We start from the raw sequence: 1151049 nt of genomic DNA on the forward strand, positions 1-1151049 counted from the left end.
AGTGTTTTTTGCCTTACTATTACATTATTGTGCATTTACCTTTGTTAAACTTGAGCGCGCTTTGTTATTCTAATTGCGCTTTGTTTATTGCGGCTTGCGCTACTGTTTTATGCTAATTTGAAACTCTCCGGTTCCCTGTGTCGCGCTGCTGCTTACCGGCTTGCTGCTTGCGCCTGCATTTCTTATTTCGTGGAGCGGCAGTGGGGCTGAGAGACGCGCGCCTTTCTCGCGCGTCTCCCATTTTCGTCAGGCTTTCTCAGCGCATGTGCAGTGCACTGGCTGTATCGCTTGGTGGTCGGCGGTGGTACTGCGCTCTTCGTTCCTGTGTGGATTTTGACAGGACGATAAAGCGCTCGAGTTTCTCCTTGGAGATAAATTAATTGGCTTTTCAGCTTTTGCCCTTTAGCCTGTCGTTAGGTCCCTGATGCCCTAGTGTATTTAGAAGACCTAGGGTTGTAAAATAATTACAGAGGCTTTGCCTAGAGTGTGTTAGCAAGCCCTCCCTCCACATTTGACTCTATATTGACAGGTTAGTGCCTGTTCTTTGGCTTGCTTTGGGGTCATCACTCCCCCTGAAGTGCCGTTTGGGTGTCAATATTATACTTCTCCTCTTGGGCATATTACCTTTTTGAAGGTCAAAATGGCAGATTATTATGAGGATGAAGAAGCATTCTATTACGATGAGGAAGAGCCCGCAGGCTCTGAGGGTGGCGAATACATGGACCAAGCATTGTACCAAGCTATAGCCCCTCTTAAAAGACATTTGGCTGAATATGCAACTCAGCAAGGTTGACTACCTTCTTCAGGTCTTTCCAAAAAGTCACCAAAAAATCCCCATAAGGCGGATTTCGTTAAATTGGCAAATAATTTATCCACTTCCAGGGCTTCTAAAAGATCTGCCTCGTCTTTTCAGTCGCACCAAGTTTCCACTGTGACTGAGGATTCTTCTACTGACTCTTCTTCAGATCCTGTGGCTCCACCTCCCAAAAAGAAAGCTCGCAAAGAGCATTTCGTAGATGCTCCATCAATCCCGCAGGTCTTAACCTTTGATCCGGATGACATTATTCACCCAAATTCATCGGCCTGGCTTCCCTCACCTGAAGTTACTGAATATGTACAGGCACATATTCGTTGTCCCTTTGAAAAAGATGTTCGCGCCAGGTTGCGCTCTGAGTGTCCCCGCCCAGACCTGGCGGACAAGTTAGCGGAGACTCCCGAAGTTGATCCTTCGATGGTAACTTACATGCGCAAATATGCCAAAGACCCGAAGAAAGGTCTGGATAGGTCGTGAAGGTCCTGCCAGGACAAATTACTTGATCTCTTGGGTCCTTTGACCAAGATTTTGGACTTGGCGTACTCTGCAAAAAACTCTAACTCTATGATTGATCCCGATGAGTTAGCTGGATGGTCTCAGAGGGCCATCTGCATTTTAGGTAATGCTAATTGTGCCCTGTCCTGCGAGCGCCGTCGCTCCATTCTGATAAAGTTGGACCCTAAATTAACAGATCTTGCCTCTTCTGAATCTGGTCCCTTAGCTCAGGGATTTCTCTTTGGTCCCCCCTTTTTAAAAGATTTAACTAATTTTGTGGCCACGTTCAGTGGCCTTGACCAGGCACAGTCAAACCTGCGTCGTGCCTTCCGTCCGGTTTTCGGACGGGCCGGACGAAGGGGACGTTCGGACGGGCCGGACGAAGGGGACGTTTGTCCGGCCAGGGAGGTAATCAACCTTCTCAGCGAGGAGGTCAGTCCCAAAGAGGAGGAGCCCAGGACAACTATGGCTCTGGAAAGACCAGATTCTACCCTTCACGGAAAGGCAGAAACAACTACGGCAAAGGCGGCTATAGAGGTGTTCAGGGAGGACGTCAAGATTCCTCCAACTCAGGTGAGCTTGATTCTGGCATCCAAAGTTGTTTTGGGGGGCAGACTGAAATGTTTTCTCCACAATTGGCAGCAAACCTCCAGATATGCTTGGGTGTTGGAGACGGTGCAAGGTTTCAAGCTAGAGTTCTACTAACGTCCTCTCCAACACCGCCTTCCTTTACCCCTTGTTTTTTCCCAACAAGATCAGGACTTCATCTCCGAAGAAGTCTAATCTCTTCTGGCGAAAGGAGCCATCATTCCTTCTTCCCGTCATCCCGGCGGCTTCGTCAGCAACATTTATCTAGTGGAGAAAAAAGGGGGAGGTTCCCGTTTGGTCCTCAACCTCAAAGATTTCAACGGCGGCATTGTCTATCGTCATTTCAAGATGGAGGGTATCCATCTTCTTCGAGACCTTCTTCAAGAAGGGGACTGGATGGTCCGTTTGGACCTGAAGGATGCCTATCTGTCTGTCCCGATCTATGCTCCTCACCGTCGCTTACTTCAGTTTCGGTGGTTGGGGAAATGGTTCGAGTACACTGTACTCCCCTTCGGTCTTTTTTCCGCTCCATGGTGCTTTACGAAGCTTATGAGACCAGTGATGGAATCTTTGCGGGCCAGAGGAGTCCGTTTGATTGTCTATCTGGACGACATTCTTTTGATGGCACATTGCCCTTTTCTTCTGCAATTCATTTACAATGGTCCATAGAACTCTTACAGTCTCTGGGGGTTCTTGTCAATCCACTGAAGTCAGACTTTCAACCCTCCCAGAAGATGGACTTTCTCGGGTTCCGCATCAATTCGCTAGCCTGTCAACTTCTTCTTCCAGGTCAGAAGATCAGAGCGATCAAATGAGAATTACGCATGGTCCTGTCCAAAGAATTGGTATCTTTACGGACCACGGCTCGGATAGTAGGTCTGTTGTCCTCTTCAATCCAAGCCATATTTCCGGGTCCCTTACATTATGGAGCTCTTCAGCGCCTCAAGATCAGGCATCTTCAGAAGGGCCTTCGTTACTCGGATCTCATTCCCCTTTCAAGAGGACGCTCGTTGGGAGATGTTGTGGTGGCTGGACCACATGGAGTCTTGGAACGGTCGTCCGCTGTTCGGGAAGACTCCAGACATTGTTATCAAGTCCGATGCGAGTCTTTGGGGATGGGGAGCCCGGTGCGGTTCTCTGACGACAGGGGGCTGCTGGTCCCAGGAGGAATTATCCCTCCACATCAATTGTCTAGAGCTTCTTGCGGGCACTTTTGCGATCCGCTGTCTTTCCCCTCAGGCGACGAACTGTTGCATTCTCCTCCGCATGGACAACATCTCAGCGGTGAGGTATGTCAACAAACTTGGGGGCACGAAATCCAAACTCCTTTCGGAGATCGCCAAGGATTTTTGGCATCTATGCTTGCAGCGCCAGATCACGATTATTGCCGAATACCTTCCGGGTCGCGACAATCTTATTGCGGATTGGAACTCCCGTCATCTCTGGGATTACAGCGACTGGCGTCTCCACCCTCGGGTCTTTCGGACCTTGGCCCGGTTTTGGGGCCAATGCCACTTGGATCTCTTTGCCTCTCGCCTGAACAGTCAACTTCCACGGTTTTACAGTTGGCGACCGGATCCGGAGGCCTTAGCCACGGATGCCTTTCTCCTGTCTTGGCCTCCTCTCCTGTGCTATGCGTTTCCTCCCTTCATGATGATTCCCAGGGTTCTGGCCCGCACAAGGCGTTTCCTCTCGGATCTGATTCTCATCACTCCTCTTTGGAGGGCTCAGGCGTGGTTTCCAGTTCTTCTGGAGATGAGTTGCTCTCCGCCGCTCCTTCTCCCCAACAAGTGGAACCTGTTGCTGGACCCTCTTCTGCAGCCCCACCCTCTCATTCTGTCGGGTCATCTCCGTCTTGTTGCGTGGCGGATTTCGGAGGACGCTGGCAAATCGCAGGCCTTTCTTCAGACGCTGCCCCATTTATCGGGGAAGCTTGGGCCCCCAACACCCACAAATGTTATGCGTCAGCTTGGAAACGGTGGTGTGATTGGTGTACTCAAAGGTCAGTGGATCCCTCATCGGCAGATGTCACCTTAGTTCTTAATTTTCTTGCTTCTCTTGCTTCTTCTGGTTTGGTATACAGAACGGTAAATAACTTTCGTTCTGCTATTTCGGCTGTCACATTCCAGTAGATAGTAAGCCTATTGGGGAACATCCTTTGGTTTCCAAATTTCTCAGAGGCATCCGGATGGTAAAACCTCCTTGCCCTAAGTATGTTACATTATGGGATGTCTCTGTGGTTTCACGCTCCTTGAATTCTTGGCCTGATAATTCATTACTTTCTCGAAAACAACTGTCCGCTAAATTGACAATGTTGTTATGCCTATTGTCATGTAAGCGTGTGTCAGATGTACGTGCTCTGGACCTTGCCGGTCGCACTTTTTCACCGGAAGGTGTTTCATTTTCCATTACTCGCCGTACTAAGACTAACACAACTTCTGTGTCTTATCCTTCTTTTCCACACAATCCCAAACTGTGTGTGGTACAGTGCATTAAGGATTATGAGGTGAGTACTGCACCTTTTCGCCATGATTTGCAGGGTCAACTGCTTATAGCTTTGCAAAAGCCTTTTAAGCCTGTCTCTCCCGCTACCTTGGCACGTTGGTTACGCTGGCTTATGTTAGAAGCGGGCATAGACATTTCTGTCTTTGGGGCCCATTCTGCTCGGGGAGCTATGGCTTCAAAGGCTTTTTCCTTGGGGGTTGGCCTCCAGGATATCATGAAGGCCGCTGATTGGTCTTCGGAATCTGTTTTCAAAACGTTTTATTTTAAACCTATTTTTGATGTTGCCTCTGCTGTGGTGGATAAGCTTTGAACAAGCATAATCGGAGCCTCCGTCCTGACATTGAATTTAAAATTTGCTAACATTCGTGCCAAGAATTTGCAATTCTATTAAGGACAGGAGGCGAGGATTATCCCACCCTTATTGATAAATAATATATTGTATTGATATCTGCTTTTTTGCAATATTGTACTGTTTATTACTTTATGATTCTTTCCCACCCTATTTTGCGTTTTGTACTCCTTCCTTTTGGGAATGGCCTTTACGGCTATGTTTTATTTCCTCCAGGCTCCGACCTTAAATGAGATGTGCTGCGAGTTTCTACTCTTCGTGGGTTTGCTTCTGTTCCTGTGGCTTTGGGAAGTTCCTTCGTCCCTTCCTCTTGATCATGACTTCTCCGTGGGACGTTCCTAATGGATTTTGGGACTTCTGGTGTTCTTATTCTGGTTCTAGACAAAGAAAGAGGAAGTTGGAACCTCTATGACTGTTTGTATACTCTCTACATACTCTATGGTTGCCCAGTGTTTATGGGTAGTGTAGTTTTTTGATTTCTTTACTGTGTTTTCATTGGCTGCTGTGTCTAGTAAAGAAATTGAGAAAAGCATAATCCTCGCCTCCTGTCCTTAATAGAATTGAAAATTCTTGGCACGAATGTTAGCAAATTTTAAATAAGTGCCTATGGGACCTATCCGTGTGCTGGTTGGGAAGGGGAATCTTAAACAATGCACAGTTTGTTATGAAGCCTCAAACAACAACAAAAATGCCATACGGAAACAAAATACTTGTTATATGCCCCACTGTTGAACTAAAGTACTGGTAAAGACAAAAACACCAGAACAGAGGCTTGTTATCCATTCTACTCGGTCTGGGAAGGTCCTGCCACCGAATCAAACAACCACTCTACCGGCGCTTACAAGTCACGGGTAATTTCATAACGGAACCTCTAGCTCCCTACCAGCAACCCCTCCCGGTTCGCCACCCTCTTCCCTCGTACCACCCTCCAGTTCCCTTGAGACGCTTCCACTCACCGGCTCTGCCGCAACTCTCCTGAGTTGCAGCCGCTCTCCAGCATCCTCCGGCAGCCACCACCACTCCTCACAACAGCGCTCGTCCGGTTCCATGTCTACTTCCTCCAAGGCATCTACGCTCCTTGTGTCTCCTTCGGTTGTCTGCTTGCAGGGTCTGTCTTCCGTCCGTTCTCCCGACACCGTTCCTGCTGCTTTCGCGCCACCGGTCTGACCAACCTCCGGGTCGTTTCCTCCTATTTTCATTGGGCCATGACATGGACTTCCGGCGTTACACCCGCCCACTTCCGGGGTCACGTCAACGTCTCGCTGTGGAGAGTGGAATGGGTTTTGTATTTCCTCGTGATCCTGCAAGTCCCGACTGTAGATGAGAATACAGGCTTTAAAGGGAAGATCCGCTCATGGCGGCACACCGGTGAGTCCCTCCTGCATTTCATCACAACCCCTTTCCCTTGCTGTCCTTCTACTAGGAGTCAGTTCTTGGGGAAACCTGGATAGGTAGTCCACGCTTCGCTTCCAACATCACCGGAGCCTCTTTTGAAGTCCCAGGGGGCTGCTGACACCGGGAGCACATCAGGCCATCGGGAGCACGCACTGGAAAGTGCAAACTGCTGTCTGCTGGTGGCTGCGGGGTCAGGAGCACGCGAGCACGGGACTCCAACTGCCAGGAGTCCGTGCATGCCACACCTGTGCACAAGACCGCCCACCCTCCCACCGGATTGTTAAAACACCTCGCGGAACCCGCTGGCGCGGGTCCCGCTTCGCTTCCAACATCACCGGAGCCTCTTTTGAAGTCCAAGGGGTCTGCTGACACCGGGAGCAAATCAGGCCATCGGGAGCACGCACTGGAAAGTGCAAACTACTGTCTGCTGGTGGCTGCGGGGTCAGGAACACGCAAGCACGGGACTCCAACTCCCAGGAGTCCGTGCATGCCACACCTGTGCACGAGACCGCCCACCCTCCCACCGAACCGTTATTACAGAGCTAAGGGTCCGCAGCGAGGGACGTGCGCGGGGACGCGCCTGGGAGTGTCCCCGGGACAAGGGCGGGGCCATCGGGGGCCAGAGGAGGCCTGGCCGGGCCGGCCCCCTAACATTTTGCCCCAATTCAACTAAGGTACTGTTGACCTTTTCAGGAAAGTGGGACTGGGACTGCTCCGTTGATTTGAAACTAAGGGCTACCAGAGAGGTGGAGAGGGTTGGGGGCAGAAGCTGATAAAGTGCAAAGGAATAAGCGGAGAGGGGGCTTGTGGTGGCCAACTTATCTAGTCTATCTGGTAGTCACTGTTTCTAAGTTAAATTGGGAAACATTTCATTATAACAATGGCTAGTACAGTGCAAACCAGGTCGGCTAGGCAGAGCCTACGCACTCCCCCTGATCTCCGCTCGTCTGGCAAAGTAAAGGGTGTGAATTGTATGGCACCTGATAAATCCACAGCAATAGATAAAATGTGGCGCAAAGTAATTGTGGAAGTATCATTGGAAATAGAGCGAACAGAGAGGCGTTATTCATTAACCCCACAAATTGATTTAACAGCCTCACAAGTAGATTGCGACTTGGAAGAGCCTCTAATTGATATACATACCTCACCAGAGCCTAACTTAACGGACATACCCTGTGGGCAGGAGGTGGGTCTACAAGCTGAGGCGGGCTGTAAAGGGGAGGCACTGGAACAAAGGGGCAAAAAAAAGAAGACGTTAAGTCGCACGGAAAAGCAGAGAAAGGATACTTCAGTTATAACAGGGAGTAATAAGCCTGGTAGAGTGAATACCCCAAGGACCGAGGAGCAACCACACACTCAAGTCCCCCCTAGGTGGGCTGCTCAAATGAATAGGGTTGAATTGGAATAGGGTGGTTACTCCCAGCGCCCAGCCCCTTTGCTTTTACCATGGACACCACCCTGTCTAACCTGCTAATAATTAGTTTCATTTGAGTGTTAATGACACTTTCAAAGTGGGCCTGAAGGTCTGAAATTGCGATTCTCCTATTAACATGACCAGAGAATCTGGATTTCATTAAAGACACGGAGGCTACATTATGCATTAATCTTTTTAATGCAGCTCACAGCCGCTTACATCACAAAGGTTAAGAATAGAACTAAATGACATAACAGTGTCCATAAAAGGCGTGTGCCCAGATAAATCAGCCTCTTTTGAATGCGGCTCACAACAGATAAGTAACTCTCTTGCAATCCTTACTAACCTTGTGCCAGTTTGCCATTTATAATTGTGTTTTTACCTTCACTTAATGTTTAACTTTATTGAACTGCTTAATACTGCTTAATACTGCGCCACTGAACTTCGTTTTCATGGCTGATATATAAAAATGTTTATCTCCACGTTTTTGCCTCCCTTGCTGTGTGACTTGTTCCCAACTCTTTACTCGATCGCTGCCATACCCCACGATCTTCCCCCCCTCTCACCCCCCTGACTTCCAATTTATGGTCGTCACACCCTTTTCGCGTTTTGATTACTTTCTACCCGATCCCCTGAGCGCTCCCCTCCTTTCCCCTCCGTTTCCTCGCTTACCGGCGCTGGCTCGATCAGGGGCACTCCGCCGATACACTCGCGCCCATTTCAACATTAAACGCGACCTCAGCCTCGCGCTTGCAACAAAACGCGTCCCCTGACCCGAGGCTGAGGAATGAACCTTGGCAACGGCGGCGCAACGCGGTGTGCCTCCCAACTTTCATTCCTCCCCCACCAGGCATCAGCTGCTCGAGCCCTTCGGTTATTTTACCGATTGGACCACGATCAGCTGTTTTTTCCCACTTCAAGCGCTTAGGTGGCATTTTCGACGTGTATATCCACGTTTTAATAGGTTTAAGCCTACATTTTATGCCTAATCTCTTACCCTTCCTGGCTCAACCTTTTCAAACAATATTTATTTAATTAATTTAAAAACAACCCAAATTCTTAACTAGATTTAAACCCTACCTTACTTGGAATTACCTAAGATTCTTAATTTACATAAAAAATATAAAAAAAAAAAAAAAAAGACTTTACCTAATTATTTTAATACTTTACCTACCTGCCATGTCCGACCTAGAATCAGATGATGCTATGGCAAGCTCCCCAAATCACAACAATGATAACTTTAAATCCTTCCTTCAAAGGGAAATGAGGACATGTATGCTGAATACTTTCCGTGAATTTATGTCCAATAAAAGGTCCCTCTTACCTGATGAAGAAACTTCTGATTTAGAAGCTGAACACCCTAAAGCTACTAAAAAAAGTAAACACTCTTTAAGCACTGACGGAGGTCGCGCTACCTCATTTGAGATGGGAGGTCCAAGCACCTCAAAAGGCATGGGAGGTCCAAGCACCTCAAATGGCATGGGAGGTCCAAGCACCTCAAAAAGCACGGGAGGCCTAAGCGCCCCAAAAGGTAATGTTGTCCCGAACGCCTCTAACAACGCAACAAATCTCAGTGCTCCCCTCAACTCCAGCTCAGAGGAAGATGAACTCTTCCTGGACCCTGACGACGAATTCGTCTTGGACCTTGACGAGCAAGATACTGATGAATGGGACCTTAACACTCTATCAGAGACGCACTCCTCTGACGCAATTCTTGACCCTCTAGGCGAGGAGATGTTCTCCCCCGAAAACATCTCCCACCCTAACAGCAAAAAGTGGTACCCACATGACCACGTAGCCAAGTTCGTCACCAAATGGCTGAGAAACCCCCTTCAAAGAGAATCTCGTAACACCATGAGATCTGAGTGCCCCCGTCCATTTATTGAGGGAAAAGTCGGCCAAACTCCCAACCTAGACCCCGACTTAATCAAATTCCTATTCAAACTAGGTAAGGACCCAAGAAAAGGCCTAGAAAGAGCCCTTAAAACATGTCAAGACTACCTCCTTGACCTCCTGGGTCCCCTTACCAGAATACTAGACCTCGCTGAGGAATCACATATCTCCCACACACCCCTAGACATTAACCTAATTAAAGGCTGGAGCCAGAGAGCCATCGTACTACTGGGCAATGCCAACTCCTCCCTCAATATTGAAAGGAGAAAATCTGTCCTCATCAGAATTAACCCCAAACTCGGGGACCTTGCAGAGAAGGAACCAACAACTAAACCTAATGGCCTCCTCTTTGGACAAGATATGATAAAAACCCTCGGCAAGTACGTGGCAACCTTTACAGCCTTAGACAAAGCCCAAAACAACATGAAGCGTGTTTTTGGCCAGGCCGGTGGAAGAGGCCGTTCTTCCGGCCGTGGTAATTTCCGGCCCTTCACCTACGGAAGAGGAAGAGGTTCGTCCGGTAGAGGTAGAGGCTTCTACCCCTCCAACTCCAGACAGTACTTCCCACAAAGAGGAAGAGGCTCACGCGGAAGAGGCTTCCCCACTCGTGGTGCTCCCAACAACACCACCTCAAGTAAGTGCACCCCCTTCTTCTTCCCCTCCAAAAGTCGGCGGCAGACTAAAATACTTCCTTCATGTTTGGGAATCCCTGACCCAAGATCCATGGGTTCTAGAAACAGTTCAGGGCTTCAAAATAGATTTCACAGAGATTCCTTTCCAATCTACCACTCCCAATCCCATGACCCTTTCTCTAGAGCATCTAGAAATCGTCAAAGAAGAGGTTTCCTCTATGTTAAAGAAGGGCGCAATAATAGAGGTCCCTTGGTCTCAAAAGAATTTTGTGAGTACCCTTTTCCTAGTCAAAAAGAAAGACAAGGGTTGGCGCCTAGTAATAAACCTTCGAGAGGTAAACAAGTACCTCGTCTACCGTCATTTCAAGATGGAGGGCATCCATCTGCTCAGAGACCTTCTTCTCCATGGAGATTGGCTAGTCAAATTGGACTTAAAAGACGCATATTTTACCATTCCCATGGCAACAGAACATCAGTCCTTTCTCCAATTCATCTGGGACAATCGCCTTTTTCAATTTCAGGCCCTCCCTTTCGGCCTTTCTTCTGCCCCTTGGTGTTTCACCAAGATCATGAGAACGATAGTCTCCATCCTAAGAGCCAGGGGTATTCGTCTCATCATCTATCTAGACGACATACTAATAATGTCCCAATCTCACTCTCAAATTCTAGAGGACTTACAGACCTCTATGAACCTCATAGAAAGTCTTGGGCTCATTATAAACAGGGAAAAATCAATCCTTTTACCCTCAAAATCTCTCGAATTCCTCGGCTTCACCGTGGATACTTCGACCTGTCTTCTCTTACTCCCCAAGAAGAAGATTGCCAAAATTCGGAAAGAAATCAGATTCGTTCTCAAACATCACTCCTTATCCCTGAGAGAGCTAGCCAGACTCCTTGGCCTACTCTCTTCCTCGATACAAGCTATCTTCCCTGGCCCACTCAACTACCGTGCTCTTCAGAGAGTAAAAGCCAAGGCTCTCAGATCTGGACTTTGGTACGGAGACCAAGTCTCTCTAGACGAAGAAGCCAAACTGGAACTTTCCTGGTGGCTGGACAATTTGGACGCCTGGAATGGAAGAGCTATTTTTGGTTCATCTCCAGACTTCGTCCTAGAGTCAGATGCCAGCCTTCACGGTTGGGGTGCTCGTCTTCTCAACCAGGACACTGGTGGTATATGGACCCCTTCAGAGTCTTCCCACCACATAAATTTCTTAGAAATGACAGCCGGGCTCTATGCTCTGATGAGCTTCAGACAATCTCTCCAAGGCAGATCCGTCCTCCTGAAGATGGACAACGTCTCCGCAGTCTCGTATATCAACCGCCTTGGCGGTACGAAATCTGCCGACCTTTCGAACCTAGCCAAGAAACTCTGGATGTTCTGTTTGGAACACAAGATTTCCCTGAGGGCCGAATACCTCCCTGGAAAATCCAACCTCTCCGCAGACTGGAACTCGAGGTTCCTAGTAGACTTCAGCGATTGGAAACTCAATCCAACCATTTTCAATTCCCTGTCCGACCTTTGGGGCCCCTTCGATGTGGACCTCTTCGCAAGCCGGTTGTCCTCCCAACTTCCACAATACTTCAGTTGGATGCCAGACCCGGGTGCTCTCGCTGTCAACGCCTTTCTCCAACCTTGGGCACCTCTCAGACCCTACGCCTTTCCCCCCTTTGCCATGATTCAGAGAGTTCTTCAGAAAGTGAGACAAGAACAGTGCTCCCTGGTCCTGATAACTCCTTTCTGGCCGTCTCAAGCATGGTTCCCCACAGCCTTGGAACTCTCTTACGACATTCCTCTCCTAATCCCGGCCTCTCAAGGTCTCCTCCTAAACGCAAACGGAGAAGATCACCACCTGGTTCTTTCAGGGAGCCTGAACCTTCTTGCTTGGAAAGTGTCAGGCAATCTAACCAATTGTCTGGACTTTCGTCATCTGCTCTTACACTCCTCGGAGAATCTTGGGCACCTGGAACACACTACAGATATAATAACATCTGGAAAAAATGGTCTAGTTGGTGCTTGGAAAGGGACCTGGATCCCGTGGAAGCTCCTATCGTTAATATAGTCAATTTCCTCGTGGAACTTTTCGGCAGTGGCCTCTCTTATAGATCCATTAACTGTTATAGGTCTGCCATTTCTGCAGGTCACTCTATCGTCAACGGTAAAACGGTAGGTAAAAACCCTATTGTTTGTAGGATCCTTAAAAGTATCAGACTTAAGAGACCCCCCAGACCTAAATATCAATCTGTTTGGGATGTTAAACTGTTACTTGACCTTTTTTGCTCCTGGCCTGATAATTCCCTTCTTAACAGAAAATGTCTTTCAATCAAACTTGCATCTCTTCTTTGTTTAATCTCCTGTCGCAGAGTTTCAGATGTTAAAGCTTTAGACATCTCCAATAGATCTTATGAGATGTTCGGTGTTAAATTTGAAATTTTTAGGAGAACTAAGACCATGTCTGATTCTATCTTCTATCCACGTTTTGATTTCTGTAAAAAGCTCTGTGTGGTTGACTGTATGAAAGAGTATGATTCCAGGATGTCTAATCTTCGACCTCCTGATGCAAATCAACTCCTTGTTTCCTACGTTAAACCCTTTAAACCCATCTCATCCTCCTCTATCGCAAGGTGGGTTAAATTGGCTATGAATTTCGCTGGTATTGACCTTTCAAAATTTCAAGCTCATTCACTAAGAAGTGCAATGGCCAGCAAATCATATTGGTCTGGTGGTAAGTTGGATACTATCCTCAAAGCTGCTGATTGGTCTAATGCTTCTACCTTCGCTCATCATTATTGTAAACCAATTGAACATGTTTCTGATATTGTGATTCAGGGCTACCAACATGCATAATGTAGCCTCCTGTCTTGTAATGAAATTGCGATTCTCCTATTAACATGACCAGAGAATCTGGATTTCATTAAAGACACGGAGGCTAACATTATCCCCCCCGTCCCTCCCTTGAGGGATATTGAGGATTAATTTGGTTTACAATGTTTTGAATGTTCTATACCTTTAACCTTGCCTTTCTTTACTTCTGAAGGTTTCCTTGTACCTTTCTTGACTTGCCTCATTTTCTTTCAGACAATTCGAATTGATGTCCCGCATGGATTTTCAAGTTTCAAGCATACTTCCTTCAAGTTTCAAGATCTGTTCTTCGTTCATGCATTCTAAAAGAGGCTGATTTATCTGGGCACACGCCTTTTATGGACACTGTTATGTCATTTAGTTCTATTCTTAACCTTTGTGATGTAAGCGGCTGTGAGCTGCATTAAAAAGATTAATGCATAATGTTAGCCTCCGTGTCTTTAATGAAATCCAGATTCTCTGGTCATGTTAATAGGAGAATCGCAATTTCAGACCTTCAGGCCCACTTTGAAAGTGTCATTAACACTCAAATGAAACTAATTATTAGCAGGTTAGACAGGGTGGTGTCCATGGTAAAAGCAAAGGGGCTGGGCGCTGGGAGTAACCACCCTATTCCAAATAGTATTTCAGTAGGGGAGACTACCCCCACAAATCTGATGAAGGTGACAGATAGCAACCCTACATTAGGACAAGCAACCCTCACTACTTCCACAGGGGCCACTCATAACCGAGGTTGTGAAGGAGAGTACGGCCATTGCGAGGGAGGAAAAGCGGGTGCGGCCTAAGATCATGCATCAGGCTATAGTCCATAGGCAGACCCCCATAGACGCCCCGCCAAGGCACCAGGCAGTAAGGGCAACTAAGAATATACTACCTTGTCTAAATCTGCCCCCGCAAACTGCCCCATATGTAATAATCCTAACAGGGGTGCCCGAGCTAAGGCCAGAACAGACTGAGACCCACGGGGAGCTTAAAAATAAAGTCATGTTTTAGCTGAATAAGTTTAGACCCCAAGAAGAGAACGAGCAGGGGGAAGTTTTGTTGGTACGCAGGGTGAACTGGGTGGGGAATAGGCATAAAGACATTCGTGGGGATGCTGTGTTGGTGAACTTTAGGAACCCCCATATTGTTGACAAAATTGTACATTGGGAGTCACCCTCACAATACACCACCATTGGAGCTATGCCCTTACATTTTTTCTATCCGAGGGGTACGCTTAGCTCAGATTATGACTTGGCAGGGCAAAGTAGGAGTGAGTGAAACAGGGTGGGACCACAACGTTCTGCACCTATGTCCCGGTCAGCAATCAAGGAGCTGTATACCTGATGAATAGATTTGACCCACTGATGTCTCTGGAAGAACTAGATTGACTATGGAAGAACAGTTTGGCTCAAGAGAGTCCCCAGCATAGTCCATCAAATGCACTATTAGACTACCCCTGTGACCAGGTGGGCTAACCTAGAGAGGTGATACAAGAAGGGCCCCCGGCAGACCCCCAAATAAAAAGTCAGGGTGGCAACAAAATATTTTCCCAGTACTCGATGTCAGTGGGTAAGGGTGCCTCGGAAGGGAACATGGTAAAAAATAGTATTGAGACACATTCGATGAGTACGTCCTCTACCAAGACGGGGCTAAAGCTCTTGTCATGGAATATAGCGGGACTGGCTGTGAAGTTTAACAACAAGGGCTGGAGGGATTATATCATGAGGTTTTAGATAATATGCCTGCAAGAAACCTGTGTGATTGATTATAGCCCTTTTTTTCTATCGGGTTATAAGTGTTTTACTATCCCTGCCCAGAAGTCACAATCAGGAAGAGCCTTGGGAGGCTTGATTACCTATGTGGATTTGAAGATCGAAGGGGTGTGGACGGACCGAAATTGGCCATCACATAACTTACAGGCCCTGGGGCTACACATGAAAGGGTTAAACCTCACTATAATTAATCTTTATAATGCAGTGGGGAGTAACGGGAAGGGTACCACAATTAAAGAACTTGATAACTTCCTCAACACTGAGCCCGTTCAAGGGAAAAGGGCAGTGGCTCCATTTCGGATAATCGCGGGTGACTTTAACTGTCACATTTGTCCATCCCTTAGACCTATTACTAGAGACTGGTTTCGCTGTACGGTGGAGAACGGGCCACACTTTCTGCACACAACAGATGGGATGGACATGGACAGGTTGATGAAAGGCCAAAACCTGATACACACCATTGATCTAGTGAAAGCTGAAGAAGGAGAGGAGATGGCACCCACCTTTAAGGGTAGAGGTTGCCGTTCCTTTATCAATTTTATTGTGGTTTCTAGACTGTTTAGATCCTGGGTGAAGCGAGCGAACATTGAGTGGAATGTACATAATGACCACAATCCCCTAGTGCTGGAGCTAATATACCCCCCCCCCCCCCCCCCCCACCAAAAGAACCCCCCGGGTTATGGAAAATATTGAAAGAGTTACGGACCAGGGGCGGCGCCTGAGGTGGGCTAAAATAGATGGGGCAAGGTTCTATAAACAGTTAATGGATAAAGGGGGAGACGCCTTTAAAGTGTGCATTGACCTTTCCTTAGAAGGTGTGGCTGTGGTAAATGCTTTTGAGGAAATAGCGCACCTGGTTGAGGGCTTTTTAACGAATACCAAAAAGGCAAGTCCAGTTAGTGCCCCAATATGGTTTGACAAAGCATGTTCACAGGCCCACAAGAACCTGAAAGACAGCCTGAAAGCACTCCCGAGGGACAAACTATACATTGCCCAATATAGAAGCACCTATAAGAAAGTATTATACACTAGGAAACAATCGCTCCAATCGCAAGTTTGGGAGGATCTAAGGGAGGTGGCGGAGAACAGAGATCTCACAGCATTCTGGAAAATTATTAATAAACCATGTTTTCAGGATACAAACGCCCCCGAGATATGTAATACAATCCTCCCGGAACAATGGCACATTTATTTTAAAGACCTGTATAACCACACAGGTGTGTCCAACGAGGTCACTGAGCCAGGCAACCAGTTGGTTGCCATGCCAGAATTCACACTGGAAGAAATAGTAGGGGCAATACAGGGCCTATCTAAAAACAAGGCCCCAATTCCGGATGGAATACCACCTGACCTATACTTAAGTAAGGTGGAACTATGGGGCCCCATATAACAAGGGTTTTGAACGCAGCTGCAGAGAATGGTCTCCCACGCTCATGGTCATCAGCAGTAATAGTGCCCATATTTAAAAAAGGGAATAGGGACGACCCTAAATGTTATCGCCCGATATTCTTAATCGATGTAACGGCGAAGGTACTCGGGCGTGTGGTGCTGAATCGCCTTAAGGTTTGGGCTGACACAAATAATATTATCACTGAGACTCAATATGTGTTCAGGGAAGGAAGGTCTACGACGGGTCAATGCCTAAATCTTTACCTTTTGGTTGCCAAGTACACAATAGCAAGTAACAAGGCAGTGTACCTGGGGTTTATGGACTTATCCACCGCCTTCAATCATGTCAACAGAGACAAATTATGGGCCCTAATGATAAAGCTAGGGGTCGAACCTGACTTGGTGAATATATTAAAAGCCCTGCTCTGGAATACAACAGCTAAAGTGCGGTTTTGTGCAGAAGGAGATTGTACATTGCCTTTCCGATGTAACAGCGGGGTTAGGCAAGGTTGTATTTTAGACCCCTTTTTGTTTTCCTTATACATTAACAACCTGTATATGGAATTAGGTAAATTAAGAGCGGACTCCCCCCAGATAGGTTCTCACCCTGTTCCCGTTCTGCTGTACGCATACGATGCGGTGCTGTTAGCCCGCACACCAATGGCCCTGCAGAAGCTGATTGATGGGTTTGTCAGTTTCATGGCCTCACTTGATTTACATGCAAATTTGGATAAATCCTATGTAATGGTAGCAGGGGCCAAAGCCTGTACAAATTTTACGTATAGGATAGGCACTCATAAAATAGACCGGGTTCAGTCTTTTACTTATCTGGGCTTATTGTTTGACGGGCTATTAAATTTTAATTTGTTAGTTGAAAAACACTGCTCTAAATTGGTGGCTGCAACAGGGGCGATAATGAATTATGGGCGGAGGCTGGGACGGTGGTCGACCGAACAAGTGATGAATCTCTATAGATCAATCTGTTGCTCTAAAGTGACTTATGGGGCAGAAGTATGGGGGTTTGTGAACACTGAAAAGATACAAGGGGAAGAAAACAAATACCTCAGAAAGGTATTGAAAACCCCGCAGAGCACATCGGCCCTTATCGCACATGAGGAATTAGGTGCTGAGTTCACTAAAGATTTAATAAAGATCAGACCGCTCTTAGCCTGGGTGAAGATTTGGATCAATGGGGAGGCAGCTCTTAGCAGGCAAATTATTTCAGATTGCCTGAAAAGGGATAAGGGGATGAATATCCCCTGGCTTAGATACGTAAAGATCACACTGGAGGGCATGGGCTGTCTGAACCTTTTTGTTAACCTTGAAAAAATTACTACCTTTGACAAAACAAGAGTGGAAAATATATTTAGGGAGCAGGCTGTTGCACACAGGGCAGTTAGAGAAGAATCAAAAGTAACAGTCTGTGCCTATAGAGCACTAAAAACAGAAGTGGGGTTGGAACCCTATTTAGCACTATTTTATAATGCCCAAGAAAGATTTTATATGACGCGTTTTAGGCTCAACCTTTTACATCACATCCTGGCAAATTCAGCAGGTTTTACACATACGGTTGAGCAGAAGGGTACCTCCGGCTGCGACAATAGGTCTCCGCAGGATACCCTTCATTTTGTATTGTTATGTTCTTTTTATTCTGTACCTAGGCGTAAGTTTTTAGTGGGTAGTTTAAAACATTCAAAGTTTCAACGTGCTAAGTTGGAACTGCTGTTTCTGCAAAGGGCCAATGATCCCCACACTCTGTTTTGCATAATGAATTTTATTAGGATTGCTGTAAGGTTGAGGATCTCGAGGGGACAGTATTGACATCTGTATAAACTGTATAATCATGGGGTGTTTGGACTGTATTTTTAATGAATGGATTGTTTTTATGCACTTTTATGGTATTTTTTAAATACCGAATAAAGATTTATAAAGTAAAGTAGTCCACATTTCCTTGTTCACTTCTTTTTCTGTGTTTAGTTCGGAATCGATATGGTTGCAGGGAAAGAAACCATCTGAGGACTCTCTCATTGTGGCCTTTGTTCCTGGCTAGCCAATCTAAAAGGTGTCTATGGCCCATTTAATAGCTAGTGCTTCTTTCTCTATAGTGGCGTAATTCTTTTCTCTTGGGAAAAGTTTGCGGCTGAGATATAAGACGGGTTTTTCTTCCTGGGGTGTTTCCCGTGACAAGACAGTCCCTAGTCCCTGATCTGAGGCGTCTGTTTACAGAATAAAAGGGAGGGAATAGTCCGGACTGGGTAATACAGTATCTGAGGTCAGAGATGTTCTCAGGGATTCAAAGGCTTGTATTACATCCGGGGGAGGATGTTTGAGTATTTCTGCAGTTTTAACATTCTTTTATAGCAAATTAGTCAAAGGGGCTGCAGTCTGTGAGAACCTAGGGATAAACCGGCGGTAATATCCGAGCAACCCTAGCAAAGCTTGTAAATCTTTCTTGGAGCGGGGTAAGGGTATTTGGGAAATGGCAGTTAATTTAGAGACTTGTGGTCTTATAACCCACTCCCCTAATAGATACCCAAGGTATTGAACGGTCTGTGCTGCTAGATGGCTTTTAGCTGGATTTATTTTAAGACAGTGTCGTCCTAAGGTCTGTACTATTCTGTAGAGATGTAAAAGCTGCTGTTCCCAGGTATCGCTTTAGATGATTATATCATCAATATATGCGCCTGCATATTTCTCATGGGGTTGTAACACTACATTCATAGCCCTCTGAAATGTTGCTGGTGCCCCATGCAACCCAAAGGGTAACACCATAAATTGATATTACCCATCCGGGGTAAAAAATGCTGTTTTTTCTCTATCCTGTTTCCTGAGGGGTATCTGCCAATATCCCTTACATAAATCTAACGTACTGATATATTCAGACCTGCCTATTCCTTCAACCATTTCATCCACCCGGGGAAGGGGGTAGGTGTCAAATTCTGAAATCTTATTAACCTCTCTGAAGACGATGCAAAATCGCACCAAACCGTTTGGCTTAGGTAAAAGAACAATATGTGAGTTCCACTCACTCACAGAGGGTTCAATTATATCCATGTACAACATTTTTTGAATTTCTTCTCTTATGGTTTGCCGACGAGCCTTAGGAATACGATTGGGTCTCAGGCGAACCTGTTTCCCCGGAGGTGTTTTGATAGCATGTTCAATGAGTGTATTCCTGCCAGGAGAGGTAGAGAAGGTGTCCTGAAGGGGTCGCAATTCTTGTGATAGACTACTTCGTAGTTCGGGAGACAGATCAGGATCTATACATTGGTTGAACAAGGGTGTCTGTACCTCCGCCATACGTACGGATACCGGCAAGGGACCCTGCCATTTCTTTAACAAGTTGATGTGATATACTTGAGAGGTATGTCTGACCGGATCTGTTTCAATGCGGTAAGTCACAGGAGTTACCCGTTCAACTTTGACTCAGACTTTGCTCTTCACTAAGTAATCATCGTGACTGTAGCGTGTCTGCCTTTGGTTTCATGGTTTCTTTCAGGCCTCTTTGCTAAAGCGCCGGGACACCCTCTCGGGGTAGCCGTGCGCTCAAAAAGTACGGCTTAACATTAACATTAACATTAACTATAGTATATGGACCCTGCCACTGTCCCAGTAACTTATGATCCGATGAAGCCATCATAAGCAGTACCGAATCCCCCACTTGGAGAGTTCTCTCCTTGGTCCCTTTATCGTATTGACCTTTCTGTGCCACCTGGGCTCCCTCTAAGTTGTTTCGAACAATAGCCCTGATGTGTCCCAGGTAGGTACGCAAGTTGGACACATACTCTGTCAGGGGTTTAGAATCGTTGGGTTCCATTTCCCATTTTTCTTGGGCCATCTCTAACAAGGTACGTGGTTTATGACCATATAGCAATTCAGAAGACGAATATCCAGTGCTTTTTTGTTCCTTACACAGAATAGCAAACAATGCCAGGGGCAACATGTCTTCCCATTTCCTGGACTCCAGGGCTAGGAGTTTTTTAAGTGTGGTCTTGATGGTGGCATTGTACCTTTCAACTAATCCGCCTGTCTGCGGATGATAGGCAGATGTCCAGATTTGTTTTACTCCTAACTGAGCACATACCTGTTTCATTAATCGGGACAAGACTGGAGTCCCCTGATCAGTCAGGATCTCCTTTGGGAATTCAACCCTTGAAAAGACAGCGATCATGGCTTTGGCTATATTTGAGGCATCGGGTCGTCGTAGGGGTATGACCTCTGGAAAAAAAGTGGTGTAGTCCCCCATAATGAGGATCTACCGATACCCGCTGCAGGAAGCCAATAAAGGCCCTATTATATCCATGCCATGCCTATCTGATGGAAAGGCTCTTCTATAATTGGGAGTGGCTGTAGCAGTGCTCTGGGAGGACGGTATCTACTGTTTCTTTGACACACCGGGCATTCCCTAGAGTACCTCTTTACTTGTTGGTACATCCCTGGCCAATAGAACGGTTCTGCTCGGGAGCTGCTCACGCGCCCCATCGTGAGCAGCTCCCGAGCAGAACCGAAGACTGAAACCCGAGCGGACCAGGGATCTGCCTGGCCGCGTGATCCGCCGATTGCACACAACATAGGAGGAAGGCGATCCTGCCCAGAAGCTGCCGAGGTTGGCTGTAGAAATGGTACGCTAACTAACTCGACCTTCTGCAAACCAATGAATCCTCCTATTTTAACCATGCCGGGCAATTATTAAGGACCACAGTTCCTGGCTTACTATTTACAAGACGGTTTCCCGGTGCCACACTCCCCTGATTGGCATATGATCAGGCGTGACTCCACATCCATAACTGCGCCTACATAGAACCTCGGCTTGACTGCACCCTCCAAAATTGAATGATTCTCTTATAATGAAAAAATCGCACTGATGACACAGAACAGACCTGCCTTCCGAGGATAATCTTATTTCAACCCTCTACCTTGGTGTTATAATTGACTTTTGTTCAGGCAAAATTAATTTAATTGTCCTGATGATGATCCCATTGTAACTGAGCTGGGGATCGAAACGTCGACGACCGTAGAGTAATTCATACAGTTAATTCCATGATATTATTGTTTGTATGAATGACTCCAGGATACACTGTCAATGTGAATTTAATTCAGTGACCTGCAAGCTCACTCTGTTTGCCTGATATCTTTTCTCACTTGCCCCCACTTTCTCACCTCTCTGATGACACAGAACAGACCTGCCTTCCGAGGATAATCTTATTTCAACCCTCTACCTTGGTGTTATAATTGACTTTTGTTCAGGCAAAATTAATTTAATTGTCCTGATGATGATCCCATTGTAACTGAGCTGGGGATCGAAACGTCGACGACCGTAGAGTAATTCATACAGTTAATTCCATGATATTATTGTTTGTATGAATGACTCCAGGATACACTGTCAATGTGAATTTAATTCAGTGACCTGCAAGCTCACTCTGTTTGCCTGATATCTTTTCTCACTTGCCCCCACTTTCTCACCTCTCTTTCTCTTGCTTGGCACAGGACTGTGCCCCAATGTAACCCGGATGCTTTGGGTTATATGTTGTATTTTGTGATTCTAGACTTATTGAACGAATAAACATTCCCTGGCCGGCTGGTCAAGGAATCCTGAACTATATAGAATTCCATTGTGATCTATATATATTTGTTTCCCTCATTCTTGTAAGCTCAGGACCATTTGTTGTTTTGATAATTACTTGCCACCCATGGTCCCGAGCGATTTTATGGGTTCCCCTTGTCCCTCCTTGAGCCATTATTGCTAGGGCAGCCTCCATGGTGCCTTTCAATCCCACTTCTGACACCACTTGTGGGAGGGCAGGTTTGATATACAGGCGAGAAGGCTGTATGTATTTGCCAAAAGATCGATTTTAATTATCAGAAGTCACAAGGGTCTGTGATTCAGGATGTTTTTCTTCCGGGTCCTCTTCTGATGGGATCCTGGTTGAGCTGGATGGGGATGCAGAGGGCGATGTTTCCGGCTCCTCTTCTTCCAGGTCAAGGTTATCTTCCCAGAGGCTCATAAAAGAGAAAAAGAAGGAGCTGTCAGACATGAGTTTTAAGTCACTTCTGTATTGTAGATCCGTCACTACATCTGAAAGTGCTCAAGGAATTTCTCTTTCTGTGCAGTTTGGGGGGGGGAGTTTTTTAATTAGTGCCTATGGGACCTATCCATGTGCTGATTGGGAAGGGGAATCTTAAACAATGAGCAGTTTGTTATGAAGCCTCAAACAACAACAAAAAATGCCATACGGAAACAAAATACTCGTTATATGCCCCACTGTTGAACTAAAGTACTGGTAAAGACAAAAAACACCAGAACTGAGGCTCGTTATCCGTTCCACTCGGTCTGGGAAGGTCTTGCCATCGAATCAAAACAACCACTCTACCGGCGCTTACAGGTCACGGGTAATTTCATAACGGAACCCTAGTTCCCTACCCGCAACCCTTCCCGGTTCGCCACCCACTTCCCTCGTACCACCCTCCAGTTCCCTCGAGACGCTTATACTCACCGGCTCTGCCGCAACTCTCCTGAGTTGCGGCCCCTCTCCAGCATCCTCCGGCGGACACCACCCCTCCTCACACCACCGCTCATCCAGCTCCGCGTCCACTTCCTCCAAAACGTCTACGCTCCTTGAGTCTCTTTCGGCTGTCCGCTTGCAGGGTCCGTCTTCTTCCGTCCATTCTTCTGACACCGTTCCTGCTGCTTTCGCGCCACCGGTCTGACCAACCTCCGGTTCGTTTCCTCCTCTTTTTATTGGGACATGAAATGGACTTTCGAAGTTACACCCGCCCACTTCCGGGGTCACCTCGACGTCTCACTGTGGAGAGACAGGATAGTGGAATGAGTTTTGTATTTCCTCATGATCCTGCAAGTCCAGACTGAAGATGGGAATACGGGCTTTAAAGGGAAGATCCGCCCATGGCGGCACACCGGTAAGTCCCTCCTGCATTTCCTCACATAATATTATTAGAAAATGTGCCACATTATGCCGCATAATTTGGCTTTCCATGCCGCATAATTTACACAACCCTGCTGCATGATTTGACGATCTCCTGTCTCATAATTCCAGCGGTCCTACTTATAGTGTTGTTTATTCCATTGTTAATATTGATGGTGAGGTACTCAATGATACGTGTATGTGCAAAAACTAAATCAAATCACTGTTGTTGAAATCCCCTAATATGACTTCTCCAACAACCCCAAGTCAGAAATACGTGGTAAGGCAAGTCCTGCACCCTATGCCTGAGGCTACTGATTGAGAGATCACAGGTGGGGTGGCACCTAACAAGCAGGACAAATGCGCAAAAAGGAAAAACACAGATTAGTCCCACAAATAGTAGCGACGGCTAAAATAAATAAAGGGTGGTGGGGCAGGTGGGGTCGCGTGTGAGGCAGCAGGGATACAATATTAAAAAAATAGATAAAACTTTTGCATCTGCAGTCGTCCACCTCCAGCATTGCGTTCGTACCCTCCACTCTTCCTGGGTCCCAGCAGCCCCTGGGACCCAGACTCCCATCCAATCCTCGTGCTGCAGAGCAGCGCTGAGGTTGGTCTGAGCAGGCAGGGAAGACGCCAGTGAGTCTGTGGGATTTCTCCAGCCCAGCTGTTCAATGCAGCTCGCTTGGAGAAACCCTAAGTTTGCACGTGTGTTTTCGTCAGCTTGAGACGACCGGCCAAAACACATAGGCACACTTAGTGAATGGAGTGCACGTAGCATTCCTCCCTCCGCCCATGCCTAAGCCCCACCCTTCCCAACACAGCTGGCAGAGCCGGCAAATATAAAATAAAACAATGCAAGAGCATTGTTTTATTTTACATTAGCTGGCTCTGAGTGAGGCAGTGGGGTGACGCTCTTCCAACATTGCGGAGGAACTGCCACTGACAGATAGGTAGCAACACCACAATGGTCCTGGGAGATTGGCACCAATAAAACAGACATGGCCGGAGGGCCGCATGTTCCCAAAACACCATAAAGTTAGATGCCACAGAAACACTCAGCCAATCAGGACACAACACACTACACACACAGTGACCACGTGCACCCCATGCTGAACATCTGGACACATTACCCACTGGCCCTCATTGTGTCCACGCAAGGTCGAGACCCACTTGCATTTGTCACCAGGTGGAAGTAATTTATGACTTCATGCCAAGGCCGACATTCCACTCCCAATAAAGGATCTATGAATGGTTAAATGATGCTTCCAGAAATGTATAAAAAGACATTCAAAACAATTGTACTTTGAGTCAGTCTTCAGACTCGTTTCTGTATGCTGCACTCCCTGCTGAAGTGTTTGATTAATCCAACTCTTCCTGTTTTGCCAAAGACCTCTTGACTTCGTTTATTCAAGGTAAATTCATATTCGAGCAGCAACATTATAAAACAGGATTACAAGTCCCTGGATTAACAAAAAAAACAAGAATCGAATAGCGCATCACACATTGACCTCGGAAACGTGCCAGCAATGTACCTTACTGGCATTTTACAAGCCTGCCGTATATTTTTGTGTCCATGCTAATTAATACAAGCATTGGCAAAGCCAATAGGTCTTGCCTTTGGAACGTTATAAGTATTTAGTTATGCAGTACAATATCCTTGGTGCAAAACATCAACTGTTGCATGGCTAAACACTTATAAGGTCCCAAAGGCGAGACCTATTGTCTATGCCAACGCTTGTCTTTTATGACTTAGAGATGCTTACCATGCTGCTGTGCTCTCTCTGGTCTGTGTGGGGAAGAAGCTTGCACTGTTACTACCAGCATTTGTTTTATGCATGAAAGAAGCCTACTATGCAGATGTGCCGTTTCTTGTCTGTTTGGGAAAGATGCTTGCACTGTTACTACATGTTGTAGTTGTGTATGCATGAGAGAGGCCTGCCATGCTGCCGTTCTGTGTCTGGTGTGTGTGGGGACGAAGCTGGCACTGTTACTACCAGTATTTGTTTTCTGCATGAGAGAAGCCTACCATGCTGCTGTGCTGTGTCTGATATGTGTGGGGAAGAAGCTTGCACTGTTACTACATTTTGTATTTGTTTATGCATGAAAGAGGCCTGTCATGCTGCTGTGCTCCGTCTGATCTGTGTGGATAAGAAGAAGCTTGCACTGTTACTGTCAGTATTTGTTTATGCGTGAAAGAGGCATGCCATACTGCTGCATTCATCTAGTTTTGTGTGGAAGAAGCTTGCACTGTTACTACCGAGCTGTATCTCTTTTACGCAGAAAAGAAGCCAACTATGCTGAAGTGCTCCGTCTGATCTGTGTGGGGAACAAGCTTGCACTGTTACTTCATGTTGTATTTCTTTATGCGTAAAATAACCAAATCATGCTGCTGTGCTGTGTATGTTCTGTGGGGAAGAAGCTTGCACTATTATTACCAGTATTTGTTTTACCATGAGCCATGATGCTGCTCATGGTCGTTCTGCCTGTGTGTCTTAGTGAAGCCTGAAGGGAAAATGTACTCTTTACCAAAGTCTGAAGTGATGGCATGTGACCCAATCACAGTTCAAGCAGAGTGATGTCACCGGATAGGCCGGGCCACATGTGCAGGTGCCCGAGGGTAAATAACGGGATGACATCACTGAGCAGAAGAGTCAGCTAGTTACATCGGGTTCTGGCTGGACAGTCTGGGTCTCTCGATCCTCACTTTCGGTCCGAGTGGGAGTGGGGTGGGGAGGGCATGGAACGCCCAATCCTGCCTCCCATCGCCCTCTGGCCTGTCAGCAATCTCCATTCTCCCATTTATCACCTGTTCAAAGCAGGTGGTAAATGGATGCGGAAAAGTGCCCTTTATTTCTGCATAGGGTCAAGATCCGCATTCAGATTGTGGTCCGATTGAAGAGGGGCTGCAAGTTATTCCTTATTCTGGTGGATTAAATCATAATAGCTGGATATAGGTTCGAGAAGACTGTCTAGAAACATACATTCCACCCACCTCTTTTGTGTGCACAAATATCTGCTTAACCAGTAATCGGGACCTTTGTTATTGATTTTTCATCACATAATTTCACCTCAACTTTCTTTTCTCCGAGGTTTGTTTATGAAACCGCTATCCGCGCCGCATACAAAAATCTTATAATCGTCTTCCTTTCCCATTTGCATGAACAGAAGATGTGACGCGCGTTCATCTTTTAAGAAGGCCGCTCTCGATTCCTAAGTAAAACATTACCTTGCCGGCTGCACTTAGTGAATCCGTTCTATATTTGCATGTCGAGCTCTCGGGCTGTATACGTTTTTAATCTTTGTTTGCGCTCTTTGAAGCCACTAAGAAGATATAATGATTTTTCGAAGTTTCTCATAATGATTACATTCAATATCACATCAGGCCCGGTTCTAGCGGGTGGGCCGGGTGGGCCGGGCCCACCCAAACTTTGGCCTGGCCCACCCAAACATAACCCTTGGCCCTGGCAGTGACGTCAGCAAGACCAGCAGAATATGGCCACTGCAAGTTAAAACGTTCTTCGAACGTTATCTTTCTTTAGGAGTTGCGTGATTGGGCCTGGGCTCGCACCCCCAATCACGCATCTCCTATTAGGCAGGTGGGCTGTGTCCCCGCTGACTCGTGCAGGTACATTAGGGGCACTGCGAAGGGGACAAAGCCTTTCGTTGGAACTGGATTTGTGGTTAATTAATTCTTTTCTGCTGGTAAAGAGGAGTTTGTTTTGCCGTTTCGTTTTCCTGACCTTCCTGACCCCTTGAGCTGTTTGTTTAACCGATCCGGCTGTGACAGAGTTCGTAAGGAGCAGGTAAGAGAATGTGTGGCTATTGTGTTTTTTAAATCTGTGAGAAAGACATACTTAGAACGCCGTGTTTATTTCATTTTCATTTACATCGTGTGTTTAAATCGTTGGTATCATTCATGAGTGGTTCTGCAAGGATGCACGACAACTAAATGTCCAAATAACCTTGGGGGTTGTTGATCTTGCTGGAGAGCGTTCTTTTTTTGGTTTGTAGTATTTAAATGCAATAGAACTGTAGTTAACGTGGATAGCTCAGTGGGTTACTGCCTTTGTCACAGAGATCCTTTGATACATAGGACAGTGTGATCAAAGACGTGTATACAAACCAGAATGGTATAATTAGATTTTTTTTTGTATTGCTAGTTAGTTCGAATTTTCCCAGTATTTCATTATTCTAATGTTGCAATACAGAGTTTGGGCAGATATAATTTCTAATCAGTACAGCCAACCACTGGGGTATGCTTTAAATCCTGTGTTTGTGGTTCTCCAGACCCAACCCTCTTAATACATATTGCCCAGCAGCATGGATGAGTTGTGATTCCTACACCTGGTAATCTTCATTAGCTTATGTGACATTCCCTATAGGCTGATTTGGATACTTTTATGAATCATTGTGTCTGCATAATGTGTGTGTGATGTACAGTACTGTGATACCCTACACTACGAGTAGCGCTGTACAAGAAATAAAATGCATATGAGAGAGGGGCTATGGAGTGATGATGGGCTCTGTTGGAGGGTGGCAATGAGGGAATCCGAGGGGGCATCATGAGGGGTGGAGATGCGGAGAGAATGAAGGCACTGGTGGAGGTTGTTTGTGAGGGAGTCTGAAGAGGAGGTCATGGGGGAGGGGCTTTGGAGTGATGAGAGGCACTGGTGGAGGGTGGTAGGAAGGGATTCTGAGGAGGAGGTCATAAGGGGGAGTTGCTTTGGAGTGATGAGGGGCACTGGTGGAGGGCAGGGCCGGTCCTAGGATTCGTGGGGCCCCGGGCAGGATAGGAACATGTGAGGCCCCTCTAATTTGCATAAAATGTAGTATCACAGAAGTGTCCACTGACTAATCATTTTTTGGCACTGTTGAAGTAGCTTTGCAAGAAGCTACCTCTCTAATGTGTACATCACTGAGATGGCTACAAATACAAAAAATAGCCCTAATAAAATAAGTGCAAATATTTTAAAGCTGTATTATGTGGAAATGCAACACGTCAAACGGGGTTTAAAAGCTATGCCTCTAACTCTCCAAAACCAATGTTTCCAGATTAGTGCATGAATAAAATTCTAAGACAGACTGTCCCATAGCTGTACAGTGGATCTTCAGGTGGCTCCCTGATACTCCAGTTGCACCAATGAAGTTCAAGGTTAAGGCATTTGGTTTTAGCAGGCATGGACATCAACATAAAGGGATCCATGATGGTTCGGGTGAGCGACCTGAAAATGCTCCAGTAAACAGAAAGCACAAATAAGAGGATGAGAGGGCACTTGGAAAATAAAGAGGCAGTTAATTGAAAACTTTGGCAGAAGGCTCAATGTACTTAGCAGCACATGCTAGTTCAAAGACAATTTTACCTCTCCTCCAGCCTCCTACTTTTTTTTGCTGGTTCTGCCCACTTACATTCACCTCTCTCCTCTGTGCTTTACTTTTTACCTCACCTCTTGCTCAGCCTACTTTCTTCTCTTGCTGGTTCAGCCCCTCTTACATCCACCTCATTCTGCATGCTCTCCTTTTAACGTATTATCTTTCCCCAATGCCCAAGCCTTTTACCTTTACTCTTTGGTTCTGCCACTCTTACATCCATCTTGACCCTCACACCTCCATGCTCTACTCTTTACCTCTCATCTTTCCACCTTGCCTCTGATATTCACTTGCTGATTCCTCCCCTCTTAAATCCACATCTCTCTTCTCTGTCCTACTCTTCACATCCCAACTCTCTACCCAGTCTTTATCTTCTTTGCTGGTTATGCCATCCTAAATCCAGCCATGCCTTTAACTTCTTCTCTTTCCTTTTATCTTTTCTTTCTGCTCCTACTTCATTACATACAACTCTCCCCTTACTTCCTTCCTCTCTCCTCTTGCTGATTCTGCCACTCTTCCATCAAACTCTACTACGCTATCTTCACTGCTCATCTCTCCCCCAGCCTTATAACTTTTGTCACTGGTTCTGCCCCATTTCCATCTTCTCTCGATTTTCATCCTCTTGAACACTCTAATCTTTTCTCACAGATTTTGCCTCTTACACCACCTATTTCCATTCATTATTCATTCATATTATCATCTCTTCCTCAAACTTTATTTCATGGATTCTGCCCCTTTTACATCAATCTCTCTGCTATCCCCAGCTTTGTTGCTTCTCTTTCTCGTTATGTCCTTATATCCATCTTTCTCCTCCATGCTGTATGCCTCATCTCCCCCCCCCCGCCTCTTACCTTTTTCACCGATTCTGGCCTTCTACATCCACATCTCATCATTCCCTCTCTCTTCTCTGTATAAGCTTTCTTGATTGTTCTGTCTTTCTTACATCTACATACCGCATCCATGTACTGCCATTCTTCTCTCATTTCTTCCTTCAGACTCCTAGGATTTCTTTGCTGGTCTGTCCCCTTTGCATCCACCTCTCCTCTTTGATCCCCTTACCTCTTACCTTGTCTCACTGTTTGTCTCATAAATCCATGTCTCCCTTCGATGCTCTACACTTCACTTTATCTTAACTACTGTCTCTTACCTTTCTCACGAATCCTGCCTATATTACACCCACCTCCTACCTACCTGCTGAGCTCTTCACCTCTCATCTCTCTGCAGTCTCTAGCCTTCTCTCACTGGTTCTACCTCTCCCCTGCCTCTTACCTGCTCTTGGTTGTCTTGCCCTCTTATATCCAACACTCACCATTCCCTCTCTATGACACTTAAGTTTTCCTGAGGGTTCTGCTTCTCTTATATCTACCTCGCCTATCCAAGCACTGCCTTTCATCTTTCTCTTCTACTTTGTTCACGGGTTCTGCGTCCCTCATGTCCACCTCGCCTCTCCATTCTCAACTCTTTTGGGGATATTCCGAAAAAAGTCATGTGACGCATCGCAGCCTCCCCCCCCCCCCCCCCCGCTGTGCGGCTGCGCTGCCCTGCGCGACAGCCAGGGAGCAGGAGAGCACTATATCTTCAAACACTTGGCTCTCTCCTCCCCTTTCCCTTGCACCGTCACTCGTTTCAGCTCTGTGCGCCATGCACACACCTTAGGGCTGAAGCGCTAGGGTGTGTGCATGAGTGTTGCATAGGTTTTGTACAGAAGGGTACCCTTCTTGTGCAAAATAACTATGCTGGGTACGATACTACGCTTTTCCCACTTTGCATACGTGCTGCGCAGTGTAGTGCGCATGCAAAGTCGTAAAAGCATGGAGAAATGAAAGCATTTCTCTTGTTAGCGCCTCCTTTGAAGGGGGCGTTAACTTTTGTCGCAAAACCATGTTCACAAATTTTTGTAAATATGGTTTTGCATCAAAGGGCATGGGTGGTTACATGGGCACGCCCATGTACCACCCCCTCGGCGCAAAGTAACGCAAAGCAGTGCTTTGCGCTTCTTTGCATTACTTAGAGGGTGCTTTCCAGCACAAAACAAGTTTTCGCTGGAAAGAAAATAGCTGCAAAAAAAATGTGTGCTGGTTAACGTCACTTTTATGACGCAAAACCTGCACAAAAGGTTTGAAAATCTCCCCCTTCATGTTTTATCTCTATCACCTCTACTCTCCATTCACTGTTTCTGCCTCTCAAGCTTCCACCTCTCCCCTACATACCCTGCTATTCACCACTCTTCTCTCCGGCCTCTTACCTTGCTTCACGTCTTGTGCCTGGGCGCAATACAGTCCCCTGCATCACAGATGTGCCCTCAACACTTCTGAGGGCCCCATCCCGCCAGGGGCCTCCCATTCAGCCTAGGGCCAATGAATATCTGTGAGATGTGGGAGACTCTGGGGCCCATTATCACATTCTGCAGGGAGGGACCCCATCATTTCGTGTTACACAACTGCTCTCATATTACTTTTCAGATGCGTAAAGCAATGAATGGTGAGTGGCCTGAGGGGTTATATGACTTGGGTGTATCTTGGAGGGTTCATTGCACTCCCCTTGGGGTGATAAGGATGGATGTGGGATCACTCCCCCATCGCTTCCCCTAACTGAATGTTAGCATCTCAACTTAACTTTTAAAGAGCGAATTGCTCATTCTTCCTTCGGTTCATGTAAATTACATGAAAATAAAAACCACCAAGCGCTTATAACTGTAGTTATTATTTATGTTAAACTCCTTTTATGTTTGTTTTGGATGAACATGCTTGTTTGAGAAAAAAAAAACAGAGTTGCAAAAAAAGAAAAGAATAATAAGCCCTTTATCCATTTCTTCCATAGAAGGAGCAGCACCTTTTGTAATGTGAGATCACTCTATGGTTTTGTGTTGTGAGCCCTGCAAGTTGCTCTGCGTTTCTTTCATGCAGGGGCAGGGCTCACTTCACACCTCACGCCAATTCAAGCATCTCCCTAACTGCTTTTATGCAGATGCAGCGATTAGGCTGATCAGGGCCCAATCTGCACTGCAGCATCTGAAAGGGATGGGGTGTCATATTGCACTTTCAGTCCATGGCAGCCGGGGAGTGAGGGGGCCCCCCGCCGTGGGCCTCGCTCATTGCACCACGGCTGCAAACCCCAAGGGAGGGGGCTCCCCACCTGTTACTCTTACAATGGCACCATTTCAAAGGTTGATGGGCCCGTGGGGGGGCCCCTCACAGTAACACAGCCGCGAGGCCCTGGGCGGCTGCCCACTCTGCCCATGCCTAGCGCCGGCCCTGGTGGAGGGGTAGGAAGGGAGTCTGAGGAGGAGATCATGAGGGGGTGTTGCTTGGAGTGATGATGGGCACTGGTGGAGGGTGATAGGGAGGGACTCTGAGGAGGCGGTCATGAGGGGGGTTGCTTTTGAGGGATGGGCACTGGTGGAGGGTGGTAGGGAGGGAGTCTGAGGAGGAGGGCATGAGGGGCACTGGTGGAGGGTGGTAGGGAGGGAGTCTGAGGAGGCGGTCATGAGGGGATTGCTTTGGAGTGATGGGCACTGGTGGAGGGTGGTAGGTAGGGAGTCTGAGGAGGAGGTCATGGAGAGGGGCTATGGAGCGCTGAGGGGCACTGGTGGAGGGTAGTAGGGAGGGAGTCTGAGGAGGAGGTCATGAGGGGAAGAGGCTACGGAGAGATGAAGGCCAGTGTTGGAGGATGGCAATGAGGGAATCCAAGGAGGGAGAGGTCATGGGGAGGAGCTACGGAGAGATGAGGGGCACTGGTGGAGGGTGGTAGTGGGGGAGTCTGGGAGGAGGTCATGAGGGGCACTGGTGGAGGGTGTTAGTGGGGGAGTCTGAGGAGGCGGTCATGAGGGGATTGCTTTGGAGTGATGGGCACTGGTGGAGGGTGGTAGGTAGGGAGTCTGAGGAGGAGGTCATGAGGCAGAGGGGCTTTGGAGTGATGAGGGGCACTGGTGAAGGGTGGTAGGGAGGGAGTCTGGGGAGGAGGTAATGGAGAGGGGCTATGGAGCGCTGAGGGGCACTGGTGGAGGGTAGTAGGGAGGGAGTCTGAGGAGGAGGTCATGAGGGGAAGAGGCTACGGAGAGATGAAGGCCAGTGTTGGAGGATGGCAATGAGGGAATCCAAGGAGGGAGAGGTCATGGGGAGGAGCTACGGAGAGATGAGGGGCACTGGTGGAGGGTGGTAGTGGGGGAGTCTGGGAGGAGGTCATGAGGGGCACTGGTGGAGGGTGTTAGTGGGGGAGTCTGAGGAGGCGGTCATGAGGGGGGTTGCTTTGGAGTGATGGGCACTGGTGGAGGGTGGTAGGGAGGGAGTCTGAGGAGGAGGTCATGAGGCAGAGGAGCTTTGGAGTGATGAGGGGCACTGGTGAAGGGTGGGAGTCTGAGGAGGAGGTAATGGGGAGGGGCTATGGAGCGCTGAGGGGCACTGGTGGAGGGTGGCAGTGAGGGACTCAGGAGGAGGTCAATGGGGGGAGGGGTTATGGAGCGATGAGGGGCACTGGTGGAGGGTATTTGTGTGGGAGTCTGAGGAGGTGGTCATGGGGAGGGGCTTTGGAGTGATGAGGGACACTGGTGGGGGGCAGGTAGGGAGGGAGTCTGATGAGGAGGTCATGACTGAAAGGGGCTAAGGAGAGATGAAGTGCACTGTTGGAGGGTGGTAATAAAGGTGTCTATCGAGTAAGAGGTCAGTGGTGGGACACCAATAAATACTTTTGCACCGGCGCTATAATAGACCCTGTAATGTTTTTGCTTATTTAATTAGCAGTTGGGTCATTAGGGCCACTGTGTAACATATTTTAAAGTGTGTGCTAATTATATTTACTCTTATATTCAGGGTTTTCAGTTTGAAGGTGATTTTACAAATCTTTTTAGTGGGATTATGGAGAATGAAACCAGGTGGTGCCTGATATGGGTCTGGGGACCAAGGTTAGCTGTGAGTTAAGGTGCACGGTAGAGAGATTGTAGAAAATTGATGATCAGGCCTGGAAGGGAGTGTATTGCAGAGTCTGGGGTCAGATGGAGGTAATAATGAAGAGAGATTCTCTCTGAAGGCTGGCAATGAGGCAGGCTGAGTAGTGTTACTTGCCTGATACTCCCACCTCAGAAACCTCCTCTGCCCATCAAAGGGACCTTACATGGGGATCAAAACACTTTTTGAGAGTGTTAACGATTAGAAAGAGATTTGGAAAATAATGGAGGGCCCTAAATCTCCTATTATCCACTTCTATCACACGCAGGAGTACAGTTTTTTCTATTTGTAGGCTACCTCCAGAAGCGACACATTGAGCCTGCAGTGGCCCACCCAAATGCGCCCTTGGCCCACCCAAACAAAAATTCCTGGAGCCGGGCCTGTATCACATCATCCGGCTGCTAACAGAACATAAAATGCACTAGAGGCCGGTGTTTAAGTGTCTGCCTGCTCTGGTTATTTCCAGGTTCCGTCGAGAGTTTGTAATTAAGTCTGTAAATGGCACGCGCCTGCCAGCGGATATTTGTAGACTAAATGTCAAGAGAGAAGGAAGTAATCGCATGCGCCTCGTTCTAAAAGTGAGAGGGTTGAGGGGAGTGCGGCCGACAGCACACAAAGCGTTTCCCTTGCGGGAGCTAGCCAGGGGCACCATGTGTTTGTAAGTTAAGTGTCAAGCCCACTCCTGCAAGGGAATCGCCAAACATGCATGCGTTGCCAGTAAAGGCAATGGAACGCGTGCATGTTTTTGGGACAGAAACCAAAGCGATTGCTAAAGGTCTTCGAGACCTAAAAAGCAATACCATTATGTTTTTTTCCTTTTGACATATAAATCTAAAACACGAAGCACACAAAGAAGTCCTTTAAAAATGTCTATTTTTTAGGTCTCGGCCTAGCGTACACTGCGCACGCAGTGTCGCGCAGCCGAGAAATTTTGTTTTACAGAACTGGGCTTTATCCCGCCTCTCTCTTCCATTGGCTAGCTCAATAAATGGAGGCTAGCCATTGGAAGAGAGATGTGCCAATCTTAGCGGGAGCAGATTCGTGGGCGTTTCTGTCATTTTTTTAAGTCCCGCCCCTTTTCTCTCCGTCATTCGGAGGTGGGCGTTTACTTTTTTTTTTTTTTGCAGGCGCTTTTGGTTTTCATTTCCCCCGACCGCTGCCTGAAGAAGTCGTCCTCGGGTGAGTGCTTGCTGTCCTGATTGTTCGTGCTTGCTGCAGATACCACAACCGGGCGCGAGATGTGTGGAAAGTGTTTCGGGGTTGCAGGTGGCCAAACACAGAGGGGTGGTGCCGGTGAGGCCGTTAACGTGTGCACCGAACGAGAGGGTTAGGCGGGCCGCGGTCACAAGTGGGGACCGGGAAGGGAGGTGCCTTGGGCGCGAGACGTAGACAGTGTTACGGGAGTGAGGCCGTTAACGGGTGTTGTCTCCATTAAAACATGTCCGAGGATTCTGTTCATATTGGGAAGGGGCACCGAACGAGAGGGTTAGGCGGGCCGCGGTCACAAGTGGGGCCGGGAAGGGAGGCGTGTGCGTGTGTTTGACTGTGGTCTGTGCACCGGCGCCAGCTGCTGAGCCCGATCGGGAGCCCCTGACAAAGTGCCGGGCTGGGAGCGCGCTCTTTTTCAAACAATATATACATATATATTTTTAATTTTTGGGGGACACATTTTGCAGGCTTGCCCCAGCCGGGCGTGAGATGTGGGCAGTGTTACGAGGTCGCAGGCGGCCAAACGCAACGGGGTGAGGCCGTGAACGTGTTGGCTCTATTTAAACATTTCAGAGCCTTCTGCTCATATTTGGGAGGGGGCACCGAACGAGGGGGATAGGTGGGTCGCAGTCACAAGTGGGGGCCGGGAAGGGAGGTGCCTTGGGCGTGAGACGTGGACAGTGTTACGGGGGTGCGGGCGGCCACACACAGCGGGGTGAGGCCGTTAACGTGTGCCCCGAACGAGAGGGTTAGGTGGGCCGTGGTCACAGCCATTTTGTGTTGATGCAATGCTTTCTTTTGTCTTTGAATGTGACCTGAGTGGTAAGGTACTGCACCCCATATTCATACATATTCGTTAAGGTCTGTATGAGCTTTGGTTTGGATATAGATGACTACATTTCCCACTTTCTATATCATTAACTGATCTCCTGTGTCCATAAAAGCTATCATTTAGTGGCCTTAGATGGTTATTTTGCATTGCAGATGTGAAATCACAACTATGTCCCAAGTCAGTATGGCTTTTTCATTTAATATACTTTAAACCCTGCACGATTTGCCCTTGTTTTTCAGTTTGACAGGTGGGCAGCCTTACGTGGCAGGCCACCCCCACAGTAACCACACATGGGCTTGTCTCACTTATTGCAGTGCTTAGTCCCTTTCTTAGTCTGTAGACTCACACTTTAATCCGCCACATCTGCAGCATTTTGAGTGATAGACTTGTCTGCAAAGGCCATTTCGATGTGCATTGTATTTGTGACGTGTGTGTGTGGCTGTCTCTGTGTGTATGTGTGGCTGTGTCTGTATGGCTGTGTGTGTGTGGCTGTGTGTGTGTGTGTCTGGCTGTGTGTGTGTGTCTGTGTGGCTGTGTTTGTGTGTCTGGCTGTGTCTGTGTCTGTGTGTGTGTCTGGCTGTGTCTGTGTGTGTGTGTGTGTGTGGCTGTGTCTGTGTGTGTGGCTCTGTGTGTGTGTGGCTCTGTGTGTGTGTGTGGCTCTGTGTGTGTGTGGCTCTGTGTGGGTGGCTTTTATTTGTAGGTGGCTCTGTGTGTGGGTGGCTCTGTGTGTGGGTGGCTCTGTGTGTGGGTGGCTCTGTCTGTGTGGGTGGCTGTGTGTGTGTGGGGGTGGCTCTGTGTGTGTGTAGGTGGCTCTGTGTGTGTGTAGGTGGCTCTGTGTGTGTGTAGGTGGCTCTGTGTGGGTGGCTCTGTGTGGGTGGCTCTGTGTGTGTGGGTGGGTGGCTCTGTGTGGGTGACTGTGTGTGTGGGTGGCTCTGTGTGGGTGGCTCTGTGTGGGTGGCTCTGTGTGGGTGACTGTGTGGGTGGCTCTGTATGTGTGTGTGGGTGGCTTTGTGTGTGTGGCTCTGTGTGTGGGTGCAAATGCAATAAGTCTCGCATTTGCGAGAGATTAAGCTATTGGCATTTTGAATGACAATGTCATTTATTTATATGTTTTAAAAACAAAAACATAAATAAAAATAATGTCATGAGCAATGCCAATAGCTCTAACTTTAACAATGCCGAGACCATTGCATTGTAAATGCTTGTTCAATGATTGTAAGAAATTGGATTATTATTTGAGGTGGACGACTGCCCATCTCAGGGAATAATCACAACTGAGTCAGGGTGTACCCTTAGAGTCACTAAATGAACCTGTGCTCCACCCTCTGATAGCAAGTGTCCAGAGCTGACAGGATTAACTTTTGTCAATGTGTGAAAAATGTAAGCAGTATCAGAACATTAATAAATTCAAAACACCAAGCAATAAAAATCCGAAATCAAATTAGAAAAATAGGATAAAATGTAATAAATAAAATGACTGGAAAAATCAATCAAGGGGTCCCAAAGATATGATTTTTTAATATACTAAAGTGAAAATTGCGCCAAAAATCATCAAGCGCCAATCATAGACATTGGTTATGATACTGTTTTACCTTGGGACTTAGTATGTGAAATTAAAGTCAAAATCCTTCAGCGGGACAAGGCAGCGGGCTGTATCCGACAACTAGTTCCATGAGGTTGGATACCTTCTTGCAGAGAGCAAGTTGAACCATATTTGCTGCTGCAGTTAAGCTCTGAGTAGGAGAAACCGCATTCTTCAACCCAGCGAGGATGCGTCTTGGGCAGATAGGCTGGGTTGGTTCAGCCCGGTACTCCAGAGGACTGTAAATTCAAAACGTTTTTAAGTCCCAGCTTTTTAGAGGTGGTAGAGCAAGTTTAGTTAGACACAGCCCAGTTTTCTTGGACCTTAGCTTAGGAACATCTCTTGGAAGTCAAGACTCACTCCAGCAGAGGCCATCAGCATGTTCCAGATTAGGTCCAGTTGTGGTAAAAGGCCTCTTGCAGCTTGTTGTGGCCCAGTAGCTACATAGGATGTCAGCCAATTGACACTTGGAGTCCACTTTTTTGTCCTTGGTACAAGAGGAAACAGGCCCAATCCTTCATGGCTTCTCTCATGTTTCAAAAGACAATGGTCCTGGACCTCTATTTGAAGACAATACGAATCAGAACCTACAATCGTTATTTAGAAAATGATTTCCTGAGCCTATACATTGTTAGCTCAAAGTAATTAATAAGTCAGTATACTAAAAGTGCAACAAGCAAAATTATTTGTGAAAAAAACAAGGGTTTTATTCCATCATGATAAACGCAACAGTAGATTCCTTACTGCAAGGGACAAATGACAAGGTAGGAAAGGAGAGGTTGCTCCAAGGGAACGTGCAATAAGAGAGTGCTCTAGTGTTGGAGGGGTGAAAGATATTTAGATAGTATGATAAGAGAAAATAGTTACAATTATTCATTGAATGGACTGATAGTGGAATCTCAGTCTTTTATAACCTGGCCACATTCTAGTCGTTTAAAGTCCATTTACATTTGATTTTAAAATATACAAATTAATCCTTGTGTGGCAAGTAGTTCCCAACTGCTGCTATTTTTGATATAACCTTGTGTGGAGTTTCTTTTGTGGTATCCTAGTTTGTTGCTGCTGGGTGTGTGTGTTGCGCAAACCCTTTACACATTGCCTCTGGGATAAGCCTGACTGCTTGTGCCAAGCTACCAAGTGGGTGAGCAGGGGTTATCTTCAGCGTGTAACTCCCTTGCCCTGACTAGAGTGGTGGTTTCTCCCTGGCTTTGGCGCAAGCCTTAGCCACTTACAACACTACTAGACCTGCCTCTATTTTTTATGAAAACACCTGTCTTCCAAGAGAATTTAATAGATACCTATTTTAACATATCCGCCACCGTGGACAACTTTGTATAGCCGCTTATGTATACCGCCAGGTCATAATTTACAATATATACAATCTGTATATGTGGGGAACTAAGAAACTGTGAAAACAACCCACCAATACAGGAAAAAAGTGTGGGAAAGTAGGCAGTGCCTCATGGGAGCAACACCCGAGGAGGAACAAACAGACTGGTACTCGTCTGTGTCCAACCAGAAATCCAATTTCTAACATTGGTTGTCAGCGGTGAGGATAGGACTTGCATTTGCGCAGTACCACAGTGACAACTGGTTGCACTGCAAACTCTGCGTTGAGATAATCACGTGTTTGGGGATTATTTTTACTGATTTTGTTTTCTGCTCAAGAGTATCATTTTTAAATGGTGTTTTCTGCGCTTCTATTTTGGTGGCAGAAGAGAGAAATGACCTAGTGGGGACGCAAGTAGTTGAGGAGGATCCCATAGATAGGGAGTCCCTTGCTGGGTCCAATGCCTTTCCCTTTCCCTGTCCCAAGAGGAGTGGGTGGATAGGAGGGAAGAAAGGGAGTGTGGAGGAGAAAAAGCTAGCTCTGGAGGGTAGGTAATCCCCTGAGTGTAGTTTGAGTTGTCTGGATTTACCAGTAAGGGTGGGATCCAGTGGTGGCAGCAATATGTAGTCCAGTGCAGGAAGTCCCATTCCCAGTTCCCAGAGTATGGTACCTGGTTCCCAGTAAGAGGGGTACAGGTTGAGATTCAGGGGCAGTAAGCAACTGTCTCACAAGTCTTGGGAGGGAGGGTTTGTGGATGAATGTTGTGATGCAATGGACGATTTGGTGATGGTTAGCACACCAAATGATTTTGAAGAGCTGTTCAATCTGTGTGTCAGAGAACACGTGTTCAGTAATTGTTTTCCAGGGTTGCGCCAACACCTGTTGGAGTGTGAGTTCTCTGATCCCAGGGAACTTGCATGGGAGGCAGACCTCTGACTGTGTATTAGAGGGTCTGAAGAGGAATTGGGGAGTGAATCCAAAAGTAGTGGCTTGGGTATCTTCCGGTCCTGTGTGGTGGAAGAGGTTCAGTGTAGCCCAGCTAGGTCGCAGTGTAGTGGGAGGGGTGTAGGGGCTCACGTCCAGTCTCAGTGACGAAGGACTCTATGTCCCAAGGTGCCCGAAACCCAGTCTCAGGGCCTGGAGAGTACCCTAAGGGAGCACCAGGTTGGGGGCCTAGGCTGTACTTGTAGGTTATTTGAGGAGGATCTCCTAGTGTCTGGAGAACGTGGAGTGCCTGTAAACAGAGCTCCATTGGGTCTGGTGTCTGGCGGTGCCGCTCAAGTTGGGAGGGTACAGAAGTCCAGAGTGAGGGGTGAGAGGGTGATGTGTTCCCCAGTGGGAGAACCAAGGGGTCAGGGACCAGCCAGAAGGACTGAGTCTCCTAGAGGTGACCATGGCAACACCATTTCTGTCTTGGGCGATCTTCGCGCACTGTCAGATGGACAGGGGTCAGGAGATCTGCACCAGACAGGCCGTCACACAACACATTAGTCATGTGTTACCCGGGTGGGGAGACTGTGTGCATCCCCAGAAGTCCTGATGTGCCAGGCAAGTGCTCAGCCGCACGGGTCAGCCCCAAGTTTGGGAGACCAGGTTCATGTTCTGCCTGACCTGCAGGGAAGGGCATCTGTAATCAGTGTTCTGATCCGTTTGGCTTCCAGGGCTACTCCTCCAAGGTGGGAAGGTGCATAACTCTGGAAAGGGGTGCAGAGGGAGTGTGCCCTCGCCCCTGACCCTGATGTAACCTGAGGGTTTAGACCCTAGGTTGGGAGACTTGGAAACTTTGTGATCGAGGGGGAATCCCTGCCAAAGAGAACATCTGAATAGACTTAGGAAAAGTTCTGGCATTGCTGTGTGTCTGGGAGCTGACCTACAGTTTGCTGTTTCTGCTGAGGGAGAGGACTAAGGGACTTTGCTGTGTTGGGCCCATGTGCTTGAAGAGGAGCTATGCTATGTGTTTTGTTTTTCTGAAGAAAAGAGTCTCCAAAGGTCTGAATGAGCTGGCTTCCTAGTAGGGAGTTTCAGCTGGTGAGAGTTGTGCTCTGAGGGTGCCTCTCCAAGGAGGAGGGTACAAACCCCAAAAGAAGAGGTAGGGGGAGGGGAGCCTTGCCCGTGACTTCTGGTCGGCCTGAGGGTGCGTACCCTAGGTTTGAGGATCAGTGGCATTTTGGAACTGCACTGATGAGAGGAAGAGTGGAGAATGGTTACTCTGTGCCAGCGGTTACTGCCCCCACTCAGTGGATGTCCTAGGGTCTGGTCCTGGCTGTGGACAGCTAGGGAGTACCAGTGGCGTAGCCTAGTTGGTCCTGAGAGCTTGGACAGACGGAGCCACGTGTGTTCAGAGTGGCGTAGAACTGGAGGGTATCCCTGCAGTTGCGGGACCGCGTCCATGTTCTATCGCCCAAGGCAGGGAAGCCCATCAAGGTGGTGATTGGTCTACCCTGCGTTTTGGCTGGAAGGGTGTTGTGTTGGACTTGGCCCTTTTTGCAGGGTTATCCCTAAACGTTTTGCCTTTCTCCTAGCCTTTTTTCTGACATGGTGTTGGTGGTTTTAGGACTCTGGGCACTTTAGCACTGCTGTCCAGTGTAAAGTGTGTGTGCTCTCTATGTTAAAGATGGTGAGATTGGTCTACACCTGTTTGGCCTATTTAATTTACCTGTCAGTCCCTTGTAAAGTGGTATCTCAGATACCCAGGGCTGGTAAATTAAATACTACTGGTGGGCTTGCAGTGCTGGTTGCCCACCCACCAAAGTAGCCTTTCAAACCTATCCCAGGCCTCTGCCATTGCAGGGCCTTGCGCACAGTATGTCTGCCGCTGTAACATGGCACCTAAAGTGTGTACCTTGTCAGTGACCCCTTTTTGCTACCTGTCAGTCACCTCTAGGGTAGGCCCTAGCTAGCCGTACGGGCAGGGTGCATTGTAGGTAAAAGATAGGACATGTACCTTAAGTGTGTGACATGTCCTGGTAGTGACAAACAGCCATTTTGGTTTCTCACTACTGTGGGGCTTCCCTCCCATAAGAATGCATTGGTGATTCCCTGATAAGTCTTTCGGTGGTAATTCTTGTAATGAGAGTAGCAGCGTGGTCAAGTTTGGTATATTTGGAATAGTAATAATAAATGCTACGCAATGGTGTACGCAGATTTATTATAACTATTTTAGAAATGTCACTTTTAGAAGTTGGCATTTCTGTGTGTTATGTGTCTGCCTGCCTGATGTGAATTGCCTGACTGGCTTTTGAGTGACAGGGGCTGGTTAGGTGTGTGTGGCTCCAGGAGGGGCAGGGTGAGTCAGCGCTAGACTGAATGGGACATCTACATTTTGAGTAGTGGGAGGAGAAGTCCCAAGTCCCTGAATAGGATTGTGTCTGCCCTATTGAATCCTGGCTCCGCCCCCCTGTGGTGTGTCTGATGACGATCCCCCACCTAACAATAGAGAAAAGGAGCCCTGTCAACAGAGTGCTCCAATTCCCCCTTGAACCAGTTTCTGCTGGTTCCCCAAGCCCTGTGCTGGTGCAGACAAAGGGAAAAGGTGTATAAATATAGGGGCCATGTTCGGTGACTTGTTCCTGACTTGGGGTCGTGCTGCTGCAGGGGCCCAGGAGGAACCGCCATGGGGACTTACCTCCCTGCTGGAGGGCCCTGTGTGCTGGCCTCCCTGGGCCCCGCCATACCCCTTATCCCTAAGGACCTATCAGGACTCCTGGGCTCTTTGTGAGCGCTAGATTGTTTTATTGCTGGCATCCCCCAAGAAGAAGGATTTCAGCCTTGCCAGAGAAGAAGAGTGCTATATTTCTACCCCTTTGGCAGGAAAAGTGTGCATGATTTGCATCGCACTGTTGCAGAGTCAGGAGGATGGAACCCCAGCATGGGGATTCCCCCGTGTTTCCTGCAGAACGTTTATTGACAGGCGGTTGCCCACCCCGCTTATGGCCCTGACAAGCGGGTGCCCACCCCACTTATCGTCCTAACAAGCGGCTGCCCACCCCGCAATTGTGCTCAATCGAAGGTGGGAGCCCACCCCACGCTTCGGTGAAGGAGAGTTGCTGCTGCCGCCGCAAAGGGAACCAGAAGTCAGGCATCCTGAGCGCCTGACTGTGGGTGCGCGACCAGCAACTCCTCTTGCAGCTGAGGAGAGGCCGCCGGAAGGGAGGAGGATCTGCAGCTGAGCAGCGGGGCTCCCGTGGTGGAGGGAGAGCCCCGCATGTGCTCTCCTGGCGAGAGTGAGGACAAGTGGCTGCCGGCCCGAGCGGGACTCCCGTGGTGTTGGGAGGAGGCCCGCAGGCAGCCCAGGACGTCCAGAGCCTTGCAGGCTCCTTGCCATGAGAAGGACCGGGTGAAGCACAGAGTCCTGCCTAGAGCAGAGGAGAGAGGCGCCAATGAAGGGCGAACCCACCGAGGCACATTGTCGGTGCCTGGGGACCGCCAGGTGGCCAACGGTGCCTGCGGAGTCACCCACAGAGAGCCCGGTGAGTGGGGCTCAGTTGTACACTGGTTGGGGAGTGTGCCGGGGCACAATGCCGATGCCGTCCCCCTGTGATAGTGCTTAGGGCACCGTGAGTGCCCTTGCTTATTTCCCAGGTGCCCCGCTTGGCAGTAGGCAGCTGCAACATGGAGCCCCATTTGTTGTAAAGACCTGGAGTGGGGCTTTAGTGGCACAGTGAGTGCCAGTGCTAGTTTGGTTACCAGCTGCACAGAGGAGCAATTCATGCTAAGAGCCCCAGAGCAGAGGCCCAGAGACACGGTAGGGCCCGAGCTTGTTTTTGCCTGTTTTCCAGCTGCCCTGCGAGAGCGCTGGGATGCTGCAACCTTGGGGGACAGTTTGTTCTAGGTGAAGAAGGGGGTGAGTGCACCCCATGCTCTAACCCCTGTGCGCACTTTGGTGGTTGCTGCTGAGGCAGCAAGGGGGCCCTTTGCGAGGTCCCCCTTAGAGCCCTGACTTTGTGGGACAGAGGGCATATGAGCCCAGAGGAAGGCCAGGTGACCTGGGGGTCAGGGCTAATGTTGATAGGGCGCAAAGCCCTCATGTGATGCCCCTTACATCATGATTAATGCCTAATGCTTTTCCTTTAGGTGTGCCAACTGAGAGTGGGTATGGAGGGGCACTGTTGCTAATGATTTATGCAGAGGGTGGCGAGCCTGGATATGATGCCTAATGTGATGGTAATGCTAATGTGATTTAGGCGTAATATGGTTTAGGCCTAATGTGATGCATAATGTGCTTTTGTGCTTGTGATGCCTAATGTGTAATGTATTTATGCTTAGGATGTTATGCATAATGTTTTTATGCTGGCGAGGCCTAGTGCGTAATTTGTTTATGCTAATGAGTTTTGGGCCTAAGTTGATTTATTGCATAATGTCATGTTAATATATTTTTGGAGGGTGTCAATATTAATGTGATAATGCTTAGGTCATTATGGTACCAGTAGGTATGGTTGTGTTTTGCATTTACTTACCAGATCTGATGGTTCTGATCGTGGTCCGATTGGCCTGGTCCTGTATATAATCCCCTGTGAATATTGCCTAGTGCCAGTTGGCACAGTATAAATGTGTGATTATGTTTCTAATGTGTTTATGATAATGCAAAGGCTTTTTTTGTTATAACCTTGTGTGGAGTTTCTTTTGTGGTGTGCCTAATTTGTTGCTGCTGTGTGTGTGTGTTGCACAAACGCTTTACACATTGCCTCTGGGATTAGCCTGACTGCTCGTGCCAAGCTACCAAGGGGGTGAGCAGGGGTTATCTTCAGCGTGTAACTCCCTTGCCCTGACTAGAGTGGTGGTTTCTGCCTGGCTTTGGCACAAGCCGTAGCCAACCAGAAATCCCATTTCTAACATCAACATACACCTATTTTTTGTTTTTCTAATATATTTTTGTATGGGGATACCAAATATAGCTTATGCATATATGTCAGTCCCTACTATTCAAAGGTTTCCTTTTAGTAACTGACCAGTTGAAATGGCTTTTATTTGATAGAAGTTTACAGTATCTTCTTGCATTTTTGATTTCCTTCCACCAGGTTTCACATCTGACTCCTTTGGAGTATACCAAATATAATTGCCTATATGTATCCCATATATTTTTATGGTGAGAATATATCAGGATACAGTCTGACATGGACTTAAGTTGGCTGGGTGGACACAGTATTTTTCTGCCAAATAACACCCTTTTTGCGTTTTCCAACATCTTTTACTTTGGGGATGCGAACAATTATGTCTCATTCATTGCTGTTCCATATTGTATCCCCTACTTTTCAGGGGTTTCCTTTTAGCCATTGACCAGTTGAAGTTGCCATTTCATTTGATAGTAGATTACAGTATATTTTTGCATTTTTGATATCATTCCACAAGCTTTCACATCTGGTTCCTTTGGGGGATATCAAATATAATGATTCATATGTTCTATAATATTTGGTATGTCCTATGTTTGTTGGGTTAGAACTTGCCAGGATTCCGCTTGACATGGTCTTATGTTGGCTGAGGGAACGCAGTATTTTTCAGCCAAATAGTAAAATTACTTGTGTTTTACAACATCTTTTACCATGGGCCACCTAATATTACGGTCCAGTCATTAATGTAATTACTCATAGCCCTACTTTTCAAAGTTTACATTTTAGCCATTAACCAATTGAAGTTGCTTTTTATTTGATAGCAGACTACTGTAACCTTTTCCATCTTTATATTATTCCACAACCTTTCAAATATGGTTCCTTTTATGGGATACCAAATGTAATGGCTGAAACAGGCTTATAATATTTGGTATCCTGTCAGAGGGTCGAGGACTGCAGTCATGTAACGGACTTTTCCTCTTCCCTACAGGACTGGACTGGCCCCTTTAATTCCTGCTTAGCCTATGAGGCGACCTGCCCTGCCTCTATGACGGGGAATCCTGTGCTCCAATCAGGAGCGGCTTCGGGAAACAGAAAGGCGGACACAGAAGACGCCGTCTCGCTGGTGTTCGGGGAGATTGCCGCCACGAACGGAGGAAGGAGAGGAGCAGAGGAGAACCCGGAGAACGAGGCTTCCGCGAACGGTATCCAGCAAGAGGATCCAGGAATTGCAGCGGCTCTGCCGAAAGAAGGTCCGGAGGTCCGGAGGAGCCACAATGACACGGCGGAGCAGGAGGTCACCCCCGAGCGAGGTCAGCAGCGAGGAGAGGACAACCTGGGAAAGCCAGGAGGCCAACGATACCGCCCATCGCCCAGCCACGTGCAGGAGGACGCGTGGCTACCTCAGGTGCGTAACCGTTTGCGTACCTTGTTCAGCTTCAAGCGGGGAGGGACCGGGTAGGAGGGAGGCGACAGACAGTGTGAGGCATCTGGTTGCACTGCACTCTCGGGTGTCTTGAGTATTGGTGGTGGTGTCTGTGCAAGTCACAAAACGTCCTCCCTCACTCCCCCTCCCATATCACCTGCTTCTAAGTGCTGTGTAGTAACAGCCACGTTTGTTTTCTTTTGAGCTTTACGGTGGGAGAGCTGGAAGACGGAATCCAGGGACAGAGCCACGGCGGAGACCGAAGCCCCCAGGACATCCCCCAGGACAGACACTGTGTGCCCCTTTTCTTTATTGAATGGACTGTTGTGCTATTAATAAACAAACCTTGCCCATATCATAGTCTTGGCTCTGTCCATCCTTGTACCAAAAGGTTACAAGTGGCGAGCCAGCCAGGAGTTATCCATCTGCACAGATGGAGGCCATACTTACCAAGATGTCAGAAGGACAGGCCAAGCTTGAATGGGCCGTTGGACAGTCTAGTGAACAGGCAGACAATGACAGGGCCACGTTCACCGCCGCCATTCAACAGCAAGCGGACCACATCACAAAGCTTACAGAAGGACAGACCCAGCTCCTCACTCTTCTAGGGCAGCAAAGAGCGGCCGCACCCCCAGGAGCAGTAGTTCCCCTGCAGAAATACGTAGCAGGAGCCGACCCTGTCTCATTTTTTATGAACTTCGAGAGGGCAGCCCGTGCTAGTGCCTGGCCAGGCGAAAGGTGGCCCTTTTACTTAGCGCCCCTGTTAACAGGTGAAGCACAGGCAGCTTATCAACTCGCTAACAAGGACGGCACCGCTGCATACGGCCACGTTAACAAATAGTATTGGACAGACTCTGGGTCGACGACGAAAGTCACAGAATAAGGTTTAGACAAGAGAGAGGACTTGCCAATGACACACCTAAAACGCTCTTTTATAAAATGAAAGAAGCTGCTGACCGTTGGTTGAAACCACAAGACGGCAACCTGGACGAGGTAATGAACAAGATCTATTTAGAGCAGTTTCTTGAAGCACTGCCCTAGGGTACACAAAGATGGCTCAGGCAACACGCAGGTCTGACCCTTGAACATGCCATAGAGATGGCTAATTCGTATGCCAGAGCCCAAACCCGTCCAACGGTTAGGGATGGCGAGAAGCCTACCGCCAATAAAGTCTTCACCAGAAATGAAAAGAAACCCGTCAAGGGCTCTCCTGATCCTCTTCCACCTCCTATGAAACCCAGACCATTAAGACCTGAACCCCCGGTTATGACAGGACCTCAATGCTACGAATGCGGGGAATGGGGTCATATCGCAAGACTTTGTAGAAAAAGAAAAGAGAAGGAAGAAGAACCGATGGAGGTCGAATATGCTCCTCGTGCCATCCTTTATGCCCTGGAAACCGGACCGGCCTACTATGTAAGTGTCCTCCTTGATGACCGCCCTATCAGGGCCTTGTTACATTCGGGTTGTCGCCACTCTGTAGTGAAAAAGAGTTCCCTGACTGGTTCTTCATACCTCTTGAACCGTAACGTCAGGATAAAGTGTGTGCACGGTGACATACGCTCGTATCCCCTAGCTAGGGTAAATATCGTAACAGAGAGAGGCACTCAGCTACAGTGTGAGGTTGGGGTTCTTCCAGAATTACCCGAAGCCTTGATAATAGGGACCGACAATAAATGCTTACCCACTTTGATGGAAGAAGCCTTGTCTAAGAGTAAATCCACCTAGGCATTTCCCGGACTACTAACCACAGAACCATGTGCCAATGACTCCAACTTCCGGGCTGCCCAGTTGAACGATGCCTCTTTGTCTCCGGCCTGGCAAAAGGCCCAGGAAGCGCGGGGGCAAGGTACTATATACCCCTGTTTTCTGATACAGAACGGGCTTTTGTACACGGTAGGCAGCGATAAAGCTGCTCCCCAGTTGCTTGTACCAGCCGAATTTCGTGAGCAAGTTATGTTCTACACTCATGTCCACCTATTAGCTGGTCACTCCGGGGCCGAAAAAACAACTGAGTCCGTCGTACAACACTTTTATTGGCCTGGTGTGTACGCACAAATAAAGAAATACTGCCAGGAGTGTCAAATATGTCAGAAACGCAACCCATCATTCCGCCCAGGGTTCCGCTTGTTCCCCCCCCATCATTGGGAACCCCTTTGAAAGAAAAGGAGTAGACATCATAGGGCCCCTGCCTAAATCACATAGGGGATATCAGCACGTGATGGAAGTGGTGGACTATGCCGCTCGCTATCCTGAGGCTTTTCCCTTACGCGCTGGCACCACTAACACCATTTCCCAGAAATTGGTAGAACTATTCTCTAGAATGGGATTCCCTAAAGACCTTATCACCGATCAGGGTACCCCTTTCGTCTCCCGACTTATGAAGCAGGTCTGCGCTATCTTACAGTTGAAACACCTGCGCACGTCAGTTTACCACCCAAAAAACTGACGGGTTGGTTGAACGATACAACGGCCTGATTAAGACCACCTTAAAAAAACTCCTGACAGGGGACGGAAAACAGTGGGATCAACTACTCCCCCTAGCCCTCTTCGTGTTACAGAGTCAACACCAGAGTAGCATGGGTGCCTCCCCTTTTGAACTGTTGTTCGGGAGGAAACCCCGTACCCTATTGGAGATAACAAAAGACAGTTGGGAAAAGGAGGGTGCACAGGATGCGCAAGAGTTGATGGACTATGCCCAACAACTGAAAACAGGCTGTACAAACTAAGGACCATGTCCTATGACACCTTAGAAAAGGCACAGGTGAAACAGAAATTCTTTTACGATAAAGGAAAGAAATGGAGAGAACTAGACGTTGGGGATTGGGCTCTTGTTCTTCTTCCCACTTCCACCCACAAGCTACGCAAAGAGTGGCAAGGACCTTACTCGATAGTAAGAAAGATAGGGAGAACCACATGCGCATTACAGATAACTCCATCTCGGACTCAAATCTATCATATTAACATCCTGAAGAAATGGTTAGGTCCGCCTCCCAGAACCTCTGTAGCGGTGTCCCTAGCCGTGTCCACTCCACATACCATAGACCAAGCCATGATAAACCCTGATCTGTCAGAGGCACAAAAGAAGGAGGTCGTGGACAAGATGTCCAAACATTCGTCCAAATTCTCTGACCAACCCGGCAGAACAACGCTGGCAGAACATCACATACCCACCCAGGCTGGGGTCATTGTCAAACAAAGACCTTATCGGGTACCAAAGGCCTGAAGGCTCTTGCTGCAAACGGAAGTGAAGAAAATGCTCGAAGCAGGGATAATAGTGCCTTCCAAAAGTAATTGGTCATCCCCAGTAGTGCTGGTGCCAAAACCCGACGGAAGCACTCGCTTTTGCATCGACTTCCGCGGGGTCAACAGGGTATCAAAACAAGACGGTTATCCACTGCCAAGGGTTGATGAGATGATCGAACGCCTTGGTGAGGCCCAGTATATAACAACAATTGACCTCACTAAGGGTTACTGGCAAGTGCCTCTGTCCCCTCAAGACCAGGAAAAAACAGCTTTCATAACACCAGACGGGTTGTTCCACTTCACAGTGTTACACTTTGGGTTACACGGAGCACCAGCAACGTTTCAATGTCTCATGGACACAGTACTGGCACCATATACCCAGTTCGCCGCGGCGTATTTAGATGACATAGTCATACACAGCCAAGACTGGGAGACCCATTTACGACACCTCGAACTGATACTAGGTGCCTTGGAGAAAGCAGGACTACATATAAACTCAAAAAAATTAAGGATCGCATTCACCCGTGTCAAATATCTTGGGTATGTCCTGGGAAGTGGTCAACTATACCCACAGGAAGAAAAGGTCAGAGCAATACAGGCACAAACTTCCCTACAACCCGGAGGGATCTAAGGGCATTTCTTGGATTGGTCGGTTCGCATTCACCCGTGTCAAATATCTTGGGTATGTCCTGGGAAGTGGTCAACTATACTCACAGGAAGAAAAGGTCAGAGCAATACAGGCACAAACATTCCCTACAACCCGGAGGGATCTAAGGGCATTTCTTGGATTGGTCGGTTATTACCGCCGCTTCATTCTTTGCTTTGCCTCACTGTCAGCCCCTCTAACGGACATGGTAAAGAAAACGGCCACTTCAGTGCAGTTCAAAAACCCCTCTCATCAAGCCCAAACTGCTTTCCAACAATTAAAGGATGTTCTCTCTTCAGCTCCCGTATTGGCAACCCCAGACTTTACCAAACCTTTCTGTTTACAAACGGACGCCTCAGGGGTTGGTTTAGGAACAGTGTTGTCCCAGCCTGATAAAGAGGGTAGGGAAAGACCCATCTTGTATCTGAGCCGGAAACTGTTCCCCCGAGAGACTGTCTATCCAACAATAGAGAAGGAGTGCCTGGCCGTGAAGTGGGGCATCGACAAACTCCGACATTATCTGGAGGGCCGTCACTTCACTTTGATCACCGACCATGCCCCCTTGACATGGCTCTATCAGAACAAAGGCCGGAACGACCGCATAATGCGATGGTTCCTTTCCTTACAGCCATACAATTTCGATGTATTCCATAGAAAGGGTACCAAGCACTCTAATGCTGATTACTTCTCACGTTACCCTCTTTCCCCCGAACGGGAAAAGCTAGGGGGGAGGTTTGTCAGAGGGTCGAGGACTGCAGTCCGGTAACGGACTTTTCCTCTCCCTACAGGACTGGACTGGCCTCTTTAATTCCTGCTTCGCCTACGAGGCGACCTGCCCCGCCTCTATGACGGGGAATCCTGTGCTCCAATCAGAAGCGGCTTCGGGAAACAGAAAGGTGGATACCGAAGACGCCATCTCGCTGGTGTTCGGGGAGATTGCCGCCACAAACGGAGGAAGGAGAGGAGCAGAGGAGAACCCGGAGAACGAGGCTTCCGCGAATGGTATCCAGCAAGTGGATCCAGGAATTGCAGCTGCTCCGCCGAAAGAAGGTCCGGAGGTCCGGAGGAGCCACGACGACACGGCGGAGCAGGAGGTCACCCCCGAGCGAGGTCAGCAGCGAGGAGAGGACGACCCGGGAAAGCCAGGAGGCCAACGATACCGCCCATCGCCCAGCCACGCGCAGGGGGACGCGTGGCTACCTCAGGTGCGTAACCGTTTGCGTACCTTGTTCAGCTTCAAGCGGGGAGGGACCGGGTAGGGGGGAGGCGACAGACAGTGTGAGGCATCTGGTTGCACTGCACTCTCGGGTGTCTTGAGTATTGGTGGTGGTGTCTGTGAAAGTCACAACACGTCCTCCCTCACTCCCCCTCCCATATCACCTGCTTCTAAGTGCTGCGTAGTAACAGCCACGTTTGTTTTCTTTTGAGCCTTACGGTGGGAGAGCTGGAAGACAGAGCCATGGCAGAGAACGAAGCCCCCAGGACATCCCCCAGGACAGACACTGTGTGCCCCTTTTCTTTATTGAATGGACTGTTGTGCTATTAATAAACAAACCTTGCCCATATCATAGTCTCGGCTCTGTCCATCCTTGTACCAAAAGGTTACATATCCCCAATTTTTCTCTGGTTAGAATTTCAAAGGTTACAATCTGACATGGTCTTATGTTGGTTGGGTGAATACAGTATATTTCTGCCAAATAGCACCCTTCCTTCTGTTTTCCAACATCTTTTATCATAGGATACCAAGTATTATGGCTCGTGTATTGCTGTAATATCCTGTATCCCATACTTTTCATGGGTTACCCTTTAGCCATTGACCAACTGAAGTTGTCTTTTATTTTCTAGCAGACTACAGTATCTTTTTTATTTTTTATATCATTCCGCAAGAGCTTGCATTTGGTTCCTTTTGGGGATACCAAAAATAATGGTCCATATAGGCTATAATATTTAATATACCCTTTGTTTCTAGGATTCAAACTTACTAGGTGTAAATTTGACATAGACTTATGTTGGCTTGGGGAACAACTTATTTGTTGTCAAATAGCACCATTCCTTTTGTTTTACAACATCTTTTACTGTGGGGATACCAAATATTATGGATCAGGCATTGTTGTAATATCTTGTATCCCCCACTTTTCATGTGTTACCCATTAGCCAATGACCAGTTGACGTTTGCATTTATTTGACATCAGATTACAGTATCTTTTTGATATAAATAAGCTTTCACATTCGGTTCCTTTGGGGGATACCAAATATAATGGGCCCTAGAGGCTTTAATATTTGGTATCCCCTATTTTTCTAGGGTTCAAACGTACCAGGATTCAGATTGACACGGTCCTTTGTTGGCTGTGTGAACACAGTATTATTATACCATATAGAACCCTTCCCTTTTTTTGACAACATCTTTTACTATGGGGATACCAAATATTATGGCTCTTGCATCGCTGTAATATCTTGTAAACCCTACTTTTCTTAGGTTACCCTTTAGTCATTGACCAATTGAAGTTGTATTTTGTTTGATAGCAGGCAAGAGTATTTTTTTCATTTTGATATCATTTCACAAGCTTTTAGATCTTGATCCTTTTGGGGATACTAAATATAATGGCCTTTACGGATTTGGTATCCCCGATGTTTCAAGGGTTCAAACTTACCAGGATTCAATTTGACATAATGTTATACCAACAATTAGGGCACACATATTGCTGTAATATCTCATATCCCCTACTTTTACTAGTTACCCTTTAGCTGTTGACGAATTGAAAAATCTTTTTTTTTTACAGCAGATTACAATATCTTTTATTATTTTGTTATATCATTCTGTGAGCTTTTCATCCAGTTCCTTTCGGTGATATCAAATATATTGCCTCGTATGGGTTATAATATTTGGTATCCCCTATGTTTCTCAGGTTAAAACTTACCAGGATTAAGTTTTACATGGTGCTATGTTGGCAGGGTGAGCACACAATGTACTTGCCAAACAGCACCCCTCCTTGTGTATTCCAACATGGTTTACTATGGGAATACCAAAAATGATGGTTCATGCATCACTGTAATATCTCGTATCCCCTACATTTCATGAAATGCCCTTTAGCCATTGACCAATTGAAGTTGCCACCTATAATATTTTGTAGTCCGTATGTTTCAAGGGTTCAAATATACCAGGATTCTGTTTGACATGGTCTTACGTTGGTTGGGTGAATACAACATTTTCCTTGTGTTTTCCAACAAGGTTTTCTGTGCGGATACCACAAATTTTGACTCTCGTATTGCTGCAATATCTCATATCACCTACGTTTCATAGTTACCCTTTAGCTGTTGATCAATTGAAGTTTCCTTTTTTTGACAACAGACTATAATATCTTTTAACATTTTGTTAAATAATTCCGCACGCTTTTCATGCAGTTCCTTTGGGAGAATACAAATTAAAATTAACATAACATACCAAATATAATGCCCTGTATGAGTTATAATATTTGGTATCCCCTTTGTTTCTCGGGTTAGAACTCTGTTTGACATGGTCTTATGTTGGCTGGTTGTGCACAGAATGTTTTTGCCAAATAGCACCCTTTCTTGTGTTTGCCAACATTGTTTACTATGAGGATACAAAATATTATGGCTCACCCATTGCTGTAGTATCTCGGATCCTCTACTTTTCATGGGTTACCCTGTAGCCATTGACCAGTTGAAGTTGCCTTTTACTTGACAGCAGATTAGAGTATCTTTTTTCACATTTTTGATACCGTTCCATAAGCTTTCACATTTCTTTACGGGATACCAAATATAATTATCCCAAGGGGCAATAATGTTTGGTATCCCCTATGTTTCACCTTTTAGACCTTACCAGAATTCAGTTTGAAAATGGTAATTTGTTGGCTGGGTGAGCACAGTATTCTTCTGAAAAATAGCATCCTTCCTTGTGTTTTCCAACATCATCTACTATGGCGATAAAAAATATTATGGCTCATGCATCACATTTTAATCTGGTATCCCCTACTTTTCATGGATTGCCCTTTAGCCATTGACCAATTAAAGTTGCCTTTAATTTGATAGCAGACTACAGTATCTTTTTTCATTGTTGATATCATTCCACATTCTAGATCTGTTTACTTTTGGCGATACCAAATATAATGGCTAGTAAGGATAAGCAGGATACACTTCTGAAATAACCCCGCTCACCCCCTTGGTAGCTTGGCATGAGCAGTCAGGCTTACCTCAGAGGCAGTGTGTAAAGCATTTGCACATAACATGCAGAAATATAGTGAAAACACCACAAAAGGACACCACACGAGTTTAAAAAAAATTCCAATAATGTATCAAAACAAGACCTAAAATGATAACAAAAAAGCTATCATACAGTTCTTAGAAATATCAATAAGCAAAATAGACTTAAAATACAGTTCCTTGACGTCGATGGCTACGTCCGGGGCTATCACTGCCAAATCCAAAGAGTTCTGGCTGACCTCAGTGTCATGGGCCAACTACGGTGTCTGGAAGACACGCAAAAAAGTACCTTTAGAAATGCAGGAACACGCAGTGAGCTCAGAAAGCCGGTGTCGGTTCCGGAGGCCGATACAGGAGTCGTCGGGCACTTGAAGTCACACCTGTTTCAGATCGAGCTCCGTGCTGTTGAAGTCAGGAGTGCCGGCAGCCATTGAGGCTGCAGTGCGAAGTGCAGCAGTGCGGCATACCCCGCCCTCAGGTCACAGTGCAGGCAGCGGCTCAGTGACTGTCATCCAGCAGTGTTCGTAAGACCAGGGCTGCGATACAAAGTGGTGTTGTGCTCGTTGCGATGCTGGCAGGTCATGGTGCAAGCAGCGGGGGTGTCGTTACTGAAGTGATGTCCTCAGCGGCCGAACCTGAGTCGATGGTGCCGGCATTGGTAGGCCTAAGCTGCGGTGTGGACCGGAGAGGTGCGTCATGTGACTTACGAGCGGTGCCCTCAAACCACGGTGCAAGCAGTGGCATCAATGTCGTGGTGGAGCGTAGTTGTCGGAGATACCAGGGCAACGGCATGAAGCGAGGCGGTGCGTACTGCGATGCCCACAGGTCACGGTGCAAGCAATAGCTCAGTGTCAGCATCGGACAGCATCGTCTGTGAAACCAAGGGTGTGGTGCGCAGTGCGGTGGTACCCTCTCTGGTGCCTTCACAACACGTAGCTGGCAGTTGCATCGTTGACAGCATTGGATTACTATTCTTTTGTAGCAGCACAAAACACACAGTTCCCAGAGCTGGAAGAAGATGAACTTGAAAGCTTTGTTGGTCGAGATTTCTTGAACAGGGTGCAAGCTCTACCTCAAGCCCTTAGAGAAACTCAAACAAAGAAGTTGCAGAAAGATTAGTCCAGTCCTTTCTCTGCCCAAGACAGAAGCAGCGACTGCAGGCCAACACAGCAAAGCACACAGCAAAGCACACAGCAAAGTGGTATTTCCTCCTCACATTTTCTCCAGCTCGTCTTCTTGGCAGGTTCCTTGAGCCAAAAGAGTTCTACATTTTTTGGGCCCCAATATTTATAAAAATTGATACTTGTATAGCGCACTACTCACCCGCAAGGGTCTCAAGGCGCTTGTACGAATACCGCTGTGGAACCCATCCTGGCTTTTCCTGTGAGGCGTCCACTCCTGGGCACCCCCAAGGTGGAGGCCAGGCATCCTTAGCGTTGTGGGGGCCGTTGTGCAGATTAAGCAAACTATTGCCCAGAGTGGGGCACCATGATTGGACTAGGCACCGAGGCGAGAATTATCAGGTCCATGGAATTTTGAGCCCAAGACCCGCCGAGGCGGAGAATTGAACCCTGGTCCCGGGCCAGATCTCTGCATCAGGGTCTGCCGCTCTAACCATTGAGCCACACTTCTCCACTTTATAACACCTTTTCCTTTGTTCTCTTGTAGCAAATGTCTCTCAGCTCAGTCAAAACCAGTTCTGTCCTCTCTGGTCCAGCTTCTTGGCAGGAGGTGGTGACATCATTGTGGACAGGAGATAGTTACTTATAAGGTGCAATGAAAACTCCTCCCACTACTCTAAATGCAGCTCAGGTCTTTTCAGCTCAGCTCTGAGTCACCCAGGAAAGGCAGAGCCCAACTCAATCCCCAGTTGCTATCATCTGTAAATGCACACCCCTAGCGTCTGTCACTCCAAAACCAGACAGTCAATACACAACCCAGCAGAGGCACATAGGATGGCTAAGCAAGTAAATGCCTACTTTCTAAAAGTGGTATTTTGAAGCCAACAATTTAAAAACCATCTTTACTAAAATATGTGTTATTAAATTCTGAGTTCAGAGAACCTAAACTCCATCTTTCATAACATAACATTGGGAAGTTATACTTGTAAGATGTTACAAAGTTCTCCCATGCTATCCTACGGGACAGATAGCCTTTCAATAGTGAAAAATTAAATACACAGTATTTCACTATCAGGACATGTCACACACACCAGGACATGTCCTACCTTTCACCAACACATGCATCCTGCCCAAAGTGGTACCTTGGGCCTGCCTGGGTACTGCCTTACATGTATGAAAAGGGAAAGTTTGGGACTGGCAAGTGGGTGCACTTGCCAGGTCGACATAGCAGTTTAAAACTGCGCTGCAACACTGCAGTAGCAGGTCTTAGATACCTTTATAGGGCTACACATGTGGGTGGCACAATCAGTGCTGCAAGCCCACTAGTAGCATTGGATTTACATGCCCTGGCACACATTGTGCAGTTTACTAGGGTCTTACCAGTAAATCAAATAAGCCAAACATGGAAACACATATACATAAACACAATTTACAGTAGGAGTGTCTCCAGCCCAATGACCACGGACGACTGTATAGCCTTTTAGTAAGCTGTGTTTATTTAAGATGGTACAGGAATGAGAATGTTGTTCTCCGGTTGGATAGTTGACTTGGCCCATCCTGGTTCTCCTGATGCCACGGGTCCCCAGTTGTCTCTTCTTCCCGGCTTCCTTGGGTTCTTGGTGATGGTCATCCCCTTGTTGAAGAAGAGAGAGGCTATTAGTAAGGGTCCCCTTTTTTCTCATGTGGCCTTCTACTTGCCAGTGCCCCACCTTTTTCCTCCTCCTCTGTCAGTCACTCCCTCCTTGTCATGGTACCCACCCTGGAGGTTTATTCATCTCGCAAGACCTTGAGAAGCCTCTTGCTTCAGACACTTCCCCGGGACCTAATGTCCAGTTGTAGCTTGCCTGCCCATGAGTTGGTGCTTGCACTATCTGGTCTCTTCCACCCTCCCCCTGGCAGTGAACAAACCAAAGAAAAGAAACCCAAAGGAAACAAAAACAAGTGTCCAATACAATTTGGATCCGGGAAGGGAAAGCCCTCTCTGCTCTCTCCCGCCCTTCGCTCTCCTCCGCTCCCTCCGATATGCTCTACAAACCTGTAACGAGCACCTGGGTATATAGCCACCCGCCCAGCTGGCGCCCAGTTCCCCTGAGGACTTGCCTGAAGCCCTGACCAGCTGACATGGTCGCGGCCGCCTAGTCCAGCATGCCTTCCGCAGGGGACACCTCTGCTTCGTGGTCATTGGGGTTTCTGCCATCCTCCGGTTCTACCGCATCGCTGCTTTCACCACCTGCGATCTCCGTTTCCTCCTCCGCAGTCGCCTCATTCTCCTCTTTGTTCTCGAGTTCTCCGTCTCCCTGCTAATCATCGCCGTCTTCCGTCCCTCTATCGGCGTCTTCTGGGTCTTTTATTCTCGTCATGCCTCCTGTTGCTTGTTTCCCTGGAAACGGCACAGATCCTCGCTCCTTGGTTCCCCGAGGCATTCCCGTCCGTCCCCCGGGGGCTCCCTGCCATAAGGAGCACTTAAACTTTAACACTGAACAGCAGTGAGAAAGTGTGCAGAGGCACGAGACCAGCAAAACGAAGTCCAATGTACCAACAGGAGGCTAGAAAGCAAAAAGACTGGGGTAACACACCAAAAGAAGCCAAGTCAAACACATATCCCCTCCAGCTGAAAGTAGGGAGAACTACCTAACCACCTGGGGGTTCTCTTCATTAAGGCGGAAGAACCTGGACAGATCATCAGCGTTGGCGTGTTCTGTGCCAGGGCGGTGTTCAACCATAAAGTCCATTCCCTGTAGGTAGATGGACCGCCTCAACATTTTTGGATTCTCACCCCTTATCTTCATTAACCATCTGAGGGACCTGTGGTCTGTCTGAACTCGGAAGTGAGTCTCAAACAGGTAGGCTCTTAGCATCTTCAGGGCCCAGACCACAGCAAAAGCTTCTTGCTCTATGGAACTCCACCTCTGGTCCCTGGGGATTAGTGTCCTGCTAAGGAAGACTACAGGCTGGTCTAGGCCCTCTTTGTTCAGTTGTGAGAGCTCCGCTCCCACATCATGCTCTGAAGCGTCAGTCTGTACTGCAAATTCTTTGGAGAAGCCAGGTGACTTGAGCATAGGCGCCATGCCCATGGCTGCCTTCACGTCATCTAAAGCTGTCTGGCAGACATCAGTCCAGATCAGCTTCCTGGACTCCTTCAGCTCAGTCAAGGGGGCAACAATGGTGCCATAGCTCTTGACAAATCTCATATAGTAACCAGTAAGACCTAAAAAGGCTCTCACCTCTGTCTGGGTCTTAGGGGGCTCCCAAGCCAGAATGGTATTGATCTTAGGCTGTAGGGGCGCCACCTGACCACTTCCTACCTGGTTCCCTAAGTACACCACAGACCCTTGCCCGATCTGGCCCTTACTAGTCTTGATCATGAGGTCTGCCCTCTGTAGAGCCTTCAACACTTCCCAAATGTGGCACAAGTGCTCTTCCCATCTGGAACCAAAACCTCTTCTTTGATGCTGGCTCTGACCCTGTCAGGCAGCCTCTAAATTTTGTGTTTCACAGGAAGGCTGTCCCCAGTACCCAATTCATGGGTATACCAGTGTGTGACACCTGGGGTCAGGGAGAACAGGGTGGCAAACTGCCCCAACAATTGGTGACAGTCACTCTCCTGCACTGGGGTCAGTGTAGGGAAGAGGTTCGCACCTTCCACTGACCAATCGTGCTCCTTGGTAGACAGGAGGTCAGGAAGAGGTTCACTCTCTTCTTCTATCCCATCATCTGTCGCCACGCACATAATTACTTCAGACCTCTCAAAGTGAAGTTTTAGGCAGTCCACATGGAGTACCCTCAGAGGGTTCCTGGGAGTCTGAAAATTCACCATATACGTAATATCACTTTTGTGCTTCACCACCTCAAAAGGCCCAGTCCACTTGTCCTGAGAGTGCAAGGCTCTACTGGGACAATGACCCACACTTTCTGGCCAGACTGACACTCTACCAGAATGGCATTCTGGTCCAACCAGTGTTTCATTTCCTCCTGGCTGGCTTCTAGGTTCACCTGAGAGAGTTTCCTGATGCACTATGCTTGGTTCTTGAAGGCCAGCATGTAGCTAAATACATCCTGGGGAGTTTCCCTGGGAGCTGTCTCCCATCCTTCCTTCACCAAACTGAGAGGTCCCCTCACAGGGTGAAAATACAGAAGCTCAAAGGGACTGAACTGTAATGACTTCTGTGGTACCTCCCTGTATGTAAAGAGAAGGCATGGTAAGAGGACATCCCACTTACACCTCATTGGTTCCTTTAGACCCTTGATCATGCCTTTTAGGGTTTGGTTAAATCTCTCCACCAACCAATTACCTTGGGGGATGGAAAGAATCGGTGAACTTGTAGGTTACACCACACTCCTCCCACAGGTACATCATATACTTCAATATGAAATTTGTACCCCGGTCAGATACCACCTCTCTGGGGAACCCCACGTGGGAAAAGATCGCCAATCATGCCCGGCCCACCATTGGCGCCGTGGTTGTCCTGAGAGGTCCAGGGGCCCAACAATGTTCACCCTCTCTCAAAAGGGTTGCCTACAGCCGGAAAAGGTTGGAGAGGAGCCTTGCACTTCCTTCCACTCTTACCTCTTGCCTGGCAAGTTTGGCAAGACCTACAATGAGAATTAGTTTGCCATCGCATTTGGGGCCAAAAAAAGTGTGTGACAATCCTGTCAAATGTCTTGTCCTGCCCCAAATGTCCTGCCAAAGGCACGTCGCGAGCCAGACCCAGTAGGAATGTCCTCAAGCGCCGGGGTACCACCAGTATACGGGCCGACCCAGGATAAGCGACCTTAGGCTCGCTGTATAAGAGACTGTTCTCCCAATAGATCCAGTGTGATCCAGAATGATCACCAGCTGCCTGGTTTGCAATCTGCTGCCATAAACCCTCTAGAGAAGGGCATTCTTTCTGCTCCCTGCAGAAATCTTCTCTGGTGGGACCCCCTTCTTGTTGGCAATGGATCAGCTCTGATAAGTCCCCTCGTTCAGCCACTTGCTCCCGTGTAGGTGCTGGGGCATTCCCCTCAAGGTCAGCCTCCTCCTGTACCATCGGAACTTCAGGGACGGGTTTCCTGCACCCCTTGCCCTTTCTCTTGGCAGGCACCTGGGCCACTGTTTCAGGCTCCAGGTCCTTCTGATCACCTTTTCTGGCTGCCATGGACAGAGCGGTCACGCACGCCCACTCTGGCAACCCAAGCCTCTCCAAGTGAGATCTGAACTCCACATCCTTCCATAAAGACGGTTCCAGGTTGTTACTTAGCAGACAATGACAGGCATGGTAGGGCTCACAACCATCCTCAAGGGATCTGAGACCCCCCCCCCCCCTTCAAAGGGAGTGTGTGCTACCTTACACTGTCACTCTGAGTTGTCCACAGTAACTACTAGGTGGAATGCCCCAGGGACTACTTGCTCCTCAGGGACCATGTGACACCGGACTAAGGTCACACTGGCTCCAGCATCTCTGAGAGCCTCTACCCTTCTCCCATTGATGGTCACCCAGGTGCTATATTTTTTAGTGTTTGCAGGCACCTGGTTTCCTGGGACCATCTCACTATCCCCTAGTGAGGAGGTAGGAGCCCCACTCTCCTCTTGGTACCCCTCCTCCCCAAGCGCTACACTAGCCAACACCTTGGACTGTCCACCGGTGGGTGGCTGTGCCCTCTTGGGGCACTTGGGATCCCCCTTCAAGTGACCCACCTGCTCACAGGTAAAGCACTTGCAGGGTCCCGTCTCTCCAGACTTCCCTACAGAGACCCATGGTTTCTTATCCCCTGGGGAATGGAAATCCTTACCCTGGGTGCTAGATTGGGGCCCTTTAGAGAACTCTTTTCCTTTACCCTTGTCCCCCCCACTCTTCTGCTGGGGACCCTGCCCACCTTTGACAGAGTCTCCTCCGTACCCTTCTTGTGGATCCTGGTACTCACCCAGAGGCTCATCTCCATAGCACGCTTTCTGGGGTCAGTCACTTTACTATCAGTCAAGTACTGGCCCAGCTCTGCAAAACATAGACTAGACAAGTGCTCCCACACAATCAAATTGTACAGCTCCTGAAAATCTGTTACATTGCTGCCCTTTACCAAACCATCCAGTGACCTTCAGAAAGCATCCACTTCTTCCAACCATGTCCGGGAATTAGTTTTCTTACTGGACCTAAACTGATCACTGTACTTTTCAGGAGTAAGACCATACCTAGTGAGAAGGGCCTCTTTCATGTCAGTGTAGGTGAGGTTGTACCCCTTACCCAAACCCAACAAGATGTCCCTCCCCTCCTCTGAGAAATGAGGGCACAATCCTGCTCCCAAATTCCTTTCAAGGACCCCATTCACTCTTTTTTAACATGTGCCTATCCAGGCTTTCATTCAAAACATTTTGGGATTCACCATTCATCATAACGCGATGTATTTTTTAACCCAATGCATTTCGAGCACCAACTTCTCTTCCTCAGAGGTAACTGTGATAAAACAGAGCACATATAAATCACCCATACACTTAGCAGACTCATCTTTACTGTTGTTAATTTGTGCATTCCTCATTGGTGCCATTTAACCATTGTTTCTTTGCTTCATTGCTTTGTCCTAGGGTGCAAACATACCAGAGGACGGAAAGGTAAGTACAACTCCAAAAATTGGTAGCATGCACACCAAATCTACCAGATTTATTTCTAAAGCTCAAAGGCTTGAAGTTGTCGCGTACAACCCTGAGGTGCACTCCACTCTTGCGCGCAACAAGTAATTCAAAAACATTTTGGAACCTCACTTGTTCCCAAGTCAGGGTGCACTGCATTGAAGTGAAAAACATTCACAAACAATAAAGTTCCAACCATAATTATTTTGTTCATTTTAATCCATGATCCATTGTAGTTCAAACATTTGCAGACTCCGAATTTCATCCTCTTTTTTAACATGTGCCTATCCACAAAGTAACAACAGTACAGATAAGTCTGCTTAGAGTAAGGGTGATTAATATGGGCTCAGTTTTTTCACAGTTATACCTGACGAAGGGCAGTTGATGCCCGAAATGCATAGGGTTAAAAAAATACTACGTCACGCTATGAGGAATGGTGAATCCCCAAAATGTTTTGATTGAGCCTTTGAGCTTTAGAAATAGATCTGGTAGATTTGGTGTGCATGCTACCACTTTTTGCAGTTGTACTTTCTAAAAGTGACATTTTCAAACCCACAATTTAAAAACCATCTGTACTAAAAAATGTGTTATGAAATTCTGAGTTCAGAGAACCTAAACTCCAACTTTCTCTCTTATCCCCATGGGAAGTTATGCTTGTTAGATGTTACAAAACATTTCCACATCTATCCTATGGGACAGATAGCCTTTCAATAGTGAAAAATGAAATGCACAGTATTTCACTATCAGGACATGTCACACACACCAGGACATGTCCTACCTTTCTCCAACACATGCATCCTGTCCAGAGGGGTACTTTGGGCCTACCTGAGGGGTGCCTTACATGTAAGAAAAGGGAGGGTTTGGGCCTGGCAAGTGGGTGCACTTGCCAGGTCTATATGGCACTTTAAAACTGCACGCAGACAATGCAATAGCAGGTCAGAGATACCTTTACTGGGATTCTCATGTGGGGGGCACAATCAGGGCTGCAAGCTCACTAGAAGCATTTGATTTACAGGCCCTGGCACACATTGTGCACTTTACTAGGGATTTACAAGTAAATCAAATAAACCAACCATCGAAACACCAATCCATAAACACAATGTACAGTAGGAGTACTTGCACTTTAACACTGAACAGCGGTGAGAAAGTGCGCAAAGGCACTAGATCTGCAAAACAAAGTCCAACGTACCATTTAAAACAGGAGGCCTGAAAACAAAAAGACAAGGAAAACATACCAAAAGATGCCAAGTCTAACAATGGCCCATATGGGCTATAATATTTGGCATCACCTATGTTTCTAAGGTTCAAACCTACCAGGATTTAGTTTGACATGGTCTTATGTTGGCTAGGATTTTTATGCCAAGTAGCACCCTTCCTTTTGTTTTCCAACATGGTTTACTATGGGGATACCAAATATTATGGCTCATGTGTTGCAGTAACGTCTTGCATCCCCTACTTTTCATAGTTACTCTTTAGCTGTTGACCAATGAAAGTTTCTTTTTTGTGACAGACTACAGCATATTTTTACATTTTGTTATATCATTCCACAAGCTTTTACTTCCTGTTCCTTTAGGGAATATCAAATATAATGGCCCTTACGGGCTACACTATTTGGTATCCCCCTATTTTTCAAGTGTTCAAACTTACCAGGATTCAATTTGATGTGATCTTATTTTGGCTGGGTGAACACAGCATTTTTATGCCAAGTAGTACTCTTTTTTTTATGTTTTCCAACATTGTTTGCTATGTGGATAGCAAATATTATGTCTCACGTATTGCTGTAATATCTTGTACCCCCTACATTTCATAGATTACCAAAGGGTAATCTATGAAACTATGAACTAAAGAGTTGTTGACCACTTGAAATTGCCTTTTTTCTTATAGCAGACTGCAGTATCTATTCACATTTTTTATATCATTCCACAAGATTTTATATTTTGTTCCTTGGGGGATACCAAATATAATGGGCTATTCAGGCAATAATATTAGGTATTCCCTTTGTTTCTAGAGTTCAAACATACAAGGATTCAAATTGACATGTTCTTATGTTGACTGGGTGAGCACATTATTCTTCTGCCATATAGCACCCTTCCTTGTGTTTTCCAGCATAGTTTACTATGGGGATACCAAATATTACAGCTCATGCATTACTGTAATATCTTGTATTCCCTAAGTTTCATGGGTTACCCTTTAGCTGTTGACCACAAGTTGCCTTTTATTTGATGGCAAACAACAGTATATTTTTGCATTTTTTCATATCATTCCACAATCCTTTACACCTGGTTCCTTTGGGGGAAACAAATATAATGCTTCATGTGGCCTATGTTATTTTAAATCCCCTGTTTCTAGGGTTGGAACTTACCAGGATTCAATTTCAGACTGTCTTATGGTGGCTGTGTGAGCACAGTATTTGTATTCTAACTACCACCCTTCCTTGAGTTTTATGGCATCTTTTACTATGGGGATACCAAACATTAAGGCTGACATATTGCTATATTATCCCCTATGCCCTGCATTTCATAGGTTCCCGTTCAGGGACGGGGCAGTTGAAATGGTCTTTTTACTTTACAGGAGATTACAGGTACTGGCATATTTGAAACAAGGTGTTAAGATTTTAGGTCAGTCAGGAAGAAGTCACAAAGACATTTGTTCAAAATTAGATATGCTTGGAACTGCCATACGAAACATGATTATTGTAACATCACCCCCTAAGTAAATCATAATTTGTTTTTCCAACCATCTTTATTGATTTTTTGCAGGAGTTATAATACTGTGAACACAATGATACAGGCTATGCGATACAGCAGACAGAACACAGCAGAACGGTAGCGTGAAGGCATATTAAAGTATATACCCATAAGTAAGAAATAAATTGTGAGCCTGGTCTCCTGCAGTATTCGCGAACGGATCGAGTGTGGTGCGGCAATGCCTGTATGGCGACTGGGGGGTTGGGGGGATACAGAGTTACTCTTGATACTCGGGTATGCAGGCACAGCATGGAGGGCCAGCTAACATATCACAATTGGACTATGCAGGTCCAAACGTAACCTGGGGGAAAGAAGACAGCGCAGAGTTGAGTTGGTTTCATAGCCACCTTGGATGGTAAAGAGCAGGTTATCCCACCCCCCCTCGACTGGGCATTTTCTCAAATCCCTTGCCTCTTCTCGTTGGAGTGTGGAAGATTTTGCTGTGACCCGTGTAAGATGCATGCTTTACCATCTCACAATGCTTGGTAATGCCAACGCATTGCAATTGCTCACTGGGCAATCAGCAAGGCTAGATCGAAGAAGTGGTTAGATGCCTCACCAGCTCTGCTGTATCACTTTTTGACAACATAACCAAACTTCAATTCTTGAATTGTCTCAAGAGGTGTTAATTCCATAATTCCTAACTGTTCCTGAGATACAGATCGTAATGTCAAAAGAAAGAATATTTAAAAATTCACGATAAAGCATAATGCAGAGGTCTGTACCCAAATGTTTTCTTGGCCAAGGCTTGAGCATGCATTTTATTTTCAATTAAAAAATATATATATATATATCTCTGTACGTGTAACAAATGTTTTTCACCTAATATATGTGGACAGAAATGTATTAGCAGATAGTCAGAAAATATGGGATTTTTCCATGAATAGAAAGATTTTGGGTTAATTTTCATCTGTCAAGTAAAGCAAGATATTTTCCCTATGGGAGATACTGTTTCCTGATCCTGAACCAGGATTCAAAATGCCATACTCAATCTACAACAATCATTCAACTCGCATTTTGTTGGCTAGGAAAACACTCACCAGAAGGGAAGAAAAACAGACTATTTGTAAAAAATATACAATTTATTTTAAGTAAAAAACATATGAATTCCTATGCATAGCATAACATATAATTACACAATTAAAACCACCTAATGTGGAAATGGAGAAAGAATTGGAAAAGACACTACTATCTGTCTTGATCATGTCATTTCGGGCCCCTGTTTAGCAACAATGGGAGGAATAGTCTTTCCTTATAACCAAATCATTTGTTGACAACACCGAATATGACTTGTTGTAAATGTGTCGACACGTTTCGGAAACCTTAGTTGATTATGGCTTCCTTCTTCAGGACAGTCTCTATATGTTTCTCCACAAAACTGTATCACACCTAATACACAGATAAAATATAGCTATTAGCTCCTGATTTTCAGATACTATCCTTGCATATTTAAGCTAGATCTTACAATGACATTCTGACAGAATTACCACTTACATGTCTAAACTTTGTAGTATAATATCTTTGCACAGGAAGAGTTGCATTTATGAAATAGGGCCTATATATAAAATCAAAACATTTGTATTTACTCCTATGGATTTCAATTACCTCAAATAGTGAATAGATTCTCCCAAATTATTTGCCCTTGAGGTCAATTGAACCCTTCTTTTCCATAAGGCAATGTTACATCATCTAGTTAGCTTAGTTTGTAATGTTGTACACATCTTTTTTTTATCACCATTATTACTCTTGAGCACTTTTGATAATCATCCATATAAAACAAAGATATGGTGCATTCACGTTAATTTACACTGAAATTCATAAGTACAACATAGTATCACATCAATAATGCCTATGGTAACTGCTTCTGTGCAAAAAATATATCAATATTCACCCTTTTTATTTCCTACATACATGTTACTAGATTCATAAACCGTCTGGTTAGTGTTGACCCCGCCATTCTGACAACCTTTCTTACCATTCATACAACATATTTATCACATTTCATTATTACTGACCGATGCCATTGCATCGCGAGGAGTAGTCTACGTTGTTTGTTGTGTTTCTGTTGTGGTCGCGTTTTAATATTCACGATCTACCACAGTCCTGTATGTTATCAGGGAGAATACTGCATTTAGTTATATTCAAATATATCGTATTATGGCATAATTAATATAAGGGCATTTGGCTATTACCTCAGTTTAAAAACAGAATAAAGCTCTCAAAATTCGATTCAGGTTCTTATTTCATATTCAATTTCAATCTGAATGGTATCTTCATGATCCTACTTAAATTAAAGAGTCCACATTAGTTTCTTGTATTATATGCAGAACTCAGACTACTAGGATAATAAGGTAACATGTGTTTACCTTACAGATTTCTCATCAGGCGTGCATATATTGATGCCACCATCCAGACGGGTATCCGTTCTGTGTTTGTTCTGTAAAGGGTACAGTTATTTTAGTCATGCGTCTACTCTCCCAATTACCAAATAGAGTACATACATTCTCGGTGGTCCTTACCAATGTTAAAATAATATTCTTTGTGTAAGGTTCCTTTGACGCAGCCGGGTAGTTTTGTGCTCGTGGCTGTGTAAAAAACAAGTATATATCATTTTACGTTAGTCCGGTAAATGTTTATGGCTGGTGACCATGATTACTAGTGTGCAGCAAGACATTATTAATATTATGCTCTGCCCCAGCTAGTGTTAAAGCACGGTATTGACGTATTTTACTCTGCATGTTTTACCGCGTAACGTCTACCATTTTCGATTTAACGGGTCGAGTTGTTCTCTTACCTAGTTATATCACACGGCTCCTGTTCCCGGACTGCAAATGTGGCATCTGTATGATCACCGTTTGTGTAATGAATCAAGGACTCGAGCAGCGCAAACCGTCGCCTTTAAGCCACGTAATTGTGTCACGTGGTACTAAATTAAGTCGTCATTATAATGCGTCGTCCCAGGCACTTTTTTTAAAAGGAAAAAGACGTGATTTATGTTTACCTATACGATAACTTTATTAGTCATCTATACATATTAGTTAACCGGAACCACGGAAATGATGATGCTGAATCTGGTTGTTAGGCGCATGGAATAAAAGCGCAAATTATATATTTATTTCTTGAATTTGTGTTACTTTAATAATTTTTAACAAGGCTCCTCGTTTTATAACCATTAATGAGCACATCACCTATCAACTCTCTTTCAATGTCACATACTAATGAGAAAACTTAGATAGTTTAAATTTCTCATATCTAAACTGTAAAACATCTACAAAGTTAAAACAAAATCCCATATGTAATACATAAGGGTTTTTCCAACATCATTTTTTATATATATGCTTTTATTCTATTCCTGTGTGTTCCGAAGTTTGCAATATTATTCAGAGTCTACACTACTATTCTCATCCAAACTTCTTTGGTGTCTCCTCGATTCACTGTATCTAAAGTGGAGATGTACCACTGTTCTCTGTTTTTCCTTTTTATATCTAGGTTTCCCCCTCTCTTAGATGCTGTGATTTTCTCTATCACAAACCACGAGAATTCTGTGTGTTTGTGTTTCAGTTTGTTGAAATGTTCAACCATAGGGGCATTTTCTTTACTGGTTTTAAGGGCTGATCTATGTTCTAGTAGGCGTAATCTTATTTCTCTTCCTGTCTCTCCTACATAAGCCAGTTTGCAAGGACACAATAATATGTATACCAGGTTGCTACTTCTACAATTGATTAGTGTTTTGGAAGTCAAGGTGTAATTATTGTAAGTCAAAGTTTTACCAACAATGCAGTTTTCGCATATTGAGCAATTGCTGCACTTATGGTTTCCTACTGCTTTAGTACCAATCATTGTCAGCTGGTTGGTTTGGTTATTTTCTCTGTATGTATGAACTAAATTCTGACAAATATTTTCGTTGCGCCTAAATGCAAAGATAGGTTTAGGGAGTTTATCCTCTTTTCCATCATTTAAGATGTGCCAACTTGAATGAATTACATTTTTCAGTTTGTTGCTGATGTTTGAAAATTGACTCACAAATACCAGTTTTGAGTCAACCACCGTTTTTTTCCTAAAATTGGATTCAGGGTGTATCATACTTTCTCGGTTATAAAATCGTGCTCTTTTACACGAATTCTTTATGAGTTTTTTGGGATATCCTCTATCCTTTAGTTTTTTACTCAGTTTGTTCGCATGTTTTAGGTAATCTTCCATGTTGGAACAGTTCCTCCTAAGACGAAGGAACTGTCCAAATGGAACATTGTCTCGTTGGGATCGAGGGTGGTAACTACTGTAGTGTAGTAAGGTATTTTTGTCAGTGGGTTTTGTGTATAATTCCACCTCTAAGTTACCATCTTTGTTCTTTATGGTGATGTCAAGAAAATTTACCGAGTTTCTGTCATACACAGCTGAAAATCTGAGGTTCCTATCTCCCAAATTCAACCACTCAAGGAATTCCTCAAGGGTATCAATTTCCCCTTCCCAGATAAAAAAGATGTCGTCAATGAAGCGACGCCATAGTGAGATGTTATCAGAAAATGGCGACGCTTCATTGAACACATGTTTTTCCTCGAACTTGGCCACGTATAAACATGCCAGGCTCGGCGCACAGGTGGCCCCCATGCTGGTACCCTTACATTGAAGGAATAGCCCATCTTTAAATAGGAACATGTTGTTTTTAAGAACCAAGGTTATACACTGCATAATGAAATCTATATTGGCACCTCCAAGGTCTGCATTCTCAAGTATCTCCTCAACAACCCCAATGGTGTTGTCCTGCGGTACGTTGGTGTACAACGCCTCTATATCGAGGGTCACCATAATTTGGTTATTGGGGTTGTATGCCAGTCCTTCTACCATAGAGATCATGTGTGCAGAGTCTCGCACATATGATTTTTGTTTTAATACAAGAGGTTTTAAAAAAGTGTCCGCATATTGACTTAGCGGTTCAAGGCGTGAGCCGATGCAACTAACTATTGGTCTCATGGGGGGATTTTCAATATTCTTGTGTATTTTTGGGAGACCGTATATAGCCGGTATCCTGGCATCTTTATTGTATAAAAAATCAAATTCTGCTTTACAAATCCAACCTTTCTCAAATGCATTCTTAACTTTTTCCAGAACATTTTTATTTAGAGCCTCCAATTTAGTGAAGGAAACTTTCTGATAGTGTTCTTTGACTTCTAGAAGGTCCAACATCTTCGTGTTGTAATCTTCCGTATTAAAAACCACCACCCCTCCGCCTTTATCGGCAGGCTTGATGGTAAGTTGCAGATTGTTTTTTAATTCTATCATGGCTTTTCTGTGTTCTTTGGACATGTTGTTTGTGTCAGGGTAAGAATGTTCTAAAATTTTCCTCACCTTAGATTCTACTACTTTCTCAAATATCTCTACGTTCTTACCAACTTGAGAAATGGCCGGAGTAAAGGTTGATTTTTGTTTGAGGCCTGAAATATTGGTGGTTGGATTATAGTCCCTCTCTTCAAAGAATTCTTTTAATCTAATTTTACGAAAAAATGCTTTTAGGTCTTTTTCTAAGTTAAACTTGTTAACATTAGCCGTAGGGGCAAACGTGAACCCTTTCTCCAGGACTTCTAATTCAATTTTATTCAGGGGATAACATGATAGGTTAATGATGGGAAATTTTTGTGTTTCAAATGGAACTATTGGCGATATCGTTGACTCCTTGTATTGGGATATTCCTGAGGGGCCTGGTTGTATTGGTAATTCGTTCTGTGCCCACCCCTTGGGGCTTGGTATTGTTTTCTCTGATACTGGCCTCTGTATTGATATGGTCTCCCCCCTCTCCTTTGGCGATTCTCTAAAAAAGGATTTCCCCCATTCTGTTCACTATTGTAGCCACCGTTCCCTGAGGTGGAGCCCTCATCTTCACTGCTTGAGCCGGATGTTTCAGAAAATGTAACACTTTTTTTTGCCCCCCTATTATAGGTCGGTCTGTTATCAACATTTCTTTCCTCCCTAGGCTGTTGGAAATAATCTTCATTTGTGTAGGGATAAACTAGCTCTACACTATATTTATTAACATCCTATTTAAGTTTTATAGTTTTTTTATTTATCAAGTAGTCTCTGTACCCATCAATTTCCAAATTTAATTCATCTAAACGTTTTTTTGCATCATCTACCGCTGACATCTCCTGGAGTGCGAGTTCTGATTTTTCTATTTCTTTCCGTTCTAAAACTACCCTCTCTTGTGCAGTCTCGATAATTAAAAGGATCCAGTCCCGGCTGCACCTATTAGCAATATGTGTCCAGGTTTCTAAAAACTTTTTATTATCAATGAATAGCCCCGGTTCATTACGTACCTGGAGGCCCATAGGTATTACCCCTGATCTTGCATATTGCACCAGGAACTCAGCATGGAGTTCCGTCCTGACTGCTTTTTTCTTAAGATTAAGTACATTGCCCCATTTATCATTATTACCTGTGACAACCACAATCTTATTAGTGTTGTTGGTTGTAGAACCAACTATCTTGTTAAATTGGTCTTCTGTGAATCCAAAGATTTTAAAGGGGTCCATAATGTATCCGAAATAAATTATAGTGGTAAGTCACTAAAAAGTGATCTTTTCTATATTAGAGATTACTCTCCAGCTCAAGGCTGTACCAAGTGGATATAATCAAAAGAGAGGGGCCCGTAGTAACCTGTAGGGAAATAGAGCACCAATATACTGTCAAGTAAAGCAAGATATTTTCCCTATGGGAGATACTGTTTCCTGATCCTGAACCAGGATTCAAAACGTCATACTCAATCTACAACAATCATTCAACTCGCATTTTGTTGGCTAGGAAAACACTCACCAGAAGGGAAGAAAAACAGACTATTTGTAAAAAATATACAATTTATTTTAAATAAAAAACATATGAATTCCTATGCATAGCTGATTAAAAACATATAATTACACAATTAAAATCACCTAATGTGGAAATGGAGAAAGAATTGGAAAAGACACTACTATCTGTCTTGATCATGTCATTTCGGGCCCCTGTTTGTTTCTCATCTATCGCACACATTCTAGAAAACAATCATAGAAAACAAAACCTTAATAAACACATTGTGATGTCTGCTATTCATAGCAAGAACATTTTAAAAGCACAGCATCATCAAGGTTCCATCAAATAGACATAGGTTTTAGGCTGCAGACAGATAAACATCAGCCTAGCTTTCAATCACATTCAATTGGAATGTGCATGGTTTACCTACACTCTTAGTGACACTCAGATACTCTAACCTTTTTTTAATGAAGGTGACTTTCCATTCCAAATTTGGGTTACAGTGTGGTTGTGAATATGGAATGCCTTTTGAACTGCAACTTAATTTTGTCTTTTGATTCAAGCTTTCAGGAATGTGTTAATGACCTGCAATGTTCCATATTAATATAACATTCTGTAATGCATTCTAGGTGGTTTTCACCACAATCTGTGCATTGAAGTTGTGTTCATAATCTGAAAATATTAACCTACACATTTTTCTATTGTGCTTAAAAAAATCTGGATCTTTACCTGTCTCCAATCTCTCTGCTGTCCTCCCATCTCATTTAAATCTGCTGGAAACCTCATACTGCTGTATGTCAATGAGACTCCCCTCCATTTTTCCACAAGTATTGTTCCACCGTTGATGGCTTCCGTCCCTACAAACTCAAGATTATATTTCTCTCAACATAGTGTGGTCCTCACACGCATCAAATATTGTAACTTAGTCTAAGGGGAGCACCCAGCCAAAACTTTAAATATACTGTCAACAGTGCAATGTTTTTCTGCCATCTCATTGTTAATTTGAAGGGCTCTGATCAAAGTACCCCAGCTTTAAAGTGCCACCACTGTCTGGCAAACTAATGATTAAACATAAAATCCACTGCCTTGTACATAAGGCCCTGCGGCCAGGACTAATTTTCCTAAGGATTTATCCCTTACTGCCAACCCAGATACCCAAAGGTCGACCTATGGGCACTACCGCTCTGTGCTGCAAGCCAGATTAAAACCTAGCTTCATCAGCTAAGCTATCAAGGTTGAGCCAGGTAAACCTCACAAGGAAACACATTTAGCTTTCAGGGATGAGGTTGTGTAGGTATTGTGAATACTGTGTCATAGCTGCCATCAAGACTTACCTTTTTGCCCCTCAGTTTAACAAACCTCTTTTTTTTTTACAGAGAACCTGAGCACCTTTCCATAAACATATATAATGTATTTACCGATTGCATATATATCTCAGATTCACCCTGCCATAAAGCAATGTTTCAATACAATTTACATATAAAGAAAATGTAGAAAGGGCACATTTGTTAAAGAATTCGAAATACTGTAATAACCATAAAGCCTGTGTACTTGATATTTCCTCAGTTCCTCATAAAATAAAGTTACATGTATGGACACAGACCAGAAATCTAATCCAACATGCAATATGTACTCATTCATGTTAAACAATGTGAAATTTACAATCTTATTAAATGGTTTTTCTATCACCAAAGTATCTGGCTTTCTAGCTCTTGAACAGGTTGAAGACAAATGAAGTTGGAGTAAAAAAAATTGCAATCTTCAATTTTTGAACCTAATATGTGTCCTGTGATTTTATTCCATGCATTATTAAGACCTGAAAAATAGATTGAGTGTAATAGTATTGAAAATAAAACAATCAAAAATAGTTAAAGTGGTTATGAACTTGCACTGATAACGTCAAATTGCCTCCTTTGATATGGATGGATATTGAGAACCTGTATGTGAGCTTTTCTTAAGTGTTGGCATTTCAGTAAACCCTCTGCACTGTTTTTGGCTGCTCTCTTGCTTGTGGTCACTGGGATTAACATTTGAAGGGGTAGATCCTTTTTGGTTGCCTTTTGGCGCATGTTGAGTAGCTTTAATATCGGCAGGGTAAGTTGCTTTTTCGATGCTTTCTGGCTTGAGGGAACTAGATTTATTACCGAAAAGTTTGGAACATGGATCTGAGGTGCTCCAAGGGGTTTCCTCAAAGCTTAATTTGAATCTGGTTGGTTTGATATCATTCCAGCATCACACTTTAACACATTTGTTAGAATGTGCTCTTCAAACTCTTTTATTGGGTATAGGTGGTCAATGTTGAATTTTGGAATAATGTTTCCAGATTTGTCCCGAATATCAGCCAATTTACGATGAAAGGACCAAGAAGAGAATGATCTAATTACCCTCCTTTTCTCTACTTTATTTCTTCGCAGGACAGTTTCTCCAGTCTTCGTAGAGGGCTGCAGTACTTGGTGGCTCTTCATTTTCTGCCTTAACTTTCTCTGCTGACTAATGTTCATTCTTGCAACATTTAACATTTTATCATGTATTTTTATGTATTCAGCAATGGTTTAATTTGCTGTCACATTCTCAATGTCATGTTTAGCGAGCTGAAAGCTTGAAGTTGAATTTAAAAGTATATATCAATGCTTACATCAGGAAAGTTCCGGCTGTCCTGCAATCGGCAGTGACGTGGGAGGGGTAGGTGCCTAGAGGCTCTCCTCTAGCAACTAACGAGGCTCTCCTCGCTGGTTGCTGGCCCCACCAGGTCAGCCGAGGTGGCCTTCTCCAAGGGATTAGCGGTTCCTGATAGGTCCCCAAGGAATACATTAACTCTGCGACAACGTACAGGTCGTATCTCCGATCTCTCTGAAATCAGAGGGACCGTTTGCAATTGATGAGCTTTATAGGTCCTGATGAATTGCCTTCTAGGCAAGAAACATGTTGACCAGCTTCACACTAAGGGTTGAATAAGGTTTGATCAGATTACCCATCACTCCTTAATACCCCTTATTCCTTTTAACAAAGCAGTGAGCCACACTATTAAAATTGCTTAATGGACTCGACTGACTTTTTTTAGAATTCACACTCACGCTCACAATTGCACTTCATTTAGGCCCCTTACATTCACACACCCGTTGGCAGGAAAAAAAGATCTCCACTAAAGTGTAGCCCTCCTGGGCTACCCGACGGGCATTGCACCGCCAGCCTGCCGTAGGAGCAGGATGCCAATGATGACGCTGGACGGTCACCGGATGGGATGACAGTTGTTGTCCAACCGGTTACTTGTGTGAGGTATCCTAAACTTTCCAACAAGGGTTCACACTATGCACTTGTGTGTTCTTAACTAGTGAGAGAAATGTCATTTTGAGCCACTTCTTTGGCCCCCTCTGGGAACTCTGCACAATTTTTTGTTGACTACTTTCTAGGACGAGTGCATTGGACCCCCCCAAAATCGTCCATCTTTTATTCCCCCTTCTTGATACAAAGTTCCTTAGAATAACAGATTGTGTATGCATTTCAGAGTTTGCCTAATTTTATTCAGTAAAAACCTTGAACATGTTTGTAACAAAAAAAAATCAACATTTTAATTTAAAACTCAGGCAATCAAACAAAATGAAAGAATAAAAGAAATGATTGAAATAAAATCAGCTCAATTGTTTCAGAAACAAATTTGTTTTTTGAGACTGATTCCAAACATAACTACTTCTAAGTACAAGCCTCGGGTGTTTGGTGTATTATCTACCAACTTGCTTAGTGTCTGTAAAATAAATTATTGGAAATTTGCATTAAACGTATCTTATATTAGCTTCACAAAGTACAACATTGTTTCACTTAGTGCTGATACTATAAAATGTTTGACAATGGATGAGAATATTTACTGGATAAGGCAGTTTGAAATCTTTCCATATATTAGATTGTGGTGACATATGTTTTGTTTGTTAGTCATTTGTATTGTGCTACTCCTTGAAAGGACTGTCCGGGACACAGTCAGGATCTTGGGCAAGGACTGGTGATTCAGTAGAAAATGTAAGCAGAAAGATGAGCACAACATTGCCCAGGATCACACAAGAAGTCCGAGGAGAAAAGGGATCCAAAGTGGAAGCCTACACAAAGGAACTAGTTAGAACTCAGAAATGATGGGCACTCAAGAAGCAATTTAGCATTCAGAATAACTACATCCAGGACGGATGTGCAAGACATATATATAAAACAACATTAACAATAAAGATAATGTGGGGTAAAGCACTCAGGAGCTTCATGTGGTAAGACTGACCCTCAGTAAGTTCCTCACCCACAATTGCTGTTACAGATACTGACTGCAAGTACCTACAAATAGGATATGCATGCAAAGACAGGGTCTGTGGAGCTTATACGTATGGTGATGTTATAAATGTAACTCAAAGACAATGCTCACAGTGAACAAGAAACACAACCTATGTTGTCTGCTGTGCCCATGAATCCTGGCGAAAAAACAGGAACACGCAAAGCAATAACAGGAACGGGGCAGAACTAAACACAAGCATGATGGACAAGGAGCTAGCTAGGAGGAGTTCTTAACAGGAAAATAAGGAAATCACAGGGCACACTTGGCAGAAAGCAAGTAACACACATACAAGTTAATAGAAGCAGGAGAGAAGGAATAGAAAGACAGCAAACAAGGAACTGGCACAAAGGTAATGGGAAGAACGGCAGGGTCTGGGAAAAAGTAAATATAGAAGGAGAGAAGCTCAAGGGAGCACTAGGGTAGCAATGGATCAGGAATAAAGGAAAAGAGAGATCACTGAAGAAAGTGCTACTTCAGGAACAAGAAATAGCAATACCTCTGGAACCAAGTCATCTAGGAAGCACTGCAAGCAGTGCTATTTCAGGAACAGTGAATAGTTATAGCTCTTGAATCTAAGTAGTACTGGCAGCCAGTGCTAGTTATGGAAACAGGAAATAGTTACAGCTCAGGAAACCAGGAGTTAAGTGAGAGCTGCAAGCAGTGCAAATCAGGAACAAGAAATAGCAGCAGTTCAGGAACAGGAACAGGAACAGGAACAAAGCATAACTATAGCTCAGGAACTCAGAAAACAAGATAGCACTGCAGGAAGTGCTATTTCAGGCACAAGGAATAGCTATAGGTCATGAATTCTGGAAACAAGGGTCGGTCTCACCGGTACACAGCTATAACCCTGGACTGAAGGGAGCTGGGGCTTGAAAGATCTCACAGTAATCACATGCATCAGGTGTGAGCATGCTAGCAGCAGCCCGCTACAGGTAAACAGAATTACTCCACCCTTCCTTGGCCTGCAAGGGTGGAGACAATGCAGTGAGCTGGGAATTCTAGGCAATGGAGATTCAGTCATGAGCAGGCTGGCTTCCACAAAACCCGGCATGGATTGGGAATGGATGTCAATTCCCAAATGGTATCCAAATGGCTGGAAGTCAGTATATGTATGAAAGGGAGGGTCCAGAAGTTCATTCGGACAGTGGAAAGTCCCACAATTCTGTCCCCTGGTGGTGGGCATGAAAGCCCAGGGAGCAGATCGTGACAGTACACACCCTCCAACAACCTGCCTCCGGACTCTGGAACCACATTCAAATCCTTTGCTCCTAAGAAAAATAAGTCCATTTCCATCAGAGATGCAGTACAAGATACCAGACGACTGCAGGAAAACTGGTGTTTTGGAGGGCAGGATAACAGGCTGTAAATTAATAGCAGTATTGAAGGCAGAACCTGAAGAGTCCAAATCCAGTAACAGGGGCTAAGAAGCCTGAATTATAGGTGTTTGAAGTCCAGATAATGGCAGGCTAGAGTAGCACTCTGTAAACAAAGGCAGATTGACAGTAGGGTCAAAAGCAGATAATGGGTTGGCAGGAGGCACAGAGGACAAAGGCATAGTGGTTGAAGACAAACGAGGTGACAGGATGCAGACCTGAAGTTCTGACCCTGGAGGAAAACATACAGAAGACTCACATGCAGGAGACTTTGGAAGCAGGTATGCAGGAGACCCAGGCCCTGGAGGCTTACATGTTGAGTTTTGTCTCTGATGCTGGAGGTTCTGTCTCTGAATGTATACATACTGAGGCCTCTGAAGGCTGACAAACTGGAAGCACAGGGTTCAAATGTAGGCAAGATATAGGCTCATGGCCGGAAGGCAGGCAGCCTGGAAGCTCTAGTTCTGAAGGCAGGCATCCTGGAAGCTCTGGTTCTGAAGGCAGGCTGGTTGGAGGCTCAGTGGATAGGCAATGCACAGGCTGAGACTCTGATAGCAGGCATGCTATGGGCTCAAGTTGAGAAGGCAGCAGACCGGCTGAGCACTCCGGCCCTGAAGGCAGCAGACCGGCTGAGCACTCCGGCCCTGAAGGCAGCAGGACAGCTGAGCACTCCGGCCCTGAAGGCAGCAGGCTGGCTGAGCACTCTGGCCCTGAAGGCAGCAGGCCGGCTGAGCACTCCGGCCCTGAAGGCAGCAGGCCGGCTGAGCACTCCGGCCCTGATGGCAGCAGGCCGGCTGAGCACTCCGGCCCTGAAGGCAGCAGGCCGGCTGAGCCCTCCGACCCTGAAGGCAGAAGGCTGGCTGAGCACTCCGGCCCTGAAGGCAGACAAGCTGAATGTAGAGTGGCACAAGTTAACAGACTTTAAACTCTGGGAATGGTAGTAGCTCATAAACAGTAGATCTGCTGTTGTCAGTAGTGACATCTTCACAGGTCCATGGCACATTAAAACATACATAAGGACTCTCTGACAGTCAGACTTCTTTTACCATTTGGCAGTTCGCATCTCTTAGTAAGAGGAAATAGGTCAGATTTCTTGGTCATGGGAAATCTTCATTTTCTTCTGCATTACCAGGTGGTACAAATGCATCAGAGCATACAGTATAATAATTTTCTGACTTTTCAATATGTGGTGTGCTAGAAGGAAGGGGAGAAAACAAGGGGTTAGGATTTTGTTTCTTCTCAGCATGGAGGTTGGCTTCAGTCACAGCCGTTAACTCAAAGGTGTGATCTGAGTCACAAGATATTGTGGTATTATCAGGTATTATGTTGGGCACTGGTTCTGGTTTTGTCTGTATGTCAATGTCTGGTCTATGGGTTAGCTCTGAGATAGGACTGAACTCACTACCAGGAAAAGAAAGCAAAGAGATGTTTTATGTTTTGCCTGTCATTTGGGGTTCCTGGAAACTGGAGGGACACATCTCAGATGTAGCACCTAGATGCAATTTAACACTAGAAGACAAAACATCAGAGGAGTTACAAAATTGAGACTTCAAGCAAAAACTTTCCTTAACTGCACTTTGAGACAAGCTACTATGGCTATTCTGAGTGGAATCTGAGTAATCAGCCACAGTATTTTTAAAACAACCACTGGACCAGCTCTGAGGGGGAACGCAAAAGGGAGTACAAGGTTTCATTCTCCATTTGTAAGGAGGCTAACATAGAATCAGAAAAGTAGACTTGTAAAGGGGTTTAGATTTCCACTTGAGCTCTGGGTTATAGTTTTTTTAACAGAGTCTGAAACATTTTATTTTCTTGTTGTTCAATCCAGAATCTTCAATTTAATTATATACTGTGAAGATTGTAGATCTTTTTCTACAAGGACAGTGGTAGGCTTGGCAACTTCACAACAAGCAACAGAACAAAACCTTGGATTTTGTTCAAATCGGCTATTAGCTGCTTGTTTTCTAGTAGGTCTTTTCTCTGTTTTGTTAAACTGATTGTTTACCTGGAATGTAGTATTAAACAGTGCCTCTTTAGTATCAGGGACTGTGGTCTTTACTGGGTCACACACCTGTGCTATATCATTCAAGTAGAAAACAGAGGTTATGAAATGCATCTGCTATTTTTCTGTTGTGTGGTTAAACAAACATTAACTGGTTTAATTGAACTAGCAGTTTGTTAAGGTGTTGATAAATACTGTGTCTGGAAATTGTCTACAAATAAAACATGGTTTTGACAGAGGATCCCGGGGTTACAAACGTCAGAAACATTTCCCTTAACAGTATCACTCTTTGAATTACTATTTTGTCTTTCAGCTGCTGACAAGGTTTGCAGAAATTCATTTTCATCCAGTAGGTCACTGGCTGACATCAGGTGAAGATCAGGGTTACAGATAGAATGAAAATCTAACGTAGAAGGATCAGCCAACCACAGTGAATAATATTCAGCACATAAAAGTCTGTTTTGTTCCATGAATCAATCTCTAGAGTCTATGGACTTTCTAATAGGGTGTGCAGAACTGTGCTGCCTTGACAATGGATTTCGGCCAATATACTCAGACTTTCTGGATCTGATGCAAAACTTCTTGGCAAGAACAGTCTGGGTGGGTTTAAAATAAAATACGGTAGCTAACTGAATTCAAAGAAAACTCACAAGTTACCCTGGAAATGTTGGTTTTGGTCATTCTGTCAGGGACTGTCCAGTACTGTCTGGGACACAGTCAGGAACTTGGGCAAGGACTGGTGACTCGTTAGAAAATGTAAGCAGAAAGATGAGCACAGCGTTGCACAGGATCACACAAGTAATCAGAGGTGAAAAGGGATCCATAGGGGAAGCCTGCACAAAGGAGCAAGATAGCTTGAACTCGGAAAGGATAGGCACTCAAGAGGCGATTTAACATTTAGAATAACTACACCCAGGAAGGATGTCCAAGACATATATATATAAAACATTAATAATAAAGGGAATGTGGGGTATTGCAATCGGGAGCTCCACACAGTAAGACTGAAGCTCAGTAAATTCCTCACCAACAATTGTTGTTACAGATACTGACTGCAAATACCCACATATCGGATGTGCATGCAAAGGCAGGGTCTGTGGAGCTGACACCTATGTTGAGGTTATAAATGTAACTCAAAGACAATACTCATGGTGAACAAGAAACACCACCTTGGTAGTTAGCTGTGCCCATGGATCCTGGTGATCGAACAGGAACACGCAAGGCAGTAACAGCAAGGGGGTAGAACTAAACACAAGCACGATAGACAAGAAGCTAGCAAGGAGGAGTGCTTAACAGGAAAAGGAGATAACAGGGCTCACCTGGCAGGCAGAAAGCAAGTAACCAACATACAAGGTAATAGAAGCAAGTTAGCAGGAATAAAAAGACAGTAAACTAGAAACTGGAACAAAGGTAACGGGAAGAATGGCAGAGTTTGAGAAAAGGTAAATACAGAAGGAGAGAGGCTCAAGGGAGCACTAGAGTATCGCTGGATCAGGAGTCAAGGAACCGAGATAGCACTAAAGAAAATGCTAGTTCAGGAACAAGGAATAGCAATAGCTCTGGAATCAAGTCATCTAGGAAGCACTGCAAGCAGTGCTAATTCAGGAAAAATGACTAGTTATAGCTCTGGAATCTAAGTAGTACTGTCAGGCAGTGCTAGTTGTGGAACAGGAAATAGCTACAGCTCAGTAAACAAGGAGTCAATAGAGCACTACAAGCAATGCACATCAGCAACAAGAAATAGCTGCAGCTCAGGAACAGGAACAAATAATACCTATAACTCAGAAACTCAGAAAACAAGGTAGCACTGCAGGCAGTGCTATTTCAGGCACAAGGAATAGCTATAGCTCAGGAAACAAGGGTCAGTCCCACCGGTACACAGCTCAATGACCCACCTGGACTGAAGGGAGCTGGGGCTTAAAAGAGTTCACAGTAATCAAATGCATCAGGTGTGAGCAGGCTAGCAGCAGCCAGGCACAGGTGAGCTGAATTCCTCCACCCATCTTTGGCCTGCAAGGGGGAGACAAAGCAGTGAGCAGGGAATTCTAGACAATGGAGTTTCAGGCATGAGCAGGCTGGCTTCCACATAACCTGGCATGGATTGGGAATGGAAGTCAATTCCCAAAGAGGGTCCAAATGGCTGGAAGTCAGTATATGCATGAAGGGGAGGGTCCAGAAGCGTATTATGACAGTGGAAAGTCCCACAATTCGGCTCCCTGGTGGTGGGTATGAGAGCACAGGGAGCAAATCATGACACTACTCTTGACATCAGGCATGAGCAGTCAAAAGTCTTCTAAAATACATCAACAAAAGATCCATCATTAGTTTTCACTATGAAAATAACTAGTAAGATTAGCAACAAAACTCATAATCTAATCAGCACGTTCACAGGCAAAGGTATTAAACAGGGCCACTGGAATTATGCAGCAAGGAAAAAACTAATTCTGTTGTCAGCGTTGACTAAATGAAGAGACAAGAAAATGCAAATTATGTGACATAATGCTTCACAATTTGAGTTAGTGTTACCTCTATATTTTGTCATTTTTACACAGGCTAACACCTTTCTGGATTAAGGATTCACCCCATTAGTAACACTTTAACACCCAAATACAGAAATAAGCAACAAAAAGGTGACCAGTCAGAGTTTGCAAAGGTCTTTCCACTGCAATGCATATTGCAGTTTTAGCAATGTTTGATTCATTTAAGCTACAAATATTTTTTTTTGCTGATGATTATGCAACAGATGGTGGATTATATTCAGATGCAGCAAATTGATCATTTTGCACTGTGGCTGCAAAAAGCATAATTCGAGTGGCCATTGATACCACCCCTTTTACACAGTACTGACAGAGTAAAGTGTCATATTTAGGATATCATTAGAGTCTATGCCATGTACTGCCACATGGATCACAGTGTCTATAAAACTTTGTGTCTTGTTATTTCGGGCAATAATGACCAATTTCTCTTGGGCAAGGCAAAATGTGCAATCATTGGTTGCCCTTTGTCCTACTTTCTCAGTAGCTGTGATTTGGAATATGGAACTGAAGTGCCTGAGAATTACAAAGAAATCAAGAAAAACACCACTCAAAAGTAAAGTAGTTTCCACACCCACATAGAAGTTGTGATTTTACTGTGTGCAATTAACAGGCAAAAGTCAAAGCTAGAGAATACAGTTTAAAGGATGCACGGGTCAACATACAATCTTGAAGAGTGGAGAGCCCGCCAAACAGTCATCAAAGACCATGTGTTAACGAGGGAGCTAATGTTGCTGGGCATGGACAGTGCAGTCACTGAAAACTTTCGAGGGACACCAAACTTTAGTGGAGCCTATCATATGAACAGCTGTCTGTAGCTAAAGTCTATCCATGGTGTTTGGGAAACATCTCAGCTATTGCAGCCCAACTTGTCACAGTGTACTCCCCTGACTACAGATGATACTGGTCCTTATGTTGTGGACCTTCTGCACCTTTGAAATACTATATGTTTAGAATTGTACATCATAAATTAAGGTGTCCCAGCACAAAAACAATCATCCCCACCGTGCAGGCCCCCACGCAAAATGACGCAAGGGTACCTGCGCTGGAGCATGGCAGCCAGTTGTGCACCAAAGCAGATGAAAGCACAGGAATGTGTTGTTATGTTCCATATAGGTACCCTAATATTGGCCCGTGTAATATCATACAACTTCACCTACATTACCTCCCTTATACTACACAGTAACAAGCCTTTGGGATTGAACCTTTACCTAGTTCTAGTCCTGGGCACAGAAGGAGGGTTTTTCCTGAACAATAGCATCCTATACCTTCAACAATAGACTCACACAGTATGATTGAAAATTCATAAGGGTTCTTGGAAACTAGGCAGAGGCTACAACACTTGCATAATATCTACGTACAATGTTCATCCCATACGTCATCCTTACATCCAACAATTGCTAGTACAAGAAACAAGGAACAAAGGAACCCTAGATACTTTCTGTATGAATACAGCACATCTTACTAGGGTTAAACGGAGGAGACCGAGACTTCCCCGCTGACACACTGAACAGAGACGCTGAGGCTCGTGCATGCAGATGCTCCAGCTGACAGTGGTATAACACATCTCTCGCGGGTTGTCCAACTCGAGACCAGGACGGGCTCCCAGACTCTCTCACTTCAGGTAATGGGTTAGACTAAATCCTAGAGGGATTCTTGGCTTCACACCTACTCACATGCTAGAGACACTTAGGTACAGCTAGACAGGCATCGTAGGAGTACATGTTCTATTGATCATGCATTTTATACTCATGTATGTATTCATGATTATTGCAAGATGGGAGAACTGTACTATCCTTTTATTTTTGCTGTACTGCTAATCATATATATCTGCTACTGTCTAACGGTTGTTGCAGCACATCTATTTTACACTAGAAGAACAACTGTGCAATAAATTCTTATTGTAACAAGCCCAACTGCTTCTTCTGTGTAACTCTCTGAGACCGAATATGTGGTCACAGTGACTGAGCGAAAGGTAGTACATTGTTTCCACGATTCTAGGGGATCAGGGTTGTCATGTTCTGAGGTTGCCAAGAACTAGCCTCTCCCCGATATGAGGAGATTCTAGTGGCACTGTGAGCTAGCTAAAACAGAATGGCTAACATTCTCAGTGGGGGTGCTCAGAGTCCATCTACCACCAATCCTACAGTTTATGTTATCCAAACATGCAGATCCTGTATGGGTAATACAGGAACTACTCGACTGCGTAGTATTGTTGTTAATACGACACATCCCTGTGCTTTGAAAATGATGCAGTTTGGCGCAGCTAAATGGCTTGCGGTGCCACGATGCTATAAGCAGCTCTGCAGGTTCCCTTATGGCATTTCTTAGTATCATAGTCTACTTAGATGGTTACTGCCCTGGGTTGCTCAACCTGATATTTTGTTTAACGTTTATGGTCCACAGCAGGCAGGACCAGGAAGTTGTGGAGAGATATGCTTGGCTGAACTTACTATCATCCCATATTTGAATGTTATTGTCAAAAGTAAACAACAGTTCTTAATATATAGCAAGTTGGGACTGTTGCACCGTGATCAGAACCCTGGCCCGTGATGCTGCCCACTTCCTTCTCACGGGCTACGGTGCAGCCCGCGATGACTCCCTTTCTTCGTCGGGTGCTTTGCGGTGCTGCACGGCGGCCTGCTGTTGCTATTTTAGCAAAAATATCAGTTGATTGACATGAGGTTCTGCGATTTCGGATTTTGTCCCGTATCTAGCCACCATTTTGTGTCCTGTCACCATTTTGTGTTGCCCTCACTCAGGCGGCACGGCTAACGCGATGCTTTTGCTTTTTCAGCTGCTACGTGTCCTTTCAGTTAAAAAGTAATTCTATTGTCCTTGTTCATGAAACCCGATGTCAGGGTCTGGCTGAGTTCGCTAATCCATGTCTGGTTCGATTGATCCCTGCCTCAGCTAACTATTTGCCCTCTCCTATTCTTCCCTTATACTATCTTATCCGATTGGCCTTCGCTATTCTCTCCTTGTATGCTCCTATTACACAACTATTCTTTGAGACACACCAGCCATTCCTGTCACCTGCGAGAAGGGATTGCGAACACCATCACTGATTAATTCAGTGGGAGGGGTGACACACGGGGTCCGAGAAAGAGGCGTATACTGGGATACTTGATAGCTTGTTTTCCAACTTTTCTAATTTGTTCGTTTTGTGTGTATGGGGAGTGGGATATTGTAAATGTGTTTAGTATAAGAGATTGTTCGCCACGGATTGAAGTGGCAGTCTCCTTAGAACTTACACCATGTATGTACTTCTAGGACAACTGTGCTCAGCTGCAGCTAATAAACCTGGCTCCCACGCTCAACGGAGTGTCTCGTGTCTCTGTTAGTTACAAGGCAGGTGAATCCGGGGATTGAGGTGTGCCCTGCGCCGCCCGGCCCATAAGGCCCGGTTCTCCAGACAGACTGCAGAACAATGTCATACATTCACCCCAGTACAGAGATCTGGGCCTAAATCCATCTTTTTTTGCACTCCACACCACCCCATATCAGACATGGCCATATGCAAATCAGCCTTGACCCTGTGCCTCATGGGAACAGTCCAGCCCGAACTGCCAAGCCATGTCTTCCCTGGACCGGAATCAAGCATCAGCCGTCTTCAGCCAGGATAGCTTGACTCCAGTGGCTTAGTGAGCACGGGTCCCACGTCTGGGTATACCCTTCCCACATAGGGTGAACAGCAAAACACACAAGATGATGGACGGAATGCTGCACAATGGCAAAACATTCACCCCCAGTCACAGATCTGGGGTTAACCCATCGTTATTTTGCTCACCAAGCCACCCCAGTTCAGACATGGCCATGTGCAAATCAGTCTTGACCCAGTGCCTCATGGGAACAGTCCAGTCCGAACGGCCAATGTTTGGCAGTTCAGGCTGGACTGTTCCCATGAGGCCCAGGTCAAGGCTGATTTGCACATGGCTATGTCTGAACTGGGGTCGTGTGGATTGTAAAAAAAACTATGGATTTAGGCCCAGATCTCTGTACTGGGGTGAATGTATGACATTGTTCTGCATTCTGTCCATCAACTGTTATTTTTGCATTTGTCTCCCCGAATGGGATGGGTATGCTCAGACGTGAGTCCCATGCTCTCCACACCACTGGAGTCAAGCTATCCTGGCTGAAGACGGCTGATAGCCAGAAACCGGTCCTAGGATGCTTGATTCCGGTCCAGGAAAGACATGGCTTGGCAGTTCGGGCTGGACTGTTCCCATGAGGCACAGGGTCAAGGCTGATTTGCATATGGCCATGTCTGAACTGGGGTGGTGTGGAGTGCAAAAAAACAATGTATTTAGGCCCAGATCTCTGTACTGGGGTGAATGTATGACATTGTTCTGCATTCTGTCCATCAACTGTTATTTTTGCATTTGTCACCCCGAGTGGGATGGGTATGCTCAGACGTGAGTCCCATGCTCTCCACACCACTTGAGTCAAGCTATCCTGGCTGAAGACGGCTGATAGCCAGAAACCGGTCCTAGGATGCTTTATTCCGGCCCAGGGAAGACATGGCTTGGCAGTTCGGACTGGACTGTTCCCATGAGGCACAGGGTCAAGACTGATTTGCATATGGCCATGTCTGAACTGGGGTGGCTTGGTGAGCAAAATAACGATGGATTAAACCCAGATCTGTGACAGGGGGTGAAAGTTTTGCATTGTGCAGCATTCCGTCCATCATCTTGTGTGTTTTGCTGTTCACCCTATGTGGGAAGGGTATACCCAGACGTGGGTCCCGTGCTCACTAAGCCACTGGAGTCAAGCTATCCTGGCTGAAGACGGCTGATAGCCAGAAACCGGTCCTAGGATGCTTTATTCCGGCCCAGGGAAAGCATGGCTTGGTAGTTCGGACAGGACTGTTCCCATGAGGCACAGGGTCAAGACTGATTTGCATATGGCCATGTCTGAACTGGGGTGGCTTGGTGAGCAATATAACGATGGATTAAACCCAGATCTGTGACTGGGGGTGAATGTTTTGCCATTGTGCAGCATTCCGTCCATCATCTTGTGTGTTTTGCTGTTCACCCTATGTGGGAAGGGTATACCCAGACGTGGGTCCCGTGCTCACTAAGCCACTGGAGTCAAGCAATCCTGGCTGAAGACGGCTGATAGACAGAAACCGGTCCTAGGATGCTTTATTCTGGTCCAGGGAAGACATGGCTTGCCAGTTCGGAATGGACTGATCCCATGAGGCACAGGGTCAAGACTGATTTGCATATGGCCATGTCTGAACTGGGGTGGCTTGGTGAGCAAAATAACGATGGATTAAACAGAGATCTGTGACTGGGGGTGAATGTTTTTCCATTGTGCAGCATTCCGTCCATCATCTTGTGTGTTTTGCTGTTGCTGTCTTAGCGTCGCAAGTGTGTCCTGCCTACTACTTTTTGTATCTGGTATGCCGTGGTCTTAAGCGGCGGCCTGTTGGAGAGTTCTCTGCACATTAGGAATACTGCTGCTCCCAGATTGAGAATGCAGCTTCCTATAATACACTTTTGCAAGCACTAATTACTTACCTCTTTACTTCCTATGAAGTCATTCCTTGCTACTCTTCACTTTCCTTGGGCTCATCTTGTTGTTTCTTCTCCTTCCCATGCTTCCACAGTCTTGGTCTCAGAGGCCTTGGGGAGGTTTGTTCTACCACCCTAAGAGGGGACCTTTCCTATTCTGTGCTTCACTCCTTTCCCTAGCCAAGATGGCGACTGCTTACTTCCTGTTTTGTCACTTCCTGGTCTTGAGTATATAAGGGGCAGAACCTTTCCTTTCTTTGCGTTTCAAAACTCCTTGCCCCTGCTGGTGTGTCCACCTTTCTGTTGGTGCCTTTGCTCCTGTTTCGGTGTACCTTTACTTTGGTTGGTGCACCTTTGTTCCTTTGCGCCTCCTGTTCCAGTTTGAGTTCCTGAAGTCTTGAGCTCTTTCTTGGACTTCCAGCATTCAAGTGTCTGCCTTGCGCCTTGATTTTCTCCTTCCTTTCCGTTCCTGGAGTCTCCATTTCATCAGATGTTTCCCTTCAGGGTTTTTTTCCTCTTGGGACTCCTTCTGGAAGGTACAGTCTGCTTAGTCTTTTCACTGCTAGCAGCACTGTGGCTACCGGAAAGGGTCGCCCATACCTCAGACTACCCAGAACTTTCAATAACAAAGCCGGGAACCATCCCACAGCATCATGACTGGTAAGAAAGATTCCAAACATGACAGGTACCTGCAGTGGTGGACTAGATAACAGAGCTTTAGTACCGCCGGTTTGAGCTACAGTTGGCCACCAACCATGCTGTATTTCATGATATTAGAGTTAGTGTGGGAAAGAAGTGTTATAAATGAATTGAGATTTTATCATACCCAGGCTAGCCATAGGTTAGCTCTTCTTAACTGACCTGGATATATAATTCAGTGTGTTGGTTGGGTTGTTCCATGTCTGTGGGCTGTAAACAGTAGATTTTAATTGAAGGCGCTATAATCTTTCTGGCCTCTGTCTCAGGGTTGCTGGGTGCTGTAGTTATCTTGGAAATAGCCATGTTTTCATTGTGTTTTTTCAAGCATATATGCTCCTGAATACATTCAATTTTGGCTGGCAGTGAGTTCCAGAGCGTGGTGGCTTGTATTGAGAAAGAAGTGCCTCCCACGAATTTTTATAGGAAATCAATATGATCATCCATAGTGCAAGCTTAGAGCAGTTTCCTTTTTTTGTATTGCTTGAATTGAACTTGTAGGTTTTTTTGTCCTTTCCTTTGGAGTCTCTGGGAACAATATAGAGTGCCTTGAACATTGCTCTTCCAGTTACAGGTAGCCAGTAGAGTGAACGAAGGACTGGAGTCATGCATTCCCTTGGGTGAAAGCAGAGTAGAAGTCCTGTGGTAGCACCATGGTTTGGTTGTATATTGTATATGATAAAACTGGGTGTGCAAAGTATTGGCTGTTGGAAAAGTCAAGCATGGAGACTACACATATAAGGATAGCTTAACACTTTTGTTAGTATCCAAAGTATGGACAGATGTGACACAGTGAGTTCATTATGTACAAGATGGTCTTTGTCATTTTGTTGGCATGTGAAATAAATGATAGATTTTAATCCACGGTTACACTGAGGCTTCTGACTTCCCTTGATATTGTTAAAGGGGTCTCGAGTTCCTTGTGTCATATGGCAGTAGGCTGAATTTTTTTTTTTCGATTGCTCAAAGGTCATGATCACTATCTTTGTGGTGTTTCAGGTTTAGGTGGTTACTCATTCATGTATTTATGCACTAAGGCATTCGTCTGGTGAGGTGGAATAATTGTATCAGCTCTGGTAAGAGGATTGGAAGATGTTTAAAAAAGGAGATATAATGGACTCTGAGGGACACGAATGTTGGACTGGATGATCTGGTTTGAAATGTGTTAAGTATAATACACTTTTGCTTTCTCTAGGGTAAAAAGCTATATATTTTGGAATATTTTCAAATATTCTGGGATGGTGGAGTCTTCTTAGTAGCGTGTGGTGGTCGACAGTTAAAATGCAGCTTATGGGTCCAGAAGAAACAGGGCGGCCACTCGATTCCCACTGCGAGTTTTAGCTCATCCAAAATGAAGATAATGACAGATTCTGTGCCTCTGCCTGGTGTGAGTGCTGTAGAAACACGGGTTGACCCAATGAGTCGCTGGGACCTGGGTAAGTAAGTGATGCAAACAAGGTGGTCCCAGATACTAAAAATGGATGCTATCTTAAATAAATTCAAAAAGGTATCACAACATTGTTTTTAATCACAACGTGTACAATAGAAACCTGTTCATAAAATACATCAATATTTGATAACAATTAATGCCCCTAATGGAAAAGGAAGGGAAGGGTAGTGGTTGGAAAGTGATGAAACTATACAAATAATAAAGCAATGGTCACTATGACCTCAATAAAAATGCTAATGGTTGATTAACATAGGCTAAAAAATCACAATTCATAAATTAATTTAACAAACTCATGCCTCTCAAAAACAAAATCACAAATGATAGATCGGGAGAGAAGCTGAGGCCAGAAAGGAGTGTCGACGTTTCGACCAAAAATAATGCAGGCATACGATGAAACCTTGCTAGAGGGTCTTCATCAGGACAGGGACGAGTAGGGGGCAGTGAATCTGCGTAAGACATTAATGGTACAAAATTAGTTATGGTCAGGTTGATCCATATCAATTATAAAAGCGTCATAAATGGTCGGTGTGGGAAGATTGCCATGAAAACACAATTGTTGAAATCAAGGCAATGCGAGGAATATATATATGAAATCACCAAATGTCAACAGATGGCAGGTAGAACATCACCAGGGGGACGATATCATGACCCCATCCTATATAGTTGAATAACCACAACGGTCATGTTATGGTTGCTAGCATCAGTGCATACGGTATCAGACTACACAGTTTGTTACAGACATAGACCTAGGTCTCTCAATAATTGGAATGAATGGAATGTATTGAAACTCAATAGAATTAGGATCTTTCAAGTCTGGCAGCAATACGGGGTATTCAATACCGTTCAATACATCTGTCGAATAAGCGACCAGGTTAGTTATCAAGAAATAATGTCCAATGCCATCAATTACTTGCAAGGAGAACATTAAATCATATACCTCATCAGTAAAAATGGGATCCATCGGTAGATCTGGCGGAGCATATGTAGGGTGTGGAAGCAGGAGGAGGAGACTGCGTTGACTTGGTTGGTCATGCTGAGCTTTGAGTCGAGGATGACTCCTAGGTTGTGTGCGTGGTTGGTTGGTGCCGGGGGGGGGGGGGGGTTCCCAGTGATGTTGGCCACCAGGAATCATCCCACGCTGAGGGGTTGGGCCCAAGGATGAGGATCTCCATCTTGTCTGTGTTGAGCTTGAGCTAGCCTCCATCCAATCGGCGACGGCCTTCATACCCTGGTGCAGGTTGGATTTGGCAGTGAGGGGGTCCTTGGTGAGGGAGAGGATCAGCTGGGTGTCGTCAGTGTAGGAGATTATGTTAAGGTCGTGTAGTCTGGCGATGCGAGCGAGGGGAGCCATGTAGATGTTGAACAGCGTCAGGCTGACGGAGGATCCCGGCGGGATGCCGCAGATGGTTTTGGTGATTCCGTATTGGAACGGGGGAGGTGGACTCTCTGGGTTCTTTCGGAGAGGAAGGAGGTGGTCCAATCCAGGGCCTTGTCTCGGATCCCCGCGTCGTGGAGGCGTGTGCGTAGTGTGTGGTGGCAGACGGTGTCGAAGGCGGCGGAGGGGTCCAGGAGGATGAGGGCTGCTGTCTCGCCGTTGTCGAGTAGGATTCTGATGTCGTCTGTGTCGGCAATGAGGGTGGTCTTGGTGCTGTGGTTGCTGCGGAAGCCTGACTGGGAGGGTCCAGGATGCTTTTGTCTTCTAGGTAGCAGGTGAGCTGGGTGTTGACGATCTTTTCAATGACTTTCGCTGGGAATGGGAGCAGGGAGATGGGCCGGAAGTTCTTGAGGTCGCTCGGCTCCACCTTGGGTTTCTTTAGTAGGGGGTTGATCTCGCAATGCTTCCAGCTCTCAGGGAAGGTAGCGGTCTTGAAGGAGAGGTTGATAATGTTACGCATGTGGGGTGCGATGAGGCTGTTGACTTTGTTGATGATGTGGTGGGGAAGAGGATCAGACGGGGAGCCTGAGTGGATGATGCTCATGGTCTTGATTATGTCTTTGGTGTTCACGTTGGTCCATGTGGTCAGAAGGTCGTGGTCGGTGGGGTTCGGAGTGTTCGTCGTGGGGGGGTCCGTAGAGTTCAGCCGGGGGTTGAAGCTGTTGTGGATGTCGGTGATCTTGCGGTGGAAGAAGCCAGCGAGGGTGTCGCACAGGGCTTGTAAAGGCGGAATGTCATTGGCGCAGGAGCTAGGATTGGAGAGTTCTTTCACGATGTCGAAGAGCTCCTTGCTGTTGTGGGCGTTGTTGTTGAGGCGGTCTTTTAATGAGGCTCTTTTGGTGGTCCTGATGAGGTGGTGATGGTTGCAAATGGTGTCTTTGTAGGCTGCGTGGTTGGCGGGCGTTCAATCGCTGAGCCAGATGTTTTCAAGTTTCTGGCAGGTGCGCTTGGAGGCCAGGAGCTCCGGGGTGAACCAGCTGGCTCTCTGGCTGGTGTCTCTGTCGGTGGGTTGTTTCACTGGTGCTAAGGTGTTAGCGCAGTCATCTATCCAGAGTCTGTGGGTGCGGGCCCCATCCTCGGGGTCAGTGGGGCTGGTCGGTGGGTAGAGTGCGAGGTGTGTTTCTAGTAGGTCCTTGGTGACTTTGCCCCAGTGTCGGCGGGGGATCTGTGGGGTGCAGTGGTGTGTGACGGGTTTCTGGAAGGTGAAGTGGATGCAGTGGTGGTCGGTCCAGGTGAGCTCGGAAGCGTGGCTTAAGGCAACGTGTGGGCTGGAAGAGAAGATGGCATCGAGCATGTGGCCGGCGATGTGAGTTGGAGTTGTGACGAACTGTTTCAGTCCGAGGGTGGCGAGGTTGTTGACCAGGGTGGAGGAGTTGCTGTCGTTGTTGTTTTCCAGATGGTAGTTCAGATCGCCGAGCAGGATGTAGTCGGTGGAGGTCAGTGCGTGCGTGCTGATGAAGTCGGAGATGGAGTTGCAGAATTGGGGACGTGGGCCGGGTGGTCTGTAGACGAGGGAGCCTCTGAGGGTGGTCTTGGGGTTCGTGTGGATCTTGAAGTGCATGTGTTCGGCGGTGGTGAGGGTGTCGTCTGTGTTTGTGGACACTTGATGGTGTTCTTGTGGATTATGGCGATACCTCCTCCGACTTAGTTGGTGCGGTCTCTGCGGGAGATCTTGTATCCGTCGGGGATGGCCATTGCGATGTCTGGGGCGGAGGCTTCGTTCATCCAGGTCTCGGTCAAGAAGGCCACGTCTGGAGAGGTGGTGGTGAGTAGGTCCAAGAGTTCGACGGCGTGCTTGCGTGCGGAGCGGGTGTTGAGCAGGATGCAACGCAATCGGTTGGGTTCCGTTGCTGTGGGTGCATCGGCGTCGTTGATGCAGGAGAAGTTGCAGTTCCGGCAGGAGAAGGGGCGTGAGTGCGCTTGGAGGTGGCTTTGTAGCAGCTGAAGGTTCGTCCATGGTTGAGAGTGATGAGGGTGTTGGCGTCATAGCGGTATTCCTGGGTGGTGTGGAGGCCAGGGGTTCTGGTGCTGGGCGTGGTCCAGGCGCGGACGGGCTTGCCTTAGGCACGCCCGCTGCGCGGCCGCCATTTAAGGGGAGGTGGGGAGGGGGGATTAAGCTGGGAGGCGGGAGTGTAGGACGGGCAGCGAATGGGCACGGGGGCGGGACCGCAGAGGAGGCAGCGGTGGGAAATACACGACGGGCAGGGGGCACGGGCACCACACGGGGGGGGTCACAAGAGCGAAGAAGACAAAATGGCGAAAATGGGCAAGGGGCACACAGCACACAGCACACAGCATTGGGGGTACAGAAAATCAAGAAGGGGTCAGGGGGCACAGGCACACAGAAGCGGGGGTACAGAAAATCAAAAAGGGGTCAGGGCGCACAGGCACACAGCAGCGGGGGTACCTGTCACGCAGTGGCAGTGGCGCAAGACAGCAGCCAGGGTCCTGGGGGCACCAAGAGCACAGGAGGCGGTATCAGGAGGGAGACACTGGCGCAGGTGGCGCTGCAGCAGAGGGGGAGCGACCTACCTGGAAGGTCAATCTCTTTTATCTTGATGTCTTGGGGCTTTGAGGCTGAGGTGTGACCTAGTATGGTAGGGGAACCAGAGGCATAAGGGATATATTTGTAGGTGGGTCGGGAAAGGCTGGGTAAAGGAAAGAAATCTGGGTGATAAGGGATCTCCTAAAGTACAGAGTAGTAGTAGGGTCACAGGGATAGTCCTTTGGCTAATAGGGTCATACAGTCATCACCAGGGATAGTCCAACCTTGTCCATCAAGTCAAAGCGCATAAAATGAAGTTAAGTCATGGCCACCTCTGTAGCCTCTGAAAGCTTCAAGGCATGCTCCTGTCTTTAGACTTTCTTCACAAAGATATAGAAACATGGGTCCAGCTGGTCAAGGCAGCGTTTCTCCTTACAGGAGTGAATCATGTCTACAGAGTGTAGCATCAAGGCTCTGACAGTGACCCAGGCTTGATGTCAGCCTTTTGGTTAAATAGCAAAACAGGGGGGCATATTTACAAGTCCCTAGTGCCACCAGAGCGTCACTTTTTTTGACGCTCCGGCGGCGCTGTGTGCTAGCCCATATTTACAAGGCCACGCAAAGCCCCCCTATGTGGCTTTTCATGGCCTTATTAATATGTCCCCTCTTCATGCATTTCTTTGCGTGAAAAGGGCATGCAATGGGTGTTGCTGTGCGCATTCCATCATAACACCCATTGCTTTTTGAAGCTGCCCCAGGGGGCAGTAAATCTGAGGTGGCACCAAAAACTAATGCCTTTGAAAAGCAGGCATTAGAGTGGTGCAACGAGGAGAAATACTTTAATTTCTCCTAGTTTTTTGCTCTTTCTGTGAGCAAATCACCTTTAATGATTGTTTATGTGCAGGAAGGTGTCCCTTGCTGCACATAAACCATCATCCCTGCAACCCAGGCACCCTTGCACCATGGGGCAAAGATGTGTGCGTTTGCGCTAGGCAGCTTTTTTAGCGCTGATGCAGGGGCTAAACACAGGGGTGCACCATATTTTTCCAATGAATACGGTGCATCCCTGCATTTTCTAAATGACGCAGCACAGCTTTGCTAATTTGCTTGCAGCGCACACTGCATCATTTCTTTGTAAAATTCTCAAGAGTTTTCTGGTCAGACATCTCCATGCTGGTGCTGTAAAATGAAGAGAAATATAAGTAAGTGACTCTTCGATCAGTTGTTATTTTAGTAAGAGTGCAACAGTGGGAGCTTTTAGTTGAATATTCCATTTTAAAATGTCACAAATTCAAGACAATCTTTTCAGGGCATATCTTGCCTTCAAAGTCTACAGTTGAGAGATTAGGCTAGTGGGTGCTGACATATCAGTGTTGATTCTGATATTCCAAAAATCAAATGATAATGTAGTAAATCACACACTTTTTAAAAGAGCATAAATTGTCACTGACCACTTTCCAGATAATCTTAAATAAAGTTTGTTCTATTTTGCAAATTTTCAATATGCAGATAGATTAATCTTTATATTGTATGTCATTTTAATTTAAGGTCTCTCAAGGAACACTTCTATTACATATTCTAAAATAATTGAGTGTTGTAAAAATAATCTGCATTACCCCATCAATTTCATCATTAACCAGACTGTTTGCAATTTGGGCAAAACAAATTGAAACTGTGATTTTTTTTAACAATCAGGGGCCTTATTACGGCAGTGCCTCAGGGGTGCAGAAGGCTTTGCGTGCCCCTGGGGCACTTTGGAATTACAGAAAAGGCTGCAGATGCTTGTGCATCCTCTTCTGTAATACCGATAGCGCTGGCGCACATACAGCGCCAGCGCTATCATCAGAGGAAATTACCTCATTTGTATGGGTTTGTGACCCCATGCAAAAGAGGGAATCCCTTTGCCTCTGCTCCCATTCCGTATTATAGACGTGGGCCCAGAAGCAAAGAAGCTGTCAGGGTGTGCACTGACATTGCTTTACCTAAAAGATAAGGCACTGTCAGTGAGTCCCCTGAGAACAGCCCTCTGTAGAGGGAAAGGGAGTTCTATTGACCCCCCAGACATCACCTTGCAGGCGGGAGCAGTCACTCACTGCACCCACCTGCAATGGGATCTCTAATTTCCTTTAAAAATGCTGGGGGGCTGCCGCCGGCACAGTGAAACACGGAGCGACTGCAGTACAAAAGTGCCTGTGATGTAGGGTGACTTCAATGCAGCTCTCTAAAGTGCACACGTATCCCTTTCAACCAAGTCGTGTCTACTATGCTATCTGTGGAAGGTAATCAGTTGTGTGTGTGGGGACAGGACATTGCCTATTCAAGTGGAGTGTTATCCCCTTCCTTCCATCCCAGGCAAGGCCAACAGAATACAGATATACGTAGATAGGTACTCAGACACACCTATTCCCAGGAGGCTTGTTTCTGGTCCAGGGAAGACATGGCTTGGCAGTTCGTGCTGACCTGTTCCCATGAGGCACAGGGTCAAGACTGTTTTGCATTTAGCTATTTTTGAACTGGGGTGGCGAAGTGCGCTAAAGATTGATGATTGATTCAACCCAGATCTGTGACTGGGGCGAGTGTCTGAAAAGTTTCAGCCTTCCGTTCATCATCTCCTTGTGTTTGCTTTGTCTAGAGGAAATGCACAAAGCGTAGCTGTTACCCACCCAATACCTGTATTGGAGACAGTCTGTTACGTACACAGAGCAGTAAGTGTAGAGATGTTAAATCAAACTTCACCAGTAAGGAGGATTTATCATTACTGTTCCAATGTTATGAAACAAGAAAAAGCTACTCCTCTCTAATCAGGAATTACAAGTGTCTAAAGGAATTCCCAATGGTAGTCTATGAGAGGGGTGGGCTTCACAGTAGTGAAAAACAAAGTAGGCTGTTTGTCACTACCAGGACATGTAAAAATATAATACACATGTCCTACCTTATAATTACATGGCACCCTCCCCTTGAGGTTAATTAGGGGCTACCTTAGAGGTGACTTATATGTAATAAAAAGGGAGTTTGAAGTTTGGCAAGTAGTTTTAAATGGCAAGTCAAAGTGGCAGTAAACTACACACACAGGCACTGCAGAGGCATGCCTAAGACAGGTTTGAAAGACTACTTCTGTGGGTGGCACAATCAGTGCTGCAGCACACTATTACAATTTAACTCACAGGCCCTGGGTATATAGTATACCACTTTACAAGGGACTTACAAGTAAATTAAATATGCCAATCCAGTTAACATCAATGTCAATATATTTATATGAGAAGCAAATGCACTTTAGCACTGGATAGCAGTGATAAAGTGCTCTATGTGATAAAGTGCTCAGACTCCTAAAGTCACAAATAGAATCAGCAAAAACAGGAAATAAAAGGCAAATGGTTTGGGGGAAAGACCACCCTAAGGATGACAGGTCTAACACATGTCGCCCCCAGCTGAAAGTGGAGAGATCTACCCAACCTCTAGGGAGTTCTCATCACTAACATGGAAAAACATATCCACATTGGCGTGGTAACTAGTCAAAATATTGAGTTTTTAATTTCGACTAGACATAATATTGAGTTAAAAATACCGACTAGAAAAAATTAATATTGACTAGAATAGCAATATTATCGAATCAAAAATATAGAATGGACATAATATCGACTAGACAGAATATAGACAACAAAAATATCGAATTTAAGGTAAGTTAATATTAATATTTAATTTTTGTGTAATATAATTCTGTAGCGGGTTGTGGGTTTATAGGGGAATAGGGTGGGAAGTAATTTAATTATAATTAATTAAATATGTTATTTTATTTATTGTTATTTATTTACAATTAATTGTTAAATTATTATTAATTGGTAAATAATTAAAATATAATTGCTAATTAATTCTAATTGATTAATTGATAAACATTTTATTTTTAGTAATTTATTTTTTGTAGAAGGTTGTGGGTTTATAGGGGAATAGGGTGGGAATTAATTTAATTATAATAAATTAAATATGTTATTTTAGCTATTGGTTCTTATTTAGAATTATTTGTTAATTAATTAAAAATTGTAAATTAATTAAAATATAATTGGTAATTAATTTTAATTGATTAATTGATAAATATGTTAATGTTATTAATTTTATTTATGTAGTGGGTTGTGTGTTTATAGGGGAATTGGGTGGAAAGTAATTTTATTATAATTAATTAAATATGTAATTTAATTTGTGGGTATTTATTTAGACTTAATTGATAATTAATTATTGATTGGCAATTAATTAAATGTAATTGGTAAATAAATGTAATTGAATAATTGATAAATATGTTAATTTTAGTAATTTATTTTCTGTAGTGGGTTGTGGGTTTATAGGGAAATAGGGTGGGAAGTAATTTCATTATAATTATTTAAAAATGTTATTTTAATTATTGGTATTTATTTAGAATTAATTGTAAATTAATTATTAATTTGTAATTAATTAAAATATATATTTTGTAATTTATTGTAATTGATTAATTGATAATTATTTTACTTTTATTAAATTAATTTCTGTAGTGGGTTGTGTGTTTTTAGGGGAATAGCTTGTGAAGTAATTTAATTGTAAGTAATTACATTTTTGAATAAAAAATGTATTGAGTTAATTTTTCAAAATACTTTTAAATTCTTAATTATTTTATTATTAATAATTAAATAATTAGTATCAGTAGGTAATTTTTATTATTAAATAATTTTTATTTGTATTTTAGATTGATGATTTAATATATTTAACACAATTGTAAAATATCTTAATTAATTTGTAATTGGTGTTACTATTTATATTATTTATATTTAAATAAGAAGTATTTACTTTCCCTACTATTGCACTCACTGTAGTTAGAATAGTAATTTAACCCCTACGCTATCCAACGCTTTCCCTACTGTTGCACTCACTGGAGTTGGAATAGTAATTTTTACCCCTACACTATCCAACGCTTTCCCTACTGTTGCACTCACTGGAGTGGGAATAGTAATTTTTACCCCTACGCTATCCAACGTTTTCCCTACTGTTGCACTCTCTGGAGGGGTAATAGTAATTTTTACCCCTACGCTATCCAATGTTTTCCCTACTGTTGCACTCTCTGGAGTTGAAATAGTAATTTTTATCCCTACGCTATCCAACGTTTACCCTACTGTTACACTCTCTGGAGTTGAAATAGTAATTTTTATCCCTACGCTATCCAACGCTTACCCTACTGTTACACTCACTGGAGTTGGAATAGTAATTTAAACCCCTACGCTATCCAAAGCTTTCCCTACTGTTGCACTCACTGGAGTGGGAATAGTAATTTTTACCCCTACGCTATCCAACGCTTTCCCTACTGTTGCACTCTCTGAAGTGGTAATAGTAATTTTTACCCCTACGCTATCCAATGTTTTCCCTACTGTTGCACTAGCTGGAGTGGGAATAGTAATTTTTACCCCTACGCTATCCAACTCTTTCCCTACTGTTGCACTCTCTGGAGTTGTAATAGTAATTTTTACCCCTACGCTATCCAACGCTTTCCCTACTGTTGCACTCTCTGGAGTGGGAATAGTAATTTTTACCCCTACGCTATCCAACGCTTTCCCTACTGTTGCACTCACTAGAGTGGTAATAGTACATTTTACCCTTTCCGCTATCCTACGGTAAAAACATTGTAATTTTTTTATTAATATTACGTTTATATATATATATGTATTAACAAATAAATTTGTATTTTTTTTAACTTACATTAATTATTTATAATTTTTAAGGTTATTTAAGTATTTTAAGTATATGTAAGTTAATTATATGTATTATTTCATTAATTTTTAATGAATTTAAAGCATTTAAAAAAATCGATATTTTGACTAACTATATTTTTTACATCGATATTTTTTATTCAATATTTTTGTACTTACCTGTTTGGAGATAGGAGGTCGATATTTTGGTTTTCTATATTTTTTCCTCAATATTTTTGTACTTCGATATTGTTGACATCGATATTGTTTCAGTGATCCGTTGTCTCTAATGATGTGATCAGGTAGGGCATTGATCGTTACCCCCAAATATACAGCTGAGTCGACAAATCTCGGATCCGATTTAGCTATATTCTGGGAGCAGATCACTTGGGTTTTCTCCTCATTTAGATGATAACCTGAATACCTCCTGAATGGCTTGGTGATGTCAACCAAGGCACGCAGAGCTGCGTCAGGTTCTACGGAGATAACTGCCAAATCATCGGCATATGCCAGGATTTTGGTTTCGAAGCCCTTTGTGATGACTGGTTTTATTATTGGGTTGTCCATTATCCGCTGTATCAAGGGATCTGTATAGAGCGCAAACAAGATGGCCGTGTCTCCCTTGTTATATAGATCTTGACTGAGCTTTCACCCATCATTTGGATCTTAGCGACTGGATCTAAGTACATCGCTTGAACAGCATTCCGAATTCTTGGTCCGAACCCTCTTCCCTCCAGCACTCCCCACAGATACTCCCACCTGACACGATCTAATGGTTTCTCCGCATCGAGGAGGATCATTGCCATCCCCCCTTCCCCGGAAGCATGGATACCAAACAGAGTGATTGCTCGCCTTATGTGGTCCGTAGTGCCCCGGCCTGGAATGAAACCGTGCTGCCAGGGAGAGACCAGACTCCCAATGACCCTTCCCAATCGGTTTGCCAGGATTTTTGCATAGATTTTATTATCCGTGTTTATAAGGGAAATGGGCCTATAGGAGCCAGGGTTTTCTTTTGCCTTCCCTTTCTTATGGAACACTACTATATTTGTGTGTTTCCATGATTCGGGTATTTTGCCCGTATTTATTATACCATTAAATAAGTCAAGAAGCAGTAGGGCTGTTTCCTCTAATAACTTTTTATATACTTCAAGGGGTATGCCGTCTGGGCCTGCCGCCTTACCCAGTGCTAGCTCTTGTATGGCTCCCGGTAATTCGTCCATAGTGATATCCTTTTCCAAGGTTTCCCTTCCCCCCTGATCCAGTTTATTTCCTGCCTCCCCCAGCTCCCCTGGTGGTATCACTAGGGTTGACTCCTCCTGATATAGTGTTTGATAATATCTTTTAAAAACATTCAGAATTTCCGAGGGTTCAACATATTCCTTGCCCTGCTCTACAATACGGGTTATTACATTTTTGGAGGCAGCCTGCGGAGTGCGAGCGCCCTTCCCGCCTGTTCACCTGTCTCGTAGAGCCTACCTCTCTGCGCTTGATATTCGGAGGCTGCTTTTTTTGCCATTTGTTTATGTATTTCCTCTTTAATAGAGCTGACTTTTGCTTGACTTTCTGTCCCCTCTCTACCCTGCAATATATCTCCCCCATGTCGTTCCTCCACTTCTACCAGTTTATTCACTAACTGTTCCCTCTCTGAGCGGATTCTTTTCCAAGATCGGGCAGCATAGCTGATGGTCTCCCCCTTAATGTTGCTTTGTATGTATCCCAGACAGTGTTTCGTGATGCGCTAGACCTGTTTGCGTCAAAGTACCCCTGAGACCAAATCTTGATATGTTCCACATAGGCATTATCTGCTATTAACTTTCTATCAAGCGTCCAAGGCCTATGCTTCCTAGCTGGTCTAGGGAAGTCCAGAATTAACGTTAGTGGATTATGGTCTGAGAGTATTTTGGGTAGTTTCAGAATCTTTGCCTTGCTAAGTTCTTTAGATGAAACCATAAAATAATCTAGTTTAGTGTACTTCTGGAATGGATAAGAGAAGTACGTAAACCCCGGATTACCTGGTTCCTTGTTCCCCCACACATCGCTTAATCCATGCGATTGCATCATGGAGCAGACAGCACGGAAAACCATGGGTTTACGACCAGAACATGGTGTTCCCCCCCAAAATCTGCTGCAATATTCAGATCCCCACAGACCACAATAGGAGCCGCCACCCAATCAATTCCTTTTCCATGCATTCAAAGACCTCAGAGTCATCCTAATTTGATCCATATATCCCACAAATGGTAATACCTATATTTGTCTCACAGAGTGCCCATCTCTCCCATGGCATCGGCCCTAAAGCGTTTTGCCCCGCCTAGGCCAACCTTTCCTATAATAGCCACCCCCCTTACTATTGTGGTCTGAGAAGAGCAGGACAGGATCTCATATCTACTTAAATTCAACAAATGTTTTTTCCTCCAGGTAAATGCGTTTCTTGTAGGTACAAGATGTCCATCTGTTCAGATTTTACAAATTCAGCAAGTCTTCCCCTTTTTTTCCAGTCATTTAAACCCCCGATGTTCAGAGAGCATATCCTAAGTGTGGACATTCTTCTGTTTGCATTCTACCTTCTTTTTAGCCCACATAAGTTGAATGATGAAATCATATTTGATACATAGGTCGTGTTTCATATGCAGGAATACATTTACATTTGTGTCAAGAATTCTCTTTTTTGCATTTTTTCCTCTTTACCATAGAATCCCCCTACCCCCACCCCTCTCCCCAACCCCCAACCCCCATCTCCTCCCCTCCAACCCTCTCCTCCCCACCCTGTATCCCCCTGAACCCTGCACCCTCCCTCGTGAAGCGCTCAGACCTTGGTCTGTGCACGTGATGGTTTGCAGTAAAAACAATGAGGACTATCTTAAGAATTACTTCAAGCGTGATACCTCTTATTACGTTTAATTTCCAACAGCTGGCCATACTTTACCAACCTTACTATACTATAGGGTGGACAAAATAGTTAACTGACTGCCTAGAGAGTCCAGATATTCTTGCGCTTTTACTTCCGATGCAAAATATTGTGTCCACCCTTCATTGATTATCTTCAGTTGCACCGGATTTATAAGATAGGCTTGCATTTTTTTGTCCTGAAAAGGCTTAATCAGCTGCCTTAGCCTCCAGCGCCTCTCATCCGTCATGTGGCAATAATCTGGGCGGACAAAGAATGAGATTCCTTCACTAGACCTCTTCGCGTCTGGTCTTGCTTTTTCAGCCTCAAGATAAAGTTGCCCTTGGTTTGTCTCTTGCATTACGGCGTATTTTGAAAGGAGTACGATGCGCCCTCTGGATTTCTCCAGACCAATTCCAGCTAGACAACTCCGGGAATGCCGACTCAAAGAGCTTGATGACATAGGCTCTAACATCCGTCCCTTCTGCTCCATCGGGTATTCCCAGGACCGTAAGGTTGTTTCTTCTGAGCCTGTTCTTCATGTCCTCTAACTTCCATTGGATGTCGGTAACTTAGGCGCATTGAGACTCAACTTTACTAGTAGCCGTGGCAACCTCTGCTTCCATTGTATCTACCCTCTCCTCTAGGTTCGAGACTCTGTCCCCCACATTAACACAGGCTTTAGATAATTTCCTGACCACACCCTGCATCCTTCTCATTGCCGCTTGGGATTTGCGGCTATCCTGGCGCGTTTCCTCCCTATGCGCTAAAATTACCTGATGGATCACCTCTAAGAGTGGGAGTTGGGTTGTTTCCAAATTAGGGCTGCCCTGGAGTGGCTTTGCGGATGAATGATACCAACTTAGATCTTGTTGGGGCTGATCATGTGTTTTTGATAGGGTAGGTCTTATTGCAGTCGCCGGGAGCTCTCGTTCAGGGTCTCTCTCAGACTCCAAGTTGCTGTCCCCCATATAAGAGCTTTGTTCATCCTCCTCTTCTGACCATTCCGCCCCTTCCGATACGGAGTAGAAGCACTCACTGGGGACCTTCTCTTTCTCGTTCTCTGAGTCCAGAGTATTTTTACTCCTCCCTACGCCCAAGGAGTCTGAATTTCCAGTCATGTCTCCATTGTTTCCTATAGAGGCTTCAAGAACCTGCTGAGCCTGCAGAGCCTGCTCATCCATAATTATTGCCATATCCAAGCCTATCTGCTCTTGGGGGATGCTGACTCCATTCCCCACCTTGCTCATAGCTTCATTGTTAGCGGTTAGCACCCCGCTGCCCGGTCCCATTAGGCTAGCCACCGGCTGATCTGCCGGCTGATCTGCCGCTCCACGGGTTGCGTGGGTAATTACCGATGCAGGGGAAATCGCTGGGGTACATCCGATATCTTTCCCGTCCCTCACATTCAAGACCTCCACTGTCTTTGTACCCTTCTCCTTACCGCTTTTTGTAAATATCTCAGCAATTGAGGCTGTAGCCTGGCGGGTCCTGACCGATGTCTGTTTGCTTTTCTTAGCTGGTTCCACTGGAGGCGTCTGAACCCTCCCCGGTGTCTCTCCCTCGTCAAGTGCTGCCTCGTCATTTCCAGCCTTCTTTCTCGCCGCCACGTGTTAGGGTTCGAGGGAGAAGAAGGAGACCTTGAGCTGTGTTTAGGGTCGGATCATGGACCCGGAGGCGCACTTTACACACACTCCCTTAGTCCTCTAAAGGAACGCCTGACGCTTGGCTTACTGACTCATTCCGTGACCACGCCTCCTTCTACTTCCGTGTTGTTCCAGTCTCGACGCTGCTCCTTTGGCGTCTTCGTGCTTTGGTTCTCCGCTGCCCGGGTCCTCGACTCAGCTCCCCACGGAGTCGGTATCCTCCTGAGGTGTAGCGGTATTTCTTTCTTGGCAGCATCCCCCTTCGCTGCATTTCCCTCCAACCCCTCTCATTGTTACTTGCCTCATTTGTGTATATCAAGTGCCTTTTATCAAGTACTGCGAAGTCTGTCACGGTCTCAGTGCTGCTCAAGACTTTCGTTTATTATCCTCCCCTTTTCGTTTTTTCCTGCGAGTGAGTCGCTGTTCCACTCCATATTTCCCCCTTGGAGCCGGACGGCACACCTCAGCGAGTGTGTGTCTGCTCCGCCTTGCTGTGGCTGTCAGGGCCGGGCGGAATACCTCGGATCCCTTTCCTGCATGCGAGGGAGTTGCTGTTCTGCTCCATATTCTCCAGTAGAGCCGGACGGCACACCTCAGTGAGTGTATATCTGCTCCACCACGTTGGGACCAACTGGCCGGTCGGAACACCTCAATCCCCTGTCCTTTTAGTTTAGACAAGTTTTCACCTTCTTTTCCATCCCCCACACTGAACATGAACATGGATTATAAGCTTTTAATGAAAATATGGGCAAACCGAATTACCCCTGTAGCCCAAGTGGTTATATATAATGATCAAACCTGGTTTGTGCTGGGAGGGCGATGTCAGTCAAAAGTTTTATCTAGTGCAAGCACTGGCCTATTTTGAGGTAAACCCGACTTCTGCATCCATAATGATGGTTGATGCAGCAAAAGCTTTTGACCTAGTTAACTGGGATGCCCTTATTTATAGTCTAAGTAGGTTTGGTTTTCCATCTCAATTTATTACACTGTTCCAAAATCTATATGAAGGGGCTCAGGCAAAGGTATTTCTGAATTCAGACCTAACAGGGATGGTCGATATAAACAGGGGGATGCATTAGTGTTTCACTTTGTACCCAGTTTTTCTTAAATTTTGTAATGAACGCTTGGCAGTCAGGATTCGGTAAAATGGAGGATAAAGGGCACCAATAGCAGGGATGTCAGAACTTAAATTATTTGCGGACTATATCGTTCTATACCTTAGACCAGAAGAGCAGAACATACAAAAATATTTGGAAGAGGTTGAGCAGGTCTAAATGATTAGAGGATGTGAAAGGGAAAAAATGGTGCCGGAGGCTGGATCTAAGCTCCTGGGATTTTTCAAGACAGCCAAACATCCACAGTAAACAAAGGTATAAAGTAGTCCTGGAATTTGGTCTGATATTTCAAGCTTTGTACTTTTCAAAAAGTACATCAGCAGGATATGAGTAAATGTAAATATCTAGGTCTAAAAATACTACGCAGTCATGTGAGGGTTTGGGCGTGAATGGTTTCAAGGAATTGGGACTCTTTTTGGTGAGGGGGAAATATATTACTTGGCAAAATCTTCTTGAAAGGTGTGGTGATCGATGTAAGCTTTTATTTTTAGGATTTCAGCAGATTATTCAGTTAGTGAAAAAATGCTGTCTGGAATCCAGTTCACTCTCTCACTCTATATTATCTGCTTATTCAGGGTAAAACTTAGGGGGATTGGTCACTAGTATAGATTATTGCGGAACCAAGGAGAGTGCCACCTGGTGAAAGTTTTTTAAAAAAAAATTAGTTAGTGGACACAATGCACTTTCTCAGAGGCAGAGTGGCATACTATATCATTATTTGGCCACAAGACTTTATGAGCAGCACATTTTAAGAGGCTGTCCTTTTTATCTCATTGGATGGCATACTATACTCCAAGGGTTCTTCAAAGAATGTATCCTGACTCAGAGGATCATTGTTTTCGTTGCGAGAAGCAGGGAATAGGGAAATAGTTATGCATCTTTTTTACCTACCCAAAGGTGGCGCACATTTGGGTTAGGGTGTTTTCTCGCCCTTAGTCTAGGGTTTCGGACTAGGCTTGATCCGGAGGCTAGTGTTGTACTTTTTGGCTTTTTAAGACAGAGGTAGGACACCGCAATAGGTAAAGGGGGTCAGGCGTTTATCATAATATCTTCTTTAGTAGCTCTTCATTGATCCTTCAGAATTGTAAGTAATCTAGAGTACCCACGTGCCAAGCGTGACTCAATAAAATGAACCAGACAAAAAAGTTTGAAGAGACAAAAGCAATAAGGATGGGGGGCACTAAACGGTTCATTGCCTCCTGGCAGTTTATGGAGACAATAGAAGATGCAAATAGAGAAGCGTAGTCCTTAATGTTATGATATGTAGGCATTCTTAGTTGTGTATGTACTGTAATATCATGTCGCTATTCCTCATTATATATTGTATAGCACTTGTGTGATTAATCGTGATAGCTGATATATTATGAATGTCAAAACTTAGTTGGCTATAATAGTTTTTGTATCTTACGTACAATTGAACTTTTTAATGTTGCTGCTATACAGTTTTCCAGTAAGTAGAAATCCGAGGCTGGCACCAAGGCACTTTAATATTTATATGTGTAAATTTACAAAGAATCTCAGTTCAGGTTTGGTGCCCAGTGGGGCGGCTTTTGGTACCTGGACCAGAAGCTACCGGAGGGTTCTATCTTCCCCAACTCCAGCATTTCTGGACACTTCAGCCTTATTGCTGGACCTCACCTTATCTGAAAACCTGTAAAACTTATTCCTAATCCGGAGGTTCCCCCTATGTCCACACCATGAGTACGCAGGTGTGTAGTCCCAGGGATAAGGGAGAACAGAGAGGGGTATTGTTCCAACACTTGGTTGCAGTCTCTCTCTTGTTCAGCAGTAAGAGTGGGGGAAAGATCACTCCTTCCACAGACATAGCCTTCTCCTTAGAGTCCAAGAGGTCAGGGTCCACTTCCTTTTCCCCATCCGTCACCAACAGCATGGTGAGCTCAGACCTCTGAAAGTGTGGTTTGAGGCGATTTAATTTTGCACACTGTGGGGTTGCTTAGCGGTCTTGAAGTCCACGAGGTATTTGGCCTCACCCTTTCTTGCAGTCACCGCCTAGGCACCATTCCAGTGATCCTGGAGGGCTTTGGGCACTATGGACTCCACCACCTGCACTTTCTGACCAGGTTGAAACTCCACAGTGGCAGACGTTTTATCCCACCACTCCTTCATGACTGCCTGGATGGCTTCAAGGTTACTGGAAGCCATCTAGGTTCTGAAGGCCAGCATGTATCTCACTCCATCCTGGGGTGCCTTCCTGGGAGCTTGCTCCCACTCTTCCTTCACCAGACTCAGAGGTCATATAAATATATATAACAGCTTGAAGGGGCTAACACCCACTCCTCTCTGTGGCACTTCTCTGTAAGAAAACAGCAGGCCTGGTGAGAGGATATGCCACTTTTTCCTCAGGTCCTCTGCCAGCCCTCTAATCATGCCATTAAGGGTCTTGTTGAACCTCTCAGCAAACCTATTGGTTTATGGATGGTAAGGTGTGGAGAACTTGTAAGTTATCCCGCACTCCTTCCACATTGACTGCATATAAGCAGACATGAAGTTTGTGCGCCTGTCAGACACAACTTCATTGGGGTAACCCACTCTGGTAAAAATACAGGGTCTTTGCACTGCAGGTGCAGTCATGGTTCTCAGAGGGACTGTCTCCGGATACCTAATGGGATGATCCACCAGAACCAGGATAAACATGTTGCCTGATGTAGTCTGGAGATCCATAGACCCTACAATGTTAATGCCCACCCTCTCAAAGGGTGTGCCAATGACAGACAAGGGATTAAGTGGGGCTTTAAGCCTCTGCCCTGTCTTCCCAATGGCCTGGCAGGTCACACAAGTCCTACAGTAAGCATCTGTTCAATTCTTGATCCTAGGCCATTAGAAGTAGAGAACAAGCCTTGCAAAGGTCTGGTCTTGGCCCAGGTGTCCTGCCAGGATAAATTCATGAGACAGCTCCAGTAGGAAGGCACTTTAGCTTTGGGGAACCACCGGGTACCTTGCTATTCCATGCTCAAGAGCCTTAGGCTCACTGTAAAGGAGGATGTCCTCCCAGTAAATGTGGTGATGACCAGAGGCAACACCTGCTGCTTGGGCTTCAGCTCCCTTGATGGGTCCTCCTTCCACATGGAATCCAACAAGCTCAGCAAGGTCACAAAGGGGAAACCATGTCCTCCTCTGTGGACTCTTGGCCTGCACTGCAGGTGCCCCATCCATCTCACTGGAGGTACATTCAGGGGCTGGTTTACAATGCCATCTGTCTCTCTCCTTCTTAGCAGCTGGCTGGGCCATTGTTCCAGACTCTAGCCCCGTTTGACTCCTACCCAGGGCAGCGATGAACAGTGTGGTAGCACAGATCTATTTAGTAACCCTAACATCACAACATGAGACTTGATCTCCACTTCATTCCAGGTAGTGTGCTCAAGGCCATTACCCAACAAACAGTTTGCAGGCATAGCAGGGCTCACTGTAGCCGTCAGAAGACCTGAAACTCCCTCCCCACTCAAATGGAAAAAGGGCCACTGGATAGTTACCCTTTCTGTTGTTGGTCAACACAAACTGTTGGAATGCATATGGGGAATTACTTGCTCTGAGGGCACCAGCTGAAGCACAGTCATATTGGTTTCTGCATCCCTCAGAGCCTCAACCCCTTTCCTATTGATGGTGAACCATTGCCTATACTTTGCAGTATTTGAGGGCACATGGATCTTTGGAACCATCTCACATCACCCAGGGGCACTAAGGTAAATCCACTAAACTCTTCCTCTTTAACTGAGACAAACTTCTCCCCCAGCATTACACTAGCCACCCCAGGAACCTTTCCTGCAAAAGGAGGGGGTGCTCTTTTGGGATTCTTGGGATCCCCCTTGTAGTGTCCATATTGGTAGCACTCATTGCACTTAAAGGGCTTGGGCTGCTGACCTTTGTCATGGCAGTTTATCTTCTGTTGGCCAGACTGAGAATGTGAACCAAACCCTTTCCTCTGTGAGTTGTTTTGGGGGCCTGAAGAGAACTACTTAATTTTCTCTCCTGCCTCCTTCTTGTGGTGGGAACCCAGACCACCCTTTAGGGAGTCCCCCAGATACCTTTCAGGACACTCTGGTGCTGACCCAGAGGTATGCCTCCTCAGCACCCTTCCTAGAATCAGAAAGCTTGCTATCAACCAGGTATTGGCACATCTCTGGAAACAAGTATCACAAATGTGCTCCTTTAAAAACAAGTTGTACAACACTTCATAATTATTAACTTTGCTACCCCTCACCCAGCCCTTCAGTGCCTTACCAGCCTAGTCCAAGAAATCCACCCATGTTTGAGTAGAGAGTTTGTGATTGGCCCTGAACCGTCGCCTGTATTTCTCAGGGGTCAACCCAAACTTAATGACTAAAATGGTATTCATGGCAGTGTTGAAGGTCTGGCCCCCCCTCCTATAATATCAGAAATGTGTACTTCTCCACTGTGGGCATGTACCACCAACGACTTCTCCCCCAGAACTCATCTGGGACCTTGTGCACTTTTACAGCCAGTTAATAGGCTTCCAACCATTTATCTATGCCATCCCTACATTATAACTGGACACCATATCTTTTGAGATATGAAATCTGGACTCATGTGAATGTTATATTATGTTAATAAAATGTATTGAGCGCTCGTATACCCTGAGGTGTCTTGGCGCTGAAGCTAAGAAGAACCACAACTGGAGGAAGATATTAGTTATAAAACAGCCAAGTTTTGAGCTCCTTCCTAAAAGAAATCAGTGAGGTCAAAGATCAAATATGAGGGGGCAAGTATTCCACAGCTTTGCTGTTCCCCAGATCAGACTTCTTCCACTCCAATTTGATTTTTTTTAGCTGGGTATAACAATTTGTTTAGCTCCAGCCAAGCCTAGGAGTCTAGTGGGCTGATACCATTTAAAGAGATACGGTAGGATGTCAGGGCCAGAATTATTCAAGGCTTTATAGGCAATGCAGAGAGCCTTACATTTGATATGGTTTCTTACTGGAGGCCAATGTAGTTTATGAATTTCTTTAGAAACAGATTGGAATTTTGGTACACCTATTAATACTCTGAAGGCTGCATTTTGAAAAATTTGCAGCTTTTTAGATGTTGACTTTTGCTATTCCTATAGAGATTACATATCATAAAGAAGGAGGAGGAGACCATAGCATTTATTAGGTTTCCAAAAGTAAACTTATTGTCATCCAGGACACCTAAATTCCTGGCTTTGGTTACAGGTTTAGGTAAAGCACCTAATACTTCAGGCCCACGCTGGGGAAAGGCTACCAAAAATTAGTACCTCAGTGTTTTTGGAGTTAAGCTTCAAATAATGTTTGCTCATCTATGAACTTATGACGCACATGCAGTATGGAAGTGTAATGAAGCTGATGGTTCATTTTTGAAATCCAATACAACTATTTGTGTGTCGTCAGCATATGAGGTCAAAGTGAAACCAAAGTTTTGAATCAGGGCCACTAACTCAGTCACATGTACAATAATTAAAGATGTACTGATCGAAGATCCCAGTGGGACCCCAAAGGGCAACAAAAGAGGGGCAGATTCATATTGTTCTAGATCCACTGATTGCACTCTGTCAGCTAAGAAGGAGATGACTACAGCCAAGGCTGTGGCTTTGATTCCTAGGGCTCCCAAACATTTGATCAGCAACTTGTGGTCCAATGTATCAAACGCTGTTGATAAGTTGGGGAGAATCAGGGCTGCCACACCACCTCTGTCCATCACAGCCCTTATTTCCTCTGTGGCTTTAATCAAAGCTGTCTTAGTACTGTGTTCCGAGCCGAACCCAAATTGTGTGGGTTCTAACAACCGTTTTTCCTGAATGAATTGGGTCAGCTGCCAGTTCATAACTCTCTCCACTATATTTGCTGGGACAACAAGGCGGAATATAGGGCGGTAGTTGTTGGGATGTGTTGCCTCCAGACTTGGTTTCTTTGAGAGTGGGAGAATGGAGGCTTTTTTCTTTTGAGTGGGAAAGACTACAGAGATGAACATAGATTTGAAAATGGGCACAATATTGGTACCTATTATGTTGGAGAGGGTTTTTAATACCGATCGGGGGCACAGATCCAGGGTTGATCCCGATTTAGCTGATAGGATCATATTTTCCACCTGCTTGGAAGTGAGAGGGTGAGCTTTGGCCAAGGGGTTGTATCTTTGATTAACATGAGAAATGTCCTCTGCAGTGAAGACACTGCAGGTGTGCTGCCACCAATATTATTGTTGCTGGACCCCTCACAAAGGGCTTTAATATCCAGCTCTCTGAGGCTCAGTTCATGGGCCATCACCTTTTCCTCCATGGCCAGTCTTCTTTTCTAGATTCTGCTCCTTCTCAAGCTTACCAAGTGTAAGAGTCTGCTCCTTGTCCTTCTCCATCTTGGTAAGCTCTGTATTTAGCTTTCTTCCCTCCCTCCTTTCCTTCATCTCCTCTGGGGACAGGTTCTTTGAGGACACTCTGCTGCCTGAGTGGACTTACAGTCCTGGGAGAAAATAGCTCCAGCCCCTCTATAGGCTGAATGACAAGACCTTATGACAAGACCCTCCTCATTCACTTCTCCTTCTGGGTAGACTGCTGCCATGCTCTTAAGGCTTTCTGAAGCTCTGCCTTCTTGGCACTTCCCTTATGGAACACCCCTCTCTCCTGGCAGAACCCCTTGAGGTGGGCCACTGCGTATGCCTCCAGATTGTAAGCTCAAATTCAATACTGCCAGATAGGACCACAGACATTGCAGAAAAAATGTGACTTGGGCAAAAGGACTTTGGAAAAATCAAAAGATGTCAGAACAGGGGGGACTGAACACTACTCGAATTGTTCTAAGTATAGAGGTGCACAAGCACACGTCCTATTCTCACTGCTGATCATCAATGTTAAAAAAGGTATTCCTTGTTGGTTGCGTTATGCACCCAGGTCAGGCAGGAACCACCACTCTAGTCAGGGTAAGCTAGATACACACTGAAATATAACCTGTGCTCATGCTCTGGTAGCTTGGCAGAGAGAAATCAGGCTTATCTAAAGAGGCAATGTGTAAAGTATCTGTGCAACAAATACACACACCATGACTAAAGGAAAACACCACACAGGTGTATAGATTATTATATTATAAACAAAACAATACCAAAATGACAAAAATCCAATGTATAGAAGTTGAGATATTGAATTTTAACGGAATTAATGCAGAAAAGCACTTAAAAGCATATAGCTCTAAAAAGGTTACTTTAGGTCACCCTGTACAGGGGCAAAGTCAAGTGTGGGCCGACCGCAATGGCGCACCAGCTGGGTACAGGACCCATGCGGGTCTTGGGGAACAAAGTACTTTTTGTGGTCAGGAACAGCGAGATGCGTCGATCTTTTCCATGCTGTGAAGGTGATGCGTCAGGTCCTAAGATAGGTGCCTGAGTCGAGAGGCATCTAGCGATGAGCTGGACTCTGCCAGGCTGACGATGGGCTGCATCGTCTCACCAAGCTACAGCGGCGGCGATACGCTGTCTGATGCGTCAATCTCTGGAAGAAAAGCACTGTTTCTTTTTTTTTTTTACTTCTTTTTATTAGTTTCATTCATAGCTACTCATACATTAGCAATCAGTATCATTGACAATCACATATTACATTATTACAATATCAAGGGGAAGAAAAGTCACATTTACACAATATCTTCTTCTCGATCTCCACTTCGTCTCAGTTCAAGTTCATTCCACTTGCCCCATTTCTTATCCCTCTTCTTTGGGCACCCTTGTGTTATAAATACTTCCTTTTCTGCAATCATACATTTATCAAGTTATTTCGCCCATATCTGGATAGACGGTGAACTTGCCGCCCCCACCCTATGGCTATCTCCCTTTTTACAAGGGTATAGCAGAGTGTGGCCAGTTGCTGCTCCACCTCTGAGGTCTGTTGCCGCCCATATATTAGGCAGGCCCAACCCTGGTGTGATGGTCATTGCTTTCCCCAAGGGAGTTTGGATATGGGTCATGGCCCCTCCCCATAATCGTAAGACTTCTGGGCACTTCCATATCATATGGAAAAAGGTAGCTGTTTGGCTGCAGCCCCTAAGACAAGGACATCAGCTCTGGCCCCTATTTTTGCCAATGTCACTCCTCTTAGATATGATCTATGTAGAATTCATAGAAAATCAATTGGAAGTGGAGGGTGATGGCCGCTTCTTATGGGGACATCAGGGCTGCCTGCCAGTCCTCATCTTCGAGTGGTCCCACGTCTCCCTCCCACTGTTCTCTAAGTTTGTGTAGTGTGTCAGGCAGGATGTTACACAATTTTTTATCGGTCAATGAGATGGCTTTGGAGAGTAGTGGCCCATTTAACAGCCGATGTTCCAGCGGTGATGACTTTGGTATCTCTGTGAGGTCTGGCAGGGCTGTGGTGAGGGCGTGCCGGACTTGCATGTATCTAAACAGTTCCCCTTGCTCCATCTTATAATGTTCCTGGAGCTCCTTAAAACTTAGGATTTACCCTCTTTTAAACAAGTCTCCGACCACTGAAATCACAATAGCATCCCACTTATCGAAGCCAGGCTGATGGCAGAGAGAACCCAACCTCTGGGCATACCATAGCGGTGTTGCTTTTGTGAGGACATTCGACCATCCCAGATGTGAATTGACCTGGTGCCAGATCCCTACAGTATGAGAGAGAGGCCCAACATATTGCCCTCGTTTCACTTTGGAGTATAGAGCTCCTAGGTAAACAGATCATCCAGTCGGATATCTATCTAACACATAGGCGGGATCACTGGGAGAGCGATAGATCCACTGGTTTACCACCACCAGTTGTGAGGCTCAGTAGTAGAATCTAAGGTCTGGGAGGGCTATTCCTCCATCATACCATGCTTTCATCAATTTTTTGGTAGCTATGTGGGGAGCTCTGCCGTCCCAGAGCAGTGTACGGACTTCGCTCTCCACTGCTGAGAAATACGTGTCCTGAACTCGATGTGGGCAATTCTGGAGAATATATAAAAAGCGGGGAAGAGCTAGCATCTTAAATAGGGCAGCTCGACCTACCAAAGACAGGGGCAGAGACCTCCAATGAAAAGCATTGTTTCCGATGCAATGCGCCAATTTTATTCCGTCAACTGTGACACTGTGCCTGTTCCACTATATGCAGAGAGGAGATGCGGAAAAATCCATGGTGCAAGTATCTGGGCCATTTCTAATGAGCCAAGCACAGGAGCAAGTATAGAGACTTTGATATTCCTGATTTATCAAGCACCAAGCCGACAAGCCCTTGGATATCAATTGGAGGGAAGGCAGAGTCCACCTCTCCTTCAGCACAGTCAGAGAGCAGCAGGCAGCAGGGCAACAAACAGAAAAGCAGATCTTCCAGATCAACAGTCCAGTTGAGTCCTTTAAGAAGCACAGCAGTTCTTCTGGCAGAGTTTCAGATACAAGTACATTAGTGTCTGATATTACGGGGTTAGAGACCCAGTACTTATACCCAAAAGTGTCTTTGATGTGGGGGTTGCTTCTAAGTAGCTCTCTGAAGTGTGCAAGTATCAACCCAGCCTTACCTGCCAGGTAATCTGTGGAAGGAAATCAGTCTTTTGTGTGGACACAGGACACAGACTATCCAAGTGAAGTGTTAGTCCCTCCCTTCCATCCTTCCAAGGCAAGGCCATCAGAATGCAGATGTATGCATATGGGTACTGAAACACACCTATCCTACTGTGTTGCAGCTGTCTATAGGGAATGCACAAAGTGTAGCTGTCACCCACCCTAGATGTGTACTGGAGACAGGCTGTCAGGCACACAGAGCAGTAAGTGCAGAGAAAGGTCTACTTTCTAAAAGTGTCATTTCTAAAAAGGTAATGCTAAATCTATCTGAACAAGTAAAGAGGATTTATTATTAACATTCCAAAGATATGAAATATGTAAAAGCTACTCCAGTCAGATCAGGAAGCTTATAAGTGTATTAAGGAATTCCCAATGCTAGTCTATCAGAGGAGTAGACCTCACAGTAGTGAAAAACGAAATGGACTGTTTGTCACTACCATGACTTGTAAAGATTAAACACACATGTCCTGCCTTTTTTTTAAATATCACTCTGCTCTTTTGGTTGCTTAGGGCCTACTGTAGGGGTGACATATGTAACAGAAGAGGAGTTTGAGGCTTGGTAAGTAGTTGTAGATGCCAAGTTGAAGTGGCTGTAAACTGCATACACAGGCACTGCAGTGGCAGGCCTGAGACAGGTTTGAAAGTTTACTTCTGTGGGCAGCGCAATCAGTGCTGCAGCCCACTAGCAGCATTAACTTTACAGGCCCTGGGCATATGTTATACCACCTAACAAGGGACTTTCAAGTAAATTAAATATGCTAATCAAGCATATACCAATATCACCATGTTTAGGTGAGAAGCACATGCAAGTTAGCACTGGTTAGAAGTGGTAAAGTACTCAGAGTCCTAGGACCTACAAAAAGAGGTAAAAGGCAAAAAGTCTGAGGAAAGACCACCTTAAGAATGACAGGTCTAACACATAAAATATGTATTTTTGAAGCTTCACAATAGCTCTTACACTTGTGTGCCGTTTGATTGCTGCAAAATGTGAGTTCCACAAAATAAAACTCAAATTATTTGGCCACATCTTTTCTGATGGGGGTACGATGCTGGATCCAGCTAAAATATAGGCTTTGTCAGTCGCCAATCTCCCACAAGATGTTACCATGTTACCTTCATTCCTTGGCATGGTCAGTTACTGTTCGCAATAGTTTTTTAGTTTAAAATGTTTATTTAAGATGCAAAGATCCATGAAACATAGTACAACAAGTAACTAGATAAACAAATAAATACCATCAGTATATTCAACATTTCATAAAACACTGATCTCATAAAACCTTGTCTCACAATAAGATCAGGGAAGAGAAAAAATAAATAAGAAGTGCAATAGTGTGTAAAGGAGTGATTTCAAAGGAGAGGGGGCTGCATCTAGAGTATAAGTAATGTCGAAAGGTTCACTATTGGGCTTCATTGCTTGGGGACTTGACAATGAGAATCCAAGCAATCCAGGCAGCATGCAGATATTTTGTCACCCAACAATAATTACCACTCTCGGATCTGAGCGTAAAGTGCGTAGTGCGTTGGCAGAGTGGCAAAAGCCCAAAAGCTTACACAACAGCCTCAGCCGCGGTCTATCATAGGCTGGGCAAATAAAGGCAAATTTATGCAGAGTTTCTTCTGCTGACTTGCATATCGGGAACACATTAGAGCAACAGTACTGTGTGCCCTAAGGTATGCAGAAGCTGGTTAACGGCAGGACCGTTACCTCCATTTTAAGTAGAGTTGGCGGACAAATGGAACATGGGATAATATCCAAAAAAGATTCATATGCGGGAGAGAGCTTGATGTCTAAATAAAGAGTATGTGAGGCTACCTGTTTTTTCACCCTTCAGATCCCTCAACCACAAAATTCTTTCAGTCGATCTTTGACTAGGGAGCGAGGAGCTTGTTTTGTGTGACAGGGGTATCCCAAAGCGGAGGCAAGCCTATCTTGTACAGTGTTGTCTTAATATAGACAAACCAAGCAATCCTCTCACAACCCTGAGATTTGCAGGGAGCCCTAATCACAGTTCTATAGGATTCTAGTTTGTCTATGGACCACAGCCTATGCCAGTACAAGATAGGACAACACCGAATAAGTTGTTTATAGGAACAATTCTGAGGTACAGTAGTTGGGGTAGGTGGGGAGCACTCTGAGGAAGGTTGAGAATGCTCCCCACACACCTTTTTTTGGTTTTACTGAGATCATTTCTTTTGAAGGGTCCCCATAATACTACGCCGTACATGGCTGAGATTTCCGCTTTGATGTTGTAGATCTCCACCGCTGGTTCTAGAGAATATGCATGGGACTGTTTGCGCATTTTAACTTTAGCACCAGCTTCTTGATGACGTTTTAGTGAACATCTCTTGATTTGAGGGGACCAACTCATTTTATAATTCAGGCAAACCCCCGAATACAGAAACTCCTGCACTATTTTTACAGCAACGCCCTGCACCGAATACTTGCTCTAACAGATTTATATGGGCTAAAAGCCATACATTTCATTTTATTTATGTTTAGTTCAAGTCCACGGAAGCTACAGAAGATTAAAAAGAGGTCAAGTAATGTCTATATATCACGCGGGTTTTTGGAAATTAAGAGCTTGTTACCTGCAAAATGTAGCGTCGCAATTTTATGAGGGCCAAGTGTGGGTGCATCATTTCTGGGAAAATCAAGTTCATGCACTTAGTCATTAATATAAAGAGTGAACAATGTCGGGCCAGCACACATCCCTGCTGAACACCAGTTTCAATTTTAAAGTGGTCTGTGAGCTCACAGCAGTTGCCATACCTGATTCTGGCAGTTTTGAGTGCATGCAACCTGTTAACGACAGAAAACATGTTTCCGGGACACCCATCTTTTCCAGAACTTCCCCCAGGCTTCGGGCCACCTGAAAGTATAGAATGGAACAGTGCTTAGAAGTATGTGACCCAGGTCAAAGGTTCTGAACTGAAGAGGTCCCATGGGGCGGGAATCGGGCCAGGAGCATTATGTACTGGGAGTGACATTATTGCCATCATTACATCTTTCAGATGGAAAGATAAAGGGAGACCTTCATCTAGGGGCAGGCCTGTGGCATTTTTGAATAGGCATACTTCGGGTTGGCTTGGCTACGTAAATTTTTTTAGAAATGGTCCACCCAGGTCTGAGGCTGTAAATTGTAATCAACACTGGTAGTGGCACTCCACCTGCCGGGAGCCACAGTTCCCCAGAAAGCTTTAACATCCCCTGCCTTAACTGCAGCTACTAGGTCCTCCCACATCTGTTGTTCCCAGTTAGTTTTAGCCTGGCTGAGAACTGCTTTATATTCCTTCCTAGTACAGATAATTTTTGCCTAATTCCATTTTTTCAAACTTTGTATAAAGTTATCTTTGGTGTTCCTGCAACTGGAATTGAACCAGGTACAGAGAAATTGGACCTTTTGGGTTTGGCAGACATCTTTGCTAATTATGGCTTTTATGGAGCTAAAAAAACATTCATGCGATATAGCAATAGAATTATGAGCTATACTAGATGGTTCCATGGTGTTCAGTGCATCCAGCGTATCAGGCACCTGTTTGTATATCTGGGCAACCATTTTTGGATCCTTACAAACAGCCCCCCTTTTTAGAGCCCTTTGTTGTTTGAAATTGGCAGAGCAAACCCATAGTCCAGGGCAGCAGTAGATTTTTCCTCACTTAGGGATACGTGTAGAGCATTATGGACACTGTCATAGCTCTCAAAAATGATCATGTCTATGCGGGATGGCCATAGTGGGAGGAATAGGAATACGTAATCAATATGGCTCTTGTGCGATGTCGTTTGAAAGTGTAGGCACCACCAAGGTCTGAACGGGACCTACCGTTTTAAGCCTTAAGACCAAAGGGAAGAGTTAGGCTCATCAATTGGCCAGCAAGGGGAGATCATCTTGTATCGGGCCTAGGTCTAACTGAGGTCCCCCCCCAAGCTGCATCTTTGTCTTCAGTAAATTTAGAGGGCTCAGCGCTGAAGGGTTTAAAGGTAACATTGAAGTCTCCGGCAATGATTACCCTATCATTTTGTGGGAGGGAATCTAAGGTTTTTTTTCCTAGAAGCCCAGAGTATTAGATACTCTGTTTGTCCCACTGAGCCTGTTATAAATGTTAAAAACATGCCAGGTGGGTCCACCCCAGCAAGGAACAGCCCCATAACATCTGTGGAATTGATATCTTGTCAAATGATATGGAGAGCTAAAGAATTTTTGAACCACACAATCGAGCCGCCTGCGGGCAGATTCCTTCCACCTGAAGATGCTGGACAGAAAAAGGTAGTGAACCGGTACACTGGCTCCACACACCATGTCTCTTGAAACATACAGATATCATACTTGTCAATGAAAATCCCCCAGTCTGGATCTACCACCTTAGATTTTAGTCTGGCTAGGTTCCACAAAAGAATGTTCCAAATTCTTTGCTGGCCCCATGAATTGGATGGCAACAGAGAGTGGACACAGTGTTGAAGTGGAATTGTGGTAACCGAAGTTGTCCTTCTAGAGGAAGATCCATCAGATGAAGCTGGAACCTCAACAAATTGAATTTCCTGGCGAATGACCATAGGTGACAAGGTTCCAAAAAACACAGGTTTCTGAGCATGATGGGGCAAGTTAAAGGGCACTCGGGATCAGTGGTTATAGAGCAGGCCACCCTAGGCTCGGGCTGAGGGGTGTAACATCAGAGTTCCAGTTGAAATTTTGGGCCGCTACAGGGATGACCTACCCAGTTAATTGCACCTGTAGCCATCAGTCCTGACCATCAAGAGGGGAAACACTTACAAGGGGATTTTTTTTTAAACCTTTATTAGCGACAAAATAAAGAGTACACAGCTACATGCCTACAACCAGCAGCTATGGATGAAAAAGTCATGTGTGTATTTACGTCTAAAAAGGTAAAGCAATGGTAATTTAACACAGCATGCCGCCTACAACCCTTCTGGGCCGGCCACGATGTAAAGTTAATATAAGCTGTTTAAGGATGCATTATCTAGCCAGTAAGGTAACACGATATATTCAATCAGTATATACTTGAGGTTTCTTTTATCATTTATAACAAACTGAAAAAAACAACTTAATCTGTTCCCTCCCATGATTTACCCACCATACTCAGTATGTGGCATAAAGGACCTTGAGCTGCAGAGCTGTAGAGCGGTACCGTTTGTGTCGAAAAGTGACCCTCGTCAGGGATAATGTTACTCTGCCCCCGATTAACTCTTCTGGCTGACATGGGAGGGAAGGAGGGGGGAGGGGGGGTAGTCCATGATCCGATCTGTGAGTTTAACAGTATGTAACGTCCTCGGATGCTGTGCTACATATAACATTCTAGTGTAGTGTGTAAACAATCTGGTTATGAGGACAAGCGGCACATCAGCCCTCCGCTGGGTAGCTGACGCTGGTATGATATGTGTTCTAGTCTCCTGCAATCTCAGAGGACAGTACAGTGTCTTGAGTCATTTGTCCCAGGGCCTATCACACAGGCTGACCTATAAGTGGAATGATGCACAAGGGTGAAGGGAGTCCGCTAGTCTCGGCTGTCTGGGAACCTGGGTCAGGCCTGGGTAAAGGAGACAGGTTAGTTTAGCTTGCTTCTCTGTTACTTCCCGCCTCTGACGAATCCTCGCCCTGCTCACGAAGAGTTACAAGGGGATTTTTATCACAGGAATTAACAAAGCAAAGGACGGATTGGCCTATAGAAGTACCCCAGGGGAGGTGCTTGCCGAGGGTGCCTGCAGATCCAGCTAACTAAATAAAGATTCATCAGTTAAATAGGACTTATAGTTCTCCAAAACACACAATCCCCACGGTAAGCTTTAGGGTGGATGCCCAACCATGGTGATTGTCTGACCGAGAGGATCTCTTGGGTTAAATTGCAGGGCCACCTCGTATTGTTTTGTAGCCAATGTGCTGACTTATTCCTCAATCTCACAGGTCTTTCGCTAGTTTTAGGAAGTATATCAGGGACATCACAAAGGACAATTAAATATGGGGTTACTCAGGAGAAAGTTGTAGATAATCTAGAGGGGACTGCCATGGCGGGGAGATGGAAAATGTTTCCTCCTTTTACCCAGGTGCTGGGATAAATTACTGGCTCTACACTCTTCTTCTTCTTAAACGGGAGGTAGGTGTGCTTGAGTTTGGACAATAGAACTTGAATCATATGTTACAGACTAGGAGTGGCCCTGGTAAGGGTGGAACTCTCGGCTAGATGACGGGCCCTCGCTTCCAATGCTCTTTGGAAGGCTTTTCAGAAACCAACAGTTTCCCTTCTAGATGATCAAGACGGGTCAGCAGAGGGTCGATCTTGGCTGCCAGGATAGCCCAGAACATCTGCAGTGAGACCCCCAAGAATCTATTCAGGAGTTCTTGAAGGAGTAACCCAGGGGCCTCAAGAGTTTTACCAGGTAATACAAGTGGATTAGGGTCGCTGGCCTGGGATGATTTATTTGATAGGGGCACAGTAGGGGATTGTGTAGTGTGACTGGATAATTGCTCTTTGGGAGGCTCACTTAAGAGGGCAGAGCGATTGAAACTGGAAGGTATGTCATCAAGTGGATCTAGAGTAGGGAAAACAGTAGAGCATGGTAAGGATGGATCTACTCTAGGGCTATCAATAGGTTCCTGGCCTGAATTGCCCCAGTTGCCAGGTTTGCCTGCTCTACTCAACCTGGTAAACATCCGGATAAATCTCTTGTGGTTGTGCAAGACAGTGTGAGGGGAAGCATTATATATAGGACCTTCTGGGTAAACACCTGTACATGACACAGAGGGAGAAGGAACAAGAATCTGCTCACATTCTGATAATAGGTCTATTCTGTCGATAATACAATTGTCTCCGGAAGATTTCCGGGTTTGGGTTAATTTCTTCCCCTTTGGTGTACTCAGCCCTCCCTCCAAGGCCTTTCTCTTCCATTTTAAGCAAAGGGGCAGGCGACTCGGACAAGCTACATATCCTCTACTACAGAAGGGCACAACCAGTACCAGTCCCGTAACAGTACCAGTACCAGTACAAACCGAGCAGGCAGGTAGCAGTAGACAATCACCTGAGAGGGGGAACACCACGTAGATCTTAAGAAACTGGGCCTTGTTTGGAGTTTGAAGACGAATGGAGGGTCCAGGTTCCAGTATTGTTGTCAAGAAGCACTCTTCAAATACTGCAGGCTCCCTTTCGCGTTATTTAGTGGCGGGGTGTAGCCCCCCCTTGAGATAAATAAGGTCAATACTGTTTCCAATACATACATGATTTTGCCACAGTAAGTGCTCCCGTAAGAGATCAAGCATGCAATTGAGAATATCATTGAAATAACCTACTTTAATTTGAAACTTTATACAGAAGTTGCTGTCGCAAGTCAGGTCCTTGCCCAGCACAGTGGACACCCAAATGCTTGAAGGCTTGTTGTGGCATATACAAGCAGAAGTTTGTCACAAGCTAAACGTGCCTACTCACAACCGTAGGAAGAAAGCTTAACAGTGGTGTGGACTGGTTTATCTTTCCACGTATTCCTATATGGAAAACATTTAACTCTTGTAATGGATCATCAAGCACTAATTATCATCTTTTGCAACCCAAAAGCCAAGATGCTTCCTAGAATTGAACATTTGCGACTACAGGAATATGGATAAAGTATTGTGCACAGACCAGAGAAAGATCAAAAGCCTGCCTACTACTTTTCACGAATGCTAGTATAGTGCCCTGGAAACTCTGTCAAAGTGGCTGAAGCCTACATTAACTTCATCGAAAGGTCCAATACACCTGCCGCTATTTCAGTTCAACAAACCATTGCTGCAATGAGCAAAGAAAGTGACATGTTGATGCTAAAAGACTTTATTGCATATCAAACTTGGCAACAGCACATTCGACCTCTCACACATGGCAAAGAATATCAAAAGTTAAAAAATTTGAAAATGAACTGTTCATTACACAAGAAGGTATTGTCTTATCGAAGTTCAAGTATCGTCATACAGGAGAGTCTTCAAAAAATAAGTAATTGAAGTGGCCCATGCAGGACATCTTGGAACTGTTGACACAAAATTAGTTCTCTGAGATCGAGTTTGGTTTCCTTATCTTGACGAGAGAGTTGAAAAAGAGTTGAAAGCCTGTCATGTGTGCAATTGCTTATTTCCCAGAACCAATTAATATGCCTTGAATATGTTTGATTTACCAAAACGTGTATGGGAGAGAATCGCTGTTGATTTCTTTAGTCCTCTTGACAATGGACATCCCATTTTCCATTGGTAGAAGATTTCTCATCGATCACTCTATAAAGAGTCATCAAGAGGTTTGATGACATTTTTTGCAATATGGGATGTTCCTTCAATAGTCGGGACTTGTGAGGCTTTCTTAATCAGCTCAATGTAGGCATCAGAAAAGCACACCTCTTTGGCCACAAGGAAATGGCGTTGTCAAACACTTTAGGAGCACACTTGAAAAGACTGTCCAGCGCACTACCTTGGAGAAGCTTGATCTGAAGTCTAATCTCCATGCTGCTCTTCGAGCTTACTGGTTGACTCCTCATTCAATGACAGGTGAAAGTCCTACCACCCTGATGTTCGGGAGACTCATTGATCCAGCGGCGTACCAGCAACAGATACTCCAATACCATATTCTCACCCGGGCCCATAAACACACACAATATCGAGTAAACCGCTGGAGTCAAAGTTTATTAATATTTTCATACATCAAGATTGATTACCTCTTATTTCTATTCAACCTTTCACTGATCAAAGGGAGGCGCTAGGTGAGCACTGGTGAATGGCCGCCACTGAGTGAGGCTCTCGCCACCTGGCGTTAATTATCCGTTAAATCTCCTTCCAATCGGCGCCCGAGGCCCCCACCGCAGGGGAGTCGCTTATGGGACCAGAGGAACCTGGCGAGTGAATACCAGCCGGATCGGAGCAGTCTAGCTCCTGTCAGCATCCCGACAATCCAGAGCGGCGGAAGGCTGTGGAGCTCTCCCTGAGGCCCGGCCAGCCCTGACACCTACGCAAGACCGCGGCACCCTGCATTGCAGCAGGCCGCATGCGGCCTGACTCCGCGCCTTGACCAACCTGACTGCGGCGTGGCGGGACCCGGAGATACGCGACAACTGCGGCACCTGCTGGAGACCTCCCTCGGGACCTGGAGCGCCACCGGGGGAAACGGAGCAACACTCGGACTTTGGCAGTAAGGAGGGGTGATCTCTGCCGTCGCCCCCGTGACTCCTCTGGCCCTTTTGCCACACCGTGGGCGCTAGGCGCGGGGGCACTGGCCCTCCCCTCACCCTCTCCCCCTGTCGCTGGTATATGGAACTGAATGATATTGCAGGGCTGTTGCCCTACTGTCTTGTGGGCCCCCTCCCGCTGGGCAGACTGGCTGCCTGAAAGCATCTGTGGCTGGGCCTGCTGTATGTCGGCTATTTCACGCACTTGGCCGCCCGCCTAATTGTCTGTAGGGTGTCTGCCTGCTACAAATAGACACTCGGGCATACGCTACTGTGGAGGAGGCCTATCATTGTGGGAGGACTACAGAGCTGTGCCCCTGGCCCCTGCGGACACCATTTTGCATTTTACATAGACCGGGGGAAATATTACACTTCAGTGGAGTGGCCAGGGCCCGCGTATCGGCCGGCTACAAGGGATATTTAAGAGGAGGCACACACTGGACATTGAGATACACGTTGGTCACTTGACTCCCTTAGGCCACGTTCCCCCCTACTGCGGCCGAATCCTGCGATTGCTCCCGCCCTTGCCAAACACTGATCCCCGGGCTTGCCTATTCGCCATCATGGGGAAACATGATGCCGTGCAGCCCAAGATAAACTTCGACGCTTCCAAGAGACATGTCCGGACGGGGCAGGATCCACCCGCCGCCTTGGTCACTGCTGAATCGCCAGATGCCGCGACGGTACAGCCCCCGTTGGTACAGGACATCTTGCGAGAGGTATGCCAGGGGTTTGCAACAATAGCGGACAAAGTCGACAGGCTGTCCTCCCGCATGGATGCCATTGCCCACAAAAGGGACGCTCATGAGGAGCGAATCACGGAGGCGGAGCGGCGGATATCGGACTCGGACGACGTGGTGGCCAGGCATACTTCCCAACTGTCGCGGATGGGCAATTTGCTCCGCGTCATCGCTTCCAAGAATGAGGATTTGGAAGCGAGGAGTGGAAGAAACAACATACGTATCATAGGCATTCCGGAATCCACAAATACCGGCCGCATGGAAGACTATGTAGAGAGGCTGCTACTGGCCGCAGTGGGATCTGAGGCCTTCTCCTCCCAGTTCATTGTGGAGCGAGCGCACAGGTCGCTAGGCCCCAGACCCAAACCTGGCTCGGGCCCAATCCACGGACCCACACCCTGATCTCCACCAGCACCATCACCCCTAACATCGCAGCCCCCACCTCTACCCCCAGCACCCCAGTAAATAGCCCACCCGCTGTTAACACCCCACATTCCCCAACGACAGACTCCCCTAACACCCCAGTAAATGGCCCACCTGCTGTGTCTAACTCAAACGCCGCCACCTCTTATACTAACCGCCCCTCTAACGTGATCCCTTTTACCCCCACTCACATCCCCTCTATCCCTCTCCTCCCTGACATAACAACCCACACCTGCGACACGCCTCCTGCACACACCACCGCTCGGAGTCTATCGACCCTCCCCACCCATCCCCCCCACGACAGACGCCCCCCCCTCCACAGCACCATCCCCACTCTCACCCGCGACACTCCCACACCTGACAAAATAACCCGCACCCACAACACGCCACCATCTGTTAACATCACCACTCAAAGCCTATTCACCCCCCCCTCCCATACCCCCTACGGCGAACACCTTACGCCCCCCAGCCGCCTCCCTACTCCCACCCACGACACTCACACCGTCCCAACGACACACACAGAACATACCACCTCTCCTACCTTAGCATCCCCCTCTCTCCCACCGCCTACTCTCAGCCCTCACTACCCGCCGGTCTCCCCCACTGTCTTGGGCCTTCACTCACTCTTCCACTCACCGGCTCCCTCTCCCATAGGCAGCACTACCTATGCCTCCCACCCACCACCATCACCGCCTGCTTCACTCACTCCCCCAGCCAATAACGCCATTATATCCCCCCCTTCGATTCCCTGCCCGCTTTCTAGCTCACTATACACCACCTTCGCCATCCCCAATGCTCCCCCTGACCAGACTTTACCCACCCTCCAACAAGTCAAAGAGGATATTCTACAAATCAAAAAAGATATCCGCGCAATCAAAGACCTGCTCTCATCACAGCCCAGTCCTCCTCCCATCATCCCTCTACCCTACAAAGGACGCACCCGCCCTACATACCCTCGCCTCCAACGTCACCCGCGCTGGCCGACTATCCCCGTTCGCAACAACTCCCACCGCCCCCGCCGTGTCCCCAACTCACTGTCGGACCGCGAACTTTGCTCACTACTACGCTCTTATGGCGCGGGTCCGGTAAAACACATACCCAGCACACACATCCCCATACCCACCATTCCTACAAACCCTCTGAGGCTCCCAACACTCAATAACAGAGGTTCCGTCCCTAACAACCTCAGAAAAGTTCCCCTCACTCTAGAAAGCTCGACCACCCCTCTCTCTCCCAAACTCAAATGCATCCTACTCAACTGCAGATCGGCCCAGAGACACTCCTCCGACATCGCAGATCTCGTCTCAGATAGGGATCTGGACCTAGCCATTCTAACAGAAACTTGGCTCACTGAAACCTCTACTCCGATTATGGACATACTAGTCCCCCCCCAACTATCACATCATCAGGTTAGACAGGTCTTCAGACAAGACGGGCGGGGGAATTGCATGCATCTTTAAAAGCAACCTCTCCGTTACTAAAGTCACCTCCCCCTCCCTCTCCTCCTGTGAACTCCTCTGCCTCGACATTACCAGCGAGGCCAAACAAGTTTGTGCTCTACATCTCATCTATCATCCGCCTGGTGACAATCTCATATTCACCCAACAACTCATGGACATGATCACTTCCAATGCCGGTCGGCAGACCACCCAAGTCTACCTGGGTGACTTCAATCTCCACTGGAACGACCAGAAAGACACAGTGGTAAACAGTCTCAAAACCTTCCTTAATGCACTTGACCTCACCCAAATATGCGATAGACCAACACACGACAAAGGCGCGATACTTGATCTCATCATTGCCAAAGAGAATTCTACACAACTGGAGACGATTCTACCCTGCGACTGGTCAGATCACCACATCATCACCTTCTATATCAATGAAAAAGTTAAACCTAACCCGACACAACCAATCAAATCCAAAATATGGAAAAGGGACATGAAGAACCTCAACGTCACTACTCTGCCTCCCCACATCGGCAATCTGCTCCTTCCCCCTTCAGGTGCCGCAGATGTTCAATCACTGACTGACCACTACCTTGAATCTATGAATACATTAGTCAATGAAGTCGCCCACTGCAACTGAAGAGAGTCTCCACCAAAACTTCCAACCCCTGGTATGATGATAGACTCAATGACGATAGGCGTTCGATGCGAATGGCAGAGCGCACTTGGAGAGCGGACCCCTCAGCACTGCACCTCAAAAGGCTCAAAAACAAGAGAAATGCCTACTTCAGGATAATAAAGCGCACAAAACGGGACTTCTTCAGCCGCCAATTGGACCAAGCAAAAAACAGGCCAAGAAAACTCTTCGAACTAATCAAAACCCAAACAAAAGCACAACCCCTACAATCAAGTAGCACAACAAGCGACACCCCACACTGTGAAGACTTCTCTGCTTTCTTTAAGCTAAAGACTGACAACATAAGAAACGACCTCAGCATGGATGTAAGCCGATTCCCCAACCACACAAGAATGGCTAACACTCAACCTAAAAACATGGCTTCCTGGCAGTACTTCGATACCTACTCGGAAGAAACAATACACAAATTGCTCTGCACCTTAAAGCCCTCTAACCACCACACAGACCCTCTACCTGCTAATGCCGTAAAAGACTTCATCCCCCTGCTCCTCCCTCTCTGGACCAAAATCATCAACTGCTCCCTGCAACAAGGCCTCATTCCGGACTCCCTCAAGGTGGGGCAAGTCACTCCTATACTCAAGAAACCTACAGCTGATCCAACTGACCTAAACAATTACCGACCCATCACCAATATTCCCACCCTGGCCAAACTGCTGGAGAAATGTGTCCAACTCCAACTAACAAGACACATTGACCAATTTGACCTCCTCAATTCTCATCAATCAGGATTCAGAGCGAAACATAGCACGGAAACAGCTATGACACACATAATTGATGACGCCCTCCAAATTCTTGACCGCAATGAGTCCTGTCTCCTCATCCTTCTTGACCTCTCGTCAGCATTTGACACGGTCAAACATGAGAACCTGCTGGAACTGCTAAGCACTAGAATGGGTCTATCGGGAACGGTTCTCAAATGGTTCTCGTCCTTCCTACACAACCGATCTCAGAAGTTCAAGATCGATAATGTGCTATCTGCACCCGTGCCTGCGGATCTAGGTGTTCCACAAGGATCCTCCCTCTCCCCCACTTTGTTCAACCTCGTCATGGAACCGCTCGCCACCTTGCTCCAAGCTTCTAATGTCCAATTCCATATGTACGCCGACGACACACAACTGTACCTAAAGCTTCAATCTCCGGAAGATATCAAACATCTGAACTCCACGCTTATCAACACTCAATCTTGGCTAGCCGATAATCACCTCAAACTAAATGCTCTGAAAACTGAGTTCCTTCTCATCTCACCCCCGGCGAAAATTTCCACCACCCAAACATGGCTCAACAACCTAACAGCACTTAATGTCCAACCCACCATCGTGGACTCAGCGAAATCTCTAGGCATCACACTGGACGCCAAGCTCAACATGCAGCAACACATCAGCAAAGCCACAAAAGCAGCCAATTTCCAAATAAACACACTGAGGAAAATCAAACCCTTCCTTCCAACTGAAGACTTTCGAACTGCTGTACAAGCGTTAGTCATCCCTCGAATCGACTACGGAATTGTGACCCTCAGTGGACTCCCGCTATCCACAACAGCACCCTTAAGAGCCTCCCTGAACGCTGCCGCAAGACTCATTACTGGCTCAAGAAAACATTCACATATTTCCCCAGATTTAAAGTCCCTAAAATGGCTGCCGTTTGAAGCCAGAATACAACTAAAAATTGCTGTTATGACACACGCGGCCGTGCACCACAATGCACCCAACTACCTCGCTCAAAAATTGTCCATATCAGGAGGTTCAAGGTCCAATAGAAGCTCAAAGAATCTACTCCTGAAACCCCGTAGATTCAGGAAAGAGAAAACCTACAAGCGCTCCTTCTCAGGAATGGCACCCAGGATCTGGAATGCGCTCCCGCCTGAAACTAGGCGTATCTCCTCCGCTGCCCTCCTCAAGAAAGAGGTGAAAACCATCCTTCTGGCCAAGATCTCCTGAACATTATAGGCATTGGTTCAGAGACTCTACATTGCCTGGTATCAGTGCTCACCTTGTCCTTTGGCATTATACCTCTACCTGATCGTGACACTACTTCGCCTCATTCGTCCTACCGACCAATATATGAGATACATTGGTCACAGATTCACCCTCCCGATGCCCTCACTCAGTGCGCTCTCTATACTAAAACACTGTTATAAGCTTGCCACACACCCAAGGTGTACCTCAACACCTATATAATGTGATCCATGACTTGTGCAGTTTTATTACCTGTTCACCTGACTGTATATTGATTTGTTTATGTATGTTGTTTTCTTATTATCCTTCATGTTGTGACTACTACATTGCTCCCATTACCACTGTTCTTTCCTACTGCCACTACCCTGCCATTGTGAAGCGCTCTGATATCTGTAAGGATCTTGTTCGCGCTATATAAAACTTTGAATAAATAAATAAATAAATAAATAAATCATTGCCAGGCTTCTGAACTACAGAGACCGAGACGTGGCTCTGCGGGCAGCCGAAGCCAGAAATCGTTATCCTATGAGGGAAACTCCTTCACCATGTTCCCCGACTTCACCCCTGTGGTACAGGAAGAACAGAAGAAAATTCCTGGAAGTTAAAGCTAAACTGCGCAATGCCCAGATCGACTATGCTCTCCTATACCCGGCGAGGTTACAAGTGACTCACCAGGGTCGACAGTGCTTTTTCACGAAACCGTAGCAGGTTGAGGATTTTCTCAGACACCTTCGATGCACAACTTATCCGATGGAGGGCGAGGGGGACGGACGACACTCGCCGATGGAGAGAGCAGACGCGGATGAACAGTAAGATGCTCTGAACTGTGTTAAACTTGCCTTGCACATTGACTCCTGTAAGCATGGTCCACTTTTGATGTTGCAGGGGTCGATTCAGCTATGTGCTACTGGAGGTGGGGATCCCTCGGGGATGCTGGCGGATGACTCGCCGGGCACCCCAGATGCTGGTTGGAGCTGCAGTGTTTCTTACACGAGCTCCGAGGGCACGGGATGGTTTGTGTGGCCGCCTAGATGACCTCCAAAGGGTATTCCCCCCTAATTGCCTGGCCACAAGAGCTGGCAAGGTTTTTTCTTTGTGTTTGCAAAATTGAGTGGGTAGGGAGGGGTGGGAGGGGCTTCTATACTGGCGAGTTGGGGATGCTTCAGTGGGAGGGGGGTGGGATGGGGAAGGGGGGTTTGTTCTAGTTGTGGTTATGACATACAAGAGTACGGTTGTCACACAGAAGCATGTGGTATACTTGCAACCCTGCGGAGCAGGTTCTGCATCATACACCCTATTAGCTCCTACACACACCCTGAAGATACATGGCTAATGACACAGGCACACGACTGTTGTATCATCGGCCTGGTGCGAAGATACTGATTACCGGACAGCTCTCGAAAGCTTTTTTGATTACCAGGGGCACGCGTCAGGGGTGCCTATTGTCCCAGCTATTGTTTGCTCTCGCCACAGAACCTTTAGCGGCTCGCTTACGACAACGCCACAATGATCTGGCCCTTCGTTGCAACATGCGACAGATATTAATATCCATGTACGCTGATGATATCACTTTGTACGTTCGGAACCCTCAATGTAACTTAAATACCCTGCTGAGGTAATTTGTGACGTTTGGGCGACTATCAGGCGTTCAGATTAATTGGAGTAAGTACTGTTTTTTCCCGTTAACCGACGCGGTGACGCGTTTCCCTTTGGACTATCCATTGGAATGGTGCGATGTCAAATTACGCTACCTGGGCATCAAAATCACTAGAGACAGGGAGGAGCTCATGAGACTCAATTATGGAGTGGCAATGTCACGTCTCACGGATAGGATTGACCGCTGGATAACTCTCCCACTTTCTATGGCAGGTAGAACCTCTTTGATTAAGATGGTAATTTTACCGCAATTACTCTACTTGTTCCTCAATATTCCTTATTTTCCTGGGAGACACTTCTTTATGTCCCTCCGCTCTGAACTGAGCCGGCTGGTATGTGCTAGACTGAAATGGTCTAAACTCACTAGGCCTTATTCTGCGGGGGGGGTTAGTCATTTCTGACTTTGAACTTTATTACCTTAGCGCTCAGGCGCACTATTTATACTTCTGGATTCAACAGCCCAAAATCATGCCACAACTTGCGGCTGAACACTGGCTATTACACCCGATTCCAATAGAGGGGGCAGTCGATATGCTTCTGAATGCTCGAGAACGCACGCAGACCACAGTTAACGCCACTATCACGGCGTGGAAACGACTGACGATCCTGTTTGGTCTTCCCTTAATATATTCGCCTCTGCTCCCTCTGGCTTACCACCCAGACATGCCACTTTTACAGGAGGCTGTCTTCTATACTATGCAACGGCGCGTGTCTATTGCAAATTGGGGACATCTTTACACTGAGGGTACATTCAAGGATTCGGATGTAATGTTTAGGGATATACACCATACTCCACTGGACAGTTTTCTGTATATCAGACTTAAACAAGGCATGAGGGCGCTGCATACTGATGTTCCCGCAGAGCCCCCAGTGCTTCCTCCTCTGCATGCCATGTTACAACAATCCTCACCTAGGCGACTGGTATCACTGATTTTTCGAATCACGCACACAAGGCCCACAACAACAGACTCACAATCTTGGGTTAAATGGGAAGTTGAACTAGGTATTGCCATAACAGAGGAACAATGGGAATATTTCTGCTCACAGACTAAGCGTGTATCTGCTAGTAGTCGTTTTCGGATATTGCATTATAAATACTTGCCCAGGTTATTCTGCACTCTGGCTGGCATGTACAGACACCAGCTGCGTGACTCAGATCACTGCGATAGGTGCCGCGCGCGAAAGGCCGATTTTCTGCACTTAGCCTGGGAATGCCCTCCCATATTTGAATATTGGGGTCATGTTTTTACGGCCCTTCACCAAATAACCAATACACATATTGAGGCCACGCCTCTAACCGCACTGCTAAGCTATGTCGAACAGTTCCCGATAGCGTATCGCAGATTCATAGCACTTGCTTTGTTAATGGCCAAACGCCGCATAGCCTGCAAGTGGGGCAGTTGCAGGGCACTGAAATTTAAGGATTGGCTTGACGACATTATTCACTGCCAGGAACAATATGCGATTTATGCTGAACTTCTACCTAGCAAATCTCAGCCAAGAGATATCTGGGCGCCATTCGCGGCTTATTTAATAACTCGTGTTGAGGCAAATGACCAACTGAGTGCTAGGCCTAGACGGCAGCATACCCCCTCACACGTCAGTGGACACATTGGACACCCTCTCTTGAACGCATAGTACCATTGGGATGATTTGAGTGCTCTGCTACGCCTCGGTAGGATATATAGCACTGTCGGAGCTCCTGTACGTTCCTCTTATATATATATATATATATATATTTTTTTTTTTATTTCTCTCTCCATGTTCCCTTATACATATGCCTAAGCAAAATGTTTGATAGTGGTCACTGTGTGAAGAAGTATTATTCACCACTTGCTGATTGTAACTTCACAGGCTAGGAATGAACAGGGAGCTTCTGTGTACAACGTATTTTTTCTTCATTGTTTGGGTTTTCTCATGCACACGTGTGATTGTCAATTGTTCTTTTCCCATTAAGACGCGGCCGGCCATGAGCGGTTGTAGGAGGCTTGCTGTGTTACTGAGTTTTACTTATTCTCTCTGATCCTAATGAAACATAAAATCATTGAGCGCTGCCAGCCATGTGATTGGTTGTAGGCATGAGGCTGTGTAACCCCTTTTACTTATTCAATAAAACCTTTTAAAAAATAAAAAATAAAAAAACCTTTCACTGATCAAAAAGTTCTTTCCTCTGGTCGATGAACCAATAGTTGGACTAGTTGATGGTGAAAATTCTAACTTAATCCTAACCTTTATACTTAAAGTAAATAACCACAGACTCGGATAAGTTTTAAGACTTTACCTCAATTAATTGCATGTGAACCACTTCAAAGTACAGCATATTCACCATTACTCATAGGAAAGAAGATTAAATTAATCCAATCATCAACATATACTTCAAACTTGCAATGACATGCTCAGAAAGGAGAGGACAGAGAGAAAAGACAATTCAATAACTAGCAAGAAATATACTTTTCCAAGAATGGTGTGAAGACAAACCCCCTGGCCAAAGTGCTGGTAGGGGTCCCCCGGGAGACAAAGACTTCAGGACAGGATTTAGGACAGGATAGAAGACCTCTCTAACACCGACGGTCGCTTCGCACCCCTCTCTGACACTCTCTTCCTCCTCGAGATTCTTCTGTGATCTTCTTTCTAAGCCTAATAATTTAGGATATTAAGCTCTGCATTTGTTTCTTCATCAGTATTCCTCGCCACTCCAACAGCACCCTCGGCTCACAGCATCTTAGCAGCAACGTCTCTCCGACAGCATCTTCCCTCTGCAGCATTCAGCAAAACGCGCTAACTAACTAACAAACTAACAAACTAAAGCTATCTCAATTATACTTTTTCTTTTCTCATGTATCACCCATTGATGCTTCTATATCGTAAAATACTAACTCTGATTGGTCAGGCAAGGGGGGGAGATCATCACTCCATGCTTATATATCACTCTTGTCAGTAAGCCCTTTGTTAATAAACCCATCCCCTTAATTTGTATTCATTTTTATTTTCACACCCGCATTCACATTACATCCGATACAAATGTTAACTTTAATATGTGGTCTTTATTCAATTGGGTCTTGTACTGCCGCTTTCCCAGGCTTCAGGCAGGCTGTGGCCTTGCACTCTTCTTGAACCACACGTCATCCTTCATAGGGTAACTTCAATTTGTCATGCGCGAAGTCCACGTGACTTAGCTCACTCCAGACACACACAAGAGGTCCAAATGCGCACTAATAATAAAGTCAGAAGGACAGATGTTATTTTCAAGAATAAATGGTTTCACTGTATATCACCCATCTCTATTCTAATCCCATTTATTTATTAATGCTTTCCCCACATTAGCATTAGTAAAATAGCTTCATTTAGTTTCAAGCAAGCAGGTGCAAAGCACGTGAGTTTTCAAGAAGCCATATTAGTATTTTCTGCTCCTGCGCAAGAATTTCCCTCCAAGCGATAGTTCGTCATACTGCGTAGATGCAGTTGACGCATGCGCGATAAAGATTTCGTTTGCAGCCATTTTAGAAAGCCATTTGAGTTATTCATGTTAACAAAAACATAAGCAAGCTTCTCTAAACCCTGCTTGCTTTTTGTGGTGGGTATTAGCTTACACAATGTGTAATTAATAACATGTTAGAGAGTTAAAATGAGAGGATTGCTTCCAAGCAAGTCTCTTTTCTACGAGTCCTTGCTCCATCACCATGACAACCATGTTACCACAATGGACAAACAGAAGATCTGATGCAGTTGGTGAACTTCATCTAACAGACTTGTGCTTTAAGCTATTTGCTATTGATTCCTATGGGCTTCAAGGCCCATAGGAATCAATGGCAAATACCGATTCGGTAATTACCGATTCGGTAAATACCGAATCTTACCGAATCGGTATTTTTTACCGATTTTTTACCTACATAGGTTTTACCGATTCTTAAATACCGAATCGGTAAAATTCGGTATTTAAGAATCGGTAAAACCTATTTACCTACATCTAGCCCTAACTGTTCGCTGATAAACATCCTAATATGAGGAGGGGTGCTCCACGACTTACCCCGTTTCCAAGCGTTTTTAGCTTGGTGTTTCAGCGTTCTGTTACTGTTCGGGCGACAGATGCTTCCGTTCCTGAAGTGCGGGGTGGGGGGTGGGAGGGGTTGGAGCCTCTGCTCCTGTTTGTTTTGTTTTTCAAAGTTGTTGTCTTTTGCACCACCGTTGACCCACTACATTCGGGAGAGCACATCCCATACACTGCTACGCTACTCTATCCACGGGCTCTGGGAGTTACCGCGCCTCTCTTATCCCAGCTACGCTGCCTTGCAACCCGGCTCCCCCCATGGCCACTCCTCCTTGGCGAGTCTAGCGCGCTGTCATTGCTCCGCCTAACGTCCTGGAATGTTAACGGCCTGCTGGAAAAAATCAAACATGCAGCGGTGCTGCGATATGCCAGGCGGCAAACATACTCATGCCTCAGGAAACCCATCTACTAGGCCAACAATGTCCTTTCCTTGCCCGTTATGGCTATGGTGCTGTCTGGCATTCTGGGTTTGGTAGGGATTTCCAGAGGTTTGGCAATTCTGCTGCGTCGCACTCTTCCCCTAGTTGCGCGTAAGGTGACACACGACCCTCAGGGCTACTTTATTCTTTTAGAGGGAACCCTTGGGGATTGCCCGCTAACCTTGCTGTCTGTCTATTCCCCTCCTGCTCTGCTGGCCCATATGCTCCGCAGACTTACCCCGCTGATTGCGGCTTTACCCCTTGGACTGACCGTGTTTGGGGGTGACTTCAACGCCGTTATGGACCCAGGTCTCGACGTTGGGTCCCGTCCCTCTACTTCCAGGACTGTCAAGTCCAGTCTTCTCTCCTCATGGGCGGCCAGCTTGGGGCTCGGAGACGCCTGGAGACTGTGGCATCCGACTGCTAGGCAATACACCCACACTTATGCCTCTCACCACAATGATGCGCGCCTCGATTATGCTTTCCTGCCGGCTCAGGATTGCCGCTCGCTCAAGGCCATATCTATCCTCCCGAGGGGCCTATCACCTGGTTCCTCCAGGATGAGGAGTTCAAGGACAGCATTGGTACTGAACTTGCTACCTATTTTACCACAAATCAAGGCTCGGTGTCCTCCTTTGGCACTCTTTGGGAGGCTGGTAAAGCCACTATTAGGGGGTTCGCCAAGGGTCAGCTGAAACTCGCTCCCACGGTGCGTGACTCCCAGCTCACTCGGCTGGAGGCACAGGCCGCTATGATTGAGGCGTTGAACCCCGATGATAGATCTGATGCCCAGGAACGGAGACTGGCGTTCCTACGAGACGAGATGAGTCAGACCTCTCTGGAAGCTACTAAACTTCTTTGGCGGTCGTCCGTGGCCCGAGTGTATGACTGGGGAGACAAAAATGGGAAGCTCCTCCACCGCCTCGCCACCTACCCTATGGCCAACCGTATCGTACCTGAGATGACGGGCGCAGATGAAACGCTCCACCGTGCCCCGGTAGCGGTTGCCCAATGCTTTGCCTCCTACTACGCTACCCTATACTCGGTGCGTTCGCCTGGTCTCTCTCTCCCTGACCTCCTCCAACAGGAGGAGCTCTCTCTTCCACGCCTTAGCGATTGGGACACAGCCGTGTTGGACATCCCGCTCACCCCTGTGGAGGTGGCAGACGTCATTTCGCGCCTGGCGGCTGGTAGGACTCCTGGGCCGGATGGACTCCCCCGGGAGTTTTATTCGTCCTACCGCGATACCCTGCTTTCACCCCTCGTGGCAATGTTTAAGGAAGGGGCGGAGTGTGGATCATTCCGGCCAGGGACGGATCTCGCTACCATCATTGTGATCCATAAGTCCTACCGGCCCTCAAAGTGCTGCTCGGACTATCGTCCCATTTCGCTCATCAATATGGAACTCAAGATCTTCGCCTCCGTATTGCCTAATCGCATACGACCGCATTTAGCCCAGCTTGTTCACCCTGACCAATGCGGCTTCATGCCTCTCCGAGGGACTAGACACTGTCTCCGACGCCTTCACCTCACCCTTGAGAACTGACACCTGCTTACACCATACTTGTCCTTTCTCCTTATTGATTTTGAGAAGGCTTTTGACTCCGTTGATTGGAGCTACTTGGATGCGGTGTTGGAACAGATGGGCTTTGGCACTCCTTTCCGTGCCTTGGTGGGACTACTCTATCGCCGTCCTCGGGCACAGGTCCTCGTCAACGGCGCTCTATTCCCTATTGGACGGGGTACGAGGCAGGGCTGCCCCCTCTCCCCGATCCTCTTCGCTCTGGCAATGAAGCCGTTCGCTTGCCTTGTCCGCAGTGATTGGTTCTTGACTGGCTGGAGGTGGCCCGGCCTAGCGAAGGATAAAATTGCGCTACACGCGGATGACGTGTTGCTGTTCCTGGCGGACCCAGCTCGGTCGGGACCTCGCTGTCTTCGGGCGCTGGCTATTTTTGAACAAGCTTCCGGCCTGCGGCTTAACCCGCCCAAGTCCGTTCTCGTCCCCTTACACTTATCTCACAAGTGCTTTGACTGGCAGTCGTCGATTCCTCTTCGGCGGCTGTCTTTCAACTATTTGGGGATCTTGGTTTCCCTTCTCCCTGACCTTGCATGGGAACTCAATTTCACCCCGCTGGTCAAGCGGGTCCGCCCGATCTCCTTAAATGGCGCATGCTGCCTCTCAACCCTCTAGGCAGGATTGTCCTGTACAAAATGTTGATCTTGCCCTGTTTTTTGTACATGCTCCAGAATACCCACCTTTCCTTTGCTAGAGCTTGGTTCCGGGATATGGATGGCATGGCCACTAAATTCCTTTGGGGGGACGGAGGTCCAGGCTGGCCTGGCCCAATGCCGAATCCCACCTTTTGACGGAGGCCTTGGAATGACGAACCTCTACCTCTACTGCTTAGCGACTCGTCTCCTCATGATTCACGACTGGTTCAATGGCGGCTGGTCCGACCCGGCGTATCGCTTGGAGCTTCACATCTTGGCATGCATCACTCCGACATACTCAATGGGCAGGCAGACTGACCCACTACAGTCCCTTGTGGTGTGGTACCAGGCTACACAAGGTCGCTTCCCTGTCAGGGTTCTGGCAGTGGGATCTTATTTGGGTAACCTTGCTGGGTGACGTCTGGAGCGGTACTCACATCCGTTCCTTTCGGGACTTATAGGCCAGGCATTCTCTCCATCCCTCTTAATTCTTTCGGTACTTGCAACTGCGTCATGCTCTTCACTCCCACATTGGAGACGGTACGTCCCTGCCCGAATATAGCCCACCTGAGGCGCAGGTTCTGACTGGGGATCTGGGGAAGGGTGGAGTCTCTCGGATCTACCGTTCACTCACCAACAATATCCCTAATTCCCTTTCCCTACTCTGCAAGAATTGGGAGGGCTGGCTTGGAGCTCTGGAGGATGAGGACTGGAGGGACGCCCTGATGACCCCCAGGACAATTGCGGTATCGGCGAGGCTCCGCCACGTCCAAGTCTATTTTCTGCACGCTACCTACTTTATGCCCCTGCGCCTCCACCGCCCTGGACTCCGGCCTGACACCCACTGCCCCCGCTGCTCACACCCCCACGCTGATTTCTACCATATGGTTTGGTTGTGTACTGCGATCTGGAGGTATTGGGAATCTTTAATGCAAGATCTGACAGGGGTCCTGGGCTGGGAGGTGCCTCTTGATCCCACTCATGTTCTGCTGGGCGTCACTGACAGACTGGACGGCACCAGGGATGAGAAGCTCTTCCTCAACACAGCATTGGTGGTCGACAAGAGGGGCATTGCTGCGTATTGGCTGGACACTGCTCCTCTCACTGTAGGGCGCTGCCGCGGGGGGGGGGGGGGTGGATTGGTGCGCTGCGCAGGAGCAGCCTTTATATTTAGGGGGTGTCCAGAGAAATTTCGCCGCATGTGGGGCAATTCGGTCAGACCGTTCGATTAATAAAATGGAGTGGTCTGCTCTTCAAGTACTCGTGGCTATGCTCTCATTGATCTCCATATGTAGCCTTGATGTCACTGTGATGTGTTTTTCTCCCTATTTAGATAATTAACATGTAGCTCTAAAAGGTGCTCAATAAAATTGATTGTCAAAAATAAGAAAACAAATTGTAGAATATTTTGAGATTAATGGCAGTGGGGAGGTGACAGCTTCTACCCTCGGGGGTCACCTTTAAAGTGGTTATGCATCGCAGCTTGCGCTGATCAGAGCCACTATTGGGGCTTAACAAAGGAAAAGCTAGAATACAAAAAAGGCCACATAGAATAGGGCTCTACAACCCAGCCCTAAGGATTCAATAAATGTTTTAACTTTCAGTGCTCTGAGACAGCGCTGATGAAGACCAGGAGACGTTTTTTTAGGAAAAGGTGATTAAATGGGACAAATTGCTAGCCACCAGATTACTGCTAAGGTTAAGTCCAGTTGAAAAAGGCAAGCGGACAGTTGAATGACCTTTTTTCATGACTCTCATATCCTTGGCCCTTTCTTTGCAGATAACCTTTGAATGGTAAGGATACAAAGCAGGCCTATGCAGCCCTGAATGCACAAGGGGGCCCCACCTCTTCATAGATACCCCCAAAACTTCAGAAGGGGACCATTCAGCTAAGGCTAATATTTAACTGTGTGATGTGAGAGACTCATGTGCCCACCATCATATTCCTCAGGAGCCCTGTTGTTTTTCATACTCCCCTCTTGAGCAGTGATCGGGGGAGGAGCATGAGGCCTAGTAGAAGTCAATTTGTGACAGAAATATGGAGCTAACACTTAACAATACCACTGGCCCGGAAGGATTAACACAGCCTTTCTACAAGCAGTTCTGTTAATTGATGCAGTCAATCATTTTTCATGTAGATACTTGGTATAATGAGAGATACACTACAACGTAGTAGGCCCTTGAGTCTGTGTAGGTCATTTTCTGATGTATAAAAGTGCTGTATGTTTTGAGCACCAATTGGCTAGATTTCAGCACTACCAGCTCCGCTGACAGAGCAAAAAGAGCAAGAAACAAGGGACACTCCTGTCTTGTACCCCTACAAATACAGGAGGCTGTTGATGTCTCCCTAAGATCTGGATTCTAAGTATATCAAATAATGAAATCACAGAAGTAAATTGCAAGGTCTCTAGGCCCTCTGGGGAGCACTTGGAGACTCTCAGGGTGTCAGGTAGAGGGGGAAAACAAGGTCCAGTTGCCACTGGTCAGCTGGGGTTCCTCACACTCTGACCCTAGTCCATCTCAAATCTTTAAAAACAGGAGGTTTCCCAGAAGACTTCAAAAAGACCTACATACGTCTAATATTACAAAACCTAACCTGGACAATTTAGACCCCAACAACTACAAACCCATAGCAAACGGACCATTCCTGGACAAACTTATAGAAAGACAAGCTTTCACCCAGATATCACTATTCATTGAAGAAAATTCCATGCTTTCTGTCCTCCAAACTGAAATCTGTTAAGGAAGAGGCACAGATTTAGCCCTAATCTCTATCTGGGATTACCGTAAAAACATAGTATACTAGATCAGTGTTGCTGCCCTTCTCTTGGATCTTTCGGCAGACTTTGACATAGTGGAACTAATTCCAAGACTTATGGAAGCCGGAATAGAGACCACAGCTCTCGCTTGGATGCATCACTCCTACAAAATAGATAAAATATTATACACTCTCCTTCATTATCTCAAAAAAACAGCATTAAAGGAGGAGCCTCTCTAGGCAAAATCATTTCATTCATGTTTTTCAACATTTATATAAAACCATTGCCAGATCCGATCAATGGCTTTGACTTAATCTGCTATAACTATGCAGAAGACATACAGATACTTCTGAAATTTGAAAACCCAAAGAAGATTGGAACATTGAAAATTTCAGTTGCCTCCGAGCCGTTGACCAATAGAAGGCATGAAGCCACCTCAAATTGAATGCCTCAAAAATGGAAATACTCACCTGTGGCCACTAGAAAAGCTACACCCCTCTCTGCACCTGGACTGGCGATCTAGGGCTAACACCCAAACTGTCTAAGCAGGAAAAAACCTCAGAATTACCATGGATGCCAAGCTGTCAATGAATGCACAAGTGACTTAGACAGCCAAATCAAGGTTTGTCACAATGAAAACTCTGCAGCACATCTTCCCACCCCTAGGAATTCCTCACAAGGTGCTAGACTCCTCCTACATGTAAAGCCACAGAAACATATCTCCCCTGCCTTGAGGGCGCTACAGTGGTTACCAGTTGCTAGACGATCCACCTTCAAGCTGCTTTGTATCACACAAAAAGCAATACTTGACAATAGACCACTCTTCATCAGGAGGAAAATCGACAAATACATATGACAAAGGAACCTAAGGTCAAGAATGGCTGCCTTTCTCAAAGTTCCAACATTTAAGAAAAAAAAACATGGTTGGAACATCTTTCTGAGTTTAAGAAGGCCAATTATGCAATTCACTACCTACACACATAAAGAGCCACTGACGACCATCTTAAGTTCAGAAGATAAGTCAAGGGCTGCCTATTTTCCACATGACAACTATACTCATAGCACAGCAGTATTCTCGGACATGACAAACTATGCTTCTCACGACATACAGATAAAGTTGTTGTTATACATGTGTCACTGTACATCAAACTATGATTCCTGTTATAAGCAGATACATTTATTTAAGGGAAAAAAATGTATCTTACACCACAAGATAAGACAATGTATAATTGCTGCTTCTAAGTATGCATGTATCCATGTTATGGTTAGCTGAATTTCTCAGTGACATTACCATTATGAACTAAAAAAAGACAGAAATGTTGTAATTATAGTTAGCAGTGCTAACTACAACTTGCGCCCCACCATCCACTGCTTATGACCTCACATATGACATCACTCATGACATGCTCTATGACATCATCCAACAAGTGTGTTAGTTTGTTTTATAGTTTACACAGATGCAGGTAACTACCTTAGTGCTTCTCAACTCCAAATTTGTACAGCCTGTGCCCAGCTAATGGATGTAAGTATTTACCAAATGCTCCTAATGCACTATAGCTGTGTTGTGGTATTGAAGATGTTACAAATGTTTGCATTCAAGAGTAACTCTGTGTGCAACTGACAGTGGACGTCTATACATTATGCTCCCTTATGCTCCACACAACTGTTTGGTTTTCCAGAAAAAGTTTCAACAGGAGAAAGATTCTACGTAGTAAATACTAACTTCAGTAATGAGCCTTGAGTTATTAGAGAGAATCTTGTCACTTGATAATCTATCTTGTTTGCACTGTTTTCCTATTTTTCCTTTCTAAAAATCTCTTGTGAGACTCTTGCGAGAGCCACATAAGCCCACCCTAATCTGAGGCTCTCCTGAGCCTGCAGAAGCTTGTTAATGACTCTCACGAGACTTGTGGGATCGTAGAGCAATTTGAAAAAAAAACAATAGAAAGCCTCCTCCGGTTTAATAAGTAACTGTACACCATACAAACAGCAGTTGGTCACAACCTAACCTACTTTTCTAAACTGCCAAAAATCCACCAATTACATTTATATTTTTGCCTTCGTCCCTTTTTTTCTCTCCTCTTGTAAGTCCATATTCCTTCTGAAATGTACTCATTCTGCTGTACACTCCTTTTTTGACTGACATCTGCATACTGAACCATGGTTCGCCTCCTGGGACACAGCTTCATCAATTAGGCTAGAGAATATGCCACTAAATGTCGAATTGGCATGAATCTTGGATTTCCAAACTTGGACATCACTTGGATTGGTAATAGAGGTATGATGTGGTATCAATTGTTACCAATTGTTGAGACCATTTTGGATTTTGAGCACACTTACCTGATGACGGGGCACTGTAATGGCAATGACCTAGGTAGAATAACTAGGGTTGCATTTGAAATTCAGATGGAGACCTTTTCACAACTGATGTCGCTCTTTCCTCACACTGCCTTTGAATATTCTAATCTGTGTCAAAGACAAAAATGGCGGTGGGCCAAAGGCTTGTGTACTAAGATTGACAACCCCCGGAAGTAAGTTAATGAAACAATGTCTTCATTTCTTTGTGACCATGGCATTAGCTCTATTTATCATAAAAACATCTGATTTGATATGCCAGGTGTCTACAGGAGAGATGGAGTACACATGATTGTAGAAGGAAACAGAAACTTCCTTAATACCATCAAGGAATGCATCCAGTTCGATGTGTAATGGAGCATTACACACTACCAAAAACACAAAGGCTCTTGCCAGAGCCACTCTATTGCAACATTATGTGATTCTTTCATGTTATAATTCACCATTATCTTTGTACGCTGACTCTCACTGGAGCACCCAAATGCCTGCCTCCACCACTGTACTTGTCCGACTTGTGCAAGATTCTTGTGAGCCCAAACATTTCAGCTATATTTAATGATTAATAGCTCTGTATCGTAGGGTGTGTGTATTTGACTGAACAAACAAAAACATCGGCAGTGAAACCTCTTATTAAGAAAGGTTTTCTCTAATCCCCTACTTGTTTTTTAATTGTTTATTTCAGACCCTGCGAGAGTCTCGCAAGCTCATCAAATGTTTTGAGGATGAATTTTACACTTTCCTTCATTACAATACATACACCTTATAGTCCCCAGTAGTAGGGTGTGAGGAGAAAGTACCCTCTCCAATGACACCTTCAAATGGATCCCCCTCGAACACAGAAAGACCGTCACTCACGCCCTGGTCACCAGCAGACTCAACTATGGCAACGCACTCTATGCCGGAATAAACAAAAACCTCACCCGCAAGCTACAGAACATCCAAAACACTGCCGCAAGTCTGGTCCTCAACCTGCCAAGACACTGCCACATCTCCCAGCACCTGCGCACACTCCGCTGGCTCCCCATCGAGGCTAGAGTCACCTTCAAGATGCTCACCCACGCACACAAGGCCCTCCACAACACCGGACCAGCATACCTGAACAGTCGACTCCAATTCCATGCACCCCATTGGACCCTACGATCAGCCCAGCTCTCCAACGCCATGGTCCCCTGCACCAGAAAAACCAGATCGGGAGGCCGCTCCTTCTCCTTCCTTGTGGCCAAAGCCTGGAACGCCCTTCCGCTCCACCTCAGTCAGACAACATCACTTCCCATCTTCTCTAGAAACCTCAAAACCTGGCTCTTTGACAGACCCCCTCCTTGATAGAGTGGAACCTGCACCTCCCCCGCCCCACCCCCAGCGCCTTGAGACTCTTACGGGTGAGTAGTCGTGCTTAACAAACGCTTGATTGATTGACTGACACCTTTTCTCTGTATGACAGGAGTGAATAGTAGGGTGCGAGGAGAGACTGGGTTCCTCCCTGCCACCTCTCGCAAAGCAATACCCGTACAGTAGGGTGTGGAGAGTGACTGGCCTCCTCACTGAGACCTCTCCCCAAGGTGAGCAAAGCACAGAGTAGGTTGTAAGGAGAGACTGGTCTCTCCACTGACACCTCTCCTCAGGGTGGCCAGTGCACATATTAGGATGTGGGAGTACTGGTCTCTTGTTTGAGACTTCTCTTTCCGATGATCAGTCACCATAGTAGGGTTCAAGTTCAAGTTCAAGTTCGGGCATTTGTATAGCGCACTGCTCACCCAGAGGGTCTCAAGGCGCTTGGGGAAGGGGTTCATTATTTGTCGAATAGCCAGGTTTTAAGTTCTTTTCTGAAGGAGATGTGGTTTTGAGTAAGTCGGAGGTGAGTGGGGAGTGAGTTCCAGGTCTTGGCAGCAAGGAAGGAGAAGGATTTGCCACCCATGGTGGATTTTCGGATGCGCGGGACAGCGGCGAGGGCTTGATTGGACGATCTTAGTTGTCTGGTGGGTTTGTAGAAGGACAGTCGAGTGTTGAGGCATTCGGGTCCTAGATTGTAAAGGGCCTTGTGAGCGTGGGTGAGAAGGCGGAATGTAATTCTTTTGTTGACGGGAAGCCAGTGGAGGTCTTTTAGGTGTCCGGAGATGTGGTCTTGGCGAGGAATGTCTAATATGAGTCATGCTGATGCGTTTTGGATGTGTTGTAATTTTTTCTGTAATTTTGCGGTGATTCCGGCGTATAGTGTGTTACCATAATCCAGTCGACTCGTGACCAGTGCGTGGGTGACAGTTTTTCTTGTCTCGAGGGGGATCCAACGGAAGATCTTTTTGAGAATGCGAAGTACGTTGAAGCAGGAGGATGAGACTGCGTTGACTTGTCTGGACATCGAGAGAGATGAGTCTAGGATAAAGCCAAGGTTACGTGCATGGTCTGTGGGTGTGGGTGCTGTGCCCAGGGCAGAAGGCCACCAAGAGTCGTCCCAGGCAGAGGGGGAAGATCCTAGGATGAGCACCTCCGTTTTGTCTGAGTTGAGTTTTAGGCGGCTATGTTTCATCCATTTGGCTACTTCTTTCATGCCTTCGTGGAGATTGTTCTTGGCGGTGTTAGGGTCTTTGGTGAGGGAAAGGATTAACTGGGTGTCGTCGGCGTAAGAGATGATGTTAAGGTTGTGATGACGCGCGATGGAGGCGAGTGGACTCATGTAAACGTTGAAGAGGGTGGGACTGAGTGAAGATCCTTGTGGTACGCCACAGATGACTTCAGTGGCCTCAGAGTTGAATGGGGGAAGTCGGACTCTTTGAGTTCTCCCAGCGAGGAATGAGGTGATCCAGTCCAAGGCTTTTCCTTGTATGCCGATGCTGCTGAGGCGTTGTATAAGGGTGCTATGGCAGACTGTGTCGAAAGCGGCGGAGAGGTCGAGTAGAATGAGGGCCACTGTTTCACCGTTGTCCAGTAGTGTTCGGATGTCGTCAGTCGCTGCAATGAGGGCGGTTTCGGTGCTGTGTTTGGCTCGAGTCGAAACCCGGATTGAGATGGATCGAGGGCGTTGTTGGATTTAAGGAAGGTGGCGAGCTGGCTGTTGACGGCTTTCTCGATTACTTTGGCCGAGAATGGGAGGAGGGATATGGGTCGGTAGCGTGTGAGTTCCGAGGGGTCTGCTGTGGGTTTCTTCAGAAGGGCGCTGAGTTCGGCGTGTTTCCAGCTTTCTGGAAAGGTGGCAGAGTTGAACGAGCAGTTGATGACATCTCAGAGATGGGGTGCGATGATGGAGTCCGCTTTGTTGAAGATGTGGTGGGGGCAGGGGTCGGTTGGCGAGCCAGAGTGGATGGAGTTCATAAGGCGGATGGTGTCTTCAGTGGTGATTGGGTTCCAGGCGGTAAGGTTGTTAGTTGGCGGAGTAGGGGGTGGGGAGGGTTGAACGCTGGGAGTATTCTCGAAGCTGTTGTGAATGTCGGCAATTTTGTTGTAGAAGAAGGAGGATAACGCATCGCAGAGGTCTTGGGAGGGAGTGATGTCGTTAGATGCTGCGGTGGGGTTGGTGAATTCTTTGACGATGTTGAAAAGTTCCTTGCTGTTGTGATTGTTGTTGTCGAGACGATCCTTGAAAGCTGATTTCTTGGCGGATCGAATCAGTTGGTGGTGTTTGCGGGTGGCTGCTTTGAGGGTGGACATGTTGTTGGAGGTTGGATTTTTTCTCCATGTTTTCTCCAGGGCGCGGCATAGCTTCTTGGATTTTTTAAGGTCATCATTGAACCAGGGAGCCTTTTTGCTGGCTGATCTGATCTGGTGCTTTTTCAGGGGCACTAATTCGTCAGCACTGAGGGTGATCCATTGCTTGAGATTGGAGGCCGCTTGGTTTGGGTCCGATGAGAGGGTAGGGGGGTTTTGGTTGAGTGATGTGAGGAGTTGTTCGGAGGTGATTTTGTTCCAGTTTCTTTGAGGAATAGGTTGTGGGCGGTTGTGGTTCAGGGTGGTTTTGTAGCTGAAGTGGACACAGCTGTGGTCCGTCCAGTGGAGAGCTGTGGTGTGATCGAAGGAGATGTGCTTGCTTGAGGTGAAGATGGGGTCGAGCGTGTGTCCGGCTATATGGGTGGGGGTGTCAACAAGTTGTTTGAGACCAAGATTGGCCAGGTTATCCAGAAGGGCGGTGGTGTTGCTGTCGTGTTTGTTTTCCAGGTGGAAGTTGAAGTCTCCTAATAGGATGTAGTTCTCGGAGGCGAGGGCATGTGGACTGATGAAGTCCGTGATGTCATCGCTGAATTGAGTGCGGGTACCTGGAGGCCTATAGATGAGGGTGCCTCTAAGTGTGGTCCTAGGGTCGGTGTGAATCTGAAAGTGGAGATGTTTGGCGGTTGTAAGATTATCCTCAGAGCTGGTCGTGATTTTGATGGTGTTCTCATGAATGATGGCGATGCACCTCCTGTTTGATTGGTGCGGTCTTCACGGGTAATCTTGTAAGCATCCGGTATGGCTATGGCGATGTTGGGTGCTGATGATGTGTTCATCCATGTTTCTGTAAGGAAGGCGATGTCCGGTGACGCAGTGTCGAGTAGGTCCCAGAGTTCCGTGGCGTGTCTGTGGACCGAGCGGGTGTTTAGCAGGATGCACTTCAGGTGGTTGGAGTCGGAGCTGTGTATGGGGGAAGGGGATTTGGTGAGGGTCCTGAAACAGTTGAACTTGCAGGAGAGGCAGGCGAATGGGCCGTGAGTACGTCCTGGGGTGGCATTGCAGCATTGTGGAGCGCGTCCGGGGTTGAGGGCGTGGAGAGTTGCGGCATCATATGTGATTCTAGTGGGTTGGGTGCGGCGGGGACCAGGGGGACAGACGCTGGGCGCGGTCCAGGTGCGGACGGGCGTAGGCGGCTTACCTTTGGCGCACCTTCGGCGCGCATGGGGCGCGATCGCTGCGCGTGAACGCTGCGCGTTAAGGTGTTTGACATATATGGATGATGGAGAGGGGGGAGGGGCGGGGTGGGGTCTGCTGGGAGGCGGGGGCGGGGTCGGAAGAGGGGCTGAAAGGCAGAACAACAAAATGGTGGCAGCAAATGCTCGACCACGAAAAAAACACAAGCAGGGCTATGCAGGAGTAAACAATCAAATCTTAACAGTCAGCGCTACAATCAAATGCCCTAACTAATCAAATTAAGCGGAGTGGGCAGCTAGGAGCAGAGAAGCGCTACGATGAAATCAAGCTGCAATTATATATTTCAATGCACGAGCAGAGAAGCGCTACAGTGAAACTAGGCTACAATAACTGATAGGCTAAAATTCTATTCAGGAGCAGGGAAGCGCTACGAGGTCAGAGGAGCACAGGCAGTGGAGCGCTACGATACCAGTGCAGGGAGCGACCGCTTCTGAGCCAGTCAGGACGGTCACAGCGCGGGGTCAGGTGGGTCCTGCTAATGCTATCCATGGGAGGTGGGGTCAGCTGGGAGGCGGGGGCGGGGGAAAGAGGGGCTGAGAGGCAGAACAACAAAATGGTGGCAGCAAATGCTCGACCACGAAAACAACACAAGCAGGGCTATGCAGGAGTAAACAATCAAATCTTAACAGTCAGCGCTACGATCAAATGCACTTACTAATCAAATTAAGCAGAGTGGGCAGCTAGGAGCAGAGAAGCGCTACGATCAAATCAAGCTACAATTATAATTTACATGCACGAGCAGAGAAGCGCTACGATGAAATCAAGCTGCAATTATATATTTCAATGCACGAGCAGAGAAGCGCTACAGTGAAACTAGGCTACAATAACTGATAGGCTAAAATTCTATTCAGGAGCAGGGAAGCGCTACGAGGTCAGAGGAGCACACGCAGTGGAGCGCTACGATACCAGTGCAGGGAGGTGTGTGGAGGGACTGCCTTTTCCGCTGAAACCCCTCTCTTAGATGATGGTTCTGCATAGTACCATGTGGGGAGGGACTGGCCTCTTCCTTGAGACCTCTCTGCTGCATGACATCTGTGCATGTTAGAATGTGTGAAAGGGTGGGTTCTCTTTTAAGACCACTCTCTGTAATGATGGGTGTGCATAGTAGGGTTTAGGACAGAGACTACCCTCTCCGCTGATACCTCTTTGTGGGCTGACTGGAGTATGTTGTAGGGTGTGGCGAGGGACTAGCTTCTTCACTGAGGGATAATGGGTGTGTGTAGTATGGTGTATGGAGACACTCGCCTCTCCTCTGAGACCTCTGTCTCTGATGACAGGTGAGCACTGTTCAGTTTATGGAAGCACTGGCTTCTCTGCAGAGACCCCTCTTTTGCATAAATGATGTTTATAGTAGAGTATGGGGAGTGAATGGCCTCTACACTGGTGTCTAAATCCATACCTCTCTCCAGAGTAATTATTATGCATATTAGGGTGTGGGGATGAACTGTCCTCTCTGCTAACACCCCTCTATTGCATGACAAGTGCGTGTAGTAGGGTGTGTGGAGGAACTGGCCCCTATGCTGAGACTTCTCTCTTGGATGATGGGTGTGCATAGTAGGGTATGAGGAGGGGCTTACCTGTCTGTTCACCCCTCTCCATGGTGACAAATGTTGAATTAGGGTGTGGGGAGGAAATTACCTCTATACTGAGAAGTCTGTCTAGGATGACAACAATAGAGACTAGGATATGGAGAGAAACTGCTCTGCCAGCTCAGACCTCTCCCCAGAGTAACACATGTTTAGTAGACTGTGAATAGAGACTGCTCTCTCCCCTCCTACCTATCTTTTAAGCCTGGTAGGGTATACAAATGAAATATCCTCTCTGCTGAGCACAGTGTTTTGTTTAATTGGTGTGGATAGTAGAATGTGTGGACACACACACATCTCTCTCAGACCTTTCCCCATTGGGACAGGCATACGTAGTAGGGTACGCACAGGGAAAGACCTCTCCGTTGAAACTTCTCTCCAGAGTAACAAGCATATATAGTAACATGTGCAAAAGAACTGCCTTTCCATTACCACATCCCCGCTGGCTGACAGCAGTACATAGTAGAGTATGAGGATGCACTGGCCTCTGTGTCAAAACGTCTCTCTTGTATGAGAACTCTGTATACTAGTGTGGACAAGGACTGATCTCTCTGAGACCTCACTGTTGCATGACAAGTCACAATAGTTGGGTATTCAAATAATTGGCTTCTCCACTAACAAGTCTCTGTAGCATAAAAGATGTGTGTAGAACTGTATATATATATATATATATATATATATATATATATATATATATATATATATATCGGCGCTTGTGTTGTACCATGGATCACGGGTCACTCCCGAGCAGGTGCTCAATACGCGATGGTACACACGTTCAAAATTAATGGCTCACACTCCATTTCTCATTCCGAAAACAAAGTTCAGCACTCCCGGGGGTACAGGCAGATGTTTCTTTATTTCGCCATTAGTCGCAGGCAGACACATTTCGGACGTAAGTCCTTCGTCCGTGTTTACTGTGGGCGCCATTCAGCGGCTACCTATATACGTCATTCAGACACGCCCAACAGTATTAATCAGATGGGTATCGAGATCGCATGTATGCCTCTACGAAAGGTGCAGCCATCTTGTAACGCATACAATATGCGCTGAAGTATAACTTAAACCTTTTTATCGTGCCCATAGAGCCGTGGATCGGCTTGGTGGCCGCAGAGCTGGTGTAACTTTCCTATAAAGCCATGGATCGGCATATCACCAGCTACCTTCGTTTGCTCCATGCGATTTCGAATACAATCCATAATTAATAAATTCATTATAGGCATGTCCCAATGATAATTCCATTACATTATTCCAGCAGCAGGGTAGTTTAAAATTTGCCCTCTCACACGCACCGTAAATTGTGCCCCCCACCGCCGCTTGGCGGGCTTGGTTCCCGGGGTGGGCGCCATATTGGAGTGGGGCTGAGGAGCTTCATTCTGCTAGCGCTTACTGCGCATGTGTGGGTGAGTGGACGCCTACTAAATGCTCCTCCCTTCCGTAGCGGGATCGCGGAGCGGGCGCGTCCTCGCGTGGCCGGAGTCGTGCCAGAGTCCTGCCCGTATGCGCCCGTCCGCGACAGGACGTGGCTGGACTCTGGCCCCCCTCCTGGTCGTACTATCTTTCGTCATGCGGTGCTACACCAGAGATAGTCTGGTTGCCATTGAGAGGTCGCGGATGTCCTGTACTACACCTAGGGTGGACCCCCTATGCGGCCCGTTTTCGTGTGACTGCGGATGTTTCATGCTGACCGCCCCCGTAAGCAGGAGCTGCAGGGACGTACCGCGTACGCCCCTAAGCCCGTCGCCTGGTATTTGTATCTGGAATCTTAATGCTAGGTCGCTTGTCAAGCACCATCTCGACATTAACGATCTGCTAGGCAGGGAGTTGCCTGACCTATTCTGTATAACAGAGACCTGGCTGCAGGATGCTGACACGGCCATTGTCAATCTGGCCTTCCCGCCGGAATACTCGGTATTCACCTTGAATAGGACCTCAAGAGGCGGGGGTATAGCTCTTGCTGTCAAATCCTGCTATTCCAGTACATGGCATGGGCAAAAGATCCCGGGGTGTGAAAGCGCCCTGTTTAAGGTCGCTATTTCATCTAACTTCACCCTGTCGGGACTAGTGATCTATCGGCCCCCGGGGAGTGATGTGGCCTTTAGAGCAGCGCTACCTGATGCTATCAGCAATCTGGCTACGGGGTGCTCCAATTTTACCATCATTGGAGATTTAAACCTGCACTTTGACAACTCCAGTAGTCCCTCAGTATCCAGCTTCCTGGCGGACCTTGAGGCGTTACAGCTGAATCAGTTGGTGACGCAGCCTACACACTCAGGGGGTCACACCCTTGATCCGTTTTTTACCAACCTTGCGGAAGCCTGTGTCACCAGCTACACACCTCTGGCATGGACTGATCACTATTTGATACAGTTCCACTGCCCTATTGTGGCTAGTCCACCCAAGCCAGTGGTGTGTTCTGTTCCAAGACGACGCTGGAACAAACTCAAGCTGGATGAGTTCCATCTCTTATCAGCCGACCCGCTTGACGTCTCGGGCCCGCCTGATCAGGTGTACGACAGGTTTAGCGACTGGGTCTCTAGGGCCTTGGACACCCTTATCCCCTTGGTGACCTGTAAAACTAGAACTGGCAAGGCCAGCCCCTGGTACGATGACTCACTGCGGGCTCTGAAGGTCTCTTGTAAGCGCGCAGAGCGGGCATGGCGCAAAGCCTATTCCAGCTCTAAGAAAGCTATGTATCGGTCAACAGTGAAGGTGTACCATCGGGCGGTATGTAGAACTCGTGCCGCTTTTTATGCGACACAATTCAGGAATAGTTCGAACCCGGCAAAGGCTATCTTTAAGGTATTGAAAGACCTTACTGCCAAAAAAGTCACAACTTCACATCAGAGCTCTGTGGAGCACTGTGAAAAGTTGGCAGAGTTTTTCTTGGAAAAGGTGAATGCCATCTATCGAGCCTTTCCTGTGGTCGCTCCCTCGGCTAATCCATCTTCTAAGCCACCACCATCTGAGGGACTATATTCTCTACCTTTGTTAACCTCTGATAGCCTAGGCACTTTGGCTCGCAGAGTGAAGTCTGGGTCCCCAGAGGATCCACTTTGCCCCGAAGTGTTCAAGGACCTGGCGGTACATGACATCTCACCGCTTTGTTCCTTGGTCAATTTGTCACTTACATCTGGCGAAGTTCCACTGAAGTGGAAGCGAGCCATGGTTCGTCCTATCCTGAAGAAACCTAGCCTGGATGGGAGCAAGCCAGAGAGCTATCGGCCTATTTCACTCTTGCCGTGGCCAGCTAAGGTGATGGAGGCACACGTAAATGCTGTTCTCTCGGAACATCTCCGTCGAGCTGATATACTCGACGCCACGCAGAATGGGTTTAGGGCAGGTCATAGCACGGAGACGGCTCTGCTTTATATGGTGGAGCACCTTCGCTCCGTGCTTGACGCGGGACAAACGGCAGCGCTGGTGCTATTAGATCTAAGCGCTGCCTTTGACACCGTCTCGCACCCTATCCTTCTGCTGCGTTTAGAGGAGGCTGGTGTTACCGGCACTGCTCTCGAGTGGTTCCGGTCGTTCTTAACCAACCAGGCCTTTAGCGTGACCGTCCCGCCTTATCAGTCCAAATTCCATCCGTTGAACCTGGGCGTCCCCCAAGGCTCCTCGCTGAGTCCTACGCTGTTTAATCTTTACGTAAGGCCGCTAGCTGAGGTTGTCAAACAATGGGGTATGACCATGGTGTCATATGCCGATGACACCCAGCTAGCGGTCACGATCAGCGGGGATGCTGAAGTCGACGCTCCCAGGTTTCAACAAGGACTGAGGGCGGTCGCCAGCTGGATGACGTGTAATTGTCTCCAGCTAAACGCTAGTAAGACCGAGGTCATGGTATTTGGTAGGCAGCCGGAACTGTGGGGAGAGAGATGGTGGCCGGAGGAGTTGGGTTCTGCTCCCATCCCAGTCGCCGAGCTTAAGAACCTCGGGGTCTGGCTGGACCCTTCCCTTACGTTTGCATGCCACACTAAACGCACGGCTGCATGTTGCTTCGGCATCTTACGTGGGCTCCGTCCTGTGCTAAAGTTCTTCGATGCCCCCACTCGGCAACTCATGATCCAAGCTACCGTCATCTCCAGGCTGGATTATGCGAGTTCCCTGCTGGCCGGGCTGAACGTAGCTGAGATCGGGCGCCTGCAAAGGATCCAGAACGCCGCAGCGAGAGCGGTGGTAGGCCTCCCAAGATTCTGTCCTACCTCCAGCACCATACGAGCGCTGCACTGGCTTCCGGTGGCTCAGCGGATTCAGTTTAAGGTCCTCTGCGTCGCCTATAAGATCTTGAAGGGGTCCCCGGCAACGATCCTTACGACCCTCATGGCCAATTACATCCCAGCATGACCCTTGAGATCGGCAGACCTCGAATTGGCCGTGGTGCCGCGCTTTAAGCGAAGCAGGGCCGGTGGACGCTCATTCCGAGTGCGGGCCGCTGCTTTGTGGAACTCCTTACCCCCGGCAATTCGCGCTATGAGCGATTTGCTTTCTTTTCGTCGCGCTTTGAAAACGTTTTTATTCCCTTAGTTATTTGCTTGTGTTGTTTTATCTAGTTGTGTTGTGTAGCTGCCTTGTCGGGCGCCAGGACGCTCCTTAGCTGGAGCATCTGTGCGTCAAATAAAAACCACATAACATAACATAACATAACATAACATACAATCAATTGGAGTACAGACGCCTCTGTCTCCATCAAATTTCATAATATAGGACAACATAGCATAAGACCAAAGACAAAAATCAAAAAACAGTTACGTTCATTCATAGAGTAGCCCAAAAACAATTTAAAGTTGATCCTTCATTTTCCTAAGTGTACCAGTAATTCCTCTCCACTATTCATCCCATGTGGATGCTTTGTTTGTAAATCGATGATATAGCGGGATTCTAGTCTACCTAGCCTCAAAAGTCTATCACCTCCCCTAGGATTTATCGGAACATGATCTATGCCAAAATATTGTAATAGGTCCGTACTGGAGTTGGCTTTGCTATTTGACAAGTCTTGCAATTATAGCATTTAACAAACCCCTTTGTTTTCAACCAGTCATTGTTTTTATTTTGGATATTGAAGTGACTTTGTATTAGTCGGTCCTTCAGATTTGTAGCCCGGCGATAAGTTTGTCAAATAGCAAAGCCAACATCTGAAATCCAAATGGCAAACAATGAAATGTGGAAAATTAAAAAACTTATCACATGCAAAAGCAGATATGTGGTGTACGTGGTTGAATGCCCCTGTAGAAAAAAATATATAGGGAGCACAACTTGTGAACTAAAGAAAAGGATTTTGGAACATACACGTGCAACCACTAACAAAGATAAAAATAATGCCATAGCCAGACATATGGAAACAAACCATAATGGGGACTGGAAACTATTAAAATTCTATGGCATCGACCAGGTATCAGAAAACAAACGAGGAGGAAATTTGGAGAGAATACTGCGCCAAAAAGAATCACGACACATTTTACACCACCTCAGCCACCTCAGCCTGGCAAAGAGTTGTTTGTTTTGAAGCCAGCTAGCAAAATAGTCTCAGCAAAGTTTTTCATGCATACAGTCTTTTAAAAAGAGTTCCCAAAGGCTACCTCAGTTAGAGTTAGCACATGCTGCTGAACAGGATACACTGTTCCTGTTCAGGTAGTTATTGCTGCACAGTACAATAATCCTGCTTGTCTTAACAAGGCTCTTTTTTGCTGCTTTTGTAAGTAGATCATTATTTCCTTAGAGACAAGTAGACCCACACAGCAGAAGCTTGTGCAAGATCACAAATGTCTCTGTGATGGACGCCCTCGGAGGACAGCCATGAATGGCCCGGGGGTACAGAAGAGGTCCATCTACAGCCATCTCTGCTGACGTCAGGGGGGTGGAGCCCAGTTTTGGTCATTAACCCAGAAATGGTTTCGAGAGGAGAACCACCAGAGGAAATGGAGTGAAGCAGAGAAGACAACAAAGGAAAGAGAAGCGGACCATCTCTGGAATCAGAGGACGTGACAATGGCTGACGGTGGCTGGATGGGAGATAAGGAGGATGAGATGGACGGGAGATCCAGAGGACGAGGGTATGAGCGGCCATCCACGGGAGAAGGCGTCCCCAGAGAAAGGCTCCAAGGACGAGGCGGCCATGACCCTGTCAACAGGTCATGGCTACAGGCAAGTGCTGTGAGGAACAGGGCGTGTGTTGGGAGGGTGGATGTTTACTCACGCGTTCTTCACGGGCATGTAAGGAGGAGCTGCAGAACACCAAGAGAAGGGAGACAAATCCCCCTTTTGGGTTACTAACGTTCTTCTTTAGTTTGAATTCCATATCACCGTGTTTCATAAGGCCGTAGTGTGGTCTGAAGCCTTGAGACAGCATAAGGGACACAATGAAATGGGGGTCACCTGAAGGCAAGGTCCCCCTAAGTTAGCACTCCCCAACAGTGTGTAGAAACACTGGGAATCCTCTCTTGGCTAGAAAGTGGGACCACAGAGCAGAGGGGAGGGAGTAGTATATTGCTTGCAGACTGCCAGGGCAGAGAACATACTTACTGATAGCCTTTCCTTCTTTTTCCTTCTCTCCAGAGGGTAAAACCAACACCAACTGGCCTTGGAGTAGAAGTCGGTGACGGAAATGAGAAAAGCAGATCCGAGAGACAGAGAAGAGCACTGAGGGACACAGAACAGAGATCATCCCTCTTCTAGGTTACGATACCGACCTAAGTGGTTATAACTAAAAGCCTTTCCACAAGCTTTCCAGTTGTCCGTGGTACTTGGGTCGGTGACAAGTGGTGTCAATAGTGGGATTTTCTTCCACAACCCAACCCGGACAGCGGCCTAGCCAGGATGATGCAATCAATCATCCTGGATGACATGTTGAAGCAGTTGGCTGAGGGCCAACGATACCTCCAGTTGGTGGTGGAGGGACAAACAACTGAGGCCCAGAAGGACCGAGAGCACTTACAGGAGGCCCTGCAGGCCCAGACAGGCCTCATAGCCCGAAATCAGGTGGTACAGGACTCTGCCATCCAGCGCCTGACCGACACCATTGCAAGCAGCAAGGTACACCCTAATGTAACAAGCTCGGTACTACAGAAGTAGTAAATAGGGGAGGACCGGGATTTTTTCTTTACGAATTTTGAGCGGGTGGCCAGCACGGCCCAATGGTCAGTCGAGCGATGGGGGCAGTAAATCACAGCCCTGTTGTCAGGAGAGCTCCAGACTGCCTATCAGCGGCCAATATGGCAGGTACCACATCCTATGGGGCCATTAAGAAAATAATGCTAGAACGATTTGGATACAACCAACAACACTATCGTACCAGGTTCTGAAAGGAGAGGTGGCTACCCCAGGACAATCCCCATCCTTTTTTTGATAGGATCCAGGATTTGGGAAATCGTTGGCTCCCACCCCATACCTCTACCATGGATGAGATAGTGGATAGGATACTGTTTGAACAATTTTTGGAAGGACTTCCGTCCGCTACCCAAGCATGGGTGAAACAGCACCCGAATGTCACTGTTACCAGCGCCATTGAAATGGCCTGTGCCCACCACAGGGTGCCAGAGGTAAGGACTTTCACACCACGCATATCGACCCTGATCGTCCAGAGGTGGAGGTTTTCTGCGCCAACTAATCCTCCTGACTGACCACTCATCAACCCCCAACTGCTTCCTTGTCCTGTTGTCAAGGAGAGCACTCAATGGCCTCAGCGTTATCAATGTGCCGACTGGGGCCACATCGCACGTAACTGCCCACAGAAGGCCAACTCTACCGAACCGATGGAGGTGGGGTATACGAGGGGTCAGATACTCTGGGCAGGAGATGAAAAGGAAGTGTACCAAGTGTATCTCCTGGTGAACGGGGTTGACACCAAGATCCTCGTTGACTCCGGTTGTTGTCATTCTGTCTTCACCCATGAACGCATACTGAAGCACCAATGGCAGGAGGGGGAAAGGGTTGCCATTACCTTTGTGCATGGGGACCAGAAAACGTACCCCGAGGCTATAGTGAACCTGGGAGAAAAAAACAATGAGAGACCTATCCAAGTGGGAGGAATTCCCCATTTAGTAGAGTAATGATAATTGGCACAGACTTTATCGAGTTCCCTGACCTCCTGTCCAGGGCTATCGAGGAGAAGGAAAGGCAGACATGACTGAGGGAGGCTCTCTTGTCCACAGTGATCCTAGAAGGGGGTAGTTATAAGATTAAATAGATCTGCAAAGACAAAAGAGAGCTTCATCAGTTGCAGATGGAGAGCAGGGAATGCCGCGTAGTTTCAGGGCACATTGGGAAATGCCTGAGCACAAACGTTGACCGAGGAGGACAATCAGGTAGGCCCTTGTTTTTTTATTTTAAGGGGTTTGTTGGCCAGGAGGGTTAGAAAGCCCACCAAAACCATAAGACAGCTCCTTGTTTCTCTTTTATTCTGTAACCAGGTCTTCTACCTTGCACATGACTATGTGGGCGGGGTCGCTACTGGCGTGAGAAAACAGAGTACCTCCTGTGGCGATTTTATTGGCGGGGCGTCTTGTTTGATATCAGAAAGTTCTGTGCAGCCTGTCCCCGGTGTCATCGCTCCAACCCTTTGCATGTTCCTAGGGCACCCTTATGTCCCCTCCCGATAATTGAGGTCCCTTTTTCCAGGGTGGATATGGACATAGGGGGTCCCCTGGTTGCCTTGGCAAGAGGGTACCAGTACATCCTGATGCTGGTGAACTACGCGACAAGGTATCCCGAGGCAACACCTCTTACTAGCATGACTACGAGTAGTGGTCCACAGGCCATGATAGGATTCTTCAGTCAGGTGGGGTTCCCTCTGGAACTGCTGACGGATCAGGGCACAACCTTTATGTGCAGGCTTATGGCCCAAATATGCAAACTCTTGGGAGAACGACAAATACGTACCTCTGTTTACCACCCAAAGACGGACAGCTTATTTTTTTATTTTTATAAACTTTTATATAGAGCGAACTGGAACGTTATAACCACACCGTCAAAAACATCCTCAGAAAAACTGTGTCAGACACAGGGAGGGACTGGGACAGACAATTACTGTTAACCCTGTTCGCAATCCAAACACATACTCAGTCTTCCACTGGTTACAGCCCATTTCAGCTGGTATTCAGGTAGAAACCCAGGACCCTACTAGACTTGGCGTTACCAAAGGGGGGGTTTTACCCAAAAAGTCGCTGGGACCTGGGTGCTAGGTAATACATATATAAGGGTCCCAGAGAAACAGCGTATCATAAACGTGCGCAATTAATTATTCCAAACATTTTCAACTACAGAATTCATTACGTTTAATAAAGCAAACACTGTCTTTTCATCACAATGTGCTGATCAATCAATTCAAGCATTAGACATAAAACATATTAGAGCCCCATACACAAGAAAGGGGAGGAAGTGTAAAGTGTGAAATAAAAGAGGGTAGGGTGATTCAAAAGAGAGAAATTAATTTCATATTCAAGACAAAACATTCATTATTGTTTGAGAAAGGCTGCAACTTATTCAAGGCAGCATTACAATTAGAATAATACAAAAGTCATTCAACGGTCACAATCATAAATATTTTGTAGTCATGGATAGTGCCGGATGACGAGACTAGTAGAGCCGTCTGTGACCGTTGAATGACTTTTGTATATAGGGGCGTGCTGCTGCTTGGGCTCAGGGGAAGGCTTGCCTCCCTGAGCCCTGCCCAGCCCCTGGATGCCTGGAGGACTTCTGGGGGACCCCTCTGCCTTGCCTGGGCTGATAGAGGGGCTTTGCCCTGGATACATGATGGACCCTGTGCTGGGACCCCTCTGCTTTGCCTGGGGGGATTGGAGGACTTTTCTTTGCTGTATTGGCCCTTAGTGCTTGAGAGCACTTTATTTGGTCCCATAGTGCTTGAGAGCGCTTTCTGCTGTAGGGCGAGCGTGTCGCCATCACACATTTTACGTGAGGTTTGGCAGGTGCCTACCCTGCGACTTTTCCCATTTATTTTATTATTTTGCGAGTGCCCACCTCGCTTCTCTATTTTATTTTAATCTCGAGGGTGCCCACCCCTCGTTTTGCCCCCGAGATCACCGCCGCGGCCCGAGCCACCTCAAGATGGCCACCGCCTGGTTGTGGGCGGGGCCGGGAGGACGTGGTTTACGCTTCCCCCTGCCTGGGGGAAGCCTTCGATGTGCCCGTCCGGTCTCCCGTGCTGAGGGGGAGACCGGGTGATGCTGCCGGCCCGAGGAAGAAGTGTGGGCTGGTGCGGGAGTCCCGTGTGCTGAGGGAGCCCCGGGAAAAGAGGAGACGCCGCCTGTCCCGCAGCGGGGCCCCCGTGGTGTTGGGAGAGCCCCGCAGCTGCCGGCGGAGAGGAGAAGGCGAGCCACAGGAGAAGAGCCCCGCCGCACCTGAGGAGTGCCTCCTCCGTACCGGTGAGTGCGGGACAGTTCTGCATTGTACTTAGAGCGGCCCCGGTTGTAAGAGGGCCGCTCCCACGAGTTGGGCATTTCCCTGATTGAGAGCCAGAGAGGCTCCCTACCCATATTCTTGTTCTAGAGCCACAGAGGCTCCTGGGGGCAGTGGGCATTGTTGGGCCATGAGAGGCTCGTGTGGGCAAGTTGTTTTTCGAGCCCGAGGGGCTCAGGGACATATTTGTGTTGGTACAGCCCACAAAGCTAAAGAGGGGCCATATTTGTTTTAAAGAGCCTGAGTGGCTCAAAGACATGTTCGCCTTAAGGAGCTAGATGGCCCCCTCGCCCCATTAGTTCCAGAGCCTTGTGGATACCCCCCTGGCCCCATTTCTGAGCACTAGTACTTGGGGGGCAGATCTATTTAAGGAGTCATTGTGCTCCCTGGGGGCAATGTTATTTGAAGAGCCTGTGAGCTCCAACGATGGGCATGTTGGCGTCAGAGCCTGTGTGGCTCCAGCAGTGGGCGCAATTTGCTTGAAGGGCTACTGAGGGCCCTGTCGCAGTTTTGTCTCCAGCAATTAGTGGGCAGTGCACCGTTTAGGCGCAATTGGAGAGAGAGTCCCTGTGCGGGACAGAGATGGCACAGTGGTGCCAGGCCTTCTACAGCTGCGCAGCACTTAGTGCCAGCTGCAACGTTTAGGCCCTGTTGGTGTTCCCAGGTGCCCAGCAAGTAGTGGGCACCTGCAACATTTAGGTTTTGCGCCAGTGGCGCAACCCTGACTGGCGCTGCATAGCAGCGCGCCCTGACATTCTGGACACAGGGCTCTTTAGTCCCTTTATTAGATGGGGGCTGGTATGTGATTTTATTTAGGCGTGAATATCTATGTGATGGTAATTGCCTAATGTGAGTTTTGCGCAATGTGATGTGGTGCTAGGAAATGTAATGTATTTAATATGATTACGCACCTTGATCTTACACCTCTGAATGTTTTCATGCATCATGTGTTTTTGCGCTATTGAGTTATGTTCTGGCACCTCTGAATGTTTTTATGCATCATGTGTCTTCCTTCCTTACACCTCTGAATGTTTTAGGCATCATGTGTTTTTCTCCGGTACCTCTGAATGTGTGATTGATGCATCATGTGCCATGTTATTACACCGCTGAATGTATGTTTTATGCATCGTGTGTTTTTCCTTCCCTACACCTCTGAATATTGGTTTTGCATCATGTGTAATGTGTTCTTACCTATACCCCTAAATGTATTTTATTCTTAGGTGGTTGTTATTTCTAGTACAGGTGGTCCTAGTGAGGTCTTGGTTCACTGCGTGATCTAGGCCTATGGTTATTAGTATTGCATAGTGTGTACCTACCTTTCCCAGTAGTTACTGGATGTGATTTATAACTGTTATTTTGTGCTATACTTATTCTAAGTTCTAGAAGTGCTATTTCTAAAAGTGTTGATTCTGAAAGTGGCCCATGGGGCCCTGTCCTGTACATAATCCCTTGTGAATATTGCCCATGCCAGTTGGCACAATGTTCATGTGTGACTTCTATCTGATGTGTTTTTACAATACAGAAGTTATTTTTATATAACCTTGTGTGGAGTTCCTTTTGTGGTTGTTGTTGCTGTTGTGTGCTGGTGCAAATGCTTTACACATTGCCTCCGGGATAAGCCTGTCTGCTCGTGCCAAGCTACCAAGGGGGTGAGCAGGGGTTATCTTGGCGTGTGACTACCTTGCCCTGACTAGAATGGTGGGTTCTGCCTATCTTTGGCGTCAGCCTTAGCCAACCAGAAATAGCCAGTTCTAACAAGGATGAGATGGAGAACACAGGATATCCAAAGGAAGAGGGTATGAGAGGCCATCCACAGGAGAAGACGCCCCTAGAGGAAGGCTCCAAGGACGAGGCGGCTGTGACCCTGTCAACGGGTCACGGCTACAGGCAAGTGTAGCAAGGAACAGAGTGTGTGTTGGGAGGGTGGATGTTTACCCACATGTTCTTCATGGGCGTGTAAGTTGGGGGTGCAGAACACCAAGGGAAGGGAGACAGATCCACTTTTTGGGTTACTTACATTCTTCTTTAGTTTGAATTCCGTATCACCGAACTTACATAGGGCCATAGCGTGGTCTGAAGCCTTGAGACGGATTAAGGGACACCTGAAGGCGAGGTCCCCCTAAGGTAGCACTCCCCAACAGTGTGAAGAAACACCGGGAATCCACTCTTGGCTAGAAGTGGGACCACACAGCAGAGGGGAGGGAATAGTATAATGCTTGCAGATTGCCAGGGCAGAGAACATACTTACTGATAGCCTCTCTGTAACATTTGGGGTCTCTAGTTGGCAGAGGTAGGTTCCTTTGACCAAATAGGGACCCTTTTGTCTAGTCAGGGCAAGGAGGTACACTCAAGCAGGCAGTCTTATCTCAGAGGCAGTGTGTAAAGCCTTTGTGAACACATACAGTAACCCAGTGACAACACTACAGATGGAGACCACACAAACTGTAGTATAAAAATAAGTATTTTTATATAGACTTAACACAAGACGACAAACAACAAAAATCCACAATACTGTTCTTTAAAAATGGTAGAAATAGCTTTGTTCTCTTTAGATGTTAAATGCGACACTTTGCGTTTAATGTACCTTTACATGCGTAACGCTATACGACAAACGTAATGCAGGGAAGGTGATGCGTTGGTTCCTTACACGCAAGAACGGTGATGTGTTGTTTCCCTACTCCTGCATAGGGGACGGTGATGAATTGGTTCTTCTCTGCTTGGGGAGGTGATGCATCGGTTTCTTACTGCGCTTCCGTGGCGATGCCGCCCACAACGCTGTGATACAATGAAGATCCGGTGCAATGAAACAAAAAGGCGTCTTCTTCTTGATGCGACAACGATGCGTGCATGTCTAACGGCTGAGTGGTAACCTGACGATTCTTCTGAACTACGACAGGCCCGGTGATGCGACAGCATCTTCTGCGACGGTGACACTCTTCTCTGGTGATGCGAGGCGCTTCGGGTGATGCGATGGTGACAGCAGCAGCAGCAGCACGCTTCTCCGGTGATGTGACGGCGTCTGCTGCGACGGCGACACTCTTCTCCGGTGATGCGACGACAACAGCTGCGGCGGCGACACTCTTCTCTGGTGATGCAACAGCATCTGCTGAGACGGCGACACTCTTCTCCGGCGATGCGAGGCGCTTCTGCGATGGCGTCACGCTTCTTTTTTGTGAGTAGTGCTTCCAGCTCCTTGCAACATACAGTTCCTCAGAAGGCCCAGCACAACAGAGTGTCATATAGCTACTTCTTTTCTATATACTGTGTTAAGTTAGCATGAGCTTATTAAATGTTTAAACGCCATTTTACCTTTCTGCCTCATTTTACACACGACACATAATTGTTGATTTAGCTTTCAACCCAGAAGAGCTTTGTGATTTACTTGAGAAATAATATTTTATTGCTCTGTACACTGTCTGCACAGTGAGTGCTGAAGGCTGAAAGGATAACTAAACACGATGTTGTTGTGAGGTCTGATCTTAGCACGTCCATAGACATAACACACATGCTGCTGCCAAAATCTGGCTCTAGGCGAGTTTTATATTGTTGTGCTGCTCACACACGAAACACACTTGATGGTGCTTCGCATGCAGAGAGCTGGTGGAAGATGATGTGATCCTCTGCCACTGAGATTTTGAGGTATGGGCCCGCCCTGCTAAAACCCAAATGAGACCTTCATAGATATAAAATACTATGCTAAATAGGGAGGGTGTGAATTAGGTATTGTTAATTCCTATTCATTTCAGCATCTTAGTATGCTGTCACCATTCGCCTTTTATGGACTAATAACTATGCTGATAACTTTGTTGCTTATAATATGTTTGCTAGTATTGTACAAGATACTGCGTTTGAGAACCTTGCATTAGTAAATAAATATTTTAAACATGCACGTGTCCTCTTTTACTCCACGTTCTGGTTTGTAATGATTATATAACGAAAGAGTGTTCATGTGTTCCACGATACCTGAGGTAATCTAAGTTCATGTTCTGGTCTGTCTAAGCATTTGGAGTTTGTTATGACCAATGAGACACTGTAGCTAGCTCGGTAAGGGGATTTTGGGTACTGAGGTGAGTTTTGGGCCATCCTAATTCACCGAGGTTCCAGGTCTCTATGCACAGTTCTGTAGGAGAACGGAATTCCCGCTACATGGCGCCCATACGTTGTTGGCCTTATATCATGACACTCGAGTAGTATATCATTCAAACCTTAACCCCTTCACTGTCATTTCCGGAAAACGGTGGTGTTGGAAAAACCTACCTATTTCTAAAATAGGTCTTTTCAAGCTTGATTCTTTCTAAAACGGTTTCCTTGAATTACTACCCAGTTGTGCTACAAAGTTTACTTTGTTTTTCATATTTCTTGTGCCATCATGGCCGCCGTAGACATTCTGCAGCATAGTCGCATTGCGGTGCGAGATCATTTGCGGATGCACAATGTGCCTTTGGAAGGCGTGGCTGTGATCATGGTGGTGAGTGCGGAACATGCTTATCCATACGAACTGTTTTATTCGTGGGTGACATTTCCGGCAGTGGACGCTAATTCTGGTGTGTTTCACACGTACACTCCCACAGCTGTACCTAATGAGTATACTCCGTACAGGGCACAGGAAGTTCCTATTGATGTTTGACAGCATGGAGTTTGGTTTGGTGGCGCCCTACCCCATTCTTTAACCGCTCCGAGGTTAGGTCTTTTGTCCATTCCAGGCGCTAGTTGGCCTATTTTGGCTGGATTTACTCCTCATCCTCTACACGGCAATTGTAACGTGGCTGAACTCCGACGACTACATGTAGTCGCGATTGCCGTGATTAGAGCCTTAGTGCATTACATGGGCCGTAATCTTCCGGGTGGAGCTCTGGGGGGTGCGGCGCTTCCAGCCGGACATGGCTGTTTAAAAATCAGTCCTGTCATGGTGAATGCGGTCATGGGCAAGAAGCCCCAGGATAAGGATGATTTTCCTTTCTGGCTTGCCGAGAAGTTTGACCAGCTGGAAGCTGTATTTCCTAATACGACACCGGGTGAAAAACACCGGATTCTTACGCTTAGTTTGTCGAAAGATTTGGCCCCTGAGCTTGTTGACTGTGAGTCGTGGGGTAAGACTTTTGCAGCCGTCTATGCGAGGTGCTACGGCACCCCATCTATGTCCGTGCTGTCTTCGGTCCTTAAACGTGTTCAAGATGATCACGGACCGGAGTCTGCGGTCGAATTGGGCATGCGCCTGTGTGGCACCTTTGATGTGGTTTGCGATCTGATCCTTGCGAATGTCAAGGGAGATGCAGTGAACTTTCAGGTGGCTAACGCGTTAGCGGCGCTTTCCGATGCCGAGAAACCCCGACAGTTAGCGAAGATCATTGTGGCGGCTTATAAAACCGTGGGTCGCAATGCCAAGGGACGTAAGCCTTTTTCTGTTAAAGAGAAAAAGCAGCCCCAGGGACAAGCTTCGGAAACTGAAGTTCAGCCCAAGTCCAAAAAACAAAATTGGCCTAAAAAACAGAAACGGGGTAAGCAACAGCAACAACAACAGACCCAAAGTTCTCGTCCTGAGTCTCCATTACCTGCGCAGTCGGAACGTACTTATGACTTGCGCGATCGTGCGACGATTAAATCACCTGATCGTTTTCAGGCTTCTGACCAACGCTCTCCTCGTTCCTTTCAGGACTCATCGGCCCCGACAACCGGTGGTGGAGGGGGCGGCAGGGGTCGGGGTGGCCAGCAAGGACGTGACCAGCCCCGCCCGAGGAACGGTGCAGAAAAGCAGGAGGGCTCAACGCCTAAGAGACCGCAGTTTGCCAAGAAGAAAGTCGCAGCCTTAACAGCGCATCGATATGCCCCAGATAGTGAGAACGCCGCTTTGGAATCTGACGTGGGCTCTGACCTTGCTGGACAGCGCGGCGGAGATTACCATAGTGAGAGAGGCCCTCTGACCACTACTGAAGGCGAAAGCGACTGATACTTATGATGTCATTGAAACAGCTGATACCAGAGTTGCTCCCCCTGATAGACTTTTTGAAATTGTCCTGTTAATCGAGGGTGACATACAGCGAACCATTAAAGGGGTATTTTGGGAAAATCTTTCGTCTACATATGACATTTTGCTTTCGGAGGCTGACTGGCCCCCACCTTTTGTGCTCGCAGCTCCATGAGGGGAGGAGGTCATCCTTCCCAGTTTCGCGAACACAGTCTCGAAAGAGGATGCGCTGCACTTTGCAGAAGAGTGGGCTCTGGCTATAGCACCGGCTGTGTATCGCAATCAATGTGGTTGGGATAGATTATCCCCGTGCCATGAGATTCCTTTACGGTCTCAGCCGCAGCCTCAACCTCAATATCCCATACGGCGAGAAGCAAAGGCTTCCGTCGCGGCTATCCTTGAACAATTGGAATATCAAGGTGTGATTGAAACCTGTGTGTCACCAATGAATAACCCTCTTTTTACTGTGAACAAGCCAGACGGTTCATATAGTTTGGTATTGGATTACCGGCATTTAAACTCGCATTGCCGAAACTATGCAGTACAGAATACCCACGGCTCTGCTCTAGTGAATAGTCTTGTGTGTAAGCGGTTCAAAACCACGCTTGACATTTCCAACGGTTTTTATGCCCATCGATTGGATGCTCTAAGTTCCCAATGGACATCCTTTACTTGCGGTGGTGTCCGAAAACAATATCGGCGTTTGCCTATGGGCTATAAGAATAGTCCTGGGATTTTCACTGCCCGCATAGTCTCCCTCTTAGAGAGAATCGACCCTGATGCTTGTTCGTATGTGGATGACATATATCTCACAGACGACGAACTTTGGGAGCATCTGTGTCGAGTCAACGGGATTATTTGTGCCTTTGCCGCCTTAGGTTTCAAATACAACTTTGCAAAATCGCACATTGCAGAGTTCACAGTGTTGTTTCTGGGCTACGAGCTCAACAATGAGGGAAAGGGATTGGCTCCTCACTTCCTGGAGAAATGCGCACAATTGCGCGCTCCAACAACACTGAAAAAATTACAATCACTACTGGGCTTCTTGAATTTCGGGAGGACATACATTCCGGAACATGCCCAGCGTATCAAGCCGTTGTATGCTTTGATACAACCATCTTTTTCCAAATCATGCTGGCTGCCTGAGCATTCGGCTATTCTGCAGTCTTTGCAAGCTGATCTGCTCGCTTCTAAATTCTTACTGACTCGTGATAACCAGACTAACCTGATGATAAGAATTATCCCTGGGACGGTGGGTTTCACATACCTGACTTTTAATGTAGGAGACACAGTACCTATTGCTTACAAGTCACACTTATACACTTCGGCTGAATTGCGCTTTTCCACAGTGGAGAAAGTTTTGACGGCTGTGCAGATGGCTATTCTTAAGGAACAGGGAAGCGCATGTTGGTTGTTACCCCGTGTCCTGCCTTGGAGGCAGTCACAAAAGCCAGTGTACCTAATTCTAAAGCTTTGCACCCTCGGTGGATTCAATGGGCTGCATCCTTGACATCCCAGGATGTCACGTTTATTTTTGGCGCCTCATTACGGTCGCAGGAGTACTTGCAGTATGAATTCGTTCATCCGGCTCCTTTAGCAATGCGACCCCTGGAGGATTTCCATTGCATCATTTACACTGATGGTTCGGCGCAGGTTGCGCATGGCTCTAAACATGCCTACGTTTCAGCATGCGCCATTGTGGTCGGTGCCATGGTGAACGGCGAGTTCAAGTCCAGTGTCGTGCACACGCAGACACTAGGGGACTGCACTGCACAATTAGCAGAGCTTCGTGCTCTGATGCTTGCATTGGAGTACGCGGATCCTTGTGTGACGACTCTAATAGTGAGTGATTCTTAATACTGTGTACAGTCTTACAACGAGAACTTGATCTATTGGATTCAGAATGATTTTCGTGATTACAAGGGTAGCACAATAAAACATAAAATGATTTGGGTCCGAGTGGCTGAGCTTAAAGAGCGGTTGCCACTTGTGTTTGTGATTCATACTCTCGGCCATCAGCGCGTAGAGGTCCACGCTGTCGGTAACTCGCTTGCTGATGAAGCGGCGAAATCAGCAGTATCGAAATACTTAGTTGCAACAGTTACACGGTCCAAAAGTAAAATAGATGATGACATCTTGGCGGCGGTTGCTGCCACTGGGAAGGGAGGTAAATATCCTGTGGGGTTCCCTTCGAAGTACACATACCACTTAAGTCCCGATAAGGTTCCTTACGTGAAAATTCCTGGTGAACGTTTGATTCCCAACTCGGATCGCAGAGCTACTTTGATTGCAGCGGCTCATGAAGGTGTGGCGTCTGCGCATGTGGGCGTCTCAGCCACTGTAACTCAGCTTCAACAGAGGTTCTGGTGGCGTGGACTGTGCAAACAGACCCGTGATTATGTCTTTCAATGTGACATTTGCCAGCAGATCAAGCCTTCGACTGCTGCGCGTCCGCCTCAGACACAGTTGTACATATCTAATAAACTACTGGGTTGCGTTTAATTAGATCACTGCGGTCCTTTTTCTTCTGATACTGCGTATAAATACATCTTAGTAGCAGTTTGATTCATGCACACGCTTTGTGTGGGTGTGGCCACATCGCAGCGCTGATTCACGGACTGTCATAAGAGATTTGCGTGTCTTTGTAGGGATTTTTGCCTGTGGTACCTTCCATTCGGATCAGGGTCCGGCTTTCGCCTCTAAGGCGTATAAGGATGCTATGATTTCGTTGGGGGTCCAAGTCAAGTTTTTGTCTCCATACAGACCTGAGGGTAATAGTGTAATGGAGCGAATGAACCGTGACTTAAAGCAATCTTTGACAGCTCGAGTTATAGGCACTGGCAGAAACTGGTTAGCCCACCTTAATGGCGTGCAGCGTGCTTTAAACAATCTCCCTAGAATGTCTCTGGGTGGGCGGACCCCGTACGAAATGCTCTTTGGTATCAAAATGTATGTCCCTGACCTCGACAGTCTAGACTGCGTGGTTCAAACCACGGCCTTTGACGTGGATAAACATTGCAATGTTTTACAGGATCTACAAAAGACCAGAGACAGTCTTGCAAAGGAACATTTGCCCTCCACATCGGATGATGCGTTGCAGATCCCGGTAGTTGGCTGGCTACCCAAAGTTGGAGAACTGGTTCGAGAGAAGATCGATAACAAGAAATAATTTGGTCCTTCCTATCGAGCACCGGTTCCCGTTTTTGGAGTGAAGGGCACAAGAACAGTCATTTTACCACCACTTCCAGGTCGTAGGGAAAACAGGTTTATCTCAATTGACAATGTCAAATTACATAGGATGGCCGATTCTTCATAGTATGACACCGGCAGTCTCCTGTCCTTCGGTGGTGAGAAATTCTGTGTTGGCCACTATTTCAAATTCTGAGCCGGAAGTGGCCCTCGAGATGACTGCCATTTCCAATCCTTTATTAAATACTGTTCACGTTAATAACATTGATGACATAGACTATGCCTATCCTGCTGATTTGTCGATGCCTGATATACAGATACGTTTGACTACAGAATCCCGATTCTCATTTGACTCTGTTTCAGTAAATTCGAAGGAACCCTCACGTCTAGCAACATATGCCACGTTATTTAAAAAACATTTTTTGGTCCCTCCATGGACATATATTTGGCTGGTGCTTTTTTCGGTTTATCTTTTTATGTCAATTGGATTTGTGTTTTATTTTTTCCGTCTGGTCGATGGAACTAGGTTGAAGAGAGAACATGCATTCAGCATCTTAATGGAACTTTGGCCCCCCTTTCCTCGTCCCATTCTGCACACAGACTAAAGAGAGACTTGAATTTTGTGAACATCACTGCTTGGCCGGTTCTTGATGGGATTGTGTGGGAAGCAGTTAAATTTCAAATCCATTGCCCAACTGAAGTGGTTAATGTCCATAATGTACTCAGAGTGAACATGGGGGATGTGGTGAAACAAAACATACGTTCTGATGATTGGGATATTCAGGCCTTAGAGTCGTTATTTTCTGATTTGAAATATTATGCTGCCTTTGATGCTGAAGATTTGTATTTAGAATCTGCTAATTATGGTGATTTATTTTGCTTCCAACATTTTGGTAACCATTTCTTGCATAAAACAAGTTCCAGAAGGCGTACTGTAAATTGCACACAGTGGGAACATTTCCCGGCACCGTTACAAGGCAGCTCCAGTACATTTTTGAAAAAGTACACTTATTTTACCAACTTTAATCAATCAAGTCCTGAGTCCATTTACTTTAAGATGACACAAAAGCCCATGTCCAAAGTTAGACTTACCGATACTAAATATTTGTATTCAAAGTCCTTGCTAGACAGATTAGCTGCAGATGGTAATGAGCTATGGAAGGAAACAATTGACCTTAAATCGGTTTGGGGTTCTAAAAGTTGGCAGGTACAAGGCACTGAGGCTTTGCACTGTGCATGTCTCATCCCAAATCATATGTTGTTTTTAAATTCTACTATTTCCTAGACAACATGCTTTGCATTGGCTACTTCAAAAAAATTAAATACCCCTTCTTTTCCTGATTTAGAAGAATATTCAGGTTGGGATAATTATACCCAGTTTTCCATTCGAGAATTGCACACGTTAATGCACAATGCATCCTTCAATATATCCAGTTTGGATCCGAAGGGTTGGCTGATGTGGCACAGAAGCTCTGATTCTTGCTAACGTCGCTTTTTGGGTTTATCTAAGGGTTTTACACAAGTCAGGCCTGATCCACGTTTTGATGCTGACCATACTGTCACCACTTTCTCAGTTGGCAAATTATGTCAGAATTGGCTACAACATTCTACATTAGCTGCTGTTAAATTACATCTTTCCAAGGTGACTGATGATGTGGATTTAAATGATTTCATAAAGGGCCCGGCTAATGGTAGATCTAAAAGGTGGATTTATGCAATTTCCAATGAAGTCTGGGAAAATTCACAAGTTGAGGCTGCTAAGCGCCTGAGGGCAACAGATCAAGCTAATTTGGAAAAAGGGCTTGCAGTTGTGGATAACAGTATTAACATGCTTTCTTCCCGCATTTATACATTGAATAATATTGTATCTTCTGTTGTTGACATCATACATGATGAAGTGTCTGTTTTGAAGCATGGTCAAAATCAATTGCGTTTTATTATGCAGTTTGCTTGGACCCTGCAGACGCTTAAGGCTGGTCGTGTACCTTGGAGTTACATGAACGTACCCTCTCTGTTTGCCCCTTTTAATTTAACTGACAAACAACGCATGGTTTCAAGGCGTGATGCTTCATTTTCCATGTTACACATTGAGAGGTTGGAGTCTTTACCGTTTTCGGTTGCTGAAGCGACTACTGCAACGTGGCTTATCCACGGATTAATCACATTGCCATTTGCCTTGTACAAGTTTTCTAATTGTATGCGTTACATAGCTATAGGGAGATATGAACCTTTAGGGAACTCATTCCTCCACGAGACGTGGTCTCTTCCATTCACTTATAGATGCCTGAAAGACGGGAAAGAGGTATGCCTTAATGGGGAAGAATGCACAGTCCCCTGACCATTCATTGATATGCAGACACATCCAGTTACATGGTCCTTGTAATCAGGACCGGCCTAATTTAGCCTGTTTTTTAAAAGGGACCCCGGTTCCTGCAATAGTTCTCACATTCACATTACTGGCGAATGGTAGTTATTTGCTGTTGAACAACGAGGAGTGTTGTGGTTTAATTAAAGGGGTCGCTTATGTGGTAACTGTATCGGAACGTGTAGTCTGTTGCAAAAACGTTCTGTATCCCCCTACACATGGGAGTTTAGCTGTTTCCATCTGGCCGTGCATCCCAACCTTGAAAGCAGAGTTCAACGGTATGACTAGAATAAGAGCCCTTTTGTCTCAAAAAGAAGTGGCCCTGAGTTCGGCTCGAGAAACATTCGTCCTTCACATAGCCAATACACGCACAGAGGTGCAGGCCCTTTTGAACACTGATTTACCGTTACATTTCAGTGAGCTGGGTCACCAAATCTTTAATGCCTCCTCCACTTCTGGCCTGGCTCATTTTTTTAAATTGGTTAGCAGTGGTCTCTTGACTTCATTCGAGAAGATATTTGGAATCATCCCTAGCTTTTTCCATTCTATATTTTAGAGTCTGTTTGGCGGCTTCCCGGTTTTGCTGGCATTAGCTGCAGGCGTTTTGATTATTTTTAGTTTTGTTAAACATGGATGCCCGTCCTGCGCTGGAAGCTGCAGAGCCCCTCCTACTGCTGTTTCGCAACAGGGTGCTTGATTACTATGGCACCCTGCCGCTTGAGACTTTAAGCACGGCTTTTGGATTATCGTTTCGATTTTCCTACTTCACATGTGTCCAGCCTGTCTTTCATTGCCTGAGCTGCGATTTCGAATGGGCCCTTGATTTGTATCTGTGCTTGACGGAGTCTCCTGACGTCGATTTTAATCATCTGATGAGCCCCGTAGTTGCTCGCGAGTTGGATTGTTCTGGCCAAATGATTATGGCCTTGGCAGCGATGCATGGACTAATGGGTCATTGGAACATAATCACAGCGGCACATGAGTTCTTGGCACATAGTGTTCTGGAAAACCCACCGAGTTGTCCTCTGATGCTGCTAGAGGATCCAATGCTGGAGGAACACATATGTTCTTTTCCACTGCTTAATTGGATGGCTGAACTGTTTTCGGATGATGACAGTGATTTCATTTTATAAGCTGTTGCTGCATATTTTGCATATACGGTCCTGCCCTGAGATGCCTCGAAATCTTTTTATTTAGGCAAGTACCAGTTTATATTTTTTGATAGTGCCTTTAGCTTATACTGAGTTCTTTTTTTTTACGCCCCAGGCCTATTGACTTAATACGCCCCAGGCCGATTGCCATTTTCTTTGATGATTTTGAATCATTTATTTTGGCCACTATAGGCCGTCATGTATGACTTTTAAGATTAGCTTAGCTCATTATTATTGAACTTTGCTTTCATGTTATGCCCCTATTCTGTGTTACATTTCCTTGATTTTCTCCGTGCTCGGATCATTGGGGGGTCATATAGCTACTTCTTTTCTATATATTGTGTTAAGTTAGCATCAGCTTATTAAATATTTAAACGCCATTTTACCTTTCTGCCTCATTTTACACACAACACATAATTGTTGATTTAGCTTTCAACCCAGAAGAGCTTCGTGATTTACTTGAGAAATAATATGAAACTCCAGACAAGGAATACACAACCTAGCAGAGGCAGGCTTGGACAGTTATGCAAGAAAATACCTACTTTCTAAAAGTGGTATTTTCAAACGCAGAATGTTAAAACCACCTTCACTAAAACATGTATTTTATCATTCTGAGTTCAGGTATACTAAACTCAAATTTCTATCTAGTTCCCTGAGTCAGTTAGGATTATAAGATGTAATAATCTAACTGTCCATTCAGGCCCACGGTGGAACCGGTAGACTTGCAATAGTGAAAAACAAAAATGGCTGTAATTCACTATCAGGACATGCCACACACATCAGGGCATGTCCTACCTTTTACCTAAAATGCACCTTGGGCATACCAAAGGGGTGACTACTATGCAGAAAAGGTAAGGTCTAGGGACTGGCAAGTGGGTGCACTTGCCCAGTCAACATGGCAGTACCAGACTGCACACAGGCTCTGCAATGGCAGACCTGAGACACAATTTTACAGGCTGCTTCTGTGGGTGGCACAACCAGTGCTGCATGCCCACCAGCAGCATTTGATTTACAAGCCCTGGGCACACTCAGTGCACTGTACTAGGGTCTGACAAGTAAACCAAACCAGCCAATCATGAAGTCAGGAATCCATACATCAATTTACCATAAGAAGAGCATATGCACTTTAGCACTGATCAGCATTGGTAAAGTGCCCAGAGTCATAAAACCAACACAAACTAGTCAGACAAAATACAGAAGGAAGGCAAAAAGTTCAGGGATGGCCTGCAAAAATGGCCAAGTCCAACACTCTCCTTCTTTTTCCTTCTCTCCCGAGGGGACAACCAATGCCAAGGGGTCCAGGAGTGGAAGTCAACGACGGGAAGGGGAAAATCGGATCCTTGAGACGGAGAAGAGCGCTAAGGGACACAGAACAGAGACTATCCCTCTTCCAGATTACGATACCCGACCTAATTATTTTTATATTTTATTTTTTTATTTTGTGATTTCTAGAGCGCCTGGTGACCTGTAGGCATCCCCGCGCTATAAATCTGTGGAGACCAGGAGAGGGGAAGAGGGGGAGAATTATTTAGGAAACAGAAGGGTCTTGAGTTTCTTCCGAAACAGGGTGTGCGAGGGTTCCAGACGAAGGCTGTGAGGGAGTGCGTTCCAGCCTCTGGAAGCTTTGACCGCAAAGCGACGCCCGCCGGTTCGAGCCTTCCTGAATTTAGGTACCGTGGCCAGATGTTCGGCGTCAGAGCGGAGGGGTCTGGAGGCTTTATATGGGGTAACCATGTGTCTTAGTGCGGCTGGGCCAACTCCATTGATAAGCTTGTGGGTGGTACACAGGGCTTTAAATTCTACTCTCTGGCGGACAGGAAGCCAGTGTAGGGCTTTAAGGGCAGGCTTGGCTGAAACTCTGGGGGGGAGGTTCATAATGTGCCTGGCCGCAGCATTTTGGGTGCGTTGGAGTTTGGCCAGGGTGTATTCCGGAGCCCCCAGATGGATGGCGTTGCTGTAGTCGAGCCGGGCTAAGACAAGTCCCTGGATCAGTAATTTCCTGGATAGCGGGGGGAGAAGGGGTAGGATCTTACGCACGGATCGCAAGAGACCAATGCACGTGCCAGCAGTCTTGGTCGCCTGCGTCTTCATGGTTAGGTCGGGTTCCAACCACACTCCTAGAGTTTTGATCTCCTTTTTAGGTGCGGGGATTTCGCCAAAGGAGTCAGGCCAAACTGAAGGTGGGATGGACGTCCATTTGTTGCCCAGAAGCATGATCTCGGTCTTTGCACCGTTCAGCTTCAAGGCCGAGTCACACATCCAGGTATGGATGTCCTGAAGACAGTTCAGCAGGCTGTCGGGATGGTTATCCAGGTGAGACAGGGAGACGACTAGTTGAGTGTTGTCTGCGTAGTTTATTATTTTTATACCATAGGGGGCCACTACGTCCTCCAGGGGGGCCATATAAACATTAAATAGGGTGGGGCTGAGCGACGACCCCTGGGGAACTCCGTTCTTGAGGGGAAGTGGTTCTGACCGAGAATTACCGTCCCACACCTGAAAGGAGCGGTTGGAAAGAAAGGATTCAATCCATGCTCGCGCCGTGCCCACAATTCCTGCCTTGGCCAGGCAATGTAATAGGACACGGTGATCCACCGTATCAAAGGCGGCACTTAGGTCTAGGAGGATCACTGCCTCCGATCCTCCTGAGTCTAGAATGCCCCTTGCCTCCTCGATGACAGAGAGGAGGGCGGTGTCCGTGCCATGGCCGGGTCGGAACCCGGTTTGGGATTGGCGCAAGAGATGGTTGGACTCAAGGAATTGGGACAGTTGCGAGTTGACTAGCTTTTCCGCCATCTTACTGATACAAGGGAGCAGCGAGATAGGGCGGTAGTTAGCCATGTCGTCCGGGTTGAGTTGGGGCTTTTTCAACAGGGCCTTAACGACTGCATTCTTCCAGTTGGGAGGCACCGTGCCTTCCGACAAGGAAGTGTTGATAAGGTCCTTGATGATAGGGGCTATATAATGTGAGATACCTTTTTTAGGAATCTAGCCGGGGCTGGGTCGAGGGGGGAGCCGCTTTTCATTTTCTCCAGCGTGGAAGTGACTTCAGAGAGGGAGACTGCTCTGAAAGTGTCCAACTGTGGATTGTTGTTATCGTCCGCTATGTCCGAGATGGAAGGGGGGCTAACGGTGGGTAGGGAGTCCAATATCCGCAAGATTTTAGAATCAAAATAGTTGGCCAGATCCTGACTTCTGTCTGGGGGGGGAGAGTGAGAAGAGGGTGATGTAGGGATGTTCATTAGTTCTTTGACTATCCGGTATGATTCTTTGGAGGAGTTTGTCGCGGTTTTGATTCTATTGTCATAGTATGTCGCTTTGGCTGACTTCAAGGCAGTTTTGTAGCGTCTTACTGCCTTGTGATACAAGTCTTTGTTACTGTGGAGCCAGTCTTTCCTCCACACTCTCTCGGCCTTTTTACACTCTTTACGGAGCGTTCTGAGGTCGGGATTATACCAAGGTGCGTGGCCCTTGATCTTATTTTTGACCTCTCGGTTTTTAAAGGGGATGAGGCTGTCAAGGGAGGAGGAAATCCAGTCTCTGACCTGGGTGTCCGCAATGGCGGGGTCGGCTGTGAGACTGGGGGTGGTGGCATCCAGGGCCCGGGCCCAGTCTTCCACCGAAAGTCTGGCCCAGGATCTGTCCTTGGTGTAGGTTGGAGGTTTATGGGGTTTTTTGAAAGAACCTGGGAGGAAGACCGAGACCAAGAAGTGATCTGTCCACGGGAGGGGGAGGGAATTAGTAAACAGAAGGGAAGGGATGTTCGAGAACACAGGGTCGAGCAGATGTCCTTTCGAATGCGTGGCTCCTGAATTAGCCAGGGAAAGGCCGAGGGCGCCCAGATCACAGATTAGGTCAGATGCTCCTGTGTCGAATGGGTCATCGAAATGGATGTTGAGGTCACCTGTAATCAGGAAGTTAGATGTTAGGTGGGCCAGGGATGAAACGTTTCCAGAAAAGCGGCAGAGAAGGGGCCGAAATGCCCTGGGTGCCGATAGAACAGAAGGCCCGACAGGGAGTTGGTCGGGGTAAGCTGGAGCGAGAAGTGGCAGCTCTCCGACTCCTGGCTCTGAGTCTCAGTAGATCGACAGGTGAAGTAGTCTCGGTAAATGATGGCCAGTCCGCCTCCTCGACCAAGAGGACGGGGTTGGGACATGATAAGGAAGCCCGGGGGGAGGGCTGAGACTATGTCGGAGTTAGAGTGACCGGTGATCCATGTTTCGGTTAGAAACAGTATATCTAACTCGTAATCGACGATAAGATGGTTTATGAGTAGGGCGTGCTTGGGCAGCGATCTGCAATTGAGTGTCGCTATTTTGAGCCCCGGGAGCGAGGGAGTAACAATGGGAAGGGATAAATTTCTATTTTAAGTGGTTATAATAAAAGCCTTTTCCTCAAGCATTCCAGTCATCCATGGTACTTGGGTCGGTGACAGTCCCCCAATACAGTACAAACATTATCACTTCTCCAATTATTCCTTTTTTCCTCACTTTTCACAGACTTATTTTTCCTGTTTTTTCAAAAGTGAACAAGATTTATTTTTTTCCTCCATCTATTTTCTCACACATGGTAGTTTTCTTGTTCACAACTTCTGTTTTCTATTTTCCTTCTACAAAAAGAGAAAATAACTGTTAGGTCTGGGGGTTTCTAGTTGGCAGAGATAGGCACCACTGTCCAAATAGGGACCCTTGCTTCTAGTCAGGGCAAGGAGGAAACCCTCTGAGATAACCCATGCTCACCCTTTAGGTAGCTTGGCACGAGCAGTCAATGCTAATCATAAGGCAATGTGTAAAGTATTTGTACCAACACTCACAGTAACTCAGTGAAAACACCACAAACTAACTCCACAACAGTTTAGAAAAATGAAGGTTTTTAATCTAAACTACACAAGACCGAAATGACAAAAATCCAACATACACAGTTCCGGAATATGTTTTCAAAAGAGTTCTTAAGGTTGTGATAAAATTCTTTGGGTTGCGATAAAATAATCCACAGTTGCGTGAAAAGTTCACAGTTGCGTCACGTTTAGCTCACAGTACCTTTAGTTGCGACAAAGTTCCAAAAGCAGAAGCTGGTGCGGTGGAAAACAAGCGATGCATTGCTCCTGAGACCCTGGGGAGGCATTTGCCACAGCCCAGCTGCAGCAGTGGGCGTGTTGCAACGAATCCGGTCTGTATGGGGAGGAAGGCCACTTGTCTGAATTCCGGTGCGTAGGTTCGGTAGGAAGTTTGTTCTCGCAAAGGCACGATGCAAAGATCTTTGGAGTTGCGGCGATCTCCGGGCCGATGATGCGCTGTACAGCGGTGATCTTCTCTCTCGCAGCTCCTCGATGCGATGGCTTCGGCAATGACTCTCGCAGCGACGTGATGCGGTCCACAAGCAGGCGGTGCGGCGATCTCACCCAGCGACGACAGGCTCTGTGACGACACTCGCAGCGATGTTAGAGTTCCCGCCCCGATCGGGCGCGTCCCGCAATCGAAGGATGCGACGGTTCTGACAGCGGCAACAGGCGCTGCGATGTTCTCGACCTTTGTAGCGGTGGGAATTTTCTCGCACTGTCGGGGATGCGCCCTGCAGCAAGCGACGCAATAACTTTTCTGTAACAAAGTCTCTCAAGCTTATTTTCCAGCTTCCCAGCACAGATACAACTTCCAGAGGCACCACACAGGGGCCACACACTCCAGGAAGGACAGAACTCTCTCAGTAGAGCTCATGGGAAGCTGGGGTTTCAGGCCCTTGGAGATTCCTTCAAGCAAGGGGACACATCACAAAGCAAAGTCCTTCCCCTCTCCTTGGCAGGAAAGCAACAGTAGGGCAATCCAGTAGAGCAACAGCTGGACAATCTTCCTTCTTCAGTTTCAGCTTTCTCCTTGGCAGAGGTTCCTTCTTGATTCCAGGATGATCGAATTCTCTGTTGTCAGGGGTCCTGTACTTATACCCCTAAAAGTCTTTGTTCTCTTTGTGCAAGTGGGCCCTGAGCCCGGTCAGAACCATTTCTGGGTGTTTCTTGGGCTTCTCCTTTCCTTTTAGAGTGAGGGGCAGGGTCGTCAGCCGCCCAGCAGGAGGTGGAGCCAGCATTGTGGAAGGCAGGCATAGCCCTATTCAGGCCCAGGTGCTATCTCCTCCCACCACTCAAGTTGCAAATGCAGTCATCCAGCCTAGGGCTGACTCAGCCAGCCTCCTGGGGAATCCTCAGCCCCTGTCACTCTCAAACCAGATAGTCAATACACAAACCAAGGCCAAGGCACACAGAAGGGTCAGACAAGAGAACAGCAACTTTCTAAAAGTGCTGTTCTCAAACACAGGATTTAAAAACAACCTTTCCTAAAAGATGTGTTATTAAATTCTGAGTTCAGGGATACTAGACTCTTATGTCCTATCTTGTTCCTATGGGAAGAAATGCTGGTAGCCACTGTATCCAGCATCCCCCATGTTATCCCATGGAGCAAGATAGCCTTACAATAGTGAAAAACGAAAATGGCTGTAATTCACTACCAGAGCATGTCACCTGCACAAGTACATGCTTTACCTTTCACATACACGGCACCCTGCCCAGGGGGGTACCTTGGGCCTTCCATCGGGGTGACCAATGTGCACAAAAAGGGAAGTTTTAGGCCTGGTCAGTGGGGACTCTGACCAGGAGGACATGGCAGTTCACAGACTGCACACAGGCACACAGGCACACAGGCACTCTCTGCAGCCTTCGACACAGTCTGCCACAGCACCCTTTTACAACGCCTCAGAAACATCGGAATCCAAGGAAAGGCACTGGAATGGATCACCTCGTTCCTCACCGGAAGAACCCAGAGAGTCCGCCTCCCACCATTCAAGTCCGAGGCCTCTGAAATCATCTGCGGCGTACCACAAGGATCCTCACTCAGTCCCACCCTCTTCAACGTATACATGAGCCCCCTCGCGGCCATCGCCCGCCAACACAACCTCAACATCATCTCTTACGCGGATGACACTCAACTGATCCTATCTCTCACCAAGGACCCCAGCACCGCTAAAACTAACCTACACGAAGGAATGAAAGAAGTCGCCGAATGGATGAAACAAAGCCGTCTGAAACTGAACTCAGACAAAACAGAAGTCCTCATCTTAGGTAAATCCCCCTCTGCATGGGACGACTCCTGGTGGCCGGAAGCCCTCGGAAATGCACCCATCCCGACAGACCACGCACGGAACCTTGGCGTCATCCTGGATTCTTCACTCTCAATGAACAGACAAGTCAGCGCCGTATCCTCTTCCTGCTTTAACATTCTTCGCATGCTCAGAAAAACATTTCGCTGGATCCCCTCCGAAACAAGGAAAACAGTCACCCACGCTCTAGTCACGAGCCGACTGGACTACGGAAACACCCTCTACGCAGGTACCACCGCTAAACTCCAGAAGAAACTACAACGAATCCAAAACGCCTCAGCCAGGCTCATATTAGACATCCCACGCAACGAACACATCTCTGGCCACCTTAAAGACCTCCACTGGCTACCCGTCAATAAGAGGATCACTTTCCGACTGCTTACCCACGCACACAAATCACTCTACGACATCGGACCAGATTGCCTCAACTCTCGACTGTCCTTCTACACCCCCTCCCGCCAACTTCGCTCCTCCAGCCAAGCCTTCGCCACTGTACCTCGCATCAACAAGACCACCATGGGAGGCAGATCCTTCTCATACCTGGCTGCCAAAACATGGAACTCACTCCCCGCTTACCTTCGCCTCACCCAGAATCACCTAGCGTTCAGAAAGCAGCTTAAAACGTGGATATTTGACAAATAATCCAACTCCCCTTCCTAAGCGCCTTGAAACCCTCTGGGTATGTAGTGCGCTATATAAATGTTTTGACTTGACTTGACTTGACATTTTAGGGCTACTCAAGAGGGTGGCACAATCAGTGCTGCAGGCCCACTAGTAGCATTTGTCATCACCAGCCCTGGCACACCCCGTGCACTTTACTAGGGGCTTCATGGTGATACAAATATGCCTATCATGTACATCTAATCATAATAAAAATTTACACAGGGATCACTTACACTCTGGCACTGATCCAAAGCATCTAAACCAGCAAAAACAAAATCCAGCACAGCATCAAAAATACAGGAGGTAGAGGCCAAAAAGACAGGGGAAACCACGCCAAAGATGCCAGGTCTAACAATAATCATAAAAATGTTAAAGTTACATAGTTGTCTATAAATGACAACTGTGAACCTTCACTAATATACTGTAGCTTTTTCTACATCTTTCACCCACATACTTATATTGAGTGTACCACTAACTTGTGTTTTCCTTTCCCCTGAAAAATTCCACACCCAGTGCTTTTTTTCACAAATAATAATGAACATGCTATCAAACCTGATTTCATAAAACACATTCCTCTTGAGACACCGGTGTTTACAATGATCATGATATTTTACTCTAGAAATAGCAATATCACCACTCAAACACCTCATAAGGCTAAAGTATATGTACAGTGAGGTTCATAAATCACTAGAGTTTGTATTAAGACATTCCACATTACTTGTTTAATAGTTTGACTAACACTGCGTCCTTTACTTACAACTACATTCAGTTTGAGCACTTCATTTATTAACACAATCTGCAATACTTGCTAACATAGCTCTAAATTCTAATGTCTACATCCAAAAAACTATATTGAGAAATCAACCCCTCTACAAACAGCTTATTTTGAGTAAACCTTGTGTAAAAATAGGTTTACCAACATTAGTGCACTCACTGACAAATCTATACAATCTTCATAAAGTATACTATTAAAACCTAAAACCTGAGCTTGGAGAACTTTCTTAAATGCAGCTGATGACACCAGTCTTTATCAGTTCCAAATTAAGTCACATCTGCTGAGAACTACCCAAAGAGACTTCGTTTTCTTTGAAAGCACCAAGGACAATCTGAGCTAACTCTGGCTCTGCAGCTCATCACATAACATCATTTCTTAAACCATGTAATAAGAATGTAAACTATTGGTTGAACTTGGCCCTTTTCTCTACTTCTCCCTGTACGATCTCACAAGACTCTCACAGAATCATAAAATACCTCATGGCAGGCCCAGTAATTTTCCATGCGGGTCTTGCGAGATGCTCGCGGAATCTAACAAACCTCTTGCAGCAAGCGTTACTCCCTCAAGCTTACACTTTACTCTCACACGACTCTTGGAGGAGCTCAGCACAATTCAAGGGAAATAGTAGTATATGCAAGGGACTAGTATCTCTACTGAGAACCCTCTCTTGGTTAAAGGGTGTCTACATTAGGGTGTTGGAAGGGGGTATGAGAGCAACTGCTCTCTCCTTTCAGATCTCTCTCTCAAATGATGAATGTGTGTAAGAGGATGTGAGGAGTAACAGGCCTTTCATTTTAGTCTGCTCTCTCAGATGAAGGATATGCGTAGTAGTGTGTGGGGACTAACAGGCCTTTCCTTTCAGACCCCTCTCCCAGATGATGACTGTGTGTAGAAGGGTGTGTGGATGGACTGGCCTCTTCTCTCAGACCTTTCTCTAAGATGACAGATGTGAGTGATAGTGTATGTGGATGGACCGACCTCTCCTTTCAGACTGCTCTCTCTCAAATGACGGGTGTGTGTAGTAGGGTGTTTAGATGGACTGGTCTCTCCTTTCAGACCTCTATCAGATGACGGATGTGCATTGTAGTGTGCGAAGATGGACTGTCCTCTCCGGTCAGACCTCTCTCTCAGATGACGGGTGTGCGTAGTAGAGTTATGAATAGACTTGCTTTTCCTTTTAGACCTCTGGCTCAGATGATGTATGTGTGTAGTGCAGTGTGTGGATGGACTGGCCTCTCCTGTTGGACCTCGCTCTCAGATGATGGGTGTGCATAGGAGGATGTGTGGAAAGAGCCTTAACTTTACTCACAGTTCGTCTCAAACCTATGGACGTAAATAGTAGACTCTGATAAACACCAGTAGTCCTTCCTACAGTAACAATTGTGCATAAAAGAGTATATTCAAAGATCACCAACACCTTCCTACTTTTCAGGGTCCCACGAAAGTTCCACGAGATCATAACATTAAAAAAAAGAATTAAACTTCTACTCATCACAGTTCTTAAGTCTTACACACTTTCTCTCAATAACAAGGGCCACAATATGCATTTCTACTAGTAGAATGTATTGAAAACTCACCTACTTCTTTTTACTATTTGCAATCCCGCGAGAGACCTGCAAGTTCATAAACATTTGTTAGAAATAATATACATTTATTTTCTTCACAGTAGTTCTCCCTTAAACACTTCCTCTCTAAATCTAGGGGGACAGCATACCTTTCTGCTGCCCCGTAATATTGATTTTTTACTTCATTTCCACAAAACCTCATTCTTTTCATTGTAAACACTAATGGCAGCTATTTAATTTCTAAAATTCTAACAGCCAGCCAATCAGAGTTCTCGGTCTCATGGTATTTGCTGGAACTTTTCTCACTCCCACTAGAGAGTGAAGACTCACAGGAAAAATGGGCCTCTCGACCAATCACAGAGCCCCATTTTTGATTTAGTGCTCTTGATGGACGCTCTCGAGGCACCTGCGAGCTGAAATGCCAAAATGTACAATTCTTTTTTACCCTTAATTTCTCAAAAACATTTGAAGGGATTTACACCAAATATCAATCTGTAGCCAAAGACCTAGCTTCCTGCTGAATTTGGTATAATTCCATTCAGCAGTTTTTGCTATATCCTGCCTTAAAGAAGTCTATGCATGGAGATTTTACGTTTTGGGATGTCCCTTTTTTCTTAGCCCCCGCTTGATGGCTCTCCCAAAACCTTCCAGGAAGGAGCTGAGGTGAATAAACTATGTTTGGGAGGAAATTTTGTGAATATTCACTAAACGGAGTAAAGTTATTATCAATCCCAAAAATTCACCATCTATGGAAAAGCAGACTTAACTATAACTACCCAGCGGTGACTGCCACTGGGATATATGTAGTTGTATATATAGAGGTGTTTATGCCTGCTACCCAAACTTTAATGAATGTCATGAAACATTTGCATACTTTACCACAAAATAAACATGAACGTCCAAACATGTAAATATTGCTGCTTCTATGCACATATGCAGTGGCGGCTCCTTCGCTAAGGTAGAGGAGCGTTGCCCCACTGCTTTTTGCAGTGTAAAAAAAGTAAAAATCAGAATGACAATAATGTGACATTATCATTTTATTTGTTCCTGCTGCAGCGTCTTGTAGGGGTAGATCTGCTCTACTCTCAGAGCAGGAGGGGGAGTGGGCACTCTCTGAGTGTGCAATGACTGATTGGCAGGCCTCTTGGGCCGGCCAAACAGTGATGTGTACTTTGCATGATCTCCACCCAGGCTGCATTACAGCCTAGGTGGAGAACATGCCCAGGCTCCCATTTCCAGGCTGAACGCCGAACTACAGCGCTCAGACCAATCCCAACACTGCATTGCAGCTTTGTAATTGGCTGTGGGGAGCCAGGGTGCTTCCTGTTTGCACAGAAGAAGCCAGGAAGAGGACGGAGGAAAGGGGGCACCTGGCTAGCCGGCCAGCAGGTGGGCCAATTGTTTTTACCCTCTCCACTGCTTCTTCACCGGGAGCAGCCGCCACTGTGCATATGTGCATATATAAATAGAGAGGTTTTCTCCAGTCAATAAAACCTTATCAAGTCTCATGTGCATATATTTATCTACAAGATAATTTCAGCTTTTTGATTTAAAAAAATCCCCTTGTCAACCTTTGTCCCATCCCTTCTCTCTTTGACTCACACCAAACCTTTCTGACTTCTATGAACCCCCAAACATCCTTCTCAAGCTTTCCTCTCTTTTTTCTGCCATGTGACCCAACTAACAGGCACACAAAACCACTGCTTACAAAAACACATTACTTCCCCTTTCAAATCCTTTCCCATCATCTTGTCCCTACTCTAAACTCTACGAAACACACAAGAAATCAAGCGCCCAAACCTAACACAACTAATGCACAAAAATACTGTTACCCTCACATCTTGGGGTCCGGAGTAGCGCGCTGCTAGCCTTAGAGCGCTGCAACGGCTCGTCAGGGGTAATAATCGTTATATCAATACAATTTACATTTGCAATTACACCAACATCCGTGATCCAAGTATTTACTTACTCTATGTTCATTAACATGTGACACGCACTGCTGAGATCACTGATCACTAACCCTCTTATCAATACCATAACGTAACGAAAATAAACCTACGATGGACGTGGAAAGGAAAACTGAAACAAGCTGTGATTTAGTGAAAATAACTTGGATGTGAGGAGGCACTTCACTCCAACTGCAGAAAATATTTTAGTTGCTTGCAACGATTTGTACACCAGATGGCGCTGTGCATTTCAAGTTCATCAATCAACGGACTGTGCGCAGATTTTTTTTACCTCCTCCACTCTTATAAAAAAAAACCGTGTGCTTGTTTAATAGAATCAAGAGAAAAAGAGTAGTATCCTCTACAGCGCTTGCACATACCTAAAAAATGTCACCGAATTAAAATAAGATGCCATTTTGTTTCCTATGGTGATGGATTTGAAACAAGTGACATTATTTCGTGCCTTTGTTTTAGTATATGTTCTATTTTCACAGGTAGTACAGGTAGTGCCTCTACTCTGGGTGCGGGGACACTGGACCATATTTTACAGGCTGGTAATTACGACTGGGGAAAGCATTTTGAAAGCAAAAGGACGGGGACATCGCTGCTGAATGTGAAGAGGTTCCACTTTGTTTCCCATATCTCACAGATATTCATTTGGCTTGGGCTAAATGGTGCCCCCGTGATGCCTGAGCAGTTGGGGGCCTCCATGCTTAGGGACCTGTGTTATGCGCCTGGCCACACCTCTTTTCTATATTATTCTCCGTCTTAAAAGCAGTATGCCTCCACAGTATTCCATTAGTTAACCCTCTTTGCAAATCTGTATCACACTCCAAACAAAATGTGTTTTTCCATACACTTCAATGGGATCACCCTTGTAAACATTTGGCCTCGTAGAGAGCTAGTTGGGTAACGAAGCATGTCCGTACTTTCCTCACTTTGTCAAATTTGAAATTCATGGTTCTCCTATGTGTTGTCACAAAGCTAAAAGTGACTGTCTGACTACCTCACAGATGTAAATCTTAGTTGACGGGATTAAACAGAGTGCACTAGTACCGGAGGCCACATCCTTCAGTTAATGGGCATTAGGGACGGGAAAGTGGATAGAGGGAGTGGTCAAATCGTGATTCTGTGCCTAGTGTGTATTGAAGTTTGGTCTGGGTAAAGGATGTGGTCTTGCCCACGCTGTACACTTAGTACCAGCTGGGCACACCCACCGGCTATGCCCAGTTGGTACGGGGCCTAGTATGTTTGGTTGAGGGATTGCCAAAAATTATAACCAGTGCCCATTGGGCAATGAGAATGGGGTTACTGTGTTTCATAAAGTATTGTAATGAAACCAAAATAATTCACCGCAAAAAATTACATGAAATAATATTATGGTTATATACAACAATTAAAAGCTTTACAATATTATTATTTTTTTAAAACAATAGAAATTTGCAAGTTAATGTGCGTGAATTTGTCTGCAGTTGTCTAGTGAGTGATGGTAAGGATGATTTAAAGGGCACTTCCTGTGCTTACTGTACCTTTATGATCTAGCTTTTCTGGATATGATAACCGTTGGACTCCAAAGTTAACTCAACACCTTCAAGAGTTATTGAGCGTCGAATTATTCATCAATGAACATGGGGAAAACAAAAATGTGATGATTAAAACAGTGTAAACCTTTTACTTGGTAGATTGAGGGCATGGTTGAGCCCCTTCATTAGGTAATTAGGTAGGATTTTTAATACAAATTAAATTGGAAAATGCACCTAGATATCTTAAACACTTGGCATTTTTAACAGTAGGAGGGCTAAAAAATATTCAAAAGGGATTCAGTGGCCCGTGATTTCATCCAGTGCATTGTGGTATTCTCTTGAATTCTTGGAGGAGGTTGCTATCAGGAATTGTGATGATTTAGACATTATTGTTGAAAGAAATGGCTAGATCAATGATCTATGTCAGGAGTAAAGATTCAAAAGTAGTTATGTTGCCAATGATGTTGAAGTGGGTCAAACATACTCCTGGTGTATTGTTTTTAGTATCAGTATTGTTTAATGCACTGTAAGTAATCAGCTAGCTACGTTACAGTTATCAGTGGAAAATCTAGACTCTTCTCCTTGATTATGTAATGTATGCAACATATATTTTTAGGTACAGAACTTACATTCATGAGAATGCATTTATAGTCTTTTGTTCTTAATGCAAAGCCGATCGGGCTTGCAGTTATCTAGGAAGTGATAGTAAGGAGGAAAGAAAGTTTACCTGGATTAGAAGGGCACAATTACTTGCCACTCATTTTCATTCCTTTAAACTGTGGCATGATTGCAAAAAAGATGAACTTTAAGCTCCTCTTCAATAGTGCTCTTTAGAAATAAAAACAAACTAACATTAGAACTGTTTCCACCTACCTGCAAAATAAACAAGCATTTGCAATACAATAGGTCTCAAATTAGTTAAATGCAGAAGTTAAAGTAATACGGCGGACAACTTTTTTTGCTATTTATTCACTTTTGTAATAATGGTGGCACGCCGCGTGGCCGCCATTACTGTAAAAGTCAATATATAAAAATTAAATTAAGTTAAAAAAAGTTGTTTGCCCACCATATTACTTTTCCATTTGCAAAGCCTCTGCATTTAACTAATGTGAGACCTATTGCTTTGCAAATGCTTATTAAATACAGTGCCCGATGACCTAAAGACCTTTGAGGAATGTGCTATCTTGTTGTTTTTAACCCTCTGAACTCAATCTGCTTCGCAGTTTTGGAATGGCTAAAATTCATCCTTTAAGATTTTGCAACTATCCTGTTGGCCTGAGATCGTCCTGAGAAACAACGCTGCCCCCCTTTCGTTCATATTGTCATCATCCGACCTGTCAATTTCACCTGCTGCGTTTCTTACATTAGTTAGTAATTAAACATGGTCTCTAACCTGTAAACCTTCTGCCGTTGTGCCATTTTAAATGTCCGCTTAAGTTTAAGACTCCAGGTCGTCTTTCTTTCTTATAAGTCCTATGGTGAGATTTGCCCAGTAACTAGAAGCCAGTGTGCATTTACCCTTCTCTAGCCTGTCACCAGATGTAGGGCTTGTAATGTTGGAGTGCAGTCTAGTAGCTGGGTGTGGGCGGAGCTAGGGGGCTAGAGGAAGAGGAGGAGTGGACACAGGAAGTGGTTAGTTAGAGTAGGGACAGGGCATGAGCAAGATGTATTAAATAAAGCTCTTAGATGTAAGAACCTGTGTCTGTGATTCTTCGTAGCAGGATGCTACAACTGGCGACGAGGGTGGGATGGGCATGAACCTAGCCCACAGAACCCCACAAGAGAGCCCTGTCCCAGGCAGCCTCGAGGAGGAGAAAACGCTGCCCAAGGGAAACGAAGCTGCTGCCCGAGACAAGAAGCCAGCAGCAGGTGACCTTATCCCTCAACAGTCGAGAGGGACCCAAGAGGGAGCCGAAGCACCGAGCGCTGACTCGCTCGCAGAAGAGACGCTGTTCGCGCCGAAACGCGACTCACGCGTGAAGCGTGCAAGAAGTGGGAGCGCTGCACCAGCAGAAGTCGGGAGCCCACTCCGACTCTGCCAAGCCCCAAAAGTGGAAGAAGAGTGCCTCAGCGTGGAGGACATCGCTCCCACGAAAGTCTGTTGCCCCCACGAAGGCGCGCTGCTGAGCGCGTTGAAGTTTGAGCCCGGGGGTGGTCCGATGTCGGAAAACCTCACCCCCGATGCGTGAGCTTTAGCAGGGCGCCGAGGAAGGAGCGCGGGACCTTGGAAAAGTAAGGCGGGAGCCCACCCCAACCTCACCTGGTAGCTGCCACGGCCAAAGAAGAGTGAATCCTGATGTGCGCTGCCCCTGGGGTCGCCGGCCGGTGAGTCCAGAGTGAGCTGGCAGTGCATGAATCGGGAGAGAAAGCCTCGTGTGTGACTGCAGTGACGGCGGCCATCTTTAAGTCAGGCGCTCGTCAGGACAGACCCCTTGATTGTCATAGAGCGGCCATTTTAAAGATAGGCAAGCATTGGTTGAAGCAAAAAAACAAGCCTTGGCAAGAAAAGATAAACAAGCACTGGCAAATGGAGATAAACAAGCACTGGCAAGAGTAAATAAACAAGCAAGGGCGCAGAGCATACAAGCATTGGTACATGCAAAGAAACGAGCATTGATACCTGCAAATTGACAAACATTGATACATGCAAATCAACAAGCATTGGACAAACGGAAATAAGTATTGGCGAAGAGTAAACAAGCATTGGTACATGCAAAGAAACAAGCATTGATCCATTCAAAGAGAAACAAGCATTGATCCATGCAAAGAGACACAAGCATTGATACATGCAGATCAACAAGCATTGGATAAATCGTGGCAAAGGAAGAAAACAGGCATTGGTGAAGGCCAAACAAGCATTGGCGAAGACCAGACAAGCATTGGCGAAGACCAGACAAGCATTGGCGAAGACCAGACAAGCATTGGCGAAGGCCAAACAAGCATTGGCGAAGGCCAAACAAGCATTGGCGAAGACCAAACAAACATTAGCAAACGCAAGCAAGCATTGGTGCATGCAAATAAACAAGCATTGGTACATGCAAGTCAACAAGCCTTGGTATGTGCAAATAAACATGCACTGGTAAATGCCAGAAAAATAGGCATTGGTAAGGCAAATGAATAAGCGTGGATAACGGCGCGTGAACAACAATGAACAAGTCTTGGCAACCAAAACAGAATAAGTACATGTAAACACGGGAGTGAATCAACTAACAAGCAAGAGCAACCACAAGAGTGACTTAACAAACAAGCATTGACAAAACAAAGGTCAGCACGGGTGGAAACGCGAACAGTTAGAAACGCAAGCGAATGCGCAGTGGCGAATGTAATGAAGTAACGCGTTTCCATAAAATAAAAGAAGCAACAAGTAAACATAAATAAAGACAACGCATAAATAATTACAACGGAATCAGCAACGAGCACGAGCCAATGCAAGTGTGGAGTAGCCAATGAACACACACAACAAGCAAGTGAAACCCAACATTGTCACTAACCATGGATAAATTCAAGGGTGCAATGTTGACCAAACACGAGTGAACTGAAGGAAGAACTGACAATCATGCTCAAGCTAAAACACAAGCAGAAGCAACTGAAACCAGAAGAAAAGTGTACAGCACAATGCCCCGCGTCTACGACAGATCAGAACCTCTTTCCCTCATGGCGGGAGGAGACGTAGCTCAATGTTTCACTCCACACCTTGAAGTATTGCCCCCAGCGGCGCAGATTGACGATTGGATCAAGGGCCTCAAACGGCACTGGTGGCTGGAAGCATTGGACAATTTCTTGAAAGCCAACGGTGAGCAAAGAGAAAGAAAATGTCTGGTGCTACTCCTCCATCTGGTGGGTCCTGGGGGCCGATGCCCAATTAGAACATTTTCCAAAGAAGAAGCGGACATCTATGATAGACTCCAAGAGGAGCTCTGTGCCCATCTCAATGCACAGGCAGATGTGGATCATAATCGAATGGTCTTCAGCACAGCACGGCAGGAACCAGGCGAACCATTGCCACATTTCATCACTCGGTTGCAAAGTCTGGTACAAGGCTGCCATTTCAACACGTTTACAAATGAGGATGCTGTTCGGCTCCGAATAATTGAAGGCTGTGAAAACCCCGAAACAAAGCACAAAATACTTAGAGGGCATTGGTCGCTAAAGGAAATTATCAAGAAAGCCAAAATTGGAATGCAAGTCCAAGCAAGAGACAAATTGATGGATATGCATCTGAGCGCAAAACTTCGAGATACCTGGGAAGAGAAAACCCAGAAATCCAACAAACACAAAAGGAGAGAGAGAGAAGGCAGACCAGCGAAAAGACAACGGGGGAGACACAGTGACAAGGAAAGTGACAAGGTGTACTCAGAGTCAGATTACTCAGCGTCCGACCACTCAGAATCAACCAAAGATTACTCAGAGTCAACCATCCAAATAACAACTCCCAGGAGTTATTCATCCCCCAGGAGTCCCTCAAGGAGTCATTCAAAGTATGACACACGCTACTCTGACGAGAAGGGAGCGTCCAGTGGGACAGATTGCACTCCTGGACAAGATGGCATTCTGCACAACAAGTGGGGGAGAAAGACAAACCATAGAAGAAGGGGCCGCAATGGTCAACACCGGAAATCGACGCCGGAACATCAATCGCCAAGGAGTGAAGATGAGTCCGAGGAAACAGCTGGCAGGAGAACACACCACCAACAGATCAGAGATATTAGAGCACCAAACAATCGGGAAGGAGAACCAGATCGCACAAGACGGACCAGTCCCTCACAACAACAACAAGCAAGAAAAGATCCATGCATCCATGGGCCCCGCGACAACGAAGAAACAGAGCGGAGATGGTTATCCTCAGGCGAGAAGGACGAAGAGGCAAAAGCTTGGGATCAAGCACAAGGAACAAGCACGGAATCATCAAACAACCTCCCAAATGAGACAACATTGAAGATGTTCCAACAAAGACACACGGAGAAGCATTTAAAAGACAATTCCGAGGTGAAAAGCAGCTCGTCACGGACTACCTGGTTCCGAAGACCACCTGGTAAGACATTCTCAAAGGAACACTCACAGAGGGAACTGATGGAGAACCCCTCTGATTCAGAAAGCACGTTGGTCCGATCCTTTGAGTCGGCAGAGTCGTGGTCCCGACAACGGCCACGCGCAACATTCTCAAAGGAACATTCTCAGAGGGAAGTGACAGAGAACCCCTCTGATTCAGATAGCATTTTGGTCCGATCGTTCGAGTCGACGGAGTCGTGGTCCCGACAGCGGCCATGGCGCCAAGTACCCGAACACATCAGAGACCCAAGGGACACTCTTCCCGTCAAGTACGACACGTCTCACACCAATGTCAATGCATACTCGATCACTCCACCAGACAACCTGTCATATCGATCACAGGTGCATCGCGACACAAATACTACACCGTCACCCCGGATAGGGGCAGCAAGGTTGACTCGAAGGTCCTGGTCCTATAAAATGGAAACTGACATCGTGGCCACTAGCACCCAAATAAAAACGGACCAACCAGTCGATCTGCAAAGGAAGCCAGACATGTCAGGAGAGCCAAGTCATCATCGGATGAGAACGAAACACACAAATACCCAGCCGGTTCCAGGGTTTGCCTGTTCAAGGCGCGAGCAGGAGTGGGAGAGACAACCCGAGACAGCAAATCAATCTCCAAGCCATACCAAGATGACCTCCACAGTTCATATCCCACCGGCTGGCATCACAGACTCGAAACAGGAAAACAGTGTTATTCTTGACCTGACAAGGCAAAAGGAAGTAAAAATACATGCAGACACTCGGAAGGGAACTAGAATAACATCCCCTTGGAAAAGAGGCCGAGCGTCACGTGAGCAAGAGTCACAAAGGAGGATAGACTGCCAATATCAAACTGAGTTCTCCATAGGCACCTCAGACACTGAAGGTGAGTGGATCACTCAGAAGTTGAGAAACAAACATCATGAATCTGAACATATGCACATCACACGAGAAGTCGCTCAAGTGCAAAGATGTACTCTCGTAATAAAAGATGCTCTCGTCGAGGAGGCAGAAGGCCACACAACGCAAACTGAGATACGTCCATATATCTCAAGCGAACAGCCCGCGGACTTGTATGGCTGACCCAGAAACTCTAAATATGTTAGACGCTAAGTTCATTTCGTTAACAAAGGGGGAGATGTAATGTTGGAGTGCAGTCTAGTAGCTGGGTGTGGGCGGAGCTAGGGGGCTAGAGGAAGAGGAGGAGTGGACACAGGAAGTGGTTAGTTAGAGTAGGGACAGGGCATGTATTAAATAAAGCTCTTAGATGTAAGAACCTGTGTCTGTGATTCTTCGTAGCAGGATGCTACAGGGCTGCTGCCACCCTTTACTTTGGAAACAAAACCACGTCTGAACACAACACAATAATGCTTTAATGTCTGAGATTTCGCATCAGATTTACACAAGACCTGCAGGAGTGCGGGTCTTTGTACTTGTCTTCAAATTATGGACGTCTGTGAAACTGCAGACACATTTTTTGTTACCGTTTCTACATTGTAGGTTCTTCATTGAAATTCATAAACACTCCATTAGTCCAGCCCCAGATGACCTTTTAAAATAAATGTTTATTTAAAAAAACAAAAAAATGAGCACATGAACGCTATCCTTGCCAAATTTCAAATGCTTTCTTTATATGTAAAATCACCTAATACATAGGCGCGGCTCGCCAAAGTCAATTCTTTCAATATTGTAAGCTTTTCGTAAGTAGTGCAGTACACCGCCTGCACTGCGCTGCTCACCGAAAGCATATGATATTGAAAAAATAGACCTTGACGAGCCAAGCCGAAAAAAAGAAAGGCAGGGCCGCCATTGTTAAAGATGAAGGCGAGCCATGTGCAGGGAGTAAGTCGTAAGCGGGAGAGCTTATTGTGCCTCCTGCAACAGCAGCTAGCTGGTCATGAATGAAATAGTGCTCGCAGACAGTAAATGAAGCATACTGAGTAACAACACATGTAACAGGGGCTGTTCTTATGGGAGGTAACAACAGGAGAGATGGAGGTACTAAGGAGGACTACTAAACTTATTGAGGAATCAAAACCCAACATTGACAAAGGATAGGAAGAGGATGCCATTGAAAAGATGAGTGGAACATGGGTAGAGCTTAATGCCCATATAATGAATACTGCATGTCTCGAAGAGGCAGCACAAGTGCTGCCTGGGCAAGACCAAAAAATATTAAACAGTCCCAAGGGAGAAATGTAGCTCACATGTTATATTTCACATTTTGAATTCTAAATATATCTGTTGAAGTCAGAATATTCTTTTACTTTCATTTGGGGTCCCTAACTTCATGAACAGCTCAGACGCTATATATGCCAGTGACATGCTATTTTTGGAATTACAATGTTTGGTGGACAACGTTGAAACTTTTCAGACACTCGTTCTATAGCTTACTGCGCGACCCCAGTTCAGACCCAGCCATATGTAAATCAGTCTTGACCCTGTTCCTCATGGGAACAGTCCAGCCCAAACTGCCAAGCCAGGTCTTCCCTGTACCTGGAAACAAGCATCCTAGGACCGGTTATGGGGTATTACCACTCATCAGCCAGGCTAGCTTGAATCTAGTGTCAAAGTGAGCAAGGGACCCACGTCTGGGCATAGCCTGCCAATATAATGTGAACAGAGCAAACAAAAGGAGATGATGGACGAAGCACTGAAACTTTTCAACACTCACCAAAAGATCTGGTTTGAATCCATCATCGTTCTTTAGCTCACTTTGCCACCCCAGTTCAGACTCAGCCATTTGCAAATCAGTCTTGACCTGTAGTCCAGCCCAACATCCCATGCCAGGCCTTCCCTACATGTATTCTGGGAATGGTTTTGGGGTATTATTCCTGATCAACCAGGCTTGCTCGCTGTAGCACTAGAATGAAGCTAGCCTGGCTGATAAAGGGCAATTCCCCCAAACCGGTCCCAGGATGCTTGTTCCTGGCCCAGGGAGGATCTGGCCTGGCAGGTTGGGCTGGATTGCTCCCATGAGGAACAAGGCCAAGACTGATTTGCATATGGCTGGGTCCCAACTGGGGTGGCATAGTGAGCAAAAGAACAATGAATTAAACCCAGATCTGTGACTGGGGATGAGTGGTTGAAAAGTTTCAGCACTTCGTCCATCATCTTGATGTGTTTGCTATGAGCGCCCTAAGCCCCCCAACGTGGTTCCCTTGCTCGCTATGCCACTGAATTCAAGCTAGCCTGGCTAATGAGTGGTAATAACCCAAAACCGGTCCCAGGAGAATATGGCTGTTTACAACGCATGTGAATACATTGCATGCCTTTACAACTTGGTTGTTATGACTGCGTTGTTACCACCGGTACCATTACATCGCAAGTCGTTACAACAACTTGCTGTAGGGGTGCGCTGGCCTTAGGAATAGTATTATTTACTTTTCCTACTCCAGTCTGTGCAACAGCAGGGAAGGTGTTGGATTGTATATCAAACACCAGCGCGCCCCTACAGTGGGCTGTTGTAACGACTTGTGATGTAATGGTATGCTTGGTAACAACACAGTCGTTGTAACAACCAAGTTGTAAAGGTACCGCGGTGTGGAGACAGCGTTGTAAACGCTGTTTCCCATCCAAGGATGCTTGTTTCCGGTCCAGAAGGGACCTGGCCTGGCAGTTCGGGCTGGACTGTTCTCACGGGGTGGCATAGTGAGCACAAGAACAATGGATTAAATGGATTAAACCCAGATCTGTGACTGTGGGTGAGTGGTTGAAAAGTTGCAGCACTCCGTCTATCATCTTGTTGAATCTGGTTTACAGTCTTCAAGATGCTGTCAGTAGCCATCATATTAGCAATCTGAATTGGAAAATATACAAGCTACAGCTATCAGCCTACTTAATATCACTACACAAATGCCCTAAGCAATACAAACCACCGGTTACACCATTATTAAATATAAATGGTTATATACATGTAATAATATGTTGGTTTACGTTACATAAACTGTTTTAACATGTCAAATTCTGCCACACATCTTGCTATTTGTGGAATACCTCTACTCAAAGTAGAGATTTAGAAACATTCATAAAACTCACCCACATGTATGTTCCCTTGCTTCCTAAACATATGCATGGGCTTACATTTGTAGTTTGTCTGTATGGGTCTTGAGTCTATACTTTCAGGAGAATCACTATTTAAAGAGGTATGAAAAATTGTCACCTTCTTTGAATCATATTTTTCACACATGGGATCCTGTTTCTATAGCAAGTCTCCTTTCTACACCCACCAAGGAAAACAGACTACACATATACTTTCTCACCCTTTCTGCATTACACTATTTTGGTAGAAAAATAGAAGTGCAGATAAGTGGAGAAAGGCATTTTAAATATGAAAATCTACATACCTTGGAAAGGTTTATTGAATAGGGCCTTTTTGGGTCTCGCCTATGCAGCGCGCATGTAGTTATTGTCTATAAGCTCCAATCGGCAGCAGTGGACACCTCCAGCATCCCTCTGAGCTCGAGGCTGGCGCTGCTGCAGTACTCGATAAAAAATAAAATGGCAATGACATTTTTCATTGCTATTTTATTTTTTCCTGTGTGGCTTGAAGCGGGTGGGGGGCAACGCACTCCGCCCTCGAGAAGAAACCACCTCTAACCCTGACTGCGCATTCTCTAATAATCTGTGGCATTAGGCCGTCAGTCTTACATTGCCAATCCTACTTGGAATGTGCAATGGCTTTTCCAGCCCTTCTTGAAGTGTGCAATGGTATCTAGCGGCTCCAATATGCCAAATTTCGGGGTACCTGATGTCTCAAAAGGCGCTACGTTCATCTTCTCAAGAAAGATCACAAAACACCCCTCAAGCTGTTTCTCTCTTGTAAGATGCATATCCAAGAGCTAATGAAAGGTTGTTGGGCAACTAGAATGCATTCGCTTATTATTGATTTTTTCCTCTTAACCTCTTATGAAGGGTCCTTTCCACCCAGGTGTTTCAGCAGGAAATCCATATTTCCTTGCTTAGGGTCACACAGAGGGAGCTTCTTACACAGAAAACTCTCTACCCAGTCTCTCAAACAACCTTTCAAAAAGTAACAAAGTTTGAATAATTATCCAAACTGGGGTATTCTGCAGACACCAGTGGCATAATCCAGACTAATACAGCACCGGCTAGCGAAATTAGAAAGCCCACCTTTGCTCAGCCCACTCCAAACTGTCCAGTACAAAATGCAAAATGTACTGTAAGCCCATATAGCAATTCTTTCATCTTAGTGCGATATCCATAGTACCTTGATGTACTACAGTTAACTGTTGTGAGATCATACATTCTGGCGGGAAAGCATTGCTTTAACAGAATATTTTCTGATCGGAATTTAGTACATTCTTGATTTTGTTGTTGTGAGACTACTGGTAAATCTACACACATCAAAATTGGTTCGTTAGAGATGCTGGCCTTGTAGACCTCCAAATGTTTGATGCAACAAAAACTTCTGGAGTTTGTTTCTGGCTTGCCCTAGGTGTGTGTAACACCTTCTGGCAGCCAGCATATCCTTAAACAACAGTATGAATGTGTACGAGGTAGGTGTCTGCAAATAAGGGCCACAGAACAGGAACAAGTCTTTCAGCATATAAAAAACCTGTAAGGAGAAATGATGATCCTGGTAGCAGAATAAACAAGCATTGGCATAGCCAATAGGTCTCGCCTTTGGGGCCTTATAAGTGTTTAACCATTCAACAGTTAACGTTGTTGAACCAAGGATATTGTGCTGCATAACTAAATACTTATAAGGTCCCAAAAGCGAGAACTATTGGCTATGCCAATGCTTGTTTCCAGCAAGTATCAGTAGGTTTGATCTGACCAAATGTATCTGAGGATGAAGCTCTTATTGCACCAAGTATGTATTGGGTTGAGGAAGTAGCCAATGCTTGTTGAGTTTGTGATCATGTACAGTCTCAAGCACGCTGGAGTTGTCATTGGGTGGTGTGAGGTAGAAAGTTAGCAAATGAAATAACTAAACAAGGAAACACCACATACATTTCCAAACTATGGTTTACTAGACTCATGTAGAGGTATTTAGCTTTGGAAGGTTTTAATGCTAAAATATTATACATGAAAGCAGCTTTGAAAAAGATAGTTTTGAGATGCATCTTTTTGATGGATTTCCTGCAGATGTCTACAAAAACTAAACAAATATCATTTCAGATTTAAGGTTTACATTCTTTATATAAAGTGTAAAGTTTGATATACAATAGCATTTAGAATTATTAAGCTCTTGTATGTGTCCACTAAAATGTTTCACATTGAAATAATTTTCACCAAAATTGTTTCACAACAGTTTTTTTTGTTTGTAAAAGGCCTTCATAGGTTTGCGAGTGTATTTATAATTTTAGGCATTACATTTGTATTTATTTTTTCGGAGTTAGCAGCAGTTGTGAAGAATATACATACCACTTAGTATTTAAACAGGTTTATATTTATTGACATGAGGAAAGTAACAATTAACAAGTTTAAAGAAAAACATTGACAGTTTTGCAGAAGTACGTCCATTTTATACCCTTTTCAACCTTCTTACTAACTTATCAATGTAACTATAATGCAGCTTGCAAAGAACAAAATGTGTTTTTTTAGAAATAGATAAATGAATATAATTCATAACTTTACCAAACATTATATTCTTGAACAAAGTGCAAATAATCAGTGCCTAGGAATAACAATGGGAGCATCTGACAACATCTATTGATATAAATAACTTAAATCAGTGTTTGCTTTAACGACCTGTGCACTTCTGGACATAAAATCAACACATCTAATCCGGTCTGAATACATTACTGTCAACAAAAGCAATTACAAATAATTTTTAGCAATGGCTTTGGTCCTAAACCAACCTAAATTCAAACAACCGTCATCATCTGATTATGGATAGTAAAACCAATGTGTCCACTGTACAAATGAGCAGTACTACTAGCTGCTGCAGAAAAACAGATATACTAGGTTTTCCACCATTCAAATGCTACTTTAGGAGTCCTTGTGGGAAGAAAAAAATAACATGAAATGTTAAGTACACATCACATTAATGACTTATGTTTATGTCACTAAGATTGCTAACATGATTTGGATCTCATTATGTATTGCAACGTATTAGAATATCTACTTTGGAAATATTGTTCTTAATTATATTTTGGATGCAATTAAATTGAGGAAAAAGTATGCTACTGATTATTTTGTTGTCTTAATCTATGCAAGATTGTTATATCACGTTTGAAATATTTTTGAGCCTTCTTAAGTTTTGAAATGGCTGTTTATGTGCGTTTGATCATTTTAGGATATAACCTTTTACTATTTTACATCATTTCTCATGATGTATATTTTCAATGATGTTTTAGGTGAGGTCGGATGAATTTTTATTCTTTTTTCTTGTATATGATGTACCATGTATGTCTTTTTAAACGTGTGTTTTTATGGTCATTATTATGGCCGAATAAAGGCTATTGACTGATTGATTGTTAATGTCACTGAGACATTTTTTAGATCTCATAATGTATTGCAATGTATTAGTATATATATTTTGGAAATAGTGGTCCATAGCAGCCTTGGAATGTGAATGACTCCCTGCATTTCTTTTCAAAACATGCGTAAATACTTTAGAAGTTCAGCAAATTTAATTTAGCTTTGTTTAGTCAATGTATTGCGATTAACATCTAACTGATACAATGGTCTAATATGCATGGGTCACATATTGTGTTATTTAGAATGCTGACACATTGGCAGAAAACAAAAGCAGAACTAATTAGCAAAACAGACTTACTTTAATAACCAATAGTGAACAACTAAATGTAGTTTACAATAATGAAATTAGCTGTTTTCAGAAATATGCCATTAGATTTTTATACAGGCAGTATAGCCTTACCTTTCATGTGCCACATGATTATAAAATGATTACACACTTGTCAGAGAGTGATTCTTTTTAATTTGGTTCAGGGCAAATAAAAGGTTTAACACAAATGAGAAAGCATACATTTAAAAGGAACTGTTAAATATTTCCAAAACGATTCTGGTTTTAACCAGCTGTTTTAGAAAATAGTTTTTATATGCTAGCTTCTTTGAGGATTTACGTAGCTTGGCAAGCTGTATTGTTAGTTCAGTTCTGTTGACATAATCATATGACAAGAAAATAGGACTTAGGAAGTTCCTTGCTCTTTTAATTTATATACATAATTTGGTAGAGAACTACTTGCAGTATTAACAGATTACTTCTTATATATTGGAAATGCCAGCGTGAAAGGTACACAGTAGCCACCTTCATCACAAATTGGAATAGTATCCACAACTAGGAGACCTAAAACACTCAAATTATAATGTAACACTAGGTAACTAAAATGAAAATGAAATGCGGACACCCTGACTGTTTGTGAGACGCTCTATAAAGTGCTACCACAAATACGTTCACTATATGGTTGTGCACATTTTGTGCTGCAGTTAAAGTACCCACATTGTTAGGACTCAATTATGTGATGATTCAAACAAATAAACAATGATAATAGAAATACAAATTAAGGTAGGTATGTTATACACAGAGAACCAATAATTAATGTTTGAATTGGGAATCGTGTGTATAATAACCTATAGTAAAAAATGAATATTATTTGACAATGATATGATCAAAAAGACTACAATTGGTCAAAGGCACACTAAATAATGTGTATAATATGTGCCGGTAGAACTGCAAGTTATTATTGTAACCTTACAAATTAGCTAAATTGACATATATAATTAAAAAGTACACCTGATGAACATTTAATTTGTCCAAGGTGTATAATTTCAGTACATAATTCAAAGGTTCCAGCCTTTCACTTTGACAATCTTTGGCAGTTATCGATTTGGTTACTGTACAAAAAATAACAAAAATGAATAGCATGCACATATGGAGTTGGTAACTGGTAAATTACACAAGTGATCCTGGTCATCACTTAATGGTAGAGCTACTTCTGGCTTGCCTTTTAGTTTCCCTAGCTCCATCCGTGCTCATCCTGGATTCAGGGGTCATGAAACAGTGGCAGGAATCTAAACTAAATATGCTTCTCAGGGTATATTTACGTTTTGAAGTTTCCATGCCTTTTTTTTTGCTAGCGGCACTTAGCATCAGACACAGAGGCCGTTAACATGCTAATGGTGGGACACATAGCAAAACCTGTAATATCATTTGGGAACAAAATATCCATGATGTCAGTTCCCCTACTTCTGGTATTTTGGTTATTAAACAGCTATACAAATAATTTGCAAAAATTATTACCAACTCGTTGAAAAGAAATTATGCTTGAAAGAATCAACCATAATGTAAATATAATTAAGCACAATAAAACAAATGTTACCTGTTAACTTCCCACTGTAAATATACATAGACATTTGACTTTGTGAGAGAACCCAGGCTTCCGGAAAGGTGGTTTCCTCAATATTTAGAAACATATACAAATACTTCTTTATGGCAAAATATGCATCTCTCATAACCAAAATAAATATGTGCATTTGGGGGATAAACACCCATTATTCCAGACATCTGTTCTATGCTGTTTTTATATGTCTACATGTATTTATATCAAATACTCAAAATAAATTATTATTCTACAAAATAGCTTCAAATTTGTTTAAAAATTATGCTCAACTACACCTTTTCGGTTGACCATACAACTTGAACAAGTTAACAGCAGTTAATTGGAATAATCCAAAGCGAGAGTTAACATACAAATACAACACATAAGCATCACATAGTGTCCTAACACAAATAAGGAGGATAACTTCGTCTTCTCTACAATTATATATTTTCATATCTGTGCAAGGCATGCCCTTGTATTTTATAAACAAATAAGGATTTAACAGTAAATCATAGGGCACTGTTTGCTATTTCTTAGTAAAATCATACTTAAAATGTTGGCATTTCCATTCAAACTGTCTGCATGCATCAATTCCAGTGTCATTGATGCAGTTGACTACCAGTGAATCTATGCTACCTTAGAAGCAAACACATTATACCAAGACAATATTTAATCTGTTGTTCAATCTTTGTAATCAAAATTGTTTACGTTTACTTTTCATACACTTAAGTAGTTGCAGCAGCAGTTATGCTAACAATATTTTGTGTACATGCAGTACAGCTTGAGCTATGCCAAATTTCATTAATTGCTACCTAACTTCTTTTGCAGAATGGATCTTTTTTGTCAGTTTGTAAAGTGTGTCCTCTGTGGTTGTAGTAACAATAGCATGTCCTCATATAAGAATGGTGACAAAATCTGGACTAAATTACACAATTACATTTTCAGAATCTACATTACTGTCTGCACTTTTCTTAAGACAAAGATGAAATTCAAAATCAAACTCCAAAAGTAGATGTCAATGCTATATGAGAACTGGTCAGTACCAATAACTATCCAAAGTATACAAAAAAGGATGCCATTAATGATAATAATGGGAATACCAAATAATACAGGCATTTACATTATGGAACATGACCATTTTATGCTCCTCTCTCATATGAACCCACATTCATTTTCAAATGAAAATTGTGCTATTCTCTTGGTATACATGCATATTTTTATTCATAAAACACAGCATCTAAATATGAGCTACCACTCATTGACATTGCTTTGTCATGAATTATCTTCCTATCACTCTGAAAATAATATGCCTTTCAAACGTTGGAGGGGCACTTTTAGCCTGCATTGTATTAGAAGAAATAAACCTGTGATTTCCCCCACTTGCTTCCCCTTTGTATAATTAAACGCTCAGCCACACTGCAGGTTTTCATGGAGACCGGCTGACCAAGGTACAGACTGCAACATCTATTTTAGTATATGACATTACCATATACATGTGAGATTCAGCCATTTACCTCTGTAAAGGCTTCTTTAGGAATGTAGCATGCTGTTCCACCAATGTAGGAGTAAAATGGATAAATAAAGGTTTTCTCAAACGTGTTATGCAGACTCATATAGTTTTGTTTGTAGCTAAACAACTTATTTCTTATCAAGTTAAACAAAGAAGCAAATAGATGCAGGAGTAGCAACATGATCTAATATGCAACAGCAGTTCAAGAAGAATGCCTAATATTTTAGATACAAAACCTGCCAGTATAAAAATATGCTGTGTAATACCGATCGACCACTACAGCTTAACAGAGGTGCTCTTGCACAGGTGTGAATGAAAATGGAAACTGACCACTAAAAGGTGGATATAGGTACTGCCCACCTCCCTCCCACCAATATTCATTGTTGACATGCCTGAGTTAGAAATTCTAAAAGGAGTGTGGCTTTCTGAAAAAAATCCTAACTTGAAAATGCTTTACTCATCTGCTTTTGAAGTTTCATGCTCAATCATGAGTCTGAATCATTTTAAGCCTGTCTGACATTTGCTTGGCTATGGTACTCATAAAATTACTTTAATCCCAAATATCTCTTACAAGACATAGATACTGGACAAGCCACTAAAATATATCCTTTAGGAGCAAACAAGGTCAACAATAAGGAATGTCATCAATGTTATATTGGTGGAAATATGTAAATGTAGCAAGGCAAGTGGAGCACACATTAGAATCGGGTAGGTATTTAAAAATACATGTTTTTGCAATATTTAAAAAAACTTCAAGGCACAAATGTACATAATCCTGTTATGCCTCTCCTTTTGCCATTTTTTCCAGTTTGAAAAGCTGAAACTGCTTTGCAACTCCAAACGCTGGGTAAGGGAAACGTATCATGTATTAGCTTGAAGTACATTTTCTTGTGCTTATTTGGACACAGTGGTCACATCGAAGTCTTTATTGATCAGGTGAAAAAAAAGTAACTTTTTCAATATCCAGTTCAGGAAGAATCATTATGCTGTAGACCACCATCCAGAGGAAGATAAAAAAGTACAGGAAATCTATGGTCTGGTGCCTTCTCAAGGGGTAGTTGTAGCTTGAAGTGGCACTTACTGTTATCAAACCCTCTTGTAACAACCTGGAAAACAGAAGGAAATAAAGACATGAACATCAGCTTCACTTGCTGCACACAGCATGAAACATTCAAGTCGACAGATGTTGTGGACCATCACACTTTCAATGTCTTGAAACAGGATATTATTGAAATGATCTGCAATAGCTGAGAGAGAAATTCTTTATTAGAAAATGTATATTTTGTAATAGACTGCAATTAAATGTAATCATGAGGTTGTTACATGCATGTCAAGGGAAAAGACGGAAACACTTTGCGCACTAAAAGGTATTTAAGAAAAGCTGCAGCATGTGCTTAGAAATCCAGGGGCCGTATTAAAATAAGTGACCTGGGGCGCAACGGGCGTTTGCACCCGCTTTGCACATCCCCAGGGCACTTTGGTATTATAGAAGGAGGTGTAGACGCTTGTGCATCCACTTCACTGATACCGATAGTGCTGGCACACTTAAGGCGCAAGCGTTACCTTCTGAGGGTGTTCCCTCATTTGCATAGGGGTATGCCGAATGTAAATGAGGAAATTCCTTTGACACTGCGCCCATGCCATATCACAGACGCAGGTGCAGAGGCGAGGAAGCCCTCAGGAGGCGCACTGAGAGTACGCCATTTAATCCTGAGAGCAGCCCTTTGCAGGGGGTAAATGGGTCCCATGGACCCCCCCAGACATCCTCTTGCAGGCGGGCGCAGTCATTGACTGGACCTGCCTACAAGGGGATCTGTATTTCCCTGTAAAAGCGCAGGCGGGTGCCGCCCGCACGGTGAAAACACAGAGCAGATGCTCTATGTTTTCACATGAATGCCCTGCCCTGGGGGCAGTGTGAGTTTGCGGCTGCCCTGGGGGCAGCACCTCCATCCTAGTAGGGCACATTTCATTTTTGCACCCGGCGCACGTATTAAAAGGTGCGCCGGGCACAAATAATGAAAATGCATAATACGGCCCCAGGATGGCACTGAGCCCTCATTAGATTTCTGCTCGGCCTCCTGCTAAAACTACAGGTCAGGAAAGAGAGATTAACGTCTTATTTTGACAGAGAGCTACCAAGATTACCAAACTATGTAGATTTACCAGGTAGAAATGATTCTGTCTGCTAAAACTCCTTGCTTCCCCTGGACAGCCTAGTCTAGCAGTGAAAACTAAGTTGGCTGCTGCCACCCAGCTGCCATGGGATGCACCCTGCCAATCACAAATGCATTACAAGAGAAGGGTTACCATGGAGGAAATCTGCCACGCCAAATTTGGCAGGCTGAGAGTTCATCTACTTCCACGTAATTGGGTAGCAATTCTAACACATAGTTTAGAAGTCGTGAGAGAATGAGGATGGAGGTGGTGATACCAGTTCCATAAGTTAAGCAGGGCAACTCACACAGAACCTTTAAATTGCTTTGTGGCAGCAAACCTGATGAAGCAATGTTTAGTTCTCTGCCTGTCAATGTCTTGATAGAGGCCTACAATATTTACAACCAGTAAAGATGCATACCAATTAAGTCAATAAATGTAATAAATCAACAATTAAAATGTATGCACACATCTTTTGTTACTCCCATTTAGTCCTCTTTAGAGCCTATTCCTCCCTCATTTCCATAATGATACCCACAAACCGAAGCGTGAGTGGTATTGTGCAAATTAACCCATGTGAAAAAATGTCAGTCGTTTGTGAACTGGTGCAGCAGGGATGGAAACGGTGAAAAGGATGGGTCTCATTGCTCTCTTATTATCATATTCTGTTCACCGCATATTTTAAATATAAAATGCAGACCTCGTTCACATGATCATCTTCACCTGACATGCAAAAGAGAATTTTTTGCCACTTTTTTTTTTTTTTACAGCACTCAATATTACTTGATAGACATTTCAAGAAATTCTTGGACCTACGTCCAGGGAATTTCTTAATACAAAAAGCATTAACAGATGTACTAACGTATATTGTACAAGATGTGATATTTTAACAAATTCCCCAAAACATGTAGGCTCACAATGTCCAGTGTATAGCGATCTTACATCTTCTCTGTTATTCCATGCTCAAAAGTAACCTAATATATTAAAAATAAATATTCACAATAATAGTGCTTAATTTGAGCAGGCGCTTTGCGGTGCTCAGCACCGGCACTTAATTAGTTTCCGGTGCTCTGCACCCCTAATTATTAACACAGTACTTACGACAGTCTACCACGTGGTGGCGCTGCTCATCTAATTTAGAGATGAGCTGAACAGCGGTTGTTTAGGAATACAATATACATTAAAATTGCTCGTACCTGCCTCCCCAGCCATTTCTTTAGCTTTGGGAACCTGGAATACTCTGAGCTGTCACATTTACATGCAGAGAGATGGTTGGTAGTTGTTTTGGCAGCGATGACAAGGGTGATGGGTGGTGCAAGATGCAGTCGCTTCCTGGTCAAAGCCCTAGCACTTAATATTTTACAAATTAAGCACTGTAAACTTTGAGCGAAAATAGTACCAACTATTGTCTGGCAGTTCACTCTGAAAATAGTTCCAATAAAAACGTACAGGTAGCAGCAATGAGGCAAATGGCTGTACGCATGTAAATCGCCATTTGAACCAAACAATCAACTTTTAAATAGACTGTTTATATTATATCACACTACCAAACGAGCTGTTTTCAAATAATTCGAATCATATTTCTTTTTTCCAGTGATACCAATCTTTGTAGCGTAACACACGTATAAGTTATTTGGAAGTATATATGAGCCAAACACAAGTTGATTTTCTAATTGGGCCAGCCGTGTTTCTTTGACAGTTTACAGCGTCCATGGTTAACTGTGTATTTGCAGAGAGATGGGCAAGTTTTACGGATTCTGTTATAGTCTTTAATTGAAACCTACAATCAACAAGTTAACATTCAGCTAAAATAGGTTCAGCAGATGGGAGACAGTGTTTTTGTGAAAAAAAGGCAATTTAAAACTATCAGGTGACATACATTTTGCCTAGTTCTAGGACCATGTCAATTTAGAGCTATAAAAGCAGCAATATATTTGTTCTAAATAAACTGCTTGCCTCTAAAATGCTCTGTAAATAGGAACATCAAGACTCAACAAACCTCTAGTACCTACCAAAGCAGTTACCCCTGGACTGGGTTGTAGCAAGACGCCTTGGGGGGGGGGATGGGGGGGGGGGGGGCTGACAACTTCCTCTAAGAAGTGGTACAAATGGTGCTGCCCTGACACATTGATGCAGCATATTTGGCCTACTCTCTTATTATTTATCTTTCTCCGTTGGACCGTTCTATCTGCACTGACGGGTGAGGAGAGTTAGAATTTCATCAATCAATATCAGTTAACAGTGTAACCCATTTGGCTACACAGTAAGGACCAAGAATTGGTAACTATAGTTGAGAAGTTTTATTACAAATTAACAATCAAGTTCATGATTCTTAGTACTATGCTATAGAGAAACAGAATAACAACGGAAAAGCCCAATCTCCGGAATAAATTGAGGTGGACCAATATCAGGAAACTCAGAAGTTCAGAGAGGAATACAAAAGAGTAATACAAGGATCTGATGTTCAAAGAAAAGTCTCAAGGTTTCCCGTCCATACATTAGTAAATTTAATTCTTCTCAGTCAGAGTCCAAGCTAAGAACAAGGTTCTTACAATCCTAAAGAATCTAAAAAATCAGGGAAATTCAATAAAGGATAAATAAAGTAGGAATGTGTCAGCATTTCAGAAGCTCCGCCAAGAGTCTTTTAGGGTCAGGTGATAAGTGTTAGCCTAAGCCACACTCAGGAAAGAATCAAAAAGAAGCATAGAGATCTAAACCTCTCAGAGTCCAAATTTAATTTGTATGTGCACATTTAAACACCAACAAATATAAGTCTCTAGTTACTTTAGATTTATATTATACGTGGCACACAGTAAAATCTTCAATGTATACATGTAAGTATGTCTAGGAACTACATTTTTCATGCAATATGTGATACATTTGTGAGCACATTACATGAACCTAATTCGTTTTTAACAAATTATATTTCATAAAATGAGGATGGTTTTGTTTATCTTGAAATGTCCGCATAGTAAATATCATGTAAGGTGAATTCACTTTATAGTGAGTACATGTCAACAAAGTAAGGATGGTTTATTCAGCAAGACTTCAAGTAATACCTCTGTTGGTATTGTTAAAGCACACAATAAGAGTGCATTCACTAATCCTACAGTAAATGTACTTTAGAAATAATGTCAAGTGCAACACTTATTTTAATATTGTTAGACCACACATGTGCTAAGTGCACATTCAAATATGTATGTTATGAAATTGAAACACAAGGAGATGATGGATGGAGCGCTGAAACTTTTCAGACACTCACCCCCAGTCAGAGATCAGGGTTGATAATGTACTGTCATATAGATATATATAGCCTGTATGCTGTGTTAAGTTAGCATGAGCTTTTTAGGAGTTTAAACGCCATTCTACCTTTCTGCTGCTTTGCACACGACACATAGCTGTTGCTTTAACTTTGAGCCTAGTAGAATGTTTTTGATTCATGCGCGAATAATATGTTGTTACTCTGATATCAGTCTTGTTTGGCGAGCTGTGTCTGTACAATGAGTGCAGAAACCTTCAAGGATATCTCAACACAGTCGTTGTTGTGAGCACTGATCTTTGCACGTTCCTAGACATAACATACATGCAGCTGCAGCCAAGTTCTGGCTTTAGGCGCGTTTTATATTGCTTTGCACAAGAGCATACAAACACACTTGATGGTGCTTCGCATGCAGAGAGCTGGTGGCTGATGATGTGATCCATTACCACTAGGATCTTGAGGTATGGGGCCGCTCTGCTAAAACCCAAAGAGACCTTCTTAGATATAATATAATATTCTAGCTAGGGAGGGTGAGAATTAGGTTTTGTTAAACCCTATTCATTTTAGTATAATACCATGCTTTCACCGTTTGTATTCTATGGACTAGTAACTATGCTGATTACTTTATTTCTTATAATATGTTTGCTTGTGTTAGCTAAGATACTGAGTTTGAGAACACTGCATTAGTGAATAAACATTTCAAATATGCATGTGTCCACTTTTACTCCTTATTCTGGATTGAAATGTTTGTATAACGAAAGAGTGTTCATGTGATCCACGTTACCTGAGGTGTACTAAGTCCATGTTCTGGTTTGTCTAAGCGTTGGGAGTTTATGATAACCAATGAGACACTGATTGCTTGTCTGGTAGGGGATTTTTGGGTACTGAGGTGAGTTTTGGCACATCCTAATTCACTGTGGTTCCAAGCCTCTATGCACAGTTCTGTCTGAGCACGGAATCCCTGCGACATGGCGCCCAATCGTTGGTGGTGTTATTGCATGATACTTGAGTAATACATCATTCGGTCCTTAACCCCTTCACTATTGTTTCCGGTTAACGGTAGTGTCGGACAAACCTACCTGTATTCGTAGAGGTCCTTTCAAGCTTGAATCTTTCTAAAACGGTTTCATTGAGTTACTACCCAGTTGTGCTACAAAGTTTCCTTAGACCCGTTTTTTAGGTCTCGCCTGTCGATGCGCATGCGCATCGAGCAAGGCGAGAGTATTGCGAGTTATCCACTCTTTATCCACACTGCAAGGAATCGTGGCGATTCCTTGCAGTGCCCGTGACTTTTAAGGTCAATGCGCATGCGCATTAAGCTTATGCGCATGCGCATTGACCTTAAAAGTCACGGGCGCGTGCATGTCCGTCTTTGTTTACCCGCTCCGCCCCCTCCCGCCGTGTCGCCTTGCCTACTCTCTTCCACAGCCTCCCCCAGCTCCGCCCCCTCACTACTTGATTGCACGGCCGCTAGGCCGTGCCTCCCCTACTCTCCTCCCCCCTCCTCCTCTCCTCCCCTGCCTGCCTGCCGCTAGGCCGTGCCTCACCTACTCTCCTCCCCCCTCCTCCTCCTACTCTCCTCCCCTGCCTGCCTGCCGTGTCGCACCTCTCCCCTCTCCGCCCCCTCCCCTGCCCGCCCCCTCCCCTGCCCGCCGTGTTACGGTGAAAGGCTTGTTTCCGTTTGTCTCTCTCCTTTCAGGTATTCCCTTCCTGTATTCTTTTTCCTCGTTTTTTAGGCGATGCACGGTGCTAGGAGTAGATTGTCACATCCTGTGGATCGCCTCGCCCCCGGACATCATGGGCCAGCCTTGCTCTGCACAAATGTTTCCCAGCACCAGTCCCAGCATCTCTCAGCAGCTCCGCTCTTCCTGCACTGCTAGAACGCAGAGTCTCCCACCACTGAGGGTAAGACAAGGAAGCGATCCCTGAAGACTGCGTCCAAGGGCCTCCAAGGCAGCCTGCCCCCAGCCATTTGGTTTCCGCACTGGTCTCTGCTCACAGAGGGGGTGCAGCTTCCAGGGCAGAAGGATCTGTGGCTTCCGCGTTGTCCTAACATGAGTGGCATCCAACACGACGAGGCCCCGGTCGCCGTACCCACCTCAGAGCCTACGTGCAGCCTCACGGAAGCGAAATCACCACCGCTGGTCGGTTCCGCCTCACCTCAGACCCTGGTCTTTGCAGACTGATCCAATCTGCTCCAGGGGACAGCAGGGCCAGGCTTGAATATGCCACTTTTTCGTTTGAGTTTTGAGTTTCACTATATATTTAAAATAATCATACTTTTAAAGATATAACCGTAATTTTGACTGAAGTCTAAATTGATTATAAGGCTACGAATCCAGGTCATCCTTCAGTCTCACAGATTGCTTGGTATGTTATTAATCACAGTGATAAACCTTCTACTGCATGCCCTTTTCAACGTTGTTTGAGAGCAGGTTTGAAATGTTCGCTATAGCCCACTAATGAGCTATTGCTTGTGGCCTAGGTTTTTTGGAAGCAGATTATATAATTATATATGATATGTGGTTCAGTGCTTCTGAAGTTAAGGTGATTCTTGTAATACCCCTGATGTTTCATGAAAAGATTATCATTGAGTGGTCTTGAAATGCTCTTTTGCTACGAGTAGTGATTTGATTACACTAATTCCTAGCTCTGTTCTTTATCTGGGTTTACACTTTTCTTTCGTGTTTTGGCCTTTTATATTTTATTCATTTTGTTTCAAAATTGCCATCACATTCCAGAGCTCAATTTAAAAGGGAGACTATATTATTATTGGTTCGCAACTGCAGTAATTGTGGGGCCAGATTACATTCAGATAAATGAATATATCTGACCGGTTCCCGGAACAGGATCCTCCTTCACCAATTAAGGGGACGTTGTTTGATTTAAAGTTTCGTTCCTCGCAAGCGTAACGGTGGTGAGTTTGCTTTGCACTCCAAACTTTAATGGTTTAAAAGTTATTGCCATGGTGTCTTTAAATTCCTTACCTTAAAGTGCTAGCAAAACCGCTAGGCGCCCTATAATATTGCCATGATTCCGAATTTCGCTACCGAGATTTGTATTCTGGTTGAGAGAGCTGCTTAATGTTTTCACTCATTATTTCTTCTCTATAGTGGCAAAGGAGGGAATTTCATGCTTAATATGTCAAGGAGCCAGCAGTCTCTGCCTCGCGCCCGCCATTGCCCCCTCCCCTTCAAGGGGACTGAGCACGTGCTCTCATTATCTCACCTCCCTTTATAATTAATTTACGGTCTTTGCAACTCCCCAGCCATATGTTGCTTTGTTTTCGCTGCTTCTTTGTTGTTGTGTCGCCACACATCCGCCTCTCACCGCACCAACGCCACTCACCCTCACTCACCCTCAACCCCTCACCCTCAACCCCTCACCCTCACTCACCCTCACTCACCCTCAACCCCTCAAACTCACCCTCACTCACCCTCAACCCCTCACCCCCTCACCCTCAACCCCTCACTCACTCACTCTCACTCACCCTCAACCCCTCAGCCTCACCCTCACCCATACTCACCCTCACTCACCCTCAACCCCTCACCCTCACTCACCCTCAACCCCTCACTCACCCTCAACCCCTCCCCCTCACTCACCCTCAACCCCTCACCCTCAACCCCTCACCCTCACTCACCCTCAACCCCTCACCCTCAACCCCTCCCCCTCAACCCCTCCCCCTCACTCACCCTCACTCACCCTCACTCACCCTCACTCACTCACCCTCAACCCCTCACCCTCAACCCCTCACCCTCAACCCCTCACCCTCACTCGCCCTCACCCTCACTCACCCTCAACCCCTCACCCTCAACCCCTCACCCTCACTCACCCTCAACCCCTCACCCTCAACCCCTCACCCTCACTCACCCTCAACCCCTCACCCTCACTCACCCTCAACCCCTCCCCCTCACTCACCCTCACTCACCCTCACTCACTCACCCTCAACCCCTCACCCTCAACCCCTCACCCTCAACCCCTCACCCTCAACCCCTCACCCTCACTCGCCCTCACCCTCACTCACCCTCAACCCCTCACCCTCACTCACCCTCAACCCCTCACCCTCAACCCCTCCCCCTCAACCCCTCACCCTCACTCACCCTCAACCCCTCACTCACCCTCAACCCCTCACTCACCCTCACTCTCACTCATCCTCACTCAACCACCCTCAACCTCACTCACCCTCAACCCCTCACCCTCACTCACCCTCAACCCCTCACCCTCACTCACTCACCCTCAACCCCTCACCCTCAAACCCTCACCCTCACTCACCCACCCTCAACCCCTCACCCTCACTCACTCACCCTCAACCTCACTCACTCACCCTCACTCACCCTCAACCCCTCCCCCTCGACCCCTCCCCCTCAACCCCTCACCCTCACTCACCCTCACTCACCCTCAACCCCTCACCCTCAAACCCTCACTCACCCTCAACCCCTCACTCACCCTCACTCTCACTCATCCTCACTCACCCTCAACCCCTCACCCTCACTCACCCTCATTCACCCTCAACCCCTCACCCTCACTCACTCACCCTCAACCCCTCACCCTCAACCCCTCACTCACCCTCACTCTCACTCACCCTCACTCAGTCTCAACTACTCCCCCTCACTCACCCAAAACCCCTCACCCTCACTCACCCTCAACACCTCACTCACCCTCACCCTCACTCACCCTCACCCTCACTCACCCTCAACACCTCACCCTCAACCTCAACCCCTCACCCTCACTCACCCTCAACCCCTCACCCTCACTCACCCTCACTCACCCTCACCCACCCTCACTCACCCTCACCCACCCTCACTCACCCTCAACCCCTCACCCTCACCCACCCTCACTCACCCTCACTCACCCTCACTCACCCTCAACCCCTCACTCACCCTCACTCACCCTCACTCACCCTCAACCCCTCACTCACCCTCACTCATCCTCACTCACCCTCAACCCCTCACCTTCACTCACCCTCAACCCCTCACCCTAACTCACCCTCACCCTCACTCACCCTCAACCCCTCACTCACCCTCTCACCCTCAACCCCTCAACATCAACCCCTCACCCTCACTCACCCTCACTCACCCTCACCCTCACCCTCACCCTCACTCACCCTCACTCACCCTCACTCACCCTCACCCTCACTCACCCTCACCCACCCTCACCCTCACTCACCCTCACTCACCCTCACCCTCACTCACCCTCACCCTCACTCACCCTCACCCTCACCCTCACTCACTCTCACCCTCACTCACCCTCACTCACCCTCACTCACCCTCTCTCACCCTCACTCTCACTCACCCTCAACCCCTCACCCTCACTCACCCTCAACCCCTCACTCACCCTCACTCACCCTCACCCACCCTCACCCTCACTCACCCTCACTCACCCTCACTCACCCTCAACCCCTCACCCTCACACAGTGCAATAGGTCTCGGAGCATTTGAGTTAGAGCTTTTAGAAATGTTTATGGCTTTTTTTAAAATTCTTTAGCATTGGCTACAGGAAACAAAAATGCTAAAGATTTACAAAAAAACCCATAAACAATTCTAAAAGCACTAACTCTAATGCTGCGAGACCTATTGCATTTCCAATGCTTGTCTTTCTGTGTCACTATGGCTGCGGTGGACATTGCGCAACATAGCCGTATTGCGGTGCGCGATCATTTACAGACTTATAATGTACCCGAAGATGGTATGGCCGTGATCTTGGTAGTGAGTGCAGAGGTGGCTTACCCGTATGAGATCTTCTACTCATGGGTGATCTTCCCGGCTTTGAATGCAAATACTCGTGTGTTCGACACGTACACTCCCACAGCTGTGCCAGCAGAATATGCACCATATAGGGCACAAGAGATTCCTATTGATACTTGGCAGCATCGAGTTTGGTTTAATGGCGCCCTACCCCATTTATTATTAGCTCCGAGGTTAGGTCCTTTGTCCATTCCAGGCGCAACTTGGCCTGTTTTGGCTGGATTTACGCCTCATCCTCAGCACGGAACATGTACCGTGGCTGAGTTAAGACGACTACATGTAGTCGCAATTAGCGTTATTCGGTCGTTGGTGCAATACATCAATCAATCAATAAATCAGGAGTTTGTTAAACCCGTAATCTCCCGGGCGGGGCCCCGGGTGGTGCGCCGCTTCCAGCCGGACAGGGTGGAATGAAGCTCAGTCCCGTTATGGTCAACGCTGTGATGAGCAAGCGAACAGGATGTATTTCCTTTCTGGTTTTCCGAAAACTTTGACCAATTGGAAGCAGTATTTCCTAACACGTCTCCTGGTGAAAAACACAGGATTCTGACAATTAGCTTACCAAAAGACTTGACCACCGAAATCGGTGACTGTGAGACCTGGGGAAAGACATTTGCGGCGGTCTACGCGAGGTGTTACAGCACTCCGTCTATGACTGTCCTGCAGACGGTCCTTAAACGTGCTCAGGATGAACACGGACCGGAGGCTGTGGTTGAATTGGGTATGCGTCTCTGTGGCACCTTTGATGTGGCTTCCGATCTCATACTTGCTAATGTCAAGGGGGATGCGGTGAACTTTCAGGTTGCCAATGCTTTGTAGGCGATTCCTGATGCCGAAAAACCGAGACAGTTGGCGAGGATTAATGTGGCGGCTTATAAAACCGTGGGCCGCAATAGTAGGGGTCTCAAGCCTTTTTCTACTAAAGAGAAAAAACAACCTCAAGGGCAGAAGTCGGAAACCGACGACCAGCCCAAGTTTCCAACGGTTTTTATGCCCACCATTTGGATGGTCTTAGTTCCCAATGGACTTCCTTTACTTGCGGCGGTGTCTAAAAACATTTCAAACGTTTACCGATGGGCTACAAGAATAGTCCTGGAGTGTTTGCTGCCCGCATAGTCTCTCTCCTAGAGAGGGTTGACCCAGATGCTTGTTCATATGTGGATGACATTTATCTCACGGATGATGAACTGTGGGAGCATCGGTGTTGCGTTGACCCCTTAATTTGTAGCTTTGCGGACTTCGGTTACAAATTCAACTTTGCAAAATCGCACATTGCAGAGTACACAGTGTTGTTCCTGGGCTATGAGCTCAACAATGAAGGACAAGGATTGGCTCCTCACTTCTTGGAGAAATGCGCACAATTGCGCGCTCCGACAACTCTGAAAAAAATATAGTCCTTGCTGGGATTTTTGAATTTCGGGAGGACATACATACCTGAATATGCCCAGCGTATCAAGCCCTTGTATGCTTTGATACAACCAAATTTTACAAAATCAAACTGGCTGCCTGAGTACTCGGCTATACTGCAATCTTTGCAGGCTGATCTGCTCGCTTCTAAATTCTTATTGATAATCACACCAACCTGGTGATAAGAATCATCCCTGGGACGGTGGGTTTCACATACCTTACTTTTAACGAAGGAGATACAGTACCTATTGCTTACAAGTCACACTTGTACACTTCGGCTGAAATGCAATTTTCCACTGTGGAGAAAGTTTTGACGGCTGTGCAGATGGCGATTCTAAAGGAACGCGCTCTGTCACAGGGAAAACGCATGTTGGTTGTTACCCCGTGTCCTGCTTTGGAAGCAGTTACGAAAGCCAGTGTACCGAATTCTAAAGCTTTGCACCCTCGGTGGATACAATGGGCTGCATCGTTGACGTCTCTGGATGTCACGTTCATTTTTGATGCCTCCTTACAGTCGCAGGAGTTTTTGCAATATGAGTTTGTTCATCCTGCACCTTTGGCTATGCGGCCTTTGGAGGATTTCCATTGCATCATATACACTGATGGTTCGGCGCAGGTTGTGCATGGTTCTAAACATGCCTACGTTTCCGCATGCGCCATTGTGGTAGGTGCCATGGTGAACAATGAGTTCAAGTCCAGAGTCGTGCACACGCAGACTCTAGGGGACTGCACCGCACAATTGGCAGAGCTTTGTGCTCGGATGCTTGCATTGGAGTATGCTGATCCTACTGTGACAACACTTATCGTAAGTGATTCTTACTACTGTGTCCAGTCGTACAATGAGAACTTGTTCTTTTGGATTCAGAATGATTTTCGTGATTCCAAGGGTAGCACAATAAAACATAAAATGATCTGGGTCCGAGTGGCTGAGCTTAAAGAGCAGTTGCCACTCGTGTTTGTAATTCATACTCTCGGTCACAAGCGCGTTGGAGTCCACGCTGTCGGCAACTTGCTTGCTGATGAAGCAGCGAAATCAGCGGTTTCGACATATTTAGTTGCAGCAGTCACACGGTCCAAAAGTAAGATTGATGATGATATCTTGGCGGCTGTTGCTGCCACTGAGAAGGGAGTTTATTATCCTACGGGGTTCCCTTCGAAGTACGCATACTACTTAAGTCCCGATAAGGTTCCTTATGTGAAAATACCTGAAGTTGGGGAGAGGTTGATTCCCAACTCATTCACTGATCACAGCGGCCCATGAAGGGCTTTCGTCTGCGCATGGGGGCTTTTCAGCTACTGTGTCTCAGTTGCAACATCGTTTTTAGTGGCGGGGACTGTACAAACAGACGCGTGACTATGTCCTTCAATGTGACATTTGCCAGCAGATTAAGCCTTCAACTGCTACGCGTCTGCCCCAAACACAGTTGTTCATTTCTAATAAACCGTTTGGTTGTGTTTATTTAGATCACTGCGGTCCTTTTTCTACGGATACTGCGTATAAGTACATCTTAGAAGCAGTTGATTCATGCACACGCTTTGTATGGGTCTGGCCTCATCGCAGCGCTGATTCACGGACTGTCATCAGGGATTTGCGTGTCTTTGTAGGGATTTTTGCCTGTGGTACCTTCCATTTGGGTCAGGGTCCTGCTTTCACCTCTAAGGCTTATAGGGATGCCATGGCTTCGATGGGGGTCCAAGTCAAGTTTTCGTCTCCATAACGACCTGAGGGTAATAGTGTTGTGGAACGAATGAACCGTGACTTAAAGCAATCACTGACAGCTCGAGTCACTGGCAGAAACTGGCTGGCCCATCTCAATGGCGTGCAGCGTGCTCTTAATAATCTCCCTAGAAGGTCTCTGGTTGGCGGACCGCATACGAAATGCTCTTTGGTATCAAAATGTATGTCCCGGACCTTGACCGTCTAGACACGGTTGGTTCGGCTGCCTCCTTTGACGTAGATGAACATTGTAATGTTTTACAGATTCTACAAGAGACGAGAGACAGTCTTGCAAAGGAACATTTGCCTTCCACCTCGGATGATGCGTTGCAGATCCCGGTAGTTGGCTGGCTACCCCAAGTTGGAGAACTGGTTCGGGAGAAGATCGATAACAAAAAGGAATTTGGTCCCTCATACCGTGCTCCGGTTCCCGTGCTTGGGGTGAAGGGCACAAGAGCAGTCATTTTACCACCACTTCCAGGTCGTAAAGAGAACAGGTATATCTCCATTGCCAATGTCAAAATACACAGAGTGGCCGATTCTTCTTAGCATGACGCCGGCAGTCTCATGACCTTCGATAGTGAGAAATTCTGTTTTGGCCAATGCTTCGGATCGTGCACCGGAGGTGGCCCTTGAAATGCCTGCAGTTTCAAGTCCTTTATCGAGTGCTTTGCCTGGTACTCGCCTTGATGATACAGACTACACCTACCCAACTGACTTATCGATGCCTGATTTGCAAACTTGTTTAACCACAGAATCCAGATTTTCATTTGACACTATTTCACATACTTCAGGGAAGCCCACAAGGCTGAGAGCCTACACGAATTTGTTTAAAAAACATTTTTAGATTCCCCTTGGACTTACATTTGGCTGGGGCTTTTTGCTCTCTATCTTTTTACGTCAATTGGTTTTGTGTTTTATTTTTTTCGATTTATCAATGGACATTATGTTGAGGAGAGAACATGCATTAGACATCTGAATGGAACATTGGCTCCTCACTCCTCATCACATTCAGCCCACAGATTGAAAAGAGACTTGGCCTTTGTTAACATCACCGCGTGGCCAGTCCTGGATGGAATAGTCTGGGATGCAGTTAAATTTCAAATCACTGGCCTGACTGAAGCTATTAATGTTCCTAATGTGCTTAGAGTTAACATGGGGGATGTGGTTGAACAAAACATACGTTCTGATGATTGGGATGTTCAGGCTGTAGAGGCTTTGTTTGCTGATTTGAAGTATTATGCTGCCTTTGATGCTGAAGATTTATATTTAGAATCTGCTAATTATGGTGATTTATTTTGCTTCCAACATTTTGGCAATCACTTCCTGCATAAAACTAATTCTAGGAGAGGTACTGTGAATTATACACAGTGGGAACTTTGCCCGGCTCCTTTAAGAGGCAGCTAAAAAACACATTTTTGAAAAAGTACACTTATTTTACTGACTTTAATCAGTCCAATCCCACTTCATTTTATTTTAAAATGACAGATAAGCCCATGTCCAAAGTTAGACTTACCGATACAAAGTTATTGTATTCGAAGTCCTTTCTAGACCAGCTAGCTGTTGGTGGCTACGAGTTTTGGAAGGAAACAATTGACCTTAAATCAGTTTGGGGTTCTAAAAGTTGGCAGGTACGAGGCACTAAGGCTTTGCACCGTGCATGTCTCATCCCAAATCATATGTTGTTTTTGAATTCTACTATCTCACAGACAACATGCTTTGGATTGGCTACTTCTAAAAAATTAAAAGCTCCTTCCTTCCCTGATTTGGAAGAATATTTGGGTTGGGAAAATTCAACTAAATTTTCAATTCGAGAGTTGCAGACCCTTTTGCTAAATTCATCCTTTACCATTTCCAGTTTGGATCCCAAGGGTTGGTTGATGTGGCACAGAAGTGCAGATTCGTGCCAGCATCGTTTTTTGGGCCTGGCTGAGGGTTTTGCACAGGTCAAAGTAGATCCCCGTTTTGAGAGTGACCATTCTGTAACCACTTATTCAGTAGGCAAATTGTGTCAGAATTGGCTCAAAAACTCTACATTGGCGTCAGTAAAATTGCATTTGTCTAAACTGACTGACGAGGTTGACTTGAATGATTTCACAAAGGGCCCGGCTGAAGGTAGATCTAAAAGATGGATCTATGCTGTTTATAATGAACTCTGGAAAATATCACAGATTGAAGCGGCTACCCGCCTTAGGGCTATTGATCAAGCTAATTTGGAAAAAGTGCTTGCAGTTGAGGATAACAGCATTAACACCCTTTCCTCCCGCATTTACACATTGGATAATATTGTGTCATCTGTTGTTGAAATTGTACAGGATGAAGTGTCTGTTTTGTACCATGGTCAAAATCAATTGCGTTCCATTATGCAGTTTGCATGGACCCTGCAGACACAAAAAAACGGAAAAGTACCTTGGAATTACATTAATGTCACATCTCTGTTTGCCCCTTTTAATTTAACTGAAAAACAACGTTTGCTTTCAATGAGAGATGCTTCATTTTCCATGTTACACATTGAACGCTTGGAGTCTTTGCCCTTTTCAGTGGCAGAGGCCACTGCTGCTACGTGGCTTAACCACGGGTTACTAACTTTACCATTTGCGCTTTTCCAGTTTATAAATTGCATGAAATATTTTGCCATTGGTAGATACGAGCCACTTGGTAGCTCCTATTTACATGAAGCCTGGTCGCTCCCTTTCACTTACAGATGCCTTAGGGACGGAAAGGAGGTTTATCTTAAAGGGGAGGAGTGTATGGAAACACCAGATCACTCATTAATGTGTAGACACATACAATTGCATGGATCTTGTAAACAGGAACAACACTAATTTAGCATGTGTTTTGAAAGGTACACCTGTGCCCGCTATTGTCCCGACTTTTACTTTATTAGCAAACTGGAGTTATTTACTTTTAAATAATGAAGATTGCTGTGGGTTATTGAAAGGCATAGCTTATGTTGTAACAGTCAGTGAGCATGTGGTTTGCTGTAAAAATGTGTTGTATCCACCCACGCATGGGAAACTGGATGTTTCCACCTGGCTGAGAATTCTGACCTTGAAGTCAGAGTTCAATAAGATGAGCAGAATAAGAGCATTATTGTCACAAAAAGAAGTTGCCTTGACATCTGCTCGCGAAACATTTGTCCTTCACGTAGCTATCACCCGCACAGAAGTGCATGCTTTATTAAATACTGAACTTCCTTTACATTTAGGTGAGCTGATTCATACAATCTTTAACACGTCCTCCACTTCGGGGATGGCTCATTTTTTTAAAGTAGTGAGCAGTGGTCTAGTGACTTCTTTCCAAAAGATGTTTGGAGTCATTCCTGCTTTCTTCCATTCCACCTTTTCGAGCCTATTTGGTGGATTTCCCGTTTTACTGGTGCTGGCTGCTGGCTGCTGGCTTTTTGTTGCTATTTTGTTTTATTCAAAATAGATGCCCGTCCTGTGTTCGCAGACGAGCTGGAGCAGTTAGCACTGTTTCGCAACAGGATACTTGAATACTATGGTGCGCTGCCCCTTGCCACCTTGAGTGCATCGTATGGATTATCGTTTCGATTTTCCTATTTCACCTGTGTCCAGCCTGTGTTTCATTGCCTGAGCTGTAAATTCGACTGGGCCCTGGATTTGTGTCTCTGCAATTTGGTGTCTCCTGAAGTGGATTTTAATCATCTCATGAGTCCCTTAGTTACTCATGAATTGCTTTGTTCTGACGGAGGGATTATGGCCTTTACAGCGATGCATGGAGTTCTGGGTCGTTGGAATATATTTGCAGCGGCGCAAGATTTCTTGGCACACAGCTTCATTGAGTACCCACCGAGTTGTCCTCTGATGGTACTAGAGGCTCCGGTAATTGAAGAGCATGTATGTTCTTTCTCACTATTGAATTGGATGGCTGAGTTATTTTCGGATGATAACAGTGACTTCCTTTTGGAAGCGGTTGCTGCTTATTTTGCATACTCTGTTTTAGGCTGACTCCTATTGAGGCCTTTTTAAAAAAAAAAATTATTGAGTTTTTCTCCACAACAGACAGACAGGAGAGAGATACACGCTTAAACACATTATTGTTACATCATTATTGCATGAGTCATAACAATGATTTCAAATACCACAATGTATCTAGATCAGATATTCCTTATCAAGAATAAAATAATGAAATACAACGCAATAGCAAAGAAAAGAAAAAGAAGCAGGAGAAGCAGACATATTCCTGCATAATCCTTAGAGCTCCACCCATTTAGCAATTGGTAACCATAATTTATACCCGTACATTTTCCACCTTATGCCCTTAAATTTGTACAGTGAGGATTCAAGATAGTATATTGACAATAGTTTAGCTTGCCATTTTATAAAGCTTGGTGGTTCTGGGTCAATCCACTGCGATGTAATACAAAATCTATATACAGACATACAGATAAATATAAAGGCTTCTTCTGCGGATGAACGTTTATATAAAAAATTTTCTTCCACACCAAAAATAACTAATTGTGTGGTTATTTTAACACCAATGCCCAAGCTTTGTGTAATATAAAGCTCGATATCCCCAATAAACTTATAAAGCTTTGGGCATAAGAAAAATACATGGGCAGTATCAGCAGCATATAAATTACATTGATTACAAAACTGCCCCTGCCCTGACTTCTACTTTGCTAATTTAGCTGGTGTATAGTATAAATCAAACACCGACATATAGTGTTGGCTTTGGAGAGATCCATTTAATAATACCGTGGTTGCAATCCCCAAGCTTCTATCCAACTTGACTCTTTCTACACCTAGCTTCTCTTGCCATTTCTCTTCGATTACCCAAAGATCATCTTCTTCCGTTGCTAAAAGAAATTGATACAAGGGGCCCATTTTAACCCTACCTTTAATTGCTTTAATACATTCTATCTTTCCTAAAACAACCATATTTCCTGACAGCTTCTGCTCACAGAAGCTCCGAAGCTGTAGATATTTAAAGAAATCAACACGTTGTAGCTTATACTTCCTCATAAGGTAATCAAAGGGAGCAAAACTATTCCCTTGCAACAGATCTCCCAGTTCCCGCACTCCCCGATCTTTCCATCTTAACATCACCTGATCATTAAAAATTTCAGGAAAGAGAGGGCATTTCTGAAGGGGCGTGTATAGTGTTAAATTACGGGTAATTCCGAATTTTTTCTTAATTATCTTCCAGACCAGATAAGCTGTATAGATTATTTTTAATTTAATTTTCTTATAATAGCTTGGTTCCACAATTCTATTTAAGCATTGTTTAGCCTCCTCGCCTGAAAGCATTTCATATATAGATGGAGCCAAAAAGTCTTCAGTAGGATCATCTGATAAGATCAGTACCCCCATATGCTGTAATATCGCTATCCAGTGATAAAACCGAAAATTAGGAATGCCCCAACCTCCTCTATCTCTTGATAAAGTGCATTTTTTAAAAGATCTCCGAGCTCGATGGTATCCCCATAAGAATCTTGAGCACATTCTTTCTATTCGAGTGAAATAATGGGAGGATATTAACAAAGGAATAGCCAGAAGTATGTACAGAAATTGGGGGAAGATAAGCATTTTCAGAACGTTACTACGCCCAGCGAGCGAAAGTTTTAAATGATCTAATCTCTCTAATGTTTTATTGGAGGTAGGGTAGCTATTATTGGATCCAAATTGGCAGAGATAATGTCTTCAACATTAGACATAAGTTTTATACCCAGATATGTGGCCTCTTGTTCAAATTGAATATTTCCTGGTCGGCCGGCTTCAGAATGTATAAATTGCGTCTTGACAACGTTTAGTTTATAGCAGGAAAGCCGGCCAAATGCCTCTGCAGTCTCTATAACCTTAGGTAGTGAACTAGCAATATCAGATGAGACCACTGCGATATCGTCTGCATACGCAGAGACTTTAGACTCACTATTTTGAATCTGAACAGATTTAATCTCCTGATTTTTCTCTAATGTCAAAATAAAAGGATCAATATATAAAGCAAAAAGGAGGGGGGAGCAGGGGCAACCCTGTCTCGTCCCTCTTTCTATCACACCTTCCCAGATAATTTACCCGCAATCCGGATGGATGCAAATGGTTTTTTATATAGCACTTTAATTGCTCTAATTAAGGCCTCCAGGAAGCCCTTCCGTGCCAGGACCGACCACAGAAAGCTTCTTAGAGACCCTGTCGAACGCTTTTTCAGCGTCCAACAGGGCCACGCCAACCGGAGAGTTCTTCGCCTGTGCCCAGTCCAACATTGCGATAATCCGCCTTATGTGGTCCGTGGTTTCCCTATGTTGTATGAAGCCGTGTTGTCTCAATGAAACCAAGCCCGGTATCAGACCATTCAATCTATTGGCTATCATCAATGAATACATTTTACTATTTGAATTTAGTAGGGATATTGGTCTATAAGACCCCATTTCAGTATCTTTCTTACCCTTCTTTTTAAACACCACTATCGTGGCACTACCCCAAGACTGGGAGGCTTTCCCCATAAAGGCTGCTTGACAAATTTCAACCAGTTCCACTCTCAAACTATCCTTAAAAAAATCGATAAAATTCCAAGGGGATATTACCTGGCCCATTGCTTTCCCCTGGGCAAGTCCTAAAATTGCCGCCTCTATTTCATACAATTCTGGTGGCTCTTGTAAAATATTTTTTTGCGTTTCGGATAGCGTCGCTGGGATTACTTCACTTAACCTCATCGCTGCTACACATATTCCCCTCCTGTGCTGAAAAATCATTATCATTATAGTTTCATGACGGAACGGTTCCGTCATCAGCACAGCTCCACTGTGCCTCATGACGGAACCATTCCGTCATGAGCATCGAAGGGATTAAATACTCTTAAGAAGAAACCTCCCCTATATCACCAGTATATAGGTCCTGGTAAAATCCTATTGAGGCCTTTGATGTCATAATCTTTTCTTTCTCTCAAAATTTATTTTCAGAATTATGAGGATTTTTTTTTATGTCAGACCTATTGGCTTTACTAACAGTGGACATTACAATGGCATGCTGGTGAGATTTTAGATTTTTGGACGGACTAAATTATTTTTCCTCACTTACTCGATTTCGAACTGATTATTTTATTGATCTCTGCTTTCAACATTGAGTCCCTTATCTTATCTTATCTGATACGTGCTCGGATCAAGGGAGGGTGTCATATAGATATATATAGCCTGTATGCTGTGTTAAGTTAGCATGAGATTTTTAGGAGTTTAAACGCCATTCTACCTTTCTGCTGCTTTGCACACGACACATAGCTGTTGCTTTAGCTTTGAGCCTAGTAGAATGTTTTTGATTCATGCGAGAATAATATGTTGTTACTCTGATATCAGTCTTGTTTGGCGAGCTGTGTCTGTACAATGAGTGCAGAAACCTTCAAGGATATCTCAACACAGTGGTTGTTGTGAGCACTGATCTTCGCACGTTCCTAGACATAACATACATGCAGCTGCAGCCAAATTCTGGATTTAGGCGCGTTTTATATTGCTTTGCACAAGAGCATACAAACACACTTGATGGTGCTTCGCATGCAGAGAGCTGGTGGCTGATGATGTGATCCCTTACCACTAGGATCTTGAGGTATGGGCCGCTCTGCTAAAACCCAAAGAGACCTTCTTAGATATAATATAATATATTAGCTAGGGAGGGTGAGAAAAAGGTTTTGTTAAACCCTATTCATTTTAGCATAATACCATGCTTTCACCGTTTGTATGCTATGGACTAGTGACTATGCTGGTTACTTTGTTTCTTATAATATGTTTGCTTGTATTAGCTAAGATACTGCGTTTGAGAACACTGCATTAGTGAATAAACATTTCAAATATGCACGAGTCCTCTTTTACTCCTTGTTCTGGATTGAAATGTTTGTATAACGAAAGAGTGTTCATGTGTTCCACGTTACCTGAGGTGTTGTTCTGGTTTGTCTAAGCATTGGGAGTTTATGATAACCAATGAGACACCGATTGCTAGTCTGGTAGGGGATGTTTGGGTACTGAGGTGAGTTTTGGCACACTCTAATTCACTGAGGTTCCAAGCCTCTATGCACAGTTCTGTCTGAGCACGGAATCCCTGCGACAGTACTAGTGAAAGGGTTTTTCTGTTCAGGGTAATAGCTGGGCGCTCTGCTAACTGTGGACGCAAATCGTTAGGAACATAGAAGGGTTGAGTGTGGTGCAACTGGGTGAGGGGATAAACCCTGTAACCCCCCAATTGTGTGATGGAAACAACCACCGCACATGTTTCGTCGCATATGGAATAGTCTTTCCGCGACTCCTCAGGGCTGTGTAGGAAATAAACACGAATGGGTGGACGGATAAAATTAAACCTTGATATGAGATCCTAGATGTCCTAGCAAGCTTCCACAACAGGAACATGGCGACCCGCAGGGAAGAAGCCCGTACTCACAGCCACTGAAAAATCGCACCCACAGGAGTTATCTATCCGCTCCCCTATTGTATCTTCACATATCCTGCGGGGCTTGTCGCTTTTTGAAGACGCGCACTGCGTTTGTACACTAATGAGCCACAACTGGTTCATCGCAGATGTAACCGTTCGAGTGAGTGAAGCTTTCTAGGACATCTAGGATCTCACATCAATGTTTAATTTTATCCATCCACACCCATTTGGAACATCATCACTAGAGTCTCGGGCCCTGCCGGGTCAGAATTATCACCAGTGGAGCAACTACCCATTCACGTTTGTTTCCCATACAGCCCTGAGGAGTCGCGGAAAGACTATTCCATATGCGACGAAACACGTGTCGGCTGGCTTGCTTGAGAAATTAAAAGAGACCGTTTACACACCAAACAAGAAATCCTTCTGTATTTTCTGTTAGCTTTGCTTTGTAACATACATGTGTCCACATTGACACACCTTTTTCCTACTCGTTTGTTGTGTGCATAGGGTATCTTGTTGCAATTTTACAGATCTGGGTTGAATCCATCATAGTTCTTTAGCTCACTTCGCCACCTCATTTCAGACCCAGCTATATGTAAATCAGTCTTGACCCTGTGCCTCATGGGAACAATCCAGCACAAACTGCCGAGCCAGGTCTTCCCTGAACCGGAAACAAGCATCATGGGACCAGTTTTGGGGTAACACCCCTCATCCGCCAGGCTAGCTTGAATCCAGTGGCAAAGTGAGCAAGGGGCCCACATCTGGCCATACCCTGCCAACTTAGGGCCAACAAAGCAAACAGAAAGATGATGGACAGAGGGCTGAAACTTTTCAGACACTCACCCCCAGTCACATATCTGGGTTAAATCCATAATTGTTCTTTAGTTCACTTCGCCACCTCAGTTCAGACCCAGCTATATGCAAATCAAGCTTGACCCTGTGCCTCATGAAATTGTGACATATTTGCGATGTGTAAAGCATGGGTACATTTTCACTGTCCCAGGCATGTGGATTACATAGCTTTTATGGTGAAAGTTTTCTCTGTGGCGGAGCTTGATGTGGTGTACCAGATCGTGCAACCTTCCAACCCAACAGTGAGTGGTAACTGTTCTATGGGCACTCCCGCTAGGTTGCTCTGCATGGCAGTTTGAGTCTGTTGCCATCTGGTGAGCTATCATTCGAAAACCAAGGGGTCTTTTGATTCCTGTTTGTCGAGTCTGGGGTCAGATATGGAGAAAAAAGTTGGAAATTCTGCATCCTCTTGTCACAAAAGGATTCTTGGTTGAAGCAAATATGATTCTTGTTCACATGAAGCACACAGCATCAGAGGGAGGTTCGGTGCATGAATTTTAATGAAAGTGGAGTGCCAGTACCAAGATATCAATGGTCAATGTCCTGGAACCATGAGTGGAAGACTGGAATGTTGTCTGCAAAGAGACTACTGCTTCCAGCAGGCAGCAAGGAAAGAAAAAACAAAGGTTTCTGGGAGAATTCAGAAATGAAAACCGTTTCTGAGACCTACCTGCTGTCCACGCTGCTGGTTGCTGCCTGCTTGCCCCCAGCTACTCCGGGGTAGTTGCTGTGTGCCGCCATTGTTTGCTGACGCCTGGGGGACTGGCCACCTACACTTCCCAGCATTCTTTGTGGTGCTGAGGTCGCGCTTCACGCCAGGAGGCGTACAAAACAGGGTCAGAGCTCCCGCACTGCCGGACGCACGTGGGTGTGCCTGGGAAAAGCCCGGACCAAGGGCGGGCCCGTCTGCGCCCATCAGAGCCAGGAGGAGGCAGGGCTGGGCCACCCCTCTTTTGTTGAACTTCTTGTGCCCCATGTTCCTTGGCTAGCCCATTGTACTCATATTTTCATACTACTATTTGCATTTATGGAACTGTAATATTGTTGTGTTTTATTCCATTCTTTTAAGTCAGTATGAATAAGGCTAATCGCAAGGGAGCAGGATGCTCAGGGGTTGTGGGCACCCTGGACGGATTCCTTTCACGGGCGGAGTCAGTTCTCATACATGAGATCGAGCTCACAGAAAGGAGACTCTCATTAGATCCCCTCGATTGGAGGTCCTTCATCTAGTCTTCCACCCATTACTGACCCAGAAGCTGATTGCATGCCATTGGTGTCCGTTCAGCCAGATTCACCTCAAATAAGTGATTCTCTTCTAATAGCAAGTAACTTACCCCTTGATCCTTCTCCTCCTCCGAAGATTCTCACACGACACCAAAGATCTGAGCAGAAGAAGGTGGGGGAGGCACAAACAAAAAAACGGAAGGCGGGAGGACAACCGCAAAATTCACAACAGGTCAGCAAGGTTGCTAAAATAAAAGGGAATTGCTTAGGCAATGAGGGAGGCCCAAAAGTTGCTCCAACACTAGGTATTCCTTGCCCCATAGGTAACAGTGATAAGGATGTAACTAATACTAAACAGGTGTTCAGGGAGTTTGAAGCGTCCATCTTAGTTAAACTGGGTGAAAAATGTGCAGCTATGCTAGATTCCTTACTAACTAAGCTGACTGAAATAGATATGAGGTTGTCCAAAATAGAGCAACATCTTTCTCCCCCAGGGTTTACCCAGAGAGAGGACAAAGATAGTGCTTCTAATGATTTTAGATCAGCATCAGTACATAGCACAAGCAAACTCTCCACTGAGGCAGGACCTAGCGCCAGTATTATAGGTACATGCGCTAGTACTATAGTGCCAGTCTCCAATGCAATTACAAGTAGTCCACACACTTCATATGCTAATGCGGTCCATAGTAGGGAACACCTGGGGCGTCGGGATCTAGGAACGTCACAGGGTGGCAATGAGGATCCTAGTAAATTCCTCAATCTGCCGCCAGAAGCCACACCATACACCATCATACTATCTAATGTGCCGGACCCTTTGCACAGGTGGTGTTGAACACTGGGCGTCACTAAAGAACAAAGCGCTCCACCTGTTGAATATAAGAACTGGGTTGGGCAATTAGCTATTTCAAGAATTCAAAAGGATTCGTAGAGTTGCTTGGGTAGGGAAAACCCAGAAATCTTTTAGAGGTGATTGTGTGGTGTTGAGCTTTGGGTCCCCACAGCTCGTTCAAACAATTTTAGATAGGGCAGGATCGAGGTCTCTGAGTAGGGACAATATTCATATTCTGTCATTGAGTTTTTTTTTATCGCACACCTCCACTCCAAATATTAGATAGGGTCAGCTCAAGGGATATAGTCCAGGCTCGGGCCACTATGACTATGTAGTCCCTACGTTAAACAGATTTGAGCTTCTCTCCACTTTGGAGTAAATTGACTGACAACGCCCTGTAGTGAAGTGTAATAGGGCCTCACAGTCATTATCGAACCCAGGTGTGGGTGGTGAGGCTCCAGATCCTAACACGCTAGGTAGCAGAATACAACTCCCGCTGGATGGGACGAGGCTTGAAAATTCTGCGGGTTCGTCCAGGTTGGGCTTGGGAAGGGATAAGGGATAAGGGGTTGAGAACTATAGACAATTATTTGTGCAAAGGGGCCCTCGATTCTGGGTTGTCTACTGATGTATGTGGCCAGCCAGATTATGGTAATACCACTCATGATGTAGCAGGATCCAAACTTGTTTCCTGGAACATCGCAGGGCTCTCACACAAAATAGTCTCTGCAGAATGGACATCATTATAATAAGGCTATCTCTGGTAAATGTCTCTGACATGTTACTTATTATTGTTTATTCTAGAGGTCTGCAAGGTGGGATAGCTTCCCCTGTTGTAGCCTCTTTAGATATGTTTTTATTAGATCACAGAAGTGATAACAATGTCATAATAGCTGGTGATTTTAACTGTACATTTGAACCCCTGGACAGACATGATATAATCCTTGGCGCAGAGGAGGATGCCCAGTGGTCCATCCCCCGTTAGAAATCCCTCCAATCAAAAAATGGTCGCGTGCAGCATCCCAATTAAAAATCTTTTCCTTGGAACATGGGGCTGCAAACAGAAGATCTATTTCTGATAAATTAGGTTCCCATACCTTTAGCAATGGACTACGTACTAGTAGAATTTACTTTTTCTTATTAAATAAGGAGTTTGGTCTAATCTTGTAGATATGGAGGTCTGTGACAGACCCGAGAGTGATCACAACCCTCTCTTGCTCTCCATATTACCCATGTCTATACTAGGTGGAGCCATCTTGGCTGCACGTATAGATAATGTGGAGGCCCAAATGACAAATGATACCAGACATGTCAAGTGGGCAAATGTGCTTAAAAGGAAGGAAGATTTGATTGAGATGTGTAGTCTGTTAGCAAATGTCTTAGGTACTTTACAAACTTGTGCAACATAGGGTGAGCTCAATGCCAAAGTTGAACAGGTGCATGAGGAACTCTTCACACAGCTTAAAAGCTTTTTTATTATGAAAAGCAAAAAACCCATGACCCAACCTGACTATAAAGCCGCAGCCTGGTACGGCACTTCGGGTCGCCTGGCTTATAGACCCTTAGCGGCAGCAATCAAATCAAAGGAAAGGGCTGAAATACGAAACGCCAGGGTAGATTATAAGATAGTGCAGCATTGTGCCAAAAGGGATTGGGACGAACAGCACTGGGCGGATTTGCTTGAAGCCTCTTCAGGGAGCAATATGACTGCTTTCTGGCACTTGGAGAGGTGGGGTAGTGGGGCCCCTAACAAGGTCCCCCAGAATTTTGTGGAGCCCGATAAGTGGGTTTCTTATTTTACAACTCAGTTTTCTTGTGCAGGCGTCAATCAAGACTTTCATGTTATGCCATCTCCCGCCTCTAGCTTACACTTTACTAAGAAAGAGGTGGAAAATGTTCTTCAGTTAGTACCAAGAGGTAGGGCACCAGGGCCTGATTGCATCCCCGCTGATCTGTTCCTTCACGATCTACCCAACTGGGCATCCTACATTCAGGTCCTAGTGAATGCGATAGCTAGTGGAGCTTCTATGCCCGGTACGCAGGAGCAGAGATTCTTCCCATTTTTAAAAAAGGGGATCGCACTATACCGGGGAATTATAGACCCATAAGCCTTATCGATTGTATACAAAAGGTATTGGCATGGCTGGTACTAAGCAGGATTCAGACTTGGGTGAAGGAATGCAACATCCTGTCTCACCTCCAGGAGGGGTTTCAGTTATGTACAAGCACCATTGACCAGGTGTTCAGGTTTTCCTTATTTATTGGCGTACTGTGGTTTTAGGGGGAGGCACCATCTATGCTGCCTTTCTCGACTTAAAGTCGACTTTTGACCTCGTTCCCCGATCCAAGATGTGGTGCACTTTTTCACAGCTAGGTATGCCGTTAGACATACTGGCACTCTTGGTCAAGTTACATACCTCTAACTACGCGCAGGTGAGATGGGATTCACAGGGAAGTATCACCTAAAAGTTTCCAGTAGAGAAGGAGGTTAGGCAGGGGTGCGTTCTAGCACCCACCCTCTTCTCCCTATACATAAATGGGGTGGTGAACTATTTTAAGAATTTCCCTACTGACGCGCCGTAATTAGCAGGGACTAGAATCCCGCTACTCATGTTTGCCGACGACACCCTCATCCCTTCCAAAACAAGAAAGGGCCTTCAAAGTGCCCTCTCTAGATTTGAGGAGTTTTGTGAGGACCATGAATTATTTGTCAATGTGGACAAAACTAAGTATACGGTCCTGCACAAACACAAGAAGATTGTCGGTAGAGTTGAAATGAAGGGAGGCACAATGGAACAAACTGTTTTTTTTTCCTACTTCGGGGTACCCATTGACAAAAAAGTGAGCTGGAATCCCCAAATAGAATTGCTCACAGTTAAGCACGCTCAATTGTTGGGTGTATTGCTCAAGGAGCAAAGATCCTCATATATCAAACCCATTGCTCCTTTACTTCAAATCTATCACACCAAAATAGGCGCCTCGATCCTGTACCGGGCTGAGCTGTGGGGATATGCCAATTTGGAATCCTTGGCTGTCATTCTAATAGGGATGTGGCACGCTATGGGCCAGTTGCTTACTGGAGGAGGCTATGGGTGACCCCTGAACTCAAGCACTATGCACTGTCATTAAAAGATGCTAAAGAGGCGGATGTCACTAATAAAATCCCATGGTTTAGGTGTGTCAAAACCACACTCAGTGAGATGGGGATGAGCCGTTTATGGACTACCCCTGCTGATACAGTTTTCCATCCAAAACAGAGTTTAAGGTAGCATATTGGAATCTGATTATAGCGAGGTGCTTTTCGGCCCTTAGTGCACCTTCTCTGTCAAGAGCCTTCCTTGATTTTAAGCATGAAACAAAGTATGAAGGATATTGGGATTTAATCACCACCCCCAAAGACAGGAAACTGTATCATCAGTTTATGGTGGGTTCACTCCCTACTAATGCATTCACTTACAAATGGTGTAGTTTGAATACTAGTAATTGCTGACATTGTCCGAATTTGATTGAGACAGCGATACACTTATTTTTTGCCTGCCCAGCCTATAGAAAACCTAGGCTAAGATGGTTGAAACCCCGATGTTTTAATATGGGTACCCGGTCCAGCAAAGAGGCATTTAGGATTCTAAACACATCTACGGAAGAGTCCATTGTGACCGCTGTCGCTAAGTTTTTGGGATGGGTGTGGGTAATTCGCTGGAAAGCCAGTTGCACAAAGTAGATGATCAGGTTTTGTACTTGCACTATGCACTTTATATCACTGTTATTGTTTTTTATGCAGTTGGTAACTTTGTATTATGGAACTATGATAGTTGGTATTTCAAGAGTCAACCCTGGTGGGCTTTTTTAGAGCTTTTTAATATAGGACCTGCATAATTTTATCTTTTTAAAGTGGTTGTTCCGATATTATATGAATTATTTTAACAATTGAACTGTACGAATGTCCATAATAAGCTAAAATTGGAACATCGTTACATGTGATTTGTATCAACTTTTGTGATTTTTAAAATCAAAATAAATTTGATAAACTGAACTGAAATGAAAATGGAGAAGCAAGAACATATGGTGACGGTGTTGTCCATGGGCACAGAAATCTGGTAAATAGTTTAATCAGTAAATACATATCTTCCATGAAAAAATAGTAATCAATCTCCCGCCTGAGTAGTTGTACACTCAACACATCAAAAAAATTTATTGATTTGAAATTGTTGACTTCAGTGTGATATATACAAAGTGAGGTATGTAAGGCATAGCGCATTACAATTGTTCTCCATATTCGAAATGTTTTACTATTTATATAGCGAATATTATAATGCTGCCCAAAATATAAAATATATTGCACGTTTACAAACTGAAAATTGTAAATAGAATTTTCTTGGCATACTCACAAAAACGTTGTCAGTTTATTCTTACTTAAATGTTCTAATATTATAGAAACAATGTATTTGTGTGCGATACATGATAATTGTTTTGATGACTCGGTCGTCTACCATCTCTTAAGGCAAAATTACACCATAGGCTCAGCTCTGTATGTGAATTTTCTAACTTGTCCACATCTATTGAAATATGCCTTTTGCAGGAGAGAAAATAAGGACGGCAGGAGCATAATAAGGCGTAGCACTTGAAACTGATAAAAGATGAGGATCTTTCATTCCATACCAGGGAAGAAGTATACGTAGACCTCTGACCAGCCTCTGTTTATTACAAAATTGGCACAAATTCTCACTAGTTTAGTGTTCTACCCCATAGGCTACCATGCATTAATGCCTTATAACCAAGGAAAACTCAAGTCACTAGTCTTTAAAACACTTTTACAGATATAATAGGAACAATAAAGTCTGCTGGTGCTTTTGTGTATTGTAGAGAGAACAAAAGGGGGATGATACTCCTGGATGGTAGTGGCGCTACAGCAAATATCGGCAATATCAGTATTTGTTGTTCTAGTTATCTTAGTCGTTGGGTGCCTAGGTATGGGTCATCATCCCTACCCACAAATGATCCGTAGATCTAAAGATAATTATGAAACACCTATCACACCAACTTAGAACATTCACCAAGAACACAATGTCATAAGTTAAATCCACAAGGTCAAAATCAGGTTGAATGAATATATAGTTCTTTTAATCCACAAGGCTTTCTCCAGGTCCAGCCAACACGTGTTTCGTCGTATGGGCAGGTACCTGCGACGAAACACGTGTTGGCTGGACTTGGAGAAAGCCTTGGGATTAAAAGAACTATATATTCATTCAACCTGATTTTGACCTTGTGGATTTAACTTATGATATTGTGTTCTTGTTGAATGTTCTAAGTTGGTGTGATAGGTGTTTCATAATTATCTTTTGTGTATTGTATTTAAATATTTTATAACATACATGCAACCTTACTCATACAGAAGTTCTGTGCATGTAGGGTAAGTCTGATACGATGCATGGAGGTTTGTAACCAGCCCTTTTATAAGGAAAAAGGTTGTTGCCAGGTTAGCGCTTGCATTTTCACTGGCACTCCATGACCATTTGGAATCGAGGGAGAGGTCTACTAGGAACAGCTAGCTGTCCATCAGGTTCCTCAGTCTTGGAGGCAATCATCATTAGTATGGGCCTCACACCTGATCTTTACTTACTTTTAAAAGTTTGAAAGGTGTGAAATAATATTTTTACAAACGCATTATTGCTGGAGATGAGGTGCCCCTTGGCGGAAGCATGTACATATGGGTCCTGTGTGTTCACCCAATTGACTAGCACCATAGGTGTGTTAATAACAGCTCATTTCGGTTATAGGTATGCATGTAGTCATTACGATGTCCTTTTTGAATCACAGATGTTCTGACTTCGTCGGACTTCATCTGCATTCAACTCCTATTTGCACTGGTGCACAAAGCTAGGTGTTTCACATTTGCAGAAGTAAATACTCAAAGATGCCCAACCACAAATGCAGGTTGTGCATTCCTATAATTTGAGTTTGCACAAACTGCATACTTGTACTTCCTCAAATGCTCTTTGAATGTCCCTTTTAATTTACAATGACATCAGAAGGGGTGTTGATAACTTTGTGAACAAAAGAAGCACAGATTAGCTCTTAGGTTTTATAATCCAGGGCTGGAGCATAATCAATAGACCGTGACTTCTTCTTTTGCATGATACCGCCAGTAACCTTTGCGTTCACTTTGGTAGGATCCTCAACTCGAAAAAAAGTTCAAAATGGGATGCAACCTAGGCCTATGTCTGCAATGACTTGGTGCACATCTAAAATATATTTTCTTCCTAAACCGGTTACCTCTGAAAGCAGTCAACAGTGCAGGTATGGTCACTCACCTCACATGAGTGTGGACTCCTTCTACTAATTCACTCTTCTCATGTTTCAACCAATGAACTGTATCCTGCAATTCAAAATAATTAGCTTGTAAATGTATAAATCAGCAGTTATAGGCTTAAGTAATAGCTCAATTAGACCCAAATAATGCACCTCTACTGCAGGGGAGGGAAAACACAAGAAAAGGAAGGAAAGCTGAGGGACGCTAACAAAGGATACGCAATAAATACATGGAGTGACAATGAAGTCAACAAATTGTAAGCATTGAAAAGTCTTTCGGGATACTGTAAGCTAACAGTATGTCTCGCAACAGGCTAGGCAAGACCTAAAAAGCAGCTCATTAAAACAAGTACTACGCTGTCTTGACTCTTCTTTTTTTCTTCATATCAAGAGGAGCGTTTAGAAGCATATTCTACCAGATGTGAACTATTTCAAATCAAATGTACAACTCAGAAAGCAAGCCAACATTAAATATTCATTGTTTGCTTATATTTCCCATAGGATATCTGAGTTGCTCTGCATTATATTGCAGTGTAATGGAGTTAGAAGACTGGGTGCCCATAATATTCCAGTTGAGGGCTAGGAGTGTTAATGCAAAGCTTGCTATGCATAAAATGTAGGAAGGGAAAAGACCTAGATTCCATACTGCTGCCAGAGTATGACACCTGTATGGTTCCAATGTGGCCTGCAAACCACTGGAGAATTTATCAATTTTAGACATGCAGAAAAACAAAGATGAGACAGAACAAGAAAATGTCTCATTATTAATTATTCAAGTTAAACACACTACCTATGATTGACTGAGGGGGAGGAAGAGAAGAGGTGGTGGGAGAGAACCCTGTCTTTTTCATGAAATGGTAATTGGTGACTATCGGAGACTATGAACCCTCAATGTATAGCATACTTTATTTCTTCCCATTTTACCAAATATCAAATAAGCACAGTTTGGCTGTTTTGAAAATACTTCATGAATTTTGTATGATGATGTGAATTCTCAAGTATACAAAAAGAGTGATGTCTTGAATGCTTGAATTAATCACAGCAACTGGCAATTACTAAGACCGACTTCCAATCCATCATTCGTTGGTACACCATGTCACCTCAGCTTGGACCCAGCTGTATGCAAATCAGTCTTGACCATGCTCCAATTGGAACAGTTCAGTACGAAATGCCGTGCCAGGTCCTCCTTGAACCAGAATACAAGCACCCCAGGACCGGTTTGACCCTAGTCATGAGGTCCTCATCCAGGTACAGCTTGGTTCCAGTGAAACAGTGTGCATGGGATCCACATCTGGCATACCAGTTCCACTAAGGGTTGTACCTAAAGTATACAAAAATGTTATGGATAGAAGGCTTCAAATAATCTCAGCCATTGTTAATTACTCAGGCTGCATCTCAATCCAGCTCACCCTGCCACTCAATTCAAGCTACACCTGGCTGATAAGCTCATAATAAGGACGAAACCGGTTCTGGGTTATTTTTTTTCCCGTTCTGGGAGGACCTGGCCTGGCAGTTTGGGATTGACTGTCCGTATTGGAGCAGGGTCAAGGCTGATTTCCATATGGCTGGGTCCAAACTGAGGTGGTATGGTGGGTGAACAATGATGGAGTGGAATGGGCAATTGCCAGTGGATTGGATTAATTCAAGCATTCCTTCCATCACCTTGTTATTGAATTGTCTGCCCTAAATGCGACGGGTATGGCCAGACATGAGTCCGCGCTCACTGTGCCACTAGAATCAAGCTATACCTGGATGATAAGGCCATAATACGGGCAAAGCATGTCACAAGTTGCTTGTTTATCGGTTCAGAGAGGACCTGGCCTGGCAGTTGGGGCTGCACTGTTCCAACTGGAGCAGGGTGAAGGTTGATTTGCCTATGGCTGTATCCAAACTGAGATGGCATAGTGGGCAAAAAAAAATGGATTTGGATGCAGCCCCAGTAATTGCCAATAGCTTAGATTAATTCAAGCATTCCATCTATCACCTTAATGTTGTTGCTGATGGGAATTCTCGAGCATTTATAAACATCCCAGTGCTTACCTTTCCATCTGCTATATGGTCATGTCGTCGGTAATGAATGCTGGTGTCACTCTGACTTGTCCTGAAAAGTAGACCAAAGTATATTCAGTTCACATATCCAAATACAACAGTGTAGGCATACATTTTTTAACTCGGCAAATACTTGGAAACATTACTTTCCCCCACCCCCGAGACAAAAAGGTAAACCAACATGGAAACTCCTATGAAAGTTTGCCAAAAGAGGAGAACTGTAGGTGGAGCTCTCCATGCATAGTTTAGTGAATTGCATTTAATAGGAAGTATGAACTAACTTACATACTCCAAAATGCAGTTTGTGAATCAGGCCTATGCACCAGTCCCTGACCTTTCTTATGTAAACTATTGCAGGCTGGTACTTCGCTCTTGGGCTCGAATTTCCAGCTAGTATGTTCAGTAGAACTGACCCACCATCACAGAACACTGTATGCATGTGTTAATTAAAATCTAAAGACAGACTGACAACAGTGCTTTTAAGATGGGCTGTTCCTTATTTACTTACATATGCACCAGAACATCGTTGAGTATTTAACCTCAACACAGTTGAAAATGTTTACTAAGGCATGACCTGATCTGATTACGTTTTGTGTAATATGCACACTCCTTAGCCATGGATAATATTGCACAAGTATTTAGGAAATTGACAACCAAGAAAAAAAGATTACCCTAGATCTAACGAAGGACATAGTGCATGACTAATGCAAGGTAATTTTAGACGGTACCTTAAAATCTTGTGGTTCTGCTTGCTTTTATTTATTCATTCCCCACTAAGTAACCATTGGGAAGTTTGTTATCAGACTTTAACAGTCCAGGTGCTCTCTACTCTACCCTGAGAGCCTCTGTTCGTCTTGTCAAACAGCTGCTAACTTTCCCTCCTGAGGCGGAAGCCGGGAGGTCTCTCCCCTATTCTTTGCACATTGCGGTTTTAGCCTCTCATTGATTTTAAAATTGCTCGCATTTCATTTTATATTGCTCGCATTGTTTGCATTTCTCACACTTGATTTAAAAGGCGTGTAGAGACTTCCCTTGCAATTTCATCCATTCTCTGTACCTCTCCCCCCTCCCTCTGCCCCCGGACAGCTCTCGGCCGAGTGCTGGTTGTTCCAACTTTGGCGGCCGTATTGGGTGGGGGCTGGTGAGTGACGCGCTCTAGCAGCGGTCATAAAGAACGGCTATGACTCCGCGCAGCGGACGCGTTCAGCGGACGCGCCGGACCTGCGCCGGAGTCGTGCCAGAGTCGTGCCAGAGTCGTGCCAGAGTCGTGCCAGAGTCGTGCCAGAGTCGTGCCAGAGTCGTGCCAGAGTCGTGCCAGAGTCGTGCCAGAGTCGTGCCAGAGTCGTGCCAGAGTCGTGCCAGAGTCATGCCCGTCTGCGCCCGTCCGAGCCCAGACGAGCCTAGGGCCAGTCACTCTGCCGAATTCAGTAAGTACTACACTCATTTACTTGCGTGCGGCATGACTTCGCTTTCGCTCCTTGACACCCTCGCACTGTACTCTGATACAGAAGGACACTGCACCTTTTACTCACTGTGCACTATGTCAGCCCCCTAAACAAGTAGAGGCAACACACACACTTCGCTTTGCTCTCTTGAACTGTAGGTCTTTCCCAAGGCACGCTCTGGAGGTTAACCTCCTTATCCTTGAACACGAGTTAGACATCCTGTTTCTAACAGAAACATGGCTTACTCAAGGCTCAGAAGCAGATATAGTGAACGCCCTTCCTCCTGGCTTTCTAATCCACACCCAGGATCGACCGCTGGGTCGAGGGGCAGGCGTCGCTATCCTGTACAAAAACTCATTGACCTGCAGAGCCCAGAAAGGGGAGGTGGAAGATTGTGAGAGCTGCAAGTTTTCCCTCCAAATCTCACCCACAGTGGCGATGTCGGGGTTATTAGTCTATCGCCTCCCAGGAAGCATTGGTAACTTCACGAGTTCACTTATGGAAGCGGTAATGGTCTGTGCCGCTTCTGCAACAAATTTCATTACCTTGGGAGACCTTAATCTCCACTTCGACGACCAGGAAGAACAGTCGGCGACAGCACTTCAACGTGAGTTTAAAACCTGTGGGGGCGACCTCATAAATTTGAAGGCTACCCATAATAAGGGTCACTTGCTGGATCCTATTTTTTCAAACATTTCCACCATGAAATCAGCCCCCCCTATCCCACTGCCATGGACGGATCACTTTATGATCCCTTTTGCCTGGCAAACTAAGTCGGAGAGCACCCCCTCCACCAGTGTTGGTGTACCAGAAAGACCCTGGGCCAGGCTATCAGTGGAAAATTTCTCACGAAGCCTGGAGACCTCACGTCCACTACTCCCGCAGGACCCTGTCCTGGCCGAAGCAGACTTCTGTAGTTGGATGTCGAACACAGTTGACGCCGTCCTCCCTGTAAGATCGGCAGGAAGAAAGGAGAAAAGACTGCATACTGCTCCCTGGTACACGCCGGAGTTGAGGGTCATGCGGAGGGCATGTAAAAAATTAGAATGTTCCTGGAGGAAGAACTGGGAAGTAGCTTGTAAGACTGAATACCGTATGGAAATGAGGAATTACAAGCTTTCCATTCGGCTACCCAAAACTCAATTCTTTGAGGAGAAAATTAGTAATGCCTCCAATTCCTCCAGAGAAACATTCCTGGTGGTTCAAGAACTCCTGAGGGTTCCCACACCTTCGGCCCCCACGGATAATCTGAAAGGCAAATGCAACGATCTAGCAGAGTACTTCCACACAAAAATCGAAAAAATTCTGATCACCTTGCCCCAAATTAAGATAGGAGCTGAGCCCCTGGAGGATGAGGGTTTACTTCAGAAGACCCTGGACTCCTTTGGACCAGTCACGAAGGACGAAGCCTCAAAGTTTTATTGTCTATTAAGAGTGGCTCTCCCCGGGACGTCGTCCACATGAGGATTCTCAAACTGGTTGCCCCTTCCATTGTGGAACCTATTACCGAGGTTATTAATGCCTCATTAGGCGCGGGTGTGGTCCCACCAAATTGGAAGGGTGCAATAGTAAAAGCCCTCCTAAAAAAACCTAACCTAGATCCCCTAGACATGGCAAACTACAGGCCCATCTCGATCCTCCCGGGACTAAGCAAAATCACGGAAAAATTGGTTAATCTCCAGCTATCCAATTTCCTTGAGTCCAACGGTGTGCTGAGAAGCTCCCAAACAGGCTTCCGCCCGGGCCAAGGCACTGACACCGACTTGCTGGCAGTCACAGAGGAGGTACGCTGCATCTTGGATTCAGGAGGATCAGTGGCAGTGATCCTCCTGGACCTCAGTGCAGCGTTCGACACTGTCAACCACCGAGTGTTACTCCAGCGACTGTCAGATGCCGGAGTGAGGGGGACAGCGTTGAAATGGCTGAGGTCATTCCTCAGCGAAAGGACCTTCCAGGTCTGGGAAGGGGGTGCACGATCGGCATCCACCCACCTCCACTGTGGTGTGCCTCAGGGCTCCTCCCTGAGCCCCACATTATTTATTGTGTACATGGCCCCCCTGGAGAATGTGGTGGCTCCATTTAACATCAAGATCGTGAGCTATGCCGACGACACCCAGCTGGTGTTCGCCCTCTCTCAACCCACGGACAATTCCCAGGTGTTACATTCTTGCCTTTCCAAAGTCCACTCTTGGATGGGGGATTCAGCATTACAGCTGAATGGTTCAAAAACGGAGATAATGCTGATGGGACTGAAAAATCCCTCACTCCCCTGCTCGGCTTGGCCCAGCTGCCTGGGACCCCCTTCCAAACCCAAGGTCGAGATCAAGAGCCTGGGTATGTGGTTGGAGCAAGATCTCTCCTTTAGGGCCCAGGCCTCTAAACTAGCGGGTGTCTGCTTTGGCCTCCTCCGATCGGTGCGTAAAGTGCTGCCCTTGATTCCTCTTCTGTCTCGGAAGCTTTTAATCCAGGGTCTGATCATGTCCAGATTGGACTTTAGTAATGCGATCTACCTGGGTGCCCCCGAGATCACGCTGAACAAACTTCAACAAGTTCAGAATGCGGCGGCACGAATGCTTCATAACATCCCCATGTCACGATTGGCCAAACCAGCACTGAAGGCGCTACACTGGTTGCCAGTACGTGAAAGGGTGAAATTTAAATCTCTCTGCCTTGCTCATAAAATCTTGCAAGGCAAAGGCCCTCCCGTCCTTCAAAATATGGTGACCCCTTATAAAGCCAGTAGAACCTTACGTTCTGACCAACAACATCTTATTGTGGTCCCCAGGGTCAAAAAGGCCCGATCAGGAGGAAGGAGATTCTCCGTAAATGTTGCAAACCTTTGGAACTCACTCCCCCTAGGTTTACGCTCGGAACCATGTCTCTTACGTTTTCGTAAACAACTGAAAACTTTCCTCTTCTGCTAAGCTCCTTGCTTCTGTTCTGTCTTTGTTGTTACTCTGTTTGGTAAAGCGCTGGGATGCTCCAGGGTGACCACGCGCTATACAAAACTGCTTTATTAATAATAATACTCTTGTGGACAACAAATTGAGTTTCTCAATTGGAGAAGGATATCTACATTTTCTGAAGAAAGGTGTATCATTTTCAGTGATGTCTAGCAGAAATGTTACTGCCACTATCATTAAATGTGGAGTGCTGTCTGACCAAAAACATCTTGATTTGGAAAAATGGAAAGATTGTTTCTATGCAAATTCTAAAACAACACAGTTACGTTTGATCACCCAGTGGACACATTTGATGTTTTTCAAGTCAATACATGACAATGAAGAATAATTTGTATTCAGAAGCATATCTGTCCTGCGCACAACATACAGGACACAGAGTGTGGAATTAACAACAAAATATTAATAAAAGGATTATGTAATGACTATCATCCATTTAAGCAATGGTGATATGTAGTTCGCCACTCTTCCTCGTCACTGACCTTACTTTTTGAAAGCATCAAAGAGTGTGACAAAGAAAAGTAGAACTGATGTAATGAATATTACATTCATTTAATCAAAGCTTTAGCACTCAATCTCTCTTTTTTCTTGTGCCAGTCGTTGGTTCGCTCTTTATGCAGGGACTGTGATGAGGAAGAGTAGTACTCAATATAATGAAGAGGACTGGTAAAAATCAGAGCGTTCATGGTGAGCACAAAGAGAGGGACATTCTAATAGAGCAAGGGGCTAACCGGACCAAAGTTACAAATCCTTCTTCCATCATTGACGTTGCAATTTGTACATTAGTCAATCTCCCATCAACATCCCCATTGCCTTGATCAATCTCAAGCACAGCCCTGAGGTTTAACAATAAGAAGTTTGAAGAGACTTTGATGGAGCCGGAAATCAGAAGGAAACCTGATCATATTTCCTCATCTCCCTTTCAGTATCACTATTACTATGACTACACTGAACATCTGTAAATTCACTGTAGGATACTTAGGAAGTTTAGGCCACATACACCCCTGAGAAACTACAAGGTTTAAAGAAAGAGGCAAGCACAATGGAAAATGTGGAGAAGTGTGGCTCACTGGTTAGAGCAGGCAGACCCTGAAGCAGAGGTCGGACCCGGGACCAGGGTTCGATTCCCGACGCGGCAGGGTGTTGAGCTCAAATGTCCACGGACTCGATAATTCTCACTTCGGTGCCTGACCTAATCATGGGTTCACACTCTGCAACTCTGGGCATTAAGCTTGCTTAATCTCCACAACGGCCCCCTGCGGCGGGATGCCTGGCTTTCACCTTGGGGATGCCCTGTAGGGGCTATCTCACAGGGAAAAACCAGGACAGGTTCCCAAGGCAAGCGCGGAGATACCCCTTCGGGGGTCGATTCTGGCGCTATATAAGAAATGCAATAATAATGTTATTTCTCTTTATACAGGCAAAAGCTGTACCTGACCCAAAACCTATTATTTATTGCCCTACAGGAGTGCTTCCATTTGATAGAAGTCTACTTTGATGGGCCCAATTTGTGAATCAGAGCCAATGGTGGCACAGATTTGTTTCTAGCGCTGGTGTAGGAGGGGCCTTTATTTCACTTCACTGGCGTTAGTGCATTGATATAATTGGATTTAGGAAAAGCATTTGAAAACTTTGTTTATGCCACCTAAGTTATTTAATCATGTTGTATTTCTTTCTGTATTTCTCTCCATGTATACTTTGAGCTGTGCAGGTGTTTATGAGGAGCTTTGATTGAAAGCTCGGAAGTGCTTGTCAGTGGGTTGGGTTGTCAGTGGGTTGGCCTCTCTGCAGAGCACAGAAAACAATGGTCATGTATTCCAGTTGTAATTGCAATTTTGTGAAAATGTGTGTGAACAGGGTGCACAGATGGCAAAATATTTACAAGACAAAAGCAAAAGTAAATAAATTGCTTAAATGTGAGCGAGTGCAGGATATGTTTGGAAGTGGTGAAGAGAGGCAGATGCAAGGAAGTGCATTTGGGGAAGATTGAAAGGACGGTGCCGAAGAGGAAAGAGAGGTGTTTGAAGATGTGCAAATGGACAAGCTGTGCAGAGAAAAAGGACATATATATCTAACATAAAGAGCACACAACTGAAAGCAAAAACTATTTTTACAGATCTCAATAAAATTTTAATTTCAGAATTGAATTTTTTTAAAGTTAATTATTTATAAGAAATCCTTGTTGTTACTCATTTATGTTAAACAGCTATAAACCATTGACATAGCCAATCGGTTTTAGGTGTAGGTCAGTTGTTGTGTTGTATATCGGGATACAATTACATTTCAGAGAGAATCTAAAATACCAATCGGGTAAGCCTACTATGAGAATCACTGATTTTGTTTATTATGTGTTCCCTTTTAGAGAGTCAACACATTTTTCATCCTGCTTAAAGACCTGTCTTCACATATTTCTATATTACTGATTGCAATCAGCAGCTGTGGGTCCTTGCCGAAACCTGGTTAGCGGTACAAAAGGGGGTGGTGATGGACGGAGCATCTGAACCAATCAAACACTCACACCCAGTCAACAGATCTGGGTTTAATCCATCACAGTTCTTTAGCCCACTCTGCCACCCCAGTTCAGACATGGCCATATGAAAATCAGTCTGACCCTGTGCCTCATAGGAACAGTCCAGCCCAAACTGCCAAGCCATGCCTTCCCTGGACCGGATTCAAGCTTCCTAGGACCAGTTTCTGGCATTTCAGCCGTCTTCAGCCAGACTTGCTTGAATCCAGTGGCAAAGTGAGCAAGGGACTCACGTCTGAGCATACCCTGCCAACTTATGGCGAACAAAGCGGTACAAAAGGGGGTGGTGATGAAGCTTGTTTCCGGTCCAGGGAAGGCATGGCTTGGCAGTTCGGGCTGGACTGTTCCCAAGAGGCATAGGGCCGGACTGATTTGCATTTGGCCATGTCTGAAATCGGGTTGGCAGAGTGAGCTAAAGAACGGTGATGGGTTAAACCCAGATCTGTTGACTGGGTGTGGGTGTTTGATTGGTTCAGATGCTCCGTCCATCACCACCCCTTTTGTACCGCTTTGGCCACCATAAGTTGGCAGGGTTTGCTCAGACGTGAGTACCTTGCTCACTTTTTCACTGGATTCAAGCAAGCCTGGCTGAAGGCGGCTGAAATGCCAGAACCCGGTCCTAGGAAGCTTGTTTCCAGTCCAGGGAAGGCATGGCTTGGCAGTTCAGGCTGGACTGTTCCCATGAGGCACAGGGTCGGACTGATTTGCATATGGCCATGTCTGAACTGAGGTGGCAGAGTGGGCTAAAGAACAGTGATGGATTAAACCCAGATCTGTTGACTGAGTGTGAGTGTTTGATTGGTTCAGATGCTCCGTCCATCACCAACCCCTTTTGTACCGCTTTTGCCACCATAAGTTGGCAGGGTATGCTCAGACATGAGTCCCTTGCTCACTTTGCAACTGGATTCAATCAAGCCTGGCTGAAGACGGCTGAAATGCCAGAAATCGGTCCTAGGAAGCTTGTTTCCGGTCCAGGGAAGGCATGGCTTGGCAGTTCGGGCTGGACTGTTCCCATGAGGCACAGGGTCAGACTGATTTGCATATGGCCATGTCTGAACTGGGGTGGCAGAGTGGGCTAAACACAGTGATGGATTAAACCCAGATCTGTTGACTGGGTGTGAGTGTTTGATTGGTTCAGATGCTCCATCCATCACCACCCCCTTTTGTACCACTTTGGCCACCATAAGTTGGCAGGGTATGCTCAGACGTGAGTCCCTTGCTCACTTTGCCACTGGATTCAAGCAAGCCTGGCTGAAGACGGCTGAAATGCCAGAAACCGGTCTTAGGAAGCTTGTTTCCGGTCCAGGGAAGGCATGGCTTGGCAGTTCGGGCTGGACTGTTCCCATGAGGCACAGGGTCAGACTGATTTGCATATGGCCATATCTGAACTGTTGTGGTAGAGTGGGCTAAAGAACGGTGATGGATTAAACCCAGATCTGTTGATTGGGTGTGAGTGTTTGATTGGTTCAGATGCTCCATCCATCACCACCCCCTTTTGTACCAAAACCTGGTTAGAGCATTTTCTTCAAAAGTTGATGCTGCATGCAGTGCAAGACACTGGGCAAGCACACACTTTAAAAGCCTGAAGTTGTTGCTTTGTACAGCACACTACAGTAACTGTTGAACATATCATTGGAGTAAGATATAGGGCAGTTTTTATGTGTTTAGTATTTTAAAACGATACGTTTCCCCTGGTTCATAAGCCTTGCTAAATTAATTTGCTTTAAAATGCACCATTTCCCAATCTTTTTTTAAAACACTTTCTCTGGAGGAGGATCCAGACTGGGCCCCACGTTTGTCCATTAAGCTTGTATGTGTCACTCACTACATACCAGTCATACCAAACATTTATGCTACACACTTTCAGAGGTTACCAGCCGCCACTGCAAACCACATCTTTTTGTAAAGATGTGGTTTTCTTGAATTTTAGGCTGCTGCTCTTCAGTGCCCCCAATACGAGGACTGCCTCCCCGAATGGCCCTGAAACCTGGAAGAATACCAACCTTCGGGCCCCTGTTGTTTTGTTGGGCATGCAGACGCAGGAAGTTGAGTTTCCCTTCCCAACATCCTGTGGCGGGTACCGAAGTATCACATATTGAAAAGGTAAGTGCTTTTAGAATGCTGCTTTACCTTTTCTCTGAAATGTCTTGGAAAACTTCCCAGGTTAGTCTTGCTTCCCTCTTATACACAAGCAATGGCACAAGGAGTTGAACAGGTGTCAATGGATGGAAGTGATGATTCGTTTTGTTTATTTCACCTTATGGATGGATGGCTGGCTTCACTACACGAGCCAAGTCATCTACATATTTTATATATATTAATATTGCAACAAAGGTCATGAGAGGCATCAAATGTGTGTTTTGCTTTCAACATGCAGAAGTGTTATTGGGAATGAGAGTTTCTAAACAGGTTTTTATTAAATATGAAAATGTAAATATTCATATTGCCCATCGCCTGTACCACAATGCCACTAGTGAACCAGAGGGTAAATAATGTTCCATAGGCACCATGTTTGCTGCATAGGGCGATTTTCATGTCATGATGATGAAATAAAAGCTAAAAAAATGTCCTGGGAGCACAACTATACGTACACATATAGAGGGGAATCCTACTCATTGAAGAATGGCAGCTTAAAACATGTTTTCAGACATATTTTTCCACCTGCTACCAATTCATTAAAACGTTTGTTTTGCTAATTCACAGTATAGAGTTGAAGCTGGGTGCAATGCTTAGTTTGTAAAAAATAAATAAGTGCCAGCGCTCATGTCAGGAGGACATTGCAGCTTGCCCACACATTGCCCCTGCCATACTGCCAATGATATAACAACACAAGTACTAATGTTCACACTCTTACATGTGTGACAGTTTGGTCTATTTCAGGCCTCCGAAGCTATAAGAATCGTTTGGGCGGCAAGTAATTGTCATTTTTAATGTATATTGAAGTATTAATTAACTGTTGTTGTGGTCATCTCTACATTAGCCAGACACCGCCACCTTGTGGCAGACTGTAGCCAGCGCCGGTGTTGCCAATTAAGTGCAGGCTCCAAGCACCGAAAACGACCTGCTCAAATTGAGCACTGTCTTGGCGTCACTCAAAGACAGTATCTAAGTGTAACATGCAGGTCTCGATCTTTCAAAATGGAGGAACTGGAGGAATGCAGTGGTTCTTGCCAGTGACACGTTCCTTTGTGAAGGAGCAAGAGCAGTAATCTGATATTTTTGGAAATGCCTGTGTGGCAAAAAAAAAAAAAATCTAAGGCCTTCTGGCCAGCCAACCAGTGTCTGCATAATCAGAAAATATGTACACTCAAAATATACGCATTATTTTTGTGCATAAATCAGAGTCCAAATATCTTTTTCTATGAAATTATGCTTACAAAAATGAGCTTCAGGAGATTTGATTTTTAGAAGGTGAACAGCAGAAGCAATCATTATTCAATAATGTATTTGGTAAAATAACTACCATGCACCTTTGGCAAAAGCTTTCATTTGTTCTAATTTGTACTTACATTTCTGTAAATATTAAAGGATAGTGACAAATTAAGCCCATTTAAACATTCATCAGTCCCATAAGCTCATTTTATCCAATACCTTGAAGACGCCAGGTCACCATTGTTTTCTTTCTCAAGACGAAGGACTGGAAAACGACCATTAATCGTAACACCTTCCTTGCCCACGGATATGGCTTTTCCTGGATTCTTCTTTGTATCAATCAGTTCATGACCCATTGTTCTTTCCATTGCATCGTCTAAGTGATTTTCATCAACCTGTGGGTATAAAAGTAATGTTTTTATTATTGTCCTGCTTACATTATGCAGAAGTAGTTTTTCAAGTTTCCTTCAGGAATGATGAGATTGACTACACCTTTTGTGTTTTAGTGGTGCTCATGATTTGGGCCACAGTCTTGTGAAGTTAATGTTTCTTTACAGGCCAAGGGCAGACCAGGTAACCTGTTCTGATCAAGGGAGGTGAGCACAATGCCTCAAATGATTAAATTGTGAACACGGCAGTGCAATTCTACTCTGCCAGGAACTTTCAACCCTGAAATTGCTGTATGACAATGTCAGGGCTTTCAACATTATAGCCCTAATTACTGCCATTGTGGCAGAAACGGGACCACCTGACAAGGAGTCAGCGGTCCTGCTTCCACTATTATTATACGACCGCCTTCACAGTGGTCTGAAAGTGTATATTTTCTATTGAGGGTTGTCCTGTGGGTTGCAGCAGAAAAGATACACATTTAAAACATCCATGCATTGCGAGGCAGGTACCATGCAGTGCCTGCCACACGTTGAATAGAGGTTTAGGGGGCACCCATACATATACCCCATAGTGGAGGTCGTTGAGGGGCAGGGCCCCCCATAGAAACGCAGGCCAAAAGGGACATCCTAATCCTTACGGCAGGAAGGCACTGTCTTTATTGGAGGGATTACATTCCAACCGCTGGGCTGATGGGCTGCTTGAGCCTGTCGGAATAGCAGCAGGTGGTCCCTCCGTATGCTGCCTCCGACCGACGCATCATAAGGCGGTGGGCAGAAAGCAGGTGCCGATGTCGGATGGCTGACCAACATCATGATGAGGCTCTTTGTGTTTATATTCTGTCATGGGGAACTACCACTGATGACAAAATGAAAAATCAGGTAAAACAAGGAGTGAGCTTTGAAGTCCACATTTACTATGTGTCTAGCAGCAGATGCCTAAAATACAGAATCCTCCTTAGGTACAGGGGTAGAACCAAGTCAAGGGCAGAAAAGGACATGGTGTGAGTGATGCTAATGAAAGAGATGGACTTTAGTGGAATTCTTGAAGCTGAGGTTAGTGTGAAGTAAGCGGCTTAGTTAACTCCCTGGTTTTAGAAGGTAGAGCTGACGCATAGAAGCCACTTCCATCAAATGATAAGTAGCAAAAGAGAGTTAAGAGCTACATGGCAGGAAGGAACAGCCTATTGGATTTGAAGGGTTTCAATTCAGTCTCCTGGTAACAGAGATGCAGTTCCAGCCCACAAGTTAAAACATTTTTTTTTTGCTTATACGACAAAGCAGTGATGCCATTTTAAAAAGCTGGCAAAAGACACACAATGGATGGAGGGAATGCAGGAGGTGTGCCACTGGAATCAAGCTATCCTGGCTGAAGAGGGGTGAAACCCCGAAACCAGTCCTAGGATGCTTGTTTCCAGTCCAGGGAGGACCTGGCTTGGCAGTTCGGGCTGGACTGTTCCCATGAGGCACAGGGTCAAGACTGATTTGCATATGGCCAGGTCTAAACTGGGGTGGCATGGTGAGCAAAAGAATGATGGATTTAACCCAGATCTCTTGACTGGGGGTGAATGTTTTGATTTGTTCTGCATTCCGTCCATCAATTGTGTGTCTTTTGCTTTCTCGCCCTAAGTGCGCATGGTATGCCCAGATGTGCGTCCTGGGCTCATTGTGCCACTGGAGTCAAGCTATCCTGGCTGAAGAGGGGTGAAACCCCGAAACCGGTCCTAGGATGCTTGTTTCCGGTCCAGGAAGGATCTGGCTGGCAGTTCGGGCTGGACTGTTCCCATGAGGCACATGGTCAAGACTGATTTGCATATGGCCAGGTCTAAACTGGGGTGGCATGGTGAGCAAAAGAATGATGGATTTAACCCAGATCTCTTTACTGGGGCTGAATGTTTTGCTTTGTTCTGCATTCCGTCCATCAAATGTGTGTCTTTTATTTTAAAAAGCTGTGGCGCAGTCTCTACCTTAAGCCAAATGAACAGGAGATCTGTTGTTGTGTGGGCTTTCTGGTGTTAGTTCATTTAGTATTAGGCCAATCCTGAATACGAGGCATTAACATAGCCATTTCTGGGGTACCTTTGGCAGGGCTGTGAGATGTATATGGCTGTATTGCAGGAAACTGGTGAAAGCAATGGACCACTAATCTTGAGGACAAGATTATTTTTTTAAATTCATTTTTAGAATAATAATTGTTCTGCCTTTTTTGTGCCTTTTTTTTTGAAAAAGTAGTCTTTACTTTTTATGGTGACTTGCCTTGATATTCTAATAGGTGAACCACACCCAATATGTCAAACGTCCATTCAAGCAATTTGGAGACATGATTTTACTCTTAGTAGTTCCAAGAGAGTCTTGCGTTACTGAGATGGAAAAGCACAATACTCATCCCTTGGGTGTTAATGGCTGAAAGATATGCAGCTAGGTGGGAGACTGTGGTGGTGGCGGGGGGCAGCTTTATGTAGCACTTGAGACATGAAGGTCCAGGCTAGTCTTTGATGCATAGTACTGAGTGGAGAGTGGTGGTAAGACTTGGTATGCAATGTTGAGTTTCTAAAAACAAAAGAAGTTATTTCATGACTTTGCACCACTTGTAGCCTGGTTGTACCATACCTAGATGTTTCATGCGTCTGGGAACAGTGTCTCAGTGCAGTAAGGATAGCTGCTTTGAGCCACACCCTACCCACAGTATTATTGGGAAGTACATATCTCAGTGCCAATATTAAGATATCATTTCTTGCAGGGATAATCTATGGATCACTACCAGAAGGACAGTACCCAAGCCTCTAACAAGAAGGCTGTGGTACATTTAGCAATTTTACAACACTTTGAGCAAAACCAATCACCTTGTTATAGTCTCTGTAAATCTGTACGTATCATTATTTCCAGGTACTTCTGAAAACCTATCACACCAACTTAGAATATTCCACAAGAACACAATGTCATAAGTTAATCCACAAAGACAAATCAGATTGAAATAAATATATAGTTCTTTTCATATTGGTCTTACATTCTGAGAAGTCTCTGTCTTTGCTGCAATTCCTACGTGCTCGTGTCAGTTTTCCAAAGGAAATGGATTGGATCTATCTGATGTTTTGGATGTGAGCTACCAGCATGTAATATGGCATTGCATGAAGTTGGTTTTCTATATAGTTTGCTCTGTATTTTATTGTCCTCAATAAATAATGTAAGATCTAGGAATTCAATCTGAATCCTGCTTATAGAGTATTTGAGGTGTATTCCCATCATTTTAGAGATTAGGTATTCACAAAATTGTTTCAAACTGTTCATATCTCTAGCCCAAATGAGTAGACAGTCGTCAATGTAACGACCCCAATATATGATGGATTCGCTCCATTGTATACCACTAGGGCCCCAGATCCACTCCTCCTCAAACCTGCCCATGAACAGGTTCGCATACGAAGGAGAGAATCTGGACCCCATGGCAACACCCTGTTTCTGTCTGTACCAAGTGGTCTCAAATAAAAAAACATTGCTCTGTAGGATGAGATCAATCATCTTCATGAGCATCTCTGTGTGAGCCCACTGAGATGCTGGTCTTTTGTTTAGAAATTTCCTTGCGGCCATAAGACCTAGGTCTGCCCTGATGTTCGTATAAAGGGAGGTGACGTCTAAGGTGGCCATAATCATACCATCCTCCCATGGTACATCTGAGATAATGCCTAGAATATGCTTGGTATCTTTAATATATGCTGGTAGATTTCGCACTAGTGGTTGTAGGAAATTGTCCACATATTGTGACAATCTCTCCGTGGGGCCCCCTATGCTCGAGATAATTGGTCTCCCTGGTGGTGATTGGGCATTTTTGTGTATCTTTGGGAGTGTGTAGATACAAGGGAACCTCGGTTTGTCTACTTTCAAGTATGTATATTCCTCCCTACTGATTCGGCCTTCTTGCCACCATTCTTTAAGGTGTGTGTTGTTAGTCACCGTCAGGGGTCCAATTGGGTTCTCCCTGAGTTTCTCATAGCATGTTCTGTCTTTGAGTTGTGTCTGTATTTCTAAATTGTAAGCCTCAGTATTCATTACCACAATGTTACCACCCTTATCCGCCTCTTTGATGGTAACATTGGGTAATTTGCTTGAATCCACTAGTGCTTGGCATTCATGTATACTTAGATTATCTGGAGATGTCATCTTGCGTTTCTTTTTGTGTTTCAAGTAGTTATATAAGTCCTCAGTAACCAATTTGTGGAACATATCTACACTATTTCCACTTGGTAAAGTCGTTGTCCATCTTGATTTGTTATGTAGACCACTCGATATGGTAGTATCTTGTTCAATGTCATGATCAAAGAGTAATTCATCTATGGACATGTGGTCTCTGTCATCATCCACAATAGATAAAAGTATTTCACAATCTCTAATATCCTGTATTGTCGGTATGGCATGAGTCACAATTTGAGTTTCTGTTTCCATGCTTTTATTTACACTTGGATTACATTCAAAATGTTTTTTAAGTTTCAATTTTCTCGTGAATTTAAACAGATCAACCATAGATTTGTGTATATCTCCCTGTTCCCTTGGGCAGAAACCCATACCCCGTTCCAAAAAAGTAATCATATCTTTCGATAATACCTTGTCACTGAGATTAACCACTTCCACACCCCTCAATTTTTCAGTATGATCAGCTATTTCCTCCATGATCTCAATCTCATTCCCTGTTTTCCTGGAATTGGTTCCTCCTCTTTTTCCCCTCCTTGTCTTTTTGTTGTATTTTCCTTTTGTCTTGACTGATCTCTGTTTCCCCGTTTCGTTCTTTTTACCTCTCTTAAAAAAGCACTTCCCTGAGTACTGCCGTCTGATGAGATCTCCGTCTCATTCTCACTAGGAAGGGTCTCCAGGGATGTTGATACAGAGCTCACAGGAGTTGAGTTCTGTCCCTGTTGTGGTGTTCCCTTTGTCCCTTTATCAATCAGATGGTCGTATTTCCTCGCATAGGTGAAGACCCTACCTTGTTCATAATCTATCTCATCTCTCTTTAACTTGCGGGCCTTACGTTGTTTGATTTCAATCTGATGTTTATCTAGTATCCCCTTTAGTATCTCATAGTTTTTTTCGGTTGCCTCTTTAAGATTAAGTTCCTTAATTTCCAATTCCACTTGTGCAATTTCCTTCTGAAGTTTTTTAACTTTACGGGATGCATTTTCAATAAGGATGTTCATAAGGTTATTGGAGTTGGAAATTAGTTCCTTTTCCCAGGCTAATAGGAGATCCTCATCAAGATCATCGTAAGTCGGCAGTATTTGTGAACGAAGCCCCCGAAGTATCCTTTTCAAACGTACATACTGCTCTAGGGTAGCTCCGTCCCACCATTTGAAGTTTTCAGCAATTCTCAATCTCTCAAGTTTAATAAACTTATCCCTCAGTCCTTCATTCTTTTTGTTTGTATTCCCACTTGCTAAAGAGGTTGTCACTGTTTCACCTCTTGCTAAACTGTCAAAGAGCTCCGCTGCCTCTTTACCTCTATCCATTGTATGTTATTCTGTATTTATACCAGTGCCTTTGGAGCTGTCCCACCAGATCTGAAAACTATAGAGAGAACAAAGGGGGCATGATAATCCTTACGGCAGGAAGGCACTGTCTTTATTGGAGGGATTACATTCCAACCGCTGGGCTGATGGGCTGCCTGAGCCTGTCGGAATAGCAGCAGGTGGTCCCTCCGTATGCTGCCTCCGACCGCCGCATCATAAGGCGGTGGGCAGAAGCAGGTGTTGATGTCGGTTGACTGACCAACATCATGATGAGGCTCTTTGTGTTTATATTCTGTCATGGGGAACTACCACTGATGACAAAATGAAAAATCAGGTAAAACAAGGAGTGAGCTTTGAAGTCCACATTTACTATGTGTCTAGCAGCAGATGCCTAAAATACAGAATCCTCCTTAGGTACAGGGATAGAACCAAGTCAAGGGCAGAAAAGGACATGGTGTGAGTGATGCTAATGAAAGAGATGGACTTTAGTGGAATTCTTGAAGCTGAGGTTAGAGTGAAGTAAGCGGCTTAGTTAACTCCCTGGTTTGAGAAGGTAGAGGCTGACGCATAGAAGCCACTTCCAACAAATGATAAGTAGCAAAAGAGAGTTAAGAGCTGCATGGTAGGGAGGAACAGCCTATTGGATTTGAAGGGTTTCAATTCAGTCTCCTGGTAACAGAGATGCAGTTCCAGCCCACAAGTTAAAACATTTTTTTTTTTTTGCTTAAACGACAAAGCAGTGATGCCATTTTAAAAAGCTGGCAAAAGACACACAATGGATGGATGGAATGCAGATGTGCCACTGGAATCAAGCTATCCTGGCTGAAGAGGGGTGAAACCCCGAAACCGGTCCTAGGATGCTTGTTTCCGGTCCAGGGAGGACCTGGCTTGGCAGTTCGGGCTGGACTGTTCCCATGAGGCACAGGGTCAAGATTGATTTAAATATGGCCAGGTCTAAACTTGGGTGGCATGTTGAGCAAAAGAATGATGGATTTAACCCAGATCTCTTGACTGGGGGTGAATGTTTTGATTTGTTCTGCATTCCGTCCATCAATTGTGTGTCTTTTGCTTTCTCGCCCTAAGCGCGCATGGTATGCCCAGACATGCGTCCTGGGCTCATTGTGCCACTGGAGTCAAGCTATACTGGCTGAAGAGGGGTGAAACCCCAAAACCAGTCCTAGGATGCTTGTTTCCGGTCCAGGGAGGATCTGGCTTGGCAGTTCGGGCTGGACTGGTCCCATGAGGCACATGGTCAAGACTGATTTGCATATGGCCAGGTCTAAACTGGGGTGGCATGGTGAGCAAAAGAATGATGGATTTAACCCAGATCTCTTGACTGGGGATGAATGTTTTGCTTTGTTCTGCATTCCGTCCATCAAATGTGTGTCTTTTATTTAAAAAAGCTGTGGCACAGTCTCTACCTTAAGCCAAATGAACAGGAGATCTGTTGTTGTGTGGGCTTTCTGGTGTTAGTTCATTTAGTATTAGGCCAATCCTGAATACGAGGCATTAACATAGCCATTTCTGTGGTACCTTTGGCAGGGCTGTGAGATGTATATGGCTGTATTGCAGGAAACTGGTGAAAGCAGTGGACCACTAATCTTCAGGACAAGATTATTTTTTTAAATTCATTTTTAGAATAATAATTGTTCTGCCTTTTCTGTGCCTTATTTTTTTGAAAAAGTAGTCTTTACTTTTTATGGTGACTTGCCTTGATATTCTAATAGGTGAACCACACCCAATATGTCAAACGTCCATTCAAGCAATTTGGAGACATGATTTTACTCTTAGTAGTTCCAAGAGAGTCTTGCGTTACTGAGATGGAAAAGCACAATACTCATCCATTGGGTGTTATAGGCTGAAAGATATGCAGCTAGGTGGCAGACTGTGGTGGTGGTGGGGGGCAGCTTTATGTGGCACTTGAGACATGAAGGTCCAGGCTAGTCTTTGATGCACAGTACTGAGTGGAGAGTGGTGGTAAGACTTGGTATGCAATGTTGAGTTTCTACAAGCAAAAGCAGTTATTTCATGACTTTGCACCACTTGTAGCCTGGTTGTACCATACCTAGATGTTTCATGCGTCTGGGAACAGTGTCTCAGTGGAGTAAGGATAGCTGCTTTGAGCCACACCCTACCCACAGTATTATGGGGAAGTACATATCTCAGTGCCAATATTAAGATATCATTTCTTGCAGGGATAATCTATGGATCACTCCCAGAAGGACAGTACCCAAGCCTCTAACAAGAAGGCTGTGGTTCATTTAGCAATTTTACAACACTTTGAGCAAAACCAATCACCTTGTTATAGTCTCTGTAAATCTGTACGTATCATTATTTCCAGGTACTTCTGAAAACCTATCACACCAACTTAGAATATTCCACAAGAACACAATGTCATAAGTTAATCCACAAAGACAAATCAGATTGAAATAAATATATAGTTCTTTTCATATTGGTCTTACATTCTGAGAAGTCTCTGTCTTTGCTGCAATTCCTACGTGCTCGTGTCAGTTCTCCAAAGGAAATGGATTGGATCTGATGTTTTGGATGTGAGCTACCAGCATGTAATATGGCATTGCATGAAGTTGGTTTTCTATATAGTTTGCTCTGTATTTTATTGTCCTCAATAAATAATGTAAGATCTAGGAATTCAATCTGAATCCTGCTTATAGAGTATGTGAGGTGTATTCCTATCATGTTAGAGTTTAGGTATTCACAAAATTGTTTCAAACTGTTCATATCTCCAGCACAAATGCGTAGACAGTCGTCAATGTAACGACCCCAGTATATGATGGATTCGCTCCATTGTATACCACTAGGGCCCCAGATCCACTCCTCCTCAAACCTGCCCATGAACAGGTTCGCATACGAAGGAGAGAATCTGGACCCCATGGCAACACCCTGTTTCTGTCTGTACCAAGTGGTCTCAAATAAAAAAACATTGTTCTGTAGGATGAGATCCATCATCTTCATGAGCATCTCTGTGTGAGCCCACTGAGATGCTGGTCTTTTGTTAAGAAATTTCCTTGCGGCCATAAGACCTATGTCTGTCCTGATGTTCGTATATAGGGAGGTGACGTCTAAGGTGGCCATAATCATACCATCCTCCCATGGTACATCTGAGATAATGCCTAGAATATGCTTGGTATCTTTAATATATGCTGGTAGATTTCGCACTAGTGGTTGTAGGAAATTGTCCACATATTGTGACAATCTCTCCGTGGGGCCCCCTATGCTCGAGATAATTGGTCTCCCTGGTGGTGATTGGGCATTTTTGTGTATCTTTGGGAGTGTGTAGATACAAGGGAACCTTGGTTTGTCTACTTTCAAGTATGTATATTCCTCCCTACTGATTCAGCCTTCATGCCACCATTTAAGGTGTGTGTTGATAGAGGGCGTCAGGGGTCCAATTGGGTTCTCCCTGAGTTTCTCCTAGCATGTTCTGTCTTTGAGTTGTGTCTGTATTTCTAAATTGTAAGCCTCAGTATTCATTACCACAATGTTACCACCCTTATCCGCCTCTTTGATGGTAACATTGGGTAATTTGCTCGAATCCACTAGTGCTTGGCGTTCATGTATACTTAGATTATCTGGAGATGTCCTCTTGCGTTTCTTTTTGTGTTTCAAGTGGTTATATAAGTCCTCAGTAACCAATTTGTGGAACATATCTACACTATTTCCACTTGGTAGAGTCGGGGTCCATCTTGATTTGTTATGTAGACCACTCGATATGGTAGTATCTGGTTCAATGTCATGATCAAAGAGTAATTCATCTATGGACATGTGGTCTCTGTCATCATCCACAATAGATAAAAGTATTTCACAATCTCTAATATCCTGTATTGTCGGTATGGAATGAGTCACAATTTGAGTTTCTGTTTCCATGCTTTTATTTACACTTGGATTACATTCAAAATGTTTTTTAAGTTTCAATTTTCTCGTGAATTTAAACAGATCAACCATAGATTTGTGTATATCTCCCTGTTCCCTTGCGCAGAAACCCATACCCCGTTCCAAAAAAGTAATCATATGAACGCCAAGCACTAGTGGATTTGAGCAAATTACCCAATGTTACAATCAAAGAGGCGGATAAGGGTGGTAACATTGTGGTAATGAATACTGAGGCTTATAATTTAGAAATACAGACACAACTCAAAGACAGAACATGCTATGAGAAACTCAGGGAGAACCCAATTGGACCCCTGACGGCGACTATCAACACACACCTTAAAGAATGGTGGCATGAAGGCCGAATCAGTAGGGAGGAATATACATACTTGAAAGTAGACAAACCGAGGTTCCCTTGTATCTACACACTCCCAAAGATACACAAAAATGCCCAATCACCACCAAGGAGACCAATTATCTCAGCATAGGGGGCCCCACGGAGAGATTGTCACAATATGTGGACAATTTCCTACAACCACTAGTATGAAATCTACCAGCATATATTAAAGATACCAAGCATATTCTAGGCATTATCTCAGATGTACCATGGGAGGATGGTATGATTATGGCCACCTTAGACGTCACCTCCCTTTATACGTACATCAGGACAGACCTATGTTTATGGCCGCAAGGAAATTTCTTAACAAAAGACCAGCATCTCAGTGGGCTCACACAGAGATGCTCATGAAGATGATGGATCTCATCCTACAGAACAATGTTTTTTTATTTGAGACCACTTGGTACAGACAGAAACAGGGTGTTGCCATGGGGTCCAGATTCTCTCCTTCGTATGCGAACCTGTTCATGGGCAGGTTTGAGGAGGAGTGGATCTGGGGCCCTAGTGGTATACAATGGAGCGAATCCATCATATATTGGGGTCGTTACATTGACGACTGTCTACTCATTTGGGCTGGAGATATGAACAGTTTGAAACAATTTTGTGAATACCGAATCTCTAAAATGATGGGAATACACCTCAAATACTCTATAAGCAGGATTCAGATTGAATTCCTAGATCTTACATTATTTATTGAGGACAATAAAATACAGAGCAAACTATATAGAAAACCAATTTCATGCATTGCCATATTACATGCTGGTAGCTCACATCCAAAACATCAGATCCAATCCATTCCCTTTGGAGAACTGACACGAGCACGTAGGAATTGCAGCAAAGACAGAGACTTCTCAGAATGTAAGACCAATATGAGATCTAGATTTAGAGCCATTGGGTACGATGCAGACACAATTATGAAGGCAGAACACAGAATTAACAGTATACCCAAGGATGCCACACTGCAACATAAAGAGAATGTAAATAGTGGCAACACGAAAATTAGACTTATTGCCAACTATGATGACGCAGCAATCACACTGAGAAACAGCATGAAAAAACACTGGTGGATATTAAACAATGATAAATCTTTGAACAATCACATTGCAAAACAGCCCCTAATTACTTATAGAAGGGGGAAAAACATCAAATCCTGGGTGAGCCCCACTTATCCATGAACTCCTAAGACAACACCAGATTGGCTAACGCAAAATTGCGTGGGCTTTCACAAATGTGGGACGTGTAAATTATGTCCCATGGCTATGAACAAAACAAAAACTTTTTGCAATAACATGGGAAGAGAATTCAGAATAAAACAAATGTTAAATTGCAATAGCTGTTTTGTAATATACCTGATCACCTGTAAATGTGGAAAAAAAGAGCGCTGAAAGACAGGATATTTGAACATGCAAGAGCGATTCGACACCATGACGCAAGATACAATACTGCCACACATGTTAATGAATGTCCCAGTCAAGGCAGGAACAAAACAATTGGTTTTTGTGCCATTGATCAGGTCAGAAATGACCCCAGAGGGGGCAATAGGGAACTACCTCTACGTCGTAGAGAAGCATCATGGATCCTAACAATGCAGGCGGTGGAGTATGGGATGAACTCAGACCAGGAATTACATTATTTTTTGGGAGAATAACATGCTTTTCATATCGTTAACGTCACCACAATATGTCTATCTGTATGATATAGACGTTTAGAGTAACTGTACATGTGATTGTTGCATGATGAAAGACAAACAATCGTAGTGAAAGACTAATGTGCCCTCTATCCACCCAAACACTACAGAAATATTGTATGTATTAATGAACTCACTTAGACATGAGTATGATGTACCTATATAGGGATGCCTCATCAATTATGTATTAGAATTATATTTTCATAGAATTGAATCATTAGATATGACTAATATTCTGGCCTACTATACTGTTTTATATTTCACACTACATGTACTTGTCCTGCCCCACATTTCGGTGTCAGGCATTACCGGTGACGATAGTATCCTAAATTCAAACCGGGTACACCTTATCAATATTAATGTAATGCCACACCCTGTGAAAGCGCCTAACTACCAAGCTTATAGAGAAGGATAATGTTGAAGTTAGTGACTAGTTACACACAATCAATAAGATGACGTTATGTTCGAGAGAAAAAATATTTAAGACGCATTACTTCTAGATCGATATTATACCATGAGATTAACTGTGGATCTCGGGCTGTCAACAAAGTTGTTCCGACCAATAGCTTCACTATGACTGTGGGGTTGTGCACTTTTTACTGACCTAAAATGGCGGACTAGAGCGCCATCGCGTTTTGGTGCTGACATTCTAGCAGCTCAAAGCAGGAAGGCCAGTTTGATTTAAATCGATTTCCGGGTTAGGAGATGCGGTTCTTCCAAATAACGGAGAGACCAGCTCTACACGCTTCAGAATCTATCCCGGGACTTCACAATACGAAGGTATGGATATATAGCGATATAACGTTAAGACACAGCAAGAATTGTCCTCAGATTACACATACGGAATACTGACGAACATCTGTATGTGTTTTTCTTTTTCCTCGTACGAACTGTAGCTGGGGTGACGCTAATAATATTCTTTACCTACATGACGAATAACTGAAACTGATCCCACAAATGAATTGGATCCCTACTATTCGATCTTGGTCGCATCTTGGGCTATATTTTTAAATTACCGATTGAAAGGTAAGCAACTGAGAGACATAAATAATATAGTTGTAATAACGGATCCCCTTTTGGGAATGTGACATTAGACTACGATATAATGCTGATACTATTTAAGAGTTCTAAAAAATCTGACAATTTGATCATTAATTTAGTAGATTGGCTGTGTCTATATATTTCATAATCATCTGGGTAATATGCAATATATACATATTTTACCACAGCGTGGATAGGAGGACAGACCCGGGTTCTTTGAGAATTTATCAACCCAGCCGTGTGAGGCTGGGTCAGAATTATAACCAGCCAGAGGGTACGTTTCTGGGCCGGCTCATTTGTTTATACAGATGATAATAATATTCATAATGAGGTTACAAGATTTCTATACTTTATGATAATTTACAGGCATATAACCTACCAAGAATTGATTATCAGGTAAGCCTGAGTTGTGATGCTCAGTCTTGATAACTTCTTGAGCACTAATGCTATCAATAATTGCTCACCCGATGAGGGATTTACTGCACTAATATCTATGCGATGACTCTCACGTGGGTTTATGGCTGACATATAATTGGTGAGGTATAGTGCCAGTGTGATGCCAGGAAATCTGGTGCTACCGGTAAATGTTTTGATTTCACGAGTTGTGGGGCACTTATTTGCCTCCTGTGGAGGTATCTTTCATCCTCTCTTTGGGAGTCCTATCTCCCTTTCCCTCTTCAATTACTCATTAATACTCACTCTGTAATATAGAAGAATATGAATGTAATTCAACAATTTGTGGATTAAGAACATGTAAAGAATAATCCCACTTGCATGACATCATAATTGATAAATCACGAATTAACCACATGTAAAGTATGAACATTGCCCGATGTATGGAGGGACTACAATATTTGTTTGTATTATTTCTTTCCCAGCCCTGATGAAGTCGTGGGTACCTGCCCATACGACGAAACACGTGTTGGCTGGACTTGGAGAAAGCCTTGTGGATTAAAAGAACTATATATTTATTTCAATCTGATTTGACTTTGTGGATTAATTTATGACATTGTGTTCTTGTGGAATATTCTAAGTTGGTGTGATAGGTTTTCAGAAATATCTTTAGATCTAAGGATCATTTGTGGGCAAGGATGATGACCCATACCTAGGCACCCAACAACTAAGATATTGAGATTAACAAATACTGATATTGCCGATATTTGGTGTAGCGCCACAACCATCCAGGATTATCATCCCCCCCTTTGTTCTCCTCATATCCAGGTACGTATATCTGTGACTAACTCTGCAGAGCATAACCTACTCAATATAAGCTTTTACTATTTAAATCTTTTCTAGCACCCAGTAAAGCAAATGGAGGACCACATTTGAATAAGTTAGACTATGTAAATTCCATCCTAGCTCCAGTATTCCTATTTATGGAAAGGATAAGTGAAGCTACATATGAGTCAGTTGATAGTGCGATTGATCAGATCTCTGTTAAATTGGGTCAAATTAAACAACTGAAATGCCTTATATGCTCTCAGTTATGCCATTCCCTAAGACACAAGTCAGTAGTAGAAGAACAGAGAGACTGTCAATGCTTTTGACAAGAGAGACTGTAGGTATTCAGGGGTTCTCCACTCTGCACAACAGGATGCCGAGGGCTGTGACCTCTCTCTTCTTTAGAACAGCAGTGTGCATCATAAGGAGGCTGCTAAGATGATTTCATGCTGAGAGTTGCAAAGGTAGAACCATAGTTCTCTTTTTTTCTCAAAACTATAGACAGACATTAAACCTGCCCTGAACATTGGTGACGTGGAATTCCATATTCTCGTGTTTATTTTCTGAATTAATATAGGAAGGTGGAAGGTTCTGGTGCATGCCTGCCTATCAAAGAATTTGTTTAGCATTTTTATTGTTCAGAAATGTTCATTGTTATTTTATAGGGAAATACATTCATGTACAGGCAGTAAAAGGAAATGTGATGAGGTATTCCAACATCAGTCACATGAGAGTAAACTCAACATCAAAAATTGCAAAGGCAATTAACAAATCTTAGTATATGGTTGTAAACATATAGTAATCGTACATAGTCGTAAATAAATAGATATAGTACAATCTGCTAGGAACAGCAAAGTATGAAGTATCTTGCAACACTCAAGAATCCTTCGTAGAGTCATATTTCTTGCTTTTGGAAATACGGGTGTTGGATAAGCATAATGAGATGAGGCAACATCTAGCAAAACTGAAAGCAAAGAAAAGAAATCTACAGAAAATACGAACGAAATGGGTCCACACTTCATTCTTATGCACGTAGAGTCAGGTGAGGACGTGTAGCTCTAGTTGTGTGTGGGAAGACAGTAGGATTACTAGGGTGCTGGGTTTTTAGGTATGTTCAGGAAGATTGGCGCTCAGACTAGTATGCGTTTCTGGGTTATGTGTGCTGTCGTGGAAACGGTGCCGCCAGGTCGGGGGAAGTACCCATTAACTCCCGTTGTTATTGTGAGTCAAGAACTCATAATGGTTTAATAGGCACAGTCCTGGGCACACGTGGTGAGGATATAAGGGAGTTGCGGTAGTCTCTACTAATTAAGTATTTTGAGGTCGACACCAGTGTGTTCTTGAGCGATATTTAATGAGAAAAAATCATATGGAATCAAACAATCAGCCGACACGTGTTTTGTCACAACGCATGGGCTTGTGACGCTTCAGGGCTTCTTGGACGTGTGTCAAGTCGGGAAAGAATTATCACTAAGCGTTGGCCAGTGGTACGGAGCGAGTGCGGGGTCTGGAAACCCGATGAGGCCTGATTATCAAATCTACACACAGGGTGTGTGAGGGAGGGCAGGTTCGCAAGTCTGTCCATTGGTGGGGAGCAAGTATGGGGTCTGAAAGTCGGAAGTGGCCTGATACTTGATTCTACACATAGGGTGTGTGTGGGAGGGCGGGTTTGCAAGTCTGTCCGGTGGTGCAGAGCGAGTACGGGGTTTGAAAGCCGATGTGGCCTGATAATCGAGTCTACACACCAAGTGTTTGCGGGAGGGTGGGTTCGCCAATCTGCTACTATGGTGGAGAGGTCTGAAGACCGGACAGACTTGCGAACCCTCCCTCCCGCACATACCCTATGTGTAGAATCGAGTATCAGGCAACTTACGGCTTTCAGACCCCATACTCACACTGCCGGACAGACATGTGAACCCGCCCTCCCGCACATACCCTGTGTGTAGATTCGATTATCAGGCCTCATCCGATTTCCAGACCCTGCACTCGCTCAGTACCACCGGCTAACGCTTAGAGATAATTCTTTCCCGACTTGACACACGTCCGAGTAGCCCTGAAGAGTCACAAGCCCATGCATTGTGACAAAACACATGTCAGCTGATTGTTTGATTCCATATGATTTTTTATCATCAAATATCGCTCAAGAACACACTGGTGTCGACCTCAAAATACTTAATCAGTAGAGACTACTGAAACACCTTTATACCTCACCACGTGTGCCCAGGACTGTTCCTATCAGACAGTAGGATTAGTTAGTGGGTTATGGAGGTTTACATTTTGCAGATATATATCTAGATTGGCCCAAGGTTTCTTGGAGCTATGACGTGAATGCGCTTTGCAGTATATGGTATTTTTAGCACTCCTGGTGTAGCTTAGTTCCCACCATTTTTTATGAGAGGTAGTGGTTTTGGATTTCCACTGTGAGAGAATGGTTTAATACCCTGCGTAAGTAGAAGATCAATGAGTTTTAAATTGTGATTGCCACATAGTGTGGGGTAAGAATAGGACATGATACCCAGAGTGATCATCAGGAGATCTAAGATAAGGTTTACATTTGTTATCTTATGGATCAGATTTGTGATATTTCCCTATAGAGGAGCCACATTGTCTGCACCTGAGTAATGTGTTCCAGATCGCCCGGTGTTTCTTCACATCTCAGCATGTGTTTGCTTAGATTAGGCTTATTTTGTGGAGTTTGGTGGGAGTCCATTGTAGTTGATGGATAGTCCAAAAGCAGAGTCTACGTTTTGCAGTAAAAATTTGTCTTTAATCACCGAGAAGGGTAGTCAGTTATCAGGTGGGCCTAAATCTTGGATTGTTTTAATACCATTTTGAACTCAATGCTCCCAGAATGATGTGGTGTTAAGTATTTTAATGTGGCTGTTTTACCAGAGAGAAGACAGAGTTGACTTGTGCATTTGATTCTTTAGGATCCTGTCTAAGTATTTCAGGGCATGTATTGTACTTTTAATTATGGGGAGAGAGTAAGTCATGTTCAGGATGTAAGCAGTCACAGCAGGCAAAGATGGGGGGTGGCGGGCCTGGGGACGGGGGAATTTAAGGAGAATGAAAATAATAAAAAAAATAATAATAAAAAAAAACTTACTCTACCACTGTGTCTCTCGCCCGATCTCTGTTCCTCGTCACTCAGCACCACTGAAACCAAACAGGAAGCACACCCAGGCTTCCTAAGCCAATCACAACACTGCAATGCAGAGTTGTGATTGGAAAGCACCCAGGCTCCCCTAGGCCAATCACAACGATGCAATGCAGCATTGTGATTGGTTTGAGAAACGTGATTCTGTACTCAAGCCAGGGAATGGGAGCCTGTGCATGTTCTCCACCCAGGCTGTAATTCAGCCTGGGTGGAGGTCAAGGTAAGTGCACATGAATGTCTTGGCGGCCCCAGACGGCCGGCCGGCCAAACATTCCTGCACACTGACAAAGTGTGCTCACCACTTGCCCTGCTCCTATATCAGACCAGCCCTGCCCCGCCGTGAAGAGCTGCAGCAGCAGGACGAAATAAAAGGATAGTAACCTTGAGTTATCATTTAATTTTTTCTTTATTTCGCTTCTGCACAGCAGTGAGGCAACACTCCTCCGCCTTAGTGAAATACTTAAGTAAAATATATGAAAATCATAAATAAAAAAGAGGGTTTGGCTGTTTGGAGCAAGACAAATGGTTTACTGTGAAGGGCAGCTCTTTTACGAAGGTAAACCAGCAAGTCCAGCGATGCGAGTTGGCACTGGTTTGGTCTCCGTTTTATAGATCAAACAGGAAGTAAACCTTGTAAGAAATTGAAGGGGGGCAGAAACCATTTCAAATAATAATCACAGTCAGAAAAAGACAAACGTTCTTACCTTGGGCAATTCAAAAACGAAATACTTGGAAAGCGAGACCTTAACCAAAGAAAGTAATCTGATATGGACTACTAAATTATTAAACTCTGATGGTCCATGCCTGCAGTTTTACAGAGAAACTGCTGGTAACAGCAGCCTCAAGGCATGCGACTGAAACTCTGCCACTAGGGAAGTAAACTCACTCAGGACACACACTATGCAAAGCAGTGCAGCCTTAAAAGAGAAATACGTTGTGTGGCAGAACAACGCCAAAAACAAAACAATGTCAATTTCAATGGTGTCAGAACTCTGCCACAGGTGTGTGGGAGCTAACATGTACAAAGAAGAGGGCAGAGGAAAGATCCTTAAGTAAGCCCACAGAGAAGCGGAGGAGATGACTTATAATTACTAAAGGATTCTAAACCTTTGGGAAGAAAGAGAAGAAAAAGGCTAAAAATGTCCTTTATTATAGAACAAAAGTGATGCAAGATCCAAAGCTGATTGTTTTTAAACCACTAGAATAAAGAACATTTATTGTCAAATGGCTTATGTTCTGGTTTTGTGTAGTGAAAGGGCCAGGCCCATAAGTTCTGGACCTATTCTAGATTCACAATCCGATAGTTCTTTTTAGAGGCATGTAAGCATAGAGGGAAGAAAAATCCTTATTGCCAATCAATTAAACGAGAAATCCTTTACACACTAAGTAACCACAGACAACTACATAAGGTTAGTTGATTTATTACAAAACCAAAACTAACTGAACATAAAGACACCTCAAGATGAGAGTATAGAAATACATCAGAATTAGTATAAAACCAAATCTATATATCCAGTTTAGACGGTGTAGCATAAGTAAGACAAGGAATTCAAGAAATAGAATGCAGAGGATCGAAAAGCATGAGTCCAAATTTCCCTGCATCAAGGGTTGATGACCATAAAGCATTAATCTATCCCTACTCTACCACTAATGTGACATCCCTACTTGAGCGTCTCCAAAGGAGAAAGATAAAAAGGTGTCAGCATGTGGAGTCTTCCTAAGAAGTCTCTCTAAAATCAATGGGTCAGAAGCATAATGCTACCAAGACCGAGCTTGTTCCAAAGTGCTCTCTCTCTCTGAAGGCAGAGGGAGAATTGGGCACTTTCCCTACTCCCCACAACACAACATTGCAGGTAGCTTTTCCAAGATCCTTTTCAGGACTCGCCATCCACTCTGGGTACTGTCCTAAAGGTGGTTTTTCATGGGACAACAGTAATCTTCTTCTCACAGCAGTTTGCCCTTGGTTCCCAAGTCTTTTCCTGTATGAAGGACAACAAACTACCTTTATCGGTTCTACCCGTACGATGTAACTTTTTCTCTCCTTGCCTAACTAATAAAACAAAGACTTAGTCTAGCTAACAAGAACACTTCTTTCACCTGCATCACAAACATGAGAAAAAACAAGTTCCACAGCACACATGAAATTCAACTTTTAATTCTTAAGCGAGAGCTCCCAGGGAAAATGCATTTCAGGCCTACAAAGTTCAGCTAACATAAGAAAATGGCAAGTGTGCTTTACGAATTTGGTTAGAAAATAAAGCACATTCAATCAATACTGTTACTTACACGTAAACAACATTATTAATAAACACATTTAATAAGTGAATGATTGTCAGTTGCACAACACGAGCTCTTCACATAAATGTTTTGCGCTAGTTACATCCACTTTCTATGTTTCTTCTCCATGTTAATATTCAATGACCTAAATACATCACGTTGCATGTTATTACATTCCGAAATTCTACCACTTCATATTAACCCCTGCCCTGCTGGTAACGGAACCGCTCCGTCACCAGCCACGGACGCGATGTGCTGATGACAGAGCGGTTCCGTCGCAGCCCGCTCGGCGTGTCTGCGTGGATTCCGCGCCTGCGCTGGACGTTCTGTTTAGCGGGCGGGCCGTGAAGGAACCGCTCCGTCATCAGCACAGCACACCCGAGGCTTGTGACGGAGCGGTTCCGTCACGAGCATGGGAGCGCCGCGCGGCCCCCCACCCCCTTAGCGCTGCGGCGGAATTGACGCCGCAGCGAAGGGGTTAATACATCAAAATGTTATATGCAGGTGTGCTCTACACGTGATTATAATGCACCCCTACAAATAAACTGGAATTTCCGCGACATCAGTAGCAAACAAACACAAAAATGAAAGAACATGCACACTGAACCCACATACATGTACAGATCAACAAACCTGCAGATGCCATTCACATAAATCAACAACCATAAAGGCATTCATGTACGCAGACCAACAGATATACAATCATTCATGCCCGCCGTACAAGCAGAGCGAAAGGCACACATGTGCACAGGCAAAGAGATATAAAGGCATGCAATCACGCATATCCAAGCTCATATATAACTGTGCAGCAGTGGAAACAGGATGGTGTGCATCAGGGAGCACACATGATTATGGTAAGTAGGGGCCATACGGCGACGTGCAGCAAGAGGCATGTGGTGATATACAGTAGAGGGCTTATACTTTCTGTAAAACTACAAAGTAAATCTGCATTCCATGCACTGGCGCACATGATTGGAATTTGAATATTCAAATATGAACTTTATACCAGGTTACATTTTCTAGACAAACATATATTTGATATTTATGATGCTGCTAATTACACTTTTTTCATTTTCATTCCCACTTTTCTGTTTCCAGTTGGGATTTAACAGCACTGTAGCTCAAAAAACACAAGATTGGGACACACAAACCGTTTGTTGCATGTAGTTCGTAAACTTTGTCATTAACCTATGTAATTATATATCATGAAGACATGCTCTCATTCAAAACGTTGTTCTAGTGGATGAATTAGCAATATTAGAAAGATCTACTGAATGACTCAAATTGAGGTTTTTTAAAAGCCTTGAAGTACAGTGCTACTTCTAGAAGCGGTTCAGACAAATCGGAGGCACGAATAATGTGTATCTGAACACAGGACTTATTTTTAATACATCTATTTAAAGTAGTAGCTGAACCCATGCTTATTTAATTGCAAAGCCTAGAATCCCACACAGCATGCTGCCAGTCCTGTATATCTAATAAAGATTTGTCAAGAAAAAAATATCACAATCACACTAAATAAGCGAAAATTAAAGGAGAGTATCAAAGTTGTATTTAAATAGAGGCAGAAAGAAGAAACCTTGCTGTTGAAAGGTCTACACAAATGTTGAACTTCAACCAAAATAGTAATGTGTGGATAAGAATGAAAGAGAGCTGTGAGCAACCATGTTTTTCTTAGTGCATTTTTTCCAAAGATATATGATTTTAGCAGTCCAGCTGCCATGTCACAATATCCCTTCCCAACACTCCATGAACACTCTGAAGCAACCGTTCACCTCCACAAGTGCTGCACAAAAAAAGAAATACAAACAAAAGCGAAAAGGACACTAAGCAGAGGAGAGTTAAAGAAACATACTCGTCGTAATACAAACAAAATTCTAAATTGCCACCAGATGTCTAGACTACACATTGACTAGGGCATACAAGGAAGAACTGCACAATCTTAACCCACTGTTTTGTGAAAAAGAGGAGCAGCAAGAGTGGTAACAACTATTGAGCCCCTGTGCTGAGTGTAGGGCTCTGATCAGAGAAGTCTCTGAGACACCAAAGCAAGTTTTAAGGAAGGGGAATGAAATATAAGAGTCGATGAATTGAAGAATGCAGCTATACCTAGCTGTACAAAGGAAGCTGTGCTGCTCATCAGCTAAAACAAATATGTCCACAGTAGTCTTCTGTTTGACCGCTAGCGATCAAGACAATAATCACATTTATAGCAGACAGAATAGAGAAAAGATTTCGACAGAACATTGCTTTGCACGCGTATGCATGGTTGTGTCAAACCCTCTCACACAACAGCGAATTAATAGCACTATGAAGTAGATCTAGCATGTGGAAAAATAAATAAACATAAAATATACAAGTACCTGCAGATAGGGAGGAATTCTTGCTTCCCCGTTGCACAAAGAGCCTTCTTTTTTATGGCTATCAATGTCACTATTTGCATTTGTCGGCCCCATCTGGTTGATGTTAGCAACACTGGAAGAGATGATAGAGATCCCTGGATTGATTATGGAAGGATCCTCCTTCAAAAGGGTTTCAGAGAGTGTTTCACTTGCTTTTGTATGTGATACATCAATGCTAGTCTTTCGCACTGAATGCTCCGGTGAAACATGTAATAGGGGCTCACTCTGTAACTTGTTTTTTTCAGACTCTGCGCTAAACTCCACAAATGCATCCAAGACATCTGCTATGGGTACACTGTAGTGCGGGTAGTAGAAAAGGTCATGTGGAATTACAGACACTTTAGCTGGTCCCGGTGATGTTTTAGGGTCAGTACCATCCCCTGTACGAATGTTTAGAGACTCTTGGATTGGTGTGTGTGATGGGACTGCACCCTCTGACCTAGTTGACCTAAACAGGTCTGGATGACCTCTACGCGTATCTTCCATTAAGACAGTGCTTATGTTTGCTTCTTTGAAAGCACTCATCTGACTTGGATGTTCATATCCCAATGGTAAAGGTGATTTCTTTTGTACATCATCCTGAAGATGTAAAATGTATCTATAAGCATCTTCCTCATCTGTGGGTGTTACTGGGGATGCACTTCGCAGTGGAACATTTGAAGCATCTGATCCTGTCTGTTCAATAGAATAAAATGGTTTTGCAAAAAACAATTTATCGGCTACTTTGTAGGGACTGTCTTTTGCGGTCCCCAATAATGGATTCAAGGCAGAAAACGGGGATGGAGTTCTATCAATGTGGTCCTCTGCACAAATTTGAGATTCTGTTGACTTTTTGGAAGGGGACATTTTTGAATACTTAGAACAATCAACAGTGTCAGCAACATTGTTTTCAATTGATAAATCAAGTTGTGAATCTGTGGTCCTGTTTTTCTGTGCGTTATGGAGCTTTGATGGAGTCAGGTGTAAGGAGGTTAAACTATCAGTGATTAAGTCCAGTGCTGGATCAACATCACCAAGCAAACGTTCTGTATTCTGCACAGCCTTATGGGACTCTGCAGTTTGTAATTCTTCTTGCTGTGGCTGTGTTTTATTATTTTGAGCTGAAGATAGCTTAGTATTTAAGGCTTCATGGGGAATTTCTGGTGTGCTAGCCAATGTAGTGTCCGGCACGGAGCAAACAAAGACCTTCGGAGGAGGTGGCTGAAAGCTTTCATGGTTCACAGTGTATGCATATTCTTGATTCTGATTAAAAATGACAATCTTGCCTTCCTCTTCTACTGGCCCATCTTTGTAATGAACGTATGTGCTTTCAACTGGTGAGTCAGCCTCTGCAAAATCGTCCTGTAAGACATAAAGTAAAAACTTTGAAAGACTTTGAGTAGCAATTTATGGCATTTGAAAATTAATAAAAAACAATTATATATATATATATATAGACCAGGGCAGTGTCTCGCAGGATATCTTGCACAAAAGATTGAAAATCGCGGCACTCCTCTTGGTTGTTAGATGTTTTTATTGCAGATCATAAATCTGCAATAAAAACATCTAACATCCAAGAGGAGTGCCGCGATTTTCAATCTTTTGTGCAAGATATCAATCTATCTATCTATCTATCTATCTATCTATCTATCTATCTATCTATCTATCTATCTATCTATCTATCTATCTATCTATCTATCTATATATACTGGGGCGGGACTGTTATCAGCAAATAAAAGTTCCTTGTTTAATGGATGCCTCTTTGTGTCAATTTCAGGCCGGTGATCAAGGGCTACGGCTTGAAACGTTTAGCATTCTGCAATACGAAGGCTGCGCTGGCTGTGGTGTTGGCAACTGCCGGTGATGGTGTGTGGAAACCCTTCCTGTGTGACCTTTCCTTTGAGGACTCTCTTGGTTTTGATGTTGAGCGGCTCGTCCGGCCGCGGAAAGGTCCCGCTGCTGTATCACGGCGGATCCTGGTGCTCGTGATTACGGGCGCATTTCAGGAGCGGAATGGGCCTCATCCCTGGATTAAATTGGTGTGCCACACTGCGGTTACCACGCAAGCGCTCACCCACTGGGACTAACATTGTGACACTATGAGGCACCCAAGCCACTGGGTTATATTTGGAACGTTAGGTCCTTAGCAGATGGACTACATTTACCATGATGCCATGCCTGCTCACGCCCACTGGGGCGGGACTGTTATCAGCAAATAAAAGTTCCTTGTTTAATGGATGCCTCTTTGTGTCAATTGCAGGCCGGTGATCAAGGGCTACGGCTTGAAACGTTTGGCATTCTGCAATACGAACGCTGCACTGGCTGTGGTGTTGGCAACTGCCGGTGATGGTGTGTGGAAACCCTTCCTGTGTGACCTTTCCTTTGAGGACTCTCTTGGTTTTGATGTTGTGCGGGTCGTCCGGCCGCAGAAAGGTCCCGCTGCTGTATTACGGCGGATCCTGGTGCTCGTGATTACGGGCGCATTTCAGGAGCAGAAGGGGCCTCATCCCTGGATTAAATTGGTGTGCCACACTGCGGTTACCACGCAAGCGCTCACCCACTGGGACTAACATTGTGACACTATGAGGCACCCAAGCCACTGGGTTATATTTGGAACGTTAGGTCCTTAGCAGATGGACTACATTTACCATGATGCCATGCCTGCTCACGCCCACTGGGGCGGGACTGTTATCAGCAAATAAAAGTTCCTTGTTTAATGGATGCCTCTTTGTGTCAATTGCAGGCCGGTGATCAAGGGCTACGGCTTGAAACGTTTGGCATTCTGCAATACGAACGCTGCGCTGGCTGTGGTGTTGGCAACTGACGGTGATGGTGTGTGGAAACCCTTCCTGTGTGACCTTTCCTTTGAGGACTCTCTTGGTTTTGATGTTGAGCGGCTCGTCCGGCCGCGGAAAGGTCCTGCTGCTGTATCACGGCGGATCCTGGTGCTCGTGATTACGGGCGCATTTCAGGAGTGGAAGGGGCCTCATCCCTGGATTAAATTGGTGTGCCACACTGCGGTTACCACGCAAGCGCTCACCCACTGGGACTAACATTGTGACACTATGAGGCACCCAAGCCACTGGGTTATATTTGGAACGTTAGGTCCTTAGCAGATGGACTACATTTACCATGATGCCATGCCTGCTCACGCCCACTGGGGCGGGACTGTTATCAGCAAATAAAAGTTCCTTGTTTAATGGATGTCTCTTTGTGTCAATTGCAGGCCGGTGATCAAGGGCTACGGCTTGAAACGTTTGGCATTCTGCAATACGAACGCTGCGCTGGCTGTAGTGTTGGCAACTGCCGGTGATGGTGTGTGGAAACCCTTCCTGTGTGACCTTTCCTTTGAGGACTCTCTTGGTTTTGATGTTGAGCGGCTCGTCCGGCCGCGGAAAGGTCCCGCTGCTGTATCACGGCGGATCCTGGTGCTCGTGATTACGGGCGCATTTCAGGAGCGGAAGGGGCCTCATCCCTGGATTAAATTGGTCTGCCACACTGCGGTTACCATGCAAGCGCTCACCCACTGGGACTAACATTGTGACACTATGAGGCACCCAAGCCACTGGGTTATATTTGGAACGTTAAGTCCTTAGCAGATGGACTACATTTACCATGATGCCATGCCTGCTCACGCCCACTGGGGCGGGACTGTTATCAGCAAATAAAAGTTCCTTGTTTAATGGATGCCTCTTTGTGTCAATTGCAGGCCGGTGATCAAGGGCTACGGCTTGAAACGTTTGGCATTCTGCAATACGAACGCTGCGCTGGCTGTGGTGTTGGCAACTGCCGGTGATGGTGTGTGGAAACCCTTCCTGTGTGACCTTTCCTTTGAGGACTCTCTTGGTTTTGATGTTGAGCGGCTCGTCCGGCCGCGGAAAGGTCCCGCTGCTGTATCACTGCGGATCCTGGTGCTCGTGATTACGGGCGCATTTCAGGAGCGGAAGGGGCCTCATCCCTGGATTAAATTGGTGTGCCACACTGCGGTTACCACGCAAGCGCTCACCCACTGGGACTAACATTGTGACACTATGAGGCACCCAGGCCACTGGGTTATATTTGGAACGTTAGGTCCTTAGCAGATGGACTACATTTACCATGATGCCATGCCTGCTCACGCCCACTGGGGCGGGACTGTTATCAGAAAATAAAAGTTCCTTGTTTAATGGATGCCTCTTTGTGTCAATTGCAGGCCGGTGATCAAGGGCTACGGCTTGAAACGTTTGGCATTCTGCAATATGAACGCTGCGCTGGCTGTAGTGTTGGCAACTGCCGGTTATGGTGTGTGGAAACCCTTCCTGTGTGACCTTTCCTTTGAGGACTCTCTTGGTTTTGATGTTGAGCGGCTCGTCCGGCCGCGGAAAGGTCCCGCTGCTGTATCACAGCGGATCCTGGTGCTCGTGATTACGGGCGCATTTCAGGAGCGGAAGGGGCCTCATCCCTGGATTAAATTGGTGTGCCACACTGCGGTTACCACGCAAGCGCTCACCCACTGGGACTAACATTGTGACACTGTGAGGCACCCAAGCCACTGGGTTATATTTGGAACGTTAGGTCCTTAGCAGATGGACTACATTTACCATGATGCCATGCCTGCTCACGCCCACTGGGGCGGGACTGTTATCAGCAAATAAAAGTTCCTTGTTTAATGGATGCCTCTTTGTGTCAATTGCAGGCCGGTGATCAAGGGCTACGGCTTGAAACGTTTGGCATTCTGCAATACGAACGCTGCGCTGGCTGTGGTGTTGGCAACTGACGGTGATGGTGTGTGGAAACCCTTCCTGTGTGACCTTTCCTTTGAGGACTCTCTTGGTTTTGATATATATATATATATATATATATATATATATATATATATATATATATATATATATATATATATATATATTGAATATGCTTAAAGAATATTAGCTTTAAGAATGTAACAGCTGATACTGAGCCTTTCTTCAACGTCCCTCTAATTAAGCCGTCTATGTCCTGATATGTCCTTGTGAACTGCTCTATGTCGGGAGTACCAAACATCCCGTACATAAAAGAATCCTTCAACATCTAAGAGCAATTGACAATCAAGACAATACCTATCCTGTCGCGAGACATTTTAAAGCCAAGCATGACTCTAAGAGCAACAAACTCAGGTACTATGCAATAGACTGCGTACCAGCAAGTAGACGAGGTGGCAACCGAGAGGCCAAACTTCGCCGCCTTGAGACCCATTATATACTTGCGCTTAATACCAAGCATCCTTCAGGTCTTAACATTACCGAAGACCTTTACACATGTTTATAGTGGGTAAACCTGAGGCACTAGAGGCATAGGATTTACTTCATTTGCACTATCATTTAGCATATTTTATGGATTTTAGATACATATTTATTCTGATGAAGATTTTTTTAATCTGTTTTGTAACACCATCTTTTAGCAATGAAATTTACTGTGATGGTCATTTTAGATATACTTAAATTATAAATCAATTTTAGCCTTTATATACCATTTAGGTTTTTATAGGTGTAATAATTAATTGATTTGCTTGTGTATATTTTGCTGTTGATGGTTTATAATGTACAGATTGAAATTCATTTATAGATATGAATTTCTAGATCCATATATGATATGCGTTGTTTTGCACATAAATTGTGGCCAGTCTTTTACCACTATGGTATTTCAATGGCACTACATCCTTTCACAATATAAGTGGCTCTTTCGGCGATTAACTTTTATGCCCGTTTGCACTTTATCTCCATCCCTTTGGGACCTGTAATTATTGGACATTTCAAGCGTATGGGGCTCCATACTGATCCACCCAAAAATACACCCAGGGATTTAATGAAAATATGCTGCTATATTCTAAGTCTATTGATTTAGTACAATTATCAGGATTTAAGCCGCACTGAGATTTAACAATAATGAATTTATTTATTTTATTCACGTTTATTTACTTTTTCTCACCTTCACCAAAATCAGGCATTGTATGTTTTTATACTAGTACACAGGCTTGCATTTATTTTCAGTGGCCAAACTTACATACATAGTATCTTTGGTATTCAAAATGAACTGATAAAAGAAAAAGATTTTGTAGTTCACAAACCAGGATTTCTTCTATGTTTGTGTAACCTGTAGGCCAATACCTGTAACGTCAGCAATGTATTTAAACCAATGCCAAAAACTTACCTGTGTCATGTGATCAAGCGCTCTGTGTAGCGCGAAACGCGTCATGATGGCTGGGAGCACCAACACCAAATAAACCACCTTGCACAAAACTTGGGTCCGTGTCCGTGTTTTCAGGACGAGCTGAGCCTGCCTTGCAGCCGGATTATCCTTGGAATATATATATATATATATATATATATATATATATATATATATATATATATATATATATATATATATATATATATATATATATATATATATATTTGAATAGGCTTAAAGAATATTAGCTTTAAGAATGTAACAGCTGATACTGAGCCTTTCTTCAACGTCCCTCTAATTAATCCCCATCTCTGGGAGCAAGATTGTGCATAGTAAGGTGACAGGGCGATTGCATGCACTGCTATCGAACATGTTTCCCTTACTCCACTTTTATGTTGTGTTTCGACTTTTTATGCATGCATTTGCTGGCCCATTCTATGTGTGGCTTAATGTACAGTGCTCTGTCAGAGTCGGCTATTGGGTATATTACATGAAAACCACCAAATCTCGTCACTTTTCTAAATCACTTTGTAAAGTCTGCAGACTCATTGCATATTTAGGTACATGACTTCTAAAATACATCTGACAAGAGAGAGAAATAAAAAAAAAGCACACAAGGGGTGGTTTTATACTTGTTTTAAGAGCAAAACTCAAATTTGTAAGCTGGTGATAAAAAAATAAATCAGACAATGTCCTTTCATCAAAATGCTTAATTTTTAAGGAGATCTATCCACATGATTTATCATGAGCGACAGGGGCATCAATTCACAAAATGGCCTTCTTGCCTCATTTGCACGTCAGTGTGCATAGGTTACTAATCTTTTGTTTGTACTTTAAAGAGTAACTTATGCATGTCCTCCGTGTGTGCCCAGTGTTCGCCGGGGAAAAAAGAGACTTCTTGGGCCACTTTTCCAAGAAATTAACATAAAAAACTGCTCATCTGCTATATATGTTTCAAACTCAAAGATTGCAAGCTAACCTCCAGGATTGAGTCATCTTAAGAATTTTTTGTGCCCCTGACAATGCCCCTGCCCGAGCCACCTTTGTATTTTATTATCCAATTTTCTGATAAATCAAGCCACATGATGCCAATCAATAATGAAATATATAGATAAGGTTCAGATAGAGAATCAGACGCAGAGACAGAAAGTTCACTATCCATGGGGCCACTTTGAAGATGGGGGCCCTTTGAACATGCCTTAAATCGTCTTTGCCACCAGATGTGTTAAATGTATGGCCAAAGTCCTTCACACCACAGACAAACTAAACGATATTAGCTCTGCTGCCAACACTGTCTGCTTATAAAGATATGTGAGTTTTTCAATAGTATGTTCCAAAATGTCTTTTATGACTGTGACATATATGCATAACCAGTTTTGAATGATATAACAAGTCTTTTCATTGCATGTACTGAGAATCTGTCCTTTATTGCTGCGCTATATATCTAAACGTATTTATTATAATGATGCTCACAATACCTATATATATATATATTGGAATGGTTTTAATTACCTGCCAAATAAAATGTTATTTGCACAGTAAAAAATAAAAAATCAGATCTTCAGAAGGGTGATAACAGAACCTAAACTGAGCATTGGTCTAGGATGTATAAGGAAATAATAGACAAGATAGAATGTAATCAACTAATTTTCAGACTAACTGGAAAAAGTCACAAATCTTTAATGTTTTATCTTTCAGAAACAATTAGAACATTTGAAAAACATATAAAAGTACAATTTAAAATAGAACTTACACTTTCCAGATCTGGGAAATGTTCAAGGAATTGTGCTACATAAGTCATGATCGATTGCTCATCGGGAGAATCCACCATAATGTCTATAAACAAAAACACAATTCATGGTTAGGCAATTTTAAAAGAGGAACGTTATACAGGATTCATCTTCGTGGCAGTGAGCTTGCAGCTGCAAAAGTGAACTTCTCATGCGTCAATGTGACATGTCCTAGACAACAAGTAGGGGTTGGGGTTGGGAGATTTTGATTGAGTGGTCACTTATCCTGCCACTCAATACTTGAAGACAGCTAAAAATAGGACGTTCCACAGTATTGCCCATGGCCTAACAGTCAAGCGAAGCTCAAGTAAGAGGTGTCCTACACGTTGTCGAAATGTGTACCATACATAATATTTATGGGCATCCCAAAATTAGGGATTTTCAATCGTCACCCATCTATGTGGCATTATTCATTATCGGTTTGTGAAAGTTAAATTACAGCAACACAACTGATTTGTGTGCAGTAAAACACACCAGAAATGTACAGATTGGGCTGAGGATTGATCTTCCGCATGGTCACCCGACAAGGTGGCTCACGCACAAAATGGTGAGTGACATGCTGCGCCTGACTGGTCTTAGGAACCCACCAACCAACCGACCTATCTCCACTGGTTTCAATTGGAAGCATGGTGTATTTTCAAGGGACCTAATTTCAAAGGTCATCTGTCTTATTTTTCATCTCAGTTAAGTAGCAAGTGGGTTCTCTGCATCAAATTCTGAATATAAGAAAAAAAGCCATTTAACTTTCTCATTCACCTCACAAACAGCTCAAAACCCATCTATTTAAGGAGAATCCCAACACAACAATTTTAATTGATCCATTCTAAAAATATAGATAATGCAATAAATAAAGTTCTTGAGATATGCAAATAATGTAGCCTTAGGAATACCTATCACAACAAATATATTGGAGGGTCTAACAAAGTGTATCCTAAGCAACAACAAACTAATGGAGCTTTATTCACTGAAGCGTTTACTTTCGTGATGGCACACTTTTTAGCCGTTTATATATATGCTGTTTTGTATGTGTGTTGAGAGTGAGCAATCTCCTGGTCTGACTTGCGTGTATTAATGCGTGCATATTTACATCTCTTTTTACCTCAGAGCGGTGCTTCTCCTCTTTCCTGAGCCGTGGCCAGGTGGGGTAAGGTCTATACCTCTTACAAAAATGGTAAGATGGGGCTAAATTTCTTCATTGGCAGCAAACAGATTAGGTCCAATGATTATATGTATGCGCTTCATTTTTTACAGGCATTCAGTAAACTGTGTTGTTACTCATTATTAATCATAATTATGTATTTAATGTTTAAGTGTTTTTTCTAACAGAACACCCTTGACTGCAGTCTTCAAACCTTCTCTGTTTCCTCTTTTTTCAGAAGTCATGTTAAGAGGGAGCAGAACACCTAGTGAAATCAGGTGACCTCTGTATCCTATTTTGATTTTGAGCACTTATTGCACTCACTATCACTTAGTTTGCAGTAGCTATTATTAACATGGTCCTGAAGAAAGCAATGACAAATATGTCTAGAATTTGCTGAAACATGTCGACCACATTAAACATCTAGACGGTCTTTATATATTTTTTGACTGTCATTAACTACTACTTTTTAACATTGGAAGGCAGGGTAACACCAGAATAAAGTTATAAGTACCCCCCTATCCTATTTTACATTAACCATTTTTTCTTATTTTTACACTTTTTGAGCACTGCAACATCAGTCCCCAAGTTTTGATATTTCCATCATCAGAACTTGAGAAGCAAGACCATAGTTAGACCTTACTGTTCGGCGGTGGAGCTCCTTCCTACATCAGGACCCCGACCGTGATAGTTGATTGGCTATCCCAGCAGTGGTCTTGGTGGAATCCCAAATGATGAAGGGCGGTTCCGTGTGGTGACTGATGGGCATCCCTCCTTGATCACCATGGGGATGACTCTCCTGTTTCTGATACAATTGGTTTGAAGTTGCTATAGGGCACCCTGTTAGGATACACTGTGTTAGACCCTCCAATATATTTGTTGTGATATGTATATAGGGAACATGTTGGAGCATGGTCTTTAAAATTCCCTTTGGTCCCAACTAACTGTTTATTGCCTTAGGAATACCACCTCACCATGAGAAGCATACTAGATCATTTGTATAGCATTTTTACTTTCAATAGAGTGAAGGGACCTTTGTGCCCGTGACTATCTCATTTAATTAGGTGCAGGGAAGATAGAAGGTATACCAGCAGCAAGGGTCTATTTGCTTAAGTCAGAGTATGTATGTATGTTTTATTTCTATATCGTGAACCTAGCCAAAAGGTAACAGAGTGATGCGTGGCTCAGTGGTTAGAGGCGGCAGACCCGGAAGCTGAGATCGGCCGTGGACCAGGGTTCGATTCCCCGCCTCGGTGGGTCTCGGGCTCAAAAATTCCACGGAGTCGACAATTCTCGCTCCGGTGCCTACTCGACTCACGGGGTCACACTCTGCGACTCTGGGCAATAGCTTGCTTAATCTCCACTACGGCCCATCGCGGCGGGATGCCTGGCTTTCACCTTGTGGATACCCTGCTGGGATATCTCACAGGGGAATTCCAGGACTGGTTGCCTAAGCAAGCGCCTTGGGACCCCTGGGTTGAAGTGCGCTATATAAATCGAAACACATTTACATGTACAGGGCAGTGGCGTCACTAGGGTTGGTTTCACCCAGTGCGGTAACTCATGGTGTCACCCCCTCACGACTTACCCCATGGACGTCCTCCGAGTCCGCCAGTGCCAAATAACGCTCTAGCACAAATCATGGCACAAAGCAGAAAAAAAGCCCAGAGACTTAACACCTTTCATAGAAGGTAAATGTATCCGGCAAACCACCATTGCTATATTGCCCCCGTGTTATTGCGTCATTTTTATTATTAATTCATTTCAGTTGGGTTTGAGCTCTGGACTGCTGCTCTGTGCTGGTGAGGCCCGGATTTTGAATGCCCACTTCCGTTCGCTTTGTAATTGACCAGACGGCAGCGCGTGTCTCAGTGGTGGCTGATGCGGGGAATGAGATTTTTAATATCTTTTATGATCAATTTGATAACTTATCTCATTCGACAATTTTGGATCGATTTTTATCTGTCATTGAGTAAAAGACAAACCCCGCATAGGTTAGATAAACCCCATAAACTGACGCCACTCTGAAGAACCACTTACAACTGATAAAGTTTAAAAGGTTTAATATAAAATTAAGAAAAGTTGCAAATACAATCCTCTCAGGATCAAATTCAACAAGTACACAGGAACTAGAAGGAACATATATTCCCTAAAGAACCTCAGTCTACAAACGAATACAATTAAAGTCAATTCAAGAATCAGCAAATTAAAAAGCATTGATATGAAGTGGCTCTTCTGCGTCATCTACAGAAAGAGAAAAATAATCAAGTTAAATCTGTCCCTACTCTATACTAAGTGACATCCCTACTTCGCAAGTTGCTTTCCTAAAAAGGTGTCAGCAGTTTGACTTCCAAAGAAGTTCAAACTCTCTTAGCCTCTAAAGGTAACTTAAGTTTAAGAAGCAGTACCCTCTCTGCCTACCCATCCGCTCTCTAAGGGTCCTCGGCCTACTGCTCCCTTGCGCTCTGATCTCTCTCTCAGCGCATCTGCTCAAGTCATCTGCCCTTCGCCTTCGCTGTTCCCGCTAATCGCCTTCGCTCTTTGCTCTTCACTATCTTCTCCCCGGGGTGCTGTCCCTAAAATACACAATCACAGTGTGGGTGGAACGCCCCTTTGACGCCCACCACGGACTTTCCCCCATGATGTCATTTTCTGGCTCTTTCCATTGCTTCGTCTCTTCGCGTCGTCCGTTAAGTTGACCATTCTTCTTTAGACGCCATCTTCGTCTTCATGTTGGTGACTTCATTTGACACTTTCAGATCAAAAGTCTATAACCTCAGCAGAACTTTAAACTTTACGACTATGTATGTAACCTTTCTAGGTCCTGCGAATGGTCAATTCAAAACAAGACTCAAATTCCAAGCGTCTCCTCTCACGTTTAGGCAATAAACTCCGTCCGGCATTGTCACCTTAAATCTAACGAAAGCTAGACTCCTTGGCTCTCACATTCACATCAAGCTATTCATGACTCCTGTGAGCCCACTAAATTACATAGATCGGACTACGCTCCTGCGAACCCTTGGTCAGTCAGGTTATAATCACAAATGACCTAAACTCTTCTAACATTCCTACAAACTTCTTCTACACAGTATAACCTTTAACACACATTTATATATATAATCGCAATTTGCAAAGTCTTGATTATACTTGAATATATTTTACATAGAATATAAACTACGTAGAGTATAACTTTTATATTCTCATTTGTTACATCGATATATGTGTTCTCTGCACATTTCTCCATATTACATTTTTCGCCGTTTCTCCATTTAAAAGTTACACACGTACATGAATTCTACCTTGCACGTTCTACATTTCGTAAGCATTTCTACACATTTCTACATTAGCCCATTATGTATACGGGCCTTCTAAATCTAATGCATGTTCAAGAGTAAATACATTTACATTTCCTATATTACGTTGTCACATCTGTTAACTTTATGCTATAGGCGTCAACTTCACGTTACGATATACATTTCATTCCTACGTTTATGCTATATACTTCTAAATATGGCTAGGATATGCGTTTTATTCAAATTGCGCTCTCTCAGTTCCCCCCTTTGATGACTTTTAGGAGTCATCACTAAATGCAATTTGAATAGCACTTTTACACAGAACTAGTTACAACATTCCCTCTTTTTATCGTTTCGAGTGCTCTCAAACTTTTATACTGTTGGTCTTGTAAAACAGCTAATCTCCTTTCTTGTTCTCTCATAGATCTTTGTAACCGGTTCGACCTATACCATTTATATAATTTCACCAATCCTAATAATGTGATTATGCAAATTAATACCATTAACACAGGTTTTAATATATACCATACTATGCTTTTACCAAGGTTAGAAAACCAACTCCCAACCTTTCCTACTCCATGTCCTACTTTTTCCCAAACATTTATTTTTGACAAATCTTCGATTTCTTGATGAATCTGCGTAATGTTGCTTATGACCTTCTCAAGTGATTTTGAATTATCAGGAATATAAGTACAACATTCCTGAACCTTCAAAGCCTTACAAACTCCGCCTTCTTTTGCTAATAGAACATCTAAAGCAAGTCTGTTCTGAAGAACCATTGCTCTAATCGATTGCATCTCGCCTTCTACTAGCATTAATGACCTTGCAGTACTTGCAGACAATCTATCTACAACTGTAGCTAGTCTCCTGATCTTAACATCGTTAAGGATTAAACCTAACAAAGGAAACATCGCTCCAAATACGTCTCCTACTACCTCTGCATCTCCTACTTCTCTTTTCGTTCTCGTCGAAGCCTTTCCCTCTATGATCGCTAAATCCTTTGCATGATATATTTTGGGGAAGACAATTGCCAAGTAACACGAACCATACCAATTGTCAGGCAGTTTTACATAGGCATTTCTTCCACATACAAAATACACATTAGGAATAGCTTGCATCCCTTTCATGAAATCTTTCTTATAATACTCTAATCTAAAAGCATGTTCGCAATTTACTTCACCTACAAATACACTCTCATAATATGTCTTGCTTCGAGTTAAACATAACTTTCCCTTCTGCGTTCTATCCAATGCTATTGGACCATTGCTACCTTTCTTTTTATGTGCCTTCTCTTCTTCGGTCCAATCTGTTTTCCATTGTCCTGACATTTTTAGAATCTTCTGCCTTCTGTACCGGTCATCTACTTGTCCTATGAACTTTTTCTCAACCTCTGACACTTTGCAAGTCAGATTATTTTTGCGTGCATATGATGTATCTAATGTATCCCAAGGAAGAAAGAATTTGGCTAGTCTATCCTCCTTTTTATAATAGTCCCACTTATTCATTTGCTTATAATTCGGAACTTCAGGCAGTACCGAATCATAATTTGAAAAGTAGTACTCAAATCCTTCTCTACCATAAAATATACTAAGCAGTAAACTACATGTTATCCCATAAGTCAGTGGGAGATGATGATATCTAATGCCCTCGTCTACAGAAGCCGGCAATTGCATACAAACGTAGCAATCTTTGGCCTCCATGGCATCGATATACTCGTACAACAGTTTAGCATATGCGTTTGACCTAAAGTTTCCCTGTGACTCGTCTACGTGTAATCTACGAGCTTCATCTGCCAGTAACGCTTTTTCACGTATAACATTGCTCTCCTCTTTCTTCCCCACAAGAGCAGGTTTCAAAGTCATTACAGGCTTAACATCTGCTATTTCTTTATCGCTTTCATGTCCTACTATGTATGATATTGTCACTACTGTAATTATGAGAAAAATTACTACTGCTATAAGTGTACCTACTATGCATCTGGCTTTTCTGTTTGGGTTGCCGTTCTCCATGTTATCAAAACAGCGTAGCTCGTTCCTTAGCGAAAAGTTTTTCTTTTCAGTCTTTGTTTGCTTTGTTTGCTTTCTCAGTCTTTAAAGTGCTCTTATCAACAAAAGTCTCTTTTTCGCAACCAATGTCTTTTTCTCTTTTTAGCAATAGACAACCCTAACCCTTCTCCGTCCGCTAAGTGTAATCCCTAATTTTATTCTTCTTTCCACTCGGCGCTAGGTTATCTTCTTCTTTATAGCTTATATACAAAAGTCTTTATGCATCAACAATTATTCTCGTACCTGCAGCTTTCGCAACAAGTTCCAATAATTCAAAACAAATGACTTTTTCTTCTTCTTCTGGAATTTGATGACCAAATGTTGGAAACTGTAATCTGTTTAGCACTAAATCTTTGATCCGACTCAAGTATGGGGGTATGGGAAGTGTGAAAGTCAGTAACCCCTCAGTCTCGAGTTCAGGAGTCAACATCCATATCTCCACTGCCACAAATGGATCGAGATCGATTACTTTCACTTTCTTCACTCTCCCAGATTTCTGTCCCCAAGACATCTGCTAGATAAGTCCACTCTGGGGTGGCGTACCTTCTGCAGGGCACACATACCCTCCTCGATCTTCTTGGACTCTCAGTTCCTGAGTCTGTCGTTTCCTCTTCCTGATCCGATTCTTCAGTGATCGGGACAAGAGTTCGTTCTTGTTGTGCCTTTAAGCTTGGCCTTCTCCTTCTTTCCGGCCAACTGGCTTCGTCACTCCTTGTCCTCCTGCTCCTTGTTCTTGGACTCGTCTCTTGGTCACTCTCAGCTTGTTCAGTATCTGATTCGATCTCCCAGTTACTTTCTTCTCCTGAGGCGACTTTGGTCCCACTAGTGTCCTGACCTTCGTCGACCTGTTCCGTCACAGTCTCAGCCTCTTCAATCACCTCCACAGCTTGGCTTTCCCCCTCTGTGGCTTCTCCGCTTTCCGCCGGATTCTCATGCGAGAGAGGAGCTGTTTCTTCTAGAGGTGTTGGCACTCTTCGGGTGTGTGAGGCATGTATCCAGTTTGGCAGGCCTCCACACTTTACCGCAGTGTTAGTCACAAGTATGACTTGAAACGGTCCTCTCCAGCGCACGTCTAAGCAGTTCTTTCTGACGTGTTTTTTCACCAAAACCCAGTCCCCCGGACTCAGGTCATGGCACAAATCTTGTGCTGATGGAACCTCTGCAGCCTGGACCTGGAGGGACACAGAATTAATGGCATCAGATAGTCCCTTGCAGTAGTCCAAGATCAAATCGTCTGTGATGTTCACTAGCGCTGCAGTCGGAACCGATGGCAATCTCATAGCTCTCCCCATTAGCACTTCATGTGGAGAGAGACCTGTTTTTCTATCGGGTGTGCTACGTATGCTCATAAAAACCACTGGAAGTGCGTCTGGCCAACTCAGGGACGTTGATGAACAAACTTTGGCAAGTCTGGACTTGATTGTGCTGTTGATTTGCTCTACAATCCCTGAAGCTTCTGGTCGATAGCTGCAATGTAACTTCTGATCGATACCCAAAGCTGAACATAGCATCTTCACTATTTCGCTGTTAAAATGAGTTCCTCTGTCCGATTCCAAAGAGGATGGCACCCCAAACCTCGGTATTAACTCTCTAAGTAACAATTTCGCTACTGTAAGTGTATCGCACCTACGTGTAGGGTAAGCTTCAACCCATCTAGAAAATATGCAGACAATCACCAAAACGTATCTGAGTCTGTTGCATTTAGGCATTTCTATAAAATCAAGCTGCATTCTATTGAAAGGCCCCCCAGACCTCCCAATGTGACTCAATGTAACTGGTGTTCTCTTTCCCACGTTTAGTTGCTGACAGATCGCACATCGCTGACACACTGCTTCTGCCGCTACCCTAAACTTTGGATTGAACCACGTTTGTCTGAATACTCTCACCATAGCATCTCTACCTATGTGTGCTGATCCATGCAATTTCCTTGCCATTGGACTAACAAGTTCATTTGGTAAAACTGCTCTCCCATCGGCAGAGATCCAAAAGTTCATCTCACTTCTAGTACAACCCGCTGTTTCCCAGCTCTTTTTCTCATCATCTGGTGCATTTTCCTGAACACTCCTTAGCTCATCCCACGTATCGACAGTATCTAACAACATTGTCAATTCAGTTCTTTCTTGGATTCCCCCCACTTTTACATCAGTGTGAGAATATCCCTGTTCTGCGCAGTAACGCGCTACTTCATCCGCATAGCGGTTGCCTTGTGACACAAAGTCTACATTTTTTGTATGCGCAGCACATTTGACAACTGCAATGGCTGTCGGGCCTTGCAATGCCTCTAACAAGAGTCTCACGAATTCCCCATTCCTAATGGGAGAACCCGAGGAGGTCATGTAACCTCTTTGAGACCATAACTGCCCGTAATCATGAACTACCCCGAAACCATACTGGCTATCGGTGTATATGGTGACTCGAAGTTTGTCGCCTGCTAAACAAGCACGCGTCAAAGCAACAATTTCAGCTACCTGAGCGGAGTGTACTCCTTCCAGGCAAGCGGCTTCTATAACTCTGGTAATCGTGCAAACTGCATAAGCTGCTCTCAGCTGACCGATATCGTCTCTTACGCATGAACCATCAACAAAGAAAATTTCATCGGGTCAGTCAATGGCTCATCTACGATATCGGGTCTCGGTTTGGTGCATAGTTCAGTCACATCAAGGCAGTCATGATCTGTACAAATTTCATCATCGATCTCATTTGGAAGTGGCATCAAAGTTGCAGGATTCAAGACGGAGCATCTTTTTAGGGTCACATTCTCGGCAGCCAGTATGACTTGCTCGTAGCGTGTGAGCCTGCTATTTGTCAGATGCTGAGTCTTCGTCCTGGTCATTAACAATTCCACAGAATGCGGCACGTACACCACTAACTGATGTCCCATTACCACACTTTCACATCTTTCAATGCTGACACCCGTTGCAGCTACGGATTTGAGACATCCGGGCAACGCTGCGGCTACTGGATCTAATGTAGCCGAAAAATATGCCACTGGCCTGCGCGCATCTCCATGTATCTGGGCCAAAACTGCTAAAGCGCATCCCTCTCTTTCGCAGCAGTAAAGCAAAAATGGTTTTGTGTAATCAGGCATTCCCAAAGCCGGGGCGCGACATAAGTCCTCCCTCAGCTGCAAAAACGCCATCAAACAATCCTTGTCCCATGGTACCGGATCACTCACTCCTTTGTGTGTCAGTTGTAAGAAAGGTTTTGCCTTCAGTGAGAAGTTGGCTATCCACTGTCGACAATAACCGACCATGCCTAGAAACATCCTGACCTCTCTTTGTGTTGTAGGCGCGTTCATCCTCATAATCGCCTCTATTCTGTCTGGAGACACCTTCCGTTTTCCCTTTTCAATCCTATGGCCCAAGTATTGCACTTCAGTCATACAATATTGCAATTTGCTTGGAGACACCTTATGTCCGTTTTCGGCCAAGTGATTTAACAAGGTTATGGTGTCTACTCTGCAAGCTTCCTCAGTTTCTGACGCAACTAGGAGGTCGTCTATGTACTGGACCAGAACCGAATTCTTGGGCAGTACTAGACTTTCAAGATTTCTCTTTAATAGCTGGTTAAAAATCGATGGGCTTTCTGTATACCCCTGAGGGATACGACACCATGTTAAAACGCGATCTTCCAGCTTAAAAGCGAAAAGATACTGACTCTCTTCATCTAACGGAATCGAAAAGAAAGCCTGGCACAAATCTATCACGGTAAACCATTCAGCTTGGAACGGTATCTGAAATAATATCACTGATGGATTCGGTACCACTGGACAACATGAGACAACAATATTGTTAATCTTTCGAAGGTCCTGCACTATTCTGTATTTTCCACTAGGCTTCTGCAAACCCATAATCGGGGAGTTACATGGACTACCCACGATCTCCTTCAGTATTCCCTGTTTAATCATGGATTCGATCACAGGCTTTATTCCTGCAATCGTCTCCGGTGTCAACTTATACTGTGGTGTTCTTGGATACTCAGCATTGGGTCTTACCAGGATCTTTACTGGATCTACTCCTTTGATCAACCCTATTTCTTCACCGGTAAAATCCCACACCTCAGCTGACACTTTCTCCCTCAAATCCTGTGGAAGCTCCTTCACTGTTAAGGTAGGATATAGTTCCACGCACTCCTGCGAGCTTACAACCTTAAAATCGGCATCCTCATCGTTGGTCTGCACTTCTACTCCTTCAGGTGTGCAATGTATTGTGCAGTTCAGTTTACACAACAGATCTCTTCCTAGCAAACACACAGGGCTAGAATCACAGATCACAAACTGATGTTCGTCACTGTAATTCCCTATCTTTACTGACACTGGTTCGGTCAGAGGATTCGTCATCCTCTTGTTTGCGACTCCTACCACCTGAATCGTCTCTCCTGATATTGGCAGACCTGGGACTACCGCTGATCTCAACGTGGATCGAGTGGCCCCCGTATCCACCAAAAAGGTTGTAGGACATCCAGCCACTTCAGCCTCTACGTATGGTCCTCTCTGATCTACTTCCAGGGCTGCTCCTAGAGTACAGTCTTCCTCCCTATTCACTCGTTGCCCTGTAAGAGGATCAACGTAGTAGCATTCTTCTCCTCCTACGAACAATGGCATTTGTCTATAGGTCTTCCCTCCATTTGTAATGCGAGGTGGTTGAGGAAACGGGGCTCGAGGAGTCTGAGTCCCCCCTTTGATAAACTTTCCCTTCGGGACTGTCGCTCCCTTAACCACGTTGTTCTGTACCTCTTCCTCCTCTTGTTCTAATTCCCCTGTCTCAACATTGTAAGGACACTCGCGTCTCCAATGTCCCACCTCATTACACTGATGGCACCTTGTTGTCTTTTTCAGTGTCGCAATATCCATTCTCGGTCTCGGTCTTTCCTCCTCATCTCTGCTCTGATTATTCTGTTTCTTTGCTTGCGTTCCTGTTCCCTGTTGCCGCTGTCCACCCTTTCCAGCTGCTTGCATTTGTACCAGCATTAACTTTTCCTTAAGTTTCTTTGCCTTAGAATCTATCTCATCGCTACAGTACCTTGCATACCTCAGAATTTCATCTAAAGGTTTATTCTGCCAACAGATCAGATGCTGTTGAATCATTAGGCTTATGTCTGGTCTCAATCCGAGAACAAACTTTGACACAAACTGTCCTATGTCCTTAGGATCCATTACGTCTAATCCACTGTACTGCTTGAATGCTTTCAGTAACCTCTCATAGAACTCGTGAACTGTCTCTTTAGGCTCCTGAGTCGTTCGATCTATCTTAACCCAGTCTATGTCTTGCACCGGCACTTTCTCTTTTAGCCATGTTATTACTCTCTCGTATTTTTCCATGACTCTTTCTGATGGACCATTTGTCCGGGTATCTCTCGGAGGCTCACAAGTAGGCCATTCAATACTAAGTTTGCATGCCGTCCACAAATCTCCGGGTACTACGATATCGAACAATGTGTTCAAATCGATCCACAGTACCTTAGAGATCTTCACGAATCTCTCTACCTGCTTGTACCACTCTACGGGATTCTCTCTAAGCTTTGGGAAGGAATTAGTGAATGCCGCTAAATCCCCCCTACTCCAGGGTACATGAACGTAGTTTCCGTTCGCGATTTCTCGCAAAGGGAAAGCTTCCATTCGCATTAGGTCTGTATCCTGGGACTTCACTAGTGCACTTCTCCTGACTGATCCCTTCTTGGACCATCTTTCCTCCCATCTATCCAGATCTCTCCATATCCTAATACACATTACTAATTCCCTTATGTGTACTCTTAGCCCAATCGTTCTACGCTCATCTAGATCCCGATCCGTGCAATTCAGCCTATGGTTGGCCTGCAAAGCTTTAGTTCGTGATATGTCTATCATATACCTTTCTGCCAATTCAGATAACTTCTCATGAGCTGCTCTCGCTTTCCGAGTAACATCTTTAGATAAAAACAGTATCTCGTCTGGTGCGTACAGCTCTAACCTCTCGATTGCCACTGTGCCGTCAATTATTTCATCTAAGTCTGATTTTAAACTCATTACATCAATCCGTCTTGCTTTTATTTCAGCTCTCAGTATGTCAGTCCTAGGTTGATCGCTTACACCCCTCTCACCTCCACTATGCGCCCTACGTCTAAACACAGGTGAGTTATGAGGAGTTTTTCTTCCATCTCTTTGTTCCCACCTCTCTAGATCCCAAGCCTTTCCATCTTCCCGTGGGGTGTGGTGGAACAATGCTCCATCCCCCACCCCTACATTCCGTCTTTTCGGCTCGGTTTCTCCAGATACGAGATAGGATCCACCGTTCTGTTCTAAACCACTGTAACTCGCTTGCTGTCTGGTGTCGCTCAACAAAATGAAAGGTCCTCGCCGGTCTTCCATGTTCCCGTGATCTTGTTCTTGATCACCGGAAGTATGGCGAGACGTTTCGCGACTCCCTATATTCTCATGACTTCGCCCATGATCACCGGATGCATGGCGAGACCCTTCGCGACTCTCCATGTTTCCGTGATTCCAATGTCGCACATTCTCATCTGGGGTATGGTGAGTGCACCTAAAAGTATTTCGGTACTCCTGCGTCCTTCGTTCTCCCTCACTAAAGGTGACGCGAGGCACTTCGCCACACCCTGCACTCCTATCGTCGCACATTTGCCTATTGCCGCTAATAGTAGGGCAAGTATCTCCTCTGCTTTCTTGACTCCCTCTCTCCCACTCCGGGCTGCTTTCGCCAGCTCCACAATGAGAGAGAATCCTGTTATCCTGGTCTCTCCACTCTGCTCCTGTTTCTAAACTTTTATTCCGAGCCTCTTCGGCCGTATCCCATTCTTTCAGGTATTCCCTTAATTCCTTATAGGATTTCGGTTTAGGTCCCCTTAAATCCATTGGCCCTCTTTGACCTCCCTGTTCTATCCTGGGACCCGTTGCGGAATCTAATGGGGTACTCCGACTCATTGGTGCTAATATCTGCCTTTGAGGATTTATCATGGCGTTCCTATTCTCCATCTCTGCCCTTTCCCTGTCCCATCGTGCCTGTTCCTCCTGCTGGACCCCTTCTGGGTTGTAGATTGACACAATAGGGCCTATGGTAACGGGTACCTGTAAAGCGTCTGGCATTTGGTACGACCTTGCACATTGCGTCTCTGGCACCTTCTGGACCACAAATCTTCCCACTACTCTCTGTTCGGAACTAGATTGGGGTATTTCCTCACTCTTGTTGGAGTCCCACTCCGTTACTGGGATCGATTTATATTCCCCCCACCTAGCTCCGTCCCCTTGCTGTAATATGGGACTTGCGGTTTCGCTGTTGTACGGAGGTGGTCTATCTGTTAATAGCCTCTCTATCAGATCCTCCTCCGTCTCGCTTTCCTCATCTTCCTCCTCTAGAGGTTTCTTTTCTCCCGTGGCTTCTATCATTGTGAACAGTTTGTCCGCTTCTATCTTTTGCACTCTCCACTTCTTAGCTTCCTCATCCCATTTGGCATCCTGTACTGCCTTTACTGATCGTCTCACTCTTTCTTGGCGCCTCTTTACGCTCTTTTCGTGTGCTGCTCTAAACCATGCACTAAGGGCTTCGAACTGTGTTGGCCTCGGTAGAGGTCTTGTTGCAAGCATTACCGCTTTCAGTTGGTTCAACACGTCTAGCTTAAACGTTCCGAATCTCGGAAACGTCAGTTCCTTATCCCCTTCAGTTAGCCTATTCCACTCGGAGATCCATAGTATTGAGTGTAAGCCTACATTTACTGCCATATGATAAGCTGGTGTGCCTTCTGGTGGAGCTTCTTCTCCGGCATATAAGTTTCTTCTATTCCTCCTAAAGATTGTTCTTAAACCCTTAAAACACTTCATTTTTAATAATCTACGATTTTCTCTTATTAATTCTCTTCCTTGTTTACGTCCCGATGACCACCACCAATCCCTGTGCGACTCTCGCTAATCAGCCTATCCCAATGCGGTTCTACGCCAACCGACCAATCTCAGCGCGGCTCTACGCTGACGTCACTCGTCCCCTCTGCAGCAGTTCCCCTCCTTTCTCAACTCGTCTCGCGGTCTTGCATGCGTTTCATTCATACACCGAAAAATGACTACTTCCGTCCAAGCGATCACTTTTCTCTGACTGTACGGCCACAGTCTAACTGTAATTGCTACCTCAACTGGCGAAACGTCTTTCCTCTGACGGTCAGACGCTCACCTTAACTGATAGGTTACTTACACACAGTAAACGTACGACCAGCGTCCGTTACTCATACACTCACTCTTACGCTCCCCCTATCATCGGTCTGTCGGGCGATCAATGGTACCTCATGACCCCCTTTCAATGGTAGACAAATTACTCTGGGTGTTCGATACACCCGAACCACTTAAGTCCTTCTCTGGATCTTAAGATTTCATCCGGTTGCGCGCGCTCACAACCTTCCCTCAATCACACTACAGGCATTCAACTCCGCTTGACATTACAACACAGGAACAATATAAAACACCGCAATCTTACGACGCATGACCCTTATACTCACTCTCGACCGACTCTGCTGCTTTTCTCTTGACGCACCGTCAGCACCGTCTTCGGCTGCGATTCTTCTTCTGGTCGTCGATGACTAGGGACCTTGGGGTAAACTAAACCTGACCTAGGTTGTCTTCCTCAAGAAGAAAACCATCTTTCTCTGCTACCAACTGCGGGGAATGAGATTTTTAATATCTTTTATGATCAATTTGATAACTTATCTCATTCGACAATTTTGGATCGATTTTTATCTGTCATTGAGTAAAAGACAAACCCCGCATAGGTTAGATAAACCCCATAAACTGACGCCACTCTGAAGAACCACTTACAACTGATAAAGTTTAAAAGGTTTAATATAAAATTAAAAAAAGTTGCAAATACAATCCTCTCAGGATCAAATTCAACAAGTACACAGGAACTAGAAGGAACATATATTCCCTAAAGAACCTCAGTCTACAAACGAATACAATTAAAGTCAATTCAAGAATCAGCAAATTAAAAAGCATCGATATGAAGTGGCTCTTCTGCGTCATCTACAGAAAGAGAAAAATAATCAAGTTAAATCTGTCCCTACTCTATACTAAGTGACATCCCTACTTCGCAAGTTCCTTTCCTAAAAAGGTGTCAGCAGTTTGACTTCCAAAGAAGTTCAAACTCTCTTAGCCTCTAAAGGTAACTTAAGTTTAAGAAGCAGTACCGTCTCTGCCTACCCATCCGCTCTCTAAGGGTCCTCGGCCTACTGCTCCCTTGCGCTCTGATCTCTCTCTCAGCGCATCTGCTCAAGTCATCTGCCCTTCGCCTTCGCTGTTCCCGCTAATCGCCTTCGCTCTTCGCTCTTTGCTATCTTCTCCCCGGGGTGCTGTCCCTAAAATACACAATCACAGTGTGGGTGGAACGCCCCTTTGACGCCCACCACGGACTTTCCCCCATGATGTCATTTTCTGGCTCTTTCCATTGCTTCGTCTCTTCGCGTCGTCCGTTAAGTTGACCCTTCTTCTTTAGACGCCATCTTCGTCTTCTTGTTGGTGACTTCATTTGACACTTTCAGATCAAAAGTCTATAACCTCAGCAGAACTTTAAACTTCACGACTATGTATGTAACCTTTCTAGGTCCTGCAAATGGTCAATTCAAAACAAGACTCAAATTCCAAGCGTCTCCTCTCACGTTTAGGCAATAAACTCCGTCCGGCATTGTCACCTTAAATCTAACGAAAGCTAGACTCCTTGGCTCTCACGTTCACATCAAGCTATTCATGACTCCTGTGAGCCCACTAAATTACATAGATCGGACTACGCTCCTGCGAACCCTTGGTCAGTCAGGTTATAATCACAAATGACCTAAACTCTTCTAACATTCCTACAAACTTCTTCTACACAGTATAACCTTTAACACACATTTATATATATAATCGCATTTTGCAAAGTCTTGATTATACTTGAATATATTTTACATAGAATATAAACTACGTAGAGTATAACTTTTATATTCTCATTTGTTACATCGATATATGTGTTCTCTGCACATTTCTCCATATTACATTTCTCGACGTTTCTCCAGCGCACGTCTAAGCAGTTCTTTCTGACGTGTTTTTTCACCAAAACCCAGTCCCCCGGACTCAGGTCATGGCACAAATCTTGTGCTGATGGAACCTCTGCAGCCTGGACCTGGAGGGACACAGAATTAATGGCATCAGATAGTCCCTTGCAGTAGTCCAAGATCAAATCGTCTGTGATGTTCACTAGCGCTGCAGTCGGAACCGATGGCAATCTCATAGCTCTCCCCATTAGCACTTCATGTGGAGAGAGACCTGTTTTTCTATCGGGTGTGCTACGTATGCTCATAAGAACCACTGGAAGTGCGTCTGGCCAACTCAGGGACGTTGATGAACAAACTTTGGCAAGTCTGGACTTGATTGTGCTGTTGATTTGCTCTACAATCCCTGAAGCTTCTGGTCGATAGCTGCAATGTAACTTCTGATCGATACCCAAAGCTGAACATAGCATCTTCACTATTTCGCTGTTAAAATGAGTTCCTCTGTCCGATTCCAAAGAGGATGGCACCCCAAACCTCGGTATTAACTCTCTAAGTAACAATTTCGCTACTGTAAGTGTATCGCACCTACGTGTAGGGTAAGCTTCAACCCATCTAGAAAATATGCAGACAATCACCAAAACGTATCTGAGTCTGTTGCATTTAGGCATTTCTATAAAATCAAGCTGCATTCTATTGAAAGGCCCCCCAGACCTCCCAATGTGACTCAATGTAACTGGTGTTCTCTTTCCCACGTTTAGTTGCTGACAGATCGCACATCGCTGACACACTGCTTCTGCCGCTACCCTAAACTTTGGATTGAACCACGTTTGTCTGAATACTCTCACCATAGCATCTCTACCTATGTGTGCTGATCCATGCAATTTCCTTGCCATTGGACTAACAAGTTCATTTGGTAAAACTGCTCTCCCATCGGCAGAGATCCAAAAGTTCATCTCACTTCTAGTACAACCCGCTGTTTCCCAGCTCTTTTTCTCATCATCTGGTGCATTTTCCTGAACACTCCTTAGCTCATCCCACGTATCGACAGTATCTAACAACATTGTCAATTCAGTTCTTTCTTGGATTCCCCCCACTTTTACATCAGTGTGAGAATATCCCTGTTCTGCGCAGTAACGCGCTACTTCATCCGCATAGCGGTTGCCTTGTGACACAAAGTCTACATTTTTTGTATGCGCAGCACATTTGACAACTGCAATGGCTGTCGGGCCTTGCAATGCCTCTAACAAGAGTCTCACGAATTCCCCATTCCTAATGGGAGAACCCGAGGAGGTCATGTAACCTCTTTGAGACCATAACTGACCGTAATCATGAACTACCCCGAAACCATACTGGCTATCGGTGTATATGGTGACTCGAAGTTTGTCGCCTGCTAAACAAGCACGCGTCAAAGCAACAATTTCAGCTACCTGAGCGGAGTGTACTCCTTCCAGGCAAGCGGCTTCTATAACTCTGGTAATCGTGCAAACTGCATAAGCTGCTCTCAGCTGACCGATATCGTCTCTTACGCATGAACCATCAACAAAGAAAATTTCATCGGGTCAGTCAATGGCTCATCTACGATATCGGGTCTCGGTTTGGTGCATAGTTCAGTCACATCAAGGCAGTCATGATCTGTACAAATTTCATCATCGATCTCATTTGGAAGTGGCATCAAAGTTGCAGGATTCAAGACGGAGCATCTTTTTAGGGTCACATTCTCGGCAGCCAGTATGACTTGCTCGTAGCGTGTGAGCCTGCTATTTGTCAGATGCTGAGTCTTCGTCCTGGTCATTAACAATTCCACAGAATGCGGCACGTACACCACTAACTGATGTCCCATTACCACACTTTCACATCTTTCAATGCTGACACCCGTTGCAGCTACGGATTTGAGACATCCGGGCAACGCTGCGGCTACTGGATCTAATGTAGCCGAAAAATACGCCACTGGCCTGCGCGCATCTCCATGTATCTGGGCCAAAACTGCTAAAGCGCATCCCTCTCTTTCGCAGCAGTAAAGCAAAAATGGTTTTGTGTAATCAGGCATTCCCAAAGCCGGGGCGCGACATAAGTCCTCCCTCAGCTGCAAAAACGCCATCAAACAATCCTTGTCCCATGGTACCGGATCACTCACTCCTTTGTGCGTCAGTTGTAATAAAGGTTTTGCCTTCAGTGAGAAGTTGGCTATCCACTGTCGACAATAACCGACCATGCCTAGAAACATCCTGACCTCTCTTTGTGTTGTAGGCGCGTTCATCCTCATAATCGCCTCTATTCTGTCTGGAGACACCTTCCGTTTTCCCTTTTCAATCCTATGGCCCAAGTATTGCACTTCAGTCATACAATATTGCAATTTGCTTGGAGACACCTTATGTCCGTTTTCGGCCAAGTGATTTAACAAGGTTATGGTGTCTACTCTGCAAGCTTCCTCAGTTTCTGACGCAACTAGGAGGTCGTCTATGTACTGGACCAGAACCGAATTCTTGGGCAGTACTAGACTTTCAAGATTTCTCTTTAATAGCTGGTTAAAAATCGATGGGCTTTCTGTATACCCCTGAGGGATACGACACCATGTTAAAACGCGATCTTCCAGCTTAAAAGCGAAAAGATACTGACTCTCTTCATCTAACGGAATCGAAAAGAAAGCCTGGCACAAATCTATCACGGTAAACCATTCAGCATTGGAACGGTATCTGAAATAATATCACTGATGGATTCGGTACCACTGGACAACATGAGACAACAATATTGTTAATCTTTCGAAGGTCCTGCACTATTCTGTATTTTCCACTAGGCTTCTGCAAACCCATAATCGGGGAGTTACATGGACTACCCACGATCTCCTTCAGTATTCCCTGTTTAATCATGGATTCGATCACAGGCTTTATTCCTGCAATCGTCTCCGGTGTCAACTTATACTGTGGTGTTCTTGGATACTCAGCATTGGGTCTTACCAGGATCTTTACTGGATCTACTCCTTTGATCAATCCTATTTCTTCACCGGTAAAATCCCACACCTCAGCTGACACTTTCTCCCTCAAATCCTGTGGAAGCTCCTTCACTGTTAAGGTAGGATATAGTTCCACGCACTCCTGCGAGCTTACAACCTTAAAATCGGCATCCTCATCGTTGGTCTGCACTTCTACTCCTTCAGGTGTGCAATGTATTGTGCAGTTCAGTTTACACAACAGATCTCTTCCTAGCAAACACACAGGGCTAGAATCACAGATCACAAACTGATGTTCGTCACTGTAATTCCCTATCTTTACTGACACTGGTTCGGTCAGAGGATTCGTCATCCTCTTGTTTGCGACTCCTACCACCTGAATCGTCTCTCCTGATATTGGCAGACCTGGGACTACCGCTGATCTCAACGTGGATCGAGTGGCCCCCGTATCCACCAAAAAGGTTGTAGGACATCCAGCCACTTCAGCCTCTACGTATGGTCCTCTCTGATCTACTTCCAGGGCTGCTCCTAGAGTACAGTCTTCCTCCCTATTCACTCGTTGCCCTGTAAGAGGATCAACGTAGTAGCATTCTTCTCCTCCTACGAACAATGGCATTTGTCTATAGGTCTTCCCTCCATTTGTAATGCGAGGTGGTTGAGGAAACGGGGCTCGAGGAGTCTGAGTCCCCCCTTTGATAAACTTTCCCTTCGGGACTGTCGCTCCCTTAACCACGTTGTTCTGTACCTCTTACTCCTCTTGTTCTAATTCCCCTGTCTCAACATTGTAAGGACACTCGCGTCTCCAATGTCCCACCTCATTACACTGATGGCACCTTGTTGTCTTTTTCAGTGTCGCAATATCCATTCTCGGTCTCGGTCTTTCCTCCTCATCTCTGCTCTGATTATTCTGTTTCTTTGCTTGCGTTCCTGTTCCCTGTTGCCGCTGTCCACCCTTTCCAGCTGCTTGCATTTGTACCAGCATTAACTTTTCCTTAAGTTTCTTTGCCTTAGAATCTATCTCATCGCTACAGTACCTTGCATACCTCAGAATTTCATCTAAAGGTTTATTCTGCCAACAGATCAGATGCTGTTGAATCATTAGGCTTATGTCTGGTCTCAATCCGAGAACAAACTTTGACACAAACTGTCCTATGTCCTTAGGATCCATTACGTCTAATCCACTGTACTGCTTGAATGCTTTCAGTAACCTCTCATAGAACTCGTGAACTGTCTCTTTAGGCTCCTGAGTCGTTCGATCTATCTTAACCCAGTCTATGTCTTGCACCGGCACTTTCTCTTTTAGCCATGTTATTACTCTCTCGTATTTTTCCATGACTCTTTCTGATGGACCATTTGTCCGGGTATCTCTCGGAGGCTCACAAGTAGGCCATTCAATACTAAGTTTGCATGCCGTCCACAAATCTCCGGGTACTTCGATATCGAACAATGTGTTCAAATCGATCCACAGTACCTTAGAGATCTTCACGAATCTCTCTACCTGCTTGTACCACTCTACGGGATTCTCTCTAAGCTTTGGGAAGGAATTAGTGAATGCCGCTAAATCCCCCCTACTCCAGGGTACATGAACGTAGTTTCCGTTCGCGATTTCTCGCAAAGGGAAAGCTTCCATTCGCATTAGGTCTGTATCCTGGGACTTCACTAGTGCACTTCTCCTGACTGATCCCTTCTTGGACCATCTTTCCTCCCATCTATCCAGATCTCTCCATATCCTAATACACATTACTAATTCCCTTATGTGTACTCTTAGCCCAATCGTTCTACGCTCATCTAGATCCCGATCCGTGCAATTCAGCCTATGGTTGGCCTGCAAAGCTTTAGTTCGTGATATGTCTATCATATACCTTTCTGCCAATTCAGATAACTTCTCATGAGCTGCTCTCGCTTTCCGAGTAACATCTTTAGATAAAAACAGTATCTCGTCTGGTGCGTACAGCTCTAACCTCTCGATTGCCACTGTGCCGTCAATTATTTCATCTAAGTCTGATTTTAAACTCATTACATCAATCCGTCTTGCTTTTATTTCAGCTCTCAGTATGTCAGTCCTAGGTTGATCGCTTACACCCCTCTCACCTCCACTATGCGCCCTACGTCTAAACACAGGTGAGTTATGAGGAGTTTTTCTTCCATCTCTTTGTTCCCACCTCTCTAGATCCCAAGCCTTTCCATCTTCCCGTGGGGTGTGGTGGAACAATGCTCCATCCCCCATCCCTACATTCCGTCTTTTCGGCTCGGTTTCTCCAGATACGAGATAGGATCCACCGTTCTGTTCTAAACCACTGTAACTCGCTTGCTGTCTGGTGTCGCTCAACAAAATGAAAGGTCCTCGCCGGTCTTCCATGTTCCCGTGATCTTGTTCTTGATCACCGGAAGTATGGCGAGACGTTTCGCGACTCCCTATATTCTCATGACTTCGCCCATAATCACCGGATGCATGGCGAGACCCTTCGCGACTCTCCATGTTTCCGTGATTCCAATGTCGCACATTCTCATCTGGGGTATGGTGAGTGCACCTAAAAGTATTTCGGTACTCCTGCGTCCTTCGTTCTCCCTCACTAAAGGTGACGCGAGGCACTTCGCCACACCCTGCACTCCTATCGTCGCACATTTGCCTATTGCCGCTAATAGTAGGGCAAGTATCTCCTCTGCTTTCTTGACTCCCTCTCTCCCACTCCGGGCTGCTTTCGCCAGCTCCACAATGAGAGAGAATCCTGTTATCCTGGTCTCTCCACTCTGCTCCTGTTTCTAAACTTTTATTCCGAGCCTCTTCGGCCGTATCCCATTCTTTCAGGTATTCCCTTAATTCCTTATAGGATTTCGGTTTAGGTCCCCTTAAATCCATTGGCCTTCTTTGACCTCCCTGTTCTATCCTGGGACCCGTTGCGGAATCTAATGGGGTACTCCGACTCATTGGTGCTAATATCTGCCTTTGAGGATTTATCATGGCGTTCCTATTCTCCATCTCTGCCCTTTCCCTGTCCCATCGTGCCTGTTCCTCCTGCTGGACCCCTTCTGGGTTGTAGATTGACACAATAGGGCCTATGGTAACGGGTACCTGTAAAGCGTCTGGCATTTGGTACGACCTTGCACATTGCGTCTCTGGCACCTTCTGGACCACAAATCTTCCCACTACTCTCTGTTCGGAACTAGATTGGGGTATTTCCTCACTCTTGTTGGAGTCCCACTCCGTTACTGGGATCGATTTATATTCCCCCCACCTAGCTCCGTCCCCTTGCTGTAATATGGGACTTGCGGTTTCGCTGTTGTACGGAGGTGGTCTATCTGTTAATAGCCTCTCTATCAGATCCTCCTCCGTCTCGCTTTCCTCATCTTCCTCCTCTAGAGGTTTCTTTTCTCCCGTGGCTTCTATCATTGTGAACAGTTTGTCCGCTTCTATCTTTTGCACTCTCCACTTCTTAGCTTCCTCATCCCATTTGGCATCCTGTACTGCCTTTACTGATCGTCTCACTCTTTCTTGGCGCCTCTTTACGCTCTTTTCGTGTGCTGCTCTAAACCATGCACTAAGGGCTTCGAACTGTGTTGGCCTCGGTAGAGGTCTTGTTGCAAGCATTACCGCTTTCAGTTGGTTCAACACGTCTAGCTTAAACGTTCCGAATCTCGGAAACGTCAGTTCCTTATCCCCTTCAGTTAGCCTATTCCACTCGGAGATCCATAGTATCGAGTGTAAGCCTACATTTACTGCCATATGATAAGCTGGTGTGCCTTCTGGTGGAGCTTCTTCTCCGGCATATAAGTTTCTTCTATTCCTCCTAAAGATTGTTCTTAAACCCTTAAAACACTTCATTTTTAATAATCTACGATTTTCTCTTATTAATTCTCTTCCTTGTTTACGTCCCGATGACCACCACCAATCCCTGTGCGACTCTCGCTAATCAGCCTATCCCAATGCGGTTCTACGCCAACCGACCAATCTCAGCGCGGCTCTACGCTGACGTCACTCGTCCCCTCTGCAGCAGTTCCCCTCCTTTCTCAACTCGTCTCGCGGTCTTGCATGCGTTTCATTCATACACCGAAAAATGACTACTTCCGTCCAAGCGATCACTTTTCTCTGACTGTACGGCCACAGTCTAACTGTAATTGCTACCTCAACTGGCGAAACGTCTTTCCTCTGACGGTCAGACGCTCACCTTAACTGATAGGTTACTTACACACAGTAAACGTACGACCAGCGTCCGTTACTCATACACTCACTCTTACGCTCCCCCTATCATCGGTCTGTCGGGCGATCAATGGTACCTCATGACCCCCTTTCAATGGTAGACAAATTACTCTGGGTGTTCGATACACCCGAACCACTTAAGTCCTTTTCTGGATCTTAAGATTTCATCCGGTTGCGCGCGCTCACAACCTTCCCTCAATCACACTACAGGCATTCAACTCCGCTTGACATTACAACACAGGAACAACATAAAACACCGCAATCTTACAACGCATGACCCTTATACTCACTCTCGACCGACTCTGCTGCTTTTCTCTTGACGCACCGTCAGCACCGTCTTCGGCTGCGATTCTTCTTCTGGTCGTCGATGACTAGGGACCTTGGGGTAAACTAAACCTGACCTAGGTTGTCTTCCTCAAGAAGAAAACCATCTTTCTCTGCTACCAACTGCGGGGAATGAGATTTTTAATATCTTTTATGATCAATTTGATAACTTATCTCATTCGACAATTTTGGATCGATTTTTATCTGTCATTGAGTAAAAGACAAACCCCGCATAGGTTAGATAAACCCCATAAACTGACGCCACTCTGAAGAACCACTTACAACTGATAAAGTTTAAAAGGTTTAATATAAAATTAAGAAAAGTTGCAAATACAATCCTCTCAGGATCAAATTCAACAAGTACACAGGAACTAGAAGGAACATATATTCCCTAAAGAACCTCAGTCTACAAAAGAATACAATTAAAGTCAATTCAAGAATCAGCAAATTAAAAAGCATCGATATGAAGTGGCTCTTCTGCGTCATCTACAGAAAGAGAAAAATAATCAAGTTAAATCTGTCCCTACTCTATACTAAGTGACATCCCTACTTCGCAAGTTCCTTTCCTAAAAAGGTGTCAGCAGTTTGACTTCCAAAGAAGTTCAAACTCTCTTAGCCTCTAAAGGTAACTTAAGTTTAAGAAGCAGTACCCTCTCTGCCTACCCATCCGCTCTCTAAGGGTCCTCGGCCTACTGCTCCCTTGCGCTCTGATCTCTCTCTCAGCGCATCTGCTCAAGTCATCTGCCCTTCGCCTTCGCTGTTCCCGCTAATCGCCTTCGCTCTTCGCTCTTTGCTATCTTCTCCCCGGGGTGCTGTCCCTAAAATACACAATCACAGTGTGGGTGGAACGCCCCTTTGACGCCCACCACGGACTTTCCCCCATGATGTCATTTTCTGGCTCTTTCCATTGCTTCGTCTCTTCGCGTCGTCCGTTAAGTTGACCCTTCTTCTTTAGACGCCATCTTCGTCTTCTTGTTGGTGACTTCATTTGACACTTTCAGATCAAAAGTCTATAACCTCAGCAGAACTTTAAACTTTACGACTATGTATGTAACCTTTCTAGGTCCTGCGAATGGTCAATTCAAAACAAGACTCAAATTCCAAGCGTCTCCTCTCACGTTTAGGCAATAAACTCCGTCCGGCATTGTCACCTTAAATCTAACGAAAGCTAGACTCCTTGGCTCTCACGTTCACATCAAGCTATTCATGACTCCTGTGAGCCCACTAAATTACATAGATCGGACTACGCTCCTGCGAACCCTTGGTCAGTCAGGTTATAATCACAAATGACCTAAACTCTTCTAACATTCCTACAAACTTCTTCTACACAGTATAACCTTTAACACACATTTAATCGCATTTTGCAAAGTCTTGATTATACTTGAATATATTTTACATAGAATATAAACTACGTAGAGTATAACTTTTATATTCTCATTTGTTACATCGATATATGTGTTCTCTGCACATTTCTCCATATTACATTTTTCGCCGTTTCTCCATTTAAAAGTTACACACGTACATGAATTCTACCTTGCACGTTCTACATTTCGTAAGCATTTCTACACATTTCTACATTAGCCCATTATGTATACGGGCCTTCTAAATCTAATGCATGTTCAAGAGTAAATACATTTACATTTCCTATATTACGTTGTCACATCTGTTAACTTTATGCTATAGGCGTCAACTTCACGTTACGATATACATTTCATTCCTACGTTTATGCTATATACTTCTAAATATGGCTAGGATATGCGTTTTATTCAAATTGCGCTCTCTCACTGATGAGATTTAAAAGTGGCATGGCGTAAAAAAACATTTTCCAAAGTAAAAAAAAGCGAGCATTCATGCATTACGATTTTTTGTATATATGTTGCAAACTTGCTCTCTGAAACGTTTTGATGGTTTCTTTTTACTGTCACTCTTCAAACATTTATACTTAGCTCTAGTTGCTTTTCGTGTCTCCCCATTCCCCAGACATGTCTTCGGGTCTATAGCTACTGAATGTTTTCCCCTTGCAGGTCTGTATGTTTGCGAGCTTCCCTTCTTCCTTGGCTCACATCTTTCTCCCTGCTTTTAATTTCTCTTTCTTTCTTCCAATTACTCATCGGTTTATTAGTTACCTGTCTGCCGCCGCTCTGTCTGCTTCTCCATCGCTTCCTTGCTGCCACTATCCCCTCAGATGCTATTGTCTTTCTTACAGTACGGTAGTCCCTTCTGTGCGTGGGTTTGTTGGAGCTGCGGCTGCAGGGACTGCTTCCTTTGCTGCAGAGCCAGATAGAGACCCGTTTCGAGGGCCCCTTAAAAAAACTGCTGGTGCTCAGACCTAAAGCCCTGCTGACGACACTGCGTTCGGGTATCATGGGCACTGTTCACAAGGCCAATATTGTTAGTGTGCGAGGAACTACACGGTCTATTTAACTTTATGTAGGTGAAGCTTTATATACAGACCACATCCAGACCGGACTGAGGGTGCGCTCAGATCAGACACTCAAAGTGAAGCACTGTAAAGTAAAGGGATTTCCAAAGGATCACACCATTTGGAGAAAGGATAACAGCTTTTAAGTCCAGTTTCATCCGTTACACACTAATTCAGCTACTGGATGAATGCCTCCAGCTCTCTTCCTTCCAGTTCCAAATGCAAATTGCCGTGCTCAATGACTGCATTACTAAATAAACTAGCACAATATTTTCAGTACATGTTCAAAACACTTTTATTCAATCCGACATTTTATACATATATAAAATGTCATCGTGAAAAAGTTACAAAATTAAGCGCAAGGGACGGTAGGAGATCTTACCCCACAAGCCTTGCCTCCCCACGAGATAAAACGACAAAGACAGTAGGTTAGCATCCCAATTTTTTTTTTTTAAAACCATTTTTATTGCAGGAAAATTAGTTCAGTTCCCATGTATACAACATTTCTTCTCCACAGGCGCCTACGCGCTCCCCTCCCGTTACTCTTGGAGTGTACACATCCAATGAGCCCACAACCCGGAGGTCGGGCGGCGTCAGTCAATGGATCATCCTGTCTGCCATCTTGCACATATGACTTTCGATAGACTCGGAGTATCACAACCTGCTTTTAATATTTTCGCCCCGCTCCCCTCTAACAGTCCTTGCCCTCAACCCTCTCCCTTCGACCCAACTCCCCTAACCTCCCCAACCTTCCCCTTCCCACCCCGAGTGGTCCTCCCTGCGCCTAAGCTCTACCATGATATACATGTGTGTGTGCTATCAGGAGTGGTGATGTCTTTTTAGGAATGTGCTCCTGGTAAGTGTCAGGGTTCTACTTCGCCCGACTCAGAAAGGCTGTCCTCCTATTCCATCGTGCTGTCTCGCAAAGCTTGCACTAGCATCTCCCATTCCATGGCCGCTTCCAGTGCTCTGTCGTCTGACCTGCAGCGGGCTAACTGGTATCTGAGCGTGCTTTTGCTCGCTGTCCAGTTAAGCATTTCATTGGTCCACCTCCTAAGCATTGGGCATTGTTTTGATTTCCAGTTCCTAGTCAATTCTCTCTTAGCTAAGATCAGGCCCATATCCACAAATTTACTTGAGATCTTGTTTTTGGGTGTATACGGGAACCAATGTAACACGCCCACCACCTTGGTGATTTGTAACTCCCTTTTGGTCACAGTATTCAATGTCTCAATAACCTCCCTCCAATAGTCCCGCAGATGTGAGCAGTCCCAGAGCATATGTCCCAGGTCCGCACCCACCGTGTTGCATCTGGGGCATGCCGCGGCTGCCACTCCGAAATACCTCCCAATCTTCCTGGGTGTAAGATAGGCCATATGCTGTACGTAGGAATGGATCAACTGAAAACGAGCGTTTCTTGTGCTCTTTCTCGCCCGCCTCACTATCTGTGCCCATATGGTATCCAGGATCTTGGTCTCCAGCTCGAGCTCCCAAGCCTCTTTCAACGTGGCCAGGGGTTGCAGCGTCTCGCGTAACATTCGCGAGTAGAGGCATGTCACTGCTTTATACGTGCCGGCCGCCATCATTGTATATTGGCAAGCCATTGATGTCGGGGGCTCTTGGATCCCCTCCCCCCAGTGTGCTTGCATCGCTCGTGTTATAGCCGCATGCATTAGAAAATCCCCCCTCAGGAGGTCAAAACGGTCCTGCAGCGTTTGGTAGAGGATCAGTTCACCGTTCTCATATAGGTCCCCCAGTATCTGCAGTCCCGCATCCTCCCACCCTTGCAGTCTCGACCAGTCGCCCCGTGCGGAAGTGCCGTTACCATGCCCAGGGGTATCTCAGGCGCGTACATGTGTCGCACCCCAGCCCGCTTCTTTGCTCGGTTCCAGCGGAGTCTATACGTCTGCTCTTCCAGTGACTGGTCCCTGAGAGTCAGCTTCTGTTGCAAAGTTATGAATGCCAGCACGTGTCGGGGGGGGGTGCCTTTTTCTCTTTCCTGCTCTGGCCATCGGTACACACGCACCACCTCCTGCGTGAAGGTCTGCAGTTGCACTGCTAAATAATATAACTCAAAATCAGGGACCGCTAGGCCACCCTCATCCTTCGGCCGGAGCAGCGTTGATAAAGCTATTCTACGCCTGCCCATACCCCAGAGGAAGGAAATCAACAAAGACCTCAACTGCCGAAAGACCGATCTGGGTATCCAAATGGGCAGCCTGCGGAAATAATAGAGGAGGCGCGGCAAGGCTATCATTTTCACCAGGGATATGCGTCCCGTGACTGATAGCGGGAGAGTAGAACAAAAGGTCATATAACCCGCAGCGCTCATATACAGTGACCTACGTTGCCCTCTAGCAGGTCTGCAGCCTTGTGATATATGTGCACTCCCAGATATTTCAGGCAGTCTGGCGCCCAGGCAAGCAGCGGGCGGGTAGCCGGTCTCTGTTCTCTGTGACGCAGCGGAAACAAGCATGATTAGGACCAATTAACCCGCAGCCCAGATAGTCTGCCGAAGGACACCAGGAGTCTCTCCACCCCCTCTAATGCCTCGTGCGCATAGGAGGTCGTCCGCGTATAATGAAATAAGTTGTGGGTTTCCCCGGTAGGTCAAACCCCTTTAGGAATGTCCCTTCCTGACTTCCGCCGCGAAAGGTTCGATCGCCAGGGCGAACAACAGGGGGGATAGTGAGCATCCCTTCCTAGTGCCTCGACGCACTGGGTACTGGTTCGACACAAGGGGGCCCACCCGCACGCGTGCCACCGCTGAAGCATATAACACTCTCGTCCAGCGTATATTACCGTCTCCGAGACCGAAGTACTGCATAACCTTATATAGGTATTCCCATTCCAGGCTGTCTAATGCTTTTTCTATGTCAATTGACAGTACCATTGGCGTTTGCGTGTCAGGCCACGGTTCTCCCAGAAGGCGAACCAGACGGCGTATGTTAGTTGTCGTGTTTCGGGCGGGGATAAAGCCAGATTGGTCGCTATTGACCAATTCCGTCATGTGCTGCAGTAACCTGGTCGCCAGTATGGTGCTCAGGATTTTGTAGTCCACTGTCAGCATGGACAGCAGCCTGTAGGATGCCGGGTATTTGCTCTCCCTGCCCTGTTTCAACAATGGAATCATGAGAGCTTCGCACATGGATTCAGGCAGCCCACCCCTAGTTTAAGCTTCGTTGTACACCACCTGAAGCCGTGGGGCCAGTTGGTCTATGTATTTACTATAAAATTCGATAGGGAGCCCATCCAAGCCTGGAGTCTTGTTGTGAGCCATCTTCTTCACTGCACTCCCAATCTCACCCAGTTCTATATTCCTACCCAGGGCCTCCGCCTGCTCTTGTTCTAAGCGCGGCAACTGAAGGCCCTCCAGGAAAGCAGTTATCTCATTCTCCTGCCCATCGAGCGCGCTCTCATAGAGTGTCTCGTAGTACGAGCGGAAGCATTCCAGTATCTCCGTCTTTTTGTGGCGAGCAAGGCCATCTTCCCCTTCAATAGCTAAAATTGGGTGGCTACGTCTTGTGGGGTTGGCCAGCCAGGCTAGCAGTGTCCCCGCCTTGTCCCCCTCCGAATGCGCTCTTGTTACATAGGACTTACGGTCGAAACAGTGAAGCCGTTCCATTTCCACAGCCACCGCCTCCTTGGCAGCACTCACCGTCCCTCGTAACTCTGGGTGATTAGGTCGCACTTTCTCAGCATCGCGCAAAGTTTTTTCCGCCCTCTCTAGATCGTCTAACAGGGATCTGCGCGCCCCAGTATATTTCCCTATACAGTGGCCTCTAACAACTACCTTAAAGGCATCCCACTCCTTCGCTCTAGACGATGCAGTGCGCTCATTCTCCTCGAAGTAATATGTTATCCTATCCCCCAGCGCTTCTTTAAACAATAAGTCATCCAACGTGTCCAGCCTCAATTGCCACGTCGAGACCCGCGATGTCTCGGTCATCCAATTAAGGGTTAGCAGTAAGGGATTGTGATCAGAGATCGTGCGGGCTAGGTATTCCGAGCTCGACACCGCCGGTAGCACCTGTGAGGAGCACAAGAATGTGTCCAAGCGGACATGGAGGTCGTGCAATCCAGAGTAGAAGGAGTAATCTCTCGCCGCCGGGTGGAGTGCCCGCCAGGCGTCTTGTAGTTCCCAGCTCTCCTGCCATTTCAACCTGCGCTTTGCCAGGCGGTGCATCGGAGATGTCCCCAGAGGAGGATGAGATCTATCCAGCTCCACGTCAGTTACTGAGTTAAAATCCCCTCCCATAACAATGGGGCCCTCTAAAAACCCTGCCAGCGCACCGGAAAGTTTGGTGAAGAAGGACGCATGGTCAATGTTAGGCGCATACACACTGCACAGCGCTATGTCCCTACCTTTTAGTTTCCCTTCCACTGCCACAAACCTGCCCTCCGGGTCTATTATGTGCCTATTTACTTGGAAAGGAGTCCCCGCCCGTATCCAAATCAGCGCCCCCCTGGCAAATGCAGAATATGTGGTGTTAAACAGTTGACCCTTCCACCTCCTTTGCAGCTCTATACCCTCCTGCTTTGTCAGATGCGTTTCCTGCAACAGTGCTATCTGCAACCCTCTTCGAACCAAATATGCATGTATTTTATGCCTCCGTGCCATCGTGTGCAGACCTATCCAGTAACGGTGCGCGGCCCAGCAGACAGGGTCACACTCATCCCTCCCAGCCCCAACACAGCAAAACCCCCCTCCCCGACCACCCCGCTTCGAGCTCCCCAACTACTCTCAGCTCCCTGCCCCCCAGAACAGGGCCCAGCTTCGCGAGCGCAGCTCCCATCCAAACCTAGTGAGGACTCTGTGTCCTGCCCCAACAACCCAACTATACCGTAGTCGACACTACAGTGGCCTTAGGGGCCCGAAAGGCGTAGCTCGGTTCCGAAGGTGGTCAACTTAGTCCCCTTCCCCCCATTCCGCAATCTCCCCATTCAAGTCCGAAGCTCCATCCTACTGTATAGTGTTCGTCACCATCTGCCAGCCATGGCTCTCCCCAGGCACCTTACCAATCCAGCATGGGGCATCTCCATTATCATTCGTCCATTAGACCTCCCGACGTCTGTGGCGTGGCGTCCGGGCCCTTAACACTATTTAAGTCTGATAGTTCCGCTTCCGAGCCAGTAACCAGGCCCTCTGTTTCCGAACTTTCACACGATCTAGAGCTCACTGTTCCCGACAGGTCCATTACCGCTTGCAACGCGGCTTTCCTCTCGCCTTCGCCCAGGCGTCCGCTGAGTTATGAAAGAAGATCGTCTTGTCGTCCACCACCACTCTGAGTTTGTCCGGGAACAAAAGTGAATATGTTATTCCTTCCGTACGGAGTTCTTTTTTGAGCGACAAGAAAGAGGCTCGCAACTTCTGTGTCTCATATGTATAGTCCGGGAAGAGCGTCACTTTATTATTATCCACCTGGAAAGGGCCCACGTCCCTCGCCCTCTGTAACAGCCAGTCCCGGTGCTTGTAGTGCAGCAGTTTTATCACTACTGGACGGGGCTGTTGACCTGGTCTAGGGAGTCGGGCCGGGACCCTGTGTGCTCGTTCTAGCGTAAAGAAGGGTGATAGACCTTCCGGCGCCACCTCCGTCTTCAGCCATTGTTCAAGATACCCTACTATATCGTCCCCTTCTTTCTGTTCCGGAAGGCCCACCAAGCGCACGTTGTTGCGCCTGCCACGATTTTCTGCATCTTCCGCTCTCCTCTCCAAGGGCTGAATGCGATCGAGCGCGTCCACGAGCCGCACTTCCATAGATTTGTGCTCGGGCAATATCTCCTTGAGGGTGTGTTTTTCATTTTTGACCCTATCTTTGAGTTTATCATGGTCGGCCCGCAACAGCCTCAGTCCCGTTGCCACCTGGTCGATATCCTGCTGCAGCGCTTCTTTTGTGGCTTGGATGGCTTCCAAAATGCAAGTTTGTAATTGCTGCAGGTCCGCCGGGGCCTGTGGCGTTCCGTCCGCCGCTCCCGAACCCGCAGCCTCCTCCACTTTTCCCCTAAGCTTTCCCATTTGATCGACTGGAAGAGGGGGGGGAAACCTCCACCCCCTCGCCGTCTGAAAAGGAGAAGGCAAGCGGGTCGGCACCGCTGGTGTTCGGGTGGCTAGCACTGGGCCTCCAGGTACTTTCAAAGTCCACTTAGTCGCGATTCACCAGTGTCCAGTATCGACGGTTAGCTCCACTATCCGCTCAATGTGGCTGCGTAGGCCTCTGTCCCGTCGCCAACAGGATCAAGCCAGCTCTGTCCCCAGGCCGCTCAGCCCTTTCGGAGATAGTTAAACTCAGTTCACCAGTGCCACCTCCATTAACTCCTGCCAATGAGCAGTCTTTCCGGATTCACTCGGTCTTTCGAGCCATGATCGTTCTCGCTAAGGTCGCTCCGGCAATCAGGCCCACACTCCGGCTCTTCCCCAGTGCGTCGTCGCGAGGTAGCGTTTCCCACTCCTTCGCCGTGCGGTCGCGGGTCGATATCAGGATGCCTCCGGATGCCTGCCAATTGGGCCCCTGTCCGTGCCGCTAGCGCCACCCTGCTCCACTACCAGGCGCCAAGCTCCCCGCGGATGCCGGGTGCCAGGGTAGCCGCCATCTTGAGTTCTTCGGCCTTTGTTCGTATGAGGTCCGGTCCACCTCGACTACAGGACCGACGAACTCCCCTGTTCACAGCATGAAGGAAGGCTTAGGCCAGCTCAGGCGACGTCACCTCTGTCCCAGGCTGTCTCTAAGGGGGCGCTATGGGAACTCGGTCAACTTTGTTCTCGATCCCAAGCTCCGGCCGCCATCTTGTCTCAGCGCGCGCTCGGCCCTTCTTTGTTCTTCCCTCGAGTCTATAAGCGCTGGGGACACCTTAAGTCCGTCGCCTGGGAGTTCAATGCCGTTCAGGTGGTCTTCACTGATCGAGTGATGCTCTTTAGGATGGATATTGTGCGGTTTTTCAGGATAAAAGCGGGGATCGGGAGCGGAGCTCCGGGCTCACGCTGCCTGTCCACTCGGCATCCAAGCCACGCCCCCTAGGTTAGCATCCCAATGACAGCAATTACACCAATTAGCAAAACAAAGGAAACAATGACATCGATGATCCCGAGGAGATTGCTGTCCTATTACAGGGCTGCAGTGATGTGAAGTGCATGAGGACGGGTTCAGATTCACTTCCCTTCCTCTACAGCTACACAGGAAGATCGGCTGGGAAGGAAATCTCAGAATAAACAAAGGCTTTTGTAGAAGGGGTTTTATTTGCTGAACAGCGTGTATTGAATACATGAAAAACTATCACACAACTTCCAATACAGAAGTCCTCGGAGCCTTCAAAAGGCTCAAGGTGTCACCCCATGTGATGGTGTCACCCGGTGCGGACCGCACCCCCCGCACCCCTCTAATGACGCCACTGGTACAGGGTGAAAGACCAGCACAATATCATAGAATGATAGGGGGCGTAGCCCTTTTGTGAAATGTTTATGTATTATGATGTAGTGTTCTTTTAAGAGGTGAGTCTTCAACTCTTTTCTAAGTTGAAGCAACACTGGGGTGGTCCTGATGGATATGGGGATGTTGTTCCATATCCGGGGTGTGTAGATGGAAAATGCCTGCTACTTGTTTTTTCTCTTTTGCACTTTTTTACATTTCTCGGTCTGTAGCCTGATGGTGATTTGGCTGAGGTGTGCCGAGAGCCATCCCAGATGGTGACATGTGTACAAATTAAGCTGAGGTGCTGGTTGTTATGGCTTCATAAATGATGGAGCTGATTTTGAGGGTGATGTGGGCCTGTATCAGGGCATAAAATTGTAGAGTAGTTATACAACTTTGGTTTCAGTAAAATATTCAAACTTCATGAGTCTGCAACTCAGTCTTTCTCCAGATTGGCCCCATCCATTTGCTTGATGGGATTGCTTTGTTTGAAATCCTTAATCCAATTCTGTAAAGTGCTAAAAATCCATGTATCAGTTTTAACTTTCTGGACAATTAATTAATAATTATTTTATGCACTCTTCGCTTTTTTTATCCTTTTTCTTCCATTTCTCCTCATGTCCCTCCACAGTAGATTTAACCATTCCAATTCTTTCTTCTCATCCTCTACTCTGCCCCAATTATCGTGTATTATCCCTGCTTTAACCTGCGCCTCAGTCACATTGCTCCACCTTTCGCTGTCTGACACTAAACTATCCTTCTCTCTCATACACCCACATCACTGTCCCTTAGCTGCTGACCAATAACATTTTCCTGCTGAGCCTTATCCTTCTTTCTTGTTTTATATGGTTTATTGGCTGTTCTCTTTTTGATTCTTTGTAAAGGGTTCTCAATGTCAAAAGCTGTTCTTCGTACAGCACCTAACACTGTACAATATGGATCTTTAAAAGACTGCAAAATAAGCAAATAAATAATTCTTATCCAAGTTGCTAGTCAATTGGAGCAGATGTTTTTAGGCTGCCAATATACATTATTGGCCAAGGACAAATAACCAAAATAATTTAGTTGATCTAGTGATTATGAATAATCATCCAAGACTGTTACTTTTTTCAACAACTAAGGCAATTATATTGTCGGTTAATAAAAACATTTCAATGCTAAATACAAAAATATATAAAATCAGCATTGAAATAATTACAGTTATGACAGTGGTACATACATTCTTAATACAAAAGAAAATGTGCATCATATAAAAACTAGAAGCAACTGCCATGCACAACACATGACTCTATATTTGTTGGTTCCGTGAAGCTGGGCCACTAAGGAAAAACTACAAGTCGGGTTGGTTTCAGCCATACAGCAAGCCACAGAAAGTTAAGCAATGAAACTGAGGGTCTAATTTAGAGCTTGGTGGAGAGGGTATTCCAATTCAATAGTGATAGAGTACTGTCTCCACCAAAGTGAAGGTGCTCCTACTTAAAGTCCGCTCCTCCTTAACAGATGGGCTGACCTTAAGGATATCAGCGAAAGAGACCACTCTGTCTCTGCAGCTGACATACTCCTCCAATAGCCTGACAGAGAAAGGGCTCTTGGAGGTTTGATAATTCAACATCCTCTCTAATGTAAAGTGGGATGTTGAATTACCAGTTTTTACTCTTATTTACCACAGTAAAATATATTGTGGTAAGGGACAGTAAAAATGTCAAATGACCACAACACCGTAGGAGAAAACTCCGAGGATGTGGGGATCATTATTTTTTTCAAAGATTTGCCCATTTGGCTGTTGCCCTTCTACGTTAGTAGCATACAATGGCATTCCCGCCATTTTCCAGGCTCATGGACAGTGTGTTTCCTCTACAATTGCTAGTTGAAAAACGATCTGAAATCCTTGATGGAGGTGAATGCATTGTTGATTTTTTGGAGCGCAATCTCTTCTGTAGTGACTGTCCAAAACAAGTGGGTTCTTTTTTGTTGTCACCTGGTTTGAGGGCAGAGTCCTCAGTTCTAGTCCTCGGTTCTCCCTTTTAACTGTTGTTGAGTATGCATAGATGCCAAATCACCTACAAGCTCCACCCTTTTGGCCACGCGCCTTCTATGTTAGTGGTATTTAATGGTGTTCCAGCCATTTGCCAGGCTAATGGACAGTGTGCTTTCTCTACAACTGCATGTTGGAAAACAATCTGAAATCCTTCATAGAGGAGAATGCATTGTTGATTTGTTGGAGTACAATCTCTTCTGTAGTGACTGCCCAAGATGAGTGGGCTCTTTCGGTTCAACTTCTGGTTTGACAGAAGATTCCACGGCCCCTACTTTTAATTGCTCTGGAATAACAAAAGCCGCCAAATCACCTACCATCTCTGCCCATTTGTCCCTGCCCCTTCCACGCTAGCAGTATGCAATGATTTTCAGCAAATTTTCCAGGCTGATGGACAGCTCAATGTAACAAAGGGATGGGGGCACTATTTCTACCAATTTTGATGCAGTATTCTTTATGCACAGGAATATGAGGACATCTCCACCAAACAAAGAAGCATTTACTTCATATACTTCATATCATTAGGAGGAACTCACTGTCTAAAAGTCTCCTCCTCGTCTCTACACGAGGATTCATTTTGTCATTGATTTCTGTATGAAGATGCTTGAGAAACAATCATATTGCCAAAATTACACATACACAAGGTCACTAGAGACATTACCTCATGGTCCTTTATGCAGCTGTAGTGTACAGTATGTGGTAGACAAAACCAAAGTTTAAAGTAAAGTTATAGTTAGGTGTGATAAAAGGTCTGTTTAAAATAAAATATATATATATATATATATAGGTTATAGTGGCATTATATTTAGGTGAATATGTCAGTCACAACATTAATGCTTTAAACTAAAAAAAAAAAACAGAATTGACCCATTTATCTAACTTGGGCCCCTGCCATGTACTGTTTATGACCTCACATACTGTATCACTTATGACATATTCTATGACACCATTTATGACATTGCTGATGACATCTCAATGGCATCATTGATGACATCACTGATGACCTCATCCAATGAGTGTGCTACTTTGTTTTATAGTTTACATAGTGACGGACACCTAATTTTGACACCCTGTTTTCAGCTAATGGATGTAACTGTTTACAAAATGCATGTGTTCCTAATGCATAATAGGTGCATAGAAGTACTGAACACTTTATAAATCTTCGTATTGAAGAGTAACTCTTTGCTCAAGTGACAGTAGACAACTTGTGTTCAGCATGTTCTATACAAGTATTTTGGCTCTGCTAAAAAAGTTTCCAAAACAGCAAATATTATAGCTAGCATAACTAAGGGCCCGATGTAGGTAGCCAAATACCGGTCGGTAACGGCCGAAATTACCGAATTTCGGCCGTTTCTGACCGGTATTGGGCTTTCCAGATGTAGGTTGCAATTTTTAAGGATTCGGTATTTTACCGAATCGGTAATTTAAGGATTCGGTAAAATACCGAATTCTTAACATACCGATTCGGTAAAATACCGATTCCAGGATGTAGGAAGCACTCAAGTTAGTGCATTCCTCAGTTAAGGATTCGTTATTTACCACCAACTAGAAGTTGGTGGTAAATAATGAAAACCCTTGAAAAAGCAATTTTTTTGCTTTTCAAACAATGCCATGTTGCAGACATACATGCCATTAGGGCATGTATGTCTGCAACATGTGCACCCATACACAATTGAGGGGTGCAACAGGGTGTCAAAGTGACACCCTGCCACCCTTCAATGTTTCCCCCAATTACCGAATCGGTATTTACCGATTCGGTAATTGACATTCATTCCTATGGGCCTCCAGGCCAATAGGAATGAATGGCAATATTCGGTGATTACCGAAACTTACCGATTCGGTAATTTTTTCGGTAAAATTACCTACATCCCATTTGCCTGTTCTTAAATACCGAATCAGTATGATTCGGTATTTAAGAATCGGTAATCTGGGATTACCAACATCGGGCCCTAAGTATTTTAAGCAGCCATAAGTTATTAGACAGAATCATCTCAGCATGAAATGTCTACATAACATAGAAGACTTTATGCACCAGGTACTAACCTATGCACAAGTGCTTCATTTGCTTGAGTTGATGGACGATTTGTAAGGTTTTCACCACAGTATTGAGGCTGCAGGTAGTATATTCTTTAGCACCTTCAGACCTTGGTTATTTTAATCAAATAGTGTCTTTTTTCACAAATGCTGCAAAGAGTGCACACTGCTCTTAGTAGATACTTTTTAATTCTCTGTGGTATATTTCTCTAGAAATACATACATCTTTTTACTTGAATAACTCCAAAACTACTGAACATATTTACACCAAATTACAATAATCCCTCTTTCTGGACTAAGATTTAGCTTTCTGCCAAATTTGGTGTAATTCCATTCAGCGGTTCAGACTGTAGTTGTGTCTAAAGTCCCCATGGGAAATTGCATGGGGAAAATGCCTTTTGGGTCCACCCCTTTTTCTCCGCCCCTACTTGATGGAACACCCCGAAACATTCCAGACAGCACCTGAAGTGAATGGCAAACTAATAAATATTAGGGCAGTTTCCATAGCCATTGAGGTATACAGAGCTGTGGTTTCTGGAGGAGCACTGTATGGGGCAGAAATCTGGGGCTAAGGGGACAGTATGAAATTGAATATTATGGAAAATAAATTTGGGAGATCCCTCTTGAATGTCCTAGTTAGCGCACCATTAATACCTTTAAGGTGGGCTTTGAACTTAAAAAGAATTGACCATATTATCCACCTTAAGTTTGATTTACAGGGTCAGAATTCGGACAACATCTGAACTGGCCCCATACAGAGCTGCGCTGGAGGAGTTATTTACTTTAGATAGGCGCTGTATTACTCTTTGTCAGAAAGCTGTGAAAGCCTTCTGTAGCCAGCTAAAGCTAGAGGGAGTGTGAGTAGATCCTAGTAAGATGGGGAATATCACAGCTAATTGGATCAGAGGAATTTACTGGGAGTATACTCTCCAGAAGGTATGGCATGAGATGAGGACTGTCGGCCTGACTGACATGTTCCTAAACCTTAAATGTAGCCCACAATTTGAGCTTTTAGAGCCAAGTGAAAAAAGTCAGGAGAAGGTGCAGAGGAATGTTTCTTCTGCCACAATATTCCGGAAACTGAGTCACAATTTGTATTATTTTTTCACAAGTACAACATTTTCAAATGAACATGGATTCTCCTGTTATTTCGCAACTTAGGTGCGTACCAGTGCAGGGTGGCTTTGCGTCTACTAAAACCAGAGACATCAGAACCAATCCTATTTACATTCTCACATTTTCGAAAGTGGACCTGATACATAAGATCCGGCCTGTTGTAGGCATGGGTCAGAGTCACTATAGACTGTTGTACTATCAATTCTAGAGTTGTCTGATTCCCAATTTGGGCAAGAGTGTAAATGAAAATATACCTTGATCAGCGATACCTATATGATTTATGTTTTTATGAATGGTTTAATCTGTTATCTTGACCTATGAAGTTGCTGTGCAAATTGATTATGTTTTGAATCGTCTGATTCCCTGTTTGGGCAAGTGTGCACATAAAAATGTACCTTGATCGGTGCTACCTATATGATTGCTGTTTTCAATAATTGTATATTCTATATCATCATGATCTATGAAGTTGCTACTGTAAATTGATCATGTTTGGGTCTGGAATCCTATTGGGAAAAATTCGCATTTGTAGCTTTTCAAATGCTCGGACTTTACAGATGCTGATTCCTTTTTGACACACTTTAGGCCTAGGCCCAAAGATATTAGCTAGTCTATATTTATTGATGCGATTTTATGATCTGTTTTAACTGATGTTTTCTGATTTTATTTATGCTTGTATTGTACTTTCAAGGTTCTTTAAGACTGAAATAAAGTAATTTGATAAAGATGACGGTAAACTAGCTTTGAAAATTTGGTGAAGGCTTGCCAAACGGCCCCAAAGTTATTAGCAAAACTAAAACGTCTTCCTATGGAAAGTAGCTCCTAAATATATATATATATATATATATATATATATATATATATATATATATATATATATACACAAACAAACAGTTCCGGTAACTTGCCAGTTCCGCTCGCGGGTTGGGTCGAGGTAGGGCTCCCGGTCACCCTGTATATTCAAAACAAGTTCCCATACTTGTAAAAAGAAACGTACTCGACACTCCAAAGTTGCTGGTGCATGTAGAAATGTAATGGCAGGAAACAACGCGTTTCACCTCTCAGCTTGATCACGTTTCAACCGTGAAAACCCAACAGTGTCGCGCTGAAGTGACTCCGCCTCCCACCACTTAGAGAGTTCCTTCTTGTGTAATTTTTCCATTTTACCAAGTAGTGTCTGCAGGTGTATTTCGTCACTCATGCTGGCCGCCTGGATATTTTCGTTGTTGCTTGGGCCACCTTGCATGAAAAATAGTTTATCTGCAGTTGCTTTCCTTTTGGAATCCAACGCTGCCATTATGTTCTCGTTTGTTAAATATTTCTTTCTTTACTTTAGACACCAGCAAAATCGGCCGATATGGAGGACGTCTCCTCCTATTTGTTACCGGCTCCCAAACCCCACTTTGGGTTCCGATGTGCAATCAGCAGCCCGCCTCGGCCAGACGTACTTACACTTGTCGCACCGCAGCGCGTCTGCGCGTTCCGTCAGGGCTTGCGGCTTGCTACTGTTACCTTACGGAGATACAATTGTTGCCTTGCCGCTTGTCTTAGAGTTGCACCCAGAGTTGACTCCGTTTATTTAACGATCCAATGGTACATGACAAAGTCGGCTGGGAAATCCAAGCGGGGGAACGGACTGGCGTTTTAGGCAAAATACGCAAACAAACAGTTCCGGTAACTTGCCAGTTCCGCTCGCGGGTGGGTCGAGGTAGGGCTCCCGGTCACCCTGTATATTCAAAACAAGTTCCCATACTTGTAAAAAGAAACGTACTCGACACTCCAAAGTTGCTGGTGCATGTAGAAATTTAATGAAAGGAAACAACGCGTTTCACCTCTCGGCTTGATCACGTTTCAGCCGTGAAAACCCAACAGTGTCCTTTAAATTTGTTTGTAAACAGAGAAATAGGACTATCCCAGTGTGAAAAAACAAACAGTGCAAAATAGTGGCGGCCATTGCTGACTGGTGTAACATATCCTTTCTCAATCGTGTGATGCGATATGAGACTGTGGATGCAACATTCTGATTGTATATGTATCTACAACATACAGTGAAGCTAATGTTTTTACATCAACATTATAAATGGACCTTGTAAATGGGTTTATCGAATGTCATGCTGTGGTATCTAAGACGCTGTCAGTCAGTGGAAAATACACATATTTACAATTGCGTCTTAGTCGACATTATAAGATGAAAGTCCATCTTTCCACTTTGTTGGAGTCCCGCCCCAGTGGGCATATTGACAAATTGATAAAGTTCATGTATCCACAACATACATTCGACATTTCAACCTGTGCCAGGGTCCCGCCCAAGTGGGCATGTACCCCGATTTCCAAATTTCATAGCACTTTTCCATAGTTTATTGCTTCAACCCATTCATTGCAAGTTAATTCACAAGGTATTTTTCAAGTTAATGGTCCAACCAAATCATTCAGAAAGCCTATAAGAAGTTAAAAAGTATAAAATCAGACACCTGGAAAACAACTGTAGATACATGTCAGTTCAGTACATCCATATTTCAATACTTTCTCATGCAAGATGGACTGCCAGTTCTTCATTAAAATTTAACCCATTCGGGGTCTTGCATTCAAAATCTATTATGTATCTCGACTCAAGTTTGCGTTGGGCCAGTTTCCTGTCGCCTCCACGCATTCCCATATCAATCATGTCTATCACGACCATTCTTAGATTGTTTACATTCTGGAAGTGATGCTCATAGAAATGTCGTGCCACAGGGTACTACTGTTCGTTATGATTTTTGATTGCCCTTAGATGTTCCATAACTCTCTTTTTGGCTGTGTGTATTGTGCTGCCTACGTACCATTTGTTGCACGGGCAGATGAGTACATAGACACAGTACATGGTGTTGCATGAGAGTGATTTGCGAATGGCAAATTCCCTGCCAGAGGTGGGGATGGTTAAGGTTACACAATCCTTACTGTTTCTACTTGCCTTGCATTTTCTGCAGCATCTGAAACCTGGCTTGCCCTTGGTCCGATTCTTGCTCGTAACAGAATTGTGGCTAATTTCATCCTTTAAGGATCTACACTTCCGAAATGTAATCTGGGGGTTCGGGTTTAGATGCATTTTAAGATGGTTGTCCGTTAAGAGGACGTGCCAATGTTTTCTAAAGATCTTTTTAATTTCATTGGCTTGGCCTGAGAAAGTCGTGATGAACCTTACTTTCTCGTCCTCCGTTGTTACACGATTAGGGTTCAGCAGTTAATTTCTAACAGTTGCATCTGCGCTCACACATGCCTGCCTGATGGTTTTGTTCTTATACCCACGTTCTCTGAAGCGTACACACATTTTATCTTTTTCAGCTTCATATGCTTCATTGGTGTTACAGTTTCTCTTAGCCCGAAGAAGTTCCCCGTAAGGTATACTGTCCACTAGGTTGCGTGGATGAGAACTTCTAGTACTCAAAAGGCTATTACCCGCCGTCTCCTTACGGAACAGACTGGTATGTATGGTCTCTTCATGAACTTCCACTAAAACATCCAAAAACTCAATCCGAGTTTTGTGTATGTGTTCTGTTAGTGTTATGTTCAAATTGTTATTGTTTAGGCGCTGTACAAATTTCCTAGCTGTTTCCGTAGTGCCATTCCAAATCATAAAAATATCGTCGATGTACCTAAGCCACAGGACAACTTCGTTGTTGAATTCATTTTATTGCGTGGACACCTCCTCCTCCCACCAGCCCATGAATAGATTGGCATAGCTGGGGGCAAAGCAGGTGCCCATCGCTGTGCCCTGTGACTGTCGGTACATCTGTTCGTCAAAAATAAAAAAATTATTGGTCAGGCAAAACAAAATCAGCTCTAGCAGCATTTTTGAGTGATTTGCAAAGGAAATTGATCTCATTTTCAGAAAATGTTCCACTGCTATAACACCTAGGTCATGTCGTATACAGGTGTATAACCTACTAACATCTAAAGTAACTAATGTATACGATGATTCCCAGTGTATTCCTTCAATTGTTTTCAAGAAGTGAGTTGTATCTTTTAGTTAGGTAGAAAGAGACATTACGAAAGGTCGTAAATAGTGATCAATATATTGTGAGGTATGTTCAAGTAGTGATCCCATTGATGAGACAATGGGTCTCCCAGGGGGGTCTGTTGCGTTTTTATGAAGTTTAGGTAAAAGATAGAGGATAGGAGTCTTAGGGTGATCACATTTTAGATATTTATATTCTTCCCATTCCAACAAACCTTTGTCTCGGTAATCGTAAAGCAAGTTGTCAAAGGCAGTTTTGGATGATTTGATATCTTCCGGGGTACAGACCTGATAACATGTGGTGTCACTTAGTTGTCTCTTACCCTCCTGTAAATATTTCTCCTTCGTGAGCACCACTATGTTCCCCCCCTTATCTGCATTGCGGATTACAATATCAGTATCATTTTTTTAGATCTTCCATTGCCTGTCTAAGAGCTAGAGACAAGTTTTTCTTAGTATTAGGCAATTTCTTAGTTCTTAGTTTTTTGATATCTGATAGTACTCCTTTTTCAAAAACCTCAACAGCTTCACACACAATATTTGGTAGAAATTTCGATTTCGGTCGAAAGTTACTCCCTGGGTTCACATCACAATTCTCACTGTCTAAAAGATCTTCTCTTACAATGTCACCTGAGGAGATTATATTCAAGAGATCAACATCATGACTGTCAATAGCATTAGCTACACATGCATTCACATCAGGGGCTGTGTTTTTGGGATGAGTTTCAAACCATTTTTTCAGTTTCAATTTTCTAGAAAAATAGAATAAGTCTATTTTGGTTTGAGCGTAATTAAAATTGGTAGAGGGACAAAAGGATAGTCCTAGCGACAGAACTTCAGTCTCATGAACAGATAATAGTCTTTGTGAAAGGTTTATTACCGTCATATTTTGGCTTTGCTGCCCCTCATCTTTACTCCCACGGGCGTTTTTTCTGCGTTTCTGTCTTGCTTTGGCTTGCTTGTTCCTCTTGCTCTTCCCCGACCTCCTCGTCCTCTTCCCCTTTGGATCCCTTGATCCTGTTGGTACTCTGCCCTTCCTTGGTTCAGAACTTGGAACTGTAATAAAAAAATACGCTGTTTTTTCAGAAGGTCATCATTGATTGGCTGATTAAGACCCATCGTAGATAGGTCAGGGAGGCTGCCATCCAATATATCACTCTCGGTTACTTCTGCTCGAGATGTTGTACTTTGGTTTAATTTGGCTCCCGTTGTTGGCTTGTCAAATAAATGGTCATACTTGCGGTGGAAGGTAAGAGTACGCCCTGATTGGTAATCCTTAAAGTCTCTAAGGAATTTACGCTGTTTTTTTAAGGTAATTTCCTCTTCGACTTTGGCCATTTTGATTTCCAAGTTTTTCATAAACTCATCCAAGGCTTCTTTTGTCATCAAGGTGCTTAATTCTACCATCAGGTTCTCAATTTGTTCCAATAGTTTACTGCGATCTTTTAATGCATATTTAACCAATATGTGCATCATGGTTGTAGAGCATGCGGCAGAATTACTGGACCATTCCTCCAACATTTCGGGGTCTGGATCTTCGAAAGTTGGAATAGTAAAGATCCTTAAGCCACGTGGTACTCTTGCTACTTCTATGTAGCGCTGAAGTGACTCCGCCTCCCACCACTTAGAGAGTTCCGTCTTGTGTAATTTTTCCATTTTACCAAGTAGTATCTGCAGGTGTATTTCGTCACTCATGCTGGCCGCCTGGATATTTTCGTTGTTGCTTGGGCCACCTTGCATGAAAAATAGTTTATCTGCAGTTGCTTTAGTTTTGGAATCCAACGCTGCCATTATGTTCTCGTTTGTTAAATATTTCTTTCTTTACTTTAGACACCAGCAAAATCGGCCAATATGGAGGACGTCTCCTCCTATTTGTTACCGGCTCCCAAACCCCACTTTGGGTTCCGATGTGCAGATGAAAGTCCATCTTTCCACTTTCTTATAATGTCGACTAAGACGCAATTGTAAATATGTGTATTTTCCACCGACTGACAGCGTCTTAGATACCACAGCATGACATTCGATAAACCCATTTACAAGGTCCATTTATAATGTTGATGTAAAAACATTAGCTTCACTGTATGTTGTAGATACATATACAATCAGAATGTTGCATCCACAGTCTCATATCGCATCACACGATTGAGAAAGGATATGTTACACCAATCAGCAATGGCCGCCACTATTTTGCACTGTTTGTTTTTTCACACTGGGATAGTCCTATTTCTCTGTTTACAAACAAATTTAAAGGACACTGTTGGGTTTTCACGGCTGAAACGTGATCAAGCCGAGAGGTGAAACGCGTTGTTTCCTGCCATTAAATTTCTACATGCACCAGCAACTTTGGAGTGTCGAGTACGTTTCTTTTTACAAGTATAGGAACATGTTTTGAATATATATATATATATATATATATATATATATATATATATATATATATATATATATATATATATATATATATATATATATATTATTAGTTCACTTTATAATATTAGTTCCCATGGGGCATTATTTTATTTCCTTGTGAGTGGCCATGTGTGGTGCTGGACTTATTCAAAGGCTGGACTAGAGTAGAGTACATTTATATTTATTTTTACACCTTTAGGTATGTAGACACTTTAGAAATGTATCTTGGAACTAGCAATTCTCTAACATTTTGTGTTGGATGTTTGTATTACAATGTCCCTCACTAAACCCTCCTTACATTTCCATAAACACCTCCCATTTAGGAGGTAAATCTTCCTCATTTACCAGCTGGTCCGCCTTATCCCACCCAGAAAAGACAGGAGAGACAGAGGTTACTGCCTGGGTGTTTGTGAATAGCATTTTGGTGTATGTGAGTGGCACTTCTGTGCTACTACTTTATAGACTACCAAATGCAGTTTGTGAATAGGCACAATAATGTATGAATTTGCCTCAGGTTGCTTAGGTACAACTTACAAACAAATTAGCTTTGAAAAACATCTACTTAACTACTAGCTCTGGATAAGTAAAACAGTTGAAAATGTTAACTATTAGCTTTAGAAGTGATGCTCTGGTTGACTTTTCAATCCACTTCTAGAACTTATGCTCTATTGTTCAAATTTGGTAGAAATAATGATGCCTATATGTCTGTCAACCTCTGATTTTAGAACATACACTTACACCCTTGGGGAACGAGAGGAAACTGTTTGAATAATAATGAAAGACTGATAATTAATCATCTTGTGACAAATCATCAGTAAACTTAGGCGATTTCTTAGCTTCACTTGTCACTATTGCTGTCTCATTATGATTAGTCTACATACCAATTAAAGGTATAAGGTAGGATGCAAATTGTGACTTTTTACGATTGGTGGCATTCACAGGGAAGGGGGCCTGACAGGGTCAGTAGAGCAGCATGTCTGTGATTGCTTTAATAAACATTTTGTTTTAAAGCACCTAGATTTCCTAAAGGGAGACAGTGCTGCTTTCCAAAATGAAATAAAACTGTTTCGGCAAGTGTTGGGACCAACCCTACTTATCCTGAAACCTTTTCTGCAATTCACAAAGGGATTTGGGCTGAAAAGGGGCCCCTTCTCCTTTTGCGATAAAGTTTTCACCCTAAATTGGGACACACTGATAAATTTAGTACCAGTTTGGTATTTGAAAGAGGGACCAGCAATCAGTGTGCAGTCGCCATCCTATTACCACTTCTTAAAATTGGATTAGTAAATGACCAAGCAATGTTTGCACTCCCAACCTCCGAATCAGAGTATTTGCAACCACAAACAAGTTTTCAACATCTGGCCCCAGCTTCTGTAAAGCCACTGTGCTACTTGTTAGAATGTAAACTTGGTAATGTGTCAAACCCCGTAATTCATACCCCTTAATAATCAATCTTCTACATGTACAATATTCCCTTAATAAAAATGCCCATCCTAGTCTTAAACATACTTGAGGTTTGTGCTGCATGTCAAAGGTATGCTCTTTTCAAGAAGCCGAAAACCATTAATATTGAACCTCTTAACAACAGTTTTCTTCATTAATTTCACCCTTAAACCTGTATGATATTCCAGTTTCAACCTAGATCGGAATCACAGATGCCACAATCACCTTCTGGCTCCAGAAGTCTTGGAATGTTAAGACTTTGAAATGCTATCCTGAAGGCATTCTCCAAATTGTCCCGCGGTGATCTATCCAAGGCGTCCTTCATATCCACCAAACTGGAATCGACTGCTTTGATGATGGCCAAGAAAGCAAGACCACTCCGCCAACTGGTGGCAAAGTCTTGCACTGCAACACCATACCTGGAAACAAAACAGGTATTTTACTGTGTATCAGAAAACAATTCAGAGTAGTCATATGTTAGTTTTCTAGCTCCACTATCAAGTGTACATGAGTCAAATGAGAAAAGCCTTCATCTTATAGTCAGTGTAGGGATTCATGCTATCATTATATGAATTTTAGCCATCATTACTAACAAGGGGCTTGAGGATAGCTTCTTGGAGTAAACAAAACAGTAATGTAACAAGTGCATTTCCTCTGTATCAAAAAAAGGAGAATATTTTACATCTAACAATATAAAAATATAAATAATCTAGTATGAATGAATTACTGCTCTTGAGAAATGCCACATCAAGGTGTTTTGTTCCTTATGACTGCAAAATGAATACTAAGAACATTTAGAAGCAGCTGATAGGGATTGGCTGAAAATGTTCTCAATCACAATCATTAGCATGGGCGTCGGGTAGGGGGTTGCAGTTTTAACCCCTAGCTTGCCCCTTTCTACCCCTGGCACTGCCTTTGTGACCCCTGGCCTCATAGGTGGCAAAATCAGTGCCAAGAACACAGGGGTGCCTCGCATTATCAGAGTCCGACTCTAACCTTGTTTCCTGCCCATTTGTATCGCATTAATAACATAACTTAACGTGTATTTGTAAAGCGCACATTCACCCGGAGGCACATCTTGGCACTGAATAACAGATGTTTATTGCTAGCCATGGTACTCATTTGATCGACCTCAGATGGGTGAAAGGCCGAGTGGAGCCGCCGTGATTCGAACCTGTGACCATGAGGTCGTACACAGGCCCCTGCAGTGGACACATTAGTCCACTGAGCCACCAGACTAAAAGTTTATTACTCACTGTCAGTGTAATAAAAAGGGGAGCAGCAAGATCTGGACCTTCACTGGCATCTTAGATAAGAAAAATAAAATGGTTTTAATGTATGTTGTGTGCGAGCATGTGGGTGAGAGTGAGTTTCGATGACAGAGTGTGTACATGTGTGAGCATGTATTTTTGTATATGCGATTGTGGATGTGTGTTTGCCGAAATGAGTAGGTATATGTGAGTCAGAGTAAGAGTGAGTGAGAGAATGCGAATAACTGATTCAGGGTGAGAGTGAGTGAACGAGAGTAGGTGAAAATTAATGAGTGCAATTCAGTGCTAATGATAGAATGAGTGTGAATAAGTGAATGCAAGTGAGCATGTGTTGTTATGCTTGCAGACCGGCTGTTGGACCGGGCATGCTTCTTGGTTTATAGACGGACCCCTGACAAAATGTTGGTACTGGAATAATGGAGACAGTGCTTGCATATGGGATACCCTCTGCAAAATGCTACTACTGGCACTCTGAAGGTACATTTTGGCATCCACACCCATGAAAAAGTGCCTCCTAGAGAAAATTCTTGCAATAGGTGGCACCTGTGATATATTGCTGGTGACAGCACATTGGAGAACTTCTTGGCATATGGGAAGACAACTGTGGCAAGATCATGGGGCCATCCATGACAAAATGTGGCCCTTGAAATATTATACATAAACGTTGACATAAGGGACCTCCATAGTGCAAGAGAAGCAGTATTAGGAAAAGTCCGGCACTGGTATATTGTATGTAATGTTTGGGCAAAAGGGGCCAGCAAGGCAAAATGCTGGTCCTAGCAATGGAGGTAATGCTTGACATAAGGGGGCACCCATATGACATTTTAAAACCATAATTGGGTGAACTCATGGGGACTGTCAGATTTCAGTAGTTTGGCACACCATGAAAGGACTTGAATATTTAGTTAGTGTTTTTTTTAGAGCCTATGACTTATTAACAAATGTATGTGAAAATTATGCATTAAATGCACAAGTAAAGCAAATTTATTTTCCAAACATATCTCATGGAAGAGAAACCCCCACCCATTGTTCTGCCCTAGAAGAATATATAATATTAATTATGCAATTATGTAACTTCATTAATGTTAATTATTGTGATTTCATCAGGATTAAGGTTATGTGATATCACTTCCTGGGACAATGCAAGGTCAAAATTCATATGATGTCGCTTCCTGTGACATCATTAAGGTCGAAGGGTATACAATGTCACTCCCACTGGCATTATGATGAAGCGACGTCCATGATCATTAGCACCTGGAGTGGCACCTTGGAAGATGGCCATCCAGTCAGAATGCTCTTGTTGCTGGCTAGGCCGAATGTTACAGGCCTGAATATTGAGTAGTCTGTGGCTGCCAGCTCCGAACGTGCCTCTACTCTGCTGAGGGCAATCTCTGTTCAAAATAGGGAGTGTTATGGGAGCAGGAGCTGTCTGTCACCTGAGTGATTGGGTGATGAAAACATCTCTCTTCTCTCACGGTGCTTATTTAGTCTTTTCTGAAGCAGCCGGTTCACACATCAGCAACGGCTCCTCCTATTTATTCTTCTTAGAGAGGATCCAATCAGCAAAAGACAAGTAGAAAAAAAATTTTTTTTTTTTTTTTTTACAGACCAGATCGACTACTGAGCGGGGAGAAGTTGTGCCTGCCTGGACTGCTCCACCGCCGCACCGTTGGGGGAAACCACAATCTCCATCCCCCCCCCCACAATACCATACGCGCACATAAGTGTGACACCTACCTTCAGCAGTTGTAGCCACTGTGCCCACTACGGAGGAGGTAGAAGCTGTGCCTACCTGGACTGCTCCACCGCTTCCTTGCTGGGGGAAACTAAAATCCCCTTCATTGCCCAAGATGCCATACGCGCACATAAGCGCAACGCCAACCCGCAGCGCTGGATGCACACAGGGACGTGCCTGAGCCAAAGGCAGGTCCTTCCACGCCTGTCCAAGCCTGGACGAGGCCAAGCTGGGCCAGGCCCCCCTCTATCTTTGTTAGTCTAGAGCTTGGTATTTGGACTATCTCATCTTAAGACAACGGGCAAACGGAAGGCCATAGTTGGAGAAAAAGGGGCCGAGATCATTAACAGAATGGACTCCTTCTTTACCATGGTGACTGACATCTTATCCAAAGAGATAAAACTCATAGACTTCCCCCGCAAACAATGGATTTCTTGAACTATGCCCCAATGCCCATGTGTGATGACCACCTCTTACCCCAATGCACTAACGTTACTAGCCAAAGTAATAGCCCCTTAATTATTAGCAGAGGGGAAATTGGCTCCCCTATGGAACCACCAGTCAAGCACGAAAGAGGGGAGTATGAGCCAATAAGGCCACAATTATGAAGGCAAGGGATGACACATTAACAAGGGCTGGAGCAACATGGGGTACTAAGCCATGGGAGGAGGACCTGTGGTCAAGAATGGAGCAGGTCATTACCTCACGATTACAACCTGTCCTTGACAAACTGATAAAAACTGAAGAAGATTTAGCCACACTTATGAAACCAGGGTTTAGAAACCAATGGGGAGGGAACACAGCAATGGGGTGTATACAGGAATTGGCAAGGGATAATGAACTGCCTTCATCTCAGCCCTCGTGTGTGACCGAGCACCCCAAATTACATCATGAGAAAGTGGTAACCCAAGGGGATCCTGAGGGGAGAGGTGGCTCCTTTAAACCCAACTCCCAACTTACGATAAGCAACACCGCAAGAGTAGCATCAATATCTAGGCAACGACCCCACCTTACCCACCTCACTCCTCCTCCATTTAGATGCGGTAGTGCACTAGAGGATACACCAGCAACAAGAGGATCGAGGGCAACTAAACAATCTAGACCGGGAAACATGACTGGAGGAGGAGAACAGAGGAAAGACAAGCGGGTGGCAATAGGTAGAAGACCTATATGAGGCTAGATTTGCTCCCAGCAGTTTGCCCATATGCTGTCATCTTAGCAAATAACCCAGAGCTGAGCAAAACCCAGACAAAGTCCACAGAGCAATTGATGTTTAAAGCTTTACATTGGATGACCAAGAATGCTAAAGGGGGTCATGACCTTTCAAGATATATCATCATGGCGAGCACCCTGCACTCATCACGTGGTCAAAGACAAGAAGCATGGACTCTGCCGCCTTCATATGTAAGAATATGCTCCCACAACCTCCTGTCCCCCAAAACCTACCTCTATGCCTTCTGCCGACCACCCGGATGACTGTAATAGTCAGTACATGCGCCCACCTCAGAGGGACCTGCTGCAAATGGTCCAGAAACGCACCTCTGTGGTCACATCAAGTCTGCACTATCTGGCTACCCGCAAACAAGATGAGCCAATTCAAGGTCACCCGTGCTGCCAAGAAAACCTTCCATGGCCAAGCCGCAGTGCTTTCATCCTCCGCCGAGCAGCTGGGAGAGGCAGGTGCAGTCGAAGTCTCAGGGCGATTACTTTCATGCAGGAATGCATACCAGGGGAGATGTATGCGGTAAAAGAGGAGACTGCTTAGTTTTTAGATAACTGGTTTAGGTGTCTGGCAGCCCTTAAGGTTTGGGGGGTCGATTTCTCGCACGACCGTCGTGCTAGGGAATGCACTAGGGAGATAAGGTAGTGACTCAGTTTTCATCATTGCACTGATACTGGTTACGTTGAACTGGCTAAGTGTGCTTTATTACCCTCGCTCACTCTGCACCCTGATCAGCTCCGACGAAGGTCCACCCACCTCACTCCATGTGCGGGGGTGGTGGTTGGGGAGGGGTGAACTCTAGCTGGGACAGCAGGGTGTGTCTCTGAGCCCCGCACGCGTTTCCATGGCTCGCGTATTACATGATATGGGTTATTCATTAGCAGCACCTAGGGCACGGGGTCAGTTTCAAGGGCAGCGGAAAACCTAGTTTATTCCTCTTTATAACATAACTCGGTGCATGAACGCACCTACGGCACAGGTCTCAGGGGCGTAATGAAGGCCCTTGCCGCCCATGCAGTGCAAGGGGCGCCCCTAACCCTTCAAGGGCCACCAAATCCTTCTGCGGGGCCCCATTCCGTCCAAGGCCAATGAATATCTGTGAGATATGGGAGAGTCAGGGGCCCTTCTTCTCATTCTGCAAGGGAGCCCCATCATATTACACACACCATTGACAGGTCTGTGCAGACCCCCTGGGGGCGGAACGCGAGGATTCATAGGGCAGCCTTTAATCCTTCTTAAAAGGAATAAAGGCTGCCCTATGGGGGTAGCCAGGACTTTTAAATACCCACCACCCCCTCTTAGAACCATTCCTGTATTGACATTGAGAAATTGTCTCTACCTCAAACAGTTAAAAAGTTACAAAAATGTGGCAAACTGACCCAAGGGAGAAGACTGCATGTTCGAGTAGCAGGTAAATTCGGATCCCTAATTACTAAAGGGACCGATAACGATAATATCGCCCAACGAGACAAACAACTGTCCAGGGAAGATCTGTTAACAGAACAAAGCGGTCCCTCTACTACGCATTTGGTTCTTGCCAAAAGGGAAAATACAGAGAAGGTCCACGCACAAGATATAATCAGTCTTGAAACAGGAGCGCATTATGCTTATTGCGACCCCCGCTATATCAAACAGGAAGTTTTAACAAAAAGGCGTCCCCATCAAATCTGGGTTTTTATCGATATTCTCAGCATAAAGATTATGAAAGAGTACAACTAAGGGAGTCTCTCTTATTAAAGCAGGTGACTGCATGAAAATATTTAACAAGAGACAGTGTGTTTATATACACGAGTCTTGAGAAAGATGGATTTATAAGGCTTTTCCCATCGAAACGCGTTGATGCTATATTTTGCTACACAATCCGCCCATGGGGCATTGGTGAAAGAAAGCTAAATACAGATTGCATATTTCCATGCCTTTGATATGATATTATGACGGATGTGTAAACTGTTAAGACTGAAATTTTCTATCTAGCCCTTGTTTTTTTTCACTCTTTTTATATTTTCATGCATATTGTGACAAATATTTTGAATTTATTGTTTTTATGACCTTTTGTGATATCAAATGTACTGATTGATGGGTTATTCCCGTGTTTTTAATGAGAAATTTTGCTATGTGAACAATAAATGTATGTAATATATGTTTTTAATACAAAGTGTTGAAGTGGCTTCCCTATTATATATGGTCTAATCTTGAAATGTGTGGATAGTGAGGAATGTGAATGAGAGTGCATAAGGGTGAGTGTTACTTGAGGACAGGTTCTACTCAGTTATAAAATCTACCCAAGGGGATCTTTCTTTTTTCAACATGTATTGCTGCACAGTGGATGGCCCTTTGCAAAGCTGGCCTGGTCACCTTTCTGTTGCCTATTGCTATATTTGGGTGTTAAGTAGGTAATGAGGTACAACCAAAGCCCAGACAGTGGCGCCAAGTTTAAAAATGCGGATATAATGAAGTAATACTATTACAAAAGGTGCTGCATTATGCTGCATAATTTGCATATTATTGCTGCATAATTTACTCAATCCTAAAGCATAATTTGTCCCTCTCCTTCCGCATAATTGCAGTGGCCCTGCCTATAACTGAGAGAATGGTGTTGTCTCCATGGTCGATCAGTTACTAGATAGGCCTATGGTTGTTTACCTAGGTGCAGCCATCAAACTGAGACAGAAGTCTTCAGCGTAGTCCATACTGGCTGCAGCTTTGTGTATTGTTTGTGGAGGCAATCGTGAAGCTGTTGAGATATTGCAGGCTATTAGGAACAATTGTGAAAGGCACATGAAAGGACCCAGACTGCATATCACCTGTCCGATGGGTGCCCAGAGATGGAAACGGATGACTCGGCTGAGTAGATGGGGGTTAATCAGAGAATGGACAGTGCAGGAAGCACAATAGGAATTGGTTGGACTCTCACATGTGGCAATGGGCATCCCTCCAAGGACAAGTATTTGCAAGGCAAATGGTCTCGCTTTTGCGAGAGTTTGAGCTATTCGCATTGTAAATGACAATGCCTTTTATTTATTTGTTTTGAAAACTTGCAAGAGGGGCGTAAACATGCGCTCTGTACTTATAGCCTTTACTTATGAGAAGCAAGGCTGGCAATAACTGCACCAATTTTACTGCCAGCCTTGCTTCTCTTAAGCAAGGACTATCTGTACAAAGTGCATGTTTACGCACCGCGCCTTTGCTCCGCCCATTCCCACCGGTGGCTAGAACGCGCAGCAGCGCACATTCGCCTCGCTGCCGCTGATATGCTCCCTCTCCCCCGCTCCTCTGGGGTGCGCGCGCACCACTAGTTTTAAGAGGCTTCAAGTACTAGTCAACTGTAATATAAAAGGTCAGGTAACGTTCATCAGCTTTCTTTGTGAATTCTGAGAATAGCAGTTTTTGTATCCCAGCAGCCAGAATAGAATGTTAACGGTCACTATTTACTATTAGTATAGGATGTATCAGTTGACTGTATACTTACAGTGGAGAAGGATTTTCGTTTTACTGCCGACCGCGCGATTGTGAGGTGGAGTTTGCTTTTGGGTTATTTTACTGCACCGTAAACTAGACTGTACGTTAGGCATCATTGGGTCTGCAATACCCCCCCTGAACTCAGGTCCCCGTTTCTTCTTTCAGATTGATTGCCAAAGCCTGGGTCACTAATTGACTTGCCCCATGCTACTGGTCGTTTCATATTGGACATTACTGGTACGTACGACAGGTATTAATACTCGTTGTCAGGACTATACAATTTATCGATATGACTACAGTTATATGCAAAACCTTCTTGCTCTGCAGATTCATGAATACGATTGACGACAACACCTGCTGCACTTGAAGCACTTGATTGCAATATTACAGATTGGGATCTTGGGAGCACCCCCATGTAAGTCCCGTTACGATTGTGGGGCTTCATCTTTGTTCTGACAGATTGAGGGTCGTATGACTTTTCTTTTTAATTTCAGTTTTTGATTTTTTCCTTATTTGTCAGATGCTTTGAAAGAGTAGCTATACTTTATGAATGAGGTAAGAGGCTGGAGCACTAGCTGGGTACGTTCATGCTTGGGTAGTACATTCTAGGATTTGGATAGTAAGAGAATGTGTTTTCTATCTTGTTTTTTATAGATCTTGATGGTCCTGAGGAGAGCCCTGACAATTACAGGGTTCAAAACGCGTCAACCTTGCGCCCTCTTAAGTCAAGCAAACATAGTTCAATTGACTGGTTGTTTATAATGCACATTAAGATTTTTGTTTAATCGTGTTTAATGTAGTTTTGTGCATTGTTGTCTTTCGTGTTGGTTCTAAAGCTGTTGTGTTGTTTGGCTGAGTGAGTCTCGTTGTCCTCCGCAGGGAGCCTATTTTGAATAATTGTAAATCCAGGTGGGCTTTTCCCTTGGGTGAATCTGATGAATGCGTGAAGTGGATTATATATCGGGATTTAGTGTGGAATGGCTGATAGAGAGTATTGAGTGTTTGGGGTGTCTTTTGTCTAGTAGTGAATTTGAAAAATAAGAGGTGTTGTTTTGTTGTATATTGTTCATGGGTTAATCATGTTTATCTGTTTGTATTTATTGAAAAATAAGACTTAGGGGCCTATTATGATTGTGGAATTTCCGCATCCTCCGGGCCGGCGGAAGCCACCGCCGGCCCGGAGGATGCGGAAAAACCGCAGCGGACCCACCAAAGACCCACCGCCACATTAGGATGGCTGGTGGGTGGTGGGTCTTGGTTTCAGTCCGCAGCTTTTCCGCCGCGGTTGGCTTACAACTGCGGCGGAAAAGCCCTAATATGGTGGCGGTGTCTTCCAGACACCGCTAGCCGTATTAGGATTGATGCCAAGATATGCTTTTCCGCTGTGGGTTTTCCGCCGTGGAAAAGCATACGGATCTTCACTGCGGGGGCCCGTTGCGGGCCCCCTAGGTGAAGGGGGGGATGGGGGGTGCACATGAGGGGGTGCCTATGGTACCCCCCTGCATTTGTATGCAGAAAGCGGCAGGCACCGCACGGTGCCTGCCACTTTCTACATACAAATGCAATGCGTGCATTTTTAACATTGCTGCGGGTGCAGCTTGAAGCCGCACCCGCCGCACCCGCCGCAATGCTAAAAATAGAGGATGTGACCACCAAGGTGGCGGTCACATCCTAATTGCACAGGAGGGAATGCCGCAGCCCATGCGGACGTTCCCTCATCCTCAGTGATCGCAGACGGACTCAAGTCCGTCCGCGACCATAATTGGCCCCTAAGTGTTGAAAACAAAATACATTTGAGAAATTAACTTTTCGTGGGACCAATGATATATTTACATTGGCATCAGAAGTAAATACTATTATCAAATGGAGCTCAATACTGGCATTTGTGTTGGTTTGTTAAGATGCAGAGGCCATCAGTTTGAATACCTATGCAAGTCACTAATCTGTTGTTCTGTTGCAGTAGAAGGATGTTGTCTGCAGGAAAGTGAGTTTCCACGCCTTAAAAAACCGTACTGTGGTGAATATTCTATTAGTCCATTGCATAATGAACTCCCAACTCTAACGTACCTTTGGGTACTTTATAAGAGCTTTAGTTCAATACTTAACTGAGGTACAGGTGAAGGACTGATTTGACCAGGTGTTTGTCAGCATGTCTGTGATTGGAGATTTTTGTCTCTACAGATGCCATTGGTGGTCTTCCTTACATAACTTAGTGCACAAAAATACTAAAGGTAGTGGGAGAATATTTAATTTAACTTAACTATTTTATTTTACAATTTCTAGTTTTTGTTTTGCGAGGGCCCAGCATACGTTTTCGCTGGACTGTTGCTTGTTCAAAAACAAATAATTTGGATATTTATAGAGGCTTTTGGTCAGTGGTCTTCATCCGTTGCTATGCTAAATAGACAGTCACACTTTGCTCTCACAAGCACCGCATATGGCACTGGGCAAATGTTTCAGCTCACTTCAGCCCTTATCTCTTGTCTCTGGAGATGAAATTAGTGGTCCTCCTTACATAACTTAGCGCACTTCAGCGCTAGAGGTAGATGGAGAATATTTTAATTCACTTTATTTTATTTTTTTACAATTTCTAGTTATTTTTGTTTTTGCAAGGGCCTAACAGTTAATGCACAACGGTGCCGTGAAGCTGGCTTGTCCTGATGTGCGCAGATACTTAGGTATTATTTTACCCGTCTAAATTGGCTGACTGCTATTTTGGGATGATAAAATAATAACAAAGTACATGAAAAAGCCATTTTAAACCATTCACAGATGTCCGCCCCTGAATGCATGTGTGAGATCAGCCATGTTTGAAAAGTTTTTGCTGTAAGTATAACAATAAAAACCGAATATGCCCACTAATATGGGTGCATGTATTGTATCACATTGTAATTGCATTTATTTAGCCTTTACTACCCCTGGCGAGGCGTTATTTAGATTGAGAAAGATGGTGGAGGGATTGAAAAAGGAAAAGGTTTTCATTTATATGTACACAGTCTGGCAGACATCTTGGAATGGAGTCTCAAAAGTTAACAATTATCATCAATAATCATTTCAAAATGGACGTTTGTGTGTGCATTTGTGTGCATGCACATTTATCCCCCTTGAATATTTTTCCATTTCTTTATCATTCTTTATGGTTCTAAGATGGGTGACGTCCTTTCAATGAGTAGGTCACCTTCAAATGGTAAATAACGATAAAAGTATTTCAAACAAATTCCAATTTGGCCACCCACTCATGTGTATGCATGGACAAGCATTTTCAGTGCTATTGAAATAATTTATTGTTGACTATTGGTTGCTCGTGTGAGCAACATAAGCATTAGCAAATCTGAGGCCAGACCGACTGGCTTTGCCAATGCCTTATTTGTAATGTTGGTGGGTGGCTGATCTTAGTCCATTAACCAAGGTTTTGTCTGTAAATAAAATCTATAATGCTTACTTTCTTGTTCTTTGTTGAACCCAATGCAAAAGGGCTCTAATTGCTTTTCTCTGGTCTTTTATAGTAAGAGACATGTTTCTTTCTGTGTTCGGAGTGCTTGGGTGAGATGTATCAGAGTCCGTTCCACTGGGAAAAGATGACAAACTGGAAGACGAGGACATATGATTAAGGTTTCCTGTAAGTTCTTTGATCTGTAAGAGAGGGAAATATAAGGACACATTTAACTACCACTATGATACAGAAGTGTCATTCACAATTAGCCACAAAGAAAAGTAAAGTAGGATCAGGGAAGCAAATGGGTACATTTTGAAACACCCTCTACTACTGCTTCCAAGTATACTTACTACTAGCTGATAGGACGTGATGCTTTTCACTGATGTGTCTGCAAATTCCCATCATCCAGGCAGGTTTCTGCGCAGTGGGGAGGAAGGGATTATGGAGAGTGTTGGGTGGGCCATGAATACCACTAGGGATGTTGGCAGGGACCATGCCCTCACCTAGGTGTTGCCCTGAGCAAAGATCTAGCCAGTTTCCTTAGGAGTAGTCCTGTAAAAGAATGTTGCCTATTCCATTTGGTGTTGCTATTATATGCAGGTGGTTTCAAAAGAGTTTCTGAGTGAAGTATGTATTCGCTAAATAACACCTTCAGATTTAGTTCAGGTAAGACTGAAATTCACCTAAAGGCTATTATTCAATTTGGTGAGCGAGGTCTGGTTCCACATGCTTTTTTTCTAACCAACGTTATTGGCATTACCAACAATAAAGTGACGTTTTCAGTAGAAAATGCAACATTTTAGATCATTCGAGATTCTGGAGTACACAATTGTGTGCAGAAATGTTTACCAATGCGAAGTCATAGTATAAATACTGTGTCTGACCAATGTTCATGTAGTCAATGAACACCTCTACATTAATTGATTCGTTTGTTAACTGTACCTGCAACTGTGTCAACCTCAATATCTGTCCCTTTATTTAAGTTACTGTGTCACCCTCAATATCTGTCTCTTTATTTAAGGAGCTGTGTCACTCTCAGTATCTGTCCCTTTATTTAAGGATCTTACTGATAAATGCTCCCTAGGGAGAGGGTGCAGCAGTACTATCTGGCGTGCTCTCAATGAAGCAACTGGACAGCTTATTTATTGATACTAAAGATCGAACTGATTTCTCATTAGATTAGAAACACTCTAAGATTGTTGCTCTGGACCCCCACCACCACCGCATCATTGACTTGTTCTAATCTTGGAGGTACCTACAAGTTGCACCACTGTAGTCTAAAGCTTCTGAATATTGCTTTTTCAAATCAGAAATTCATCCCTCTCCCTCCATGACACCGCCCTCAGCTTTACTCAAACCTTAGTAATGTAGTGATGCTTCAGTACCTACTTGTTCTATCCCTTAAGAGAAGCTCGGGTGTTTTCTATGGTCTTGGGGATCATCTCTGTGGAGGTCCTGGTCCCATAGAATCCTGCCTTCCCCACAGTAGTGCAAGTATAAACAGTATCAGGAGGGAGGGGGAACCTTAGTGAATTTATTTATCTTGATCCTGTGGGTCGTCTGGTCCTCTTTGTCATTCACCCTTCCCTTTCTCCTGGTCTAATCTTCAGACCTGTCTTTGCAGGGAGACCCTACAGGCAAAGACAGAATACACTCCTGCAGTTTGTCGATGTGCCATATATCTAGAATTTAAGAAGAAGAAACAACAACAAAAGGGGGAGGAGAGAAGAAAGTTTAAGAAGAAAGAGGAAAGGAAAGGAAGGGGAGATACTACTAATAAGAGGCAGTAATCTAGAGCAAATGAGAGGGGGTAATTTAAGATGTGTAAGCACAAGACAGGCAGGACGGCTAAGAGCAACTAGAAAATATAATTTCATGGTTCACCCAAAGTTGAAATGATACGCGCCAAGGGAGGTGGCAAAGGGCAGGGGCTGGCGGGGAAAAGAAGAAGCAAAAGAAAATCTCACATCTACTCAGGCTAGTTGAGCCACTTTCTGAAACCCTTGAGCAGAAGGAAATGCCCCAGATAACCACCACAGGCATTTCTGCCTTGTCTATGTATGCTGGATTATGATAACCCTATGGCCAGGTACCAACCAGCATGTTTGCCTCTTGGAAAAAACTAAATGTAGCGTCCTACAAGCCACATTATTTGCTAATAACCGATCCACAGAGAGAGTGGGTTCTGCTGCGTGTAAGTCAGAACTCAACATTCTAAGCCTGTCTTCAACTAATCCACCCACCGCTTACATCACAGGAATACAAAGAGTTTGGGAACCAAAAGAGTTTCATCATCTCTTTATCTAGAAGACACTACATCTCCTGCTTTGTTAAATAAAAAGTTATACTTTTTCAAAATAGGCAAACAACTAAATAGGTGAATTAATACACCAACAAATACATGAAAAATACTCAGATGATTATAGATATACAGACAATTATAATTCTTCAATTAATCATCGTGGCACATGAATCAAACGTTCTGATTTGGTCACTGGAAACCAGGAACTTGCACTCGAAGTGTCAGTGATCTGCACAGGTGAAGTGGAATTATCAGCTGCCACAGAGTTATGGATGTATGACGTTACAACGCATGCTTTTACCACGCATGCCTTTACAACGCGGTTTTTACAATGTATGCCTTTACAATACGTAGTGCTTTGGGGCGCTGGATAGTGAATAGTTTAATTTACTATTCCAACTCCAGTCCCCGTGGATAGTAGGGAATGTGTTAGATAGTAAGTTAAACCTATTCCCTATCCTAGAGCGCCCCCCAGCGCAATGCGTTGTAATGGTTTGCGTTGTAAAAGTTGCGTCGTAATGGTAGTGCGTTGTAAAAGTTTTGTTGTAAAGGTTGTTTACCGTTGAAAGTGAGAGGAGTCTCTTGTAAGGGAGTTCAGAGGATGCTGGGCAGTCACCAAATGTCTTTTGGTATTAGTGATGATAAATGGTTCAGCCTTAAAAGGAGCCTCAGACTTTCTTTTTCTGTGTTGTTTTACAAGCACTGAATCTCCTCTTGCAAAGATGACGTCTTTTACGTGAACGTCGCCTGTCAACATATATTATCATCTTCTGTTTGCAACCAAAGTCCAGAGTATGAATGTCTCCCTTATTCTTGGTTCTGAGGTTAGTCCCTTGGGGCAGCTTGGTCGTCATGGCTCTTCCAAACATGAGAGTTGCATGGCTTCCCCTTGTCCTTGAGTGAGCGGTCAAATGGTAAGCTCAAGAGTAGACTTCAAAGCACCTTTGAGGTCAAGCTTTTCCAATGCAGCTTTCTTTAGAGTACTCATGAAACATTCCACCAGACCATTGGCCTGGACCCCAGAGGAGTACTTTTTTGATGCTTTATATCGAGGTGATTTCGAAAGTCTTTGAATTCTCGACAATTAAAAGGTGGGCTGTTGTCAAACTTTATGATTGCTGGTACACCCCATGTTGCAAATATGCCATCTAACTTTTGAGTAACCTTTTCATGTGTAGAAGATGAAAAGCCTTCTACCATAGGAAAACAGGAGTATTCATCCACAATGACAAGAAGACAAACAGGAGTATTCATCAACAATGACAAGAAGACAATGTCCATTCTTACAAGGACCAAAGAAATCAATAACAATTCTCTCCCACGAATGATGTGGCACGGACATATTCAAAGATATCTGAATGACTTGAGATGAAAGACATTTGTATATATGACTAGTCCTTAGTTCTTTTTCGACCATTTCGACGAGTTATAGAAATCAAACTCAGTTGCGGAGAGCTGTTTTGGTGTCATCTATTCCTCAATGGCCCACATGGGCAATGTCGATCTCTTCTTGTTGTAGACTCTTGGGAATCACAATTTGGGTACCTCACAGAATGAAGCCTTCTTAAATCACTGAAAGTTCATCTCTTACAATTTGAACTTCAAGTACTCACTGTCATTAGTAAGAGGCCTAGAGTGCAGGTCCCACGAGTGATGAGCAATAATGTCTATTGATTTTAACATGCCACTATCTTGACTTGTGGCAGTGACAATTTGTTCTAAAGACATGGCATCTGATTTAATTGAGTTCACAATAAAATTGATGCAAGCCTACGTTGTCTTAGATGAGGGACCAGGAAACTGCAATGGAACTCTGGAAAAATAATCAGCAAAGTTCAGATATTTCACTGGACAATGGTTAATTTTCAAGTTGTATTCTTGCGACCTCAAATGCCAACGTTAAATTCCAGGAGGCATTTAGGCTTTAGGATTGCCAAATATCATCAACAGTGCTTGATGTACAGTCACTACTGTGAAAGGCTTTCCAAATAAAAACACATGGAAATATTCACACACCCAGACCAATTCCAAACTTTCTTTCTCAGGTTGCGAGTAAGCACATTCTGTTTGTGACTGGCCACAATATGTCTCCGAGCATTTAACTATCCACAGTGCTATGGCAGGACTGCACCAAACTCAACAGGGCTAGTGTCAACTACAACCTATGTATGAAGTAAGCTATTTCCGTCTCACAAGCTTGATTGACTTTTTGGAAGCTCTTCTAACATTTACGTGTTTAATGAAAAGACACATTCTTTTTCATCAGTTCACCTAACAGTGCACTGACCGTAGGAAAGTCTTGTATATATCTAGAACAGTAACAGGCCATTCCAGGAAATGATTGTACCATAGAAATGTCCTGTGGGGGACTGGCAGTAGACAGCACTTGCACTTTAGCTGGATCAGGTTTCATACCCCCATAAGAAAATACATGGCCAAAAAATGTCGAGCTTTTCTTAGGGAATTTACATTTGCTAGTATTTAGAGTTAAACCTGCATCGTTCAGCAAACTACAAACTTGTATAAGAGCTCTGTTATTCTTTTTCTGTGTAGCTTCGGAAACTAAGATGTCATTGCAGTGGTTAAATGCATTTACTACAGGCTGTGTGATATGTCCAATGATGTCTTGGAAAAGTTCTACAGCAGAGGATACGCCAAAACTCAATTGATTGTAGAGAAACAGACCAATATGCATAGAAAAGTTTGCAATGTACCTGGATTTTTTTTCAAGTTCCAATTGATGATATCCTTTATTTAAGTTGCTTCAAGTGAAGAACTTTATACCATTCAGTCGTGTTATCATATCAGTAATGTAAGGACCTGGATGTCTCCGTCGCTCAAGTGACTTTTTTGCCTGATGCATGGCAACACATATGCGTAAAGCTACTTCACTATTTTAGGCAGTGCTACAATGGGGGAAACCGATGGCATTGGACCAGTGGAGCCTTCAATTATGTAATGTTTAAGCAAGTAATTAAGTTTGTTTTCACAGCCTCTTGCACGTGTAATGCAATGCATCTGCGTGCAATATGGTGAACATCCTAATTTATATGCAACTTTACTTTACTCGTGAAATAATGAAGGATTTTGATGCACAATTTCATGATTGGCGTTCATATTATAGTTCATGGATAACAGTCCCATATCAGTTGCAGTGTTACAACTCTACAAACAGGCACTAAAGGCTGTTCCTTGAAGTTTATGAATAGGTGCTTGTAACAAAGTTATGTTATGTTTCATCGTAGCTTCAAAAGAGCCTGGACTCCTAAGGGCCTAGAGGCAGCCCATGTGTATACCTTCGTCTTTGATTTCATAAGTTGAGGTAACAGAGATAACTCTTGAGACTTCTCCTCATGCATGATATTTATCAATGCACCACTGTCAATTATAAATGCTATCAAACACACATTTATCTTTAAAACAATCTTCGGACAATGTTTGAATGTTTGTGTTGCCTTTTTGTGACAATTTTTCTTCACATTGAATTTTTCAGAAATAAACATCAACATTTGCACAATTGTCATTGTCACTTTCACTGGAAACAGATACTGAGGAACTCTTTGTTGATGATTTGGATGATGATCAACTTCATTTAGTAGTGATTCGCCTCAGTTGGTGTGACCATTTGACCTTATGGAAGTTCGTCGAACGTCACTGAAAGGGCATTCGTCGGCCATTTTATTTTCACGCTGTGACGCACTTACTGTTCTCTTCGCCTTGCAATCCATCCTGAAATGGGTTCGCTTTACTATAGTCGATGCATATTTGTCTGATTACAGGACATTTGCCTTCTTGTGGATATGACGTTGCACATCTGTAACATGTTTTCTTCTTCTATGGAGCTATCACCTTATTCTTTGGCTTCCTCTTCATGTTAATGACTGATGCCCTGAGGGTACCTATGTCTCCATGTCAGTCGTTTGATGATCAGTATGCTCTTCAGCATGAGCAGCCTTGAGGACTTAATCTAACCTCAGAGTTTCCTTCAGCATTCATTGTCAAAAGGAATCTGACAAACATCCATTGATTACTCTAAGGCGGGTAACTTTCTCATCATTAAACTGAATGAACTTGCAGTGCCTCACCAGAGAATCCAGTCTCTCAACAATCTCATCGATGGTTTCACCCTGGTCTCTGGCATTCTTTTTTTTTAACTCTTTTTATTGGGTACATGACTTGTCTCTGGCATTCTTGACTGAATATGTATCTTTTATAATCCATATTTGGTATTTAATTAAATTTGACATTCAAGACTGTTTTAATGTGATCATATGTCACTTCAAGTGGTAACTTTTTCATGGCTTCTTTCACTCCTCATCTGCTATGTTCTTCAGATACTTTATGGTCTTTTTATGATCTTTTTCATTTATTGCATCTATAAAATCTTCGAAAATCTCCATCATTCCAGTCCATCTATTGCTAATATTGTGTTTTTTGGCAGTATCAAATGCAGATGGTGGTTTCAAGATTACAGCAGCAGTATACATATTGGTGGACAGTAGTGGGTTCTCCTGTGCTTCTTGTGGATCTCAATCAGGCAGAGCTTCTCTAGCACCTTGTGATGTGCTGGCTCCAGGGTCAACTTTATTGACTTTTGGAGCTTGGATCTCACCCTGGCTCTCTATCGGAGCTCCTTGCTTGAGGGCAACCGAGGGAGTTGTTCAGGGCCCCTAAGGGACAGCTTTAGTGGTGGGTTGCACAGCTGTCAAACACAACCTCTATGACCCTCCTTCTGGGTTGCTCCACAGCTCATCGTAGAACAATGATTGGTTAATGGTTTCGGTAAGTAGATAAACCTTGCATACCACTAACTAGTCCATGAAAGCAGATAACGTTATGATATTTGGTCAGCTTCATGCCTAAATGTTTCTTTGCAAACATCTTGTTAATCTCTGCTTCATAGCACATGTATTTCAGTTTAATCTGTATTGAACTATTGTTCTGCCCTGCTTTTGTAACTTGGTTAATTCACCATTAGCCTTCTTATTTCATTTATCGTATGGCACAGAACATGTTTATTGTTACCATTTCATTTAGATTCTGGCCCCCGACATGCAGACTTTCAATGTTGCTTTCTTTATCTTCAAGCATTTACATAGGCTGGTGTTGCACTGAGACTCCACCAATGCCAAAATTGATTATATACTGCGACTGCGGCACATGTGGCAAACACGAACAGTTTGCTGGACCATGACACACTCTTTCGAAGAGAGGTTTCGGTCTATGGGCTTCGTATCCCCTATCTCGTCACTAGTTGTAGGGCCCTACCAGCCACGGTACTCATCAAGAACCAAACCATTGATGGAGAGTAGTTGTATGTATCTTTATTCTGCTCTAAGTCAGAACTCAACATTCTAAGCCTGTCTTCAACTCATCCCTCCAACGCTTACATCACAGGCCTACAGTGTACAGTGGGACACCAATAGAGTTTCAGCATTTCTTTATTTAGAAGACAATACATTAAAGATCAGGCTCCTGCTAAAAAAACTAATGTGTGGGCATCAGTCGGTATTTCAGTTACACGTTTTCATGTTCATGCCCTTGTCCATACCGAAACAGATAGAGAAACTTGGTTAACAGGTCCTCTGCAAGAACCAGGTCTGAGCTAGGCCAGCCTGCTAACCTTCCCAAAAAGCTGCAACATGCACTTGGAAATTATAATTCCTTCTGCCCGAATGAAATCAATGACAATGGAGCTGATCAACACACTTCCTGAAACACCATCTGCTCTCATACGCACCCCACAATAATAAAGACTACTTAACTGTATGGCTAGCCTGATAATGGATATAGTCAATTCTCTCAGTAGTCAGATAATGGATATAGTCAATACTCCAGATTGATCAGCTAGATAAATCAATGACCAGATCTACAGATGTGCCGTATTACTTATCCAATAATTCGTGTAAGCCCATTCAACAAAAAACAATTCATTATGCAACCCTTGTGCTACAAGCAAGCTCAAAGTACAGCCCACTGTTTCAATTGAGTGACTTAGAGGAAGAATCGGCTCTGAACAAGCAGTCTAGTAAAACCTGTAACCAGCCAAACCCAAAACTCTGGGGTACCGGAATTAGGAGAACGTGACCCTGATATCACAACAGCAAACGTCATGTTAAAACATCAAACTCATGCTCAAGCAGGTAACTGAGATTAAAACAACTTAGAGGGAGCATATCGAGAATTTTGGGCAACTAAATGAAAAGGTGGATTGTTGAAAAGAAAAAATGAGCTTTAATAGAGACCTTGTTATCCAGATAGATACCCAGGTAGGTGGAAGAAGCTCAATTTCTAAAGGTGAACACTAGACATATTTGGTTCCGTAATCTAGAACACAAATGCTAAGAGATCCAAATCTCTCTAGACGAAACAATATTTGGATAGTTGACATCTACCAATGAACTGAGCCCTCATCTGATTATTTGCCTTCGATATGTGGATTGCACACCTCTTAACAGATGAGATCTTGGAAGAATAAAAAGACAATCAATCATTAGGAGCAGCTAACCAGAGCACATATAATTCCTAATATGCCTCACAAGCAGGGAGTCCTGCCAAGAAAGGTTGTCGTATTTCTCATACTCATATTTCATTTATCCCAACTACTTTATCACCTTGTGCAAAAGTCTTAGAGCAATGAGAAATTACCAAAATGATCTAAATATATTGGGAATCATTTCTTCTATGGTGGCCCTGACAAGTTTGAAAGTAGTATGGCAAGAAGACTTCAAAATCTTTGAGAAGCCAGAAAAAGTGATACATTTCACCAGGTTACTACCTAAGGGCAAACAAACCTAGTTGATTGTAAGCCTGAAGAACTACCTCAGCTTCCTTTTAAAATTGATACTTACTATTTGTAAAGCACACATCAAAACCTAAATTCAGAGGAATAAAAAGCTGTCATTCTGCTACAATTTGAGTTACCTCACTGATGATTACATATGAGTCTTGAAGGTGAATGTTCAACCTACTGAGGCACCTTTAAGTCATATCTTATTCTTTCTGCTGAATATGCTAATCCACTTGAAAATATGACTTAATCAACTGCTGCCCTAACACTTTCTAGCCATTGAGCTTAATGGGCACTCTCTGCTCCAGGAGTTAATAGTCTTTTCACATATCTTACTTATATTCCTCTGCTTACCTCATCAATGGAAGAATGCTTCTGTTTCAGCCTTGCCTGACCTGTATTGCTCATATCCAAAGACCTTACGTCTGTCCTAAGCTGGGATGAAGTGTTCCCTAACTCACTGTTTGGACTCTGGAAAAAAAGAGAATTATTACTTTGGTAAGTTACAAGTTACAAATATGGTTGCTGATGTCAAAGTGGACCCTTAGAGCAAATATTTTTGGCAAGCATTAATGTGCAAACCCAAAAACATTTTGCAGGTAAGCGAGGAATTATAGTCAATTCAAGTCAAACCAGGGCCACGTTCAGATCAGAGTGACTTAATTTATGACTAATAATGTCTAAATGTATGATGCACCTGTTGGACGTGGACCTTTTTTTGCAGGGTCATCCCTGAAGTTTTTGCCTTCCTCCTCTATTTTGTCTGACCTGTTGTTGGCTATTTTATGAATCTGGGCACTTTACCACTGCTGATTAGTGCTAAAGTGCATATGCTCTCCCTACTGTAAATGAATGTCTATTAATTGGTGATTCCATAATTGACTACTTGGTTTACTTGTCAGACCCTAGTACAGTGCACGGAGTGTGCCCAGGGCGTGTACATCCAAATGCTGCTAGTGGGCTTGCAGCACTGGTTGTGTCACCCACAGAAGCAGCCTTGTAAAATGTGTCTAAGGTCTGCCATTGCAGAGCCTGCGTGCAGTCTGGTACTGTCATGCTGACTGGGCAAGTTCACCCACTTGCCAGTCCCTGAACCTTCCCTTTTCTTCATATCATACACCCCTATGGTAGGCCCAAGGGCAGGGTGCATTGTAAGTATAGAGTAGGACAAGCCCTGATGTGTGTGGCATGTCCTAATATTGAATTACAGACATTTTCTTTTTTCACTATTGCAAGGCTACCTGTTCTTCATGGGCTAGAATGGGCAGTTAGAATTATTACATTTTATAATCCTAACCGACTCAGAGAACATGGTAGAAATTCGAGTTTAGTATGCCTGGACTCAGAATAATAAAATACATCTTTTAGTGAAGTTTATTTTAATATTCTGTGTTCGCAAATACCCCGTTTAGAAAGTATGTATTTGCTTGCCTAACCTTTCAAGCCTGCCTCTGCTAGGTTGTGTATTCCTTTGTCTGGGTTTGTGAGTGACAGGGCTCGGGGATTCAAGGAGACAGGCTGGGGCAGCCCGGTGGTGAATAGAGAGATCTGCATCTAGATGGGAGGGAGGAGTTGCACCTGGGACCTGAATAGGACTGTGCCCGCCCCCCACAGTGCTGGCTCCACCCCCTGTGGTGCGTCTGATGTCTCTGCCCTGCACACTGATAGAAGAGAAGAAGACTGTCAACAAAGTGCTCCAGGGCTCTACTTGCCTTCCACAATGCTGGCTCCCCCTCTTGTGGGGCGCCTGATGTTCCTGCCCTGCACTGTGAAAGGAAAGGAGAATTCTGGTAAACATAGTGCTTCAGAACTGGGTTGGACAGGGCACAGGCCCTTCTCCCCTCAGAGAACAAAGGATTTTGGGGTATAAGTATTGGGACCCTGATCCCAAGAAATTAGATCACTTCTGGACTTACAAGGCAAAACCTCTGCTGAGGAGAAGGAACCTGAAGAATCTGAGGAGAGACAATTCTCAAGCTGAAGTGCTGCTTGGGGGATTGGCCTGCAGTGGTTGCCTGAATGCCAAAAAGAGGAGAAAGAACTTTGTGGACTTTACTTTCAACTTGTGCAAAAGATCTCCAAGGGCTTGGAAGAGAGCTTGCCCCCTGACCGAAGTCCCAGGACCAGTGGACTTCACCAGCCTTTGTGGATTGCTGCTGGAAACACTGTTTCAGTTGCTAGAGAGGCAGGAAGCTGTGACCGACTCTCACGACCGGCCTGTTGTCCTGTAGGCACCGCATCAAGCAACATCCGCCTCAAACAATGCAAGCTCTGAGCTCACCGACTCCGCACTGATGCCGTCACCGAACCGTAGCCTACACCGTGACTGGAAGGACACCGCGACGAGCAACGCTTCGCTACACCGACACGTACTAGTCTGACCGAAGAGGTCACGCTCCTGATTTCGAGTCCTGTGAACGCATTGGAGTTGGGTAACACCTCGTACCCTTCGCGACGCACCGCCCGGCTCACACCGTTGTCCGGACTGATCGACGCCAGCTCCCGAACTCCGGCTCTGTCACCGCACAGCAAGCTGCAAGTAACGCTACGAAGCACTGTCTCGCCCTGCAACGCATGTCTTGGATCCACCGACCCTGTCAACGGGCCGCTACCTGCACCCCATCGAGGAACAACGCATCCTGCAATGCTTCCTTTTCTACACCGCGACGAACAGCGGAACCGGCTCGTACATCCGTGCTGGCCACCCTAAGTAAAAGGTACTGTGACTGAGTCTGTCGACATTTGAGTGGACTCGTACCGACGCGGTCCGCTGGATTTGCTAGACTCTGTGTGATTTCAACAACGCTGTAGCCAGACCAAGCTACCGACTCGCACAGACCCTTGATTAAAGCCTTTTAACCAAAACTCTTGAAATCTAATAGTACTGTGGATTCTTTTTGTCGTTTATTGTTCTTTTGGTAACTCTATAGAAAATATACTTATTTTTGATATACAACCTTGTATGGTGTCCATTTGTAGCGTTGTCACTGGGTTACTGTATGTGGTCACAAATGCTTAACTTACAACGCCTCTGAGATAAAGCCTTGCTGCTCGTGCCACGCTACCAAAAGGGTGAGCGGGGGTTATTTCAGGAGTGTAATCCCCTTATCCTGACTAGAGGAGAGGGTCCCTATTTGTCACAAGTACCTACCTGTGCCAACTAGAGACCCCCAATTATAACAGTAACTTGCGCAGGAGCTTTTTAGCAAGGCCCTGGTTTTGGGGGGCCCACCTGGTGGTATTGATGCCGAAGCGGCATGTAAGAACCTGGAGAGACGTATTACGGAGGCTCTGGATTGCACGGCCCCCTGGGCACAGAGGAAACAGGGCAGAACTCAGAAATCTGACCCTAGGTACTCAAACACCTTGAGAGCAGCGAAAGCGGGGTGCAAACGACTTGGAAGGCTTTGGAGGGCAGATTTCTCAGAAGAGGGGAAACAGCAGTGCAAAGAGGCACTAAGGAACTACCATAGGCTAATAAGAAGGGCCAAAGCTGCTCATTATCTGGAAAGAATTGACTCAGCCAGTAACTCTACTCGGGAGTTATTTAAGGTTTATAAGGAGATATCCTCCATTACTACTCTAGTTGCACCGGCTGTGGGCTCAGAGGAGCTCTGTAATCGGATAGCCGAGTTCTTCTCCGATAAAGTGGAAAAAATGTACTCCACCTTCCCTGAATGAGAGGAAGGGATGGAGGAGAGAGAATTTGCGGTGGAGGGAGAGGGGCTGAAGAAATTCCTGATGCCCCTCCCGGAACAGCTGATTAAAATCTGCAGTAGCATAAAGTCCGGATCTCCTAGGGACCCGGCACCACCGAAAAGGTTGAAAGGGAGTTTGGAGTGCCTGGATCCCTATATAAGACATCTGGTGGAGACATCTTTTATGACGTGCAGAGTACTCGTCTGCTGGAAGGAAGCTGTGGTCCTGCCGCTCCCTAAGAAACTGCACATTGGTCTAGACCAACTAGATAATTTACAACCAATCTCACTTTTGCCGTACTTTGCTAAGATGGCGGAAAAAGTGGTGAATGAACAACTGATAGCAATACATTGGGGAATATGATCTTCTCCACCCCACCCAGTCTGGGTTTCGAGCACGGTACTCGAAAGAATCAGCTTTGCTGTTTGCCACCGAATCCATCAGACAATTTGTGGATGCAGGTCAAATGGCGGCCTTGATCCTGTTGGATCTGAGTGCCGCCTTTGACACTGTGGCCCACCATACGCTGGTGCAATGTCTGAGGAATGGAGGGGTGTCGGGTTGGACCCTGAACTGGTTAAAATCTTTCTTGTCGGGGAGCTGCTTCCAGGTGAGACAGGGTGATCATTACTCTAGAGTCATCAAGCTGAATCAGGGAGTGCCGCAGGGATCGACCCTGAGCCCGACCTTGTTCAATCTCTATGTAGCTCTTGTATCGGAGATTGCAGAGGGGTTTGGGATCAGGGTCGTATCCTATGCCGATGACACGCAGTTGGTGGTCTCTCTGACCCAGGCACCGGAGACGGCTGCCTTCAACTTCACGGCATGCATGCAAGAACTGGCTGTATGGGTGGCATAGAACTGCCTGAAGCTGAATGGCAACAAGACGGAGGTGCTTGTGTGGGGAAGTGCCCCGACTTTGTGGTCCTCGGCATGGTGGCCCCAGAATTTGGGGGCGACACCCACGCTCTGTGCGCAGGCAAAAAATTTGGGAGTTTGGTTAGACCCCAACCTCTCCTTTGACTATCAAACCAGGCGGGTGGCAGGCACCTGTTTTGGGGTCCTGAAGGTCCTGCGGAAAACTTTGGACCTATTGCCTGCGGTGGCCAGGAAGACCTTAGTCCATGCCTTGGTGACGTTGCGCCTGGGTTATGGCAACATTCTTTATCTAGGTGCAACAACCAAGTGTATGCTCCGTCTGCAGGGAGTGCAGAATGAGGCAGCCCGCTTAATCCTGATGCGCCCGAGAAGGTCATCTGCTAGGGCAGCTTGGGTTGCACTACACTGGCTCCCGATAAAGGAGAGTCATATTCAAGGCACTCTGTGTCTATCACCGGATCCTGCAGGGGAGGGCCCCTTCATATCTGTCTGATCTATTGACCCCCTATGTCCCCACACGTCAGCTGAGGTCAGGTGGGGTGGGTCTGGTGTGTGTACCTGCTGTTAAGAGTGCCAGGATGGGGGGACGGTCTTTCCGCCTACTGGCTGCTAAGCAATGGAATGCTCTCCCCATGGATCTCCGGATGGAGGTCCAGGAGAGCTGTTTTAGCAAAAAACTAAAAACTTACCTTTTCCCCCGAGATAAGTAGGGTGGTGGCAGAGGGGAGCAGAATCTTGGCCACTTTACCGCAGCGCGGGGACACACTGGTCTTAGTGGAACCATTGCGCTTTACAAATGTGCCTATTAAATTTATTATTACAACATAGACTGCTTTAAGTGGGTGATTTTACTGAGAAACATGGGGATGCTCCATAACTTATCTTGGCACTTTTGCTCTGGGTCCAAGGGTTGTGTGCCTAGTTCATATTGTACAAAAAGAACAATTGATGGACAGAATGTAGAACAATGGCTTACATTCTTTCCAGTACAGAGATCTAGGCCTGAATCCATCGTTTTTTTGCTCACCTTGCCTTTCCAGTTTTGCATAGTTCATAGAGTACAGCATGCTACGCCATTAAGTCGCAGCACATGACTTCTTTCTCCACATTCCCCTGTTATGTATTGGGAATATTCTCCTCTAGAAGAACTACAAATCTTACGAAAAGGTTCTCCTGTTCATCTAATCAAACTACTAATAATCCCAAATATTCATTGGCCCAACAACCTATGAAATGTATCCTTCTATTTCTCTATTGCTCTCTCCTTTTCTCATTTCCATTTACAACTGTACTTTTGGGATTTCATGGGAAGATGCTGTTGTCTTTTGGCAGGCTGATCAAAACCTTCAGGAATTAAATCGAGGTATACAGCAAGATTCACCAAAACATTTAATTTCGAGTCTGATTCCAAGAACTCAGCCTGGGCGTTTTGGTACTGGGTGTCAATACCCTTCCTGCCTGCTGTATTATGTGATATGCAAGATAAAAGATGGGGTGCGAGTTATTTTTTAAAAAAACGAGTTCACAAATGTGTTATAATAAGAATAAGGAACGAATTGAAGTCTTTACCTCATTCAAAAATATGATTTGACTCACAAATGGCTAGCACAGGAGTCTGATGGACATCTTCCTTGACTGGAAAAGCCAAACTTGGAATTGAATTGTCAGTAATTGATTGAAACTCAAGTAAGAAGATTCATTTAATGTTTTGTATCCCTGGTTAACTCTTCTTTACCGATGTTTCTTATTCTTACAGGAAAAGGGCTTGACGGAAACAGGTTCTTGTACCAGTTATGGTAAGAGGTGTGTTTTAAAACTTTCCTCAATGCTTCTGTGGGATAGACCTTTTGTGAACCTCTGTATAAATAGCCACGTTTGGCCAACTGCTTCTGAGCCAGGAAGCACAGATACCAGGAACACATTATTTGATACTGAGACCATGGAGAGTGTGGTGTCTGAGCTGCTGCCATACGTGTTCTGACTTGTTCCACATATGACCTGCTTTTCTGTGACCTACGTAAATTAAAATACGTCACACTCTCACACACCTACTAAAACAGGATTGAACATATTAATCATATCAGGCGACACTTACTAGTCAAGATTATACAAGTCAATTCACAAATACATCGTGAAGGATCACGGATAAATAACAATGACCAAATTTGGTAAGATAAGTCACAATGATGAAATCAGGCAAAACACACATTAAGGACAATAGCTGGAAAAATAAGTAATAAAGACAAGAACTGGAAAGCGAGGCAATAAAAACCACAAGACAGGGCTAGAAATAAGGACAAGCAAGCAAAACCGAAATAACGCTATAATGGCATGAACCACAAAGAAAACCAGTAGGCAAGAATAGCAATAGGGACCATCAGCAATAATGCCAGTATCAACCACTTGCAGGGACATACAAACAGGGGCAGGCACAAACATGCACACACAGGCAGACAGAAGGACATTTTCCATGCATTTACTTCAGGTGAAAACTATGCTGAACTCTACATATTACTTCCTGCAGATCCTATTAATTCATTACTTGGTTCCTGCCGCAAAGATGTTTTATGAGTTACATTTGGAAATCGGTAATTTTCTCAAAGCATGTTTTTCAACTTTATACTTGTTGAACATGTCTGTTCAAGTTTATCAATGTGACACATTCCCGAACGAGACACATATTGGCTACCAATCCACATCCAATACATTTAGATCGCAACAGGTTTCTTACCACGAAAACATTCTGTTAACAGGATAAAGAGTTGAGTTAATTCTGGATTTATATTTATGAATAACAAATAACCTATTAAGCGGTATCTTTAAACGAAATTGTTTTGGTCTCTTCAGGGGTCTATAAGAGTATAAGATCAATACTCAATGAGCAGAGGACGTCCAACCGCGTTCCGTACAAGGTGAGGGTACCGCATCTTTAGGTTTGTGGTAAATTTAAACTAAGTAGACTTTTTTTATTCCATGACACTCTACATTATGAGGCGTTTTATTGGATTGCACAATATACCTTAAACTGGATGTTAAACCGGTTGGACTTTAGTTAGCAGATTCTCCGTATTTAAATACTTGTAACCTTGGTTGTGTATTACAGCATAATGGCATTTTTTCTGATACTTACTTTGTGTAATTCCTTTTTCTCTAATGCTTTCAAAATTGCACTTGCAAAACCAATGCAAATCAAGAATTGGCAATTGCAAAACATGTTATAGGCGCAGGGAGGGGTAGGCATTTTGAACTAGAGGTATATTCAGTTACACAGTGGCACAAGCCTGGTTAATGGGATGGCTATTTTGCTAAGTAGCACATGAAGGTGAATTATTATAGATGTGGACATCGGAGTTTTTGTCGAAATAAACTGCTGGGTATTTATTTCTAGAACAACAAAAATGGTAACGTTGTATGTCAGGAACAGCAATTTTGTCCCAATTTAGGGTTCAGATGGTTTGGGTTAATTGGTCTTCTTGTTTGTAGGGTACAGGGGATTGTTGACTGTTTGTGCTATGTGGATGGTATGTTATTTTTTGTACTGTCGCTGAAGCAACTCACACACCGTTTGCAACCGATTCACATATTAGAAGTATGGGTTATCTGCACACTTTGTAACCCATTGAATCGCTATGTTACAGCCCTTTCAAGAGCCATCTTTGCCAAAGTGTATTAATTTAAGCAGTCTTGCCCAAGAACACTTGGTAGTCAACAAGAATTTCACAAAGACTACCCTTCAGATGTGGTGAGCATTAAACTTTTTAACTCTACTATATAGCTGCAAACCACAACTCAAGCTGCACATCACACATCCCTACATATTTGAACTCATCTTCAGATCATAAGGTGCACTAAGGCAATACCCGTAGGACGTGCTGCACTTGCCGTAGGTACAAGGAGTATAGTTGTGTAATCAGTACATAATACAATTGCAGTCTGCTTCCATTGTACATCCTTATACTGAATATAAGTTCTTCCACCTGTTAAAGCATCTTCAGGATGGTTGAGGTTGGGATTGTCATTTAATCATTTTGAAATCTAATGGGCCATTCATTTTCTTCATGGAATAATGCACATCACTTTCCCCGGTGGCAGTGTTTGCAGACCAAGGCCTTAAACGCTTTCTCAGATGACGCGATTTAAAAGATTGACTGTATGCACAGGAAAGCATTTGCGAAGTGTGGACAGTTCAATGTAGATTTAAGAGCATTTCTGTAATGTTCTATACTTGTGTTCTTTTTAACATTGGTGGAATTATTTTACTTTGTCATGTATTTCTTCTATGTTCTTATTTCTCTATTATGTAGTAAGTTCCATTCTGGAACTTATCTCTAGTTGCTAGGAGAAAGGTCAGATCTTCTGTGCTATCTCCTGAGCAACCAGCGATAGCTGTGGGTCCCCTTCTTTGAGGCGTTTGTCAGCCCCCCAATACTTCAATTACACACGATTTTCAAGGGTTAACTCCTTAGCAACCATGCCATAACCACTTGCCATGCTCTCTCTTAGAGTTGCTTATTCCACTCCTAGTGGCTGATCAGGGAAAGCAGAGTTAGTGGTTGTGTGGTACTTCCACATAGGTATTCCGTATTTTTCAGTCTTGGCAAAAGAAATGGACTTTGTAAACACATTTGATGTTGTGCCATAAAGGGGTTAGCTTTTTTGGAAATAGAGAGAAGTGATGACGAATCTAAAGGTTTAAAAACAAAATGAAACATGAGTCTCAGATGACAATAATTAATGGTATAGTCTCTGAACGGGGTGGAGTCTAGTTTGTGTTTGCATGGATTCCATATCACTGGGTGAATGGTGACTGAGTAGCCAGGCCGTATTTGAGTGTTTGCTTTAGGAGGTTGAAAGCAACCAGAATGCATGTTTTCTGTTGACTCCTTAGGGAGTCTATAAGGCCTAGCAAGGATGGGATTATGGCCGGTGGTATCCCATGGAGCACAGGTGATTATCGGTTATTGGAACTATCAATCACACCCGACAAAACAAATTTGCTTTTTAAGTCCCATGGCTCAGCTGGCAGAACTTATTCAAGAAATATTTGCAGCATTGATCCAAAACAAAGACAAAACAATGCATCAGGCTTAGCTGACTTTTTCGAATCTGATACATAGCATCCATCAGAGTCAACCATGCCTTTTCAGAAACAGCTCAGGACAGAAATAAACTAGGCAACAGTGAGACACAGGATTGTTGTGCCACCGTTCAGAACCAGTGACAGAGCTATGCATTTTTTGTCAATCTAGAATAAATCCTCAAAAGTCACAGAACTATTATCCAGATGTCAACGATATAGCCAACAAACAAATCATATTTAGCCAAAACTGGCAACTGTCATTCTCAGCTTCTTTAACCTCAAGCGCGTTAGCCTAAGTCCGCTCGCACGCTGAGATTTGCGAAAACGCATGTTACGTGACGAGCTAGGCTCGTCATCAGCGTGCGAGGAGGCTACGCCATGACGAGCCCAGCTTGTCATCAGCGTGGAAGGGGTTAATAGTATAACCAATGACCTCGCAATACTTGTTGAAAGCACAGGAGCGTTTACCAAATTCTGAGGGCACAGTAGTATTCTTGGAGGAATGTATGACGTTTTAACGCAAGCTATTACAACGCATACCTTTACAACGTGTTTTTTTACTAAGCAAATTCGATTACAACGCAAGCCATTACAGCGCAAGCCATTACAATGCATGCACCATTACTACGAAAATTACTACTCTAACATCGCTGGATGTTTACCTCAGGGAAGGTGCTGGTCGATGAGGGATATGCGTTGTAATGGCATGCGTTGTAATGACATGCGTTGTAATGGAACTTGTGTTGTATTGACTGCGTTGTAAAGGCATTGCATTGTAATGGATGTTTCCCTTTTTGGAGGAACAGCACATACAGTACTATTAATAATGGGAACTAGAGGCAATAGCTTAGGACTTCCCAAAGGCTAATGAATGCCCCGCACATAAGAGAAGCAGACAGACCAGGAGGAAAAAGAATGAGGTATACGTTTCAATAGGAAATAAAGATCTGTGTTTCAATAAAAAACATTCATAAAGCTCATTATAACAACAAGACCTTGGGCTCCAGAAAGGTTGGAAGATCTGGGAAGTTATTCGTTTGAATAATCACCAACGTTCTCAGCTTTGTAGAGTTTTGGAGGCAACACGGGCCTGGGTGTGCTCTCCAATAAGAGGCATTCCGCAAGACGGCTGGTTGGGGGAGGATAACGAAACGTAGGCAAAAGGTTACTTGAAAAAAGACTTAAATTGAGACTTAATAACCCCCAAGATCCAGTGAAGCGAGAGAGAGAGAGGGGAGGGGGGGTGGTAGAGAGCGAGAGATTGTTTTAGCAATTCCTGCGCAGTCACAGAAAACATGTTTGGTAAGCCTTTTCCAGTGTGTGTTTGAAATGTTAGAATTGTTAGAATTCATTCATTCACCATTCCTATTGAAAACACAGACCATACCGGACCATGTGAAATGGAACACCTTTCACATGGAGGGCCAACATCTAGCACAATGCTTAGTACTAAACCATGGCCAGATTTAAGTGTGACACTCCCCTCATCATTTTCCAAATATTTGCATGCTAAGTAATAATAATTGATGGGCGCAATGGTTGTTTGACTGATAGTGACTGAGAATATTGAAAATAATAGTGACCAGAAGTACTTGGAGTACCAGCAGTAGTGATTATTAGGAGTTGTGGTAATAATGGCATTAAGGAGAAATTGACTCCCTGGTACCTTTGACAGACATTGCCGGTAACTGGAGGCACTAGCTTTGGAAGTTCTAGTACGAATGGCGACTCAAGACAGTTGCTGTTGTACTGAATCGGTCTGGAAGCCCAATGACGATGGAGACTCAAGGTGCGGACATGAGCAAGGATAAGGACTGTGGAGCATCTGTGTGTGGCATTCACAGGGGGATTTCACACTAATAGTCAAATCACCCTTTCTTGCACTAACAGTGACTTGGGGTGACATTTTTGAAAACAATACAACTGAAAGCTACTGGGAGTACTGGTGCTGACTGGGTGCATTGAGAGCGAGTGATTACTAGCGAATGGGCATAAAGAAATCAAGGGGGTGCTGATGAGGACTACGGATAATGACAGTGGATGGAGGCACCAACTTTGATGGTAACTGGATGTTGATTGGAGGTACTGGCAGCTTCACCAGCAATGTAAATGTAGCACTGGAATCTAAAGTTACTGGGATTCGCTATGGTCTCTGGGGATGCTGGCACAGAGCCCAAGTCCTGACTGTGACTGGTAACCCCAACAATCTCGGACAATCTACACTTCAAAAAATCGCACACTAAAAATCTATATGCTGAGTGTGTCACTCATTCCTTTTTTTGCTTTTCATCAAGTTGAGAAGGTCTGAGACAAATACTTCACAGGAAGCAAACACCACGACATTATTGTGAGCACTTTTGAAAATTAACTTCAAGTACACAACGGGGCAGCCAGACAGTTAACGAGATCGGAAATCTGCTCACCTGTAAAAACAAGATTATGTTCCATATCAAGCCAAGGACCATGGATGAGTTTCCATCAGCTATCTCTGCAGCGTCAATGCTAACCAGTTTCACCTAAAAAAGAGGACATTGTTAGAGCAGTGCAGCATTTTCTTCCCTGGTGAGACTCTCAGAGCATCACAGATGGCTGGTGATGTCATAATGCATCTGCAGTGAGAATAAGACATATGTGGCGTGTAATCAACTCAAGTCTCAAATGGGATGCTACCAAACCTACTCAGTGGTGGTTTGCTTACCTGTCTCATCACATACCTAGGCTAAACCATTGCACAATAACCGACTGGTACCATGTGTGACGATTCTCCATTCAAAATCTCAAAGTCAGAGGGATTCGCCCATTAAGGTGACCAGGCGAAACGTGCCTGCTATATAGATTTAAAAAAGCAATTTTCTAGTGCAAGTTGAGCTTAAAATCGCAAATCGAGGCTTTTTTAAGAGGGTAAATACTGAGCTGGGCTACACAATTCACACTAATAAAATAGTTTACTTACAAATACATCTTGGTGCGAGTAAATAGTCTTCAAGGAAGTGGAAGCAGGAGCTCATGGGTGGGAAGGCTAATAAAGGTTAGGGAGCGCCCAAAACATGCATGGTTTGGTCATTTACAAACTATTAAATGGCCCATTCACACTCTGGAAACAGTCAGAAATGTACTCCTCCCAGGGAAGGAGTATATACGTTCCAGGGTGAAATTGGGAAAGCAAACAACCATCAAAAGTGGTGGGGAAGCAGGGTAAGGGGTATCCACTGGGGTAAAATTACAGGTTTCCATGGGAAAAGAAAAATACTTAAAGTGTATTTGCACCTCAGCACTTCATTTATGCATGAGTAAATGTGCAAAATCAACATTTGTGCATGTCAAGCTGCTTTTGCGTGGGAATTCTAGGAGCACCTCCACGAACCTATGACTGTTGCAGCTTCAACACCTACTCATGGACTCCTCTTCTTCTCAAGCTCTATCTGATGGGGCATTTATTGCAACTTCAAGGAAAGCTGCCCACCGACCTCAGTGGGGAGTGGAAAGGAGTTTGACCGATGTGCAGAGACGTTTTAAGGCATGGGCAAAGTGGTCTCTGGCCCAGGGCACCAGCCATTCAGGGGGCCTCTGATAGAATCAACTTTATTCTTCAGAGCCTAGCCTTGTTGATCTTGACTCATTCTTAAATAGGTTGTTTCAAATACCTTTTCCTTTCATTTTTAATGTCGGTGATGTGTGAGAATCTATTATAGGCATTTTGCAGAGACATCTTTTGTTTGTTTCATACAGCATGCATTAAAAAAGTTTCATTCGGATCAAAACGGGACCTGAGATATGACAAATAGGAGGAGGTCACAGAGGTTATTTTCAGTAATATTAGTGACCTTCTGCTGTGTTATAATGTTGAAAACACAGATCACTATTTCTGATTAGATGTAAACACATTTAGAATTTGGATGAGTGTGCAGGTGCGCTGTCACTGACCTGGACAAAGAGGGCATGAAAGAGCTGAGATTGGATCATGAATTCAAAGCTGTTCCGAACAGTGGCCCCCAATATACATCCGGCCCGGGCCCTCAAAATCCTTAAGATGTCTCCACCGATGTGTACCACCAAGAGAGTTTGTACCGGTATACCCACCCAGGTGTTTCATGTGTGTGTACCTGACCTTGTGGCACGTATCTTCTGTGGAGCCATAAGGTAGAATTTGGGCATCGCAGAGGACCTGAGAGAGAAAGATCTGGGAATAATGTTCGTTCTGTAGAAAAATAACAATCAACATACTAAGAGCAAACATGTTATTCCCACTACCCGGTGGTAAAGAGCACATGGTGTTCATGAGGGTAAACAACAACATTGTGCACAGTGACTGTGGTACCTAAAGCCAGTTCTATTCCAGGGCATTTCTTAACCCCCATTAGAGCTGACTTAAGGTCGAAGGTCATAACCATGAAAGTGTTGGTCTTGACCACAAAACATGGAAATTGTTTACCTGGTTGGAAGAGGGATGTTAAATAAACATTTTGAGGCTCAAGAAAGATATGATCTTTCTTGGATGAATCCAAATAAGGGTATACTTGAAACAATCCATGAGAACTCTCTCACAGCACAGTTTCGAAGAAGTTGCTATGTGTACGTGTGACATGCTCTTTGACATTAGGCTTACTCCTAAAATCCAGAAGTAAGTTATCAGTAGTACGTGTTGATGAGGATGGGAGCCACAGGGATGAAGTAAGGAGCTTTAATCTAAGGGACGACCCAGATGTCCTGCACGCCAGTCAGCTATCCAAGTATATCGCAGAACATCACCAAGGATACAGATGACAAAGAGCAGAACCTCACGAGTTCTGAAGGTCCATAAAAGAATCAGACTCACTGTCTTGGCACAGAGGTTCAATTTCACACAGACCATCACCACTCTTTTTCCTCTTAAGCAGTTTATTCCTATGTTATTGATTTATTGTTGTCATTCATTATCCAAGGCTCTTTACGTGCACAAAATGTAAAGGTACAATGCATTATGGATTTTTTTTTCAAAACAACTACCGTTAACAGGAGTTCCTTTAGGAGTTTCTTGAAATCATAGAGGGAAGGAGCCCAGCGAATAGAGATGAGGAGGTTATTCCAGCTAGCAGTGGAAGATAGAAGGCAATTATCACAAGGAGAAACTCTGGTCTTTCTTATGTATGTTAGACTGATTTGTTTTTTTTCTTTTAACCGATAGCTGAATGCCATTTTTATCAAACCATTTTAGAAAGTGCTTTTCTAGCTACTCCCAGCATTAAATGAAGTACAAGTACAAATGTGGCGTTTCACTGCCTGAAAAATATCAAAGGGTACATCACAGAAATGATTCACTATGTTCTTTCTTCGTATCAACAATTCTTAGCCAAAAACGACAAAAATAAGAGAGCTGGGGGGTCCTTTAATGAACAGATCGATCCACAAACGCAGTGGAGCATGAAGAGAAGGACATTTGGCACACACCTCAATTGGCGTTGACGGATATTTACTGTTATCAAGAAAACTTACACTCTTCTAAACATTTGTGTAAAATTGACCCCATATTGTTTCATGTTTCCCCATTGTAGTCCTAACGTATTTGATATTGATATTGGGCAAAATGGAATGTTTATATGTCATAGAATGTATTGGAATGTATTTCTTTAAATGTATGGAGTCTAGGGTACGACGAGCTGCTTCAGTTGCTTGTCGGACTCCGGACTGAAGAGGCATTCCTCCTGTGGTTGGAACTATTACAATAAATATTCTTAATCTACACCAACAGTTTCCTGGATTATTATACCAGCATATTTTCTACATATTGGCGACGAGGATGGGATTTTTTCCAAGCACCGAACCACGCAGCAGAAAAAAAAAATTAAGGACGATTTTATGGCGTTTGATGACACTTGTTGAAGGATTGATCTGCACGTTTCCTCATTATCCTGCGACTCTGTGCTTATCAGCTGGCAAACATTAAAGTCGCGGAAGGATTGAGTCAAGGGTGCAGTGAGTTCATCAATTTGTATTTAACCCATTCATGTTGAAGTTACGCCATCTGTCCTTGTTTTGAACCAGTGAGGAAAGCTGTGCTTAGATTAAGTATTTATAGTGTGTTGTCGCCTTCGGATTACTGTGTGGCTCAAGTTGTTTTGTTTTGGATCTTCGAACATTCGGAAGAGTCGTTTGAACTGAGCGCCTTACCTGGGAGATTCATGACGTCCTCTACATGAGATTCTAATCTCAATCTAACTGAGGGTCTTCCTTCGATTTACTGACAAACACTACTTCATCATTTCGTCTTCCGCTTCCGAACTACGGCGAAGTCACGCAATTGGGCACCTTGAACCATCCGGCAGTGCGTGAAGGAACGTGACTCCATTTTGGAATTAATTTCTGAGCTGGTCGGAAGTCACAAATTTGCGCACCGAGAACCATTCGGCAGCGTATAAAGAAACGTGACTACATTTTGGTTTATTCTTAAGAAGCTCAACTTTATGCGCTGTTAGCCATTGCGCTGAGTGCTGAGGATCATTTCTACACTGATTATTGTAGTTATTCATGTTTGATTAGTGGCTATAAATAACGCTAGTTATGTTAATGTCTGACTAGAAAAAGAATGACTTCGATATTTTAACACGTTTGACTTCACAATGTAAGAAACATTTATTATTGTGTTTATTCCCCTATAAATATTTTGGATTTAGGGATTAACATAATACACAGTGAATATTTTTTTTGAATCCTATTTCCTCTGTTCAGAGATTTATTCACTTGGGGTTCAAAATATCTTCAGTGAGAGAAGTTACACAGCCACCTCCTTTTTTAGAAAAACTGGGACAACCAGTGATGTTATGGTCTGAATGGTGTGGTTTATTTGAAAAACCATATAGTAGCTATAGATGCTGCAGACTATTCCCCTCCTCGTAAGTTTGTTTTATTGTTCGGTAGTTTGGTTTTGGCTGCTCAACGCATTTTTAACAGTTTAACACCTATTCCTCCTCCGTCAGGACAATCAGGGGATAGGCAGTGGAATGTTTATTTGGAAGCGATTGCAAGACTTAAAAAACAATTTGAAGAGTCACCTAATATTATGTTGTTAAGGCATACATTTTATAAAAGACAGCAGAAAGAAGATGAAAAAGTAGAAGAATATATTTCTGCGTTGAGGGTGTTGGCAATTTTGTGTGATTTTAGTCTGCTTCTTGACAACTATATTAGAGACCTATTTATTTTTAATTGTGCTTCCCCTAAAGTTAAGGAGAGGATTCTCAGTTGTAAAAATCCTTTTTTGTTTGAGGTTATAGGTTTGAGTCTCAGTATCCAAAGATCTATAATTTCTACAAAGGCAATGATGGGGGATTCCTCTCCTAAGGTGAATATGGTTTCTGAGGAAATGAAGGAAGAGGCATTATATGTAATTGGAGGGAAAGATACATTTGCGAACAAACCAAACCAAACAAAACTATTGCTTTAGGTGTGGGTCTAAATTTCACATTGGGAATTTTAAAGGCTGCCCAGCGGTGAATAAACGTTGCTCCATTTGTAAGAAAATTGGGCATTTCCAGTAAAGTTTGTAGTTTCCAAAAGAAACCAGTAAAGGTTAACTACGTTGACATGGATGATTGTTCAGAGTCCTTTGAGAATCTATTGTTGATGTTGGATTCAGAAGAGGAAACAATCTTTATTAAAGGTTCTTTGTGTGATGCTACTATTAATGACACTGAAATTCAAGTAATCGCAGATTCTGGATCACCTATCACTATTCTTCGGGATACTACTTTTTATGAGAAATGGGGCAAAAATGTAAACTTGATACAGTCTGATGTAAATCCTAAAGCATTTGGGGAGAAAGATATCGACATGTTTGGATTCTTCATGGGAAATTTACAAATACTAAAAAGGTCAATTGTTACTAAAATTTATGTAGCGATATAAGGAAAAAATATCGTAGGTTGGAAGGAGCTAGCGAAAATGGGCTTGTATCTTGTCCAGGTGATGAGCATCCTATTAAAGTACAGGAGGTTTTTTTTTGTTTTGTGGAAGATGCAAAAATAGATCGGTTAGATCTCTTAAATGAATTTAAGAATGTTTTTAGCAATAAGATTGAGTTGGTGAAAGGCGTTGAACACAGGATCAAATTAATTCCTGGTGCAACGCCAGTGGCACATAAAGGACGGGCAGTACCTTTAAGCGTGAGATCAGAGCTTAAAAAAGATGCTGGAGGATTTATGTGAACATAAAATTATTGAACCTACTGAATCTTCCCAATGGTCCGCCCCCATTGTCGTTGCTCGAAAAAAGAATAATGAGATCAGATTATGTGCGGATCTTAGAGGTCTTAATAAAAATATCAAAGTAGACTGTCATCCACTTCCTAAAATTCGTGAATTGTTGGCAAATTTAGGCGGGGCTAAATGGTTTTCTTGAATAGGTTTTAAGTCGGCATACCATCAAATCCCCTTGTCTAATGAATCTCAGGAGCTGACTAACTTTGTTACCCCATTCGGCGCTTTAACATTTTTGAGGCTTCCTTTTGGGTTGGCATTGGCAGCCAGCGTCTTTCAAATACTTATGGATTCATTATTCAAAGACCTGGTGGGAGTTCAAGCCTACTTGGATGACATCTTGATTTTTGCTAAAACGTTAGACAAACATAATATTCTTTTGAGAAAAGTTCTTTATATTCTTGGGGAAAGAGGAATGAACGTGAGAGAGGATAAGTGAAAGTTTGGTGTGTTGGAGTTGGAGTACTTAGGGCACACAATTTCAGAATCCAGTAGCAGGCCAAAATTCTCTGTGGTGAGAGCACATAAAGAGGCTAAACCACCAGGCGATAAGGACTCGCTACGCTCATTTTTGGGGCTAGCTGAGTACTATGCCAGATTTGCTGTTAACTACACTCAAGTGGTTAAACCACTCCGCATGTTGCTCAGAAAAGGTCAAAAATGTGTCTGGTCCAAAGATTTGGACAGATCTTTTGCTAAGGTCAAAGAGTTAATCATTTCAGCACAGGCTCTTCACGCTTTTAGAGATGATTGCACTTCTATTATTTCAGTGGACGCAAGCATGAATGGCTTAGGTGCAGTATTAAGTCAACAAGTAGATGGAAAAGAGCAAACAGTGGCTTTTGCTTTTCGATCATTGGAACAAATTGAACGGCATTACAGTACAATTGAGCGGGTGGCTTTGGCCTGTGTTTGGGCGGCGCAAAAATGTAAAATGTATATCTGGGGTCGTAAATTTGTGATGTTGTCAGATCATAAACCACTTTCCTTTATTTTTAGCAAAGCGGCTGGAAGCAATTATCTGTCCCCAAGATTAACCAGAATTGTGTCTAAACTCCAGGAATACAATTTTGAATTGAAACACATTACTGGAGGGAAAAGTTTCATGGCGGACTGTTTATCCAGGATGTTAATAGATAAAGATGATGAGGATGATTTGGTGGAGGAAGATGTGGAGTGTGTGACTGTTGTCGATGCTATTGATGAATGGAACTCAGTGATTTCAGAGAAGGATTGGAAGGAAGCTAGTTTTAAAGATGTTATGTTGTCTCAAGCTTTAGAATTTTCTTCTAAAGTTTGGCCTGATGTGAGGAATTTATCTGGCGAATTGAAACATTTTGCTCAAGTAGCAGACAAACTTTTTGTGAAAGATGATATTTTGTTGAGAGGTGATAAATGTGTTCCACCAAGTGGTTTGAATGAAATGAAATGAAAAAAAAAATATTTAATAAAGTGCACTGTGGCCAAGCGGCTTCCTGGCGCTGGGGACTTAGACCACAAGTCACAGAGGTGGCCCATGGGATTTAACAGGAGAACGCCTGGGAGAACAAGAAGGTTTTTAAGGCTTTACGAAAATGGGAATAGATGGGGATAGAGCATATAGACAGGGGAAGGCAGTTCCAGAAACGGGGGGCCAAAACAGAAAATCTGGTATCACCTGTCCTGGACTTGCGAAAGCTGGGGACATGAAGAAGAGAGAGAGTGGAGGAGCGAAGAGTGCGGGTAGGGGCGTGAGAAGAAATGAGGGAACTGATAAACAAAGGGGCAGAACGGGCCTGAGCCTGGAAAACTAAACAGCCCAATTTGAAGAGGGATCTCTGGGGGACAGGGAGCCAGTGAAGGGACTTGAGTGCCGGAGTGATGTGGGAGGTTTTAGGAAGATGAAGAATGAGACGGGCAGCCTGATTCTGGATTGCCTGTAGGCGTCGTGTTCCGTAGGCTGGAATGCCCACGTACAGGCCATTTTCATAATCAAGGCGGGAAGTGATAAGGGCCATAATAATAATTTTGAGGGCATCAAAAGAAAAGAAACGAGACATTTTTCGAATAAGACGAAGAGACAGAAAGCAAGAAGAAACAACAAAACTGATTTGTGCATGCATAGAAAGATCCTGACTGACCCTAATGCCCAAGGTGCGGACAGAAGCGACAGGTACAGGGGGAGGACCAAAGGTGAGGGGCCAGAAAGTGGAGGACCAGGGGTTGGAGGAGCCGCCCGTCAAAACCAGCTCCGTCTTGTCCGGATTGAGTTTCAAATGATTGAAACTCATCCACTCAGATATGAAAATCAAGGTAGAACAAAACTTAGGAAGGGAATCAGAAGAAGAAGAAAGATCAAAGACGAGCTGGAGGTCATCTGCGTAATTGTACACAGAGACCCCCATATCGAGAAGAGACGAGATAAGAGGGAGGATATAAAGATTAAAGAGAAGAGGGGAACGGGAAGAACCTTGGGGAACCACACAAGAAACTGGGCGAAGAGGGGCAGAAAAGCCAGAGAGGTGGACTGCTTGAGACCGTCCCTTTAGGAAGGACGCAAGCCAGGAAAGAGCAGAACCCCGGATGCCCGCTGCGCCAACACGGTCGAGAAGGATGGAGTGGTCGACCATGTCAAACGCAGCGGACAAATCGAGGAGGACCAAGGCCTGAGGGAGATTGGAGTCAGCTTTCCCCTTCAACTCATCTAGCACTGCAAGGACTACCGACTCCGTAGAGTGGCCCGGGCGGAAGCCCCCTTGATGAGAGGCCAGAAGATGATTCTCCTCGATATAGGTGGACAGACAAGATGTTGCATGACTTTCGAGGATCTTGCCAAAATAGGGAAGGAGAGAGATGGGCCTGAAATTAGAAGGGAGTGATGGGTCCAGATCGGGTTTTTTAAGAATAGGTAGGACAATAGCTGATTTAAAAGAAGCAGGAACTAGGCCCTGGGTGAGGGAAGCATTAAGAAAAGAAAGAGGGGGAGCTGGGCAGCTAGAGGAAAGTGTTCTGAGGATACGTGCAGGGGCACAATCCGCTGGAGATCCGGACTTAACTTTAGTAAGTAGGGCAAGGAATGAGTCCAAGGAAATAGGCGAAAAATGGTCCAAGAAAGAAGAGGGCGAAGAAACAACAGAAGAAGGACCGGGTAAAGGTACAGTAGGAATGTTAGATTTCATCTTAACGATCTTGTCGATGAAATAGTCATTAAGTGAAGAGCAGAGGGTCTGAGAAGGGACAAGGTTAGGGCTGGCGCGATGAGAGGTGGATAAGTTGGGAACTAAAGAAAAAATCTCCTTCGATTTGTTGGCAGAAAGGACGACTTTCTCGGAAAGATATTTAGTTTTGGCCAAAAGAATCGCTCTTTTATATTCATGTAAGAGAAGTTTGTATTTGGCCCGAAGAGTGGGACAATATTTACGTCTCCAATGACGCTCGGATCGTCTAAGATCTAACTTGAGGACTTTTAGCTCAGTATTGAACCATTTGTGGGCGTCATGGGGGCGAATGGTCTTAACCTTCCTAAGCGGAGCAACCTGATCGCAGGAAGAGGATAGCCAGGTTCTGACCGCCTCAGCCTGAGAGTCAAGGGAAAGATCGGAGAGATCAGGAGTGGAAGAAGCTAGGGCGAGCGAAAGAGAGTTCAGATCGACCCGGTTCCAGCAGCGGGCGAGAATATTTTTAGGTAAGGGGAGTTTGTCAGTGGAGCCTGGGTGGATGGAGAAGGATACAATAGAGTGATCCGACCAGGTGCAGGGAAGAATGGTGGGGGAAAGGACCATACAGCGTGATGACCAAATTTGGTCCAGTATGTGACCCTGGTTGTGTGTAGGGGCAGAAACGTGAGGTGAAAAATTAAGACACTGGAGAGTGGCCGAGAAATCTTTGGAGGACAGGTCCTCCTTAGGATCGCCTGGCCAGAAATTAAAGTCACCTAAAAGGTGGACCGAAGAGTTGTTAACCACAAGCGTGGCTAGGAGTTCCTGGAGAATGGGCACGAACAAGGGCATGTTCTGAGGAGGGCAATACATAAGAACAACCGTGAGGGGAGCTGAGAGGTTAAGTGAGCGGGCCACCACGTAGTCCACATTGGTTATGGGGGAATGAGAAAGGAGTTGAAATTGCAAACTGGAGCGAACAATCATAGCCACGCCCCCCCAACCTTGCCATCAGGACGGTCCGCCCGGAGGATGTAGTATGAGTCAGGGAGAATGGCTAAAATATCAGGAAGAGAATCAGTTGAAAACCAGGTTTCCGTGAGGAATAAAAAATTGGGAGATTCCAAGTTCAGGAGATTGAATAGGTCCAGCTGGTTCTTTCCTGCTGAACGAGTGTTGAGCAGGTAGGCAGAGGCAGCAGGAGGTGAAGAAGGAAGGTGGGAGACAGGGGGGGAACCAGAAGGGAGAGGGGGTAGAGTATGGGAAAGAGGGACCATCGGACACGGGTGAGGGACAAAAATGCCAAGAGAATCAAGGCAGTGTGCCACCGGAGGAATGTTATCGTGAAGTTAGCTCACAAAGGTCATTTAGGTGTAATAAAAACTGGTATGAAAATTAAGTCTCATTTCTGGTGGCCTGGCATTGACGCTCAGGTTAGGGCAATGGTGGATAATTGTGAAAAATGCTTAATGTCGGATAAACATTGGAAAACGCATGACTCTCCTTTGCAGCCTACTCAATTTCCTGGTGTGGCGTGGGAAAAAGTGGGACTGGACTTCTCTGGCCCATATAATATTTTGCCTGACAGAAAGAGATATCTTATTTTGGCTATAGACTATTTTTCGAAGTGGATGTATTATAAATGTGTGGATGCTCCAAACTTGGATAATACTATTTCTTTTTTAGAAAGAGAGTTTTTGCTGGAAGGAGCCCCTCAAGTGCTAGTAACGGATAATGGTACTCATTTTGTATCAGATAAGATGCGTACATTTCTGGAGTTACAAGATATCAAACAACTTAAGGTGGCTCTTTATTCCCCTTCCTCCAATGGTTTGGTGGAACGTGGGAATAAAATCTTGAAGGAAGGTATCCAAACAGCGATGGCTTCTGGTTTAGATGTGAGCAAATTTTTAGAAAAAAAAGTTTGGAATTATAATACTTCTCCACATTGTACAACTCAGGTTACACCTTTTGAATTGTTAAGAGGTAGAAAAGTACACTCTACTTTATTTCCTTCTTGGCTAGGTAAAAAAAATTCCAACCGGAAGGGGTGTGACACAGAGGAACTGAATAATGCAGTTAGACAGAAACAAGAAGTGATGAAGAAAAATTTTGATAACAATAAGAGTGTGAAGGATGTACAAATATCCATTGGTGACTGGGTAATGATTAAAAAACCTTTCAAAGTGTCCAAGGGGAATTCAATTTTTACAAATCCTGTACAGGTGGTTAAACTTAGTAAAGGAGCGGTGTTCTTGGGTGAGAAAGGTTGGTGGAACGTAAGCCAACTGGTAAAATTGTCTGAGAATCAAGCTGCTCTAATCAGTAAGAAGAAAAATAGTTTAAATCAGGAAGGGTGTGGTTGGATACATTGGTTACAACTGGATGTCAAGGATAGTGCTCATTTTCATAATAGTGAAAATTCTGCTGTTTCCTATAATGTTGATAATGCTTCCATTCCTTCTTGCATTCGTAGTGGTAGACTCAGAAAAACTCCTGCAAGATACAATGAATTTATTTTATATGAATGTTTTACTTTGTTCTTCCATTCCTTCTTGCAGTCGTAGTGGTAGACTCAGAAAAACTCCTGCAAGATACAATGAATGCATTCATATTAATGGTGTTCTTTGTTTTTCTTTTAATGTAAAGGGGGAAGGTGATCTAGTGGTAACGTATTTGATATTGAATTTATTGGAATGTATTTCTTTAAATGTATGGAGTCTTCTTTAGTCTTGGTTCGACGAGCTGCTTCAGTTGCTTGTCAGACTCCGGACTGAAGAGGCACTCCTACTGTGGTTGGAACTATTACAATAAATATTCTTTATCTACACCTACGGTTTCCTGGATTATTATACCAGCATATTTTCTACACCCATTTTGTCGGTCGCTGTTAATTTTTCTACTGAGTTTATATTTCACAATATCAGACACAAAACAATTAAGAAACTTCCAAGTATGGGCTATGACTAGTCCTTCCGCTAGGAACATGTGGAAAAGTAAGAGGGCCTTTTTTACCTGGATATTTTGGCAAGGAATTTATAATTGAATTTGAATCCAAAGACATTTTGATGGATGGAGGCTCTGGAGATAATTGTCATTGCACAATTAGTCTGTAAGGGCTGTTGAAAGGCCCGAGATGACAGTCGATGGGGCCTGCTCAGGACTGACCCAAAACCTCACCTCTCCTACACCCTATGTTTAAGGAGCAGGTTGCTACAATGAGAGTGAACATTGGATGGTATGGCCAAGCTGGCCTTAGATGGCGTCTGAATGAAAATGTGTTCTGCTTTTAAAGACTGCATTTAAAGATCACCCAGTTGAAATACAAAGAACTTTGACTCAAAACTGATTATTTTAATGCCATAGCCTTCTGCAGGGGTTGTATCTTCAAGTCACTGCATCTGATGTACCTTGGTTTAAGGATTCTTCTGGCCCCATCATAGTTCTTTAATGCCCGACCACTATTAATTCACTGACTCTTCCTACTGTATGTGGGGAGAGTTTGCAATATTTAGCTCAGCCATCTTATTTGTGGTTTTACTCCCAACTCACACTTATGGCTGCCAAACATTTCTAAATGTTACCATTTTTGTTTTCCTACTTTCTCAGTTGACATTCAGTTAGTTTATTGCCTTTCTGGCTCCTTCCTGAGATTAAGTGAAACCACTGCTCCTCTCATTCTTCGGTACAACAACACAATCATAATGGAAAATGCCAGTTTCCTGACTGGGGGCAGTACAGTCCCAGGGTCAATCTACATTCCTGTACATTTATGGACTTTACTCTGTTAGTGTAGAGTCTAACTCACACGTATTTTCATTATATTGGTATATTAAAGTCAAACAGTTATTCCTTTTTTTTTTTATTGAGAATTGACAATATATAAAAAAACACAACAAAACGGACATATAATTATGATACATCAATAGAAATTTACAAAATTCATATACCAAAACAACCAGTTAATACATCAATACAGCCTTTAAATTCGGATTTGTTGCTGCCTAGCTTTATAAAGGTATAAAAACTAATTAATCCATATAAAAAGGTAAAAAGATTGATTAATACCTATTTACATATATATATACCACTGTTTAAAAAAGATTGGCAATATTCAAACTAAGTAGTAATAAATTACATAAAAGCACCGTTAATAGACATACCCTCCCTCCATACCTTCACAGGTGCCCACATTTCTAGGCCGAAATCCCGCAATTTTTTGCCTTTATGAGAATACAGAGAGGATTCTATGTTATGTATAGTGAGAAATCTGGCCAACCACATCGAGAAAGTGGGGGGAGAGGAATCCTTCCAAGCAGCTGAGATCAGGATTCTTAAAACGGCTGCCGCTAAGAAAATTAAAGCCTCTGCCTCTCTCCTTCCACTTAACCCTAGTTTGCTATTGATCCCGAGTATCATAACTGTTGGGGATAGGCTGATCTTTGAGCCTAGCAGCCCCTCCAGGAATTTCTCTATCTCCGTTTTAATTGTAGCTAGTTTTTCACAGAGAGAGAACATATGAACCAGGTCGACCGAATCCCCTTGACATCTGGGACATTTACTGTCTTCTCTTATCCCCCATTCATGTAACTTATCGGGAGTATAGTATAGGTTGAAAACAGTCATAAAATGTTGGGCCTTCAAATTAGAGGACCTGAGTACCTGCCTATCCAAAGCTAGGGCTTTATCAAAGTCTGCATCTGGGTCCTGTAATGTCATTGCCCAGGCTGCCTCGTGTTTCTCAAGGTCATTAGGCAGCCTGCCCAACAACTCCTGGTATACTACCCTTATTCTATCACCATTGTTCACTACATAATCAAGGATGGGGTTAGGAGCGAAAGAACAAGCCGCGATTACATCTCCTCTAAAAGTTTGTGCGACTTGGATGTACTTAAAGCTATGACTTATAGATACGTCGTACTTCTGTTGAATATCTTCTAATGACATCAATTTACCACTGCTCACGATATCACCTATCGTCTGAATGCCGTGTTGCTCCCAGTGTTTCCATTCCCCGTCCATACTGAGGTTCGGAAAAAAGCTTGATTTCCATAGCGGTGAAGGCCTATTAATTCTGGGAATCTGCAGATATTTCTGAACTCTTTTCCAAAGATCCCAAGCTCCCAGTATAGTCTTAAGCCTGTTTTTTTTAAAGAATCTACGGCCATTTTTTCTCAATAAGGCACCCACAGCTTCCTGCCCCATAAGAAGTTCATATATTGAGGGAGGAATATACATATTATCAGTTGGATCCCTAATACGAGTCCGCCCACCACCAGCTTGAAATAAAATAGACATCTGAGTTATTAAACATGCCCAGTGGTAGAATCTTATATTTGGGGCACCCAAACCTCCGAGCTCCTGGGGAAGAGACATATACTTAGCTGCTCTTCTAATCTTGCCATATTGCCAAAGAAAGATATTAAATATGGATTCAGTCTTTTTTAGCATTTGTTCCTCAATCAGAAAGGGTATAGATCTATATAAATATAGCAGTTTGGGCAGCATTGTCATTTTCAGAACATTTGTTCTTCCAATAATAGATAGATGTAATGCATCCATATGTTTTAAGTCTGTTTCTATTTTTTTAAGCAGTGGGTTAAAATTATCCTGTATAATTAGGTCTGTCTCTGCTCTAATAATAACCCCCAGATATGTAGCAGAATTGACATACCGTTGATCCATTTTTATTATATTCTTTGAGCAGATCACCTGTGTTTTCTCCTCATTTAACCTATATCCTGAAAAATATCCAAATTGTTTGGTGATCTCTATTAGTATTCGCATGGGCGCTGCCGGATCAGGTGTCATAACCGCAAGGTCGTCCGCATATGCCAGAATTTTGCTCTCAAACCCATTAGTTATGACTGGTTTTATACTATTACTTACCAATATCTGCCTGATCAATGGATCGATATACAGGGCGAATAAGATCGGTGAACAGGGACAACCCTGGCGGGTGCCTCTTTCTATCCTGATCTCAGCAGAGCTCAGACCCATCAATTGTATGTGAGCCTTCGGATCGCGATACATGGCCCTGATAGCTTTCAAGATTTTTGGACCGAAGCCTCTCCCCTGTAATACATCCCAAAGATATTGCCATCTAACACGGTCAAATGCCTTCTCGGCATCGAGGAGGATCATAGCGACCCCCTCCCCCACAGCATGGGCCTCGAATATAGATATAGCTCTTCTCACATGGTCCGTTGTACCACGACCAGGGATGAACCCATGCTGCCATGGGGAGACGAGGCTGCCAATGACCCTCCCCAACCTTGTAGCTAAGATTTTTGCATACAGTTTATTATCAGAGTTGATAAGAGATATTGGTCTGTAAGAACCAGTATTCTCTTTAGGCTTACCTTTCTTATGAAATACCAAAATATTGGTATCCCTCCAAGTTTCTGGTATTATACCAGTACATATAATCCCGTTAAAGAGATCTAGCAGGTATGGTGCTATCTCGATCCTCAGGTATTTGTATATCTCTAAGGGTATACTGTCAGAGCCAGCAGCTTTACCACCGGCTAACTGAGACAATGCTTCTAATATTTCTTCCTTAGTTATATCGTCCTCGAGGCTTGCCATTTCATCTGGGTTTAACTTGGGGCCTAAATCTGGGTAATACCTCCCTAGAATATCTGGAGGGGAATCCCCTGCATCTTCCCTGTATAGACTCTCGTAGTATTTTTTGAATACAGATACAATATCTTGGGGTTCAGTATAATCTCGACCCTCATCCTGTATGCATGTTATGGCGTTTTTAACACTGTCCTGCCTAATTCTCAAGGCTAATGCCCTCCCGGCCTGCTCCCCTGTCTCGTACATTTTCTTCCTATAGGTCCAGTAATCTATAGAGGCCCTATCAGCCAACTGCTTCTGTATCTCCGCTTTGATCAGACAGATTTTAGTTTGACTCTGAGCACTCTCCTCCCCCAAGGTTAATGCCAGACAATGTTGTTCCTCTGCTTTAGCCAGATCACCCAGAAGTCTATTCTTATAATCCTGTTGTTTTTTCCTTAGCAGAGCTGAGTAACTGATTACTTCCCCTCTTAATGCAGCTTTAAATGAATTCCAGACCGAGTTTCTGGAGGCACTGTATTGATTTGCGGCAAAAAACTTGCATGTCCAGTTTCGTAGATGTTCAATAAAAGCAGCATCAGCTAATAGTTTGCGGTTAAATGTCCAGGATCTTCTTTTCCTATTTGGACCTAAACCATTATGACTTATAATTAGCGGGTTATGATCCGATAGTATTTTGGGGAACTTTTTAATGTTAACTTTCCCAATCTCTCCTGAGGAAATTAAGGCATAATCGAGTTTACAATACTTCTGGTGGGGACAGGAAAAATAGGTGAAGCCTGGATCGTCAGGATATTTTGAGCTCCATATATCAACCAGACTATGTGATGTCATCATAGATAGGAGTGCCCTTGAAACTCTGGGTTTCCTTCCGCTATAAGGAGCATTGCTAGAGAAATCAATTGTAACGTTGAAATCTCCACATACCAAAATCGGTGTGGGCCAGCTTGACCACTCACTTTCGACTACTTCAAATACTGTGGGGTCATCAAGGTTCGACCCATAGATTCCACAAACCGTTAACCCACAACCTAATTCTACAATGGCCCATCTCCCTGCTGGGTCTGATTTAGCCCGTTTAACCCCTCCCAGAGTTGTTTTTCCAAAATTGCCACGCCTCTTATAGTTGAGGTCTGGGAAGAGCATGTGAGCATCTCGAAACCACCAAATTTTAACAACTTCCTTTTAGCCCATGGGAGATTTGTCTCCTCTAAACACAGGATATCTATGGGTTCAGATTTAACAAATTCTGTGAGTCTTGCTCTTTTTCGCCAGTCATTCAACCCCCCTATGTTAATCGAGTAAATAGTTAGGCTAAGCATTATCAATTTTTATGCATCTCCTTTTTAAATCCGGGGTTTGATTATTGATATTAGTCATTCTGTATATATGAAACCATATGAGTCTGATTTCTATTGCGTCGATTCTCAATTTTTTCTTTTTTATTTCATTGCTTTCCCCCCCGCTCCCTCCACCACCCTTGAGTGCATGACCCTCCCTTGGGTCATTCCGCCCCCCCCCTCCATCCCACCCTTTCCCTCTAGAAGTGCTCAGACCGAGGTCTGTGCGTTGATGGAAATGATGTAAATAATTAATTTACTCTCTTAATTTCTATGCAGATAAGTACTTAATCAATAATAACTCAATCGAAATGAAGGAAAACAGAGTCCGTGGTGTAAGAGTTTCTAAGGGTTTTATTCCTCCTAAAGGAATCAGGATATCATGTTCTGACCACCACACAGGATGTCAGAAGGGATAGATGAGCGCGCTGTCGTTTATTGACAATACATAGCTTATATACTTGATTTACATCATAATGTTCAATGTAAGAGGCGTAACAGCTGAGAGAAGACAAGATAACAGTATACACGTGGTGCTAGTACATCATCAAGAGGCGTAAACTAGGCGTGAACTAGGGTGTGTGCTAGAAACGTCACTGATAGGTGACGCAAGTGGGTGGCACCAAGGGGTGGTGCTAACAGAATGTTGCAATGTCAGCAGAAATCGGAAGCTTGGATGCGCGCGCAGCTGCATGACGTGTGATAGACGGGGTGCAGGGGACTTGACATTTACACTGGCGGAAAGAGACAGAAGTCTGGCATGTCAGATCAACTTGTGCTTCTATCATATTTGATATCTGATGTTTAGGAACTAAGCTATCTGGGCAGAAAGGTCTCTAGAGCAGAAGCTATTCTATACTTGCTGTGAGTGCGTGTATAAGCGCCTGAGTGTCTGTATGAGGAGCGTGGGGGCATGGGGCCTTCCATGGAAGCATGGCAACAGAGGCTATGAATTACTTGCATAAAGACAGGTCGGCCCTTTAGCCCTGTAGCTGAGGAAGGATGTTTACTGAAGCTAGCAGGCTGGAATGTATCTTCGGGGAGGAAAACAGATAACTCGAAGATTATAGTCAATCTTGGCAGGCAGCAGGCTGAGCTGAGCACGGAGGGCCGCGCTAGAAGTAAGTCAGAGTTCACGGGTACGGGGGCTGCTTGGGCAGAGGCCCTCGCAGTCAGAAGCCAGAAAAGAGGCTCGGTGGCAGAGATTCAGGGCCTACTTTCAGCCAGGCTGAAAAACGTAGGAGTACACTTCAAAAAGACGTTGGCATAGCATACTTAGGAACGGACCATCAAACCCATTCATGGTGGGTCTGAAAGAGGACAAGTTAACGTTGGACGCAAATGTATTTGCGTCTTCATAGCTGGTACAGGAGGGAAGTTACATGCACTTTTAACTCGTACATGGAGTCGGTGGGGTACTCGCTAGGGAACACAACATGACCATAAAATTTATATTACCTCATTCCCTCCTTGTTCCCTACGGACCCTTCATGATATATCGATCCTCATAAATCGATCAGTTTGTTCTTGTAACATTATATGTTCGTCTTTCTTTCTTTGACTGTTTGAGAGGCAACTGGAATGCTCAATGCAGGATGTGGCACACAGTCCACATATCGCTGGCCCACACTGCAGGCACAGGCAACAACTGAATACTATAACAAGGCCAATGCCTAGGAAGGATAAGATCTTCCATCCCCAAGCTGTTAACGTAGTCCAGAACCAACCGGACCAAGTCCAGGTGCCTGGATTCTGATGTATCTGATTTGCAATTTTATGTAAACGGGTGATAGCTTGATAGACAGATGGTGCGTTTTGTGGAATGAAAACACAGCAACTTGACCCGATGACCTTACAGGCTCCACCTCTATCTGCCAAGATGACGTCAATCACAAGGCGATTTTGAAGGACAACAGTCCGTATAGCAGACTGCTCCTCTGTTAAGCTACCTAGAGCGGAGGCAGTTTCGTTCACTACTGCTTCGAGTGTTCTCGTTAATCTGCGTATTAATTTACTGTTTTGGACAGGCCCTAGGAAGAAAAAGAATCCTTTATTGAAATCAGTGTACTGTTCCCATGCCGATTCTGTGTAGTCGACAAGGGGAATATCTCTTTTGGGTCTATTCGGTGCTAGATTCGTATTTCTATGGTAATCAGGGGGAGCTAGAAAAACAGGTGGCAGGAGGAAGGCAATGTAACAGGTACCATCCCAATCTGGAGGCAAACGTATGTATGCGGTATGACCACAAACAAAGTAGGAATGACTGATAGCTTTAAAGGACGATTTACCATGGTCACTGAACTCGACCACAGTAGTGCATTTACTATGACCTACGTGTACTGAACCTTTCTTGCTAACACATAATTCACCTGTGACTGGTAGTACTAACATATGGGGCAGAACTGGAGCAGTTTCAGATTCAACAGTGAGGATCATAAGGCTAATTGTGTAATTACCTAATCCATATACTTCATTTTCTAGATCAGTTCCTATTCGAGTGGGAAGTCCCTCTTTATCAGGATAACAGACGTTGAGCAGGACTAAGTTCAAGTTTCCCCAAACCCAGCCCCCATCGAAAACAGCAATATCAGGATCTAAAGAATTAATTATTTTAAACCATGCTCCACAGGAGCCATTGTGAGTGAATGGGTACGGAAAGAGAGGCAGAGCTCCCTTGTAATTCTGGTAGGGAGGGAGTCGGCCACATATCCAACAGTCTGTAGCATTATTTGTCTGATGGGAATGGTGTAACATACTAATGAATGTATTGTTGCGCAGCGCAAGTCTGTAAGAGAGTTCATGTGCGGGAAGTTCACTAAAAGTGTGTTCAGCAGAGACATTGTAAGCAGATTGTTCACGCCTGAAAATAGGCCAGTACATAGGAAGCAGAATGCTGGCAATAATAATTAGAATACTCAGAATAAACATGATTATTAGTGTCACTATGCAGTGACTACGAAGTGATTTGCAATATGTTCTTCTCTTTTCCTCTCTCTCTCTAACTCGATCTAGGGGATACATGTCAGAAACTATTTAACCGATTCACCTAGGGGAGGACTTAAACAATTAAACTGTCTGACTTGCTAGATCGAAGCTTCATACGGTAAAGTTCTTGAGGAGTCTTTTCTCTTTTAGGCACAGTAACGTCTTGTGCTTCAACACAGTCTTTGGTGGGGGTGGACGAGTCAGAGTCCTGTTTCAGTCCGTTTTTTAGTTCATTGCATAGTTTGATGTGACTCGTGTGGACCCACCCCTTTCTCCCCTCGATTTTCACGGCGGTCCTGGTGGTAAGCAGAACGGTCTTTGGAGACTTCCAGCGGGGCTCCAGCGGACTTTTCCGGTCGAAATTCCGGACGAGTACCAGGTCCCCTGGACGGACCTCATGCGCCTTTACATCGGTGTTGTCAGGGAAGGCTGCGGCAACCTGTGAACGACATGATTGGAGTGCAGACATCAAGGAGGCAAGGTAATCTGTCAACATGTTACAATCAATATCAGTGATCTTTTTCGGAACGGGCGTCCCCCACATATTCGGCGGTCTGCCAAAGACCACTTCGTACGGGGATAGCCCTGATCTCGAGTGGGCGACCATTCTCATGTAGAATAGTGCCACGGGCAGGGCGACTATCCAGTCGACCCCTTTTTCCTGACAGATCTTGGCAAGACGGATTTTTAGTGTCTGATTATGCCTTTCTACAAGGCCAGCTGCTTCGGGATGTCGGACACAGTGGAACCTCCACTGATATCCTAGCAAGAGGGAAACTTGTCTCATCAGCTCGGACGAGAACGGCTGTCCGTTATCTGAATACACGACACGGGGCAAACCGTACCGTGGGAAGAATTCACGAACCAACTGTCTGGCAGTGGTCGGAGCAGTGTAGTCTGGGACTGGGTATGCTTCGGTCCAGCGGGACAGAGCACAAACAATTACAAGGACATACTTAAATCCTCTACAGCTATTCATCTGGATATAATCCATCTGGAGGACTTCAAAAGGGTGATCGGGAGGATGAAATCCACCTTGCTCAACAGGGACACTTTTACCTGGATTGAACTGACAACAGATCATGCAAGTACGCACTTTCTGTTTTGCTGCTGCTCGTAAGTGTTTGTTGTACCAGAGATTCTGTAAACTGTCTAACATGGCTTTCTCTCCAAGATGGGCAGGACTATGTGCTGTATTTATCATGACTTGAACCATTGAGTCGGGGAGAAACCATATAGATTTTCCCTTCGTCACCCAACCTTGATCTGTCTGAATCCCTCCTAGTTCAGTCCATTTCTTTATCTCCTCTGGAGTAGCATGTGTCTGGATATCAATTACATCTAGGGCGGGATCTCTAACTGCCATACACTGGGTCTGGACTATTGTCTTTGTCACATCAGTAGTCTGGGTGTGAGTCAGTGCTGTATGTTTTGCTGTCTGGTCTGCCAGGTCGTTACCCTGGGAAACAGAATCTGTGACTTTAGTATGTGCCTTACACTTCATGACTGATATGCCCGAGGGCAAATGTATTGCTTCTAACAGTGCTTGAATGAGGGGGCCATGTTGGATCTTGGCCCCATGGGAAGTCAGAAAACCTCGTTCTTGCCAGAGGACTCCGAAGTCGTGTACAACTCCGAAGGCATAGCGGGAATCTGTGTATATGTTAACATTTCTGTTCTTGGCTAGAATACAGGCTCGAGTCAGAGCGATGAGCTCTGCCGCTTGAGCAGACAGTGTGTCAATACGATGTGTTTCTTTAATTTCAGTTTCAGTGGTCACGGCGTACGCGGCCACTAATTCTCCTGTACTTGTTCTCATGCATGAACCATCCACATAAAGTGTCAGGTCTGGATTTGTCAATGGGACATCTGTTAAGTCTCGTCTAGGCTTAGTTACTGCATTAATTATTTCTATACAATCATGCGGAGCTGGATCTGTCATAACTGTAGGTAACAGTGTTGCTGGGTTCAGGATGCTGCAACGTCTGATTTCTATGTGTGGCTGGAATAGTGTTAATTCATAACCTGTCAGTCGTGCTATAGTTAAGTGTTGAGTCTGGGTTCTGTTTAACAAAACCTCTACAGAATGTGGTACTTGAACTGTTAACTGATGACCTAAAACAATTGAATCACTTTGTCTTATTGCTAACGCTGTTGCTGCTACTGACTTTAAGCACGCAGGGAGTGCTTGAGCTACTGAATCCAATGTACTAGAAAAATAAGCACAAGGCTTATGTGAACCTGCTTGGTCTTGAGTGAGGACAGACAACGCTGTGCCATCACGTTCTGTAACAAAAAGTGTAAACGGTTTGCTGTAACATGGTGTCGCTAAAACTGGTGCTTGGCATAAAACTTTCTTTAATTCTTCAAAAGCTTGTGTGTGTTCCTGAGTCCAAGGGAGGACAGTCGAAGTCGCTGCCTCCTGTGTCGTTAACTGGATGAGTGGTTTAGCTAGAAATGCATACTGGGGAATCCATTGTCTGCAGTACGAGGTGAGGCCTATGAAGGCCCGCACTTCCTTTTGTGTCTTGGGTTGCGGCATGTTCACAATTAACTGAATGCGATCGGGAGTGAGCTGTCTCCCCACTTTGGACAGCAAGTGACCCAAGTACACAACTTGCTGAACACAGAATTGTAGCTTCGAAGGAGACACCTTGTGTCCCTTGTCGGCCAGGAAATGTAAAACTGTCAGTGATGCTTTTTCACATTCGGGCTCACTTCGTGCGGTGATCAGCAGATCATCGACGTATTGTAGTAAAGCGGTGTTAACTGGCATTTGAATACAATCTAGTTGTCTTTTCAGTGCTTGACTATAGATGCTGGGGCTTTCTGTGAATCCTTGAGGTGCGCGCGAAAATTTGAAACTGCGTCCATTTAAACAGAATCCGAAGAGATATTGGCTCTCTGGATCAATAGGCACGCTGAAGAAGGCGTTCTTGAGATCAATTACAGTAAAGAACGTTGCTTCTGAATCAATAGCAGTCAAGAGAGATGATATATCGGGGACCACAGGATACTGTGGGATAATGCATTTATTCAATTCTCGAAGATCAATCACCAGCCGATATACTGGCGGTGCATTGGGATCAGTACGTTTAAGAATCGGAATGATGGGTGAGTTACAGATATTGGAGTCGGTCTCGACGACCACTCCTTGGGCAATGAGCTCTTCAATGATTTTCAGTAAAGCCGCTACAGCATCGGGTGGTAACTTGTATTGTCTGATTCTGGGTAATACAACACCTGCCTTGAGGGTAACGCGGTATGGTGTAATGTGCATACATCCTACATCAGTTGGGCCTTTTGCCCACAAGTAATCAGGTACATTTTTCAATCTGACGTCAAACTCACGAAGGACGTAATGACCCTTGAAATCCCGCAGAAAGAGTCTAACCCCCTCCGGGGAGCAGCATATTATAGCTCCTAGAGCCTTCAGTGTTTTAATTCCTAACAGATTTTCCGGACATGATTTTGTTAGTAACAGGTCTGTAACGCGTGATAATGGACCCACAGCCAGGGGAACTGGTTCTGATACTTCATTTACAATAGGTTGTCCTGAAAAACCAAGGGAAACATTTTGTGAGCCTGAGAGGGGTGCCCCTGGAACTTCGTCATGACTTATTGTAGTGCGACTTGCCCCTGTGTCAATTAAAAACTTTCTATCTTTCCCCAATACTTGACTGTGTACATAAGGACCTTCTTGATCTACAGGAATCTCGATAAGAGGCAAGCCACCTTCCCTCTCTAGGCTGTTTCATGTATATCGGGAATATTCGGGGTAAGCAGACTGGGCATACTGGTACATCTGTTGTGAGACTTGCTGAGTTGCAGCAATGGGCTGTGGCTGTGGTACTGCTACGGTCTGTGCTGTCTGTGCAGATGCATGCATGGGCTGTGTATTCTGTGTAGACTGATGCTGGTTATGGTCTTGTCTAGGCGGATGCGGTCTCTCTTTAGTTTTACCTGTCGCTATGTTATGTTTCAGAACTGCACATTCGTGTACGTAGTGACCTGGCTGCTTGCAATAATTGCATGTCCCTTTAACAGGAGCTGCAGCGTGACTTGTCTGGGTCGTACCTTTCCTGTGACTGTCGGATGGGACCGTCTGGGCTACTAACATTTTCATTTTCGTGTCTTTCATGCGCTTCTGTTCCTGATCTTGTTCTTCCCTAATTCTATTCTGGTGATATTGTAACATTTGTAACATCTGGGATGGCGTATTTGCTTGCCATGTACTCTCGACTCTATACACTCTATTTTTAACTAACGGTAGGGAATTCTCGACTAACTTTGATACAAAAAGATGTGGGTACGACTCGCTACTTGGCTGGAGGCCACTATTGATAATAAAACATTTCTCGAATCTTGAATAAAAGTCGCTAGTATCTTCATCATGTTTCTGTTTACAGGACGAGATTGCATCCCAATCCTCCTTTCTAGTTGTCAATAATCTGGGCAGGACCTGTACTATCAAACCTGGTAATGCTTTAGTTTTGTCCCCAAGGCCTAACCCTGGAACCCGTTTTTTCTCTTCGTCTTCTATTTCTGCCCAGGCAATCTTTGTGTCTCCCACCTCCCATTCCTTTTCCTTTAATTTCTCGAATATACCCGTAGGCAATAATACTTTCAACATTTTCATGATATCATCATATGTGTAGTCCCCCATTAATAACATGTCTTTAAGCTCTCTATGGAAACCTGCAGGGTCTTTATCATGGCATGGTACTAATTTCTTCATTTCTAACAGTTCTAATTTAGTCAGAGGCGTGTGCACATACACGCGTTTCAAAACCTTGTCCTCACCCATAACAGGGTGTACTTCTCGTAAGGGGTTCTGACTTTCAATACCACCCCCGCACTGCATATGGTACATTTTCCTTTCTGGAGGTGGGGCGGGGACATATTCAGGACTTACAAAGGTATCATATCTGCGTCGTTGTTCTAGAATTATTTGAACTAATTTAGTGCTTAGGCCTCTCCATCTATCCATCAGTAGTGCTTCTAGTGTCTCATGTAAGGGACCTGGATCGGAATAATGTTTTCTGTACTTAATGAGAAGGTGCTGAATCATATATACCCCTGCTAATTTCTGTTCGTCGGGGGAGAGGTTCAGAAATGTCTGTGCTACGGTGTCATCATTATATATGTCTGCATTTTCGGCCCATGATACCGCTGATCGGGCTAATTCTTGTTCATCCATAGAATTGAGTACATGGTACCCCACTCGATCTCGAAGCCGTTTATCAGTTTCCTGGAACTGATGCTCAGCAGAATTCGGATTCGTTAAGGCAGAGAAGAAAACTCTCTTGCTTTCTGGACGGATACCCTTCCTAAGATAAGTTCCCTTACCTACATATGCTATAGTGCTTGTAGTCGGTTCTAGTTCTTCAGATTCTTCTTCCTCCTCGGAGGGAACCTTTTCTTTCTCTTTCTCGTGTACTGCTATCACTGCTTTCTTAATCTTTTTATACATGGCCTCTATGCAATTTTGTCTGTCATGTTTTCCATCAGCTATATTTTGACCCCACTTGTTCAATGCATCTAATTCACTCTGATCTGTTCCGGGCCTGTCTCGTTCTCTTATTAGACAATTTATGAAAAATCGTAGTATCAGTGCTTGCATGTTAACTTTCTGTTTCTCCAGGGCATCCTTAATACTGTCGGGGTCCTTTCCCGTTTGAATGAACTCATATATTCTATCTAGGCGCTCCTTCATTCCTGCATAACATAACAAACTATCAGTAGCAGATCTTAACCGTAAAGACGCTAATATCATTAAGTCGTCCTGTCCAGGTTCTGGATCATATCTACAAACTGACATATTTTCTTTTAGTGCATCAAGACGGGATGAATTAGAAGAACGGGGGGATCTGTGCGTAAGAGGACTCTGCATACCTCTGAGATTTAATCTGTGAGTCGGTGGCGGGGTCTGGAGACCCGCGGTCGCACCTCCTGAAGCGGAAACTTGGGCATTATCTCTGTGTGTAGTCAGTATCTGAATTTGTCTTTTAGTAGGATCTGATTGAAGTGGTTTCGGCAGATCAGTTTTAGGTGAGGGAAGTGGCGGAGCTGGCGGAACGGAACTAGTCTTTTTCGGTGTCGGCTGAGAGTGATCTTGGGGGGCAGTACCACCCCCGGCCCTGTCAGTAGGCAGGGCACGAACAGGCAGATTGGTGTAAGCTGGCGCTACATCTTCGAGATATGAATTTAGGAATATGTCTTTAGTAGTCTTATGCATTACTTTAGTTGGAACTAATGGTGACGGCAAATTTTTCGGTATTTCTGAAATGGCGTCAGGGGTACCATCGGCCAAAAGATACATGTTGTTCACTTTGCCATTTTGGATACGATCTATTTGTTCTACTTTTACTCGAATTCCCTCAGTAACTAATTCGTTTTCTTGGGCCTTTTCTGATTCTTTAAGCCTGTCTTCTCTACGGAGTGCTCTATCAGCACGCTTACGTGATTCCTTACGCCAAAATTCTATGGCGTCTTTCTGAGATTGTCTAGCTTTCTTTTTCCGTAATATTTCTTCTACCTTTATGATGCACTCGGCATCCCATGTTCCGTTAACTGGCCATCGGTATCTTTCCTCTAGGTGCTTGGTATAATCTGTCCATAACTCTAGATACAAGATGGCGTCTATGCCATGCTTATTATACATGAAATTACCTGGAGTGTCCCTAGGGGGGATTGGAATCTCTTCCTCTAACATCCCTTTCCTAGTTCCTATCTGCTTTAATTTGTTAAAAAACGGCATTGTGCCTACTTGATACTGAAATGCTTGATCCTTAATACTTAATTTCGCCTGTAACTATTTAAACAAAAAAAACACAATAATGCACAAAAACAATCACATTCATACCACGACATTAATCACATGAAACATTTAAAGACATAGCTAACTTCCCCCTACTCTGAATGTACCGCTCAACGATACAGATACACTGCTGTAACAGTGCAGAAATTCGGAATACTTTATATACTGCTAAACAGTACAGATACACTGCCTAAAAACAGTGCAGACCGGACTTGCGTACCCAAACCCGTCTAGATACGACCCAGCAATGGTACTCACCGGGAAGCACGGAAAACAGAAGGCCTCGGAAAACTCGACTGGACTCGACTCGGAACTTCGGAAAACTTCGGAAAACTTCGGAAAACTTCGGAAAACTTCGGAAAACTTCGGAAAACTGGTGGGCCTCTTCACACCTCGGACCTTGCTTCCTTCGGCTGGGCTCTGGTCGGGATCCTCCGCACTCCTCACCGCCTCGTCTGGGCACTGATCGCAGTCTTCGTCACCTCCGTGTGTCAGAGGGGGATGCAGGAAATCCTGCCAGTACACGTGTGGTCCGTCTAACTGATGGCAGGGGACACGGATTGCAACGCACCTTCCGGCGCGTGAGGTGGGGGAGGGGTCCCTATTCGGGCGCCAAAATGATGTAAATAATTAATTTACTCTCTTAATTTCTATGCAGATAAGTACTTAATCAATAATAACTCAATCGAAATGAAGGAAAACAGAGTCCGTGGTGTAAGAGTTTCTAAGGGTTTTATTCCTCCTAAAGGAATCAGGATATCATGTTCTGACCACCACACAGGATGTCAGAAGGGATAGATGAGCGCGCTGTCGTTTATTGACAATACATAGCTTATATACTTGATTTACATCATAATGTTCAATGTAAGAGGCGTAACAGCTGAGAGAAGACAAGATAACAGTATACACGTGGTGCTAGTACATCATCAAGAGGCGTAAACTAGGCGTGAACTAGGGTGTGTGCTAGAAACGTCACTGATAGGTGACGCAAGTGGGTGGCACCAAGGGGTGGTGCTAACAGAATGTTGCAATGTCAGCAGAAATCGGAAGCTTGGATGCGCGCGCAGCTGCATGACGTGTGATAGACGGGGTGCAGGGGACTTGACATTTACACTGGCGGAAAGAGACAGAAGTCTGGCATGTCAGATCAACTTGTGCTTCTATCATATTTGATATCTGATGTTTAGGAACTAAGCTATCTGGGCAGAAAGGTCTCTAGAGCAGAAGCTATTCTATACTTGCTGTGAGTGCGTGTATAAGCGCCTGAGTGTCTGTATGAGGAGCGTGGGGGCATGGGGCCTTCCATGGAAGCATGGCAACAGAGGCTATGAATTACTTGCATAAAGACAGGTCGGCCCTTTAGCCCTGTAGCTGAGGAAGGATGTTTACTGAAGCTAGCAGGCTGGAATGTATCTTCGGGGAGGAAAACAGATAACTCGAAGATTATAGTCAATCTTGGCAGGCAGCAGGCTGAGCTGAGCACGGAGGGCCGCGCTAGAAGTAAGTCAGAGTTCACGGGTACGGGGGCTGCTTGGGCAGAGGCCCTCGCAGTCAGAAGCCAGAAAAGAGGCTCGGTGGCAGAGATTCAGGGCCTACTTTCAGCCAGGCTGAAAAACGTAGGAGTACACTTCAAAAAGACGTTGGCATAGCATACTTAGGAACGGACCATCAAACCCATTCATGGTGGGTCTGAAAGAGGACAAGTTAACGTTGGACGCAAATGTATTTGCGTCTTCATAGCTGGTACAGGAGGGAAGTTACATGCACTTTTAACTCGTACATGGAGTCGGTGGGGTACTCGCTAGGGAACACAACATGACCATAAAATTTATATTACCTCAGATGGATGCAGCAGTGTGGTGTGTGGATGCACTTGTAAATCAACAAAAAACCATAAATTAAACAAAGCATAACCCCCCCCCCCTAAATGCCTCCCCTCTAGATCCATTTTCCTCTTGAAAGAGAGAGAGCAGAGGAAATTAAACATGACACCCTAGTGTAAACGACAACATTCATTGTTTAGCCTGCCATATATCTTTTTTTTTTTTTTCCCTGGGCACATTTCGAACCACTCTCCCTGTTACCGGGTTATTTATAGTTTTTTATAGTGAGTCCAGGAATTCTTTTGCCTTGACCTCGGATGAAAAAATTGCGTCTTGCCCTCTCTCACAATTTTAAGCTGTGCAGGATTCACCAGATAGACCTGCATATGTTTTTCCTGGAAAGGTTTGATCAGTTGTCGGAGTCTCCAGCGCCTCTCGACCGTTGCATGGCAAAAGTCCGGCCTTACAAAGAAAGATATGCCCTCGCTTGTTCTTTTGGCATCAGGTCTGGCTTTATCAGATATAATTTGTCTGAGAATGAAGTTTCCTAAAAATATAAGGACTGCCCTTGGTCTGTCCGGAGTGGCACCAGCTCGTATTTTAAATGGGGTTCGGTGGGCTCTCTGAATCTCAGAAGACCAGTTCCAGTCTGCCGATTCAGGGAATGCATTCTTAAAAAGGGTGATAATGAAAGCCCTCATGTCCGACCCCTCAATCCCCTCCGGGACCCCAAGGACGCGCAGGTTGTTACGCCTCAACCTATTCTCCATATCTTCCAGCTTCCACTGGATATCAACAACCTGCGCTGCCTGAGAGTCGACTTTAAGTGATGCAAAGGCAGCCTCCGCCTCAGTCGCTACGATCCGCTCTTCTAAATTCGCGACTCTATCCCCCACATTAGCATGTGCTTTTGAAAGCTTTCTAACAACAGTTTGTAACTTACGCATTGCAGATTGCGACTTCCTCGTGTCCAGCCTGGCTTCTTCTCTGTGCGTAAGCATTGTCAAACAGTTATTCCTTTGGAACAATATTTTACCATTGCTTTTTTTGATTAACTCTAACCAGTTATAGTTAACTGAAATAACTATAACTTGTGGAGTTGCCGGGGAAAGTGATGTCAATAATTATGTCATTTCAGATGTCATCAGTGATGTTATCAATGACATGCCATGAGTGATGGAATATGTGAGGTGATTAGCAATATAAATAGTGTCATTTTAAGTAAGGCAGACCTACTGACTTTGCCAACGGGTCAAAGCGCTGAAATATAAAAAGAGGGCCTATTTGCTTTATCAAGGGGTCAGCACCTCAATATATACAAAGCAGGCCTATTGTATTCAAATGTATATTTTTATAAATTCACAAACTGCGATGTTTAAGAAAAGAGATTGACATATAATTTTTAAAAAAAATATATATTTTTAAAAAAAATCAAAAATGTTCAGTTCACAAACTGCAGCCGTAGAGCTATATATATACATCTATATTCACTGAAAAAAACATAGGTTTCAGGCTTGTTATACTTAGAAATTAGCATTTAAAAAACTTTAGAAATTCCCTGAAAAAACCATAGGTTTCAGGGGCGTTATAATTAGCTGGACATTTCACACGTACAAAATCATAGAAATCCCTGTGTTATAGTTAGTTCAGCTAACTATAACTCGCGCCCCCGCAATGCACTGCTGATGACGTCACATATTACATCACTCATGACATGGTCAATGACATCACTGATGACATCTCAAATGACATAACTGATGACATCACTGATGACATAATCCAGTGAGTGTGTATTTCTGTAAAGTTTAAATATGTTTAATATAGATGCGGAAAGCCGTATTGAAGAACAAGTGGGTGTATAAGTGTCTGAATGGATAATTTAGTAGGTGCGTGACCGACTATCAGTGAGTGATTAAACGTATTTTACTGAATGCATGGGTTAGTGACTAAACTGTGTGAATGACTGTATCTGTATGTTGGTGTGTAAGCGGCTGCATGGGTTTGTGAATCGCTACATGAGTGTCTATATGAGTTATTGATTGGTTGTCTGAGTATCTGTATGGGTGTCTGAGTGTTTGTGTGGGTGGGGTGTATGTGACTGTGTATAGATGTGTGAGTGGGTGATTCACTGGGTGCATCGTTTCAAGAGTGCATCTATGATGGACTGTATGGGTGGGTGAGTGTGTGTCTTGGTGTGTTAGTGAGTGAAGATATATCTCAGTGGTACATGTGTGAGTAACTACATATATAAAAAGCAGTATATATGTGTGTTTGAGTATATAAATGGGTATAAGTGAGAGTGTGTGATTATGAAAGTGGCTGTATGGATGAGTGTGTGCGTGTATCAGTGATTGTATAAGAGTGTAAGAATGTGCTAGTATTTGTATGAGTAAGTGAGCTGGTGTGTGCATAACTTTATAGGTGAGTAAATGGGAGTGTGGTTAATTATTTGCATGACTGATTAGGTGTGTGAGTACCTGTATGGATGAGTGGTGGTGTGTGAGTGTCTATATAGGTGTATGCGTGTATATGATAGTCCTGTACTGAGTGACCGTAACTATGAGTGACTGTACGGGGAGTGAGTGGATGTATGTCTAGACCTAAGAATCAGTGAGTGGGTATGTAGTTATTGGTGTTGGAGTGTCCATGGTTTTGAGAATGGCAGTCTGTAATTTAGAGTGGGTGTATCAAAAGTTATATTAGGGCGTGGGGTGTGAGAATATGCATGAAATTATCACATGGTTGATGTCATCAGTGATGTCATTTGAGATGTCATCAGTGATGTGACCATGTCATGAGTGATGTAATATGTGACGTCATCAGCAGTGCAATGCGGGGGCACGAGTTATAGTTAGTTGAACTAAGTATAACGGAGGCATTTCTATGGTTTTGTACATGTGAAATGTCCAGCTAACTATAACGCCCCTGAAACCTATGATTTTTTCAGTGAATTACTAAGGTTTATTAAATGCTAATTTCTAACTATAATGTGCCTGAAACCTATGGTTTTTTCAGTGAATTTCAAAGATTTTTTAAATGCCAATTTCGAACTATAACGTGCATGAAACCTATGGTTTTTTAAAGTGAATTTCAAAGGTTTTTTAAATGCTAATTTCTAACTATGCCTACAGAGGTAGGACATGTGAAGAAAGAAGAAAAAACACACTGAAAGAAGCAAAAGAAATGCAGAAAGAAGCAACAGAAGTCCACAAAGACGAAGAAAAGTGTAGGAAGAAGCAAGACATGTGCAGAAAGAACCAACAGAGGAGCAGAAAGAGGCCTTGTTGCAAAATCATCCGGTGCCCACAACTTTTTCAGACGGGTATTGGTGGTAACTGACTCTGACTAATCAGGCCTAGAGCCAGTGCTATGCTAAAAGACACTTAGAATACAGTGAAAACACCTACATACACTAGGGAACATTATGCGTTGGGGTACCCCTGTTATTAGCATGACCTCATCTGTAAGACCCTACTACCTAATAGGGCAGGGGGATTAAAACTACCTCTTAAAACGTGCCACAGGGCAAGTTTGCACACAGGTGAAGGGAGGGGGGGTCTGAGGTAACGTGTGCAAACACCCCCAGTGGTCGTTTTAAGTTAGGGGATATAGTCCCCTTGAATCCTGAGAGTCCCTGGGGGCTAACTAACCCACCAGGTATGTCCAGTAAGCGCCACAGAGTTGCATTGCAGAGATGTGTAAAATGGGGCATGGCCTTGGACCACCTCTCTGCAATGCAGCTCTGTGGTGGGAGCTTCACCGCTCCCACCAAGCCATAGCAAATGCTGCTACGCTTTCAGCAAACAAGAGTATTAAAAATACTCTCACTTGCTGAAGACAAAGGCTAATTAGTTATGGACAGAGGAAGCTGCATGTTCAGCAGCTCACTGGCTCCTGCAGGACATGGGGAATGGGCAGGGACCGGGGGTCCTTGAGGCTCCCAGCGGTCACAGTGGTGAATGGACGCCCTAGAGGCACCCATTTTAAATTGCCTAGCCCTGGGGGATGAGGCCACAGGGCCCATTTCAGGCTGGGGAGGGGGCAAGCACAGCCCCCCTTCCCATCTGTAAATGACTGGGCCTCAGGGCAATGGGTCTCCAGGGCCTATAAGAGCCCTGAGAGTGGGGCCACATGGCTCCCCTCCCCTAGTATTAATGTAAAACATTTTTTAAAAGGCCGGGTCCGGAAAGATGAGGTCCCTGGGGCCAAAATGAGCACGGGACGCAGGACACCTGCCCCCCTCCCCCATTCACTATAGTCTGGTCCCTGGAGATTGAGTCCTCAGGGCCAAAATTGGCTTGAGTTATACACAAATAAATAAATAAACAAAGACAGGCAGGTTGACGGAGGCTCTGCCCCTTTTCTGCACCACTCTGCAAGCACCTTCCAAAGGGTCCTTGGGGGCCAAAAAGCCCTCCTGTTACCTCCAGAAAGTCCCACACAGCAGGATTGCTGAGAGGTCTTTAGAGGCCACTCCCCCTTTCTCTACCACACTGCAAACTTCCCTACTGGTGTGCTGCTGGTTGGGGGATAAAGTCTCATTGGACCCATAGGGACCTTGGGGGCCAACATGCCCTCTTGGTACCTCCAGGATGTCCCACACAGCGGGATTGATAAGCGGTCTTCAGAGACCATGCCCCCTTTCTCTATCACTATGCAAAGTGCCTCCTGGTGCACTGCTGGTTGGGGGATGAAGTCCCCTTGGCTGCTGAGGGACCTTGGGGCCAACTACCACTCCTGTTATCTCCAGTAACTCTCACAGAGCAGGATTGCTGAGAGGTTGCCGGAGGCCATGCCCCCTTTTTCCACCACTATGCAAAAACGCCTCCTGGTGCACTGCTGTTTGGGGGATGAAGTCGACTTGGATGCTGAGGGTTCTTGGGGGCCAGGAACCTCTTCTGTTACCTTCAGAAAGTCCCAGACAGAAGGATTGCTGAGAACTGTTTGGAAGTCCTGCCCCCTTTCTCCACCACTCTGCAAATGTGACTATTAGTAAAAACATCAATATAAAAATTCACTGAAAAATACAAAGGTTACAGGGATGTTATAGTTAGGAATTAGCATTAAAAACCCTTAGAAATTCACTGACAAAAACAAAGGTCACAGGGATATTATAGTTAGGCTCAGGTTTCACTCGTACAAAACCAGTTAAATTCAGCAGTTATAGTTAGCTAAGCTAACAATAACTGGTGCTACCTGCAATGCACTGCTTATGACCTTGCACATTACATCACTCACGGCATGGTTGCTGATGACATCACTCATGACATCATGCACAGAAATACTGATGCACAAACTCACAGCCCCCTAGTACCTTTCATACACCTACTCCCACATAACCATTCACAAACCCATTCACAGACCCATGCCAGTAATTACACACCCACTTACTGATTCATATTTCTACACACACATCCACTTACTTACCCAAAAGGCCACTCATATACCCACTCACTCACTATTACAGCCACTGGCCTATCCACTAAAACACCCAATGATCTACTCACACACTAAGATGATCAACCTTAGAGCTACTCACACGCCTATTCACTAACCCATACAGTCAATCACACAGCCACTTACTCACCCATACAGATAAGCACACACACACCCACTTACTCATACAGATACTAACACATACTCACTCACCTATACAGTCAAAGACACAAGCGCACACTCACCCAACAGCCACTCTCACAATCATTCACTACCCTATACAGTCACTGACTCACCCACTCACTCATCCATACAGGCAGTCACATATCCCCCTCACAAACCCACTTAGACAACCATACAGGTACTAAGACAACCAATCACTCACCCATACAATCACTCAAGTACCCACTTACATACCTATACAGCCACTTAGATACCAACTGACAGACTAATACAGTTAGTCACATAACCAGTCACTCACCTATGCATTCACTGACACCTAATCACTCACTTATGCAGTCAGTCATGCACCCACTGAATCATCCAAGTAGGCATCGTACACCCACTGATTCACCAATACACCTTGGTACATATATATAACACATACACTTTTTTAAAACACTCAGTCATTGGATGATGTCATGAGTGTTATTATTTGAGATGTTATAATTAGCTCAGCCAACTATAATTGCTGAATTTCACTGGTTTTGAACGAGGGAAACCTGAGCTTAACTATAACGCCCCTGTAACCTTTGGTTGTTTCCAATGAATTTCTAAGGTTTCATTAATCTTATTTCCGTACTATAACGTCCCTGTAATATTTGTTTTTTTCAGTGAATTTCAAAGGTTGTTTTAATTCCATTTCCAAACTATAAAGTCCTTTCCTTGTAAGCTTTGGTATTTTTCAGTGTGTGTGTGTGTGTGTATATATATACATATATATATATATATATATATATATATGGTTTTTTTTATATACAAACACACATATATATGAAAAAATCAAAGGTTACAGGGACATTATAGTTAGGAAGTAGAAATTAGAAAACACTAGAAATTCACTAAAAACAATGGTTACATAGACGTTATAGTTCGGTTCAGATTTTAAACACACAAAAATATAGAAATTCAGCAGTTATAATTATGTCAGTTAACTATACATCTTATGCCCCCACAATGCACTGCTTATGACCTCCCATATTACATCCCTCATAACATGGTCAGTGACATCACTGATGACATCTCAAATAAAATCAAAGATGACATCATCCAGTGAGTGTTTTGTAAAATGTGCTGTATAATTAAACTCATATTTTTTGTGTGCTATTAATGAGTTGTATTTTGCACATCTAGTATATTAAGTATAATTCTGCTTTTAAGGGTGTGTAGTATTTATATGTGGACTAGACTGCACACCGACATGTGTCCCCTGGTGATCTATGCCTATGCATCTACATTGCGACAGTCTAATCTGTTCATTAAGAATTCCTTTTATAGTGGTGGCTTAGTGTAGTTTTTTTAATGACATACTGCACAGAATCCTTAGGCCTGTTTCCTTTGTGATGAATGACTGTACTAGTAGTTTATTCCGAATTCATTTAATTACTAAGACCTTTCTGTAGAGTGACATCTTAGTGTAGTAGACTTTTTTAACAGATTTACCTCTTTGCTCACACCTTTCTCTAGGATCAAGAATGATTTTACCAGTGCTTTGTGACTACGGGCCTGATTATGACTTTGGCAGTGCAGTGCAAGGTCCACCCCACCACTGCACCGCAAAAGCCATGGGCAGATCGCCCTCCAGATTAAGAGTTTCCTTCTGTCTGGCAGGCTTTATGACGTTGGCACAGCGGTGGCCTGAAAATGGGCACCACAATAGGAACACTAAAAATAGTTCCTACACTGCATGGACTGTAAAGTCCATACACTGCAGGAACTGGTGTGCATGCACACAGGGGGGCACATGTTGTGCCCCTCTGTGTGCATCCCCAGGGTGTGAGACACCAGGGGGGACCCCTTTTTTTCTCTCTGCCACGTTTGAGTGCAGTAGTTGTTAAGCTGAAGACAGTAGTTGTTAAGCAAACAGGCTTGTGCTGTATGTCTGTCATCCTTCTTATATTATTTTTTTCAAATGCAACGGTATTTAATCAAATATATTGAAGCTTATGTTGGAGGATGATGTCATCAGTGATGTCACTGACCATGTCATGAGTGATGAAAAATGTGAAGTTATAAGCAGTGCATTGCATATGTTATAGTTGGTATGGGTCTGTGACTTGGTAGGACATGCAGATGAAAGTAACACCTCTTCAGAACCGATGTCTCAGCACGGGGACACACCGACGGTGTAACCATGCGCTCTACAAATGAATAAATTAATAAATAAATAAATAAATACATAGTTAGCTGAATTTCTATTTTTGTTTGTATATAATGTACTACAATTTTATCTACAAGTTTAATTTAGTAATACTATTTTTACCACTATAGATATTCATTTAATTCTACAATTCTTTTAATACATTTTAAAAGTAAAAACTCACAATTACAGTGATGTAATTTAGGTACTGTTTTTGTAAATGCAATAAAACAAGTTTTCTTTATTTTTTTTCAAATTATTTAATTGATCTGCTGTGGATCCTCAACCACATAAGGGACTGCCTGCTATATAGCATGTGAACCCATGATGGATCCGTTCTCAACCAAGAGCACAATTTCAATAAAAAACAAAACCCATTTAAGACAATGAGTGCGATCGTATGGGTCTGTGGGTGGGTGTGTAAGTGACTGTATGGGCACATGAGTGGGTGTGTGAGTGGCATTATGGGTCTATGAGTGGGTGTGTGAGTGGCGGTATAGTTGTGTGAGTGGGTGTGTGAGTCGTGGTATGGGTGTGTGAGTGGTGGCATGGGTCAGTGACTGGGTGTGTGACTGGCTGTGTGGGTGGCTGTATGGTTGTTTAAATGGTGGTATGGTTCTGGGAGTGTGTGTATTTTTTTTTCATTAGGACTGTATACGCGGATCTGTTGCAAATTCACAAGGAGGGCCATGCTGAGCGCACAAAGGATCGCAGATCCGCGCACGTGCAGAAAAACATTTTGGGGACATTTCTTGCACTTCAGGGGTCCTTCTGTGCCCAGCACTGTCTCCCGATACATAAAATGGAGTTTGCAACTTTCCAGTCAGGTTGCGGCCAGCCAAAAATGGCATTGCTGTTGACGTGTGGCTTTGCAGCAATGGATCCATGAAGGATCCACGTACCTAGTTATACACATTTTTTTTTCTTTAACAACTGCAAAACTACTGAATGCAGATAAACCACTTTACAAAAATGGCTCTTTCTCGACCAAGAGCTAGCTTTCTGTCAAATTTGGTGTAAAGAAAGTAGTTGTGTCTAAAATCCCTATGGAAAATTGCATGGGGAAACGTGTTTTGGAGCATCCTTTTTTCTCAACTCAATTTTAAAATATGCTTTTGAACCTGGTGTATAGTACGTCCCACATAAAACAGGGAGCATGGGCATGTTCAAATTTTTAACAGCAGAATCTGTTCAGCAATTTTAGACAACCAATATCTTCATCGGCTTGCTTCAAAATGGAGAGGAAAACTCAGTCTTATTCATACCATACTGAGAAGCTGTGCATTTATTACATATGGGAATTACTCTGCTTTTCTCTAATCAGTGAGTTTTACTACTCATCTCAGGACTAGATTTCACTAACTCATCTTACATTTATGTTACTCTTTTGTGTGTTGTAGCCGGTTTTTAAGTACTAGTTCCCAATTATTGGATCATTTCTGACAAGACGCCAATGTTTACTAATTATTCCTATTTCTTTCAATTCTGTGCAGTATTTGGTAATGCACTGACTCCCTGAAATGGTGTCTCTCTTCTTATTTTGTCTACTGAATAGCATATATTCCCTTTTTTTTAATTAGCCCTTTGTCTAGAAGCCTCAAATTATTTTTGTGGGTGTCCTCTTTGTAAAAATCTGTTTGCGAGTTCTGTTTTTGCTAGAGTTTTTCCCTCAAGTTCACTACAGTTTCTTCTCAACTGTAAGTTTTCTCCATAAAGTATGTTCCTTTTCAAATTTTCTAGATGGAAGCTACTTTCATGTAGAACTGTATTTCCTACTGTTGGCTGCCTCAAGTCCTCAGAATGCAATTTATTACACACACTTGTAATGCTCTGGCTAACCTACATGGATGCCATTTTTGTCATCTGGAAGGAGTCTGTGAAGAGTGCCCTGAGCTTTGCGAAGAGTCTAAATGACAATGATTGTAATATAGATTTACAAGCACAATACGTGATACATAAGTCAACTTTTGGGATTTGACAAGGGGAATAAGTTATCATATGTTTTAAAGTATCTGAGTTGGGACTCCTTGTGGTTGGTTCTATGGTGAACTTGTGGCCTGACAAATGTTTTTTTTTAAATAAAACTCAGACATGTTTAATGTTCTATTTTGAGTAGTGCCTTATTGATGTTTTTGTTACTATCACTATTATGAAACATTGTAATGAGTGATTTAGGAAATATAAATGTGTTTAAAGTTATTAGTGGCTTTTTGACAGAGTCAATAGGTCTGTTTTTTATATATGTTGATGTGCTGACCCCTGATAAAGCAAACAGGCCTGCTGCTTTTTTTTGTATTTTGATCCTGTGTCAAAGTCAGTTGGTCTGCCTTACTTAACATGATTTATTGTATACAGTTAAATGACTTAGGCAGCAGTGCGCAGCCTGGTGGTGGTTGCCTGTGGTGTGTTGGGTGTAGGGCCTGACCTCAAGCCAGACCCTGCCCCCAACCCCATGCTGCACACGACAATGGACATCTTACTTTACTTCACCAGTCAAAGTTAAATCTGCCCACAATCAGTAAGTTGCATTCCTTTCTACATGGTTTGCTCTCATAGCACTTTAAATTGTTTTAATAGTGCCCTCATGTACTCTCCCGCTTAGCCAGTGTATGGTATTGCACCAACAGCATTTTTAATCATCACAATTTAGGATTTTAAGGGGGTACCCCTTTTTAGCTTGGAATCTGTTTTATTTCATCTTCAATTGCAGCGTTTCATGTCTTTTTTTCTTCCGTCAGCCGTTCCCTTCTATACGGTGTGTTATTGGGGGGCAGAAGTCCGCCATTTGAGTACTGGGGGACAGTGCTACGCATACAATTTGATCTTTTAACGTAGTTTATATTTAGAGGAAGACTTAAGTTTAACCTCAGGTGCATCTGAATGCTCAATGTTATGTATTTGTAATGTGTAGTTGTAATGATCATTAATAATTGTTCAATTAACAAATACGTTATAAATCTTCAAGTAACTATAACTTTTGTCCTAAAGTAACTATAATCCGGGCCCTTGTCATGCAAATTACCTCATATATTACATCACTCATGGCATGTTCCATGACATCCTGTATAACATCCCTGCAACATCTTAAGATTTATTATTGCTTGGATCACTGATATTCATTACTCACTTAGGTTGTTAACGTTTATTACTGTGTGGGCACATTGATGTTAATTACTGAGGTTATATAGTGTCATTAATGCCTAGGGCTATTGATGCCTAAGTTGTCTGGGGCCATTGGTGTTCATTTCTACCTGGGCCATGGATAATTGGTATTTGATGGACCTTCTTGGATGATCATTACTATATGAGGCAATTGATTCTAATTAGTGTCTGGGCTATTAAGGTTCCTTACTTATTGTGCCACTGATGAGCATAATTGCCTTGCACCACTGATGCACATTAATACTTGCAGACAATGAGGCTCCTTACTACATGGCCTTTATGTGCATATGTGATGTAAGCTGGTTCATGTGCTTGGAGGATGTTGGTCTGTTTACATGGATAACGTTGGTTATATTGCTCTGCCCCCTTTGCACATGATGTTTGATTTAGGTCATGGTAAGTATGGATATTAAGGTCATTCTTTAGAGTGTGGTGGATGGAATATGCTGTTAAAATGTGACACATACCTCGTCCGCCGTCTACAATGACCTTGTAATATGGTGGATGATACACAATACACTGGCCAAATTTGTGAGGGAGTATTCCATCTGCCAAACTCTAAATAGGACCCTAAGTGTATGTAAACATGTACAATACAAAAGTCAGAACCATGGCTTTACCACCATGTTGTATCTCGTAATATGACAAAATTAAAAACGTACTGTTCCATTTCAGCCTAAGGAAAACCCCTTTCTTCCTGCAACCAAGCTGCTCAAGGTTAGATGGTGATAACCTATGCCACAGCAGACTCATACCACTTGTTCTGTCAGCAATTTGAGATGAAAAACAAAAAGTAAATAGGTGTCTACTGAATGAAAGAAGCAAAGAGTATCCTAACAGTGATGTAGGAAGTCAGAAAAAAACAGGATGGATTTGCTAGACTGATCATGAGGCCCCGTGTTTGGAAAACAGCACCACTGTGGAGTATTACTAACCTAGGATAGGAACCTTTTGCAGTTGAATATGATTTCACAAGCTCAGCTAAACAATGAATGAACGAGAGCTAAGGGACAATCGCAATTTTCCACTTTTTAAAGAAAAGAATAGACGTTTCAGAAAAATAGCCAGCTTACAACATGTAATTCATTTCTGCGAAAACACTGGAAATGGCACAGGGGAGACCGTGATCTCTTTAAACTAACCTCCAGCTATTTTTATTGGAAACGCTAATTCCCAGAAGAAATTGATATTTAAAGCCTAAATGGGACATAAAAGCATAGCTTCATTCTTCCACTCAGACTTCCTCTATTCCCAAACGTTTTAAACTGATTCTAATCTTGATCCTCTCTAATTAAATGGAAACTTGCCTCTTTAAAACTGTGCGCAGATATTTAAAGAGACATCAAGAAATGAAATGTAGGAACCGGATTTAAAGAAACATTGTTTTCAGAGTTAAATTTCGCCGTGATAATGCACTGTCACGAGAGGAATAGGCTATGTTGACTTCTTCTGCCACTCGAAGTCCGGCTTTATGGTTACGTTTAACCACTGACGTTGCATTGTTTTACACAGAAACTAAGAACGCACTGTACCCGACAACTGTCTGACACAAGTGAATTACAGTACAAAGGCTGTTTCTTATCGCATAACAATGACAATCGTGGTATGCATTAAATGTGTAGGCCCTTCCAGGCAAATTAAATCCAATTGAGGCCCTGATGGTTGGTCCATGGGCTTGTGTCTGGGGTTCAACTTAACCCTCGCTGTCAAATCAAGAGGAGCTCAGCCCAGTCGTTCTCATGCTCCAAAATACGGGTTTAACATTTTCATGTTCCCTCAAATGAAACTTTTCATATCAAGAAATCTGGGCTTCATTACAATGTCGGGCGGACCGCCACCAAAAGTCCATTGGTGGTGGTGCACCTGGCATCCAAGCCATGGGTCCAACTGCTGGACTACAATACTGTCAGTCAGAGTACAGAGGTTGGGGGGGAGGGGGTAGGGTACCCGTCGGTGCAGCGGTCGGAATCCTATCCCTACAATTGATGCGTGCCTGTGCAGGCACCGCTGTAAGGATTAGGCTGTCCCTTTCCGTCAGCCTTTTCATGGCGGTCCACTCCCCATCGCTCTTCCTGCCATGGAAGAGCTATCATAATGCAGATGAATGCAGATACGTTCTCCATCACACCCACCCTTCCTTTGTTTTTGGCTGTCTAGAAAGAACACACAAAGTGTAGCTGTCACCCATCCCAGACGTGTATTGAAGACAGACTGCAAGGCACACAGAGCAGTAAGAGCAGAAAAATGCCCACTTTCTAAAAGTGGCATTTCTAAACCAGTAAAGTTAAATCCAACTTTACCAGTAAAGAGGATTAATCATTACACTTCCAAAGATATGAAACTTGATGAAGCTACTCCTTTTTAATCAGGAATTTCAGCTTAAAAGTGTTGTAAGGAATTTTTTATGCTAGCCGAAGAGAGGGGCACGCCTCAGGGTAGTGAAAAACAAATTCAGCTGTTTGTCACTACCAGGACATGTAAAACTTGGAAGTACATGTCCTACCTTTTAGTTACACTGCACCCTGTCCATAGGACTGCCTAGGGTCAATCTTAGGTGTGATTTATGTGTACTAAAAGGGGAGTTTAAGGCTTGGCAAGTCGTTTTAAATACCAAGTCGAAATGGAAGAAAACTGCACACAACCTCCTTGCAATGGCAGGCTTGAGACCGGTTTCAAAGGTTACTTGTGTGGGTGGCACAACCAGTGCTGCAGGTCCACTGGTAACATTTAGGTTACAAGCCCGGGGTATAAGGTATAGCCCTTTACAAGTGACGTATACGTATACTAAATATGCCTAACATGTATTCACCAATGTCACCATGTTTATGGGAAAAGCTTATGCATTTTAGCACTGGATAGCAGTGGTAAAATGCTCAGAGTCCAAGGTCAACAAAAAGATACAGCAAAAAGATGAGGTAAGCAGGCAAACATTTGGGGGAAGACCCCCCGCCCCCCTAAGGATGACATGACTAACAGTGTTATGGATCATATTGTGTTATCATTTTAACTTAGGTTGCATGTTCATCTTAAAAGGTGTTATCTAATTGAATTAGCGACCATAATCTATTAAGTGCTGTTTTTGAGTTGGGAGAAAGACATACACCTGCTATTAAACTGGAGAAGAACTTGAATTCTTTAAGTGGAAAGGTGTGAAAAGGAAATTGGCAAAGTTTGGTCAGGCTAATGTCTTAGTGGTGTTTAATAACCTTTTAGGTGGTCCGGGAATTGAATGCTTGTAGAGGTGGCCAAACCCAAGAAACTTTATAGCTCATTTGAAACTGTTGGTGGTCTGGTCAGGGCTGCCCCATTGTCTCCCAGCCAGGTCAGGAAATTTGACATAAGTAGTTTGACCACTCTTGCTCACATGCACATCATTGCCTTAAAAAGAGATGCAGTTCTCTGTTAGCAGGAAATTGTATAAATTCACTTTGGTAGCAAGACCTAAGTATATTAGAATCGAAGCCTGAGAGGCTCTTGTAAGGGCGAGTGAGACTAGGGACCAGGGTAGAGAGTTGGAAGGTCCTAATACTGTATTTTGCAGAAGAAACTTAACCAAAGGTGGAAAATTAAATACCATCAGAAAATTGGATTGACCAAGGGAAATATTCTGCTGTGGGTGCCGCTAGTGACAAATATTTTTATGTGACAATTATACATAGATTGCTTAGCTCATGGTGTACGGTGATTATAGTATCCATTTACAAAATGGGATCCAAAACACAACCAGCTTGATATAGACCAATTTCCCTGCAGGATTCCATGGTTAAAATCTTGGAAAAAGTTGTGCTGCATTGACTAGAGACTTCCGCTGAGTTATTTAAAAACTCTGTGAAATTCCGCAGAGTTTCACGTGCAGCTGAATTACTTCCGGTCCAATGATATATGTTTGTTAATATATTATCATTTTCCTCAAAGAAGATAAATCCTGATATGAGTGATGAGGCTGGTTAGGGAAGGTTTTCGTTAAAGCGCCCCTACCCCTCTGTGTCTTGTGTACCACCTGTCCCAGGTGGGAAGGGGCTCTGGCTGGGCCCAGGCACCAGCTACATATGCAGACTAACAGACAAGAGATCTCACGCTTGTTGTAATGGCGCTCGGCTTTGCTTATTTATCACCGTGCTTGAATATGGGCAGTGGTTTGCTTAGTGATGAGGGCGAGCTATTTACTGTAGCCGCCGCTCCGCGCACTAACTGCTGTTAAACACTATCTATTCAGAAATCACTTTCAGAGAGGGCTAACTCCAGCACTTCCACTACAGTCATTTCACTTTGTACTTTATGTTCGGACTGCCATGCAGATGTCAAGTAAAATATTGGATTTGACGGTTCTCACAGGAACCAAAAATGTGCTTATAGGAGGCAGAATGTTATGGGGCGGTGCAATTACGTGTGCTATGGGGCATATCCGAATCTGCCCCACATATGTGAGAATCATAACCTGAGTGGACAATATGGCGGGTCAAAGTCTGAAAGGGAAAGGACTAAGTGGCCAGCCGCTCACCTCAGCGGAAGAGAGAGTAATTAGGAGCAACAGAGGTATGAGATGGTACCGGGGCCATGCTCTTTGCTACCACTGGTACTGCTCTTGTCAGCCACAGTCTAGAGTGTCTTAATTCCAAATAGAAAACTGTTATCAAGGGGTCAACTTAGTGACGTCACAGGGGTTACGGTATGTGTGACACGTCCCTTCCTGTATTCCTTACACAGTGAATTAATGTTCATGCTCATTAGGTGCTTAAGGTATGACAACACGCGTTTTCATGTTCCACCCGTAGCTTGGTCTGACAAATCTAGATCTGTGCAGGGCTTGCCAACACGGATAAAACAATTCAAGCACTTTTTCACTTGAACATGTGAGAAGCAGATACAAGTAAGATTAATAAAGCTTCTCACCAGTGATGCTCAGAAACGATACTTTGTCTCCAAAAAATAGATTTCCCATTTAAAGAATACAGGCCTCACTCTGCAACACACTAGTACACATGATGCTCAACAGAGAGACACATTAAGACCAATATTTTTTTAAGCTGCCTTGTTAAAGGGTGAAAGGAGGTAGCACTTTGGGCAAGCAGTGAAATGCACAGCAAGCCATACCACGAATGTAACCACAAAACATCCCACAGAGATGGTCTCTTCCGGTATAAGGGACAGAAAGGCAATACTTTAAACACCTATTGTTATGGGTTTCTACCTGGGTGAAAACATAGGCTGGTCTAACTAGAACCATTTTGAAGGATTTCTTGTCAAAAGATAGAGGTGGGTAGATTCCATGGCTATGTTTTTTTTTTAAATCTCTTGTCATAATATAGTGGCTAGGGAATTATTTGAAAGACCAGACTTGTGAACAAGTCCTGAACAGACAATATAAAGAGTCTGTTTGAGGAGTATAGGCAACCCTTCAACGGTGGAGTGAGTCCGATAAGCCAACAGTGATATCACATGCCATTATCTCAAACCCATCAGTAATTGATCGTTATCATTAGTATGTGAGGAGCACCCTAGAAAGGCTCCATCTGACTCATTTTAGGCTCAGTCTGGCTCATCATTTGGTATCTTGTTCGTTGGGTGGTCATAGGTACATGGACTGTATAAAATGCCCCTGAGATAATGGCACAAATCAAAGCACTGTGCTCTTTATATTGTTTTGTACACTCTATTCAAATCCAAGGAAAAAAGATCTACTGCCTATACTCTGTGTAGCAAATCTCCGACAGTGCTGCCCTGCCTTAGGTTTTTTGCAGTCGCTTCCTTCACCACTCATTGCTCTGTCGATTGTATCTTTTATTGAGGCTGCAATTAAATTATGAAAGAGCTCTTAAAGCTAGCATACCATGATCTCATGAATGAATTATAGATGCCTTGCTAGTATATTTTTTTATGTGTTTTAAACATTTTTATATAAATGGCTATAATATAAGAAGATACATTGCATAAAGTTTTCACATGTATTCTTCTATGGTAGTGATATACGGAATAAAGAATGTTTTACTGTCTGACTAGCTTTGGGGGTTCAGAGTCTTTCACAAGGCTGTGCCCAACCCGATCCATAAACACACACTGTATACAACGCTGTACGCTGCCATGACAGTACAGTCAACGGTGAAACAGCTTGTAGAATCAGCATTTTCAATGGATATATGATGATGTCGCAGAGTCCTAAACCTCTATTAAGGCATCAAACCTGCATCTTTGGTTAAAGGGTAAATGAATTTGGCTTCTTAACTCCCCTTGGGTAATCCATACCTCTGCAATTTGCTTATAGGTCCAAAAGTGAGTTTTCGAGGACCGCTGGGAGGTTCACTACTATTTTATTTTGCACCAGATTGTCTTTCAATAGATCAATAAACAATTTAGGTAATGCCCTAATAATGCCTAATCAGCAGAATCGTCCAGTCTTCATTGAATTAAACTATACAGGAATTTCTCAAACTAAAGAGGCTTTGGATCCATGACTATTAATTAAATTGGGTGAATTTCAAAACTGTGGACATTTCAGAGTCAGATCACTTGACTCTGTAACCTCTGGAAACAACACACTAGACCGAACATACCACATACATCACAGTCAAGATTAGCCAGGAGTTGGCCATCACATGACCCACAACAGAACATCTTTCATAAGCAAGTACATCCCGGGTAAGTTATTTTCCAGGCTATCAACAACATTGTGATATGCCAAACACTAACATCAATGGAATACGTTGTACGCAGCTTTTACCAAATATCCAACATGAAACTAATATGCCATACATTAGGACACACACACAGAGATCCAAACACAGACACACACACACATACACATTTCTTCCATCCACCAGGAAATAGCCATATATTTTAAACTAAATTGACAATGTTACCAGACAATAACACTTTTGGTGTCTCTATCCTTTCATACACATACAAGTGGTACTTTGCAAAGCACATTTCAGGTCTGCTGTTGTATGCTGGAAAGCGTGTTTATTAGAAATATTTTTGTCCACCCTAAGCGTGGAAGGGTATTCTCAGATGTGAGACCCTTGCTCATTGCACCATCAGGATTCAAGCAAACCGGGCCGAAGACGGCTGTAATGCCAGAAACCGGTCCCCGGGAGCTTGTTTCCTTCCCAGTGTAAGAATTGGCTTTTGTAGTTTGGTTTGCCCTGTTCCCATCATGCACTGGGACAGGAACAGACTAATTTGCATACAGCCAGGTTCTGAAACTGGGATGGTGCAGTGAGCTAAAAAACGGTGTTGGATCTAGCCCTTATCTCTTGACTGGGTGAGAGCTTTCTGCTTAATTCAGAGACTCTGTCCCTCACCACCCCTTGTTGTAAATATTTTTGTCCACCCTAAGCGTGGAAGGGTATTCTCAGATGTGAGACCCTTGCTCATTGCACCATCAGGATTCAAGCAAACCGGGCCGAAGACGGCTGTAATGCCAGAAACCGGTCCCCGGGAGCTTGTTTCCTTCCCAGTGTAAGAATTGGCTTTTGTAGTTTGGTTTGCCCTGTTCCCATCATGCACTGGGACAGGAACAGACTAATTTGCATACAGCCAGGTTCTGAAACTGGGATGGTGCAGTGAGCTAAAAAACGGTGTTGGATCTAGCCCTTATCTCTTGACTGGGTGAGAGCTTTCTGCTTAATTCAGAGACTCTGTCCCTCACCACCCCTTGTTGTAAATATTTTTGTCCACCCTAAGCGTGGAAGGGTATTCTCAGATGTGAGACCCTTGCTCATTGCACCATCAGGATTCAAGCAAACCGGGCCGAAGACGGCTGTAATGCCAGAAACCGGTCCCCGGGAGCTTGTTTCCTTCCCAGTGTAAGAATTGGCTTTTGTAGTTTGGTTTGCCCTGTTCCCATCATGCACTGGGACAGGAACAGACTAATTTGCATACAGCCAGGTTCTGAAACTGGGATGGTGCAGTGAGCTAAAAAACGGTGTTGGATCTAGCCCTTATCTCTTGACTGGGTGAGAGCTTTCTGCTTAATTCAGAGACTCTGTCCCTCACCACCCCTTGTTGTAAATATTTTTGTCCACCCTAAGCGTGGAAGGGTATTCTCAGATGTGAGACCCTTGCTCATTGCACCATCAGGATTCAAGCAAACCGGGCCGAAGACGGCTGTAATGCCAGAAACCGGTCCCCGGGAGCTTGTTTCCTTCCCAGTGTAAGAATTGGCTTTTGTAGTTTGGTTTGCCCTGTTCCCATCATGCACTGGGACAGGAACAGACTAATTTGCATACAGCCAGGTTCTGAAACTGGGATGGTGCAGTGAGCTAAAAAACGGTGTTGGATCTAGCCCTTATCTCTTGACTGGGTGAGAGCTTTCTGCTTAATTCAGAGACTCTGACCCTCACCACCCCTTGTTGTAAATATTTTTGTCCACCCTAAGCGTGGAAGGGTATTCTCAGATGTGAGACCCTTGCTCATTGCACCATCAGGATTCAAGCAAACCGGGCCGAAGACGGCTGTAATGCCAGAAACCGGTCCCCGGGAGCTTGCTTCCTTCCCAGTGTAAGAATTGGCTTTTGTAGTTTGGTTTGCCCTGTTCCCATCATGCACTGGGACAGGAACAGACTAATTTGCATACAGCCAGGTTCTGAAACTGGGATGGTGCAGTGAGCTAAAAAACGGTGTTGGATCTAGCCCTTATCTCTTGACTGGGTGAGAGCTTTCTGCTTAATTCAGAGACTCTGTCCCTCACCACCCCTTGTTGTAAATATTTTTGTCCACCCTAAGCGTGGAAGGGTATTCTCAGATGTGAGACCCTTGCTCATTGCACCATCAGGATTCAAGCAAACCGGGCCGAAGACGGCTGTAATGCCAGAAACCGGTCCCCGGGAGCTTGTTTCCTTCCCAGTGTAAGAATTGGCTTTTGTAGTTTGGTTTGCCCTGTTCCCATCATGCACTGGGACAGGAACAGACTAATTTGCATACAGCCAGGTTCTGAAACTGGGATGGTGCAGTGAGCTAAAAAACGGTGTTGGATCTAGCCCTTATCTCTTGACTGGGTGAGAGCTTTCTGCTTAATTCAGAGACTCTGTCCCTCACCACCCCTTGTTGTAAATATTTTTGTCCACCCTAAGCGTGGAAGGGTATTCTCAGATGTGAGACCCTTGCTCATTGCACCATCAGGATTCAAGCAAACCGGGCCGAAGACGGCTGTAATGCCAGAAACCGGTCCCCGGGAGCTTGTTTCCTTCCCAGTGTAAGAATTGGCTTTTGTAGTTTGGTTTGCCCTGTTCCCATCATGCACTGGGACAGGAACAGACTAATTTGCATACAGCCAGGTTCTGAAACTGGGATGGTGCAGTGAGCTAAAAAACGGTGTTGGATCTAGCCCTTATCTCTTGACTGGGTGAGAGCTTTCTGCTTAATTCAGAGACTCTGTCCCTCACCACCCCTTGTTGTAAATATTTTTGTCCACCCTAAGCGTGGAAGGGTATTCTCAGATGTGAGACCCTTGCTCATTGCACCATCAGGATTCAAGCAAACCGGGCCGAAGACGGCTGTAATGCCAGAAACCGGTCCCCGGGAGCTTGTTTCCTTCCCAGTGTAAGAATTGGCTTTTGTAGTTTGGTTTGCCCTGTTCCCATCATGCACTGGGACAGGAACAGACTAATTTGCATACAGCCAGGTTCTGAAACTGGGATGGTGCAGTGAGCTAAAAAACGGTGTTGGATCTAGCCCTTATCTCTTGACTGGGTGAGAGCTTTCTGCTTAATTCAGAGACTCTGTCCCTCACCACCCCTTGTTGTAAATATTTTTGTCCACCCTAAGCGTGGAAGGGTATTCTCAGATGTGAGACCCTTGCTCATTGCACCATCAGGATTCAAGCAAACCGGGCCGAAGACGGCTGTAATGCCAGAAACCGGTCCCCGGGAGCTTGTTTCCTTCCCAGTGTAAGAATTGGCTTTTGTAGTTTGGTTTGCCCTGTTCCCATCATGCACTGGGACAGGAACAGACTAATTTGCATACAGCCAGGTTCTGAAACTGGGATGGTGCAGTGAGCTAAAAAACGGTGTTGGATCTAGCCCTTATCTCTTGACTGGGTGAGAGCTTTCTGCTTAATTCAGAGACTCTGTCCCTCACCACCCCTTGTTGTAAATATTAGAACATCTAGACATAGGATGTACAGTCTTCCTGATTAAAGAGGATGTTACTATGCAGTTCAAGGTAAAGCAGCCTTCAAATGTCTGCAAACTGCATCTTTTCCCACTTTTATATTATGTTTATCTTAGTCAAAGAACAGCCAATGGTGTAATTCCAAGTAGTTCTTTGGCAGTGCACTGTTATATTAGAACTTATGGAACGTTTTGTGTGTTACCGCTGTGAAGAAATTGAGCAATGCTAAGCAAAGATATCAAACATTGATATTGAAATAATATGGGATTCAGCAGTTCTGTCAGAAAACAACATGGACCCAGAATGCTAACTACCTTGATGTAAAAAAGTGAGCCATGTTACCATTTAACAATGTATATCACCTTCCCCAGAGAATTTGATGGAAAATGTCTGCTGAAAAAGAAGTGTGAGGATGATCTTGAATTGTAATTTCTTGTACTCTACATGCAAAATGGGGTGGAACGATAACCAAAAAGGTTATTTGGAACTAGGTGTCCAGTCGCAAGTAATGTTTGAAAAAAATAATGTGCGTTCAGGGTTCAAAAATTAATTAAGGTGTGTTTATAGACCCTTCTAACATTTATTGTGCTTACTTTTATGTAATTAAGGGTAATTCAAACCAACACTCACTTTAGGATGAGGCCTTGGCGGTAGACAACATGATCAGTCTCTGCTCCCCTGGTATTGGGGCTGCCACCACGCCATAATTAAATGTCTTACCAGGAACAATGTTTTCACTTTTCTTACCCTTTGATTTCCCTGTCTAAGATTTTTGCAATCAATTCTCTGTTGTTTAGTGTCAAGTAGAATATATATATTTTTTAATATATTTTTACACAAGGACTTCTAATTTCAATCTTCATTAAATACTAGTAGTCAAGCCTTGACATTTAGAGGCAGTGGCAAAGCATGCTCTCTGCTTGTCTTTTTAAAAATCATACAGCTTCCACTAGTCGTCTTACTGAATACGTTCCCCTTTGTGTAACTTCTAGAGTTGCAAAAGGCTCCATGATGCCTGCTGCTCGATGACTATGTCTTACAGGTGGGACTGACTGAGGCATCCCAGTTGGAATGCTTGGAAAGAAGCAACCACAATGCACATCGGCCTGCCAACAGTTAGCATTATAACGATGATTATGCACTTGTGAGGCCTCTTTTATAGCGTTACTGTTTTAATGCCTCATTTGAGAAATAAATTGTTCCACAATCAGTCGCAGACCTTTCGAGTTTATTATAAATAACTCTCTCTTTCTCTCTCTCTCTCTCTCTCACTCTCTATCTCTTTCACTCTCTATCTCTCTCTATATATATATATATATATATATATATATATATATATATATATATATATATATATATATATATATATATATATATATATATATATGCAACAGGCTCCTGGCCGCCAAATACGTGACAGACGAAATACAGGTGCAGACCTCTTTGAAGCTCCTCGAAATCACGGACCACCACACAGAATCAAGGTGCAAGCAGTGTAGCTAGTTTATTTGGCATAAAGAGAGAAGTGTCTTTCCATGACGCGTTTCATCGCACAAAGGAGCTTGGTCACATATATATATAAATTCACTGAAAAAAACAAAGGTTACAGCGACGTTATAATTAGGTTCAAATTTACCCATACAAAACCATAGAAATTCGTCAGTTATAGTTATAATTTGTAGCTACACTTATGTTAAGCAACTAGAACACATGGCCTAAAGTTACTTAATGGCCAGAGTTGTAATTTCTTCAGATAAGTAGAACTATAAGTAGCACTATAACAGGCACATTTCTATGGTGTGGGTAAAACATGAATTTCTCTCTTTTTTTAACCATAAAGTGATATATAATTACCACAAGTTATTACAAGGACATGAGTGGCAGGGGTTGTCCGCATGCACCCAACCCCATGCTGAGCACGGCTTTGGTCCATGAGTGGCGGGGCTATGGTGTGTAAGTGGGTGTCTTTTTCACCCCGAAACTTTCCATGCAGAACTCTGCAAAGTAGGGCACTTTTTTGGGAATGTTTTGTGAAGATGTGTGTAAGAGGATTTGGGGATACAACAGTCTGGCTCAATAAAATGTATTTTTCTTCTTTATTTAATTCCTCGTATATTTCTTTTTCTTCTAGGTAAATCATCACAATTCTTCTTGTTTCTTCTTCTTTAGGTTCTTCCGGCATCCTGCAGTTCGTGAGGACCAATGCCTGTGCGGAGAGTGGCAAGAGGATTTGTGGGGTCATTGGCCTCCTGGCATTCTGGTGGTCGGTCCCGGTCCCTAGGCATCACTGTGAGTGCTGACATCTCTTCCCTCTTCTTCGGCCGGTTGGGGGTTCCTCTCCTGTCAGTGTTTTCTCACCGGCTTACGTGTCTCCTTTCACTTCTGCGTGTCCCGTTTCATCAATTTCTGCGTTCTCCTCCAACATGCCATCCACACCTCCTATTGGCTGAAGCTCCTTGCTGATGTCTTCATTGGCGGTTGTGCAATACCGGGGGTTTCTCCAGGTAAAGGAGCCATGTCATCTAAAAGTCAGATGTCGATGGGCTCAAGCATGGTTCTCCACTCTCTACTGTTCCATGATATGCTGCAAATAAAGATGAGGGTTGACTCAGACAACATCCCCCGCTGGCAGTCAGCCAAGAAAGCTTTAAAAGAACTTCACTGGCTCCCAGTAGTTGCTAGAGCACAGTTTAAGGCCATGTGCATTCTGCACAAATCCTTACATCGCACAGGCCCTGCTATCCTGTTCCCTTTAGTTGTGCCTTATGCCCCATCTAGAGCCCTTTGCTCTAGCTCACTGCATCAAGCAACCACAACTAAAATTAACAAAGCCCGTTGGGGCGGTCGCTCCTTTTCCCACACCGCTGCCAAGCTTTGGAACTCTCTCCCTCTATCCCTTCGAGAGAACAATAACCGGATGTCCTTCAGAAAGGCTCTGAAAACCTATCTGTTCGCAAAAGCGTGTTGATCTACCCTGAAGCCCGCCCTAGTAATTCAGTCAAAAGCGCTGCGAGGCCTCCGGGTAGTCACGCGCTATATAAGTGCAATTTTTCATTTCATTTCATTTTCATTTCATTTCAGTGATGCACACACCAGTATCTGTTAACTCATGGTCCAAGGTGTGATCTTCCTGACACAGTGTCAAACAGCACCAAAGTTACTGGCAAAACAAAAAACGCTTTGTCTAGGGGATAAGTTACTCCTAACTATAACTACCTACTTGCTATTGCCCGTAGGATATATATATATTTACAACATGAGGCCATGGATCAGCCCACTTCGGCCATTGCCTAACTTCACTGTGATTGTCAGTATTCTGAACTTTCACACAGATCACATCCACACAAAGTAGATTTCTTCACTACTAGAGACAGTTAAGATAAAGTGTGTTTTGTAAGACTATAAAAGTATTTTTGCCTTTAGCCAATGCTTTATTATGTTTTTACATTGGCTAAAAGTTCCTTAGTTTTACACAAACATGACGAAACAAGCATTAAAAGTTGAAAAGCTGGTAGCCAAAGCCAGACCTACTAACTTTGCCAAAGCTTCTTTAAATATGGCTATTGCAAAAAGAATAGGTGTCAACTAAGTCAATAGGTCTTGCCTACACAGGCATACTTCATTTCTTTTGCAAAATTCAATAGATATTAAAAATGCACACTTAGTAAAAAGTAAAAACGCTGCCATCCAAAAGTGACATGGACATGTTTGCAAAAAAAGGAGTAAGTAAAGAAATGTCTCATTCCAAAAATAAATAAAAACCCTGAAAACAGAAATGAAAGCATAGGTTGGCATACCAGCCCTGGCACAGACGAGAGACAATGGCTGAAGTGGGTTGAACTTGACTCATTGATGCACGCTGTAGTCTATAGTGGGTGGAAGCAGAATGTGAATGACACTTGAACAGACAAATAGATTAAGAGAGCTCAACAAAAGTCCCTCTATGGGAAAACATGAGGCTGGCAAGACAGCTAAACCTGTCACGAAGCCAGCCACGAGAAGAAATGAGCAATGCCCAGAGAGAACGAAAAACACTAGGTACACAAATACTTGGTTGTAGTTCCTCTTCAAGGTACAAATGCCCGCAGACACAAGCAGCATTGATAAGAAGGTGAAAAGCAATGTATCACACCAAATGTCACATCAAAGAAGAAAGATAACTAACTCTTGAGAGTCACGTCCAATTCTTAAGAAAACTGTAGCCAGAGGGTAAGATATCCGTCAATAAAAGAGTAACTGATTGGTACCTGAGTAGTTCTTGCATAGGGATTTAATTTTATTCTGACCCAATATATCTTAAATTGATATGATGAATACATCAAGAAACAATATCATATTATGTTTTTAATCAATAAGCCAAATGTGCAATACACCCATTCTGTGCTAAACGTGTCACACAATAAATACCATGTTCAGTTTGTAAAATAGCAGGAGATCCCTTATGACCACTTGCAAAAATAGTATGTGGTTTTGTTTATGGCTATGGCATTAGATGTGATCTTTCAACTCCCACTGCAGCCTGCAGATGAAAACTGGATCCTTTGTAACATCTTCAAATCTCATCACTTGTGGTAACTTCTATATAACTGCTTTTCTAACCTATTCATTGAGCTTGTGGCTTAAATAATAAAATAACTTAATTTACAATTTAACGTGTGCACAAGCAACATCACAGTTATCCATCTAACCCCTCCTGTGCTCATGATAAGGTCAGCTCGTCATGAGTCACGGCGCTCCGGTGCTCATGACGAGCTGAGCTCGTCATGACCGCGCCCGTTAAATGGAACGCTCGCATGGTGGGCTGATTCCCCTGCTGTGCTGAGCGTTCCATTGGAACGGGCGTGGTCATGACGAACGAGCTCAGCTCGTCATGATCACCGGAGCGCCGTGGCTCATGACGAGCTGACCTCGTCATGAGCACGGGGGCGCTGTGCGCACCCCCCGCCTTCCCCAGCACAGCGGGGGGGGGGAAATAGCCCCGCAGTGAAGGGGTTAATAGGAAATTAGGCATCAGGAGAGAATCATAACAAAAGCACAGCGTGTTTGTCTCATGTCTCCTTCCGAGTGATTCCCATCCATAGCTCGAAAATCTGCTGAGACCAACTGAGTCAGAACCTACACAGAGGGATTGTCGTTAGCATTTAGTTCCCGAGGAAACACCCGAGAGCCATGCCAAACCTTTGCATCTTTGAGAAGAACCACAAGACTGTTCTTTTAAAGCAGGTCTACATACCATTGATTACCTTACTGAACTTTAAGTGAAAGAATTATGGTTATGCAAAGGTGATTGAGGATATGCAGTTTTGCATTCCTGAGAACTTCAGGAGTGGTAGATTTGTATATCAGATTGTCTGCAGATGGTGAGATTCAGTAGATGGGTACCATAAACAGAAGAGAGGGAAACCCTGGGGCTGATCTGACTCTGGCAGGAAGGAACATGTGGCGCTGTAATTGACTGAGGTATAACTTCGGCCTACAACACTCAGAATATACACACAGGTGTAGAGGGAGATTCATGGAAGTGGCATGCATGCCAGGTTGTTAGCTAGGGAAGGGTTGGAAAGCTAATTGGATTACATGGTAACTTCCCTACTAAACTTGTTCAACAGTGGCCCAGTACCTGCAAACAGATGAAGAAAATTGGATTGGGAAGGGTTAATGGATGGTACAGTGGTGACTGTCCCCCTTATTGGCTACAGGGGTACAACCTCCTTGTTCTCTGGCCAATTGTATTATACCAAGAGTTAACTGTAATCTATTATTCACTGTCGGTATAACTACAAAAATGTTGACCTACTTCGAGTCCAGCAATAGGATGAGGCAGCTAGTCACACTGTTTGATGGCTGGTGCAGCCACAGGAAAGCACCTGCACCAGCCATCAGAGAGACTGTCCAGGGCTGGTAAAATCGAAGCCATTCCATGAATCAGTACCTCCCCCCATCTGTGACGTGCTAAGGAGTCTCTGCTAAAGGTATCCATGGATATTCCTGTGGGCTTTAGCTAAATACACCAAGTGGGTGAACAAGTAAGTCCAGCCCTTTCTCGAATAGTTTTGTTTACCCTTTTATCTATCCACCCATCTATCCATTCATTCTCCTACCCTTTCTTCCACCCATCCATTTATCCGCATTTCCACCAGTAAATACAGGTGAAAATGACTGGTAGAAGAGGTAAAACTGCTCTGGCAAGGGCCCATGACGTTTAAAGGGTGCATCCATTAATGCTCCTGTTTGCTATGGAATCAAACACGAAGGCACCTTTTGCACATTTCTCTAAATGTTGTTTTGATTAAAAAATGTCAATAGTGTGTCGTCCAACAGTATACAAACTGCATATGGATTTGTTGGCTGGTATGCCCTTCATACAGTCCTTTTCAAATAAACAATGTGCCCTGGTTAGGTCAGGTTAATGTTGTTTCTATTTTAGTGAAGGGAGTAGCAGGGCAGTGCTTTATTCCTACTAGTGACACATGTAAGACTGAAGACTATATCTGATACATCTCTCAAACACACCCATCCTTTTCAACTGTCAAAAACAGACCACGCCCGATGGTTAATGAGTGCCCAGCCTTGCAGACATAAAAGTCAAGGCCCTCGGCCAACTTTCAGCACTCCTCATTGCTAAACCAGAATGATAAATGTCAGCTGGATAGAAATAAATTGTGTACCTGCACGATACAAATATTTTTCTAAAAGTAAAATCTCTCATTTGTGATTGCTTTAGGCTTTAGGAACCTATGGTTCTGTATTACAAGAACGAACGTTCTCAGTCAGACTGGGACCCTGATGTTATCTTCTTTCTTTTCAAATCCACAATCATTTTACAAGATGCCATAACAGACAACCACAGATACACCACAAGGTTCAACTGTGTCGAAGACTGGACTTGTAAATGTAAATGTAAATGTAGTATACTTGTAAAGCGCACAGCTGCCCCATCATGGGGCATCCCGGCGCTGTATAACGCTGTGGAACCCTTCCTGGCTCTCCCTGTGAGATGCCCCTCCTGGGCACCCCCAAGGTGAAGCCAGGCTTCCCAGTGTTGTTGGGGCCGTTGTGGAGATTAAGCAAGCTATTGCCCAGAGGTGCAGCGTGGGACCCATGATTAGAGTAGGCGCCGAGGCGAGAATTATCGAGTCCGCGGACATTGAGCCCAAGAACCTATCGCGTCGGGACTTGAACCCTGGTCCCGGGCCTGATCTCTGCTTCAGAGTCTGCCGCTCTAACCAGTGAGCCACACTTCTCCACAATTTAAAGGGGCCATCCAGTGAGACCAAAAGAACAGTTGCTTGATGATGCCCTGCATCACTCACAATTACCAACAATAAGCACTCCAGAATGTTCCTCTGTTGGATGAAGTCAGGTAGGGTGTTGATACATATTGGGACATCATTCACCAGATGGACCATTGAAAGTGTATCATGGCTAATGTATTAAATCCATATTGAGGGTGTTGGGGCTCACAAACCATCACACTAATCCAAGACACAAGAAAATAAGCCTAATCACCTTATAAAACACTGACATTCTCATCACTGTAATTAAATCGGACTTCATAATCTACAATACTTTCATTTTGACTTACAAATGAAGCACTAGAAATAATTTGCATATCATAGAATTCACTGAGTCAAGCCAATCACAGTGTCTTTATTTTTTTACTTTATTATCATATTTTGCAATATATGTATCTAATGGCCCAAATATATTTCGAACAACGACAACATTTAATGTAAAACACTGCTCAAATCTGAGAATAATAAGTGTAGCGATTTAAGGAAAGGTTCAGAAATCAGGAAAAGAATATATTTTAAGATGCATGCAAGACAACTAAACAAAACTAAGGATATTTTAGCATCATCTTCATAAAAAATGCAATTATTTGCAGAGTACAGTTCAGCCACCAGTTAAACGTGACTTTCCAAAGAATCTCTTTTGGCTAAGATCAATTGTTTGGAAAGTTTGGTGAAACACAGTAAATTGAGAGGTACCTTGTTTTTTAAACCGTATTAAAGAATTGTTTTTACCGGCTAGGGCACATTGAGATATGTCGGAATGAACGTTCTCAGTAAGCAACTATGTTCTGTCATTCTCCTAGAGTAGGTGACCTTCTTTATGCCACTTGTAAGAAAAAGAAGGGAGAATGGCCGTAAAATGAATCAAGAGTTCGTGCTGATTTTGCATCGCAGAACGGGCTCCCAGCCCTAAAAATCAACGTGCCCTGCTGTTTCCGCTTGCTCACGAATCTCAGTGGAATCTCGCTGAGTTTTTATGTAACTCAATGGAATTCTGCAGAATGAAACTCTGAGTTCTACCCGGCCCCCCCCCCCCCCCCCCCCCTAGTCACCGGGAGTCGCAACTGTGACCCAGGGCCGGCTTCTTGCAACCCCTGCCGCTCCATTTGCAACCCCTGGCCACAGAGGTGTCAAAATCAGTGTCTGGAATACAGCAGCATCTCGTCTATTTAGATGTCAGTTTGGGCTTCACTCCCTTCTTTTCAGTAATTTTTCATTACACTAAAAGTGAATAATCTTAGATTACTCACTATTAGCGTAAAACATGGAGTACCATTAGCTGGAATATGACCTTACCCAGTAAGTGAAAGAAAATATTTTAAATGTGTGTTCTGTGCATTCTTGCGAGTGAGAGCGGGTTTATGTGAATAAGAGTGTGTGTATGTCTGAATGTGGCTGTATGTGTAAGCATATGAATCAAAGTGCAGGTCAAAGGGCATGTGATGTCACTTTCCCCATCCCTGGAATTTTGGTGAATTGAGTCCATGCCTTAGAGAAGCAGAAAGGAGAAAATTGGGAATAGTGGAGCTTCCCCTACAATAGGTGTTACAAAAATCAATGTAATCTTGTGTTCTAAACATTCTTGATAATACTCAAGTTGTACCGTTTAATTGGAGCACTAGATAACGCATGGTGTCTTTTTAATGCACATTATTTATACTCGTTGCACACCTGGGTGCACTCATGTGTACATATCCGTGAATAAATCCTCAGTATGGATGGATCTTAGTACTAAACAAACTTCACAATGTAATATATGTAGTTACTCGCACAGACTGGTAGCTGGAAGTCTCAAATGTTTGTTTATAGTATTGTCAAGACACAGTAACTTGTATTTAGTCATTTTCGTCGCATGTATTTGTAAGTTAAAAACCTTCCCTTCAAAACTTTGGACCTCATTGTGAGTTTGGTGGGCAGGTACTCCGTCACAAGTCTAATGAATTGTCAGTGTACCTTATTACAAGTGCCATAGAATATAACACACCTGTCATAAATTGGGCGGGGATATCCATCACGTATGTGACGGAATAACCCGTACACAAAACTCCAAACCAGGCCCTAAATTTCTTTTTGTGGCTATAATCTCCCTTTCCCATGTGCAATGAGTGGTTCACATAATAAGTGTCAAAAAGGTTTGACAATTATTTTTAAAAAAGTACAATAACGCCAAGTCAAAACCCAGGATTATAAAAATACAATATTATAAGAATATAAGACAAACATATAATGAGACAGAGGACAGGCTATGGAGACAGAAGTGAGGGTCCCATTAATGCTATTTTTGAGCTAAGCATTTTATTTTTCAAAGAATCATAACATCATCTCGACGAGATATTTTAAAGATAACATGCACTAGACAAAACCAGCAGAAATCGAGCAGAATTCTTATCTGATGAGTGTTTCTAATGCAGGTAAAGATTATTTTGGCGAGTCCAATGGGGGACTTGCAATAAATGGGAACACATGTGTAGTACGATGTAGAGTAAATGAATACATTGGTACACAGATATCTAGGAAAGTAACATAAATGTAAAGTGAAACCAGAGTTCAAATGGAATCATCATATGTCTCCTTCCAACAACAAGCGGGCTCATGCACTAGACATTTGTGAAGAGCAAAGATTAATTTGGAATTATTGTTCTAATGTGACAAATCATGAACGTATTAGGCCATATTCAACCTGATACTGATATACAGAATGATGTAGGTATTAATGGAGAGGTTTGTGTACAAATTCACCGGTTGTGCTACTTCAGGCCAGGTATTGTGAACTTGGAATCACACACCATACTAAAGTCACAAGAGTGCTCTGCAAATCCCATATCTCTTTAGGGAGTACTCACACACCATACTAAAATCACAACAGTGCTCTGCAAATCCCATATCTCTTTAGGGAGTACACTTAAGAACACTTACATTGCTCTTTAGGGAGTACTCACACACCATACTAAAATCACAACAGTGCTCTGCAAATCCCATATCTCTTTAGGGAGTACACTTAAGAACACTTACATTGCTCTTTAGGGAGTACTCACACACCATACTAAAAGCACAACCGTGCATTGCAAATCTCATATCTCTTTAGGGAATACTCTTAGGAACACTTACATTGCTCTCCTCCAGAAACTTCAGTGATTTTGCAATGTTGTTCAATCGAAATATGCGATGCGATGAAGATTTATATTCATGGAGCTGCAAAATAAAGGGCATTTGTTTGAAATGTGAGAACATGGTTCCAAAAAAGTGACACTCAAGCCTGTGTGAGGGAACACTGATAGTGGAGGGATAAGTGACGTGGGAGTGCGTGTGAGAGTACACTGGTGGAACAGCGATAAGTACCGCATGAGTCCTTGTTTGGGTACATTAGCGGTGCAGTGATAAGCGCCGTCTGAAATTTTGAGTGGGTACACTTGGAGCACAGCAATAACTGCTGCATGAGTCCCTGTGTGGGTACACTAGCGGTGTAGGGATAAGTAGCGCACAAGTCCATTCCAAAGTCCTCATGCGCAAACTCATTAAGGCTCATCAGGAGTGAATTACGAGATATGCAGAAAAGCCTACACTTTTCACTTTTGGTATTATTCTAGGCAAGTTTCAATTAGTAAACACAGGTGTAATATATATACAAGTATAAATGTACAAATCCAGATTTAAGTGGCAACTATTACTACCTTCGATGAACTGCTATAATGGTGCAGTAGTATAGCACCCAGTAATTGTTACTCAGTGAAACTTGTCATTCTGGTTGTCCTATCATTGGATTGGATTCCCACTAACCTCATAATGAGGGCCTTATTAGGAAGACTAAACCCACAGAACTGTGGAAAGGCACAAATATACATTCAATGAATGCTGAGAATAGAACAGAACAGTATAAAAGAAGGTGTGCAGAATGTAGTGGGCATGTTCTAAGACAGAATACACATTTGAAAATAAAAACAGTATGGCCCTGTTACAAATTTAACACTTGTGCTATCCCTTGTACATCTATATATTGTAATTCTAAATAAGAGATGCAGCACAATTCTGATTTATCACTCTTGTGTTGCAAGAAATGTTCTTGGTTGACCCAGAGTTGTACAGTCATCATGTGTGTTCAGCAAGGATATTGGACTTAGTTGCAGATTTCGTCTTGCTTGAGGCAGAACATACCTCTTTATTTCACCACATGCATCTCCTCTTCTTCCCCAATGGTGGATTCAAAATGCCGTGAGATACAATAATGATTCTGTAAGTCACTTCTTTAAACTAATATCAGTTATTTAAAAAGGGCTCCAAGTTCTTAGTTAAAAGACGTTTGTGTCTTGCCATGATCCCCAACATCTTGTTAGCGTGCAAGCATGACTCAGCAGGAGACTGGGTTAATTTATAATGTCTGCAGAGAACAGTGCCTCTTCGAACTATGACTGACGTCGTCACTACTATATTCCGCCATCTTTTTATAGGGCTTATTGCATTTTAACTAACGTCCAGAACCTTCCCATCTTTTTATGATCCAACCTTTCACCTCCCTGGCAACCCTTATGCCAAACTTCATCCTTGTTCCTCAGCTGCTTACTTTGCTTTACTCTTACCTTCATCCATGATTCTTTCTGTTTCTTCATCTTTTTTCCTGAAGTGATCTGGTACACACACAGTAATACTGAAGATAGGCTTTATTTTAATCTCCAAGCTATCCCCACATGGAGAAATTCAATTCCATTCTAAACTGCCCATTAGGTTGAACCAAGGAGTAGGAGGGGTTGGAAGAGAGGGCGCATACCACTGGTAACAGGGAAATTACCACAAGGAAATTAAGGATAAATAAATCTTTCAATAATGTTACAGAAACAAACGAAATAATGTTTGATTACAACACCTTCATTCTATCTTTTTGCCTTCTTTCACTATTATTTTGTATTTGTTCTTTCACTGTGTTTCTTTCTTTTTCCCTTTTGCATGTCCCCTATTTTTTCAGCACATGCGCTGCTCTGCAAGCATGCTGTCTTCTGGTATGTACTTGAAGCTCCACCAACTCTCTGCCTATATTTTTCATTGGCTTAGGTCATTGTGCTTCGTAAATATTGGCTTCTGATATGTTGATAGGCTTCTTAGTCCCACCTTAGTACCTCCCTGTCTTCTGTTGTTACCTCCCATGAGGACTGGCCCCCTTTACATGTGTCCTAACTGAGGAGAGTTCATTAGCAGTTCAGAAAACTATTTACTTAAATAATGTACATAGCACTCACGAGACTCAGGCTTCAGTAATGGCGTCTGCTTCCTCACAGACTTTTCATTTGCATTTCTTGTTTTATTTGCAGCTCACTGCACTACTTTTATTTTTTTCTATTTATTTACTTTTAATTTACTTACAGTGGCGGCCGCGTGGGTATGCCCAGCTTGTCAAACTGTTGTATGTTGTGTTTTAGTAACTCAGCGCAGCGCCCGCTTAATGGGCATTGCACAATTACATTTAAATGTGCTCCGTTCCCACCTACCCCCTCCACTGCACGGACGGCTAGGAAGGGGCGGTGTTTTAATGAAAGGAATCTGCTTGTTTTGTTTTCAAGCGGCCCATACCTCGCTTTCATGTTAATGGTGGCCGCGCCCCTTTCTTTGGGCGTGGCTCGTCTAAAGAAAGGGGCGCAACCTCTATTAAAGTGAAACTGAGGTATGGGGCGTTCTTACAAACAAATGCATTTATTTGTCACAAACAGATGCTTTTTTTGTAAAAGCGCCCCATACAGCGCTTTCACTTTAATGGTGGCTGCCCCCCTTTCTTTAGACGAGCCGGGTCTAACGAAAGGACACGGCCACCATTAACATGAAAGAGCGGCATGGTGTACTTTTTTGAAAATGCGGACCTATTGCATTGCAAATGCTTGTTTTTTATTTTGTCCATTGTTTCCTCTTTTCATCTCCACGGTTATTTAAATCCTCCCATTTCACCTACCTGTTATCATTTTCCTTGTTCATTCTTCTGACCTTTTTATAACAACCCATCTAGTTCTTTCCACTTTCTTTTTTTCCCCCTACTTTATTTGTTCTTGATCCCACTTTCTTTGTATGTTCTTTATTTCATTCTTAGTTCTTCTTTTCACCTCAATCTTTCTTTCCATGTTTCGCTTTCTAACTTGTTTTTTCTTTCTTGTTTTCACCTTTGCATTTCTTACCCTTTTTCCCTATTTTTTCCTACAATTCTTTTCTCTTTTCTTTTTTTCGTGTTCCTCTTTTCCTTATTTTTATTATCTTTAATTCTTTCCCTCTTTACCTTTGTTTTTTCGTATACTATCTTTGATTTGTTTTCTAACTTTCTCTTTCTTTTTCATCTTTCTCTGCAGTCCTTTCATTTTGACCTTTTCTTCTGTCCAGGTTTCTTTCCTTCTTTTAGAATGTCTTACTTTAGGCGTTTTCATCCTTCCTTCCATCTGTTTCCACCATGCTTTCCTTCTTGCAACTTAGTTTATTTTTCTCAACTTATTTCATCCTTTCTTAACGTGTTGCATGTTGACCCTTTTCATTGTTTCGTCCTTTTTCTTTTATCTTTAACCCTTCATCTTTTTTGCTCATATCATCTTTCATCTTCCTTATTTTTCAGTTTCACTCCTTTCATTCTTTCTTCCATCTACTGTTTTGTCCTTCCTATCATCCTTTCACATTGTCTTTCTTTCATCATGTTTCACTTTTCTTTTCATCTTTCCTTCTTTTTTGCTTTCAGAATTTCTTTAATCTTTCTTGCCTTTCATTCTACCATCCTTTCTTTCATCCCTTGTAGTATTCACTCATTCAATCTTTCTCTTACACTCACTTAATTTGTCTGTCTCATTTCTGTTTCTTTTTCATGTTCATATTTTTTGTTCTATCTTGTTTTGTATTAAGCTTCTTTGGTATCGCAGGCCCTCTTTCCTCGTCTCTCATCTCCTATTCTCTTACAGTGTTATTTGTAGTCTACTACTTTATATGATCACCATCACTTTCATTCTGAAGAAATGGGGTTCACTGAGAGAAATCCAAGGATATCTTCAATGCATCGTCTACACCAGAGAACATTAGCTATAAGAAGAAGTAACAGTTTGCCACTATTCTTTTAGGAGGCAGGGGCATTTGTCAATTTGTTAGGACATACATTATTCATGTTTAAGGGCATACAAGTCTAATTGGTGATATTATGCTTACAATGGCCAGCCCTGCAGAGGTGTTCTCTGATTGACTATATTGGGTCTTAAATGCAGTAGGAATATGGCTAGGTGAACCACTGGTGCTAAAAAGTTCAGAAATTACCTTCTCACATCAAGAAACTATATCCACACCGCCAAAACTGCTCTCATTTTCTTTATATTTTAAATTGAATAATAATGATAAACAATGCCAATTTATCTAACTTTCTTCTCTAAAGTTTATTAGAAATAATAATATTAATGAGCAGGAAAAACAATAATACAATGCCATATAAATCGACAAAATTAATGGAGTTCTCTGACAATAAGTGTTTTTAAACTGCACCAAGTTCATCACTATTCTTGTAAAAAATAATTCAAATTAACCTTTATGTGTGGCATAGCCAATGTGTTGACAGAAGGCAGATATTCAACAATATTCTTTCAAACAAAAAGGATGACTTAAATTAATGTTGCTGGCATCTGCTCTGACCTACAGGTCACAAGCTTGAGTCCGAGCAAGGTCAACTTAATCTTCCATTAGCCTAAGGATAGCAACTTGAGTAGCATAACATTTGACAACAGTACGGCCTAAAGGTGCTTAAGGATGGAAAATGTGCTGCTCGAATCCCACTATGAAAAGACAAGTTATTTACACAAACAAAATAACCTAATTCACGCATCTGCAAACTTACCAGCCTTTGACCTGACATGACCTCTAATAAAGCCATAAGAACCTTTCCATCTTGTATGTCCAGAAACAAATCGTGCACTTCCAGAGGAGGCTCGCACTAAGGAGAGAGAAAACACAAGAAAGAACATTCATTTTACTAGAAATAAGTAGTTGTGTAATTGGAACATATTTATTCATTCCAGTTACCAACGCAATATTACTCTATTAATACTCCCAGGTTAAGAAAAATTCAAGAATTAGGATTAAGTGTGATCATGTCCATGTTTTTGGGGTTTCATCGGAAGTAACCTCAAAAGCAATTTAGAGCTAAAGCAGGACTTAAAATTATTGTTGGATCCACGTGGCCTACATTTCTTCACTCCCAAGTTTTTATCAGAAATGCAGCGCGTGGGTCAAGGGTGCCACCTTTCAGCATTATACTAACCTTGTTCTGCCAGGAGGTTCCTTGGAGACAAGTGAGACCTCCATAGATAGACGTCACTTGAGGCCATCTCCTTCCGGGGGAGAGTCGACATTGCAGCATGGTTTGCTCCAGTCTTTCCCACTGAAGGTGGGAGGAAGGATTGGGATCTAAGGGACTCTTCTCTGGATATCCTATCAGAGTGGGCATGTTGGCGGTAAAGGTGATAGATGTCCACTGCCACAGCCTGGGAATACGACTCGAGATTTGGTAGCGCCATCTTGGACATAGGGCATACTTGTTCTGTCCGATCTAAGATGGTGCTTCCCTCTCCAAGGTGGGTAGTATCTGCCAAAAATAAAATGGCAGAATCTCTTCCTGGTCCACTTCCAATATAAAAGATAAAATTAAATGCTTCAGGTTCCTTTTTAGCTAGTGGTGTCATTGTCCAATGATTCTGTCTATTGTCCATAAGATTTTTGCATAGTTATTACATTAGTGAGGCTTCTGTTCCACACCTCTTGTTTGGGTTTCTTCCATTCTGCCTTACTGCTTCTCTTCAGCCATTGGCTCTCTTCATCCATCCATGTTTTTCCTGGCCTGATAATTCCTGAAGGTTTTATACGCCTGTGGCTCTTTCTTTCTATCTGAAGGGATTTCTTTTTGGGTATGCTTTTTGATTGCTGTTCTAATACCATCAATTGGTACAGCGGGCAGCTACAGAAAGACATCACTCTTACCTTGGGATGAAGATGTCTCAGATAAAGGAGTGACTGTTGCACCCTGCTCTATTATTTGTAGTCAGGCAGAGATCAAGCATCCACTGATTTGGATTAGACTCAGGCTAATTCCTTATTCAGCACCACTGCATCCTGCATTCTTAAACATCTTGGAGCATAAAAGGTACGTCATAGGCTATTGCCAGCCTAAATTAAAATACAAAACCGTGGGTGGCTGGGGTCCCACACACTGAGATCCATTTTCAAAGAAAGATCCCTGGAAGCCTTGTTTAAGGCAGAATAACTTTTAGAGGTGACTAGCTTTACATTTCGGCTACAAATATAGCACTGAGCACGATATAAATGGCCTATATTGAAAGTAAGCATCTGCAATATGAATATTACTCGAAGCGAACCTAAACTATTTAACAGCAGGCTTCAGACAGTGCCCTGCAAAATTACCAATCCACATTCAAAGTTGTGCAGTGTTCCCAACTTTCCCATTTGTAAAATTGTGTTTTGTAGATCCTGGAACAGACTCTACATGGTATAATACGTGTGTACCTCTGCCCTGACTGCCCAACTGTACTGTTGTCTGGATCCCAGATGCTGATTTTTGTTGTCATAGGCAAACACAGATCATGCGTGTGCACCATGACATAGGCCTGTCTCAGGCATTGTAGTTTAGATTGACCAGGAGGTGTGCCTAAAGCACTACCCTCATAATGGTGGAAGGCTACCATCTTCACGAAGAATTAAACAGCACGAGTGCAATAGTAGCATCATACAGTGTAGCAATCAGTAAGAGAGAACAGGTCTTTTTTACCCTGTGTCAATTGAGTGAGGCCTACATTCTCACTCACCTTTTTTTTAAAGTTCCGCTGCTCTGTGGTTACCTCACCTTTGGCCTACACTAGGTAGATGTAGAGTGCTGTGCAGCGCAGGAATATTGACTCTGAGCTGGATGTATGTGTGCCTGGGAGGGTACATTAGTGGGATAGAGAAGTACTGTGCAGTACACGTATGGTGAGTGCTTGTACTGGGTGGATATATCCCTGTGAGGAATACATTTTAGGACAAATGTAGTTCTGTGCAATGGAGGGTGAGAGAAACTCCCTTCACACTTCAAAAGGGTCCTCTTTGATTCAGTGATAGATCACAAGGAAGGGGCCTGGCCACTTCTCAGAAAGCAGATGGGGCTGATAAGGGAATAATAAAGAGAAAAACAGGAGGAAGAAGAAGACCATAAATAGTGGGTATGTGAGCCCAGGATTAACCTTTTGATGCACATATCACTGTGGCTGACATCCAGGTGTGAATTCTAGTCACTCTCATGACCTATGTTTTGGGACTATAAGCTTCAGAGTTTCTCCTGCTGTGATAGACAGCCTTTCAAGAGGAAAGAAGAGAGAGAAAAGTGTACACTTCAAAAGATGCAAATTCCCAACATAAAACGTCAAAGACTGAGTTGCTAAATCACATTTGGTGTCAGGAAATCAACTATATGAAGAGGAGGCTGCGACCCCAAAATTTGTCATCTGGCAAGCAGCCAGACGGCTGTGTAAGGGGAGGCTCTGCAAGTGAGAGGAAGCTCTGCAAAATGTCTTCCCTTGACCAGGACGGGGGGCCAAGGCCTGCAAGTCTATCTGCTGGGTGAGGGGACATCACCCAGAGGAACCAACACCACCTGCCCTGGAGCATTAGTGACTGCCTGCTTGCCAAGACCAGAGTGCCTTTTAAGGAAGAGGAAGGAGTTGGAGGAAGCGAGGTCCAGTGAGGTCAAGTGAGGTCCTACTGAGAGAACTCCCTGTGTGAGGTGAGAGGAGGCTGTGCACTGATCAGGTCACTGCCCATGTACAGAAGTGATTCGGTGGTCCTTGTATTCCATTAGATGGCAGCCATGAACTGAGCCGTACATCGTATGCCGTGCATCGAGCACCAAGCCTGTACAGCCTCTTTGCGGTCACCCTGTATGCCAGAGAGGGCCACCGTTGGCATGATTCTACTGACAAGGGTACCAAGACTAGTGTCTACCTTCGTGGTGGCCCCATGTGCCAGGAGGGCCTTCCATGGTGAGGGTGATTGCAGCGGAGGAGTCTGCACTCTGCCCTCAAGTATGCCAGGAGAAGTTTCCGATACTGTGCTTGCCAAACGCCCCCCCACAGAGACACCAGCAAGAGGGCCAGCTGGTTCACCCCAGAACTCCTAGCCTCCAAGCAAGCCGGCCGAAAACTAGAGAAGAAATGGCACAGTGAACAAACTCCGGACAGCCACGCAGCACACAAGGACGCCATCCGCAACCACCACCACCTCATCAGGACTGCCAAGAGGACCTCCTTCAAAGACCACCTCGACAACAACGCACACATTAGCAAGGAGCTCTTCAAAATCGTGAAGGAACTCTCCAACCCCAGCTCCAACACCAATGACATCCCGCCGTCGCAAGCCCTGTGCGACTCCCTCTCCACCTTCTTCCACCACAAGCTAGCAGACATCCATGACAGCTTCAACACCCAGACAGCCCCAACAGACAGCAACACAACAGACCCTCCGCACACCATCGACCATGACCCCCTGCTAGCCTGGGCCAGCGTGAACATCGATGACACCATCAAGACCATGCGCACAATCCACTCCGGCTCTCCGTCAGACCCATTCCCGCACCACGTCTTCAACAGAGCAAGCAGCTCTATCGCACCCCACCTGCGCAACGTCGGCAATCTCTCCCTCAAGACCGCAAACTTCCCAGAGATCTGAAAACACGCCGAGATCAACGCCCTACTCAAAAATCCTAAGGCAGACCTCAAGAGACCGCAAGAACTTCCGGCCCATCTCTCTGCTCCCCTTCCCGGCCAAGGTCATCGAGAAAACCGTCAACAGACAGCTAACCCGATACCTCAAAGAAAACAGAATCCTGGACCCTTCCCAGTCAGGGTTCTGCAGCAACCATAGCACCGAGACTGCCCTCATCGCCGTCACCGACGACATCAGGACCCTGCTGGACAACGGCGAGACCACAGCACTCATCCTCCTAGACCTCTCTGCTGCCTTCAACACCATCTGGCACCGCACACTACGCGCATGCCTCCATGCCGTAGGGATCCGAGACAAGGCTCTGGATTGGACCACCTCCTTCCTCTACGGCAGAACCCAGAGCGTCCGCCTCCCCCCATTCCGTTCCAAACCTCCGAGATCATCTGCGGCGTACCCCAGGGATCCTCCCTCAGCCCAGGGCCGGACTGATAATCACAACCAGCCCTGGCAAAGTGCTTGGCCGGCCCCCCTCCCCACTGGAGATGGGGAGGGGGGCCGGTTTTCAGCCGATTTTGGTACAGGGACGATTTTGCAGCTATGCTGCAAAAATGGCCCTGTAACAAAAACGGCCCCCAGGGGCCCAAAACCGCCCCCACCCATGTGGCACACAGGGGGATTGCCCGGGGCCCGCTACGGCCAGTCGGGCCTGCCTCAGCCCGACACTGTTCAACATTTACATGGCCCGCTCACACACGTGGCCCAACAGCACGACCTCAAGATAATCTCCTATGCCGACGACACTCAGCTGATCCTCTCCCTCACCAAGGACCCATCACCACCAAAGCCAACCTCCACAAAGGAATGAAGGCAGTCGCCGACTGGATGAAGACCAGACGTCTGAAGCTGAACTCGGACAAGACGGAGGTCCTCATCCTCAGCTCCAACCCTTCAGCCTGGGACAACTCCTGGTGGCCGACGGCACTGGGGGCAGACCCGACACCCACCGATCACGCAGGCAACCTGGGAATCATCCTCAACTCAACGCGCTCAATGACCAAGCAATTCAACGCCGTCTCCTCCTCTTGCTTCAACACCCTTCGCATGCTCCGCAAGATCTACAGATGGATCCCGACAGATACAAGAACGACAGTCACCCAGGCCCTCGTCAGCAGCAGACTCATCTACGGATACGCCCTCTACGCAGAAGGAAGGCTTTCTTGCCCTCCTACACAAAGTCTCCTCTGGTTCACCCAGCGACTGTTGCCCCCACACAGTTCTCTGCGAAGCCTTCACTACCTGCCCCGAACCCCCCCTGGCCCTTTTGAACAACTCTCTTGCCATAGGGGAGGTCCCTTGCTCTTTTAAGCAGGCAGAGGTGGTGGCCATTCTAAAGAAACCCTCGGCAGACACTTCGATCATGAGCAACTTTCGCCCCATATCTCTCCTTCCTTTTCTCAGTAAGGTATTGGAGTCACATGTTACCAACACCCTCAGCTCTTTTATTGAGGAATCTTGCTTTTTGGACTCCCAGCAAGCTGGGTTCAGACCTGCGCACTCCACAGAGGCAGTCATACTCTCTGTTATGGAGGAACTGTGTAGAGGGGCCGACGCTAACATCTGTCAGGCCCTGGTGCTTCTGGATTTATCAGCCGCCTTTGACACGGTCGACCATGGCATCCTTGTCGACCGTGTCAGAGAGGCCGGCATCCAAGGCACCGCTCTTGACTGGGTCCACTCTTTCCTGTCTAACCGCCAACAAGCAGTCAGACTGTCCCAGTTCTCAGCAGACCAGGTTGGGCTGACCTGCGGTGTCCCGCAGGGTTCCTCTCTGTCCCCTCTCCTCTTTAACTTATACTTGGCTCCCTTGATCCGCTCCCTCCATAGGTTGAACGTCACCGCATTTAATTACGCGGATGACATTCAACTGGTCTTCACCATCGACCCCTCGGATCAATCAATTTCTACTTTTCAAACTACCCTCTGTTTCATTAGTGACTGGATGAGCTCAAACCATCTTAAGCTCAACCCCGACAAGACCGAGCTGGTTCTTGTCGGGGGACCCTCTCACCCCTGGCAACCCTCTTTCTGGCCGGCAAGTCTGGGCAGTCCCCCTTGCCCAGTGAATTCAGCTAAAAGTTTGGGGGTTATCATTAGCAGCGACCTTTCAATGAAACCCCAGATTAGCGCGGTAGTGTCTTCTAGCCACTTTCAGCTCAGGAAGATTCGTAAAATCTCCTGCCTCCTTACCACCGAGGCCCTTACCCTGGCTCTGTTAGCGCTAGTCATCTCAAGAATTGACTATGCAAACGCGCTCTGCGTAGGTATCCCTGACTACCAAGCCAAGAGACTCCAGCAGATTCAAAATCAGGCCGCCCGCCTCATTTTCCGCCAACCCAGACATCAACATGTTAGCCCTCTTTTAAAAAGTCTTCACTGGCTTCCGGTCACCGCGCGCTGCAAGTTTAAACTAGGCTGTATAATCTTCAAATCCCTTGCAGGTGGAGGCCCTTCTTTCATTTCTTCCCTCCTTCACCCCTATGTCCCCTCACATAGCCTTCGCTCGTCTCAGTTGGCTTTACTGTCAGTCCCAAGATTTAAGAGGAAGAAACACGGTGGCCTTAGGTTCTAATTTTTAGCTCCTTCTTTCTGGAATGCCCTTCCCCTCCCTCTAAGGCTGTCCTCCCCTTACACTAGTTTCAGATCCCTCCTCAAAACCTTTTTGTTTACCGAGGCCTACAATTAGTCTTGTCTCCTCACCTTTTTTTTCCGCTCCCTCAGCACAAGCGCCAAGAAACCTTCAGGTGTTAGTTGCGCTATATAAATTTTTTTAACATAACATAACATACGCGGGAGCCCCGACCAAGCTCATCAAATGACTACAACGCAGCCAAAACGCCTCAGCACAACTGATCCTTGAGATACCACGCCACAGCCACATCACCCCCCACCCCAGAAACCTGCACTGGCTCCCCGTAAACAAGAGGATATCCTTCAAGCTCCTCACCCACGCACACAAGGTATTCTACAAGACCGGCCGAGCCTACCTCAATAGACGGCTCTCCTTCTACACCCCCCAACCCCAGGTCCTCTCCGCCGACCTCTCACTCGCCCCCGTCCCGCGCATCTAAAGAACAACCACCGGTGGGAGAACCTTCTCCCACCTCGCCGCCAAGACATGGAACACCCTCCCACTGAGCCTACGACAGACCCAAGACCTGCTGACCTTCAGGAGGTTACTCAAGACCTGGCTGTTCGATCAGTAGCACCCCCCAGCGCCTTGAGACCCTCGCAGTTATATAGTGCGCTTTACAAATAATTGATTGATTGATTGCCTGGTAAGAATAGGAGCTGTGCCCTGTGGGTCAAGCGTGCTCATCGAGATCTGCCCTAACTGAACACAAAGACTTTTGGAGGACCCTGATGCAGTCGCAGCCGGCATGACTCGTGGGTGAGGAGGGTGGTACAGGGGGAAATGCACGGGGAGGTGGTTGTACGGGGGGAAGGTTTAATTTAAAATAAATAACCTACCTTCGCCGGCCCGGTGCCGTGTCGTCCTCTGCAAGAGGAAGCAGGCAGCTTCCCTCCCCTTAGCCAATCACAATGCTGCGATGGCAGCGTTGTGATTGGCTGGAATGCCAACGCACAGGCGTCTATGGAGAGGCCATTTTCTCCATGTAGGACCAAACAGTCTGGGCCCACAGCATTGGGCTGGCCACTCCACCCCTGCCCTCGAGCAGGACCACCCACCTGCACGCCCGCAACCAAACTCTTCTGCTTTCTCGCAGTGCAAGAAGCAGAAACATAAAATGCTTCTTGCACTGTGAGAAAGCAATGGGGCAATGCTCCTCCACCCACATGGCGTAGCCTCCCCTCCCTGAGAAGGACGTCTCACCATCGCTGGGCTTCGGTCTGGAGTTGAAGAATAACCCACCCACTCCATGTGGGGAAGACAGACTTAGTGTGTCCATGGAGGTTGTGAGCATCACCAATTACTGCGAAAAGGTAACAGTAGACAAGCGAGAGAGCCTCCTCCTGCTGGGTGCTGCCATGTATACTGTGAGCAGCACAACTTCTCTGAACAAAACCAGAACTTGCAGGTGTCGGGGATCGTGCCACTCACAGAGACGCTAAACGCTTCCGTGCTGCAGGAGCATGTAAGACTTGAATCGGGCCTGTTGGGCCCTAGAGGGTTCACTAAATCCTAAGAGTTAAAGGGAAACTCTTGAGAAAGGCCTACTGGTGAGATATCCCTGGATGCAGCCACCATTGAATGGGGAAGTACCCTGAACTACATTGCAGGGAATAGGGTGGGACAGGGATTTGCCAGTGAAACACTAGAGCCCTAACATCAAGGGGATGGTGTTGTTGCTTACAAATGCCATTCCTTCTATGAATGTGTAGAGTTAGATATAAAATACTTATTTTTCATATGATAATAAGTATTTGACTGGACACTGAGAGAGTCAAATGCTGAAGGGATACTTGGCCCAGTTGCTCAGGATCCATATTATGTGGGGGCCCCAGGACATCAGGAGAAAAAAAGGCCTCAACCACAACAGGTAGCCTCAGTAGCCCGAGTGCCTTGTGGCCTTCTGATAGGGATTCTGACAGTGGACTTCATATGAATGCGGGCAAAGATTCCTACAAAAACCTATTTTTCATTAACATTGTCCATCAAGAAAATAATTTTGCAGAGCTATTATACATGTAATATTAAAGTTTTGCCTGGATTTATTAGGCCACTTCTTTTAGGTTACTTCATCCACATTTATAATCAAAATTTGAAAAGAGTGACATCTATCAAGTTCTGGAACAATAAATTCACAAAGGAGGATAAGAAAAAATGTGAAAACTTTGTCAAATGCTAGTTTCAGTCAGGCATCTTTCCATTCCTACATTAAGGAAACTGGGAAAAGCTCTGTGAAGAAAGTATATGTATTTGCTACACAGGGGCAGATAGTATAATTTAAAAATCAAATGTTATTGTATTGTTTATTGTAGTAAACGATATTGTTGACATACAAGTACAAAGGTCTTGCAAAAAAAATATTGTTGACACTAATTTGATCTAAAAATATAGATTTTTAAATATCGATAGATTTTATAGTAGTAAATGTTAAACATTTTAATACATAAATGTAATATGAATATAAATTAAATATATTCCAGTAATATTTAAAACTATATATCAGTATAATATATTTATATAAACACACAATCACATATGCGTTTGTATTTATATAAATATTTATACAGGAGTAGAGTAACAATAAAAATATTTATTTACATAATTGTTTTTTTACTATGAAATATATTTAATTTATTTAATAAACATGTATTTGTAATTATATTTTTATATATTACATTTAGTCATACGAATATATATATTCCTAGTAAACTATTTAAAATATTAATAACATATATAATATAAAATAAATGTGTAGTAATTATGTTACTATATATATATATATATATATATATATATATATATAGTAACATAATTGTCACACATACACAATAAAACACATACACAATAAAACCATAACAATATCAACAATTCAATAAAAAAATGTATGTAGATAATAAAACAATATTAAAAATGTAAATGTACAATAAGCACATACACAAAATCAAACATTAAAATTAATTTAAAAATAGACACTAATAATATTAATTATAAAAAAAGTGAACCAAATAGTGTAATAAAATCCATTAAACTAATATTATGAAAACTATTAGAATCTAACAATATTAAATATACTATTCCCACTCTAGTCTATGAAACAGTAGGGAAAGTTTTGAACTTCGAAGGAGTTAGATTAGCTATTCCTACTCCAGTTAGTGCAACAGTAGGAAAAGCGCTGGACTTCAGAGGGGTGAAATGTACTATCCTCACTCCAAACAGGGCAAAAGTAGAGAAAGCATTGAATTTCAGAGGGGTAAAATTGCCTACTGCCTCTCCAGCCTCTGCAATAGAAGGGAAAGTGTGGGATTTCGCAGAGGTGAAATTTACAATTCCTACTTCAGTCAGTGCAACATTAGAGATGGTGTTGGGACCTTGGAGAGGTAACATTTAACTATTCTTAACTCAGTCTCTGCAACAGCACAACAGTAGGTAAAGTGTTGAACTGTGAAGAGATACATTTTACTATTCATACGGCAGGCTAAGCAAGAGTAGAGATAATACTTCATTTCATGTACATTGCATAATATGAGTAACCCAATAAATGTAGAGAAAATATTAAATTCTTAATAAAATAAAATATATATATATATATGTATATATGTAGATAAATATTTAAAAACAAAAATCAATGAATTTATTTACATAACATTTATTCAATAAAAGAATGAATGATCAATTAATACAGAATTGTTATTCAATTATCAACTTGCCACCCTGTACCCCTGCAAATCTAGCAGTCCACACCTAAAATATAACAACAAAATAGCTATTCCATAACTTACATATTTAAAATAAATTACAATATTAATTATCTGTTCATTATTACTAAATTAACTTCCCACCTTAGACTCCTACAAACCTAGCATAGCACAATTTAAATGAAAATAAATGAGTATTCTACACCATACATTTTTAAAATTCAATTAAACAATGAATTTACAAAGAATTGATAGTTAATTAATTACTCAATTAACTTCCTACCCTGAACTCCAACAAACCTAGCAGCCCACAACTAAAATATAAGTAAACTAAATAAGTGTTTTCTAAAATGTACACAATTAAAACTCAATTAAATAATTATCAATCAATAATTGTCAATTACTATTAAAAACTGATAAAATCTAAATCACTTAATACACAAGCTATATTTAAAAAAATATTAATAACATATTTATAAACAATAATAACACAAAATGTATTTTTCAACTATAACACATTAAAATAATTACAAAACGATATTTTAACTTCTATATTAGTGAAAACGATATTAAAAACAACAATATTATTTACAATTATATTACCTACCTACCTCAAAAACTGGTATTCCTATCAACAATATTTCTTTAACACAATATTTCTGTCTTCCGATATTTTTAAAACAATATTTTGTCCAAACGCCCCTGGCATGGTCACCCAAATGTAAGTTCACACTAGTGGCTATCATAACAAATATTTGCCTACAGCTCAACCAGTAGGGTTTGCTGCAGCAGTGAACTTTTCAAGCAGAACTCATAAACCGAGTGGTGCAGTTAACACCCTTGTTTAATTAATTAAGGAATGAATGTGGATTTGAATTTGTGCTTGTGCTTATGAATTATTTTATATACGCGTCTACTCGTACATTTCTACTGGAATAATACCTATTCACATCAGTGCTTAATTTGAGCGGGTGGATTTCAGTGCTCGGCACCTGCACTTGATTGCCAGCACAGACACCTATGTCAATCTGCCACATGGTGGCACTGTTTGTCTAATTCGGAGACCTGCAAACCAACAGTTGTTTATTAATTCAATATACATTAAAAATGACTAATACCTGACTAATAGTCATAATTGTCACATGTGATGCTTAGCAGTTGGTTGTTGATATAAATGGCAGAACTGACAGCTGCAGTGGGAGCAAGCAAAAGTGGCGTACTGACGAGGGCCCTGGTACTAATTTTTTCACAAATTAAGCACTGATTTACATTAACTAATATTCACATTAACTAAGAAAACCTGCGTAAACGTACATGACCGATAGCCCCTCAAGAAGCCAGCTTTTCTAACTGATTTTATGTGGAGTTTTCTATAGCTTCTCGAATAAAGTTTCATAAAGTAATTGCCCTTCACCTAATGTCTGGGAGTAAGAAGCAGGCAGGAGCATATAAGGAGAGGAACGTGCAAAGCTAGCATTTTTGCCTTTCTCGAAGATCAATAAAGTTATTTATACAAAACATACAAAAATTGTTTGTAAAGCAAAAGTCCAAGACTGGAAATATGACGGTCTCATGAACTATTACCAAATGTCCACACTCCCCATGTGCAACCAACTATACCACGTTAACTCACGGAGACATTGTCACAAACATGTATTACCTGCCCCAGCTGGGAACATATCCGCTGTAAGACGGTAGTCCCTGCGTGCGCAAACGAATACCTAACTAAAATATTTTATTTGGCAATTCACACAGGACATCATTGCAACTAAGCACGACTTCGGTCAAAGAGCACAGCGCCGGGTGCCTGTAAAATACACACGGTAACGCATCTGAGACAAAACACCTCTTGTGCCTTCAGAGTGCTGCCAAGACTGTGTGTGCCTGGTACGAGAGCGAACACAAGTCTGCAGACGGTTCTATGATCTCATTGGATTTGAAAATTAAATAACTTTTTTTCAGAAGCCAACTCCTTAATGACCCCCTTTGACAGATGTCGGCCTCAGTTAATTTCCAGTCCTGCTATTCAAGTCGCCGAGGGATTACACTTCACACAGGACTTCCTTCACATGCACGGCTACAAACAGGGAGATATTTTTGGCGCAGAGTAAACAGCTCCATAACCTTTGAAGCAAAGTGAAACCGGGCCAAAGTTAAGCTAACACATCCACTTTACACAGGACGCACTCTTTAGCCCCATTAAAGCAGCAGCGCCACCAAAGCACACATGGCATTTATTGCCCTGTGTCTTTCCTTCTGTGATCTGAGTTTTCTTTTTTGGATGAACTGTATCCAGGTGTATGTTCACAGAAATCTATGGAAAAATGCCCACACTGCTTAAGTTGTAAAAATGCCAAAGTATTACACAATAGTCCACAGCAGTTGGCCCTAGCACCGCTCCTGCGTCTGCTGCTGAATGCCAGTGCCAGCATTAGCTTTCTAAACACCACACTCCAACAAGTGTAGCAATTTCGACTATTCCAGGTCAGCTTAATCAGTATGAAAGAACTGGGTGTGCTAGTTACACCATGAATTTGAAAGTGTATTAATATGTTTAATGTGCTACTAAAGTGTTCTTCTAATGTGGTTAGATTCTGATTAATATGTGCAGGTGTTTAGAAATAGGTGCAGGTGCCGAGTACCAGCAAACACCTGCACAAATTAGGAACCGAATTGACCATGATACATGTAACCCAAAGTAGGAAAGAAAGTAAATTTAGAAGGAAACTATCAGTTGCTACAAAGCAGTCAGAAGAAGTTTAGGTTCATATTTCGGGATTTTCTAATTAGTGCATGTCAGAGACCTAGCTGTGTAGTGGATTCATGCCATGTGTGGCAACATCACCCAGCGCTGGCATTGCGTAGCCAACAGCACTTGGAATGAAGGGGATCACCCCTTAATTTTCCCATATTGACGTGTGGATTCCCAGCTCGAGAAGTGCTACTGGCCAAAAACATATGACTACATAAAAGTATCTCACATGGAGCTGCTGCCAGCGATACAAGTTGTGCCTAATATTTTGGACGTGAATCACGATAACAGGTGTCCTGCTAGGTGGATCAACGAGTTAAGTGGTACATTTGTGTATTAAGTGCAGTCATGTGTATAAATCTTGCTATAGCAAACCGAGCCTTTCATCATTCGTAGGTCAATAAGCTGATTATCATTAAATTGGATGACAACTCATGCTGTTCATATCAATTAGAAACTTCACAATCTTGATGTTATGTTATAATTAACACCACCAAACTTGGATCTTGATTGCCAAATACAAGCACTCACTGCACAGTGTGCCCAGTACTACTGTGAACAGACATCTGCCCCCATAAATCTATCTTACATCTGGTGTTGTAGAGGACGTTTGAAATGGGTTATTAAAATTCAGAGCAGATGGCTGCCTTGTCCTTCACATAAAAGGATTTAATTTCCCATATATATGCAGAATGAATACTTTAATATTAATTCTAACACTATACCAACAGCCATTAAAATAACTTCAATTCCAACACCATACTTGCCTTAGATATGTATGTCTGTCTGTCTGTATTTTAATACCTTGAGTGCTGAGACTTTTTTCATGAACCCTAACCCCTTTTTTGGATATTCGGGCAATTTGTGCAGATTGCAAATATTATTATTTAAGAATTTATAGGGCGCGTGGCTGCCCGTGAGCGTCACAGCGCTAGAGATAGATATAAACGAGTGGTGGTGAGAGTCTTATGGGAACAGCCAGGTCTTAAGCTCTTTACGAAATGCAGTAAGGTTGGATTGTGCCCGCATCTGTAGAGGGAGCGAGTTCCATAATTTGGAGGCGTTGTATGAAAACAAACGTCCCCCTGATCTCGCCCTCTTGATCTTGGGTATCAGAGTCAGGTGTGCATTCGTGGAACGAAGTGTCCTATTGGTGATGTAGTGGACAATGAGATCTTTGAGGATGGGTGGGGCTTTGCCGTTCAGGATTTTGTGGGTCAAACAGAGGGCCTTAAACTGCACTCTTTAACATATTGGCAGCCAATGGAGAGCCCGAAGAGCCGGTTTAGCAGAGCATCGGCTGTTGGTGCCCGTTAGAATCCGGGCAGCAGCGTTCTGCACCCCTTGTAGTCTAGTCGTCACTTTCTTGGGCACGCCCAAGTAAAGGGCATTTCCATAGTCAAGTCTTGCCAATAATAATCCCTGAACTAGGAGCTTCCTGGACTGAACCGGAAGCAGGGGAAGGATTTTCGGGAGGTACGGAGAAGTCCAAAGCAGACTCCTGCCGTTTTCCTTGCTTGGGTTTCAAGTGTAAGCCCTTGATCCAGCCATATCCCTAAGCTTTTAATGTCTGACTTTGGAGTCGGAGGGGGACCCATGCATGGGGGCCACAAAGTCTCCAGGTGGAAAAGGGACTGATTACCCATGACCATTATTTCAGTTTTTTCCCCATTAAGTTTTAAATGGGATTGATTCATCCAGCTGGTTATCTGACCCAGACACGAGTACAGATCAGTGACAGTTTCTTGTCTAGAATGCCCTGAAAACATCAAACTTTGGCTAAAATGACATTCTTTCCTAACATTTCTGAGAGGACTCTTTCTGAAATCAGCAAAGAAAGACAAAACCCCTTCCAACTAGTATACCTATGCTACTTCTGATAAAAACAGCACCCCACTTGTGTGGGTGGGCCTACCACCTGTAATAGGAAAGGCTACAAAATGCAATGTAAAGACATCATGATTTTTAAATGGAATGTTATCTTTCTGGGGATGTGGGTAGCTGAAGTATTTGGGACCAGGGACAGCCAGGTTCCAAAATAGCCCACCAATCCTTGTTTGAAAACTAAATACGAGGGTGAATACCACGTTTTCTTACCCAGTTGGCCAGGGTTGCTTGGATTGGACCCCAGGGCCGGACTGATAACCAAAACCGGCCCTGGCAAAGTGCTCGGTCGGCCCCCTGGGAGTGCGACCGAGCTCTTTGTCGGGCCAGTTTTTGGCCGATTTTGTTACAGGTCCGCTTTTGCATCTATGCTGCAAAAACAGCCCTGTAACAAAAAACGGCCCCCTGGGCCCAAAACCGGCCCCCACCCTTGCGGCACACCGGGGGATTGTCCGGTGCCCGCAACAGCCAGTCCGGGCCTGTTGGACTCCCTTGATGCCGGCCAACAGTGGGGCAAAATATTACTGTCATGCCTGTGGAAATATAATTGCAATTGTGTGCTTTTAAGTAGGGGTAGTTGGAATGTTTAGATGTCTGCAGATTTGCCAGAATATGTGGAATCAACTATATTCTTGCTATGTAGCCAATCGCCGTGTGGCGGAATGTTTTACCACAAGGCTCCAGGAGAGCAAGCGCGATTGAGATTTGGCACCCCCTCACTTGATTTTCAAACTTGGGCATTTGTGGTCAGAGGGCTGCTCCATAAGTAGATTTGCTGCTGCTCAATTCGATTTTCTACTCGAGCGGCAGCAAGATCATCTTGAATGGCTGCACATTCTTGCACATTGCATGGTGTCATGTTTGATGATTTTTCAGTGCCGCTAGCGCTACTGGTGCTAAATTGCAGCGCTAAGTGCCTTTTTTCTGCCCATTGGCAGAATCTCACTGAGTTTTCATGGAACTCTGTGGAATTTCTTAGAGTGAAACTCTGCAAGTATCGCCCACCCCTAGGTATATTTTGTATATTTATTGGACATTCTGGATATAGGAAAATATGCTGCGATCTTTGAAAGCAAAACAAAAGGGTATGATTGATGGAGCGTTTGAGCAAATCAAACACTCACCCCCAGTCAACTGATCTGGCTTTAATCCATCACCATTCTTTAGCTCACTAGGCCACCCCAGTTCAAACATGGCCATATGCAAATCAGTCTGACCCTGTGCCTCATGGGAACAGTCCAGCCCGAACTGCCAAGCCATGTCTTCCCTGGACCGGAAACAAGCATCCTGGGACCGGTTTCGGATTCATAATCCTCATCAGCCAGGCTATCTTGAATCCAGTGGCCAAGTGAGCAAGGTACTCGCGTCTGAGCATACCCTACCAACTTAGGGTGAACAAAGCGAAACAAAAGAAGATGATGGATGGAGCGTTTGAGCAAATCAAACACTCACCCCAGTCAACTGATCTGGGTTTAATCCATCACCCTTCTTTAGCTCGCTCAGCCACCCCAGTTCAGACATGGCCACTTGCAAATCAGTCTGACCCTCTGCCTCATGGGAACAGTCCAGCTGACCTGCCAAGCCATGTCTTGTCTGGACCGGAAACAAGCATCCTGGGACCGGTTTCGGATTCACAATCCTCATCAGCCAGGCTATCTTGAATCCACTGGCCAAGTGAGCAAGGGACTCACGTCTGAGCATACCCTGTCAATTTGGGGGAACAAAGCGAAACAAAAGGGGATGATGGATGGAGCGTTTGAGCAAATCAAACACTCACCCCCAGTCAACTGATCTGGGTTTAAATCATCACCATTCTTTAGCTCACTCAGCCACCCCAGTTCAGACATGGCCATATGCAAATCAGTCTGACCCTGTGCCTCATGGGAACAGTCCAGCCCGAACTTCCAAGCCATATCTTCCCCGGACCAGAAACAAGCATCCTGGGACCGGTTTTGGATTCATAATCCTCATCAGCCAGGCTATCTTGAATCCAGTGGCCAAGTGAGCAAGGGACTCACGTCTGAGCATACCCTGCAAACTTAGGGCAAACAAAACGAAACAAAAGGGGATGATGGATGGAGCGTTTGAGCAAATCAAACACTCACCCCCAGTCAACTGATCTGGGTTTTATCCATCACCATTCTTTAGCTCACTCAGCCACCCCAGTTCAGACATGGCCATATGCAAATCAGTCAGACCCTGTGCCTCATGGGAACAGTCCAGCCGAACTGCCAAGCCATGTCTTCCCTGGACCGGAAACATGCATCCTGGGACCGGTTTCGTATTCATAATCCTTATCAGCCAGGCTATCTTGAATCCAGTGGCCAAGTGAGCAAGGGACCCGCGTCTGAGCATACCCTGCCAACTTAGGGCGAACAAAGCGAAACAAAAGGGGATGATGGATGGATCTATGAAAGCCACTTCACCCTGGGTCTCATTAGGTCTCTAGGTTTAAGAAATGCCAACAGTTGAGATCCCTCAGTGAGTCTGACCCAGATCCGAATACTGCAGCCATAGTGCATGGCAAGCCTAAAGAAACTGGGATTTATTTAGGTTGTAGTTTTGACAAATGGACTAGCAGGAGAGATTGGCGTGGACAGGATCGATGGGGAATGATTTGCTAGTCATATTTTATTTTATTTTACTGAAACAGTTCTCATACTTTTTGTTAAAGTACAACTGTCCCAGGACAGTTAATGTCAAACTTGAAATGCTTCCAGAGGAGTTTTAAGGCATTGGCAAAGTGGGCTCTGTCCCAGGGCCTCAGCCTTTCAGGGACCCCCCCGATAGAGCCATCTATGTACGGCAGAGTCTTGCCCTGATTACTCTGAATAATTCTTACACATATTGTTTAAAATACCATTTTCCTTTTTTTTATTTTAACATGGGTGATGTGTGAGAGTCGATTACAGACAATTTTCAAAGAAATTTTTGTTTATGATTCATGTAACAGTCTTAAAAAATATTTTAGAACATAACAAGGCCTCACATATGAGAAATGGAAGGATGTCATGGGGATTATTTACAGTAATATTTGTGAGCTGCTGCTGTGTGAAAATATTGAAAACACACATCAGGAGCCCTGAATATTAGATCTAAACACATTTAGAATTTAGAATAGTGTGCCTGTGCACTGTCAGTGACATGGTCAAATAGGGCATATAAGAGCTGAATTTGGATCATAAATTCAAAACTGTTCCCAACAGGGGCCCCCAAAAGACATTTGGCCCAGGACCCCCGGAATCCTTAAGATGTCCCTGAGTGCTTCCAGCCATAAGCGAGCGCGAGTGAGGTATTCTTTGTTGAGCAGTAAAGGGAGGAACACAGAGCTCAAGAAGAAAATCAAGCCTTCTCACCAGGGTGCTTGCTTAGTCAGCTAATGGAAAGGCTGCTTGGGAACCAACAAAAATGTATTTGATTTAGTCACTTGAAGCATTATTTTTAAGAGACAATGTAAGGGGGTTATCAGCTGAGTTCTGGACAGGGTGATTTTAATGGATACTTATAAAAAATGTTTGCACTAGTAACAGTTAGATTGCTTATTACTAAATACATATTTTGAAAGCATATATTTTATTTTAAAGACTAAATCATTTTACACATGTTGTGCCAGACTATCTTGTACCATCTGTAATTCAATATTAGAATAGTGACATGTATTGACAGAGCTTTCTGTTACAGGCTGGCAGACCTCAAAGCGTTATAAATACCCAATACACTATTCTTCACTGCGCCAACCAGAATTCAGTTCTGTGACTGCTTGGTTATACACACAGACATATGCAGTGATATTGTTAACCAATTGAGCTTTCATTACTTAACAGAGTGCCTTTCTCAATGATTACTTTAACTTTAATGTATTTTTCATTTAAGATTGGTGTGCTATTTTATATGAAGTTACCTGAAGGTGAAAGACCGACCAACAAAATAGTTACAGAACATTGTCTCCTTTTTAGCTGTGTCTTTGACACTGCCCCAATCTCAGTGACCTGCCTCATGGCACTCAGAATCACAGTACCCATACATTTTATGTACTTCAACTGTTGGCTAGCAGAGAGGGGTAAACCTGCCACTCTGCATCACCCTGGAAGCAGAATACGGTCTGTTGCATGGGAGTGGGGTCTGATGCCGAGGTCCAGGATCTCACCCCTTTTCTTTACTCACCTTTTTCTTGGTATTCTGTTGTGCTTTCTGCCCCCTGGGAGGTATGTACTCTGAATCTGCCCATCCTAGTGGGTGGGAGATGGGGTGGTGGTCAAAACGTCCACTAGACCATCAGGGTAAAAAAGAAAACTGAATGGGGTGTGGGGTTTGGCATCATGATGCCGGACAACAATCCCACAATCAAACAATCTTTTCACCCCCTAAAGGGGAGGATTTGAGGGTTAATCTCCTATCATCCTTTCCCAGGGGGCAGAAAGCAACTAGATACTTGGGACTGGTGCACAAAAAAACTAATAGTGAGGAGCGTTGGCCCGTTTTGGCATTGGGTACTACTCCCAGGGCACCTGATGGTGGTTCTACCAACTGTTGGGAGGAAGAATGAGGGGGCGGTTTACCAGCTCTGCCACCACATATGTCAGGATTATGCCAAAGGAATCCTATTTCCTCTCACTTGGTGATGGCAGCTGTATTTTGGGCGCTGGTCCCTGAGGGAGCAGAACATCTTTTTAGGCGTCCAGGAATGGTTGTTGTTGCACGATACCAGGATGGACCTACCTCCATCCCGTTTTTAAGAAAGTACCTTGGGTCCAAATATTACACATCGAGGCACTGCCCGGTTTGCACTGTGTTGCACCCTTAATTATGTGCACCTTGTGCAGACCAGGACAGTGAATCCTATTACTAAATAAAAATGCTGTCCTCAGTGCAGTTTGTGTCTGTGCTGAGGAGAGAGTATTGGGGAGGAAGCAGAGCAGTGGGTTGAAATCAAAGTTTCACTTTTCTCTAGTGGCAGATCAGCCTCTCTGTAAAGGGAGGAATTCCTGGGACCCAATTGCTCCCTCCCAAGGAGTGTCTTCAGGAAATACACTGAGTGTGAGCAACCTCTAAGGTGCTGCACAGTCAGTAGGTCTCCCAACAGCTTTTCGCCTCTGCACCTGCATCTGTGAGAAGGCACAGATTAAAGGGCAAAGTCTTTCCTCCTTCACATAGTCCCAAGTCCCCATGCAAATGAGGAAATGCACCCCTGTGAATATGCTGCATAAAATGTACACTACATGATCCATATTGTAGAAGGCCCAACCAGGCATCTGCAGCCACTTCTACAATGCCAAAATGCCTCAGGGATTCATGGAGCAGGCGCAAATACCCATTGTGCAGCAAGAAACTTTCTGTAATATAGCCCATGACGTCCCATTGAGGAAGTCATGTTGGAGGTAAATCCCTCAATCTAAAAACCCAGTGGGTGGAAAGACTGCTGCAATCTAGAGGTGCCGGTGATAACAGGAAAAACTGGGCGATGACTCATTCTTACTTATTTTCAAACAAATCTTAAGCCTGGTAACTAGTGCACTTTCTGCACCCTTAAGGGCAGACTTTGGGTAAATCGTTCGATCTTTCTAATGAGGAGTGGGGGGGGGGGGGCAGGCAGAGAGAATGCTGCACTCTATGGGTGAGGGTGTAGCCTGATAAATATTCTTAAATATTTATCCCTGAGGACCAGTGGGCTTTCTACTTCAATGGGAACGGCAGATTAGGGGTGAATCCTCAAATCTTCCCTCCTCCTGGGGTTGCAGATTGGGGTAAACCCCCATCACTCACCGGATGGAGGAAGAATGCCTGTTTAGATGTTAAGGATGGTGAGCATCCCGGTGCCAGGATGGCTGGCCCCATCCCACTCTTTATAAAAATGGCTTTCAGTGATGCCTTGGGGGCCATCTACCCGCAGGTGTGGACAGATCGGTTATAGACCACATCTCACCTTTCACAGGAGGCCAGAAAGACTGCGCAGCTCTGCGGTGGGCAGAGTTGCATTTGGATGTGCCTGGGAGGCCACTCCCCTCCTTGAGCTTTACCTGGTGACTTAAGGGTGTATCCGTGAAAGTAGACGACCCTCCTTGGGCAATCGAGAGCACTGGTCTACAAGGGAGGTATGCCGCTGCAATCAGAGCCCTTAGGCATCACCATAAAGATTGCTGGGCTGCAAAGGAAGGTCCTCCATTCCAACCCAAACTGAGGGTAATTGACGGAAATTCCTTTGCTATGAGCAACAGTGGTATTTTCTACCCTTATGGAGAGCACATGATGCTCATTGCCTTTGCACTGGTAAGGTAGCACGAAGGAAGTGAACATCATGTTCTGTGCGGCAAAAGGGTTAAAAAGAGCAAACAAGGCTTGAAGGCATTAGAGGATTTTACAGTTATAAGGACAGAATAAGCACAAAGTGTAGCACAAAAAATAATATATGTGAATAGAGACCAACTCAATATGTAATAGTGGCGTTATACTAAGTATGAACAGTTGCAGTGGATAGAGAACGTATGCTAGACACATTTCAAAGGAAAGAAATAACTGTGGTAGCAGGAACAATGAGAAAGTAAAAATGGGCAGGAAAGATTATATTAGACAGCAGTGCTGAGGCAGGCAGTAAGAAAAATCATCTATTGAATAGAAGTTTGGTCGAAGAGGAGAAAAATGGGAGAAAAATGAAGAACAAGAAGCAGATATCATTAACCGGGGCTTCTGAGGAAGTGCCTCTGGAAAAGAAGAAAGAAAGAAGGTTCTTTAAGGTTATCAGAAAGAAGGTGGTATGCACAACTGGATTAAATGAATTTGAAATTCTATAGTCTTAAAAAAGAAGGATTTGTCTTTTGTGCATTCCTCTTTAAAAACTGGAGGTTAAAGGAGAAAGGATTGTGTACTACCTAGCGATCTTAGCTGTACAGTTCCAATGTAGGGCCATATGTATCAAGCAAATTAGCATTCGCAAAGGCCGAAATGCGAATGCTAATTTGCTAAATGGTATGTATGAAACATTTTGGCAGAAAAATAAGGAATCGCAAAATTTGCCATTCCTTATTTTGCGATTGCACTTAAGGAATCGCAAATTGTGCGATTTCTTAAATGCAATGTATCAAGGGAAAATTGTTTCAAAAATGCCCATAAGGATTCGCAAATTAAGTGGCGAATTCTTTTACAAAAGCAATTTATTCAAAATCCAAAAGTGCCATATGACTCTCATACATGCCCTTAGGAGATGTATGTGCACAATATGCCCACACATGTCATTTTCAGGGGTGCATCAGGGTGTTTTGTGACACCCCTGCACCCTTGAAAATATTCCTAAATTGCGATTAGCAAATTGCTAATCGCAAATTTCCCCTTCATTCCTATGGGCCACCTGGCCCATAGAAATGAAAGGGAAATTTGTGATTAGCAATTTGCTAATCGCAATTTAGGAATGTTAAGGAATCGCTAAAAAGAAGCGATTTCCTACATACATACCATTTTGCGATTTCTAAATAGCGATTCCTTAAAAATTGCTATTTAGAAATCGCAAATGGTCATGATGATACATATGGCCCTTAGATGCTAATGCCTGATGACCAGATGTGTTTAAAACCTGTTTAGAACCTTGTTAGTGAAACAAGTCATCTTGCAGATTAAGATTGCTTCTAAGAAGAGCAATTAAGAGTTTCTTAAGGTCGAGTTATATCGTCATTTTTTTTTATTTCAGTGACTAAGCGCACGGCTGCATCAAACGCTGTCTTCAGAGGGGAACTTGTAATTTAGGAAGACCAGTCTGAAAAGAGTTACTGTAGTCACATAAAAACAGAAAACACAACACAGAACACAAAGATTTGGACAAGGGTCTTGTACTAGGATGGGTGCCAGGGCCAGCTTTAGGGCAGTGCGACTGGAGCAGCAGCACTGGGCGCTGACCTGTGGAGTGGGTGCTGACCTCAAGGGTGGGGCACTGTGTTTAGCAATAGCTTATTATTGGAGAGCTGAGGGGCACTTTTGCCCTGTGTTAATGAGAGAATATGAGGAGGAGGTCATGAGGTGTGGGGGCACCAAAAATGATTGAAGCACCGGGCGCCACCAGTGCCAAAGCGGCCCTGATGGGCGCTCTCTTGACCAATAAATTAATTTATGATTCAGTGTTGCGTCTTATCGAGAATGAATTCCATTGATTATGTGTTGCCAATAACAGTAGTTTTACAACCGAGGACACCACACACTTCAATCCAGGATTCGACAAGTAAAGTCAAATGTAAAGATAAATTAAAAACAAACTTGTCTTTTGGCAGATTGAGTTTCAAGTGGTGTGAGTTCATCCAGTCTTGCTGCATTTGTAAGATTTGGGCATGATGTACAACATTGTTAGGGAAAACAATCTTAACATACAGATGCATATTCTCAGCTTATGGATGATAGAAGATCTCTGAATTCTTAAACCAGACTGCATGTTGCTTGGAACCTTGGGCAACGTTCTGGGTTAAGGTGACAAAAGTGGAAGAGCAATTACCAAGTTTGATCTTCAACTGATTTGTCAGCTGGGAGACAAACTACTTGATAACAAGTGTGCAATGTCCATGTGATAATTCTTTGTATCAAAGGCAGCAGCTGGGTCAAGAAGGATCACAATTACCAAAAACAAGAATGCAAAGGGAATCGTTGACCACCGAAAGCAGGCTTGTTTTGTTGCTGCTGTCTTGTTGAAAGACTCATTCAAACTAATTTAAAAGGTCATTATCATAGATATATGGTCTGAGTTGAACTATGTGACACAACTTTCAATGACTTTTGCACAGACAAAAAAACTTGAAACAGGATGTAAATTACTGAGATCACCCACATCTGCCAATGGATACTTGAGTAAAGGAATCCTTGGCCAATGTTCTGGCAGTCCAGACTACCCTTCGCGTGAGGGAGGGGCTGACTAAGTTAGTCCAGTGTGGTAGAAGCCAATAAGACAGATCTTTGCCAATATTTGTCGGAACCTGCTCTGTGAAGTCATTTACATTATTTGCATTGGAAAGCTGTGGTAATGATAATTCAATAAATTTAAAGTTATGATCAAAGAACCCAGCAAATTCTTACATTTTTGCTAAAGGCAAACACACTACCGACTTCCTCGTTCTGAGTCCCTTGATAGATCCACAGAGACACCAGGGCGATTCGGCTGGTATCTCTCCTCGAGGTTACAGATATTACGAGTTATTGCCACCAGAATGGAGAATAACATGTGAGCCCGGTAATACCAGGTCCAAGTTTGTATTTTTCTCCCATCCTCGTCAAATAACAGGTACGAACTTGCAAACATTTACCATCTGCTTCGAGGTGGCAAATGTTTCAGGGGCTTTTTTCGTAGAGTGGATGATAGGGGGGTAGGAGGCAGTGGGAGGAAATAATTATTTCCTCTTCAGCTGGGGGGGGGCATCTTCAGCTCCACCTTGCTGAAATATGCAGGTGAGCGGGCTTGGCATAGCAACTTTCTGCAGCCACTACAGCTCTGCAGATGGTTTCGAGCTTGGAGTCATCCGGACCTAAAATTTGAGAGCCTAGAATTAGAAACCTAATAATTAAGCGGCCAGAAAACATATAGTTGTCCAGAACAGTATCTCCTCCCCAACCCCTAACCCCCTCCCACCCCCCATCCCCGCCTGGTATACCACTACTCCAGCCAACTCATATTGAGGCCCTATGGCAAAACAATTGAGTGCATCAATTATTGTTGGTGCCATCAATGAGGTACTGGAAAAGCACCGCCAAAAAAACTGAAGCTCTGTATATACCATTCTTCACATGGATGAGCGGGTGGTCCTTCTCACTACACAATAGAATACCACGACTAAAGAATAAATCATATGCAGCCCATGGTGTTGATAATACATAACACAACTTCTGTCCCTTAGTTTGATTTGCTACAAGGAAATAGACACGAGTTAAAGCTAGAAGCTTCATTGAGGATGACTTGAGGTTTAGTCTTTATATGTCATATTGGCATGATTAACTATTCCATGATATACTCACAACCTTGAGAAAGTCTAGAGGGCAAAACACATATTGGCTGATAATATATACGAGGAGACAAGGGACGTTGCTAATGCCACAAGTATTCTCAAGAGAAAGTGAATTCAAAAGGTGAAGCAATATATTTCAAGAAATTATGTTATATAGTGTATTTTGTATGAAAGTATAAGGCCGGCCGGCCGGCCTTTGAATTCCATATTCACACACAATGGAGCGATGTGCAATCTTGGTCAGACACATAGTTTATAATAGTTTGAAGCGCAAAACTTGCTACAGCGGATTTGCTCAAAACCGTCTCAATGTTTTTAGATAGCTATCAAATCCAAATAATAAATTTAAGTTGGCAAAATAGAATGATTTTTGTTATCCTAACCCCAAAATGTCTTGCTTGAATAGAATTATAACAAACAAATTAAGTGAGAAATGGTTCATACAACAACAGTAGAACTGTGCTTGACAACATGCACTTTACAGATCATAAGAACTTTTGGAAACTGGTTGTTCTAAAACGAAAACAGCCCAGCCCAGCAATATTCATATTGCAACTCCATAACCAAGTCAGACTGGGATTAAGGGTGATTTCCAGAAACCAGTCCCAGAAGGCTTGTTTCTGGTTCAGGGAGGACCTGGCCTAGCAGTTTGGGCTGACCTGCTCCGAGAGGGAGTAAGGTCAAGACTGGTTTGCACATGGCTGGGTTCAACCTGGGGTGGCGCGGTGAGCAAAACAAATGATGGGTTAAACCCAAATCTGTGTCTGGGGTTGAATGTTTCATTTGTTCAGCATTCCATCCATCATTTGTTCTTTTTGCTTTTATCGCTCTAAGTTGGAAGGGTATGCCCAGACGTGTTCACTGTGCCACTGGATTCAAGCTAGCCTGGCTGATGAGGGGTGATGCCCCGAAACCAGTTCCAGGATGCTCGTTTTCAGTCCAGGGAGGACCTGAACTGGCAGTTCAGGCTGGACTGTTCCCATGAGGAGCAGGGCCAAGAGTGATTTGCATATGGCTGGGTCCAAATTGGGGAGGCGTGGTAAGCAGAGAAACAGTGGATCAAACCCAGATCTGTGACTGTGAGTGGGGGTTAATGTTTGATCTGTTCAGCATTCCTTCCATCATTTGTTCTATGGCACCTCAAATCTTCAATATTGCTGTGTAATGACCTTCTAATCATAGAATACGAATTAATAGACTCAATTTTTCAGCAAGCTAAGCCCATAAAAAGTGACCAGTGTAATACTTAGGGCACATCGGATGGTCTGGGTTGTGTACTGTAATCTCTGGTGCATTTATCGGTCAATTACATTGCAGCTCGCAAGCACGAGTGCTGTTGTCTTGCAATACAATAGGGTTGTGTGATTGAACAATGAGATATGTGTTATTCGGTCCTTCGATTTTCTTTCTTTGTTTCGAACTTGTTCTGGACTTTTTCTACTTTTCAAAGATTGCCCTGGGCTTTTAAATTCACGTGTTAGTGCAGGGATCTTGTAGCCTCTTGTTTTTGAAAAAGTGCAGCACACAGCATAATCACTGGCTAACCCGCTACACTAATTTTTCAATGGACTGACTCCAGTTCAGCATTACAAGTAACTAGGTGATTTTATGTAAATTACTAAAATAAGGTGTGAATTAATGAAATAATGAAATAATGTGAATTAATAAAATAGAGTGAGAATAACTGAAGTTACTTACTTTCTCCAGATGTAAATTGATCCACCTGGTGAACGTCCTCTTCTGGATATTTTCTCTTTCAACTAGAACGAAAGAGACAAAAAACATTTAAAATATAAAGGAAAGTAGCATTTGAGGGATATATCCAATTAATACGGATACAATTTCAATTAGTACATGTCTAAGGGCATCATTGACAGGTGAGTAATGGGACATCTGGTAACAATTGGTGCAGTCCAACCACGTCTGCATTTAATTCTCATTTAGAGAATGGAGACCCATGAGAGGAGGCCAAAGCTATAATGTTGGAAGTGTGACCCTGATTCTGTCCAATTAAGGGAGCAAAGTCATGCGTAACAGGCAGAGTTTCTTTTAGGGACCACCACTGAAACCATTAATACCATTGCGGTCCCAGGCAAAAAACTCTTAGAATATCCCACAACAAACTGGAAGAAGACTCCAAGTATCTGGTGGGCATTAGAAATGTGATACTTGAGGATGAACCTCCACTTTGGGGGGCTATCTTAAGGAATCATATTAGTGACGTCAGGCACAGTATGGCGGCCCTGCTGCCACAGATTGTGTATCTACATAGTGGCTCTCACCGCGGATGTGGGAGACTTTTCCATGGGGAAAGGTTTTCACAATTATGATGAACCAGTTTACATTTGGTGGCCCGGCCTCTGCCAGTACAATGGAAGTGCTCCTTCTGGCATAATGGCGTTATGCCAGGTGGACCACCTTAGGTTAAATAATTGATACCCCTAATAGATATTATATAGATCCGTTCATGGGTCAGCTGTCCAACTAGCACATAAATCACCACCTTTCTAGGCTACATTGCTAAACTTGAAGGTGAGTAATAGGCACATGCATCTCTCAGTATGTCCTGAGCAAAATACATAGGTGCACCAGACCAAAATGGCTTGCATAAGATTGAGGTTGCATGCAGGAGGAAAAGGAAGCAGATATAGGATATCCTGCTGCAGCACAGGGCCAGCTTTAGTGCTGGTGCTGCATGGTGCGACAATCTTTTTTGGTGCCCCCCCAGACCTCCTCCTCGGATTCCTTCACTATCACCCTGCAAAAGTGACCCTCATCTCTCCATATCCCCTTTCTTGCATGCATTTCATTTGTTTGAAAGTGTTGGTAAAGGCTGGCTATGCTAATCCACATGCAATACATCTGTTCTTTGCAGCAGGCATATTAACCCTCTAGGCTACTTTATGGTGAGTCTAAACTGCCACTAGACAACTCTTTGATCTCTCTCTCTCTCAAGCAGGAACATTAATCACAGGAGTTATCTTGACATTTTTATTGCTGCCTGAAAGCCAGACGCCCAAGGAACTCTACAGCAGGTGCTTTTAAATCTTAAATTATGCTAAGCACAGCAACCCCCCATCCCCTTAGGTAAGTGCCCAGTGCAGCCGCACCAGTTGCACTGCCTTAAAGCCGGCTCTGCTGCAGAATCCCCTCCATGCCACCATATTGCCAAAGGAGCTGTATTTGCAAAAATACACATTCTTTGTCACAAATACATAAAAACCCACAGAAATCGACTACCTGTGAAGAAAACAATCTTTATGATGTGCTACTTTTGCTAAATATAATGCCATAAATGTGTTGTCTTCTATCCAGAACAGCAACTGTGTAAAGCACAAATCATGCAAAACATTAAAAGAACATTTTTCTCGGGGCTCCTACAGCAACCAGTGGTTTCTCGATAGTGTGTTTGGTGGGGACTGTTGTATACTACTGGTGTGTCAGGAACTCAACTCCTGCCCACCTCTAATTGAATACCTAGGTTACTCCCTTTGCATAGTTCACTCTGTAAGGGAGGCTAAGTACAGACTTTCACATTTGACCAAACTGTTTGCTCCCGAGCGAATACAGCGCTCTCGCTGTGGGACTTGAGAACAAAATGAATAAAAGTAGTACCCTTAATAAAATCCTTTCTCATTGTACTTTTACCACACAGAAGTGTTCAAATGAAATGTTTGTGCTGGATTAGATCAGTTCCAAAATAACCTGTCAACAGTAGTATTTTTGATACCTTTGCATCACCCACCCATTCATGTCTCCTGTATTTTTCTAAAACGCCTGTTGGGATAAACACCCAAGCAATAAGAAAGCGAAAACGAAGAATCGCATGTTATAACAAAGACAAGATTGTGCTGAAAGTGATGTATAGTTTAGCCTAATGTCAATAAGTAAATACAAAGGTTAGCTCATCTTGTGAATGGAAGTAAGGCAGATACACAACCAAAAAGCACAGTGGAACACAACAAATATGTCAAGTAAATATGAGCATTTGTAGCCATTTGCATGTACATCAGCGAAGGCAAGATTCAACTTTATCTGAGTCTGCTGAAGGCGTCCACCACAGACACACGGGTTAATTTGAGGCATTGGTCTTGACATAGTTCTTCAAATTTAACTGTACTGACAACTCTGCTAAAGACCAATGCGGAGAGGTTGTTTAGATTTCAGATTGTGTTTTCGTTTGTGAATTGAACTGTCTCCTGCTAAAAGAGCTGGACAAGTGTGGCTTCATAGCCGTTTAATAATCAATTGGAACAAGTTTCACATATTCTCACTTACAATACTGTTTACTTTATCTATGGGAACAGATGTGATATTGTCTAGGAACCTGGGTTTAAAGGTGCAGAATTACTGGAGAAGTAATTTAGAGTTTAGCTACAGCTCCCATTCACTATAAAGCACCTTTAAAATTACTTTAAAGTGAAGTAATAAAGCTTCATTTCCTTTTACATATATACCTGCATTTTATGTGCCATCATCGATTCTCATGTTTGCTACCTTGTAATTATCTGGCCTGAATGTACACATCAATGCAACTATGTAGTAAATATAATTGTATTTGTTCCCATGCAATATAAAGCAAGCAAGGGCTATTTTTTTCTTTCCTGCACTCATCATGCCTGTTCATTTGAATTGTATTGGCTCCAGCTAACAATGTCTGAAATACAGTTTTCCAATTTCAATTTTTGTTATAATGAATCAATGTTTCGAACATGAGACATGACGCCGGCTACCCAAACCGTATGCTAAATAGTTCCACAAAAGGGCAGTACCTGAAGGCATTGTTAGGAGTCCCTTTTCAGTCAGAAACAAATCCTTAAATAATCTTTCACAATGATGCAGTACCACAAGCTGTTACTAGATGTCTCTCGAGCCAAACACAAGTACTTGTGATACAGGGTTGTAGGCCATTATTAGTAGTCCCAAGATGCTCATTTAAAATTAGCCCCTGTTTGCCCTTAAACTCTGGATACCATAGAATTATTACTAGAGAATTCTCCTTTGAATAACTTCTGTTGAAAGTGGAAATGAACAATGGCAAAAAACTCATCTGTGCTTTTGAGCACATCCATTTATAGAGAGAGCATATCTTCAGTGCCCAAATTTGAGTATTCTCATTGGCTAGTCCAGTGCTTTATGCTGAACTATAATGCCAGAGCTGGGTTATGATGGTGAAAGTTGTTATCTCTGCATCTTCTTTAATTTTGGATGAAGATGCGCTCAAAATAGACTTTCTCCTAATCTCCCCACCACAAGGACGTGGCAACATAGAAAACTGGATGAAACAGTTAACAGCCTTCAACTGCACGCCACACATCATTGATTCCACAAAATCACTGGGAATAATACTCAACAAGAATCTCACCATGCAGGAACTCATCAGCACAGCCACCAGAGGAGCAAACTTTCATATAAACATTCTCAGAAAAGTAAAACTCTTCCTCAATGGCGATGACCTAAAAACAGCCGTACAAGATCTAGCGATACCCAGAATACACTATGGGAACACAACCCTATTGCCGAGATCCAGACTGGCTCCACCAAGAGCCTCACTCCACGCGGCTGCAAGACTCGTCAGCGGCTTCAAAAAGAACAACCACATCACCCCTGATCTAAAGCCACTGAACTGGCTCCCTTATGAGGCAAGATCAAAGCTAAACATTGCCTGCATGACACACAAAGCCCTGCACTTCAACACACCAAAGTATCTAGCTAATAAACTGGAATTATCAGACGGTAGCAGAACTATGAGAAGCACCAACACCTTCCTATTGAAACTGCAAAAATTTCAGAAAAAGAAAACCTACAACCGCACCTTCTCCGGCCTAGCACCTAGGATCTGGAACACCTTGCCCCGGCAATCAGAATGATCAGAATGAACCCCTCTACGACCGACTTAAAAAAATAAGTCAAACTACTTCTAATGAATACAACTATCCCCTGGTCCCTGTTCTTGTGTGAGTTGGGTATGTGCCTAGTTCTCACTTTTATCTTTTGATGTAATAGGTGTAAAGCACACTGATACCCTCACTGGGTCTAGTTTGTGCTTTATAAAACTTTAGAAATTAATAATTAAAAGGCGAAGACACCCTTATACTACCAAAACTACTCCTCCCAGACGAAAAGAGCAGAGGCCACATGGGGAAAAGAGGAAAGATCTTTTATTTCCAAAAGGTTTGGCGAATGCATTTCTGCCTTGTCAGGCCTTCGTGAGCGCCATGATGTATCAGGGGATTTCTGACTCTGTGCACTTAAATGTACCTTGCTGCACTGCGATTTGTGCACAGTCCGCTCCACCCCTCAGCTGATGTACTCACTATACTTTCACAGGCCCCAGAAGGCTTGAGGACTGTGTTTCCCAGGGTGCACCTGACAGCTCCCAGGTAAGTGGTGCATGGAGTCATGCTCAGAGTAGTCCGAGTACTCAGCGGAAGGCAAGATACTCAGCACAGCGTTCTAAGTCCACTGGTGATTGAAACTTTGGATGCCCCCTCGGGGCACCCTTATATTAATAGACATTATCAGCTCCTGATATTTGAAACTAAAGTTATATTCTGGGGAGCTTTGACCCTGCTCGCAGGCAGGTCGCTCCCCTCGCTGCCGCACGGCCAGGTCTGATTGTACTTGCACCAATATTGCATTATTGTACTGTTGCTATGGTAACTTGGTTGCCGCAACCGTAATTATTGTTGTGCTGTCTCTTTGTCCACGCACTGCCTATATTATTTGTCTCCCTCTCCCTCGTACCAATCTAATAGTTTTTCCCCCTGCCAGTTTCCTTTGGTGCCCTGGTTGACTGTTTGTTCCCCCCGCCGTACCCCACCCGCTTCTTTTCCGGCTGCTGTGTCCCTGCGGCCCCGCCCCCTCGCATTCCCATTTGCCGCCCCGCTCCTACCTCCCAGCTGCTCCTCCCTCCCACTACCCCTCTTATGGAGGCCGCACAGCAGTAGCGCGCAGCGGGCGTGCCGCTGGCGCGCCGAAGGCAAGCCCGTCTGCATCCTTCCATGCCTGGACCGCGCCCGCAAGCACCACCTCACCTGCATCCACTCCGACTCCAGCACCCTCCGCGCACTCAATGCCGGACACTCACGCACCTGCTGCCTGGCCGCCCCGAGGCGCACCCAAGGACCCTTCTGCCGGAACTGCAGCTTCACCAGCATCCGGCCCGCCAGCCCACCTACCGAAGAACCCAACATCCTCAAATGCATCCTGCTCAACACCCGTCCGCCCGTAAACACACTGTCGAACTCTGGGACCTACTCAACACCAACGCCCCAGACGTCGCCTTCCTGATGTAAACCTGGCTGAACCCCTCCTCGGCACCCGATATCGCCATTGCCATCCCGGAAGGCTACAAGATCACCCGTAAAGACCGCACCAACAGATTAGGAGGAGGAATTGCCATCGTCCACAGGAACACTCTTAAAATCTCGACAGACACCGACGACACCCTGAGCACCGCTGAACACCTGCACATCCATATCCACACCGACCCCAACACCAACACTCAGAGAGACCCTCATCTACAGACCCCCCGGACCCTGACCGCAATTCAGCGACTCCATCGCTGACTTCATCAACACATCAGGACACACGCCCTCGCCTCCACAAACTTCATCCTTCTCGTGGACCTGAACTTCCACCTCAAGAACAACAACAACCCCAACTCCTCCATCCTGATCGATACCCTCGCCGACCTCGGACTCAGACAACTAGTCACAACTCCCACCCACACCGCCGGTCACACTCTAGACCCCATCTTCTCAGCAAGCTCCCATGTCTTCTTCAATCGCACCACAGAACTCCACTAGACCAACCACCGTTGCATCCACTTCACCTTCCGGAAACACACCACACGCCACCGCACCCAGCAAATGCCTCAACGCAGCTGGAACAAGGTCACCGAGGACAAGCTACCCACCACCCTCGCCCAGAGCCCACCGGCACACCCGACCAACGCCAGAGCCCGCAGCCTCAGACAATGGATCGACGACTGCGCCAACACCCTCGCCCCGCTCAAGAAATCTCCTAACACCCACACCAGCAAGATAGCAATCTGGTTCACCAAAGACCTCCAGGCCTCCAAACGAACCTGCCGAAAACTAGAAAAAAAACTGGACCCACGAACGAACACCGGAAAGCTACACAGCCCACAGGAACGCCACCCGCCAACACCACCACCTCATCAGATCCACCAAATGGACCGCCTTCAAAGACCGCCTAGACAACAACGCTCACAACAGCAAAGAGCTCTTCAGCATCGTGAAGGAACTCTCCAACCACAGTTTCAACACCAACGACATCCCACCGTCACAAGACCTGTGCTACTCGCTGGCCACGTTCTTCCATCGCAAGATCGCAGACATCCAGAACAGCTTCAACGCCGTCGCACTTCGGCAACCGCCGATACCCCCGCTCTCACGACCACCACCCGCACCAACCGACTGCTCGCCTGGACCAACATCAACGACGACGACACCATCAAGATCATAAACACAGTCCACTCCGGATCCCCGGAAGACCCCTACCCACCTCACATCTTCAACAAAGCCAGCACCACCATCGCACCCCACTACCGAAAAACATCAACATCTCCTTTGAGACAGTGACGTTCCCGGAGAGCTGGAAATACGCAGAGATCAACGCCTTACTCAAGAAACCCAAGGCGGACCCCAAGGACCTCAAGAACTTCCGACCCATCTCCCTTCTCCAGTTCCCGGCAAAGGTTATCGAAAAGGCCGTCAACAAACAACTGACCAGCTTCCTCGAAGAGAACAACATCCTAGACCCATCCTAGTCCGGGTTCCGCAGAAACCACAGCACCGAAACTGCCGAAACTGCCCTCATCTCCACCACCAATGACATCAGGACCCTGCTCAACAACGAAGAAACCGCGGCCCTCATCCTCCTGGACCTGTCAGCTGCCTTCGACACGGTCTGCCACCACACACTAAGAACACGCCTCCATGACGCCGGAATCCAAGAGAAGGCCCTGGACTGGACCACCTCCTTCCTCTCCGGCAGAACTCAGAGCGTTTGCCTCCCCCCTTCCGCTCTGAAGCCACCGAGATCATCTGCGGCGTATCCCTAGGCTCATCCCTCAGCCCAACGTTGTTCAACGTCTACATGGCACCGCTCGCCCACGTCGCCCGACGGCACAACCTCAACATTATTTCGTACGCCAATGATACCCAGCTGATACTGTCCCTTACCAATGACCCCCACACCGCCAAACCAACTTCCACAAAGGAATAAAGGTAGTCGCCGAATGGATGAGAAACAGCCGACTGAAGCTGAACTCGGACAAGAGGAGTTCCTCATCCTCGGCTCCACCCCCTCGGCCTGGAACGACTCCTGGTGGCCGACTCCACTAGGAGCACCCTCTACACCCACCGACCATGCACGCAACCTAGGGGTCATCCTCGACTCCACCCTCTCCATGACGAAGCAGGTCAACGCCGTCCCCTCCTCCTGCTTCAACACCCTCTGCATGCTTTGCAGGATCTTCAAGTGGATCCCCACTGAAACTAGAAGGACGGTCACCCAGGCCCTCGTCAGCAGTAGACTGGACTACGGCAACGCACTCTACGCAGGAGCCTCGGCCAAACTCCTGAAATGGCTCCAAGGCATCCAGAACCCCTCCGCACGCCTCATCCTCGACATCCCTCGCCACAGCCACATCACACCCCACCTGAGAGACATGCACTGGCTCCCCATCAACAAGAGGATAACCTTCAAGCTCCTCACCCACGCACACAAGGCACTCCACGACACAGGACCTGCGCACCTCAACAGCCGACTCAGCCTCTACACCCCCTCCCGCCAGCTCCGCTCCGCAGACCGCACCCTCGCCACCGTCCCCCGCATCCAAAGAGTGACCGCAGTCAGCAGATCATTTTCCCACCTTGCCGCCAAGACGTGGAACACCCTCCCCATCCTCCTACGCCAGACCGAAGACCTCCTAACCTTCAGGAGACTCCTCAAGACCTGGCTCTTCGAACAGGCTATGTAATGCGCTTTACAAATGCTATGATTGATTGATTGATTGTGCATTAAGCATGGAGTGTGACAAGCATCTGAGAGCACAACATGAAGCACCGGCGTCATGCCAAGAGCATGATATACCCGGCTACTGAGCCCATAACTAGGGCAAAAACCAGTCCTGGGTTGCTTGTGTTCTGGGTCAGCTTTCGGTTAGACCTACATTGGCAGTTCGGGCTGGACTGTTTCTACTGGAGCACAGTCAAGACTGATTTGCATATAGTTGGGTCCAAACTGAGGTGACATGGTGTGTAAAATAATGATGGATTGGGATGCAGCCCGCGTGATTACCATTGGCTGAGATTAATTCAAACATTCCATCCAACTCTGTTTTGCATATTTATTGTCCCAAGTGGAACAGGTATGCCCAGATGTGGGTCCCATCACACAGTATCGCTGGAAGCAAGCTTTACCTGGGTGATGAGGCCATAACTAGAGGGAAACCAGTCCTGGGTTGCTTGTATTCTGGTTCCGGGCGACCGGGCTTGACAGTTCAGGCTGGACTGTTGGAGCAGGATGAAGACTGATTTGAATATAGGGGAGTCCAAACTGAGGTGGCATGGTGTGCAAAATAACGATGGATTGAGATGCAGCCCGAGTCATCCCCAGTGGCTGACATTAATTCAAGCATTCCATCCACCATGTTTTGTATACTTATTGTGTGTAAACATAGAGTAGCTGTGAGCACAGCATGTAGTGATGGCTGCACGAAGAGATGCTTCAGCATGGAGCGCTGGCTAGATTCAAAGAGCAATTGCTCTCTGAGAGAAGCTTCTTTACAAATACAAATCTGCACAATACTTTGTTGGGCTGATACAAGATATGTGAAAGACACTGCAAACAAACAACGGCTGAAAGGGTCTGACCCAAATCCCATTCTGTGTTTTGTTGACACAAGCTCTGGTGCCTGTAGACAGACCTAAAAAGAGAAGGTCCTTTTTCATCTTTTTATATTTTTAATAAGACAATATAGTCTACCATAATTGAATAAGCTCTGATCCAGACTGGGGTTAGTTTGCTTGGGGTCCTCCCCCGTAATTCTTTATTAACCTTTATTATTCATTTTTTTTGCAGCACATGCCTTTGACTCATGAGGCAGATCTGCTGATTCACTGGTCAAACAAATTGCTTTTTGTTCTTCCAAATCAGACAACAAGTCAAAAGCAGACTCTAGAATCAGTCTGTCACATAGCAATAATTTGTTTGTTTATCAATATTCCAAAAACAGTTGGGGAATGTGTGCCAAATTACAAAAGCGTGACCTTTGTCTGCTTGCCAAGTGGTGTCTGGTGCCTTTATGACCAGCAGTTTTTTAAACTGTCTCGCCACAATAACAGTCCAAAGAGAATCTTAATCTATGTGATTATATTTATTGTATAGTTTTATTCACATTCATCAAATGGACCAAAGTAATTGGCGATAAAGAATACCTTTAATTTTTGTCTCGGCACTATAGTGTTACACTCTATTACATTACATGCATATATTAGGTTGAAATCCCTTTAATTCCCTCAATATAAATAAATATAAATATTATGATTAACCGGTGCCTTTACCAAACCCAAGAACTAAGCACAGAGTATTGAATAGCAACTAAGTTTATGGATTATGATATGCTTTATTCATTTCCTTCAAACGCAGTCTCGGATACATTTTACAAGCTTTGACCTAATTTCGATAGCCTTGATCCCTTCCAGGCAGCTGTTGAACAGCTGGCGCTAAACTCAGCAAGTATGACAACTGGACAGACCTTGGGAAGAACGGAAACCATGTCGCAAAGGACTGTCGGCTGGATTATTGAAGCTGTGTAATTTATTGTAATAAAAAACAATTTAATAAAACCATAGGGTAGGTGGGATTAAGCAGATGGCAGCAGATAGGGAATTAGTGACATGGGATAATAATACAGAAATCGTTTTAAGGCTGCATAATACAGTGCACAATAGTCCTTGACACAGAATCAATAACAAACAACCATATTTGATGTGTGTCTATCTAGGGTTCTCTCCTACCTGGTGGTTACAATTTCCGTATACACATTTTAGATTGTTATACCTTGTATTTTTCGGCTTTCTTTACTCAATGCCGCACTTTTTTTCCTCAAACTGACAAGGGAGATTTAACCTTTGTTCTAAGATAGGTATGACTGATTTAGTTAATGTTATTTTCACACATCTGATCAATGGCACAGGGCCGGCCAACACCCAGCTTGATGTCATCTTGAACCAGGAAGTAAGGCTGCAGAGAAAGCGATTGGAATAAAAACAACCACCGAAGCTGCCCTTACTTCTACTACAGCATAGATAACAAGCTGGTAAGTACACACACATAAAAGAAACAAATGGTGGACAAACCTATAGAGAAACAAAAAACTGAAAATAAAAGAAAAAAAACCTATGAAAAAATCATAGAGCTCTCTCACGTAATCATAAATTCTCTGATATCCAAATACTATTTCTGTAAACATTTTTTAAATATATTACTGTATATTTTTTTTTCTCATTATTTATTCGCTCCATTACCTTCCAACCGACCATGGAGATTTAACATTTGTTATAAATTCCGTAGGACTCGTTTTGTTTATGTTACACTCAACTACTGCCCCAATGGTACTAGGCCGGCACCGCTCCTTATGTGATGTCACAATGAGTTAGGAAAAATAAAACTGCAGAGAAAGCGGTCATCATAAAGACCACCATCAAATCTGCACTTACAGCACAGAAAACAAGCTCAGCACATACCGAAATGAAACAAATGGCATAGAAACCTATAGAGAAAAAACAAACAGAAAATCATAACAAAAAACCTATCAAATCATATAGGTTTGCACAAAACTATTGAAACCCCATACTTATACTCCGGAACCCATAAAGGATTAGTGGTGAATTAGTATAGTGAAAATATGAAAGCAATTTGGAGTGGTGGATATGTTAGTCAGTTATTTGGATTGAGCAGGAAAGTGGAGGAATAGAAGAGGGAGTTTGCATTTATATAGCGCTTGCTACGCTTGATGGGGTGTAGAAGCGCTTTTTCGGCAAGTAGCGTGCTAATACGGAACCCAGAAAAGAGTCCTTGTGAGAAGTTAGTGCGAGGTATCGGTTAAAAATGTAATATGGGGCCCTCCTATTGGTTTGTCTTCTGTTTGGTCAGGGGCGATATGAAGTACTTGATTCAAATATTTAAAAAACTGTATTTCAGGGAAAGCAAAAACCTAGTGAGGTGTCCACGCAAGTTGCTTTGTTAATAACAATGACGGCAGGCTTACTTCCAATTAAAAAAAAACTATAAAAAAATATTGCTGTAGGAGAGTGAGTCCTGGAATGTGCAGTGTGTTGCATAGAACCTCCTCCCCAGTCTCAACCCCTTTTGATGGCCTGGAAACAGACTGTATAAACATTCAATTGCTATTCAGTGTGGAACCATTGCCTAATAGAATCACCCCGATGGCCACTGGCAGATACCAGTTAGGGCACATACGAGTTTGAAAGGATCACAGCTAATGAAATCAATGTAATCACCAGCTTTTATACTGTGTAACATAAATATATCTGGTTTCTTACAGAAGGTCAGAACAGTAGAGCTTTACATTTAAAAATGTATCCAAAAAGAAGGGGCTGATAAATAACTACTGTCAGCCATCACGCAAACGTATGGGAATTATAACAGTGACTTTGCTTCTGTGGTGTAGAATGTTGGGGGTAGCCAGCCAATCAGAATGCTTCCCTTGTGGGCAATACATATTGTTCCGTGCCTACAAATGGAGCATTCTCTGGCTTCAGATTCCTTGCTTCTACAACATGTCTTGTCCTAGTGGCTAGCACCCCACTACCCACCCTCATCCGCTCCCAATCTAAAGTGTGGATGCTGTAAAAATAGCACCTCTCTACACTGTCCCAGCTGCTCTCAGATCAGAAGCAATTGTTTGCTCCTAGCTGTTGGTCCCGCCACTTCTTTGTCAAAAGTAATTTCCAAAACCTGAGAAACGTAGAAAAAAAAAAATGATATATCTGTTTATTTGTGCCCCCTGTTCTGTAGAATTTGGGCTTACATTCCCTCTTTGAGAAAGGAATGGAGGTGCTGACAAGCTAAAGGCTCCATGTATTCAGTTTTCACTGATTTTTACAGATAAATACAGACAGAACACCATTAATTTTCCTGCCTGTATTTGTTTTCAAATGTGGATAAAAATGGAAATTATGTTGTTTTTGAGTGATTCTAAATGCTGTCAATTATGACTGCCAGGCCAATAGCTGTGAGGGTTGACAGGCAAGGGGATAAAAAAATAGTAAAGGGCCTTAAACAGCAGTAGATTTGCACAACCTCGATACTAAAATGTGCATGTTTTCTTATAATTGCATATTTTATCACATGAATGTGTATATATCATTGAAACCTGTCAGGTGTTCAGTCACAGGTGTACATTAACTGGTTAAATCAATGTAGACATATACACATTCCAGCTTCATTTTTTCACAAAACCTAAAATAAATATGGATAAATGCAGGCAAAATTAGCAAAAAATAAACATGGATAAATACAGACGGAAATTACAAAAATGTAAATACCATAAAACCGGGAGCCCTAATCATTACCCACCCAGACTGTGCTCACAGACCTGACCAAAAAGCTCACACACAGGATCCAAAGATCTCAAAATTACGTTGAGGGAATATTTTGGAACAGAAATAAGTTAAATCAACCCTAAATCTACTTAATTCACCATTGGTGGAGTTCCAGGATCTCATTCAATTCTCAATTACACACATGTCCTACTGAAGGAAATTCATTGTGTGTCTGCAATAGCTGCCACCAGGCATCTCAGAACTTTCAACTCGCACCCGATCCTCCAATGATCCTTCAGATATCACAAGCAAGGCAGAGGATCAGTAAGGGCACATGGCCTCAAAATCTGGAATGCTCTCGACCCACACAATCACAGAGTCAAACTACCTGTTATTCAGTAAACATCTCATAACAGATGTGCAAGAATACGGGCTGGGTGGTCTTCCTCATATCCAAAAGGACTTCCTGTGGTCAGTGACTTAGTCTTGTTTTATCTGTATACTTAAGCACTAGGAACTGAATGTAACTGGAAATATAAACATTAACTGAACAGGTGCAGAGGGTTCCAGAAGAAACAAGAGTCCTAAACTTTCAATGGCACTTCAGTCTAACAGGGCCAGAGTAGATATTCTGGCTGGCTTCTCTTACTTAACTTGCTCTGAAATTTCAGGTTTTGGATGTTCATATGTGTCCACCCAATCACAGCAATAAGGCTCATAAGCTGGCAAGCTTTAAAACAAAATGTTGTCAGGTTGTTAAACTGCGTTGTCGAGTCAGTGACCGAAGATCTAATAGGTATACTATAGAAACAGGTCCGTGTGAGCCAGTGACACATGGCGTTTTACCCCAAGTGAAGTGGAGCAATACAAAAACATTATGGGCTAATATTTGATTACGTACGTATGCACCATTGATTTACAATAATAGGTTACATCATGTACTGAGGCATGAAGTGATACATTGTTTGCTCACCTTTCCAAACACCTAACCATTCACAAACAATAGACGGGAACCCCTGCTGTGCTTAGCCTATCTCTCTAGATCCACCCAAGGGAATCACCCAATGGTTTTAAAAGCTCTCTCACCCACTGGGATTTCAAGTGGAATGCTTCAACATAGAGTCCTCGTCCAGATACCTAGTGAATCCGGATGAACTCAACCTTGGTAGCCAAGGGAGCTCTTTCGTTTTTGGGTGGTGTCCTACATTTAAAATAGTCTATGGTATCCAGAGGGTTAATTGTATTTTCAAATGGTACCCAGAAGGAATTAACAACAGGTGGGGGTGCGCTAAGGAATTTAGTATTCTCTATAATCCTTGGGTCAACATGTTTCAGCCATCACACCAATGCCTCACTGGGATAGTTTGCTTTCGTCAGGATCCTTTGAAAATAAAATAGAATCCCAGTGGATGAGAGCCTTTTTAACACCATAGTATGAACCCCTTGGGCGGGTACAGAGAGATAGGCTAAGCACTGTGGGAGTTCTATAAATGGACCAGGTCATAAATGCTAAGGAACTTGCTAAAATGGAAACTCCATTTGTTCTACCAATCGGAATAAGGCACACTTACATTCTAGTCCCTATTTCCAGGCACAACATCACTGAATGATTGACAAACCCATTTAATCTACGTGTCTGTGCTGAAACTGGACCATACTGAGGGGCAGCATTTCAGGATGGGGGTGAAGTTCTCAACCAAAGCCACCGATGATCGTCTAAGTTATTTCAGATCTGCCATGGACAATACTTAATCTCATCTTCAGAGTTCTTCACCTGAGGTGTTGTACTTTTAAGAAGACCTTAAAAGCGTGTAGAGTTCTTGTTGCAATGAAGGGAGTAAGAGAGAGATTTACGACAAAATCTGAGTTGGTTCTATAGGCAAACCTGTTAGGGCTCCAATGAGGAATGCTCTCAGCTATGGAAAAAATTAAAGTGATCTCCAACTTTGGAGTAGGAAAATGCTTTGTCCAAGGCGACCACCACAATCCCAAGTTCTACAGAACTAGTAATTGTCAAAGGACGAGGTGACATCTGTCTAGAATGGGACTTCTGGCTGTAAAGAAAAGCCTCAATGTTTCCAAATGTTCATGCTTTTGCCGGTACCCACTCGCTCCAGCTTCTAATATACAAATATAAAGCCGACCCTTGGTTGAAGGACAACCTATGCTCCCAGTGCCATAAACAAAACTGCTCATATAACAATTATTGCAGGATAAATAAAGGCATGAGAACATTGAAAATAAAAATTTACTCCTGAGTAGCACACAAAAAGAAATATTTTATCTGACACTACATTGCACTTGCCTCTAGTCCAAAATTGGACTGATGATGCTCATAAACATTGGGTAGGGAATCTTCCTGGGTGATTTGAGCTGAATTACGAGTTCTCACAAGCCATTCTGGCCATCCCAATCAGCCATTCATTTCTCCTAAAGCTGTTGGTGCCATTTACAGCCACTGATATTAAAACACATTGACGTCAAACTTATAAAAGCTTGATGATAATTGTGTGCATGTATTTTTTTTAAAACAAATGAGTAATGCACAGCAAGTAGGATTTTTTTCTTTAATTTCGAAATTGTCTAGGAATGGATGACGTCTTCTGGGCATTGCAGTGTGTTTTAGAAACTTTTAAAGCTTTATTATACATATTTTTTAAACAACTACTGGAAGACAACTTCCCACATCCCAACATTGACATCGGAAATGGTGGTTGTTATGCACTGTGTCAGTTGTCATTCCTTGCTACTGGGAATGGTGCTACATGATTCATTTGTAGCATACAAGAGACTGGGAGTGCCGAAACACTGGTAGGGAGTGGAGAGGCACCCGTAATTACTGTCCAAAGTCGTTACTTCAGTTTCAAGTATGATATTGTATCCCTGGGAACCCAAATTCCAATGACGGGAAATTACCTCTTTAATAAAAGTAGAAGAATAACACCTTAAAAAGAAATGCCTGTGCCTCTTCCCCCGACAATGTAAAACCCAAAGGTGACCCCTGACACCAAAGTCCAGTGAGTTCCTAAATCAAAGCATCCTTTTCCAGAATTACTGTACTGTAAAAAAAGACATTTCTCAAGCGGTTTGTTTCCTGACAAAATAACATACTGTAAAGCAGATGTGATGTGTGTCCATTTAGGCTCTGATAGGAAAGCAGAGACAACTTGATCCTGCTGCTTTTTCTGTGTAAACATGAATATGATACACTTGCTAGTAAACCTACCATAAAGTGCATTGCTTGCAGATTTTAATCACTGTTGATCGACTGTTAATCCATTTGAGATAGAAACAAAGTTCTTATTTTATTTTTTACCAAAAAAGACCTTTATTTCTAGTTGAAATGGATCAACGGTGATTAAAAGTCTATGCACGGGGCACAACGCGGCGGCTGAGTAGTTGCAAAAGGTAATTTGTCACCTCCCAGCTGTTAATTGCAGTATTCAGATGTTTAACAAAGGTGACAAATTAGCAAAGATAGCTAGACATTTTCAACTGATGGATCCATTGGAATTTCTATGAAGGGACATATGGGGCCTGGTCCCTTGCCCTATTTGTACTGTCACTTTTGGGTTGCACCACCACAGCTGTTGAATGCACCACGACGCAACACAGAAAAAAACAATCATTTGAAAAGCTAACAGGTCTCACTTTAAGAATTTTTGGGCATTTCCAATGTTTTTTTTGTGGCAATTATGACTTCCTCCCTGACGCTGAGCAGTATGCCTAAAGATTTTTTTGTAACTACTTTATTTTGTAGGACTGTGCAACACACGTGCACACTTACAAAATTACCCAGGTGCTTTTAAAAAATATATATATTTACCAGCTCGAGTTGTAGTGGAGAGAGGAATAAACGGCCTCTCGGTGGGATGCCTGGCTTTCACCTTGCGGATACCCTGCCGGGGTTATCTCACAGGGGAATACCAGGACGGGATCCCTAAGCAAGCGCTTAGAAACCGCTCGGTGATTTGCGCTATATAAATTCCTGTACATTTACATTTACAATGTGGGGAACTTAGGGGGAGGCCCACAGATGAGAAACCAACATGGAGGAGAAAGCACCAAATAGCAACTGCAACATGGAGGTCGGTGGGGGAGAAGCAGGCAGGCGAGAGAGAGCACGCCACACGATGGAGGAGAAAAGAACAATACACAAGGGAGACATCTGGAAAACACATGCACTTTCCTAGAGTGCTTAACCTAAAGGAAACAAGTGGTACTTCAAAAGAGAGCAGTGGTCTCTAAGTTCACTGTAAGCAGACAACAGGTATTTTTTACCAGAAGGCAGTCTGGCAGGTGAGACCTGAAAACCAGACGCTGCACCTTGTTGCCCACATGTATTTGTCCAACCAGCACACATTAATTTGTCCAATCCCCTTACAGCTGCAGAGTTTTTTTTGCATATGTTGAAATCTAACTTTGTTTTATGCCACAATCAGCAAAGGCTCATCAGCTATGGCAGAGGAGCATAGCCCCACCCCTGCCAGTTACCTCAAAACAGCAGGAAAGGGAAAATAAAACGATAATAAACACATTTTATTAATGTTTTATTTTACCTTTCCTGATGAGTCTTTGGGGGCAGGGCCAGGGGGATGACAGGCTGCAGGAGGAGTGGTGGGCAAGACTGTTGGCAGTGAGCATGACAGTTTGGCCGGCCGTCTCTGGCCGGCCAAACCGTCAAGTGCACTGAAGCTGTCTCCAACCAGAGCTGCATTGTCTGGTTGGCGACAGCAAGCACAGCTCCCAGTCGGGAGCACAAATTTGTGGTGCTGAGGCAAATCCTGATGCTGCTTTCATGCTCCCACCAGCAGCATGAGCGCTTCATCAGGATTGGCCGCAGTGGAGTCTGGGAGCCTATACCTGGAGGAGAGGAGCAGAAGAGCACAATGCGGCCGGTTGCAGGTAAGATATATATATACATATATATATATATATATATATATACATATATATATATATATATATATATATATATATATATATATATATATATATATATATATATATATATATATATATATATATATATATATATATATATATATATATATATATATATATATATATATATATATATATATATATCCATCATAACCACCTCGCTTTCACTCCAATTCTCCAAACGGACAAACGAGCGTGGAGCCAATATTATTCAGTGCATACTTTATTTAGCCAGCGCTGCCATAACGCGTTTCGGGAGATCCCTCCCTTGATCATATATATATATTTGTCATCCACGACTCCTTGAAGTGGTCTCTGGAGCGCTTGAAATTTTGTTTTCTTGTGGGACTGGCACTGATGACGGCCAATGGGGCCAGTAACGCGTCTGCCATGGCGTTTCACAGACTTCAGGAAGCGACTGCATGTTTGCCAAATAAATCCTTCATTTGAGCCCGGAGCATGTGTCTCGCTGATTTCTAAAGAGGTCAGCATTGGTTTTCTATGTGTAGCCGGGTCTCTGCTGATACCGGCAAGGGGCACGCCCTCTCGTTCTGGAGCTCCGTGTGATCAGCAAAAACTGTGGTGGAGTGTGAGAAGCACAACACGGCGCCCCCCCTAGCAGAGGTACTAACCAGCTGGTGTGTGTCTGCGCAAAGGGGAGAGAGGAGGCGGCATTGCGCTGCCTGACAAGGGCTCATTCGAAGGTAATGGCCGGAATAATATGCCCAGGACCCCTGTGGTGGAGTGCAGGAAGCGCCAAGCAATTGGGGGCACGAAAGTGAGTCTGTTGTCCCATACATTGGTATACGGGACCTCGTGGACTGCAGGTTCCATCAGGCAGTGCTCCTGGGAGGTGCAACGCTGTTATTACACTCACCTGGAGGAGGAGGAGCCAAGGGACTGCTGATATTGAAGTGGTCTCTGGAGCGCTTGAAATTTTGTTTTCTTGTGGGACTGGCACTGATGACGGCCAATGGGGCCAGAAACGCGTCTGCCATGGCGTTTCACAGACTTCAGGAAGCGACTGCATGTTTGCCAAATAAATCCTTCATTTGAGCCCGGAGCATGTGTCTCGCTGATTTCTAAAGAGGTCAGCATTGGTTATATATATATATATATATATATATATATATATATATATATATATATATATATATATATATATATATATATATATATATATATATATATATATATATATATATATATATATATATATATATATATATATATTACCTACTGGCGATAGCCAGTAGGTATATATAGTTAGGATTTTTTCTCTATGGGACTTCTGAAAATTCTATGTCTAATAACTTTGGCGTTTGTGGACGGAATCGGCTGAAATTTTCAGGAAAATGGCACATTTTGATTCTGAGCAGCCCCTGAAAATTTGGTGGAGTTTCGTCAAGGGGGGGCTGAGAAAAAAGGGGGGTCCCAAAACGCGTTTTTCCCATGTTAATTTCCATAGGGCGGTTGGACTCACTTTTAGCTCGAACGGCTGAATGGATTTGCACGAAACTTGGCAAAATTGTAGGGACTGTTAGCCCGATGTGCCTTTGCTAGGTCTCGATATATGTGCTCCAGTAGTTTTTGAGAAATTAACGTTCAAACCAAGATATATATCTGTAACAGCGCTCTGGGCAGCGATCCGGTCCGCTTACTTTTCGCTTATCGGAACTTTGCGCGCAGAAAGCTGATTGGCTCTCCGGTGTCTGTCAACATTCTAAACAGTCCGGAGCGGACGCCATCTTGTCTCTGGGTAGGATCGAGAGAGAAGAAGAGGTGGAAAACGAAAGGGGAATTTAATGAAAGGGGGCAAGGTATCCCCCTCTTGACCCCCTAGGAATGTTGTTGGGGTTATTAAAGGGTCCCGTGGGGAAAATAAAAAAAAAATGATTTTTCACGGTAGAAGCGCGGCCGCGAACTGGTAGCGAAACGGGAATTCGCCATTTTGTGCTTTGTTAATTAAATTACTAGTTATAAGTTATAAGTGGGTGCGGGAGACGTATCCTAATCCCCTATGTTTCCTGAGGGTGGCTGAGGAGGCTGATATATGTTGATACATCTCTTCCAGCGGCTGTGCGTGAGCTTTTTTTTTTTTTTGCTGCGTGACAGTCCGGAGCGGCCGCCATCTTGTCTCTCGGTAGGATCGAGAGAGAAGAAGAGGTGAAAAACGAAGGGGGAATTTATTGAAAGGGGGCAAGGTATACCCCTCTTGACCCCCTAGGAATGTTGTTGGGGTTATTAAAGGGTCCCGTGGGGAAAATAAAAAAAAAATTATTTTTCACGGTAGAAGCGCTTCACAGGCCGCCAACTGGGCCGCAAACTGGTAGCGAAACGGGAATTCGCCATTTTGTGCTTCGTTTTAATTGTTTAGAGACAAAAATTATCGTCGCACATCGGCCACAATGCATGAATATCGCTGAAAAGTCAGCGATATTCATGCATTATCCAGCAAATGCTCTTAGCCATGTTATCCACCTTCCATTGGATAACATGGCTAAAAACCGCTCTGTGCGTGAGCTTTTTTTTTTTTTTTTTTTTTTTTGCTGCGTGACGTTTGTTAACGTTCGATTCGATGGAAATCAGGAAGTGTTGAACACCATTTTGTCACTGCGAGTAAATATTTTGTTATAAATGAATCCTTATTGATAAACATTGTCTGCGCCATCTTGCGTTTTTGTCCAATGCCACAATTTTGTCGTGCACGGCAGCCATTTTAGATGCCTTGACCAGGGCCACTCTCTGCATGCCGTCGATTCTCAGCATGGCTCCCCACCCTCGCACGCATCTCCCCCACGCAATGGTCACCCCCGCTCTCTCTCTCATGCATGGGCCATATACTTCCCCCATCTGCGCTGCTCTTCTCTGAGAATCACACCCTGTGCCCGCCCGACACCTCCCTTTCACCCTATTCACTACCGCACCATCTGACACTCCTCTTCCTCTGTGTCCGATTGTCCAGGCCGGACCTAGGCTATCACCTAGCCCTGCGGATGTAGTGTATGGCTCCAGCTGTAGAGTATCCAGACATGCCAACCCTCCCGATTCAGGTGTGAGACTACTGATTTCAGTGCTAGTCTTTCGTTTCCCGATTCCTGCAAGGAAAAACCCGGGGGCATATTTCCAACAAGTAGCGGTAATTTTTGTCTCTAACTTGTTTAGAGACAATAATTATCGCCGCACTTCGGCGAATTTTATCGCACATAAACCTTGCTATTAGCAAGGTTTATCGCAAATACGATAAAAAATGGCCGCAATGCATGAATATCGATGAAAAATCAGCGATATTCATGCATTAGTCAGCAAATGCTCTTAGCCATGTTATCCACTTCCCATTGAACAAGCGCATGGTCTTTTAAAGATTTGTGAAGTACTCGGGGCGGGGGGGGCACTGGCAGCAATTTGCAGGCCAGGCAGTGTTCAACTCGTGCATCACCCTTTCTCTGCCTGCTATTGCGCTCCATGCTTCGGAAAGGTAAGAAAAAGAACGTGCATTTGAGTTTGAAATGTCCGATCTTGTAGCAGTACACTTGCAAAGCCCACACATGACAATAACCCGATTCAAGGCCCCATTCACCCGATTTTTTAAAAAAATATAGTACTCCAAGACAGTTACATTTTAAAACTTTATTAATATTTAAATATAACGAACGCAACAAAAACTGTAAATATATTTAACCATTTTTTGAAATTAACCAGAACTATAACGATAACAACAACAACAACAATAATATAACTTTTATGCCTAAATTACGGAAACATTTAGCTAATCTGCTAAAGGGGGGAGTCGCCATTTCTTTACAATAATCAATAATGAAAAATCCACATCAATAGGGTTGCCCGTTTTGTCGATGCAGCAGTATAGTGCAATATACACAGCACCTGGGGTGTCAAGAGTGAACAGGTCTTTCTTTGTTCCTTAAGATGTTATCTCCGAGAATTCTGATGCATTGGTGTCTGTACACTTCTTTGTCAATTCTGTCAAGATGATAACTGCTTTATAAACAGACGATATCTTTGTTTCGTCATTAGTGTTAAGTGTGTCTGAAACTACAGTGCCCTTCTGTTTTTTTTTCTTCAGGCTCTACAGAGTTTTGTGTGTTGTTCTTTTGAGCGACAATTATTCCAGAGGTTTCAGGTTCACTTGTTTTGTTCTGCAGTGAGTTAACAGCTTTAGAGAGTTCATGTTTATTTGCTATGTCCTGCTGTTCGTGAACTGCTTCAGAGACGTCAGCCTCATTTTTTATGTTTCAGTAGATCCTGGACCTGCCCGGCCGCGCCCAAAATGGCGCCGGTGTAAATGGGACTCGTAACTGCTTGTTCTGTACTGGTTGCCCAACCTTGATATCACGAGATACATATGCAGTTTTGAAGCACATGGCGGAGGCTTGTCTGCTGTAGTGGGGCGCCCCTTTATCGTTTCAGTCGCCATTCCGCCCGCTTTTGCTACACTGTGCCTCATCCGCCATTCAGCTGTTTACCGCCCGCTCTTACGGCTACAGCGTCTCGCTCACCATGTAGTTGAGTTGCTCCCACTCTTGCGGTGCAGCGGTAGGCGGCTTCCACAGGACTCTTAAAATGGCGGCCGGCTCTTCGGATTTGGGCCTGGTCCAGTAAAATGGCCCTGGGACACCTTGGAACTCGGACGCTTGTCTGCCAGGGCTTGGGTTCCATTCTCGAAAGCGTCCCCTCAGCCTTGAAGATTGTACAAAAGTCTTGGGGGCCCTCGACTCCCGCAGGCTTCCGGTGGGGAGCGGCTGCCATGATTGCTTGCGGAATGGCCACGACGGAGCTACGAGATGGTGGTGCTCTCATGGTGACGCCAGCTTCAGTCTGAAACATCCAGAAACAAGGTGGGGCTTTCATCGTTTGGGGAAAAAAAATGTTTTAATCCAATGAAAAGTGTTAATTTTAGGTCACATGACCTAGTCTTACATAATTAGGAAAAGAAAAGTAAAATGAACCAATGAAAAGTTTTATTAACAAGTCACATGACCTGTTATGCTTACGTTACGCGCTGCGCGGCGCGCTCTGGATCGTTTCCGGGAAGCTGCGCCTTGCGCACCGGAGCACATCCGGGTGCGCTAACGCGTCGCGTCATATGACGCATTACGCGACAATGCAGGTGCAGAATATAGTCAAAATGTCTCCACCAACCATAGGGTTTGCCGTTATTTTGGGCGGTGTGGGTGGCGGAGTCGAGCTGTTTTGCAGCCCTCATGGTGTGGAGCTCAATTCATTTCACTATTTTCGTATTTCTCATGAAGGGTTATTCCTAATGTTTGTATTTTACCGAGGTTAAAAAGAGATCGAATTAGTGGTCTACTGATTTTGCTCGATTACTTTTATTTTTTTACACGATTTTTCACTATTTGCAAAGACTAAACAGAGTATTGCGACTTTGTGCTTGTTTGTAAATAGAGAATGATCCAAAGAGAACCAATTGTAAAACAGTAAATGCTTGGATAATAATCAATCAAATGGAGAGACAAGCAGGTACGACGGATTACAACAGGGGTAAAGGTCTGCGTTAACTACCGTTCACTATCTGCAAAGAGAGAGTACTACTAAAAGAAAAGAGGGGAGTGGGGGGGGGGCAGCGTTCAAAGCACATCAGCGTGCATAAACACGAAAACGTTTTTACCTATCACGTACTTGACATTTGACAGCTTTTGATGTTTGCTATTAAAAAACCATTGAAATTCACAGAAAAAACCATAGGTTATACTCCATATATAGTTAGGAATTTGCATTTACAAAACCTTGAAAATTCAATGAAAAAACCATTGGTTTTAGGCCATATATAGTTAGGGATTTGCATTTAGAAAACCTTATTTTACTCGCATAAAACCATTGAAATTCCATATATAGTTATAAGCGCTAACTATATATCGCGCACCCGCAATCCACTGCTGATGATGTCACATATTACATCATTCATGACATGGTTAGTGACATCACTGATGACATCACTGATGACATCTCAAATGACATCACTGATGACATCACTGATTACAACATCCAGTGACTGTATGTTTCTGTAAAGTTAAAATATGTTTTACATATTGAAGAATGAGTGGATATATAAGTGTCTGGATGAAGTATTTACTAGGTGCATGACTGACTGACTGATTGAGTGAGTGATTAAATGTGTCTCACTGAGTGCATGGGTTAGTGACTAAACTGTTTTAATTTGTGCATCATTATATCTGTTGTTCTACAAAGTGCTGCATATGTTGATCAGTAGCTATATGAGTAACTGTATGGGTTATTGATTGGTTGTCCAAGTATTTGTATGGGAAACTGAGTGTGTGTGTATGGGTGGCTGGAAGGTGTGTGACTCTGTACATAGATGTGTGAGTAGTTTATTCACTATATGTATAGATTCAAAAGTGCATGTGCAAACAGCTGTATGGGCGGTTGACTGTGCATGAGTGTATTAGTGAGTGAATGGATATCTCAGTGCTACATGTCAAATTAAGTACATATGTAAAACACAGTACATGTGAGAGTTGACATCTATAAATAACTGTGCATAAGAGCCAGTGAATGTGTGAGTGGCTGTATGGATCATTGTGAACATGTATCAGAGATTGTATAAGAGAGTAAAGTAAATATGTGTTAGTATATGTTTGAATAAGTAAGGTGTGTATAACTGTATAGTTGAGAAAATGGAAGTGTGATTGATTTTTGGCATAACTGACTAGGTGTGTGAGTAACTCCATGGATGAGTGACAGTCTGTGACTGTCTGTTTACACTGATTGTATCTAAGGTTATATTAGAGTCTGAAGAGGTTCATGGTATTATCACATGAATGATATCATCAGTGATGTTATCAGTCATGTCAAATGAGATGTTTTCAGTGATGTCATCAGTGATGTCATTTGAGATGTCATCAGTGATGTCATCAGTGATGTCACTAACCATGTCATGAATGATGTAATATGTGACATCATCAGCAGTGGATTGCGGGTGCGCGATATATAGTTAGCGCTTATAACTATATATGGAATTTCAATGGTTTTATGCGAGTAAAATAAGGTTTTCTAAATGCAAATCCCTAACTATATATGGCCTAAAACCAATGGTTTTTTCATTGAATATATATATATATATATATATATATATCCATCGTATACACCTCGCTTTCACTCCAATTCTCCAAACGGACAAACGAGCGTGGACCCAATATTATTCAGTGCATACTTTATTTAGCCAGCGCTGCCATAACGCGTTTCGGGAGATCCCTCCCTTGATCATATATATATATTTGTCATCCACGACTCCTTGAAGTGGTCTCTGGAGCGCTTGAAATTTTGTTTTCTTGTGGGACTGGCACTGATGACGGCCAATGGGGCCAGTAACGCGTCTGCCATGGCGTTTCACAGACTTCAGGAAGCGACTGCATGTTTGCCAAATAAATCCTTCATTTGAGCCCGGAGCATGTGTCTCGCTGATTTCTAAAGAGGTCAGCATTGGTTTTCTATGTGTAGCCGGGTCTCTGCTGATACCGGCAAGGGGCACGCCCTCTCGTTCTGGAGCTCCGTGTGATCAGCAAAAACTGTGGTGGAGTGTGAGAAGCACAACACGGCGCCCCCCCTAGCAGAGGTACTAACCAGCTGGTGTGTGTCTGCGCAAAGGGGAGAGAGGAGGCGGCATTGCGCTGCCTGACAAGGGCTCATTCGAAGGTAATGGCCGGAATAATATGCCCAGGACCCCTGTGGTGGAGTGCAGGAAGCGCCAAGCAATTGGGGGCACGAAAGTGAGTCTGTTGTCCCATACATTGGTATACGGGACCTCGTGGACTGCAGGTTCCATCAGGCAGTGCTCCTGGGAGGTGCAACGCTGTTATTACACTCACCTGGAGGAGGAGGAGCCAAGGGACTGCTGATATTGAAGTGGTCTCTGGAGCGCTTGAAATTTTGTTTTCTTGTGGGACTGGCACTGATGACGGCCAATGGGGCCAGAAACGCGTCTGCCATGGCGTTTCACAGACTTCAGGAAGCGACTGCATGTTTGCCAAATAAATCCTTCATTTGAGCCCGGAGCATGTGTCTCGCTGATTTCTAAAGAGGTCAGCATTGGTTTTCTATGTGTAGCCGGGTCTCTGCTGATACCGGCAAGGGGCACGCCCTCTCGTTCTGGAGCTCCGTGTGATCAGCAAAAACTGTGGTGGAGTGTGAGAAGCACAACACGGCGCCCCCCCTAGCAGAGGTACTAACCAGCTGGTGTGTGTCTGCGCAAAGGGGAGAGAGGAGGCGGCATTGCGCTGCCTGACAAGGGCTCATTCGAAGGTAATGGCCGGAATAATATGCCCAGGACCCCTGTGGTGGAGTGCAGGAAGCGCCAAGCAGTTGGGGGCACGAAAGTGAGTCTGTTGTCCCATACATTGGTATACGGGACCTCGTGGACTGCAGGTTCCATTAGGCAGTGCTCCTGGGAGGTGCAACGCTGTTATTACACTCACCTGGAGGAGGAGGAGCCAAGGGACTGCTGATATTGAAGTGGTCTCTGGAGCGCTTGAAATTTTGTTTTCTTGTGGGACTGGCACTGATGACGGCCAATGGGGCCAGAAACGCGTCTGCCATGGCGTTTCACAGACTTCAGGAAGCGACTGCATGTTTGCCAAATAAATCCTTCATTTGAGCCCGGAGCATGTGTCTCGCTGATTTCTAAAGAGGTCAGCATTGGTTTTCTATGTGTAGCCGGGTCTCTGCTGATACCGGCAAGGGGCACGCCCTCTCGTTCTGGAGCTCCGTGTGATCAGCAAAAACTGTGGTGGAGTGTGAGAAGCACAACACGGCGCCCCCCCTAGCAGAGGTACTAACCAGCTGGTGTGTGTCTGCGCAAAGGGGAGAGAGGAGGCGGCATTGCGCTGCCTCAATAATAATAATAATAATGGCCGGAATAATATGCCCAGGACCCCTGTGGTGGAGTGCAGGAAGCGCCAAGCAATTGGGGGCACGAAAGTGAGTCTGTTGTCCCATACATTGGTATACGGGACCTCGTGGACTGCAGGTTCCATCAGGCAGTGCTCCTGGGAGGTGCAACGCTGTTATTACACTCACCTGGAGGAGGAGGAGCCAAGGGACTGCTGGTATTGAAGTGGTCTCTGGAGCGCTTGAAATTTTGTTTTCTTGTGGGACTGGCACTGATGACGGCCAATGGGGCCAGAAACGCGTCTGCCATGGCGTTTCACAGACTTCAGGAAGCGACTGCATGTTTGCCAAATAAATCCTTCATTTGAGCCCGGAGCATGTGTCTCGCTGATTTCTAAAGAGGTCAGCATTGGTTTTATATATATATATATATATATATATATATATATATCCATCATATACACCTCGCTTTCACTCCAATTCTCCAAACGGACAAACGAGCGTGGACCCAATATTATTCAGTGCATACTTTATTTAGCCAGCGCTGCCATAACGCGTTTCGGGAGATCCCTCCCTTGATCATATATATATATTTGTCATCCACGACTCCTTCACTCCTCCTCCCACCCGGCCATTCTTGATCAACACCAGCCCCTACTGGCCACAATATGTCTCAATACTCATGTGGATTATTGTTAGTGATGTTGGACTGGGTAAATCAGCTGCGGGTTTCTCTTCGCTGGAGTCCCCTATGAATAGAAGTCTTTTTTTTAAGAAACATCTGTATTTGTATAGCCCTACAGATTATTTTATTTAATTAGCCTGTGAACGACAACATATTTGGAGAATAATGCCTCAGAAATTGTTGTATCACTTGTTTTTACACGTCTACCACATTACATACTTTGCCTTTCCTTGCTGTATAGTATGCCTTTCATTGGCACAAAATGTAGTCAATGCTACATAATTTAGCACTCCTCTGGCACATAAATCCAGTGGCCATGTATAAAGAAAAGGCCACCAGTTGTAATATATTGAAATAAGCTTAACTTGCTTTGTTCTATTATCGACAGTTGGGTTGCATTCAAACAGGCATGCTCTGTATGCATTGGACTAGATATTTCTTTATGCATACAATTGTTTACATTTCTTGTTAAAACCAAAATGCCCGCACGTGGTCGGGTTAATTAGCTGTTAATTTCCTTTGCTTAATTATGCGCTTCCAGGACTAGCTTAAATTGGCGAGGAGGGGAATTAATAGCAGTTATCTTCTTGAGAGGGCATTAAGCACAGTTAATGTCCAAGCTGTCGCAGTTTGCTCGCTTGGTAAAGGAGAGATGTGGAAAAACACAATTAAAATCGCTTTGAATAAATCGTGGTCTAATTGCGCTCTTGCCTGTACTTGATCCTATACTCAGCACACAATGGCTTAATTCAAGTCCTATTATGTACTCGTGAGATTAAACCGAATAACAACGGATATGCTGATACCTTAAAAGCACCCTCCACAGAAACACGAACAACAGTCTCCAGCTACACTAAAAGGACATGTGGATAATATGAAAAGGAATAATCCAATAGGCGCACTAACCTTGAAACTGACCCTCCATGCCAGTTGATTTAATAATTCAGAGATTGACATGCATTCCTGTAATGCCCAATTTAATTAAGTTTGGCTAAAAGCAGTTTTTTCCTTTTCCTGCTTGCCTGTTGTGACTACAGATACAAATGCCTTGCAGTTCAAAAGGCCATCGCACAGCACAGTGGGTGATCTGCAAACCCAAATAAACAGATATAAATGTCACGCAGGCATTGACTCTGGCATTGCACCAAAAAAGGCGAGCTAGAAGATTAAATAGACATCACAAGGACCTGGCATGCAAGATTTCACCAAAGTTAATTGAGGCTAAGAATGTACTTTCCAAACCATGTGCTCATCAGGATGATCACAAGGGCTGGAAGAACATTGAGTCTGATTACAAATTAACCCCATAGATGCTTATGACGAGCCCAGCTCGTCATGTGGCACAGTGGAGCTGTGGACATAACGGCCTCGCCACTCCCCCGCACGGCGAATTCCATGCCCGTGCGGGTGTTCTATAGGGGTGGGTGGAGTCAGGACGAGTCCAGCTCGTCATGAGCCCAGCTCCACTGGGCAGCATGACGAGCTGGACTCGTCATGAGCACCGCGGCGCCGCATGCGGCCCCTCCCCTCCCCGCACTGCGATGGAACTACCCCCGCTGCGAAGGGGTTAATGTATGCACCGGCAACGGTTAGAAACAATATTCCCAGAATAGGGAATAACAATTGGATTGTGGCCCTCATAAATGGAATATATATATATATATATATATATATATATATATATATATATATATATATATATATATATATATATATATATATATATATATATATATATATATATATATATATATATATATATATATATATATATATATATATATATATATATATATATATATATATATATCCACAGTGGGCCTGCTTCAAAAGAACAGGCGGAGGTCTCTCAGGGGAAACTTCAGGAAATCTTTTATTGATTCAGCACTGCATAATGCATTTCGGCCTGCCGGCCTTCGTCAGATGCTGCTGGATACAAGGAAATACTTCCCACCCCACCTTTGAATTGTCCAGTTGCTCTCCCATTGGCGGAAGTCCGCATGACCAAGGTCACGTGATTGCAACTCCGCTGCAGCCTGAACACAAACTACAGCTCCCAGAATGCAGTAATTCCGGGTAAGTGTTGCTGGGAGTTGGGGAAAGGCACAGTCGGTGTCCAAATCCTACTGGCAAAGACGTGGGATGTTGAATAATGAAGTCCTTTTTAAAATTCACTGATTTCCCTCGGGTCCCCTTGATACGTCCCAACCATATATATATATTTCTTGGATTCTCCTTGCTTCGACCCTCCCAGCAGAAGTCACGGCACAGCAAGCAGGTAGGATTATTCAAAAAAGTTTCTTTATTTACACACCATGTGCAAAATAACGTGCATTAAATCGGACGGCCTACGCATTTCGGCAACAGCTTGCCTTCCACTGGACCACACACAAACATTGGTAACACCCACAAATATTTCGCATGTATTTTCCTACAGTGAAGACGGTCATAAAATTACTTCTTTTAAGTGTATGGGTACATTTCTTTTTTAAGTCCTAAACGATAGGGGCTACACCAACAACTGATGGGATTAAATGGTAAGAGACCTCTTCGCTGGAAAAATGATTTCCCTGGAGAAAAAAACAAGCAAACAAACGTCCTGCTGTACGCTTACAACTGTATACGTGAATATTCAGGCAAATGCTCCTAGGAATCTGCAATAGTGCAATTGGGAGCCCAGTCTTATCACAACTTTTAAGTTTTCTTAAGAAAGAACACTATACACAATCTGTAGGCATTAATCAAAATAGTATTTAGCACAGATGAATGAACACATTGCCTACAACCAAGCATAAAGCACCATTTTGTTAGCACTCTCCTTTATACTGCCTAGAGTAATATAGCTTGGGCAAAACATAACATATTGCACTCACAGGAAAAGTCTGGGCTAAGCATACACACTTTCTATAATAAAAGGTGCAATTATCTTATTAGGTTCATTGCGGTTACCCTTAAAACTTGACCACAAGTTCAGCTTTTATACTACCGGCCTCTTGCAAGTACCTTAGGCCCTAAGAAACGGCCTAGTGCAATAGGTATGTACATAATCATTTATTATGTATGTGTTTCATTTATGGGAAACTGAAGATTGAAGGTGTCATACTTGCAAAAGAAATGCAACATGTTTGGGGTTCTTCCAAAATAGATGAGGCATGTTTGGGGCTCTTCTAAACCGTGTGTGTCTTCCTGAAATAACTACTTCTTCCAGTACAGTAATGCCAGATGTACACATGCACTGGCTTGAATAATGATTTTTTTAATGGTAAATAATACATCGTTCCTCCCCGTTTCAATAACATATAAGTATGTATCGATGTTTGTTTTCTCTTGCAGACAAAGGACCTTTTCAGTCCGTCAATCAGAGATATTAAAATCAGATTAAAACGGAACCTCCCTAAGGCCTGCTTTCAGAAATCAGCAGCTACAAGGTTACCGCTAGCTTTTGCAAAGTTTCTGATGGGGCGTTGCATTGCATGGGCAGCATTTTAATAACTTTTGAACTCCTTCAATTAAAATAAAATTAAAAAAAAAAAATATATATATATATATATATATATATAGTTGAAATCTACACATCGTGGGACCGATCATAGTTTATGTGGGAAAGTGTTGCAAATCCATATGTTCGCCCAAAATGCAGCCTGGACGGTACGCTTCATTTCCAAAGGCCTTGGTTAGCTGTTGTTACCCGGCTTCCTGTAAGTACTTCAAAGGGCGCAAGGGCGGAGACCAGGCTTTCATCCGGCACAGCACGACCACCCGCAAGAGATAATCACATAAGGCGTAGGTAAACAGTTGCTCTCCTTGGACACCGAGACACAATGGGCCATGATGAAACTGGAAACTAAAACACCGGGGAAGGACGCATGGCAACTTAAAAAAGAAGTTTGCTTCAATGAAATGCACAAATCTAGCAAACTCCCATATTAAAATGTTTTTTAAACATCCTAAATACAACCGCTTCTGATTTGAAACTATAAAACACTTATTTATCCTGACATTTGAAAATGCTGTTGTAATTGTGATGTGCTACCGCATCTTTCTGCCAATGGCTCTGACAAACCCCTGGACCTAAGTAAGGTGTTCCCCTACACAAGTGACTATCTCCTCGGACACTATAACTCCCTGCTAGCCCCTCAACATTTCCTTCAGATGTCATAAATACCTACCATATTGGAGTCATATTTAACGAGGTATATCAAAAGGCCTCAGTATTAGAATATACAATCCATCGGTCACATGTGCAAACAAAAATGCCAGAAATTATCTAAAAATGTCACACAAATAAGGGAGGATACAGAAATATCCTCCTGCTAAATATAAATATGCAACTAACACTACAAAAAGCACATCTCCTCTGACATGATCAAACTGGAGCAGAATAGTAATGTAACTCAGCCACATAAAGTGACAGTGGCTGCATCTGGTAGTTTTAAACATGTTGAAATCTTTGCATCCACGTATTATTACAAGGCTTTCATTTTGCAGCCTGCTTCTCCCCCACCACCTCCGCATCCACGCCAAGAACCTTGTGATCATCAATGACAGCAAACTTGACATGACTACATAGGCCAACGCCCAACAGCCTCCTGCTTTCAAACTCTGAAAATGCTGAGGAAAATCTATAAATGGCGCCCGAACAACACTTGTAAAACTGTCACTCATGCCCTCCTCGCAAGGAAGCTCGACTTTGTGAACACCATGTATGCCAGAATCAGCAAACAACTCTCCAGAAGACTACAAACCTTTCAGAGCTCTGAAGCCAAGTTCACCCTGAACCTCCCTCGTTGCTCGCGCATCACACTGCACCCGACAGAACTCCACTGGCTCTCTATACACAAATGAGCACAGTTCAAACTCCTCACTCACACCTACAAAGCTCTACATAACGCTGGTGAAGCATACCTCAATAGCTGCATCTCCTTTCAGAAACCCACCAGATACCTCTGAACATCTGGTCTCCTAACTGCACACATACAATGCATACATGGAACCAGATCAGGCAGGCTTTCTCTTCCATTACTCCTAAAGGATGGAATGGCCTCCTCTTCAATTCTTGAGTTCTGCAAGAAGCTGAAGACCTGGCTTTTATTGCTCCCTCCAGTCGCCCTAGGTGAGGCTACACCACTTGCTCAGCATCAGGATACCCTCCGGGGTTATAGCAAACTCTGCAAATCCTCATGACATAACTTTCTGGGTCATCATTTTTCTTAGCTGTATTTAGATGCATTTGTTATTAAATCGCGCATGCACCACAATTTTCTTTCCAGGCCCGTACTGTGTGCTAAAATAGTATTAATCGCATGCTCTTACCTATTGTATCTTAGTCCCAACTGATATCAATATCAGCACTTCATATGTACCGCTATACTTCATTAGGGATAAATGGCATATATGATGCGAACTGGAATCCAGAACAACTGTTATAAGGCCCCTCCACAATGCAAACTGTTCTAAAAATATTCCTATATGCTCCCTTTCCCATTGTGCTCCCTGTATCTTGTATCCCGCAATGCTGATGCCAGATTCACAAGAAGCATCGTTTGGACAAATCTATCCACTCTCCCCACTCCCAAGAGTTTCTCTAGGGTTGCCTCTGCATGACGATTCTACTAAGATGTGCATCGAGACTCCCCTGTAAAAAAAGTGATAAGAAGGATTCTCTCCACTTTCTTAATTTGAATGTTAATTTTTGTTTGTAGTGTGAACGTTGTAAAGACAAGTCAAGTCAAGTCAAGTCAGAGAATTTATATAGCGCACTACATACCCAGAGGGTCTCAAGGCGCTTAGGAAGGGGGGGAGGATTACTTGTCAAATATCCACGTTTTAAGTTGCTTTCTGAATGCTAGGTGGTTCTGGGTAAGGCGAAGGTAAGCGGGGAGTGAGTTCCATGTTTTAGCAGCCAGGTATGAGAAGGATCTGCCTCCCATGGTGGTCTTGTTGATGCAAGGTAGAGTGGCGATGGCTTGGCTGGAAGAACGTAGTTGGCGGGAGGGGGTGTAGAAGGACAGTCGTGAGTTGAGGCATTGTGGTCCGATGTCGTAGAGTGATTTGTGTGCGTGGGTTAGCAGTCGGAAAGTGATCCTCTTATTGACGGGTAGCCAGTGGAGGTCTTTAAGGTGACCAGAGATGTGTTCGTTGCGCGGGATGTCTAATATGATCCTGGCTGAGGCGTTTTGGATTCGTTGGAGTTTCTTCTGGAGTTTGGCGGTAGTGCCTGCGTAGAGGGTGTTTCCGTAGTCCAGTCGGCTCGTGACCGGAGCATGGGTGACTGTTTTCCTTGTTTCGGTGGGGATCCAGCGAAATGTTTTTCTGAGCATGCGAAGAATGTTGAAGCAGGAAGAGGATACGGCGCTGACTTGTCTGTTCATTGAGAGTGAAGAATCCAGGATGACGCCTAGGTTCCGTGCGTGGTCTGTCGGGATGGGTGCTTTTCCGAGGGCTTCCGGCCACCAGGAGTCGTCCCATGCAGAGGGGGATGTACCTAAGATGAGGACTTCAGTTTTGTCTGAGTTCAGTTTCAGACGGCTTTGTTTCATCCATTCGGCAACTTCTTTCATTCCTTCGTGTAGGTTAGTTTTGGCGGTGCTGGGGTCATTGGTGAGAGAAAGGATTAGTTGAGTGTCATCCGCGTAAGAGATGATGTTGAGGTTGTGTTGGCGGGCGATGGCCGCGAGGGGGCTCATGTATACGTTGAAGAGGGTGGGGCTGAGTGAGGATCCTTGTGGTACGCCACAGATGACTTCAGTGGCCTCGGATTTGAATGGTGGAAGGCGGACTCTCTGGGTTCTTCCGGTAAGGAACGAGGTGATCCATTCAAGTGCTTTTCCTTGGATTCCGATGTTATTGAGGCGTTGTAAAAGAGTGCTGTGGCAGACTGTGTCGAATGCTGCAGAGAGGTCGAGGAGGATGAGGGCGACTGTGTCTCCATTGTCCAGTAGAGTTCGAATGTCGTCTGTTGCTGCGATGAGGGCGGTCTCAGTGCTGTGTTTTGCTCGGAAGCCAGATTGTGAGGAGTCGAGGGATTTGTTGGCTTCGAGGAAGGCGGCGAGCTGGTTGTTGACAGCTTTCTCGATGACCTTGGCCGGGAATGGAAGGAGCGAGATGGGGCGGTAGTTTTTGAGTTCGGTGGGGTCCGCTGTGGGTTTTTTCAGAAGGGCGGTGAGTTCAGCGTGTTTCCAGTCTTCCGGGAAGGTGGCGGAGTTGAAGGAGCAGTTGATGACGTCTCGGAGGTGCGGTGCTATGACGGAGTCTGCTTTGTTGAAGATGTGGTGAGGGCATGGGTCTGTGGGGGATCCTGAGTGGATGGAATTCATCAGGCGGATGGTGTCCTCAGTGGAGATTGGGTTCCAGTCGTTAAGGGTGTTCACGGGGGGAGAATGTTCAGCAAATGGTAGGGTGGGTTGGTTTCCGGGTTGGTTGTCGAAGCTGTTGTGGATGTCTGCAATCTTGTTGTGGAAGAATGAGGGTAGGGAGTCGCAGAGGGCTTGAGAGGGGGTGATGTCGTTGGAGTTGGCCGAGGGATTGGAAAATTCCTTGACGATGTTGAAAAGTTTCTTGCTGTTGTGGGCGTTGTTGTCAAGTCGATCCTTGAATGCTGTTTTCTTGGCCTTTCGGATTAGTTGGTGGTGAGTGCGGGTGGCGTTTTTGAAGGCGTCCTTGGTGCTAGTGGTTGGGTCTTTTTTCCAGGCCTTTTCAAGGGAGCGGCATAGTTTCTTGGACTTCTTGAGATCATCGTTGAACCATGAGGCCTTTTTGCTGCCAGGTTTGCTTTGACGTTTCTTCAGTGGTGCTAAGGTGTCAGCGGTGTTGGATAACCATAGGGTGAGGTTGGCGGCGGCTTTGTTTGCGTTAGAAGAGTGGGCTGGGGTGTTTAGAAGGAGCGATGCGGAGATTTGGTCTGTGGTGATTTTGTTCCAGTTTCTTTGCAGAGTTGGTTGGATGTGGTTGGTGGGTTTTGGTTTGTTGTAGGGGAAGTGAACGCAACTGTGGTCAGTCCAGAGGAGATCCGTAGTGTGGCTGAAGGAGACATGATTGCTGGAGGTGAAGATGGGGTCGAGTGTGTGACCTGCGATGTGGGTGGGGGAAGTGACCAGTTGTTTAAGTCCGAGGTTGGCGAGGTTGTCCAAGAGGGTGGTGGTGTTGCGGTTGTTGATCTTTTCAAGGTGAAAGTTGAGGTCTCCCAGAAGGATGTAGTCTTTGGAGGGGAGTGCGTGTGGAGTGATGAAGTCCGTGATGTCTTCACTGAATTTTGCGCGGGGTCCTGGTGGTCTGTAGAGGAGGGTGCCTCTGAGTGTGGTCTTGGGGTCGATGTGGATCTGGAAGTGAAGGTGTTCGGAGTTAGCGAGGTTGGCGTCAGAGCTGGTTGAGATGCGGATTGATTTCTTATGGACGATAGCGATTCCTCCTCCTGTGTGGCCGGTACGGTCCTTGCGTATGATCTTATAATCTTCAGGGATGGCAATGGTGATGTCAGGGGCGGAGGAGGCGTTCATCCATGTTTCTGTTAGGAAGGCGACGTCTGGAGAGAGGGTGTCTAGTAGATTCCATAGGTCAATGGCGTGTCTGTGGACCGAACGAGTGTTGAGAAGGATGCAGAGGCTACTATTGATTCCAAAATGATTTCAAGAGTGCAGGAGTGGGACGTCGTACATAGGAGGGATTTGCGCATTAGCATATCCAAAGAAATGATAGTGATGATTCACATCCTGGGTGAAGGGGTGTTCTAAAGATTGGATGTAGGCAGGCTCATCAATGTTGAACCAAATTAAATGTAGGAGGGGTAAGACAGCATGAATTATGTTGTTTGTATTGTACAATAACAGTATACGAAATAAGTATTGATGTTGAAATTGGTGTGTGTATTTTTCCTTTTTTTCAGCCCTGATGACATCAAAGTGTGGACGAAATGCGTAGACTAATGTATTTATGTTATATGAGTTCTTGGATCTAGTGTTTTGAAAATATATGTTTCTAAACAAACAGAACTTTTCTACAAAGCAAGCTTGCCTATGGACTTGATTCTTTTTGGATGCAATATTTGATTGATTACAATAGTGGGAATGAAAACGCTCCTTTCAAAGAGTAGATGATTAAATTTAAGAACTATTGGCAGGCATTAGATTTATGCATGTGCACAATGTGAATTACCCTTCACTAAGGAATCAATACGAACAGTAATAATGAGAAAACTCACTGGAAGGACTATTACCACAAGGACCAACCCAAGATTAAGAAACACAAATTGATGATTCACCACTACACGCTAGAAGCCAACTGCAGAAACACAGATTAAAGATTAGCAGCCAAAATATTCAGCCCAATTTAACAATCATCATTTCCGATCCACCGAACAATAATTCTTACTGACTTCTCATACTATAATGGTTTCAGATAATCCCAGGAAGAGTATTATTCTAATGACACAGACAATGTCATTATACCGGGTCCAGAAAGGGCAAATACGAGTCCCTTTGAATCACTTGACAACTGCCTTGATTTTTGTTCCTGAGAAAAAGAAGAAGAGGGCAGTGGCGGCTCCTCTGCTAAGGCGGATGATCGTCACCCCACTACTTTTCAGGAGTGTGAAAAAAGGAAAAATAAAATGATAATAACTTGATGTTATAGCCATTTTTTTCACTGCTGAGGCAGTTTGGCGGGGTAGGGGAGCTCTGCTGACAGAGGAGCCGGGAGAGGAGTGGTGAGCACGCTGTGAGTGTGCATGACAGTTTGGCTGGCCATCACCCGAACCATGACACTCAGACTGAACACAACACTGCATTGCAGCATTGTGATTGGCTTAGGCGACCCTAGATGCTTCTGGCCGGAACGGTCATGGAGAGACGGTGAGGAGATCCTTAATCCGTGCAAGCCGCCACTGGCTGAAGGACATAGCTCACAGACGAGCACATTAAGCAAAGCACTGATCTGGCTCTCGCCAGGTGTCTAGCTCGGATCTGGGGCTGACAAACATCACAGAGCCGAGCCCAGACTCAGCCCTTTCCTCCTTAAAGCAGTTTGTCAAAGAAAAGAGTGAAGCTCCTCGTAAACGAAAAAGTGTCAAGGGGGGAGGAGAACTACTTAGATAAAGTAAAACGTGTGCTTTTCTGCATGAAATATGCACGGCAATGACAAGTGTTTAAAGGTGTGTCTACAGTCTGCAGCTGGGTGGCTCTTCTCAGATGTGTCCCATTGAGGGTCAGTGACCGACCTGTTTAGTGTGCTCAAGCCTCCAGTGGGGTACTCAGATTTGTTTGGAATGCTTGTGTATTTTAATCTAGGACTGTGCAGTGAGATTAATGTATACAAAGCCATCTCTTCCTTCCTTGCACTTAAACATTTTGTTATGAAAAGGCCAGGCACATTTTTATGCATGTAATTGACTTTATTCTCTTGTATGCCTTTGCTCCTTCCCAAATATAGTCACATAGCATTGTTCTTTTGGATGCTAGGAAGTAAAAGCGCTAGTGGAGAAGCTGGTGATGTATCCAATCCTGAGGCAGTTAAGGAGTGCACTGACCACAAGTGCCAATAACAGACTGTAGACATGTATGCACGTATTGTCTGGGCCATGTAACGAAGCCTGAAAAGAGTAATTGGGTGACTTTTAGAAGTAGCAGGGGATAGAGAGGGGCTTGTGCTGGAAGAAACGTAACAGATTTGTCCATTAATGGTGACTAACCTCCCCCAAAATGCTGTGCACCTCTAACGTGACCATTCCCCACCCTCACCCCCCACCCCCTCTGACCAAGCACAGTCTCACCAGCCACCACTAGAAGAGGGCATGGTAGTAATGGGGGGTTAAAGGATTAGGAAGCTAAAGAACAGAACAATAGCAAGAAAAGATGGTGAAAGGTTCAGATATGGGCTCAGAGTTAATCCACCCATAATGTCTTTCTTGCCGTCTTTAAGTAAGAGGCTGTGTGTGACTTCAGTTTGACATAGAAAGTGAGGCAGAGTATGCAGGGGTTGGGCTGCCTGATGGTGATCAGGATATAGCGGAGTATATATCATGTTTGCACTGTTAGCAGGAGATTGGAAGAATTGCAAATCCTAGTCTCGGAAACTTTAGGTGGACTGGATGAGGAAACCTCTTCAGTGCTCGGTGCAGAAAACATTTTTTTTACCTGAATTCTGGGCTGGCAGCCATGAGATAATATTGTGGAGGGTAAGGCCTTCCCTGGATTGTTGAATGCTAGAGAATGGAAGGAGTTGTATACCTCCATAACCAAACAAAGATGGGTTGTGCGTTTAAGATGAACAGTTCAGGAATGACCAAGAAAAACACAGAGCACTATGCTGGGGAAAGAGAAATCTTGAGCACTGGTTGGATGGGAGGAAGAGGCGCAGCATGTCCCTAAAGTGGTGCAAGCAGAGCACATCTGAGACTTGCAGAAATGAAAAAAAGGCGAGCGGGTGAATTAATACAGGACACTTGCCGTCTCACCCAACATTATTCTGTCTTAGACACATCTAGAAGACACAGTTAAACTTCTACAAGAGCGAGGGGGGATTAGGAGAGGGTAAGTACAAGAGGCCTAAACGTAACCCAGTAATGTGATAGGGGCATAGGGATGGGTTTGGTGATTTGCTTTCTTCACCAGTCAGGATGAGTGAGCTGAAAATCATTGAAGGATCTGGAGGACAGTGGGAAATAGTTATTCTACATCAAGGTTTTGTGCCAGGATGCCTTCTACAGGGCACTCATAGTCTTTTGTGGCAAACAATGTGAAACTAGCTTCCAAAATGCTAAACATGCTATGGCCAAAATGAGAAGGAGAGATCACCGAGTGGGGGAGTGGGCGCATTTTAAGATATGCAGTTTAGGTATATCTCAGTATTCCCCCGAGAGTGTTACCCAAGAAAGTTTTGGAGGAGTTCTGGAAGATTCACTTCTTGTCATACCCAGAGGTGAATACTTCAAACAATTACTTGAGGTAGGAGTTTCGGACAGAGTCATATCCATGGGATCATGAGACAGTGGTATTGTTTGCTATCCTCAAGTGTTTCCACACAGGATTAGAATGACGCCGAGTTAATAATAATGTATTGCAAAGCAAGGAGCAAGGTGCATTACTTAGATTTGTTGATCATTGGAAAGAAGGAGTAAAAGGAGCATGAAATTCTGATGAACATGGTTCAGGTGTCTGTAGAAAGGCTAAGGGTCCCTTGAGTGCCAGATAAGGCCATGGACAACTTTTTATCCTTCACAAACTTAAAGGTCAACATTGTAAAGCAGAAATCTAGTTTTCCTGCTCACAAAGTTAAGGCTCTCAAGGAAAATGCAATATGCTGTAGGTCAGACAAGAACGTTAGCCTGAAGCCTTTTCTGTGTCACTCGATGCCCCAGTAAACTTGGCAACCAAAGTAATTCCACGTGGAAGAACCTTCTCAAAGCGCATTACTCAAGCCACAGTACGTTTAAGGTACAAATGTTTTTTTATGAGGCATGTAAGGGACAACAAACTGACCGTACAGGTATGGAACAGGTTTCTGAGCAGCTTTATCTGCCTGTTGCTATTGAGTGAGGACATGAAAAGAAGGTTTGATCTGTAGATGAGCCCAGGAACCGACAGGTGTTCAATGCTGGGCCAGCTCGGCCGGAAGGGCAGCTCATAAATTACTATCAACTTTTTGGTGTTATCTGCGTCAATATGATAGTAAAGGTGTGGGGCGGCAGATTGGTGAATCGTAGTAGTATTGTATTTTGTGATGGCTGCTTTGCAGTACAGGTGATGAATAAACATACAGGAAGGGTGTCAGCCAAACCTATTAAGGGTTTGATTATGAATTGCCAAAAATGGATCATAAATTTAAAAGCAAGCTGTGACCCAGATGACAACATTGGATTGCTGGTGCTCTGTCTCATTTAAGATGAATGTGTTCAAGAAATAGGCAATGGGCGTGGAAACTTTACACAATGTTCGCACACCCTTTGGAAGTTTGGGCACCTAGACCAAACCATCTGGTCTAGTAATACCCCACAGGACAGAGATTTAGCACGTATGAGCTGAATCAAGAGGCAGCATTGAATTGTACCAGGGCTCATAAATGAAATTATTTCTGGGTGTGTGTAGATGCTACGGCATCATTTTTTAGCAGGATCTTTCAGAAGGTTAAGGCAAATACATCAGCAGAGGCAAGACTAGCGGTCAGGACATTCTGTGTTAAGGCCAGGAAGGAAGTGTTGCTTGGAAGGGGTTCCAGGTGCAAAGAAGAATTACTGGCTGGAGCAGGCATGAGAACCTGAGAGGCTGTTCCCAAGTAAGTGCTGGACAGTAATTTAGGCTATTATATTTAAGTGCCCTAATAGAGAGTCAGGACGAGCTTTAGAATTTAGCATCCTTTCAGAAAGCCCCGCCCCATGCACCAATATGATTTAGGTACTTTTACATTATGTAGTCAATTCAAACCATTTAGAAGCATGCAGTTATTTTTAGTAATTAATGCATGTGTTTACACCAAATATACTCTACTTATTAGTTTATACCGAAAAATCACTATGGAGCACAGAGTGCTGTGAAAAGCATTCATGAACAAGTGTTGCTTAGGGCATTTAGGGCAAAGCCATTATTTCAGGTAAGACTAACATGTTGTAATCAATATACATCAGTCATACATGGGAGTCACACAGAAGATCTGACATGCCTACCTGATGTAGATGTTGATGTTCCTGAACAAACTGAAGTTATAGGATGCAAGGGTGCAAAGTTATTTGATACTCCACAAGAGTCCTAGGATTGGAGTGGACAGACGCAGGCAAGGGAAAGGAGTAAGCACTTGTATAAAAGACTAGCTAGCATGAGAGATAGCATGAGAGATAATTGAAAACCCAGGCTGAAGATGTTTGCAACATTTGTGTACAGATATTTACATTAATGTCAGTAACTATCTGTACACAAATGTTGCAAACATCGGTGCCTTGTACCAACATGTTTTAATTGTGTTGTAGGTTCCTGTGGAGAAAAACACTTCGAAATGATCTGTTCTTCAACGAATTTTGAAACACCCCCTGAGGAAGGTTTTTTTTGTTGAACCCGAAATGCATTGGGACTTGTATTTGAACTTTTGATACTTTGTATCAGTCAATTATTGACAGTGATGTTATTGTACGATTCATGAAGAAGCTTTATCATATGAAGATACAATGAAATTTCAATATTTTGTTTAATACATGAAAATGAATTTTGTTTTTAAAATGGTTACCAATATCCAAAAATAGGGTATGATTAAATTCATGGGCTTTTGACCCTCTGAGTCAAGAGTAGTAATTTCCGATTGAAAATTGTTGAGCCGTGTAGTGTCGTCTATTTATGCTGTTCTCCGTTTTCAGGCTGTGGTGTTCCACAGCCCTCTTTAAATTGTTCAATTGCATAGAGAGTGATAGGGGTCTGATCTCGCTCCACAACGGTAGCACGCACACGAGTTTAAGTTGATTTCTAACTTTTATTACATTTGGTTTACATTGACAATATTGAGGTGTGCAGTCACACTCTCTTCATTAGTATGCCTGAGCACAGGCAGGGCATCAATGCCTCTAGCACCCTGAGCGACATAATGTGCAAAAGAGAGCTACTTGATTTATGGAGAGATCCACATGGTGCCTAAGAGAATACTCTCTGTACTTAAAGCTACAGGATGTGTATGCTAGATTAGATTATTTGCTGATGGATAGGAGACAACTTCTTAGAATCAACACAGCTAGATAACAGGGATCACACGGTCTAATGATTCTCCCTTGATATGCAAACTGATAATGGTATTCAAGCGGGTGCTGTCACTCGGTGGAGGATGAGGTTTCAGACCATTCAGGATGTGGTTTGTAAGAAGCAGCAAGAAAAAATATAAAGAGTCTTTTGACTCTTAATTGTCATAACTGGAATGAGAGCATTTATATTTGTGGTGAGGGGATTCGTATAGGGCTTCCTTTAGGTTTCAGAAGAGCCTAATGTGCAGGATCAAGGTATAGGAGTGCCAGATTGCCAATTTAGAGTAACAGATGTTTGGTCACCCAATGGTGCATGAGAAACTGCTGGACAAGAAGAGCAATCACTCACAGTGTCTTCAAACACAGGAAGTTGTGTGCTTAAGATCAGGAAATGTGTGAATGGTGAAATTATGGGTTCGGCTTTTAGCTTAGCTATTCGTTGGTGGTGCTGGCGAAAGAAGTATTTTGGCCATCCAGGGTGAGGATAGCCACATATTGAAGTGTTCCCAGAGTATTCTAAGCAACTCTGTAGACACCCACCTTCATCTGACATTGAGCACAACATAGACGCCATTCAGGGAGCTGACTTGAAACAATTATTGCATGCTGATATGGACATTCTCAAGGCTCCAGACACTGACGGTCCCACTGTGTAACTCAAGAAAAGATATATTCTAATCCATAATGATGTTCACACAGTTTTTTTTTGAGATTCTGCTCAGATATTGGCACCTAAATTGCTAGTTGTGTACATGGAAGAGTATGAGGAAGGGGAGCATCCTACAATGATAGAGTCGCTCATAAATATGTTGTTGCTCAAATCAATCAAAATTCTTTTTTGTGCATCTGTTACAGGTTGTTTTCTGTAATCAACCCGGATACAGAGAGTTTGAGTAGAATATTAGCTATAAACCTCTATAATTTGGACTATGATTGATAACTATGGATCAAGCTGGACTTGTAACCCTTAGGGAGTCTTTGTTCGGTATACTGCTGGTAATTTCTTTCCGGCTTTTACTCATTATATAGTTTTTTTACTGTAGACCCACTTCTCGGATTCAGACAGATGAATGCATCCCAGTTTCCTTGATGGCTCTAAGAGGGGCACAAGCCAGAGGCTGCCAGGGTCCCTCATTCTTTGAGATTTGGCAGTGAAACCTCTGACCTCTACCCTTAAGAGTGAGCTGGCCAGATTTCGTATCCGAGCTGCAGGAGCAGATCCCTCAGTTCCCCTCATTCACGAATGATCTCATGTAAATGAAACCCGTTCAAGGCTGTCCTCTGTATGTTAGAACCTATCTAAAGTTTTGGGGTGGCACCCCTTAAAGCGCCCCATCCGGTCATGGACGAAAAGAGTAGGAGGTGGGAGTGCAGCGCAGGGTGCAGTCCCGCGACCCAAGTTCTTAAAGGTGGTGCCTCAGGACTAAGCACGCTGGTAGCACATGTTCTCCATGTTGCAACAAAATGTGGCCTCTCCATGTAGTAAGTATATTTGTGTGGGAATGCAAGTCAACTGAAGGTTATACACTGTGTTGTAATGTAAACGTCTTCTTAAAATAGTAAGTAAACAATGTTATTGTTTAGTTAATTAAAACCATGAGAATTTTCCCACAATCAACAAATAAAGACATTAAACAGACAAGAGGAAAAGGGATAAATATTGCAGTATAAAACAATCTAAAATATTTGGGGGCTCTTCATCACATTACATCACTGCAGAGAAATGGGTAACTAACGCATACATCAGAAGAGGGCACCATAACTGTACTTTACACAAGGCACTTGTAGACCGACAAATATTCTGGGAAAGAAACAAACCTTCATGGACCCCAAACAACAGGCGTTTCAGAGCTTTTTTTTTACCAGTGATAAAGAATAAGATAGTATAGGAGTCACATCAATATTTCCCCCAGCGTGTTGAGATGGTGACCAATCGACGTGTCTCCCAGCTGCACTGTCTCGTGCTCTAGCTGACAGCTATCCCTTGTAAGACATTGGCAGCTTTCATTTTCGTACAGAATGGATGAGGGAGAACACGAGGCTGCACTGCAGCTGTGTTTTCAGCTGGTGCTGGTGTAGCATGCTGTCAGCACACTATGGGAACTGGCCAAGGTCCACAAGAGGGTGTTATCACACTGAGGGAGAAGAAAGGCCCATGTGTGCGAAGGAGCTACGACTGCTGGGCCTGTCTAAAAATGTGTGGTTCATAGGAGAACTTAAAAGGTATTTACCGCCTCACCAGTCAAAGCATTGTTGATGTTAAAAGACACCATCTTTGCATTAAAGTCCAAAAATAATAAAGTGCCACAGCTAAAGTCTGTCTTGGGCAACAGTTCATCCGCAGGCCTTTTTAGTGCTACAGCACACCCTGTTTTTAAGTTACACCAGACAAAGACAAAAGAAAGAATTGGCATGAATGCGGGAAGCAGTTCACCTAGGTGGTTTTTCTAGACTTTCAATCAAACCAGGAATGAAAGGAATGCAGTAATAGTAGTTCTCCAGTTTTTATCAAGTGCGGTTTTGTTCAGGCTGCCTTCATAGCAATGGGGCTGCACACCAACAATAGCGCACTGTCGTGACGGGGGATGTAGCGGCCGCGGCCCCACTGTGAGGAAAACCCTCATTTGTTTAGATGCAAGCGTTGACACATAGGGTTTCTGTAGGACAACTTTACGTAAATGTTGAACATGCAGAAGATCAGAGTTAGGTTATCCAGAAGTAAGGCGAGACACCACCTGACACCAACTTTCAGAAGTGTCAGATCATAAAGTAGGAAATGATGAAAGCTCCACCTTCACAGTGCAAGGAATAGGAGCAGTCATAGAGGAGTAGACTAGAGGATCCAGGGGAAAGACTATATGTAGTAATGTCAGCCATCTTTCTATGATTTATTGAATGTTCTACTATCACCAGGGTTGTCATTCCCTTGGTTATAGAATGTTTGCACTGAAGCTTCTGGGACTGTTATCTCATTCCCTGGAAGCTGAGGAGCTGAACGGTATTAAAGACTGCTTCCCTCAATCTACATCTGTGTATCTGGTCACTTCACTATAATCACAGAGACAGGTCAGGCAACAGGAACTTGAGCTCTCAGGACTGTTGCAACAGAGGCAGAAGAATCAATGGTAAAGCTTATAGAAAAAAACAATCTACCTTCCTATTAAATGTCATGACCAGATGTTTTATTTGCATATCCTGCATTTGTGAAAGGCTTGGCTGTCATGCACATTTTAAGAAATAGTTCATGTGCAACCCTGGTCGAATAAAATAAAAAAACAAAAATAAAAAAAATCAGTCCTCAGTCCCAATTACCTACGCCTCAGCCACAGACTACTGTATCCATAAAAGAAGATAGCTAAGCAGTGGGCCTTAAAGTCCAGCGAGCCTTGAAACCAGCCAGGCCTTCAGATTTTTCATGATAAGTCCGAGAGAACTCTGTGTTGTTTTTGCAACCACAACTCTTCTGGTAACCACAGAACACAAGAGTTGAAATATGGTTGTTTTCTTTAGACCTTTGATGATCCGATTGGCTCCATTTTGCATTGGTAGTAATTTATTGATGGCTTTTTTGGGGAGATTAAGTGTATTGTTGTATATATTGCAGTCTAGATAGGACGATTGCCTGGATCAGAAGCCTTTGATGTTATATACTAAGTTTGGTGAAGGACCTTTGGAATGTTTGGATGGGAAGGTGGAAACTATTCATCTCCTACTATGGTTTTCCCTCATCCAAGAAGAAAGAACACAGGTGAATATATTTTCTGAACATTTGGTGTGAATCAGTCAGTCGTGCGCACTTTAAAGACCATCTAAAGTTGTCTCTTCTAAAAACTAGATGATATCCTCAGATGAAGTACTATTCCACTCTATAACTGCGCCAATTTAAAATTATGCAAAGGCCTTAGGAGATGCAGCAGTTTGCCAGAAATCAAGCAGAGTTCAACGAGTTTGTTACAATCAATCTTGGATCATTTTGTGGGACTGATGTGGTGGGAAATGTGATGATCTAGTTGTTTCTCTTAATGGGAACAGTTAGATTTTCACTTGTCTATTTCTATGTTGAAACAGTAGTTACAGTGTGTGCAAGGATTCTACCCTTTATTTCTAGAACTTTGGACCCCACATTGCCACGGAATGAGTGGAACACCAATATGGTTACACCAGCTGTCTTGAAGGAAGCAGAGGAGAGCAATTGCTGAGGGAAGGATCGGGACCGGAGGTGGTGCCAGTCACTATTCACCAGGTTTGTCTCCTGGAGGAGACAGATATCGGCCCCAGATTGGTCAAGGTAGGATAGATTAGCCCGGCATTTGACAGGGTAATTGAGACCCATCACATTTATGGTGAGGACCTTTAAGGTAGTGTGAGTCATTTGAATACGCGATAGACAATGGCTGCTCTCAAACCTGGTCTCCAAATTGTTCCCTTGGTGCCTTCTCCAACTAAAGCTGAGCCCCTGTGTGGATATGTCAATAATGTGACGTGTCATCTCATATGGTGAGTACTTTTTCCCAAAGACAGAAACATGGAAAAACAACAACATAGAAAACATTATCATCAAAGCTTCATGAGTGAACTTACTGTCCCTTTGGGAGGTAATAACAATGGGTCCGAATAGTGGCTCAAGGCCCACAGGTCCCTGCCCCGTTTCCCACCCTGCCACCCCAAGAGGAGAAGCAGTCGTTGGATACCCAGCAGCATCACGTACCTTCTGCCCTGTCCGGGTCTCCGGAAGTTGACTCCCGCACTGCCTTTCTTTCCATTGCTATGATCTCTGGTGATGCCTAAGTCCACCAGCTGGCATCTTATGTCGCTGCCATTGTGGGTGTCTGCGGGTGCTTTCGTCTCGCGGGCCAAATTGTTGGTCTCTGGCAACAGGGTCTTCAATGCAGAGTATCCGACATGCCTCCGCCAACGTTCACAGTTGGTGCATCTTGTCATCTGGACAAAAGATGAGCTGGAACGGGTGGCCCCAGGAATAAGAGATGCCAATTCTTCACAGGTGAGAGTTCACTGGGCAACAGTTGCAAAATCTTTGCAAAGTAATGGCTGCCAAGTTCTGGTACAAAATAGGTTTGGGCCTTGAGTAGGATGCTTTCTTTTAACTGGAAGTCAAGAATGCAAACCAGGATATCAGCGGGGAGGGAGACTCGGGTCTTGGCATGCCCACCCTTTGCACTCGTTCAAATTCGATCTACTTGCACAGTGAAGCTTCTATTATGTGGAGGAAGAGATCTCTAACGTAGAGACCTAAGTCTGTACCTTCTGCATTCGTAGGCACTCCCTTAATGTGTATATTATTTTGCCTCAACCTGTTTTCCAGGTCTTCAGCGTGGACTTGCAAGTCAATCTGTTGCTCCTGGATGTGGATGACCTCCTGTTGTAGCTGTTCCACTTCCTCATCGCGGCTGGTTTCATGGCCCTCAAGGGGTGAGACCTGGTCTCCGACTGCCTCTAAGTCATGATGCACTTCTTTAAGGTCATTTGAGAGATCTTGTTTGACTGCTTGCAGATCTTCCCAAAGAGATGCAAACAGGGCCTCAAGAAAGGGGTGAGTTACCGGTCCCTCTGGGTCATTCCCATTGGGTAGATAGCCCAGGGCCGATTCCAAGAGGTTTAGTTAGTTTGTCTTTCAGGTTGCGGTCCTTCTCTGCCCAGACTGAAGCAATATCTCTCAGCGTTGAGAGGAGAGCCCCAAGGTTGTGCTCCCACCCCAGTTTATAGCAGCATCGCTCTTTGTAGTGCGTAGGTTCCATCGGGTGTCACGGTAATGATCCAGGGATTCACTGATCTGTACCAGCAGATAGCCGGGAAAGTAAACTCATGGTGTAGGAAAACTTTCTTGCTCTCCCTCTGCCACAGGGGTTTCCACTAATTTGGTTTACCCAGTAGCTTAGAGTGGGCTCTGTGTCAACTCTGGGTTTGTCCTGGCGTGCCTCTCTAAGTGCGTCAAGAGGGCCGCTTCAATGGCAGATTATCATATGGCAAGCTTATGAATCTTGAGGTACTGGGCAGGGGGACCATCTGGCGATGTGAGTAGGTGCTGGGGGCTCTTGGTTTTCAATCTCTCTGGGGCAGAGGATAAACGTGACTGCGGTTATGACACCAGGCCACGGGGGGACAGGTGCAGACGCGACCACCTCAGCATCTCCTTACCAATCCTATCTGCTTATTTGGTGTGCACCAGCAGAGTTGAATGAGTCTGGCATGTCATGAAGCCCCTCTGAAGCCCAGTATGGTTATGGCTTCACAGCTACGGGTGCATTGTTGGGCCAAATGGGCCCCCCCCAGAGCCCTGGAATGACAGCAGCAGTTGGCCCTGCGGTAGATGGTGAAGTCTTTATAGTAGATTGTCTGTGTTGGGGATGCTGCCCCCCTCATGGACTTTCCCCTGCTGATCGCTGCCCAGGCTGCGAACCCTGTGGAGAGGTTGCGGGTATGGTGTGTCCTGGTCCGCCCCTAGTATGGTCCTGAAGGAGGTATTGGATGGCCACGCAGACCAGCCCTGCTTGTGTCCCTGACATCTTGACTTCAAAGAAGGTGAGCGGGCAGCAGCAAATGTTCAGGCCGTGGCAGTGGGGAATCCAGAAAAGGCCATCAGGAGAAGGCGCTATGAGGTAGGTGCAAATATGGCAGGCTGGGCGCACTTCGGCTCACCTTTGTTGCAGTCTTTTAGTGGGCATCGAGTGCCACCCAGACCAAAGCCAACCCTCTACTGATGGATCTAGATGGCCGAGATGACAAGCAGATTTGCAACAGAGGCCCAGGTCATAGAAGCGGGAAGATAAGGACCAGACGGTGCTCGGCATTCTTCACAGGACATCCAGGGAAATAGCGCAGGTGGCGGGACCAGGCTCACCTCCAATGCAAGTTTGGTGGGGTGACGGATGTGGCATAGACCAGCTCTGCCCTAGTTCAGTACAACCAGGAGATGAGGCACGCCAGAGGAATGTAGGCAGGTAAGCAGCTTGTAGTGATGTGGAAGTCAAAGCCAGGCCGATCGCGTCAGGCTAAGGACAGCGGCCGTCATGCTGCGGCTCTCGGCTACCCTCTGGTCCCGGTCGCTTGCCAAGGCCACCATTCGAATGTGTGGCTGTCATCTATGATCGAACAGGGGCCACCTGGGTCTCCTGTGCTGGGCATTAAGTGCTTACAAGTGGAGGTTTGCTGACTGGACAGTTCTTGGCGAACTTCAAAGGGCAGCGGGGAGATTGCACATGTAGCATGGCTGGGCTCACCACGAATGAGACTTTGGTGTGGGTGGAGGATGCTGCGTAGGCCAGCTTCGGCTCTTGTCCAACACGACCAGGTGATGCAGCAGGTGAGCGGCTTGTAGGCAGGTGCGCATCTTGTAGAAGTAGGGGAATCAAAGCTGAGACAATCACGTCAGGCTCACAGTAGTGGCTGCCATGTTGCAGCACTCAGTTCTTCTCTGGTCTCAGTTGCTTGCCAGAGCCACCATCCATATGTGTGGCTGCTCCGTACCACCTGGTGGGGCCCCTTCATATGTGTTTCTATAGGGGCCATCCTAGGTTTCTTCTGCTGAGCACTTAAGCCTCAAAAGTGTCTTAGGCTGGGAGCAGAGATGGAGAGATGAAAAGGTGCGTCCTACCCGTCCGCCTTCTTGGGCACGCCCCTCTAATTCCTATTTTAGGACCACGAAAATAGTTCACATGAGAGGAAAAAGACAGACTGCGGTGTATAAAGTTTCATTGATGTCTCATAATCTGTTGTTAAGTTAATTAGCATTTGTACAGTGCACAAACAATTTTTTTAGTGTTTATTCTGCACTTTTTTCATCTCTTAAATGGTGTAAATAACAGGTGTTAAGATGTACCAATGTAATGTCTTTTTATCTATTGGTCTAAATATGAACCATGGATATTTTGGTTAATGCTGCTGTTCACATTGTTTAGGAAATGGGAGACTTGCTGGTTATAAAGAACATCGACCTTTAGAACAGTAGTAGAGTGGTGAAGCAAAGTTCACAAAAAACCTCATATGATAGGATCTTGGCACAGCTGGAGCATTCCTGTTCACAGATGCAGATTTTTAAACGCATTCCAGACACAGCGGTGCACAGCTACTTTAATTATTCCCTAGGTGGGCGCCAGGATCATAAGTCTTGTGGTGTGCTTTCACCTGTTTCTCTACTTTTAAGCTTGACTCACCTTTCAAGGTAGGCCCTTTGAGAAAGCTTTAGCTGTCACACCAGGCTATTGTTTATCTAAACAAAATCACACATAATATGCATCATAAACGGACTGTTTTGAGTAGGCTGCATCCATTGGTATGGTAAAAGTTCACTTGCATTTTGTTCCACCACCACAACACACAGCTTGGGACAGCAGGATAGACCACGTTACCCATTGGTTCCCTTCACTTTGAGTGACTGCACAAAGCTTGGGCCCACTGTCCACATCCACTCTAAAATCATTCTTTTCTCTAAAGTGACAAAGCCTACTTTTTATTTTTGCTTTTTTAATACTATCTTGAAATGGAATGGAATGGAATGGATGTGGATTTAGAGATCGCGAATTGCTGCCCGAAGGCGTCCAAGCGCTAGAATAACCGGGGACCTGCGGAGGGGCCTAACTGGGATTAGTGGGGCAGATTAAAAAGAAAAGTTTTTAACTGTTTCCGGAATGTGGGCAGATTGCAATTGGCTCTCAGGTGCAAGGGGAGGTTGTTCCATGCCATGGAAGCGTTGTAGGCGAATGTCCTGCCGCCAGATCTGGATCTTTTTATTCTTGGTATCGTGGCCAAGAAAGTCTGGCTGGAGCGGAGGTTTCTGCTGGGGAGGTAGTGGGTAATTAGGTCCCAGGTAATCCTGGGACCCGTATCCCAGAAGGCCTGATGTGCAATGCACATGGCCTTAAACAGAATCCTCTGGCGCACTGGTAGCCAATGAAGGCTAGCCAGCCCGGCCCTCACCGATTGTCTGCGCGGGATGTTAAGCAGCAGGCGTGCTGCGCAGTTCTGCACTATCTGGAGTCTGCGTATGGTATATTCTGGGGCACCGAGATAAAGCACGTTGTTGAAGTCCAGGCGTGATTGTATTAGACCCTGTACAGCCACCTGTTTTGCCTCCACGGGAAGGAGAGGGAAGATTTTTTTTAACATTCTCATGAGTCCAAAACAGGCGGCTGAGAGTTTTGTGGCCTGGGTGCTAAATGATAAGGATCTATCCAACCAAACCCCAAGGCTCTTGATGTTGTTTTTTGGGGTTGGAGGAAGGCCTAGACAGGGGGGCCACAGGGTGTTGGGGAAGTAGGGATCAGGGGAACCTAGGAGCATCAGCTCCGTTTTGTCCCCATTCAATTTGAGGAATGAAGAGGACATCCAGCCCTTGACCTTCTCCAGGCATTCTTTGAGACCGCCTGACGCAGGCATATTGGCCTCCTGCGCCAGTGAGACCACCAGCTGCGTGTCGTCCGCATAGGAGATGATCTTAATCCCAAATGGGCGGACGACCTCAGCCAGTGGCCTCATGTATATATTGAACAATGCGGGGCTCAAAGAGGAGCCCTGAGGGACCCCACACTTTAAAGGTCTACAGGTGGACATAGACTCACCCTCAAAGACTCGGAAGTATCTATCCTCTAGGAAGGATTTGAACCACAGCCAGGCTTTGTCCCTGATCCCGGCGTTGGATAAACGGTGCAGCAAGATGTCATGGCTGACCGTGTCAAACGCCGCGCTGAGGTCAAGGAGGATCACTGCCACTGAACCTCCTTGGTCCAGGATCTTTCTGGACTCCTCTGTGACCATAAGAAGGGCGGTCTTAGTCCCATGTTTGGGTCTAAAGCCCGTCTGGGTGGGATCTAATAATTGTTGTTCTTCTAGAAAGTTTACCAGTTGGAGATTTATAAATTTTTCCAGAAGCTTACTCACCCATGGGAGCAGGGAGATTGGACGGTAATTACCAAGGTCAGTCGGATCCAGGTTGGATTTCTTCAATAAAGATCTGACCATGGCCTGCTTCCAGGCGGGCGGGACAATGCCGGAGGTGATAGATGAATTTTAGACAAATGCCCACTATTTGTTTTGCCTGCATTTTAGGACCTTAGTTAGATGGTGGTTTATCTCCCGAATTCTTTTTATGGCGAAGCCTAGCGTAAGACTGCGCACATGCGCAGGTTCGCTGGCGAGATTTAGTGATATTGGGTAGATTTCACTAGCGGGCTTTAAGCCCGCCCCTCTTTACCATTGGCCGCGTCACCGTGGCCAGCCATTGGGAAAGAGGTTAGTGTGACGTACACTTTTCTCTTTGTCGGACGGCCCACTTGGACGGGCTCGACCGACTTTCGTGCGTCGCAAAAGAATTCCTATCTTTATGGGGCCATGTAAAGATAAGACATCATTTTGCGACGCACAGAAGTAAAAGCGGACCGTGCTTGTTATTTAATATTTTAAATGAAAGCACTGTTTTGTGATTCGGCTGTGATTCGGCTTGAGTTACCTGATTGCTGCCATGGCTCGTGCCCTTCGTTGAAAATGTGCGGCTCGTGCGCCCATAAAACCTGAAGTCAGCTTATTTTATTCTTTAAAGCTGAGGGCGGTAGTCCCGGGGCCCTGGACGCTCATAGACAGCCGTGGCTGCTCGTCAGGGCTCAGAGTGTGAAGGGGGCGTATATGGAGGATCTGTAGGAGCAAGTCTCTCAGAGGAGCGGCAGAGCAAAAGAGCTGTGCCGGGGGATGGTGAGTGCAAGGGATCTTAGCTCTTTAGCCCCGCTTCATGAGGCCTGGGGCTATCAGGTGTCTGTTTTGTTTACGCTTTAAACAATAAATCCAGAGCGAAGACAAATAAGACTGCCATGAAATGACGCAGGCTGCTCCGCGGGCATTCCCAGGGCCAGTGTAATCTCTTCCATCATGCATGTGCACAGAGCACCTGCCCCAGAGGGTGGGAGTCCAGCCCCCCTGCTGGCCCCAGTGTCATCTCCTGCGGCCCAGGAGATGAGGGAGCGGTGCGAGGAGACGAGCAGCGGACGCTGCTCCGGACCATTCACACGCAAGCTATATAGGACCATATTTTTCCCTCGCCACCTGCTGTCAGCGTGCGGGCCCATCCCAGCAGGGAATGACATGACTTCCTGCTACCGTCAGCTGCTGCAGAGGCCGGGCAAACCTCAAAAACACAGCACAGGCACAGAGAGCTCCCTCGAACACTGCACGCACACAGCTCGCACATGGTCTATTACAAGCGATAAGATCCGTTTCCCTAAAATTCAGCACAAGTGTAGCATGACGCAGGACAAGCTTTCTCTGGGCTTTAAGTGGGATGAAAAAATTATTGCGGGTGGTAGAGACTCTCAAAGAGGCGTAGCTTAAAAACACCTAAACTAAAAATCTGTGCTCAGCATCATGTGCCGCCCGACTGGAATTTTGTTGTTTGGTCATTGCATCAGATATATAATACAGCAAGTGACCCTACACCTACAACAAGCCAAGACTATTAGCATTGTCAATGGTTGTGATAAATAAACACCAACTATGCCTTCTTTGTACATAACATTTAAAAGCTTCAGTTCTGACATGAGAGACTATTAAATAACTATTCATCAAAGGCAGTGAAGGGTGATACTGCTCAACAGGATATTTCATCTCAGCACCTTCTTTTCAAAACTGCCAGTGCTGAGCACCAACCGGACCCGGCCCACTTAAAGCCCTGAGCTTCTTTAGAACACAGTACTGGCACTCCATGTGACAAGGGAAGCTTCCGTAGCGCAGAGGACAAGTGGAACACGTGCCAGTACAAGCTTCACGAGCTCAGGTGCAGCATGTGACAGTACAAGCATCACTGCGGGTCATACAATGTACAGTTACCGGACAAGACAAGCTCTACTCACGCGCCTCACAGCTGCAGAAGTGACATGAAGCAGGACATCCAGGTTCATGACAAGAGCAGCAGCACAGGAGTCTTGGCACAGGTGTGAACCCGGTGTACATAACAAGGCAGAAGCAGCAGAGGCTTCCCTTTAACACACCCAGCACTGAAAGCACCAGCAGTACAGTACGTCAGCACCCACACTCTGCTTTATTCTTACACCTGTTACCTTTTGCAGCGCTGTGGCGCAAGCATCACCAGTTCCAGGCCAGAGGAAGAGAAGGAACCATGCATTCTAGGGCCTACCAGCAGAGTCTATAGCAGGCCGCCAACATAGTGAACTTAATGCTAGTAAGATTGAGAATGACAAGGGCCGCCCCTTACAGGGCTCTCCGGAAGGACTGCTCCCAGTAGGGCACTAGAATGAGGGCCGCGAGGGCACTGCGGGCCAGCACTGCACACAGCTACATAGACATGCACCGAGGATCTGGCAATGTACACTCGCTTAGCGCTGTGTTAAACACAGAACCCACCCAGACATCGATGGGCGAAAGTGATCCAGTGCTTTGGAAAGATGAATTTCCGCGCTTGTTGGGAGTCTCAGTGCTCCAAGTTCAGTGCTTTCTTCTTGCGAGTGCCTCCCTGCTGTGGGCCCTGCGCCCCTCTCTCCGAGTTGCATGGCTTCTGGTAATTAAGTAAAATGGGGACCCCGTACGAAGAAAACAATAGCCTTGCTAGCTGTAGGGCACAAATCATTGGGGCAAAAGACAAGCTAACCACAAGATATATCCGAACATTGACACAGAGATATGTAAGGCCTAGATAACTGTGAAACCACAAATCTTCTTATTCGAAGGGGTAAGGAGTCCAAAGTCATTGTGTGAAAATATGAAACCTTGGGAGATGTTCTAGGAGTTTCAATTGCATAATTAGCAATGAGTGTATTATTGTCCTACCATGAATTATGAATTCCACAGAAAGATAAAAGGCAAAACATAAGGTTCAAAATCTATGGCCACATTTTAAGAACCCTCAAAAATTTCTGAGTAGGCACGGGAATCTGCAAAAGATGCAGCTTTATTAGAGTGTTCATGTATGCAAATATTTACAAGAGCACAGCTGTACAAGGTGTACTTTTAAGCATGTGTAAATGTATATCAAAAGTGGATTTGCAAATGCCTTTTTTTCCTTACACATGGAAGATATATTCTCCATGAAGGAACCTCTTCCTTTTGACTACCAACAATGATAAGGGTGTGCACCCTCCATTCTATACACTTATCCACCATAGAAGTAAATCTCCTTCCCTATCCAGACTGGGAATAGGCTCATGATTCGTTTGAGCTTACAAGGTCACCCAACTCCAATGGCATTCGCGATTGGAAAACCCATATTCTGCCCCTAGGAGCTGATTTACTACCATGTGATATCATACCTTGTGTGTAATATTGTATGTGAGGCAGCACATGTTCACATGAAAATTAATGTTTTGTGAATGGTGAATGGGGCTTTGCACTCAAAAATCAAGCCATTTGTGCCCATTTCTGAAAATAAGTGTACAACTAGCTTGGTGAATCAGGCCTGCATTGTTTAGAGCGTTAATGAAAGAACAGTGGATAACAAAGCTCGTTTTTCGCTGTCCATGTCAGAGTGAGGTAGCTTCCCTCAGTATTCTTTCTCATCGCTTTGGTCTTCAAACACCCAAAGGAAAGCATGTAGATTATGGGCACCGATCCCGCAGCTCACCAGTCCACTAGAAACCCGAAATATGTGGTCAACTATATGTCAGGTTTCCACAGACACGAAGCAGGGAGGGGAATGGCAGCTGACATTGTACTGTCATCCCCCAACCTCTCCATGGCGTGTTGCAGGGCTGGACAGACCTGTAAGAACCAGAAGCCCTGTGATGTGCTTGGCAGTAGATCTGACAGAGGTACAACAAGCATGCCTCAGAGAGCAGAGTTAAGAACTAAGGCAGAGGATTCCCCCCCCCCCCCCGGCTTTGCAGCAGTGAAAGAAAGGAAAAATTAAATGATAATAACTCAGGGTTATTATTTTTTTTACCTGCTGCCGTCAGCTTTGCGGGTAGGGCGGGGCTGCTCCGAAGCCAGGAAAGCAGGGAAGGAGGGGTTTGCCTTCTCCAAGTGTGCATGACTGCTTGGCCGGACCTCTCAGGCTGGCCAAACCGTCATGCGCACTTTGCATGTTCTTCACCCAGTCTGCATTAGATCCTGAGTGCAGAACATGTCCAGGCCCACTGCCCCTGTCTGAGCGCCAAACCAGAGAGCTTGTAATTGGCTTAGTGGAACCAATCACAACACTGCATGACAATGTAGTGATTGGCTCAGGGGAGTCTCAGCCTGGGTGCTTCCTGTTTGGAACACCGGCCACGAGAGAAGACGGCAGGATTACAGTGGAGAGGCGCAGCGAAGGAGTACGTTTTCTTCTTTTTTTACACCAACTTACCTCCCTCCCCCTGCCCGCCGGCCGCTCCCGGAATGCAATAAAGGGCACATTTGTATGTGATTCCTCCCCAGTTATTTCTTTCTCAAATTTCCTGGCATTTTTACCTACCATTGTATGTGTCCTACCCAAACGTGGCAATTAATTGGCTACCTCCATTGACTTATTGATTATAAGGTAAGGCTATGGTAGAATTGAGCACAAACTAAGCAAATTACATAAATGTCAGATGTTGCATGCGGTTGCATTGAGGTCTTGAACCTCCCACGTAGGAGAATTTAAAAATAATGCATCAGGGCTGACAAAAAGCCTAGAATGGCTGCATACTAACTTTAAACTTCACATGTCAGACAAAACTAGTTTGACATGCTTAAAGCCTGCTTCTGAGATGTAAAAAACTCCCAGTAAATGTGCATTGAGCCCTTAAAAGATGAGTGCATGCTGTTTAGACGTGAGAAAGTATGTTAACATAAATGTTTCTGCAGTAACAGACTCTGAAATGTGCTATTTTATAGTGGATGCTTACAGATTTACCACAGATAAAGGCTGCTTTATGTTTAAAACGCTGCCTAAAATATGCAACTTGGGTTATGACCCCTAGGGCCCTCCATCATTGTACCATTTTATGAAGTAGAGGAAATCTAATTAATTGCTAAAGTTAGATTTATAGCAGAAAGGCCAAAACGATGACATTCAGAAAAGTAGTTGTTCTGTGACTAAGCCCTAGCAACCCCTGGTTCTCCCAGGCTCCCATGTCCTGAACGGTCTGTAATTAGATTTCCTCCAGCAGAGTTTAGACCAGAAAACATGCAAAGAAGGTATGTTACTTGTGCCTTGAGGACACTAGTCCATCTGGTGCAGCAACCCTGCTGCTGCCAGCTCTCCTTCAGCAGGATAAAAGAAATATAATTATAATGTGTCACACTCCCAGTGAACCCAACCCTGCATGAATTAGAGAAATGTGAGAAGAGTAGAAGTTCAGACAACAGTGCACAGCAAATGGCATAAAAAAATAATTAAAAACGTCATATGCATAGCAGTGTGTGATGGTCTTTCTGCACCGGCCTTCACCTAGACCCACTGGCTCCCTTCACTCAGGGTACCATAAGCAAGGGACCGGTCTGAATAGGTTTTCCTATGATGGGGTGTGGAAAGTGCATAATTTCAACATTGAAACCCTTGGGGATATTTGGGGAACTAAGAGCTGATTTAGGCTCCATTTTGGAAAATACAGAGAATAGTGCTATCTTGGATAGCTTTAGTCAGAGGTGAAAGGAAGTAATCAAATGCTGGGAGGACAAGCATGATGGCTTTTTGAGAATAGATTCAAGGCCCTCAACAACTACTGCTACTGTTACAACGAAAAGCTGATTATTCCTTACATGGCACAAAAACTGATTATGACAGCGAAACTCTAATGTGCACTTTGCACACGTCTAGAAAAAGAACACTGAAACTGCGAAACGTTGATGTACCAGCACTGTCAAAGAGTGCTTGGATATGTAGAAATAGCAGGATTAATAAAATACAGAATTTGCCATGCTTATTAATAGATTACCGTATATTTCTATCAAAGTCATTATGAAAAATTAATTATGAAACACAGCATTTTTTTGCCTTCATTCTAATGCACCATAAAATGAAAAGCGGTGCAAAAGATTTATGCAATGTGCTATATTACTGACATTTTCAGTATAAGTGCTTACGATATTAGGGTCTTTTAGTTCTTGAAACTTTTTTATTTTAATGATTTTAGGAATAGTTTGATTGTAGGTAATTCTAAAAGTTGGTAGTAGGCCATAATTATAGTTGAACATTTTTGTGTAATATTCACTGAAAAAGTTACAAATATTTTCACATACGATATATTTGATTCATTTCATTATGCTTGATCTTAATTACGAGTTCATTTTACTAAATAAGAAATGCTAACTTTAAAACTGCATTGAATTGCCTGCATTATGAAATTATGCATTATGCATTATGAAAAGGCTGCATTATTTTATAGCCTGCTGTAATGGACCTTTGTTACACATCTGTTCTGTTAATGCAACATTTTTTAATCAACAATACACTTTTCCAGTATTTCTTTGTGTGTGAATTGATGGGAACACAACCTCTTGACTATCCATGAAGAGAAACAAAGTAAATAAGCTCTATGTCAACTAAACATGTGAGGAAGGAATGCACAGTTGTTTCTCATGAGCAACGTGGGACAATATGTTAGACTGGCATGTTCTCTTGTTTTATTTTTTTGTATGTATGTATGTATTGTGCAATCTTTTATGGCAAAACTGCAGAAATAAAGAAATAATTAATGAAAGTTAGAGAATAAATGTTGTACCTGGTAAACAGAGGAATGGTCAAATGACAGTCAGACCATTGTATGATGACAACTGATGTCACAAATGGATGATTTGGAGTATTAAAAGTGACCCTCCTAGTAGGAAGAAAAAGCCCCTTAATTTCCTTTTTCCTTCATTGGCAACTGCTTGCCGGACTATCTTTTCATGCCCCTTGCCCTGTTTTTTCCATTGCTGATGAATTTTCCAGCTGAATTATTTGGGGCTGTGTGGTGAGAAGCCAGACCTGAACTTTCCTGATTATTGCTCCACTCCCCTTCCCATGCTCATGGACTTTTCCCTAGTGGACTCTAGCTTGATCCTTTGCCCTTGCTAAGAGAACTCTTCTGAACTATTCTCCTACCCTTAGTCGGTGGAAGGAAACTCTAACCTTAACCATCCTCCTTATGGATTCATTTATTTAGCAATAGATTTACTTTGACTAAATGAGTAGATTTATACTGCAAGCTGGAAGACTCATGACAGAGTTACTTAAAATGTTACTTATATGCATTGATTTTGAATCATTAATACAATAACAAAATTGTCTGAGTCTTTTATTGTGTTTTAATGTTTTTTCTGCAGAAACTGTGCTTACAGCGTTTTGATTTCTAAATTCAGGATGGAGAGAATCATAGATTATTTTCAGAACATCAGGGCCTTGTGCTCTTTTTCTGTGTGGCCACAGCAGAGCTTCTGGTTTGTATAATTTATGTTAGATTGAACATCTTTAGAAGGTTGAGTCTCCCAATTGCAATACTCTACTTCTATAACATGGCTCTGAGAGTAGTGTACTTGAACCTGATCTCTAGTTTGTGAGTTGGCGACCAATTATTGGTCCTCATTGGGTGGCCAACACTTCAAAATCCTGATTTCTCACTCCTCACTATGATGATGAAAGTTCTATTTGAGGACCAATGCCTCTGTGGGTGAAGTATAGAATCCGAGTGAAATTACCAAGTTTAGTATAACAACTGTATGGACTCAGTGATAGAAACTCAAAAAGAAGCTTCTGCTGCAACACTAAATAAATTAGGCGATCTCTAACTGGAAATCAGAACACTACTGGATCTTGAAAAGATAAGAAGTAGTTGCTCTGTCTGAGGAAGGACTGAGAACTTCTATATATATTTTTCTTGAAGCCAAGCTTTAGAGATTATTCTGAAGGGTGAGCTGGCCCAGTGAAGTACCTAGGGCGATAAACAACAAGAGGACATCTCTGGAGACAAACCAGCAGAGTGGATTCTGGATGGCTCTAGGTTGATGAAAGTGGTTGTGTTGGTGCCTCACTATTAAATGAGTTAATTATTCTGACATTTGTACCCTGAGATTTGGGAACTTTAGGAGTGGACATGTGGAAGATAATTTCCTGTAAAATTAGGACTTAAATGTGGTTGCCTCGAAGCAGATCAAGGTGATGAGGTTACCCAACAACAGTGCACAGTCTGCAAGAAATATTTCCTGGCTTATCATGCTCAGAATTTATTGTGACATGGTTAAGGGCTTTTGCAGGACTGTGGAAACCAGTCCTGTTACATGATAAAGCCCTGCCCAGGTCCAAACTTGCCTTAAACTTTAACTAAACCTAAACTTGTGTGAAATTTGCAGTTTTTTTTCCAAAATATGCATAATTCTTCTTGAAATTAAACATGTTCCACAAAATACATTTCACAGGTATTTCAAATATTTCAAATAACTTGCCTTAGTGAAGTCATGCAAAAGACCAGCAAGAGACTAGTTTGAGAAGCAAATGTCTTGCTAAATGAGAAAATGCCACTTAGTAAGGCATTTTTGGCTTCAACCAGTTTCCTTCGGGCAAAAATCACACACATTTTGGGTAATATGAAAGAGGAGTTGGGCAAGACTGCTCTGGTGGATCAAAAAGTTTGATGCAGGCTTATATTCAATCTCCAAAACATACCTACTACCCAACATAAAATGCAAGAGCAGGAAAGGTGAACAAAGCTGCCCCAGCAGCAACACATTTTAAGGTTGTGATTTACCAGAAGAGACTTAGGCAACTACAACCGAACTTATCATTTCTAGTGGAATATCCACATACATAGAAAGTGGTGCACGGATCTGGAAGACCAGTCACTTGATCTTCCATACAGGAGTAAAACTCCATAGATTGGTTACAAGAAAATTATTCAGCACCCACTATTCCTCATAAAAGGTATAAGAACAATTCGAATGACATAGTGCACAGACCCCATCACAGCTTTTCTTTAAAAGGGTTTTCTTTCTTCACAATCTTCTTATTCTTTTCTTATAAAACTTTTCTTCTCTGAATTTTGATGTAGCCAATGCATTTCGTCCCTAAGTAGAGGCTTCTTCAGGGCTTGTCAGGTTAATTGCGCTCATGTAGACAGGAAATGTCAAGAGACTAATAGTGTTGCAACGTGATGCCCAATAAATGTAGAGAAATCTGATAGCTCTACCAGAGTGCCTGGTCTATCATTTAATTTGTGAGGGGTGCTGATAGTATTGCAACACCTTGTCTTGGTGTATGACAATGTCAAGATCGGATTGATTGTAATATTACCAACATGCTAAGTTTGGACCTGTGTTGCTCTTGAGGTGCGTGAGTGTCATAGCTCAAATATGGCATAATGCGCTAGGAACCCGAATTCAAAAATAAATTTCAAGGTTGTCTTGCTTGGACATTTGTTTTAACTCCAGGCACCTCAAGTCAACAAACACCGCAATGGCTGGAGTAGCAGAAGTGGCATCTCATGCCCTTTATATCCTATGACATCACAGGAAGCGATATCCTGCAACCTTTGGCCTTCAACGTACTGTAGGAAGTGACTTACGAGAAATAGATGTAAAATTATTCATATAATTGTGTTAAGAATATAGTTTCGCATTAGCAAACACAAACACCACCAAGACAAATACACAAGGCCACATTAACCAGAAAGTAGGGAAAAGAGAACAGTAAACTACCACCCACAAACTACAATGAAAGAAACTGTCCACTTGCTGAAAGAGAAGAGCAGTCTTGAACAGTGTTTAAATGCAACACGATTCTGTGTGCGAGTAAGCACTTCACAAATGCTATTTCCTCAATAGCCATTGTTCACTTTGGGACTATCAGGGCCATCGTTTCTTCCACTCCATGAAATTGAAGACTTGCACAAAGATGGAAAAGAAGGAGTTCCAGCAGCGCCCAGAGCAGACACCACCTTCACACTACTCTTGCCTAGATATCTTCTTTTGTCTCTAAACGGCATTCTTCTGCCCTCTCTCTCCTGTCCTATGTTTGTTTTACCCATGTCCTTATTCTCTCACCCTCCTTTCCCATTTCACTTTTTTTGGCCCATTTCTGCTCATTGTCTCTCCCAATTTCTCTAACGCCATCTCTCTCGATTTGTAAGGTTCTCGGTTTACCACTTCGTCTTTCGTCTTTCTGTACAACTCTCGATATCGTAACTGTCTCTCTGTCTCTTTCCCTCATGCTCTCCCCATTTCCTTCTCTTTGCATATCTTTTTCAATCCCTTTCTATTCATAACCTTTTATCCATTTCTTTCTTACTCTCTTACCCCTCCCCTAAGAGTTTAATCACAGTACAACCTAAGACCCGGTAGGTATCTCTGGACACTGTCGTCAGAGGTAGGAGGGATACACAAAAAGGCTCCCAGCGGCCGGTCCGTGTTTGAGGGCATCCAAAAATAACAGGGAGCAAAGAAAACCTGCGCATTGCTGCAGGGTAGTATCCTAATGGCCTGTGTGACATCCTGGCACACTCCCGGCTCTTTGGTCAAAAGCACTGTCAAACTTAAAACTGTAACCATATATTTATGAGGGTATGAGAGAAACAGAAGTCCCACAATGCAATTGTTTTAACCCCTTGGGTGCTCATGACGGATCCACGCCGTCATGAGTCACGGTAAGCGTGTGCTCATGACGGGGTGGAGCCGTCATGCTGCTGCCGCTCCACCCACATGGCACTAATTACCCACCTGTGCGGACAAATTAATGAGTGGGCGGGGTCATGCTGGCACCACGCCGTCATGAGCAGACGTCGCCCGTGACTCATGACGGCGTGGAGCCGTCATGAGCACCGAAGCGCCCCCATCAACCCCTAACCCCACCCGTGCCCCGGTGGAATTCACGTCGCAGGGAAGGGGTTAAAAGGTAGACTGTGTGAAGGAATCACACATAGCATGAACCACTAGACAGCTACGTCTTTTTGGTGCTTGGTGAGGTGCATATTGTGTAGCAGAAATACTATACAAGAGGTTTGCATTTGCACAGTCTTAAAATGCTCTCAAGTGCTCATCTCGTTTACTACCTTCTCCAACCACCCCCCACAAATGTAAAAAATATCAACTGACAGAGCACCCCCAGCACGCCCCATACATATGAAGCAGCTCTGTTGAACCTGTGTACTCACTGACATGGAAATGGTAAGCCACATGTCTCTGCCTATCTCTCTCGCTGGCTTTCTGATTACTCCAATGGTCATTGAAATATTTTTAATAGAACAATGTGTTCTATTCCTGTAAGGCAGATGTGAGTAGAGCAGGAAAGGAAATCCTTTTTAGTTTTAATGCATCACTGGAAAATAGGATTCTTTTTGGGGTCAAGGAAAGGGACCATTTGCTTTGAATTACTGTAATTGGAAGGCATAGTTAAAACACAAAGGTGACTCAAAAATTAAAAAAAAACACAAATAACAGAAAAAAGCACTGGCAAAGTAGAGTTTATTTCTACCAGCTGTGCACTGAAGTTCACTTCTTTTTAGTAGAATATGCACGTGTGATCAGAAAAAGTCACAACTCGCCATGCGAGCAGGCCAATGGATGAATAGGGCTGACCAATACCCCCATGCCATATGCTGTGATGAGTGAAACCAAAATGTGAATGACAGCTGAACAGACCAATGGAAGAAGAGGGCTGAGCAAATCCCATCTATTTATGTACATATGTATTTATCATCTATTTATATATTTGTATTGATTAGATGAGGCTAGCGATGCAGATAATGCTGTCTTTAGGCCAAATCAACACATTTGGATTAGCCCAATGTTATATTAGTAGTACTTGTGAAAGAGAAAGTGGTATTTTGGTTCAAATGCCACAAACCCAAGAACGAACCGTTTAATTAACCTACTTAACATCAAGCAACCCATTATCTTCACAGGGAATGGAGCTATTTTTGACTTAACTTTCCAGTTTTCTTGAGTTCCAAAAATGAATTGCATGAGAATAAAAGCCATCTGCACCAGTAATCAGAGAAGGGAGGAATTCGCTTAATTTAACAGCCTCTTCTGAGAAACTTTTCCCACAGGAAAAACAAGCGATGGCAGTCAACAGTTTTCTTTTTTAATGTACTGCACAAAAAGTATTTACAACGCTTACTTTTTGTTTAGCATGAAAACATTCATCCTGGCCAAACAAATCATAGGTCACATTGTCCACGCATCTGCACCACTGCCCCGAGTGATGTCCGGTGATTGACAGGCTACCTCCAAAGTGCATTTGCCTCATCCATTTCCATCAGAGACTAGCTTGAGGTGAGGGCACTGACCCTTTATCCACAGCACTGGCATCGCTGCTCTCGCTGATGTAAGCTGCCAGCTATGGTACCAATTAATTCTGGAGACGGTAAACAGTTGCAGATGAAAGTGTAACTTGTCGCATCAAATAATCATTATCTTTGGCCCTACCGGCTCTGTTGCATTTCCAGACAGTAAGATCCGCCGAGGGAACATGTATCTTGTCCTCACTACTTTCTCTCCCACTGACGTACGTCACAAACCATCCGACTGATGAACAAATGTCACTTTTGAGGAGCGACAGCTGACAGGTGTCTAATCCAAGGCATGACTGCCAACACCCCATTGCTTTTTAGGACTTAATTACATTGCACATGGAAAAGATTAGTGCCGCGCATAAAGTACTCTAGACCAGCTGAAGCAATGCCTTTGTTCTGCATCACCTAGGTAACGAATGCAAAGTGTTTTTGTATTTCTCCTAAATTAGAGTTCTTATTTTAGCAGGTGGAATGGTTGTACCGCAGAACATTCCAAAATAATATGTGTTTGAACATGGATTTTCCACAGATGTTAGCAAAGCACAATTGCACTTGTATATGCGTTGTTCCAAATGTGCAAATTGGCGCTTTACCACTGCAATCAATGTAAATCGTCATGAAGTTGGGGGAGACTGGAGTGGGGCAGATTGGAGGGGGGGTGGGTAGATTAGTGGGGTCGATTGGAGTGGGATAGATTGGGGTGGAGTGGGGTAGATTGGAGTAGAGTAGAATAGTGGTAGATTAGAGTGGGGTAGATTGGGGTGCGGTCAGATAGACTGGAGTGGAGTCAGATAGATTGGCATGGAGCTGGTGAGATTAGAGTGGGTTGATTGGGTGGATTATAACTATGGTAGAATGGAGTGGAGTAGATTTGGGTACTTTGGATTGGGGTAGTTTGGAGTGATGTGGGGGTAGATTGGGAGGGCTAGATTGGGGTGGAGCGGGGTAGATTGGAATAGTCTGTAGTAGAGTGGGGTAGGTTGAAATGGAGAAGATTGTAGTAGGGTATGTTGGTAGGGTATGTTGAAGTGGAGTGGGGAAGTGACGTAGACTGAATTGGGGTAGATTGGGGTGGAGTGGGGTAGATTAAAGTGGGGTAGATCAGAATAGAGTGGAGTGGGATGTGTTGGTGAAGATTGGAGAGGAGTGGGGTAGATTGGGGAAGAGTGGACTGCAGTGGATTAGGGTAGAGTGGAGTGGGGTAGATAGGAGTGGAGAGGAGTAGATAAGGGTGGAGCGGAGTGGGGTGGATTTGAGCGGGATAGATTGGGTGGAATATGCTAGGATGGATTGAAGTGAAGTGGGGTAGATAGGGGTGGAGTGTGGTAGGTTGGAATGGAGTTGGATAGAGTGGTGTGGGTTAGATTGGGATGGGGCAGATTAGAGTGGCATAGATTGTCTTAGGGTGGGGCAGAAAGGAATGGAGTAGGTTGGAGTGCAGAATTGGAGTAGATTGGAGTGGGGCAGAATGGATGAGGTAGATTGGAGTAGTGTAGTTTGGGGTGGAATGGGGTAGGGTAGATTGGAGTGGAATGGAGTAGGGTGGATTGGGGTAGAATAGGTTAGATTGGACTGAGTGGAGTAATTTTGGGTGGCATGTGGTAGATTGAAGTGAAGTAGACTGGGGTAGATTGCGTAGAGTGGAATGGAGTGTGGGAGATTGGGGTAGAGTGGAGTGGGGAAGATTGGGTGGATTGGAGACCAAGTGAAGTGGGGTAGAATGGGGTACAGTGGAGTGCGGCAGATTGGAGTGGGGTGTAATGCAGTTGGATAGATTGGAGTGGACTCAAGATTGGAATGGCGTGAAACAGATTGTGGAAGAGTGAAGTGGAGTGGGGTAGACTGGAGTGAAGTGGAGTGAGGTAGATTGGAGTGAAGTGGGGAAGATTGAGTGGATTAGAGATGGGCAGATTGGAATGGAGTGGGGTTGATTGGAGTGGGTAGAATGAAGAGGGAGGATTGGAGCCGGGTAGTTTGGATTGAGTGGAATGGGGCAGATTGAAGTGGGTTGGTTTGGGGTGGGGTAGATTGCAGAAGGGGGAGTTGGGTAGATTGGAGTGGATGGGGTAAAATGGAGTTGGGTAGATTGGAGTGAGGTTTATTGGGGTGGGGTTGATTGGGAGGAGTAGGGTAGATTGGGGTGGGGTAGATTGGAGTGAGGTGCAGTGGGTTAGATTGGAGTGGGATAGATTTTGGTAGAATGTGGCTGATTGGAGAGGGGTAGATTGGAAGAGGTGGAGTGGGGTATATGTGGGTAGAGTGGAGTGTGGTTGATTGGGGTGGGATAAATTAGAGTGACGTGGGGTACATTGGGTGAATCGGAGTGTGGTAGGTTGGAGTGGGGTAGATTGTGATAGTTTTGAGTGGGGTTGATTGTGATAGATTGCTGTGGGGTAGATTGTGGTAGGTTGGAGTGGGGTAGATTGGGGTGGGGTGGGGCATATTAGAGTGAAGTGGGGTAGCTTAAAGTGGAGAGAATATGGATAGATAACAATTGAGGTTGGAGTGGGGTAAATTAGACTGGGGTAGATTGGAGAGGAATGGGGTAGACTGAAGTGGAGTCAGGTAGATTGGAGTGGAGTGGGGCGGATTGGGATGCATTGGAGAGAGGAAGATTGGAGTGGGGTTGATTTGATTAGAGTGGAGGGTGGTAGACTGGGGTAGATAGGAGCAGAGTGGGGTAGATTTGATATGGGAGTGGAGTGGGGTAGATTGTAGTGGAGTGGGGTAGATTGGATCCTAGCGGAATGAATTACAGTAGATTGGAGTGGAGTAGATTGGGTTAGAGTGGGGTAGATTAAAGTAGGATTGAAGTGGAGTACATTTGACTGAGGTGTGGTAGATTGGGGTGGTGGAGTGGGGTAAATAAATTGGGGTGGAGTGGAGTGGGGTAGCTTCAATGAAGTAGGATGGATTGGAATGGAATAGATAGGGGTAGATTGTAGCAAAGTGGAGTGGGGTGGGGGTAGATTAGAGTGGGGTAAGTGGTGTGGAGGGGAGTAGAGTGAAGTGCTGTGTTGTGCTGTGGAGTCAGTGGCATAGACTGGAGTGCTGTGGAATCGAGCTGTGTGTTGTAGAGTGTCTTAAAGTGGAGAGTCGTAGAGTGGAGTGGCATGTTATAGAGTGGAGTGTAGTAGAATTGAGTGACGTAGCATGGAGTGGAAGGGCATAGAATGGAGTGAAGTGGTGTATTGTGGACGTGCATGGTGTGGTAGCGCACTGCCATTATAGACAACACATTTTCAACTGACATGACTATTGCATTTGCACCGAAATATGGTTTTACTGCACACAAACAATAATGTCATGAACTAGCGTATTGATGTGTTTTGATTGCATTCAAATATTTGTTTCCACCACAATTCAGAATTAGAAAAAAAGGTATTTCTTTTGTACTCATTCTGATATATTCTGAAACATAAGCACAGTTAATTTGTTATTGTTGTTGTGTGCTAGAAAAAAATTAACACCCTACACCTTTTCCTCTGACATGGATACTGAGCAGGATTGTCACATAAATGTTCTCAGTTTGAAGTCAGAGAATGGAAAGTAAACACTAAGTTCAATGGAAGACAGAGCTTGACATTTGACCTGTTTTCAGAAATAGAATTCGTGGAAGAATACAGTAAACAAAGTTCTGGACGAACTCAAGCTGGACAGTTCAAAGCATATATCGCCAGCAAATAGAAAGCCCGAAAATGTGACTTACAAACCCCAAAGCCAATGGTAAGCAATGGGCAGAATGTATTCCTAGGCCAGCTTTCTGGCTGTCCCCAAGATGTCTTTAGCAAACCAGAGAGCTGAGCTGTCTGGTAGGTTTCAAGATAAAAAGGGGGAGAAGATGATGAAGAAAAATAATAATCATAAAGGACAGAAGGGGCTGGGGGACTTGGAAGGAAGAGATGGGTGGGGTATGCATGAGGAGGAAGTGGACAAAGCATTAAACAAAAAATCAGCACTAGACCCTAAAAAACCTTACACCCATCCAACAATTCTACGTCAAACAAATGTCCCTACCTCATGCACGAAAGAAGAGACTGATGCAAGTGCTCACACAAAAACAAACATGCAACAAACATACCTATTGAGTTCTGAGAGGGAACAAGACCGCCATTTATTCCATGCTTGTTAATCTACACTGAAGCAGCATTTAAAAAATGTGTGCTGTTTATGTATTAATCAAACAGGAAATGGCCGCCTGGTTCTGGGTTGTGTCCCTATCAGTCAGCACAGCTGGGAAGGTCTACGGAAAATTAGCTTTTTCCAAGTTAAAATGTTTATTCCAACTAAAATAAATGTTCATCGTCGTCCACGACAACATTCTGCCTCCGGCTCAACTTTGACTGTTTTTGAGAGAACTATTTTAACACGTCTGTGATTTTACTGGTCACCGCAACACTTTAGGTAACCAGGACTTATTTTTTACAATCAGATTTGACGCAAGGGAAACACCAAAACTACAGAGGAAGAAAGGAAAAGTGATAACATGAAGAAAGGAGGGATGAAAAACAACCCCAAATAGTGAGAAAAAGAGAAGGAAGCGGAATCAAGCATTGGCAACGCCAATCGGTCTCAGTAATGCAAGAGCTATTGGTTTTGTTAATGTGCTTTAGATGGTAAGTGTTTTCACAGTCAGATGCAGCGCTCAAGTGCCCGCAGCTGATGTGTCATTAATTAATTGTGTAACAACGAACATATATGAACAAGGCATCCCAAATTAAAGCTGGTGTTTATATACCAAACAATACCAAGGATGAGCTGGGAGTTTCTCTAGCAACGAATTTGAATAGGAAGAGAGAAGAAACATCATGTTTTATATAGGTCTGGAGGGAGGGGGGTGGGGGGGTGGGGGCTGAGATGGTATTGTAAAATGTTAAAGAATCCATGGCAGGTCTTATTCCGCTGCAATAGATAGTTTTAGAAACACATTTGTTGTTTCAAATATGTTTTTCTACGAATTATTGTTTTCATGACAGAGAGACGGCATGGCGAGTATGGGGTGCGTTGTGGCCCCCACCCTCTTCTCCCTTTTCCTCAATGGGTTGATAGACCACCTACTGGGAGCAAGAGACCTTGACTCTCCGAGCTTAGCGGGCCGTAAGATACCTGCCCTAATGTTCGATGATGATACCCTTCTATTGTCAAAATCATCGACGGGCATACAGCGTACATTAAAGGGATTCTGCTCCTTTTGCAGTTTGAGAAACTTGGAGATCAATCTCTCTAAAACAAAGTTCACGGTTTATAACAGTAAACTGCCCAACTGCCCCCGCCCCCATATGGAACAGTGCTGGATCGAGTGTCTAACTTTGATTATTTAGGGGTCACACTTAATGACAGAATTGATTGGGGGTCTCATATGGCTAAGGCCAACTTGAAGTTGGCTCAATCATCTGGTGGCATCTTAAAGGTTTTTAATGACACCTCCTCTGAATTGCTGAGTCCGCCCATGTAGATTTATAAAGCCCAGGCGAGAGGGGGGCACTTTATGGTGCAGACCTATGGGGACATGTTAGTGCTGCCCCCTATCCCTCACTGAGAACAGTTTTATCAGGCGCCTCCTGAGACTCCCCATGAGTACCCCCCTGACCTCCCTCCGGCTGTATTTAGATTTGGTTCCCATCCAGGAGATTGCCTCAAATCGTCCTCTCCTGTACTGGAGACGCCTATGGTCGACCCCTGAGCTCTCGAGCTACAGGGAGGACCTGGGGGATCTTTTGTCCAGGGGGAGCACAGGGAAAATTCCCTGGGTAAACTATATCAAGCATCGCTGCCACGCTCTAGGTAGGGGGGACATGTGGTCATCCCCTGAGGAAACCTGTCCCTTGTATTCTAAGAAATTACTGAATGTGGCTATAATGCGCTACCGAATGGAACATATAACAACTAACTCTTCCATGGGTAGGCTGACTAACATCTTTTTGGATATTAAAGCCCATCCTCATTTTGAGATATTTTTGGATGATATCCAGCCTCCCCTGGCTAATAAACTATTTCTTGAGTTTAGACATGGTTCATTGCCTCTCAGGAGTGTAACACACAAGTGGTCTAATGCCCTACATACCCTGAGTTCCTGTCCTGGGTGTGCGAGCAGCAGAGAGACAGATCTGCACGTTCTGCTCTTCTGCCCCCTGTACGCCAAGGCAAGAGAGAAATGGATCATTCAACTTTGTAGGTCCAGGGGTCTTAGGGACTACAGGGAGGTATTTAGAATCCTTATATACGATACCACCCCCCTGATAGTGTTTGCAACTGATAGATTTCTTCTGTCTATGTGATATACTAGGTGTGCAAAACTTAAAACCGAAAGCCCACAAATCACCATTCGTGCAGTAGAAAAAATATGGTAACGAATGAGGCTTTTTTTTGCATAATAACTAGAGATTGTTTATTGGAGTGCCATCCTCTTTTTATAACGTACCTACACATTTTATTATTCTCTTCTTTAACTATTTAAGGAACGTTTATGTGTGTATGGACTGTAATGTATGATTTTTTTCAAATATCCTTACTTATCAGCTGTAGCTGTGTATCCTCATTTATAATCATGCATATCTGTCTTTTTATGGTATTTTACCGATAATAAAAGCTTTGACTGACTGACTGACTCATTGTGTAACAACGAACATACATGAACAAGGCATCCCAAATTAAAGCTGGTGTTTATATACCAAACAATACCAAGGATGAGCTGGGAGTTTCTCTAGCAACGTATTTGACCAGGAAAAGAGAAGAAACAACATGTTTTATATAGGTTTGGAGGGGGGGGGCGCTGAGATGGTATTCTAAAATGTTAAAGAATCCATGGCAGGTCTTATTCCGCTGCAATAGATAGTTTTAGAAACACATTTGTTGTTTCAAATATGTTTTTCTACGAATTATTGTTTTCATGACAGAGAGACTGCATGGCCAGTATCTTTTTATACTGCAGGTACTACGTTTTCTTATTTTGCAACTTGAAACTAAAGACATAATGAAAACATATTTTTTAAAAAGGAGTAAAAAAAGGAGGACGGGAGCTACAGGTACCTTAATTAATTGGCCTTCAACTCATTTGAGGGAAAAAAGCGATTTGCTCACCGAAGTTGCACGACATCGATATATCAGGATTTGGCGAAGGCCCTGCTCCAACACAGAATAATAAACAAAACTCATGAAAGGCTAGGAAGGCAGCGTTTAATCACTAATCAAGTATTGTTTTTCAATAGTATGGGTAAAAATAAATCTGTGGCACAGCCTTCCTGTAGATGCATTCATTGCTGCTTAAGAAAATGTCTTAAGTTCCGCTTGAGTTTCATAGGTTGACGATGCAACAAGGAAGAAGCAAACGATACTACAAGGAAGAAGCAAATTGAAAACAAAAGCAACCCCCTCCTCCACCAATGCTCCCCTCTCCTCACTTGTGCCAACATAGCCCGACCTGGTTTTCAAATGATCCAAAAAAATAGTGATAGATGTGGAAGCTGAGAAAGAGCGGGCGATTGAGAGGACACAGAGGGAGAGAAACGACAGGTGAAATAGGGAAGAAAAAGGGAGACAGAAACAGGGGGAGGTACTAGGGGGCAGTTGCTAGCCAAAAGAAGCGATAGAGTGAACGGTGGAGGAAAGTGAGCGAGACGGAAAGAGAGAAAATGGGAGAGGGAAAGAGGGAAACAAAGAGGGTTGGATGTTATAAGCATGTGCGTGTTGTAACTTAAGAGCCACCATAAGTCCTACAAACGTTATGTAGCAAAGACTACTTTGGGATTCCCACACATTAGTAGCCACCTCCTCCCGGACCCCACACTACCCATCCCTGCAACGACCAAATCATCCAGGCATCCTTTGGAAACATAAGTGGAATGGTTATGCATATTCATAATGAGGCAGAGACAAATGTTAACACACTGATTTAAATATATGTATAGATATGCATGTGTGAGTGCATACTGCATTCACACACATGTTATTAACACACATATGCACACAAAGACATTAAAAATATATGTGGGCCTGCACATACGTCATGCCCATGTGAGTGTGTGAGTGTATTGTACCTGCTGCCTGTGGACTCCATTGGCCCTGGACACAGACAGATCACTGGTAGCTGCCCCCACCTCTTAGTATATGGCTGGCCTTCATGCCTCGAGACAACTTTTTGCTGCTGGCAATCGTCGGATTTGTGGGAAAATTGAGTTTAATGTAATAACTTTGGCCTTAAAATTAAATAACCTGGTTTACTTATATTCAGTTTAAAATGACCAGAGCTTATTGGCTTCCACTGCAATGTTGAAATGTTTGGGTGGGCCTAGATATTTGTTTTACAGTGTCTCTTATGTTTTGTGCAAAACACACCATTTCCCAAGGTTTGCTGCGAGTGTTCAGCCGCCGGTGCTTGGACGGCGCATGGAGAGGTTGTTTGCAGCTAACTTAAAACTCTGAGGTAAAAATCACCCAAAGATACCACTTGCTCTCAATCAGCATATAGGAATTAGCTTAAAAGGGAACAGGCAGATTCCCTGATGCCAATGGAATCCAGCCGGTCGATTAACAGTGAGTGGGTGATGGTATCAAACACAGCAGATAAGTCCAAAAGAATCAGTGCCTCCTTACTGCCCTTGTCAACTATGGACCCGATTTCTTCCATAACAGCCACTACGGCTGATTCAGTACAGTGTTGGGGCCAAAAACTGTACTGAGAGCAGTCTAGGAGATGGTGTTCACCCAGGAAGGCCATAAGATCCACATTCATGACTTTCTCAAGAATCTTGGCTGGCAAAGGAAGGTGTGAGATGAGCTGATCATTTTTCATGGCTCTGGTGTCAAGTGAGGGTTTTTTGAGTAGTGGAAGAACTAATGTCATCTTCCAGGCTGAAGGTCCTAGACACTATGAAGAACATTAGGGGCATGCATCAGTGGGGGCACCTGATTTAGTGACCTTGAGGAGTTTGGCTACATTTTCACCAGTGAGAGGGGTAAAAGCTGAAAAAACATTAGATGCTACATTAGGTAAAACATTCCTGGACTCAGTGGACTTGAGATTCAGATTGGAGGTGAATTCATTGAAGGTTACATTAACCTTTGACTGGAAGAAGTTGGCTAATTTATTGCTCAGTGTTTGGTCAGGTACTATTGTGTTAGCCTTGGTTGACCAGAGTTTTCACTGTTTTAAATAACTCTTTAGAAAAGATTTTTGCAGTGTTCATTGTATCAGTGAAGTATCTGGATTTTTCAGCTATAATAAAGGACTATTGCAGATAAGTTGGGCAATCGTTTTTCTCCATTTTTTTCCTGACCTCTGCATTTTTGTTTTAATAAATTTGGATCTTGTGAATACCAAGGAGCAGAAGGCTTACTTCAGTGGTTTTTAATCGTCTTTAAGGGGCCAGCTGAGAGACTGCAGAGTTAATCCAGTCTGCAAAATTAGTGGTAGCGGTCCCAATGTTATTTTCAAATGTGGGTTGAGACTTCAAGAGAGTATTATTTAGCATAGTCTTGTAATTTTTTTGCCAGGCGCGGAATTTAATCAAAGGAGGCATAGAGTGGCTAACGCTGTTATTAGTAAGGACTTTAGGCAAGAGAAACAATGTATAGCCAGCACTATATAAAACTTTGCAAATAAATAAATAAATGCTTTGTGGTCAGTCCACGTCAGGGGCAGGACTTTCTCAAAACGAACTCATGATTACTGGTAAAAACTCAATCAAGGGTGTGGTTTGCCAGGTGGGTAGCTGAATTTACTATTTGAGTAAGGTCGAAACAAACCAGGTTATCAATGAGGTGTTCTGTGTTTTTATTGTCTACAATTTCTAAATTAAAATCCTCAAGGATTTCAAAGTTAGGGAGAGCTATACATGATGCAGTGAACTCAATTTAGGATTGAATACGTTTTGCTCTGGGCCCAGGAGGGCGATAGATTAAAATGCCATTGAGGGCGACAGTATTGGCCAATTTAAAATTAAACATAAGGGCTTTACAGTCTACGTAACTAAGCTGAAACAAGGATTTAAGATACTTGCTAATTTTTATTGCGATCCCACCGCCGCGTTTAGCTGGCCAGTCCAGTCTCTAAATATTGTAACCAACTGGAATTGCAATTCGTAAATCAGAGTCTGATGTAGGATCGGCCCAGGTTTCTTTAACAAAATAATATCTGGAGAATAATAGTCCACAAACTCAGGGAACTCATATTTATTTTTAATTAGAGAAAGCGTATTAAGGAGAATACTGAATACAAGTAAGTGAATCAGACAGTGGAATGGATTTAGGAGTTAATGGAAGGGATTGCAACATAGTGCACGCCTCCACTCATGAAGCATTTTTTAGCATGAATGTAACTTTGCAATTTTTTACATCTAAAACAGTCAGTAAATTGGGTTAAGAGGGATCGCAGAGCTAGTTCCTACCTTAGTTGCCGAGCTTCAAAAGCATTCCTGTGAATAAATATACTTAGGTGGGAAAACAGCCTGGGGTCCTGGCGCAGGATGCAGTCTGGCCAAGGACAGACGCAGATGGGTATGCATTTGACGCGCCGGTGGCACGCCTGCTGCGCATGTCCGTTGCACATGCACACTGGCCATCGCCTAATAGATGCATTGCCAAGTCCGGAGACTAGACCACCAACCTCCAAAAATGGCAGTGTGGGTTGTGGCAAGATTTAACCAGGAAGTGTGGCAGCACAGTGTAGCCCTTTCCGCACAAACAAGGGATAATAAAGGATCTTTAAAAATAATAAGGAAAATAATCTTTAAGAATAAAAGGAAATAAAGGATCTTTAAGAATAATGAAGTCTTTCAAGAAGGCAACAATTCCAGAAATCATTGTGACTTTTAGGAGAGGTCATCTATGTGATTTGTGGTGTGTCTGCTTGCACACTATCTAGGGGTCATACATACGAACAGCTGCCCTCATGGGATTATTCCAAGCAGTGAAAGGGAACGAAACCTAATTGGAGCGTTTCAAAAACACGACCTTCAGTACAAGAAAACAGAAAAATGCAGCGTGATTACGAAATATCCCCCAAGCAAGAAAATGTACTCAGGAAATGGTTTAAAAAATCTGATAAGGCATTTGCTTTCCATGCAGGACATCTTTTCATTTGCACGAAACGTTTAAGCTTTAAGACATAATGCACAAGAAATGCAGAACCTCCAGACAGTGCAGGGTTTGTGCAAAGCGATTAATGGTTCCCTGGTTTTACATGGGGGTGCACGGAGCACCACCTTGAGATCAGCACCAGCCGATCCATATTACAAAGGGGTGGTGCGTCTGAGGCTCTTTCTGTAACACCAAAGTGTCCCAGAGGAGGTAAAAAGCCAATGCACATGCCTGTGATAGACTTCGCATGATACAGCTCCGGGTCCTTGTAGCAACAGATAGCACTGCCTCTACTTCTAGATTTACTACATTTGTAGATTATTGAGAATAATTTAGGGCCTTGTGGATGAGTATCTTTATCAGATATTCATTTCAGTACTTGATAGAGAGATTTAGGCAGGAACGATATAGTAATTCACAGAGAATCACGCCCATCGCAAAAAGTTGATTGGGCGCATCCGTCAGCTGTCATATATCAACACTGCTCCATGATGGAACTCCTGCTTCTGTTATGGTACCCTCCATATCAGAAATCCAAACATTGTTATAATTGATAATGAACTGATTAGGAGCGATTAAACAAGTTGTAATACTTATACTTATAGGAATGCAATTTCCACGGTAGTAGAAGGACATACATTTTATATTTGTACCCCAGTAGACATTTCATTGCAGTAATGCATGTGTCCCTGTAAAAAACAGAAACTAAGAACAAAAGGGGATAGGTCCATAAACACGTGGTGGGGGCTAGACCCTTTATAGAATATATAACACAAATTACCCGAACCACAAAATCTCTACAAGCTTATTAGGAGGGAAAAGATCAATTTATTGTGATCCCCCTCGACATCCTACTTAGTGTCAATGTTTGTTATCTTTTTCAAGTTATGACAAGCTATATGACAGAAATTAACAATACAATAAATATTTACACACCTATATATACTTTGTACCTACATGAAAAACAGATTCTTTACGCAGTACAAAAAGAAAATTTCTTGCATCAAACATTACAAAAAACTAAGAATACATCACAAACAACATTAAAACAAACATTACAATCAAAAAATGAGAAAAATAGGAAAAACCAATCAAGGTATCGTATCGTAGAGATAACATTTTATTCCACCTTCACTGCACTTTCATTGAGTGGAATAAAATGTCATCTCTACGATACTAGGACCGGCTGGTCCAGTATTGATTTGTTTAAGAGCCATTCATTTGCTTATAATTCCACCTTAATTGGTTTTTCCTATTTTTCTCATTTTTTGATTGCAATGTTTGTTCTAATGTTGTTTGTGATGTATTCTTAGTTTTTTGTAATGTTTGATGCAAGAAATTTTCTTTTTGTACTGTGTAAAGAATCTGTTTTTCATGTATGTACAAAGTATATATAGGTGTGTAAATATTTAATGTATTATTGTTTTCTGTCATATAGCTTGCCATAACTTGAAAAAGATAAAAAAACATTGACACTAAGTAGGATGTCGAGGGGGATCACAATAAATTGATCTTTTCCCTCCTAATACGCTTGTAGAGATTTTGTGGTTCGGGCAATATGTGTTATATATGTAAAAAACAGAAAGGCATGAAATGCAAAGAAGTGGGTAGGCCTTTGGAGAACACATCTCTGAGTGGGCACAGAACACAGAGAATCCACAGAGGGACTTAAAAATGTTATAGCCCTTCATAATACACATGACTTAAACATTTTACTAAATATCTTACCCAGTAATTCACAATTTATATGGAGACTCTCGGGGTCCAACTTATCACCCAATTTTCCCATAACCTGAATCAATTTCCCAGAATTGGTAACTCTGTGAGTGAGGAAAATCTGTGCCATTTCCTGTGCCACTAATAATGAGGGCATCAGCAGCAGTCAGGAGTAAGAGCCTTTATTTCTGCTTTGCCCTTTAGTATCTCTGGCACTGCCCTTTAATTTTTTATTTTTGTTTGGAGTTCAAAACACTGCTTTATTGTATAAGAGGAATCACAATACACAGCTTTTTACGCCTACAACCAGGAGGCCGGCAGCATAGAAAGGTAGTCATAACACAGCCTCGTGGCCGGCATCCCTGAGGCCCGGTGGCATAGCATATCCGTGCTGGAGGATAATAACACAGCCGGTGTAGTAGGGCAGTGAAGGATAGACAGCAGCAGAACAGGTTTTTTTTTTCTTTTTCTTTTGTACCTTTTCTAGAGTTGTTCATACCCGTAACAGTAAACAGAAACCCCCAACTATACAGAAACTAAGAGGCAATTCACGCCCGTTCCGAAAGAAAATAAATAATACGTTGGTGTGGCAACCCAGGCAGGCAGAGGTGGGCACGGTATTACAGCCACATCGTGCCAAATCTAACAACCATCCATCAGCTCTATAAGAAGCAATGCGTGTGGTATTATGAAATGTTAAGTAGTAGAAGGAATATCAGTGTGTGTAAAAACATGGCATATGGAATCACATACTGGCCCAGGGGGGGTGACAGGCAGATGGGAGGGGAGAGATCGGCGACGTTGAGGATTGCGTGGGGCCCGGAAAGTAGGCCCAGTCGGGGAGGTGAGAGGGCAGGAGGCCCCGGCACGGACCATCCAGTAGGAACTATGGACACATGAATGGGATCAGTGGTCAGGGCCGGAGTTCAATCCAGGATTTTAAGCAGTAGCAAGGGGGTCCTCAGGCGGATCTGCGTCATCTGAGCGTGCAAGCAAATAGCTCACTAGTGGACCCCAGATGTCGCTAGGCCGGCTCGAGATGGGCAGTAACTCAGCAAATGTGTTATGTTGATCTTGACAGTAGGTCAGGTCTGACAGCCATTCCTTGAATTTGGGCGCTCTGCCCCGGCCCCAGCGACACGCCACACGCCTTCTGGCCAAGAGTAGTGCAATATCAACAAATTTCCGGCTAGATCTAGGGATCTCAAGTTGGAAAGAGGGGACCCCTACAACCTAGTGGTTTGCTAATCGTAGGGATTGTACAGACATGAATTGAAAAGGAGAAAATAGCAAACCAATTGATGGTATTTACGCCCTTGTTACAACCTCATTTTACATAATCATTACATGAACATTAATAATTCACTTAGACAATAACGTATGCAAAATATATGATTATTTTATTTTTCTAATTCTTTTGTTTCATTTTTTTAAAAAACTTTTTTCCATTTTTGACAATGATTCATCGAATAACTATAATAGTTCATATCAGTAACAATAAATAACATATAGTGCCTCTTGTGGACAAACATGCAACAATATACAATAAATACAGACAAGGTGCTTTACGATATGTTCGGTCGGTGGAAAGTTATATGAAGGCAAAATGCGGTAGAGTGGGACACAACGCGTTTCGGCCTGAGGCCTTCATCAGGTGACCGTCATTTAGTTTTTTACACAGACAGGTGTATAACAAGTGCTTTATTTATTAATTGCGCGGAGTATGTTCCGGTTGTTTCATAGGGTGAAGGTTCTGATGGTTTTAAAATTGCAGATAGTTCAGCAGGAAATGTATGGCACTGATATATGATGATACCACTTCTTATTGGTTATCAGGATTATTCTTGGGATATATTTTGTAGTTCAGAAGAGATACGCAGGCACGGCGTATTTCCTTCCACAATAATTTCACAGTTTTGATCTTAACAGTGGTAGTGTTGAAAGAGGGAAAAATGTTTTTAATGGTTATGCCACCATTCTTTATATTTTCACATTCGCCATTCCTTTTTGCACCATGGTGAGGCCTGACAACCGCCAATCCCGTAATTACGGGGGCGATATAGAGGAGCGTCAAGGCTGGATTTTCGTGCAGTCCTCGCAGGTAGGGCACGGCGCAGCAACTGCCGGAAAGGTAACGCCGTTGGGGATCTGTAGGTGTCCAGTGGAAGGTCTTGGGCACTTCACGCGCTCCTCAGGTGGTCCTGTGGTGGGGGCCGAGAATGCCCGAGCGTCAGTGGCGCTGTAGTGTTCTCTCGCGGGACAGGCAGGTTATGGACGCTTGCACATGGATCTGCAGGCAGGTTGTGACCCTCAAGCGTCGGGTCCAGGGGGAAGCAGGGTTCGATATGGGCAAGGTGCCGTCGGAGGTCTCCCCGTAATCAGGGTCAGCCCAATGCCCAGTCGCGCAGTGCAGCCGCAGGTGGGAGAGCAAGTCCTGGTAGTTCGGGGGGGCAGGGCTCTGCACGGTGCAAGCTTGGTGGTGCGGAGGCAGGCGGTAGTGCCTCAGCGCCAAGGCCAGTGCACAATGGAATCAGGGGTAAAGTTCAGGCACATCTGTCCCCCCCGCGGAGGGTCTCAGGCATGTTCACCGCCCTCCGATGCGGATCACCCGCAGTCCGTGCCCCCAGCCGCTGAGAGTGCTGGCTTGATGAGGGTCGTGTTGGGCGCCCTGAGGTCGTCCTGCCTCACAGCGCTTTTCCGAGCGCAATTAGCTGCTCACCTGAACCACCGGCCAGCATAATCTGATGTTGGGAGGGGGGGCCGTGCACGGACGGGGGCAACAGCCAGGCGTCCCTGCCCCGCGTCCCCGAGCAGTCGGTGTTCCGATCCAGAACGGCACCTGGTCCCGCGGCCTACCACCTCGTGGTCATCCTAGGGGTTGCGTGGGATGTTGCAGCCGGCCTCCTCCGCACGCAGGCTCCTGGGCAGTCGCCGGTGAGACTTCAAAGGGCGATATCTCCGGCACCGTTCCTCGTAGCGACCCCAAACTTGGGTCGAGTGTGGATCTCAGTCCCTTAAAGCATGTGAGACAAAAATCGGGCGAGTCTGCACCCTGTGGTGGAGGATAGTTGCAGGATCATAGACCAAGGAGCGGGAGCTGCGTGTCTAAGCAGCCATTCTGCTTGTGCGCCCTCTAGCCCACTGCCCTTTAATATTTTAAGCCTCAGGGGCCATGGTGCAGTGCAGGAACAGAAGGAAAAGAGGCCTCTAATAGCACCATTACATTCACATTTAGTAATTTAGTTAATGGCCCTTCTCTCCTGCCTTTTGGTCAGCAAATATTAGGCATGTTGAGTGGTGCTAACAGTGCACAGTAGAATAACAAGGATGCCATGGGCCCTGGTGCAAGCAGGAAAAATGGCCAGTTTGACTGTTGCTGGAGTAGTAAAGTACAGCAATTATCAAGGTTCAATGGGCCCCTCAAGGCTCTGGGTTCTGGTGCACTGCATCCGCTGCACCAATGGTAGGTACACCCAAGGGGTACATGATTCCCCTCCGCTACCTCTGACATTTGTTAAAATCTACTTCTATGAATGCAATATCATTTATTACATTTTCAAATTCATTCTTACAGTTCCATTCTCCACGGCACATGTTCTGTGCAGATATCTCCTTGGTTATAAACTTGAGCACATAACTACAAAGACTTTCATAGTCAAATTCCAGTAATACAACTTTGTAACTAATGTATCATTGTTACAATATAACTTCTAGCAAAACTGTTTCGGGAACTAACCGTAACATCTTAATGCACTACATTTACAGCTCTTGAAACGTATGTTTCACAGTATTTGGTAGTCCACATGAGACTTTGTTAAGAAGCACAATTCTTGGTAAATTGTAGAGGTGGGCGAGCCACTGAAAGCTCGAGCCAGGCTCGAGCCTGAAGCCTGGCTGCGATTCAGCTCGAGGTCCTGTTGGAAACTCGAGCCCATAACAAGTTGAGCATTTATGTGGCTTCTGCCTGCCTACCTCTATGCAGGATGCAATGGTATGGTCAGAGCTGCTGACTGTGGACCTGGGCAGCCCGTTTGAGTCTCAGCATTGTTCAACAGCTTGTGATTCTGGGCACATCACTTATAGTATGTGCACAATGAAACACTCGGTCTCCCACACTTCTTACACTCCCCAGCGCCCGATGACCCCAAGAATATCCAGAATCGGTTACGTTGTCAAAGGCGTAGACTTATATTCACATCAACCATATAAATCTACACAACCACTACGAGTGAAACGAGTAAACCATTATTTGGATAAATATTAAATTGCAGCAACAGACTTTGCAACCTCCATATGTCAAAAGCAGTAAGGAAATTAGGCATAACATTTTAATTGATTTCCTCTTAGCCATACACAGGTACTTAAATTTGTTGGCTGACTCAGTGATCCACTCAGCTGTGCACCTTGTGCCGGCTGGCCCCAACGCGCTACAGCAAACATTACATTAGTGACATACAAGGCACCACATATCCCACCGAGGTACCTGACCACAGGCATCCTCCCAAAGAGTCCACACAGTCCACATGTTGCGGGATAGGGCAGTAGAGGCAGGATCACTGGCAGGTCAGTCCAACACGACGAACCTAGCCGCGATGCCACGACAAAAGCGCATTTGAAAATCTCACAGCCGCGTATGAGATACACATGAGTGACGATAACGCGCTCGCTCCAGCCGCACCGCCATCCCGCTGGACACCACTCATCTAACTCATCATCCCTTTCCGACATACCCGCGGGCCATATAATTCACCGGCAATATGTAGCAAAATGTATATTAAGGTTCTGAGATGTATATATATATATATATATATATATATATATATATATTTTTTTTTATTTTTTATTTTTTTTAAACGAGCATCGAACCTGACCAAATCTAATTAGATTGCATTAACAATCAAGCTCACTGCATTGAGCTAAAGGCTCTTTGCAAAGCTACGCCAGGCCTCCCTAGACCCACCGTGCCACACGCCTCACTGCTTTCAACATTCTTGCAGCTTCCCCGGGGTCCCAGGAGACAAAGAGGAGGAGACCCCAGGGGAGCCGCCTTATATAACCGACTAATGATAATGTTTAGTTTCGGTTTCCGACCGTGGCTCCTACGTCATTGGGGAAAAAGGTCGGTCCCAACTAGCCCCTCAACTAAGCTCGGTTTCATGGCACGACTAAGGGCGCCCCTCCTCTAAGTAAGGGGGGTGCCTAGTCAATCTCCCCATGCCTATAAACAATGCATGTTACCTTGTGTAAGGTAACAGGTGCCATTAGAAAGCGTTTAAATAACCCTTCGGCTCGTCTTTGCAGAGTATTTTAAAAACTACCAAAAAATGCATGAGAGGTAAAAACAAAGTCTTAACATATTGAAAGACAAATAGATGCTGTTTACTGGATGATTTCGACAAAGTGAACCAGAAAACCTGGGCATTTCGCCGCTTTCTTTATTGTCACGTATGAAAGCACTTTCAAATATATGAGTTCAGACTTTCTGTTATACAAAAGTATCACTTTTAATACGTACTTTTCAGTGCAATACTATATAATGTGCCCTACTAACCTCAAAGCTTCCACATGTTAAAGAAGTACACTCTTTTGAATTCTGAAGAGACTTTATCATATTTTACGCCATGTTGTTGTATGATTCACATACCAAATATTTTCATGGCTCAGCTCCAGCACGGGCTCTAAGATCCTAGCCACACGCTCGGCTCTGGCTCGGCTCTCCCTGTTAATCTGCGGGCTCGCCTACCTACAGTAAGAAGTGGCCTGCCTGGTTCAAATATCTTTGAGTGTGAGAACCTGTGGATTACCTGCGACTTGAAATGTGCTGCTGAATTTTCCGAAAAGACACATTCAAACCTCAGGAAAAAATAAATATTGAAAATTAGATTCAGGAACGGCAAACACAGTCCCCTTATAGAAAATTCTATTCTCCATGACTATGGAAGTGCCTTCCCAGTGTGTTCTCGTGGTTTGAGTGTCTGCCATTTATTGCAGTATTATCTTTCTACCTGTGTTTGGTACTCTTTTGTAACATGCACACGCCACTTTTCTCTTGTAACACACTGTTTGCTACCTCTTACATTTTGTTTGCTTTAGATACTTGCACAAGTGCCACCATTGCCTACGTAACGTTTGTTCTTGTGTTTGAGTGTTTGCCATTTATTGCAGTACTATACTTCAACTTGCACTTTGTACGCTTTTGTAACCTGCACACATGTCACTTTTTCCTCCTGTAATGTACCTTTTGATACCTCTTGTATTTTGTTTGCTCACAATTGTCACTTTTGACTCATGTAACTTTATGTTTGTTTTTGTAATTTGTTCACTTGTAATATTCTCCTCATGTATCAGTACTGTTCCTATTGTGAAGCGCTCTGACACCTTCGGGTAAAGTCCGCGCTATATAAAAACGCATAAATAAATCAATAAACTCAGCCGAAGAGGCGTTATCCTTGCCCCTGGAGCTGCTGATAAAATCTATGACACATGAATGGAACCCCGCCCTCTCCCAGAGAGATGCAGACCGCAACCGCAAAGTCCCGTTTTTTAAGGTAACCCCAGATTTAGAAGAGCTCCTGAACTTTTGCAACAGACCCTTAAATGAACACCGTGTTCTTTCTATGAAAAGAAAGCACGGCTTTTAAATTAATTTCTTTCTCAGAGTCCACGACCCTTGCAGCCAGCTTTGTCAAAGTTCCCTTCCCAAATCAAGAATTGTCTAAATTAAGTCGCAAGTTTCCTCCCCTCAATTGAGCATTTATGGAAAACTGAAGGCGGAGATTAGGTTGAGTGGCTGTGGTTGTTCTGTATTATCAAATAGCCCGGCTTTAAATAGAATGTGAAAACCTACGCTGTGTCAAGAAGGCCCCTGAGGCGAAACACCACAGGGAGAGGCGCAGGCGAACGTACGGCTGTTGCTGTAGTGACTGAAAACAATGTGACATCCTGGAGCTGTGTGATAACTGCAATATCTCGCGTCACTCGATCACAGCAGAACAACTGTGCCCTTCCCAACCAGGAAATAAACGGCATTCTTGGCACGCCCCCCCCCCCCCCCCCCCCTCTTATTGGGCGTTAAAAGAGCTCTGAAAGTGCTCACTAGACAAGATTATGGCCCAGGATTAATTGGCATGAGCAGGGTTTGAGGAGCCCACCGAGGGATAGATTTTGATCTTGACAGATTGGAAACATCACTTGCAAATTTCTTGAAAACAACTTTGAGTAAATTAAGGGACGTTAAGGTACTGATCCGATGCCTACAAATGAATGAAAATCTCTAGTTATGTTCAGCTACCAAATCATACCACCCTCCCACTCCGCAACCGAAGGACTACGTACTTAGGTTTTTATTTTTTTTAGGAGTTTTGTAGAGCGCTATGTGCTGCCTTTTCTGGCGATTTCAAGGGTCCAATGGGTGCAAAAGTCTGAACAAAGGGCAGTAGGGGTTTCAACGATGGACGGCATAGTTTTGATGTTCACAATTTACACCTAGAACACCATTTCTGGGTATCAAATTAGCTATTACCCGTGCTTCACACATGGCACACAGTGGACAGTCTGTGGCCATTCCCATTGTGCAACTCACATAGTGCATTGTCTTTGGCTATACCCAGTGCCAGCCACATACATGGGCAAAGGGCACATCCTGCGTACAGAGCATGCCCTTCAGCCATGCACTGTGCATATAACCTGTGCTTAAAATGCTTCTGAGAAGTGCTGATCCTCTACCTATCCCGTTAAAAGTATTGTACCACTGCTGAGAAGAGCAGGTACTCTCCCTTTCAAAGAAGTGCAAGTACTCGGTACCTGACAATATCCGTGCACATAAAGCACCGCACATTACTCTCTGGACAAAGGGAATGAAATACAGTTGTATGTTGCATACAGAACACATTACCCCGGATCATCTCCTTGGTTCACTCTATGCAGGGGCACATGCCTCTTTTGTAGCGCACATAAGGGCACAGAGCACAGCGGCAATGGCCCGCATATTTTATGATGCCAATGGCAAAGTCACCATTGGTGTAATCAAAGATGTCAATTGTAAGGACGTAAGATGTCCCGTCTAAGATCACGAACAGTACATGGAAGTATGGGGATCTATGGTTATCAACCCCAATCATTGTCTCAAATGCTTACATCCCTTATCTTAGTCATTGCATCCAGTCCATTATTATTCCAGTTTAGGATCCTAAGACAATCTCTTTTGACTTGCTGCTTGACCTAGCTAGCTCCGGTCTTTCCTTTTTTTTTCTCCATGCCAACCCTCCTTTTCCCCCTTACACCATCCGCCCAGTCCCAGTTGTTAGTTGGGGTTCCCTCTGCCACCCCAGGAAAAATGACCCACAAATCTCGTCAACAACAGCAATTGGAGGAAGACTATCCTTAAAATGCTCAGTAAAGAAGGGTCTACTGACTTATAATACATATATACCTCATTATTAATTCAGAAAATTAGGGTGAAAAGTAAAAAATGATAGGCCCAACTACACTGCAGTACTTTAAGACTCCCCGTTAACTTGAATAATTTAACCATTTGTATGAACAGAATTAATCTCCTAAATTTCATATTTTTTTCTTGCTTTTCACAAACTTATCCCAGATCACCCAGCTATTGTGCAACTATTCACTAGGAATACTCTAATCTTCCAGTTATTAATCATTACCTGTGCTTGGAATTTTTAGAGGTACAAAATATGGAATAACCACAATCAATTATTTTCAACTTTAGAGGCTCTTGTAGGTACACCGTGCTATCAAGTTCCTGTAGGGGACTGTTCATCTGTCATAATTTCCACCAGTGCGCCCCTGTGCCATTAAACGAATCTGTGTGCAATAACATTTAATTTCTTCAATCGAGGAATGATTAGCAGGCTGTGTATGATTGTATATGAGTCACCGAAGCAAACATTTGCCAATGTGAATTAAGATTGCTCTGGGTTTCCTCTGGTTATGTGATTCATGGGCTTTTCAAAAAGGATAAAAATGTGTCCTTTGGATCTGACTCTCTATGTCCCAGTCTGCTAAGTTTTTGCAGACCTATCGGACAACTGAACAATAAAGGCTTTTTCGCCTCATTTAATTTTGGGATTTCTAGGACTAAATCAATTCTTTTGCGATTTCTTAGTATTCCTTAATTGCGATTAGCAAATTGCGAAATCGCAATTAAGGAAGACTTTCCCATTCATTTCCATGGGCCAGGAGGCCCATAGTAATGAATGGAAAGTCATTCTCAATTTACGATTCGCAGATTGAGAATAATTTCAAGGGTGCAAGGGTGTCATAAGGACACCCTGATGCACCCCTGAAATGAACATGTGTGCGCATATGGTGCACATACATGCCCTAAGGGCATGTATGTGCGCCACATGGCACCATTCACAAATGCCAAAAAGTGCTTTTGTGAAAGAAATCGCAAATTACCACCAACTTGAAGTTGGTGGTAATTTGCGATTTCTTAAGGAGAAATCGCAAAACTTGAGTGCTTGTTGCATAGCATTTAAGGAATCGCAGTTTGCGATTCCTTAAATGCTTATGCAAAATTAAGGAATCGCAAATTTAGCGATTCTTTAATTTTGCGATGCGATTTTCCTAATACATCCCGTTTTCTGAATTTTTATTTGCAAACGCTGCTTTTTTGCGATTCGCAGCGTTTGCGACTAAAAATTCCATTCATACTTATGCCCCTCAGTTGTTTGTTCCATCTCCATTAGCCTTGTGCCAGTGGATGCACCAGTTTGGAGACCTTCCTAATGTTCACCTTAGTTGCCAAATTGGCTGCTTTAACTGCTAAATGAGCTTTTCTATTAATGTCAAATAACTTTATTTGAAATCTTTTTTCAGGTCCATAAACGTACATAGAAGAGCATCATGGGATAACATGTTAAACACAGTCCATACATTATAATTTAAAAGCTCTTTCAATAAAATAACTGATAAAAAAAATCCGTAGTTAAAAATCCTCTTACTATCTCAAAGTTAAAAAGGCTTATCATCCTGATAACCTTCTTTCAATCTTTTTCATAGACCAATTTATCTAAATGTACAAGGGATTTCCTTCTTTTTACAGCCATGCTGATATTAACCTGCAACAGCTCAGCACGCTATTTCATTTTCAAGAGTACATATAAAATTCACGGCATCCTTATAAAAAAAAGTTTCGTAGTTACAAAAATTAGTTGAAGAAATGTCCGTCTACTATCTTGATAAAACCTAAAAAAGAGCACGTGAACAGGGTAGTTTTCCCATCGCATGGACACCTGTGGATTGTTTTCTTCCATTTTTCATGTCTTGGAAATGCCACCAGTTCGGGAATTGTGCACAGCCGCAACCTAGTCAAACAGAAACGATGTTGCACATTTTTAACTTTGACTAGGTATTCTAGTCACATGTCTTGACACACTTGTTTTTTCCCTTCTCTGCTATGTCGATCTTGGCACGGTTTCTCCAAATAGATCATTTTAACTTCTTTTTTGACAAATTGCAATATTCTTGCATGTTTTGTCACTGATAGATCTTCGTCAACATCTTTGAGTGGATTATCCATTTATATATATCTTAACCATGGGATTGTATTATAGTGTTCCAAGACTTGACAATCCTCAGTTATATCCCAGGTAAACTTTGGTTCTCTCCTTACACCAAATGTTATACCAGGAACATGAAGCTCTCACTTGTATTACATCTTTTCTATTTGCAATGTGCTGTGATCAGCTCAAAGATAGCAATGAGTGTTGGTTAGCTTCAAAGATCATTGATTAGCACCGTCTGCTTCTTAACATTAGTATTGGAGGCACAAGCTAAGGTGGAACCTTTGATGTCTCCAGCTTGCTTGGTGATAGTTATAAAATTGGTTATATTGTCCCATCAATATATCTTTCTTTTGTTTACTCTCTGGCCCCCCATGGCTTTATAGCTAGTGCATTCTTATGGATAGCCAATTCCTCACCATGATTAGAATCAGAGAGGTAATCGGCGGTATCTGTAAATGAAAGAGATGCTTCTTTGAAGTCTTCAGAACTGCCTCCTTCTCATGGGAGCATCCCTAGAGGGTGAGCGTCCTTAATTTTCTGCAATGCCAACTATACACCCAATCGTATATCACTTTGCGATCAGAATGTGTATTTGTTTTTATTCCTAATGGCCATACTCCTAGAACTGGGACCAGTTGCTGTATTATAGAATGTGCCCAGTGGAGTGCAACACGCATGTATGCCCGGTTTGTGCTCCCCAGGGGGCACCTTGTATTATAGAAGGCACAGTAGATGCTTGAATGGGGGCCTCAGATGCTTTTGCAGGTCATTCTGCAATATTGATAACGCTAGGGCACATGAAGCACCAGCGCTATGTTAAGAGGGCATTCACTCATTTGCATGGGCTATAATCTCTATGCCTCTGCACCCGCATGTTAATATAGACACAGGCACAAAATCAAAGAAGCCATCAGGAGACACACTGTCAGTGCGCCCGAGTGCAACCTCTGGAGGGGGGAAAGGGTGTCCTATGGACACCACCCCAGACATCCCCCTGCTGCCGGGTGAGGTCATCCACTGCACCTGTCTGCATAAGGATCTCTAATTACACCTCGAAGTGCAGGTGGGCTGCTACCTGCACTGTGAAACATGGAGCAGCTTTGAAGCAGCGACTCAATATTTCACTTGCATGCGCTGCCCCCAGGGCAGCACCAGTTTGCAGTTGCCCTGAGGTCAGTGCATTCTCTATAATAGGGTGCACTTTCCCTGTTTGCACATGGCGCAACTATTTAAGTGTGCGTCGTGGCGCAGACAGAAAATGTGCGCCCTATGAGTAATTAGCTCCCAGGTTTATTTCATGTGTCAGGGATTGTTCCAGATTTGTTATTCTTGGGGCATTCCACAATTTATTTTCTCTTGTATGCAATGCCATGTGTACGCTGAATCCGTAGTATTTCTGGAAAGGGGGGGCTGTTCAATCAGTGGAAATGCACTACTTGTTTTAGCCAATTTGATTGCAGAGGCGAGAGTTTGCAGTGCTTGCACATGGACCTAGACATTTTACATCTCTATTTTCTCCACATCTTTCCTTTCTCCTTGCTCCTCATCTATCAATGGCTCTGCTTGAGATTTTGCTCTCTCTGAGTAATTTGTATCTTCTTCGTCTGGGTCTGGGCCAGCAGTCTTGAATCCACAAGAGCCCACTGCATAGTTGTTATTCTCAGCGGACTTGCAATACTAAGTTCCCAGGATTTTTAATAGCTGAGACATATACTTGCATTTCGCCTGCAGTTATTTTGGTGCAGGGTGTTCCATTTTGAAAAAGCAAATCTAAAACTGGATCCAGGTTTTGACTTCATGATATATCTTTTCCCCCTACTCTCTTCGGCCCAGCCTGGATAGGGAGGACAGTAGGGGATTTAATCAAAGTAACTTTTTATCCCTGTCCTGGTACAAACGTTGGATTTATCTGCTTTGGTTGTGAATGTATTCTCTGAATTTGCAATGGCCATTATCACAGAACGGCAGTGATATCTCCGCCCCAGGCCAACCTGACCAGTCGTCCCACAGCACCTTTCCTGCCCAAACCCTGTAGCCTTGCGACCAACTATTTCAGACTGCATGACTTCAGATCTGGAAGGGGCAGTGTACTCAAGGGTGCGCGTTACAGAGCTGCGATCATACTACTCAAAAGTTGCAGATTGCTTCTGTATCCATCCCACGCTCTCTAGCTTTGGCGAGAATCCAAGTGAGGATCTTCATCAAAGGGAAGCCAGTAAGTCACAATGCAACATTTCCCCAGTTCTGCATACTAATAGCCTCTCTTAGGCAGTGGATTAGCTAGGTTGCCATGGGCTCCATGGTAAGCAAAGTAACTGGGACCCCTGACTGGGGTAACATCTCAGTCTGTCAGCTGCCCCTGACACTCCTCAATCTCCTTTGGCAAAGTCTGCATCGGCCATATCAGAACTCATTACCATTGTCAATCACACTATTGTCTTTCCACTCCCAGCACCGCATTTCTGCAATTCAAAACCAGAGCCCTAAAAAGCATTGCCAAAGCAAATAGGTTTGCATGCAGACAAAGACATACCATTCAGAGACCCCTTACTCACACTGCTGCCCTCACATAGGCACACCCCTCATGCTGCACACACACAGGCATATGACTCACTCTGTACTCACATTTCACTCAAACTTTAACCTGTAGACCACTTACTCCTCACTCACAAAAGACAATATGTATCCTTTATTCACACAGGCACATCCCTCAAAATGCACTTACAAAACATAGTGGCAATCCTGCACTTACACAAACACACTGCTCACCCAGAGCTATGCCGCTCACTAGGAAGGAGCAGAGTTTAGACAGATGGTGGCAGAGGAGACACAGGGTTAGTATATGTTGCAGCAGTCCACTAGTGTAATTCAAAGCTCTTGAAGTAAGCTACACTGAAGCCTGAAAGCCTACTGAGGTTATCTGAAGTACCATGAACCAGACTTGGACCAGCGCTACAGACAATGTGAGTTTGATATGTGTGGACTTTCCGAAGGAGAAGTCTAGGCTTCAAAGAAAAGTCCAACTTGTCTTTTAAAAACTACGTGGTGTTTTATTTGTAGTGCAAGACTATGCTACAATAAAGAAAAGAAATAAAAAGAATGTCAACTGAATGTGGAGGGCATGTTTTTCAATGAAAAAAAATAAAAACTAATGCTTCACACTGATCTGCCATCTTGGAACAGTAAAACATAATAGAATATGTTGAATACGGTTTCAAAATGGTGGCCTGGTTTTCAAGCTTGGAAGAGTGATGCCTGCCATAAGCAGGCTGTGTCCATAAGAGCTACTGGTACTTGTGTTACTCAATTAGCATTAGTATACATTTTGAGGTGAGCTGCTGGGGGATGAACTAAAGGAAATATCTCCTGAGATAGTAATACTCTCTGGGTCCACTGTCCAGTTGTATGTATGCTCTTCTTTTGACCTGAACTAATATGGGAATGCCTTCGTCTGATGAATAGCTGAAATGGAGTTACACTTTTCTCTAAAAAAAGATTACGTATTATTTTTGAGACTACAGGAGGATGGGGAGACAGCTAAAATTGTAATTTGGTCTGACCTAAAACACACAGAAATAGAGAGAGCACATGGAGCAGGAGAGCAGGGAGTCTTTACCTCCCATGGATACGACTTTCAGCACTGGCCAAGAGAATCACAATCTTCACTGCAAGATATCGAATAAGTGTGGTACTGCAGTCCCACCTCATGCAAGCTTCTTTCCACCTAAGTCATAGAACAAATGTGGTACTGCAAGGCCAGAGCAAGCTTCATTCAAAGATATGGAACAAGTGGGGCACAGAAGGGTCAATGCAAGCTTCATTCAAAACATGGAACAAGTATGGTATCGCAGGGCCCATGCAAGCTTCCGTCAAAGACATGAAAAAAAGGTGCCACTGTACAGCACCCTTTAACGCCTCATGTAGATACAACAAACAATCAGTATTTCAGACAAGGTACAAGTTTTAGAAACAGCACTGGGGTGTATGAAATCAAGTTTGACTTGCATGCATAGTAGGAATTTTGCACACAAATCAGGTACAGCACCAGGTAGGAGTACACACTTATCACATACCGATATTGTCAGAAACAATGCAAATGTATCTCGCATGCACAGAACATGTACAGCATCTGCACCAGCAGTCAAAACCTGTGTGTAAACACACACACACACAATGTGCAGCATTTGTCAGCAGTGCACATTCCCCTCACATGCTGGCCAGGTACAAAATGGTCAACAACAGTGCAAGCTAAGATATCCTCACATACAAAACACATATCACACTGGCAGAAGCATCAAAGCTTATTTCAGGCACCGAATATCTAGAGCAAAGTATAGAGGTGGGAGAACTAATGAATGCTTGAACCAGATGCTAGGCTTGAGGTCCTCTTAAGCGTTTGATGCCAAAATGAACTAAGCTTCTTTGTGGCTTCTGCCTGCTACTGACGCTGTAAGTTCATGCCTCAAGAATGAAAGACAAAGCCTTACACATTAATGTCTAAAGGGAATGAGAAAGGGATACCAATCTAGTGGCTGAATTACACAATGTTTGATGCTTGATTTTGTGATTCCAGGCAATTATATTAATTTATTGTGTCTCCAATTTTTCATTATGGCATATGAGAAAACATTGAAATATGTGAGGATGTATGCTGTACATAACTCTCTTTTTTATTTGACTTAATGACCTATTACCTTGCTCTGTGTAAAATAAGAATATAGCCCACATATAGGGTGCACACGAAAACTCACTTGCCTCTTAGTTCAATAATAGTACTGTCATCGGGGGGGGGGGCATGAATGTTTCTAAATTCATGTTTAAAAAAAGATTCATTTTAATAAACGGCTATCTATGTAGTGATTCAATCTGATGTACTAAGTTGAAACCCTTGTCAAATACATTTTCCTTTATGAATTTTGAAGACACTTTTTTATCATACTTCTACATAATATTTTTTGCACAATTTCTATATAAAATGTTCCCATGGCTCAACTTGAGTCTGGGCTCTTAACATCAAGACAGACCCATAACTCAGCTCTTCCTTTTAATTTGTAGGCTCGTCCACCTCTATTACAATACTGTGTATAACAGTTACTCAAGTTCCCCCTCTCTCTGTATCTTGCTCTGGGGAGCAGCATCTTGTGTCCGAGATTCTGACTGGTTTACATGGGTAGCAGAAGGATAACTATTCAAACTTCTTGTTTTAATAAGGAGGAATTGTGCTTTAACCACCCCAAGAAGTTGTTTAAAGTTACCAATGCATTTTATTTAGCATCCAATTAACCAACAAATGATCAAATAATTAACTTTCCTAATTCCAGCACTCTGTTGTAAGTAAGTTTATGTTGTTTTACTACTTCCATCCTCTGCCCTCCACCTATCACGCTGAACACAGTGATTACTTTGACTGTTTTGTCTTCAGAAGCCACTTAGTAGCATGCTGGCATGAGGCAGCCAGAGCCAGATAGTGGACAATGCATTTACAAAAGTGAGCATGCGCTCGGCTTGTCCATTCAGTGTGAGCGCAATGAGGCCTTTGCAGTGCCCCCTGCGGTGACACTCAGATTTTGACTCCTGCCGCTGAGGGAATCAGACTGAGCTAACAGCAAGCTCACAGTGCTTTAAGAGCTCCTGTAACCCTAGTAGGCAGTGATGTTGGATTGATTGATTGATTGATTGATTTTTCTATTTGTATAGCACGCGATTGCCCGAGGGCGTCTTGGCGCTGAGAAATCCCAATAGCTCATTGAAGGTGTATGGTTAGAGATGTTTAGCGAAAAGCCATGTTTTAACTTCCTTTCTGAAGGATTTCAGGGATGGACTGGTGTTTATGTCTAGCGGTAGTTGATTCCATGTTCTTGCCGTCTGTACCAGAAAACTTCTACCGCCCCAATTGGTTCTTCTGAATCTGGGTACCTTTATGAGTTTCATTTGACTGGATCTAAGTAGTCTGTTTGGTTCATATAGTTGCAGGTGTGTTTTTAGGAATTTTGATCCGGTTCCGTTTATTGCTTTGTATGCCAAGCATAGTGATTTAAATTGTATCCTGCTTGCGATTGGGAGCCAATGCAGACTTTTTAGTTTATGGCTTACTTTTTCATATTTTGGTATTTCCAGTATCAGTCTAGCTGCTGCGTTCTGCAGGCGTTGTAACTTAAGAAGGATTTTCTTTCTTGCTCCGGCATATAGGCCATTTCCGTAGTCCAGTCTGGACAAGGCCAATGCTGTCACCACTGTCTTTCGTGAGTCATATGGTATGTATGGTAAAATCTTTTTTATCATTTTTAAGATGTATACATCATACATTTTTAAGATGGAAACATTTTCAGCATGGCAGTGCTGCCATCCCTGAACTCATAGGAATTCTGACAAATCTAGCATAACACAAAGAACAAGTGTCGCAAATGAGCCACGCCATTTCAGTAGGAGAGTCGTAAGCATGTAGTATGTTACTGATGGCGCATTTAGAAGCACACTGTCACAAATATATTACCAAAGCATGGTGTGGTAGTCACAGTCATTTACAGAAAGCACGTTTACCATTGAAATGGCCACTAAATTTCCAAGACATACAATTTTACTGATACAACTTTATAGCGCACAAACTATGATGTAAGGAAATTGGATTTCAGCGAATATTTGTTATTTGCTCGTTCCCAAGTAAAGTGCCTTGATTTGTTTTGACCCTATTGAAATCTTTGTTTCTATCAAACTTCAGAACTAGAAAAAATTTGTTTTATTTGGAAATGTACTATTTATTTATTTTTAAATAGTTCATTTATAGCATTTAAATTGTGTGGTGTTTTAGAAGAAAACAGCATCCTACAGCCTTTTCTTTCACACCAGCAACATTTTCACTTAACAACACCGCCACACTTTGCAGTAAACGAAAGAAATGTGAACACCAGTCTCCATGTTAAAAGAATAATCAGCAAGCTGTCAGTAGACTGGACTAGACTGACATTTGAACTCTGTCTTTGAACGCACAGCAAATGTGAAAAGACAAAAGCAAAATTTAAAGTAACCTTTAATGCTCTTCACCTTCAGAACTCCAGCATAGTTATTTTGGGGCCCTCTCGGGGCTCATGAGGCTGCTGTAATTGGGCCCCTTCCCATCTCTGGGCCCCTGTGCATTGCATCGGCTGCACAGCCTGCAGGTATGCCCCTGCTCTAAGTCGCAGCAACAAAGCATTGAATCTTGAATGAGGAACATGAGATGGGAGGATCACAGTTACCTCTGAGGCAGCCCCTAGCTGGCTGCCATCTTTTTCCTCTTTATAATAAGCTTCCACAATTACTTTAACTGGCCTTACTGAGGAAAGCAGGTATGGTGTCTTCTCATTTTTTTCTTTTTTCTATTAATTTTGAATAGATTCGTATTGCAGTTTATACACGTATAAATGTATATGCAAGCGATATATGAAAATAAAAGATTGTTAAAGATTGTCTTCATTTGCTTTCTGTGCAGGCATCTGAACAAGCTATAATACATATTTATGAATCTAAAAGCTGTTGCTTTGAAAAACAGGATTCCCAACTCCTATTCTAAATTAACGGGCCGTCTTGAAAAAACAGGATTCCCTACGTAATAGGATATGAATTCGCAGGCTGTTACTTAAAAAGGAAATATTATCAATAATTAAAGCAACATTTGAGGTAACCAACAACGCATACGACATTATGATAACAAGGCCTAGTTGTTTACTTTGAAAATAGCAGGCATATGAGGGCCAATCGTCAGTGATAATTAATCCCAATCCAGAAGAGACATTCAGTTACTCAATACACGAAAAAAGCCCCGTTATTCCAGCTTGTTATGCCTTGTGAGTGATCTCCGTGGTCTGTCTTTTAAGTAAATTCGTGATATTTAGTTTGATGCAGACATATTTCTCACAGGTCCACAACAAAGTTAGCCACTCATTTTCAAATGCGAACAAAGACGCATTCTATGACAAAAATATAAGAAAACCAGACCCTAGACAAGAGCGAGGCATCCCCAACTCAAATCATAACATGTAAATGTAAATGTAAATGTACAGGAATTTATATAGCGCAAATCACCAACCGGTCTCTAAGCGCTTGCTTAGGGAACCCGTTCTGGTATTCCCCTGTGAGATAACCCCGACAGGGTATCCGCAAGGTGAAAGCCAGGCATCCCGCCACGAGGGGCCGTTGTGGAGATTAAGCAAGCTATTGCCCAGAGTCGCAGAGTGTGAACCCGTGAATCGAGTAGGCACCGGAGCGAGAATTGTCGAGTCCATGGACATTTTAGGACTCAAGACCCCGCCGAGCCGGGAATTGAACCCTGGTCCCGGGCTGACCTCTGCTTCCAGGTCTGCCTCCTCTAACCAGTGAGCCACACTTCTCCACAAGCACTGGTAATGCCAAAAGGTCTCCCTTCCATGTGGGAAAACATGCACAAACAGGCACTCATGCTGTGCTTTTGGTAATGGTGAATAAAATGGTCATGGTGAAATTGGTAATGGTGTTAACAGTGGCAGTAATAGAGTGGTGGTGATGCTTTTGGTGATGACTCATGAGACCTGACAAAAACCTAAAAATCTTACTGCAATAAAGAAAATATAAAAAAAGGAGTGAATTTGGTTTACAAAGTATACAAAATGCATGTAAGAAATATAGAATTGTATCTGGGATGACAGCGTATTTTTCAGAGATGAATGCCCCTCAAGCTTGCAAAGCAGGCTCTTCGGAGGAGTTGGAAGGTGAGAGCGCAATACTCCTCTGGGTAAAGCCAAACCACAATTCATGTATAACATGACGAAATGATGAAAATTCGTCATACTGATAACTAAGCTGTCAAGCAGCCCTAACAATGCAATTAACTCATGCTGAGGCACAGGGGGTCTTTTCACACCTGTTCGCTAATTTCCCAAAATCGTAGGCGATATTGAAAGTGCATTTAAGCAAAACAAATTAAAACTATTTTTTTAGAGTAGAAAAACATAACAAACTGAACATAAAATAGCACACAAACAGGGACTTTGAACCTTTCACCAGAACTGAGAACGTGATGCTTAGTTGTAATTAGGGCTGTCGGGGGGGGGGGGGGTGGGGGGATGGACATAATATACATGGAACAGCTGCATTTTGAGTTCTTTTGAGGAAAGTCTGCAATACTTTTTTTCTGCCCCAAGTAAATACTAAGAACCAATAATCTGACGTGTCTTCCAGTTGCCTGCTCTTGTTTACTAGAAAGAGTGGCAGGTTAGAATTGGTATGGTAGAGTGTTTTTCCAGCTTTACATATGTTGATTGGTAAATTTCCAATGCCTTGGCACTCCCATTGCTTTCTTCCCATGCTCTTTGAACAAACCCTTCCCATCACAAAAGAACCACCATCACTTCATTGGGTCCCCTCTCACGGGACAATATTTAATGACATCAGCCCAATTCACCACCTAACAGATCAAATTGTCTTTCCACTAGTGAGTCTGTCTTTTTTGTTTCCGTTTCATATAGTGCAATCATGGCCCAAGGGCATTGGAGCGCTACATGAGGACAAGTTGCAACATACAAGGTTAGGAATGGGGAGATTATGTGATTTGATCAGCATCACAGGATGTTGAGCGGATGGTTCTTCAACTGAAACTGGTTTCTCAGTTCCAATCAGGGCCGGCTTTAGCACTGGTGGCGCCCGGTGCGAGAATCATTTTTGGTAACCCACACCCCATGACCGCCCTATTGGATTCTCTCACTACCACCAGGCATAAGTGCCCCTCATCTTTCCAATCATAGGTTATTGCTAAACACAGCGCCCACCCATGAGGTTGGTGCCCCTCCACAGGTCAGCGCCCAGTGCGGCTGCACCAGTCGCACTGCCCTAAAGCCGGCCCTGGAAAGTTTGCAGCTCTGGCTGTAATATGACATCCTCTCCCTTCTGCTCTCAGTTTTTGTTTTGTAGTTTTATATAGAGTGAAATTAACCCGGAGATACTGGAGCGCTTTACAGGAGCACCAGTTACATTACATTACACAAAGTCACATTCATTTCTAGGGATGGGGAGATAGAGTGATTTGCCCAGAATCATACGATCTTGAGCAGATGGTGAGAATCAAACATGGTTCCCCAGTCCCAAAGTCAGTCAGTATCTCTGGCAAAACACACCATCCTCTATGTCACTCAGGTACTAAGGAAATAAATACAATTCTGGATAACCTCAACTAAGTTTGATGTAAATGCATTCACACATTTGTCATACACTAGTGAACACTGCCAGTTTGAAGACTTGCTAGGAAGCATGTTGCTAGTTTATTGGCAAATAAAGTACACCACATGCTTTCGGCTAGCCTTAAAAACTGTGCCTTAGATGTGTAGCGTTTTACACTCACTTCAAATGCCACCAAGACATTATCAGCAATAAGATGAGGCTAAGGCATTCTAAATGCTACAAAGTAGGCATATCTCAGGTGGAAAGGATATGTTAGGTGTACATGTAGTGCTGCACGGCTTGTGACACCCTGTCGCAGACTGAAAGTCATATCACACATGGAATTCCATTGATTTAAAAAGCAATATATTTTGGGAAACATGAGAAAGGTGTTAATGTCCTAAAACTAATTACATTGCAAACGTATCTGAAACAAAACTTGTCAGCCCAGCTCTTAAAATGATCCACTTATACAATAAATACAGATAATAATTAGATAAATTGCTTGTGATGTTTACAACTGCGTTGTCTTTTACAGCTGGCAACAAGAAAGATGAACGTCTCTTCCATCACCAGTGGTAAAGAGGCATCTGATCAGGCTTTCACTCACATTCCAAACCTTCTGCACAGAAAGGTTAAGTCTCACAGGACCCTACCTATCAGCCTGAACATGTGCCTTACCAGAGAGCCCACATACTCATGCTGACCAATGACTTCCTTTCTTCATCTGAAGTAGCTGAATGAATGCCTTCTTTTGATAGGCTACCAGACAGGCACGCAACGCCCATTGGGCTTAAAGGGCTTCAGCCCGCCCGTCGTGTGTGTCAGCCCGGGTTGAGACAGCTTGCCGGGCTGGCGACCGCCATATTGCAGCCGCACCCGAGTACTTCACAGGCCTTTACTTGTTAACCAGGCTGTGTTGTGTTTTCACCCCTTCTTAGAGCCCCTGCCGCTCCACTCTGCATACTGCTGGAAGTTTAGCCCCCACCCCCCGAAATTTTTATTAGCCCCTCCCGAAATGTGGCCCTAGTTGCGCCTCTGCTACCAGATAAGATGTAATTCCTTAATATTCACTTACTGCAAAAGGAAATAAAGTTTAGTTCACTCAACTCCGTTGTATGTATCATCACCTTGAATCCTAGACCGATTGAAAATATTTTTTAGCTGAAAACAAAAACATTGTCCATGACCAAATGTGAGGTGTTGGTGAAATATCTCTGTATCGGCCATTCTCCATCCTAGCACCAAGACCGTGGCACCTACCACCAGATGATCCAAGGCTCAACCCGAAATTACTATCCTTTATATAAATCTTAGAAAAAGAGTTGGTGCAGAATGTACTTCAATGTCTACTTGTGTTGTTTGTCTACTTAAGGTTAATTATTTTGATACACTGATCAAGATGTATGTTAGGCCTCTTGTCATCTTTGTGTTAATACCATATATGAAGACAAATATACATTTACCTTGTGACTGACATGTAGAAAAATACCTCAGTTCACTGCTGTTCAAACTTAGAGCAACTTTATAAAACTTAGGTTTGTGAAGTAACATTTCATTTAATCAAGTTTCAATCTTTCTAAGGAAACTATGGGGGCAAGGGACTATACATTCCCTTTCACCATTGCGAGCTTTCCTCTTAAATATAATGTCCTGCCCCTGCCCTGCCTCTTTGCTTTCATTTCCCTTCCAGTCCCCCCACCGTAGCTTTCACATCCCCTCTTGTGATGCTTTGGCACCCCGACCCTTGTGTTCTGCCATTCCCCATGCCACCCCTCATGGTACTTTGATGCTAAGCCCCACCCTTCTCTGGGTTGCCTCTGCTCCTCCGCCCACCCACTTTGAAAAGCAAGAATAACACTTTTGTGCATTTTCTTTTCTTTTTAGTTGGCGATCCAACTCTGATTGGAAACTAAAAAGAAAACAAGTGATTGTGTAATTGTAGGAGAGTGCATGCATGATATGTCTGCCTACAAAATGACGTGGGTGGCTGTGTGGTTCAGAGGACTAAAAAACCCTGATCTCATTCTATTATGTTTTAGTGTATCATTCCGCCTTCCAAAGGGTGGGTCTATTGCAATGCATCTCAGAAATACAATGTTTAATCACTGTTTGGTCCCATTAAAGACACACATTCTAAATAGAATCCTTTTTTATGGTCTGACTTGACAACACATCTGTCGCTAGACATTTATGTGCTAATCACTAGAGACGGGCTTGGCTCCGCCCACGGTTAGATCCAGGAGTACATCTTTTGATTGAGAAGATGTTGTGTGCTTCCACAAACATAGTGCCTACCCTCCATTAAGATGCCATAATTTTGTTTATTTAACCTGCTGCCTAAGCTTGAACTTTCTTGGGCACACACTACACTAGAATGGAATTAGGGTGTCTTAGATAACTAAATAATTACCTGGGCTTCATCCTGGACTCCTCCCTCTCCATGACCAGGCAAGTCAACAGCGTCTCCTCGGCGTGCTTCAACATCCTACGCATGCTACGGAGGATCTTCTGGTGGATCCCCTCAGAGACCAGGAAGACCGTCACCCAGGCCCTCGTCACCAGCCGACTGGACTACGGCAACGCCCTCTACGCCGGGACCACCGCCAAGCTCCAGAAGAGACTCCAGCGGATCCAAAACGCCTCAGCCAGACTCATCCTCGACATCCCACGATCCAGCCACATCTCCGGACATCTGAGAGACCTTCACTGGCTCCCCATCAACAAGAGAATCACCTTCCGCCTCCTCACCCACGCACACAAAGCCCTACACGACCAAGGCCCGAGCTACCTCAACAGCCGAGTCAACTTCTACGCTCCCAAACGCCACCTCCGATCAGCCAACCACGCCCTCGCCGCCGTCCCCCGCATCCGAAGAGCGACTACAGGAGGAAGGTCCTTCTCCTACCTGGCCGCCAAGACCTGGAACTCCCTCCCGTCCGACCTGCGCCTAACCCAAGACCACCTCTCCTTCAGGAAGAAGCTGAAGACCTGGCTGTTCGAGCAGTAGCGGCACCCCCCCTCCCCAGCGCCTTGAGACCCTACGGGTATGTAGCGCGCTTTATAAGTGTCACTGATTGATTGATTGATTTTCTCTTGCAGCACCACAGATGGGAGGAGGGCAGGCACTAACCAACATGGATTTTTTAGGTCTGGCTTGACAGTGCAACCTTCATCTGGCCTTTTAACCTACACCAATATTATTCTATGGTTCTTTGCTTCCACACAAATACATATGAACTCCCATACTATTTACTTGTAACACTTCTCATTCCCATACAACATTCCTTTAAAGTCAGACCTAATGGCATTCCCAATTCTTGTTATTGAATAAAAACATGACAGCTTCTGATGGGCACTGGTTGTATGGAAGTTGTAAAAACACCTGTGTTATTGCTAATAGATTATAATCCACATAGGGGCCAACCATTTTCACAGCACTGTGAAGTCACTGCTAAAATACTTCTAAAATCTCTCAACTAAGGGTTGGTTTATTATGTTGAATTCTTTAGTAGATGAAAGGAAATAAACCATTTTTTTCTAATCACCTGTTTTTTTTAACAAACCAACCAGTAATGACCCTTATTTTTAACAGCTGTATGATTCAAAGCACTATAATTAGATTACAATATTCTCTGCCTTATAACAGATGTTATAGAATCCTATTTTGTGGGGCCATCAATGAGAAAAAGTTTGTTAATCAAAAGTATGCTTAAATAGGTAATGCCTGCTTTTAGATGATCCTTGACCGAATGTTTAAAGAGTCATGTCAGAAACATTCCAAAACTGATTCTAGAAATAGAGGCTGAGATAAACAGTTTACAAATTGGAGGAATGTTTGAAATACAATAATCTGATTAAATAAGTTAAACAAAACCTGCACATTTTGAATGACTGCGAGCCACTTAGGAAAGACTAATGTAGTTATGCTGGCGTAATCAGCACATCGCAAGATGAAGCTAATTTTGTACATGCACAGACTTCCACCTGCGTGCACAAAACTCATCAAAACTTAAGCAGCAATCTGGAGACTGTAAAGATCAAAGAGAGTGGAAGAGTATTAGCAAAACCTTTCACATCCTGGTCACGGGTTCAATCCAGAGTCGGGTCTACATTGGCCAACAATCATTACGTTCTGGTGAGCGCTCAGTGGATAATTAAATCCTTAGCAGGGTTCAGTGCAGAGGGGAGTGGGCAGGTGCTCGTACAATCATCCATCTGATTAGTTTCCCAAATCTCAAGAATTTAGTGGTTCCTTTCATTTGGAGTGGAGCATGAGTCAAGATGGCGGCTATTGTAAATGCTCTTTAGTTCATAACTACACATATATGTTTTATATTATCCTTTGGAAAGGATTCAGGGCCAGATGTATCAAAGGGTTTTACCCATTCTGTGTCTATGGGAAAATGTGTTTGTACATATAGCCCTCAGAGTCTTGTGGTTTCAGAATACAAAGTGCTGAGACTGAATGTTCATCTTGAATCTTTGTGCCACATGTGAAACAGATGAGCATCAGTAAAAAGATAAGATTTTAGGGCATTTTTGAAACTACGATATTCACAGACTGACAGACAGTGAAATCTGTTGTAAATGTGAGTTGATCGGGCTGGGCAGGGAAAGCATAGCTGTGTAAGGTCACATTTATACCCGAGAGATAACTAACTGCTTGGTGCCCTAGATTTTCAGCGCTTGCAGTGATAATACAGGAAATACTGAACAGACTTGGGGACAGTGCAGTGAGTGCATGGCTGAAGTGGTGTGGGCACCATTCAGCTGTGAATTAGCAGGCATGTCTTTCAGTGGTTTGCAAGTGTGGCATTCTATTGATAGCTTAGACATGGAGGTCAAAATTAGGACAGTTGGTATGACCAAATATGGACAAAAACAAGAAGAGAGCATCTGTGTAAGTCTCTTGAAGTAGAACCTGCAGGATTTCGAGGATATATGGAATAGAATGGTCAATATGGAGTCGCAAATGATGCCGGCATAAATGTTCGTTTCTGCATGGTTGCACAAGGTTCTGATGGCCAGAGGTTTCCGGACAAGTGGTGGCAGTGGTTTTGAAGGTGATTAGTCTTATCTTCCTGGGATGAAGTTTTAAAATATTCAGTAGTTTATAGAAGTGAGTCAGGCCAGGAATTTAGTGTCTAACCGTCCTCAAAGTCTTAGGACATTTTAAATCCTGATGCCTTTTGTCATTGGTTGATATGAACATAGTTCGTTTCTCTGTTGGAATGTAAAAAAAACCCATCTCCTATTTTCAAGTAGGAGACGTACTTTAAGACTGCACCCTCGCTATTGTATTTTAATTGCATTTATATAGCGCTTACTACCTTTGACGAAGCGTCACAGTGCTTTTTCAGCGAATAACATGCTACTTCGGAAGCCATAAAGGATTAGTGGTGAAATTAGTATAGTGAAATATGAAATTAATTTGAGCTGTGGATATGTTAGTCCATTATTTGGATTGAGAAGGATAGTGGAGGGATAGAGAGGGGAAAGGTTTGCATTTATATAGTGTTTGTCAGCCCAGATGAGGAGTCGGAGCACTTGTAGGCAAGCAGAAAGCTACTCTATAACCAAAAAGCATTAGTGGCGAATTAGAATGGGAGAATATGAAATTTGGGTGGTGGACATGTTAGTCTGTTATATGGACTGAAAAAGATAGTGGAATGATGGCAAAGGGAAGGGTTTGCATTTATATAGCGCTTGCTATCCCTGATGAGGTGTTGAAGAGCTTTTTGGTGAGTTGCACGCTACTCCAGATTCCAAACAGGATTAGTGGGGAATTAGTATAGGGATTGTTTTTATTTTGGGGAGCTCTTAGCAGTAGGAGGGGGTTTGGGATGAGTAAAGGAGGGGTGGAGGGGAAAGAGTCAGGGGAAAGGTTTACAAAGGCTTGTTTAGGGGATATGAATAGTAAAAAAGGTATGAGATGATGCAAGGAGGGGTAAAGGAGGGAAGAGTCTGGAAAGGGTTATTTTGGGGATCATAGTAGTGGTATGGAGTTTTGGATGAATGAAAGAGTGGAGGTAGATGATATACTGAGAGTGGTATAGGTTGAGAAATAGGTTAGTGCATTGGAGAAAGTAGTAGAATGAGTTTTGAGATGAGTCAGAGTGGAGGTAGAGAACATATTGGGTGAGATACATGGTAGTGCAGAAGGATATGTTATGTTATGTTATGTTATGTTATGTTATAAAGGGATTTATTGCGCGCACTGCTACTCAAGAGGGTCCTGGCGCTTGGGGCAGAGGTAACAGAGGAGGCAAACAGCAGGGGCTAAACAAGTTGTTTAAACAGATGAGTTTTTAGCCGCTTTTTGAAGGTGGACAATTCCCTGATGTGCCGCAGATCTACAGGCAGAGCGTTCCAAAGAGTGGCAGCCTTAAACGTAAAGGACTGCCCCCCCAGGCGTGCTCTCCGATATTTCGGAATCACCAGCCATCCTTGCAAAGCTGACCAAAGAGGACGGCTGGGATTGTAGAAAGCAAACCTAGAGGTGATATAGGCCGGGCCCAAGCCATAAAGTGCCTTATGGGCCATGGTAAGTACTTTAAAATGCACTTGCTGCACCACAGGCAGCCAGTGCAAATTACTGAGCTGCTTGCGAACGCTAAGGCACCTAGGACTATTAAATAGGAGCCTAACTACTGCGTTCTGGATGACCTGCAACTTCCCCAGGAGATATCCTGGGATGTCGATGTAGAGGGCATTGGCGTAGTCTAGCCGAGACAATATGAGGGCCCTAGCCACCTTCTCCCTCGCGGAGCGGTGAAGTAGGGGAAAGAACCTCCTCAGGACTTTAAGTGTGCCAAAACACACCCGGGAAAGTTTCTTGACCTGCTCATGGAAGCCTAAATCGCCTCCAAACCAGATTCCCAGATTCTTTGCAACTCCGCCCCCCGTAGGGCAAGGAAACCCCGGAGGCCAAAGCGACTCTCTAAAAGCCGGAGGGAAATGGCCATAGAGAAGCACCTCCGATTTCTCTTTGTTACAGTTCAGGCAGGCCTGAGCTAACCAGGAGAAAACCGATGACAGACACCAATGGGCCACCTCTGTCTGAAGATCATTACCCTTCCACGTGAACAGAAGCTGGGTGTCATCGGCATAAGCCATAATTTTGACACCCAGCTTCTCCGCCAGATAGATAAGAGGTGTCAGGTAGACATTGAACAGAAGGGGACTCAGTGTGGATCCCTGGGGGACACCGGTGGACACTGTGCTATCCGACGACGAGAAGGGGGGCATCCATACCTGTTGGGACCGATCTTCCAAAAACGATTTAACCCGTTCCCAAGCCGTGCCAGTTATGCCGATGTCAGACAGGCGGGAGAGAAGCTGGAGGTGGGATACCATATCGAAGGCGGCAGAGAGGTCGAGTAAAACCAGAGCCGCTCTGCCGCCCGCGTCCAGACATTCCCTAATAGCCTCCGCGATCTCTACTAGCGCTGAATATGCTGAATTTGAAGGAAAGTAATAAATATACAGATACTTACTATGCTGCAGTTCTGTTTTAAATGTATACAAATATAAGGTGTAACTCTTTTATGGATCACTGTCCTAGTGAAAGATCACTTGTAATGGAGAATACATTCTTTTGCATGTGATTGGGCCTTCGATTTTCTCATTACGTGAGGTACTGAGTTACCAAATCACTGAGTTTCCAGAGAGAACTCCTGCATTTCTTTATGGGTTAAACAAACTTTGAAAATATACTGCAAACAAAGCTGTGAAACCTTTTGTGAATAAGGCCCTTATTTAGATCTCACATTCTAATACTAGGTCAGGATTTTGTTGGTTGACTAAAGTAAAAGGTCTGATATTTGGCACTTAAGCAGTATATGGCACGCTTATTGGGATGGTTCAAAAGTTGTGAAAAAAGGACATTACCTCCTTGCTCGTCCTCCTCCCCGAGGTCCTTACACACGTGAAGTGGGCTCTCATCCCATGTATGTAAAGCCTGTGACAAAGACGAATTGGGCTCAGAGTACTTAGGATTACTAAAAAGTAATCGATCCATGATCCTAAAAGTGCCTGCCAAAGCTCCTAAATTCTCACCAAGGAACAGAAAGCTATTAAAAACAGATTAAAAAAGGATTTTCCCAAACGATTACCTTATTTGAGCTCTTGTTCCCATATCAGCTTCCTTAAGTGACCTCAAGTACTAGATAAGCAAATTCCTTTTGCTTCCCTTTCACATTTCATTAGATGACCCAAATATCCACTCTCCCATGAAAAGCAGGAAGCAAATATAACTTTGAAACATCACGATCAATTCATTGTGACAGTATGTAATGCGCCTTATCACCAATCAGAATGCACGTAAGGCATCGTCAATGGAAAATGAACGCGAATATAACATTTACAAATGTTTGTTTTTCCAATAGGCGCTACAGAGATTGGGCATAAAGCAAATGTTACACATGGCAGCATTCAGAAAATGCAAAAGCACCTGAGCAAAATGATTTTTCTGTGACAATTAATCAGCGCAAATGCAGATAGGGCGGTGCAAAATTTGTAGATGGGGTTGAACAAGCGCAGATGCCAGCAGAGTGTGCAGTCATCATTCACTGACCCATATGCTGGTGTCTGCTCTCTTCCTGCTCTCTTCTCCTAGGCAAATCTTAACCTGCAGGCCATTACACCTGGTGAGTAACATTTATTTCCAACCCCCTAATTAGGGTTAGCAATGAAATCCTTCACATTTCTCTCCATGGGCCCTTTTAAAGTCTGTGCATGAAAAAGCAGTCACTGACTCACTGCAGTAGAAGGCCTAAGGGTGCACTAAAATTGTACCCCCCTCTCCCCCATGAGCACTCACTCAAATAGTGACACAATCATCGAATTAATTCCATTGCAGTAGAAACTCAGCTAGAAACTCACTAATAGAGTTGGTTAAAAAAAAAAGTAGAAACATATGTAAAATCTTTTTGTAAAGGAAATGGTTCCTACACAGAAAGCGTGAACAGAAGAGGAATAGATAGAAATCGGAAGCAGAACAAAATGAAAGCAAGTGTCTGTTCCTAGGAAAATATCCTTGACAGAAGAACAGCAGGCGAGGAGAAACAGGTGGATGATAGAACAAAAGGGTAAGATGCAGACACAGATAGACTCAGAGTAGAGATGGGTAAGCACAGAAGGGCTAGCTGAAAGAAGGTGGTAATGTTATCTAAGTTATGCAGCAAAAAGGGGAAATAATGCTGCTGCTTCTCTGGCAGTGTTATTTTCATCTGACTGAGCAAGAAACAACATTTTGTAAAATTTGCAAATTATGTCGGAAATTGTTAGGCAAACTTTGTAAATCCACAATTATGTGGTAAAGGCTGCAGTAATGGAACCACATAAACTCAGATTCATAAACATGCACTACACATATGTTTTAAGTATTGAGGTCAACCTGACACCATTTTAGCAAGATGTTAATCCATAACATTTCTGGGATATTCACAAGGTGTAGGACAATTCACTTCGCTCTTTTAGAATGGAATGTCCTACATGCTACACGACTATCTAGGAACAGAGAGTGTTGTGCTTGCAACTGAGAAGCAAAAGGTCCTTTAATCTTACGGTAAAGACTGGACTCGCAAACAGGATACACAGACACCCTATGTTTGACTGCGAGTAAAGTGGTTTCTTTCAGGGCTGTATGGACTCTAGAATCAATCATCCGCCCACTGAAACCTGAGGGCAGCCTGGAGGGGGCGGGGGCAGGGGGGGTGGGGGGGGGTTGTAGTTGTGGCACCCAATTTCTTATGGGCATAGACAGGATTTGCTGTTGATAAATAATGCTTCTTGGTGCTACATGTGAAGCCTATGACTTGGTTGCCAACAGGCCTGGAAATTGTAAAAAATAAAAAAAATAAAGAATCCCTAAACATTTAAAAAATATATTTTTCGGGACTGCTTTTAGAGCCCTCTGCGTAATGTGTTGACGCCCACAATTCCTATGATATTTTTTAAAATACTGTTTGTTTTCCAATCTGTGAGTTGCATAATGGCAAACTGAATAACTCAGTGAGTTGAACAACAGTTTGAATCCTAGCAGGCTGATGGATGACCAATACACATCTTAACATCCCTTGGAGAAGGTGCAAGTGTGATACGAGCCCTATAAAGAACTGGAACTACATTTAGTACATGCAAATGTAAAAGCATTGTGCTTTGCACAATCAAGTCAAAACAATTTCTTGTTCTCAAATTAGATTAAATTAAGTTAAACCGAGAAGTTTCTGGAATATTTGGTGGAAAATAGGTGATAACATGAAAGTGACATTTCAGCAGTAGTAACTGTGGTGTGAATTGGTAAGAAAGCTATGTTTGAAGGTGATGTGAATTTGTAAAAGAGTGCAATTTTTACTCAGAAGATGGTGGCAGGCATATTATGTAGATAAAGTGGAAACTGTATATTTGTGTAGACGCTAAATCATGCACTAATATATTGTATATACATGACTCACCGTGCTTTACTAAGTATGACATCCATTAGTCCGTTCTCTATAGAGCCTACAATAGTAACATAATGAATTTTCAATTATTTGGTTGAAAGCCAAGATAAATTAATCATGGATTTGTGTGGATCACACTGCAGTTCTGGCAATCTGTTCCTAACAGTCAGGCTGCAATTCACATGGGCTCTCCTGTGACCTACTTTATGCCGCAGGAGTGCTCAAAATAATCACAGCCTAGGCAGTTCGGATCACAAAAGCAGATTTATAGATGCGGGGCGCCAGCATGGGCATGCTAATTTAATAAATGCCCTTTCAGGTAGCGGAATTTAAAGCTGCAAACACCTGCCATTGCCGATGGGCAGAAAAGAGATAAGAGACAAAGGCAAAATCAGAAACTTAAACATTGAATTTATGGGAAAGATGAAACTGCAGACTGGTAGGCAAAAGGACAGTATGAATGAACTGGCACGGACCGCATAGTGTAAATTAAAATATTATGCGCTGATCAGTCAACCTTTCTCACTAGAAATCTAGGACATAAGGCAAAGGGGGTGCTGCAAGTATTTCTTTTGTTTTCAATCCGTCCAGATTCAAACCTCCTGACATTCTCGCCTGAGTGGGGAGGTGCACTTTACTGTAATCCACTCTGGGTTATTTGCCATATATCTCTCCAAGATGCATCTTCTTTAAACAATATATATGACCTCTCACAACAATAAACACAAATGGCCCCAGGCAGCGGAAGAAAGCATCCACGTCCACAGGCCGCAATGATCATTAAAGGCCTCAGGCATTAATGGGATCAGTGGCCAATAGCTTTATCACAAACAAAAGGCAATAATAAGTATTTGCTCTATGAGGTTTCTGGTCTCCACAGCGCATTAGAAGTTTAAAAAACACAGAATCTTTACAAGAATGGCTGTTTTCTGTTTTCTGTCAGTGTGCACGAACACCAGGAGAGATACAAATAAAATAAAAAATGCTGAACTACACCACTCTGGGCACAGGGGAAGCTGTCACAGTTCTCGTTTAGCGTCAAAAATATGCTGATTAAGAAAGGCTAAATCAGGTAAGACCTGGTTAAGAAGAATTCACTCTGGGACACCTTTCCCTGTGGAAAATGGAGGGGCTTTCTGTGGAGTAATTTATAGCTTGCCAAAAGTGATTTATAGCTCACAAAAAAAACTGATAGGGCCCAATGAGATTCATGCCAACACTTGGACAACATTACAGTGGTATGTTGGAGGAGAGGTGGTGCCGACAAGCCTTCCTGCCCTTGAGCAAGGCAGCGGGCAACAAAGGCAAGCAGACCCCACCTCACCCCTTGGACAAGGCTTGGGGTATTCTATGTGTAAGAATGCAGGACTAGGGGCATCTATCCATGAACCTGAGGTTTATTAATGTGGGGTCATATTGCAGTAGCGCAATAAGCCTCCTCCGCCCATGGGCAAAGTACTGAGAAGTCTATGGCAGTAGGGACAGAGCAAGCCCCCTCTGCCAAACTGGCAAGGTCTGGGCAAATTATTCGATACTCCCCGGCCATGGGCAAAGCTGGTGTGTGTTTATATCCATGCTTGTTTTTTCCCCAAGGCTTCCCCATTTACGCATAACACATCAGCTCTCACGTTATGGTGTCTTGTTTCTGTTATTTGTTCACAAACATAATTTTTTTTCTTTTTTACAAATGTTTGTAAACACTCGTGTAAAGGACGAGCTAAAGCAATGGGTCAGAATGTATTTTTTTTTCAGATTTAAGCAAACCATCTGTGATTTACCCTCCGATGATTTGTGAATATCTTGATGGTGTTGATAAAAAGCAAATGAAACATGATGGACAGTTACTTCCTTTCATGACTGAGAGCACTGGGAAAATGTAACAAACCAGAGCGCGGTTAGCCGTTGTCAAATGTTTACAATGTTGGTGAATATTAATGGATGTAAATCATAACATTCTCATGTACAATGACCACGTGGCTTTTCACTTGAAACGCTCAACATAAATACACCAAAGCGGAAAAAGACATTAGAATAACTGAGTTTATTTTAATTCAGTCGTGTTCTAACTTGAAAACATGTTTTGGGTCCCCTCTCTTTATATTCGTCTCATCTTGACCAGTCAACTAAATTCGGCAGAACAGGAGACTCCAACTTTATTTAATCAATTGAAGTGTACATATTGCTGAAAGAGGTGTGGGAGGAAAATTGTTAGCGGTGCATAAATAGGTTTTCATGTGGATGGTCGTGTCACCCTCAAATACTGAGGAATGATTCCAGCCTCCCTAACTCACTCACTCACTCACTCACTCACTCACTCTCCCTCAGAAAACCCCACGCAACGCATACGCATGTATGTATATAGCTGATAATGTAAGGCAGAAATATAAACTGACTGACGTTTGATTAGCTGAAACTGAAATAGAAGGTCATTATCTAATATAATTTATGCAATGCATAATTCTAGCATTTTGTCCAGTTTCTTTATTTCTCTCAATATTGGCCTTAAGGGACGGCTGAAAAGGCTAGGGCGTATTACCTGATTGTACCAGATCTGATTACAACCCTAAGAAGGCCTTCATTGTTCCCCTGGAGTCTGCAGATATCTTTTTACCATTCAAAACATGCCAACAGTTTTACTGGCTTAAAGTACTTACGAGTGGCAGTGTAAGGTGGCGAATCTATGGGAGCTGCTGATAAATAATGTGTGTGTTGGATGTTTTACTTTCCTTAGGTTTTAATTAAATCACAATATATAGATTAAGTAACCATAACCAGAATCTGGAGAAAAGTCAGTCACTACCTTTTTGAACTAAACAGAATGGAAGCTAACAGCATTGGAAAAATTTAAAGCAATCTTTTCCAATTATACTCCAAGTTCGCATCTTATGTGCCAATAGAAAAATAAGCATTGCCAAAGTCAATAGGTCTCGCCTTGGAGACCTATTGAAAATAACAATTCCTTTTTTACATGTCTTACAGCAGGAACAAAAGGTGAAAGAACCAATCATTGACAATGGCATTAGGTTTGGCTTATGCTTGTAAATGACATTTGTGTAATCAATGGGCTTAGGCACTCAAAAAGTCATCATATATGCACTCGGTCACTCGTCTTTGCACTCATGCATCCATCCTTCTAATAAAACACACAGCTAAAGAACAACATAAGGGAGCGAATTTAAAAGGCTACAAGTAGAAAGAAGAAACCACGCTGCTGTCTAAACAAAACAGGAACTTGCTTGTAATAAAACAAAAACATAGCAGCAGGTGTCTCTCTTGCAGTGGTATTGGGCATTGTCTATCATTCTTTTAAAGTTCCAGCATGGCCTCCATAATGATAACCAATGCATTGGCCACCCAAGAGTGGTAAAGCAATGATACACTGTGGACAATGCCTTACCATAAAGGTCACTTGGTTTTAAAAAAGTGGCCGGTGCTCTGCAGGTGAAATGAGTAGCAAGCAACAGGTCCATTAGCATTGCCTGGGGAGCTGTCGGATGACATTTAAAAACAGAGAAGCAATGAAATGAAAGAAGATCAATAAATGAGGGCATTAAAAACAAAAAGCTTGGCCAACCAGCCCTGACACTGAAGCATACTCATTTCAAGTGATGTGCACATGTGATCAGAACATTACATCATTTACAGGGCAAGTGAGCCATTGACTGACATGGACTAAACCATGACCTCATATAATACCCAAGTCTGGAAGGATCTGGGAAGAGAAAGAAGTGTCATCAGACTGAAAGGAGGGATATCTCATCAAGATCCTCAAGAAAGGTGGCCTTGAGTAACTGTGCAGACTACAGAGGGATAACTCTTCTACTACCCCAGGCAAAGTGTTCAACAGAGTCATCCTGAAAAGAATGAAGAAACACACTGATACTCAGTTGCAACACCAGCAAGCTGGCTTACGCAAAGATAGATCCTGCACAGACCAGAATGAAACACTGCACATCCTTATTGAGCCATTGATGGAATGGAACTCCCTCATCTATGTCAACTTCATCACCTATAAGAAGGCACAGAACAGCATGGACAGAGAGACCATTTGGAAAGTCCTCCGCCACTAGGGTATGCCAGAAAAACTCATACGAATCATCAGGTATTCTTATGAGGGAATGACCTGCAATAGAGTCCCAGGAGTACAACTCACAGAAGCCTTTGAAGTGAAGACTACAGTCCACCAGGGTTTTTGGCTCTCATCTTTTCTCTTCCTGCTGGCCATAGACTGAATCATGAAGACATCCATAGCAAGGAGAAGAAATGGGATCCAGTGGAAACCTTGGATGGAGCTCGAACACCTGGAAATTACAGACAAACTGACTCTACTCTCCAATGCCTATCTGCAGAAGCAAGAAACGACTGACAAAGTGGCATGCCACATCAGCACAACTACGACTCAACACCCACAGGGGATAAACCAAGATCCTGAAAGCTAACATGGCCAGCATAACTGCTGTAACTCTTGCAGATGATGCACTGTAAGAAGTTGAGGCCTTCACCTACCTCGGCAGTGTCACAGATAAGCAGGACAGCACAGACACCAACGCCAAGACAAGAATCAGCAAAGCAAGGGCTTCCTTCATTTGGCTAAAGAAGATCTGGAGCTCCAAGGGCCTAATACTGCAAACCAAGGTAAGGCATTTTAACACCAAAGTAAAATTTGTAATTCTGTATGGAGGACAACAATGGTCACCACCAGCAAAGTCCAGACCTTCATCAACACCTGTCTAAGAAAAATCTTCTAAATCCAGAGGCTAAACACTATCAGCAACAACAACCTATGGCAGCAGACTTAACCAACTCCCTGTTCATGAATAAATCATGAAAAGAAACTGGGGTGGATAGGTCACACCCTCTGCAAGCCCGCATCAAACACCACCAGTCAAGCCCTGACCTGGAACCCTCAAAGGAAAAGACAAAGGCCAAGAAACACCTAGCGCTGAGGCCTTGAGGCTGACTGCAAGGAGATGGGTTACACATGGAGTCAGATTGAAAATTGAAAAAAAATCCCAGTACAGAGATGGCTGCAGAGTCCTGGTCCGTGGCCTATACCCCAGGAAGGGTTGTTGGGCATAGGTAAGTAAACAAGTCATGTAAAACGCAATCTTGGATGGAAGCGGTGTTTAAATGACACTAAGACAAACCAGTGGCAGAAAAGGGCTGAACTAAAAATCTTCTATATGGGGACACACACAGAGACACACACACAAGGTCCTGGGGCACAGCTAAGCCTATCAGGCCTTCTGACAAGAAATATTACAGTGCAAGTCCACTAATCCTAGGGTTTGTAATAGGAGGTAACCAACACCAAAATACTTCCATACAAGGTCATTTTTGAGATTTCATTTAACAAAATACGTAAATAAATCAGGCCACTGCCTCTTTTGTACCTTTTCATAATAAAAGTATCAGACCTATGGCATTTAAAATTCATTTTCCTAGCGATCCAATTAAGCCTATTATTATCATTGGTTTACAGGCCTGCTGTATTGAGCTCAAACTTACCTACAAAGCTCCCATCATACATACATTCATAACTTTACAAAAGTATACAAACTTATAACTGGAAATGCAAAATACTATCACTCTTAGAAGAAAGATTCTCACATTGCAAGTCTTCTATGCCCTTGGTTTGTTAGAGGGCGCAACCAACACTAGAAGCCTTGCCTGCTACAGTAATCTGTGAGATTTCATAACCGGCTCATAACCTTTAGCGGTGCTTTGTCTCCATTACCAACACATGCAGAGCAAGGTTTACAACTGCTAGATTTTGTGAAGCTATCTGGCAGAGACCCAAAAATATATAGATAATGAAATGGCTCCAAGCAAGTCATGAAACAACAGCCATATGATTAAGTACTGTTTGGAACCAAGGAACCCTAATTAGCAATTCAGCACCCAAACAGATAGAAGAATGTTTCAAACATAATTTTTAATTATATTTCAGGAATGCAATAATTCTGTAGATATCATACCATGAAAAATAAAATGTTTATTTTGCATAAATATGTTTATTGGCCCCAAATTGTAACATTCATTCTTATGAAACTAAACAGCATTTTTGTTCCCCAAATATCAGCGTGTCATTTTCACCAAGCACTCACATGTATTACTGTCATACAGATAGGTTGCCTTTTTATGAACAAAAAACCATACAGAAAGAGGCCCCTCACCCCAAAGGGACAGTAATGTAAAAAAAGAACAATTGCCTTTGGGCATATCCCACACATACGTATCTCCACACTCACTTCTGGAACTCACTTATTCAGAAACCTCAACCCTGATAATATTCACAGTACCATATGGATAAACTGTATTTTAAAAAAACACCACATTTTTATTATTTAGAAGCAGACCTAAGGTCAATGCAATTATTTAAAAACAGATTCCGTACATTAAAAGCTACCAACTAATCATTAAATTCAATACTCCATTATATCATGACATACAAACCACTAGTATTCGAAGCAGAGACATTAAAGTATCATTCCAAATTCATGAAGGCATATTAAAAACCCCACACTGGATAAAAATGGGAAATGTAAGAAAAAAGAGAAACAGGAGAGAGAAAAAAGAAAACAAAGGGCAGCTACGACAATCACTTAATGTTTCTTGTTATTTGACCAATTGGTTGTCAAGATCTTCATTAGCATGTATATATCAATTTCTTTCAACAAAAATGTCCACACAATTTGGTCTGTTCCAAGCCTCGACGCGTTTCGCAGCCAGAATGTAGCATGAAGGCCTAAAGTATTTTAAGGATACGCCTGTCTGATATCTCAGATAGCCAGAATGTATCAAGCAGGCCCACTATATCTCATCAATGGGCCCCTTTATGCCTTTCATAGCCAGAATGTTGCAACGGAGCACCAAGTATGGATGGGCCTATAATACGTCAGTACAGCAAGTGTTTGACTACTATGTGCCATTCACCAACCAATCACATACAAATGCACAAGTAGGTAGGGGCACCTACAGAGGACATGCTCATTCAAAAATGTTCTCTCACACATGCACACACATTTACATACTTATCTCCCGGTACCAGGTCTCCTGCCTATGAGCATTCATTTCAGAGTCTGTGTTTGTACCTTGCCCTGCATCTCATCTCCTGCAAGACTCAGCAGTGGGAGAGCTGTAAACTCTAGCACGCTCCCTGTCCCTAATGCCAGCAGTGGTGGGCTGCACCAACTGACCAGTCTAATACAGAGATCAAGCAATAACTATGATGATGATAATGAATGACTACGTGGACCTTGTTTATAAATTAGGAAAATTAAAGTTCTTTACCATGAGCATGTGACATTTGAAGACATTGTTTATAATGTGGAGTAAGTTGCCACACCCACCAGTTTGGTCCTTACTATGAGTGGCCTGTAATTCTTCGGGGAGCTGGGAAAAGGAGTCACTAACCCCATACGAATATTAGGACATCTGCTGCAGGTTCTGAGTGTAAGTGACATAAACCAAACTTGCAAAATCTGGTACTAATGACATCCTTTCTCTCACAAAAGTTTTCACAAATATTTAACTCCATTAATGTTAGTCGCCCAATTAATGAAATCAACCGGGTGAATTTCCTTAGCAAAAATTGTGAAATACAATTTGTTTTTCTCTTTTTTTCTGCCATCCTTGAACTTTCCTATTTTTTTCAGAGATTAGTCTCCTTTTCACATTTACACAATTCCTTTCTTTCCTGCAGGGTACTTGTGGATAGGGATGAGCTGTGTTTACAGTAAATACTTGTGTTATGAGAAAAACAGCAGACATTCTGATCTTTGGCTTATGTGAATTGTTGATGCTGAAACTTCTCTGAGTGGGTGCAAACACAATCCTTCTTCCCCATACATTGGTAGCTTTTCTGTGATTGAAACATTACCAGCTGGATGGGTCAGAAGGCCTCCATCTGAAAAGAGCTAATCGAGGTCAGATTTCTTGTTCAGGTCATCACAGGAAAAAGGTAAGCCAATGTTGAGTAAAATGCAGGTATAAAGGCAGTGGCGGCTGGCAGGGAACGGGGGTGGCGAGGCGGGGCAAAAAATAAAAACAAACATCCTTTGCCGGCCGGTGTCTCTCGTCTCCTTGGGTCCCTTCCCACACCCCGTTCTCCTCAGCTTCGGCAGAAGCAGGGAGTACACAGGCTCTCTCCCCAAAGCCACTCATGATACTGCAATGCAGCATTGTGATTGGTCTGAGCGCCATGGTTCAGCGTTCACACTGGGACAGGGAGCCTGGGCATGTTCCCCACCAGGCTGTCTAATGCAGCCTGGTGGGGAACATGCAAAGTGCAGCCCTGTAGTGAAAAATGAGAATAACGGAGTAACACGCGCCTCTCTTCCACTTGAAAAGAGTATAACAATGACAATGAGGGAGAAAGATGGAGGCTGACAGCTGTTAATTAACATGTCAGCTGGTAAAGTTGGTAAAAAGTAACAGAGTTTGGACTGGACATAACAAAATGATTCCTTGATTTTTATTTTGCATTACTTATAAACTTATTTTTCCCATTTCATATGTTTGCAGAAAATAGTTTGTTAGAATTATTGGCTTTGCCATTGCTTTTTGAGGTAGCAATGAAGTATGAGTCTGCTTAGAAACAGTGACTTCACTAGGGGACTCAGTTCCACTTGCTCTGTCAGCTCTCCAAATAAGATGTGACTGTCCCTTTACAAGACATGTCAGCAAACACACCCCTAAAATAAATATTACTATATTTCACGTCTACTAAAATAACTTTGACGAATTCCAGTCTAAAGAAAATCACAGGAAAACCTACATGTACAACAACTGGTCTATTTTGTCCATGTGCTTTAAGAACAGGTGAACGAGAAAGTCGAGAAAGTAGTGCATACACAAAGAAAGCGAGTGCACACATTGCTAACATGCGTTGCTGTCCAAACAACACAGAAGATCACGAATACCGGCAGCCACAAGCAAATATGTAAAAGGCAAATACAAAACCCATGCTTCCTAACAAGGCTTCATTTGTATATTGTGACCTTCAATTTAAAGGACAACAGTTTGCTCTCATGTTTGTTTGCATATTGTCTCACTCGCTGCCCGCTGTCGTGCCTGAGATTTGCACACTGCACCGAAGCAGACAGCTTTCTGTTCGAAAGTGAAGGTTTGCCTTTTTCTGAATGCGAATTGTGTAAGCAAGGAGGTCGTGACTCCTTAATGTTTGTAAAAATACAATTCTTAGAGTCCAAGGTTCAAGACAAATAAATGAATGGATCCCATATAGATTAGAAAGAAAATTCTCTTTTTTCCTGTTGCTCTGAATTAAGTGCAGAGTGAATAGATTCATAGGTCACAAACTATAAATGACGAAAAAACCGCAAAAAAACAACACAAAATCACCTTTTCATCCTGGATGCTCATACTAAAGACCTGATTATGACTAAGCCACAAAAGCAAGACAAATATAAGGAATCCCTTTTCATATATTTTTGGAAGGAGACTACAGTCTCTTGGGGATCCGTATCAGAGAAGAGTGGTGACACACTGAGTTGTATCTAAGGTTGTATCAGGATCGACAAATTTACAATTTCAACAGGATAAATCAATGTCAAACATTTTAAAACATGGCTTCAGTTCAACAAAAGAGAATGTTAGGACAAAAGGGATTTATCAAAAAATTCCTCCAAAGTTTATTATGTATTTCTATACAGGTCATTTAAAAATTCACATTTATTCTTAAAAAACATTTCATAATTAAAAAACAATATTAGAATTCCACAAAGAAAAATATGTCGACGCCGCTCTCACCGGCCCTGTCCTACTAGCAATAGAGCCACTCCTCAGCACAATCAGGAACAACGCTGAGATTGCTGGAGTAGACATAAACGGCAAGTCGGTGAAACTGGCAGCATATGCTGATGACATTTTGATCATAACCAAGAAACCCACCGAATCAATAGCAGCACTAATGGACACCATTGAGGCATACACAAAAGTCTCGGGATTCCGACTTAACAGAGAGAAACCTTCCAAACTGCGTGCTTAGCCAAACAGGGGGCCCACTGGCTGGCCCCTGACAAGGAGTACACACCAGTGTGGCTGGAGGTGGAGAGAGCCATGCTAGGAGGCCTAGACCCCATAGCTATGCTCACGGCAAGCAAACACCCAGAGACCAACAACACGATCCTGAAAAACACTAAAGCAGCCCTCCTTAAGGTAGATACAAAGATGGAACAGAGCATCAGAAACACCAAATGGAAGTCCATATGGTACAACCCCAAAGCCCAACATAAAGGGAAGTTCCTAGCCAACGCCGCCTGGTACGGGAAGGGCATATCCACTCCCCAACAACTAGAAAAGAACAACACACCATTAACCTTTGATGCCCTGAAAGACCTTCATAGCCTAACCGCAGTCGATTTCTATGGCTTTCTCAAAATAAAAGCTTCCCATAAGGATTTTGAACATGGCTAAAGCCAAAAGCCAAATTTGGCAGAAACCTAGATCTTGGCCCAGAAACAGTGCTTTTTGTAATTTGGTGTAAATACGTACAGTAGTTTTGGAGTTATTAAAGAAAAAAGATTTATTTATATCTAAGGACGCTAATCCTCCGCAGATCTGCCAGTTCTCAGCTGAGATCTGACTGGCTGCCACAGTTTCAGACAGGAAGTGATGACAGCCATCTTGGGACTTGCAACCCGTCTTAGTCCGAAGAAAAATCTTAAAATAAAAAACAAAGAAGGGGCAGGGTAGGAATACCCTGACTCTCTTGGCTTGGTGGAGGGGTCCCACAGGAACCGCGCCAGGGGCCAAAATCTTTTTTTTTATACAAAATTAATGTTTATAAAAAAAAAAATCAAGCACAGTTTCCCATGATTGTTTTTTCCCGCTCTCCCTGGGAGGGCCAGGTCCCGGGGGGAAATATTATTATACATATGGGGGAGGTGGCGCACAAGGCCCCCTATCCAGGCCGATTTTGGCTCTGGGTACATCATCCCCCCGGGGCCTGGCATTTCTATTTTATGTCATGTTATGTTATGTTAAAATGAATTTGTAGAGCACGCATACACCGGGGATGTTTCATGATGCTGATTTGATTGAGACCTTAGTCTTAGATTACTTCAAAAGCCTGTCAGAATAGCCAAGTTTTTAGGAGACTTCTGAAGCCAAGGATATTGGTGCAGAAGCAGATTTCGGAGGGAAGGCAGTTCCAGAACATAGGGGTCAGAGTAGAAAACCTGGCACCACCGGTACGTTTTAGTCTAAAATGAGGGATAGATAATAGCTGTTTGTGGGCTGAACGAAGATTACGCATGGGAGCATATGTGCTGATCGTGTTATTTACAAATTTCAGGCTCCTTCCATCGAGTGACTTAAAAATAAGACTTCCAATCCTAGAGGCACACTGCTGAACCACCGGCAGGCAGTGTAATTGCTTTAAGAGAGGAGTAATATGTTGATGCTTAGGCTGGTGAACAATCAGACGTGCAACCTGGTTTTGTACCATCTGTAAACGTCTGGATAGATAGAGGGGCGTGCCAAAGTTACGTGAATTGGCATAATCAACATGGGACATGACCATGGCGATTATCACCTGAATCCGAGTTTTGTGGGTAAGGAATCTACAAATCTTTTTTATTTTCCGGAGTTGGAAGAAGCAGGTGGAAGTCAGTGACCCAATCTGAGGCTTCGAAGTAAGATCCTGACTATTAAAGACCCCAGGGCTCTTGGTCGAGCTAGATGGGGAGGGGGACTGGCCCAGCTCCCTAGGCCAAAAATGGGGTCCCCATGGATTTTTAGCGATACCAACTGTTAAGACCAACTCCGTCTTATCAGGATTAAGTTTTAGAAGGTAAAGATTAAACAACAGGGGAGAGAGGGAGGAGCCTTGAGGGAATCCACAAGAAATTTTGACTCTAGGGGCAGTAAACTGGGCAGTACAGACTGCCTCGTAGCGGTTTTCCAGAAAGGAGCTGATCCAGCTCAGGGCAGGTCCCGAGATTCCCGCGTCCCTCACACGGTCGACCAAGAGGATATGGTCAACCATGTCGAAGGAAGCGGGAAGGTCAAGCAGGACAAGGGCCTGGGAAGAGCCACTTTCGACCTCACAACGAAGAGTATCCAACACTGAGTATATTACCGTCTCGGTAGAGTGTGCTGGGAAGAAACCCACTTGGTGGGGATCAAGAAATTCAGATTCCTCCAAAAAGTCTGTAAGACAGCGCGTGACATAAGCTTCCAAGATTTTAGTCAGGTAAGGAAGAAGGGAAATTGAACGATAGTTAGTCAAGATAAGCGGATCCGAACCCACCTTCTTTAAGAGAGGTTCAACAATTGCCTCCTTAAAAGTTGCAGGGACAATGCCTTGGGACAGAGACTCATTTAGGAGATTAAGAGCAGCACTGGGAAGGGCAGTAAAGATTTCCTTCAAGATACAGGGAGGGCAACAGTCAGTGGGAGAACCCGATTTGACTTTCGAGAGAAGATTTATAAAGGTGTGCTTACAAATTGTGAGGAAGTGCGTAAAAGTACTGTGGTTTTGAGTGGTATGAGGACTAGATTCCATATTTTGACAAACTAGGATACTGGACTTAATTTATTTGATTTTGTCAATAAAGAAAAGATTCAGTGCATTGCAAAAGGTTTGGGAAGGGGAGGGCCTATCTAAAATTCTGTTCGGGTTAGATAACTCATTCACAATATGAAAGATCTCCTTTGAGCGCTTAGTTGCAGACAGGATTTTAGAGAAAAGTGTGCCGCTTTAGCAGTTAAAATAGTTTTTTTATAGGTATTCCAGGAGATTAGATAAGACAGTTTGTCTTCAGGTAGGTAGTTACATCGCCACTTTCTTTCCAATTGCGTTAAGGCTAATTTTTGATGTTTCAGCTCAGTGGAGAACCATTTTTGGGCGTCATGGCGGCAGGGGGCATGAATCTTCCTGAGGGGAGCAAAATTGTAGCTGGCAGCCAGTAACCAACTGGTTAACTGTGCATCAGCCAAATTAATTGAAGAGTTGCCTTGGGGGGTCGAGTTGGCGAGTGAGTCAAGAAATAAAGGCTTGTTCCAATTTCTACGAGTGCACCCACCTAGACTGGGGTTTATATTAGCGAAGTTATCATGAACGGTGAATTTGATTATATGTTGTTCAGACCATGTATACAGTGAGACTGAAACAGGAGACATAGTGATGTTAACAGTCCAGACCTGATCAAGGATATGCCCCTTAATATGTGTGGCCGTGGATACCTCTTGTGTTAAGTTTAGTCCAGAAAGTAGCTCGGCCAGTTCAGCTGATTGGGGGCTGCCAGAAATATCATTGGCCCAGTAATTAAATTCACCTTCCCGTAGTTATTTACCAGGTGAGCTATCTGTTCACTCAACGAGTGAGGAAAGAGGGGCATCCTCTGAGGAGGTCTATAAGGCAGGACGCATACTAAAGGGGCAGTGTCAGATTTGAATTCGAGTTTTATCACCAGGCTATCCACTGAAGGTAAGTCTAGTGGGGTTAAAGCTGTGTAGCTACAGTCATGACATGTTATGACAGCTACTCCTCCGCCCACTATCCCCTGGGGACGGTTAGCCTGGACGATGTGATAATCTGAAGGTAATTCCACAAGAATGTCTGGAGATGACTCCTGCGATAGCCAGGTTTCAGTAAGCAGGAGAAGATCTGGCTGCTCAAATTTGAGCAACAAAAAAATATCCTTCTAGTGTTTAACCAGCATACAGGTGTTCAGATATACAACAGAGAGCTTCTGCGCGTTGTGCACGTGGCCATGTTGGGACTGAGATGGACTAACAATATGAGCACCACAGATTTTAGGAAAAGCTGTTCTAGGTGCCAAAATCCCCAGTTCCACTAAGCTGGAGTAAGTAAGGGGATTGAGTTTGGTAGGGACTATATGAAGTGCTGTCAGCTCAGAGGCGGTGTAACTGATTTTCTGAGCATAGTGACAGGCCCCAGGTCCCGGAAGGGTGCAGAAGGGCTTGCCATTGGCTGGCCCGCTGAGCGCGTCCGCTGCGCTCCCGTGCTGCGACCGGCATGAAATACCCGGTGGCAGCCTTAGCTCCACCCCCCTTCTCGCTGATTGGCTACCGAGTGGGCGTGACAGCCAGCAGCAGCTGGGCTGGGAAGATGCGTGCGGGTGAGCGAATTACAATTTTAAAATGAACAGCAATTTTAAAAATATAGCAGCAGAGTGTTTAAAGCGACAAGTTTCAAAGGCAAGCTCAGCGAGCATAGGTGTCAGACCGAATTCCTGCTCCCTCACTGCGACCGGCATGAAATAGCCGGTCGCAGCCTTAGCTCCACCCCCCTTTGCGCTGATTGGCTACCGAGTGGGTGTGACAGGCAGCAGCAGCTGGGCTGGGAAGATGCGTGCGCGTGAGCGAATTACGATTTTAAAATGAACAGCAATTCTAAAAATATAGCAGCAGAGTTTTAAAAGCAACAAGTTTCAAAGGCAAGCTCAGCGAGCATTGGTGTCAGGCCAAATTTCCGCTCCCGCGCTGCGACCGGAGTGAAATACCCGGTGGCAGCCTTAGCTCCACCCCCCTTCTCGCTGATTGGCTACCGAGTGGGCGTGACAGCCAGCAGCAGCTGGGCTGGGAAGATGCATGCGGGTGAGCGAATTACAATTTTAAAATGAACAGCAATTCTAAAAATATAGCAGCAGAGTGTTTAAAGCAACAAGTTTCAAAGGCAAGCTCAGCGAGAATAGGTGTCAGACCGAATTCCTGCTCCCGCACTGCGACCGGCATGAAATAGCCGGTCGCAGCCTTAGCTCCTCCCCACGTTGCGCTGATTGGCTACCGAGTGGGTGTGACAGGCAGCAGCAGCTGGACTGGGAAGATATGTGCGGGTGAGCAAATTACAATTTTAAAATGAACAGCAATTCTAAAAATATAGCAGCAGAGTTTTAAAAGCAACCAGTTTCAAAGGCAAGCTCAGCGAGCATGGGTGTCAGGCCAAATTCCCGCTCCCGCCCTGTGACCGGAGTGAAATAGCCGGTGGCAGCCTTAGCTCCAACCCCATCGCGCTGATTGGCTACGGAGTGGGCGTGACAACCAGCAGCAGCTGGGCTGGGAAGATGCGTGCGGGGTAGCGAAATACAATTTTAAAATGAACAGCAGTTCTAAAAATATAGCAGCAGAGTTTTAAAAGCAACAAGTTTCAAAGGCAAGCTCAGCTAGCATGGGTGTCAGGCTAAATTCCCGCTCCCGCACTGCGACCAGCGTGAAATAGCCGGTGGCAGCGTTAGCTCCTCCCCTTTTGCACTGATTAGCTACCAAGGGGCGTGACAGCCAGCTGCAGCTGGGCTGTGAAGATGCGTGTGGGTGAGCGAATTACAATTTTAAAATTAACAGCAATTCTAAAAATATAGCAGCAGAGTTTTAAAAGCAACAATTTTCAATGGCAAGCTCAGTGAGTATGGGTGTAAGGCCAAATTCTAGCTCCCGTGCTGCGACCGGCGTGAAATAGCCGGTGGCAGTCTTAGCTCCACCCCCATTCGCGCTGATTGGCTACTGAGTGGGCGGGGCAGCCAGCAGCAGCTGGACTGGGAAGATGCATCCGGGTGAGCAAATTACAATTTTAAAATGAACAGCAATTCTAAAAATATAGCAGCAAAGTTTTAAAAGCAACAACTGGGACAGGGTCACACAACCCACCCTCAGGCCAATTGCGGCCCCAGGGACCCTATCCTCTGAAACATTCCCAAAATTGAGAAGGGGAGAGGGGTCATTGGGCTCCAACTCCCCAGGTCAATTTCAGCCTCGGGAACCCCATCCCTCTGCTGAAACTGAGAAGGGGAGGGTGTCCATATGACTTCCCCCGGGCCAATTTCGGCCCCGGGGACCCCTTCCCCTGGGGCCCAAACAAAGTAAAAAAAAAAATTCTAAAAGGGGGAGATGACACGCAGCTCCCTCTCTTGTCGATTTCAGCCTGGGAACTCCATTCCATGCGGTCTTGCTTTATTATTGCTGGGAAGGGGACACGCAGCCCCTCTTCAGGGCTCATCTTGGCCCCGGAGAAGCCATCCCTTGGGGCTGGCCAAAGTAAGTAAAGGGAGATGGGGCACGCAGACCCATCCAAGTGGCTGATTTTAGCCCAGGAACCCCATCCCCTGGAGCCCTGTTGGAATAGCAATGGGGAGAGAGAATATGCGGCCCTCCTCCCAGAGCCATTAGTAGCCATGGGGACCCCATCCTCCAGGGACGGTTCCTGCTATGTCCCGGGGTGCCCACCGCCGAGACATAGCGGATTCCCTGCCCACAATGGCGCATGCCGGAAAACCTGTGTTTCCTCAAGCTTGGCATGGTGCAAAGTCTAAGCTCTCGCCAAGCGAGAGCTAACAGGAAGTCCTATCCCAGCTGGCGGGAGCTTTAAAAGTGCTTCCGCCAGCTGGGAGCAGACTTCAGATCTGTTTCCCTACCTGCAGTGATGTGGGCAATAAAAAACAGATCTGAACATTTCTCAGGGAGCAGCATTTCTTTACTGCTCATAGCGGGCTGGAACAATGCGGGCTCCGGCAGTATGCAGGGAAACGGCTTGGGCCACGGGGGCCTTGGGGCTCCCACAGCGACCCTCAACTAACATATGGTGGGTGCCTTTTGGTGGACGGGCCCCTGGGGATGAGATACTAAGGCCGAAATTGGCCTGGGGAGGGGGCTGCATGGCACTCCTTCCGCTTTACTAATCTGCCGGGCCCAAGCAATAGGGTCCCAGGGATCGAAATTGGCCCAGTGGCCCCCTCCCCATTAGTAATTAATGAACCCAGGAGATGGGTCCTTGTGTCCAATATTGGCCCAGAGAGGGAGAGCTGCGTGACCCCCTCCCAGGTTGGCTGCAGGCCGGGCCTTGTGGCCAACCTAACCACTGCTCACAGTCAAAGGCCAGGCGCAGAGTGGGGTTGGCCAGGTACTGTGGCCAACCCCCACCGAGTATGGCCAAAGGCTATACATGGCGTGGGGTTGGCCGCATGTGAGGGGTTGACTGCAGACTGGTCAGGCTCTGCTACCATCCCCCGCGGTGCATGACTGAAGGCTGTGCGTGGCGGTGGCGGCATACTCTCCGCTGTGCACAGCCAAAGGCTGTGCTCAACTGCAGTTGGAGGGTAATTAAATAATACTTTACAGAACAAAAATCTAAGTTACAGGGACATTATAGTTAGGTTCAGATTTTACACACTCAAAACCAGAGAAATTCAGCAGTTATAGTTTTCTCAAGGAACCATGTCTTGTGCCCTAAGGCAGCTATAACTCGTGCCCTTGTCATGCACTTCTATTAGGGGTGGGCGGAAGTCGCGTAAGGGACTTACGCGTAGAACCGCGGAGATTGAACCAATATCCGTGCCTCTCCGCATATTTCCGTTTCCTCACCAGGAATGCGCATGCGCAGGCTCCTGCGCTTGCGCAGTTCCAGGAAGAAGGCTAGATGGACACGGATGATCCCGCGAAAAGGTAAGTTTTATTTAAATCTTAATTTTAGGCTTTTTAATGCCATTTAATATTGCGGGCGGGAGGAATGCGGGAGGCGGGCGGACAACTTCCGTTACGCCCCGAGTGTGCGGAGAGTTGCCTAGTTTCTCCGCCTTCATTGCGAAAGGCGGAAGGGGCAAATCTCCTTACATTCCGTGGGCGAAATGGAGCTGTCCGCCCGCCCCTACTGCTAATTATCCCACATATTACATCACTCATGCCATCTTCTATGACATCATTGATAATATCACTACAACGTTTGCTGAAAAACTATTCATGATAAAACTGTAAAATGCACCTGTTAACTATATGACTATATGTTGCCACAGCAACTTGCAATGCTGAGAATATATGTTTACCAAAAATGTACTGCAATATTCCCAGTTTATCGGTGCTAAATGCTTCCTGATCCTAACTTTTATGGCACTTCAAATATCAACACATGATATCATGCTGCGCATTTAAACTCAAGAATAGTGTTGAGATTGTCGAGTCTTCTGGAAATTTAGAATAATGCCAGCAGCAGCGCTCCCAGTACACTGTAAAAAGCATTTTGAGGTTTTTCCCACTACATTTTGATCTCACTGTGAAGGGGCAGAGCTTACCTCCAGGCCGCAGCGACCCCGTAGGAACGCCCATAGGGGCGACAACACTAACCTGCAGCCAAAACCGGCTACACCTCTCTCTGTCTCCCTGCAGGTACCGACAGCATCGCCGGAGCCCAGCGGACCGGAAACGACCTGGATTGACCCCGGAAGTGCCACGGCCATTAAAGGACCGGCAGTGACCCCGCCTGACCCCGGAAGCCTTTCCTCAGCGACCCGAGTGGATCGTATAAAGACCGGCAACACAGAAGCGGAGTGGTTCCCAGCGGTGGACTCGTGGCAGGAGTTGGCGAGACGCGAAGGACCAGCGGCGGAGGTTGTAGGAGAGAGGACGCGAGTAGAGAGCGGAGAAGAGGAAGAACTGTGGTGCGAGGATTGGTGGCATGTCAGGAGGTGGCTGGAAAGCGGCCGTAACTCGGGTGAGTAAACTGTTACCATTCTCCGTGTTTTCCCCACCCTGTGTAATTAGTGTAAATAGTGTAAATCTTGTACAGATATCACGCGCACCCGCACTGTATAATATAGTCACCCCTACACTGTATGATACCTACCACCCCCCCCCCCCCCCTCACGACAACCACTCTATTCCGAAGCCCCCCTATACTTTCCCTTTTTCTCCTACCCTATCGTCCCTCCCTCACGGTCTATTTCCGACCCTACACTCCTGGTGCCGGTGACAGTCATCTGAGTTCCGTGTGCTTTGGAACTAACTGCCCTGTGTCTTTCTCATTTACCTCCGAGGGACACCCCAACGCCCGCAACCAGGAAGGAGATCCCCCAGCCCGGCAGAGGAAGACCTACCTGTGTTCTCCTCATCGGACCCCTCTCGAGGACCCGGAGCAGGACCAGCGAGCATCGTACCCGGACACCGTGCCCAAGGATTTGTCTTACTCTGTATCTAATAAAATCCTTGCTAACCATAGCACACTACATTCGGCCTCCACGCCTGTTATTCCGGCCCGCACACCCCCACACCCCACAAGTGGTGTCAGAAGTGGGATCGCCCGGAAGCATGGAGGCCGCCGTCAAACAGCTGGCCGAGGGCCAGGAACTTCTCGGCAAACTGATGGAGAGGTTTCTTAAGACCGCAGAAGACGACAGGGGCCAATTGCACAACGTCCTGAAGGGGCAGGGCACAGCCCAGGACCAGGCTCTGGAAAAACTGACCACCGTCATGGGGCAGCAGAGACCAATGGCATCGTTACCCTCGGTAGCCCTGCAGAAGTATGTGGCTGGCGAAGACCCAGACTTTTTCTTCACCAACTTCGAACGTCTCGCGCAGGCCGCTGCCTGGCCCGCGTATCGATGGGGCCATTACCTAGGACCCCTCCTGACAGGGGAGTTGCAAGCAGCCTATCAGCAGGCCAACATCCAGGGACAAACTCCCTATGCGGATATAAAAAAATGCATCTTGGAACGTCTGGGGATAGATGATGAAACATATAGGGTTAGAGTCCGCCAGGCCAAGGAGGGACCCCAAGAGAATCCCCGGGCATTGTCATTCAGGATACAAGACTTGGCCGACCGATGGCTCAAACCGGCAACCTCCAGTAAGGCAGAAATAATGGCCAAGATATACCTAGAACAATATCTGGCTGCCCTGCATCCCGCTACGCAGAAGTGGGTCCGCCAACACGCCCGTTTAACTCTTGACAGTGCTGTCGAAATAGCCAGTGCCTATAATCGAGCACAGGAAGGCCAGCGGGTGAGGGAAGAACACCCAGCCCACCTAGGTCGGGGCAACCATCCCCGGCCAACGAGACCACCTCCGGTGCAAAGAAAACCAGAATTAGCCCCACTGATGCCTTATCCGGTCATGCCAAGACCACCACCACCAGGACCTCAATGTTACCATTGTGGTGGATACGGACACATTGCCCGCATATGCCCTCAGAAAGAGGAACCCATGGAGATTGGGTTGACTAGGAATTATGTGTGTCTCACCACCGAAACAACCCCTCCACCCTTCCGGTGTCCCGTACAGATCGATGGACAACGGATGATGGCACTTGCAGATACCGGGTGTCGCCACAGTGTTCTGCGTCCCCAAGAACTACCTCACGCCGTGGGACCCGTGACCGGGTCGGTGGCCATCAAATGTGTCCACGGAGACACCAAACGTTACCCGACCGCACAAGTACGTGTACAACATCCTACCGACCCAGGAAGCTTGTTGACAGTCGGTTTGGTTCCCAACCTACCCGAACAGGCGATTCTAGGGAGCGACTATAGTGGTCTTCCTCATCTCCTCCAAGACACCACAGACTCTTTGAAGAAATGGTGGGCAGAGGCTCCCTTCTCCCGTGATCCCCCTGCTTCTGTCGAGATACCCAAACCCTTGAAGACCAAGGCCCAAAGGAAAAAGGAAAAGAGGGGGTTCGCCCTGGCCTGCCCAGCACAGGTGGACCCTCATCCGTGGGAAACCGATCGGGAATTCAGAGCCGCCCAGCAAGAAGATCCAGTGTTGCAGGATGCTTGGGGTCGGGCACTCCCCGATGAAGACCCCTTACACGTAGGTCCCTACTTCTTCATACGGAATGGACTCTTGTATCGGAAAGGAGGAGCCCAGGCCAATACTCAATTGGTTATCCCGGGGTTGTTTCGTGAGAAAGTCTTGTTTCTGGCTCACAGTCATCTGTTAGGAGGGCATTTCAGTGATGAAAAGACTGGAGAGGCGATCCTGGAGAAGTTCTACTGGCCCGGCGTGTACGCTCAGATTAAACGCTATTGTCGGGAATGCCCGGTGTGCCAAAAAACCAGCCGGTACCGACCACCGAGAGCTCCCCTACACCCCCTCCCTTTGATCGATATCCCCTTCACTAGGGTGGGGATGGACATTATAGGCCCCCTGTTACCCTCCAAGAGCGGCTGTAGGTATGCCTTAGTAGTAGTGGACTACGCCACACGATTCCCGGAAGCTGTGCCTCTCCGTCAACCAACCACCCAGAACATAGCCAAAGCGCTCATTGCCATGTTTTCCAGGGTGGGGTTTCCCCGGGAGATTTTAACTGATCAAGGCACCCCCTTTGTCTCCTCCCTCATGCGCCAAGTCTGTTCCAAACTGGGGATCAAACAAATAAGAACATCAGCATACCACCCCCAGACGGACGGCTTGGTGGAACGCTACAACGCCACGCTAAAGACCACCTTGAAAAAACTTTTGGGTCTCGAGAGCAAAAGGTGGGAGGAAATGCTACCTTTGGCCCTTTTTGCCATACGGTGCAAGGTCCAAAGTAGCACGGGTTATTCGCCCTATGAACTGCTCTATGGTCGCGCCCCCCGAACTCTTTTGGACATGGCTCGTGAGGCCTGGGAAGCCGAACCTGATCGGACCCGTCCTCTCCCCGAATACGTCAACAACCTGAAGACCCATTTAGGAGAGATCCGAGAGATTGTGAGACAGAACTTGCTGGCCGCTCAAACATCTCAAAAGCAACAATACAACAAAGGAACCAAAATCCGGTCCTTTGTTCCTGGGGATTTAGTCCTGTTGCTCCTTCCCTCCTCGGACCATAAGTTGCTAGGACAATGGCAGGGTCCATTCACCGTCACCAGACAAGTGACTCCCGTTACATACGAAGTCCAAATAGACGTCACCAGGGGATCCACCCAGATATACCATATCAACCTCCTAAAGAAATGGGAGGGTCCTCGTCCCGTCTTGACTGGTGTTAGCCCCCTCCCCTTTGAATGCTGCTTTGATACAGAGCTATCTGAGAGCAAGAAACAGGACCTCTGCCAGACCTTGTCCTCCGTGCAAACCGTGTTTTCCTCCCTCCCAGGACACACTACAGTAGTGGAGCATGCCATCCGTACAGAACCGGGGAAAATAGTCAGGCAGCGTCCGTACCGTGTCCCAGAAGCCCGAAGAGCAGTCATAAAAGAGGAAACCAATCAAATGTTAAAGATGGGCATCATTGAACCCTCCCGCAGCGACTGGAATTCGCCCATAGTCTTAGTACCAAAACCCGATGGTTCTACCAGATTTTATATTGATTTTAGGGAGGTAAACAAGATCTCAGCCTTCGATTCCTACCCCCTACCTCGTGTAGACGAAATGGTCGAACGCATCGGCAGGGCTCAGTATATAAGCACCCTCGACCTCTGCAAGGGATACTGGCAGATTCCCTTGAGAGCCGAGGACAAACACAAAACGGCATTTTCCACCCCGGAGGGACTGTTCCAGTTTAAAATTATGCCCTTTGGCCTTCATGGAGCCCCAGCAACATTTCAACGGGCCATGAATCAGGTTCTACAGCCCCACTCCCACTACTCGGGTGCGTACCTAGACGACATAGTCATCTATAGCGACACCTGGGAGCAACATCTGTCTCATGTACGAGCAATCGTAACCTCCCTAGGTGCCTCTGGCTTCACCATTAATCCCTCCAAGACCACGTTAGCTGCCCAAAGTGTGAAGTATCTAGGATACCTGCTGGGGGAGGGACATATCCGGCCACAAGACAGTAAGGTCAGGACAATCCAAGACATTCCCTTTCCCCAAACTCGTAAAGATCTCCGAGCATTCCTAGGAATGCTGGGATATTACAGGAGATTTATACCTAACTTCTCCCATACTGCAGCCCCCCTGACGGATCTCCTAAAGAAAACAACGAAAACGGAGGAGATCCTCAAACAACCGACCCCCTTGTTGTTACAGGCCTTTCATCTCCTCAAACATTCCCTGACATCGGAACCAGTACTGATGAGTCCTGACTACTCCAAGCCCTTTATATTGCAGACCGACGCGTCTGACCAGGGTTTGGGGGCAGTATTGTCTCAAAAAGATGAATCGGGGGCAGAAAAACCCGTTCTATATCTAAGCAGGAAGTTGTTTCCCCGTGAAACCAATTATTCAGTGGTAGAGAAAGAAGCACTCGCCATTAAGTGGGCAATCGAAAGCCTCCGGTATTACCTGGAGGGGCGGGAATTCATTCTATACACAGATCATGCCCCTCTTGAATGGATGGCACGTAACCGGGGTAACAATGATCGAGTACTCAGGTGGATCCTCTCTCTCCAAGCCTTTCGCTTCCGAACATTACATCGGAAAGGGCATGAACAGGGTAACGCAGACTACCTCTCCCGGTATCCACCAAACCTGACCCCTACAAGAAACAATCCTAGGGAAAGGGGATGTGAAGGGGCAGAGCTTACCTCCAGGCCGCAGCGACCCCGTAGGAACGCCCATAGGGGCGACAACACTAACCTGCAGCCAAAACCGGCTACACCTCTCTCTGTCTCCCTGCAGGTACCGACAGCATCGCCGGAGCCCAGCGGACCGGAAACGACCTGGATTGACCCCGGAAGTGCCACGGCCATTAAAGGACCGGAAGTGACCCCGCCTGACCCCGGAAGCCTTTCCTCAGCGACCCGAGTGGATCGTATAAAGACCGGCAACACAGAAGCGGAGTGGTTCCCAGAGGTGGACTCGTGGCAGGAGTTGGCGAGACGCGAAGGACCAGCGGCGGAGGTTGTAGGAGAGAGGACGCGAGTAGAGAGCGGAGAAGAGGAAGAACTGTGGTGCGAGGATTGGTGGCATCCTCAGGAGGTGGCTGGAAAGCGGCCGTAACTCGGATGAGAGTTACGGCGGGGCACGTGAGTAAACTGTTACCATTCTCCGTGTTTTCCCCACCCTGTGTAATTGGTGTAAATAGTGTAAATCTTGTACAGATATCACGCGCACCCGCACTGTATAATATAGTCACCCCTACACTGTATGATACCTACCACCCCCCTCCCCCTCACGACAACCACTCTATTCCGAAGCCCCCCTATACTTTCCCTTCTTCTCCTACCCTATCGTCCCTCCCTCACGGTCTATTTCCGACCCTACACTCCCGGTGCCGGTGACAGTCATCTGAGTTCCGTGTGCTTTGGAACTAACTGCCCTGTGTTTTTCTCATTTACCTCCGAGGGACACCCCAACGCCCGCAACCAGGAAGGAGATCCCCCAGCCCGGCAGAGGAAGACCTACCTGTGTTCTCCTCATCGGACCCCTCTCGAGGACCCGGAGCAGGACCAGCGAGCATCGTACCCGGACACCGTGCCCAAGGATTTGTCTTACTCTGTATCTAATAAAATCCTTGCTAACCATAGCACACTACATTCGGCCTCCACGCCTGTTATTCCGGCCCGCACACCCCCACACCCCACACTCACTTTATCAAGGGATTGCCCTATTAAAGACATCAGCTATCTGACCAATCTGCAATCAATTGCTTCTAAACTTCAGGATTGCAACTCAGCGGATACATTGCACAGTGTCTTGCAGGAAAACCAGCATTGCATGTTTTGCAAAATATCATGAAGTTCCCCCCAAACCATCATGAAACGTTCCAAGGTTGTTGTCCAAACAACGTGTAACAATTTCTCATGTGCCTGCAGTTTAATATACATAAATCATTATACAATTCAGCACAGGTCAGGTTTAAAGTATACTTGACTCACTACAAATTGACACATGATGCTGCAACACGTGATAGCACATGATGCTGCAATGCTGTTTTGACTGGTCATGGTGCAGTTAATGTCTAGTAGGCACCATACAAGGTGGGTATTGTCATTTAGTGCTGATTTGATGAGATGTTTTGGAGTATTACACTCCAATTGGATGACCAAGGTACTCCCCATTGCGTGCCCTTGAATACCCAAAAGTAGCCCAGTCAGACAGTTAATGTTTACTTCAGGAGATAGAAGAAGGTTTCGGACTTGCAAACCAAAAGCTACTAGTATGTTCTGGAGCTGAGTTGTGACCCCCTAACAGTATTATAGTAAGGTGTTGCAATTCAGAACCACATGTGATAACGTTTCCCCATTGCAATGCTTCCCAATAACTAAAGGTACCAGATAAATTGATACAAATACAACAAGCCATTCTGTGTCTTGTCCTACTCGAGGCGGCTCCTCCTCTAAGGAGGAGGAGACCGCGTTGCCCTGCTGCTCTTAGAACAGTGAGAAAAGGAAAACTAAAATGATATTAACATAGTAATTATCATTTGATTTTTTACTGCTGCGGGCTGGGTTCAGCGGGCGGGCCTGGCGGCCCACGGAGGAGGAGTGGTTTCTGCACACTAAGTGCACATTACTGCTTGGCCACCCGTCTTGGGCCGACCAAACAGTCATGCGTACTTTGCATGTTCCCCACCAGGCTTTAATGCACAGCCTGGTGGGGAACATGCACGGGCTCCCTGTCTCCTTCTGAGCGCCGATCCACGGCACTCAGACCAATCACATCGCTGCATTGCAGCATTGTGATTGGCTTAGAGGACGGGTTTGCTTCCTGCTTCTTGGTGATTGAATGCTGGTTGCTCTAGAGCACCAAACTGTAAGGGCAATGTTTTATGAATAGCTGTACGTGGCTGAGATCTTTGAGTGGTACGACACGCACAGGGTAAGGGACCCATTGAGCACACTTATTCCAACTAGAAAATGGGGAACTGAGTTATACATCAGAGTCCTACCACATCCTTAAAGCAAGCTATGTAAAGATCCATTGGAGGGAGAGATATGTTTCAATAACTTCAAATAAAAAATAAAAATAAACCTGTAAAACTATCTTGAGCCAAAGGCACACTACACAAAGCTCTAAACGGAATGGGAAATGGTCTCATGTCAATCACAAGCAGAAACAGGGCAATATGGACTCAATGCAAGTCGAAGAACAAGGCAGACTCACAACCAAGCACATTCCTTTGATGTTTCCAACTCATCCTTTACTCCTTAATGAAGCAAGTGTTGTAAGTGAGTCATAGCCAGCAGTATGCAGACTACTATGGGGCATTGTCTTGTCTGTTCCTCGGGTCTGCAGGACAGACGCCCTAAGGCATTTTTTTTATTTAGTCCATCATCACCTCCATTAGTGGCATGCTTTATCATCAGATCTCAGTGATGTTACAGTTAGCTTAAAATGTCAGTTTAAAAGTAACGTTTCAAACTAGAAACTAAAGACAACATTGAAATTCAACACTACTGGTTGTTTCAAGTAACTATAACTTGCACCCCTGCCATGCACAATGTTATCGCCAATGATGTCAGCTCAGTTGTCATCATTAATGTTATCAATAATGCCTGCTCAGCCAATCAGAATCCTCTATTTGAAATCACATGATAACGTGACTCTAGTGAGCCTTCCACTAAACCAACAGTCCAGATATGCAACATATTGCCCTAAGTAACTATAACTTGGGCCCCCGTCATGCATAGTTTTCTCATCAATAATTTCACTGCAATTGTTGCAGTGATACTATAAATGATGTCAAAGAAGATGTCATGACTGATGTAATAAGTGGGGTAATTAGAAGTGCATGGCGAGGGTGCAAGTTTTAGTTACAGTAACCTTAGGACATGAGTTATAGTTACTTGAGATAACTATAACTGCTGAATTTCTAAGGTATTCTATGTGTAAAATCTGAACATAACTGTAATGTACCTGTAGCCTTTGATTGTTTGGTGAATTTCTAGGCTTTTTTTAATGTAAAGTAATATTTAAATACCCTCCGGCCAGGTCCTGCAGCCAACCGAATGCTGCATGTTATGGTGGCCATACGCTGTGTGGGGGCGGGGGGGGGTGTTGCCCCAAGGCCTGGCCTGTGGCCCAGTTCTGAGGCCACCCACAGGAGGCAAGGGACCCCCACACCCCAGGGCCCAGTGCAATTTTTGAAGGGGGGAACATGTCCCCCTCCCTGGGTCAATATTGCACCAGAGACGCCAACCCATTGCGTCAAGGAAACTGCTATGTCCCTGAGGTGGGATGCCCGGGGATTTAGCATGAGATGGCCCTGGGGGATTGGGTCCCCCGGGCCATTAATGGCTCAGGAAGGGGGGCCTAGTGGCACCCACCCCTTTGCATGCATGCCTAGGCCCTAGGAAATGGGGCCAATGGGCCAAAATCAGCCCGGGGAGGGAGGTCACATGGCCCCCTCCCCCTATGGACATTCAGCTGGGCCTTGGGGAATGGGGTCTCCAGGGCAAAATTGACCCTGGGAGGGAGGCTGTGCCCCTCTCCCCCATTTTAAATACGGCTTGACCCAATATCGGCCTGGGAGGTGGGGCGTGAATGCCTTCCTCCTTTTTAATTGAGGCCAGGCCCCAGGGAATTGGGTGCCTGGGTTTAAAATCAGCCTGGAGAGGGGTGCCACATGAATCCCCCTCCCCAAAATGTATATGTTCCCCCCTGGGCCAAGCGCAAGACACCACATAGTTTTTTTTGTTAAACACAAATCCTCCACAAATCTGCGACAACATTATTTTGAAAACAATAGGTTTTGACCACTGGTGGGGTTTCCTCAGTGACCTCACCACCAGGGATATGGGGATCAGGATATCCCTACCCTACCCACATATGTTTTTTTTTGCTCGTTGTTTTAAGACTCGGGACCGCGTCCCATGTTCCAAGATGGCTGCCACCACTTCCTGGTGGTGGCAGCCAATCAGATCTCATTTCGAGATCTGTCAGAACCACAGAGGATTTGTGTCTCTAGATATATGTAAATCTTATTTCTTTAATAAATGCAAAACTACTTAACAGATTTACACAAAAAACACTCTTTATGGACCAAGATCTAGCTTTCTGCCAAATTTGGTGCAATTCCATTTAGTGGTTTGGGCTATAGTCTTGTCTAAAATCCCTATGGGAAATTGCATGGGGAAAACGTGTTTTGGGACCCCCCCTTTTTTCAGCCCACACTTCATCAATCACCCAGAAACTTTCCAGACTGCAGCTGAAGTGAAGATTCGTCCAAAGGCCCCAAAAGATATTAGCAAAACAAAAATTACTTTTCCTGGGGAAAATAGGTCCTAATTATAACTATCTACTGGTGACTACCAGATATATTTTATATATAAATGTATATATATATATACTGAATTTGCAGTCTTCATTTTACAATGTTCCCGTGGCCTTAAATATGTGGGCAGCACCAAGCTTCAGGTTTTTAATCGCATTTTACAACATTTGAGGGCAGTTGTTAACTCTGACCCCAATTATCCTGTGGCTCGTCACTTTCAGTTACTTCATGACAACAATCTCAATGAGCTTAAATATTGTCATTGGTGCTGTCCCTGTATCACGTCGAGGAGGTAATTGTGAAAAATGTCTCAGGCAGTTAGAGTCCCATTTTATTCTGGCACTCGATATCAAAATACCAAACGGATTAAACACTAGTGAGGATTTGCATAACTTTTTATGAATCTTCTCTTCTTTTGTCTGTTTTAACAACACTGCGTTTGTCTTCTCTATGTTTCCATCATTATGTATTTTTGGGGATTCCCCCATTGTGGCTTTTACCATCCATCAGGGATAGATTTTTTAAGTGTTTAAGCTCGGTTATTAGGTAATTTACAACTGTGTCCGGTTTTATGGCTTTGTTTGCCAGCTATTACCAAATTGGAGGACAAATATGTAAGCTTCTGGGCTGCTTCAAGTTGCTATTAGATTTTTCATGTTTTTGAACAACACCGTAGCACTTTAACTCATTGCACTTCATGGTTCTTGCAGTAGCGCTTTATTTCTAAGCTTTTTGACTCTTTGAAGGCAGAGGTCCTCTATTGCTGCTTAATGTACTATATAGGAATGTCCTTTTTTGCTACAATTACTGTGATTATACTTTTACCAGAGTGTCTATGTATTTTAATAACAGCATGTTTTTCCTTATTGATTTGGTTTATCTTACCAAATATAAGTGGATTCTCTTTGCACTTGCACTTTTATAACTTGTCAATGTACTGTGGTATTGACCATTTATGTGTGTTGTCACACTGCTATTTATCTATGTATTTATCATCGAATTATGATGATCTCGGATTTAAAATAATCATGTTGCATAATTTTAGGACATTGTTTATACATTTCTAGTGCCGAATATCGCAATATTGGCATATTTTGTCATGTTTCCATGACTTTGTTATTTCCTTTCATCTGTATTAAACCCCATAGTCTTTCCATCATGTCCATGGGCTTCAATTGTTGTTTTGCACTGTGGTTGGTTGTTTGTTTTCACTTTATAAATGATGGCATATTGGCAGTGTGTCATGTGATCAAGACTGTGCTCTGACGGTTGAAACGCCTAATGGCAGGCACTAGCCTGAACTACATTATGTGCTGTGATTTGATTAAAGCACTTTTTTTAATTTAAAATGTCAACGTTTGGTGGTCTGTACCTGTGTGTCTCACCGGATCCATGGTGGGCTAGGAATAAATATATATATACATATACACACACACATACACTTCTGCTTCTATGTATTTATGCATCTGCATGTTTTAGGATATTTTCTTGAAAAAAACACACCTTGCCTGACAGATTACTTAGCATAACGCCTTTTGCTCATTGTTCAAAAACACTGTTCCAGAACACTGCAAGCCAACCTTTGTTGTAAGTGTGACTACCAACTGATTTATGTCAACGGAAACCCTATTGTAAACCCAGTTCTAGATGAAATAAGAAACAACATAATTTGACTAAGATAGCTAGGAATAGATGGAGCACTGGAAAACAACAAGAATGAGAGGTCTCATTTACACATTATCATTTTTAATGACTTAGGCATTTGCAAGGCTTGCTCTTGAGTATTTAAATGCTGCAGAGGGATGCTCGTCCCCTGCACCCATAACATTCGAAAGCAAAGCCTAGATATAAATCAAGTTCTAAACACTTTGTGGTCAGAGAAATGCAAAGCTAAAGGTAGCCTAAGATATTGAAATGGGGAAGGCACAGTGCAAGACTGACCCAAAGGGTTATTAAATTAAAGCAGTACTCCCTTGCCTAGAATGCAATTAAAATTTGGAGTCAAGCTTGTTTCTTTAGCCTCCATCATAGCTGAGATTCATGGAACAAAACTATTTTCACAGCAGCACAAACTTTAAAGCTACTGTGACCCGCAGGAGGCTCTCTTGACCAAAGACCACTTTCATTAATGTGTGCACCATGGAAAGCGTCCCCACATTTGCATGGGGGAGGGGGGGGAGGTGTCCTCATGCAAAAGAGAGAAACACTTTGTTTGAACCGTATTATGAACGTGGCCGCAGAGGCAAAGTGGCACCAACTGGGCACCTCAAAAAGGGAGAGGATATTCAGTGTGCTCCTTGAAAGCAGCCATCTGGAAGGAGGAAACAAAGTCCAGTTGAGCCCCTAAACATCCCCTTGCAGGGGGCACAGTCATTTACTGCACCCACTAGAAGGGGCATCTCTGCCCCTTCCCTCTAAAGTGTAGATGGGTGCCACCTGCACAGTAAAAACTGAGCAGCTCCTTCTTTCACCAATGAGCTGTTCCCAGGGCAGCCAGAAATGTGTATCTGTCCTGGGGGTAGCATATTTTCAATAATAGGGAGGACAACAGGCGCAGCAATTTGAAGGTTCCCTGAGGCACAAATAGGGACAGTGCGCCCTGGACAGTAATATGTATCAAGTATATAAACATATTTACAAACTACTGCCTGCTTTTTAAGTTGCACATGCTACAATCAAGTGGTTATATTTGTAAAAAACATAAGTGGGCTTTCGTCAGGAGGCAGCTCACACCAGCCCATTTCTCCTGTTAGCGCCCCCTAAAACAGAACCAACTACTAACCATGAAAGTGGATGGAGGATGTGGTGTAATGTCCAGAGCTGCCAACTTCAGAGCTAGGGTACCAGGTTTGAGTCTCAGCGTCGGCTCAACATCCTGTGATTCTGTGCAAATCACTTAATCTTCCCCTAAATTGATGTGTCCTTAACTGGTGCTCATGAAAAGTTCTGGTGTTAATGTTTAAGTGCCGCTGCTGAGCACCAGAAACCACTAGCTCAAATTAAGCACTACTACAATCTCTGTAAAATGGATGTAAACACAGTGCATAATTTGAGCTGGGGTTTGCCATTTGTGAGTACTTGGCACTCATTTTTTGGACCGAGTATTATTTTTCATCACCAGTCCATGACAAACTTAAAAGAGATAACGGAAGAAAAGGGAGAAATACCAGGGAAGAAGATCGCAAAACAGAGACAAAGGGGAAAGAAAGGAAGCAAAAGGACCTACAAGATTGAGATAAAGAAACAGTAAGTGTATTGGGGTGCGAGAGAAAGACATGCGTTCAAATTAACTCTCGTCCAGGCAGTCTTGGTATACATCACGAGCAGAGAGCTCGTAAGAAAACATTTGCCCCCTTTACTGATGTTTTTTAGGGCTCGGCCTCCGTCACCACGAAGTGGGGCGGAGCTCCGAGCTCCTATTGTTATATAAAAAAAAAAAGGTTTCTTTAGGGCTCGGGCCAGAAACATTCCTTAGTGCGCGTGGTTGTTTTATGGCATCTGCATAGTGATTCGTCTTCGCTGTGCTGTCTTTTTAGTAGCCTTGACGCGATAGGCTATATGTAATTTGCATCCGCCATTTTGGGCATTTTCTGTGCGGTTTCGCGCACGGCTGCCCATAAATATCAATTAGGAGCTGTCAGGGTGCCTCGTTAAGTGAATGCAGATGGCCGGGGCGCGTTCACCATTCAGCAGCGCTCCGCGCGCTGGCTCGCTCTGCACTGCAGCCTCAGCCTCACCTCTGCTCTGCTGCCAGACACTCAGTGCTGCTTTTATTTATTGTGCAAACCGCAAGCGCACGGAAGAGACTAGAGTCACTTTATCTCAACATTGGCAGTTGTTTTTAGTTCAGCTCGTCTGACCAGCCCTCATCTTACATCAGAACTTCCACTGCGGCAGCTCCCGAAATCTGGTAAAGACTGACTCGACTCTTCCAGAACTAGTCCGAGTTATTCGGCCCTTCTTGCCTCACTGCACACCGCCTCATCTGCCTACGTGCTGTAAAGCCACAGCCTTGGATACAGCACTTCATAAAAACAAAGTACATTACATTAAAAACCCACAGTGATGCAATCTGCAAAGCATGAACTTTTAGCTCAGTTCATCACAGTGAAGCTGACATCTGTGAGGCTAGCTCAGTGGGTTAGGCGCTGGTAGCAGAGGTCTATCACTTAACTTTCCATTCTTCTTTTGAGTTTGAATTGGAAAACGGCAATACAATTTGTGTGTTTGCATGTGTCTGCTTTAAAAATTGTACTATTAATTACGTTTTGTCACCTGTAAAATCAATATAGAATATTAGTAAACTTTTTGGTTTTTCCAGGCTATGCCTCCAGGCTCATCGGCACAAGGCTGCATTCATACATCCTTTCCATTGCTTGTTACCTCATTAAGAATGCGGAAGTCGTCTGCTGTGAGTGTGTTTACGTCTGTCTTTGTTGCTCGTGGGACATGAGGCGTGCAGAGTGGCGGTGAGTGTAGAGTGGCGGTGAGTGTAGAGTGGCGGTGAGTGCAGAGTGGCGGTGAGTGCAGAGTGGCGGTGAGTGCAGAGTGGCGGTGAGTGCAGAGTGGCGGTGAGTGCACAGTTGCGGTGAGTGCAGAGTGGCGGTGAGTGCCGAGTGGCGGTGAGGGCCGAGTGGCGGTGAGGGCAGAGTGGCGGTGAGGGTAGAGTGGCAGTGAGTGCAGAGTGGCGGTGAGTGCAGAGTGGCGGTGAGTGCAGAGTGGCGTGAGTGCAGAGTGGCGGTGAGTGCAGAGTGGCGGTGAGTGCAGAGTGGCGGTGAGTGTAGAGTGGCGGTGTGTGCAGAGTGACGGTGAGTGCAGAGTGGCGGTGAGTGCAGAGTGGGGCAGTGAGTGCAGAGTGGGGCGGTGAGTGCAGAGTGGGGCGGTGAGTGCAGAGTGGCGGTGAGTGCAGAGTGGCGGTGAGTGCAGAGTGGCGGTGAGTGCAGAGTGGCGGTGAGTGCAGAGTGGCGGTGAGTGCAGAGTGGCGGTGAGTGCAGGTGCAGAATAAACAGTGTGTGACTATGCAGGGTGACATTGGGAGTGTGCGGGTGAGCAGTGTGTGAATGTGTAGGGGCAGTGTGTGATTGTGCAGAAAACACTACACACACATACACCACACACACATAGCACACACACACACCATAGACCCATACACCACACACACACCACACACACATAAGGCACACAGAAACCACACACCTCAGTCTCTCAACACCACACACTCGTCACCACTCAACACAACACACTCACCACCACACTCACTCCCCAGGCTCACCCCCACAGACTCACCGCCACACACTCACCAGTACACAGAATACAACACACAGAACAACACACCCCCAGCCGTCAATGAATGCTTTCACCATGCACAAACACCAACAACCATCAGCCATCTGTGCACGCTTTTACCAAGCACACACCCACCAGCCGTCAGTGCACCCTTCCACCAGGCACACACACCTCCAGCCGGCAGTGCACTTTTCCACCGAGCAATCGCAGTATGGTACACTTTACTTTTAAACATATTCATATAAAACACAGCATGCCACCATTGGTAAAATTACAATCCAACCCACATAATTCCACTACACACCACATGCACACACTCCATAACACATGGCGAAAAGACATTGGCATTTACAATGCCATTAGCTCAAACTCAAATAAATCCGAGCCTGATTGCATTTCTAATGCTTGTTTTTATTTATCAATTAGGAACGTGTAAACGCTGTTGAATTGTGTTACATGAAGGTCATGCCATTAGCACATTACTAAAGTCTCACATGTGTTCCTTTGTAGAATACCCCCTATTAAATGGCACATCTAGTCATCTAATTGAGAAATTCTCTGCGACACCAAATAAACCGGCCTCCCATCAATCACAGCTCGGCAGGATAGACAAAATGGTTTTTAAAAATAAACCTCCTAGGTGGCCGCCTTCTTACATAGGGCTCCATACAAAATACATAGTTGTTCATTGTGCCAAAGGCAGGCACCAGCAACAACCTAAGTCTCACTGGCCATTGCAATCACTAGTGAAGATAATTGCATGACAGTGTATGATACAGGTGGACAATAGAAAGAGGAGGCATGACCAGTTTACATCGACTTACTAGCTTCAAATGACCAGCTGCATTCTGCCCATCAAGCCTTATTAACAAACACCACAAACAGTCTGCAAACCTACACACTAACCACACAGTGTTAGCCTCAAAAGCTGAGATATGCCAGGATCCTCGGACCCATCTACCTGCCTTACAACTACTCCTGTTCTTCGCCTCCTAGTAATAAATCACCTTTGTGTACTCCTGTTGTGCAGCATACAGCACTAAATGCTCAAGGTAGGTGAGTGAGCAGCACTCTTACGTGGCACCCAGCACAACACATCTGTAATTGAAGGCTTGCGAAATGCTTAAATGGCACTGTTTTCTACAGCCACTAAAATAAGGTCGGCTGGCAATTATTGTACGCGCTGTGTCTTGCCTTCAACTATCACTTTCTGGTACAAAATAATGGCCATTTAAACGATGTATTTAACAGCACAAGGTACTGTGTCTTTTAACCAGGACATGTGCTTCCAAAATGCGTCACTGGGAGTTTTGTATAATGAGACTGTCATGTTTCAACTGCCCTCCCAGGGAGTCTTTAAACAAGCATGAACAGAGGCAATAGGGATTGCTGGTTACAAACCACACACAGGAAGAAAGCACCAACACCACACATGCACAGAAACTATGCATAGAGGCACACAGAAAATATACAATGGCAGGTTGCATACTGTCCTATCTGTTTTTTTTGTGTGCAATCTTAATTTTTAGCATTCTTTAAGCAGGTTACATTTTACAAAGCAAGTAACAACCCCCTCCTAACAGGCATCTCCCCCTGTAGAGCAGTGATGACGAGGCTGGGTGTGCACAGCACAGAGCCTTTCCTGAAAGTCCTAATGAAGCTAATATCACCACAGTAGCACTATTTTCGAGATATACATCGTCATTTACTTCTTTAACTTTGGGATTTCAAGAGTGTGCCCACCCAGTATTGATGGTGAGAAAGCTACAGCAGCTCTCCGCTCTCACCTCTAGGCGCTTTTTCTGCAAATGTCGCTGCTCCATTATTTAAGTCTATTGTCTTTAGTTGCTACAGCACTCGTACCCCTTCTGGTATAATGTCCATCCTGAAAGGGTGCTCTCTGCCTCCAGGCTTGATATGCTCTGAGAAGTCTACTGGGCACTGCAGGGAGAAACCCATAGGACTGGGCTTGAATTGACCAGTTATTATAGTTTGCCCTGATGTGGCCTGAAGCAACCCTTAGGAATGAAATATTATGCAACCAGGTGTAATATATGCTCTAAGAAGTCCACCTAAAAGCAACAGAGGAGCTATTATTATACCAGCCATTGAATGTGATTTAAGGAGCCAATCCAGGAGCAGCCAGGAGAAACCAGTATAAGTACGCATTACAGAACCAAACAAAGTATATGGATTTATAAATTCTTCTCAGGATAACTGGAGAGCGTCCCTTAAGAGAGTGCAACTTTGAGACTCACAAAGTGTGATATCAGAGTAGTTATGCAAGGGTGATGTGGTGATGACACCCATAATGAACATCTAGAGCTCACTGGAGTTTAAGTGATGATTCGTAATAAATTGACCAGCATGATAAAATTATTTGCTGGGTTGGACTAAGAGAAGTGAATTATGGAGGGAAAGGGGAGGAGGATAGAAATGGGTTTATAGTTCCAAATAGACTAGGGTGGTCTTAGGCCAGTAGAGCGGTGATGGGAGAAGGGACTAATACTGTTGGAGGATGTGCTCAGGGCCATGAGAGGGAGTGATAGGATCAATGGGAAGAAAAACAGCTAAACAGGAGAGGGGTTTTGGACCTGTGTCCTATCCATGTAGGAATTTAAATCACTCTAACACATTTTAGTCTTGGCACACTCTTGAAATGTTAGCTATTATTATTACTAATACTAATAGTGCTAATAGCAATTAATTCAACAGTAATTGGTGTATATGGCTTTCTAACAAATCATTTTTAACTTATTGATTCTGATTAATTCAATTCAGACAGCACTGAGAAGGCTGATGAAGGTGTATTTTAGTCCATTTCATTGCATTCAATTTGCTTTGAAGTTTTATCTTCAAAATTGCAGCATACAGGGTCCTCATAAAATGCAGTTATACCAGGGCTTGGTCTCGCCTACCATGGTGAGGGTCCTCTCTTTAGTCACCAGTTCAAAAGGCACTGGGTGGCATGAGGAGAGAGAGGTGGATCAGGGTCAGGTAGAGAGAGAGGGAAGAGTCAGAAACGGGCCTCTGTGAAAAAGCCATGAGCAGGGAATGAGCAGTCACAGTGTCGTATGGTTCTGAGCAGACAACACAAAGACTTGGAAATATTCAAAGCAATCGATCAATTTGGTCCTATTATTTCAAATCTAATATAGATAAATGGCTTTTAAACAAACCAGTGCTAAAATAATCAGTTAAAATAGGGAGGTATTCATTGTGTCCTCAGTCCCATAACAAGGTACTTCATGCCTGAGTCACTAGACTTAATTTCCTCTGATGGTGTTCAATTTAAGAGGGAGAGGTAGTTGCCCGCTCTCCATTGCTTACACAAACCCACACTAGTGAGCTCATGCTTCTTACTGGATTGCAGAGCAATGCTGGAAACAAATGTAGTGTTTATTCCGGTCCGTGATGTTCCTACAAATCAATAACCCCTCTTGTATCATTCCACAACAAGGCCTAGGCTGCAGTTAAAGCCAATCTTACTTGAGGATCATGCTTACCTTTCCTGCCACTGCCCTTCTCCTAAAACTCCTCAAACTTCACAGTCTCCTGTTAATATCCTCCCTTTACCATTTGCCACTTAATTAGTTACTTTTTCCTTCACCTATCCCAATCCCCTTCATAGGTTGACTACATCATCTCTCGAGGGGAACACAAGCAATGCCAGACAATTTTTCAGCTTGTTGGATCCCATTAATGAGGTGCAATAAGAGTCTCTTTGACAGGTTTGTATGAACATTAGAACACAGTATGGCCTTTTGAGCTCTGAGCCGGAGTGGATTCACCTAATTTCTCACCGACAGATACCAACTGGTGAGGATTGGGAACTATCCCTTAGATAAAGCTGAGTTACCTTGCAGTGTACAACAATTTGCTGATGGCAATCAATTAAATTTGACAACCTGGACAAATGAGGACATTGTGATCCTTCACACCTGGCCAAAATATTTCTGAATTAGTGGTTATAGAGTTCCAACGATGAGTGAAGCCCCTCCTGTTCATGTCTTCTCACAGGACCTAGCCAGATCTCTCTCTTCTGATTTTTTTTTAATTTGTTGAGTTTATTATATGGAGTAATAAGAATTTTATAGTCACAGAAAAGAATACTTTTTGAAAGCCTCAAGGAAGTCACTTGATGTGACGAAACATGTATTGGCTGTTGCGCATTCGGATCAAGAATGTAAAGCTACAAATACCCTTTATAAATAGTCTCCTCAATTTCATGCTTGTCTAACGACAATGGGTTTTTATAGTCCTGCTTGAAAACTGTGATGTTTTACACAATGTCTTTTTTAAATTAAAAAGAACATTTTTTTGTATGAATCCATCTTTGTTTGTCGCCAGTGATATATTGACACAATTAAATGTAGTTTGCTTATAATGGTTGTTAGATTTGGGGGTCTCTGGTTGGCACAGGTAGGTACTTGTGACAAGCATGGACCCTATCCTCTAGTCAGGACAAGGGGGATTACACTCCTAAAATAACCCCTGCTCACCCTCTACGTAGCGTGGCGAGAGCAGCCAAGGCTTTACTTCAGAGGCATTGTAAGTTAAGCAGTTGTGACCACATACAGTAACCCAGTGAAAACACTACAAATGGACACCACACAGGTTTTATATCAAAAATAAGTAGATTTATATAGAGTTACCACAAGACCATAAACGACACTATGATTACTTTAAGATGGTAGATTTAAGCTTAGTTCAGTTCAGTTCAGTTCTTAGATGCGACACTCTGCGTCAATGTACCTTAGGTTGCGTTGCGCTTCCACGACAAGCAATGTGGCAGCGATGGGAAATGCAGCAAAGTTCAGATACAAAGAAATAAAAACATGAAGATCTTCCAGATGTGGCATGCTTCTCGGGGATGCGATAAGTTCTCGGTCTGATGCGTGGACTACAGCGGCGACATCCAAGATGCGACGGCAGCAGCTCCAGCGGCGACGCTCTTCTGCCACAATGCATGAAGCTTCCGCTCGATGCGACAACTACAGCGGCGACATCCAAGATGTGACGGCAGCAGCTCTAACGGCGGAGCGCTTCTCGGGGATGTGAGGTGCTCTTGATCGATGCGGTGCAGTGCAACAGTTCCAGCGGCGACACCCTCCTTCTCCGGAGTTGCGACAGCAGGCACAGCGACGGCGACACGCTCCGACCTCATTGCGAGATTCTTCTCCTGATGCAGTGCAGTGCGACAGCTCCAGCGGTGACATGCTCCTTCTTCGGAGTTGCGACGGCAGCAGCAGCGACGGCGACACGCTTCCTCTTTGCTGCGGCACGCTTCTCTCTGATGCAGTGCAGTGCGACAGTCCCAGCGACAACACCCTCCTTTCTCTGGAGTTGCAACGGCAGGCACAACAACAGGGACACGCTTCTTCTCGTTGAGTCACGCTTCCAGCTCCTTGCGACACGCAGTTCCTCAGAAGGCCCAAAACAGCAGCAGGCACTTCCAAAAGAAATCTGGGGAGCTGGGGGGTGAAGTCTGTTGTCCCTGAGACTTCAGCAGGAGGCAAGCTCTTTTTCAAGCCCTTGGAGATCCTTCACAAGTTGAAAGCAAAGTACACCAAGTTCCTTTCTCCTTCCTTTGGCAGTAAGGCAACCACTGCAGGCCAATCCCCCAAGCACCACTTTAGCTTGGGAATAGTCTCTCCTCAGTTTCTTCAGGTTCCTCTCAGTAAAGGTTTCTTCTTGTAATCTAAAAGTGATCTAATTTCTTGGGAGCAGGGTCCCAATATTTATACCCCAAAATCCTTTGTTCTCGTAGGGGAGAGGGGCTTTTACCCAGTCCAAACCAGTTCTGAAGCACTCTGTTTACCAGACTTATCCTTTCCTTTCACAGTGCAGGGCATGCACATCAGACTCCCCACAGGAGGTGGAGCCAGCATTGTGGAAGGCAAGCACAGTCCTGGAGCACTTTGTTTACAGGACTCCTTCTTTTCTTTCAGTGTGCAGGGCAGAGACATCAGCCGCTCCCCAGGGGGTGGAGCCAGCATTGTGGAAGGCAGGCACAGCCCTATTCAGAGTTCAGGTGCACTCCTCCCTCCCATCTAGATGCAGATCTCTCTATTCACCACTGGGTGACTCAGACTGTCTCCTGGAATTCCCCAGCCCTGTCACTCACAGAAACCAGACATTGGAATACACAACCTAGCAGAGGCAGGTTTGAATGGTTAGACAAGCAAATACCTTCTTTCTAAAAGTGGCATTTGCAAACACAGAATATTAAAATAAACTTTACTAAAAGATGTATTTCATTATTCTGAGTTCAGGCATACTAAACTTGAATTTCTACCATGTTCTCTGAGCCTGTTAGGATTATAAAGAGTAACAATTCTAACAGCCCATTCTGGCCTATGAGAACAGGTAGCCTTGCAATAGTGAAAAACGAAAAAGGCTGTAATTCACTATTAGGACATGCCACACACATCAGAGCTTGTCCTACCTTATACTTACAATGCACCCTGCCCTTAGGCCTACCATAGGGGTGTCTGATATGAAGAAAAGGGAAGTTTTAGGGACTGGCAAGTGGGTGCACTTGCCCAGTCAGCATGACAGTACCAGACTGCATGCAGGCTGTGCAATGGCAGACCCTAGACACATTTTACAAGGCTTCTTCTGTGGGTGGCACAACCAGTGCTGCAGGCCCACCAGCAGTATTTGGATTACACGCCCTGGCACACTCAGTGCACTAGACTAGGTTCTGACAAGTTGAGGTTCCATAAAATCTGCCTTGTCCTGTTATGTTATGGTTCCGTCACGATTTTGGTGATGTTGTACTGTATTTAGCAAGTACGACTAATATGGAGTGAATTCGTCATGTTAACTAGCGAGTTCATTACGTATTCAGAGACTTTGTCTCGACTATGGGTTCCATTTTGTTCGTGCCTCCATTTTGGTGTTGCCATCACGTAGGCCCATGGAGGTAACTAGACGAACGAAGTTGCATGGGCTTCGTTGTTCATGCACTTATTAACTAAGCCTTTTCTTGACTCTAAGGTGCATTGTAAGGAACTGACCTCTTTATCTGAAACTGACCCTTTGCGAGGTCAAATTCCTTGGTTGATTGCTATCTGAGATTGCAAGTCAAAGTTCAGGACATCGTCAACTTTTAGCTTTTCTACACATGCTGTATCTTGCTTGTTATCTATCATTGTTTCCTTTTTATGTTCCTTCGTTACATGCATTGTGCTTTCAATTATGGGTTTGTCCGGCTTGTGGAGATTGAATTTGGAACATCCTAATAATTAACTTGTGGGGTTGGTACAATGTAAAGTGACCCTTTTTGGAATGTGATAAAGTATAGAAATGTGTTTCTATTGGTCAGAATTTGCTGCAGTGGGTGTCCATTTGTAATGTGAATATTGTGTATAAATACTGATGTCTTGCTCTACAAAATGGAGCAGTTTCTTGAGTTGTACACCGTGTTGTGTTGCTGGGATTACTGCTACTAGCTGCAGCTAATAAATTTGATCTCTGACGCCACCTAGAAGTATTCCGTGTCTCTGTTTGCCAAGACAGGAGAACCCGAAGACTTTGGGCGTGTCTCTGGCGCCGCTGGGTTCTAAAAACCCGGTTCTTCACAGTAAACCAAAATAGCCAAACATGGAATCACTAATCCATATATAAATTCACAATAGGGAGCACTTGCACTGTGGCACTGAATAGCAGTGGCACAGTGCCCAAAGTGTCTAACACCAGCAAAAATACATGAGGCAACAGCAAAAATGAAAGGGAGACCCACGGCAATGGTGCCAGGACTAACAATGGTTATATACGGCAAAAATAGGGTATCAATTCTGAATGCCGCGATACTTGTATATTACGTTTGCAAAGGACATAACCTTGATATTATTGATAGAGCATTGATATCTCACTGACAGCAGAATAGTATCCTACAGAACATTACAAATAATCAATGTGCGATCAGTAAGCTTGTACTACTGTTTTATTTTGCAATAGGTTGATAACCATGTAGTCAATGCAATAAACATGGATTGATTAAGGATCAAGAAATGCACAGTTAGTAATCTTGTGATGTTCTTTTTTTGCCTATTCTACCCTAATACAGGTTCAAAGTGCTTAGAGAGAACAGGAAAGGATGGGACATTTGTGGAACATAAATGGAGAAAGCTAAGAATGGAACAGATATTATGTGGCCCTCTTATCTAGCACTCCTGCCCCTAGTAGAATACTTCATAGCTCTAATGGGTAACCAAAGGGACACATTTGGATTACACGCCCTGGCACACTCAGTGCACACTCAGTGCACTAGACTAGGGTCTGACAAGTAAACCAAAATAGCCAAACATGGAATCACTAATCCATATATTAATTCACAATAGGGAGCACTTGCACTGTGGCACTGAATAGCAGTGGCACAGTGCCCAAAGCCCCTAACAAAGGCACACAAATGGAAGGAGTGAGCAAGGAGGAGGATATATGTTACGCTATATGTATTTGTAAAGCGTGCTATCACCCGCGAGGATATCCTTGTCCGAGCACGACGATGGAGAAAAGATATACTAGTTGCTTTGCTTCTTAATCTGATTTGGGAAACTGATGGAGGAAGGACGGTACCCTAGGGCATGGCTTATAGCCAGGGTGCAGTGAGATTTTTTTTTACTACACTGATTGGATGCCATACGCTCTGGTCTTGCTAGCAGATCCCGATGTGGTAGCCCATTCAAGTGCTATCAAAAAGCACACATATTTTCTTAATTTGGGCCAGCCCTCAGGGCACATGGTAAGGATGAAATAGAGATTAGAGGCAATGGTGGAAAAAAGGTAAGGTGCCAGGGATATTCTGGGTGGAGTGAAGTGAGAGAAGCAACTTATGAACTCCTGGAAATGCCCACTTAACCCCACTATCTTCTGTTTTCCTCTTCTCCTTCTGCTCTGGGTTATGCATCTACTGGTCACAGCCAAGATGCTAAAGTTTCACTTTAATCCCTTTTGGAAATGTACCCTATAAAAAGCTAACACATTGGTACCTACGACACTGGTGAAAAACGTTATTGTGATGCAAGGAAACAAGTGCAGTATTCATTGATCATATAGACCTCCCCATTGTCCCCACAGTTACACCGTTTCCAAAATCAAACTACTTAATTAAGAAGAACTTAAACATTATTGGCCCAAAGCCCATCGAAATCACATACACATACATAGAGCTGTGTTGCCAAAACACCGACCTTAAAATAATTACAGGGGCCATCCTGTAAATGTTGTCACAATGCAGCTGCAGCTGACATCAAAGGAACAAACAGTCGAGAATGCTTATTGCTTTATATTTTAGAGATATAGGACTGGGAAAAGAGAACAGTTTTTCCTCTGTACTGAAAGGCCAGTCCAGTTCAACTAGAAACTGAGAAAAACTGTCCCTGGACCATGAGACATGATAATAAGAACAGTGAAAAAAGCTTGTTTAAACCTAGAAACTGTAGTGCATCAGGAATTAAAACCAAATTGAGACAAAAAACACAGCACAAATGCATTCACACATTGATTCAATTAGCAAAACATGACTTTTTAAAATTACTTTTAAATTTCCCCCAAAAAACTATCCAGGGCCACTAATTCCACTTCTTGTCCCCCCAAGACCAGTTTTGCCTTTTTATATGCTTCAGTGCATCACCCTAACTGCAACAGTTCTACCCAGACTTGGGCCCTGTGCTCACTTTGCCACTGGAATCAAGCTGCACCCGACTGAAGAGCCCAAAATAGGGGAAAAAAACAGTCCTGGGTTGCTTGTATTCCTGTTCACAGAAGACCTGGCTCGGCCGTTTGAGATGTACTATTTCTATTGGAGCAGGATCGAGCCTGATTAGCATATAACCAGGTGTAATCTGAGGTGGGATTGTGGGCAAAAAAACAAGGGATTGGGATGTGCCACGAGGCATTAACAGTGGTTGTGATTAATACATGCATCTCTACCATCACTTTTTTCTTTACTTCAGTGCGATGCCCTAAATGCGACAGGTATGCCCAGACGTGGGTCCTGAGCTCACTTTGCCACTGGAACCAAGCTGCAATCAACCGAAGAGCTGAAACTAGGGTGAAATCAGTCTTGGGTTGCTTGTGTGCTGGTTCAGAGAGGGCCTGGCTTCTCAGTTCGGTTTGAACTGTTCCTGTTGGAGCTGGGTCAAGCCTGATTTGCATATGTTTGGGTCTAATCTGAGGTGGCATTGTGGGCAAAAAAATAACGGACTCGGATGTGTGTGGTCTGAGTAATTAACAGTGACTGAGATTAATCCAAGCATCCCTCCCATCACTTTTGTGTTTACTTAACCACTGCTTGTGGAGGCATTTCCCACCTAATTTCCATTTCAGTTTAGCTCACCTAACAGGTAACTTACTGACGACCCACAAACCGGCTTCAAACATTAAACTCAACATAGTTTGTGCCATTTTAGGGCATCATTTCGACTGCCCTGGTATTTTGGGTGGTATTTACCTTCTGTGGTAATTCCCGCCAATTCCGAGTTCTGAAGGTCGGGGTAAGGCATAGCAGGTGGTATTCTGAAAGCCCAATTACTGCACGAGTTACCACTTTCCAACTGTTTTTATTCTGATAGCTCTTACTAGCTTTTTCCTTGCCAAAATGTGTGAAAGCAAAATGGTGAATGTGTGGCATTTAGCTCAATCGCAGAAAGCGGATTCGAGTACAAACTACCGTTTGCACTCTAACAGGGATACAAAAGCTTCTTAAATATGGGCCTTAACTTTAAAGAAAATCCAATGAGTCACGGCACGGCCCACTCACCAATAAATGCATGTCGGCGTGCAGAAAAGTTTCTGTCAGTCTGTTCCTACTCAAATGCTGGCTCAACGCACAGGTTTTTGGCATAGCCCTTAGAGCTCATTAATAATACCCTGAAACAGAAAAACAGGTTGTACCTGCCGCCACATCCGGATGTTGACTAATTTTAAACACATCTTACAACCGTCCACAGGAAGAAAAAAAATCTACCTTGAACTCACTCGCCTGGTTTCTATTTCTTCACCTGAGTTGTAAACATCCTTTCCCCGAGCGCAATGAATGTCTCTAGTGCGACATTTTTGACGCCCTGTCAGGAAACACAGACCGTGGCAGATTTTACAGATGGTTGGAAGGTGATTGGACTCTGTTCGTTTAGAGAGTTCTTGAATTTCGGAAGTCTCAAAATGGAGTCTGATTCCCAGACAGAACTGAGATGTTTTCACTCACCTTGAGGGGCTTCCTCCAGGACAGAGCAATGGCAGCTTGTCCTCTGGATGTGTGAAAGGAAGCTCTCACTGCATACAGAGTCAGCTGTAGTTCCACGGTTAGCCTCCTCTGCCACAAACAGTGATTATGCCTGAACCACTTCAGTGGCAGATTCAAAACATTCCCTCATTACACAGGGTAGGTGCAAAAACGACAGTGCAGCGACTTTTTCAACATATTTGTGGTAAATAATAGATTGTCAGCTTTTTAGACAGATGACAGCATGTATTTTAATTTGTTTTGGGATTTTTTAGCTTTACGTGGCGCGAACAAGACCGGGAGGTATTGGAGCGCTTTACGTGAGCATCAGTTACATGACACAGGTCACGTTCATCTTTTAGGCACAGGACATTAAAACATTTATTCACAATCATAGCCTGTTGAGCCGATGCCGAGACTCGAACCTGGCTGCCCACTTTCTAAATCGAAAGCTTTGCCCCCAACGCCACTTCCTGTCATCAGGCGCGAGAGGTGCCGATATTGTTATCTGTAGAAACAGCTTCGTACTCATGCAAGTAAATAAGTTTATGGAACTGAAACAGAGCAGTCGCGCAATAAACAGACCACGCAGTTATAGGCGTAAAAGGCCATTTATTAGACCAGAACTGCGCATAACAATAGAACAGTAAACAATAACAGAAACATCCCACTCATACATCCCCCCCAATCGTTTTCAATCATTCCTGTCAGTACTGAGCCCTAGCGGCTCCAAACACCCTCCACTTGCCGTCAATCACCCTTCCAGCCCCCAGCCATTGCCAACTTCAAACCCAGTTCGATCCGTCCTGACCAAGTCTCCCCCCCCAAGGGATGGGTATGCCCGCTCTTGACCCCCTATCCCTTCGGAACCTGCCTACCGCAGCTCTGGCCTAAACTGGCAACGCAACAAAGCCAACCCACAAGCCACCTCTAACTGCCGGGTGGGTGGGTGGTCTTTTCGAGCTCCCTCCCGATGGTGCCAGGCGCGGAAAAGAGGAAGATCCCTTCCTCCCCCGCGCTTAAGTACCCACCCCCTAACTCCTCCCCTTCCCCTGCCTGGACTATCCCCTGCGCGAAAGACCCCGGGGAAAGACTAGTCTGCGACTCTGCTTTCCCCGGGGCCCGGCATCGCGCAATAAACAGACCACGCAGTTATAGGCGTAAAAGGCCATTTATTAGACCAGAACTGCGCATAACAATAGAACAGTAAACAATAACAGAAACATCCCACTCATACATCCCCCCCAATCGTTTTCAATCATTCCTGTCAGTACTGAGCCCTAGCGGCTCCAAACACCCTCCACTTGCCGTCAATCACCCTTCCAGCCCCCAGCCATTGCCAACTTCAAACCCAGTTCGATCCGTCCTGACCAAGTCTCCCCCCCCAAGGGATGGGTATGCCCGCTCTTGACCCCCTATCCCTTCGGAACCTGCCACCCAGTGGACCCCCTGTAGGGCGGTACACTGCCCCACCCCCCCCGCCCCGGGGCCGTCCGTCTGTCAGGGCCAAGTCACTCCCTCCGACACCAGATCGACTCATTCCACAGCTTGCTCACCACATCCCTCAGCTCCATCATATACCAAGCATTCCCCAGCTGAGACAGATGCACACCGTCCTCCCTAAAGGCTAAAGGCTCCTCCAGGCGAATTCCAGGATGTGCGATGACTTTCACCCCCCTGTCAACACAGTAAAGTCTCATTGCCCGATTCAACTTTCTCCGGGCCTTCTCAATGGCCCCATGTTTCATGGCCCCTCTCCAAACTTTTCGGGGGACCAGCTCCGTCCAGGCAATGCAGGCCCCCGACATCCTTGATTTAAGCACATCCAAGTCCCTCTGCATCAATTGCAACAGAGCCAGTCCGGACAATTGCACCAGGTCGTTCTCTCCCAGATGGATGATCAACAAATCCGGGCAGCCCCTCTGGGGCACCATCTTCGCGAGCCAGGGCAGTAGTGCCCCCCATCGCATTCCACTCTTTCCCCACCACTTCACCTCGTGCAATTGTCCTCTCAGTCCCAGGTTACGTCCGTAAACCTGTTGGTCGGCGTACTTGGATGCCCAGTGCACAAAGGAGTGCCCGACGATCCACGTCACTGTCTTCCCACCCGGGCCACCCACGCAACCTACGAAGAAAAAAGAAGTTAGAAACGGGCAAAACAGAAACACAAACCAACAACCCGCCTGGGACCCCCACTACTTCCTCACATACCGCTCGCAACAGCGAGACTTCCAACGACCAATGCTCCGAATCCGGTCCCAGGACCAACCCAGACGGGCCGCTGCAGTGGCAGCACCAATACGGAAGGAATGAGTACCAAACCCCGCCCCATTCATCCCCAATCGACCCAAAGCCTTCCTCAACACCGCCAACAGCTGGCCCGCCGTCAACCTCGCACCTGAAGCATGCTGGAAAATCTCGCCCCCCCGCGGGCCCCCCGCCCCGCAGAAGGAGCGCCATTCTCGCACCGGGCAAACCGCCCCACCAGCCTCGTTCAACCACACCCACGTCCCCCGGCCCAACTGATCAGTCTTCGAGCGGCCCAGCCAGATCCCCAAACGACCCGCATCCACCCGCACATCCTCGCACAAGCGCCCAGGCCCCCGCCTCGTGCCCAGCAACTCAGACACCCGGAAGGCCCCAAAAAACATCCACACCATGCACAAACGGAACAAGCCCACCTCAGCGCCGTCATAGCAACACTCAGGCAACACCCCCACCAGTCGTACCAACAGGTCAAACGTCACCGCCTCCCGCGGGCGCCCCCCCCCAACACTCCTCTCCCGGCCCCACCCCCGCAACATGCGAGCCAGTACCACATCCTTGGTGGGGTCGAAACCCAGAAACAAAACACAGTAGAAGGAAATGCCAGCCAACTTTCCAGAAATCGTCGCCGCCGTCAGGCCCCTGTCCATGCAAGAGAGCACATAGCCCCGCACACCCCCCCGTACCTCCGACTCACCACTCACCACACCGTCCACCGTCCAACCCATAAAAGAACTAAATTCAGACCATGCCAAACGATATGTCCTCCTCGTGGACGGAGCCAGGGAACCCTCCACCAGACCAATCATCCTCACTCCCCCAAGGCCCAGATGCCGGCCGGCAGCTCGGTCTTGCAGGCGTCCGCTCCCGGCGCCAGATGTCGAAACCGCTGCCACTGCGAACGAGACAAAGCATCCGCAATGTCATTATTCGCCCCAGGGACATGCTTGGCTCGAAACACCACATTCAATTGCAGACACGTCAGCATGAACCTACGCAACAGCTTCAACACTCGCAGGTCCCTCGCCCTCTGGTTATTCACAAGGTCCACAACCGTCATGTTGTCTACATGGAAAAGCACTGACCTGTCCCGAAAGTCATCCCCCCACACCACCAGCGCCACCAACAAAGGGAAGAACTCGAGAAAAGCAATACTCCTGCCCTGCTTCAACCAGGAGGCCGGCCAGCTCTCCGCGCACCACCGCCCATCCCAAAACACACCAAACCCCGCCGACCCGGCCGCGTCGGAAAAAATTTGGCATTGCCACACCACCCTCTCCTCATCAAACTCCAAAGGCACTCCATGGAACTCCCGCAGAAAGGTCATCCAAGTCCTGAGATCCGACCGCACCCCCAACGTGATTCTCACCCGGTGATGCGGAAGCACTGCCCCCGACATGGCCATGCCGAGCCGCCGACAGAACGTGCGCCCCGCCCGGACAACCCTGCACGCAAAGTTAAGGAAACCCAGCAGCCTCTGAACCGCCCGCAACGGGATCCTCCTCTCCCCCACTGCCCACTCCAGACAATCCAAAATCTCCCGCACCTTAGCAGCAGGCAGACGGGCCAACCACGCAACCGAGTCCAATTCAATCCCCAGAAAAATGAGGCAACAGCTGGGACCAGCCGTCTTCTCAGGCGCCAGAGGCACCCCAAACTGCACCGCCAGAGACTGGAAACGCGACAGGGCCCTGCCACAATCCCCCGACCCCGCCCGTCCCAGGAAGAGGAAATCGTCCAGGTAGTGAGTGACCTCACGACACCCGCTCACCCTCACCATGACCCACTGCAAAAAGGAGCTGAACAATTCGAACAGGGCACAGGAGATAGCACAACCCATGGGGAGGACCTTGTCGACATAGATGGCACCCTCGAACTGCATGCCCAAGAGCCCGAAATCCGCCGGGTGAATCGGCAAGAGCCGGAAAGCCGACTTGATGTCACACTTCGCCAGCTCCGCCCCGGGCCCACAGGAACGCACCATCCGGACCGCATCGTCCACCGACGCATACAGCACCCTCGAGTCTTCTTCGGCGATGAAGTCATTCACCGACCTACCCTCCGGCCAAGACAAGTGATGAATCATCCTGAACTCCCCCTCCTCCTTCTTCGGCACAACCCCCAGTGGCGAGACAATCAGGTCAGGCAGCGGCCAGTCCAGGAAAGGACCTGCAACTCTCCCCTCCGACACCTCCTTCTGCAGTTTCGCAGCCACCACCTCCGGCAGTTCACGCGCCGACTTCAAATTCTCGGCCCACCGCCGCTCCCTGGGGCCCTGATAACCCACCCGAAAGCCTTCGGAGAAACCCCAAAAGAGCCGCGCCGCGGCCTCGCGGTCAGGGTAGCACGCGAGCCACGGGGCCATCGCCTCCACTCTAACCGGAGTAGGCGCCCTTCGGGCCAGGCTGGCCTCGCCCCCTGGCATTCCTCCACTGCTCCGAGGGAGTAGTGAGGGAGAGGCACTGAGTGATGGGGTGCTTCCCACCGCACTTAGAACACTCATGTTTAAACTTGCACGGGTACCTGGAGCAGAAACCCCGACTGTAGCTCCAACACACTCCTGTGGTGGCTCCCCCTCCCCCCGGCTTGGGCGACTGTCCGGACACAATGGTGCTGGGCACAGTTCCGCCCCCCGCCCCGCCCTGGGCGGGACGCGTCGGAAAAGACCGATACAACACCGGGAGACCGCTGGCCGTGTGAGTAGAGGCCGAAGAGTGCGACGACGCCATCCACTGCATCCAGAGTTCCTGATCCACCTCCCCCCAACACTTCTCAGGATCGGCGCTGACACGGGCACGGAACTCCTCATCATAGCTCAACCAAGCGAAACCCCCAAATTGCATCTGCGCCTTGCGCACAATGTCCATGTATTTGAACAAGGCAATCGCACGGTCAAGGTACTTCACACAATACACACTCGCATAGATCAAAAAAGCCGACGTCCAATTCTCCATCGTGATAGGCACCCTAGGCCGCCTCGTCAACTCCCACTCCTCCTCCTTGGAACCCTCCTTGGCCTGCACCTCCCTGTGCAACAACTTAAAAACGTCCACAAACTCATGTTTCCAGATCTTTTCCCTCATCTTCTCAGACAAATGAGACCCCAAGGGCATTGCCAGCCCCATGTACGGCATCTTCTTCGGGACCTTCACCCCTTTCTCCTCCTTCCCGTCACCCTTGTCAGTTTGTACCCCCAAAGTCACCGACTTACCATCCACCTCCTTACCATCCTCAGGTGGACCGCCCGAAGGCGCCCCCCCCTCCCGCACAGACCCATCTCCCACTCCCACCGAACGGCAGGGCCGCTTCCTCCCCTCCCCCCCCCGGGGTGCGTCATCCCAAACCGCCCACCAGGCACTCTCACCTGTTGGTGCCTCCGTCCGCTCCCGGGGCCGTTCTCTGGACTCCTTCCCACGGGCCTTCACAGGTCCAGTCCTCCTCCGAGATCCGGGGTCGACCTGCAAGACACCAAGGTCGTCACCCCCCACCGTGCGGCCTACGCCTTCCAGGTCATCCCGCACCTCCCCTTCTTCCAACTCCTCGCTCTCAGCACCGTAATCCAGTTCAAGCACCGGTTCCAGATCCACACCTTCAGACGAGACACACTTTACTGCACGTTTCACTCCCTTGGCTCCACACTCGCGGCCACGCTGAACGGTGGCGCCACCAGAAACCGTTGCCCGATCCCGCGGGGGAGGGACAGCCGCCGCGGACTGCCCTGCTGCTTCCGGCCTGCGTCTCGGAGCCGTATTGCGCCCCGCTAGGCCCCCCTGAGGTCTGCCGACACCTGCCGACTTGGATCCCCTCCCGCCCCCCAGGTCGCTCGAACCTGGCAGGGCCCCGGCACCATCGGGCCTCAAAGCCGTGCTGGCCGTCCCTACCCCGGCCGCGCCCCCAGGAGGGCGGGCGGCCAGGCCTGACCTCCTCAACCTCGCCCGCCGGATCTCCTCCTCCTGCCTCTCAGCCTCCCTCTCCTCCTCCGAGGTGGGGGTGGGGGGCCCTTCAACGTCGGGGCCCCACACAGAACCAACCCGGGCCCTGGTCTCCTCAGCCCACCTGACCTCCTGAATCTGCTCCAAGATCCGTTCTCCCCTGGCCCTCTCCTCCCAGGAGACGGAACCCCAGACAGGGGGGGGGAGCGGCTGGCCGCGGCCATAAAAATCGCACCCCCGGGGGAAGAAACCCACCTGCTGGAAACCTTGGACCCAACCCGGGCCGCCAATGGGGACCAGAGAAGGGGGGGGGGCACCCCCACCCATCGAAAACCCAGGCAACAACGGCCGAACCACGGCCGGGGAGCCCGCCCTCGAGCCCCGGGACAAGTCAATCGGGCCGCCCCCAGACACCCGCAGGTCAAGCCCAGGCCCATCCCCGCTAAGAGAAGCCCCATCCAAACGGACCAAGGCCCCGGGGGCCCCGCCGTCACCTTCCGACCCGACCAGGCCTTGCGCGGGCCCAGCCCGGGCGTCACCTAGCTCCACCCCCTGCTCAGCACCGTCCGGCGCCATCAGAGGACCCTGGAGCGGAAGCTCCTCGGGCGCGGCCCGCACGGCCGCCCCCGAGGCCCCAGGCACAAAATCCAATTTGGGGAAGGGGCGAGTGGAAGTCGACCTGCGCTTCCCGCCCCGCGCAGTATCCTTAGGGGCACCCCCCCCTCTCCCGGCCCCCGAGCCACCCTCCTGAACCTGATCGTCCTCCAGGCAGGCAAAAACCGCCGCCTGCACCCCCGCCGAGGCAGCCCTCGTGCCTCTGGTGGCCCCCACCCAGGCCTGATCCAAGACCCCGGGCCTAATCAAGTCATCGCGGCCGGCCCTGGCCAGCAGCAACAAGGCCTCACGGACCTGCTCCGCTGGTACCCCAGACATCCCAAACAATCCAGAACCACAACAAGGGAAAGAAGCACAAACCCAGCCGTCGAACGAACAGCTCCGAGAACAATCCCTAAAATAGCACTAGGCCTCAACTACGCACTAACTACAACTCTTTTCGAGCTCCCTCCCGATGGTGCCAGGCGCGGAAAAGAGGAAGATCCCTTCCTCCCCCGCGCTTAAGTACCCACCCCCTAACTCCTCCCCTTCCCCTGCCTGGACTATCCCCTGCGCGAAAGACCCCGGGGAAAGACTAGTCTGCGACTCTGCTTTCCCCGGGGCCCGGCATTCGCTGTCAGGAATAAGTAAGGTTGTTGAAAACTTTCTAATACGTGTCAGAGTATTTGGCAACTGTGCGCTGCCATTTTCAGTCAAATTTCACAGGCTTGTGTCAAGAGCTGCATTACTACAACATAATAATTTTGTAAAATGCACACCATATTTTTTTTTTTTTTAAATACGTGATGAGCAAACATTTTTGCTGTGCAATAACCAATCACAAGGGCCTAGCAAGCAAAGGTAACCAAATGGTCAATGTGAGCAAAGCAGCGAGCGGTTATTACATAATGCTCATCTGACTGCAGTGGTAGAATTGTTCAATTATTAATTTATCTACTAGAGCAATATGTGTGAAATCATTAGGCTAGAGGCTTCACTCCCAGCGGTGCAAAATCATACCATAGTACTTGTTAATTATTAATTGGGTGTTGAGCGCGCAATTACCCAACGGGTATTCTGGCGCTTAGCCAAAAAGTATCTTCTGCATACCAAAGAAAGTAAAGTAAGACCCAAATTAAATAAATAGGAAGGATTTTAATACTCTTACATTTTAGCAAATCGAAAGGCAAAAGGCAATTTGTTCCAGGCCTGAACATAACTACAGAGAAAGCCTTAACCCCTAGGCGTGCTCTGCGAAACTTAGGAATTGTAACCAGGCCAATAGATGAGCGAAAAGTTCTAGCCGGAGAGTATTGTTTGAGCAGATAAAAAATTTATGAACTCCGAGTTGCAGGGTACAGAGTTTTATGAGCCATACAACTGGCGTCTCTTCTTGATAGCGAACCAGTGGAGCTGTCTAAGAAGGGGGGAAACACTGTCAAATTTCCTGTTACCGAAAATCTGCCTCGCTATTGCATTCTGTATGAGTTGTGTCCTTTTAGTCAGATATTCAGGAAGCCCAAAGTTTAAGGCTTTGCAGTAGTCCAGTCTACTTAGCATCAAAGTTTGCACCAACAGTTGCCTGGAATCTTAAGGATGGTCTTTCTACATTGTCTCAAAAGAAGATAGCAAGTAGACATCAGCTTATTGATCTGTGGCTCAAAAGAGAGCCTCCTATCAAATAAAATGCCTAAATTTCTAGCCATGGTAGTCCGGTACCGAACAGGCTCTCAAAGAAGGAGGCCATCACGTAGGGGACCAAATAGGAGGACTGCCAAAAGTAAAGACTTTAGTCTTGTCTGAGTTAAGGCAGAGAGAGAGCCATCATTCATCCATTTGACCACCTTCACCATGCAGTCCCTAAATTGCTCCTGAAGTTGCAAGCCGTTACCTTCCATACAGATTATTTATTTATTATTGTCAGCGCACCCACACAATTGAAATCCAAAGGAAGCAATCAGGTCTGCCAGGGGGTCACATGTATGATAAAACGTGTAGGACTAAGGGCCAACTCTCGTTGAACATCACAAATGATGTCCTCTAAGACTGAATAAAAAGATGCCATCTGCACTGCCTGCATTCTATTTTCCCCAAAACAATTCAAACCAAGCAAGTGGCTTATCTCTCAGACTAATAGAGTTGAGTCTACTTTTGAGTTTGAGGTGGGTACCGATATGGGCGAGTGCCGGTATAACAATAAAAGGAGGGCTAAAGCAAAAATGAAAATACATGTTTTACGCAGCATCACTAAAACACCAAATCAAGTGCAGTCACATCAGGATCGGAATTTTAATTGCTTATGAAGTGTAATGCAATGACGTCGGCCAATGTTCTGCTTCCAAGCTGAGCATACATTCAACAGGAATGACTCAGTTCTGGCTTCTCAAATCCCAGGGCAATATCCCTAGCCCCAAGTCAAGCTGAAAACTTCTGCCAACTCATTTATGAGGCCTACCCTATGATTTTGACCACAACTTACAACACTTTTTGCTAGATAACTATTTCAATTACCTAGTTGTCATTCGATGTATGTAGGTAGTGAATGCAGTTGACAGAATATAAATTATTCAATTAAAATTAAAGACTAAGCCATAGAACCCCTATGGTTTTACACATCAATCCAGAATTCATTCACTTATTTTTCTATATTTCCCTCCTCCCTCCTAACCAACATGTCTGATGTTATTTTACAATTAGGACATGGTCTGCTTTCTTAAGAAATCTCAATGTGTTTGAAGGTTTGCATCTTTCTGTTTGACCGATTCTGTGTTTTGTTTGATCCCCAAATCATTAAAAAATGCTTTGGAATATGCATTCCAATAATTGGTCGAATAAGGCAAAGATGATAGAGGATATTCTTAGTTTTCTTCGACAATGAAGCAGTGTATGTAACATGCCCAGGACGAGTCACTAGCAATTAGTGAGAAACTGCTGAACACAAAGCCAAGAAAACAGTGGCTACCTACTAATTTCATTAATCAATTAGTAACACTCACCCTGAAAATAATTTCTCACTGTTAAAAACAGAACATTTACATACTAAGCAGATGGCAATGGTTGTTTCTTTCCTCCCACCCCACCCTGGGCAACACATTTATGTCAGCATTTGAAGACAAACGGATAGTCAACTTGACCAACACCTTTCCAAATGCTGATTTGGCACCAATACATCAATGATGGATTTTTCAAGAGGCATTGAGCGCTCAATTCCTTACATGACTATCACAAAACTATGATCTCAATTTCACACCGAACTTTAAAAACATGACACTGTGCTTTGACCCAATGATAAAGCTTGATGGAAAAACTTTCTCAGTGTATGTAATAAACAATATCTAGAAACATACTAGCAGCCTAAAAGTTTTCACCCTATGAGCCATGAGGCAATCTGCTATATGATCAGTTTGAAGCCATCGTAGCAGCTCTAACAAACAAGAGAACTTTTTTTGCACTCAGCAGATCCCAGGTCAAAATCAATTACCGATGGTATTCGGAAGAGAACACTGAAAAATCTATAAAAATAAGCATGGCTCAATAATTGATATCACCTATATGAACTCACCGCTCATCAAGGCAACATCCCATTAGTTCAGGCTACCACTTTTGGCCCACGATCATAGAATTGAAAACCTTAATTCATAATGCACTGCATGTACTGGATGCAAACCACCTCAACATGAACTAGTAACTCCACAGAATAGATGCGTTTAGAGCTGTTTCTATTCAGGAAAAGATTAATAAGGATCAAATGTATCATAAAAACAGTTTCAAACTCACAAAATAAAATGTTTAGTCCACCATGATATGTTTTATGATTAGAATCCTAAATTTCTCCCACAACTATATTATTACATGTAATACATTTATTTGTAAGTTTAAAGTGATATTATATTTAGGTGACTATTTCAGTGGCAATGTAAGGTTTTAAACTTTAAAAAACTGAAATTCAGCAGATATATTTATCTCTACTAACTAAAGCTCGTGACCGAAGTTACTATAACTGGCACCCCTGCCATGGAAAGTCTTGTCATCAAAGATGTCATTTCACTGAACAATTGGGTAACTTACGAAACGCAAAGGTATTCGACAATTGGGCCACTATAGGACTGTCGCGGGTGGGAGGCCTGTGGAAGGGGGAGAAGTAATAGCATTTTCCCAATTGCAGCAGGAATAGGACTTGGCAAATTCGGGAAAATGTAGATATATGCATGTGCGGCACACTCTACAAGCAAACATCCCAGCAGGAGAGACACTCCCCGAGGCCACATCGTTTGGGGGCAGACTCCTTGGCGAATACATGCCCAAAAAAGCAATATCACAGACTTACCTTAAATGGATTAATCACACTCCTGATCCCCTTACACAACTACGTAAGAAATGGGAGATGGACCTAGTGGAAGTAGACGGTGAATACTGGATGGAGACTTTGGCCTCGCCCAGCGAGGATGCAATCTCGGTCAGACTCAAACTGCTACAATTAAAAATACTGCACAGAATATATTACTCTGGGCCAGCATTAGTTAAAATGGGCTACAGGACGTACCCTAGCTGTAGGCGACAATGTGGCCACGAAGCTACCTTCCTGCATGTGATGTGGGAGTGCCCATCCATCAGGAGATATTGGGCTGGGGTGCTCCGAAGTATGAAGGAAACTCTGGGACAGGGATTGACCCCGGAGGTTAAACGATGCCAGCTAAATATCTGGGAACCAACAGACTTAGGCTTCAGAGAGAAAATATAGGTGACACCAGGGGAGTAACACAGGCCCCCGCATCCCCCGCAGTGCGGGGAGGCCCCAAGCTCCTGGAGCCCCCCTCGGCACTGCCCTCTGGCCGGAGAGCTCCTGATTGAGCTCGGAGGGGGCCCCTCTAAGTTCCGTGTAGGGAGGCCCCCATAGTTTTCGTTACGCCAGTGGGTGACACTGGGCCAGATGATAGCAAAAAGAAATATTGACAGATTATGGAGGGCACAGGAGGTTCCAAAAATAGGTGTTTGGAAGAAAGACATGGATTGGTGCATGTTCAGGGAAAAACCAGTGTATATATTCAGGGGATGCCTGAAATATGGATACACGTATGGGGCAAATGGAACACATACAGAGGAAATATTTGTACCCCACCTATCCTTCTGCCTCCCCCTTCCCTTGACGAATTAGAGGCTCCTAAAAACTCTGATGAATAAACTTCTCATCGAAACCAACAAAGGTGGAAACCTGTATAACCCTTAAAGATTGTATTGTACTGTCCTTCATTTGTAAATGTGAAATGTAGGATGTAGCTGTAATAACATTAATAAAAAGAGTTATAAAAAAAATTAATTTCAGAAGTTGCAGTTAATTTATCAATGATGTCATTAACTATGTCATGAGTGTTGTAATATGTGGGCAAGCCAGATCCGCACCGTGCACCACCGAAGTCAAGGCCCAGTGACCACACTCGCAAGAGTCCCTCAAAGTGGTCCAGCTCCCTCCTGATCTCAGACCTGGCAGTAATTGAAACGGTACCATGAAAATGGTCCCTATTGGGCCCTATATTCATGTTCTTAGCTTTACAGAAAAAAGATGATTGATTTATGAACAATGACTGTTAAACCCATTGAGTTAAACGTTGTCAGCGATAAAGTTACTGTGCGCATTTCATACATTTTACTTACTCTTCCATTCCATAAGAGTGTTTTTTCCAAGATGCTGTGTGTCTGATTTTTTGCATGCAGCTTATAACTCTTGTTCAGTGCTACTGTGAACTGAGTCCACTCATGCGAGCTTAGGTTGTGGGTGTGTGTTTATAATCGGCTATGACGGAGACCTCAGCAGTTGAGGCTGAAGGGAATGCACAATTCTTAAAGTTCCTATTAGTGTGTCATAGAGGTGTTCAGAACACATGCTCCTCCAATCCTTGGCCTCTCTGCAGAGCACATGGAGCAGTAGCCTTTTGCAGCAATTGCAATTGTTATTCTGAGTGAAAGAGTGTGAATCAGTTAAAAAGCAGTTGACAGAGTTTAAGTAGAAGAAAATGCAGTGCTTACCGGTGAGTGGGTGTTGTGTGCAGTGTGAATGGCTGAAGTGAAGGAGATGAAAGGAAGTGCAAGCTGGAGAGGATGAAAGGAGGGTGCTGAAGTGGAAAGAGAGGAGGTGTGGGATATAGAAATGTAGGATTTCATAAAGATATGGAGAGAAGAATGGCGTTCCAGGAAAATATTGAAGATAGTAGTGGTGTGAACCACACCGAAGACCACCACTTCATCCACAGACCTTAGGAATGATTAATTAAGTCTCATATTTTCAGAATGGAAATATTTTCAATTCTAATTATTCAAAACAACATCATTGTTATTGCTCCTTTATCTGATACTGCTAATAAGCATTGGCAAAGCCAGTAAGTCTGGCTTGTTTTACGTACGTTTGTAATTGTGTGATATGTATCGTTACAATAAGAGAAAGATCACAGAGAAGCATCAAAACACTGGTCAGATGGCATGCTATGGGAACTAAAGGATTTTAGTTTACCTTTCAAAATCACGCAGCTATTTACAAAGGACACCCCACCTTTAGAGACCACCCCCTTTTAAATTCTACTTAAAGCTCCGCATATATCTGTGGCAACCTGTGAACCTCAGATTACAATTCTGAAAGGTCCACTCGTTTTTTTCATCCTTGTTTCAAGGATGGTAATATTACTGATTTAGGGGGTTTCACCAAAATGTTTTGCTGTACGCAGTTTGTCACGACACTGACGCAGCTCAGGGTCGAACGAACAAGGATTATGCGCCATAAAGCCTGCATCGGAAATCTGCACCAGCAGCTGACATCATAAACCATATTTAACCCTGCTCTGTACATTTTTCTCGTTGCTTAAATGATATACTTTCTTGTAGAAAGAAAAGAACACAAGCTGTTAAATATTAAGTGAAAACAGCAGTTGTCAAAGGCTGCAATGGCCCAAATACTAAGCGTAACCCACCACCCAGTATTTACAAGATGGCGTAAGTTTACACATCAACAACACAGCCTGCTGCCCTCGCAGTTAAAAGCGCAGCTACAAAGAAACAGCTGCTGCCTGCCATGACAATTCACTATTTGTCTTCTGCAAACGTTCACGTAAAGTTCTGCGGAACACTCAACAGCGTTTCAGTTCGATTGTTTGGTTTAGTAAATTGAAAAAAAAAGAAAGAAAACATCCTACCCAGTAGTTCTTTCCTGTGCTCCATGGCGCTGCTGTTGGGAATGTCGCCGAGGCTGGCAATAAACGCCGGAATTAGAGACGGACCTGCCCGAAGTCAAGTTGTCACCGGCCTGAATGTAAATAAAAGGTGTGTTCGATATTGACGTCCACCTGTAAGCGCAGGGCTGATGGAACCCTGCCCATATGCCAGTGTGTGTGTGTACCGGCTGTGTGCAGAGTGGAACGGCCCACACCCAGAGAGCGGCACGGCAGACCTGTAGGAGAGGCGCATGCATTATTCAGTCACTGGCAAATGAAGTCTTGGTTTCACACGATACTGCAGGCACATCACCCAGGCTGGGTTGTGTTCGCAGACTGCACTGCTACTGTGCAATCTGATAGTTACCACAAAACAACAGAAACGTTCATATTTACTTTTAACCAGAAAAAAACAGGTAAGTTCATACTATATTTTTTATGACTGATTTTGTATATAAAAAATTTTGAGGAATGGATGTGCTCTCCAGCAGCTCCCTCCACTTGATTCACAGGTCATAGGCCTACTCAAATCAAAAACCTTTATCCGACCTGATTCGCCCTTTTCGCCACTCTTGGGGCCAGATGTATCAAGGCTTTTGCGACTCGCAAAGGCCGAAATTCTGCGACTTGCAAACAGCCTTTTTTCATATGTATGAAAAAATCGCAATTTAAGGAATCGCGATAATTTGCGATTCCTTATTTTGCCATAGCATTTAAGGAATCGCAAATTTTGCGATTCCTTAAATGATATGTATGAAATATTTTTAAATTGCGAATTTGTGTTAAGAAATCGCAAATTACCACCAACTTATAGTTGGTGGTAATTTGCGATTTCTTTTAAAAATGCCCCATTTGGCATTTGTGAGGGTGGCATGTGACACACCACATGCACACACATGTAGATTTCAGGGGTTCAGCAGGGTGTCTTTGAGACACCCCTGCACCCTTGAAATAATCCTCAAATTGCGATTAGCAAATTGCGAATTCGCAATTTGAGAATTATTGCACTATCATTCCTATGGGCCTCCTAGCCCATAGGAATGCATTGGAAATTATTCTTTATTTGCGAAATTGGTAAAATGTGAATTTGCAAGTAAAGAATAATAAGGAATCGCTAAAAAATAGCGAATTTGTACATACATTCCATTTTGCGAATTCTAAATAGCGATTCGCAAAAAATTGCTATTTAGGATTCGCAAAACAGAATCTTGATACATCTGGCCCTACATCTCTTATTAGTGCCCCGCCTATATGTTGCATTACTGACCCATCTGAGCCTCTCATCATTGCCCTGCGTAAGTCACACATCATTGCCATACCTAAGCATACCTGACAACTTTAACAACAATCTCACGGTGTGAGGAGACGGCGGGACCTCTTGCCGAGATGTGCCTATGAGGCACTTTTGAACCCCGCCCTGCCCCCAAGTCCCCTCCTCCAAAACAAAAAAGCTTGCTGAGGCCAGTGCAATGTCCTGGGGTGTTTTCACACCCCTTAATGGACGTTGGCAGTTCAAAGCCTTGGAAAGATTTGTTTTTCAACTCGTTTTCCCTGCCACCGTGTGAGATCGGCTCCTCATCGGTAGACCTGGTGATGGGAGCCGTTATCGTGTGTCACAGGGGGACACCGTGTGGGTTTGCATGTATGCCTACTTCACACACATTGAGCTATCTGGACCACATGTCCTTGCCACATTGATCCCCACATCACTGCCCTACCCAAATCACACATCATTGATCCACCCGATTCACACATCGTTGCCCTAACTCATGGGTACTTGCAAATATTTCTCTGAGGGCCGCAAAGTACTGTCTGCAATGTAATGTAATGTAATACGTATTTATTGAGCGCAACTGTCACCCAAAAGGGTATCCTGGCGCTGTGACAAAAACATTACCGACAGATGTTACGCACCACACTACTCTTGGGAAGAGATAGCTTTTTAAACCCTTTTTAAAAGCCGCCAAATCCTGGCAGCTCTGCAGGGGCAGGGATAAGGAGTTCCAAAGTTTTGCAGCTGTAAAACTGAACAACCGACCGCCTATCCTCACCCTTTTAATCCTGGGAACAACTACCAGGAAGGCTGAGGAAGACCTCAGCGGTCTTGCGGCTGAGTACCAGGAGAAGAGATCTTGTAACATCACTGGCCGCAGCCCATGTAAGGCCCTGAAAACAAAGCAAGAGGCCTTGCAGTGAATTTGTTGCTGAACAGGCAGCCAATGAAGGTCCGACAGCGCCAAAGACGATGACGCTGAGCGTGGACGAGAGAGGGCCAGCTTGGCAGCCATGTTCTGAATCCTCTGCAGCTTAAAAACCAAGATGTTAGGGGCTCCTAGAAGCAGTGTGTTGCAGTAGTCTAACCTACTGAGGATGGTACTACGCACCACTTCTGTCCTGGCCACAGTTGGAAGTAACAGCAGAATCTTCCGTAAAGTGCGAAGCAGGAGCATACAGGTCGCCGTGGTTTTATTAACAAAAGCGTCAAGCTGCAGGCTAGGCCCGAACATGACGCCAAGATTACGGGCCGAGTCAGCAGCAGTCACTGTGCCCAAGATTGAAGAAGGCCAGAACCCATCAGGTAGAGGGCGAGGCAACCGGTCCAGGGAGCAGTGGAGCACCTCGGTCTTCGCTCCATTGAATTTGAGTGAGTTGTGGCGTAACCAATCTGCCGTTGCAGTCATGCAGCGGTGAAAGGTTTCCCTCTAAAACGGCATCACCTCCTTCAAATGAAAAAATAAGTTGAATGTCATCGGCGTGTGGAAAGCCAGAGTGCCACACCGATGCCAACAGTGTGGGGGTCGGGGTGATGAAGAGTGAGCGTAGGGGGACATGAAGCAGATGCATATTGTGGACAGCAAACCAAGCCTTCACGTGACTTCTGTCTGCCACCAATGCTCTATTCTCATGCACCAAGAATTCAAATCAAAGCATTAACTTCTAATGTTAAACGTGAGAGGGAAAGAGATACTCATCTGATGACTGAATTACAAAATGTGAAACCAGAAAACCTGCTATCAGTCCTGCCTTCCCCACTTGAAGAAATTGTGTGATCCTAGGCAATTGGTTAATTTCACTTCGCCTCCAATTTCTTCATTACTACATGTGAGAGTCCTTCACAAGGTGCACCTGACAAATGACTTGCCTTTTGGTTCACTAATGGCATTGTTTTCATAATGGGGGCGGCATGAATGTTTCCAAATTGTGTTTGAAAACTATCACTGCTAATAAATGCCTGTTAATGCAATGATATAATCTGGTCTACTAAGGTAAAACGCTCATGCAAATTAATAAAATGCACGTTTTTGAAGTTTGCAGAGAGTTTTTCATGTTTTTACATCTTTAGTGCAAGATATCTTTAAAAGTAAAGGTGTTCCTAAACATAAGTTGTCTAGGATGTTTCACAGCTTTCTGAATGTTTCTGCTCTGCCAAACCCTCAGCAGCCCAGGGCTGCTGATCACCAGGGGGCCGCAATTAAAGGTCAGGAGGGCCACATGCAGCCCCAGGGCCCTACTTGAGTAACCCTATTCTAATTGGTTCAATTGTTATCACTTGACCTATTGAACTGTAACTGTGCTACTGATTAACCAGATGTTTTCTCTGACTCACTAGTAATTTTAGCTTGTTCAGGTATCGCTGTAACATCAATTCGCCTGTTAATCCTCCCAGCAACTCAACTGCAATTGTGCAACCAGTTCACATGTTGTACCACTGATTTACCTGTTATCCATCGTCCCACTGATTCTCACATTATTACCCCAGAAAGTTACACATCGTCATGTAACTGATCCAACCATCATCCATTATCTCATCCTTCCCAATGAACTAAAACCATCCTACAGTTGCCAGCGACTTTGATACGAATGTAGGCCTTTATTTTTCTTGTATTACAGGAGGTGCCTGGCTCCATCGCTCCCTTCAAATGGTGTTACCATGATACCATCTTGATATGGTTAAGGATGCTTTTTATTAACTTTATGATTTCATTTTTTGCAGAATTATTTTTACATGATTTCTTTTCCCATTAAGGGACAATCAAGTCTGTCGATCTGACCAGGTGCGGTTGGACTCCAGTCTCTGGTATTACTTTGCCCCATCTTTTGTGTCCTTAAAAGCCTCGCTCCAGAAGAGCACTTTAATGTGTCAACATTGGCCACACCACCGCTATATGGCAGGCTATTTAGTTAAGAGAGATTGCATCTTTATCAACTGCTAAAGTCCCTTCCAATTGGAAGCACTCTATTACAATACTGTAGGAAATTAAGTTACTGGGCGCCTGGGTTGAAACTCTGACTCAAGCAGCAACCACAACTTTTGTCTTCGTGAAACACAACCAAACCCCAAATTAACCTGTACTTAACCCTCTGGTAGCTTGGAACAAAGGCAGTCAGGTTTAACTTAGAGGCAATGTCTAAAGTGTCCAAAACAACAAAAATCCATTCACTAGAACCAAAGAAATGCAATTTTGAAGATTTCAGCAAAAACAGTGCTTGGAAACACAAAGTGCTAGGGACTAGATGTATGAAACTATTTTGCGTTTGCAAACGGTGCGAATAGCAAAATTCGGCCATTTGTGAATGTATAATGGCCTTTCCTTATGTATGAAAGCCTATGTATTCGCAAATCTTGGTAATCGCAAAACTTGTGAATCCTTTTTTTGTGATTAGCTATTTTGCGAATTCGCAAATTGGTAATCGCAGACCTTTGTAGGAACTATTCCAAATTTGCAAATGAGCCAAAAATCACAATTTTGCATGTGCAAATTACCACCATTTCCAATCAGGTGATAACCAGGGGCAAACAATTTTAAAAGGCCCAGAGGGTCTAGGAATGTTTCACAATGGCAGTGCTGTACATCATAGCGAGGAGAATAAGGATTCAAGCAGCAGCCCAGAGAAGGAGGAGGAGACAAGAATGCAGTTTTAGAGTGCGCCTAACATTGTTTCAGCAGACAGAGGAAGAAATCTATGACAAATATAGATTAGACTCAGCTTCAATCCAAGACCTGACAGCTGAACCCGCATCCACTACTGCAGGATCAGACTCGCAGGACCAGTGCCATTCCCACACATGTGCAGGCCCTCTTTACACTACACCTCTTAGCTTCAGGGAGCTACCAGGGGGTGGTAGCAGGAGAGGTCTCCCAAAGTGGGCTGTCGCGCTTCCTTAATGCCGTCTTGTATGCTATGGTGCGGCGGATACACCATTGCATTATATTCCCCACTACACCACAGGAATTGCAGCAAACCAAATTACATTTCTACCAGATAGCCCAATTCCCCCACGTAATTGGGTGCTTTAATAGGACACACATAGCCATTTGTCCCCCCTCAGGTAATGAGTACGTGTTCAGGAACATGAGTATGTGTTCAATCCAATGAATATCCAGGTCATATGTAAAGCCTCACACATAATAACAGACATAGTTGCAACATTTTCAGGCATTACGTACAATTCTTTTATTTTCAGACACAGTGGTATATACACACGTCTCCTTGGGGGTGAATTTGGTGAAGGTTACCTGCTAGGTAAATGTATGTTAAAGTCTGGTAGGCTCTGGATCCAGTTAAACAGTACAGCGAGTGATCTATTGCCTTTCCCCCTGTAGTTGACAGTGCATATGCCGTGTGCTCCTTCATACTCACGCCATACCCGAATTCATGCAACCCAAAGTAAAAGGAGATACAATTCTGCACATAAGTCAACACGTAATATGATAGAGCGGACTTTCGGCCTACTGAAGAGTAGGTTCTGCTGCCTACACAAAAGTAGAGGTGCACTGTAGTACAGGCCAGGGTTCTGTTGCAAAAATGTGGCCACTTGTGCCATGTTGCACAACCTAGCAAATACCAATGGCAAACTCTTGGAACTGACAAATTCTGAGTCTGATGAAGAGGATGAGCCATGTTAACCTCGCAGAGCAGCAGACTGTGCAAGAGCAGCAGATGGCAGACAGAGATGTGCCGAAACAACACATGTTTTTCTTTTAAGGTGAGTAATGCTGAGACAATGCACTACATAAGTTCAACTGTTAATGTGTTTTATTAATCTCTGAATACAGGTAGTGTACATGCACACATTCAAAGTAAAGTTTAAATTGAGAAAGTAATGATGCAGAAAAAAATATTTCCATAGTGCTTCACTGTTTGCCCTGACAACTGAATGCTACAGGTTACATCACCAAATTGCAGGTCTGTGTGCTCTGTTGTCATTCCTGACGAGGCCTCTGAGGCAGAGGCATGTCTGGAACTGCGCTTTCTGCATTCTGTCACTGGTGCTATGATGCTAGTTAGGCTTGTGACTTCCTCACTATCCCTCCCACCCAGTACATTACCACCACCAACTGTACCAGTTTGCAAATGCTCTACAGCATTTGTGACATGAATAAAACCCCTGGCCACATCACTGCTATAGTATGCCATTTCTACTAGCATGGCCACTGCGCATCGAGACACAAGTGATGTAGTGTTATTCAGGTGGTTGATGGCCCTAGTGCAGCCATCTAAATGGCCAAATAATTGAAGATGCCGTCTGTGGTGAGACACATGATCTTCCTTCAGGATATTGCAAATCTGGCATCTGTCATGTGCCTGAAATTGTCTGAACTTTCTGTCTTCCCTTCCATCATTGCTGTACTGAGCTGGGTAATGCTGTCCTTCATCTCCGAAATGTCATGTTTGATAGAAACAAGCTATGCCTGCTTTCAATCAATCAATCACGGGATTATAAAGTGCAACTACTCCCACGAAAGGGTCTCAAGGCGCTGGGGAGGGGGTAGGGGGGCAGTTCCTGGATGTACACCATGATTCATCGAAAAGCCAGGTATTGAGGTCCTTCAAGAACTTGGAGAGTGTTGGTGTCTGCAGGCGGTGGAGAGGGAGGGTGTTCCATGCCTTGACCGCGAGGAAGGAGAAGGAGTAGCCTCTAGTTCTGGTCTGCTTGATGCGGAGTACCGTTTAAAGAGAGCTGGGCTGAGTGGAGGGATCTTTGGGGTGAGTGGAATGAGAGGCAGTGGTTCCTATAGGCTGGTCCGGTGTTGTTGAGGGCTTTGTAGGTGTCGGTGAGGAGCTTGAAGGTGATTCTCTTCTCGATGGGGAGCCAGTGTAGTGTCGGGAGGTGTTGGCTGATGGGGCAGTGGTGCGGTGGGTTGAGGACTAGTCTGGCGGCAGCGTTCTGGAGTTTGCGGGTGAGGTTCTTGTTGATCCCAGCCTAGAGTGCATTCCCGTAGTCCAGTCTGCTGCTGATGAGGGCATGGGTGACGGTTTTCCTGTGTTCGAGGGGAATCCAGTGAGGGTCTTTCGGAGGAGGCAGAGGGTGTGGTAGCAGGAATAAGGGACAGCGTTGATCTGGTGGACCATTTTGAGTTCAGAGTCTAGGATGATTCCAAGGTTGCGTGAGTGGTCCGTGGGGGAGGGTGGATTCCGAGGGCTGGGGGCCAATAGGTGTTGTTCCAGGCGTCGGGTGTGGGCCCATGATGAGTACTTCGGTTTTGTGCATGTTGAGTTGTAGGCAGCTGTTCTTCATCCACCTGGCGACTGCTTCCATTCCTTCATGCTTTGAACGCATGTGTTTGCATTGCAGATGCTGCACCTTCAACATAGCTGTCTCCAGGCCACCGAAGACTGAAGAGCTGTCACCTTCCTCCTCGTCCAACTGTGCCAATGCCCTGTGTCACCTGCTTACGATGTTGTGTTTCCGCATGTGGACCTGGACTGTTGGGGTAAGGGGGGTGTAGCTCTGCCTGTGTTGTGGGCAGGTCAGGTTGGCTCTCCTCTGCTTCCATTGCAAAGTTAGGTAGTGGTGTCACAGGCTTCCTGCGTTCTTGCAGGTGCAGGTGTTGGGGGTGAGGGGGCCACCGTGTTCTCATCTCCTGACTGTTCCTGAGGCTCCACATGGCCATTGGATTCCCTTTCTTCTGGCTTTTGCACTGGGGTATCTGTGACATTAAACAGTACTCATTTAGTTTAATATTTTTACATGTATGTCACATTTCACATTGTTTTGTAAAATAAAGGTATTTAGCATCACCCAGTGTGTGTAAATGTTACTTGCTTGTATTACTTAAATGCACCTATGCTGCTTGGTTATACCTCCTTTCCTTCCCTCTTGTGTTTTCTAACTACTTCTCCCATAATGCACTGTTGTGTTGCAGCTTATATGTGGACTGGTATTAGCAGCTTTCTGACTGGTCACCCAAAATGGGAAACTAGTTACACATACCATGCACATGTCAATGTACATGCATCTTACCTTGGGTGGTACTGGGCCCCGTTGAGCTGTCTATCTGTGTCACTCCTAAAAAAGCTTCAGCCTGAAGGGTAGATTCCACCAAGTCCTCCAAGGGTGTGGACCCAGATTGTGTGGGTGGACCTCCTCCAGTCTTCTTTGCCTCTGTAAGCCTTGCAGCAGCCTTTTCCCTGCTGCGCAGATCGTAACCCCGATTACGAAGTTCCTCCATGGAGCGCGGCGCGACTCCCACTGCATTTATTTTTATTTGGATGTCGTGCCACATTTTTCTCTTCTCACACTCCGGGACATGAAGTGAATATTTTCCTAATTGTTTCCATGGTTCTTAACCCCTTCCTCAGTCAAGGCTTATAGCTCTTTCTCACTAAACTTGATTTTACATTTGCGCAGTGCTGCTTCCTTCCCACTATCTTCAGCGCCATGCTTGTTGTAATCCACTGGCTCAGCAATCCATACAGGCTCCCAGGTGCTGTGCTCCTGCAGTCTGACCCAGAACACAGATAACAGCATGGCATGCCTCACTTTCTGCTTGCAAGGTCATCATGCTGCACCGAAATAGCAGATTAGCAATTTTGCAATTAACTATTGGCGAACTGCAAATTGGTAATCAGTATTTGTGATTGCAAATTTTATCGATTCTGTATTTTTTTGAAAATGTGTTCATACATAGCATTTTGCTATTCCCAAATAGTGATTCGGTAAAAATTGCTATTTAAGAATCGCAAAATGCTTTTTTGATATATCAGGCCATAACTGTAGTTATAGGATCACACCAGACCGTGACAAAATCACAAGTTTAGGCCGCCTACTATGGTGCATGGGCCAGCTATAGGGACCTGTGCTCCATAGTATGCTGAACAAAGTACCTTAAATCCAGGATGTGAAGCGTTGTGAGATCCTACATAGAGGATGTGTCACCCAGCAGCAATTCTGAAGGGCTGTGGACCTGCAATGCGAGGTTCTGCATCGAGATGCATTGTGCAGAGGCAATTTCAATGAGCTCCGAATCTGCAATGCGAGGTCCAGCGCCGAGATGTGTCACACAGCTGTGGTTCTGAGGAGCTGATGGGCCATGAGTTGCACTGAGTCAGCTCTGGTCGGAACACAGCTGCATTGACAGAGCACCTTCACGCCTAATTACAGGGATCTAGGACTGGGCTGGCACCACTTTGGAGGGCAAGAATAATAACAGGTAGAGTCTAGGTGCTTGATTCAAGGTGATTGGAGCCTTTTCTGTCCCGGAAGTCTTGATCATAAGTCCTGCCATCTAGACCTTATACTCACTCGGGTAGTCCTGGGTTCAAGTCAGGTCCAGTCCTTCTCACTTAGGCAGCAGGGTAGCAGTCATTCCTGCAGAGCAGCACAGCAGCCTTTCTGAGTCTTCCACAGGTCCAACGGTGAACAGTTGGGTCTGGGGGCCCAATATTTTTACCTGGCGCCTACTTTTGAAGTAGAAGTTTCTAGAGACTTCCACTACTAGAAGTGCTTGGAATCTTCTGCCTCCCAGCCTTGGACCCGGCTTATCAGAGGGCACAACCAACTAGCTTCATTCTCTTTGTCAGTGTGCTGAGGCAGAGACTAGAAATGTGCAAGTGTGGTAGGTGAAAACTCCTCCCTCCTATAAAGTCAAGATGGACCATCCTCCCAACACCTTTGTCTCACTGCCTGGGAGCAAATACACAAAGACCAATTGTCAGCTACACCAATTCATGTGACCCAGGATAGAGGCTGCAGCTACAAAATGGTTACAAGAAAATGGCAACTTCCTAATGATTTGCTCAAACGCTCCGTCCATCCTCCCCTTTTGTTTCACTTTGTTCGCCCTAAGGTGGCAGGGTATGCTCAGACGTGAGTCCCCTGCTCACTTGGCCACTGGATTCAAGATAGCCTGGCTGATGAGGATTATGAATCCGAAACCGGTCCCAGGATGCTTGTTTCCGGTCCAGGGAAGACATGGCTTGGCAGTTCGGGCTGGACTGTTCCCATGAGGCACAGGGTCAGACTGATTTCCATATGGCCATGTCTGAACTGGGGTGGCTGAGTGAACTAACGAATGGTGATGGATTAAACCCAGATCAGTTGACTGGGTGTGAGTGTTTGATTTGCTCAAATGTCCGTCCATCATCCCCTTTTGTTTAACTTCCTAATAGTGACATTTTTATAATTGTACAAACTCCAACTTTACCTTTAAGGAGTGCTTTAAATTACAATTCTTTAGACACCAAACTTGCAGGGGCAGCTCCTCTGTTTGAGCGGAGGAGCATCGCCCACCTGCTGTGAGAGCAGCAGGCACGCACAAGTAAGTAAAATGGCATGTCAATGTCATTCTACTTAAACGTTGCAGTGCGAGGGCAGGGGGCGTGCTGAATCCTGCATTTGCAGGATTACATCTGCCCCAGCAGTGCACATATAGGGTTGGCCGGCTCTATTGCTACAGCCAGCCTGACAGACACTGTAAAGCCAACAATCCCTGACTGCGAATTAAAGCATTAGAAATGCAATAGGTCTTGCATTTTTTTAAAGTTAGAGCTATCGGCATTGCTCAACGGCTAATAACAAACAGGAGCACCAAGGGGTAAGTAGTCAGGTCGCCCCCCACTCAATAATATATTTCAATAGGACCTACCTACTCAGAACAGTATTTCATAATTCCTGGCCCTTGGAATGATAAAATACGGTTCTGAGTAGGTCAGGTCTTATTGCAGAACAGCTACCAGACAGAAATTGCCACTTTGCGGTGCCGAACAGGGCATTTCTCCATGAAACGACCTGACAGCCTAAAATGATGTTGATAGCCTAGAAAATAAATAGGCAGATCAGGATGACCAGGAAGAACCGCAGACGTATTGGGATGGCCAATGCAAGCAAACAATGAGTGATATTGCCTGGGCGTGACCCAAGCACACAAAGGCGGGAGAATTGGACCCAATGCACCAATAAAAAAAACCATATTTCTAAATTGCACAACAACGAACAAATTGCAATTATTGGGCACATGATCCGTGTAGAGGGAAACAGATGTCTAGCATCTCCTGACTCCCTTATTATGAAATCCTTCAGCCTGGCACACCCCTCATGTTGTCTGAGGTGGGTGCTAATCAATATGAAACACTGGTAAGTAGGAGAGACTGGCGTAGCATTTGATATGTAGTTCGTTCCACTGGAAATCATTACTCTGCAACTATGGTGTTTCTGCATAAATATTATTTCACACACTCGCCCGATAAGCCATCATCTGCTGCATCGCGTGGAGAGTTTTTTTGGGTTAGGGCATTGCACCCAACTTTATTTGAAAGCGCACCATAGATATATGGCTTTAAGTAGCTCATCTATGCTGTTCAAAGTTAATTTCATCCCCACTCGTGGCTGTCTGTGCTGCAGTTTGGAGAGTCCTCCATAATCCTTCAGTCTTGGTATTTCAAGAGGGAATGAGACCTTAATGAGCTTGCGGTCAATGGCCGTCCTTTCTTTTTCCTCCTTCTGACTTTGATGGAGAGCCCTCTGACCCGGTCTGTCCGGATGCGGTTCGGCAAATGGCTGACATGGCCTGCAGTTGAGCTCCTGAACTTCTTGCTGGAGAGGATGGCACTTTCCTCATCCATCTGCTTGCTGGTGGGCGCAGTTGAACGCCGTGCTTTTCAATCATGGCCGATTTAGAAAAGGGGGTGGTGATGAACAGAGTGTCTGAATTAAGCAGACCACTCTTACCCAGTCCAAAGATCAGGGCTTGATCCATCACCGTTATTTATCTCACTGCCCCATCCCAGCTCCGAACCTGGCTATATGCAAATCAGTCTGTCCCTGGCCCAGTGCATCATGGGATCAGGGCAGACTAAACTACCAAGCCAATTCTTCACCAGAAAGGAGACAAGCTACCGGGGACCGGTTTCTGGCATTTCAGCCGTCTTCGGCCCGGCTTGCTTGAATCCTGATGGAGCAGTGAGAAAGGGACTCATGTCTGAGTATACCCTGCCACACCTATAGTGGCCAAAAACGATTTAGAAAAGGGGGTGGTGATGAACAGAGCTTGTTTCCTTCCCAGTGTAAGAATTGGCTTTTGTAGTTTGGTTTGCCCTGTTCCCATCATGCACTGGGACAGGAACAGACTAATTTGCATACAGCCAGGTTCTGAAACTGGGATGGTGCAGTGAGCTAAAAAACGGTGTTGGCTCTAGCCCTGATCTCTTGACTGGGTGAGAGCTTTCTGCTTAATTCAGAGACTCTGTCCCTCACCACCCCTTGTTGTAAATATTTTTGTCCACCCTAAGCGTGGAAGGGTATTCTCAGATGTGAGACCCTTGCTCATTGCACCATCAGGATTCAACCAAACCGGGCCGAAGACGGCTGTAATGCCAGAAACCGGTCCCCGGGAGCTTGTTTCCTTCCCAGTGTAAGAATTGGCTTTTGTAGTTTGGTTTGCCCTGTTCCCATCATGCACTGGGACAGGAACAGACTAATTTGCATACAGCCAGGTTCTGAAACTGGGATGGTGCAGTGAGCTAAAAAACGGTGTTGGATCTAGCCCTGATCTCTTGACTGGGTGAGAGCTTTCTGCTTAATTCAGAGACTCTGTCCCTCACCACCCCTTGTTGTAAATATTTTTGTCCACCCTAAGCGTGGAAGGGTATTCTCAGATGTGAGACCCTTGCTCATTGCACCATCAGGATTCAAGCAAACCGGGCCGAAGACGGCTGTAATGCCAGAAACCGGTCCCCGGGAGCTTGTTTCCTTCCCAGTGTAAGAATTGGCTTTTGTAGTTTGGTTTGCCCTGTTCCCATCATGCACTGGGACAGGAACAGACTAATTTGCATACAGCCAGGTTCTGAAACTGGGATGGTGCAGTGAGCTAAAAAACGGTGTTGGATCTAGCCCTGATCTCTTGACTGGGTGAGAGCTTTCTGCTTAATTCAGAGACTCTGTCCCTCACCACCCCTTGTTGTAAATATTTTTGTCCACCCTAAGCGTGGAAGGGTATTCTCAGATGTGAGACCCTTGCTCATTGCACCATCAGGATTCAAGCAAACCGGGCCGAAGACGGCTGTAATGCCAGAAACCGGTCCCCGGGAGCTTGTTTCCTTCCCAGTGTAAGAATTGGCTTTTGTAGTTTGGTTTGCCCTGTTCCCATCATGCACTGGGACAGGAACAGACTAATTTGCATACAGCCAGGTTCTGAAACTGGGATGGTGCAGTGAGCTAAAAAACGGTGTTGGATCTAGCCCTGATCTCTTGACTGGGTGAGAGCTTTCTGCTTAATTCAGAGACTCTGTCCCTCACCACCCCTTGTTGTAAATATTTTTGTCCACCCTAAGCGTGGAAGGGTATTCTCAGATGTGAGACCCTTGCTCATTGCACCATCAGGATTCAAGCAAACCGGGCCGAAGACGGCTGTAATGCCAGAAACCGGTCCCCGGGAGCTTGTTTCCTTCCCAGTGTAAGAATTGGCTTTTGTAGTTTGGTTTGCCCTGTTCCCATCATGCACTGGGACAGGAACAGACTAATTTGCATACAGCCAGGTTCTGAAACTGGGATGGTGCAGTGAGCTAAAAAACGGTGTTGGATCTAGCCCTGATCTCTTGACTGGGTGAGAGCTTTCTGCTTAATTCAGAGACTCTGTCCCTCACCACCCCTTGTTGTAAATATTTTTGTCCACCCTAAGCATGGAAGGGTATTCTCAGATGTGAGACCCTTGCTCATTGCACCATCAGGATTCAAGCAAACCGGGCCGAAGACGGCTGTAATGCCAGAAACCGGTCCCCGGGAGCTTGTTTCCTTCCCAGTGTAAGAATTGGCTTTTGTAGTTTGGTTTGCCCTGTTCCCATCATGCACTGGGACAGGAACAGACTAATTTGCATACAGCCAGGTTCTGAAACTGGGATGGTGCAGTGAGCTAAAAAACGGTGTTGGATCTAGCCCTGATCTCTTGACTGGGTGAGAGCTTTCTGCTTAATTCAGAGACTCTGTCCCTCACCACCCCTTGTTGTAAATATTTTTGTCCACCCTAAGCGTGGAAGGGTATTCTCAGATGTGAGACCCTTGCTCATTGCACCATCAGGATTCAAGCAAACCGGGCCGAAGACGGCTGTAATGCCAGAAACCGGTCCCCGGGAGCTTGTTTCCTTCCCAGTGTAAGAATTGGCTTTTGTAGTTTGGTTTGCCCTGTTCCCATCATGCACTGGGACAGGAACAGACTAATTTGCATACAGCCAGGTTCTGAAACTGGGATGGTGCAGTGAGCTAAAAAACGGTGTTGGATCTAGCCCTGATCTCTTGACTGGGTGAGAGCTTTCTGCTTAATTCAGAGACTCTGTCCCTCACCACCCCTTGTTGTAAATATTTCAATCATGGCCGACCGTTATCATTGTCCTTGACCTCATGCGCCCCCTGGTGGGTGAGGCTGACAGAAGAGAAAAGTATAATGAAATAAAAACATTCTTCTTTTAGCTCTATCGGGTTAAATGTTAATACAATTGCCGCACATGGAGAGCAATGCAGACGCACATATTTCACAAACATGAAATGGTAACTGTTGCTTACTGTAATCAGGTACTTGAAGCAGTGACAATGTTGCTTAGATAATGTAAACATCCCCATATGATGGCCTGGGGGAGATGCTTTTGTAGTCAGCAGAAAACACTAAATATTTAAACACTTCAAACAGGGCAGGTAGAATTCCTTCTTTTTCATGATGTTTTTCGTTTCGCTAATTTGAAAAAATTCATGTTCACGCCACAGATACTGTTCCCAAAGCTACTGGTATTTCAACAGGTTACTGAGACTTTAGAAGCATCACACGCATGTTGCATCTCATCCTACAGTCCCATGTCTTGAATCCATCCTAGTGATACATGTACATAGCACACATGGAATGTACTATAATGTTGTATAGAGCTTTTTATATGTAATTTAGTCAACCCTGCCACATAATTTGATCTATCTCTGCAACATAATTCTAGGGACCCTGATTTCTGGATATCTTATTGAGTATCGTAAAACGACAGAGGTACATAAGCTCGGAAAAAGACTGGATTATAGTGCATAATACGGATTTGAGAAACAAATAATCATTAAGAAGGTTACATTTGCAACAAACTTAGATTTACACTACTGCTGTCCATGTCAGGCATCACATGATAGGGCACAATTGCTTGGCACCAGTATCTTATCAAGAAAGAGAGGCAACAAGGTGTCAGACCAAAGAAACAGCAGATTTGCAGAAATAACAGCAGCTGAATTCCAGGAAAACCTTGCCTTCCCCCCAAAAGCAAAAGTCCTACAATCACAAAATGGTACTAAGTTGTTGCTGTGCAACCAGGAAAGAAACCGCAATGGAGAAGCTCAACTTCTTTTAGACGAGGAATATAAACCATGCATACACCACATGACTCAAGTCTGCTGTCTGATTTTTTCCTCACATGCCTAAAGTATTTGCTGCCTAGTTCATATGGGATAGTGCTAAGAGGTTCACCCAAATCAGTGCTAGACATAAACCTGGTGTTACCTGGTAGATCCAGGAGGTTTCACATTCAAAGTCTTTTGTGGTAGAGAGGTGCTTTTTTAACCCAATCTAGAACAACCTCATGTTAATTGTCTGCTTACTTCACCTACATCAAGACCGAGATTTGGCAGAGCATAGGGATACAGTGAATTTATTTAGGCTTTTTGGTATAGCTCAAAACATGATTTTTTCATCAGTTCCTGGGCATGGATTGTAGGGAAGCAGACTGACCCATGGAACACCAAGTTTGTCACGTGTGGACCTCTGGTTATTGGATCTCTGCTGTGAATAAGTCTCCCTAATCGAGTCTAACACACTAAAACACCGGTTAGAGGAGGCAGTCCCTGATGCAGTCCCTGATGCAGAGGTCAGACCCGGGACCAGGGTTCAATCCCCGACGCGGCAGGGCCTTGAGCTCAAAATGTCCACGGACTTGATAATTCTCGCCTCGGTGCCTACTCGTGTCGTGGGTTCACACTCTGCAACTTTGGGCAATAGCTTGCTTAATCTCCACTACGGCCCCACCGCGATGGGATGCCTGGTCTTCACCTTGGGGATGCCCAGTAGGGGTAATCTCACAGGGAAAGGCCAGGACGGGTTCCCAAAGCAAGCGCCTTGAGACCTTACGGTGAAAGGCGCTATATAAGAACGTATGATTTACGATTTACGATTATAAGTGACTGTGAAACATGGATTCGAGCAGTGGATGTAATTGACTACATTTTAAGATCAGATGCTGTGTACAACTGTGTTAAAGGACTCCCAGCAGGTTGTTTGCAAAATGGTATGCATGCATGGAAGCTAGGAGAGGGAAAGCTTGTCTGACCGAGGGTGGCTTCTGCTCACCGATTGACAAGTGGTTTATGGGACCCAGAATATATTGGCACGCCATCTCCTTAAACTTCAATTGGGAATCCAAGGAGACATATCCACTTTCTTCTCAGCTAAATCATAAAATCTGAGGTGTTTAAACAGTTATATACTTTTGGTAAGAGTTGCCCAAAATATAACGTTTACTTAGCACAATGTAGGGACATCATTCACACGACTTTCCCTGTGAATGTCAGCGTCTCAAACACATATCAAGAGTCAGTTTCACTCTGTATGCATTTGTTTATGCAGTTACACAATTGAGTATAATTCCCTGTGCCATCCTTAACAAATGGCACAGGGCATAAGGAACCCTCAAATCCACCACCTTGCTCCGATAGCTGCAGCCAAGTGATCCAGTGCTGATTCAAAGAGGAGCTTTAAAGGAGGCGATCCTGTTTCCTATCTTTAGGTAAATCTATAAATGCAAATATACTGGGCCGGACTGGGGAGCCAATAGCAGCTCAGGCAAAAATGCTCTTACAAGCCTGGCTTCCCGCCTTGGCGCACGATTGCTCACTTTCAATCCATCCCTTCTCTCTTCTCCTTTCTGATAGCTTTCTCTCTTCCTTCGCCTTCTCTCCCTCCCTTTCTCTCCCTTGAAACCTCTCCATGCCTGGTGCAATTAACCCCGGGAGCTGGGGAAAGTGGCAGAGGGACCATGAGCGACCCTAGGCTTTTAACCCGACCTTAAGGGCTTCCATCCCGCCGAGGAAATGCCCAGTGGAATAAAAGGCATGCTGGCCCTGCCAATAGCACACAGTTGGTTTACTGTTGTGTACTTTGAAGCAATTTTGATGAAATCTTGTAAACCAGCAAAAAACTGAAATGAAGCCGGCAAAGCCAGAATTCCTCAACAGCAGCAGGAGGGATCCATCGGTGCAGAGCTATTATTCTATTTTAGTCTATTGTAGGATAATAGCATAGTAGGCCAAGCCACCGACAACTCACAATGAGAACAAAGAAAACGTTTTAACCCCTTTAATGTCAATGTAAATGAGGAAACATGCACAGTATTTCAACAGAAAGCAATTGTCTGTATATTGTTGCAGTTTTTAATAGCATTTTAAATATACATATCACTCATTTTAAATTCTACCTAATTATATATATTCTGGGGATGTGTGTGTTTAAAGGAGATGAAATAATACCATAGAACAAAAGACACTTGCTCTCAATGACCCTTTCTTCTCTCCCTCGCTCTCCTTACATACAGGTGTATTTCCATACTCCTTAAGTCTGACTTAGGCCCATCTTTAGATGGCCTCGTGCTCCCAATGTAATTAATTAAAAATACATACATATATCAGTGGCGCCTACTCCGCTAAGGCAGAGGAGTGTCGCCCGCTGAGCAATTAAAAATGGAAAAATAAGATGATAATAACGCCATGTTATTATCATTTTATTTAACCATACTGGCTCAGTTGGTTGAGTGGCGGGCTGGCCTGTTTAGAGCTGGGGGAGGAGTGGTAGGCGCTTCCTAAGTGCGCATGACATTTTGGCCGGCCAAACAGTCATGCACACTTTGCATGCTCTCCGCCCAGGCTGACTTACAACCTGGGCAGAGAACACGCACAGCCTACTAGCCCATGTCTGAGCACTAAACCACGGCGCTCAGATCAATCACAATGGTGCAGTAAGGCAGCGTTGTGATTGGTCAAGGGAGTCTGGGAGGCTGTGTGCTTCCTGGTTCCTGCTGCCAGGGAGAAGAGAAGAGAACGGAGGAGAGCCAGCGGCCGGTGGTGGTATCCAGGTAAGTGTTTTTTTATTCCCTCTGCTCCCCCCTGCGCTTCCCGCCCCCAACTGCTACTGAAATATATACATGGGCGTTGAATCGTCCTCCTCATCCATTGGTATGCTCAAGAGCCATTCACATTTTGTTTCCACTCACCAAAGCACTTGCCATGGGACAATGAATCAGCCCACCTCATCTGTTAGCTCTCTTGTAATGTGAATGATGGCATTTTTCCTGATCATAGGTATGCAGCCCCCTGAAAAGGAGTACAATTGAGGGCCCGGGCTGGTGTACTTGATATATTGAGCCACTCCTTTTATAAAATATTTTTATATGTTTCAGAATTCGTTTTTATATACAGCAAATGCTAGCAAATTAAAAAGTAATGCTCTTTTCACAACGCCAGCCCAAATGGCTTTGTTTGTCTAAAGCATGTGGCTTCTACAAGCCTTTCTCTTCTCTTCCATGCCCGTCCTCTCGCTGATCTCACTGTGCTCTGTCATTTCAGTCTTTGTGCACTATACTAATCTCCATTTCATTTATTTTCTCTACTACGTATAGGCACCTAATGGCTAGCCCTCCCATTTGCCTCCCCACTTTTGATCTTTTACATCAACTTACCCCTGAATTGATCTTCTGTCCCCAAATTAAGGAAGGCTCACTCCTATACTCAAGTACCACTTTTCTTGGGCGAGATCTTCTTGAAGAACCGGGGTTTAACCCAGAGGCATCAGGGGCTCGCCTAAGATCTTCGAGTTCACCTGTCTTGGTATACAGAGACACGGAATATTTCTGGAGGGCATCAGAGACCAAGTTTATTAGCTGCAGCTAGTAACAGTGATCCTAGAAATACATCACGGTGTAAATTCTCAGGAGACTGCCAATTTTACTAAGGCATGACGTCTCCTTTTATACCCAATATTCACATTATAAATGTACACCCACTGCACAAAATTCTAGCCAATAAGGTACATTTTCAAACAAAGTATCACATAACAAAAACTCAATTTACAGTATCCCAACCCAAAATTTAATTATTAGGAATGTCCCAAATTCAATCTCCACAAGCCGGACAAACCTATAATTGAAAGCATAACCCATGCAATGAAGAAACATAAAAAAGAAACAGTAACAGATGCTGAACAAGATAAGGCATGTGCAAGGAAACTAAAAGTTAACGATGTCCTGAACATTGATTGGCAATCTCAGACAAAGATCGATCAGGGAAATTAGCTTTGCGAGGTCAGTTTCAGGTGAAGAGGTCAGTTTCTTACAGTACATTTCAGAGTCAAAAAGAAACCTAGTTAATGTATACATGAACTAAGAAGGGCAGGCCACTCTGGTCGCCAGGGTATCTTCACAGGCCTACATGAGGGCAACACAAAATGGTGGCACAGAACAAAATTGAGTCAGACTCGAGACTTACAAAACGTCATTCTCCTAATAGAAAGATGCTCTTTCACTTCCTTTCCCTTTACACGTGTCCTTTACCTCTACTGTGTTCCAATCTACACAGCTCTTCTTGCCATCACTCTATCCAAATGTATAGAATACATACCCTCCCCACAACCATGGGTACTTTATAGTCCTTCTCTATACCATGAAAGTGGATTCTCTCTCCATCTTCCTCTCTAGGCTTTAAAGAGCTTCATCTCGTTTATTTGCTAGTCTTCCTCCAAAATCTCCCTTTCATATCCTACCTCTTGTGAATTAAGATTCTGGTCTCCCCTTCATTTTCCCCTTATGCTCTTTTTTGCCTTTCCTCTTTCCACATGCATGGGTAAACTCTTTCCAGTCCGAGTGCAAGTCTCCTTTGCTCTCACCACAAATACTGGTATCCTCTCGATGTAATCATGCATGGGCCTTTCCTCACAAACACACAATTGCTTCTTATTTCTTTTCCAACTCTCCCCTTTTGTGAAACTGATCTTCTCTCCCCGTGTTATCCTCAGATCTCTAGAGCAAACAGTTTCCACTCTCAGTGAATGTCTTCAATTGTCCCTACTCATGTTTTATGCATGCATCTTCCCCAACAGTCCTTTTCCCATGCTGTCTTCCCTATCCTCCTCACACATGCATCCCCTTCATCCTTCTATATGCCCATTTAGCCTTAGTATCACTTCCCACTCAGAAGGAGATTTAGGTGGTCATTTAAACCTTGGCAGATGACCAAATCAGACTGGCAAGGTGGAAGACGACTGTCTACCTTACTGAGAGAGCCCACCTGCCTTGCTCTGTATGCTGTGAATGGAATTACTGCTGTGGTGGCTCCTTTCCCAACACTGAAAGTTTGCTGAGCAGGTACCATGTTCAAAGTGCCCAAACGTCAAACTTTCTATTGAGAAAATAAATACCAAAAGTGATTCTTTTCTCCCTTTGACGAGGGGATATTCCACATTGCCCTGCCCTTATTAAAGTAGGATATCCATCATAGTGACATGGGAGCCCTTTGGTGGATGAACTGCCTGTTCAGAGGTTTGTCCTGCAGTTTATACTTGTGGAATCAGCATAGGGTCTGTCAGTGTAAACATAGTGATTACCCAGAGTTTTGCTAAAGGAAGCGATTGCAGGTTTGGTGGGACAAGAGCAACGCAGGTGGATGGCTGTGCTCCCACTTCGTCTGTCGGGAATCGTCGATAGTCTGTCCACAGATTTGGGGTCTTCGCAAATAGGGTTTGTGCAAGTCCTTCTTGGTCAGTACTCTGGCACTTATCTGGGACAGATGTATAAGGATCACCTTGCAGGAATGAGTCATTCATTGTATTTCCTTACTATATTGCACCCTGCAGGCCCACTGGGAGAAAGAGTCTTCTACATTTTATGAAAAACAGCCCTTGTGTGCTTAGCGGCTGGGGATGCATCGAACAGTGTTTTACAGCCCTTAGCGGCTGTGACAGCATTGTTCTTCTTTTTACAGGTTCTTAATAGTTAGGGTATTCTTGCTAGTCTTACAAGTGCCCCTGAAATCTAGATGGCCATCTTGAATGGCTGATGCTATTTAAACCACGCCCCTGGAGGTCTTGATGAATCACATTGAAACTTCCTGGAGGGTGATAACTTCCTGACAAAGCTCCTGCGCCCCAGGCAGAGCTAATCCGATTGAGGAAAAGCATAAACATCCTGCAGATACATGCCCATTGGCCAAGCCATTGCTCTGTCAATTTCAAATGTTTGCACACAACAATTGGCTGGTAAGCTGTGTTGAGAGTCTCGAGCCTTCAGGGTAAGGTTGCAACTTGAGACAGTCTGAATTATGCTTAAAGCAATGAGAAAATGAAAAGTTTAAAATCCAATCTTGACTATATGGTAACCAAAGTGATCTTTACTCAACCCTGTCAAGTTTCCCAGGCCTATGTGTGATGTGCTGCTCCATTCCAAGCGTTTTCTTTGAACTCTGGGACTTGTAGACTTGTTAATTCCATATTGATTAGTTGGACCTTGAGTGGTGACCATAGTGTTTTTTTCTCTCCACAGGTACGAAGGCGCACCTTTACTGTTTGTGATTTATTTTCAGTTTAGTTAATTTTGTTAGTTTGTTGCAATATCCATCATATGAGAACAGTGCAACGGGAGGTTCATACTGCCTCTGCAATACCGCAGAGAGAAGAACGCTCTCCAACTTTTTAAATGTTCTGAATTGGACATCGAACTCTTTTGAGGGCCTTAATCTCCCCTTTCCACTATAATTCATGGGTCATCTCCTCCAATCTTTCTTCTTGAGCATTGGTCTCCTCCCATTATATGTGGGTCTTTTCTCGACACCTTTCCCTCCCATTGTTTTGATCCAACATTACCCTCCCTCAGTGTTTTGTCTCCTTCCTCATTCTCCCCGTGGCCAGATCTTATTTCTCCCTCTTGCATCCCCCACATGAATGAATGAATGAATTGGCATCATAAAGCGCATGGCTACCAGAAGGCCTCCCAGCGGAGGCCTTCTGGTCAAAACAGCCACTAAACATCAAGGAAACAGAAAGGTTTTAAGCAATCTTCGAAAGGGCAAATAATCATCCTCAAGACAAATATGATTGGGTAGCTGGTTCCAACGTTTGGATGCGTTGTATGAAAAAAGTCATCCCTCACTCCGAGACCTGCTTATCCTGGGGACTGCTGCCAGGTGTTTCTTCCCAGAGCCCAAGGGTCTCCTGGGACGGTATGGAGAGATGATAGATCGAAGAATTGGTGGGCCCTTAGAAGATAGAGTCTTATGGACGATACAAAGTGCTTTGAACAGAACTCTCTCTGCAACCAGCAGCCAATGGAGAGATGCGATTGACGGTCTTGCGGATTCCCTATTAGGGATCTGCATGAGGAGGCGAGCTGCACAATTTTGTACAGTCTGTAGCTTTTTAATCGTTGAGTACGGGGAGCCTAAATAGAGAGCTTTGACGTAGTCAAGTCGTGAAAGTATCAGAGCTTGAACCAGCAGACTCCTAGCATTGAAAGGCAGCAGGGGAAGTATTTTCCTAATCATCTTCAGTATTCCATAACAGGTCCCTTGTACCTTCCGTGCTTGCTCCTTCAGGTTTAGATTATGATCCAACCAAACGCCAAGGCTTTCAATTGAATGCACAGGCATTCTCTTCCATCAAACCATACGTTTGTCTTCTCTCTCTCCTCCCTCTCTACATACACAGACCTGTTCCCCCTACATCTGGCAATGCATATCTCTACTCTGAACATCCCAGATACAAGTGTTCTCTCGGGTGTGTTACTTTTCCTCAAGCATGTTTTTTATGCGCTCCTCATGAGATGATGCATTTGCACCAATTGCCACTTGTTTGGGTTTCCCTTCTTTCAGGTATGAGCATCCCAGTATGTTTCGGTCACCTTACCTGAACCATGCACCCTTCTCCCTGTATCCCAAACAGCTTTCTAAAATCTATCTTGACATATATGGATCTCAATTTGCATCTACCCTGTGTGTAGATGTCCTTTTTCAACTTCCTGATCGTTTTTACCCCACCTGTGAATTTCTACTGCTTGATAAGTGAATGAATGCGCATGAATGAATACACTCAAAAAGCATTTTTATTACTGTTATGTAAAATAACAATAAGCAACCATCAATTTGAAATCTCAAGCAAAAAAATACTTTAATCATTTACGTTTACATATACATTTATATGTTTTACAAAAGTAAAAAGTAATTGTCTAATGGCATACATTCTTTTGAAATACATTGTAGTAGTCTTTTTATACATAACCCCCGTGCTCCAAGCACTGCACTTCACCTTAAAGATCTGTCCTATAAGAAAAAATCTCATCTTTTTGTTAGGCTTAATAATGTATACTGCATAGCGAGGTTAAACCACCTTATACCCATCATTCTGACACTCTCCATCTTCTGTTCTCACCCAAAAGTCATTAAATCCATTTTTAGGTCTTACCTACAAAAAGCTGTAGCTGTCTGGTGAGCGCTGTGATCAACAGACAGCTCAAGCAATCCCACATAACACATACATACTCATATGCACAAATCCATCTACAGAAAGGGGCTAGTGGAGAGGTCCTTTCAGCATTTGGTTACTATGATTCAGATGGCTATAGGTAGTGGCCAATAGGGTTATCAATCAGCATTGGTATCAGTCCACATCAATTCATGAATGTAAACTTCCTACAAAAGTAGCTCCACACATACACTGGTCTTAAATCCCTTTAACATAATCTACCACACACTATCTCTCGCTGCTCACAACTCCACCTATTCATTGCTCACCAGTAGTCCCCACCCATCACCATTCCGCCCTCTGTTATTTATTTTTTCAAGGTACTACTGGGCTGCCTCCTACGATTTTTCACACTCTTAAGCACTTGTTTATTTTTACCTTATCATTTTTAAATGGCCAACGCAGCATACTGGTAGCTATTTTGTCTCTTAATTTACAATTTCAACATGGCCAAAAGCCATTTCAGAAGCTTAAAGTAAAAATTTAGAAAAAATAATCATTAGAAAAGCTATACCGATTGGCTTTGCAATGCTTGTTGCTTAGTTATGCAAAAGTGTCTGTACACATCCGACAGTCTCTGACCCACCTTGCTCCCCCACAGCCTCTTTTTGACATTCTCTCCATCCAAATCCAGTCCTCTTTGACAAAACATGCCACAGAGTAATACCTTGCCAACTAACCACCTCCTGCATAAACCCTAGAATCTGCCTACTTCTTGTCCAAAGATGGGTTTGCCTTTGTTTCAAGCTTCCTAACCTTTGGTGTTTGCTTAATTTTAGTGCATTAAAAAACAGTACTTTCTAATCTGCTACTTCTCCTCTAATAATAATGTGTTTGTTATTTTCCAGCTTGTTGATTCAAATGAATTACCTTAGTAATTTTGATCTCAAAATGTTCACCTATTCCTCCAATGTGCATATTCCTTTTCTCCCCATTCAGCCCCTAATTTAATAAAAACAATATTTTCACTGCTCACTACAGCAGCATACACTGCTCGTAGAAAGTAATTAAAAAGTGAAGTGGAAGCAAAAATGCTTATTTTCCTGCAGTGAAATATATAGTTACTGAACAAGAGTGACTGGGTATTTTAATGTAGGCCCTTCTTATAGATTCTGCACTAATGTCCTACTGAAAATACTATCTACAGGGACCTAATCATATACCCAGTTTTAACCATCCCCTCTTAAACGGCCTTCAGTCAACGTCTAGCCTCTACCTTCCAGGCTCTAGAGTGTCAAAGAAGCTTGAAAGGATGGTAGATGTGAAGGCCCATGTTTGACCCATGCAGTATTATGCATGGAAAGAAAGGAAATGAGTCACAGACTGGGATCACTGGAAGTGTGTTTATTATGCTCTCACGCCTTCAAATCCCCCATCCTGGTTGTCTTTAAATGTCAGTGGTGCAAATGTTAGGAAATATGTGAGACAATTAGTGCACCTTCACCACTAAAAGGAATCCAGTTTCCAAATGCACCGCTTTGCTCAATTTCCCCAACTTCCAAGACTGCTTTTTCAAACCCTGATCTACATGTACTCTCTCTGTCTTCTCTCCTCCTTGTACTCTTCCTGTTACTGCCCAAACCTCAAGTCTCCTGGGAACCTCTTACCTATACTTTCTTTCCTTCCCCTTTATAGAGTCTCCTCCTCAGTTATTCCTCTGCTCGCATTCGAATTTTCCAATATCTCCTTCTTTTGCTCTCTTCTTATTACTCTGATTTGCCCCACATTGGTTATTCCCCATTCCAGTCTCTCACTCTTTCTTACAACCTCTAAGGTTCTTTTTCCCACTTTCCCTCATTTACCCTCACATCCATTCTTTCCTCTTGCTATTTTCCCTCAGCTTCTGCTATTTCCTCACTCTACTTCTCACACCTTCTCCTTCTCATCTATCCTTTACCACATTCCACATACATCAACAGCCCTCTCCTTTGTCCACTTTCCCTTTACTTCTGCTCACACCCATTGATTCCCAGCTCTAATGCCTTCTTTTCCTCTTCTTACTTTTCCACAATATCACCTTTTCTACATCTGTATCATTATTTTCCTTGGTCCCATTTCCAATTCTTCCTTCTTTACACTGATCATCTTTGTTTCCACTTATTTTGCATACTTCCTCCTCTTCTCCCTCTGCTCCATCATTGTTTTCTCCTCCATCTCCAGGGTTAGACTCCCTCATACGAGGTAAGGATGCCTTAAGTTGTTAGACTACATCTGCCTCCATATGTGACCAACCCAAGAATGACCAGTTATCCCTCATTTACAATGAACACCACCCCCAGGATCCTCCCTTCTTTTCCTTCTCTCTTTTCAGGATAGGATAGGAATCCCATATCATTTACAGCAGTCCAATCTCCAACAGGGGACTTCTGATGGCGGTCAGTTTCCCTAGTCTAACTGGGGTAAATACCGCCCATTCTGCTCTGTCAGTGGTTCCCTGCTTCTCAATTTACCTGGAGATTCTCTCCTGGTACCTTGTCTGTGGTAAAGTACAACTGGAATATACAACTGCATCCATCTGCCATGCAGCTATGTTAAGAGTAAGCAACCTTATGGTCCATTAGGAGTCCGCATGGACACTGATCCCAGTCATCAAGAACTTTGCAAGGATTATGATTTTCGAAGCACAGCCCACTTCAACAGTGATAAGAAGGATCTGGTGGTTTGGCAGACTCCACAGGGTTACCAATGGCGGTACATTTTTGTCCCATCTGAGGGGGCTTTATCTGAAGCCAGGGAAGTGAACTTGGTGCCTGAAGACCTCAGAAGAAGGCAAGACAACTTGGCAAAAGCTGGAGGCACTCACATGATGCTGGAGATGTTCACCTAAATAATATAGTGGTCAAATCATGCTTTGATTACTTAGATGAGAGTACCCAGATGGCTCTAAGCGTGCTCAGATCGTGGTGGTAGGTCTCTGCTAGTGCAGAAATGATTAATGCTAAGATAATCAAATGTTGATTAAGGCTATTCAGTCAACACTACGTATCCAACGAATGGGTCGAAAATAATGCTGGTAGGTATTTACATCTGGAACTCGGTCACATACACCTACTCTCCAAAAGGTGTTTCCATCAAATAGGTCACCTTGTTATCCACTTTGATCCAATACATATGGCACTTAGAAGCCTGTAATCAATGTTGCAAAATTGTGCTGGCATGAGCCAGTATGTGCATGACAAAAAAGATTGAATATGGACAGCTTGCACAGTATGTTGTACAGTAAAATATATCTTAGTTGTAAACGAGTAATGATTGGAGAGTAAGACATGCAAAATAACCTGTCGGATGGAATCTAAGGGCAGAATAGATAACCATACTTCACTTAAACATCAGACTTTAGGTTCCCTAAGACAAGCCCTTTGGGGTCATATGGCACTAACAAAAATATAGTAGCATAAAAAAATGTATTGCACACTCCTTCCCTTGTCACCCACTCCCCATCTGTGCTCTCCCATATAGCACTGCCTGAATCAGCTTGGATTTAGGCAGAAAAAAGGAATTCAGACAACTTAATGTTCAACCGGTGCTATGGATATGAAACCGATGCTACAGGGTATTTAACTGATGCTGCTTCTAAGTGTGCTTGCTGTCTACAACAATGGTGTTGCAATGCACAGAATGCCGACATTTCTAGCAGCCTTCTTCACACAGCTATGATTTCATAAACAGGGTTATATGTGGCTTTGTAAGGAGCTTCACACTGTTGCCCATGGCAACATTAACCACTTGAGTGCTAAAGAACCCCCTCCCCCTGCAGCCCTCCTACCACTTTGTTAAGCCTTGTTTCAGATGTTTGGGCTAGCTTAGGTTTAAACCATAACTTTTTTTTTCTACAAATGGTATCCATGACAAATCTGCATTCATTTTTACCAGCATTTTTGGGATTGTAAAGGTTACTAAAGTTTAAATATTCTGTTGGAGTGAACAGTGAAAATTGTCATAATAAATCTAAATTTTGATTTTGTTAAGAAAAATGGGGATCATGTTTTTGGAATGTGGGCAGTTGTGGATTTTGGGGCTGCGCTTGGCGGACACTCAGGGAAACCTACCAAATTCAGAAATTTCAGAAAATTAGGCATACAGTTTCCTCATATTTCTGTGAGGGAAAGGTCCAGAATCTGTGCTGATGCACATATTTTTTATTACCCAGCATTCCCACAGGTCTCCTGATAAAAATGGTACCCCACTTGTGTGGTTGGGCCTCACACCAGCAACAGGAAAAGACCAAAAATGCAACATGGACAGATCAAATTTTTCCACTCAAAGCGGACACTTTTTCTGCAAATCGGGAAGCTATGAAACTTGTACAAGATGTAGTCTAGTGTGGTGTGTTTTGGGTGGATCCCACAACATTTTCTTACCCACATATCCCTGCAAACCTCAAACTTTGCCAACATGCACACATTTCCATACATTTCTGTGATAGAAAGTTTCACAAACTGCAGGGATCCACAAAATTACTACCCCCCAGGGTTCCCCCACTTTTGTCAATAAAATCACAGACCCAATTGTGTGGGTGGGCTTAATTCCCATGACCGGTTTGGATCCAACCATGGACAATGGGAGGGACAATGAGAGGGAAGAGGGAAGATGGGAAAGAGGAGCGGGTAAAGGTGAGAGGGAATACCTGTTGTAGAGCCTTTACCTGCAGTCCTAATCACAAAGGCACAACCGCTACTCCCCAGACAGTGTAAGGGACCCAGAAGCAGAGCCACAGACAAGGGGTAGGGATGAGACTGGGGCTGGGGTTAAGTGTCATAGACTCCTGCTTCCAAGAAGAATGGCAGGGAAGGGGCTAGCGAAGTGGTTCCACAAAGTTATGTCCACGGTGAAAACAATAAATTCAGCATGTACAATTTGTCAGTAAACTCACAAACCTAATATTTTATGTAATGACTCAAACATCTAAGGGACGTTTTCTTTGGATTCACAATTAATGCAAGCATCTCTATATATCTAAAGGATGAGGCTCTTGAAATACGAGCTCCCAAACCTGACGAGCACCACGACTCATACGTCCCCAGGGCCCCTATCTATCTCACTCTCGAGTCCTCCACCTTCTGCCCTCAAGCTCATCTCCATCTCCAACTCAACCTCCCTCACACATGTTCTCTCAGACCAACAACACTTGATCAACATTGTCCTGAGCACCCCCTCCCCTTAACCCCTTATTCCAATCACATTCACGTATTACCACACGTCAATAGATTCCAGACTGGGCGAAATTGCTCAAGACTTGGAACAAATTAAGGCAAACATACAAAATCTATCCACTATCCAATAGCAACATTAGTGTTAAAAAGGGTTCCAAAGACAACCGGTAACCAAAGACCCTTTTATGTTGCCCGGCGGTATCGCCTCTATGACCCACCAATATTAATCAATGAAGAAGCAGGCGCTGGAGACTGGAAGGCGGGAAACGAGGATTTTATTCTCTCCGGAGGAGAACACATCAATTCAGACAGCAAGTATCGTCACGAGGTGCTCTAACCACATCTCTGAGGCCTGGCCTCTTATACTAGGGTTTACGACCTTTATTGCACATAACACATTCTCGCAATACTTTAGTACTTGAAAGAACATCCTCGGAATCTCCCCTTCAGACCCGTTCCCACATACATTTACAGTTGGATTCCCCACCCCAGTCACAACAGGTGATGGTTGTCGCACAGCAGGGCATTCCGCCGATTCACGGAATGCATGGGGTTGATCGGATCTCATGGGGTGGGGGCTTTGATCGGTTCGGGGGTCTTTTGATGGGGAGGGGAAACTTCCTACTGTACGGGGTAATAAACAGTATCCGCAGAGCCAGGTGGCGGCCTGGGAACAGGGAAGACAAACGGGGACACAGGAAAAGGGGGTTTGCATCAGAAGGGTTTGAGGCCATGAAAGGAATGAGGGGAGGTGTCGCGCTGGGAACAGGATAGGATTCCGTGGTGAAGCTGCGCTGGAGAGGGGTTTATGACCCAAGGCATGAGAGAGCGGGGGTTGTCAGCGTGCGGGGGAATGTTTGCGAGGTTAAGAGAGAGAGAGACGCGCTGGCTATCAACGAGGGGTAGGGAGGCCATGGTGCTCAAAATGGCTGCCGCTTACGCGCACGAGTGGGCTTGGAAGAGGGGGCAAGATGGCGCCGATAATGTTCACCAAGTTTGTATTTATTTTTCACAGTCCTCCCTTTAACATTTCCAAGACATCTTGCTGGCCTATTTCCTATCTACCCCTATATGCAGTGATCATAAGTAAGGGAGAGGGGACTTAGGTGAAAGAACTGTACGTAAACATCACATTATAAACATCATATTGAAAAATCTCATCAGTTAGTAGGCGGGTTCATCGTTAAGTTGGTTGCAGGAAAAGTCATCGTAATGCAATATCAGACTAGAATTACGTAGCGAGGGCGTGGGGTACAGATCATAGAATAAGAACTGGTAAGTTATCATATAAGTAAGTCCTTTTTGTATACGGTGGGTGCATAGTCAGTCCAATGGTGATTGGGAGAGAAAGGAGATACAGTAAAAATATCAGAGTTCTCGTTGTCCTTTTGTCGTCTTCTGTCGGCACTGTTGAACACCTGGATTACCTATCAACAGAAATGTTCATGTGGATTGAGTCGTTGGGGGGGTAATTGTGAGATCAGTTCGTTTCTTGAGTCTCTGTGGTGGGCATTTCCTGTTGCTTCCATCATCTTCAAGGTGCTTGGTAGCGGGCAGAACCACAGACTTTGTTTATCTTTTCTTCGGGGGTGACCCTTGGTGGAGTTCTAGGTCACCGTTCTGGGATTTAACATAGTTCGTGGTCTACTTAGTCGGAGCTCCCTCCCTTTTGACGCAGGGAGTACTCTTCTTCTGGGTAGCTCAGTAGGATTTGGAGGAACTTGGGAGTTCGGGTGGAAAGGTGCGGGTGTGAACAGTCCTTATGGTAGGTCGGAGGAGGAGGGGATGGAGCAAGGCCAAGTCGGGAACAGATCGGGGGAACAGAGGGTTTGCGACAGGCGAGTCCGTAACCATGTTCAGAGAGCGGGGACTTTTTGGCACACGTTGATCATAGAGCAGGGGCTTCAGGTCAGCCCCTTTCCTTAGCTTTGTTTGAAACAGTGCCCCGTCCGGCGTCTCCTTACTGCTGTGGTCTCGCCTCGGCCTCCGTTGCTGACGTTCCACAATCCGCAGTCAGGCCGCGTGCTCCCACATCCGGTCTCTTTCACCTCCGACAGTGATATCCTTAAATGAGTGTTGAAAAGACAGTCTTTAGAGATTTTGCAGAAAAAGGTAATTACATGAATCTATTTTCTCTCCCAACACCAAGCAACTGGGGTAAGCACTCGCTACATTTGAGATTTTTGCGGCTAACGTATAAACAATTGATGATGGATTTGCTGGATTTCTTACAACTTCCTTTTGTTGGCTAATTCTTTGACGCTTTGATGATTATAACGTTCATTTGTCATATGTCTATAATAGTAGATGTCAGTTCTTCTGGCAGAGACCTATTTCCCTAGTACGAGTCTTGAAAGGCTAGGCTGATCTTCAGGGCCTTGTATTTTACAAAAAGTGCAACGTGCTATTCACCATAGTCTGATAGGCATCCTTCTGAGGGATGAACATAGGCTAAACAAGTCCTCATTACATCAAAACATTTTATTTTCAGTAAGGCTTACAGAAACAAGGTCTTTCGATTTTCGATCTAATTTTTAACTTTGCATACATCTTTCTAACTTTCTATATAAATCCTCGCAACCTGGTTACTACAAAAATTCGGGGGGGGTGGTTTGCGATAATTATTAAACTTATCCTCGGGGAAGGTGGGGTCTTATGAAAAACGATTAGGAGAGTAAGGGGCGTTTTTCAAGTTCTCGTTCAGGGCAGCTGATACCAAACTGGGGGCATTTTGGGTAGATGGGGGCGTCTCAACCATTTCTTACAGCTTGGGGTACGGAGACAATTTGCAATGGGGATGGTCGCATTACCTCAGACACATTTTATCATAGAAGCCACTGACAAATAGTTCCCTCAGAGTGGGTCAAATTTAGGGAACCTTAGTCGTCTTACCTGTCCCTTTCCTATTGGCCAATTTAAATTTCATCCATATTTTAGTAGAAAAGGAGAGGTAGTAACGTGGTACCGATACAATTTTATTTAGGACAAATTTGTGCAAATACTTGTGGTATTTGGGGCCAATCAGGAGGTGCACCAGGTTCGCCAATTAGGTGCCAGTTGCTAGGAAGAGGGAAAGTGTGGAGGAGTGGAAGAGTGAGTGAGAGAGAGAGAGAGAGAGAGAGAGAGAGAGAGAGAGAGAGAGAGAGAGAGAGAGAGAGAGAGAGACAGACAATAGGCCAAACAGTACACGTGTGACATGGGGAATGACCGTGTATTGTTTGGGCTATTCAGTGCATTACCCATCGTTAGACGTTTCGGGTCTGTGTTAGGAGGTAGAAAGCATGCAGTTTTGGGACAGAAGAGTATTAGATCAGGTAAAAAGGTCGCATTGGGTAGAGCGTCCTTGTTGTGCCGTTTTGCAGCGCTAGTCCGTCTTCATGCATCGGGCGTGACGTGGTTCCAGATCCCTTATGATACTCTAATCGGGATTCTAATGTAGCCTGCAGAGGGAAAAAGGGGGAAAAAAGGGGGAGGTAGGGGGACAACATTCGAACACATCAAATGTATGGGCACGAAAGTCCTTTACTTACCACATACTCGTACTTATCTCTTCGGGATATAATCCCTTAGGGTTTTGGTTTCCTAAAGTCATGGGGGCAGGCAATGTGATAGGTGGTTCATGGGGAGGTTCGAGGATGGCATTAAGAATCGTGTGTAGTGAAAAACGCTAAAAAAAGAGGAATCAGAGGTGCCTAGCGTGAGGTACCCGGTTTTGTAGATGTATCCGGCCATCGGGATCCCTAAATCATTCCCAAAGCTGTGACGTTCTAAGGCATATCAGTTCTTCGTTCAACCCTGTACCTTAGTACCTTCGACCACCATATCTTTATAACATTTTGATCAATCACACCATTTTACTTTACCCATCTTCAGAAGTCGAGGTCCTTCTTCATACGTCAGTTCCTGAGCTTAGTCGCATATCTTGGAGGCAGCGTATCATACCTTTGATTCGACCATCAACCCAGGGCCGAACAACCATTTCTCGGATAACCTTAAAAAGAGAGCAGAACAGTTGCGCACAGAAAAACCCTCCCACCGATACCCGCATTTACAAAAGTATGCGATGCCTATCCAGAGCTTTTTTTTTAAGACCTTTATTTTGTAGAATTATTCAGTACGTAAAATGTGAGAGCGCAATTCATATTTTGGCCTGACATGTCGTCGATGGAAGCACATACAGTAGGGGGTTATTTTGTAGCACAAGATCATGTAAAAAAGGTCTAATTAATTATTTGCAAGTAACCAAAAACATTTCATTGTGTGACGAAGGAATCAGGGGCATTTCAGTTCATAAATGGAAACACAGTCAAGCTCATCGTAATCACATTTCTTAGATATAAACCGCGGGTGTGCATCATGAGCGACGTTATGTATCAGTTACAACAAATATCAAAAAATAAATTGTTCATTGAAATCAACATTTTACGGAACCCTCCTTAAATGTTCGCCAAGTGAACCCTCCTCCCTTTATCATCGAGTGCGCAATGGTTCGTATATATATATATATATATATCTTAGTACATCAAGTTTCATTAGCTGGGGAACACCACGAGGCATCCGTTAGTTTCCATTGATACCAGCGCCATTTTGGGTGAGGCCGGTTTAGTCCGGAAGTAGCATCAGGGGCAAAATATCCCCGACAATTGGCAGTTGGACCAGAGTCCCTTTCGGCAGTTCAAAAGAAAACTGTGCTAACAGAGGGGCTGGTGGTGTGGACCGTCAATCAAGAGAGGGAGGGGGTAGAGTCTCTCTTACCGGGTCATGTTGATGTTCAGCCGGAACTTGCTCGAGTTCGTTAGCCCACAATGTTCCTGGGTGGTTCAGACGGAAGCTGATGCAGACACGAGAGCACCGCCATCTTGTTGCTGTGCCGTGGTTATTTCATTTGAGATCAATGCAACTGTTCCTCACCGGAAGCCTGAAGGGGCCGAGGGCTCTTGGGACTTTGGTAGAATCTTCAAAGTCGAGTGGATGTTTGTCGATGGTGGGGGCTTGCGCCCAGGTGGGCAAGCGCCCGAGTTGCAATTTCGGACAAAGTTACTCCAGCGGCCTAGACCCGCCTTTCGAGGGCCCAGACGCCATTTTGAGGCCCTGCAGCAACCTTTGCCGTATCCATCAGGAGTGGACGAACTTCTTGTGATGGCGAAAGACAGAGCATCATGCTGCTGGAGCAGGACATTCTGGTTCGGGGCGCCAGGGTGCAGCGGTGGAGCCTTCATCTGGGGAGGTGAGGGAGGCTCACCCGTGCCGTCTCCCTCTCCCGGCGCATCCTACACCGTCCCTTGGAATCAGGGGCGCACATGATGACCACCCTACACCCCTGATTCCGACTCTTGGGGGACCACTGTACATCCGGTGCTCCGTAAATATGCCCGTCGGACATTGTGTGTCCTGTACTATGCAAGTATACCAGCCGGGTCTTGTATATCCTGTACTGAGAAAATATACGAGTCGGGCATCGTGTGTCCTGTGTTGCGGAAATATGGCCGTCGCCCGGCTGGAGGACATCGGCGTCGGGCCAGGGCAGGGAAGCCTCCTACCTGTGGAGGTGGAAGAGGCTCGTCCGCGTCGCCTCTTCCTCCCTGCCCACCCTGCATCCGTTCGATGGAGGAATTCGTGATGGCCGGACCAGGAGATACAAGGGAGGGGGTCATTTTCATCCGCCCCCTCCCTACTCGCGGCCCGGGGGACGCCATCCCTGGAAGGGCAGTATGGGAAGACCATTTCATTGCCTGCTTGGTGGAGTCTCCAGTACCTTCTCGCCAGCGATCTCTTTTTGGGCTCATGGTTGCTGGCAGGCCCCGCCCCACACGTGCTATGTGTTTCGGATGGGCGGGACCATCAAACTGTTACATTGGAAGACTTCCGGAGTGAGCATAATATGTTTTGTATTTTTCCTATTAGTAAAGTTTGTCTTTTTAGAAAGTTCTACTAGTTATTTCTATTTACTGTTGGTTGTGTGTTTTACCGTAATTAAATCCTAAGTTATATAATAGACGCTTGGCTTTCTTGAGTCTTTTCTCTAACGGGGGGGTTGTTTACACTGACCTGCAGTTGTGTTTGTTTTTCAGAGTGGGGGAGCAACAGAGAGCAATCAGTCCCAGAACTCTAACATGTCGTTAAAATTGGTCTGACGAAATCTGTGCCACCGAGCATAATCGAACGGGGTGGTTCTATCTGTCCTGTCCGTACTAGTCTGATTGGTTTTTATTTCGTGCCTTTTCCCTATCTGTCGGCCTGTCCTTTCTGTCGACCCTCCATTCTTACCTATGCTTTGCAGAGTCGGGCATTGGGCTTTCCAGTGTCCAAGACATTTACAGAAAGCACATTGGTTTTGTTTTAAATCTGTCCGTCCTGTGCGTAATGTCGGGGGATTACCTTCGGGTCGTTGTGTTCCGGGGTTGGCTTGTCGGCACATCCCTTTACACCGTTCGCTTTTCATGTCTACTCCTCGGGACTGTGCCATCGCTGGCCCCTCCCTTTGCCTACTAGACGTTTGGAGGGTTGTCCGTCGTGTTCCCTCACCTTTTCTGAATTCGTCGCCTTCCCTTCGTCGCGTGGCTTCTTTGCGCCACATACCGAGACTATCGAGCATAATAGGTGTTGTTTCATTCCTACGAAGGGCTATTTCTACTGTTTCTATCTTGTCGAGATCAAAGGATCCTCTCAGTGGCCATTGTCTTTCTCGATCCCTTTTCGTATATTTATGCCACAGCTCACTATAGGCTATAGCGATTAATCCATGCTTCATGAACATGTCCTTATTAGGGGTGCCTTCCAGCGGAGCCGGATGGTTCATCTCTAATAAGCGGTCCGGGTAAAACAGGCTACTAACCAGTGGGGAGAAGACAGGCATGACGGATCACAATGGGATAATAGTCAGCACCACCTATCTTATCACTGCGCGCAAAGACTAGACAGAATATTTCTATTCTACGTTGTTTGCACGTAGTGAATACCTCATGAACCAATTCTGAGCAATCAATCAATGTTAGGTCAAAAATAAAAAATCAATATGGTCAATGGGGAGAATAAGTAGGCTCGCAAAGGTTCGCGTCACCTACCCTTTCACTATCTGTAAAGAGGGGACCTATTTTTCCCTGTTTGCAGACAGAGAATCTCCAGAAAACAATCTATAACAGTTAATCAATAGGGGGAAGGGGCAATTGTTCAGTGGGGGAGAAAGATAGGTCTGACGGGTGCGTACCTATCCTTCGCTGTTTATAAAGGGAGAGCCTGTTGTTTCTCCGTTTGTAGACAGTGAATCTCCAATAAATTAACACAAAGTAATACTAGTATTTTCTCAACAATTATCAATAACTTTCAACTATCTATCACTTTCGCAATTCGTCGTGTTTACACGACCTTACCCGGACCGCATGGACAGTTTCTCGTCTTCCGAATCCAGCGCCCGATCGTCCTCTTCTCTTCGTACTTCTCGTGGCACTCCTGATGGTTCCCAGTCAGGACCGCAGATCACTCGAGAGAGGTCTCTTCGGAACCAGTGAAGTTCGGATGATCGGCTGTCAGACGAGGGTCTATTGGACAGGGTACCTTCCGATCGTTGCAGTCGTTCACTCTGTCGTCGGGACCTCTCCCACTGGATCCACGAGTCGCTGATGGGCCCCACGTTTGGGACGCCAATTGTTAAAAAGGGTTCCAAAGACAACCGGTAACCAAAGACCCTTTTATGTTGCCCGGCGGTATCGCCTCTATGACCCACCAATATTAATCAATGAAGAAGCAGGCGCTGGAGACTGGAAGGCGGGAAACGAGGATTTTATTCTCTCCGGAGGAGAACACATCAATTCAGACAGCAAGTATCGTCACGAGGTGCTCTAACCACATCTCTGAGGCCTGGCCTCTTATACTAGGGTTTACGACCTTTATTGCACATAACACATTCTCGCAATACTTTAGTACTTGAAAGAACATCCTCGGAATCTCCCCTTCAGACCCGTTCCCACATACATTTACAGTTGGATTCCCCACCCCGGTCACAACAGGTGATGGTTGTCGCACAGCAGGGCATTTCCGCCGATTCACGGAATGCATGGGGTTGATCGGATCTCATGGGGTGGGGGCTTTGATCGGTTCGGGGGTCTTTTGATGGGGAGGGGAAACTTCCTACTGTACGGGGTAATAAACAGTATCCGCAGAGCCAGGTGGCGGCCTGGGAACAGGGAAGACAAACGGGGACACAGGAAAAGGGGGTTTGCATCAGAAGGGTTTGAGGCCATGAAAGGAATGAGGGGAGGTGTCGCGCTGGGAACAGGATAGGATTCCGTGGTGAAGCTGCGCTGGAGAGGGGTTTATGACCCAAGGCATGAGAGAGCGGGGGTTGTCAGCGTGCGGGGGAATGTTTGCGAGGTTAAGAGAGAGAGAGACGCGCTGGCTATCAACGAGGGGTAGGGAGGCCATGGTGCTCAAAATGGCTGCCGCTTACGCGCACGAGTGGGCTTGGAAGAGGGGGCAAGATGGCGCCGATAATGTTCACCAAGTTTGTATTTATTTTTCACATTAGACCCCTCCTCTCATGTAATCTTACCAACCTCAGTAATCCTGACAATTTGGGTTATATCCAAACAATTCATGTAAACCCTCACAGAGAAGCTAGACTCAACCCCAGAGCCATTAACAAAACTAACCTTTTGCAAGTTCCCATCACCTAGGCTTCCTCTGGGGACACTAAACCACACCTGAAATGTATGTTACTCAACTGCAGATCGGTGGTGAGACAAGCAGCGGGCATCACTGACCTCATCTTTGTCCAAGAACTCGACCTTCTGATCTCAACTGAAACATGGCCAAATGATTCTTCTGCACCATTCCTTGTCACAATAGTCCCACCCAACTACAACATCATAAGATTAGATAGATTTAGCAGACCAGGTGGCGGTATCGCCTGCATACACCATAACAGACTCTTAGAGAAACAATCACAAAATGATGATCTAGCCTCATGTAAATACCCATTCATCGATATTATGAGTAACAGTAAGCCATTATGCAAACTACACAAGATAAATTCAAATTCAATTCAAAAGAGACTTTATTCGGTATATTTCAACCATAAAAGTGCATTAAAACATACAGTACATACATTTAATTTCATTATAAATCCAGATGATAAGAGAACTGTATACATTACATACATTAATTCATTCATTGGTCCAGACAAAGTCGCAGTTTAAGAGCCAATTTTAAAAATTCAAGAACTTGAAGGACACTATTACTGTATAGCAGTTGTAAATATAAAAAGGCTGGTCGTATCTGACTAAAATTCATTTTTTTTAAAAAAGCAATTAAAAAGCGTTTACGAGGGAATTCATAAAATTTGCATAAAAACAGAAAGTGCATCATGTCCTGTGGAGACTTTCCGTCGCAGCCACAGGACGAAGGATTTTTACAGAAGCTCTCCTTTCTAGGTCTGATAAGCAGATGTTGAAACTGGTTAAATCTAAATCTTGTTAGCAAGAACTTGTCGTGAGTACTGAAAGTGCCGAGTAGATAAGGCTCTGTTGTCAAACATGTTTTAACCATGATAAATTTCCTTACACTAACTTTTTGTAGCTCAACACCCTCCCTCAGCCTACCACAAGATCTATCAGCCCCCAGGAGACAACCTCACATTCATAAAACAAATTATGGAAATCATCTCAACCAACATTGGACCACTCTACACCCAGATCTTTCTTGGAGATTTTAACCTCCACTGGAAAGACCCAAATGACCAAGCTGTAAACAGCCTGTAAAGCTTCCTAACAGACCCCAACCTATCCCAAATCTGTGACAGTCGTACCCACAAATGGGGTGCGACTTTGGATCTAATCATTGCTAAAGCCATCTCCGTTCACCTCAAATCTATCGTCCTGTCTAACTGGACTGACCACCACCACATCACCTTTCTCCTTATGGAATCAGTTAGTACTAAAAGGTTCAACTAAAGAAAGTCAGACACTGGAAATGAAGCCTGTGATACAAACCTGAATGAACCGACATCCTTTAATAATAACAACTTACCTCCTGCAGCGGACTGGTCAGATGTCAAAGGCCTTACAGATCACTGCAATAATTCCATGAAGAACATTCAAGACTCATTTATGCCCTTACAGATTAAAAGACTGTCCTCCAAAGACATTAACCATGGTACAATGCAGAATGACGTGATCTAAGACACGCTGGATGATTATGGAGATTCTCATCGTCCTTCGAACACCTCAAACGCTTGAAATCACTGAGAAGCCTGTACCACAAGCGCATCAGAAGCTCGAAAGCTAATTTCGTCAGAAACCAACTAGACATCCCGACTCTGGCAAAGCTCATGGAGAAATGTATCCATGTCCACTTATGCAACCACATAGATAGACCAATTTCGACTCCTACACCATTCCAATCCAGTTTTCTTCAAGGCCACAGCACTGAATCTACTCTAACACACATAGCTGACAACGCACTAAAAATGCTGGATCAGAACAAATCCTCCCTTCCACTCCTCCTAGACCTCTAGTCAGCTTTCGGTAGGGTTGAATGTAATAGCCTCCTAGACCTACTGGAACATAGGATGGGGCTATCAGGGTCTGTCCTAAAATGGTTCGCCTTGTTTCTTCACAGCAGAACTCAAAGATCAAGGTTAACTACCTCTGAACATAAAAACCTGTACATCTTTAGAAACCTTTAGAAAGGAAGTAAAAACATGGCTTTTCTCCAAATGAACATCAGACACTGCTGTATAGCTGGAAAGGATTTATCTTAGCGCCAAGACGCCCATGGGCAATCGTTGCGCTCTATAAATTTATAAATCAAATCAATCAGTCACTGTTCAATTCCACACGGGTCACATTAGGCGTTCCTCCAGAGGTCTTCTCTCTCACCCACTCTCTTCAACTGAATCATGGAAACTCTAACTGAAAATCTAAAATTGTCTAACATCCACTATCACATGTATGCTAATTACACTCAGATATACTTGAAAATCTCCTCCTCGAGGATATCATATCTCTCAAAACAATTCCACATAAAATAAAATAATTACTGACCTACAACCACCTCAAACTTAATGCCCTTAAAATGGAATTCCTCTTAAACTCCCCTCTCAAACAGTCACGCAACGTTGAAGATTGGATGAAACAATTAACAGCACTTAAATGTCTCCCACAAGTTATAAAGTCACATGTTGTAAACTCCACAAGATCACTGGGAATAACGCTTGGCAAGAACCTGAATATGCAGAAGCACATCAGTACAGTTCTCAAAGGTGCAAATTTATAAATGAATATCCTTAAGAAAATAAAGTGATTCCTTTTCCTCCCCAGCACCCCCACACCATTACTTCAAGTCAACTGTTCAAGCTCTAGTGATTTCCAGGTTGGATTATGAAAGTGGAACCCTTTGCGACTTCCGCAGTTCTAAGCTGGCTTTACTAAAAGATACTCTTAACACTCCTGAAAGACTCATCAGGATCTAAAAGAAACAACCACATCTCTTCCGTCCTGGAATCTCTATTAGGCAAGGATACAAAGAAAAATTGTGTGCATGACCCATAAAAACCTACACTTCAGCACCCGAGATAACTTGAAAGAAAATGGAGCTTTAGGGTGGCTGAAGATCCTCTAGAAGCAGCAGTACTTTATCGTTGAAGCCATAGAAATTTCATAAAAATTAGCCTACTACCTCGTATTGCGCTGTGGATTTGGAACACCTTGGCCCCCTGCAATCAGTCTGAACCCTTAAACTGAATCATTAAACAAATAAGTAAAATGTTATTGATGAACACATCTCTGCTCTTGAATCTATAGGACCCTACTCCCTGAGCACTGTTTTGATGCAATATTATCATCCATGCTTTCACCTATCTTGTATGCATATCTGTCACCTTGGGCCTTGCGGCAGCAACGTCCGCCACCCATATCCTATTCAAATTGATGTTGTTTGCTTTCATTGTATTGTTCCACATTACCATTGTAAAGCGCTCTGATGTCCTCAAGGGTCATGTTCACGCTAAGCAAAACTTTTATAAATAAATACATTTGAAATAAACACTCGATCACTAATTTTATTCAGAGTAGACCTTATGGTGCCATTCCTGAATAGGGCTAATTTAAACAGTTCAATGTCTGCCGACACTGGAGTTCTGAACAGGTACCTTCTTCCATATACTCGTGTGTTGCCTCACTTTTTACTAATCATTGGAATAGCTTTCTAAGTAAACAAGATCAATTAGAGGCCTTTAAAGAACTTAAAAAGAAAATGTGTGTTACATTACTGATGCCATCCCTGTTGCTTTTACATTTTCATGTTTTCTTCTTTTTACAAGGTATCCAGCTGATTTACATGTGCTCCAATCACACATCTGGCTCTTAATCAATGAGACCGTTCAAGACTCGAACCCAATAGGTTTTTCAAATATAATTAAGACACGAACATTAAATTAGATGTATGCTGGAGTCGTGTTTTTGCTACACGACATTAACGTTAGTTTGATAAAAAAAGATAGGGGCATATTACCAAGCAATAGCGATAATTATCGCTATTGCTTGGTTAGAGACAAACATTTACCGCTGAGCTGCGGCGATTTTTACCGCAAATAAACCTTGGTATTACCAAGGTTTATCGCAAATGCTATAAAAATCGCCGCAATGCATGAATATCGCTGAAAAGTCAGCGATATTCATGCATTACCGAGCTAATGCTCTTAGCCATGTTATCCACCTCCCATTGGATAACATGGCTAAGAACTGCTCAGGGCAGGTGTTAGCTTTTGGAGATATTCGCGCTTAGCGCGAATATCTCCAAAAGTTGGTAATAGGAGATAGCTATGTTAGCGACTGTTTTCAGTCGCTGACATTTTGGCACGCCCACTTTGCATGTCATTAGTGATAAATATCACTGACATGCAAAGTGGGGCCCAAGTTGGTCGCTATCTCCTACTAGCTGTCGCTAACTGGTGTTAGCGACAGCTAGGTAATAGGGAGATCATTTTATCTCCGCTTTCTTGGCTTTTAAAGCCAAAAAAGCGGAGATAAACCCCCTTGATAATATGCCCCATAGTCTTTTAGTTACTTCTAAAGCATAAAAAAATTTAACCTGCTAAAACATATTACAAAATGAATGACTTTATTACTGAGTCTTCCGCAGCTTCTATTATCTCTCTATTTACATGTTACATGTGCACAGGGATTTGCCTCCAAAGACACAACAAGCATTGGCAGAGCCACTGGCCTTGGCAAACCTGCACTTAATATGTATTAAAATATTAAAAGTGAAAATGTTCCAATCTAAAAGCAGAGCGCATATTTAATAAAATAAAAAAAAGTAAATCATGGCTTATTGAAAAAATAAATGAATAAAATGAAAGCAGAGGTTGTCCCATCAACTCAAGTTGACTCCTACAGGCAGATGTGTATAGGTGCACAAGAAAATGCTGTCTTTCACATTGAAGACATAAAATGGATAATTTGGGCTAACTCATTGTGCCATGCTGTAGGCCATGGCACGAGGAAGCAAAATGCGAAAGGCACCTGAACAGACCAATGAATGAAGAGGCCTGGCCAAAGGCCCCTATACGTATGTATGAGTTAATTTTTAGTATGATTTTATTGGAAAACGTGAGTCTGGTGAGAAATTAAAGCAGTCTCTCGGCTATACCTAAAATAGCATGGGACAGCGCTCGACTCAACTCATTGCTGCAAACACATGGTCTTACCTCCTCCATTTCAGAAAGCTGCAGACGTGACATACAGTACTGGCAAAAAACAGTAATTACAGTCAGCTCTGGTTGTCTGTCTACTGTATAATCATTATGCAACAACAAAGCCAAAATGCTAAGCCTCACACATTACATTACTAGGTCTGGCTTGTCCTAGCTAGCATTACGATATTGTGTAAAATGCATATTTTGAAGTGACAAAAAAACTGGTGCCACTTTTGACTAAGAGCTAGTCATTATAGAAACGTTGACATCATACTAATGTATGGTTTTCTGGTAAATGTTTGTTTCTCAATGTAGATTTGTTTTGTAAATTGCAAACATTGCTTCTGAAAACTGAACACAGTTCTAAAAAATAACACATGATCAACAGGCAAGGCAACAACAATTTGAAAAAAAAGATGATATTGGGAAAGCAAAATAGAAAAGCCTATTTAGAAACAGCCTGTGGAAGTCTTTGCCAAGCAGCAAGGCGCGTGGCTTGGCTCCGGCAACTGATCAGCAGAAAAACAAGCAGCAATGCCAATAGGTCTGGATTGTGAATGAAAGTGTCTTTTGTGTCATTGATTGGTTTAGGCAGTCAATAAGTCATCATACATGCCCTCTGTCACTCTGACTCATTCTTGCATTCAACTGCTGACACAACGACAATAAAACACACGAAAACTCAACAAAATATGCTTGACAAATTAAAAGAGTGCAAGTAGAAAAATGTATTGTCAAAGCCAATAGGTCTCGCCTATGTGAGATCTGTTGGCTTTGCCAATGTTTTGTAGCCATGTTGCAACATGACTGAAGGTAAAGAAACAAATCTGTATGACACAGCCAGCATTAACCGCATCATAGCACTTTTTTAAATTTATTTTTTTACTTTCAGCCATGCTGCGCTGAAGCTAGCGTTGCTGTACAATATGGCTAACAAATCATTGACAAAGCCAATAGATCTCGTGTAGCCGAGAACTTTTGGCTTTGCCAATGCTTGTTTGTTAGGCACAATGAGATTACGTGATTTGCCCAGAATCACAATATTTTGGGCTGATGCCAAGACCCGACCTGGATCCCCAGTCTGGATTTCTGTTACGCTACATCCTCTTCCGAAGACCTCTCTCTAGCAATGAATGAGTTAAGGGGTGCAGCAGGTGCTGTAGTCTTAGTGTTTTGCTGACACGTTACCAAGGAGGAGCCGCTCTCTTTCACTAAAAGCACAACGATCTCTGCAGCAGGGTCATGGACCCTGGAGCTCTCTCACTAGTAATGAATTAGGTACGGGGTGTTACAGTTTTGCTGGTAATCTCGAGGGAGGAGGTGTCTCAGTCACTGCACTGCATATCCAGGGATCTCTGAAGTGCGATCACAGGCCCCATGAGCTCTCTCACGATTAACAAATGAGTTACCAGATGCAACAGTGCTGCAGTGTTAGTTTCGCTGACAGGGTCTGGCGAGGAGCTGTCACTGCACTGGATACCCCATGGATGTTTTTTTTTGCATTTTTATCTAGCGTGAGCTCGACCTCAAGGTGTTGGAGTGCTTTACATGGACCCCAGTTAAATAATTATTGATGTAAACACAAGATGAATATATTGTGTTGTGGAGGATTTTCAGCTACAGAGCTCGTTATTCAGCCTGTGAGATGCAAACTGCTTGAGATGTTAGTGATAATAATACACTCAGCCACATGGTACAGCCGCGGCAGTTCCCCTTATGACCACTGGCGTGAGTTTCCAGTCATGGTAGAGACCACTGCAAAAAGAGAATGCGGGTCGTCGCTGTAAGCAGCAATTAACTGGGTTCATGCAACAAAAATGTTTGGGGAGCAAGCAATGATCAATAAAAAATAGGGGGGTGGGCAAGCAACAAACCAAACGGGGCAAAGTTTCAAGAAGAACGATCGAAGCAAAAACAGAGCAAGGGGAATGGAGGAAACACCCGCACAGGAGAAGAAGCAAATAGAACAAGCTAATCATTTGCATTCCTTCGTCCTGCCACCTATGCAGTAAGTTCATGTCCCATGAAAGAAAATGTTTTGTGTATGAAAAGGCGTGTCTGAAAAAAGAACAAGCAGGCTCCATTGGGAAATTAATCTGCATTCCTCCTTCCTGTTAATGCTCTCACTTTGAAGTAAGCCGTAAGAAAAGTACACACCAAGCTCCCTTGAAGACACAGCTTGACATTTGACCTTGGTCTTTGAATGCACAGCAAATGTGACAAGATACAAACAAGATTTGAAGGTCAGTTCACAGAAAGCGAGTTGGTGAAAGAATACAGTGAACATGGCTTTTGCAATGGGAGCGATGAAGTGAACCTGGAGAGCCTAAAGAAAATAAAGGCAGAAAATATAAGTTACAAACGACAAAGTCAAGCAGACGAAATGCATTCCCAGGTCAACCTTCTGAAACTCCCAAGATGTCTTTAGCGGTAGGCTGCAACCTAAAAAGAACATTTGCTGCGGTTTAAACACAGCAGTTATGCAATAACAAAGCTAAAATAAGGACAAGTGTCTTTCTAGCATGGTTATGGTATATGGTTTACTGCTGTTTTAAAGTTCCAGGGTGGCCTCCAAAATGCTGCCCATTTTGGAAGAGTAAAACAATGATACATTATAAACAACAATATTTCACAATAGTCTCCTGGTTCAGACAAAGTAGGAACATGAGATGTGGCGCACAACAGATTAAATGAGTGGGAAGCAAGAGACCTTTTATCACTGCCCGGGGAGCTATAGTAGCATCACAAGAAAAATAAGGCAGAACTATAAAAGAAGAACATTGAAAACTAAAGGACTGGCCAACCAGCCATGACACTAAAGCACACTCATTTTCTGGTAGATCTACACATGTGATCAGAAAATGCCACAATTCACAGTTCAAGAGAAAAATGACTGCTGTGGACCCACGATCTAGTGAATATGATGGAAGCAGCGTGTAAATTCCATTCACACGGACCAATGTCAGAGGAGAGCTGATCCAAAAGCCCCCTATTAAAAACATTTATATATATATATATATATATATATATATATATATATATATATATATATATATATATATATACACATTGTTTTGTTAAATTAATTTTTATTAGAAGATCCTGACAGGCAGCTAAGCCTATCAGGGCTTCCAAGAATTATTACAGTGAAAATCTTCTACCCCTAAGGTTTGTTGAAGACTGTAACACCAAAATCCTTGCTTACAAATGTAATCTGTAATATTTCAGGTCACAACATTCCAAACTGTAGGATTCAATACAAATAAACAATCCACCTGTGAATCCACAATGACTATAACATAGGCATTTCACAATCAATATGTCGAGACAATATAGCCAATATTGTCACATTTCAGAATACACAGATCAGACCTGTGGCATCTGAAATATCATTTTGTGTGGAACAGCTATGGGCAGGATTGGATATCATTGCCTTGTCACCATAACTAATTCAGTCCTACTGTATTTTGCTTAAGCTTTCTCACAAAGCATCCGTCAGGCATACAGTCAAGAAATTACATAAGTAATACATTTACATTTTGCAAAGCAAAATACTATCTTGATTAGGAGGGCCTAACAAGGAAGGTAAGCGGAATACGTGGTTGTCAGTCACTATTGAAGATATCCAGGATCACACGGGTGAACAGGAAATTAGGTATTGTTAGGTAGGGATCCCCATGGAAGTTATTGGTGAAATAAAGGATGCAGTGTGAAAAAACTTCAAAAGACATTAAAGTCTTAAGTCTTCACTTTGCGCTATATAATATTATGACCATTACCGTACAGCTTATATACACTGGTGGGCAGAGATGTGTTGAGGTCTATCACTGGAGAAACCCTCCTGACAGAACATACCAACAAGATTTGGTCTCCTCGGGTGATGTTCAATTGCATGCCAATGTACCTATGTACCACTTGCCAGATTTTGATGTTTGCATTATGATGGAGAAAAGCATCAACCTTTGCCTAGAATGTTACTAGTCTAATATAGAGTGGGTTTTGCGGGTGACACAAGCAGCTTTCCCTGAGATCCGGAAGGAAGTGGGGAGAATTGAAGGATGGGGGGGGGGGGGCGGAGGGGGTGCTGCCCAGAGCTGCCCTCCACCACAAGTGCAAGAGTGTTCTACAGTGGTAATACTCAAGTGATAAAGCAGAAAAATTCACACCTCGGATTGCCAAAGTGACAAAATTACCAATATTTTAACTGAGGAATGCAGCAAGCAGTTCTCTCTCATAATCCTTCTGGGATCATGATTATAGCCCAAGCAGAAAACTGAAGCCAGTACCCATCTAAGAAGAAACTGTAAATGAATAGACATTTTTATATCCAGTGTCATTAAAAACGTGGGAACAAATGTGTGCTGTGATTCTGAAACAGATCTGGATAACGAAAGGCTTTGGACACTATGTCAAGTCGGAAAGCTCACTGAAAAATGTTAAAATCTCAATCAATAAGCACCTAATTGTTCTAAATATAAACATCATGTTTTACAAAACACTAGGATATAACCAATTAGCAACACCCATTTGTTTGGTGGCTGGGGAAAGTGAATCACAAGGAAATGAATGTATTTGCCGAGGCATCACACAAAGTGATCAAGTGGAGAAGCTGTCTCATTTCCACAGCTAGCAGCTTAGACGTTCAATTGCTCTTCTTACCTGTCATGTTGCTTCAGAACACAGCTCTCTAAAGACTATTAATATGCAGAATGGGACATTTTAGAAAGCCCTTTGACCAAATATTTTCCGTATAAAATAAAGATAGAATAACCACTAGGCCTTATTCATGCCAACCCGTAAGCTCCTGAATATGATGCCACGACAGAGCACCCCATACTCTTGTGTTTAGGGAGATCAAATTATGCGTTCTTGGTGATAAGAAGCCAAATGTTATTGCTATTGATTCAACACAGCAGCAGGTCTTGCAAAACCAACTGAGTTAGCCGCTTAAGACCTACCAGGTGTGATGGATCAAAAGATTCTTACAAATGAAACCTTTCTTCACCACCAAAACAAGGAGCGGCAGATGTGGTTGATGCTGCTCTCAGGAAGAGATTTGTACACCTCATCACAATGTTGAGCAATTCATTGCAAATTTATGAATCTCTGTCACAAATGTGTGTCAGAATCAAAACAAGACAGAAAGCTAGACATTTTATTTAGAGGTGTGTTCAGTATTTAAGATTACTAAAATAAGAACAGAACAATGATAGATGTAATGAAGAAAGGGATGTTTTCAGTGAGTAAAATAAAAGGAGTTAAAAAACGTACAAAAGCAGATGTACTTAATGTTATCAGAGACAAAGTAAAACCAAAAAAGGTTTGATGGAACTGAATAGGTTTTCCTCCGTTGTAGTCACTTAAACAAGCATTACACCCAAGATAGGTAAACATGCCTGCACATTCACCACCAAACTCTAGCGTGCCTAGGAAGGGTATGCTTGCCCGTGACGCCACACCCTACTTAAATAATTGTGGGGTGATATCAGCTAAATGCAGCAGCTGGTGCATATATAATTGGTGTCCCAGGAAAAGTTACATTTTTACCCCCACCCTCAACGTCTCACCCTTATCAATATCCTGTCAATTGAGGTCTTATTTAATGTTTTTAAGGAGGTCCCCGAGCTGGTGATGCCTTGGATGCCTAAAATAACACTATTGTTACACCGGCCATTCGGCTACCCGAGTACATTTTGGCATCTTGTTTTCAGATAACAAGCATTGGCAAAGCAAATTGGCACAGAGAGGAGTAGAGTGGTGTGGTGTAGAGTGGAGGGACATACAGTGGACTAGAGTGTTGAAGAGTGGAGGGGCGTAGAGTGGAAGGGGCGTAGAGTAGAGGGGGCATTGAGCGGAGGGGGCATAGAGTGGGGGGCATAAAGCAGAGGGGGCAGAGTGGAGTAGCTGAGTGTAGTAGAGTGTTGTTGAATGGAGTAGAGTGTTGTGGAGTGGTGTGGCATAGAGTGGAGTAGAGTGGTGTGGTGTTGAGTGGAGGGTCACAGAGTGGAGGGACAGAGTGCAGCAGAGTGTTGTAGAGTGGAGGGGCGTAGAGTGGAGGGGGCATAGAGTGGAGGGGGCATAGATTGGAGGGGGCATAGAGTGGAGGGGGTCATAGAGTGGAGGTGGCATAGAGTGGAGGGGCGGAGAGTGGATGGGTGTAGAGTGGAGGGGTGTAGAGTGGAGGGGCGTAGAGTGGAGGGGCGTAGAGTGGAGGGGCGTAGAGTGGAGGGGTATAGAGTGGTGGGTGATAAAGTGGCAGGGATAGAGTGACAGGGAGAGAGTGGTGGGGGCACAGAGTCAAGGAGTACAGAGTGGAGTAGAGTGGAGTGGCATAGAGTGGAGTACAGTGTTGTAGCATGGAGGAGAGGCATAGAGTATAGTAGAGTGGAGTAGAGTAGAGCCACAAGTAAACCAGTTCAACAGAAAAGGAAGCAGGCAAAATTTCCCTCTGTTAAAGTCATATAGCTCAGTACGTTGAGTACTGTTGGTGTGCTCTCTTCAGTAGAGAAGGAAGCAGGCAGATAAGTGATAGGGAACAGAGGGACCTTTATTCTGACCAATTTAAATGTGAAAATTCTATTGTGATAAAAAGTGATTCCATCACTATGACAACCTTTCTAACTTATAGATTGCAGTTTCCAAAAAAGCTTCTCCTCTCACTTATTATGAGGACCAAATAAATGAACCACCAGTGTGATATTTAGAATACCAGACATTCACTGATCCCTGACTTTTACAATCACAGTCAAAACCTTTCTAGCTATCATCGGCGGTTTCATCCCCCAGAGTGCATTGGGACACCCTGGGGCCTCAGGACACACATATCTGCCACCACCTTCCTGCAGCGCGGGTGCTATCATCATCGGTACCCTGCATGCATTTTTGGCCACATTGCTCTCTCTTGAACGCGCTGGGGTGGGACTTCGTCCCCCAGCATGCACTGAGGCCGGGAGGGGCCTTGGGACACATATCTGCCTCCAGCTTCTCGCAGCGCAGGGCATGCGCCTGGGTGAAGACTGGGCCAAAAGTGGTCAGGGGAGGCTGGGCAGGGCCCACTCTCTTTGAGATCTGTGCTGGTGTTGCCATGGACAGTAGGTCAAAGCTTCTGTACTTATCTAAGCTATAGGCAAGCACAAAACTGCTGGCACTTCTGCTGTGCTCCGGCCAGCAGTGACCATTGACAGTATGCTGGAGAGGGCAGTAGGGATCATCACTAACAAAATTGCACTAGTGTAGCACAGACTCTCCCTGGAAAGTGGCTGTAGTGGGTCAGTTGCAATGATAACAGTCAATCTAGTTGAAGCGTAGTGATTTTATTATGAATCTGTGCAACAGCACCTGGAGCACGACTACCCCCCAGCTTGTCTAACACTCTTCGTTAAAATCTCCATTCCAATTGGAATACCCATGTTAGAATTCTCATCACACTCCATGCACCAGTGCATGACCTAACCTTGTACAGAGAACACATGTAGTAGGTTACCACAACATTCCCCTCCTTACACTGTAAATGCAATGGAATCTAAAATAACTTGAAATTAATAATAATAATCACAAGAAGAAAAAAAACATGGAAAAAAGGTTGAACATGTACAAATCTAGCAATAGAAACTTAACCCAGTTCCATTGCTTTGGGTCAAAAGAATAAGCTTCCAAAACGAAAACACAAATCTAACTTCACTCTGGACACATTCCACCATTCATGACCTTTGATTTTGATTGCACAACCACTTATTGCTTCCACCCTGACTGGCTCTCTAAACTTCGAGAACCCTTTGGGGACATGGGAAGGTTCTTTGACACTTACCCAGTCTCCAACACAAATTTCGTCATTGATCTTACCAACACCATGTTTCTTTTCAAACTATTCCTTCATCTTTGTTTGCACACCTTCAACTTTGGGACGAACATCTCTATCCATATCCCTCTCATGAACTGATGGTGTTTGTAATTCCCTTCACCATCCCGAATACATTCTACCGGCAGCCACCGGACCCCTCATGGCTTCAAAAGGTGATCTACCAGTAACAGAATTGGGACAAGTGCGATGAGAAAAACAACATACTGTCTACCTGCAATTTTACATTTGTCTTGTTTTTCACAGCCCACTGTACACACTCAACCAATGTTCAGTTCATCTTCTCAACCAAACCATTGGCTTGAGGATGATACAGTGCAACTCTCTTGTGAACAATCCCAGTTCTTTCTAAGTACTGTCGCATTTCCCTTGTAACAAATTGTACCCCATTGTCAGACACCAGCTCACTAGGCTGGCCTTCACACACACAAACGTTGTTGAAAAACGAGATAACAGTGACTGTTGCTGCTTCCTGAACAAATTCAACTTCCCACGATCGGCTGAAATAATAAACTAAAACTATAGCATACTTGTACTTAATTGAAAGTGAACTAAACCCTCCTATAAAATCTACTGCCAACTTGGACTTGAGTCTGTCTGGTAACCTCACAGAATGGAGTGGAGGTGCAGCAGTTTTCAAAGATTTGTCACTGGTAGCACAAATCACACACTCACAACCAGTTTGTTCTATTTCACTGTCCATGCTGAGTGACTACTATACAGAATGTATTTTCCTTTCAGTGATAGGTAGGCCTAGATGTCACTCATGACCAGCTTAAATTATCCTCTACCTCAATGACTTAGGCGGAATGAACTTATCTCCCCTCAAAACAAAGTTATCCTCTTCCATGGTTAACTCATCCGTTAACTCATCCACAATTTTAAAGTATGGTTAGAGGTCATGTGGCAAACTTTTCTCCTTAGGCTACCCTCGCACAATATGATTCTGAACCAGTTTCATCTTCTTCTACTATATTGCCAGCCCCTTCCATTAATGGTGATCTTGACAAATAATCAGCTCTGATGTTTCTGCCCCCAGGAATATGTTTTATATCAAAGCAATACAGCAGCAATTTGGCACTCAATCTCGCTATCCTTGGTGTAAGATCCTGGATTATATCACCCCCAAGGATCCCCACTAATGGTTTATGATCAGTAACCAACTGAAACTTCCTACCCCAAATGAAACTCTTGAATCTTTGCACAGCCCAACCACACGCTAAATGTTTTTTTTTTTAATGCCTGAAAACTTTTTTTTCATTTTCCCGTGATGCAAAACCTACCTTCCTCTCCACCTGGCCATTTTCCTGAGACATTGTTGCACCTAAACCAATGTTACTGACATCTACCGTAATAATGCATTGGACAGAAGGATCATAAGGTGCCAGTATGCCTACCAACCCTATTTCTAATCTCAACTTGTCAAAATCCTCCAGACACCCTTCACCCCACTTAAACACCTTGTTTTTTGAACAACCTCATGAGATTTTCTGTTTTGTCTGCTAAATGTTTTATGAACTTAGCATAAAATTCATAAAACCCTAAAAAGGATTACATCTGTGATTTGGTGGTAGGAACTGGGGCTTTGGTGATAGCATGCGTGAGACCTTGGAGTGATTCCACCCCTTTAAACAAAAATAACTTCTCAAATACTCAATATTGGGTTTAGCAAATTCACACTTACTCAAATTGTCAACTATGCCAGATTCCTGTTCCCTCTGTAATACTATGCTCATAACTTGACCATGTTCCTGTAGATTTCTTACCACAATGGGAATGTTGTCCTGAAATGCGACAACTCTGTCAACCCCTTTCAACACCAACTTCATTACCCATTGAAAAATGGAGGCTGCTGAAGCCAACCCGAATGGTATGTGTTTTAACTGATATGTACCGAGAGGGGGAAACAAAAGCAGTAAGGTGCCTGCACGATTGCTCTAGCTCCACCTGGTGATGCGTAAATACTAAAAAAATCTTGCTGGAAACACTAGCCCCTGCAAAATTTACCAAAATATTGTCTATCCTTGGTAGAGGTTGGGAATCTACCCAGATGGACTTGTTCAAATTCCTCAAATCAATGCAGATCCTCAAGTCACCTCTTCTCCTGCTGGCTATAACAAGAGGAGATAGCCACAAAGAGAACTTTACTGGCTCAATAACTCCTTCAATTGACATTTACTCCAGCTTATTTGCCAACTCTTTTCTGATACTGAAATCTGCATTCCTCAGTTTGTGCTTAACTAGTACCACATTCTCCTGAACCTGAATTTTGTGCTGGAATGCCTTAATTCTACCTAGTTTTTCTTCAAAGACTTTGGGGAATTTTTTCACCCAGATACAGTCAGTTTCTGACTCTAGGTCCCTAATCCATATTTTTTATTGATCTCCTTACCCGGCCTCAAGGTCATGCCAAAAAGGCCTGGATGGTACAGTACCATCCTAGGATATGGAGTCACTTCTTAGCAACAGATACCTTCCCTTCAATTACCTTCTCTTTGAATTGTAACATGGTCTAAAAATAACCTGACAACTCAATCCGTTTCCCATCATACGATACCGGACACCTGTTTGGTGGTTTCAATTCTTTGTTGGACCAGTTATTTTTTAACATAACATCAGAGATGATGGTCATCTTGGTATGAGAATCAACCAGTAACTTTAAAACATTGTCATCAACTCTGATATCAGTGTAGGGATCTCTGCAATCGGATTCTTCTTGATCAATTATCACTAACACTAAATCTTTAGATCTTTCTCTAAGGTCAACCATTACTTCATCATATTCAGTCACCATATTAACCTCGCTCTTCCTTGACTGGCACACTTTGGCAAAATGCCCTATTTTCCCACAAGATTTACAGACCATGTTCTTTGCCAGACAAGCTTTAAATTTGGGCGGTTGTTGAGTGTAATTACACCTAAAACATAAATTTTTTGTTTGAAAAAATTATTATTTTGTCCATGTCTCTGAAATTCATACCTTGGAACTTTTTTTTTAGCTACACCGACTTGCTGCCTCTGTGTGAAATGTCAATACTTTTTACAATTTCAATTGTCTTTGATAGAGCAAGATTTTTAGAAGTCAATAATTTCTGTACACTTTTGTCACAACACCTGACAACAATTTAATCTCTGTATAGGCATTTATATAGCGCGCTACTTACCCGTAGGGTCCCAAGGCGCTTCGACCGCTGCGAAACCCTTCCTGGCTTCCCTGAGAGATGGTCCCTTAATGGGTATCTCCAGGGTGAGACCAGGCATCCCCGGCGGTCTGGTGGGGCCGTTAGTGAAGATGAGGCAAGCTAATGCCCAGAGTTGCCGAGTGTGATTGCTGATCAGAGTGGGCACCGAGGCGAGAGAATTATCGAGTCCGCTGACCCTGGTCCAGAAACCTGCCGCGCCGGGAATCGAACCCTGGTCCCGGGCCGTCCTCTGCTCTCGGGCCTGCCGCCTCTAACCAGTGAGCCACACTACTTCACCAATCTCTTATGAGTTGGATAGTAAACGCTTCAAACTAGAAATTTGCTGCAAGTATTCTTAACACTGGGACATAGGAAACTATTGATTCCTCCTGGTGCTGCTCTCTTTTAAACAAAACTTCTGTTGAAAATTAAACTTGGTTGCACATCAAACTGTTTTCTGGCTTCCTTATCGCAAATTGATACTCATCAAGTTCCTCTTCTTCGTTCGACCCTTCATTGACAGGAGGTAAATGTTCATGAAAAATGCTTGCCCTTCAAACCCTAAATTATGTTCTAAAAGGAATCTCTTTCTTTCAGGACAATATCCGTTCCCACCTATCTCCCCCAAATACTTTGTGAACACACAAAACTATGTTTTCCATTCGATGGGAGGCTCACCTGTAGATTGTAAAAATGGAGGTGGTGCGGTAACAGATCGCATAATGATGAACAGTAAAGTACAGCTCAGTTAGTAAATAAATTGAGAAACCTAAAATGTTGACAATAAAAAGCTAATGTGTATAGGAATAACCTCATGCAGACAATGATTGACCAAAACTAACTTAGAGTTGGATGGGTATCAACAATGCGTTCCACCATTCGGTCAGTTTATATTACAAACTAAGTGAACTTAAAAGCACAACAATAGCCTTAGATAATGTTAAAGTTATACATGAAAGAAGAAGAAAAAAAATGATTTCAAATTGCACCATTAATTTAAACGACATTATGAGCATGTCACAGAATGAATTACGCTTGGATGTCAGGGTGAGTATTCCCAAATATATTAATGACACACAGGTAAGACGTTTGCATGCCACTGTACAAAACACAATGGGCTAGATTCTGTAATCAGACTCTAATGTATAGAAATGGTGTACGTATCACCAATAACAGATGAAACGCACCGAACGAGAAATGCGCTGGTTGAACTTGTGGACTCACCCAATATGGCCGCTAGAGCATCAGCCAACATATGGCAGAGTATGTCCAGAGTCCTTAGGGTTCACTTCTTTCGGCCGGGGGATGGCCTGGTGAAACAATGTACGCGTGAGCTCCGAGGGGTTAACTGCAAACAACCCAACTGAAAGAGCTTGGCGCCTCGCACCTCATTAAAATTGACTGCTTCTGAGTATTTAAATCTGCTTTTCCTTGACGTGCAGCAAAACTAGTGAGTAGTTTAATGAAACACTCTGACACTGCTTGTGACAGAACACACTAGGCGTAGTAACTGTCAACTCATTCACACATAAGTAATGTGGTCACAGTACTGTATTAATAGTGTTGACTGTGCTTACTCTGTCATACCTAGTCTCTCTGGACTCTACACATTGGTGGACTGGAACCCGTAAATGGTGACAGCATCATACGAAATCAAATCCCATCCTGGTCGCCAAATTGTAGTGGGTCAATTCAGCTGAATTATGAATCTGTGTAACAGCACAAGGAGCACGTCAACTCCCCAGCTTGTCTAACGCTCTTCATTCAAATCCCCATTCTAACTGAAATACCCATGTTAGAATTCTCATCACACTCCATGCGCCACTGCACGAGCTAACCTCGTGCAGAGAACACATGTAGTTGGTTACCACAGTGGCCCACTTGCAAGGAATGCAGGAGACTGCACCAACACAGTATTTTGGGGCCTTATGAACCTAGAGTTGGCCCAACATAACCTCATGCCCCGACAAGTGATTCTGAAGTGGCTATAGCAGAAAAGTATCCTAAGCTGCGTTATTCACCCATTATTCTGTTCATTACTCGGACTTGTCATGGTTCAGCTGATAAGAGCAATAGACTTATATGGAAAGATCTGACTGCTAAGCGTAGGCAACCAACCGAACAATCGATTCAGGAACAAAGTCACCAAGGCCAGCTTTTGTTGTGGCTTCAACCTCAAACTCAGTCTTGGTTAACCCAGACGTAAGATCATTCCATCTCGGACCCCATAGGTTGTGCTGATTTGAGTGTGAAACTCAGTTCTATTTTAGAGGAGAAATTGCAACGAATACTGGACCAACTCAATCATATTGAGAGTCACATAACAGGTCTGTCCAATAAGCAAAGTGCTAGTAGTGACAGAAACAGTCTCCTGTTACTGGTTCAAACTACTTCTTACCAGTCTCGGGCTAATAATTCCCTAGAAAAAGTTAAGAGTCCTGTATCGACCCGTACTGATACACTCAATCTTGCAACAAATACAAATATCAGGTCAAGTGGTGCCCCTCAGTCAATGGATATGAACGTCACTGATCAAGCTACAACTGTTGGCACTCGGATAAAATAGCAAAATAGAACAACCAGAGGATCCCTTGGGCAAAATCACAGCCTGCATGAGGACTTATTGAGTTTACTACCACCATCCTGCCCATATGTCCTAATCTTAGTGGGAGTTCCCCTCTTAGGTACAAGAAACATGAAACATAAGACCAGCTCTGCGGGGGGCGTGGCTTGAGCGCCGAGGGAAATGGCGGCGTGAGCCCGGAGCTCCGTGCCTATTCCCCACAATAATCCTGCGGAAGGGGCCGAAGAGCCCATGTGTGCCCCGGCGCCGACCTGAGCCATAACGGTGACCAGCTGGGCGAAATCTGAGCAGCCGGCGGCGAGGCGGAGGCGAGAACGACCGCCGAACATAGCGGCCACCGGAGCGGAGTAACCGCAAGCGGCGCACAAGATGGCGGCCACGGAAGAGCCCTGAGAGTCCGGGGGACAAGCAGAGATCCGCGCTGCCGGAGCTTGCGGAGGAGACGCGATCGCCGGCTCGAGGGCCCCCAGCGGCGATACCCCCACAGTAGAAGACGCTCCCTTGCCCTCGGCAGCGGAGCGCTGAGGCTGCGACAGCGAGAAGAGGTGATCCGCCCGGGGAAGCCGATGCGCACGGGGCAGGCGAGCGTCCCCCACCGCCGTGAGAACGAGCGGCCGAACGGCGACCCGGCTCCGAGCCCCGGTAATACCAGCAGGTGGGGGGGCCACTCGGAGGGGGGCACCTCGAGGAACGGAGCAGAGAACGAGCTATCGGGCCCCCTCCCCCCTCGCCTAGCTACGGAGACTATAGCTGTGTTTGGGGCCATAGCAGGGGAACCTAAACACCAACGGAGGGTCCTCGGCGGCGATACCCCCACAGTGGAAGTCGCTCCCTTGCCCTCGGCAGCGGGGCGCTGCGGCCGCGACAGCGGGAAGAGGCAATCAGCCCAGGGACGCCGATGCGGACGGAGCAGGCGAGCGGCCCCCACCGCCGTGAGACCGAGCGGCTGAACAGCGACCCAGCACTGAGCCCCAGTAATACCAGCAGGTGAGGGGGGCCACTCGGAGCGGGGCACCTCGAGAAGCGGGGCAGGGTACGACATCTCGGGCCCCCTCCCCCCCCCTCGCCTTCCTGCGGAGGCTATAGATGTGTTTGGGGACATAGCGGGGGAGCCCAAGAACCAGCGGAGGGTCCTCGGCGGTGCCGGGCCCCCGGGGGCGAATCGCACCAGGAACGCTGGCCCAGGGGGGCGAGGACAGGCTACCACAAGCCCCGAGACGGGCAGCGAGGCAGACGATACCCCCGGTGCACGGATCCAGCGCAGCGCGACCCCATAGCGCACAGGAGTGGGCCACGGGGCTGAGGCCCAGGGCGTCGCAATCAACAGGGAAGGACGTGGTCGGCGAGACCTGCTACGATGGGGAAGCCGAGAACTAAGGCGGAGGAGGCGGCGACATCTGGTGTGGCGGAGGGGGGCCCCACTGAACAGACAGACCTGCAGCGATTGCAGGATCGAATATTGGATGCCATAACGGCCACCCGAGATGCGCTCCACAATGATATAGCGCAGGTGGCGTCAGGGCTGGGCTTGCTCCGGGCGGACCACGACAAACTAAAGGACAGGGTCAAGGATGCCGAAACGTTGATCAAGGATCTAGCGCCGGCCCACAAGGTGATAGAGGGGAAGTTAACGGAGGCCCTAGACCGCATACGCACCCTGGAAAGACGAGCGGAGGATGCAGAAAATAGAAGCCGGCGCAGTAATGTGCGGATCGTAGGCGTGCCGGAGACGGAGGGGGCGAGGGACATGATTGCCTACATGGAGGAATGGCTAAAAACAGTGGTGGCACCGGAATGACTCTCGCCATTCTTCACTCTGGAGCGGGCTCACAGAGTCCCCTCGGGACCTCCCAAGCCCGGGCTCCCGCCTAGACCGATAATAGCCAAGTTGCTTCACCACAGGGACAGAGATCTCCTCCTACGGAAAGCTCGAGAGGATGGCCCCTTTCAGATTGCGAACAGCAGGGTCACACTTTTCCCGGATTTCACCTTCGAGACGCAGAAGCAGCGGGCCTCCTTTCTTACAATCAAAAAAGAACTGCGGACTGAAGGGATTGCCTATTCATTACTTTTCCCTGCCAGACTACGAGTGGTGGTAGACGACAAGGCGATCTTCTTTAGCACGTCGGCGGAGGCCTGGGACTGGTGGGAGACATACAAGGCTGGGACTGACGGAGCCAGGGCGCAGTAGGAACGGGAGAAGGAGCGAGAACGCTCACCAACACGGCTGCGGAAATCAAAGAGGCTGAGGAAGCGAGGAAGGGGGAGACTAGGGCCGACGGCCTCCCAGACTGAAGCAGAACGGCAGGCCGCATTACTGGAGGTGGGGAAGCTTGGACGGGCGGAGGGCCCCCACTCCAGAGGGGCCACGGACTCGGACACTCATGTCTCGGCCTCGGGCTCAGAGTCGGACCTCTCTGGGATTCATCGAACTGGAGGGCCGCTGGTGACCCCGCAAACGGCGGACGAGATCCTGAATGTCTGAACTGCTGGCAGGAGATGATGGGTAATGTTTGGGAGCTGGGAGGTGAACTCATGCCTGTGAGCATAGCGAGGGCCGGGGCACAACGGGGTGCTCAGAGCAAGGAATGCATGGGTAATTGGGGAGGGGGCAGGGGGCCGGGCGGCGTAGCCACCCTTTGGCCGAGACCGCGCTCCGTAGGCCCTTAAGGCACCCACAGCTGCAGCTGTGTAGTTGAGACCTGGGTCAATCAGGTATGGGTGTTTGGATGGGGACTGATATCTCGATATTGGGGCCTGTTCTGGGGGAGGGGGGGGGGTCCCACAGTTGGGGATTGTTTGTTCTTCTTGAAGTTATTGACCCTGGGTACACCATGGGTAGGACTGTTGAGATGCTTTGTTTTGTTCAGGGGGGGCACCACCACCATCGAAGGGCAAGAACTGGAGGGAGTGTTTCGTCCGGATCACTGGGACAATGGCTAATGTGCAAAAGTTGAGCTGTATTACCTGGAATGTGCGGGGCCTACATACTATGCAGCGCAGACACAGGGTGCATGCCTATTTAGTACGAAGGGGAGTGCATATCGCAATGCTGCAGGAGACACATCTTACACGACAGGATGGGGCGGCGCTACAGCGAAGATGGCGGGGACAGGTCTTCCACACCAGCTACTCAGCCTATGCTAGGGGGGTGCTAATATGGATTAGAGCGGGCACACCTTTCCAGCTTACGCGCCAATGGGTGGATCTGGAAGGGAGGTATGTGGTGGTGGAGGGGAAGCTGGAAGGCAGAGAGATTATCTTAGCCAGTATATATGCCCCGAACGTGGACCAGCTGACTTTCCTCGCAACGCTATCAGGAAAGCTGGCTCACTCCCTGGCGGGCCCGATCCTTCTGGGGGGCGACTTTAATTCCATTGCGGACCCCTCTTTAGACAGGTCACACCCCCCCCTGCACGATTCCCCGGTCCACAGGCTATCGAGAGGCAGGAGGGAATGGCAAGAGAGATGGGAACTTGTGGATGTCTGGCGCGGGCAACACCCGACTGACCGGGACTACTCATTTTTCTCCGGGCTCCACGACTTACATGTCCGGCTGGACACGATACTCTGCTCCCGAGGGGTGCTGCCATACGTCACGGGATCTGAGTACCTGACGAGAACGATATCAGACCATAACCCGCTCCTGGTCCGACTAGCGTGGGTGGCGGAGCCACCCAGGGTCCCTACCTGGAAACTGCGGCCCGAGACCCTGGAGGACCCCCTATTCGGGGCGGCCCTAGCGGAGGGAGTAGCTTTATACTTCTCGGAGAATGAAGGAACGGCGTCCACTAGGGCGACGGAATGGGACGCCTTTAAAGTAGTGGTCAGGGGCATCTGTATTAGGGATTACGTGGGCGTGAGGAAAGTGTTATTGGACGACTTGTCCAAGGCGGATACTAGGCTGAGGGAGGCGGAGAGGGAGCGGCCGGGACACCCAGAACTCCAGGAGGCACTCTGCTCGGCTAGGGAGGCAGTGGCCATTGAAGTGGAGAGGCTCCGAGCCTTTGATTATAAGCGTTATGTGCTGCGCTCCCACGTAGAAGGCGATAAGGCGGGCACCCTCCTAGCTTGGCTCTCAAACCCCACTCGATGGTGCGATCCCATACTCCAATTGAGGAGTGCGACGGGCGCGGTGCAGCACACTCAGCTGGGCATAGTGGACGTCTTTCAGACATATTACGAGGGACTGTACAAGAGCACCCCAGGCGATAGGACGGGGCTGGCGGCCTCCTTCTTGGCTGGATTGCCCCTGCCTCGGCTAGAGACGGAACAGGCGGAAAACCTAGGCTCGGACGTTACACTGGGGGAGATCAAGTCGGCGGTGCGGCGCATGGCACGGAACAAATCGCCAGGCATTGACGGGCTCCCCATAGAGTTCTATAATAAATACCTAGATGCTCTGGCGCCACGACTACTGAGCGTTTATAAAGAGGCCAAAGCAGCGGGTCGGCTACCCCAGTCAATGCGGGAGGCATTAGTGGTTCCACTGCTGAAGCCAGGCAGAGAGAGTAGTGACCCCGCGTCCTATCGTCCACTTTCCATGCTCACCGCAGATTATAAGATCCTGAGCTCCATACTAGCGGCGAGGCTCCTACCCCACATGACGGGCCTTGTGCACGAAGACCAGAACGGCTTTATACCGACGCGCAACACCACGATAAATATCAGAAGGCTTGTCCGTCTTATGGACGGGCTGGACGGCGGGGCTGGGACGGAGCTGGTCCTCTCGGTCGACATTGAGAAAGCCTTCGACAGCCTGGAGTGGGACTACCTATATGCAGTGATGGAGCGGTTTGGGCTGGGAGCGGGCTATATTCATTGGACGAAGGTCCTTTATGCGGAAGCGCTGGCAAGGGTGAGGGTAGGATCGACGGTGTCCCTCCGCTACCCAGTAGAAAGGGGCACACGGCAGGGTTGCTCCCTCTCACCGCTTCTATTTGCATTGGCTATAGAACCGCTGGCGGCTGAGGCCCGGACGGGACGGCACTTCCATGGAGTGCGAGCCCGAGACGGGCAGCATTTTATCTCGCTATATGCCGATGATTTACTGCTATTCCTCCGCGACGGCGTCGAGGACCTACAAGGTGCGGAAGCATTACTAGAAAGCTTCGGAGAAATGTCGGGCCTGAGGGTTAATTGGCCCAAGACGAGCTTGTTCCCGCTACAGGAGGGCACGGCCCAACCACAACACCAGTCGGAGGCGGCCTGGGAACCTGCCTGCATTCAATACCTGGGGGTCCGTATTTACCATACAACGGATGCCTTGCTTGAGGGCAACCTAGGGAGGTGCGTGGGAGCACTGCGGGGCTGCATGGCCTTTTGGGCCACGCTACCGCTATCGGTGGCGGGCCGGATCTCCTTGCTAAAGATGATTGCCCTGCCGAGACTGTTGTATTTCTTCCGGACGCTCCCAATCTGGCTACCTAGCTCCTTCTTTAGGCTGCTTAAATCTCTGATAACGACGTTTATTTGGGGAGCGGGGCGGTGCAGAGTGGCGCTGGCCACGCTTTCTCGCCCGAAAGATGAGGGGGGACTGGCGGTGCCAGATTTTGAGCTTTATTATCTAGCGGCCCAACTGCAGATCTTCACGCAGGAGGTAGCGAGAGTGTATCGGGGCCCGGAGGTCGACAGCTTGCGGGGAACGCCCAGACACGTCCTGGCGTATATCACCCTCCAGCAGCGGCTGGACAGTAGGGATTTGACGCTCGAACAGCGTACGTACCGACAATGCTGGAACAGAGCGCAGAGGAGGGCGGGTGTTCGACACCCGTACGCACCGGAGATCCCTCTGGGCATGCTAACATCTTTGCCGCATGGCGGCGACTGGTCGCAACTTCAAGGGTGGGAGGAAGCGGGAGTGCAGGTGGTCGGGGACCTCTACGAAAATGGCGCGCTGCTCCCGTTCCAGGAATTCATGGACCGCTTTGGTATCCCGAGAGGGGGATTTTTGCTTCATGCGGCAGTAACCAGGGCAATGCAGGCCCACTGGGGTGCGGGACTTGAGGAACCTGGGACGGCGGCGGCGTGCCAGTACACTATGATGGCGGCGGGTACGGTCAAGGCGGTAACGTGCCTATACAATCGAATGGTTAGAGAGACCGCTCCCCCTCTTACAACCTTGAAAGCCAAGTGGGAGGCGGACCTGGGTAAGGACATACCTGATACAGCGTGGGCACAGCTTATCCGTAGGGCTCGCAACAGCACGAGAAACGCTCGATTCCAACTAATCCACTACTACATATTACACAGGGCGTACATGACCCCGGGAAGGATCAGGCGGTATTTCGGGGCAGAAACAGCGACCTGTCCCCGGTGCCCAGAGGAAGGGGCTGATCTGGTGCACATGTTATGGGCATGCCCGGCCCTACGGGACTACTGGCAGGACATAGGGGAGGTGTTGAATGAGGTGACAGATAGGGCCATAGACTATGGACCGGCGGAGTGTCTCTTGCACTGGTTTCCCCATACCCCCAAAACCAAACTCACGAGCAAGTTTATTGGTATGGGGTTGATGGTGGCTAAGAGGGAGATCACTAGGAACTGGAAGGCGAAGGTGGGGCCAACCCCGCGGAGGTGGCGGCAGGAATTCTTAAAATGGGCGGCGGCTGACAGCACACATAGGTACCAGCTTGCGCGTAGGACCCCTAGCCAGGCTGCGGCTGACACTGCGACCTCATGGGAAGTGATGGTACAAGCACTCAGGGATAGCGAGGCTAACGAGGAGGAGGAGGCCCCCGAGGAAGATAGGGAGGTGGAGACTAACTGAGACCATAGGAGCAGCAGACATGCAGGGGGGCTATCGCCAGTACTCCGGGAATGTCCGCTTATAGAGCCTCAGATGGGTGGTGGTGGGTGGGAGGGACCAAGGGGGGGGGAGAGTTTAGGGGTTAGTGCGGGGGGGGGAGTTGGGGTTTTTTTTTTTTGCATATAGTTGAGTAGGACTGTAAAAGTAGGCATACACAAGATCCAAATAACAACCACTCCTCTGTCTTGAACGTCAGGCATGGAAGAGCAGAGACATCATCGCCGCCCGACCCCCGGGTTGTGGGCGTAACGGCTGTGTACTGTCCAACAAACTAAAGTGTATAACTGCTCGCTCTTATGACGCTCCTTCTATGTGTAAAGGCCTGTACAGGTATGCCTACAATAAAAATTCTTTTAAAAAAAAAAAAAAAATAAGACCAGCTCTGCAACACAACTGTTCATTGGCTGAGCAAGTATAAACACATTAATGTAAGGGCCTTTAATTAGATTATTATGTTGAGAAGGGTCTAAAAATGATATGGAGGGCAAATGCATTGTGATAAACTTCAGGAATCCTCCTTGTGTGCGAAATATACTGAAAAAGAAGGAATTTAGCTGCCTTACTGAATCCAGAATTATTGCACTCCCCCTAGGATATTTCTATAGGCCAATACCATCCCATCTATGCCAATGATCCCCCCTAGTTCAGACACCCCTGTTTGCCTGTGTACATAGTTATTACTTCCGTGTGATTTAGAGGATGTGGAATGACTACAAGGAGAGACGTCTATTTATAAGGATTTAGCATTTAACAATGTAATGTCTCCATCCTAACTCAGTGCTACCCATTTCAGTGATGTCTCAACCACCTCACGAAAAACTGCTTTGAAATTACTTAATTGGAACCTTGCAGGGATTAGATCAAAAGTTAACTTGTCTGACTGGTTAATCTTTATAAAGGTATGATGTTGTTATGTTCTAAGAGACCTGGGACATCGTGCCCAGAGTGGTGATGGCTTTCAGAGTAATAATATCCCTGCTACACCTTCTTGTCATGGTCGAGCATTGGGGTTTTAGCCATCTGAGTAAGTGTTGGAAATAGTCCTTTCTAGGGTACTTTTGTGTCATCATGGTAAATGTTTGCATCGATCTAAGTGCTAGCCTTAGAACTCTGAGCGCGTTTTACACTCCCATTCAGTGCCAAAGTGCTATGTTTGTCATATACATACTGGTGATTGGTGTATACATAATTGGCTGATTGGAGTTAGCTGTAAGTCACTTGTCTAGGGGTGAGGAATATACCCAGGGCACGTACCTCAAATACTCCTCCATGGGCCTGCAGCACTGGTTGTGCCATCCACTGAGGTGGCTCCTCAATTGTGCCACAGGTTTGCACTGGTGGGGCATGTGTCCACAGGTTACTGTTACTCAGCTTGGCACTTGAAAAACTATGTGGTAAGGTTCTGCATGTCTCTTGCTATATCAGAGATCTCCCTGGGGACAGGGTGCGGTGTGGGGAAGAGATAGGGCATGTGCACATGTGCATTACATGCAAGGGTCGTGAATGGCAACTGTCATGACCAGGGTGCCTAAATAATCTCCAAGGGCCAGTTGGCTAGCCTCCTGCCCACGAGATACCAGGGACACTAAGGATCTCCCCGTTTCCACGGGATCGTAAGGACCATACAGGGTGTGGCAAAAACGTGTGGAAATGATCAGTTGGGACAAGGACCGTCCTGACGTACACCGTCATCACACTGTGCAGAGGAGTGTGCTTGTAAAGATCAGCAGCCCACCTGAGGTGCTGGGATGTGGGTAGTTCGAGGAGTGCGTGGGAAGCTTGCAGAGTCAGAGGAACCCGTGCCTGCAACCTGGGGCCTGTGCTAGATTGCACTCCGGAGCGTGAGGTGTCTGAGTGATGTTGGGGGACCTGAGCTGAGACTGTCCTCGGCCTCCAGATAGGGAGGACAAAAGTGTCTTCTGTTTGAGGTTACTGTCTCACTCTCCCTGGACCCACGCCACGAGGTACTTTGTTGTAGAGAACAACGTGACGGGGCCCAGATGATTTCATGTGCTATGTAGGCCCCACCGGCGGGCTACCAGAAGCTATGGCAGCTCGCACATCCACTTGAGGGGAAACAATTCTCCAGACTTGGAAGCATGCCAGCTTCCTGGGTCACAACCATTTGTCTACGGGAGGATAGTGATCCCACCCTTGTGTAGGTGCCTCTGGGTGCCTGGAGGTCTAATCCGGATGGACGAAACAAATTAACTGTTTCTTTCTGCTTCAGGTAGTTCTGAAAGTCTAAACAATGTGGCACCAGCAGGGGCAGCGTGTATCGTAGGCTGTTGTAGTTGAGTGACTGTGGGGCTGGGTCACGAGGCATAGCCAAAGACTTGTGATTTCTTGACCATTGCAACTGTTGGGGTGTGCAATATTGGGGAATGTCGTGATTGATGAATACCTCTCAATAGGACAGATTTGTTCATGCCATTCTGCTGCAAATGGGAAAGTTGACAATTTCCTATAACGGTAGAGTGTATGTTCAATGCTTATATTATTTTTGATCTCAATGTGTGTGTAATACAAAACCAGTGTTTTATACATAGGTCGTGGAGTCTTTTTGTAGTGTCCACAGTGTGTTGTGAAGGTGGTTTTGTGCCAATACTTTACACCTGAGCTCTGAGGATAAGCCTGACTGCTCCGTTCCAAGTTACCCAAGGTTAAAGGACACGTGACTCATACTCATCCTATCTAGGACAGTGTATTCTGACTGGCTTCGAGGCATCCCAGCCAGCCGAAAACTGCATGGTGTAACAGTAAGCATAGCTATTGGGGGTTGTGTTAGAACTTTTGAGACGCCAAACAGTAGTTTTCAAGTTGCATTGCTGAAGAGTCATATGATGTTGTATTTAGTTAATTTCTTCAGCAATGACTTAACCGACACCCCAAGCATGAAATTCTCAGTGCTGTTTGACTAAACAATATGCTGTCAGGCAAAACCATTTCCACAGGGCAGTTAATGTATCTCTGTCTAGTAGGTGATTTTAAAGTGATATTACCCAATAAACACCGCACATTCTGCATAGATATGCGTGCTCATGCAAATACTGAGCCTAGGAGCTAGCAGTTGGCATCTTATTTTACTCCCTGTGATTTAGTAAATGTAATGGAAGTAGCTGGTACAAATTATTCTGCCCTACCTGCTTATAGGTAAGGCTACAGTGGTTCTGTTGGGGAGAGAACAATTACATTGTAAATGATGACAAATCTTGTTACCAATATAATATATGACTCTCTGCTTAACCAATATGCCGGAGAGTAGAAGTAGGCTAAATCATAGCGCGCAACAAAGTGAATAATGAATATTGGAACACAATAGTATAACAAAGAACTCCAAATGTTTGCAAAAATTATTATTATTTGTAATTTTGAGTTTTCACAAAACAAATCGATAATACATTTTTAAAGTGCTGATGGTGCACTGCATATATACAAGAGTGAAGTCATATACAAATATGTACAAGTTGAAGAAAGGTCCGAAAGACATCAAAGCCAATATCTCTGGTTGTGGCGGGCTGCTTATTAGTGTGCACGAAGAGATTTGCTAAGACTGAGCCATGTATTATCATCGATGTTTCGGCCCTGATAATGCGTTAGTGTGATTCCATAGCGGGACTTCTTCAGGACAAAGGGCAGCCCAGGAAGAAGAAAGTATCCCTAGGCGTCCCTCGCTGATTGGAGGCTGCCAGAAAGATCTGCACTTGTCTGGGAGGGTCAGGTAAGTGAAATCTTTGAGATGAGGTAAAGTGAATAATTCTCCTTAAAATAACACAGCCAAGTTGTGCCCCATGTTCAGTAGGAAATGAATAAGGCAACAGGAGATATTTCGAAGAAAATCCAGGCTTAAAGTCTGTGGATGTTGACACTTCACAATCAGCAATCCTCCAGGACGCTTCACAATCAGCAATCCTTCAGAATGTAATTGTTCTCTCCCGACAGAACCACTGTAGCCTTACTTATACTTACCCAGGTTCTGAGGGACACAGGGTTCCCCATTGTATCTATACACTACCTGCTTATAGGGGCAGAGGTAGCCCCTTCACAATAGATAACTTTGTTATCACATGCAATTTAGAAGACAATCTTTTATACGGAACAGTAATTGCATCAAACTAAGGCGGCAATAACCCCACAGAGGTAGTCTCCTCAACAGCACCTAAGGAAACATTTAAAGTGGAAATAGGAACTAGTAATCTGCAGCCTTCACACCTTAGATTGCTGTGGAGATTGCTTGATCGGCCCAATTTTTTATTTAATAATAACGGAGAATTTAGGGCTGGTGGAAGCATGCTTAGTTGAAGAGGATGGTGATCACCAGGTTGTTGAAGCATTTAACCTTTTCCATGCATCGGACAGCAGGCACCGTCCAAACTGCGCACGTGTAATTTTTTCCCACACCGCGGCGGAATGTCCGCCGCAGCGAAGCGGTTAATAGCTTATGCCTAAAGATCAGGAAAGCTCTTTTAAAGCCTCTTCACCCCACAACTAACTCCCGAAGGCAAATCAAATGTATAATCGGGCCCTTGTAACTAAAACCAGGGACCAAGCAGCGGTTCCCATCCTATCGAAACAATACAAAACAGTAATTTCTAAACGCTGGAGGGAAGTGTTAACACAGCAGTGGCGTATGCTAATGCAGGCAGCCTCTTTGAAAGATAGTAAATCTGTTTGGTCCGCTGTTGCAGGCAAATGCAGCCTGTATCTTTGATTACCTACCATAGTGCTAGCAAAACTTGAGAGTCCTCCCTCAGATGTTGAATTCCCAATAGACTCTAACAGCCAGAGAGGTTTTCAGTTAAGCATGTGTGAAGTAGAGGGTGCGATAAACCAGAGCGTCAGAGGTAAGGCGCCGAGCTCCAATGGTGTCCCAATTGATTTGATAAAATGTAATATTGATTTTTTTGCACCATTACTGACTAACATTTTTAACAATCTTGTCCATTTCCTGGTGCTTGCTTCATGGTCCACATCTATTATAGTACCCATATTTTAAAAAGATGTTCGGTCGGACCCTACCTGGATGCTACAGGCCTATTTCATTGATTGATTGATACTTCGGTCAAAATCCTAGGGAGGGTTATGGAGTGGATTCAAGCTGAGTCAGTCCTATGCCATGCTTGTATGGGTTTAGAAGTAAATTGAAGACGATGTTTAAATTTGAATCTAGTACTTGGTAAATATCCTGTTGCCAAACAAACTTCACTTTATTTGGCATTCATGGACTTGGCCTCAGCATTTGTCTTTGCCAATCGCTCCAAGCTGTGGCAAAAGCTTATTTTGCATGGCCTAGATGAAGCACTAGTGCACTTTTTAGCTTATTTGCACAAAGATTTGAAAGCAAGAATTGGCACTCAGAGAGAGGTATCTGGTGATATAAATATTTGTTGTGGTGTGAGACAGGGGTGTGTACTGGCCCCCCCTTTTATTTCTTTTATATATTAATTAGCGTTATCCTTTTTTAATTTCCGTCACTCCTGATGTACCCAAAATTAAAGGTTTGTTGTTACCCACAGTTTTATATTCGGACCACGCAGGGCTTATGGCACGAACACCAAAGGACCTGCGTCTCTTGGTGCTTGCTTTTGTTGATTTTATGGCCGCCTTCGATTTACGAACAAGCTTTACAAAATCACACATTATGCTGTGCAGCCCGAAGTGCAAACAGCTTTCAACTCGGTCTGTTGGCACTAACCACCTTAATGGCACGAGCACTTTCTCATATTTGGGGTTCACCTTTTCTGCCACGGGATCATGGGTACCCAATAATGCGCTGCGTAGAGCAAAATTGGTAAGGGCAATTGGTTCTTTATGCAGTCTCCAGCAACCAACAGGCCGGGGCACACTCGTCCAGTTACAGCTAATCTAGAAATCCCAATGTACAGGCTGAGGTGTGGGGCATTTCAAAATATATGGCCATCCAGCCTGAAGAAAATCGCTTTTGTAGGAGACTCCTCTCAGCACCCATATCAGCTTCTAATGTAATCTGTAGCAAAGAGTTGGGCACGGAAATCTGAAATCAAAAAGCATGTACAACAAACTCTGCTATTATGAGCACTCCCATAGATCCAACAGGGAAGGAGGAAGCCCAATATTATAGCTTAGCAGAGTATGACCTTACTAAACTGCCCCACTCATTTTCTTTGGTGGGCACGGGGGTGTTGGGAACGCTTATTATTATTTCGTTTTTAGAGCAGATATAGTAAGATTTTTATTGCTTCCCTTTAGGCTACATGAAGAACTTTGATAAAACTCCCTGTCCCTGTAATTGCAAGTCCGGGCAATCTATGTTGCACTTTGCACTTTTTTGTAAATTTTATGTACGAGATACAAATCATTTTTTAATCCCGCTTTTAAAAAAGAAATGTCGCGATATTAGGCGTTTTAGACCAGCTTTTATCTTTTTATTACAATTAGCTGACGATGGATCTATCATGCATGTTGCCCCTTTCCTGAGATCTTCTGTATAGGCCCTTAGTACTATGTCAAGTCAAATCAAAGATACTTTATTCGGTATGTAGAAATACAACCATATAGCAACAGACATAATAAACAAAAATTAAATAAGTACAACATACATATGTATCAATTTGATTTGCAAAACACCTTGGTAGCTTAAATACATTATACATTTGACAACACATATCCGATAATCTTTAAAGTGCTTTTTGGTGCATTTGTCTACTAATGTATGTACTAAATGTAGCAATGTTAAGGTACAGATCAATTATATCATCCTCAAAGATGTATAAATTGCAATGGAACAAATTTCTACCAATGCACGTACACTTATCTTCTAATGTCTATGCATATTTAGCAGTATTAAATTCCAAAAGATGGTTATGTCATCCTTACAGATGCATAGCTTCAATTTAGGGCATACTTCCACTAAGATATGTACAGAATATGTCAAAGTAAAGCGCAAAGCATTATACAGTTCTTTCTGTGTACAATATACAATAGCAGCATTTGTCCGACTTTAATATATGTGCAAGTTGGCATGATAAAGTGCAGAGTGTCGATACCATCCTTCCTAAAGTACTATGCTTTCATAATTATGCTGCTAATATTGTCTTATGTAGGGATATTATTTGATTGCTGCTATGTAGATCATTTCTATTTGATGAATTGTTTTATGTGTTTTCTTTAACTGTTAGGGATTGTTATATAACTTTCATGGACGTTTATTGCATCTGAATAATGATTTTCTGATCTGGCCTTTCTTATTTCTCATCCAAAGGCGCCTATCAAGGAGTCCAGGAAAAATAACGGAGGGTAAACATTTGCCTCGAATTGAACCGAGAGATCCAAGCAAATTTCTCCCCCAAGGAACACTTTGAAAGAACGCAGCCAAGTCATGCATCTTACAGCATATTTGTCAAATAAATTGGCTTAAAATCCATTGGTTCTGAAAGAACACTAATGAAAGAATCTAATATTTTCGTGGTGTGCCAAGTAAACTCAATCCTCCCTCGGTTTGGTGGATTTTCATCCTCTTTAAAAAAAAAAAAAAAAATCAATACAAATTGGCCACAAGGCTGTGTTTATTAGAGTTAGCTACAATAATGTGCCATTTCAGAAAGACTGTCAATTTCTCTCTTTACATCCACATTTTACTCCCTTTAATGCATCCATTCTACCCATTCAAATAAAGCATCAGTCAATGTACTTGGAATGTGCACGGTGAAAAGTCAAACGCGGTTACATTCCTAACTCGGCTTCGCTGTGGCTAAATAGCTCTGGGCCTTTGCTTAATTATGCCTGCACCAAGGCTGAGTTCTGCTGAGCATTACTTACACTTCTGAAGTCTTAGTGTGAATACTGTGTATTCACATATTCCTGATATTATTTCCCATCCTGCAGGCTTCCAGCCGAGTCTTAGGGCAGAGTGGGGCCATGATTACCTCCTCGTCCATGTTCCTCTCACAATCTGTATGAGTTTATCTCCATTCCTGCAGAACCTAATTACCAAACTTGACTTTTCCTCCCTAATCCATGATGGACCCCAGCTAAAGGTTTTACAAATACCTCACTTCCTGGAGTGGACATCTGCTTCTTTTTTTTGCAACCGGTAACCATCTTGGCTACCAGTATGCCTGTTTTTTTTCTTTTCTTTTTTTGGTTAAACCTGCTTTGGTGTTTTTTCCGATTGTATTTTTGCGATCATGCTTGTATGCAGGGCAAATAGGATCATAGGGGAAGTCTGTGGCTTGCTGGGCAGCCTGTGACAGCTTCGGTGATATTGATTTAAATTTGTTGATTTTTACTTTAAAGTATATTTTTGTACCCCCGTCATTTTATGTCACCACCCCCGACGTGGGAAGGTGCGCCTTTGGCACAATGTGTACGGGGCAGTTTTAGTGAAATCTGCAGTAATGGGGCATCTGTCTGATTTCAAAATGGCATCTCTGCTCCAGCTGGAGGAAATGTCTGGGCACTTCCGGCTGGCCATTAGCAGCAGGTGGGGAGTGTGCTGCAGCAAGAGCAGCGTTACTTTAGAAACCACCCGACTTTTCCTGTGCTGATCTTGTTTCTGTTCTTGTGGTTGCCTGCTTCAACCTGAGATCAGTTGCTGCTTTGGCACTTTGCTGGTAACTAGGTTCTACTGGGGCGTTTGGTGTTTCAGCTCTAAGAGTGATGCAGAGGAACCTCCTGTGGTGTCTGGCCATCTGCTGGGGTTGCTGCAACCCCTGATCTCCAGGTTATTATTGCTGCAGCTGTTCAAGCTGCATTTTGTCCCAGGGAAGGGGTGCCTTGTGCTAAGGTTCCAATGATCGATCCTTCTGTGAAGGAGGACGATGAATGATTGAATGAATCTGTATTTCTAAAGCTCATGGCTATCCGCAGGCATCCCAGGCTAGAAGCGGTGGCATCGTAGAACTACAAAACGGTCTTCAAGGAAACAGAAAAGTTCCAGAAGTTTTCGAAAAGTCAAATAGTTGTCCTCAAGACAAATATAATTGGGTAGCTAGTTCCATAGTTTCGTAACGTTGTAAGAGAACAGACGACCTCCACTCCTGCACCTTTTTATCATGGGGACTAATGCCAGGTGCCTATTACCTGGGTGCAAGGACCTATTGGGACAGTAGGGGGAGATGATAGACCGGATAATAGGTGGACTATTGATGACATAGTCTTATGAGCAATGCACAATGCTTTAAACTGGACACTTTCCGCAGCCGGGAGCCAATGAAGAGTGGCAATAGAAGGCCTTGCAGATTCACGATTAGGGATCTTCATAAGGAGATGTGCAGCACAATTCTGTACAGTCTGCAGTTTTTTGATGGTTGAACCCGGAGATCCTAGATATAGGGCATTGGCGTATTCAAGCCGAGAACGAATCAACCCTTGAACCAACAGTCTCCTAGCATTGAAAGGCACTACGGGGAGGATTTTCCTTATAATCTTCAGAAGCCCATAACAACTACCTGCCACCTTCCGGGCTTGCTCCTTGAAGTTTAGATTGTGGTCCAGCCATACGCCAAGGCTCTTAATCTGTTCTTTGGGAGGGGGCATTGGGCCCAGACTGCTGGGCCAGAATGAGCTAACCTTCAAGGGGGAGGCTTTACCCAGAAACATCAGCTCTGTTTTAGCCCCATTAAGTTTCAGGTAAGAGCCTTCCATCCAGGCTGATACCCTTTCAAGACAGCCCGCTAGATAAGATTCAGCTTTATCAAGTTGGATGAAGGAGACAATCAGCTGAATATCATCAGCATAGGTGATAATCTGAATACCAAAAGGTTTGACAACCTCAGCCAAGGGGCTCATGTAAACATTAAAAAGAGTGAGGCTCAAGGATGAACCTTGAGGAACCCCACATCTAAGTGGCATACTCTCAGAGATAACTTTATCCTCACACACTTGAAATGATCTAGCCTCTAAGAAGGACTGCAGCACTTAAGAGCCGTCCCTGTCACTCCTACCTCTGAGTCTCTGGATGAGAAGTTGATGGTTAACCGCATCGAAGGCTGCGCTGAGGTCTAAAAGAACAATTGCCGCTGAGCCTTCGACCTTCAGGATTTTTTTGGCTTCTTCTACTACTACAAGCAAAGCAGTTTCAGTGCCTTGTTGGGATCTGAAACCAGTTTGTGAAGGATGAAGAAATTCATTTTTATCCAAAAAAGCAGAGAGAATAGAATTGACATATTTTCAGCAATATTTGCAATTCCTTGCAAAAGCGAGATCGGACTATAGTTCACGAACACTTCTGGATCCAGATTTGTTTTTTTCAGAAGGGCTTTAACCATAGTTCGTTTCCATGACGGGGGGACAAGCCCTATAGAAAATGAAATATTAATCAAGTCCAAGATGGTTGGGGAAACCGTGCCAATGGCCTTGTTTAGAATAATAGGTGGGCCACATCTCATGGGGTAGCCGGATTTCAATTGGTTAAGAAGGTTTTACAAAAGATTCAAATCCATAGGAGGAAATTCCGCTAGTGAAAAATCTTGGGTTTGATGCTGGTAAACCATAGGTAGAACATTTTGATATACTGAGTTCTGGGGAAACGGAGAGTAAATATATTGTATTTAAAAAAATTAAAAAAAGAATACTGACAAATTGTTGCAACGCACTAAAGTATCACCCGGTAGAAAAGAAGGAAGGGAAGGATTAAGAAGGGATTTTGCAATGCGAAAAATTTCACGAGGGGAGTTGGAGGCAGAGGTGATCCTTTTTCATAATACAGGGACTGAGCACTTCTGATTTCTGCCTTTTATGCTTTAATAGCCTCTCTATATTTAGTTTTATTAACAGTGGAAAAGTCTTTGCTCCATCTTCTCTCCAAATGTTTACACTTTTGCTTCATCTCTCTAAGCTTTGGGGAGTACCACGCTACTCTGTTGGATCCTTTCTTGCAGAGGCCGCCGCATCCACCCGCAAGGTGGGGGAGGCTCAAAGGCCGGCGCCATAACCCACGCTGTGCCAACAGGGGGATGGAACTGGTCCTGGGCGCCCCGAAGCGGCCAGGACCAGCGGAAGCGGGGTGCGCACCAGCCACCCCGGCAGGAAGTGACCTTGTGACCTTGGCGCCCATGGGGGGCGACCAATGGCCAACCTTGCTACCTTTGAACCCCCCAATCAAAGGGGGTTCACCTGAAGCCCAAAGGGGGCTCAAGGGGGCGGAAACGGGGGTGCGCACCAGCCACCCCGACAGGAAGTGACCTTGTGACCTCGGCGCCCACAGGGGGCGACCAATGGCTAAACCTGCTACCTTTGAACCCCCCAATCAACGGGGGTTTCACCTGGAGCCCATAGGGGGCTCAAGGGGATTTAAGCACCGCCGCTCCCCAGCTAGAATCACAACGTCTTCGAAGGAGCTGGGAGAGCGGCGCGACAACGACATCGTTTGAAGAGGACCGACTGCAACAGGAGGCGGCGAAGGACGGACGAAGCAGAAGGACGACCTCACGGAGCGGCGCGCCGGTCAAGTTCTCCACCCAGCTCCCCGGGAACCCGAAGCGTCGGAGAGAGAAGACGAGCTCGGCGGCCTTGCCAAGCTCCAGCGCGGTAAGCATTGTCTAGCTTGAAGCGCGCATTGAGCCGTTTCTTCAGACACACAGCACACACGTGCAAAGAAGTTCAAAGGCAGGTCCGGAATTCCTTCCGACCCAGCGGCGCAGACCAGCCCGCTGAAACTAGACCTAGGCCCTGGGGACAACATGGCGGAAGACCAGCCAGGAGACATGGCGGAGGTGCTGAAGAAGATCCGCGAGATATCGGCGGTACACGGCGACGATTGGCTCCAGCCCCATTTGGCCAAAGGAAAGGAAAATAGGCCGGACGGCCAGGCGGAGGAGGAAGCAGGCCCGTCAGCACCCAAGAAGCCCAAGACCTCGCCGAGGAAGAGGACGTCCAAGAGGAATCCCCCAAAGAAAGTGCGCCAGAAGCTCCCGCCGCTGAGGTCAGACGACAGCAAGAAAAAGGAGACGAACGACAGAGCGGTTAATGGTGAGCATATTAGTACCATTGTGAAAGAATGCTTGAAATCGCTCGCCCCGTCTTTACTGAACAGCTCAGGGCAGGGGGCGGCGGGGCCCAGGGAACAACGCACCGACGAGTCAGGGGGCTTAACTTGGCATATGATGGATCCGGGGTGGGCCCGACAGTCAAGGGTGCAGGATCAGGTGGGCCTGTCCCCACAGGGGGATCAGGTTTCCCCATTACCCGGTTGGGGTTATAATACTGGGTCCGGGAGCCCGGGATCGGGGGGGCTAGGCAGTGACCTGTACGCCAGACCATCTCCCGGCCCTGCCTCGATGACGACGAAAGCCACGGGGCTCGCGTGCCTTATTCCTCTCGCAGTGAAAGAGAGGATATGGCGCAAGGAGTTCATCGATATATTCTCGCTCCTAGAAATACAGCTAGAGGGCCTCGACCTGACCACATGTGACAGGAGAGAGGACGAGAAAAGGGAGAGGCGAGGGGCTAGAAAGGAGCGGAACTTCGAGAATTGGCTAGACGCTTTTAGGATCATGGCGTGTATCATAGTAGAGAGGTTCCCCCACTGCGCGGCTGACCTATGGCTGTATGAGGCTAACATACATTCTGCGCAGAGGCAATTCCCCGGGGACGCATGGTTGGAATACGATAAGGGTTTTAGGTTAAAGATGCAGAGGCACCCAGAGATGGAGTGGAACGAGGAGGACGTTTCAGGCTTTATTCATAAAATGCTCGCGGCCAAAGAAGTTAGAGCTTGGACGGGGAAATACGACCAGTCCTTTCGGAGTTCGTCCCACAGGGGGAAGAACAAAAGTCACCAGAAACAGTTCCCTAGGCGGTCCAACTCCCCCCCCGCGACCAAGGCCATATGCTGGCGGTATGATGCGGGAGACTGTTCATGGGGCTCCTCATGCAAATTCCAACATGCGTGCTCAAGCTGCGGAGGGAAACACGCTGCAGCAGCATGCAAAGGCTCCAAGTGGGAAGCAAAGAGCGAAAAGAAGGAGAAACACAAGAAGCACTAGCCCGAAGGCCAGTGGGGGCATGACACTAGTAGACATTAAGCAGTGCCAGCTGGCTAGGTCCCCCATCAATACACAACAGCTGCGCAGTTTAGCAAACAGGTATCCAAACAAAACAGACGCAAAGACGCTGGTTGAGGGTTTTGAAGAAGGCTTCATTATCCCGTTTCAAGGCTTACTACCATTAACGGGAGCGAATAACTTACAGTCAGCCAGGCAGCATCCCCGGGTGGTGAGCGCGAAGATAGAAAAAGAGAGGAGCTTGGGCAGAATCGAGGGCCCCCTTCCTCAAGAAGTGTGCCAAGGAATAGTCATCTCCCCACTAGGAGTGGTTCCGAAGAAAGAAAAGGGCCAATTCAGGCTGATACACCACTTGTCATACCCCGAGGGGGGGTCCGTAAACGATGGCATCGACCAGGAAGCATGCTCGGTGGGTTACGCGTCAGTGGATGACGCTATCGCGCTGGTCAAAGCGTCAGGAAAGGGGGCTCTCATGGCCAAGGCGGACATCGAATCTGCCTTTCGTTTATTACCGGTACATCCGACCAGCTTTCACCTGCTGGGCTTCCAATGGGAAGGGGACACGTACGTCGACAAGGCCATGCCCATGGGATGTGCCATATCTTGTGCCTATTTTGAACAATTCGCGACCTTCCTGGAATGGGCCCTTCATGACAGACATCAGGGGGGCGGGAAGCTGCACTACCTGGACGATTTCCTGTTCACAGGGCCGGCGGGATCGCCGACGTGCGCCAGTACACTGGCGGCGTTCGAGGACCTGACCGAAACACTCGGAGTCCCATTAGCAAAAGAGAAGACGACAGGCCCAACGACTAGACTGACGTTCTTGGGCATTGAGCTTGACTCCACGGCCGGGACCGCCAGGCTCCCCCCGGAGAAGGTGCAAGAGTTCAGGGAGGAAATAGCCAAACTGGGGAGTACCACGCTACTCTGTTGGATCCTTTCTTATTAGTCGTCCATTTTTTGGGGCGCACCATGTCTAAGGACCTTAATGGCCATTTAGTGCAGAGCGCAGATTTGGCCGAAATCAAACAGCATGTTTGGGACAATTTGGGCTTTGCTGATTCAGGCCAGACATCAGCTGATGATGACGTTTTGTGCAATATCAGTGTGTGGAGCCTGGTTCTTTGCCCTTGCGTGATTCCATTCACTGTGTGCTTACGAATGAATGGAAGGATGTTGAGAAGCAGTCTTTTCCTCGTTTCTTGCTGAAACATAACTCCCTGGATACGTTTGGGGAGGAACTTCCGACCTCAGTCAAAATCGCTAACATTATGGCTGGATTGTCCACCCAAGGCGCAGTGGTGTATGAGAATGCTCTGCCATCTAACACTGTGTATAAGAAGGTGGAGGGAGTGGTGAAACAGGTCTATGTGACTTCAAACTTTGAGGTCCATGACAATGCCTACTCTACTTATGCCATTCAGTCCCTCCTTAAGGACTTCCATTCTTTGGCGGGAAAAGGTGCTGGAGGGTGCAGATGTTTTGCCCTCGTAGCATTATTGGAATAGCTGGTGCGATTTCTCTCTGACAATCTGTGTGCATCTGCGGCAGGTTCATTGTGGCCCGGAGCAACATCTGAATGCGTTCTTGGAAGGTGGATGCTGCTCAGAAGGCAGTTCTTTTTAAACTTCCTTTTACAGGTTCCAAGGTTTTTGGCAGTAATCTGAAGGAGCTGATTAAGAAGTCAGCTGAAAATAGGAAGCAGCTTACTTCTGTTCGCCCAGTCACCAAGAGCAGACGTGTGTACTACAAACTGGCTTTGCCCACTATTGGTAAGGCTCTGCAACATCAGCCCTTGTAAAGCAGGGGTAGTGGTGGGCACCCCTAATGCTGACAAATCCCAGTACTCTTCAGCTGCCCAATCCTCTCCCACCCCTCCATCTGCAGTAATTTCAGGACATTTGGACTCCAAATATTGCAGAGGCATGGCCTGTCCAAGTGGTCACAGACAGATGGAGGGTACATTTCAGTGCCTCTCCTTACCATTTTTAAAGACTCCTGATCCTTGCTCCCTGGAGAAGTTGGCTGCTGCACTACAGGATATTATTTTGTTGCTCCAGAATGCGGCCATCGTTCCAGTTCCTCTGGGGGAGATTTTACATGCTTATTATTCCCTGCTTTTCCTGGTGCAGAAGGCGTCAGGGGAGTTCGGCACAGTGCTGGACCTCAAGGGGGTCAATCAGAATGTCCCTCATGCATCTTTCAAGATGGTGCCTCTCCAGCTGATTCTGCCTCTCTTATGGAAGGGTGAGCTCCTGACATCCATCAATCTCATGGATGCTTACCTCCATTTCCTGGTGCATCCATCTCAGCGGAAGTTCCTCCGGTTTGCTGTCCAGGGCAACCCCTACCAGTTCTTGGTCCAGTCCTTCGGGCTGGCATCTGCACCGAGGGTGTTCACCAAGCTTACGGCACTGTTTGTGGGTATTTTACATTCTGAAGGTATCCAGCTTTTTCTGTATCTGGATGACTGGATGATTGCCTCTTGTTCTTTTTCCGAAGCCCAGACGGAGGTTCTCCATGGAACTACACTGTTACAGTACTATGGCTTCTTGATCAACTGGAAGAAGTCCCGGGTACAGTCTTCCCAAGATCTCCTCTTCATTGGAGCCTGCTTAAGAGGTCTTGGTGTCAGAGAAGCGCTGTGTTTGTCTCCGCTACCATTTTTGTCTCTCCTTCTTTGTCCATCGGCATCTGCAAGGACAAGGCTTTGCAGTCAGGGGGAGATGTCTTCTATGCTGGCCCTGGTTCCTTGTGGGAGGTTGCACCTGTATCCCTATCTCCTGAGGCATTGGAACTAAGTTGTCCAGTGGTGGCTGGACCCCGCTCATCTGAGCAGGGGTTTTTCTTTGGTTCCTCTTCCTGTTCAGTTTCTCTTGACCGTTGCCATTGGGAGTAGATGGAGTGCTACTCTGGGGGAATCCCTGACACAGTGGAGATGGAATCAGATGGAGGCTCTTCAGACTTCAAATTAAAAGGAGCTGGTGCTCGTCCTGAAGGCCTTTTTGTTTTTCTGTCTCCTGTTGTTGCACACTTTGGCATGTGTGCAGACGGACATTCAAATTGTCCTCTCATATCTGAACCGACAGGGCAGCATGTGTCCCTCCCCATTTCTCCTTTCCGGAGGATTTCCTTTTTCGACTTAATCCCATCTCCTGTCTCTTTCGACAGGCTATCTTCCGGGGAGGGAGAATGGGCCTGCTGATGGTCTGAGTTGGTGGTTTCCATCCTCTGTGCTGATGTGTCTGGATATGTGGATCTTCCAGTCCAATCTTTGTCAGTTCAGTCACCTTTGGCTGAATTTGTTTGCCACCAAGGAGAATACCCTTCTTCCTCACTTTGGTTGTCGATTTCCATCCTTGAGAGATTGGGCAGCGGATGCTCTGGCTGTTCCCTTGCCCATAGGTCTCCTTTATTGTTTCACGCCCATTCATTTTCTTCTTCAGGTGATTCAGAAGGTGGTACAGGACCAGGCAGAGATTCTGTTGATTGCCCCAGTTTTGACATGGCACCCTTGGTTCCTTTGCTTTTCCATAGGTCTGTCAGGCCCCATTGTGTGTTGCTGATCCATCCGTACCTCCTGCATCAGCTGCTTTTTCCGCTGGACACTCTTCCCAGGTTGAGGCCTCCGGTCTGGCACTTGAGAGGCTGTCCCTCTTAGAACAGTGGTGTGATAGGATGCTGCTGCGCTGATCCAGTACTACTGGCAGCCTTCTAACCTTAAGGTTTATGGCCGGCACTGGCAGAATTTCTCAGTCTGGTGTTAGGATAATAGGTTGTCATCTTCCTCATGTGATCCTACTCCTGTGTTGGAGTTCCTTGAGGCTGATTTTCAGCTGGGTTTGGCTGTCTCTTCTCTCTGTAGTAGGTGGGCTGCTGTTCAAGCTTTTTGTGGGGCTGGTGTTTTCTCTGTTGCCCCTCAGGTGGCTTGTTTGCTGCAGAGTTGTTTTTTGGGGCATCCTGTTGTACATTCCCCAGTTCCACTTTAGGACTTGCCTCTGGTACTGCAGGGTTTTCAGGGTGCTGCATTGAACCTTTGGAGTCCACTGATGTAAAGTTTCTTATGGCCAAGGTTGTTTTTCTGGTGGCCATTTCCTATGGGAGATGGCTTGTGGATAATGGGGCATTGTTGCCCTCACCCCATATATTTGTTTTTTCCAAACAAGGTGGTGCTTCATCCTAGTCCAGCGTTTTTCCCTAGGGTGGTGTCCTTTTTTAGGTCTCGCCTGTCGATGCGCATGCGCATCGAGCAAGGCGAGAGTATTGGCACTTATCCGCTCTTTATCCACACTGCAAGGAATCGTGGCGATTCCTTGCAGTGCACGAGAAATTTAAGCTCAATGCGCATGCGCATTGAGCTTAAATGCGCGTGCACATGCCCCCAGCCGCCTGCCTTGCCTACTCTCTCTCACAGCCTCCCCCAGCTCCGCCCCCTCACTACTTGATTGCACGGCCGCTAGGCCGTGCCTCCCCTACTCTCCTCCCCCCTCCTCCTCTCCTCCCCTGCCTGCCTGCCGCTAGCCTTGCCTACTCTCTCTCACAGCCTCCCCCAGTTCCGCCCCCTCACTACTTGATTGCACGGCCGCTAGGCCGTGCCTCCCCTACTCTCCTCCCCCCTCCTCCTCTCCTCCCCTGCCTGCCTGCCGCTAGGCCGTGCCTCCCCTACTCTCCTCCCCCCTCCTCCTCCTACTCTCCTCCCCTGCCTGCCTGCCGTGTCGCACCTCTCCCCTCTCCGCCCCCTCCCCTGCCCGCCGTGTTACGGTGAAAGGCTTGTTTTTTAAAGTGTTGTGTATACTAACTCTCAGCCATGTCATTCCCCAGCCCTGCTATTCAGCACTTTTTCTCTCAGCTGTGTTCTGGTAAACACATTATGGTTTTAACTACTTTTTTTGGGGAGGAGCCTGCCTGCACGACAAGCTCACCGATGTAAGAAAAGCTGATCCGGAGGTTGCAAAACACGCTGTTTGCTCGACATTTGTGGTGTCTGTTAACGAGGAGTTTTAACATGCAGGCTCAAAGCGCACAACTGCTCCTCATTACAGCTGGCCGCGTGCCAGAAGATTTTTGGACGCAGGAGCTGAAATATAGCTCCACAACATCAGTTTAAATAAAAAAAATAAACCTGCAGGGTTATGTTTTTTTCTGCACTCTCCCTGCGCAGCTCCAGCCCGCCCTTTGCTTGACACCATGTCCGGCCGCGCGCCAAGCACTGCAAGCCCTGTGTTCGGATGTCGCGGTGGCACGTGATGGGCGGAAACCTCCGCCCAATCAGCGCGGACATGTGCCTCTTGTTATGTGTCGCCCTTCTCATATCGCCTGAAAAACACACTGTTTTGTTCTGGTTGCCTGGACTGCTCTAGTGAGCTTAAGGAAGTGACGTCATAACCCTGCCAAACAGTTGTCTTTTTGTTATGCTCATTTCTTAACAACCAAAAAAGTATATTTTAAAAAAAAAACGGGTTCAAGTCTCAAAGTCGCAGATACATTCTTGCAACACTGTTTCTCATTTTACATATGCAGGGTTGCAATACTGTGTGTTATTTTCATAAGCTACATCAGTTCTATTCAGTGATGAAAAATTATCATTCTCAGTATTCATCTGGACATGAAATGCAGCTGTGCAAACTTAAAATAACTCTGTGGGGGTGTGTTCTTGGAGGGGAAGGGGCTCATGCTAAGTATTGCCTGAGAGGCACTTATGCACACATCAAGCCTCTTTACATTCACCCCCAAAATCTTGCTAAACCCTACGATCGTCAGGTTTTTAGGTCTCGCCTCAACCCCTCACCCTCAACCCCTCACTCACCCTCACTCTCACTCATCCTCACTCACCCTCAACCCCTCACCCTCACTCACCCTCACCCTCACTCACCCTCAACTCCTCACCCTCACTCACTCACCCTCAACCCCTCACTCACCCTCACTCACCCTCACTCAGCCTCAACTACTCCCCCTCACCCTCACTCACCCAAAACCCCTCACCCTCACTCACCCTCACTCCCCCTCACCCTCACTCACCCTCAACACCTCACTCACACTCACCCACCCTCACCCTCACTCACCTTCAACACCTCACCCTCAACCTCAACCCCTCACTCACCCTCACTCACCCTCACTCACCCTCACTCACCCTCACCCTCACTCACCCTCACCCTCACTCACCCTCACCCTCACCCTCACTCACCCTCACTCACCCTCACTCACCCTCACTCATCCTCACTCACCCTCACCCACCCTCAACCCCTCACCCTAACTCACCCTCACTCACCCTCAACCCCTCACTCACCCTTACTCACCCTCACTCTCACTCATCCTCACTCACTCTCACCCACCCTCAACCCCTCACCCTCACTCACCCTCACCCACCCTCAACCCCTCACCCTAACTCACCCTCACTCACCCCCAACCCCTCACCCTCACTCACCCTCAACCCCTCACCCTCACTCACCCTCAACCCCTCACCCTCACCCACACTCACCCACACTCACCCCCACTCACCCTCACTCACACTCACTCACCCACCCTCACTCACCCTCACCCTCACTCACCCTCACTCACCCTCACTCACCCTCACCCTCACTCACCCTCAACCCCTCACCCTCACTCACCCGCACTCACCCTCACCCTCACTCACCCTCACCCTCACTCACCCTCACTCACCCTCACTCACCCTCAACCACTCACCCTCACTCACCCTCACCCTCACTCACCCTCACCCTCACTCACCCTCACCCTCACCCTCACTCACCCTCACTCACCCTCACCCTCACTCACCCTCACTCTCACTCATCCTCACTCACCCTCACCCACCCTCAACCCCTCACCCTCACTCACCCTCACTCTCACTCATCCTCACTCACCCTCACCCACCCTCAACCCCTCACCCTCACTCACCCTCACCCACCCTCAACCCCTCACCCTAACTCACCCTCACTCACCCTCAACCCCTCACCCTCACTCACCCTCACTCACCCTCAACCCCTCACCCTCACTCACCCTCAACCCCTCACCCTCACCCACACTCACCCTCACTCACCCTCACCCTCAACACCTCAGCCTCACCCTCACTCAGCCTCAACCCCTCACCCTCACTCACCCTCACTCACCCTCAACCTCATGCTAAAGATTTACAAAAAAACCCATAAACAATTCTAAAAGCACTAACTCTAATGCTGCGAGACCTATTGCATTTCTAATGCTTGTTTCATTTGGAATCGGATATTGTTTAATCTACCTTTTATATGTCTCCTGGTCTGATGATTAGGAGCATTTACATTCCCTAGGTGTACATTGTGCTCTTTCTGTGTATTTGCAATGCACCACTGTGTTCCACAAGTTGGAAGCCTTGTTTGACTCCCATGGTCTGGCAAAGAGGGGTTTCAAGTATTTGCTCTCTGCCTTGTCCCATTGGATTAAGTTAGCAATTTCTCATTCATATTTCCTAGCTGGCCAACCTGTCCCAGAGTGTTTCCCTGGGAGGTCTACTTGGGGTCCTGGGCAGCATTTAAGGGGACTTCAATTTGAGACTTTTGCTTTGCCGTCACTTTTGCTCTGCATCACACATATATGACCCATTACCATATGCGATTGGGTGGAGATGAATGCTCTATTTTTGGTGCTGCTGTTATGAGTTCTGTGGGTCCACCTGCAGTGTAATGTTTGCTGGGTCGTTGCTTTTAATGCTCTTATTTGCTATACTTGTGGTGTGCTCCATTTCAAAACAAGTTTCTTGGCTTGGGTAAATACTCATACGTAAGGACTGTGAGAAGAGTCCATGTCTTCCTCATCCTAGTCTTAAGTTCTCACCCGTCTCTCTCTGTTGTTCAACTGATTTCTTTCTAGGCTTCATTATTTTAGGAAGCTCTCCCCAGGAAGTGAGGTATTTGGAGTACTTTAGATAGTGGCCATTTTGGATTGAAGAGGAAAAGTCAAGTTTGGCAATTAGGTTCTGCAGGAATGGAGATAAACTAAGGACTGTGAGAGGACGACATGAACTCAGAGTAATAAAAATTACCGGAAGGTAACCAGGCATTGCTTCCTGGACAGCAGCTGCAGAAGTGAGGAGGAGTAGTAGTGAGCACTGCAAGTGCACTTTGGTTTGGCTGGCTGTCTTACGATGGCCAGCATGACATGCATATTTTGATCTCCCCAACCAGAGCTATGCTGCACAGCTGGGTAGAGAACTGGCACAGGCTCCGGACCTTGAGTGAGTGGCAAACAAGCCCACTCCAACCAATCCTGTCGCTTCTCTTGTGCTGGTAACAGTATTACCAGCATGAGAGCAGAGTCTGGATTGGCGTAGGGGAGTTCACTGAGCCTGTGCCCCAGCCCGTGGACTGTCAGGAGCAGAGCACTGAGGTGGCGGCCAGCAGGTAATGATACTTTTTAATATTTGTGTTATTCTCCCCTGCGCTGCCGCACCACTTTCATTTGACAGCAGCCGCCCATGTGTCAGTAGCTCTATGTGCATGAATGTTTATTCGCCTATGGGCACAGACACCCGTGAGTCTGCTTTTGCTGGTCTGTGTGCATATCTGACTATAAATATGTTCGTCTCAGCTTGAACAGATATCTGTAGACATGTTGCATCATCTGTATGTATATTACAGATAAGCAAAACTATCTGCACTGTCAACGTTTTGTTTTTAATTTTTGAGACTTACATTTCTTAGAAAATTACTACACTTCAAAAAATGACTACACTTCTAACTTTTGAATTCTCCCTAAATAAGCCAATGAAACTGGAGCATTTTTCAACTAACTACATTCAAAAGTATTTTCACAACTATAAACATTACAACTTGCTAGTAACATTCACACCCTTCCCATTATCAGCTATTTAACTTTTGAATGGTTCTACCAGCAGACAATGGACCTTCCATTGGTAACACTAGCATGTCTTGTGGAAGGGCTCCTATCATGAGGTAATGTTGGTTTTTAAAGGTGGCCTGATCTCGTACTCATACAGGTGGGAGGTTGGATCCAACACATTTGTATCCCAGTGGGATGTTTCTACCATAACACATGGTGGTGCCTGTATTTCACCAAAAAAAGCACCTTGGATATCTAAAAACAAAAAACTGCTCGCTGGGAAGACATGTTGGTAGCAATCGGAGTCAGAAGATCTTTTATTGTATTTAGTATTTAAAACCATTACCATAGTACATATAAATTATCACAGATTAAAATAAAAAATAAAAAATGTAATAAAAGCTAAAACATTTACAAGTGCTAATTTTCGGAAAAACATAATTTAACTAAAAACAACACATTTTGAATACCAATACTAATTCATTAGTCATAGGCCATCTTGTTATGAAACCGAATTTAGCCAGTATTCTTAGTCCTGTACATTTGAAATTTCCTTTCCAATCGGAGTCAGGATATCCCCTGTTCAAAGGTTTGACCCTTGGATGCGTTGAGACACAGTTGAGTAATGAGACCTTAGAACCAGAAGCGGCCTCTAGCAAAGGTCCATCCACCATGTTAGAAAACGATTGAACTGGCTCTGACAAGCCAGGTATTCATTTGAGTTTGTGACTGGAATATTCTTCCAACTTCAAATCTTCCCGCGCAGCTGGACACCTCTTCTCAGATTCACCGCCTCTATGGACAGCATAGCAGTGTTACGAGGCTGATTGGGAACTATGAAAGGTAGGTCGTCCCACATCACATAACAGCCACAAGAATGAATAAATGTGCGAATACGTCTAATGACATTTAGCAGATCTTAGCAGCGTTTAGTGATCATAAAGCCGTTGGCTGGATGGCTTCTCCACCGGCCAAGCCGGTGAATGTGTGATTAGGAGTGTTGCTCGGAGCTGCGCACAGGAGTTATTCCGGCCTAGTCCTTATCTGCGGTGGGTGCAGTCACCCGTACGCTTTAAGTAGCAATCTGTAAATCATTTGTTTGGAAAGCAAATATCCGTTCCTTGCAAGTAGTTAATGTTTCGCTTTGGGAATGTTACGCATTGCTCTGGCATTTACCAACATTGCTTCTCTCTTTGTTAACTTTTGAACCAGTTCTACATCCAGCATTTCGCCCAGCACAGAACAAGGATCATTTGCTCTGGTTTGGAAAAGCTGAACCAGTGCACCTAACTTAGAGTGCAAATGTGGTGACGCGGGTCTGCTTCTCAGGGGCCGGTTCCTGGGATGCCCGTCTATTCAAACATATTGCTTGCCCATCAAAATGTCAACAAGTTATTTTAAACCCATGTTTCTTACTGTTCTGTTCAACAGCACAACTATACTCCCCAGTAAGGTAAGGTCATTGTATTGTTTAGTTAATTAAAGCCATAAAAATGATAGCATAAAATAAACAGACGACAGCAGGTTTCTTAATTAAAAGAGACTTGATTCATATATACTCTCCAGTATGATTTTGCCACTCTGAAATGCGCACAGTACCTTTAAAAATACCTCTAAGAAAGTCACTTTTATTTCCCATCCTCTGGAATGAAAACCCATCTATCACCCTGCTATGAAGAGCAATTGAATGACCTGCCTCTCACCCACAGAAGTGAGCATAAAATGCATATAGTAGGCAGAAATATTGAAAACAGTGGCAAGAACCTACTTTCCCTAACAGTAAGAGGCTGACAAATGTAGACCAGCATCACGATTCCCCGCAACATGTGGAGGGACTCACCTCTGATCCCAGCAGCTTCTACATCCGGACCCTACAAGTCTCCCATCGTCCAATGAGAAGTCAATATCCCAAAATTCACAGCCCAGTGCTGTCATGGATGTGGTCACCAGTGTTTCAAATGGGCAGCTACTGCCTGGTACTGACAGTATCTGCACTTCTTTAAATTTAAATGGAGAGCACTTCCACTTCTCAGCACTGTTGCAATACATGTAATGGGAGAGAACAGACACTTCTTAGGAGCAAACAGGTACTCGAAATAGAAAGTACCGACATCTCTATATTTCCACTTAAAGCAATGGCCGTCACACAACATGATCTCCAATGCACAAGTTGGCCTCCTAAGAGCTAGCATAGAATAGAGCTGGCAGAATTGTTCTACCATGTTGTGTGATCTCAAAACTGGCAGTGAGGGATATTTGATGTATTATTTGTCATGCTTCCGGATCCGGAAACTTAAGTCTGTCTGGGTGTCTGCAACACAGCTAAAGATAACATAACATGTGCATTTGTAAACCACACATTCACCCATAGGTCTTTTCGTGCTGAATAAAAGATGTTAATTGTTACCCCAACTCAATGGTACTCATTTTATCGACCTCAGAAGGATGAAACTCTGAGTGGACTGGCCGGGATTTTGAACCTGTAACCATGTGGTCGAACTCAGTTCCCTATAATGGACGCATTAGTCCACTAAGCCACCAGACTCGGTTAAAGATAGACCTACACAGCATGCTCTCAGTAATAGAGTGAGATGATCTACCCAAAAACAAATTCGGAGTTCTAAAATTTCTGTACAGAGCAAAAGTGATGCTCATAATATTCTTTGGAGTTTGCATGTGGCACTCTCAGGCCTCTTCTGCCGGCCCTGCAGCAGTCAGTCGTTACTGCTCAGTATCTGTGTAACTGTGGTGGACAACTTCATTTATTTCCGGAGTACCACGCCCTCGGGCACTATTGCACACCAATTGGATAACCACGTTACACAACTTGTATACTTGACTCTTCAAAGCAAAGAAGACAGGGATTACTCCACAGTGTGTTACCCGGTTTTGAATTGGAATTTAGTATGACATTAGTCACACACAATGAACTCCAAGTCCAGTCAGAGCTGTGAGGTGGGGTCATCCAGAGGCGAGATACTGGACATAAATTAGTGAATTTCCCGTCTGCCCACCTTGTGGTTCCCGCCGCGTTTAATGGTCAGATACTACCGAATTTCCTGCAGAAGCTTGCAGTTCTTGTTACCAGTGGCCCATATGCAACTGGGCCACAGGTGTGTCAGTGTCGAAGACCTGTACTAATTAGGATGAGCCTTTTGAAGCCAACTGCTCCTCGTTTCGCCCATGGCTATGCAAACATGAAAAAACTGAAATGTCCATGATGAAAGGTAAGAGAATTCTGAATGTTAGGTGCATTGCTTTTTCCTCTACAAAACAAAGCACAACATTGACGTTTTTTTTCCTCCAGAATACAAAGAATGCGGACTGTGCCGCCATGATATGGCTGCGTGGCTGGCACTCATATTAAGACCAAATATTCTATTCTGTTCTATGTAGCACTTGTATAGCTCAGAGCTACCCTTAGGCATCCCAGTTCTGCTATGCTCTCACTGAGGAGCCGTAAATTTGATGAGCAGGCTGCTACACAGATGAAAGCCGCCTTACTGTCCACCAAACCATAAATGGCCTCCTCCTTCTTTAATTACATGTAGGAAATTATGGTCTGTTAAAATAATGAGCGGCACAAAAAAAGAATCAAAAGGTCACAGTGTCCTACACAGTTGAGATGCCACCCTAAATGTAGGACAAGGCGCTATGCCCATAATAATATTGTTAATCTACGGGGTAGGATTGTGAGATCACAGCTGTCTTCAGAAACAGTCGGGCCTCTGTTCTCTTATTGTGGCCTTATTTACCAATTCCAATCAATGGAACAATAGTGCCATAGAGAATGCTTCAATGGCTAAAGTACACTTCAACACATCTGGCATTTGTCTTTATTTTTTAGAAGCCTGTGAGCAAGCATGGAAGCTTAACCCCTTCACTGCGGCGGCTATTCCGCCGCAGTGCTAAGGGGGTGGGGCGGCCACGCGGCGGGCGCATGCTGATGACGGAACCGCTCAGTCACCAGCCGCGGTTGAGCTGTGCTCATGACGGAGCGGTTCCATGATGGCCCCGCCCGCTCAATAGAACGCGCCGCGCAGGCGCGAAATCAGCGCCGCTCAGCCGCGGCGGCCGGGCCATGACGGAACCGCTCCGTCATCAGCACAGCGCCACCGCGGCTGATGACGGAACGGTTCCGTCATCAGCATGGATAGGGTTAAACCATGGTTGCTGAGAATCTGACAAAAAGCAATCCCAAAACACACAAAGACTTTAGTCACCTAAAAATCATACAGTCATGGACATCATTTAGGGGTCCCAGCTGCGACCTCTGGCTTGCCCTTTGCGACCCCAAGCATTGCCTAAGCAACCCCTGACCTCAGAGGTAGCAATGTCAGTACCAGGAACACCAGGGCAGCTGGTCCTGATGGATGTTGGTTGAAGTACCTACCACTTTCTTTGTTTTCAGTCAGTTTTTAATTTACACTAATAGTGAATAATATTGTATTAGCCACTATTAGTGTAGTACAAAAATGGAGTACAGTTACCTGGAATATGACCCTATCTGGCATCTGAGGTGAGCAAGAAATTCTTTTAAATGCATGTTTTGTGCGTGCTTGCAGGTCAGAGTGTGCATATCTAAGAGAGTGTGTGTGTATATGAGTGAATGTGTTTGTATGTGTATGCATGTGTGTTTGAGTGAAAGTAAATGTCAAATGGCATAGGATGTTACTTCCGCTCCTTGTGACATTTTGGTGAATTGACGTCCATGCATACAGTAGTATCTTAGATTCTGACCCACATAAAAGGATTATGGTTTTAGCAGGGGAAAATAAGAAAAAACAGACTATGACAGAATGAGATAAGAATATGAGTCAGTTCCTAGTGGGCTCAAGAAGACAATTTATTATATGAAAAGACTCAGTAAATATACTAGAAAGTGAGCATGGGTTACAGAATTTGTTACCCAAAGTGAAGTGACAACCATTTTTTAATTGTACATTGGTGTGGCTGTATGTGGCATCTTTACTCATAATAAAACTGTTGCAACCTTACATTTTCTGATTTATATTCCTTATCATAGGTGCTGAAATTAGAGGTGTGGGGGCGCTGCGGTACTCCAAAAAAAGTGCACAGGACTTCAGACGGTGAGGGAGCATTAACGATGACTTTAAGAGGTAACATAAAGAGTTAAACAAGCCTACGCAAAGCCATTAGGTTTGAAGTATATATTGCATGGAATTGGCTTTGACAATGCTTTTTGTGTACTGTGAAGAAAGAACAAACCACAGCATCTGAAAAACAAGCATTGGCATAGCCAATAGGTCTCGCCTTTGGGACCTTATAAGTTTAGCCATGCAGCAGATTATCCCCTATTAGCATGCCCACACACTCAACATTTTCGACTAATCGTACACTTTTTATTTAAAGTCAATATGAAAGAGCCAAGATGCGTTGGAGATGAATGGGCATTTCTAAGCACTAGTAAACAGTAATCATCAGCTTAGCGCCTTGAACTCTGGAAGGAGGGCTGTCTGCGAGGCACTATTGAGAAAGACACTACAGGTGTTCCACGCAGCTCTTTCACTGCCGTGAGACACCACAGATTGGGAAGGAACAGCAGTGAACACACGCTGACGGGCGAGGAGGTTTATCAAGACACTAACAGCATGAGGGCAGCCAAGGGTTGTAAGCTGAGGTGCTACACTCTGCCAGGCACCGTCCTTACGGAAGCCACGAGCAGTGCATTCCTGACACAGGTGAGTTCACTACAGCTCGGCTTGTGAAGCCCTGCATGACTATAGCATGCCGCGGCCCCGGACTCGGAAACACGTCGATTGTGCCTTTACACTGGCAGCCGTGCATTTACACTTCTATGTTGTGGGTGAAATATGTACACATAAAAGCAAACACCGTCTTCCACAGCAGAGCCCAGCCGTGTTGCACAGGCGCAACTGCAGGGCCAAATCAATCCTTTACCCTTCTGAAGTCAACAAAGAGTACCAGCGGGAGGAATGGCTGCAGTATATTATTTTAGCAACAACACACAGCTCGCTCTGCGGTGTGCGTTACATGAGGGGTGACTGTAACTGTGGGCAGCATGTCCAATACACCTCGGCCTGGAAGTTCTGTGTGTGGCTAGCCCCAATTAGTACATGAGCCTCGCAAGGCACTATTGGGTGGTACACACCTGGACACGGACTGATGAGCAGACATATACCGCTTTAATGTGGCGAGGCCAACCCTGTCCACACACATCTTCAGCGAGTGTCTGAGAAAACATCACGCACACCTCAATGCGGTGTTGCTGTGACGTGCCAAGAGTGTAGCGCAAAAGAAAAAGCAAGCAAGAAGACACAAAAGCGAAGATACCATACGCCAGTGACAACAAGTGTTATCACATTCATTACACGGGGTCCCAGGGGTGGAGGAGGCGGGGGGGCATGAAGATTAAAACTTGAAATAAATACGGGTATTTGTAACAGCTGAGTGATAACGAAAGCAACAACAAAGCCCTGCAAGAGACTTCATTTCATGAAAGGGTCATCTGCTAGCCCGCGAGTGGTGTGGTGCGCTGTAAGGAATGTAAGGAATGCAGCTGCCACCCTGCGCACCGCTGCTCGCTCCTGCAAGCAAAACTCTGTGGGAGTGAACCTTTGCTAAAAAGGTGGGACATGCACCCGCCATTAGCCATTTTCAGCCTACGAAAACTAAATGACACAGGCAACAACCAACCTAATGCGTGGGGGAGTCAGACCCACACAGAGAAGTTTGGAGTGCTCACAAGAAGCCTCACGTAGAGCAGTGAATGCGCGCTGCGCTAGGCTCAACCTAATGAATGTTACAGAAAACAAGCATTACCAAATCCAGGACGCTGGTGTGGCTGCCAACTTTTGTTTTTGCCAATTTTTTTTTATAAAACTTTTCAAGGGGACTATTGTAAGTGGCCACTCTCAGAAAGGGAAGCCAATGGCTGAAGGCGGACAGCTCTGTACCCCATGATGTATGCTACAGTGGGGGTGTATAATATATATACATGTAATCAAGGCCAGCTTGGCTGGCCGAAACGCATAATGACAGGTTGCGGGAGCGCTGCATACAAGAATAAATAAAAAATAACTTTAGTCACAGGAATTGGAGTTCGTGTGTGTCTCCATCGCCGTTTGGAGGTTGGGGAGTCGTTGGATTTCGATATATATATATATATATATATATATATATATATATATATATATATATATATATATATATATATATAGAGAGAGAGAGATATATATAGAGAGATATATATATATATATATATATATATATATATATATATATATATATATATATATATATATATATATATATATATATATATATATATATATAACGAAATCCAACGATCCAGTGCACATCTCCAAACCACTTCCAGCAGTGCAGGCGAATAAGGAGGACGGACCACTTAACTTTGAGGCCAGTTCTTATTTTATTTCAGCCTGTTTTCCAGCAGTGACGCGTTTCGGGCTTTGCAGCCCTTGATCACACATCGGGTACAAGGAGAATCTACCTTTTTAAAGTGCTTTTTTTGATAAGTGCACACCTAATCACACCATGTGATTAGGTCACCTGACCATTGTCATAGAAAAAATACCGGCGTTTTTCTAGCATACTTACAAAGTTACAATTGTATAAATACATTTATCTCTGTATAAATACTTTACAAGGTAGGATTTTTTTTTTAAAATGCAATACATTGTAATAGCATTAATAATTAAGTGAAAGAATAGCAGCTATAACTGTATAAATACACTATTATATATTTGAAATAATCGCAATTCTAACCGTATAAATACTGTGTCTCTGACAACATCGGTGTACATATCAAATATACGTAAGAGACCACTATAGAGTGTCAAAATCTGCTATCATTCCACAAGTTGTACTAAATTCCTAACCAGTACATAATAACGTATGCTACAGAACGCTGTGCAAAACAATACATATAGAGGTAAACATCTCCACTGTGCAAACTTTGCAAAATAGTGTGCAAATGAGCTTGGAAAGTGCGAAACCGATTAGGGCAACATTAAGATATAAATATTGTTAACAAGAATTCATAGATCTAGAATTTCATTGTTAAAAGACATATAAATAATCATGTTGTTAAAACCATATTAAATTATCCAATTGGTAAAAACATGTGCAAGGGAGGTGCTAAAATAATAATACAAATGTATCTACATTAGTACATAGAAGTGTAGAAACAAACTATTTACATAGGAGCCAATTGTTATGCAGGTAGTTCCTGATATAAGGGAACCTCAATATCAGAATGATGGCACCAAACTTCCTAAAAAATTATCCTGTGAATACAGTAGCCACTGAGACACTGGAAATTTCTATCTTAAAGTTTAGGCCCAAATACATAGTATCCAACGGGGAAAAGGTACTCAGACATAGCAGGCTATAGAAAATTATGTATTTCCTCTGTGTTATTAAGACCGTTCGGCCACTTGCTATCGAACTCTACTATCATTTTAGTTTCCAGTCGACCCAGCTGGCCTTCACGCTTGCCTCCTCTACGCAATTTAGGAATGGCATTAATTACGCAGTATTGTAGGTCAGACAGATCACTTTTATGTTTTTGCTTAAAATGACAAGCTACAGGGTAAGCTTGGTCATTATGAAGAATGGTGCGTAAGTGTTGCAGAATCCTTACATGTACGTGCAGCTTAGTGCTGCCAATATATTGCAGACCGCAGGTACATAACAAGACGTAAATAGCATTTTCAGTCTTACAATTATAGCTGCCAGAAATTGCCACCTCCTGATTGCTGAATGGAGTCTTATAGTGAGTCATATTTACTCCAAATTTGAATGCCCGGCAGCTACTACATTTACGGAAGCCAGGTGTAGGTTTAAGTCATATGGATTTAGTAATGGCCTCAGGACTAGTCTTATCAAGCACTCTGCCCATTTTATTGGCTCGTCTGAAAGTAACAACAGGGGTGCAAGGTAAGTTGAGACTGAGTATGTTATCCGTGCGTAAGATCTGACAATTCTTCCTTATTATGGCCTTGATCTTTCTCACCTCTTTGCAAAAAGTAGTGATAAGCCTAGGGTAGCTATTATCTATCTTTTCTCCGATCTCAGCGGGCAAGCCACCCTCTGCTACAGGGTCATCTCTAATATTTTTAAAAAGACTAGCACGACTTCTAGTTTTTGCCTTCTCTACAGCCTGATTTAGTAATCTGTCAGAATAACCTCGAGCTTTTAGTATGGTCAACATTAATTCAAGGCATTTGTCAAAATCACTATTGGAGCTACATATCCGTTTAAGCCTTAGTATCTCCCCGTATGGAATACTAGCAATTAGATGTTGAGGGTGGTGACTCGTGGCATGGAAAATAGTATTTCCCACCGTCGGTTTTCTGTGTAAGGATGTTTCAATTCGGGAATTTTTAATGTATACCTTAACATCCAAAAATTCTACACTGTTCTTATCAATGTGTGACGTGAAATGAAGATTAAAATCATTTTTGTTAATTTCATCCACAAACAAAAGGGCTTCAGATTTGTCTCCCTGCCATAGAATAAATATATCATCGATGTAACGCAGGTAACATATAATCTTTTCATCAACCTAGGTCTTGTGATGTGCCATGAGCACCCATTCCTCTCACCAGCCCACGTGTAAACACGCGTAGCTGGGGGAGAAACAGGAGCCCATCGCAACACCACGCAACTGTTTAAACATGTCTTTACCAAACAAAAAATTGTTATTATTTAGGCACCATTCCATTCGTTTCACAATCACCTTATTATGTTCGTGGTATTCACATGATCGTTTGGATAGAAAGTATTTAGCAGCAGATATTCCTTGGTCATGATTGATGCTAGTATAAAGTGACTCAACGTCATGCGTCAAGAGCCACATATCATCACTCCATTCCAAATCGTCAATTTTGTCCAGAAAATCGCCAGTATCCTTTACATAGCTTGGTAAATCTTTGACCAAGCCCTGTAGGAAAAAGTCAATGTATTGGCTAACATGTTCTCCAACACTTTTTATAGCCGATATTATTGGTCTACCTGGAACCTGTGATATTTCCTTATGAATTTTTGGGATAAGGTATAGAATAGGAATAATTGGAAAATCAATGTTCATGAAGTTAAACTCATCTTTAGAGATCAAGCCTACCATCCTCCAAAGAGATAGTAATTTGTATAAGGTTTCTTTGGCACTGGAATATTCCTTATGTGTCGTTTTAGCATAACACACACCATCATTGAGTTGTCTCTGTACCTCCATAATGTAATCCTTTTTTCGGCCAGATTACTAGATTGCCTCCCTTATCCAAATTCTTTATAACAATTTCATTGTTTTTGCCAAGTTTTTTCATCAGTTTCAAATATTCCCTCTTCTTATATTACATTTTCTTTCTCATTTGATTATATTTACATGTCGTCTGTCGATATAACTTTTTGAGGTCATTGATTATGCAGTCATGAAACGTATCAAGTGCATCCCTGGGCATTAGAGGGAGAATTTAGACTTGGGTTTAAAGGGACTGAGTCATGCTCCTTTTTGTGATATGTTGATTTTGCTAAGTTGTTGTTGAGTCAACAGGACTACATCTGGACCGTCAGGTTGAGAGGCAGTAGCATCATTAAGATCATGCATCAGGAGTAGAGTGGGCACATCGGCTGATAGTAATTTGTCTCTAGTATTGTCCTGATCATTGATAGACATTTCTTTCACAGATTTCAGGGCAAATAATTTTTGTAGTTTTAGCTTTCGGATAAAGCAATATATATCAATCTGCATATTGGCATAGTTTAAGCTTTGTCCTGGACAAACATTTAGGCCCAATAAAAGCAACTGTTGTTCTGCCTTAGTTAGGACAATTGTGGACAAATTGACAATATTATTATTTTCCAATGATATATATATATATATATATATATATATATATATATATATATATATATATATATATATATATTTCAATCCGTGATACCACTGCAGCAATCAGTTTGTCGCACTAGCTTCAGCTAACACATATATGTATATTATCCAATAATATTAAATTCAAATGATCTTAGTAAGTACCAGAACTTTATTGTTTTCTTCTCTGTAGCATCCATTTTAGGCACGTTTGCCAATTTTCACATCTCCATGCTGCAGTGCCCCTCTCCAACTAATTATTAACATGATGGCCATCGTGGAATAGTAAAACAATAAACGTATGTAGAATACCATTCCTAGATGATCACCTTATTTAGAGTCAATCAAAGAGCAGTACAGCAGACCTGGGGAGCATACTTTGAAAAGAGAGTTTGACAAACAGATGCTGCAGAAAATAAAGCAAACATTTTTTCTGAAACGTCCATTTTCAGATGCTTGTTTGTCAGCACTCCTTCCACTGTGAAGACTGAATGTTCAATGGTTGTGAAATAGTGCCCAGTGCCTTCCAAAAGATGCAAAGGACACATCCAATAAAAAGGGCGAGAATAAAATTATTTTGGGGGCGGATTAAAGAGGTGAATGACAAAGTCCAAAGCCAACGGCAGAAGGTCAGGGGCAAAATAAGCAAATGGCTAAAAGTGGCTGGCCTAAAGCCCAAAAAAATCTTCCGTTGGATCCCCACCGAAACAAGAAAAACGGTCACCCACGCACTGGTCACTAGCCGACTGGATTACGGAAACACCCTTTACGCCGGAACCACAGCTAAACTACAGAAAAAACTCCAACGCATCCAAAACACCTCAGCCAGACTCATACTAGATATCCCCCGCCAAGATCACATCTCCGGTCACCTGAAAGACCTCCACTGGCTCCCCGTCAACAAGAGAATAACGTTCTGTCTCCTCACCCACGCACACAAAGCCCTCTACGACCTAGGACCCGAATGCCTCAACACGCGACTGTCCTTTTACACCCCCACCCGACAACTGCGATCGTCCAATCAAGCCCTCGCCGCGATTCCGCGCATCCATAGATCCACCATGGGAGGTAGATCCTTCTCCTTCTTAGCGGCCAAAACTTGGAATTCTCTCCCCACCCACCTCCGCCTTACACAGAACCACCTCTCCTTCAGAAAGCAACTAAAAACTTGGATATTCGATAAGTAAAATACCCCCCCCCCCCCCCCCTCAAGCGCCTTGAGACCCTCTGGGTGAGTAGTGCGCTACACAAATCTTTGAACTTGAACTTGAACTTGAAGCTTTAAAGTAAGTATAGTACACAATATTTGCCAGGAATTATGTAAAAGCCATATATGTTAAACCTCAGTCCCCCAGCCGCTATCAGCGATCAGCCATCGTACCCATACTTTGATTTGAATATCATTTTTTGGAAGAAATATACACACTGGACTTACAGTATCCTCGAAACTTGAAGAAGCATTACCATCCAATTATAACACTGCATTACCTTTGAAACCATTTCATCCTAGTAATTTATGAACATGCATTTGCAATATAATTATGGCCCTGATGAAGCGACTTGCAGTCGTGAAACACGTTGGCCTCAACCAAGAGTATTGTAAAAACTGAAAATAAAATATTATACTAATCTAATACTCATCTATTGAATCTACATTACCTTTCAAAGACCTCATAAACAGGCAGTGTTATTTGCATTGAACACAGGAGAGGAGGGTTTAGTCATGTAATTTCTTTTGAGGTCTAGTGTCAAGCCCAATAGAGGGGCTATCGCTTTGCATTAAACCTCAGCAGTTTTTGCATAAACTGACTGAAAAAGTCACCATAGAATTAACGAGACGCCGTTTTTGGGGAGTACCCTCCTAAATTTTATTGTGACTTTCTAAGGGGGTCTGAATTGAATCTCCGGACTTGGTATTTATTTCGACAGCCCATCGCAGTTAACTAGGGCTCTGGGAGCTATGAGAAAAGCCACACTGTTTGGGCCCTGACGCTTTTGGACAATACATTTCTACTGATCATATTGTCACTTTTTCTATAGCTTGCCATTACGATTTTGCCCTGAAGAAGTCTGTGGCTGATTCCACGCTAAGACGAAACACGTGTTGGCTAGGACCTGTTTTGAAGTGTGTTTTAAAGGAACAAAGAAGACAAAAGAAGAACTCTTGAGACTACTTTTGTTGTGGACTGTGCCTATTATTTTGAACAGTTTTTGCTCAGGATATTACATCCATATTTGCAATTTTTATGTAGTTAGATTAAAAAACAAATTAAAGGGGGAGAGTAGAGAGCAAAAATCAGGATAACGAGAGACCTGCGAAAGAGTGAGAGAAGTATGAGTGAGAAGGAGGTGCAGTTAGGAGGAAGGGTGGATCACGATATGGTTCCTTCAGAAAGGAGTGAGCTCAGAATTAAGTATGAAGAAATTAGGAAAAGATACAGTGGAGGCTGTGAGAGAAGATAAAAAACATTAGCTAAGTAAAAGAAGAAGGCTAGATAACCACTAGAGTACAAGGCAGATAAAAATTCTCTGTTTAGAGAAGGCGGCAACTAAATACAACACGGTGATAGATATGTTTCCTAATTCAGGAGTATTTCCAAGTATATCAAACTCTTAAAGGAAAAAGGAAGTATCAAGATAGGAAAAGAATCAGGGTGTGGGGGTGGCTTTACCTGATGGAGTGAAATATTTAAGAGTATCATATCAATCAAGCATCAATGTCATGCCCCTGGTGTCTTGTCCAGGAGAGGGATGTATGACGTTACAACGCATGCTTTTACCACGCATGCCTTTACAATGCGGTTTTTACAATGCATGCCTTTACAACGCATAGTGCTTTGGGGCGCTGGATAGTGAATAGTTTAATTTACTATTCCAACTCCAGTCCCCGTGGATAGTAGGGAAGGTGTTGGATTGTAAATGAAACCTATTTCCTATCCTAGAGCGCCCCCCAGCGCAATGCGTTGTAATGGTTTGCGTTGTAAAAGTTGCGTCGTAATGGTAGTGCGTTGTAAAGGTTGTTTACCCCAGGAGAGGCTTAGTGAATGTTGTGTTGAATTGTTACATGGTTAAACTCATGCAGAACAGATTTACTGAGAGCAGAAGGGATATGGAAAGGAATTTGAATTGGTTTAAGCTGTTAGACAGAGGTAATAGATGATGACAATTTGAAGAAAATATATAGATATTGTTCATACAAAAAAGGGACCTTCTTACTCTATGTCATGGCAACCATAAGAATATAATGGCACAATCAGAAGCCTTACTGCATCTTTGGCTACTGATGTTTCATTGCGCTACCCACAATTCAAAGCAATTTCATCTAACGCAAACAGCCCATACGGTTTAGGGCCTTGCATCAACTTATACCAAGCACTCACCTGGAAGACATATTTCTACTGTTTTTAACCAGTCTGCAAGGCGCCATAAAATACCAACATATGAAAACAAGTGCAACACCCCTTTTTGACTATGTGCTTACAACCTGAGCCTTAAAGTCAGATTGTTTTATTTTACACTGCCCATGTTCCTTTTCCACTGTTTCCTCTCAGACCTTCCTTGTGTTCAAAGTTTACATAGTTAGGGCCACTAGAATCATACGATTAGCTCTGGCTGACGCGTTCTTCACATAAAGATAGATTTACAAGACGTAGCACATTAACATCTGACATATAATTTTCAGATTTTAACAAAATAATGTTTGCTGCTCAAATGGATCAAAAATCACAAAAACAATATCACACATAGTGCAGCATAGTGACACCAAACCCAGTGCATATGTAACTGATCACCTTTCAATTGCTCGTTGCTTAATCAAGTTTTACCTTTTAAACTGGTACTACCGAGGAAAAACTGTTGCCCAAATCCTATTATTAGTGTAGTAACACCACAAAGTAGTGCAACAACATGACCACAGAATGTGCCACATAACTTGCCTCACCTTGCAGCACAATTTAGTCAACACTGCCGCATTGTATGTGCTTTATTGCTGTATAATTTCAGTGGCCGTGAACATAATATGCCCTTTATTGATACTTTGTAATATAGGACCTTTTGCTGGCCTTGGCTCTCGACACAATGTTTTCCAGGCATTTTAGATTTGTTTTGCGGCTAACAACATCTCCAGAGCATACACAGCAAACAAAGTTATCTTTTGCAGTTATTTTGAGTTAATTTGTTACCACATAGAAGCCAGCGCCTCATGTAAGGAAAATAAGCAAATACTGATCATTTCTTCAAAATGCTCGCTTCTGAGCAGTGACACATTACACTGAGGCTCTTCCTGGCCTGGGGTGCAGGAAAAAGAAAAAGGCTTTTATGGAAAGAGAATCCTAAAGTTACACTTGTCTCGGCCTCTTTAGCACCCACGGAAAATACTTCCGCCCCTCACCAGGCCTGGCACTGTTTGTCTGCCCGTGAACTCTGGTCTTTGCTGAATAGCAGCATACATGGTTTGTAAAACCAGTTTTGTGTGTGCTGAGCTATTTTTGTAGCGATGTTTACTTACTTACAGCACACGTGGCAGAGACAAGTTGTGAGACAAGCACTACAGCCGCCGCACTTCTCCCCAGGTATATATTGCGAAGTCAAAACTGCCACAATTTACCTGGAGAAAAATGCCTCGTACATAACAGAATATGGCAACGCCAAAATCTGTATGTTATGCCCCATTTGTAACTGGTCTCATAGTTACTGCAAACGGTAAATTCTATTGCCACGCATATACCAATTACAATTTGTGTGATAAACATCACACCTCACGCATTTTCTTCTACTAAATGTCAGCAGCTAAAACCTGTCGAAATGTACAAGGGCACATACAAGCCAGTAAATAATCTGACGTTTTGTTGCGTTAAGCACCAAAATCCAAACATTAACCCAATTTTTGGGGCAGTTATAGTAATTGAGACGTTATTGTTTTTTCAACCCTTCTTAGAGCCCCTGCAGCTCCACTCTGCCTATTGCTGGGAGAATTACCCCCCCCCCCCCCCAATTTAGCACCAGTTACGCTTCTGCCGAATACCTTAACATAAGCCAACTGTCGGAATACAGGGTGTAATAAATAGGGCACCCTTTTACGGGCCAATACGAACTGTCAAAGTAAACAACACTCTGCATGCTGGGGGGCCTGAACTCATATGTAGTTTTAAAGAAAAACTACAAGTCCCAGAACACAGTGAGCTATTAGCTACAATTCATGACTGGATGAAGTTGTCACATACATGGTATACATTAGAGTGTGGAAAAAGATCCTTTCTGCACGAATATGTAGGATCTCCATGTGGCCCCACATCACCGGAACACCACTTTATACCACTTGTGAAATTTGCTTTTAGATATTGTTCTCACATGTATTGGCTGGTCCAAAGGACTCAAACAAAATTAACAGACTACAACTCCCAGAATGCTCTGATATGTGAAATCAAAGTACAAGAAGGGAAAGGCGGCGTTCCTGTGACGTGAGCCATCCGGCCACCCTACATCTATCAGCAGTTAAAAGATGTTGGAAACAAAGTGAAGCAGCATGCAAGCTGTTGGCATTTGAAGTTCTCTGTCACATCATTCCAGCGATGTTCTGAAATGAGTGATTTTGGATTGAGAGGCAGTTCCAGCAGCAACACTTCTCTTCCGAATCAATTATACTAATAAGAGGGGAGGACCACCCAGCTGAGGCTGCTTGTGCTAAAACTCGTGCTGAAGTTCAGAGAGCCCTCCTGATTGGCTCCAGTCTCTCTCGCGCACCAGGACTGCCAGAGTGCGCCAAAGGGGTGTTAAGACCAACACACGTTGTTTTGTTGATTCTGGTGGAGGTGTTCCCTGCACAGTGCCCCGCAGCCTCGGAGTGGCAAAGTCGAACATCAATCACACACTGCCTGAATCAGCCCACACCAAATGTGCAAAGTAGTAACAGCAGCAAACACTCAGAAAAGATGAGCGGAAAACAGCTGAGGCTCGTGCCGCATCCAAGACAAAGCCCCCCAACACGTCCCCATTGCTACAATATCCTATAGCCTGATGGATGCAGGGACGTCATAAACGCAACGCATACACAAACAAATCAAATATAAATAATGCAATACAACCCACACACGCGCCGCTGCAACTGGCATGCTTTGAGGGAGATCGGCGTTATCATGGCAAAGCGAAAAACATGATAGATAACATTTTCAGCGATCTGGCTGCGATCTGTACTCGGTGAAAGCAGCCACAGCTAGCTGTTGCTGGGGTAGCGCAACCCACATAACAGCACAGAAGATGAGGAATGAGAAACAGGCTCTGGAGAAAACATGTTTTTTTCCTTTACCTTGCAGATTCTGGACTCGGATGTCGCTTATCTGTCCAATCAGCTCCTCCCGCTGGAACCAGTCCCATTCGTGCCCGGCCATGGGGGCTATCCAGGGTGAAATGATAAATGCTGCAAACACACACCAAACGGTTCAAAGAGAGCGTGGCGCCGGAGGGGTCCTGTTCCTGTGCCTGGGGGAGGAGGGCGGGGGGCGGCCGCTTCCCAGCTCAGGGAGCAGAGCGGGAGGGGGACGGCCAGCGCGCGCAGGAGCAGCCCTCGGCCATCTCCCGGGACCGGAGAGGAGGGAGCAAGGAGTGCAACAGTGGAGCAGTGATGGGAGGGCGAGAGTACGGGACCAGGAGCAGGGAGAGGGCACGAGCGTGGAAGGGGGTGGAGTGACCTGTCGGCAAAAGCAGCGGAAAGTACCTGCTCCGGAGAGAGGGGCTGGCAGCTCCCTGGCGGGGCAGCGTGGGTTTGCTTATAGAGAGCTAAAAAGCTGCAGGAGCCTCAAAGAGAGAGGGGGCATGGAGGAGGGAGGAAATAAAAACTGCAAGGAGAGGGTACGCTCAAGACAAGGGTTGTGAGAACGTGATGTTTTGCTTCTGTGGGAGGGGAAAGTCAGGGCAGGGCAGAGGGGCCGTTCATGGCGCGCAGGGGCGCACATGGCATTAGGCAGGGGCAGAGAGAGGCGAGCTCTCAAGCATCGCGGGCACCGAGGGCTATTTTGATTCTATTAAGGAGGTGGCTGATGTGCTGCCAATGTGGGACTAGGCAGGGGGAGCGAATCTGCGTGTTCCCGCACCCTGGCACCCGACGGGGCAAGCTCGAGAAAGTGACAGCTACAGGGGAGACAAACAGCTGGGGGTCGCTCAAAGTTAGGAGAGGAATAGAATAGGGCACTGGTAATGGGCCATTATCAAGCAATAAAGGAGAGTTATTCCACTCCAGACCGGAGTGAGTGAGTCAGCGTAAAGAGAGAAAAGTCTTCTCCATGGTCGAGGTCAGGCGGTACGAGCTACCTCCCGCAGGGCGCGGGAAGAGAGAGGGGTACCCTCTTCAGGGGGAGTGAGCGCCGAGGGCGGTAGTTGGGCTGGGGAAAGCGCGGTGGTACACCGCCTCTGTCGCGGTCAGGGCGAGGTAAGTGAAAATGAGCCAATGTAGTATACAAAGGTAGGGACCGAAGATGTAGTCTGGCGGGCGAGCACCGATTCCTGTGTGGGACTTGAGGTTCCCACGCACATTGTGATGCCACTTGTGACCTGCGCACCTGCTGCTGACGCAGCTCTCTGTTTACAAGGATTCCAGTCGGGGCCGAAGTTCGCAGACATTCGGTGAACATGTGATGAAAACAAAGCAAATCCACCGAGAGACGCCACAGACACTCCCCTCGCAGACAGCAGTCACACCCCGCAGACACAGGCACTCCCTTTGCAGGCACCAGAACCCCCGCCCCAAGAGCATGATGCTGTCGTCGTTGACAGAGGACTTTCTCATACAGTAAACATACCATGCACATTCAGCAGGCCTTCTTGGTATAGCCAGCAAACACTCCCACAGGCAACATAAACTCCATTTACTGACAGCAGACACACTCGCACAGGTAACATAAACTGCCATCGCAGACACCAGACGCTTCCTAGCACAGCAGCACACTCTCCACTTAGAGCAGACAACCCCTTCACTCATAGCAGAGCCAACACATTATTAAGTACAACCAGTGCTTTAAATGGGGGAAAAATAAGTGCAGGTACTCATTAAATTGAGCTAGGGGCGTGGACAGTGGGCGGAGTTAGACATGATACAAAAACACTTCTATAGAGTATTCAGGTTGTCCTTTCATTGTCCCGGATAGTGGCCTCAAACTTTCCATTGTGCAGATTAACAACTAAAACCCCGAATGAGCCAAGCCATCAACAGTACTTTTAGCTCTTTCAGGCTAATAATCAATGTGCTCTAGGACGAGAGAGACTCTGGCACTTACACCTTTTTGCAGGACAGAACAAAACCTGTGAGAAATGTATCAATCCAAACGAAATGTGTTAACTCATTATATAAAATGAAGTGAAATACCAAATGTTCATGTTTTCTTGTTTTGTAATATTTACAGCTTCTAAATATCATAATATTTCTAATGTTCCTACTTCGTTGCATTTGGTGCAATCCCTAAATATTCAAGGGTGCACACACACACACACAAACAAGCATTCCAGACATTTCTTTCCAAATACGTCCTGATTCTGTTCCTCTCAAACCCACACTCTATGTTTTCACATCTCTGAGCTCGAGATCCCACCCGCACTTACCTCTCTCCCGTTTGTAGCTAATTTTGTCCCACTCTTGTTACCCCAATTGTATCCTATCACTCTCTCTCATCACTCTTTCTATTTCTAATCTGCCCTCTCCGCGCCTCTCTATCTCTTTCCATAACCGTCTGGATGCCTTCCATATCTCTGTTTGCACTTACCGCTTCTGCCTCTCTACCTTTTCCTACTTTAAACTCTCTGCTTCTCCCACCTCACTCTTCACCTTCACTCACCCCCATTTTCCCTCCTCTCCCCTCGGCAGGTGCCCCCCCCCCACCAGAGAGATTGCAGTGGCAGACAGTGAACACTTCAGGGTCCAGAGTATGTGCAGAGTCCAGCAGGGTAGAGGTCAGGGGAAGAACAATATAGGCCTCCAATGGTAAGGCCATTTGACGTCCCCCACCTCACCTGGGCCCCAGGAGGCTGCTTAAGACATCCTCACCACCTCATCCCCGCCCCGCCCATCAAGGACTCAATGTCCCAGTGGGTGGGATGAAATCACAGGGACAAGTGAGTCATGTGAAAGACGGTCAGACTCCAGTGGGAGGCCAAGGGGTGAAAATGGCCCTTTGTGCCTGCGTTCCTCTACGGACCCAGCATCGATGTCTGGCAGCCAGGTGATGAGGACAAGGAGAGGGTACATCTGTGTAGGAAGTGAGCAGAGATCCTCTTTCCCCTGCAGCAGGCCTCCAATAGGCTGTTCAGGCCCCATCGGGCTGCTTGCCACAGCCGGAACCAGTCCAGTGCCCAATTTATTAGTCCGACCCTGAGTACCGGTTCTCTCCTTGACAGTGGAGAAGTGCCAGTACTTGGCCCGGTAAATTTAAAAAGTGCCGGTACTCGGTACCGGTGATTACCGGCCCATTTAAAACACTGAGTACAACTTACTTGATAGGAATGACCGGTTTTAACATAGGAAGTAGATGAGCATAGAAACGCTACACACACATTATACACACAGAGATATTCAATGAAAAAACAAAGGTTTAAGATTAGTTATAATTAGTAAAACTTTATTTAATATTTGTGTACATAACTAACTTAACCTCCCATAGAAATTCAAAAGTTATACTTATAACTTTGCTATAATTTGCACCTCACCCAAAACATGCTATAACTCGCACACCTTCGTACATCATGTGGAGAACTCGCTAACCACACTAAGTAAACTATAAGTCGGGCCTTCCCCATGCACTGTTTATACCCATTCATATTATTCCACTTATAACCAGAGCCACTAGGATTATGCTGCAGGAGAGGGCCAATTATACAGCAAGCTTGAGTAAATTATGCAGCAAGAAAAGCCAAATTTTATGGCACGACACGGAGGCCATATTATGCAAATCTCCTTTATTGCCACAGCTCAGCAGCAACAATTGAATAACATAGAACTTCAATGAACATTCTAGACAAGTATAAAGTCCCATGGAGACCATCCATCTTCCTTCTTTGTTGCTCAGAAAGATAAGTCTACTTTCAGGCATAATGCTTTATAACCTTTTTAGGTCTCGTGACCTATCAATGCGCATGCGCATTGAGCGGAGCGAGACTATAGGGCTTTAACCAGACTTTAACTAACTGGCGATTTGGTGCGGTGCCCGTGCGCTTTTGACCTAAAATGCGCGTGCACATCATCAAATCGCCATCTGTTCCCTCAGCCGCACTCCTCCAACACCTTTGAAGTGAAGCTTAGCTTCACTTCAAAGGCCCCTGCTGCTTCACACCCTCATCGCCGCTCTCCCCGCTCCGCCCCATCCCCTGCCCGCCGTGTCGCATTTCTCCTCCCCCCCTCCCCACAGCAATGCCCTCCGTCTTGTTTTATTGGGGAAACATCATTTACAGCGAAGTCTTTTCCACGAATGACGTTATCAACGATCCACACACCCCGCAAACGTCTCTTCAACGCGGGTGCCTTCCACGACCGTCTTTACCACGCAAGTGGTATTCCTTTTGGTCGTCCTGCTTGTAAGTTCTGCGTGTTCTTGGGGGGTTGGGGGCGTCTCCCCCCCATAAAAAAATAAAAAATAAAACGAGCAGGCTAAATACATTAAAAAAACGCACTACATTGTCATTTAAAAGTAAAAGAAAAGAGCCGCAGCAAAGACGTGGCGTGTACGTCATAATTGTAGTCCTTTTTTAGTTTTGGTAGACGTGTTTTGACGCATATTTCCATGGTGGATGGAAGTAAGAGCTGCTGAACGTAACGTTTTTTAAATGCGATGTTAGAACTTGCGTTCTAAAAAGCTGCGTGGTAAAGCCACTTGCGAAGTAAAATTCGCGTGGTAATGCCATGCAGAGTATTTGTATTCGTGGTAAAGTCATATATTCGTTTTTTTGTAGCTTGTTTGTTGTTGTATTTGGTGCATGTAAAGCGTACGTATGTTAAAGCGGTGGTACCAACCTTTTTGTGAGTATTTCTTTCATGTTCTGACTGTGCTTAAAACGGAATTACCATGTTATGTAGCAGTCTCTCACTAGCATGCGCATATCACACATTCCTAATATTCCGTACATGCAGCAGCCTTTTTTCCATGTGGTTACAGCGCCAGAGACCTCGATTTGAACTACATTTTCCTGGATTGCTATGACAAACATATTTTTATGTAAAGCGAGATGGTTTAAGCCACGAATACTGATTCTCATGACCTACAGAGCCGGAAATGTGTGTACTCACTAGCCAAGCAGATGTAGATCTTTTACGTGCCATTACTGTACACTTATAGATGTTATTTTTGAGAAATGGCCGTACTGGTCCATTAAAGACATAATCGCCATGCCTATGTATCTGTTCTTTAAAGGACGATTGTTAAAAGGTCGTCAAATTGGTGTATTAAAGACTGACGTTATTTGTAATAAGTGCCAGCGCTGCACCATTGAGATGAATGACCTTACATTTTGCCAATGCAGGTTCATTGAAGAGTGACTCTGCTAATGTGATACGACTGCTGGTTTGCTAAATTATTGCTCAGAATAGTCTGACTTGTTGACATTTGCCAGTACACCCTTTGGAAAAGCGGGCATGCACATAATCACATCCAGTCATTTGCTGTCCATTGGATACTACTCTGCAGTACAGTTACCCTCTTCTGGGACAGGGTCATGTAAAATGCTTTTAACTGGTATGCTGTCACTACGGCACATGCGTTCATTATTGGGAGTAGATGCATGTACTTGATATCTCGTGATTCACGTTTGTTATTTGCTGAAGTGTTTACACATTACGTTTCTTTATCCTGCTACCTTTGCGGTGTCGTCATTGACGCACGTGTCCTGTCTGTCCATTTGTATGTGTGAATTTGAAGAATTACAAGGACAGTTTGACAGCTGTCTTAATCCATTATCCGTTGTTTCTAAAATTGCTATGTTGGCTCTCAGTTGCAGAGCCGAATATGCATCCAAGTTGAAAGAAAACTATACTGTTTTTGGTCTGTCTTATGCTGCAAGTGGGTGTTTATTACCTTTGTGTCGATTTAGCTTACAAGCTGTAAGCATCGCATCAATGTGTCTCCAGTAAAATATGCTTTTTGAGCACAAATGTTCCAAGGAGTAGAAACAGCACAACTCTCTTCGCTGTGCGCTCCGTGCTGCAAAGCCCACAACCCCCCTCCCCTCCGACAAACTTTAAGAAATCCAGGAATGCTGCTGATTTCATCTCAGTCGTTAAGATCCCGCAGCGTCTCAGAACCAGCGTGCTTTTTTTTTTAGTCATGCCATAAGTATGCGCTATATCCGCATCCACCAGCACATCCACCACCACTTCCACCACCACTTCCACCACCACATCCACCACCACCACATCCACCACCACCACATCCACCATCACCGCCACACCCACCGCCACACCCACCGCCACACCCACCGCCACATCCACCGCCACATCCACCACCACATCCACTGCCACATCGACCACCACATCCACCACACCCACCACCACCACATCCACCACACCCACCACCACTACATCCACCACCCCATCCACCACCACCACCCCATCCACCACCACCACCGCATCCACCATCACCACCGCATCCACCATCACCACCGCATCCACCATCACCACATCCACCGCATTCACCACCACCACATCCACCACCACATCCACCACCTCATCCACCGCATCCACCATCACCACTGCATCCACCATCACCACCGCATCCACCATCACCACCGCATCCACCATCACCACATCCACCACATCCACCACCACCACATCCACTGCATCCACCACCACATCCACCACCACATCCACCACCACATCCACCACATCCACCACATCCACCACCACCTCCACCACATCCAACACATCCACCACCACCACATCCACCACCACCACATCCACCACCACCACCGCATCCACCACCACCACATCCACCACCTCATCCACCACCTCATCCACCACCACCACATCCACCCCACCCACCACCATCACTTCCACCACCACATCCACCACCACATCCACCACCACTTTCACCACATCCACCACCACCACATCCACCACCACCACATCCGCCACCACCACCACATCCACCACCACATCCACCACCACATCCACCCCCACATCCACCACCATCACCACCACATCCTGGCTCACTGGCTCTTGGTTACCGAGACCTGGTTAAGACTTTGGTCCAATCCGGATTTAGCTATAGCTCTCCCTCATAATTATCAGATACAGCGTCTGGATAGGAGGGATCAACGAGGAGGAGGGTTGGCTATAATTTACCATAATTCACTTAACTGTTCTATACACGCATTGACAACCATCAAAGGTGCTGAAGCCTTAGCTTTTTGTCTAGGCATCCACGACTCCCTTACTTTTTCTGGCGCTCTTATCTATCCCCCCCCCCCCCCGGCTCTCCTACGGAGTTTCTTGAAACTGTGGGAGATGCACTGAGCGATCTGGTGCTTAGATATTCACATTTTATGGTGCTAGGAGACTTAAATCTGCACTTAGACTCCCTTAAAGAACCAGGAGTAGGTAGTTTTATTGACATTATTGATATTCTTGGTCTCACTCTCCGAAATCGAGAACCGACCCATGTAGCCGGACACTTGCTGGACTGTATTTGTTCCAACTCGGCTAGATTAATGGTCAGGCAGCCGCGTCCTCAAATCTGGTCTGACCATTTCTTCATTCCTTTTGATATTGTATCAAATTATAATGTTCCCGCTGCTATCATGAATAATGAAACACGTAACAATACGCATAAACCTAATTGGAAGAAATTTCCTAGCAGACCAGACCTGATAGGAATGTTAAAAGAAGGTACGCCTGTATTAACTGGCGACACTATAACAGATAACCAGAAATTCCGTGACTGGATAGGTTTGGCTGGGGATCTATTAGGACCAGCTAGTACGAAAAATCCAGCTGCCATCAAGGGCAAAAGGAATGACTCGTGGTTCTCGCCGGCTCTGAAGTTAGAGCTGGAAGAAGTGAGAGCACTTGAACGGAGATGGCGTAGGAAATATGAAGGGGCTGCGTGTAATATCTATAAATCAGCAAGAAGGCACTATCATGCTGGGATTAAACTAGCTAAAAAAGCCTACTACCTACAGTCCATATCTACAGCGGGTTCTGGACAAAAATACAATTTTAAAATAGTAAATGACTTCACCAACCCATCGGCCCTGTCACAAGAGATCCCTCCATCTCAGGACCTCTGTAACTTGATTGCCGATTATTTCGACAACAAGATTGTTGACATTGTGAAGACATTTCCTTTGCCATCTTCTTCCCTATGTAGCTTAGAACGGGCAGAGGGAGTTGAGACAATCAGGAGGACTTCGCGTCTTGAGTCCTTTACACCTGTCTCCCTTGAGGAGACTTTTAAAGCCATTCTGGCCAGTAAGTCTGGATCTCCTTTTGATCCATGCCCACCTTTGGTTTTGCAGACATCGGTGGAGGTTGTTAATCCTATTATCAATAACATCATAAATTCATCGCTAGCCACAGCTGTAATCCCCACTTAATGGAAGCTGGCAGCAGTTAAGCCCCTCCACAAAAAAGCCCTAGCTGACCCAACGATCCTCTCCAATATGCGACCTATATCCCTGCTCCCGGTGGTGTTCAAACTGGTGGAAAAGTTCGTTAACAGCCAACTCACGAGCTATTTGGAGGAGAATAACATCTTACATCCCAACCAGTCTGGGTTTCGGTCAAAACACTCTACTGAGTCTGCCCTGTTGTTTACAGCAGAGACCCTACGCATGGCCATAGACCAGGGAAAGAAGGCTGTCTTGATTTTATTAGATCTGTCGGCAGCCTTCGACATGGTCTCACATAGCATCTTAGTGGACCAGTTGGTGGCCGCAGGAATAGGAGGAACGGTCTTCGGTTGGCTTAAGAACCTCCTGAATAATAGACGCCAAATTACAATCCTGGGCAAATTCCAGTCAGAAGCTAAGGTCATCAGCTCCGGGGTCCCTCAGGGCTCGAGGTTAAGCCCTGTTCTTTTTAATCTATACATGGTACCCCTGATTGAGCTAATTGCATCATTTAACATCAGTACAATATCATATGCAGATGAAACTCAGCTTATTCTGGTATTGGATGGGGAACTGCTGGGGGCGGAGGAAAACCTGAAGAATTGCCTAACAGCTACATTTAAATGGATGACTGATAATCATCTTAAATGCAATTCTGGCAAGACAGAGATCTTGCCTTTTGGAAATCAAAATCTGTTTTCCCCGAAAAACTGGTGGCCTGACGATGCTGAGGCCCCCCTGACACCATTTCATCTGCTCGAAACCTGGGCATTAAATTTGACGACCAACTGTGCTTTAAACAGCAAGCAGTGGCCGTAGCCGGTATGTGTTTACACACAATCAAATCTTTGAGGAAGTTTTTTGATCTTCTTCCTCTGTCAGCCAGAAAATCAGTCGCAGTTGCCTTAATTAATTCGAGGCTGGATTACTGTAACAGCCTTTATGCTGGAGTCAATAAGTCCGTACTCCATAGGCTACAGATGGTCCAACATGCTGCGGCTCGGCTGGTGCTACATTGGCCCCGTAAGTCATCTGCGTCAGCTGTGCTTAAAACACTGCATTGGTTGTCAGTTGGCAAAGGGATCTTATTTAAGATCCTATTGATCACATTTAGAGCCTTTCTACAGCAAGGGCCTAAATATTTGTGTAACGGCTTCAAACAATACCATCCTACCCGCTGCTTGAGGTCTGATAATCAGAAGCTGCTAATCATCCCCAGATTCAGACTGGCTACCAAAGGAGGAAAATCTCTTTTTGTTTTGGGAGCTAGAGCCTGGAATAAGCTCCCACTTCACCTCAGGTCACTGTCCCACCTAGCACAGTTTAGGAAAGCTCTAAAGACCTGGGTGTTCTCTCTTACAGATGCAGCCTGCATAGCATTGGTGTAAAGTGTAAGCGTCTCCATTGGTCAATCTTTTCCTTAAACCATGCCATCTGGTTTTGAGCGCCAAGATACTCCATGGAGTGATAGACGCGCTATAAAAGTGTCCCCTACATCTACATCTACATCCACCATCACCACCACATCCACCATCACCACCCCACCACATCCACCACCACATCCACCACCACCATATCCCCCAGATCCACCACCACTACATCTATTTGTGTGTGTGTGTGTGGCTCTGTGTGTGTGTAGGTGCAAATGCAATGTTCTTGGATTTTTGTCACAATAAAATACACTGAACATAATCTTCACAAAAGTTATTTACAAACGTTTAAGCAATTGCCATTATAAATTACAATAACTTTTATTTAAGTATTAATTATTTACAAAATTAAAAGCCATTGTTATTTGTAATATCAATACATCTAAGTCACGTAAATACAACACACATTGCATTACAAATGCTATAGGTGTCACATTTGCGAAAGTTAAAACTATTGACATTGTAACTGACAAAGCTATTAATTTTGCTATTTTCAAAACCAACACATAAATAAAAAGTGTCATTTACAATACCAATCGCTCAAACTTTCCTAATGCGAGACCTATTGCATTTCCAATGCTTGTTATACTTGTGTGTGTATATATGCTATCATTACGATATACTACCCTTATATACTACCCTTTTATATGCTTAAAATTCATTATATTCCTTATACCTACCAATTAAAGGGCCAAATTTATGTTCTTTTCCTCTGGATGCCTGTACCCTTGAATACTTGTACATTCCGTTCTCCCCTCTCTTAACGTACTTTCACACCCCTTTTAGGGACTAATCTCTCCCTCTCTCCTCTGGTTCTATTTCAAACCGGATTAGGCACAGACTTATATTTTTCTCCGAACCTCGTATACATTAAAATTCTCTACCCACGCGCTCGCGTACCGCTCCTGGATACGAGCGCCGCGCCTCACACTACCTTCTTTCCCAACGTATCGGGACCGCACTCCCTCATCGGCATTGGGAACCCTCCTGGGCAAGGCTCACATTTCTCTCATTCCTCTCCGCCCCCCTCGGCGCACTTACTCACGTCTGAGGCGGGCCAGATTAGACATTAGAGGAGTGTACCTGGGGTGGCGCCACGCACACTACTACGTGTGTGGTGGCCATTTTAACTCCTTGGGCATCAACAGTCATCTTCAGTACGATCACCATTTTCCTTAATTGGGCTGACCTATACCTGTTACGTACTTCAACAGTTGATTTAACTGTCTCGGTGCCCTCGGTCAGCTGTTAAGACGCTCCGGTAGGAACCTCTGTTAGCATAATATCAAAAACGCCTATATTGGGTGACAAACAATGTTTAAAAAAACACTTCTTGACAAACTCTATTACTATAATATTGAAAGTGATCTTTTGGTGACAAATAATATCTGAAGAAATATTTCCTAATTGATTAATACTATTTGGGTCACATTACTCAATAATATCTGATATTTAATCACAATGTCTACACCCCAAGTTAATATTAAAGGGCAATGGGAGGAGCTAGTAAACAAGGCCCTAGAGAAAGTACTTGGCTCCATTGACGATACAATAAATAAAAAATTAGAATCTTTGTCACAAAAGATCTCCCCACGACCTTCCACTAGCAATCAAGATGCAGGAGCGCATAAGGCTCCACAGAAGAGAACTCCTGGAGGTAAAGAGCCAAAAGGCTCAAAGAGAGCGAAAACCTCCGTCCCTATTTCACGCTCTCTAGGCGGTGACAAGACTGGTGCCACGGGCACCCCATATGGGCAGGAACAGGGCCCGAGCTTCCTATTGATATTGACAGTAATGATAGTTCTGACCCTGAAATCGAACTATCTTGCTCCTCTGGTTTCAACACAGACGTGGAAGAGGCTCAAGCAAGGGGAGCGAGAAGCTCTGAAGAGGCTTCTAAGGCCTCAGATCCTAAAATGGGGCTCTTGGACCCATTCAGAGACCTAATGTTTGCCCCATTGTTAAAAAAAACACCCCCTATCCCCAGAATGGACCCCCTCCCAACACGTGGGAGACTACCTCTCCTTCTGGCTGAGGAGAGAGATCCCAAAGGAAGTCAGAGCTAGACTCCGCTCTGAATGCCCGAGATCCACCCTCCCTAACAAAGTGGCTGCAACTCCCGAATTGGACCCAAAGGTGGTGGTGGCCTTCATAGCCAAAACATCCAGAAGCCCAAGAAAGGGCATGGATAAAGGCCTAAGAACCTGTCAGGACCGTCTTCTTGACACCATTGGTCCCCTTACAAAGATTTTTGAGATGGTTGAATCAATCTATCTGGGAGACTCCCCAATTGACCCTAAGGAGCTCACGGAGTGGGTCCAAAGGGCTATATGCCTTATTGGGAATGCTAACACAGCTATCTCTACAGAGAGGAGGAAAGGGGTGTTGTTAAAGATCGACCCCAAACTAATCGAGCTAGCCAAAAATGACAGAGGGCCGAATTCTCAAGGTTTCCTATTTGGCCAGGATTTTATTAAAGATATGGCCAAATACGTTGGCGCTTTTAGTTCGATACAAAAGTCTCAAAAATAAATAAAAAAAGTATTTCAGGATCGTGTTTTTACCCGGGCCGGGAGAATACAGGGTCGTTTCCCCAGCCGCGGGAACTCTAACACAAGACTCTTTATGGCCCGTGGGAGTGGCAGATTAAACAGCAACTATGGAGGATCTCAACAATTCTACCCTCAGAGACAGAGGAACCGCGGATGTCCCTTCAGAGGTGAGCGGAGACAATGCTCCTTTTTATCAGGTAGGAACCTGGACAGACCTTTCAGATACCCCTCTAAAGGTGGGAGGGAGACTAATTCATTTTTCTGGTAATTGGATTTGGTAACCAAAGATTCTTGGGTTCTAGATACGGTGAAAGGGTACAAATAGACTTTATCAATACTCCTTTCCAGACAAGACACCCTCGAGAAATTACCTTCTCTACCAAAGACATGGCCCTAGTTTCTCAAGAGGTTCAGGAATTACTAACGAAAGGTGCGATCGTGAGAAGCACTCACATAGGCTTCCTCAGCAATGTTTTCTTGTAGAAAAGAAAAACAAGGAAGAAAGACCAGTCATAAACGTAAAAGAATTAAACCAGTGGGTAGTCTACCAGCATTTCAAAATGGAAGACATACACCTTCTAAGGGACATTTTAAGAAAAGGGGACTAGTTAACAAGATTGGGCCTAAAAGATGCTTACCTGACAATCCCAATCTGGGAACCCCACCAGAAGTTTTTCCAATTCATCTAGGAGGGGCAACTATAACAATTTTGCAGCCTCCCTTTCGGTCTATCTTCCGCCCCTTGGTGTTTCACCAAGGTTCTTCGACCCGTCACTGCTTGGCTGAGACAAAGGAGAGTGAGACTGATCATATATCTCGACGATATCCTCATAATGGCTCAATCAAAAAAGACCATTTGACTTCACACAGATCTCACAATACACCTCTTAGAGCATCTAGACTTCATTATAAACTTAAAAAAATCGTGCATAATTCCATCTCAACAAACACAGTTTCTGGGTTTCTTGGTAGACACTGTGAAGGCAGAACTGCGTCTTCCGGGCAACAAAGTAAGTAAAGTGAGGAAATAACTGAGAAAATTGCTTGCTCTAAAGAGCTTCCCCTTAAGGACCCTGTCAACGATCCTGGGCCTACTTTCATCCACAATTCAAGCAATTTTACCAGGCCCCTTGCAATATCGAGCACTTCGAAGATTGAAGGCGAATTCTCAGAGACCGAACCAATCTTACTCCAAAATAGTTTCCCTAGATCAGGAATCGAGAACCGAACTCCTTTGGTGGTTGAAGAATGTAGAAGCATGGAATGGCAGAGCCATTTTTGGGGAGGAACCGGATCTGAAAATAGAATCAGACGCGAGTTTGGAAGGATGGGGAGCGAAATGTGGGAACTCATCAACAGGGCGAGGTTGGACTCCTTAAGAGAAGAAATTGCATATCAACTGCTTAGAATCACTAGCAGGTTCCTTTGCGATTCGTTGTTTCACCCAGAAATCAATGAAATGCTGTGTAACGTTACGGATGGACAATGTGGCCGCAGTACGATATGTTGGCAAACTAGGAGATCCTCATTCCAAGGGTCTAACAGACCTAGCGAAAGGCTTATGGAACTATTGTTTGAACAAAGGAATTACGGTTATAGCGGAACACATTCCTGGGTTGAAGAACGGGGTGGCAGATTGGTACTCAAGAAATTTCAGAGATTCAAGCAATTGGAGACTGGACAGACAGGTATTCTTAGCCATCCAATCCAGATGAGGTCCCTTCAAGACAGACCTATTTGCAGACGGTCTGAATACTCATCTGAAGAATTTCTTCATTTGGAGACCAGACCCTCAAGCTCAAAAGGTAGACGCTTTCCTTCAGGATTGGAGGGGGTTAGCACCTTATGCTTTCCCACCATTTGCAATGCTTTCTCGCCTGTTCCTTCATGCTCGACGTTACCAACAGACCATGGTCATAATAACTCCACTTTGGAGATCTCAGGCCTGGTTCCCAATCATCCTAGAAATGAGTGTAGACTTCCCTACTTTAATTCCTTCTTTCAAGGAAATACTTCTAGATCCAGAGGAAAACATCCACCCCCTTGTAGAGCAGGGTCTTCTAACTCTGACGGAATAGAAGTTTTCAGGAGACGATGGCAAATCCCTGGGCTTTCGCCAAATGCTTTCAGACTCATCTCTGAGTCATGGGCATCATGTACAAGAAAGGCTTATCGATTGGCATGGAACAAATTGGTTCGCTGGTGCTTTCAACGATGTTATGATCCTATTTCAACTGATTTAGTCAACGTTGTTAACTACCTCTTAGAACTTTTTACATCAGGCTTATCTTATAGAACCGTTAATGTTTATCGATCTGCTATTTCTGCTGGTCATTCACTAATTAACGGAATCTCCATTGACCAGACTCTTTTAACCAAAAAGATAATGAGGAGCATGAGAGTATTAAACCCTCCTCTCCCAAGTATACCGCCCTATGGGATGTTACCCTTGGTCTCCGAACTCTATCATCTCGGGGAGATAATACTTCTCTTGCTCTTAAACGCATTTCATTTAAACTTACCATTCTACTATGTCTGGTATCTTTTAGAAGAACCTCAGACGTTAAAGCTTTAGATGTTTCTAGCAGGGCCTTCTAGCCCGAAGGGGTTTGTTTTTATCTCAAGAAAAGAAAGAAGACAATGGCTTCCTCTATCTTTTACCCCTTTTTTCATCAGAATGAAAGACTTTGTGTAGTGCTTGAAAGAGTATGAGAGAAAATAACTACAAATATAAGAATTAATGAATCTCAATTACTAATTTCCTATAGATCCCCTCATAAAGGAGTCTCTTCTCCAACCTTAGCTAGTTGGGTAACAAATGTCATGCATGAAAGCGGTGTAGATATATCTATTTTTGGTGCAAACTCCCTCAGGGGTGCCTTGGCCTCAAAGGCCTTCTTTCTGTGAGGTGGACTGCAAGATAGCCTTAGGGCTGCAGATTGGTTGAATGATAGTATGTTTAAAGCTTGTTACTTCAGACCAATTCCTAATGTGATTAATAATGTTCTCAATGCACTTTAAACTTGCATAATATTGCCTCTGTGTCGTGCCATAAAAATTAGATTTTTCACAGCATGCTGGGCAGAAAATCTGGATTTTATTAAGGACACGGAGGCTAATATTATCCATCCTCTTTGAATGTAAACCCTGTCTTTAATTACAATGATATTACGTTATGTTATTCTTTGCTTTCAGAATAAGAATTTCTATTTCCTTTGGACCTCATCGTGGAAAATTATCCTCAGTTTTATCCCTTTTTCTTCTCCACGTTGATCTTTCCTCGCAGTCTGACAAAGAAGGAAGATGGATGGTCTCCATGGGACTTTATACTCATCTAGAATGTTCATTGAAGTTCTATGTTCTATGTTCTTCAATTGTTGCTGCTGAGCTGTGGCAATAAAGGAGATTTGCACAATATTAGCCTCCGTGTACTTAATAAAATCCAGATTTTCTGCCCAGCAGGCTGTGAAAAATCTAAATTTTCAGCATGTTTTGTAATAATACTGCTTCATTATGTTTTCATTTCTTTAGGGTCATGCCTGCAAGTGCACCACTAATGCATGCGTCTCGCTTGTGATGAGACACTGTTGTTACCAAAAGGGCTTGGAGCCCGCACATTGCTTACCATTTATTGGAGTGCGTAGCACTCTTCTTTAAAGCCTCATAAATCTTTCAGTCAGGCCTAATATAATTTCTGTTCCTCTTTACGGAGCATGGACCAAGCACTGATTAATTCAACTTAATCAGTGCCCTTCATATGCTACTGATTTGATTCAGGTACTATTTTGTACTGTTTAACTTTAAGTGCCCTGCAAATAGGTCTGGCAAAAACGTGTCTGGCAAAAACGTGCCCATCAGAACAAACAAAAGTGCAAAGATTTATGTTTTATAGATAACTTTCTTTTTTTGCCAAGTCTTCCTTTCTCACTTTGCACTTGTGTATTCTTTTGTTTTTGCTCATGGGCGATATTCTCAAAAGATGAGGATTATTTTATTGCAAAGCAACATTGCTTCTTTCTTATGGGTACTTTCTGATTTTATGCTTTAACACATAATTGTGCAGTCCACCCCAACCCTTCCCACTCCAATCCATGACCCTTCAATCCACACCACATCCACCTACACCAATCTGTTCCACTCAACCCAGAACAATCCAAACCACCTCACTCTAATCCAAGCCACTCACCCCAATCCACTTCACTTCAAACATTCACACTCCAATCCCCCATCCCACCCAACTCCAATCTGCAGCAATCCAAAACAATCTGCCCCACTCCAATCCAAAACAAGCAGCCCACTCCAATCTTCTGCACTCCAATCTGCCCCACTCAATCCAAAACAATATGCCCCATTCCAATCTGCTCCACTCCAGTCTAAATCAGCCGTCCCACTCAACTCCAGCCCACTACAACAATCTGCCCTATTCCAATCCAAAACAATCTGCCCTACTGCAATCTGTCCCAATCCAATCTTCAGCACTCCAATCCGAAACAATCCTCCCAACTCCAATTTTTCCCAATTCAATCCAAAACAATCTGCCCCACTCCAATACAAAACAAGCAGCCCACTCCAATCTTCTGCACTCCCATCTGCCCCACTCAATCCAAAACAATATGCCCCATTCCAATCTGCTCCACTCCAGTCTAAATCAGCCATCCCACTCAACTCCAGCCCACTACAACAATCTGCCCTATTCCAATCCAAAACAATCTGCCCTACTGCAATCTGTCCCAATCCAATCTTCAGCACTCCAATCCGAAACAATCCTCCCAACTCCAATTTTTCCCAATTCAATCCAAAACAATCTTCCCCACCCCAACCTGCCCCACTACAATCCGCCCCACCTAATCCAAAACAATCTTCCCCACTCCAGTCCAAAACAATCTGCCCCCCTCCAATCCAATACAATCTACCGCACTACATTCTGCCCATCTTGAAACCACCCCACTCCAATCTGCCCCACTCCAATTCAAAACAATCAGCCCCACTCCAATCTGCCCCACTCAGTCCAAAACAATCAGCCCACTGCAATCTGCCCCACTCTAATTTGCCCCACTCCAATTCACATCACTCCAGTCCACCCACTCATCCCAATTCACACCACTCAAATCCACCCCACTCCAATCCAATCCACCCACACCAATCCAAACTACCCCAGTTCAGCCCAATCCAATCTACCACACGCCAATCCACCTCACCTCATCCCAATGCAATCCACCCTAACCCCTCCACATTTACCCCACTCCCTCCCCAATCCAATGCAAAACAATCTGCCAACTCCAATCCCCAAAAAATCAAATATTTTGTTATGATTTGGCACTTGAAGAGATCCACATAAAATACAAAAAAGATTTTAAAAAGGCAATTCACACAGTATAAAATATACAGACTTCTACATGAGAAAAGGAAGCCATGAAGTAGAAGATAAAAACTCCTCACAGACAGAAAAAGTGCAAATGCACAATTGAATCAATTAAACATTTTAATACAGTACTGGGAGAATGCAAGAAACTATCAAAGCTCAATAAATGCAGCAAATACGTGGTGCCAAGGGTTTTTAGTGCAACACAAATAGAGTACTTCTATTTGTGCCATTTGGCTGTACAAAGCAATACTAAGACTGTAATTCTATTTATACTGTGCAAAATATTTAAGGCTTAAAATGCCCCATTCCACATATGCAATGCCAATTATAGTTAATATAGAATTACAACGTACAATCATATCTAAAACATATTACAATATTGTTTGAAAAATGTAACATTTTTTGCACAAACTATTCCTGATGGCAGTGAAAAGAGGCACTTCCTAGCCTCTGCTACCAAAGTTAAGTTGTACTTTAAGAACAATGGTCTTAGCAATTGCCGTCACAATGAATGTAGGAGAGGACAAACAAATATCACATGATTCAAATCTTGAACATAAATGCCACAAAGATCACAAAGCCTCTCCTCACTAGATAATCCTTATCAGGATCCAGTGATAATTCGTTAGAGAAGCAAATTCAACCTTAACCAAATAGTTCTGTGCACACAATGAGGAAGATTCCACATAATATACAGTTGTGTTTTTTTTACAAATGAAAGTCTCAATTTCATTCTGGGCTTGCTGAGCACACAGTACAATGCCCTTTTATGACTCACTTCATAGATTGATTTTTTAATTAGATTCAAAATAAGCTTTGGGAGGGTGCCATTTCCAACAGACCAATTTCAAACATATCATAAGCTTTCATATAATTTGAAAAGACTGCACCTCTTCCCTTCAAGCAATAACAAAATCATATTTTGAAGGCGACTGGATGGATCCCAAGTCACTATTCAATATGTTATTTCCCCACCTTAGAGCAGCAGCCATGGGAAACACATTTGTAGAGAGGAGCCCAAATTCAAGGAAGAAGGCCGGAGGTACAGCTGGAAAATTCAATTTACAGATTTGGTGCGAAATCTGTCCTTCAACCTTCCTGTAAAACGACCAATGCCACTCTTCCATTACTTCACAGGCATAGCTCAATGGAGGCAGAATTTTAATCTTATAAACCGCCAAAACATGGGCAAAATGTTTTTGCCCTCAACACTTGTATAATCTGCAAATGGCTGAAGCTTTAGATAATGCCTTACTTCTATATTTGTTATATTCCCGCTTTAGGCCCATGTAGCCATGCACCTTATTCCTTACATTGTCCTATAAAATAACATTTCAGCAGTGAACCTTTGCACACATTTGCATGCACAACAATGTTAGATTAATTTCTCTAAAGCTACTTTGTTTACACACCCAGCTTCGCACAACATTATCACGATGCCTTGACGATCATGTAGAAGGCCTCTCTACGCACTAGGTACAAAAGTCATCCTATCTTCATCAACAGGGCGACAGTGCCATAGAATCACTAATCTAGTGTGCACATCACAAAGGTTGCTTTTTATCTATATTAATATAATAAAGAGAGAGCCCAAACCTTTGAGGCGGGTAATCTTAGGAACCACAGCACCAATCACAACACCCAATACAGCATTGGAAAGGGCAGTTGCAGCAGAAGGACATAGGCTATGCAGACGCCCACCATATACATTTAAAAGGTAAAAGAACCATGCCAGCAAAGTAGTCCCTTGTGGGCGTGTCTCCGTTGTGCTGTGAGCGTGTGCTGGCGGCGTGACAAACGCTTTGGGCGTGTGGTACGTACCACCCTTCATGCCATGTCTCATATCGTGTGCTGTGGGCGTGTGCTGGGGGTGTGGGCATGTGCAGGGCGCGCGATTACAGAAAGAAAAGTGAGCTTTGTGCCCAATATTTCATTGTTTTTTCTTCCCAGGTTCTGTACATTCCAGCTCCGGGTGTCCACCCTGCTCCCTTTAAATGCCCCTGCACCCCATAATCATAACCCACCCATACTCCTTAAAATACCCCAACACCCTTAACCCTTTCGATGCTTGTGACGGAACCATTCCGTCATCAGTCACGGTTGAGCTGTGCTGATGACGGAATGGTTCAGTCACAACCACACCCAGTTGGAATGTCCAGCACACTGAGGAAATCGGGGCCGCACGCAAGGTGTTAAACACTAACCCATTTTAACCCTATAAATACACCCTGTACCCCAAAACCCAAACCTATCCCTAAACCCTAAAAATACCCCTGTACACCAAAACTCAAACCTAGCTCTGAACCCTATAAATACCCTGTACCTCAAAACCCAAACCTACCCCTGAACCCTAAAATACCCCTGTACCTCAAAACCCAAACCTAGCCCTGAACCCTAAAAATACCACTGTACCCCAAAACCCAAACCTAACCCTGAACCATAAAAATAACCCTCTACCCCAAAACCCAAACCTACCCCTGAACCCTACAATACCCCTGTATCCTAAAACCCAAACCTAGCCCTGAACACACTGGTCTGACATTCCGTGAGTGGTGTCCAACTCGAGACCAAGATAGGGTCCTTCACTCTATCTGATCAGGTAATAGGGTTGGATCGTCCCTGTGGGGGGAATCTTGGCTCTACACCCATACACACGCTAGGTACACAGAGTAGGGTCCGCATCGTAGCAGTATGTTAGATTACAATATTTTGCATATATGCCTGCATATATTCATTGCTTCAGCACCATGGTAGAAATGTATCTACTGTTCACTCTTTCGGTGCTTGTAATCTCTTTTATTCACTTCTGTGTCTTAATCATTGCAGCTCATGTATTGTATATAAGAATAACGTTGGTTCAATAAATATCTCGAGAACGTCCCACAGTGTAGTCTGTCTACTTCTCTGAGAAAATATGAGCACAAATGACTGAGCGAAAGGCTCTGTACTGTTTCCACGATTCCTGAGGAATCAGGGTTGTCATGTTCAGTGGTTGCCAGAGTCCATTCGCTCCCTGGTATGGTTAGAGGGGCTTATGGTAGCACTGTGAGCTTGCTGGTCTATTGGCCAACATATCCTGCGGGGGTGTCCGGAATCAGTCTTGGCACCAAGTCCTTAGTTTATGTTGTGTAAAGAATGTGCAGATCCTATGTAGTAGTAAGAACTACATGACATGGTGCCACCAACGTTGGTTAGGCACTCATTTAACAGTTCAATCTGAGTAGTTCAGTAAAGCTTTCTCAGAAACCTCTACTCACATTAAACCGGAGACTTCTGTAGGGAGAAAAGAGAATACACCTCGGCTGAGTAGGTACGCCCTATGCATTGGCTCTAGGTTTTATCAAGCTTGAAGGATTAAAAAATACTCCCATATTGTACAAACAGAATCTCAATAAATCCCTTTTTTAATTACATACTTTTCATTTCTTACATTGACAGAACATAGAGAGGATGTTGAAGTACAAGAAGTTACTCTAAATATTTCTGAAGATTGCAGATAGGCAGTTACTATGAAATTATTACAACATGGCCTCCTGTCAAAGGGTGGAGATGTTACCTTCATGGTTGAGGCACACAAAGCATTCAGGACCGAGGTATTTTATTCTTCGGGTGCATTACGAGCTGTAGACGTACCCAAATGTTTCACACTTACATTGAAGCTGAGATGCCAGGTGAATACTTTCCATATGTAGAACTCCTAGGTTCCTTGCACACGTTAGTGGTGGCTCCAGGATTTATTATTGGGCAGTCTAAGACTCTGTATCATGGAACACACAACAAGGACATTTAATCCTGGAACCACACAGAGCAGTGGATGAACAGTGTTTATTTCTTTCCTACAATAATTAATATACTAACTTAAATCTATGTACCACTAGCGTGTGCAGGGGACCCTGGAGTTCTTTGTCTGTAGTTTACCACAATCTAGGGAGAGGGGTGGTTCCCCCTACCCTTTTGTACCGCACTTACGCCTAAGTTCACCCTATCATATTTGCCTACTGCCTTAGAGCACCATCACCCCACTAGAGCAACCACCCGGCGTGCAGTGACTTTCCATACGTGGATATAGAAGTCCCGTTAACTTAACAAGATCATAGAAATTGGTTTAAAGGTGCCTTTTCCTATACCGTAGAAAATGTGAGACTCAGTCTGCTCAGTAAAGAAGGAGCGACCTGGCTGGTCTTAGCTTCATTACTGATAAAGGGTAGGAATCCGCTGCACTCCAAAGGAAAGAAGCGGTATTCAATGAGGTATACCAGGAAAGTTAAGTCATTTAGGGTGATCAGGATACTGCCCCTACTGTCCAAGAAGGGCAGGAAGTGAATAATACGTGCAAAACCTTGTAGGCACAAGGTGGGTAACCTGAGCACTCCTGTGTGCTGAATAAGCGAAAGGTACTCCATAGGTATGATAGTTCAAAGTTTTATTCACTTTGTCTCATTCAATTAGTTTGATGTGTAATCACAAATTGTAATCCAAATGGTCTCCATGTAGAAGAAAGCAAAGCAAATGTTTTTATCGCATGATAGTATCCAAAAATTCCATAAGTGGCATCATGCACATGGTTCAAATCCCCAATGCATTTCGAGCGGGTAGCTCTTCGTCAGGGGGTTAGTACAAGAATATCGGGGTTAGTAGGTGGAATCGCGGGTGAAAGATCCCATTAAAAATTATCCCTCAATCACAGAGACAGTACCCAATCAAACAAGAAGCAAAGAAACAAGTCATAGAGATCTTAAATTAACTTGAGCACCAGGGTGTAATAGAGAATTGCACCTCATCTATAAATAATCCTTTGTTTCCAGTAATTAAACCCAATAATTCATATTGTTTATTCTTAGATTACAGACATCTAAATGCATCAACACTCGCACATTTGCAGTACAGAATGCACACAGTGCCGCATTGATTAATAACGTCATGCGAAAGAAATACAAAACAACACTAGATATCTCATATGTTTTTTTCTGTCAGAATATAGCACCTGGAAGTAGACATTTCACCACATTCTCAGCGCTAGGGTCTCAGCTGCAATTTTGTTGTTTACCACAAGGGAATAAGAATAACCCTGAGCTGTTCTCAGCCAGAGTAACGGAATTACTTCAGAGTATTGATCAGGAGGCGGTGTCCTATGTAGATGATATTTATCTGACAGAAGATGATTTAATGGAACATTTGGCTAGAGTAAACAACATGATATTGGGGTTTGCTTACCTGGGATTTAAATTCAAATTGCAAAAAATCCAAATCAGCCAACCTCAGTGTCCTGTTTTTGGCGTACGAGTTATCAAGTGAAGGCAAAAGCCAGGTGACAATTTTTTAGAGAAATGTGCATTTCTCCAACCTACAATCAATTTTAGGATTTTTGCAGAACGTACGTTTTGGATTACGCAGAAAGAGTAAAACCATTCTACGACTTAATTAACCTGACTTTAAAGTGCAACACTGGACATAGGAACATAATGGTATTTTATGTCTGTACTAGCTGACCTGCTAGCTTCCAGGCATTTACGCACATGTGTCAACACAACTAACAAGGTGAACCGCGTAGTCGCTGGACCTACCGGGTACTCCTATCTCACTTTCAATGAAGGTGATACAGTACCTATAGCATACAAATCACATCTGTAAATACTCTTTGAAATGCGTTTAGAACCAACTGAGAAAATTCTAACAGCTCTACAGACTGCTGTAATAAGAGAGAGAGCCCTGGCTCAGGGAAAGCATAATTGCTTCACCCAGTACCAAACCTAGAGGCGGTTACTAAAATAAGCATTCTGAATGCTAAAGCTCTACATCCATGATGGATTCAATGGACTAACTCTCTAATTGCAACAGATATAGATTACAAAATTGATGCTAGATTTCAAACCCAAGCATTCCTGTAGTACGAACAAGAATATCCTGTGCCAAATTAAATTATGCCTCTAGATCGATATGAATGTATCATTTATACCAATGGATCTGCTGAACCTGCCGTAGGATCGAAATAGCAATATTCCATGGCATATGCATTAGTGAAAGGGCGCTTGCGAGATGGAAAGTTTCTTACCGGAATAACACACACGTAGTCTCTAGGCGACTGCACATCACAGCTGGCAGAACTAAAAGCCCTGATACTGGCACTACAAAATATGGATCGCAAATTCCCCACACTTATTGTGTGTGATTCATTTTACTGTGTCCAGTCTTATAATGCATACCATCACTGTTGGGGCCAAAGTGGGTTTCAAGATTCTAAGGGTTGTACAATCAGGCACAAGTTGATTTGGGAACAAGTGGCAAAGCCGAAAGAAGGCCTGCCACAGGCTCATGTTATTCATACATTGAGTCATCAGTGTGTTGGGGCTCACGTTGAAGGGAATTCAATGGCTGATGAAGCTGCCAAGACAACAGTGCGAACTGCTGCCATTGCTGCAATCACTTTTTCTAGTACAAGGATAGATGGAACAGCTAGGATAGCTGTTAATGCCACACACAACAGCTCTGCACCGCTGAAAGGTTTTCCACTCAAGTACTCCTACAAGTTAAATGCACAAAATATTACGCATGCTCAAAGTCCAGGAGTGGGGAATAGAGTAATACCAAACAATGATCACAGATTGGGATTGATGCTAGCTGCACATGTGGGTTTGGGTTCAGCACATGCAGGGATTTCTGCTGCAGTTTAATTACTGAAGCAGCATTATTGGTGGTCAGGTCTCACTAAACAGACTAAGGACTTTGCCCTCAAATGTGACATCTGCCAGCAGATGAAAGACTCCACTGTAGCACCTCCACCGCAAACACCTTTATTGATGTCAGACAAACCTCTTGCATGTGTCTATTTGGATCACTACGGCCCCTTCACTCTGATGGGGCTTACAAGTACATCTTGGTGGCAGTAGATTCATGCTCTAGATTCCGATTGGGTTTGGCCCCAGTGCTCAGCTGACACCCAAACTCTTTTAAAGAATTTGTGAGTCGTTATCAGTACATACGCAATGGGCACACTACATTCCATAAAACACAACCAATGTCACCGGGTCTGAAAAAGAAAATGTGGTGCATAAAACTAGAGAGGTATTAATGAGATTCCACACCGAATAATGAAAGAAATGATAGGCACCTTGTAATCCCTAACAGGGTACCCATCAGTCACCACTCGGAACTGCCCTTCATCATTTGGGATTCCTGTTAACCATGTGATAGGTATAGCAATGGTTCTTGATAGAGGCTGAGATGTAGATACCTCTTATGAACCTAGTGATGCCCTATATGGTTGGTTTGTCACAGGCCATTCATTGGCTGGAAAAAAAGAGGAGAGTGACTGATTTGCAGTGCAAGTGAAAGAAAGTGCTAAGTGCTAAGTGAAACTAAAATTGGGTGAGGGAGCAGGAAAAATACCTTTATTCTGTGATTTGCTCGCTCCTCCAATATTAAAAAGCAGTAAAGGTAAATTAAACAAATATTTACCAGGATGTAATGGGGGTCAACATGTTTCTGCAAATCTAGGGACTACAGAGTCCGTTGCATTCATCAGGACCTAAGTTGAAGCTACTGCAAAGATAAATAGTGAAGTGTGTACTAAAGAAAAAGTGACTACATATAAAACAATCTGCGACATGAACAAAGATCACCTGGATCCCTAGGTATTGTCTTGTTTCGCAGTTAATGTATGTCACTGGTGGAGAAAGACACAAACATCAGAAAAATGACCACATTAGTTTATATAAGGTTAGCATGTGTTTAGTACATTTTTAACCACAAGTAATATTGTTCTCAAAAACACATTGGTTTCTTAGGTTATCCACATGAAGATGCTGTAGTGTAGTTCCTAGTTTCCCACTAGGCCCTGCGCATTGGAATAACATAAACAGTAGTATCGACGTGGAACTGCTTATATTCCAGGCCTCCACTGACTATGCTAAACTTAATTGGGTTGTGTTACCAACTAGCTCAGAGGTCACTGGAAACTTTCTTCTCTGCATAGGAAGTGATCAGCTTCCTTGGCACAGACAAGAAGGGATTCAGTTTTCCAACAACCGTGCAACATGACAACTTTGCTCCTCAGATCAAGAGTCGATCTCTAGGGTCGTGTGAAACAATAGACACAGATTTCACTCAGTCAGTCTAGTGCAGTTTACTTTCACAGTATGTAGAGAATAGAGAGACGGGCGTTTATCAATAAAGGGTTAACATTTATTGAACAGTCTTTCTTCTCATACAAGAGAAATGTATTGCCACAATTGCAATAACTGTTATTATAAAAAGTACGTACAGTAAGATAAGTATTGCGAAATAGAACTGTAAAAGCATTGATATGGTTTCTTAGCCATACAATGGTTTAAAAGTAATAAAACATATATACAGTCATATATACATTAGGCTAACATACTCAACTGGTGCTTCTAACTTAGCCTACCCCAGTGTGCCTGACCTAAGCCTAACACGTGAGAAGGGGAGTAAGTAAGTAGCTTAAGTTAAGTTGGTTTTGCCAAGGTTTGTTTCAAGAATTCTCGTCTAAGGGTTTAGTCAACACCATACCTCTGAATAGAATGATGGAGGATTGGTATCTCCTTCAGGGGTCTCTCTCGATATCCCAGTCACCCGCGAGGGTAAACCGGAAGCGCCGGGACTGGATTTCTCTGCACGAGAAATGCAGCGGCTTCTCTCAGCGCGTCGAGGAAGGAGGGGTGACAGCGTCCGCGGGCAGCTGGGCTGGATGTCTTCGCAGAGGACGGCTGCACGGCTCCTCAAGCGTACTGTACCATAGTTCGCGCTGTAGCGGCGATAATGGTAATCAGCAGCTTCACCACCACAGGATAGCAGGCTGCAGCGACAGAGTGCTAGTTTTTACCAACACAGGGTCATGCAGGCAGCTGGCATCAGCAACAGGCAACGAACTCGCAGTTCGTATCTCTCTCCTTGCTTAAGGCAACGTTGGTAGTATTTATACCTGACAGGTGCCGGGTTTGACGCAAGTTTTCTGGACATAAGACGTCAATTAAAGATGTCACTAGGAAGTGACAGTTATCAGTTGCTCATTAGAGTTCTATTACTAATCAAAACATAGCAAGTGGGGATTTCCAGGTTTGCTAAGTTTTTATCTTGTTGAAGAACTCGGAGTGTTATCTAGGATTATCAGATAGGGACTGCTGCACTGTCATTGCACTAATTGGTCGCAAAGGAAGTAGCAGAGAGTCATGCTGGAATGTGGCTCTGTTCGTGTGAGGCCAGAGATGACTTTTCAGAAAATCGCACTTGAACGGTTATGCCAATATAGGGAATAAATGGATTTATAGCCGAATAGGGGCATAAGGTCACAGTATCGATCAGGAACCTAGATAAGCACGCAACACCCACTCCACGTTTTCATGTCCATCAAAATTACTAAAACTAAGCAATAAGATGCATGTGTAACATTGCCCACCCCAAAATACATAAATGCATTCGAAATAGGCGTACTTGTAATACATGGAATTTAGGTACTGTACGTTTTTTTTTTTTTTAGCATAGTAATCATTCAAAAAGTATTGCATATGAAATCAATGAACGATTATGCAAAAGAATTACACATGAAGTATCTCTGACAGAAGAAATGCGAGATAAATCATCACATAAAAATGCATTGTAATAACATGTGTGCTAGAGGCTGGTGTAATGTTGTTATGTCTCTAGATGTGTTTAGAAATAGAAGTGTGAAGCTTCTGTTCTCTAAGAATAGTTTTTACGTTAAGCAAAGAATTGTTCGTGCCAAAAAGAGAGGGTCAATATTTTTTAAAAAAATTGTCCAATTCAAAGAAAAATATATTTCCAAAGCACTTGGCAGTTTTTGTTGATCAAAACTGAAGGTCGAATTCAGAGTTCATGGGAACGCTGTGTGTCGGAAAGCTTTTCAAAAGTAATTGTTTCTCTATGGGTGAGAACATCGTATCAGACAGGCTCGCAAAGAATTGGTCTACAAAATCAGGTGATAGTTCAACCAAATTAGATAGCGCTGTAACTTGGCAGGTGTGAGAATGATTGCTGTCACCGAAGGCAGGACCAGCAATGCTCACAGAACGTTGTACCTGGATGATGTTGCTTTTGTCACTCGCTCCACTGTTACCACTTGGCTGTAGTACAGGAGTCTCCACGAATGCCGTCATCAGGATTGGTAGCCGCTGGGGACAACACAATGCGTGAGCCGTTATTGGACTGAGCAAAGTATCGACGTCCATTGGTACTGCTGATGGAAGTGAAAGACAGATGTCCAACACGCATTCCTCGCCGCAAAGCATACACCGTAGCACAGGTAAAATGCAATTTTGCCATATCGGTCTGAATGAAAGGAACCAGGTCATGTTTAGATCTCTCAGCCTGGCCAATCCGAGGACGTTAGTTATCCTGTCCCTGTAGCGCATTGCTAGGATTGTCTCTTCCATTCCCATGGGAGCTATGTCTGAGCCGAGGCTTGCCATAACGTAGCAGGATGGTCAAAAATAGAATCCCTGCAACGAGTCCCAAAAATAGTGGTATGCCGCCAAAGATGGAGTGCACGAAATTAGGAAAGATTCCCAAAATTGCCTGGAAGGGTGTTAGCAGTCCCGTAAAGACTGTCTTAAATATGCCTGGGATGCTTGTTGCACTAGACATGTTAAGGAGTTGGCTGAACATTTCTACGAAATGCACGGGGCAATATGTTGATAAAAGGTCATGGACTTCAGTAGCCGTCCTTGCGACTAGAAGATCATACGTCTCTTTAGACGACGTTATAGGCACTGTTGTCTGTAAAAGCACAGATTTCATTTTGCTTAATGTATCAATTCGTATAGAATAGAGATTCAGACGAGGCCAGAGGGGAGTCACTATGTCTGGAGGCCCGCTCGGAAACAATGCTTGCATACAACATTTGACCATGGACGTTACTTGTACTAGATAACTTTTCCCTGGCGCGAGGCCACAGCACCTGTGATCCGTTCTAAGAATGTAACTCCCGTTTGCGAGTTGCATAAAGAAGGGCTCTATCTGAGTTGCAGGTGTGACTAGCTGGTGGCATGATAGGTTGTTTGAATTTCCATCACATGCTCCGTGTAAATTAATACCCTGACACAAAAGTATACCGCTTAGTGAGTGTTTACAGTTGTCACCACTAAGAAATACATTTTTGTCACTGTCACTATAGCAAGAATGAGTGTACGGTAATTTCCATTCGGATTTTACATATCCCTTACCCAATTGTTCATATTGGCCAGCAGGTATGTATTCAAGGCATTTATGAAATCGGAAAGTTGTTATCGGAATTGTGATAATTCCGTGTATTATCCATTCAATGACAGGGCTCTCTGACATTGTCAATGGTAATCTCTCGAGTTTCTCGATGCTCAAGATTGTATAGTCTGCTCCTTTCTGTGCCAAACTGATCTGTTTATCAGTAAGGTTAAAAATGGAAAATAATGACGTTGTGTTGATTAAACGCCAAGGCACATAGCCTGAACGAAGATTTTGCAGCGTCCAGCCTAGTTCTATAATAGAGCGTAATTGAGACTGGCCATGTTGTAACATTAGCACATCTCTGTCTATCACATCAAAGGCAGAGGATACAATATTGTCCAAAGAATATATTCTGGAAGACAGAGTCATTAACCCATTGTCTACCACAGAAAGTGATTTCTCCAAAATAATACGATCAATTTCTCGTATTTTTTCAGCAGTTTCGATTTGCTTTACTTTCCAAGCCTCGTTGTAAGCAGCATAGATGCTGGTCGCTATGAAACGCTTCTGACGCTGTTTGCGTGGTCCAAGAATGAAATCGCGCAAATCAGCACCATCTTTTAATAAAGACAAGTGTTGCTTAATTTCAGCCAGTGTGGATGTAGTTAGCCATTCTAGGCAGAGTTTACCTACACTGTATGTTGTTATAATCCCTGGATGTTGTCTCTGGGAGTATCTAGGGTCTAATCTGGTCATTTTTAACCCCTGTGTTTTATTCAGGAACCTATCTTGACAGCTATTTGTGTCTGTAGGCCAGATTAACCACTTTTTCCAATCAGGATGTGTTCTGTTGAAATGTAAAATTTGTGACACGTCTAACTCAATATCAGCTGTTGCATTTTCTGGTATTCGCTGTGGTATAGACGGTGCTTTCATTTCTTTGATCTTAGCTAGGCCAAGACAAGATGTTTGGTGTACAGTGTACCCCAAATTGTTTTCGTTTCAATATTATTTTTCCAATAATCAAAACCAAATGTCATCATTTTGTCATAAAATGCTTCTGAATATATAAATTTAGAATTTGTCAGCATTGTTTTCATGCCTGTTTTATCTAACAGTTTGTAATAAAACGTTTCTGCATCACTGGTGTTAAACCCTGAGAAGTATTTGAATTTCTCAAAAAATGCTTTAGAACTGCTTTTAGGTGGTGTAGCACAATGTTCCCATTGATTATACTTAAAAACATTTCTAGGCTGTGCAGATTTATGCAAGTAATGATCCCCATAGTGGGTATAACAGAATAACTGCTCATAACTAGATGAACCTTGTAAATAATCATGATCTGTGAATCTAGCTGACATTACTAAATCAGACATCATGTCATTAATACTGTTAAAGTCCCAATCATCAGAGAATGTACTTGGTGTCACAAAGTCACTTAAGGAAACCTTCAGTTGATGAGGATACTTCAGGATTTCGACCGGACCATAGATCTCATAGTCTGTTTTCTCCCATACTACCCCACCAGGTATTGGAATTGCTGTGACATTTACTGTTGACAGTTCTCTTTTCTTCACGTGGGATGATCTGTGTGGTTTCAGGACTAGGTTGATGTTCTGACTTGCTGTGTCCATTGTAATATATTTTCCTTCAATGAATTTTCCCAAACACAGTACCATGATGAGCCAAAGCAGGAGGAAAAATACACCTAGACCGAACCAGAACTCTAGCCAAGGTGAAATTAGGTAGATTTCCTTCAGTTGATTAAAGAGTTCTGTTGCTTTTTCTTTAAAAGACTTTTTAGTTTCTGGCATCACTTCGGGGTCGTTTAAATCTTCAGAGAAGTTGTCGAAGTTGATGAAATAACCAGAGGCAGTTCTGTCAATTGATGGGATTGTTCTTTCAATCTGTCTCTCGGTAGCACTTTCTGATGCCACATTAGTGTAGACTGGTGTTGTTTCTTGACGAACTGTTTCAATCTGTGTTTCAAGAGGCACGAGTTCCATGGCATTATTGCATAGTCCTTCATTGTGCACTGCAGGCTGATCGAATGTGATTAGTCTTTCAGTTTGAACCTCTTGGATTGTTGCAAGTTTGGGTATTCTGTTGTTTCTTGGGAGTCCACTGGGCCTACTGTTGATTATAGGCCACATGCTTGTGGTTTTACCGGATCGATAGACACGACTCTGTTCTCCTTTTTACCAGCAAGGGGCGGTAGCACAACTGATCTTGTTCCGGTGACTGCCAAGACAGGTACTGCTTTTCTGTAAGAAGGCCCAAATTCCTTCTTAACCGCAATCTTTTCTCTGACTAGATCCCCAATCTTTGGAATCCAGACAGGCCTTGCTGGGGCTGTTGCGGGTGGTGCCTCGTCAGTGGTACTTGGCTGTTGCTTTAACTTTATGTTGCTTAATGATTTTCTTGTTTCATTCAGTTCCTGTAAAACAGCCAAACGGTCTTTTACATCAAACTGCGTTTTTTCTTCTTGTACCACTGACATCTGACTATCGAGGTCCTGAACGTTCATTCTAATTCCGAACAATAGTTCGTATGGGCTGAAACCTTTTAGAGAATTTCTTGGCATGTTGTTAAGACTAGTCTGGACACTTATTAAATGTTTGACCCACCCAGCGCCTGAACCTAATACCTTCGCTGTTATAGATTGCTTTATGTCCCGGTTTTTTCTTTCTACCACACTTGTGCGACGGACAAGAATACCGCAACCCAATTCCCATGCTGGCCATGGCCTCCTTATAGGCTCGAGAGCTGAAAGCAGGACCCTGGTCAGAATGGAACGTGATAATTGCGTATATGCCGATATGGACTCGCAAATCTTTTATAACCGTTCTAGCGTCAGCCGAGAGCTGGGGGCCTCATTTTTTAAGTGCTTTTCGTCTTAACTGTTAATAGGACGCAGGATGGGGTGTAGGCAGCGTTACGCTCTTTCTGACTGGTAGCCGGTAGCAAGGTTCCTTACTGCGATCCCTATTACAGTTTTCACAGTTGTTTGCATATATTTGGTGTTCTACACTCATTCCCGGCCACCAGAATACTGATTGTAATTCAGTCAGTGATTCCTTGATCTCTCTGTGCCTTAGACCCAAACCCATGTGTGCGTCTGCTATTAAAAATATTCTCCTGTTCATGTTTGGAATTACTCTTTCCCTCACTCCAGGGATTCGAGCAAAAGGAACGGAGTTTGCATCGATTATGTATGCATAATTGAGTGGATAGTTTACGGGTAGTGCTGCACAGTCGCCTTTTACGGTCGTTTTTACTGCCAGCATGGTTTCCCCGTCTATGTACTTATCTGTACGTTTTTTTGTGGCTACGGAAGCCGGGTTAGTTGCTTCCGCTGTGGCTGTATTAGCCAATGAATTCCCTGCAACGTGAACGCCATCACGTTGAAGACTCTGTGCGTGAATCACGTGAGTCTTTTGTAGTTCTTTGTATAAAAGAGCTACCTCGTTCCAGAGCAATTTATGCTTTATTGTGGCACCTGTGTCATCTTTGTAGTCGTTTTCGATCCAACTCTGCAGTTTGTTATTGTAAGAATTGACGCAAAAATGAGAATCGCACACTATAAGTGTGGGGAATTCGCGTTCTGCATTTTCGAGCGCCATCTTTAAAGATCTGATTTCAGTTCTCTGAACCGAACAGTTTCTTACAGATTCAGTTTTTGTTACTTTCGGTCTGAATTTACCGCACAGCCAACGACCTTTAATGATCGCACATGCTGCATTGTAGGATTTGCTCTCTACGTTGAAATGCTGTACAAAGCTATCTGTATAGATTATACAGGCATATTGTGGGAGAGGCAGAATTTCGATTGGCAGAGGATATTCTTCTTCATATTCTAAATCATTCAGTTCTTCAAATTGCGGGGCGAAATAGTATTTCACATCTTCCGCTCCTAGAGAATCTATGCACTGTATCCATTTCGGATCCAGTGACACTGTAGGCAGGTTTACTGGGCTGAATAGCGCCTCGAAGGCGGATTCTGCTGTAAGGATATTAATCCGTTTGCCGTGTGCTAGTTCTCGTTCATTTGCTAATGCGATTTGCACTGCGTTCACAGTTCTTTCTGTGTGACTGAATGCTTTTTCTGCTTGTGTGTACAAGTGAGATTTAATTGAAATAGGTACCTTTTCTCCCTCATTAGAGGTTAGGTACGTGAATCCGCATATTCCTGGGATGACTCGGATTACAAGATCACGTGTGTTGTCACGTGTATCTAATTTAGTTTTTGCTTACATGTCTGTTTGCAGTGATCTCAAAATTTCTGTGTGTTTTTGAGTCCAATTGATTTGTTTTAAATCAGGTTTTATTAGTTCGTAGAGAGGTTTAACCCTCTCTCCGTAATTTAGTATGTAAGTTCTTCCGAAATTCAGAAAACCTAGTATTGATTGTAAATTCTTCAGCGTTTTTGGAGCTTGGAGTACAGCGCACTTCTCTAAGAAGTTGTCCGCTAGGCTTTTCCCTTCGCTTGATAATTCGTACCCTAAAAATAGTACTGTCAGATGGGCAATTCGGGACTTTTTAAAGTTGAATTTGTAACCCTCTGCTGCGAACCCAAGTATAATGGTGTTCACTCTTTTCAAGTGAGTATCCAAGTCGTCGTCTGTGAGATAAATATCATCTACGTAAGACAATGCTTCATCATCATAGATTTGTAGTAACTCTGTTACCCTAGCTGAGAATAGTCCTGGGCTGTTCTTGAACCCCTGTGGGAGTCGACAGAATTTTTTCTGTGACCCAAATGCAGAGAAAGCGGTCAAATATCTGCTTTCTGGTGCAATGTTTTGACAAAAGAAACCATTAGAAATGTATAATGTCGTTTTATATTTTTTCCTAACTATGTTATTCATTAGGGCTGCACTATGCGAGTTTTGTACTGCAAAAGTTTTGCAACATGTATTAAGGTGTCTGTAGTCCAAAACTAGACGATATGAATTGTCTGGCTTGGAGACAGGAAACAAAGGATTGTTCATTTGAGAGGTGCATGTTTCAATCACCCCCTGGTACTCAAGTTGATCTAAGATCTCCCTGACTTGTTTTTTAGCTTCTTGCTTTATGGGATACTGCCGTTGGGCAGTTGGTTCACTTTTTAGTTGGATTTTGTGAGGTGGTGAATCCTCATCCCATCCTACATGAGTTTTATATAATGCAGGTGCCTGGGCTACTGCCCATTTCCTTGCATATGTATATTTTTTGTGAATCGGTATGTGATTCGAGAAGGCAGGCATAATCACTTCTTCGCCACGAGGGCACTCCCTGACAAACTCTGGGGGCCAATCTTTTTCAGCTAACAGAATATCATAGCCTTTTGAGAGCTTATCCCAAAATAGACCCTTAATTTCCCAGTCTTATCACCCTCTATACGTAATGTTATTTCGTATATTTTATGGGGCTCGCTAAGTCTGGCGTCGGCAGTTTCAACTTGAATGTATTCATTCGTGTCCACTGTCTCCAGATGACTCATCAAGATCTTGCGCGCTATACTTATTTCTGCTGCACTGTCCAACATTGTCAATGCCCACTCCCCGTTTTTCAACTGTGTCCTCAGTATTCTCGGCATTGTTGATTACCCTAATACTGGCTACCTTCTTTTTCTGAAATTGAGATTTTTTATTTTGAGCAGGTTCCTTGTCTTTGGACTTGGTGTGCTCTCCTGGGTCTGACCGTCCTCTTCTTTCCGAATTCTGTGGAAGAGATCGAGAGGGACGTGTATCAATACTTTGATATCTATCAGGTTTTTTCAGATTATCCCTATTTCTAAGGTTATATCTTTTCTCAGAGGGCTCCCGTTGGGGAGACTGGCGTTCTCGAGTCGGAGTTCTTTCCCTCCGTCGAGGAGACCTTCCTCTGGACTGGAAAACTTTTTCCTTGGGAGTGGATTGTTTATTTCCATCCCAGCTCTTTTTAGGAGTATTTGAATTATTTTTAATAAATAATTTTTCAGGATTTTCGAGCAGTTGGGGTTTTACCGGTTTCCCACCCAAGCTGTCTCTACCTAATTCTTCATAGCACTTTTCTATGATTTTTGCAAGCTCAACAGGATCTTTTATATCTGTTTCCCTCAACTTCTGGCGGATCGCCACAGATGCTGCTTCTCCCTTTATGTTGGCTAATAATATAGCCGTGACCTGCTTGAAATCTTTCAGTAATTTCATACCTAGATTTAAAGCGGGTTCTGGACCGAATTCATTTTGAATCTGTTTTAGCACTTCTGGTATTACCGCCATAGACGGAACACCGTGTGTTTTTGTGTAAATGGAAGCAAAGACTGTACCCCAAGTGTCACAGTCCTCCACGTGTGGTGCGATTCCCATAGGAAGGCAGATGGTCAAGATTCTGTGTTTCTCAATAGGGGTAGTATCAGGAAATACTGCCTCTATTTGAGTGATTTTCTGGGCTAACCAGAAAGGAATTTGTTCCCGTTTTACGGGTGTTTTACCAAGACATGACTGTATGTTCTGTGGTGTAATTTTATTTGTGTTCCCCTGATGAGGGGTCAGCTGTGGTGAATTAACAGCTGGCTGGACTGTTGCAGTCCGTATTACATATTGGACTAATTGCCTATGTATTTTTATTAATGTGTTTAGCTGTGCTAACAGCTCTTCTCTAGACATTCTTGCAATGTCAGGATGTGGTGTGTAGCTGGCTAGAACCGGCCACGTGGCTCCTGGTCTACCTAGTGGACCGAGCCTAGTTATGTGATCATTGTGTTTTAGGGCGCCATTAAACCAGAGCAGGTGCTCTTGAAATTTAAGTGGGATTTCAACCTCCTCGAAAGGAGCGTACTCTCCCGGAGGTTCCTCTATTTTGTAATAGTGAAACTCTTGTGTTATAGCGTTTACCGCTGGAAAGTTTATCCATGTATAGAATACCTCTGTCTGCCGATACTCGTGAGCCTCTATCACGAAAATTACTGTACCACCTTGTGGTGTCAGTCCGTTTTCTATAAGTTTTAAAGTTATAGATCTTCTTAACTGGACCGGGATGATAATAGCACCCGGGTCTGTGTGTTCGGGACCTTGCTGAGTCGCATCTGCTGCGGCCCCAGCGGTGCCGTTGTTTTCTACTGACATTGTATAAATGCAGTTTTTGCAGAGTAGGTCTCCAAGGAGACAAAGATTAGGTGCACAATATTTTGGAACACTGTATCCTTCAACGTTGAATAAACCAGAGCTTTACATAGGAATCTCTTCCTACTAAGGTCGGGCGGATTTTAACCTTTCACCCACTCCAGACGTCTATTGGAGTATTTACGGGAGAAAGGGGTGTGAAATATGCACGACTGAGTTACTCTACAATTCTTACGTTAGTTTATCGCCTTTCCAAACGTTTGGGCGCCATGTAGTGTAGTTCCTAGTTTCCCACTAGGCCCTGCGCATTGGAATAACATAAACAGTAGTATCGACGTGGAACTGCTTATATTCCAGGCCTCCACTGACTATGCTAAACTTAATTGGGTTGTGTTACCAACTAGCTCAGAGGTCACTGGAAACTTTCTTCTCTGCATAGGAAGTGATCAGCTTCCTTGGCACAGACAAGAAGGGATTCAGTTTTCCAACAACCGTGCAACATGACAACTTTGCTCCTCAGATCAAGAGTCGATCTCTAGGGTCGTGTGAAACAATAGACACAGATTTCACTCAGTCAGTCTAGTGCAGTTTACTTTCACAGTATGTAGAGAATAGAGAGACGGGCGTTTATCAATAAAGGGTTAACATTTATTGAACAGTCTTTCTTCTCATACAAGAGAAATGTATTGCCACAATTGCAATAACTGTTATTATAAAAAGTACGTACAGTAAGATAAGTATTGCGAAATAGAACTGTAAAAGCATTGATATGGTTTCTTAGCCATACAATGGTTTAAAAGTAATAAAACATATATACAGTCATATATACATTAGGCTAACATACTCAACTGGTGCTTCTAACTAAGCCTACCCCAGTGTGCCTGACCTAAGCCTAACACGTGAGAAGGGGAGTAAGTAAGTAGCTTAAGTTAAGTTGGTTTTGCTTCAAGAATTCTCGTCTAAGGGTTTAGTCAACACCATACCTCTGAATAGAATGATGGAGGATTGGTATCTCCTTCAGGGGTCTCTCTCGATATCCCAGTCACCCGCGAGGGTAAACCGGAAGCGCCGGGACTGGATTTCTCTGCACGAGAAATGCAGCGGCTTCTCTCAGCGCGTCGAGGAAGGAGGGGTGACAGCGTCCGCGGGCAGGTGGGCTGGATGTCTTCGCAGAGGACGGCTGCACGGCTCCTCAAGCGTACTGTACCATAGTTCGCGCTGTAGCGGCGATAATGGTAATCAGCAGCTTCACCACCACAGGATAGCAGGCTGCAGCGACAGAGTGCTAGTTTTTACCAACACAGGGTCATGCAGGCAGCTGGCATCAGCAACAGGCAACGAACTCGCAGTTCGTATCTCTCTCCTTGCTTAAGGCAACGTTGGTAGTATTTATACCTGACAGGTGCCGGGTTTGACGCAAGTTTGCTGGACATAAGACGTCAATTAAAGATGTCACTAGGAAGTGACAGTTATCAGTTGCTCATTAGAGTTCTATTACTAATCAAAACATAGCAAGCGGGATTTCCAGGTTTGCTAAGTTTTTATCTTGTTGAAGAACTCGGAGTGTTATCTAGGATTATCAGATAGGGACTGCTGCACTGTCATTGCACTAATTGGTCGCAAAGGAAGTAGCAGAGAGTCATGCTGGAATGTGGCTCTGTTCGTGTGAGGCCAGAGATGACTTTTCAGAAAATCGCACTTGAACGGTTATGCCAATATAGAGAATAAATGGATTTATAGCCGAATAGGGGCATAAGGTCACAGTATCGATCAGGAACCTAGATAAGCACGCAACAATGCTATAAATTCTTACATGGGAAAGTGTGTACTTCGCCTTACCATTATAGTCGAAGTAGAAGGATGCACCTCGCCTGGCAACGGCTCAGGACATGAGGGAAGCACCGCTCTATAGGGAGGAAGCAAGGAACAAGCAATGTCATCGCCTCCTTAGTTTGTCTTAAAACGAATACGCACCGGCACCATTATGGGAAAGCAGGGCCGATACACATTAACTGTTGTTAAAAAGGTAGTCTTATGAGAATGGTCAGCATCGGCTTGTGCACCGCATGCTGCTCGGAATCTATGTGCCAAAGATATTTAGAGTTCAGTACAGCGCGGCACACGCCTTGGCTCCGGGTACTATTGGCGCAATTAAAGGAATATCGCAATGGAGCAGCAGCCAGGTATTGATTAAAATAACCGGGTTTGCCGTGGTAGTGGTTCTTACAGTGAAATGCAATGACGAGTATTGCATACTATTGGCGAAATTAAAGGAATATCGCAATGGAGCAGCAGCCTGGTATTGATTAAAATAACCAGGTTTGCAGTGGTAGTGGTTCTTACAGTGAAATGCAATGACGAGTATTGCTTACCTCTCCGTCGGTACCTCGCCGCCTCCTTCTGAACCGGTGGGGAGGCAACAAAGTCTGGCGGAGGCTTCGGTTAAAAGCCTGCTGCTAATTGGTCCATGCCCGGTCAGGTGATCTAGGCGGACCAATCAAACGGCTTGTGGTGGATATACTTTGAAGAAGAGACAAACGGGCTCGGATAGATTGACAGAAGGTCACGTGGACGGACCTTGTGTGTATACCGGAAGTATTCATTGGTCAGTCAGTGCTCGGTTGCCATGGGACCCCGAATTGGTATGTTGACTATAACAAGTGAGATAGTGAATAGAGTCCTCCACTAAAGATGGTCCAAAAACGAACACAGAGATGTCTCATGGTACATTTCCTCAGCAAAATACGGTACGAGCGGACTGTAAAACATGTAATATGATTGTTGTATAAAACATGTTAAATTAAATGGCATTTGCTGTTATAGATAGCACACCATAAGAGTCATTAATATAATTAAGAGTATAGTAGTGATATTTGAACCTTCCAATGTCAATTAGTGCTGCCACTCGGAACTCATGCTGATGACTGAGGTGGCATGATTAGAGCGCGGACCAAGGAATCTCATCATTAAGTCCGCCTCTATTTGTGCCCAGCTTGAAGACCCATTTCTGTTCCTTACGCATGAGAAAGTTGGCATAATCTGTTACATGTGAGGGAATGTAGGGTTGTTCAAGGACAGTAAAGAAAATAAATGTAGGGAGGGTCAATAGGGCATCTTTACCGACCAGAGCTATTTGTGCCCTAACTACAACTAGCAAAAAAGGAGAAAATAGCCTGGTCTAGATGACTGTAGGTGTGCCGTGTTGAGTCTAGAACCCAGAATCCATTAGTAGCACTAGAGTGATAGCACTGGGCAGGAGAAAATTCCATCAGCCCACCCGTCTGGTGGAGAATCGTCACTTGGGAGATGTATCATCAATCCGGATCTCAACCAATGCACCTATTGATTGTGCAGAGATGGATTATGTGATGTAAACTCAAACCACAGTGCTTCACTGGTGATGCAAATGGGGTGCAGTGCAAGTGGAAAATTAATCTGTGAATAAAGTGAGGATAAAATTGACTCCTAGGACCAAAAATAAGTTTAATAGGTATGGTACTAGGGTCAAAATTAAAATGCCAAAGATAGTTTTAAATAATAACTATATGAAGGCAGAGTTGGTGAAGGTGGACATGTTTCAGCTAGATGGACTCTTTGATCCAAGCTTTCGTCAGGACCAAGTGAAAAATGCGACTGCAAAAACAAAAAAGTGACTATGTACACTATATATTGGATAAATCCTACCAGCTCCTCTGAGCCCAGATGTATGCTGGTGGTGCTCCACGGGTATAAAAGGACTCTAGCCAGTTACCTCCACTCCCTCTCGGATGTTGGTGTAGAGGTACCGACGGACAGGTAGGGCACCTTATTCAATCCTTGCTGCCCTCCCCTCTTTTTCGTATTCATTACATTGCCAAATTCTGCTCTTTTAGCTTTAATTTCTCCTTAAACTTCCCCTGCATGGTCCTAGCCACTAGCTCAATTGAGGTCGAGTCTCTTTCTCATACAACTGGTTTTTGTTAGGGGATTATTGGAAATATGTAATTACATACATGCAAGCAACTCTGATATTTCTCTGAGGTTGTTTATTGCATTTCCATCCTAACAGAGCGGGCCTCCTTCTTCCCGAGTGGGTGCCTGGTGAGGTGAGGCATTCTCCCACACAACGCTGGGTGAGTCCATATTTGTCTAAACTGTCAGTGATTTTAGATGCACTGAAACCGGTAAATTCTCGCGTTTACTGTGGCAGCGGGGAGATAATTTCTCCACCGTACTGTTTGTGTGCTTAGTGTTTGTTTCTTGTATCCTTGATACCGTTAGACACTAACTTTTTTCTGTTGTACACCTTTCTCTCTCTTTTTTCATCTCAGGAGACAAAACAAGATTTGGAGCACCACCAGCATACATCTGGGCTCAGAGGAGCTGGTAGGATTTATCCAATATATAGTGTACATAGTCACTTTTTTGTTTTTGCAGTCGCATTTTTCACTTGGTCCTGACGAAATCTTGGATCAAAGAGTCCATCTAGCTGAAACATGTCCACCTTCACCAACTCTGCCTTCATATAGTTATTATTTAAAACTATCTTTGGCATTTTAATTTTGACCCTAGTACCATACCTATTAAACTTATTTTTGGTCCTAGGAGTCAATTTTATCCTCACTTTATTCACAGATTAATTTTCCACTTGCACTGCACCCCATTGGCATCACAAGTGAAGCACTGTGGTTTGAGTTTACATCACATAATCCATCTCTGCACAATCAATAGGTGCATTGGTTGAGATCCGGATTGATGATACATCTCCCAAGTGACGATTCTCCACCAGACGGGTGGGCTGATGGGAATTTTCTCCTGCCCAGTGCTATCACTCTAGTGCTACTAATGGATTCCGGGTTCTAGACTCAACACGGCACACCTACAGTCATCTAGACCAGGCAATTTTCTCTTTTTTTGCTAGTTGTAGTTAGGGCACAAATAGCTCTGGTCGGTAAACATGCCCTATTGACCCTCCCTACATTTTCTTTACAGTATTCAGAGCAACTTCTGTTGCGGGTCATTCCTTTTGAATTAGAGAATTTATTTGCAGGGTATATCCCTATATTATGCTCATCCAGTTGATTTTTGTTTAGAGACTCCCTCATTGAGCAATGGCCGACTTTGCAGGATTGGCGTTTGATGACGATATGCTCAAGACTGTGTTGGATGAGAACCCTTGTCTTTTGGATTCACTGCCTGAGACACCTAGTACAGCCAAAGATGATTGGCTTACACTGCTTAACCTAAAGAAATCGCACACACTCACCTCTATCCATGGAACCATCATGCCACAGTACCTCAGAGGGAAATGTGCCCCAACTGGCCTTATCGTCACGAACACACCAAGGCTTTTCCTGACCGATAAAGTCTTTTTACGTGACTGGTCCCTCATAGCGTGGCACTGCACGTGGGACTGGTTAATACTTATCATCAGTACTGCCAAGAGGATAGCGGATGCTATCCTCGTAGACATCCAGGTACTTGAAGGTCAGATAAAAGCCACTTGCAGCACACTTTACAAAAAACGTTTAGATGAAACCAACAAGACGAATAAGGACTACAAAGATAACATTTTAACCAGTAAAATGGATAAATTCAAGAAAGATCTAGAGCGGTTCTCCATGGTGAAAGTGTACCCCTATACCAGCGAGGACTATGTAGCCCCTAGTTTTAACAGCAAAGGGAGACACTATGGATCGAATTATTCATCTACGGGCTCTGACACGAATTCTAGTGATTCAGAGACACCGAGTCACTCTGGAACTTACCCCAGAGGGGGAGGTCAACAACAACGACCTTTTAAAAGAGGTGGTCGTCAAAGAGGTGGCATGTACAATCAGCATCCAGGCAATTACCAGAATCCCGGTCCCTGGTGGCCACCAGGACCATGGGGTTTTCAACCACCTCCGCCATTTGCGCAACAAATGAATGCATACAATCATTTTCCACAGTTTTACCCGGACCAGTCTTTTTTAGGGCGTGGCCGGGGACAAAACAGGGGCAGAAGAAAAGGACCGCAGACCGTCCACTGGGAGGCCGACCAGACGTTCCCCAATACCCGGAGCAGGAAAGCAGCTCAACAGAGCAACAGCACAGAGACGACAGGAGTTTAGTAGTCAATTTGAGTTCCTGTGCCTTGACACCAGTCGAACAGTTAGTCCTGGAGAAAGGTCTAGGCTTTGTGCCTACAAACCGAGGAGATCCATTCCTTTTGAGAACTGAACTTGAGAAGTTTTTTCGAAAAGTGCGTCTCCACTTTTTCTTTAAAAACCGAATTGAAGATTCTCAACCTGGAGATGTTATACCCACTAACACTGGACTACGTCCACCTTCAACCTTTACTCCGTTGAGCCACCAAGTTCCATCTCATGTTATCACCTTTGAACAGGCAGTCAGACATGACATAGCAAAATTGCAGGACACTGATCGGAGAACATTCCATAATTTTTCCAAATTAGAACAACAGGCCGTTAAAAACCTCTCGCAAGATCCGTCAATTTTTATAAAACCTGCGGATAAAGGGGGAGCGACTGTTGTTATGGATTTGGACCAATACCGTCAGGAATGTCTTAGACAATTAGACAATGATAAATTTTACCAACGTCTGACTGAGGATCCTACCCCACACCTACTCACTGAAATTAAAACGATGGTAGATGAAGGCAATACTGAGGGCTGGATTACTGCTCACGAAGCAAGGTTTCTAGTGACAGAAAAACCCATCATTCCGGGTATTTACTGTCTTCCGAAGATTCACAAAGCCACTAGACCACCACCAGGACGTCCCATTATTTCTGGGATTGGCTCCCTTTTGGAACCTCTTTTCACTTTCGTGGATCACTTCCTTAGACCTTTAGTCAAAAAGATGCCAACTTATTTGGAGGATACAGCGGATGTTCTAAGATTGTTACCAACTGTAAAATATAATGTAGAGACTGCACTGTTGGTCAGCTTTGATGTAGAATCGCTCTACACCTGTATCCCACAACAAGATACATTGGACACAATAAGGAGTCTACTGTCGGCAGAAGATCTTGACAGCATAACTCCAGTAAATTTCATCTTATCCTGTGCAGAATTGGCCATGAAGAAAAATTTCTTCAAATTTGAGGAACAACTTTTCCTTCAGATCTCCGGGACATCCATGGGGAGTGTCTTTGCCCCGAGCCTCGCCAACCTCTATGTACACCAATTTGAACAGACCTGTATCCTAAACCACAGCAACCCATTCTTTGATCATCTGGTGCTGTGGAAGAGGTATATAGATGATGTTCTGGTGGTATGGCGAGGCTCATCTACAGAGGTCCAGTCATTCCATCTATGGCTTAATGAACGCAATCCATATCTGAAATTCACGCTAGAATACAGCCATGAGAGACTTTCTTTTCTGGATTTATCCATCTTTCCTGAAGCTGGGAGTCTCCAAAGCGAGCTCTTCACCAAACCCATGGCGAGAAACTCTCTGTTGCTCTTCAACAGCCACCACCCACGTTCCCTTAGGGAGAATCTCCCCGTGGGTCAATTCCTCCGAGTGAAGAGGAATTGTTCATCGAAGGCTTTGTTCAAGAAACATGCAACTGTACTAGCCACTCACTTACAGGAGCGTCAATATCACAAACAGTTAGTGAACAGAGCTTTGAAACGTGCTTCAAATAATAATCGCGAAGCATTGATTGAGAGACGTCCACCGAAAGCACCAACAGAGCGACTTGCCTTTGTCAGTACATTGAATGCCAGATCACAAGATATACAGAAACTGGTCCGTAAACATTGGGGAATTTTGAATTCAACTGAGGCCAATATCCCGCCACCACTCTTTTCATTCAAAAGGGCCCCAAGATTAAGAGACACTCTGGTTCATACCAGACAGAGGAGACATGACACTAATGACACCACAACCTTATGGGGTCTCCCACCGGTTTCCGGGCACTTCCCGTGTGGGTCATGCAGTGTTTGTCCACAGACGGCTAAAACCATCTCAGTCGATATAGGGACAGGTAGGACGTGGGTCCTCAAAAAGCACACGAACTGTAACACCGACAACATCATCTATATGATCACCTGTCCCTGTTCCTTAAGATACGTTGGGTACACCACTCGTAAAATCAAGTTGAGAATTAGGGAACACAAAAGTACAATTAGATGTCGCAAACAGGCCACTAAATTAACCAACCATATCTTAGATCACAGACACACGGCTGACGAAATGAAGTGGGTTATCCTTGAACAGCCATATATTCCCCCTCACATTAGTGATGTGTCTAAATTTCTATTCAAGAAGTAACAAAAGTGGGTGTTTCTTTTGAAAAGTCATATTCAGGGCCTAAATGACGACATACCGTGGACATCGCTTTAAACATCTAGATCCGGTATGTCGTAGTTCACTACTGTAATATAATATTCTTTAGGGATCCAAAGCAGCACTATAGGAGTTGATCTAATATCTCTTATAACAATCTACACACACCGCTCCAGACATGGCGCCCTTAATGTAGAGCTGCATGGTCATTCATCTCTCTACGCATGCGTGAAGTTAACACACATATAGATCTTATGGCACACGCATGCGCAGGTGTTATGACATTTCTTTTGACGCAAGCGCAGATCAGTGATAGTGTTCCCCTCTTTTGACCTAGCGCAGTAGTCCATCGACAATACCTGTTACAGCTGTAGTCAATTATTCCATCACTACGGATATAAAAGAACTTGTGCGTTCACTAGCCAGTTACCTCCACTCCCTCTCGGATGTTGGTGTAGAGGTACCGACGGACAGGTAGGGCACCTTATTCAATCCTTGCTGCCCTCCCCTCTTTTTCGTATTCATTACATTGCCAAATTCTGCTCTTTTAGCTTTAATTTCTCCTTAAACTTCCCCTGCATGGTCCTAGCCACTAGCTCAATAGAGGTCGAGTCTCTTTCTCATACAACTGGTTTTTGTTAGGGGATTATTGGAAATATGTAATTACATACATGCAAGCAACTCTGATATTTCTCTGAGGTTGTTTATTGCATTTCCATCCTAACAGAGCGGGGCCTCCTTCTTCCCGAGTGGGTGCCGGGTGAGGTGAGACATTCTCCCACACAACGCTGGGTGAGTCCATATTTGTCTAAACTGTCAGTGATTTTAGATGCACTGAAACCGGTAAATTCTCGTGTTTACTGTGGCAGCGGGGAGATAATTTCTCCACCTTCCTGTTTGTGTGCTTAGTGTTTGTTTCTTGTATCCTTGATACCGTTAGACACTAACTTTTTTCTGTTGTACACCTTTCTCTCTCTTTTTTCATCTCAGGAGACAAAACAAGATTTGGAGCACCACCAGCATACATCTGGGCTCAGAGGAGCTGGTAGGATTTATCCAATATATAGTGTACATAGTCACTTGTTTGTTTTTGCAGTCGCATTTTTCACTTGGTCCTGACGAAAGCTTGGATCAAAGAGTCCATCTAGCTGAAACATGTCGACCTTCACCAACTCTGCCTTCATATAGTTATTATTTAAAACTATCTTTGGCATTTTAATTTTGACCCTAGTACCATACCTATTAAACTTATTTTTGGTCCTAGGAGTCAATTTTATCCTCACTTTATTCACAGATTAATTTTCCACTTGCACTGCACCCCATTAGCATCACCAGTGAAGCACTGTGGTTTGAGTTTACATCACATAATCCATCTCTGCACAATCAATAGGTGCATTGGTTGAGATCCGGATTGATGATACATCTCCCAAGTGACGATTCTCCACCAGACGGGTGGGCTGATGGGAATTTTCTCCTGCCAGTGCTATCACTCTAGTGCTACTAATGGATTCCGGGTTCTAGACTCAACACGGCACACCTACAGTCATCTAGACCAGGCTATTTTCTCCTTTTTTGCTTGTTCAAGGACAGTCCACACAAAAGCAGTAGGATCATGTTGTTTTTCTATGAAATGATTCGTCAACTTGGTGGCCTGTTTTTTACGGCGAATCGTACTTTTGTGCTCAGAGATGCGGATCTTTATCTTCCGAGTGGTCATACCGACATATTTAAGACCGCAAGGACAAGTTATGAGGTAAATAAGTTTGTCACTTTTGCAGTTCGTAAATTTTGTTTGTCTCCATGGTCTGTTGGTACCGATGTCAACCTCAAGAGATTTAGCTGTTTGAGGGTTAAGCTTGGCATGACCCACACGGATGATGACCTGTTACAGGTGGAAGATTCCAGATAGTACCCAGAGCCCTTGGTGTAATGTTGCGAGGTCTTGTATGCACAATGCGGTCTCTTAAGTTTGGACCCCTCTTGAAGGAAAACAGTGGTTTCTTTAAGGTTTCACGCCCTGATTTGAGTATTGTCCAATGTTTTTTTATTATTTTTTGGATGTCATTGGATAGAGTCCCAAACGTAGTGACACATGTAAGTCTGTTGAATGTCGTTCTGGCCACCGGTGGTTCAAGGAGAGCCAGTCTATTGTTATTGCTGGCTCGTTTCATTGATCTACGTACCAATTTTGGTGGATATTTCCTGCCTACGAGTTGTTGTTGTAAGGCTTTGGAATGTGTCATATAGCCTTCTTTAGTTGAACAATTCCTCTGTATTCTTAAAAATTGTCCATAAGGCAAATTCTCTTTAAGAGATCTTGGATGGTGGCAGTCAAAACAAAGTAAAGAGTTTTTTGCCATTGGTTTTTTGTAAAGCTCTGATTGTAGGCCTTCCGGAGTGGAGAAAATCCTTAAGTCCAGGAACGCAATGGCAGTTTTACTCACTTCTACGGTAAATCGTAGGAAGTTATTCCTACTATTTAACCAGTGATAGAATGTCATCAGATCTTCATGCGTCCCTCGCCAAATCACAAGTATATCATCGATATACCGCTTCCACATTTTTATGGAGGTGATATACGGATTGGTGTTAATCAGGATATGCTCCTGTTCAAAATGGTGTTCGTAAAGCTTAGCCAGGCTGGGGGCAAAAACGCTCCCCATACTGGTACCGGACGTTTGGAGATACACTGTGTCCTCATGTTTGAAAAAGTTTCTCTTCATGGCTAAGGTTGCGCAGTCCATGATGAAGCTGACAGGTGTTATACTGTTAACATCCCTTGCCCTCAAGAGAGAAGAAATGACTTCCAGAGTCTCATCTTGGGGTATAGATGTATACAGCGACTCCACGTCGAATGATACTAGATGGTCAGTCTATACAATAAATTCAATCTCAGGAAGGAGGCGTAACACATCCGTTGTGTCTCTGAGATAAGTGGGCATTTCCAGCACCATGGGGCGTAGAAAATGATCCACGAAGGTGGAGAGCGGTTCCAAAATGGATCCGATGCCTGAGATTATTGGCCGGCCATGTGGAGGCCTTTGTTCTTTATGCACCTTTGGGAGGCAGTAAAAGTAAGGCATCACCGGATGTTCCGTGCATAGGTAGGCAGCTTCTTGTCGGGTAACCCAGCCTTCTGTTAGGGCTTCTTCAACCATTCCTTTTATCATCTTTTGTAGGTCTGATGTGGGATCTTGTTCCAGAGGACAATAGGCTTCTCTGTTGTTTAGCTGTCGCAAACATTCGGTGCGGTAGTCGCTTCTGTTCATAACGACTATCGCACCGCCTTTGTCTGCCGGTTTAATAGTTAGTTCATTAGTGGCAGTCAATGTCTTTAAAGCTTGTTGTTCAATTTTGGAGAAATTGCTAAAGGTTTCTCTGTTGGTAGAGAATAAGGTATCAATATCCTTCTCAATGGCCTGTTCGAATGCCAAAACCTGTACAGGAACCATGTGTGATCCAGGATTGAACGTTGACTTCTTCTTTAAACCTGTGTTAACTTCTTCTTGAATTTGTTCTCTTTGGTCGGTTTTGGGGAAGAAAAATTGGAGGCGAACTTTACGAAAAAACGTAGCCATCACTACATTGGTCTCAAAATGGTAATTTCTCATTGTGGGCACAAAACCTAGCCCTCTATTGAGGACTTGTTCTTCAATAGGAGTGATGGTATGGGCACTCAAATTGACGACGAGCCCGCTTCCATGTTCGTTTGTGCCGTCGTCTTGTTCTTTGTTGTGGCACTCCTCAAGTTCCTCGTTGTTGTAGATGGCGACTGAAGTGGACCTGTGGTTGTGTACCTCTTCTCCGTCCTTGGGATCTTCCCCGGCCAAACCCTAAAAAAGGTGGCTGACCAGTGAAGCCACCTCCAAATTGTGGTGGTGGGAAAGGGCCCATTTGTTGAGGATAGGGGCCCATTTGTTGTGGAAACATAGGGTTGCCAAATTGCCAGGGAGCTGGTTGCCACCATGACTGGTTCTGGTACTGATTTCCTCTCCAGTTTCTTTGGGATCGTTTGCCTCGGGCTCTTTGCTGGAAATTGCTTTGGTTCGAAGAGTCCGAGTCCGTAGAGTTGTCATCAGAGGTGGTAGACCCATAGGAAGACCCTGTCCTTCGGCCCTTGTTGTTCAAGTCAGGAGGTACATACGAATTGCTTGTGTAGGGGTACACTTTCTCAAAACTGAATTTCTCAAGATCTTTCTTGAATTTGTCCATTTTGGTGAATAGAGTAAATTATTTTACCCTGTTTAAAGAGTTTGCTAGTTAAAGTAGTCTTTATTTGGATTCAAGAACCTGAATTTCTATGAGAATTGTGTCCAAGAATTTAAAGAATTTACTCTATTCACCAAAATGGAGAAATTCAAGAAAGATCTTGAGAAATTCAGTTTTGAGAAAGTGTACCCCTACACAAGCAATTCGTATGTACCTCCTGACTTGAACAACAAGGGCCGAAGGACAGGGTCTTCCTATGGGTCTACCACCTCTGATGACAACTCTCCGGACTCGGACTCTTCGAACCAAAGCAATTTCCAGCAAAGAGCCCGAGGCAAACGATCCCAAAGAAACTGGAGAGGAAATCAGTACCAGAACCAGTCATGGTGGCAACCAGCTCCATGGCAATTTGGCAACCCTATGTTTCCACAACAAATGGGCCCCTATCCTCAACAAATGGGCCCTTTCCCACCACCACAATTTGGAGGTGGCTTCGGTGGTCAGCCGCCTTTTTTAGGGTTTGGCCGGGGAAGATCCCGAGGACGGAGAAGAGGTACACAACCACAGGTCCACTTCAGTCCGCCATCTACAACAACGAGGAACTTGAGGAGTGCCACAACAAAGAACAAGACGACGGCACAAACGAACATGGAAGCGGGCTCGTCGTCAATTTGAGTGCCCATACCATCACTCCTATTGAAGAACAAGTCCTCAATAGAGGGCTAGGTTTTGTGCCCACAATGAGAAATGACCATTTTGAGACCAATGTAGAGATGGCTAAGTTTTTTCGTAAAGTTCGCCTCCAATTTTTCTTCTCCAAAACCGACCAAAGAGAACAAATTCAAGAAGAAGTTAACACAGGTTTGAAGAAGAAGTCAACGTTCAATCCTGGATCACACACGGTTCCTGTACAGGTTTTGGCATTTGAACAGGCCATTGAGAAGGATATTGATACCTTGTTCTCTACCAACAGAGAAACCTTTAGCAATTTCTCCAAAATTGTACAACAAGCTTTGAAGACTTTGACTGCCAATAATGAACTAACTATTAAACCGGCAGACAAAGGCGGTGCGATAGTCGTTATGAACAGAAGCGACTACCGCACCGAATGTTTGCGACAGCTAAACAACAGAGAAGCCTATTGTCCTCTGGAACAAGATCCCACATCAGACCTACAAAAGATGATAAAAGGAATGGTTGAAGAAGCCCTAACAGAAGGCTGGGTTACCCGACAAGAAGCTGCCTACCTATGCACGGAACATCCGGCGATGCCTTACTTTTACTGCCTCCCAAAGGTGCATAAAGAACAAAGGCCTCCACCTGGCCGGCCAATAATCTCAGGCATCGGATCCATTTTGGAACCGCTCTCCACCTTCGTGGATCATTTTCTACGCCCCATGGTGCTGGAAATACCCACTTATCTCAGAGACACAACGGATGTGTTACGCCTCCTTCCTGAGATTGAATTTAATGTAGAGACTGACCATCTAGTATCATTCGACGTGGAGTGGCTGTATACATCTATACCCCAAGATGAGACTCTGAAAGTCATTTCTTCTAAGCATGGGCGGAAAATCCGTTTCGCTCGCGGATTTTGCGGATTTTCGGTAAATTCGCAATCCGCGAGATTCGCGAATCTCCCGCAAAATCCGCAAATCCGCGAGCAGCGGATTTTGCTCGCACTGCTCGCACTGTTCGCGTGAGTTCGCGGCTTCCCAGTACAACTTCGCGCCCCGCGAATAAGTGCAAAATTGCAGAAATACGATCTTAGCAAAACTGAAACTACTTACCAGGTTCAAAAGTTCAGGCTCATCATTAGTAGCCATTTCCTGTAGTGCTTCCTGAGGGGCCCCTCCAGAGTTCAGTTGCCAGTTGCAACTATTATGTGACCCTGCTCTGAACCTCAGAATAGTTACACATATGCCACAAAGGTCCTGAATTACAGCTAAGGGAGACAAGCAGGAGCCAGGCTGGAAGTTCAAATCCATTAATCAGCCCCTAATTCATTATTGTCAGTTGGGGCAGGGCAGGTGTTGTAACTAATTTTGCAACAATGAAAGCACTTAGCAAGTGCAAAAGATCACTAATCAGGAAGCACTAAGGAAGCAGGTGCCAGCTAAAAAAATATTCTGTGACACATTAATCAGCCCCAAATTAATTCAGGTCACTTGAGGCAGGGAAGGTGTGCTTGCGTTGCCACAATAATGTACACTGCCTGGACAACCAGAGGGTGCTGTGATGAAACAGAGGGTGGCATGGGTGGGCCAGAGGGTGGCATGAGTAGTCAGAGAGTGGCAGTGGTGACAGAGAGTGGCAGTGATGAAAAAGAGTGTCCCAAACAGGCTGGACACGTAGAAACAACAAGTTCGCGAAACTTGCGACCCGACAGGTAAGTTCGCAATTTGCGAAATTGTACAAAACCCTCGCGAACTGGCAGAAACCCGCGCAAACACACAAAAAAAAAATCCGCAAATTCGCGAGAATTCGCGGATTTTGCGGATTGCGAGTTCGCAAATCCGCAAAATTCGCGAACGCGAGATTCGCAAAATTCGCCCATGCTTAATTTCTTCTCTCTTGAGGGCAAGGGATCTTAACAGCATAATACCTGTCAGCTTCATCATGGACTGCGCAACCTTAGCCATGAAGAGAAACTTTTTCAAACATGAGGACACAGTGTATCTCCGAACGTCCGGTACCAGTATGGAGAGCGTTTTTGCCCCCAGCCTGGCTAACCTTTACGTACACCATTTTGAACAGGAGCATATCCTGATTAACACCAATCCGTATATCACCTCCATAAAAATGTGGAAGCGGTATACCGATGATATACTTGTGATTTGGCGAGGGATGCATGAAGATCTGATGACATTCTATCACTGGTTAAATAGTAGGAATAACTTCCTACGATTTACCGTAGAAGTGAGTAAAACTGCCATTGCGTTCCTGGACTTAAGGATTTTCTCCACTCCGGAAGGCCTACAATCAGAGCTTTACAAAAAACCAATGGCAAAAAACTCTTTACTTTGTTTTGACAGCCACCATCCAAGATCTCTTAAAGAAAATTTGCCTTATGGACAATTTTTAAGAATACAGAGGAATTGTTCAACTAAAGAAGGCTATATGACACATTCCAAAGCCTTACAACAACAACTCGTAGGCAGGAAATATCCACCAAAATTGGTACGTAGATCAATGAAACGAGCCAGCAATAACAATAGACTGGCTCTCCTTGAACCACCGGTGGCCAGAACGACATCCAGACAACAGACTTACATGTGTCACTACGTTTGGGACTCTATCCAATGACATCCAAAAAATAATAAAAGAACATTGGACAATACTCAATTCAGGGCGTGAAACCTTAGAGAAACCACTGTTTTCCTTCAAGAGGGGTCCAAACTTAAGAGACCGCATTGTGCATACAAGACCTCGCAACATTACACCAAGGGCTCTGGGTACTATCTGGAATCTTCCACCTGTAACAGGTCATCATCCGTGTGGGTCATGCCAAGCTTGCCCTCAAACAGCTAAATCTCTTGAGGTTGACATCGGTACCAACAGACCATGGAGACAAACAAAATTTACGAACTGCAACAGTGACAAACTTATTTACCTCATAACTTGTCCTTGCGGTCTCAAATATGTTGGTATGACCACTCGGAAGATAAAGATCCGCGTCTCTGAGCACAAAAGTATGATTTGCCGTAAAAAACAGGCCACCAAGTTGACGAATCATTTCATAAAAAAACAACATGATCCTACTGCTTTTGTGTGGACTGTCCTTGAACAACCCTACATTCCCTCACATGTAACAGATTATGCCAACTTTCTCATGCGTAAGGAACAGAAATGGGTCTTCATGCTGGGCACAAATAGAGGCGGACGTAATGATGCGATTCCTTGGGTCGCGCTCTAATCATGCCACCTCAGTCATCAGCATGAGTTCCGAGTGGCAGCACTAATTGACATTGGAAGGTTCAAATATCACTACTATATTCTTGATTATATCCATGACTCTTATGGTGTGCTATCTATAACAACAAATGCCATTTAATTCAACATGTTTTATACAACAATCATATTACATGTTTTACAGTCCGCTCGTACCGTATTTTGCTGAGGAAATGTACCATGAGACATCTCTGTGTTCGTTTTTGGACCATCTTTAGTGGAGGACTCTATTCACTATCTCACTTGTTATAGTCAACATAACAATTTGGTGTCCCATGGCAACCGAGCACTGACTGACCAATGAATACTTCCGGTATACACACAAGGTCCGTCCACGTGACCTTCTGTCAACCTATCCGAGCCCGTTTTGTGTCTTCTTCAAAGTATATCCACCACAAGCCGTTTGATTGGTCCGCCTAGATCACCTGACCGGGCATGGACCAATTAGCAGCAGGCTTTTAACCGAAGCCTCCGCGAGACTTCGTTGCCTCCCCACCGGTTCAGAAGGAGGCGGCGAGGTACCGACCGAGAGGTAAGCAATACTCTTCATTGCATTTCACTGTAAGAACCACTACCACGGCAAACCCGGTTATTTTAATCAATACCAGGCTGCTGCTCCATTGCGATATTCCTTTAATTTCGCCAATAGTACGCAATACTCGTCATTGCATTTCACTGTAAGAACCAGTACCACGGCAAACCCGGTTATTTTAATCAATACCAGGCTGCTGCTCCATTGCGATATTCCTTTAATTTCGCCAATAGTACCCGGAGCCAAGGCGTGTGCCGCGCTGTACTGAACTTTAAATATCTTTGGCACATCGATTCCGAGCAGCATGCGGTGCACAAGCCGATGCTGACCATTCTCATAAGACTACCTTTTTAACAACAGTTAATGTGTATCTGCCCTGCTTTCCCATAATGGTGCCGGTGCGTATTCGTTTTAAGACAAACTAAGGAGGCGATGACATTGCTTGTTCCTTGCTTCCTCCCTATGGAGCGGTGCTTCCCTCATGTCCTGAGCCGTTGCCAGGCGAGTTGCAGCCTTCTACTTCGACTATAATGATAAGGCAAAGTACACACTTTCCCATGTAAGAATTTATAGCATCTTCATGTGGATAACCTACGAAACCCATGTGTTTTTGAGAACAATATTACTTGTGGTTAAAAATGTACTAAACGCATGCTAACCTTATATAAACTAATGTGGTCATTTTTATGATGTTTGTGTCTTTCTCCGCCAGTGACATACATTAACTGCGAAACAAGACGATACCTAGGGATCCAGGTGATCTTTGTTCATGTCGCAGATTGTTTTATATGTAGTCACTTTTTCTTTAGTACACACTTCACTATTTATCTTTGCAGTAGCTTCAACTTAGGTCCTGATGAATGCAACAGACTCTGTAGTCCCTAGATTTGCAGAAACATGTTGACCCCCATTACATCCTGGTAAATATTTGCTTAATTTACCTTTACTGCTTTTTAATATTGGAGGAGCGAACAAATCACAGAATAAAGGTATTTTTCCTGCTCCCTCACCCAATTTTAGTTTCACTTAGCACTTAGCACTTTCTTTCACTTGCACTGCAAATCAGTCACTCTCCTCTTTTTTTCCAGCCAATGAATGGCCTGTGACAATCCAACCATATAGGACATCACTAGGTTCATAAGAGGTATCTAGATCTCAGCCTCTATCAAAAACCATTGCTGTACCTATCACATGGTTAACAGGAATCCCAAATGATGAAGGGCGGTTCCGAGTGGTGACTGATGGGTACCCTGTTAGGGATTACAAGGTGCCTATCATTTCTTTCATTATTCGGTGTGGAATCTCACTAATACCTCTCTAGTTTTATGTACCACATTTTCTTGTTCAGACCCGGTGACATTGGTTGTGTTTTACAGATTACTCAGGGAATTTGTCACTGCATGGTCTTTAAACTCCCTGTGGCCCCCCTAACTTTAATTTTTTCCCTTCCACACTACATTCCAACCAGGGTCTGGCGTTTAGCTCTTGGGCTTACAAAAAAGCCATGGGAAGTTTGAATGTGTCCTTGTGGTACTCCTCCCCCTACCATCCTGAGGGAAATTGAGAGGAAGATTTGGGACTCAAAGCAATTCCAAACAGCTAGAGTACTAGGCTTGGGTGGCAGTTGGGTCAATCACCTATTCGGAGTCCAGAGGGCACTTAATAACATGCCAAGAAAATCCCTGGGTAAACCCTATAGGATCCTGTTTGGGGTTTGAATATGGGTCCGAGACCTCGATAGTGTCAGCTCAGTCAATCAATCAATCAATCAATGACATTTATAGAGCGCACTGCTTACCCGTAGGGTCTCATGCCGTTTGGGGGGGCGGGTGCCGCTACTGCTCGAACAGCCAGGTCTTGAGCTTCTTCCTGAAGGAGAGGTGGTCTTGGGTCAAGCGCATGTCAGTCGGGAGGGAGTTCCAGGTCTTGGCGGCCAGGTAGGAGAAGGACCTTCCTCCTGTTGTCGCTCTTCGGATGCGGGGGACGGCGGCGAGGGCGTGGCTGGCTGATCGGAGGTGGCGTTTGGGAGCGTAGAAGTTGATTCGGTTGTTGAGGTAGCTCGGGCCTTGATCGTGTAGGGCTTTGTGTGCGTGGGTGAGGAGACGGAAGGTGATTCTTTTGTTGACGGGGAGCCAATGCAGGTCTCTCAGGTGTCCAGAGATGTGGCTGTTTCGTGGGATGTCGAGGATGAGTCTGGCTGAGGCGTTCTGGATCCGCTGGAGTCTCTTCTGGAGCTTGGCGGTGGTTCCGGCGTAGAGGGCATTGCCGTAGTCCAGTCGGCTGGTGACGAGGGCCTGGGTGACTGTCTTCCTGGTCTCCGTGGGGATCCACCAGAAGATCTTCCGTAGCATGCGCAGGATGTTGAAGCACGACGAGGAGACGGCGTTGACTTGTCTGGTCATGGAGAGGGAGGAGTCCAGGATGAAGCCCAGGTTGCGTGCTTGGTCCGTCGGTTTGGGTGCGGTGCCCAGGGCGGGGGCCCACCAGGAGTCGTCCCAGGCGGAGGGCGAGGGGCCCAGGATGAGGACCTCCGTCTTGTCTGAGTTCAGTTTCAGGAGGCTGGTCGTCATCCACTCGGCTACATCTTTCATCCCTTCGTGCAGGTTGGCTCTGGCGGCGGCGGGGTCGTTGGTCAGGGAGAGGATCAGCTGGGTGTCGTCGGCGTAGGAGATTATGTTGAGGTTGTGTTGGCGTGCGATGGCCGCGAGGGGGCTCATGTAGACGTTGAAGAGGGTGGGGCTCAGCGAGGATCCTTGAGGGAAGCAGCAGATGACTTCGGTGGCCTCTGACTTGTACGGTGGTAGGCGGACTCTCTGTGTTCTTCCGTCGAGGAAGGAGACGATCCATTCCAGTGCCTTCTCCTGGATTCCGACATTGCTGAGGCGCTGCACTAGGGTGCGGTGGCAGACAGTGTTGAATGCCGTGGAGAGGTCTAGGAGGATGAGGGCCGCTGTTTCTCCGTTGTCCATCAGGGCCCGGATGTCGTCGGTGGCGGCGATGAGGGCGGTCTCGGTGCTGTGGTTGGCTCGGAAGCCAGACTGTGAGGGGTCGAGGGATCCATTCGTCTCGAGGAAGGCGGCCAGCTGTTTGTTGACGGTCTTCTCGATGACTTTGGCTGGAAACGGGAGGAGCGAGATGGGGCGGTAGTTCTTGAGTTCGGTGGGGTCCGCTGTAGGTTTCTTGAGTAGAGCGCTGAGTTCGGCGGGCTTCCAGCTCTCACGGAAGGTGGCGGTGTTGAAGGAGGTGTTGATAATGTCCCGCAGGTGGGGTGCGATGACAGCGTCGGCCTTGTTGAAGACGTGGTGAGGGCAGGGGTCGGTCGGAGATCCGGAGTGGATGGAGTTCATCATGCGGACGGTGTCTTCGGTGCTGATCGGAGTCCAGGCGCGGAGGGTGGTGGTGGGCGGCGTTGCTGTGGTCGTGGCGTGCGTCGGTTGACTGCTGAAGCTGTTGTGTATGTCCGCGATCAGCTTAGCGGCTTAAACTCGATTTGACATCAATGATCATCTGGATGTTTTACGGGACGTAAAAGAATATAGAGCAACGTCCAAGTGAAACGCACCACCACTGGAGAAGTAAAAGCAGTATCGGCAAGAACTGCCTGGGTCCTGAAGATTGGGAATCTGGTCAGAGAAAAAAAAGTACACAAGAAAGAATATTGGCCTGTCCTGGCTGTTGAAGGTACCAGAACTGTACTTCTTCCGCCTCTTGCCAGTCGCAGAGACTAAAGGATTGTCTCCATCAATCTGATCAAACCACACTATGTGGCCAATTCTCAACAGTAGGCCACGTGGGCTCCTGGGTAGCAACTGATCTCCTCTCGCTACTGTACAGGAAGTTCTGATGGAAGCTTTAATATTAAATGAAGACTCCATTTTCCAAAGAGAAGCAGTACACAACAATGATACTTCCCCCTATTGAAACAATTATGACTCTACAGTCAACAGGTACAGAAATTTCAATTCGAAAAATTTACAATGTCTATGTCGACATGCCTCAGATCAAGTCATCTCCCAGTTCTATAAAACCTGCTGAGCTGGCAAAAATAGACCGTGCGGCATCTGGCTACTTCGTGCATTATGACGACTTTTCATCGGTTCCAAGTGAACCTGAAAAACCAACACTGCCACTCCCTTTCTCTATAACTTTGGCTGAAAAATACATACCTTGTTGCTCCCTGGATACTTTTCTGGGTTACAATTTGATTACATTTGCTGGTACTCTAGATTGGTTTGGCGACTGTCTTTTTTCTACTTCTAAATGGACATTATCTCCCAGAACGCTCTGCAGTCCAACATGTGAACTTGGTACTGAAAACAAATGCATCATTGCACTGTGAACTGAGGGACTTGTCCCTGGTGAACATTACAGCAGTCCAGGTACTGATAGAATAGTCTGGGACAGGGTATTGTATGATGTGTATGGTCCTACTGAACTTTTGGAAATTCCATATTTGTTTAAAATTTCTTTAAATTATATAATCACCTCTAGTACATTCACTAATGATTGGGACATTGAAACCGTGCAGTATTTGCTTTCAGATCTAGAGCAATCAGCTGCATTTTCTAATGATGAATTGTATGATGGTACAAGAAATTCTGGTGATATGTTCTGTTATCTACAATACGGTGACCATTTTTTACACCAAGCTAGTATTCCACTTGCTGCTTACAATTACACCCAATGGAAACACTGTGCAACATTACCAAAAGGTAGTTCAAAAACATTTGCACAAAGTTTGCTTATTTTTATGGTTTTGACACATTAGACCCAGCCTCTTATTACTATAGGCTTGCACCAACACTTTTTAAAAAGTATATTATGCTCACACACACACCAAGCTGATTTTCTCTGCTTCCTTTATTACCCAACTGTCTATACAGGGTTTTGACTTTTGGAAGGACACAATAGGCACACAATCTTTCTGGGGAACAGAAGATTGGCAGGTTCAGGGAAAAGAGGCATTATTTAGAGCATGCCTCATACCACATCAACTGATTTTCCTGAATAAAACAGTGCAACAGACTTCTTTTCTTGGTTTAGCTAAAGCAAAAGATTTGAACATACTTTGCATTCCCACATTTGTACACTTTGAACATTGTCAATAATACACAAAGTACAGTGATGATACATTAGATACCATGCTCAGCAATGGATCATACAATACATCTGACCCGATCAGTACGGTTAGTTGGTTTGGCTGCTAGACACAGATAAATGTCAGTCTAGATTCCTGGGTAACAAGGGAGGGTTTAAGATCAACAGGCCTGACCTACGGTATCTACAAACAGAACATGCAGGGGTGGTGACATTGTATAGTGTTGGGAAGTTATGCCTAGATTGGTTAAAGACCTCAACACTTTCCCAGGTGAAACAACACTTGTCCTCCCTTTCTGATGACCTAGATCTCAGGGAGTTTTTTCTATGTCCCAGTAATCCACATTAAAAGCGCTTCTTGTATGGAATGTACAACTAGCTATGGAAGATTTCTCAGCAGGAAGCGGCAGAGACATTACCCGAGCTCAACAGGGTAAATGTGAAAAAGGCTTTGGCTGTGGTTGACAATGGTATGGCCACTTTATCATTCAGAATTAATTTACTGGGCAACATTGTGTCTTCTGCAATCAACATAATTCAACAGGACATTTCTATTTTACAACATGGACAGTCACAATTACGTTCCATTGTAATACTGAGCTGGACGTTGCAAACACTACATTCTGGCCACGTTCTGTGGTTTTACATCAATACTACCAGCCTGTTTTCTGAATATGATCTGACGGAAAGACAAATAACTATGGCACGCAAAGATGCGAAATACACCATGTTGCACAGTGAAAAATTAGACCAAATACCTTTTACCGTGCCAGAGATACCATCCACAGACCGGATTATCCATGGTTATAGCACCCCACTGGTCACGACTTTCCAGTTCAAATATTGTCTCCAATACCAACAGGTAGGCAGATATGAATTGCTAGGGAAAGGTTATGTGCATGAGTATTGGGATTTACCGTTCAGGTTTAAGTGAAGGAAAGATGACATGGACGTTTTTCTTAGTAGTTCCGACTGTGAGGAAGACTTAAGCGGGTCCTTAGTTTGCAAAGACATCTCTCTTCACGGGGCATTCAATGTATATGTTGGGAACTTGTCCTGTTATCTGAAGGGTTCCCCAGCTGCCGTGACATGTCCGATTTTCAAACTACCCTCAAATGGGAGCTACTTGATGCTGAATGATTAAGGTTGCTGTGGAATGGAACCGGGAATTGCTTATATGGTGTCAGTAATTCCTTAGTAACTTGCACACAAGTACTATTTCTACCTGCCTGCAAAATTAGGGAGGCAGCACAGTGACCTTTGATAAATGTTTCCAACATACACACACATGCTGGTAACGAGGTGCACCTCGATGATATGCATAAGGAGATCCCTGGTAACGGGGTGCACCTCAGTGACATGCATAAGGAGATCCTTAACGGGCAGATTGGATAAACGCGTGCATCGCGTTGGCCGCATCCTACTGTGATATGAACACATTCCTTCTACTAGGTACTGGGAAGATGTGAAGCAGCAAGGAAAGTGACAATAATTATGAAGTGAGGTTCATGCACATTCTTTGTTTCCTGTGTTTGCATCACCTTACTAGTATTTACTTGCTCTTTATTAGTGATCATTCTCCTTACCTTTCCGTGGTAGTCATCAACTGTGAAACATTCCTCAAAGTGTAGGTAGTACATAATTAGCACAGGAAAGAACTCTTGAGTCATGCAGAAATTTACTGGTCCACTGTGTTTTCTGGTAACACCTGGTGATCCACCCATACCATTGATTAAATGGAATAAGGTATTCATTCAGTTCAGTTCAGTTCATAATCTTTATTCGATTGTAAGTTTTACAATCATAAAAGTGCATTTTATGAGCACACAGTTAAAAACATTATACACAATTCATTTTCAAATGGCAAATAATGACACAGTAACCAGTACAATATATCAGACAATATGAGCATGGGCAATATAAAAATATAAATAACTGTAATCTTAAAAAGCACCTAAAATTTTTTTTGCAACGTGGTTAGCCATCCATGCTTTTCCTGAAGCTTTCATTATGCGAGCGTGTGTGGCACTTCAATTAGTGCTGAAAGAAAGATGTCACTGTTGCTACACTGGCTTGGCCCTGGTAGGCAAGATGTTCTCAAGCATCTGCCTGACTTGTTAGATGGTAATGCAGCAAATCTGAACGAATACGGAATACAGGTTTGAATTTCTGTGTGTCCAATACTTGTAATTTTATTGATTTGCATGTTGATTTATTCAAATTTACAAGAAAACTAAGATTAAAGAAATACTTTGAACATCAGAAAACTGTGCAGAATGTTCCATCTGATTCATGTATTACTGATATGTTCACTGTTGATTAATCTAACTCTTGTATCACTGACATGACATCTGTTGATCCATCTAATTCGTGTACTACTGACATGTCGATTGCCGATCTAAATGTAACTGCTAGATCCCTAGAAATAGTTGAGGATGTCTCTCTGGACAGTGGCTTAAGGGTACAGTCTAAATTCTTGCCACTAAGACCACAGGACACCTTCATTGATGAGTTTCACGAAAGGGTAACTCAAGAAATTCACAAACTAGAGGATAAGCACATGTTCCACTCGTACTGCAAACATGACACCAATATAACTAAAAAGGAGAGAGAGATCTTAACTGGCTTGAGAGATGATTCCACAATAACTATACGAGAAGCAGACAAGGGAGGAAATATTGTTATTATGAATAGAACTGATTATCTTAATGAAATAGACAGGCAATTGGGACAAAAAGATTGTTATACTAAACTAAAAGATAATCCAGTCAAAAAAATTGAACAAAACATCCATGCCGCTCTGAGAGATTGGCATGAATCCTGTCTGCTCTCCGATACAGAATACAAATATCTGCAAGCCCATGACTCTCGGTTTCCATGCATATATATATCCTCCCCAAGATCCAGAAGGGGGGAGAAGGGTTCCCACCAGGGAGGCCTATAATATCTGGGAATGGTGGACCCACGGAGCGACTCTCCGAATTCGTGGATGGATATCTACAACCATTCATTAAAAACTTGCCCTCCTATCTCAAAGACAGTGGGGATGTCCTAAGTAAATTGGAAGATTTCAACTGGGACAGTAAAGATCTTCTCTTCATCACTTTAGACGTAGAGAGTCTATATACATGTATCAAAAGCAACTGTGGTATAGAGGCTGTAAGACACTTTCTGTATAAGTGCAGTGCAACAAATTTAGAACATACTCTGATGTTGTTAGAAATGACACGCATGATTCTCGAGATGAACGCATTTCTCCATAATGGGGAATGGTTCCTGCAGAAACAGGGTACGGCGATGGGATCCAGGTTTGCTCCGTCCTATGCAGGCCTTTTCATGGGCCTGTATGAGACGGAGCACGCCTGGGGGCTCGGTTCTAGACCATGGAGTGACAACATCATCTTCTATGGGAGATACATCGACGATATTCTGATGTTGTGGAATGGTGAAGTAGCCGAATTAATGGCGTATTTCAATTATCTTAATGATAATCAATTTAATGTTAAACTAACCATGAAATACTCCAGGGAATCTATTGACTTTTTAGACCTAAAATTATATGTCAATGGGATTAAAATTGAAAGTGATATCTTCAGCAAACCCACTGCATGCAACAGCATTTTACATGCTGATAGTGCACACCCCAAAGGGACTATAAATGCCATACCCTTTGGTGAGATGACCAGAGCCCGTCGCAACTGTAGGCAAGAGAATAATTTCCAGAAACATGTTAAGTCAATGAAAGATTCGTTCAAGGAGAGAGGATACAGCGAGGAGTGTCTAAATAAAGCTGAAACAAGAATCAAAAATGTAAATCGTAGTGCTACCTTAAAAGGCAATGTAAAGAAAGGAAGACAATCTAAGGTAAATGATGAGGTACTGTTTATAACAAAATATGATTTATACAGCAACCATGTCTATAATATTCTACGAAAAAATTGGCATTTGATATCATCTGGTAACATGCCACCAGGCACAGTATCATCCAGACCAAGAGTAGTATACAAAAGAGGGGAAAATTTGAAAAAGATGCTTTGCCCAAGTTATGTTATGTTGGAAAAGACTGTAAACAATACCGCCTGGTTGACTACAAAACCAGCAGGCTTCTATGTTTGCGGGAATTGCAATGTTTGTCAATTTGGTTTGAATAGAAAGCTGAAATTTCAATACAATAATAAAAAAGAATATGAAATCAGGTCGTTCTGTAATTGCAACACCACTTATACAGTGTACGCTCTGGGATGTGCCTGCAATAAAATCTATATAGGTAGTAGCATCAGATGCCTTAAAACAAGAGTTCAGGAACACATTAGGGCGATACGGAATATTGATGCGAAATACCCTGTAGCAACACATATACAAGTAAACCATCCTGATGAAAGAAATATCTGGTTTCATGCAATACAACAGGTGCAAGTTCCCAAAAGAGGTGGGAATAGGGAAGTACTCTTGAGGAAAGCAGAAGCGGGTTGGATCTGTAGATTGAGGACCACCAGCCTTGGCCTCAATACGAATACAAAAATGCATCATTTTCTCTAGATCAGTACACCTTCCTTGTCTTTCATTTTATGCCCCGATTGCATATATTTCTCAGCTAATACGGTTGTAAATTCTAACAACAACCGCCTTTGGGATCTGAAAATGCTGTAATGAATCACAAAATTAAGATGACTCTGGTAAATTGTAATAAGGTATTTTGCTGGAATCCCATTTTTTTAAGGGATTGGTTCACAAATAGACCGACTACTAATGTAGTTCGCTCAACTTGAAATGGTCCAATGTAAGCTGGAATAAACGTCAAACCCTTGGATATTATGAGAATAACCCCTAAAAAACGCATATATCAGACATTATTAGATGATGTCCCATCTCCAGTTCTCATTTCTCTTTAATTCCAATGAGTCATAGCCCGAGCATCAAGTTTTAGAAACTATGCAGATAGCTTGCCATATAAACTTTAATATACAATAAGTGCTAGCATGAAGTTTTAAATAAACTTCTCCACTAGATCTAATAAAAACGAACCTTAGATTTAATAGAATGCGCCAAAGTCAATTGCGATCATCTTTAAAATCTAAATTACATTGGCGCCGGGATTGCGCCCTATATAAGATGCCAGTTTTAGTTTTGTTAGAATGAAAGCGCATTAGCGCCAGTGATTACTAAAAGTTATGTCAATAGTATGGGTAAACACGTAAATTATACATTAATAAGATGGCGCCCAGATTATACTGCTTCCCACATGCAGGATCGAGGTATCGTGTAAATAGAAATGGCGCCAATTTTCACGTTGCAAGAAAATAAACGAACGCCTTCGACATACTTTTAAAGATGGCGCCCGTAAATGAAGTTATTCAGCTTAGACTGAACCATCATGGCGCTTGAAGACGAGCAATCGCATTATCCACCAACACTCATACCACTTTATAATTTGATGATAATAAAAGAACTACCAAAACTATAAACTGGTTTTACGAGACATGGTGTTTTAAACTTGTAATAACACGACTTTATACAATAAGAATAGATCAGAGAGGTAACGTAGTTGGGTTGGCTAAGATGGCGCTCACAAAAACGCGAGATCCACAGCTCCTTGCCCTATAGATCGAAATGCGCTGCAGGTGTGGATAATTTTCTAATTCCAAGCGCTATTTAAGGACGAGTCTTTCTCAGTGAACATACACCTTGAACAGACGCCACGCGATGGAGCCGGCTTGATTCACGATTTTAAGTAAGTAAAATAGGCTGTTAGCAAAACGCTCTTCCCCATTCGAACTTCTGTTTTTTTAATATTTAATTTAAAATAACTTGGTGGACCCGATATAATCTACCCTTTTGGCATTATACAATATGGGTGCAAAACTATATGCTTTTAAACTTGCTCCTGACTGTTAAACTAAGATGAGATGGGATGTTACAAGATGGCGACCATCTTTCTGGCACATTAATTTCCATTTTATTGCTGCCAACAAAATGCTTTTTTCCTTGCCTTTGACTATTAAACGAAGGTGGGATGCTACAACATGTTGCCCACCCTTTCTGGTACATTTATCCCCAGCGTATCAGTAATCCCCATTAAATATAGAATACTTCTTTAAAAATCAGGGAACTTTACTAGGCTTGGAGAGAGGCTGGTCTGCTTTATAACACGATATTGCCAAAACTAATTACTAGATACTGAGTATCTAGCCCTGGGGGATATACTGATCAAATGTTGATGTTATAGGATAATTCAAGTATTCTATCCTATACACAGTTATAGATAAAGGTACTTAGCTCCTCTATCCTTTTCTTTTCCTTTTCAGATAGTTACTTTTGGGCTATCTGACCCTATTTAGAGAAAACCTATTGCTATTGGAATGCGCCTTTTGACAAAATAAACGGTAGGCATTTTATTTCATAAATAATACTATTGCAATTACTAGTCATTTAGTATGTGAAATAACAACAATATTTCGATTTCATTACTTTAGATTAAATCTTTTCTAACCTGGAACCTATTTTGGAGGAAATTAAAATCAACTTCTTAAAAAACTAAGATGAGCTCACTCCAACTGGTAAGCCTTTTTATAGGTTTAGGTGTGTAACTTAGAGTTTGACCCTCTAGGCTAGTGCCTCCAACTGCCCCTCCAATGGGATACTTAATTTCTATGTTTATGTTGGTAAACTGCTTTTATGGACTTTGGAATTACCAGGCAATATCCACAATGATCCTTATTGTTTAGCATGATAATATATATGATACCTACCCACCTTCGACCCTTAGAATTACTAGGTAGATAGGCCCTCCATTTTTTAGACCATTTATGTCATGAGATAAATCAAGTAGCGGAGTCCTAATGTGTAACGATGTGTTTCTGATAAGTGTTCTCTGAGATATCTGTAAATAGTTGTGTAAATATCGTGTAGATATATGTTATTTAAATAATTGGAACTCAACAGGGTTTGGTATATAACAATTTTACCAACCACCAACAAGATTGAGGTTGTGGTTCCACTCTTTTTTAATGTGCAACTAGTGATTGTAATGTGAATGTTAATGGTATTGTTTGTGTATTACACTCCTTTTGTACATATTTTAATTATGTGTATATGTGTATACATATTTTTGTAGCCCTGAAGAAGTCCGTGGAGGACGAAACGCGTTGGCTACTGCATAGAAGAAATGAATAAAGATTTAATCTTCCAAAATACACCTAAGGACTCTGCTACTCAATTCATTGAATAATTTTGGACTTGTGTTGAAAGCTCTTTAGTGTAACGGATTTCTGTAATACTTATGTGTGTGCTGGATCAATTGTCAAAAATCGTTTGTTAGAACAAGTTTCTTGTTTCAGGAGATTTAGGGAAAGGAATCTCCGATCCATGTCACCACTCTAATAAGGCATTATACAGGATAAGTGCAATTGTGCTGTAAACCCCATTTCCCAAAAATTTTGTGTAGCTTGAATACGGAATACGTCTCAAGAAACTTGACTTGATTATCTTCCTAAGTTGAGCACAATTCTTGAACGCTATCATTTTGAGAAGAGGATGCAACGTCAGGTGGAAACAGTTGAGCAATACATAACTGAGCCACGCAGGTTACCTTCCACCAGCGGATTTACTGGATCCACTGAAGAGCAAATAAGGGATCAGTTTATGTTTGGTTGTATGCTAGAAAAAGATAAAGAGTCTATGTGGCTAAAGGATAATCCTTCTTTGCAGAAAGTTTGAACTATGGCAAAGAATAACGAACATTCAAAGGTGTGAGTAGAGATCATTTGTAATGACATATCATGGGTAACTAAAAGTGAAGAGATAGAAGTTAGGCTGGAATTAGATAAGTCAAACGCTGGCAAGACAATGTCAGATAAGACATTGGCTGGCAAAGTAATTCAAGATGGAGCAACAATATTAAGTCATTTTTGGGTAGGTGTTTTTGATGTGGCAATGTGAGCCACATGGCAAATTATGAGTGCCCAGGCTGGAAAACAATATGCAAGAATTGTGGCAAGAAAAGTCATTTCTCAAAGTGCTGCAAATCATCCTGCAGCATGATGAAAGTCAGAGAGGTAGACTGAAGACTATCATGATGACGTAGTAGAAGAAGTAGTAGTTTTACAAACTAAAGAATGCACATCTGAAGGGTCTCTTGAGACTGTGCAGATTAATGGTGAATCGGTAAAACATTTATTTGACTCTGGTGCCAAAATAACTTTGATAACTAAGGTTTTCTATGGACAAAAACAAAAAAGAAAGGTAAAGAAGAGAAGTGTGGCTCACTGGTTAGAGGAGGCATACCTGGAAGCAGAGGTCAGCCCGGGACCAGGGTTCAATTACCGGCTCGGCGGGGTCTTGAGTCCTAAAATATCCCTGGACTCGACTATTCTCACTCCGGTGCCTACTCGATTCACGGGTTCACACTCTGCGACTCTGGGCAATATCTTGCTTAATCTCTACAACGGCCCCTCGCGGCGGGATGCCTGTCTTTCACCTTGCGGATACCCTGCCGGGGTTATCTCACAGGGGAATACCAGGACGGGTTCCCTAAGCAAGCGCTTAGAAACCGCTCGTGATTTTGCACTATATAATTCCTGTACATTTACATTTACATTTACAAAGCTGATGAAGCCGGATATCAGACCTAGAGGATATGGGGTGAGCCACCAAGTTTTTAGGATACTTTTGGGGGATAATTGAGTTCAAGAACTGTATCATAGCAGGAAAAAATTATGTTTCAGTTAAAGGTTATTTTCTTATAACTGGTTCCACCAACAAGATCTTTATGGCTATCTTGACCCCAATGAAAATCCTGTGGTAAGGGTGAGCGATATACCAATAATTTGAGGTATCTTAGATGGCGGTGATAGATTAATGAATGAGTTTCACCATGTATTTAAAGGGGACTTGGGTAGTCTAAACATGATGCACATGGTAATCAAACTTAAGGCAGATGCCCAATCAAAGGTAAGGGGGAGTGTATAGAACCTTTTTTTTTGTGTCACATAGTTTGAGAGGAGCGCAAACCAATTATACAGTTATTGTGAAGACATACCTAGGTTTTTTCCTGGGCAGTAAGGACAGTAAGGGAGTTTCTTTGGGGGTGTAAGTTTCAAATCAATACAGACCACAAGCTGCTCAAAGAGGTTTTTTCAAAGAAAGTTATAAACCAGATTTCCAATCGTATTCGTAAGTGGGTGGTTGCACTCCAGGAGTTTGAGTTTGAATTGTCCTATGTGCCTGGGGCAAGCAACTGACAATCTGATTGCCTTTCAAGGATGTGTCTGAAGCAGGAAGGAGATCATTATCTCTCAGATTAAGTTTTGGAGGTGAAGAATTTGATGAAGAAGTGAATGCATTTTATTACAGAAGGAGTAATACAAGAAGATGAGTCAAACAAGGAACTTCAGGAGGATGAGTGCATACAGAAGGTCATTAAGATAATAACTTGGTTTTAGGTGGGTCAACAGAAACAAGGCTGGTGATGAATTTTTTGGATTTTGGCAGGTGAGAATGAATTGACTGTGATGGATGGTTATTGCTAAGAGGTGGCAAATGAGTACCACCTCAAAAGTTAAGAAAAACAATGATTGATGGCGGCCATGCAAGTGATATGGACTTATCTAAGATAAAGGAAAGAAAAAGGGAGGATACTGGTGGCAAGCAGTGAACTTGGCGGTGGAAAGAGAGGTAAGAAATTGTGTTGAGTGTATGCAAAGTGGTAAAGTATTAAAATACAGGTCACAGCTCATGGTGTTAAGAGTGCAAGCTGCAGGCCCATGGATGGATATTGAATTCAACATTCTTGGGCCTGTGAGGGTGAAAACGTTTGGTAGGTATGTTCTTGTCAGCATAGATATGTATTCACGCTTGCCAGAAATTAAAGTAGTGAACTCTGTAGCATCTAGGGATATCATTTGCTTTTTAGAAGAATTGTTTGAAAGAGAAAGTTTTCCTTCCTCCATTCTCGTGGATAATGGGGTTCAACTTACCTCAGAAATTGTGGAGGAATTATTGAGAATGAGAGGGATCAAGCACAAGAAAGCGGCACTCTAACACCCAGAAATGAATGGTGTTCTGGAATGCTTTATTAAGGTTTCAAAGAAATATTTACAACAATCCTTGGTGTGTGGAGTGAGTTAGGAAGATGGTATGGGAAAAAAAGAGAGAATATTGCCTTACACAACACTCCACCACAGGCGTATCACCTTTTCAATTGTTTATAGGAAGAATCCCTAATAGTGAGATGGTTCCTGGATGGGTGAATGAAAACACTCAAGGAGCTGGATAATCAAGTTGGCTGATTGGAAGGGTAGAGAGAACGAAAAAAAAAGTTCGAAGCAAAGGAACTGTGTGACATGCGTAAAGCGGTCAAAGAGACTCTGGTGCATGTGGAGGAATGGATTACAATCAAATCTCCGGAAAAAAGATGGTGGAAAGACTTCGAAATTTAGTCAACCATTCTAAGTATTACTCTGTTTAAGAATGTAGTGAAAACTAATGACAATAGAATATGGAATCTTAACAGAGTGACAAAAGTTTCCCCAGTGGGAGGAGGGAGTGCTTTCAACAGGGGTGGAAACCTGCCAGAGGTTCTATATGTCAGACAACAATGCAAAAGGAGAAAGCAGATGCGATTGCAAGGTTATGCACAAAGTAATTTGTGTTATTCAATTTCATGCAAGATTATGCATTTTTTATTTGTTGATTTCATTTCTATGTAATTTGTTAACTTATTTGTTTATCAGACCTAGTAAGGGAGGTGATGTGGGGTTCTACGACTGAGGTCACAGTTATTAAGTGCAACTCAAGTTTCCTGTAACCATGTGCTGATGTGTCATCAGTAAGAAACACATCATCACTGGAATGTGGGGAATAGAGTTGTATGAAGAGCAGTGGGAGAGTGGACACCGACCTGAGATGCTGCTGAGAAAAGGGTCTTTGCATTCCCTGTACATAATAAATGAAGACATTGCTACTGCCATCGTATGCTGCCTGTGATTACTTCTTGCATCTTAACTGACCACTCAATCTTTATTTGCAGAAAACGCGGCCGGCGATGAATGTAACAATGAAGCCTACGCCCCACAACCAGCTCAAATCTCTTCCGAGTAAGTAATCTTGGATTACTGTCCATCTGCAAGATACACACACAACAGGATGTGCTCGGGGTCCTATTCTGTGCCTATTGAAGTTAGGGTGGGAGTAGCAAATACACCTCAGATTTGTCAGTATTTTTCTGGATCCTACTTTTTATGGATTTAAAACTCTGTGCAATTTATCACTGCTAAACAGTGGTAAAGTGCCTGTGCATCCCCTCTAAATCAGGTGCTGTACATTGGAACTCCCTATTTGGTCAATTTAACTTCCTCATAAGTCTATTTTAAATGGTGCCTCAAGTGCACCCATGGTATGGACAGTTAAATGTCATATGTGAGTTGCAGTGTGTATTTACACCATCCACATAAATGACAAAAATATATTTGAACCAGAAGCACCACTGTGCTCTGGCTAGGTTGCAGTTTAACTGCATTAATGTGATGCATGGCAGGAAAAAAATGCCTTTGTTGCGTAGAAAGAGGCTATTTTATATATTCATAAAGTACACTTAAAGTATGCCTTATAAGCAACAGGACGGGGTGCTTAATATAGAAACTGGACACACTACATATTGGGGTTAGTGTGCACTCACAGTGAAAAAAAACAAAAGCTGTGACATTCTGTAAGCCTGTCTAGACTGTACTTTAGTAGGGCTAGGTAGGATTAAAATCTCTATTTACCACCTTCACTAGGAAATGGCTAGAAAAATGCTTCAAATTTATTTTCTGCTTAGTTTTCCAAATCTGCCTTAAGGATGAAATCATATATTTTATACTTTAAACAGAAAAAGTGACTTTGTAAAAATGTACTTTAGGTGTGAACCAGAACTGGTTTAAAACAGTTCAGCCACTCAACATACTTTGAGAACTGAAATCTATATCATTGGCTGGGAGAGTTAACAACTGTGGCTCTGAGATCAGAAAAGGCAAATGGATATTAACTGCTTGCCACTCAGAGTTTAGCTACCTGGGGGTAGACAGAAAGAGCTGGCAGGACAAAAGTCAGCTTTAGCAGTACCTCTTTTGACTCAGAGATGCTCTTGGGGGCCTCTCCTATTCATTTACAGGACCCTTCCTGCCTGCCAGTCTAGAGTTGCAGTAGGAGGAGGAAAAACAATTCCTGCGACATATCACACCTCAAAGGGTGGAATACACATCCTTGGCTGGGAGAGTTAATGACTGCCTCAAATAACAATGCCTTGCCTCTTGCTGTTAATGGCTGACCATATAGCAGGGATTAGCTATCTGGGAGTAGACAGGAACAGTTGGCAGAACAAAGGGCAGCTTTAGCACTACCTCTTTTTGGACTCAGAGGTGCTATAGAGAGAATATACAAACTTGGCTGGGAGAGTTAATGACTTTGGCTCAAAGAGCAATAACTTCCCCTGATGAATCTCCTGAGAATATTTTAACAGCTTTTAATATGATTTGCACTTCAATACAATGCTTCTAAAATGTACCCCCGCAGGCCTGGATTGACAATGCATGCACAGCTTACCTTAAAAAAATTTAAACTAGCATTATTCAAAAGCCTGCGTTCAAAGGAAGATATTAGTGCATGTTAGACCGGTCAGCCTTAAGGCGATCTTTCCCCAGTCTTTTTGCCTCCACGTTTTGCTGAATCTTTCTGTTGCCCGTTGTACTCTGAGCACTTTACCACTACTAATCAGTGCCAAAGTGCATGTGCTTCTTCCCTAAAATGGTGTGTACTTGATGTATACCTGATTGGCCTATTAAATTGACTTGTAAGTTCATTGTACTGTGACATATTATATTTTCAGATGTTAGAATAAAAATGTCTTTGCTCTGCTATTTACATATTGCTCTGCGTAAGTTAGCATTCGTTGCACCATTTTATTTTTAACCACCATTTTGAATCATGCCATTAACTGCGAATTCCCTCTCGAGAAGCAGGATGTGGAAAGTTAAATTTTTCCAATATTGGGCCTTGCTCCGCCAATGAATACACTGTTCTTATTAGAGCATACCTTTCCCACTAGATATTTATTTTATTTATTTATTTTTGAGATTTTTATTGCGCAAACAAATACCCTAGGGTGTCTCGGCGCATGTGTGAGCTAGCAGGACCATAATAGCAGAGTTCACTGGTCAAACAGCCATGTCTTTACGAGCCTCCGGAAGCTCATCAGGTTGGGGGCATTTTTGATATTTAAAGGAAGAAGGTTCCAGAGTTTTGGTGTAGCTACTAAAAAGCGACGATCTCCCCAAGTTGCCGTTCTAGTGCGAGGTACAGGAAGAAGGCAGGTGTTAGCAGATCTCAACAGTCTTTTGGGGGTGTACAGCTGAAGTGCCTCAGTCAAGAATTTGGGTCCTGTACCATGCACTGCCTTGTAGGCAATGCAGAGAGCCTTGAACTTAATACGGCTCTCTACTCTGAGCCAGTGAAGCTGGCGGATGGCAAGGGTAGTGGGCTGGCGGCGAGGGATGTTTAAGAGAATTCTGGCAGCCTCGTTCTGTACCGACTGTAATTTTGACAGCACAGATTTCTGGGTGTTGAGGAAGAGGGCATTTCCATAGTCTATTTTGGAAAATACCAGAGTGGTAACTAAAGTCTTCCCAGCAGAGGAAGGGAGGTAAGGCAGCAATTTCTTTATTTGCTTTAGCGTGAAGAAAGCAGAGGAGACAACCTTGTTAACATGAAGGTTGAAGGTTAGTTTGCTGTCGAAGATGACTCCCAAGTTCCTCGCCTTTACCACTGGGACGGGTGGAGAGCCCAGTTGTTTGGGCCACCAGATGGAGGACCATTCTGGGGCGAGGTTGCCAAAGGTCATAACCTCGGTTTTATCCGAGTTGAGCCTTAGGCAGTTGGAGGACATCCATGCACTGACAGCAAGCATTGCTTCCTGAAAATTAGCTGCCACTGCTGTGCCGTTCTTGTCGATCGCCAGCACCAGTTGGGTATCGTCTGCGTAGGAAGTTAATCGCACCCCATAGGCCTTTATTACCCTCGCTAAGTCCGCTACGTAGATGTTAAATAACGTGGGACTTAGCGAGGAGCCTTGTGGTACTCCACATGGTAGTGCAGAGACGGGAGAGTAGAAATTACCCAACTTGACTGTCTGGGTGCGGTCGGCCAGAAAAGATGAAATGAGGTCTCTAGCCGAACCGTCAATCCCCAGAGCTGTGACACGGTCGACCAAAATAGCATGGTCGACCGTGTTAAAAGCAGCGGATAGGTCCAGAAGAATTAAAATGGCCGTTCCTCCCTGATCCATGATAGTTCTGATTTCATCAGAAGCTTTTATTAAAGCGGTCTCCGTCCCGTGTCCCTTCCTAAAGCCAAACTGCGTTTAGTCTAAGAGTTGGTGCGTGTCGACGAACTCTGAGAGCTGTGTATTCATCAGCGCTTCGCAAATTTTGGCCGGGAAGGGAAGACAGGCAATTGGTCTATAACTGACCGGGGCGGAGGGATCCAGGGAGGGCTTCTTCAGAAGAGGCTTAATCAATGCCCTCTTCCACGGGGCTGGATAACATCCGGTTTGAAAGATAGAGACCTTCTTCACTAGTGTAGCGGAAGGCATGGACAGGATGATCTTGGCATAGAGGTAGTGTGAGCCCGGCCTCAGAGTCGAAGCTCATCCTACTGTACTTCTTTTTTTCAGCTGCACCTGCTTGTAAAATTCCATTATCGGCGGGTCTTCTTGGGTTCTGAAATGTACATAATGCATCTCTATGTTTGCTGATGTCAGTCCTGTCTGCAGCCCCCCTAAGCCACTGGGCAGATGGGGCTCCGCTCAAGTAAATCTGAATAAACATATACTTGGTTTGTATTCTCTACTCTGACCGGCTCCTCATTTGTGTGGAAGGCGGAGAGGTGTTCGTGAGTGACCCAGGTGGCCCTAATCGGGTCACTTCCTTCATTTTACTCAGTTTCAGAAATAGAAGCTGCAAGGGATGATGTAGAGCCAAATATGCCCTTGTCCATCTGCATTATGTCTTCAATGTCCTTCTGCAACATGATTGCAGCATTAGTATCATGAACTGATAGTTTCTGTTTAGGGGTGAGAACTCTTACACAATAGGTGCAACAAGTCAGGAGACAGTGTTTACAGAGGCAACAGGTGAAGAAAATGCCAGCAACCACAGCTAGAAAAGTGAGGATCTTCCAACCCCAGTATGTGAGTATGTTCCAGAACCACCCTGATAGGGTCCAAGTACCTGTTTATTGATGTATGTCAGATGAAAGTCTAGGCAATTTATGTATAGTTGCATACACATTGGGAGCGTGATCATGTATGTAAACACAACATGCCTCTCCCCAATCTGCAAGGATGACGTCTAACACCATCCGGTTCTGCAAAGTGACTAATCTTGTAGCCTGAAGCTCAGCAGTGATATTTGTCATTATTCCAGCAGTTGTATTAATAACCCCCTCCATAACCCTTGTTAGCTGATGAAGTTGTAGACTATTAGACATGGGGCCACAAAAAGGTAGGAGGCCCTTTAGGGCATCCTCAAACTGTTGTGCGGTGGTATCTGTCTGATGTATATCCTTTGTGTCAACAACCCTTCTGACTCGGGGCAAGTATGTACTGCAACGCTGCAGCAGATGAGCTTGGAATCCACAGACAAAATAGACATTAGGAGTAGAATCAAAGGCGGACTATTAATCGTTCTCAGTCTGTAGGTGAAATTACATTTACTCTTCCCCACCTTTACCTCCCCGGTCCCCTGGACACAGAAACTAGCTGTTGTCTTGACCAGGGACATAGGCATCGTTTTTTCATTAGTAATATTACGATCTGGAAAGAATTGAAAATATTCAGAGGTGTCGAACCATTAGAAATCAGCCATTTCCATTTGAAGCCATTTTTCGTTCTTCACTTTTTCATATTTGCTCATGTAAGAGTTTGGGGACAATGTAGCAGAGGTCCCTTGTCCTGTCAGTCCTATGGGAATAAACCTGTGAATGAAACTTATATACTCTACCACAGTGCGAGAATCAGCAGGTGTCATAACCAGAGTAGAGAGCTGGAAATGGTATTGCACCATAATGAACAATTCAAACCAACTTTCACAGCTACGAATATATGACATTGGCATGGCCAACAAATTATCGCTCTTATGAGTAACTGAGGGGAGCAATCCAGAAAACCAAACAATTAGTTGTATTGGACACATCATGAGCATGATGCTGCATTTTTATAAATACATTGCCTGTGTACGACTTTCTATGCTCTTCTTCGTGAGGAGCCAAAATAACAAAAATGTTCTCATGTGGATTGGGAGTTGTACCAAACAGGTAATGTACAGGATATTTCTTCTCCAGAAACCAGGATATTTCAAGTATTGTTGTTAGCGTAATTACAACAATTAACATGCAAACTATTTCACTCATTGTTAGCCACCCCGGCACTAAATGTGGTGGTGCAAATGACTGTTCCTCCTCCTCAATAGGTCAACCGAACGGATGCATTATGAAGCAAGAAGAGGAATGCAATAAAACTGATAGCAAAGGCAAGTGTTCCCAGTGTCCCTCAGAGCCTCCCTTGTACAGGCTCCTATTGTTCATCAACATTGGCGCACTTGAGCACCGGCTGTGGAGCTTGCTCAGTCCTAAGATCTCGATGAATCCCACGTCGTGCAGGATGATGTACACCCCTCCTAGAGAGCACATTTGATTTATCCTGTCCAATGTCAGTACAGTGCATCAATCTCACGATACCCTTTAACTAACACCGTTGGTACTATAGCAAAGTACATTCTAATCTGCACAGTCTATCCCTAGCTAATCTCACTTCACCTTTGGTGCACTACTCCTCAGCCGAGGGCGCAAATTGTACCTGGTGACAATAGGTACAGAGGGCTCAACAAACAGCAGCTCTTTAATGGCTCGAATTTCTGGAGGGACCGCTGCATTTAGTGCGTCATCATTCTCTGCATCTGTTTCAGTCCATGTTAATTTTGCGTCGCTAAAAGGGTTGAACTAAGGGACCTTCTCAGACTCAGTGTAACCAACAACATCAGCGAGCCATTGGTCATAGGGTAACGGTAGAGGTCCTCGTTTACAATCAGCACCAAGGATCCAGTTCTTTCGGCCAGCAACCTTGACTGTGCTTCTGGTGGCTAGAAGGACCTGTTCAGGTCCCTTCGCATGTGGCTCCAAAGACTTCTTCTGCTGAAAGTTCCGCACCAGGATCCAATCACCAGGCTGGATGTTGTGTCTGGGCTCCTCTGGTATATCTGGGAGAGTGTCCCAGACCTGTTGATGAATAGAACACAAATTTTCAGTTCACTGGCACAGGTACTCTGTCAATAATGGATACTCAATATCGGAAAACTTACAGGGGTGAGTGTCATCCCAGACATTTGTCGGGCGTCCAAACATCACCTCGCATGGTGACACTCCTGTTCTAGAATGTGTTGTTGTTCTTGTCAACAAAAGAGCTAATGGTAAAGCATCTGGCCACTGCAAACCTGTTGTCTCCTGAATCTTTGCCAATATCAGTTTGAGAGTACCATTGTACTTCTCAACCAAACCTGCTGACTGGGGGGGGATTTGTGGCATGACATTTCTGCTTTATGTGCAACCCATCGCAAACTAACTGGGTAACCTTGGCGTTGAAATGACTTCCGTTATCACTACAGATCAAACAGGGCAAGCGGAAATGAGGAAAGAACTCCTTCAGGAGTACCTTTGCAGTCATCTTGGCTGTATTGTCTTTTGTGAGGTAGGCTTTGACCCATTTACTGAATTCCCAGACAACCACCAACACATACTTCAAATTATGTACCCTCTCTAACTCTATGTAGTCCATCTGGAGGACCTCAAAAGGGAAAGTGAGCAGTGTAAAATTACCTGGTGGTGTAGGGGTACCCTTTTCAGGATTGTGCATCATGCACACCATACAGTACTTCACTAAATGCGCAGCTGTCTTTCAAATGTTGTCATTTTGCCATACCGGGTATAACAACTTGTAAATACCCTTAGCACTGATATGGACTGGGCCATTGTGACTACAGGGAGAACAGATGCATCTGGCAACATCCATCTTTGCTTCCCTGACTTGTCAATTCAACCTCACTCATCGTTCAATTGGGTTGTACTTTCTTGCCAAACTGCTAAATCTTCCACTGTGGCCTCACTCTGAATCTCCTTCACATTCTCAAGCGTATCTTCAAACATGGTGACCTCGGGCCCCCATCTAGTGGGACCTGCTACGAACATTCTTTTCATCCTGGTCTGGGCTGTTTCCTTAGCTGTCTGATCTGCAAATGCGTTTCCTTCAACCACATCGTCAGTAACTTTCCTATGGGCACTATATTCCACTATTGCCAATTTTTCAGGGAGTGTCAAAGTAGACAAAAGCCTATAGATAAGATGACCGTGCTGAATATTATTCTCATGGGAAGTAAGGAACCCTCTCTCTGCCCAGAGGCGCCTGAAAATAAGGTGTACTGGCTGTCAGTATAAATATTAACAACAAGTCGCTCACTCAATTCACAGGATGGTATTAGGGCAATAAGCTCTGCAGCTTGGGCCGACTGATAGGGAGCTCATGATGTCTCAACTACCATATGCAGCGTAGTAATTGCGTATGCAGCAGTTGTAGTGCCATCTGGTAATTTAAAGCAAGAGCCAGAGACATATAGTTCAACTTGGTGGTCAGATAAGGGAACATCAGTAAGGTCTACCCATCCTTTTGTCTCTTCTTCCGTCCGGAAGGTACAATCATGTATGTCAATCTCCTCATTCTCAGAAGGGGAGGGGTAGTAACATGGCTGGGTTCAGAGTGGCATATGTTTGATTGTAATGTGTATAGCGAACATTGTTAGTTCATAACCTGTCAGACATGCACAAGTGAGGTGCTGTGTCTTTGTCTTGTTCAAAAGTTTATCTGCAGCATGGGGTACCATGACTGTGAGGTCAGTATCAGGAACAAGTCCAGCCAATTGCCTTATCAAGACAGCCATAGCCGCGACCACTCTTAAACAGCTCGGGAGGGCCCTTGTGACAGGGTCAAGCACAACAGAGAAATAAGCACACGGCCGTTGCTTAATGATATATAATACAAATGGCTTGCTATAGTTAGGTGTGCCAAGCACTGGAGCCAAACAAAGTGCAGTTTGCAATTGCTCAAAAGACTGAAAACATTCAGGCCTCCAAGGCAGGGGTTCATGCACATCTTTAGTAGTCAAAGCGAGCAGGGGTTGGATCAGTAGGGAATAATTTGGAATCCACTGGCGACAGTAAGAATTATTGCCAATAAAAGCTTACACATCTTTTTGAGTTTGAGGAATGGGCATCTTAAGAATGGTACTGATGCGCTCAGGGGTCAATCTCCTACCCTCCTTCGACAGTAGGTGACCTAAGTAGGTGACCTCCTGTCAAAAAATACTGACATTTGGAAAGGACACTTTATGGCCATGTCGAGCTAAATGTACCAATAATTTAATTGTACTGTCTTTGCAACCTTGTTCTGTATCCGAAGCGATGAGCAAGTCATCGACATACTGAAGCAATACATTACCGGTAGGGAGCAACAAGGAATTCAGCTGACCATTCAGTGCATGACTATACATACTCGGGCTCCCTGTATAGCCTTGAGGAGCGCAACAGAATCTAAAGCTTCTACCAACTAGGGTGAACCCAAACAGATACCTGCTGTCACGATGAATGGGAATACTAAAGAACACATTTTTCAAGTCAATGACAATGAAGTATGTAGCAGGAGAAGGAATCATTGTCAAAAAAGTCGTAATGCCAGGCTCCACCAGAAACTGGGGAATCACTATTTTATTAACTTCCCGCAAGTCAATCAGAAAGCGATAAACATCTACCTGATCATCAGAGGAACCCGTTTGAAGAAGGGAAGAATAGGGCTATTACAATTATTAGAAGTCATCTCCTCAACCACTCCTTTCTCAATCAAATCCTGTACAATTTACAATAGAGCTCGCTCACCTGCCTGCTGTATTTTATACTAAGGGATGCGAGGTAAAATAGCATTGTCTTTAACCCGGATCAAAACTGGTGGGATCTGTAACAATCCCACATCTGTGTCACCTGTTGCCCAAAGAGTGGGTGGTACATCTTTAAACTCCGCAAGAAGAGGTGCATCTTTGGAAAGGAACTGCGTAGCATGCACTACATTCGGACCTATTGCCGTGTAAACACCCACCGTGGTGCAATAAATCGTAGCATGCAATTTTTTCAACAAGTCCAAACTCATCAAATTTTCTCCACAATTAGACATCAACAAGAACAACGGATCCACAGTGAAAATACCAACAGTCAATGCAAGGGATTTTGAAATGGAGTTCACAATCGGTACACCAGAAAAACCTACTAAAAAATTATTATGGCCAGACAGAGCCCCAGGGACCAAGGAATGAGAAATAGAACTGTTCGTTGCACCTGTATCCATCGTAAACTCCTTAGTCGAACCATGCACTTCCTCAATAATGTACGGGCCAGGTAGATCTACAGGTATCAGAACTGTCCCTCACTCTGTCCCAGGCTGTCCTAGCTGTAAGACATCCCTGTCACCTCATCTGTGTCATAATCATCATGATAATACTGTCCTCTCGGAGAGTCATCTAAATAATTTTGATCAGTACGACCCTGCAAGGCCACAGCATGCTCAGCCCTGTCCTGGCAACCAGCTCCATGACCCCGTCCATGGGAAACACGTCCTCTCGTGACCACCAATTTATGCAAAAGCACAGGACACTTGTTATGCCAGTGTCCCTCCACTTTGCAATACGCACACTGATTCGGCCCTAAAGGCGCAGTATTCCTCCTAGTACGTGGAAGCTGCCGGGCCAGACCACCACGTCCTCTATCATTCCCTCTAGAAGCCTGCTGCAACAACACCTTTGTCTTCAAATCCTTGTGCTTCTTCTCCTTATCCTCATTTTCCCTGTGCTCATAGTACTGTGCCGTATTTCAAAATAACAGAAGGAGAAGAGGTGGACCAGGTGCCCTGGGAAGCCTGCAATCAAGTTGCAATCTCAGAAAGTAATTTGAAACAAATCTATTAACAAGCAGCGGATACCACCTTCGATCGACAAATCCTGTCCACTACAGCCTAAGAACACACCTTCAAACCAAGTGAAAAAGTCAGACACACTCTCATCTTTCTTTTGAGGACAAGCCGATAACTTGTCCCAATCAACTTTTCTCAGACGGATAATAGAATGCATATACGTGATAATGTGGCCTGGAAAAGCAAGTATCTCTGCTTCAGGCTTCTCACCAGGCTTCCTTTCCTGACCCCATACTTTAATTTGATCCCAGGTACCACCCGATTCCGCAACATGATTCTGTGTGTGTACTTGTCTCCAAATATCAACCGGAACTAGTAAACCAAAAAACATTTCAATATCTGCAGGACAAAACTTCACTCTTTTTCCATGGAATATAAACCGATTGCTCTTGAAAACGGGCTGCTACCTCTGGTCTAGTAACAACATTATGCTGATCCCTTAACTCGCGTATTTCCGAATGATAGATAGGATAAACCTCCCACATCAGAAACTGAGATACCATGGTGGGGCTGTTTTTAGTCTACCCAAATAAGCAGCCAATGTTGCAACATTACCAAAGACATGAGCAGGCGCCATATCAGTAGCGTATAAATGATCCTTTATATCATATATAATCTGCGGTGCTGCATCGTTGAAACAATGCTCCCAAAGAGCGATCAAAGTAACCGGTATATGCTTAATGGCATGCTGTTGTACAAAAGGCTCATAATCTTTCATCCCACTCCACACATCTTCCACACTATAAATGGGTTTTCAGGCCAACTGTGCTGCCTGATTAGCCACTACCTTTTTCTCTGCATCTCCCATATCAGATCGCACTAACGTTTGCCCCATGCGTTCCTTAAATTTTGTCCACTCTCTATCCTCAGGGCCGCGTACCGGTGTTCCACTACTCTTTGATGCCAGGGAATGGAGGAACACAGTTGGTGTGACAACAGAGGGAGCAGTCACTAAGGTCGCTGTCGGCTACGTTGCAGGTGGGGCTGGCGAAAAAGACGCTGAAGCAATGGGTTTTGCTGGAGTACTAACAGTCATAATTGCCACAGACGGCGAGGGCAAAGAAAGGACAGGAGGTGCCATGGCCAAGGCAGTCTAATCAACAGCAACAGAAGCAGAAACAGCAGAGACAAAAGAACCTGGTAGCTGGGCCTGTGAGGGTAGAGCGGGATATATCCTATGTGTGGCATATGGGGTGGGGATCGAGTATCTAACAATTCTTCCACAAAAGTATCATTTTCTTCTCGGGCTACAAAAGATTTAGCAATATTCAATCTAAACCTCCTATCTTCACTTTCAATTAATATCTCTTGTTTTTATCTATCATGTGCTATAGCTTTCTGAGTCAATGTTTTCATTCTCTCCTTTCGGGCCTCTTTCTCTGTTTTCATTTGCCTCTGTTTAGCCTCCTTTTGCCATTTTCGAAGAAAATCAGACATATATTGTCTACTTTTTTTCACAAACAACTTCTCCTGTAAAAACCCATTCATCATAAGTGCCCGTCAACGGCCACTGCAACTTGGCATTGTCCCTCGTATATTTGTGCCATAGCGTACTAAACATAATAGGGCGAAGGCCATGCTTCACATAAATATCAAAATTCAGAGTACGTTCTGCAGGCACAGGCTGACTTTCCTCCAATTGAGCATCTGCAGAACAACAACGACAACAAGAAACCAAAAACCTGCTAAACCCAGGCATTTTCTAAAGTGATCCACATTCGTTATGTTGCCTGGTGAAGTGTTCAAAAACACCTCATACCAAAATCGGTCCTCAGACCGTGCCAAATACAAACCAAAATGGTACCATATCCACAAACAACCAAAACAAACTCACCTGGTGCACAGAGGTCAAACAAATTTATTCTCCACTGCCAACTCTTTGGACCAAACGGTCAGATGCAAGAGTTTCACCGTTCAGGAGCCCAGTCGGGATGACTGCTGGGCGAGGCACCATCTGGCAGGCCAGAAGGGGCAGCTGCGAGATCAGGAACTCTCTTGTGCCGGGATCAACCTTCTCAACTGGGAAGGTCCACTAACTGGAGGGGGTCCTTGTTTGGGTGCCAACTGAAGGAAATGACCCGATTAGGGCCTCCCGAGTCACTTGTGACCAACTCTCAGCCTTCCATACAAATAGACGGTCAGACAGTAGAGAATACAAACCAAGTATTTGTTTATTCAGATACACTGGAGCGGAGCCCCGTCTGCCCAGACGCTTAGGGGTTTTGCAGAGAGTACTGACAAACATAGAGATGCATTATGTACATTTAAGAACCAAGGAAGACCTGCCCATAATGGAATTTTACAAGCAAATGCAGCTGGAAAAAAGAAGTACAGTAGGATGATCTTCGACTCTGAGGCGGAGCACACACTATTTCTATGCCAAGGTCGTTCTGGCCTCTATCTAGTGGGAAAGGTATGCGCTAATAAGAACAGTGTATTCATTGGCAGAGCAAGGCCCAACCTTGGAGAAATGAAACTTTCCATAGCCTGCTTCTCGAGGAGGGAATACGTAGTTAATGGCATGATTCAAAATAGTGGCTAAACACAAAATGGTGCAGCGAATGCTAACTTACGGAGAGCAATATTTAAAGAGCACAGCAAAGACATTTTTATTCTAACACAGAGCCTGTAAGTAAATGTTATTAGTTGGCTACAGCCCTGATTGTGCCACCCACATAAGTAGCCTTTCAAACCTTTCTCTTGCCTGCCACTGCAGTGCCTGTGTGTGCAGTTTAGTGCGACTTCGACCTGGCATTTAATACTACTTGTTAAACACAACAAGAGCTGCTTCCAGTGTGGTGACCACTATGGAGTTATGGGTATATTATGAGTGAGTATAGACTTTGGGTTAGGATCAATGCACAGCCTTCTGTTTTATTATTGTTTTTATCCAGATTAAACTGGTTTAGGTGCTACTGTTGGGTGACACTTTCCGTCTTCAGTGTCTTTTTGCAATAATTAAGAAGTGTGACCAATGGGTCATTGGTTACATCCCCATCATGCACTCTTTTTTGGTTCTTCTCTATGAACGAAGACTCCTGTTTTTACTTTGATGACGTTTTTATTCTTTTAACTGATGTTTTTTATGATTATATTCATCATAAACAGTTTACAAATGTTCTCATTGAATTATTTCTCCTTTTTGTATGCGTTTCATTTTCAAACATACATATGTTTATGTGCTCCGATGCATTTCGGGCAACATCTGCCCTTCCTCAGGGAGCAGTGGCTGTTAAAGATACAAATGTAATCATAATCACAAAACACATATTTATGCGTATACTACCACATTGTCACAGCTGTGTACATAGTAAATTCACACCATGCGGGGATCATAAGAAGGTGTATTTAGTGTGTTTGGGGATTGACTAAAGTGCACCCGTGCTTTGATAAATGGACTGAAAACAAAACAAGTGTACTCACATGGGAGTCTGTGTGCGTTGTGTATATCAAGCCTGTTTGAAGAAAAAAGATTACGCCGCGAGTCAGTATACCTTTCCACGTGGTGCTCGCCTCGTAGAACGAGTGGCGCTCAATGCGTGTAACTAACCTTAAAGAAATTCCGTTCGTTCCGATTCGGGTAGCTAAGCTCTGCAGGTCACGCCCGGTGTTCGTGCTCCGGTTGTGGTACTGACAGCGTTACTTCCGTGTTTTGCTAACGCTCGTGTAGATAGTGAAAACATACTATGCTACGCGCCTTGTGAAAAACAGACTATATTTTCGTAACGCGTTGTTGAATGAGCAACCTGAGTTTATAACGCTCAAAAACGAGGGTGAAGTTTGTTCAAATAATGATGTAAAAATAATGTATAAAAATAATAATAAAAACGGGTCTAGGGGCAAAAAGAATTTTTTTTGTTGTGTGTGGTAGCAGTGAAATGAATGTAACAGGTGGTGGAATCAGTGATGTGATCCTGAGTATACATTTGATGCAGAGTTCACACAATTTTGCACCTAAATGACCACATTGTAGGTTGTATAACCTACTTCCAAGATAGATCATGTTTGACACAATTCAGTACTTATGTGACATTACAGATAACAGGACAATTCGATCCGTTCATTGAGACCGTTCGGTTTCAGGGATCCCAATTGATGGATCCAGTGGTATTCTCTTTGCAAAAGGAATTGGTTATTGTCTCTTCCTTCCTTTCGTGCGATAGTTTCCAACACCAAGAATTTTAGTTGGGAAATATTATGGTGAGCCTCCATGAAGTGGGATGCAACCGTGGATTTACTGTTCTTGGTACGAATATTGGATTTGTGTTCCACTATACGTGTCTTGAGTTTTCTCTCCGTCTTGCCTATATATACCTTTCCGCAGGGACATTTTAGCAAATAAATGACGTTAGAGGTGTCACAGGTTGCTGTGACTTTTAGTTTAATGTTGTGTCCCCTCATGGGGTGTGTTATCACATTGCTTTGAATGACATTGGTGCAGTTGCTGCAATTGTAACACGGCCGTGTCCCTTTGTGTGATGTTGAGTCCGGATTCTTTTGTTTGAGTATTTCTCCCAGATTCTTACCCCTGGTGTAAGCGAACAGTGGGGTTGATGTGAAGATATTATTGAAATCAGGTTCCAAGTTTAACATTGGCCAATGTTTGATTATTGTTTTTTTGAATTGACTGCTTGATGTAGAAAATTTCGAAACCTCTACAATCCTTTGTTTGTCTGCTCTGACTTTTGGAATGAGTAACTCTTCCCTTGTTTTCGTAAGTATGCTTTTTTCAGCCTTCCTAATTGTGGGTTCTGGGTATCCTCTTTCCTTGAAGCGTTCTCCCATTTCCTTTATTCTCACTGTTGCTTTCTGGGGGTCCGACGTGATTCGTTTGACTCTGGCCATTTGGGATAACGGTAGGTGTTCTTTTAATGAGTTTTGGTGGAAACTTGAGTGATGTAACATGTTGTTACGATCCGTTGGTTTTCGGTAGATGTCTGTCGTAAATCCTTCAGGGGTGAGTTTAATTTCCACATCTAGAAACGTTACTCTGTTTTTGGAGGTCTCCCATGTCAGTTGGATGCGTTCATTGTGAGTGTTTAGTGCAGATAGCGCCTCTTGTAGTTGTAATTCAGTTCCTCTCCATATGATGAAAATATCATCTATGAAACGTACCAACATCTTGGTGTTCTGCTTCCATAGTTCATTAGAAAATATGTGCTGTTGTTCGTATTGTCCCATGAAAATATTGGCATATGCCGGTGCGGCACAATTGCCCATAGAGGTACCAGCCAACTGTTGATACCATGTATCTCCGTGTTTGAAGTAGCTTCTGTATAGAGTGAATAACATGAGTTCCATGAGGAAAGTTTGCAAGGATTGATCCAAATCTGAATGGATTAATGCCTGTTCAATTGCTTCTATTCCTGAGGCATGTGGGATAGAGGTGTACAATGCTTTCACATCAGCTGTGCATAGAACTAGTTCATGATCTGTATCCATACTCAAAGTTCGAAGTTTGTTAAGAAAGTCTGTTGTGTCCTTTATGTAGGTTGGTAATTCTTTGACCATAGGTTGTAGGTATTTATCAAGAAATTGACCTATCGGTTCGTGTATACTATCGCAGGTTGACACTATTGGTCTCATTGGGGGGTCCATAAGGTTTTTGTGTATTTTTGGGATCATATGTATGCATGGACTTTTTGGGTTCTTTTTGATCAAGAAGTTTTTTGTTTTTTCGTTGATTTTTCCATTTTCCACTGCTGTCCCAATGATGGTTTTTAGTTCCTGTATATATTCATTGGTGGGATTGCCCTCCAGTGTCATATAGGTATTATTGTCTGATAGATGTTCCATTATTTTGTTTTCATACATTGTCATATTCATGATAATCAAAGCTCCACCCTTGTCTGCTTTGACACACATAATTTTTTCATTATTAGCCAATTTCCTTAGGATACTGTTGTCTTTCTGTGTGATGTTTTTTTTGTTTCTTTTGTTGGGTTTTATTTTGTTCAGATCTTGTTTCACCATCTTTTCGAATAGGTCCAGCGTCTTGTGGCTGATGGGTGCTTGAAATGTACTGTGAGGTCTCAATCCTCTTAATTGATCAGATTCTGCCTCTGTTTTTTCCGGAAGAATATTATCAAAAAAATGTCTGAGTCTCATTTTTCTCATTAATTTGAAGAAACTGACTTCTAGTTCCAATTTGTCAGTGTCGGTTGTGGGGACAAATGATGTTCCTTTCTGTAGTAAGTTTTTCTCTTGTTGAGTTAGCTTGTAATCTGATATGTTTATTACTAGTTGTTTTTGACCTCCGTCTTCTTCTTTTCCTTGTCCTTTTTGGGTGCCGTCGTGCTCCTGGTGTTTGGATGTTCTTTTTCTTTTGTTTTTTCCCCTCCTGGGTCTGCGGGTTGTGGTAGGCCCTCCTCTAAAAAAGCTCTGGTTGTTGATGTTGTTGTGGGTCTTTCTTCAGTTCTGGGTATGGTTCGGGATATGTCTTCCTCAGTTCTGGGTGTAGTTCGGGAGGTACTTGCTTGCTGTTGTCTTCCTTGTTGTGGTCTATTAGAGGTATCGCTTCCTGATGATGATGTGTCAGTGAAATGTGTTTGTGGTCTGTTCCTTCTTCTTTGGGCGTACACCTCTGCCCAGGTGTATACCTCCCCAAGTTTATAATCCAAGGTGTCCCTTTTGAACTTCCTGATCTTACGTTCATTTATCTCTCTAAAGTGTTTCGCTATTTGATCGTTAATCCCTTCCAGTGTTTTGGACCATTCTTCTGTTGTCATCATGCTGGTTAATTCAGTTGTTACCTCAGCTATTTCTTTCGTGAGCTCTTCCAAGATCCCAGATAATTCCTCAATAATTAGTAGGATTAGGTCCAGGGAACATTTGTTTAAAATTGCGTACCACCTATCTTGAAAGATGTTGGAGTTTTTGCATAGCGAAGGTTTTAAAGCTATGCGGAGGCCGCGTGGAATTCGTTGTGAACGATGGTACCGTGTTAGTGTGCTTGCATGAAGTTTTTGATTTACCTCTCTTTTTGATAAGTAAATTAATTGTCTCAATTGCTGTTCCTTGGTCTTATTGGTGGTTGATTGTGTGAATTCCTCCCGTATGAGAGCATATATTTTGGATGCTTCATCCTCCTTGAAAGCGAATGTGCTGGCTCTTGCATCTGTGCTTTTTTCTATTTCCTCATAGGACATGTTTGAATTTTAAGGATTAAGTGGCGTGCTATCGATTTCCAGTGGCGGAATGATAGTGTATAGACTTTGGGTTAGGATCAATGCACGGCCTTTTGTTTTATTATTGTTTTTATCCAGATTAAACTGGTTTAGGTGCTACTGTTGGGTGACACTTTCCGTCTTCAGTGTCTTTTTGCAATAATTAAGAAGTGTGACCAATGGGTCATTGGTTACATCCCCATCATGCACTCTTTTTTGGTTCTTCTCTATGAACGAAGACTCCTGTTTTTGCTTTGATGACGTTTTTATTCTTTTAACTGATGTTTTTTATGATTATATTCATCATAAACAGTTTACAAATGTTCTCATTGAATTATTTCTCCTTTTTGTATGCGTTTCATTTCAAACATACATATGTTTATGTGCTCCGATGCATTTCGGGCAACGTCTGCCCTTCCTCAGGGAGCAGTGGCTGTTAAAGATACAAATGTAATCATAATCACAAAACACATATTTATGCGTATACTACCACATTGTCACAGCTGTGTACATAGTAAATTCACACCATGCGGGGATCATAAGAAGGTGTATTTAGTGTGTTTGGGGATTGACTAAAGTGCACCCGTGCTTTGATAAATGGACTGAAAACAAAACAAGTGTACTCACATGGGAGTCTATGTGCGTTGTGTATATCAAGCCTGTTTGAAGAAAAAAAAGCCTGTTTGAAGAAAAAAGCAGAACACCAAGATGTTGGTACGTTTCATAGATGATATTTTCATCATATGGAGAGGAACTGAATTACAACTACAAGAGGCGCTATCTGCACTAAACACTCACAATGAACGCATCCAACTGACATGGGAGACCTCCAAAAACAGAGTAACGTTTCTAGATGTGGAAATTAAACTCACCCCTGAAGGATTTACGACAGACATCTACCGAAAACCAACGGATCGTAACAACATGTTACATCACTCAAGTTTCCACCAAAACTCATTAAAAGAACACCTACCGTTATCCCAAATGGCCAGAGTCAAACGAATCACGTCGGACCCCCAGAAAGCAACAGTGAGAATAAAGGAAATGGGAGAATGCTTCAAGGAAAGAGGATACCCAGAACCCACAATTAGGAAGGCTGAAAAAAGCATACTTACGAAAACAAGGGAAGAGTTACTCATTCCAAAAGTCAGAGCAGACAAACAAAGGATTGTAGCGGTTTCCAAATTTTCTACATCAAGCAGTCAATTCAAAAAAACAATAATCAAACATTGGCCAATGTTAAACTTGGAACCTGATTTCAATAATATCTTCACATCAACCCCACTGTTCGCTTACACCAGGGGTAAGAATCTGGGAGAAATACTCAAACAAAAGAATCCGGACTCAACATCACACAAAGGGACACGGCCGTGTTACAATTGCAGCAACTGCAACAATGTCATTCAAAGCAATGTGATAACACACCCCATGAGGGGACACAACATTAAACTAAAAGTCACAGCAACCTGTGACACCTCTAACGTCATTTATTTGCTAAAATGTCCCTGCGGAAAGGTATATATAGGCAAGACGGAGAGAAAACTCAAGACACGTATAGTGGAACACAAATCCAATATTTGTACCAAGAACAGTAAATCCACGGTTGCATCCCACTTCATGGAGGCTCACCATAATATTTCCCAACTAAAATTCTTGGTGTTGGAAACTATCGAAAGAAAGGAAGGAAGAGACAATAACCAATTCCTTTTGCAAAGAGAAAACCACTGGATTCATCAATTGGGATCCCTGAAACCGAACGGTCTCAATGAACGGATCGAATTGTCCTGTTATCTGTAATGTCACATAAGTACTGAATTGTGTCAAACATGATCTATCTTGGAAGTAGGTTATACAACCTACAATGTGGTCATTTAGGTGCAAAATTGTGTGAACTCTGCATCAAATGTATACTCAGGATCACATCACTGATTCCACCACCTGTTACATTCATTTCACTGCTACCACACACAACAAAAAAAATTCTTTTTGCCCCTAGACCCGTTTTTATTATTATTTTTATACATTATTTTTACATCATTATTTGAACAAACTTCACCCTCGTTTTTGAGCGTTATAAACTCAGGTTGCTCATTCAACAACGCGTTACGAAAATATAGTCTGTTTTTCACAAGGCGCGTAGCATAGTATGTTTTCACTATCTACACGAGCGTTAGCAAAACACGGAAGTAACGCTGTCAGTACCACAACCGGAGCACGAACACCGGGCGTGACCTGCAGAGCTTAGCTACCCGAATCGGAACAAACGGAATTTCTTTAAGGTTAGTTACACGCATTGAGCGCCACTCGTTCTACGAGGCGAGCACCACGTGGAAAGGTATACTGACTCGCGGCGTAATCTTTTTTCTTCAAACAGGCTTGATATACACAACGCACACAGACTCCCATGTGAGTACACTTGTTTTGTTTTCAGTCCATTTATCAAAGCACGGGTGCACTTTAGTCAATCCCCAAACATACTAAATACACCTTCTTATGATCCCCGCATGGTGTGAATTTACTATGTACACAGCTGTGACAATGTGGTAGTATACGCATAAATATGTGTTTTGTGATTATGATTACATTTGTATCTTTAACAGCCACTGCTCCCTGAGGAAGGGCAGATGTTGCCCGAAATGCATCGGAGCACATAAACATATGTATGTTTGAAAATGAAACGCATACAAAAAGGAGAAATAATTCAATGAGAACATTTGTAAACTGTTTATGATGAATATAATCATAAAAAACATCAGTTAAAAGAATAAAAACGTCATCAAAGTAAAAACAGGAGTCTTCGTTCATAGAGAAGAACCAAAAAAGAGTGCATGATGGGGATGTAACCAATGACCCATTGGTCACACTTCTTAATTATATTATGAGTGAGGGCATCTCAAAAAATGTAATGGACTGGTCTCACACACTACCTGGTGTCATGCTTCATGATCGGCCAGTCCTCGCACTCTAAAACCTTCGTTTGATAGTGGGCAGGCATACACCTGATGACAGGGATGCACTTGTAAACTTAGTGGGGGCCCGTGAAAAAGTGAGTGAGAGTAAAAATCTTTATAGTTATCAAATTATGTTTTAATGTGATTTGTAACTATATGATATTAAAATCAATGGACGGTGTATGGGGAAGTTACTGTCCCCTAACCGTAGTGTAAGCGGTCGACATGTTTCAGAGAGCTTTTTTGAAGTCACCCCCTACATCAGAGACCATTTTTGGTATAATCACTGGGTCTATGACCCCCTAAAATGAGACACTTCTGTATCTTGAGCTTTACCTCTGGCAGAAGGACTGCTGTGCTGCTTAAAGGACTCATCTTTGGACTGCAGATTTGGAAGGCCTGCTTGCTGCTCTTTGACTCTGCTGAAGGAGAGCTGGACTCTGCCTTCTCTCTAAGTGAGCTCCAGGGGCTTGTTGGCCTGCCTCCTGTTGCTTGAGACTCAGTGAAATGAATCAAAATCTCTACCTATGCTCCTGTGCCAGGCACACTGGAAGAGGCCCAGGTACTTGTGGCATTGATTTTGAAGTCTACTGTCTGTGCGTACTTGAACATGTGCATCGACCCGGTTGCAAGAGTAGAATCGGCCGCCGCTGCAGCTTGGTGAGATCGACGCATTAACTGCCTCATAACTGCGTGGCAGAATCTCGTGTATTGCTCAACGCCTCTCTACTCCAGAGCATGTCTTTGGAATTGACGCATCGCCTTCACTGCATGGATAAGATTGCCGCATCTCATTGCTTGCAATCAGGAAAGGTACTTTGTTCACTGGAGCATGCATGGGTCCTCTAGCAGGCCTGCATGTCCACGAGGTCGGCAAGAACTTTGACTTTGCCACGGTCCAGAACGACCTAAATTAACCTTTTAGCGCTACTTTCTTCTAAGCACTTTTACTGTTTTTTTCATTTAAAATGCAATATTTCAACTTCTATACATTAGATTTTTGTCGTTCTAGTCTTGTTTTGTTCAGAATATAATAATCTATTTTTCTAAATCTAGACTTCACTATGAGTAATTTGAGAAACTGCTTTCCAGCTTTAACTACAGTCTAATTAAATAGTCTCTGCGTTGTAAGTTGTGAGTTGTATCTGGTCAGTGTCCCAATTGCGAAGCATAGGTTTTATCTTACAAGACTTTGTTTTAACCTTATCCATTTTTAGTATCATTTCCCAGATCGGGTAATTGGAATGGCTCATTGCCAAAGTATAATTGTGATAATGCGTCCCTTCAAAGCCCTATACACTTTATGCTTTTCTGTCAGTTGTATTCCTGTTCATGCAAGTGCTATCTTGTACCAATTTTGCGCATCACTAGCATCAGAAGGAAACCTTACTGTATTGGTAAAATCTGAATAATCTAAAAACCGATGCTGCTGTGGTAACGTTTTGCGTATGTATCCGAGGAATAGTGTATGAGAATTGTTTTTATAAGTGAATTTATTGCATATTTTGTACATTTGCATCTGAATTATTCTTTTCATTGATGTGTACATTTATGGCTTCAAAGCCTAATAAAGCCAAATAAAGTGGATTGATGATGATGACTCTAGCTCAAAGAATAATGAATTGCCCCTTGCTGTTAATTGCTGACCATGAAGCAGGGATTAGCTTACTGTGAGTAGACAGGAACAGTTGGCAGAACAAAGGGCAGCTTTCGAACTATCTCTTTAGACTAGGAGATAACCTGGAGGGATTTTCCAGGTCATCAACAGGACCCTACTATATTGTTAGGCTACAGCCATATTAGGAGTGAAAGTCAGTTCTGACCCTGTCATATAGGGGAGCGGCCAAGAAGCGCAAGAATAGCCCTGTCTGGTTGCAGCGGGATCCCACTATCCTCAAACAGTGCTCCTGTGTAATTTTACAGTAAGGCAAAGACAAAGTGCTTTTAAGAATTTTGGTGGGGGCCTGTGAGAAAAGTGTTAGGATTAAGTGGTATAATTTCTCCAATCACTGGTTAGTATGCAGTATAAATCTGGTACCTCTTCCGCCACCTCCTCAAAACATTCCTGGACCGGGATAAACTTCATCTGAAGAAGAATGCCCTGCAGGAAGAAGTATCCTCACTTGTGACTCCTGCCACAAGAAGAGTACTCAACCAAGCACTCAAAGACTGAAGGAGTCCTGAATCCTGCTCGCACCCTGGGACTGCAACTGATCTCAAGGATTAAGAGGTTGGCCTTCTCTTTACCTGTTTCAGGGATACAAAAAGCAGAAGGATTCCTGAAGAGGGCCCTTCTGACTAACGAGGACTAGAACAGGCAGGAGACCTGGCTTGACAGAGGCTTGGTGCCTGCGAGCCTGTCCAGGGAAGTGAGGGGCTGCAGGACTGACCAGAAGAATATTTCCCAGCACTCAGGAATTAAGTCTGAAGGTAAAATCTTTGGCTGGGAAAACCTGCTTTGTGTATCCGAACTCCACTCCAGTGCGATCGGCCTGATATTGTGCCTAGGTCCTAGTCCACCACAAACTTTTGCTTTTTCATAGTGTTTAACTTTTTCTAGGCACTGTTTGCCTCAAGACTAAAAAAAATCATATCTCTGATGCCCCTAATACTATTTTGATGATTTTGGTGTCTTTTATCTATTTACATTTGCCTCTAGGTTTCTAAATTGGATTGGGAATTTTACTGTGTTGTGTTATTTATTTTGAAGGTGTTGGAACTGCTTGAATTTAGCACACAAATATTTGTGAAGAGTCTGCTGCATATGCCATAGCTACCAGGAGCTTGGCAGTTTCTCATAGAATTGTGTTTTGTCCTCACTAGATGGGTTTATTGAGTTCTCTCCTCTCCCAAATTAATTACTGCATTTCTGACAGTGGGTCTATGCTTTTCATTCTGGATTGTTGTGCAGGAGTGCTTACCTGAACCAGACAGACCTGCCTCATCAGTTATGACTAAAGGAGTTGAAGAGGCAATGTGAGCTATTCCAAGTACATGTACATCATGTATTTTACTGGCAACATCATCTACTATGCATTTGGACATGCAAATTCCATTGATTTAAATGCTGGCAGCATTACAAGCACGCTGATTATCCCAAGTATGTTTTGTAATGAAAACTTTTTACTCTGACTAATTGTGTCTTCAGGACTCATTTGGGGGGGAACACTCTAAAGTCGCAGTCCTCCCGTTTCGCCAAACTCATGCTTCCCACTCTCTGTTTGGAGTCATGGGCCGCACTGCGATATCTTCAGTGGCGCCTCCAGGGTCAGACTGGCCATAGCGGGCACTGGGCATTTCCCCGGTGGGCCACTAGGATGTGTGCAGGTTTTTAGGTCCCAGGGGCCGTTTTTGCAGCATGGCTCCAAAATCAGCCCCTGTAACAAAATCGGATGAAACCAGCCCTGGAAAACAGTCAGCCGCTCCCAGGGGGCCAGCCGAGCTCTTTGCCAGTGCCAGATTTGGTTCCCAGTCCAGTCCTGGGTGCCTCTGCTGATTCCATCGATGGTAACCTCCGACCTAGCAGCCAGTCTGCCACAGAACCCCGTAGTTCACTGTGACAGGTGTCATATTTATCTGACGGTGGGACTGAGTTGGACTGGGAACTCAAAGCAGTCCCGGCAATTTTGTTGGACCAGCCTCCCCCTTTGAGGGGGCAAGTGTGAAGCACTACTGCTTTTGTTTCTAGAGGGCAATATTGCAGTAATGCTGTAAAACCGGCCACATAGTAACAGAACCGGTCCCCACCTCTGCAAAACCGCCCCCCATCCTTCCAGCCTCCCGGAAAAAGCTGAATGCCCGAAAGGGCCAGTCCGGCCCTGGGTGAGACTAAGACACTACATTCTAAAAAGCTCCCTGTGCGTCTGGACAATTACTTTGGACGTTTGTTTGTTGAGGAAAAGCGTTTGCCACACAGGCACTTTAATAATACCAGCATTTGTAAAGCGTGCAGCTACTGTAGGGGCTGGAGGTCGTGGGAAAGATTGAGCGAGCTATTACCCAGAGTCACACGGTGCTAGGCTGACCTGCCGCCGGGACTTGGGATCAAACAGTGAGTCCCCATGTTCCAGAGTCAGCCGCCCTGGCAGCTGCACCACACCTCTTCCCTTAAACATGGCTCCCACTTCAATGCTATCAAGGGACCTGCCATGGAGGCATCTCCATGCTCAGCAAGAGATCACCCTCAGACTGGCGTGTTATGTTATGTTATGGTTATTTCTATAGCGCACAACTCACCCAGGGGCATCTTGGCGCTGCCTAGAAATTGTACTTGAGAGCTAGCTAGAAGTCGGATCAGCAGCTACTTTAAAACAAAAAGGCTTTTAGTTGTTTCCTAAAGCTGCTGTATATCGGGATTTCACGCAAGGCTATGGGCAATTTATTCCAGTAACTTGGAGCAAGATACAAAAAAGCTTTACCCCTTGTGCGGCTCAAGCGTATACGTGGCACCTGTAGAAGGCCTAATGTGCTAGATCTCAGATTTCTACATGACACATGTTTTACAAGAATCTTTTGTAGATAGTAAGTGCCTCTGCCTTTTAGAATATTATAGGTAAGGCAGCAGATTTTGAAGAAGGATCTCTTCCTTACTGGCAGCCAATGTAATTCTCTCAGCAAGGGGTCGGAGGGAAACCAGCTGGTCGATTTAAAATCATTCTGGCCGCAGTGTTCTGAATCACCTGCAGTTTATTTAGCAGGGTCCCTCCCACTTCAGCTAGCAAGGCATTGCCATAGTATAAACGACTAATCACCATAGCTTGAACTAAGGTTCTACGGTGATTAGTAGGCATGTAGGGGAGAATTTTATAGATTAGTCATAGACTATAATAGCAAGAACTAGTAGCCGTAGCTATATGATCTTTCATTGTTCGTGACTGGTCCAGTTTTAGGCCTAGATTTTTGACACATTATTTAGGAACAGGAGCTGTACCCAATTGTGAGGGCCACCATTCGTCTGTCCAGATAGCCGAGGCTTTCCCCATTAGCATGACCTCAGTTTTTCAAGGATTCAACTGAAGACAGTTGTCCGGCATCCAGTTGGAGATTGCCAGTATATCCATGGAGAAACAAATGTTCTCAGTTTATGGATTAGGGCTGATGGTAAACATAAGCTGAGTATCATCAGCATAAGAAATTATTTAAAAACCCAGCTGTTCTATTGTGGATTCAAAAAGGGGCAACTGGAAAACAGTGACCTCTGCCCCTCAACCTCCCTTGGTCCATCTGCCACGTGCAAAACAAGGCCTTTGGTACTGACCTACGAGATTTACTCCAGACTTTCATGAAGTACGACTTACTCATGGAAGAATTATTTGCACAAGGATGATGTGCCCAAAACTACTATTTATGTTAGCATGCCCTCTACACGAGATGTACCTGATCTTTTCAGCACTTTGTGATGTGTCTCTTGCACACGCCAAAAAGGAGTATTTGCATCAAGTGTACTGACCTGGGTTGAAATTGTGTCCCTCTCATCTTTCCTACCCATTGGACATATAATCCGACACCGATCGCCTGAATGCATTTGCCAAGGAAATGAGAAGAGACCTAGACCGCCCTCTGCTTTGAATGCTGAGGGGAGGCACAGAGGCTGGTTTACAGAGAGAGAGAATGCTTTAGAATATGAAGAATCACAGGCAACAGTTTCCGTATATCTGGGGGATTTGGGAGCCTATTTGTTAAATAGGAAATAAAGCAGGTGTGTCATATGTGGAAATTGTGCATGTATATACCTTTTCCCCATTGTATCGTATTCAAATATTTTATTTAATGCTCCTGTTTTTTAGACTCTGCTCATAATGTATTAAAGAAAGATGTGTGAACACGATTGTGCCATCTTACATAGATTGCATTGACAAAGGGTGTAAATTTCCACAAATATTTGCAGCAACATGATGACCAAACCGTGTAAAAATGTGTTTTTGAACTGGTGATGCTGTGCAAATATTTTTGCACTTGTCAGGTCTTGCAAAATGTAATTTAAGATTGCACTCAAAGCAGTGAAAGCTATATAAATAAAAATGCTGGTGCAAAGTTGAACTCATAGGAACAGCGACTACGTATTTGAAAAATACTGCTGCAAAATGTTATTAATTTTAGAACAAACTATGTATATTAGATTCTGGATATGGTGCATTCTACCTAATCCAGCCGATTTGCCTCACATAAAGACATCAGAGATGTTGTCTTTTGTGCGGAGAGGCCACACTAGTGAATTTGGGGAATCAAAGACCATAGGCGTGGTTAGGGCAGTGCAGGGTCTAGATGTCCAGATGGGTTGGAGCAGGGAGAGGAAGGATCTGGAGAGGGAGCTCCGGAATGTGGTCTTGTAATTGGGGCTAGGGCCAGCTTTTAGGGAGGTGGGGAGGAGGTAGTTTTTAGGGCTCAGGGGAGCGGTCAGGGTTGTTTTCAGGGCTCAAAGGGGGGGGGGGGGAGAATCAGGGTTGTTTTTAAGACTCAAGGGGGTCAGGGTTGTTTTTAGGCCTCAGAGGGGTGAGTGTTGTTTATAGGGCTCAGGTTGCTTTTTAGGATTCAGGGAGAGTTGGGGTTGTTTTCAGCTTTCAGGGTGCATCGAGGTTGTTTTTAGGGCTCGGGTGGTCGGGGTTGCTTTTTAGTGCTCAGGTGTGGGGGTGGAGTTGGTTTTAGGTCTTGTTGGGGGTCGGGTTGTTTTTAACACTCAGGTCAGAAGGGCTGGGGTGTGATCTTTACCACACATATCCCTTTAGCAGTCATACCTGTACCGCGAAATTGCATGGTAAAGGCATCCATTGTAAACGCATGCATGGTAAAGGAATGTAGTGTTAAGACGCATTCGTTGTTCGGACAGCATTGTAGAGACAACCATGGTTTAGCCATGCATGCCTCTGTCATACAACCATATCACAGGCCCCTGCAAATCCTGCACCACAGAGGTGCCCCAATAATTCAGTGGCCCCCAACCTTTCAAGGAGTCCCCATTGCGTCCAAAGCCAATAAACGTGTGTGAGATATGCGAGACTCCAGAGCGCTTCTTCACATTCTGCTTGAGGGCCCCATCATTTTATGTCACAAAGCTTTGTACTGAAGTTGTACCCTCTTGAGAGAGTCTGTATCAGGTTCTCATATATGTCCCAGGCCTGGTGGGAGCTTTGGTCCAGAATGTCATGACATTTGCAGGACTTTCTGTGTAAGTCTACGGTTTACAATGCATCCTACAGACAAAAGTGTTTGTGAATCGTTATGATGAAATGGGGCAGGTGGTTTTGCACCATTTTTGTGGCTCCACTATATCAAGCACTGGGGAAGGTGTCTTGCTGATGGCAGGACAACCAACTGCAGTGTCACTGGGAAGATCACTGTCCCAATGGCTTATTTTGAAAATATATGTGCTGGAGCCCTTCAAACCTAGGGGCATATTTACAAGCCCTCTACGTCGCCGAACGTCACTTTTTGTGACATTCCGGTGGCACACAGGGCTTAGCCATATCTATAAGGCCACCCTGGCTGGTTTTTTGTGGCTTTGTAGATATGGAGTGAGGCAATGCAGCGCAAGTCACTGCATTGCCTCACACTGCATTGCGGAGGCTTGCCAGGGGCATTGCTGTGGGTGTTCCCATGCAACAGCCATAGGTTATGGCATATTTCCAGATTTGCAACATGGTATAAATCTGGGAATGTGTTAAAACCGTGCCCATCCCCAGGGTGGCTTAACACCTTCAGCGCGGCACGAATTCTCGCGCTGTGCTTTAGGTTCTAATGAGCCAACGGGCTCATGATGGAACGGTTCCGTCATGAGCACAGGCCAACCGACGCTCATGACGGAACCGTTCCGTCATGAGCATCGAAGGGGTTAAAGATGAGAAATAACAATAATTCTCCTCGTTTTTGCCTCTTTCCATGTGAAGCATGGTGCAAGGACGCCTGCATTGCACAGGGCTGCTTATTGTGCTCCGGCTGAAAGGACAGGAATGCATTGCATCTTGTAAATACGGTGCATTCCTGCCCTTTCAAATTGGCGTATGGCAGCGCAGCAAAATGACTTGTGGTGCTGCCCTAGGCCAATTCTTTGTAAATATCCCCCTTAGTGATGTATAAAGTGCGCGTACATAGGGGCTTATTACAGGCACTTTGCGCCCCCAGTGCTTCACTTTTTATGTGGTCAAAAGTGACGCACCAGCATTACAAGGGGCTTGTAAAAATGTCCCATAATTTCTATAAATCAAGCGTTTTGCATTACTTTAAGCAACTCAGAAGCCTCTGGCACTGAAGAGAAGGACCCAAAGTAGCCTTCATATAATACTTTAGGTTTTGAGTGTAAAAAAAGAGTTGCCTGAATTCCAGGCATCTTAAAAGAGTCATGTAAGAAAATATCTGAAACTTAAACTTGTCTGATGCACCAAACGACCATTGTTGAATAGCTTTTAAAAAGATCAGTTCCTTAATACGGTAATAAGATAAATTCACTAAGGCAGCGTGTGGATATTTTGCATTTAAACTTCATGGAGTTTGAACACAATGAGCACTCATGCTATTGATAGATCAGCAGGACAATCAAGAAGGATGTGTTTTTTAATCACATTTTCGATAAATTGAATTGGTGCATCTGGTTTTTCTCTTTCTTCTAGCATCTTAAATTAGAACGAGAATGATTTTATAATTCTTCAAGCTTGTTTTTAAGAGACAAACGTTCTTGCTTTGCTTTAGCTGAAGCCTTTTGTTGTACAGTCAAGCCATCCTTAAGATTAGAAACAACCTATTTGCATTGTACTCTGTTTTTCTGAATCAGTTTTGGATTTTTCTTGTGTTGTGTTTCCACTTTATTCATGTTTGTGTGTTGCATAAATATTTTACACATTCCCTCTAAATTAAGCCAGACTGCTTTTGTGCCAACATACCAGAGGGCTTAGCACAGGTTAAAATTTAGTGACTTTTGTGTTCACTCTGACAAGTTTATAGTTGTTGCCTGTAGGAAGGTAGGATCAGCTTTTATGGTTACCCCCACTTTTTGCTTGATGTGCTGCTGTTTCTGACTAATCTGACTGGGTTCCTGCTAATCAGGACCTGAGTCTCTGTGCTTTCTCCCCTAAATTAGTTTAGTAAGTACTTAGATACATCCCAGATTGGACACTGGTGTAACCTTATCAGCCCCTAGTATATGGAACTAAAGTACCCAGGGCATATGGACGCCAGCGGTCCCCCATGGGCTGAAGCATGCATTATGCCACCCATGGGAGACCTCTCCATATGCAACTACAGACCTGCCATTGCAGCCTGTATAAGCTGGTGCTAGCATCAGTTATTAAAGATATAGGTTTCCCTATATCTAGGGTCACTACACTTGAAAACTATAAGTAGCTCCAAGACAGGCCTTACAATTCTGAAGGCAGAGTGCTTAGTTCTAAGTGAGAGGGTGCCCCTGCATGAGCTGGACACCACTACAGCCCATGGAGTCCATTCTCCCTGGTTGTAAGTGGGACAGCAATGTGACATATAGAGCGGCACTGCGTCATTACGCAATGACCATCTCAAATCTGGCTGTAACGAATCCTAGCATGTTTGGTATCAAAGATTTTGGAATCATACCCCCACACTATCCCCACACCGTAAATGGTATGGGAAGTATGAATCCATACATCGTAAAGCTTCTCTGAGAGGCCCTCGGTGCTCCAGATACCAGTCTTTCAGCCCCGGACAGCAAGCTAGGGCTTCTGCCAGCCAGAGACATGTTTCTGCCCTCCTGCTGCTGAGCCAAGCTTAGGTAAGGAAAGGCAGAACAATAGGTATCCTGTCGCAGGGATGTGTGACCACCTCCCAGACAGGGTTTAGTGTATTGGGGCAGGGTGGGTGCACTTGCCAGCGCCACATAGTCTGCGTGCAGGGCATACTTGGTGCCCTCCATGCATAGTCCAGTTCAAACCAGTTCAGGGAGCCATTGGCTCCTGCTCTGGAATTAACCTGGACAAAGGACAAGGGAGTATCCTCCCCTTGTCCAGCCCCTCCTTATGGAGGGACCCCTTTATCGTCCCAACCCTTTCCTTAGGGTAGTTAAGGGCTTACCTGTGGGTGGTTCCTCAGATTTGCCATGGGACAAGATACATTTCCGACACCACTTCTTTTTCAGCCATCTGGGCACTCTGGACTTCGCTCTAGGCACCAAGGCTGCAACCGGGAAGCCTCATGCTGCTCCTGATTTTGTCACCCTGCTCGTCTTCTGCAATGTCCCTGCCTGTACATGATTTAGGAACCTTCTAAGGCATGTGGGCATCCAAGACACCTGAAGGAATCTCCCTTGAAGTGATGGAGTCACTTCCCTGCATCTGCAGGCACTGCAACTAAGCTGACCAGTCTGCTGATCCTGGGCTTCCACAGACTCCGAAAGGCTCAGCATCCTAGGTGGTGGTTCTTCTCATCCTTCGAGGACTACCCTGTCCTCTGACCAAGTTTGAGGCCAGTATCCCTCGTTGGAGCCTCAGGAACCCAACCCCTGTGTACCAAGTCGACTTGCAGTTGCAAAGGCTTGTTGTATTCCTTCCACCAAGATCTTTAGGCTCCATGTAGCCCAATTCTCAAGCATCTTCAGTGACCATGATCTTCATCCTCACCACATCACTTGCATCGTGGGAGTTCCTCTCATGACTCCAGTGCCTTCGGCCTGTGGGTGCTCTTGAGGGTCATCTTTGAATTCTTTGAGCCCCCCTGTTTGCTCAGGCCCTGCCTGATTACCCTGCTTGTGGCGAGTTTCCCGGACCTTGCTGGTCCCGACATTGCACCTTCATCAACCCCCACGCTGGTCGCAGTTGCCAAGGCTTGTTGGTGCTCCCGCCAGACACCGACCCCTCAAATCTCGACATCCAATGCGGGACAGCTCATATCCAGCTCCTGGCTGTCCTCAGCATTGCCTGGTCCACACAGGTACAGTTTCAAGGACACCGTCAGCTTCCCTGCAACACCCTATATTGGTGGGCATTCGCCTTCCGCGCCTGCTAGTCACTCCTAAGTAGCATAGACTCTGTCCCCTCTGCTTGCATGTTCTCAACATCTTGAATCAACCTTTGGGTTCCACCAGACACTTTCACCTTCTCCAGCAATGGCATCTTCCTAAAGTCCTCCACTGGGTTTGACAATGGTTTCCGACTCCTCTTCACACCTATGCACCGAGCTTCCCTGGTGTAGGTGTCCTGGTTCCTAGGGTATCCATGGGTGGGGTGGCTCTCCAACCTTCTGTCTTCCACTGGGGTTCTTCAGGGTCCACTGGGAAAGGTCCTCTTTCTTTAAAATTGCAACCACAACTTGGTAATTGACTTGCATTGATCCCACGGTCTTGTTCCCACTCTGCACACGGCCTCCTTGGGGCTCCTGGTTATTTACCTTGGGTGGTTCCTTGGGTTCCCAACACTTCTACTTCTAGGTATATTCTTGACTCAAGTCGCAGTTCGCATGCCACTATTTTAGTATATAGTTTGGTCTCTCCTTGGTGACCACTGTGTATTACTTACCTGTTTCTATTACAAAATATTGTGTGCATTGTGTATATTTCTGGCTAGGAGATATTTGTACATGTCTTATAAAAAATACATACTTCTATAAAAACAATGTGTGGTTCTTTTTCACCTAATCTAAACCTATAAGATTATGTTCTGGTAAAACAAGCTGCTTTACAATCCGCCTGAAGAATGCTCTCCACAGCTACCACTTAGAGAGCTTTCTAATGTTGTCTAGGACCACTAAAATCACCATTAGGGTTGTCTGGATTGGTGCAAAGGGCCACTTACAAACGTGTACACCATATAACAAGCCCGCTTCTCACATTGCATGAGTGGGGCTTCAACCCTTCTCAACCAATAACCCAATTTTTTGCAAATAATATTAACAAAAACAATTGCAGAAAGATTGAAAAAGTAAACAAACTATTTGAATGTAAAAGGAATCCTTGCAGGGGATCACTTTAACTAGGTGAGAGGTATCTCCAGACCCAACGAAATTCAGCAATTATGCACCTCTCAGTGTAAGAGAGTATTTTGTGTGTAAGTATAATCTGATGTTCATCAGCTAGGCTTTTTACTTACATTCTTTAAATTGCACTCAAGGGCTGGCTTACATGTATTGTGATTGGCTAATTAATTTTCGTTGACTGAGTGTTTTTCACCAGAATATGCCCTCGTGGAGCAATGTAAAATGTCATGTTACGTACTTGCAGACTTCTTTTTTGTACTTATAGGTCAGTACATATATTGACTTGCAATGGTCGGTCAGTGCAAATTCTAGTGAAAGATTGCTAAGACACTAGTGCAAAGTTCATAATGTAGCCCAATTGAATGCGCAAGTTTCAGTTTAAAAGTCACTGTGGAAATAATGCAAATAATAAGATGAATGACTTTCACTGGGAGCAACTACCACCCCCATGGGCTGCTAAGGAATAATTAAGCTTGAAATAAAAATGAAAAAGTATTTATGTTGAACTTTTCAGTGAAAACATGGCCAAAAGGGTACATGGAGTCCTATAAGAAGAAAAAAATCGGTATATGGGCAAAGTTAGCGTGGCTCTTGTCCTTATGTGTTTGTGTGAGTGGTTTTATTCTCCTGACTTCCTGCACAAGTACAACATGGAGATCCTGGTATTGCCAGAATGCAACATTTCTGCAAGTGAAGCAGTTCCCGGGGTGTGGCAGGATTAGTACTGGGGGTATACTGCTGAATGCTGTGTGCTGGATAATCCTATCTAATGAAGAGCTCTTTTGTACAGCAAAAGGCCTTTGTGCTTCTTGGTATGAGAATCAGCACTTCTATTTGCACTCTGTTGACATGTTAGTCTAATCTTGGTGTAAGAAAATTGACTTCTCTCCAGCTGCATCGCCCAACAGACTGCCTCTTGATTGACTAGGGCCTCTTGTGTGCCCTCAGAAAACTGCAGGAATTGTCATTCAGATGAACCGATAGGTGATCATCTGGTGGAAGGAAACACCGTTCCTGGAGCCTTTGGCATGTTGAGAGAGAGTTTTAGGCAGAATCAGGAGCAAGGTGGAGTACAAAGGCAATTGGAGAACTTGTAAGAGAAGACTCCAGTGTGTTAAGGTGCATGGGGTGGGCAGCATTGGTGTTTGTATAGTGGAGGCATCCATGCAGACCAGAAGCTGGTGAAGATGTTCTGGGTACAGTGAGGTCTTTTCTTCACGAGGTTCTCTGGGTGACCCGGTGTGCTGTGACTGTGCAAATGGGTGCTGAATGCGGTGGCATACAACAGATGGTGCCACACAATGTTGTCTATCAACCTCATAAAGGTGATCGGTGCAGAAGGAATCTTTCAGGAGGCATCAATCTCCATAAAGCAGGTGCTGAAAAGGCCGATGTGGATATGCTGCTTAGGAGGATTCTGTCACAGTTTGCATGCATTGCTGCTCAGATAAAATTAATTCTACACATTGTTAATGTGGATATAGTGTGGTTTTCCTTGTGGGAACATCTTATTGCCTGTAGCGTGGGTATGACCAGAATTGGCACTGTTAGTATGTTTCAAAATGTTACTGTGAGCTTGTTGAGTTCTGGTCTCAGTTCGGGATAGGCTAAGAACAAGAATATATGCTTAGCACATCACCAGCCAAGATTGCCTAATTTAAAATACACACAGCCATAATTTAAATGTTGCACAGCCCTAACAGAGATATAGTCACTGGTTACCATGAGTGCCATTCTCCAGGTTCCAGCATCCGCTTACTGAGGATTCTGTTACCTTGGTTCTCTGTGTGATTTGGAAACAATAGTGTTGCTACTTCGTGTTGTGACTTAAAGCCTGAATTATACTCTGATGAGCTGCCTGCCGTCCATCAGAGTGGTGTAGGTCTTTCCTCAGTCATAGTGGATGGACTACTGCCCACCATATTAAGAGATCTCTGCTGGCTCTGTGGAGAACTCTGTACCTTCATAGGAGCTCCCGTTACGCCACATCCACTGAAGGCACGGAAAGTTTAGTGAACACTAATCATGAATGTGGAATGGTCCAAAAAACATATATCAAAACTCCAAATAGAATTGATGAATAAATGGATTTATTCAGGAGATAAGAAACCCACGACAGTTCCAGTAAAAGAACAAGTGCGATATGACATAATCAAGTACAACAAATCTAGATCTCTGGAAGCAGAGAACCTAGAGATTCTAATTACATAATAATACAAAGTCAGACAACTTTATTAATAAAAAGAAAGCAAACAATCACAACTTACCACACCCCATCCTATAACAAAGTGAACCTAAAGAAAGAACATTTAGTAATAAACAAAATCATCAGAACGAAAAGGAGAAGATCTAATACGAGAATTACTCCTCAGTTGCTTACTCTCAGTAGAAGTGTTGGTAAGGTTAAGGTTATTGGATGAAACACTGCCATCAATACAGACAGAGCAATCAGAACAGCTTGTGACATTGTTATCCCATCTGTCCCTTAAAGGAGGTGAGGAACCAACATTATTTTCACGACTGTTACAAACAGCAGTGAAATCACCTAAATCAAACCAATCTTTATCAGGACGAGTTTTAAACTTGTGGAGAATGATTTTTGCTCGTTCGTTGGTTAATTTGATCAATGCATTACAGTTCCACCATCCACAATCATGTAGAAGAACAGCCATACGAGCAACTTTCAGTATTTTTACCAGTTCTGTAAATTTAGATTGACCTTTTGTGACTTTACTAGGTTTCTTTATAAGAACCCACTCACCAGGAGACAATGTAATTTCCTTCACATGTTTTCTTTCGTCATAGTTTCTTTTATAAGAAGCTTGCTTGTACCCCACATGTTTTATAACTTTGTGTAAATCTAAAATGGATGTATAATCAATTCTATCAATCAACTAGGAAGGATTGAGAAAAGAAATAGGTTTTCTACCTCTGAGTATACATAGGGTGAAACATCGGTAGTTGAGTGAGGAGTAGTATTGTAGCTCCACACTTTTTGACTGATATACTTAGATACATCTAACTTATTGGCAACAGCATTTTGCTCAACTAAACCATTGGACGCTGGGCTGTACAAAGGTGCTAGAGTGTGATTAATCACATATTCACCAAGAAAATTCTCACTCATTAGAAACAAAGTTTGTCCCATTGTCAGTGACAATTTCCTTGGGCAAACCCTCAATTAAAAATACACGTTGCAAGAAGGCAATATGAGAACTAGAGTCTGAATTTTTCACAAATGCAGAGTACAGCCATTTTGAGAAATAATCAATCACAACAACTACAAATTTGGTGTTACTCCCTAATAAATTGAAGGGACCTGAAGAATCCAAACCCAATTTCTGCCAAGGACCTTTTGGCCAATCAAGAAGTAGAAGAGTGCCAATGTTTATCTGAACATAAACATTCTGGACATTTGTCAATATACGATTTGACCTGATTGTCAATACTAGGCCACCAGTAAGTTTCTTTGATGTTGTGAACAGTACAAGAAATACCTAAGTGACTTTGGTGAGCAATAATTTTGTCCCTAATACCTTCTGGTGGAACAAACTTGTCTTGTCTAACAAGAATATTGGTAACAATAGATAGTTCATGAGCTACTCGAGAAAATGATCTATCTTGCATAGACATAATGCGCTCACAAGTCTAAGCATAGACCAAGAATTTCTTTACTCTTTTTAAACATAAATCTTGATCATAGCATTCAATCCACTCTTCTTCCGAAAGTTTTACATCTTGTACCACATCAGTCATAGAGAAAACATAATCAAAATCATTATTGTTAATATGATCATTAGCATGAATGTCATTCTCAAGAGGCATACGCGAAAGACAGTAGTCTGCTCTTATATTCTTACCTAAGGGAATATATTTAATGTAAAAATTGAATTGCCGTAACCTCGCAATAAGTCTAATTAGCCTGGAGGAAGCTTTATTTGATGAACTGTCCCCTAGCATGTACAGGAGCTCTTTGGGACCGGTATATAGCTGAAATATACATCCTACATGTTTCCACTGCCCATGAACATGCTAGGGCTTCTCGCTCAATCGGTCAATCTATACTAATATAATAATGAGAGAGTCCAAACCTTTGAGGCGGGTAATCTCAGGAACCACAGCACCATTCACAACACCCAATACAGCGTTGGAAAGAGCAGTTGCAGCAGAAGGACATAGGCTATGCTGACGCCCACCATATACATTTAAAAGGTAAAAGAACTGTTCCAGCAAAGTAGTCCCTTGTGGGCGTGTCTGAGTTGTGCTGTGGGCGTGTGCTGGGAGCGTGACAAACGCTTTGGGCGTGTGGTACATTCTACCCTTCATGCCATGTCTCATATCGTGTGCTGTGGGTGTGTGCTGGGGGTGTGGGCGTGTGCGGAGCGCGGGATTACAGAAAAAAAAGCGAGTCTGTGCCCAATATTTCATTGTATTTTCTTCCCAGGTTATGTACATTCCAGCTCCGGGTGTCCACCCTGCTCCCTTTAAATACCCCTGCACCCCATAACCATAACCCACCCTTACTCTTAAAATACCCCAACACCCTTAAACACTAACCCATCTAAACCCTATAAATATACCCTGTACCCCAAAACCCAAACCTATCCCTAAACCCTAAAATACCCCTGTACCTCAAAACCAACACCTACCCCTGAACCCTAAAAATACCTCTCTACCCCAAAACCCAAACCCAGCCCTGAACCCTAAAAATACCCCTGTACCCCAAAACCCAAACCTACCCCTGAACCCTAAAATACCCCTGTACCCCAAAACCCAAACCTAGCCCTGAACCCTTAAAATACCCCTGTACCCCAAAACCCAAACCTACCTCTAAACCCTAAAAACACCCCTGTACCCCAAAACCCAAACCTAGCCCTAAACCATAAAAATAACCCTGTACCCCAAAACCCAAACCTACCCCTAAACCCTAAAATACCCCTGTACCCCAAAACCCAAACCTACCCCTGAACCCTAAAAATACCCCTATACCCCAAAACCCAAACCTAGCCCTGAACCCCAAAAATACCCCTGTATCCCAAAACCCATACCTATCCCTAAACCCTAAAACGACCCCTGTACCCTATAACCCCAAACTATATCTGAACCCTTAAAATACCCAAACACCCCAAAACATATAACTCAGTACCCCAAAACATATACCCCTATACCCATACTTACCTTATCCAAACATTAAAAAAAATGCTTTTACCATTTATGCATTTACGACGAATTTCGTTGTAAATGTATGCGTGGTAAAAGCATATAAAATGTAATGCCATGCGTTATAATGGCATTGCGGAGTCATGGTACTTTCCTAATGAAAGTATGCGGAGTGATGGTATGCAGAAAGAAAGTTGCGGAATAAGGGGTGTTTACCCTCCTCCGGTAAGTACATTGGTGGCACGGCGGCCCACATCTCCAGCAACATACTCATATTTTTTCTCCACCGATTTGAAAAATGCACAGGTCTCTCTCATTGATGGCCAGCACCGACATACACTTTTAGACACACCTCCCGACACAAGTTCTAGAATTGCAAACTTTAGAGCTGGGGAGCTACGTTCGAATCTCTGCATCAGCTCAACATCCTGTGATTCCAGGCAAATCGCTTTGTTTCCCCGTGCCTACCACAAATGAATGTGTTCTTCTGTAATGTACATTGTGCTCATGCCATGTTGTCGAGTTCGCCCTATATAATATTGCAAGGAAAAATAAAGTAGAGAAACTCGAGTTCACACACTACTGAACGCGCACTTTTAAGTGCATCAGCAGTGCACTGTGAATCGGAGCGTTTCACAGGCCTGTCACAGATAAGAAATGCTATCAAAACAAAATCCTACAAAACAATATATTACTGGCCGGCAGCAATTTATACCCGGACAACGTCGGGACGGGCTGCTAGTAGTACTATAATTTAGCTCGGCACCAAGTCCTAGATGCAAACGCCACTGTAAATTCTTGGTTATCTATCATTTGACTAAGAACAGCTCCTAAACCCTTTGAACTGGCATCAACTGTAATAATGCTCATGCGTCCATGTGTAAAGGGTCTGATTGGAGGGGCCTCGAGAATCAATTTCTTAACTGAGTCAAGTGAGCGTTGAGTGTCTTTGAACCAAATATACTTTGCATTCTTCCTTAGTAAATTCCCCAAAGGTTGTACAATACTGGCATAGCCTTGCACGAAACGTGCGTAATACCCACTTAATCCTAAAAACGCTCTCAAGGAATCTTTGTCTAGAGGTTTAGGTGCATCCTTAATTGCATTGAGAGGAGACAATTTAGGTGTATACCCTCCTCAGAAATGTTGTGACCTAAGTAATCTACCTGCTGAGTTATGAATGTACATTTGTTTTTATTCACAGTCATACCTTGCTTTTCCAGTTTCTGTAGTACCTCTTCTAGAAGAACATAATGGTCTTCTACTGTTTTGGTGTGAATCAATATGTCATTTTGGAATGCCTGGATACCATTGCACTGAGAAAACATTTGATCCATTAGTCGCAGTAACACGCCTGCCGCGGATGCTAATCCAAAAGGCAAGCGTTTGTACATGTACACGCCAAATGGGGTCACAAAAGTAGTAAGATGCTGTGACTCTTCAGACAGAGGAATCTGATGATAAGCTGTACGCAAATCAATCGTAGTGAAAAATTTGCTGCCACCCAACTTGACAAGCATCTCTTGAATTCTCGGTACGGGATGGCAATCTACCACAATGTTGCGGTTCAGGACTCCTAGATCAGCACACAGACGAACATCGCCTGAGCTCTTGCATGCGTCCACCGCCGCAGAAACCCATTCAGAAGATTCTATAGGTGCAATATTATCTTGTGAACACATTTCTTGAAGAAGTTTCTGTAAATGATCTCTAGCAGAAAGGGGAATAGGTCTTCATTTTTGAATCACAGGAATAACATTTTATTTTAGTCTAATAGTGTGTTCGAACCTCTTCACCAATCCTACTTTATCTGAAAATGCACTGGAGTATTTGGAACAAAGATTTGTCAAAGTGGAGTCCCCATAAGAAAATGATTGTAAGGAATTCAAAGGTTTTTGTACGGTAGCTACAACAGGTAGGTCTCCCAAAACAACAGGTTCGGAATGACCAGGTTTAAGAATCATACCAAATTTTGCTTGATCTTGCCAACCAAGAATATCACGTCCATTGAGAGCTACATACATTTTTGTGTAAATAAGTCGGTCTTTAAATTTGATAAAATCACAAAAATAACCAAACATTACAATGTCATACTCCCCAAATGCCTTGGGATCCACATCAGTATGTTTAAGAATTGATTTACACCAAAATTTAGCAAAAAGTTTTTCATCTAAAATAGTTATCGAAGATCCAGAATCTGCCATATTATTGATTTCTATAGAACCAATAGAAACATTGCAAATAGGTCCTTTATACCTTTTAGTATTGCTATACAAAACATTAACTTCAATCAAAGATATGAGATTACTCATGTCCTGACAAATTGTATCGTCTTCTACATTTAGAAAATGTACCTTATTTTTGGGCTTGAAAGATTTGCATACCGTATACAAATGTCCTATTTTCTTGCAGGTATTGCATCTTTTACCTTGTGCAGGACAATTTACATAATTTCCCACATGAAATTTTATGAAAAGGCCAGTTAACCTTGGGTTTGGTGGAAATGGCATTTACATCAGAATTGTCTGTTGTGTATGCTATAACTTTAGAATCTTCAGATTGTTTGCAAACTGCTTGAGTGATGATTTTAGAAGGAACAACAGATCTCTCAATACTACGTGCTATATCCATTACTTCATCTAGAGGTGGATTTTTACAGTTTAAGATTATTTCCCGAATCTTTTAATTAAAACAAATAAATACAAGTTGATCATGTAAAGCAGTGTCTAGATGAGTGCCAAACGGGCATTTAGAAGCAAGAACATGTCAAGAAGAAAGTCATTGAAAAAGCCGTCAACAGACAGCTCGCCGCCTTCCTCGAATCCAACAAATCTCTCGACCCCTCACAGTCCGGCTTCCGAGCCAAACACAGCACCGAAACCGCCCTCATCGCAGCAACAGACGACATTCGAACACTACTGGACAACGGAGAAACAGTTGCCCTCATCCTACTTGACCTCTCCGCAGCCTTCGACACAGTCTGTCATAGCACCCTCATACAATGCCTCAGTAACATCGGAATACAAGGAAAAGCATTGGACTGGATCATCTCGTTCCTCGCCGGAAGAACCCAGAGAGTCCGCATCCCCCCTTTTAGATCAGAGGCCACCGAAGTCATCTGCGGCGTACCACAAGGATCATCACTCAGTCCCACCCTCTTCAACGTGTACATGAGTCCCCTTGCATCCATCGCGCGCCAACACAACCTCAACATCATCTCCTACGCAGACGACACCCAGCTGATCCTCTCCCTCACCAAAGACCCAAACACCGCCAAAACCAACTTACGCGAAGGAATGAAAGAAGTAGCCGAATGGATGAAGAACAGCCGTTTAAAACTGAACTCGGACAAAACGGAAGTCCTCATCTTAGGTTCATCCCCCTCTGCCTGGGACGACTCATAGTGGCCACCGGCCCTGGGAACCGCAGCCATACCTACGGACCACGCACGTAACCTGGGCTTCATCCTGGACTCCTCCCTCTCGATGACCAGACAAGTCAACGCCGTCTCATCATCATGCTTCAACATCCTACGCATGCTCAAAAAAATCTTCCGTTGGGTCCCCACCGAAACAAGAAAGACAGTCACCAACGCACTGGTCACAAGCCGACTGGATTACGGAAATACCCTTTACGCCGGAACCACATCCAAACTACAGAAAAAACTCCAACGCATCCAAAACGCCTCAGCCGGACTCATACTCGACATCCCCCGCCAAGCTCACATTTCCGGTCACCTGAAAGACCTCCACTGGCTCCCCGTCAACAAGAGAATAACGTTCCATCTCCTTACCCACCCACACAAAGCCCTCTACGACCTAGGACCCGAATGCCTCAACACGCGCCTGTCCTTTTACACCCCCACCCGCCAACTACGATCGTCCAATCAAGCCCTCGCCGCAATTCCGCGCATCCACAGATCCACCATGGGGGGAAGATCCTTCTCCTACTTAGCGGCCAAAACCTGGAATTCTCTCCCCACCCACCTCCGCCTTACACAGAACCACCTCTCCTTCAGAAAACAACTAAAAGCCTGGATATTCGATAAGTAAAGTACCACCCTCCCTCAAGCGCCTTGAGACCCTCTGGGTGAGTAGTGCGCTATACAAATATTGAACTTGAACTATAGTCCTCAATTGACTCATCTTGGGCCTGCTTACGTTTGAAGAACATATGTCGCTCAACCATGACAGAAGGTTCATTGACATCCCAGCCAGACCCTCTCTAAATACGTTCCAGTTTTCATCACCAGGGGGAGCAGGTACCAAAGGTAAATTATCAAATTCCTCCAGACAGACATTACAAAGGTGATTGAATAAGAGGGCTCTTTTCCTGGAAGAAGAATATTTGGATGCATCAATAGCTTCCATGTAATTGTCAAAGTTTCTGTACCATTTGTGCCAAGGAGAGATGGGTTTACCAGGTTTTTCAAGAAAGGAGGTGGTTGCATAACATTGTTGGATGAAGAAGACATTTCTAAATAGAACAGAAATACTAGCAATAACAGAGATACTTTAAAAAGCAATGAATGAGTATTAGTGATATAATATAATGTAATGAAAAAATGCAAATACTTTTACTAGGTTGAATTGAGTTACTCGTAAAAGAGACAATCGATACACAATGGGCGCGTGTATCGCTGTGTAGTACCTAATTTTCCGTGTTGTGCTTTTGTTGTCTGTAAAAAACAAAACAATTGATACACACCTGGCGTGCGTATTGCCTTAAAATGTTTCTGTTATCAGCTGCGCTTTTCGGAACATTAATGTTGAAAGTTAATATGTTCAGTTTGGAGAAACAACAGGTTATTGTTAATGGATTGCCATACGACGAGGAATCCAAGATGGATGCCAAAAACGTGAGTAACGTGGTGACGAAAGAACGTAGGATACGTGTTCTTTCTAAAGTCAGTGGAGCACATAAAGGAGTGCTGTTAAGGTTCCATAAACGAAGGCTGAAAGATGTTGTGCACCACAGAACACACGTTGAAAGATGCAATATCGTGCACACAGGAATATGAACGTCAATTCTATTGCAGGACCCGAGGCTTCAGATTATGCTTCTCAATCTTTACTAGAAGTTCACAGCAGCCAATCAAAATGCTTGCTTTTCATTATTAATAACGTTAAACACTACATATCCCATCATCACTAGCATATAGGCACGCCCCCCTAGTCCATAAGAGGCCTCTGCCTGCCGCCATCTTTCTCTTTCTTTGCTGCTCACAGCTGAGCTAAGTGCACTTTGGTTTACTCCCTCTGCTGTTGTCAGTTTGATACGTTTATGGCATAGTTATCTGTTAATTGCACCTTTGTATTGATCTATTATGTCCTAGAGTTGGGATTTATTATCTGGAGTCAGTTGTTCATGCCTTTGCTTACTTCAGGGAGTTTTATTGCACTGGTGGGAAGCCTCGGTGCTCCGCCTTTCCTTTACTTTGTGGCTGAGAGGCGTGCTCATCGGCGCGAAGGTAGCTGCAGTCTCGGACCGGGGACAGACGGGCTCCGGTTTTCACTTGAGCCGTATTTGATGTCCCGGAGAATCCCCGTACACAGGCGCGCTTCGTGCAGGCGCATTCGGCATTCCCTAGTGGCCGATGACGCCGGTAGAGGCCGGGTGGCTCTCAGCCGCGGCGGGCGCCCAAACGCGCTGATATTGGGCTACTTTTCAGTAGGAATTCAGTCGTGTTTGGGCTGCACGTCGCGGCGCGATCCTCAACTGACAATTGATAGTGTTTGTGACTGCTTTACATGCCGGTTGCCCCTCTTTCCCTCTTATCGTCTGGGAAGGTTGTAAAATATAAAAAGGGCCTATCTTTGGGTGTGCACACGCTCTGGGTATTTTGTGTTGGCCTTGGTCTCTGACCCCTGTTAATTACAGCTTTGCTGAGGGGGTTGAAGGACTTAGTGTGTGAGTGCGCTGAGAGGGCTGACCCCCCCTAGACCCTCCTTGTGGCTGAGCCTACTATTTCAGGACTCTCTAGTAGATTCATTTTCCTAAAGCCACCCCATAATGTCGGAATGGGAGCATTATAATGAGGAATATGCAGAGGAGGAGACTTTTGAGGCAAGGCAGGCGGCTGCCTTGGAGTGAGTGCATTGGATGCTTCAGTCCAGTCCTCCGTCAATAGGGCTATGGAGACTACGGTCCCACAGACGGTACAGCAAGCCCTTGCTTCAGCCCTTCGCCCTATAAGAAGACAGCTTGAGGGCTTCGCCAAGAGGCATGGCTTCGACAAGCCACAGAAGAAGAAAACTGAGGCTTCTACCTCGGGTCAACCTTCGGGTGACTCTGCTACATGGCCTCATGCTCAGGCCTTAGCTACCTTGCCAGATATGGCGGACCATTCATATTCCAGCGGTAAAGCCAAAGCTAAGTGTAGGGTCCACGACACAGACACAGACACTGACACTGATACCAACACAGATACGGATACATTTGAAGAGCGCCCCCCTCCTAAGAAGGCGCAGGCAGAAGGTCTTGCACCGGTTCATACCCCATTTACCTTTGACCCTTCGGAAATAATGCACCCCAGGTCGCAGGACTGGGTTCCGCCTACGGCAGTGGCGGCATATATTCACGAAAACCTCCGAAAGAGCTTCCCGAGGGAAGTGAGGAACCGTTTAAAATCGGAATGCCCCAGACCTGACATCCCGAATAAGGTGGCGGAAACGCCTGAGATAGACGCAAGTCTTCTAACTTTTTTGAAGAAATTTACGAAGGATCCCAAACGAGGTTTGGACAGGGCTTGGAAAGGGTGCCAGGACAAGATGCTGGATGCTATAGGCCCTTTGGCCAAGATTTTAGAAATGGCCTTGGCGACCAAGAAGGCTTCTACTCCTGTGGACCCAGATGTGTTGGCCGGATGGACCCAACGAGCCATCTGCTTGTTAGGCAACGCAAATTGTGCCATCTCTTCGGAGAGGAGGAAGTCTTTGCTTATGAAAATGATACCAACTTGACTGAACTTGCAGACGCCGAGCCAGGGCCCCTTGCTGAGGGACAGTTATTTGGAGACAAATTCGTCAAGGATGTCTCCAAATACGTTGGAACCTTCACGGCGCTAGACAAGGCCCAATCGGGCATCAAGCGAGCGTTAAACCAGGAAGTTTTTAACAGGGACGGACGAGGCGGGGGCCGCTCGTCAGGCCGAGGAGGTCCTCCAGGCTCCCATAGAGGCGACTTCGGCAGAGGCAGGAATGAGTATGACTCCACCCGTGGTGGAACCTTCTACCCCTCCCGTAGGAGGTTCAGCAGGAACTGGTACCAATCCAATAATAACAGGGGGAATTTCAAGCACCAGCAGAACTCAGGTGAGAATAGCAGATGTTTCTCTTCTTCCTTTGGGGGGTCAAACACAGCACTGCCTGGAGCAGTGGAGGGAGCTTACGCAAGACGCTTGGGTCTTGCAGACAGTTCAATGTTTTCACTTGGAGTTTTAATCGCGTCCTGTTCAATCAGGCATACCGGCAGGTCTCCATTTTTCCCAACTAGATCTCAGTTTTATAGACGAGGAGATCGCAGGTTTTCTGCAGAAACACGCAATAGCGCCAAGTCCTCAAGGTCCTCACGGGTTCTGCAGCAATATCTTTGTTATTCAGAAAAAAGGGGGCGGAAACAGACTGGTGTTGAACCTCAGAGAATTCAACCAGTTTCTTACATACAATCACTTCAAGATGGAGGGCATCCATCTTTTGAAAGATCTACTGCAGGTTGGGGACTGGATGGTCCGGCTGGACCTGAAGGATGCATATCTCTCTATTCAAATATTTCCCCCGCATCGCAGATTTCTGAAATTCAAGTGGAGAAACCAATGGTACGAATATTTGGTTCGGCATTTCGGGCTCTCCTCGGCTCCTTGGTGCTTCACCAAGGTGATGAAGCCAGTAGTGGCGTACCTCAGAGAGCGGGGTATACGCCTCATCATATATCTGGACGATATCCTTATAGTGGATCAATGCCGGCAGACTCTCTTGCGACACCTCACATTGACCACAACCTTACTGCAGGATCTAGGCTTTGTGATAAACAGCAAAAAATCGGTCATGATTCCCACTCAAGGGATAGATTTCCTAGGTTTCACAGTGAACTCCGTGACTGCTCAGCTATCCCTCCCGAAGGACAAGCTGAAGGATCTAAAGAAGGAGATCAGGAAACTGCTGAACAGTCAGACAGTCTCCCTCAGAGGAATTGCCAGAATGGTGGGAATACGAGCGTCATCAGTCCAAGCGATATTCCCGGGCCCTCAACATTACAGGGCTCTGCAGCAGTTGAAGATCAGGCATCTTCAAAGGGGTCTCTCGTACTCGGACAGCATCCTTCTCACGCAAGAAGTGAGGACGGAGTTGCAATGGTGGATGGGGCACGTCGATGCCTGGAACGGCCGAGCAATTTTCAGCTCCCTCCCAGAAATCACGATAGAGTCAGCCGCCAGCCGCTGGGGCTGGGGCGCACGTTGTGGAGACATCTCCACTGGAGGAAGATGGTCTCCGGAAGAGCTTTCTCTTCATATCAATTGTCTAGAGCTACTCGCGGGGTCGTTCACGGTGCGGACGTTGTCCCCGAAGCAAACATCCTGTTGTATTCTTCTGCGTTTGGACAATGTGTCAGCAGTGAGATACATCAACAAGTTGGGCGGCACGAGGTCGTCCATGCTTGTGCAGATAGCCAAAGACTTTTGGCACTACTGCCTTCAAAATCAGATATCGATAATTGCGGAATATCTTCCGGGTCAGTCCAATTAGGTGGCGGACTGGAACTCGAGATACCTCAGGGACTACAGCGACTGGAAGTTGCTCCCGAGGGTATTCCAGTGGCTGGAGACGATTTGGGGTCCGTTCAGGACGGATTTATTTGCGTCCAGACTAACATACCAAATTCCACAGTTCTTCAGTTGGAGACCGGATCCGTTGGCGCAAGCAACGGACGCATTTCTCCAGGTCTGGTCGGAGGGGGTACAGTATGCGTTTCCCCCCTTCTTGCTGATCCCCAGAGCGATGTCGCAAGTGATCAGACAACAAGCGGAGGTGGTCATGGTGACTCCATGGTGGACGTCGCAATCATGGTTCCCCAAGCTCATGCAGTGGAGCTGCGACCTACCCAGACTCCTCCCGGAGTCGATGACGCTATTGCTGGGCCCTCATCAAGAGAGGCACCCTCTGATAATGGAAGGCAGACTGCAGCTGATGGCCTGGAGGCTTTCAGGGAGCAGTGGCAAGTGCCAGGCGTTTCGAGCAGGGCTTCCGATTTCATCAAGCAAGCCTGGGCACCATCCACGAGGAAGAGATACTCCTCGGCCTGGAAAGGTTGGGTGGATTGGTGCGTGGAGCGACACCTGGATCCCGTGGGGGCAGAGTTATCCCACGTGCTGAATTTCCTATCGGATAAAGCATCCGAGGGTTTGGCCTATAGATCAGTCAACAACTTCAGATCAGCCATTTCAGCGGGCCATGTCCAGCTGGATGGGAAACCAGTAGGTATGCACCCAATTGTGTGCAAATTACTTAAAGGCATTCGGGTGGTAAACCCTCCTAAACCAAAATACTCCGGATTGTGGGACGTATCTCTGGTTTTGGACCTATTTAACAGATGGCCAGCAAATTCCCTTTTATCCAGGAAGCAGTTATCAGCTAAACTAGCCATGTTACTATGCCTTTCGGCATGCAGAAGATCGTCAGATGTACGCGCGCTCGAGTTAACAGGTAGAGTATTTACTCCGGAAGGAGTGTCTTTTACCATAGTTAGACGCACTAAGACATTATCTACTCATGTTACATATAATGCATTTCAAGAAAACGAAAAGTTATGTGTTGTTAAATGTTTGAAAACTTATGAGGAATGTACAGCGGCTATTAGGCCTCAGGGCTGTTCGCAGCTTTTGATTGCCTTACAGAAGCCTTTCAAAGCAGTGGCTGCTGCCACCATTGCCAGATGGCTTCGTTATGTTATGAAAGAAGCCGGCATTGACATCAACATTTTTGGTGCGCACTCTGTTAGAGGAGCCATGGCGTCAAAGTCATTCATGTTGGGTTCCAGCATTCAAGATATCATGCGTAGTGCAGACTGGTCGTCGGAATCGACCTTCAAAACATATTATTATAAGCCGGTGGGGGATATTACCTCTGTAGTTTTTAATAAGCGTTAAATAAGCATAATCTGAAGCCTCCGGTCCTGCAATAGAATCACAAATTTGCTAGCATTCGCACCAAGAATTTGCAATTCTATTAAGGACACGGAGGCGAGGATTATCCCACCCGGCATGTTATGTATAAATGCTTGCCCACCCAGTGGTTATGGTGGTTACGGTCTCATATCCTTTATTCCAGGTTCTGATAAGAAGAACGACTGAAGGTACAAGAATGCCAGGATATTACACCTGAAGATGTTTGGTTCTTCCACGTTGGAGGAGTTGCAAAGTTATCCAAGTTGTTGTTGGAGCTGTTCGCCTTAAAGAAAGAGGAAGATGGCGGCAGGCAGAGGCCTCTTATGGACTAGGGGGGCGTGCCTATATGCTAGTGATGATGGGATATGTAGTGTTTAACGTTATTAATAATGAAAAGCAAGCATTTTCATTGGCTGCTGTGAGCTTCTAGTAAAGATTGAGAAGCATAATCCTCGCCTCCGTGTCCTTAAAAGAATTGCAAATTCTTGGCGCGAATGCTAGCAAATTTGTGATTCAAGAGGATACAAAACGGCAATGGCATGTGCGACAAACTGAATTGAAGGAAATTTACAGTTTGAAGGGAGAATGCCGATAAATTACGCCGAGTTAAAGTTGCAGATTAAACAATCTGATCGAAGATTTCAACGTTTATTTGACCGATTCCAAAATTGAAATTAAGGTTTAGAAAAGATGGTGCAGTACCTTGAGTGCAGTGCTTAGAGATTTCAAACAATTACACAGTACCTTGAGTGCAGTGCTTAAAGGTTTCAATCCAGTGTAGCCAATCCATATCCAATCTGTAGTAAATCCGTAGCAAATAAGTTAAAGAAGAAGCATAAAACGATGAGAAAATGTAAAACTTATATTGTCTTTTAAAAGAATCCAACATACTAAGAAGGTAGAAAAATGTAAAATATTAGGTCGTGGGTTTATTAAGACCAAAAATCAATTTTCGCCAATAAATGTAGAATGGTCCAATAAACATATATCAAAACTTCAAATATAATTGATGAATAAATGGATTTATTCAGGCGATAAGAAACCCACAACAGCTCCAGTGGAAAAACAAGTACGATATGACTTAATCAAGTGCAAGAAGCTAGATCTCTGGAAGCAGGGAACCTAGAGATTCTAATTACATCATAATACAAAGTGAGACAACTTTATTAATAAAAATAAAGCAAACAATTACAACTTACCACTATGTTTCAGACAGCCACTAACCAAACTTTGTTTTCCAGAAACAAACTCCCAAAATAGGATTTGGTTTTTAAAAAACCCTGACACCAGAGGAGTTTTCTTGCATAGTGCTGTGGTAATTTTTCTATTTCTTGTTGGAAGCACCATGTTTTTCTGGTGGTCTCAAATCAAAAATGTATATCAGAATGTCCACTCAAAATAGGGTGGATGGTCTGATGTACCTACAGTGATGGCCCCAACTCTGTTGGGACTTCTGTGTAGAGTTTCCAACAGCAGAGCCAGCGGAGATCCAGCAACAGAAACATCATGTCATGCCCAACTCTACATAGGGCAGGTGGACCATCAGTTTGGAGCACTGGATATTCTGTCATGTTTGTAGTAGAGAGTCCTGTCTGCCAACCTCTAAATCAAGCCTTCAGTTAAGCTATGTTTCTCTGCTTTTTCATTTGCATTATTCCTTGCTGTCCCTCTGTATGTCTGTTCTTCCATTTTGTCACCCTGGTGCCATCCTTGGTGTTTGTTGTATTCTTTGTGGTGGTGAGGTGGGTATGCATGTATGAGTGATGTTTATCTGAATAAGTCTTTTAACATTTGAAAGCACAGAGGGTTTTTATGTGTATGGGTCTATCTGTATGTCCATGTTCTCCAGACTCCCTGCTCAGGTTAGAGAGCTAGTGATGTTTGGAGGGTCCCAATGTACATCAAGCTGTACTAGACGTTAACAAGAACCCCTTGAAAGACTATACAGGTGAAATGCGCTAGGCCATTATATGATATTATCATTTTTACTTTTTATATTTATCACTTCTCAATTCCACCCTTCAAAAGTTATACACAAAAAATCTAATTATTTAAATTTCAACAACAAATTGAAAGAAATTGAAAATTAGGGAATCAGGGATTAGGAAATCGTAACTCAAAGAGAAAAAGGAGAGAGCAGGGAAGGAAAGGAAGACAATATGAGCGGGTTTGAGGGTTGTCCTGTAAGAAAAAAAGAAAGAAATAACAAAAAGCTGACTGGGACAGTGGGAATAAAGGTGAAATAGCAAAAACGGGGAACGAAGAAAACAGGAGCATGAATGATTGATTACCTCTTGTAAAAAATTGCGAATTAGAAAAGACAAAACAAAAATACATAAAAAGGGTAAATGGAAAAGAAGTAATGGGATAAACGCTTGAAGTGTAAAAAAAGTAAAATGCGAAGTAAAAAACATCAGTACATTTAGAAATAATAAATTCATAGAAATAACATTCATTCCTTTTTGTACTCGGTGCTCTACCTGTAACATTTATCAAACCAAGAAAACTTTCTGTTTTGAAAACAAGAGTTCAGCTTTATACTTAATTTGCTGCTTAGGACTTTATACTTTTGTCCCGGTGTCATCTCTTTTCCAGTGCAAAAACGACACCACTGAGATGGGTTCCACGGCTCATGTGGCGAGGGCTATACAAGGCCTGACACACTGTCTGCTATACGATTCAGAAAAGGGGGTGGTGATGAACAGAGTGTCTGAATTAAGCAGACCACTCTTACCCAGTCCAAAGATCAGGGTTTGATCCATCACAGTTTTTTAGATCACTGCACCATCCCAGATCAGAACCTGGCCATATGGAAATTAGTCTGTCCCTGGCCCAGTGCATCATGGGAACAGGGCAGACCAAACTACCAAGCCAATTCTTATGCTGGGAAGGAAACAAGCTTCCGGGGACCGGTTTCTGGCATTTCAGCCGTCTTCGGCCCGGCTTGCTTGAATCCTTATGGTGCAATGAGCAAGGGACTCACATCTGAGTATACCCTTCCACGCTTATGGTGGACAAAAACGATTCAGAAAAGGGGGTGGTGATGAACAGAGTGTCTGAATTAAGCAGACCACTCTTACCCAGTCCAACGATCAGGGCTTGATCCATCACCATTTTTTAGCTCACTGCAACATCCCAGCTCAGAACCTGGCTATATGCAAATGAGTCTGTCTCTGGCCCAGTGCATCATGGGAGCAGGGCAGACCAAACTACCAAGCCAATTCTTATGCTGGGAAGGAAACAAGCTTCCGGGGACCGGTTTCTGGCATTTCAGCCCTCTTCGGCCCGGCTTGCTTGAATCCTGATGGTGCAATGAGCAAGGGACTCACATCTGAGTATACCCTTCCAAGCTTATGGTGGACAAAAACGATTCAGAAAAGGGGGTGGTGATGAACAGAGTGTCTGAATTAAGCAGACCACTCTTACCCAGTCCAAAGATCAGGGTTTGATCCATCACAGTTTTTTAGATCACTGCACCATCCCAGATCAGAACCTGGCTATATGGAAATTAGTCTGTCCCTGGCCCAGTGCATCATGGGAACAGGGCAGACCAAACGACCAAGCCAATTCTTATGCTGGGAAGGAAACAAGCTTCCGGGGACCGGTTTCTGGCATTTCAGCCGTTTTCGGCCCGGCTTGTTGAATCCTTATGGTGCAATGAGCAAGGGACTCACATCTGAGTATACCCTTCCACGCTTATGGTGGACAAAAACGATTCAGAAAAGGGGGTGGTGATGAACAGAGTGTCTGAATTAAGCAGACCACTCTTACCCAGTCCAAAGATCAGGGCTTGATCCATCACCATTTTTTAGCTCACTGCAACATCCCAGCTCAGAACCTGGCTATATGCAAATGAGTCTGTCTCTGGCCCAGTGCATCATGGGAACAGGGCAGACCAAACTACCAAGCCAATTCTTATGCTGGGAAGGAAACAAGCTTCCAGGGACCGGTTTCTGGCATTTCAGCCCTCTTCGGCCCGGCTTGCTTGAATCCTGATGGTGCAATGAGCAAGGGACTCACATCTGAGTATACCCTTCCACGCTTATGGTGGACAAAAACGATTCAGAAAAGGGGGTGGTGATGAACAGAGTGTCTGAATTAAGCAGACCACTCTTACCCAGTCCAAAGATCAGGGCTTGATCCATCACCGTTTTTTAGCTCACTGCACCATCCCAGCTCAGAACCTGGCTATATGCAAATTAGTCTGTCCCTGGCCCAGTGCATCATGGGAACAGGGCACACCAAACTACCAAACCAATTCTTATGCTGGGAAGGAAACAAGCTTCCGGGGACCGGTTTCTGGCATTTCAGCCGTCTTCGGCCCGGCTTGCTTGAATCCTGATTGTGCAATGAGCAAGGGACTCACATCTGAGTATACCCTTCCACGCTTATGGTGGACAAAAACGATTCAGAAAAGGGGGTGGTGATGAACAGAGTGTCTGAATTAAGCAGACCACTCTTACCCAGTCCAAAGATCAGAGCTTGATCCATCACCGTTTTTTTGGCTCACTGCACCATCCCAGCTCAGAACCTGGCTATATGCAAATTAGTCTTTCCCTGGCCCAGTGCATCATGGGAACAGGGCAGACCAAACTACCAAGCCAATTCTTATGCTGGGAAGGAAACAAGCTTCCGGGGACCGGTTTCTGGCATTTCAGCCGTCTTCGGCCCGGCTTGCTTGAATCCTGATGGTGCAATGAGCAAGGGACTCACATCTGAGTATACCCTTCCACGCTTATGGTGGACAAAAACGATTCAGAAAAGGGGGTGGTGATGAACAGAGTGTCTGAATTAAGCAGACCACTCTTACCCAGTCCAAAGATCAGGGCTTGATCCATCACCGTTTTTTAGCTCACTGCACCATCCCAGCTCAGAACCTGGCTGTATGCAAATTAGTCTGTCCCTGGCCCAGTGCATCATGGGAACAGGGCTGACCAAACTATCAAGCCAATTCTTATGCTGGGAAGGAAACAAGCATCCGGGGACCGGTTTCTGGCATTTCAGCCGTCTTCGGCCCGGCTTGCTTGAATCCTGATGGTGCAATGAACAAGGGACTCACATCTGAGTATACCCTTCCACGCTTATGGTGGACGCTTACTCAGACATGAGTCCCTTGCTCACTGCACCACCAGGATTCAAGCAAGCCGGGCCGACGACGGCTGAAATGCCAGAAACCGGTCCCCGGAAGCTTGTCTCCTTTCCGGTGAAGAATTGGCTTGGTAGTTTGGTCTGCCCTGTTCCCATGAGGCACTGGGTCAGACTAATTTGCATATAGCCAGGTTCTGAACTGGGGTGATGCAGTGAGCTAAATAACGGTGATGGATCAAGCCCTGATCTCTTGACTGGGTAAGAGTGGTCTGCCTAATTCAGACACTCTGTTCATCACCACCCCCTTTTTGAATCGTTTTTGGCCACCATAGATGTGGCAGGGTATACTCAGACATGAGTCCCTTGCTCACTGCACCACCAGGATTCAAGAAAGCCGGGCCGACGACGGCTGAAATGCCAGAAACCGGTCCCCGGAAGCTTGTCTCCTTTCCGGTGAAGAATTGGCTTGGTAGTTTGGTCTGCCCTGTTCCCATGAGGCACTCGGTCAGACTAATTTGCATATAGCCAGGTTCTGAACTGGGGTGATGCAGTGAGCTAAATAACGGTGATGGATCAAGCCCTGATCTCTTGACTGGGTAAGAGTGGTCTGCTTAATTCAGACACTCTGTTCATCACCACCCCTTTTTTGAATCGTTTTTGGCCACCATAAGTGTGGCAGGGTATACTCAGACATGCGTCCCTTGCTCACTGCACCACCAGGATTCAAGCAAGCCGGGACGACGACGGCTGAAATGCCAGAAACTGGTCCCCGGAAGCTTGTCTCCTTTCCGGTGAAGAATTGGCTTGGTAGTTTGGTCTGCCCTGTTCCCATGAGGCACTGGGTCAGACTAATTTGCATATTGCCAGGTTCTGAACTGGGGTGATGCAATGAGCTAAATAACAGTGATAGACCAAGCCCTGATCTCTTGACTGGGTAAGAGTGGTCTGCTTAATTCAGACACTCTGTTCATCACCACCCCCTTTTTGAATCGTTTTTGGCCACCATAAGTGTGGCAGGGTATACTCAGACATGAGTCCCTTGCTCACTGCACCACCAGGATTCAAGCAAGCCGGGCCGACGACAGCTGAAATGCCAGAAACCGGTCCCCTGAAGCTTGTCTCATTTCCGGTGAAGAATTGGCTTGGTAGTTTGGTCTGCCCTGTTCCCATGAGGCACTGGGTCAGACTAATTTGTATATAGCCAGGTTCTGAACTGGGGTGATGCAGTGAGCTAAATAACGGTGATGGATCAAGCCCTGATCTCTTGACTGGGTAAGAGTGGTCTGCTTAATTCAGACACTCTGTTCATCACCACCCCCTTTTTGAATCGTTTTTGGCCACCATTAGTGTGGCAGGGTATACTCAGACATGAGTCCCTTGCTCACTGCACCACCAGGATTCAAGCAAGCCGGGCCGACGACGGCTGAAATGCCAGAAACCGGTCCCCGGAAGCTTGTCTCTTTTTCGGTGAAGAATTGGCTTGGTAGTTTGGTCTGCCCTGTTCCCATGAGGCACTGGGTCAGACTAATTTGCATATAGCCAGGTTCTGAACTGGGGTGATGCAGTGAGCTAAATAACGGTGATGGATCAAGCCCTGATCTCTTGACTGGGCAAGAGTGGTCTGCTTAATTCAGACACTCTGTTCATCACCACCCCCTTTTTGACACTGTCTGCTATAGGCACTGAGTCAGCACCTATGTTAAGGCTGTGCAGTGGACATTGGATTCTTCTGACGGGAGATCCTGTACTTAAAGGTCTACCTGTACCTTCTACCTCACATGGAATAGCTCCTATTGTTTACATTGAGGCTCCACTTACAAGTCAGACAGAGTGATATCATCAGGTGACATGCCGCCCTGTCCCATGGGGCTTGTTACCTGGTGTTTACTCATCTAGTTTTACTAGCCTGTAAATCCAGCCAGTAAAATGGATTTTAATCTTTGGTTTGTAAGTGGATGTAATGTTCCCCCTAGTGACAGAGCGCGCAGGTCACCCGACTCGGTTTACCATACTCACCTGGGCCCATAAAACAAACATAAACTTGTAATGTGAGTCTAACTAGGTAACCTGTGCATATAAAACAGCAATGCTCTCGCAACCAGACAATAGAGTATAGCTCCAAAACTTAATGTATCACAAAATAAAAGTTAATATGAAAATAAATAAACAGATGCAGATCTTTGTGTATTCTCCTTGTGGGTAGGTTGTTTAATGAGTCCACAACCGTAGCAACGGTCCACAATCAGCCGACACATGTTTCGTCGTGTTAAGTTGAGTCAACACGACTCTTCAGGGCTGACAAGATAGAAAATAACGTATGTATAGATTTTTTGTCATAAGTATCACATAATTCTTTTCCTCGGATACGTGACAATAGTGATTTGTGTCTGCATCACTAAGGTGTTATTGTCTATCAAACAAATCGTGTTGGTGATAGGTGTGAATATTTGTGTATATGCGCATGCTTTATCAAATATTCACTGCACACATTAGGTCACAGGGTGTATTGGTGAAAAACACAAGGTTGTGACTCTAAACTTAAGTGCTGTGACAAGTGCCATGCTCACAAAGATCCTGCATTTGAAGAGCTCAAAGTGAACAAAGTGCCGCTACTAGTTGTTAGGCAGAGTGTATACAGGTTTGTGATATATTCATTGGTTAAAGGTGCATGAACTATAAGTGCAGTCTACGAGTGGGTAAATCTCCTCATCCAGAGAATCGGAATTGCATACCTTGTGGTCTGACCCACGTCTTGGTGGGTCGAAAATTGAAAAAAAGGGGTGGTTTTTCAGGTGGAGAGTTCTGTACAATAAGAAAATAGGCATAAGAAAGGGACAAAGAGTTCTGAGTGACTGTTCATTTTTGGGGAAAAGATATTAAACGAAAAGCTTACCAGTATCTAATAATGTCGACATCTAGTCAAGATTTTGATCATTGGCTCTGAATCTAGAGCGAAGGAGGAGGTTTTCTGTGTATGGTGTCACCGCCAGGTATATCGGTCGGTCGCAAAATTCGTACTGTGTGACAGAAGAGCCAGATATAAAGTTTCATTGGTAAGCTAATGTGAAAGGATAATATTGCTTTAAGCTGCGAGTTTCTGGTGACAAGTAAAAAATGGTAAAATTAGAAAAAGTACCTTAATACGTGTGCGTATTAAACGGTACCGGGAGGGGATCCAAGTCTTGATACAGCGCTGCAGTTGTGTTTAAACGTTCAAAGGGTTTGTGCTGTATTTAAGAAAGACAAAAATAGATATAGGACCTATGAGGACGGAAACGATGTTGGGACCAGCTAGGATACGCGCTGGATCCAAATCAGTGTCAATTATCCGTTCTAAAAATGTTGGAACCACAAAAAGTGGTGTAGAGACTCACCGAAAGAAAGGTATCCCTCCTCTTGTATTTCCCAGTTGCCGTGTTCCGAGAGACGGAGACGTGACCGGACGGAGGAGGTGCCTTTGTACTAGATCCTGTTAGAAACTAGAACGTACCATGGGTAATATGGTCGTCCATGTTAGGAGGTTGCAAAAACTTCCTGTGGTAATCAGCTATTATACTAAACTCGAGAGAAACAGACCTAAAGGTAGAATTGGCATGAGCAGCGAACCGTTATTTAAATGTTAAAACCGACAATTGAAACGGTCTATTTTAGTCTTGATCGTTCTCCGTGTGATGTCTATATTAAAAGGAGATGGAATGTTGCCTTATATATTTGATGGTCGATACTGCCCATTACGAGTGGTGTGATAACGTGAAAACAAATTGAAAAGCAGTTTCTTTTCAGTCTTCTATTAACAGTACGATCAGCCATTTCTGACGAAGGAGACTTAACCCCTCTTTGTAGCCTATACACAGTCTTTTAACCTGTGAAATTTTCAAGTGGGTCTCACTTCTCCGTCAGTCTGACCAGCAATCAATTCGTCATCACTTTCATCACTTATTTCTAAGTTTTCTAAATGTTCAAGAACGATGTAAGTCCATTCAGGGCTTCTGAATTTATTATTCAGCTTTTTCAATCATGGACTTCTCCTTCTTGGTTGTATTACAGACTGTTCAGTTTGACTTGTTATTTCATTTACTTGTTCTGGTTCTTCGTTTATTGTCTTTAGACGAAATCTCAGTCTTTTAACAAACCTAGGCCACTTGTCTCCTTTTCTGAGTCTTTTAGCTGGCACCGTGCTCTGGCCTTCTTCCAATGCTCTTTTATTTTCATTCAGTGCTGGCACATCTATTTCAATGCTGTCTTCTGTATCCCTCTCTATCTGACTAGGTCCAGGCCTTATTTCTGTTTCTTCTGCCTGGTTACTAATCTGGCCTTGTTCAGGTATCTGCTGAATTTGACTTTGATTTGATTCACCTTCTTCTTCCTGAACACATTTTTCTACTCCTATCTGGTCCTGCTCAAGCTCTTTAAACCCTTGATTTTCTTCTGCTCGAGCTTCCGCCCTATTACCTTTCTGTCCATCCTCAGACTCTGGAGCTGTGACAGGTATTTGGAATGTCTGAGTATATCAATTTTCCCTTATCTTATCCTCCTCAGATTACCATTGGCTTGAATTTCTGTAATCTGAGTACGTTCTTCTCGACCTATCTCATCCTCACTATCAGTCTGACTGTCTAGATAGGTTTGACTTCTAGTTCTCATGTATTCTGCAGGTATCTCAACTACTGGAATCCAATTATCTTGACTGGTGCTCGGTTGTTCCTCGTCTTCAGCTACTTCAGGATCGATATCTTGAGACCCCTCAGCTGCACAACCTTCAGCTTCAGTTTCATCAGGTTCAGTCACTCTTTTTGTATGACTGGCATGGATCCAGTGTGGAACTCCTTCGCACATTAAAGCTGTGGTGATAACCAAAATCACTTGACATGGTTTTCCCCACCTCGGTGCAAGGCAAGATTTTCAAGTATGTTTTTTAGCACTACCCAGTCACCTGGGTTCGGGTCATGTGCTGGAGTTGCTTGTCTGGTGACAGCGTCTTCCCCAACCTGGTGAGAGATAGAACGCACTTGGTCAGCCAGTTCTTTGCAGTACTCCAGTACTAAATCATCAGATATACTTATCAGCTTGTGTCCTGGCACCCATGCTTGCCTCATTGCTCTTCCCATTAGCATTTCATGAGGACTCAAGCCTGTGTTTCGATCTGGAATACTTCTGAGTCCCATCAGAACAAGAGTTAAAGCATCTGGCCACTCTAATCGGTTAGACTCATACATCTTTCCCAATCTTGACTTGATTGTGCCATTCAGTTGTTCTACCACTCCATAAGCCTCTGGGTGGTATGCACAGTGCAGCTTTTGTTTAACATTGGATGCTTCACAAATTAGGCCAATTATTCCATTATTAAAATGGCAGCCTCGGTCTGATTCAATCGTTACTGGAAAACCGAAACGTGATATGAGTTCTCTGAGTAGAAGTTTGGCTACAGTGATATTATCATTCCTACGTGTGGGGTAAGCTTCCACCCATTTTTTAAATAGGCAGACAATGACAAGAATGTATTTTAGTCCTCGACAAGGGGGTAACTGAATGAAATCAATCTGCAATCGTGTGAAGGGACCCTCTGCCTTCCCAATCTTTACTGGTAACACTACAGTTTTCTTTCCAGGATTCATTTGTTGACAAATTAAACATCTTTGACAAAGTGCTTCTCCTATGTTCCTGAACTTCGCATTGAACCATGACTGTCTGAACAGGCGTATCATGGCATCTCTTCCCAAATGAGAATCACTGTGGAAAATCCTAGCCATAGGAGCAATCAAACAGTCTGATAACACAGGCCTACCATCAAGGTTAACAATGACACAATCTTCAACCCTTCTCTTACAACCTATCTTTCTCCACTCTTCCTTTTCTTTTAGTTCTGCTTCATTTTGCAAGTCTCTCACTTCTTCCCACATTCTCACACCTTCAAGCAACAAAAGTTGGCAGCTGTTTTTGCCTACTTCAATTTTCTTGTTTACAGCCATTCTAAATTTGGCACAATGTTGGGCTAACTGGTCAGCATATCGGTTACCAGCTATCACTTTGTCATTTCTAGGTTTATGAGCAGCACACTTGACCACAGCCACTTATTTTGGCAATTGGATTGCTTCAAGCAAATCTTTTACATAATGACAATTTTTAATAGGAGTACCTGAAGAAGTCAGAAACACACTCTTGTATTTCTAGTAATACTTTTGCATATGAATAATAATTTATCTTCACTGAATGTATTTAATCTATCCATTCCCACATTTCCAGCCATCATTTCTTCTAATTCGACTCTTAATTTAAATATATCCAATACTTTTGGCTGTAACTTTGGCTTCTCTATTTCTCGTATCCATCTCTCTATTTCTTCTGGTGTTACTACTGTGGCATTTCTTGTACCTTAGGATGTCTCTATTTGTACTTCTCTCAAATTGATAGGAGTAGTTTTCCTGACCGAGTCACTCACTGGTTCTCTTATTGGCAAATCCATCAGGGAAATTACTGACTCACATTCACTCGCCTGATCATCAACTATCAAGGGTTCTTTTTTTGACTGAACTACAGGTGTAGTCAAAACAGGAGTTTTAGGACTAGCCTGCTTATCTCCGTACAAAGGTACAACTGGGCCAATAGTTACTGGAATTGTTAGAGCTTCAGGACGTGTATTTAATGTGAAATTTTCTGAATCAATTAAGTTCTCTATTTATTTAATGCTTCTCTTTCCCTGTCCTGTAGTACTTTTTCTAATGAAGTCTCATGTACCACTTGTGGAATCAAAGGTGGTTTCAGAAATGGAGCATTTGGATTAACTGTACTTGGTTACTCATTAGAAGGTGGTGGATTTTTCATCAATAAATATTCCAAATATTCATCATCTGACTCACCACTAGTCATTAAATGTTTCGTTTTCTTATTCTTTTTACTTCCAGTGGGCTCTTCTAAAGTTAATACAGGATACAATCCTTCCACTAACATAGACTCTCTCCATTGTTTTGTTAATTTATCTCTTGTATCTTTTGGAAATCAGGGATAAAACCTACTCCAATTACCATTACCTCTGGGTCTATCTCGCTCAAAAGCCTCCGTTTCCCATTCCTCCAATGCCTCATTCTGAGTTAATCTAGGTCTGGGATCCAATTCCTTAATGCAAGTTCTCAAATTGTGCAAAACTCTGCCATTAAATGTACCATTTCCTGGAAATGCTAAAACACCATCATCTTTTGTATACTCCATCCAATTTTCTAACCACACACAAGTGTGATAGCCCCTTTCTACCATCATGTATGATGCAGGCGTATTTGGTGGTGGAATAATAATCCCTTCTCTTGTTTTAATTGCTTTATCTTTCTTGAAATAATTCTTAATTCTTTTAATGAATGACATTTTTCTTTTTCCTCCGTACATGTTAAAAGGTGTTCCTCTTATATGTTATTCTTGGGCAAACCCTAAATATCTCCTATCAGGTCTATTTCCTACAAGCGGACCTATATGCCACATATATTTCAAACGTAAATCTTCTGGATATTTTCAATTTGTTTACAAAATTATTTCCAATAGCAGCGCGTCTTTTATTTTCCAGTGACCAATCAAAATTCAGAATTCAAATAATTTCAACCAATGGTTGCGCTGTTTCTCTCGTGAGTCTAGTTCTCAGGCTCCTGTGCTCACCCCTCCTTTACAATTATTACCTCAGCTACACACCCGCTGTCTCAACCAATACCAGCGCAGCTCTGAGTGACGTTAGCGCAGCTCCGTGACTGACTCCCTCCTTTGCAAGGTAATACGAAAACGTAATTTTTTTCACATTTAATACAGATTTTTATTATTCAACAACGTAAAAACATTCGCCACTGTACCTGAGTGACTAATTCAAAGGAAAGTTAAATTTCACTCACTACGAGTAAATCCCTTCCACTTACTCTTCATATACTACGAGTAGATCCCTTCCATCTACCCTTCACGCAAGTATTAGAGAACCTGCTACTCCTTTAGACTTATCCCTTCTGGGAGGTACTAAGGCCAAAGTTTCACCAGCGTACCCCTTTGCTATCAATCAAGCTCAGACAAACCTGCTACTCCTTCCGTGTGACCCTTTCTAGGTGATATCACACCAAAGGTTTTTCTAGCGAACTCTTTGCTATCATATATTCACACATTTATACAGAATATCCCTAAATAGGGCTTGCGGTTTTACCTAAACATGCACTTATTTCCTCTAGGTAAGTGACCTCACTGCAGTGTGGCTTCCATTTACCACCCTCTATTCTACCCCCGGGGATTCCAGACAAAACATATAACAGGTACGAACAATTTTGGTTAATACATAAATCAATACAATCAATAATACAATTTCAAATATGCAAAAAATATTTTTCATTAACCAACTAACTACCTATCTTAACTAAACCCTAACCATCTTGCTGCTACCAAAAGAAATACTGATAGAGCGCGCAGGTCACCCGACTCGGTTTACCATACTCACCTAGGCCCATAAAACAAACATAAACTTGTAATGTGAGTCTAACCAGGTAACCTGTGTGCTTTCCTCTAATCAGTAATTTATACATTTCATTTAGGACCTATACCATTGACTTACCAATCCTTGTCACCGGTACCTAAAGTCCTATTGGATCAGGGAGTTAGCAAGAGAATAGGTAACATTAACATTTGCACTCATATAATAACCACAAACTCTGGAAATGTTTAAACTCTTTATCTAAAATTCTTTAAATGTCTTAATCCAAGCATTAAGCAATAGAAAATTCTCAATCAGGAAAATAACTATTAGAATAAAAATATGTATAGATTTTATAGGACAGTCTCTACACATTTGTTATTTAGGGTAGGGAAAGAGAAGGAATCAGAGCAATGACATATGACAATATGCAAAACCTTTATCATTTAACATTAGGGTGGGAAGAGAGAAGGAGTTAGAACAATGACATACCCACATAGAATTTTTACCTAGAATGGTGTAAAGAATTAACCCTGTCCACGGGTCAGTATAAAGGACAGAACCCTGAAAGTGCAGGCACCATGAATGCAGGGTGGTGCAGATCAGAATCAGGACGGGTAAAACCAAATTGGATCAGGACAGGACTACCACAGGCTAATACCAGCACCCGCAGTTAAAGTTGCAACACCTGCGTTACTCCCTCTCTGCAGCTAACAGCCAGACCCCGGTAAGAATTATCGATTTCTCCAACAAAGTGCTTCGCCAGCACTTCAGCTTTCAAACCTTGATCTGGGTTTCGAACCTTCTGACAGTGTTCCGCCAGCACCTGTGCTCCCGATTACCTATTGAGCGCGGTGGGTAAGTGACAGGTCAGCTATTCGGACAAGTCGGACAAATTAGATAACTAAGCCTACCGTAGTTATACTATTTTCCAGGTCAGTGTACCACCCCCCAATGTTGCAAGTGTAAGGATCCCCAATTTTGATTGGACAAGAAGAGAGGAGAGGTCATCACGCCATACCAAAAATGAAACTTTTCTTGATGATATTAAAATTAACTTTCCCGCCCATAACTTTATTTTCCCATGCACTTTTATTCCATCCAGCAATGAATGTATCAATCAGTAACAATAGCGTTCAGTATTGTACAGTCCAGCTTCCTCTCCCTGGGTTGAAAGTTCACACTCCCAGGCACATCTTCTCGCAAGTTTTGGACTTGGCTTCCATTCAATGCCAGTGACTCGTGAGCTTTTGGAGTCTTGTGCGCATGTTCAAAATGGGTGCAGTGGGGTTTCATCAGGCCTGAAATGTTACATGTAAAAAATAAAAGATAAACAGTTTTAGAATAAAGAATACATGAATGTTCTGTATACCACTTATCACTACTCTATTCCCATTATTTTATATTTAACTATTGCATTAGTGTTAAGCAGAACAAACAGCTTAGCAAAAGCAGCAGTGCAAGCTTCATGCATGCAGTAACACAGAGCAGCCATCTTAGTTTTAATGTGCAGAAGCAAAAGTTTCCCTCCAAGCTGAGAAAGACGTCATGTCACATGAGTATGACAGGCGAATGCGCAGCAGGAAATCCCGCGTAGCAGCGGCCATATTATTGCAAGCGGTTTATCATTAGTAAAAGCACATATGCAAGCTTCCCTCAGATGTCGTGTAATGCGATATTAATAATACAAACATGTTGATTAGTAAATTAACGTTATGTCGAGAGGACTGATTACAAGCAAGTCGCATTACGTGCAAATTCTTGCTCCATCACTAGTCAGGCCATATCCTCCCTTTCCTTCTGCTAGTCTCCTAAAACCTCACACCTGGGGTTATCCATCACCCCACTTTGATCCGCAAAACAGGCCTTGTACTCACGTATAAGACCTTTTCAGAGCAGGTGGTAAATGCGAGCATTAATCCTTATGAAACTGGGGAATCCATGTGGAGTTTTGCCCAGAAAGCCAGGTCTACACATCTATTTTCCATGTCATGGGTATTAACGTCTAATTCTCATATTTAGGAATGGCTATACAGGGCAGAATCATTAATTCAGGCCACCAAGAATCTCTGCAGCGAAACATGTCTAACTCGTAAATGAGACCTATGAGTCCTGGTTGATACTTAATAAACAAACCTGGGCCTTTATTACACTTATATTTTGACGTAGCCACATTCTAGAGCAAAAATATTGTCAGACCTATTTGTTCCATGGTTTCATTAGGTGAAGATTCCTCAACTTCTCACACAATGGCCAGGTCACTGTAGAGAAAACAAAGAAGTTCGAAGAAGGTGGTGCCAAGGGAAGGTGTCCTTCGATTGCCAATCCTTGATGAGGGATGCCAGATACAGTGGGTGGCTTCACTTATCCAGTTCTCTTTTGGGAGGAGGTGGAGAGCTTCTTTTCCACAGTCGGCTGGGATGGCTCCTGATGGAAGAGCAGGGCTCCACCAACATGAAAAGGGCCTACAGGAAGTCATACTACAGGGGATTGCAGAGATTCAAAATGACTTCCCATATAGGTCACATAACTTTGTTTGTGTTGGTACTATTTCTAAGCCTAAATTCTCCAGTGTCAAGTTCTCCTTCAAATATCCTGCATCTTTTATTACGACAAAGTGACGTCACAGTGAAAAACTGAGCTGTGGCATATTTACAAAGGGTCATGCACCAATGAAGTCAACAGCACAACTGCGCATAAAAACAGATTTTTAGAGCCACATTAAGGGGCATATTTTTCAAAGTTCTGAGTCGCCCTTGCGCCACGCAAGGTAGTGGAAGGGTGACGCGAAACCAAGAATGATATTTACCAAACCACTCAAGGCCACCTTGTGTTGCCCTGTTGACATGGTGAATCTGGAGTAACACAAGGCAGAACAAGACGCCCATGGTGCAAGGATGCCTATGTTGGTGCTAGGCAGCAGCAGGCAGAGAGCAGGAATGCACCACATCTTGATAGATATGGCACAATCCTGCTCTCTCCCTTTAACGCAGAGCTGCACCGCAAGGTGTCTTGCTACGTTGCGTGAAAAAATTATATAAACATGGCCCGAAGTGATGCACAATGGTGCAAAGGAGAGAGAGCGGTGCCATGCCTGACATTTGTACTCGAGGTACAACTGTCCAAGTATAAGCCAGGTAAAATGTGTAATTGTGCGGAAATAGCTTTCCACATATCAGATATTATTCCACTTGCCCACTGATGGCATCTGGTCTGAATCAGTACTAGAATTCCACTCTGGGCCAGGCCATGCTCTTTTATTGAACAGGCTTGCGTGAAATCCTCCAGGTGTTTTTATAGGTCAAACCCTGATAATTAGAGGTCTGGCACTATGTCAGTCAAAGTCCTTTGGCAACTTTTCTGCTGAATATATATTTTGTATGGGAATGCTGATCGACACTGCTATTTGTCCTGCTTTGCACAGAACAAGCTCCCATGCCAAAGGCATAATAAACTTGGGCCCCGGCTTTCAAACCTGCTGGGCACATATGCCTCCACTCGAAGTGATTTGGTTGTTGTGTGTACCATTAGCAGCAGTTTATCAAAGATGCCCTGGCCCTGGTACAAGTTAGGAAATAGTATCTTTAATTTCTACTTTGGTAGCAATGTACAGCACTTATCAGGGTTCAACGGGGCCTGGCAGTGAGGGATGCATTTTTGCTCTCAAAAGAACATGATTGCAAATGGAAGGCCTTCAGAGGACAATATTTGCATATTTGGACTGGGAGTAATTTATGCTTGTCTCAGCACTCTGCGAAATATACAAAGGCATGACAGTCTGTTAGGCAATCTGACCTTTCTTAAAGGCTTTTCAAATATGCAGCATTTCCAAGGCGTGCAAGCAATCTGCCAAGTAGGCTGTCAATGAGCCTGCCTGTGCAAGCACATCTCGCAGAGTTGAGATGCGCATGGCACCGAATCCCTTGTTTTCATCTGCTACTCGGCAAAGTTGCTTCGACCTATTCAAATTCAGAGAAGTTTTTATGAAAACAATAAACAAAAACTTTATTTTTACTTTTTCGAATATTCAGTCTCAGCCAAGTGACACTTTAATTGTGTTTTATGCACTAGATCATTACATCTGCCAAATAAGGGTGAGTTGGGACATTTCAGTGCCTGAACTTAGAACAAGGGCACGAACATTATCCTATCTGTCATTTAAACATTGGAGCGTGGTACGTGCCATTGAAGACAATTAAGTGTCAAAGGGATAATGATAGCACTCACATTGCAAAGCTTATCTTGTTGCTTCTCTCTGTTTAATTTTGATTATTCTACCCTAAGTGGGTATAATTATTTATTAGCATTGTAGCCCTTCTGCCTCAAACTACACCTGTTGTTACACGTCCTCTTTAAAGGCCCTTACCTGTGGTTGAGGCATATAACAGGGGCTACTGGAATTGTGCGGCAGGAGCGGGCCAAATTATGTGGCAGGATTGATTGAATTATGCAGCAAGAAAAGGAAAATGATGTGGTGTAATGCGGCACATTTAGTGACAGCATTATTCAATTATTAGATCATGTTTACACCTCATTAGTACCAGTTTAACAGCCAAATATAGCAATAAGCAGCAGAAAGGTGACTAGTCATCCTTTGCAGAGAGCCTTCCATTGCACTGAAACATGTGTGATGTGTTTTTAGGAACTTTATAACCGTTTTGAGTTGGCAAATCTATAACTATGCGAAAAATGCAGCAGCCTAACAATCGCATAATTCCAGTGGCCTCGCCTCTAACTAGAGTAAAGGGCCTTTAACAACTGTCATGGCCCTCTACAGTGGGCTATAGTGCTATATTACAAGACATCTAAGGGGCAAAGAACTTGCAGAAGCAGATGCTGTTACGAAATCCGTAACAAGCAGAGAAGGTTAAACACATGTCTAAGGAGAAGCCCAGCAGTAGCCCAAGATTCCTTTAGACACCACCTAATCAACCATAGGGGATGTGCATGTGCAGAGGCAAGCAGTTGAAAAAGAAGGAAGTTAGAAAGTTGGGTGGGAAACTTATGACAAGATGTGCCCAAAGGCAGAATTCCATGAGGATGATGATGAAGACTTGATCTATGGAATCAATGATAATGGTGCCTACATAGTAACAATATACACACACATAGCTTAGATAATGGAGAGAAAGGGTTATAGTCAACACCTATTTGAAAGAATTAAGGGCCAGATGTAGGTGGCCGTTTCGGGCCATTTACCGATCGGTAACGGGCGATTTTGGCCGTTACCGATCGGTAAATTGGTGACAGGTATGTAGGGGGCATTTTTTTACCGATTCGGTAAAATTACCGAATTGGTAATTTTACCGAATACTTCCGAATCGGTATTCCAGCACATCTGGAATACCTACATGTCCACAGCTTAGATTTACCGATTTTTAATTACCGAATCGGTAAAATTCGGTAATTAAAAATCGGTAAATCTATTTTACCTACATCTAGCCCTAAATGCCACCGTTATTGCATATGCTTGACTTATATTATGGTTGACCCCCTTGTATGGATATATATCATTAAGCTGTTTGAGAGATCTAAGTGTTGTTAGGTCTTCTCAGCAATGTCGATTTCAACTAGAAGGCCGATGAAGATTCCATTCTGGCCCAGAAAATCGACTGAAGCTGTCAGCAATCTCTTTTCAGCTGTCTTTTCTGCTGAACACTGCTCCTTAGCTCTGCAGAACCATCAGTATCAGTGACCTTCCAACAATACTTAGTATTCTATGCTAGTTCCAACACACGCAGGTCCTGAAGAAAGGTGGGCCGGATGGAGCCCAAGATCAAAGTACCCCAAAAGACACAAAGGCAACTTGTGGACAGTCATCATCTTAAACAGGGCACTCATTTGTCTCTAGGAGTCAATCAGGAGACTGTCCGGTACAATGACAAAAGCCAATTCTTGGATTGAGAGCTTCTTCTTTCTGGTTCTAAGTTTCAATGTGGATATTGGGAAGAGTGGCATGGGCAAGGATATTTGAATTGTTGAGACCTTTTACACAGAGAAAACCCAACAATGCAGGGAAAAGACCTCCTAGAGCAGAGCTCAGCTCCTTCCAGGCCCCAAGAATTATCCTTATTTGTGAGTACTAGCCCTATGTAGAAAAAGGAGAATTCTAACACACCTGTCAACACCATGCAAGGCAGATGAAAGCTTAAAGTCTGCCTTTGGTCTCCAAGTTGAATAGAATAAGTAGGACAAGTGAACATTTTGTTTGCTGCACAATAGGCATGCACCCTTTCTTCTTCTAACATGTTGTTAACCCCTTCGAATCTCATGACGAGCTCAGCTCGTCATGAGCCACGGTGCTCCTGTGCTCATGATGAGCTGAGCTCGTCATGACCTTTAGAACGCTCGCACGCTGGGCTAATTCCCCTGCTGTGCGAACGTTCTAAAGAAACGGGTGTGGTCATGACGAGCTCAGCTCGTCATGAGCACACGACCACCGTGGCTCATGACGAGCTGACCTTGTCATGAGCACAGGGGCGCTGTGCCTGCCCCCCGCTCCCCAGCACAGCTTGGGAATTTGCCCAGCTGCAAAAGGGTTAAATGTAATGAATATTTCTGGAAAAGTCAAACAGTGCACCTTAGGATCCTGTTGCCTCATTTGGAAATCTTTGCAAATTCACACTGGTCCCTTTTAGGCTAAAAAACATCAGCCAGGCACTGAAGCACACCAAGGACGTGTTGTCCATTGTAGCACCATTTAAGTTTACACAAGTTCTCCTGAAAATGATTGATGTGCAGTATACCACTCTTCTTTGTGGTATCGAAACCAAAACTGATTATGAAGGACCATGGCAGCTTGCTCAGAAAAGGAACATTCCAGTCCCTCTGATAATCTACCCAGTCACATCCGTCTCTGTACCAACTACCTATCATTCAGAAAAATGTTAAAAACTTCACTGTTCTGATCTTCTTATTTTGGCTGTCTAAAAGCTGTTATAGGGTGGAGATACCCTGAATGGGGTGATTCATGCGCTCTATAAATGTTATAAATAAAATAAATAAATAAATTAGTAACTAAAGACTATGACACGTGTTAGAGGTTTACTCCCATATATTGAGCACAATTCCTGTGATTACAAATAAAAATGCAAACTACAACACCACATACACCTGAATGCAGTGTTCAATTTGCCCCGGTAGATCCCAGCACTTATTTTTCCTCATCAGACATTTCCAGAGAGCAAGAGAGGGAAAAAGACACAGATCGGAAAGATGAAGGAAGAGAAAGATGGAAAAAGATTAAGAAGGGAGAAAGCAGGGAGATAAAGGGCCGCAAATTTCTGTAAGTGTAATACAGAGGTCTGAGGTGGAATCAGAACTACACAGTCTTGGTATTCAACACACTGATCTTTATTTAATAGCATCAGCCACCGACTTCCGATCAGCGCTTTGGTGACCGGCACTTATTATTTAACAAATCAAGCACTGCCCGAATGCACTAGCTAGGTCAGATAAAGTGACAACAATGGTCAAAATATTTGAGTGTTGAGTGCAAATGGACAGTTCAAAAATGCAGTGTATTAGAAGGCCGAACAGCATGTGACCCAGCTCAAAGACAATAACCATTACATCTGATTTTGTGTTCTAAACATCATTCAAAAAAGTATCATCCCAGTGGATTGAATAATAAAACCAAATGTGACAATCATTTAGTAAATTATATTTAGGACACAATATTTCTGTCAGATGATATTGTTGTAAGAATATTCTGACATGCAAGTCTAAATAAATACTAACTGTACAAATAAATAGTTATACTTAAGTAGCATTGGTTGTAGATTTTTCTTAAGTGATATCCTGAAACTCTGGCATGGGTTGATCTGTTTTGGAAACCAGACATTCCTGATATTTGTTTATTTATTCGCTTGTTATGTAAAGTGCTGGCATGTGGCACAAGTGCCTTTGTAATACCACTGTAGCTCATGAGGCCGATCAAGACTCAACAAATCTCCTACTCCTGCAAGGCAGAACACAAGTGTATGGTGGGACATTCTATACTCAGTCTGGCCATTTTGTAGAAAAGTTGTTTTATTCCCCACCAATGTGCAGTAGGATGCCCCTTCAAGGGGCACGGTTTCTAATTTTCCTTAAATGCTGACAAACTTGAGAGGTTCCTGAGGTTCCATATTTGTGCTCCCAACAGCTGAGTAAATCTCTCATCATGCATTAGGGTAGTGTGACCAAATTTGCCTTGCCAGTTGTCAGTTTGGTGTGTATAGGGGAAATAGATTGGTAGGTCATTCCTTTAACATATATATGTCCTGTCATCCTTTTAACAGACGGCATAAGATGCCAGTAGCTGTGATGTAGAGTAGATTAATGAAACATTTCATATTGAATTGCAAGTTGCGCAAAACGGACTGGTCTAAAACAGTAGCAAAGATAACAGCATACCGCTTTCATTTTTTAAACTGTGAGGGCTTTGACTTGCTTACTTTTCCCTGTTGCCCGGCATTTGGCAGCTCTCCACGCTGTTGGTCCTCTCGCCGCCGCTCCCTACCAGCCGAGCGGCCGCCGAGGAGAGGACCACAAGACCCAGGCTCCTTATCGGCTCCCCAGCGGCGGAAGTCACCACGCCACCTGTGCGCCCGGAGGCGCTTCTAATACCGGACAGCCCCGGTGGAGCGGGTGTTACCGCTTTCATTTTTTAAACTGTGGGGGCTTTGACTTGCTTACTTTTCCCCGTTTCAAGGCATTTGGCAGCTCTCCACACTGTTGGTCCTCTCGCCGCCGCTCCCTACCAGCCGAGCGGCCGCCGAGGAGAGGGCAACAAGACCCAGGCTCCCCAGCAGCGGAAGCACCACGCCACCTGTGCGCCCGGAGGCGCTTCAAATACCGGACAGCCCCCGCGTTGCGGGCCCGCGCGCGGACACCGCCGGGCTAAGCCCGGGCAAAGGGTGGGCCGTCTGTGGCCGTCCGTGGCTGGTCGAGGCTGGGCTGGGCCACCCCTCTAACATCTATATTTTGTCTCCCTACTATGTATTATTAGTGTAGTTTGTCTCCCATTACAGTTATTATTGTTCCTGGGGGGTTGTTCAATCTAGCCTAGCTTATTGCCCATGCCAATGACTACGAGGTCCGGGAAGGCTGGGAGGGTGGGGTGTGGTTCTATAAGCCGTTCTATGGACCAATTTATAACCCGAGCCTTCTCTGTCTTAGAGAAGGAAATTGCTATTACTTAACGCTGACTGTCACTTGAACCGCTTGCTCAAAAGCGTTCCTCACTAGGGCCTTTAGCTTTAGCAGTTTCACCCGCAAATACTGTCATGCATGTGGAGGGTGTTTCTCCAGTCCCAGAACAAATGAATACAGATGCTATAAGGGCTAGCCTAGATAGGCTTAACGGGGTAGTATCTTCTGGGACAGAGCCCCTCTCGCCCGCTCAGTTGCCTGCATTTCTTCCCGTAAATATCGTACAATCTAGAAATTCTAATTTTTCTAGGGGCCCCTTGCAAATGGGAAGTCAGCTGGGGTTGTGGATCCTAGATATCCCGCCCTCAAAAGTAAAAGAACCATAAGCAGTGTAAGGGGTGGGCGATTTAAACCTTCAAAAAAATTCAAAGCAAAAAATATCACGAAAGGGGAGAAACTTTTGGGGCCAGGGAAGACAAGCTTATTGAATCGATCCAAAGGAAGCATGCACTCTTCAAACCAGACCATCTCAACAGAGCTTGTGTATGGCAATATAGAGTCTACTCCTACTCCTGTTACAGGTCTTTTACCCCCGTGTCCTTTGATTTCCCAGATCAAAAAATTGGTGAAATCATTGATCCTTCCCGTGCTGGAAAGGGTAAAGGTAGTGGCAGAGAGACTAAGCATGAGCGGATTTTGCGGATTGGCAATCCGCGAATTTGCGGATTTGCGAACTCGCAATCCGCAAAATCCGCGAATTCCCGCGAATTTGCGGATTTTTTTTTTTTTTGTGTTCGCCCGTGTTTCTGCCAGTTCGCGAGGGTTTTTACAATTTCGCAATTTGCGAACTTACCTGTCGGGTCGCAAGTTTTGCGAACTTGTTGTTTCTACGTGTCCAACCTGTTTGGGACACTCTTCTTCATCACTGCCACTCTCTGTCACCACTGCCACTCTCTGACTACTCATGCCACCCTCTGGCCCACCCATGCCACCCTCTGTTTCATCACCACACCCTCTGGTTGTCCAGTGTACATTATTTTCGGCAAAGCAAAGCACACCTTCCCTGCCTCAAGTGACCTGAATTAATTTGGGGCTGATTAATGTGTCACAGAATATTTTTTTAGCTGGCACCTGCTTCCTTAGTGCGCCCTGATTAGTGATCTTTTGCACTTGCTAAGTGCTTTCATTGTTGCAAAATTAGTTACAACACCTGCCCTGCCCCAACTGACAATAATGAATTAGGGGCTGATTAATGGATTTTAACTTCCAGCCTGGCTCCTGCTTGTCTCCCTTAGCTGTAATTCATGACCTTTGTGGCATATGTGTAACTATTCTGAGGTTCAGAGCAGGGTCACATAATAGTTTCAACTGGCAACTGAACTCTGGAGGGGCCCCTCAGGAAGCACTACAGGAAATGGCTACTAATGATGTGCCTGAACTTTTGAACCTGGTAAGTAGTTACTTTCAGTTTTGCTTAAATCGTATTTCTGCAATTTCGCACTTATTCGCGGGGCGCGAACTCACGCGAACAGTGCGAGCAGTGCGAGCAAAATCCGCTGCTCGCGGATTTGCGGATTTTGCAGGAAATTCGCAAATCTCGCGGATTGCGGATTTCCCGAAAATCCGCAAAATCCGCGAGCGGAACGGATTTTCCGCCCATGCCTAAGAGAGACTAGACAGATTTGAGCAGGCCACTCTGGATAACTTTTTTTTCACTTAAAACACTAATATAATTGCATGCAAAGAACCCCCAGGAAGAGAGTGAACAAACTAGACTCAATGGGAGGGCCCCAGTTCTAGAAGTGGTGCAGGTGCCAGCAACTCAAGAACCAGCCCGGTCACTTCAGATAGGTCAGGCAGCTGTAGTAACAGACGGACCTCCTATCTGTGCACAGCCAATTAGCCCCACTGACGCCCCAAAAAACGGGCAACCTCCTGCTGGTCCTTCTTCCATTATACCGAATTCATCTGGGCAGAAAACTTCCCGACTCAGGGTACCTAGACAGAGAGTTGACCAAAATCCCCCTCCAGTCAACCAAAAGCGATCCATTTACAGCACTGTACCGAGCATCCAGAATACCGCTCAGGCCCCAAATGAGGTCTCTGGAGCTCCCAATGTTAATCTCCCGCCAGAATGTCAGCCGTATGTTGTTGTGCTAACTAATGTCTCGCCCCTGAAGGCCGACCAATATGAATCCTACCAGGAGCTTAAGAACAAAACCATGCACTGGTTAAGAAATAATAGACCCCTCTCTAGCGAGTTAGATGGTCAGATTCTTCATGTTACAAGGGTGGGGTGGGTTGGAAATAGGCCAAAAGATTGTCAGGGGGACTGCATTGTGGTAAACTTCAAAGATGTAAGGGTTGTACGGTTTATTTGTAATGAGTGGGTAGGGTATGGCAGTGCAGGAATTGGTACAGTTGATCTGAGTTATTTTTATGCTAGAGCGCAAGGTCCCATGTATGGCGCCCAACAGGTTTGGGTAGAAGGCAGGATGGTTTCTTTCCCAACAACTCTTACGACTTTACGGCTCACCAAACTATCGGTGGTCCAACGGCTACTGACGTGGTGTCAATCCTTGTGACATCGCCACATTCCCAAATTCGTTGATTGTGGCCAAGCCTAGTAACTTGGGCTTAGATAGTGTAGTAAATACACCTTGTGGCTCTATGGTTCCCACTGGAAGACTTTTTATTTCTAGTACTGTAGTTCTTACCAGACTAATAATGGGCGGTGTGTGAGTGAGGGACCACCAGTAGAGACCACGCGAAGGGTTGGCTCTCCTGAGCCTAATCCCCAAGTGGAGCCAGCCGTGGCTGATCCAGTTTTCAAGATCCTCAGCTGGAATATCGCAGGTATTTCCCGGAAGCTGGACCTGCCCTAATGGAATTCACTAGTGGAGGCGTATTCGATCTGTATCTTCCAAGAGACTTGGAGAAAGGAGCCCTGCTATAAGGTTGGTTACACCACTTATTTAGCACCACCAGTCCCTTCATCCTCAGGGAAAGGTCGGCTTTCAGGTGGCCTTCTCATATGGGTCGACATTTCTCTGGGTGGTCAAATTGTGCAGAGCGCGACCAACTCCCCTGACATTCTTAGAATTTCACTAAGGCGGTTACGTAGAGGGCACACCTTAGACATCTATGCCAGGGGTACTAAAGGAGATTCTTTGTCCCCAACAGTCTCGTGCTTGGAAGTTCAACTCAGGCAATGCCCAGCAAGCACACTTGTCCTGGTCGCGGGGGATCTCAATTGTACTTTTGAGCCCCTAGCGTCTGAGGACATTTTGGACATGGCCAATGAGGATGCTAGGAGGGGTATACCCGCACTAACTGTCCAACCTATAAGGAGATGGTCCCAACGGGCCATGCATTCAAGTCCGAGGCCTCTGAAGTCATCTGCGGCGTACCACAAGGATCCTCACTCAGTCCCACCCTCTTCAACGTATACATGAGCCCCCTCGCGGCCATCGCACGCCAACACAACCTCAACATCATCTCTTACGCGGACGACACTCAACTGATCCTTTCTCTCACCAATGACCCCAGCACCGCCAAAACTAACCTACACGAAGGAATGAAAGAAGTTGCCGAATGGATGAAACAAAGCCGTCTGAAACTGAACTCAGACAAAACAGAAGTCCTCATCTTAGGTACATCCCCCTCTGCATGGGACGACTCCTGGTGGCCGGAAGCCCTCGGAAAAGCACCTATCCCGACAGACCACGCACGTAACCTAGGCGTTATCCTGGACTCTTCACTCTCAATGAACAGACAAGTCAGCGCCGTATCCTCTTCCTGCTTCAACATTCTTCGCATGCTCAGAAAAACATTTCGCTGGATCCCCACCGATACAAGGAAAACAGTCACCCACGCTCTGGTCACGAGCCGACTGGACTACGGAAACACCCTCTACGCAGGTACTACCGCAAAACTCCAGAAGAAACTCCAACGAATCCAAAACGCCTCAGCCAGGATCATATTAGACATCCCGCGCAACGAACACATCTCTGGTCACCTTAAAGACCTCCACTGGCTACCCATCAATAAGAGGATCACCTTCCGACTGCTTACCCACGCACACAAATCACTCTACGACATCGGACCAGACTGCCTCAACTCACGACTGTCCTTCTACACCCCCTCCCGCCGACTACGGTCTTCCAGCCAAGCCCTCGCCACTGTACCTCGCATCAACAGAACCACCATGGGAGGCATATCCTTTTCATACCTGGCTGCTAAAACATGGAACTCACTCCCCGCTTACCTTCGCCTTACCCAGAACCACCTAGCATTCAGAAAGCAACTTAAAACGTGGATATTTGACAAGTAATCCTCCTCCCCTTCCTAAGCGCCTTGAAACCCTCTGGGTATGTAGTGCGCTATACAAATTATATGACTTGACTTGACTTGAATTCCTTGACCCTGGAACTAGGATTGAGGGCAGAAAATGGGAGAACCATTTCTGACCAATCTGGAGCACATACCTTCAACAGAGTGCACCATACTTCGAGGATTGACTACATCTTGCTTGATCTTAAGCTCTGGAGCTTCATGCATGACATGGAAGTTCTGCCATCAGTAGATAGTGACCATAATCCGCTTTCTCTGGCGTTGCATCCCTTATGGACGTGCGCGCCTGGTGCGGTTATGCCATCCAAAGTGCTCTCTACTATGGATGTCTATCCCTCAGGTTGCGGGAGACGTCTCAAGTGGGGTAAGGTTGCTTTGGATGGGGGGAAAACCCAAGCTATAGGGGCACTTCTAGAGGCAGTTCAGATCAAGTTGGATTCCCCCTCCCTGGCATATAGTGATGTGACTCCACTTTTTTGTGAGACTATCACAGCCTTGAGCAACTTCTTCATAATCCCAAGTAAGGACCCTCCTTTGGTGGAGTGTAAGAAATCGAATTGTCTTTTTGACTGGTTTACTAAAAAATGTAGGAGTAAAAAATCTGCACTTATTGCCGCAGTTAAAAGTAACTCTCCGGCCAAAATCAGGCTGGCTAGGAAAGACTATAAACTGACCATTAAAGCAGCAAAAAAAGAATGGGAGGATAGGTATTGGTGTAACCTAAAGGAAGCCAGTGCAGGAAGGGACCCCAGAGGGTTTTGGAACCTAATTAGGGGGAGTAGCAGTTTAGATAATACCCTCATTACGTGTAACATCACGGGCCAAAGCTGGTATAATCACTTCTCGTCCCTTTATAACACCATCTTGGAGGGTAATCTGGTGCCGTCTAACTCCCATTCTATCCCAAGTGACCCCCTAGAAGACCAACTAGGAGACCCTTTCTCTCCAAAGGAAGTTGAAAATGTAATAAAATCATTGCTTGCCTAGCTGTCACCAGACTCGCGCCAGCACTCTGTGCGGTTCGTGGCCGGAGCTGCTGATAATTTTAATTGTACCTCGTTTTGTATCTCATTAGCATTTTGTTTATTCTCCCTTGTTTTTAAATCTGCCTGGCCCTCACTTGCACAGTAATTTTGGTGAAAACCACCGCCGTTGGGCGGGTCCGCTTCCCGGTGCAATTTGCTAGCATCAGCGCCATCTTGCAAGTAGACGGGGCCGCTTTTCGGCGCCATTAGGTAGTGTACACGCTCTTGTCGTCAGAAGGACGCTAGATGTGTACAAAAGAGAGGTAATCCTTTCATTCTCCCTTGCCTCGCTGTGACCAGACTCGCGCCAGCACTCTGTGCGGTTCGTGGCCGGAGCTGCTGATAATTTTAATTGTACCTCTTTTTGTATCTCATTAGCATTTTGTTTATTCTCCCTTGTTTTTAAATCTGCCTGGCCCTCACTTGCACAGTAATTTTGGTGAAAACCACAACCGTTGGGCGGGTCCGCTTCCCGGCGTAATTTGCTTGCATCAGCGCCATCTTGCAAGTAGACGGGGCCGCTTTTCGGCACCATTAGGTAGTGTACACGCTCTAGTCGTCAGAAGGACGCTAGACGTGTACAAAAGAGAGGTAATCCTTTCATTCTCCCTTGCCTAGCTGTCACCAGACTTGCGCCAGCACTCTGTGCGGTTCGTGGCCGGAGCTGCTGATAATTTTAATTGTACCTCGTTTTGTATCTCATTAGCATTTTGTTTATTCTCCCTTGTTTTTAAATCTGCCTGGCCCTCACTTGCACAGTAATTTTGGTGAAAACCACCGCCGTTGGGTGGGTCCGCTTCCCGGCGTAATTTGCTTGCATCAGCGCAATCTTGCAAGTAGACGGGGCCGCTTTTCGGCGCCATTAGGTAGTGTACACGCTCTAGTCGTCAGAAGGACGCTAGACGTGTACGAAAGAGAGGTAATCCTTTCATTCTCCCTTGCCTAGCTGTCACCAGACTCGCGCCAGCACTCTGTGCGGTTCGTGGCCGGAGCTGCTGATAATTTTAATTGTACCTCGTTTTGTATCTCATTAGCATTTTGTTTATTCTCCCTTGTTTTTAAATCTGCCTGGCCCTCACTTGCACAGTAATTTTGGTGAAAACCACCGCCGTTGGGCGGGTCCGCTTCCCGGCGTAATGTGCTTGCATCAGCGCCATCTTGCAAGTAGACAGGGCCGCTATTCGGCGCCATTAGGTAGTGTACACGCTCTAGTCGTCAGAAGGACGCTAGACGTGTACAAAAGAGAGGTAATCCTTTCATTCTCCCTTGCCTAGCTGTCACCAGACTTGCGCCAGCACTCTGTGCGGTTCGTGGCCGGAGCTGCTGATAATTTTAATTGTACCTCGTTTTGTATCTCATTAGCATTTTGTTTATTCTCTCTTGTTTTTAAATCTGCCTGGCCCTCACTTGCACAGTAATTTTGGTGAAAACCACCGCCGTTGGGCGGGTCCGCTTCCCGGCGTAATTTGCTTGCATCAGCGCAATCTTGCAAGTAGACGAGTCCGCTTTTCGGCGCCATTAGGTAGTGTACACGCTCTAGTCGTCAGAAGGACGCTAGACGTGTACAAAAGAGAGGTAATCCTTTCATTCTCCCTTGCCTAGCTGTCACCAGACTCGCGCCAGCACTCTGTGCGGTTCGTGGCCGGAGCTGCTGATAATTTTAATTGTACCTCGTTTTATATCTCATTAGCATTTTGTTTATTCTCCCTTGTTTTTAAATCTGCTTGGCCCTCACTTGCACAGTAATTTTGGTGAAAACCACCGCCGTTGGGCGGGTCCGCTTCCCGGCGTAATTTGCTTGCATCAGCGCCATCTTGCAAGTAGACGGGGCCGCTTTTCGGTGCCATTAGGTAGTGTACATGCTCTAGTTGTCAGAAGGACGCTAGACGTGTACAAAAGAGAGTCATGCAGACGCGCAGCGGTAATGCGCAGCGGGGACGCCTGATTGACGCCGGAGTTACGCCAGAGTTCAGCCCGTCTGCGCCCGTCCGCGCTGAGGATGGGCTGCAGGACGGACTGGACTCTGGGGCTCCTGATAGCTCCATTTTATCGCCCCGGGTATATTCACTACGGGATCTATTGTCTCTTAGACCCCCAGTGCGCTTGTGTCACCATTGGTGCTCTCCTGAGGTCCTGCGGCAGGCTCAGGTATGCCCTACGTGTAGAACCTCTTTTAAATCCGTTACACAGGCTCTTAGGAAACCAGTTCCCTCCCTCCATGGTCAGCTGACCTCTCTACCCAGACAGGGCTTCCTGATCAATGCACGTTCTCTTATTAAAAATAACGTAGCTTTTCATGACTTTGTAAGTATAAGGCAACCTGGCTGGGTCTTTGTGACCGAGACATGGGCCTCTGAATCCTCCGGCCATGATCTTCTTTTGGCTATACCTGAAGGATATGCGCTTCATAGGCTGGATAGAGTGCGACGCAGAGGAGGTGGATTGGCAATCCTCTTTAAGGCTACGCTCTCCTGTACTGTAAAGTCTCTATCTGTCCCTTCTGATCCCTTTGAGGCTTTATATTTTTGTATTGTGTGTTCCCCCTCGGTTTCCCTCACTGGAATCCTTGTATATAGACCTCCAGGATCTAGAACCAACTTTTGCGCTGAGCTTTTTAGAATCTTGGAACCATATTTTGGGAGATCACACTTTACCATTCTCGGCGACCTGAATTTTCATTTGGATGATCTGGATGCTAAAGAATCATACTCCCTGGTTAATGCTTTGGAGGCCTGTGACTTTGTCCAAAGGGTACTCTGCCCGACTCACAAGGCTGGCCATACCCTCGATGGGGTATTCTCCAATGACCCTAGATTAACAGTCGGCGCGCCTTTGCCGATAGTATGGTCTGACCATTTAGCGGTACCGCTGTACTTAAACACTCCCCGTACTGAGGGTAACTCGGTTACCACCAATATATGTCTCAAAAGAAGCTTCAGAAATATCACCAATGAGGCTCTGGCCCCTTTTATTCAAATCATTAGCATTTCATCTCAGGGGTCGGTGGACGAGGCGGCACAGGATCTTGCTGATTCTATCACTAGAGCAGTACATGTATTAGCCCCTACCTCACTCAGATACGTGGCGCGACAAAAACCGACAGCCCCTTGGTTTACAGAAACACTGAGGCTTTTCAGACAAAAATGTAGAAGGAACGAAAGAGGCTGGCGCAAATCCTGGGATCCGATAGATCGGGAGGCTTACAGGTGCCTGTTGCGAGAATATAAAAGCAGAATTATCAAGGAGAAACAGGATATTTTCACCAACCTGACCAGCTCTCTTACTTCATCTAAAGAGCTCTTTAAGATCGTGGACTCCCTCTGCTCTCTTCAGGCACCTGACCCCGTGATAGCCACACAGGAGTTATGCAATAACATCTCGGATTTCTTCTATAAAAAAATAGATGACATCTATCTGGCTCTACAATCCCAGAGGAATTCCCTGAGTGACGAGGACTCGTCTCGAGTTAAGCATTTTGAATCTTGGATTGATGATTCTCTCCAAATCCTTTCCCATTTCCCTGCACTTTCTGTGAACGGTCTTAATCTTCTGCTAGACAGAACAAAATCAGCCTCTCCTCTGGACCCTGTTCCTTTGAAAGTACTAAAGGACTGTAGGGACAGCATTCTTCCTTCTATGCTTGAAATAATGAATGGAGCTATGGAACAGGGAACCTTCCCTGTGGCATGGAAGAAGGCCATAGTGAAACCTCTTCTTAAAAAGCCTACCTTGGACCCTGGTCTCCTGAGGAACTTCAGACCTATATCTCTTCTGCCGGCACCTGCTAAGATGTTGGAGGCTCATCTGAACTGCCACCTATCCAACTTCCTGGATTCCTCGGGGTTCCTAGACGGGTCCCAAAATGGCTTTAGAAAGCTCCACAGCACGGAGTCTGCCCTGACTAAGTTTGCAGATAACATTCGCCGAAAAGTAGATCTGGGCCAAACCACCGTGCTAGTATTGTTGGACCTCACAGCGGCATTCAACACCCTGTCTCCCTCTACCTTAACATCTAGGTTAAGGGAGGCAGGGGTAACAGGGCTGGCCCTCAGTCTCCTGAACTCTTTTTTTACAGCAAAGAGAGCAGCGTGTGATGCTTGGAGATTTCCTCTCCCCTGCTAAGTCTCTGCAATGTGGGGTGCCACAGGGGTCGGCATTGAGCCCGACCCTGTTTAATATCTACGTGGCCCCCCTTGCGAGACTAGTAAGATCTCAGGGGATGGAGGGGGTGTCGTACGGTTTACTTATAGAAAAAATGAAAAATAAGACGTCACTTACAGAAATAATTGTATACTGAACAAGTGTGATATGACCAAAGTACCTGATGGCTAACTCACAAAAGACAAGTAGGGTGCAGCAGAGCACCTTCCCCTGTGAACCCACACCCCCACGATTCATTGCCTTGTTGCAGCCGGCCCGCAGGGTTGTAGGCTTTGCTATATGTACTGCACTTTTGAACAATAATAAATGTCTTAAAAAAGAAAAAAAAATGGAGGGGGTGTCGTACGCCGACGACACGCAGATTATGGTGTCCCTGACCCACTCTGTGAGTACTACCGCTTTCAACTTTAGGTCCTGCATGCAACTTGTTGCAGAGTAGATGATTCTCAACTCCCTAAAGTTGAACGGTGACAAAACAGAGGTCCTGGTCTTTGGCAAAGACCAGGACATGTGGTCTGGCGAGTGGTGGCCTTCATCCTTAGGCATCTGCCCCACTCCCACACAATCTGCCAGGAATCTAGGTGTCATCTTCGACACCTCGCTCTCTATGGAGCTTCAGGTTAACAGGACTGTGGCCACCTGTTGGGGCGTCATCAGGACCCTTAAAAGAATCCTTCACTATCTTTCCCCACAGGCACGCAAGCAGATTGTGATTGCTCTTGTTGGCTCAAGGCTTGATTATTGCAACTCACTTTATGCCGGGGCCAACACGGGTCTTCTGCAGCGCTTACAGGTCGTGCAGAATGCGGTGGCGCGATTTGTGCTGGCCCTTCCATGGCTGTCTTCCGCTACCACGGCAAGGAAGAGTCTCCACTGGCTCCCTATCACCTCCAGAGTATCTTTTAAACTCCTCTGCCTCACTTATAGTGCCCTCATGGCTGGCCCTGCCGACGCTCTTGGATCCCTGCTCACTCGGTATGTTCCGAGCAGATGTTTACGCTCTCTAGAGCTGAACCAACTGGTAGTCCCGCGCTCTAGGAAGGTAAGATGGGGGAGTAAGGCCTTTTCCATTCTAGCATCCCAATTATGGAACACACTTCCTCTGGAGATCAAATCACAGCCCTCATTGGATCTCTTTAGGAAAGCGTTCAAAGCTGGTGCTTCATTAAGGCCTATCAGTAAGCTTCTGTCACCTGGTGTTATCAGCTTTATATTGAGTTAGGCGCCTTGACGCCCACTGGGCTAAGTTGCACGTGTACAAATCCCACTTCATTCATTCATTCATTCATTGGTGCCACTTAAAGCAGCTGGCCCCGACGGGATACCGGGAGACCCGTTACGCGCTAGTCACATTGAGTGGGGGAAGATAATTTCGTCCCTACTCAATGCTATTAATAACGGAGCACCAGTCCCGGATTCTTGGAAAGGGGCGGAGGTCGTCCCAATTTTTAAAAAGGGGAGCCGGGACGACCCCACCAATTACCATTAAATCAGCCTTATTGATGTCACACAGATGGTGGCGGGTAAAGTGGTGTTGGGGCAGGTGCTCCAGTGGGAGGCCGATAACAACATTTTATCACACTACCAGGCTGGTTTCAGGCCTGACACTGGGACCATTGAACAGGCTTTTAGACTGTTGCTCATCTATTGGAAGGTGGTGGTACTGGGCAAAGGCAGTCTTTACTTAGCGTATATAGATCTAAAGACTGCCTTTGACCTAGTGCCCCGGGAGGGGCTGTGGGAGGTCCTGTCCGGACTGGGGTTGCCCCCGTATATCTTGTCCCTACTGGTGAGGCTTCATGCTGACAACTTTTCTCAGGTGCGGCGGGGCTCGAATGGCCAAAAAACAGATAGGATCACAGTGAATAGGGGCGTCAGCCAGGGTTGTGTGCTCGCTTCCACTCTATATTCACTTTATGTAAATGGAGTGGTTGAACAACTATTAACAAATCCATCAGATGCACCCTCCCTGGCGGGCAAGCGAATACTAACCCTGCTATTCGCTGATGACACTCTCCTCATCTCGAAGTCCCCCTTGGGCCTGCAGAGCCTCTTGGATAGCTTTCAGGCCTTTTGTACCCAAAGGGGATTGATTATTAACACTAACAAAACCAAGAATCTGGTTCAGAATCCGCCCAAAAAAATGGGACGACCTCCAGTATTGAATTCTGTACCCCTGGAGAGGGTTGCGGAATTCCACTATTTAGACATTCGGCTAACAAGCACCATGCAATGGAATTCGCACATCCAAAAGATGTTATTAAGCCATAAAAAGGTAGGGGGGCTCTCCTTAGAAAACAGCGCTCCTCATCAACAAAACCTATTGACCCGGTTATTGACATTTATAAAGCAAGAGGGGTTAGTGCGGCCCTGTACGGGGCAGAGTTGTGGGGCTTATGTAACACCGATGTACTAGTCAGATACGTGAAAAGATTCTTGAAGGATCTGATGACACTCCCCCAGAGCACCCCAAGCTTACCTTTGTTATTAGAAATGGGGTGCCGCTCGATCAAAGACTAAGCACAAATTCGCCCGCTGTTATTATGGGCCCGGTTATGGCGAGTGCCAAAGTTGGCTTCTTATGCTGAAGGTTTGAGGGAGGTCTTGTCTATGCACGGCTGGTTCAAAATTAAATGGTTGCAAAGGTGTAAAAATCCTGCTTGGGGAGTTAGGTTTGGGAGATGTTTAGGAATCTAGATCGTCTCCACCTAAAGCTGTTCCTAAGAAGCTGTACTGGAATTGGATCACCAATAAAAATTGTTCCGTGTCGAGGCATTGTAGATCCACCATCGAATTCCTGAGGGTTAAGGATGTGGCTGCTTGCGAACCATATCTAGACATCATCACGAACCCTGTAGATCGGGCCTTGTATTTTAAATTTAGAGTGGGGTCTCTACCAGTAGGCGAATTGATTGGGCGCTGGAAACCTCCTCAACAGACCTCAAGTCTTTGTCCGATTTGCATGACTCGGGTAGAGTTTGTCGCCCACTTATTATTCGAATGCCCGGCCTACGAAGTCCCGAGGCGTTGTTGGTTAAAACCAATATGTAGAGAACTTGGAACTCGTTATTATAGTGTGGCGCTACGTATCTTGATGTCAGACACTCGGACTTTGTTTGCATGTGCTGTGTCCAAATTTTTAGGATGGTCATGGTCCATCCCATTCAAAAGGCTTTCTTTATCAATTTAATGATTGTTTTTCATATATATATATATATATATATATATATATATATATATATATATATATATATATATATATATATATATATATATATATATATTGTTATCTTAAGTCAGTTTGTACTCCACCAAGTATTTTGTATTTATTGTGGATTTTAAATGTGTTGTAAAATGCTTTTAAAATATTTTTTTATCGAAATAAAGCCTTTAAACTTGAACTTGAACAGCATAAAAACCCTGATGAACAAATGTCCTTCCTCGTAAGTGACATCTTCAGCCACACACAAAAAAGGCTTATACTGGAGGGAAAGCTGGGATAGCCAGATAAAACATCCAGGAACTTAAAATCCTGAGAACAAGCATAAGAGCACTTCACATTTTGCACCCAAACTGCGTCCGGCTCTTGACAGTGGACGGAGACATCGGCTACTATAGGAGCCGGAGGGACCACAAAGGTAACTACGGGCTGCCGCAGGGCTTAAACATGCTTACTTCAAGGCAGCCAGCCCACCAGTTCTCTCTTGGGTGGTGGTCCTCTCTTTGGGGACATATTGGGAGACAGCCTTGGCGATCCATGATTCTTTTCCTACTGCCTAGAATCCTCTGGAGAGGATTTCCGGGATAGGAAATACTGCCTGTTCCAAGATGGTACCTTGTCCATTCTTTCCAATGGGATGTTTCCAATACAACATGGTGTTCTAACTTCCTGTGATGTAATTTCTGTCCCGGACCTATATAAGGAAGGATTTTCCATTCTCTCCTGCAATACAAGGCTCCAACTTCCCTGTGGTGTGTTCCAGCACTCTAATAAAAGAGAGAGGGACCCAATACCAAAGGGATGGGGTACCAACTACTAACTTTATGTCAAAAAAAGAAATTCCCGTTGGGCACCTTAATGTGAGCACCAATTCATACAGACCAAATAGTTACCAATTATTCATACATAAAGACCTATCACTCGGAGCAATGCAGTAAGTAACACAAACTCTGCAAAAACAAATACATTCAGTGTGTACAGTTTATTCATATATATAAAAGCAATTAAAAACACGTTAAAAAAGTATATAAAACATAGGGAACACAGACAATATAAAAAGGAACAAATCATATACATTAATTCATCCAATCCTTTTCCTAAAGTTAAGGAGGTACACATGAGGTATATTCAGCAACAATCAGAATACTCCTCAATCAATGAGTATTGTACTTCTCCCTTAGTTCCTCAACGCGTTTCGACGGACAGTTAGCATATAGCCGCCTTCATCAGGAAAATATTATTAGCTGTATTCCCAAAATTTCTTAAAAGGAAACCCGCCTTCTAGATGGGGGAGTAACACTTCCTTCCTCCTGAACAACTTTGTGTATTAAAACGTTGTCGATGTCTGCATGGACCACAGCTTGAACAATCCCTGTTTTGTTTCTTGTTATCATTCACACGAGTCAAATGATTCTTAATGAGCAGTTTTAGAGAACGGTCCTTTAGATTCCGTTATTGTTAGGTTTGAGTGGCACGCGGTAAACAACCCAAGGTTGTAGGCGCCGTACACATTTTAATACTTGTAGCGCAAATTCCCTTGTTTATATAGCGCATTAAGGGCCAGTATTTTCAGTCTCAGTCTTCAGTCGTTCCGGTCGTCTTCTTCATTGAAGAAGACGACCGGAACGGCACGCGGAACGTTCGTTATACTTTCACCTAAGAGGCTGGACACATAAAGAGACTGAAAATACTGGCCCTTAATGCGCTATATAAACAAGGGAATTTGCGCTACAAGTATTGAAAGGTGTACGGCGCCTACGACCTTGGGTTGTTTACCGCGTGCCACTCGAACCTAACAATAACGGAATCTAAAGGACCGTTCTCTAAAACTGCTCAATAAGAATCATTTGACTCGTGTGAATGATAACAAGAAACAAAACAGGGATTGTTCAAGCTGTGGTCCATGCAGACATCGACAGCGTTTTAATACACAAAGTTGTTCAGGAGCAAGGAAGTGTTAATCCCCCACCTAGAAGGCGGGTTTCCTTTTAAGAAATTTTGGGAATACAGCTAATAATATTTTCCTGATAAAGGCGGCTATATGCTAACTGTCCGTCGAAACGCGTTGAGAAACTAAGGGAGAAGTACCATTACAGTGGATAAATGCTACCTGGTTCTGCTCACTACTGCTGTCTGAGAAGATGTAGGCATGCGCATTTATCTGGCATGTGTTTGAAGAACGTGCCCCTCACAGTGAAGTGTGGTCTCCTGCCTCAGCTGTGCGCCGCCTGAAATCACAGACCCGAGCGGACAGCCGTCTGTCTCCGGACAACCAGGAACCATTGTGCTGGTGGAGCACACGCCAGGTCCCCTCACTGCTTCGCGAGCACAGACCTCTCTTGACGTGTAAGGAGCTGAGGGGCTGCTGAGGGTCAGCTTTGTCCCCTTACTGGTCGCCACATCGGTGGCTGGCTGTGCTTGCAGCACCGGCTGTGAAAGGAACGAGGTCGGTCCTCAGAAGGAGATGCTGAGGGCTGTCTGAATCACAGCTGCTTTGAGGAGCGTATGCTGGGATATGTAGTGAGGTACAACTGCTGTAGGGTGCGCAGCTCGCGTAATTAGATGCTTAACATGCTGTCCAGAGCAGTTAGCTGCACATTATTGAAGCGGGTTTTCTCAAGTGATTTGTCTGCTAATCTTCTATAGTCCTTCGAATAGAATATCTCAGTGCCTATATTCAACCATAAATCCAAGCAGAGGCTTTTTTTCTTTCATGGACATGTCTACTTGATTATCTGAATAAGAAAAAATGGTTCGCCCCCACTGACACCTGGAGTCTGCTTCATGAAAAACATAAAAAGTCTAAATCATAACCTTGATAAAATAGGTACATATATTTTGAAGTTCTATTTAGAGGAAATACTTCATTATACACAGATTGGGCAGAAGGGTTTGGCCAAGGTCTCTCCAAGTCTTCTATATTTAAGAAAATTCCCCAATTTTGTTTCATTAGTGTATTATGCCTGTATGTATGTGGTATTAATACAGCACAAACTTAGCCAAATGTCTGCAGACCTCTGTACAGGGCCAAAGCCAAAGACTCAGTCAACATTTGATAGGAGGGGTAGATGGTTGGTGGTCTGTTACTGCATGACGATGTAGTGTGCGGGCTGTCCAGATGGATATGGGGATATTGTTCCAAATCCTTGGTGCATTACCAGTTTTTCATTCCACACCTAAGTATAACATACATGAGCCCTGGTGCCACTTCATCTGCTGCACTACTGATAGCTATGCCCGTGGCATGAATTGATGAACAGAACCATTGTACAGTGTGGGGTACCTATTGACATTAAAAAAATGGACTGATGTTACTTGGGGAGGGGCGAGGTTGGTATATTCACCTATACGCAGGAGTAAATGTATATAGCAGTCTCAGGGCACAAAGGGAGCAGGCATGGAGGGAAGGGGCAGTCTCAGGGCACAAAGGGAGAAGGCATGGAGGGAAGGGGCAGTCTCAGGGCACGAAGGGAGCAGGCATGGATTGAAGGGGAGTCTCAGGGCACGAAGGGGGCAGACATGGAGGGAAGGGGCAGTCTCAGGGCACAAAGGGAGGAGGCATGGAGGAAAGGGGCTGTCTCAGGGCACGAAGGGAGCAGGCATGGAGGAAAGGGGCAGTCTCAGGGCACAAAGGGAGAAGGCATGGAGGGAAGGGGCAGTCTCATGGCACAAAGGGAGCAGGCATGGATAGAAGGGGGAGTCTCAGGGCACAAAGGGAGAAGGCATGGAGGGAAGGGGCAGTCTCAGGGCACAAAGGGAGCAGGCATGGAGGAAAGGGGCAGTCTCAGGGCACGAAGGGAGCAGGCATGGATAGAAGGGGGAGTCTCAGGGCACAAAGGGAGGAGGCATGGAGGGAAGGGGCAGTCTCAGGGCACAAAGGGAGGAGGCATGGAGGGAAGGGGCTGTCTCAGGGCACGAAGGGAGCAGGCATGGAGGAAAGGGGCAGTCTCAGGGCACAAAGGGAGAAGGCATGGAGGGAAGGGGCAGTCTCATGGCATGAAGGGAGCAGGCATGGATAGAAGGGGGAGTCTCAGGGCACAAAGGGAGCAGGCATGGAGGGAAGGGGCAGTCTCAGGGCACGAAGGGAGCAGGCATGGTTAGATGGGGGAGACTCAGGGCACAAAGGGAGCAGGCATGGAGGGAAGGGGCAGTCTCAGGGCACGAAGGGAGCAGGCATGGATAGAAGGGGGAGTCTCAGGGCACAAAGGGAGGAGGCATGGAGGGAAGGGTCAGTCTCAGGGCACGAAGGGAGCAGGCATGGATAGAAGGGGGAGTCTCAGGGCACGAAGAAAGGAGGCATGGAGGCAAGGGGCAGTCTGAGGGCGTGGGGACAGGCATGGACAGAGGGGGCAGTCAGAGTGCAACAGGAAGTACTCCCGAGGTCGGGCTCTCATCCCCACCCACGCGTCCACCGGTAAAAAAATGGGGGGGAGCCACGGCCAACTGCGAATTAGGGCAAGGGAGCCACGGGTCAAAAAAGTTTGGGAACCACTGCTCTGAGTGATAGGTCTTTATGTATGAATAATTGGTGTCTATTTGGTCTGTATGAATTGGTGTGTTCCAGCACTCCCGTCTTTCTGTGGCTCCTTCAGGAAACTTCAGTCTTTGCCCGTTAATTTCCACTATATCCCCAGGCACTCCAGTGCTCCAGACTTTCCTTGGCTCCTTCTGGAATCTCTAGGCATCTCCTTTTGGCTGGGTCTTCAGACTAGTTTCTTTCCTCGAAGTTCCAACTTCGCTCAGAAGGCATTTTGGATGTTTTTTGCCCTCTTTTTTTTTCATCCTTACTGGGGATGATGATTCTCAAAGGCACTGTCTGCCTCAGAGCTTTCTGTGTTGGCAGCAACGTGGATACTGGAAGGGGTTAGCCCTACCTCTGGCAGTCAAGAACTGTGAAAACTAGGGTTTCCGGTCATACTCGGAGCCTAAGACTTTGCACCAGATGTCTGTTCCACGACATTTTGCAAAGACAAAGGTCGAGTCTTATACCCTAACACATGCAACCAGATCCAGTGCAGTTCTAAGCAGTTCTGGTGGACCAAGCACAAGCCCTTACAACAAGCTTTTACATCTAGAGCCTCAGATGTGACAATGGTCTCATCAACCATTCAACAGTTTTCTGTAGACTCAAATAAATAAACGATTTCTTGATTCTTTGACAGTATTCTTTCCCTATCACCCTGCTCTGTTTTCACAAGATCTGGCTTAGGTGGGATATTTGAACAGTGCCTTGTCCAGACCAGCACTAGCTTAGGTGACCCTGTTGGTGTCTTCAGAAGATTCCAGCCTCTCCAACTATGCCACCTTCTTGACTGCCTTTAAGGACATGTTTGAAAGACCAGATGTGAAATATTCAGAGGAAGAATCTCTGTGTGAAGCCCCACAGGAAAATCAGAATGTTTTAACATAAATAACCGGCTCATTCATCAATTGGCAGCCAAAAAGACTTTGGCCAAAGAAACACTGATAACCCTCTACGTAGAGGCTTCAAGGAGGAAATAAAGGATGAACTTGTCCACTTAGCTCGATCAGACTCCTTATCTGCCTTGATTGATAATGTTTTTCAGATCGCACACTGCCTGCCCGAGCATAAGGAAGAACGGCAAATGGTTCGTCTTTCTTCCTGCCTTGGTTAACCTCAAATTCCATGTCAGAGGGTAGAGGTTCCTTCTGAAGAGTTCTCATCTTCAAATCCCAATGAAGAACCTATGCAGAAAAGCCTTGCCTGGGGCCTTCGTTCTGAGGCTGAAAGAGAAACTCGCCGGAAGAAAAGCCTGTATATGTATTGTGGATCACCTGAACATCTGATACCTAATTGTCTAGCTTGTCCTTCGAGGCCTTAGGGAAGCACCAGGTCCCAGCCTTTATGAAAGGGAGAAGGACAAGAATATCTCGAGCCCCTTTTGTTGGAGTGTCGGGTGGTACTCTAGTTCCACTTTTTCTGTTACCAGGGTTTTGGGTCTTCCTGATGGCAAGAGTGGTGCAAGTGGCCTGTACATAGATGAGGGATGGTCCAGGAACAAGATTGTACCTAGGATTGCTTAGGAGTCCCGGAAACAGCTCCAGATCACCAATGGCACCCCCTTAAGCTCTGGGCCAATCAAGGCGATGACTGTACCAGTAAGAATGACGTTTGAAAAGCATAAGGAAACTGCAATTCTGGGCATTCCTTAGTTGACTCGCCATAACCTATATATCAATTGGGAAACCAGAACTATATCCTTATCTTTACAACTGTATCATCACAATTGCTATTTATCAGATGATTACTTGACTCCTATGGAAATGGTTTTAGCATAAGACTCTGGAATTATAAACCTTTTCCAAATGACAGCTCAATACTGCTCTTTTTCTGACCTCTTTAAAAAACGAACATAAATATCCATGCCTCCTCGTCAAGAGTTTGATTGTGCTACTCCTATTGAGCCTTCAGCAACTGTTCCTTTTGATCTCTGATAGAATATCGGAAACAAAAATATAGCAAGTGCAAATAGGTAAGTATAGATTTACTATTCTTAACTCCACATCTACGGACCTTGAAGATATGTATGTCATCAAGGTACATATATGTGGCGTTATATATAGTAAAACTTTACTTACCTTTAGAAACTTACCTTCACGATAATTTTGTCCTTGATATTCTTGACATGGTATTTTGTCCACACTATATTTTTTCTCCGATATTTTGTCTGAACACTATTCCTTTTGGAAGGGTATATTTTCTATCTGAATCTGAAAAAGAAACTGAAGGCCATATCTGTAAGAAAACCTACAAACCACCTAAAACCTGCTTCATTTTTTGGGCTAAGGCGTCCCTCTTCTGTGCTCCTGAAAAAAATCCATTGAGCTGAGACCATGCATTGATTTTAGAGGCTTGAACAAGGTCACCATAAAGTACAGATTTCGCTTCCATTAATCAAGGACATCTTACAATCAAGAAGGAGTGCTAAAACATTCACCAAACTAGATCTTCAAGTGGCATACCACCTTCTCCGGATAAAGGAAGGAGACAAATGTAAGGCAGCCTTTGCGACTACATTAGGTCACTTTCAATATCGGGTTATGCCCTTCAGCCTAAGCAAAACAACATCCATATGACAGTATTTTATGGATCACTTTTTCTCAGACATGCTCAATCAATTTGTCATAGTGTACCTTGAGGATATTCTTTTCTTTTTCAAAAGATCCTCAGTTGCATCACAAGCATGTCAGACAAGTGCTAGCTAGGCTGTGCCAAATGTAACTATATTGCAAGTTTGAAAATTGTGAATTTGACTGGTCTGAAGTTGATTGCTTAGGTTTACGCATAAGTAGTACTGGAATTTCCATGGATACATGAAAGATTTCAGCCATTCTGGATTGGCCGTCTCCTACAAGTGTCAATGGAACCCAATGCTTTCTTTGTCTAGCCAATATCTACCATAAGTTCATCGACAATTTTGCCCAGTTAACCAGCAACATTGCTTGTATTCTTAACCCCTTCGCTGCGGGGTGTTCCCGCCGCTTGTGCGGAAAGGGGGGGGGGGCGCAGCGCCCCCATGCTAGTGACGAGCTGAGCTCGTCATGAGGCACAGCGGAGCTGCCCTCATGACGAGCTGAGCTCGTCAAGGCCGCACCCGTTTTTAGAACGTTCAGCACAGCGGAGAAATTAGCCCCGTGTGCGAACGTTCCAAAGGCTGTGACGAGCTCAGCTCGTCATGAGTACAGCTCAACTGTACTCCATGACGAACAGAGCTCGTCACCAGCATGGATGAGGTTAAAAAAGACCTGCTCAGCCATGGCTTTTAATGAGGAAGCCCTCTAGTTTCTAAAATTAGCCTTTACTTAAGCTCCCATCTTACTTCACTCTGATCCAACTAAATAGTTAATTGTTGAGACTGGCGTCCCTGACTGAGCTATTGTAGCAGTTTTTCTTAAGCTCGAAGAAGACAATGCCTTAGAACATCCTATATTCTATCTCTCCCATAGATTGTTAGATTCTGTCACGTTCTAATCTAGGACCCTGATCAACCCTATGACCTTTATGCCCCTATACGGCTATAATCCATTTATTCCCCTATATTGGCATAACCGATCAAATGCAATATTCAGAAACTCGTCTCTGACCTCACACGAACAGAGCCACATTTCAGAATCGCTTCCTCTGCAACTTCCTTTGCAGCTCATTAGTGCAAATGACACAGCAGAAGCTACTATCTAAGATTCCTAGATTAACACTCCGAGTTCTTCAACAAGATAAAAACTCAGCAACCTGGGAAAGCCCCGCTTGCTATGTTTTGATTAGTAATAGAACTCTAATGAGCACTGAGAGACAATCACTTCCTAGTGACATCTTTATTGACGTCTTATGTCCAAAAACTTACGTCAAACAAGGCACCTTTCAGGTATAAATATTACCAACGTTGCCTTGAGCAAATGCTAGCTGCCTCATAGACATCGCTGCCGTTATCGCTGCTGATGCTATCGCTGCGAACGAGCGAACGATGGTGTGGTGAACAGAGGAGCTGAACAGCCGTCCCTTGCAGAGCCCAGCAGATGCAACCAGCCCACGGACGCTGCCCCTCCTCCTCCTCTTTGACGCGCTGAGAAAGACGCTGTCTTTTCTCCTGCTGAGAAAATCCAGCTCCGGCGTTTCCAGCCCACTCTTGCGAGTGACTGGGATATCAAGTCCCTGGAAGGAGATACCAGACCTCCAACATTCTATTTCAGAGGTATGGTGTTGACTAAACCCTTAGAGAGAATTCTTGAAGCAAACCTTGGCAAAACTAACTTAACTTAAGCTACTTACTCCCTTCCACGTGTTAGGCTTAGGTCAGGTACACTGGGGTAGGCATAGTTAGAAGCACCAGTTGAGTACGTTAGTCAAATGTATATATGAATGTATATATGTTTTATTCATTTTAAACCATTGTATGGCTAAGAAACCATATCAATGCTTTTACAGTATTATTTCGCAATACTCATTTTACTGTACGCGCTTTTTATAATAACTAGTCTTGCAATTGTGGCAATTCATTTCTCTTCTACGAGAAGAAAGACTGTTCAATAAATAATACTTTTTATTGAAAACGCCCGTCTCTCTATTCTCTACATATTGTGAAAGTAATCTGCACAACAACTGACTGAGTAAAATAACTGTCTATTGTTTCACACGACTCTAGAGATTGACTCTTATCTGAGGAGCAAAGTTGTCATGTTGCACGGTTGTTGGAAAACTGAATCCCTTCTTGGCTGTGCCAGGGAAGCTGATCACTTCCTATTCAGTCAAGAAAGTTTCCAGTGACCTCTGAGATAGTTGGTAACAAACCCAATTAAGTTTAGCATAGTCAGTAGAGGCCTGGAAGATCCGCACTTCTACGTCGATACTACTGTTTACGTTATTCCAATGCGCAGGGCCTATAGGGAAAATAGGAACTACACTACATGGCGCCCAAACGTTTGGTAAGGCGATAAACTAACGCAAGACGTTAGAGTAACTCAGTCGTGCATTTTTCACACAGACCCCTTTCTCCCGTAAATACTCCAATAGACGTCTGGAGTGGGTGAAAGGTTAAAATCCGCCCGACCTTAGTAGGAAGAGATTCCTATGTAAAGCTCTGGTTTATTCAACGTTGAAGGATACAGTGTTCCAAAATATTGTGCACCTAATCTTTGTCTCCTTGGAGACCTGCTCTGCAAACCATTTCTACAATGCCAGGAGAAAACGGGACCGTTGAAACCGCAGTAGATGCAAATCAACGGGACGCCGGTACTACTGAACCGGGTGCAATAATTATCCCGGCACATTTAAGAAAATCTATTACGTCAAAACTTATAGAAAATGGACTGACCACACAAGGTGTCACAGTCGTCTTCGTGATAGAGGCACACGAATATCGGCAGACAGAGGTATTCTATTCATGGATAAAATTTCCAGCCGCAACACATGAGTTCCACTATTATAAAATAGAGGATCCACCGGGAGAGTACGCTCCTTTCGAGGAGATTGAAATCCCATTAAAATTCCAAGAGCACCTGCTCTGGTTTAATGGCGCCCTAAAACACAATGATCATATTACCAGGCTCGGTCCACTAGGTAGACCAGGAGCAACGTGGCCGGTTCTAGCCAGCTACACACCACATCCGGACATTGATAAAATGTCTAGAGAAGAACTTTTAGCACAGCTAAAAACATTAATTAAAATACATAGGCAATTAGTCCAATATGTAATGCGGACTGCTACAGTCCAAACAGCTGTTAATGTACCACAGCTGACCCCTCATCAGGGGAACACAAATAAAATTACACCACAGAACATACAGTCATGTCTTGGTAAAACACCCATAAAACGGGAACAAATTCCTTTCTGGTTAGCGCAGAAAATTACTCAAATAGAGGCAGTATTTCCGAATACTACCCCTATTGAGAAACACAGAATCTTGACCATCTGCCTTCCAATGGGGGTCGCACCACACGTGGAGGACTGTGACACTTGGGGTACAGTCTTTGCTTCCATTTACACAAAAACACATGGTGTTCCGTCTATGGCGGTAATACCAGATGTGCTAAAACAGATTCAAAATGAATTCCGGTCCAGAACCTGCTTTAACTCTTGGTATGAAATTAATGAAAGACTTCAAGCAGGTCTCGGCTATATTATTAGCCAATATAAAAGGAGAAGCAGCATCTGTGGCGATTCGCCAGAAGTTGAAGGAAACAGATATATCAGATCAACCAATTGAGCTTGCCAGAATCATAGAAAAATGCTATGAAGAATTAGGTAGAGACAGCTTGGGTGGAAAACCAGTAAAGCCCCAACTGCTCGAAAATCCTGAAAAATTATTTATTAAAAATAATTCAAACACTCCTAAAAAGAGCTGGGATGGAAATAAACAATACACTCCCAAACAAAAAGCTTTCCAGTCCAGAGGAAGGTCTCCTCGACGGAGGGAAAGAACTCCGACTCGAGAACACCAGTCTCCCCAGAGGTAGCCCTCTGAGAAAAGATACAACCTTAGAAATAGGGATAATTTGAAGAAGCCTGATAGATATCAAAGTATTGATACACGTCCCTCTCGATCTTTTTCGCAGAAATCGGAAAGAAGAGGACGGTCAGAACCAGGAGAGCACACCAAGTCCAAAGACAAGGAACCTGCTCAGAGTAAAAAATCTCAATTTCCAAAAAAGAAGGTAGCCAGTATTAGAGTAATCGAACATGCCGAGAATACTGAGGACACAGTTGAAAAACGGGGAGTGGGCACAGACAATGCTAGACAGTGCAGCAGAAATCACTATAGCCCGCAAGATCCTGATGAGCCATCTAGAGACAGTGGACATGAATGAATACATTCAGGTTGAAACTGCCGACACCAGACTTAGCGAGCCCCATAAGATATACGAAATAACATTGCGTATAGAGGGTGATAAGACTAGGAAAATAAGGGGTCTATTTTGGGATAAACTCTCAAAAGGCTATGACATTCTGTTAGCTGAAAAAGATTGGCCCCCAGAGTTTGTCAGGGAGTGCCCTTGTGGCGAAGAAATGATTATGCCTGCCTTCTCGAATCACATTCCGATTCACAAAAAATATACTTATGCAAGGAAATGGGCAGTAGCCCAGGCACCAGCATTATATAAAAATCATGTAGGATGGGATGAGGACTCTCCTCCTCACAATATCCAGTTAAAAAGTCAACCTACTGCACAAAGGCAGTATCCCATTAAGCAAGAAGCTAAAAAACAAGTCAGGGAGATTTTAGATCAACTTGAATACCAGGGGGTGATTGAAACATGCACCTCTCAAATGAACAATCCTTTGGTTCCTGTCTCCAAGCCAGGCAATTCGTATCGTCGAGTTTTGGACTACAGACACCTTAATGCATGTTGCAAAACTTTTGCAGTACAAAATTCGCATAGTGCTGCACTAATGAATAACATAGTTAGGAAAAATATAAAACAACATTAGACATATCTAATGGTTTTTTTAATCAAAACATTGCACCAGAAAGCAGATACTTGACCGCTTTCTCAGTAATGGGGTCACAGAAAGATTTCGGTAGGCTCCCACAGGGATTCAAGAACAGCCCAGGACTATTCTCAGCTAGAGTAACAGAGTTACTACAAATGTATGATGATGAGGCATTATCTTACGTAGATGATATCTATCTCAGAGACGACGACTTGGATACTCACTTGAAAAGAGTGAACACCATTATACTTGGGTTCGCAGCAGAGGGTTACAAATTCAACTTTAAAAAGTCCCGAATTGCCCATCGGACAGTATTATTTTTAGGATACGAATTATCAAGTGAAGGAAAAAGCCTAGCGGACAACTTCTTAGAGAAGTGCGCTATACTCCAAGCACCAAAAACGCTGAAGAATTTACAATCGATTCTAGGCTTCCTGAATTTCGGTATAAATTACATTCTAAATTACTCAGAGAGGGTTAAACCTCTCTACGAACTAATTAAACCTGATTTTAAACAAATCACCTGGACTCAAAAACACACAGAAATTTTGAGATCACTGCAAACAGACATGTTAGCAAAAACAAAATTAGATACATGTGACAACACACGCAATCTTGTAATCCGAGTTATCCCAGGAGGATGCGGATTCACGTACCTGACCTCTAATGAGGGAGAAAAGGTACCAATTTCAATTAAATCTCACTTGTACACACAAGCGGAAAAAACATTCAGTCACACAGAAAATACTGTAAAAGCAGTGCAAACTGCAATAGCAAATGAACGAGAACTAGCACACGGCAAAAGGATTAATATCCTCACAGCGGTATCCGCGTTCGAGGCTCTATTCAGCCCAGTAAACTTGCCTACAGTGTCACTGGATCCGAAATGGATACAGTGTGTAGATTCTCTTGGAGCGGAAGATGTGAAATACTATTTCGCCCCGCAATTCAAAAAACTGAATGATTTAGAATATGAAGAAGAATATCCTCTGCCAATCGAACTTCTGCCTCTGCCACAGTACGCCTGTATAATCTATACAGATAGATTTGTACAGCATTTCAACGTAGAGAACAAATCCTACGATGCAGCCTGTGCGATTGTTAAAGGTCGCTGGCTGTGCGGTAAATTCAGACCGAAAATAACAAAAACTGAATCAGTTAAATACTGTTCGGTTCAGAGAGCTGAAATCAGATGTTTAAAGATGGCGCTTGAAAATGCAGAACGTGAATTCCCGACACTTATCGTGTGCGATTCTCATTTTTGCGTCAACTCTTACAATAATAAGTTGCAGAGCAGGATTGAAAACGATTACAAAGATGACACAGGTGCCACAATAAAGCATAAATTGCTCTGGAAACAGGTAGCTCTTTTACAGAAAGAACTACAAAAGACTCACGTGATACACGCACAGAGTCTTCAACGTGATGGCGTTCACGTTGCAGGGGATTCATTGGCTAATACAGCCACAGCGGAAGCAACTAAACCGGCTTCTGTAGCCACAAAAAAGCGTTCAGAAAAATACATAGACGGGGAAACCATGCTGGCAGTCAAAACGTCCTTAAAAGGCGACTGTGCAGCACTACCCGTGAACTATCCACTCAATTATGCATACGTAATCGATGCAAACTCCGTTCCTTTTGCTCGAATCCCTGGAGTGGGGGATAGGGTAATTCCAAACATGAAACGGAGAGGTTTCCTATTACAGGAGGCACATATGGGGTTGGGTCTAAGACACCAAACAATCAGGGACTCTCTGACTGAATTGCAATCAGAGTACTGGTGGCCGGAAATGAATGAAGGTATTCATGTCTTTGCAAAAAACTGTGAAAACTGCAACAGAGATCGCAGTGGAGAACCGGCCAGTGTAGTGTCAGAAACCCAAATAAAAAGCATAAGGCGATCTATCCGCGCAATCAAACAAGAAAAACGCGTCCCATTGTACATCATAAAGGCTAAACACACTTAAAAAATGTGGCCCCAGCGCTCGGCTGACGCCAGAACGGTTATAAAAGATCTGCGAGTCTTTATCGGCACATACGCAATTGCCATGTTCCATTCTGACCAGGGTCCTGCTTTCAGCTCTCGAGCTTATAAGGAGGCCATGGCCAGCATGGGAGTTGGGTTGCGGTATTCTTGTCCGTCACACCCCGAAGGGAACAGTGTGGTAGAAAGAAAAAACCGGGACATAAAGCAATCTATAACAGCGAAAGTATTAGGTTCGGGTGCTGGGTGGGTCAAACATTTAATAAGTGTCCAGTTAAGTCTTAACAACTTGCCAAGAAATTCTCTAAAAGGTTTCAGCCCATATGAACTATTGTTCGGAACTAGAATGCGAATTCAGGACTTAGATAGTCAGGTATCAGTGGTAGACGATAAGAAAACAGACTTTGACATCAAAGACCGTTTGGCTGTTTTACAGGACTTGAATGAAACAAGAAAATCGTTAAGCAACTTAAAGTTAAAGCAACAGCCAGCTACCACTGACGAGGCACCACCAGCACCAGCCCCAGCAAGGCCTGTCTGGATTCCAAAGATTGGGGATCTAGACAAAGACAAAATAGAGGGGAAGAAGGAATTTGGGCCTTCTTACAGAAAAGCAGTACCTGTCTTAGCAATCAACGGAACAAGATCAGTAGTACTACCGCCCCTTGCTGGTAAAAAGGAGAACAGAGTTGTATCAATCGACCTGGTGAAACCACAAGCATGTGGCCTATAATCAACAGTAGGCCCAGTGGACTCCCAAGAAACAACAGAATACCCAAACTTGCAACAATCAAAGAGGTTCAAACTGAAAGACTAATCACATTCGATCAGCCTGCAGTGCACAGAGAGGGACTATACAATAATGCCATGGAACTCGTGCCTCTTGAAACACAGATTGAAACATTTCTTCAAGAAACACCAGTCTACAACGATGTGGCATCAGAATGTGCTACCGAAAGACAAATTGAAAGAACAATCCCAACAATTGACAGAACTGCCTCTGGCTACTTCATCAACTTCGATAACTTTTCCGAGTATCAAAGCAACCCCGAAGTGATGCCAGAAATAAAAAAGACTTTTAAAGAAAAAGCAGCGGAACTCTTTCATCAACTGAAGGAAATTTACCTTATTTCTCCATGGTTAGAGTTCTGGTTTGGACTAGCTGTATTTTTCCTCCTGCTTTGGCTCATCATGGTACTTTGTTTGAGAAAATTCATTGAGGGAAAATATAGTACAAGGGACACAGCAAGTCAGAACATCAACTTAGTCCTCAAAGCACACAGATCATCCCACGTGAAGAAAAGAGAACTGTCAACAGTAAATGTCACAGCCATTCCAATACCCGTGGGGTAGTATGGGAAAAAACTGACTATGAAATCTATGGTCCGGTCGAAATCCTTAAGTATCCTCATCAACTCAAGGTTTCCTTAAGTGACTTTGTAAAACCTAGTACATTCTCTGATGATTGGGACTTTGAAAGTATTAATAATATGATGTCTGATTTAGTAATGTCAGCTAGATTCACAGATCATGATTATTTGCAAGGTTCGTCTAGTTATGAACAGATGTTCTGCTTCACACATTATGGTGATCATTATTTGCATAAGTCTGCACAACCTAGAAATGTTTTTAAGTATAATCAATGGGAACATTGTGCTACACCACCTAAAAGCAGTTCTAAAACATTCTATGAGAAATTCCAGTACTTCTCAGGGTTTAACACCAGTGATGCAGAAACGTTTTATTATAAACTGTTAGATAAAGCAGGATTGAAAACAATGTTGACAAATACTAAATTGATATATTCAGAAGCATTTTTTGAAAAAATGATGACATTTGGTTTTGATTATTGGAAAAATAACATTGAAACAAAAACCATCTGGGATACAAAAGAGTGTCAGGTACAAAGCCTAGAAGCATTATTCAGAGCCTGCATGATCCCAGAACAAATGATGTTTTTAAATGACACAATTCACCAAACATCCTGTCTTGGCCTAGCTAAGATTAAAGACCTTAACAAACCGTCTATTCCAAAGCCAATACCTGAGAATACAACAACAGTTATTGAGATAGACGTAACTAAAATATTACATTTAAACAGAACACATCCTGATTGGAAAAAGTGGTTAATATGGCCTACTGACACAAACAACTGTCAAGATAGATTCCTGAATAAAACACAGGGGTTAAAAATGACCAGACAAGACCCTAGATTCTCCCAGAAACAACATGCAGTGTAGGGAAACTCTGCCTCGAATGGCTAGGATCATCCACACTGGCAGAAATTAAGCAACACTTGTCTTTACTTAAAGATGGTGCTGATTTGCGCGATTTTATTATGGGACCACGCAAACAGCGTCAAAAGCGTTTCATAGTGACCAGTGTCTATGCGGGATACAACGAGGCTTGGAAAGTCACCAAATTGAAACAGCTGAAAAAATACGAGAAATTGATCGTATTAATTTGGAAAAATCACTTTCTGTAGTGGACAATGGGTTAATGACTCTGTCCTCCAGAATATATTCACTGGACAGCATTGTATCATCTGCCTTTGATATAATAAACAAAGACTTGCTAATGTTACAGCATGGCGAGTCACAATTGCGTTCTATTGTACAGTTAGTCTGGACGCTGCAAAATCTTCGTTCAGGCTATGTGCCTTGGCGTTTAATCAACACAACGTCATTGTTTTCCATTTTTAACCTTACTGATAAACAAATCAGCTTGGCACAGAAAGGAGCAGACTATACAATCCTGAGCATCGAAAAACTTGAGAGATTACCCTTGACAATGTCAGAAAGTCCCGTCATTGAATGGATAATACACGGGATTATCACAATTCCGATAACAACTTTCCAATTTAAAAAAATTGCCTTGAATACATACCTACTGGCCAGTATGAACGATTGGGTAAAGGATACGTTAAGTCAGCATGGAAATTACCATACACACATTCATGCTACAGTGACAGCAACAAAAATGTATTTCTTAGTGGTGAAAACTGTAAACATTCACTAAGCGGTATACTTTTGTGCCAGGGTATTAATTTACACGGAGCCTGTGAAGGAAATTCTAACAACCTTTCAGGCCACCAACATGTCACGGATGTATGACGTTAGAACGCATACATTGACAACGCGTACCTTTACAACGCGTTCGTAACAACGAAAGTTGTTACCACGCATTGCGCTGGGGGGCGCAAAATTGATTAATTTAATTTACTATTCCAACACCAGTCCCCCTGAATAGTAGGGATGGTGTTGGGATAGTAAATTAAATCATTTACTATCCTTGAGCGCCCCCCAGTGCAATGCGTGGTAACAACTTTCGTTGTTACGCCCGCGTTGTAAAGGTATTCCGTGGTAATGCTTGCGTTCTAAACGCTGCATACCACATGTCACACCTGCAACGCAGATAGAGCCTTTCTTTATGCAACTCCCAAATGGGAGTTACATTCTAATAACGGATCACAGCTGTTGTGGGCTTTTGCCAGGGAAAGCCTATCTCCTAAGCGTAACTTCCATGGTCAAATGCTGTATGCAAGCATTGTTTCCGAGCGGCCCTGGAGACATAGAGACTCCCATTTGGCCTCGTTTGAATTTCTCTTCTATACAAATTGATACTTTAAGCAAAATGAAGTCTGTGCTTTTGCAGACAACAGTGCCCATCACGTCATCAAGAGAAACGTATGATCTCCTAATTGCAAGGACGGCTACGGAGATACATGACCTTTTATCAACAAATTGCCCCGTGCATTTCACAGAAATGCTTAGCCAAATTCTTAACATGTCTAGTGCCATAGGCATCCCAGGCATATTTAAGACGATTTTTACGGGACTGCTAACACCATTCAAAGCAATTCTGGGAATCATTCCTAATTTTGTCCATTCAGTCTTTGGTGGCATACACCTATTTTTGGGACTTGTAGCAGGCATTTTATTTTTGACCCTCCTGCTTCGATATGGCAAGCCACAGCTCAGACATGACTCCTACAAGAATGGAAGAAACGATCCTAGCAATACGCTACCGGGACAGAATAACTAGAGTCCTTGGATTGCCCAGGCTGAGAGATCTAAACATGACCTGGTTCCTTTCATTCAGACCGATATGGCAATCCTGCATCTTACCTGTGCTTCGATGTATGCTATGCGGAGATGAGTGCGTGTTGGACATCTGTCTTGCACTTCCATCAGCAGTACCAATGGATATCGATACTTTGCTCAGTCCTGTAACGGCTCACGGATTGTGTTGTCCCCAGCGGCTACCAATCCTGATGACGGCATTCGTTGAGACTCCTGTACTACGACTAGGTGGTAACAGTGGAGCGAGTGACAAAAGCAACATCACCCAGGTACGACCTTCTGTGAGCATTGCTGATCCAGACTTTGATGATAGCAATCATTCTCACACCTGCCATGTTACAGCACTATCGAATTTGGTCGAACTGTCACCTGATTTTGTAGACTAATTTTTTGAGAGCCTGTCTGATATGATGTTCTCACCCGAACAGAAACAATAACTTTTGAAAAGCATTCCGACACACAGCGTTCCCATGAACTCTGAATTTGGCCTTCAGTTTTGATCAACAAAAACTGCTAAAAGTGCTGGAACTCTATTCCCCCGTTCACAAGAAAATATTTTTGGGATTGAACTATTTTTCATAATATTTTCCCCTTTTTCTGGCACAAATTCTTTGCTTAAAGTAGACCTATTCATAGAGAACAGAAGCTTCTACTTCTATTTAGGTAAATCTAGAGACATAATAACTTAACACCAGCCTCTAGCTCATTTTACAACAAATGCATTTATATGTGATGAAATTATCTCGCCTTTACTTTTCTGTATTAAGAGATATTTCATGTGTAATTCTTTCGCAAAATCGTTCAAACTGATTACATATGCTATAATTTTTTGAATGATTCCTATGCTTAAAGACGTACAGTACCTATATTTTTACGTATTTCAAATACGCCTATTTCAAATGCAAATATGTATTTTGGGGTGGGCAATGTTACACGTGCATCTTATTGCTCTAGTTTTAGTAATTTGATGGACATAAATTCGCGGAGTGGGTGTCGCGTTCTATTCTAGGACCCTGATCAACCCTATGACCTTTATGCCCCTATACGGCTATAATCCATTTATTCCCCTATATTGGCATAACCGATCAAATGCAATATTCAGAAACTCGTCTCTGGCCTCACACGAACAGAGGCACATTTCAGAATCGCTTCCTCTGCAACTTCCTTTGCAGCTCATTAGTGCAAATGACACAGCAGAAGCTACTATCTAAGATTCCTAGATTAACACTCCGAATTCTTCAACAAGATAAAAACTCAGCAACCTGGGAAAGCCCCGCTTGCTATGTTTTGATTAGTAATAGAACTCTAATGAGCACTGAGAGACGATCACTTCCTAGTGACATCTTTATTGACGTCTGATGTCCAAAAACTTACGTCAAACAAGGCACCTTTCAGGTATAAATATTACCAGCGTTGCCTTAAGCAAATGCTAGCTGCCTCATAGACATCGCTGCCGTTATCGCTGCTGATGCTATCGCTGCGAACGAGCGAACGATGGTGTGGTGAACAGAGGAGCTGAACAGCCGTCCCTTGCAGAGCCCAGCAGATGCAACCAGCCCACGGATGCTGCCCCTCCTCCTCCTCTTTGACGCGCTGAGAAAGACGCTGTCTTTTCTCCTGCCGAGAAAATCCAGCTCCGGCGTTTCCAGCCCACTCTTGCGAGTGACTGGGATATCGAGTCCCTGGAAGGAGATACCAGACCTCCAACATTCTATTTCAGAGGTATGGTGTTGACTAAACCCTTAGAGAGAATTCTTGAAGCAACCCTTGGCAAAACCAACTTAACTTTAGCTACTTACTCCCTTCCACGTGTTAGGCTTAGGTCAGGTACACTGGGGTAGGCGTAGTTAGAAGCACAAGTTGAGTACGTTAGTCAAATGTATATATGAATGTATATATGTTTTATTCATTTTAAACCATTGTATGGCTAATAAACCATATCAATGCTTTTACAGTATTATTTCGCAATACTCATTTTACTGTACGCACTTTTTATAATAACTAGTCTTGCAATTGTGGCAATTCATTTCTCTTCTACTAGAACAAAGACTGTTCAAAAAATAATACTTTTTATTGAAAACGCCCGTCTCTCTATTCTCTACATATTGTGAAAGTAATCTGCACAACAACTGACTGAGTAAAATAACTGTCTATTGTTTCACACGACTCTAGAGATTGACTCTTATCTGAGGAGCAAAGTTGTCATGTTGCACGGTTGTTGGAAAACTGAATCCCTTCTTGGCTGTGCCAGGGAAGCTGATCACTTCCTATTCAGTCAAAAAAGTTTCCAGTGACCTCTGAGCTAGTTGGTAACAAACCCAATTAAGTTTAGCATAGTCAGTAGAGGCCTGGAAGATCCGCACTTCTACGTCGATACTACTGTTTATGTTATTCCGATGCGCAGGGCCTATTGGGAAAATAGGAACTACACTGCAATTCTAAGAAAAAATACTCAGTTCTAGAAAGAGAACTTTTAGCTATGAGGAAGGCGTTCTTTCAATGGAGGCATTTCTTAATGAGAGCTTGAGAACTTTTTGACACTTGAGCTAATCGCCACAATCTCGAATGTCCCAAGAATATGCAGTACCACAATAGTCACCAAGCTTGATGGGCTTATGTCTTTAATCAGTATGACTGTATCATCATGCATATTACTGGAAATGTTTCTTTGCATGGTCTGCCTCAGGTTATTGTTCTGATCATGGTCCTCCATACATTTTCCGCTTCTGGAAATCTTTTTGTAAATCTCTTCAACATGAAGTGGCCTTATTCTCTGGTTTTCACCCCAAGACAAATGGTCAAACCAAACGACTGAACCAAGGGTTAGAACAGTACCTCTGCTGCATCTGTAATTCCACTCAAAGTGACTGGTCATCTTTTTTTGCCTTGGCTAGGTTTCCCTACAATCATTCCGTCTATAGAACTACTCAATCCTCACCAACAGCTAAAATCTATGTGGATTCTCGTTGCATCTCTTCACCTTTCTACAGGACTAAAGGCAAAGTCTGGGTTTCTTTTAAGTTCTTTCCGTCTCACCACTCCCATAATAAATTCAAGCCAAGATTCCATGGGCCTTTTAAGATTGTCAATCATCCAGTAGCCTACCTGATTTAACTGCCATTAGAAAACCTTTTATTCGTAAGCCAGTCTGGCACGGTTAACAATAGAGCGGGCAGTTGGAAAGCTGGATCTATATGTCAGCTATGCACTGCTAGGTGAGGTCTCATAGGCAGAAACATGTTGACCTCACCTAGCAGGCCATAGCTGTCATATCGATCCAGCTTTCCAACTGCCCGCTCTAATTTTAACTGTGCCAGGCTGGCCTACGAATAAAAGGTTTTGAGGTTACAACCTGGTCACTTTTAACTCACTTCACTCATAATACACAGAAATACTAACCAGCTCGCAGTAAATCTGTCGTCAAAGCACACCGGGTTGGTTTTAGACCTCCTTGGTGGGGCCCGATGATGAAGCATGTCACCAACCAAGTTGGTGAGTGAGGGCCTTCTAAAAGAATCTAATCTGATTCTTTTTTCATCTGTCCACTCCTCCTCTCATTGAGAGGTACACTCTTTTGTTGATTTGATTGGTTGGAGATGTGCCTGAGTTTAAGGTACAGGAGATTTGTGAGTCTCGCATCTTTTGTGTAAAACTACATTTTTTGATCCATTGGAAAGGATGCCCTCCTAGTTAACAGTCTTGGGGAATGCCTCTTCTGTTCATGCTCTGGTTTTGGTTTGCGCTTCTTCCATATATAATCAAACAAACCTAGAACTTCTGGAGGGGGGCATACTACTGCACCCTGGCTGGCTCTCGACAGCGGGCATGATGTGAACTCCTGCAGGAGCTGGAGGATGGAGAGGGTATTGGTGGGCTACCGTAGGACCTAAACACACTTACCTCAAGGCGGCCAGCTCACTGGCGCTCTCTTGGGAGGCAAATTCTGGAAGGCACTTTCTGCCTAGGCAATTTCTGTGTCTGCAGCAACATCGCTACTGGAAGGGGTTGCCCATATCTTTAGCAGTCAAGAACTGTGAAAACCTAAGCCTCCGGTCGACTAGCAGCTAAAAACTCTTCTTCAGGTGTTCAGATTCATGACAAAATAACTTTTCAGGATAAAAGCAGAAACTGTAACACATGTGCCTTTTTTAATGTTATATATGTTTAAGGTTTTTATTAAATTATTTTATATAAATGTTTGTGTAAAAAATGGCCATGTGTTTACATTGTCATCCAAAAGCACCTTTAATAAAGTCTTTGCATTCTCACCATAATATTGAGAAAGCTAGGTATTAGCTGCCCTCCAGCTTCATCTAAAAAAGCATGTGGACTCATCCCGAAGAGTGACAACACAGAATTACGGTCATCCATTGGCGTTGGACATCTTCAAAAGGACAAGAGTATGCTTAAAGAGACCTTTTCCTAGATGTTGATGTTGTACTGAGGTTTAGCTTGGGTCCACTAACAGAAGCACAGTGTTGTTTCTCTTTGTAAGGCTTTATGTTTGCATTTATTTTCTGCTAGTTCATTTACTTTGATCTGGAAGGTGCCAGCGGTGGCCGGCACAGGTAAGCCCAGTAGGAAGATGGGGCGGGGCAGGGCATGGCAGGGCGCAGCAGTGCGTGGTTGGGGGGAAGCCGACAGACAACGGAATATGTATTATTTATTTATTTATTCAATCATACCTATTACTTCATCTATCGACTTCCCCGAGGCCCACCCCACCTCGCCCCAACCGCCCCTGCCCGCCCCATCGCGCTTACCTGTGCCGGCAGCCACTGGAAGGTGCTGATGGAGGGCTGCATCACATCTCTGCGATGTGTGAAGGATGATGCTTTTTTCCTGCTCATATCGAAAAGTATAGCTTCACTTTTTCTGCTTGGCATACTGCTGAAGGTGCTTACAGGGAGGTGCAAGGCTAAGAAAGGCTGACCATAACTCTCACAGTCATTTCTTGATTGTCTCATGTACTTTTCTGCTCCAATATGGTTGGGATACCCGACACCCCCTCTCAACACAATCCCCAAGAATGGGAAGACGGAAACGGTTCTGAACTTTTGGAAGGCGGGAGGGAGTTACCCTCCCGGCCGTATTTATTAAAATATGAAACAAAATTAAAACATTAAAATAAACAGTTTCATATCATGTACAATTTCATTTACACATTACGATGTTCTTGGCTAACCTTAACATATCTCTAATACAAAGGTTCTCCTAGCCGATACTAAAACATCCTGTAAATGCATTTCTCAAAATTGAAATTGTACATCCTAACATTACGGGCCAACGGCAAGGTCGTAACCGGTGTCAGATCCCTAATACCAGAACTCCCCCCTCACTTGTGAGGGGCGGGCGCACAGAGGACTGTACCTCTGTGCCAACTTCCAATTTCCCTTGTCTTAACGGGGGCCCGTGTTTACTCGGCGCCATCTTTAGTGGTCGTCCGAGGACTCGTGTGAGGTGTCTAGAAGGTAGCGTAGACCCCCCTCCCACCCCACACTGCTTACCACATCTGCCGTCGCAGATGTCCTGGCCCCGGGAAATTCCCAGGAGGGGCCAGTAGCCCCTCCTCCCCAGGGAGGGGCCTTGACCGCTTTCCCTTTCGGCGTCCCCATCCTTAGAAGGGGACCGCCTCTCCGTTTGAGGGGCCAATGGCCGCCTCCCCCGGGCGCTCCCATCCATAATGGGTGACGCCCCACCTCTAGGGATCTTCCAATTACTGCTCACCGATCATGACCTTACCGCCCGACCAAAAAAATAAATACGACATTTTTAAAACTAAGAGAGAATAAAACAGACAATTATACTGATTAATTCTAAGTATAACTTCTACTAAGCACTGTGTTTAATTCTGCTGCAATTACTTTGTCAAAATACATGTTGCAAGATCAACAAATTTATTACATACCAAAATTATCAACTTTATTCACAACAGCCTGTAAAAGAAAACAAGATCATGCCACTCGACTTTATTCAAAACAAATCGCTGTCATCAGGGGCTGGTGGGTGGGTCAAAATTGGCTCTTCGTTCCGTCTCGAGCTCACGTGCAACGGGGAGGTGCAGCTTCAGAGCACAGGAACAAGAGGATGCTTCCTTAGCTTGTCGCTCCTTTTATCCTTCTTCGGGCGGGTGTGGACCCTACTCCAATCCGCCTCCAGGGCGTGGCCATCGGTGTAGGTGTCTAGGACAGCCCCCTCTTGGGCGGGAAAAGGCGCGCCCCGGCTATGCCGCTTCGGGCATACCAGCCGGGACTCGCCCCCCGCCCAAAATGGCTTCCCGGGGGGATCGGGGTACTCCACCATACGTTCGGGGGGACCGAGTGGTCGCCCCTTTCCATATGGTTGGGATACCCGACACCCCCTCTCAACACAATCCCCAAGAATGGGAAGACGGAAACGGTTCTGAACTTTTGGAAGGCGGGAGGGAGTTACCCTCCCGGCCGTATTTATTAAAATATGAAACAAAATTAAAACATTAAAATAAACAGTTTCATATCATGTACAATTTCATTTACACATTACGATGTTCTTGGCTAACCTTAACATATCTCTAATACAAAGGTTCTCCTAGCCGATACTAAAACATCCTGTAAATGCATTTCTCAAAATTGAAATTGTACATCCTAACATTACGGGCCAACGGCAAGGTCGTAACCGGTGTCAGATCCCTAATACCAGAACTCCCCCCTCACTTGTGAGGGGCGAGCGCACAGAGGACTGTACCTCTGTGCCAACTTCCAATTTCCCTTGTCTTAACGGGGGCCCGTGTTTACTCGGCGCCATCTTTAGTGGTCGTCCGAGGACTCGTGTGAGGTGTCTAGAAGGTAGCGTAGACCCCCTCCCCACCCAACACTGCTTACCACATCTGCCGTCGCAGATGTCCTGGCCCCGGGAAATTCCCAGGAGGGGCCCGTAGCCCCTCCTCCCCAGGGAGGGGCCTTGACCGCCTTCCCTTTCGGCGTCCCCATCCTTAGAAGGGGACCGCCTCCCCGTTTGAGGGGCCAGTGGCCGCCTCCCCCCGGGCGCTCCCATCCATAATGGGTGACGCCCCACCTCTAGGGATCTTCCAATTACTGCTCACCGATCATGACCTTACCGCCACAGGCCGGATAGTTGACCGGCTATCCGGACCCCCCACAAAAACTCCTACTTAAAGGTCATGGCTGCCCAACTTCCTTAACCAAGCTACGAAGTCTCCTATGAGTAAAGCATTCCCCTCCCGGGACAGATGGACCCCATCCTCCAGATACATATGGTCCCCCCTGATACAACCATGAGGAATAGAATGCAATGTACCTGTACGGAACAACCTACCAAGTTTGTTATTCACTTTCTTTACTGAATGATTTAAAGCTGACACAGAAATAGCCCCCCGCCACACTTTCCGCGGAATCATGTGGGACCATGCAATCGTGCACCCCGGAACCCTTCTCGCCAACCAACTTACTGTGGACAGTATTACTTCGAAAAGTACTCGTCGACCTGTGGTCACCAAATCATTGGCCCCCAAGATGCACTATGATTACAGATGGCGGTGACCTTGTCCGCCCTAACAAACCCTCCATAAAAGTCTGAAATTGGTCAATACAGAGCCCGCCCCTTCCGTAGAAGGTCACCCTGTACCCGTATTCCCCAGCCATGTGAATCATGTCACCTGCTTTGAATACGTCTTCTCAATTCCTTCTCAAACGATTTACTCCGGATGAGGCTCACACCACAAAAATGTGGGCACTTCCAATACCATAATGCACCTCGGTTTTAGAAACCTCCCACCCCTCTGCCTCCAAGCAGGTCCCCTTTAAGCACGTAGAAATGGCCGCCGCCACTTCTAGCTGACACCAAGAGAGAGAGGGTATTGCATCAAAGTCGCGCTAACAAGAGAAGCCTTTAGGTGAGCGCGATACTCGGCTTTGCCGTTCTATTAAGAAAAGCGCATTACCAATGTGTCCCGTAGACTAATTAACCGCGTGTCTTTCCAGACTACGGCGGTGATTTATTACGAAGCTCCAAGGACAACAGAGTGACTGCGAGCAGCCCCGGCTGGGGCCGCAGAGTGGGGGCGAGGAGTGCTGCTAGCAGCAGGATTTGAAGGTACATTTTAACTCTGGCGCACTTACGTCCGTAACGTGTACCACAATGCCAGGCTAATTTTCGATGTACTCAAAAGAAACGCAAACTTATATAGCTCGTTATTTTTACAGACAACAGGGCAGAAGTGTCTGCCGTCCTCCAGCAGAAGAATTGTAAAGGTAGGATAATTCGACGTAATGGCACACTTGCTTTTTCTAAAAAAGATACTTTCAATGTATTATGGAAGTATTCTCCTCATGACAATATGGGTACATATTTCCCATACAGGACTCTTTGAAAAGACAATCCTCCGCCCCCAGAACCCCTTTTTGGCCATTAAATCGATCTCTTGAAGGTATGAATTTTATATTATACCTTTGTTTGTAAATATAATGCAGGTTGTTATTCCATTCCCAAGAGACCACACATTAAATATGGACAACACCCCCCTTTTTTTCCCAGGTTGGTGTTGTCACTGAAGCTACCCTGGTTGTGTCCTGAACAAAGGATTTGGTCCATTTTTAGAAACTCGAGCAGGCCAACCTAACAGTAATACCCAGGTACTTTTAATTCCACTCAAACGGTTCTTCTTCTTTTTTTAGAGGAGGCCATTTGGTTGTATTAAAACGATTTATCATTTTTCTACATTCCTACAGAATAATAATAAGAGCCCTGATGAGAGTTTGGAAACTTCATGTCCAAACTTGAAACGCGTCGGCAATCCAGCAAGAGCTAATTATAGACATTTACTGTGTTTCAAAATTATATCTGCCTCACGCTGTTTTTTGCTCTTGTTTTTGAATTGGCTCTTTTGTCGTGTATTTTATGATTTGTTTGCACTAAATTGGTTAATTGCAACGTTTATAATCCAGTACTTCTATTTGTGGGATGTTACACTTGAAAATGTTCCTTCTTTTCACAGAGTGTGTTAGTATCATGTTGTTAATGTAATTCTGAGTGTATTGTCAATCATTGTGTATGTAATTGTGTGTGTTGTATCCTTTTCTGCCAAACAAAACTTCTTTTGAAATAATGATATAAAGAAAAAGGTATAAATAAATATACCGGATCAAATTTAACGTTGTTGTGTATTTGGTCCCAACATTAAGTCATTGAGAGAGGGGGCACAGTCTTTTGTTCTCTTCTACAGGGTCCAGCCCTCCCTCAGCCCCGCCAAGGACCTACCTCCTTACTGTGTGCTGTTGAATACGTCTGCGGCGCGCCTCACGTATGAGTGGCCGACGACCCACACCACTCTTGCCTCAGCCGGTGATCTTTGACCGCTGGTCCCCAGGTGTCGGGTCAACTGCACAGTCCGCCCTGCAAATCCTGCTCGCGAAACTGAAAACCAAACAGAAAACAAGAAGCGTGAGTACATGACATTAGCTTCACAACATGTGCAACCGCACATACCTCTTAAAACAATTCGAGGACCAACGCCCCAACTGTTTCACTTTATCCACACTCATACCCCTGGCTGTAGCCTCTGTAGCAGCACCTATCCGGAATGAGTGAGTCCCAAAATCGCTCGGGTTCAAGCCCGCTGCCGCGATTGCCATTGTCAACACCCGCTGAAACTGAAACCTGGTCAGTGGGGTGGCGTCGGTATGTCTCAGCAAGCTCCCCCCCCCATGCTGCCGCCCTTTGCGCCAGGTACTCCTCAACGCATCTCACTGGGCACATGTGGGACCCTAGCATGCGCTGAACAACCACACTGTCTCCGATCGCTCCCTGATCGGTTTTGGACTTGACTATAGTGACTACCATCGTGTCACCCCTAATCTGGATGTGCTCTCGACACAGACCTCCTCCCGTATCCTGCTTGTTCCTTGCTACCAGTTCGCTTATCCGCATAGCCCCATGGAATGCCAATGCAAAAGCGGCCCGGAACAGCACTGTCTCTGACTGAGATGAACAAGTTGCAGGGAGTACGGACATTAACTGGGACAACCTTGCTAGCCCTATCGGGCGCCTCTCGTCCCCCCTATGACCCTCCAGGCGTTGCCACCCGCGCAGCGCCTTTTTTACCAGAAAGGACGCTGTGGGGTCCTGAATGCCATGAGCCTGCGCCATGAACGCAATGGCGGCTCGGTGTCTATTGGCTGTTGCCACTGATCAGCCTGCCTGATGCAATGATACTAGAAATTTCAGGACGTACTCTTCCTGCCCCCAATGTTCCCCCCTAGTTGGACCCAAAAATGCCCAATATGAACGGAACGCCCCTTCATAAGCCTTCCTTGTCCTGGGGGCTAGACTCTCTCCACCGAGGTTTTGTAATCCGGGGCACCGAGAGACCAGAGAATTTCGGGAAATGGTGCCGCCACCAAGTCCGCAGAGGGCAGATAGCCCCGGAAGGCCTGCATGTGGGAACGAGAGAGTGCATCAGCCGCCTGGTTCAGTACCCCAGGCACATGTTTTGCTCTAAAGTGAACGTTCAATTGCAGACATAGCAAGACAATTTCTTTCATCAATCTTAAGATCCATTTGCAGCGTGCTGCCTGATTATTGACACATTCTACTACGGTCATGTTATCCGACCAAAACACCACGGCACGATCACGAAACCCCTCTGGCCATGTCTTCAGGGCCACTAGAATAGGGAACAGTTCAAGAAACCCAATGTTACCTGTGAGGCCACTCTCGTGCCACCATGCCGGCCATTTTCGTGCCGACCAATGATTACCAAAAATGGCGCCAAAACCCACACTCCCTGCCGAGTCGGACCCCAATACCAGCTCCTCGGAGGAGACCGCTGGTTTGTTCCACAGGACACGACCATTGAAATCCGCCAGAAATGCCAACCATATGCGCATGTCCTGGCGAACCTCTGCCGAGAGTCTTGTGCGGTGATGCCCTTCCTTAAGGCCCACCATGGCTTGAGCAATAGAGCGAGAAAAGGGGCGAGCCATTGGTATCACCCTAAGGGCAAAATTAAGCTGACCCACAGCCTGCTGCAACTGATGCAATGTCACTTTCGTCTCGCTAATACATGTCTCAAGCGAGGCCTTAAATCTTAACACCTTCTCCTTAGGCAACCGGAAGCACCCCTCTTCAGAATCGAGCTCAATTCCTAGAAACTCGAGTGAAGTAGACGGCCCCACAGTCTTGCCCGGTGGCAATGGCACACCAAATCTTCTCATGAGATGACAAAATTTACTCAAAGCCTGTGCACATTCCGTGTCCCCGGCTGCCCCCAGAAACAGAAAATCATCAAGGTAATGCATAACCTGCGTAAAGCCTGTGGCTCTGATGAACGCCCACTGCAAAAAACTACTGAATTTTTCAAAATACGCACAAGAGATGGAGCAGCCCATGTAATAGCGTCCCTGAAACACAAAACCTAACAGACGCTGATCCTGCGGGTGTACCGGGAGCAACCGGAACGCTGACTCGATATCAGATTTTGCCATCAGCGCTCCGTGCCCCAGGCGATTCAACATGGCGACAGCCTCATCAAAGGAAGCATACCGCACCGAACAAACTCCCGGGTCAATCGCATCATTCACGGAAAGACCCTTAGGAGCGGACAAATTATGTATTAACCGAAACTCACCCGGGTCCTTCTTGGGGACTACACCCAACGGTGAACAAACAAAATTATGAACAGGCGGGTTCGCATAAGGACCCGCAACCCGACCTCGGGCCACCTCTTTTGCAATTTTTGCCTGTACTACCCCCGTATTCTGTTGCACCGACAGTTGGTTCTTGCATAGTGCTTCCCCCCGAAAATCCCCCGCCGGGATGCGGAAACCATATGAGAAACCGTCTCTCAACACCCCAGCGGAGACATGATCAGGGTATTCGTTCAGCCAGGGGATCATTGCCATGATGTCGATAGGAGTAGGTAGCAGCGCCCCTCGGCCGTCATTAGACCTGTTTGGCGCCGCCTCTGCCCCCTGTATCGCCATTCTTGGCTCGGCATGAACTCTCGGGATGTGAAGACTGTCCGCACCCTGCACACTCATGCCTGAACTTGTACGTCCCCTGTGGTCTAGTGCACTTACCCCTGTTGAAGCTCCAACAGACCCCTTTCTTACCAGAGTTCCCATTACTTTTTGTGTGATGATCACCACCGGTGCCCGCTCGAAAGGGCACCGACGGGAAATGGCGGGAAGGCTCTGCCCCATTCCCGCCAAACGAAGACGGCTTTGCCGAGTTAGACCTAACCTGTTTCTGCCAGGAAATGGAGTCGAAACAATCCCACGTCAGGGATGAGTCGTGCTCTTTGGCCTTACGAAATTTGTTATCATAACCCAACCATTGATCACCCTCGTATGATTCATAAAATTCCATTATCCGTGTCTGGTAACAAGCCAGTTCAGTCAACATCTCGGGCCTACGCTCCCCCATGATTGCAGTAAACATCCCAAAAGCCCTGGCCCAATTAGCGATTGTCTCATCCACTCTGAAACCCGCCATCTTAGCTCGCCATACATTTGGATGCAACAATTCCTTCTGATTTCTAACATGTTCTATTTCATAATGATCAGTCAATAGCGAAAATATGTTCACATATTTATCCGCCCATATCATCTCCTTTGTGGCCAACGGGATATGTTGGACCACCTTTTCCCTCCTTGAGGGTACCGACCCTTCCCCAGCCATTGGCAACGGCTTCTTACCCGAATCAGCTGAACTCGCTGCAGCCGCTGGTCCAACGCTCGAGGACGGTTGTTCCGCGGGAACCTGAGGGGGAATAAAAGGACAAGGTGCCTTTGTAGCATCTCGCGATTGCCGCAACTGCTTCATTATTAATTTGGCCTCTTCGGCCGTGTCCCCCGGAGCAATGGCACCCTCATTATTCTTGCCCAACCATGCCGCCAACTGGGCGGCCAACTCCGGTGGCATATCCCCCTCGTTCACAGGGGTAACTACGACAGGGATCGGCTGTTCTGCGTCCGGAATCGGAACTGGGGCCTCTACTGGCCTGACCGGGCTCGCCGGAGGAGCCTCGGGAACCGGTGCCTCCTCCCCAGCCGCCCTGTTCCTGGCCCTTTTACCTCTCCCGGCAGGGACCACCCCCGGCAATGCTGGTCCGATTACTTTCTTAGGCCGGCCCGTACCGTTCCTGGCCGCCATCTGCTTCTTCATGTTCGCCATGTCCTTTACCAGCATACGAAGCATTTGATCGGTGCTAACCTTCTTTCCGACCCTTTTGCCCGGCATTTTCTCACGATAGTCGACCGAATGGTCCTGGAACAAAACCTTCAAGCGCTAAAAGAGAAAACAGAAAATTACAAATTTTCAAAATTGGCTCTTTGTTCCGTCTCGAGCTCACGTGCAACGGGGAGGTGCAGCTTCAGAGCACAGGAACAAGAGGATGCTTCCTTAGCTTGTCGCTCCTTTTATCCTTCTTCGGGCGGGCGTGGACCCTCCTCCAATCCGCCTCCAGGGCGTGGCCATCGGTGTAGGTGTCTAGGACAGCCCCCTCTTGGGCGGGAAAAGGCGCGTCCCGGCTACGCCGCTTCGGGCATACCAGCCGGGACTCGCCCCCCGCCCAAAATGGCTTCCGGGGGGGATCGGGGTACTCCACCATACGTTCGGGGGGACCGAGTGGTCGCCCCTTTCCATATGCTACTGAATTTTCATTACTTTTAAAACATCGCTGCAGTCCTTCAAATTCACAGCGGGGTTGGCGTCTCAGAAACATTTGGTTGTTGAGTGTTAAATTAACTGGAATATAAAATATGCAGATGTTGGAATGCTGCCACAACGCTTTTTGTTTGCCAGGCCTTTCAGCAATTGTTTTCTTTGTTTCTTCAAATTATTACTCTCCATCACCTTCCTTTCAGAGGCGATATTTATCTAAACCTTTATGTTTTCTCTCTTCCGACTTCAGTTTTAGTTCAGTGATGTGGAAAAAGCCTAACAATAGATTACCTTTCAGACGTGAGGCTATGAGCACATGGCTGACTTTATGGAGAAAATAGGGACATATGTATCAACATTTTAAGCAGCGCAGTGCAGCAAGCCACCAGGCTGTGCTGCACTATAGGGAAGGGAAAGGGCAGCAATGCGCTGTATTTAACATTATTAGGCGCATTCCTGTTGTTTCCTTGCGCTGTGCTGTCTTGCGCCACCACCGGCACCTTTGCACCACTGTGCAAGGGTACCTGCGTTGTAAGCAGGTCTGTTTTTGTGCAGGAAGAGACACCTCCTTGCACAAAACATTCCTCTGAGGCATTTCTTTCTTTCTATGTGTGCTGCAAAATGCACACATTGAAAGGGAAAAAACTAGGAGAAATAAAGATATGTACGCCTCACCTGGGGAGGCGTAGCATTTTGATTCATTTATTTATTTATTTATTAATTTTATTTTTGACATTTCTAGAGCGCGACAAATACCCGCAGGCGTCTCGGCGCTGGAAAATACACTTACTTGCGAAACAAGGGGTTGAAGAGGAATCGTGGGGAATTATTGGTCAAACAGCCACGTCTTTAAAAGTTTGCGGAACTGAAAAAGGGAGGGACTCAACCTGATATTTTGGGGGAGAGTATTCCACAGTTTGGGTGCTGCCACTAAGAAGCGGCGATCGCCCCAAGACACTGTTTTGGAACGTGGAATGGCTAGTTGGTTGAGAGTGGCAGAACGAAGTAATCTACTGGGTTTGTAAGGTTGAAGTTGATCTTTAAGAAAATGGGGTCCTTGATTGTTAAGTGCTTTATAAACTATACATAAGGATTTGAAATGTATTCTGTTCCGAATTGTCAGCCAATGGTATTCCTTTATAGTTTTTGATATAGGTTCATATTTGGTCTTCCCAGAAAGCAGACGTGCGGCAGCATTCTGTATTGATTGTAATTTCCCTATGACTCTGGACTGGGCATTGAGAAATAAGCCATTACAGTAGTCTAGGGTTGACAAAACTAAGGAGCTAACCAGTGTTTTGATGGCTGTCTCCGGAAGAAAAGGACAGATTTTTCTAATCATTTTCAACTTCTAATGGGCTGTGGTAACTGTTTTATTTGCATGGTCCATGAAATTGAGTCCTTCATCGAAGATGACTCCTAGATTCCTAACTTTGGCTGTCGGGCTCGGGGGAGCGCCAAAGGATTCTGGCCACCAACCTAATGGCTAGGCTGGGAGAAGGGGTCCAAAAATAACTACCTCAGTTTTTTCTGAGTTCAGTTTTAAACAATTAGTGGCCATCCATTCTCCTATGTCAAGCATTCCATTTTTAAATTTCTTTGCTACTTGATCTCCATCTCCTTTAATGGCCAGTACCAACTGAGTATTGTCGGCGTAGGAGGTTAGGCTTCATTCCCAGGTCTTCTACTAGATGACACTCTAAGATTGAAAGGTGCGTCCTAACCAGGATTCAGCTCCAAGAGAAAAACTGGAAGTTACCTTGAAGATGTAAAGGTTGAGTGGAACAACCACTGTTTTTGGGATAGCTCACCCTATTCAGGGCACCAAGGATGGCACGACAGGTGCATCCTTAGTCTAGGTTCCCTAGAAACATCCACAAATACTCAGTACTGTTGGCTATGCTTATGACAGAAACACATGACTTTGAGGGACCAATTGCTATTAGTCATATGTCCATGTGATAGTTGAGCACTCTCAATACTTTCCTGCACTACGTGGCAGCGAACAGCTCTGTGACAGGTAATAGGATATCACACCAGAAGACTTGCAAGAGCTTTAAGCTGGGCTCTAGGCAGCAGTAGAAGAACCTATTTCTAATGGTTTCCTGCTCTAATGCTCCACAAGGTCTAGCTATCACTAAACCAGGCAGGGTCGCAGAAAGAATCTGTGCTACATTGTTTGTTTGGAGTGATTTTTGTATACGTAACTTTGTGGATTGTCATGTGTACAGTTGTTGTGTTTGACATCAAGTAGAACCTATACATTCTTTGTGTGGGCGGGACCAAATATATCCGTGACTAATATACCTAGACCACAAAGAATCTGAGATCCGCTGCAAATCCGACCCCCCCCCCCCACCCCACCATATCACATCGGTCAGTGACCTCAGTGTCAGTGTCAATCATTCTGGATGACCTAGCCCCTCTTAAACTAAAAAGAACTCAGGTCAAAGATAGAAACCCCTGGTACACGGGTTCCCTCAATAACGTGAGAAGATCCCTCCAACAAGCTGAAACAATTTGGAGACAGCACCCCTCGGCCGCTCACCTAAAACTACTCTGCCAGGCCAGAAATACTTACAACAAGAACATCCTCAACTCAAAAAAAGAGTTCTTCAGAGCTGAACAAGGAAATGCCCAGAACAGACCACGCAAACTCTTTGAGTTGGTCAAACAGCAATCGAACAAACTGGCCAAAACAGTGAAAGAAAACCCCAAGTCTCTCATCTCATCTGAGGAATTCTCCTCCTTTTTTGCAGACAAAATCAAAACCCTAGGTAATGAACTCAGTGCGGCCTCAATACCTCTACCGACCTCTGACCTCCCCCCCCCCCCCCACCCCCCCTGCCTCCTCAGTCCTCACCTAAGAATCTAGCACATTGGACCAACTTCTCACTCAACGACAAAGACTCTGTCGCCAAAATGCTTTCCACCTTAAACCCGAACAACCATTTCAATGACCCACTCCCTTCTAACTGCCTTGCAACCGCTGCTCAATTCCTTATTCCTAGCTGGACTACGATAATCAATGCCTCTCTCCGGCAGGGTTCAATTCCGGACTCTCTGAAAGCGGGCCAAGTCCTCCCCATTCTGAAAAAGCTATCGCTAGACCCAGCCTCCCCTGACACTTTCAGACCAATTTCCAACATTCCTCTCTTGGCTAAAGTGCTGGAGAAGTGTGTGCAATTGCAGCTAAGTCACCAGATCAACAACTTCCATCTACTCGATGACTGCCAATCTGGTTTCCGACCTGGACACAGCACTGAAACCACTATGCTCCACATTGTCAATGATGCCCTACAAGCCCTGAACCAAGACAAAACATGTCTCTTAATCCTCCTAGATCTATCCTCGGCCTTCGACAGGGTCAACCATGAGATGCTACTCAAACGCCTCAAACTTAGGATGGGATTAGATGGCACTGTCCTCGACTGGTTTAGCTCATACCTCCAAAACTGATCTCAGAGATTCCTTATCAACGGCAACCTATCCGCTCCCTCCTTGGTCACGGTGGGAGTCCCTCAAGGTTCAACGTTGCCCCCCACCCTTTTCAACCTCTGTCTAGAACCCCTCGCCGAGGTTCTTCGCACCGCAAATATTTCCTACCATATGTACGCAGATGACACTCAGATTTACATAAAAATCTCATCTCTTGAAGAGATCCTCACCTTAAATGAGGCCCAGAAGCTGACCGTCCAATGGCTCTCCTCCAAACAACTCAAACTCAATGCAAAGAAAACTGAGTTCCTCCTAATTTCCTCACCTAAAAGCAACTCGGAGATCCAGACATGGATCAAAGCGATCACAGCCTTAAACTGCCCCCGACCATTGTGAACTCGGCCAAATACCTGGGTATCACCTTGGACTACAACCTAAGCATGCGAGACCACCTCAACTCAATGGCCAAATCTGCCAGATTCCACTTGAGCTACCTTTGGAAATTGAAACCATCCCTTGACGCTCCTGACCTAAAACTTGCAGTCCAATCTCTAGTTATTTCTAGGCTGGAATATGGCTGCTCCACCCTTTCTGCTTTACCCAAGTTCTCCCTAGCACCCTTAAAAGCCTGCTTCAAAGCAGCTGCTAGACTACTTACGGGCACAAGGAAATTTGATCACATCACCCCTCATCTGAAATCACTGAATTGGCTCCTTCTCGAGGCTAGGATCCATCTCAAGCTGGCATGCATCACGCACAAGGCCCTATATTCAAACTCCCCTGCGTATCTTGCTCAGAAACCTGTGATATCCGGAGGAAACAGAAATTCACAATTGGCCAGTGCACTCCTATTCCAGCCTGCTCGCCTTCGAAAAAAAAAAACTATAAACGGGCTTTCACTGGGGCTGCACCAAGAATTTGGAACTCCTTCCCTCCCACCATCAGAAGAATCTCCTCTCTGGCACGCTCCAAAAAGGAGGCCAAATCCTTCCTCATGGGTAAATTCCTTGACTAATCCCGTTCCACAACCACCCCATTGACTATTGCCTTTATCCTGCGACCTCGCCCCACCAAGAAACCGGAGTCCGTCCTCAACAATTGTAATATGGACTATGCTGTTTAATGTTTTTCTTTCCCTCTTGTACCTGCACCCCATCCCCCCATAATTTACAGTATACTATATTACCCTTCCAATTGTTCACTCTGTGACTTCTGTAAAGCGCTCTGATACCCTAACCGGTCAAGTTCGCGCTCTATAAAACACTAAAACAAATAAATAAAAATATATTCTAAATAAATGTGCTGTAATTATGCCAAAGAATGGTGATTAATTAAGGTAATCACACGGGAAATTATTTCACTTGTATCTATTTCTGTATCACATTTTTCTGTACATTCTGCCTTTAGCGTTTCTCAGCACATAGGTGGTAATCCCACCCAGTGACCCACTGTAGGGGATCTTGCCATACAAATTGGAGGGGTGGTTTAAGTATCAATGGATATCGTTAAGGCTGATTACTAATCAACCTTATACCCCACGCTGACACTTGGGTTTCATTTTGTTCGAACCTTTGGACAAGTTTTCCTACCTTAAGGCCTCTCTCCGTTCGCTAATTTAAACCACAGCCTAGGGCCTTAAACATATTCGATGTACAGGGGCGTAGCTTCAAGGGGGTTTGAAGTGTGAGACCACTCTAATCAATTTATTTTCGGATAAATAGTTAGGTACAGGTGCTTTCAGTTGGGTATTGTGAGGGGTCTGTCGGATTTCACCAGGGACGTTTACATGGAGACAGAAAAAAACGCGCACACACTGTCTCCTTCTCTGTTTTGAAAGTCCTCAAAATATTGGTTATTTCACAAATTATTGTGTTTTCTCTCTTAATAATCCTACCAATCCGCATTCCTCGCACTTTCCACTGCCCCTAAGGCGCCTCTAATGCACCCTGCTTCTCGTATAATGTATTGAAACATTATATGCCAGCCTGATTGTCCAGAAATCTGAAGCTCATGACCCCCAAATCTTTCTGACCAAGCTACGCCCCTGTCAATGTCATTTGACATACATTTTTCTAGACCTGGGAGCTTTGAGGCTAACCTAAATATGTTCGGTCTATTTAAAATGTCACATCTTCAACAGGATTTTTTCTCCGGCATAGTGTTACATTATATGCTCCTCTTGCAGGTCCCCAATTACTGCTCTCAGATTGCACCTTTATGACCATTATTATTCTGTCTTTATTCACTATACATGTTGCGCTGCCCCCTAGAGGCATCTAATGATTGTTAATTGGGTCTTCTCTGTCACAGGTCTCGCCTGCTCCCCCTGAATTGGAAAGCAGTGGTGGCTGCCTCTAAACAGGGGTGGTGGGGCCGGGGGAGGGATGCAAAGATGAAAAAAAAAAATACATACCTCCTTTGCCACCGCTGCCGCACGCCTCTCCCCCATCTTCTTCCCAGCTGCTGCCTGCAGCCTTCACCGGAAGCACCCAGGGTTCCAGACTCTACCAGCCAATCCCGAGACCGCAGAAGCAGCGTCATGATTGGTCTGAGTGCCTGTTTGGCTGCTCAGGCAGTGCCTGAGGAGGCTGGGCATGTTCTCCACGGGGCTGTGAAACACAGTCCAATTGAGAACATGGCAACTACGTATGACTGTTTGGTCGGCCCTAGAGGGCCGGTCAATGCCGCATGCGCTTGTAGGGAGGCAGTGCAAACCACTCCTGCTCCCTTTGCGGCGAGCCAGCCTCTCCCCGCCCAGAGTCGCAAAGGAAAATCTAATGAAAATAACGTCATATTATCATTTATTTGGTGATGCTCCTCCACCTTAGGGGAGGAGCTGTCCCTTGCTCATTGCACCATCAGGATTCAAGCAAACCGGGCCGAAGACGGCTGTAATGCCAGAAACCGGTCCCCGGGAGCTTGTTTCCTTCCCAGTGTAAGAATTGGCTTTTGTAGTTTGGTTTGCCCTGTTCCCATCATGCACTGGGACAGGAACAGACTAATTTGCATACAGCCAGGTTCTGAAACTGGGATGGTGCAGTGAGCTAAAAAACGGTGTCGGATCTAGCCCTGATCTCTTGACTGGGTGAGAGTTTTCTGCTTAATTCAGAGACTCTGTCCCTCACCACCCCTTGTTGTAAATATTTTTGTCCACCCTAAGCGTGGAAGGGTATACTCAGACATGAGTCCCTTGCTCATTGCACCATCAGGATTCAAGCAAACCGGGCCGAAGACGGCTGTAATGCCAGAAACCGGTCCCCGGGAGCTTGTTTCCTTCCCAGTGTAAGAATTGGCTTTTGTAGTTTGGTTTGCCCTGTTCCCATCATGCACTGGGACAGGAACAGACTAATTTGCATACAGCCAGGTTCTGAAACTGGGATGGTGCAGTGAGCTAAAAAACGGTGTTGGATCTAGCCCTGATCTCTTGACTGGGTGAGAGTTTTCTGCTTAATTCAGAGACTCTGTCCCTCACCACCCCTTGTTGTAAATATTTTTGTCCACCCTAAGCGTGGAAGGGTATACTCAGACATGAGTCCCTTGCTCATTGCACCATCAGGATTCAAGCAAACCGGGCCGAAGACGGCTGTAATGCCAGAAACCGGTCCCCGGGAGCTTGTTTCCTTCCCAGAGTAAGAATTGGCTTTTGTAGTTTGGTTTGCCCTGTTCCCATCATGCACTGGGACAGGAACAGACTAATTTGCATACAGCCAGGTTCTGAAACTGGGATGGTGCAGTGAGCTAAAAAACGGTGTTGGATCTAGCCCTGATCTCTTGACTAGGTGAGAGTTTTCTGCTTAATTCAGAGACTCTGTCCCTCACCACCCCTTGTTGTAAATACTGCTGGAAAGGTCTTCCCAGCCAGTTGCCAACACTCTCTCCTTCCCCTAGATAATTTCCGGCCTTGATGTTAGTAGCCAGCTTTGATTCCACTGCTCCACCCATACTGGGAAGTGTTTCAGTGGCTTGAGTTGCTTCACGGAAATTGTCAGTCCCACTGTTTGAATGCCTATTTCCATTTTAGTTACTGCTTGGGCCTTTTGATCATTAGTGCAGCCATATCTTTGGCTCGCGGGCAATACTGGCTCTTTTCATTTTTTTCTGCTTCCCGCTTTGGCAGGTAGTTCACAGATATTTTCTTGCATTTCTTTTGTGTGAACAACGGATAAGGAGCCAGATGTACGAAGCATTTTACCAGTCACAAATGACCTTATATTTACAACTGATAAAATGCATTTTGCCATGTACAGAAGGCAAAATGCGACTCGGCGACTTGTTACTGAATCACATTTCGCTTTTGTGATTCAGTATTAACCCCTTCCATGCGGCTGCGATTCTGCGCCTGTGCGGCAGAATCGCGAGTGGGCGGGTTTATGACGGCCCCCAGCTGTCATCAGCACACGAGCACCGTAGTGCATGACGGCTGGGGGCCGTCATCAGCATGCAAGGGGTTAAGAAGGGGAGTGCTTAGTGTGTCCTTTCATAATACCAAATAGCACTGGTATGTATGAATGTTTGGCGACCAAGAATGAGGTTGCAAAACATCAGCAGTTACCACCAACTTCAAGATGGTGGTAACTCATTCACAAACGGAAGGGGTCCTCAAGGAACCCCTTCCCCTTTGTGAATGAGGGCGCCAACATTTTTTTAAAGGCAGGCAGTGGTCCTGAAGGACTGGGTTTTTCTAAGACCCAGCGGTGCCAGGGACAACACCTGAAACCTTCGTGGGTTACCTGTTCCGGCGTACAAATAACAGAGACACGGGACACTTCCTTCGGCGTCAAAGATTCGAGGTTTATTTACTGCAGGGAACACAGAAGTCACAAGAAGTACATAGCATGTATGTTCAAGGAGACTGCTTCAAATTGTATCTGTAGATCGCTCCTTTTATACAGTGTTTCGTCATACGACAACATGGCAAACAAAAGGTTACAACCCGGTTCCCACAGTAATTTTCATAGGGGGTCGCTTTCATGTATTCAGGGCCCCGGAACATATTCACAGTAGCATTGCCGGTTCCCAACTGTAAAAGTACATCTTTTCACCATTAGTGCATTCCATTCCGGCAGTAAACGAATCAAGGAAGAGACAGAAACAGGAGCAGAGGAAGACGAGGACAGTCAACAGATTGAAAAGAGTGTAAGGTGGTGCTATCGGAAACACGATTGCAGGGATCAAAGGAGACGTGCCTAATGAATGCACAACTGAGACAATAGACCGGCACGGCAAGATGAGCCTCGAGCGGGGCCATCTGCCTTGCAGTGTCATCCCCTTCGTCATAAAGACACCCTCAAAGGAACACGTGTCTTCCGCAAGAGTTTGGGAATCCCAGGGTCACGAAGCGGACAGTGTCCGTTCGCTGGCTACTTGAGGGCAAGAGACAAAATGGATGCTGTATCTAAAATGGAACCCGTGGGTTCAGATGAAGAAACCCACGAAACAGACGAACGGTTTAGGTTAGCACAGCGAAAACGCGTACACCCACTAAACTCGTCATTTGCGGTTCATAGATACCAGACTCGACCATATTCGAGCGAGTCGAAAACACCACTTACAATTGTCACGGAACCTCAGACGCTCCTTTTGCCCTCATGTAGGCAAGCACTAGTCGGAATCAGAATCGATCTTGATATTCATCAGACCATCCAGATGTTGCTGCAACATTATTCTATCCATCAATGCTTCCTTGGTAACAGGTGGCCGTCTTATACACGTCGTAGCACAAAGGCCACATAAGGCAGGACCACACTGCACACAAAGACAACACGTGAACAGAAATGCTACAACAACCCCAATGATCATCATAATTTTCCAACCCTACGTCGACATCAGGCCCCAAAACCACCCTAGTAGCGTCCAATCCCCTACGTCCACGTGTATGGACTCGGAAATCTTATGCAACTTCGAGATGGCTTGATAGACAGTTGGAGCATTGTCAGGAATGAAAGTGCAGCAACTCGAATGGATCACCTTACATACTCCACCTCTATCTGCAAGAACAACGTCTAAAACCATACGATTTTGTAACGTCATAAGCCTATCAGCCTGAAGCTCTGCTGTAATATTACCAAGGGAGCTCGCAGTGATATTAGCGGTCGATTCCACCACTCGAGTCAACTGTCTCAGGTTCCTACTATTGATCATATGTCCCCAAAATGGCAAGAAACCCTTAAAGAAGTCTCCTGCTTCTTGACCGGCAGTGTCTTCTTCGCTAATCACGCCCCTCACAACTCTAGTCTTGTGATAATCCGACCCAACAGTAAAGGTCGGCAGCAACAAATTTGCAATATAACATGTGCCTGAGAAGTCACGAGGCAACCATGTATATGCGCGGTCGTAACAAACAAAGTAAGTACCCTTGGCAGTCAGAAGAACAGGGGAAGAGGCCGTCGGCAAAACATACGTTTCAGTACAGGCACTCCTCCCGAGCTGAGCTCGCGGGCTTTGGCCAAGGCCTTTTCAGACAGAAATTACCGAGATGGGGTATGATCCAGATCGGAGACGAGCTTTTGAGCTGCCGATCACCCACTGACATGCTATACTCATCCTCACTCAGATCTCTGCATGTTCGCACCTCTTCCTCTGGGATAAGCGATGCGTCAAAGATATCCCTATCTAAATCGGCAATCGCTCTTGCCAAAGGCTTGTGGTACGGGCCAGGACCCTACGAAACATTGTTTGGAATGCTCGAGCTGAACCCTGGGAACTATAAGGAAGAACCAAGTACGGAATTCCCCTATCAATGGTATGTGACATTAACCCACACACCCAACAATTGGTAGTGTTCATCACCAACTGATGTTGATGAAGGAGCTGAACGAAGGAATTGTTCATGAATTCCGCACGTCTAACCTGCTCGTGTTGTGGTAAGATGTGAAACGAATGAGGAGAAACAGTGGAAGTAGGTTTGGGTTCAAAAGAAGGGGTAGGTGAAGCAGAAGGCAATAAAGATTGTATCGCATAATATACTCCACCCACCAGTAACGAGGAAACAGTTAGGAACAGTAGGAACACCTGAAACATAAAGCATTTAGTACGTACAATCCTATGCAATTCGAATCTTTGTGCTTGAGTCTTCTCCACTTCAGACAACTTTGAGAAAGCCATCCTCTAAAACCGTCCGCAACGTTCTTAACGCACTTCGTTCTGTGTAGCAATAGTCAATCCCCAGGAGTTCCTAGGAATCGACGGCCTCCAACCTAGTGTCAGGACCTACTAAACAGAAGGAAGTACCCGCACGGCCCTACGGTCCACCCGGATGTAAGGTTCTTTTAATTAGACAATATATACAAAATCTCCAAGCTGCGGAAAAAAAACACACATATGCGGAAAAGATCTCAGAATTCAAACAAAAACCACAATTGTTCAAAAATGTTCAGGGTTATAATGGGGGTAACGTGAATTTCAAAAGGAAAAAGCAAAAATAATTTTATTAGTCTCTAGTATTGGAACGAAGAAAATATCTGCTTCTTCCAGGACGAGTCTGCTCTTCAAACAATGGGTCGGATTGTGGAGCAGAGTCCTGTCGGTCAGACGATAGTTCAGATCTTGAATTCTCCAATGGCAAAGGTTCATCAAGGTTGTCTGGCTGCTCTGAAGTATCTCCCACAGGCTGAGCATCACTGAACGGCACAAAGTTCGGCAAAGCTTCTGTTTCTGTTGCAGCTATGCCAGTCCTCACCCACGAGTCCGCTGGTAAAGGTATTGGTACCTTTTTGGTGTGGGTGGCGTGCACCCAATGCTTACGGCCCTCCAAACGAACAGCGGTCCTCGTGGCGAGCAACACTTGGAAGGGTCCAATGAACCTCGGCTCGAGATTTCGCTTCCGGCCAAAGTTCCTGGTAACCACCCAGTCTCCGGGTTGGAGCTGGTGGCCTGGACCCTCCGTCTGCGCCGGCAGTGCTTCAAAGACCTGTTGATGAATTAACCTCAGTTTAGCAGTCAGATCATGAAGGTAATCAATTAGCATTGGATATTCAAGACTTGTGAATGCACTGGGTCTAGGAACCCCCCAAATATTTGCAGGACGGCCGAACACAATCTCATATGGGCTGAGCCCTACTCGAGAGTGTACAGTCTCCCTGGTGGACAAAAGAGCCAGGGGCAAAGCGTCGGGCCACGAGAGACCAGTCGTAGCCTGAATCTTTGCGAGTTTTAATTTTAGAGTACCATTGTACCCCTCAACCAAACCTGCTGACTGGGGATGATTGGCACTGTGGAATTTTTGTGTAATTCCAAGGCCCTTACACACACTCTTCATCACACTCCCCACAAACTCACTTCTGTTATCAGACCATACAATCCGTGGCATTCCATACCAAGGGAAGTATTCCTTCAGTAGGACTTTCGCTGTGGACAGGGCAGTATTGTCTTTAAGAGGATAAGCTTCGATCCATCGGGAGAATGCGCAAACCACAACTAAAACGTATTTCAGGTTATTACATCGCTCCATATGGATGAAGTCCAGTTGTATTACCTCAAAGGGACATGTAGGAGGAGCAAAATGGCCAGGGGGTGTAGGAGTGCCCTTGCCAGGATTGTACATCATACATACCATACAATTCTTAACCAATCTCTCAGCACACTTAGCGATACCATCATTCTTCCATACAGGGGACAACAACTTACAGATACCTTTCGCGCTAATATGTGACAAACCGTGTGCCATGGTCACGACAGCTAGCACATATGCATCCGGCAACATCCATCTTTGATTCTCCGACAAATCAATCCAACATCCATTCGCATCCAACTTTCCTGTGCTCTCCTTCCACTTGGTCTTTTCAGTTTCGGTGGCCTCATTCTGAATCGCTTTCACACTTTCGACAGTATCCTCACACATACCAGTTTCTGCAGGCCACCTTACCGAACTCGTCACATACATTCTAGTTGCAAGGTTTCTCGCAGTCTCCTTAGCAATCTCATCAGCAAACGCATTGCCACGACCAACATCATCCGTCAATTTACGATGCGCACTGCATTTAATAATCGCCACCTGCTTGGGCAATGTGAGTGCGTCTAAAAGATCGTTCACAAGCTGTCCGTGCTGGATCTTCGTACCATGTGATGTCATAAAACCTCTCTCTCGCCACAATCGTCCAAAACTATGGGCAACACCAAACGCATACTGGCTGTCGGTAAACACATTCACCTGTTTCCCTTTCGACAAAACACACGCTCTTGTCAAGGCAATTAGTTCTGCCGCCTGTGCAGAATTCTGATTCAATCTCGCAGTTTCCACAACCGTACTCAACGTTACCACAGCATACGCAGTCGTCACATCACCATTTGGCAACTTAAAACATGAACCATCCACATACAAAGTACCATCGGATTCTTCCAATGGAGTGTTTTTTAGGTCAACACGACCCTTCGTTTCTTCCTCAGTTCGCAAATAACAATCGTGTGGTAATACCTCGTCTGATTCCATATTGATTGGCAACAACGTCGCCGGGTTTAAAACATTGCAGCGCTTTATTTGAATATGACTTGCCAAAAGCGTCAACTCATAACCAGACAACCTTGCGCTCGTCAAATGTTGGGTTTTCGTACGATTCAAGAGAGTGTCAACTGCATGCGGAACCATCACCGTAAGCATATTATCCATGACCAATCCTGCAGATTGCCGGATGGACACCGCAGCTGCCGCTGTCGCTCTTAGACAACTCGGCAATGCTCTAGCTACTAGGTCCAAGGTCGAAGAACAATATGCACATGGACGCTGCTTACCGCCAAATTGCTGCGTCAAAACACTCAACGCGCAACCTTCTCTCTCGTGAACGTATAGTGTGAACGGCTTACTGTAGTCAGGAGTACCTAACACAGGGGCCGAACACAACGCATCACGTAGTTCAGAAAAACTTTTCTGACACTCTTCCGTCCATGGCAAAGGAGTTGGAACATCCTTGCACGTGAGGGCTACCAATGGTTTCCCTAGCAATGAAAAATTTGGAATCCATTGCCTGCAGTATGACGTGATACCTAGAAAGGCACACACATCTCTCTGAGTTGTTGGCACAGTCATTCAAACGATCGCTGCAATTCTTTCTGGGGTCAACCTTCTTCCCTCCTTTGACAATAAGTGACCTAGATAGGTTACTTCTTGACAACAATATTGCAGTTTAGAAGGTGACACCTTGTGATGTAAGTCACAGAGATGTTGCAACAAAGACACCGTAGCAGTTTTGCAAATTTCTCGTGTATCCGCAGCCACCAATAAGCCATCGACATATTGGATCAAGGCCGCACCAGCCGGTAACACAAACGCATCAAGTTGACTCTTCAGGGCTTGGCTATATATCGATGGACTCTCACAATAGCCCTGAGGAGCGCGTTTAAACCTAAAGCTGCGACCACCTAACGAGAAACCAAAAAGGTCCCTGCTTTCCTCTGCAATCGGAATGCTAAAGAAAGCATTTTTTAGATCGATCACTGAGAACCAAGAAGCAGATGCTGGAATCAGAGTCAGTAAAGCCGTAATGTCAGGCACCACAGGGAACTGAGGAACCACAATTTTATTCACCTCCCGTAAATCAATAACAAAACGATAAACAGTAGACTTAGATGGATCAGTGCGTTTCAGAATAGGTAACACAGGACTATTACACACGTTTCCCCGAGTCTCCTCGATAACATCTTTCTCTATCAAGTCATAGATGATCGCTAACAATGCTCGCTCACCATCAAGGGAGATACGATACTGGGGAATACGTGGTAATCGCACATTTGATTTCAATTAGACAACATAAGGGGAGATGTCAAGCAGGCCCACGTCATTGGGACCTGTTGCCCACAAAGATGCAGGAAGAGAACTCAATTCCGGTGGGAGCTTATCAATGGACAAGTACATAGGAGAGATCACTCTCTCACCCAATGTAAGCTTTACCCCCGCAGGAGAACAATACAAAGTCGCATACAAACGTTTCAGCAAATCCAGGCCCAAAAGATTTTCACCACAACCAGTGGTCAAAATCAAAGGAGCTTTCAGCTCACGAGGCCCAATTGTAAGGGGCAAAGGGCGAGAAGTTGGATTTCTAACAGGGGCGCCAGAGAATCCAACGGAAACATTTGTTAAGCCAGACAAAGGTGCGCCAGGGAGTTTCGAATGCATGATGGAACTTTTCGCTGCACCAGTGTCCAACAGAAAAGGCTCAACTACTGCGACGTAAGGCCCTCTCTGATCAACCAGAACTGAAACTACTCCCTCTCCTTGTCTATGGCTGTCCTAGTAATTACCGTCATCAGTACCCTGATCAACATAATAATCGTCCACATTGTACTGTGCGGATCTACCTGACGATGATCCACGCTGATCAAAACAATTATTGGAATCAGAGGAGTTATTAGAACGTTCATTATGATTCTGAGTAACACCACGACCTCTACCTCGTGAAGCCTGCTGAGGACCACTGCAGCCTCCTCTAGATGAATTGCCACTATTTTGATCGCGCAAAACCGGACAATCAAATTTCAAATGACCCTCACCTCTACAATAGGCACACTGGTTGCACCCAAGCATAGATCTCTGCGAAGGAGAGTCATTTCGCGACTGTGACCTAGATGACTGCGATTGCGATCTATTCCGCTGTTGAGAATCATTTTGATTTGAGCGCGGAGGATACGCTTGTTGCAACAGAACTTTTGTTTTGAGTTCTTTCATCTTTTTATCTGCACGATCATTTTCCTCCTTCTCTCTATTTTCATAATATTGGGCCGTGGCCAATATCTGATCAGAAGTAGAAACAGCCCATGCACTTTCTGAATTTTTCAATTTGTTGCTAAGTTCAGGCAACAAATTCGATACAAATTTATCCACAAACAATCTCTGACCTCCCTCAGTGCCCATATCCTGACCACTATGATCGATGAATGCTTCCTCAAATCTTGTAAAGAAATCGGAGACACTCTCGTCCTTCTTTTGCTTACAGGCAGACAGTTTATCCCAGTTAACTTTCATTGCTGGCATAAGTGTCTTCATAAGGGTAATTATTCTTTGTGGAAGATCAGTAATGAGCTGTTCAAGCTTAGCCCCACCAACTTGTCGTACATCAGCCACCACAAGAGCAGCCCAATCACCACCTAACTCGGCTACATGATTTTCTTGACGAATTTTCGCCCACACCGGTTGCGGTACGACGTTGCCGAACAACATATCGATGTCGGCAAGATTCATTATCGTAGCATCCACTAGTTGGGACAACTCTTTATAGTACCCTGCAGGATTTTTGCGAGGGTCAGGCAAAGTTTGCTCAACCTGTAAAACTTCCGATCGTTTCCATGGAAGGTGTATCCATACTCTCTGTAAGTGTGGCAGAACAGCAGGATTAGCAGCAGGATTACCTGGCATCCACACTGGTGGAACTTCACGCATGGGATACTGACCCGGCGTCGACATCCATTCTTCATGTTCGTCTTTAAACAGTGCACGAGGCATCAAAGCGGGACGAAAAGATAGAAGATGCTCGACAGCACGTCGAACATTGCTACCCACAATCATACCACTCGAAAACTGAAGCTGAAGTTCAGTTAAAGCAGCCAGTACATCATCTGCCGCGTCAACTGATATCTCATTGCGTAAGAGTTTGCACATTTCTTCAAACACGAATCTTTGTGTTGGCTCATTGAATTGAGAGAAAGTCTCAACGACTATGCGTGGAGGATTCTTAAGGGGATATCTAATCCAATTTTTCGCCATTGTAAATAGCGTGTCACGTTCTCTACCACCAGGAAGCTGACTTCGTCTTTGGGGAGCATCAGAATCAGCAGACCCAAGAATCGGTCCAAGGGGAGAGTAAAGGTTGGCAACAATATTAGGAATACGTCGCCGAACAGACGGGGAAGAGGAGAGAAGTAAAGGGGTAACAACAGAAGAACCAAAAACAGGAGGAGCAGGAGCAGTAGGAGTAGCCACAAGAGTGGACGTAGCGGGAACAGTAGCTTGAGAAGGTATAGACGGTCGAGCAGTAGGGACAGTAGCAGGTAGAGGAAGAGGGACAGAAGGATTCGCAAAAACAGGACCAGCGGCAGGCTGATTAACAGCCGCCGGAACAGCAGGTTGAGGAACAGGAGGAACCACAGGAGCTGTGGTATCCTGTGCATATTGAGGTGGCGACTTCAGTAGATAGGACAACAAAGGGTCCTCTACAGCTTCCTCTCCCTTCTTATTCGTACCCGTCGGTAAAACAGGATAACATTTATCCACTGTCATACGTTGTAATCTATCAAAAATTTCCTTTTCCTTCTCTTCTTTGTCTCGCTGAAACTGCTCTGCATTTCTCATCGTTGTAACGATACCTTCTCTCTTATTACGTTTAAGCTGTTTGATTTCTTTTTGCTTGGCTTCTTTACGCCATAACCGAAAGGAATCAAACATGGCCGGCCTTGCTTTTCTTTGGAACAATTTAGCTTCAAGATTATCTAAAATTGGGGTCTCAAAACTACCATGAGGTGGCCAACTAAGGACACCGTCATCTTTAGTATACCGGACCCAGCAATCATTGAATGTGATAGGACCCACACCATGGCGACTATATAATTCATAAATCGGAGTTCCAACCGGAGGTATCGGACACGAGTCTTCCAATCGGGAATCCGCACCACAACCTCTAAAGCAACTGAACAAAGTACTACGGCCAGGCATCGTGCACACTAACCGAGTTTCACAAACGTCAAGGGTTATTGGATTACAATGTCCCCGCAAAAGTGCAAAAAACCCTCGGTTTTTGGTGACTGCAGTCGTCAAAAAGAACGACTAAGAGCAAAATACGAAGAACCACAAATGCAATGGAACCATGCAACAACTAAGCACCCACAACAACTAAGTATTCTGGGGAGCGACCCACAAATACTTAACTCAAAGAACAATGGCGTCACCAGGAAGGCCCGTCAATCGTCTCGCTGTACCAAGGTCTACGTCAGGCACCAAAACAGGTCCACAGTCAGGGCAGCAGTCCGTCGCAGCCGTCAGGAGGCGGGGATCTTCGCGGGAAAAGTCTTCGGGCCACTTATTTCGACAACAGGATCGATGAAGCGGGGTGCACCTTCCCTCGGAGATTTCACACGAAGTTCCTCACGATCGTCGGGCTTTGGACCGGTACCGCTGATGCCGCCCCACAATGGGCGCCAACTGAAGGACTGGGTTTTTCTAAGACCCAGCGGTGCAAGGGACAACACCTGAAACCTTCGTGGGTTACCTGTTCCGGCGTACAAATAAGAGAGGCACTGGACACTTCCTTCGGCGTCAAAGATTCGAGGTTTGTTTAATGCAGGGAACACAGAAGTGACAAGAAGTACATAGCATGTATGTTCAAGGAGACTGCTTCAAATTGTATCTGTAGATCGCTCCTTTTATACAGTGTTTCGTCATATGACAACATGGCAAACAAAAGGTTACAACCCGGTTCCCACAGTAATTTTCATAGGGGGTCGCTTTCATGTATTCAGGGCCCCGGAACATAATCACAGTAGCATTGCCGGTTCCCAACTTTAAAAGTACATCTTTTCACCATTAGTGCATTCCATTCCGGCAGTAAACAAATCAAGGAAGAGACAGAAACAGGTGCAGAGGAAGACGAGGACAGTCAACAGATTGAAAAGAGTGTAAGGGGGTGCTATCGGAAACACGATTGCAGGGATCAAAAGAGACGTGCCTAATGAATGCACAACTGAGACAGTAGACCGGCACGGCAAGATGAGCCTCGAGCGGGGCCATCTGCCTTGCAGTGTCATCCCCTTCGTCATAAAGACAGTAAGACACCCTCAAAGGAACACGTGTCTTCCGCAAGAGTTTGGGAATCCCAGGGTCACGAAGCGGACAGTGTCCGTTCGCTGGCTACTTGAGGGCAAGAGACAAAATGGATGCCGTATCTAAAATGGAACCCGTGGGTTCAGATGAAGAAACCCACGAAACAGACAAATGGTTTAGGTTAGCACAGCGAAAACGCGTACACCCACTAAACTCGTCATTTGCGGTTCATAGATACCAGACTCGACCATATTCGAGCGAGTCGAAAACACCACTTACAATTGTCATGGAACCTCAGTCCCACAGACCACTGCCTACTCTTAAAAAATGAAAAGGTAGCACCCGGTTTAGATAAAATCCCGGGGGACCTCTATAGGAGTGAGCCAAGCGTTTGGGCCCCGTATCTCTGGGTTGCTTTCAATGCAATCATGGCAGGAATGAAGATCCCCACAAGCTGGACAGGGGCAGAAATAATCCCCATTTTTAAAAAGGGGTCTCCCTTATTGCCGGGTAATTACAGACCCATTAGTTTGATTGACATCTCACAAAAAATCTTTGCACAAATCCTATTATTAAGACTCCAAGCTTGGATGGACAATGAAAGAATTCTCTCCCCGCTCCAAGCAGGGTTCAGGGAGAAACTATCAACCCTGGACCAGGTCCTAAGACTGCAACTGCTCCACTGGAAGACGGTTCGTCTCGAGAGGGGCAGTTTGTACCTGATATTTGTTGATCTCAGGTCAGCCTTTGACCTGGTCCCAAGGGCTAAACTATGGTCCGTTCTACACGACCTAGGGGCCCCGGCGTATCTTATCTACCTCATCCAGTGATTGCATGAAAACAACTTTGCACAAATAAGATTTGGTAAAGACGGCGGTCTCTCGGCCCCTAATCCAATTAAACGAGGTGTGCGCCAGGGTTGTGTACTCGCCCCAACTTTGTTTAGCCTCTACATAAATGATTTGATAAATGCCCTGTTAAAAGAGAAAGACCTAGATGCCCCCAAATTAGCAGGGAGAAGAATTTCAGCAATGATGTTTGCTGACGATACGCTCCTGGCATCGAAATCTCCCATGGGGATCCAAAGGGTGTTGGACAGATTCCAGTTGTTCTGTGAGAAACCCTAATCCAGTCTGAGAATTACTTCATTAGGAATCTTTTCAGGATGCCGCGCAGAACTCCCTTAGTCCCCCTCCGTTTAGACCTGGGGTTGATGGAGATGGAGGCGGTTTTATGCCTCACACCTCTTTTATATTGGCGACGCTTATGGTCGAACCCAGAGCTTCTAATATATAGAGAGGAACTGTCAGAAGTTTTAGCTATTAGTGGCGCAGTAAAGCTCCCTTGGCTTGCTCATGTCAAGCATCTGCTAATTAGTATGAGGATGGGGGACTGCTGGTCTGACCCGGAGGTATCATGCCCCCGTGTTTCAAAAAATCACCTAAAGACCATTTACATGGATTATAGAATGTCCTTGCTCCACTCTAATCCTAATCTGTGCAAATCTTCTCTAACCTTTCTGGAAATTAAGGCCACTCCAGCCTTTGAAAGGGCCATCGATCTCATTAAACCCCTGGCAGCCAGGAAACTGTTTCTACAGTTCAGATTTGGAGTCCTGCCCTTACACTGTGTGACCGCTAAATGGAAAGCGCAGAATGAGGTCAGGTGCACTGTCTGTAATCATTCTGATGAAACTGAACTCCATGTTTTCTTTGAATGTCCGGGATATAACAAAGCAAGAAAGAGAGGGCTTGTCCAGATTTGCAGTAATTTGTGTAGAAACTTTCAGGATCCTGAAAACTGATTCCAGGACCCCAATTGTTTACTGTGTAGCGGGGTTTCTTTTCTCAATGTGGTGTACAAGAAGGGCCCTTGCATGCTAACAACAGATATAAATGTAGGTATGTATGTATGTGTGTTCTTATATAGCGCTCGACTTACCCTAGGGCATCTCGGCGCTTGCATTGGGAACCCGTCCTGGCTTTTCACTGTGAGATAACCCATACTGGGCATCCCCAAGGTGAAAGCCAGGCATCCCGCCGCGGGGGGGACCGTTGTGGAGATTAAGCAAGCTTAATGCCCAGAGTTGCATAGTGTGAACCCGTGATTAGTGTGGGCACCGAAGCGAGAATTATCGAGTCCGTGGACAATTGGGCTCAAGACCCTGCCGCGTCGGGAATTGAACCCTGGTCCCGGGTCTGACCTCTGCTTCAGGGTATGCCTCCTCTAACCAGTGAGCTACACTTCTCCACTAGCCGTTAACCTACACAAATGTATGTGCTATAAGATTCCCCCATGTGTTTAAAAGTTATGATGTACCGTACTCCAAACTGCTCCAATAGGTACATTATAATTGTGGATGGAAAAAGTAGAAAGGATTGCTGTAGGAGTCTAAAGATAGGCTGGTTAATGCATTATGCAGTTTATTTTTTAATGAGATTCTATGGCCTACTACTGATAAGAACAATGGGGAGAATGAAATAGCTTGTGATCTCGAAAAAAATGGCATATAACTAACGATGAAAGATAGAACTTATTTAATATGGATTTTTTAACTTCTGTACAGGATTTTTATCATTACTTTTATCACCGTGTTTTTAACATGTCATTTTAACATTGCTGTTACTCATTTTTGCACTTACTGGGCCATGTTGGCCGTAATAAAGATCGACTTGACTTGACTTGAAAAGGTAGCTTTTCATTGCTATTTTTGAAATGCATCCCGTTTTCCTTTTAGGAAAACAGGCTGCATTACAAAACAAAATATTGCTTTATTTAAAAAGCACTCACAGACATAGTGGTCTGCTGATCCCAGCAGGCCACCATCTCTGTGATTGTAGCCATTCACAATCGGTCGTAAATTGGAACCTGCTTCATGAAGATTGATGAGGCAGGCCCATTTGCAACCACCTGCGAATCACTAACAGTGTCAAACACAATGTTGTACATCGCAATTTGCGATTTCCTAATAGCAAAGCGCTAACATTTGCTATTAGGAAATCGCAAACATGATTTCGTACATCCGGCTAAAAGAGTGCAGTCCTCTATTGCATGAACTCGGGTGTAGGGTACTTTCTTGTGCCTTTCCTGTTTAATTTTTGTAATTTTTTTATTTTTCCTTGATAGACCGTCCCAATGGTCATCAATGTTCATTTTGCAGTTTACCTTTGGTGGCACTTGCCAACGATCTTTTACGTTAGCATCCTCCAAAGGTTCGCTTCCCTGCCATGGTCTTATTCCCTCTCCTTGGTTGTCCTATCCTGCGTCTTGTTGGTTGGGGCTTTTCTTGTATGCCATTTCTCCAGGTATGCATGCGTGTGAATCAGACACTAAAGAGTTTTCGGGACCACTGGATGTCCCTTTTGCTTCGAATTCAGTACTTCCTCTTCCACTTGAGATGTTGTGAGCAACTTTTGCCTTTAGTCCTGAATTGGTGTTATCAGGACTTCCGTCAGGCTAGCTATTTTTCCACAGTAGGGTCACACTGACAATACACATGCTTTTCTTTGGCAAAATCTCGAGCTAGCCTTATTAAGTCGTTTAATCGCCCCAGTTTGGCATCAGTTGCCATATTGAATGTGGCTAGAGATTGTAACGCACTCATGTTTAGTTTATCTGCATGAAGCCTACTGGCATTTGTGATGACTGATATTGTTTTTATTAGGGCTTCACCTCCTGTCATTGCTAAGTCTTTTGCTGGCAATGCGACTTGGCTGTCCTGGCATAAGTCCCCTTGCTCTCAGATCTCTAGTTTTCTCCACCAGACCCTTTAATGGCTTGGCAGGCTCTGCCTGGCCTTACCTCCTTATTTTTTTTTAATCGAACAAGAAAATTCCTTTATAGTGAGATTTCCTGGTCTGATTATCTTGAGCCCCGGAGATTCCTCTTACCAGTTGACAGTGTTTGAAATGGAAAAATAGAAGTGCAGGTACTCATTACCAGAGTACCTGCTTGTTTCTGAGAAGTGCCAGTCCTCTCCAATTGAAATTATAGCATTTCTCTTGAAAAGTGCTGGTACTCTCCCTATCAAAACAAAAAGGTTCTGGTACTCCGTACTGAATAGTACCGGCCCATTTAAAGCACTGCCCGTTGATCACTTGAGGATGATTTTCAGCCCCCTGAGCGTCCTGATTGCTTTTGATGGGCAACTTTTAGTGTAAAAGAATCATCCTTTTCCGTTTCAGGGACCTTGGTTTTTGCATTGTAGTCTAAACGCCCACCTGGAAGAGATGAGAATTACGTGCACTCATTCCTAAAATCCAAAAGGTTATCAGGGTACATTCATTTTTTGAAATATTTTAGAACTTTTCTTGAGTGGAGGTATACACGTCGTTCGAGCGGAATGTTAAAAGGTGTGAGATGCTTAAAGCTGTCTAAAAAATAATTAAAAACCCAATTCCTTTAGAGATGATTTGATCTTTAATTAACTAGATGCATGATGTTTGAGAGCTTTCCTAGACCCATAGACACTTGCTTCCACAAGCTATCTTATTAAAACACTTTCGCATCTCCTGTTACCGATTTCATTGATGTGAGTGCTCAACATTCTCTGTCACGTACTCCGCGTCAACAAGAAGTTTCTAAACCTCCGTGACTTCCCTTATATTAATGTTTCATATTTTTTCTTTAAATGTATTTAAGATTATGAATTATTGCAGACTATTTCAACTTCATATGTGAATTAATATATCTTTCATTGTCATTTTCTCAACTTTGGTTTTTATATCTGACTGTATTTTAATTTGTCTTTCTTCCTTTTTGTTCTTCTTTAAATTGATATTTGCTTGTAACCCGTTTATGCTTAGTCTTGTCATGTTTTTTACATTGCTGTATTATTTTAAATTAATAAAATTCATTTGAAACTTAAAACACTTTCGCATAAAAATCATTTAATTTCTTTAATCATTATATGATTTGAATTTCTTTTACTCCTTTGGTTCCTTACTCAGTTTATAATTCAGACAAACACACTTACAGCCTTCTACCTTGCCAGCCCTTGTGGATTATTTAGTCCACAGCCTGGGAATGCTGGAGCTGGCTGTGGCTAGAGCTTAAACCACCACACATCTCCTTAGGCCTTCATCTTGACCCATCTTGCTTACTCCTAAGTCCGTAGTCTTTGCTACTGTTGGAAACACCAACATAGACTCCTAGCAACCGTTTTCTCCACCTCTTTCAGTTTTCCTACAGCCGGGCTTCAAACTTCCCTGATAAAACTTGGTGGAGGAAGGAACGCGAGGAAAGCAAGAGGGGGGCCGACCCTGGCTGGAGAAGTTGCATTCACCAAGGTCCTCTGTGGGGGGTGGTGTCGAGTGGAGGAGTGTGGGGAGCACACCAGGCAAGCACAAGGCACACCAAGACCTAGCTCAGCTGCATTCTCATCTCCTGCGCTCAACCATAAAGGCGGCCCCTCCTGCCACCACCGCTTCGCTTCATAAAGCACACCTCATGCTCGGAACTCTGTAGCTGGGCAAGAGAATGATCTGGATGTAGAGCACAGGGGTAGAGTCAAGAGAGAGCATTTTACCCTGTGTGGCCTTCGGCAATTGGCCTCCCGCTGCCGTAGCGCACCGCTCTCACCACAGAACCCTTGACAAACCTGTAACCGCCGGATGTCCAGTGGCGGCTCCTTCGTTCTGGTGGAGGAGCTTCACCCCCTGCCAACAGATGCAAACTTGAAAAATAGAATGGTAAAATAATGTTATTATCATTATATTTTTCTTCTTGAAGCTGAGTCTTGGGGGTGGTGCATCCTCACGCCAGCACTGCAGCAAGCACAGAGGGGGAGTGATGGACACTGCTGTAAGTGCGCATGTTGGTTTGACTGACTGTTCTTGGATGGCCAAACCAAAATGCTCACTGATATCTCTCCAACCTGAGCTGCGTTGCTGGGTGGAAACAGGAGGCACAGGCTCCCAGCCCCCTAGGAGTGCAAAACCAACTTTCTCAAGCCAATCCCATCGCTTCTTTCACACTGGGTAATAATATTACCAGCATGAGAGCAGCGTCTGGATTGGCCATAGGGGAGTCTGTGAGCCTCAGCCTGTGCACTAGCAGAGGAGCAGAAGAGCTGCGAGGCGGCTGTCAGAAGGTAAGTTAAATATTTGTGCTATTGTCCCCCGCACTGCCCAATCACTTTTCCCTGATATCAGCCTCTACTGCGGCTGGCCTGTGGCTCGCTGGATTTTTCTAAAGTTTGCTGCCAGTCGCCTGAGTTCGCCTTGGGCTCCGATTTGTGCTCTACTTTCGCCTCTGCCTCCGCCACGACCTTGGCCCATAACTCAGCTCCCAGGTTTCAGGGCTTCATATTTCAAAGCTGCAGTGGTACGGCGGTGAGGTGCTGCGGTGGTGCGACGGTTCGGCAGGACTCAGTAGCTGCTGCTCAACAACACTTCGGCGATGTGGCACCACCTGTCGGGTGACTCCTCTGGTGACTTCTCTTCCCAGAAACAGGCAAGCTGTGGTATGGATCCTAGGTTTGGGTAGGCTCATACCTGCTCACCGCCAGTATACCCTCCTGGGTTGTAGTGAGCTCTACAAATCTCATAAGACAGTGACTTGTGAATGGCACCTGCAGACTATGAAGCTTAGGGTCGCCATTTGGAATTTTGGGGGGGGGGGCGATTTCATCCTCTGGCAATCCCCTGACTGTGATGAGAAGCCCTGCCAGTGTCCTAAGGTATTACCCGCCCGCTGCCTCAGAGGTCTTGCCAGCTTGTCTGCCCTGAGCCTCCGGTTGCTGAAGAGGCGAGGTGAGCGCCCCCACCCATACGCGAGGCAAAATGGCGGCCCCCAATGTGTCCCAGCTCACCTACAGGGCAGGGCACCTAGGGACGCCAGGGGTGTTCTTTGTTGCCTGTCTTAACAACTAATGGGCGCCCCATCCCTGAAAAGCTCTGCCCATCCTGACACACTCCATATGGAACAGGGTCCAAGGATGCCTGACCCTATGATGACTGAAAATGATGACTTATTCTCCACCTGCTGAACTTTTTCTTACTCTTCCCGTCCAGGACTGCGCCTACCCTTATGTAAACATCTTCAATTCTTTCTTTCCTCCCGCTCTACTCCTCTCCACTTGCCTACTATTGACCTCTGCCCTAACCTTGTCCTGGCCCTAGTCCCCACCCTGCTTACCCGTGAATTTTCCCTTGTCATTTGAGATCTAGCTATTTTGCCTGATGCCCGATGGAGCTACCTGGTTTAGCTATAGGGGAGACAGGTCGGGGATTCCCTCCTTGGACGTCACCTACCCAGTCGGTCTTTAGCCAGACTTCCTTTCATCTCTCCTGTCATCTCTTCCCGCATCCTCCCTCTATCTATGTCTCTCCTTCTCTCCTCTCTCAATGTTTTGAGACTGAACTATTTTGTCTGATGCCCGATGGAGCTACCTGGTTTAGCTATAGGGGAGATGGGCTGTGGACTCCCTCCTTGGTCGTCACCTACCCAGTCGGCCTTTAGACAGACTTCTTTTCGCCTCTCCTTATTGTATATCCCCTTTCCTTCCTTTTCTCACCCTCCCCTCTATGCTCCATTGTTTTGCCCTCCATGTTCTTTTAAGGGTTCCCTTGAGACCTAGCTATTTGGCCAAAGCCCAGTGGAGCTACCTGATAGCTATAGAGCAGATGGGTTTTGGGACTCCCCCTCGACCGTCACCTACCCAGCCGGACTTTGGGCAGACCTTCCTTCGTCTTTCTGCTGTATCTACCACCCACCCCTTTACCCTTACCCCCTTCCCCTCTACACTCCACTTATCTCATTCTCTATGCTCTTGTAATTGTTTTTCTAGCAACTGTTGTAAATTGAAACAGATGTAATCTTGTAATTTTGTTGAACCTGCTGTAAAGCGCTCTGATACCTCCGGGTCTAGCCAGCGCTATATAAAACTCTTTAAAAAGAGTGCTCCTTTGGCTCCTGCAGGTATTTCTGCCACTAGTGAAGGTCAATGTTTCCATTATACATGAGCAATGGGACCCCCTCAAATATATAAATTATGGCCCTGGAACCGAGGGGAACAAGAATACACAAAGCAAGAAGGGTGTTCCTACAGTGGCCGTATCATTCAATAATGTGTGTACATCTCTGAGTAATCAAAAAGGCAGTGACAGAAGGAGGTAAAGTACAAGCAAAGTTCATTCAAAAAAATATTTCTTTGTTATTCTTTTTTATATATTTTTTTAGATATAGATATAAATTCATATAAATACTATTGTTGATCGAAAAATCTTTTTTTATATAATGGGTAATACATATATTAATTGAAGAAGTTCATAAAGAGCACAAACAGTCATAAAAACAGCAGCAAGTTAGCAGGTCCCCTGAAAAACAATCATACACAGCAGCTCACTCACGTGCTAACAATCATACTACATTCACACCACATACAAAGATGGAGAAGGAACTGGATTCCAAATAGCAAGATGACTACGCTAATGTGATCCAAGGGCACCAAGGTGTAATTGTTGGCCCTTGTGGCGGGTCTACGTGCGTTTCGGTGGATCAAGCCACCTTCATCAGGACCTTGTTCATCAAATTGTGCAGATATCAGGGGATCAGACAAAAGGAAAAATGGCAAGGAAATAGGTCGGCTATCACTAGAACGAGTTCTGTTTCAGAATTAGGAGGTAAAGTCACATGAAGTGCACCGCATCCATAATGTCAAATCAGATGTAGTAGGTAACCCTCAGAGCTTCATCTTAATATCTTGGATACCAAATTCTGTGTGGAAAGCGGGACGAGCAAGTTGTTTCCGTTTCGGTGGGGGTTCTGAAGAGATGCTTTTATTTCATAAAATCAAGAGGAAGGTCTCAGGGTATGGCAGTCCACGTGGAGGGTTAATTCCTGTAATATTTCAGTCTATTTACCAATGATGATAATATATCAAATGAGTAGATATTCTGTAGCACAATTGACACTGTTCAGCCACCGCGACCCTTCGTATCCGGTGTGTAACGACCAAATCCCTCCGCGTTCCTGAGACCCTCCGTGCACAGAATATCTACTCATTTGATATATTATCATCATTGGTAAATAGACTGAAATATTACAGGAATTAACCCTCCACGTGGACTGCCATACCCTGAGACCTTCCTCTTGATTTTATGAAATAAAAGCATCTCTTCAGAACCCCCACCGAAACGGAAACAACTTGCTCATCCCGCTTTCCACACAGAATTTGGTATCCAAGATATTAAGATGAAGCTCTGAGGGTTACCTACTACATCTGATTTGACATTATGGATGCGGTGCACTTCATGTGACTTTACCTCCTAATTCTGAAACAGAACTCGTTCTAGTGATAGCCGACCTATTTCCTTGCCATTTTTCCTTTTGTCTGATCCCCTGATATCTGCACAATTTGATGAACAAGGTCCTGATGAAGGTGGCTTGATCCACCGAAACGCGCGTAGACCCGCCACAAGGGCCAACAATTACACCTTGGTGCCCTTGGATCACATTAGCGTAGTCATCTTGCTATTTGGAATCCAGTTCCTTCTCCATCTTTGTATGTGGTGTGAATGTAGTATGATTGTTAGCACGTGAGTGAGCTGCTGTGTATGATTGTTTTTCAGGGGACCTGCTAACTTGCTGCTGTTTTTATGACTGTTTGTGCTCTTTATGAACTTCTTCAATTAATATATGTATTACCCATTATATAAAAAAGATTTTTCGATCAACAATAGTATTTATATGAATTTATAACTATATCTAAAAAAATATATAAAAAAGAATAACAAATAAATATTTTTTTGAATGAACTTTGCTTGTACTTTACCTCCTTCTGTCACTGCCTTTTTGATTACTCAGAGATGTACACACATTATTGAATGATACGGCCACTGTAGGAACAACCTTCTTGCTCAATGTTTCCATTATAACCAGCGTTTCAGTTCATCTTAAAGACACTCCATATCCTACCCCTACTAAAGAAGAATAGCCGCAACCCAAAATATTGATCACACTTGGCTGTGCAAGTTCTACAAGTTAATGCTTCACTGCTGTGTTGCAGAAACAGCTGCCAGACAGTAGATCAATTCCTGTGATTCACAGGCAAGAGCGATCTCTGCCTTCCAGTGCTCCTCGACCTAATGGTATCCTTTGATACTGTTGCTTAAAAGACTTGCTGGCAAACTTGTGGCCCATTAGGACATCTCTGACACCATCCCAGCCTGGTTCACCTTTTCCTCTCTGAACAGCAAGAGAATATATCCAAAGGGATCCCCATTCTTCAGATCTCATGCACCATTCCTTAAGCATGATGTTCATTCTGAATACGGAAACCCTGGGGACTCTATTTCCTAGCATAGTCCCGCCGCACACCAATACCCTGAAGACGGACATTTCTATCTGAAAATGTTTTCGGCTGATGGAATCTCCAGCCTGCAATCATACCTCGACACTAGCAAATCATGGATGTCCGCCATTTATCTTAAACAGCATTTCAACTTGTTAATAGTAGTTTTCTACACCCCAGCCAGAGTATGATAATCTAGAATCAAATAAATAGTAATCTTACACACAACGAGCAGGTGAATAAAAAAGGTCTACACGGCCTATTTTGGAAATTACCATCTTGTGTGGATTAAAACCCTTGCCACACCTTCGCCTGCACTCTCCAGTCCTTCATCTTCCCTCACCGTGATCAGGAGAGACCTCTGCTCACCGGCCTGCATGAAGTAATTCTGGCTGAGCTGAAATCCACACCATAAACCAGACAAATTCGACTCAACAACCCATCCTTCAATAGCTCCTCTGGCTGCATCTCCTAGCTGCTTCTTCTAGCATGCATGGGATGAGTGCTCTATGAGGAAGCACCCAACACAGCCTGCAATCTTCGTCTTCTAGTCTTCTGCTCTACGCACCTTGCGTAGTCGTAGTCTCAAAAAACACCATTGGAAGACAAGCAAAGAGATGCTTTTTCAATCTGTGACCGAGGTCTATGGAATGAGCCATCCCTGGCCTTCATACTGTCTTGCACATTGCAAGTCTTCAGAAAAGAGATACCAACCCACTTGCTCTTCACATTCCTGGACACCATAGCAGTTATTTCCTTCTTTATTCTTACCACACTCCCACCCCAGTCTCTGTGTTCTTACTCTGCACTATGTCATATACTACATATGCAACATAAACTCCTGTATGCAGCCCTGGTAAAATGTAAAGTGTTCTGCTGAACTTCAGGGCTAGCTTTTTACTAAGTTTACAACCCACACACTACTCTAGTGCGTCGCGGACTAAGGTGCTGAAGGGCACAATTAGTGCAAACTATGGTGGTTATCATACTTGAATGCACAACTGATCATTTTGAACTTTCCAAACAAATCCAAGACCACAATAACTGAACTCACTCTAATCACTGTAGGCCATTCACATGCTAATAAGTGCCGAGTGCTCCAGTTCTAGAACCAAAGTGTTATAGGTGTCCGCACGGTGATAGATGCTTGATCATTATAGTAAATAGTTAAACAATCCAGTCTTCATTAAAAATGCATTTTTTTGTTATAGAAATAGCAGCTTGTATCGCCAGTTACATCTTTCTTGATACTACGAATCTATTAACATAGAACAATTTGATGCGTTTGATAAGAAAATACAGAACTATATTTATAAGTGATTTGTTTTAGAAAATCATGAATAACGCACGTCATGTTGATGGAGACCAGAATATATGATTGCGAATGCGAGGCATAAAACCCTGCTCATGAATACCGCAGTTTAGTGAACAAGCCAAGTCGAAGGTTTTGTGTTTGTTTGTTGCAAGGTATAACGTTTTAGATTCTTTTGCTGGCTTGGGTGCTTTTTAACAATACACAATATATTATTTCTTGTACTGTGTGCTTTTAAATACAAACAGCTCCGAGTCCTAGCAGGCACTCGATAGGAAGAACCATTAAAAAGAAATGGACATTTTATGAGAACTCACTGTGATAGTGAAAGATGTGTGTAATTTGCTGCCAAGTTCCCACCCACGCAAATAACGCTTGCCTGATTTAAGCTGATGGAGGATTTGTTTTCTCGATTATCCAACATAGCAAAGTCGTGTCCTGCTTTTACTTGATACGAGAAGGCAGAGGGAGGAAAACGTATTTCCATCTAGCCTTCGAGGGCATTGTGGCAGGCTGTGGGCAGATAATTCTAAGGGCGATCGTGTGGTCTGCAAGATGTTGATTAAATGTAAATGTAAACCAACCAGGAAAGGGTCTTTCTTTTATCTTGCATCCAGCAGGAGTGCGCCACTATTCTGGGTGGTACAAAAGGGGGTGGTGATGGACGGAGCATCTGAACCAATCAAACACTCACACCCAGTCAACAGATCTGGGTTTAATCCATCACCGTTCTTTAGCCCACTCTGCCACCCCAGTTCAGACATGGCCATATGCAAATCAGACTGACCCTGTGCCTCAAGGGAACAGTCCAGCCCGAACTGCCAAGCCATGCCTTCCCTGGACCGGAAACAAGCTTCCTAGGACCGGTTTCTGGCATTCCAGCCGTCTTCACCCAGGCTTGCTGGAATCCAGTGGCAAAGTGAGCAAGGGACTCACGTCTGACCATACCCTGCCACACATATGGCGAACAAAGTGGTCCAAAAGGGGGTGGTGATGGACGGAGCATCTGAACCAATCAAACACTCACACCCAGGCAACAGATCTGGGTTTAATCCATCATTGTTCTTTAGCCCACTCTGCCACCCCAGTTCAGACATGGCCATATGCAAATCAGTCTGACTCTGTGCCTTTTGGGTGACATGTTTTTTAATATGAGCAATATGGAAAGTGTAGGAGATGATTTGCAGATTCATCCTGAGTGGTATAGCACCAGCTTTGGGCATCTCCTATGATGCACAGATCAAGCGCATAGGGAGTGGGGACCAGGGGAAGGCCATATGCACTCTAGGTTAGAAGAGTCTTTATGCTCCTACAGGAAGCAGTGATGTGTCTGAACTAGGTGATGCTGGGGATTGACCACAATACCACTCCACCAAGGGCGTCCAGCGTGGACAGTATGAGGTCTTCCAGGGATGGGTTCTGTCCCTGGGCTCCCATCACACAAGCCTTTCTGCTGTATGCTAAGTACTTTTATAGTAGTTTGGAGATGTGAAGATGTTTGGTGCCTTCGTTAGTCTTCTCATTTTACTCACTGATCTCCCAATGGGAGAGACCATGTGTCCTCTAACAATGGGGCAGGAGGGGAGGTATGCTGTGTCCTCCTGCTCCACTACATTCTTTCTTTCAACCAGGAAGAAGTCCCAAAGTGCTCAACTAGATTTTATTTGCTCCAAAGCCCAACGCCTTGAGACAAAGCATTATTAACAGTACCAAAATAATATTTACTGCCGCATACATGGCTACATGTAACCCACCAGGAATAGGGAATAAATAAAAAGCGTGGCAATTAGAACAAGTACAGGTAAAAAGATCATAAAACACAGATGATGATATCATCTTTTGAAGTGCAGGTGCATCTTCAAGCAAGAAAGAAAGAGTTTCTGCAGGCACCTCTAGGTTTTTCACAAGCTCATCACATCTTCAGGTACTTTCCTACCACCTAGTCATGCTTGACTGGAACTTAACTGCAGTCAGTTGTTGAGCAGGGGACATGCTCTGGTCAATATGGTTTTAGGAAGCTCTTACAATAAGGACAACATATTTGCCACCCATCTTCATCAGACACAAAGCTTTTTCTTTAAATGAACAGTCATCCAGAACTGCGTTGCATTCCCTGGCATGATATTAGATTATAGAAGATTTAAGGCGTCTTTAAGCCTTTTAAGGAGGCTCATAATCAATCTGATAGCGATGTACTGATCTCCTTTTTATGTTCCGAATAGGTAAGGGCAGATACATTTCATGTCCAACAAGTGAGGAACCAGAATTCGATTTGGGCCTAGTAAAGCATGTAGTTACTTTCAGTAATTAACGTGATGTACCTAGTAGGCTAATGTAGGGACGCAAACACTAATACGCACACAATGTATAATAACTTAGGGATTAGTATACTCTATGTTACACGTTTTTGCACCTAATCATAGGCAGTACCGCTTGACTCGACCAGCGCCATTTTGTGGCCTGGTCCACTCACAGAATTAATGAAAACCTATCATTGTATTTAGCTCAAGCCGTTCTCCTGAGAAATAGTACCACTGTAGCAACCTGCTCCTTCTGCATGTTAGGCCTGTCAAGGTTGTAGGTGGGGGTAGGCTGTGAAGCACATTCCAAGGGGTGCTGTGCGGACTCTCTCGGAGTTAGCAGAAGGGAGTTACCATCACAACCTTGCTATAATGAGCTGGGCTAAACTAAGAGCGCTTTGTCTCCCATATATGGTCTTTCCGCTGCACCAACCTGTACCAACTTGTATTTTTCCTTCTTAGGTAACGGTTTCGAAATGTAACAGTATATATGTGATCTGTTGATAATGTGCCAGCAGTCTTCTTGGCGGAGCTCGTGGGGTTAGGTCGCAAGGAGCTCCTCTGGCAGAGTTTGTTTGTCGTAATAAACGATTGGACCTTCTACACTGCCAACTGACTGATTATTGGTAATTGGTATTGGGGCTATTTGTAAGTATGGCTCTATTTGGGTTGTAATATATTTTTCGGTACTTCACAAGAAAGTCATCCAGTCATGAGCAAGAAGCTGAACCAGACCCCACTCTATGCAAAATATTGTTACAATAGGTCTTCAACAACAAAAGGTACAGCTGAAGCAAAGACCCAAAAAGAGAGCACAAGGTTTATGTTCATTTGTAGAACCTATGATATGTGGTGCAGTTTATTTATTTATGTATTTTGTAAAATATTACATTCAGATACATTATTACCGGCACACAACCTCCAGCTTGGTTCCACTTTTCTTTAACTGTTGAAGAATGGGAAATAATACAACACTGGACTGAGTTACAGATGGTAATCTATAAGTAAGAGTTTACTTTTTCCAAGAAGTCAAAGTTGGTACATTTTCCAGTCTTACCCTTTGGCATCATAAACATTATTAAGAAAGTGATTTCTCAAATTGTCCTTGTCTTCCTTTGTTCCAGGATGACCATAACCATTAGATGGGCCCAACATACTCCGCATCAGAATGATCATCAAAAAGAACACAGGTAAGTAAGACTATCTCAGAAAAAATAAAATAAATAAACAAACAACTAAACCTTAGTTTTGTCTTGTGAATCAGAATTTGTTCTACTTCATTATTCTATTTACTTAATCATTTTCTCTCTCTCTCTCTTTTCCCCTATTGAAAGCTTTACATTCTTATTTAGGTTCTGGAAAACAATTACTGCTCTTTTTCTCCTATTTTAGAGCTATCTTTTTCTGGCGCTACATATGTTCTATTGCCATATCCTGGTCTAGCACTATCTTACTGAAGCACTTCTCAATCGTTAAGCTTCTATTATTTGCAAAAAAGGCGATTCTTGAGGTACAGAGAGGTGAGATAGATTGGTGAGACAGAGAAAGGGATGAGAGAGAAGTAGAGATGCTTTTGAGAGATGAGTGTAACAGATGAAGGGGAGACACGTAGAGTTGAAATAGAAACAGTAGTGAGGAAGAAAGATAGGTGTGAGGGAAAGTTGAGTTACAGCTGTAGAGGTAGGAACAGAGGGTGGTAAAGTGAGAGGTGAGGTTCGGAGAGAGGTGGGTTGGAGAGAAGTGTATTGAGAGAGAGGTGAGGTAGAGATAAATGAGATCAAGAAAGAGAGGAGGTTGGCACATAGAGATGCAGAGTTGAGCAAAGAAAGACTGTCGGAAACAGACAAACAGGTAGGTTCATGAAGAACACACTTTGCGATTCCTTAATAGCGAAATTTACCCAATCGCTATTAAGGAATAGCAATATGCTATTCATCAAGAAATCACTCAAGAAATTGCGATTTCTAATTATTCCTTAATTGCGACTCGCAAATTGCGAGTCGCTATTAACTGCATGCGCGCTAGCGGGTTTTCCCGCTGCGCGCTGAAATTTGAAAATCGCGGGTAACGTGACAAAGCCAGCTCGTCATGCGAGCAGCGCAGGTAACGCCCATGACGAGCTGGCTTTGTCATCCGCATCGAAGGGGTTAAGGAATATCTCCCCATTCATTCCTATGGGCCGAGAGGCCCATAGGACTGAATGGGAAGACACTCGCAATTTGCTAATCGCAAATAGCAATTCGCAAAATGAAATTGCGATTTCAAGGGTGCAGGGGTGCCCAAAGGACACCCTGTAGCACCCCTGAAATGTAATCTACATTGGTGTTGCACACACACATGTCCAAAGGACATGTGTGTGTGTAACATGCAACGTAGAAAAATGCATTTAAATGCGTTTTTCTAAGTTTTCGCTATTTACCACGAGGTTTGACCTCGCGGTAAATAGCGGCCAGAAATAGAGAATTCGGAAATATAAAATGGTTAATGAATTGCCTTTAAGGAATCTCAAATAGAGATTCCTTAAATGCAATTCCTCGCAAATATGTGATTTCGCAATTACCGATTTTTGCATTTGGGATGATGAATCCCAAATACAAAAATTGCGCTCGCAAAGGCCCAGATTCGCAGAATCTGGCCCTTTGCAAACGATTTTTCTTTCATGAATCTATATGAAAGTGAGGTGGATGACCTATGATCCAGCAAGGAGAGAGACAGAAATATCATTGAGTATTGTAATTGCCACCAACAGCTGGAGAACGTGAGGTTTACATTTGGGCAGGCGTGGCATGCCCAGCTGTCAAACGTAAACAGGCATTGGCAATGCCAAAAGGCCAATCTTTAAAAGAATGTTATATAGTAATGTGAAGTATAACAAGTAAATAACATGGGATTGAATATGTATTGGCGAGGAAGCAAAAAACGGTAAAAAATCTATTGGTGCAGGTTAAAAGGTCGGTGACGGCTGCACTTTTAAGCCAGACCTAAAGATCCAAGCATGTTAATGGCCTCTTGAAGATTGGAACCCTGGGCAATTACTCACTTTGCTCATGCCTTGAAACTGCTCTTCCCCGATACTCCCTTCCTCTCTTACGATTAAGAAGATGTATTCTATAGCACGGCTGATCGCAATATTAATTGACAACAGCTGGGACTAACACTTCTTGTCCAGGTGCTCTCGGACCCTTTTGTTGATTTACATGAATTATACGTTTTGCACTGCGTCAAATTATGAAGTGGAAACTTCAGGAAGCTGTAGAAAGGCATGTGTGCTAAAACTACCCTGCTAAGTAAAGGTGTTCACTTCGAGTAAGCAGCATTTGTTTTTATTTCTGAAAAGAGCATGTCTGTACCGTTTCACCTGTACCGCATACCACTGAGGGGCCATATAGCACTTTCTGTGATGTGCCAGTGCAGAAGCGGCCTGTGTGCTTCTTTTTAATGTCTTAAGGGCATACATTAACTCCAAATAACTCTGAGTTAATGTATGTTTTGCTGATAGCAGAGCTCGGCAACACGAGGTAATATTTTCATTTTTGTGCTTCTGAGCTCTGCTGCTGTTAATAAAAAACGTGCACTAACTCGGGGATATTTCGAGTTAATCCAGGCACTCAAGACGCCAATAAGAAGCGAACTAACCCTTTCCGTGCTGGCGTAGCACAAACAAGGGCCTCATCCTTGGGTACCAGGACCAAAGTCACATGCTCCTGGCACAGGCTTTTCTAAACTATTCACTTTTCGAGATATTGCAACTTTAACAGTTGAGTAAACAATGTATTTCTTTTCTCCCTGACTCTGAGATAATTTTTGTCACAAACGAAACGTTTCACGGAGTAGTCGGGTTCCCACGTGCACTGGGAACTTTGAGCAGCACTCGAGTACATGCTGTGCCACCTAAGAATCGAGCCAGTTTTTTTTTTTTTGTATTAACGTGAGAACACAGCTAATGTTCAAGGACCCATCCTTAGGCAGGTATTTAATTACATATTTGCGTGTAGTAGAAGTGCCCATTTTCTTTACTTGCAATCATGCCAAACCTCCCTAGCAGGCACTTGAGGCGATGTTACTCACGAAAAGGCCAGTGGGATCGGGAGAATGCTGCTCCGACTGTCTTCATTTTTCCCCTTTTTATGTCTATTATTCGTTGGAGCCAGGGTTGTGTGTCCATGTGCAGTGGTGCTGGAACTATATTCGGAGTGAGGGTGAAGGGAGTGCTGAGATCAATGTTACATCGCTCAAGTCAGAGGGATTGTGAAAAATACATACATCACACAAGGAACAAGTATAGCAACTGAGCCACTCCAATCAGCAGGAGAGTGGTAATGGTGTGGTATGTAGCTGGTGGTGCACGCCTCAGATATATCAATAAAGCATAGTGTGATAGTGTACTGTCATTTACAGCCAGCACATTTTCTGTTGTAGTGGCCACACTATTTGCACTGAGATAGTTTACTGATAACAATAATTCACACAAACGATATTGTGTGGAAATCGGCTCTCAGCAAATGTTTATGCTTTACACATCACTAAATAAGGGGGCATATGTACAAGCTCCTAGCGCCAACTAGAGCGTAATTGTTTTTTTGATGCTCAAGTAGTGGTATGCCCTGCACCACATTTACAAAGTGGCATTAGGCCACTTTTTGTAGTGTAACGCTGCTTTGTAAATATTCTACCTTTTCAAGCAGGTACTCATTGCTCTTTGACTCTGCCCCAGGTTTACAAGGAGGTGTAAATCTGTGGCAGTGCCAAAAACGAACTCCATGCAAGAGCAGGCATAGAATGGCACACAAGGAGAAATGCTTTTATTTCTCCTCGTTTTTGCTTCAGCATGCATAGAAAGAGCAAGAGGTCATTCATGATTGTTTATGACAGGAAAGTGTCACTTCCTGCATTTCACAATTATTAAATAATGATGATTTGCTACTTCTATGTGGGCTACAAAATGCAGCACACATAGAAGCTACAAATAGTCATTATGGATTGTTTATGTGTAAGAAGGGGCACCTTCCTGCACAAAAACAATAATTCCCTGCAACTCAGGCACCCTTGCACTATGGTGCAAGGGTGCCTGCGTTGGCTCTATACAACTAATTTTAGCACCAGTGCTAGCGAAAACACCGGGGTGCAGCATATTGTAGTAAATATGGGGCATCCCTGCGTTTTGAAAATGTCGGAGTACCGCGCTGCCAAATTTGGCACAGCTCCATGCTCTGACATTTTCTAGAAATATGCCCCAAAGTGTCTTGGTTTGTTTTGGTCCTATTAAAATCTATGTTTCTATCACTCATCAGAATTATAAAAAATATAAATATAAATATAAAAATAGTGCTTTCCCAACTTCTATGCTCTGAAATATTTGTACAGTTCCTTTACAGGTATTTAAATGTTGTTGTGTGTTAAAAAATGACACCCTACAGCCTTTCCTTTCACACTGTCTGTACCCCAGAAAGATTGTCAGATAGTTCACTTTACAAAGTCCTCTAACTGAGTAGTAAGGATAAGAAAAGTAAACACTGATCCTCAAAGTAAAAGAATAAACCTGACATTTGTCCTCTATCTTTGAAAACAGAATTTAAAGACATCTTTCTTGCTCATTCATCTTCCGAACTCCAACATGTTTATTTTTAAGGTGCTGCAACACCCCCTGCACCCCTACTGCCAGCGCCTATGTCCGTGTGTGTTTGTGTTGTTTGTGATCTCCTGCAAATGGGTCTCCCAGTCCCAATGTCTCCATGTTCTGGTGTACCTGTCAAGCTCTGTATTCTTAATTGTATAGATGTTAAAAAAGTGATTCTTTAATTTACTTATAACTACTTTATTTCTTATTAGTGTTGGGGAAAACTCAAACAAGTATATTTACCCCTACAATTAAAATTTTATTTTAGCAATGATGAAACGAGGTATCAGCAGAAAATGAACTGCATTTCATATGTATTCTCAGAGTGAGATCTGGTTTTGTCTTGTAAATGTACTAATTTATTTTTAATTTAACATTTGTTAAGCACAAGATACACCCATTCGCGCCTGTCTCTGAATGGGGGTGGTGCGGTGGGGGTGGGTGCTGTATGAAAAAAACAAAAATCAACTTACCTTCACATCCACCGCACGCCTCTCCCTCCCCGCACGCCTCTCCCCAGTCTGCTGGCAGCACCGGAAGCACGCAGGCTTCTGTACTCTCCCAGCCAATCACAACGCTGCCTAAGCAGCGTCATGATTGGTTTGAATAGCCTGTTTGGCCGCTCAGGCAGTGCCTGGGTAGGCTGGCCATGTTCTCCATGGGGCTGTGCAATTCAGCCCCATGGAGAACATGCCATGTGCGCATTACGGCTTGACCTGCCCTAGAGGGCCGGTCAAGGCGTCATGCGCACATAGTCAGAGAATGCAAACCACTCCTGCTCCCTTGTTATTATCATTTTATTTTTCCTGTGCGCAGCTCAAGGCACAGTAGGGCAACGCTAGTATGCCTTGGCGGAGGAGCCACCACTGGGTACACCTTAAAGTGTTACTACGGCCCTTATTACATGGAGCATGGCTGGTGATGTAATAATCCTCATACCTTTTAAAATGTGACAGAGTGGTATCGGAATTTAAAAGGTGTAATAAATATCACCTGTTATAGATTATCCGCCATATTCATGAAAATCGGCATTTGCGATTCGGTAATAGCGAAAAAAAGCGAATCGCTATTCAGAAATCGCAAATCCGAATTCATGAAGAATTGCGATAAAAAAAGCGATTTGCACGCGATCGCAAAATCCGTTAGCGATGACCGATAATCGCAGAAAAATAGCTATTTTCGGCTACTCGCGCCGGGATTGCGAACTCGCAAATAGCGATATCGCTATTTGCGATATCGCTATTTGCGAGATCGCAAACTCGCGAGATCGGGAAAACGGGAAGTCGCATTTCGAGCCCAGTGATGACATCACAACCAGGAAGCTGCTGGTTCCCACCACCATTCTCCACAGTGAGGCTGACTGAGAGGGAGCAAGTTGGAGAGCTGCAGCAATTCAGGAGAGAACCACAGAACCACAACTCTGCTACAATGTCTGAGGAACCTGCACCTGGCACCAGCAGCTCGTCTGGGCGCAAAAGGAAATTAAAATTTTCGGAGCAGGAGCTAGAACAACTGATAGAGGGGGTGGTGGCAAACCATGAGAGACGGTTTGGGAAAGATTCCCGGAGGGTCCCTGAACAAGAGAAGCGCAGGATATGGCAGGGGATTGCCTCGACTGTGAACTCCGTGGGAGTGGCGGACAGGTCCCTCGAGGAGTTAAAGAAGCGCTGGTACGACCTCTGAGGCCGTGCCAAGGAGAAGGTGGCGGCACGCCTTGGGGAGTCCTCGGGCACTGGAGGAGGAGGACCAACTGTCCCACCCAATACTGCCATGGAGGACCAGGTGGAGGACACCCTGGAGAAAGAGGCCTGTGTAGGATTTACACAACTAGACTCATCCCGCACCACCCAAGACACCCAAGGTAAGTGGCATGCGACTGCGACCCTGCCCCCTATGGATGTCCATGACCAAATAGGCTCCCCTAATGTCCCATAGGCATGCCATAGTTGCACATCAAGGAATGTCCTGAAGCATTGTGGGAGATGTAGTCTGGCCACAATGTTGTAGTACCACAATGCAGCCAGACAGGTCCCAAAGCACACAAAGCCACAGCCATTCAGGGAATGTCACCCAGCATGCATGTAGCAACTGCACGTCTGCCAGATACATGCAACTAATGATCCACCACTTACCCCCACAGGTGGCGAAAGCAGCGACAGCGAAAGGCTGCAAATCGATGAGGAGGTCCAGGAGGAGGAGGTGCCACCACCAACCCAGGCACCAGCCCCTGCCGCTGCATCAACACCAGCAGCAAGATCCACCTGCAGTGTCCCCCCTGCGACTGGTGCAGCACCCACAGCCGCTGCCAGGCCAGCCACCATTGTGCCTCCTGCTACCGCTGCTCCACCTAGAGCCGCAGCCAGGGCAGTTACCACTGTGCCCCCTGCATCTTGTACACCAGCAACACCAGCAGTCACACCCCCTGCATCTGGCGCACCAGCAACACCTGCGGTCACACCCCCAGCAGCTGTCGCCACAACATCCGGGGCTGCGCCAGTTTCCACACAGCGGCCAGCCACAGACTCAGGCCAGCAGGGCAGGCGTGGCAGGTCACGCCAGCACTCCACTCCAGCAAGCAGGCGGGCTAATGAACAGGGACTGGCGCGGCTCAGCGTCGAAAGACGCATGCTGCGGATACACCAGCGCCAGGCACAACAGCAAGGAGCTATTCAGCTGCAGCTCCATATGATAGGGCGCAATGTGGCCACAGTTGCAGGCCACATGGACGGCATGAGGGCAGCCATGTCAGGTGTGGGGGAACGATTAGACAACATGACTGCAGCCATGGCAGGTGTGGGTGAGGGAATGGCCCGCATGGCTGCAGCCATGGAGGCCAACACCGCTGCCATGTCGACACAGCGCAGTGCAGCACGCCGCCGCCACCGCCACCGCCAACTTATGAGCCGGCTGGCCTCTTACAGCAGAGCAAGTTATGTAGCTGCAAATGCTACTTCTCTGTTGGCGCGGCGCTCCCTGACCCAGCAGCACCAACTAATACAGTGCAGTGAGGACATGACTAGGGTGCTGGAGCACCTCACCACGGCCGTCATTGCACTTCACCCTCCAGCAATACCATCCACTGTGGGGGGTGATGATGCTAGTGAGGGGGCGTCCAGCGTCAGCTCTCACTCTGCCTCACAGATCCCACCACACAGCCGCAGCACCAGGCCCACGCCAGGGCCTGAAGCCCCGGAGGAGGATGCCCCTCAGAGGCGCTTGGGCGCAACGCGCAGTAGGCGCACCTGAGAACTTCAGACTATCATTGGCACAGGCTGACGTTAAGCCTGCCATGTTGTGATACACAGCAGTATGCTGTAATACTGTTTGTTGTAGTTATTTGGACTGGAACCTTATTTTTATTTTTGTGAATTGAACAAATACATTTATTTTGCTACACACATTAGCGTTGTGTCATCATTACATTTTGCATGCATTGTTGATTTGTGGGGTGATGGAAGAGGTTGTACTAGAAACTGTTCACTGTGATGTGGTTGCGACGTCTGTGCCCTTCTGCTGGGTTCTCCCCATGTGCATGGCGTGCATGTGCAGGTGGCCGGTTGTCCCCCTCAGATTCACTGCCAGAGATGTCAACAGGTATCCGGCGCTTGGTTGCAATGTTATGTAGTATTGCGCAGACAGCCACAATGCGGCAGCACATTTCAGGACTGTAATACATGGCCCCACCTGTCTTGTGCAGTATGTGGAACCTGCTCTTGAGCAGGCCAAATGTCCTTTCTATGCAATTCCTTGTCCGTATGTGTGCAATATTGTAGCGCCGTTGCTGGGGTGTAGCAGGGTTGAGGTATGGGGTCAGGAGGTATTCACGGAGGGCGTAGCCACTGTCACCTGAATGAGAGGAGCAGATGGTGATTGCCTGTGCTGCGCTGTTACATCTTAGCAATGTGACATTTTCAACTAAGTGTACTTACCAAGTAGGTGTCCTTCCCCAAACTCTCCCCTGACCAGTCGTGTGTGGAGGCCGCTGTGCCGGAAAATGAAGGAGTCATGGGTACTCCCTGGGTACTGTGCGACAATGTCAGTGATGTATGTCTTAGCATTGCAGACCATCTGGATGTTGAGGGAGTGGTAGGACTTTCTATTGCGGAACATATACTCCATGGCAGCTGGTGGGCAGATGGCGACGTGGGTACAGTCTATGCATCCGAGCACATGTGGAAAATGGGCTACATTGTAGAATTGTAGCTTGGTCATGTCCAATTCCTGTTGGCTGGCGGGGAATTTGATGTGACGGTGTAGCTGGGTGAGCATGGCGTCAACAAAAGTGTGGAGGCAGCGTGACATGGTGGGCTGGGATATCCCCCCGGCAGCCGCTACTATCCCCTGGAAACTCCCGGAGGCCAGGAGGTGCAGGCTACACAATACCTGCACATGTGTAGGCACCGCATTGGTACGGCTTGTTGGGTGCTGCATCAGGGGGTGAAGGTCCTGTATTAGCTGCATTATCATTTCCCCATTCAGCCTGTATTTAGCATATATCTGCTCTCTGGTTTGGCCCAGCAAGGTGACCCGCTGGCGGAATATCCTGTCCTGGATCCTGCGTCTCCTCCGTGCTAATCGCTCTAGCCTTCGACGCCTCACCACCATGTACATTCCTGGCATTGTGGGACTCCTAATGCTGCTGATGATGATGGTCCTTATGTGTGATTGGTCAGGTCAGAACCTGTTGGTGATAGGACAACGGTTTTTTGAAAGTTTTTTTTGCATGGCTTTTATGGTTACCACCTGCTTTGAGTTGTCCTTATTTTGCGCAGCGCAAATAGCGATTTTTGGGTTTTTCGCTAATAGCGATTTTTCTTGAATACCGATTGCGATTATATAGCGAATTCGCTATTATTTTCGCAGAATCCGTGGTGTGTCGCAATTTCCGAATCGCTAATGCTCACCTGCCGGGATTCTGCGAATATATTAGCGAATTCGCAATTCTGTGTTTGCGAATTCGCTATTTTGATGTTGAATGCCGATTACGGAAATTGCGCCCGCATTTGCATTTTCGCAGCGATTGGGACATAATGTATATGACCACTATCCACTGGTATTTCAAATGTAGCTATCTCTTGGATAATTTGTGTTTGAGTGGATTATGCCGGGCTTCTGCCAGACTGGTACTGTAAAAATGTCAATAAAATATGTTTAAAAATAAATAAATGGAGCATAACATTGAATTTGGGTCTTGAGCACCAAAACCCTCAGGTACTGGTGTTTACTCTGCATTTTCCTCTGATATAATTTGGCTAAAATGTACCATTGAGAAAATTGTGAGCGATGTGATAATTCCCACAAAATTTGTAATTCTGATCTGCACAAGGATTGGAAAAGCATGGGTGACTTATAATAAGGGCAATAGTCTCCAAAGATCGACACGTAGAAAGATTAGGGTTAAAGAGACATGTCTTCAACTGTTTCCTAGATTGGCGTTGTTTGAATGGAGCCCAAAGGGAAATAAGCAGCATGTGCAAGTGATCTGGGGTAAGTATTGAGACCTGCAAAATGGGTAACCTGAAGGAGAGTCTGGTTAACTGATACAAGAGTAAGGTGGCACCTTTCTTTGAAAAAAATACTGGTCACATTTGCTGGTCCTAAAAGAACCATCAGATACATCATGAGCACAGACAATCCTGTTCCGGTAACAAACCAAATGCCCAATCTCGGTAACTTCTATGTTAGAACAGTCTGAAAAATTATGAAGTCCCGGATTCAATTACGCAAAGACTTCTCTACCTTAAGCTGATGCCGCAAATGTGAGCATTCCTTACTATTTTTCTCATCCTCAACCAACGGAGTCTCCACAATTAGATCAAATATCTCAACAAGGGATAGATTTTTTCCCTCAAATCTGTCGAGAAGTAATCCACAGTTGGTCCCTGGGGAAGATGATGGAACTAGGTAGCTGACCCACCACTGCACCTAGATCCACTGTTTTGCACCGTCCCTTTCACCAGATTTTTCTGCTGAAGGAGAGAGGAAGAACCTGAATGCTTGCAACAATGCTAACCATGATTGCAACAATAATTTGAAATTAATAAATTCCTCCTCACACGTCCCTCAGTTGAATCCATAACATCTTCTAATCAACATCACCTGACAAACCAATTAATCATTTCTAAATGTCTTCATCTTAACACCTTGGGTGCTAAGCTGATCCCCCTCCTGTGCTGATATTTGCTGAATCCCCTTTTACATGACGAGCTCAGCTCGTCATGATCACACGAGAGGTGTACCCCATGACGAGCTGAGCTCGTCATGAGCATCGAAGGGGTTAATCTATGTAATTTTGATGAAGCTGCTTAGCAATGTTAATCAGAGTAGCACACATTACAATAATTTTGCTGACCATTTGTGGACTGTATAGGAATCTCTCTCCAGATCGATCCAGGCATTAAAAAAAGGTTAAAGTGAAGCTACGGTAAATATTTTATAATTAGATATAGAAATAAAATCTTAGTTTACGTTGAAAAAAACTACAAATTTCAATAAAAAATAAAAGGTTGAAGTGACTTTATAGTTAGATCTCGAAGTGGCAGAAATGTACTCCTGCCATTCACTGCGTATCAAATCACACATCATATAACATAACTCATGACATGCTAAATAACATGATTGATGACAACTTTAATGACGTCTCACATGACATCATTGATGACATCACTGATGAGAACATTCAGTCATTGTTGTAGCTTCCTGTTGGTTTTGTGGACTTGACATAATTTAACATGTAACAGCTAATGTCAAATTTCTATTCACCTTAATGGGATTACCTTCTTAAAGGCTTTACTTAACCTTCAATTTTAGATACAGAGGTTGTCAAGTATGCATTTGCCATTGAAAAGTCACCTTTTGCCAGGCCCTATGGACAACACTCCATAGTTTGGTAAATCACACTACAAACATTCCTGGGATGGCTACAATGACATATAACCTTAGAGCTGTGCTTTCTACGCCAATGTAAGATAAACCACCTCTAACAGGGACAGGGCTACATCTACATAATTTAACAATCTACATTGTATCCACACCTTATAAACGCCCTTGCTACATATACTTTGTGCATAATCAGTGCCACTAGAATTACTCGGCAGGGGAGCACCAAATTATGCAGCAGAGTTCACTAAATTATGGAGGAAGAAAATAATAATTACACAGTATAATGCAGAATTTTTTTTGGCAGTCTTATTTAATTATTTGATCAGTTTTTACACATGGTAATACTGTCTGGGTAAAGATTTCATCTCGTTAGTGCTCGTTTAACAACCAAATACAGATATAAGAATGAAAGATGATCAGTTAACATTCGCAAAGTGCCATTCCACTGTGTGCTAACATGTCACATGTTTTTAGTCACTTTTGATCCGTTTGAGCTAGAAACAAATTGTTTTTGGTTAATATTTGCAGATTATGCAGCAGTTGATGGATTATGTGGCATATTCGGATAATCCATAATTATGCTAAAAAACTGCTGCAGCAGAATCCCATAATTCCAGTGTCCCTGTCTATAGCACTATTTTGCAAATATTTAAAATGGATGTATGGCCAGATATCCACTGGTGAATAATGGTCGAAAAAAGCTTTGGCCTTTTGTACACTTTTGTTGGCACAGTTTTTAGCTTTAAGCCACAAACTACCTCAAAACATACCTCTACAATGTACATCAGGTCCACTCAGCCTTTACCTGGTTTAAAATGGAGTAATACTTGCATCTTAAACTTTAGTGACTTGTAAACAGTACAGTAGATGGCCTTCAACATGCACAATCATGCTTGCAACCAGCGCTTATCTGTTTCCAAGTTATGGATCCACACATGTTCACTCAGAAACTTAATGCTGTATATGATAGTGCTAGCAGTGATGTCATCAATGGTGTCATTTGAGATGTCATCAGTGATCTTATCAATGATGTCATGTAACATGTTATGCATGATGTAATATATGAGGTCATATGTAGTGTATGACAGGTGCAAGTTATAGTTGACTCAGTAAACTGTAACTCAGGAATTTCAGTTTTTTTTGTTTTAGAACAAACGTTTTTGTATTATTACAAGGCCTAGTTATAGTGTCATTGCTACCTTTTTTCAGTAGTTATATGTGTGTGTGCGTTTGTGTGTTTTTGTGTGTGTTTTGGTGAGTGTCTGCAATAAATGCTACTTTCCATGCCCTGTAAAGTACAGTGTGATAATACATCACGAAGTACGGGCAATTGCGATGTAATTACAGCGATGTAATCTACTATGTTGCAACTACCTACGATGTAACAACTGATTTTTGTGCAATAGGCAGCAAGATAGTATCTTCCGTGTCACAAAGAAATTAAATGAGATTATTTATTTATTTATTTAACTTTTAAGGCGCACAGCTATCCACAGAAGGTTTCCCAGCGCCAGGGGACAGATTAAAAGAAAGAAACGAGAACAAAACGCAGATCATTGCCGAAAAAGCCATGTCTTGAGTCCTTTGCGAAAATTAAGATAGGTAGTTTCAGTTCTCAAAGCAGTGGGCAGGGTATTCCAAAGTAAATTAGTAAACTCGTATTACTAATAATTTATTTTGCTTATGGTTATTGTCAATATGCTGTATACAAAGTTGTTTCAACACAAACTTTTCTTTTTGGACATTGTTACCTAATTTGGTAATTGGTGTGTATTGCTGGGAAACAACCATTACAAAGCAGTCATTACAACGCACTACCCTTACAACGCAGTCATTACAATGCAACTACATTTACATTGCATACCATTACAGCACATGTCACTACAACACATGCCATTACAACGCATACCATTACAACGCATGCCATTACAACACATTATAAGGTAAGTACTGGAGTTTCTCTTAGTTTTAGGGTGGGTATGGGTTTGGGGGTGCATGGGAATAATAAATTTTACCCCTACAATATCGAACACTTACCCTACTGTTGCACTCACTGGAGTGGGAATAGTCATTTTACCCCTACACTATCCAAAACTTACCTCACTGTTACCCTAAAAATATTATGTGTTATAAAGGTATGCGTTGTAATGGCATGTGTTGTAAAATCATGTGCTGTAAAGGTAGCTGCAATGTAAAAATCACGTTGTAAAGGCATGCGTTGTAACATCATATATTTGTATTGCTTCATGAGAAAACCCCCAAAATATATAAAGGAAATAACAAGCTCTGAAAGATGATCCTGAAATAATGTATTTTTTAGATATTAATGGGATAAACTAACCCTGCCATACATTATGAGGATACTGAAAGTCACCAAGGAGTTCCATGCCACTATAGAGAGACAAGGCTGAATGACGAGTTCCATTATATTGTCATGGAACGCTGAGGTGACTTGCAATAACCTTATGTTTTTTTTTTGTTTGAATCTGTTTATTGAAGTTTTTCATTTACACAAGACAATGCAAGCGACTGGTAGCATAGTATACATTGTAAGACATAATTACATATAATTCAAGAAAGATGTTGTGCTAAACATGTTATGTCAATAATACAGTTGGGTTGTTGTGGTGACAAAGCTCCAGCAAACCCATAGGATAGGATTAACACTGGATCTTAACTCTCAATAAGGACACATGTCCAAGAGGTACATCTCTGTGCATACAACGAGATGTCTGGCAACCTCTGTGATAAAAAGCAGAAGAGGCGGTATGCCAGTCGAATCACAGGTGACGGAAACATATTCATACATTTTGATAGAATTTTAGCAATAATAACTCTAAAGAAACAACTTAGAAAACCACATGGCTTGGCGACCCACCACCTCTGTTCCCATCCTCCATCTTTGACGGATTCTTTGCTAAATACTCACTGCTAATGGAAAGTGTGTGCCTGAGAGGTGCCATGATGAACAAGACGACTAGCATGAGCAAGCAGCCTTGGTCTACATGTCCTGGGCCTCTGCCAAGTTGTCAGTGCTATCGTCTGATTCATGTGAGTGATTAGACTACATGTTAGATAGAATAGTATCCCAGTAAGTGGCAATGGGATTCTTTCTCTGCCCAGGGTGTCATCGATATGCAGGGCTACATTTTCAGCTTCATCCCAGTTGAGCGTCGACTGCTCCCCAACTGCGACCGGTGAGGGTTCAGAGGATTTCCATCTGCGAGTAATAAGACACTTAACCACTATGAGACCCATGTCTAGAAAGTGGGAGGTTACCCTGTGATTCTTGTGCCAAAGTTATAATCCCAGGCGACGTATATTTCCCACTTGTGCCGGTCTTGGCGCTCAGTGCATATAAGTAAACGTAATGTTACATTGGTCCAGTAGTTATGCAAGCAGAGGCAGGCCCAAAGCATTTGTCAATGTCTATGTGGGCACAGCGAGGGCAAGCTGCACCCTCTCTGTGAGAATACTGATTTACATTGGCAGGTGTGAGAGAAGCCTTGTGCACTATATAAAGCTGAATAAGCTCAAACTGGGCATTGTGCGGTACGTGTCTCGGGCCCTTAAACAAGGTGGCCCATTCTTTATCAGTGCAAGGGCTTGTTAAGTCCGATTCCCAGAGTCATAGAGCGAGGAACTGTGGAATAGGGTGGGAGCGAGTGTGCCCCTATCCATCACTTGACTTGCAATAACCTTATAATATACAGCAGGGGCACTGTAAAATAATACATGATCATACCATCACCCTCTGCACAAACCACTTGAAACCTGGGAGTTTTACTCTTTCATGTTCATTGCAGACAAAAATAATAAAAGAAGAATATGTACTGTGAAACTAAACTCATCAAAAAGCGGTTAGTAAATTTTGCACACATTTTTTTTTATTTGTTTAACGTAAGTCAGGTCAAAAAATGCGGTGTCTCAGATTGTATGAAACATGCAGAGATTCAGTCTTTCCTGCAATGACGCCTGTCATGGGAAACACTAAACAAGTTGTCATAAATAGCTCCTTTCTACGGAACAATTTTTCTTTCTAGAAACGGATCTCAAAAGAAGGAAAATGTAGTCACATTTTGCTTGTTTAAACTGTGGCGGCAATGATGCTCCTTGACCTCCCTTTTACAGTGGCTGCTGACTAGGACAGGAGGCATTATGATGCTTGAACTCAAGTGTAATAAGGTATTATAGTTCAGCAGATATATCATTTCTTTATCACAGGTAGAAATACCAAAAGTCACCAGTAATAAGGAAATTAGAGACCAGCTATTATAACAAGATTGCAGGCTCCCCAACAGCACATCCAGCACCTCATCATTGGCTTCACCAGAAAGGATGCGGCATGGTGCTGACCGACACAGGACCACGCAGCAGTACCTCACAGCTCCTGACTAGTGGCTTCACTGGAACTGATGCAGCCTGCTGCAGACTGACGCAGGACCTCGAATCAAAGCATCGGACAGTTCCTGATCAGCAGCTCCACCACAACCAACGTAGTGCAGGGCAGACCAACACATGACCTCCTATTGCAGAACCTTGCAGCACCTGGTCAGCACCTCCACCGAAAATGACCCAGTGGGGTGCAAACTGATGCAGTACCTGGTTCCGTCGCACCTTGCAACTACTAATCAGCAGCTTCACTGGAGCAGATGCAGCACTACACAGAACCTTGCATCACAGCACTGCTCAGCCTTGCACCTAGGACCAAGTCATCCATGAATCCTGTGCTTCATAGCTGTCTACTTAAACTTGTGACTTTGTCCTGGTCTGGGACAACCAGATACCTGCAGATGGCACTGCGTGCCCTTTTTCTGTGCTATTTTTCCTTAAACTTTGATACTCAGAACTCCGTTTGGGTGTCATTTTATTTATTAAAATTAACTCTATCTTTCTAAACTGGTTTGAGATTTTTTCTTGTGTTCACTTTATTACAGTTTGAATAATGCATAAATACATTACACATTGCCTCTAATTTAAGCCTGACTGTTTTGTGCCAAGCTAAGAGTGGGTGACACTAGAAGTGCGGCAAGCGGGCTGCAGTGCCTCCCACCAAGGTAGAACTATGAAACATGTCTCGGGCCTGCCACTGCATCCTGTAGTGCAGTTTTAAACTATCATTTAACCCTGGCCAAATAAACATTTCCAAGTATAATTCTTCAACTCGGACACCTGTGTTGATACATTATAAGACGGTGCATAACACATGGGTGTCAGATAGAGTTTGAATATACACCTTGTATTGTACAATTGGATGTCTTACTGTTGTCTGTCCCCCTTATTTGTATCAATTTTGCTGGTCAATTTTGAATTTCCATGTACTTTTATTATTATTGTTATTTTTTAATTGGTTTTACTCGTCTATAGTGGTGCTACTGTCCACTTATTCTTTTTAATATATTGTGTAATTAATAAACTGTGTTTTTTTTACTTTATATACGAATTGTGCTAATTGCTTTGTGATCTAAGTTGTTCAATTGAACACCCTATTCAAGGGAACCTTTTCTGTTTACTGGTTGGATTAACCCTACTTCCCTTGATTTTGGTTAAGGGGTACCTCTCACTTTCTTCTACTACATGCAAATAAACCTTTTGCCAGGCTTGAACCTTCCTTTTTAATTTTTATAAGTCACCCCTAAAGACTCATAGGGCAGGACGCATGGTATTTAAAAAGTAGAACAAATGTATTTGTGTTTTACATATCCGGACAGTGAAAAAACTCCTAAAGTTGTTTTTTACTGTAAAACTCCTAAAGTTGTTTTTGAATGTAACAAAGCTATCTCTCTCATAGACTAACATAGGCTACTATTCTGAAAATGGTTCTTTCAGAAAGTTGGTATTTTTCTGCCTAAACCAAATGTACATTTTAGCCTGTGTCTATAGTCACATTACTGTGAATGGCTCTCCTGTAGTGTTTTGTGTATTCCTATCAGACATGCGGACAAAAGGGCCTTGGGTGTGGGGGGCTGAGTTCCTCACCTGAACAGTGGGGTTGTACTCAGCCCTTCCTGAGCTTCAAAGGGTAGCCTGGGGCTATGCCCACACCCTTCCTGATTTCTAAGGCTGCCTGCCCTGACACTGATAAATGCATCTCACCGGATCAAGGAAAAGGAGAAGGTCCCCAGAAGTGACTGGAAGGGTCAGTTGACTGACCCCCTATTTGAGCTACAGTGGCACAACAAGCTTCCAGAGGTCTCTCCCGCTTCCCAGTTGACCCCACTAGTCCTGACCTGGTCCCTTCTGCTGACCTCTGTAGGAGTGAGTCCTGACACTCCAAGTGCTGTCCTTCAAGTCTCGGACCCTTGTTGGTCAGAGTATACTCCACCCTGCCCAACAGAAGGTTTAACTAGATCTGGTGCAGCACAGTGCAGGGCCTCGCCATCACAGAACCTCAAAGCTACTGTACAGCGGCTACTCTGGAACCAATGCAGCATTGTGCGGACCGAAACAACACCACACATCACAGTACATTGCTGCACCTGGTCAGTGGGTTCACCGGAAATGAATTAGCATGGCGCAGACAGACACAGAATATTGCATCACAGTACATAGCAGCTACGGACCACCGGAATTGACGTGACGCAGAGGAGACAGATGCAGGAACTCACATCACAACATCTCGCAGCTTCTGATCAGTGGTTCTAATGCAACCAACGTAGCGCAGAGCAGACTGACACAGGGACTTGCATTGCTGCAACTCACAACACCTGATTAGCAGTTTTACCGGAAATGACGCAGTGACGTACAGTCTAACGCTTGACCTCGCACTGCAGCACGTCACAACTCCTATTCGGTGGCTTCACCAGAACTGAAGCAGTGGAACACAAAGCTTCTCTCACAGCACTTCACAGCCCCTGCACCACACAAAAGGTGTAACTCCCAGCTGACAGCTCTTGGTCCTGCATCCAGCCAGTACTCCATTGTTGTAGGCTTGTGACTTTGTCCCTCTTAGACCTGTCAACCTTAGGGTGGTCTTCCCCCAAACGTTTTGCCTTACTCCTCCATTTTTGCTGATCTCGTTTTAGCGGACCTTAGAACTCTGCTACGTTCACCACTTCTATACCATTCTAATGTGCATGTGCTCACTCATTAAAACATGGTAACTTTGGCTTATCCCCAATTTGCATATTTAATTTACTTATAAGCCCCCAGTGAAATGGCACTAATGTGCCCAGGGCCTGTAAATTAAATGATACTAGTGGACCTGCAGTACTGATTGTAAAACCCACTTAAGTAGCCCGAAACATGTCTCAGATCTGCCAGTGCAGCCTGTGTGTGTGCAGTTTTAAACTGCCATTTCGACCTGGCAGAATAAACCTTTATAAGGTCCAAACCTTTACTTTTAATTACTACTTATAAGTCTCCACTATGGTAGGTCCTGGAGAGTCCAGAGAGCAGGGTGCAGTGTATTTAAAATGTGCAACATGTACTTTTAGGTTTTACATGTCCTGATAGTGAAACTCTTACATTTATATTTTATTACTGCAAGGTCTACCTCTCCTATAGTATAACATTGGAGTTACCATATTATATTTAATTTGCTGTAATTTCCAAATGGGAACAGGTAACCAGTTCATGTTTGGAGTCAAGGAAATTGTAATGAAAAATCCCAACTCTTGAAAAAGTTGAATTTTAAATTACAAGTCGGAAAATGCCACATTTAGAATGTAGGCATTTTCCAGACTTAGCCATCTAGGGCCTGTAGCATGTCTCTGGGTCACATGACTGGGTGTGGCTGGCCCTTGGACTTTGTGTATTTTTCCTAGACAGACACGCACAATAGAGTGCTTAGGTGTGTCTGGATGGTAAATCACTGCCAGGATGGAAGGGCGGAGCTGGGCCTAGCCCTACACAAGCCTGCATAGGCTATGTCCTGCCTCCACACAAAGGGCTGCATACCCCCAGTAGTTAGTCTGGCACCAGGACACGGAAAGAAGGATGCCTGTGAACTTCAAGGGGACATCTTTAGAAGCTTCTCCCATTTCCAGAAAGGGGGGTTGGGGAGTACAAGGTATAACTATTTGACCTCAGACTCCACTTCTTCAGTACACTTGCTGAACTGTGGATATTCTGCCAGTAAGAAGGACTGCTGTGCTGCTGAAAGGACTGTCACTCTGCTAGACTTTCTGCTCTGAAGGACTGCTGCCCTGCTGTGCTGACCTGCTGCTGACTGCTCTCTTGACTGGGTGAGAAGGACTGGACCTGCATCTGTTGAACCCAGGACCCCAAAGTGACTCGAAGGGCTAGTTGCTCGGCCTCCTGACTAGACCATCAGAGAAAGAAGTGTTCAACAACCTTGAGCCGGCACATTGCCTCTGCCATCTGTGAGTCTACTCTGCCAAGTGGTGCCTCCCCAGTCTTGGACCCTTGGAAGTGGGCCTAAGGTGCTCTGCCAGCCTCTGTGGACCCAGCGGAATGGATCCATCTCCTCTGCTGCACAGTGCAATGCAAAGCAGAACAACGCATCACTGCTTCTTCGTGGATCGGACCCAACGCAAAGACCTGCGTCCCATAGCAGCACATCGCCCGAACTGAACCGCTGCTGCGGGACACATCCTTAGCACAAGCTCTTGCATCCCTTCTTGATGTCTGCCTTGACGATGATGTTCACAACAGGAGGACAAAGTTCCTATACCCGGGTGCAAAAGTCACCCACGTATCTGGGTGCAAACAGTCACCCATACATTAAAAACAGGGAAAAAATGGGGAAAGAGTAATTCTAGGTAAAAAGTACCCTGATGGGAGAGGGAAAGACATTATACTTCCTCTGCTGACCTCACACACCCCGGGGGATGTCATGCTTCATCATCGGGCAATTTGCTCCTCGTAGGGCCGGCGTTGCAATTCCCTACGGGTCCCCCGAAGGGTCACTTTGTCAGAGATCTTTTTGAGGATTAGCCGGATGTTGCATGCGGGTGTGTGGGGAAGGGTAAGGGAGGGTAAATCAATAACGTGCAAACAGGATAGTGTAGTAAAATCAAGGGTATGAAAGCAGCGACAAGATTGTCTAGGTAACCCTTGGCAGTTAAAGGTACTGCTTAAAAATGACTGACCCCACAAGGCCCACTATGCCTGGGTGTCACTAATCGAGGTCAACATGTTTCGCGACTCTATCGCCCATAGGTCATTGGCGCTTCGTCAGGACCAAAAACAAAGTGAAGTGCACGTGAACAAAATACATAAAAGTTAAAATGAGAACTCTCTTATCTCATCCAGGGCGGATCAGGGGACCTGTGTCCCCACTATGTGGTTGTAGCTGCTACATAGTAGATGCTCCTGGATGATACCTAGAAAAAAAGAAAGCAAAGTAAGCCGTAAGTGAGCGTCAGTAACAACTTGATGCATCACAAAGTGTCACTAATGTGTACACAGCGCTTCAAATAGAAAAGTTACGCGGGCACACAAGACTAGTCCACAGTAGATCGGGGGCTGCTAGTTCAGGGAGCCCTTTGGCTATTTCCTTTCCTTTTCAAGTGGGCACACGAGACGGGTCCTCGGGGTCGTTGGGTGCTGACCTTATGTTACACCTTGAACTGGTAACTTTAGACAATCCTGGGGGATTAATTCTTTGCAATAATAGACGTTAGGACTTACATTACGGTCCTCTGTGTTAGGCAATTTGGCTGTATCCTCTTAACCCCCTCCTTATGGCCTTAGCATCAACTATTTGTTTATGGTTGTGAATTTGATAACATCCACATAGATTGAAGCTATTATTTTTCGAGATGTGGTCCAGTCACGATATCAGGACCTGTTACAAACGGGAAGTCTCTACATAGATTTTAGTTAATTGTCGAGGTGTGGTCCATCTATGATACTAGGACTTGTGTTATACGGGAAGGCCTGAGCTAGTGAGGAGTAACTAATGCTGTATTCATTTAGCAGATTTATATGAACTCTTAGTCATTACCGGCATTGTTATGTGCCTTGACTATGAAGCCAGTGCGCAGAAGCGAGGGAGCGGTGTGCACGGCTATCACGCATGCGCTGCCGCTGCTTCGCTGTGTCGCACATGCGCAATTTTACACTTTCTTGCGAGGCTTCTCCGTAGATAGTTACCGCCTCTCTTTTCCCTTGCCCCACCCCATCCTTTCATTTAAACACTGCATTTCGCCGCCTTACTTCATTCCTGGCGAGCGTTTGGACAGGGGTAGGTGTACTAGAGGCTACACCCGCATTACTGAGAAAGTGCCATTTCAATTAATTCCACCATACTCTATTGGTACTCTTCCCGTTGTACTTATGTACCTGGGTTCTGTTCATTGTTTCCATAGCCCGACTTTTCGCGGGCGTCCATTCCCTTGACCACTGGAGGAGAGCTCCAACTAGGATTTGGTAAGCACTGTGATGTGAACTTTCCACCTCTCGGTCTGGTACCTTTACCAATGTTCAACATTGGCAGATTTCTACCCGATAGTTGTTATACGTGTAATCAACTTCATAACAGCCAAGGTTAGTTGCCTTTTAACACCATTAAATGCGTTATTTGAGCCAAAGGGCTCCCTGAACTAGCAGCCCCCGATCTACTGTGGACTAGTCTTGTGTGCCCGCGTAACTTTTCTATTTGAAGCGCTGTGTACACATAAGTGACACTTTGTGATACATCAAGTTGTTACTGACGCTCACTTACGGCTTACTTTGCTTTCTTTTTTTCTAGGTATCATCCAGGAGCATCTACTATGTAGCAGCTACAACCACATAGTGGGGACACAGGTCCCCTGATCCGCCCTGGATGAGATAAGAGGGTTCTCATTTTAACTTTTATGTATTTTGTTCACGTGCACTTCACTTTGTTTTCGGTCCTGACGAAGCGCCAATGACCTATGGGCGATAGAGGCGCGAAACATGTTGACCTCGATTAGTGACACCCAGGCATAGTGGGCCTTGTGGGGTCAGTCATTTTTAAGCAGTACCTTTAACTGCCAAGGGTTACCTAGACAATCTTGTCGCTGCTTTCATACCCTTGATTTTACTACACTATCCTGTTTGCACGTTATTGATTTACCCTCCCTTACCCTTCCCCACAAACCCGCATGCAACATCCGGCTAATCCTCAAAAAGATCTCCGACAAAATGACCCTTCGGGGGACCCGTAGGGAATTGCAACGCCGGCCCTACGAGGAGCAAATTGCCCGATGCTGAAGCATGACATCCCCCGGGGTGTGTGAGGGCAGCAGAGGAAGTATAATGTCTTTCCCTCTCCCATCAGGGTACTTTTTACCTAGAATTACTCTTTCCCCATTTTTTCCCTGTTTTTAATGTATGGGTGACTGTTTGCACCCAGATACGTGGGTGACTTTTGCACCCGGGTATAGGAACTTTGTCCTCCTGTTGTGAACAGATTTGGTTTAGGAGCATGGACACTGGACCTTTATTGGCTCCTCGGTCCCACCCTCTCTTTTGTTGAATAAATGCCTTGACGATGATGCCAGACTCTGCATCACAGCCGTGCAGCTCCTCATGACCAATCCATTGCCTCGGCTGTGTGATGCATCTTTAACGGAGATCCTCGCAATGCTCCACAAACCAGAATTTAAGGTACTCTGTTCAGCGAGACTAACTGGGTCCCTGTAGACTGCCCAGGCTCAATTGCGGTCAACCTGAACTTGTGACTTTGTCCTGTATGGCATGACCAAATATGCATAGTTGCCACTTCGTGCTTTTTGGCAATATTTAATTATATCTTTAAATCTACATATCTCCAGTCCTACAGATTGCATTTTTCTCATTTTGGTCTTGCTTTACCTTTTAAAAGTTACTCTATTTTTCTAAACTGGTGTGGGATTCTTTTGTGGTGTGTTTTCACTCTGGTGCTGTTTGAATGTTCCACAATTACTTTACACATTGCCTCTTAGTTAAGACTGACTGCTCTGTGCCAAGCTGAGGGTTGATCATGGGTGAATTTAGGGTTTGCTTGTGGCTTCACCCTAAAAAGAATTGTGGTTGCTGCTTGAGAAGGATTTCACCCCCTCAACCAGTAACTCAATTTCTTACAGTCCCAGTCCGGAGCAACCAGATACCTGCAGTTGGGGCTTCACACCTTTGTTCGGTGCTATTTTTCCCTAAACATTAAAACTCATAACTCCGGTTTGGTGTAATTTATTTATTAAATTAACTCCATTTTTCTAAATCGGTTTGAGATTTTTTTCTTGTGTTGAGTTTTCACTTTATTAATGTCTGGGTGCTGCATAAATACTTTACATATAGACTCTAAATTAAGCCTGAGTGCTTCGTGCCAAGCTACCAGACAGTCAAGCACAGGTTTATTTGGTGACCTTTGTGGTTCACCCTGACAGATTGTATGTTTATTACTTGAGTAGAACTCTCACCCATTTAAACAAATAAACCAATTTCTCACCTTAATGCTGGTTTAGTAATTAGTATTTAGTTGTTATTGGTAGCAAGAGAATTGTATGGATTGTTTAATAACTGCATGACAATAGTCATGGAACTTAGTATAATGTCTCATTTTAAGGAAGCCTATTTGCTGTATGCATTTACATGGTGAAGAAATAAACGTAACTACAAAAATATGTCATTGTGACAGCAAGGTAAAACAAAAGGAACATGTATGTCTAATATATGAATAGCACTGTATCTTTAGGTCAGGATACCAACAGCAAATCAGTCATGAAAATGTCATCATGCTTGCAGAGCATAACTTCAAAGCACACACACTACCGTTGAATTACAAGCTACATATTACATCACATCTGCGGCCTAAAAAAGGCTCCTTGATGTCCCTTCCCCAAAACTTAATGGGAATAAAAGTGGGACAATGTAGCCATCCACAAAATACCAAAGCCTTACGGGAATGCCCATCCAAGCAATGACAAACCCTGAAAAGCACACCAAGGGGATTGTCGAGGGGGTTGACCCCAAGTCCAGGCTTTGGCTGTAATCATTCTTATTGTATTTGTTTTGAAGAATTGCTGGCTTTAGGTCTTCACGCAGCTAAAACTTTTTGAAGCAAGACCTTAATAAACACATAGAACACGATTGTAGTATGTGCACAGCCTATAAAAACTGCCGAAAGAGTTCCTGACTGTCATACCCATTACAGGAAACACGCATAGACTAAAGCCACTAGAAGACTGAAAACAAGGCATTCGCCCTCCATGTATTTCTAAAAATGACCAGGATGCCTTTATTTATATTTTCATGTAATGTGACTTAACGTATGTTGTCTTTATGTCTGCGTGAGATGAATGTAGGAGGATAGAAATAGTGAGAAATGCGATGGATAAGATTGGTGTTATCTATCTGCAGTGATAAAATATTTGCACATGTATATGGATATTGGATATATTTTATATGTTCTTTTATATTTTTTAACTTTTTTCATTACCAATAAAAAAATCTGTTTTGTAATCACCCGATACATACATTGTTGTGAGCCCTTTTTACTCAAATAGGATGCTAACCGTAACATTTTGAGTTGCCAGAGGGTTTTGTACATTTATACGCATTACAGGAACCGGGTTAAGAGCCTGATTGAGAGTTTGGGGCGAATGAGCGCCAACATAAATTGGAGGAGCCCCTATCCTACCAAATTTTCAAATCCCCCATCATTTAGGACCTGTGAAAGAAATGGTCTTCCGCCGACGCTCAACTGGCACTAGGTAGGAAACACTTGTGCGAGCGGATGACGCCCGGTGAGGCGATGGTACCCTGCCCTCTTTAGGGGGCTGCTATTGCCACTGGTGCTTTGTGCCCGGGTCTGCCAAGCAACGGTTTGTGCAATGAGCAAAGAGTCCCTTAAAACATTTATCAAGAAATACATCAACAGTCAAACTATTGTACTATTGTATTTGAGGGTATTTTTTTTAGGTTTTTGGGGCTTCCCACCAAAGCATGTGGGGACATTTTCCCACATTTTTATCTTTAGCAATCAAACTTTGGGAAGATAACGTTCTGACGATTTAAACTCGCGGACACTCGGAATGAACGGACTGATTTTTTAATGTTTTTCTCCACTCTTTTTAAACTTGGAAAGGGTGGCCGTATTTAATTTTAGATTTTTGATGCCACCACATAAAGTATATGGATTAAATAACTGAAACAGTAAAATATTATCAATCAAGCAATTGAACTATCGTAGATGGGCTTGAATAGCATTTGGCAGACTAGAACGGAATTGGAAATTAATAGAAATTCAATTAACCTAAATTACAGAACAGCACGCAAGTGAAAGGTACTTTTGCCCGGCAGGTTTTACAAAGTTTCTTAATGTCTCAAAATCTAATTGATATTAAATGCAATTTACCGAGCTGCACGTAGAAATTAACCTGAGTCTAAATACTGCACCACCAGGGTCCGTCATGGACTTTTGGGAATATTGTTGCTTTATAAGATTTCATATTACCTGCTCCAGTTTCATAGAGGGGAATCTGTGGCCTAGTAAAGGTGAACTTGAAAGCCTGTGAAGCAGAGCCAGGGCTGCCATGACCTGGATTTCAAGGCTTGGGTCATTGCAGGCCAGGGCCTGTTGACTTCTCCCACAGACTGTGAAAGACATAAAAACATAACCATTAGACTGATGAAGCATTGCACTTTTGACCCTGTGTTGATATTTCAAGGACATTTCATATATTAGAGGAAAGGATTGCATACACGAAATACCTGCTGGCAGCTTTTTATCCGCTTATGTTTAAAACCTGGTGTAAGGACGTGGCTATAGTTAGATCAGCGGGAGTGTAGGTGCCAGGCTCAAGGATGCAAGGGGTCCACTGTACATCAGTTTTGTCTGTCTATTACAACCGGTTTTGCCTGTCTATTACAGGAGGGCCATTTTCTTATATTTATTGACCCGGAAGCCTTGTTACCCCAATTCCCCTACTCTAACCTCATGTCTGTGCTGTGGCACTTGGTTATTATTTGAGTTGAAATACATCAATAATATTTCCCGATGCTGCGCAAACTTCCATTGGCATGTGAACCCAGTAAGCAGGTAAAAGACACATTTGTGTTGACCTGCTAGAGCTAAAATGTCCTTTGCAGCAGGCAACAGTTGGATCTGTTTCACACTTGCACCATTTGTTCACACCTGCTTGCAATGGGGGTGCAAGATATGGAAGAAGACCTTTCTTTGGGAACCAGATCCATGTGGCTGGAGGCATACTTCCTTCATTTCTGCCCAACACAGCAGCAAAGAAATACAGAAAGACATTCTTTAAGCAGGAACCCCGACTCCAGCAAGGGAGCAACCGTCTCTATTTCTGAAAACATAAAACTTAGAAAAAAAATTGGCTCTATGTGGATGTCTCACTGTATTCCCAAGGGGTGCTTGTCGGTGTCACCTGTGATAGAAGAGCTTGAGGCCTACCTTTTAAGAAACTTGACCAGATGCTGTCAGTGCTTTTCATCTCGCGTCCCTGATTTTAAGATACATCTTCGAATGTGATTCATCTTTTGATCTTTTGTTAGAACACTATATATTATCTCACTCTCTTCTGGAATATCTGACACCATCTCTTTCAATTCTTACAGCAAATATCTCCTGTAGCTGTGCCAGAATATTCTGAGATTAATGTCAAAGAACATCATAACATGTTGGACGTTTACCAATAAAAGTGATCTGGTAGCTCCAGGTAACGGAGGCAGATTTTTTTCTGCAAATTAACATTTAGAAATGAGCTTGGATGTGGACAAGTGCTTTCCTGGACATGATTTGGATACAGGGTGATAAATTCAGGCTTGTTTCTCGTTAATGATTTAGGAAGGTTTAATAGCACTCCAGACGGGTATTTCCATCATCAACAGAATATTTACAGTTGTGAAGACCACAACCCGACTAACGCGCCAATAACTACAGAAGGCCCGCCAGACGCATTTACCTCTCCGACAGTTTGTTTTGAAAAGAACCAGTTTATTCTCATTAGAAATCAGCACATTTAGATGTTTAAATTCTCTTTTTTGATAAAAGGCATACCATTCCTGTCATGTTGGCTGGTCAAATCCCTCTTAAGCTTTTCATAAAAGAGTGTGTCGGACAGTGGTAAGGCTGTGGTCACCCAAGACATTACGTTGTTTGCTAACTGTCACGTCCACCATGTGCTCTTTGTGATTGTAAAACAGGTTAAATCATAACCAGATGCAGATATCTCAGACTTTCAGTTGTATTTACCTGGAATGGGAAACATTATCGCTGCAACTGAAATGTGTTCTGTCGAAAAGCTGTGACGTAGTTTCTTCCTTTTTGAGGCTGTTTTAATCTAATTCCGATTTTATGGCAGGGTGTGGCCATAGAAAGCTAAAATATAGAGTATAAAAATATAAAAGTACATTTTGTGACCATATAAGGAATATCAGACCCATCAAGTCTGCCCTTTCCATCTTGGCACAAATTAATCAACTTTATTTGAAATAGGGAATTTGACACCCATTGATTATGTTGGGGAGAGGAAGTAGCAGGGATGTAGCCAAGAATATATGTTTGGGGGGGGGGGGGGGCATGGCCCAGAGCAATGACAGCAACAAAAGAGTGGTTCAGTGGATTGGAAAATAAGCTTTCTCTTTGAATTGTTTAAATTTGTTTACACTTTGGTACGATTGTAAAGACTGCTGGAAGCAGGACACACAGTGAAAGCAGGTTTATACAATTTGGGATAGTGTGGTAAGGTCTCACAGAAGGTTTTTGGTTTGGTTAGTGAACACAAGGACCTTATCTTTGATAATCATCACAGAAACAATAGATTGCCAAGCACACCCTTGCCAAACCACACTATGGGGCAGATTTATGATGCCCTTGCGCCTCTTTGCGCCGCAATTGCGTCACTTTATTTGACGCAACGGCGGCGCAAACAATGCGCCCTATTTACAACATGACGCATCTAGGAGATGCGTCACGTTGTAAAGCCCTATGCCATAAGGAGGCGTTCCTGCGCAGGGGGGGGGCGTTCCTGCGCAGGAACGCCTCCTGAAAGTGGCTGAGTGAAATCTATGAGATTTCACTTAGTCACTTTCAGGCCAATGCTGCGTCAAAACCCTGCGCCTGCTTGAAGTAGGCGTAGGTCTTGACGCAGCAGTGTGAAGATGGGGCACCCCCGAGCCTTGCTGGAGCTACGCGGCGCACTTGCGACGCAACTCCAGCAATGCGCCACATTTCCGGCACTGATGCGTCACGCATCTGTGCCGTTTTTGCACCATGGTGCGCCGCATTGTAAATGCGGCGCACCATGGGTGGCATAGCTCTGGCGCACTATGGCGCACATTAACTGGCGCATCCCTGGGGATGCGCCAGTTAACATAAATCTGCCCCAATGGGTTTAGAAATGCATACCAAATCAAAATTTGGAATGGGCGTTTACAGCATCCTTATTAAATTGCATTTCAAAATACTATGTAATAATTGTGTGCGACCATAATTTTTGTTGCTAACCATTCTTAGGTTACCAAGTCCTCAAAAGTGGTTGTTGTAACCCATTCTTAAAAGTGAAGTGGCCATCTTAAGACATTTTCCCTGTTGTGAATGTAAAACAAAAGGTTGGAGTGGATGGTGGTCCAGTAGAACTTTAAAAAACAAAACTTAAATGCAGCACTGTTTCTTTCAAGACAAAAGGGCTGCATTTAAAATAAAACATATTGAAAATGGGATCACAGACAAGATTATTTCCTGACAGCAGGTCACCATTCCTTTATTGGCCAACAATTGAAGTAAGTCACAATTTGCTACCTAATTCATGAAGAGTAATAGGGTAGGTTTGATTGGGCTCACTCCAAATCCTTATTCTGTGAACCAACTTAATAATACATAGATTGGTTCACCGAATAATTTATCTGCCACAAAAACATATGCTGTAAATCATGTACATCTGGCCCTCAGTTTCTATTGTGAATTACTAATAATAATTGCATAGTAATGTCCTATGCAGAGGGTTATACACATAACAGATTTCTATTATTTGTACTCTTCTTTTTGGTATTGGGTCACAGAGATAAGGAAACTGTTCTTTCCCCCCTTAGATCTTAACGCAACATAAGAAAGAACAAGGGCAGGGTATTTTACAATGCTCACTATTGTTCCTTAGGGTTCTCTCTCCTTGTGTGTAAATTTAGTATATTTTCAGCAGCAGAAAACAAATAGGCCTCATGCAGTGCCCAAATGTCTACAGCTCAGTGAGGAGGTGGTCAGGATTCCCAACTGGCCCCAAAATGCGGGCTGACTTCATTTAGTTGTGTCTTTTTAGCTAACACCTTTTTGGTATTCTAGGATTTGCAGACTTAATTTTCCAAATAATGTATGACTTGCATATTGTAAAGTGTTGTTGGCTTTAAGGTGACATGTCAGAAGATGTCAACGGTGACAGATGACAGGTATTTGTGAGTAAGTGTGAAAAAGATAGGCTATCTTATTCCAATTAGACAACTTTTATCCATGTGATGAACTAATCTCATAGAGTCCCCAGGTTTTATTTTTGACTTGTCCACTCTTGGTGTACGAGAAAGAAAGAAAGTTTAAATGCATCCATTTGTTGTGATTGTGCATCTACAGTCCTTTAAGTTCAACATGTTTCCTCTTCTGCTTTGTGTTATTTTTCCTCCCATGTGGCTAGCATTGTTTTCAAATTATTGGGCTATATTCATACCCTGCAGGCCCTTGCTTCTTCCCTGCCCTAAGCTGATGACCTCCACCTCAAGGGCTGGTCTATTATTGTCTCCATTAATCTGCAGGTGCAGTAGTTTGAGCCTGCTGCAGACAAGCCCCTCCTTCATCCCCCTCATAAATGTAGCTCAGCTCACTTATTTTATTTCTCCCATCAACATGTCCATCTCGGGCATCCAACTAAAAGAAAGAAGGATAAAAGTGTCTGTCTGTGGTGTGTTCCCTGTTCTTGCCTGATAGACGTGAGGACTTGAACCAGAGTTTGGTTCCCTTCCATCTCTGTTCTCTTATTCTCCAAGCCCCTACCAACTCTACCCTGGATGAACTCCATGCCCTACTGTTTTGGTGGTCGATTCTATGTCACGCACGGATAGACTCCTTTGTAGTTAAAAACTCCTTGCAATGGATTACTCCTTTGTTTTCCTGAGTGAACATTATACATCACTCTTTTGATCTTTCAACAGCACCTCCAAGTAGATGTTCTTCTGTCTCTCCCTGATGTTTTAGACAGACTTCAAATAATACGTTGAAACCTCCAATCCCTGTAGAAAGTCCCATGCCTAATTTCTTTATACCCGTTGAGTTGGACTGCATCTAGTCATCTATAATGAAGAAACAACATAGCTGCTCAACTATGATAAGTTACTACAGTTGCCACCAGAATGCCTGATGCCAGTAGTCAGTATGAAAGGCAGTTTAACCAATGAAAATGGGAGTTGGCTATTCCTTTTGATATATTTTTCTAAAAAGAAAAGTTGAACAGAGATGAAGAGATATTCATGCAAAGGTGTTTATTTCTTTCCACACTGTAGGTCATTGCAAGAAAGTTAGAATGTCTACAAGTTTCCACAAAATCTGAAAATGAAATCACCGGCGGCGAAGGTGAGCCCGATGCCTCGCTGCTCAGCGCACGCCAAGTTCCTCCCCCTCCTCTCAGATGACATGTACGCATTGAGAGGCTGTTTCTGGGTCAGAACGCCAGCCAGGAGCCATGAGCTGCTAGGCGCTCTGACCGTTGCAGTAGCCTGCAAGGACATTTTGTTTAAAACCGTGAATGTCGGTCACTGGGAGCAATGAGGATTTGCAGCCAAAAGTTGGGGTTTGTCTTGAGATGAGAGAAAGGAATCCCCCTGTCTCAACGCTGAGGTAAGGAGGTCTTCCTTGGTCGGGGAGTCCCCCCATCTTAAGTGTCCTGCCCAGCTGGGGTCTTGAAGGCAAAATATTCTTTTGTTAGGAGTTCCTTGGTGATAAGGGGGCAGCAATTTTGCACAAGGAATTCAATTTCGTAACAACCAGAGGACAGCTCGCCCATATTGAGGAGGAATAACGCATAAACGATTACATGGTCTGGATGCTGCAAATGGTCTTGGGAGGTACAGGAGTAGGAGCAGGACCCACAGCCCCGAGTTCCTCATCTCTAACTCAGAGGACTAAAAGAAAAGTATCGAAATCACTCGCCCTCGCAGCAAGGAGAGAAAAAAATGAACAGAAGAAAAGTGGGGCTGTAAAGAATTCAATGGAGCATATATCCCTGGGTATTTCTCTCCAGACATTGGCCTTCCTAGTGTCCCCTCCGGAGCTCCCTACCACCGAGGTGGGTGTTGGTGTAAAAAATGCCATGGTCATAGACAGTATTTCAAAGTCACAGAAGGTGAAGGATCGAAAGCCCTCCATTAATCAGCAGGAGACTGAGGACACTAGAAGTGATGCAGTGGCCAAACAAGAGGCCGCACCAAGACACTCGATGAGTGCAAGAATGTAAAAGCGGTGGACAACTCCCATAAGGACTACCTTTTATTTTCAAAAGATCGTAAAGCAATACATGAGGACTCTAATTTACAATCTATAGGCCAGATGTTAGGTGGAATGTCATCTAAGGATTATCTGGTGCTAGATTCTCCTGAAATCTTGCCTGGCGGTGACCCTGCTCCAAGGGGGGAAATAGGGAAATGTCTTGTTGTACCTATCTCTGATGTAGCAATGTCAAGTTGCTCCGGTCTCTCGCTCCCTCAAGTATCTCAGGGTCTGCCGATGGAGGCCAGGTCCAAAGACCAGCAGATGGTTGAGATGTCATCTGGGCAACCTAGGGTAAGAGAGATGGATAGCCAGTCCTCGATGGCCTTGATGTACCAAATGCAAAAGCACTTTGAAACTATTCTAGTGGAAATATGAAATTGTAAAACCTCTCAGGACCAGGAACTTACTTTAGTACATCAAAGGCTAGATAAAATCAAGAGTATGGCACAACAAATCCCTGAGTGAATGAAAGAATTGGAGCAACGAGTAGCAGATATTGAGGACCACTCTTTGACTAGTGACTCCGATACTGCTTCTCTTCAGTAAAAGTTGCAGGCTTCACAATTGAAGATGGATGAAATGGAGAACTATGAAGGCTATCAAATCTGCGCTTTACAGGGATACCGGAGGACAGTGAATGTTCTAATGGCCAGTCCATCTCCTTGTTGTATAGGGAAAAGCTGATCAGAGAACACATACTTGAGAAAGTGCTGGAGGACCTTACCATATTGAGGGCTCACAGGGTTCCCTCTCAGAAACTATCAGAAGCTAAATACCCAAGGACAATGAGCGTACATTTTTCTGACTTCTGCATTAGAGAGGCCATTCTAAGGGAAATACAAAAGAAGGAAATTGTTCTATCTGATGGGGCCAGGGTGAGAGTGTTCTCTGATATGTTGGTGTTTGCAGCGCGCCAGCGGAGATACTTTGTGTGGTTGATTGGCCAATTTAAGAGCGCTGGTGCACGGGCCTCTATTGTTCAACAATCTAAAATGAAAGTTCTGTTTAAAGGCCAGTTCCATCTCTGCTCAACTCTCAAGGAAGCTAAAGCGATCTTACAAAAGGCAACTCAACCAAGTGGAAAGTAGAAATAAACGGGGATAGGTTAGTTTGTTGCGGGATGGAAATAGTTGTTTGAATCTGTTAGTTCAACATATCAAGTCCTTTTTATGTACAATCTCCTGCAAAATTAAGTAGGTGCAATTCCTCGCACTTTGCACTTTATATACTGTAATCATTTTTCACTTCACACTTTACTTTTTTATATATTGTATCAATTTCTCTTTATGGTCAATCAATAGTTTTATAGCGTAATTTTGATTGTTTTCCAGGTCTACAGAGGTTTTATAATGAGGCTCTAAACTGGCACATTGCACTTTTTTTCTGAATGGCTATTGTACATAAGGGCTCTTCTAGGCTTCATAAACTTGGGTTGGACCAAGGTAGTGAAAACAATGCTGTATAAAATACAATCTTGCAGAGTTGTATCTCTTTAATTGGGTTTCTAGTCTAGCTATATGACAAAGTATTAGATTTTGGCTTACAATCTAAGATACAGATGGCTATCTTGTAGCCGGTATAGGTATAAGAAGCACAAGCACTTTCTCTTTTTATACTGCCAACACTTTTTTGTTGGGAGGGTGTTTTTTTGTTGTGGTTAAAGATGCAGGTTAAGTATCATGGAGGGGGAGGGTGTATAGGCTTTTTTGGTTAGGTGCCAGGTCAAGGCGCCATTGATTTCTGGGAGGGCTGAGGAAGGGAGTTCAGGGCCATTCCCTTCTTCGGGTGGGTCATGGGTGGTGGACGAGGGGGGTGTGAGGGGATGGTAAAACAGCAAAAAAACAGCAGAAAAACAGCAGGTCAGAAATGGGCATGGTACAAGTTTGGAATAAGAGCAGGGGATAGACTGCTAGCTGCAGTAAATATGGTAGCAAGGGGTGTGAGCCTACTCCAAGAAGCAAGGTTATATGAAATGGGGAATACCAAGTACTTCTGTGATGAGTATCAGTACGATGCTTAATTTAGAAGAATGTCTCAAATGGTAAACATAATTATGTGCAATGCAAATGGTCTTCTAAATGCTCGTAAAAGGGGAGCAGTGTTAAAATGGCTGGGCTTGTTTTCTCCTCAGGTGATATTTCTGCAGGAAACACATCTTAAGTCCAGTACCCCCAATTTATTACTCTTAGGAAGTATTCTAAAGTACACTTTGCCTCAGCCAATAAAGCAGCAAGGGGTGGGTTTTTTATTCTCCTCTACACTGGATTGTGTGTGAGAGAAGTGATGCGGGATGATGATGCAAGATGGATTTGGAATGAGGTTTTGGTCACTGAGGTTCGTTTAATTTTTCTGAATTATTATGGGCCAATTTCCGATGATACCAAAGCCTTAAAACAGATATATGATATGATAATAAATGCCCTTGGCCCTATAAGTATATGGTGGGTTTACATTTTATACAAGATTTGGGCTTAGACGCCTCAAATAACGCTAAATAGCAGCTAAAACCAAGGACTGCAAAATTATTAAAAATCATGAAAGAAGATTTTGCTGTAATAGATCCCTGGCGGATAGATCACCCAGGTTTTACACACTTTACATGTTACTCCGTAAGGTTTAAAACAGCTTCATGACTTGACTTCTTTTTGATAGGCAATTCGATAGAGGGGAGTCAGAAATCTTTTCGAACTCTTTTTCGGACCTCTCTATAGTTTCTTTGATGATATGCCAACGTACCCCCTAAAGAATCAAAACCTGTTGGCACTTTGATAAAGCCCTGCTCGCGGATCCAGTATGGATCACAGAAACTCGGGAATTTACACAGTGGATTTTAAAATGAATATTACTACAGCCCCAGGTTTTATAGTGTGGGAAGCTTTTAAGGCCTCTTTTCGGTGGCAGGTGATTGCATATAAAGCTAACACATATAAACAGAGGCAATGGGAGATAGAATCACTACAAAAAGCAGTTGATCAAGGTAGGGCGGATCTTAACTCTGTGCCCCTAAGAGACCTCGATGAGAAGGTGTTACAGCAGGAATTATTGAAAGCAAAATATCAATTACATTTTTTTTATCTTAGTAAAGAACTCTGGGAGTAAGGCGTTTCAAACTTTATGAAGATAGTCAGCTTATAGGTAAATTTTTACCATGGTCTACCAAAACACAACAGAGTAGGCAATTAATCTCACAAATAAGAGATCCCACCACTGCAAATCTGGTAGGTGACAAAGATAGGATTGCTAAAATATTTGTATCCCATTTTAAGCATATTTATGCTGAGGTCCAGATAGTAGATCCACAGGATCTGGAGAGCTACTTGACCGAATTCCACTTACTTGAAATTACTATTGCAGCCTTGACTAAACCGATTGAACTTTCAGAACTGATCAAAACTGTAAAAGGGATGTCTAGAGCTAATGCAAGTGGCCATTTTGGAATTTCGGAGGAAGTATATAAGATGTTTTTAGAAGAGCTCGCTCCATTATTTAATATCATTGTATAATCAAATGCTGGAAAGGACTTCTATTTCTGATAGATTTAAGGAGTCAGTGGTGATTACAATTCTTAAAAAAGATAAGGACCCGACCGACTCGAGCTCCTATCGCCTGATAAGCTTATTAAATGTAAACTACAAGATTTTATTGAAAATCTGGGCAAACAGGATATTGTGCTGTGCACAACAAGTGATACATTCGGATCAAACAGTATTCCTGCCTAGTAAATAAATGCCAGCCAATACCTTCTTTTTAATACAGGTGACGATTATTTTTCAGTCAACAAGGATAAAGCAGCTAGTTTAATGATGGATACTGAAAAAGCATTTAATCTTGTTGACTGGCAGTCTCTTTTTTTAATTATAGGGAAGTTTGGTTTTCTGGCCCGCTTGATAGCAATGTTAAGGGAAATGTATAATGAGGCTGTTGCAAAGATAATTATCAATGCAGAACAGGTGGGAGAGGTGGTGATTAGAAGCGGCACCAGACAGGGTTGCCCCATCCCCCTTTTATTCTCTTTTTTTATTGAGCCACTTGCGGTAAAAATCCACTCTAATGCATCAATCCTGGACCCTATAATGGGATGGCAAAAATCAAGCTGTTCGCTGATGATATGATTTTATATCTGAAGGCAGATAGGGCTAATATTCAGGCTGCGTTGGGGCAAATCCAGGTGTTCACAGCTCTGGGGGGATATAAAGTAAATCAGGCTAACCACAGCCAACCTCACCAAAGACCCAAACACCGCCAAAACCAACCTACACGAAGGAATGAAAGAAGTAGCTGAGTGGATGAAGAACAGCCGTCTAAAACTGAACTCGGACAAAACGGAAGTCCTCCTCTTAGGTTCATCCCCCTCTGCCTGGGACGACTCATGGTGGCCACCGGCCCTGGGAAGCACACCCATACATACGGACCACGCACGTAACCTGGGCTTCATTCTGGACTCCTCCCTCTCGATGACCAGACAAGTCAACGCCGTCTCATCATCGTGCTTCAACATCCTACGCATGCTCAAAAAAATCTTCCGTTGGATCCCCAGTGAAACAAGAAAAACGGTCACCCACGCACTGGTCACTAGCCGACTGGACTACGGAAACACCCTCTACGCCGGAACCACAGCCAAACTACAGAAAAAACTCCAACGCATCCAAAATGCCTCAGCCAGACTCATACTAGACATCCCACACCAAGCTCACATCTCCGGTCACCTGAAAGACCTCCACTGGCTCCCCGTCAACAAGAGAATAACATTCCGTCTCCTCACCCACGCACACAAAGCCCTTTTCGACCTAGGACCCGATTGCCTCAACATGCGCCTGTCCTTTCACACCCCCACCCGTCAACTACGATCATCCACTCAAGCCCTCGCCGCAATTCCACGCATCCACAAATCCACCATGGGGGGAAGATCCTTCTCCTACGTAGCGGTCAAAACCTGGAATTCTCTCCCCACCCAACTCCGCCTTACACAGAACCATCTCTCCTTCAGAAAACAACTGAAAACTTGGATATTCGATAAGTAAAGCACCTCCCTCCCTCAAGCGCCTTGAGACCCTCTGGGTGTATAGGGCGCTATACAAATGTCAAACTTGAACTTGAACTTAACTCCTCAGAGGCTCAGCTCCTAAAAAGGCTACAAATCTTGCCATTAAGATCTATAAGATATTTGGGATTATTTGTTACAGCTGACTTCTCTCAATTGTTTCAATTAAATTATGGAAATACCCTTACAACGGTATAAAGGCTTTTAGAAAGATGGACTCTACTTCCTTTGACATTAGTGGGCCGAGTTTCCCTAGTTAGAATGTCAATACTCCCTCTGTATTTCTGTTATTAAATCTTCCTTTGAAAATACTAATTTCATACTTTAAGGAGTTGAATAAAGGTATCTGTGAGTTTATATGAGCAAAAAAAAAATAACTACGGGTCAAATTATCCATTCTGCAACTACACATATAGCAGGGGGGTTTAGCATTACGCCATTTTCAACCTACTACGAAGTCGCGTTAGGTAGTCTACCAACTCAACTGGCAGCACCTTCTCTGAAATTCGATAATTTTATCTTAAACTATATGGTAAAAGAGAATGTAATTAAGCTACAAGGAATTTCTTCGCACAACAAAATTACCTAATAAAACAAGATATAAGGTCATATTATCAATTGCAACATGTACCCAGTATTTCTATAAAGCTTATAATGTTCCAATATGTCACGCACATACCTCTCGTCAAGATTGTGAGATATGGGGTTTACAGCTTACTCGATGAGTGTTACAGTCCTATAGCAATCTAGGGATCTGGAAGCTAGGCGATTTTTATAATTATACACAGTTGATAATGTGGGAATCATTTGCTCTGCAATTTGAACCCCAAAGTCGAGGCTTGTGGTTGAGCTTTATGCAAATCACAGGCTTCCTTAAGAATAATTATACAATGATTAATGAGACGGTAAAAGTAATTTTAAAAATATTCTTTGAGAAGAACTTGTGCGGTGTTGGAAATTGGTATCAGGTACTACTCCAGGGTGCGAATAATAAGCTAATTGAGGAGATGCCCCCAAAAATTGCACAAGAAACAAATTGTCGGTTTAATAGCCAGGTATGGCAGTTATTATGTGAGTTTGGGAATAAAGCTTTGAGGGCAGCTAATGTTAAGAGAATGTCCTTTTTTGTCTAGATGGCTGGCATATTATACTCCTTTCAGGCTGCATACATTGTTCCCCTCAACTCCTAATCAATTTTTTAGATGTAATATGGAGGGGACGGGAGGATGGGTACATACATTTTTTACATGTCCTAGACTACAGTTCTTTTGGGAGGAAGTTTTTTGGTTTATTAGCCATTGTATGTCTATTGTGATTTCCCCCATCAACATCATTGGCCCTATATGGTTTTTCATAAGGCTTCCAGCTGCCAACATTTTGGCAATACTGTTTTTCATCGCAACAGCGGTAGCTAGATATCTGGTGTTGCAAAATTGGAGATCGTTGAAGATACTTACAATGGGTCAGTGTCTCTAAGTTGGATTGGACCTATCAATTTGACGAGCCATACACAAAGAGGGTAGGGGCACTCTGTCGATTTAGGGCTACATGGGTTGACTCTACTCTAATCGCTCACGCAAATTGATACGGGATATCTTTTGTAGTGGTGAGGGAAAATGCTTTTAGCAATGTCTGATGGTCTTATTTGTATGTAATTTGTCTTTTTCTATAGGTATTGTTGGATATGTAATATGAGTTTATGCTATTTATTGTGAGATGAAATATGAGACTATTTAGTATGAAGTGCTTTTTAATCTTGTACCAATATTTTGATTATTTATGTATGATTTTTTTCTGTATGACCTGTGTTTTTTCTGCTCGATAAAAAAAGAAAAAAGTTTCCTCACAATCTGATCCACAGCCTCTTTACCCTGACTTGCATTAAAATGATTCTATTATATTTTGAAAAAAATTGCATGTGCATTTGGTGTGCTTAATTTCGCACTACAGATTCTGCTTTTATACTGCTTACCTGTAATGAACATGAAAGAGAAAGACACCAAAGCCAAGATAACCAAACATTTTGTGCTGCTTTTGTGTTACAAAAGTGACGCAAACCTGTACACATTTTTTTAAATTTACTTTCCGGCGCAAATCTTGAGTTTCTTCAAGGAAACGCAAAGAAGCCCTTAGCTTTGCATTACTCTGTAAAGGAGGGTGTTGCATGGGTTGCAGGTGTTAAAAAGGAAAAATACTTTTTTTCTCCTAACTGATCCCACTTTGCATGTGTGTTGCACTGTAAAGGGGGCATTGCATGGGTTGTATATGTGCATTCTCATGCAGCCACCCATGTTTTTTTATATAAACGCCTATCTACTAACGATAGTATGCTGGGTTTTGTGCCAAAAAATAAGGCCACTGTGACAGAGGCATTAAAACTGAAAAATGCTTTTGTTTCTCCTAACATTTCCCACTTTGCATGTGTGCTGCACTGCGCAGCATACATTCAAAGTGGGAAAGTTCTAAAGTTAGTCTACGCATAGTATTTTGTACTGGAAAGGTGCCCTTCCAGGGAGAGGGGAGGAGAGTCTCATATCTATGTAGATATGACGCTTTTCTCCTTTCTCTTTGTCACGCGACACAGCGCAGCAACTTTGGTTAATGTGCTTCATTGTGTAACATTTTTGATTATTTGGACCCAAGGTTTTAAGATGTTTGAAGGAAGGGGGATGTTATACTTCCCTTCAGCATTGCTCCTCTGTATGGACTACTTGGTGACTTACAATATCCTTATAATGTACAGCAGGGGAAACTTTATCCTACTTATAATACTACTTGGTGATTTAAAAATGCTTCCAAAATAGGTATGGTCTCCGGTTGGTAGTTGGTGAGAACTGAATACCATAATGGACTCTTCTGATGCACATCAACAGTGGATTCATCTATAGTGATTGCAGGTGTGGCTGAGTCTTTCTCACACCCTATGCAACACTTATGTGCAGCTACACTCCATGTGACATGTGCCCACTATGTTTTATATCTTGCAAACTCAACCAGAAGGTATTGGAGTGCTTTACATGAATACCAGTTGCATTAAACAATGTCACATTTACTTATCTATTTTAGGCACAGAGAGATTAAGTGATTTGCCTGGAATCACAGGATGTTGAGCCTCTCCTATCATACCTCACACTCTTCACCTAACATGTCCAATAAAGGTCAAACCACAGAACCACCCTTTCAACCATGCACCAAGCAATTGATACAAATTATGTGCTTCAATATCCTTGTCTCTGGTATGAAGCTGTATATAAATAATTAAACCAAACCACCCAGAAACGGGATTTTAGGCCTTGTGAGGGACAGGCTTCTTGCTACGTAAAAAACAGTGCAATTCAATGCAATTGTTTTCCAAAGTCCAATCTACATTTTGTGAATTTTAACATTGTGTACCAAACCTGATTGCTTTTATGCTTTAATACATCTTGTAACTTTTATTTAATGTAGCCTTGCGTTGTGTTTTTAATTCTAATCTGCAGTTCATGCATTCCTGAAAGTGATTCCCAGGCAGATCTGCATTTTAATTCCTAGTTACCATACCAATATGAACTTCTTAGTCTTACTCTAGTCCAGATTGCATGTATTATACTTGTTAATTGTACATTTCCAACGACTTACTGAAAGTCAAATCATGACAGTCTGAAATTGGAGTGTTTAAATGGAAGAGGAAAACTGATTCTTATCATCAGAAAAAAGGATGCTAAGCTTTTTTTTTTATAGAAGTATGTATTCTTAACTAGAGCACTCTTTAGTTTTCACTCTGTTTCTCATGATGCAAAAAATGCCTGGATGCTACTGAGTGTTTCTTTAAAAATGTCCTTCTTATCTGTCCACCGCCACGAACGTTTGGGGTGGGGGCAATGCATCAAAATGGGGGTGCCGGGCCCTACTTGGCCCCACAGTGGCTACGGCCCTGGGATGTGGTTCTACGGAGAGTCACAGAGCTGACAACTTTGCAACTAAAGAACCCGGTTCGAAACTCAACGTTGGTTCAACATCTTGTGATTCATTCTGGGCAAATCCCTTATTTTCCCCTGTCTAAAAATGATGAACGTGGCCTTGTGTAATGTAATTGATGCTAGTGTAAAGTGCCCAAATACCTTTGGGTCGAGGTTGCGCTATATATATAAACCCGCCAAAAAAAGAAGAAAAATAGCTCTAACATTATTCTTCCTTAAGTAGTAATGTTACTCTTCTTTGTCTACTTCATTTCATGTTGAATTCATGAAACGGTATCTGTTTCACGCAGCTCATGTGATCTAATTTAAGTAAAAAGCGCTGCTAAACCGGAGGAAGGTCGCCCCACAGCATTTTGAGCAGGAAAAATAAATGATAATAGCATTGTTATCATCATTTTATTTTTTGCAGGTTCTGGGCTGAGTTAGGGTGGGACAGGGATGGAGTCACAGGGTAGGAGTGGTTTGCACACTCCAAGTGTGCATGACTGCTTGGCCTGCCGAATTGGCTCACCAAAACAGTAATGCACACTTTGCATGTTCCTCACTAGGCTGCATTACACAGCCTGGTGGGAAACATGCCTTGGCATCAGGTCCCAAACAGAGTGCCGATCCATGGCGCATAGACCAATTACAATGCTGCATTGCAGCATTGTGATTGGCTTAGGGGAGCCTAGGTGCTTCCTGGTTCCGGGACATCCTGGAGGTGCCGCTCGGAGCTGCAGAGGAGATCGTACTTTGACCCTGTGCCTTCTGAACATTACCGGGACAATCCCTTCACTGGAAACCTTTCCTAGGATAAACGCCGACTTGGGCTTTTCATTTTCGGAGGACCCTGCCTTGCTACGGGAGCGGGACTGCGAGGACCAGGTGTCTGTGCGGCAGGACATCACCCACACCTGGGTCCTCTTCCCGCCCCCTTATTCCACCAATTCCTATATAACCACGCCCTAGCACGCGGCACGCGCGACGCGCGCGCGTCGCGCGCCGGGCAAAGCCCGGGCCAATGGCGGGCCCGTTTTAGCCCGTCATAGACCGTTTGAGGCCGGGCTGGGCCACCCCTCTAACCTTTGAGATCGAGCTTGGTCTAAACGTATGTTCATTTCTAATATATTATATAATTATTGTCATCGGGGTTTCTTGCACCGGACATTTTCCATTACTTTGTAAACTATGAGCACACGAGGGAGCAAGAGTAAAACGGCTGTGGGGGGGGGCCCCATTAACGGGCACTCTGGATAACTTCATTATAAGGGCAAACACTTTTATAGACCAAGGGATTTCACTAATGGAGCGCAGAGTGTCCCAAGATCTTGCCCTGGCAAAAAGATCATCCATGGGCCACCTTGCTACAGCTAAAACCCCCGAAATATCAAAGGGCGCGGGCCCTATTGAAATCCATGCAGATATTCATACTGATAGATATAGTTTGCCCAACACGGTGGATCTATCAGTGTCTCATCTCTTATCTCAATCCCAACTGAGTTTGGACTTAGAAAAAACCCCGGATTTAGTCACTATTATTACACCTGACGATATGAGTACTAGCCATCTGAGGGGTAAGATGTAGGGTGCCATCCTCAAAAAACTCAAGCCAAAAAAAGTAAGGGGAAGGGGCAATAAACCGCAAAAGACCAATGGGGACTCTGTTCGAACCCTGCATACAGAACATGATTATCCCTGTAACGTTGCTGCTGAAGAGGCCTTGAGTATAGAGAATGCAGAGGCTTCGACTAACTTGACCAGGAAAAGTGTCAGTGGGGATGAGGTGGACTCCTCACTCCTATCCATGATAGGAGACCGTTTCAAATTTTACCTATCGCCCATTGAGACAAGACTATCCCGTATTGAAAGACAGCTAGCCGACCTATGTGTTTTGTCCAAAAAGCCAAATACTCCGGGGGCTCAAAAAGTAGGGGGAAATAAACCAATTAGTAACAAATTACCTGACCATGCTACTAAAAATCCACCAGCAATAGTGACAAGCACAAATCCCAAGCCGGCTTTAGTCCCTGAGAAGAAAGCTGTATCTAAAACTAAAGCTTGTGTCACCCCCCCCCCCCTCGAGAGGGGAAGACCCCATCTAGGGCACATACCTCGCAACCAAATGAGAATTAGAACGATGTAGGACCTATTAAGAGAAGAGCTGTGAACCTACCCCCTGAGGCGAGTGATAGTTATGACGGGGGTTCCGGAATTGGGTGACGCCGCTGAGGAAGCAAACTGGTCTTTAAAAAACAAGGTCCAACATTGGCTAAACCCAATTCGGCCTTTACCACCTTACCGGTCAAGTAAGATCTTGACGGTGCGCAGGGTGATGTGGGTGGAACATGAGAAGAAATCCCTACAGGGTGATTGCATCCTGATTAACTTTGCGGATCCCCACACGGTCGATCATATCTGCTCATGGAACACTCAGGATAGATATGAGGGAATTGCAACCAGACAACTCTCCTTCTTTTATCCATCTAGAAGCGTATCAACACGTGATTAGGATATTGATAGAAATTGGTACAGAACAGGGCATCGGGAATGGGGTGGTGACTGGGGGATGTGGGGTGTGCAGCCCACCACGGAGCTAGCTTTCAGGGACAACTGGGGTGGCTTTCCCACCACAAATAGGTTTAGCTGCCTGGAGATGGTAGATTGACGGCCAAAATCCACCAGCCCATTAAATAATGAAAATATGGATCCTATAGCCTCAAAAAAAAGAGACAGTGGGTTTACAAATGGTTGCGCTGTTCTCTTAGATATACAAATGGTCAAAGATAAAAGTGCTGCCTTTACCACTCCTGGTTCGCCGTCTGCAGGCTTAGATAGTATTGCCGAACCAGTGATTAACCCTGTTAGCCATATTGAAGGAAATAATCTGGCTCTGACTTGCTATACTCGCCCTGTTGTAGCGGAGGAGGTCGTTCGAAAAGCAGTTGGGGGGGTATAGTGACTATATCTCAGTTTGAGGCCACTTTTATGTTTAAAGTATTTTATTGAAGCAGGGTGGGGTAGGAAACAACAGGGTAAGGAAAAAAAAGGTAAACCACAGGATCCGCACAAACGGTGCGTATGATACAGCAAATACAGCAAAGCAGTTACATCTTTTCAATAGGCTTCTTTCGACTCAGGAACACAGCTTCCGCGCCTGTGGTCACATACAAATAACGAGGGGGGGGGAAGGAAGGACGGGGGAGGGGAAAGGAAGAGAAAAATAGGGGGGGCAAGAAAAAAGAATACAAAAAAGGGGGGGGGGGAAAGGGGGGGGAAGGGTGGAGAAGCATCCCCGCTCCAAAAACCTACCTAACCAAACAGAACCCCCCCAACTACCTTACCCCAACCCACCCCCTGTACTGTGCCATTACCATCAGCTCTCACTTCATATCGTCCCTCCAGCAATCTCCGCTGTACAATGCCAGCCCCGTCCGATCAAACAGGCGGGTCCGGTGGCGGCGTCAGCCGTAGCAACCTAAGATATCTGGGACAGGTAATCTCCCGAAACTCAGAGCACAACAGGCTATGAAAGGGCGCCCACAGTTCCTCAAAAGTATCAGTGTCACCCAGGGCTACTAAGGACATCTTCTCCATTCCAAGGACATGCCATAATCTGTGCAACCAGCCAACTATAGAAGGAAGTGTGGTAGAGCGCCAATGTATGAGAATATTTTGCACCGCTGACCCCAGAGCAATCGCAATCTGTCTACCCCTCCTGGACCTGAGGGGATACATCAACCCATTTGGCAACCCCAGTAGAACATAGGCAGGGAACCTCGGCAGCTCTATCCCAAAACATTTGTCCACTTCACCCAGGACCTCCTCCCAATAAGGAGCCAGAAGGGGGCATTCCCACAGTATGTGTGTAAGTGTACCAATATTGCCACAGTTGCGCCAGCACGTCCCCGGTATTGCCCTGTCCATCTCGTGCAGTTTCTCCGGGGTGCGATACCAATAGGTCGAGATTTTGGTGAAGGTCTCCGTAAGACCCGTGTGATAGGCCGAGTGGCGTGCGCGGAAGGAGATGTGGTCCCATTCCTTGTGGCTCAACACTCGCCCGAGCTCCCGCTCCCATCGTTCCCGACCAGGGTTGTGAATATGAAAGGAGGGGGGCTGCAGCATTTTATACAGATCTGAGATCAGTTTAGCGTCCGACGTGCGAGTGATTAACCAGCGCTCATACACCGTGATCTCCCGGTTTGCCGTATCGCGCACCTGGGGTTGGAGTGCCCAGTGACGCGCCTGCATGTATCGCATGCGCTCCGCCTCTGGAAGGCCGTCATCCCACCGCAAATCCTGGAAGGGGACAACTCCCTCAGGGCTGTACAAATGATACAAGGTGCAGCAGCGGGCCGCCCGCCAGCGTTCATAAGCACCGTGCTCCGTCCCGGGGCCGAAGTCCGGGTTGCCAATGAGCGGCGTAAAGGGAGAGGGGAAGGTAGTAAGCTCATGCCGAACGGCCACCGAGTCCCATGTCCGAAGCGGGACCCGCGTCACCAAAGACGCGTAGAGGTTAGGGGGTCGATGGGCCCGCTTCAGGAATGGTACTTCCTGCAGTGTCCTACCCGCCACCGCCTGGTCCTGGAACAGCCAGTGCTTATCAGACTCCCACCGACTCCATTCCACCAGATAGCGGAGTTGGGCGGCCTGGAAATATTTCCGCAAGTCCGGTATCCCCAGCCCCCCAGAGTCGGGCGCCAACGTAGCAATGCTTCTCTTAATCCGCGGCCTACGGCCCTGCCATACAAACCGTGCGATGGCCGACTGGGTCTCTGCGAGCCACCCCGCGGGGGGCTGGAGCGGCAACGCCCTGAAGAGGTAAAGTACCTGAGGCAGGAGGGTCATCTTCACCGCGGCCACCCTGCCCAGCAGCGACAACGTGCCCTTATCCCACCGGCCAAGTTCCTCTCTGATTTTCGTGCTCAAAGCCGCATAATTGGCCGTGACCATCGCCGGGAGGGAAGGCGCCAACAGGATCCCTAAATATGGAATCCGGTCCTTGGACCAGCTCAGAGGGTAAAGCCTCTGTAGTTCCGCTCTGGTGGTGCTAGCAAGCGAGATGTCAAGGGCAGCCGACTTTCCTAAGTTCACCTTGAAGCCCGCCACTTCGGCGAATAGGTCCAATTCCGCAATGCAAGCCGGTAGCGACCTCCGCGGGTCGTCTAATGTCAGAATGACATCATCTGCGTACAGGCTAATCGCATGATGGAATGCACCCATCTTGACTCCGACAATGTCGGGGTTCTGCCTAACCCTTTGAGAAATGGCTCCATGTATAGGGCAAAGAGCAAAGGGGACAGTGGGCACCCCTGTCTCGTACCCCGTTCTATGGGAAAGGGCCGAGAGCTGCCTCCGTTCACCCGGACCACCGCAGATGGGAACCGGTAACAATTGAAGATCAGATGACGGAACTTCTCACCTATCCCGAACTTGCCCAGGACCTTCTCTAGGTAGGGCCAGTGCACCCTGTCGAAAGCCTTCTCCGCGTCTATGGACAGGAGCATCCTCTCCCCTGGGATCCTGGAAGCCTTCTCAAGAATGTGGGTCACCCTCTTTGTATTGTCTACTGTTTGCCTGCCAGGCACAAAGCCCGCCTGATCCGGATCAACCATGCCCGGGAGATGCAGTGCCAGACGTGCCGCTAATATGCTGGTGAACACTTTCAAATCCGTGTTCAGCAGCGAGATGGGGCGGTAGGACCCACAGGCGGTCCTGTCCTTTCCCGGTTTCGGGATCACGGAGACCGTGGCCTGCAGAAATTCGGAGGGGATGGCACCCGGCTCCGCAAAGGTGTTGAAAAGACGGGTCAGCAAAGGCGCTAACTCCTGACAGAAGGTCTTATAAAACAGAGGGATAAAGCCATCCGGTCCTGGGGCCTTGCCCGATTTGAGCCGGGATATTGCCGTGACCACCTCCTCGACACGGATGTCTCGTTCCAGATACTGGGCCTGATCTGGCGTTAACGACGGGAGCGGCACCGATTCTAGATAGTCCACCTCAGCCTGGGCAGAGGAGGTTTCTCCAGTGTAGAGGGCAGCGTAAAAGCTGCGAAAGACGTCTGCTATTTGCTCATCAGCCGTGACCAAACCTCCGGCCGAGTCAACCAGTTCCTTCACTCGGTGCTGTTGGTGCTGCACCCTGAGTTTGTTGGCCAAGAGCCTCCCGCACCGATCTCCCCCCGTGTAATACTTGTGTTTCAGGCGAAGCATCGCATACTCCGCCCGGTCCATGTCCAGGGCAGCCAACAGTTTCCTGGCTGCCTTCAGCTGCCTCCAAACCCTGGGGGCCCCCGTCCTATGATGAACCTGTTCCAGCTCCCTCACCTGCCGGGTAAGCTCGTCCCTCTTGAGCTGTCGATCCTTATTCTCAGCCGAGGAGATAGCTATAAATTCGCCCCGGAGCACGGCCTTCAGGGCTGCCCACTGTGTCGCGTGAGAGGTATCATCATTATCGTTCACACTCTGGAAATCCAAAATGGCCGCGCGGATCTGGTCCACTGTCGACCGCTTATGCAATAGCGTGTCTCGGAGCCGCCAGACCCCTCTCGGCCGAACCACCGGTGGCAGAGTGAAAACACCCTCCACTGGCGCGTGGTCGGAAAGAGAGAGGACCCCCATATCTGCGTTCGAAGCCAAAAGGAGCATTGGACCCGACACAAGTAGATGGTCCAGTCGCGCATAGGACCTGTGAGCATGTGAGAAGTAGGAGTATGCGCGGGTGGTGGGGTGAAGGTGGCGCCACATGTCATGCAAATCCAGCTCCTCAAGTCGAGTGCGAATCGAGCCCGAAAGCTCACCCAACTGGTGGCGCCGCTGCACAGACCTGTCCATTGCCGCATCGAAAACTAGATTCAAATCACCCCCTAATACTATGTGCCTATCAGAGGTGGACGCCACGTCTTCTAGTGCCTTGTGAAAGAATTGGTCCTGGTGGTCATTGGGGCTGTAGATAGTGCCAACAGTCAGTGCTAAACCCCCCACCCTGATCCTATATGCCAGAAGTCTCCCCTTCTGTTCCGCTACTTTGTGCAAGACCTCTCCCCTGAACCCCCTAGAGAACAAGATCGCCACCCCTGCCGTTTTAGAAGCGCTAGAGGAGAACAGCTGCGTGGGGAACTTGGGGGTACGCATCCTAGAGCAGTCCTTAGCCAGCAAATGAGTCTCCTGCAGCAGGCAGACATCCGCCTGGGAGTTCTCCAACAAAGACAACACAGCCCGCCTTTTAACCGGGTTATTCAGCCCTTTCACATTTAGAGTGATCACTTTAAGAGCCATCAAGGAGGGGAATCAGTGGAGCACACATCAGGAAGCAGAGCCCAGCAGGCAAACATGGAAGTCACCACACGAGGCCTCAACACAGTGCAACTACGAACATCCCCATGGCACAGTACAGTCCCCGAGCCCCAACACCCCACAACTGGAAAAGCCCCCCCCTCCCCCCGGGACCCCACACATCCAAATCCACCCCAGTCCCAACAACAAACCCCCCCGCTAGTCCCCAAATTCAAAACATCCCCCCGCCGGTCCCGTTCCCGTACCCCACTTCTCAAACTTTGCAAAAAAGACATTGTCCCAGTCCGGTCCTTATCGGACAGGACCGTGGTAAATGAGTCTAGTGGACGTCCAGCCACCACCTCCAGCACTCGCCATTCCTCCCCGCCCTCCCCCCGATTCCCCGCACCTGCAAGAAGAAAAGGCTAAAGCGGACTCCCCCCGGAGTAAGTTCAGGCCGTCAGGGCCACTTCGCCGTTCGCCGCCACTCTGGAGGCCTCCTGGATGGCGGCCGCCATGTCCGCCCGGATCGTGGGCGAGCCCGGTCGCTCCGACGGTGGAGAGCTCCTCTCTCCCACCTGCTGCCATCCGTCACGAGTGCTTCTTCTACGACGCGGTGCCGGGGTGTCCGTATCAGACGCTGTGAGGCCCAACACCGTGCAAACATCCTGGAGGGATCGGAGCTGGTGCAAAGTACCGTTCCAACGAAAAATCAGGCGGAAAGGATTCCCCCAAGAGTACTGTGTCCCTTGCTCCCGGAGGAAGTCGGTGGCAATCTTGAATGATTTTCTCTTTTGCAGCGTGACCGTAGACAAGTCCTGATACAGGGCCACAGGGTGGTCTCGGAAGCGGAAAGGCTGCTGCCCACGCGCTTCGCGGAGGATCCGCTCCTTCAGGGGGAAGTCCGGGAGGAAGGCCAGAATGTCCGGGGCTGGCGCCGTGGCTCTGCGGGGGCGACCCACCCGATGTGCCCGGTCTATACGGATCTGAAAGTCTTCCGACTCCCCCAGAATTGCACGAAAGAGGGCCACCAGGTATGCGGTCACGTCTTCACCCTCCTCGCCGGACGGCACGCCACGGACCCTGATGTTATTCCGCCTGGATCGATTTTCGAGGTCCTCGGCGTGGGCCTGCAATTCAATCTGTTGTTCCCGCAGCCGCAGGACCTCCTGCTGCAAGTGGGTGATCTCCTCGTCTCTAGAGTGGCCGGCTTCCTCCACGGTGTTGACACGCTCCCCCAGGGAGTCCATCTCTCTCCGTACTTCACGGACCTCCCCGGCCACCTCACGCTTCAGCGTTTGAAAGTCCTCCCGCAGGGAGCTGAAGAGCGACTCCAGAAAGGATCTTGTCACCGGGGGCTCTCCACCATCTGCACCCCTGGCCGGGGCCGGGGAGGTCGTGGTTGGCTGAGTTCCTCCACTACGCAAGGCGCCGCGCCCCAGCATGTCCGGCAAGGTCCGGTCACCCCTTCTCTGTCCTCTAGCGTTCGACATTTCAGCTGTGTAGGGGACATCGAGGTTTCCCGTCCAGCAAAGAGGGCAACCGCGCCGTCGCAGCTATACTCCAGACGGGGGCAGCGCCACGCGAGGAGCACTAGGAGGGCCGAGCCGCCAGGCCGGGGTTCCCAAAATGGCCGCCCTGTAATATCAATAGGCCAACGCCCAAGATGGAAGGCCTGTCCTCTGCTCGTGTCTGGTAGCGAGAAGTCCAGCCGGTAGGCAAACTCACGAGGCGATGGTCGCCGGGGTCAGCAATCCCGGGGGAAAGATCTGCTCCAGGAGCACAATGCCACCACTCCACCACCAACGACCGGCCGGAGCAACCTCTCAGAACGAGCCCCTTCGAACCACGGACCAGCGTAGCAGTTCGGTGCCGGCCCCGCCTCCGCCTGTCTCCTCCGCTCAACTCCGCTCCCTGCATCCGCCGCTGGCCGGCTCCGCTTCGCTCGCGAATTCGCCGTCGACTCCCACTCCGACAGCACAGGTACTTCAGCGGGCCTCGCACAGGCGGCAGAGCGCTCCGTCAGGTTCCGAAGCCCGGAGGTCTCGCGGCTCCCGGCTCACACACAGGCCGCTCGGCAGGCTCCGACCCAGGCTATTCCGGACCAGATCTCAGCCCCAACGGGGCTAACAAGGCTCAACAATCGATCCACACCTCCACCGGGGGCTCCAGGCTCAGTCTCCGCGTGATCCGGGGGGGAATCAGCGGTTACAAGCGGCGCAGGATTTCAGGGGTCCGGGAGCTCTCGGCGAGTGCGACCTCTCAGCCCGCCATCTTGGCCACGCCTCCCTGAGGCCACTTTTGAGACAAATCCATCAGTAGTTCCAACTGTCCTCCCTCTGTTTGATCCTAGGGGTAGGCTGACCCTTTTATCTTGGAATATAGCGGGCCTATCTAGTAAATTGAAGGACCCTGACTTCCTGGCACTTATAGATAATTTTGATATAATTTGCCTTCAGGAATGCTGGGAATTATCTGAGATACATTTAAATGGTTTTCGCAACGTTTTTATCCCAGCTCAGCAGACTACTAGGGGTAGGAGTTCAGGTGGGTTATGTACTTTTATATCCAAAACTGCCAATTTATTAGTCAAATGCCCACCTGATAACCATTATTATCAGATATTAACATTCGCGATGGGAGGAAATCAGCATACCACCCTGATCAATTTTTATAATAATATTCCAGGTCAAGATAGGATCAGGATAATGGATGATTTAAAAGCAGATTTGAGTAGGGAAAGTGGCCCAGAGCAAGAGGGAAGGTGCTCTATAGTGACGGGAGATTTTAATTGTCACCTCTGTTCTCTTAGTAATTTTGATATATGTGGTATGGTCAAGCTGAAGGGAGATCCCTGTACTCATTTTGAACACTCCACTTTTGGGAATCTATTGAACAGCCTGCTATTTGAGCACGATTTAGGTTTCGTGAATGAGCTTTGTGACCCCCAAGTTGAGTTCTCACCTACTTTTATTGGGAGGGGTTTTAAGTCGGTGATTGATTTTATGCTGATCACCACAAGTTATCACTATAACGTCCAATCGTTTTCCCGAGAGGACATTGCTCTTAGTGATCACTTTCCTATTACTGCAACTTTTAGTAGGGTAGTGGGGCGAGGCCAAGGATCCAACTTAGCAGAAAATCTATATAATCATGGGATCCACTTAAATAGAACAAATGGCTACTCAATAAAATGGCGTAGGGTCGATCCCATAGGATTCCTGCAAAGCCTAGTAATGGACCATCGCCCTGATTTTATGACTTGTCTTGCGGAAAATCCTAACCCTCATGAGGTTATGGTAGCTTTCCAGAAAATTAGCGCACATATTAGCAGTAAACTGACAGGGATTGTCCGGGGAGGGATAGTTTTAAAGTGAAGGGTTTGTTTAACTCAGATTGTTCCAAGGCGATTGCCCTTCTGATTAGAACCTTAAAATCTGTGCCAAGAATTCCTCTAGAAATAAAGTCTGCCAGAGAAACTTATAAACTTGCCCTGAAGAAACGCAAAAATGAATTGAAAGAGACTGCCTGGGGTGAACTGCTTAAGGCGTGAATACTGCCTTCTAGAGAGCAGTAAATGCTCCTTTTTTTGTGGAAAGAAGCTGCGATACGATGGAGATTGCCATCGAGGAGACAGTTTGGGTAAATTATTTCACCGAGCTCTATAAAATAGACAATACTGTTAGTTCAGCTAGGATTAACATAAATGAGCATGCAACCTTAGAGTCTATTTCCCATGAATCTTTCCCTTTGGATATAGATTTCTCCTTAGCAGAGGTGGAACTGGCCATTGGAGAAAGTTCTAACAACAAGGCTCCTGGCCCAGACGGGATTCCCATTGATATATATAAGGAAAATACCGTCCTGACTAATGTGTTAAATAGTTTTAATAAAGTCGGATTTCCGTCCACTTGGCAGGATGCGGTAGTAGTGCCAATTTTTAAAAAGGGCGATCGTAACAATCATAAATGTTATAGGCCTATTTCTCTGCTTGACTTCCTTATGAAAGTAGTTGGTCGAGTTATGCTAAATAGACTGCAGGATTGGCCAAGGATAATGACATCTTATCTAAACTTCAATATGGGTTCAAGTCTGGTTTGGGTACAGTTGAGCAAGGACTTAACTTGGCACCGTTGATTGGTAAATATAAGACTGCCAAAAAGGGAAACTTATTCATGACATTTGTTGACCTTAGTTCAGCATTTGACTGTTTAAGTCACAATGTTTTGTGGGACACTTTGTTTCAGTTGGGAGTGGATCCAAATATTCGGAATTTTTTAATGGAATTATACAGAGGGGCAGGGGCAAGGGTGCGTCACTGTAAGAAAGGTGAATTCACAGAGAAGTTTCCAATAATGAAGGGTGTCCGACAGGGATGTATCCTGGCGCCCTTTCTTTTTAACCTTTATATCAATAGTGTAGCAGATAACCTAACACAACTGTGCGTAGATTATCCTTTAATCAATGGCACTGCGGTGCCTATTCTACTCTACGCAGATGATGCGGTAATTATGTCAAGAACCCAAGTAGGCCTCCAGAAGACGTTAACTAGATTCTCAGGGTATATGGGAGCTAGGGGCCTAAAAATAAATACGGGGAAAACCTTCACTATGTGCTGCTCATCCAAAAATAGGATTTCTTGTTACACTTTTTTAGAGCAGTCAAAGATAGGAATAACAAGCACTTTTTCTTATTTAGGGGTTGTTTTTAACAGTGAAGGTACATGGACTACTGCTATCACTACCAGGTGCCTAGCTTTCTCGCGAGCTATCGGGCATTAATGCAGTTCGCAAATAAGCTGGGTGGCAGGCCTGTACGCATTCTGCTTGAAATTTACAAAGCCAATTGCGTATTGACTGCCATATACGGGGCCGGCATTTGGGGCATCTCAGATTGTCAGGAAATCCAGGTAAAGGAAAATAGCTTTCTTAGATACTTGTTAGCCGTTCCTAGGTCTACCTCAACTTACGCCTGCCATAAGGAACTTGCCTTGGTCTACATCACTGCTTTAATTAGGATCAGTCCAGTGCTGCTCTGGCATAAGATCTGGACCTCTACTGAAACTGATCTTAACAGGACGATTATTGAAGACTGCATGAGGCTTGAGGGGTCTAAAAGTATTCAGTGGCTTTCCTATGTCAAGGATTTTTTAACAATTATAGGGCATCCAGAATTTTATTATACACCTTTACTGATAACTTCCATGTCCAAAAAAATCCTCAAAGAAAAATGTACCTCTTTTCTGGCTGATCAACGTTGGTCAGTCGAGGGAAAGAAGGCCTCTGTCCTCCATCATCACTCATTATTTCAAGAGCCTGGCCTGCAGCTTTTTCTGCGCCCCGAGTTGGGCAGTTATGATTGAATGCTACTAGCACGACTGAGAATGGATAACTTCTTTAGGATGGTTACCTTCCCAGCCACAAATGACTGGTGTAAAAACCTAACTAACTGTCCATGTGATGACCTTTCTGTGCAGTCTACCATCCATTGTATTCTTTTTTGTAATTTGTATGGGTGGGGAAGGACAAGATACTTAATCCCCTTGTTAAAGCGTTGGGGTTTAAGGCAGGGTAGACCAGCCCTTTTAAAGATTTTATTACTTCAAGATGAAATTACTATCATTCCCGTATCAAAGTTTTTAAAATTCATCATTAGATGTAGAACTTCCATGTACTAATGTATTTCTGAACTGCACCGGGCACTTAGTGTCAATAGTCTGGAAATCTTTTGATGTAGTCGAATTGTATTTCTTTGTTTTTTAATCAAATCTGATTTTAGTTGTTCTCTTGTTTTTTGCATGTGCTTTTATGTTTTTTTTAATGAAATCGAATAAAGCTATCTTTGACTTTGACTTTGAGTGCTACAGAGATGTTTAGAGAGGATAGGCCATCTTGCAACTGTGTGCAACTCCATTTCTTTTCTTTATGTCTATTGCCATGCTTGCCTTTTGCTGAACCAAGGTTCGGAAGGTTTGTCTTTCAAAACACAGTATTTTAACAGGGTGTGAGCATTTTCTGTTTAAGCCCCATTGCAGGACCTGTCTGTTCTGCAGCTGACTGGTTATTCTAAAGAGCATCTTGCAGATATTTCCAGAAGAACCTTTATCTTGTTTTGTTTTGTTGATACACGTTGACAGCATGGCAAGGTGTATGATGTTCGTGGTGAGCATCACGTCTTCAGGTAAGCAAGGACTCACTATATATGAATTTATTTTTTTGTTCTCTTAGAAAGGGCGTAAGGACGTCCTCTTTCTGCAAAGCTTGTTCAATGTTCAGCGGGCTCAGCTTAGCAATATATTGGGAAAATCCTGCCTAAATTGACGCAACTCCTGAGTCTAAAGTGTACCAATCATGAGCTTTCCCTGAGGTAATCAGCACCCACTTTACCTACACAGTAACATGATAAAGTTCTAGGAGAGTTTGTTTTGGACAGTGCAAATCCCCAATCCTATGTACCTTAACACCCAACATGGCAGAGGTCTTTGCCTGAGAGCATAAGCCATCTCTTACCTTGTTCTCCTATTATTTGTACTTTGAAAGGGAAGCTGCTAGAAGCAAGGAGGCCATCACATGCAGGGCTTGGAATCAGCAGTCAGACTTACTTCCTAAAATCCAATGGGCTCGCCAATCCGGACATCTGAGTTTGGCAGAGAGAAATTTCACCTAGGGTTTTCTCTGGCAAGCCAATTAGCAAGTGGTTGCCTCTAGTCAAGCAACATCAGTCATAACTTTAGTAGACTCAGCTAAAATAATGTTTAAATTATCTGGCAAATATGTAATTTGAAGCAAAATCTCAATCAACTAGTTTCAGAATTGGAAATGCCATGAAAATGTGGGTTTGCCAAGTACTTCAGACCAGCCAAAAAGAGAGATCTTGAAAAATATGTAGGTTAAAATGTAATTTTATCTGGCATGAGGCCTGTTGTAAAATAACTGGGTTCTTAGTTGAGGAGGGTAAGTACCCAACTCAATTAATAATCATAGTTCCTGTCGGAAGGAACCCTTAAAGTCACTAAATTTATTTGAGCTCAATCCCCTGGTAGCGATGGCACAGAGCAGACAGCCTTAACTTAGAGACAATAGGTAAAATATTTATGCAGTACTAAAAAAGTAATAAAGTCTGAATGCAAAACAACAACAACAACCAAAAGGAATTAGAAAAATAGAGTACAATGTAATAAACAAAATGACACAAATATGATATGGGGAACCAGAGCTATGAATTTAAAAAAATGTAAGAAGCACAAAGTGCCAATGACAGTTGATGATCTCAGTAGAACAGGATCGATGCACACTTTGACATTGACTGTAAGTGATTGCAGGCAGATTCACCAATCAGGTTTGTCCTGGTCAAAAGATTTTACCTTCTAACTTTAAGTCCCAATCCACCACAGGAGTAAACATTGAAAGCTCCACAAGACCTCAGAAGAGGCCCGTAGAGACTCATGGAGTGTCAGGCACATGTCAATAGAAAGGTCCAGTCCAGATTCAGCTGTCATTGCTCAGCATGGCAGCTGCAGCAAAAGGCCTCTCATAGCTTGTTGTGTCCCTGTAGCTTTAAACTGAGGTCAATCTTATGACCCTTCGAGTCCACTTCTTTGCTCTGGGTACAAGAGGGTGAGCAGATCCAGTCTTCCAGGCTGTTCTCAGGTCCCAGAGAGCAGGTTCAGTCCTCTTCTGATCATTGACAAGTCCAGACGTGTTTATAACTGGGTGCTTGGCAATGCCACATTTATGCCTGGCATGAGCTAATAGGTGGGAATGACCCCTGAGGGCACCCTAACCAATGGAATAAAGGTTTCCAGGGCTAACCCTAACCAGTTTGGGCATTTTCAAGATGGCCAAAGTCTTTGGTAACAGTAAACTTGGGTTCTGATGGCTGGGTGTGTGTGTGGGGGAAGTGTACTAGGGTCATTCTATTGTCCTCTCAAATCTAACACTAAATTACAGTTTAAAGCAGTCCTAACAAATTCAGAGAAAGAAGTCTGGTAGAACAAATTCTGAGTTCAGCCTTCAGAAAGTGAATACATACAAATGGTTTTGACATCTTGTTTCACTCCTTTGAAGTGCGCTCCCAATGTCATATGAATGCACCCAGCAGACCTGTCAAGCAACAGCTCCTCAAACTCATAGCCCATTGTTCCCGTTCTGTGAGCAGTACACACCTCTCAGTGTAGGAGCCATCAGGAGACAGGTGACAGAGGGAAGTGACAGATAAGCCTTTAAGGCAGGGAATAGGTAACTTTCTAGGGTATATTAAAAAGGCAAAATTCAGCTTCATCATTAGATTGGATTTTATGTAACTATTAAATAGTCCTTGAAATACTTTTCTAGCTGCTACCAAACTAAAAATATAGTTATAACTGTAGCGATCACGTACCGTTTCCGAGGGCACAAGGTGCTTCACACGCTTCCCTCTCCTTTCGTCACCAAAAGAATGACTGAGTATGAAAGAGATCTGAATGAGGGACCACTAGGGGGCGAGCAGCACATTTGGCACTACAGGTCCCAGAAACCAAATGTTCAAAACACCGGAAGCAGGATCAGGCGCTGAGGTCCACACAGAGGCTACAAAGCCCCTCCTCATAGGAGAATCGGGCTTGACAAACTTTCCATTTGTTCACGAGTTCCTATGAGTATGTCTCCCGCCGAAGGTCCACAAAAACTTTAGTTCCCGTATTCAGTGACCCGAGTTAACGTTTTCCGACTGCTGCTTATGGAAGGAATCGAGTCCTGAACTCTGGCCACGGAGGTATTCCCCGCAGGAGGGCCAAGTATCAGACTCTCCCATTTCTGGCTGTCGTCGCTGTTAATACGGAGCCTTTTCATTTCTATGCCTTCGTGTTGCTGGTGTTTTCTAATGCCGATCCAGTGAGGAAACTGGAGTGGTGCTGTTATGTACGGTACATATTGGATTCGTGTCAACGCACGCAGGATTCAGGTATTTAGGTTGTTAGTGGTTGCCAGCGCTTAGAGACCCCTGTGGTTATAACGCGCCATACAAATTAAATAAATAAATAAATAAATAAATAAATAAATAAGTGGGAGGACACTGCACACAAACGTTTTCTTTGGCATTATTTACCTTGCTGATTTTTGCCTTGCTGATATTTACCTTGATGATTTTTGCCTTGCTGATTGGTTAGTCTTCCTTTAACAAACTAGTGGTGAAGGAATTGCGTGTATATTTTCGTTTTTGAACTGGATGTATTCTGCTGAACAACCTCGTTGACAGTATTATTTGAGTGCTGCTGTGTGGAGCATGTGAGTAAGATAGTCCCTCATTGAGTTTGGCATGATTGGATCTTTATGTATTCCTGCCTAACCCTGGCTTCTGGTCTCATTTCCTTAGATAGTTGCCTCCAAAGGACCCCCCACGCTCCTGCTCCGAGAGGTGCATGTCAGATAACAGAAACAGGACTAGGAAGAACCGTGGGGTCCGCAGTGTCTATTATTTTATCCACTTCCCTTTTCCCCGGGACTCATTTGTACGTAGTAGTGTTAGTTTTCACTCTGTGTGGGATTACGCCCTGGGGAGTAGGGGGGCCTTTCTTTTAACCATTGTTCCTGCTGGCGATCTTCCGAGGTTAGTTGCAACATCTTATTTAGTGCTACTGACATCGCGACAATAAGATGTAATAATGTAATCCAGTTCTTTCCTATGAAAGCAGTTAGGCTTGCCACAGTGAAATAGATTTAGGCTTTTTCACTGTAGGGATATGTGGAACATTACAATTTTACATGTCCTACTTTTAAATGCCATGCGCCCTGCCTTATCAGCATTAAGGGTGCTTAGGTTTGCTGTAAATATTTAAAAGGAAGGTTTAGGCCTGTCAATAGGTGTTATTTTGGCTAGTGAATTTGCAGATTAAAACTGCGCAGCTAAGCTACAATGGTAGACCTAGAGACACACTTTACAGTGCCAATGCAATGTAAGGCACAATGTGTGCCCCAGTCCACTGGCAGCATTTAATTTATCCCTGGGTACACTCAGTACTATATACTAGGGACTTACTGGAAAATTAAATAAAAAAATCAGGTGTATATCAATTTTACCAAATTAAAAGGAGGAGCACAAGCCCTTTAAACTGGTTAGCATTGGCAAATTGCACAGAGATCTAGTGCCACCAAAAAATAGGGATCAGCAAAAAGTAAAAAGAAAAATCAGGGTGACCTTGCAGAAAGGGCACATTTCTAACACGTGTGTAATGTGATATATAATTTAATATGTAATTTTACCAGACTTGTCGTCTGTAAGTAGCAATTGTCACATACAATACCTACCACGTACATCCAGACATCTTGTCCATATGCTGTGGTGCTTTTTTTTTATGATCGGCAACTTCATTTCAGTACGGTCACCTTAAATATATTTTCTTTTCATAGCCATAACAAGCTAGCAGCAGGATTAAATAAGGAAGTGGTTGTATATCAACGGTGTGCTTGGGCATGGTGCCAAACTGAAACTCCAAAGCACCTGCTGTTACACTTGGCAAGCCTACCCACTTCCCTTCCCAGTGCACCAGCAACTCGAAGGTGACTTTGCAATGCTGTTTTGCTCCTTTCACTTCAGAGGATCACGTTGTGCTTTCAATAAACTAACATATACAGTGTTTGTGATGTTTGTGACGTTTAGGGCACATGGCAGGTTTAACCTTGTCCTGGTAGTTATATCCCTGTGCCAGATTGCTATCATATAGGTAGAACGCCATGTTTTCAGGTCTGGGATTTGTTTTACAGGTCACTGATGTTCGGTGTGTGAGTCCGGTAGGCTCAATTAAGTGAACCAAGACCCCAGGGCCAAGATGGACTCATCTGGTTATTGTGGACCCACCGGCGCACACATATTTCTAAAGGGGATTGTGAGTGAAATGGAAATTGGACCAAAGTAACTGGGAGAGCAATTTATGCAGTGGTTAACTAGTCATAGTCAATTGTATTGTACAGTTAATTACAATCATGAGTAACATCCATCTATACGATTCCCTGGGCCCACTACATTGACAATATCTTTGTCTTTTGGCAGAAATCTACAAAACTTGCATTGCAGTTTGTTGAGGAATTAAATTCTACTATGGTAAACTTCAGACTCACAAGCAACATTAGCAAAGAGAATCTAGAGTTCCTTGATTTAAAATTGACTATCAGAAATTCACATATTGAGACCACAGTATTTAAAAAAGAAACAATCAGCAACAGTATTCAGCATGCTTCCAACTCTCATCCTAGGAATCTGATCAGCAGTATTACGTATGGCGAGCTCATTTGTGCCAGGTGAAATTACAGTAAAGATGGTGACTTTGAAAAGGAGAAGGGGACCATGTGGGAAAGATTCTGCGTGAGAGGATATGATGCTAATATACTGAAAGATGCTGAGAGCAAAGTAACTTTTCTGAAAAGGGAAGCGCTCCTTGTCTCAAAAAAAGAAGTTACGGCAGGAGTGTTAGAACTTATCGTGTTCATTACCACTTTCAGTAAACGAGCCAAAGTGAGAAAAGTACTTAACAGGCACTGGCATGTCATTCGCACTGATGATAACATTGCCAAACATGTAACATTGCATCCACAGGTTACATACTGATGGAGCAAAACCCTTAAAGATCTACTTTGCAATAATATGGTCACTAACCAAGTAGAATCTAGGGTCAGCATAAGGAGTGCATGATTTGTGACATACAGGAATTGCAAAGAAGTTAGGTCTAGTGTAGATAAATGGCATTCCTTAGGAATTCACTGTCTCCAAGGGCCTAACCTGCAATACTGAGTTCTGTGTCTAAGCTTTAAAATGCCTGTGTAGTTTTTAGTATATTGACAGGACGATACATAGGGTCAGGAAACTCATTTTAGAACATATGTTGACAATCACCTGCAACGATAGGCAATACCCAGTGGCACAACATTTCAAAGATTTTTACAAATGGAGGGCAGATTTGATATAATATTTTGCCATTGACCAAGTCACTGCAAGCATCCAGTGGTTGACAGAGTTCATACCCTAATGAGATGGAATCCCGGTAAATCATAGGGTTTACTATAAACAACCACTGGGTCTAAACGCAGATGAGGAATTAGCAGTGCATTTAGAGTAAATGGGTTTGTGCATGAGTCTTGGTTTCTGTCCCAGCAATGTTTTGCTGCATCTCTCTAGACTGAACATTTATAGAAAACTTAACCATTGTTTTTCTTATTTTCATTCCCAGGTGCACTGTTTTTGGTGGGGAAACCATGGAGTTAAATAGGCATCTGGATAAGTTAAGCAAGAACTATCTTGTTTTATATTCACCTATTCGTTGCTTACAACTCCTGTTGGGTTTACTGTTAAATGGGGGGAGGAGCTCACAATGATCAGTTCTGAGTTATATCTATGTATAGGCATAGGATGGTATGTAGTCTGCTCCTTATTTATAGCACGATCTGGAAAGGGACTATATAAAGGATGCAAGAGCTATTTCAGCAAAAGTGGTTGTTTCTAACATTGTGGTTCAGAGAGGGTACAACCAGGGTACAACCAAATAATAGTGTACCAAAGTCCTGCTACAGTATGTGCTATGTGATTAGAGACAGAACATAAGAATTGAGAAGCAGAGTATGATAAGGGGATAGATGTGTGCCAACTCATTTGATTTGATTTCCAATTTTATTGAGTTGTAATATATTTTCTTTGATTTATATTGGGTTCACTCAGCACATTATAATGTATAGCAGATACGGTTTGTAGTCAGCTGAAACATATTTCACCTGCCTACTTCAGCACAATATAATCTTAGAGGGGGCCATGTTGTAAATGTCATGCACTGTTAAGTGTCTTACCCTACATTTATATTTCATTCTTCGTTGGTGAAGCATAGGATGCCTCATGACCCCAAGGGGGGCAACATGAGAAAGGGTTATGTTGGCCAACTGGGGCATGTTGAGCTGCTTATCACATTGGTATAAGTGATATAATGGTTGGGTAGGAGGGTGAGGTAACTCCCTACTCTCTCTTTGGGTCTTCTCTTTGAGATGTATTAGGAGAGTAATGGACCCATGAGGATATTGAATTAACTTTTTAATGTAATTGTCATTTTAATCTATACTATGGCATGCTAATTTTATTTGTTTACTTCACATGCACAAGGTTTGGAATAGCCCTGTACAGTAGTGTTCCTTTGAGGTATTTAAACGTGATTATGTTTAAGTTACAACTTTTGCATGTATGTCTATTCAAATAAGGCACCTGCACTTTTGCTTATAATTACATTGATTGTGGCCCCTTCTTTGTTTTTATGAACACTTGAAAATCTACATATATGGGTCTTTCACATAATGAGGATTACTCATGACCAAGGGAACTTTGTGTTCTCGAAACACGTAGAATGTTCAGTGCCTGCACATTAAATAATTATGAAGATCGCTACGTCTGGAAAGCGCATGTGTTTCTTTGGATATTAGCAAAGTTCTGCATTTTGATGTTTGCGGGTTTACCCACACCCGAACACACGCCACAAGCAAAGGAGATGGAGGCACAGCTGGGAGGCAATACCTTTTTAAATAAATAAATAAATACATATAGAAATGACGCCAGGCAGGCACAAGCCTTGGGGCAGTTAAAATTATAGTCATTCATGCTACACAAGTATGCTTTTTTCTGACTCTGAATACAATTGACCTGCACATGACAGTTTTTGTGATATGTTACCGTAATTATGTGTACCAGTCATTTTTGCAGTATGCAATATGTTTATATCACCCTGACATGTATTAGTCATGCATGCTTTGATATCTTGTTTATTTCTGACTCAGAACATAATTGACGGGCACTGGTAATCTCACAGTGTTATGTTACTGTTCCAACATGTCTGCCATCATGACGATTGTGAGTACCCTTTCGCTGCTCATTATTCCACCCACCCCTTAGGTTGTCGACATTGGTTGTACTTTTCACGTGATCAAGCCTTCAGTCAAGGCAAAACGCATTGGGATTAAACAGCAGCAACTTCGATTTGCACTTTGTCTTTCTTACTGAAAGTGCGCTTCCAACAAAAGTGACAAAATGAACTTTTAAAAGCTGGACGGCTCTGCCGGCGTGCGTGCCACTCTCCGTGGGTCGACAAGTCTAGAAGGAGCACGGTGGTATTTATTTTCAGTCGGCCGTGGTGCGTTTCGGTCCCTCCTGGACCTTGGTCACATGACAACGCTCTTTGGCATTTTCACCCTTTTTGAAGTGACGGTGCCTAGTGCAAGGGTCCGGTGATCGCCAAAGAGGACATACTATGGTTTTAAATCTTGTACATTCATGTTTTTTTCTCCAAATGTATCTTATTGCAACTCATTTCAATAATATTTTGCAATATCTCCATTTGCCTTCGACCATAGGCCCAAATAAATATGACAATAAATAAACACATAATAAGTACCATAGCAGCTAATTTTCATACATTTGAAATGTGCGATAATAAATAGAGGGTAAAATTCCTACTGCGCTAAATTGGTATTTAGAATTATTTAGATCAATCCTGTATTAAAAATGGAATGTAAAACATGGTAAAAACACCATAAAAACCATTGTATAACATATTTGCATAAATGCTGTTTTTTGTTGTGAAACTTATTTTAGCTTGGTTTATCTATGATGTTGTTCGTCCTGTCCTGTGCTGTTCACCAACTCTCATTAAAAATAAAAATATGTGTAAAGTGCTGGTGCAAGGTATTATCCACTCCCTTAAAATCACGAATATGGACCTTAAAAGGGACCTTCTAATAGTATCCATTACACCCCTAAATGTGCAAATAACAAATGTTAAAAAACCATTATTTTTATGGTTATGGTCAGGTGGCAGCCTCTCATTGTTAAGGTTTATATTTACCATTGGTATTATACCTCCTCCTTTTATCCCTTGTAATAGGTAGCAGCTCAGTTGACCGATTGTATGAGTCTTCAAAGGTACAAACCTGCATTCAAATCATGATCTAAAATGATTTAAAATTGCTGTAGTTTAGGAGTCTTAAAACCAACTGTGCTTACTTATAAAAGGGGAAGCTCCTATATACATGTGTAAAGGTCTTCTGTGGTGTTGAGACCTCCTGGGGTTTTACTGTTGAGATTTAACATATATCTTGTTTCTAGCTTTCGCAGTGCACCTTCTCTATCACCTCCTCTTCTATTCTTTGGTACAGAGTCAATGAGATAATATGAGAGATGTTTCGGGTCATTGTTGTGGGTTTCCTGGAAATGTCTGGCTACGGGGTTGGTTGGATCTCGGTTTGTTATCGCCCTAATGTGTTGTAAAATTCTTTTGTTTGAAGGGAGTTTAGTACTCCCTACATATCTTAGGTTGCATGCGCATTCCAAGATGTAAATGGAGTAATCTGTTTTGCAGTGCAAAGCATGTGCAATCTCCACCTCCCTATCACAGAACGGTGTTCTGTATGTTTTTTTATTTACACCATACTGGCAGGCCCTACAGTTCGTGCATTTTGTGAACCCCTTTCGTTGCGTAAGCAAATTTGATTGTTCTACGACCTCTGGGCGGCTCTTAACTAGACTTCCACTCATAGATGGAGCCCTCTTATAGATTATGCCCAGGGATTTGGGCAAAGTACTGCCTATAATCGGGTCATTTAATACTATAGGCCAATTGCGCTTTACAATGTTTTTGATGGTTTTATTTTGCATATTGTTGTAATCAGCCGCAATTGTAATGATTCTTTTTCTTTTTCTAGATCGGTTGGTTTAGGTTTTAACAGAGAGTCCCTCTCTAAGCTCATGGTTTTATTGATAGCTGCATCTATTATCCTGCATTTGTATCCCCTGACTAGAAACCTGTTTTTGCTTTCTAGTTCATTTTTTGCAGATCAATGGGGTTGCTGCATATTCTTTTAATTCTCAGCATTTCCCCATAGGGGATACTGTTTACCAGGTGTCGTGGGTGGAAACTCGTTGAGTGCAGGACCGAGTTCCCCTCAGTTTCCTTCCTGAATAATCTGGTTTCCAGTTTGCTATGCTGTGTAAAAACTTGTACATCAAGAACATTGATTGTCTGATTACTGATGGCTGATGTGAAACTTAAGTTGATGTTATTGTCATTAATATTGTTCACAAATTCATTCGCTTCTGTTGTAGAACCATCCCAAACAATGAACATGTCATCAATAAATCTAAGAAAAAGTTTGACATTATTTTCCATAAATTTCCTGTGCGTCACATAGAGGACCAGCTCCTCCCACCACCCCATATGTAAACAGGCATAGCTGGGGAGAAGCTGGCCTCTATTGCAACACCATGCATCTGCTGATAGACAGTTTTATCAAACAAAAATACATTGCTGTTTAGGCAAAATTGGGTTACATTGCTTAGCATTGCACAATGAGTTGACAGTTTTGTTTTTCCTCTTCCCAAAAAGTGTTCTAGTGCCCTTATACCATCTTGATGTCTAATACTGGTATAAAGTGACACTACATCCAGAGACATTAATTGATATCCCTCCTTCCACTCAAAATTTAGCAGTTTGGCTAAAAAATTACTAGTGTCTCTGATATATGTTGGTAGGGAATGCACCAATCCTTGTAGAAAATAGTCTCTATATTGGCTTGCATTTTCTAACAGACTGTTCTGTGCCGAGATGATCGGACGGCCCGGTGGACTTTTTGCGTCCTTGTGTATTTTGGGATAAAATATATGTTTGGGATGGTAGGATTTTTTTCGGATGAATTTGTATTCGTCCAATGTTAAGATTTCACCGCTTTTCCACGCTAAGAGTTTCCCATAAAAGTCATCTTGTATTGATTTTAGTGCCCACACATTGCTGATTTTGTAGCAGGGTCTGTCATTTAGCTGCAATTCTTCTTCTTCCATATATTTCTTTCTGTCTTTCCGATGAAAAAGAACAGAGGCCACACAAGTGGAGAACAGGGTGGACACAGCTTTATTTCTTGAAGTCCCAGCTCTGGCGGATGCATTTCGGCGGTTGGGCTTCTTCAGCGACTTCAGCTGTAAAGATCGCGTCCCTGATGCTCTCATCCTGTTTAAAATGATCACTAGCACTAATTCCCCTCCTCCTTGCGCTGTCTGCGCACCAATCAGAGTTCGTATGTAATGGAAACTAACTCCAAATCCCAGCATGCCTCATGTTGGTATCCCGAGATGGTGGCGTGGAGGAGTAAGTATTCAATGTTGGCAGTGCAGGCTTCAGGTGAGTCGGGCGGGTCATGGAGCCGCTGAAATAAGATGAGTCCTTTCTGTGTCCCCTTGTATACTGCAGCTTCCAGATCCGCTCGGTTGGTAGATGAGCGGGGGCTGTCAAATGCGAGGCACGTCGCCCTACTGAAGTATAATACCCCGATCCTCTCACTCCTTCCGGTCGATCATGGCAGACTCCGAAGATACCAGTCCCCTGGTTGTAGAATTGCTGCAAGCAGCGATGTGCCAGTTTACATTCGGGTCGCTTAGTGCTGCAGGGCCATCTCGACTGAGCTGCTGGCTGGCTCAGAATAAATGACGGGAATCCTTTTCGACGAATAAAAACAGAGGCCACAAGGGGAGAAAAGGGTGGACACAGCTTTATTTCTCGAAGTCCCAGCTCTGGTGGATGCATTTTGGCTGTTGGCCTTCTTCAGCGCCTTTAGCTGTAAAGATCGCGTCCCTGATGCTCTCATCATGTTTAAAATGATCACCTGCACTAATTCCCCTCCTCCTTGCGCTGTCTGTGCACCAATCAGAGTTCGTATGTAATGAAAACGAACTCCAAATCCCAGCATGCCTCATGTTGGTATCCTGAGATGGTGGCATGGAGGAGTGAGTGTTCAATGTTGGCAGTGCAGGCTTATATATATATATATAGTACAGCAAGTAAGGGTGAAGAGTCTGAGGTTAGACTTATCACATTGTACAGCAGGCAGGAATGGAAGATAAGATCCATTATTAATATCCAACGGCCTATCATTTTACCTGATGCTGTTTTCGGCCAACGATTACCTGATAAGCCTACACTTAACTTCCAACGAGCACCTTCTATGAGAAGTACGCTGGTTAGAAGCAGCCCTAAATTAGTTGCCAAGACAAATTGGCTTTCACCAAAGAAAGGATTTTACAAATGTATTACATGCAGGGCCTGCAGATTTGGTGTCAACACTTCGAATTATACACTAGCATTTAGCCCAAAAAAACCCAGCAGAATTGAAGGGTGTCCACAACTGCAGAACTGATTTTGCAATGTATGTCTTTGAGTGCACCTGTGGGCTGCGTTGCATGGGCAGCACAAAGCTGTAGGTGCCCATGAGGATTTTACAGCATTTGTGGGCTATAGTGAATTCAGACCTCACATATCTAGTAGCAAGACAATTTAAACTGAAACACAACAATGACCTCAGTTGTCTAAAACATTATGTGATAGGAGCAGTGCTGCCTTAGAGAAGAGGTGGCAACAGATAAAAAATGCTTCCACAACTGGAGTCACGATTCATTTTAGAGTTGGATTCCAAAACTCCTTATGGCCTTAACAACAGTGAGGATTTGCATAATGTTTTATAAATGTGTTTTATTAATATTTTTACAAATGTTTCTACTAATAGACTTATACAGGTTATGCTTACATATTTATGGACCTAATTCTATTGAATTGGATAATGCAAAAGCAGGATCCTTTCTCTAGATGAATTTTGCGCTGTTGGGATTATGAGCATATATGTATTATAAGAAATTTTAAACATGAAAATGTAAGTTTTCACATCTGCTTAAAATTTCCTTCAAGTTATTCTGAACTGTATTACACTTTGGAAGCACTTTTCACTTTTTACGGTTAACATTTTAGAAATGTATGTTGAGATTTTAGGCATTAGGCATTAGTAGGATGAGACCATATGAATTAGTAACAATATGTTGTTTTTATTATTGATTGCATTGGACATATCTTTCAGCATTGTTGTACTACATCTGCTACTTCTTTTAGAGATATCTAGCAATGTACTTCTTATTGGCAAACTCATACTGAGATCTTTTATACAACATAATAATCTTATTTAATATAACAGGCACTTTAAGGCAATGTCATACTTATAAATTTTATACTGTGATATATTTGTTCCTTATGTATTCCTTTGAAGTCTGAGCATTTATGCTCTTTATATTTTCTAAGGTCTTCAGTTTGGATATGTTCTGTATTATAGACATTTATTATGTCTTGAACGTATGAAATTGTCAAATGCTAGTAGTCTGTCTTATCCAATAAGCAAAAGGTACTGATCTGTTAGTCTTTCCTCAATGATGTTCACATGATTTATCATGTGGGATTTAGAAATGTTTAAATGGTTAACAATGCCACAGCATGTTATATGTGATCAAGGCCACTTGTGCTGGCCGAAACGCGTCATAGACAGGACTGAGCAATAAATATTGGAGCACTTTATTTTTGGAGTCTGTGCCCTTTCTTTTTGGATGTTTATATACATTTGGGATTGCTTATTAATATATATATATATATAATATATATATATATATATATATATATATATTTTTTTTTTTTTTTTTTTTTTTTAGGCCTGTCATCCTTAGGGTGGTCAACGTTTTGCCTGCTTATCTCCACTTTATGCTGTATCTGTTTATTGGCCTTAGGACTCTGAGCAATTTACCACCACTAACCATGTTAAAGTGTATGTGTTTCTCCACTAAACTTGGTGACATTGGTATATACCTGATTGACATATTTAGTTTACTTATAAGTACCTGTAAAGCAGTATACCATATACTCAGGGCCTGTAGCGTGAATGCTACTAGTGGGCCTGCAGCACTGATTGTGCCACCCACACAAGTAGCCTTTTAAACATGTGTAAGGCCTGACATTTCAAGGTCTGTGACTGCAGTATACTGCCACTTCGACCTGGCATTTAAAAACACTTGACAGGCCTTAAAATCCCCTTATATTGCACATATGTCACCCTTAAGGTAGGCCCTAGGTATACCTAAGTGCAAGGTGATTTGTAAGTAAAAGGCAGGAAATGTGATTTTAGGTTTTACATGTCCTGGTAGTGACAAACAGCTAAAATAATATTTCCCTACTGTGAGACCTTCTCCTCTCCTAGGCTAGCATTGTGAATTCCTCAAAAAACTTTTAAGCTGAAATTCCCGATTAGAAAGGCATAGCTAAATCATGTTTCATATCTTTTGAATGGTAATGATAAATCCTCTGTAGTGGTAAAGTTGAATTTGACATTATGTTATATCTTGAATTAGGTATGATGCATTCTCTCTCATTAGTTCTCTGCTACCTGCTGCTCAGCCAGTGTGTGTGTGTGTCTGTCTGTGTGTGTGTGTGTTATGTCATAGAGTTAGAATGTTTATGTATGCTTGAGAGATCAGTTGGAGTGAACAGGCGGAGCAGCAGGAGGCTGCTCCTGGTCGAGCAGTGATAAGGCAGTAACATGACATCTGTAACAGAAACTATTATCTCCTAATAAATCTCATTATAAAAACAACGTGGCCTGGCTACTGAGAATCATTGCTTGATTGCAAAACATTACTATTTTAGAAATGTCACTGTCAGAAAGTGTATTATAGTCTATGGTCTGAAACAACTGTAGTGAACTCTGTTTTACTACTAATCTAATGAAACAAAATATGCAAAATTAATCCAAGTCGGTGTGCTGACTTTGAAGTGGTACTACCTCACCACTGATTCAAAAAGAAGATACAGACTAAGACGCTGTGTCTTAGACAAAGTCTGCACTACCCTGAGGAAACAGAAATTATATGTGGTCAGTGTGTCCCCCCCTCGCACCCTATCCACGTACCTATGCCCCGTGCCTGTCATAACAATGCCCCTGCATTTCCGTCTAATGTTAGCATGTCAGCTATTAGGCCTTCCATGAATGAAACGTTAATTCTGCACTGAGGCCTACGTTGCCAATGCATTTACATGGTACATGTTTAAATATCGAGAAGCACACGTTTTTGTGGCCCAGCCGAGCCAGGCCCTGAATTCAGGCTCCGAGCCTCTTCTGACTCTGAAAGCTGCAGTTTAGGTATGCATCCCTGACCTCTTCCTCACTCCCTGCCCAGCCGAGAGGTGCCCGGCCTGGCCTGCCTGCCAAGACGGTATTTTGCCTACAGTTATCTGCTCAGCCTCCGCAAAAACACATTCCAGTCTAGTGAAATAGGTAAACATTTTCCGCCTGCAGAACATAGGGCCTAGCCTTCCTGTCTCCATGCAAGTGATTTACTGAACCCGTTGCCATAGTAGGCCCATGGCCCCCACACAATGCACGAAGAAATATATGCACACACTAGCATTTAGTGATGAACAGCCTTTACTCGAGAGACCTTTACTTCAGACAATACATCCTCCAAACACAAGATATCAGATATGCCAAAGGTGTAGGTCGTTCTGACATCCCAGACTCCAGACTCCTCTACTAGTGCTAAAGTCAACCCCCCAGCTCTCCCCAGTTACACGTCAATTTCACGTCATGATCAGTTGCGCGCACATGCAGGGTAAAGGTTTCTGCTGACCCTGCAGACCTCCTCTATGCATCCACCCACCTGTGACACTCCTATGACTCATCAAGTGAACACCCACGTGTACGCCTCCTTACACGCCTTCTTTTACACCCATGTGTTCTTATCTCTCTCTTTTCACTTGCTCCGCCTGGAGTGTTCCGCCTACTGTATTCATTGTAATTGTATGGTTTTACTATATATAATGTGCGATGTTAATAAAACGTTAGATATCCCTTCCTGAACCTTAGTGGTGATGGAACCCGATTCTCCCCTGGCTCGAGCCATTGAAATAAAGCCCTTTTGAACTCGGACACCACGGACTCTGCCTCTCATTTTATGAGCTATCCTTATTGTTATTAATGTATGGAAAAATGTCCGGGTAATTTTATTTACCACATAATTCTGGCGCCCGAACTGGGACTAGTCCCCTTCCCCACGCGCCGGCGATGTAAGTGCAGCCCCCTGACCCCTTCTATAGCTGTGACGGACCCATTCTGTGCATATCTGCGGGTTTTCCTGCTAACTCCCTCAGGCCCACGGAGGAGACGGAGACTGCGACCAGGCATCCACACGAGGCGGTGAGGATTGCGGACTGTCCCGACCAGAGCCCAAGCCGAGAGAGCAAGGTCCGAGGTATCCAGAGACCCACCTGTTCCGAGGCACATGTGCAGCAAGAAGCCGTAACAGTCCAGTCCAGTATCGAGTTTCCGAGGCCTTCAGTTTTGCTTCCCGGTGAGTACCGTTGTTGGGAACGCATATAGACGGGTTCATTTATTTGAGTCCGATCAAGACGGGTCTGGGTACACAGATCCGGTAAAGACGTGTCCATTTAGGTGGATGCGGTAATGACGTGTCTCTTTATGAGACCGGTATGACTGTACTGTTCTAGCAGTGCATCCAGTATAGTATTGTATTTTAGGATTTCTTTAGAATTGTGTTATTTTATGTACTAGTTAGTATCTGTTTCTAATGTTTTCATGTCGTGGTATGAATGAGTGTTTGCAGTCTATAATCGTGCTTATTGTGTGTTCGTTCAAGCTAGTTCAAACATGCCGCTGTTTTCGAAATTACGTCAGATAGGAACCAGGAAAGGGATACTCTAAGAGGCAGTTCCCGTCCCGCCTAGGGACACTCCAGGACATTTTATGTACCACAAGCATGGCCTAGATGCCATACTGTACTTAGATTTATGGGCAGATTACACGAAGGATCTGGAAGAGAAATATAGATGGCCTGTCTCAGGGACATGGGATGCAGATTGCATCATGAGAGTAGAGGAAGCACTGTGGAAAAAGAAAGCCAGACAATCCCAGAAAGATGCCATAGAATTGTGGCGTAAAGAAGCGCATAGAAGAACAGAGAAAGAAATTCAGAAAGCAGAGAGAAGTAGAGAAGCAGCAGAAAAAGCTAAAGAAAAAGAACTACTAGAAGAAGGTGAACGGGTTAAAGCAGAACAATTAGACAGACAAAGAAATGCCCTTATTAAAGGCATGTATCCCCTCCTCGCCGAGGGCCTACCTAAAGTGGCCCCGGAAGTACCCAGTAACTTGCCGCCACCACTGATCCCGACTAAACTTCGTAGTCATAAACAGACCGCAGCGGACATTTTCTTTTCCTCCTATTTAGACGATGCTGCTCCAGAATATGTAAATGTACCTCCTCCCAACCCTATCGTTCCTGACAACCCTACTAATCCTCCTACTAATCCTCCTGGCACCGTCCCTACCAATCCTTTTCAATCGCAACCACCCGTAACACAAGATCGACCCGCATTACCAGCGGCAGCGCTGGCAGTAAAAACCGACTCGGGCCAAGGCGACTCAAGTCTAGGAGCAGCGGGAGGAGGCCCCTCCACCCCACCACAAATAAAACGATCACTACGAGATTTAGCATTACAACACACGCCAAAACCAGCGACATACGCAACCCTTAGACAGTTCCTTACTGATTGTATATATGATCCAGTACCAGGTGAGGGTCCAATGCTCATATACTCAATACGTTTAAGACGCGTTGCAGACTATTTGATTACTTTACCAGATATGAGAGAACACTTAGATAAAATATACCACTTCATTAGAACGGGGGAGGGACCAGAAAGTATTAACGAGGCCATGGCACATAGAAAAGTGGAGCTACAACGTATACTCTTACAGTTTTTGGTTAATTGTTTGATCAGGGAACGAGACCAGCCAGATAAGGAAGTAACTAAAGGCATGATAACTTGGAGTGACAACATAGCTATTGGTAAACATGATAAACAGAGTTGTGTAGAAGCAATGTACAGAAAAATTCGTAAAGAAATTCTTGAGATACACAAGAAAGAACGAGCCGAGAAGGAAGCCAAGAAAGAGGATGACGAAATCTCAGAGGACGATGATATAGTAACAGGGGAAACAAGTAAAATACATTACGTAGGTAGGGCAAGACCGTTTGATAGACCCATACGCTTAGAATACAATAAACGTTCTCTCTCTCCCATACCAGAAAGATATTCTCTTGAACACATATTCCAAGCCACTGACCAAGCACTGAAAAAACGAGTAGGGAGTAGCGAACTTAGTACTATGCATGAACAGGAACTGGCCGGTCAGCAGTCCAATGGGCTGGCAATTCTAACATATATAAGGATGACATAGTAGCGCAAACATTTTTGAGTCTTCCTTCGGAAGAACAACGTTTAGCTGGTATTTACATGATTCAACACCTCATCACACTGCACGAGAGTCAGCATTCTGATCCAGGTCCCCTATATAAATTATTGGACGATTTACTCCTAGCAAGATGGAGAGGCCTAGGCACCGAATTAATTAATGTTATTTTAGATCAACGACATAAATACATGACTTTCCTGACCCCGCACTTGGTACCTGTTCCACATCGAGAAAGAAAGACCTTTTACATAGACAGACAGAATCCTTTACGAGAGGTTCATCCCGTTAGGACTACAGGGGGTGAGCTTCAACGAGTATACGTTTACACACCCTTGACGAAAATGGAATTATTGGAAATGAAAAAATTACTGCCCTGTCATGATAAAGACCCAGCAGGGTTCCACCGTGAATTAAAAGACATGCTCCGTATGGGGGAGTATACATATGCTGATACGATTAAAATGTTGAAAGTCCTGTTACCAGCAGGCATTTACGAAAAACTGAAAGAAAAAGAGTGGGAGGTAGGAGAGAAAAAGATTAACTGGGCAGATTTAGAAGACGAAGATGATACACGAACCCCTGGTACTGGTCTCGCGGGATAAAGCTAAAGAATTACCCGAGCTATTGATACAGGTTTTGCCGAGATTATTGACTACTAAAAAGGAAGACTGGGATGCTATTTCAGCCTGCAAACAGAAACAAGATGAAGACACTAGTGATTTTTATTCTAGATTTGAAAAATGTTTTCTTATTAATAGTGGCCTGAAGACAAGTAGTGAATCGTACCCACATCTTTTTGTGACCAAATTAGTAGAGAATTCCTTACCACAGATCAAAAATAGAGCACTGAAGGTTGAAAGTACCTGGCAAGCAAATAGCCCTTCCCAAATGTTACAAATGTTACAGTACCACCAGAACCGAATTAGAGAAGAACAGGAACACGAAAAGAGACGCATGAAAGACACGAAAATTAAAGTACTAGTTGCACAATCAGTTCCAGCCGCCGATGGTCAGAGAAAGGGCGCGGCACCTGTTAAAGGGAACTGTAACTACTGCAAACAGCCAGGTCACTATATAAATGAATGTGCTGTCCTGAAACACAATATAGCTACAGGCAAGGCGAAAGAAAGACCGCGTCCTCCTAGACAGGATCACATCCCGCAGAACACGCAAACTCCACAGAACACGCAACAGACAGTAGCTGTACCCCAACCCATTGCTGCCACACAACATGTCACACAACAAATGTACCAGTATGCACAGTCAGACTACCCAGATTATCAACAGTACTCATGAAACAGCCTAGAGAGGGAGGTTGGCTTGCCCCTTATCGAGGTTCCTGTAGATCAAGAGGGTCCCTATGTGCATAGTCATGTATTGGGGAAAGACAGAAAATTTCTGATTGACACAGGGGCAAGCAGAACTACCATCAGTCACGACGAGGTTCCAGGGGCACCCCTCTCAGGCTCACAGAATATTTCCCTGGGATTTTCAGGAAAGCCTATTGTTAACGAAGTGTCAAAACCAGTTTCCCTGGGAGTTGGTCCATTGTCCCGCACTACAGACTTGTTGCTTACGAAATCATGTCCAGAAAACTTGCTTGGTATAAAAACGTTAAAAGAACTAGAAGCAGTGATTTGTTGTTCTCCGGAAGGAGTGAGATTGTTTTTACGTGATTTTAAAGGACATTATGTATTGAGAGATTTTGACCCCAGACTTCAGAAGGTACCACAGCATTTATGGGCGCAAGGTCGGACTGATGTAGGTTACATGCACATTACACCATACCGTGTCACACTCAAGCAAGGAGTTGTACTGCCACGAATCCGACAATACAAGTTACCGCCTGAGGCTGTAGTAGCCTTACTGAAAATTGTTGACGAACTCATTGCACAGGGGGTGGTTGTAGAAACTGACTCCAATGTATGTAATTCTCCTATCATTCCGATTCTTAAACGAACTGACCCGAATGCACCACCGGTTTACAGATTAGTGATTGACCTCCGAGAATTGAACAAATGCATAATACCCCAGTACCCAGTGGTCCCAGACATTTCTTCACTATTGACTGCCATTGATTCTGAAGCGACGTTCTTTACTGTAATTGATCTCAAGAACGCCTTCTTTAGTGTCCCAATCCATCCGGAAAGCCAATACCTTTTCGGATTCTGTTTAAATGGCCGAAGCTTCAAATTTGCAAGGGCTCCTCAAGGGTTCACAGAAAGCCCTAGTATTTACAGTCAAGCATTGAAAAGACAACTAGACAGTATTCACATGCCTACTGACACTGCACTGCTCCAGTACGTTGATGATCTATTGATCACAGCACGGACAGAACGAGACTGCGAACGTGCATCACTGACAGTCTTATACTTCCTGGCAGAAAAGGGGCACAAGGTGTCCCCTTCGAAGCTGCAATTCTGTGTCCAGCAAGTTGTGTACCTTGGTCACTTGCTGTCCAAGAGGGGTAGACAGTTGACACCTGACCGCATCCAGTTAATTGCACATCTTCCACAGCCCAAGACACAAAAGGAAGTACGGGCCTTTATTGGCCTCACTTCTTACTGCAGACAATGGATTCCTCAGTACGCATATCTAGCCAAACCACTCATACAGTTGACATCACAGGAGGCAGCGACTTTGACTGTCCTCCCTTGGACTCAGGAACATACACTTGCATTTGATGAACTGAAGAAAGCTCTATGTCAAGCACCAGTTTTAGCGACACCATGTTACAGCAAACCTTTTACACTTTTGTGACTGAACGCGATGGCACAGCATTATCTGTTCTTACACAAGATCAAGCAGGAAAACACAAGCCTTGTGCTTACTTTTCTAGTACATTGGATCCAGTGACCCAGGCCCTGCCTGTGTGCCTAAAATCAGTTGCAGCAACAGCTCTAGCAATCAGACAAAGCAATTCCATAGTGTTAGGACACCCCCTGACAGTACAGGTTCCACACTCAGTGGAAGTTCTCTTGAACAGGACACAGACACAGCACCTGACCATAGCAAGACTAACAGGATATGAACTGACATTGTTCCAGCCACACATAGAGATCAGACGTTGCAACACTCTTAACCCTGCTACACTTTTACCCTCGAGCACAACAGACCCTGCAACACATGATTGTGTGGAAGTCATTAATACAGTGACGAAGCCCAGACAAGACTTGACAGACATTGCATTGCCCGACCCAGACCTGACACTTTATGTGGATGGTTCATGTATGAGAACAAGCACAGGAGAGTTAGTGGCCGCATATGCAGTGACCACCGATACTGCAGTCATAGAAACACGACGAATTGACACCTTGTCTGCCCAAGCAGCAGAGCTCATCGCTCTGACCCAAGCCTGTATACGAGCCAAGAACCTGAAAGTAAACATATACACAGATTCACAGTACGCCTTCGTAGTCGTTCACGACTTTGGTGTCCTCTGGCAAGAGAGAGGTTTTCTGACCTCCCATGGAGCAAAAATACAGCATGGTCCCCTCATTCAAGCTCTGTTAGATGCAATACACTTGCCTACAGCAATAGCAATCATGAAGTGCAAAGCACATATTAAAGTCACTGACACTATTTCCCAGGGTAACGACCTGGCAGATCGAACAGCTAAACTTACAGCCCAGACTCAAACAGACATTCCAGCTGACACAACAAAGATTGGTGTACCATCACTGACAAATTGCATGACAGTCAGGGATCCCTCACAAGATGTACTCGACATACAGACACATGCCACTCCAGACGAAATCAAAAAATGGACTGAACAAGGAGGGGTCCAGACAGATCAGGGATGGATGACAAAAGGCAAAGCCACATGGTTTCTCCCCGACTCTATGGTTCAAGTTATCATAAATACAGCGCATAGTCCAGCACACTTAGGAGACAAAGCCATGTTAGACAGTATACAGAACATCTGGTTCAACAAGCATTTACGTGCAGCAGCGAAACAGAAAGTGCGTACCTGCATGATCTGTTGTCAGTTCAATCCAGGCAAGGCATTCCCGTGGAACAAGGTGGATTCCATCCTCCTGACCACCCTTTTGAAGTCCTCCAGATGGATTATATTCAGATGGATAGATGTCGAGGATTCAAGTATGTCCTCGTAGTTGTATGTGCCCTATCTAGATGGACAGAAGCGTACCCAGTCCCAGATTACACTGCTGTGACCACTGCCAAGCAGTTGGTCCGTGAATTTTTCCCGCGATACGGCTTGCCCCGTGTCGTGTATTCAGATAATGGACAACCATTCTCTTCTGAATTAATGAAACAAGTATCTCTCCTGTTAGGGTACCAGTGGAAATTCCATTGCATACGACATCCAGAGGCAGCTGGTCTCGTCGAGAGACACAATCAGACTCTCAAGACCAAACTAGCGAAGGTCTGTGCAGAAAAAGGCGTGGATTGGATGGTAGCCTTGCCGGTTGCCCTCTTTTACATGCGTATGGTAGCTCATTCCAGAACCGGACTATCCCCGTACGAGGTGGTTTTTGGTAGACCGCCGAATATGTGGGGTACGCCTATGCCACGCAAAATTACCGATGTTGACAGTACTATGCTGACAGATTACCTGGCTTCCTTGATGTGTGCACTACTTTCTTGTCGTTCACAGGTCGCAGCTGCCTTCCCGGACAACACCCAGGTGAAAACGCACAAAATTGTTCCGGGAGATCTCGTTTATATCCGAAATTTTGACAGTTCAAGCCCTCTGGAGCCCCGCTGGCGTGAGTCGAAGTTAGTGTTATTAACAACGAGGACCGCCGTCAAGGTCGAGGGCCGAAAAGGATGGCTCCACGCCCATCATGTTAAACGATTCCATGTACTTGGCTCGGTAAAGGATTCTGAGAACTGTTCCGCGAAGGTCTATGAGAACTATTCCGACATTGACTCTAAACTCCCTTTGCTAGAAAAGACTCCGCAACAAAACTATAGACAAAAGCTACGGTCTAGTAAGTCAGACAGCGTTTAATTGTTTACGTCCCCCTCGGGTGAAGCGGTTAGACAGGTTCCTGACATGTATAAGATCGTAGACCCAAATAGTGAGAGAGATAGGCGAACCCAAATGAAAGACAAATACTGCAAACGTTTACGCAGTAGATGCATAGTAACTCTGATCATTATGTTTTTTCTAAGTATATCGATTATATGTATAAGTTTGACGCTACATGTTTTCTTTCCTCCTCTTGGTTCACATGTACATTCTTCTTTCAATGACACTGTAGAGCACACATTCAGTGATCTGCCACCCCATGAACTGTCCTATCGACTAGCACTACGCAACAATACTTTCACTCGTATGTTACACCATTCTCACCAGATCAGTAATGTAACAAATTGTTGGGTATGTGGCCGACTCCCACCTTACCAGAAAATGAAGGGAGCTCTGCCCCTTTTTCCTTATCCGTTTTCGCACAATGGTTCGTGCCGAGCATGGTTTGCTTCAATGTCATCACTAGACAGTAAGTCCACAGTTTCCCAGGGCGATTGGATATGGGGAGACCTGAATACAGTTATGAATAAGGCATGTTTTCCAGATGAAGACGGTCTTCCCCAAAGGAAAGGGACCGATCTAGAAAATGAAGTGTACGAATTAGGGAATGTTTCCCTCAACCTCATGGTTCTGAACGTCCAGTCCGAGACCAATACAGATTCACCGTTTATTACCGTCTTACCAGTGAAAGGCGAATTATGCGTTAGGAAAAATGGTTCAGTGCACCTAGGACACAGTGATTGTAATACTGTGGTCGAATTCAGTGATAAAGGAAAGTCTACTTTCAAAGCTTCCCGCCATTCTTATTTTATTTGCGGTCAGACAGCTTATGTGCGTCTGCCCTTAGACTGGGGTGGAACGTGTTATATTGCGTTCCTGCTGCCACCAGTTTTTCTAGCCCCATCCGATTATCATCGAGACTCCCAACTCGTACATGTAAGACACAAGAGAGATCTTCCTCCAGTTATCGATTACTCTGAGTCAGCGTGGGACCAGTACAAGGATTACATTAAAGGATATTTCTGGTTCATAGGTCCCGTCCAAAATATTAAAATAATACGCAGGTTAACATGAACTCTTGAAGCAGTAGTGAACGAGACTACTTTTGCCCTAGGTAACCTGACCGAGGAGCAGTCTGCTATGAGACTTGTTGTCCTTCAGAACCGCCTTGTTCTTGACGTCATCCTGGCCGATAGGGGTGGAGCTTGTAGAGTGATCGGCTCCAGTTGTTGTGTGTTTATTCCTAATAACGCACCATCAGTGTATGCAGCAATAACAAGACTCCATAAGATAGCCCGTGAATTGCATCAGGACCCGTGGTCTTGGTCCGGCTGGCTCTGGAGTGTAATAGCAGGATGGGGCTGGACCGTACTGTCATTACTAGGGATAGTAGTGCTCATAGTATTCAGTTGCTGTCTCTGTCTGCAATGTGGCCCAGCGATTTGCGGCTTGTGTGCCACTGCTTGTATTCCCCGTCCACGTTCACGTTCCCGTGCTCGAATGAAAAAAGACGAGCAAATGATGTTATATGAACAGATAGATGGTCTCATGAAAATAGATATATCCTAAAGGGTGCAGTAGGGGACAAGGAGGGAATGAGGAAACAGAAATTATATGTGGTCAGTGTGTCCCCCCCTCGCACCCTATCCATGTACCTATGCCCCGTGCCTGTCATAACAATGCCCCTGCATTTCCGTCTAATGTTAGCATGTCAGCTATTAGGCCTTCCATGAATGAAACGTTAATTCTGCACTGAGGCCTACGTTGCCAATGCATTTACATGGTACACGTTTAAATATCGAAAAGCACACGTTTTTGTGGCCCAGCCGAGCCAGGCCCTGAATTCAGGCTCCGAGCCTCTTCTGACTCTGAAAGCTGCAGTTTAGGTATGCATCCCTGACCTCTTCCTCACTCCCTGCCCAGCTGAGAGGTGCCCGGCCTGGCCTGCCTGCCAAGACGGTATTTTGCCTACAGTTATCTGCTCAGCCTCCGCAAAAACACATTCCAGTCTAGTGAAATAGGTAAACATTTTCCGCCTGCAGAACATAGGGCCTAGCCTTCCTGTCTCCATGCAAGTGATTTACTGAACCCGTTGCCATAGTAGGCCCATGGCCCCCACACAATGCACGAAGAAATATATGCACACACTAGCATTTAGTGATGAACAGCCTTTACTCGAGAGACCTTTACTTCAGACAATACATCCTCCAAACACAAGATATCAGATATGCCAAAGGTGTAGGTCGTTCTGACATCCCAGACTCCAGACTCCTCTACTAGTGCTAAAGTCAACCCCCCAGCTCTCCCCAGTTACACGTCAATTTCATGTCATGATCAGTTGCGCGCACATGCAGGGTAAAGGTTTCTGCTGACCCTGCAGACCTCCTCTATGCATCCACCCACCTGTGACACTCCTATGACTCATTAAGTGAACACCCACGTGTACGCCTCCTTACACGCCTTCTTTTACACCCATGTGTTCTTATCTCTCTCTTTTCACTTGCTCCGCCTGGAGTGTTCCGCCTACTGTATTCATTGTAATTGTATGGTTTTACTATATATAATGTGTGATGTTAATAAAACGTTAGATATCCCTTCCTGAACCTTAGTGGTGATGGAACCCGATTCTCCCCTGGCTCGAGCCATTGAAATAAAGCCCTTTTGAACTCGGACACCACGGACTCTGCCTCTCATTTTATGAGCTATCCTTATTGTTATTAATGTATGGAAAAATGTCCGGGTAATTTTATTTACCACAACCCAATTACACTCAACCTGGAGTGTGTATGATTTCTTACTGCTCAATTTGTACAATACTATAATGATTGCAATCACATAATCAATGTAAACCAACAATTGTTAACAAATATAGATCAAATAAAGAAGTGTATTCATTCCATCCAGAGTTTCTCAAAGCTTCATTTAATTCAAAGACACATTGCGTGGAAGATCATAAATTTCGTTGTGAGTAGTTCCAAACTCAAAAATGACAATTCCCAATGCTTTTCGGGTGTTTCATGCACTATTCTTCAGGGAAAATCTACAAAAACAAGTATAACATGAATCAACAATTGTTATTCTTAAAGTTTCTCTGCCTCTAATTACCTGGGAAGAACTTTTATTTACAGAAACATGCATTTGAATTGAACAAAAAAGATCTATCACAATGATCATTAATGGTGTCTAAATGATAGAGTAATTCTGGTGTAATGTATCTGTTCAAACAGAATTAAAAGTGCTCGCAAAACCTTTGATGAAGTAGAAAACAGTCTCCCTTTCCCTCTCGTGAAACCAAAAGAGCTATCAGTGCATTAGTAAGAATGAGGTCATAACATGCAAGTTAGAAGTATATAAGTGCCTATTGTTTCGACAAAGACCATGAAGGAACAGAATCATAAGTACCTTGTCACTCTCAGCTGTGACTCATATACAAGTGCTCAATCTTACATGTCACATTAAAAATCTGAAATGAAAAAGCCTAAATATAACAATCTAAATAGAACAATACAGTAAAGGAGAATGATAATGATAAATCCTCTGTAGTGGTAAAGTTGAATTTGACATTATGTTATATCTTGAATTAGGTATGATGCATTCTCTCTCATTAGTTCTCTGCTACCTGCTGCACAGCCAGTGTGTGTGTGTGTGTGTGTTTGATGTCATAGAGTTAGAATGTTTATGTATGCTTGATAGATCAGTTGGAGTGAACAGGCGGAGCAGCAGGAGGCTGCTCCTGGTGGAGCAGTGATAAGGCAGTAACATGACATCTGTAACAGAAACATTTATCTCCTAATAAATCTCATTATACAAACAACGTGACCTGCCTACTGAGAAGCATTCCTTGATTGCAAAACATTACTATTTTAGAAATGTCACTGTTAGAAAGTGGGCATTTCACTGCTCTTAACTTTGTTCTGTGTGCCTGCAGTCTGTCTACGAATACAGGTCCGGGATGGGTGACAACTACCCTTTGTGTCTTTCCTCTAGACATCTACTTTCTGAGAACCTTCCTAGGCAGGAAGGGAGAGAGGCAGCTCACACTTCTGAATAGACTGTGTCCTGTCCCCATACAAAAGACTGATTAGCCCCACACATAGCCTGGCAGACAGGGCTGGGAGGAAAGGGAACCTGGGCACTTCAATGAGCTGTTTTGAAGTCACCCCCTACTTCAAAGGTACATTTGGCTATAAGTACTGTGACTCTGACCCTACCAAATCAGTGCACTACTGTACCAGGGAAAACTCTGCTGGAGTAAAGACTTCTGTGCTGTAAGGATTGCCACTTTGCCTTGACTGACTACTCTGAGGAACTGCTTCTCTGCTTTTCTGAGCTGCCCTTCTGTCTGCTGATCTCTGCCCTGCTAATGACAAGGAGTGGACCCATCTCAATTGAACCCAGAGTGACCCCAAGCGCTTGCTGGCTTGCCTCCTGTTTTTTGAAGTCTCAGGGAGACAAATGACTTCCTGACTTCCTACAATCCTGCTAGTGCTGCTGGGCTCTGCCATCTGTGAGTCCAACTCTTGCCTGAGGCACCCCATCCAGTCTTGGGCCTCAGAAGAGGGTTCTGCAGCTGTTTACCTCGAATCTGGGGAACCAAGTCTTGGCAATGACGCTGAACATCTTGTGATTCTGGGCAAATCACTTAATCTCCCCGTGCCTAACAAAAACATTTTTTTTTTATGAACCTGTCCTCATGTAATGCAACTGGTGCTATGTAAAGTGCTCTGTAAGCATGGGCGAATTTTGCGGATCTCGCGTTCGCGAATTTTGCGGATTTGCGGATTCGCAATCCGCAAAATCCGCGAATTCCCGCGAATTTGCGGATTTTTTTTTTTTTGTGTTCGCCCGTGTTTCTGCCAGTTCGCGAGGGTTTTTCACAATTTCGCAATTTGCGAACTTACCTGTTGGGTCGCAAGTTTTGCGAACTTGTTGTTTCTACGTGTCCAGCCTGTTTGGGACACTCTTCTTCATCACTGCCACTCTCTGTCACCACTGCCACTCTCTGACTACTCATGCCACCCTCTGGCCCACCCATGCCACCCTCTGTTTCATCACCACACCCTCTGGTTGTCCAGTGTACATTATTTTCGGCAAAGCAAAGCACACCTTCCCTGCCTCAAGTGACCTGAATTAATTTGGGGCTGATTAATGTGTCACAGAATATTTTTTTAGCTGGCACCTGCTTCCTTAGTGCGCCCTGATTAGTGATCTTTTGCACTTGCTAAGTGCTTTCATTGTTGCAAAATTAGTTACAACACCTGCCCTGCCCCAACTGACAATAATGAATTAGGGGCTGATTAATAGATTTTAACTTCCAGCCTGGCTCCTGCTTGTCTCCCTTAGCTGTAATTCAGGACCTTTGTGGCATATGTGTAACTATTCTGAGGTTCAGAGCAGGGTCACATAATAGTTTCAACTGGCAACTGAACTCTGGAGGGGCCCCTCAGGAAGCACTACAGGAAATGGCTACTAATGATGAGCCTGAACTTTTGAACCTGGTAAGTAGTTACTTTCAGTTTTGCTAAGATCGTATTTCTGCAATTTTTCACTTATTCGCGGGGCGCGAACTCACGCGAACTCACGCGAACAGTGCGAGCAGTGCGAGCAAAATCCGCTGCTCGCGGATTTGCGGATTTTGCGGGAGATTCGCGAATCTCGCGGATTGCGGATTTCCCGAAAATCCGCAAAATCCGCGAGCGGAACGGATTTTCCGCCCATGCCTAGTGCTCTGATACCCAATTTGGGTCAAGTTCACGCTATATAAAACTCTGTAAAATAAAAAATAAAAAATAAAACTGATGCATTGATAACTTTACGCTGAACGGAACTGACTAATCGCCTTTCGATGTCGACGCAGATGCTGTTTGACAACCGCGGTTCCACAACCTGTGCGGCCCGATGACGTTCTGCGATGCTCAAAGCTGCATTTCCCGCACCTAAATGTAGGTCGACAACAACCCAGTGACCTGACTGCATGGAAAAGTTTGACGCGTTGTACCCTCTGCGTCGACTCTTTGCTCGCTCCAAGGTACTTTTTCAGCCGCACCTGTGTGACTCTCTTAGCTGGCTTGCCCTCCCTCGTGAATGGCCTGAACTTTGGATTTACCCCGGTCTCTAGCAACTTCAAGTAACCTTTTAGCGCTATTGACTTCTAAGCACTATTTTTACATTTATTCTTTAAAAATTCATATTTTGACTTGATCTGATTGGATCTTTGTCATTTTGGTCTTGTTTTACTGAGATAAATATTCTCAATTTTTCTAAACCTGTGTATATTCTTTTCTTGGTGTTTTTTTGTGTTACTGTGTGTATGTGTGTGTGTGTGTGTGTGTGTGTGTGTGTGTGTGTGTGTTGCACAAATACTCTACACATTGCCTCTTAAGTAAAGTCTGCTTGCTCTGTGGCAAGCCACTGGAGGGTGAGCACAGGTTAATTTAAAGTGTGTATCTAGCTTAACATGACTAGGATTGTGGTCCTTACTGGAATAGGGTGAAGACCTCTGCCAATTAGAGACCCAATTTCTAACATATAAACACACACACACATATATATATATATCATGAAATAACATAGGTTAAAACTAGTTATAGGTTAACTTGATTTACTCTTTCTAGTTAATATAGTGTGACAAGCGAGTTGACAACACTGTGTTCGGAAGTGTGAGAGTTATAGTAGTTTGTAGATGGTGTGTAAATTATCACTTTAAGATCTAACTATAACTTACAAATGTATAATGTTTGTGTACTTAAGTTTGATTTGTATAGAAAGAATAAATATAGTTTTCTTAACTACGGTTAAAAGCTTTAACGTTTGTTACTGAGGTGGACAGGCCATTCCTCTCTTTACAACTTCTTCTTTCTACCAGGTGGTTAATGGGATAAATGCCAACTTAAGGGAGCTTAGGGATCCAACAGGATGTCTTCTGGGTCAGTGGTCAGTGGTTCTTATATCAACCTATCCATGGAGATAGTATTTTTATTTAAAGTGATAAAGTGATAAGGGCATTGAGTGTCTGTCCAGGGAGGAAGGACTAAGTTCATTTTGTAGTGACTAGAATTAAGAAGAATGTATTCAGAGTAATACGATCACTAGTAAGTACTGTCTCTAGTTTCTTTCTAATCAGCACAAACCATTTCACTGTTGTGTCCTACAGATGTTTTAATACAATTCAGTAGAAGCCAACACCATCTTTGTCTTATCAAGCCTTATATATCCAGCAAACATGCATGTTATGTAATACTATGTTTGTTATGGTATGTTATATTACGTGTTTTTTGTTATGTTATTTATGTTGTGTTATGTTAAGTTTAGAGGTTGGCGAGCCACTGAAAAGATGAGACAAACTTGAGCCAGATGCCTTGCTCAGTTCTAGGTCCTCTTGGAACCTTGAGCCAAGCTTCCATGTGGTTTCTGCCTCCTCCAATCATATTTTCATAGGAAGTCTTCTGGTTTTCATTTGATTTCAGCGTACAGATGTAGTTCTCTAAAGATCTAAAGATAACACGTTAAGTTTGGATTAAATGGGTGGCAAAGAAAGAGAAACACACATCTCGTAATAGAATTGTGTAGCCAGACCACTTTCTACTGCCCTGCTTGATCATAGGCAATTACCTTTGTGCTTTTTTTCCTTTAACATCACATTTGAGAACATCTAGAAATACATCAGTTCAGGATGTGTGCTGAACAAATATTTCTCCTGTATATATTTTAATAGACTTTAATGTTGCTCCGCCTATAATAACAACCATGGCCACGTTTAGGGTACACATGAAAAATGACTTGCCTTTTCACTAATGTCATTGCCCTATGGGTGGTGGAGATGCATGATTGTTTCTTTGTTCATGTTTAGAAGCCATTACTTCTCATCAATGCTAATTCTCATAAATGCTACTTGTTGCAGTGGTACAATCTATTGCTCTAAAGTGAAATGCGTCCATGTGTTACAAATACACTTTTTTGTACTTAAAAGCCTGAATTGTATTTTTACATGCTGTTTCTGGTACAATATTCATGCCAAAGGTGTTGTTGGTTCGGATCAAGATATGGCTCTTAGGGCCCAATGTACTAATTACTGGTTGCAAAAACCTGATTACGATTTGCAACCAAATGTTTGCAATCAGTAAAGAATTTAACAAACAAACCTATGTACTAATAGGTTGGTTCCCTAAATTTCATTTAAGTGAGGGTTGCAATCCAACCCACCTCATGGATATTAATGAAGTGCAGACCCCCATGTCTGTGTTTGTCTTTCAATAAAGTAAGCATTTTCTCAGATTTTTAAGAGTTTGAGAATTGGGTCTGGTCCACTGACCGAATGCCTACTCCCCAACAAACTTTATTCAGAAAGGGGAAGGGTTTTGTGAATACATAACCAGGTGCCAACTCGGAAGTCAGTTAAATTGGTCACAAAACATTGAAACAGTGCATGCAGATTCAAGGGCCTTGCACATCCAGTAAATAGCGGACCCCCCCCCCCCCCCCCCCCACACGCGTATTGAGACCCTTCTTCCGGGTGAGTAGCGCGCTATACAAATGTCCATGATTGAGTGAGTCATTTTGTTATATGAGAAAAAGTGACGCACCAGCGGCGCAAGGAGCTTGCAAATAAGCCACAGTCTTTCGAAGGAACATAAACAATACATCCCTTCCAAATACTGAACGGGTAAGGGGTTGCAACCCCATTTTAGGAATCAGTAAAAGTTTACACAGATTTCTTAAATGGAATTAGTACATTTAAAAAAACATGTTGTGCGGTCACTAACTCCGAATCAAGGTGTTTGTGACTTGAGAAAAGTTTTGTACATCTGGCCCCGGCTTAGGGCTCTCCCTGTTAATTTGCTGGCTCACCTGCCTCTAGTAATCTTATTTTATTTAATCGTTTCTTATTCTGTATGCTGTATGTTATGCCATACTATGATATGAAATAGCGTAAATTATGCATTTCTTACACAGCGTTACACCCTTCTGGAGTAACCAGGCGCTATAACGAAGAATCTTCCCCCTAAAAATATTTTCTGCTCATGTTTTGTTTCTCAGAGACTTAAACATCACACTGGGAATGAATAGGTCATGCAAAACTCACAAAGTAAAACGGACATATTGCTGTTATCAAACACTGCCACCTTTTGATCAAAGGCAGAATGTTCTCTAGAAAGATATAATTCTATTTGCCTTTCTAAAGTATGGAACGAGCAGGTGGTTTTCTACGCTCACATATTTACACTGACCAGAACTGCCATGTTTAAGGTTTTTCTATTTTTTTGAGGGATAAAAAAAAATCATACAGCCGACACCTGTATTTTCAGGTGCCTCTCCTTTGTTACACTAGAAAGCAGATCCCATCACAATTTAGGGTCTGTGAATATTCTTATTGCATTAGTTCATATTGCTTGTCTTTCTTTAGGGTAAATGTCCCTAGTGTAAATGTATGTTCTGAAGGATGCAGCCTTACACATGCACAAATTATTTCCAAATGCCAAGTGACTATAGGACCTCTCTTATGGCCGGGATGCCTATCACCCCCTCCCAATACAATCCCCAAGGATGGGAAGACGGACACCGATCTGAACTTTTGGAAGGCGGGAGGGAGTTACCCTCCCGGCCGTATTTATTAAAATATGAAACAAAATTAAAACATGAAAATAACAGTTTCATATCATGTACAATTTTTCATTTATACATTTCACTGCAGTCACGTTTATTGGCTAACCTTAACAAATCTCTAATACAAAGGTTCTCCTAGCCGAGTCTAAACATCCTGCAAATGCATACTTTCTAAAATAAAATTGTACATCCTAACATTACGGGCCAACGGCAAGGTCGTAACCGGTGTCAGATCCCTACTACCAGAACTCCCCCCTCACGGTGTGAGGGGCGGTCGCACAGAGGACTGTACCTCTGTGCCAACTTCCAATTTCCCTTGTCTTAGCGGGGGCCCCTTATTTAACTCGACGCGATCTTAGTGGTCGTCCAAGGACTCGTGTGAGGTGTCTAGAAGGTAGCGTGGACCCCCCTCCCACCCCACACTGTTCACCACATCCGCCGTCGCGGATATCCTGGCCCCGGGAAATTCTTAGGAGGGGCATCGAGCCGCCTCCTCCCCTGGGAGGGGCCTATGACCACCTTCCCTTCGGCGACCCCATACTTAGTGGGTGCCGCCTCCCCACGTGAGGGGCCAATGGCCGCCTCCCCCCGGGCGCTCCCATCCATAATGGGTGGCGCCCCCTCTAGGGATCTTGAAAATTACTGCTCACCGATCATGACCTTACCGCCCGACCAAAATAAATACGACGTTTTTGACCTAATGAAGAGAGCGATAAATGGTTAACTGGACATTGTCCTATTTCTCCACTTATCAACACATGCCACACATCTAATTCGACTGTGAAACCTCGCTCAACTGGATAAGAGAATTGTTATGAAGAAAATAACTTTATTGCAGTTCAACATTGACACCTTTATTACATACTAAAATAAAACCTGGAAAAAAGATACTGTCAACGCAAATCAACTTTATTGCATTTACTAACGTTGCCCTAAGGGGTTGGTGGGTGGGTCAAAATTGCTCCTTGTTCCGTCTAGGGCTCACGTGCAACGAGAGGGTGCAGCTTCCAAGCACAGGAACAAGAGGATGCTTCTCTGGATTGTTGCTCCTTTTATTCTTCTTCGGGAGGGCGTGTACCCTCCTCTGGTACGCCTATGGGGCGTGACCAACGGTGTAGGTGTCTAGGACAACCCCTTCTTGGGCGGGAAAAGGCGCGCCCCGGCTACGCCGCTTCGGGAATACCAGCCGAGACACGCCCCCCGCCCAAAATGGTTTCCCGGGGGGATCCGGGCACCCTGCCATACGTTCGGGGGGACCGAGTGGTCGCCCCTTTCCATATGGCCGGGATGCCTATCACCCCCTCCCAATACAATCCCCAAGGATGGGAAGACGGACACCGATCTGAACTTTTGGAAGGCGGGAGGGAGTTACCCTCCCGGCCGTATTTATTAAAATATGAAACAAAATTAAAACATTAAAATAACAGTTTCATATCATGTACAATTTTTCATTTATACATTTCACTGCAGTCACGTTTATTGGCTAACCTTAACAAATCTCTAATACAAAGGTTCTCCTAGCCGAGTCTAAATATCCTGCAAATGCATACTTTCTAAAATAAAATTGTACATCCTAACATTACGGGCCAACGGCAAGGTCGTAACCGGTGTCAGATCCCTACTACCAGAACTCCCCCCTCACGGTGTGAGGGGCGGTCGCACAGAGGACTGTACCTCTGTGCCAACTTCCAATTTCCCTTGTCTTAGCGGGGGCCCCTTAGTTAACTCGACGCCATCTTAGTGGTCGTCCGAGGACTCGTGTGAGGTGTCTAGAAGGTAGCGTGGACCCCCCTCCCACCCCACACTGTTCACCACATCCGCCGTCGCGGATATCCTGGCCCCGGGAAATTCTTAGGAGGGGCATCGAGCCGCCTCCTCCCCTGGGAGGGGCCTATGACCGCCTTCCCTTCGGCGACCCCATACTTAGTGGGTGCCGCCTCCCCATGTGAGGGGCCAATGGCCGCCTCCCCCCGGGCGCTCCCATCCATAATGGGTGGCGCCCCCTCTAGGGATCTTGAAAATTACTGCTCACCGATCATGACCTTACCGCCACAGGCCGGATAGTTGACCGGCTATCCGGACCCCCCACAAACTCCTCCTAAAGGTCATGGATTTACAAACCCCTTAACCAAGCTAGGAAGTCTCCTATGAGTAAGACATTCCCCTCCCGGGACAAATGAACCCCATCTTCGAGATACATATTATCACCCCGGATACAACCATGCGGAATACAGTGCAACTGTCCTGAACGAAACAATCTAGCCAGTTTGTTATTAACTTTCTTCACTGAATGATTCAAAGCTGACACAGAGAGGGCCCCCCGCCACACCTTCCTTGGAATCATGTGTGACCATGCTATCGTGCACCCCGGTATCCTCTTTGCCAGCCAGCTAACAGTGGATAGAACCCGCTCGAGGAGTACTCTACGACCGAGCGCCACCAAGTCATTGCCCCCCAGATGCACTATGAGTATAGACGGCGGTGACCTTGTCCGCCCTAACAATTCCTCGAGAAAATACTGAAAGTGGTCAATACAGAGCCCGCCCCTTCCATGGAAGGTCACCCTGTACCCGTATTCCCCAGCTGCGTGAATCATGTCACCTGCTTTGAATACGTCCGCGGCTCGCCTCACGTATGAGTGGCCAACGACCCACACCACTCTTTCCTCAGACGGTGATCTTTGACCGCTGGTTCCCAGGTGTCGGGTCGACTGCACAGTCCGCCCCGCCTCGCAAGCTCGCGAAACTGTAAACCAAACAAAAAACAAGAAGCGTGAGTGCATGACATTAGCTTCACAACATGTGCAACCGCACAAACCTTTTATAACAGTTCGAGGACCATCGTCCCAATCGTTTCACCGTTTCCACACTCTGACCCCTGGCTGTAGCTTCTGTAGCAGCCCCTATCCTGAAGGAATGGGTCCCAAAATCGCTCGGGTCCAAGCCCGCTGCCGCGATTGCCAGTGTTAACACCCGCTGAAACTGAAACTTCGTCAGTGGGGTGGTGTCAGTGTGTCTCAGCAAGCTTCCCCCCCATGCTGCCACCCTTTGCGCCAGGTATTCCTCAACACACTGTACCGGGCACATGGGGGTCCCTCGCATGCGCTGGACCACAATACTATCCCCCATCGCACTCTGGTCAGTCTTTGACCTAGCTATTGTGATTACCATTGAATCACCCTTGATCTGAACGTGTTCCCGACATAGACCTCCCCCTACATCCTTCTTATTTCTTGCCACCAGCTCGCTCACCCGCATAGCCCCATGGAATGCTAATGCGAAAGCAGCCCGGAACAGCACTGCTTCGGACTGGGAGGAACAGGTCGCGGGGAGCACTGACATCAACAGGGACAGTCTTTCTAAGCCAATCGGGCGCCTCTCATCTACTTTATGACCCTCGAGGCGTTGCCACCCTCGTAATGCCTTCTTAACCAGAAAGGACGATGTAGGGTCCCTAATGCCGTAAGCCTGCGCCATGAATGCAATGGCGGCCCGGTGCCTATTGGCCGTCGCTGCAGATCGGCCAGCCTTGTGAAGTGCTACCAAAAATTTCAGCACATACTCCTCCTCTCCCCACTTATCCCCTCCTGCCGGACCCAAAAATGCACAATAGGAACGAAACGCTCCTTCGTATGCCTTCCATGTCCTGGGGGCTAAGCTGGCTCCCACGAGGTCCTGTAATCCGGGGCACCGAGTGACCAGAGGGTTTCGGGAAATGGTGCCGCCACTAGATCCGCAGAAGGTAGATAACCCCTGAAGGCCTGCATGTGGGAACGAGAGAGTGCATCAGCCGCCTGGTTCAATACACCCGGCACATGCCTTGCCCTAAACTGAACGTTCAGTCTCATGCACAGTAGGACAATTTCTTTCAGCAATCTCAAAATCAACTTGCAGCGTGCTGCCTGGTTATTTATGCATTCAATAACGGTCATGTTATCGGACCAAAATACCACTGAGCGATCACGGAAATTGTCCGGCCATGTTTTCAGGGCCACAAAAATGGGGAACAGCTCAAGAAACCCAATGTTACCTGTTAACCCATTGGTGTGCCACCACGTCGGCCATGTTTGCGCCGACCATCGATTACCAAAGATGGCGCCAAATCCCATGCTCCCTGCCGAGTCGGTCCACAAACCCAGCTCTTCCGAGGATGCTGGCGGTTTGCTCCATACCACTCGACCGTTGAAATCCGCCAGAAATGCCAGCCATATGCGCATATCCTGGCGAACCTCTGCCGACAGTCTCGTACGGTGGTGTCCTTTTTTGAGACCGACCATGGCTTGTGCAATAGAGCGGGAAAAGGGGCGGGCCATTGGTATCACTCTGAGTGCAAAGTTAAGTTGGCCCACTGCTTGCTGGAACTGATGGAGAGTTACCTTTTCTCTGCTAATGCACCACTGTAGCGATGCCCTAAATTTCATTATCTTGTCCCTGGGCAAACGGAAGCATCCGTCCACTGAATCGAGCTCAATTCCAAGAAACTCGAGTGAAGTAGATGGCCCCACTGTTTTCCCCGGTGCCAATGGCACGCCGAATCGTTTCATGAGATTGCAAAATTCAAATAAAGCCTGTGCACCTTCCGTGTCCCCGGCTGGCCCCAAGAACAAGAAATCATCTAGATAATGCATAACCTGCGTATAGCCCGTAGCTCTGGTGAACGCCCATTGCAGAAAACAGCTGAATTTCTCAAAATAAGCACAAGAGATGGAGCAACCCATTGGCATACATCTGTCCATGTAATAGCGTCCTTGGAACACAAAACCCAACAGACGCTGATCCTGAGGATGTACCGGGAGCAACCGGAACGCTGACTCAATATCTGATTTAGCCATCAACGCTCCGGGCCCCAGGCGATTCAACATGGCGATGACCTCATCAAAGGATGCATACCGTACCGAACAGACTCCTGGATCGATGGCATCGTTTACCGAAAGACCCCTGGGAGCCGACAAGTTATGAATTAACCTAATTCACCAGGGTCCTTCTTGGGGACCACTCCCAGCGGTGAACAAATGAAATTAGGAACCGGCGGGTGCCTATATGGGCCGGCGACCCGGCCCCGGGCAACTTCCTTCGCAATCTTACCTTCCACCACCCTTGGGTGTTGCTGAACGGACAGTTGGTTTCTGCACCGTGAGTCCCCCCGAAAATCCCCCGCCGGGATGTGGAAACCATTCGAAAAACCGTCCCGTAACACCCCAGCGGAGACATGATCAGGGTATTCGTTTAGCCAGGGGATCATTGCCATGATATCTACGGGGGTAGGTAGTGGTACCCCTTGGCCGATATTAGACCTGTTTGGTACCTCCTCTACCCCCGGTATCCCCATTCTTGGCTCTGCACGAACTTTCCGGGTGTGAAGAATGTCCGCAACCTGCACACTCATGCCTGAACTTACATGTCCCCTGTAGCCTGGTGCACTTGCCTCTGTTAAAATTCCAGCAAACTCCTTTTCTGCCCCCACTCCCACTACTCTTGGGTTGGTGATCACCTGCGGGGTTTGCTCGAAAGGGCGCCGCCGATTGATGGCGGGAAGGTGCCGATCCATACTCACCAAGCGAGGACGACTTCGTCGTGCCCGGCATCATCTGCTTCTGCCAAGAGACGGAGTCGAGACAGTCCCACGTCAGAGACGAATCGTGCTCCTTGGCCTTACGAAATTTACTATCATAACCCCTCCATTGATCGCCCTCATATGTTTTTTAGAAATCCAGTATACGTGTCTGATAACAGGCTAATTCAGTCATAATCTCTGGCTTACGTTCACCCATAATAGCAGTAAACATCCCAAAGGCCTTGGCCCAATTAGAGATCGTCTCATCCACCCTGAAGCCCGCCATTTTGGCGCGCCAAACGCTCGGATGCAACAAATCTTTCTGAGCCTTAACATACTCAATCTCGTGATGATCCGTCAGGAGCGAAAACATATTTACATATTTATCAGCCCAAATCATCTCTTTCGTGGCCAGAGGAATATGCTGAACTACTTTCTCCCTCCTTGAGGGCAAAGACCCCCCGTTCGCCATTGGCAAAGGCTGCTTACAAGACTCCACAGCTGGTCCTGCTGATTTTCCACCGCCAGCCGCTGGTTCTCCCGTGGGAATCTGTGAGGGGACAAAAGGAACATTCGCCTTCGCAGCATCTCGCGATTGCCGCAACTGCTTCATTAATAACCTAGCCTCTCTGGCCGTGTCTCCAGGCGCTGCTGCCCCCTCGGTATTTTTTCCGAGCCACGCAGCCAACTGGACGGCCAACTCAGGAGGCATTTCCTCGTCGCTGGTGGACGTAACTACAACCGGGATCGGCTGACCTGCATCCGGGATCGGTACAGGTACAGGGGCTTCGACTGGACTAACTGGGCTTACCGGGGGTGACTCGGGAACTGGAGACTCCCCCCCTGCCGCCCTATTCCTGGCCCTTTTACCTCTCCCTGCAGGAACTACTCCCGGCAATGCTGGTCCGATAACCTTCTTCGACCTGCCCGTATTATCCATTGCCGCCATTTTCTTTTTCATGTTCGCCATGTCCTTCACCAACATGCGGAGCATCTGCTCCATCCCAGCCTTCTTTCCGACCTTCTTGCCAGGCATCGTTGTCAGAGCCTCGACCTTTGCTGCTCCGCTGCTCGACGAGGTCCTGGCTTCAGAGGTCCAAAGATACCGGAAGAGAAGGATCCTGGAAAAGAAACACAAAAATCAAAATTGCTCCTTGTTCCGTCTAGGGCTCACGTGCAACGAGAGGGTGCAGCTTCCAAGCACAGGAACAAGAGGATGCTTCTCTGGATTGTTGCTCCTTTTATTCTTCTTCGGGAGGGCATGTACCCTCCTCTGGTACGCCTATGGGGCGTGACCAACGGTGTAGGTGTCTGAGACAACCCCTTCTTGGGCGGGAAAAGGAGCACCCCGGCTACGCCGCTTCGGGCATACCAGCCGAGACACGCCCCCGCCCAAAATGGTTTCCCGGGGGGATCCGGGCACCCTGCCATACGTTCGGGGGGACCGAGTGGTCGCCCCTTTCCATTCTTTCTCTTGACCTTATCTCCTACTCTCCGTCTTCCTTCCTATTTATTCTGTTAGTATTGGTTGAGCCTTAGAAACGTTGTATATCCTGGCAAAATGAGCACCGAAAGCAGCAGTAGGAGACAGGGCCATGACGGAACTTTTTCAGGAGCAACTTGTTAGCCATGGGTTACAGGGTTCAGATGGAGGGGAAACGTCGTTTACAATGCGGTCGTTACATCGGGATGCCATTACATCGCGTTTTTTAGAACGTAAGTCGTTACAACGACTTGCGCTGGATGGCGCTCTAGGACAAGGAATAGTATAATTTACTATCCAACACCTTCCCTACTGTATGTAGACTGGAGTTGGAATAGTAAATTATACTACTCCTAAATTCATCGCCCTCCAACGCTAGTCGTTGTAACGACTTGCGTTGCAAAATCGCGATGTAATGGCATGCGATGTATAAGCATGAGTTGTAATGTCATACAACCAGATGGAGTCAATCAGAGTCGTTTACCACTGGTGTCCAGGAGCTTAACATTACTGCTGGACCCAGAATTGATCACTCTGTCTGCAGCTCTGGTCATTGGTTGCCCCAATCAAATAATCAATTGGTCCCCAGTCTAGTGCACTTCTTACCCCTCTCAGGGAGAGGTCCTGGTGGGAGAGATCGTGAAGTCCTTCCACAAGCACTGACTGTGCGCGCCACTGGCATCGGAGGCCGCCCTGAATGGCCAACCCAGTAGGGGTGCTGTGGTTCTAGCCTCAGCTCAGCCAGTGGGGCTCATAACCCTTGCTAGGGTGTCACCTTAAGCTTCTGTAGGTGAGGGCAGCATCTGCACTGGTCAGTTGGAGGTTCGCGCATGGACCCAGAGCAAGAGTATGTGTATATCTTCTTGTTTGGGTCTTTCTCTGGCCCAATCTGAAACCCCCTTTCCAAACAGGTGCATTCTTCAATAACAGTGTAGAGACTCCTCAGACATTCTTGGGATTCTCTCAGCACTTGGAGGTTTTTGAAAGCCCAACAGTTGTGGTTATCACAGAAGTAAACACAAAAGTGATAGGTGGAAAGCTTGAATTAATCTGAGCCACTGTAATTACTCCGGCACATCCCAGTCCATTGTCCTTTTTGCCACAATTCCACCTCAGAGTTTACACAGCCATATGAGAAATCAGTCTTGTTCCTGCACAAATAGGAACAGTCCAGCCTAAACTGCCTCTTGTGTTTTTCACAGCACTTTGTTGCTTCTTTGTATAAGATCACGTATGGGAATTCTTCTTGGGGGTGATCCTGGGACACCCACAGCCATTGATCCCGCCTTTGCATTGGCGACACATATGGACCTTTGACCTCGTTCCTAGTCTCTCCATGTAGGTCATATCCTGTGTCACCACATAAACCCAGTGAGTCCCTTCACATCCTTGACTTCTGTACAGAGTTAGTCAGCTCTCTTTTAAAATTAGTTACAGGCTGCACCCCCCTGCAAACTAATTGATTCTTTCCCAGATTATTGGTCCCACACCTGGCAGCTGAGATGAGGTTGTAACTCTAGGACTGTTCAAAATGCATAGCTTAGCTGGCAAGTGTCCCTGTGTCATGCAAGACACACGCAGCCAATCTTGATTTTTTTTTGCAGATTAAGGCTTTCATTCTTGCATTTCTTAGCTGGTACTTGCAATGATAAAAGCTGTAACATATGCCCTACAATGCCATGTGTTGTTGACTAAAAATCCAGGAATAAATTGGTGTCCATATAAGACATAATATGGGTCAACTAAGGAAGTGCATTAGGAAAGTCAACTTGCAGCAAGAGGACAAGGCATGACATATTATCTGAGATTCTCTGTGCAGCAGCGAGTTGAAAGGAGAGCACAATTTCAGCCTAGGTAGTAGCAATGCCATTCTAGTCCTTCTTTTGTGTGACTTCCTTTATTAGGAGATTTACTTCTGTCATTGCCTGGCTGTAATGACTGACATTGGTAGCAGCAAAGACATTATAGTGCTAGGCAGGCCTTTACCCTATTGCCTCCATAGAAGAGAAGCCTACTGGCATCTTCTTTATTTTAAGAAAGTGTTCTCCCAGTCTCCTATGATTCTTTATCCACCAATGAAGTGCATGGATACTGCATATGCGTGAACTACCAGTGTATATATATATATATATTCTAAGTGCATGCATTGCTTAAATGTGAAGGATGCTTGTTAAAAGCAAGTAAATCCATGTAAACAAAAAAATAGATTGCTTTATTAAAAAGCAATCACAGACATGATGGTCTGCTGACCCCAGCAGGCCACTTTCAACATGATGGCTGCAATTCCTAATGGGTCATAAATTGCAACCTACCTCATTAATATTCATAGGCCTATTTCAACCCTCATTAGGAATCACTATTTACAAGTTATACGTTTTTGTAAATTATGAATTGAAATTTCCTAATTGCACGTCGCAAAAGGATTACAATTAGGAAATCGCAATCCCTCAAATTTGTTCGTATGGCCTCTTGTTCTTTGGTATCACTTTATAAATGAATAGTGCTAATGTAGCCTTAAAGAGCTGTTTTTTGCAATTGTCTATATTAAGTTTTCCTTGTAAATTAGTTCTGTAACAGTCTTGAATAATGACAAATCCATCCGTGAAGACATGCATTAATGTAGGGTTTAATGTTTCCCTTTAGAGAACCCTCTTTTGCTGATATTCGTGCAGAGCCCTGAGGCATGAACATTTGATATCAGCTTTTATGGAGATGAATTAGCTTAAATTGCCTTGATGAGTACGGTTTGGAGGAATCCAACCATGAAAATGCAATACCACTAATGCAAGCTGACAAAGGGTGTTGTTCAATGTGCACCTGATGGTCAATGATGTCAAATTCGGTTGATAGGTCTAGAAGGATAACAGCAAAATGTTGGGCTTGGACCTGGAATAAATGTTTTCCCTGATGTATAAGAGAGTGTCTCCGCACCCCTAAGGACTGTGAAGCTTAACTAAAATTTACTATGAGGCCATTTGACTCCAGGTGAGAGGACAGTTAGAGGTGACAGCAGCTTCAAAGGTCTTTGTAACTAAAGAAAGGCTGGAAATAGGTCTGTCATTTGATAGATTGCCAGGGTCCACAATTGAAGTTTTTGTATAGGCATAAAGAGTTAATGTTTAAGGGCCTGGCCCATGACTCCACTGAAAACGGGGTTACTGATTAGGATAGTCATGCTCATTGGGAGTGGTAGGATTCCCAGATTGATGACATTATCAAGAAGGAAATTATTTTTTGAAGGGTACCAAGTTGTTACCCTTGCAGTGCTCCAAGCCCAATGGAGAAATGATGGCAATGCAAGCCCTTAGGTGTCCGTTTTAAAGATACATATTAGAGAATGAACTAAGAGACATAATCTACTAATAGATGGCAAGAAGTTCACTGGTAGTGTTTGAAGATTTAGCAATGTGGACCTGGAAACATTCTTGCTTTGCTTTGGCGTACAGATTCATAGCCACTGTAGTGGGCACAGTGGCCACATGATTGGATAATGATGCTGTTTCGTTACAATGTCTCTCTAATGTTCTGCTTTGATATTTCAATTGATGATTATTGAGGTTTTACCATGAAGAGCTAGCCAATGTTGGAGGAATTCTTAGGTCTACTGTGCAGCTCATTATCAATGTATCATTTGCTTAGATAGTGATCAATTCAAGAGAGCTATTGAGCTCAAGGACCTAGAGCTAAGATATGATGAAGAAAAATAAGTAGAGACTGGGGCTTCCACATGACTTAGTTCAATTGTGTAAAGCCAAATAAATCCATATCTTCAATAATCGTCTGGCTGCATGCATTAGTTAGATAATCAGCCAAAGTGTTTAAAACATCTAGATAAAAACTTGCCAAAGAAATTTAGAACATGCTGAATGAGCCACATAGATCACATTGGAAGGTAGAGTGGGACAGTTGATAACCACACAGCAATGGGTATGGTTAAGATTGTGGGTGGTCTCACCCAGAAGATGCTTAAATGGGATATAAGAAGGCCCCTGCAGCTCTTTAAGAGAGAGAGAGAATGAAAGAGAAGGAGAGCGTGAGAGAGTGAATTAAGATAGACAAGAGGAAGCAAAAGTCATAGAACCTGATCTCTGTTTTTTGCCAAGATGTTATAATGCAGTGGGAGAAGACTGGCTTTAGTAGGCACTCGAGTGTTATAGAATCATGTCTCAATGATGGCAAGGAAGAGGTAGTTATTGTTTAGGATAAGGGGTAGTTATGTGGATTCAGCAAATTTAGTAGGACAGTGTATTAGGTTAACAAAACTTCACAATATAGAAACTGAGTCTACTAATATCATCAGTAAATGGCGGTTTGCAGATGTTACTGGTAACCTTGAACATGACCACTCTGATTCCCAAGGAACTTGTGGAAACAGATCTAACCCTTTTGTTTGTCACTTTTGCATGCCCAAGGTGTTACAAAGAAAAGAAACGATATTTCATTTTCAAATGTTTATTGAAACGCTCTGATTCTTGTAAATAAAACATGAGTTGCAATTATTAGATGAGACACAAAATTGTTATGAGCATTATTTGAATGGTGAAAAACACAAACAATTCAACCATGTTAATTGTTACTAATGTTCCTCCTTAGTATCACTGATATATTTAACATAGAGAGAGCATAGCCAGAGTACTCTTCTCCCAGATCTGTAGGAATGATCATACCTTGATATTATGTGTCAGGAAGCAGACCCCAATGCATTAACGAATGCACCCATCTAAGGGCCATATTAAATAAAGAGTTACATCACCCTTGCGCCACACAACAGGGCGCAAGAATGCCACAACTCTCAAGTTAGGTTTATCAAGCCATGCCAGGCCACCTTGCGTGGTCTTGAGTGGTCTTGCGTAGCTTGATAAATCTAGAGTAACGCATTACAGTGAAAATCTCTTTGTTGTGTTACTCTGCCCCAGGGAGGTGTTCCATGGATGGAGCATGGGCGTTGCCATGCATCAGCCTTGGATTTTGGTGCATTCTCAGATTTTCCATTAATGGTAGACCTGTTAATGCATCAAAATGCTACACCTCTCCAGGTGAGGTGTAACAAGGGGAAATATCTTTATTTCTCCTCTTTACTTCCTCTTTCTAAGTGTGTTGTATTCTGCAGCACACATCAAAAGAGGAAAATGCTCGGAGGAATTTTTTTGTGCAGGAAGGCTGATAGAGCGTGGTGGTTTAACCTGCTTTTATTTACCATACTCTCCTGGGCCCGTAACACTATACATTTTGAAGCAGGTAAACCCCATTCTATTTCTCTACCAAGTTTATATTTTACTTCTAGGTCTTATACCATTGACTTACCAATCCTTGTCACCAGTACCTAGAGACCTATTGGATCAGGGAGTTAGCAAGAAAATAGGTAGCAAATAACATTTCCTGTAAAATGACCACAGACTCTGGAAAAGTTTTAACTTTTTGTCTATGTAAATTCTCAGTTGCCACAGTCCATACACTATTGATTAGAATTCTTTCAATTATGAGAATGATAATAAAAACAGTAATATGCAAAGCAGGCATAAAACTTAATTTTGGCATTTAAACATAGGAAGGGGAGAGAAAAGAAAGTCGTACAATAACATACCCACATATAATATTTACCTAAGATGGAATGAAGACTAACCCTGGCCACGGGCTGGGGTAAAGGACAGAACCCCAGAAATGCAGGTGATAGAACAGGTGCAGACCAGAATCAGGACAGGTGCGGACCAAATTGGATCAGGACAGGACCACCTCAGGCTAGAACTGGCACCCACAGCTAAAGGACAAACGCCAGCGTTGGACCCTCTTTGCAGCTAACAGTTGAACCCCGATGGGGTTATCGAATCTTCTGACAGAGTGCTTGGCCAGCACCCCAAACTCCCAAATCCTGATTGGGTTATCGAATCTTCTGACAGAGTGCTCCGCCAGCAACTCTGCTCCTGATCACCTATTGAGTGTGTTGGGTCAGTGACAGGTCAGCTATTCAGACAAGTCGGACAAATTCTTTAACTAAGCCTACTCTAGTTATACTGTTTTCCAGGGCAGTGTACCACCCTCCAATGTTGCAAGTGTAAGGATCCCCAATTTTGATTGGACAAAAGACGAGGAGAGGTCATCACACCATGTCAAAATGAAACTTTTCTTTTGAATATTAAAATTAGCATTCCGGACCATCAATTTATTTTCCTATGCATGTTTATTCCACCCAACAATGAGCGTTCCAATAGTAAATACAATGTTAAACGTTTTATAACAGTTTGTCTTCCGCCTGGGGTTCATCAGGTCAGCTTCCCAGGCGCATTTTCTACTTGCCATTGTTTCAATGACAGTGACTCGAGCTTTTCTTGGAGTCTTGACATGCGCAATGTGGGTTTCAAAATGGAGTTATAGCACATCTCAGGCCCAAAATATGGAACATGCAAGAATAGAAAAGAAACAGTTTTAGAACACAGAATAAATTAATGCACTGTATACCACTTATCTCTACTCTAGTCCCATTATTTTAAATCTAACTACAGCATTATGATTAAGCAAAACGAACAGTTTAGCAAAAGCAGAGGTGCAAGCTTCATGCACGCTGTGACACAAAGCAGCCATCTTAGTTCTAGTGCGCAGAAGCAAAAGTTTCCCTCCAAGCAAGATAGTACGTCATGTCGCCTGAGTATGACAGACGCATGCGCAGTAGGAAATCCCGCGTAGCAGCAGACATTTTAATGGGACCGGATTCCAGTTAGTAAAAGCACATTGTCGAGCTTCCCCTAGATACTATAAATGTTGTGTGGTGCAAATATTAGTACACAAAACATGTTTAATAATACATTAATAGTTATTTCGAGAGGTTTGAGTCCAAGCAAGTCGCTTTACGTGCACAACCTTGCTCCATCAAGGTTTCTGCACAAAAACAATCCTGCTAACCACACAGGTACTCTTGCACGATGGTACAAGGGTGCCTGCGTTGATGATAGGCAACACATTGTGCACCAGTGCATGGAAAAGAGTGAAAAGCTCTGTATGATGTTACATACGGTGCATTCCTGCCCTCTCCCTATAACTCAGCGCAGTACAGCAAGGTGACTTGCTGCACTGCATGATGTTTTTAATAAATATGCCCCTAAGTTTGCAGGGCTTCACACTTCTCTCGCACTGCTATCTTCCTTCTCAGGATGAAGGTCGGGCCAGCAGAGCTGCATCTCAGTCACAACTCCCAGCAGTTTCCATAATAACTTCGGCGTGAAGTGTCTCTCACTGAATTCAGCATAAATGCTGTTTAAATAATAAACCATCTTTATCTTACAGTGTCAGAGATGCAGAACAACACACTAAGTCTGGGGAGCAAGAGTCATCTCCTATGAGCACATTTATCCAAGGTATCATGTTCTAACTCTGTGACCCTGGAACTAATTGCGCAGACTACAGAGCTACAATGCATACCAGGAATAAATGTGTGTGTGGCACATTCTCATATCAGGGGTAAATATGTGAAAGCCACCCTTAGAAAAAGGTGCTAAGTTAAAACGGAAAGCTAAAATGGAGGCGAAATGTATGCTCTACAAGGTGAAACTGTGATCTTACAAGGATGAGGGAACCCCGTGAGTGTTTGGAAAGGGAGTGTAACGCTGATGAGTTATTCTGAGAAGTTATGGAGGGCAGGGTTGATGGCTTCGTAGCAACAGTACAACAAGTAATAAACTTCCCTCTCAAGCAGGCTTTTTTTTAAGCCAAAAAACTTCGTCTGGGGTGGAGATTGGATAGTGATGTTCACAATGAAACAGGGGTAGATGCTTTTAACCCCTTGACCGCGGCCGGAATTCTGCGCCTGTGCGGCAGATTCCGATCCCTGGTCATGCCGGCTTCCGGCCGTCATCAGCACACGTCCACCATGATGCATGACGGACGGGAGCCGTCATCAGCACGCAAGGGGTTAATGCTGATGTTCTGCTCTTAGTCAGAGCCCTAATAGCAACATTGTCACAAAGCAGTATCTGCAGTGAGACATATCTGGTAACACGTATGGAATACTCTCATTGAGGTGCACATTTTGTATAGTTGCCAGCATTTGGGAGCAGCATGGGAGAGCGTTGGAATCCATTGATTACATTAAACAACACTTACTTTAAGCCAGGTGGGCATTATTTTGAGTTAATTCAAATCCGTCTTAAAAGAAAGAATTTGACTTGCAAACCGCCAGATGTGTTAATATTCAGATAATATACAAGCTCCCTGTGTCTAATCAATTACCAGGATCAGTTCCAGTTCCTTTATGATCAGTTTCTTCTTTACAGTTTACTACTGACATTCTGTGCTCCGGCATTTTTCGCTCATGGTTCCTTTCCTACGTTTCTTTCTTGCCAATTGAAGGCGAATGAATCTCTTCATGCCAAAATGGTGATTTCCTGGCGTGGCCCAGTTATGTATGTATCCATTCCTGTTTCATTACATTACTGCCTCCTTCTCTCCTCAATGCCCAGGGGACGCTTGCTCCGTTTTTTCCTGTAAGTCCGGTGTTTTTTCACCTCATCCCTTGCGTTTTAATACAGCACGGCTTATGCATTAAGGGCCTCTGGGCTGTTTGTTCTGGGCTCTTTATTGGATTGCTTGTGAATGTAATTGCCTTCGGAGGTCTACTGCACGTTTTCCTCGCTTATTTTATTGAAGCCATGGTCTCGGACTCGGCTCTTCGGAGGCTGAGGTTTCATGTTTTTTCCACAGCAATCTGGTTCTTTTTCGGGCACGGTCACGAGCTCTGACATATTTTCCTTGGCTAGTTCGGATTTCCGGAAGGTCGGTCCTGCTCTCCTGTGTAAGACTTTAATTGACTTTCGTGAAGGTGTGTACGAAGATCCTTACTGTTTCATTCCACTAGAAACTGTGAGAAAATCTGTAATCAAAGAAAGCACCTCATAGACTATTTTAAAGGCACTATGGGCCAAATGCACGAAATTGCCTATTTGCGAATTCCTAATAGCGAATTTTAGCGATTCGCTATTAGGATATGACAAACTGTCATGTACAACAATGTGTCTCATACTGTTAGCGATTTGTCGTGGCTCGCAAATGGGCCTGCCTCTTCGCAATATTCATGAGGCAGGTCGCAATTTGCGACCCATTGTGAATGGCTACAATCACAGGAATAGTGGCCTGCTGGGGTCAGCAAATCACTATGTCAGTGATTGCTTTTTAAATAAGCAATATATTTTTTTGTAATGCAGCATATTTTCCTTAAAAGAAAATAGGATGCATTTCAGAAATAAAAATTAAAAGCTATCAATTCATTTTTTAAGAATAGGCAGTGGTCTGTGGGACCACTGCTTGTTTTTAAAAAATGTTGGCGCCCACATTCATAAAGGGGAAGGGTTCCCTTAGTTATCGCTTCCTGTTTGCAAACGGGTTGCCACCAACTTGAAGTTGGTGGTAACTGCGAATGTTTTGCGACTGCATTCCCAAAACATTCATACATACCAGTGATATTTGGTATTAGGAAGGGATGTTCTGTTGTGTAGTTCCTAGGACCCCCAGGACCTGCGCGTTTTAGATGACCTAAACTGAGGGCTTGGTGTGCAGACAGACTCTGGACACCCCCGAAGGAGGAGTCAGCCGTTAGACCAGCTAGCTCTACGGTGCCACTACCACCCCCCTGTATTCTACAGTGGTGTATGTAGTTTCTTGCAGCCACTGAACATGACAACCCTGATTCCTCAGGTATCATGCAAACAATAAGGTATCTTTTGCTCAGTCACTTGTGCTTGCTTTTCTCAGAATACATAGAATGACTATTAAATGATTTCAATATTTATTTATTGGTCAAGCGTCAGCCTAGTATGAATCATGTTAGCTGCAACAATCAAAAGACAGGAACAGACAAATATAATCGCTAGTAGCAATATCGTAAAAATGTACCTGGCCTAGGTATGGGGGTGAAGCCTGTTTATGTTAATGTCAGGATAGATCCTAATGGAGCCAAGAATCTCCCGGGGAAGTACCACCCCTCACCTAATGCTTCTCAATTAAGGACCCCGTCTCTGCGTCAAGGATGGCACCCCGCAAGGGATGTCGGGTCTCTGCCTGTCGAAAGATCAGCCTCCAGAGTTTCGGTCCAGCCTGGTAGGAATTATCCTCTCTGTCTGTAAGGGGGAGTGAGGGTCTTTTATACTAAAGTGGTCACTTCAGGGGTTTCCCAGAGTCAATATTTTTTTTAAACATTCGCTAATCCTTTGCTAATCCTTTTCTAAACAAACACCCAATGCACAGCTGGCTGTTGGCCTTGTATGAAAAAAGTGGCGACCCGTATACAGAATAAATCTACCATGCCTGGGGACATGTTTATGTACATCAGGTGCAGGGATTAAGATAGGATACCGAGAGCCTGGTTGTCGAAGAGACAGAAGTAAGCTACTAGGTAAAAGGTCACCTGTGTTTAGGACCGTTATGTCGTTTGGATGGGACACAATGTAAGTAATCGGTATGTACATGATGGGACTGTCCTAAAGTACATGACACCCACTCCTCATCAAAAGGTCAAGAAGGCCAGCTTAGGTAAATATAGTGAAGCCAAAAAAAGGCATAATAATTGTGTACATAAAAATATACGAAAAAGGCACCTACAATATTCTTAAATAATGTCCATAAAAGCAAGGTCTATGGTGAAAGCATTCTTCCCTAAAAAAGTGTTCAGTAAAAGTTTCTTTATATGTTTGAATATATAGTAATTGTTTTTCTGAGCACCTTGAAAGCCACTATGTTCAGTTAGAGCAAAAAAGAAAAACAAGTCAGCTCGACATTCAATTTGGTACATGTTTAAAAAGTTACCAAATGGTTCCCAGCACAGGAGAGGCCAGATTGTTTAGGAATCCTGTGCTGAAGACTCAACATCACTGAACATTTTATCCACAAGGAGGCAGTCCTTCTGTCACCTCCAGTATGATATCAAGGGAGCAGAGGTGGTTATTACTCTTTCCCATGGCAGCCATCGGGGAAGAATTAGATGCCTGTGGGCATGAGACTGATGCCTGCACATCCGTAGTAGGGCCGATCTCCGTTCATCAGGAGCTGAAGCATCCCTTGGAGGCTCAAAGAATGCCATCATCAATGTTGGAATATGCTGTGGACAACTGTGCAAATGGGCTGGTACAGGCACCAGGAGTATGTCTATGTCTGGCAGTGCAACCAATGGAAGTGTCAGACAGAGGTCCAACACGCGTCTGAATCCGCAAAAGAGTCAGCGGAATACTGGCAGAATGCAGTCAATCTAGGCCGTTGTGAAAGATAGGAATCAATGCTCACTCAGCTCTCTTAGCCGAGGTATACCTACGAAGAACACCAATTGCTCATGACAATGTCGCTCCACCAGTATTCTCTCCATGTCTCGAGTGATGTTGACATCCATTGCAAAAGCAATAGAATTAAAATCAGGAAGTCCGCTACTAAAAGCAGGACCAAAGTAAGTCCTTCAAAAACGCATCCAAGTACGGAGGGTTTGAATGATGGAATCACTCCAAAAATGGTTTGAAAGGTGGTTAACAGACCTGATCCAATGCTCTTCAATAAGTGTACTATCCCCTTCGTATCAGACATGTTAAAGATATGATGGACCATTTCTCCGAAATGGAACAGAAAGTGTGTACGGACCAGAACCTGTATCTCTGCCGAAGACCTTACCACTTGGAGATCAAAAGTCTCTTGGGCTGAAGTTGAGGCCACATTATGCTGAAACAGCATAGCTTTCAGTCGGCTCAGCTAATGAAACCCTCTGTTGGATACATTCAGTGAAGGCCACAGTGGTGCCTCCCTAACTGAGCGAGCTGGGGAAAACAATACTTGCTTACAACAAATAACCCTGGAGTTGACAGTCGCTAGATAAGCAATGCCTGGCGACATACCACAGCAGTCTTGGTCATTCAGCATTTAGTAACTCCCATTTGAAAGTAACTCAAAAACTGGATGAATTGTGGCTGCAGGAGAACCCTTCAGGTAGTAGGACAAGTTCGCTATTAACGCATTACATGTTCCGTGAAGCAATATTTCTTTAGACAATAAAGACCCAGTGTAACATCCAATAATTGAAAGTTGAATCCTTATTTGCTGTGTCAGGAGGTATGTTTATTCTTGGTAATCAATTAGACAAGTACAGCATTTAGATAAGGTAGTAATCCATGTTCAAAGTAAAGGTTAAGGTAAATGCCCCACCGGGAGCAGCTGCCATGCTGCTCAGCCTCCAAGGTAACTGACAGTACACTTAAAGATACACAGATAGAACTAAGGATGACATCATAGAGACAGGCTGAGCAACAGAGTACAAGATACTAAGAAAGGACAAGAAAGAGAGAAGAGCAGGGAGAAGCAGGTTACAACACCCACTCAAGGCCTTTTCGCAGTTCAAACCACTCAAGTAAACTTCTTTCTCCTTGTTTCTGCACCTATATGTGTATGGTAACTCCCAGGTTTCTTGTATGTACCCTTCGCCTAACACTTCACACCTGCCTAATGGGTAATATTTCAGGCAGTACTGGAAGTGGAATGTCGTGAATGGTCGTTATAGCCATGGATTAACCATTCCGTAGATGGTGACTCTGCTACAGTAAAAGGTTATTTCTCTAGCCGTTCAATGAGCAGCATGGTGTACTTTGCATCTCTGCGTGCGATAGCTGACATATTGTTGCCCAATGAATAAATGCGGGACGAGAGTGTATGGTCATGCACTGTTCTGTTCAGGAAAATCATCTGTAATGGTATGAAGCAAGCTCTGAAAAAAGTCTCAGTTCCCTGAACCTGCCACACTCTTGTCCCCCAATAGATTTTGTGTCTATGATGTCTCTCTATTAGTCGAAACCCTGTATAGACAGTTGGGGGATAACAGGAGCTGAATATATCATTTTACTACTATTCAGCATAATCTTCTTTGCAGTTGCATTAGACTGTGCAAGTTTGTAGAAAATCGATTCTGGGTCGGATGTATTTAACCCTGAAAAGTATGCACATTTTTATGCAAATGTGGCAGAACTAACCTTTGGTAGTGTCGAGCAATGTTCCCCTTAATGGTACACATTAGCAGTGTGTGGTACACTTACTTTATGCAAAAAATTATGAGCATAATGCTGGTAACAAAACATGGTATCCTAGTCAGTTGGATTCCCATACAATTGCCTGTAAGAAAATGCAGCAGATTGTTCTAAATCTGTGAGCATAGTATTTGCAATCTCAATGTCCCAATCATCAGATAGCGCACTGGAGGTAATGAAATCATTTAAAGAAATTTTATACAAATGTGGAATTTTTCAATGTTCAGTGGGGCCATATACATCATAAGAAAATGTTATCCCAAACTATACCATCAGGTATTGTAATACCTGTAATGTTCACCAGGGACAAGTCTCTTTGTTCACAATGTGATGGCATCTGTGGTTTTAGGACCAAGTTCACGAGTTGTACTGCAGAGCGTTCTGGGTGATAATGTCCGTTCAGAAGCAGAAGAAAGACAGTCACTGTGCGAATCCAAATTAACAGGTATACTACCCCTATTGCGAACTAAATATGCAACCAAGGTGGCACTACATAAGTCTTTTTGAGCAAAAGATAGAATTGGCGAAATGTCTCTTTCTTTGAAATGGGTGGCGTTTGATCAGATTCCCTCGAATCTGAAGAGAAATCATTGAAGTTTATTAATTAGCCAAACGTAGTTCGATCTATCTTTGGTAGCTCCACAGGTTTTGTAGAACTGGCAGATGTGTCATTTGAAGGCACATTAATGTAGACATCATTGTAGGCCGAATTGCAACTTGTATTGTGACTTTTTCGTGATGTTTTTCATTTTTAACTGGTGTGATTTGTACTCCATTATTCATTACCCCTTCACATTGTGTAGTGGAGTCTTGAGAGGTTATTAGTCTTTCCATCTGAACTTCCTGTATAGTAGCAAGAGGAAGTCTGCGCTACTCAGGACCCCATGTGGCCTACTGTTGAGAATGGGCCACATGATGTGGTTTGATCAGATCAATGGAGACAAATCTTTTTTCTATTTTTGCCGGCAAGTGGTGGAAGAAGTACTGCTCCTATTACGCTAGGACCGGTACAGATGTTCTGTTAGATGGCAGAAACTCTCTTCTGTACATGATCTTTTCCCTGACCAGGTCCTCGATCTTCTGGGCCCAGGCCGGTCTTGCTGGAACTAGTTTCACTTCCCCTGTGGCGGTATGTTTGACTTGCACGTTGCTTTGTAACGCTAGGAATTAATTTAGTTCCTGTAAAATAGCTTAATGGTCATTCAGTTCAAATGGTTTTGCATCCGCCAATGTGCTGGCACAATCGAGATCAGGTACCCACATTCTTGTCCCAAAAAGCATTTCATAAGAGGTACGAACTCCCAAGGATTTTCTTGGCATATTGTTTAGTGCTCTCTGGACCCCATATAGGTGATTGACCCATGTGCCACCCAGACCCTAATACCCTAGCTGTTAAGGATTGCTTTAGGGCCCAGTTTTTCCTCTCCACCACCGAATTTCCCTCTGGATGGTAGGGGGAGGAGTAATGCAAGGCCACGCCCTTACCTTCCATGGATTCCTTGTAAGCCCAAGAGCTAAACACAGGACCAAGGACGGAATGTAACGTGTCAATTGTGAGTGTCCCAATGAAGACTCGCAAATCCTTTATAACAGTTTGAGCATCAGTGGAGCGCTGGGGCCAAATCCATAGTAATCTAGAGCATGAACCCACTCCCACCAAGATGTACTCATAAGCCCCGTCTGAATTTAAGGGGCCACAGTGGTCCAAATAGACACATGTGAGACGTCTGTCTTAAATCAGTAATGGTGTTTGTAGTGGCTTGTGAATGGTGACTCTTAGGTCTCAAAGCTGTTTAGAGGTGTTTCCCTTCTACGTCCAAAGATTAAGACTCCTGTTCCTCCTTGGGATCTACTGTTTGTTTTATCAAGCCTTGAGGTAGCACCACTGAGGCCTTGAATACCATTTCTGAGAAATGTCTCAGCATTAAGGTCCTGTTTTTGGTCATGATCACAACTGCAAGGACAATATGGTAGTATTCGTTATCCCTAATTAAGAATTTTTGGTGACCAAATAGAACCCAAATGTATCCCCAAGGTCAATGCTTCCTTCTATGAGCCATGCACAGTCTTGTCATCAATGATGTCATTTCAGTTGTTGCATTGATATTATTGTCCCAAAACATATCATGAGTGATGTAATATGTAAGGTAATTAGCAGTGTTTGGCAAGGGCATAGGCCATACTTAACTGGTAAATTTCTGTTGTTTTGTTCTTTTAAACTGATATGTTTTAACTCACATTCCCATCTATAACTATAACACATCTTTAACATTTGCTTTTTTTCAGTTAATTTCTCTGTTTTTTAACATAAGTATGATGTTCATCCCCATGTGTGGTGTGGTGTTGGGCGAAGGGCCTGGCCGAGGCCAGGACTAGCGCTCAATGCCCTGCTAGCACCCAAGCCCTGGCTGTGCATGGCCTAGAGGTTAAGCACAGTTCCTGGCCTGCACCCAACAACCACGGGTGTACACAACTGAGTATGTGATGTAACAACATAAAGGGTGTCATTTAAAGTAAGGCTGACCTACTGACTTTGGTAAAGGATAAGAACACCATAATATAAAAACCTGGCCTCCTGGCTTTATCACGGGGTCAGAACATAAACATATATAAAGAAGACATATTGTCTTTCCGAAAAAGTCATCAAGAATGATACTCAAATGAATATTTTATAAATTAACACATTACAATGGTTAACAAAAGTGATTGTTATAAAATATTTTTAATAAGGCCTTTCTTTAAAGAAAATAACAACGTCTTTGAGTCTTTGTTAACATGTTGAGGCCAGGAAAGGCAACCATAGAACCCACGGCAAAGTGTCCCTCCTCTCCAGCTGAAGAGCATACAGCTCCAGCTTGAAGTGCTTTAAAAAATATAGTAAGCTGCCCAGGGGTCATGGAATCAATATCCCAAGAGACTTGCTATGCTTTTTTAATGTTGCTTGGGGGCTGCTGCACTCCAAGCAGCCCACAACATGAAAGAAAATACTTGGTAGTACCCCAGTCCCTTCTAAGGACACCACCAGGATCCAATAAACCGGGTATTATAATGCGGTCCCCAGCTGGAGAAGTTAAAGTGAAATGAACGGCTATTCCACTCATTGCACATTCCCGTTTGTGTTTTACTTTATTTTCTATTTGGGAAGGGGGCAAGTGGCCCTCTTCTCAAGCCATTTCCTTGCCCTAGGGACCCAAACCAACATGACCGATTCTGTTTTTATTACTATGGAGTGTATGTGTGGCCCCACTTCCCAAGCAATAAACGGGCCCTGGGGGCCTCAGGGCCCAACATTTACTTTTGGGGGACAGGCATGCGGCCCTCCTCCCCGCATCTTCTATAGGCCCTAGGGACACCATCTCATGTAGCCAATTTCTTTTTTAAATGGGAGGGATATGTGTAGTCATCCTTCCCTAGCCACCTATGTGTCCCTGGGACCCCATCTCCTGGAGGTTTAGCTGAAACGAGTTGACGGTCTGATTCGCAAATATGCATATTACACAGGTCAGATTATCCATTGAAAAAGGCCTATTTTGTTTGATCAATAACTTTGGCGCTGGTTGGTGAATTTGTAGGAAAGTTACCAAACATCTAAGGTGTGTTTCAAGGTCCATCATGATTGGGGCCAAAGAATGGGGGGTAAGCAGTGTTCCCCATGTTTTTCCCAAAGTATTATTTTCTCCTTGAGGCACAAATAAGAGCTGCATGGAATTACACAAACTGTTTTGTATTTTTAACCTAATTTAATTAACCTTTGATAAAAATTAGGGAGTTGCTAATCACTGAGAAGGTGGGTAGGCTGAGTAAACAGTTGTGTAAAGGAGATGCTGCGTGTGCAGATGCTTCTCTCTTTAGCCCCTTTAAAAATAGATTATGTCTCAATTGACAAACACCCACTCTGCCACTCATACTTTTAACTTGCAGGTTTCGTACCTGCACAAACATCTTCATGCTCATTTACTTCAGCCTGCTCCTCGGAAAAGGCTATAAATTCAACTTCTCCTATTTAAAATAATGGCATTCAAGAGTGCCTCACTTTTGTTTTGAATATACCATTTGAGAGTTTGTGTTCATTAGAACTATGTGGTGACACTAGTTGGTTACTAGGGAGTTAACTGACAGACTACAGCTGGTGTTGGAGGTTCATATTTCATTCTGTGTGTCAGAATGTTTTACTGAGATGGCTGAGTAAGATATTTGAGAAATCATAGAAAATGTGTACTCATTTTAGCTTTCTAGAGACCTAACCATAATTTCTATGCAGAAAAAGAAGCCCCCTTTGCCTCTGTTTTTTTTATTTATTAAACGTCTGCTCCTCCCTGTGCGCCCCTGCATTGCAAGACTATGCTGCTAATCTACTGCTATTGTTCCAACAGCTGAGATCTTGGACTCATCACAGTAATTTCATTAGAAATGTGACATGCCAATATTTTTCCTTAAGGCCTCTTCTTCTGGTCGGATGCAAATCAGCCATGCAAAATCACTCCTGGCGCTGGGAACTCCTGTCTGAAACAAGAGAACAGCCATCATCGCAGCCCGTCAAAACATCTCCCTCTGTGTGGAGCCCAGCTTCACCCTTACACCTCGGAGTGATCTGCAGGAAGATTGCTTCCAAGGCAAACAATTTATAACAGTCGGTCTAGGCAGGGAGGAACATCTGCTTAGCTTCAAACCAGATAAGATTCTTTTGCAACTTATTGTGATGTATCAGTCTGAAATGATTCAATGTGTTTATGCGTTGCCATGGCTCCTCTATTTGTTCTGTATCGGGCAATTGAATATTATATATATCATTTTAGACATGAATTGCAGTTTTTTCTACAGTTTTCACCTTCTTCCCAATTTCCATCGATCCCCTGGAAAACCGCAGGTCTTCAGAGGAGGTTAGGTGCTGCAACATGGGTTTGTGTTCGAGACAAACATTCCTGACCCCACAATATATGGGTTTTTCAGATTTAAACGTGCATGTTCCCTAGCTTGTATTCGTAAATCATCCAGATCATCTTTCACATACTTAGGATAAAGAGTTGCATGTGGGCTGCACTTACTTCCAGGGCTCTGAAGGATTTGGAAAATAACAAATGGATTAGACATCTGGAGAGAAGCGTTGATGTGTGATCTTGGATCTGTTTATGTCCACATGAAGCCGGAGTCTAAATTGAGGCAATTATTTTTGTAACAAACTACTCATCGCAACAAGGAGTAATCAGGGCCGGACTGGGAACTGAAAGCAGCCCTGGCAAATTTTGCCAGACCAGCCCCCATCCGGTGCGTAGGTAGCGCGCGAGCCCGAACGCCATTCGGGGGTTTGGGGGGGGGGGGGGGGGGGGGGGTTCTCCCCCAAGAAAATTTGGGAAAATGACAGACCAAAATGGTGAATTTTACAGCACATTTTTCATTACATATTCAAATTGTATCAACTTTCAAAGCACAGTAAATAGTAGATGACGACCTTAAAGAACATCAGGTTAGCCACCCAGTCATATGTACGCATAGACATTCTTTCAGAGAGCACCAAACAGACACAAGCAGTGAATCAGAGAGAACAAAGTAAAGTGAGAGTAACATTTTCTGGTTTCTCTGATAGAAATGGGTACCCCCAGTCACAAAGACTATATACATGGGCAATCACATGCATGGCCACTCTGTTATGGCATAGTTGTTCTAGAAGCAAGGATTATTACATATGTTCAGCTGCTTTGTAGTGACAGGTCATGACTGCATGTTTGGGGGCATGTCTGGAGCTAAGGGTTTTCATATCAAAATGGTGAACACTGCATGCAGTCTCATGGAGTGCACCATGTTAGTAAACATTCTCTGTTTGCTTTCACTCCTGCAGTGTGTGCCTTGTCTAGTGGCACGACCTCCCAGGAAGACACACACATACACACATCACATTTGGGGACAGTGGCTGTCAAAGCGTTTCATGTAAACGTGTGTAACAATAAAAAAACACTGCTTGTAGGTTCATGTGCTGCACTATTTTAAGTGTAATGGAGGGAGAGAATATAGGTGAAGGGTAACAAATTTACTGAGGCCTATATTCTAGTACCTATATGGAATATAAAAGTCCATAATTTCAGACTCTGGTCTGCAAGGCTGGCTGCACTGTACCAAAGACATGATTCAAACCTGGATCACCAGGTTCTAAAGTCAGCAGCTCTAGGCACTCAGTCACATTTCTTACAAAGTAGGAAAATGGAGTTTATTACAGTGGTACTTGACTCATGAAGACTAAACGGCTGGAGTCGAACAATGCGGATTAGATCCTGTTATTTGTAGGTGTGGTATAAACTATTCAGAAATTGCATTACACAGTGAGATATATTCCTAGTTAACTTGTCAAGGCATAAATAGATGTGAAAAACAGGAGTTAACATGAGCAATGCCTAATAGACTGCCAGTTTTCAGCAGATGCCTGAACCAGCAGACCAAGTGGAATTAAGTCATTTCTGCGTCACCTGTTTTTTGGAAAAATCCTAACACTGTCTTGTGAAAGAACAGAGACAGTGAGGTTTTGTGTTAAGGTTGGTTCATAATTGCTTTCTGTATATTATTATGGTAACCTAGTGTTAACATAAGCATCATCCTACAGATCTGAAAGCTATAACCCTCCTGAGTAGCACAATGGCTAATTGTGGTTGAAGTACTTAATAGGATGTATACATTTAAAAGTTTTAAGAGAGAAAATACAAAAATGTACTTTTTAGACTTTAAGGTAGTACATTTTACATTTCATAAAATAAGTTCATTAACTTACTAACCTGTTGCACCAGCTCAAACAAGCTGCTGAGATTGTATGCACTGCACTTAGCTGGATTAAGGAATGACAATAATAGGATATAAAAAGGTAATTACTTGCCCTTATAAAAATATTATTAAAAAATATGACACTGAGTTTGCGAACACAACTGCATTGCGGCTTGTTCATTAACCCACATTGATGTTAGAGATCTATAGAAGCTAGCAGGAAAGTTAAATGCATTAAATCAGAGCACTTATATTAATACACCAATTGGAACTGTTTTCTGCCAGTGGTGAAATGGTAGAAAACCGATAAACAGACATATGTGACAAAGTGCTAATTTACAGTGGCCAAATAAATGTTCCCTATCAAACTACACTTCCAGTTTACCAACTCCAGTTTCCCCACAGGTGGTGAAAGGGTCGAGAGGCCAAGTAGTAGCGAGTTGTTCTGGATTCCAGTGGTGGCTGGGGACATATGAAAGTGGTGAGGTGTAATTGTTCATGATGAGTGGCTGGTGGTAAAACCAACAGTCATAAGGGGGGCTGCGGGGTGGGGGAGGGCAGTTCGAGTCTCCCCTGGAGAAAGTTTTGAAAACAAGAGTGGGCAAATGGTGCATTTTCAAGCAAATTTCAGAAAGCAACAAGTTTAATAAAGAGCTATATAAAACTTGGAATATGTAAAGCATACGTCTTTAGATATATTGTGGGTAAAGTAATTAACACATAACATGCAACACATTCGCTGCCATTCATTCCTGTCCAACAAAAATAACATTAAAAAATATATTTTAGAAGATATTCTAACTTCTTGCTAGCAAAAGCCACTTCAGTTCTGCATCTTATATTGGTAATGTATAAATTATAGTATAAGAAACAGATAACAACTGCAAACTCCCTGAGATGGTCACGAAACTAGCATCAAAGGCAAGGCGGGAGCCTTGTGGATTTTCCTTTCTGAAAGTTTACACAACATACACTACAGCCAGAGGCCATACATGCTTCTTTGAATTGTCAATCTGCTCTGCTGTGCTTGATTTTAGGCCCTGCGTTCATGCCCTCAGAGTTACTTCAATGTATTGCTTGCATTTGGGAGGGGCTGAAGAGGCTGCTTTCCTTGAAGCCATTTGTCAGGCCATAAACACTAGGCTCAGGATGGACATGGGCTGTGAACTACTTTTTACATTTGCGGAATGCATAGAGGTAGATGTCAAAGTCGAAAACTTTCTTGTGAACAATTCCATCTTCTATGTACATATTGCCCTTCCAACATGTTGCACATTGAAAAGCCATGAAAAAACCCTTCATGATGCTCCTGCAACATGCTTCCATTGTAAGAAACCAACACATTGGCACTGTATTCTGTTAAATACTGGGTGCTCTTTCACTATGACTAATGCAAAAAACTCCTGGATGATGCTGCTGCTGACCACTGCTCTTACAAAAAATTGTATGTACATTACTCTTTAATTATACTAATGCATAAAAAGCCTGTACAAAAAACCCTGTAAATTACCTTTAGAAATTACCTTCGCAGCTGTGTGTAAAGTCCTCTTTTTCTTTGAGAAGCACCCTGGCTGCACACCCTCCTGCCTGTGAACGGTGTGAAATGTACATGACAATAATTACCAGGTACCAGGACTGCATTGGTGCCAGCTACAGAGAGAGGCCGTGCACACCTCACACATTACATGCAAGGCACATAAGGGAGATATGTGGCCTAGTTCTGGTGAAAGTTACCACAGACGAACAAGGAGACCTCTATGCTAATCATGGCTCCCTCGCTTGATCAAGATATGTTATTCTCTGCAAATAGTTTTATCTCCATGTCGCTCAACGCTCCTAGCAGTCACAATTAAAAGATTGGAAGCAGGCTAAACACAACTCTTGTGTGTAAATAAACATATCTCAAAAAGATTCCCTTTTGCCATAAGACATACCATTACATTCAGATTTTGACACAAATAGCTTTGTGCGCACACAGACACAGCTCCAACCAAAACCCGTTTTTAAATAAATAAATCATCCTTTTGGTCCGGCTCTAATTTAGAAATCTCAGCAGTGCAGTCATAATGAAACCATTCTTCCTATATTCGGAGTAAGGGTTTCCAGAACTTTAGCAAAGACCTTGCTGTGTTATCCCTGCTTATTATTTCCCTGGCTCCAGTTTTAGAGACACTGCGTCTCACTTGTAATTGCATTTTGTCGCATGTTTTTGCAGCATCTCATCGTGCTCACCAGTGTCAGTTTTGTGACCTGCTTGCTGGCACCAGCATTTCTAACGGCCCACTTGCTTCAAATACGGTCTGCTGTGGTCTTGCAGTGTTCACAGTGCTAGCTCCTTTCACTGCCCAAAAGTGTGATCGACGTGCATGAGCGCTCACCAGTGTGTCCTCTGCTGCTGCCCCATTCCAGTTTATCATGCTGTGTACCAGTGCAAGCGTATCGTGCAGCTCAATTCCCACGCTTGTGTGTGATCCTGCATCCAACGCAAACACATTAGATCGCCCAACAGTAACCGCTTCAGGAGTCACCTGCTTCTCACGTGGCCCATAGGTTGCCCCTCTGTGCTACTGCCTTGCTGTGGATGTTCCTGACGTTTTTGACCAGTGTCCTCATCCTGCCCATGAAGCGCTAACGTTGTACTTTGCTCACACCATTTAGCATCACAGGTTCTCAGGAAGGGGACTACAGAACCCGTGCCCAGTCAATTCATGACCTCTTCGCTGAGATTGCAACATCACTTGCTGGTAGAACATTGTGATGATAGTGGCAATAGTGAAATAACAGTGTGCAGAATTCCCACATATCAATATATTTAGCAAAAAATGTGGTGGGGCCACTGGTGAGATAGCTGGGTGCAGAGGCGCCACTGATGTAGTTGGGTGGAATTAACAAGGGCGGGAGGGGAGGGGCTGCGGGCCTGCTTTTTAAACCCAGTCTGAGTTCCCCTTGGTGTGTGTGACTATGGGCCTCCATACCCGCTAACGTTCATAGTTGTAGAGGCCTTAGGGGGAAGGAAGAGCTGAGGCCCCTTCCGGCAGATTTGATCGAGTGTTGCAGTTGGACCGGGGCACCTTCACTACGCCCAACTATGCTCTGCTATGGAAGGCCAGGCAGTGTCCAGTCAGGGTTCAGAGTCGGGTGGACGGATTAATTAATTGGATTTCATTTGTTTAGTTCTCCCATTGCAGGCCCGCCCGCTTCACCCCTCCCATTATTTTGGAAATGTGGAAACTGAAAGCTAAGTGCTTTTATTAATAAAAAGGGGTAAACAGTTCTACAATTTAGCATGACTACACTCACCTGCAGACAGGGGGCCGGTGGGCTAATTAGAAACAATTAAATGTTGTGCCTCGCTCTTTTTCGGTCCTCTACTCGTGACTCGTGTCTGCCTCATTGACCTCTCGCACGCGCATTTAGCGCGAGCCCGGCCTTCAAATCCAAACCCCACCCTAGTAAGGGGTGAACTAGGCCACGCGCAGGCGCAGGGGCCAGGCGGAGGAGGAGACATCTGAGCGCTGCCTCAGCCGTGGATCTGCGTGAACAGCAGCAGGTGGCGCATTTATTTAATTAATTTTACATGGAATACTGCCAGCGTTATGCACACACAAGCACAGCAGCACATTTAGAATTAATTATGCAGCAGATAGAATTAGCTGCTACTCGCAGACTGTCACGGTGTCGCCAGGGACAGGTCCAAATTAATTCCAAACCGGCCCTGCGGCCCCCTGGCACAAAACCGGCCCCCCTGACAGAAAACCGGCCCCCACCCCGTCCAGCCTACCGGGGGATTGCCCGGTGCCCGGACTTGCCAGTCCGGGCCTGGGAGTAATGCTTCAAGGAGAGGAGAGAGCATCTATCCTGATGGGTAAAGGCAAATGTGGCTTTCAGTTCCAACACAATGAGTAAGTGTTTAACAAGCCAGACACAACTCTCTTTTATATTAAGAAAATGTGCTTCTGCTGCTTAAACGCAAGGGGCGTTGTCTACATGTATAGGTGAGTGATGTAGTCTAGTTGTACAGAAAAATGAGGTGGTCTTCTACTGGCTGAAGGTGTTATCTTCTCTTGTCTTCCATATCCAAGACCTATCAAAGGAACGCCCAGGCCTATTGTTGCTAAAAACCATTGGCAATGCCAATAGGTCTGCCTTATGAATGCACTATCAATACACACCTAAAAATCCATGTTGGGTAATGACTGCTCTCCTCCCTCTGTGCTGCTGCCTGAGGAAAGCACCATAAGTTATCTAGTTATCTAAGATACTTTAATAGCATTACAGTGTCATGTGTGTGCCCCTAAAAATTCAACCTCAGACAGCTGAATAAATAAAAAAAAACGAGCACAGCTGTGTGGAGAGCAAGCAAATCTTTTTGGAACACACCATCGCCCAATCAAAACATATACTCCTGGTTCCCAACATGTGAATGGAGCCAAAGCCTCTTTCTAGTGATGCTCACATAACTGTCTGATCAACATCAGCGCTGACATGCCAGACCATGAAAAGGTCCCATTGGGAAGACATCAATAAGATCTAGAATGTGGGGGGAGGGGGAATCATGGGACTGTTCCACAAAAAATTTCCAGTATGATTCCAATCATTCTGCATACACCACCTAAAAACAGGATTAGTGCTGTTACTGAAGCTTATGTGCAAACAATACATATGTTTTATTGCCCACTCCCAGTCTGAGAATTGGCGAAGTGATCTCTTTAACCAGTGCTTACAAACCTATAGTCTTGCTAAAAGAATCAAGCAGAGCAACAGTTTCCTTTTTTTGAGAGTTACATGTAGAGGAGGCAGTGGTTATCCCAATGAGTGGCTAAGAAATCTGCCCCTGTTTTACAACAAAAAAATCTACATATAGGATAAAAATGAATTTCTGCTCTGTGGAGAGGATTGGCTGTCCTCACATGCAGACAATTAGGTGTGTGTGCAGGTGAGTGGTGTGCTGTAGTTGCACACTAAGGTAAAGGGGTGTTGTTCAACAGGAAGAAGCTGGTATTTTTTTATGCACAGTGGAGGCGTGGTTAGTTGTAGAAAATGTATATAGGTAGTTATAGTTAGAACCTACTTTCCATAGACAGTATTTAATATTTTGCTAATAACTTTGGTGCCATTTGACGAATCTCCACAAATTTTTCCAGAACTAGTTTGGCACTCACTTCAGCTGTTGTGTGGCTCTGACCAGCATCTACCATCTGGGCAGACAATAATCTGAAGCGCCGAACCAGGGGAAACCGCAGCTGATAAGCGGATTCCCCCTGAAGCGCTAGTGATGGCATGGCGGTTCCGGCAGAAGGCTAGACCGCTAACCGGCAGACCCGGAAGTGAGGAGATTGCGTTCTGCATAAGCAGACACAACGTACACAGGCAACAGGGTGACAGGGTAAGTGTGGCAACAGACGAACCATGACAGTCTCTCAATATATCTTCTACCTCAACTCTCTGACTCATCTCAAACCTCTTTCTACTACTCTTTCCAATGCACTATCCTATTTCTGACCCTATACCTTTCCTAATATATCCTCTACTTCCACTCTCCCATTCATCTCAAAACCCGATTCCACTACTATGAACCCCGAAATAGCCCTTCCTAGACTTTCCACTACTCTACCCCTCCTTGCACCTTCTGACACCTCTTTTTCTATTCTGATCCCCCAAAACAAGCCTTTTTAAACTCTTCCCCTCCACATCCTTTTTTACTCATCCCAAGCCTCGTACTACTGCTATGACTTCCCAAAAGAAAGGCTAAATGCTTCACTCTTCCATTCCTCCACTATCCTTTTCAAATAGAATAACAGACTAACATGTCCACTTCTCAAATGTCATATTTCACCATACAAATTCACTACTGATCCTTTATAGGATCCAGAGTGAGTGCTAGTCACCAAAATAAAGCGCTTCAACACCTCATCAGGGGTAGCAAGCACTATGTAAATGCAAAGATTTTTTGTGTACTACTTGCCGAAAAAAGTGCTTCAGCACCCCATCAGGGGCAACAAGTGCTATATAAATGTAAACCTTTTTCCCTCTTCTATCCCTCTGCTATCCTTCTGAATCCAAATAACTGACTAACCTATCCACCGCTCAAATGACTTTCATATTTCACTGTACTAATTCAACACCAATCCTTTATGGGTTCCAGAGAACCGTGCTACTCGCTGAAAAAGCACTTTGACGCCTCATCAGGGGTAGTAAGCGCTGTATAAATGCAATTTTATAATATAATACAATACAATACATATAGCTAGTCACACACCTAAATACAGGCCCACACAACCACTTACATACCCACCAAACACTCACACACAAACTCAAACAACTACTCACACAGCCATATAGCCACTCACGCACCCAAGAGACCCAGGAAACCACTCAGACACCCATACAGTTGCTGACACACCCATTCAGAGACTCACACAAGCACTAACACACCCACTCACACACCCATCACACACTCATTCACCGACTTACAGACCCAGAGAAGCAGGCACACATCAACTCACAAACCCAACCGGGCACTCACACACCTATTCACACAATCGCACATCCATGAACACACTTATACAGCCAGATAACACACCTACTCACAGGCCCACACAGCCACTTATATACCCACTCACACACCCACCACACACTCACATACACACACACTTGCACACTAACACCGCCACTCTCACATCCACTTACACACCCACACAGACATTTACATCCCCACTAATACACCCATAAGTCACTCACACAGCTACTGATGCACCCACACAGCCACTCACACATCTGCTAACATTACCATACAGTGATTCACACACCCGTTTACACATGCATACACTTACTCACATCGACTCATATACCCATACAGACACTCACACACTCATTAGCACAACCACCATTTACACATCCACTGATAGGCTGTTACTCACACACTCAGAGAGTCACTTACACAAGCACTGATACACCTATTCAGCCTGTCACACATCCACTAAGACACTCATACAGCCACTTGCAAATCCACTTGCATTTTAGTATTCTAGATGAGATTACAAAACGTTTGCTAGTGTCTTCTTTAATAATGTATTGTTTTATTCTCCTTGGTAAATAATAAAATAGTCAGATTTGCTACTTTGATTTCACTTATGCAGTGTATAATACATGTATACATAGAAAAACTCACAAACACTTAAACACAGAGTTGTGTAAAAATAAAACAAACATGTATTTAGCTCTTTCTTTAACCGGATGGAGTGGTACTAAAAAGAACTGCAACACAGTTGTGGTTGTTGGCAGCATCCATGAACTCAGAAATGAATGACATTTTTCAGCCCCATAGGAATATGGTATTTGCCACAATGAGTGACCATGTCTGTAAGTTTCCATGACACAGTGGGGATGGTAATCATCTTGTCTGGTGCTAATGGTTCCACAGAAGGTCCTGCTTCTGAGGTTGATCCTGTGTCATCTGCCTTCTCTCGCATCATTCTATTTTTCGTCCTCGCATGAATAGTTTTAGGTTTCAAGATAAACATCTTGAGGACACATGGAGGACGTACCATGTGAGTACTCCTTCCCTGTACCTCTTGACAGTTTCTTGTTGCATCCGTTGCACTGCACAATTTTTGCAACAACTCTCTTCTCTCCAAATCAGATGGAGCAGTACTTCCATATGTCAGAGGCGTTTTTTGGAGGGTGGAAGTGGGATGTATGACGGTACAACGCGTACCGTCACAACGCATCCCTTTACCACGCATCCCTCACAACTCAAGTCGTTACCATGACTTGCATTGGGGGTGCGGATTTCGAATAGTATAATTTATTATTCTAACACCAGTCCCCGTGGACCCTAGGGAAGGTGTTGGGATAGTAAATATACTATTTGTAATCCTTTAGCGCCCTCCAGCGCAAGTCGTGGTAACGACTTGCGTTGTAAGGGATGCGTGCTAAAGGTACCGCGTTGTTGAAACATCGTGGTAAACGATGTTTACCGTGGAAGTGATCATCTTCTTCTTCTCCTTCCCCACATCTTCATTCTTATGCAGAAAGCATCTTGATGTTGAAACTGTCTCCTTTTGGAGGAATTAAAAAAAAGATGGAACTCTCTGCACTCTGACCGGAGTGGTCGCTCCCAGTGCTCCCTGGTGTGGACTGGTATCGTTAGTGCAGCGCTTCCGTGTATTTTGCTTCATCTGTGCATCGTATTGCTCTGCCTGGCTGCCGCTTTGAATATAACGCGCATTGCCTTTGATTTGCTCTTTTCAGCTGTTTAGCGCGTTGTCCCCAAGCGCTCTGTTGTGCTCCCCCCTCCTCCATTTTGTTGGTTGTTGTTTGTTGGTAAGCCCGCCCCGCCTCCCAGCTGAGTCGCCCTCCCACAGGATACAATCTGCGCCTTCCTACCCGGCAGCGCTGTGACTCGCTCTGCGCTCTGACCGGAGTGGTCGCTCCCAGTGCTCCCTGGTGTGGACTGGTATCGTTAGTGCAGCGCTTCCGTGTATTTTGCTTCATCTGTGCATCGTATTGCTCTGCCTGGCTGCCGCTTTGAATATAACGCGCATTGCCTTTGATTTTCTCTTTTCAGCTGTTTAGCGCGTTGTCCCCAAGCGCTCTGTTGTGCTCCCCCCTCCTCCATTTTGTTGGTTGTTGTTTGTTGGTAAGCCCGCCCCGCCTCCCAGCTGAGTCGCCCTCGCCCCTCCCCCTCCACCATCCATATATGACAGGAGTTCCCGCGCGCAGCTTTCACGCGCAGCGACCGCGCCCAATCCGCGCCGAAGGTGCGCCAAAGGTAAGCCCGTCTACGCCCGTCCGCGCCAGGACGGCACCCAGCGCCAGACCCCCTGCCCCTCGCGCTGCCCAGCCCCCCCGCATTACCTACGATGCCGCCACCCTCCTAGCCCTCAACCCCGGTCGCGCCCCCAACTGCGTCCAAGCCGCTCCTGGACGCACCCATGGACCTTTCTCCTGCTTCTCCTGCAAATTTAGCGGCACCGACAACATCTCCGCTACGACCACACCACAGATTCCCGACCCCAATCTCTTACAATGCATCCTTCTCAACACCCGCTCGATCCACAGACACGCCATTGACCTATGGAATCTACTAGACACCATCTCTCCAGACGTCGCCTTCCTAACGGAAACATGGATGAACGCTTCCTCCGCCCCTGACATCACCATCGCTATCCCCGATGACTATAAGATCACACGCAAGGACCGCACCGACCATACAGGAGGAGGAATCGCTATCGTCCATAAGAAATCCATCCGCATCTCTACCAGCTCTGACGCCAACCTCGCTAACTCCGAACACCTTCACTTCCAGATCCACATCGACCCTAAGACAACTCTCAGAGGCACCCTCCTCTACAGACCACCAGGACCCCGCGCAAAATTCAGTGAAGACATCACGGACTTCATCACCCCTCACGCGCTCCCCTCCAAAGACTACATCCTTCTGGGAGACCTCAACTTTCACCTCGAAAAGATCAACGACCGCAACACCGCCACCCTCTTAGACAACCTCGCCAACCTCGGACTTAAACAACTGGTCACTTCCCCCACCCACATCGCAGGTCACACACTCGACCCCATCTTCACCTCCAGCAACCACGTCTCCTTCAGCCACACTATGGATCTCCTCTGGACTGACCACAGCTGCGTTCACTTCATCTACAACAAGCCGAAACCCATCATCCATCTTCAACCAACTCTACAAAGAAACTGGAACAAAATCACCACGGATCAGATCTCCGCATCGCTCCTTCGAACCTCCCCAGCCCTCTCTTCTAACGCCAACGAAGCCGCCTCCAACTTCACCCTTTGGTTATCCAACACCGCCGACACCTTAGCACCACTGAAAAAACGTCAACACAAACTTGGCAACAAGAAGGCCTCATGGTTCAACGATGATCTCAAGAAGTCCAAGAAACTATGCCGCGTCCTTGAAAAGGCCTGGAAAAAAGACCCATCCACCAGCAACAAGGACGCCCTCAAAAGCGCCACCCGCACTCACCACCAACTGATCCGAAAAGCCAAGAAAACAGCATTCAAGGATCGACTTGACAACAACGCCCACAACAGCAAGGAACTTTTCAACATCGTCAAGGAATTTTCCAACCCCTCGGCCAACTCCAACGACATCACCCCCTCTCAAACCCTCTGCGACTCCCTAGCCTCTTTTTTCCACAACAAGATTGCTGACATCCACAACAGCTTTGACAACCAACCCGGAAGCCAACCCACCCTACCATCCGCTGACCATCTTCCCCCCGTGAACACCCTTAACGCCTGGAACCCAATCTCCACTGAGGACACCATCCGCCTGATGAATTCCATCCACTCTGGATCCCCCACAGACCCATGCCCTCACCACATCTTCAACAAAGCAGACTCCGTCATAGCACCGCACCTCCGAGACGTCATCAACTGCTCCTTCAACTCCGCTACCTTCCCAGAAGACTGGAAACACGCTGAACTCACCGCCCTTCTGAAAAAACCAACAGCAGACCCCACCGAACTCAAAAACTACCGCCCCATCTCGCTTCTTCCATTCCCGGCCAAAGTCATCGAGAAAACCGTCAACAACCAGCTCGCCGCCTTCCTCGAAGCCAACAAATCCCTCGACCCCTCACAATCTGGCTTCCGAGCCAAACACAGCACTGAGACCGCCCTCATCGCAGCAACAGACGACATTCGAACTCTACTGGACAATGGTGACACAGTCGCCCTCATCCTCCTCGACCTCTCTGCAGCATTCGACACAGTCTGCCACAGCACCCTTCTACAATGCCTCAATAACATCGGAATCCAAGGAAAAGCACTTGATTGGATCACCTCGTTCCTCACCGGAAGAACCCAGAGAGTCCGCCTCCCACCATTCAAGTCCGAGGCCTCTGAAGTCATCTGCGGCGTACCTCAAGGATCCTCACTCAGTCCCACCCTCTTCAACGTATACATGAGCCCCCTCGCGGCCATCGCCCGCCAACACAACCTCAACATCATCTCTTACGCGGATGACACTCAACTGATCCTTTCTCTCACCAAGGACCCCAGCACCGCCAAAACTAACTTACACGAAGGAATGAAAGAAGTCGCCGAATGGATGAAACAAAGCCGTCTGAAACTGAACTCAGACAAAACAGAAGTCCTCATCTTAGGCACATCCCGCTCTGCATGGGACGACTCCTGGTGGCCGGAAGCCCTCGGAAAAGCACCCATCCCAACAGACCACGCACGGAACCTTGGCGTCATCCTGGATTCTTCACTCTCAATGAACAGACAAGTCAGCGCCGTATCCTCTTCCTGCTTTAACATTCTTCGCATGCTCAGAAAAACATTTCGCTGGATCCCCTCCGAAACAAGGAAAACTGTCACCCACGCTCTAGTCACGAGCCGACTGGACTACGGAAACACCCTCTACGCAGGTACCACCGCTAAACTCCAGAAGAAACTACAACGAATCCAAAACGCCTCAGCCAGACTCATATTAGACATCCCACGCAACGAACACATCTCTGGTCACCTTAAAGACCTCCACTGGCTACCCGTCAATAAGAGGATCACTTTCCGACTGCTTACCCACGCACACAAATCACTCTACGACATCGGACCAGATTGCCTCAACTCTCGACTGTCCTTCTACACCCCCTCCCGCCAACTTCGCTCTTCCAGCCAAGCCTTCGCTACTGTACCTCGCGTCAACAAGTCCACCATGGGAGGCAGATCCTTTTCATACCTGGCTGCTAAAACATGGAACTCACTCCCCGCTTACCTTCGCCTCACCCAGAACCACCTAGCGTTCAGAAAGCAGCTTAAAACGTGGATATTTGATAATTCCTCCTCCCCTTCCTAAGCGCCTTGAAACCCTCTGGGTATGTAGTGCGCTATACAAATTTTATGACTTGACTTGACTTGACTGCTTTTGAGTCGTCTTTAGAAAGATGTGAAACCCAAATATCTGATTTAGGGTGTGGTTTTCAATGTGCATGGGTTGAGACTTACTGTATCCAATAAATATTGAGGTTTAGGTGTGTTCCTGGCATCACAGACGATCCGTGGTGGCATCATGGTGGCTGAGTGGATTTGCGAACTCAATAAATAAATAGGTATGTTGTGAAACACAGATAGGCTTCCAAATATTATTGTGTAGGTATGGTTTGTCTGATGCCAATGTTACAATTTGTGGGGCCTGTATATGATATTTACATTTTTTTTAATGTTTTATCGAATCGGCGGATCCAGCGCGTTTACGTCACAGGAACTAGTAACCATAGAATACTTGCATGGGCTCCACTCTTGTATTCGTGGCTCATCCGGGATCCATAAAATTAATAAAAATAAAGAAAAAAACTTGGGTCAGATTTTTTTAAAAATAAGCGCAACGCAGCGCAGCAGCCAAAGAGGCTGCGCTGCATTGCGTGACATGGAGGGAGTAGGAGATTGCAATATCTTCAGAGACGTGGCTCTCTCCTCGCCTCTCCCTAGCGCCGGTGCTGATTTCAGCTGCTGAGCGCCATGCACACACCTTAGTGCCATAGCCCTAGGGTGTGTGCATGAGTCTAGCATAGGTTTTGTAAAAACAAAATACCATGCCTAGACACGTTTTGTGCTGGAAAGCAAATTCCCACCAAAATTCTTTTTACATATCTACATACCTTACATGTACCAATCTTTTTAAAGTATTTTTAGACTCTCTCTTCTCCATCCAAGAAGGAGAGGATTTCACTCAAGATTCTGGCCAAATAACTCTCTGATTTAATGTTCGATAACCTGAGAGCTTCCCCTGTAGTATAAGTGGATCAGTGGCTACCAATAGTTTTTTATATCTGAGAAGTTAGAAGGCAGATGAGTCCTAGAATAAATGCCTATTAAGAGTGCCCGACTTTGGTAATAGAGGGGCATATTTCCAAGAACTTAGAGTACATGTTATGACGTCACAATTGCTTTTGTATCGCCTTATTTACAAGTCGCCGCTAACTCCAGTTAGCAGCAATTTACCAGCATAAACGGGAATTTTCAAGATCATCACTTGAAAATTAGCGAGACTTACCGAAAATGAGATGCAAAGTAGGCGTTCCTGTGAAAAAAACTGCCGCTAAACACACTACACAACATTTACAAGGAATTCCTTGTATGTTGCCAAACCAAAAAAATGGCTGCTAAGTCCAATTAGAGTCATTTTTTTAAGACAAAAAAATACCTGGTCTTAAAATTTGGTGCAAACACTTGGGTCAACATATAAGATGTTTGGGTGCTGGACGGCGCTGCAAGTAATATTGCTTCGCTGCCCTGCGCCAGAACAAAAGGTCAAGAATGCACCCTATCAATAAGATAGGGCGCATTCCTGGGCCTCATTCATGAAAATTTCTGCATTACTGTGACAAAACAGCGTTGCAACACTTTTCACTCCGCCCTCCTAGCGACACCATGGATGGACCTTATTATTGTACTGCTCTCCATGTCGCAATCAATGACTGATACATCGAGAATCCTGACGTATCTGTCTAAGCTAAAGTCACACATTGCTGCAGTTGTGTCGCAAGCATGGCGCAACTCCAGTAATGCATGGGGCAGGCCTATCCCTATGGCACTGCGCCACCCTTACGCCTGCCATGTGGCAGGTGTAAAGTATTGGTGGAGTGGTGTTCTAGAATTGTCACAGTGTAAACTGATATATTGCACTGCACCACTCCTACTAGGCTTTAATGCGTGGGAATGCACATCTTGCATACATCATACCAGATACAGGTATAATATGGCACAGGGCTTTACAAAGTCACGCATATGGCTAGATTTATTACTGTGTCAATACGGTGCAACGTTTTGCAAACTTCACGCTGCAAGTACGTCAAGAAAATGGCACACTGGCAACGTTAAACTGTCGGAAGGGACTAATGAATAAGCCCCCATGTATTTTTTCCCTACGTTGACAAACAATGGCTGCCATGCGCCAAGGCAGGCACCCTTGTGCCAAGGTGCAAGGGTGTCTGTGTTGCAGAGTTGATTGATATTGTGCAGGAAGGAACACCTACCTGCACAAATCAAGGTTATTTCCTCTTTCTCTGTGTGCTTCAGAATGCTGCACACATGGAAAAAGTGAAAAAAGTGAAGGAATGAAAACATTTATCCTCATAGCGCCTCACAAACGTCACCCTTGGGGTGGGATTAGATTCTGACTCATTCCGAAGGTTTGTGGTTTCTCGTTAACCTGGGAATGCTTCAGATTCCAATGGGTTGGCGTGGGAAGGCCCACAGCAACAGCTATTGAACCAGTGGCGGCTCCTCCACTATGGCAGAGGGGCGTCACCCTACTGCATTCAAGCAATGCGGGAAGTAGAACCATAAAATGATAATAACTTTTAGTTATTATAATTTTATGTATGTGCTGTTTTGTGTGCGGGTGGGACTGCTCTACTCTCAGAGCAGGGCAGGGGAGGAGTGGTGTGCCCACTCCTAAGTGTGAAATAACTTTTTGATAAGTACTTTCAGGCCGCCCAAACCAATCATGCACACTTTCCCTGTTCTCCATGCAGGCTGCATTACAGCCTGCGTGGAAAATATGCTCAGGCCACTATTCTCTGGTTGAGCGTCGAACCAGGACACTCAAAACCAATCACAACGCTGCATTGTGGCAATGTGATTGGTCAGTGGGGCCTGGCTGTGCTTTCTGTTCCTGGAGGAGAGCAGGAGCAAAAACGCGGGACCCTTGGCAAGTTAAATTATATTTGTTTTTTAATTTATTTTTCATTATGCACACATTCCCGCCCCCCTGCAATCCCCGGTGACCCCACCATGACCACCCTCCCTGCCACCCGAGAGCCATGCCAGCCACCACTGCATGGAATGACCCTTTCACACTGTTTAATGCCTGAAAGGGGCACATTTGACAAGTCCATTAAAAGCCACATAAAGTAAAGTTGCTCTGTATGTCCTTGTAAACATGTTGTGGCACATTGTGCAATGGTCAAACATGTGACGTCAAAGCGTTGCAAGAGTGCCCCTAGAACCTCCTAAATGAGGCCCTTGTATAATTGAAGAACTCCCACAATTCATCCTTGGCAAGGTCAATGACGCCATGAACCTCATGCCATTGCAGAAGGAGTACCAAGGAGACCACCACCACCACCCCTGACATGCATCGCTCACCTGGACAACTCCTCCGTTTCTTTTGGGTGACGACTGGACCTGATCCCCTCTAAGTGCTGACCTCAGTAGACCAGAACTTCAGCAACAGGAAGCTGGTGACCCTGGACTGCTGAAAGCCAGAGACTCTCCAGAGCTGTTTGCAACCATGGAGGAAGGAGAGATGCACAACCAGTCAACATTAAATTAGGTTATCTGCCATCTGAGGAGTCACATCCAGGGGTTGCACGGACTCTGCAATGGATAACCATGTCGCAGTAGAGCACACGTCGCTGGGGTAGTGTTCCGGGAAGTGTTGGTAACCTGTCTCTGAGTGCGATTGCGCATCGTCTGCACCACATGCAGCTCCTCCCGCCTCTCTTCTACAACCTGTGGCAGATTGGGGGTGGCTGTAGTTGTGGCGGGGACGCCTACGCCTCCAATTACAACTGGCTCTACGAATGACAGCTTGTTGCGCAGGCCCTTTACTCCCTGTCCGCAGCACCTGGCAACCAGTAGATTGCAGCCACGTCCAGCACTGTTTAGCGGTGTCAATGATTTCCGTATCAACATCTGAGATCACTCACAGCCTTATAGGTAGAAGAGGGAGTTTTGATGCCCAACTCTAGGAGGCATCACTTTACCACTAGAGATGAGCATCTCTGCCTCTGCACCCCCGTGGCATAGTCAGGGAAGAAAATAACTGTGGCGTTATCCACTTTCACCTCACCGAGCTTGCATATATTCCTCTGGACATTGCCACGATCCCTGTAGGAAGCAGAAGAGAAAGGGTCTAGGACCATTCCAGACAGAGTGTGGCTTGCCGGCACTCGATGTGCCAGCTCCACAACAAGGAATGGGAAGAGTGCACCTTCTGGCAGTAGGTCATGCAACCCTGTCTTAGTATATGCCACTGCATCAGCCCCTTCTACTCCCTCAGGCAGACCTAACACCATCAGGTTGTTACACTCAGAGTGGCCCTCCACATTCTCCACTGTTCTTTCAAGTGACTTAACATGTGCCATTAGCTGCTACACTTCCAAAGCTGTGCTCCGGTACTCAGAGGGACTTTGGTCAGTTCTTGTTCAATGTCGTGTACCTTGTAAGTCAGCTTGTGATGATCTGCGCGTTCCAGGGTGAAGTCGACTGTGATTTTGACTTTGCAGCCCTCAAAGAAAGTGTCTGTTTGTTTGAGGGAGGTACCCACAGCTAGTACAGAGTCTAGTTTGGAGTCCTGGCTGTCCACTGTCACCTGCTCCGACGGCCAGCGATCCCCAGCCACTCGGTTCACCGACACAGAGGAGCAGCCAAATGTCGATGCCGCTCCCATCTGCAGGCAGGCCATGGTTGCGCCAGACTTCCAGGCACTATGTATGACATGCAGTGCAGTGCAGTGTGGCCAGCCGCCCCTCTCCTCCAGTCAGGTGTATGCAAGCCAGGAATCTTCGTTCGGGCGGCACAGATGGAAATCCCCCGTATACCCAAGAGCTCACTACCAGGGGGGGAGGAAAGGCAGCACCACCCACTAGCTTCCTCTAATCTAACAGTGTCAACCTGATTCCATGTTTCCTAATGCCTCAGTGATTGATGGCCGATCAAGAGGCGCACTCAAGGGCCTGGGCCCGAACCGACTCTATGCCGCTGGCACCTTCCACCACCAACGGATGTTATCAGCAACTGAAGTCAGTTAGTGGAGTCCCCCACCAGTCTTGTGCGGTGCCTTTGGTGATGATAGTCAGCCGCAGTGCAGGGATTGCTCAGGGCACGGTGTGCACCACCCAGTGGCGCTAGGCCTGGGCCCAACTCGACCCCCCGGCCTCCTCTGCTCCGTGTCCCACTTTCTCCTCACCTGGACATTGACACTGGAGCTCAATCGGCCGCTCTCTCCGTATCTGTGACCCAGCCAGCAGGAGCCTCAGCCAGGCAGAATTTTACAAGCCTTGGTACAGCAGTCGCCGCCAAGTCCACTGGGGAACCTTCTGATGCAGGTGATGAAACAGGGCACCCTTAGGTGGGAAATTGCAGCGCTCCTGCCACACAAGTTCAGTGCAGCTCAGGGGCTCCACCCTCCACAGCGTCTGGGCAGCACCACGTCTTCCTGCCTGTGATGTAGAGAGGTGAGGTCCAAAATGGGCAATCTCCTCCGGGCACCCCGGTGTAGTGGTGCATGTTATGCAATGTAGACCTCCCTACATCGGTACGCAAGAGCGCCCCTACTGATCACAGTTCCAAGGTACGCCAGGCGGTGTTCTCACACAGGTTAGCAATGTGTCTCCATGTGACCTGCCAGACTTCGCCACCAGGTAAGGGCGATCGCCGATGCCTCAATGTCTTCCACCACAGCCCAAATGGTTGGGCCCAGCACGGCCCATGTCCACATTCAGGCCACAGCGACTCCACTGCCCCGCCGCCTACCACTTTGGGTCTCACACACAGGCCCAGCGGGGCCTCTGGGCCCTGGATACTGTCCGTGCTTCCAGGCATCGGCAGCCATGGTGTTGCAAGGATGGCGCTATGAAAAGTGCTGAGTCACTGGTTTTCCCCAGCAATGCACCACTTTTCATAAATTAGGCCCTGATTTTGCATTTCCTCTTTCCCTGGGACTCTGGCTGGTCATCCTGGCTCTTGAGGGGGTTTGGGGGGTTGTTGACCTGTGCTGAACTTGGCGCTGGCTGCTCCATTCTGCATTTCATTGTTTTTTGGGTTTTTTCAATAGAGCTGTATTTATATGCTATTTTTGCCTCTAGAGGCTGAAAAGTGACGTTGGGCTGACTAAAGTAAATTTTTTTGCTGCTAATTGGCCTTTCGTCAATTTACTCTCTCGAACGTCAAATTTATTATCGCCTTGACGCTAGTGTTAGCAGCAGTTTTCGCCACGGCTAGCTGATATTATCACCATGTACCAACGTATTATAAATATGTCGATAACAGAGCAGTTGTTTTCAGAGATAGGCAGCATTAGGAAAACTGCCGCTAACTAACTCAAAATCTGGTTAGCAGCGATTCTTGTAAATATACCCCAGAGTGTTTGGTGAAGAATTGGAAGCAGTACTAAGAATGTCTCTAAAAGTCCAAAAGCTTACTCCGCTTTCCCTTACAAGCACAGATCTGGCGGACGGGGTAGTAAGAGGTTTGACAATTACAGGGGGAAGAAAAATAATTTTTATCACAATCTTTCAAGATTTCAACCCGAGTGTGCTCATTCTAATACTTCTTCTTGTCAGTTAGGAAGTAAGGACCAACATAAGCAGTATTACTGACTATGTCAAGATGTCTGAGATCCGGTTGGAGGTCATCTGCTTCATTTCCAAGGCAGGTGGAAAGAGGTGATCACGGACAATTGGTTTCGCCAAATCATTTCAGAAGCTTATTGAATTATTACCTCTCTTCCTTATACTGCATTTTATAAGGTCCCTATGGCCTCGGGACATGGAGGTGATGAAATCTTTTGCCAGCATTATCGCTCTTCTCATCAGTAAGAAGGCTATCACTCCTGTTCCAAAAAAGGAAAGGGGGAAGCGATGCTACTCTTTTGTATTTCCAGTACAGAAACCCACTGGGGACTACAAAATGATAAAAGATCTGAGGTTCCTCAATACCTTTATTCCAAATGCTCACTTCAAAATGAATACTCTTCCACAGGTGATTCCACCGATTTCCAAAGGGAACTGTGTCTCAAAAATAGACCTCCAGGTTGATTTCTCATAATCGCTCCTGATCCCCAACATTGGCATCATTCGCTCTCAATCCCCAACATTGACACCTTCAGGTTTTGCTGTTTGGTATCAAGACATCTCCCAGGTTCTTTACAAAGGGCCTGACTCTGGTTATAGAACTTCTACATTCTATAATAAAAATGGTCTATCTTTACTTAGACAACCTCTTAATCCAGACTCCAACTCTGGAGCTGGTATTGAAAGATACAGATACCACATTGCAATTATTCCAGAGTTTTGTGTTTTTGTTCAACTGGATGAAATCACATTTAACACTGTGCCAGAACCTGAATTACATAGCAGCAGTATTCAACACCTCTCTCGGAGTAGTTTCACTTCCAGAGGCCAGATGGGTGAAGTTACAGCATCGACTAGCAGACCTGTTGCCTAACTCCAGTGGGACAGTGGTTGCGAGTCGAGAGAGACATGATAAATATTGTCCTCATTGTTTCTTTTTGCTCTTCTAACTACCTTGATCTCAGACGCCTAATATTGTACTGAGTTCTGTATGCTTTACTTCTTTGTTTTAGGTAGCAACTCTGGACATCATTCTCTCGGCATGCCTACACCTGGGAGGCCTGGTTCATCACATTCTGAAGTATTGAGACCCTACAGAATTACGTACACCTAATTCCGGTGGCCAACTCAGTCAGCGTCTGCAGTTGTGGATGTGTCCATCTACTCTATTACAGTGCATTATGTTCAGTTATCCCAACCAAGTGGTGATCACATTTGACCCAGCGTTTTAGGTTGGTGAGCTGTCATGGGCAATCGGTCTTTTCAGGTCTTTGGAGAGCATTCAATTAGAGGGAGATGATGGATATTTGGATGGCTGTTCATACTTTCTCTCACCAACTCCAGGGCAGGGCCTTCATATTAAGGACAGACAACCTGGTGACTATGTCCACTTAAATCACCAATCAATTTAGCACAGGCTACTTCACACTGAATGAGTTGACCCGACAAATGTGTTTCTGGGGCGAACTCAATTTGCTGTATTTAGTGGATCACTGACATAATATCGAGGGACAAAATATAGAGTACTAAAAATATCGATGCCTAAATATCAACAGACAAAATATCGAAGTCCTATCTACAAACAGGTAAGCACAAAAATATCGACTCCAAAATATCGTTTAAAAATATGTACTTTGTAAAAATATCGAATTTATTAAAATTAATGTAAAATTAAAAAAAATATTAAAAATAAATAACTAAAATATACTTAAAATACTTAAATAACCTTAAAATTATTAAATAATTAATTTAAGTTATAAAAAAAATACAATTTTATTTTTTAAAACATATATATATATTAACATAATATTATTAAAAAATATACAATATTATTACCGTAGGATAGCGGGAGTATTAAAATTACTATTCCCACTCCAATGAGTGCAACAGTAGGCAAAACGTTGGATAGCGTAGGGGTAAAAATTACTATTCCCACTCCAAAGAGTGCAACAGTAGGGAAAGCGTTGGATAGCGTAGGGGTAAAAATTACTATTCCCACTCCAGTGGGTGCAACAGTAGGGAAAGCGTTGGATAGCATAGGGGTAAAAATTACTATTCCCACTCCAGTGAGTGCAACAGTAGGGAAAGCGCTGGATAGCGTAGGGGAAAAAAATTACTATTCCCACTCCAAAGAGTGCAACAGTAGGGAAAGCGTTGGATAGCGTTGGGGTAAAAATTACTATTCCCACTCCAGTGAGTGCAACAGTAGGGAAAGCGCTGGATAGCTAGGGGTAAAAATTACTATTCCCTCTCGAGTGAGTGCAACAGTAGGGAAAGCGCTGGATAGCGTAGGGGTAAAAATTACTATTCCCACTCCAGAGAGTGCAACAGTAGGGAAAGCGTTGGATAGCGTAGGGGTAAAAATTACTATTCCCACTCCAGAGAGTGCAACAGTAGAGAAAGCATTGGATAGCGTAGGGGTAAAAATTACTATTCCCACTCCAGTGAGTGCAACAGTAGGGAAAGCGTTGGATAGCGTAGGGGTAAAAATTACTATTCCCACTCCAGAGAGTGCAACAGCAGGGAAAGTAAATACTTCATATATTATTTAAAAAATTGTATATATTAATATCTATAAAAAAATATTTAAAAGTAATTACCAATTTAATATAATAAAATAATTAATCAATTTTAATTACAAAATAAAATTAATTATTACAATTAGTTACCTATTAATACAAATTAATTACAAATTAACAATTAAATAATTAACAATTAACAATTAATTCAAATTAAATACAAATAAATAAATACAAATATTTAATTAATTATAATTAAATTACTTCCCACCCTATTCCCCTATAAACCGACAACCCACTACAGAAAATAAATTAGTAAAATTAACATAATTAGCAATTAAACAATTAAATAAAATTATTTGGCAATCACAATTTTATTAATTACCCCAGATCAATTCATTCAAAAATAATTCAAAATAAATACCAATAAATAAATTTACATATTTATTTAATTATAAATAAATTACTTCCAACCCAATTCCCCTATAAACCCACAACCTGCTACAGAAAATAATTTAGTAAAACTAACATATTTATCAATTAATCAATTAATTAAAATTAATTGCCAATTAAAATGTAATTAATTACCAAATATAAATTAATTAACAATTAATTCAAAATAAATACCATAAAAAATTTACGTATTTAATTAATTATAATTAAATTACTTCCCACCCAATTCCCCTATAAACCCATAACCCGCTACAGAAAATAAATTAGTAAAATTAACATATTTATCAATTAATCAATTAATTAAAATTAATTGCCAATTAAAATTTAATTAATTACCAAATAAAAAATGAATTAACAATTAATTCAAAATAAATAACAATAAATAAATGTACGTCTTTAATTAATTATAATTAAATTACTTTCCACCCTATTCCCCTATAAACCCACAACCCGCTACTGAATTAAATTACGCAAAAATTAAAAAACATAAAATTCATTAATTAAAATAAATTATAACATAAATACACACTTTTCAAACATATTATAACATAAAAAACACTATAAAAAAATCGATATTATTAAAAATTCGATAATTTAAATAACCTATATTATATACTTCGATATTTTGACTTTCTATATTGTAAAAAATTCGATATTACATTACTTACCTTCAAAACGACATTTTTGATGACTATATTCTGTCCATTCGATATTTTGTCCGTTCTATATTTTGAACTCGATATTATGCCCATTCAATATTTTTTACTCGATATTTTGACTGTTTACCGTATTTAATGGCTGAATATATCAAGGGGGCTTTAAATTCACAGGCGATAGCCTAAGCAGAGTTTTTCCTTCTACTATGGAATTCTTTCTTGTTCACACCATAATTCGAGAGATATGTCACAGGTGGGGGTGCAGGGTTCCCCTCTTAGGTCTTTTTGTGAACTAGGGCAACTCTTAGACCCCAAAGTATTATCTGAGATATCAGAAAACTCAAGCAATAGGGGTCGATGCTCTTTTCATCTATGGTCGGACAAACCTCTTTATGCGGCTCCACCAATTCTTTTGATCCTCAAGTTATTAGCAAGGTTGCAGAAGGAGACAGTGTAGATGGTAGTTGTTCTTTCATATTCAACAAGAAGGATTTGATTGCCTTTACTATTCCAGTTAGCATTGTAGTAGGCATGGATTCTACCACAGTCACCATGTCCTGTGAGCCATCCTTCTCTTTCTGTAGTAGCTCTGACCAGACTATGATTATCAGTCTGGAAATTGCAAGGAAGGGTTACATGAATTAAGGATAATCAGTTCTGTGTCCAAATCTCTACAGGTCTCAAGGAGGGCATTAACAAATAGGGCCTATAATCATCACTGGTCATCTTTCTATAAGTGGTGAACCTCTGGGGACACATCTCCTATACTGGACTCAACTCCTGACATTCTACAATTCTTACAGGATAGTTTTGATGAGGGTTGTCTGTGACCACCATTAGATTGCAATGGTCAGCCATTAAATCTCTTGGAGGTTCTTGGGATGATTGGTTCACAATTGAGGCTTTGGTCTCAGAGCTGTTTAAAGGTGTTTCCCTTCTACATCCAAAGGCTAAGAATCCTTTTCCTCCTTGGGATCTACCATTTGTGTTATCAAGCCTTGAAGTAGTGCCACTTGAGCACGTGGATACCATTTCTGAGAAATTTCTTAGCATGAAGTTCCTGTTTTTTGTCCTGATCAAACCGGCAAGGACAACAGGGGGGTTGTCGTTATCCCTATTTAAGAATTTGTAATGACCAAATAGGGCTATCCTTAGATCCCAAATGTATCCCCATTGTCAATTCTACCTTCTATAAGCCCTTGCCATGCACAGTCTTATCATCAATGATGTAATTTCAGATATTTATTTGTTTATTTATTTTATAGTTTTATAGAGCGCAAACCCGACAAGTGAGGGTAACAGAGCGCTTTACAGGATTAAGGGGTAGTATACAAGCGTAGGGACAGGGGGATAAATTGGGAAAGGTAGGGGGGGAGGTAGGGGGTGCATTATACAAGAAAAGCCCGCTGCACGTTTAAAGTCCAGGCTACATGTGACATCAAAATGTATACAAGTAGATACAATATACAAGAAGGCATGCAGTCTCAGCTCTAGGTGGGATGTCCAGGAGTGCAGATAAAGGTATCCTCCGTCTAAGCCAAGGATATTGCCGAGGTGGAGAGTTGGGTAAGTCAATGCGTTAATTATAAAGTATTCGTTAGGCGAGGTATTTTCCCATGAAGAAGGTTTTGGTTTCCTTCTTAAAGTGTGCCAAGGACAGAAGTCTTCTGATGATGGGTGGGAGAGAGTTCCAGATTCTTGGCGTGGCCCCAGAAAAGGCCTGTTTGTAGGTTATGAACTTCCGGAAGCGTGCTGGTTGAAGCAGCAGGTCTTTGGCAGATCGAGAGTTTCTGGCTCCTCGGATTAACACAAGTTTTTGTGCAAGAAATATAGGGGAATTGGAGAAAAAGGCTTTGTGAGTGATGCAGGCCAGTTTAAATTGGATTTTGGCCTCCAGGGGAAGCCAGTCCAGAGCTTTAAGGTGGGCAAAGATGTGGTTAAATTTCCTTGAGCCAGTAAGGAGTCTGGCGGCAGTGTTGAGGCAGGCTTTCAAAGGGACCAGGGAGTTCTTGGGTAGCCCTGCAAGAGTAGAGCATCCATATTCTAGTCTGTAAATGACTAATGCCTGAGTTGCTGTTTTAAGGTCGGCCACATCGAGGAAGGGTTTTAGGTTTCTTAGGTAACTCAGGTGGAATCTGGCCGTTTTGGCCATCGAGTTGATGTAGCTGGGCATGTTCAGGCTGCCGTCAAGGGTTTTTCCAGGAGATTTTGCTGAGTCAACAATAGTGGGAGGGCAGTTTAGCACTGTGATGGTCTTGATCCATTCCTGGATGTCTGGATTGGATTTGGGTGGGGATATCAGGAGAAATTCCCTTTTACTTGCATTGAGTTTTAGCTGGTTGGCGGTGAGCCAGTCGATTGTCAGCTTCAGTGCCTCGTTCAGGGAGAGAATGCCCTCAGGGGAAGAGATTTTTATGTAGATATGAGTATCGTTAGCGTTCATAAGGAACGAGATGTTGGCGACACGTAGCACCTAGGTGAGAGATTAAAGGTTGACGAGGGTAGGGGAGAGGGTTGATCCTTGGGGGACTCCAATCATAACCGTCGAGGGGGCGGATAGATTACCGTTGATGAGGACTCTCTGTGAGCGGTTCTGGAGGAAGGATCTAAACCATTCAAGGACCGTGCCATCCAACCCCATCCTAAGTTTGAGAGGTTATAAGAGAATTTTGTGGTTAACCGTATGAAAGGCAGAGTGCAGGTCTAGGAGGATTAGGAGACAAGCTTTGCCTAGGTCGAGGGCTTGGAGGGCATCATCCACTATGTGGAGGAGGGTGGTTTCCGTGCTGTGACCAAGTCTTAACCCTGATTGGAAGTCATCAAGCAGGTGAAAGTTGTTGATGTGTAGGCTTAGCTGCTGTTGCACACATTTTTCCAGAACTTTGGCAAGGAGAGGGATGTTGGATATGGGCCTATACTTCCCGGCAGAGGTAGGGTCCAGAGTTGTTTTTTTTAGGATGGGGATAACTTGGCCAGCTTTGAGCGAGTCGGGAATTGAGCCCTGTAGGAGAAAGGAGTTGATCATTGAGGTCCAGGAAGGGATGATTGCCTGAGAGGCGGCAGCTAGGCAGATAGAGGGGAGAGGATCATTGAAGTGATTGTTCAGTTTTAAGGAGGCAAGAGTTTTCGAGATAGAATGTTCATCATAAGTTTTAAATTTGGACCAGTGCACTAGGTTTTTGGGTGTGGTTTGGGAGGACAGCGCAGAGAGAGAAGGTGGAGCAGGCGGATTTTGGTTTTTGTTGTTGTTAGTAGTCAGTCTGTCGAAGGGATCTCTTCTCCTTGTTGAGGGATCCACTGAACCAGGGGTTTCGGTCTTTGACCTGGGTTCTTTTTAATTTTAGTGGTGCCAGGTCATCGAGAATGTTGGATATGGTTGAGGAGCAATGAGTCGCTAGGTTGTCAACCGAGATGCACTGAGGGGGCGGGGGGAGGTCAGACACACAACGCGCTGCCTTTTTCTCATGATCATGCCTTTTTCTCATGATCAAGGTTCTTAGTGTTTCTAACCCATCTTTTGGGAATCACGGGTTGCTGTGTCCATGTTTTGTGGGTGCTGGGCAGGAGGAAGGTGATGGCATGGTGGTCAGACCAACCGCAGGGGTCAATAGGGAGAAGTTTGACCCCTGATTCCTTCGCAATGATCCAGTCTAGAGTGGCGCCTTTCGAATGAGTATGGAGGGAGCAGGCTTGGGTAAGGGCTGGATTGGCCAAGAAGTCTCTGATGGCATTGACCAGAGGGTCCTTAGGATCGTTCCAATGTAGGTTAAAGTCGCCAAGGAAAATGTCATTAGAGTTTGGAGAAACCTTGGCTGTGATGATTTCCATGAGGAGGTCTGTAAAGGAGTCATTCTTGCCTGGGGGTGATAAAAGATGTGAAGTTTGCACAGCTGAGACTTGTTGTTGGAGATAGAGAGCACGAGGTATTCGCAGGAGTCTGTGGGGTCCACTGGTAGTTCCGTAACAATAAGGTTGGAGCGGTGGATACAGGCAATGCCACCCCCTTTTTTCTTTGGGTGCCTATCCAACGTTCTGAGGTTATAGTTGGGCGGGACTAAGAGGTCTAGGTAGGGCGATGAGGAATCCTTCAGCCAGGATTCAGTCAAGATCGCTTGGTCTGACTTATGACTCAGAATGAGGTCGGCTACATCAGATGCATGCTTTACAGCTGACTGGCAGTTTATTAGGAGGCCGGCTAGGGAGGGGTAGGAGTGATTGTCAAGGGTAGCAGCGGGGGAGAGAATTTTAGCTAGGGTGCTGTTGACCACCCATCTGGTGCGGATGGTAGCAGATCTGTTAGGGTTGGTTGCAACCATACAGATAGGGTATTCTTCCCTCAGGTATAAGGGGCGTGGGGTTGTCAACGCAGAGTCGTAACTACTGAGGAGGTCAGCCACTTCTTCTTCTGTGAGTTCAGAGGGATTGATTGTGCCTGGGGTGGGTTTGTAGGTGTGAGAGAGAGCAATAATTTCCTTCTCCGAGAGGTGACAAGGTTGTTTGCGTGGGCGCAGGTGTCTCAGGGATAGGGTAGAGGGTGAAGGATTGGATTCATGAAGGGAATGTGGGTCATATTCTGTGAGAGCCTGAGATTCGAAAAGGAGAGTTCGGTGATGTGAAGGAGGTGCTTTAGGTCCAGAATCGATTTGTTGATGCTCCGTGTTAATTCGGAGGATTTGCGGTGCAGATTATCAATATCTCCTAGAGAGGTATGTTCTGGCAAGCAGGGGGACGGATGCAAGGGGGCGGTTCTGATAGTATGTTGCGGTGACCTAGAGGTGGGTCTTCGCGGGCGTTCAGCGTCCCCATGAGAGGGATGATCATGTGGACAGGGGGCCGAAGGGGTGGGGGCGATTACATCTGACTGGTCTTGCAGCCTGTTTTTGGGGCTTAGTCGATCAGCGTACTGGGCCCTGTTAGGCTTTTGCATACTAGTGTTGTAGGCCCTAGTGGGAGTGTCAGTAGCCCGGCGAGTGGAGTGATTACGTGGGCAGGAGGTTAAGTGTTTCAGGACGCCTCTGGTGGTATGTGCTGGATGTGTGATATCGGGATGTGTGATACTGCGGCTGGGTTGACCTGAGAGGTAGGCCCTGGGGGGTTTCGGAGGCCGATGGAGCAGGGTTTGCTAGGAGGACTAGGATCGGTGGTATGGGCACGCAGTGATTGGCATGCGTAAGTGGCAAGGTGACAGGGCCGGGTGGCCCACTGACGTGGTCACTGGCAAGATTGGTAGGTGACAGGCAAGGATCACTTGGCGGGGTGGGCAAGAGGTGGACCGGCGGGAACTAGGACTGAGACGGGTTGTGAACATTATTTTTAAGGCGGTGAAAGGTCTGCAAATTTGATGGGGTTTTTGGGGGGCCATTGAATCAGGATAGTGCCGCTGTTGTATAAGGTGACGGTAAGGTCAGCATGTAGGTTTGCCGATGGAGCAATTGTGAGCTTTTTTTCCATGGAGGATGTTCCTTGCTTCTTGTACTTTGAGGAGGCTCAAGAAGGCATTGCGCCAGAGAGACATTTTCCTGGAGTGGAAGATAAGATCGTTGATGACAGTACCCTGATTTGCAAAGGTCAGATATCAGGGTCTCAGGATGACTTTTCAGGATGGAGTGTTTAAAGGCTTTGAAGGCAGATTTGGAGAGAGTAGGAGGATAGATAACGGTATAGTAATTGTCTCCCGTGGAGGTCAAGTTGGGGGGGGGGGTGATGAGGCTACTGTCCTAGCATCTGGTTCGAGTTTTGAGAAGAACCCACAGGACTGCACAACCATCAAGGTTTGTTTGACGGAAAAGGCTGCTGCGCCAGGATGGCCTGACTTAAATGAAGCAGCGAAAGCAAAGTGCAGGGCTGTTAGTCATATGCCCATGCCAGGGTGGGGGTTTACCAGGACTTTTAAGTGAAGTAGGTTGAGAAGGCAGTGGTGTACAGGCTCATAACAGGATGGCTACTGTGGAGGTCCTCTTTCTCCTATTGTAGGTAACTACAGCTCAGTCTTCTTTCTATTGATGTGGAGGCATGGATTAGTTCTCTATCAGTTACTATGTTTAGGCAGGTGAGGATAAGCCCGCGTTAACTTGTTGAGAATAGGGCACAGGAAATGATTCAGTGCAGTAAGTTGGACGTACTGTAGGATGAAAGCCCATGCCAAGATGGCCACTGTTGAAGTCTTTTCTGTTTTGTAAGTAGTTCAGGCTCTGTCCGTTTTCTGTTGTTCTGTATTCACAGACCAGTCCTCTATCACTTGCTATGAGGAGGGCAGATCAGTCCACTTTCGCTAGCTGTGATTCGCTTGCTATGAGGGCAGCTTCTGTTGTGAATGCAAGCAACTTCAAAATGGATGAACCCACACAAAAAACATTACTATGCGGTCGTCATAAACAGCTTCAGTCTAAGTATGTGCCCCACACGTGGTCGACTCAGCACATGTGTCCCCCAAGTGGCCAATTCGGCACATGTAAATTGCTGCCCCAATAAGAGTAAGGTTGTTGGCGTGGCGCTCACCGGTTATTCGGCCTGGCAGGGAGTCAGCTCATTTGCCGGCGCCTTCGGGGGGATCAGTGGCCGATCCGCGCACCAGTCGGCTCTTCACTGGGGCGCCGTGAGGAAGAGAAGAAGAAGGCATCCAATGCTGGCGGAGGCAGGCTCAACCCGGCATGCAGCACAGGCAACAAAGGCGGGCACCAGCGTCGGAAGACAGCACTGGGCTCCGCTCGGTATCAGAGGCAGGCGGCATGCACGCTCAATGCTGGCTTCAGATGCGGGCGGAGGCGGAGATGCGAGCAAAGCACCGGAGCCGCACCGGCCGCACTTCAGTTACAGTGCGGTCCAAGCAACAGCATCCAGGCCGGTTGGGGGTGTCGCAACGGCCACCAGGGCACCAAGAGCCCGATCCACGCACTATTGGTGATCCCTGGATGATCAACATCAGGGACCCGCTACACCTGTCTCCTCGCGGGGCGGGCAAGATGGTCGGTGTCAGAGGGAGTGCAGGCTTCCCCCTGAGATCCTCGGTGCAGGCAAGTCCAATTTCCCTAAAACTTGTTTATCAGCGATAGCAGCTGCGGCATTTCTGTGACGTGCTGCAGAGAGAGAGAGATGGATTTCAGGGTTGTCCGGGGATAAATGTCGAATAGGTAATCCCCAACCCGAAAGCTCTGAGGCAGTGCTCCTACCTGGCGGCCATCTTGCTGCATTAATATTATCAATGATGTAACAAAACCAACCATGAGTAATGTAATATGTGAGGTAATTAGCAGTAAATGGTGGGGGCACGGGTCATAGTTACTTAAGGATACAAGTTACAGTTATTTAATATAAGTATAACTGGTGAATTATAGTGGTTTTGTTCTTTTAAACTGGTATGTTTTTAACTCACATTTTCATTTAACTATAACACTTTTTTAACATTTGCTTTTTTTCAGTGAATTTCTATGTGTTTTTTAATGCAAAGTATGATGTTCATGCCCAGGTGCGTGTGGAGTTGGGCGAAAGTCCTGCATGAGGCCAGGCCTAGTGCACAAACCCCTTCTAGCACCCAATCCAAGGCTCTACATGGCCTGGAGGTTGAGCACTGGGCCTGGCCTGCACCTAACACCCACGGGCACACACAACTGAGTATGTGATGTAACAATATTAAGGGTGTCATTTAAAGGAAGGCAGACCTACTACGATTGCCAAAGGGTCAGAACACCATAAAATAAAAAGCTGACCTGCTGGCCTTACCATGGGTAGGTTTTAGTATACAAGGGAACCCGTAAAAATGGCCAAGGACCACGGGTGGAGCTACTTATTTTTATTTTACAAAGGTCCTAGGTTTTAGTAATACGTCGAAACGTTCGTCGACTGTTTTGCAGTACTGCTCGTTTCATGACTTGTAATTTTCACGGCAGTTACTGTGGGTTTGTGCTTATTCAAAAATTGTTTGCATTGCATTATAAGCCAGCCTGCTCTCCTTGTTTCCCTGTAAACTCTTTCTTTTTCCCTTGTATTGTCTTCCTCTGACTAGGTACAGGCTTGTGCCCAGTTACCAATGTGCGACTTGTCTCGCCCTACTCTGCCTATACAAAAAATTGTTTTCCAAATAAACGCTTCTAGGTCCGGCTGGACACTGAAGAAGGAAAAACACAGTCTTTATCTCGAGCCTCTGTAAATTATTTCTCTAAGTATTACTAAAACCTAGGACCTTTGTAAAATAAAAATAAGGCCTTACCATGGGGTCAGAACATAAACATATATAAAGAAGACATTTTGTCTTTTGGAAAAAGTCATCAAGTATGATAATCAAATGAATATTTTATAAATTCCCACATTACAATGGTTAACAAAAGTGATTGTTATAAAATATTTTTAATAAAGCCTTATTTTAAAAAATCAACATTTCTTTGAGTCTTTTTTAACAATTTGAGGCCATGAAAGGGAACCCTAGAACCCACCACAAGGTGTCCCTGCATTCCAGCTGAAGAGCATACAGCTCCAGCTTTGAGTGCTTTAAAGACATTTACTAAGCTGTCCTGGGGTCATGGAATGAATATCCCAAGACACGTGCTGTGTTTTTTAATGTTGCTTGTGGGCTGCTGCACTCCCAGCAGCCCTCTCACAACATTAATAAAAATACTTGGTGGTTCAAGTTCAAGTTCAGGAATTTGTATAGCGCACTACTCACCCAGAGGGTCTCAAGGCGCTTGGGGGAGGGGGGTGCATTATTTATCGAATAGCCAGGTTTTAAGTTCCTTCCTGAAGGAAATGTAGTTCTGGGTAAGGCGGAGGTGAGTGGGGAGAGAATTCCAGGTCTTGGCCGCCAAGTAGGAGAAGGATCTTCCTCCCATGGTGGATCTTTGGATGCGTGGAACTGCAGCGAGGGCTTGATTGGAGGATCTTAGTTGGCGGGTCGGTGTGTAGAAAGACATTCGTGTGTTGAGGCATTCGGGTCCTAGTTTGTAAAGGGCCTTGTGTGCGTGGGTGAGGAGACGGAACGTTATTCTCTTGTTGACGGGAAGCCAGTGGAGGTCTTTCAGGTGACTGGTAATGTGAGCTTGGCGCGGGATGTCCAATATGAGTCTGGCTGATGCGTTTTGGATGCGTTGGAGTTTTTTCTGTAATTTGGAAGTGGTTCCGGCGTAGAGGGTGTTTCCATAGTCCAGTCGGCTAGGGACCAGAGCGTGGGTGACAGTCTTTCTTGTTTCGGTGGGGATCCAACGAAAGATTTTTTTGAGCATACGAAGTACGTTAAAGCAAGAGGATGAGACGGCGTTGACTTGTCTGGTCATCAAGAGGGAGGAGTCTAGGATGAAGCCTAGGTTACATGCGTGGTCTGTGGGTATGGGTGCCGTGCCCAGGGCAGATCGCCACCATGAGTCGTCCCAGGCAGATGGGGATGATCCTAGGATGAGGACTTCCGTTTTGTCTGAGTTAAGTTTTAGGCGGCTGTGTTTCATCCATTCGGGTATTTCTTTCATGCCTTCATGAAGATTGGTTTTGGCGGTGTTAGGGTCTTTGGTAAGGGAAAGGATCAGCTGGGTTTCGCCAGCGTAGGAGATGATGTTGAGGTTGTGTTGTCGCGCGATGGGGCTCATGTAGACGTTGAAGAGGGTGGGACTGAGTGATGATCCTTGTGGTACTCCGCAGATGACTTCGGTGGCTTCTGATTTGAATGGGGGGAGTCGGACTCTCTGGGTTCTTCCGGCGAGGAACGAGATGATCCAGTCTAAAGCTTTTCCTTGTATGCCAATGTTGCTGAGGAGTTGTATGAGGGTGCTATGACTGATCGCGTCGAAGGCGGCGGAGAGGTCGAATAGGATGAGGGCAACTGTTTCTCCGTTCTCCAATAGTGTTCGGATGTCGTCTGTCGCTGCAATAAGGGCGGTTTCGGTGCTGTGTTTGGCTCGAAAGCTGGACTGTGAGGAGTCGAGGGAGTTGTTGGATTCAAGGAAGGCGGCGAGCTATCTATTGACGGCTTTCTCAATTACTTTGGCATGGAATGGGAGGAGGGAGATGGGGCGGTAGTTCTTGAGTTCAGAGGGGTCCGCTGTGGGTTTCTTCAAGAGGGCGTTGAGTTCGGCGTGTTTCCAGCTTTCTGGGAAGGTAGCGGAGTTGAAGGAGCAGTTGATGACATCACGGAGATGGGGTGCGATGATGGAATCTGCTTTGTTGAAGATGTGGTGGGGACAGGGGTCGGTTGGCGAGCCTGAATGGATGGAGTTCATTAGGCGGGTGGTGTCTTCAGTGGTGATTGGGTTCCAGGCGTTAAGGATGTTAGGGGGCGGTTTAGGTTCGGAGGTGGTTGGAGTGGACTGTTCTTTGGAAATGTTCTCAAAGCTGTTATGTATGTCGGCCATTTTGTTATAGAGGAAAGAGGATAAGGAGTCGCAGAGTTCTTGGGAGGGAGTGATGTCGTTTGAGGCTGCGGTGGGGTTGGTAAATTCTTTGACGATGTTTAATAGTTCCTTGCTGTTTTGGGCGTTGTTGTCGAGTCGATCCTTGAATGCTGATTTCTTGGTGGATCTGATCAGTTGGTGGTGTTTGCGGGTGGCTGTCTTGAAGGTGGTCAGGTTGTCAGTGGTTGGGTTTTTTCTCCATGTTTTCTCGAGAGTACGGCATAGTTTCTTGGATTTCTTAAGGTCCTCGTTGAACCAGGGGGCTTTTTTGCTACCCTGTTTGGTTTGGTGGTTTTTCAAGGGTGCTAGTTCGTCAGCGCTGTGAGTGATCCATTGTTTGAGTTTGGTGGCCGCTTGGTTTGGGTCCGATGAGAGGGTGGCAGGGTTTTTATTGAGCGATGTGAGGAATTGCTTGGTGGTGATTTTGTTCCAGTTTCTTCGTGGAATAGGTTGTGGGGGGGTTGTGGGTCGAGGTGGTTTTGTAGTTGAAGTGAACACAGCTGTGGTCCGTCCAGTGGAGAGCTGTGGTGTGATCGAAGGAGATGTGCTTACTGGAGGTGAAGATTGGGTCGAGCGTATGTCCGGCTATATGGGTGGGGGTGTCAACAAGTTGTTTGAGACCAAGATTGGCCAGGTTGTCCATAAGGGTGGAGGAGTTGCTGTCGTTTTTCTTTTCCAGGTGGAAGTTGAGGTCTCCCAGTAGAATGTAGTTCTCGGAGGCAAGGGCATGTGGGCTGATGAAGTCGGTGATGTCTTCGTTGAATTGTGTGAGGGTTCCTGGTGGTCTGTAGATGAGGGTGCCTCTAAGCGTGGTCCTGGGGTCGGTGTGGATCTGGAAATGAAGGTGTTCGGCGGTTGCGAGGTTATCGTCGGAGCTGGTCGTGATTCGGATGATGTTCTTATGGACGATGGCGATGCCTCCTCCTGTTTGGTTGGTGCGGTCTTTTCGGATGATCTTGTAAGCGTCCGGGATGGCTATGGCGATGTGGGGTGCTGAAGAGGCGTTCATCCAGGTTTCTGTAAGGAAGGCGATGTCGGTGAAGTAGTGTCGAGTAGGTCCCAGAGTTCTGTGGCGTGTCTGTGGATGGAGCGGGTGTTTAGCAGGATGCACTTCAGGTGATTAGGGTCGGAGCTGTGTTTGGAGTTAGTGGATTTGGTGGGGGTCTTGATGCAGGTGAACTTGCAGGAGTGGCTTCTAAGGGCACTACCAGGATCCAATAAATATTTTTAAACATGCCCTTGCTGGGATTATAGCGCACTCCCCAGATGGAGCAGTGAAAGTGAAATGAACGGCTATTCCACTCATTTCACATTCACTTTTGTGTTTTGCTTTATTTTATATTTGGTGGGGGGGCAAGTGGCCGTCCTCTCAAGCCATGTCATGGCCCTGGGGACAACAACCCCAACCCCTGGGACCAATTCCATTTCTATTACTGGGGAGTTGACGTGTGGCCTCACTTCCCAAACCATGAAAGGGCCCGGGGACCCTACGCCCCAGGGCCCAATATTTATTTTTTGTTGAGAGGCATGTTTTTTGGGGACTGGCATCCGGCCGCTGTCCCCGCACCTTCTATAGGCCCTAGGGGCACCATCCCCAATGGCCAATTTTTTTTTTTAAAGGAAAGGTTTATGTGTATCCCTTCTTCCCTAGTCACCTATGGGTCCCAGGTACCCCATCCCCTGGAGTTTTAGCTGAAACAAGTTGAGTGTGTGATTCGCCAATATGTATATTAAACAGGCGGATATTGGTCAGATGATCCATTAAAAGGCATATTTAGTTTTTTTCAATATCTGTGGCACTAGTTGGTGAATCTGCAGGAAATGTACCTTTTCATTCAGTGTGTCAGAATGTTTTACTGAAATGGTTGAGGAAGATATTTAAGAACTAATAGAAAATGTGTCCTCTATTTAGCTTTCTAGAGCATTAACCATAATTTTTATGAAGAAAAAGAAGTCCCCTTTGTTTTTTTTATGTACAAAACATCTGCGCCTCCTTGAACGCAGGCTGCATTGCACGACTATGCTGCTAATCTGCTGCTATTCTGCCAACAGTCGGGGTCTTGGACTCATCACAGTAATTTCAGTAGAAATGCCAAGTGTCAATATTTTTCCTTAAGGCCTCGTCTTCTGGTCGGATGCAAATCAGCCATGCAAAATCACTCCTGGCGCTGGAACTTCGAGTCTGAAAGAGAACAGCAATCCTCGCAGCCCGTCAAAACATCTCCCTCTGTGTGGAGCCCAGCTTTCCCCTTACACCTCGGAGTGATCTGCTGGAAGATTGCTTCCAAGGCAAACAATTTATAACAGTAGGTCTGGGCAGGGAGGAACATCTGCTTAGCTTCAAACCAGATAAGATTCTTTTGCAACGTATTGTGATGTATCAGTCTTAAATTATTCAATGTGTTTATGCTGTTGCCATGGCTCCTCTATTTGTTCTGTGTCGCGCACTTTATTAGTAAAATATGACACTTGAATAATATATATATATATCATTTTAGACATGAATTGCAGTTTTGTCTTCACAGTTTTCATCTTCTTCCCAATTTCCATTGTTCCCCTTGAAAATCACAGGTCTCCTGAGAGGGTTAGGTGCTGCAACATGGGTTTGTGTTCGAGAGAAACATTCCTGACCCCACAATATATGGGGTTTTTCAGATTTATATTGGTAAAATCTTGTATTCGTAAATCATCCAGATCATCTTTCACATACTTAGGATAAAGGGTTGCATGTGGGCTGCACTTACTTCCAGGGCTCTGAAGGATTAGGGAAATTACAAATGGATTAGACATCTGGAGAGAAGCGTTGAGGTGTGATCTTGAATCTATTTACGTCAGCATGAAACCGGCATACCGGGATGTCAACTGAGTCTAAATTGAGGCAATTATTTTGTAAAAGACTACTCATCGCAACAGGGTTTAGTGCTTCAAGGAGAGGAGAGAGCATCTATCCTGATGGGCAAGGAGAAATGTGGCCTTCAGTTCCAGCAAGTGTTGAACAAGCCAGACACAACTCTATTTTATAGTAAGAAGTGCTTCTGTTGCTTAAACGCAGGTGGCGTTGTCTACATGTGCATGTAAGTGGTGCGGTCTAATTGTACAGAAACACGATGAGGTGGTCTTCTACTGGCTGAAAGTGTTATCTTGTTTTTTGTTTTGATTTGTTGGTCCTTCCTAGACCATCTTCTCTTGTCTTCCATATCTAAGGCTATGAAGGGAACATTCGGGCCTATTGTTGCTAACAAGCATTGGCAATGCCAATAGATCTGGCTTATGAATGCACTGTCAAGACTCACCTAAAAATCAATGTAAGGTAATGACTGCTCTCCTCCCATCTGTGCTGCTGTCAGAGAAAGCACCATAAGTTAATCTAAGATACATTAATAGCATTACAGAGTCATTTGTGTGTCCCTGAAAATTCAACCTCAGTCAGCTTGATAAATAAACAAGCACTGGCGTTGCCAATAGGTTTCGCATTAGGAAAGTTGGAGCTATTGGTTTTGTAAATTACATTTTATATTTATATATCGTTATTGGCATTGTCAATAACAATATATAAATATAAAATGTCATTTACAAAACCAATAGCTCCAACTTTCCAAATGCGAAACCTATTGGCAACGCCAGTGCTTGTTTTCAATTACCAGGTTAAAATCTAAAGCGCGAGTGCCACAATGGTCTCGCATTTGCGAGAGTTAGAGGTATTGGCATTGTAAATGAGAATGCCTTTTGTTTGTTTTTGCAAAACATGCAAGGTGTGTTTACATTGCGCTTGCAGGTTATGTTAACATATAAATTAAAGACATTATCATTTACTATGGCAATAGCTCCAACTTACGCAAATGCGCGACCTATTGCATTGCAAACCACATGCAGTGAGTTGTTACAGCTACTTTTCGCACCGGGAAATGTCTTTCTTATCAATCTCACCATCTATTTAACACTCACTTAACTAAGCAGTTTCAAACGGAACTCACTGAAGCATGCCCTCTAACGATTCTTTTGGCCACTCCTACAGATCCTTTCATCCTCGCAAAAAAAGTTTGCACCTACTTCGCAGACAACCAAACCTCAGCATACCATCTCTTGCTCACCTTTGTTTTTTACAAACACCATGTGCTATACTTGTGTTATTTGAATTAGAGTCCCCTTTTTTATTACCCTATTGTCTACTTAAATGGAACCAAACAAGGTTTGGCAGACATTTGCTGAGCCATTGCCATACCTATACCTCGCCAAAGTTGAAACCGCCGCTACTTCTGTTGCTAACAAATACGGAAAGTTTTATATACTGCAAAGCCACATTTTGTATATGGGATTCCAAGAGGGCAGAAAGCATTTACAGACGGATAGTTGGTTAAAATCTCCTGACTAAAACACCATGTTCAGATGTTACTCCTTTTTCCTCGTCTGTTTATATCACTTTTAAGCAGCCACATTTCGCCTCGTGTTTATTCACCCACTTATTTTAAGGGCACCAGACGGCACCAGTGCAAAGCTGCCTTATGTCCATGTTTTTTATGCAATTAAGCCCAAGTTAGACAAACGGAGGTTCTGAAATACACGCACATACAACTCGTGGAACAAGAAAAAGACAGTGGAGCTATCTAGAATAAGGAATCCATGGCACAGACTGCTCGGGGGCTGATCCATGCTTACAAGATAAGACAGGCCTCTGCCTTTCTTTGGTCCGTTACAGATGAGTCCTAATGACAGTTTCTGCCCCCGCTTGGAAACACAGGAATCCCCTATGTTGCATTATGCAGAACATCATTACTGACAAAGTACAAACTGGAAGCGCGCCGTTTGCATAGCCTGCAAGCACACTCCAACCCGATGGGAGATATGCGCGTGCACCGCCCTTGCCAATGTTTACATATTGTGGCATTGATGGCGCTGATGTCTGCTCTCTTCAAATAAAACACAGATCTCACACCCTTTTACCCGAATGCACCGCAGGTCGAAGGAGACGGCTGGGCCCTGTGGAAAACTCCCTTGCAAGCTATGCATTCAGCGATAAGGTCTCTTATCAGCAGGGGGCCTAGCCCCCTCCTCGAACTGTGGCGAGAGCTGCCGGGTCATACACATGCGAGATAGGAGGACAATTACAGCTCACGACCTCTGATACAGAGTCTGTGCTCTTGTGTTGGGAGACAGGGCCTGCTCTCGATAACCCATCGAGATAAGCGAGCCACCTCACCTGGTAGGGGTTCCCGCCATAAATCGCCGTCCCATCTGGGCATGCCAAGCCGACTGCAGGCCCGTTTAAAAATAGCCCAGGACAGTGCAGATAAAAAACAGAACGGGGTATTTTGAGAGATGTGGAAAGAAAACGATTTGCTCCGGCGAATTGTTTCAGACATCGTGTTCCAGCCCTGCGGCCTTATCTGCTCTGCCAGCAACGTATCTAATAACCAAGTCTGGTTTTTTAAACCAGCAACATGAGGAGAGGGCACTGCATGGAGTGCAGCGAGTAACTGCATTTCTGTTGAGAAAAGCATGTAAAAAATACGATATGACGTAAGGGTGACGAACAGCACGGAGTGCTGTGAATGGCGGCGCGTCCCAAAAAATGCTTTTCACAACATACATGCAGCTACGCGCTGCACTTTGTGCTGTGCTACCGCACAAAGTGCAGCGCGTAGCTGCATGTATGTCGAGAAAAGCATTTTTTTTTTAAACGCAACATGAGGTAATGCCTGGGAGAGGGCCCCGCATAGAGTAGGCCACCGCACGGAGTGCAGCGTGTAGCTGCATCTATGTCGATAGAAACATTTAAAAACAAGCAGCGACGGGGAAAGGTGGCGGTCGGACATCACATCATAGGGAGAGAAGAGCACAGGACGGAGTAGAGCACAGGACGGAGTAGGGCACAGCACGAAGTGTAGATGCATGTATATCGAGAAAAGCATTTTTTTTTTAAACAGAAACATGAGGTACTGCCTGGGGGAGGGCCCCGTACAGAGTGCAGCTGTAGCTGCATCTAAGTTGATAGAAGCATTTAAAAACAAAAACAGCATTTTTGGGTTTAGAATAACGTATTTATGCAAGCCTAAATAAGACAAAATAGCGTTTTCGGAAATCACAGCAGGAAGTGATGCTCCGATGCGAGGGACATGGCTGGTAAGAGGGCTGGAGATGAATGCGGGGGCAGGGAATACAAATGAAGATAAATTGGAGAAACTCTGCTGCTTCACCCAGGTCACTTACGCAGGCAAATACACCAATGAGGCAAAGTAAACACGGAGGAGCTGGGGTATAAGTGAATCAAAGCCAGCCGGGGGGACGGAGTGTCAAATAGAGAGTAGATGGAGTGCTGGGGGGAAGTGGAAAAAAAAAGGGTAAAAACTGGCAGCGCGGCCAAGAAAGTAATTGCGGGCTGTAAGGGTGCCAGCGAGTGATGCGCCCAATGCTGGCAAATGGCCGGAGGGAAGCCGGATGAGGGCGGGAGAGCCTGGTGGGGGGGCGGGAATACGTGCGAGGGGAGGAGAAGTGTGGCAGGCAAATGCATGGAGGGAAGCCGGATGGGGGCGGGAGAGCCTGGTGGGGGGGCGGGAATGCGTGCGAGGGGAGAAGTGTGATAGGCAGATGCACGGAGGGAAGCCGGATGGGGGCGGGAGAGCCTGGTGGGGGCAGGCGGATTAGGAAGATGCTCGTGCGTGTGTGGTCACGTGACCTCACATGCACTGTAAAGAAACCGCAGTGGAAACCGCAGTGGTTTGACTATTCGATCGAGCCCATGAATTTTCGCCATTCCATTCGCAAGCGAATGGTAATAGGCGAAACCTAAAAATGGCCACAGCTGTGTGGAGGGCAAGGACATTTTTTGGAAGCACACAACTTCTGCCCAATCAAAACATGTACTCCTGGCCCCCAACATGTGGGTGGATCAAAGCCCCTCTCTAATGATGCTCACATATTTGTCTGACCAACATCTGCACTCTCATGACAGACCATAAAAAGGTCTCATTGGGCAAGACATCACTAAGATCTAGAATGAAGGTGGGGGAAAGGGGGGAATCCTGGAACTGTTCAACAAAAGATTTCCAGTATTATTTGAATCATATAACATACACCACCTAAAACAGGATTGGTGCTGTTACTGGAGCTTATGTGCCAACAATATGTGTGTTGTATTGCCCACTCCGAGACTAAGAATTGGGGAAGAGATCCCTTTACCCAGTACTTACAAACCTGTTGCCTTGCTAAAAGAATCAAGCAGAACAGTTTCCTTGTTTTTTAGTTGCATGTAGAGGAGGCAGTGATTATCTCAATGAGTGGCTTAGAAATCTGCCCCTGTATTAGAATGAGGAAAACTACATATAGGGTGAATGCATTTATGCTGTACAAAGCTGTCCTCATAAACAGACAATTAGTTGTGTGTGCAGGTGAGTGATGGGCTGTAGATGCACACAAAGGTAGAGGGGGGTTGTTCAACAGGAAGAAGCTGTTTTTTTAATGCAAGGTGGAGGCGTAGTTAGTTGTGCAGAATACATATAGGTAGTTATAGTTAGGACCTAGTTTCCATAGACAGAGCATTTATTATTTTGCTAATAATGTTGGCGCCTTTTGACGAATCTCCGCATACACACACACACACACGTACACACTAGCACAACCACTCTCACATCCACGTACACATCCATATAGACATTTATATCCCCACTACCATACCCATAAAGTCACTCACACAGATACTGATGCACCCACACAGTCACCCACAAACATCCGCTCACATTGCCAGTGACTCACACCCATATACACATGCACATACCTACTCACGTAGACTCATACCCCGTACAGACACTCACACACTCATTCACACACCCACACAGCCGCCATTTACCCACCCATTGATAGGCCCACACAGCTACTCACATACTCAGAGAGTCACTTACACAAGCACTGATACACCCATTTAATCTGTCACACATCCACTGAGACACCCATACAGCCACTTACAAATCCTCTTGCATTTCCGTATTCTAGATGACATTGCAACATTTTTGCTCTTGTCTCCTTTAATACCTTACAGGCTTACTCCCCTAGGTGAATATTAAAATACTCAGATGTGCTAATTTTATTTCACTTATGCATTGTGTAATACATGTATACACAGAAAAACTCACAAACACTTAAACACAGAGTTGTACAAAAATAAAAATAAAACATGTATTTAGCTTTCTTTGACCGGATGAATTTCATTACAAGAGCGGAGGCTACATTATGCATATTCTTTTAATGCAGTCTCTAAGCAGCTGCATACATCATAGTTTAAAGGTTCCATAAAAGAACATTCAGAATAGATAAAGGGCATGAGCCAACATGAATCTGCCTCTTTTAAATGCAGCTCTGAGCAGATAAGTTTTCTTGCTTTCTTACATTATCTATGTTTCTTATTGAATAATATTTGAAGGTTTGGGCTATTCCCCCCCCCCCTCCCTCATTCCCACCTGCCTCCACACCGATTTATCATCATCATCAAAGCTTTATTTCGATATGCATAATATCATAAAAGCACATTTACAATTAAAACACAATTCATTAACAGTAGGTTTAAAAGAGATTACATATAAAAACCTTTTATGTTACAATACATAGTTAAAAATGCATTAAACTATAGCAGCTTTGTGGATATATAGATATATAAAAAGATATTTTGCTTGTGCTTATTTCATCGAATGGCCTTCAATCTAATCAGCCAAGCCCAACTTAAGATCTATTTAGATTTTATTATGAAGTCTAGGGACAGATCTCTTTTTATGCAGTTCAGGGTGGGCACTCTTCCGCTTCGCGATCGTACTAGCAAGTGGAAGCCACCGCATCAAAAGGTGTTACTGAAAATATTGCTCATGTGTTTTTTGTATGCCCAGCCTACGCAAAACCTAGACAGAAATGGCTTAAACCTGTGTGTCTGTTGCTTGGAACCAGGGACCACTCGGTCGCACTCAGAATACTTAAGGCTAATGCTAGTACAACCTTAGTGTGTGGGGTGGCCAAATTCTTAAGTTCATTGTTTATTGTATGTGTACTTTGTATTTTTCCTAACAGTTTTTCTTTCCTTTCAGCTCACGTAAGTATTTGCTCATTTTTAGCCATTTTATGAAATTCTTATCGATTTCAAGGTTTGCCCACATTTTCTATAGTATTTGGTTTCCGAGTGCCTGCCTACACTGTATCTATATTTCAAAACTCCTTAAATTCGGAGTTTCAGACCTCGGTTTAATTGCGCCTGATACCGCTCCTCTAACGCGAGTGTGTACACTCGCAAGTTAGAGGAGTGGAACTTGGCAGCAGCGACGTCGCGTACGCGCATTGCCAAGGTCCTTTTTTCTTCCCCTAGAGACGAGAATATCTCTTCTACTCTTCCTGGCACGAGACGCCGGTTTCTTTGGTGATAATGCACGGCACAGCTGATCGCGGGCGATTTCGAGTTCGTTACTCGAACTTTGCGATCAGCTGGTGCCTCCTAATTCCACCGCAAGTTTTTAAATTCGTTTTTTATGGATTGAATTTATTCATTTAAATTTATTATATTAACAATAACATTATTAAGGGAAAGGAAGGCTCAGTTTCCTGCCTTTATGTTGTTCTGGATTCAAACTAATTTAAGGAATACAACATCCTTTATCCCTGCCATCATCTTGTATACTTATATTAACGACCATGTCTGACTCAGATTCAGAAGGTGCTTCTGCCCCTACTGCCAATTTAGAAAATGAAAGGTTTAAAAAACTCTTACATGACGAAATGCAATCCTGCATGCTTAATACCCTAAAGAAGGTCATGTCCTCTAGAAGGTCAGTCTGATCCGATGAAGATGAGTTTCCTGAGACTCACAATATTAAAGACTTGAACATTTAGCCCCTAAGAGCACAATGGGAGGTCCTCGCACCTCACAATATCTGGGAGGTCCTAGCACCTCAAATACAATCGGAGGTCCTCGCACCTCAAAATCATTTGGAGTCCCCCGCGGCGCGACTTATCAAGGTGTCCCTCGCGGCACACAATATCCGGGTGTCCTTAGCGGCACACAAAATCTAAGTGCCAATGACCTTATGGGAGAGAATTAATTCAGGGATGATAATTCCTCAGATACCCCCGACGAATACATCCTTGATTTAAATGAGGACTATGATCAAGACCTTTTTAACCCTCCAGAACCCTCTTCTTCATTAAAGGATACCATTCTTGATTCTCTAGGAGAAGAAATGTTCTCTCCCCTCAACCTTAAACACGGTAGAAGCTCTGAATGGTGGCCTCAGGACCACGTGGCTAAATTTATTAATAAATGGTTGAGATACCCACTTGAACGTAATACTCGCAATTTTCTGAGAGCTGACTGCTCCAGACCTACAATTGAGGAAAAAGTGTGCCAAACTCCTAATGTAGACCCAGAATGGATCAAATTTCTTTTCAAGCTTGTCCAAGATCCTCGCAAAGGCATGGAGAGATCCCTTAAGGGATGTCAGGACCGTGTTCTAGACATCCTAGGTCCTTTGGCTAGAATTATCGACGCAGCTGAAGAGAGCCATATTAATGGCACTCCCCTTAATACTGTCTTAATCAGAGGCTGGACCCTGAGAGCCTTAATCCTCCTTGGAAATGCTAATGCCAGCTTGAATGCAGAGAGACGTAGAGTTGTGTTAACCAAGATAAATCCTAAACTCTCTGACATAGCTGACAAGGAGACCTCTCAGAATCTTAAAGGGTTACTGTTTGGCGAGGATCTCATAAAATCTCTCGGCAAGTACGTTCCTACCTTTACAGCTTTCGATAAAGCCCAACAAAACATGAGTAAGGTTTTTAATAATACCCTTTTTGCTCGGGCCGGAAGAAGGGGCCTCCCTTCCGGCCGATTTAACCAAAGGCCCTCCTCAAGATCACGTTGTTTCGGAAGAGGCTTTCAGCAATTCAACAACTCGCAGTTCTATCCCCAGAGAGGACGAGGCATGCGTTCCAGAGGATTTAGATCTCGCGGTCAATCCTCCACCGACATCACACCAAGTGAGTATTCTTGCCCCTCCTCCCCCTCTTTCTTTCCCCCTATAAGTGGGAGGGAGACTCAAGTTCTTTTTTCAGAACTGGAAGATGGTCACTCAAGATCCTTGGGTCTTGGACACCATCAGAGGTTTCAAAATAGACTTTACAGAAACTCCTACTCAGTCCTTTCTTCCAAATATTTTTCAAATATCCTCATAACAGCAAAAAATAATAGAAGAGGAGATCTCCTCCATGCTCAAGAAAGGTGCGATCATAGAAGTCGGGAGTAAATGCGAGAGGTACCCCTTAACGAGAGTCAAGGGAAATGGGGTTAACTAACCAGTAAAACAAAGTGTTCCCTTGAGCGTGAATGAATACAAAAAGCCAGAGGGTCAAGAATAAAACAATTACAAGATACAAGTAAATATAAAGAATTCTTACAATTTATTGGAAATACAAATGTTAAAAGAAGAGTGGTCCAGGTGGAACCCACTCAACACAGGTAAAACAATAAAAAGGTTTTTTGACATTCAATTTTGGCCAGCAAGATTGAATCACAAGGACAGAAAGGACTGTAAGACATGGAATTTGTACAATACTAGTTGTATATTCGGACTCCAATATTAACACCTAAGCTATGTGCACTATAATACAGTATATCAGCAAAGATGTCGAGATCATGAATTACACTGGGTGAAGCGTCGACGCATTTCGGTGGTTTTCCAAAGTTTTGTCCACCTTTATCAAGACACCATTTAGTTTCTGTCAGGTATTGGGGTCAATACAATTGCCCTTAAGGTCCGTATACAGTGGTTGAATTGGATTTCTATGTTATTCCATTTTTGTACGTAGATTATTAAAACTGATATACTGCTCCTGTTGATATAGGTAAGTGGGCATACAGTCAATTCAGAATAATTGTGCCCAGTATGTGTTGCTGCTCTTCTTTACAATATTAAAATCCAGAGGCGCCTAAGTCATGTCCTTGCAGATTTAGATTCTGTTTCTCTAATTCCACAAAGGACGGCTCACTTATCTGGTTATAATTAATCCTTAAGTTGCAGAACCAGAGGCATTAACATCATGTCCTCGTGGTATGGAGTTCTTTTCCTCTTTTATGACGAAGGACTGCCTGCTTCTCTGGTTCTTAGAGTCCTTTCTGTCCTTGTGATTCAATCTTGCTGGCCAAAATTGAATGTCAAAAAACCTTTTTATTGTTTTACCTGTGTTGAGTGGGTTTCACCTGGACCACTCTTCTTTTAACATTTGTATTTCCAATAAATTGTAAGAATTCTTTATATTTACTTGTATCTTGTAATTGTTTTATTCTTGACCCTCTGGCTTTTTGTATTCATTCACGCTCAAGGGAACACTTTGTTTTACTGTTTAGCGATCATATAAGTCTCCATAGAGAAACTCAGATTCATGAGCACACTTTTCCTGGTAGAGAAAAAAGACAAAGGGTGGAGACCCGTTATAAACTTAAAACATGTCAACACATTTTTGGTGTACAGGCACTTCAAAATGGAAGGGATTCATCTCTTAAGGGATCTTCTTTTGGCAGGAGATTGGCTAGTAAAACGAGGCCCGAAAGATGCCTACTTCACCATTCCTATGGCCAAAATACATCAAGCCTTTCTCGAATTTCTTTGGAAAGATCGGTTGTACCAGTTCAAAACCCTTCCATTCGGACTTTCTTCAGCCCCTTTGTGTTTTACCAAGCTTATGAGACCATTCGCCTCTTTTCTAAGAGAAAGAGGAATCCGTTTGATCATCTATCTAGACGACATTCTAATAATGTCTCAAGAACTTTCTCAAATTTCGCAAGATCTAAAAACAGTTATGAACCTTCTCGAAAATCTAGGAATCATCATCAACAAAGAGAAATCAGTCCTGACTCTTTCAATATCCATGGAATTTTTGGGTTTCACTGTGGACACATCCAAATGTCTCCTCCTTCTTCCCTCCAAGAAGAGTACCAAAATCAAAAAAGAAATGTGTTGTGTCCTGAAACAAGAAGACTTTCCTCTCAGGGAACTGGCCAGACTTCTCAGTCTTCTCTCCTCCTCTATCCAAGCAATCTTTCCTGGGCCTCTGAATTATCGAACCCTCTAGAGAGTGAAAGTGAGAGCCCTAAGATCCAGTCTTTGGTACGAAGATCACGTCTCTCTAGACCTGGATGCCAAGTTGGAACTGAATTGGTGGCTAGGAACCTGATCTCTGGAAGAATCCTCTTAACACATAAATTACTTGGAACTCATAGCTGGTCTTTACGCTTTGATGAGTTTCAAACACTCTCTTCAAGGAAGGTCGGTCATCTTGAAGATGGACAACATGTCTGGAGTGGCCTATGTAAAATGTCTAGGGGACACCAAGTCTGCGGACCTTTTGAATCTGGCCCAAAAACTTTGGATGTTCTGTATAGAACACAAAATCGCTCTGAAAGCAGAATACCTTCCAGGGAAAACCAACATCTTGGCGGATTGGAACTCGAGATTTCTCCTAGACCACAGCAATTGGAAACTCGGCGTTTCCATTTTCAACTTTCTGAACAAGGTTTGGGGACCCTTGGAAATAGATCTTTTCGCAAGCAGACTAACATTTCAACTGGAAAAATACTTCAGCTGGATGCCAGATCTTGGAGCTCTAGCTGTGAATGCCTTTCTTCAATCCTGGAAGGACCTAAGGTCCTATGCCTTTACCCCCTTTCCCATGATCCAAAGAGCTTTACAGAAAGTGAGAATCGAAGAATGCTCCCTTGTTCTATTAACTCCCTAATGGCCTACTCAGGCTTGGTTCCCAACGGCTCTTGAACTGGCTTACGACATCACCTTCCTATTTCATTCCCTGGATCACATCCTAACAGTCCAGAAGTGTGGCTCAATGGTTAGAGCGGCAGACCCTGATGCAGAGGTCTAGCCCGGGACCAGGGTTCGATTCCCCCCCTCGGCGGGTCTTGGGCTAAAAAATTCCACAGACCTGATCATTCTCGCCTCGGTGCCTATTCCAATCATGGAGTCCCACTCTGCAACTCAGGGCAATAGCTTGCTTAATCTACATAACGGCCCCCACAACGCTAAGGATGCCTGGCCTCCACCTTGGGGGTGCGCAGGAGTGGACGCCTCACAGGGAAAACCAGGATGGGTTCCACAGCGGTATTCGTACAAGCGCCTTGAGACCCTTGTGGGTGAGTAGTGTGCTATACAAGTATCAATTTACAATTTTTTTTTAACAGACGTAGATGGCGGAATTCATCCCCTGATCCAGTCAGGGAGTTTGAACCTTCTTGCTTGGAGAGTGTCAGGAGATCAAACGAGATCTCAGGACTTTCGTCTACAGCTTCAACACTCCTCTAAGAATCATGGTCTCTTGGCACTCACTACAGATACAACAACATTTGGAGAACATGAGTTTGTTGGTGCGTGCAAAGGAACCTGGATTCCCTTAAGGCACCTATTGTTGACATAGTTAATTTCCTCTGTGAACAATTTGAAAGAGGTCTTAGCTATAGAACCATCAATTGCTATAGATCAGCTATATCTGCTGGCCATACTCTTGTGAATGGTACAACGGTAGATAAAATTATTTGTAGAGTTATGAAGAGCATCCGTCTTAGAAGACCCCCAAATCCAAAGTATGATTCTCTTTGGGATGTTAAATTAATTTTAGACTTTTTCACTAGTTGGCCTGATAATACTTTCCTTAACAAAAAATTGCTCTCAATCAAACTTGCTACTCTTTTATGTCTTATTTCCTGTCGAAGAGTTTCTGATGTGAAATATTTGGAGATTTCTAATAGGTCCTATACCATGTTTGGTGTGAAATTTGAAATTTATAGAAGAACTAAAACTATGTCCAATTCAATTTTCTATCCTCGATTTGACTCCTGCCCTGAACTTTGTGTGGTTGATTGTTTAAGAGTGTACGATCACAGAATGTTTCTTCTTCGACCCCCTGATGTCAAACAGTTACTCATTTCCTTTGTTAGACCACATAAAGCTATTTCTTCTACTTCCATTGCTAGATGGGTTAAAACTGCTATGAGCTTAGCTGGCATCGATTTACGTAAATATCAGGCTCACTCTCTCAGAGGTGCCATGGCCAGGAAATCCCTGTGGTCTGGTGGTAAGTTGGATGATATTATTAAAGGTGCTGATTGGTCGAATGCTAGCACCTTTGTTCAACATTACTGTAACCCTATAGAACATATGTCTGATGTAGTCTTACAAAGCTACCAACATGCATAATGTAGCCTCCGGTCTTGTAATGAAATTGCAATTCTCCTATTACCATGACTAGAGAATCTGTATTTCAATAAAGACACGGAGGCTCACATTATGCCACCCATCCCTCCCTGGGATATGTTCCTTTGTATTTGCTTACTATGTTTACAGCTTTGACTCAATAATCCATATTACCTTTTTACTATCTTGCTTACATTTCTATCATATAGATTTATATTTATTGTGATGAAAAATGTTATTCTCTTATTTATTTGATTTGGTTTTGCTCAAAATTTACATTTTCTCTCCTTTTCAGATAATCCTACTTTATCTTGAGATGATTGGATCCTTCTACAGTTTTACCATCTTCGGATATTTTCACCTGAAGTTCTTCTGAAGTTGTTTGGATATTTTGAAGTTTATTGTATTTTACGTATGGATATCAAAAGGAGACTAGCTCTAGAATGGGTTAATCTGACATTAATATGATAGATTACTATTAATTACATAGCGACTCAGTATTGTCTTGCCAAGTGGCAGTGGCACCTGTTGGGTGTCTTTAGAAAGCCCTCACCCACCAACCTAGTTGGTGGCATGCTTCATCATCGGGCCCACCCAGTGACACCTAGCGTGTCCCGGGTGTGCTTCGACGCCTGATTACAGCGGAGCAGGTATGTCACTGTGTGTGCGGTGTAGGGTGTTAAGGTATGTGAAATTAAAACGGCTTGGCGGATGGTCCCTGGGGTGAGGATACTTTATTAAAAGGGCCTCCGTCAGCGGTTAAAAATAAGGCTGTGGGACGTTAGAGGCGGGTTACGACCTCCTACGTCCTTAAGTTGTCAACATGTTTCAGCCAGTGCCTTATACTAATCTGGCTTTCTTCAGGACAATAAAATATGTGTGGGTTAAAATAGGGGTTGTGTAGTGTAGTCTATGTGTCTACACGCCCTAAAGTGTATCTAACTGTGAGAGGGGGGATTCCCTTCTCAAGATCACGCTTTCAATGCTTGTTTTTAGCTCCAAGGTTATTGAAGTGGCAGGGTGAGGCCAGGATTTCTGGCCAGCGCCAGCGTGGGACCTGTTGTGCCTCCTTCGCAGAACCGTATTTTACGGACTTCTCTGGATTTCCACATTTAAAAGAGGCAGATTCATGTTGGCTCATGCCCTTTATCTATTCTGAATGTTCTTTTATGGAACCTTTCAACTATGATGTATGCGGCTGCTTAGAGACTACATTAAAAGAATATGCATAATGTGAGCCCCCGTGTCTTTAATGAAATCCAGATTCTCTAGTCATGGTAATAGGAGAATCGCAATTGGTTCATAAAAAAAGAACTGCTTTTTGGGGGTTGACTTTTTTTAAAAAAAAGTTTATATTTTTGGAGGATTTTATCCTATGGAACAAAAGTAAAGGAAGTAAGGGTAGGCAACTTGGAGGAAGCAGCTGACTTCAGTCTTTAATAGGAATGGAAGGTCGAACAGTGAGATAAAATAGAATTAACAGTTGTGGTTGTTCGCATAATCCATGAACTCAGCAACAGATACCATTTTCAGCCCCACAGGCATATGGCATTTCACAGATGGTCCCGCTTCTGAGGTTGATCCTGTGCCATCTTCCTTCTCTCGCATCTTTCTATTTTACATCCTTGCATGAATAGTTTTAAGTTTTAAGATGCTTACACTTGGAGGACGTACCATGTGAGTACTCCTTCCCTTTATATTTTGACAGATTCTTGTTGCATATGTTGCACTGCACAATTTTGCAACAACTGTCTTTTCTCTAAATTGGATGGAGAAGAGCTTCCATATGTCAGAGACTTTTTTTGGAGGTGGGACGTGATCTTCTACTTCTACTTCTTCTCCTCCTCATCTTCATTCTTCTGCAGAAGACATTGTGATGTTGCAACTGTCTTCTTTTGGAAGAAATTAAAAAAGTAATGGAGCTGTGCTTTGAGTCTTTCTTCAGAGAGACGTGAAACCCAAATAACTGATTTAGGGTGTAGTTTGCAAAGAGCATGGGCAGAGAATTATTGTGTCCAATGAGATGTTGAGGTTTGGGTGTGTTCCTGGCATTGTGGTGGATCTGCAGTGTCATCGCTGTGGCTGAGCAGATTTGTCAAACTCATAAAATAAATAAGTATATTGTGAAACACAGATAGGCATCCAAATATAGAATGCAGAATGGCAACTAGGTACAAATTACTGCACCACCCAGTATAGTCACACACAAGTAACAAATTCTATATTGCCCATCTCAAATGACCAGCTGCAATATGGCTATAGGTCAGAGTCAATTGTAGCAAAAAATGATGAAAAGCAATAAAATCACAGACAGTAAAGAATCTGAGTTCCAACAATTTGAGACAACAGTTCCCAGTTTGAACAGTAAAATTCTTTATTCTCTTTTACAGTCAAAATTCTTCTTTATCTGGCATACAGGCACAGCCAACGCGTTTCACCCATAAACAAGGGCTTCTTCAGGGCTGTAGTTACGGAAATAAAATGATTGTACCCTAGTAGTGCATGATAACACCAAACATTAAAAGAAAAGGATCAGCGTAACTGAGAGAGCAGCCATAGTCCAAATGTCCATTGTCACACCTTATGAGCCATCTTTTACCCAGCGTGCCTTCCTCTTCACCCTTACAGAGGTAGACACGCTAGGAACAAGAAAATTATTTTGTGCTGGTTAGCATTACTTTTGTGATGTTGACCCAGTGCAAAATGTTGGATATGTACATAAAGGACTAATGACTTATGGAGGCATTTATCCTGCAATTGGGAATAACAAAGTGAGGAGTACCAAGGCCACCATTTGGAATGTTGCATTTTACATCATGTCAATATGGCACTCATTATATCGGACATTCTAAGCGCTATTGTGAAGTTCTTTGCCACTGTTTACTCAATTGGAACTACCAATAAGAGCATGGACGGGAGCTAGCACTCTTATTGACTGCCTGCAACATGAAGACAAATGTTGTAGGCAGCCATTACATTGCTCGGGGACTTAATCCACTGTCATTAAATAAAACATAAGTGGGGCTGGGTACGGATATCCTACCTCCAAGGCCTTGTGGGGGTGTCAAAAATGAGCCTTAGTAACTTATTTTTTAAAACAAAAAGCCACGATCCCATGGGACTCCCGCCCAGTGGAGTTTCATACTTTAGTTGGACCCCTGGGTTGGGCCAGGGCCCATGGATCCTCACATATAATATTTGGGAGGGGTTGTGAGTGATTGGGCCCCCCTCCCTGAGCCAGTTATGGCCCTGGGGACCCCATCCCCTGGGACTGATTTTGAAAATAGGGGGTGGTTGGGCTCATGGCACCTCTCTTCCCATGAGTGAAAAGGCCCAAGGGACTCCATCTCCTTGGGCCGAATAGCATTAAAAAGGGGAGGGGAATCTGGCCCCCTCCTTGGCCCTTAATAGAGTAAGGGGAGTAGGAGACACTGCCCCCTCTCCAAGTCTGTGAAGGCCACTGGCACCCCATCCCTGGGACACAGTTTCAAGAGAGTCAAGACCGTAGGCAGGAAAGGCATGTCTGCACCCACTCGGAGAAGTCTTTTAAAAAAGCTCCCACCGGGTGGTAGCAGAATTTTCTTTCCTTGCTAACCCACTTGCGGGAAAAGAAATTAGGCGGGAGCAAACAAAAATGGCTGTTCTTCTAGGAGGGAGATATGGTGGCTCCCGCAGCAACCAGCATGACTGCAAGAAGGGAGCCGGCTGGGGCCTGGGGGCCCTGGGGCTCCTGCCGTGTCCCTCAACATATTGTTTGGTTGGTGCCATGGGTGGGCATCGGGGCACCTTCCTAGAAGCACCTGAGGGCCCAGGGACACTATAAGTTAGGGGAGGGGGCCGCACAATTCTCTCGCCTATTATACAAAAAAAAGAAGGCCCAAGGGCATGGGGTCCCCTAGGGCTCCTTATGGCTCATGAAGGTGGCTGCATGTCTTCTTCATTTTAGAAATATATTTTGACCCAAATGGATGGGTTCCCCAGGGTTACTATAGGCTACGGGAGAAGGACACGTGGCCCCCTCCTCTTTTATAAAAAAAAAGAAGTCCCCAGGGAATGGGGTCTCCGGGCCCACTATTGGCTCCAGGAGGGGGCTGTGCCTCCTGCCCCTTAAAGGCCCCAGGTGATAGGGTTGCTGCGGCCCCTTGTGGCTCGAGGAGGTGTTTGCACGCCCTACAACTTTAGAAATATCTTTTGACCCCCAAGGAATGGGGTACCCGGGCTACTTTTGTACCCCTCCTCTTAATTATAAAAAAGGTCCTGGGGATGGGATCCCTGGGTCCTGAAGTGGTTGGGGAGGTGGGCTGTTTCAATGGGCTGGACACAGGACCTGGCCGCACACCAAGCCGCTGCCCAATCCTATGCTGCTCTCAGCCGTCCGTGGCACGACAATGACTACCTGCGGGGGTTGGATGCGGGGCCTGGCTGCAAGGCGAAGGCCATGCACGGTGGGGGATATAGCTTTACAGATGGTAATAAAATATTACTTTACATGAAAAAGAAACCTAGAAATAAACTGAAAAAAACAAAGGTTAAAGTGACTTTACAGTTAGGTGAAAATTTGAGTGAAAACATAACGTTTTAACCTAAAAAAAACACTGAAATTCACCAGTTATAATAATTTCAAGTAACTAAAAATCATGCCCTAAGTTAACTATAAGTCATGCCCTCACCATTCACTGCATATTTCCGACATATTAGACCATTCATGACATGATAACATCACAATAATATTTGAAATTACATCATTCATGACAAACCTGTGATTGGCTGGTGCACACTTTATAGTAACCTTAGGGCATGGCTTATAGTTACTAGAGATAACTATAACTGATGTTTCAGTGGGTTCTTTTTGTTTAAAACATAACATTGTCACTGAACTATTTACCTAACTATAATGTCACTTTAACCTTTAGGTTTTTCTGTGAATAGATAGATAGATAGATAGATAGATAGATAGATAGATAGATAGATAGATAGATAGATAGATAGATAGATAGATAGATAGATAGATAGATAGATAGATAGATAGATAGATAGATAGATAGATAGATAGATAGATAGATAGATAGACAGACAGACAGACAGACAGACAGACAGACAGACAGAGAGACAGATAGATAGATAGATAGATAGATAGATAGATAGATAGATAGATAGATAGATAGATAGATAGATAGATAGATAGATAGATAGATAGATAGATAGATAGATAGATAGATAGATAGATAGATAGATAGATAGACTGACTGATTGATTGATTGATTGATTGATTGATTGATTGATTGATTGATATATGGTTTGATTGATTGATTGTGCTGGGATATGCATTTCCTGCCAGAAACATCAACAAACCGTTTTGTGATCCCCTAATTGCGAATCATTGCAATTCTCAATTAGGAAATCGCTAAACGGCATGAATGAAAGTGTGTTGAACACTTTATGCAATTCCTAGGGGATTGCAAATGACCTACCTCATGAAGATTAATGAGGTAGGTCACAATTTGCGACCCCATAGGAATTGCAAAATTCACAGAGATGGTGGTCTGCTGTGCTCAGCAGACCACCATGTCTGTGATTGCTTATATATAAAGCTATCTTTTTTTATAAAGCAGCCATTTACAAAAAGAAATAAAAACTTTTCCTTTCCTCTTTTAAGGTCAGGCAGTGGTCTGTGGTCTGCCTGCTCTTAAAAAATGCTATTACAAACATTAACAAAGGGGAAGGGGTCCCTTGGGGGGACCCCTTTTCATGTGCCAATGGGTTACCATGTACTTGAAGTAGGTGGTAAAATGCAAATGCTTTGCGACCGCATTTCAGTGACAAAACATTCCTACATACCGATGCGATTCGGTATTAGGAAGGGACGCCCTAACCATGCCCCTTCGTAATAGAGAATCTCAAACCCATTTTGCGAGTCATAGCAAAATGGAGTTTGCTGCATCTGAAAAGCATTTTTCGCATTCACAAATGGGCCAATTCTGCATACCCACCCATTTGCGAAGACAAAAATGCTTGATGCATGTGTCCCTTCATTCTCTGCAGAGAAGGAGGCATAATTGCGTTGTATAAATAGAAAGCTGTTTGTCCAGTTCGCTCCGGTGCTGGTGGAGCATAAGCAGTTTGGGTTCTTCTTTTTTCATGGAATGTGTCCTTAAGAAGAAACATAAAAGATTTACAACAATATATTGTTGGTGCCTACATTCCCATCTAAGACCACTGGAGAAGCCTTGCTACGGTATATTTCAATTACATGACTTTATTTTTTTGTAACTGCAAAAGAGGCATAACACATCCAACATAACTTACTGGTGATCCAGTTTCTGTAGAATGTATTTTGCAAAGCGCCTCGCGAACACCTGCGAACACGCAAAGCGCCTCGCGAACACGCAAAAATAAAAAAATCTGCGAATTTGCGAATTTTGTGGATTGCCAATTCGCAAATCCGCAAATTTGCAAATTGCCAATTCGCAAAATTCGCCCATGCTTAATTATTGTTTAACTAAAATTAGGTTAATTTCTGGGCAATTCACTACTCCACTTCAGTATAAGAATAGAACCACACAGGGCTTTTATTTTGTGTTTAACTGTGTAAGGTTATTCCAGATTCTTATTATTTTACAACTTGACCGTATGTGTAGCCTGCCCTCCTCGTGGTCTGCCTGAACTTTGGATTTGCCCCGTTCTTGCGCAACTTCAAGCTGTTGACTTCTAAGAACTATTTTGGGATTTAATCTTCAAAAGTTTGTATCTTGAGTTCTACATATTGATTTTTTCTCATTTTGGCCTTGTTATACTCAGATAAATACTCTCTATTTTTCTTAAGTTAAGCCTGACTGCTCGGTGCCAAGCAACCAGAGGGTGTGTGCAAGTTAATTTAGGTTGTGTGTCGGACATACCCTGACTAGGATTGTGGTTCCTACTTGGACAGGGTGAAAACATCACCCCTCACCCAACTAGTGACCCAATTTTTAACATTGGTGATCAGCGGTGAGGATAGGACTGGTGTTTGTGCAGTACCTTACAGAATTTTGATGTACACTACTACCCACATCGTGACCAATTCGAATCAATTGTCTGTGATCCCCATTGGCATTTTTTTCCTACTCTCTTTAATAAGCATTATTATATTTTTAATACTTCCTGATTGGTATTTTTTCATTTTCATTTTCCTAAAATCTTGTTTCTGATTGTAGGTTCTGCATCTGCCCCTGAATGGAGTTTGTGCTGACACAACTTGAGGGTTTCACTGTGGCCCAGCTCAAGGATTTCTGCTAGGACTTTCGGCTTCTAGTAAAGAGCGCCACCAGGAAGGTGGAGCGGTAAAAGGCACTGGTAGCCAGGTCTGAAGTCCATGATGCATTGACTGAGACCCCAGAGGAGGAGGATTTGGACATGGGCCTAAGAGGAGGCCTTTGACTGCTGTCTGTGGAGAAGGAGGGCAACCTACTTCCAGGAGTGGTGATTCCTTCCAGTGCAGACAGCAGAGTGTCATCCAGAGGCCTGTCCCCAGAGGAGCTGGAGGACAGCAGAGAGGAGAAGAAATTGAAATTGGAGCTGGCTAAGCTCAAATTGGATATGGAAAGAGCCTTAGATGAGCAAAAGTTGGTAATAGAGGAGTAAAAAAATAGATTGGCCATGGAGGAGGAGAAAATGATGTCGGCTCAGGAGTTGAGAGAGCTGGCATGAAGGCCAGAAAGGTAGAGTTCAGCAGTGATGGTGGTCGCAATTATTCTGTGCCCTCTGACAGGAGATTCCACATACCCAGGGGTCTGGTGACTGATTTTGTTGTGGGAGACGACATAGACAGATGATTTAGAACCTATCAAATTGCACTCCAAATGCACAAGGTCCCTTGCGCAGATTGGGAGGCTAGCCTTTGGAGACATATTCCTAGTGAGGGGAGGGACACTACTGGCTCTAGAAGGGAGTGACAGGGTGAGGTATTCCCCCCATGATGGAGGCCCTAATCAGGAGGTTTGGGTTGACCCCAGAAAATTGGAGACAAAAATTGGGTGATAGTCATAAGCTTTCCCAAAAGACGTGTGTAGAGGCCTTTTGCAAAGCACTAGTTGGTTGGATGAAGGGCAGTGAGGTAAAAGATTACATGGGACTGTTTAATTTGTTTGCACCATATGTTCAGTCTTTGCTTTCCAGATCTGCGCCAACACCTTGTTGATAGTAAGCACACTAACCCCAGAGAGCTTGCTAAGAAGGCAGACAGCTGGGTCAACACCAAAGTCCACAGGAAGGTATCTGGGGGATCACCACAAGGGTGGGCAGGGTCTCATCAGAAGGAGGAAGGGCACGAAAAGAGCAAGGAGTTCTCTAAAGGGTCCCAAACTATTTCTCTAGGTCAGGGTTCCCTTCCCCCTGCTGATAAGAAAAGGAAATAGATCCTGAGAATAGATCTGAAGGAAAGGATCCCTTGAAGTGCTATGATTGTGAGCAAGATGGACACTTCAAAGGGGATGCCAGGTGTCCCAAGTGGTCCCAGCCACCCACCAGTAGGCAGTCACTGGGGATGGCTAATGTAGCACTTGGGAGGACATTTCCCCAGATAGTTTTGGGAGTGTAACATTGAGCCTAGTATCCCTGGGTGATGGAGAGATGGTACAAAGAACCCACATTCCTGACAATTCTAGGAAGTATAGTCATTGGGCAGTGTGGCAGCTCTAAAAGACACAGGAGCCAGCATGACAACTGCCACGTGTCATCTGGTGTCTTTAGAGCAGGTAATCCCTAATACGTTCCACCAAGTTGTTGCTGCTGGCAACTGTGAGAGTCACGACCCAGTGGCGCTGGTTCCCTTTTAATGGGGGGTCTCAGGTCTGCTAAAGGTATCTATGAGTCTGTCCATGCCTGTGGATTGTCTGTTGGGAAATAACCTGGAGCACATCATCTGGAAGGAGGTGGAGCACAGGTCACACATGGAGATGATGACTTTGCCTGAGTGGGTGTTCCTGACTACACAGTCTATGGCAGCTTGAGAGAATGGTCAGAAGGGCCTGAAGCCTGGATGAATGGTGCAGGCACCTGCCAAAAAGAAGGAGGGCAAGGGGTGCAGTAAACCCGCTCATTACATTTCCACGGTCTTGGAGGAGGCAGAACCTGAGGAGGATGCTTGGGTACCTACTGAGGAAGATCTGACTGAACTGGGGAACCTGCCTGAGCTGACCAACTCTTGTGTGTCTTTGGCAGCAGGCTGAGACCAAGGCAGCTGGTGATGACTCTGGTAAGCACCTAATTTACTGGGAGAATGATCTCCTGTATAGTGAGCATCAACCATCAAGCCAAATTATTTTTTAATGTTCTGTCACTTGGAACTTGAATTTCTGGAACTTTTATTTTTGATTTTATCGAAACGTATTCACTTTTGAACCACTTAATCCAGTGAAAACATTTCTATCAGTGTAATTGTATATAGTGCATTAATATGTTCCACGTTGAAGAAAGGCCTGAAAAAGGAAAAAGGCATTTTGTTTGCCAATATACATTGTGCTTATTTCTTACTTTATCGATAAGTCTTAATTAACCGTTGCTTCTATTTCTCAGAGTACTTTGCACATTCATTTGCATTGATTGATTCATTCATACAGAGCAACCAGTCTGACAAACATTAGCATACTAGTCAAGTCAATCAGCCACTATACAAGACACTGAAGTTTGGTGAGTCACCTTGGATCTTCAGCGGTAGTTAAGGAATTCCAAGGAATACTATTGTCCTGGAGGTCCTGGCAGAGAAAAGGACAATCCTGGAGTCAGGACTGGTCCCATGGGGATACAATGCTAATGCAAAACAACTATGGACAGAATCTCAGTGACACCTGGCGCCTTTGCCATATCTGCAGCATGCAAGACCGAGCAGATTATATTCCAAAACTGAAGAAGCCTGGGCCCATGTTGACTAAAGGTTTGTGCTGGCACTTGTGTGATGCAAATCGGGGCAAACTGCAGAGACAGATCAACATTCACACACAAAAGCTATTTTGCACCAAAAGTTGACCCTCGTGCATTATCCAAACATGTTTGCACATTTCTCTTGGTAAAATATGCAAAGGGAGTATGGCTGGGGTGCGCCACCGTATAAACCATAGGTTGTGGTATAAAGCAGATCTACCAAGTAAAGGGGTTACACAGTATATCATGTGATACATTGTGATACCTGTGTGTAATACATGTGATTTACCCTAAAGTACACATATTGCATTGCTGACCCCCTGCTATCCACATGTAAGAATTTGTACTGGAAGGTGTACCTCTTGTATAAATCTATTACCAGACACTTCTGGGTCAACTGAGTCTTTGGTCTATATCTCTGTTCAGTGCATTTAACAACCGGTAGCCCTCTCTGCAGTGGGCTATTAGGCCATAATACGTGTAAAAGATTCTTTCACTATGCACATACATATACATCCTTGCCCAGTTCTGCACTATGTAATCTTACAGCATTAGAATAATCTATACTACTATTATAAAGGAAGAACTTTGAACCTTTGAGGCGGGTAAACTCGGGAACCAAAGCGCCAATCCACACACCCGATACATCGTTGTAATTGTCAGGGTGTGCAGATGGATATAGGCTATATAAATTTAAAAAATGTAAGTTATTTAAAAAATTTACGAGAAAAAAAAAGTAGTCCCATGGAAGTAGCGCCGGCCGCCACGTGCGTGCCGACATCAGGAGCGCAGGGAGGAGCGGCGTCCAGGAGCGCAAGGAGGAGCGGTGGACATGAGCGCGGGGAGGAGCGGTGAGAAGCGGCGAGAAGCGGCGGACAGGCGGGGAGGAGCGGCGGACCGGTGAACTCAGGAGCGCGGGGAGGTGCGGCGGATGAGGTAAGGCTCCGGGGGACCCACGGACAATGTCGGGGCGGGCGGGGGCCCTGAAGCCAAGGTCGGGACAGGCTGCTACTCCGGGGGACCCACGGACAATGTTGGGGCGGGCGGGGGCCCTAAAGCCTAATTGCTCCCGGAGCGCGAGGAGGAGCAGCGGACATAAGCGTGGGGAGGAGAGGCGGACAGGCGGGGAGGAGCGGTGGACAGGCTGGGAGGAGCGGTGAGAATCGGCGGACAGGCGGGGAGGAGCAGTGTGAAGCTGCAGACCGTGAACTCAGGAGCGCAGGGAGGTGCGGCGGATGAGGTAAGGCTCCAGGGGACCCACGGGCAATGCCGGGGCGGGCGGGGGCCCTGAAGCCAAGGTCGGGACGGGCTGCTACTCTGGGGACCCACGGACAATGTCGGGGAAGGGGCGGGCGGGTGCCCTGAAGCCTAATTGCTCCCGGACAAGGTCGGGACGGGCTGCTAGTAATAGATAAATGTAAAATCTCTGGTTGCATGTTAAGTGATGCATTCTTATAAAAATAGCAACACGTGTCCCTTAAAAAGGCTGATCTGCCTTTTTTCTTCAGGTTTCTTTATTTCCCACTGCAGCATAGCATACGAAGCAAGATACTTAAAAAAAAGAGCAAATCTACACCCGGATTATAAGAGCTCACATGCTGGGTCTGTGCATTCATATGTCTCTGGGGCGCTCTTGAAAAGCGTTTTATGGATTAGCAGTTACCACTATGCAGAGTAATTTCCCTTAGTGTAATTGTACACAGTGCCCTAACATGTTTCCCCTTTAAGAAAACCCTCTTGCATCACCTTTGCAGATTTGGGAGGGCTTTCCGTTCCAACCCTAAAGAGTGTGCCTTTGTCAAGAGCAAATAAGTCTGTAACTATTTCCATGGTGGTAACAAGTCAGTAAAAATTGTAGAATATTCACAAACTTGCAAATGTTGTGGGTATACCGAAACCTGCACTGATGAGCGGGATTTACTCAAGTGCAATATTACATCGTTGTGGGCAGTGGCTTAAAGTAAAATGGCACCCTCCCCCCTTCAGAATGTGAAGAGGGGCCCTGAGTCCCATATCGCACAGTTATTCATTGGCCTATGGTGGACTGGGGCTAGAGGGGGATCTTCCACTAAGGCAGAGGAGTGTTGCCCCACTGCTCTCGGAGCAGTGTAAAAGCAAAAATAAAAAGATAATAACAGAAGTTATTTTTGTTATCATTTTATTTTTAGTATCAGCCAGGTTGGGCGGGGTGGGGCTGGGCTCCAGTGAAGTCCGGGAGGAGGAGCGGTTGCTTCACTCCGAAGTGCGCATGACTGCTGGGCCAGCCCCCTCGGGCCGGGCAGCAGTCCTGCGCACTTTGCATGTTTCCCACCAGGCTGCTTTACACAGCCTGGTGGCGAAAATGCCCTGCCTTTCATTCTTAATCTGAGCGCAGAGCCACAGTGCTCAGACCAATCACAGCGCTGCATTGCAGTGTTGTACTCACAATTGCTGCATTGCAGTGTTGTGATTAGCTTAGGGGAGGGAGCCTGTGTCCTTCCTGGTTCTGGCCACAGAGAGACGACGAGGGTCGGCGAAGAGGAGATCACTGAGGACTGATGCAGCAAAGAGATAAGTGTTTTTTTTTTAAATATATTGTACCCACCCTTCCACTCTCATTCCCTGCCAGCTGTTACTGACTGGGGACACTCTGAACAGTTTAGGGCCCCGTACCACAGAGACCTCTGTTACACCCCTGGTTGTGGGGTAATACTGAGAAGGATTTATGAGTGCAAGCTTTGGTTTTCTGTATACCTTAAACGGGTAAATCATGCCATTTGCACATGTAACGCAAGGCCAGAGGCGCAACTATAGCCAAATTTCGGGGGGGGCTAAAAAAAAATTTCGGGTGGGGGGGCTGAATCTTTAAGCAATTGGTAGAGATGAGCGGCAGGGGTTCTTAGAAGGGGCGAAACAACAATGTCTGATTAACATGCAAATGGTCTTTAAAGGCCTGTGAAGTGCTCGGGTGCAGCTGTGTGTGTACCCGGGAAGCTGTCTCATCCCGGGCTGCCACACACTTAGGGGGGGGCCAAGCCCTTTGAGTCCAATGGGCGTTGCGCGCCTGCGCAAGGCCCTGCGGCTCGGGGCGTGTTGCTTTCGGGGGTGGGGGCCCATTTAGGTTAAGGCCAATAAATATCTGTGAGATATAGGAGACTCAGGGGCTCCTGTTTACATTTTGCACTGGAGGGGGCATTATTTGGCGTACGTCACTGCTTGGACTGACAAGTGTTCACTGTGCGCCCAAAGTAAGTAACTGAGGGAGACCGAGTCAGAGACAGATGCTGGAATAAACAGACAGCGCGCTTATGCCTTTAAACCCATCTGCAAGATCAACATGCTCTGAAGTTAACAAATCCCTTTGTTTATTTGCCCAACATGTCAGTCAAGGAACCTCGAACATAAAGACGAATTCTGTTTTTGTTTTCAGGGTGAACAGCATGAAACTTTCACTAGGCCCTTGATAAGTTCCAGATGTGAAGGCAGGGCTCCTAAGGCACATTGTGAAATGCTTATCCCACATTTCTCCAACACCAAATCCATAAACGTTCCCGTTCGCGGAGACGAGTCTATTAACCCAATTTATTAACTGTACCGGCGCGTGGGGAGCAGTGCTCGGAGGGCCACGGCGGGGGCGGCGCATCCCCGGTGGCATCTGTTAGGGTCATCCGCTGAAGAGGATTAGAAAAACATCTTTAATCAGAGCAAATGCGGAGGTAAGACCCGGATGAGACTTGGGCCGCGCTCTGCCCCAGCAGAATGTGTGTCTGCCTGTATGCAGGTTTGCGTCCCTTCACTGGAAGCCGGCAGAATAAGAGGGACTTTGCAAAAATTAGGCAACATGTCTTTCAAAAAATGAACCTGTCCCATTTCCACACCTTTCAATCTGTCCAGAGGCTATGGTGACCTCACGCCGCATGGTGCCTTCTTTGCAACATCCGTCGGGATGCATATTATTAAGTAAGTCTCGCATATGGCACGCGGTCATTGCATTCTATCCAATTAAAATGCGGCTGTGTCGTAATCTGATTTCACATACTGTCATTAAATGTATTTTTAATGACTGCTTCCCTTTCCCCTTGCGGACATTAAGGCATCAGAGTGTCTTGTGACTGTATCCAAAATGCTTTCAGTGCAGCTGGCACATGCGTTCCTGCATTGGCATGTTAATGCTCAGACGCTGTAGCACAGGAGTATTAATCATATAAAATAACTTTATTTTACGTGCAGCGCTTCATACCACACATCTCCCGTTTCCAAGCACTGTAAATAATAGGTAGACCAAAATGAATGGTGATTAATTTAACGACCTCAGTAGGATGGAAGGCAGAGTCTGCCTCTTCCTGGGGTTCTACCTTGTGACATCACATCAAAGAGAAGCGCTCTTCTGTATTTAAGGATCCGGGTCTCTTCGGACCCTGGCACCCTAATGTTACGCGTCATGTGCCAATTCTTTAGCGCTTGTTAATAAAGACATTGAAATCAGCCATTTGACTGCGCCCCAGTCCCCCTAACGTGGGAAGAAGCCCTAGTTATCTCTCTTTTAAAGCCAGCACTAAAGCTCTCATTAACTTTTGTCCCATCTCATTTCTTCCTTTCACAGTAAAACTAGCAGAAATAAGGTAAACTGGCAGCTGCCCGCCTTCAGCTTTACCCACCAGCTTGATCCATCTGAAGCGAGGTTCAGGATCATCCATGGCACCGAGGTAGCATTGGTCTTTGGTTTGGACCAGTCAAGAACCATTTCGGATCTGTGTGGCATGGCCGCCTCAATCCTATTGGACCATTACACAGCCCCATGCGCAGTGCCATATTCCATTGGTTGATGCAGGGGTTAGAACTTTGGCCTTGAACTGGGTGGCTTCTTCCCTTACCAGCCACCCCCAATCACTTACACTCCCTCCTTAACAGTCCGCCTTTCAACCATTCCACTGTAGAGTCCCTCAGGGCGCCGCCCTTAGTATGACCGTGTTTAATTCATATTTTGGCGCGCTAGCTTCTCCCACTCTCTCCTTTGAACTCTCACTTATGACATGTGCGAATGACGTGCAGATTATCTTGATACAATGACAATCTCAAGCTTGCAATGATCAGAATTGAAAACAGAATGGCAACACATTAAAACTAAACTCTAAGAAGCCTTAGGCTTTAATTGTAGGCCCCTCCCATGCCCACCTAGCCTACTACTGAGTGCTTTTTAGGTCTCGCGCCTTGCGGTGCACTGTGCAGCAGTGCCCGTGCAGCGCAAGACATTTTGTAAGGGAAAAACGGGGAATCTGAGCTGACCTAGGAATCGCACATGCTTCTGCATGTGCGTTTCCTTTTCCGCTCCCCCATTGGCCTTTGCGTGCGTCTTTTTGTAAAAGACTGAACGCAATTGGCCTAAGCAGAAGCATTGCTCCTCCCATGGCCTATTGGTGTCTATTACGCGCACCAAGCACGTAATAGACACCAATAGGTCATGGTTCGCTGAGGCGCGCGCGCATGCGCACCACTCGAGAGCTTCTGTTTTTTTCTTTGAATCCATTTCATGGGGAAGCTACCCGCAGGAGCTGTCCTTTGCTGAAATATTGAATTAACTTACAAATCCAGAAAAATCGAAATTTTAATGGGAAGGTTCGTGATTTTTCAATTTTTTAAAATTCTAAAACACGAAGGGATATGCTGCGGTCTAGGATATCACTGCCTTTTTGCTCCTAATGCACGCGCTTTTCTGTCTGCACTTCTAAGGAGGCCACCCATCGTCCATACTACCATAGTATATTTTGTCTGCTGTACTTGCATTGCTGCGAGAAGGGTGCTTGTGGGAGACTGTGGTGCTTGTGGGAGACTGTGAAGGAGCGCATGCGCAGTAAGCTTCATTTCATTTCATGCCGTGATCCAACTTCAGTATGATGCTGTGAAGTTAATTTTGGTTGGAGGGTGAGAGATCTGTGCTTTTGCCCACAGTAGGGGTCTGTCCTGCAGCAGCAGGTATTTAATCTGTCCTTTAAACAGATCATATGTGGCAGTTATCAGTCACATTGCGTGTGGTTGTTTTGGTGCAAAAAAGAAATAATCTAGGAAATGTAAGCAAAAAACATCCAAGGACTACCACCGAGTGTCAAAAGAGAGCAGGAGGACCCCATGCAAAGAAGAAGCTGTAGGGATTTTTCAACCGCTAATAGGGTTCCTGGGTCAAACCCCTGGCAGCCTCCAACTCGCTGTGCTTTTCTCTCGAGAATGTCAGCATCACCCCAGCCCACTCTGCCCGTTAAGATGCCCCCACCCCTCCTCGGGAGGGAAAGGCAGGCAGATAGACATATGCTGCAGTGGAAGCCTTCACAGGGCGCAGCCTACTGCTTTCCTAGCATGGCTGAATGCCTCCTCCGAAGCTTGTTTTCAAACGACAGTTGGCATTTCCAGGCTCCTTTCTACTGCTGTACTGCTGGGACACCCGTCCTCTCCCCCTCTCTGGATGCTCCTGCTGCAGGCCCTGTTCTGTGACCTTCTGTATTGCAGAGCCCATGTACCTAGTAGTCACAGATGCTGCACCGCAATTTTGGAGTGAAACCAACTTTTAATAATGCGAGACCTATTGCATTGCAAATGCTTGTTAACTTTGGCATTGCACTGACACCAGAAGCCACATTCCTTAACACAGACTTAATTTTTAATCAGATGCCTCAAGGACTTAAAGTCTCAGAAACTTTCTTCTAGATCTGAGAATTATAAAGAAAATCCTGCCCTACTTACTTTTGCTTGTCACTTTGTGGTAAGCCTGGCGACAATTGGGTCATGTCTGGTTTACTGCATCTTATTCATCACTTACGTAATCGCTGAATTTAGTGTCTTGTTTACTACTGAGCCCTCTCTGGGGATCTTCAGTTCCTAAGCGTCTATGCTCCACTGGCTCCCTGTTGCCAAGCATTCATAGTTAAATAAAGTGTCTTTGCATGTATCGGAAGACTTCTTTGGCAAAGGTTATATTTTTCTGTGACAATCTTTTTTTCTCAATATGTTCCTAGTAGAACACTTGCTCCTTCTTTTTTAAGACTGTCTGTTCCTAGGATTTGTCGAGTCTGGCAAAGAAGCTGTTCCTTTCCCTCTTAAGGAGCCAAGCACTGGAATGCTCTTCTGATGTGCATAAGTGCAGTGCGATTTTACCACTCGGATATGGCGTACAAACTGGTTCATGCTAGATTTAGGCTCATACAGCACAAGGAGAGTCTTAACTGGGGGTGTGGTGGGGGGTGTCGTAAATTGCATAATTCAGTGTAGCAAAATCATGCAGAAAAATCAGTACAGGAATGCATTTTGTGCTAAAAAAGGATTAAATGCAACAGAACATGAACAGCAAGCGCGAGCAGCCGCTCATGCTAGCTCAATGTGCTCTTGGGGTAGGATTTCACCCAACCAGCATTTAGTGCTATTTTGTTATCATACAATGCTCCTCTCATGACCAAAATGGGCGCGAGGAGGTCTCCTTCCAACTTGCTTCCAGCATCTAGCACTATTTTCTTAGCGCAAAGTGCACCTTTGTGTCCAATGTAGATGGCGAGGATGCATTTTGTATGGAGAAATAGTGCTAAATGTAGCAGAATGCAAATGGCCGTTTCTGGATGGCCGTTCTGGTCAGTTAATGATCTCTCTCTGTAGAATTGTTTTCCCTCAGTGTAATCTTCATTCTGCAAGCATTCAGAATCGCATAATTATCAGTAATTCCACGTCAAATAGCAATGCAGAACTACCCAAATTACTATGATTATGCCAGCATAATTAAACTTACGCTTGGGCCTAGTCTTAACAGTAACTGCACACTTTATACATATATTTTTTTTAAATCAAACAAATTAAATGGTTGAAACAATATCTCACTATATTGCTAACTGTTTTTGTCTGCTTTACAAAACTAGATTTTCCCTCCCCCAATCACCATCCATTGGCCGCCATGAAGTCCTGTTCGTGAGCAGCAACTTCTACATTTTTTGGACTTGGAATGACAGAAGAGATTAATGGCATGAATCTTAAAGTAAGTGGATGCTGTCACAGGAAGTGGCATTACAGGTAATGGCAAAATATTTTGAATGTATTTCAAGGTGAGAAAATAACCTATTATTTACTGGTAATCTTGGTTACCCTGACCCAAAGTCTTCCCTGTCAGAGTTCTTATATTATTAGTTGCCCTGCTACTTGAGACAGGTCCTTTACCAAGCTTTAGACAGAAAATCAGAAAAAGAAGTAACTTCAATTTTCATATGTCACTCCTCCCTAATAACAAAACCAACTTCTGTCCCGCCACCTCTGGCTAGTCGAACAAGCTAGATTGAGTCATGGAGAAAATTGAGTGAGGGAGGGAAGGAACTTTGACGATCAGGGCTGTAGATCAGTTAATAAGATTACCAATAAATAATAGGTTAATTACCCCTTCCCCGTCCTCCCTGTCTCACTCTTTACAATATGAGGATATACAAAAGCTTATCCATTTTCTGCAGGCACTCACTTAGCACTAACATTTGTTTACTTTGCCAGTATTCTCTTGTAGTTAGATTAAATCAGGAAATCACTGCCTTCCCTTCACTATGGGGGAAACATTTAGAAGAGCCCTCAGGAATTGACAATACCTCTCTCCAGTTTGAAGACTTGAGAGAGTTCGATCAAAATAAGCTCCCCTTTGTCTCCATCCCTTCCATAGTGGCCCATCCATTGTTAGGATTAAGGGAATCACAAGAACCAAGGATGACCCTTTTTAGAGCTTCTCAGGAATTAACCACTAGTTGAGGTCTTAAATTCCTGCTTGGGAAACCGGAATTAATGTATTGTAGATTTGAGACACTAGTGACCATTGAGATAGAAGGGACTACTGAGAGTCTACAGCTGATGATGCGCACAATGGACAAATGGTGTATTCACTGCCTATAGTGCTTAATTTGTAAAAAAAAAAAAAAGTGGCAGGACTTTTGTCAGTGTCAGAATACTGCAGCTTGCACCACACATTGCCCCTGCCATGCTGCCAATGATGATGAAACCACACTACTAACCATCACACTCAGGCTTCTGGGCCCCATGCCTCTGTACCTGCTGCACCAATGGAAACTACGCCCCTGTATGGAAGTTGATTGTCCAGTTTGCCCCAGCACGGGTGGGAATTAAGCCAAACCCATTCTTACTGGTGAAGGACATGGGAAAATTGGAAAGGGTCAAATTGCGCCTCAGCTCTGGAGCCTGTGTTCCTCCAGCAGCCCCCCTTTCTCCTTGAGCCCCTTCTCCTCTCCTTGCACCTTCTGCTACCTTTGGCCGACCTCTCACTGGCAATGTCTCCTCTGGTAGTGATTTTTTAAGGGAAGTAGCTATAAGGCAGGCGCACAATGCAAATTGGGCCTAAAGGGCTTCAAAAGGTTGTATGCCTCAACCTAGGCTGCCTCAGCTCGAGCTGCTGTGGGCTCGGCTGTGCAGTGTCAGGAATCTTATCTCCTGCACGCCCACTTTTTTCACAGGTCTTTAAAGACCATTTGCATAATTACAAACCTTTGTAAACTGGATACCAAGGATTAGTGTTTTTCTGGTTCCAGTACCACTCCTGAGCCCCCACTCTACCTATTCCTTGCATTTGTATTTCACATTTACTGCCATAGTTGAGAATGCATTTCATAAAAAGGAATATAAAGTAGGGTTGCCAAAGGAAGAATTTCAGCCATGTGTTGTTTAAAGAGCCTGCAAAGACCTGTCTTGACACTAAATAGGGTTATAAATATTAAATTATATATTCAGTTGTAATGTGACTTTTATGTCTTTGTTCCATCTAATTATCAGTCTTGGATTATTCAGGCAGCCCTATAACACAATTAAAAGTGCTTTCTATTTATATTTGCCCTTCAAAGTATGCGGAAATAGGTGCTAAAAATACGACTTTGGGTGATGCTTCTTTTTGTACCGTCTGGGACATCAAAATAACTAGCTGGCAACCCTAATCATAAAACTGGAAGTTTGTTGCAGGATCAGCACATTATTTATTTCCTCCAACCTCGATCCCTGATTAATGCCATAATAGCAATAGTTTAACTTCTATCTGAAACCCTACACCGCCATCAATAACATGCTGTTACTTCAAGTGTCTGGGCATGTACCCTGAGTTCAGACAACTCACTCCTCATTCTCACCCTTCACTTTCAAGCCCATCCTGCACTCACAGCGATCACAATGCACTCACACTGACCACCATGCACTCACGCCATTCACCCTCTCATTCTGCACACAAAGTGATCACTCTGCACTCACAATGCACTTGTGCTATTCCCTCTGTACCTCACCCTGCAGTCACACAAGCACACTACTCACCCTGCACTCATGTGACACTTCACACACCTGTCCCCTTCCCTGCTCAATCTGCAATCTCACTCAAATAAGCTCATCACTAACCATGCATTCATTCGTCCCACTCTGTACGTACATCTGCGCCCAAATTCATATGGTCAGCCCCCTCGCCCTGCAGTCACTCCTCTTACCCTACTCTCACATTGTCGCATCGCTCACCACTAACGTGGGCAATCCTGCCACCTACACAACTCAGAGGGTTAATGTGCCTGCTACAAAGAATGTGTACCATGCAGCTCACAAAACTGAGTGTGAGTTAACTATGAGTAGTGCTATAAAAGAATTAAATGTTTGTCAGAAAGGTGCTATAGAAAGATGAAGTTTCAGGAATATATGAGACAATGAATATAGGTTGGACCTGTCTAGCACCCTATACAAAACGTGATTGCGATGTAATGTAATGGTGCTGTGTTGATTTCTCTGTACAATTGAATTTTACACAGAAAACGTTTGTTTGCCTTAAAAGCCCTTCTATGTTCGTAACCTACCTTCTGAATTTGATCCGTTAGTGGTTGGGCACAGGCTTGTGTACCACACTGGTGATTAGTTGAAGGTATTCTCTTTGTACGGATCATTTGTTCATTGAGTAAACTTAAAGACCTCTGTCCGGCTGGACATGTCGCTCAAAATATAGAACTGATTCTGTCTATATTCATTGTCTCATATATTCCTGAATGCATGGGACCGCTGTTGTTCGAAAAAGTAAGTTCCCCGGGGTCCCCTGCTGACTGATTTGGGGTCCCTTGTTGTCGTTAATATAGAAAGATGAAGTACATTTTTGGTGAGTGGTAGTGAGGGAATTCATGGAGAAGGAGAACATTGGGGAGAGGGTGCCAAAAAAGGCTGACTCACAGTGTGCAACCAGTGTTAGTGCCAGCACTGGCTGGGAGTGTTAGCCCTCCGAGGTTCTGGTCTGGTTGCGCACCTGCTATGAAGTGGCTATGGATCCCACGTTCCCAACACTCCCTTCAAAAAAGTATCTTCAGTGGCTATGGTTCTCATGACTGTTGATCTGTTCACCATGCTTTTCTGTGTCCTAGCAACAAGTTTCTTTATGCTCTTCCGCCACTGGCTGCAGAGAACCAAGTGTAGCCTGCAGATCGCAGATTTTAATCCCACTCAGAAAAGTGAGTAGGTGAATACCCCTTCTACAGAGTTTTGCATGTTTCTTGCTGACCACATATTCTAATCCCGATAAGAACGTTTAGTGGAATGTGTACTTGTGACATATTGGTCCTAGGTTCCATTTGTAGTGAGACAGTGAGTTAGTGCACAGTTGGCGGAGAGGTTTATGTTGAACTTGTTTGTTTCATGATCCTGTTCTAGTAAAACAGCACCCTCTTAGGGCTGCACTGACAGTGTGGAACAGTCTCTGACCTTTGATTAAAACTGTAAGCTTATCACATTTTGTAGATGCATTTAAATGTCGATCATCTCTGCTAAAGAAATCAAATAAAAAAACGTGTTCTATGATCAGTTTAATGAGTAGTTAGACCAAATATTTTATCCCTCCAAGCTGCCGTACCCAGGTGGAGTCCCTGGGCTCCTCACGCCCCTGACAGCACCTTGGCCTATCCCTTTCCTTACCTCCTCTGCTTTGCATCAAAACGGGGCTTTGCGACCGGAGGTAGGCTCTCCCCCCAGGGGATGTTTGGGGCCCGGGAGGAAGGGAGGGGGGAAGACATTGACTGGGGGACAGGAAATAGGTTTGGGCTGGTTGGGCTCTTTGGGCTGGTTGGGCTCCTTTTGGGCTGGGAGGGTATATTTACGGCCATTTTGGGTCACTGGGCACCATTTTGGTGACAGTGACCCAGCAGTCGACCAGTTAGAAAATTGTTGTGTTTTTTTCTGTGGTTTTGTTGTTGGTAGGGAGTAGGGTAGGCTTTCAGCGGTCCAGCGATGGAGTGTGGCGTGTTTGTGGCAGACAGCAGAGCGCTGAGGGGCTGAGCGGCAGTGCGACGGTGGTTTTGATTGAGCGGTGTGACGCGAGAGCGGCGGTGCCTGCAGGCCATGGCAGAGTCAGCGATCTCAGACCCTCGGGTGCGGGAGGCGTTGCGCCTCTTAAGAGAGGCGGGCAGGATGGACCTGATTAGAGGAGAAGTGCGGGTAAGGCCCCCGCTGCACGCTGCGGATGGCGCCATGGCGGCAGTGGTGGACTGTGAGCCACTGCGTACGAGAGCGCGAAGGGAGGAGGGAGCGGGGAGGGGAGGGGGTGTGACGCGTGGCGGCGGTCGGCGGGTGGCTGGTGCGCCGGGTAAAGGAAAGGGCCGGGGAAGGGGCATGGGGGCCCGAAAAAGGCGCTGCTGGTGTTTGTGGAGGGGCGGGGGCGAGGGGGGGCGGGCAGTGGGGGGGAAGATATGACACGGGAGGGAGGCACAGGGGTGCCAAAAGGGGTGGGCACTGGGGAGAGGAGTGGGGGTTGCTCTGGAGAAGCGGAGGAGTGCCCGGCTGGAGGTCTTGGTGGGGGGGGAGGGCGGCAGGAGCCTCAGGTGCAGGATGGGGGGGTGCGGGGAGGGGGTACCGGGGGGTTGCGGAACAGGCACGGTGGGGCGAGTGGGGGGGTGGGCCGACGGGGGTTGCCTGGTCCCCAAGAGGTGGGGAGTGGGGGGGTGTGGGGAGAGGGGGCGACGCTGGGTGCGGGCAGGGGGGAGGAGTCCGGGGGTCAGTTGGAAGCGGGGGGGCTCTCTGCTGCTGATTGAGGAGTCCGAGGGGGAGGGGGGGCGGGGGAAGAGGGCAGAGAGCGACTTGGACTGGGGGTTATCGTCAGAGGGCGAGAGAGACATGGTTGGGCCCAGCAGGCCAGCGTCGCCCCGGGGGTGGGAGGGTGGACGGAGGGCAGAGGGGGGGTGAGGGTGGGCGGGGAGCGGGGGATAAGCGAGGCAGGTGATTTAGTACGATTGGTGAAGGGCAGGCATGTGATGGATGCAGTGGTGTGTACGGGGACGGAGGGGGAAGCGGGCGAAGCGGCGACGGCAAGCGCAGGGACGGGAGACGCGGCGAGGTCCGTGGGTTCGGCGCCGTCTGGCGTCGGGGCGAAGGAGAGTTGCGATGTGCCGGTCAAGAGAATGCCGTACATGGGGGTGGCGAAACCTTTGGGGGTGCACTTGTCACTGGCGACAAAAGAAATAATTTGGAAGGGGAGTATGTGGAGATTTTAAAGTTGCTGCACAGGGAGCTGATGGCTAAGGAGGGTTGGAAAGAGGAGGAGCAGGAGTTGGCTAGGCGCCCCAAGGTGCCGGTAACCATTAAGAACTGGTCGGCGGCTTTCTTGATATACGCCAGTGTGTACTGTGAGAAGTATCCGGACAGGTCAGTTGCGTTGTTTAAATATATGGATGTGGTGCGGCGGGCGCAGGTGACGTACGGCGGTTACGCGTGGATGCATTACGATGAGGAGTTCCGAGCGCGTATGGCATCGGACCCCGAGGCAAAGTGGGGGGAATTGGGTGCGAACCTGTATCAGCAGACGATGAGTGGCGCAAAGTTTGGCCGCACCATCTGCACGGCCAGTGGGCTTCCGCTGGCGGCGCCACCCCTTTACGGCCCGCCCCACCCGTGGGGGGGTGGGGTCGGGGGATACAGGAAGTGTGAATAGCGTCGGGCCTGCTGGGACTTCAATAAGGGGTCCTGTCTCAGGCAAGTGTGCAGTTTCAGGCACGAATGCTCCAAGTGCGGGAGGAGACACCCAGTGATGCGCTGCTGGGGGCTCGGGGGAGGGCCCGCACAGGGGCAGCAGCTGGCCGCAGCCTCCGTTGGGGGGAGGGGGGCGGAAGGGGGGGGAGCGGTGCATTTGGAAAAGGCTCATACGCCGGTTTGTCTGGACAGGCTCGAACCTCTGTTGGCGGCTTATCCGTGGGCGGATGATGCGGCCGTGCTGCGTCGGGTTTCAGGGAGGGTTTTCGGTTGGGGTAAAAGGGTCCTAGGATTGCTTGGTGGGCGGAGAATCTGAAATCCGTGAACGCGCACTAAGGTGTCGTTCGAGAGAAGCTTTTTAAAGAGGTGCAGGAAGGGAGGATGGTGGGCCCATTTTAGGAGCCGCCTCTGCCGGTCTTGATCATTTCACCAATTGGGGTGGTCCCGAAGAAAGAGCCGGGTCAGTTTCGGCTGATTCGACATTTGTCCTGGCCAGAGGGCACGTCGGTGAATGACTACATTTCAGCGGAGTTGGCGTCGGTGTCCTACTCGTCCGTGGACGTTGCGAGGAGACTGGTGACGGCGGCGGCGGGGCGCGCTCATGGCAAAATGTGACGTGAAATCCAGCTGATCATCAGCTGCTGGGGATACAGTTTGATGGCCTCATTTTCATGGATAGAGCGTTTCCCATGGGGTGCTCCATGTCGTGTGCATTGTTTGAGAGGTTCAGCTCCTTCTTGCAGTGGGCCTTTTCCTGGCGCACAGGCTCGGAGGCGGTGACTCACTATCTGGACGACTTCTTCCTGGTGGGTCGGCCCGGTTCGACGGACTGCCAGCGGCGCCTGGACAGTTTTACAGACTTGATGGGTTATCTAGGGGTGCCTCTGGCGCCAGAGAAGACTCAGGGTCCCTGCACAGCGCTGTCCTTTCTCGGGATAGAGCTCGACTCTGCGGCCATGGAAGCACGCCTACCGAAGGATAAGCGGGTGGTGATGATGGACTTGGTGAGGGGCATGTTGGTCAGGAGGAAGGTGAAGGTGCGGGAGGTGCTGGTGTTGCTGGGGCATTTGAACTTTGCGTGCCAGGTCGTGCGGGCGGGGCGGACGTTTTGCCGCCGGCTGGGGTTGGCTTTGTCCGGTCTGACGTTACCACACCATCACGTGCGCCTGTCGGGGGGGTCGAGAGATGTTTGGAGCATGTGGCTGGTTTTTTTGGAGCGTTTCAATGGAGTGCCCATGGCGCCGCCGGAGGATTGGCAGTGGGACGTCACTATGTCGTCAGATGTGGCGGGAGTCAGAGGTTTCGGGCTTTACTGGACAGGGAAATGGTGCGCGGAGCAGTGGCCGGCGCAGTGGCAGGCGGGGGGGTAGGAGTATTGCGTTCTTGGAGCTTTTTCCGTTGGTGGTGGCTGTGACGGTGTGGGCGCAGGATCTGGCGCACACATCGAGTTTTGTTCAGGGTGGACAACATGTCGGTGGTGCAGGTGGTGAACCGGCAGTCCGCGAGGGAGGCCCAAGTGCTGAAGTTGATGCGCGTTTTTGTGTTGAAGTGTTTGGAGCATGACCTACTGTTTCAGGCCCAGCATGTACCGGGGGTGGACAATTACATTGCGGATGCTTTGTCTTGTTCACAGTGGCAGAGATTCCATGGGCTAGCCACAGAGGCGGACGCAGTCAAGACAAAGGTGCCGGAGGAGCTTTGGACGGTGGAAGAGCGTGGGTCGTTCAGCTGGTGAAGGCGTCGGTGGCGGCATCCACATGGAGGGCTTATGAGCAGGCTTGGTTGGAGTTTCTACGTTCGGGTGCAGTAAGGCGGCGTGGCAAGTGGCGTCGGGAGGAGCAGGTGGTGCGTTTCATGCTCGGTCTGATGGACAAAGGGCAGGTGAGGTTGACGATTGCGGGGAAGTTGGCTGGGGTGGTGTTCATGGGGCAGCTCCGGTGGGGTTATGCACCTTCAGCGGGAGAGTTGGGGGGTAGGGTGTTGGAAGGTTGGGAGAGAGAGAAGGGGGCGCGAGCGCGGCGGCGGCGGCCAATTACAGAAGTGATGTTGGAAGGCTTAGTGCACCTCCTACCGGGGGTGTGCAGGGATCAGGAGGAGACAGTGCTGTTTTCAACTCTGATGTCATGGATGTTTTTTGGTGCCTTCCGGGTGTCGGAGCTGGTGGGGTTGCGCGGGGGACCGGGGGTGGGTTGGAAAGAAGTGTAGTTGCGGGCCAGGAGGTGGGGGTGCGTTTGCGGCGGTCTAAGACTGATCAGCGCGGAGAAGGCACTTGGGTGGTACTGGGTCCTGGGAGGTCGGAGGCGGTGTGTCCGGCGGAATGGGGGAGACGGTTGGCGGAAGGGCGGGAGCAGGACGGGGCGGAGGTGTTTGGCCCGCGGTGGGCCAGGCGAGTGACGGCGGCTCAGCTGCTATGGGTCCTGCAGCATGCCCTACGGTCTATGGGTGAGGACCCGAAGGAATTTGGGACGCATTCCTTTCGCATTGGTGCAGCGACGGAGGCGGCGCGAAAGGGTTGGGGTACGGAGGAGATAAAACGGCGGGGGCAATGGAAGTCGGACTGTTATAGGACGTACGTCAGGATGCGGGGTGGAGGGGTAGAGTGAGGTTGACATGTTTGGCCCATTGCTTACATATGTATCTTTGCAGGTGCAGTGGCGGGGCCGACTGCGGCAGCAATGAGCATTTACGTGGTGGGCCATTCCTTTGTTAAGAGAGCGGAGAGGGCCGAATGGGAAAAACACAGGAACCTCAATTTAGAGTTGGATGAACAGTTGTTTAGGTGTCATTGGAGGGGAAAGGGGGTATGCGTTGGCACGAGTTGGTGCCGGTTTTAAACAATGTGGTGCGGGGGGGGTCTGTCCAGATGTGGTAGTCATCCATTTGGGTGAAAAAGATTTGGTGCAGTGTAAGGGACCGGCACTGGTGAAGCAAATGAAAAGGGACTTGATGGAAATCAGGAGGCAGTCATTTGGTTGGAATTTATTCCTAGGCGGTGCTGGAGAGGGGCAGAGAGGCCTGAGGCAATTGACAGGACACGGAGGAAAATTAACAGGGAGATGAGGGTTTTTTGTGAGAAAGAAGGCATAGGTAGGATGGAGCATCCGGAGCGGAGGTATGGGGCAGTGTATTTCTTCAGGGAGGATGGCGTGCACTTGTCACGATACGGGATGGAGCTATATATTGTACAGCTGAAGGAGGCAGTTGATCGGGCGGTTGGGGTGCACAGGTATCCGAAGGTGCAAGGGCCCTGGGGGGGGGGTCGAAAGCTGTATGGGGCTTTCGAGTGGCGCTTTTCCTAGTAAAGGGGGGGTAGGATAAGAGGAATGAGGTTTCATGGACAGAGGAGGAGGGAGTGTACAGTTGGCAGGAGTTTAAAAACAGTTGAGGCAGGCGTTTGGGTAATTGGTAACTATGTATATGTTGTTGCGGGGGAACTTTTAGGGGTGGGGGTGGGGGTTTGAGCAGGTACGTGTTTATTTAGTTAGGACTAGTTTTGTACGGCAAAGGCCAAGGATGTGGTTTTGTTAAGATGCACCTGTTCCCAATAAAGCGGCCTTTATCACACCTTAAAATGTCTCCGGTCGGTCTTTCCCCTACCCGTCTCCCGATGGGCCCCAATGGGGCTTTGTGGGGGTGGCCGACCGGAGGGAGGCTCTCCCCCACAGGGAAGTTTGGGGCCCCGGGAGGAAGGGAGGGGGGAAGACATTGACTGGGTAACAGGAAATAGGTTTGGGCTGGTTGGGCTCTTTGGGTTCCTTTTGGGCTGGGAGGGTATATTTACGGCCATTTTGGGTCACTGGGCACCATTTTGGTGACAGTGACCCAGCAGCCGACCAGTTAGAAAATTGTTGGCCCGCCCCAGGTAGGTAGGGCCTTGGGGGGGGATTTCTGGAGGGGTTTTGTTGGGAGCTGGTGTGTTGGTTAGGTCTGATGGTATGATGTCGCTGGGGGCAGGTGCTGGAAATGGTTTTGTGATGGCGCTTTTCCTAGTAAAGAGGGGGGTAGGATAGGAGGAATGAGGTTTCATGGACAGAGGAGAAGGGAGTGTACAGTTGGCAGGAGTTTAAAAACAGTTGAGGCAAGCGTTTGGGTAATTGGTAACTATGTATATGTTGTTGCGGGGGAACTTTTTAGGGGTGGGGGTGGGGGTTTGAGCAGGTACGTGTTTATTTAGTTAGGACTAGTTTTGTACGGCAAAGGCCATGGATGTGGTTTTGTTCAGATGCACCTGTTCTCAATAAAGCAGCCTTTATCACACCTTAAAATGTCTCCGGTCGGTCTTTCCCCTACTCGTCTCCCGATGGTCCCCAAAATGTGTTCCTCCAGCCCTTTGAGATGGTGTTGCTTACTGGCAAAGCTACTGGGACATCAACTGACTTCGCTTGTCAAGCACGAAACCTGTAGGGTGAAACCCACAGACAGGTGTAATTGCTTTACAGTCTGCTGCTCGACCCTCAGAATCTGCAGGGCCAGTGTAACGCTTTAAGGTCAGATCGGTGCTGGAGCGATACTTTCAGGTTGCCCAGTTATCAGGATGCCCATGTGCTGCTGATGTTGGCCATGCCCAATAGCGAATCAACTAACAGGGATTATTGAGATGAGAAACCATGAACCTTCCACTTGGAACAGGGATAATAGGTTGCCTTTGACCTGATTAAATATTTTGCAAAAAATGCAGAGCAAATGTGACATCATCGTAAAAATATACTTATTCTCACAGGAAACATAGGGCCAGATGTACCAAGCATTTTACAGCTTGCAAATGGCTCCACCTTTAAAATGCTTTTTGCCATGTACCAACCCTATTTTGCAAGTCAGTAACCTATTCCCGACTCGCAAAATAGAGTTTGGTAGTCGCTCTTCGGAAGGAGCGTTTTAAGGGCGTCCCTTCCTAATAGTGAGTCGCACTGGTATGCAGGAATGTTTTGTGGCCAGGAATGCGGTTGCGAAACATTTGCAGTTAAAACCAAGTTCAAGTTTTGTGAATGTGGGCACCAACATTTTTAGGTCGAGCCTGGGCAGCACATGCGCTGGTCTGCAAGTCATGCTGTATTCAGGTATGGACTTGAAGCTCCACCCATTTCCCCGCCCATCTTTTCAATTGGCTCCTTTTAATGCATTTGATTTATGAATAGGCTTGGTAATCCCTCCTTGGTACCACCTTGTCTGCATTTGTAATATCCCATGAGGACTGGACTTTTTACTTGTGTTTATACATGGTCTGTTTTATCTAGTCTGTGAGCACTATTTTCTTTAAGGATTTTTCCCTATTCCGTACACGATGTGCTTTCCTACAAAGCAGCACGCCAATCGCTTTTATCTTTTAATTAGTAATGGCAGTCCGCTTTAACTATATTGCAGCATTTGTTTTTTTACTTTAGCATCAGGGTACAGTTTAAGTACAGCGGCCGCGCTTCTCTCTATTTAATTTGCCAGTGGGGTCTGCTGTAACGGCTGCGCTTCTTTAAATATTGTATTTGTCAGCGCAGTCCACTTTAACTTTAGCGGCTGCACTATGAAACTTGTTTTTTCAGTGCCCATGGACCACTGCCTACTTTTAAAAAATGGAAAGGTGGATTTTTATTTTTGCAATTAATCTCATTTTCCTTTAAGGAAAACGGGCTGTATTACAGAAAAAAATGTCTTTATTTGAAAAGCAATCACAGACATAGAGGTCTGCTGTCTTCAGCAGTCCACCATCCCTGTGAGTGCAGGCCATTCCCAATGGGTGGTAAAGCAAGACCTACCTCATGGATATTAATGAGAAATGCCAATTGTGGCCTAATGGGAATCACAAAGGGGCACATGCATCAAAGGAAATAGCATTCGCATATGGTGCGAATTGCAAAATTCGTCCGTTTGCGAATGCAATTCCCATTTTTGGGATGCATTAACATTTTTGTAATATTCGCAATTTAAGAAATCGCAAAATTGCGATTTCTTAAATTGCGATTGCATTTAAGGAATCTCAAATTGAGATTCCTTAACTGCAATGCATCTAACTCTAAAAATCTTGCGAATTTGCAAATAAGGGGAGCAGATTACCATGAAGTTGACCATCATGGTAATTTGCAAAAACTATAAAAAATACACTAAAGTGCATTTTTCAAAGTTCCATTTTACACAAGGGCATGTGAGTGTGCAAAATGTACTTCTAAGCAGATTTCAGGGGTGCAACAGGGTGTCCTTTGGACACCCCTGCACCCTTGAAATTGCATTCTTAATTTGCGAATTTCTAATGGTGAATTGCAAATTAAGAATGTCTTTCCATTCATTCCTATGGGCCTCTAGGCCCATAGGAATGGATGGGGAGGTATTCCTTAATTGCTATTCTCAATTAGAGAATCGCAATTAAGGAATTTTAAGAAATCGCTATTTTTATAGCGATTTCTTGATGCATTACAGTTTGCAATTCCTTAATTGCGATTTCTTATTTTTCGCAATTAAGGAATCGCAAAATGCAATATTGATGCATGTGCCAGAAAGAATGTAAAACATACTGTTGTAGATAGCTGTTTGTGCTTTCCTAATTGCAAAACTTTTCTTATCCTTGATGCCAGCTTCACCTGCCTTTAACCCCACTGGGTCCCCAAGCCACGCAAGCCATGCTCTGAGGAAACCAGTGCTTATGGCGGCTTCTAAAATCCAAAAATGTTTTCACCCCCGAATCAACGCCTCGTCAGGGGTAGTAAGCGCTATATAAATACAAATACAACTATGAATAGAGTGCTGAATAGAGTGCTGCTGAGTGTATGTATAATGTATGGCAGGCGCGCAACACCCATTGAACTCACCGGGCTTCAGCCCCCTCTGTCGTGTGTGGCAGCCCAGGGATGAGACAGATCCCGGGCACACACACAGCCGCACCCGATCGTTTAACAGGTCTTTAAAAGACCATTTGAATGCTAATTAGGCCTGGCTGTTGTTTCACTCCCTGTTGGAGGCCCTGCAGCTCCACTCTGCCTACAGATTAATGGTTCAGCCCCCCCCCCCCCCCGAAATTTTTCCTTAGACCCCCCCCCCCCCGAAATTCGGCTCAAGTTGCGCCTCTGATTTATGGTGTGTAGATGAACGTGGTTGGGGAGCGTTTCATCTCTCCAGCACCCAACAGTTGTTTTTACTCCGTTTGTTTCATTCAAGGCTACATTGCTGTTTAAAAAAACGCATATTGTTAACACTATTGCTTAATTTTTTTTATCTCTCAAAAAACTCTGAGAAGACTCGGCGAAGTAGTTTTTTCGTGGCAGCACCACACAATCTGAATGAAAAGATGTCTACCAACTGTATAACCAAATTTTCGAAACCAAAATATTTGACGAGCTATTATTTACGAGTTGATCCCTCTTAGAGTACCCGAGTCATCTGCACATATCATAAGTACATACATATTTACATTAAAATGAATAAATAAGTCAGGAATGATGAGCAGTCTAAAATAATAGTAAAAAAAAGCCTGAGAGCGTATGAATACTGCAAAGAATAGTCCTCGTCCGCCACCTGCAGTAAGTCATCATAATAACAGTTTGAGTTGCAATAAGCACAGATGGAATAAAAGCATTCATGGTAGGTTATCGACAGAGCACGCACTTGTCTCAAACTTGAGGTTAAAAATGTCAGGAAAATAAATCGGCGGGTAGTTTCAGTATTAAATTACGGTTGCTCTTCACCAACCAAGGACGTTCATTCCACATCAATAAATACAACACAGCACTTCAACTTCAATTAGATCATACACATGTTTTTTTTTACCTCTAACTCATGTCATCTGACTGCAAACATGTAAACTCTGCTACCATGAAGCGATTAGAGAATACAGGCTTACCCGACAGCAGTGTCTCGTTCGGAAATGGTAGATGGATACCTACAGCGTGAACTCATTCACAGCTCAATTGTGCTCCTAAAATCAGGCACACTCATGTGTCAATTTATTAGTGAACAGTGCAGTAATGTGCGCAGAGTGCACATGTGTGCTACATACTGTGAAGTTCTGTCAACGATTGTTCTGATGTAGCGTTAAGGGGCTCTGATCGTGGGCCAGTTGCACCAAAACAAAAAAAAGCATTGGCATAGCCAATAGGTCTCGCCTTTGGAACCTTATAAGTATGTAGTTATGCAGCAGGTCCCAAAGGCGAGACCTATTGGCTATACCAATGCTTGTTTAAAAATGAGGCTGGCCATGTAGGTAAAGCTTTGTCCATGGTGGCACAATGTATTCTTGAGCCCAATCCTTAGTCAGGTAGATGGAAACCTGTTTTTACATAAAATATAAGGACAAAGTAAGATAATGTATTTGGAAAGAAGTAATCTGCAGTCACTTATTACTTACAGGGCATACATGCAGAGTGACAACAGAAGGACGAGGCTGCATCTGACGTCCTTTTTGAATCCCATCTGTTTGCTATACATCAGATTCAGGGCCTGCTGATTCACATCACTTTAAACTGAACAATAGACTTCAGTCGAAACCTGATTTGTTAGGTTTGCTTTACCAGACAGAGGTTACTGGTCTAGACATACGCCCTTGGGCGAGCAGAGCAGTCCGTCTGGTTTCGCACAGCTCCCTGGCTGCTTTTTCACCTTAGTACAAAATAAAAAGGCTCCGTTCATTTTTCACAGAAATATAATGATTCTGAAGACATGAACCATGGAGGGAGCTTTGGATAAACTGCTCTCACCATTAAGAAGACACAGTTGTGAAAAGTAAATTAATTTCATAGTCAGACAACGACGCTTGTTTTCATCCAGCTCGAGAAATTCTACACCCAATAGTAACACATTCGATTGGCATCACAATTATTTCACCTGCCATTAAATTTAGCGTGCTCTGTGGAGCTGGGGCAGCCGCAGTCAAAGCAAAACTAATTTTTACAAGCGCTATCCGAATGAATGAACTGTACTATGGGGAAAAAGTTAATGTTTTCGGAAATAATTGGTAGGGGCGGGTTGTTGACCTAAAATGCTGTTTGACTTCCATAGAGTGCTCGTAATAAAAGGGCTGTCTTCGAAAAAGCTGCAGCACAACTAACAAGCGCTGAAACTCAAACGTGGCCCCGCGGCCGCGAAAGTGAAACAGTACTGGGCTAACAAGTGGGAGGGGTGGGGGGAGAGAGAGAGAACGCACAGCGATTCCCTTGCGGGAGCGAGCAAACATATGTTGCCAAAGCTCGCTCCCGCAAGGGAATCGCCAAACGTGCACCCATTGCCATTGAAAGCCATGCAATGCGTGCACGTTTTTGGCTGAAAAGCCGAAGCGATTTCTATAGGTCTTTTTCCTATGCAGTGCATGCGCGCTGTGTAGGCAAGACCTAATGATAGGTGAAATGCTTGAGAAAAAGCGATGGGCCGGGACGTCGCCCTGTGGCTGAGATGAATTCAAGCATTCCACCCATCACTTTTTTGTTCATACTTCATAGCGCAGTCGAACAGTACCATGACAAACTGCAGTGACCACCCTGAGTACTTTCCACTCTGTCAATAATAGTAGACTTTCGTGAAATCTGCCAGACAACGAGGCTGTTGTACTTCACATGTGTGCAGCTAGTACAGAATTCTTCACACGTATTTGTTTCTCTTGTGTTATTTCCTTCTAAAAAGACAGTGAGAATTAAAGTGGCATAGATTTTCCATTCAAGGCACTTTGATGAGGAACATAAATAGGCTTTAAATGTCGAAAGTTTAGCAATGCACTTTCATGCCATATACACTGGAACGTCGATGGAAGGTCAATACAGTTGTTTGAAACTCCAGGTGGTTGTTTCTAATCCTTCTGGTAGAGAACTCTGCTGTCCGGTGGTCTGTCCTGCAATGATGGCTCCACCAATGCAGGACTTTCCGAAGCATGAGGTTGGCCAGGGTGGGGGGTCATTTAGAGCTAAGGGTTCCTCGTGGGTGACAGGTGCAACGCATACAGTGCAGGAAGAACCGCGCCATGTGATTCAGTGTAGAGCTGGAGGAGCGGGGCAAAACTCACAGTTGTGCTGTGGAAGTGTAGAATCTGAGGGACCAGGGTATTCTAAACACAATGGATATACACATAGCAAACACAGCTGCATCAAGATACAAACCGTTTCCTTGATCAAGGTGAGAGACAACCAAGGTGATGGTGCCTTCTACCGTGTGAGGCAAACAAAAGTGCTCGCACATGTAAAGCCGGGTCAGGTGGCTTAGTCCACTAATGCGTCCTCTGTAGGGGTCTGTGTTTGACCTCATGGTCACAGGTTCAAATCCCTATGGGTTCACTCAGCCTTTCATCCTTCCAAGATTGATAAAATGAGTACCACTGAGTTCTGTAACAATAAACATCTGTTATTCAGCACCAAGGTACCCTTGGTGAACCTGAGCTTTACAAATATTATGTTAAATGCAGGGTTCCCCTGGTGAAGACAAGAGGTCTGGTAACCTGACTGTCCTTGCAAAGTGGTGAGAAGTTTGAGGCGGGATCGCACCATGGTTCCTGACTTTGCTGGTGGTTTTTAAGGCAGGTACTAGATTTGAGGGCTGCATGATAGTGAGCTGGTGCCTGGACTACTCAATGAAAGGAAGAACTCTGTTTTGAAGAACTCAGCTTTAGGTTGTTGCTCAACATCCATTGGTCAGCATCTAGGAGGTGGGAGGTTAGGGGCTCAGAACACGTTTGAATGAGCTGTTCAACGTGAGAATGCTCTGGGCTTACTCGGCATAGTTGTGAATGGGTGATCTGTTCCATGGGTTTATGTGTACCTACCCACACGTACTGCTGATCCACTTAACCACACTTAGCCAAGTCCTCTTAGAATCAGTATCTAAGCTGTGAGGCACACTTGTGGCAGTGTGTAAGACACACTTGTGGCAGTGTGGGAATCTTGCACAAACAACCTTGAAAGCGGCATCCCTTCTGTTTAATTCTCATTGGCTTAGGATACACACTCTTTACATGCACAACACATAATTGGCAAAACCTATTTTACATATTACATGTATAGTGAATGGCTGTGAAGAGCTATCAGATGCTATTGATACAGGGTATACAAAATTAAGACAGTAAAGGAAATTCTTAACAATTTACAAAGAAGTAAAGAAAAAATCAAGAGGAATAGAAACATGCAAATGTATTATACCCGTTATGCATACATTTAACCAGCAATGTGTGTTTTCTGTATAGCAATGCTGTATGGAGAATGGAGAAGTGTGGCTCACTGGTTAGAGCAGGCAGACCCTGAAGCAGAGATCAGACCCGGGACCAGGGTTCAATTCCCGACGCGGCAGGGTCTTGAGCTCAAATGTCCACGGACTCGATAATTCTCGCTTCGGTGCCTGACCTAATCATGGGTTCACACTCTGCAACTCTGGGCATTAAGCTTGCTTAATCTCCACAACGGCCCCCGTGGCGGGATGCCTGGCTTTCACCTTGGGGAAGCCCTGTAGGGGCTATCTCACAGGGAAAAGCCAGGACGGGTTCCCAAGGCAAGCGCTTAGAGACCCCTGGGTGATAAGCGCTATATAAATCCAATATATAATACAATACAATACATACGTTCAACACAATAGAAGTGTAGCTGTTAGAAATGATGTAGTGTGCTGTGTTACTTACATAGAGCACAACTCCCTACAAAATAGTGGAGCGCTGTCCTGAAATACACACAATTGCTGGAAGGGAACAATAAAATTCCCCCCCAAATCTGAAATATCCGGGTTTGATGGATAATGTAATCGGAATACACAGAAACCACATTTTGCCATTGTCCATGCATATCAAACCCATGTTTCTGGACAGCAGTCACTGTGTTATCAATAACTCACGAGTTTAAAAGCACGTGCCATAGAGTTCATTGTGAGTGTGTCCTGCAGAATTCAGTCAGCACTAAAAATGTCAAGATCACTTTAGTGATTAATTTTCCTGCTGGAGTGAGTTTAGAGTTTTGTCTAACGGCAGTTTTAACTCATTATAAAGTAGCACAGAGGGTTAACATGCCTGCTGCACGGAAGGTGTACAGTGCAGATCAGAGAACTGAATTTTATTTGGATAGCTCAGTGGGTGACTGCTTTGGTCACATACATCATTTTGTTACTTGCTGTTCATAAGTCACAATAATAATATAGTACAGTGACTCATTAACATGCAAACTGCATAAAATAGGTTCGAGCATTTTGATTTTTCACCAGTTTCTAATCCTCCTAATGCTGCTAATAACCCCCTACCGCTGTGGTACGTTTCAAATTCTGAGTTTGTGCTTCTTTGGAGTAAACACTCTTAAAATATACTGCCTGCGGGGGGCGTGGCTTGGCGCCCAGCGAGGACGGCGGCTCTAATGTGAGCGCTCCGGGTCGGAAGGGGTGTTCGCCGCATACCCGACCTCTCCACCGCCTGCAAAGCATATTTTCCTGGTTCGGAGGCCGTAGACATCAGCGCGCTTCTGGCAGTGACAGCGCACGACCAGCGGAATGGTCATTTTCGCTACTTTTGTAGCGGACGCGGCTGTGTGACGGTCGCGCCAGCCATCTTGAATCCTGTCACCGCGGACTACGGCGCTCCCGTTCTGAAGACATGCGAGCCTGCCACAGAGTCCTCCATACCTTCAGCTGCTCCTGGTGAGATTCTTTCTTCATCGTGGCACCACCGCTGCAGGAGTTTAGGTCAGGACGCTATTTTACATGAGTTTAGGCAAGTTTTACTCACGACTTCAAGACCCTGGCGGCCATTTTAAGCAATTGCTGTTCCTCTTACCTCAGGTGACCTGCATGCACACGCAGTTGTAGCCTATTCTTTATTAAAAGCGTTTCATTTCCTCACGCTTTTATTTTCATGGCTATTCACAACTTGGAGCAGTTTTGCGCATTGTTTCTGCACGTTTTTCTCTACTTGCTCTCCTTGCATCTATGATGCTCCTTCACTGATGGTCCTCTCCAGCACCACATTGTGCCATTCTTTTATATCTCAGTGCCATGGTGTTTCTCTGCTTCCACCATCAACGTGTTAACTCCTCCAGCGACTCGAATGCTGCTCCACTCACCTGCCTAATTCCCTGGCATTCCTGAAATTCTGCGCAGATAGCCTTCTTTTCCCTCTTCTTCCTTTTTGGAAGTCCAGATGCCCTCCTCCTATTAAAAGTTCCTGCATATACTTGCAGCTGTCTATGGGCTCGCAGTGAACACTACTGAACTCTATTTCTCCTTACTAATAACTCTTTTTTATGGAAAGAAGGGCAATTCCTCGCACTCTCAAAACTCCACGTCGTGTCTTCATTAAAAACTCAAAAGTCTTCTCTGCACTGGCGCACCTTGAGGCCTCTCAGGCGCTCGTCACTCACATGTCGCAGTCTAACACGGAGCGGCCTGCCCAACCTCAAGGTAAAGTCACGACGAAACGTCTTAAAAAAGATCCACCATCACCAACAGGATCAACTTCGGCTGTCTCCATGGAGCTGTTATTGGAGGAAATTCGTGCCCTCAGACCTTTCATGGAAGAAACTAACTCTAAGTTGCAGGTTCTTACCAACAATTGGTCACAGATGGATGCCAGGGTAACAACAGTGGAACACTCTTTGTCTTCTCTCCAAGAGTCGTCCTCCAAGGTCTCACATATGCAATCTCAGATTTCCTCTCTTCAAAAGCAAGTTGAAGAATTGGAGAACCGAAATAGACGCAACAACCTCCGTCTCTACGGCCTGGCAGAGAATTGTGAAGGGACTGATCCCATCGCCTTCTTCAAATCATTTCTACCCAAACTTCTTCACCTGCCTGAGGGTACTACGCTTAACATCCAGCGTGCACACAGACTGGGCCGCCTCCCTTCTACTCCCTCTCCTTCTTCACGGCCGAGAGGTGTCATCATGTACTTCCTAGAATATACTGACCTTCTCAAAGTCATCTCAGCGGCTCGTGCTTCACCTCGTCTTCAATGGTCAGGATCCAATCTCTTCTTTGCGCAGGATTACGCCAAAACTACAGCCAGTCGCCGCAAAGCCTTTTTGGATATGCGACCAGAGCTTCGTGCCATCGGAGCCAGATACGGCCTTTTTCATCCTTGCCTGTTCAGAGTTACTCACAACAACAAGACCACGACCTACCAGGATCCTGTTCGTCTCCGAAGTTTTCTGAACGTAACGCAAACATCTGATATGGACTCATCTGGCTCCTCATCAGCTTTTCCTTCGTGAATCTTGCTGGATATGACTTTGTTGTCCTAATCACATTGCATCTTTCATGTTTTGTTGTTGGTTGTTTTGCTGTTTGCCTTTCCTAGGCTTCACAGCATCTTCAGTTTCTTTGTTCCTTTTTGACTCTCTCCTATTTCTCTTACATCCCTGTTGGATGAATATGTAATTTTCATTAGTGTCTTTTGTATGCGTTCTCGTTATACACCATTGCTTTGTTCCCCTCTTCTCTCATTCATGTTATTCCTTTTTGTTTCTCTTCCTTGCAGGTTCCACGATTTGTATTGCGTTCACCCCTCGACTTGTTGGTTCGCTTACATTGGATGCTCTGCCTCCTCTAGTTGGCGCTCCCCCCTCACTCTTCTCTCCTCGTCTCCTCTCCCTGGTGCTCATCCCTCCTCCTTTTTACCCTCCGTAAGTATGTTTTCCCTTTTCTCCCTGATGTTCGCTTCCCTTTTTGTACCTTTTTTTCTCTCATCTTCACTAGTTTTCTTTGCTCCACAGGTGTCTTCTTCTCTTGTTTTTCGACAACTCTTCTGTCATAAACTTCTTCCCATCACTTTCTCTATTCTTTGTACTACCTTCTTATCTTTTTTACGTCAACAGTGTTTAAATCCTTCTTTTCTACTTTCTCTTCCTTTCCTACATTCTTTTTTTCAACCTTATTTTGTATTGATTCTTATAGACTTTCGCATTCTCTTTGGCTTTTCTTCCCCTCTGGGTTCTTCTCACATCTTTCTTCTTCATGTTGATATTTTCCTTCTTATTTTTATGATATGTCTTTGAAAGTAATTACTTGGAATGTTAAAGGCATTAATTCTCCCATCAAACAACAGAGAATCCTATCACACCTTGCACGTTTAAATGTGGATATTGCTTTTTTACAAGAAACCCACCTATCTGCTGAAGAATCTGTTAAACTGAAAAGAAGTTGGGTGGGCGATGTTTACTATTCTCCTGGGGATGGTAAACGTAATGGTGTGGCCATCCTATGTCATAAAGCTCTTTCTCACTCCATGCTCGCTCAGGAATCGGATGCTGATGGCCGTTGGACGTATGCTAGGCTTTCTGTCAAGAATGTTCCAATTTCTCTACTAAATGTTTATGCACCTACTACTGGTGATCCTACGTTTTGGCATTCATTTTCCCAACACATTACCAGATTTACTGATGACAATTTTATTTTGGCAGGTGACTGTAACCAACCCCTAGACCCCTTTTTGGACAGGAATTCCAAGGCACACTTCATTCCTAACAAGTCACATAAATCCTTTATTCAAACCATCTCTCAGCATAAACTTACTGATGCTTGGCGTCTATGTAACCCAGAACTTCAAGAATTCACTTTATATTCTCCATGCCATCATTCCCAATCCAGGATCGATTACATCTTTGTGTCCCACAACATTGCTCATACTCTCACCCATGCTGAAATTGGCCCGATTTTGCTTTCTGACCATGCCCCAACTTTAGTTCAATTGGACATTTTACCCAAATCAGTTGGTCCTAAACGTTGGCGTTTTAACAATTCTCTTCTCTTAGACCCTAAATTTACCACCTCCTTCATTACTTTCTCAGATGAGTTTTTCTCCTTGAATGACAATTCCCCCGTCCCCAAGCACACTATTTGGGATGCCTTTAAGGCGGCAGCGAGAGACTTTATAATTGGCTTTGTTGCAAAAAAACGGAAAGCTGCTCGAAACTTCACAAAGACTATCCTTCTGGATATTAAAAAATTGGAGCATTCTTACTTTACTTCTCGTTCGCAGGAAAGTCTAACCGCCTTGATTGATGCTAAAATGAAATTTAACAAAAAATCCACGGACGATGCATCCTTATATCTATTGAAATCAAGTGCCAAGTTCTATGGGGGCAAAAATAAGGCTGGTAAAATTTTGGCTAATTATTTAAAAGTTAAACAAAATAAGTTGAATATTGAATCAATCTATGACGCTACCTCCACTCTCAAACACACAGACGCAGATATTCTCACTGAATTTTCCACCTTCTACAAAACCCTATACTCTTCTGAAACCCAACCCTCTTCCCAATCCTTAGACAATTTCTTCTCTAACATTCAAAAACCAACCCACTTCCCACTTGATCTCTCTCATTTAGAACTTGAAATATCCTAACAAGAATTGCTTAAGGCACTCCAAACTCTCCAAAAAGATAAGGCTCCTGGGCCAGACGGATTCACTGTAGAATTTTTTCTTCACTTTTCAAAGTTTCTTATCCCAAAACTCCACTCCCTCATTGGCACTTTCCTCACCTTGGGTTCCTCCTCAGGCTCTTTCTCAGATGCGCATATCTGCCTCATACCCAAGGAGGGGAAAGATCCTCAACATTGTAAAAATTATAGACCAATTTCTTTGGTCAACATTGATTACAAGATATTTGCGAAGTCTCTTGCGGCTCGTCTCGATCTTCTTCTCCCAGATCTCTTGGGTGAGGAACAGTCGGGCTTTGTTAAAAGCCGTTTTATCACTGATAACACCAGACTTCTCTTTAATATTCTTTCTAAATCTCGTCTTTCATCCCATCCCCTTGCGGCCATTGCCCTGGATGCTGAGAAGGCATTTGACAGGGTTGAATGGACATACCTCTTTCATACCCTTCGCTGGTTTGGTTTTGGCCCTGTTTTCATATCCCTAATTTCACTACTTTACTCCAACCCAAGGGTGGCGGTTTGCGCCAATGGTCAAATATCTTCTTTCTTTGACTTGCAAAGAGGTGTCCGTCAAGGATGTCCCCTGTCTCCTTTTCTTTTTAATTTGGCCTTAGAACCTTTCCTCTCTAAACTTCGTCAAAACCCCCTCATTCAAGGTTTTCAATTGTCAGACTCCCACATCAAATTAGCCGCATACGCGGATGACATTCTTCTTTTTATTTCCAATCCCACTGTTTCGGTCCCCGCCTTCCTCACTGAAGTCCACGCCTACTCCCGCATATCTGGATATAAGCTTAACAATGACAAATGTGAGATCCTCCCCTTAACCAAATTCACATTTAAACCTGATTTTGCTGCCTCCAACTTTACATGGAAATCCTCTAATATTAAATACCTTGGACTGCACATCACCCCTACCATCCCAGATACTGTTTCCCTTTGTATGTCCAAATGCATCCAGAAGTTAAGGGATCTCACGTCCAAATGGCATCCTCTTTATTTGTCCTGGTGGACCCGCCTTGACACCATCAAGATGATGCTTTCTCCCATTGTCCTTTACACCCTCTCTAATATTCCAGTGCCCATTCCTTCTAAATTTTTCAAAAAAATTAATTCAATCCTCACGTCCTTTCTTTGGAATAAAAAGAGACCTCGAATGTCTCTAGCCTGTTTGATTCGCCCTGAATCAGAGGGTGGGTTTAACTTTCCCGACTTTCCTGCTTACCATAAAGCGTTCCAACTGCGACAAGCTTCCTTTTGGTTGCAGCACCCCAGTACTCCCTGCCCTTTATGGGCTAAATTTGAACGTCTTCTTCTTTCTCCCTTTTCCTTTGCTGAATATCTTTCCTTCTCTCGTAAACCCGCCTCCATTTCTACTCCTATTCATAAATTCACCACTAAACTGCTCCTGTCTTCTTCGCCTTCTCCTCCCATAACCATTGCTGACTTTCTTTCCTCCCCCATCTGGCACAATACTTTCTTACTCATTCGTAATAGACCCTTCTTTTGGAGAACATGGCATAGCAGAGGTTTGCAGTGGATTTCCCAACTCTTCTCTCACTCCTCTTCCTTGCCTTTCCCTACTCTCTGCTCCCTTTATAACTTACCTACCTCCTTTGCCCGCAACTATCATTTGCTTAAGGATACAGATCTAACAAACTACAACCGCCTTTCTCAGCCTTGTTCCCCTCCTGCTTCATCCACTCTCCCTTCCTCACTTCACTCCTTTTTACGTACTGCACCAAAAGCTGCTGCTATTTACAAGTACCTTCACACTTGTGAGTCTACCAGACCCAAATCTAAGGTGGAGGAATCTTGGGAACATGACTTGTCTGTGTCCTGGTCAGTTCCTTTTTGGGACAAAATCTGGATCAAGATCCGTAAATCTTCGAGAGCGGCAACCCTTACGCAGACTTTGTTTTTCACTTACAACAGACTTCTTTTTACACCCTCTGACCTTCACAAACGTTTCCCAACCACTCCCCACACTTGTTGGTCCTGTTCATCGCCACACGCCACTTTATTTCACATGTTATTTTTATGCACTCCTGTTCACAGCTTTTGGTTGCAGGTATGGGCTCAAATTAATATGATTTTCCACACTTGTATCCCTTTTTCTCATACACATATATTCTTGGGTAGCCTTTCATCTTGCTGGGACAATGTTGATTTAAAACCTCAAATTGTTGACTTACTATTGGCAGCTGCCTTTCAAGAAATAACGGTCAATTGGAAAGACTTCTCCAATATTTCCTTCAAGGCGTGGTGGTTCAATGTCTGCCATAATCATAGACTTGACACTGCTTTTGTTTTTCCGGCATGTATGGTTACAAAACGCATGGACTTATGGCTCCCTATCACGCTTTATTTGGGCTCATGCTCTAAACGTTTTTTTCACCCATCCCCTTCGCAACAGGAAGTTCTCAAACCCCCTTAATTGCTTGATGCATTCCTTTTTTATTCTCCAATGTACCATTTTCTTATTCCTTACGATTATTTTCATATTTCTGATGTTTGCTGTTTAACATACCTTTTCTTTCCCTTCCACTTTCCCTTTCTCTAGTACCCAGACCTATTTTCTCATCATATTTGTATTCCAATGATTGTTTTATTTTGCTCACAGTCTTTAAGTTACGATTCCAATGTATTTTGCTATGACACCTGATTTCTTTCTTGTTATTATCAAATAAAATTTTCTTGAACTTAAAAAAAAATATACTGCCTGCTTGTGTGGGTGAGGTGATTTCTGCACATTGTAATCCTCACTGTTTTATGTAGTGTTTCCTTGATCCTGAAATACACACGTATGATTCATTGTCTCTGTAGAATGTGTGTATGATGTACAGTGCACCGGTATGAGTAGCTCTATAAACAAATAAAATGCATGTAAGAGGGAGGCTATAGAGCGATGAGGGGCACAGTTGGAGGGTTATAGTGAGGGAATCCATGGAGAAGGAGGGCAATGGGGGGATAGAGGGGAGGCACAAAAAGACTGAAGCACCGGGCGCAACCAGTGCTAAAGCCGGCCCTCTTTCTAGGCAAACATGAATTCAAGGAATCTGAAACTATCTCAGCAATGATACATTTTACATTAAAAAACACACCTTAAATTTAACTCCGGAACAAATGTGATGTGTTGATATTGAGTTTTACCTTCTGTTAATGGGCTTGCCTTTTGGAGGATAGTATCTGGGCTCAGTAGAAACTGACTATGTATCTTGCTTCATCTCCTGCAGTTCATATTTATGCCACATCTTGTCCTAGAGTTTTGAATAATATTTCAAAATGAAATTTTGGAATCCAGTTATATATTTCAAAAACCGTATATTACTCGCTATCGCATCAAGACCCCAATTTTCTTATTTAGTCTTTAGAACACCATAATGTCTAACTCTGATTAACCTGCTTGTCTCTGTGTCCTTTGCCTGGTTTTAACTACCTGGAAGCCTGTCTAGGGCATGTCCCTGAAAGGAGAGTTTTCTGAATGTGAAATAATCAGGGATATATGTTGCTGTAATTGGCAAACACAGCTAAATCCTCATTCGAATGAACAATCACAAACACTGAAAAAAGGCGAGCAGCTCTGTGTTTCATCACAACTGACAATGCTGCATTTTGAATGATGAAAAAGCTATGTGCAGCGCCATATTTACAAAAAGTTGTGCTTTATGATTTCATTGGCCATGGCGGGTCAAAAAATTATTCTGTTGTACAGATTTACTAAGACTTTGAACCATCACAGTGAGCTCACGGCGCTGCGTTGATACTTACTTTCCAGCGCATTAAATATTTTGCGTTGCAGTGATGCTTTTTTTCTCAATTCATATAACACTTTGCACTACTTTGTGTCATTTTTGGTCAATGGGGGGTTGCCAGGGTGGATCGATGCGAACACCAATCGATTTTGATGCAAATTCCGATTTATTGAGATAGCCAGACCAGGCGTTCCATGAGAGGCAGGTGCTAACAAGGAGAAATGTTTTGATTTGTCAAAAAAAATCTGTGCATTGCCTGTGTGTTGCAGTACACAAATCATATCCAATGCATGAGATCCTTTGAGTTTGTCCAGGCACTGGAATTTGTACTGGAGGGGTATACGACCGTTGCAAAACCTGTGCTAAACTGCACACACTGATCACTGTGAGACTGTGCAGCACCCACGGCAGCCATTTAGAGTGCCAATGCAGGGGATGACAGCAGCAGCAGGCCACTCTTAACCCCTTCGCTGCGGGGGATATTACCCCGCTGTGCTGGGGGGAGGGGGGCGCGCACAGCGCTCCCATGCTCATGACGAGCTTAGCTCGTCATGAGCTACGGCGCTCCTGTGCTCATGACGAGCTCAGCTCGTCACAGGTGCATTGGCTCCTGTGGAACGCTCAGCACCTGAGCGTTCCACGGGCCATGACGAGCTCTCAGCTCGTCATGAGCACCGAAAAGGTTAATAGATATGCCTCTGCGCTTTGTTCTTCCCTCCCTCCACCCTGTGCAATGCAGTACAGAAAATTTGGTTGCTGCCCTTCGTTGGAAAATTAGTAAACCTGGCCCTAATTGTTGTGCCCTGGTGCAAAGGTGTGGCAGCGGGATGCTGCCTAAAATTTGTACTCAAGGTACACCCTCCGCTATGTGATGACAACCACCCATATGTAAGCCACATAAAATGTGTAATTCTGTTGATATTACGCATTGCACAGGGCTATATCGTGCGACCTCGAGTTGCCTATTGTTTGTGCATGGTTTCATTTGGAGTCAGAATTTCACGCAAAGCCAAGTCTGGCTAGCTTAATCGATCTGGCCTTGAATTACATCCTAGGGATTTTTTTGCTGTTCCCATACACGTTGCACCAGCTTTGCATTCATTATGATATGTTATGTTATGTTATGATATGTTATGTTAGTAGGATTTGTAAAGTGTGCTAATGACTGGAGGCGTTTAGGTGCTAAAATAAGGGTGTGCCGCTTCATAACACAAAGCTATTTGGCATTGCTCTCACTTTCAATTTTCAGTGCAAAATATATTTTTTTGTGGAGAGTTGATCGATGCTGTGATCTGTGCCGCTTTTGTGATGGCCTTTGTACAGAGATCCATTTTATCAACAGATGTCTCACATCCTATCACACTGCTTGTGCTAAGTACCATAGCCAGCATTCAGCCTGACAGTTATCACATATAAAGTACACAAAAATGCCATAATGAGTCTTACAGGAAAAAAATATATTTTATTTCCACGCAGCACAAATAAGCTGAAAGTTACAGATCGGCTACAGGTACAGATTTTTTCTGCATGGATTTTAAGTAATATAAAAATACAGATGTCACATTTTAAAAGGCAAAAGAAATACTGGTCCAGGTCTTTATATAAAAATACAGTATTTAACAGAAACAAGGAAAATATATCATAAATAGAAAAAATACACAGGATGGCATGGTCCATTACATATGTATTCTAATGTTAAAGGCATTTAAAAATAAACAGTAACCCACTGTTAGTCTTTCATGAAAAAGGAGAATTGCAAGCAAACATAAAGAGGTAGCACGTATTGCACAGGTTGCGGGGTATTAAAAACTGAGGAGCCAGTCATCAAAGTGCTTATACCAGACTTTGGGTATCAGCGTTTACCACAACAGAACCACAGTAACGCATTAGGATTTGTTGAATTAAACAAAAAAAGCAAAATATATTACTTTTTCAAATCTGGTGGGCGGCAAAAGTAAAAGCGCTCAAGCACTTCAATGCAGAGATGAAAGTACTGGGAATGACCATCAAACCTTCAACAAATGCTCTGGAGCACCACCCACTCTTCAGCATTGTCCATCCTTTGATGTAGAGCAGGGGTTTTCAAACTGGGGGGGCCTCAAGTGATTCCCAAGGGGGGACAGGTGGGAGGGGGAGCCAAGTTCTGGCAAAAAGAAACATTATGCTGATAGTAGTGATTTGTTTTAAGCTGACAAAACGGCTGCGGCAGTAAGCCACTTTGTAATGGGCCATCACTAATATGTCTTTTCACTTATATCCTAGCTGCGAGTATGTGTAAAAAGGAAAGGTACTCCAAATCTTCTTCAAAAGCCCCACCCCTTTCTAATTATCACTCTTTGGATACTTGTACGCGTTAGTAAGGCCTGTCTGACCACAATAGTATGTTTGGCAATTATGTATTTGATAGCATTTTAAAAACGGTAACATTGCTCAACTGCAACGTTTAAATAAGTTTAGACATATTTAAAAATTGCCAACTTAATAGAATCATTGTGAAAAATTCTGAGGGGGCCTGATGATTTATTTTTTTGTTTTCACTGGAGAAGCGCGGCATTAAAAGGTTTGAAGACCATTGATGTAGACGAACATTGAAACTAAGATCTTATAGGCCTCTGCTGAGGTCATTAACTGCTGGCAGTGTGTGTGTGTGTGTGTGTGTGTGTGTCTGTGTGTGGGTGTGTGTGTGTGTGTGTGTGTGCGTGCGTGCGTTTGTGTGGTGGTGATGATGAATTGACGACAGAGAGAGAGAGAGTTCCACAATTTAGGAACGAAGACAGGGAGTTCCCTACAATCTTTTGCCAATTTCCAGTGTTTGGAAAAGAAAAGGAGATTGGCATCTGAAGACTATAGGCATTATAGGCTGAACATTTACTTATAATGCATTGGTCTAATAGACTGCCGTAGCATACTATACCAACCATAAAGGCTTGCAATAGAGTCATTTTCCCACCCTAGGCACCAAACAGAAATATTAATGGCTGTCCACTATACGAAGTTACACAGCAATTATATCCTCCAGTACTATGAGGGTAAAATGTGTCAAAAAATTCTCTGGAGAGACAGTGGTTTAAGAATGAGAATCTTACATCAGTCTTCCTACCTCCTTCGCTGATAGGAGCAAATGTACATGCATTTTCAGGAGGAATATACGAATACACACAACCTTATGGGCTTGTGGATGTTCACATATCTCTGGAGGTATCCCCACCCATTAATTTCCAGAATCCAACCCCTATCTATGAACAATCAAATTAAACAATTCTACCTTTTAACGTGTCAGCAGATCTCCCAATGGACACACTATACTGCTACATGCTATACTGACGGAGATTATAATGCTCATTACTCCATAGTAAGGCAACAGAAAGCTAGAAACACTAGTACTAATCCATGCTTTATTTGGGTCAACCTTTTTATTTTGTTTGCTAAAATATATTTTGGGCTGGCCTTCAGTAAACATTTTTTCAAGTAGAATATCGTCACCTCCTATCCGAGGGGAGATTTAATTTATTTCTGAAATCCTATTCGAGAGAAACACTTGGGCACCATCATAGTAAATGGATGGAGTTACTTTAAAACCTAATCACAGCCTGAACCATTTGGCATGCACAAGATAACATAGGACAGGTTGGCTAATTCTTAGATCTGGGAAAGAGGCCACTATCACCAGGAAGTAAAACGTTTCAACAAGCATACACCCAAGTTCAGGAGTAGACCGCAATAGGGAAATGTTCCTAACTGTGGCTTTCAAACAAGTATAACAAAAAAGCATAGTGAGGTCTCTAGTGGGGTTGTAGAAGGGTAACATATCTCTACTACAAAAAGATTTAATATTGATTTTGTTTTCCCATGAGGTGTAAGACTCTGATTTAGAGGATCAAATCCCAGGGACGTCTATGCCCACAGATGGATGGTACCATTAGAAAGTCTGGGAGTATGACAGATATATGTACCTTCACAACTTAAATATGTAAATTCACAGTAGGTAGATGTGGCGATTTGGATAGTAAGTCTATATATACCATCTTTCACAGTATTCTGGTAGTCACTACTTGGGCCATGATATTGTTGCCAGGATGATATTTTTGTCCTCAGTATTCTGACTTGCATCTGTTAGCTTCTGTGTAATGAATACTCTACTTAACTACCAGGGGTAGTGGGTATTATATACTTTTTAACTGGCAATGCCATTATAAAGGTGCACTATTGTCTCATGGCTAGCCTCTCTATGGCCTCCGTTCTCTGCAGAAAGGTGGGAGGATGATGGAAATTGACAAAAGTAAACAATAATTACTCTCAGCTCCTACTGCTGCTTTCATAATCCCTGACACCAGGGCCGGACTGGCTTTAGTAGGCACCTGGCATTTTCCTGGGAGGCTGGAAGGGTGGGGGACGGTTTTGCAGTGTTGAGGGCCGGTTTTGTTACTGGAGGCTGGTTTTGCAGCAGTGCTGCAATATCGCCCCCAGTAACAAAAGTAGCAGGGCTTCACACTTGCACACCCCCTCCAAAATCGCCACACCCCCGGAGAGGGCTAGTCTGACATAATTGCCTGGGCTGCTTATAGTTTCCAGTCTGGCCCCGCCTGACACCATGGGTAACAAGTACAATACAAGGAATACAAAACAGTAAGCCAGTTTACCAACTGCAACCCCACTACCCTAATTGATGCCCTTGTCATGAACCAAGGCTGGGTACTAGTGGCCCCCACAGGGCAAAAGATGGTGGTAACAACAGAACACTGGGGGGGTACTAATATTTTACGCCATAGTTGCATCACAGAGGGTGATACAAATCTGCAGAATTTTTTTTTCCAATTTACTTTCCAGTGCTAAACCTGTTTAGCATTGGAAATATTGCGAAAGTAATGCGAATCAGCGCATAGTGATGCTTTGCATTACTTAGCACCAACAGGGCGTGTCTTGCTGGGTGCATGGGCGTTCCCATGTTACCACCCAAGGTTTCTGAAGGTAAACCCAATTTACTAAACAACGTACAAATGGTTTAGCATCAGAAAACTGTGCCCTTTTTAAAGTAGGCGCAAGGAAGGGGAAATGCTTTAATTTCTCCTTCCTTTTCCAACTTTGTACATGTGCTGCACTGTTCGGCACACATACAGAGTCGGAAAAGGGTGGAAGTCGGTCTATGCATGGTATTTTGTACTGGAAGGTTACCCTTCCAGTACAAAAACTATTCTATGCTCACGGAGAAACCCTTGCACCATGGCGTAAATGTGTCTCCGTGGTGCACAGCAGCTGATTTCAGCACCGACGCTAGGGAGAGGGGAGGTGGGTGCCATATTTCAGTAAATTTGCTCTCTTCTGCTCTCTCCTTCTCACGTAGGATTTATGGCTGCTGCACTGCTCTCAGCGCCGGGACGACCCTCTGCTGGGGCAGCTGTGCGCTTAATAAACTGTATAACATAACACAACTGCGCTGTGTGAGAACTTATAAATATGTATGGCTCTTGGTGTTTAGAGCAGCCAGCCTATCTTGCTAATAATGAAATAATAGACTATTCTTTCTTGCAGCTTGATGACAAATCAAGATACTGAGACAAAAGCTATAGGGATTGCTGCTGCTGTTGGGAGTTAATAAAAATATCAGGGCTTCATCCAAAAATAACCAAGGGGAGGGCCGACAAAGATACATTCACATTCTGTAAATTAATTTCTGAAGTGGATTGAACTTTAAAGATAATTCTTCCCCTAATTCATTCTGTCTTATAAATTAAATTTATAAGAAATATCATCTGGTGCAGTATCTGGCAACAACTTTGAAAGTTATAGCAAAAGCAGATGAAGGTATATGCGGCCTTAGGAAGAAAGTCCTAACAGGAAAAGAATGTTACTAGATGCTGTATATGGAGTTTAAGTTACATTTTCATAACCGGGTCACCACAATAATTTATGGTATTATTTCTTGGAGAAAAAAAAAGATCTGCATCAATGGACTTTATATCTAGCAATAACTTCAAAAATATGACTTACTGGATGTCAAGTATCCTGGAAATTGTGCGGATGCATATTGTGGGTTGAATAGGCTAAGACTGCTTATAAAAACTTTCATAGACTACCCTTTAAAAGGACCCCTTGTCCAAACAGATTGGCAAATCCATTGTAAGAGTAGCTCTACATGCTTAATGTCAAAGCTTGAGAAAGGCCACGAAACATCAACAAAAGTTTATATATATATAGATGCTCACAAGGAATAGTATTCATGCGCAACATATCAGTAGTGAGAGTGGAAACCGATCACGAGAAGCTTTGTAAGTTCAGAGTTGAAGCTCTTGAATAAAGACTCCATTCTGATTCATAATGCAATGGAGTCAAATAAAAGCCTGAAAGTATATCTACATGCATAAACACACACATATATATGCAGAATTTCCCTTTTGGAAGCTATGTCTGGCAAACTACCCAAAATGGATTTACTCTTGTCAGTGAAGGAGGTGCAATCTGAAAGCTTGTGACACACGGCTTACAGGTCTGGGGCCAACATAACAAGAACGTTAAGACAAAAACATTAAGTTATTTGAAACACTGTGACCTCATGAAAACTGACAGTAGAAGCAGAATCATGGAAATGAAGGAAGGGCTGGCGAAAGCTAATGAACAACTTTGAATTAATCTTTTAAAAAGCGTTCACCTATGGTGAAATTTTGAGATCTGATTAGCTCTACCATAGAGGAATCTAAAGTATTATTGTGATTCTAGGGTGAAATGAGCGAGGGTCAAATAATCATTGGGGTTTAAGCAATTCTAGGTGCTGAAAAGAGGTTAGCAAGCTACTTACAGGATACCATACCATGAAAAGATAATCAAACAGATAAGATGCAAAAGGAACCACCTATCTCGGTAATGCATGCCTCCATGTTTGTTTTTAAAAGTGTATGAAGATGGTGTTTACATGCTGTATGTGCAGCAGCAGATGGATTCCGAAGCATAGAACAAGTCATTTTCTCCCATCACTATTTATGTACATCTGATGATTCGTGGCTTTGTGACACTGCAGAACCGGAACTGGCAGCTTCCCAGTAAGAGCACAGATTGGGGCATGCCTTTGTGAATCAGCCTGAAAACATCCACGCCCTTATTAGTAGAAGTGCAAAGAAGGCATTGTCTTTTCCATTTCTAGGAATTGTAATAAACTGTTGCCAGAATGTTCCTATTTTATATGTTTTGGGTTCAATTCACAGAGGCATGTTGGAGTCTGTTAAGGAGTACTATATGCATTCCTCAGTGCCTTTGTCATAAGGTCCCACAGAGCCTGTGAGTGCCTTCTTATGACTACTGAACATAAACAGAGCTGCTGGACCTAAATGCATTGCTATAGTGAATAGGGTCACCCCTCTATGATAACTGCATGCAGCGGAATATATGGATTATTTATGATAGCTACACCAGTTGCAGAATATCATCTGACTGCAGTTTGATGAGATCAACTTCCAAACAGGGCAACAGAGTGAGACTGTTTCCCATGTTGGAGACGTGTAGACTAGGGGGTTTGGAGGACAGTGATGTACATGTTATCCTTGGTCTCCTCCGTCCACATCGACCCGCTTCCATATTCCACACACCACTTGCGTTGAAGTCAGTATGTGCAATGCAGGCTGATGTACGCTGCTACCTCTTCAGACAGAGGCATGACCACAACTACACCTCCCATCTGAAAAGAGACCTATGGCTCAACTCAGTCAATTCCAAAGCTGGACCAGATGGACGGAGTGCTTGCTGTTACGTGTGCTCACTCCTGGGCTTGTATCTCTGGAAATGTCTTGAAATGTGCTAGTGCTGGCTAAAAGCAAAAGAAGAACACTAGCCCACACTGGAAACTTGACCAACCCTGTCCAAAGAAAAAAAAACAGAAAACTCTCCCTTGTGACAAACATTGTAGTCAAACTTTTCAGGTATCAACATCTAAACATAGAGCTGACAACTTAGGGCCCGCCTGGGACTGTGCAAATCTAAGAACTCCCCAATGATCAGATCTACCTGGAGTCTACTCCATAGTTCGAAAATATTCTCTTATACCACAGTGACTAGACTCCTGCGTTTCCTGCCGTACTGAGGGTATCTATTGTTCTGTGAGGGGACAGAGTGCAAGAAAAAAGAGAACCTGGCCATTTGCATCATTGTAACACCACCTCTATTTTTTAAGAGTGAAATAACTCTGGCTCATCAAGACACCTCAGAGCAGGGCCCCTTTTTTCCCTTCCACCAACATTTGTTTTCATACATCCCATTTTTAACACATTATTTTAAGTGCCACCTTGATTGAACCTATTCTGATACAAAGTCCATGTGAAATGTATTGAGGGATAACTCATACAGCGATGTGGCAGTCTCACCATTACACTGGTCCCCTATGGCCTCCACTCTTAACTTCACAGCATATTTACTCTGCTACCCCTGACCGCCTCCCTTGAGTCTCAATTGCCTCCTGTACTTCCATTTGTCTTTACCATGGCCTTCATTATCTCTTAAGTGTCAACGGTCTTCTCTAACTTGCTTCTGCTTCTACAGTCCTTCACTCTACATAGTACATTGCTTACCTTTTCATCAAGTTCTCCCACTTGACTATCTTTGTTCAAACATCCAAGCATCCAAGTCATGCAAGCAGAGCTCCAGTTTAGGGGATATGCATGAATAATGGCACAGATTCCAGTCAATAAGTGTTCTTTAAGCAAGAACAAAAGGTCACAGAGCCACACATTGATCTGATCTGCAAATCCATCTCTTAGAGGCGGAGACGCATCATCTCATTTTCTAGAGTTACACAGCCTTTCTGTAAGAGACATCATCACCTAAGGAGAAGATACTAAACGAAAGAAAAGAATCAATCTCCTATAGACTTTTATTTTCTCTTAGAGCTGGATACAGGCCAAATGCCCCAAACACAGCCAATACAGTATTTTTCTGCGCTGGACATTTTGTGGGTTCACTGGGACAGGGAATGTTCCGCTTCATGTGTTTACTGCTATGGGGCACAGGGAGCTGAGAAGGCTGCAGATAGGAGAGGCTGGTTGCATAGAGATGAGGCAACCTATACAGCAACACCACCTGCTTCTCCCACACAACCTGGTGAAGGAGGAGGTGTGTTCTAGTGTGATGTCATGCACAGGACGCTGGGTCAAGCACAAATAGACTTAGATGTCAAGAAATATTAATTGTCTCCAATCATATCTGATCAGTAGCACCCCGAAGGCATGACAAGGTCGAATTATCTGAGCCCTTGTTGTAGAGGGTGCTGCACAGTTCAGTCCCTTGGGATTGGGCACTCAAGTGATAACCTGGTACTTTGTAGGCTAAATTAGTTCAATTCTATGGAGTGAGTGCGAATTATGCCTTCAACCCTCAAATTCAGATGTCTGATTTGCGTACGGTTGGCCATTCTAAATCCTAAAAATGTAGGACAACTGCAATTACTTAGTCACACAAAAACGACTTTCTATACTTAAGGGCTGAACAGTCCAATTCAAAATATGACAGGCCTGTCAGGCAGTCAGTCATACTGTAGGATTAGCCAATAGCAAAAGATATTAATTAATGGCAGCCGTTACCCTTTTCTTGCCCTTTGGTACTCTTGACAGTGTTCTTGCTACCCCCAATCTCAAGGGTCAATAATGCAGAGAAGGAACAGAAAACAGACATGGTTTAAAAAGCCCCTTTGTCTTTCTGCAATGTCTTGCTTTTTCCTCAACTGCTCAAGTAAATAGGAGAATCGTTGGCCTATGAGGCCATCGTGGGTCAAAGTGCGAACAAGGAAATCTGCAGCACCTGTGCTGACTTCATTAGATGGACTCACCTGTTGTTACTACGCCACTGCAAGGAAAGAAAGCTGCAAGACTGCCCCATTTACGGTGAGGTAATCCTACAAAGTAGGACTGCCACACCGTAGTAGTTTGCTTCTCTAACAATGTACAAAGGAGCGCACTACGAGTGACTTTACCAATGTTAGAGAAATACAGTAAATTACTGAACGGAGTTGTTCATATCAATTGTATGAAATTGTCATGAAACTGCTTATTTCGTTATGGTGTGTGAAATTATGTTTATGATATAAATAAACCCATGAATATTGACTCAAAAGCAACTGTATCTTGAGTTTTGTTTTTGTGGTCCCTCCTATATTTACTTTTTGGTATTAAATTACTGTTTGCTAAGCTTTAAAAAAAGTAATCCTCATGTCAAAAAACTTAATGCAATTTAACTTAATACTAACTCCATTGTTGGGCTTATGTCCTCAATTGACAAATACTCCTCCCTATCCGGCTACAAATTAAATAGAGATAAATCCGAGGTAAAATCTCTAAATGTCCACACCTCTAGAGAAGTGCTGGGCGACTCTGGCCTAACTTGGCAAACTAACGTGATTAAATACTTGGGGATAGAATTTACCGATGACCTTCAAAGTACCCTTAAACATAATGAAACCACAACCCTGGCCAAAAACAAACGACTGCTTGACGGTTGGTCCCCCCGGTTCATTACTTGGTAGGGTCGTATAGAAACCATAAAAATGATGATATCCCCCTTGGTCAACTACCTCTTCACAATGCTTCCACTCATGCTTTCCAAAGAGTTTCATAGTAAATTAGACAAATTGATCTCTTCCTTTCTTTGGCAGGGCAAGAAAGCCAGAATTAGTTTAAAGAAACTACGTTTAGACAAAAAATTAGGGGGAGTCAACTTGGCGGACTTCAAAATATATCAAATTGCCTTTTTGGCAAAACAAGGATCATACTGGCTAACTTCACAGACTGAATATACCCCTGTGTGGCTCTCTGTGGAAAGGTCCATGTTAAAAGGTCTAGACCCCTGTGCCCTACTCACTATTAAACTCCGTCCCAACTTAGGCTCGGGCCCTATCTCCAAAAACACCAAAATGGCTCTTCTCCAAGTTAGTAAACACTTACCACATCAATTCCGGCACTCAAACTGGGAGTCGCTCTGGCACAATGCCGCATTAACTTACAAAGGGAAAACTCTAAACCACTCTTCTTGGATAGAAAGAGGTATACTATTCCCCCACCAACTCTCCGAAAACTCGCTACCACTCAACTTTAGTGAACTACAGAATAGATTCCTCCTACACCACATAGAATTCTATAACTTCTTACATATTAAAGTTGCACTAGCAAAAGCAGACCTGAAGGACGTCACCCCCTCCCTCCCCGGCTTACTCACCTCACTCAACAAACTGGGCCACCAAGTCTCTAGAATATATGAACTTATTCGCCCACAATCGTCCTCCCTAACCAAGCCACTCCAACTCTATTGGGAATCGTTCTCATCCACACCTACCTCAGAGGCAGACTGGGGCAGAACTTGGGAGTCCACACTCGCCACAAAATAAGCCCTACACTCTCGCAAACCAAGTTCTGGCTACTTCATAAGGCCTTCTGGACACCTAGGAGGCTGTTTCTGCACAAAATCAAGGACGATGACACGTGCTGGAACTGCACTGGTGAGGGAGGAGACCTTGAACACTTAATTTTCAGATGCCCGTGCGTCTCCTCCTATTGGGACAGAATCTTTGATTTTATATCAAAAGTCCTCCATATCACCCTCCCAAGGGAATTCTCAACGATCGTCTGAAATTGCCAAAGCTGTCACACTAAATGATAATGACAAAGCCCTACTCGACCTATTGCTGACAGCTGCGGTTAAAATCATACTTAATAATTGGAAAATCACAAACAAAGCTTCTTTCCCCCATTGGCTGAATTGGGTCATCAACCTAAGAGGGGCTGACAATATAGCCCTCGCCTCAACCCCATGGCGTCCGCCACTCAGAAAACTCTGGTCCTCGCTAGATGATCACTTTGACCTACACAAGCCTCCTTGAAGCTTGGTAACCTCGCGCCCATTCCGTATTTTCACCTTCCTAACTAGCCTGCTGGGGCGGTAGCGTTATCACTCTATGACTTTGTACGCCTACCGTCATGGGATATTAGATAGAACTCTCCTATGTATACATGTATGTTTCACGTAATGTATAACTTACGTTTTATCTGTTTTACTGTGGTGGTAACATTATTACTCTGGGACTTTGTATGCATACCGTCATGTAATATTGGATGTAACTCTCCTTTGGATACTTGTATGTTTTACGTTTGTATAACTTATGTTTATTTAATTTACTGTAAAATCTCTGACACGACTCATGTGCATGTCCTTTATGCCAACTTTTATTACTACTTTATTTACCTTTTACGTATGTACTCTTTATTCTGTTATTAACTTTTGTTCAGCTGTGTATCTCTTAAGCTCCCAATAAAAACTTTTGAACACAAAAAAAAAACTTTATGCAATTTTGCATAGCAATGCAAAAGCAAACTACGTTAAATTCACACACCATGCATCACAAGTAATAGAAGCCTAGAGTTGTGTGTGCCTTAAGCCAACAGTTTTAAGGGGAGAGATTCAAGATTGTAAACATCTATATGCTAGAGCAATGAATGCATGGGCAACAGTGTTCAGGAGAAAATATTCCTCAGACAAGAGGTTACCAAATGACACCAATAGGTGACTCATGCGCAAGGGTTAAGGTTTAATAACGCTTAACTTCATAGTTGCCATGTTTCTAGTCCCTCACAATAATACAGCTAAAGCCACTGGGACTCAAGAGAGATGCCAGAAACACAAGCATGTGTTAAATATCTAAGTGTTATCGAGAAATCAGACTTCTAGCTTAGACAGCTTCAATGGCCACATGTCCGCTATCATGAGGACAAGTCAAAATAATTCATTCACGGGAAAAGGAGTGCACAGAACATCCTCCAAGCGAAGGAGACAGAGATATAATGAAGCATTTTAAAATTATATACCAGGATTTTCCAATGGGCTGATGCTCTTCAAAGCAACTAAAAAATATATAACCATCCATTTCCTAAGTCATATGGCAGAACATCCAAGAACCGTGCAACAGGTATGGCGGCTGCTGAATACTTAAAGAAAAACAAATGCATGCTCTGGTGAAGTTATGCAAAGTATTTTCTTGTGTGCCTAACGCATTTGTGAACAGACTCAGCGCCACCTTTGTGTTTTTTAGAGTTATGCATTTTTAAAGCCGACTAGGCGCGACCAGTTTTACAGGATCACTTTCTAGGGTTCTGTCTTTTCTTTCTACTCAGCAGCTCAGGCAGAAAGTCCTTGAGAGGAACTGACGGTCAAATAATAACAAACTTCAAGAGGCCGGAAAATAACAAATGTGTAAAAGAAGAAACCGGAAACAAACAGGTACAGAAAAACTAAGATCTCCCTTTCGTTTTTCGCATAAAAGGACATTTAGGGACAGACATACTTTATCTGCCCAACCGATGATCAAGGACAAGAAAGAAGTCAAAGGTTAAAGGTGAAAACTAGCCATATTTGAAATACCTTACTTGCAATAGTGGATGGGCTTGTTTGATGTACCAAACAGGATAGAAGTGCTAAGCAATGGTAAAGCAAATAGCTCTTAGCTTAAAAACAAAACCCGGAGCTATTGGCTTTGCCACTGCTTTTTAGCATTGATATGTGAATGCACACGCAAGAATCATAAATGCATGCATTGAGAAGAATGCACATGCATCATCATGCAAGGCGGGAATTCTTTAATTTACCACCTTAACATGGCGGATGGGCATGCTAACATAGTAAATTAAAATGTTTAAAAAAGAAATCTGTTTGTGAAAAATAAAACACCCAGGCAACAAATAAACACTGGCAAAGTTCAGGTAACAAATTAATAATAATAAATACTGACGCACTAAATTAGCACAGAAATTTCAATTTAATACATTATATAAAAGTGTCACAAAATAATTCATTGACATACTGATTAAAAGACAATAAAGGGATTTCTTTCATTGAGTATATAGCAAATGCATATTATTTGTTTATACAAACAAATGGTAAAATAAAGAGATGGTTTCCGTCTCTTTATTTTACCATTTGATTGTATAAACAAATAATATGCATTTGCTATATACTCAAAGAAAGAAATCCCTTTATTGTCTTTTAATCAGTATGTCAATGAATTATTTCGTGACACTTTTATATAATGTATTAAATTGAAATTTCTGTGCTAATTTAGTGCGTCAGTATTTATTATTATTAATTTGTTACCTGAACTTTGCCAGTGTTTATTTGTTGCCTGGGTGTTTTATTTTTCACAAATTAATTGCCCTGACCAAGGAACTTTATCCTTATCAGAGGGTCCTTGTTTTCCACATAAAAAAGAAATCTGTGCATGGCGAGAAAAAGAAAGGGAGCAGCCTGGCAGTACAGTTGCCAATCCCTACTAAAAACAAAGAATAAACACAATTAAAAAATGTTAAGTCGTGGAGGGCACTTTGAGAGGTATCATTGGGGGAGGGGGAAGGTCTGAGAAGAGGGAAACATAAAACACCAGAAGAAGTGCAATGGGGAGCAGGGTGGGGGCATCTGGGGCTTCAGGTAATAGTGTGAAGGTGTGGGACCGTCTGGGAGACAGCAAGATAACACATGTTTATCACATATGATAACACATCGAACAGAGTGTTCAATGACAAAGAAAAAATCCTCTCATGTATACTGTGGAAAAATACAATTCAGTAAGTCAGAAAGAACACCGTATGACAGTAATTCTCCTGGGGAGGACACATATATAGAGAGGATGGGCATTGTATCAGGAAGGGGAAGTGAGATAGAACACAACGCAATCCAACCATCAGTAAAGTCATACCACAAAGCCCACTCTAAGCACATGTTATGCATTGAAAACAGCAGGTCCTGCTAAAAGACAGGCAGCTGAGGCCTCTGTGGCCAAGACATAAAAAAACTGAATTTTACAAACCTGGAAGTAACACTGCCTCTATTGGCAATGTGAAGCAGGGATCAGGAGGGACGAATTATTTTCGAAATAAGGAAGATGAGTGTCAGCTGATGCTTCCTAATTTATACGTTAATATATTTTAATTTAAAGATCATATTTTCAGTTTACTTCAGATGGTATTCATTGCCGAGTAATGATTCTCTTTTAAATAAATCTAATAAGACCGCAGTTTGATTTTGACAGCGGATCAACGGGACATGATGAGACTATGAGATTCAACTGGAATAAAGTTACATTTTACAAACCAAAAAATCCTTTTTTATTATTGTAGATTGTAAAACCCATTTTTTATAGTGGTGTGTTAAACCCATTTTTATAGTGGATTGTTAAACTTATTTTTGGTATTTGTAAAAGGACGGTGTGGCCTTTGCAAGACACTCTACAAGAATCTACAGGGTGGATAGATCACATCCACCGCGGCGGGCTGCACCACATAGTACTCTTTAACAGCGAATACTTGAGCGGTCCCAATAGAGGGCCACTTAAGGACCCATACCGTAAACATATTTACCGAAAGCTGGTATTAAATGTCCAAGTAATGGTTTATTTGTAAACGGACCATCCAGTGGGATTGCAATTAAATTTTTCACTGTTCCTCACTCAGGAACACCATTTTCAAGGCTTCGCTTTCAAGCAACAGCACCTAGGATGCTGGGTCCTCAAGCTGCACTTTTTCCTAGCATAGAACCTGCCAGTGGCTAAGAAGTCTCTCTTTTAGTTTCGTCCATGAGCATCTTGGATAACTGAACCGTTCTGAATATCGTGTCAGCGGGTTGGAACCACAAAGCTCCAACTCTTCTTGAAAATTGCAAAACTTTCACTCTTGCCAGCCTACATATTAATTATT

The 1151049-nt window shown here is 44.6% G+C and overlaps 1 protein-coding gene across 2 annotated transcripts; it reads right to left on the bottom strand.

Moving 5' to 3' along the window:
* Window positions 1-196794: 196794 nt before the first annotated feature.
* CLMN (calmin) lies at window positions 196795-714079 on the bottom strand. 2 transcript variants are annotated; one of them, XM_086937734.1, is made up of 13 exons: window positions 713589-714079; window positions 444963-445024; window positions 418405-418500; window positions 413682-413765; window positions 353720-353812; window positions 332553-332743; window positions 321649-321842; window positions 274590-274672; window positions 266630-268009; window positions 244940-245115; window positions 234408-234468; window positions 232370-232434; window positions 196795-201603 (listed from the first exon to the last, which is right to left on the bottom strand). In XM_086937734.1, exons 1-13 carry the CDS (start codon window positions 713668-713670, stop codon window positions 201423-201425), a joined length of 2748 nt encoding a protein of 915 aa, XP_086793860.1. In that variant the 5' UTR covers window positions 713671-714079; the 3' UTR covers window positions 196795-201422. The 2 variants fall into 2 exon arrangements, with proteins under 2 accessions (XP_086793860.1, XP_086793861.1); XM_086937735.1 differs by lacking the exon at window positions 713589-714079 and adding an exon at window positions 611524-611628.
* Window positions 714080-1151049: the final 436970 nt, after the last annotated feature.

Source organism: Lissotriton vulgaris, chromosome 9 (genome assembly GCF_964263255.1).
Source record: "Lissotriton vulgaris chromosome 9, aLisVul1.2, whole genome shotgun sequence".
Lineage (NCBI taxonomy): Eukaryota > Metazoa > Chordata > Amphibia > Caudata > Salamandridae > Lissotriton > Lissotriton vulgaris.

Excerpts from the sequence above, each read along its gene's own strand:
- CLMN (XM_086937734.1), bottom strand. The coding sequence starts at position 713,670 with ATGGCCGGGCACGAATGGGACTGGTTCCAGCGGGAGGAGCTGATTGGA. Across the intron at positions 413,766-418,404 it reads TCATGTCAGGTCAAAGGCTG|CTCCATGAATATAAATCTTC; the intron begins GTAAGTTTGCAG and ends TTTATTTTGCAG. Across the intron at positions 353,813-413,681 it reads AGTTTCTGGAGGAGAGCAAT|GTGAAACTGGTTAGCATTGA; the intron begins GTAAGTGTTCCT and ends CCTCTTTTTTAG.